The sequence below is a fragment of the Triturus cristatus genome, chromosome 9, assembly GCF_964204655.1.
Source record: "Triturus cristatus chromosome 9, aTriCri1.1, whole genome shotgun sequence".
NCBI lineage: Eukaryota > Metazoa > Chordata > Amphibia > Caudata > Salamandridae > Triturus > Triturus cristatus.
The window spans coordinates 1,054,147,021-1,055,300,453 of NC_140592.1; the positions used below are offsets into that span (position 1 = coordinate 1,054,147,021).

At 46.9% G+C, this 1,153,433-nt stretch overlaps 2 protein-coding genes across 3 annotated transcripts in view; both read right to left on the reverse strand.

Annotated features, from left to right (window-relative positions):
* Positions 1–67,920: 67,920 nt before the first annotated feature.
* On the reverse strand, positions 67,921–738,812 carry INO80 (INO80 complex ATPase subunit). 2 transcript variants are annotated; one of them, XM_085626921.1, is made up of 36 exons: positions 738,617–738,812; positions 616,552–616,752; positions 614,753–614,919; positions 573,013–573,080; positions 569,488–569,655; positions 559,967–560,087; positions 541,188–541,396; positions 537,894–537,947; positions 535,844–536,047; positions 527,221–527,416; positions 525,465–525,532; positions 522,811–523,020; positions 521,653–521,733; positions 506,609–506,704; positions 484,101–484,160; positions 468,171–468,313; positions 455,104–455,188; positions 432,259–432,376; positions 409,638–409,723; positions 401,500–401,667; positions 381,105–381,238; positions 380,118–380,185; positions 373,175–373,268; positions 358,102–358,282; positions 318,568–318,708; positions 287,740–287,965; positions 272,596–272,723; positions 267,421–267,515; positions 258,164–258,236; positions 252,824–252,982; positions 221,043–221,145; positions 194,604–194,692; positions 167,231–167,386; positions 166,516–166,675; positions 128,302–128,508; positions 67,921–70,064 (listed from the first exon to the last, which is right to left on the reverse strand). In XM_085626921.1, the coding sequence occupies exons 2-36, from the start codon at positions 616,692–616,694 to the stop codon at positions 69,847–69,849; spliced, it is 4,677 nt and encodes a 1,558-aa protein (XP_085483047.1). In that variant the 5' UTR covers positions 616,695–616,752; positions 738,617–738,812; the 3' UTR covers positions 67,921–69,846. The 2 variants fall into 2 exon arrangements, with proteins under 2 accessions (XP_085483047.1, XP_085483048.1); XM_085626922.1 differs by lacking the exon at positions 738,617–738,812 and adding an exon at positions 735,061–735,128.
* Positions 738,813–863,460: 124,648 nt separating this feature from the next.
* The window catches only part of SEC23A (SEC23 homolog A, COPII component), a 989,636-nt gene continuing 699,663 nt past the window's right edge, over positions 863,461–1,153,433 (reverse strand). Inside the window, exons 14-20 of the mRNA XM_085626924.1 lie at positions 1,150,819–1,150,972; positions 1,149,583–1,149,660; positions 1,120,612–1,120,773; positions 997,543–997,629; positions 957,876–958,031; positions 904,564–904,629; positions 863,461–863,833 (exon numbers count right to left, since the gene is read on the reverse strand). Coding sequence (XP_085483050.1) covers positions 863,744–863,833; positions 904,564–904,629; positions 957,876–958,031; positions 997,543–997,629; positions 1,120,612–1,120,773; positions 1,149,583–1,149,660; positions 1,150,819–1,150,972 — 793 coding nt within the window. The 3' untranslated portion in view covers positions 863,461–863,743. The remainder of the gene's footprint in view (positions 863,834–904,563; positions 904,630–957,875; positions 958,032–997,542; positions 997,630–1,120,611; positions 1,120,774–1,149,582; positions 1,149,661–1,150,818; positions 1,150,973–1,153,433) is intronic.

Genomic DNA, 1,153,433 nt, shown 5'->3' on the forward strand with positions numbered 1-1,153,433 from the left:
GAGCACTACCAGCTTATATCCAAGACTCGAGGGACTTTTTAAATAAAATTGAAAATGTGAAATGGGAAGAATCTTATCTCCTCATAACGCTAGACGTCGTGAGCCTTTATACAAGTATTGCCCATGAGGATGGGCTAAGGGCTTTGAGGCACTTCCTAAATTTGAGACCTATCAACCTCTACCAACACACTAATATGTTGTTGGAGATGTGTAGGTTGTGTCTCACCAATAATCATTTTTTATTTGGAGGTGACACCTACAGGCAGCTTAAAGACACGGCGATGGGCACCTGCTTCGCCCCCAGCTATGCCAACCTACACATGGGCTGGTGGGAGGAGCAGGTGCTCAAAGTTGAGTATATCAATGAATGGAGAGATCATATCATCAAATGGATTCGTTTCATTGATGATTTATTCATCATTTGGAACGGATCCAAAGAATCGGCCCAAAGGTTCATCGACAGTATCAACGTAAACAAGCTAAATCTAAAATTCACTGAGGAAATAAGTACGGAGAGAGTAACTTATTTAGACTTAGAGGTATATATTGCACAAAATTCAATTCAAACCTGTACTTACAGAAAACCTACTGCTGGAAATTCAATTTTACACGCAGCTAGTTTCCATCCAACCAAACTTAAAATGAGTATCCCATACGCAGAGAACTTAAGGATGAAAAGAAATTGCAGTGAACCGGCTGCTCTGGGCAAAGCCCAGGGAGCCTTAACCCATAGATTCCTCCAGAGAGGATACAGGATGGACACATTAAATCAGGCTAAATTGAAGGTACAAAATATGGAAAGAAGTGCATTACTAAAACCAGATGGTGAAAAAGTGGAACAAAAGAGGAAGCAGACTGAGAGTCAAATCCGTATGATTACAGGTTTCAGTGCATACCAGGCTAGAGTGAGAGATAGCCTGAGAAGGCATTGGCACCTTGTCAGACAGGATCCTATTCTTCAAGGGAAAATTTCGAGATATCCTTTGGTGACTTTCAATCGTGCCAAATCAATGAGAGACGATTTGTTCAAAACGAATATGGAAACCAAAAAGGGAGGTGGTTGGCTGAAAGTCAGCCCTGGTTTCCATAAATGTTTTAAGTGTAAAGCTTGCAGGCATGGCAAGAACACGCAGCAAATAATATCCCCTCTTTTGAACAGTCCCTGGAAACTAAGAAAACCTCTTAATTGTAAAAGTGACTTTGTTGTTTACGTTTTAAAGTGCTCGTGTCCTAAGATGTATGTAGGGAGTACTATCCACATGGTTCATGTACGTATACTGCAGCATCTTAGGGCAATAAATAATAATGATAAAAACTATGTAGTTGCTCGACACATAAATGAAGTCCACAAGGGAAACACGAATGAACTGGTGTACTTTGCCATTGACCAAGTTCCCAAAGATCAGAGAGGGGGCGACAGAGAAAGCAAACTAAGAAAATTGGAGTCAAAATTTATACTCATGTTTAATACGAAGAGCCCTCACGGTATGAATGTCGAAGAAGACTTACATGTACATTTAAAATAGAGGTACCGCTATCAATTGGTTTTGATTTTTAATCTTCATTGTTATTTTAACTTATATTATGTCACAAACGATTGTTCCTCTTATGTGTTTTTTTATTTGTAAATACATCGTCATAAGGAGAGCTTCTAAGTAATGATAGGACTTCGACAAAAAGTATTTAAAGGATCTATTAACAGTACTGTAATGCACTAGCACTTTATTGTGATAAGATTGCGGTTTTTGCACATAATGAGGCACTTGCACTTTATTATAGTCTGAAAACAAGCACTAGCACTTTACTATTTTAAAAATTGATCGAAGTACCATCTTTGGAAGAATAGGCAGTAACATATGTCCTTTGATTTTCTCCTTTATCCCCCTTTTTTCTATCAACAGTGGTTTGAAATGAAATAATCACCGTGGGTTGTCTTACACAAAAACTATGAATTATGGACAAAGATTATTTGACGATGTGTTATATTTAATTTGTTACATGGAATGACAAGGACTATATGTTAATGAAATAATGATTGAAAGTATTCTAAATAGTGTCAAATTTTCTCTATATTCAAATTGTGTCTAGATGGATGAGTCGATTAAATTGTAAATATATGAAATAATATGTATCTTTTTAAATCCAATCCATTTGTGACTATGAGTGAATTGTAATTAATGATGTAAAGAGATTAATGGCACTATGTCAAGACGACTTTTCACAAAGACGAATGAAAAACATATAATAGTCTGTTTACCATGTCTACTGAGTAATCAATCATGTGACTCTGCATTTGGTTTTAAAAGAAACTGATTTGTTCGCATGTAATTGTGTGATCAAGGGAGTTGTCCCGAAACGCGTTACGTGAAGAATAAATATCCAAGCCGGATGGCAGAAAGCATCTCCAGTGTCGGTGTCTGATTTTCATGTGAAGTCGGATTTGGTTGGAATATATATATATATATTCAAAACCACAGTTGCCCAAAAGCGAGGCGCACTCCCCCTCGGCGTTGTCAGGTCAAGGAAGGTTGCAGGCAACACCTCCGTCTGCAGCAACCGACGCGTTTCAGGCTGACGCCCTTCTTCAAAGGTTAATGCTGCTCCCCACAGAATACCAACAAACAGAACATCCAGTGAACGCCCTTTATTATATCCACAATGTGACTCAGGTGAGTAAATGTTGCAATGAATTCTGGGACTGGAAGTTCTTTGTAAAATAACACCCAAGTGGGCTGTTGGCAGCTTAGAGGCAAATATCAAAGTTAATATCCTCGGTATGTCCACACTTCCTTCCTCCATTCCGCCTTTCGCCTGTTTGGCCCACAGCGCTATCACAAGAACAGCAGCGGGACCGCTCATAAGCGGCGGTGCGCCTCCCGGCCGGACCGGCCGTAAATATTCAAAACCACAGTTGCCCAAAAGCGAGGCGCACTCCCCCTCGGCGTTGTCAGGTCAAGGAAGGTTGCAGGCAACACCTGCGTCTGCAGCAACCGACGCGTTTCAGGCTGACGCCCTTCTTAAAAGGTTAATGCTGCTCCCCACAGAATACCAACAAACAGAACATCCCCAGTGAACGCCCTTTATTATATCCACAATGTGACTCAGGTGAGTAAATGTTGCAATGAATTCTGGGACTGGAAGTTCTTTGTAAAATAACACCCAAGTGGGCTGTTGGCAGCTTAGAGGCAAATATCAAAGTTAATATCCTCGGTATGTCCACACTTCCTTCCTCCATTCCGCCTTTCGCCTGTTTGGCCCACAGCGCTATCACAAGAACAGCAGCGGGACCGCTCATAAGCGGCGGTGCGCCTCCCGGCCGGACCGGCCGTAAATATTGAAAACCACAGTTGCCCAAAAGCGAGGCGCACTCCCCCTCGGCGTTGTCAGATCAAGGAAGGTTGCAGGCAACACCTGCGTCTGCAGCAACCGACGCGTTTCAGGCTGACGCCCTTCTTCAAAGGTTAATGCTGCTCCCCACAGAATACCAACAAACAGAACATCCAGTGAACGCCCTTTATTATATCCACAATGTGACTCAGGTGAGTAAATGTTGCAATGAATTCTGGGACTGGAAGTTCTTTGTAAAATAACACCCAAGTGGGCTGTTGGCAGCTTAGAGGCAAATATCAAAGTTAATATCCTCGGTATGTCCACACTTCCTTCCTCCATTCCGCCTGTTTGGCCCACAGCGCTATCACAAGAACAGCAGCGGGACCGCTCATAAGCGGCGGTGCGCCTCCCGGCCGGACCGGCCGTAAATATTCAAAACCACAGTTGCCCAAAAGCGAGGCGCACTCCCCCTCGGCGTTGTCAGGTCAAGGAAGGTTGCAGGCAACACCTGCGTCTGCAGCAACCGACGCGTTTCAGGCTGACGCCCTTCTTCAAAGGTTAATGCTGCTCCCCACAGAATACCAACAAACAGAACATCCAGTGAACGCCCTTTATTATATCCACAATGTGACTCAGGTGAGTAAATGTTGCAATGAATTCTGGGACTGGAAGTTCTTTGTAAAATAACACCCAAGTGGGCTGTTGGCAGCTTAGAGGCAAATATCAAAGTTAATATCCTCGGTATGTCCACACTTCCTTCCTCCATTCCGCCTTTCGCCTGTTTGGCCCACAGCGCTATCACAAGAACAGCAGCGGGACCGCTCATAAGCGGCGGTGCGCCTCCCGGCCGGACCGGCCGTAAATATTCAAAACCACAGTTGCCCAAAAGCGAGGCGCACTCCCCCTCGGCGTTGTCAGGTCAAGGAAGGTTGCAGGCAACACCTGCGTCTGCAGCAACCGACGCGTTTCAGGCTGACGCCCTTCTTCAAAGGTTAATGCTGCTCCGCACAGAATACCAACAAACAGAACATCCAGTGAACGCCCTTTATTATATCCACAATGTGACTCAGGTGAGTAAATGTTGCAATGAATTCTGGGACTGGAAGTTCTTTGTAAAATAACACCCAAGTGGGCTGTTGGCAGCTTAGAGGCAAATATCAAAGTTAATATCCTCGGTATGTCCACACTTCCTTCCTCCATTCCGCCTTTCGCCTGTTTGGTCCACAGCGCTATCACAAGAACAGCAGCGGGACCGCTCATAAGCGGCGGTGCGCCTCCCGGCCGGACCGGCCATAAATATTCAAAACCACAGTTGCCCAAAAGCGAGGCGCACTCCCCCTCGGCGTTGTCAGGTCAAGGAAGGTTGCAGGCAACACCTGCGTCTGCAGCAACCGACGCGTTTCAGGCTGACGCCCTTCTTCAAAGGTTAATGCTGCTCCGCACAGAATACCAACAAACAGAACATCCAGTGAACGCCCTTTATTATATCCACAATGTGACTCAGGTGAGTAAATGTTGCAATGAATTCTGGGACTGGAAGTTCTTTGTAAAATAACACCCAAGTGGGCTGTTGGCAGCTTAGAGGCAAATATCAAAGTTAATATCCTCGGTATGTCCACACTTCCTTCCTCCATTCCGCCTTTCGCCTGTTTGGCCCACAGCGCTATCACAAGAACAGCAGCGGGACCGCTCATAAGCGGCGGTGCGCCTCCCGGCCGGACCGGTCGTAAATATTCAAAACCACAGTTGCCCAAAAGCGAGGCGCACTCCCCCTCGGCGTTGTCAGGTCAAGGAAGGTTGCAGGCAACACCTGCGTCTGCAGCAACCGACGCGTTTCAGGCTGACGCCCTTCTTCAAAGGTTAATGCTGCTCCCCACAGAATACCAACAAACAGAACATCCAGTGAACGCCCTTTATTATATCCACAATGTGACTCAGGTGAGTAAATGTTGCAATGAATTCTGGGACTGGAAGTTCTTTGTAAAATAACACCCAAGTGGGCTGTTGGCAGCTTAGAGGCAAATATTAAACTTAATATCCTCGGTATGTCCACACTTCCGTCCTCCATTCCGCCTTTCGCCTGTTTGGCCCACAGCGCTATCACAAGAACAGCAGCGGGACCACTCATAAGCGGCGGTGCGCCTCCCGGCCGGACCGGCCGTAAATATTCAAAACCACAGTTGCCCAAAAGCGAGGCGCACTCCCCCTCGGCGTTGTCAGGTCAAGGAAGGTTGCAGGCAACACCTGCGTCTGCAGCAACCGACGCGTTTCAGGCTGACGCCCTTCTTCAAAGGTTAATGCTGCTCCCCACAGAATACCAACAAACAGAACATCCAGTGAACGCCCTTTATTATATCCACAATGTGACTCAGGTGAGTAAATGTTGCAATGAATTCTGGGACTGGAAGTTCTTTGTAAAATAACACCCAAGTGGGCTGTTGGCAGCTTAGAGGCAAATATCAAAGTTAATATCCTCGGTATGTCCACACTTCCTTCCTCCATTCCGCCTTTCGCCTGTTTGGCCCACAGCGCTATCACAAGAACAGCAGCGGGACCGCTTATAAGCGGTGGTGCGCCTCCCGGCCGGACCGGCCGTAAATATTCAAAACCACAGTTGCCCAAAAGCGAGGCGCACTCCCCCTCGGCGTTGTCAGGTCAAGGAAGGTTGCAGGCAACACCGAGGGGAACACGCCGAGGGGGAGTGCGCCTCGCTTTTGGGCAACTGTGGTTTTGAATATTTACGGCCGGTCCGGCCGGGAGGCGCACCGCCGCTTATGAGCGGTCTCGCTGCTGTTCTTGTGATAGCGCTGTGGGCCAAACAGGCGAAAGGCGGAATGGAGGAAGGAAGTGTGGACATACCGAGGATATTAACTTTGATATTTGCCTCTAAGCTGCCAACAGCCCACTTGGGTGTTATTTTATAAAGAACTTCCAGTCCCAGAATTCATTGCAACATTTACTCACCTGAGTCACATTGTGGATATAATAAAGGGCGTTCACTGGATGTTCTGTTTGTTGGTATTCAGTGGGGAGCAGCATTAACCTTTGAAGAAGGGCGTCAGCCTGAAACGCGTCGGTTGCTGCAGACGCAGGTGTTGCCTGCAACCTTCCTTGACCTGACAACGCCGAGGGGGAGTGCGCCTCGCTTTTGGGTAACTGTGGTTGTGAATATTTATGGCCGGTCCGGCCGGGAGGCGCACCGCCGCTTATGAGCGGTCCCGCTGCTGTTCATGTGATAGCGCTGTGGGCCAAACAGGCGAAAGGCGGAATGGAGGAAGGAAGTGTGGACATACCGAGGATATTAACTTTGATATTTGCCTCTAAGCTGCCAACAGCCCACTTGGGTGTTATTTTACAAAGAACTTCCAGTCCCAGAATTCATTGCATCATTTACTCACCTGAGTCACATTGTGGATATAATAAAGGGCGTTCACTGGATGTTCTGTTTGTTGGTATTCTGTGGGGAGCAGCATTAACCTTTGAAGAAGGGCGTCAGCCTGAAACGCGTCGGTTGCTGCAGACGCAGGTGTTGCCTGCAACCTTCCTTGACCTGACAACGCCGAGGGGGAGTGCGCCTCGCTTTTGGGCAACTGTGGTTTTGAATATTTACGGCCGGTCCGGCCGGGAGGCGCACCGCCGCTTACGAGCGGTCCCGCTGCTGTTCTTGTGATAGCGCTGTGGGCCAAACAGGCGAAAGGCGGAATGGAGGAAGGAAGTGTGGACATACCGAGGATATTAACTTTGATATTTGCCTCTAAGCGCCAACAGCCCACTTGGGTGTTATTTTACAAAGGACTTCCAGTCCCAGAATTCATTGCAACATTTACTCACCTGAGTCACATTGTGGATATAATAAAGGGCGTTCACTGGATGTTCTGTTTGTTGGTATTCTGTGGGGAGCAGCATTAACCTTTGAAGAAGGGCGTCAGCCTGAAACGCGTCGGTTGCTGCAGACGCAGGTGTTGCCTGCAACCTTCCTTGACCTGACAACGCCGAGGGGGAGTGCGCCTCGCTTTTGGGCAACTGTGGTTTTGAATATTTACGGCCGGTCCGGCCGGGAGGCGCACCGCCGCTTATGAGCGGTCCCGCTGCTGTTCTTGTGATAGCGCTGTGGGCCAAACAGGCGAAAGGCGGAATGGAGGAAGGAAGTGTGGACATACCGAGGATATTAACTTTGATATTTGCCTCTAAGCTGCCAACAGCCCACTTGGGTGTTATTTTACAAAGAACTTCCAGTCCCAGAATTCATTGCAACATTTACTCACCTGAGTCACATTGTGGATATAATAAAGGGCGTTCACTGGATGTTCTGTTTGTTGGTATTCTGTGGGGAGCAGCATTAACCTTTGAAGAAGGGCGTCAGCCTGAAACGCGTCGGTTGCTGCAGACGCAGGTGTTGCCTGCAACCTTCCTTGACCTGACAACGCCGAGGGGGAGTGCGCCTCGCTTTTGGGCAACTGTGGTTTTGAATATATATATATATATATATATGCATAAGGAAGGAAAATGTATAGGTTAAAGTTGCATTCAATAAACTCAGACTTTCAAGTGTTGTAATTTAAATTAATGTATTTGTTTTTATTTTTTGTTAATCAATAGTGAAGCGTTTACAGATAGTTTATGCAGTCATTTATATACATGTTAAACATAGAATAATGGAACTATAAGTAATATGTACATTTTTAAGCAGCACTAACAAATATATATCTATAAAAACATAATCCTTGTACATGTTTATACAAAGCAATACACATATATAGGTACACATCTATAGTCCAAATAAATGCTTATATAAAGAGGGATATGCTGTATATTTATGTTTGAGTATGGTGGTTGTGTGGGGAAGAGACAATTCTTCAGTAGTCTTCTGAAGATAAGGTGGTTATCCGTGGATCTTATGTTCAGGAGTAAAGAGTTCCATAGTTTGGCTGCTTGAACAGAGAAGGATGTTCCACCCATTTATTTTTTCATGTCTGGTGGAATTTTGAGGCAAGGTGCTACTCCAGAGCAGAGGTTCCTTTGTTGAATGTATTTTGTGATTTTATTCCTGATGAAGAGCGGTCCTGTTCTATGTATCGCTTTGTGGGTGATACAAAACAGCTTGAATGTGGATCGTCTGGCAACCGGTAACCAATGTAGGGCTTTCAAGGCAGGGGAGATGTGGGCTTGTAGCTTTATTTGTAAGAGTAGTCTGCAGCAGAGTTCTGAATCTGTTGTAGTTTTTTCATAGTTGTTAAAGGTGATCTGTGGTAGAGGCTATTGGCGTAATTGAGTTTGGACAGAACTAGAGAGATGGTAGCCCGGACCTTGTGTGGAAATCCCAGGTGGGGGAAGATGCGTTACAGAGTTTTTATAGTAAGAAAGCATTATCTTGCTATTTTGTCCACTTGGGCATTCATTGATAGCTTGGAATCCATGGTAATTCTGAGGTTTCTTACTTCCTTTGATACTTTAGGCGGTGTTCCTAGATCAGGCCTTGCGGCGAGTTTTGGAAGCATTCAATTTGAGATGGCTCCATGTCATCCATTGATCCACAGGTCTAAGACAACTGAAAATTGGTGAGTTTCCAATGTCTTTGGGGCATTTCAGTTGAAGGAGTATTTACGTATCATCTGCATAGTTATAGCACGTGAGGTGAAGTTGAGGTGAAGTTGATTGATCACCAGGTAGTAAGATGATAGTGTATGTAATTTGCTGGCTTGTAGGATGTTCTCTAGATTTTCAAGAGAATAAACTCTACTTTTTGTATATGCATAGTAAACCTCAACCTTAATATATCTATATTTGTTTTTTTCATACAGATGATTTTTGCTAGTTTATATTTCATGTTAGAATGTGATCTCTCCATTCTTATGCTGATTTACTCCAGTAGTACTATTGGATTAATCTGTTTTGTCCTGCGGAACATTGTTTAAATAGGACTTTGCCTAGCACTGCATCAATGTTTCACTAGTTGGCCCTTGGTCTAAACAGCCATATAAGATATATATTTCCTGATATTTTTTACTTTAGATCCTTACTGAATAATATCTAGCCTATGGGCCTGTTCAATGCTATTTTTTAATTTGAGGAGTATACGGACACCATACCTTACGAATGAATAAAAAGTGTTCATCTGCATGGCTATATCATGTATTTTGATTAATAATTGTGATAATAATCATAAAAAACAATTGATGGACAGAATGCTGAACAATGTCAAACATTCATCCCAGTTCAGAGCTCTGGGGCTAAATCCATCGTTTTTTTGCTCACCATGCCATTCCAGTTCAGACCCAGCCATATGAAAATCAGTCTTGACCCTGTTCCCCATGGGAACAGTCCAGCCCAAACTGACAGGCCAAGTCTTCCCTGGACTGGAAACAAGCATCCTCGGACTGGTTTCGGGGCATCACCCCTCATCAGCCAGGCTAGCTTGACTCCAGTGGCATGGAGAGCAGAGGACCCACATCTGGGCATACCTATGCCACTTGGGGTGACAAATGCAAATAGAACAATTGATGGACAGAATGCTGAACAATGTCAAACATTCACCCCAGTAGAGAGATATGGGCCAAAATCTATTGTTTTTTTGCTCCCCATGCCATCCCAGTTCAGACACAGCCATATGCAAATCAGTCTTTACCCTGTTCCCCATGGGAACAGTCCAGCCTGAACTGCCATCCCAGGATGCTTGTTTACAGTCCAGGGAAGACCTGGCTTGGCAGTTCAGGCTGGACTGTTCCCATGAGGCACAGGGTCAAGTTTGATTTGCATAGAGCTGGGTCTGAACTGGGGTGGCGCATTGAGCTAAAGAACAGTGATGGATTCAACCCAGATCTGTGCCTGGGGGCGAGTGTCTGAAAAGTTCCGTCCCTCATCTCCTTGTGTTTGCTTTGTTCACCCTAAGTTGGCAGGGTATGACCAGACGTGGGTCCCTTGCTCACTTTGCCACTGTATTCAAGCTAGCCAGACTGATGAGGGGTGTTACCCCAAAACCGGTCCCAGTATGCTTGTTTCCGGTCCAGCGAAGACCTGGCTTGGCAGTTCGGGCCCAATATATACATTTGGCCCTATATTCACCCTAAGTTGGCAGAGAATGCCTCGACGTGCGTCCCTTGCTCATTTTGCCACCGGATTTCAGCTAGCCTGAAACCGGTCCCAGGATGCTTAGTTCCGGTTCAGGAAAGACCTGGCTTGGCGGTTCAGGCTGGACTGTTCCCGTGAGGCACTGGGCCAAGACTGATTTGCATATAGTTGGGTCTGAACTGGGGTGACAAAGTGAGCTAAAGAACGATGATGGATTCAACCCAGATCTGTGACTGGGGGGTGAATGTCTGAAAAGTTTAAGCGCTCTGTCCTTCATCTCCTTATGTTTGTTTTATTCACCCTAAGTTGGCAGGTTATGACCAGATGTGGGTCCCGTGCTCACTTTGCCACTGGATTTAAGTTAGTCAGGCTGATGATGGGTGTTACCCCAAAACCAGTCCCAGGATGCTTGTTTCCGGTCCAGGGAAGACCTGGCTTGGCAGTTCGGGTCCAATATATAAATTTGGCCCTATTTTCAAAGAAATATACTCTATCACTACACACGACAGATTCTGAAGGGTTGAATTTTTCAATTAAAACAAATCATAACACCACTCTCTCTCCAGGGAGCATCAGTATACTGTCTTTCGGGTCCTTAGAGTTGTACCTTCAACAACATTGCCTCACTTATAGTTTCTAACTTTCATCTGGAGGTCTCCTCAGAGTTGACAATCCTCCTGGGCAATCTTTAACCATAGGATTGAAACAGATGAGTGGGCCAACCCATGAAGCCGGGCACACCCTGCACCTGGGATCCACCAATGCTCACTACACCGAAACCCTACAACCTATCAAGTTGTCCTGAACAGAACATGCAGCCCATACAATTCAAGTTTAGTAAAGGTCTGTCTAAGGCCTTTACCAATAAGAAACCAAACTTTCATGCTCCAAAATAAATAGTACCAACCTAATCAGCAACCTTAGGGATGTCCCTGAACTGGTGTCCTCCGACATCAATCAAGAGGCTTTGAATTCTATTTCTAGATTACTATAGCACCAGATAAAATTGTTCCTCTTGAGAAGAAAAAGACCCATAGGATATGACACAAAAATCAATTAGACAATGAGATGAAGACTAATGAGTTACCGATTCGAGTTTCTTTCAAAAGGTGCAAATTTCCTCTTTGAATCAGATACCCAGAATTCCACAGTGAAGGTTTAGCTTCTCAAAAATATTTAGTTGCAGAAGCGATCAATCTGAATTTCTTGATTTCAGGTCGAAAGTTGTTCTTGCTTCTGATGTTTCCAGTTTTACCAGAGATATGAAGGGAGGAATAGAGCTAGCTTAGTTGTTGAAGTGTCAGGTCTTAAAATGTTGGACAAAAAAGTTTGAGCATTTTTTCTTACCTCCAGGGGCAGCCAGTGGAGGATTCTCAGTATAGGTCTCGGTCCTCCAATGACAAGAGCATTTCCAAAGTCAGTTTAGTAGTTAAAAATTGCTTGAATGACAGCATGGAATATGATTGTTTCAGAAGTAGTTTTAAGTGTTTCAACAAACTTAACGTTGCCCTAACTGATTTAAATCTCCATTCAATGTGAGTGTTCATTGAAAATTGATGTCTATCCAGAAAACTAACAATTTAACTTCTCTGGATGATTTAGGTGTAAAACTGTCTATTTTCAATTCATCTATCCAGTTTCTGTTTACATTTGGTGAGTGGTCTCTGCTTAAAACTCAAAATTCAGGGTCCAGGATTTAATTTCGGAAAGTTCCCAGACATCCACTTTTGGATGTTAATTAACAAGTTTCTTATCTTCGGTAACACTGTATCTTGTAGAGACTCTATCTAGCCACAGATTCCTTACCTTAGAATTATCCCCAGGCTTCAGACTCGATCCAGAAACGTTTCATGAGTATTACCCCTGTGCGCCGGTAGCTGGAGTCGTTCGGCTCCGGTTGGCATCGTCAGCATAGCCCGCACCGGTAGTGCTGTGCACGGTACCTAGATGGGCACCACACCAGCGTGTTGACATCAGTTACTTTTCGCGACTTTCCATAACTGGAGCGTGGAGCTACCAAGAACACTGACGCCTGGTAAGGAAGACTAGGGCCCTGAAAGGGGAAAACCCTGTCCCTAAAGATCCGCTCACAGAGCGGGGAGGATGGCTGGATCGGTAAGGAATCTGAGGCCAGATAGAGTCTCTACCACATAAGGCTTTATCGAAGATAAATAAGTTGTTCAGCTGATAGAGACCTCTAGCTGCAGATTCCATACCTTAGAATAGATACCCAAGCAATACCACCCCAGAGGTCGGTCTGCAGAACAAATTCACACTAGAAAGTCCTGCAAGACAAGATGGGCAAAGTGCTAATCCCGACTGACCTGACTGTCCAGGCAGTTGTGCTTGGTGAACGTGTTCAGAGATGCCCATGTTGCTGCCTGCCAGATGTCGAGGACCGGAACTCCGTGTGCTAACACAATGGTTGCATGCGTTACTCTGCTGGAATGAGCACGCAAACCCTAGGGCAGTTACCTCTTAGCCTGTGCACAGCAGATTTTAATGCAGAGCACAATTCATCAGGAGATGGTTAACTTCTGCTCAGCCTACCCCTTCTTGGCTCCGACATATCCCACAAAGAGTTGGACGTCCACCTGGAACTCTTTTACGCAGTCAAGGTAGAACAATGCTCTTTTTTAGTACAATGTGATGAAGCATTAAAGGTAGGCAGGGTGATGGACTGCCCTACATGAAATATAGTGACCACCTTCGACAGGAAGGAAGCTCTAATGCAAAGAACCAGCTTGTCTGGAAAGATAGTTAGGTATGGACGCTTGGATGACAAAGCCTGGCGCTCACTGACCCTTCGGGCAGATGTTATCACCACTAGGAAGGCTGTCTTGATGGTACGGAGCCTGAGAGGACAGTTATGTAGTGTCACACACATCAGAAATGTAAGTATGGGATTGAGGTCCCACTGAGGCATGTTAAAGGATGTAGGTGGGAACATATGTTGGAGACCTTTGAAAAAACGATTTGCAACAGGGGATTTGAAAAGGGAAGGCTGATCTGGCAACTGCAGAAATGCTGAGATGGCAGAAAGATAGCCCTTTAAGGTGCCCAAAGCAGAGGCCTGCTGGACAAGAGAAAGAATAAACAGAAGGAGAAAGGGGAGCAGAAAGAGGGTCAACTTGCTTTTCTGCACATCATGCCACAAACTTGCCCCAGCGGGAGGTGTATACCGTTTTGGTGGAAGGATACCTGGCTGCCAAGATAACATTTCAGACTTCGAGTGGGTGGTCGAAAGCTGTCAGCTGGTGCCGCTCAATCTCACTTCATGAAGGCAGAGCGTTGACAGGTTTGGTTGGAGAACCCTTTCCTGCAGATGCAACAGAAGAGCCTCCCGAAGAGGCAGGATGTTCGGAGAACCGATGGTCATGTTCAACAGCTTGGGGTCACAGAATTTTGCTCAGGTGCCCTAGAAACGGTAGACGAGGGTTCACTTAAGGGTGGCTTTGTAGTTGATTCATATTTTGAAATAGAGGTGTTCCATGAGGTTGGTGTCAGAGTCTGGGGAGGTAGTGCGGTCAATCATGTTTTTGTAGATGATCACGAGTCCTCAGCCTAGTTTTTGGGTTTAATCCTGGAGTATGATTTTTGTAGGTGGGCGGGATGGCTGCAGTGATGTCCGGGTTGGAAGATGGGTTGAGCCATCTTCAGGTAGAAAAGGTCGGGTGTGTTGCTGTTGAGGAGGTTACACATTTCAGTGGAGTGTTTCCAGAGGGATTGGACACTAAAGAACATACAGCCTCATGCATCAAGCCAAAATCCAGTCGGTAAAATACCGATTCGTTATTAGCTCCCGGTAGCGAGTCAAAAATACCCAATCCCAATGCATCAACCCAAAACGTGAGCAAATAACGAATCGGAAAAAAAAATATCCGCTAACATACCGATTCGCTAATACCCAAAATGCTAAATTACCGAATCGCTATATACCGATTAGCAGTTACCGAAATCACTATTAGCTCCCGGAAAGTGCCAATAGCAAATAACGAATCGCACCCCAATGCAACAAAACTCGCTAATAACGAAAATCCCAAAAATAGCTATTTTGCAAGAGCTAAATAAGGGGAATCAAAACCTGGAGGTAAAGTAAAAAAAAAAAAAAAGGTAATGCTAAAAAAAAATCTACATGTGCAAATGATTGAGGCAATCACTAAACCCTTAAATGTGGCCCAGGAGACCCTGTTGGCTCCCACAAAATGGCTGCCCTCTACGTGCTTGCAAGGAGGATGCGGATCAATGCAGCAGGACAGCGCAGGAGAAGGGTCCAGGAGCGAGTTTTCAGACTGCGCATAACCTTGCTCGGGCAGAATGAGGACGAGGTGTACGAGAAGTATCGCCTCAATCGTGCTATGATCATGCGCCTGATTGCAGACCTGGAACCATTACTGCAGCACCAGACACACCGGACAAATGCAATCCCTGTTCAGGTCCTATGCAGCCTGCACCTACTGGCACCAGGGAGTTTCCAGGGGGTAATTGCGGTGGCCGGAGGTGTATCGCAAAGCGCACTGTCACGCTTCTTCAAGAAATTCCTAGATGCCATGCTGACAATGCTACACACACACATCAGCTTCCCCACAACCCCACAGCAGTTGGACCGCCCCAAACAGGCTTTCTACCAGGTGGCACAATTCCCACATGTGATTGGATGCATCGACTGCACGCATATCGCCATATGTCCTCCCGCAGCAAATGAGTACATATTCCGGAACCGCAAGTCATACCACTCGATCAACGTGCAGGTTGTGTGCGATGCCAAGAACATCATAACGGACCTAGTGGCACAATTCCCAGGGAGCACACACGACTCCTACATCTTCCACCACAGTGGAATGCACAGGCGACTAATCAACGGAGAATTTAGAGAGGGACTCCTGCTAGGTACGTAGAAATACGCTTCCCCACACCAACACCACACATGTATGTACATCACCAATGCTAAGTCTATGCTTCTATCTTCTAGGTGACAGTGCTTACGCCCTGCGTGAATACATACTCACCCCATACATCAATCCAGCAACCCCGCAGGAACATCGCTACAACGCTGCACACATCAGCACTAGGAATGTAATAGAGAGGACTTTTGGGATTCTCAAGAGTCGCTTCCGAATCCTCCACAAGACTGGCGGCGCCATGCTATACAAACCTGAAACATGCTGCCGGATAATTGCTGTATGTGCAATGCTGCACAACATTGCCACCAGAAGGGGGATACCCATAGAGGTGGACAGGGATGACGACCACCGGGATGACCAACCACCCGGCCAACAACGACAGGCACACATCCCTAGCACAGCAGAGGGCCATAGGAGGCGGACATACATATGGCAAAATCATTTTTGAAACATTTGAAAATGAGACATTACAAGTTAGTTTGGGGTGCAACTGTTTAATGCACAGTAGCACTGAGGTTTGTGCAACAAAACTAGCTATGTAAATCCGGCTCCAATTGCATAAATGTAAATAAAAGGTGCCTTAAAGTCACGCCTGTGCATACTCAGTAAGTGGATGTCCATGGTTGCCCCACCATGGTCCTGCATGCATGTCCAACTGTCTAGTGGTGCTTCCCACGTACCCCAAGCCTCCGCTCAGGTGTATCCAATGCCTCACCACGGCCTGGCCCCGTGGAGGCACGCGAACTGCGGCGCCTGGTGCTGGCCTCTGCCAGTGACACGCTGCTGACACTGGAGGCAGCCTCACTGGCGTCATCCCCTCCCAAAGCAGCAGCACTGCATGTACTGCTCTGAAGGTGTTCCACAGCAGTGGTGATGTGTCCTAGTGACTTCGCTACATCCCCGCAGAAGTGGCCAAGGTCCACCTGCAGGGACACTGAGCGGCGTGCCAACACTGCGGTGCTGTTGCTGTGCCGTGTTATAGCCTTGGTAGCGGCGGCGGAATGCAACAATTGCTGCCGGTGCCTCCTCTCATGGCACTCATGGCCCTCCCACATGGCACGGGTGAGCTCATGTACCTCCTCCCTGAGCTGAGCATTGCCGTCTGCCACCACAGTGGTCATGTCCCTGACCGCCGTGCTGATGTCCGTAACTGCTGCAGTCATGGCGCGCATCTCCCTAGCAAGGCGCACGATATTGCAGCTAATGTTTGCCACATGTCGTCCCTGCTGGCGCTGTGTACGCAGCATCCTCTCCTCGATTGCAGAAGTTGCTGGGACATCCTGTTCGGCTGAGGAGACGGAACTTCGACGAGCCCTGCGCCGCCGTGCGCGTCTTGCGCCTCCAGGTGGTGCATCAGGTGGTGTGTTGGTGCGCTGCCTGGGTGCCAATTGCGAGGAGGGTGTTTCCATCTCCTGCAAGGGCGCAACTTGGGACCTGCGCCTCTGCGCTATTGTGGCTGTTGTAGCTGCAGCCTGTTTGGCTGGTGCCGTTGCTTGTGGCGCTGGTGCTGGTGGCGTTGCTGGTGGTGCTGGTGGAGGTGGTGCTGTTGGGGTGGCAGGTGTAGGTGATGCATGCGCGTCCTGCGCTGTCTCCTGGTCGGACTCGACGGGTGTTTCGGAGATGATCAGCTGCCCGCTGTCGTCCGAATCCCCAGGTGATGCATCTGTGTGTGAAACAGTGCATGGTTAGTGGGATAATTACACCTACATAGTGTTGTACACATAAATGTCCCTCTGTGGTCCACTGAATAAACATTCTCCATCCATGTTCAACTGATGTGGTGTATGGTCATTGGATTTACGCCTGTACATGCACACTGGGCTGACTAGACTACAACTCCCATGATGCACTAGTGTCATGTGTAAAGCTGTGTGTGCCAGAGCTGCAGACACACTGAGATCGGGCTGGGGGCATGGAAATGGATTTACGCTATGCTGGGTGTGGGCACAGGCATGCATCTTACCTTGGGCACTTGTGGCTGCGCCGGACGTGTCCATCTGGGTCACCCCCACGACGGCTTCCCGCTCTATCGTCCCTTCCACCAGGTCCTCCAGGGCTGTGTTGGATGGTGCTGTAGATGGTCCGCCTCCAGTCCTGCTCGCCTCCCGGAGCCTCTCCGCAATCCTCTCCTTGGCACGCTTCCGCAGGTCGTACCACCTTTTTTTGAGGTCGTCGATGCTGCGGGGCGTGACGCCAACTGCATTCACCCTCTCACGGATGCGCAGCCATATGCGCCGCTTCTCCTGCTCAGGCACCTTGAGGGACAGCTTGCCAAAGAGGCGGTCGTGTTTGCTGGAGACTCCCTCGATAAGGTACTCAAGCTCCCTGTCCGAGAATTTCCGCTTTCGCTTGCGTGCTGACTCAGCGCTGGATGGCACTTCCTGCACCATGATGTGTGTGTCTTGGGATTTGCAGAGTCGGTGTGGCCTCACTCTGCACAGGCAGTCTTCCTTCCCAGCTCCTGTCTGCTCCTCTGTCGAGGCTATGTGGGTGGGGCTGCAGTATTTCCTGGTTGGTGATGTCATCTGCACGTTCCCGGAGCGACGCGGTCATTTGCGATTTCGCTATTACCGATTCGCTAATAGCTAACTCGGTATTACCGAACTCGCTATTAGCTACTTCGGTATTACCGAACTCGCAATTTGCTAATGGGAGTTTGCATGCCCCGCAATTGAGAAATCTGTAAATTTAACGATTTTTAAGGAATCGCTAAATTTTACCGAATCTGTTGATGCATGCCATATACCGATTCCTTAATGGCGATTCCTTATTTTTCGCAATTAAGGAATCGGTATTCGTTTGGTTGATGCATATGCCCCATAGTGGGCAGTTGGTGTAGGCTGGTGATGGTGTGCGTCGGTTGTTTGGAGGTGGTGATGTCGGCGTCTTTGGTGCTGCAGGTGAAATACCAATGGGTGCAAGAGAAAGGCCCTACCATGATGCTGGGGATGCGTTGCTGCAATGGGTTTTTCTGATGTGTGTTGTTGAGGTCGCGGAGGAGTAATTGGCTCTTGTGACATCTGTGGTTGTGGGGTTGCGTTGCGTTGTATGGTTGTGGGGCCAGGATTACTGGTACTGGGCGCGGTCCATGTGCAGACAGATGAAAACAAGCCTGTATCAGGCCTCCTTAGTGTGTTTGAAGTACAAGCTAAGGGCTCTTTTTGGTCCAATCAGTTAAGTCTCTCTTCCTTAGGAGAGTATGGCAGGAATAGTGATGAATTGTACCACGATGAAGGGCAACATCTTAACAAGAAAGGAAATGAAAGTTTGAAGCACTACTTTCTCTGGGAAGAAGGTAATATACGGAGGTTGCACAAAAAGCACCTGAAGTAGACTGGCACAGCACACAGGAGTAATTGCAATGAGGAATACCGTTTTATTGGTCAGCAATCTTAGTGAGCAACGGTGCACTGACTTGAAAGGCCTGTGCTTCGAGAATATAAGCACCAAGTTAAGTTGTCACTGGTGCATAATGAACAGCACTGGAGGGAACATATATGTGAAACCTTTTAAGAATGGCATCACAACTGCTGACTTAAATAAAACAAAGGTTGTCCAGGCAAACATACAAAGGCCAAAAAGCACAACAAATGACCTTTAACGGTGCCCACTGCAAAGGCTTCTTTGGCCAATGACAGAAAAAACATCAGAGCATAAGAAAACTTAGCTTGAAGACTATCAACCTATCTCTGTACCAGTTCACAATCTTTGTCCAACAACCAGAATACATGGATTTGGTAAACTGGTGCTATGCTGCAGGGATAACATACTCTCCTGTAGGCAGATCAAACCCACTCCTTGGTGGTATAGATTGAGAAGATTGGGTTGCAGGAGCCGGGCCAGTTGCTAAGAAAGGTGGTCCTCCTGAGATAGACTGGCCAAAGGGAAAATTCACAGGCTCAGCACGTCATAGTACCACACTCTCCTGGTCCATTTTGGAGCCAGTAGGATGAGTTTAGCTTGGTAACTCCTGACCTTCTTCAGAACTCTGGGGTCCAGTCTCATTGCAGGTGGAATGCATCTCCCAGGGAACCTTGAGGCGGAACTCCAGTGTGCAGCAATTGCAACTGTGCACATTCTCAGAACCTGGGTCAGAGTCAACGTCTTGAACTTGACCTTCAGAAGAAAGGTGTTCAGAAATCCAAGGTCTAGTTGTGGCCTAAGTCCTTAGCCTTTCTTGGGCACCAAAAAGAATGGAAGTAACACAACCTGCCCTTGTCCACCTCAAGAGCTAATGACAGTGTCTTTGGCCATCAGTGACCAAGCTTCAAGAGGAAAAGTGGAGGCATGATCTGCGAAAGTGAGAAAGAAAACATGAGTAAAAGAAGGCAGAATGGATGTAAAAGGGAGGACATAACCAAGATAGACAACATGGGAGCATCCACTGGTCTGAGGTAAATGCATGCCAGCTAGACAGGTAAAAATGAATTCTGCCTTCTGTAGTCTGTCCAGTGCAGTGATAACCCTGGCCTTGGGAACAGTTGCAGTAGGCAGAGGCAAGGACTGCAATTCTTGCTTGCGGTCATCACCTGTGCTACAACCAGGTCCTCTATAGCCACAACAGGGCCATACTCGCTCTTCGACAGGTTGCAGAGGCTGCCTCTGGAGACGGTAAGACCCCAAGAGAGTCCTCTAAACCATTGTTTTTTCAAGTAGAATTGATGGATTGGGGAAAGTAAACCCAAAGAGCAGGCTGTACCACATAGGTCTTTGAAGCATTCCAACATGATTCAGCTTTTTCTCCAAATGGTATATCCATAATTGAAGCTTGCACGTCCCCAGAAAATCCTGTGGCACACACTCCGGCATGAAGCTTGATTACCAGAGTGGTGCACATGGCGCTAACTGCACATATGCTGACCAGCTCCCAACACATACCGAGCCACATCCTGTCCATCTTGTTTGAGCAAAAACATTCCTGAATTTGTCAGGAATGGCCAGCAAGCCCTCGCTATCAACAATCTGAAGAGCATGTGTCTAACGTGCAGACAGACAGTACTCAGGGCCCACAAAGGCAAACTGGGAGAGAAGAGGGCTTTTTTTCCTGAATGAGTCAATGCACCACAATTCCCTTTCCAGTGGAGAAGTGGAGAATATGTTGGGATTAACTTTGCTGCTGAAAGCAAGAATCCCCACGCTCTCAAGAGCCAGGTGCTGGATCAGAAATGCTGGGTTCCAGTGGCAGGCCTGACATCTAGCCATGGGGAGACTTGATTGGGGAGCGAAGCACGTTTTGAACCAAGTAACCATCAATGTCTGTGTGGAAAGTTTGTTAAAGGTCAGCAACGGCTTTGAAGTATCAGGTCCAAGCCATTAGATTTCAGCAAATAGATTCTTTATTTTGGGCATTGAAGATCAGTACTTCTGCTCTTTACAGACTACTTATGCAAAACACTTGGCATTTTATGGGGAGTCCATCTCTATCTCAGGGGAAGTATCCTGGACACTGGCATTCAGTAAATCTAATTATTGGCCACTATTATTATTATTATTATTATTTGGCAATTTATAGAGCGCGAACGAATAACCGTGGGCGTCAGTTTACTAAGTTGGGACTAAACTATCTGCCTACTTGTCATCATCCTTGTTATGCGAGACATTTTAAGGTGCTGAGCAGTAATCTATTTCAATTTGAACAAGGCTTCCAAGCAAACTGTAGTACTCGTGTCAAATAGAGGCGTCTAATCTTTCAAATATCACCGGCTGTACCTTCATTATATCAAAGCGGGACGTAGGACTGGCGCAGGCCGACAATTGCTCCAGATCAGAAACAGGCATTGGAAATGGATCCAGAGTAAGCAGCACTGGAGTTGAGGTTGGCACCTGAGTGGGTGGGACTGATGAGACCTGAAGTTCAGGAGTGGAGGCATGGGCCAGTGCCAGTACTGGGCCAGGCAGAGGTACAATGGGGTCAGTCTGTACCAACAGAGACCCTGATGGTGGATGTTCGACTGGGTTCCCCTACATAGGGTTCGAAGACGCTGTAGAAGGAGCCAGCATCATTTGTGAAAGTTGCAGAATGGCCTACAAGTAGGTCTCTATCTTTTGTAGAATGGATGATGGCCGAGGGAACTCTGGTCACTCCAGAACCATCTATGGAGTAGGGTCTGAGTAGGTTTGAGGTCAGTGAAAGACAAACGTTCGGGAACTGAGTTATGGATCAGTATAAAAGAGCACAGGAAAAAAGGGAACAGATCTAAACATGCAGGGGTGGAGCCTACATACAGTTCCATGCTATTCCTTCTGGAGGCAGTGTTATGATGCCGTGGGGCACAATGGCAACACATATTGGCATGCAGAAGCAACTGCTAGAAAAGGTTCTGGATCCAGTCTGGACATGGGAAAACTCAAAAGGTTGGAAGTATCTATCAGAAAATATATTTTTGGTTTGAGGTACCCATCATGGGTGACTTGCTCTTTCTCAGGGAAAAATGTTAAATGCTAAATCTCCTCATCATGGTTTCCGCAGCCTCAAATCTATAGGGAATGCTTCAAATCTATAGGGAATGTTTCAAATCTATAGGGAAGGCTTCAAAACTGTAGGGAATGCTTTTATCATACACTGGCCGAGGATATGGTCCTAAGCCTTTGTTATGATTCTATTGCTCCTCAAGGTGAATGGCAAAATGAGATGATGCAGGATGATAATGATCCTAGATGCGCCAGAATGTCTGAGAAAATGGCAGCATGTGGTCCACATCATCCGTCCCTTCTACCATACAAAAGGTTTCCAAGCTCGTAGCCTGTCATATTGATCTTTGCCTCCTTATCCTTTCAGATAAAAGCCGTAACATCCCAAGGGTAACCAAACACCCTACCACTAGATCAATATATTCCTTCAAGAAAAACAGGCACTGCATCCGGCATCTCTAGAAACATGTGGGCCAGAGAACAAACCAGAAAGAAACAGTACTTCCTTAAAACCTTTGTTTGACTAAATTTGGCCTTCAGTTTTCTTCTAATTAAATTGATTTTGCTGCCATTTCAGCTTTTAGAAAACGTCTTTTGAAGACATTGTTCATCAGAATTCTGGTGGTCAAGTTTTTCCTGGAAGACCTTAAAGTGTTTTTGATTATAAGACCTTCTACTTTTTGGGAAGTAATCTTTGTCCTGTCAAAACACGATGCAACTTCTTCTAGGATGAATATAACAGGAGTCTCATCTTTCTTCTCTGTTACCTTTCAGCTACCACTGGTGCCTGCACCGCTTCTCTGGTAGCTCTAAAGATGCGGATAACAGGCAACGTGGCATTCAGGCAAAAAGTGCCGCAGTCCAAACATTGGTGAGCATTACGCCAAGGTCACATGGCCTGCTCAGAAAACCCTTAGGCCTGAGATCACAGCAGTAATAATTCACTTGGGAATCACCGCCATGACAAAACCTATTTTTCTGCCACTTCCACACCATGCTGCTCTCCAGAAACTCAGCAGCTTCACTTGTCCTGTGCTCTCCTATGAACATCAGCTGGGCAAACAACGGCACAGCACAAGGCCCCTTGAATTCAGTACCAGGTGGCCGATATGCACAGTTACATTCTTTCTTCTCCGCTTCCACCCACACTTGTTGCCAGTGAGGAGTCATTAATAGTTAAGACTCTAGTGTAAAGTAAGGAAGTACAAGCTATGAACCTTCGGTAACAATGTTGTGTATTTTTCTATCTAACCTCAGATTACTCACCTTGTGAAGAATTCTGAGGTGTCATACTGGATCCTAAATCTTTTAGACCAGTTCTTCTGCACGCCAGTAGATGGCGTTGCGCAGCTGAGCACCAATGTCGTTCTGCTCCGGAAGCGATGAGCCGCATGCAAGACCCACGCATGCTTGCAAACATAAGTTTCTTTCTAGGCTGTCCGTGGCCTCTGACACAGAGCCCAACATCAAATTGGTGTGACCAGTGTGCAGACATTTAGATTGGGACCTTTTTAGATGGAAAAGAGGCCAGTTCACAGAAAGGGGAAGGGAGAGGGTTGGTTAGGAATCTGAGGGTAATGAACAAGTTACTTACCTTCGGTAACGCTTTTTCTGGTGGATACAGTATCTGCCTGTGGATTCCTCACCTTGTTAATATCCCCTGCGCCAGCATTCCACGGAATTTATTCCTATCCTAGCTCTCCACACCGACGTGGACGTCATAATTCCACGGCTCCACTCGCGACTCGTACGACATCAATGGAGCCATAAGAGAGCCACGTCGGCGTGATGACGTCAGTTCCACCCATTTTTGCATGCCTCCGAGGCGAACAGGTGGACTGACACAGACTCAAGTATACATAGTACACAACATTTGAACCAATATATACAGCACACAGTCAAAAAAGAAAGCTAAAAACATCAGCATTTCCTATAAATGTACTAGATAGAAAATACAATGAATAAACAACCAGTCAAAAAAGGGAACTTTTTAGGTATACAAAGGTGGACAACGGGGAGGCGGGTGGGTCAGTGAGGAATCCACAGGCAGATACTGTATCCACCAGAAAAAGCGTTACCGAAGGTAAGTAACATGTTCTTCTGATGGATACATCTGCCTGTGGATTCCTCACCTTGTGAATAGATTCCCACAGCAGTCCCACTCCCGGAGGAGGGTGTCCACCTTTCCTATACCAAAAAGTCCTGCAAGACAGAGCGCGCAAAATGGCCCTCCCTCCTCATCTCAGAGTCTAAGCAATAATGCTTTGTGAAAGTATGGAGGGAGGCCCAAGTAGCGGCCTTACAAATGTCTGCAACTGGAACACCCCTGGCCAAATCAGAGGTGGAAGACTTAGCTCTAGTAGAATGAGCTCTAATACCCTCAGGTGGAACCTTACCAGCCAGGGCGTAGCAGTTCTTGATGATGATCCACCTGGACAGAGTGCGCTTGTGCACAGCTTTGCCTTTTGAGTGTCCAACATAGCCCACGAAGAGCTGATCTTCCAAACGTATATCTTTTGTTCTGTCCAAATAAAAGCTCACTGCTCTTTTAGGGTCCAAGCGGTGAAGTCTCTCCTCCTTGGAAGGTTGAGAGGGAGGATAAAACACAGGGAGAGTTATGGACTGCCCCAGATGAAAAGGTAGGTAGGTAGGAAAGCAGCCCTGGTCCTGAGGACCATACTTTCAGCATGCAAGGATACAAACGGGGGTTTAGAACTAAGAGCTTGAAGCTCACTCACCCTCCTTGCTGAGGTTATGGCTACAAGAAAGACTGTTTTAAAGGACAACAGCCTCAAAGGACAGCAATGAAGGGGTTCAAAAGGGGACCCCATCAAAAAAGTTAAAACAAGATTATGGTCCCACTGTGGCATTACAAATGGAGTAGGTGGAAACCTATTAGTAAGACCTTTGATAAATCTTAAAACAATAGGAGATTTAAATAACGACGGCTGATCCGGAAGACACAGAAAAGCCGATGAGGCTGATAAATAGCCCTAAACCGTGGCCACAGCACAACCCTGCTGAGCCAAGGAAAGAGCAAACTGAAGCACATTTGACAAATGGGCCTTTAAAGGGTCAATGGATCTCTCTCCACACCATTTTACAAACTTAGACCATCTATAGGAATAAATAAACTTAGTGGAGTGTCGCGTGGATGATAATATAACATCCACTACGTCAGGTGGGAGAGAGAAAGAACTCAGGTTGCCCCGTTCAATCTCCAGGCATGAAGGTGCAGGCTCTGGAGGTGGGGGTGTAGAACCTGCCCCTCCGACTGCGAGAGGAGGTCTGCCCTGAGAGGGAGACGGAGCGGAGTGTGCGACGAAAGGTGAAGTAGATCTGTGTACCACACCCTTCTTGGCCAATCCGGGGCGATCAATATAACTTGGGCCCGGTCTTGGCGAATCTTTCTCAGAACCCTAGGAATCAAGGGTATGGAAGGAAACGCGTAAAGGAGTTGTGAGCCCCAACTCAACTGAAACGCGTCCCCCAATGCCCCCTGCATCGGAAACTGGAGACTGCAGAATGACAGGCAATGCGTGTTCTCTTGAGTGGCAAACAGGTCTACCCGAGGAGTCCCCCACGTCCGGAAGATGTGCTGAACTACCTATGGATGAAGCCTCCACTCGTGGTCGGCAGAAAACTGTCAACTGAGACTGTCCGCACGTACGTTCAGCACCCCGGCCAGATGATTCACCATCAAGAAAATCCGATGGTCCTGAGCCCAGGACCAGATTTGCAAAGCCTCTCTGCAGAGACAGTACGACCCTAATCCTCCCCGCTTGTTAACATAACATATCGCGGTAGTGTTGTCCGTCAGGACTTGAACTGACTGACCGCGAAGGGAAGGGAGAAAGGCCTTGAGCACCAAACGTATCGCCTGCAATTCCAGAAGATTGATATGAAGCAATCTTTCCTCTGGAGACCAAAGACCCTTGATCTCCAGATCCCCCAGATGAGCACTCCACCCTAGGGTGGAGGCATCCGATATCACTGTGGCCACAGTTGGAGGAAGATGAAAGGGCTTTCCTTGAGACAGATTGCCCTCCACGCTCCACCAAGACAGATCCGCTGCAGCTTCTCTGGAGATCCTGACTGACTCCCTGAGATCCCCGTTGTGCTGATACCACTGCCTGCGGAGACACCACTGGAGCGCCCTCATGTGCCAGCGTGCATGGTTGACCAACAGAATTCAGGAGGCGAACAGACCGAGCAGGCGAAGGACCTTCAGAACTGGAACAACCGCTCCATTGTGGAATAAAGGGATCATCTCCTGAATGTCGAGAATTCTTTGTGGAGGAGGAAATGCTCGACACACAGTAGTGTCCAGAACCGCCCCTATGAACAGGTTGCACTGAGAAGACACCAGGTGAGATTTGGGCACATTGATTGAAAAACCCAAGTTAAATAACAGATGAGATGTTACCTGCAGATGATGATGCACCATCTCTGGCGACTCTGCTTTCAGTAGCCAGTCGTCCAGGTAGGGGAGAACCGGAATCCCCGACCTCCTGAGATGGGCAGCCACCACCGCCATCACCTTGGTAAAGACTCGAGGTGCAGTAGTAAGACCAAACGGGAGGACCGCAAACTGGTAGTGTTGCGACCCAACCGTGAAACGGAGATACTTCCTGTGCGACTTCAGGATTGGGATGTGGAAATACGCATCCTGCAAGTCTATCGACACCTTCCAGGCTTCTTGCTGCAATGCCTGAAGAACCTGAGCAAGGGTTAGCATCTTGAATTTCTCCTGCTTCAGGTAAAAGTTCAAGACTATGAGGTCCAGGATAGGACGTAATCTGCCGTCCTTTTTGGGACTCAGGAAATACCAGGAGTAGCATCCCTGACCCCTTTCCTACTCTGGAACCACCTCCATCGCACCTTTTTGTAGCAATGCAATAACCTCCTTCTGCAGAAGAAGCAGATGGTCTTCTGAGCAAAAACCTTGGCAAGGAGGGTAAGGGGGAGGAAAATCCCAAAAGGGAAGGGCGTACCCATTCTCCACAAAGTTTAAAACCCAAAGGTCTGTCGTGACCAATTTCCAACCTTGCAGAAAGTGGGACACCCGACCCCCAACAGGCCCCACATGATCCAGGATGGGGGATCTAGGGCTGCTTCCCTGTAGCATCATTGGGGGCAGAGGAGGCTGAGGAGGAGGAGAGATTGCGGCCAGAACCACGTTGCCCCTTTGTCTTCCTCTATAGGACTTATAGAGTGGATTTTGCTGTTGCTGAGGTTGACGGAAGGTGCGAAAGGAAGACCTTCCAAAACCCTATACTTTCTGAAGTCAAAACCCTGCTATCCTTGAACCTCTGTAAGGCAGAATCCGCTTTTTCTCCAAAAAGCTTTGTCCCATCAAAGGGTAAGTCAACAAGTGTGGCCTGAACATCAGGTGAAAATCCAGAAGAGCGGAGCCAAGCCTGTCTTCTTGTGGCTATGGAAGAACCCATAACTCTGGCAACAGAATCGGCCGTATCCAAGCCTGATTGGATTACCTGCCTAGCTGCAGCCTGAGCATCTGAAAGAACTTCCATAAAGCAACCCTTCTCCTCATCAGGCAATTTGGGGGCCAATTGCTTTACAGAGTCCATTAAAGCGTGAATGTAGCGGCCCAACAAACAAGCGGCATTAGTTGACTTCAGTGCCATGCTAGCTGAAGAGAAAACCTTTTTAGCTGACTGTTCCATTTTCTTTGAGTCTCCTCTGTCAGCTGGAGCTTGCGGAAATGCTCCCGAAGATTGTTTGGAGCAGGATGCTTGCACTACCAAACTCAATAGAGATGGATGTGAAGAAAGGAAGCTCGGATCCCCTGGAGCTACTCTATATCTTCTAGCCATAGCCCTTGAAATAGCAGGCGAAGAAAGTGGCATGCACCAAATGTCCATGATAGGATCCAGGATGGCCTCATTAAAAGGCAACAGAGGCTCAACAATTGAGGAAGGCGAATGTAGAATCTCTGTCAATAAGTTAGGCTTATATTCAGCAGAAGGCAACTGCAAATCTAAAAGCTCCGCAGCCTTCTTTATTACCAAATGGTAAGGAGCCAGCTCTTGAGGCGGAGAAGACCTCGAAGAAGAAAGTTCCCACTCAGGAGTGGTGTCCAATCCGCTTGCCTCCTGAATTCCTTCAAACTCATCCATTGATTCATCTAATTCACCTTCCTCCACTTCCTCTGCACGATACTGCTCCTCTTCTATAAGCCTCTGAGCCTCTTTCCGTGAACGAAACCGTGGACACGGCGTCGGCGCCGCCGTTCGTGGAGTCGGCGGCTCCGTTCGTGGAGCCGGCGGCATCACACATGGCGCAGCTGGCATCGGCGTCGAGGGAGGCTCCGACGAAGGCACATGATCTAGACGAGGCCAGGAGGAAGGCTCTCCTGTAGGCACCAGAAACTGCCATGACGGCGCCATCGGCATGAAGGGCATAAATGGTGCCTGAGCATAGTGTTGTGGCACGCCCAAACTGAATGCCAGCGGACCCACGGGACCGGAAGGTGCTCCGGATGGGAAGGCTGCTTTATGAAATACTCCATACATGGCATTTAAAAAATGCGACTGATCCACCTCTGGAGCCGGGAATTGCGGGTATGGATTCGATCCTGTTTCCAGCCGGGGAGTAACTGGCGCCGGAGACGACGGATCCTCTACCGGATCCACTGATTCACCTTCAGGCACAGGAGAGAGGTCAGCATCCTGATCCGGCCCGGCGTCGGAAGCTGGTGAATCCCTCGGTGCCGGAGACTGCAACAGAGTTACCTTAGGCGAATGAGACTTCTCTGGAGTGACACGAGGAGAAGGTGAAGGAGAAGGTAAAACAAAGTCCCTACTGCGACGTCGAGGTGAAGGCGACTTCGAAGCCCTACCCTTCGCCGATCGTCGTCGAAACTCATGCTTCCTCTTTTTCTTGTGTCTCCGGCTTATCTCGCTTGCGACCTCTACCTTCCTTCTTTGCCTTGGCCATAAACAGCATCGCTTCCCATTCTTTAAGTGCCTTTGGGTTCATTTTCCTGTAACAGGAACAGTCTTCCACGTCGTGATCCGACGACAGACACCATAAGCAATCTTCATGGGGGTCAGTGATGGACATGTGACCCCCCACATTCCCTACACGGCTTAAATCCTGACTTCCTCGATGAAGACACGAGTTCTTTAAAAAACAGTAACTCACAAGTTAACAACAAAGTAACTCTTCAACCAAGGAGAGTGCTAGAAAAGCGTTACGCGTCGACGGCGCGGAAAACAGGGAACTGACGTCATCACGCCGACGTGGCTCTCTTATGGCTCCGGTGACGTCATACGGAGTCGCGAGCAGAGCCGTGGAATTATGACGTCCACGTCAGCGTGGAGAGCTAAGAAAAAATTCTGTGGAATGCTGGCGCAGGGGATATTCACAAGGTGAGGAATCCACAGGCAGATGTATCCATAAGAAAGTATTTACCAGAAGAACACATTATTTACCTTCTGTAATGCCTTATCCAGATACTCTATCTAGCCACAGATTCCTTAACTTGTTTCCAGGCCTCAGACTGGATCCTGTAATTTTTCATGAGCAGTGCCCCTGAGTGTTGGTAGATGGTGTTGCTTGGCTCATTATGGCGTTGTCCGGCACCGGAAGTTACATGTGTGATGCCTATATAGGCGTCACCCCAGTGCGCTGAGTTTCTTTTCACAACTTTCCACGCCAGAAGCATGGAGCCACGAAGAGTACTGACCACTGGTGTGTGAAAACTAGGGTCCTGAAAAGGGAAAATAGCCCAAAGTCTATGAATACATCCACAGAGGGGGTAGGATTGAAAAATTGGGAAGGAATCTGTGGCTAGATAGAGTTTATACTACATGCACAAGTTACTACTTGTGTAACGATATATCTGTAAGAGACATTAATTAGTGATAGATTCCTTACCTTAGAATATCCCCAGGCATCAGACTGGATCCGGAAAGTTTTGCTAGCTGTACCCCTGCGCGACACTAGGTGGCGTCCTGCGGCTCCGCGACCGCTGCTGGCGTCGTTAGCGCCGAGATGACGTCACGGAGACTACTTAGGCACCACCCATGTGCGCTGACGTCAGTTCTGTACACGACTTTCCGCGCCAGGAACGCAGAGCCATGCAAGAAACTGACCACTGGTGCCAAGAAACTAGGGTCCTGAAAGGGAGGACCTTAACCCTAGAAATCAGTTCGCAGAACGGGGAGGATGGGTGGGGCGGTAAGGAATCTATCACTAATATCTCTTACAGATATATCGTTACACAAGTAGTAACTTGTGCATCTGAAAGAGACACGTTAGTGATAGATTCCTTACCTTAGAATAGATACCCCAGCCATACCAACCCTGGTGGTGGGTCTGCGAAAAGATTACACCAGAAAGTCACGGAGAACAGAACGGCCAAAGAAGCCGTCTCTCTGAGGAAATTGACACTCCTGAGGCGGAAGCCGGGAGAGAATGCTCGTATTTTAAAAATTGTTTGTTTTCTATTTCACTGTCCTTACCTGAATGCTGTCTTCTGTTTGACACTTTCCCACCAACAACAGCACCTTGAACTCTTCCGCGCAGCGGACGCAAGCGCTGCCCCGGGTTGGGAAATCCTTCGCCGCCATCAACCCTCAGGCCACGCCAACTGACGTAAGGTCACGCCCCCCCTTCTAGCCTATAAATATGTGTATTTTCCAGACACGCAGCGGACGAGCGCAGCGGGCGCGCCGGCAGTGCGCCGAAGGCGCGCCTAAGGCAAGCCCGTCTGCGCCCGTCCGCGACCGGACGGGGCCAGGGGCACAGCACCATGCCCACTGTATTTTCTATCTCCCTGATACACTGTGCGCCCACCAAGGCCCTTGGGACTTGAAACAAGCAGTGAAGGACAATATTACAGAGGCCGGGATTCTAAGTGCCCACCCCCTACCCTCTTTACCATCCAACTTACCTTCAACAACTCGACTCCCGATCTGCACCAGTTCCACCTCTGCTCCAGTAAGTGACTTACTGACTATCTCTGCCCTCCTACTCAACACTCGGTCGGCAGTAAATCACCATCTCGATCTGTTTATCCTCCTAGACACTCAGAAACCCAACCTACTGTTCCTCACGGAAACCTGGTTTTACCAGGACTCCCTGCCCAGCTTGCTTGCGGCTCTGCCCTCCTCCTACTATGCCCTTCGGGCAGATCGACCCCCTGGCAAAACTGGGGGGGGGGAGTGGCTCTGATTATTCATTCAGATTTTCACTTCCAATTACTACCGCACACCCCTATCCCAGAAGTGGACTACTTAGTTGCACGTTCGAACTCCTTCCAGATCCCCATCACATGTGTCCTGATGTATCGGCCCCCAAAAAATATGCTGCACTTCCTTCCAGCTTTCCAGGACCTGCTAGCCACATTAGCCGTGAACAACTCGGCAGTCCTGGTACTGGGGGACTTCAATTTTTGGCCATCGGACCCAGCAGAAGATGACCCTCCAGAGATTTCACTGAATCACTTCAAAACCTGAACTTTATATCCCATATTCACACTCCCACCCATGCTCAGGGCCACATATTAGATCAAGTTTGGTCCCTTAACATCCCTATCCTCGAGCCTACTGTTACCCCTTGCTTGTGGTCAGACCACCACTTGATCTCCTTCTCCCTAGACTCAAGCTTGACCAAAAAAAAACCCTTGCCCAAAAACATCTGGGCTCGTAACTGGAGCAAAGTTGACATCCCACTGCTTTGTTCTTCTTTACTTTCCTCCAGTTCAGCTACAGAGGAACAATCCCCCCCCCCCTTCAGGCAGCAACATTAAATAATTGGCTGTCCAACGCCTGTGATCAGGTGGTACCCTTAAGACGCATTAGGGTAAGACGCGCCCATGATGTCAACAAATGGTTCACCCCAGAACTCAAGGAGAAAAAACTGGCCGCCCGCCGTGCAGAATGTGCGTGGAGACGCACTTACTGCACAGCCTCTAAGTCACTATACTCCTCAACTCAGGCAGAGTACAAGAAAGCCATCCTTGATGCCAAAACCTGCTACTTTTCTAACAAGATCCTCCGGGCAGAGAACCAACCTAGAGAAATCTTTGCTACAGTTTTCGAATTAGCCTCCTCGGATAGGACTTCATCCAAGCCGACACCTTCCCAGCACCTGTATGACTCACTGAAAAACTTTTTTATCAAAAAAATTGCAGACATCAAGGCCAATATATCTTCACCCTCCCAAGCTTTCCTAAACCCCGACCCACAACCCAATGCCCGCCACCTCAATTTCATAGTCCCACTATCTAAAGAAACTTTTCTCTCCTTGCTCCCATGCGTCAAGTCGGGATCCCCTGCTGACATCTGCCCGGCCTACATCTTGCGCGATATCTTCCTTACTTGTCCATCTCCTCCCCTCACCTTTCTTAATGAGACCCTGAAATCAGGTACTGTCCCGCCATGTCATAAATCAGCCACCATCATTCCTATCTTGAAAAAACCAGGCGCAGACCCCACAGCGCTAGTAAACTATCGGCCCATTTCTCTCCTTCCCTATCTGGCTAAAGTCCTCGAACGCCACGTAACCAAAGTCCTTAGCTCTTTTATAGAGGACACCGGCTATCTCTCACCATGCCAAGCAGGGTTCCGCCCTCTCCATTCCACCGAAAAAGTGGTGGTCTCTGTCATTGACACACTCAGAGCGGGGCATAATGTTAATCTCCCTCAGGCATTGGTTCTCCTCGATTTGTCGGCCGCCTTCGACACGGTTGATCACACAATCCTTCTTTCCCGTGTCGAGGCGGCAGGCATTGGAGGTTCTGCCCTGGCCTGGATCAGCTCGTTCTGAGCGACCGCTCACAGGCAGTTCATCTGGCAAATTTTTCCTCTAAGGCCCGCAAAGTACTATGTGGTGTCCCTCAGGGCTCCTCTCTCTCCCCCCTTCTTTTTAATTTGTACATCTGCCTGCTCATTTGTGCTCTGCAGAGGATGGAGGTCACTGTGTTTAACTACGCTGATGACCTCCAACTCATCTTTAACCTCTCCAACTCTTCCGATTCCATCTCTAATTTCCAGTCGGTGATGGTCTATCAGGGATTGGATGTGCTTCAACCATCTCAAGCTCAACCCTGATAAGACCGAGCTTCTTCTCACCGGCGGCAAACTCAACCCTTGGTCCCCCTTATTCTGGCCCCCCTCCTTTGGTCCCCCTCCTTCTCCCTCTCCCGTCGTTAAGACATTGGGAATCACCCTCAACCAACAACTGACCCTACACTCCCAGATCAGCACAGTGGTCTCTTCCTGTTTTTTTATTTTGCGCACCATTCGCAAGATTTCACGGTTTTTCTCCTTTTCAGCCCTCAAATTGATCTTGATGGCTATGGTCCTTTCTCGGCTGGATTACGGGAATGCCCTATACAACGGCACCCCCGCCTATGCCATCCGGAGGCTCCAATTGGTACAAAACCAAGCTGCTCGCTTGGCCTATGGTTTATCCAAGTCTCACCATACCACTCCCCTTCTTAGATCCGTCCATTGGCTCCCAATTAGAGAAAGGGCTCTCTTTAAGATGGGTTGCATCACGTTCCATGCCCTTGCGGGAACAGCCCCATCTTTTATTACGTCAAAAATTGTTCCTTATATCCCCAGTAGACAACTTCGTTCTTCCTCTCTGTCCCTATTGGTGGTGCCCAGATTTAAGAAGAGCAGAATGGGAGGCTCAATGTTCTCCTTTCTAGCTCCACAATTTTGTAATTCTCTACCTTTCCAAATGAGATCATCCCTCTCGTACCTGGAGTTCCGGAGCACCCTGAAAACCAATCTGTTTGCACAGGTTTTTAAAATATAAGCCGCATCACCCTCTCACTCAGGTATCATTTCCTCTATAGCGCCATGAAACCACTTGGTGTCCGAGCGCTCAATAAATACTTTTAAATTCAAATTCAAATTCAAATTCACTCTCCGGACCTGACTGTCAAGGCAGTAATGCTTGGTAAACGTGTGCAGTGAAGCCCACGTGGCTGCCTGACAAATGTCCTGCAAGGGGATGCCAAGTCCCAAGGCAGTAGTGGCTGCAGTTGCCCTGGTCGAATGGGCACGCAGCCCCACAGGGGCTCCTTCTTAGCCAAGGAGTAACATGCTTTGATGCACAGAATGACCCACCGCAAGATGGTCCATTTGTGCACAGCCCGACCTCTTTTGGCGCCCACGTAGCCAACAAAGAGCTGGTCATCCACCCGGAACTGCTGCGTACGCTTCAGATAGAATGCGAGCGCACGTTTTGGGTCCAGACGGTGGAGCCTCTCCTCCTCCCTTGAAGGATGCGGAGGCGGAAAGAAGGTGCGCAAAGTGATGCTCTGTCCGATGTGGGAGGGCGTGACAACCTTTGGCAAGAAAGAAGGACGTGTCCTTAAAACCACCTTGTCCGGATGAACAGAAAGGAAAGGGGGCTTGGAAGAAAGAGCCAGGAGCTCACTCACTCGTCTGGCAGAGGTGATAGCTACCAGGAAAGCCGTCTTGAGAGTGAGAAGACGCAAAGGACAGTTATGAAGGGGCTCGAAGGGAGTGCACATCAGATATGTCAAGACAAGGTTTAAGTCCCATTGAGGCATGATGAACGGCACGGGAGGAAACGTGTGCATAATGCCTTTCAGGAAACGGTTAACAACCGGGGACTTAAAAAGAGAAGGCTGATCTGGAAGCCGTAAAAAGGCGGAGATAGCTGAAAGTTAACCTTTGATAGTGCCCAGAGCAGAGCCCTGCTGGGCCAAAGAAAGAAGGAACAGAAGGACTTCAGAAAGAGGGGCAGAAAGGGGATCCACAGCCTTCGCTGTGCACCATGCCACAAACTTGTTCCACCTGCAGGCGTATACAGTTTTAGTGGAGGGACGCCTGGCTGCCAGAATGACATCACAGACTTCGGGAGGAAGATCAAAAGCTGTCAACTGTCGCCGCTCTATCTCCATGCATGGAGGTGGAGGCTTGACAGGTTCGGGTGGAGGACTGTCCCCTGCTGCTGCGACAGAAGATCCTCCCGAAGAGGAAGACGGATGGGGGGGATCGATCGCCATGTTGAGTAGCTCGGGATACCAGTATCTTCGTGCCCAATCCAGAGCCACAAGGATGACTTGGGCCCGGTCGCGTCGAATCTTCTTCAGCACTCTGGGCAGAAATTGTATAGGCGGAAAGGCGTACAATAGACTGCAACTCCACTCGTGCCGAAAAGCGTCGCCGAACGAGTGCCGCCTTGGGAATTCCAACGCGCAGAACTGATGACATTGCACGTTCTCTTCGGTGGCGAATAGATCTAACCAAGGCTCTCTCCACTGCTGAAAGAGACCTTGCACCACGTCCAAGTTCAGACACCATTCGTGATTCATCAAGCACCGGCGGCCGAGTTTGTCCACTCTGGCGTTCAGAGAACCTGCCAGGTGTTGAACCACCAAGGTAATGCCTTGATGTTCCAGCCATGTCCAGAAGCGCAGAGCCTCCTGACATAGGGTCCAAGACCCCACCCCGCCCTGTTTGTTGCAATACCACATGGCGGTCGTGTTGTCCATGAACACCTGCACCACGCTTCCACAGACAGAGGGAAGGAATGCCTTCAGTGCAAGTCGGATCGCCCGAAGCTCCAACAGATTGATATGAAGCCGGGACTCATCCGGAGACCAGAGGCCTCTGATCTCCGCCTCTCCCAAGTGGCCTCCCCATCCCAGGAGGGACGCATCCGTCACCACTGAGTGCTCCGGTTGGGGAAGGGAGAGGGATCTGCCACTGACCCAATCGCGATTCGTGAGCCACCAACGCAATTGTCGTGCAGTGCCCTCCGAGATCTGGACATGATTGGACAGGTTGCCCTGATGCTGCGCCCACTGGAACTTCAGGTGCCACTGCAGAGCCCGCATATGCCATCTGGCATGTGTCACCAGCAGGATGCAGGAGGCCATCAGGCCCAGAAGCCGAAGATTCATTGTTGGACTTGGCCCTTTTTGCAGGGTCATCCCTGAACTTTTTGCCTTCCCCCTGTATTTCTTCTGACCTGTTGCTGGCTGTTTTATGACTCTGGGCACTTTACCACTGCTGATCAGTGCTAAAGTGCATATGCTCTCCCTATTATAAATTGATGTATAGATTAGTGATTCCATGATTGGCTGGTTTACTTTACCTGTCAGACCCTAGTACAGTGCACTAGGAGTGCCCAGGGCTGGTAATCCAAATACTGCTGGTGGGCCTGCAGCACTGGTTGTGCCACCCACAGAAGCTGCCTGTAAAAGTGTGTCTAAGGTCTGCCATTGCAGAGCCTGCGTGCAGTCTGGTACTGTCATGCTGACTGGGCAAGTGCACTCACTTGTCAGTCCCTAAACCTTTCCTTCATATCAGACACCCCTATGGTAGGCCCAAGGACAGGGTGCATTGTAAGTATAAGGTAGGACATGCCCTGGTGTGTGTGGCATGTTCTAATAGTGAATTACAGCCACTTTCGTTTTTCACTATTGCAAGGCTACCTGTTCTCCATAGGCCAGAATGGGCAGTTTGATTATTACATCTTATAATCCTGAGTCAGGGAACACAGTAGAAATTCGAATTTAGTATGCCTGAACTCAGAATGATAAAATACATCTTTTAGTGAAGTTGGTTTTAACATTCTGTGTTTGAAAATACCACTTTTAGAAAGTAGGTATTTTCTTGTCTAACCATTCAAACCTGCCTCTGCTAGGCTGTGTATTCCTTGTCTGGAGTTTGAGTGACAGGGCTGGGGAATTACAGGAGACAGGGTGAGGCAGCCCAGTGGTAAATAGAGAGATCTGCATCTAGATGGGAGGGATGAGTTGCACCTGGTACCTGAATAGGGCTGTGCCTTCCCTCCACAATGCTGTCTCCACCTCCTGTGGTGCGCCTGATGTGTCTGCCCTGCACTCTGAAAGGAAAGAAGGAGTCATGTAAACAAAGTGCTCCAGGACTGACCAGAACTGGTTTGGACTAGGCAAAGAGGACAAAGGATTTTGGGGTATAAGTATTGGGACCCTGATCCCAAGAATTTAGATCACTTTGGAAAACAAGAAGAAACCTTTGCTGAGGAGAGAAACCAAGAAGAAACTGATGTGAGACTGTCCCTGAAACTGGGGGATTAGCCTGCAGGAGTTGCCTACTGCCAAAGAGAGGAGAAAGGAACTTAGTGTGTACTTTTGCTCAACTTGTGAAGGATCTCCAAGGGCTTGGAAAAGAGTGTGCCTCCTGCTGAAGTCTCAGGGACAACAGACTTCAACCCCGAGCTCCCCAGAATTCTTTGGAAGTGCCTACTGCAGTTTTGGGCCTTCTGAGGGACTGTGTGTCGCAAGGAGCTGGAAGTGCGACTCACGGAGAAGCGTGTCGCCGTCGCAGCCGCTGCCGTCACATCACTAAACCAGGGTGTCGCAGCTGTAGCTGTTGCATTGCACCGCACCATGAGAAGCGCCCTGCAACTCCGAAGAAGCGTGTCGCAGCCATCGTAGCTGACGCATTGCACCGCATCAAGAGAAGAGTCTCGCATCGAGGAAGAAGCGTGTCGCCGTCGCAGCCGCTGTCGTCGCATCTTGGATGTCGCCGCTGTAGCTGTCGCATTGCACTGCATCAAAGAAAAATGCCTCGCATCCACGGAGAAGCGTGCTGCCGTCGGAGCTGCTGCCGTCGCATCACTGAACAAGGGTGTCGCTGCTGTAACTGCCGCATCGATCGGAAGTATCTCGCATCTCTGGAGAAGAGTGTCGTCGCCAAAGCCGCGGTCGTCGCATCACTGGACAAGGGTGTCGCCGCTGCATCGAGCCGAGATCTCTCGGAACATCGGAGAAGCGAGCCGCATCAGGAAGATCTTCACGTCTTTATTTCTATGCACCAAACTTTCATCGCATCAACATCGTTGCAACACTTTTGTTGTCCTGCGTGTCGCATCTAAAGTTACATTGACTTAAAGTGTTGCATTTAAGAACTGAAGAGAACTAAGCTAAAACTACCATTTAAAGTAACAGTATTGTGGATTTTTGTCGTTTATGGTCTTGTGTTAAATCTATATAAAGAATACTTATTTTTGATATAAAACTTGTGTGGTGTCCATCTATAGTGTTGTCAGTTGATTAATGTATGTGTTCACAAATGCTTTACACACTGCCTCTGAGATAAGCCTGTCTGCTCGTGCCAAGCTACCAAGGGGGTGAGCAGGGGTTATTTTAGGAGTGTATCCCTTTACCCTGACTAGAGGCGAGGGTCCCTATTTGTCGCAAGTGCATACCTGTGCAAACTAGAGACCCCCAATTCTAACAGTCATCCTGACCGAAACCCAGGACAGAGGCTGAAAGATCGGAATCATAGCCTGAATATCCCGGACTCACTGCTCGGGAGGATAAACCCGAAACTGCGTCGAATCCAGAACCGCTCCAATGAAGGGGAGCATTTGAGAGGGACTCAGGTGCAACTTCGGCACATTGATGGAGAATCCCAGCAAATGCAGGAGGTCGGCCGTAGTCTGAAGGTGGTTGACGACTGCCTGGGTCGAACCCTCCTTCAACAACCAGCCATCGAGGTAGGGGAAGACTGACACCCCCGACCTGCGCAGATGAGCTGCGACCACTGCCCTCACCTTCGTGAACACCCGAGGGGCGCTGGTAAGGTTGAAGGGGAGCACGGAAAACTGAAAATGCTCCAGGCCTACCGTGAACCTCAGGTAACGCCGGTGGGCCGGCAGGACTGGGACGTGAAAATATGCGTCCTGCAAGTCCAACGCTACCATCCAGTCTCCAGGGTCGAGGGCAGGCAAGACCTGAGCCAGAGTCAGCATTTTGAACTTCTCCTTCTGGAGGAAGCGGTTGACGTCCTGGAGGTCCAAGATGGGACGCCGACCCCCTTGGTACTTCTTGGGGACCAGAAAGTAGTGGCAATAACAACCATTCCCAACTTCTGGCCCAGGGACGCACTCGATGGCCCTCCTGCTGGAGAGACACCAAGTGTTCCCCCGACATGCAGTGGTACCGAGGTGGCATGGCTGGGGGGGTGAACTGAAAGGGGGGGGAGTAACCCTTGTGGATGATCTGCAACACCCACTTGTCTGATGTGATATCGATCCAGTGGGGGAGGTGATGGTGAATCCTGCCACCCACTGGAGTGGGGTGCTCCACAAAGCTCGGATCAGGAAGGTTTGGAGGTAGAAGCAGCGGGCGGAGGTGGACTGCCCCCATGCTGATTCCCAGAGCCACCCCTGCAGAAGCCGCGTCCTCGCTGAGGCTGGTTCTGCACAGGCTTGCTGAAGGAACGTGCCTGGGTACCCCTGCCTTGGCCACGAAAGGAACGAAAACTAGGAGTGGCTGGGCTCTTCGTAGCCCGCGAGTCCTGAAAACGTTCCAGTGCACTGTCGGCCTTATCACCAAACGGGCGAGTGCTATCAAAGGGCATGTCCATGAGCGAGCTCTGGACGTCGGGCGAGAACCCAGTAGATCGCAACCAGGCGTGGCAACGCAGCGCCACAGTCGTAGAAATCGCCCTGCCCAACGAGTCATCGGTGTCCAAACCACACCGAATGGCGAACTTAGCCGCATCCTTATTTTCAGCAACTGCCTGGGAAATCACAGCCTGGACCTCCTCAGGACACTGAGGTAAAACCTGAGCAACCGTATACCACACCGTGTGGGAATAGCGGCCCAATAAGCAGGCGGTGTTCACCGACCGCAGCCCCAAGCTGGCCGAAGAGAACAACCGCTTACCGAACTGTTCCAGCTTCTTAGAGTCCTTATCCGGTGGAGCCATGGGAAAGGCACTCTGTGACGTCGAGGCTTGGATGACCAGATTATCAGGCGTGGGATGAGTAGTCAGAAACGCGGGGTCACCAGGCGCCGGGCGGGGACGCCTGGCGACATTTTTATCCACAGGGGCCCCCATGGCCGGCCGCAACCAAGTGCCCAACAGGACGTCAGTAAGGGCGTTGTTGAAGGGAAGCAGTGGCTCTGACGAAGTAGACACAGTCTGGAGCACCTCAGTGAGGAGGTTGTTTTGAGGGCCACCATAGGAAGATCGAGGTTGAGGACCTCAGCAGCCCAACGGAGCACCATCGTGTAGGAAGCGCCCTCCACCATTGTAGGCGGGGGAGTGGCAAACCCCGGGTCAGAAGAGACATCGAGGTCGCCGGCGTCCTCCAGATCGTCCACCCAGTCCTGCTCGGAGTCACACTGACGGGCAAGAGGGTCCTCAGACCCCTCCCAGTCATCCTCCACATCTGTTGCAGGAGGAACCGGCCACGACGGTAGAGCAGGAGAAGGGACAAACTGCGTTGGAAATGGCGCCGTGAACGGCGCCGGCCGGAGTCGGGCCGGCGCCGTCTCCCAATACAGATCCCAGGCAGGAACAAAATGGTCCTAAACCGGGGCAAGAGCGGAACGAACGGCACCCAGTGCGGCTCCGGAGGCGGAGCCGAGGGCAGCGCTAGGGCCGGAGCCGCCGCCGCCGGACCTCGTGGCGCCGGAGCCAACGGCGTAGGATCCTGTGGCGCCGAAGCTGGATCCGCCGGCGGCACCGACAGGCCAACAGGATCTGGACACAGGACCGCGGGCCCGAAGGCACGCCGGCGGGAGCCCGAGGCCTAAAAAGGCGGTCCATGGTGGCAAGAAATTCTTGCACCTGTTCTGGAGTCACCGATGGACCTGGGTAGGGAGGGTAGGCCGCGGGACTCCCAGGCTCCAAAGAAGCCGCAGGGGCAGAACCCCTGTCCCCCTCGTCTGCATCCGAGGACCGACGGGGGGGACGTCGGAGAGCGAACACGCTTCTTCGACTTCTTTTATGTCGTCGCTTACTGGAATCAGAGGACGAAGACTTGGATCCCGAGGAACGACGACTACGGCCCCGCGAGTGGTCCCGGGAACGGTCCCTGGACCTGGAGCGGCATTGGGATGAGTGCCAGACCTCTAGCAGTTTCCAGCACCGCTCCCTCAAGGCCTTTCGGGGCCATGGCCCGACAGTCCCTGCAGGACCGGGAGTCATGGTCGGTCTCCAGGCAGTAGAGGCAAACATCGTGGGGGTCCGCCACCGACATATTGCGACGGCAGGCCCCACAGGACTTAAATCCAGGCATCCCTACGTGCACCAGGAGAAAAAAGGGGACACAAAAGTCTCAAAAGAGTAGCCAAAAAGTGACTATGGTACGTGCTCTATCCAGATCTGCGCTTGCTGGCACGGAAAAAGAAAGAACTGATGTCAGCGTGCATGGGTGGCGCCTAATTAGTCTCCGTGAGGTCATCTCGGCGCTTACGACACCAGCGACGGTCGCGGAGCCGCAGGACGCCACCTACTGATGCGCAAGGGTACTGCTAGTAAAACTTTCCGGATCCAGTCTGGCGCCTGGGGATTTTCTAAGGTAAGGAATCTATCACGAACGTGTCACTTTCAGATAAGGCAGTACTGAAAGTAAGTAACTTGTTCATCCGATAGACTTATAGCTACAGATTCCTTACCTTAGAATAGATACCCAGGAGGAGGGGCTGTGAAACTATTTTACACTAAAAAGTCCTGCAGGACCGAGTGGACAAAGCGCCCATCTCCAAGGACCTGACTGTCAAGGCAGTAGTGCTTGGTAAATGTGTGCAGAGATGCCCACGTTGTTGGCCTAGCAGATGCCCAGGACCGGGACTCCGTGTGCCAATGCAGTGGTCGCAGCCTTAGCACTGGTGTAATGAGCATGAAAGCCCTCAGGGGGTTGCTTCTTGGTCAATGAGTAGCAGATTTTGGTACAGAGCATTATCCATCTGAAAATGGTCTGTTTCTGTACCACTTTGCCTTTCTGGGCTCCGACATACTCCAAGAAGAGTTGGTCGTCCAACAGGAACTGTTTTGTGCAGTCAAGGTAAAACAACAACACTCTTTGGGTCAAGCCGGTGGAGTAGCTCCTCTTTTTTAGAGTGATGAGGCGGAGCGTAAAAGGGAGGCAGGGTGATGGTCAAGCCTACATGAAAGGAAGTGACCACCTTTAGTGGGAAGAGAACTCTAGTGCGAAGAACCACCTTGTCTCTGTAGATGTTAAGGTACAGAGGCTGAGATGACAAAGCCTGGAGCGCACTGACCATCAGGGCAGATACCGAAAAAGACATCTTAATAGGAAGGAGCCTGATAGGACAGTTGTGTACCGGCTCGAAGGGAGGCACATTAGAAAGGTTAAGGCTAAATTTAAGTCCCACTGATGTGTGATGAAGAGTAAAGGTGGTAACAAGTGTTGGGAGACCTTTCAGAAACCTATGTACAGAAGACAGAAAGACAGCCTTTTAAGTTGCTCAAAGCACAGTCCTGCTGGGCAAGACAAAGAATAAACAAGAGAACCTGAAAAGGGAAGCAGAAAGGGGGTCAACCTGCTTTTCTGCATGCCATGCCACAAACTTGCACCAACAGAAGGCGTATACCATCTTGGCAGAGGGACGCCTGGCTGCCAAGATGACATTACAGACTTCGGGCAGAAGGTTGAAAGCTGTCAACTGTCGCCGCTCAATCTCCATGCATGAAGGCGGAGAGCTGACAGGTTTGGGTGGAGAACCCTCCCCCGTTGCTGCGGCAGATCCTCCCATGGGGCAGCCTGATCGGAGGACCGTTGGCCATGCTCAACACCTCAGGATACCAGACTCTCCAAGCCCAGACGAGAGCCACAAGGATGACTTGTATTGTATTGTATTGTATTGTATTAACATTTATAAAGCGCGAAACTGCGACCCTACGGGTATCCAGGTGCTCTGACAGAACGGGTCACTTATGCTGAGGGGGGAGAGGTCCGGGAACATCAGGCTGCTGGAAAGAGCCAGGTCTTAAGGCTCTTTCTGAATGCCATTAACGAATCTGTCTGTCTAAGCCCCTGTGGGAGCTCGTTCCACATCCGTGCTCCAACCACGCTAAAGGCCCTCCCACCCAACCTTGAGCGTATAAACCTAGGTTGCGCCAGCAAGCTAGCAGTAGAAGATCGCAACTGTCTTGTGTCTTGTGGGGGAATAGCGTGTGAATTTTTCTTGGAGCGGGACCGGGCCCCTCCCATAGGTTGCTTTATGGACTAAGCAAAGGGACTTAAAGAGAACCCTCTCTCTAACTGGCAGCCAGTGGAGATCACGCAGCGCCTGAGTAGAGGAAGAATCGTACTTGCGATTTAACGCCAGCTTCGCCGCAGCTGACTGAACACGCTGTAGCCCCTGCAGAATGTATTGGGGGGCTCCAAGATACAGGGAGTTGCAGTAATCTAATCTGCTTAGCACAGTGCTCCTCACAACCGTGCTTCGAGAGTCTACGGGCAGCAGTGGAAGAATTCGGCGTAAAAGCCGAAGTAGCCCAAAGCATATGCTGGCTGTCTTATTAGCCTGCGAATCCAGCTGGAGATTTCTGTCAAATAGAAAGCCAAGATTTCGTACCACGCTGACTGGGACCAGTGGAGCCTCATCCGGAACAAGCCTGAGGTCCACTGGTAGGCGTTGAATCTGCCTTATCGGCGCAAAGTACACCAGCTCGGTCTTATCTCCATTGAACTGCAGGCTATTTCTTTGTAGCCAGTCGATGGTCCGCCTCATGCAACTATGAAATTGCTCAAGGGGAACTGCCTGTTTCCCTTCCAATGAGAAGACCAATTGTGTATCATCAGCATAATTAATTAGCTCCACCCCGAACGCCTTGATGATTGGAAGGAGTGGCTGTAGATATATGTTGAATAAGATGGGGCTAATGCTAGAGCCCTGCGGTACTCCAAAGGCCACTGGAGTTTTTTCTGAGGAGAAAGGTCCCAGAGTCGCCATTTGATGTAATCCCGCCAAGTAGGAGCGAAGCCACTGTAGTGCCCGGCCCTTCACCCCAAACTCCTCCAGACGCTCCAGCAGGATTGTGTGACTCACTGTGTCGAATGCGGCTGACAAATCCAGGAGCACCAAAACTGTGGTGCTCCCATTGTCAGCCCGCATTCGCATATTATCCAGCATAGTGACCAGGGCTGACTCCGTTCTGTGGCCGGGACGGAAGCCAAACTGGTCCTTATCCAGCAGATGGTTTTCCTCCAAGTAGTCCGAAAGGGACCTACTTACAACCTTTTCTAAGATTTTAATAGGAAAAGGGAGGAGAGAAATGGGCCGGAAATTAGCTGGAATAGTTGGATCCAGAGTTGGTTTTTTGATAAGGGGGGAGACCACTGCCTGTTTCCAATTCTCTGGAACCAGACCCACTTCCAGAGACTGGTTGCAGATCTGGCGCAGCCATGGGAGGGTCAAGTGACCATAGAGCTTCCATGCCCTATGGGGCAGGGGGTCAAGAGATGAGCCAGAGGAGATACTGTGAGCCGTTGTAACAAACGACACGTCAGTAAAAGAGGGGAAAGTAGTTAAGGAACAGTGGCGCACGATCTCTCATTGGCCAACCCCTTGTCTAACTCCTGGTCGGCTGTAACATTATCCTTAAAAAGATCAGTTATCTTAGCCACTTTATCTTTGAAGTGGTTAGCAATCTCATCACACAGCTTTTGTGATGCTACTGCTTTGTTCTCGAGACAGTGCGGGGCCGAAATGGACCTTACAATTTTGAACAGTTCCTTAGCCCCATTTGAGGCTTGCACTATAGAGTCAGCATAAAAATTAGCTTTTCGCTCCATAATGAGCTGCTTATATCTGCTCTGTGCTGATTTTAGTGTCAGCTTGTCCATGTCCAGGTATCCCTTCCTCCATTTCCTTTCAGCCCGTCTGCAGAGCTGTCTTTGCGCTCTCAGATCATCATCGTACCAGGGAGCAGACGGTTTTTCCCTAATTCTTATATGTTTCATCGGGACTAGATGATCTAGGTCAGCAGTGATAAACTCACAGTAGGCGTTATAATTCGCCTCCACCGTATTGGAAGCCTGATCGAGGCTAACTGTAGGAGGAGAAAGAAGGGTGCCCACTTTTGCGAGTTTGGACCAGTTTCTGCCTTCCCGATACAATACTGCGGGTTTAGCTTGGGCTAAAGTAACAGCTATCAGCAAGTTAAAATGAATAAAATAATGGTTAGTCCAAATTTGGGGCTGGATGTTTAAGAGTCTAGCCTCGGACTCATGTGCGAAAAGGAGATCAAGTATGTGGCCTCCCTTATGAGTAGGGGAGGTGACTAATTGCTGAAGGCCAAGACTATTGCAGGTATACATCAAGTCCCTTAACTGGTTCTTCATGTTAGCATTAGCCCACCAGTTAAAATCGCCCAGAATAACCAGTTTGGAGTGTGATAGTGACAGGTTGGTAATAGTATTCAAAAGAGGCTGCAGTGGGGTGTTGCTCCCAGGGGGGCGATAGCAGAGCAAACCTGAAAATAGATTGCCACTGACTCCATGAAACGAGAAGGCCATCACTTCAAAACCTTCCAGCTCATCCATCTGTAACAAGAAGGGTCGAAGACCCTCCCTGTAGATTAAGCCCACCCCAACTCCTTTGCCTCTCTTTCTGGGTTTATGTAGGATTTTGAAGTCCTCAGGACAGGCAAGGCCGACCTCCACTACTGATTCTGCCCTGATCCAAGTTTCCGTAAGGAATAGTACGTCAAGCTTTAGATCTTCAATCAGTAGTGCGATTTCTGTGTGGTGCTTGACTAAAGATCTACTGTTAAGCAATCCACAGTTGAGACTATTCGGCGCCTTCGTGCACCTTTCGTCTACACTCACTCCGAAAAGGGTGGCCTTTTTTACCCACTTGGTCTGGGCAGTTACAGCATTATTCATCCTGCTGCCTATCTCTAATAGCTGTGTCCTGGAATACGAATGGCGAACCTTGGTAGCATTGTGTGAGTCGTCAGTCGTCCTGTACTCGTCCGGAGCGCGGACGGGCACAGACGGGCTTGCCTGTGGCGCGCCTCAGGCACGCCACCGGCGCGCCCGCTGCGCGCTAGCATTTGTCCTCTTTTATATCCTATCCCCTTGTGGTCCTGGTGCCCCTATCAATATGGCGCCTGACTACAGCCTTCAAGCCTGTCCCAAGATGGCGTTTGGCACAGCGTGAGGCGAAGGCGATCCCGCTCGAGCAGCAGGTGAGAGAGGATATTTTTTAAAGTGCGGGTATGCGGAGGGTTAAAAACGCTAAAAACATACACATAAGCACACAGTAAAATATTAGATGCGGTCCCGTGGCAGAAAATACACCGTGAGGATCCGAATCAGAACGAAAAGTATTTAGCAGCAATATGACAGTTTCAAACACAGTTTAGCAGCTGGTCGTTCCTGATCTTCTTGAGAACTATGGGCAGGAGTGGTATGGATGGAAAGGCATACAGGAGGCCTGAGTTCCACTCAAGACGAAAAGCGTCTCCGAGCGAGAGCTTTCTTGGAAACTCCAGCGCACTGAACTGCTGACATTGCTCTTTCTTGGCGGTGGCGTACAGATCTAACCAAGGTTCTCTCTGCGGCTGAAAGAGACCTTGCACTACCTCCGGATGGAGACGCCATTCGTGATCCACTAGGCATCTTCAGCTGAGTTTGTCCACTCTGGCATTCAGAGATCCCGCCAGATGTTGTACCACTAGGGAAATGCCCTGACGTTCCAGCCATGTCCAGAGACGTAGATCCTCTTGACAACTGGTCCACAATGCCAACCTTTCGTGTTTGTCGCAGTGCTACATGGCGGTGATGTTCGTGAACACTTGCACTAGTCTTACCTTGATGGAGGGTAGAAAGGCTTTCAATGCCTCGGAGATCCAATAAGTTGATGCGGGGCCCGGATTCTGCCGAAGACTAGAGGCCTCTGATCTCCATGTCTCCCAGATGGTCAATGTAGGAAGCTGGTTTTTCATGTAGTGGGTCAATGTAAGGGCACACCATGCAAAAAGTACAGGCAACACTTATTGGTTTACTTGGCTTAATTTAATAATACCAAGTACTCTTTTTGTGGTATTATGGTTGCACAGCATAAGCTTATCAGAGGGAGTGTTAAGTATTTGTTGAGTCAATAAATGAGACACACACTCAAGAAGAATTCCGGGACCAATTTATAAAAATAACAGATTTTTATATGAATTTACACCCTAAGGTAAGTACCTTTGGTGTTATCGATTTTACAAGAAACCAGTAAAAATGCTCAAATAATGTTTTTTGAGGCATGAGCCTCGAATGCGGTAATGTTTTCCAAACATATACTTGTAGTCGGTGTTCAGGGGTGCCTTTTAGGATTTAGGGTGCTAAGCGGTCAAGGTCCAGAGAACCACCAGCAGTTTGGGTCTACCTGCCATGGTGTGTCTGGGTGCAGAAATGCTGGTCGGGATGGTAGTCTCAAGCGCTACACCTTGAAGTCAATGGTACCTAAAACATAGAGGCTGCAAGGGGAGACTTGGGGACAAATCCATGTGAACCCAAAGGGGAGTTCAGATCATGAAGGCCTCTAGGCCAAGGGAACGCAGTCAGGAGTCATGGTCCTGGGCTGTGGAGCTCGGCTGGAGAGGGTCTTGGATGGCTGGCCACTAGAGTACGAGGGTCTCATGGTTGTCAGTCGGTTCTGCAGAGGAGGAATAAACAAGACATCAGAGCCACTCTGATCATGGATCTCGTTGGTCCTAAAGTCTCTGGTTAAGTGATTACACGATGACGGCGGGCGCTTCCCACATGTATTGCTGTTAGTGCACTCATGCGGTCACACCCCAGAAGTGAAGGTGCGAGGGTGAAGCTGCGGAGCTGTGTCAGAGTGGCATTCTCTGTCGGAGCAAACGGAGGGTGCTATGACACAGGGAGCCGTGGCGGGTCGGGACTCGCCACCACCATAGGGGGCAGCCTTTTCTCGGTCTCTCAACTGCCCTTGCTGTATTTTGGCTAATGCGGATATTAGTTATTAGATGCCTACTAAGCTCCGCCACCCCAATTGAAGGCACAGGAATTGCAAGCAGCTAGTGCAGCAGTCAAGCGACGCCATCTTCAAAGGTTAAAAGTGCACACTGAGATTTTTACCATCATCGTAGAACGGTGCCTTACAAGTCCGTTCGGTGGCTGTTTATACTTGATATACCGTGATATACCATAAAGGAACTTGGATGCCACCAAATCTGAGCTAACAGGAGAGCAGACAAGCATAAAGAAATGGAACGCTTTCAAGCTCAGCACAAATGATATAGATAAGGACATAGCAAGCATTAGCTAATTTCCTTGGACATTGCTGCCTGTAAAAAATTATATCAACTAGAACCTCCAGGGGAGAAGGAAAGCGGGAAGAAAAGGAAAGGGGGAAAGAAGGAAAAAAGGACAAAGGTGTGTGTATATATATGTATATATATATATACCAGTTACAGCTGCAGTATGCGCACGTTTAATCATAAGCCCCTACGTGTTAGCTCAGCTTCCATCAATCTACCCTCATACAAAAAACTGCGACAGAAGGGCACTCAAGAAAGACCTCTTCGCTAATGTTCGTACAGTGTGGAATGCACAGCAAAGGATGTATTTAAATGTACAACAGCTGGTAGGTAGACTAGAGGGTCCTGAAGTCGAGTTCGAAAGTGAAAAAGGGGCTGAGACTGAAAGTGGCGAAGATATTTAGGAACTACAGATGTCTAGCTCTCCTTCTACTTTGGAAGTGGTGGAAAATAAAAGTATGCTGGGGGACCTTCATACGACATCTGTCGCCAAGCTTTCTGCAAGTCCTACTCTTTGCAAACAATATCCCTTTTCTCAAAATTACATAAATCCCTGGCAGCGACACACACAGGTGGTCAGATGGAAACCTTAACAACATCTCAGCCATTTTCGACCATCGTCCAACAGTCCACTCTTCATGATATGACTGTAGCTAGGGTAGATTATTCTCCAGCATCGATGATAGTTGGAAATAGGGCACGTTTTCAGGATTTGCAACAAGAACTGGAATCCGGTCGGTCTATCAAAAGTATGTTCAAGCTTATTATTCCTGAGATAAAAGAGCCACATACAACGCAGTCTCAGGAAATTGCAACACTTCATGCAAGACTGACAAAGATTGAGGAAGCAATGGTCAAATTGCCAGAGCGTGTGACAGAGGCAGAAGATCAAGTCTCTAGCTTAGAGGATAAAGTTGTGTCTTTTGAACAAGATGTCATGCAAATGAGGCAAAGTAAAGATGCGCTGGAATCAAAATTACAGAACTTAGATGACTATAATAGGCACTCGAATTTACGCACAGGAGGTGTTCTGGAAACAATTGAAGGTCCTCAGGTGCGAGACTGAGTGGAGACAAACAGCCTTGACTGGTGCAGGTACTCCAGTACCCAGGGTATTTTTAAGTGCAAGGGGTCACCTGGTGGGTCTAGCATCTTGAAACCCGCTAGATAGATGCGGCTGTCCTTCTAGAACCACGAAGACTTCTTCCTGATGTGCTGCTCCCTCGGTAGGCCCGATGGCCAACGACACAGTGTACTAGACAAGTGCGGTCGGTGCCTGTGGATGCAGGGGGAGGACTCCTCCACCCCAATGGAAATGCTAGATGGTTGGTGAAGTGCTGGACAGTCCTCCCAGTGTTGAGGAGGATGCACAGCTTTTGGATGTGTCGCCTCTTTGCAATTGTCGAGGTACACGCAGCCAGGCAGGGTTTTGTGTCCAGCTCCGTTTAGGTCCTCAGTTCTTGCTATGACTGCTCTTCTTTGTCCTTCTTTTGTTCCCAGGTAGACAAATCTGTCTCTCTGATGTTGGGGGGGACCCCTAAATGCTCAAGTTAGGGGCATGTAGGGGAGTATATGATAGTAGCCAATGGGCTACCTACCACTAGGGTAGCTGCAGCTCCTATATGACCACTTTCTGTGGGAAGTGGGCATAACCCTGACCCAGAATTCTCTATTTTCGGCAAAGACAAGATGGTGAAACCCTTCTCTGGCTGTCCACTTACACTGGCTGTTATACACTTCAGGAAGCACACCTTAGAGGTGAGACTAGCCTTAAGTGAAACACGCCTCCCGAATCTCTAATGTTCCACCTGCTCTGGTGCCAAATGGGTCTCAGGGCAAGGGGTGGCGTTCCCCAAGTCTGAGGGGTAGGAGGGGGGGGGGAGTCATGGTCATATTTCAAAGGCAGCAAAGGCTTTGAAGCCTTTGTCCTGGTTATGCTAAATTCACTAGTCATCCTGCCAGAAGAGATGTGATCACCTTCTGCTGGGTCAAGACTGATTTGCATATGGCTGGGTCTGAACTGAGTTGGTAAAGTGAGCTAAAGAATGATGATGGATTCAAACCAGATCTGTGACAGGAGGCGAGTGTCTGAAAAGTTTCAGCACTCCGTCCATCATCTCCTTGTGTTTGCTTTCTTTGCCCTAAGTTGGCAGGGTATGCCCAGATGTGGGTCCCTTGCTCACTTTGCCACTGGATTCAAGCTAGCCTGACTGATGAAGGGTGTTACCTAGAAACCAGTCCCAGGATGCTTGTTTCCGGTTCAGGGAAAACCTGGCTTGGCAGTTTGGGCTGGACTGTTCCCAGGAGGCACAGGGTCAAGACTGATTTGCATATGGCTGGGTCTGAACGGAGGTGGTGAAGTGAGCTAAAGAATGATGATGGATTCAACCCAGATCTGTGACAGGGGGTGAGTGTCTGAAAAGTTTCATTGCTCCGTCTAGACAGACTTTGTTCCTGGCCTCTGAGAGCACGGGTTCTCAACTGCGAGGGGGGGGGGGGGGGCAGAAACTCATCTATGGTGGCAGAATGGATGATACCAGTCAGTCAGCACACTAAGTGACTAGTAAGGACACAGTGGGCACCTCTAAGGTGCCCACTGGGTGCATGTATTCATAAATCCGATACTGCAATCAGGATAGATTTATTAAGACACAATGTTTATACCAAATAACAATTTTCAGTGAAGCCATTATGTAGCTGGGTAACTCGTAATGACCAGTGCCCGATACATACCTTTAAAATGGCTTCCTGATCCCTTGCAATGTCTAGCAATGGAGCTAGACATCACAGGGGCATGTCTTCTCAAGCAGGTATGCCCTCACATGTAATATAATGCACCCTGCCTTAGGGCTCTAAGGCCTTTTGTAGGGGTGCCATATACAGTACATGCAGTGTACTTGAGCATTGTACACAGGGAGTGGGTAATGTTGTGTTTTCAGAATGGCTTGTACCCTTTCACACACCCTGCACTTTGGGTGGCTTAAAACATGCTCCAGCCCTTAGGAACCCTCTTTAGTACCCATAACCTGGGAACCAAGGGTACCATTTACCAGGGACTTACAAGGGTGCTAAAGTCCTTGCCAATTGGGTTACAAGTTAGCATTTGTTTTGTTTTTAGGGAAAGAGCACTAGCACTGGGGCCTAGTTAGCAGGAAAACAGTGCACTACCAATCAACAACAGCAGTACCAGTGAGCAACAAGCATCTGCAATGCAATAGGTCTTGCATTTACGCGAGTTTGAGCTAATGGAATTGTAAATGACAAAGCCTTTTATTAATGTTTTGGCTTTTAAAACATAATAAAAGGCATTGTCATTTAAAATGCCAATAGCTTAAACTCTCGCAAATGCGAGACCTATTGCATTCCAAATGTTTAAAGGCATCGCTGAGTTTCCCCCTTCTGTCTCCCATGGCCCCTGAAGGACTCCCCGTTTACTGCAAGTTAAATAAACAACCTGGTGGTCACAACTGTGCACGAGAGACACTCCTGCAGTAAGAGAAACTCATTAAAGAAAAAAGTGCTTACAGACTAAAGAACACGTACTGTGTAACAGCCGAAGTACAAGGGCCAGTCCTCATGGGAGGGAACAAATGAAGACAAGGCGGTACTAAGGATGGACTAACAGGCCTAATAACAAATCATAAGCCAGCATTTAAGAAGGACAATGATAAAAGCCAATGACAAATATGGGGGGAGAGTGGGTGGGGCTTCAAGTACATACTTCAATACAGTATGTTTTTCTCAGAGCAGCGCATGCGCTGCCCAGGTTCGACATGAAAATAAAGGGGCCGTTTCTCAGATCGCTTTTAGAGGGGATGTGGAATAGGAAAGACCTTTCCTTGAAAATCATAATCCTTGAAATGTCAAAATGCACAAAAAGGGTGATAACCCTTTGCGTAGGGGTAGAAAGTTTGAGAAAAGTCATGGAGCTGTTTGTTATTGGTTTGACTTGATTTGAAACAAATATAACTTTCTGAGACCCCAACTGTCTTACCAATGCCAGCACTGCACAGATGACAGCAACAAGAGAAATTGCAGATGAAGAGCCTGGTCATAAGGTTGAAATCGGAACAAAGTGTCAGCAAAGAGCTCCTGATTGATGCATTGGGGTATGCAAAAGAGCGCCCACTCCTCCTATGTCACTTAATCTTAGAAACCTGAAATAGGCCCAAGAAGGAAAACGGGATTTGCCTCCATAACGCAAATGATACTTCGCAAAACTTATGTGGATACACCTTAGGATGAAGAAATGTTGCAGATTGTCTCCTTGCTGTAGGCAATGTCCCTGAGCAATAGAATGTTACTTATTTGTTGAGGAGTTTTGTAAAGTGCTTTAAGTGGCTATTATATTACTTAAGTGTGCTGGAGATGGCAGGTGTACAGAGGAAAATGGTGGGACTTTAAAGTCTGAAAAGACTGTTGATAATGATGCCTGGTGTTAAGCACAGGTTGAAGTGGGTGAAATCTATTGGGAACGTTTCCAAGTTTTTTAAGTTTTATCTAAACTGTTCACATACTTTCCGACAAAAGAACAACCGTTCCTGAATCTAAGGTACATACAGAGTCCATTCTGAGCATAGCGCATCACTTTTCATTGTTTGAACTCCTTACAGTGCTATTGGTAGCTAACAGCCGCTTCATTGAGCTAGTGACAGGACAATGTATACATACATTCATTTTATATATTGCGCATGCGTCCCGATAGACAAAACGTAAATATATACCTGAAAAGCGTCAGTCTTCCCCCACCTGCCTGGTCCACCTGTGTCCTCACAAGCGCAGAACTACCAGAACACACTTGTGAAAGCCTGGTCACTCCTTTTAACTCCTTGGAGATGCGCTGTGATGGGCCAGCCCCTTTTCTTTCTTACATAACTGAAGCAACAGAGGGATCTTTTTTCGAAATAGGTAAGAGTGCTTCCAGTCAGTTAGTGCCAAGAGTCAAAGGAGTTCGCCCAGAACGCCTGAGGTTGCCTCAGCTCTCATCAGCATGGCAGAACACGTCCCTAGACCACTGGGTGGACTTGTTCTTTGCTTGTCGTCGTTTAACAACAGATGGACTGGGTTATCCTCGACCTACTTTAGCCTGACCTTAGAAACTCACAAGTGAACGAACACCCCGTCTGCGCTCTGCTGCACGTTGAATCGAAAGGCTTACGTCACAGAAGTTCGAAGCGCGCTAAGTGTTGCCGTTTTGCTTATGTCGTGCGGTGCCATCCTCAAGCAGTCATAGATTTCAAGGAACATCTAACGCTATGCATGGTGGGACTTGTAGTTTCACTCTTTTCATTAGAAGTAAGGGTTTGAAACTACAGTTGCAGTCCTCCTGGCTAAAATTGCAAAACTGCCTGGATGTCTCAGTCATGACTTGGTACCGGGCCCATCAATGTAGGAAGAATGTATACCATAGCATAGCGACCTAACAGATGCAGACGTAATTTTTCCAAGGAATACCTCAAATAAATCTATTTACATAGTGATTTACATTTCACCTATTGAATGCATATAGAACATTATCTTACAAAGTTTATATAGCGCAAACTCGACCAGAAAGTATCAGAGTGCTTTACATGAGTACGAGTTGCATTACAGAAATGAAATACGTCGGCTCCCTGTAGGGGGGACCGAGTTTCACTGGTAGAACCAAGAAGGCACGGACAACAGGAGGGTGGGGATGGAGGAGAGGAAAAGGCACGGACAACAGGAGGGTGGGGATGGGGAGGGAGGAGAGGAAAAGGCATGGACAAAGCTGCGTGACGCTACATGTGCACGAAGGAAATAGTACATGCCCTGTGTAACGCTCGAAGTAAAGGGGCCAGTATCCATGGGAGGCTACAAATGACCTAACATAAGCCACTGAGGCGTAACCTCTGCGCACTGTTGCTATGGTGAAATACCATCAACAAAATTTTTACCTTATTGTTATACAGTGTTCTTTAACACAATATTCTCAACACTATTTTTTGTTCTTACAGTTCACCATGTAAAATAGACAAACAAACAACACACTACAGTGTCTGTAGCATTGTCTTCAACCAGAATTTTATAAAATAAACAGTTTCTTCAAAACAATTGTGTACATAAACTTTTTGTACAATGAAAAATTTAAGGATTCATTCCATTATTTCGAAGATCGCCCAATGCATTTTGAGCCTTTTTGGCCCTTCTTCGGGGTCCTTGGATCTACAGAAAATGTATATATATAAAGTTTTTTTAATTGTTTTCGAAAACATCATCTTGCATTAACGACTGAAAACAATAATCAGAACAAGGAAATACATGAACACTGTCTCAATTGTACATCTCCATTGAAATTATAAGACTTCGTGACGCATGGTGAAAGTAATAGTGCTGTGAAAATGAACAAAACCCAAGTGCACAAAAACCGATCGCAATCAATGTTACTCCGTGTTCCCTTCACCTGCTCTGTGTATCTTGTAATGTTGCCAAGGGAACCAGTCAATACTCCTGCAATAAACACTCGTGCTGTAAATACCGCAAACACCATGAATGCAAAACCTACTATCTCGACAAGTCTACCCGCTCCTCTCACCTTCTCAACTCCAAGTCTTTTTATCTCGTTTCGTTACTCTCCACAGCAACTGCCAAACTGATCCTCCTTTCTCATCAAACTTCCCGCCGCCACCATTCTTTTAACCACGCTGCACCCAGAAACGGGTCTCTCAGGTCCATGATACTAAAACCAAACAACGGACTTCAAACAGCCCCCATCTTGAAATCACTCTGTAATAATGACAAGTGATGCTTTCATCCCTTAATGCAACAAATCGTGATGTGTCCCAAGTGGAAATGGACACTATTCCTCGAAATAAACACCTACTTCTCTGAAACCAAGCAGACTCACACTACCGCTAGATTCCTGCTTTGTCCTCACTTACACAGACAAAGGGTGATAAGAAAATAGTGAAAATAAAAAGTTGTGAAAATAAAAGAAGGCTCAAAATTAAAAACAAATGTAAAACGATGGTCACCTCTAAACTATTACAATACATGTATACAATACACAGTGTAATACCACAGGACATATTCTGACACAAAAACTTTTTTCTAGAAAAAACACGAAAAATCAATTTTATCATTCATTCCCTTCGGGTCCTGAGTATCAAGTCTCCTAATTCAACATGTTTTTTTGAAGCAGGGATCTAGTTAGATCCATGCCTGGGTACTGTGCAACTCTCTCAATAACGGAAAACTGCATCTGGGCTATGCTCTGCCTTGCCGCTATCCAATGTGCAGCTAAGCTGCTATTTTTGTTCTGAGACCTAATGGTACTTTTATGCTCAGATGTGCGATTTTTTATCTTTCGTTCTGTTTTTCCTACATTTAATTTCCTACATGGCCATTTTAGAATAATAGACTAATTTGTTTGCATTACAGTCTGAATCGTGAAATAGTTTGATTGATTCTCCTGTTTGTGGATGATGTAGTATATTTCCACTAATCACATTATTACAATGTACACAGTTTGAACATTTTTTCATTCCTTTATAGTCTTTTTTATGGCTTTTCGATGGAGTCATCAAGATCTCTTTTAAATTCTTAGACCTAGTGAAAGCAAATAGAGGTCTCTGTGTGAATATCTCCTTAAAATCTGGCTAATTTTGAAGGAGTTCCCATCTATTCATAATGATTCCCTTTATCTTCTGGGAACTTGTAGAGAATTTGGATACAAACACTTGTCTCACTGTAATCTTTTTTTGGTTGTTGTTTTAACAGTTCACTGCATTCATATTATAAGAGGCGGTCTTTTGAGTGATCCAAAATTTCTTCGGGATAACCTCTATCCAGATAACTGTGAAAATGGCACGTTTTGCTTCAGATTTTGAGGATGAAAACTCTGCAAGAGTAATGCATTTCTCACATCAGTCTCCTTTCTGTAGATTTCCGTTTTTATTTTTAATTCCTCTACCGTAATTGCAACATGCAAAAATGATATCTCAGTATCGCTGGTGGTGTGTTTAAACTGAATATGATCATTGCACTTATTTAGTTGCTCTATTTTCTGTTCAAGTAGCTTTTTACTACTTGTCCACACCATGAAGATGTCATCAATATACCTACAGTATAACAAAAGGTTGTCTTTCCATTCAAAATCACTATAGATAAAATCAAACTCAAATTTCGCCATGAAGGTGTTTGCATACGCGGGTGCCCCTGCAAAACCCATAGAAGTTCCTGTTTGTTGTAAAAAGAAGTGATCATTCCATTGAAAATAACTGTGATAAAGGAAAAAATGCTAAATTTCAAGTTGAAAAACTTTATCCGCTCTGATAGAAGTTAGACGCAACAGCGCCCATTCTACAGCTTCCATACCTGCTGCATGGGGAATTGATGTGTACAGAGATTGAACATCAACTGTACACAGTATGGCATTCCTTTCCAATTTTACTGACTTCAGTTTCAACAAAAAATCTTTTGTATCCTTAACATATCAAGTCCATTGCTGGACAAATGGCTGAAGAAAATAATCGATGTACTGACCTAAAGGTTCAAAAATAGTACCACAACCTGTCACAATCGGCCGCATGGGAGGATTGTGTAGATTTGTATGTATTTTTGGGAGCATATAGAGTCAAGGTCTCCTAGGATGTTCAACAGTTATGTACTGTTATGTGTAAGCTGAAATCCATCCCATCTCATGTGCGTGATCAAGAATACTTTTCAGGGTTTCACTCAACTCATTGGTTGGATCATTCTCTAATGACATATGTTTGTACATCCGCAACATGTTCATTGACTTTATCCATGTAAAATGTTTTAGCCATAACCACGATTGCACCCCCTCATATGCTCCCAAAAATACATAAAAATCTACACAATCCTCCCATGCGGCCGATTGTGACAGGTTGTGGTACTATTTTTGAACCTTTAGGTCAGTACATAGATTATTTTCTTCAGCCATTTTTCTAGCAATGGACTTCATATGTTAAGGATACAAAAGATTTTTTATTGAAACTGGAGTCAGTAAAATTGGGAAGGAATGCCATACGGTGCGCAGTTGATGTTAAATCTCAGTACACATCAATTCCCCATGCAGCAGGTATGGAAGCTGTAGAATGAGCGCTGTTACGTCAAACTTCTATCAGAACGGATAAAGTTTTTCTACTTGAAATTTTGCATTTTTGCCTTTATCACAGCTATTTTCAAATGGAATGATCACTTCTTTTTACAACAAACAGGAACTTTTATGGGTTTTGTGGGGGAACCCGCGTATGCAAACACCTTCATGGCGAAATTTGAGTTTGATTTTATCTATAGTGATTTTGAAGGGAAAGAATCTTTTGTTATACTGTAGGTATATTGATAACATCGTCCTGGTGTGGACAAGTAGTAAAAAGCTACTTGAACAGAAAATAGAGCAACTAAATAAGTGTGATGATCATATTCAGTTTACACACACCACCAGCGATACTAAGATATCATTTTTGGATGTTGCAATTATGGTAGAGGAATTAAAAATAAAAACGGAAATCCACAGAAAGGGGACTGATGTGAACAATGCATTACTCTTTCAGAGTTTTCATCCTCAAAATCTGAAGCAAAACTTGCCATTTTCACAGTTTTTCCTTATCAAAAGTATTTGTTCAGATCCACGCGCTTTAGAGAACAATTTAATTTTCCAACAACAAAAATATCTGGATAGAGGTCATCCCGAAGAAATTTTGGATCACGCAAAAGACCGCCTCTTAAAATATGAATGCAGTGAACTGTTAAAACAACAACCACAAAAAGAGTACAGTGAAACAAGTGTTTGTATCCAAATTCTCTACAAGTTCCCAGAAGATAAAGGGAATCATTATGAATAGATGGGAACTCCTTCAAAATGAGCCAGATTTTAAGGAGATATTCACACAGAGACCCGTATTTGCTTTCACTAGGTCTAAGAATTTAAAAGAGATCTTGATGACTCCATCGAAAAGCCATAAAAAAAGACTATAAAGGAATGAAAACATTTTCAAACTGTGTACATTGTAATAATGTGATTAGTGGAAATATAGTACATCATCCACAAACAGGAGAATCAATCAAACAATTTCACGATTCAGACTGTAATGCAAACAAATTAATCTATTGAATAAAATGACCATGTGGGAAATTAAATGTAGGAAAAACAGAACGAAAGATAAAAATTTGCATATCTGAGCATAAAAGTGCTATTAGGTCTCAGAACAAAAATAGCAGCTTAGCTGCACATTGGATAGAGGCAAGGCATAGCATGGCCCAGATGCAGTTTTCCATTATTGAGAGAGTTGCACAGTACCCAGGCATGGATCTAACTAGATCCCTGCTTCAAAGGGAAACATATTGGATTAGGAGACTTGATACTCAGGACCCGAAGGGAATGAATGATAAAATTGATTTTTCGTGTTTTCTCTGGACAAAGTTTTTGTGTCCGAATATGTCCTGTGGTATTACACTGTGTATTGTATACATGTATTGTAATAGTATGGAGGTGACCATGGTTTTACATTTGTTTTTAATTTTGAGCATTCTTATTTTCACAAATTTTTATTTTCACTATTTTCTTATCACCCTTGTTCTGTGTGAGGACAAAGCAGGAATCTAGCGGTAGTGTGAGTCTGTTTGGTTTCAGAGCAGTAGGTGTTTATTTCGAGGAATAGTGTCCATTTCCATTGGGACACATCATGATTTGTTGCATTAAGGTATGAAAGCATCACTTGTCATTATTACGGAGTGATTTCAAGATGGGGGCCGTACAACGGGGCTGTTTGAAGTCCGTTGTTTGTTTTTAGTATCAGAGACCTGAGAGACCCGTTTCAGGGTGCAGCGTGGTTAAAAGAATGGTGGCGGCGGGAAGTTTGATGAGAAAGGAGGATCAGTTTGGCAGTTGCTGTGGAGATAAACGAAATGAGATAAAAAGACTTGGCGTTGAGAAGGTGAGAGGAGCGGGTAGACTTGTCGAGATAGTAGGTTTTGAATTCATGGTGTTTGCAATATTTACAGCACAAGTGTTTATTGCAGGAGTATCGACTGGTTCCCTTGGCAACATTACAGAGCAGGATTTTTAGGAAGGTATGAGTCATTCCTTGGAACACAATAGTTTTTTAGTGGTGAAGGGAGTCCAACGGTATAGATTGGTGTTTTATTTCGTTTCAGATTTCGAGGAACGGAGGAAGGCAGTTCCTTTCTGTAAGTATTTAATGTGAAGATACACACAGCAGGTGAAGGGAACACGGAGTAACATTGGTTGCGATCGGTTTTTGTGCACTTGGGTTTTGTTCATTTTCACAGCACTATTACTTTCACCATGCGTCACGAAGTCTTATGATTTCAATGGAGATGTACAACTGGGACAGTGTTCATGTATTTCCTTGTACTGATTATTGTTTTCAGTCGTTAATGCAAGATTATGTTTTCTAAAACAATTTAAAAACTTTATTTGTATGCATTTTCTGTAGATCCAAGACCCCCGAAGAAGGGCCAACAAGGCCCAAAATGCATTGGGCGATCTTCGAAATAATGGAATGAATCCTTGAATTTTTCATTGTACAAAAAGTTTATGTACACAATTGTTTTGAAGAAACTGTTTATTTTATAAAATTCTGGTTGAAGACAATGCTACAGACACTGTAGTGTGTTGTTTGTTTGTCTATTTTACATGGTGAACTGTAAGAACAAAAAATACTGTTGAGAATATTGTGTTAAAGAACACTGTATAACAATAAGGTAAAAATGTGGTTGATGGTAATTCACCATAGCAACAGTGCACAGAGGTTAAGACTCAGTGGCTTATGTTAGGTTGATCAAGCACAGGGCACAGTTTAGATAACACGTGCTATCCACTGCAGCACGCTGTTTTAAATAGGTTAAAGACTAAGGATCAGTAATTTTTCATAAAGGAGTGCTTCTCTGATCATTTGATTTGCAAAGGATACAAATTACCACATGGCTCTACTAAGGAGGGACTGACAAGCCTCATAATGAATCAGAAGCCAGCATTTACAAAGGACAAACACAAGCCAATAAAAAAAAAAGGCGGCGGAGTGAGGGAAGCTTCTCTCCGTACTCAACTACCCCAGCTCTTTGCAGAGCAGCGCTTAAGCGCTGGCTCATGCTCGACCTAAAAAGGAGGTTTGACCATGTCAAAAAGTGGCACTACTCCTGAAGCCACCCCGGCCCAGGAGTGGCACATCTTTCACTACTGTCAGATCTGGTTGGGGAATGGAGAAGGGTCTGCACTGACCCTATTGCAGTTTTTTTTAACCACCACTGCAGATCTTGTGTAGTGCCCTCCTAAATCTGGACCATGTCGGAGAGATTGCCCTGATACTGAGCCCACTGGAACTTTAGGTCCCACTGCAGAGCCTGCATATACCAGCAGGCATGTGACACAAGTAAGATTCAGGAGGCCATTAGGCCTAGCAGCCTCAGAGTCATTCTCAACGAAATCCAGAATAGAGGTTGAAATGTCATAGCCTGAATATCCTGGACTGGCCGTTTGGGAGGATAAGCCTGAAACTGCACTGTGTCCATAACAGCTCTGATGAAAGGGAACATCTGAAGGGGTAAGGTGTGACTTTGGTGCATTTATAGTGAACCCCCTGTGAGTGCAGGAGATCCGGTGTTGTCTGAAGTTGGGAGACGACTGCCTGGGGCGGACCCGCCTTCAACAGCCACTCAATATAGGGTAAGACTGGCAACCCTGATCTCTACAGATGAGCTGCAACAACGGCTATCACCTTGGTGAAAACCTTAGGGGCACTGGTAAAGGGGAACACAACGAACTGAAAGTGCTTGTGACCTACCTTGAACCGCAGCTAACGTCTGTGGGCAGGCAGGACAGTGATGTAAAAGTATGCATCCTGCAAGTTCAATACTATCATCCAATCTCCCGGGTCCAAGGCAGAGAGGACTTGAGCGATTGGGAGCATTTTGAATTTCACCTTTTTCAGGAAGAAATCAAGAGGGTCAGGTCTAGGATAGGACGAAGGCCTCCATACTTCCTGGGTACCAGGAAGAAGGAATAGCAACTACGACCTCCTTCTGTTTCCGGTAACCTCTTTATAGCTCCATTGGCCGAGAGAGCCACCACTTCCTAGCAGAGTAGAGACATGGTCCTCCATCTCCCTGTCTCAAGTGGGTGGCATGGGTAGAGGGATAGTCATGAAGGGGAGGTAGTAGCCCCTTCGGACAATCTGAAGAACCCAGCGATCAGATGTTATCGACTTCCAGTGGTGCAGGTGATGTCATACCCTGCCTCCCTATGGGAACCCATGACGGTTGGAGGGCAAACTAAAGAGACTTGAGGTTGAGGCTGCCGAGAGGGGGTTGGGGGTAATGACCTCTGGCTAGCTACCTGATCCATGAGGTCTGTGGGTACTGTATCCTCTGCCACACAGGAGCTGGGAAGCTTGCATGCAATGGTCACAAAAGGCAGAGTGGGGTTGGCAAGGGTCCATGGAAGGGTCCACAGAGCTGGCCGTAGCTCTGCTGTCCTTGAAGCACCCTAGCGCTGAGGTCTCCAAACAAAAAGGAGCCATCAAAGGGCATGTCCATGAGTGAAGCCTGGATATTCCACGAAAAGCCGGTGGCTCTCAACCAGGCGAGGCACCTAAGAACCGATCTGCCTAGTGAGTCTGCCGTGTCCAGCCCAAAGCGTATGGTGAACTTAGCTGCGTTCATCCCATCAGCAATAGCTTGGGAGAGCATGGCTCAGCTCTCCTCAGGGACCATAGGCAGCACCTGCACAACTGAGTCCCAAAGCGAATGGAAGTATCGGCCCAAAACGCACATTGTGTTCACAGACCCCAGTGCCATGCTGGCGGAAGAAAACTTTTCCAAGTTATTCAGCCTTTTGCATTCCCTGTTTGGTGGAGTGGTAGAGAATGCTCCAGGATTCACTCTGGAAGTGGAGGCTTGGACCACCAAGCTCTCCGGGGTGTGATGTCGGGTTAGGAAGTTGGGATCCCCTCGGGCTGGGCGACGGCAGCAGACAATTGTCCTATTCACAGGAGCCCCTGTGCAGGGCTTGGACCAGGCCCCGAGTAAAAGGCCCGTGAGGGCTTCATTAATTAGGAGAAGCGGTTCAGAAGTGGCGACATGGAAAGTAGGCTAAGGTCCATGACCTCAGCCACCTTCCTCACCACCATAACAAATGAGGCTTCCTCCTCCGTAGCCACGGTAGGAGGAGAGACCAAGACAGTATCTGGGGAGGTGCTGCATCTGCTAAATCTTCACACCAGGTGTCCTCAGTGAGATCTAGCGGCTGGTATTCTTCGGGTCCAGTGGCTCCCTCGTTTCATCCCAAAGTCCTAGTCATAGTAATAGGGCATAGGCACCAGCCTGGATAGAAGGGCTCTAGTCGGCACCGGACAACATCCATTTGGCTCTGTGTCAGATTCAGGGATGAGAATGGGGGCGGTGCAGGGGACATAAGCAGTGGGGCCGGCACTGGGGCAGGTCGAGGTGGCTTGACCGGCACCGATACGGATCTTTCCCATGGACCCAAGGGGCCTGACTGGTGCCGTGGAGGAACCCGCTGAGGAAGCCTAGTTAGGGCTCCTCCCGAACCCCTGGGGGCCCAAAGGCACTCCAATAGAGACAGGCTCTCAAACATGAGGTACATGGCCTCATAAAACTTTCTGAGTTGGGCGGGGGTCGCTCCGGCTACTGGAAACTCAGGAAAGCGCGGAGGTGAGCCAGGCAGAGGCTCAAACACAGAGCCAGGCCTTGAATGCCAACGCTCTGTCGTCTTGTCAGATGACTTTGATAGACGGGGAAAAGCCGATGACCTCTTTGACTTCTTGTTCTTGTTATGCTTGTGGGACTTAACCCAGACGGCTTCAAGTATGACGACGGGCATTTGGAGTTACTCTGCGACCCATCCCAACGACCTTCGTCTCGACCATAACATAACCTTATTGACCAGGTTCGAGACCTTTGTGGCGTCACATGTCAAGTGGCAAGTAGCTTGAGAGAGGGATCCCTCAAGGCCATGGGGTGCATGTCATGACAATGACGCACGTTTTAGCATTGTGGTTGCGCTCAATGTACTAACATTCCTTGCGGACATCCCGGCCACACCAGGAGACAATGCCTCAAAACATATTCGATAAAAGGTTGAAAAAAGTTCAGTCAGAAAGTAACTGGGGTAGTTCTCCGGATTTGGGCTGACTGGCACGGAAAAAAGAACCGACGTCAGCATGCAGGGGTGGTGCCTATATAGGCACGCACATGTCACTTTCGGTGTGTACGATGGTGACAACACTACTCAGAGCCGAACCCCATCACCTACCGGTACGCAGAAGTATTGCTCATGAAAAATTTCCACATCCAGTCTGATGCCTGGTGATAATTCTAAGGTAAGGACTCTGCGTCTAGAATTCAATATCAGAGATATTGTAACTGAAGGTAAGCAACTTATTCTTCTGATGACTACTTCTAATCACAGCTTCCGCACCATGTGAATAGATACCACAGCAGTACCTCCCAAGGTGGTGGCTCTGTAAATGGGCATAGACCAAAATTTCCAGCAGGACCGAGCAGGCAAAATTGCTCCTGTAAACGGACCTGACTTTCAAGGCACCAGTGCTTTGTGAACGTGTGTTACAAAGCACACGTAGCTGCCTGACAAATGTTCAGGACAGGCACTCCTCATGTTAGTGCAGAGGTAGCAGATTTGGCTCTGGTGAAATGAGCCTGCAAGCCTTCTAGGGGCTTTTCACCAGTGCTTAGCAGGTTTTTATGCAGAGAACAAACCACCTGTAAATGGTACATTTTTTGCATCGCTTCTTTTCTTCATTTGTTCTTGAAACTCCTACAAAGAGCTGATCATCCACTCAATGTTTTTTTTAGAACAATCAATACAGGAACTCAATGTTCTTTTTGGATCTAATTGATGGACTCTCTCTTTCTATTTCGGTGAGTGAGGAGGAGCAAAAAATGCTGAATGGGTTGCAGCCTTAAAGACATTAGAAGGAGTTCCTACTGCAGGTAAAACATAAGCATGGGTCATTAAAACTAACTCATCAGGAAAGCAGGAGGTGTAAGGTGGATTGACACAGTGCTTGAAGTTCACTCAAATGTTTAGCCGATTTTATGACGGTGAGAAAGGCTGTCTTTAAGGTCAAAAGCCTCAAGGGGCAACTGCGCAGTGGCTCAAAAGGGGTGCATATCAAATAAGAGAGGACTAAGTTCAAGTCCCAGTGCGTCATCACAAAGGGTTTTGGGGGATACAGATGTAAACCTTTCAAAACCTCCTCATAACAGGTGATTAGAATAGCAGAGGCTGATCCAGCAACTGCTAAAAAGCTGAAAGAGAAAAAGAATTGTCCATAACAGTGACAAAGGCAAGTCCTTGCTGGGCTAGGAACAGACCGACAATAAAACTTCAACCAACTCTGCCTGAGAAGGGTTACTTTGTTGGATGACGCACTAATCCACAAATATCTACCAACAGCTGGTGTAGACTGATTTTGTGGAGGGACGTCTTGCAGACAAGATGACATCAACAGCCTCAAGGTACAGGTTGAAGGTCAAGTGAAGCTGCTCAATCTCCAAGCATGAAGATGTAAAGTGTACAGGCCCGGGTGAAACACCCTGCCTTGCTGCTGTAACACAAGATACTCCCAGAGCGGCAGCCTGATCGGAGGACAGATAGTCATGCCCAGGAGTACCAGGTACCACATGCTCCTTGCTCAAACCTGTGCCACTACGATGACTTGGGCCAGGTCGCGCCTGATCTTCTACAGAACTCAGGGCAGAAGAGGAAGTATCACAAAGGCATACAGGAGTCTTGAGCTCCAGTTTAGATTTAAAAAAGCATGCGCGAGCAAGAGCCGATTTGGAAATTTCAGCTTGCAGTAGTGCTGACATTGTGCATTGTCGACGGTGGTGAAAAGATCGAACCAGGGTTAATTTTTACCCCTCCAAGACAGCCTGTGCCACCTCCAGGGATACTGCCATTTGCGATACACTAAGCGCATGCAGCTGAGTTTGTCCGCCCTGGCCTTTAAAGATCCCGCCAGGTAGTTTCACCACCAGACAAACCCCTTGGCAGTTCAGCCATTTTCAGAGGAACAGAGCCTCTCAACACAGGACCCACCCTGCCCCGCTTGTTGCAGTACTACATGGCGGTTGTGTTGTCCTTCAAAGCCAAGAGAACGGCACTTAACTCCAACACATTGATGTGGAGTTAAGTCTCTACCGGAGATCAGTGATCTCTGATATCCAACTTCCAGATGGCCTCCCCAACCCAGCAGTGATGCATCAGTTAACACACTCTGTGGGGAAAGAAGAGGAGCCTGGCACTGCCCGAACGCAATCCAGTTGTCACCACTGCAGATCGTTTGCAGTCTCGGCTGAAATCTGGATATAGCCAGCCAGATTCCACTGGGAGTTGAGGTTCAACTGCAGAGCTTCATCTTCCATCTGGCAAACGTCACCAGCAAGATGCAGGAGGGCAGCAAACCCAACAGAGGGGCACAGAGCTGCACATTGTCCATGCTTTGAGAATCGCAGCCTTGGCGGCAAATGGGCTGGAGGAGTAGTCTAATGTTGATGGATGGGAAAGCCTTTACCGCAGCGAGAGAACAGTCCAAACTGCTGGTGATATGTTCTTGTGGGAGTAGAAAGGCCCAAGGAATGAGCTCCGGCTCTGCTCTCTTTAAACGCTCCATATGCTGAATCTGCTTTATTCCCAAAAAGGGGAGAGCTGTCAAAAGGCACATCAATTAAAGCTGCCTGGGTGTCTTAGAAGGGACCTTATCCAGGAGAGGCATTGGAGGGTCACACTGTTACCCATAGCAGATGATTACCCATGTCCAGTCCTGAGCGTATCATGAATTTGGCCACATCACAACTGTCTGGAATAGCCCGAGTAAGAGGAGCTTGGAGGTTGGCTGGAATAGCCAGGAAACTGGAGACACTGTGTCCCAAAGGAAACAGGAGTGACGGGCAAGGAGACAGCTGGCATTTACAGATCGCAAAGCACGGGACGTGGAGCAGAAAATCCTCTTACTAAATGTCTCTGTTCTTTTGGAGTCACAATTGTGAGGAGCAATAGGAAAGGCATTGGAATTAACCCTGCTAGTAGACGCCTGTACCACCAGACCTCTTACTAAATGTCTCTGTTCTTTTGGAGTCACAATTGTGAGGAGCAATAGGAAAGGCATTGGAATTAACCCTGCTAGTAGACGCCTGTACCACCAGACTTTCCAGAGTTGGATGCTGTGTTAGGAAACCAGGAGAGCCAAGTGCAAAGCGATAGTAATGAGCAACCTGTCTATTAATGGGCACTCCTGAATAGCGCTTACCCTAGGTACACAAGATTGTATCAGTAAGTGACTTATTAAGTGATAACAATGGCTCGGTGGGAGCCTGCCCAGGTTGCAAAACGTCGGTCAGTACATTTGCTTTTCACTTCCATGGTTGGCAATTGGAGCCCTAAGACGTCCACTACCCTTCACATCACAACAGCAAAAGACACGCTCTCCTCTGTAGCAGAACCAGGGGGAGACACAAGACCAGTATCAAGCAGTGGCGGCTCCTCAGCTATGGCGGAGGAGCGTTACTCCCCACCCTCAAAAGTTGAAAAATAAAACAAGTTTATTATCGTTTTATTTTTCAACTTCTACGTGCTGAGTCCTGGGGGGCGGGGACATTAAGGGGCAGTCAGGAGAGGGAGTGGTGGGCAGCATTGCTATTAGTGCGCATGTAGGTTTGGCTGGCCACAGACATGTGCACTGAGCTGTCTCCAACCCAGCTGTGTTGCCAGGTTGGAGACAGCATAGCACAGGCTCCCAGTCTCTCTGGGATCGCAAACTCCCAGCACTCAGGCCAATCCGGAGGCTGCTTTCAAACATGAAAGCAGCCTCAGGATTGGCCGCAGGGGAGGATGGTAGCCTGTGCTGAAGTGAGTACACGGAAAAGAGCATCGGGCGGCAGGCAGAAGGTAAGTTCTTTTTATTTATTTTTTAAATGTTTGTTTCCCTCCCTCCCCCACCACCTTGTTGTCTGTCGTCCCCCCAACACCCACACTGTGCCCCCAACCCCCACACTGCGACTCCACCCGCACACCAGCCGCTACTGTTATCAGGTAAAGTGTCATGCCTACTGGCATTGTGACGCTCTTCACATCAGTTGTCCTCATCATATTGGGGAACATAATTGTGCCTGTCAACATAGTTGTCATTTTCAGAATCTGTTCAAAGTTTTAAATTATGTAAAGTCTGGGGTAAGGGCAAGGTATCCGAATCAGATGGGATGCCAAAAGGTAGTATAATGCCGTCTTCTACATGATCATTTATCCCTATACATCCCTTTTTTTCCATCTCTGGATTATGAAAGTGACCAAAGGGTTCTTGTGTTTTTTTTTTCCTAACCCAGGCTACTTTCTTATTACAAAAGGGGCTGCAGAAACTTGTGCAAGGTATTTTGTAATACACATTGTGTGGACGCACATTTTGTGTCTGCACAATGTCTAGGGGATGTGGCCTAATATCCTATGTTGGGAGGGAAATTAGGAGTCCAGTGGGCTCCACAGGCTCCTAGTTCAGGGAACTGCACCGGTCTGCACGGGGGTGAGGTTCTTGTGGAAACCCCAAAGTCAGGTTGGTCCGTCTAGCATGACAAAGAGAGACTATTTCAAAGCCTTGCTGTCTTTCACTGCTCTGTATTTTTTTTTTTGTAATGGAGTGCTCTGTCCCAGTCTGTGCCAATCAATACCTGATGAAGGTGTCCCCTGTATAGACAAAAATTGTATGTCCATTACTGTAATACAAAGTGAGAAGCTGAATAGATCAATGTAAACTCAGAGATACGTCTGTAAAGCTCTGTGTTAGACTGTCCAGATAAATGCAAAGATCTCTAATATACATACATTCCTGCAGCTACTCAAAAATGAAAAGAGCATGACCGGAACACTATAAAACAAGCCTGTACATTTACAAGTAGTGTTGATATCGCAAACAATAGCACTTCAGAAAGTTCAACCAAAATTAACGTTTTAACTGATGCACCAGTGTAGAACCCTTTGAGATCACATATTTTACATTATCAGCATTGTCAGCTGAACACAGGCATCCACTACCTGCCTGAACCCAGGCATCCAGTACCTGGGTGAACCCAGGCATCCACTACCTTGGTAAACACACTCAGACTCGCAATTACATAAAATTACCTCACTCCATTTTATTTTTTATTTCTCCTCCAGTTAGTAAAAGAAAGATGTGTCTCTTTTTATACATATGTACAAGTTCAGTTATAAAAATAGACATCACATTCAAAGAGAAAAAAAGGCTTTGCATTTTTCAGGCTTTCGGCTAAATAATATACATATATATATGTACACGCAAACACACACACACACACACATACATACATACATACATACAGACACTTGAATCTTTATGGGGTAGGAAGGTAAAGAGTGAAACATTCTCATGATTTAACTTATTGAAAGCTCTCTTTACACAAACACAAAATTAATTTAAAAAATCTCTCTTGTCAAAACAGTTCAGCCACTTTTCAGGTGTGCAAATTAGAGGGGGGAGTCATTTGTGAGTTCAGCTCATAGCCAGTAAGGGTACTAGAAAGGACTCCGCTGCTGCTTAAGACCTGGAAATGAGCAAGTGATACATTGATAAGCTACTTGATTGTTACTAGCCAGAAGGGACAACACAGATCCTGGCGCACCGGATCCATGCCAGATTCTCAGGATATCCAAATTAAAGATAAATTTACATATGACAAATCTAAATCAAACTCATTTAAACAGTTGGTGGTTATCCTGAAGATCTAGCATGGATATGGCCCAGAGATATCCACGTTGGACACCAGCAGAAGGAAGGTACTGGCAAACTGTGCCATTCTTTAAAGATTTTGAAATTCCTAAATGTTTGTCCAGGGGCCTGGCTCATTGAATACTTACACTCAAGGTCAATGCAAGCACTTTACGGCACAGTGCCTGAAAAGTAGTCTTGGCCCTCATTTGGAAACTGTGAGATGCTCAAAAGGAATGGAAGATAAAAAGGGCATGTGTATTTCTATTCACCCCACAAAGCTCTTTATGATGAGACCACTTCAGTGAACCACTTTTGTCTCTATAATTTTGTGGGGCACAGGGAATTTGTTTTCTTTTGCATTTCAATAAAATAGTAACTGGATTTGCAATATTTCAAATGTTGAAAATATCAATCCAGGCATTGAATCCTGCGGCTTTGGACAGAAGCTGGTCCGTCCTATTTTTCGTGAACAACATGGTGCAACACATTCAAATTAAGCACGGCATTACGTCTGTGTATTTCATTACAACCATATCCCTGTCATTCTATAAATAGTGGACATCAAAATGCCCGTATAGTCCAGAACTTGAATTTCAAACCACAGCAAGTAGCAGGCACTTGCGTTACGCAACATGGACTTTGGAGAAAAATCAAATTTCTGGCAATTAACCCTCCTCTGCGACAGCAGTAAACAAGCAGCAACAGGGTTAGAGAGGGGCAGCTAGAAAAGAAACAAAAATGCCCAAGGCGGCTTATTGCATTAGACAGTGCTACAGTCCAAACTCTCAATACTGGGGCCACACCCCAAGTACCCTCCTGTGGGTCCCTCTGGCCGCGGTGCTCTCTCTTGATAGGCTCTTCAGGAATTCGAACTCCATTGCAAAAACAGCAACTTCCCTGGAGGCCCGCGCCCTTTCAGAGTCACTGAGGTGGGCTATGGCAAAAGTCCATAGTGCAGAATCGCTCTTGCAACTCATCAAAGGATGCAAATTGTCTGATGTTGTACAGCAAAACCAGTGTCAGGAAAACTAGTAAGGGGGCATCCCCTCTCACAAGAAGGCATCACACCCATGGCAGCATTTTATCACTCAACCTAGGCGTTAATACATGTGATCGTTGATCTGGATCACGCGTCTTCTTTTGCAAGTCAACTGAAAAGAAAGCGCTTCTTAAGACACCCGTCCAAATTGTGCTGTATTTTGTTTTCAGCAGATATGCCTGGGAGGCCCTGTGCCTGCCATTATTCATACAACTTCCAGCTGGATGAAGAAGACCATTTAAAATTCTGGTCTTAAAGCAAAAACTGTGGGTGACTTGAGTTTGCTATCGCCCCCCTGAAGTACTGACTCCTTTATTTGCTTTACGGATTGTGGGTTCCGGGGTCAAGTTGCCACTCAAGTTCAGGCTTTTTGGGGTCCCAGAAACACTGTTTCCTTTGGATAAAGAGGAGCTCAAGGGAGATGAAGTAGTTGCTGTTGCAAAGTCCACAAGCCCTGCTGGGCGAATCAACGAGGTTTGAAGAGGGCTGCTGGCGGAAATCCCTGAAAAAAAGCAAGAAAAGCACACTCATTAGATGTTAAGGATGCAATTGTGAATTTAACAGTTTTTATACTTCTTACTGTATTTTGAAAAAAAAGCATGTAACATAAGGATGCACAATTAAATTGCAGCTGGCACTTATTACTTGTGCCTTAATGGCGCAATCTAGTGAACAGTGTCACAACAGGTTTTACTATCCCATCAAAAGTCCTTATTGTTTTTGACTGCTGATGACGTAAGATTGAGTTAGGAGACAAGCTTTATACTTTTCACTGGATGACCCTTTTAGAGAGGAAAGATAGCAAGACAAAGAAGGTTACCAGAACAGAAGACGGACATCATTTCCTGTCGCTCTACGGGAAAGTGAATCAACTCTTAGAATGCACATGGCAAATTTGCTGGAGGGTTCACTCAATATGAGATATCGGATATATTTAACTGTTAAGGCATTTTAAACCCTTATTACCCAAACGCCAATCTGCCTAAACACGCAGCCTCAACAGTCAGACGTGCAATTAGTGATTCAATACATCAAAAACCCAATACTTACAAAGTAAAAAAAAAAAAACAATCAATGTAATCTCACAGAAGAACAGCACACCTTTGTTCACAAAACTTTTAAAAGATGTATTTGTACTTCTGCTTATCAGCAACATTTCTTGGTAAGAGGTTTTTCATTTTTACTAAACTTTTATTTGTTAAGAAGTCTTTCAAATCTTTTCCAGTGAGCTTTGCACTGAAGCAGGATCTTTGACTATATTCCAGTTTAAGTGTAACCTTACCCTTATGTCCTTAACAGACATTGTGAGGTCAGCTGGACATGAACGGTGGTCCATGCATTCAAGGGTGCTCTCAAAAGGGCTTTTCCTGCAAAGCAGTAGTTTAACTGAAAGCAGGACAGAGCCTATCCTCATGTTTTTTTCTTGAGACATTTTATCTGCGACTCCGTCAACAAGGGCTGCATTAACTCTGCTTTGGCACCATACCATAACCCCAAGAAGAACCTGATAGGGCTACAGTCAGATTCTGATTCGGTGTTTGAAAACCTGTATATAAAAAGCTATTATAATGGCCAACACCCATGACTTACACAAACACAAAGGTTGCAGTTAACGCTTAGATTAATTTTTTTATAGCGCACTAATCACCCAAGAGGGTATCCAAGCGCTAGAAATACATTTAAAATGAACAACATATCATGTACACAGAACCAAAGAGCCTTGCGAATTATTCTCTCCTCTCACAAATAAGGCGCCCTTAATGCAATTTTTTCAGTGTCCGAATGTCTGTAACTACCTTTGGAGAATGGTCTCACTCAACCTCCTTCCTCTTCACTCAATACGTGCCCTGGCCACACAAAATTGGTGATCTTTAAATAGGATGGCCTCTGAAGGTTCTACAGAACAAGAACACCATGGGAGGGCACTGTCAGATTTGACACCAAAGGACATTAGTGAACATGAACATTCACAGACAATCATAGCCTGGAGGTCTGCTGTTTACATATACAATGATGACCATGGAGGCCTGAAAAACAGACATCTGAAGAACAAGTTACTTACCTTCGGTAACACCTTAGCTGGTAAAGACCCTATCTGGTCGCAGATTTCTTACCTTAGAATGTATTCCCAGGCATCAGACTGGATAAGGACATTTTTCATGCAGTACCCCTTCTCGCCGGTAGGTGGCGTAGTTCGTCTTCATGTAGAATCATCCTCGCTAGAAGTGACGTGCAAGGTGTCTATATAGGTATCACCCCTGCGCGCATTCGTCAGTTTCCTTTTGTGAGTGTTCACACCAGGAGCGCGGAGCCACGAAAAACACTGACCACGGTGTGGTAAACTAGAGGCTTGAATGGGGAACAGCCTTGACCCTAGAAATCTGTTCGCAGAGAAGCGAGAATGGGCCAGTAGGTAAGGAATCTGCGGCTATATAGAGTCACTACCAGATAAGGCGTTGCTGAAGGTAAATAACTTGTTCATCACATAGAGACTTCTAGCTGCAGATGCCTTACCTTAGAATAGATACCCAAGAAATACCTCTCCTGCGGTGGTTCTGCGGAACCAATTCACACTAAAAAGTCATGCAGGACGGAACCGGCAAAGTGTCCATCCCAACAGACCTGACTGTCGAGACAGTTGTGCTTAGTGAAAGTGTGCAGAGAAGCCCACGTCCTGGTAGACGTCCAGGATCGGAACTCCGCGTCCTAACGCAGTGGTCGCTGCCTTAACTCTGGTGGAGTGAGAATGCAAACGCTTAGGGGGAGATGGCCCACTTCTGCACAGCCTTCCCCTTCTGGGCTCCAACATACCCCACAAAGAGTTGGTTGTCTACCCGGAAATTTCTTGTGCGGTCAAAGCAGAATGACAATGCTCTTCCTGGGTCCAGTCTCTCCTCTTCCTGAGAAAGATGCAGCAATGCATAAAAGGTAGGCAGGGTGATGAACTGGCCTACGTGAAAGGATGTGACGACTTTCGGCAGGAAGGAAGCTCTAGTGCGAAGAACCAGCTTGTCTGGAAAGATGGTTAGGTATGGAGACTTAGATGACAAGGCCTGGAGTTCACTGACCCTCTGGGCAGATGTTATCGCCACTAGGAAGACCGTCTTGATGGTAAAGAGCCTGAGAGTACAGTTAAGCAGCGGCTCAAAGGGAGTGCCATCAGAAATGTAAGTACAAGATTGAGGTACCACTGAGGCATGATAAAGGGTGAAGGTGGAAAATATGTCGAAGACCATTCAAAAACCTATTTACAACAAGGGATTTGAAAAGGGATGGCTGATCTGGCAACCACTGGAAGGCTGAGATGGCAGAAAGATAGCGCTTTAAGGTCAGCTTGCTTTTCTGCACACCATGCCATAAACTTGCCCTAGCAGCAGGCATATACTGTCTTGGTGGAGGGATGCCTGGCTGGCAAAATAACATGGCAGACTTCGGGCGGAAAGTCGAAAACATTCATCTGTCATTGCACAATCTCCACGCATGAAGGCACAACATTGATAGATTCGGGTGGAGAATCCTCCCCTGCTGCTGCAACAGAAGATCCTCCCAGAGGGGCAGCATAGTTGGAGGACTGACGGCCATGCTCAACAGCTCGGCATACTAAACTCCCTGAGCCCAGTCAGAGCCACAAGAGGGGCTTGGGCCCAGTCGTTCCTGAACTTCTTGAGAACTATGGGCAAGAGTGGTATGGGCAGAAATGTGTACAGGAGTCTACACAAGGCCGTTGCTCCACTCAAGATGAAGTGTCTCCAAGTGTTAGCTGCTTTGGAAACTCCAGCACGCAGAACTGCTGACATTGCGCGTTCTCAGCGGTGGTGAACAAATCTAACCAAGGCTTTCCCCACTGCTGAAAGCGACCTTGCACCACCTCCGGATGGAGACGCCACTCGTAATGCTCTTGACATCTTCAGCTGAGCCGTCGGCTTTGGTATTCAGAGAGCCCGCCAGGTGCTGAACCACGAGGAATACGTTCCAGAAATGTCCAGAGACGAAGGGCCTCTGGACAGAGGGTCCATGACCCCACCACACCCGGTTTGTTGCAGTACCACATGTCGGTGGTATGTCTGTAAATACCTGCACTAGATTCCCTTGATGGAGGGTAGAAAGGCTTTCAATACTAGCTGGATCGCCCGGAGGACCAGTAGGTTGATGTGGCGTCCAGATTCCTCGAGAGACCATTGGCCTCTGATCTCCAACTCTCACAGATGGCCACCCCATCCCAGGAAAGATGCATCTTTCACCACTGTAAGATCTGGTTGGGAAGGAAGAGGGGTCTGCCATATCACGGTTCGTTAACCACCACTGCAGGTCTTGTGCAATTCCCTCCTAGATCTGAACCATGTCGGAGAGATTCCCCTGATGCTGCGCCCACTGGAGCGTCCGGTCCCACTACAGAGTCTGCATATGCCAGCGGGTATGTGTCATAAGCAGGATGCAGAAGGTCATGAGGCCAAGCAGTCTCAGAGTCAGTCTCACTGATACCCAGGATAGAGGCTGAAACATCATAACCTGAGCTCGCCATTCGGGAGGATCAGCCCAAAACTGCACCATGTCCACAACAGCTCTGATGAAAGGGAGCGTCTGAGGGGGAGTCAGATGTGACTTCGGAACGTTGATAGTGAACCCCAGCGAGTGCGGGAGGTCCAGCGTAGTCTGGAGGTGGGAGACGACTGCCTGGGGTGAGCCTGCTTGCAACAGCCAGTCAATCGATATGGGGAAAGACTGGTATCCCTAATCGCCACAGATTTAGCTACAAGACCACCATCACCTTGGTGAACACCCGACGGGTGCTGATAAGGTCAAAGGGGAGCACAGTGTACTGAAAGTGCTCTTAGCCCACCATGAACCACAGGTAGTGTCTGTCAGCAGGCAGGGCAGCAATGTGGAAATATGCGTCCTGCAAGTCCATCGCCACCATCCAGTCTACCGGATCGACAGCAGACGGGACTTGAGCAAGTGTGAGTATTCTGAATTTTTCGTTTTTGGGGACAAAATTGATAGGGCGCAGGTCTAGGTCCTTTTAAAGCACCAGAAAGTAGCGGGAATAACAATCACAACCAACTTCTGGCATCAGCACCCTCTCTATGGCTCCCTGGCGGAGTAAGAATTGGTGGTTCTCAGTCAGCCTGTCGAAGTGGGTGGCATAGGTGGAGAGGTAGTCATGAAGAGGAGGGAGTAGCCCCTTCAGACAACCTGGAGAACCCTGTGGTCTGATGTTATTTACCTCCAGTGGTGCAGGTAATGGTGTATCCCTCCCACTGGTTTGAGGGCGAACTAAAGAGGTTTGGTGGCTGCAGGATGCACCATTCTGCCCACTCCTAAGATGGAGAGACCCCTCTCCTGGTGTACAGACCTCCCCAGTCCACCTCTGGGGTGTGGCTTCCCAAGGCTAAGTGCCCCGTGGGAAACCGGTTTGGCTACTGGTTTGCCCTCCCTGCTCCCCGTGCCAGTCTGTCTGCCTCTACAAGAGAGGCAGCCCTCCCCTACGGCATCCATCGTCTGTTATTCAAAGGCTGCTTCCACTTTGAAGCATGCCTTTTGGGGCTAACACCAGAGGAAATTCCTGCAGGAGGGTGGCGACACCTCCCTGGCTTACAATACCTAATTGTTCTCCTTCCTGAGAGTCATTAGCATGTCTCTCCAGGGGGGGCAGAATGCTTTCTCGTAGAGCAGGCTCCATGTGTGCCCGGAAAGGCACAGGAGTCTTAAGGCATCAAAGTGGCAGCTAAGCTAAACCTGCTCACTACAACAGGATACATTAATTTTGACTTGATATGCAAGTCTGGCTTAAAGTAATTAGCTGTTTGATACCTTGGAGTGCCCACTTTGGTCGTACCATTTCCGGAGTTAGCACAGCTAAGGGGTTCAGTGTGTAACCCTGTACATGGCAATTGGACGACCAAGTCTTTCCACAGTGAGGAGGTGCCTAGCGCGCATCCAAGATGGTCGCGTGAGCACAGGGCTCCCCGGACCCTCGCTGCTCCTCGGAATTTATCTTGAATCTATCCTGACTCGGTTGATGGAATCTGGGAGACGAATGCTGGCTGAACACTAAACTCCTTTCGGAACTCAAATCGGACCTGGCACTCCGGAGTTATGGTGGTTTGAACCTTTGAGGCCCACCCTACGGCTGTGCCCGATGCGAGGGTGATCTGTGGAGCCGGGGCGTAGTTGAACAACAACGGCAGCGGAGCAGTGCCAGTGGCCGTCACATCACTTTCGGTTTCACTTTTGGTCTTTGAGGGGCTGGACTGTGGACTTGCTTGGTGCGACTGGGCTTCCATTTTGCCTTCGCTTGATGCCGGTGGCTTCGTCTGCTGCCAGTGTGCTCATTGACGGTGGTCCCTTCGCTCCGCCATATTGCGGCCTGTGGTGCGACACGCGTCTGCCTGGCCTGTGCCACCTCGACGCTTCCTCGGTGGTCCCCTTCGGCGATCGAGGTTCTCATGGGAGGCAAGGGAGACCCCGAGCGGCGTAAGACCAAGACATCCCTACGTGGGGGACCGGTCCAGACGAACAACATGGACCGCTACACTCAGGGTAAAGGATCCCCCGGGACAGCCAATGTCCCCCCCGGAGGACACCAGTGGTGGCCCGTCCGTTTCTCCGGATCTGTCCCTGCAGGACATCATGGGCGCCATTAAGGGCATCAGAGAGACCATCGCTACACAGTACGAGGCCTTGGCCCGTAAAATCGACACGGTGGCCATTGACATTACGCTAATCCGGGCGGATCTCTCTAAGACCAACGAGAGGGTTCAATCGCTGGATGTGCGGACGTCCTCCCTTGGTACGGACGTGTCGGACCTGCAGGCCACTCTCGGCGATCTCAAGTCGGCCAATGATCTGATGGCCCGGCGGCTGGAAGACTTCGAGGGACGGGCCCGCCGCAATAACATCCGCGTCATAGGCGTTCCGGAAACCTCCGATAACCGCCCGGTTGATCTCCTGGTCGAGGAGCTCATCCTCTAACATCTTGCTCCCGCTGGCCTGAGTAAGTTTTTCGCTGTGGAGCGGGCCCATCGTGTCCCAGGTGGCCGGCCGCGACCGGGTGCCCCCCCGAGGCCTATCGTTGCGAGACTTTTCCATTACAGAGACCGAGACGCGATTCTGCAGGCCTCACGGGTTCATGGCCCGGTCCGACATGAGAACTCGTCCATTAACTTTTTCCCGGACTTCACCCAACTTGTCCAGAAACAGCGGATGGGCTTCCAGGGGGTGAAGCGGCATCTCCGGGACCTCGGTCTCAAGTACTCTATGCTTTATCCTGCAAGGCTTCGAGTGGAACATGAAGATCGGACTACCTTTTTTGACTCTCCTGTGACTGTGAGTGACTGGCTGGATTCGCTGCCAGACCGGGGTGACCGGACTGGGCCCTCTGCCGGTACCGAGGGTGGTGGGTCTCCTTTGGAGTGACTTATGGTCCCGGACTCTGCCAGGGTGTACTGTTCGGCTGGGTTCTACTTCTTTTGTGCATTTTGTTTCACTATGTTGTGTGTGGGGAGCGGGCGGGGACGGGTCCCTTCCCTCCTCCGGGGTCTTTTCGTAGAATGGGGTTTGTAGGGCGACAGGCACACTGCAAGTTGGGGTGGTTTTTTGGACCGCAGGGGTGCAGGGTGGGGGGTGTTGGAGTTGGGGGGGGTTGGTGGGTGGGTGGGGTTGTTTGCATTTGTGTTTTTTGTTTTCAAGGCGAAGTATTGGCTATGGTTCATCCTTGGGCGTTGAGCTCTTTGCTAGGGGGCCCTTGATCTACTGGATGGGATGGGGGGGGACGGGTTGAGATTGATGTCTTGGAACGTCAATGGATTGGGGGACCGTATCAAACGGGGTGTTGTGCTGCAATATCTGCGTCGTCTGACTCCTGATGTGGTGTTCTTACAGGAGACGCATCTGGTTGGCAATGTTTGTCGGGCTATGAACAGGGGGGGATATCGACTTGTGGCCCACTCTGGTTTCACCACTGGTTCGAGAGGGGTGGGCATTCTCTTGCGTGCTTCACTTCCGTTGGAGATCACCAGGGTGGTCCCAGACGATAGAGGGCGCTATGTGGCTCTGACTGGGAGGTGGGAGGGGCAGTCCCTTTTCTTGATCTCGGTCTATGTTCCCCCGGGCATCCAGAACTCCACCTTCTCAGACTTGGGTCGTATGTTGCTTGGGCTTCCTGACAGTCTTTTGCTTATGGGTGGGGACTTTAATTCGGTTGTCTCGGGTGACCTGGACCGTCATCCGCCCAGGGCCCTCCCTGCTGCCCAGGCGTGGCTGGGCGGGCTCCTGGAGACCTTCGGTCTGGTGGACTGTTGGAGGTTAATGCATCCGACACAGTGTCAGTACACCTTTCACTCTGGGGCCCATGGGAGTCTCTCCAGACTGGATTATTTCCTTATGCCCGCGGCCCAGGCTGCTCGGATTCGAGAGGTCAAACACCTGGCCAGGGGTATTTCTGATCATTCCCCACTGTGGTTGCTTTTTGACACCGGGTCGCGGTCCGCTGGGCGGATCGCTCCTATTAACCCTTGGTACCTGCGAGACCCAAAGATCCGTGATAGCCTGATTAAGTCGATTGATCAATATTTTTCTGAGAATGAGGGGTCGGTGTTGTCCTCGGTGTCCCTGTGGGAAGCTTTCAAAGCAGTGCTCCGCGGGCATGCCCTGTCCCAGATAGTGGAGGCCAAGAGGGTCAAGAGAGAGGCGGTTGTGACGCTGGAGACTGAAATAGCGGGGCTGGAGGCAGCCTTGGAGGCGGGTGTCACCCCGGATGGGCTGCATGCCCTCAGCCTGAAGCAGTTTGAATATAAGTCTCTCGTCACTGATGCTGCCAAGACTATATATAGGGAGCAGCAGGGCAGGTTGTATGACGCCGGAGACAAGGCGGGTAAGCTGATTGCCTGGTTGGACAAGAAGGAGAGAGTGAATCGTGTGGTCCCGGAGCTTCGGGTGTCGGATGGAGTGTGTGTGACTGAGCCTGGTGAGATTGTTGAGTGTTTTGCTGACCACCTCCGTGCAGTGTACTCCCCGGTGTCCGATAGAGATGAGGACGACTCTCGTCTTCTGCTTCGGGACATTGCCCTGCCCGGCTTATCCGTCGAGGACCGCGAGCTGATGGATGCCCCTTTGTCTGTCGAAGAGATAGCTACTGCGATTCGCTCCCTCCGCTCGGGCAAGGCTATGGGCCCCAACGGCCTGCCGATTGAACTATATAAGTTGCGCCCGGATAAAATCGCGCCTGTCCTCCGTCATATGTTTCAGGAATCGCTCGAGAGGGGTTCCCTTCCTGACGACCAGCGTCTGGCTACTATAGTAGTGATTCCCAAGGAGGGTAAGCCACGTGACCGCTGTGCCTCCTATAGGCCTATTTCCCTGCTGAATGCCGAACCCAAAATCCTTGCTAAGGTCCTCGCTAATCGCTTGCTGAGCGTTATATGTGACTTGATACATCCGGATCAATGTGGCTTCATCCCACATCGTAATACCGCTCTCAACTTACGGCGTCTGCACGGCGTCCTTGCTAGGGCTGAGTACTTTGCTGAACCGGCCATATTGGTTTCTCTAGACGCCACGATGGCCTTTGATACCATTGAATGGCCATTTCTTTGGGCCGTCTTGGCGAAGTTTGGGTTTGGGGAGGGGTTCCTTGGCTGGGTGAAGCTCCTTTATGCTGGACCAATGGCTCAGGTGGTTGTCAATGGGCGGGTTTCTCGGCCTTTCGCTCTCGGGAGGGGAACTAGGCAGGGGTGCCCGTTGTCCCCGCTGCTCTTTGCTCTCGCCCTGGAGCCGCTTGCTGCCTGGCTCCGTTGGGAGCCCTCGATTAGAGGGCTCCGGTGGGCCCCGGGCTTCGAGGATCGGGTTTCATTGTACGCGGATGATATTCTCTTGTATCTCACCTCACCGCGGAAGTCGCTCAATGTTCTCTTTGATGTCCTTACTTCCTTCGGGAAAAACTCGGGTCTGATAATCAACTGGTCCAAATCTTGTGTGTATCCTATCTCTGGTGGTCTTCCTCTCTTGCCGCCTCGGCTTCCGCTCCAAATATCTCAGTCCGGCTTTAAATACCTGGGGGTGTACGTTTCGTTGGATCCGGCGGTCCGCTATGAGCAGAATCTCCTGTCTCCACTCCGGCGTTTGAGGGCAGATACGGCTCGGTGGTGTAAGCTGCCCTTGTCTCCGCTTGGTCGCGCGGCGCTGTTTAAAATGATGTCCCTTCCCAGATTCCTTTATGCACTCCAGAACTTCTTCGATGTCATTCCTGCGGCCTACTTTAGGGAGGTGGAGAGTTTGCAGAGGAGACTGGTTTGGGACGGGCGATCGCGTATCGCTTTGGCCAAGCTGACTCTTTCCTGGTATGACGGGGGCATCGCGCTTCCTGATATTAGACGGTACTATTGGGCCTCCCAGCTGTCGGCCATTAATCATGCTACGTACGCTCCTGGTTCGAACCCGGCATATGAGATGGATAAATTCCTGCTCCTCGGCGGGAACTATAACAGAGCGCTTTACTCGCGGTCTGCTGGTGGGGCCCTTACGGGCCCTACCAGGATTGCGGTCCGTGTATGGAAGGCGGCTAACGTTGCGATGGGCTGGAGTGAGCGTTTAACGTGCGCCACTCCTCTATTCGACTCAGACCGCTTGGGAAGCCTCTGGACAACGAAAGGCTTCGAGCGCTGGGATACGATCGGCATCAGCAGAGTGGGGGACCTGTGGGTTAAAGGTGCGGTTAAATCCTTCGCGGCGCTTCAGCGCGAGTATGAGCTTAGTGACAGAGAGTTCTTCCGTTATGCACAGGTTCGGCACGCCCTGCTTTCGGTCTTTGGGGAGGGGACCACGGTCCCTTCTTCTTCGCCTCTCGAGGACCGCATACTCGACGGTCACGTCCCCGACAGTACTATCTCCCTGATTTACAAAAAACTGATAAACAATCGGGCTGACCTCTTGGTGCGTCTTCGGGAGGCATGGACGGGAGATCGGGTGGAGCTGGACGATGAGGACTGGCAGACTGCACTGTCATCCCCTAAGGAGGCGGCCATCCCGGCCCGTCTCCGCCTGGTCCAGCTTAAGATTCTCCATCGTGTATATGTGACGGGCCCCCGCCTGGTCTCGATGGGGTTTTCAGACGACGGACTCTGTAAGCGTGGCTGCGGGCTCAGTGCTTCTTTTCTCCATATCCTATGGGAATGCCGCGAGGTGGCGGAATACTGGCGCCGGGTGCATGATATTATGAGACGAGTCACCGGGGTCGCTCTGCTGCCGGAGGTGCGTCGTTGTGTGCTGAATGTATGGGAGCCCAATGACTGCAATGCGGCTCAGGCTCGGTGGGCGGCCTTGGGGAACATGATTGCAAAGAGAGATATTGCGCAGCTTTGGGGTTCCCAGCGGCCTCCCACCGTGTCCGTCTGGAAGGAAAGCATGGACTGGTGCATGTTCAGGGAGAAAACGGTGTATGTGGCCCGTGGTAAACCGGGGGCTTGGGGTAAAATTTGGGGGCAGTGGAACGCGTATCGTGGGTCTATCTGTGCTCCCCCTTTGGTAGATACGTCCGGGGTTGCCTCGTCCCCCTGATCCTTGAGGGTTCCTTGTGCATCTCGTACTTCGGAGTACAGATTTGGTTCTCTCGTGGCCCCCCCCTCCCTCTCAGGTCTTCTTTTATTGACCGCCCTCGGGTGGCTGGGTGTTGACTCCCCCGGCTGGTGTTCGCCGCCCTTCATAAGTCGTTTCGCCTTGTTTATTGTATGTTTGTATTTTTCTTTTTTGTTGTTATTTATACTAAAAGTGTGTATTCTGATTTCCTTTATGTGCAGTCTGATTTACTGTGATAGTGCGGAGCCCCTGTGGGCCAGCCATTGTTTTCTGATATGCTGGAACACTTCGACTACTAGCGGCCGGCCCTGGTGGTTGTAGGCCCGTGTTTGTAACCCTTTTTATGCACAATAAAATCTTTTTAAAAAAAAGTCTTTCCACAGTAAAATGATTGTTTTGCGTGTTTTACTGTCAGGACATGTAAAGTACATGTTTTGCCTGTCAGCACATGTAAGGTACGTTTTGCATGTGTCTTATGTTGCACCCTGCCTTTAGGGCTCGTTAGTCCTGCCAGAGGGGTGAAATACACATATGTCTAGACGAAGTGGTGGCTTTGCCATTGCTTTCAATGGCAAAGTTGGGCTAGCAATGCACAACTGCTCTACCAGTCTGCAGTGGCGGACTTGTTTTACTTGGAGGACCTCCAGAGTAGCACAATCAGTGCTGCAAACCCTAACCTACATGCCCTCGGTACCTGGGTACCATTTACTAGGGACTTACAGGTAAATTAGTCATCTCAATTAATTGTCGGAACAAACAAAACAAAATGGCCATCGAAAGGGGAGCGGCTCACAGGCTAGCTATATTCGGAACTCAAGCGCTATTTCAACTAGGACTACAGTTTTCCCTTAAGGGAACACCATTACAGGATTTATGGACAGTGTACTTTCAAGAGAGTTTTACAAATGGGGATGTTGGGTGCTTTTATCTACAGGAACCGGGGTCCTTTTAACAAATTAAATTACTGTGATATTTTTATTTGCTGTATTTGCAAAGGTTTTATCAAATCATGCAATAAAGTTCATTTTCAATTAGCTATAGCCAATTCGACAAACACTTTAGGGTGAGGGCACTGGCACTAAGGTCTGGTTAGCAGGCCTCAGTGTACTCTCAGAGTTGAAAAACCAGCAGCATCAGTTGAAAAACGTGGGGGTGCCCATCGAAAAAGAGGCATTTCCTTACATCTCCCGTCTATTTAAAAAAAAAAAAAGAAAATGGGACCCACTGCTATAATGTGGTTCCTAGGGAAGGGAAAATCTATTTTCCCACTCAAGTTCTAAAATCTAATATATATATATATATATATATATATCGGGGGCCGAGAAAAAAGGGGAGTCCCAAAACGCGTTTTCCCCATGCAATTTTCCATAGGAAACTCTAGTCACGGCTACAGCCCGAACTGCTGAACGGAATTATACAAAATTTGGCAAAAAAGTAGCCCTTGGTTCAGAAAGATCCCTTTTTAGGTCTCGCCTAAGCAGCGCGCATGCGCTGCATAGGCAAAAAGACCTTTTCCGATTGCTTTGGCTTTTCAGCCAAAAACGTGCACGCGTTCCATTGCCTTCAATGGCAACGCGTGCACGTCTGGAGATTCACTTGTGGGAGCGCGCGGCGCCATATGATAGCAATTATCGCTCCTGGCGCTGCACGTTCCCGCAAGTGAAACGCTTTCATACGCCCCCTCCTCTCGCCCCTCCCCCTGCTGCCTCCTTTTAGCTAGAGGAAGGCGCTTGTTTTTTTTAACGGCCGAAGCAGTGATTTAAATATACTGTTGTCTCTTCTGCTTTGGAAACGGGTTGCTTCTGCGCTACCGGCTGTGCCAGAGGACTGTCTATGCACAGTGGCTGTGCCAGTGTTTACATTCTTTAACGGGTAGCCATTGGAGGATGCGCGGATGTTATTTCTGATGTGGCCGGTATGAATCCAGACTTCCAACATTTTTGAGGACGGGGAGTGGCGTTAACGTTTACATCGTGGTTAAAGCTAAAATAAGTTTAAATAGTCCTCAACTCTGCTGCTGCCTTTATTCCTGTGCCAGGTGTTCACGCTGGACTACCTGTAGATTGAGCTAGACCAATTTTAAGCGTATTGAATTATGAATATTGAATAATTTTTGATTTACTCGCACTTCCATCGTTCGAGTTCAAGCTTGTTGCCAAATGCGTTTATTTCTGCCGCAAAATCATGATTGTTCCCAGATGCTGCCATGTCTTACCATGACATGTTTTATCTACTGTGCTCGCTGTGTTGGGTGCCCAGTGTTCCGCATGTTATGCTTGCATGTTTTTGTACATTTGACTTTTAAGAGTCGCTGTTGTTACTGGTTGCAGCATGCCATATGCTCACGGTAGAGGTACAGTGTACGGATTCGTGCTTGAATACCATATAGTTTTTAAGCAAAGATGCACCCTTGTTGTCATCGTACAGAAACGAGGTTATTGCGTGACCTATACAAACAACTACAAACAAGCATTGGCATAGCCAATAGGTCTCGCCTTTGGGACCTTATAAGTGTTTAGCTGTGCAACAGTTGGTGTTGCACCAAGGATATTGTGCTGCATAACTAAATACTTATAAGGCCCCAAAGCGAGACCTATTGGCTATGCCAATGCTTGTTGTTAAATGGTGTAAATCCGTTCAGTAGTTTCTGAGATATTCAAAAAATAAAAAGTTTCGATATCTGGGAGGAGCTTAACCCTCCGAGCACGAGCTTGGCTCTAATTGGCTGCCAACACTTCAAATCAGGAATTGTTGGCAGCCATCTTGTGCTCACAGGCTGCTTGGAGACTCGGTCTGAAGCAACCAGAAACCAAACTTTTTTTCTGCTCTGCAAAAGTTTACAGTCGCTGCAGCTGTGAGTAGAGGGAGAGTGCTCCGGCCGGCCAAAAGGAACTGCTGCTCTGTGCAGCAGGAGGGAGAGGCAGGCTCCGGGCTGACAGGCGGCAGAGAGAGGAGCTCGGCACACACAATAGGCGGGCGCTGGGGAGCAGGAGACGCCCGGCAGATGCTGGAGCCTCCAGCGAACGCCACTATTTACCTTCTTTGCAGAGGCACTTGCCTGACGTGACTGACTGCCCCAGCATGACATGGGTGCAATGGCGGGTACACTAAGTACCACAGACTTGTAATAGCTAGTAGCCAGGCGCAGTGAGCTGGCAGTTCGTCACAGCGGTGTTCTGGAGGCCATGATTATGAGTTCGGGCAAGGCACACGCAGCCGTCATCACTCCGAGGTGGGTGCAGCGAGTACCATAATTTGGGTACATTTACATCTATTCTGTGCAGCGCTTAGAATCAGCAGGGCTGAAGCAATTATTCAGCATTATTTTTTTTTAAACAAGTCACTGGGAGAGGATGTGGCGTAATGGAGAGAGCTGCCTATTTTGTTGCTGGGGAACCGATGTTGCGTCTCTGCGGCAGCTCAACATCCTGTGATTCTGGTCAAATAAGAATCTCCCTGTGCCTAGAAAAATATATAATGTGTTGTGTAATGAAAAGAAACTGGTGCTCATGTAAAGCGCTCCGATACCTTCGGGTCCAGTTTGCGCTATAAAACTGCAAAAGAAATGCTACGCCCTAGCTCGGCCTCCTTGTCGGCGCACATGCCCCCTAGTCCAGTGCCCTCTTTATGTCCCGACATGCCCTGCGGGTGCCCGGTGTGTACTGGTTCTAGTGTTTTCAGACCTGGAAGGAAGTTATTACCGCCTGGATTGAGTGTGAAAAGAGGTCCTGGCCGTCAGACTGCTAACCCCCCCCTCCCCGGCTCTCAACACCCTCCACACTGGGCCCAGGGGTCAATTAGAGCTGCCCATCATCTGTTTGAAGATAGGGATTGGAACCTGCCCACCTGGCGCTGGGATTACACTGGGGAGGTGGGAGGGGGTGTCTGTGCGGGGAGGAGGGACCCCTCACACCTCCAGAGGTCAATTAACGCCAACCTCCAAAGTAACGACCCCCTCCCCAAGCAAAACACGGCCGAGCCCCCTGCAGGGGCCGTGATGGCAAACGTCTGTTCTCCTGACACTAGGGGTGATAATAGTGAGGGAACCCAGGCGACAGGGGGGATGGGGGGGAGGGAGGGGGGGTGAGAGGGATGCTATCGGGACCGGAAGACGGGGCAAGGGTTAACAATGTCAGAATCATGTGTGGCACAGCAGAGTTATCGCTCTCGTTACGCAGTCCCTCCAGGTTTACTACTACATACTCTAAGGGAGCGTAGCATTTCTTGCCGTCCAGGAGCTGTGTTCACGTTACACAGACCTGAGCTGAGTTATAGCTCAGGTGACATATTACGTCAATGATTAGTGCATAAACCAGCAGAGCTGCCCCTCAGGTTACACAGCCCTTCAAAGCTCTGGGAATAACACAGCAGAGCCACGTATTCCGTCATTGGTTAACGCAAAGGAAAGTGTTATAGTTCATGTAATCACTCAGGTTACATACACCATTAAGGTTTAAAGCATAACACAGCAGAGTTATCACTCAGGTTACATAGACCGTTAATGTTTAGCGCATAACACAGCACAGTTGTCATTCATGTTACATAGACCTTCGAGGCGTAGGGTGTAAAACAGCACAGTTACCTGTCAGGTGACATATACCTTGTTGCATAGGATCAGTGGTCGCATCTCTATATAAGTGAGATCCGCAGCCCTGGAGGGATGAGATCTGCAGCACTGCACCAGTAAGATCAGTAAACCTCGGCCACTCAGATCTGTAAGCCTGAACAAGTGAGATCTGATCGCAGGATCATGGAGGATGTGAGTACTGTGACTGGTGTTTCTATTTCCTGCCTGGCCCTTTGAACACTTTTGAGAGTTGGGTTGATACAGGGACAGATGTTATGGTAGTAAAAAGTCAAAAAGCAGAGAGGGCCTGCACCCCCTTCACCATACCTGGGGCATCCAGTGTACTGACCCTGAGCCCCTCCCCCACTGAGGAAGCCCCGATGTGCTGCCCTGGCCTCTTCCCTCTCAAGGGTAGCTCCGTTCAGTGGTTTTGCGCTCTTCCGCTCCAGGCAGTGCACCACTGCACTGGGCCAGCGCTATCCAGCCTCGCAAGGGCAGCTCTAGTGCGAGCGGCGTACCTTTCAATAATGCACCTGTAGGTGGTTTATAAGGATCCTTTAAACCCCAATGATGCTTGTTTTACCTTACTAACCAGCCAGGTGTTGTGGGGCCCATTACCCATTACACCACAGAGAAGCTGAATGTACCAGGTCGCCGCCTCCACCACAGTGGCATGTCCAGCTCAAGTGTATAGGCCCGAGGATCAGTGTACGGGCTCTACTCCCCGTACTAGCCCTCCCCACTCTCGACCTCAGAAGTATCTCCAGGTTTCTCGCCTCAGCCACCCCCACATCACAGGTACCCCCACGGGGTACTGGCCCTACTCACCCTCCACATCAGAGGAGCCCCTCCTCGCCCTCCACCGCAGGAGCCCTCCCAGTGCACATACCTCCTCACTCTCCATCTCACAAGTACCTCCAGGGTACTGATCCTCCTCACCCTCCACATCAGAGGTACCCCGGGTAATGCCTTACTCACCCTCTACATCAGGTACCCATACTTGCCCTGTTTGCCCATTGCCTCAAGGACACTTCCAGTGCACGGGTCCTGCTCACCCTTGACCTGTGGATACGCCCAGTATACTGGCCACGCCACCCCGTCTCCAGGGACAACTTCAGTGCACTGGCTGATCCGGTCAACTTTCAGCCTCAAAGATACTTCAGTGCATTAGCCCTAGCCCCATGCACTCTAGACCTCGGGGTCACCACCTGTGTGCTGACCCCGTGAACACTAAACCTAATTTGTGTTTCCTGAACATTAAGGCGTCACAATAGACTTCACGGGCGCCTACAGCCGCACTCTACCTCAGGGGCGCTACCTGTTTACTGCACCGGCCACCCCCTACCTCGGGGGCTCCTATGTGCTGGCCTTGTATCCCTTCTCCCCAGAGGCTGCTGTGGTGTAACGAGGCTGCTGTGGTGTAACGAGGCGCTGTGTTGTAGGATGTGATGACACAGAGGGGCCTGACTTCCACTCCCCGCAGTAGAGATATTCGTACCCACTGCTATTCCGAAGGTTTGCTGAACTTGTCTTTTGTGTGTATGTCAGGTTTAAAAAAATACAGTTGCTCCAGATGAGCCTATCAAAATGTTTGATTAAAAATGGTTGTAAAAACCACTGGATGTATTAAAAAAACACTTAATTCCTCTTGGAGTGTATGCATACATCTTTGGCGCTGACCCCACTGAATCCGCAAATGTCCTCAATTCAGACCCCACTGGTCTTCAGAAGCGTCCTCATTGGGACTTCAGCAGCCTCCGCTCAAAACCTTCCCCCTACACACCTTCTCACAGCCTTCCCCCTACACACCTTCTCACAGCCTTCCCCTACACAGCATCTCACAGCCTTCCCCTAAATGCCTGCTCACAACCTTCCCCTACATGCCTTCTCAGAGCCTTCCCGCAACACGCCTTCTCACAGCCTTCCCCCTAAACACCTTCTCACAGCCTTCCCCCACATGCCTTCTCACAGCCTTCCCCTACACGCCTTCTTACAGCCTTCCCCCTATACGCCTTCTTACAGCCTTTCCCCTATACGCCTTCTCAAAGCCTTCCACTACATGCCTTCTCACAGCCTTCCCCCTACACGCCATCTCACAGCCTTCCCCTACACGCCATCTCACAGCCTTCCCCTACACACCATCTCACAGCCTTCCCCTACACACCTTCTCACAGCCTTCCCCTACACACCTTCTCACAGCCTTCCCCTACACGCCTTCTCACATCCTTCCCCCTACACACCATGGCAAGTCTTCAGAAGCAGCCTCATTGGGACTTCAGCAGCCTCCTCTCACCGCCTTCTCCCTACATACCTTTTCACAGCCTTCCCCCTACAGGCATTCTCACAGCCTTCCCCCTACATGACATCTCACAGCCTTCCCCCTACACGACATCTCACAGCCTTCCCCCTACACACCATCTCACAGCCTTCCCCCTACACACCATCTCACAGCCTTCCCCCTACACACCTTCTCACAGCCTTCCCCTACACGCCTTCTCACTGCCTTCGGCCTACACGCCTTCTCACAGCCTTCCACCTATACGCCTTCTCACAGCCTTCCCCGAAACGCAATCTCACAGCCTTCTCCCTACACGCCTTCTCACATCCTTCCCCTACACGCCTTCTCACAGCCTTCCCCTACACGCCTTCTTACAGCCTTCGCCTACATGCCTCAGCAGGTCTTCAGAAGCGTCCTCGTTGGAACATCAGCAGTCTCCTCCTCTCACTGGGACATCAGCAGCCTCCTCCTCTCACTGAGACATCAGCAGCCTCCTCCTCTCACTGGGACATCAGCAGCCTCCTCCTCTCACTGGGACATCAGCAGCCTCTCACTGGGACATCAGCAGTCTCCTCCTCTCACTGGGACATCAGCAGCCTCCTCCTCTCACATGGGACAATAGCAGCCTCCTCCTCTCGCTGGGACAATAGCAGCCTCCTCCTCTCACTGGGACAATAGCAGCCTCCTCCTCTCGCTGGGACATCAGCAATCTCCTCCTCTCACTGGGACATCCGCAGCCTCAACACATGGACTGCTACAAACCCCTGTCCACTACGCATGCAGTCCTCTAACCACCTACACACTTGTCTTTCACACCTTCAATCACCCAGGCGGTACCTATACGCTCCGGCAAACACCCTTTCACTCCCCATGCACTCCTCCAGTCAGCCATCCAGCACCATGTACTAATCCAAACACTGCGCCAAAACCCAAACCCATATAAATTCACCCAGGCACTCTCCTTGCAGTACTCTAATCATTCTTTCAGTACTCAAGTACTCATGCAGTGACCCAGGCCTTAACACATGCACTACTACAAACCCCTGTCCACTACGCATGCAGTCCTCTAACCACCTACACACTTGTCTTTCACACCTTCAATTCCCCAGGCAGTATCCATACATGCAGTCCTCTAACCACCTACACACTTGTCTTTCACACCTTCAATTCCCCAGGAAGTATCCATACACTCCTGCAAACACCCTGTCACTCCCCTTGCACTCCTACATATAGTGACCCATTCAGCACCATGTACTAATCTATTCACTGTGTCAAAACCCAACCACTTATAAATTCACCCAGGCACTCTCCTTGCAGTACTCTAATCATTCGGTCAGTACCCAAGTACTCATGCAGTGACCCAGGCCTTAACACATGCACTGCTACAAACCCTTGTCCACTATGCATGCAGTCCTCTAACCACCTACACACTTGTCTTTCACACCTTCAATTTCCCAGGCAGTACCTATACACTCCAGCAATCACCCTGTCACTCCCCATGCACTCCTCAAGTCAGCCATCCAGCACCATGTACTAATCCAAACACTGCGCCAAACCCCAAACACTTATAAATTCACCCAGGCACTCTCCTTGCAGTACTCTAATCATTCAGTCAGTACCCAAGTACTCATGCAGTGACCCACTTGCTCTTTTCTACTCTTCTCCTGCCTCTTTCTGCACCCCTGTTGCTTCATTCTGCACTTGCCATGCTTCTTTCTGCACCTCTCTTGCTTCTTTCTGCACCCCGTTGTCTCTTTATGTACCTCTTCTGCCTTGTTCTGCACTTTTCTTGCCTTTTTCTGCATCTCTCTTCCCTCTTTCTGCATGTCTGTTGCCTCTTTCTGCACCTCATTTGCTTCTTTGTGCACCACTGTTGTCTCTTTCAGCACTCGACTTCCCTCTTTCTGTATCTTTCATGCCTGTTTTTGCATCTCACTTGCCTCTTTCTGCACTTTTCTTGCTTCTTTCTACACCTCTGTTGCTTCTTTCAGCAATTCTCTTGCCTCCTTCTGCACCTCTTAGTTAGAGGTAGTTTTAATCCCCTTGCCCTATTATGTACTAGGGCCATATAAGGGAGGTCATTCCAATCACAGGGGAACCCCAACCCATAGTGTACCCTAGTGTATGTAGGTGTTTTCACTGTATTCTAAGTGTCTTTCAGCATAGCACTGGCTGCGGACCTGGTTAGTCAGTCAGTTATCGCCAGTACCTGTCAGCAAAACGTTGGGGGCACAGGATGACTTTGCAACAAGGCCTCTTTCTGCTCCTCTGTTGGTTCTTTGTGCACATCTCTTGCTTCTTTCTGTATCTTTCTTCGTCTTTCTGCACTTCTGTTTCCTCTTTCTGCATTTCTCTTGCTTCTTTCTGCGCCTTTCTTCCTCTTTCTGCACATGTCCTACCTTTGTAGTTTGACATTAGCATTTAAAAAACCTTTGAAATTCACTGAAAAAACCACAGGTTTCAGGGACGTTATAGTTAGAAATTAGCATTTAAAAAACCTTTGAAATTCACTGAAAAAACCATAGGCTTCAGGGACGTTGTAGATAGTTGGACATTTTACTCGCACAAAACCAGAGAAATTCGGCTGTTCTAGTTAGTCCAGCTAACTATAACTCGCGCCCCCGCAATTTACTGCTAATGACGTCACATATTACATCATTCATGACATGGTCAGTGACATCACTGATGACATCTCAAATGACATCACTGATGACATCATCCACGTGATAATCTCATGCACCTCCTCATACCCTAATATAACCTTTGATACACCCACTCTAAAATATAGGCTACCATTTTCGAAACAGTACACACACCAATACCAGTTAGAGCATACCCACGCAATAATTCCAAGATCTACATACACATCCACTCATTCACCCATAGTCACTCATACATGCAGTCATCCATCAATACAGCACTATTATATGCACTCACATATCTATACAGATACTCACACACTGCAACTCAGCCATAGAGTTACTCACAGACCTAGTCAGTCATGCAGAGAATCAATCACACTCCCATTTACTCACCTATACAGTTATACACACACACCACCTCACTTATTCAAACATTTACTAACACATACTTACACTCTTATACAATAACTAATACAAGCATGCACTCATCCATACAGCCACTCACTCTCACATATAGTCATTTATATACTCCAACAGCCACATATACTGCCTTCACATATGCAGTTCCTCACACATGTACCACCTCAGGTTTCAGGGATGTCATAGTTAGTTGGACATTTTACTCGTACAAAACCAGATAAATTTGGCCTTTATAGTTAGTTCAGCTAACTATAACTCACACCCCCGCAATGCACTGCTGATGACATCACATATTACATCATTCATGACATGGTCAGTGACATCACTGATGACATCATCCCGTGAATGTGTGTTTCTGTAAAGTTTAAATATGATATATATACACACCAAGGTGTATTGAAGAATGAGTGGGTGTACAAGTGTCTGAATGGATGTTTTAGTAGGTGTGTGACTGACTGTATAAATGAGTGATTAAATGTGTCTTACTGAATGCATGGGTTAGTGACTGATAGACATTGACACAGTTTAGTTTGTCAGTTGGTGTGTAAGCGGTTGCATGGGTTGGTGAGTAGCTAAATGAGGGTCTATATATGGGTTATTGATTGGTTGTCTGAGTGGGAGGTGTGACTCCGTGCATTGATCTGTGAGTGGGTGATTCACTGGGTGTATTGGTTATATATATATATATATATATATATATATATATATATATATATATATATATTACCTACTGGCGGTCGCCAGTAGGTAGTTATAGTTAGGACCACGTTTCCATAGGAAAACCTCAACATTCTATTTTGAATAACTTTGGCGCCGGTCGACGAATCCTCGCGAATTTCTCAAAATAGGTGGGGCGCTACGCTCCGCTCCTACCCTGAAAGTCTCGGGGGGATCCGTCAAGCGGGGGCTGAGATAAAAGGGGGGTCCCAAAACGCGTTTTTCCCATGCATTTTTCCATAGGACCTTTAGAACGAGCTACAGCCCGAACGGCTGAACAGAATTACTCAAAATTTGGCAGAGAGGTAGTCCCTAGGTCAAGGAAGTGCCTTTTGTAGGTTTGGTGTAAATCTGTTCAGTAGATTCTGAGAAAATAGCCTTTAAATCAATATATATATCTGAGCCCGCTTACGGTACGCTTACCGTACGCTTACGGTAAGCGTACGGTGGCGTGCGCGAGCGCGATTCTGATTGGCTCTTAGATCTTAGTAAACATTCGAATCGGCCGAAACCAGGAAGCGGCGGCCGCCATTTTGTGTATTTCACTCTGAAAAAAAAGAGTGAAAACAAGGAAAGGGGGCAATGAGGAGAGTTACAGACCCCCTAACATTTGTGAGGGGGTCAAAGAAGGACTGTAAAGTACAAAGAAAACATTTATTGATTTTAAAAAAAATCACGGGGTACGCGTACGGTAAGCTTACGGTAAGCGTACGGTAGAAAAAATAAAAATAAATAAATGAAAAGCAGATTTAAGAGTTTAGATATTAGGGAGCTCTAAAAAGAGCCGTTGTGTTTATGAAATGATTTTTTAGTGGTACCTACAAGTAAGTACCGATGCAGAGTCTAAGGTTCAAGAGGAAGACTCTGTTCCCTTCATCATTGAAGTGCACACCATCTCCTCTATAAATGTCTTGCATGTCATAACGCAAGTTGTTGTGGTAAATGGCACCCATACCATAGTCACGGAGGAAAGCAGAAACAGATTTGTTGACGTGCTTTCTTGCTTTGTCATCGCACCGCGTGCCCACCGTGCGTGCACGGCACTAACTGCGTAAAGTGGGCGCACGGTGCGCGAAGCGCACCGTGCGCGCACGGAACGCGCACGGAACGAACTGCGTTAAGTGGGCGCGCACGCCACGAATGGCGTAAAGTAACTTAGCATTTAAAAAACCGTACAAATTCACTGAAAAAACCATAGGTTTCACACACGTTATAGTTAGGAATTAGCATTTAAAAAACCTTGCAAATTCACTGAAAAAACCATAGGTTTCACACATGTTATAGTTAGCGGAAATTTTACTGATAAAAAACCAATGAAATTCCCCCGTTATAGTTAGTGCAGGCAACTATAACTCACGCGACCGCAATCTTCTGCTGATGACATGTGTCTTTATGAAAAAAAAATATTTGTAATATATGTATATCTAAAAATGTATGGAAGAAGACATGGGCAAATAAGTGTCTAAATACAGTATTAGCATCAGCAGAGGATTGCGGTCGCGTGAGTTATAGTTGCCTGCACTAACTATAACGGGGGAATTTCATTGGTTTTTTATCAGTAAAATTTCCGCTAACTATAACATGTGTGAAACCTATGGTTATATATATATATATATATTGATGACACTGAGATTTTAAGAACTTTAATTAGCCTAAGTGATGAACAAAATACTCTTGACCCACAATCCTTGACCTTACAGGAAGAGAGTTTGAACACCCAGGAATCTGTAATACAGATTCCAGAAGGTACTAATCTGGATTCCACTTTAGGCTTAGACATTGAAAGGTCTATTGTTACACCCTTTAAGGGAAAATCTAAGTATAGACCACAAACCCCCAAAGACAATATTGATATTTTCCACGAAATGGTGAACCAAGATATTGAACATCTTTTGAAGAAACCTACCCCTAATACTAACCTTAGTAAACCACAGAGGGATGCTTTAAGGGATTTACAGGATGACAACAGTATAGTTATCAAGCCATCCGATAAAGGGGGGAATATTGTCCTATGGGACAAAAAAAGCTATACCAATGAAGCTATGAGACAACTGAATAATACAACGTGTTACGTGAAGGTTGACAGATCATATACCAACAAATTACAAGATACTCTCTTTACTCTCCTTGACAAATGGGCAGATGAGAAACTTTTAAGTTGGGATGAATTGAAATTCCTGAAAAATGAGACACCCACTATCCCCACCCTCTATCTGCTCCCTAAAGTACATAAAAATCCCACGCAACCCCCAGGCAGACCTATAGTCTCGTCAAAGAATAGTCTGTTAGAAAATGTCTCTATGTACGTAGATTTCTTTTTGTCTGATTATGTTAAGGATTTAACTTCGTACATTAGAGACACGAAAGATTTTCTACAGAAGATTGAGGACATGCATTGGGACACTAACTATTGGCTTGTATGTTTAGACGTGGAGAGTCTTTATACCAGTATCAGACATAGAGATGGACTGAAAGCTTGCAAATATTTTTTGAACTCTAGGGGCAAACATCTACTCAGTCATACATCAATGCTATTGCAAATGATAGAACTGTGCCTTGTGGAAAATGTATTTACCTTTAATGGAGTACTATACAAACAAATACAAGGTACTTCTATGGGCACCTGCTTCGCTCCCAGCTATGCCAATCTTTTGGTTGGCTGGTGGGAGAAGCAGGTGCTCGGGAGTGAATTGATGGAACAATGGACAAGCAAGATCAGTATCTGGCTAAGATTTATTGACGACATTTTCTTTGTGTGGGAAGGTGGAGAACAAGAACTGTTGACACTCTTAAATGTATTGAATGAAAATGCTGTTAATTTAAAATTTACCATGCAACATAGCCAAGAAACAGTTGATTTCCTGGATATTAGAGTAACGGCAAAACACAATAAATTAGAGACAGATGTGTTCAGAAAAACCACTGCAGGTAACTCAGTTTTACACTCTAGCAGCTGCCATCCTCCAAATTTTCGGTTGGGTATACCATTTGGTGAATTCCTCTGTGCTAAGAGAAACTGCAGCACGGAGGAAGCATACGAAAGAAACAAAAAAGAAATGTCGGAAAGATTTCTAGCTAGAGGGTATCCACAGGGAATGATCAAAAAAGCAGAGAAAAAAGCAGATGACATCAAGAGAGAGGAGGCGCTTTACAAAGCACCAAAGAACAAACAATTAGAGACTGATTCACCAATCAGACTCATTACCACTTTCAATTCCCAGTCACATCAATTCCACCAAATAATCAAAAAGAGATGGGATATCTTGATTCAAGACAAAGTATTAAAAGAAAAACTTGGCCCACATCCTGCTATAACGTACAGAAAGGGAACCTCAATTAAAGACATGATTGTCAAAAGTCACTTTAGTAACCAGAAACCTACTTGGCTGGAGAAAATAGGAGGCTTCAATCGATGCGGCAAGTGCAAAGCATGTAGCCACAGCGAAAACGTTAAACAAGTGGTCCTAGAGAGAACCCAAAGAAAATGGTACATTCGCAAGAACATTCAGTGCACTACAGATTATGTGATTTATGTAATCACTTGCCCTTGTGGCAAGTGGTACATAGGGTCAACCATTTTCCCGGTGAAAAAGAGAATTCTAGAACACTGGCGTGCTATTACTAATAAGGATTTTAGTTATAGCACGGCAAGACATTTCTGTAATGAGCACAATGGAGACTGGACAAAGGCCAAATTCTTTGCCCTAGATACTGTTACTAAGAACCCCAGAGGAGGGAATAGGAACCAAGCCCTACGCAGATTGGAATCAAAATTTATTCTACAAGCTGGAAGTGTAGCTCCCTTTGGGATGAATAATGATGAAGAGATGCATGTACATCTTTAATCTCCCTATTCAGATCAGTGCAGCCTTTACCTTTCTACCTTTAGGAACTCCAGTTCCTCTTTTGATTTTCGAGTTGAGTCTCAATGTTTTATAAATTTATATTGACTGTAACCATGTGTAATTAGTTACTAGAATAATTTTTCTTCTTTTCAAATTTTTATAGGTATCCATGTTAATTTGTCATAGCATTGACGTTTAGGATCATATTTTTAAAAAAAATTGGATTGTTTCAGTTGTATCCTATATTTACATTTGTCTCCATTTTTGTCTCTCCCTCTTAGACTGGACCTATGAAACCTACAGACATCACTGTCAGTGATTAGTAATACGAGCACGGAGATTCAGAGGGTTGTCCATAATCACCTTCTCCTTCTCTTTTTGGGAACATAGGACCATGGGCTATATTATTATTTTGCACCTTGTGATCTAAGCTAAGTGCACCCCAATTTGATACCAATACAGGATATCGGGACTATCCATGGAGACAAGGGTGGTACTATACCATAATTTTTCCGTTTATATTTTTATGTTTTGGACATATATATTTTCTTTGTCCTAATATTCTATGACAATTTTCCTAAATCAAATAATTATAATAATGTGAGGAAAAAATGCAATATTGTTTATTTATTCAAAACAATTTAAGTTTAAGACACAATTACGTTTGGTATTTCTTTTGTGAAAGCCTTTTGTTTATGCCCTTTGAGGTCTTTAACCCCTTCAGCGCGGCTGAAGTTTCCGTGCGCGGGCGGGGCCATGACGGAACGGTTCCGTCATGCGCACAGCGCAACCGACGTGCATGACGGAACCGTTCCGTCATGCGCGTCGAAGGGGTTAAAAAGACTGAACTCTGAACTTATGGTCATGTGACCAAGAGCTTGTTTGCTCGAAACGCGTCTTTTTGCCCTGTGATTACAAAAAGATTATCGGAAACTGGATTCGTGTGGCTCCTTTCTTGCATCAGAGAAGGATTTGCGAGTTGTTTTGGAATATATATATATATATATATATATATATAGTCTCAATGCACAGCCTGGAGGATTTATTAGAAGCTTTTCACATTTATCCTTTTGTTGTAAATCAATGAAGCAACTACATTCCCAAAACAATATCATTCCCTTCATATAACCAGACAATATGTCCTGAGTATTCGCAATGCAGGTCATCAAAGAAGCATTACCCATTCAATCTAAAACATCATTCACACCATATATCACATTCATTCAAGACCCTTCCACACATTCATACATATGATTAAAAAACATTGTATCAATCTCAACATTGGCTTCGAGTATTTTTCTCACTCCATTGTTTCGATCGGGTGATAACAAACAGGAACTTCAGCTATAGTACAGCTAGACACTTCTACAAGGTATATAATGGGGATTGGACAAATGCAAGGTACTTTGGACTAAATATGCTCCCTAAGAATCCGAGAGGGGAGAATCATACCCAGGCTTTACGCAGATTCGAATCAAAGTTGATTTTACAGGCTGGTAGTGTTTTCCCCATAGGCATGAACAATGACGAAAAGTTACATGTACATTTGTAAATTGATGAATTTCTTCTAGACCCTACTCCTCACTAGGAGTTTTCACAGCTGTTCCATAGGAACATTTTAACCTTTATGTTTTATTATCACTTTTTACACTATATCTTTACAGTACTTGAGTTACGTTTTGCATGTTTACTTTTGTATGACTTATGTTCCATCGGTTGACCATATTAATAAGTTAATAATGTATTGTCCTTCTTTTGGCAGAACATCAAGATTTGAAGCAGACATGGATGGAAGATTAGTCACTCTAGTAGAAATTAAGAGCACGGGAAACAAGCCCTTTCTCCTTATCAATAATGCCATTAGAAGTGAATTTTAAGTTATTGGGAATCAGAGTCTAGATGCTCGTTCCCTATGTTAATTCCCTAGTGAAATGGAATGGAATTTCTCTATAGCATGTCGGGGACGCAGTAAAATAAATTCACTCACTGTCCGTTAATACTCAACTGTGCTGCTTACTAATCATAGGACTCTACGTAGCCCAATGTCTAAAGCATAAACCTTTAACACTAGGGCACCTTACCTCCTTCTCCATTTGAAACTACCGATCGGGACCCCGGACCAACCACACACCCCTGCAATCTGCATACATCTGCTAAACTCAAACGCAGAAAACCAGGTGTTTTTAATATGTTCTGCTGCAATGCTGAACACCACGTTCTAGAACTTCACACAACTTTGCTTTATACTAGAGCACACCTATGTCTTTACAGTGCGTTCTACCCATGGCTATATTGGGGCGGGCTGAGCGCAATATCTTGTCAGTGCTAACCTTGCCCCAAATTGGGGCATGGCTTGTTCGCAAACAAAGATGGCAGCACCTTAACTGAGCTTCGCTCCGTTGAGGATTTAACCCCGTAATCCGTCATTCATCCGGCACCTTAAGCGGTTCACTGTCAGCGGCAATATTTCAAGGAGTACAGAGGGTTGAATTGGCCCTGCATTGGAGGCATGCCCTAGGTGAGCGAGCAGAGCCCAGTCAGCGGACGTTGGAGAGGGGTCGGGCTGTGGTTGGGCCCTGTGGCTACATGGTCGTTGTCAGGACCGACGGTGCCAGACTCCCTGGGGCTTAGCGGCTGCGAAATTGAGGCGTACCCGGTCGGCCCCAGGTTCATCGTACTGTCACGGCTCCGAAAGTGGAGGCAGGAACCGACAGCCATTTGAGCGGGCTACCGAAGACCTAGCAGACAGAGGCGGCCCCCTACGGCTGCAGGGTGGGTTGCGCTTCCTAAAGTTAGTCCCAGTGACTGGTTGGTCGAGAGACAGCATCGTAGCTTGCGGCCCGACATGCGACCTGAGGCGGAACAACGGTGGCAAGTGGGGCTGAGCTGCAGCCAGCAAGGCCGGTAACCAAATTGCTAGCGGGCCAGGGGGTGCCGGAGGGTGTGGAGATAGAGCGGGCCTACATAGACTGGAGCGGCCATGCCTAAAGAAATCATTCGCACACAGCGGCACAGACGGCCCAACGGGGCTGTGAAGTGGAGGTGGCCGCCTTTTAGGGGGAACAGAGTGGTGCTGATCCAACAAATGAGAGCGTCAGGAGCACAGAACGAAAGTGGTCCAATCAGCCCCTCGAGGCGTTCTGCTGTCACGGGGGCCCCCGGGTTCCCCAGCCGGGGAGTGGTGCTGCCAGGCCAGATGCAGCTGTGGGCATCAGGCCAGATAAAACGGACCGCGCCGTGGTCCTGGATCAGGGGAGACATCTGGCCTTGCAGAGCAGAGAGGAAGTGGGCTCAGCTGCGGTGCCTGGCCCCCTCCCCCCTACTCCTCCCAACAGTGACTCGCAAACACAGCAGGCAGCTTGTAATATAACAGAGACAAACATATGCCATCTCCTCTGTGCTGAGATCTGGATACACACACCAACACCAGGAAGTAATATGGTGAAGCCTAAATGCCCAGGAGTTCTACAGGCCAATAAAATGGATAACTTTGTAATCCCAAAGCCCCCCATAGTTGTGGAGTGGCATTGGAACCTTCATTGGGCGCGATCATGGTGGCAATCCAAGACGTAGAGGGCACGTTGGAACCTATGATTGATGCTGTGAACATTGAAGTAAACTTGATCAAGGCAGATCTCCAAAAACTGAATGAGAAGGTCACAATGGTCGAGATCCAGATATCCCAACTTCAGTCCATGACAAAATGCCTTGTATCCCAAATCCAGACCATAACCCAACAGGCCACCACCATGGCAGTCAAGCTTGAAGACCAAGAAGGGAGGGCGGGAAGAAATAACATCAGGGTAGTAGGGGCCCTGGAGGGGGCAGAGGGGCCTAGTGTGGACCTCTTCCTGGAGGACTTCATACTGAAGAAACTGAGGCCTAAGAGACTGTCCAGAATTTTCTCTAATGAGATGGCGCATCGCACCCCGATGCTCCCGCCCAAGCCGGGGGCTCCCGAAAGGACAATAATCGCGAAAGTCTTCAATTACCAGGACCGCGATACGAACCTTCAGGTAGCCAGAGCGAAGGGAGACATACACTTTGAAAACACCTTGATTCGCTTTTTCCGTCACTTCAAGCAGCAGGTACAAAGTCAGAGGAGGAGCTTCAAAGCGGAGAAAAAGGAGCTGAGGGAACATGAACTCAAATATATATTTTTCTCAGCAAAGCTACAAATAATAGCGGAGGGCAAGACATGACACTTCATGTCCCCCTGAGAAAGAGTGGGAGTGGCTGGAGGGGTGGCACACAGCTAATCGTAACTGAGGCAGTGGTCAGGGACGTGGCCACAGACTATCAGACTGAGATAAGCCCGGGGAACAGTCGAAGCAGCAAGTGACAGAGGTGGTACCAGGAACTGAACAAGAGGCAAATGAGGGTGGTACGTAATACTGATCTGGGCTAGCCGGAAGGTAAGAGAGACTGGGGCCTGAGACTATGGTGGGGTTGGGGGAGTGACCCAGGAAAAGTGGACCGGCAACAAGATGGACACTGAACTGTAAACTGAGACTTTTAATACATTGCCAAGGTCCAGTTCAGCCACTCCAAAGGGGGGACTTCCAACCGTGATTGTTCCAATAGGGGTTTGACTCAATTGTTTTCTTCCCTTCTTGATTACCTTGGTGTGGCAGAGACACCCCCTTTTGTAATGGTTGTATGCTAGTGTTGGGGTGACAGGCGCTCTGCAGGTTGGGAAGTTGGGGAATGCGCAACCTATTTGGCAGGGTAGCTGGGAAGTAGTTGGGTACAGTTGTTTTGCTGGATGGTACTATTAGCACAGAGTTGAGTGCTCAGGGAGGGTGCAGGGGAATCGGTCTATATTCAGTAAACAGGGAGTGTAGTAAGGGTGAGCAGGGATATGGAGATCCAAACGTGTTGAAAAAAAGGGGAAATCTTTCACCATGGCCAGACACGAGGCATTGCGGACCCAGTTAAAAGTGTATTCCTGGAATGTGAACGGACTTAATGGTAAGCTAAAGTGAACAGTGGTCATGCAATTCATTAAGAGATATGCTCTTGGATATTGTCCTGCTGCAGGAAGCACAGCTCCATGGTAACCACTGTAAGGCACTAGATAGATTTGGTTACACCCTGGTAGCACACATGGGGTACACAATGGGATCTAGAGGGGTGGGAGTTCTTTGTAGGCGGATGCTCCCTTTCATCCATTGGAAGACATGGTCCGATCCGTTTGGGAGGTTTGTGGCAGTGAGTGGTAAATGAGAGGGACAAATTCTCAATATTTGTTCAGTTTACGCTCCGCCTGGGCTACAGTCGATGCGCTGGGCCCATTGCTCCTTGAATTCCTGGAGAGTCGATTGATACTGGGGGGAGACATGAATGATATCCTTTCCACGGAGATGGATGTGGTGGGAAGGGCCGCAACAGGGTGGAGGGTGGGTCCCCTGAGAGACTTCCTCTAGGGCATGGGTCTGGGTGACATAAGGTGGCACCACCACCCCACCACCAAGCAGTACACCCATATATCGGCGGGCCGCGGAGGCTTCACCAGACTGGATTATCTCATTACGCAGACACAGGGTTTGGGGGAGTTTACAGGAGTCACGCAAATAGAGCGCAAGGTATTGGTTCACTTTTTGATGGAAGTCAGGCTTGAGGGCCAAAAGAGAGATTATACCCTACCCTACTTAGAGACAGCAAGTTTAGGGCCAACATGAGAAAGGGCGCTGAGCAATTTTTCACTGAAAATGTAGGCTCAGTGCAGGAGGTGAGACACCTACTGAGACCGAGCCAGCTGGAATTGCGTGAGTTACTGGAGGACAGTGCCAGGGCGCAGGAATTGGCTAACCAGCACAGACTATATGATGTTGGGGACAAGGCAAATAAACTACAGACCTGGCTGGACAAGAACAAAGCGAGTAGCAGGTGGATCTCCAGGATAGTGGATAGCTAAGGGCAAAGGTATGAAACTGGGAAGGAGGTGGCAGAGGGGTTCGCCATATATTATGAGGCACTGTATAAATCCTCTTCCGCGAAGACACATCAGGATTGCAGAGAATTCTTGTGGGATATAAACCTACCACAACTTCCCATAGAGGAAAGGGTAATGCTGGAAGGGAGTTGACGTTTGAGGAGATTAGCAATGTGACGCGCACCTTACAGTCCAGAAAGGCAGTGGGACCCAATGGCCTGCCCGTAGAGTTATTTAAGTGCGCATTGAATAAAACGGTGGAACATCTACTGGGCATGCTGATTGCGTCTAAAGTGAAGGGTGCCCTGCCCCAAGACTAGAGAATTGCAGTTATAGCTGTAACCCCAAGGAGGGTAAACCTCCATCAGATTGCGGGTCCTACAGACCAATCTTCCTGCTCAATTATGAAGTCATGGTCCTAGCAAAGACTCTGTCTTCGGGTCTATGCAGGTTAATTACCTCCCTCATACATCAGGACCTGTCCGGATATAATAATACAACAAACAGACACTCTCTGCCCAAAACTTATTTAAATTGGTGCTAACGAGTCACCATAGTACAAAACGTAGTCCTAACAGCCAGAGGACCCTCCATATCATGATATATGCAGTTTGGTAGAAAAATATTCTGTATTTATTTTCATTTTTCAATAGACCGGATACAAAAAGGTAAAAAGGTGACCATCACAATAGTCAATAAACCTCATGAGTCTCACACACACGCATTCTATCAAACAACCACACAACCACATACTCAGACAGACCATCAAATCATAGTTCATTAGATCGCAATAAGTGTATACAAATACGAAAAGGGTTCTTCCCCCGATACATAGGCAAATACAGATTTTAACATATCAAAAATGATAAGCATTAAGGAAAACAAACTCCTCAGACGATCATATAATACAAGGTGCAAGTTCTTCTCCAGGGGGGTAATAGAAGTAGGGGAGACACGCTTGAATCTAAAGAATAAGGACTGAATGAAATCCTACCATGGGAAAATGCCATATTATAATCCATTCATTGTTTTTGCCTTGTCTGAACTTATCTCCTCGCCTTATACGTTTGCAGTGCATGTGTTTATATTAAATTATTTATTTTCTTGTCTGTTCTTCAGTGAGTCCCTTTCTCTACGTCCTGTGCGTCTGAATGCTATCCTCTGACATTTTGTCCCTCTCCAATCATGTTTGTACATCCTGCCTTGTTGCCAGTACCTGACTCTGCAGACTTACATTTATGATGGTCTCCATTCCTCTTTTGACCTTTTTTCGTTTTTTTATTCTTTTGTATGTGGCCCATGTGTTTCTATATAATTATGATCCAGCAGGCATATCAGTGTTTCGCCTTACATTGCGGTCTTTATTCCTTTTGCGCCATCTTTATTCCATCATGGCACCCATTTTCACCAGCTTTGAGCGCCAGTCCATTTTCTATTGCCAATCGCGATCTAGCAAGCATTCTGGGGTGGCCTGTCCCATGGGAAGGGACTCCCTTTAACAGTCTCCCCTATTTAATGGAGCCGTGGCTCGTTACAGATTTTAAGCACTGAACGGCTGCCGGCGGAAGCTTCGCACTACCAGCTGGCTTTGTGGTGCCTGGAGCGGGGCTAAAGATGCCTCGCAGGTAAGCGTCTTGTCAATTCTTTTTTGCCACCTGGGCCTTTCCCATTCTCGGGAGTGTCAGCCCTCTGCATTGTTGCCGTCCGGGCCTGTTCCGTTTACGGAGCGGCTTGTCTTTAGTTTTAGCGGTGGCAGGGTGATCCCTTTTGCTCTCTGAGATATCCGTTGATTTTACTCGTACTCTTATCCCCGCATGTGACCTTCTTGCCCTGGGAGGGAGCATTTAACTTTCCGTTTGCCCTCAGATATATAGACTCCAAAATGGAGGACCCGTGTAGTTCATAATTTTTTTTACCATGGGTCGTTTGCAAACACATCTTAGAGAACGTGTGTCCCCCGTTTTATGCTGGCCAATCTTGCCGCCCAGTTATGTCTGAGGCACCACTTCATGGGCAGTTGTCCAGCATCTAGACAATATTATCTCCTGCGACCGGCCTGGGGTATGGGTTTCCGGTTTCTTACTTCGAGTGGCCCCAACTTTTGTTTGATCACCTCCCCCACAGGTTGGCACACCGTTATGCACCTGTCTTTGCTCCTTTACTCATCCCTTTTTCGTATATCTTTTTCGTATTGTCTTTGGTTTGTTTTTGATTCTTGCATATGTTGTGGTTTTAATTGTTGTGGTGCTGTTTTTTGTAGGACCCTTGTACCTTAAATGGCCTCGTCCCCTTGACATGACCACGTGTTTCCTGAGGACTACTTTATCACGTCCTTGCCGGCTGTATTTTCGGAACCTAAGATCTTCTATGCGCCGGATTACTGCCTTCCATTGTGGCCTTTCGATCTCAGAATAATACCAATCCTTATGAGTAAGCTGTTTTTTGCCCATCATATCTTATTTACTATTATGGCTTTTCTCTTTGCACATATTTGTCATTTTTGGTTTTGCCTTTTGTATAGATGCTTCCCATGAAGCCCAATATCTGTTCATTTATTCATCTTTTCATTCAGGCCAGAGTGGGAAATTCGCTATCCCCGCATGCTCCAAGCCTCCTCTGCCATTGGCAATTCTGTCCTGGCCGTGATTTTAAGGTATTGATCAGCATGCCTCATATCTATTTTACCCTAATCTTCAGTACTATCTGTCCGACTAGTTTTGTTGTGTAATTTTCACATTCTTTTATTCACTATTATGATTTCCTCCTTTGCACATTGGTGATCTGTGGGTTACTGTGACTGATTCTATACAGAATTTTCTAGGATTTCTTGATCATCTCCTTCCTTTTCTACTAGTATGCACACTCCCAGGTTTAGAGATTCGTGTAAATCAATTGTTTTGTCCCAACGTAGCCTTGTCCTTCCATGTACCATTTTACAATGTTGGGGATGCTCTGCATATCGACACTCCATTGAAGTCAGACCTTAATATATAGTAAGGTTATGTACATATAAATTATGTTGTTTTCCTAGATATCATTGTTCATGAGTCCCGCACCGCCCGGTTGTCATCCTGATGAAGGTGTGACCCAGGTCCGGGTTTGACATCGAAACGCGCGTCGGCATTGGAACCCCCTTGTATCCCCTACTTCTATCTCCCCCCTGGAGAAAAACTTGCGCCTTGTATTATATGATCATCTGAGGAGTTTGTTTTCATTAATGCTTATCATTTTTGATATGTTAAAATCTGTATTTGCCTATGTATCGGGGGAAGAACCATGCTCGTATTTGTATACACTTATTGCTATCTAATGAACTATGATGTGATGGTCTGTCTGAGTTTGTCGGAGTATGCGGTTGTGTGGTTGTTTGATAGAATGAGTGTGTGTGAGACTCATGATGTTTATTGACTATTGTGATGGTCACCTATTTAGGTCTCGCCTGATCCAGCGCATGCGCTGGTCTGGCCGAGACATTTAGTGTACGGGTTTTCAAAGTGCTGCCACACGGCCTAGCGCTTGCGTTCGCGCGAGCGTGCACGCGCGCAGGCGGCAACTTTCAGCACCCGAGGCGCCATCTGGAGCTTCCACTTTTTCCACTGCTGCGCGCGCACCACTCGCGTGTTTGCCTTCGCACGCTTGGTAAATACCGGCTTTTAATTGGTGCAATAGTTTATTAGTCCGTTCTTTTCAAATTTTGTAACCTCCCATACCTCTGTTACATGAGCTTTTACGCTGCAGGTTATTTATTACACTTGTGAGCAGTATCATTCTGGCTGTCCTTTTGCAGCACTGGAGCTCAGCTGATGGCTGCCTTTCCTTTCTTAAGCACGCTCACCTCCGAGCTTCAAAGTGGGTTGCTTTTATGCTTTATTGCTTTTCCCCCTCCTGGTTCGTTAGAAGCCCCCCCTCCCTCCCCCCACCTCGGAGCAGAAACACAACATTTACCTCCCCTCACCCTTTCCATGTGCATCGAGTGAGTTTTTTTGTCCACGCTCCTTAAGCGATCCCGCTCAGCTAATGGCTGCCTTTCATTTTGTTCAGTGTGTGCCACTTTATTTTTATTAGTCCACCACAAGAGCCGATCTCCGAGTTTAAAGTCGGCCGCTCTCATGCTATGTTTTATTGCTTTCACCCTTCCGGTTTGTGTGAGATGCAGGGTTTCCCTTACCCCATCCTTTTCCTGTACATAGAATGAGGCACCATCTGTGTCGTTATCTGAAAGAGGGGAAATATTTAGGCCCTTTTCTACAGGCAAATTGCCAGGGCATAACTTGAACAAACGTCATTGGATAGTCAACTATTTTTACCAATTTTATAGGCTGGCTGATCTGGTGCGGGCCAATAGCTTGTCACTGACACGAAGCTTGTCTGTGCTCCTTGGTGTGTTTCGGCTTTGCATCCCAGTGCATGTAAACCTGGGCTCCCAACTTCAAAAAGATAGCTTTGCAGAGCTCCATTCAGTGCTTCATCTTCAACTATGGCGGCAGCGTGCCTTTCTTTTGTTGAGCATGGCTTGCCCAACTCAGTCAGACACCAAACCTGCACCTCATTGGTCCTCACCCAGGATATGGCCCGACGTCATTTTAAACGCCTTTCAAAGATATAAGCCCACCATGCCACTCCAGAATTATGTACCCCCGCACCTCTAATTTTGCAAAATCAGTGCTCGCATAAGGTGAAAGTCCCACAGCATCAGGAAAGCAGACACGGTATGAGTGAAGTACCATACACTATGAAGCATGCTGCGCATGTAGGAACGGGCTTCAGCGCCCATCACAGAGATAGATAAAATAAACAATATATAAATGTTGGTGCACAATCAATAAAGCAAAGCACCACCTCCCCCATACGTAAATATGCCCCACTCCTCCAAAAACTTACAATACTCCCGCCACTCCTCCAAATATACATATCCAAATTTCCCTGCCTCTCCCTATATGTATAACTCTCCCCCACATCCATCACATTTCCTCGCATTTACACATTACTCCTTTAACATACACCCCCATACCCTCCAAAAATAAGAACTCGTTGCTGCCTCTCTGCACTATACACTGGTACACTACTCTCCACCAGTAAACCCAAAGCATCTTTGAGGCTTCCCAGACTCCCACCTAGTACCGCACCAAAGGAGTAAAAGCAGGCCCGGGCAAGGAGGTTGAGCTTCAGGAGCTCCCCAGGGCAGACAGAGGACACCAGCCCGTACAAAGGACCCCAGCCCAGGAGAGCAGCTCAAGCAGCACTCCAAGGAACTTCGCCATCGCCAAGCGCAGACATGGGGGGTGTGTAGCGCTTTTCACTTTCTGTTCTTTCAACAAAAAAAGCAAGATTTGACTTTGAAACACCATAGCTCTAATAAACTCAGACGTAAGGACCAACAAGTCCCAGCTTCCATAGCGCAATTGCATAAAAACAGAAGAGGTTGGAGAAGGCAACTAGAGCGCTTTAATAAAGCGTGCAGTTTTGAATGTAAAAAGTGACATCTTCTTGGCTTCTGAGGCGCTGATCGTCCCGGGAGAGGTCTGCAGAAGAGGCCGCAGGCATTGTTTACATTCGGGCGGCTCATCTTTTCGCCAGGTCTCTTCTAACATGACTTGACAAAGGGGGGATAAAGCGAGAAGCGCGCTCGGCACATTTGGTTGGGCGTGTGGCGGTGCACGTGCATTTTAAACAGCCTGGTACCTTTTCAGAACTCGCCCCTCCCTCATCACTAAATCATCGACAAAAGTGCTGCCTCTGTGAGTTAACTTTAATGCCGCACTCTTCTACCTGCATTCTGCCTCCCGCCCTCCTCAATGGTGAAACACAGCAACTTTTTTTTTTTTAAACCCCACTTGACTCCAGTTGTTTTTTAAAATGTTTTTATTGTTGGTTTGAGCGAGCTCTTTGCATGCAGTGATGAACAAACAGAACCATTTCCAAGGCATATGGCAAAGTGTATATTTTTTAGGTCTAGTGTTAGGTAAGACCTTTTCGATTTGACTAAAGTTATATGTGGCGTGTACTTATTTCAGCCAGCCCTTTACCTCCATTGTTTTTGTTATTGTCATGAACATTTTTCTTAAGCCCAATGCAGCATACAACATGGGGCAACAGGTAAGCCCACGTCAGCCATTAGCTAACACACTGTGAGTGACGGAAGGCCCCTCTTTCTGCTGACCATTCCGTGCTTCAGCGAGGGTCTCCCTAAATAATCTATGCTGGCTGGAAATAGAAGCGCAGATGACGATTTTTTTTTTTTTTTTAAATTGCAGCTTGGGGACACACATAGGGTTGCAATAGAAGCTCTTGGCTTTAAAGAAGCTTGGGCAAGTCCCATGGAAAGAGCAGCTTATAATAAGCAGTTCCTCAGCAAAGTCATAGTCATCACTGCAGGACAAGAACTCATTTGCATAGAGACAAAAGAACAAGTTACTTACCTTCGGTAACGATGTATCTGTAAGAAACATTAGTTAGTTAGATTCCTCACCTTAGAATATCCCCAGGCGTCAGACTGGATCCGGAAGATTTTTCGTCAGCAATACCCCTTGCGCGTCGCTAGGCGTCATCTGCGGCTCCGCGTCCGTCGTCGGCGTCGTGCACCGGAATGACGTCGGAGTACTTAGACGCCGCCCTCGCGCGCTGACGTCAGTTCTTGTACATAGCCTTCCGCGCCAGGAACGCAGAGCCATGCAAGATACCGACACTGGTGCCAAAAAATTCTAGGGCCCTGAAAGGGATAGCCTTAACCCTAGATGTCAGTTCGCAGAACGGGGAGGATGGGTGGGTCGGTGAGGAATCTAACTAACTAATGTTTCTTACAGATACATCGTTACCGAAGGTAAGTAACTTGTTCATCTGAAAGAAACACGTTAGTTAGATTCCTCACCTTAGAATAGATACCCAAGCAATACCATCCCCGGTGGTGGGTCTGCGAACCAAGATCACACCAGAAAGTCCTGGAGGACAGAACGGCCAAAGAAGCCATCCCTCCGGACTTGGCTGTCTAGGCAATAATGCCTGGCAAACGTGTGTAGCGAAACCCACGTAGCCGCCTGACAGATGTCCTGCAACGGGACTCCCCGTCCCAAAGCAGTAGTAGCCGCTGTAGCCCGAGTGGAATGAGCGCGCAGCCCAACAGGAGGGTCCTTTTTCGCCAAGGAGTAACAGATTTTGATGCACAAAACGACCCACCGGGAGATGGTCCGTTTGTGCACAGCTTTTCCCTTCTTAGCACCCACGTATCCAACAAAAAGTTGGTCGTCCACCCGGAACTGTTTTGTGCGGTCCAAATAAAAGGAGAGCGCACGTTTTGGGTCCAGACGGTGGAGCCTCTCTTCCTCTTTGGAAGGATGCGGAAAGAAGGTGGGCAAGGTGACAGATTGCCCAAGATGAAAGGGAGTCACCACTTTCGGTAGAAAGGAAGGACGAGGCCGAAGGACAACCTTGAACAGATAGAAAAGGAGGCTTGGACGATAGAGCCTGGAGCTCACTCACCCGTCTAGCCGAGGTGATGACTACCAGGAAAGCAGTCTTAAGCGTCAGAAGACGAAGAGGACAATTGTGAAGAGGCTCAAAGGGAGCGCACATCAGAAATGTGAGAACAAGATTCAAGTCCCACTGAGGCATTACGAAAGGAACAGGAGGGAACGTGTGAGTAATGCCTTTAAGAAAGCGTTGAACCACAGGGGACTTGAAAAGAGAAGACTGATCAGGAAGCCGTAAGAAGGCAGTGAGGGCAGCAAGATAACCTTTCAAGGTGCCCAGGGCGGAGCCCTGCCGGGCCAAAGAAAAAAGAAAGAGGAGAACCTCAGAAAGAGGGGCGGAAAGGGGATCCACAGCCTTTGCTGTGCACCATGCCACAAATTTGTTCCACCGGCAGGCGTATACCGTATTTGTGGAGGGACGCCTGGCTGCCAGAATGATATCACAGACTTCAGGAGGCAAGTCAAATGGCATCAACTGCCGCCGCTCAATCTCCACGCATGGAGGTGGAGGCTGGACAGGTTCGGGTGGAGGACCGTCCCCTGCTGCTGCGACAGAAGATCCTCCCGAAGGGGCAGACGTATCGGAGGATCGGTCAACATACTGAGTAGCTCGGGATACCAGTACCTTCGTGCCCAATCCGGAGCCACCAAGATGACTTGGGCCCGGCCGTGCCTGATCTTCTTCAGCACTCTGGGCAGAAGTGGTATAGGCGGAAAGGCGTACAACAGACCGCAACTCCACTCGTGACGAAAAGCGTCGCCGAGCGAGTGCCGCCTTGGAAATTCCAACGCGCAGAACTGCTGACATTGCGCGTTCTCTTTGGTGGCGAATAGATCTAACCAAGGCTCTCCCCACTGCTGAAAGAGACCTTGCGCCACCTCTGAGTTCAGACGCCATTCGTGATCCATCATGCACCGGCGGCTGAGATCGTCTGCTCTGGCGTTCAGAGAGCCCGCCAGATGTTGAACCACTAGGGTGACGCCCTGGTGTTCCAGCCACGTCCAGAGGCGCAGAGCCTCCTGACAAAGGGTCCACGACCCCACCCCGCCCTGTTTGTTGCAATACCACATGGTGGTGTTGTCCGTGAACACCTGCACAACACTTCCCCTGACAGAGGGAAGGAAGGCTTTCAGTGCAAATCGGATCGCTCTCAACTCCAACAGGTTGATGTGGAGGCGAGACTCCGCCGGAGACCAGAGGCCTCTGATCTCCGCCTCTCCCATATGGCCACCCCATCCCAGGAGGGACGCATCCGTCACTACGACATGCTCCGGTTGGGGAAGGGAGAGGCTCTTGCCCGTGACCCAATCGCGATTCGTGAGCCACCACTGCAACTGCTGTGCAGTGCCCTCCGAGATCAAGACATGGTCGGACAGGTTGCCGTGATGCTGGGCCCACTGAAACTTCAGGTCCCACTGCAGAGCCCGCATGCGCCGCCTGGCGTGATGCACTAGTAGGATGCAGGAGGCCATCAGCCCCAGAAGCCGCAACACTAGCCTGACCGAAACCCAGGATAGAGGCCGAAAGATGGGAATCAGGGCCTGAGTATCCCAGACCCGCTGCTCCGGCGGATAAACCCGGAACTGCGCCGAATCGAGAACCGCTCCGATGAAGAGGAGCTTCTGAGAGGGACTCAGGTGTGACTTCGGCACGTTAATGGAAAACCCCAGCAAATGCAGGAGATCCGCCGTAGTCTGGAGGTGGGAGACGACTGCCTGGGGCGAGCCCGCCTTCAACAACCAGTCGTCGAGATAGGGGAAGACTGGAACCCCTGATCTGCGCAGATGAGCTGCGACCACCGCCATCACTTTCGTGAACACCCGAGGGGCACTGGTGAGGCCGAAGGGGAGCACGGTGAACTGAAATTGCTCCTGACCCACGTGAACCGCAGGTAACGCCGGTGGGCCGGCAGGACGGGGATGTGGAAATATGCGTCCTGCAAGTCCAACGCTACCATCCAGTCGCCAGGGTCAAGGGCAGCTAGAACCTGAACCAAAGTCAACATTTTGAACCGTTCCTTCCGGAGGAAGGCATTGACGTTCCTGAGGTCCAAGATAGGGCGTAGGCCCCCTTTGCCCTTCTTTGGAACCAGAAAGTAGTGAGAATAACAACCACGACCTACTTCTGGGCTCGGAACGCGCTCGACGGCCTCTTTGGCCAAGAGGGCCGAAACTTCCTCTCGCAGAAGATGCAAATGATCCTCCGAGATACGGTGGTGCTGCGGTGGCATGGCTGGAGGGATCGTCTCGAAGGGGAGGGAGTAGCCCCTTCGGACGATTTGCAGCACCCACCTGTCCGAAGTGACGGTACGCCAGTGGAGCAGGTGATGGCGAACTCTGCCGCCCACTGGCGAGGAATGGGCCGGAAAGCTCGGACTAGGAAGGCTTGGAGGCGGATGCTGCCGGGGTGGATGTGGGCAGACCACGTTGTCCTCCAGAACCGCCTCGGCGGAAACCACGTCTGCGACCGCGCGCAGGTTGGTTCTGCGGCTGGTGGCTAGGCGGACGTGAGGAGGCACCCCTTCCTTGGCCACGAAAGGGGCGGAAGGCGGAAGTTTGCGACCGCGGGGCCGAGAGGCCCAAGGACTTGGCCGTAGCCCGGGAGTCCTTAAAGCGATTCAGCGCACTGTCCGCTTTCTCACCAAAAAGTGCCATCAAAGGGCATGTCCATGAGAGTGCTCTGGACATCCCCCGAAAAGGACGTGGACCGCAGCCAGGCGTGACGTCTAAGCGCCACCGTGGTAGAAATCGCCCAACCCAGCGAATCCGTAGTGTCAAGCCCACATCGGATTGCATGACGTGCCGCATCCCTCCCATCGGCCAGAGCCTGGGTAAGTCGTGTCTGGGCCTCCTCCGGGCACAGGGGCAGCACGTCCTCCACCGTATCCCACAGAGAGTGGGAATAACGGTCCAAAAGACAGGCGGTGTTCAAGGACTGCAGACCCAAACTAAGGGAAGAGAACAGCTTTTTGCCAAACTGTTCCAGTCTCTTGGAATCCCGGTCCGGCGGAGCGGTCGGGAAGGAGGATTGGGAGGTAGAAGCCTGGATAACCAGGCTCTCGGGGGTGGGGTGTTGGGACAGAAAACTGGGGTAGCCCGGAGCAGGGCGGTGGCGCCTGGCGACGTTCCTGTCCACAGGAGGAACTGTGGAGGGCTTGGACCAGGTGCCCTGCAGAACGTCAATGAGGGCCTCATTGAATTGCAGCAGAGGCTCAGTGGAGCTTGCTGCAGACTGAAGCACCTCAGTGAGGACGTTAGTCCTCACAGCCACGGCAGGCAGCTCGAGCCCAAGGGCTGCGGCCGCCTTGCGCAGCACCACAGAGAAAGCAGCACCCTCCTCCGAAGCCACAGTCGGAGGAGAGATGAATCCAGTGTCTGGTGAGGTATCCAGACCACTGGCCTCCCCCAGTTCATCTGCCCAGTCCTGTGACAGCTGAGCCTGAACGGCCATAGGATCCTCGGACCCCTCCCAGTCGCCCCCATCATCCGATTCCTGGTAAACAGGAGGAAGGATCGGAGCCGGACGATAGACATAATGTGTCTCTAACGGCGCCGTACGCGGCGTCCATCGACGCCGTAACGGCGCCGGATCCGGAGCGGGGCTGAACTGGGGCTCGACGCCGAGCGGAGCCGGCGTCGGAGGTGGAACCGGTGTCGACACCGGCGGAGGAGGCGTGACGAGGTCGACCGGCGTCGGCGGGGACTCGGGGACGAGTCCCTCGGGAACCTGCGGCGTCGGGGCCGGAGCCGGCAACGGGGCCGGAGCCGCCGGCATGCAAGGTTGCCCAGTCGGGTCCGCGGGGCCCGAAGGCGCGCCAGCGGGCGTCGACGGCGGAGCCAGGCTCCTCATGGCCGAGAGGAAGGCACTGACTTCCGCCGGCGTCGCGTCAGTCCCAGGGACCGGCGGGTATGGGGACTTGCACGGCGCCTGCGGCTCCGCTGGAGCCGCGGGGGTGGAACCATCCTGACCCTCGGCCGAGTCGCGCGACCGGCGAGGGGTGTCGCCTCTTGGACTTCTTGGAGTGCTTCGACTTACCCGAAGACTTGGAGCCAGACGAGCGATGATGACGTCGGCTGCGGCTCCGCGGCCAATCCTTGGACCTCCTCCTGGACCGGGATCGAGAGGGGCGCGGAGCCGAGTGGCGAAGCTCGAGGAGCTTACGGGACCGCTCCCGTCTAGCCTTCGAGGTCAGGGCCTTGCAGTCCGAACACGACTCCGCTTCGTGGTCGAGGCCCAAACAGTAAAGGCACCGGCGGTGATGATCCGTAACCGACATCAAGCGGTTACAGTCAGCACAGGCTTTGAAACCAGGCATCCTACCGGCACCGGAGTCGAGACAAGATCAAAAAGGATCAAAAAACTTAGTAAAAAAAGACTAAAAGGGGTAGCTCTCCCGGATCTGCGCTTACTGGCGCGGAAAATAGAAGAACTGACGTCAGCGCGCGAGGGCGGCGTCTAAGTACTCCGACGACGTCATTCCGGCGCACGACGACGGACGCGGAGCCGCAGACGCCTAGCGACGCGCAAGGGGTATTGCTGACGAAAAATCTTCCGGATCCAGTCTGACGCCTGGGGATATTCTAAGGTGAGGAATCTAACTAACGTGTTTCTTTCAGATCGCTTGGACAGTTGTCAACACATCAGAGTTTGAAACCCCAAACATACTTGATAACCCATTCTTCACCGGCTATAAAACTCTTGTTTATGCCGTTTTGCTTCAGGCAATTTGACATGACATGTACTACTCTGAGGTGCACTTGTGTTTTGAAATACTTAGAATCAGAGTGGTATTTGCCAATAAATTCCTTGCATTTTATTTAAATGATTTAAATGGAATGTTAAAAATAACCTGGCTTCCCAGCGATATACACCGTATAGAAAGGACTGATTACCATGAAAAGGCTGTCCTTTTCTGTTTGATATTTTTATTTTGAGTCTCTTGACAAATTGTTAACTTATGATAAAATACAAGTAACTAATCGCCAACAAGCTTTGGGGAACAAGCATGGCTTAGTTGCTTAGTCAGAAGGTGAGGCAATGATCAGTGCTTTAAGTTTGTATTTTTTAGTAGGTATGTTTACATTATCTAGCATTATTGACTGGCTCTGTGGCCAATAACGGTACTTATTGCCTTTCAATTGACCCAGTGCTCAGCTGCAGGCTAGGGTACTGATGGAGCGTTACGGGCAGTAACTAGGGATGTTCACCGGCTATACTCCATTTGGTAATAAGTAGAGTTGTGCAGTTCGTACAAACTTTCTTCTTTCAGCCCTGTCTTGTTGCTCAAGGATGTTCAACTATTTTCATAGATGGCTTACTCTGTTCTGAAAGACATTCCAAAACCTGCAGCTATGCATTGCTTTTTGGGGAATCAAACTGGCTGTTGTGTTCTTAACATTTCAATGTAAATATTAATGTAAGGATGGCGGAGCCACTCAAAAAACCAAGTAATTGACCGTCACCTGACTTATGACCTGCGTTGGAGTCTGACACTAAGGTCAATAATTCCACTATTGTTTAATTCTGTGACTTGCTCCCAGTTTTTAGGTCGAGCCCAGTGCTCCTCATTTCAACATTCTCTAATAATCGATTTCCTTTCCATTGTTAATGCCCCACTTCTACATGCTACCACGATGCACACAGGTAACTTTTCAACATGCTGCACAGCAGCCTCACTCCTCTACACAATTCCTTAAAGACATTGGGGAAGCCAATAGCTCTGGCTAAACACTTATAAGGTCCCAAAGGCGAGACCTATTGGCTATGACAATAGGTCTCGCTTTTGGGGCCTTATAAGTGTTTAACCATGCAACAGTTAATGTTGTTGCACCAAGGATATCGTGCTGCATAACTAAATACTTATAAGGTCCCAAAAGCGAGACCTATTGGCTATGCCAATGCTTGTTACCTTTTTGTATACGGTCAATTGAAAAATAAATATAGAATATTTTTTTACCAAACTGCATACATCATGATATGGAGGGTCCTCTGGCTGTTGGGACTAAGTTTTATACTATGGTGACTTGTTAGCACCAATTTAAATAGGTTTTGGGCAGAGAGTGCCTGTTTGTCGTATTAATAATTGTTGTGTTTCCCCTGCTCCCTATACCAACTATCAGATTCAGGGGCCCCCTTCTGTGAGAGTCCGGATTTATGCTGCATAGGGGATCTAAGTTGAACTTGCATAGGTTGTTTGTAGTCCTTCATGTTACTGAACCGAACTTGCCAGACACGGTGCCCTCCTGTCCCTGGATATCAGGATGGCCATTGATAGTGTAGAGTGGAACTACCTCTTCGCTGTGTAGTGCCGCTTTGGCTTCGGGTTTAATTTCATCGGATGGGTGAAACTTCTTTATCAGCAGCCATTGGCCAGGGTGAGGGTTAACGCCACAGTGTCCTGGGTGTTCTCTCTCCAGAAGGGATCATGGCAGGGGAACCTTCTATCCCCGATCTTATTTGCATTGGCCCTGGAGCCTCTAGCGGCTTGGGTGACGCAAGACCCATTGATCTGGGGAACGCATGTGGGAGAAGAATGTAATGAACGCATCTCCTTTTATGGGGATGATATCTTACTACACATTAAAAGACCGAGACAGTCCATCAATAGGATACTGCAGATCTTCCGTATCTATGGAGACTATTCAGGGTACTGCATCAACTGTGATAAATCCCTGCTCTTTCTTTTGGCGGGGGTGGGGGGATCCGTGATTTGACGTCCCAATGTAGGGTGCCGATTGAGTATCGGAGCTTAAAATACTTTGGGATCTACGTGACAAAGGACCCCCGGGAGTTCTACCAACGTAACTTGGGATCCCAACTGGACAGGTTCACTATGGATGACAAACGCTGGCGGACCTTACCACTTACTCTTATGGGCAGGGTGTCTATTTTTAAAATGAGGACCCTCCCGTGTCTACTGTATGCTCTGCAGCATACACCCTATGTGATCCCGCCAACCTTCTTTTAGTAGGTGGATGTTGAGCTACAATCTCTGCTATGGAGCGATGGGGTGCCATGCATAGTGCTACGTATACTTCAGCAGAGGATCTAAGACGGGTGCCGGAGCTGCCGGATATCAGAATCTACTACTGGGTCTTCCAACTGGTTACGGTAAATGGGTGGGTATGTGGTGACCGAACAGAGCCGGCATACACGGTGGCTAGAGTGGTCAAGGGGGATAGTGGGTTTACGCCCACTATTGTATAAAAAGAAGGTAGTTACCAGTACACACACAGACAGGGACGCTGGTGTGGCAAGTAGCAACAAAATACTTGGATTGGGAAGGGAAGTTAATGAAGATGATGCCACACAGAGACACCGATGTACTCAGCAAAGTGAGTGAGCTATGTGAGTTAAGTAAATGGGAGCTGCTGGGCCTGGAGAGCCTAGATAACATGCGGAGAGGGCGGAGATTTGTTATTCTACACCTTGAATATGAGATGGGAAAGGGGGAGTGGCTGAAATACCTGCATTTGGGCCATGCCCTCTGGGGTCGTATCCGTGAAGGGGAAGGTCTGGAGGAAGCATCACCCTTAGAGGACAGGCTGTTGACCGACCTACTGCTTGAGAAAGCAATATCATAAGTTTATAAGAAAATAGTGAATAACTCGCCAGACTTATTGGGTCCACTAAAGACAGCATGGGAGGGTGATCTGTGCCCACTCAGTGACGAGGACAAAGCCCAAGGGAGGTGGTGATACGCTCCAGGTTCTCACTGATCAACAAAGATTCTACACCGTGTATATTATGCCAGATCTGTACTACATCGATTGGGGCGTGTTGGAGACACGCTGGTTAAGAGCGGGTGTGGTCTAGAAGGGACCTTCTACCATCTGTTATGGGAGTGTCCAGTGATACAATCATATTGGCTCGAAGTGGGGAGGATAATGGCCACAGTGGTAGGGGAAGAGGTACCTGTTGAGTCTAAATGGTTCTAGATACATGAGACAGTGGTTGACGCTGGCCGCAGTGGTAGCAAAACAGAATATAGTAAAGAGCTGGGGAGTGACGGCCCCACCGAAGGTGGCAGAGTGGAAAACAGACTCGGACTGGTGCTGGCAAGTGGAACACATGATATACCAGAGCCGGGGGTGTCCAAGGGAATGAGAAGACATATGCGGGACCAGAAATCTTATCGGGGTTTGTAGAGATGGTAAGTCAAAAGAAACGGATGTTACTGATGACTCTGCCAATCAATAACTGTTCGAATGTTTACTGTATGTGGATTATACGGATGGGAAATCCGCTGTTAACACTGTTCTGATGTACTGCTTGCTGAGCACACTGCAATAAAAAGAATTTTTAAAAAAACAACATTGTCCCAAATTTCTAGTACGGACCTGATTTCAGGCCATATCGAAACGGTCAAGTTGGGACCTAACTATGAGATGTCACATTATTCACCGAGGGTATTGGCGAACATCTTAATATTTTAGGCTTGGGATGTTCGACACTGCCGCCATCTTTTAACAGGTCACAGTCCGTCTTGAGGGTAATGTCAACATCTTGCATGGGATGTAACTTTATCGATGCCTCACATTTGTATAAACGGACTAGTCATAAATGCTCACAATAGGGACTTACCTCATATTACCCTTTTCATTAAATAATGGTATCTTCTAATTAAATGATGAAAAGGTTTTGACTACAAAAATTGACTATAAAAAGTGAGCTGGGTAATGCTAATCTTCTTCAATTGTTGACAACGTGTCATTGATCCTTTTTCCCTATCTAACTAAAATACTGTTTATAACTCTGAATCAGAAAGTCCGGACCAAGATTATGGACTGCCTTATAGGTTGAACACAACACCTTAATGGCGATTCTTTGTTTAACAGGAATCCAGTGCAGCTTTTTCATATCTTGTGATCCTGAACAGAATTTGGGAGTTTTCAACAAAAGTCTAGCCGCAGCGTTTTGCAAGACCTGAAGTTTATTTATGTTATACTTATGGGTGGTCAAAAGCAAACTGTTGCAATAATCTAATTTGGATAGGATTAGCAAAGTAACTAATGTTTTTTGCAGATTAGCTGGTATGAAAGGCAGAACTTTTTAAATTATTCTAAGGATGTTAACTGTGGAGGAAGTAAGTTTATTTACATGATCAGTAAAATCAAGTTTAGTATCAATGACCACTCCAAGGTTGAGCATTTTCCACTGGAAGGGGGGTTGGCCCCATAATGGTTGGCCAAGCTGACGGACCCCCCAAAGATTGTTTTGATCCAAAAATTAGAACCTCTTTTTTTTTTGGATTCCGCCTAAGGCAGTTGCTGTCCATCCAATCGTGGGCATCTGTCATGCAGTTCTGAAATCTGTTTCCAATGCTAGCATCATTTTTCCCAATGGAGATGATAATTTGAGTGTCGTCAGCGTAGGATGTTAGTGAAAATCTGAAACTTCTTATCAGGTCTGCTAATGGGGAAACATAAATGTTAAAAAGAGTAGGGCTCAATGAAGATCTCTGTGGGACTCCACATGGCAGGGAGAAGGAGAGGGAAATATAATTCTCTAGCTTTACTACTTGTTCCCGATCCGCTAAGTAGGATTTTAATAGGTTCCATGCTTGACCAGTGACTCCGCAGGTAGTTCAACAACTTAGTAATAATTTATGACTGACAGTGTCAAACGCCGCAGAGAGACCTAGCAGAATAAGGGCTGCACCTTTTCCTTGGTCTAAAGCCTTCCGGATCTCTTCGGTTGCCTTGAGCAAAGCTGTCTCCGTACTATGGCCCCTCCCTATGAACATATGACTCCACCATCTCCCGTCAGCCATAGCTTGGGAAAGTATGGCCCAGGCCTTCTTCCGGATCATGGGAAACACCTCTGCAACCGAATCCCACAATGCATGGGAGTAACGGCCCAAAAAGCATGCAGTGTTCATGGACCACAGTACCAGGCTGGTGGAAGAAAACATTCTCTTACCTAAGGTGTCCAGCCACTTGGAGCCCCTCTTCGGTGGAGTGGAAGGGAATGTGCCAGAGTTTTCTCAGGAAGTGGAGGCTTGGACCACTAAGCTCTCCGGTGTAGGGGGTTGCGTGAGAAATTGGCATCCCCTGGGGTGGGGGGATGGTGGCGGGCAATTGTCCTGTGCTGGGCTTGGAGCAGATACCAAGCAGGACGTCCATAAGGGCTTCATTAAAAAGGAGAAGCAGTTCTGAAGGGATCATTCCCAGCTGAAGCACTTCGGTCAAGATGTTAGTCTTGACTGCCATGGAGGGCAAGCTAAGGTCCAGGACCTCGCCCGCTCTTCTCGCCACCGTAGCAAAAGAAGCTCCCTCCTCCATAGCCACGGTAGGAGAACAGTCAATGTCAGTATCTGGGGAGGTGTCCAGTCCACTGACGTCCAATTCCTCAACATCAGTCCATATTGGAGTCAAGGAGCTGGCATTTTGCAGGGTCCAGTGGCCCCTTCCATTCCTCCCCAAGTCCTAGCCCTTAGGAATAGGGCTCAGGTTCCGCTCTCGAGGGTAAGGCTGAAGTTGGCGCAGGAGTACGAGTCATGCGATGCCCCTCTGGCTTTGTGTTGGAGTTGGGGATGAGAATGGGGTTGACGCACCGACATGGGGAACGGCAGCGCAGAAGGTCGAGGTGGTACGCCAGGTGCTGGTCTGGATCCGTCCATGGATCCAAGGTGCAGGTCTGGTGACAGAGACAGACCCACCGGTGAGGACCCAGTAGGGGCTTCCCCGAACCCGTGGGCCCAAAGGCATGCCAGCAGGAATGGACCAACCAAATATGAGGTGCGTAGCCTCATAAAATTAGCTGAGTTGGGCACGGGTCACATTGGCTCCTCGAAACTCTGGGAAACGGTGGCCGGCCCAGGCACATGCTCAACTGCGAAGCCAAACCTTAAATGACATTGCTCTATTGTCGGGTGACTTCGACGGACAGGGTGAAGTCGAAGACCTCTTCGACTTCTAACTTTTTGAGGGATTTACCCAAACGCCTCGACGACTTCGATGAAGATCGATGGCTCCGCGACTGAATCCAGGACCTTTCTCTCGACCAAGATTGAGACTGTTGCAGCATCTCAAAATGAGCTGCAAAGAGCTTCAGAGACCACTACCTCAAGGCCTTGGGATGCATGGCGCGGCAGTCAACGCAGCTCTTCATGTTTTGGTCACATTCCAGGCACCAGAGGCAAACAAGCTGGTCTGTCACCAACATTTGTCAGTGACGGGCACTGCAGGGCTTGAAGCCAGCTTTTCTAGTTGACATCCCTGCCACACCAGAAGAAAGATCTCAAAAAACATCAACAAAAGGTTGAAAAAAGGTCAGTAAAAATGACTGAGTACCTCTCTACGAATCTGCGCTGACTTGTGCAGAAAGAAAAGAACTGACATCAGTGTGGGAATAATTCTAAAGTGAGGAATCTGCAGCAAGAAATCTATCAGATTTCAAGCTGCAGATTCCTCACCTTTTAAATAGATACCAAAGCAGTAGCTATGTGAAAGTAGGTCTGTGAATGGACTCAAACCAGAAAATCTTTCAGGGCCGAGCGGGCAAAATGCTCCTCTCGGCGAACTGTCCAGAGACAATAGTGCTTCATGAAAATAAATGAAAAAGAATTTATAAAGCGCACAAAGGCCCATGGGCTTCTAGGCGCTGTAGTGTTGCAAAGCCACATAGTGACCTAATAGAGTCACGTGGTTAAGATAGGTCTGGTTAGAAATATCACCACTTGCATGCTCACATTTCTTAAGTTGCCTTCTCTTTTCAACACAATTACTTTTGACATACGTTTGCGTGCGTGACCATGCAGGATAACATTCTCTGAATCTGCATTGCTTACATTTCCATTTCGTAGGCACACTATAATGACACCTTGAACATTCAGTACAAGAGGTAAAGTTCACTGCACAGTTCTTATTTATGTTATTGTCCGGTAGGCGATGACGCTATGCAACTGGAATAAACAATTGCGGCCTGACAAGGGTTGAAACATGGCCACATGGGTATCGTTTATTATATATAGAGAACCACTTCCTTGTTAACACTCAACTGACACTGCGAGGCCACTTCACGTTGGAATTCCATCTCAGCTTATTCCTGCTTACCTACACGAGCCGGACAGCCTGATGACACTTACCTGCAGGTAATAGGGAATTAAACCACCCGGCAAGGGATTTGGCAGATAACCCACCTTTGGCAAGACTAGTTTAGGGAGCGCTAGGTAGGAGTACCCTATACACAGTACTTATATGCCAGCATAAATTCACTGCTTTAGCACAATGGTAGAAATGTTCATCGTTTTCACTGTTCTTAAAATGTTAATCACGCTATTCTGTTCCATTCTATTGATTATCGCAGTGCACGTACTTTATGCAAGAGTCACAGTGCTTCAATAAATATTGAAATGCCTTGTTGAGCACTTCTTGATCTGCTATCACGATTTCCTTGTGGGATCAGTGTTGTCATGTTCTAAGGTTGCATATGCATTTGTTACCCCGTAGAGTTAGTGTTATAGATGGTACACTGTGGGCTAGCGGGGATGAGGGCCAAAGAATCCTGAGGGTGTGCGGGAAACAAAGTCTGGCACAATCCTGACATTTATTTTGTCTGACAAACGCACAGTTTTACAGAGGAGTACTTCAGATTATACTGTGCCTATCTTATAAGGTAAACAGCCAGGTTTTTAAGTCTTGTCTAAAAGGGAGATGCATATACAGGTTGGTAAGATGACGTGGAAGAGAATGCCAGAGCCTTGCCACTGCAACTGAGAAAGCTCTGCCTCACCATTTCATCTCCGGGCACTATAGATTATTATCCATTTTTGGTGAGCTGAGCAGAGCAGAGATTTCTAGCAGGTACATACCATTTGAAAATAGCTTTAATATTTGCTGCGTTTTCCACATAGAGTGCTTTATGCATCGTACATAAGGTCTTAAAACTAGACATGTTTCTCTACTGGGAGCCAATGTAGGTCTCGGAGTATTTTTGACACCGAATGCCACTCTGGAATGTCCAGCATGAGCCTTGCCATTGCATTCTGCACCAATTGCAGCTTTGCAAGAGTTGACCTATTGGACTTGAGGTAGATTACATTAAATTAATCTATCCTCGAGGAGACCAGGGCAAGAGCAAAGTGCTTACTGGGAGGGCCGTAACCGATTGTCTTCGTGAACCTTGCGCATCACAGGGCACAGGATCAGGCTCCATGTGAGACCCTATGGAAATGTGCATCCTGATACTGGAAGATGATCCGGCGAATTGGGATTTGGGACTACCATGACTCATCACAACGGTCTTCCTGTAGTGGGACCAGCAGGGACTTGGTCTAATTGACACGTTATCCCGATGCATCACTGAAAAGCGGCAGGATCTGAAGGACCCTGGGCCCTGTTTCATCTGGGCGGGACATGAATAACAGGATGTTGTCCGCGTAGAGGTCGATGCAGTCTTCCGTCGCAAGACCCCAATCGAAACCCCATACCTGCGCGTCGCATCTCACCCATGTTGCCAAAGGTAACATAATCAGGGCAAACAACAGCGGGGACAAGGGGCAGCCAGATTGAGTGCCTCGCTTGATAGGAAAATCATGGGCCAAGATGCCATTAATGTACACCTGGGCTTGAGGACCAGAATAGAGGATCCTTAGAAAAGGACAGAATCGCGGCCCAAAACCCATTGCCAAGTTTTAAGAAAAACAAGGGTACCCCAATACGTGAACCTGGGGTGAAATATGCGGTAAAAAAACAATGGTTCGGGTGTGGCCAAAAGGTCCAATAATAAAGTGATCCTAAGGAGAGCACTTATGATTAGAGAGTTGAAGATTAGTTACTTTAAAGGAGCAAACAAATTAATAATGTACATAGGGACATAAGTCAGTTCATGTGAAACATTTATTTCCACAACAATAGAATTCAGGTGCTCACATATTAAGTGAAAGAGGCGTGACGTGCAGAGTGATGGTGAAGTTTAAAATAACGGCATCGCATTGACAACAATAGTGTAAAACTCCTCAAACAACTTTATAGAATAGGAAGAGTTTTTTGTTGTAAAGGGTCAACGGCGTTTCGATCTCAACTGTTCAAGATCATCATCAGGACATATAATGATTGATGCAATCATTCGTAGCAAAAGGAAGAGCAATTGAGGGCTTCAGAAAACAGCTGAGGGTAGACGAGTTCACCCAAATTAATTCGCTGAAGGTACGTGCGTGAGAATATCACGTGTGAGTAAACTTGAAGGGCAGGGTCAGCTGTATAAGTTGCACTTAACGAGTTGCTGACAATATGTTTAGTTAAAGTCACTCCCAGTTCAAATTTGGAAAGTCATGGGAGAGGAGCTCAGCGCGTGATGCTGCTTGGGCTGTCCGCGTTTATTGCGAGAGCTGAGCTCCTCTCCCAAAACTTTCCAAAGCCGACAGGGTTTCCTCCATGAAGGACCAGTCAACCGTTGCAAGGTGTACTTCTATAGATGAAAACTGTATACCAGATCTCACTAAATACAAGAGATAATGAAAGATTACATTTTCTTGACCCAAAATCGGATGATGACCATTTTGGGCACAGCACAAGCAGAACCGTTTCCATTTAAATGTATAGGATTTTCTGGTTGATAACCTCTTGCACTCTTTCAAAATGTCCATAAAGTCCTGCGAGAAACCTAAATGTCCATACTGGAGGAATTCAGCAGCCATGCTGTCAATCTCAGCAAAGGCAGGTTGGGATAGAAAAATCGGCCCTATGAACTTGTATAGGAGATCACTCTGTATGGCAACCTCAGTTTTGGCAGTTCTGAGAGGTGTAACAGGACTGGGAACCAAAATCGGTGAGGTCATTCCGGTTCTATTGGAATAATTCTGGTCTTGGACCTACATAGTTGGTTGATCACGGCAGGAATCAATGGAAGTGGGGGAAACATGTAGAGAAAATCTCCCGGACCAGTTTATCAAAAAGGCATTCATTGGAGAGGAGGAGAGGATGCACGGAGCACTGAGACGCGCTGATGCATTGACGGAAGAGGTGGAGCAAGGCGGCGGTGAGTTGTGGTCACTTGAGGCGGTCAGTGGACTGGAGGGTGGCGAGCGGCACGGGGGGTGCCCCGGTGGTCTCCTTTGTTCTTCGCCCTCGCAGAGATCCCCCACTGACGCCTCGTGCTCCTGGTGTAGTGCACTCCCTCTCTCCTACTGCATCCCTATAAAGATTTCTCTATAAGGAGTTCCTCAAACCTTGTGTTGGTGGTATGGGGGGGCGCTTTAGGCACTACAGTGCTGGTAGCATGCCGTGCGGAGGTACAGGTGTGACTTCTGCTTGCGGGACACTGCCTGTATTTCCCTCCTCCTACTTTGGACTTTGGATCTACTACCCTAGAGATTGCTGGTCCAGGCATCGTTGCTGGTAATGCTGTTATCTACCAGTGCTGCTTCCCCAAGGGATTTTACTTCTACCAGGGTTGAACTAGCGCACTGACTGGCGGCGCTACCAGCTACCATCTTAGGCAACAGGTAGGTGTTGGAACCATTGGAATTGTCAGGAAAAACAGTTAATGTGGAAAGCTGTTGTCCTTGGCAAATCTTAGTCCGTGATATTTGACCATTATAGTTACTATGGCAGAGCTTATATTGAGATCAAGAGGAAAGGGAAATGGGTCTGATTGCTCTGGTCAGCGTAGGGGGGACCAAAGTGTTGTCAGAGAGCGCCCAGGAACTGTCAAGAGCACTGTAGGGATCCACGGAGCCAGTCCCCCTTACCTCCGAAGTCTTCGTGATCCCCACTATTATTCAAGAGCAAGGAGGGAGCGTCATTTCAAATCCAAGTTCTCGATCCTCCTTCACTGGTAGGGGAGGGGGGGTTATTGATAAGCACCATTATAAGCCAGCAAGAGGGGGAGCTGACCAATGCCGTGAGGGTACAGGCAAGCCCTCAAGGGAGGCCTAGCAATGGCTCCCTGCCTACATCAACTAGAGGCCACTTAAAGAGTTCACCAATTCCAAGGACGGACCCGGAGTTGCAAATGGCCCTGGGTCTCCCAGTAAGTAATCATTCGCCTGATCCTACTATGTCTATTCTTCTCTCTGGTGCTTCCCTCATAGAAGCAAAGAAGCCTCAGTCTTTGAGTTGAAGGCAGAAAGCAATTAGGCTGGTTGCGGATTTACCCTCTTCCCTGCAGGATTTTGCTGCAAAACATTTTAAATTTAGAAGCCAAAGTTCAAGATCTGGCCCAAATGAAAATGCGGAGGAGATCATCTTGGTCAAAAGTGAAATGGATGTTGAAAATGAAACTGGACATATTACTGCAAAAAAATTAGATGAGTCAAACATCATAGGAAGGAATGGACGTGGTGTTAGGGGGTGCAATCCCCCTCTTTTCTGAATCTCCACTCTTATGTGTCCAGAGGAAATTCAATTGGTGGGAGACGATTTTGCATTGGACAAACTTGTTTTTGCCATCCCACTAAGGAATAAGAGGATAAATGAGAATTATCAAAGTTATGTATCTTGTTTTGGCTAAGATCTTGGGGGGATTGACTTGTCAAGTCTCTCAAACTTGAAGGAGACCCAAAAGGGGGTTTCTGAGGCAAGACCCCCTAGATGTTCATCATCCCTAATGCCTATAAAGGGAGTTGGGGGTGGGTACAGTGCTGATTGAAGCAGTAGGTAATCTGCAGTGTGAATGTATCTCTTTCACTGAACACAAGGAGTTACAAGAATCCACAGTTGGTCATATGAGGGGGACTGATAAAAACAAACAAGCAAACAGACAATCCAACTATGAGTATAAGATTAACTCCCTGGGAAATGTTTCTGACTTTGCTCAAGATTGATCAATGTTGAATCTATTTTCCCTAATGCAAGTAACTTTCCAGGGTTCGTGAAAAGCTCTAGTCTTGAGTAACACCCAGAATGTTAAGATTATAAATCTACTTGAAGCTATTGACAAGAGGTCCCTGTAGCAGAAGGGATGGTTTTGCCCTTTTCTGCTCGTTTCTTCCCTCTTCCCACCTTTTCTCTCCTCCCACCACCCAGCGCCCCACCCTCCCCACAGGGCCTACTCAATGGAGGCTGCAGCGCGACCCTATTGAGCAGGTCCTCGTGCCGGCTCCCCCTGCGACAAGAATAAGTGTACATTCATGCCACAACATTTTAGGTCTGGCTTGAAAGCGCAGCTGTCGCAAGACATTATGTGATCAACAAAAAAAAAGCTTTCAGAAGTACAACTGAGAGGGGCTTAGGCTTCACCTACATGTTGTTGTCTTTCAGTACAGCATTTGATTGGGCAGACGTTGGATGCTTCACTGAAAGAGGGTTTGCATTACAATTTTCACCTTACTGAAAAGCACATGCTCAATAAAGCAGGACTGAGTTGATTATGGTGGCTAGCAAGTGATTAAGAATATGGGATCAATCCGTTTAGTATAAAATAGGTACGATAAAGGCAGTTGACTTTAAATATTTGTTGTGAAAAGCCTGAGTTTAAGTCAATAAGCATTTAAGAGTAGATTGCTATCACTCTGTATTAACCCTGTAGAGAGGTATTTCGTACATGTAATGCCACTGATTACCATAGTAAGGGTTTTGCTGTTGGTTACTCCATGACAAACAATGTGGATAGAAGATTTTCCCTTTAATAGTCTTTGTTACATCCTCTTAGGAGAGAGATTATTTTGCTTTGCAAACTGTAATTGAGTACATATGTGTATGTTTTTGACTGTCTGCCTGATTTTAACATTGTGGTAAAGCTTACGCCTAATACAGTAGGCCTAAGTTGGTTACGGGGGAAAACCAATGAAAAGTTGTCAGATGCCATAGGTTCTAATCTGATTATTAAGAAAAGTCTGACAAAGACAATAGAACGGATTCATTTATTATGAAACATATGTTAAAGTCAAAATGTCTTTGATGGTGGAGTTTTATAGCACCGTGTGACAGCCTACAGACGTGTTTTGTTACATGAAATCTCACATTTCATTTGTAGGCATGTGCTTTGGTGCTGATTAACCCCTTTGACAAACCCAAAGGGTAAAAGCTTGCACTTTAACACACACATACATATACACAGAAGGCTTTGGTTCAGCCTTGTTCTGCCATTGGTCTGTTTGAGTCACTTTAAATCGCAGTCTGAAAATGAGTTGCTTTAATGCCAGGGTTGGTGGGCCAGTCATTTTAACTTTAACTTTTCTCTTTTGATTAGTTCAACTTCATTTCTTGCCTCCTACTCTTATTATTTTCATTTTGTTAGCACATCACAGCAATACCACAGCTCCTCAGAGAGAGCCAACAGCTGTTTGCTTGTCGCTCATTTCAACTGCGGGGCGTCTCATCCTGTGTGACCACTGACTCTAAACTAGGCCAGGCCCCTAACCAGGCAACCATGAAGGAATGTAATGTATCATTGGTTTACCACTCCCAGAAGGCCAGCAATTTAGTTCTAAGTGTGGCGGCTATATTGGAACTTTAAAACAACAATACACTGTGTACAATACCATTGCAAGACGGCCACCAGTTGCAACTCTTAATTTCATTTGTTACTACAGGCATATTCCTGCCATGCATGTGTTGATGAGTTTGTGCTTGTGTTTTATGGTAGTTGTGTAAGTAGGTAAATGCAAGAATGAATCAGTGGCTGGATGAAAGGATGCATGAGTGCAATGATGAGTGACAGAGTGCTTGCATAATGATTTATCGAGTGCCTAAACCCATCAAACACTTAAGAGGCACCTTCATTTAGAAGGAAGACCTAGTGAAATTGTCAGTGCTTGGTCCTGCACTGGGGCACACTCGTTATCATGACCTGCCACATCGCGCTCCTTATGCCTTTGCATGCAGGAAGTATGTTCGAAAGCTGGTTGTTTTTTTGAAAGCGTGATCTCATTTTCTTATTAATTATGCACCAGTAATATAAACAATAGTTCATGCAAATTAAATAATTGCACTCCTCAAAGAGACCGATACCTCCAGCTGAGATTCAAGCACACATTTTCTTGGATGCTGCCTTAACAGTTGTTAGAAAGCTTTGGGAAAGCTAGTAGGTCCCTATTGGATCTGACGATGGCTTTATTTCACGTTGCACAGCACTGTCAAAATGCCGATGCTGTAAAGCATGAACGAAAGGTAAAAGAAAAAAGGTGTAATGATGTAGTCATTTAGTTTGGGTGGAGCACACATGCGTCATAATATTTGGAAAATTAATTGGTAAATAAAAAAATAAAATACTCAGAAGCATGAATGCTAAACTCAGAAGCAAAACACTATCTCCTCTCGCTTCCTTGACCAATCACTGAATATTGAGCCAAGGCATGATAGACACTTATTTAGCGAATTTACACAGTCTAAATAATTTATAAAATCCATACCTTTTGAAACATTGTACCCGTATGCTGCATAGGCTGCTGCAGAAGCTGCTGCTGCCCCCGCCATGGCGCCAGCCATTGCTGCTGCGCTACCAACTCCGGACTTGCGATTCCGACTCTTTTTAGAACCAGCACTAGCACTTTTAGGCCGTGGTCGGTTTTTTGCAGAATTTACTCGCCTAGCAGCTGGAGTATCTAAACTTGACATTCCTGCATTGAAGAAGAATATTTAATTCCTGTGAACTCATATCAATAATGCACACAATGGAAAACTAAACAAGAGAACAGAAGAAGCAATGCAGGAATATTTGTGCATAGCAGATAACACACCGTTTTTATTACAAATAGTAAGTGTGGTCTTTAAAAATATATGAACCTCATTGACTACCATTAAATATGAAGTACTGACCAGCAAAATCTGTAATATAATTAATATAATACATACGTGTGTGTGTATATAAATATATATGTATATATACACACATATGTATGTGTTTGTGTACACACACATTATATATATATATATATATATATATATATATATATATTACCTACTGGCGGTCGCCAGTAGGTAGTTATAGTTAGGACCACGTTTCCATAGGAAATCCGCAACATTCTATTTTGAATAACTTTGGCGCCGGTCGACGAATCCTCGCAAATTTTTCAAAATAGGTGGGGCGCTACGCTCCACTCCTTCCCTGAAAGTCTCGGGGGGATTCGTCAAGCGGGGGCTGAGATAAAAGGGGGGTCCCAAAACGCGTTTTTCCCATGCATTTTTCCATAGGACCTTTAGACAGGGCTACAGCCCGAACGGCTGAACAGAATTACTAGAAATTTGGCAGAGAGGTAGTCCTCAGGTCAAGGAAGTGCCTTTTGTAGGTTTGGTGTAAATCTGTTCAATAGAATCGGAGAAAATAGCCTTTAAATCAATATATATATCTGAGCCAGCTTACGGTGCGCTTACGGTACGCTTACCGTACGCGTACTGTGGCGTGCGCGAGCGCGATTCTGATTGGCTCTTAGATCTTAGTAAACATTCGAATCGGCTGAAACCAGGAAGCGGCGGCCGCCATTTTCTCTTTCGCACTGAGAGTGATGTTTAAAATCTAAAGCACAAAAACATGTAAAGGGGCTGTTTAGACAGCTCCCACACACATAGCAATGTTGAGGGAGTCCCCAAAGATCCCCCAAGGCCAAAAACGGAATTTTTATTTTTTCGCTAATTTCGCCGATTCAAAACGAAGTGCATCATATGTCCTCCATGTGCGCACGGTGCGCGAAGCGCATCGTGCGTACATGGCCCATCTAGCGTAACGTGGGCACGCGGTGCGCGTAGCGCACCGCGTGCCCACCGTGCGTGCACGGCACTAACTGCGTAAAGTGGGCGCGCGGTGCGCGAAGCACACCGCGTGCTCACTGTGCGCGCACGGTGCGCGAAGCTCACTGTGCGCGCACGGTGCGCGAAGCGCACGGTGCGCGCACGGAACGAACTGCGTTAAGTGGGCGCGCACGCCACGAATGGCGTAAAGTAACTTAGCATTTAAAAAACCGTACAAATTCACTGAAAAAACCATAGGTTTCACACACGTTATAGTTAGGAATTAGCATTTAAAAAACCTTGCAAATTCACTGAAAAAACCATAGGTTTCACACATGTTATAGTTAGCGGAAATTTTACTGATAAAAAACCAATGAAATTCCTCCGTTATAGTTAGTGCAGGCAACTATAACTCACGCGACCGCAATCTTCTGCTGATGACATATGTGTCTTTATGAAAAAAAAATATTTGTAATATATGTATAGCTAAAAATGTATGGAAGAAGACATGGGCAAATAAGTGTCTAAATACAGTATTAGCATCAGCAGAGGATTGCGGTCGCGTGAGTTATAGTTGCCTGCACTAACTATAACGGGGGAATTTCATTGGTTTTTTATCAGTAAAATTTCCGCTAACTATAACATGTGTGAAACCTATGGTTTTTTCAGTGAATTTGCAAGGTTTTTTAAATGCTAATTCCTAACTATAACGTGTGTGAAACCTATGGTTTTTTCAGTGAATATATATATATACACGTGATCAAGGTCACGTGAGGTGACCGAAACGCATCATGGCATGGAGTGAGTTGTAATAAACTATGCACAACAATTGAAGAGGAGTTTGTGCCCGTGTGCTCTTTTCCGTTGGAGAAAAAGGCTGGGATTCTTGTTATTTTTATATATCTATATATCTAGCTCAGTGGGGATGGTCCATAAAGTAAGCTGCACTCGAACAAAGGACAGCCATTTCCCAACAAACGGCTTTTATTAATGGTACGAACAGCTTCACTTTCCAACAATTGAAGGCATTCGACTGTAGCCCTGACGCGTTTCGAGATGTCCTCTTTATCAAAGGGTGGAAACAGTCTGAAAGCGCCTGTTCATCTTCTCCTCCCTTAACTAGCGATATCGCATGCCCTGATTGGACACCTCTAAATGAGTAATGCGTTGCTTTCTGGTCGGTGAAGTCCGTAATTTTACCCATAGATGGAAGCGCTTTGTCAATGTATGCAGATTCAAGGCTCTCCCATGAGCCCTGGAAAGCGTTGCTGTCCTAATCCACATCCTTAGCCCCACTTCTCGAGCCCATCATTCAAGCGCTCCGTGGCCCCCCTCTTCGGGAGTGGTGCAGGCTCAGTGGCAGGACGGCCGCTTTATCATCAAGCTCAGTGGGGATGGTCCATAAAGTAAGCCGCACTCTAACAAAGGACAGCCATTCCCCAACAAACGGCTTTTATTAATGGTACAAACAGCTTCACTTTCCAACAATTAAAAGCATTCGACGGTAGCCCTGACGTGTTTCGAGATATATATATATATATATATATATATATACACACATATACATTATCTACTGGCGGTTGCTAGTAGGTAGCTATAGGGGAAACGTCCTTTAGGACAAAGCCGGAATCATGATGTACCTTCACAGCGCCGGCAACAGAATGAATGTGTCTTGAGCACGCATTTGTTCTGCATGCAAGTTGTTACAACGACTTGCTTTAGGGGGGCGCAATGGTGGAGTGGTGTTGTATTTAAAGTCCAACACCTTCCCTACTGTTGTGCAAACAAGAGTTGGAATAGTAAATTAAACTATTCCAATATCCAGCGCCCCTCTAAGGCAAGTTGTTAAAACGACTTGTGTGCAGAACAAATGTGTGATAAAGACGCATTCGTTCAAATGACGGAGTTCCTAAGGCATGCAAGAAAACCGCATGCGGAATGCCGTTATACATTCAGCTATAGTTAGGACCTAGTTTCCATAGCAAAATAGTTTTTTTGACTTGCCTATATCTTTGGCGCCGTTTGACAAATCTTCCCGGAATTTTCTCAAAAAGTTTGATGCTCACTTCAGCTGCTGTCTGGAAAGTTATGGGGTGATCCGTCAAGCAGGGACCTGAGAAACGCGTTTTCCCCATGTTATTTCCCATAGGGATTTTGAACACGACTGCAGTGCAAAATGCTGGACGGAATTACACCACATTTGGAAGTAAGCTAGCTCTTGGTCCAGAAATAGGCCTTTTTTGTGATTTGGTGTAAACCCGTTCAGTAGTTTTAGAAATATTAAACAAAAAACACAAATTTGTATATCTAGGGTTGCGGATCCTACAGACTCCATGCTGAAATCAGATTGGCTGTCAACACTTCACCAAAAAAGTTAAAAATAAAGAAAAAGGGGCAGGGTAGGAATACCCTGACCCCTTAGGTGTGGTGGTGGGGTCTAACAGGGACCACATTATTTATTTTTTTGCAAGTTTGCTGCAAAATTGCAGGTGGATCAGCGAATTCGTGGCGCAATAGAAAAAAAAGCACAAGCACTGTCTCCTGCGCTGGTTTTTGTGTCAGCCCCCAGGTGGGACAGGTCCTGAAGGTTGTAGGCATGAAAAAGAAAAAAGGTGGGGCATACCAATCCTCCCTCCAGGGCTCTTTTTACGACTGGAGACCACCACCTATCTGGGGCTTTATTATAAAATGGGAGGAAGGCCGAGCAGATCCTACTCCATAGGCTCTTTTGAGCCCTGGAGACCACCACCTCCCCAGGGCTTTATTTAAAATATTGGAGGGGGCTACGCAGAACACCTCCATGGGCACTGAAGAGCCCCGGGGACCCCCACCTCCTCTGGGCTTAAAACCAATAATTAGTGGGGGGCCACATGCACCCTCACGCCCCAAGGACCAACACCTTACCGGGGCCAGCAAATAAAATAGATGAGAGGGGGGTGGGGGGGGGGGGTGGGAGGCCTTGCAGCCCCCCTCCATGGCCATAATGCTGGAGCCATTAATGGCCCTGGGGACCACCACCCACAGTGCCAGCTCCTGTTATGTCCTTGATTGTCCGCCCAAGGACATAGCTCTTTGCTCTGACTTGGCGTCTGAGCAAACACTAACTCTGCTCCCAGTGAACGGGATCTGTCAAATTGCTTCTGCTTGCTGGGTGCGCAGTTTTTGTCTGTTTCTCTGCCCGCTGTCAAACGGGCAGGAAAACAGACTAAACTATTGCTCTCACACAAAGAGAGCTGCATGTTTAGCAGCTTCCTGTGTGCGAGACCAATGCTGGCTCCCACTGAGGGGAGCCGGCAAGTACCATGGGGGTATTCAGGCTCCCCCACGGTCCAAAAACGGTGTTGACTGGGTGCCCTGGGTGGAGTCCAGGGCACCCAGCATGTCAAGGCCGGGCCCCAGGGGTTGATACAGTGCGGCCATTCATCCGTGAGGGTCTAAGGTGCCAGGGTTACTGGCTGCAGAGCCCCCCTCCCCCAATGAAATGTGACTGGGCCAAAATCAGCCTATTATTTTATGGACTCAATTATGGTAGCTTTTCAAAAAAACGCACTCCATGTGGTATGTGTCTGTGGGGATGGTCACGGAGAGAGTTGGTTGTCTCAAAGGCCTGCCTACCGCTATTTCACCCAAACTCCACCATGCTAGCCCCTTCTATACCTTCTCTATAACAACCACTAGAACCTACCAGTTACTTGTAACCATTGCTTCTGTGGCCACTACTGGTCTAGTGTGGAGTCTGGCATGGGGACGTAGGGGAACGCATGAGGCCATCATTACCATCAATCTCCTAAAAGACTGCCCGTTCTGGTATAAGCAAGTTTGCTCTGTCAATGCCAGGATTCTTCTGGTTGCGGGACATGCTTTGTATACCTTGGAATTGAGTCTTGCTCTCAGGAATGTCTTTTCCTTCTCTGGTACTGGGGAAGAATTCTTCAAGTTCAGTGAAAACCCAAGTTTGCGTAAGGTATGTACGAAGGTTTTTGTGGTACTCTGGCATTGTCTGAATCAATTCACCTTCACCTGCTTATCGTTTAGGTAGGAGTACACATGTCTTCTCAAACGTGCTGCTGCTACTTTGCCTAAATATTTGGTAAACACCCTGGGAGCCGACTTTGTCCCAAAGACAGACCTACCCTAAACTGATAGTTTACCTGGTACTTGACAAATCTCAGGATTTTTTCTGCTTCCTGTTTATCAGTATGTGCAAATAGGTGTCTTTTAGGTCTATGGTCACCATGTAGTCTTCCTTTCTCATCCGCAGAGGTGTTCTTTTTTGGATTTACTGTTGGCAGTTCTCTAAAGAGATCAATACAATAGCCACGTTGTATAATATTCAGTATCCACTTGCTGGAGGTGATTGTCCTCCATTCTTAGAGGAACTATCTTATTCTGCACCACCTGTCAGAGGCTATCCTCCTTTGGGTCACTTTCCTGAGAAGCCCAACCCTTTTGGGGTCTGGCCTGTTACCCTGTTCCTGATGCAAAAGGGCTGATGAGGTGTGACGTACTGGTTTGAAAACCTCCTCTTCCAGAAGGCCTCCTTATTGTAGCCAACCCACTTTTTAAAAGGCAGTGGATCATTGGGGCTCCCACTGCCTTCACAGTGTTGTCGTCCTTATTTATCAATTGGTGAGCATCATCCACCACTGTACCAAACTGATGATCTCCCCCGAAGTGTGTGTTTATGACTGATGACGGACCATCTTACTTGAATCTTGAGACCCATAACCAAGCATGTCTCCTGAGGGTAGTGCCCTACGCAGCTGCCTGCTGGTGTCCACAGCGTCTAAGTCTGACTTTAGACAGGTATTGGTAAACGTCTTACCCTTTTGGATAACGGTTTATGACTACTTTTTTTTTTTTTTTTACTGGTCAGGACAGTGCAGATTCGACTCCTCATTCTTCTCCCACTGTTGATCTCTGTAGCGATTGAGGAATGCATTGGAGTTAGTGTAGGAAGCTGGCACTGTATATATTATACCAAAGTGAGGTATAGTGTGCACAGAGTCCAGTGGAACCCCAAAGGTAGGCAGAGGTAAAGTTAGATAGCACCTCACTCTCTATTTGTGGTAGTGTGGTCGAGCAGTAAGGCAGTATCAGAGGACAGTGTTAAGCATTTGTTGTACACAGTCAGCAAATGAATTCACACACTCAAAGACTGAACTTCAGACCAATTGTTTTTGTATAAAAATACTCTTTTAGTTATTTTATTTTCTAGAACCAAGCAAGCCTGGCACAGGTAAGTGATAAGTAGTGTGCAGTAAATATACAGTAGTAATACAGTTTGGATTGGTAATAGTATGTGCACTTTGTTTTGACTTACAGTATGGTTTCGGAGAAATGCAATACTTTGGAAATACAGTACAGACTTGAATGGGCTTTTCAGTAAAATACCAGGTAACTTACTTTTTGGATAACTTTTCTTACACAGAGTAGTATACCTAGATACTAATCTGGGACATTTCCTGTAAACAGGTAAGTAAAATCGCTTTTGTTAAACAGTGTAATTTTAAAGAATTTCCTTAGGTTTTCAAACTCCACACAAGAAAAACAGTCAATGTTATCCTATGGAGGAAAATAGTGTTATCGGTTTTAAGGTAAGTATTTGGTAGTGGGAGTTGAGGTCCTGGGGTAGACTCAGGGGTCCCCCAGGTTCAAGGATGCACTCTAGTTACACCCTCAGCGGCACTAGGACGGCCTGGTGCAGAGTGCAGAGGCCCAATGTTATCCAATGGGGGACAGGGGGCCTCCGGTTAGAAGCTCCTGGACTTTAGCTCAGGGCAAATGGGGAAACAACGTAGCACCAAAGGCGCACCCTCAGCGGCACTGGGGCGGCCGGGTGCATTGTGCTGTTTCGATGTCGGGCGCCCTGTTTGCTATGGGGAGCCTCCGGTTTGCAAAGGCACTGCAGGCTCGGGGACAAAGGTCTTCTGGGTGCGACCACCACTTCGAGAGGTAAGTTGGGAAGTTAGGGGTTGGTTAGGCACCGTCGGGGGTCAGATCTTCTTACCAGCTCATGGTCGCGGTTGGGGGGACTTTCTGGATTTAGGCTGCAGGCATCAGCTGGAGGCAGGTCAGGGGTTGCCTGATCTCAGGTCAGGATCGCTGGAGGGACCTCCTCTTGGTGTTTGCCCACTTGAGCTCGGGCCGTGGACGGCGGGTGCAGAGTGGTGCAGAATCGCGATTTCCGGTCAGGGCCAGTCGGGGCCAGAGGTTGCAGGTGAACTAATCCAATGTTCACGGGAGACAAAGTCTTTGGGGTTGAAGGAAGGCAGGTCCTCCGAGGTTTTTGAGGTTGCTGGCTGCAGGTCACACCGAGATTTCACAGAAGCAGGTGCGAAGGAGAGACAAGCCAGGAGGGCTGGGGCCAAGTCAGTGGGCGTCTTCCTCTTGTTAGCTGCTGCACGGCTGTTCGGTCCTTTTTAGGTCTCACCTGAGACAGCGCTTTAGCGCTGCTCTCGCGAGAGCTTTTGTAAATGGGGGATCTGGAAGTGAAAACGAGTGCTTTCAGGCCTCCAAATACAGTGCATGTGCGCCGGGCGCGCGCACCATTTGGAGGCCTGAAAGCACCCGTTTGCTTTCACTTTTGCAGGCCGCACGGCCGCTTTGATGTGATCGCGAGCACTTTCACACAGTTCGTGTGCGCCGTGCGCGTGCACCATTTGGCAGCCTGCGTGTACATTTCGCGGGCGCTTTGATGTTCTCAGTGAGCAGCGCGGCCACTGCGAACATCAAAGCGCCCGCGAAATGTACATGCCATTTGCCACACCCTCCCTTATCCCACTTCCTGCTTGTCTTGTTTTCTCTGTCCCTACGTTCTTAACCTGCATCACTCTCATTTCCTTTGTGTTTTCTGTTTCCACACAGTCCCCTATCTATATGCTCCCTGTCTCCTTGTCTCATCCTGGTGCTCGTTTCCTTGCCTTTTTCTCTCCCTGCCCCCACTCTGCCCCCAAACCCTCCCTCACCCCTTTCTCTGCCACCATCCTATTGGTTTCACCTGGTTGCCCTTCCTCTTTCCCATTACTCCATTTGTTAAGCTAGTCAGTCCACATTCTCTCTATGTCCACCCTGCCACATGCCCCTTTCATGCAAACTACCGGACCCGTAAAACTCGCGGAGGAAATTTGGAAGATAAGTCTCCTTTTTTCATGTCCCACATCCCTGCGTTTTCTGTGCCCCACCCTTCGTCTGCCTGCTCAGCTTGTGCCACGATTCATTTTCACCCCCGACAACTGCCTGTGTCTTATACCTTTGTGACCTCCCATTCATGTTACATTCCTCCCTCGTCTGCTTTATGATACTTGATGCATTTTCTCTCCTCCACTGTTAAGGAACTCTTTCCTCTTTCCTGCCATGATAGCCAGTCACCTGTCTCCTGCCCCATCTTTTCCCACCCCACCTTCCGCTTTTAATCCAGGCCCTATTTCTATTCTGCCTTGTGATGATGTTCAGTCTTTTTTCTCCTCCCCCTATGAACATTTTAAGAAGAATGTACATCAGAGGGACTGTCACATACATTCTTCACAGTAACAATCCCTTTTCTTAATTTGCTTACCTGGGCTGCCTAAGAGGGGGGTTAAAACACTCAAAAATGCTGAGTCGCTATACAAACGAGCAAGGGTATACAGCGGAGCAGCAAGTGGGGGGGGACACTCCGCCCCCCCTTACCTGCGGCCATCACGGGGCGACGCAGGAATCGCCAGCAAACCCGCCCCCCCCCCCCCTTTACATTAGGCTCGCGGACAAAAAATGCAGGACCCGTCACGGGCAACAAAAGGCATAGCTACTCCACTGAGGTTATAAAATGGGGGCATATTTTTCTTACTCAACTATTATAATCACGGGAGCTGCAGTTCCGTGGCATATTCGGCATTGAATGTCGATTTGCTGCACTTTCAGCATAAATCTGTTGCACAATTTTTAGATTTCAACAAAAATAAATTGTTTCTATCTCAAACTGCTCAAAAGTAAACAAATAGCCACAGATGGTGCCACACATTGACAGACCCTTTGGAAAGGTTATCTGGTCACCTTTGAGTTGCTGATGGCTGTGTTTGTGTGTTTAACTGGTATTCACTTGATAAAACATTTATGCAGACAGTATTAACGTGTGTGGAAATGACAAAATAGTGAACAAGCATTTGCAATGCAATAGGTCTCGCACTTACGCGAGTTGGAGCTATTGGCATTGTAAATGACAATGTGTTTTATTTAGGTTTCAAAAACCAAAACATAAATAAAAGGCATTGTCATTTACGTCAATAGCTCAAACTCACGTAAATGCGAGACCTATTGCATTGCAAATGCTTGTTCTTCTTGAAGTTTCTTCTTGTCTGAGGAAGCAAGGAAGCACTAGATTTAGGGGCGTTACAGGTAGGTAAAAGGTAGGGACCAATTGTGAGAAAGTGGCTCTGTATATACTGTTCCCTAATAGGTACAGGGTGTACAGAGTCCACAGTCCCCCAGAGGCTGATAGAGGTCAAAGTTAGGTATGACCTTACTCTCAAAAGTGGTAGCTTGGTCGAGCAGTAAGGCAGTACCAGAGGACAGTGTAAAGCATTTATTGTACACACAGTCAGCAAATGGTTTCACACACTCAATAACTGAACTCTAGGCCAATGATTTGTATATATAAAATATATGCTTGTTTTATTTTTAGAACCACAAAGGGGGTAAAAATATACTTTCTCAGAATGAGAGGTTGAATATAAATACTTTTGTTTCAAGCAATAAATTTGTGTAAACAGTCACAGTTGGTTGCAATAAACAATCCTATTTCCTAAACATAACAATGCATTGAGCTCAATGGTAAATTCAGGTTATTTGTAATAAATTACTTTTCAGATTACTTTTGGAATTCCAGGTCTGGATCCTAGAACCAGCCTGGGGTCAGTATTCAGAATCAAGTGATGAAAGTCGACTTAATAACTGTAATGATTTTTAAATAATATTTAGCTATTTCAAAAGTTAGCACTTAGAAAATATTTCACAGAAAACATTCAATGGATCTCTATGGCAAGAAATTCAAATTGCAGGTAGAGTTCTTTATCGTTACTTTAGTAATCCAGGACTGGGTGCCTAGACCCAGGACTGGGGTCCTTATCAAAAACAGGTAAGTAATTTCGTTTGCAGAAATGGTACGATTTTAAAAGAATATTTCAAATTTGCAAAAATAGACACTTAGAAGAAATTTCACAGAAAAGCAGACAATGGTTTCCTATGGGAGAAAAATGAGTTAGAGGTAAGTATAGTTGTGAGTACTTTTCAGGGTCAGGGCTGGGCACCAAGATCCAGCACTGGGAGCTCACCCAGGAACAGGTGAGTAAATTCGTTTTTGTCACTTGGCTGATTTTTGGTGAATTTTTACAGTTTTGAAAAGTTCACACTTAGAAGATTTTTGAAGAAAAAGCCAGTCAATGTTACCCTATGAGGAAAATGAAGTTAGCGGTTTAAGGGTAAGTACTCGACTGGCAGAGTTGAAATTCCGGGCATAGACTCAGGGGTCCCCCAGTGTCAGGTAGGTACAGTTGGTTCACCCTCAGCGGTTTCAGGACGGCCGGGTGCAGAGTGAGTTAGGCCCAATGTTATCCTATGAGGGATAGGGGGGCCTTAGTTGGTGGCTGCTGTCTGGCAAGCCACGCGTCTGTGGGAGCTGGGCTCCTGGTCACTTACTCAGGGCAAGTGGGGAAGTAAGTTAGTGTAGAGAGTGCACTGCCAGGGCCACTCGGGCGGCTGGGTGCAGGGTGCTTTTGAGCCTTCGGGCGCTCAATGGAAATCAATGGGAATGTTCCGGTTTGGAAAAAAGGCTGCAGGCTCGGGGACGAGGATGTTTCCGGTGCCACCACCACTTCGAGGGGTAAGTTGGGTAGTTGTAGGTTAGGTGGGTACCCCGGGATTGGGCACAGGGGGCCGCAGGGCGCCGGGTGCAGGGGTGCCTTTTGACGTCGGGAATCTTACCCTCTGGTTGATCGCGGCTGGGGTGGCACTCGGTTCTGAGGCTGCAGGCTTCGTCCAGGATGTCGAGGGGGGTCCTTGGGTGCCGGACTCGGGGTCACAGTCGCCGTGGGGTCGTCCTCAGGGTCTTTGTCCACTCCGGCACTGGCCAGGCTTGGCTGGTGCAGAGTGTGTTGGGTCCGCGGTTCCGGGCTGCTGCCAGGAGTTAGGAATAGGTTTCTCGAGTAGAGCCTCTACTCATGGGAGTCCCAGGGAATCAGAGGTCAAAGGTAGCCAGGTCCTCCGGGGTTTTTGAGGTTGCTGGCCACAAGAGATGCCGCGCTGGAGCAGGAGCAGGTTCGAGGGTCGACAGGCCGGTAGGGCTGGGGCCAAAGCAGTTGGTGTCTTCCTCTTTTTAGCAGCTGCAGGGCAGGTCTTTTTTCTTCTTGCTCTTCTTGTAGGTTTCTATCTGGAATCTGGGGAAGGAAGGTTCAGGGGGCCCCTAAATACTAGATTTAGGGGCGTTACAGGTAGGTGAAGGCCAGGGACCAATGGGTCCTTGTCCTGGGGTGGGTACACCCCCTATCCTGCCTCTCTCCTGTGGGAGGAGGGCAGTAGCCTAATCCTGATAGGGTAGGGCCTCCCATCTTCAAGATGGCGAGAGCCCGGAGATGTGCTTCACCTCGCCTCCCCCACCTGAGGGGTGGGGTGGGCAGGCTGGCACATCCCCTGTCCTTGTATGGGGTTTCCGGCCAAGCTTCCTGCCAGAGTGGGGGGTTGCAGTGGCCTGGGGAAACTCCAACTGGCGGCATGCCTTTGAAGCTTCCCTTTGCTCATCCTGGGGGAGGAGATTTCTCACCTCACCCAGGATGTGCATTGTTGCAGGCCCGGGAGAGCAGGGGCTCTCCCACCCAGGGGTCCAGCAACGTGTCTGCTGTGTGGCAGCCTGGGCAGCCTCAGAGCAGACGTGGATTGTAGGTTAGCTGTAAGGGGGCATCTCTAAGATGCCCTCTGGGGTGCTTAGTACATTAAATCCCACACTGGCATCAGTGTGGGTTTAATGTGCTGAGAAGTTTGATACCAAACTTCCCAGTCTTCAGTGTTGCCATTATGGTGCTGTGGAGTTCGTGTTTGACGAGCTCTCAGCACCATGTACTTGTAAAAGGCAGCACTGTACTTACAGTGCCCAGGAATGGACCTGGGTACTGTAGGGGCACAGGGCTCCTGCTCCTGTGCCCACACCATAGGTATAAGGCACCCAGCCAGAGGGGTGGCTGACATATGCCTTGGCAGTATAGGTAATGGGCATGGCACACAGAGATGTGTGCCATGTCGACTCTTTGTTTTGTCCTGCACCCAGACACTCAGCCTGCAAAGGCAGTGTGTGTGTGTAAGGGTACAGGGCCTCTAAGGGTGGCAAAAGAAGTGCTGCAGCCCTTAGAGGCCTTCCCTGGTCACAAGGCCCTGGGTACCTAGGGTACCATTTACCAGGGGCTGACATGTGGCCAGGGTTTACCAATTGGGAGTTTGTGTGTTTTAAGGAAGGAACATAGGCCCTGGGCACCTGATTGGCAGGAGCCCAGGGCACAACAAGGAAAAGTGCATCAGCTATTAGGCAAAAAAAGGGGGGGTTACTGCAACAGAAACCCACTTTCTCACACAAGCCCCCCCCAGCCCAAAGGCCAGGAGACTTCTGCCAAAGCTGGGAGAGTCTACCTAGTCTTTCAGGCGAGGAAGAGTTGGGGAAGTGGTTTGAAAGTTGCAGGGCCTACTCTGCCTTACATCCTTCTGCCTAGGTCAATCCCTTTGGGGAGCTGGCCTGTCTTGTTAGTTTCAGGACCTAACTCCCAAGGCTCCTCTCCTTGTCTTTTACTGTCCTGGTCCCATCTTTCTATTTTGGGTTTAGAGGTGTATACCTCGGTAGTTTCTAACTTAGCCAGGGCTAGGCCCAGCTTACCCACAGAGGCTACCCACAGCTTGAGCAACCCCACCATGACCAATAAGGTCAGGGGGCCTGACTTGCTATTTGGCAGGGGGTTAGGCCACCATGCCAAGGATAGGGCTGCCATGAAGGCTAACACCCAGCAGAGGCTGCTGACAGCTGTCAGTGCCCAGTACCATACCTTTAGCTCCTGACTGGCAAGTGAGGGGGCTATTTTATAGTTCTCTCTGGGTCCTGGCTGTTGGTCTGTTTGAGGATAGGGGGTCCCTACTCTTGGTAGGGAACACCCCTCCTCTACCCCTTGTTCTGCCACCTGAGGAGCCACTAATTCAGGCTGGACAGTTGCCTGACTAGTCAGGTCTTGCTGTTGGCTAGGGGGGGCTTTACCAGTGCCATTGTGGGAGTTTTCCCTTACTGGGATAGCATCTCCCTGGCTCTCTGGAACTGTGGCTAACAGTTGCCCACCTTTCCTACCCTGTTTCTTCTCATTCTTTTGGGACTCAGCTGCACTGACTGCAGGTTGAGCCCCCACAGGTTCTTTGGGCGAGGCCTGGCATTGGGCCAGCACCTCTCTTTGGCTCAGTTCCACATCTAAGTGATCATTCCCCAAGAGACAATCAAGGGGGAGGTTTTTACTGACTATCACTTTCCTCCATCTAAGGGACCCAGCTGTGGCTAGGGGCACTATAGCCACAGGCCTAACAGTGACTCCCCCTGGGACAGTTCTTACCCTTCTTGTTTCCCCTGAGACATATTGGTGTGGGAATACCAACCTGTCATGTACCACAGTGTGACTGGCACAGGTATCTCTCAGGGCAGTGGCTGGGATTCCATTCACCAGTAGGTGGTGGAAGTGTCTACTTCCTTCTGGGATCTCCAGCTTGCTTCTTGGGCCCATTCCCCAGTTGAAAGCTAGGAGGACTTCCTCATCTGAGGACCCTCCCTCCCAAGCTACACTGGCAACCCCTGGGGCTACACTAGTCACCCCTGGAGCTGTACTAGGAACCTTATTTTTAGGACAGCTAGAGTCCTGGGTGTGGTGTCCAGCCTTCTGACAGTTGAAACACCATATTCTGTTGGGATCCCAATTCTTACCTTGGTACCCTGGTTTAGTTTGTGAGGTGTCTTTGGGCCCACCCTCCTGGTCAGGTTTTTGGGGGGCTACCTGGGACTCCTTTCTTTTATCCACAAGGGGTTCACTCTCTTTCTTCTGGGGAGGTTTTGGGACCCCTTGGTTCTGGTCCCTCCCAGTGAACGTCCTAGTCACACTAGTCTTGACCCAGTGGTCTGCTCTTTTTCCCAATTCTTGGGGGGATTTTAGACCTAGGTCTACCAAATGCTGATGCAACTTTTCATTTGTGCAGTTACTCAAAATATGTTCCTTCATGAATAAATTGTACAATCCAGTAAAATCCTGCACACCATGTCCAGCTAACCAACCATCCAGTGTCTTCACTGAGAAATCTACAAAATCAATCCAGGACTGGGTCTGGGTTTTGTGAGCCCCCCTGAATCTAATTCTATACTCCTCAGTGGTGAATCCAAATCCCTCAATCAGAGCTTTCTTCATGAGGTCATAGGATCCTGCTTCTGGCCCAGAGAGAGTCAGAAGCCTGTCCCTGCAGTTACCAGAGAACAGTTCCCACAGGAGTGCCCCCCAGAGAGGTTTCTTTACTTTCCTGATATCACAAGCCCTCTCAAAGGCTGTGAACCATTTGGTGATATCATCACCTTCCTCAAATTTAGGGACAATCCCTTTGGGGATTTTAAGGTCAGAAGTTTCCTCCCTATCCTTGTTCTTATTATTGCTGCCACCATTGATGGGTGCTAAACCCATCTCTCTCCTTTCCTTTTCTAGAGCCAGGAGCCTGGACTCTAGATCTATTCTTTTGGCCAGCCTCATAAGGCTGTCCTCTTCACTGGGGGGACCCCCAGTGTTGTCTCTGGGACCAGAGCCACCTGTGTGGTCTCTAGGTGCCCAGATGCTATGTCTTGAGTTGGAGGGTATGGGTGCCATCTCCTCCCTAGGGAATAGTATGGGGAGGTTGCTGTCCTCCTCCCCTGTTTCCCTTTCCTCATCTGACTGGCCATCACCATGTTCAGATGGGTGGTCTTTAGCATACTCAGCCAGGAGCTCCTGGAGCCCTTGTTTGGTTGGATGCTGACCCATTTGTAAATTTTTGAGTTTACATAAGGACCTCAATTCCTTGAAAGACAAGTGTAAGTAAGGTGTGAGGTCGAGCTCCTCCACCAGGTCCATGTTGTTATTATCACTAATAGCTGGGTTTGTTTGAGACATTCTAACCTGACAGTTCTAACCCTCTACCCTGACTATAGTGACTTTTATTTTTCTAAAATTCTAACGGGACTTAAGCAAGGCCCTTGCAAGACTTTTAGTAATTTTGGAAAAACCAATCAGAATTCTAAAGGCAATTTTTAAGAGTTCTGTCGTGTGATCAGATGGTAACCAAGTAGTCCAACAAATGCAAGTTTGTATCCCACCGCTGATCCACCAATGTGAGAAAGTGGCTCTGTATATACTGTTCCCTAATAGGTACAGGGTGTACAGAGTCCACAGTCCCCCAGAGGCTGATAGAGGTCAAAGTTAGGTATGACCTTACTCTCAAAAGTGGTAGCTTGGTCGAGCAGTAAGGCAGTACCAGAGGACAGTGTAAAGCATTTATTGTACACACAGTCAGCAAATGGTTTCACACACTCAATAACTGAACTCTAGGCCAATGATTTGTATATATAAAATATATGCTTGTTTTATTTTTAGAACCACAAAGGGGGTAAAAATATACTTTCTCAGAATGAGAGGTTGAATATAAATACTTTTGTTTCAAGCAATAAATTTGTGTAAACAGTCACAGTTGGTTGCAATAAACAATCCTATTTCCTAAACATAACAATGCATTGAGCTCAATGGTAAATTCAGGTTATTTGTAATAAATTACTTTTCAGATTACTTTTGGAATTCCAGGTCTGGATCCTAGAACCAGCCTGGGGTCAGTATTCAGAATCAAGTGATGAAAGTCGACTTAATAACTGTAATGATTTTTAAATAATATTTAGCTATTTCAAAAGTTAGCACTTAGAAAATATTTCACAGAAAACATTCAATGGATCTCTATGGCAAGAAATTCAAATTGCAGGTAGAGTACTTTATCGTTACTTTAGTAATCCAGGACTGGGTGCCTAGACCCAGGACTGGGGTCCTTATCAAAAACAGGTAAGTAATTTCGTTTGCAGAAATGGTACGATTTTAAAAGAATATTTCAAATTTGCAAAAATAGACACTTAGAAGAAATTTCACAGAAAAGCAGACAATGGTTTCCTATGGGAGAAAAATGAGTTAGAGGTAAGTATAGTTGTGAGTACTTTTCAGGGTCAGGGCTGGGCACCAAGATCCAGCACTGGGAGCTCACCCAGGAACAGGTGAGTAAATTCGTTTTTGTCACTTGGCTGATTTTTGGTGAATTTTTACAGTTTTGAAAAGTTCACACTTAGAAGATTTTTGAAGAAAAAGCCAGTCAATGTTACCCTATGAGGAAAATGAAGTTAGCGGTTTAAGGGTAAGTACTCGACTGGCAGAGTTGAAATTCCGGGCATAGACTCAGGGGTCCCCCAGTGTCAGGTAGGTACAGTTGGTTCACCCTCAGCGGTTTCAGGACGGCCGGGTGCAGAGTGAGTTAGGCCCAATGTTATCCTATGAGGGATAGGGGGGCCTTAGTTGGTGGCTGCTGTCTGGCAAGCCACGCGTCTGTGGGAGCTGGGCTCCTGGTCACTTACTCAGGGCAAGTGGGGAAGTAAGTTAGTGTAGAGAGTGCACTGCCAGGGCCACTCGGGCGGCTGGGTGCAGGGTGCTTTTGAGCCTTCGGGCGCTCAATGGAAATCAATGGGAATGTTCCGGTTTGGAAAAAAGGCTGCAGGCTCGGGGACGAGGATGTTTCCGGTGCCACCACCACTTCGAGGGGTAAGTTGGGTAGTTGTAGGTTAGGTGGGTACCCCGGGATTGGGCACAGGGGGCCGCAGGGCGCCGGGTGCAGGGGTGCCTTTTGACGTCTGGAATCTTACCCTCTGGTTGATCGCGGCTGGGGTGGCACTCGGTTCTGAGGCTGCAGGCTTCGTCCAGGATGTCGAGGGGGGTCCTTGGGTGCCGGACTCGGGGTCACAGTCGCCGTGGGGTCGTCCTCAGGGTCTTTGTCCACTCCGGCACTGGCCAGGCTTGGCTGGTGCAGAGTGTGTTGGGTCCGCGGTTCCGGGCTGCTGCCAGGAGTTAGGAATAGGTTTCTCGAGTAGAGCCTCTACTCATGGGAGTCCCAGGGAATCAGAGGTCAAAGGTAGCCAGGTCCTCCGGGGTTTTTGAGGTTGCTGGCCACAAGAGATGCCGCGCTGGAGCAGGAGCAGGTTCGAGGGTCGACAGGCCGGTAGGGCTGGGGCCAAAGCAGTTGGTGTCTTCCTCTTTTTAGCAGCTGCAGGGCAGGTCTTTTTTCTTCTTGCTCTTCTTGTAGGTTTCTATCTGGAATCTGGGGAAGGAAGGTTCAGGGGGCCCCTAAATACTAGATTTAGGGGCGTTACAGGTAGGTGAAGGCCAGGGACCAATGGGTCCTTGTCCTGGGGTGGGTACACCCCCTATCCTGCCTCTCTCCTGTGGGAGGAGGGCAGTAGCCTAATCCTGATAGGGTAGGGCCTCCCATCTTCAAGATGGCGAGAGCCCGGAGATGTGCTTCACCTCGCCTCCCCCACCTGAGGGGTGGGGTGGGCAGGCTGGCACATCCCCTGTCCTTGTATGGGGTTTCCGGCCAAGCTTCCTGCCAGAGTGGGGGGTTGCAGTGGCCTGGGGAAACTCCAACTGGCGGCATGCCTTTGAAGCTTCCCTTTGCTCATCCTGGGGGAGGAGATTTCTCACCTCACCCAGGATGTGCATTGTTGCAGGCCCGGGAGAGCAGGGGCTCTCCCACCCAGGGGTCCAGCAACGTGTCTGCTGTGTGGCAGCCTGGGCAGCCTCAGAGCAGACGTGGATTGTAGGTTAGCTGTAAGGGGGCATCTCTAAGATGCCCTCTGGGGTGCTTAGTACATTAAATCCCACACTGGCATCAGTGTGGGTTTAATGTGCTGAGAAGTTTGATACCAAACTTCCCAGTCTTCAGTGTTGCCATTATGGTGCTGTGGAGTTCGTGTTTGACGAGCTCTCAGCACCATGTACTTGTAAAAGGCAGCACTGTACTTACAGTGCCCAGGAATGGACCTGGGTACTGTAGGGGCACAGGGCTCCTGCTCCTGTGCCCACACCATAGGCATAAGGCACCCAGCCAGAGGGGTGGCTGACATATGCCTTGGCAGTATAGGTAATGGGCATGGCACACAGAGATGTGTGCCATGTCGACTCTTTGTTTTGTCCTGCACCCAGACACTCAGCCTGCAAAGGCAGTGTGTGTGTGTAAGGGTACAGGGCCTCTAAGGGTGGCAAAAGAAGTGCTGCAGCCCTTAGAGGCCTTCCCTGGTCACAAGGCCCTGGGTACCTAGGGTACCATTTACCAGGGGCTGACATGTGGCCAGGGTTTACCAATTGGGAGTTTGTGTGTTTTAAGGAAGGAACATAGGCCCTGGGCACCTGATTGGCAGGAGCCCAGGGCACAACAAGGAAAAGTGCATCAGCTATTAGGCAAAAAAAGGGGGGGTTACTGCAACAGAAACCCACTTTCTCACACCAATGGGTCCCTTCCCTGGGGTGGGTACACCCCCTATAATGCCACCCTCCAGTGGGAGGGGGGCATGACCCTGTCCCTGGTTGGCTGAGTCCGCCCATCTGCAAGATGGCGGGGACTGAGAGTTGTGCTTCACCTCGCCTCCCCCACCCGAGGGTTGGAGTTGGGCACACCTCTCTTCCTCACTTGTTTTTCCCACCGGTTCTCCCGCCCAAAGTGGGGATCAGAACCAGTGGGGACCAGTTGCTGAGAGCAGCAAGTGGCCTGGAGAAGCTCACAAAGGCGACAAGCCTTTGAAGCTTCCCGTTCGTGAACCCTGCCCATCCTGGGGGAGGAGGCGTGGCACCTCGTCCCAGGATGTGCATCGTTTCAGGCCCCAGAGAGCAGCAGGCTTCCGACCCAGGGGTCCAGAAACATGTCTGGTGGTGTCAGCTGAAAGCAGTCACTCAGCCTGGACGCTAGTGGTAGGTTAGTTTTCAGGGGGCATCTCTAAGATGCCATCTGTGTGCATTTTTCATTAAATCCCACACTGGCATAGTGTGGGTTTAATGTGCTGAGAAGTTTGATACCAAACTTCTCATTTTTCAGTGTAGCCATTATGGTGCTGTGGAGTTCATAATGACAAACTCCCAGCACCACATACTCTCAATGGCAGCACTGCACTTACAATTTCTAAGAATGGACTTAGACACTGTAGGGGTACAGGGCTCATGCACCTGTACCCTCACCACTGGTATAGTGCACCCAGCTAGATGGGTGAGTGGGCAGTGGGTTGTAGGCATGGCACATAGAGATGTGTGCCATGTCGACTCTTCACTTTGTTCTGCACCAAAACATGCAGCCTGCAAAGGCAGTGTGTGAGTGTAATGGTACAGGACCTCTAAGGGTGGCACAATAAGTGCTGCAGCCCTTATAGGCCTTCTCTGGCCACAGTGCCCTGGGTACCTGTGGTACCATTTACCAGGGGCTGACCTGTGGCCAAAGATGCCAATTAGGTTTAGGCTTCAATGCAGTTTTAGGGAAAGAACATAGGCCCTGGGTACCAGATTAGCAGGAGCCCAGGGCACTTTCTCACAATTAGCTATTCTCCAGTGGATGGCAGCCTCTCTTTCCACTTTCTGTCCCACCATATCCACTGTCTTGCTTTCATCCTCTGGTGCAGTGCCTACTGACATCAGAGCATGGTCTTATTTCCTGGCTGGGACAAAATATATATATAGTGTCTTGGGAGGAATGGTTATATTTTTTCTCAACCCTTGGAGTAACTGCATTCCAGGAGGCTGGATCCATAAAGGCTTCCTTACCTTGATCTAGAATAATCGGGAGTAGCAGGAGGTATTTGTTCTTCTTTTAGGAGGGTCAGAGAGCCTCCAGCAGGAAATATGACTGACTATTCCTGCTCGAGATGTACCCATAGGTGCTGGTGGCACTCTTGACAAGTGCATTGTGCATCGCAATTCCATCGGGTGGAAGGCCTCCAGGGATGTGAGTTAACCCCCTTCTCAGGTGAATTGGTGTCAAGATCTTGCTCCTCTTTTTCTACGTCTTCCACAGGTCTTGCAGAGATTCGGAAGCCCCTGCAAGACTTCATCCAAATCCCTCTTTTTTTGGAGGATTGTAGTACTTTCAGCTTTATGCGCTTCCTTCTGAACTCGAGCCCTCTGCTTAGAGTTGAGGGTAGGTGCATCTTTCGTTACACAATCTGTGTGTCTTGCTTTGACCCCTATACCCTCCCCTAATCTCAATAGCTTTTCAGAGTCAGATCAGTCAGTGAAGGTCTACCACGCGCGGTGTCTTTGTGTCAGGACCCATGAAGCTCTTTCTGCTTTAATCTCCATTTGCTCTATGACAGTGTCTGCGTTGAGGGAGTCTTTGGGGTCCTCAAGTCTGAAGGTTTCGGCTATTTATGGTTGTGGGGTGTTCAATGGGCAGGCCTCTTGTGTTTTCCTTCCCTCTAACCCTTCTTCACTGGTTCTTCTTTGTTGGGCTCGACAACACACTCCTCTATGTCAGATCACAGCCCTGGCACCTCCTTGGTTTCTTCATTTTTTTCATCATCATCACTGGACAGCTTTTGCTGTATCTACATCCTGGCATACCGTGCCCACTAAAGTTTTTCTATGTTCCTGAGTGCCTTAGGTTGGAACGTGGCACACACCTCACATACTACTGTACAATGGTCCCTGTGCAGGCATACGTTGCAGATTTTGTGGCTGTCCTTTTGGCGCAAACTTGTGCAGGTACTTGGGGAGGTCCTTCCGGGGTGCTACCTCGACAGTTCCAACCACATCCCCACCCTGACCCATCTCTTGTTCACCACGTGGTTGATCTACTTTTCAGCGATAGACGCAGGTTATCTGTTGTCTTTCAACAGACTTTTTTTCGGTCTCTCTTTTCTCTTGGTGTCCTGCTGTTCTGCACGCTGCTCCCCCATGCATCTCTGGAATATTTTTCAAACATCCCAGGGCTCCAACCTTTTCTTCCTAACCCAACAGCGGAATAGAAAATGGGGAGCACGGGCAGGTGCTGTGTCAGGTTATAATGGGCAGAACATTTTGCATACAAGGCATGAGGGGAAACTAGGTAGGTCAAATGGCAGGATGACTTCCCTTGATTAATGTGTGACTGCAGGGATCACCCTCCCCCAATGCCTTATGGAGCCTAAATAGTCCACGCAATGCACAAGTTACTTACTTGTGTAACGATACATCTGTAAGAGACATTAGTTAGTGATAGATTCCTTACCTTAGAATATCCCCAGGCGTCAGACTGGATCATGCAAAGTTTTCATCAGCAGTACCCCTGCGCATCGGTAGGCGTCATCGTACGGCTCCGCGTACGTCGCTGGCGTCGTAGCCGCCGAGGTGACTTCGTCGGAGATACTTAGACGCGCCCACGCGCGCTGACGTCAGGTCTCTACACAACTTTTCCGTGCCAGGAGCGCAGAGCCATGCCAGAGACCGACTACTGGTGCAATAGAACTAGGGCCCTGAAAGGGATGACCTGAACCCTAGAGAACAGTTCGCAGAACGGGGACGATGGGCGGGCGGCAAGGAATCTATCACTAATGTCTCTTACAGCTATATCGTTACACAAGTAAGTAACTTGTGAATCTGAAAGAGACACGTTAGTGATAGATTCCTTACCTTAGAATACATACCCAAGCAAAACCATCCCCGGTGGTGGGTCTGCAAAGTGAGATTACACCAGAAAGTCACAGAGAACTGAACAGCCAAAGAAGCCGTCTCTCCGGACCGGACTTTCAAGGCAATAGTGCTTAGTGAAAGTATGCAACGAGGCCCAAGTGGCCGCCTGACAGATGTCTTGCAGGGGGACACCGCGTCCCAATGCTGTAGTAGCTGCTGTCGCCCTGGTAGAATGGGCGCGCAGCCCAACCGGAGGTTCCTTTTTAGCCAGAGAGTAACAGGCTTTAATGCACAAGACAACGGCGGGAGATAGTTCGCTTGTGCACAGCCCGGCCTTTCGTGGCGCCCACTTAGCCAACAAAGAGCTGGTCATCCACCTGGACCTGTTGTGTGCGGTTGAGATAGAACAAAAGCGCACGTTTTGGGTCCAGACGGTGGAGCCTATCCCGTTCTCTTGAAGGGTGCGGAGGCGGAAAGAAAGTGGGCAGAGTGACAGTTTGCCCGAGATGAAAGGCAGAGACTACCATTGGTAGAAAGGAGGGACGTGGCCGAAGCACAACCTTGTCCGGATGAATCGCTAGGAAAGGAGGTTTACAGGAAAGAGCCTGGAGCTCACTCACCCGCCGAGCGGAGGTGATGGCCACGAGGAAGACAGTTTTCAAAGTTAATAACCGCAAAGGACAGTTATGAAGAGGCTCAAAGGGAACGCACATCAAGTATGTGAGAACCAGGTTCAAGTCCCATTGAGGCATCACAAAAGGAATAGGAGGGGAAAAGGTGAGTAATGGCTTTGAGAAATCTATTGACAACTGGGGACTTGAAAAGAGAGGGCTGATCAGGCAGCCTAAGGAAGGCTGAAAGAGCAGAAAGGTAGCCCTTGATAGTGCCCAGAGCAGAGCCCTGCTGGGCCAAAGAAAGAAGGAACAATAAGACCTCAGAAAGAGGGGCAGCAAGAGGATTGAATATGCTACTTACCAGTATGCATCTGTTCTTGGCATGTAGGGCTGCTGACATTCATATCTGTGCATAGATCGCCGCCTAGTGTTGGGTCCGGATGATTGCACATTGTTGTCCTGGAAGAGTCTTCGAAGTATCACGAGATAGGTGGCTCCTCCCCTGGACTACAGTGCGCATGGGCATCCTCAGATTGTTTTTCGCCATTGTGGCAGTGATGGAGTAGATACAGTAAGTGATGACCATGCTATACAGTAATTCTGAGAGCTGCAGCTGCTACAGGCGCCGGGGAGGAGGGTGGGCGATATGAATGTCAGCAGTCCTACATGCCAAGAACAGATGCATACTGGTAAGTAGCATATTCAGTTCGAGGCATGTGGGCTGCTGAATTCATATCTGTGCATAGAATACATAGCAGTACCTCCTATTAGCGGCGGCCACCAGTGCCAGCTGCAGCAGTCTGAAAAAGAGTTTTGAGAACAGCCTGTCCTACAGCTGCTTGCTGTCTTGAGTCTACATCTACGCAGTAGTGTTTGGTAAATGTATGTATAGTGGACCATGTGGCTGCTCTGCAAATTTCGTGTAAAGGGATGTTTCCTAGGAAAGCCATGGATGCCCCTAACTTTTGTGTTGAGTGGGCTCGTGGGGGAACCGTTAATGTGCGTTTAGCTTTGTGATAGCAAATCTGAATGCATTTAACGATCCATCTGGCTATTCTTGCTTTGGAAATGGCGTTGCCTTTGTGTTGTGGAGAGAAGGCAACGAAGAGTTGTTTAGTTTTTCTAAAATCCTTTGTCCTGTCAATATAGTACATGAGAGCCCGCTTTACATCTAGTGTATGGAGCATTCTTTCCGCGACATTTTGCGGATTTTGGAAGAAAACGGGCAGTTCGATAGTTTGATTAATGTGGAACTGTGATATGACTTTGGGCATGAACTTGGGGTTGGTGCGTAGGACAACCCTGTTTGCGTGGACCTGAATGAATGGCTCCTGAATGGTTAGTGCCTGGAGTTCACTAACTCTCCTTAAGGAAGTGATGGCAATCAGGAAAGCCACTTTCCAGGTGAGGAATTGAATCTCACATGAATGGAGAGGTTCAAAGGGCGGACCCATCAGTCTGGTGAGGACCAAGTTGAGGTTCCACACCGGTGCTGGTGGGTGTCTTGGGGGGGATTACTCGTTTAAGTCCTTCCAAGAAGGCTTTGATGGCAGGCACTCTGAATAAAGAGAGGTGCTGCCTGTTTTGGAGATAGGCTGCTATTGCTGTTAAATGGATACGTATTGAGGTGTATGCCAGATTGCATCGGTAAAGGTGTAAGAGGGCGCAGATTATGTTCTGAATGGATGCGTCTAGAGGGTTAATGTCATTGTTGTTGCAGTAAATGACAAACCTCTTCCATTTAGCTGCATAGCAAGCTCTGGTAGTGGGTCTCCTGGCCTCCTTGATGATCTCCATACAGTCAGGTGGCAGGTTTAGGTAGCCAAACTCTAAGACTTCAGGAGCCAGATTCCCAGGGTCAGCTGTTGCGGATCTGGGTGCTGAATTTCGCCATGGTTCTGCGTTAAAAGTGCGGGTTTGATCCGCAGCCTTTGATGCGGCACCACGGAAAGTTCCAGAAAGGTGGTGTACCATGGCTGGCGCGCCCACGTTGGAGCAACTAGGATGAGTGTCAGTGAGTGCTGTCGCAGTTTGCGTGCCACCAGCGGTATTAATGGCGCTGGGGGAAAAGCGTACGCAAATCTGCCGAGCCAGTTCATCCATATCGCATTGCCCTGCGACTGTGGATGTGGGAACCTGGCGGCAAAGCTTTGGCATTTTGCGTTTTCGTTTGTGGCGAATAGGTCTATCTCTGGATGACCCCACTGCTGGAAGTACGGTTGGAGTACTGATGGGTGTAGCTCCCACTCGTGCATCTGGTGGCTGTGTCTGCTGAGCAGATCCGCCATCTGGTTGTCCTTGCCTTGAGGTGTTCCGCCATGAGGAATATGTTCCTTTGAATGGCCCACTTCCACATGCTCTGAGCCAGATGAGACAACTGTGGAGAGTGTGTCCCTCCCTACTTCTGTATGTAGTACATGGCAGTCATGTTGTCCGTCCGGATCAACACGACTTTGTTGCACATGTGTACTTTGAATGCCTTCATGGCTAGGAAGATTGCCATCAGTTCCAGAAGGTTGATGTGCATCTTCTTTTGCTGTGTCGTCCATAGTCCCTGCACTGTGTAATGGAGTACATGAGCTCCCCATCCCTGGAGAGAGGCGTCCGCTGTCAGTACTATTTGTGGAACAGGCACTTGGAACGGTCGGCCCTTGCAAAGGTTTTGTGGATTCCACCAATGCAGAGAGTTGTATGCCCGACCGCTCACCAACACTAGGTCTTTTAATTGCCCGTGAGCCTGATTCCATTGACGTGCCAAGCACTCCTGAAGCGGGCGCATATGTAGTCTGGCGTGTGGGACTATGAAAATGCAGGAGGCCATCATGCCTATCAACTGCATGAATACTCGCGCAGGAAGGGAGTGCTGAGGTTGGAATTTGGAGATCAGCTGTTGCATGCTGTTGATTCTTACTAAAGTTGGCTGAGCTGTGGCAGCCAGAGTGTCTATCGTTGCGCCTAACTACTGTTGTACGTGCGCAGGTTGGAGACTTGATTTTGGGTAATTCAGTGAGAATCCCAGACCGTGGAGAAGGTGAATGGTGTGGGACATGTGGGTGGCACATTGTTGTGCTGACTTGGCCTGAACTAGCCAGTCGTCCAGATAAGGGAAGACGTGAATGTTTTGTCTTCGCAGATGCGCGGCCACTGTTGCCAGGCACTTGGTAAAGACCCTGGGTGCTGTTGTTACTCCGAAGGGGAGAACTTTGAACTGATAGTGATTCCCTTGAATAGTGAATCTGAGGTATTTCCTGTGTGAAGGGTGTGTTGGTATGTGGAAGTATGCATCCTTCAGGTCTAACGTAGCTAGGAAATCCCCCTGACTGAGCAGTGGGAGAACCTGCTGGAGGGTAAGCATATGGAAATGCTCCGATAGTATATATAGGTTTAGGGGTCGCAGGTCTAGGATAGGTCTGAGCGAGCCCTCCTTTTTTGGGATTAAGAAGTACAGAGAGTACACCCCTGTGCCCTGCTGGTCGATGGGCACTACTTCTATTGCCCCTTTTGTGAGCATAGCAAGCACTTATTGCTGGAGTAAATGTAAGTGTTCGGCTGACATAGGACGGTGCTTTGGTGTTATGTTGGGTGGAGTGGAAGTTAGTTCTAGACAGTACCCATGTTGGATGATGTCCCTGACCCACCTGTTCGTGGTGATGTTCTTCCATGCGGATAGGAACTGCTGGAGTCGTCCCCAGACAGGTGTTATGTGGTCGGGGGTAAGGAGAGGGCGTCACTGTTTGTTTTTTGGAGAGGACCTGGTGTTGCCATAGCCACGTCCCCTGCCTTTGGTGCTGGATCCACGATATCCACCCCTGTTGTTTTTGTCATAGGTGCTTTGTGCGCCAGTTTTAGTATACTGCTGTTGTGACCCCTGACCCCTTGTTGTGCCTCTATTTCCAGTGCGACGAAAGGAGCCACTACGAAATTGCTGCGTTTGCAGAGCCCCCATTGATTTCGCAGTGTCAGTGTCTTTCTTTATCTTTTCTAGGGTAGTGTCAACGTCCGGGCCGAATAAGAATTCTGTGTTAACTGGTAAGTTCAGAATATTGTTTTGGATCTCGGGTTTGAAGCCGGAGATTCTTAACCAGGCATGACGTCTTAGCATGACACTTGTGTTTATTGCTCTAGCCGCTGTGTCAGCTGCGTCAAGGGCGCATTGTATGGATGCATTAGTGAGGAGTTGTCCTTCTCTAATGAGTAGCTCCGCTGACTCCTTATACTCATCTGGTAGATGTTGGAGCAGTGACTCCAGCGTGTCGTAATGTGACCTGTCATAACGTGCCAGGAGTGCCTGTGTATTGGCAATGCGCAGGATGTTCGCTGCTTGCGCTGCAATGCGTTTGCCCGATGTTTCTAGTACTTTTGACTCCTTGTCTGGGGGAGGAGCATCACCAGTCGTTCGTGAGTGGGCTCTCTTGCGAGCATTGGCAACCACCATGGAGTCTAACGGCAATTGACCCCTAATGTATTTAGGGTCACCGGGTGCAGGCTTGTATTTTTTTTCAATCCTAGGATTTAACACCCGGGCTCTTGTGGTGTCCTTGAAAATGTCTTTAGCAGGTTTGAGAACCCCTTTTAACATGGGCAGGGTTTTGACAGTTCTTTATGAAGATGCGAAAGTGTCAAGCAGGAAGTCTTCCTCAATGGCATCAGAATGGAGTTCCACCCCATGATGAGCAGCAGCCCGCTCGATGAGGGCATTAAATGCAGCTGTGTCCTCGGTAGGAGACGTTTTTACGTTATAGAGTTGCGCCTCTTGAGTATGTGGCGCGACACTTTGGTCTGTGGGGTCATCCCATGCCTGATCCGGGTCATGCAGGTGCTCATCAGGATCTACGTCTTCAGGGTAGATGGAATCTTCCCCGCCATAGTCCTGTATTGCGTCCGATTCGGAGGGGGTAGGAGAAAAGGACTGCGGATCTGGATGGAAGTGTTGAAAGTGTTCTTGGAGCACTGGTTCCTGCTCTGCCGGCAGTTTGCGTTTAAGAGGAATTTTGTAGGGCTCCTCTTCCCTAACTGGCGTTATCTTGCGCTTGTGGAGCATTAACCTGCCAGTGTCGGCGTCGATAAATTGTAGCCCCGAAGACTCTTGTTCTGTAAGGCCAGAGGTGGTGGACTGTGTGTGGAGGACACGTGTCCGAATTTGAAATAGTTTCGGTGCCGATGCCGGTGGCAGCCCAAACGTAATGTTGGAGGGCTTGGGTGTGTCGGGACCCGAGATAGAGTGGAGGGTTGCCCGGTCACGGATGCGTTGTAAAGATGCGGAGACCCGCTGCACAGTGAACGCAGATGGTGGTTTGATGGGCCCCTTAGTAGTAGACGTCGAGGCCAGCCCCGACTTTTTTGTAGGAAGGGGGTCACTGGCCTGAAGGGATGTATCGACAGTCGACGCAGTGGAGGACTTAGTCGGCGCCGGTGCGCTAGGCGTTGTCGTAGCCGGGGCGGCCATCTTGGCTGCGGAGGTTATGGCCTTCGGCGTCGGCGCCGAAGGTCTCGGTGCCTTGCGGTGCCCGAGGGCGTGCTTTTTCTGGGTGGCAACCGTATCCACTGCGGTGAGCTCGGCGCCGAAGTCTCTTTGTACGCGGTCGGAGCCGACGACTGTTTTCGGCGTCGGAGCAGTGGATAGTTTCGACGCCTTCGATCCGACCACCACCAGTTTCACTTTCGTTTTTGAAGGGACTGGAGCGATGGATGGTTTTGGGTTTAACAACCCGGTCGTCTTCGGTAATAGTGGCTCTTGCAGAGTGTTCGAGGCCGGACCGGAAGGTGGGGCCGAGGAACCATGTGTTTGATCTTGGGTAAGGCCCGAAGGCGATCCCTCGACCGGAGCCTGATGACGACGTACAGTTTCGGCCTCCGTTTCGACGGATTGGCGTAGCTCTTCGGGAGAGCTGTCTTCTTCGGCCCCGTAGGCCTCGTCGAAGTCTCCTACCTCATCGACGGTTTCTTCACGTCGAAAAATCACTTCGTCGTCGTCGTCCGATCGGGAATCGTGTTCTGAAGCGGGGCTAGAGACTACTTCTTCCACGCTCTCGGCGTCCTCGTCCTCGGTGCTGAATATGTTGGTGGGAGCAGGCGCTGCTTGCTGCGCCTCCAGCCTCGCTGCCCGTCGGTTCCGCAGAGTCTCCTTAGAACGGAACCGTGCACAGGCCATGCATTTCGATTAGTCGTGATCCGGCGAGAGACATTTATTACAGACGGGGTGGACGTCGATATGAGGGTACTTCGCGTGGCATAACGGACACCTCTTGAATGGAGTCCTCGATTCCATCGTCGATCGAACTTCGAAGTTCGGACCAAACTGGTCTGAAGTCGGAAGAGGGTGCGGAGCACTAAAGCTAGTAGTCGACACCGAACGGTAACTATACCGACGAAAACTAAAGGCCTTTTGGCCTAAAACTAAGTATTCCTAAGTTGAGCTAAGATAGTAACATCCGAACCCAATGGCGGAAAAAAACAATCGAAGGATGGAGAGGATGCCCATGCGCACTGTAGTCCAGGGGAGGAGCCACCTATCTCGTGATACTTCGAAGACTCTTCCAGGACAACAATGTGCAATCATCCGGACCCAACACTAGGTGGCGATCTATGCACAGATATGAATTCAGCAGCCCACATGCCTCGAACCAACAGATTTCACTGTGCACCATGCCACAAATTCTTTCCACCGACAGGCGTATACCGTTTTAATGGAGGGACGCCTGGCTGCCAGAATCACATTACAGACTTCGGGATTCAAGTCAAATGGAATCATCTGTTGCCGCTCAATCTCCACGCAAGGAGGTGGAGGCTAGACAGGTTCGGTGGAGGACCGTCCCCTGTTGCTGCGACAGGAGATCCTCCCGAAGAGGCAGTCGGATCGGGGGATCCACGCTCATACTGAGTAGCTCGGGATACCAAACTCTTCGAGCCCAGTCCGGTGCCACAAGAATGACTTGGGCCCGGTTGCGCCTGATCTTCTTCAGCACTCTGGGCAAAAGTGGTATAGGCGGAAAGGCGCACAACAGACCGCAACTCCACTCGCGATGAAAAGCGTCGCCTAGTGAGTGCCGCCTTGGAAACTCCAACACGCAGAACTGCTGACATTGCACGTTCTGTTCGGTGGCGAATAGATCTAACCAAGGTTCTCCCCACTGCTGAAAGAGACCTTGCACCACCTCAGAGTGAAGATGCCATTCGTGATCCAACATGCACCTGCGTCTGAGTTCGTCCGCCCTGGCGTTTAGGGTACCTGCCAGGTGTTGAACCAACAAGGAAATGCCTTGATGGTCCAGCCACGTCCAGAGACGTAGAGCCATAGTGTCCACGAACCCACCCCGCCCTGCTTGTTGCAGAACCACATGGCGGTGGTGTTGTCTGTGAACACCTGCACTACTCTCCCCTTGACAGAGTGAAGGAATGCTTTCAGTGCAAGTAGGATCGCCCTGAGCTCCAAAAGATTGATATGGAGCTTGGATTCCGCCGGAGACCAGATTCCTCTTATTTCTGCCTTTCCCATGTGGCCGCCCCATCCCAGAAGGGACGTGTTCGTCACTACTGTGTGCTCCGGTTGCGGAAGGGAGAGGGATCTGCCGCTGACCAAACGCTGGTTTGTGAGCCAACACTGCAAGTCCTGTGCAGTGCCCTTCGAGATCTGGACGTAGTCGAACAGGTTTCCCCGATGCTGCGTCCACTGGAACTTCAGGTTCCACTGCAGAGCCTGCATATGCCATCTGGCATGATAGATCAGCAGGATGCAGGAGGCCATGAGGCCCAGCAGCGTCCGGGTCTTCCTGACCGAAACCCAGGACCAGGGCTAAAAGATCGGAATCATAGCCCGAATGTCCCGGACTCGCTGTTCGGGAGGATAAACCCGAAACAGCGCCGTATCCAGAACCTCTCCGATGAAGATGAGCTTCTGAGAGGGAATCAGGTGCGACTTCGGCACGTTGATGGAAAACCCCAGCAAATGCAGGAGGTCGGCCGTAGTCTGGAGGTGGGAGACGACTGCCTGGGGCGAGCCCGCCTTCAACAGCCAGTCGTCGAGATAGGGGAAGACTGGAACCCCTGATCTGCGCAGATGAGCTGCGACCACCGCCATCACTTTCGTGAACACCCGAGGGGCGTTGGTAAGGCCGAAAGGGAGCACGGTGAACTGAAAGTGCTCGTGGCCCACCGTGAACCGTCGGTAACGCCGGTGGGCTGGCAGGAAGGGGATATGAAAATAAGCATCCTGCAAGTCCAACGCTACCAGCCAGTCTTGCGGGTCTAGGGCATCCAAGACCTGAGCAAGCGTGAGCATCTTGAACTTCTCCTTCCGGAGGAAGCGACTGACGTTCCGGAGGTCTAAGCTAGGGCGCAGACCTTTGTCCTTCTTTGGAACCAAGAAGTAGTGGGAGTAACAACCACGACCTACTTCTGTCGTCGGAACGCGCTCGATGGCCCCCTTGGCCAAGAAGGCCGCAACTTCCTGCTGGAGATGTGCCAAGTGATCCCTCGACATGCGGTAGTACTGAGGTGGCATGACTGGATGGGTAGACTCGAAGGGGAGGGAGTAGCCCCGTCGGACTATTTGCAGAACCCACCTGTCCGAAGTGATGGTGCGCCAGTGGGGACGGTGATGGCGAATTCTGCCACCCACTGGCGTCTGGTGGGCCTGAAACACCGGACTAGGAAGGTTTAGAGGAGGCGGCGGCGACGGCAGGGGAGGTGGTGGATTGACCTGCTCGCTGGCCTCGGGACCCACAACGGCGGGTCCACGTCCGCGGCTGCGCTGAGACTGTGGCTGCGCAGGCTTGCGGGTCTGAAAGTAACGCGCCTGGGCGCCCCGACGTCGAAAGGAGCGAAAAGCGGGCCCCGAGGGAGTATGTGTTTTGGCGAGATCCAAGAACTGGGCTTTAGCCCGAGAGTCCTTAAAGCGTTCCAGGGTGCTATCCGCCTTATCACCAAAGAGGCATGTGCCATCAAAGGGCTTGTCAAACAAGGTGTTCAGGACATCCCCAGAGAAGCCAGTAGTTCAGAGCCAAGGATAACGATGGAGCGCCACTGTTGTGGAAAGTGCCCTACCGAGAGAATCGGCTGTGTCAAGCCCACAGCGGATAGTACATTTTGCAGCATCTCTCCCTTCGGTAATGGCTTGGGAGAGAACCGCCCGTGATTCCACAGGGCACTGAGGCAGCACCTGTGCCACGGTGTCCCACACAGAATGGGAATAGCGGCCTAGCAGGCATGCAGTATTCACCGCCTGTAACCCACAGCTGGCAGAAGTCAAAATCTTTTCCCCAAATTGCTCCAGTTTCCTAGATTCCTTGTCCGGAGGAGCAGAAGGGAACGCACTCAGCGAGGCAGAAGCGTGGACAACCAAACTCTCAGGCGTCGGGTGTTGTGTGAGAAAGCTGGGATTGCCCAGCGCCGGGTGATGGCTGCGTGCCACACCCTTGTCTACAGGAACTCCTGTTTTAGGTTTGTTCCAGGTGCTCAACAGGATATCGGTAAGCGTTTCATTGAAGGGCAGCAACGGCTCCGCAGAGGAGGACTGCGGCTGCAGCACCTCAGTCAGGAGATTGGTCCTGATAGGTACAGGAGGGAGCTCAAGGTTAAGAGTCTCAGCCGCCCTACGCAACACCACTGAAAAAGTCCCAACCTCTTCCGTAGCCACGGAAGAAGGGGACATAGTACCAGGGTGTGGAGAGAAATCCAGATCTACTTGACCATCCACATCGCCTTCCCATTCAGGCTCATTCTTGCATTGAGCTGCAAGTGGGTCCTCAGACCCCTCCCAGTACTCCCGTTCGTCCACCGGTGGTTTTAGAGGCCGGTAAGGACGAGGTGCCCTGGGAAATGGGATAAACTCCCCTCCAAGCAAAGAAATGGGGGGTTAAGATACCAGTTCCGGTTCGGCGCCATCCGGCAGCACTGCGCCCGGTGCTGGTGGCGAGGCCGGATCCAGACCTAAGGCCAGAGCTGGCGGCGCTGCAGAGTATGGTGCCGACATAGCCGAGGCCAAAGGTGGCGGCATGGAGGCAGACCCTCCCGACGGATCTGCGGGGCCCCGAAGGCGCTCCGGAGGGACCCGAAGGGGCAAACAAATGGCGCAAGTCCGACACGAAGACCTGAGCTTCATCCGAAGTCACGTGCGGTCCCGGAAAGGGTGGGTAGGCCGCAGGCAACAACGTAGGCTTCAACGCAGCCGCGGGGGAGTGACCGCCCGCCCCCTCCACCGCGTCCCGCGACCGGTGAGGGGTAGAGGAAGAGCGACATCACTTCTTCGACTTTTAATGGCACCTAGACTTACCTGTCCCCGATTCCGACGAGCGATGCTGATGGCTCTGCGACCGGTCCCTCGACCTCTCAACGGGTTTGGGACATCGATCGGTGCGGAACCGATTGCCGGACCTCCAACAACTTGCGGGAACACTCCCGCAAAGCTTTTGGCACCATGGCCCGACAATCGGGGCACGCCTCAGGGTCATGGGCGTGCCCCAAGCAAAAGAGACACACGTCATGCGGGTCCGCTACCGACATGTTTAGGTGGTAGGCCCTACAGGACTTTAACCCGGGCATCCCTACTGCACCAGGTGTCAAGTACTCGACAAAACAAGTTGTCAGAAACCAAGTTAAAACTTTTTTAACTAGGGGTACCGCTCTCTCTCGGATCTGCGCTGCTGCGCGGAAAAAGAAAGAACTGACGTCAGCGCGCGTGGGTGCATCTAAGTAGCTTCGACGACGTCATCTCGGCGGCTACGATGCCAGCGACGTACGCGGAGCCGTATGACGACACCTACTGACGAGCAGGAGGTACTGCTGACGAAAACGTTCCGGATCCAGTCTGACGCCTGGGGATATTCTAAGGTAAGGAATCTATCACTAACGTGTCTCTTTCAGATATAAAATACAGAGGATAAGGTCCGCAATGGCCTGTATTAGCTTGAATGCTTCCTACTTGTATGTGTGGAAGAGTCACACCACTAATAAATTGAGCTATTTTGGTAACACCAAGTTACTGATTGTAGGGATTCAATTCACACAGGTCCTGAAGAAAGCCTGCTGAATCTTAGAGGCATATAGAAGGCTGAAACATGTCGACCCAGGGATGTTTTGGGCCATTATGCCCAGAGACATCACTATGGCCATAGGACCGCCGTACCCGTGGCACTGCGGAACCGCCCGCAGTATTACGATTGCAGCGGTCGGACCGCCACGAGACCGCCGGCACTGCCAGGATCAAGGATCCAGCTGGGCTGGCAATGTTTCCCTGGAGGTGACGCAGCCGGCACTGTCGAGCATATTCCGAGTTGACATTTCACCACCCTTTTCAAGGAGATGAACCCGCCATGAAAAGGGTGGGAGAATGGCAACAAAATAGGCCCTAATGGGCCCCTTGGCGGGTTTGGCCGTGGGGGTTCAAGAGAAGGTACATATAGTGTCGTCCTGGGTTTGCACCCGCCCTTCCTGCACGGTGTGGCATGTAGGCCACACGGTGCAGAAAGGTGAAGTTGGCACTCTGAGAACGGCATCTGCCTGTTAGGCTCTTTTATGAGACTGACAAACTGCCGCTCTCAGACCGCCCGCCAGACCAGGAAAAAACTCCGGATCTAGATGGCAGTCACACCACAGGTTTGACAGTCCCACAGCGGATGGCGACTTGCTCCATCTGCTGTGGGACCGGCAAACTCTTAATCAGGCCCTTTGTTTTTAATCTTGCCTAAGACCCTCAGAATGAGGCAGCCTGACTGGAGGACTGATGCTCACGCTCAATAGGTCAGGATACCAGACACTCCGTGTCCAATCCAGGGCCACAAGAATCACTTGGTCCCAGTCATTCCCAATCGTCTTCTGAACTCTGGGCAGGAGTGGTATCGGCGGGAAGGCATACAGGAGGTGTGAACTCCACTCGAGACAAAAAGCGTCTCTGAGCGAGAGCTGCATTGGAAACTCCAGCACACAAAAGTTCTCAGCAGTGGGTAACCGGTCTAACCAAGGTGCTCCCCACTTGTGAAAGAGACCTCGAACCACTTCCGGATGGAGACACCATTCGAGATCCTCTAGGCATCGACAGTTGAGTTTGTCCGCCCTGGAGCCTGCCAAGTGTTGAACCACCAGTAAAATGGCCCTGTCCAGAGATGAATGGTCTCTTGACAAAGGATCCACCATCCCAACCCGCCCTGTTTGTTGCAGTACCACATGGCGATGGTGTTGTCTGTGAACACTTGCACCAGACCTTCCCTGATCAAGGGAAGAAAGGCCTTCAATGCCAATCGGATCACCCAAAGCTCCAACAGGTTGAAGTAGAGCCTGGATTCAGCTGGAGACCAGAGTCCTCTGACCTCCACCTCTCCCAGATGACCGCCCCAGCCCAGAAGTGACGCATCTGTCACTACAGTCAACTGTGACTAGAGAAGGGAGAGGGGTCTGCCGCTGACCCAATTGGGGTTTGTCGGCCACCACTTTGCAGTTCCCTTGGAGATCTGGACCATGTTGGAGAGATTTCCCTGATGCTGTGCCCACTGGGACTTCAGGTCTCATTGTAGAGCCTGCATATGCCAACAGGAGCTAACTAGCAGGATGCAGCAGGCCATGAGGCCTAAAAGCCTCAGAATTAGTCTCATCGACATTCCGGATAAAGGCTAAAACATTGGTATTAAACCTCAAATATCCTGGGCTAGCTGTTCAAACGGTAGGCCCGAAAATGCACTGTACCCAGAATAGCTCAGATGAAAGGGAGCATCTGAGAGAGTGTCAGGGGTGATTTAGTCATGCTTATAGTGAACCCCAGCAAATGCAGGGGGTCCACCAAACTCTGGAGGTGAGAAGACTATCTGGGGCAAGCCCACCATCAACAGCCAATCATCAAGGTAAGGGAAGACTGGAACACCTGACCTCTGCAGATGTGCTGCAACCACCACCATCACTTTCATGAACAGCCTCATGTGCTGGGGAGGCAGAAAGGGAGCCCAGCAAACTGGAAGTGCTCTTGGCCCACCATGAACCGCATGTAACACTTGCGGCCAGGCAGGACAGGAATGTATGAGTCCTGCACGTCCAACACTACCATCCAGTCTCCAGGGCCCAGGGCAGACAGGACTTAAGCTAATGTGAGCATTTTGAACTTCTCCTTTTCCAGGAAGAAGTTCAGAATGTGCAGGTTGCACATAGGCAAATGCACCCATCCTTCTTGGGCACCCAAAAAAGCAAGAATATCAACCACGACCTAGTAATGATATTGGTGCACTCTCAATGGCTCCCTTGGTGAAGACAGCTAACACTTCCAGTCAGAACAAGGAAAATTGGTCCTCCGTCAGCCAGTCCTAAGTGGGTGCCATAGGTGGAGGGGTATGCAGAAAGGGGAGGGAGTAGCCCCTTTGGACTATCTGTAAAACCCATTTATTAGATGTTATCGATTTCTAGTGGTGCCCATGACATCCTGCCCCCACTCAATGCCCATGTTGGTATGAGCGTTACAACAAACAAATGATGGACGGAATGCTGACAATGCAGACATTCTCCCCCAGTCAAGAGATCTGGGTTAAATCCATCGTTCTTTTGCCCACTACGCCACCCCAGTTTAGACATGGCCATATGCAAATCAGTCTTGACCCTGTGCCTCATGGGAACAGTCCAGCCCGAACTGCCAAGCCATGTCTTCCCTGGACCGGAATCAAGCATCCTAGGACCGGTTTCTGGCTATCAGCCGTCATCAGCCAGGATAGCTTGACTCCAGTGGCGTAGTGAGCACGGGTCCCACGTCTGGGAATACCCATCCCACTTAGGGCGAAAAGCGTTACAACAAACAAATGATGGACGGAATGCTGACAATGCAGACATTCTCCCCCAGTCAAGAGATCTGGGTTAAATCCATCGTTCTTTTGCCCACTACGCCACCCCAGTTTAGACATGGCCATATGCAAATCAGTCTTGACCCTGTGCCTCATGGGAGGCACAGGGTCATTTGTTTGTTGTAACGCATGTTGGTATGAGGGCACACCAAAGGGGTTTGGAGGCTGTGGTTGCTGGGGTATGTGGTGGACTGGGCCGACATCTAGCTAGTGGCCCCACGTGATCTGTGGAACCGCGTCTTCGGCTGCGGAAAGGCTGGGAAGCCTGTTGGCCATGGTGACTAGGTGGTAATAAATGTGAACCCCTTCCATAGCCACGAAGGGGGGGCCCTCTCTCAGCGCCTTCGGGTCCCATGGTGCGGAAGTCCTTGCATATCTTGGAGTAGTGGTCCCACTCCAAGCACCACAAGACAAACTGGGTGTAGGTCTGTCACAGACATCTGTGTCACATGCACCACATGGCTTGAAACCCACAGGCTTCTTAGGGGACATCTTTGTCACACCAGGAGAATAAATTCTTTAAAAAGTGTTGACAAAAAGTTGGAGAAAAAAGCTGCCAAAAAGGGACTGAGGTGTAGCACTTCCCAGTCAGCGCTAATCGGCGCGGAAAGAAAAGAATTGACATCAGCCTGCTGGAGTGGTGCCTACATAAGTTTCACGCATGTCACTTCCGATGCAGGAGATACCAATGCTAAGACAAACGATGACGCCTACCGGCACACAGGGGTGCTGCTCGAAAATTTCAGATACTCCCTGATGTCTAGGAAATATTCTAAGGTAAGAAATCTGCGGTTAGAAGTCTCCAAGAGATCAAACATATTATATTGCCTATCATCATGGTAATACAGTTCATTGATGCGTTAGAACACCAAGGATTTCTAGTCGGACCACAGGGAAGGATTCAAGCATGTGACTCTACGAAGATCTAATACTAGAGAAGCTCTGAATCTCTTATGGAGCAGTTCGATCACTTTCAGGAGTGATGTCCTTAATGATCCACTGTGTTTTTTTTGCTGCTGCCCCATCTAGCACTGGCTGGGCAAAAAGCAAAGAATTTGTCCAGCATCAGTTGATGCCCAGGAGGAACTGACCCTGAAGGAAACATTATGAAGTAAAATGATGTACATACTCATATCTGAAACAGTTTCACACATTTAAGCCATATTGCCTGTGTAACTGATCACCACATAACTCAACCACTGGCACTTACATTGTTACAAGGTTATCCTTAACGAGGAATGGAGAACATGAAAACAACTTATGACAAATTGCATATCTGGACATCAATTGTTTTTAGCACTAATCAGTACAAATGTTTTACCACATGAGGCCAACTTTTTTTTTTACCTCACAGCAAAAGTCTCCGGTAGTTTCTTGCCAAAGTCATGGAACTGATGTAAAAGAATATTGGAAAACTACTGGTATTTGGAAAATGTAACGGGGAAAGTACTTAGAAATAAAATGTAATGAAAATGTTGATCACATTAACTGAACCTAATGTGGTTGCATTAAACCTGTAAACTGAGAGACACACGCAGATGGTTTGTCTCCATAAGTTACAATTTTGGCAATGGGAAATTGGGATATTCATTTGGTAGTCATAAGTGTTTGAATATTCTTAAAAAAAACATTAAGGAACTAAAAAATACTTCACTTTACAAACCCACAAGTTTCAAAACTACAAGCCACACATGTTATTCACAAGCCACAAGGTTTCACTGATAAAACAATTTTCTCACCATTGATAGTGTCTGAGACAGAGCCTGTGATGGAAGCTGGGGAGTTGGTAGCCCTGGACTGTGGTGCTGAAGATGCCGGATCATCTACAATGACCAGCATGTCACTGCTACTTTCATCTGGTGCAATGGATCCCATATGCACCTCGCTGTTGATGGAGATCTTGAAGGGATATTCAAGAAAGAACATCAGCTCGTTCACAGATTAGGTTTACTCCAATAAGTTAAGGTTATTTTGGTAAAATCTCTAGCAGAAATCTGCTCAGCTCTATATGTCTCGCACAGTCCAGTCCAGCAGCGGCAGCTGAAGTCAAACACAGCTGGGCATCAATACTAGATCCAATATAACATTAAAAAGTAAAGCGATTGAGCCCTGTAATTGTGGACTATACAGCACAATTTAAAAAACTATTCTGATTGCTCTTGAACAATTATTGTATTTGTGAAAAATATTTCACAACATTTATGAATCAGAATGGCTTGTAATTCCCAGTTACTGCTCAAATTGCAATTTACAGCTCAAAAGTAGTCACTGCAAGTACCTCCAATACACGAGAAACCACAAAAGATTCAAGTTGCAAAACTATATCTCACTGCAGGTCCCAGAATCTTAGAAACAATTCAATTATTGTAATGAAAATACAACCCAAAACATCAGTAAATGAATCCCACCCAGTCAAACATTAACTTACAGACTGGAAGGGAGAGAACATCTCACCTCGCTAAACGGGCTGGGCATTGCAGAATCCACACTGATGAAAGAGTCATCTCCATCTGCAGATAGGTTGGAGTTATCAGCAGAGGGAAGAAATGGAATCACCAGGTTCGAGCCCTCTTTTCTTCTCTTGCTATCCGACTCATCTTCTCTCCTCTTCTGCACAGCAAAAAGAAAATGCACAAACAGATGTTTGTTAAATGGCAATATAGCAGAATACCTCAATAACTGATGAACAGTACAATGTTGAGACACAAAACACTAACCAGGACACTCCTGGCCATCTGATTCGGTAATATGTGCATTTACATAAATTAATGTTACGTAACATTATTAAACAATAGAAATAAACATGCCTCGAAAATACCAAAATACCGAAAAGTATTTTAGATCCACCTGCTATTCTTTAGGTGCACATTGACTGAGGCAAGGAGTTCCACAGACCCGCTGCTTTTTGGCACCTCAGGGCCCCACTTGTCAGGAATCCTTTGCATTCCAGGCAATCTAACTGGAACATATACCTCTTGAGTGGCCACTGGTGATAAAGGGTGAAAACTGCAAGGTTCTTCAGCAGTCCATCTCCCTGTAATGGTTAGACTACACGATGTCGAACTAGGACATGACATTACATAAGAATGCTCCCCAATCATATGGCTAAGAGTTCTGCACAGAAGAAATCCCAGTAAAACCAAACTGAAAGGGTCTTGATGTAGTGACCAAAGTCCTAGCAAGATTTACAAATACTGTATGACCTGAATGATTTTCTTGCCTTCCTTCTGTTTTTCCAGTTAATTTCTTCTGGTAATTCTCTGCAGAAGTTAATGTCTGCCTATCCTTTCTTCTCGGACTATCTTCCCTGAAACCGTAGCTATATAGCTGCTCTGAAAAAACCTGCAATTGTACGCTTGAAAAAGTACTTTTTCCTCCACTGTATCCAACCAGCACTGGCAAAGACAGCAGATCTAATCTTTTTTCTCTAATTCATTGGTTCCCAAACTGGGGTCCGTGGACCCCCAGGGGTCCGTGACACATTCCCAGGGGGTCCGCAGGCAGCAGTTTTAAAAGCACTTCAAAGTTACTTCTATAATCAGCAGTTTTTGGGCAGCAATAAAAGTGTCAAGATAACTCCGGTGATGAATGTACCTGCTGGAGAGAGATGGGGGTTTTGTCCAGTGGCAGCTTTGACTCATCTAAGGAAGCGCAGATGGTTAATATGCCTGCTGCGAAGAATGTCTATCATGCATTTCTTAAAAAGCAGTTTTTTGTTTTGTGCATAGCTCTGTGGGTTCCTGTCTTTGCCATAGAGATTCTTTTGTTATTATGCAGTTCACAAGTTCCAATCGTAATCTAACAGAGTGAGCTATTAAATGCTATCAAAGAGCTGCATGCAAATTGCATGGTACAAGTTAGTGAGTTATGCTTTTTCCCAGTCTTACATTATTCTGATGCTGCTAAAAAGGTTTGTTTGGGTAGAAATAAATCATTATTATAAAAGGCAACGCTAATCCCTATGTTATGTTCTGAATCCTGAGTTTGTGCCTCTCTAGACAAAGCACTCTTAAAAAATGCCTACCAGTATGGATGACAAGTGAATTGTAGTCCCCTTTGCCTTATGTAACATTTTCTATCCACTGATTTACACATGTATGATTTTTATGTCTCTCTATGTGTGTGATGTAAAGTGCTCTGGTACTCTCCAGTGGTATGGGAGGTGCTATAAAATAAATTAAATAAATGTGACATTGGGGCTATGGAGAGATGAGAGGCACTGTTGGAGGGTAGTAGTGAGGGAATCATTGAAGATTTTCCAGCATTCAAGATTGCCAAAAGATTGTTGTATCCTGGTGCATAGTAAAGTCATCATTTACTATGCTTTAAAAGCTAATACAATTCAATATATAATGACAAATGTGTTGTAAAATGCACTATTTCCCCCCATATTTTCTTGGGGAGAGCCCCCCAAAAACCCCTTTGTAGTGGTCAGGCTCATTCACTGCACTTGGTGCGCACTATATGGGGACTGGTTTGACAACATTTACCAGAGCAGCTTTAGGTTTCCAGTCCAGCCTTGGCAGGAGTAGGAGCCTCAGGCCGCAAAATAAAACTAAGCTATCAAAAGTTGGTTGCGAGATGCAGCACCAACCTTCCCATCAAGATTTTTCGATTTTTGCAAATTTGTTTAATATAAAAATACTAAACTATTTTGTAATTCAAGTCTAGTCTTGATGTGCACATGTGTGTGTTTATTTTTTTCGAATTACAGCTTTGATGTTTGACATTTACATTTCACAAATTTCTTGGGGGTCCCCAGCTTCTAGTAGTGACTCAATGGGGGTCCTCAGGAGTGAAAAGTTTGGGAACCACTGCTCTAATTTATTTCTATTTACCAATCTCAGAAGAACGTTTAAAACAATATAAATTTTTTAAAAAGTAAGATCACATGGGATGGGGGGCAATGGAGGAACGGGTCGGGGGACAGTACGTTAAACAAGCATTTGCAATGCAATAGGTCTCACATTTACGCAAGTTTAAGCTATTGGCATTGTAAATGACAATGCCTATTATTTTTGTTTTTTAAAACATAAATAAAAGGCAGTGTCATTTACAATGCCAATAGCTTAAACTCGCGTAAATGCGAGACCTATTGCATTGCAAATGCTTGTTTTGGTAGGCACGGGGAGATCACTTGATTTTCCCAGAATCACAGGATGAGTCGTCGACCCAGAGTCTCAAACCTTGGTGCCCCAGCTCCAAAGTCGGCAGCTCTAGCCCTAAGACTGCATCCTCTCCACAAGGGTAGAGGGTGAAGAAACGTCATAGCCAGGCTTCTCTCAGATACGGAGGGTAGACATAAGGAGGGACGGCAGGGCAAGTGTTAAGTAAAGTTACAACACATGTCATGCCAGTGACGTAGGAATTAATGCACAAGTTACTACTTCTGTAACGATATATCTGTAAGAGACATTAGTTAGTGATAGATTCCTTACCTTAGAATATTCCCCAGGCGTCAGTGTGAATCCGGAAAGTTTTCTGCTTAGAAGTACCCCTGCGCACCAGTAGGTGGCACCGTGCGGCTCTGCGCCCGTCACTGGCATCGTGCACGCTGGCATGACGTCATGGAGGCTACTTAGGCGCCACCCGTGCACGCTGACGTCAGTTCTGTACACAACTTTCCTCGCCGAAACGCAGAGCCATGCGAGAAACTGACATTGGTGCATAAAACTAGGGCCCTAAAAGGGGATGACCTTAACCCTAGTAATCAGTTCGCAGAACGGGGAGGATGGGTGGGTCGGTAAGGAATCTATCACTAACTAATGTCACTTACAGATATATCGTTACACAAGTAGTAACTTGTGCATCTGAAAGAGACACATTAGAGATAGATTCCTTACATTAGAATAGATACCCCAGCAATACCAACCCCGGTGGTGGGTCTGCGAACAAGATTACACCAGAAAGTCACGGAGCACAGAACGGCCAAAGAAGCCGTCTCTCTGGACCGGACTATCGAGGCAGTAGTGCTTGATAAACGTGTGCAGCGAGGCCCACGTAGCTGCCTGACAAATATCCTGCAAGGGGACACTGCGTCCCAAGGCAGTAGAGCCTGCAGATGCCCTGGTCGTATGGGCACGCAGTCCCACAGGAGGCTCCTTCTTGGCCAAGGAGTAACAGGCTTTGATGCACAGAACGACCCACCGGGAGATGGTCCGTTTGTGCACCGCCCGACCTCTTTTGGCGCCCACGTAGCCAACATAGAGCTGATCATCCACCCAGAACTGCTGTGTACACTGCAGATAGAATGCAAGCACACATTTTGGGTCCAGACGGTGGAGCCGCTCCTCTTCCCTTGGAGGATGTGGAGACGGAAAAAAGGTGGGCAAAGTGATGGTCTGCCCGATGTGTAAGGGCGTGACAACCTTTGGTAAGAAAGAAGGACGTGTCCTCAGAACCACCTTGTCCGGATGAACAGAAAGGAAAGGTTTGGAAGAAAGAGCCTGGAGCTCACTCACTCTCCTGGCAGAGGTGATAGCTACCAGGAAAGCCGTCTTGAGAGTAAGAAGATGCAAGGGACAGTTATGAAGGGGCTCAAAGGGAGTGCACATCAGAAAAGTCAAGACAAGATTCAAGTCCCACTGAGGCATTATGAAGGGCACAGGTGGAAACGTATGCGTAATGCCCAAAAGAAAACGGTTAACAACCGGGGACTTAAAAAGAGAAGGCTGATCTGGAAGCCGTAGAAAGGCAGAGATGGCCGAAATATAACCTTTAACAGTGCCCAGAGCAGAGCCCTGCTGGGCCAAAGAGAGAAGGAACAGAAGAACCTCAGAAAGAGGGGCAGAAAGGGGATTCACAGTCTTAGCTGTGCACCATGTCACAAATCTGTTCCACCTACAGGCGTACACCGTTTTAGTGAAAACGCCTGGCTGCCAGGATGACATCACAGACTACGGGAGGAAGATCGAAAGGTGTCAACTGTCGCCGTTCAATCTCCAAGCATCGAGGTGGAGGCTGGACAGGTTCAGGTGGAGGACCGTCCCCTGCTGCTGCGACAGAAGATCCTCCCGAAGAGGCAGACGGACCGGGGGATCGATGCTCATACTGAGTAGCTCGGATTACCATACTCTTCAAGCCCAGTCCGGAGCCACAAGAATAACTTGGGCCTGGTTGCGCCTGATCTTCTTCAGCACTCTGGGCAGAAGTGGTATAGGCGGAAAGGCGTACAACAGACCGCAGCTCCACTCGAAACGAAAAGCGTCTTCGAGCAAGTGCGAACAAAATTCCAACGCGCCGAACTGGTGACATTGCGCGTTCTCTTCAGTGGCGAATAGATCTAACCAAGGCTCTCCCCATCGCAGAAAGAGACCTTGCGCCACCTCCAAGTTCAGATGCCACTCGTGATCCACCATGCACCGGCGGCGGAGTTCGTCTGCCCTGGCGTTCAGAGAACCTGCCAGGTGTTGGACCACCAAGGTAATGCCTTAATGTCCCAGCCATGTCCAGAGGCGCAGAGCCTCCTGACATAGGGTTCACGACCCCACCTCGCCCTGTTTGTTGCAATAACCACATGGCGGTGGTGTTGTCCGTGAACACCTGCACTACACTTTCCCGGACAGAGGGAAGGAATGCCTTCAGTGCAAGCCGGATCGCCCGCAGCTCCAGAAGGTTGAAATGGAGCCGGGACTCCGCCAGAGACCAGAGGCCAGTGATCTCCGCCTCTCCCATGTGGCCACCCCAACCCAGGAGGGACGCATCCGTCACTACTGTGTGCTCCGGTTGGGGAAGGGAGAGGGATCTGCCACTGACCCAATTGCGATCCGTGAGCCGCCACTGCAACTGTCGTGCAGCGCCCTCCGAGATCTGGACGAGATCGGACAGGTTGCCCTGATGCTGTGCCCACTGTAACTTCAGGCCCCACTGCAGAGCCCGCATATGCCATCTGGCATGCGGCACCAGCAGGATGCAGAAGGCCATCAGGCCCAGAAGCCGGAGGGTCATCCTGACTGAAATCCGGGATAGAGGCTGAAAGAGCGGAACCATAGCCTGAATATCCTGGACTCGCTGTTCGGGAGGATAAAACCGAAACAGCGTCGAATCCAGAACCACTCCGATGAAAGGGAGCTTCTGAGAGGGACTCAGGTGCGACTTCGGCACATTGATGGAGAACCCCAGCAGATGCTGGAGGTCGGCCGTAGTCTGGAGGTGAGAGACAACTGCCTGGGGCGAGCCCGCCTTCAACAGCCAGTCATCGAGATAGGGGAAGACTGACACCCCTGACCTACGCAGATGAGCTGCGACGACCGCCATCACTTTCGTGAACACCCGAGGGGCGCTGGTAAGGCCGAAGGGGAGCACGGCAAACTGAAAATGCTCCTGGCCTACCGTGAACCGCAGGTAACGCCAGTGGGCCGGCAGGATGGGAATGTGAAAATAAGCGTCACGCAAGTCCAACGCTACCATCCAGTCTCCAGGGCAGACAGGACCTGAGCCAGAGTCCGCATCTTGAACTTCTCCTTCCGGAGGAAGCGATTGACATCCCGGAGGTCCAAGATGGGACGCAGGTCCTCCTTGTCCTTCTTGGGGACCAGAAAGTAGTGGGAATAGCAACCACTCCCTACTTCCTGATCGGGAACGTACTCGATGGCCCCCTTGGCCAGGAGGGCCGTGACTTCCTGACGGAGAAGAGCCAAAAGATCCCCCGACATGCAGTGGTACCGAGGTGGCATGGCTGGAGGGGAGGACAGAAAGGGGAGCGAGTAACCTTGGCAGATGGTGGAGGTGGTGATGGACCCTGCCTCCTACCGGCGTGGGGTGCCCCCCGATGCTCGGATTAGGAAGGCTTAGAGGTGGAAGCAGCAGGTGCGGAGGTGGATTGCCCTGCCCGCTGGTTACCAGAACCACCCCTGCGGAAGCCACATCCGCGGCCACGCTGAGGCAGGTTCTGCACAGGCTTTGCAGAGGCGCGCGTCTGGGCGCCTTTACCCTGGCCACGACAGGAACGAAACCCAGGCGTGGCAGGGCTCTTAGTGGAAAGACCCAAAGACTTAGCCGTGGCCCGTGAGTCCTTAAAGCGCTCCAGGGCACTGTCCGCCTTGTCGCCAAAGAGGCGAAAGCCATCAAAGGGCATGTCCATGAGCGAGCTCTGGTCATCAAGCGAGAACCCGGTAGACCGCAACCAGGCATGACGCCGCAACGCCAGTCGTGCAAATCGCCCTGCCCAAGGAATCGGCAGTGTCCAGACCACACCTGATTGCAAACTTCGCCACATCCTTGCCCTCCGCAATCGCTTGGGAAAGGACGGCCTGGACCTCTTCAGAACACTGAGGCAGGACCTCTGCTACCGTATCCCACACGGCGTGGGAGTAACGGCCCAACAGGCAGGTGGTATTAACTGACCGCAACCCAAAGCTGGCCGAGGAGAACAACCTCTTGCCATATTGGTCCAGCTTCTTAGAATCCTTATCCGGCGGAGCCATGGGAAAGGCACTCTGCGACGTCGAGGCCTGAATGACCAGGCTCTCAGTCGTGGGGTGAGTGGTCAAGAAGGCAGGGTCACCAGGTGCCGGGCGATGACGCCTAGCGATGTTCCTATCCACCGGTGCCCCCCAGGCCGGCCGCAACTAAGTGCCCAAGAGGACTTCGGTAAGGGCCTCATTGAAATGGAGCAGCAGTTCTGACGACGTAGACGCCGTCTGGAGCACCTCTGTAAGGAGGTTGGTCTTAAGGGCCACCATAAGGAGGTCGAGATGGAGAGCCTCCACAGCTCGACGCAGCACCATAGTGTAGGAGGCGCCCTCCTCCATAGTAGGCGGAGGGGAGGCAAACCCCGGGTCAGAAGACACACCAAGTTCACCCGCATCTTGAAGATCATCCACCCAATCCTGCTCGGAGTCACACTGCCACGCGAGGGGGTCCTCGGAGCCGTTCCAGTCCTCATCCGGCTCCGGGGTAGAAGGAGCCAGCAGCGGTGGCAGGACCAGAGCCAGAGAGGGGGCCAGCGGTGGCGGGAGCGGCGCCGGCCAGGGCCGAACCGGAACCGCATCCCAATGAGGATCCCAGGACGAAACTAAATGGTCCGAGAACCGGGGCAGGGGCGGGATAAACGGCACCCAGTGTGGCGCCTGTGGCGGAGCCAGCGGTGCTGCACCTTTTGGTGCCGGGGCCAGAGCCGCGGGCTTTGGATCCAGTGGCTCCGGGGCCGGCGCCAGACAGGGTGCCACTGGGTCAACAGGATCTGGACACAGAACCGCGGGGCCTGCAGGCCTAAACAGGCGGTCCATGGCAGCAAGAAACTCTTGCATCTGTTCGGGAGTTGCCTACGGACCCGGAAAGAGCGGGTAGGCCGCGGGACTCTGTCCCCCTCATCCGCCTCCGGGGGGGGACGTCAGAGAGCAAACACGCTTTTTCGACGACTTCTTATGGCGTCGCTTACTAGGAGGAGAAGGCTTAAGAGTCCGAGGAGCGACGGCTCCGTTCCCGCGAACGTCCCCTAGACCCGGAGGGGCGGTGAGAGGAGAGCCAGACCTCCAGCAACTTCCGGCGCCGCTCCCGCAAGGCCTTCGGGGCCATGGCACAGCAGTCCCGACAATCCCGGGAGTCATGGTCGGTCTCTAGGCAATAGAGGCAGACATAATGGGGTCCGTCGCCGACATATTTCGGCGTCACGACCCACATGACTTATAGCCGGGCATCCCTACGTGCACCAGGAGACAATAGAAGGAGATAAAAGTCTCAAAAAAGTTGTCAAAAATTGAACGGGGTACATGCTCAATCCAGATCTGCGCTTTCGGCGCGGAAAAAGAAAGAACTAACGTCTGCGCGCATGGGTGGCGCCTTAGTAGCCTCCGTGACGTCATCCAAGCGCGTACAACGCCAGTGACGGGCGCGGAGCCGCACGGCACCACCTACTGGTGCGCAGGGGTACTGCTAAGCAGAAAAGTTTCCGGATCCAGACTGACGCCTGGTGAATATTCTCTAATGTAAGGAATCTATCACTAACGTGTCTCTTTCAGATATGTTAATTAAAGATAAATATATACTGATATTCTTTCAACATAAAAACAATATTCAAGCAGTTGTGAAAATTAATTGCATTATAAATATTAACAATAACAAAAACATGTCAAAGTAAACAAAAAAAATGAATTAAAAAAAAAAATTTAAATAGAATTTGTTTTATTTTTATAAATGATTTAAACATTAAACAAAGCAATAGCACTTGCACACTAGCAAAAGTGTTGGTCTTTGAAGTAGCTAGATTTAGGATTCTAACTTTAATTTAAGCAAAAGCAGGGAAAGTGTAGAACTTTGGAAAGCGTAGATTTACTACTACCACTCCAATCTAAGCACAGTAGGGAAAGTGTTTAACATTAGAGAGGTCAAGCTTATTATTATTCTCACTTCAGGTTAGATTTGAATCAGTAGAGAAAGTATTGGACTTTGAGATGTTAGATTTAATGTCCCAACTCCTATCTATGCAATAATATGTAAAGTGTTGGACTATGGTGGGGTAAATGATACCATCTCAATTACTGAACTTAAAAAAAAAAACATGTATATACATAGCTAAGTAAAATTTAAACATATTTAAATTACATAATATATGCATTGTAAAACAAACTATTTTAAATCTAATGTAAAAGAACACATTTCATTATACAAAAATGATTTAAATAAATATAAAACAAATGAATGTTTTAAATAAATACATTTCACTACTAACCAAAATAAAAACAAGCTAAAAACAAAAACATTATAAACTCAAAATTAATAATGTCAAATCAGTTATTAAAACCTATCTGAATAAAATTAAAACAAATATACATAAAACTTGTTTTTAAAAATGTAGAATTAAATATACTGACCAGCTAATTAACATTTAATTAAAAAACAAATATTTAGCATAACAAATCAGAATAATTTACAGCTACCAACTAACCTCTTGATTAAACTAAAACGTTGTTTATAAAAACAGCAATTAATATTTTCAATAACTTCTGACCCTAATCTCGTACAATCCTAAAACTCTTTACTAAATTAAACACTACTAAACTGAAGAAAATGTAAATACAAAATTAAGTCACAAACTATACCAAACATTTAAAATAAATAATAATCATAATGAGGAATACTTCAATAATTACCATAATTAATCACCACTTAAATAACATAACATACAAATTTAATATAAAACAGTCATGACTATTTAAAATAACTTCTCCATCTAATCTCGTACAAACCAACAATCCACTAATAAATTAAACTTTAATTAATTTTTTAAAATAATTAAATTACACTTTAAAAATTACAACTCCTACTCAAATAATTCAAATAATCAATGAAATAATTTACATCATTACCAATTAATTAGTAAATGAACACAGAAAAATATTTAAAAATAAAAAAGCAACCCACTTCGAAATTAAAAATTACTGATTACATTTCAAAAACATTAAATGCAAAGCATACACACATTAGATTATAATACTAACACCCACAAATCATATAACTTATACATTAATTTTAAAAAACTATATGCAGTTTATATATTAAAGTAAAGTAAACAATATTATATGCAATGTTATATACAATAAAAAATATATATATATATATTACCCCTCAACAAACAATATTGTAACCTTCAGTATTCTGTCACATGACATTCTTTTTTTTTTTTTTTTTTTTTTTGAAACCGTTTATTACAGGTCTTAAAAGTATGGGCCCACAACCTTCCGGCCGGCCGCTAGCAATGGTAGGAACATACGACATACATTTATGGAACACGTGGTATTACAGGAGGAGCATTTCTCCGTAGGTAACAATGTCAAAGCCACATCATCCAGGCCCCAGTATGCGGTTTCATTTTAAATTAAGAACAACAAAAATTAAAACCACACCCACAAGGCAACCCACAATCAAAAATAGCAGCACGTGCTCCCCTAGAGGGGGGATCCCAACTATACACAGAAGTGTGAGGAGGGGGAAGTGAACAGAGCGAGGACTGGGGGAACCCAATGCCCGGCAGCGGAGGAATGAGTCGGCTAAGGGGATGGGGCTGGCGAGGCATCAGGCAGCAGCGGTGGTGCGCAGATACCCCCTCGGTAGGCGTTCCAGGGGCCCCATACTTTCACCCATGTCCCAGGCTTACCCCTCGCCACATACACCACCTTTTCGCGAAACATGCACCAGTCCATGTGTTCTTTCCAGGCCGAGACCGTCGGGGGCCTCTGGGATCCCCACAGTTGAGCAATATCACGCTTGGCTATCATATATCCCAGAGTCACCCACCACGTCTGCGGCGCCGAGTAATCAGTCGGTTCCCACACATTCAACAGGCATCTCCTCGCTTCAGGCAACAACGCCACATGTGTAACCAGTCGCAGCACCTCATGTACACCACGCCAGAACCCCTCTACCTCCGGGCACTCCCACAAAATATGCATAAAGGTCCCCAAAGCACCACACCCACGCTTACACAACCCATCTCCAGCATAGCCCATACGCAGAAGCTTTGGCCCCGTCATGTAGACCCGGTGGAGTATCTTGAGCTGGACGAAGCGAAGGCGAGCCGGTATGGCCACCTCCTTCGGGGAGGCCACCGCGGAGGTCCAGTCCTCGTCGTCCAACTCCAGCCCGTCGGCAACCCAAGCCGCACGGAGGGCAGTCAACAGGCCCGAGCGGTCGTTTATGAGCTTTTTGTATATAAGTGAGATCGTGCTGTCCGGGACGTGCCCATCCAGCATTCTATCCTCCAGGGGGGAATATTCCGGGATGGAGGCAACGTCCGAGAAGACGGAGCCCAGCGCATGACGGACCTGCAAATACCGAAAGTATTCACTGCCCTGCAACTGAAACTCCGTCTGTAGCATATCGAACGTTTTAAATCCTCCCCTCGTCCAAAGATCCCCAACTTTACTGATACCTATTATGTCCCACTTCTCGAAGCCCTTAGAGGTCCACAGGGAACCTAACCGCTCAGACGCGTATAGTGGTGATGCCCGGGTCAAACGGTCCTTCCACCCCATAGCTGCATTGGCCGCGTGCCAGACTTGCACCATGACACGCGTGGGGCCCGTCAGACGAGCGTCGGGCGCGCTAGAGTAGAGCGCTCGATTGTAGTCGCCACCTGGCAGGAGCATCTTGTCCATTTCAAATGCCGGGTTTAAGGCGGGCCCGAAGAGGCCATGGTTAATGGCGGCGAGCTGGGAGGCCCAATAGTACCGTTTAATATCCGGGAGGGCAATCCCCTCGTCAAACCATGGGAGCGTCAGCTTAGCCAGAGCAATGCGCGGCCTCCCGTCCCAGAACAGGCGGCGTTGCAGACTCTCCACCTCACGGAAGTAGCGCGCCGGGACCAAGTCCATAGTGTTCTGCAAAGCGTACAGAAAACGCGGCAGAGACATCATCTTGAACAATGCCACCCGGCCGAGCGGCGAAAGCGGCAGGCGCCGCCAGCATGCGACATCTACCCGCAGACGCTGGAGGGGGGGAAGCAGATTCCGTTCATACCGGGCCTCCGGGTCCAGAGTAATGAAGACACCCAAGTACCGAAATCCCTGCGGGGCGATCTGGATCGGACAGCCCCGCGGGAGAATAGGAGCCTCCCCAGAGAGAACATACACACACGATTTAGCCCAGTTGATGACGAGACCGGAGTTACGACCAAACGAGTGTAAAACATCAACTAGTACTATAAGTGATTTACGTGGGGAGGCTAGGTACAGAAGGATGTCATCAGCGTATAGGGATACGCGGTCCTAATACTCGGGGGTCCAACGGAGACCACGGATGGAAGGCTCCCACCGCAGCCACTCCGCCAGGGGCTCCAAGGCAAGCGCAAAAAGAAGCGGCGACAAGGGACAGCCCTGTCGCGTGCCCCGGCCCAGCTCAAACGGGGCCGATACTCTTCCGTTCACGACCACCTGCGCCATTGGGCCCGCATACAACAATTTGACCCAACTGATGAATCCTGGGCCAAATCCGAACTTCGCGAGCATCGCCCAGATGTATGGCCACTCAAGCGTGTCAAACGCCATGGTGGCGTCTAAGGACGCCAAAATGGCCGGTTCCCGTATAAATGGGACGCGCGCAAGCACCCCATGCAAACGCCGCAGATTAAGGGCTGTATTGCGATGGGGAATAAAGCCAGACTGGTCCTGATGAACCAGATCTCCCACCACACCCACCAGCCGATTGGCGAGTACCTTAGCGAGAATTTTGGGCTCCGCATTCAGTAGTGAGATAGGCCGATAAGAAGTAACCCGATCCCGAGGTCTCCCCTCCTTATGGATCACCACGATTGTAGCCAGACGCTGGTCAGGCGGGAGGGAGCCCAACGAGTGGGCCGCGAGGAACATTGCGCGGAGGTGAGGCGCCAATGCATCCGGTCGCAGCTTATACAGCTCGATAGGGATACCGTTCGGGCCCATGGCCTTGCCAGAAGCGACCGAGCGTATGGCGAGGGCGATTTCGTCGGAGGTGGGAGCGGCGTCCAGCGACACCCTGTCCTCCCCGGACAGGGAAGGCAGCGCGATATCCCTGAGCAGGGCACGGGAATCCTCTTCCGAGCAAGAAGAGACCGGGGAATACACCTCGCGGAAATACTCCGCGAAACAGGAGACAATTTCTTCTGGCTCAGTTACACACACACCATTCGTTTTCTCAATCAGCGGGACCACACGATTCGCTCTTTCCTTTTTATCCAACCACGCTATCAGTTTACCAGCCTTATCACCCACATCATACAGTCGCCCCTGTTGCTCTCTACTAAGGCCCCTGGCCGCCTCCGTAACGAGGGCCCTATAAGCCGCCTGCTTGAGCTGGAGGACATGTAGTGCAGCGTCCGTCACCCCATCTTCTAGATTACCCTCCAGCTCCGCTATTTCAGCCTCCACCCGGGTCACCTCCTCCCGCTCGCGCCTCCGGGCGTGGGAAATAAGGGATAGGGCCTCCCCTCTAAGTACTGTTTTGAAGGCCTCCCACAGGGAGATAGCTGAAGGCACTGACCCCACATTCTCCTCAAAATAGCGCTGGAGGGATTTAATCAAGTCGGCGCGAATGGTGGGGTCGCGCAGGTACCAGGAATTGATTGGGACCACCCTGCTCTCAGCCCTCGGAAAGACATCAAAATGCAACAATAGCGGGGAGTGGTCCGAGATACCCCGTGCCAAATGGCGCACCTCCCCCACCCTCCCGACATGGGCCGCCGGGACAAGGACATAATCAAGCCGTGAGAGACTACCATGGGCCCCCGAGTGGAAAGTGTATTGCAACTGCGTGGGATGTTTTAAGCGCCAGCAGTCCACCAATCCCAGTGTATCCAAGAGGCCGGACAGCCACGCCTGTGCCCGGGGGAGGTCCCTAGGGGGGTGACGATCCACAGTCCCAGAAACCACCGCGTTGAAATCCCCCCCCCACCACCAGAAGCCCCCCCAGAAGGCCAAGGAGGAGGCGCCCCAGATCTGCAAAGGTGGTCGACTGCAACCCCGGTGGGACGTACACTGACACAAAGACAACCACTTTGCCCTCCATTCTCCCAACCAAGACAGTGTAACGTCCCCTGTCATCGTGGAGCACCTCATCAATTTCTAACGGGAGCGAGTTCTTTACCATGATACCCACACCCCTCGAGCCTGACGTGAAGCCCGAATGGGCCACGAGGCGGTAGCCACGCCGATTCATGGCGCAGAAGGAATTGCCAATAAGGTGTGTCTCCTGCAGGAAGACCACATCAGGCGAAAGTCGCTTCAGATACTGTAGGACCACACCTCGTTTGATCCTGTCCCCCAGTCCATTGACGTTCCAAGACAACAAAGTCAATTCCCTACCCCCCATCATACACAGAAACCATCATTCGTCCCCCCGAGAGCACAGTAGAACCAACACAAAAAAAGGGTTGCCTTGTGATAATAACGAACAACACCCCATCCCTGCCCACCCACCCCAACAAAACTCCCCCCTCCCTGCACCCCTGCATGAGCCCAGACAGCCCCCCCAACGTGCAGTGTGCCTGTCGCCCCATAGATAGTTAAACTAACTAGACCCCCAGAGGAGGAGGGAGAACCCCCAAGAGACCCCACACAACCTCCATAGGAGGGGAACTTAAGCAATCCGACGTATAGTCAAAAGTGGCATCATTTTTGTCCCGAGCGAGGCATAATATTAGTCCCTCAGTCTTGATCCGGCGAGCCCTCTCCCCCGGCCGCTCCACCCCCGCCACCCCGATCCCGTTCTCCAGACAGAGTATCCAGCCAGTCCCCGGCCGCTTCGGGACGATCAAAAAAGTGTGTGCGACCTTCCACCTCCACTCGCAGCTTAGCTGGGAAAAGCATGGCGTATTTGAGATTTAGGTCCCGAAGACGGCGCTTGACACCAAGGAAGCTCAGTCTCTGCTTCTGGACCGCAGGGGTGAAATCAGGATAGAAATTAATGTCCATATTGTCAAGTCTAATCGGTCCCTGTAGTCTGGAGGATTGGAGGATAGCGTCTCTGTCCCGAAAATTAAAAATCCGGGCGATGAGAGGTCTCGGAGCGGCTCCGACCTTAGGCCTTCCCCCGGGAACCCTGTGGGCCCTCTCCACTGCAAAGAATTTACTCAGCCCCCGTGGCTGGAGGTGGGTAACAATCAGGTCTTCCACAAAAAGGTCCGCCGCCGCTTCCTCACGTCCCTCAGGCACCCCGATGATACGGATATTGTTCCTCCGGGCCCGACTCTCGGAGTCCTCCAGGCGACGATCCATCAGCGCACTCGCCCGAGCAAGCCAGCGCACCTCCGTTTGCAGGGCCGCCACATCTGTCGTAAGGCCCGATGCGGTGTGGGCCAAAGAATCGACTCGGTCGTTGGTCTTGGAGAGATCGGCCCTTATCAGGCCAACATCTACGAGGACCGAGTCGATCTTCTGCGCCAGTGTGTCAAAACGCTGGCCCACGGAGGCCTTCATCTCGGCGATGGCGCCCATGACATCCCGCAGAGTCAGATCCGTGGGCAGATCGGGGGCATCAGTAGGGCCCTCAGGGGACCTGCGTGGCACCTCAGGAGATCCCTTCTGGAGGGTATAGCGATCCATGCTGTTGGACTGGTGGGCTGCGCCACGTCGGGTCGATTTTACCTTTGCCCGATCACCGTCTTGTTTCGTGGCCATGGTCCCAGTCTCCCAATCGCACCAGCCACGTCGTGAAAGGCGGGAAAGTCGGTCCACGGGCTCCGGGGGGGTGCTACCCCAGATCTGCGGGGCGGATCACAGCCGGCGGGCAGGCAGGGTCCCCCAGCGAGGCCACACCAACACACAAAGCCCCGCAACCCAACCTCGCATATACAGCAAGGAGGGTGCGAAAGTGAAAGTGCGGGTTACGTGAGCCACCAAGCCCTGCCCGCCGCTGTTATTCACTTCGTCACTGGATCGCCCCACAACGCAAATCCGGGGTTCGGCTAGGAGAAGGCCGCAAACCTCAATCGGTGCTAAAGTCGGTGTCCGAGGTCCGATTTGGAAGCGGAAAACGGGCGCCGCCTCAGCTCGGGCTCACCAACACAGTCCCCTCATCTAGGACAGGATATGTTCAGGATAGTCATAGGAGGTCGCGGAGGTCCTCGGGAGCCTCGCACCTACGCGGCCATCTTGGTTGCGCACTAGGCTCCTCCTCCCACATGACATTCTTGACATGATAGTTTCACAGCAGAATATTTTCTCCATATTGAAGAACAAGTTACTTACCTTCGGTAACGATGTATCTGTAAGAAACATTAGTTAGTTAGATTCCTCACCTTAGAATATCCCCAGGCGTCAGGCTGGATCCGGAAAGATTTTTGTAGCAATACCCCTTGCGTGTCGCTAGGCGTCGTCTGCGGCTCCGCGTCCGTCGTTGGCATCGTGTGCCGGAATGACGTCGTCGGAGTACTTAGACGCCGCCCTCGCGCGCGGACATCAGTTCTTGTACATAGCTTTCCGCGCCAGGAACGCAGAGCCATGCAAGAGACCGACACTGGTGCCAAAAAATCTAGGGCCCTGAAAAGGATAGCCTTAACCCTAGATGTCAGTTCGCAGAACGGGGAGGATGGGTGGGTCGGTGAGGAATCTAACTAACTAATGTTTCTTACAGATACATCGTTACCGAAGGCAAGTAACTTGTTCATCTGAAAGAAACACGTTAGTTAGATTCCTCACCTCAGAGTAGATACCCCAGCAATACCAACCCCGGTGGTGGGTCTGCGAACCAAGATCACACCAGAAAGTCCTGGAGAACAGAACGGCCAAAGTAGCCATCTCTCCGGACTTGGCTGTCCAGGCAATAGTGCTTGGCAAACGTGTGCAGTGAAGCCCACGTCGCCGCCTGACAGATGTCCTGCAAGGGAACTCCCCGGCCCAGGGCAGTAGTCGCCGCTGTGGTCCGGGTGGAATGGGCCCTCAACCCAACAGGAGGGTCCTTTTTTGCCAAGAATTAACAAAGTTTAATACACAACACAACCCACCGTGAGATGGTCCGTTTGTGTACCGCTTTCCCCTTCTTAGCTCCTACGAATCCAACAAAAAGTTGGTCGTCCACCCGGAACTGTTTGGTGCGGTCCAAATGAAAGGACAGCGCCCGTTTTGGGTCCAGACGGTGGAGCCTCTCTTCCTCTTTTGAAGGATGCGGAGGCGGAAAGAAGGTGGGCAACGTGACAGATTGCCCGATGTGAAAGGGGGTCACCACTTTTGGTAGAAAAGAAGGACGAGTCCGGAGGACAACCTTGTCCGGATGAACAGAAAGAAAGGGAGGCTTAGATGACAGAGCCTGGAGCTCACTCACCCGTCTAGCCGAGGTGATAGCTACCAGGAAAGCAGTTTTCAGGGTCAGAAGACGAATGGGACAATTGTGAAGAGGCTCAAAAGGAGCGCACATCAGAAAGGTCAGAACAAGATTCAAGTCCCACTGAGGCATTACGAAGGGGACAGGAGGGAACATGTGAGTAATGCCTTTGAGAAAACGTGAAACAACAGGGGACTTGAAAAGAGAAGGCTGATCAGGAAGCCGTAAGAAGGCAGAGATTGCAGCAAGATACCCTTTCAAGGTGCCCAAAGCAGAGCCCTGCTGGGCCAAAGAAAGAAGAAAGAGGAGAACCTCAGAAAGAGGGGCGGAAAGGGGATCCACAGCCTTTGCTGTGCACCATGCCACAAATTTGTTCCACCGGCAGGCGTATACCGTCTTTGTGGAGGGACGCCTGGCTGCAGAATGACATCACAGACTTCAGGAGGCAAGTCAAATGGCATCAACTGCCACCGCTCAATCTCCACGCATGGAGGTGGAGGCTGGACAGGTTCGGGTGGAGGACCGTCTCCTGCTGCTGCGACAGAAGGTCCTCCTGAAGAGGCAGTCGTATCGGGGGATCGATTGGCATACTGAGTAGCTCGGGATACCAGAACCTTCGTGCCCAATCCGGAGCCACTAAGATAACTTGGGCCCGGTGGCGCCTGATCTTCTTCAGCACTCTGGGCAGAAGTGGTATAGGCGGAAAGGCGTACAACAGACCGCAACTCCACTCGCGACGAAAAGCGTCTCCGAGCGAGTGCTGCCTTGGAAATTCCAACGCGCAGAACTGCTGACATTGCGCGTTCTCTTCGGTGGCAAATAGATCTAACCAAGGCTCTCCCCACTGCCGAAAGGGACCTTGCGCCACGTCCGACGTTCAGATGCCATTCGTGATCCATCATGCACCGGCGGCTGAGTTCATCTGCTCTGGCGTTCAGAGAGCCCGCCAGATGTTGAACCACCAGGGTGATGCCCTGGCGTTCCAGCCATGTCCAGAGGCGCAGAGGTCCTGACAAAGGGTCCACGACCCAACCCCGCCCTGTTTGTTGCAATACCACATGGCGGTGGTGTTGTCCGTGAACACCTGCACGACACTTCCCCGGACAGAGGGAAGGAATGCTTTCAGTGCAAGCCGGATCGCTCTCAGCTCCAAAAGGTTGATATGGAGTTGAGCCTCCGCCGGAGACCAGAGTCCTCTGATCCCCGCCTCTCCCATATGGCCCCCCCCATCCCAGGAGGGACGCGTCCGTCACTACTATGTGATCCGGTTGGGGTAGGGAGAGGCATCTGCTGCTGACCCAATCGCGGTCCGTGAGCCACCACTGTAACTGGTTCGCAGTGCCCTCCGAGATCAAGACATGGTCGGACAGGTTGCTTCGATGCTGGGCCCACTGAAACTTCACGTCCCACTGCAGAGCCCGCATTCGCCACCTGGCGTAATGCACCAACAGGATGCAGGAGGCCATCAGCCCCAGAAGCCGCAGCACCAACCTTACCGAAACCCAGGATAGAGTCCGAAAGATGGGAATCGGAGCCTGAATATCCCGGACCGGCTGTTCCGGAGGATAAGCCCGGAACTGCGCCGAATCGAGAACCGCTCCGATGAAGAGGAGCTTCTTGGAGGGTCTCAGGTGTGACTTCGGCACGTTGATGGAGAACCCCAGCAAATGCAGGTCGGCCGTAGTCTGGGAGATGACTTGCTGGGGCGAGCCCGCCTTCAACAGCCAGTCGTTGAGATAGGGGAAGACTGGAACCCCCGATCTGCGCAGATGAGCTGCGATCACCGCCATCACTTTCGTGAACACCCGAGGGGCACTGGTGAGGCCGAAGGGGAGCATGGTGAACTGAAAGTGCTCCTGGCCCACCGTGAACCGCAGGTAACGCCGGTGGGCCGGCAGGACGGGGATGTGAAAATAGGCGTCCTGCAAGTCCAACGCTACCATCCAGTCTCCAGGGTCGAGGGCAGCCAGAACCTGAGCAAAAGTTAGCATCTTGAACCGTTCCTTCCGAAGGAAGGTGTTGACGCTCCTGAGGTCCAAGATAGGGCGTAGGCCCCCTTTGCCCTTCTTGGGAACCAGAAAGTAGTGGGAATAGCAACCACGGCCTACTTCTGGACCAGGAACGCGCTCGACGGCCTCTTTGGCCAAGAGGGCCGTAACTTCATCCCACAGAAGATTCAAGTGATCCTCCGATATACGGTGGCACTGCGGTGGCATGGCTGGAGGGGTCGTCTCGAAGGGGAGGGAGTAGCCCCTTCGGACGATTTGCAGCACCCACCTGTCCGAAGTGATGGAGCGCCAGTGGAGCAGGTGATGGCGAACTCTGCCGCCCACTGGCGTGGAATGGGCCTGAAAGCTCGGACTAGGAGGGCTTTGAGGCGGATGCTGCCGGGGTGGATGTGGACTGACCGCGTTGTCCTCTAGTACCGCCACGGCAGAACCCACGTCTGCGACCGCGTGCAGGTTGGTTCTGCGGCCGGTGGCTAGGCGGACGTGAGGAGGCGCCCCTTCCTTGGCCACGAAAGGGGTGAAAGGCAGACGTTTGCGGCCGTGGGGCCGAGAGACCCTAGGATGTGGCCGTAGCCCGGGAATCCTTAAAACGAGCCAGCGCACTATCCGCCTTCTCACCAAAAAGGCGAGCGCCATCAAAGGGCATATCCATGAGGGTACTCTGGACATCCCCCGAAAAAGACGTGGACCTCAGCCAGACGTGGCGCCGGAGCGCCACCGTGGTGGAAATCGCCTCACCCAGCGAGTCCGTGGTGTCAAGTCCACACCGTATGGCATGTCGCGCTGCATCTCGCCCGTCAGCAAGTGCCTGGGAGAGACGTATCCGGGCCTCCTCCGGACACAGGGGCAGCACGTCCTCTACCGCATCACACAGAGAGTGGGAGGAACGGTCCAAGAGGCAAGCGGTGTTCAAAGACCGCAGGCCCAAACTCAGGGAAGAGAACAGTTTCTTTCCGAACTGTTCCAGCCTCTTGGATTCCCGATCTGGAGGAGCGGACGGGAAGGAGGATTGGGAAGTGGAGGCGTGGATAACCAGGCTCTCGGGGGTGAAGTGTTGGGACAGGAAACTGGGGTTGCCCGGAGCAGGGCGGTGGCGCCGGGCCACGTTCCGATCCACAGGAGGAACTGTGGAGGGCTTGGACCAAGTGCCCTGCAGAACGTCGATGAGGGCCTCATTGAACTGCAGCAGAGGCTCTGTGGAGCTTGCTGATGGTTGAAGCACCTCTGTGAGGATATTAGTCCTCACGGCCACAGCAGGCAACTCGAGACCCAGGGCTTCGGCCGCCTTGCGCAGCACCACTGAAAAAGCTGCACCTTCCTCCGAAGCCACAGTCGGAGGAGAGATGAAGCCAGCTTCTGGTGAAGTGTCCAGACCACTGGCATCCCCCAGTTTGTCTGCCCAGTCCTGTGAAAGTTGGCCCTGGATGGCCATAGGGTCCTCAGACCCCTCCCAGTCGCCCCCGTCATCCGATTCCTGATAAACAGGAGGAATGATCGGAGCCGGACGGTAGATGAAACGCTCATCCAACGGCATCGAGTGCAGCGCCGGGCGGCGCCGCGCCGGCGTCGGGTCCGGACAGGGGCTAAACCGGGGAACGGCGTCGTCCGGAGACGGCGCCGGAGGTGAAACCGGTGTCGGTGGAGGAGGCGTCGTGAGGTCGACCGGAGCCGACAGAGATCCAGGCCTGGATTCCTCGGGGACCTGCGGCGTCGGGACCGAATTCGTCGACGGGGCCAGAGTCGCCCAGTCGAGCCCGCGGGGCCAGAAGGTGCGCCGGCAGGCGTCGACGGCAGAGCCAGGCCCCTCATGGCCGAGAGGAAGGCACTGACCTCCGCCGGAGTCGCGTCAGTCCCAGGTACCGGCGGGAATGGAGACGGACACGGCTCCTGCGGCTCCGATGGAGCCGCGGGGGTGGGACCACCCTGACCCTCGGCCGAGTCGCGCAACCGGCGAGGGAAGTCCGAAGAGCGGTGTCGCCTCTTGGACTTCTTTGATTGCTTCGACTTACCCGAAGACTTCGAGCCCGACGAGCGATGATGGTGGAGCAGAGTGCTGAAGCTCGAGAAGCTTACGGGACCGCTCCCGCCTAGCCTTCGAGGTCAAGGCCTGACAATCGGGGCACGACTCCGCGTCGTGGTCGGCCCCCAGGCAGTAAAGGCACCGGCGATGGTGGTCCGTCACCGACATCAGTCGATGACAGGAGTCACAGGCTTTAAACCCAGGCATCTTACTGGCACCAGAGTCGAGTCGACAGAAGACCAAAAAGAGTCAAAAAGTTTAGTCAAAAATTGACTAAGGGGTAAGCTCTTCCCGGATCGGCGCTGTCTGGCGCGGAAAAAAGAAGAACTGACGTCAGTGCGCGAGGGCGGCGTCTAAGTACTCCGACGACGTCATTCTGGCGCACGACGCCAATGACGGACGCAGAGCCGCAGACGACGCCCAGCGACGCGCAAGGGGTATTGCTACAAAAATCTTTCCGGATCCAGCCTGACGCCTGGGGATATTCTAAGGTGAGGAATCTAACTAACGTGTTTCTTTCAGATATATGAATTAGAAAGATAACCCACAAGAAAATGTGCTTTTCTTTATAGGACTCTTTTTTTTTTTTTCTACCACAGGAACTACATCCATCAATGAGAGACAGGCTTGAGGCTTACAAGATAGATGACCTGGGACCCAGGCACAGCAAAATTAAGTAAATAAAAAAATACACCCTCAGTAAAAATAGAAGAAAATAGAAGAAAATAGGGGCCTTTGTTAATGCCTTTTCTGGTGAAGTCTCTATCAAATCGTAGATTCCTCAACTTGTGAATTTCCCCAGGGGCCAGACGAGATCGGTAGATTTTTTTATTGCATTTCCCTCATGTGTCGAAAATTAGCACCGTGCAGCTCCACGTTGGATCCTATAATAGTACCACCTCCGCACGCTGAAGTTAGTTTTTTTCTGATCTCTGCCACGACGTCGAATGCGTGGCCCATAGGAATCAGAATGAGCCAGTGTGCATATCTCTAGAGTGGAATCTTATTATTGGACTGTAAGAGTACATTGCACAGAATGGGGAGAAGGGTCGGTCGGTGAGGAATCTGTAGTTAAGAGTCTCTAGCAGAAAATGTGAAACTTATTCTTCTGCACACTCCTCACCTTGTTATGGATCCCAAATCAGTACCTCTCCCAGTAGTGAATCAGTGGAATGGCTCAGACCAGGAAATCCAACAGAAAAGATAGGGTGAAATGCCCATCCTGCCGGACCTTTTTGTCCAGGCAAAAGCACTTTGTGAACAGATGAAGGAACGCCTGCATAGCAGCCTGGCAGATGATCAATACTGGTACAACGTGCACATTCACTTCCCCACAGACTGTCGTACCCCTTGAAGACTAAGGGCCTGATTACGATCTTGCCGGATGGGATACTCTGTCACATACATGACGGATAACCAGTCCGCCGTATTACAATTCCATGATATCCTATGTAACTTGTAATAGGGCGGACGGGATATCCGTCACATCTGTGACAGAAAATCCCATCTGCCAAGATCGTAATCAGGCCTCATTAAGAGGTCGATTGGACTGCCATCGACAGACTGTCGGTGGCAGTCTGGCCGACAGACAGCCTTTCGGTCCGACTGCCGCATTTTGATGCTGGCGGTTGAACCGAAACCATTGGGGGGATGGGGGAAGGGAGACCGCCACCTCCAACAGGATCATCTGATTCCGAAGAGGTGGCAGTTGGAATCGCAATCCTGAATGGAGGCGGAGCCGAGGCAGTCAACGCCGTCAGGATTACGTTGTCCCCTTCCGGCAGTCTTTTCATGGCACGAAGACCGCCATGAAAAGCCTTTCGGAAACCGACTTTGAAGGACCCAAACAGGGCCCTCGTCCCTCTTGGATCACTGTAAAGTTACCCTGGAGTCACATTTAATGTCCCCACACACCTCCATGGACCGTGTGCCATGCACCACACGGTGCATGCACTATGTGCCATGCACCAAGTTCTTCTTTACACCGCGGCTTATGCTGCAGCCCTTTTCCTGGCCCGCAGCACAAGCCAAAGTGTAAATGAGCACTTTCCGACCACCAACCCGACGATCGCATCGAAATACAGTGGTGAGACGGCCTACTGCTTGTCGGTGGTCTCCTGACAGCTGTGATAGCAGTTGGCGGTCTGACTGACCACCATCAAAATAAGCCCCTACGTCTTTAAAGAGGTTAGGGACTGGGTGATGCAGGGGCTATGGATAAAGACAAGATCCCCAGCCTGCGTCTACCTTCTGCTAAAATAAGTCTGTGGCTCTGGTGGCTGTGAAGTCATTTGTGGTGGTACCGTGTTACAAAACCTCCTATAGAGACTTGAGTTAGTGAACATCTTATAGCCTTGTCCAACTAGAACGAAAACGGTCAGGGGCTGCTTGTGTTCCTGTTCAGAAGGGATATGCCCTAGCAGTTTGATATGGACCATCTACTGTAGGGAGGGGTTAAGGTTGATTTGCATGTTTGCCCATGTCTTTAATGCCATCTTCAATACTGCTGACGATGAAAGGCCAAGATACCTGAATAAGCATCCGGTCATGGTAGACCCTGCCGTCCTCAGTCGCTGCTCTCATTAGAGACTGTCAAAATCCTTCCTCCACCACTGTACTGTTTAGAGCTCAAGACCCAAATGCCAGGGTTTCCCTATATTGGAATTTTTATAACTCCAGACCCCCAGCTCTTTTATGACAGGAATTTGGCTGTCCCATTAGAAAGACTCCGTAACGATGTTAAACACTGGAGATCTCTGCTCGCTGCTGGGCCGAGCTGCCCTGTTCAAGATGCTGGCTCTAACACGATTCTTATATATCCTTCAAAATTGCCCCTATCAGATTCCCGACTAGTATTTTAACAACATTGAAGGTGAAGTCTGCTCGCTATTATGGAGTGGGGGTACGCCTCATATAGCACTTCACAAATTGACTAAAGGGTGGTACGACGGGGGGTATGCACTTCCGGATATATGACTATTATTGGGCCTCACAATTAGTAGTAATAAACCACTGGCTATATCGGTCACCGACAGACCCAGCATACATGGTGGACAGATACCAGAGGGGCCGGGAGGGGTGCTAGCAAGCCTTATACACGAAGATCCGGAAAGGGAGATATCTGGGCCCATCAAGCAACTAAACGTCTAGGCTGGGCCGGAGTATTGACCCAGGCCACACCCTTGTGGTCGTCCCAAAAATTGGGGTTACTATGTTATCAATTGGGATTTGATAAATGGGACAACATCGGACAATCCACTGTAGGCCACTTAGTCAAGAAGGGCAAAATCTTTACATTTAGTGTATTACAAAAAGACATATGACTTGGCACAAGGGGAGATTTTTCGCTACTTGCAGATCCGTCATGCACTCCGGGCGGCACTCCCAAACTTAAGATTGCTTGCTGAGCCCATTCCAGACAAAGCTATTTCACTTACATACAGCAAATTGTGCAATAATTTGCCAGATCCCTTCCGACGTCTCCGAGATAAATGGCAAGCTGACATCGGCAGTATTGAAGATGAGGACTGGCACACTGCAGTGATGTCCCCCAAGAGAAGCAGCCATAAATCACTGTTTTCGACTGATCCAATTAAAAATCTTACATTGAGCATACCTCACCGGGCTCACTTTAGCCAAGATAGGAACGAGACAGGACAAATTATGTCTGCGCGACTGTCATCAAGAGGCATTCTTTTATCAAATAATATGGGACTGTCCTCACATATGGCCCTATGGGACAGGGCAACGACAAATGCAGGACGCACTGGGGAAACAAATAACCCTAACACCACATATGGGGCTCCTTAACATTTGGGAGTCCACCGATCTTACAGAAGTGGAGCTGCAACTCGCCACCCTAGGGTACACTTTAGTCAAAAGAGCAATTGCCATGTAATGGGGGGCAGCGGAGGTACCATCACTAAGGAGTTGGGTGGCGGAAATGGACAACTGCACGACAGCAGAAAAAACAGTATATAAATCCAGGGGCTGTCCTAAAAAATGGGACAAAAAATGGAGCGGGTGGAATACACATAGAGGAGACTTATGTGTGTCCCCCACAGTGGAAATGGAAAAGTCGAGAAATGGAAGACACTCACTGATAACATCTGACTGAGGTATTGCGAACTGTTATATCATAAATACTTATTACTATTAAGTTGAAATGTATGAATACCAATACATGTGACTATTTGACTGAAATGCATAAATACTAATACATGTGACTATTTGATGATTAAAATCAATAAAAAGATTTATTTTTAAAAAAAAGACACAAATGCCATAGTCAGACTGTGGCTAATTTTGCCTGACTGTGACTCACAATGCAAATAAACCAAGCACAGCACAACAGCCCTGCTCACTTAAGCCCCAATATTGCGTGCAGCTTGAGCAGCATGGAAAAGTGCTGTAAAGCGCACCTAGTCTAATTGCAATTTAATTTTAGTATGAAGTATTGCAATTCTGTTGCAACTTACTTTACCTAGCCTTTACATTTACAAACAATTACTGTGTCACATCTTATTAATGGACTGTATGAGTCCATTCCACAGAACGGGGAGAGTGGTGAGTCAAAGAGGAATCTATGATTAGTCTCTAACACGTAAGGCGTTACCAAAAGTAAGTAACTTGTTCTTCCGATAGAGATGACTAACCGCAGATTCCTCACCTTGTGAATAGATACCAAAGCAGTGTCATATCTTTTCGAAAATAGATTTTATGAAGCATTATTCATCTGAAACTAAATCGAATGTCCCATTAGAAATCAATTTAAAAAAATAAGCCTTGCCAGTCAAATGTCGCAACTCCTGAAAGTGAAAGCCTAAAAATATGTTACTTTCCAGTGCAGTGACCTCATAATTAGTACCTGGTAATACTTGCTACAAGGATCATCAAGTTAAACTTGCGTCCTATAGGTCCTCGAGAACTGCCCTTATATGGAGGGATGGAGTCTTGAAAGCTTACTCCACCACTAAGGTGAACAATGATTATTCTGATGAAGGCCTGCTGAGACTGGAAGATCATCTTTCGAGGATAGTCAAGAGATTCACTATCATCAACATCATTCCTTTGAAAAAAACAGAGCATCTCAATCGAATACGGAGAGTGCATCTATTCATGCAAAACAGTAAAACGTTGGAACCTTAGAGGGAGAGGATCTGTCATCAGAAAATACTTTTTATCGTAATAGTAGCTTCAGAGGACACATTAGGAGGCGTCAAAGACTTGCATGACAGTCTGTTAAAGGGCCTCCACCTTTCCAGGTTTAGTCATTGAATCAGGAAAATATACCTGGTGAAGATGGAATTTCTTCAGAAATGGTATACTGTGTGGGGAAGAGTCGGGCGGATTTTCTAAGGTTACTTGGTGCAGTTTACGATAGTTGCACTCTTGCTTTTCAATGCTTGAGGAATTGGAAATTGACAGGACTAAAAAAAACAGGGTTACCAGCATCTGGGATGGAGTGAAAGAAAGAACAGACACCAATGGTCAGGTGGTGCTTTTATCGAGTGTGATGTCAGGCAGAACCGTGGGTGACTCTTCAGCAGCACTATCCAAGCTAGCACGAGAGGATGAATTCTTGAAATAAATCTGGATCTAGTCTGTGGACTGGATTTGCTCCCAGATGAGTAATCCTCAAGGAGATCCACTCTACATAGCAGTCTGAGTGGCTTATTAACCAAAGTGTTTGAGATAATGTATAGTCTGAGCCTACTGATGCGCATTGAGCCATCTCCAAACTGATGTCAGAAATGTAACCTTCACCCTAAACAGAAATCCCACTGGTCCACAAAAAATTATGAACCACACAACAAACGAGTGAAAGGAACTGGTATTAACATTCACATGATTTGATTAACTTATTAATCAGATTCAATTTAATTCTGTAAAACCATGCCCCACCTCAAAGACATTTCAAACTTTGTAGAAGAGGTACCTTAAAGTCAGTTCTCCCTATAGACATTCTAAAATAATGGAAGTATGCAATGTACATTTAGAACATTAACTATCATTCTATAGCTTTGATTCTCAATGCCTTCCACTTTCAATGAATCTTCAATTGTACCTTCTCTGCATATCTGTCCCTTTTTCTTTTACGTTCTTTAACGCGATTTGTCTCTTCTTGATGCCGCTTTTCATCTTGCCGCAGACGCACTGCCACAACATAAAATACAAGAGCAACAATGTCAATGCAGGGTATAATTGATTTACAGAAAGGTACACACCTTGGTAATTGGGTATAAATGAACACAGGAAGCATGATATAAACATCAGAAAGGTACATTTCTTTTTTTTTTTTTTTTTTTTTATTATTTATTCTTTTATTGCTTGCCAACAGTACAGATACAGAAAACAGAAAGGGAAGACACGACATATATAGTCAACATTGACAAAATGGCATACACCTATTCAATGGTTCAGCAAAAGACAATACCTTATATAACATTTAAAGAGAGAAAAAATAAAAATAGAAAAAAAAAATTAAAATTAAAAAAACAAAAAAAAAAAAAAAAAAAGGGGAAAACCGGGGTCATACATTAATCTACACCTCCAGCCACTCCCGAACAGGAGCCCAAATTTTATGACCCAACTCAGACCTCCTTCTACCATGTCTCGAATAGATTGCAGATTCAAGACTATAGAGGGCTAATATCAGTGATCTCCAATTAAAAAAAGTTGGGGCTTCTGGACTAAGCCATTGTGATGTGATACAAAGCCGGATTAAAGACATTGTTATAAACAGAAAAGCTGACAGATGTCTTGTCCTTTCAGCTGAATCACAACCAAGCATCACCATCTCTAAAGAAATATTAAGGGGAATGCTTAAGCTAGCATTAATGAAATGCTCAACATCAGATAGAAAGCCCGCTAGCTTTGGACAAAAATAAAACATGTGGGTATCATTGGCCGCCTGAAGCCCACACCTAGCACAAGAATTACCCTTGCAGCCTCCCCATTTTGAGATTTTGGCCGGAGTGTAATACAGATCGAATAGTGCCATGTAGCTCTGAGTACGGAGGCTCCCAGGAATTAGGGCATAGTTTGCTAACTCCAATGACAAGCTGATATCCAGTCCAACTTTACCAAGTTTACCCTCCCACTTAATATTTTGTAATACCAAATCATCAGGGAGGTTAGATATCAAATATTGATACAAACATCCAATTCTAGCCCTTCTTCGGATCATTTCAAATAAAGTACTTTTAGCAAAAAGACTTGGCATATGGTGCTGTTTTTTAACTATAAAGCTCCTGATCTGTAAATATTTAAAAAAATCATGAGTTTTAAGAGAGTACTGCCCCTTCAAAAAAGAGAAGGGGGCCATTTGTCCATCCAAGCTCAAGTCACCAATTACCACCAGCCCTAACGACTGCCACCTGTAGACAACCTGATCTTGAAAAATAGCTGGCAATAATCGGACAGCCGAGAGCGGGGTACAGAAATTTATATTTGGAATTGCACATTTATGGCGAATTTTACGCCAGATTGAAAACATAGCCCAGATAACCTTAAATTTTGTTTTTTTGTAATAGCTCGGCTCCAAGATTCGCAGAAGGACACCCTTGGCAGTCTCGCCAAGACCCAATTCAAAAATAGTAGGTCTACAACAGATCGGTACCTCCGCCCTATCTCCCAGCAATGGCAACCCCATATATTGAAGCATAGCTGACCAATAATACAATAGGAGATTAGGGACTGACCATCCCCCACGCTCCCTAGAGAGACACATCCATTTTGCTGCCCTACGGGGGCGACGATACCCCCAGAGAAATCTTATACAGATTCTTTCAGCCCTCACCATGCTTTGGTGTGATAGCTCCAATGGAATAGTGCGAAATAAGTATAAAAACTTTGGGAGGACCATCATCTTCAGGACATTGCATCGCCCAAAGAGTGAGAGGTGTAGGTTATCCAATCTTTTCAATTTAAGATTAACTGAATCAATAACCGGAAGTAAATTTAAATCAGGAATATTATCAACTTGGGCAGTAATTTTAACCCCTAAATATGTTGCATCAGGAACCACGGGTACTGGAGGTAAATTTCTAATTATGAAAATATTCATTACATTCCAATCTACTGAGTGCAGCAAACATCCTCTTGCAAAGGTTTTGTATGACGGCAACAAAGGAAGGAGTGCATAACAAAAGTAGAAAATTCTGAAGATGACTGCTAAAGCAACAGTCCTATAAAATAACAAGAACAGAATAATTACATGCCCAGTCACTTATACATAAGCAACATTACTGGTAGATGCATAGTGTTGTGCAGCAAAGTGATGTAGACTCTTTCAATCCTTAGGACCCTGTTCAATTTACCAGCCACCATTAAGGTTGTGGCTGCACTTTACCAGATTCAAAATGCTGACTAAGGAATCAACGCAAAGGACTGATCGGTAGGAGAACATTCTACCGCATGGACAATCTACTATCAAAAACTGAATTGTATGAACATATTGCTTTGCATTTGCAGCAGTTTAGTGTAGGCCATAATGTATGACCACTACTTGGATAGAAGTCAAGCATCAATGTAGGTGACTGAAGATTAGATGCAAGTCGACAATAAAACAACATCTACTGATCACAAAGATAAACAGACACAGGTGCTACCAAACTATACATAATCAGAAAAATGTCAGACTACTATAATGAATGTAATGGTACACACTCAACACATTACAGTAAGAAGGAGGAACATTTAAATACCATGCTGATAAATGCTGTGGCGAACACAGCAGCATAACATAATTTCAATCTTTTCTCCTTAGTCCATCATTGACTGTTCAAGAGCTATTAATGGGAATGCTATGCAATGCGATATTAACAATATTAAGGGAATATTAAACAGTGCGCACCTGACATTTCACAACTGATTACCATTTCAAACCCCTGTTAAAGAGTTACACTTACATTTATCAGATACCCAACACTGTCAACTATATTTATTGTCAAAAACTCGAACATTCACCCGATGGCCATGGAGTTGAATTTGGGGAAGAGATAATGAGAAAGAACTTGCCAACTATGATTGGCAGGATTACCATAAAGGTAGCTTTCCTTGCTCCTACATCTTGGCCCTGATAGATAGATATAGAGTCTCTACCAGAAAAAGCGCTACCGAAGGTAAGTAACTTGTTCATCTGATAGAGACTTCTAGACGCAGATTCCTTACCTTAGAATACTTACCGAAGCAATCTCGCACTGGAGGTGGTTCTGTGGATTGGTTTAAACTAAGAAGCCTTGGAGGACCGTACGTGCAAAATGCCCATCTCGCTGGACCCAACTGTTGAGGCAGTAGTGTTTGGCGAACGTATGCATTGATGCCAAGGCAGCTGACTGACAGATGTCCAGGAGCGGGATTTCTCTAGCCAATGCAGTGGTCACAGCTGTAGCTCTGGTGGAATGAACTCTAAAGCCCTCCGGGGGTGTTTCTATGCCATTGCATAGCAGATGTTAATGCAGAGGATTATCCATAGAGAGATGGTTCTCTTCTGAATTGCCTTCCCTTCCTTTGACCCTGAAAACTGAACAACAATCGTTCACCTGGAATTCTTTTGTACGATCAACATAGAACAATCACGTCCTTTTTGGATCCAGGCGGTAGAGTCTCTCCACTGCTTTAGAATAATGAGGAGAGTTAAAAAGGTAGGCAGGGTGAGGTTATGCCGGAAGTGAAAAGGTGTGACAACCTTTGGCAAAAAGTATGCTTGAGTTCTAAGAACCAGCTTGTCTGGGAAGAATGAACTGTAAGGAGGATTAACTGAAAGTACCTGTGTAAGGAAATGCCTTTATTTTGTGTGGTTACTGCCCCCATGTTTTTCAAAACATGCTGCTGGTTTTTCGGAGAGTGCACAGAGGCCTGATTACCAGACCTCAGGGCCAGTGTCCCTTCCCTGAAGAGTATTTCGAATTGGCTGTACCCAATTGGATATGGCTACCTTACCTGTAAATCCTTAGTAAATGCTACTCTGGTACGAACGGCACCAACATTACAGCTCTGAGCATCTCAATTGAGAGCTTTGTTCTCCGTGTTTCCACTTTAGGAAGATTTTAGATTTTCTCCATTACCCAGTGGAACGTACTACAACCAGATGCGGTTCGTTTTAAAGGACAGCCAACACTTTGAGCATCCGGCCTCCGAACTACTGGGCCCAGAATGCAAGGCAACACCTCCAATACAAGCTTGGGCATGACTTCACAAAGGCTTGGCGCCCCCACTGGAAGACAGTCTGCTGCTATGCGATGCAATAGGCTTAGGACAGTTTTTTTTTTTTTTTAAAGATGTTTTTTTATTGATACTCAAACACAGAAAGAAAAACCATGCGACAGTCTCGCTACAACTTCCCTCGCAGGGGGTACGCAAAATAGGAGGGGAGGCCGTAGAGCGTAATGAGCGTCCGATTCTCCAGCCCTGCGAAGCAACCAGCCATATAGAGACAGAAGGTCCAAAACTAGGCCTCAAGTCCCATTGAGGCATCACAAAAGGAATAGGAGGGAAAAGGTGAGTAATGCCTTTGAGAAATCTATTGACAACTGGGGACTTGAAAAGAGAGGGATGATCAGGCAGCCTAAGAAAGGCTGAAAGAGCAGAAAGGTAGCCCTTGATAGTGCCCAGAGCAGAGCCCTACTGGGCCAAAGAGAGAAGGAACAATAGGACCTCAGAAAGAGGGGCAGAAAGAGGATCTACAGCTTTCACTGTGCACCATGCCACAAATGTTTTCCACCGACAGGCGTATACCGTTTTAGTGGAGGGACGCCTGGCTACCAGAAGAACAAGATACTTACCTTCGGAAACGATGTATCTGTAAGAAACATTAGTTAGTTAGATTCCTCACCTTAGAATATCCCCAGGCGTCAGGCTGGATGCGGAAGATTTTTCGTCAGCAATACCCCTTGCGCGTCGCTAGGCGTCGTCTGCGGCTCCGCGTCCGTCGTCGGCGCCGTGCGCCGGAATGACGTCGGAGTACTTAGACGCCGCCCTCGCGCGCTGACGTCAGTTCTTGTACATAGCTTTCCGCGCCAGGAACGCAGAGCCATGCAAAGACCGACACTGGTGCCAAAAATAAAATCTAGGGACCTGAAAAGGATAACCTTAACCCTAGATGTCAGTTCGCAGAACGGGGAGGATGGGTGGGTCGGTGAGGAATCTAACTAACTAATGTTTCTTACAGATACATCGTTACCGAAGGTAAGTAACTTGTTCATCTGAAAGAAACACGTTAGTTAGATTCCTCACCTTAGAATAGATACCCAAGCAATACCATCCCCGGTGGTGGGTCTGCAAACCAAGATCACACCAGAAAGTCCTGGAGGACAGAACGGCCAAAGAAGCCATCCCTCCTGACTTGGCTGTCAAGGCAATAATGCCTGGCAAACGTGTGTAGCGAAGCCCACGTTGCCGCCTGACAGATGTCCTGCAAAGGGACACCCCGTCCCAAAGCAGTAGTAGCCGCTGTGGCCCGAGTAGAATGGGCGCGCAGCCCAACAGGAGGTTCCTTTTTTGCCAAGGAGTAACAGATTTTTTTTTTTTTTTTTTTTTTTTTTAAAACCTTTATTTCTTCAAGAATCTGGACACAGCTATTCAGCCGACAACCCGGAGGTTCGGCAGCTTCGATAGGAGAGTACAAAGAATCGTCCACAGTACATTGAAGGAGCAGTGAGAAGGTTCCATTTTTAATAATTACAAACACACAACAAACCCCAGCAAGGCAACAACACTGAATGCCCACGGTGGTAGCCCCTCAGGGGGAGCCGGACCCCAATCGTCTAACGGTCACAGTACTATGATAAGAGGAAAAAGGGGGAAAAGCAGAGGCCCAAGAAGTCAATTAACCATCACATCTGCATACTGAGCTGGAAAGAAGGTCAAGAAGAAAGCTGTTCCTCGGGGGGATCCAGATCAGGGGCAAGACATATTCCCCCCCTGTATTGATTCCACCGCCCCCAGATGGCATGCCACTTGCGAGGGCGGCCTCTGGCGCAATATACTGTCTTCTCCCTGAGCATACTCCAGTCCATATTTTCTTTCCACGCAGTTAACGTGGGGGGCCCCCCGGAACCCCACAAGCGCGCGATGTCCCTCTTAGCAACCATGTTACCCAGGGTCACCCACTGGGTCTGTGCCTCATCATGGTCAGTGGGCCCCCAGACATTCAGGAGACAACACCGCGCTTCCGGCTGCATAGCAATGCCCGTCACCTCCCCCATCACCGCATGAACTCGCCTCCAAGAGTAACAGATTTTGATGCACAAAACGACCCACCGAGAGATGGTCCGTTTGTGCACAGCTTTCCCCTTCTTAGCACCCACGTATCCAACGAAAAGCTGGTCGTCCACCCGGAACTGCTTTGTGCGGTCCAAATAAAAGGAGAGCGCACGTTTTGGGTCCAGACGGTGGAGCCCAAGATGAAATGGAGTCACCACTTTCGGAAGAAAGGAGGGACGAGGCCGAAGGACAACCTTGTCCGGATGAACAGAGAGAAAAGGAGGCTTTGAAGATAAAGCCTGGAGCTCACTCACCCGTCTAGCCGAGGTGATGGCTACCAGAAAAGCAGTCTTAAGCGTCAGCAGACGAAGAGGACAATTATGAAGAGGCTCAAAGGGAGCGCACATTAGAAATGTGAGAACAAGATTCAAGTCCCACTGAGGCATTACAAAAGGGACAGGAGGGAACGTGTGAGTAATGCCTTTCAGAAAGCGTGCAACTACAGGGGACTTGAAAAGAGAAGGCTGATCAGGAAGCCGCAAGAAGGCAGAGATGGCAGCAAGATAACCTTTCAGGGTGCCCAGGGCAGAGCCCTGCCGGGCCAAAGAAAGAAGAAAGAGGAGAACCTCAGAAAGAGGGGCGGAAAGGGGATCCACAGCCTTTGCTGTGCACCATGCCACAAATTTGTTCCATCGGCAGGCGTATACCGTCTTTGTGGAGGGACGCCTGGCTGCCAGAATGATATCACAGACTTCAGGAGGCAAGTCAAATGGCATCAACTGCCGCCGCTCAATCTCCACGCATGGAGGTGGAGGCTGGACAGGTTCGGGTGGAGGACCGTCCCCTGCTGCTGCGACAGAAGATCCTCCCGAAGGGGCAGACGCATCGGAGGATCGGTCAACATACTGAGTAGCTCGGGATACCAGTACCTTCGTGCCCAATCCGGAGCCACCAAGATGACTTGGGCCCGGTCGTGCCTGATCTTCTTCAGCACTCTGGGCAGAAGTGGTATAGGCGGAAAGGCGTACAACAGACCGCAACTCCACTCGTGACGAAAAGCGTCGCCGAGCGAGTGCCGCCTTGGAAATTCCAACGCGCAGAACTGCTGACATTGCGCGTTCTCTTCGGTGGTGAATAGATCTAACCAAGGCTCTCCCCACTGCTGAAAGAGACCTTGCGCCACTTCGGAGTTCAGACGCCATTCGTGATCCATCATGCACCGGCGGCTGAGTTCGTCTGCTCTGGCGTTCAGAGAGTCCGCCAGATGTTGAACCACTAGGGTGACGCCCTGGTGTTCCAGCCAAGTCCTGAGGTGCAGAGCCTCCTGACAAAGGGTCCACGACCCCACCCCGCCCTGTTTGTTGCAATACCACATGGCGGTGGTGTTGTCCGTGAACACCTGCACGACACTTCCCCTGACAGAGGGAAGGAAGGCTTTCAGTGCAAGCCGGATCGCTCTCAACTCCAACAGGTTGATGTGGAGACGAGACTCCGCAGGAGACCAGAGGCCTCTGATCTCCGCCTCTCCCATATGGCCACCCCATCCCAGGAGGGACGCATCCGTCACTACGACATGCTCCGGTTGGGGAAGGGAGAGGCTTCTGCCCATGACCCAATCGCGGTCCGTGAGCCACCACTGCAACTGCTGTGCAGTGCCCTCCGAGATCAAGACATGGTCGGACAGGTTGCCGTGATGCTCGGCCCACTGAAACTTCAGGTCCCACTGCAGAGCCCGCATGCGCCGCCTGGCGTGATGCACTAGTAGGATGCAGGAGGCCATCAGCCCCAGAAGCCGCAACACTAGCCTGACCGAAACCCAGGATAGAGGCCGAAAGATGGGAATCAGGGCCTGAATATCCCGGACCCGCTGTTCCGGTGGATAGACCCTGAACTGCGCCGAATCGAGAACTGCTCCGATGAAGAGGAGCTTCTTAGAGGGACTCAAGTGTGACTTCGGCACGTTGATTTAAAATCCCAACAAATGCAGGAGATCCGCCGTAGTCTGGAGGTGGGAGACGACTGTCGGGGGCGAGCCCGCCTTCAACAACCAGTCGTCGAGATAGGGGAAGACTGGAACCCCTGATCTGCGCAGATGAGCTGCGACCACCGCCATCACTTTCGTGAACACCCGAGGGGCACTGGTGAGGCAGAAGGGGAGCACGGTAAACTGAAAGTGCTCTTGGCCCACCGTGAACCGCAGGTAACGCCGGTGGGCCGGCAGGACGGGGATGTGGAAATATGCGTCCTGCAAGTCCCACGCTACCATCCAGTCTCCGGGGTCTAGGGCAGCTACAACCTGAGCCAAAGTTAACATCTTGAACCTTTCCTTCCGGAGGAAGGCATTGACGTTCCGGAGGTCCAAGATAGGGCGTAGGCCCCCTTTGCCCTTCTTGGGAACCAGAAAGTAGTGGGAATAACAACCACGACCTACTTCCGGGCTCGGAACGCGCTCGACGGCCCCCTTGGCCAAGAGGGCCGAAACTTCCTCGTGGAGAAGATTCAAATGATCCCCCGAGATACGGTGGTGCTGCGGTGGCATGGCTGGAGGGGTCGTCTCGAAGGGGAGGGAGTAGCCCCTTCGGACGATTTGCAGCACCCACCTGTCCGATGTGATGGACCGCCAGTGGAGCAGGTGATGGCGAACTCTGCCGCCCACTGGCGTGGAATGGGCCTGAAAGCTCGGACTAGGAAGGCTGTGAGGCGGATGCTGCCGGGGTGGATGTGGGCTGACCTCGTCGTCCTCCAGAACCGCCTCGGCGGAAACCACGTCCGCGCGCAGGTTGGTTCTGCGGCTGGTGGCTAGGCGCACGTGAGGAGGCACCCCTTCCTTGGCCACGAAAGGGGCGAAAGGCGGAAGTTTGCGACCGCGGGGCCGAGAGGCCCATGGACTTGGCCGTAGCCCGGGAGTCCTTAAAGCGATTCAGCGCACTGTCCGCTTTCTCGCCAAAAAGGCGAGTGGCATCAAAGGGCATGTCCATGAGAGTGCTCTGGACATCGCCCAAAAATGACGTGGACCGCAGCCAGGCGTGACATCTAAGCGCCACTGTGGTAGAAATGGCCCTACCCAGCGAGTCCGTGGTGTCAAGCCCACATAGGATAGCATGTCGCGCTGCATCCCTCCCATCGGCCAGAGCCTGGGTAAGTCGTGTCCGGACCTCCTCCGGACACAGGGGCAGCACGTCCTCCACCGCATCCCACAGAGAGTGGGAATAACGGTCCAAGAGACAAGCGGTGTTCAAAGACCGCAGGCCCAAACTAAGGGAGGAGAACAGCTTCTTGCCAAACTGTTCCAGTCTCTTGGAATCCCGGTCCGGCGGGGCGGTCGGGAAAGAGGATTGGGAGGTAGAGGCCTGGATAACCAGGCTCTCAGGGGTAGGGTGTTGGGACAGAAAACTGGGGTCGCCCGGAGCAGGGCGGTGGCGCCTGGCGACTTTCCTGTCCACAGGAGGAACTGTGGAGGGCTTGGACCAGGTGCCCTGCAGAACGTCAATGAGGGCCTCATTGAATTGCAGCAGAGGCTCAGTGGAGCTTGCGGCAGACTGAAGCACCTCAGTAAGGACGTTAGTCCTCACAGCCACGGCAGGCAGCTCGAGCACAAGGGCTGCGGCCGCCTTGCGCAGCACCACAGAGAAAGCAGCGCCCTCCTCCGAAGCCACAGTCGGAGGAGAGACGAATCCAGTGTCTGGAGAGGTAACCAGGCCACTGGCCTCCCCCAGTTCATCTGCCCAGTCCTGTGACAATTGAGCCTGAACGGCCATAGGATCCTCGGATCCCTCCCAGTTGTCCCCATCATCCGATTCCTGGTATACAGGAGGAAGTAACGGAGCCGGGCGATAGACATAATGTGTCTCTAGCGGCGCCGAACGCGGCGTCCATCGACGCCGTACCGGCACCGGGCCCGGAGTGGGGCTGAACTGGGGCTCGACGTTGAGCGGAGTCGACGTCGGCGTCGGGGGTGGTACCGGTGTCGACGCCGGCGGAGGAGGCGTGACGAGGTCGACCGGCGTCGGCGGGGACTCGGGAACGGGTCCCTCGGGCGCTTGCGGCGTCGAGGCCGGAGCCACCGGCAGGCAAGGCAGCCCAGTCGGGTCCGCGGGGCCCGAAGGCGCGCCAGCGGGCGTCGACGGCGGAGCCAGGTTCCTCATGGCGGAGAGGAAGGCACTGACTTCCGCCGGCGTCGCGTCAGTCCCAGGGACCGGAGGGTATGGGGACGTGCGCGGCGCCTGCGGCTCCGCCGGAGCCGCGGGGGTGGAACCACCCTGACCCTCGGCCGAGTCGCGCGACCGGCGAGGGGTGTCCGAAGAGCGGTGTCGCCTCTTGGACTTCTTGGAATGCTTCGACTTACCCGAAGACTTGGATCCCGACGACCGATGGTGACGTCAGCTGCGGCTCCGCGACCGATCCTTGGACCTCCTCCTGGACCGGGATCGAGAGGCGCGCGGAGCCGAGTGGCGAATCTCGAGAAGCTTACGGGACCGCTCCCGTCTAGCCTTCGAGGTCAGGGCCTTGCAGTCCGAGCACGACTCCGCGTCGTGGTCGAGGCCCAAGCAGTAAAGGCACCGGCGGTGATGGTCCGTAACCGACATCAAGCGGCTACAGTCAGCACAGGCTTTAAAACCAGGCATCCTACCGGCACCGGAGTCGAGACAAGATCAAAAAGGATCAAAAAAGTTAGTCAAAAATTGACTAAAGGGGTAGCTCTCCCGGATCTGCGCTTACTGGCGCGGAAAAAAGAAGAACTGACGTCAGCGCGCGAGGGCGGCGTCTAAGTACTCCGACGACGTCATTCCGGTGCACGACGCCGACGACGGACGCGGAGCCGCAGACGACGCCTAGCGACGCGCAAGGGGTATTGCTGACCAAAAATCTTCCGGATCCAGCCTGACGCCTGGGGATATTCTAAGGTGAGGAATCTAACTAACGTGTTTCTTTCAGATTCACATTACAGACTTCAGGAGGCAAGTCAAATGGAATCAGTTGTCGCCGCTCAATCTCCACGCAAGGAGGTGGAGGCTGGACAGGTTCGGGTGGAGGACCGTCCCCTGTTGCTGCGACAGTAGATCCTCCCGAAGAGGCAGTCGGATCAGGGATCCACGCTCATACTGAGTAACTCGGGATACCAAACTCTTCAAGACCAGTCCGGTGCCACAAGAGTGGTTTGGGCCCAGTCGCGTCTGACCTTCTTCAGCACTCTGGGCAGAAGTGGTATAGGCGGAAAGGCGTACAACAGACCGCAACTCCACTCGTGACGAAAAGCGTTGCCTAGTGAGTGCTGCCTTGGAAATTCCAACACGCAGAACTGCTGACATTGAACGTTCTCTTCAGTGGCGAATAGATCTAACCAAGGTTCTCCCCAGTGCTGAAAGAGACCTTGTGCCACCTCTGAGTGAAGACGCCATTCGTGATCCAACATGCACCTGCGGCTGAGTTCGTCCGCCCTGGCGTTCAGGGTACCTGCCAGGTGTTGAACCACCGAGGAAATGCCTTAACGTTCCAGCCACGTCCATAGGCGTAGAGCCTCCTGACATAGGGTCCATGGCCCCACCCCGCCCTGCTTGTTGCAGTACCACATGGCGGTGGTTTTGTCCGTGAACACCTGCACTACTCTCCCCTTGACAGAGGGAAGGAATGCTTTCAGTGCAAGTAGGATCGCCCTGAGCTCCAAAAGGTTGATATGGAGCTTGGACTCCGCCGGAGACCAGAGTCCTCTGATCTCCGCCTCTCCCATGTGGCCGCCCCATCCCAGGAGGGACGCGTCCGTCACTACTGTGTGCTCCGGTTGGGGAAGGGAGAGGGATCTGCCACTGACCAAACACTGGTTCGTGAGCCACCACTGCAAGTCCTGTGCAGTGCCCTCCGAGATCTGGACGTAATCGGACAGGTTTCTCCAATGCTGCGTCCACTGGAACTTCAGGTTCCACTGCAGAGCCCGCATATGCCATCTGGCATGATAGATCAGCAGGATGCAGGAGGCCATGAGGCCCAGCAGCCTCAGGGTCTTCCTGACCGAAACCCAGGACCAGGGCTAAAAGATCGTAATCATAACCCGAATGTCCAGGACTCGCTGTTCGGGAGGAAAAACCCGAAACTGTGCCGTATCCAGAACTGCTCCGATGAAGAGGAGCTTCTGAGAGGGAATCTGGTGCGACTTCGGCACGTTGATGGAAAACCCCAGCAAATGCAGGAGATCGGCAGTAGTCTGGAGGTGGGAGACGACTGCCTGGGGCGAGCCCGCCTTCAACAGCCAGTCGTCGAGATAGGGGAAGACTGAAACCCCTGATCTGCGCAGATGAGCTGCGACCACCGCCATCACTTTCGTGAACACCCGAGGGGCGCTGGTAAGGCCGAAAGGGAGCACGGTGAACTGAAAGTGCCCGTGGCCCACCATGAACCGTAGGTAACGCCGGTGGGCTGGCAGGATGGGGATATGAAAATAAGCATCCTGCAAGTCCAACGCTACCAGCCAGTCTTGCGGATCTAGGGCAGACAAGACCTGAGCAAGCGTGAGCATCTTGAACTTCTCCTTCCGGTGGAAGCGATTGACGTTCCGGAGGTCTAAGATAGGGCGCAGACCTTTGTCCTTCTTTAGAAACAAGATGTGGTGGGAGTAACAACCACGACCTACTTCTGGCGTCGGAACGCGCTCGATGGGCCCCTTGGCCAGGAGGGCCGCAACTCTCTGCTGGAGAAGTGCCAAGTGATCCCCCGACATGTGGTGGTACTGAGGTGGCATGACTGGATGGGTAGACTCGAAGGAGAGGGAGTAGCCCCGTCAGACTATTTGCAGAACCCACCTGTCCGAAGTGATGGTGCGCCAGTGGGGAATGTGATGGTGAATCCTGCCGCCCACTGGCGTCCAGTGGGTCTGAAACACTGGACTAGGAAGGTTTGAGGCGGCAGCGGCAGGAGCGGTGGTGGATTGACCTGCTCGCTGGCCTCGGGACCCACCACGTCGGGTCCCACATCCGCGGCTGCGCTGAGACTGCGGCTGCGCAGGCCTGCGAGACTGAAAGGAATGCGAATGGGCGCCTCGAACCTGACCTCGAAAGGAGCGAAAAGCAGGCCCGAGGGAGTGTGCGTGGTGGCGAGACCCAAGGACTGGGCGAAGCCCGAGAGTCCTTAAAGCGTTCCAGGTTGCTATCCGCCTGGTCACCAAAGAGGCGTGTGCCATCAAAGGGCATGTCCAACAAAGTGTTCTGAACATCCCCGGAGAAGCCAGTTGTTCTGAGCCAAGCTTAACGGCGGAGCGCCGCCATTGAGGAAAGTGTCCTGCCGAGTGAATCGGCCGTGTCAAGTCAACAATGGATAGTGAATTTAGCAGCATCTCTCCCCTCGGTAATGGCTTGGGAGAGCACCGCTCGAGCTTTCACAGGGCACTGAGGCAGCACCTGTGCCACCGTGTCCCACACAGAATATGAATAGCGGCCCAACAGGCATGCAGTATTCACCGCCCGCAACCCTGAACTGGCAGAAGTGAAAATCTTTTTCCCAAACTGCTCCAGTTTCTTAGAATCCTTGCCTGGAGGGGCAGAAGGGAATGCGCTCGGCGAAGCAGAGGCCTGGACAACCAGACTCTAAGGCATCGGGTGTTGTGTGAGAAAGCTGGGGTCGCCCGGCGCTGGGCGGTGGCGGCGCGCCACACCCTTATCCACATAAGCCCCTCTGATGGGTTTGTTCCAGGTGCTCAACAGGACGTCGGTAAGGGCGTTGTTAAAGGACAGCAGCGGCTCCGCAGAGGAGGACGCTGGCTGCAGTACTTCAGTCAGGAGATTGGTCTTGATAGGCACAGAAGGGAGCTCGAGGTTAAGAGCCTCAGCGGCCCTACGCAACACCACAGATAAGTCCCAACCTCCTCTGTAGCCACTGAAGAGGGGGACAGTGTACCAGGCTGTGGAAAGAAATCCAGATCCACTGGAACTTCCGTAGCACCTTCCCATTCTGGCTCATCCTCACATTGAGCTGCGAGAGGGTCTTTAGACCACTACCAGTACTCCCCTTCATCCACCGGTTGTTGAAGAGGCCGGTGGGGACAAGGTGCCCAGGGGAATGGGATCAACTCTACACCCAGAAACTGAACCGGGGGGTAATAGACCAACCCCGGTTCTGTGCCGTCCGGGGCCACATCCGGCGCCGTACACCCGGAGCCAGCAGCGGCGCCGCGCCCGGCACCCGGAGCCAGCACCGAGGCCGGAGTCGGCGGCGCAGTAGGGTACCGTGCCTGCGTAGCCGGAGCCAAAGGCGGCGGCAAGGGGGCAGAACCACCCAATGGGTTCACGGGGCCCAAAGGCGCTCCGGAGGGACCCGATTGGCCAAATAAACAGCTCATGGCCGACAGGAAAGCCTGTATTTTGTCCGGAGTCACGTGCGGGCTTGGAAAGGGCGGGTAGGCCGCAGGCAACAACGGAGGCTCCATCAAAGCTGCGGGGGAGTGACCGCTCGCCCCCTCCACCACGCGGAACTGATTGCCGGACCTCGAATAACTTTCGGGAACGCTCCCCCAAAGCGTTCGGCACCATGGCCCGACAATCAGGGCACGCCTCGGGGTCATGGGCGTGCCCCAAGCAGAAGAGACACACGTCGGGTGGGTCCGCTACCGACATGTTCCGACAGCAGGTCCTACAGGACTTAAACCTGGGCATCCCTACTGCACCAGGAGTAAGTATTCGACAAGATAAGAGAAACAAGTTCTCAGAAACCAAGTTAAAATATTAACTAGGGGTACCGCTCTCTCTCGGATCTGCGCATGCTGGAGCAGAAAAAGAAAGAACTGGCCTCAGCGCGCGTGGGAGCGTCTAAGTAGCTCCGATGAGGTCATCTAGGCGGCTACGAGGCCAGCGCCGTACGCGGAGCCGCACGACAACACCTACCGACGCGCAGGGGTACTGCTGATGAAAACTTTCCGGATCCAGTCTGAAGCCTGGGGATATTCTAAGGTAAGAACTCTATCACTACGTGTCTCTTTCAGATAAGTGATTTAAACAAGGACGGTTGGTCTGGTAAATGCAAAAAGGGTGAAAGGACGAACAAATAAACGTTTATTGTACCCACTGCAAGGCCTTGCAGGGCTAGAAACAAAACAAACAGTAACATATCCAACAGTTTGGCTTTTAAGGAGCCTGTGTGGCATACTCCACAGCAAGTTACCAACTTGCCCAGGTGTAGATGTACTTTGTAGAGGGACACCTGGACAGGAGGATGACATCTTCAACCTCTAGTGGAAGATCGAATGCAGTCAAATGCCTCAATATCCATGCATGGAGGTGTAGCCTGCGCAGGTTCAGGTGCAGTACCCTGTACCCTGCTGCTGCAACATAAGATCTTCTTGCAGTGGTAGCCTAATCGGAGGACAAATGCTCATGCCCAGAGGTTCTGGGCACCACGTTCTCCTGGCCCAGTCCAGAGCCACTGGGATACAGGACAGACACATGAAAATATGAATCCTGCAGGTTTAAGGCATCCATCAAGCTGCTTTCATCCAAAGCAATCTGAACGTGGGGTCAAAGAGAGCCTTTTGAATTTGTCCATCCCGGGGAAGGCAATCAAAGGGTGAAGATCTGAAAAAAGGGTGAAGACCTAGAAACAGAACAAAGGCTTCCATCCTTCTTCGGCACGAGGGAGTAGTAAGAGTAGCAACTCATCCCTACTTCGGAGGCGGCATCCATCTCGATGCCCCTTTGGTCAATACAGCCTGCACCTCTTGCAGCAAGTTGGTAATGAGCTCTTCTGAAAGTTGAGGTGTGTGGAAAGGAATGGTAGGGTGGCAGTGTGCCACTAAGGACAAGCTAAAGCAACTTGGAAGCTGATGTCACAGGGGCGGATGACTGAATGGAGCACTGTACTTGGTGACCTTCGAGATGTCCGCTGGATCCCCAGCCACGGCCACGGCAGGACTAAAGTGGCTGCTGCAAAGGTGGCAGTGCTTGGTCTATAAAGGCCCAACAGGCAGACTACATTGGCTGAACCCAATGCCAAGCTAGCAGAGAAGAGCGTCAGGTTTTACAAATCGCCTCAATGTTTTTCAACTCCCTGTCCAGAAGAGTAGATGGAAATGCATTAGAGTTAACTTTGCTGGCAGAAGCTTGAACCACCAAACTCTCAAGAGTCAGGTGCTGATTAAGAAGTCCGGGACCCCTGGTGCCTGCCTTTGGAGTCTAGCCACGTGTCTGTTTACTGGCAGGTAAGAGAAGGGCTTTGACCAGGTATCCTAAGGGTGTCAAGTAAGGGCTTCAATAAAAGGGAGTCCCGGCTCAGATGAAGCCAGTCCAGGTGCCTTCCTACCCTCATGGATATGACTTCCATGAGGGTAGCTGTAGTTCCAAATATTCAGCTGCACATCTAATCAACACAGCAAAAGATTTGCTCCCTCCGCTGGGAGGTCCAATGAGTGACACTAACTCTGTATCTGGGAAGGTATGCAGCCCATTGGCCTCTTGCATGTTCATGTAAATGTCATCATAATCACAGTGTGTGTGTAAATCACCCACATCATCTCCGTCATCATTGTCAAGCTGATCAGAATCTGACCCAAAAAGGTGATGATGCCTCTGAGGAAGGCTTCACGGAAGAGGAACAATTTTGTCTGAATTAGAGTGTACTGGGACCAGGTGTGCTGGAGTCGATTCAAGGCAAAACCTCGGTCCAGGTCAATGTGAATTCGGCTTGAGGTCCGACACCAGAGTCAGTAGGAGCTTGATCTCTGGCGCCACCAACGTCAGGACCGGTGTCTGAAGACAGAGAACCGGCAAGGGTTTTGGAATCGTAATGGAATCCAGCACCGGAGTCAGTTTGGAACCAGAGGTGACTGAGAGGCTCAGACAGTACCAACGGTGGACTCGCCAGCAGTTACCTGACTGGAGGCAATTGTAGATCTTTGTGGCCTGAAGACAGACCAGAGAGAACCAGAAGAGTGTCAAAAATATGCAGCATGGCAACCTTGAATGCCTCAACTTGCTGCAGCATTGCCGATGGCCGGGAAAGTCCGGGTACAACAGGATCCGTTGAAGAATCAGCTGGACCACGAACAAGATCGGTTGGCACCTTGACACCTCCCAACTTCTTGCATTTTTTCTTTGACTTACCAGACGACCGCAACCCTGAAGAAGACCTATCACTGGAGCAGCTTTGGGAGCAAGCACGAGTCCTCGCCCTTGACTTGGAGACGGAACAATACATACACACGGTCTGAGACTTCTTACGGTACTTGTCGACATACAGTTTTGATACACAGTCCCGGATCGCTTTGGGGTGCATGAAGGCACTTTCTCTGCATGTCTTGGAGTGGTGCCCTGATACCAAGCTCAGGAGGCAGGCCTCGATTGGGCGCATCACCAACATCTGCTTCCGACAATCACAACACAGTTTAAACCCTGCAGTTTCCAGTGAGTACATAATTTCCTTGTATAATGAAAAGAACTGCTGAAAGAGTTTGTCAAACGGCCAAGGGAACAGAGCCCTTGATCCACATATTAAGGAGCAGAAAGAAAGGAGATAACGTCGCTGAGCAGAGGTTGCACATATGTGCGGCTCCTCTCTGTCACTTCTGGGCAACACGAAGCCAAAGTGGAGCCGCACGATACCAACTAGCAGCGCGTGATAGCACTGCTATGAAAATTTCCAGATGCAGTCCGATGCCTGGGGAACATTTTAAAGGTGAGAAATGTGCAGTTTCATTAGAAAAAAAATGTTTTGGATAATAGAGAATAGCATGAAGACAAAAGCACTTGGTTCAGCAGAGAGCTAAGAGGTATTGGCAACTCTGGCCATGTTGCCATTGATTCAATTTGCTTGAAGGATTAATCCAAAAGACTAAAAGACTACTGGCTGCACTAACAAAAAAGGTACAACTCCTGGTCCTTCAAGATCGAGAGCAGGAGTTGCAGGGACACATGCTACTTTTAAGGTACACGTCAGATGCTGGGAGCAAATCTAAATAAGATTCTAACGACTCAAAGTGAGAAGTGGACTTGGCAGGGTTTAGTGGTTATGTTTCTAGTGCCTGTAGTGCTTTGTAAGGGTGAAGAAAAAGTTACTTGATCTGTGGTGACAATATTTCTGATGAATAATCTATCTACCTGCAGATCCCTAGTCTGTGGGATAGATTTCTCATCTGTAGAATATTCCCGAGTTTAAACCTGATCCAGACACATCAAATGTCAAGTTGCTGCTAGGGGTGCGCTAGCTTTGTATTGACGCTAGAAATGACATTGGGTGACATTACTAAAACCAAGGAGGGCTCAATATGATGCAACAATGTTCGTTTCCATCAATTTTTTGCAAACCTTAAAAGGGGGGGGGGGGGGGGGGGGGGGTTCTGGTCTGGCATCAACAGTGAGTAGTGCAGTTCCAAACTTGAATTGGAACCTTATTAAACTTTTCCAATAACACATCTAGCAAAGGGGGAGGTGGACTGGATCAGTGAAGACTGTAGGTAGACAGAGTACCCACCAAAAAGATTACAGCAGGTAAGTAACTTTTTGTTCTGACAGATACTTCTACGTGCGGATTCCTGACCTGAAGAATGGATTCACAAGACGTACCACACTTAGGAGGGGGGTTGATAAAGTTCTGCACGACAGATCTGGTGAAGTGCCCATCCCATGGCACTTCAGAAGCCCGGAAGTAATGCTTGACAAAAGAGTGTAGGAATGCCCATCTAGCGGTCTTGCAGATTTCTGCAACTGGAACCCTTCTGGAAAAGGCTAATTCTGACAATTTGGCCCTGTGGATTGATCCGTGATTCATTACAGGGGTTCTTTCTTGGTCAAGGCATAGCAGGTCTTGATGCAGAGAATGATCCATATCGACAGAGTGCACTACTGGACAACTTTACCTTTCTTGGAACTGCAGTACCCAATGAAGAGCTGGTCATTCAGTTGTATTTCTTAACTGCGGGCAAGGTAAAAGCTGACTGCCCACCAAGGATGCAGCCTATGAAACCACTTCTTGTCCTTCGTGTGGTGGAGCAAGTGAAAGAAGGTTGGTTGGGCGATGGACGGGCCTAAGTGCTTTACTGAAGGTAAGACACCACTTAAGGCAAGAAAAAGCAGCCCTGGTTCTTAACATCAGTTTGTCAGGATACAATTAGGTGAATGTCCAGATACAAGGGAGCACCCAGTATAAGTCAAAATGATACCCTTTCAGGCATAGAGTGACGCAAAAGACTTTTCCCCTTTCTACCTCGGCGTGGATGGCACTGTGCTAATCCTATGCTTAAAGACTTTGATAGAAAGGCAGACATTTGAGGTGAGCAGTTTTAGAGTGTTGCTGGTGTTGAGGGCACTCTATACAGGAGCTGCTTGTGAGAAGTTGGCCTGATGTATGATGTCACTAGTTCTAGTGTACACCTTATATCAGTCCAAATACCCTTATGGTGATTGGTTGTAAAGTCAACCTTATAGACCAGCTATCCTAGTGGTAGCATGGACAAGAGCAGTCTTAGGCTAAACTCTGAATGGCATGTGAAGCCAGCTGTGATACCATATATAATCCCTTGAATACCAAATGAAAGGACACCACAACAGATATATATATAAAATAAAGTGTATTTATTCTAGTCAAACCCTCAGCACTCTTTATGAGATTAGAGGTAAGTACAACACAGTCTTATTTAAGCATACATTAAGTCACACAGGTAAGTAATACAGTTAGGCCCTGGGGGCCACGCAAACCATATACTAAGTAAGTGGTATAAGGACCACTGTCACGGAAATAGAATAGGCCTAGGCCTAGGGAATCGCTGGGGCTACACTACACTAGCGTTAGTTAGGAAGTGGGAGGCCCACGGGATTCGTGTGCAGAGTGGAAACACTCATGCGTAATGCGTAAAAGTCAATAGCAATAGTACAGTTTAGAAAACAGTAGATTTAGGACACTTCCGGAGTAGCTAGGAAGTTGAGACTTGAAAACTAGACACTAGGATAGTCACTATCCTGATGAGCACCGGAGTACCCAAATTACCTAGCCCACAGGCTGCGGGTGCATAGGGGTGAAGATGCGTCGGTTTTCGTCGTCGACTCCTATGGATGCCTGAAGAAAGATGCTGACAGGCAGTCAGTGAAGAGTGTCCCGTGGATCCCAAGGCTGGGATCAAGAAGAGAGGAAACCTGCAAGCAGAAGGGACAGAGTCAAGGTCACTAGCCAGTGACCACGTGGAACCAGGAAGGAACCAGGCGATGTCGTGAAGATTGCAGGTGAAGGTGAAGCTTGTCGCTGCAGCCAGGAGGGCCAGGAAGCATCGAGGACGACCAGGACCAGGAGGCGAGCTGTCCCACGAAGGCTCTTGCTGTCGGCGGCGTCGAAGTTGGACTAGGACTCACCAAGCCTTGGCAAGCGGAACCCACGAAGAACGGAGGACTTGCTTCTGGTGCAGACCAGGAAGGTCTGGGGTGCTTCTTCTTTGCAGAGAAGCGGGAGCCAGTCTGGAGGAGCCAAACCAGCGCAGAAGATTTCAGGGTGCGTCATCACAAAGGCCACTAGCCAGCGGGCAAGCAACCGGACAGACGCGGCAAGCAGGAAAATGCAGAAGGGCCCCACGCAGGACTCGTGGAGTGTGGGGGGCTGATCTTCGGTGCAGATGGTGCTTGGGGTTGGGGCTTCTCAATCCCCGGTGCACAACTTCGAGGGTACCTCAGAAGCTGCGCTTTAAGTTACTAGCCACTTTTCCCAGGTAGCCGGTCCCACGTCGCTCGTCGCCTCCACGGATCTCAGCTTTGCTGTCGATGTGGATCAGGGTCGGAGAAGTCTGGAAGTCAAGGCTCTGGTCGGGCTCTGCAGTCGGTTCCTCGTAGAACGTGGGCAAAGCAAAGGGTAGTCTCTTGATGGTGCCCGTTTGCACAGGGTAGCCACTCCTTGGCTACAAGGGAGATTCTTCAGTCTTCTTCTTTCGTCGAATGTCGAAGGTCCAGAGTTTCTGTTCAGTTTTGCAGGTTCAGGATAATCTAAAGTCTTGAGGCCCAACTCCCACTCTTATACTAATCTGGGGGGCTGGGATACCTGCTAGGTCACGCCTTATGGGTGGGACCTGGGAGGGGGTGGTTACACCCACTTCCCTTTGTCCAGTTTCGCGCCAGAGCTGGGGCTGGAGTGCCCCAGCGCCGGTTTGAACTGGACTATGCAAGGAACACCTTGTGTGCCCCAGGCATGTCTCATTCCTTTCAGCCCACCCTGCCCCAATACACTAAAGGCTGTCTGGGGAGGTGCTAGCACCTCCCCAAGCAGGAAACCTATTGTCCAGGCCTCCCTGGCTGGGATCACTCCCAGCTGCAGGAGGTCAGACTTGTGTCGTGGCAGCAGCATCCATTTTGTGATGCTGAGGCTTTGGTCAGAGGCTAACAGTTGAAGTATGATTTTAACATGTCTTTCCCTCTAGAAGGGGGGAATAATATTCTCATGTCCAGAAATGGCACGGGGGTATTATTCCACAGTGTTAGACACCTTACACGACATGTTTCGATAAAGCCAAACCATAGTTACCATAACCGTCTAAGATTATAAGGCACTTTAAGAGTATATGGTAGGCTATATCATAGAACAGCTATAAGGACTTGGTTCCGAAAGCTGCAGACAGGCTCAGCTCATGCTAGAGCACCATCTCACATGTTACCAAGCACTCTGCCTCCAGGATTGTTAAGGCCTGCCATAGGAGTGACTGATAGATACACATGTGTCTATATGTAAGTTAGGTATAGGAATACTACACCTAAGCAAGGGGTGATTACACGACCTTGCCCCAGCTGAGTGATCAGCCAGTTGTGTCAGAGTGGAAGGCCAGGCCAGGGGTGGCATAATACATGCTGCAGCCCCTGGTAGGCCTAGGGTACACCTATGCCCTGGGTACCTAGGGTACACTGTACAGGGGCCAATAAGGTGATCCTTACCAATTGGTTATGTACCTAGGGTACATGGAGTCCATTTTAAAGAGAGAGCAGACAGCCTGAGACCCTGAATGGCAGGATCTCAGGCCAACTAAGTCGAAAAACCAGCTAGACACTAGGCAAAAAGTTGGGGGTAACCATAGTCAGATATCCACCTTCCTACACTGCTTTCCACCTAAACTTGAGGACTACCCAGAGTTCTCGGTTTCTTTTTTGCATATTTTATGCGTTACTCTATGCCTGAAAGGGTATCGCTTTGACTCTCTTTTGTCTGGACAAAGCTATACGTCTCTGAAGAGCTCTAATGAGAGTGAAACATGTCAGGGGTTGCTTTTGTTCATTTCAGGTTGGCGTGGTTGGTATTTTACCAATTCAAAGCTGTAATACTGTGCCTGGAGTGGTAATTGCCATTTAACAGCTCAGCATGGATAGCACTGTTCTAGTCCTATGCTTAAAAACATTGCTGTAGAAATGGCAAAAGACTGTGTCTCTTACTATCTCAGCGTGGAAGGCACTGTGCTAATCCTATGCTCAAAGACTTTGATAGAAAGGCAGACATTTGAGGTGAGCAGATTAGAGTGTCACTGGTGTTGAGGGTGCTCTATACAGGAGCTGCCATCCACATAATTTATGCGTCACTCTATGCCTTAAAGGGTATTATAAATATACATATATATATATATACTTATATATATATATATTCACTGAAAAAACCAGAGGTTTCACACATGTTATAGTTAGCTGGACATTTCACTCGTACAAACCATTGAAATTCCCCCGTTATAGTTAGTTCAGCTAACTATAACTCGCGCGCCCGCAATGCACTGCTGATGACGTCACATATTACATTACTCACAACATGGTCAGTGACATCACTCATGACATCTCAAATGACATCACTAATGACATCACTGATGACATCATCCTTGTGATAGAGTAGCAGACCTCCTCTTCCCCTAATATAACCTTTGATACACACATTCAAAAATAGAAAGTACAATGTTCAAAACAATGGACATACCAATACCAGTTACAACAACCTATTCAGTAATTCTAAGATCCACATACACATCCACTCATTCACCAACAGTCCTATACAGTCACTCATACATGTACTCACTCATCATATGTACTCACACACCTATACATCCTGTTACACAACGCCACTCATCCATAGAGTTACTCACACACATAGTCACTCATGCTAATAAAGAATCAAACATCCATTTACTTGCATATACAGTTATACACACACCACCACACTTACTTCTACAGAAACTTACACATACTTAGTCTTTTAAACAATCACTTCTAGAAACACATACTTATTCATACAGGAACTCTTTCAATCTCTCACTCTCACATATACTCACTTATATACACCAATAGTCACATATACTAGTTTAAAACATATGTAGTTACTCATAAAGACACTATTGAGACAGTCTATCACTCACTAACACACCCATGCACACACTCATCCACCCATACAGTCCTGCACACATGCTGTCTTTAACACATACAAACAGTGAGTCACTCATTCATGCACCTATGCACTACGTAATACCCCCCCACCGAACCATACAGACACTCAGACACTCATACTGATACTCAAAAAACCAACTAATAACCTATATAGACACTCATGTAGCTACTCACCAACCCATGCAGCCACTTATACACAAAGTGAGAGACTGATACAGATATTTACACATTTAAACATTACCCACTAAGCCATGTATTCACTAAGATACACTTAATCAGTCAGTTATACAATAAATTTTTCAAAAACAAATCATCCATTTAGACACTTATATACCCATTTATTCTTCCATCGACCTTGAGATATACATATATAAAACATATGTAATTTTCAGAAAAACACACATTCACTGGATGATGTCATCAGTGATGTCATTTGAGATGTCATCAGTGATGTCATGAGTGATGTCACTGACCATGTCATGAGTGATGTAATATGTGACGTCATCAGCAGTGAATTGCGGGCGCGCGAGTTATAGTTAGCTGAACTAACTATAACGGGGGAATTTCAATGGTTTTGTACGAGTGAAATGTCCAGCTAACTATAACATGTGTGAAACCTATGGTTTTTTCAGTGAATTTGCAAGGTTTTTTAAATGCTAATTCCTAACTATAACGTGTGTGAAACCTATGCTTTTTTCAGCGAATTTGCAAGGTTTTTTAAATGCTAATTCCTAACTATAACATGTGTGAAACCTATGGTTTTTTAAGTGAATTTGCAAGGTTTTTAAATGATAATTTATGAATGTATTATTGTATTTTTTAAATATTTATTTTACAATAAGCTACCTATGTATATAGTTATAGATTGACTTTATCCTGTAAAATGGAATGGCTCAGCTCTTTTTTTTTTTTTATTTGGATAAAGTTGAACAGCATATTTAATATCTTCTATAAACTTATAAACACTTTAAATTGTTTTTGTTTTTTTGTAAGGGTTTTTGAGCGTGCACGCACGGTGCGCGCACTGTGCACGCATACGTACGTCACGCGTGCTCCGTGCGCGCACCATGCGCACACGGCAAGTCATGTGATTTAGAAACAACACTTTTCATTGGTTTATAGTAGTTTCAGTTCCAGAAACTTCCAACACCACACCCACTCCCCTCATTATTTCTTCTGATTCCCTGGGAGAAGGAGCTGAGCAGCTTTTCCAGTACTTGAGAATGGCAGAGCAGCAGTCATCTTCTGGGAGTGAGCAGGAGACCCTTGTGAGACAGAGGAAACAGAAAGACTCTTATCTGGCAATTTTTTAGATTTCCAGAGGGGCAGAAGAAGGTGAATGCTCCAAAAGTCACCTGCACTATTTGTGGTGTTGTCTTATCAAGAGGAGATCCTAAAAAGAAATACTCTTTTAGTATTTTCACTATGATCAGGCACGTTAAAGGAGTACATCCTGCGGCTTTTGCTCAAGCTGCTAGAGACAACCCTCCAGCAGCTCAGCTGAGCACATCCGCAGCAGCTCAGCCGAGCACATCATCGGCAGCTCAGCCGAACACTTCGTCTGCGGCGGCAGCTTCACCTGCTTCTGTTCCTCTGGATATACACCCTCTGTTCAAGAGGGTGCATATACGGTACAATGCGTGCAATGCTCTTCTCTCTTATGGGGACACCGGCATTCCCCTAATAGAGAGCAAGATACAGCAGCACACATGCGGCACCCTATAATTTTTTTAATTTTTTTTTTCCTCAAGTAACACAACGGCTCTTTTTAGAGCCACCTAACATCTAAACACTTACATTTGATTTTTAATTCTATTTTTTTAATGATTTTTTTTCCGCCGCGCGCACCTCGCGACGGTGCGCGCACGGTGCGCGCACCCCGCGATTTAAAAAAAAAATATATATATTTTTTTTTACTCTTCAAGGTCCTTCAGGGACCCCCTGACAAAATCTAGGGGGTCAGGAACTCTGTACCCTGCCCCCTTTTCACGTTCTCCACCTTTCTTTTTCACTGTCACACACAAAATGGCGGACGACACTTCCTGATTTCGACCGATTCGAATGTTGACTGACATGTAACCACCAATCACAATTACGCTCGCGCATGTTAAGGTGCGCGCACCGCGCGCACATATAGATATTTATGTACTTTTAACTGAAATTTTCAAAGGAACTACTGAACAGATTGACACCATATATGCAAAAGGCACATGCCTGACCTGAGGACTACCTCTTTGCCAAATTTCAAGTAATTCTGTTCAGCCGCTCGGGCTGTACCTTCGACTAAAGGTCCTATGGGAAAATGCATGGGGAAAACGCGTTTTGGGACCCCCCTTTTTTCTCAGCCCCCGCTTGACGAATCACCCCGAGACTTTCCGGGTAGGAGCTGAGCGGAGCGCCCCATTAGTTTTTAAAATTTTGCGAGGATTCGTCAACCGGTGCCAAAGTTATTCAAAATAGAATTTTGAGATTTCCTATGGAAACTCGGTCCTAACTATAACTATCTACTGGCGACCGCCAGTAGATAATATATATATATATATATTACATCACAATACTCAAGAGAATGGCTAGAAAGTTCCATGCAGATAAGGAGAAACAACATTCAGTAATATGCTTTCTTAGAATTCCTAGGTTTCCAACATGCAACTAAACATGCTTTTATATAGACAACTAAACCAGAGGTGATCATATAGCGTCCACTCCATAGGTGCTTTCGTAACACTTAAGGAGCACATGAGCATATCCAGTTGTTTGCAAGTCTAACTGTACACAAAATGAGGTGTGCAAATGCAGAAGCTCTTCAAATGTAGACATTTAAGAGTGATCACTGCTGGTAGGGGCAGGGGTGGTGGAATATAGAGTATTTCAAATCAAATAAAACACTACAAATACATACAAAACAGGAAAACGAAGGGGCAAGCAAAACAGACTCAACATACATTTCTTCTCGAGCTCCTCGTCATCCAACAGAAGGCTGACCACCTCTTTTGGTTTCAGGGTATCTGGTTTGAAATTCCCACCTGAAATCACCATCCGTTGGATCTAAAATGAAAAAATAGATACAGATGTTGTGCAGCATGATACTTGAAAAGGCAGTGCCCTGCAGTTCTAGTTGCTTTATACAACGCTTAATAAATAGAACAACAAATACATTGATGAAGGAGAGAATGTATTTCAAGAAAGGCTTTGCCAAATTTGAGCCATTTACATACTGCCCTCTGCGTGAGGCGAAGGCTCTATCGTTCCAATTCTTTTATCTTGGATTTTATGAAAAACTGCAGCTACCATGGGTGCTGGAGTGGGTATTTAAGGCCCACTCATGGAGAGACCCTGGCTAATAAATTATATACTTCTCTCCCCTAAATCGCATATGAAAAGCTTGTCAAAACATAGTAAAGCGATATACATGTCACCCTGAGGTGTATAACATTGACCTTCTGTGAATATGATCTCTAAGCTAGACCAAGATGTTTATAAACAGTCAGACCCCATTAACAGTACTGCAGAATTCAATGCAGAGAATCTGTGTCAGGAATTGATGTTATTGGAGTGGAATTCTTGCAATTCAAGTTAAACCTCTCAGAATGGGAAATAACTGTGCAGACCCAGATTTATGAGGCAGAATTCTGTGTGGTATACCCTCTTCTGAGAGCTTTCATGCACACATTTTCCACCTGCTCAGAGCAGTTGTTAAATGTGGTTTTAGGTACCATCACTGCAGCACTGGCTCACGGCCACTGAAATGTCTTTCCTAAACCCAGAGCTGCAGTGGAAACTGTACAAACGGGCATCTAAGATACTTTGCTGGAATGCAATGACTGGGTTAAGTGGTAAGCCTGATGGCAATCACCATGGATTGACAAAAGATCTAGGAAATGCTCACTGATCATTATTAGCATACATAGAGGTTTATTTAATCACAGAAATTTGGTCCCGGAGGCCATCATTTTCTAAGCAATGGAGCCCCACAAGGCACTAGGACTTTCTGCTATTAAGTGTTGTCTTTTATAACTGCCCTACCTTTCTGACATGTACAGGCCTAGTATAAAACATGTAGTTTCTTACCTGTCAGTGTAGATTTGCAGCTTGAAGAATTTTCTGGATTCCCATGCTGTGCATTTTTCTACTATTTAGTAGCTGGGTCCAGAATTCTCCCAAAAAGACTTTTGTCCAACTCTTTTTGTTTTGTTGTTGTTGGTGGGCTTCTACGTGCTTTCAATTGGTGCCCCTTGTGGCGGCATTGTGCTTCCTCTGGAAGCGCCCACCGTTGGGTGCCATCTTCATATTCTTTTTTTATTTTTTTCCTTTTGCCGCTTCCTCCTCATCTTCTTGGCGTAGGAGGTTGGGTTCACTTGTGAATCCAGAAAACGAATAGTTTCTTACCTGTCGGTGTAGTTTTGCAGCTTGAAGACTTTCTGGATTCACTACGCTGTGCATTATTCCGCGGTCTAGTGGTTGGGTCCGGAATCGTAGTTTCTCTCTTTTTTTCGTGGCCCAGGTGGGTGTCGACGTCCGTGCTATTTTTGTTCATCCTCTTCTTTATCAAAGTCTTTTTCCATTTTTTTTTTTGATCCCCTTACTCCCGTCTCATCTTTCTGGCGGAGGCGGGTGGGTTCGCTAGTGAATCCAGAAAGTCTTCAAGCTGCAAATCTACACCGACCGGTAAGAAACTATTCGTTTTGCAGCGTGAATCTTTCTGGATTCACTATGCTGTGCATAGACTTTGTAGCGGTTTGCTAAGTTTGTGGCGGCTGGGTGGAAGATGAGCGTTGGTTGTTGAATATATGTTGAAGCACTTTTTGTCCTACTTGTGCTGCCTGTGTATCTACGCAGTAGTGCTTAGTGAACGTGTGCACTGAGGCCCATGTTGCCGCCAGGCAAATGTCTTGGATGGGTGTGTTTGCCAGCAAGGCTATTGTTGCTCCCTTTTTCTGGTAGAGTGGGCTTGTGCCGCTCCTTGTAGTTCTTGCCCTGCCTGCTTGTGACAGAATTGTATTGTCTCTGCGATCCATCGTGCGATGGGGACTTTTGTTACCGGTCTTCCCAAGAAACTGCTTGCGAAAGACAAAGAATTCCTGTGTTTTCCTACAATCTTTAATTCTCGCAATGTAATGCATCACTGCCTTTCTAGCATCTAGAGTGTGCAGTGCCCTTACTGCGCTTGTGGATGGTTTCTGGAAGAAAGTTGGTATCTGTATTGTCTGGCTTAAGTGGAACCTTGACACCACCTTTGGCATAAAGTGTGGGTCTGTTCTCATTACCACCCTGTTATTGTGAATTTGAATGTAGGGTTCTTGTAGTGTTAGCGCTTGCAGTTCGCTTACCCTGCGTAGCGAGGTGATTTCTACCAGAAAAGCTGTCTTTAAGGTGAGCATATCTAGAGAGGCCTTGTGAATGGGTTTGAAGCGTCGCCTTCATAAGTTGCGTAAAAACTACCTTGAGGTTCCATGCCGGTGGTGGTACCCTTTTTTGGGGGGGTGATTCGTTTGGCCCCTTCCAGGAATCTTTTTACCACCTGGGATGTAAAGAAGCTTTTCCCCGTTTCTCCTCTTGTGTAGGCTACTATTGCTTCTAGGTGTTCCCTTAGCGAGTTGTAGCTTAGGTTGCTCTTTAGCAAGTGTGTTAAATATCTTAGCACTGTTGATTCTCTGGTGATTCTCTTCCGTAGCTTTTCCTTGAAGCACCATTGGGTGAACATTTTCCATTTTGCTACATAACACTTCCGTGTGGTAGGTCTTCTTGCCTCCCGCAGCACCGCCAGCGTGCTCTCTGGGAGTTTTAGGTGTGCAAACTCTAAGTCTTCAGGAGTCAAGCTGCTAGGCTGAGGCTCACTGGTTCTGGGTGGAGCACTTTTCCGTTTTGCATTGAGAGCAGGTCTCTTCTTTTTGGGAACTTGTGTGGTGGCCCCTGCGCCATCTCCACTATCACTGTGGTGTTACCAGTATCAGTGTCATGTTGCTTGTTCTGCATTTGCTGAGCACCTTATGTATCAGCGGTATCGGGGGAAAAGCATAGGCAAATGTCTTCGACCAGCTTATCCATAGGGCATTTCCTTGGGATTGCTGCCCTGGCTGTCTGGATGCGAAGACTTGGCATTTTGCATTTTGGTGTGTTGCAAACAGGTCTATTTGTGGGGTCCCCCACTTCTTGAATAGCTTTTGCGTTTCCTGTGTATTGAGTTCCCACTCGTGGGATGCTGATGTCTGTCTGCTTCCACATTTTCCTTCCCTGGTACATGTATCGCCAGGAGGTCTATTTGTAGTGGGATGGCCCACATCCAAATCTCCTGCGCTAGGCTTGATAGCACCACAGATTGTGTACCTCCCTGCTTGTTGATGCAGAACATTGTTGTCGGTTTGTAGCAACACTCTCTGCCCGTACAGTTGTCTCTGGAAGGCTTTTAGGGAAAAGAAACACGGTCTTTTTAATTCCAGGTAGTTGATGTGTCTTATCGCATCTGTTTGTGTCCACAAACCCCTCACTTTGAGCTGGTTCATGTGTGCTCCCCATCCCATTTGGGATGCGTCTGATGTGATGGTCACTGTTGGAGTTGGTGGTGTAAATGGTTTCCCCTTTGTTATGTTCTCCTTGTTCCACCATGTGATCTCCTCTTGCACTGCGTGCGTTACAACCACTAGATCCTACCAACTCCCTGTTGCCTGTGACCATTGCTGCTGTAGCCATTCCTGGAATGGTCTCATGTGGAGTCGGATATTGGGGACTAGGTGAATGCCGGACGCCATCATCCCCATGAGTTTGCTCACTGTCCTCCCCGTCAGAGGTTGATCCTTCTGGTATTGACGTGTCTCCTTCAGCAGTGCAAAGGTTCTCTTCTCGCTGGGGAACACCCTGCCCTGAATGGTGTTGATTTGTGCACCCAGGAAGATCTTCACCTGTTCTGGTTCTATCGAGGACTTACCCCAGTGTATCGAAAATCCTAGTTCTGTCAGCGTGTGGGTGACTCGCTGAGCATGTAGTTTGCATTGGTTGTAGGAATTCCCCTTTACCAACCAGTCGTCTAGGTAGGGATATACATTAATTCCCTCTTCGTAAGTGCGCCGCTACCGCAGCTAGGCATTTTGTGAATACCCTTGATGCGGATTTTTGCCCAAAGGCAAGGGCCGTGAACTGGTAGTGCGCTTTGTTGATGGCAAATCTCAGTAGATCTTTGTGTTTTCGGTTCATGGGAATGTGTAGGTAGGCATCCTTGAGGTCTATAGTGGACATAAAATCCCTGTCCCTTATTTGTGGTACAACTTCTTGTACGGACGTCATTTTGAATTTTTGAGTTTTTATGTATTGGTTTAGGAATCGTAGGTCCAGGATGGGTCTTAACGTTTCGTCCACTTTTGGTACGAGGAAGTAGTTGAAGTACACTCCCTTGTTTCTTTCCTTGAACGGCACTGTTTCTATTGCCTCCTTGTGGATGAGTTCTTGTGCTTCCTGCAGGAGGAGCGCAAGCTCTTTTGCTGTGCGCGTTTTGTTGGTTGGCCTCCTGTTTGGTGGCTTTTTTTCCAGTTCTATACAGTATCCGAACTGTATGATGTTCAGTATCCGTTTGTCTGTTATTTTCTTCCACTCCTGGAAGAAGTGTCTTAGTCTGCCTCCTACCGGTGTTACATGTTCGTCGTTTTCTCCTTTGTGTGTGTCTAATAGTTTTTTGAGTCTTTTGTTGTGCCACCCCCGTAGAGATGTTGTGTGGGTGGGCACGTTCGATACAGTGGAGTCACTTTGAGGTGGGCTGCTGCCCCCCTCTTCTCGTTTGTCCCCGTCTGTTCGGTCGTCCCCGAAAGGACTGGCCCCTAGGTTGGTACTGCCAGTTTAGCTGCTGCTGACCTTGCTGCGCTTGGTTGTTACCCTGATAAGTCTGCTGGAAAGTCTGGTGCGACGTTCCCGGCTGGTTTCCTCCTCTGCTCTTCAGTCTCCTTGAGGGGGTGCCCCTTCTCATCCCTCTGAACTGCAGTGCTCCCATGGACCTTGCAGTTTCATTATCCTTTTTGAGCTGTGTCAGGTCTTGTCCACCGGTGTGCCAAACAGTTGTTCCCCATTGAAGACTGTGTTCAGAATATTGTTTTGAACCTCCGGTTTGAAACCTGAAATCCTTAGCCAGGCATGCCTCCTCTCTGTCACTCCAATCATCATGAGCCTGCTGGATGTGTCTGCCGCATCCAGGGCCGATTTTGGGCAGGTGTTGGCCATGTTCTTGCCTTCCTCCACCAGGTGTGTTGCCCTCTGCTGGTATTGCTCTGGGAGATGTTTGAGCAGCTGTCCGACCTCTTCCCAGTGTTGGTACGCATGTCTGTTTATTAGGGCATTGGAGTTCACAATGCGCCAGTGAATTGCTGCATTCCTCTCTATTTTCCTCCCTGTGAGGTCTATCCTCTTACTCTCCTTGTCTGGAGGTGGCGCTGAGTTTGTGGGAATGTTGGCTCTCTTTCTGGCTGTCGCCGTTATAATGGAGTCAGCCGGTACGGATCCATGGATATATGCCGGATCTTTCGAGGAATGTTTATATTTCTTCTCTGTTCTCGGGGTGACAGACCTGCAGGTTGCTGGCTCCTTGAAGGCTTCCCTGCCCTGGTCCAGTACACTTGGAAGCATGGGTAGGAATTGGCTCCTAGTTTGAGTGGGGAGCAGAGTCTCTAAGAGGAAGCAGGCTTTTGTTTTTTCTTTCTCTAATTTAACCCCATATGTTGCTGCTGCATTCTTGATGACCATGTTGTAGATGCCAATGTCGTCTGGCGGCGAAGGCCTCGACGGATATGACTCTACGGCTTCTTCTGGGCTTTCGGCGTCGAGGTTCTGCCAATCCAGGTCCTGCGCCTCTGAGGAAGTCGATTCCAAGTTTGTTAGTTGATCTTCCTCGCCTTCTCCCTCGTAATATTACAGGCCCTCTTCGTCCTGCTGCTCTGCTGGTTCTGGAGTTTTCGGCGGGTCGGCGGTGTCGAACTCCTCTTCGACTTCTACAACCGTCGAGGGCTTCGAAAGGCTGGTGTATCTGCTCATCCGTGCTTCGAAAACCGTTTTCCTCTGGAGGATACCGTCCATTTCGGCCTGGAGCCTTCTGTTCTTCCTCTCCATTTTGGCCGCCTGTTCGGCGTCGAGAGAGTTTCGGCGCTTCTCTTCGATGTCGTCGATGTTGACGTCGAAGTCGCCTTCGGCTCTTTTTCCTTCGGCGTCGAGCGTGCCTTTTCGCGGGCATGCTTCGACTACCTAGGCTTCTCTTGAGATTCCGCCGGCTGGGAGTCCTTTTCGAAGGATCCGCTGGGCAGTTTGTCCGTGGACGCAGCTGTGGCTGTTGATTGGTTCGACGCCAGTGCTCCTTTCCAGGACTTTGGCTCTGTTTTTCGAGAGTCTGTCGGGGTTTTAGGGGTCGACGTGTCTCTTACCTCCTTTGTCGACTTCTGATCGGTCTCTACTACCGTGTGGTCCTCTTGTCCCTCGGCGATGTTGTCCTCTTCCCCGCTGGAGAGGCCTAAGTCCCGGAGCGATGGAGGTTGTCCTTGGCCTTGCATGGCGTAGTTCGCTCTCCTCTGTCTTTCCCTCACTCTGAGGGTCTTGGGGGTGAATGCCGAGCAGGCGTTGCAATCCTTGCTTTCGTGGTCGATTGGTAGGCAGAGGTTGCAGACCGGGTGCTGGTCCTTTTGCGCGTATTTGTGGTCGCAGTTACGGCAAAATTTGAATGGGGTTTTGTCCATTCCTGCACTCAGGGGGCCCCCTGTGTGCGCATTCTATGTTGAACGCTGAAGTTACTCCAACTTTTCGGTGGTTTTCTGCTGGATTTCTTCTCCTCTTTTCCAAAAACTCAGGAATTTCTCGGTGACGATCCAGACCCAACGGCGGAAAAAAGAATCTGAAGATGGCGCCCAAAGGTGGGAGCTTCCGGAGGAAGCACGCCAACGTCACGGGAGGACACCAAATGGTGGGACGTCGACGCCCACCTGGGCCACGAAAAAAAAAAAAGAGAAAAAACACTACGATTCTGGACCCAACCACTAGACCGCGGAATAATGCACAGCATAATGAATCCAGAAAGATTCACGCTGCAAAACTAATCAAGCTGCAAAACTACACCGACAGGCAAGAAACTATACATTTTGCAGCATGGATCTTTTCTGGATTCACATGCTATGCATTGAATTTGTAGCGGTTTGTTACTACAGTAGCGGTTTGGTTGAAAATGAGACTTTATTTGAGAACAGATGTTGTAAGACCTTTTGCCCTACCTGTGCTTCCTTGTTCTTTTGAATATCCACACCATAGATTTTTCTGAACGTTTGTACTGATGACCAAGATGATGCCATACAAATGTCTTGTAGTGGAGTATTTGCTAAGAAAGCAATGGTTGCTCCCTTCTTTCTTGTTGAAGGTGCACCAGGAGTGTTTCGTAATGTCTCTACAGCATTCCTGTGGCACAGCTGAATAGTCTGTGCTATCCATCTTGCAATTGTGTTCTTGGTAACAGGCCTTCTTAGAAACTTATTTGCAAATGATACAAAGAGCTGTTTTGTTTTACTGTCACCCTTTGTCCTTTCGATGTAATACAATACTGCACATCCTGCATCTAGAACTGTGTAATGCCCTCTCTGCATGTGTATTAGGTCTTTGAAAGAAACTTGGTATCTGAATACTTTAGTACATGTGAAACTGTGATATAACTTATGGCATGAATTGTAGGTCGGTTCTCATGATAATTCTGTCTTTGTGAACTTGAAAATAAGGCTCCTGTAAAGTGAGTGCTTGTAAGTCACTAACTCTGCTTATTGATGTTATGGCCACTAAAAAAGCAGTCTTTAGTGTGAGCATTTGTAATGTAGCCATGTGTAACGGTTCAAAGGGTGCCTTCATCAATTGTGTGAGCACAATTCTTAAATTCCCTGTGGGTGCAGGCACCTTCGTTCAATGTGACCCCTTTTTTTCGCCACTACTGCAGCTAAATGAACCTTTAAAGACGGATTGGTCAGCTTACAATCTAGAATGATTGTTAAGTACTTTGGCACTGTTTTATCTCTAGTGAATTTTTTTTAATAATCCTTCTTTAAGATACCAGAGTGAAGATTTTTGTCAATTTAGCTATACAACACTTTCTAGTTGTTGGTCTTCTTGCCTCTCTTAAGACCGCCATTGTCCTTTCCTGTAACTTTCGATGTACGAATGCTAAGTCTTCAGGAGCCATGCTGCCAGGTTTAAAGACTCTGGTTCTGGGTGAAGCACCCTTCCTTCCTGCATTGAAAACAGGGCTTGCCTGATTGGCAATTAGTGAATCTTTCCCTGTGATCGTTTTATTAGTTCGGAGAACCAGGTTTGTCGTGCCCACTGTGGTGCAATTAGTATTAGGGTCATGCTGTTGATCTTGCATCTGCTGATCACCCTGTGAATTAGTGATATTGGGGGAAAAGTGTACGCAAATTTCCCTAACCAATTTATCAACAGTGCATTTCCCATGTACTGGTGGCAATGTTGTCTGGGGGCGGAGCGTTGGCATTTCACGTTCTATTATGTTGCAAACAGATCTATTTCTGGTGTTCCCCACTTTTAAAAAATGTTCATGAGTACTGTTTGGGTCACTTCCCACTCGTGAGACCATTGAGGCTTGTCTGCTCAGTCTGCCTCAATATTGTCCTTCCCTGGTAGGTGGACAGCTAAGATCTCCATCTTCCTTTGAATAGCCCAGTGTCACTTTTTTGTGTTAATCTTGACAGTGGTAGAGACTGTGTCCCTCCCTGTTTATGTAAAACATGGTGGTTGGCAGTTCATGTCGATCAAGATTTATTTTCCCCACAGCTGTTTTTGAAAGGCTTTTAAGGCTAGTAATACTGTTTATAGTTCCAGGATGATGATGTGTTGTATTGCATCCTGGTCTTTCCAGACCTCCCCTTACTTTGAGATTGTTCATGTGTGCTCCCCATCCCATCTGTGAGGCGTCCGTTGTTATGGTCACAGTTGGAGTTGGTTGTGTAAATGTTCTTCCTTGCGTTATATATGTACTGTTCCACCATGCTGTCTCCTCCCCGATCATTTGCATGACAACCACTAGATCTTCCTAGCACCCAGTCACCTGTGACCATTGGTTTTGTAGCCATTCCTGAAATGGTCTCATGTGAAGTCTTGTGATTGGTATCAACGAGATGCAAAAAGCCATCATTTCTAGTAGCTTCCTTACCACCCTCAGTGTCAGAGATTGCCCCTTCCGATACAGCTGTATCTTGTTTAATAGTGCTACTGTTCTTTTCTCACTGTGTGTATTGAGAACCCCAGCCAGTATAGCGTTCTTATTACTTGCTGCATGTGCTCTTTGTACCTTTTGTATGAGTTTGCTCTTACCAGCCAGTCGTTTAAGTAAGCATAAACAAATATGCAGTGCTTTTACATGTGTGCTGCTACTGTTGCCAGACACTTTGTGAATACTCTTGGTGCTGATTTTATTCCAAATGCTAGCACTTTGAAATGGTAGTGTTTGTTGTCTTATGATCAAAAGGAGGGACGTGGAGCCAAGTTTGTGAGGTCCTGCTCGTAGGCCCCAATGGAACAGTAAATAAAGAATGAGCAGTTCCTGGGGGTGCTGTCTAGGACAGGGGAAAAGGGGGGGAGGGGAAGCACAGGTGTTTCTTCGTAATGCCCTCACACACCCCAAGGGATGTCATGCTTCATCATATGGGCATTTGCCCCTCGTCTGGCCGGCGCTGCAATGCCTGACGGGCTCCCGAAACCGGGGCTCTTTGTCGGGGATCTTTTGAAGAAGCCGTATGGGTGCGTGTGGGTGTGAGGGCGAGTAGGTGCACTAGGGGTGAGGTGGATAAAAAAGGTATAAGAGCAATCCTGCCAATTACAATTTTAATTCATGAGGTAGCTCCAACCTTATTAAAATTGTGAAGAAGCCCTGTGTAGGAAATAATGTTCCCTAAGGGCTAAGCTTGAGTGAGTGTGGTCAACATGTTTCGTGCCCCATCTGCCCCAGAAGGGGTCAATGGCACTTCGTCAGGACCGAAAAATTGAGAGGTGAGTGCACCGCCGTATCGCAGTAGTTTGCTGATACCGGCAGAAGGAGGTAAGTGAAGAGTTGGTACATTGGGTGTACCAAAACCTGTGGGAGAAAAGGACAAGATAAAAGAAGGGGGGGTAAAAATAAGAATAAGACCAGCAGTTAGACCTGCCAAATAACCAGCTGTACAGGTACTGAGGTGCAGAACACATTGTGAACTACAAGTGACTAAAAGACTCCAACCTGACTATATAGTGATGGTAGACTAGGTCGTAGAGTCGTGAGGGAACCAGTGTTTGGTAATCCGAGATTGTCGAACGGGGGTAAACAACACATATATATAGAAAAGGCGAGTGACCATTATGGTGTGCGATCTTAAGTGGTTCAATGGAGGGGAGAGCTAGAATAGTTATGGCATTAACCAGTCACGAGCGTCTAAATAAGCAACATCTTAATAGACCATTACATTTAGCAATTGACCCCTACAACAGACCGGGATTCGCCGGATAATAAGATAAAAACAGTGAGTAGAGCTAGTTGAGAAAGCAATGATGGCAAGGACCGGACTAATTTTCAGAAATCATGCATAGTGTGAAAACTGCTTATAAAACTGCTTTTAAAACCGGTGATGGGCATAGGTTGGAAACTCACCCCCAATGGCCTAATTCGGGCTGACGGGGAAGTACAGAGCACTACAGTTGCTCCGGAGTCTAAGGGCAAAGTAATCAAAAGAAACAAGGGAACAAGGACAGGTCCTGTTACAGCAAAATATTTAAAAAGCGGTGTGCAAGGCAGGCTTACCGTATTTTGGAGAAAGACCATTAGTAGTACTCACGGTGGTAGACAAGCAACTTCGCCGGTGTCCTACCCTCGCTCTGGGCCCCGTGAGGAGACGCTTGCGTGACGCGCTTAAGTAGCGCTTTTTGGTGACCGTATCTGAACGTGGCGGCCATCTTGGGTTGGGCTTGCAAGGCGAAACCAACCAGGATCATTTACCGGAAGTGTTCTCCGCCGTCGTATCGCGGCGGCCATATTGGAGTGTGACAGATGTCTAAGGAGTGTAACCTGTCTAATCGGGTGATGACCCTTAATCCTATACCTATTTGAATCTCAATCATACCCAGACTTGATACGATATGGTGCATCATGTAGTCAACGGGGAGGTTAAATAACATTTGGGAATTAGAGTGTCACCAAGTGCTCATGGAGTGTAGAGTGCCTGGAGAGTCCACCTCGGAGTTTGTGTTGGCAGCTAAAAACAATCATCATGGGCATGTCATTGTTGTGAGTACAGCTAAAAAATCTGGTATTACAACCAAGGGGTGCCATTAATTGTTAAGAGATGACGAAAGGCCAGTGTAACCCTGAAATCTCTAATTATTGTTTAGTTCTGCCCAGGGTATATCATCATTTAAACCCCTGATATGAGAGCCCAACTTGAAAACCCAGCATTGTTCTTTCCTAAACAGGGCTTCTTTTGTGATGTTTGGGAATGCCTCTAGAATAGTCCAATTTAGATCATTGGGCGTGTGGTTGTTTTCTGCAAAATGTGAACACATTTTTGTATTGGTCTTTTTGCAACGTACGTTGCTTCTGTGTTCAATTAGTCTAGTTTTGACTTGACGGGTGGTCATCCCAATGTATTGTAGGGGACATGGACACGTGATCAGATAGATGCAGTTACGGGTGTTGCAATTAGTATGTCTTTTCTGGGTCCAACACCAGTTGCTAGTCAGTTGAACCGTTTTGGAGGCTCGAGTTAAAGGACAAATCACACATTGACCGCACGGGTAGTGACCACAGACCGGAGGTAGGTTCCATAGGGTGGTTGGAGCTGCAGGGTTTGTCTTTTTTGGTCTGGTGTTAATAAGGAGGTCCTTAAGGTTTGACGTGCGTTTGAAGGCAAATCTCGGTTTAGGAATGGTCAATTCACCTGAGTCTAGGATACGCCAATGTTTATTAATGACCCTTTTTAACATGTTGGATTCTGTGGTAAAAGTAGTGACACATGTGATCAGATCTGATTCAGATTTCGTTTTTGACTCCAAAAGGGTAGATCTGTGAGTATTGCGTGCTCGTTTCTGTGCATTGTCAATGATGCGTGTAGGGTATTGTCTCTGAGCTAGACTCGTACTGAGTTCAGAAGCTTGTCTTTTATAGTTTTCCATTTGGCTACAGTTCCTGCGAATGCGCAGGAACTGCCCGTATGGAAGGTTGTCCTTTAGTGCTTTTGGATGGAAACTATTGTATAGTAAGGGGCAGTGGCTGTCGGTGGGCTTTTTGTATGTGATTGTATCCAAATGGCCCATCTGGTTGATAATGGTTAGGTCAAGGAACGGAAGTTCCTGAGTGGAACAATTTGCTGTGAATTTTAAAAAGGGGTTGAGATCATTGATCCATGTCATGAAATTAGGGATGTCTTCCATGTGGCCCTTCCAAAAAATTAAAATATCATCGATGTAACGCTTCCATTGGAGAACGTTACTCGAAAAAGGGTTAGTGTCCGTGAGCACATACCTTGCCTCAAAGTCTGACATATAGAGGCATGCCAGACTTGGGGCAAAGGTACTGCCCATCGAAGTTCCTTGGGTTTGATGGAACATGAGGTCCTCGAATTGAAAAAAGTTTTCGGTCAGAGCGATGCTTGCACATTCCATGACGAAACTCACGGGGGTAGGTGAGTCCCAGGTCGTGTTTAGCAAGATCGTCTCAACCACCTCAAGGGTGTTGAGTTGAGGGATGTTGGTGTAGAGGGCCTCAACATCCAGCGTAAGAAGTACATCTGGATGTGGGCCCTCCAAGTTGGTATGTTCAATCAATTTGAGGACGTCTCTGGTGTCTTGTAAGAAAGTGGGGGTGGTGCGCACTAATGGTCGCAAGAAATGATCGCAAAATTTAGAAAGTGGTTCCAAAAGGGACCCTATGCCAGACACAATTGGTCTTCCAGGGGGAGGAGATACCCCTTTGTGGATTTTTGGCAGTGTATAAAAATAGGGTATTTTTGGTTTGGTGTTCACTAAAAATTCGGCTTCATTTTTTGAGATCCATCCTTGGTTCCTTGCCGCTGTAACCATGGAGTTTATTTTGGTAGACAGACGGGGCGTGGGGTCAGTAGTAAGTGGTGTGTAGTAATTGGTGTTTTGTAATTGGCGTAGACATTCCAATCTGTAGTCTGTGCTAGCCATAATCACTATTGCACCACCTTTGTCTGCTTCCTTGATCGTTATGGCAGCGTCGTTGGCTAGTGTTTTTATAGCCAGGGCCTCCTCATTGGTCATATTTACCAATTTCGAAGTGTGGCGTTTGTTGGAAATTTCTTTAAGTACTGCTTTCTCAAAGGTGAGAATTTCTGATGGGACCATGCTGGTAGTAGGAGTGAAAGTAGATGGTTTTCGTAAACCAGTATCCGAAGGTTGTGAAATCGGTTGTTCGCCGAAGTAGGCCTTGAGGCGGATTTTTCTGAAAAGGTTATGGATTTCCAAGTTGGTGCGGAAGTCATCTACCTTAGGTGTTGGTACAAATCCTAGGCCTCTTTTAAGGACATTTGTTTCTATGTTGGTAAGAGGACGATCCGATAGGTTGACGATTAGTTTCTCTTCTCCTGATGGCTCCGTAGTTCCATGTGTGGTGGTGGTTGCGGCGCCTGATCCTGCCATTGTACTTGTTTTTGTTGATTCTGTGCGCCTCTTCTTCTTCTGCCTCGCCCCTTGCCCCAGCCTCTGCCTAAAAAAGGTTGTGGTTGGAAGGGTGGGAAGAGAGGTGGTGGTCCTTGTGGATATTGCCACATGGGTGGTCCTTGGAATGGATAAGGGCCTTGAAAGGGGGGTGGCCCTTGGAAAGGTACTTGATATGGCGAGTTTCCATACCCATACATGGTGTTTGTAGGTCTACGAGACTGCTGGTTGTTGTGATAGGTTCCTTGCGACTCAATACTAGAGTTGCTGCTTGAGGAATTTGTGCGTCGGCGAGGGTTAGTGCTGTCGTCGGATAAGTAGTCATCCCCAGAGGGTACATAATCATCTTTAAGGTAGGGGTACACCTTTTCCTTGCTGAACCGTGTAATGTCCTTCTGGAGCTTAGTTACTTTTTGTTGCATCAAGTAATCCTTGTTGTCATTAATTTCCTTTGTTATTTCTGCCAGTTTTGCCTTGAATGCGGTAATGGTTATGTTGGCCTTCATAGTACCTTCTGCTATGGTTATTTTTTGGATGAGTTCGTCCGCTAACCTTCTGGCGGTTTTTATAATAAGTACCAGAAGATCCCTGGTGCATTTCCATGACACCTGGGACCATTCCACCTTAAAGAGCTTGTCCTGGGGGGCGTGGCCAAGATGGCGGGGTGAGCGGACGCTTCCTCCCGTAGCTCCTCCGGCCCGGCCAAGCTTGAGCCCTTTTCTTACGCTTTTCTCCCCCTGCTGAGGCTCAGCGCGGGAGAGGAGAGTGGCGGAGCATCAGGGGTGCATATTGGTGCTGTTTTGGTTCGGATCGCCTCGGGGGAACCCCCCCAAAAGTTCGATCGAGTTCAAGGGACGACGGCGAGCCCGAGGGGCGGAGCGCACTGGAGTGCTGTCCGGGCACCTCGGCTGGGCCTGGTGCTGAAAGTTGCGATTTGGAGGGGATCTGGCCCGCCGCTCGACGGAGTTTGAAGGAGCCTTGCGGGAGAGGACCCGACGGTGCGGAAGGCTTGGGACGGGCGCCCCGGCACTCAGACTTGTGACGGCGACACCTCGCACTGCGGGGGCCCCTAACCCCTAGCCGAGGTACAGCGGACTCCCTGACGGGGTTGGACCATCTGGGCCCCTGTGCGTGACGGACTGGGGCCGGTGGAGGAACTTATTTGACTGTGGGGTGCTTCAGGGGCCCCGGTGGTGTCGTCGGGCCTGGTCATTTTGGCCTGCTCCGCCCTGCCGCCATTTTGTCCCCGAAGGAGCAGTGGTGGCAGCCTTCGCCGGAGTCCTGGCTGCAAGTGACCCCCGCTGCTGCTGGGCTGACTCTCGGAGGGATGTGCTGCTGAGACCCCCCCACTGCGGCCCCCTTGGTTGTCTCGCACGGGCTCCCGCGGCTGACGGTGACCGGACTGGGCCGCCATTTTGTCACCTGTGACGCAGCGACCTCGCTCGTGGGGGATACCCACGTCGAGTGCTTGCCGGCGGCTGAGCACCCCTGGGGCGCCTGGATCTGTGCTCGACTGCGGAGCTAGCGATGTCTGGAAGAGGCGGCCCGAAGAAAGGGGACCGTACCCTGCCGGACATGCTTGGCAGGGCCCAGCAATTGCGGGACAGGGCGCAGCCCTCGCCGGGGTCCTCCCGGGCTCCGGCGGATGTGACTGGGGGGGAGCCACCCGTCACGAGGGCCTTTATGGAGGAACTGTTTAGCTCCCTCAGGGAGGACTTCCAGACACTGAAGCGGGAGGTGGCCAGCGAGGTCCGAGAAGTGCGCAGGGAGGTGGAGGGCCTTGGCGAACGTGTTGAAGCGGTGGAGACGGAGGGCCAACATCGAGCGGAGGAGATAGTCCACCTACAGCAGGACGTTCTCCGCCTCCGGGAGCAGTGTGTGGAGCTCCAGGCCCACTCTGAGGACCTTGAGAACAGATCTCGGAGGAACAACATCCGAGTGCGTGGTGTGCCGACTGCGGATGAGGGGTCCGATCTGAGGGGCTACCTGCAGGCCCTGTTCCGAGAGATCCTGGGGGAAGCTGCGGACTTTCCCATCAGCATTGATAGGGCGCATAGGGTCGGCCGGCAGCGCCAGTCATCGGCACCTCCACCGGACATTCTGGCCTTCCTGCCCGACTTTCCACTGAAGGAACGCATCATGGCTGAGGCCCGCAGGAAACAGCCCCTGACTTTCCGGGATCGGCCGGTGGCGCTTTACCAGGACCTCTCCTCCATCACGCTGCAGAAACGCAGGTCCTTTAGGATTGCCACTGACTTTTTGCGCGAACACGAGACGCCGTACTCTTGGGGTCACCCCTTCCGCCTGATTTTTCGGTGGAATGGGGTGTTACACCAGCTACGCTCCTTGCAAGACATTTGTGGTGTCCTGGGGCTCACGGCGGCGGAGGAAGAAGGAGCTACGCCGTCGTGGAGGTCCTCGGAGAGACGGAACCGGCGGAGGTCAACGAGGCGGCGCTCAGCGGCCAGCGTGGGGCGTCCGGACTCCCCTACCATCAGGGCGGACATGGCCGACGCTCTGAGGGCGGCGGCCGGGGACTCGACCGGCTCCTCTGGCGTGGCCTTGACGGCCTAACACACACTCCGGGGGGAGAAGTCTTTAGCTTCTTGACATGCTTGGTACGGGCGGGGGGGTTGGGGGGGGGGTGGATGGAGGTGAGTGGCTGGACGTCCACTTCGTTCCTTTCTACGGACTTGCCCGTCTTGGGGCTTGACTGAGACAATGGGGTGTTTGAGTTTGTGGGTGGCTAGTTGCCAGGGTTGTGTTTGGGGTGGGGGAGGGGGTTGTTTTGGGGTTGGGAAGGTCCCGTCCGATGTTGTCTATGCCCGCTTTGTTTCGGTTTGTCCTGCGCGGCGGCCCCGCGCGCCCCACCCGCTGATTCCCTGCCCATTGCATGGCGCTCCCGATCCCCGCGAGGAATGCCGGGCCTAAAGGTAGTGACCCTTAATGTTCAGGGTCTGAATAACCTGGTGAAGCGCAGAGCGATCCTATCGTTGCTGGAGGGGACGCAGGCGGACATTTGCCTTTTGCAGGAGACACACTTATTGCCCCGAGATTGCCATAGGATGCGTTCTGCTAAGTTCCCTACCCAGTTCTTTTCCTCGGCAGCGAACAAGACGGCGGGGGTAGCCATTCTCCTAGCGAGCTCCTTTCGGGGGGAGGTTTTGCATAAGTGTGCTGAACAGAAGGGGAGGCTCCTTGCGTATCGCATGCGCCTGGGGGGCATAGCATTTACGGTCGGCTCCGTTTATAGCCCAAACGATCACCAAGAGCGCTTCCTAGACTCCGCGCTGGTGGATGTCACTGCTTCCCCCGACCGTCACATTATCTTGGGGGGGGACCTTAACATTGTCTTCGATTCTGTGATGGACAGATCGGCGCAGCGCTTCCCGCAGACGGGGGAACTGTCCCAGGCTGGGAGGGCCCGGATTGCGGAAATGGACTTGCACGACCTCTGGCGCTCCATGCACCCCACGGATAGGGACTACTCTTATTTCTCGCACGCACACCGAACCTACTCACGGCTGGACTACCTCCTGGTGAGTGGACCGATGCGTGGCGCTGCCACGGCGGCGGACATCGGGGTCCTGACCCTGTCTGACCACTCCCCAGTCACCGGCGTTTTTCAGTGGCCGGCGGCCTCCCCCTCTCGGGGGGTGTGGCGCCTCCGGGATACCCTTCTACACAAGAAGTCGGTGGTGCAACGCATCGGGGAGGTCATACAGGACTATCTCACCCACAATAGCAACACTGACACCTCGCAGGCGACACAGTGGGCGGCGTTGAAGGCAGTCCTCCGGGGGGAATTTATCTCTATCTCTGCAGCTGAAAATAAGGAGCGGCAACTGAAGAGGGATGAGCTGACAGCTCAGGTCCGGGAGCTTGAGCAGGTCCACCGCCGCACGGGGGCGCCGAGGGTGTGGAGGCAGTTGAAGGCAGCGAGGAAGCTCCTGTCGGCTCTGGATCTTGACAGGGCGGAGTATGCCGCCCTACGCTTGAAACATGCCTACTACACTGGGGGGGACAGATGTGGCAAGCTCCTAGCACACCGGCTTCGGGTCGCGCAACAGCGTAGCGTTGTGAAAGAATTGGTGGGCACGGACGGGGGGGTTGTCTCCGGGGACGCGGAGGTAGCGGAATCTTTCCGCGGCTTCTACGAGGCGCTGTATGCTGAGGAGCCCTCCTCGCCACGGGATGCCGACGGCTATTTGGAGTCGGTGACCCTCCCGGTACTGGATCCGGCTCAGGCGGACCACCTGGAGCGGGACATCCATGTTGAGGAAGTGATTTCAGCTATCGCGCGGCTGAAACATGGCAAGGCCCCGGGCCCGGACGGGTACACGTCGCTATTCTACAAGACTTTTTGCACGGTCGTGGCCCCTGTCCTTACTCGGCTATTTAACTCTTTCTCCGAACCGGGAGCCATCCCTCCGGATCTCCTGAGGGCGACGGTCGCGGTAATCCCGAAACCTGGGAAGGACCGGGCCCTCTGCGGCTCGTACCGACCCATCTCGCTCTTAAATGTCGACCTCAAGTTGTACACGGGGATTCTCGCGTCCAGGCTGAGTCCACACCTCCCCGGTCTGGTGGAGGCGGACCAGGCTGGTTTTGTGCCCGGCAGACAGACGGTTGACAACACCAAGCGGGTGACGCATGTTCTGGAGAAGGCCTCAAGGATCTCGGGGGAGCGGATGTTGCTGTCCGTAGATGCGGAGAAGGCCTTCGACAGAGTCCACTGGCCGTATCTTGAGCTGGTCCTCAAGAAATTGGGAATCGGCGATAAGTTCCGCACCATGGTATTTAAGTGCTATAAGCATCCCTCAGCGTCGGTGCGGGTCAACGGGTGTAGCTCCGGTGGCTTTGCCATCGAGCGCGGCACGCGGCAGGGCTGCCCTCTTTCGCCGCTCTTGTTTGCCCTCTACATGGAGCCGTTTGCTCAGAGGATTCGTAATAATCCGGATGCTGTCGGGGTCCGGATGGGCCAGTACGTCCACACCGTCAGTCTCTACGCGGATGATGTCCTGTTGACCTTGGATGACCCTAGGAGGTCGCTGCCTGCTTGCCTCCGGGAGCTGGATGCCTTTGCGGGGGTGGCCGGCTTCAAAATGAATATGAGCAAGTCGATGGCGTTAGACGTGTCCCTGGCTGCGGATACCAGGAGGGATCTTCAGCGGCTCTTCCCCATGCAGTGGTCCTCGTCCACGGTGCCGTACCTGGGGATCCTACTGGCGCCTACATTGCCGGAGATGGTTACGGCCAATTATGCCTCCCTCAGCAGGAAGATCAAGGATGAGCTTGGCCGCTGGAACAAAGGCCTGCTGTCCTGGCTGGGGCGAATCGCGGCGGTCAAGATGACGGTGTTGCCCCAGATACTATATCTTTTCCGGGCCCTCCCGCTCCAACCCCCGGTGGGCTGGATACGACAAATGCAGGCTGACATCTCCCGCTTTGTCTGGCAGGGCCGCAGGCCACGCATGAAGAGGGTCCTCTCCACGCTTGCTCCGGAGGCGGGGGGTCTCGGCATTCCAGACCTCCGTAAGTACTTTCAGGCGGCACAACTACGCTATCTGGTGGAGTGGAGCAGGTGGGAGTCCGACAAACATTGGCTCTTCCAAGACCAGGCAGTGGCGGGCCGCACCTTACAAGAGGTTCCATTCCTGCGCCGCGCGCATCGCCCCCCTAATCTTTACGCTTCCTTTGTTACGCGGGTCCCCCTGCGTGTGTGGGACGCGGTCTGTGAGGCCCGGGGCCTTACCACCTTCCCTTCGCCGCTCACGCCCATTGTGGGCAACCCGGACTTCTCCCCAGGGATGGAGCCAGGGGTTTTCTCCCACTGGGTGCAGGCGGGCTGCAGGGCACTCTTCCAGATCTATGGCCCGGAAGGCGTGGTTCCTTTTCAGCAACTCCGCCAGGAGTTCGGCCTGACGGAACTGGACAGATTGCGCTACATGCAGGTTCGGCATTGGGCCCTCCAGCCCCAGGTGCGTGCCACCGCCGCCCGTCCATTACACCGTATGAGAGGTGGTTGGCTACTCGGACCTCCGACGCTAAGCTAATTACCGATCTGTACAAATACCTACAACCCCCGCCGTTTCACTATTACAACCCGGGGAGGGAGCGCTGGCACAGGGAATTGGGTAGGACACTCAGCCACAAGGAATGGGACAAAATTGCGTATCGGGCGCGGCACTCTGCATATCACACGGGCCTTACGGAGACCTTTACTAAGGTGTCCACATACTGGTACTACACCCCGGAGAGACTGTATGAAATGCATAAACACACTGACAGGGGGTGCTGGCGGAGCTGCGGGCAGGAAGGTACCCTTTCACACATTCTTTGGGATTGCCCAGTGCTGACCGCCTACTGGAAGGAAGTTTTGGACGAGGTGGATAAGCACTTTGGGATAGAGCTGCCGCGACTCCCGGCGTATGTCCTGTTGGGCCTCCCCAATGACCTAATGTACCCACTGAAGTCCCGTAGGGGTAGGCAGATCGCAATTGCGCTGGGGTCTGCGGTTCAGAACATTCTAATCCACTGGCGCACAGCCACCGTCCCCTCCATCACCGGTTGGTTGCATAGGCTTTGGCATGTGCTGGGGATGGAGAAGCTGTCGCTTACGGTTGCGGGGGAGATAGACCAATTTGAAGAGCTGTGGCAACCCTTTCTAGCGCGGCTGTCCACTGAATTCCGGGAGCTCACCTGCCCGAGGTATCTTAGGCTTCTCAGGCTGACGCCGCCGGCGAACCCGGCGGACTAGTTTACATGCGAGACGGGGACCTCCCGGGGAGGGGGGGGGGGGGGTGCGGGGCTTCCTGGTGAGGATTACTCTGGTGCGGGACCATAGGACGGGGGGGGGGTGCGTGGTTTTTTCGTTACTGGGAGGATGGGGGATGAGGGGGGGGGGGATTGTGTTCTGTTGAGTTGCTGATGGCTTTCATTGCTGAGATTTGGGGTGTCGGATACGCGGGGGGGGATTCCATAGCTTGCATTTCTAGCCTTCATTTACTGTGTTTTTCCCCCTGACTCACTGCGCTACCTATTGCCAACCCTCTGGAGTTGCACTCTTTTTCTTTGACTGTATCCCATGTATCCTGACCTCCTATCCCCCTCCCCCATGGTTTGTTTTTGTCTCAATAAAAACGTTTTAAACATAAAGAGCTTGTCCTCTAGGAAAATCCTTGGGGTATTGGTGACGATCAAACCATTCGGTGCTATATTCGCACGCAGGTATTCCGTCATGATGGCACCATGCATGATAATTTTCATGAGTTGCCTTTTCATGTTCAAGATAGTAGTCCAGTCTCAAGCCGAGTTACTGGTTGATGCCCCTCCATCTGGATCTAGTATGGAGGGTCCACTCAGAATTTCTGAGACGTAATCCTCGCCAAAGGATAGGCCTTGGATGTTGTCCATGGCGGATATGAGGCGACTAGCAATAGCTAGTAGGAGGAAAGAAAGTCCCACGGCTGAACCGCCGCGCGTTTGCTTATGATCAAAAGGAGGGACGTGGAGCCAAGTTTGTGAGGTCCTGCTCGTAGGCCCCAATGGAACAGTAAATAAAGAATGAGCAGTTCCTGGGGGTGCTGTCTAGGACAGGGGAAAAGGGGGGGAGGGGAAGCACAGGTGTTTCTTCGTAATGCCCTCACACACCCCAAGGGATGTCATGCTTCATCATATGGGCATTTGCCCCTCGTCTGGCCGGCGCTGCAATGCCTGACGGGCTCCCGAAACCGGGGCTCTTTGTCGGGGATCTTTTGAAGAAGCCGTATGGGTGCGTGTGGGTGTGAGGGCGAGTAGGTGCACTAGGGGTGAGGTGGATAAAAAAGGTATAAGAGCAATCCTGCCAATTACAATTTTAATTCATGAGGTAGCTCCAACCTTATTAAAATTGTGAAGAAGCCCTGTGTAGGAAATAATGTTCCCTAAGGGCTAAGCTTGAGTGAGTGTGGTCAACATGTTTCGTGCCCCATCTGCCCCAGAAGGGGTCAATGGCACTTCGTCAGGACCGAAAAATTGAGAGGTGAGTGCACCGCCGTATCGCAGTAGTTTGCTGATACCGGCAGAAGGAGGTAAGTGAAGAGTTGGTACATTGGGTGTACCAAAACCTGTGGGAGAAAAGGACAAGATAAAAGAAGGGGGGGGGGGTAAAAATAAGAATAAGACCAGCAGTTAGACCTGCCAAATAACCAGCTGTACAGGTACTGAGGTGCAGAACACATTGTGAACTACAAGTGACTAAAAGACTCCAACCTGACTATATAGTGATGGTAGACTAGGTCGTAGAGTCGTGAGGGAACCAGTGTTTGGTAATCCGAGATTGTCGAACGGGGGTAAACAACACATATATATAGAAAAGGCGAGTGACCATTATGGTGTGGGATCTTAAGTGGTTCAATGGAGGGGAGAGCTAGAATAGTTATGGCATTAACCAGTCACGAGCGTCTAAATAAGCAACATCTTAAGCAATTGACCCCTACAACAGACCGGGATTCGCCGGATAATAAGATAAAAACAGTGAGTAGAGCTAGTTGAGAAAGCAATGATGGCAAGGACCGGACTAATTTTCAGAAATCATGCATAGTGTGAAAACTGCTTATAAAACTGCTTTTAAAACCGGTGATGGGCATAGGTTGGAAACTCACCCCCAATGGCCTAATTCGGGCTGACGGGGAAGTACAGAGCACTACAGTTGCTCCGGAGCCTAAGGGCAAAGTAAACAAAAGAAACAAGGGAACAAGGACAGGTCCTGTTACAGCAAAATATTTAAAAAGCGGTGTGCAAGGCAGGCTTACCGTATTTTGGAGAAAGACCATTAGTAGTACTCACGGTGGTAGACAAGCAACTTCGCCGGTGTCCAACCCTCGCTCTGGGCCCCGTGAGGAGACGCTTGCGTGACGCGCTTAAGTAGCGCTTTTTGGTGACCGTATCTGAACGTGGCGGCCATCTTGGGTTGGGCTTGCAAGGCGAAACCAACCAGGATCATTTACCGGAAGTGTTCTCCGCCGTCGTATCGCGGCGGCCATATTGGAGTGTGACAGATGTCTAAGGAGTGTAACCTGTCTAATCGGGTGATGACCCTTAATCCTATACCTATTTGAATCTCAATCATACCCAGACTTGATACGATATGGTGCATCATGTAGTCAACGGGGAGGTTAAATAACATTTGGGAATTAGAGTGTCACCAAGTGCTCATGGAGTGTAGAGTGCCTGGAGAGTCCACCTCGGAGTTTGTGTTGGCAGCTAAAAACAATCATCATGGGCATGTCATTGTTGTGAGTACAGCTAAAAAATCTGGTATTACAACCAAGGGGTGCCATTAATTGTTAAGAGATGACGAAAGGCCAGTGTAACCCTGAAATCTCTAATTATTGTTTAGTTCTGCCCAGGGTATATCATCATTTAAACCCCTGATATGAGAGCCCAACTTGAAAACCCAGCATTGTTCTTTCCTAAAGAGGGCTTCTTTCGTGATGTTTGGGAATGCCTCTAGAATAGTCCAATTTAGATCATTGGGCGTGTGGTTGTTTTCTGCAAAATGTGAACACATTTTTGTATTGGTCTTTTTGCAACGTACGTTGCTTCTGTGTTCAATTAGTCTAGTTTTGACTTGACGGGTGGTCATCCCAATGTATTGTAGGGGACATGGACACGTGATCAGATAGATGCAGTTACGGGTGTTGCAATTAGTATGTCTTTTCTGGGTCCAACACCAGTTGCTAGTCAGTTGAACCGTTTTGGAGGCTCGAGTTAAAGGACAAATCACACATTGACCGCACGGGTAGTGACCACAGACCGGAGGTAGGTTCCATAGGGTGGTTGGAGCTGCAGGGTTTGTCTTTTTTGGTCTGGTGTTAATAAGGAGGTCCTTAAGGTTTGACGTGCGTTTGAAGCCAAATCTCGGTTTAGGAATGGTCAATTCACCTGAGTCTAGGATACGCCAATGTTTATTAATGACCCTTTTTAACATGTTGGATTCTGTGGGGCGACGAGGGGCAAATGCCCATATGATGAAGCATGACATCCCTTGGGGTGTGTGAGGGCATTACGAAGAAACACCTGTGCTTCCCCTCCCCCCCTTTTCCCCTGTCCTAGACAGCACCCCCAGGAACTGCTCATTCTTTATTTAGTGTTTGTTGTCTACCACAAACTTGAGGAATTTCTTGTGGCTTGTGTTCATGAGAATGTGTAAATAAGAGTCCTTTAAATCTATTGTCATCATGTAATCCTGTACTTGTAGTTGAGGTATTACCTCTTGCAGGGCAGCCATTTTGAGATTTTGCGATTTTATACATTTATTTTTGTAAACCTCAAGTCTAGAATTAGTCTGAGTGACCCATCCACCTTTGGTATTAGGAAGTATGTTGAGTAGATTCCCTTGTTTCTTTCTAGTCTTGGTACTAATTCTATAGCATCCTTGGACAGCATTTCCTCTACTAGATGTGATGTTTCCGCCTTTAAATGCATCTTTTTCATTGATCCTTTACATGGAGGTGTCTTGTCTAATTCTATGCAATATCCGGGTTGTATTAGGTTTAAAACCCACTTGTCTGTGGTGATTTTCCTCCACTCCTGGAGGAAATGTGTTATTATGCCTTCTACTTGTGTTGAAAGTATTCGTTCTTAATGTTCTTTTTTGTCCCTTTGTGTGTCTGTACTCTAACTGCTGCACGAAAGGACGTTCTTTCCTGCTTGTACTGTCAGTTTTGTGGTTGTTGTTGACTTTCCTGACTACTTCCCTGATATGACTGTTGCTACGTCCGATGTGACGTTCCTGGATGGAAGGAGCCCCTTCCTGTGGGTCTTTGTGAAGATGTTGTTCCCCTCCGCATATTGCCTCTCCACTGCAGAGCCCCATTGACTTTGCTGTTTCATTGTCCTTTTTCAACTGATTCAGAGTCTCATCATCCGCACTCCCGAATAGTTGTTCCCCACTGAATGGTGCATTTAGTATGTTAGCTTGTACTTCAGGTTTAAAACCTGAAATTCTTAACCAGGCATGGCATTGTTCTGTAATGCCTATCATTTGTCTGCCTGATGTTTCTGCAGCATGAAATGCAAATTTGAAACCGGTATTGATTATGTTTTTGCCATACTCCACCAAGCGTGCTGCCCTCTTTTGGTACTGCTCTGGGAGAGGTTTAATTAATTTACCAATTTCCTCCCAATGTTGATAGTTGTGACGACTAAGCAGTGCTTTGAAATTTGCAATATGCCATGGTTTTGCTGCACTCCTTTCAACCTTTTGCCCCATGAGGTCCATCTTCTTACTATCCTTATCTGAAGGAGGTCCCGTTGTGCTTGGGACATTAGCTCTCATCCTAGCAGTAGATACTATTCAATCTGCTGGAACTGTTCCCTTTAGGTAGCTTGGATCCTTGGAAGAGTGTTTATACTTCTTCTCTGCCCTAGGAGTGACAGTCTTACATGTTGCTGGTTCTTTAAATGCCTCCTTTCCTTGATCCAAAACACTTGGGAGAATAGGTAAAAATTGGTTCCTTGATTGTGTGGGCAGGAGAGTTTCTAGTAGAAAACATGATTGTTGTCTTTCCTCTTCTAATTGCACCCAAATCTTCTTGCTGCCTTCTTTATAACCTGGTAATAAATCCCATTATCATCAGGTGGTGATGGTCTTGAAGGATAAGTGTCTACACCTTCCTCTGGTGAGTCCGTTTCCATATCTTGCGCCATTGCGTGTCTTGGTATTCTGAAGTCTCAGAACCCTGGTAGATTTGTTCATCCTCCTCCTCATAGAAGATTTATTGTTCTTGGTCGCCTTAAGGTAAAGGAGTTAAGGGTGGATCTATTTCCTAGAGGCATTTGTCACCTTGATTCCTCGATGTCGAAGACTTATTTGGGATACAAAAGCGTTTGAGACATTTGTCGAAGTCTTTCTTCTTTTGTAAAAGACAGGCCATTTCGGCTTCGAGACGTCTCTTCTTTTTCTCCATCTCGGCTGACTGTTGTTGGATGTCGACGTCACCATCCTTTCTCTTTGACGATGAAGAATCCTTCGAAGACAACGTGACCAGCGAACCGTGTCATTCTGTATTCAACCGCTCCTGTTTCGACGTTGATGCGTCCTTTCCTTGATTGTCCTTCGACATCATGGATTTTTCAGGGGTCTTTCTTTACCGCTGCTGTGTCCTTTGTGAAGAATCCGAGGGCACTTTTCTCTTTGGTCTTCCTTGCGGTCATCTACTGTTTCAACACTGATGCTGCCTTTGAGGATTTAGAGTCGGATTTTCATGCCCCGGTTAAGATCTTCAAAGACGATGTGTCTCTTACCTCTGTTTGAGAAGTCTTCTAGCCCCCTTGGTCAGCGTCCATGATTAGGATGTCGGTCTCTGTATCCCCTTCTGGACTTTTGGCGACGTTCTGCTCTTCATCGGTCGAAAGGCCTAAGTCTCGTAGAGATGGAGCGTGTTGTTAGCCCTGCATGGTATGTCGCTGTCTTACCCTCAGAGTCTTTGGGGTGAACGCTGAACACTCGTTGCAATCTTCACTACAGTGATCTACCGGCAGGCAGAGGTTGCAGACCGGGTGCTGGTCCTTCTTTGCAAACTAAAGGTGGCAGTTTTTGCAAAACTAGAATGGAGCCTTCTCCATCACCATGTACAAGGAGCCCCCTGCACGTGCATTCTCCAGACCTGTCACTGAGGATACCTTGTCCTGTTCCCAGAACTTCTCCGGTACCTTCGTCTGATGTCTTCTTCGTTCCGTAGACTTTCGGCTAATTTCTTTTGATTTGCGACAAATTTTTTGTTCCAATTGTTGACGAGCCTTCCGCATCCATTCAGACTCAACAGAGGAAAAAAAAGAATCTGAAGATGGCAACCAAAGGTGGGAGCTTCCGGAGGAAGCACGACAATGTCACAAGGGGCACCAAATAGAGGCAAGTCGACGCCCACCAACAACAACAAGCATTGGCATAGCAAATAGGTCTCGCCTTTGGGACCTTATAAGTGTTTAGCCAAGCAACAGTTAATGTTGTTGCACCAAGGATATTGTGGTGGATAACTAAGCACTTATAAGGTCCCGAAGGCGAGACCTATTGGATATGACAATGCTTTTTGCACATTTTCCAGAATCCATGCAGCTGTGAGCTTTCAAATGGAGCTTGTATTGACGTCTGAGAGCACAGTACAAGTTTCGCCCAGGCTTCTCAGCATTGTGAAATTTCTCCAACACTTTACCACCAGTCTCCATAATGCAAGCAGTAATCTACCACAGTAAGCAGTCAAAATCTCAAGCTTATATGGTTGCTTGGCAATCAAAAACATGACGCTTCCAAAGCGACCTAGTTGTAAAGCAACCGCCCCACAATACCTTGCGCTCGCTGCTGCAATATAAACTGAGCTGAATGAAGCATGCACATTGTGGTTTTACAATAAAATGCCGTCATCGGCTGGCTGCCCATGTATACAGATCACATCGCAATCACTGCCATGAAGACTGGCCCATCCAAGCTCGCTCATACAGAGCGCTCAGTAGGCAACACAACCTCCACGGAGTCCTCAAGGGAGCTGAAGGAGAAGCGCAACCGCGCTCCCCGCAGCCCACTCAAGCAGGACCTCCAGGTAACAGGGAGCGCTGTGGGTACACTGTGAGAAATAACCAACCATAAAAAACAAACAGCTGTATTATCTACAAATGCACAACAATTAGCAATGCCCCGAGAATGCTACTGCAATACCATGTACTCACGGGACCCACGAGTCTGCTATGGCAAGACGTCTATCCTCCATTTACCAGCAAATATGAAAGAAGCAACCCTCGAAGTTTGGTGACGGCAAAAGTGAAAGCAGTGGTGCACGCGCGACAGCAAATACGCGAGGTGCGCGCGCAGCAGCGCCAAAAGTGAAAATAATCATGCTCCAGATGATTGGCAGCTGTGCACGTTCACGCTAACGCAAGCTTTAGGCCAGCAAAAGCCGGTGGGTAGCACCTTGAAAACCCACTTACTAAAAGTCTCGCCAGAGCAGCGCATGTGCTGGCTCAGGGGAGACCTAAAAAACAAAAAAGTGTTGAAGTACAAAAGTTTTTGGGGAGAATTCCACACCCAACCACTAGATGGAAGAATAATGCACAGCATGTGAATCCAGAAAAGATTCACCCTGCAAAACTGGTAGTTTTAACTGGAGCTAGCTTTATTGTGAAGCAGTACTAAGTGTTAGTGTTTCTGAGTTCCAAGCATCCTACCAGCTCCCTGTGTTAGCCATGGCGTGCAAACATTTGGAAAAACACTGGAGGTGCAATAATATCTGAAGCAGGGGGTCATCAGAGGAAAATGAAAGGACCCACGAGGAATACTTTTCAGTAACCACTGGCCAGACAAAAAGGTTTGTACCTACTTGATCTCATTGTGTGACAAGAGCCAAATTACATCATTCATTTGTTCTTATGTTCCAACATATGTCAAAAATTGGAGTGCTCTGAAAAAGGTTAGAGGTCAACATGACACACTTCCTAAAACACTGGATAGGAGGACACAATTCATCGTAAGCCACTTATTAAGGTTCAGTGTAACAACTGAATCATTTTTGTGCATTTACTAATTATCTGGGATTCATTATAATAGTTGTAATGAACAAGTTACTTACCTTCAGCAATGCATAATCTGGTAGAGACCAGATCTAGCCGCAGATTCTTTACCTTTGAATTTCCCTTGTGTCAGACTGGATTCAGAAGATTTTTCTTCGAGCAACACCCCAGCACGCCGGTAGGAGGCGTTGGTTGGTTCTGCGTGGCGTCGCCAGTGCTGGAGGGGACATCCACATCATCTATACAGGCGCCACCGCAGCGCACTAACATCAATTACTTTTCCATTACTTTCCACACAAGAAACACAGAGCCATGAAGGGCACTGATACTGGTGTATCCAAACTAGGGCCCTAAAAGGGATGAGCTCTAACCCTAGAAACTTGTCCACAGGATGGACAGGTCAGTAAGGAATTTGCAGCTACACCTTGTCTCTACCAGATTATGTGTTACTGAAGGAAAGTAACTTGTTCATCTGATAGAAATATCTAGCCACAGATTCCTCACCTTTGAATAGATACCCAAGCAATACCATCCCTGGTGGTGGGCTGCGGATAACTAAAAAGTCCTGTAGGACCGAAAGGGCGAAGTGCCCATCCCTGCAGGCCCAACTGTCCAGGCAGCAGTGTTGGGTGAAATATGCAGGGATGCCCATGTCTCTGCCTAGCAGATATCTAGGACTGGGACTCTACATGCTAACGCAGTGGTAGCAGCTTTAGCTCTTGTGAAATGAGCCCTTAAGCCCTCAGGGGGGCTGGTTCTTAGCCAGTGCACAGCATGTCTTTATACAGAAAACAACCCATCGCAAAATGGTTAGTTTCTGTACTGCCCAACCCTTCTTCGCTCCCACATACCACATGAAGAGTTGATCGTCCACCCGGAACTCTCTTCTACGATTAAGATAGAACAGCAATGCTCTTTATGGGTCCAGACGGTGGAGTCGCTCCTCATCTTTTAAAGGATGTGGAGGAGTGTAAAAAGTGGGCAAGGTAACTGACTGGCCCACATGGAATGGTCTTAACACTGTCGGCAGGGAAGAAGTTCTAGTGTGAATCACCAATTTAACTGGAAAAACGGACAGGAATGGAGGCTTGGGTGATAAAGCTTGTAGCTTACTCACCCTCCGAGCAGATGTTATCGCCACTAGAAAGCCTGTATTGATGGTGAGAACGCATCAGAATTCTGAGAACCAAATTGAGGTCCCACTGAGGCATAGGGCACTTAAATAAAGAGGGTTGGTCAGGCAATCACAAAAAAGCAGACCGAGCAGAAAGGTAACCCTTGAGAGTAGCAAACACAAGGAGAAGATGGACGGAGCGCTGAAACTTTTCAGACACTCACCCTCAGTCACAGATCCGGGTGGAATCCATTATCATTCTTTAGTTCACTTCACCACCTCAGTTCAGACCCAGCCATATGCAAATCAGTCTTGACCATGTGCCTCATGGGAACAGTCCAGCCCAAACTGCCAAGCCAGGTCTTCCCTGAACCGGAAACAAGCATCCTGGGACCGGTTTCTGGGTAACACCCTTCATCAGCCAGGCTAGCTTGAATCCAGTGGCAAAGTGAGCAAGGGACCCACGTCTGGGCATACCCTGCCAACGTAGGGCGAACAAAGCAAACACAAGGAGATGATGGACGGAGTGCTGAAACGTTTCAGACACTCACCCCCAGTCAAGGGTCAAGACTGATTTGCATATGGCTGGGTCCAAACTGGAATGGCATGGTGAGCAAAAAAACGATGGATTTAGGCCCAGATCTCTGTACTGGGGTGAATGTATGACATTGTTCGGCATTCTGTTCATCAATTGTTATTTTTGAATTTAACCCTAGACAGTATCCAGAATAGAGGCCTGCTGGGCAAGAGCAAGGATAAAAAGAAGAATATCAAACAGAGGAGCAGAAAGAGGGTGAATACACTCTTCTGCAAAATATAATACAAATTTGTTCCACCAGCAGGCATACACCGTCTTGGTTTAGGATGCCTGGATGCCAGAATAACATTGCAGACTTTGGGAGGAAGGTCAAAATCTGTCAACTGTTGCAGCTCAATCTCCACGCTAGAAGGCGTGTAGTTGACAGATTTTGGTGGAGGATCATCCCATGATGCTGCGACAGAAGATCCCCCGAAAAGACAGCCAGATTGAAAGATTGATGCTCAATCTGAAAAGGTCGAGAAACCAGACTCTCCGTGCCCAGTCTGGAGCCACAAGGATATCTTGGGCCTAGTCGTTACTGATCTTCTTGAGTACTCTGGGCAGGAGTGGGAAGGGCGGAAAGGGGTACAGGAGGCCTGAGCTCCGCTCAAGATAAAAAGAGTCTCCGAGCGAGAGAAGCCTGGGAAACTCCAGCGTGCAAATCTGCTGGCATTGCGCATTCTCGGCGGAGGCGAACAGATCTCTTCCCACTGCTAAAAGAGACCTTGTGCCTCCTCTGTGTGGAGATGTTGTTCATGATCTGCTAGGCATCGATGGCTGAGTTTGTCCACTCAGGTGTTCAGTGAACCCGCCAGGTGTTGAACCACCAGGGATATGCCCTGCTGTTCCATCCATTTCCAGAGATGCAGGGCCTATTGGCAAAGGGTACATGACCCCGCCCCGCCTTGTTTATTGCAGTACCACATGGCGGTGGTGTTGTCTGTAAACACTTGGATCAGCGTCCCGTTAAAGGAGGGTAGAAAGCCTTTCAATGCCAGTTGGATCGTAGCCTCGTAAAATTTCTTAATCTGAGAAGAGGTCGCTCCTGCTGCAGGAAATGGTGGGAGGCTCGAAGTCGGCTTTGACAACGATTCTGAGAAACAGTGCTCTGACGACAATGCTCCTTCGTTGCGTCAGTTGACAGACAAGGGGAAGTCTAAGCACGCTTCAACTTCTTGTGTTTCTTATGCTTCTTCCCTGAGTGTCCTGATGACCGATGCTACCCATCAGTGCGTAGGGGAACTGCACGAAGAAAAATCTTCCAGATCCAGTATGGCGCTTGGGAAATTCAAAGGTAAGGAATCTGTGGCTAGATGTCTCTATCACATACAGTTTTGGAATGCCTATCTGTGGCTAATGTATTTAAGACAGCTGACAGAGACTACAACTGCACTATGGTATTTTAATAGTTCAGCGTTTCTAACAATGATCAAAATGCGCATCCCTATTTTCAACAAAAATCCAACAAATGTGGGGTGGACTATCAGCAGACAGTTATGAATGTCTCAGGCAGCAGCCTTCAGCACTGTGAGGTCTGAAATAGTGGCAACTGAAAGAAAGTAAACAGATAAACCTCAGCAACATTTTAATTCTTCAGATAATCTACTAAACAGGTGCAAATTTAGAGCACATCCAATTTGACCGATTACCGACAGATACAATTTTTTTCTGTGTTGGCAATAAACAGTATTTTAGAATTGGACCCCCTGAAGATTGACTTATTCTATGCATGGCTTGGGGCTCTTCTTGAGTGACTCAAGAAGCTGAGCCCACATCATCATAACCATGACTACTCCTTTCCATCCATCAATCTTCTCCCTTACCTCACTTTTCTCCTTTGCTCGCTGTAGAATACGCTCCTCAATGGTGCCCTTGCATATCAGACGGTACACTGTGACCTGCTTTGTTTGACCTAGCCGATGAGCTCGGTCCATAGCCTGCTGGTCTACTGTTGGATTCCAGTCACTGTCGTAGAATATCACCTACATGGAGACAATAAAATAATTAATCCACAGCACAAAAGAGAACCGTCTCAGAAACATACCACTTCTCACTGATGCTGCTATCATGAAGAGACAGGAGGACTGCGGAGTATGGAACATTCTTCACTGATAAAGGTATTGGAATTCTCAGAACCTTAGCATATGAATTGTTTCTCCTACATTAAAGATTACTCCTTTTGCAAAAACTACTAGGCCAAAAGTCACGGGCATCAACTGCATTTTTCACCATACTATATAGAACTACTTGAAAGCATCAAGAGAAATGATTTCCCTTTAAGAAATCTTTTGTGTGGATGTTTAATTATTTAAGAATTTTAAACAGCACTAGAACATGTAGCCTTGTGGCTACTACAGAGCATTGAATGGAAGAGAAGTCCAATGTAGGGACTACAAGGAGAAATACAGTACAGAATTGTGCTAGAGCAATAGCCAATAATCTGATGCTCCATGATTACTGGACTTCCTGAGCAGGCCTAAAACATGTAATGTAATGCAATTTCCGCCTGTTTTTCTTTACAGTATGTATGTAAAGCACTCTGATACCTACGGGTCAAGCTAGCGCTATATAAAACTTTTAAAATAAATACAATAAAATACTTGTTGATAATTGTGCAATGTGCCAGGAGAAACTACGGTTAAAGAAGAGGTAGAAGTGGTGTTGAGAAACAGTAAGTGGGAGTGAGGATGAAAAGGAATTAGAAAATCTAAATCAGTGTCCAATGATAGGAAGAACTAGTCTGATTCTACTGTAATCGGAGAAAGGTCACTTAAATCACAACTGGGGTCAAGAACTCCAGGATCTCTGTATGTATATTTGCACTTACATAAGCAGTATATGTATCTAACCATCTCTTAAGACGAGCAGTAATACCACTGATGGTATCATTGCAGAGAGAGTTTAGGAATGAAGATTATACTGGTAACTATATGAATAGGAAGCTTCAAGAGACAAATACCGCATACTACAGCACTCTTCTTTTGGTTAGTTTCTGGAAACGCTTTTCACAGTTTAAGTCCACTGACAACAAAGCAGCAACTCTTCTGATCAGTTGCCTAAATTTAGATTTCAAAATGAACTTGGTGTTAACGGATTTCAGGGACAGTGAGAGAGGTACCAATTATTGACACAAAAGGGGGGTGTCTCCTGGCACGAATCTACAAACAATGACTGAATAATGCAGAAGGCAGGACAGATTAACACTTGTCAGTTCATGCAAACCATCACTGTCAGGTCCAGCAGACTATGCGCAACAAACAGATGAAGTCATTTTCCTCAGAATTATTCACTCACCCCTGCTACATGATTTTTTAAATTTTAATTCTCTTTTTCAGGAATTTTTGGTATGTGTGTATGAAACTGGTATTTTTACAGCACAAACTTTGCTGTAGTGGCTCAAAGGCAAATATACAGTCAATAAATAAATGTTAATTGGGTTTTGAGAGCAGAAGATGACTGTCACTATCTTGGGACGTATTTTTTAAAGTGTGTGACTTTAGCTCTGTCCTAAAGTGGAGCACTGATAGACTTGTCTTCTTGTACACAGCAATGTGGGTCCAAATCCCGGGTGCTCCTTTTTTTTTTTTTTTTTTTACACTTCTTCATCTCTAATCTGATGGTGTCCTGGCTATGGGTGTGCCAAGATCCACCAGAGTTGGTGAGCTTATGGGCCAGCTGGATGGGCTGGAGGTGATGGTTTTGCAGATGATGCAGTGGTTTTGAAGATGGTGGAGGCCAGCAAGAGGAGCCAGTCATATTGATCAGTGTAGGGGTAATGGTCATATTTCTTCAGGCATGTTGCGACATGAAGGATGCCTTGAAGGGGAGGGGGCACTGTGGTGTTCAAGAGTCTGTGGGGAGCTATGCTGGGGTCACCATCTAGAGGAGAGAGTATGTGGTCTAGTACAGCAGTTCTGAAGTCCCTTTCTAGGACGGACAGCTTCAATTTGTCATTTTTTCTTTTAAGTAGGCGATAAGCACTAGGTCACTGTACTTTTTGGGGGGAAATATTCATTAAGGGAAGGTCTTTTTGTCCAGGTTAAATCAGGGTAACTTGACAATGGGTAAAAGGTGGGGGGGTTCGAAACACTTCGGATTAACAGCATTGAGCTCGGTTTGGATTAGCTGGACCATGCTGCTTATAAAACCCTGCTGGGTGTGCACAGATAAACACACTACAAAACTGTGCAGATTAGTTAGCACTAGAAGTGGTAAATTAGTATTTTATTAATTGTATGGATTTTGAAAACAAACTTCTTTACTACTGTTTTAATTTGTGTTTCCTAAATGTTTAGTTGTGGATAGGCTGCATGCGAAGGAGAGGAAATAGGAGATAGGCTCACAGGTTCTTCATCAGTTTAGAAGTTAATAGGACACCAGATGATCCTATCACTAAGCCGCACAAGGAACCTCCAGGGAATATTTGATGATGTAAGGAAACAGATGTTAGGGTGGCAGTGAGGGACATGAGCGTTGAGATGTGAGGAAACAAGTGAGTTTTTTGGCTATCCTATCTCCTGAGTACTTTCTAACGGGGTACAGGTCAGTTGTATAGTATACATACTGTCTCACTTTAGGGTAATATTCCATTGTGTAAGAACCTGGATTTGTGCGGTTTAAAAACTTCTCCAAAAATCCACCATGAACAATTAATTTTTAGTGGCAGCTTGTGAAACATACCGCCTTTCACGTTTCCAATGCTGGGAGCCGTGCAGTTGGTTGTGGTCAAGTGACAGATTTGCACTTTAGAGTACAAGTAGGTTAGAAATGGCACTGCTTCTAAATGAAGATAGTCTCACTGTGGCATATCCCCTGTTATGAACAAATCATACTTACAAATCTCCACTACTTTACCCATAACAGTGCTAAAGTGTCCTGATGGTGTAGTGGCACTTCACTGTGCCACTCAGTGACATGATAGTGTCTGGTGCAATTACACCATTGGACAACAATTACCAAGCGCCTGGTCATATTTGGGTCATGATGGGGTCATGGGTACCCAGCTCCATCAGCCTAAGGAGATCAATCCTGCTAGTGGGTTATTTAAACTGAAGGACCTGTTGTAGTCGCCGAAAGACTGAAATGAGTGGCAATCCACACTTGGTACAAAAGATTATATCTGCTTAGTCTGTAAGATGGGGTGCTCTTTCGCAGGTCATGCGGAAAGTAAACATTCTAGCAGGTTAATTTCCAGTTGCCTCTCAAACAAATGAGAGGGGCTCCCTAGAATCAAAAGAGGTAGAGCACCCAATAGACTGAAGCCAGAAAAACTATCTTCTTTGACACATCAATGACAGACACCCCACATATCCATACTGTATCATCAGAGCACAAACGTTCAAATCCCAAGAATTTAGAGCAAATTGTTTATTTCAGAGTAAAAAACAATATAATAAAAACACAGTTAAAAGAACATTTTTTTTTAATAATTTTTTTCTAAGAAATACCTATAAGTTTCATATACATACAAACACAATATCACAATTCATATCAAAACCAAGAAAATGTTAACAAAGAAATATACAAATACACCATAGTTCTGCAAAACAAACGAGACAGAAAATATAGACATACAAAGATGTTCATATCATTGTAAATGGCCACCCATAACTATTGAATTATCTGCCAAGTTGAAGTACTTTGTATAATTTCATTACCTTGCAGATACCCTAGTGATCAAGTGTCTATAGATTAAAAGCATCGACGTGTTTCGGTAGGTAGCAGTTTGATAAAGACAACTTTCCTCAGGATAATTGATGACTCCCGGTAAACAAATGTAAACTCTTTCCAGGTTTCATTCCTGGCAATGCCAGTCCTTAGAGCATTCTCAATCCATTCTAGGGCTGCCCAAAACATAGGCCGAGAAATCTCTGGTCCAGTGTCCCGACACCAAAATTAAAATCTGAGTGTTTTCAGTAAACCTTAAGGCCTTCAGGGATATATGGCCGAATAGGTCTGGTCCAAAGTCCCCAAAGATAAATTAATATCTGTCTCAATCAGGAAACAACACCCAGTGTCAAATAGCGATAAAGGTTTTATAGGCATCAGTATCAATTCCTCAAATAGACATAATCTGTAGACTGTAATTCATCAACTATTCTACAGGCAATGGCGGTCCTCGCGTTTTGATCACCAAACCCCTTTTCGTATTGGAGTAGATCGATAGAGGTTACTTCCTTTCCTCAGTACGCAGACCGCGACCGCATATCCGTGTTGATTACTAGGGTATCTGCAAGCTAATGAAATTATACAAAGGACTCCAACTTCGCAGATAATTCAATAGTTACGGGTGGCCATTTACAATGATATGAACATCTTTGTATGTCTATTTTTTCTCTCCCGTTTTTTGTGTAGAACTATGGTGTATTTGTATATTTGTTTGTTATAATTTTCTTGGTTTTGATGTTATGAATTGTGATATTGTGTTTATATGTATATGAAACTTCTAGGTATGTCTTAGAAAAAAATCTTTAAAAAAAAAAATCTTTTGACTGTGTTTTTATTACATTGTTGTTTACTCTGAAATAAACAATTTCCTCTAAATTCTTGGGATTTGAACAGTTGTGCTCTGATGATACAGTATGGATATGTGAGGTGTCTGTAAATTATGTGTCTGACTTGGCCAAAGAGGATATTTTTTCTAATTTCCAGTTGCCACCAAATATCTTCCTTATAAGAGTGACTCAATGGTGGCACATGGCAGGCTTCAGCCCATACAAGGAGAGCATTTACCTGTTCTCACAGAGACCAGTACTACTCCCACCTTTCATTTCCCTTTATGAAGTCATCCTAAGTACCAGTGAGCAGTGTCGGGGGCAAACCCTGCTGTGATCTGCAACACATTTTTAAAGGTTACCGTTCAGATTCCCACCTCTCTTCACCTTCCAAAAAGGAATTTTATGCCTTTTAATTTGCATAGGGGCTGAGCTATACCACCTTCTTGTAGGCTTCAAAGCCCCAGAAAAAAGTTTTCAGTAAGCTAAAGGGTTTAATGTTAGTCTGTAAAACTTGAAAGCACTCCGAGGTTTAAATCTTAAACAAAGCAACATAAAGTAATGCAAAACATTTTAGAATTGTTTAAGTAAACTCACATAATGCATGCGCATCAACACCACAGGCCTCATGTTGAGGAGATAAACTATCATTTTATCAGGACCACTAACCGTATCTGCAGCAGTGAGGTTAATACCCAGGCCACCAGCTCTTGTGCTCAGAAGAAACACAAAGATGTCCGTTCTGCAATGAAAAGTGAAACACACATAAGACTTTGTTAGCATGATACCCAAATAAACTATCCAGAAATATTCCATGCACCATTACTTTCGTAGCCCATTACCATTAACAGAATTTATAGTTGCAAAAAAGCCGGCTAGAGCTGTAACGAGTAAAAGGGAAGATACAGTTCATTCTTCAAGGACCAGCTACAAACGGTATTCCTTTCTTTGAAACATACAAACTGGTCCAATGCAGTGGTCTCACTTCATAAGGGCACAGCATCAGTACAAAACCTTGGTATGGAGATTAAAGCAAACAATCGGATGACCCAGACTTCATGATATTGGACTGATAAGAGAACCTGCTTTCCTAAATATCACTGTGGACACTAATAACTGGTGCTCAAATAAGGAGGCTGAAAGGAATGCATCATCTGCTAGTTAACAATTTTCTTCCCTAACACTAGAGGCAAAGTCTTTGATAAACTATCTTTACTGGCAGGAGCCATAAATACTACACAAACCACAACCTTCAGAGTACCCTTCCACAGTAACATTGGGAGAACATAACTTCTGAGTCCCATAAGGAGACTTTCGCAAGACTCAACTGATGCCTTTTAATAATACTACAATGATAACTACATAAAAGGTAACTAGCTTTTTTTCTCCTCTAGATTTGGATCATTTACAGATTTGTAATAAGAGCAGCAAGCAGTGTAAGCTGAGAGGTAAGATAAAAATCTGCAAGCTAAATATAAATAAATGTTTCTAGACCACCTGTCCTGCTAATGTATCAAGCTCTTGATTCGCTTCAAGCAATTATAACAATGAAGTTCTTTTAATACCTATGATCTTACAAATACCAGAGACAGGTGTAAGAACAGAATTTCTGCTTACGGTTGTTTCAGTTAGTAAGTGGGTAGACATAGCTGGTACTCACTGAGGAAATCGTTGGTTTACTCTTAGGCATGTGACTATGGGTTCCCAATATTTGTTTGAACTTTTCTTCACTGTTCCACAGGCCACAAGTGGCGATGAGGGGATATCTTTGTCTTTTTTGCTTTTGTTAGTTAAGGTGGCACAGAAAAATGGAAAACAATGGAACTCCTATAAATCTCGAATGAACATCGAACCTGTAGGGTACCACACATGACTAAGTGAGGAGTTCTATATCATGCTAACCTTATGTCCCAAGGGAACACTGACAAGGTATCAACTCCAGGAAAGATAACATGTATTCTTGCGGAATGCACAAACACAAAAGAAAAAGATCTAACCTTTGAAAATCTCACCTAAACTAAGTTTAATAATACCGTTCTATCAGGGAGAATAAAGAACTTTCCGGCAGATAAAAATCCTCATGATTAGGAGAATAGGGGGTTTGAAACCTTGCAATATATCCACATTATATAATACAGAGCCAGCATTTCGGTCTCTGTATGTTAAAGTTGACACAACATCTTAATACTCCATAGGAAAACAGACGGCTCTCCTTTGGCCAAGGTATGAGTCCTGCAAAATTGCTGATCAAGTAAGATGTTACCTGCCCTGGTCCCCCTTCACACTAAAGAGGGCGGTGGTAGTTGAGGGGGGTTTGGCCTGAGCAGAGTTCTGACAGAACGTGTCTCTACTAAACTGTCACCAGGCTCCCGCCACAGCACAATGCAATTAAAACAAGCATTGAAAATGCAATAGGTCTCGCCCTCGTTTAAGTTAAAGCAATTCTGTTTGTAATTAGGTTGCTTTTTAGCTTAGAGGTAGAGAGAGGTAGAGGGGTAGAGAGCGGTAGAGAGGGATAGAGAGTAGAGGGGTGGTAGAGGGGGGTAGAGGGGTAGTAGGGTAGTAGAGGGGTAGTGGGGTAGTAGAGGGGTAGTAGGGTAGTGGGGAAGTAGAGGGGTAGTAGGGTAGTGGGGTAGTAGAGGGGTGGTAGGGTAGTAGAGGGGTAGTGGGGTAGTAGGGTAGTGGGGTAGTAGAGGGGTAGTAGGGTAGTGGGGAAGTAGAGGGTAGTAGGGTAGTCGGGTAGTAGAGGGGTGGTAGGGTAGAAGGGTAGTAGGGTAAAGGGGTAGTAGAGGGGTGGGGTAGAGGGGTAGTAAGGTAGTAGGGTAGTAGGGGGTAGTGGGTTAGTAGGGGGGTAGTGGGGTATCAGAGGGGTAGAAGAGGGGTAGAGGGGTAGTAGAGGGGTAATGGGGTAGTAGAGGGATTGTAGAGGGGTGGGGTAGAGGGGTAGAAGAGGGGTAGAGAGTAGTAGAGGGGTAGAGAGTGAGTAGTAGAGAGTGAGTAGTATGCCAATGCCAAGTTACACGGCACGCGTTTCAACAAAATAAATACAAAGTCATCAAACTACGACAAGCTCCGTACAGGAAACGGCATTCCCATTGCTATAACACCAAAATGCGGCAAGCTGCATACTTTCAAAGTCATGAAACCCTGGCAAGCTGCGTACTGAAAGCAGCCTTTTTAACAACAAAAACGCACAAAAATGTGCACCAAGTTACACGGCGCGCGTTTCAACCAAATAAATACAAACTCAGTGTAAGCGGCATTTTTAAGAAACGTGCCGGTTAAGAATAAATAAATAACAAGCATTTTCGTTGCTAGGACACCTTCCACACCGTACAGGAAACAGCATTTTTGTTGCTAGGACACCCAAATGCAAAATGGCGTTGGGCTGGCCACAGTCCCTACAGACTACGGACACGTGCATGCTGTTTGCTATGGACAAATGGCAAGAGCAGCCATGTTTGTCCATGCAGACGCGTGCATGCAATCCCTCGGCAGAATCGATTCCAAAAGGTACTCGCAATAGCTTTCAATAATTTCAGAGTATACTTACAGAGCAGTGAACACCTCCCACATAACTGATTAAGTGCCTCTCTAAACGCCCCTGGAGCGCATAAACTGCATTTCTAGACGTAGTCCATGCAAGGCGTTTCACAACAGTACAATGAACTGAACTTCGCCTACACTACAATATTTTTATCTGCTTTAGGATTTTTTGTATTATTACTATAATTTGTTTTTATTGTAGGACTTTAAATTCCATGAGGTCCCTTCTTGGAATATCACCAGTGTCAAACGTTTTGTGAAGTCACTTCCTGTGAAATCACGACCGGCGGGCCAAAGAGTGTCCACTCACTTTGACATTTGGTGAATCAATGTCCATAATTAAGGCTATTGCCACTGAACAGCATTACTGTTTGGAGCCATTAATGTTTATTACTGCACTGATGCTCAATACTACCTTGGGGCCTGATATGGAGTTCGGCAAACAGGTTACTCCGTCACAAACGTAACAGATCTCCCATCTGCCTCTTTACAAATGCATTATATCTTGTGGTAGTTGTAATAAGGTGGGCAGAAAATCCATCAAGTTTGTGACAAAGTACCCGCCCGACAAACTCTACATCGGACCCTTAGCCTAGTAAGTCTTAACAGTGCCTCAAGCCACTCATATTGTTATTGCATTGACCCTTTAAAGGTCCTTATAGACTGGTCATAGTCTATAAGGACCTTTAATGGGTCATTGCAGTAACAGTTGTGTTATGAGGCATATAGTGCCAGGGGCCATTCAGAGTCCTTACTGACTAAGCCCATGATATTGCGAGAGGCACTCAAGGGTCATTAATGCTGGGAAACATTAATATGTATTAATGCACGATGTTCCTTAAGCCATTTTTCCTCCTTAAGACCGGGTTTATCTGACCTTTAGGCAATGGGCATTTAACATCACCAAAATATACAAAATTCAATGGAAAATAAAATCTCCAAAGGTATTCCTTCTTTATAAGCAGACACATTAGTTCACACGTGATAGCACATTACATTATTATATAGGTAAAATGATACAACTAACCTTTAGGCATTGGTAGAATCTCAATTATAAATTAATCAAACCTGGTACTCCACAATGCAATCCCAAAATTACAATCCTACAGTGCTTTGAAAAGGAGTAATTAATAACCTAGGATAACATCTTGAGCATACCAAAACCCAGACCACCATCTTTTCACATATTGTCATTAAATTACAAATTGTACCCCCAAACAAAAATACAATTATGCAATTAACACCCCTCTCATTTCTCATTCCATCAATTTGGTTAATCACTGAAAGTCTTGTGCACTCTGTTTCACACTCACTCTACTCTTAATAGTATCATGGTTCTCAACATTCACACTTGAAGGGGTTGGGAGTTTTTGGCTCAGTTACTTTATGAACCAGTGCATTTCCTAGCTTTTGAGGCATTATTTTGTATGTATAGTTTACTCCTCAACTAAGCTAGTAGTTTCCAGTTATATATTTGCCTACACATACATATAAAATGCACGTTACAAATAAATAAACGTCAACCGTTATATGCACCGATGGCTAGTTAAATGTAAACGAAAATTTATTTATAAAGGGTAGACAGATGAGATCCTTACATACATTTTTTAGAGAGTATTACAGAATCACACAAAACGCTCTACAAAACCTTTTATAGGACCTTGAACTTAAAACAATCAAGGCAGCCAACCGAGAAATATTTTGAAGGCTTATTCTTAATTTTACCTACTGGAAAACTCCATAATCCACAAGGTTTAGACACCTACCAGTATATAATTCTACTGCTTTGAAGTAATTTGTAGTACATGTCCATTCACAAGAGGCCCAAGGAATGTTTTGACCAGTGCAAATATCGAATTATTAGTTCTCGGACAAGGTTACTAGAAGTTGGATCTTCCTTTCTGCGACTGGCTCTGGGACAGCTGGGAAGGTTTCAGGGTGGAAGGTGGATATCCATTCCAGACAAGAGTGCCTACAGCCTCCTGACAGCAGCATCGACTGGTCTGTGGAGCAGAGGGAAGTTGATTGCATCCACGCACTCTCCCAGCAACCATTCCAGCCCCTCTGAGGGCTGCCAGAGCCCTGACGCTCCGCCTGCACGCGACGCACTTGCCTACTGGGCAAGACTGTGCTCAATGCATCCAGAATGCATTGCGCTCTCAGACAGGGAGAGCCACACAAGGCATGAGTGGCCTGCGCCGATGTCATTTAGCAGCGGTAAGCTCCAGAATGCCGGCCCTCTTTGGGTAGCTGTTGTGCTATGTAAATTCTTCAAACATAGGACCTCTGCAGTTTCTTGGAAACAGACTTAGCAATGCTAAATAGAGCAATAATTAAATTATTATATTGTGAGTTGGTTTGAAATGCAAAATTATTATAGTCATTTCACCTTTACATTTTTTAAACACACGGCTATTACTAAAAATGGGAAGATGAAGGTTTATTAGTTGAAATTAACTTCTAAAGAACGTACACACAGAGCATTCAATACTAGTGATGTAAATTAAAACATTTAAATGTTCAGCATCAAGGAATACCCAAACAGTATATTTTTTCAATTTAGAAACTAAACAAAATTTACTAGACATAAGAGAGCCCCTGAAAAAAGGATTTAGTGTAGGCAGTGCCAGGGGGGAAGGAACACAGCAAAGACAATAAAAACTGCCAACTCAACACGCTAGTATTGTTATTTAATTCGATAATATGTATTCATGAATCAGACATCCATAGAAAATTTTCATTGTTAAGAGATTTTTTTCTTTTCAAGTAACACTTTTTTTAAAAATATTTTATGAGGCATAGGTACATTATCATAGTTTATCTCTAGACAGTACACATCACAGATTCCATCTGACAATACATTTTCAGAGGTACTTCAAATAAAAATACATTTCTAACAGGACACCCGACACTCTACTCATAATAAAAGAACACATCCATACTGTGATCTATATCGTACTTCATTTACTGTACCTCATCCACACCATACTCCATTAAAACCACAACCCTTTAACATACAGAATCATATCCTTGAACACAGAAGGAATTGCCTAATGGTTTGCTAGTGCAATATGATAATCCAACTGGACAAAAAAAGGCATTACATTTAGATAATACAGCACAGTTGGTACGTTTTTAATCATTTTAACCTGCCAGTAATCTTACACAGAATTTATAAGGATTTCACCTGGTTTACATCCAAGGTTATTGACATGGTTGTGCGTACAAGTTTAGATAGCGACCATAATCCCCCTCTGCTTGAGTCTGTCGTCCCCATGGGGTGGCTTGCATGGCTGCCCTGAAAACCGACAGTTGACGAGGGAGGTCTACCCACTCAATGAAAAAAAAGTGACCTTAAGTGGCACAAGATGAGTCTACATGAAGATAAGCTCCAAATGATACATCAGGATCTGCTAGCTTGCACAATAGAGTTAGCAGCTTTACATGAGAAGCCAGGAGGGATGGCAGCAGTCCCAGAAACCCACTCTTGTTTTTTTCGAACAGACCCATTAATAGGGAACCAAAAACCGAGAATGCAGACGTCTCAGAATAGAACACTCCTTGCCATAAAATCTAAGGATCCTGGATATGCAAGAACTTCCAGAAGTGCCTACAAGACAGCACAAGTTCTTTAGGGGCAAACTTACCATAGGCGGGGTGCCGCTTGACACGATTAGTACCTTTGATTATCTAGGCATAAAACTATCTGAAAGTATGCCTTGGAAACTGCATGTGACCAAAATTAACTTGAAACACAAGCAGCTAGTTGGGGCCTTGGGGAAGGAACATCGTACTTCAATTAGCAAACCGGCTGCTGCTGCTTTACAGATATATGATCTAAAAGCAGTGAGCTCTGGCCTTTATGAGTCTGAGTTGTGGGGTTGTGATAGAATGGACGATCTCACCAGATCGGAGCATACATTTTTGAGGAATTTGGTATCGCTGCCTCAGAGTACCCCACTTCACCCCCTAAAATTGAACATGGGAAGGCAATCAATTGCCCTTTGTTATTTTGGATGGGAATTAGGTCCACACCGATTGCTCTCGGGGAAGTCAGCCGTCTGAATACATTTAATAAAATATGCTGATTGAGCAATGTGAGGAGACTTCTATTTGACATTGGATTACAGGGAATTTGGGAAAATACCGACCATCGCTTCCTTCAAAAACCCTCGTCAAATCACGAGATTGGGATAGGGTAATGCAAGCTGAGCTTAGTAACATGTCTAGGGGAAGTTAACATCTGAATTCATGGACTACAAACTGGATAGTGCTTTGGAGTGCTACTTAGATATTATACAAGTTCCAAATGACAGGAATCTATACATCCAGTTTAGGTTCGGCACACTCCCCCTGAATGATTTCATAGGCAGATGGCATAGTAACCCGTCAACATTTCGGTCTTAATTTGGCTGCAAAGCATCCATTGAATCTGTTGCCCAAGTAATGTTTGCATGCCCAGCATACGCACTTCCTAGAGCAAATTGGCTAAACCCCATTTGCAAGCAGATGAGACCTTGAAATAATACAGGAGCCCTGCAAATTTTAAGATCTGATGCTAGACCTCTGTTCGCCTGTGCTGTTGCCAAATTCCTTGGACATATGTGGGGTATCAGGAGAAAAGCACGAAAGTCTGGAGTGGGCCAATTTTAGCACATGTCTACTAACTGCGCCTTTTATGCTTCATCCTATTAGTCGGTTTAGTGCTTATTTACCATTAGGACACGCTTTTAATCACACGTAATTTATGTCCTGTAGACATATGCTGTCATCCCTGTCATTGTGTTGCTGCTATAATCAAGGGTTTCTAGGAGGGCACTAAGAGATAAGTGCAAAAGTCTAGAATGTGTACATTTTACCATATGTCTATCAATTGTACACTTTTGCATCCTACTTTTTTAGACGGCTCTGTGCCTTTTTATCTCCAAGAATATGTTCTTAAAGTTGTGTTCCTCTTGAACTTTTAATCATGATACATGTTCTTATATTTTAATTGCTTTGTGTTTTATCATTGTATGGATATTGAAGATGAGAAAACCTTTATGGCATATATGCCGAAACAAAGCATTTATGACTTGATGTGTTCTGTCTAGAGATAAACTATGATAATGTACCTATGCCTCATAAAATATTATTTTTAAAGTGTTACTTGAAAAAAGAAGAAAGATTTCCCTAACAATAAAAGAAATTTCGATAGATGTCCGATTCATGAATACATATTATTCTGAACAAAATAGTGAGAGTTGTACCAATGCTATTGCGTTGAGTTGGCTGTTAGATTGTCTATGCACAGTATAAAATTTGCCATGGTAAGTTCACACCAATTAACAGTGCATTTTATTTCCAGCCACAAGTTTAGTTAGAGTGACAAAAGAGAAATGTTTTGGCATAATTGCATAATCTTGATGGCATATGGCAAAGAATAAAAGGGTTGTAAATCTCCTTAATATTTTAAACTTTAAGTGTTTACCTTGAGCATGTCAACAATTTTAGATTTTTTAATATTAAATAAACATTACATAACGAGCCAATGCTGGCAGTCGGGATTAACAGTGGTCCATTTTTTAGAACCAGCAAAACAGTCAGTGCACAATAGTATTTTAAGTATTGTTAAAATGCAGAGTTTACGATACAAGAAAATGTAAACTCATTTAATCTTCCGCACTGGATATCGGACTAACACAATCTGTAGAAGAACAGAACTTGTGAAGACTAGGTCTATGCAGCTACGTATTCAACTAAATCCTCTCTCGACCCATAGTATTTTTCATACTTTAAAAAAATACATATTAACAATGAAATTGAATGAAAATCTGCTCAGGTCCAATTTTAATGTTTTACGGTCAATGAATCATACTTTATTGACTTATCTTCAAAACGTAAGTGTAAAAGTTACTGATGGTTATAAATAGAGGGTGTGTAAAAAACATTTCAAATCATAGAGGCAGGTGTGCCTTCTTTAGTTTTCACTCCACCGCTCAGAGAAAAATGCACTACAGTGCTTCACTCCATTCCATAACTGGTTACAATGTCAACAATTCATATAACAAGATTTTTCAAACCATTCACAAAATGTTTTGGACAGGTATAGTGTGAGCACTCAAATGTAGAAAAATATTATTTTATTTCACGCTGGGGGATTCCACGCAATCGTGTGATCCTCAGCGGCTGTGAACTGCTATCCTGTTTCACTCTTTCGATCTGCGAAGTTTAATGAGGTATATAACCCACCCCTAGCCATAACTACTTTCAGCAAAGCAGTTGATAAAACTCCATTAGCTTCAATGTGCTCATGGAAAAGTACCTGTCCTTCCCAATAGGAAATGTGGAACATGTCCATCAAATATTGTTCTTAGTCCTGTCTTGCACATGAAGATTACCTGCTCTGAAAGTCAGCCACCATGTCTCTTCTCTCAGAAATCTTTGATGAGCCGTCCAATCGCATATACGTGTGAGTCCTGTAAACCATGTACTCCTGCAAACAGCAATACAACAAATCTGATGAATCATAACTGACCAAATATTTGGCACAAAGTGCAATATTAATGATGTAAGGGTACATTAAGGCATACTGGGATAAGATCTTTACTTGATAGCAAGCGCATCAAAAACATGTATTTGAATCACTAACTTCTTACCTAGAAGTTAACAAGTCACATTTATTTGATTAGGTATGAAATACCTCCAGTCCTCACTTATGGTTTTTAATTCAATTTGCAAACACAAAAGCATTGACAAAATCAATAGCTCGTACTTGTTTTAGGTGGTGTCTTCCCTGTTGTTTTGTACTTTGTCGTTTGATGTTTTTGGAAGCAAGAACACAAAAAACACAGGCACAAGAAAACATAGGTGGATGTTGGTTGGATGCATGGGTGGAATCATGGCTGTATTTTGGTGAGAATGGACCATTGAATGGCTCTAGGTGCATATACTGGTGGGTGGGTAGATGGATGGTATGGTTGCATAAGTGGACGGATGCAAGTGTGGGTTAATGGATTAAAGCCCGGGTGAGGGTGGGTGATGGACATATGGATATGTGGGTGGATGGATGTAAGTAAGGGTAAGAGAAGAAGTATATAGGCTTAAAGTAGGTATAAGCAGGAGCAAGAGTGATGTGAGTAGGAATAAGCAGCTCTACGAGTGAGGTTAAGCTGTGATAAAGGTGGGAATAAACAGAAAAGCAGGAGTATAATCTTAACACAGAGTGTGGGGACAACCTACAGCAACGGACACTTAGGACAGGTGCAGAACTGTGTTTGTAATTTTACTCCCACTGACAAATATTAGCACTCTGTTTTAGTCCAAGCTAACAGCATTGACATAATGTTATAAAAACTTTGAGGCAATCACTTCACTTTGAGACAAGCATGATTACAGCATCCGTGAAAGCAGGTACCATGTCCCACTACACCCGGTTTAGCCCAGAATAACGGCTCCATTGTGACCGGTCAGGTGACTGGTGTCCAGTGAGGCAATTCAAAGTCACTTTTCAAAAATTACTTAATACCACTGTTGTGGTTAACTTCAAAACAGCAATTAGGCTGGCCTCTAGAAACACAAGGATGATCCGGTTATGGTGAGGCCTACGGATCTTGCTATAAACTGCCCCTGCTCTCAGCAGATGCATGCATGGGTTGTGTGAACAGTCCGTCCCAGGTCCAGTTCAGAAGATCAAGCCCCCAACACCTTAGCTCCACTGTGGGCGGCATTATGTTCATGTTTACGATCAGCAGATTCAAAGCAGTACGAAAGGGCAGCCCAGAGCACGCTCTTTAAGCCGCCCTGGGATAGCCTAAAGTCCATGTGTGATATGTAGAGGAAGGAGCACGCTCTAGCCAGTACATTTGCAGCAAAGGCACCCATACACATTCCTCTACCCACATGCCGCTTGCATGAGAGGTAATCAGGCATGGCAAACAAGGGAGGAGGAAACAAGAAATCTTCTTATTAGCAAGCAAAATGCTATCCAAAGCGCTCATTGGTGTACACCAGGGTTCTCCAATGTCGGTCCTGGAGGTTCGGATCCATGCCAGATTGTTAAGATAACTACATTTATCTAAACGTGGATATGCTAAAAATCTGGCATGGATCCGGCCCTCCAGGACCAATCACTGGAGAACCCTGGTGTACGTAGGAGCAGAGCCATCTGCCACACGGCACACAGCGCATGCTGGCTTCTCACCAGGCACGAAGCAAAAATCCAGAAATAGGCATGGATAAGTGTGGTCATGGGCACATAAGGGAGCTCAGCAGTTCAATGCCTTCCATTAAATGGCTAGGCAGGAAAAGCAACCATAGAAAGAACGAGGGCATGCAGGAGAACAACCATGATGAATGGGACTGGCCAAGTAGTCTTTGATAAGGGGGGCCGCGGGCTCAGTAGAGGTTCACACAGAGTCAAGTTATTAAAGCTGAGGAGGGAGGAGGAAGCCCTGGCCTCAGACCGGGAGGATGATGGGGACGCCGAGTGGAGAGTGGCGCAGAAGTGGACGAAGTGCAGCACCAACCACGGCTTCCAGGATTTAAAAAAAGAATAAAGGAATCTCTCTTGGTGTATTGGTCTAGAAGATGGGATTCAAAAATTGTTGTTGCTGAGAAAGTGCTACTTTGTTGAAGTGGGTGCTGGTCACGGCTATATGAGGTTTTGGCACTTGTGATAAAAACAAAATCTACTTCCATGATTACTTCAACGATATATAAGATTGAGGTGTATTGTGATGGAATCTGCTGTTTGTTATGATCGGTATAAGAAGGTAGCAGTTTAATAACATCACTGTATGAAATGGAGAATGGTGTTGATCATCATAAATAAACACTGCTGTTCTGCGCCAGTGCTGCTGCGCCCAGCCTGCAGCAGGAAAACATGCACAACACAGAGGGTACCTCAAACGCCAGCTGCACCTCCGCGTGACACAGAATTGTTCTCCGCTCCTTGGGGACTGGAGTTCATGCACGGTGGTGAAGCTGGAGATGGGTTCCATTGCCTCTCTAGTTGCCAGTGTAGAGGTGGATAGAAACAGGCACAATTATTTTACTCAAGAGTATTGGTGTGCCACTTAGCCAATGGCTGCTCTGAAAGGACCAGAAGATGAGCCCTTCCAATAAAGCCAATGGCTGAAGGTGTGCTGACCCAGTCCCACTTTTAGTGCTGTCCTGTGGACCGAACCAAAACATCAATGCCATTCCCAATAGAGCATGGCTGAAGGAGGCTGACCCACAGCTCCTTTATGTATGTTTTATAGCTGAAGGAGGCTGACCCACAGCTCCTTTATGTATGTTTTATAGCTGAAGGAGGCTGACCCACAGCTCCTTTATGTATGTTTTATAGCTGAAGGAGGCTGACCCACAGCTCCTTTATGTATGTTTTATAGCTGAAGGAGGCTGACCCACAGCTCCTTTATGTATGTTTTTATTTATGCATTATTTTTATTATTATATAATCCTTGCAGACAGCCAAAGCTGTCAGGCCAGACCTAGGCTTATTTCGTTAGTGAGGTCGGACGGACACCTTCTTAGTCACTTTAATCTCCAAGATGGATAGTGTCAAGCGACAAAAATATAGCTTGTCAGGAGTTGAGATTATTGTATTAATTACTCGCAGTAAGATAAACGTTACTGGAGTGGACAACACTACAAAGGATCTATGCAGCAGGTGGCAATCCATGTTTACCAGACACGTGACCGTCTCCTCTGAGAGCCACCTCTCCAACATGGCCTTGAGCCATACTGACATTCCCTCACAAGCAAAGGCCACATTAACAATAGTGCACTCTGGAGAACGACCCTGTTCTTTTTTTGGGTTTGGTTAACAAGGTATGGAGTCGAGCTGGTCTGGTGAAGCGATCACTAAAGCAGGGTATCTGCTTACTTTGCACACTCAATACTGATCTGGTGAACCTCTCCCAAAAATGTTGTCATTCTCTGAATCTAGTGGCCTGGATTCTAATGAGGAGCCCAGGCAAAAGTGTGAGGAGAAAGCAGCAAAAGAATGCAGAGATGCACTAAGTGCAGTATGAGAGGGGCCACATGGGTACAGTGTATGAACACTGTATCCTCTTCAGAGTAGAAAAGGGATGCACTTTAGGGAAGCCAATGGAAGTGCAGGGGGCGGATTGAAGAAGACTTCCTTTTGCTGGTGGACAATAAGTACCACAATCACCTTCCGTTAACCAGGTAGTAGGTCCCCTGAACTTTGCGAAAGATTCCTGGACCACAGTTGTAGCGGAGACAGGGTTTTATGTATACACATTGCTATGTTGGCATAAGCGCTTTAGATGTAAAACGCCATCTTGCAACATTGCTGCTTTTGCGCACAACACTACAGGTAGCTGTTATTACAAGTAAAACTGCTTGCTTGCTTTTTCTTCACATGAGAATGGTCTGTTGTTCACATCCCTAGACGTGCACCGTGACCTTAGTCTGAACACTGTGTGCAGAAGCCGTCAAGGTCAAATAACAATGTATGCTGTTGAATTCAGGTTGATCTGCCCACGCTCTAGACACAACATGCACACAGCTGCAAATATCTGAAACTCGGGTGCCTATAATATTGCACTTGCATGCATGATTCAGACACTTGGAGAAAACCTTTCCAGACACAGAGAGCAGAGCTGATCCTGTGATGTGATTCACCTACGCTGATCTTTGAGGTATGGGGTTCCCCATTCAAACCTAGAGACCTTCTATTAGTTTATACAACTAGTTTACTAGCCAAGGGAGGGTGGTTCACAAAGTATTATAGGACTTGTTTTCCACTATCATTTAATATGATTTCTCTCTTTATTTTCTATGGTATTGTAACAATGCTGATGGTTTTATTTTTAATCATTTGCCTGCTTGTATTAGCCAAAGTACTGCACCTTAGAGCATGTAGTTAAAAATAAACATTTTAAACTTTTCCGTGTCTCTGATTACTCTTGTTCTGGACTGATATGAGAATAATAATGAAAAGGTGTTTCTGATTCCCACCATTCCTGAGAGTACTCCAAGTCGCTTGTTCTGGGTTGTCTAATCATTGGTAGCTTCGAGATGATACGGAGAACGAATGGGACACTGATGCTAGTCGGATAGGGGTTCTGGGTACTGAGGTGAGTTTTTTGGTACACCACAATTCACTGAGGTCCTGGTTTCCTGTGCATAGTTCTGTGCATGAGCAGAATCCCCGCAACACAGTAGTATACCAATTACAACCGGAATATTTCCTAACAACTGTCAAGTGTTGCAACAAATGTAAAAACAACCTACATGTGTGTACATGCTCCGATTAAAAACGATTTGGTCTGTGTTTTTCACAAACCTGAGTCACCCAGTGCTTCACTCTCATCCAGTAAACGATACAGTATAGATAACATGTCACTCTCCGACACCTCCCCACAGCTCTATGTGGAATATAAGCTGCTGCTTGGCGTTGTTTGGTTACATGAGTTTTCTTTATGCTCTTGCACTTCCTACTGCTAAACTCACTACAAGCACTACCTCTTTTACCAAAACAACTGAGCACAATATATTAAATACCTTAAAATAATAGTTCAGTGGTAATATACACTATTTCTTACCTCCAGCAAGTCAATCATTCGTGTCATCTGCGAGTAGATAAGAACGCGATGGCCTTGAGTTTTCAGCCGGGTCAGCAGCAAGTCGAGAGCGTAGAGCTTACCACTGTCGGTGATCAGGCTCTCCTTGTCTGAAAGTGAATGATGGCAACACAAGCTTGTGAAGCAGGTATGCAGGATCGCAACTCTAAACCATCACGAGGTCACACAATGCTTAAACAGAATTATTTTCAAAATCACTGTCACAGACTTTGGGCAAGACGTACAAAGCATTTCAACGGTTACAAATGCTACAATTCGGCCGTTATAACCATTAAACTGCTTTTTTTTATGTATTAACCCCATTTTAGTAGGTTGAAACGTCTTTCCAACTCCTAAAATGGAATTTCAAATTAATATTGATTTGGTAACTGGAAGGGGTGTGTTGTATGCGTACCTCCCAAATACCAAATCTTGTATCAATGTTTTCTGACTGAAATCTGGTTGCAAAACATTGATATTTTATCTACAACTCAAAGGAGGTGGCAATGCATTCACAAAAGGGGACCCCTTCTCAACTGTGCATGTTTAAAAAAAAAGTTGTCGATGATTAGACCGTGATCCAGGGAACCACTGCCAACTCAAACAAAAAAAAGCAAACTATTCTTTTTTATATGCAGTCCTGTTTCCTTTACGGGAAAAAGGCTGCATTTAAATGAAAAAAAATCTTTATTAAAAAGCAGTCACAGACATGGTGGTATGGTGCCCTCAGGTGGTCACCATCCCTGTGATTTCCTCCAAACATAGTGAGTCGCAATTTGCGGCCTATCTCATTAATATTCATGAGGTAGGACAAACTACAACCCACTAGGATTCCGTTTTTCAAGAACAGAAATATCAGTACAACGGTGGGTCCTTCAAAATGGTCACGGACCACAAAAATACTGTTTGAAATTTGCAACCAGTATTTAGCGACCAGATATTCGTACATTGAGCCCTATCTTCTCTTAAATGCTGACAAACTTTACAAACTAAGGGCCTGATTTAAAATGTGGTGGATGGGTTACTCTGCCACAAATGTGATGGATATCATGTTTGCCTAATAGTAAGTGCCGTTGGCTATAATGCACTTGTAATAACGCACACTGGATATCAGTCACATTTGTGACAGAGTAACCTGTCTGCCAAACTCTAAATCAACGACTAAAAGCTCTCATTAGGAGTTTTGCAGAAGGGGCATTTAGTCAAAATGTGGCAGATATCCCGTCCGCTGTATTAAAGTTCCATAAGCTCGAGGGCACTGTTAATATGGCGGACAGGACACCCACCACGTTTGTGACAGGCCCTAATAGTGGACTTATAGATTATGTTAACTGCTGCTCCGCTCCCAATTTAAACAGCTCACCTATAAACACACACACATTACAGAAATGTGTTGAAATTCTACATTCATTTCTTGTAATTTCATCAATTCGTTTTGCACATGTAATACACTGTATAAACTGTATTTGTTGTGCACTCTGCAGCTTTAAACATGCCCATTTCTGCACCGGGGCGCTTAGTGACCTAACACAAGTACAGAAGGAATACAATAGGGAAGAAGACGCAGAGGGCACGAGACAACAAACGGAAGTGCGTCACGCTCCGGGTGCTTGTGGGGTGCAGGCGTTCGCGTCTCCGCTTGTCACAGTCCTGCTGTTCTAGGATGTTTCCGGTGGTTGCCTCGACATCTGGAGGGCATTTCAATGTAGAGGTGTCATCCTTGGGGGCCGCCTGTCTTCTCTTGGCTGTTAAACAGTCCATGGACCCCGAGTTCCATTGCCCCAAGCGTGCCTTATGAAGAGTGCACGTTTAATGTTCGGCTAGGCTCCACAGGGAGGCAAGTGTGATTAATTCAAGATAGGATTCTTAGAGTCGCTTCAGCTTGAAGCTTTCATTTTGTTCACTTTGTTTTGCACCGTTGGGTACTTTTGCATGTGATTTTTAGGTAATAACTTTAACAATTTATTTCTTAAACACTTTTTTTCTTTTTGTTTATTGTTTTTTTTTCTTGCAAATGTCTCCGTAAATCTCAATGAAATGAAACAGTACAACTAGCACACTTAAGCCAGGCCTGAACGGAAGTCCTTGTCATCGTTCGTGCTGCAGCGCCCCCTGCTGTCCACCGGCTGGAACTGGTGTGGCCACACTTCATTCGCAGAAACGTCTGCTGCTTTTTGACCAAGTGTATCCAAGGACACGCACTGCACCGATCTCTGACTCACGCTAAAACGGAATGCGCTTCACGCTCTGCCTCGTTTCCTTCCGTTCCCATCTGCGGGCCTTTTTTTTGTTTTTCGATTTGGGAAAATCATTTCCAGCTGGGGATCTTTCAGAGGTCGTATCTAAGATCTCGTCGCCCACTTTGACAACGCTTGGATCTCTACTGGATAGGTTTGCCAGCTCAGCTGAAGAGTTTATTTCAGGAAAAGGGCCATCCTGTTTTTGAACTATGATCATAAACGTGTTAAAACAATGCTCTCCTTGCACTGTATTGTGCCCAGTGACTTGTGCTGCGGGGGTTAACCATCTCATGACCAATCTTTCTGCTTAGGGAGAAAAGAGGTGGCAAGTGTATGGTAGGGTGACCAACTGGCATGGGTGCAAATTCAGGACAATGAGTGTAAAAAGTCTGGGAAAAGAGTCAAAATTCAGGACAGAAGGTCAAAATTCAGGACAAAACATACGTTTTACAGACATATCAGAGGAGGTCGCATAATTTTCTCCAGCATGGCTCCAAGACAAAAGCAGGATAATTCTGATGCAGGAGAAGGCACACCACATGCTGACACTACAACAGGGCCCATAGTCATTCTAAATGTGATAATCAGCTGCAGTCTCAGAATGACAATGGGCCAGTTTACAGTCTGTGCGAGGTCCAGGAGGGGCTGCTGCAGGCAGCCTCTACAGTTTAAAAGATAAGTGCGAGAGGCCCCGAGTGAAAACTTTTAAACTCATGGGGCCTCTTGCAGGGGTAATATATGACAAGCTTAATAGTACGTGCACAACCTGTTGTTAAATCAACGTTTTGATAGGGTGTCCCGTGCCTCCTGGGATTCACTCACTGAACTCGAGTGAAGTTGAAACAAACAGGATTGCACCCCCACTGATGTGGGGTATGCCCCCAGGGCACTGGTATCGTAGCCTCGTATGGAGGTCAATGTATTGTGCCAGGATTTTTTCAATTTTTGTAAAATAACAACGCTTGTTATTCAAATCGATTATTCATTATTCTTTTATATTGTTTCTTTATACCATGGTTACAGTTATTTCACTGCTTTTCCCAATATGCCTTTATAACATCCTTTTGCAAATCCCAATGCATTTCGGCCAACCAGGCCTTCATGGGGGGGCTATCTGTGAAAGGACAATAGGAGCCATTGTTCACTATACATGAAGAAAGACAACATAAGTATATACATGCTATTTATAAACTTGTAGTCAGCGGAGTGGTTACCAAAGATTAGCATAGCTGCAAAACCAAAAAGTGTAGGGTTATAACGTGGTGATTCTACGTTGTCTACGTGCTAAGATGTTGTGCTTGTGAAAGTGAATCAACTTCGTACCTTCCGGTGATTTAAATGCGTCGTGCCTGAAGTGCTGTCAGGATACTCAATGTGGTGCTTATTAAATTAAATTAAATTAAACGGTGTGCGTTCCTTTCGGCAGATCGACTGTGATTGAGGAGGTGCTCAACCTGTGGTGTTAAAAGCAACGTGCCTTAAGTATGGTCTCTTTGAAACGTTGGGATGATACTCACGTTTCTTTAAAAACGCGGGGTGGGCTTACCGCTATGTTCTACTGGTGCAAATTTATAGTAGTTTGACTTTTATGTTTATAGTAGTTCACGTTCTATGGTAGTCTAACATCCAGGACGTAAACGCGAGTCCGCTTTTTATATTTACTGCACTCGAGGCAAACCCAAATGCAGTATGTGAGTAAGACGGACACGAGGGCCGCATCACTTGAGAGACTAGACATTCAACAGCCAGTAAGTACTGTTGTTAACTAGCAGAGCAACGCTCATTAAACAGACCCCCTGAGCCGTACTCGGCAAGGAAGCACATATCGGCACCAGTAGAACATAGCGGTAAGCGCACCCTGTGTTTTTAAAGAAACGTGAGTATCATCCCAACGTTTCAAAGAGACCATACTTAAGGCACGTCGCTTTTAACACCACAGGTTGAGCACCTCCTCAATCACAGTCGATATGCCGAAAGGAACGCACACCGTTTAATTTAATTTAATAAGCACCACATCGAGTAGCCTGACAGCACTTCAGGCACGACGCATTTAAATCACCGGAAGGTACGAAGTTGATTCACTTTCACAAGCACAACCTCTTAGCACGTAGACAACGTAGAATCACCACGTTATAACCCTACACTTTTTGGTTTTGCAGCTATGCTAATCTTTGGTAACCACTCCGCTGACTACAAGTTTATAAATAGCATCTATATACTTGTGTTGTCTTTCGTCCTGTATAGTGAACAATGGCTCCTATTGTCCTTTCACAGATAGCCCCCCCCCATGAAGGCCTGGATGGCCGAAATGCATTGGTATTAGCAAAAGGATGTTATAAAGGCATATTGGGAAAAGCAGTGAAATAACTGTGACCATGGTATAAAGAAACAATATAAAAGAATAATGAATAATCGATTTGAATAACAAGCGTTGTTATTTTACAAAAATTGAAAAAATCCTGGCACAATACATTAACCTCCATACGAGGCTACGATACCAGTGCCCTGGGGACATGCCCCACATCAGTGGGGGTGCAATCTTGTTCGCCTCTTGCAGGGGAACAGCATAGCCTCCTGAAATTCCTAAAATTACGGACAAAAGGCGTCCGTAAAAGAAATGACAACGGACATCATACTAAAATAACGGACGGTCCATGAAATTTATGGATGGTTGGTCACCCTAATGTATGGTGGCCTCAATGGGATCCGGACAGCCTATATCCCATATGTATGGAGCCTTACAGGGAGACGTTGCAAGCATTGGGTTCTTACCTTAGGTTTACAGAATTTAATTTTATACACTACACAACTTTCGCCGGACAGACTCGCCAAAATGTATCCGGGTGTCAGTGCGACTTGCCCCAGATGTCGTCAGGCTGACGCAGATTTCCTTCATATGGTAAGGCTTTTCCCTGTAATAGTGGACTTCTGGCAAACTGTAACCTTCTGGCTCTCAGATATCACTGCGTCCATTTTACCTCATAACCCTAGGCTCTTCTCTGCCTTCTTCACTTTGGGGTGGTGATGATACGAACAAAACAATTAAGGGGGGTTCAGGATCTGGCAGTTGTCTTGGCACAAAGGCGACGTCTGCCCCTTAGATTACCACATGGCTGAAAGATGTGATCTGTTGGGCAAAGGCAGAACTCCAGGTCTGAGCGGATGCCAAAGACTGTGATGGGAGGTCAAACCTCATGGTACAGTGGGATGATTATTTGACTAGGCTGAAGGCGCTGTTCCAGGCCTCCTCCCCCCGCCCGAACACTCTGAAGAGGCTCCACCGTGACATTCAGCATTGTTGCCCCGGCGGGCTGTGCCATATTTATTTAATGTTATTGGGGTTTTGTTTATTTTGTACTCCTGGAAATTGGGTCTCTGGAGTGGATAGCAGCTTTGGGGGGATAAGCAGAGTTGATTGTATTGTTGATTATTATTTTTTCCTTTTGCTCAGATACATGGTCCTGTTGCTCAGGTTCATATGGGATACTGTTTGCCCTTTCAGTGTTCACAAGTGTTGATTACCACACGGGACATTTGGACCAGTTTTCCCACACAATAGGAATGTTATAGCTTTATGTAAACGGTGTATTATATGAGTAAAATCAATAAATAGATATGAAAAAAGGAGAAAAGAGGCAAAACAGCAGGACAACACATTACACGTAAGGAATACACATTAATTCTGATTACTGGTAATGTTTTAGGTGCTGTACACTGCCTCAGCCTTGTGAAGCACTTTTAAGTATGTACATAACACCTCAAAGCACTCGATGGGTGTAAGAGCGAAAAAGGGGAACAATAGGCACAGTTTAAGCACAATGGAGTGGATTGAAATTCAAAAATGCAGCTGAAGAGAAATTACTTTTTAAATGGAGTTTGCAGAAAGTCCGTTATAAGGCATAAACTGGTGGAAAGGAGATCCTTTGTGGGTCGAAACCTGCCACACAGCACAGCTGTCTGGTTGCAAAGACATATTGGGGACATGCTGAAAGCTTCCCTAGGAATGTATTCCGCCCATTACTTACCACTGGCTTTGTGACTCACATTTGCTTGCTTTCGATTTGCTGGCTTTATTTGTTTTAGGCTATCCAGCATGGCTTTGTCCCTCCCATGGTGGCATAGCTTGTATACCACCCCTCTGAATGGCTCCTTGAATTTTTCCACAAGTGCTTGCTTTCTAGGAACTTTTTTTTCTTTTTCGTGAGCTACTCCATGAGAGTACGTGTTTTCAGTTGTCTCCCTTGTACGCTAGTTCACAGCAGTAAACATACTGTACTTCTTTGAAAAAAAATCCTGTCTTCTATCTTTCTGCTTCACTAATTTTACTTATCTCTGCCACTACCAGTTCATCAGTCTCCCAAGCCTGTGAGGAACAATGTTCTGTCTACTAACTTGTTTATTATGGTTAGTGCTCTTTACAGATAGCATAACTCAAACAATCCTCTTCCTCATTTTCATGCCCATGCCATAGGCACTGGAAGTAGGGGAATGGAGTGACTGCTGAAGCACCCACAAAATAAACATGCTGGAGTTCAGAAGTTGAATGAGCAATATAGAGCCCTTTACTTTTTGTATTTATCTTGTCACATTTGCTGTGCATTAAAAGACAGAGGTCAAATGTCAGAGTGAGATGATTTGGTGCAGGGAGTGTAGGATTTTCAGTTTTTCTAGTACACAACAAAACTAAAAGGCCTGTAAATGGACTGTACAAATATTTCAGAATATATCAGAATTAGGAAAGTACAACTGAAGTACATTTTTTGTAATTATGATGTGTGGTGGAAACAAAGATTTTAATACTATCAAAACAAATCAATACATTAGGTGATGCCCATTTCCAGACATTATCGTTTGTACGCTGTATACATTTATCAATAGAACTGTATGTCTGAGCAAATGTAATGGTAATTTTAATGGAAAATGTGTTGCCTTTAATATCAGTGCTCTCCCATGCCTTAATCATAAATTTGCAGCAGTGTGCTTCAAAATGTTCCATTAGCTGCACTTATTTTTTGAGTGTCACATGGATATTTCACAATCGCTAGGACTTCAGTGATGTAACATTAATGACAGGACACCACTTGGAAAATAATTCTAGCACATGCCAATTGTGAAATGTCAATTTATGCATGAGTCCTTGCTCAAAAGGCACCTTTTCAACTATCAGGTTGATATGCAAGTTTTGAAGGAAGCAGCATACTGCACTTTAAATACCGTTTGCTCAAATATCTGGAGAGCACTTCTCAGTTTTTACTTCAGTACCGAGTGTTAACACACAAGTGCTGAAAAAGACTAATCTCTTCATCAATGAGGCATGAATATTGTGTTACTTGTAATTTGCATCTCAGCATAACACTATGACAGATTTCAATAGGATCAGCTGAAAACAGTTCAGGGACACAGAGGACTTTTCACATGCATATAAAGCTACACAATGATATAATCAAGAGCAATAAAGTAAGTATGTGCACGGACATTACAAACGACTATTAGAGGCTCCACCCTATTTGCTCCTTTTATCAGCAACAATTTGCAAGCTACGACAAATGTCAATTAATTTTTATAGCACTTGCTACCTTAGTAGAGCCTGTTGAGATCAAAGGAATAAGGAGATTGTGAGGCCTAAGATTCTATTTCATTCAAATTCAATAGCCATGTTACTTCTTTTGCACATTTGACTTGCTAAAGGTATTGATCAGGGGCGAGCCGGCTCCTACATTGGAGTGGAGGAGAGTCGCCCCACTTAAAATCCCCCCAAAACCCCATGAAAAATAAAATGTTAACTAATTACCATTTTATTTTTCATCCCTGTTCCGAGCCAAGCATCAGGACGGGGTCACTGCTGAGTGACAGCAGCAGGGAGGAGGGTGAGCGGTCTATGCATTTATGTTTAAAGTGCACGTCTACGTAATTTAGAGGGAAGTATGTAATGAAATCCTCAAAATAACTCCATGAGTCATGGACATCCTTCACTCCATCTACACCAACCTTACATCCACCTGCCGCATGACCCCCACCCTTCTGGCATCAATGCAGCCTTCAGCCGCACCACAGACCATACTTTTTGACCCCATTTATTACAAAATGGTGGCCTCCCTGCTATACACTTCTTGAAGAGTGCTGTTAGATGAGATTCATACAAAGCAAGACAGACCCGGGTAAATCTTGATAGTGGTCACTTCCAGCTCTAGGGCAGAGCAATACCAGGTGGCTACCTAAGATGAGCTTGTAGATTTTCTGCTGAAATACAGCAAATCTGCTGAGTCACATTCACTCAACTTAATTTCTTTGTTTCACAACATTCTTTATTGAAAATACAGTTTAGATGAATTCTCCATATTGTATTAACTTGGCTTTTGTTTCTGTATAATGTGCTGTCTGAAGCAGCCAAGGCAATACAAAGTACACCCCCTGATGAAGGACTTCTATCCGCAATGCACTGGGGTTAGTGCGGAACATGAAGAATTATTGATGCAATATTAAGAAGATTGTTTAGAAACTGGATGCAGTCAATGAGAATTCATCTCAACTGTATTTTCAATAAAGAAAGTTGAGACAAAAAATGGTAGTGATGTGAAAGCGACTCAGGAAGTTTTCTGTACTTTAGCATAGCATCTGGGGAGCTGCCTGTCTGACTACAGGCGGCTTGGTAAAGTGTCAAACTGCCTACAACAGCAAAACTCAATGAGCCAAGCCAGCTTTTAACAGCGTATCCTGCCGAGTGTTTCCAATACGGACTTTAAGCATACATCAAGAGCTGGAATACAAAGGATGGAGGAACATGTTTACTATAAACCTTTCAAGGTACAAGGAATCAAGATGAAGTTCGCCTCAGCTACCCTCCACTTCTGGCAGCAGCACAAGAATCAAACTATACACAGTAAATAAGGAAAAACAAAAGAGCCCTTGCAGCAGGACAGGCTGGCACGAGTTAGGAGATGAACATCACTGTAAAACTCATTCAAAGGTTAGATATATTACATACAGGCGAAAAGATGCGGTTCCCACGGCAGGCCCTACCCAAGGGTTTCACCTCAGAATCAAGGCGCAACACCAGACTGCATGTTAAGTAACATTTTTTTGAAGCATTCCCATTGCTTGGTCTCTTCATTTTGTGGTTTTGGTTCCAACAAATTGTGAATTTGATCACCAGAGTGACTTCAAAAGCAGGTGTGCCAAATGCCAAAACCTGATCGACTACAGAGACCTTCATTGCAGAGATATCAGATAGGGGCTCATAACAGATGGTCCTCTCGCTACAGGGACTTTATTCCCATATGTAATATGGGTTAGACTGTTCTTGGTTATACCAGTGTCAGAAACTAGACCTTCCCTCCCCAGCTCAAGACAGGAAGCACGTCAGTGCGCCTCCATTTTTAAGTGACTTCAACTTTGGAAGCCAGGCTGGAATGGGCAACAATAGATTGTGCTCTAGGAAAGAGTAATAGCTGCATAATTCTTGCCTAGGGAAACGCACTCTGCACTTGAAGGCTCCACGGTGCATTTCTCAGATAACAAATGGGGAACAAAGCTGTGGGATGCATCCATGCTTGTACTGCCTCTGGCACCAATGAGCACAGAGCAGAGCCATCTAGCATTAATACAGGATCTTGCAGGATTTCCATTCTAGAGACAAGGTGTAATATGTGTCCCTTCAGTGCACAGGGTTCTCCCACTATTCGTGGAGACCCAAACTTGGTGCAAGGACTTCGTAAATCTCCGAGGTGGTCTGAGACTTCGGGCTGGCAGTTGGGTAGGTACACCACTGGTGCTGATAACCTTGGCAGGCCCTCGCCACATTTTCGAGAGATCACACACATGTTTACCTCTCTCTGAAAATATATGTCAAACAATGGAGAATGCTCCACCAGATGCTTCTATAACACCATTGCTGTAAGTACTGTGATGAATGGCCATCACGTATATGGAAATTAGCAAAAAAGTTATCTGGGTTGAGAACTTGCACATCTTCAGTAAAGTCCAGGATAAAAAGGAATTTGGTGCAAGTGGTGTTTTCATGTAGCCTCTAGCCTTACATTGGTAAAACAGCGTGACCCTCCACCTCAAAAGTAAGAAAATAGCATCCACAAATATAGAAAACGCTGTGGAGAAGACACCCTGCGGAAGACAAAACCAAGGTTATCCTGCATCGTCTGTACTGGACCAAAGTTATACTGCGCTACCATGCCATTTGAAAGGACAGCATCAATGAACAGATGTGGTTTGAGAGTCTAGCCCATCAGAAAGGTCGATAGTAGCACAGAAACAAGACATCAGTGCGCGTGGCGCAGCCCTGACTGTAGTGTTTTATGAAGGTCCTAACCCTGACACTGTGGAGGAGATAGTCCATAGAGAGCAGCGAGCCTGAGATAATATGTGAGAAACATTAATTTACAGGACCCAGTCTGGGGCTTACAGAAGCTGGAACCTTCAGATGGACATGCTTAAAGATACTGAGGGAGCAGGTTTGGATTTATGAATAAAGTAGTGTCGGAAGAAGGTTTTCATCACTTCAGCCAATAACCACGGAAAGGAAATTGAAAACAAGTGACACGTCACTCCTGAAAACATCTGCGAGACCAGACAGGATGTTCTAATAATAGGTTAAACGGCTGTCTGTCTTATCTGGCGGTAGTGACAGACAATCAGAATCATATACAGGAAATGTATATTTAGGATGTTGAATAGCTCTCTCGAACCACGAGTTGACACTCCTGGACTCTACATGGGCATAGTTAAGAAAGTCAGTTGTACACCCAAGATAAACTTAGATGACAAAATTTACGAATGCAAATTTGGATTTCACAAAACATTAATTTAAACTCGCAAATGGGTTTAGTGACATGGAAAATTGCCCTAACATGGTGTAATGAGGCTGGAAGTGGGTGTTCCAGGGCAGGGAATGCCTTGATAAGTGGATGAAAACTAACAAACTTTCAATGTTGTATATGCCCACACACTTGATTAAACAATCCCCCGTTAGCCAGAGCCAGAGAGTTGCTCGTGGCCAGGGACAGATCATGCACAAAATTGGACGTTTGCGGAGAAAGGGTTTGTTTCTTCAGGGGAAAATGTTTTCCCATAGGGAAAAAAAAAAGTTTTAAAGTGAAGCAGCGTTTTTGTTTTTTTACTAATTATGTTTGCATGCATTAATTAACACCGAGTACTATGTAACCCTTGTGAAATGGCACTTTTTAAAAACCAAACTTTGTCAAATTACTCAATTAACTAAATCTACAGGATTACATTTTTAAATGCGTCATCCAATTATATACTTAGCTGCTTTTTTGTAAGTTTGCAGAGGGCCAGGTAGGTATTAGTCACCGTTACCCTTAACATGGCCTTACACCGGACAGTCTACGCCTCACCTACCGCGGCAGCTGCACACGAATCTTGTGAACACGAAGGAAATGCAGAATGGACTGTCTGTTACCTATGCGAATGAATTGAATGTTGTGTGTACCAAAGTGTAGTCGTGGCTGGTGTGAGTAATCCGTGTGTTAGCCCTGACCCTGTGCCCATACTCTCCTCTTCTTGCTGGATGCCAGCCCATGTGTGAACGCTGTGCTGTGTGCGGTAAACAGTCCGGTTACATAGATAGTTGTCTATGACTGCCTCAACTGTCAACAGAGCACTGTTGACACAACATTACGTTATTGCAGGTGATATTAACAGTACAAGAGCGCCCCCTGCTGTCCGCGTCTTGTATGAGCTTATATTGAGCACTACTTTGCGTCAAGTTTACAGTTGGTTTGGCTTAAGTTACGTGACATTTCCGTGTCTGAAGTGTGCCACTGTGGAACACTTGTGTGTCCTCCTTGTGACTCAGCAGAACATCACTGTGACCTCCGCGCCAGCGCCGGTATGAGCGGTGCACTGCGTCTCTGCACCTTATTGTGCCGCAAGCCCCTAAGTGAACTGCCAGCCGGCGTCTCTGTTATGGGGCACTGCCGAGGGCCTTGGCCACTGGCTGCTCCACCCGACACTGCTGCCCCGTTCTACTGACCTCACCTCAGCCGCCGCTTCTACAATCAGGTCAGGATTCTGCTCCTTTTCTGGTTCCAAGATTACATGGAGAAAGGATGAAGCACTTACACATGAGCTCATCTGCTGGAAGATGCTCACTTGAAGGTCATCTGTTCATACGGGTCCTTAAGAAATGCACTAATCTTGAAAAATCTTCCTATACATAAAGGGGCCACTAATATCAATGTTGGCGAGGGGCACTTTTGGGTAGGAACAGGGAACACAAACAGAATCATCTACCTGTACTGATAATAATAGCATTGAAATGTGAGGGGCTGGATGAACAAAAAAGCAGCGGTCAAAAAAGAGAAGGCGGGGGTAGGATCACACATGCAGAGGGAAAGAAAATGACCCTGTGCTCACACTTGTCTGAAAAGACTCAGACATGCATAGAAGAGAGGAGGTGAGATCACACAAGATGGTGGAGTGGGTACAAATATAAATGCTGGAGGTGAAAAGGGGGGGCGGGGGGGGCTCCGATAGGCTGGGGAGAAAGGAGAGGACCATATGGAGTTGAGGGACGATAGGATATTTGTGGGAAGCAGGGGAGATTATCTGCCAGGACAGGAATAACTGGGCAAAGTGAGAATGGATGGACAGGAGCAGCCGAGGAAAAGAGATGGTGGAGGTGAAGATTAACATCTGCACAAGTGAAGCATTTATGCAGCTTCAATCATGCTCAGTCGAGAGCAGGTCTCCCATCTTTTCTGTAAGGAGAGCTGCTCAATCTCAAAGAAATCCTCCTGCGCTACTATTATTAGCGTTGTATAGGGACCAGATCAGATAGATTACATTAGTGGCCGCCATATGCAAGATTACTGCTAGTGATCGCCCGGGTGCATCAGGCAGGACTGCCAAGAGGGAAAACACTGTCAACTGAGACTGCCTCCACGTGGCAATGTAGAACAGCCATAGCTGCGACTAATGACACGCACCCTGTTCGTATTATTTCATCTGAACTAAACATATCGAGTTCTTGTTCATCTGAAACATACATGTATCCCCTTATTCACACGTGTGTCTTGCACTAAAGAGGGCATTGACACCCATCATTAATCATGGTCTGTGTGGTTTTTCATTAAATGAGATACCAATTAGCAATAATATTGTTCTCTTATAGTAGGAACTACTGTTTTCTGTAACTTATATTATGACACAAGGTCTCTAGTGATTCTTGGAACTAGAGTCTGGTCTCTGTACGAGGTGAACTCTGGAAATAGATGCAGAAATATCCCCTTGCAGAGGTCTTGGGTGTGACAACAGTTTGTCCAGAGCGGCTTCCAGGACAGGTGTAATCCAGAGAACACCAAAAGAGCTAAGCTTTGATCCCAGGGGTGTTAAAAGGAAGTCACCAATCTTACTTGCCACTAACCCAGATGTCTGGAATGAAATCAACATGTATAAAATTACTAAAATCTGGATGCGTGGCTTGAATCTGTGAGAATACATTGCAGAGTTTGAACGAAGATTGCAAGCACTGGCAAAGCCAGGAGGTCTGGCCTTGGCCAAGCAACTGTGATAATTAGATTTTATACACAGCAGCATATGCCAGAAAAATAACAATTTAAAAAAACATGTTGCTGCCTAAAGGTGTCTGCTATAAACTTGCAATTAAAATGCTGAATTGAAAACATGTTTAAAATTACAGTGCATGAACTTCCTAGCAGGCAGGTGTACATAGAACAGATACATAAATGTTTGTTGTTATAATTTACAACAGAAGAAGAAATCATTCTTGTCGATGCAAATAAATGGTAATGTTGGCTTAGAATTATTGTAATCTAAAGACATAGTTGAAATTAATCAACACAACTTAAAAAAATAAGGCTAACTGGATCACCAACCCTGGCACTAAAAGTGTGCTTCTTTTTATGCAGATGTACACGTGATCAAGCAAAATGCCCCAGTGCAAGAGAGCCAATGAGCGGCGTGGGCTGAACCAAGTCATTGCCCCATGCTGTATACTGTGGTGAATGGAAGCAAAACGGGCCGGGCAGATGAAGAGGCAAATGGATGACGAGAGATGAAACAAAGCCCCTCTATGTATGTATGGGTGTACGTATTTTTATGATTTCTTTTGATTACATGAGACAAGCGACAGCTAAAGAGGTCTCTCTGCCAGTCCTAAAAAGAAGGGGGACAGTTCTTTGGCTAGAGACTTGTAGGGAAAATACACATGTTCCCCAAAACCAATTGTTGGCAGTTTTTCTAACTAAAACCATACCTTGGGACGGTGCATATAGAGAGTTTCTGTACAAGTTACACTCTACTATTAGGGTCCTCTAATGAAAATCTTTTGCCACAGTGTCACATCTTCCAGAGGACCCTGAGAACTCTGCTGAGTGAACTTCATATAACCAGCAACGCTAGAAAAAATGATAGTGCAGCCACAGTGTTTTCCTAGTAAACAGGAACCTGTCACTAGAGCCACATAATCCATTATCTGCTGCATCAGTTTTAACAAAAATATTTAGTTTCTAGCTCAAACAGATCAAGAGTTCTAAACACGGTGCAATGGCGAAACAGACACTTTACAAACGTTAACTGGTCATCTTCAGCTCAATCATCCATTTCAAGAGGTGAAAATATCGCCAATATAGTGTAAATCCCCAATCTTAACTACTTAAATGTATTTCAAGCTAGGTGGGCCCAATGGTTAATTCTTTTTAGTCTTTATTTCAACATCATGTTCAAAGACACATTTTTCTCAAAGCTGCGGTCAATGCAAGACGACACTCAGCCTTTCAAAGAGGCACTAGTAGGTTGCATCTTCTTTGGACCGACCCACGTCTTGAACCTTTAAGACTTCCCACCACCACATAACACACCACTTACACACCACTTAATGGCGGTCACCCACCTGGTATCCTGATGAAAGACCAGCCATTCTGGGGTCTGACAGCCAACAATCCACCAGGGCCTTCTGGATAAAAGTGAAAACGCCTGTTCGACCAATCAGCTGCTAGTTCAGGTGAGCCATACATGGCACACTGCTTTGCAACCAGGCTTCCTCCATCTCTCATGGCCTTGCGCTCGTATTCCGCGCTTCGATCATTGCAGTAGAAATCCAGCAGCGCACTGGTGATCTGAGGGCATTAGCAGCATGTTGTTAAAGAGGTAGGTAACGTCAGGAAAAACATCATGATAAAAATGTACCTTTCATATTCAAAACAGAGTGAATGCCACTTTCGTATTCACCCACAATCAGTCTAATCTGGGAGTCAAAAGTGCAACACATTTAACATTCTTAAGGCGGTTTGTTAACAGTGTCACACCAGGTCCTTTCTCCAGCTCCTGAGGAATTCAGTGATTAATGGGAAGTATCCCTGGTGAGTACTTGTGTTTACCATGGCCAGCCAGGGCCGCAGGTATTACAATAGTCCAACTTTATAACCAAGCGACTCTCTTGGTACACTTGTAGCGCGGGTTGTTGTAACTTCAGGTTTAGGCACATAACGGGACAGGTAAACGCACACTAACTTCAATATACATTAGACTACGGTTTTTTATTTACAAATTTGAAATGCAGGACCGTTAAACTGAAAAAAATAAACCAGAAAGTTCTAGAACTTACTGGGGTTAACTATATTTAAAGTGCTTCTTCATAAGGCATTGTACTAAAAAGAAAACTAGGGACTAAAGACATGGTTATGCATCATGATCATCAACTTTATACGGCAACAGTACCACAAAAGTTTAGAACCGTAGGACATTTTGAAAAACGCGACAAGATATACATTAAAACACTAAAAATACAACATTGCAAAACATTGCATCAGATCAGGTCTCAGATAGAATGACATGAAAATTAATTTAGTTAATCCCTGCTGCTCATGAGACTGATATCATGAACGAATAAAAAGAACAAAATGAATCAATAAAACATGATCATATTAGACTTTCATATCTTTTCCTAACTGCTAAGGCCTCACAAATAAATTGAGTCATGGCAAAACGAAGTTCCAGGGACTCGAGACGCTGTAGGTATTGTAAGCCTACCTTGTGATTTCTTCTTGCAGTGGCATGTGAAATTACTTGTGTAGTGCGCTGTATAAAGTGCAAAGCTATATAAAGTGCATAGTACTCTGGGGAGACACATTGCCACAGGGGGCATTTGGCAAATTCATAAACCACCCACCCTGCACTGTAAAATCTAATTTAAAAAAAAAGTGCAGGTGCTTAAGCGTAATCGTGTAAAATAAAATCTGCATTGTGGATTGCAGACAAGAAAGACAACAACCAAATAATATAAGTTATGAGTAGTAATTAAATGGGAATACATTAAGACTACTGTATATTTTGGACATGATATAGCCTTTCCTTGCTGCAAAGATAAAAATTTAAAAAATCTTTGAGTTGTAGCTTTATAGATTCTGGATTAGTAAAACATTCAGGAACTCCCAGATTTTTAAAAAGCCTTTTTTATGTCATAGAACCAGGGGATCTTTGACATGTCGTCTAAGTGTAGACAATCTTTAAGAATTTGTCTTGAGAAAGATCGTGGACACCTCGCGCCATTGTAGTACCAAGGTGACCTATCATGCACATATAGTTTGTCAGTGGGGGTGGAAACTTCTGCAGAGTGTGTCAGAAGAATGGCCCAGGCAACCTCAAGTGTCCGAGTGCTGCACAATGAGGCCTTTTACAAATAAGGACACTTTGCATAAGGATTCTTGTGCACCTCAGAAACGTGGATCTGTGATGCAGGTTAGAAATGACGGTTGAAAGGAAGACAGGAAGAAAAAAGAAAAGAAAAAAAGGCACTAAGGAGCCAAATAAAAATCAAAGCAGTCTCCAAGATGAATGGCTCAAGGCTCCGTCCTTTCCACTGCACATGCAGACTTCCAGCCAAGTGATTGGCTGCTTGCCTCCCTTATCTTCCCGCTTCATGCAGCTCTTTGCCGCCTGCCAGTTTCTGAAACACCTCGCGCCCAATCAGGCTTTCGGAGTCCCGCTCTTTCCCAGCCAATCCCCGTCGCCTCATCTTTACGGCTGTCTGCAAGGCGAGCGCGGGGCAGTTGCCTGTCAACCTGCAATGCGTTCAGACGTCAGCACGCCCTGCTGATAACAAGCCGGCCCTGGCAAACAAGCCTGCCTTTGTGAAATCTGTGAGCCCTCTTATCTCCCCGAGTCAGGCTCACGCCGGGACTGATCGCCAAGGCAGATAAAAGCTAGACGCAACCACTGCAAGCCCAGCCCCGGGAAGGAGTGTACTCCAGGTGTAAGGGACATTCAGTGGAGCCTACAGGTTGCACGGTGAGGGGGAGGACTTGCGCCCCTCCTCCAACAGTGCTGGTATCTCACCATTTCAACAAGAGAGTGCTACATTCAACTGATCCTCTAATAATTAGTGGAGCACTGAAGGGCAGAGCAGCCGTGCCCCTCTGACCGCCCGCAGCCTGGGGCTGGTTGGAAAATGTTTGTCAGGGCTTATTTGGGGTTCCGGTCGGGCTCTGTACAGAAACTATTGGCTGTCATTCCCGTTTTCCTTTAGTGCACAACTGCCACCATAGAGCAGATATTCGGCGTCATTTGTACTGAGTGTGAAAAGGATTCGTTTAGACACCTGGGCTCTTAGAAGGGCTGAAACAACAGCGAGGCCTCATTAACATGCGAATGGTCTTTTAAAGACTTGTGAAGTGCTCGGGTGCGGTAGTGCGTGCCCGGGAAGCTGTCTCATCCCGGGCTGCCACACACGACGGGGAAGGGGGGGCTGAAGCCCTTTGAGTCCAATGGGTGGGCGCGCCTGCCTCAAGCCATCTCAGCAGTGCAGTGCGTGGTGAATATTTCAAATACAGTGAGGTCCCACTGGGAGTGAATAAATGCCCGACCGAGCGGAATGCTAGCTAAAGTCCATTTTTGTACCCACAGACTTCTGCACAGCTCGCTGCACACCTCCCACTGCACAGCAGGCCACGGGGAGGGCGCTTAGGTCATCATGTACCCTCTTGCCTTGTCTGAGACTCAAAGTGTCAGAGCTGTGTGCTCCTCCTATGGGACAAGTAAAAGAGAACTGAACCCATCAAAGCAACACATTACACAGGCTAGCAGCTAGGCACGACTAAGATCATTGGGGAGCGAGTGGAAAAATGGGAACTAGAGAGCAAGAGGCAAAAAACACAACTAAACCTAGGCTCGGTGCTTGCATGAGTACAAATACCCCTATCGAATGATTCAGTTAAATACAAGCCTGACAGTCATTTAGTTTTATTCAACACAATATGGAGGAACTCGTGCCTTTGGCATAGTAGACACGTCTGAAGTCTTCTTCACATAGAACCAGTGCTTTAAATGGGCCTGTACTGTCCGGTACGGAGTACTGACACTTTTTCATTTTGAGGGGGAGAGTAACGGCACTTCAAGAGAAATGCAATACTTTTAATCGGAGAGTACCGGCAATTCTGAGAAACAAGCAGGTACTCTGGTACAAAGTACCTGCTCTTCTATTTTTCCATTTCAAGCACTGAGAACATAAGTATCAGTAGAAGGGGAAAGGAACCCGTTGCGATCCTGGTAACGCACGAACAAGACTGCAGAGAATTGCTCCAAAATCGAGACTCTACGTGGTTATTCAGCTGTGTCTTTTATTCTCTCTTCACTTCTCCTTTGGACCCCGATTCCACTGATTACAAGGAGGGTCGGGTTCTATTCGTGTGGGTGAAACCCAGCTGTACTGCTGGTTTACACCTACAACAACATCCTTTGTCTTCAAATTGAAACAGCTCGGGCTGAGCGGTCAGGCTTTGGACTGGAACTCCAGCAGGGGCCAGTTTAGGCCGTGCTGGCCTTCTTCTGATAGGTGCAGCTTGAGTCAGTCAGTGGGCATAGGACTCACGTCTTAGAAGCATGGCCTCACCACTGATCAACGACTCATTTGGGCAGCACTGATTGACACGTGGTTGGCCCCTTTCTGTAAGGGCACAGAAAAGTTACATACAATGTAAGAGGAAACAATAGCACCGCATTGCCATTCGTTCCTCTATCTAGAGGAGAGAGCCACAAAACATAAGGACAACCAAAATGTAAAAAAAAAAAAAAAAAGCTTCCAACACTTCTTGCTTGGTCTGGTACAGACGTCAACTACAAAGACGACGTATACGTGCCTGTTCCGACCCTTGTAACCAGAGCCTTCGTAAGAAATAAACTAGCAGAACATAAAGTCAAAAATAACCTAACTACACCCAACCCAAATAAAACTAGCGCAGTCTCCTCGTTACAATGGTGCGAGGCGACACTTCAGTGACCTTTAACCTCGTACTTTGTTTCGCTTTAGCACTCATTAACATAAGTGGGATCCTGTCTGCAGGAAGCGTACATACTATTGCTCAGCAGGCAGTCATGCCTATGACCAAATGATGTACGCGTTTGTTGCGAAGGTGGACGGGAAGATCATTTCTGCGTGCAAAACACAATTAAATTCTCCATGCACACAAACCACAAGTACTGTGTGCTACAATGTTCAGAAATACACGATACAGGACTATGGAATACGAAAGACTAGCAATGCTAATCCGGTTTGCTTCCTAGAGTATTATACCGCATTTTGGTTGTGCTACCTGATAAATTGTGTGAACGGGCGTTGTACCAATAAAAAGCCTGGAAGGGACCAATGAGAATTATTTGTGGTTGGTGTACATACACTCAGAGAAGCTACAACTGTTGGTAAGTTGTAAGAAACGCTGAGAAACTATTGCACGGAGTGCATGGAAAGGATTTAACAAACAAAACAAAAAAAGCACAAAAACTAACAATCTTGGTAAAATAAGTCCTGGAACAAAGGAGATATTTACAAAGTAAAAGTTTGCTGTAAGCATCAAATGCTTGATTGTTGTATTAGACTGCCACCTACTGCCGGGATCAGGTGAAAAGACGATTTTACCTTTCACCCTTTTGATGTTATAAGAACTGACCCATCCTCTAAGAGCACTGGAATAAATCGTCAATGTACGAGGTCGCCTTTAGTCTTTGATCCATGGTGCCAACAAACAATGCATCCACTTACTGGCGGCGCGCGGTTCACGCGTCATTGCCAAGGCGCGCTCCACCTCAACCGTGACCAGACACGCCACGTCTTCACGCGCTCATCCTCACGTATCAGCCAAATGAAGCCAAGCATGAAGGCGAGAGAGAATCTCACCCCTCTTCCAAGCCATACACGCCCTGGGACGCTGGCAGAGCAAAGGCCCATGCAAATATACCTTGTTTGAAAAATGCAGACACGGATACCGTTCGAAAGGTATTTCTTCAAAATAAAGGGCTTAAATCCCAAAGATGTTTCTATGAGTAGGCGTCACTTTCCCCTGACCACTTACTTACTCAGTGATTTCCAAAGGTAAGCCAAAGTTACTATTGGAAGAACGTTTTTTGCCACTATCATACATGTTGATAACAAAATGCTTTTCAGAGAGGAGGGCGCATATGGGCAAAAGTACTGGCAAGCCGGTGGGAAAAGAGTAGGCCCCGCCACACTGCCATCTATGTCCAATGACACGGCATCAGTTCAACCCGACTGTATAAACGCTGCATTAGCAATGCCTTCCAGAACACTGCTCTGACACCCTCTCGCTTTGAATACCTTGTAATTACTCTGTAACCCCATGGCTGTGGCTTGTGCGTCCAAGTTCAACATCTCTTCGTTACAGCACCTTTCACGTGCGCTAAAGCAGGAGAGCCTAGAAGTAAATCCGTTCACTGCATACACAACAACAATCTGTAATATGCAAAAATACCAGTTGTCTTTCTTCCGGTTCTTGTATTGCAGCTCGGTGACAGTTGATGGCAGCAATGTATGCATAAATACACACTTTGGATGGACAGTTCTCACATTCAGAGTTGGGCGAATAGGATGTTCTCATGTGCATGATTTATAAAAAAAATGCTGAATCTACGAATCGTACACTATTGTGTACAGTATGAATACATTAACGTGTTGATGATTTTGTCAAGTTTATAGAAATTTTGAAACGTAGTTCCATAGGATTCTTCCTTCACCTGGAGTAATTTCCTCATGCCAGAAGTTTGCATGGGAAGCTGTGGCAGTCATCGGCAGGTTCCCAGGAGCCATCCTGGGATAATTCTTTAAGTTCCATTTACTACTAGGCATGATATCCACATAATGTACAATTGCACACAAGCTAATCAGAGGGCGAAGTTAGCTGGATCTACTGGGAACAGCGTTCCCAAGCTGGAATTCATTGAATCCCGCTTCTGTACTTCTCTGAATACAAAATATAGGCCAGGCCTTTTTCTTGATCCAGCACCCGCACAAAGGATCAAGCCATAAAAAGCCCGACTGGCTTGGTTCATGTCGTCTTACTGACCTAAACCACCAAGTGAAGTCACTAAAAATCACAGGTTCTGTGGTGGGGCACAGCTTGTCTAGAAAAGACCAGCGATTCGCTTCACCATGCTAGTGAAGAACTTAGCCAGCGGCAGCAAGATTTCATCGAAGCAGGTACATTACGCCGTTTTTTTTCCAGTCTTCAAAAGTTCAGCAAGACGAATTGGGTGCTTGTGAAAAGGAACAGAAATCGAAGCAACTTGGAGAATGCAACTTTTTTGTTACTTTCATTCAGGCTGGCAGTTTGGGGGTCAATCCCTTGACTGACAGTTCCTGTAGCACAATTTACTACTTGTGTAACAATATAGCTGTAAGAGACATTAGTTAGTGATAGATTCCTTACCTTAGAATATCCCCAGGCGTCAGACTGGATCCGGAAAGTTTTGCTAGCAGTACCCCTGCACGTCAGTAGGTGGCGTCCTGCTGCTCCGCGTACGTCGCTGGCATCGTAAGCGCCGAGATGACGTCACGGAGACTACTTAGGCACCACCCATGCACGCTGACGTCAGTTCTGTACACGACTTTCCGCGCCAGGAATGCAGAGCCATGCAAGAAACTGACCACTGGTGCCAAGAAACTAGGGCCCTGAAGGGGATGACCTTAACCCTAGAAATCAGTTCGCTGAACGGGGAGCATGGGTGGGGCGGTAATGAATCTATCACTAACTAATGTCTCTTACAGATATATTGTTACACAAGTAGTAACTTGTGCATCTGAAAGAGATACGATAGTGATAGATTCCTTACCTTAGAATAGATACCCCAGCAATACCAACCCCGGTGGTGGGTCTGCGAAAAGATTACACCAGAAAGTCACGGAGAACAGAACGGCCAAAGAAGCCGTCTCTCTGGACCGGACTGTCAAGGCAGTAATGCTTGGTAAACGTGTGCAGCGAAGCCCACGTAGCTGCCTGACAAATGTCCTGCAAGGGGACGCTGCGTCCCAAGGCAGTAGTGGCTACTGTGGACCTGGTGGAATGGGCATGCAGCCCCACAGGAGGCTCCTTCTTAGCAACGAGTAACCGGCCTTGATGCAGAGGACGACCCACCGAGAGATGGTCCGCTTTTGCACAGCCCGCCCTCTTTTGGCGCCCACGTAGCCAACAAAGAGCTGGTCATCCACCTGGAACTGACATGTGCGCTGCAGGTAGAACGAGAGTGCACGTTTTGGGTCCAGATGGTGGAGCCGCTCTTTCGAAGGATGCGGAGGCGGAAAGAAGGTGGGCAAAGTGATGGTCTGCCCGATGTGGAAGGGCGTGACAACCTTCGGCAAAAAAGAAGGACGGGTCCTTAAAACCACCTTGTTTGGATGAACAGAAAGGAAAAGAGGTTTGGAAGAAAGAGCCTGGAGCTCACTCACTCTTCTGGCAGAGGTGATAGCTACCAGGAAAGCCGTCTTGAGAATGAGAAGACGCAAAGGACAGGTATGAAGGGGCTCAAAGGGAGCGCACATCAGATCGGTCGAGACAAGATTTAAGTCCCATTGAGGCATTATGAACAGCACGGGAGGAAATGTGTGCGTAATGCCCTTTAGGAAACGGTTAACAACCGGGGACTTAAAAAGAGAAGGCTGATCTGGAAGCCGTAAAAATGCGGAGATAGCAGAAAGATAACCTTTGACAGTGCCCAGAGCAGAGCCCTGCTGGGCCAAAGAAAGAAGGAACAGAAGGACTTCGGAAAGAGGGGCAAAAAGGGGATCCACAGCCTTAGCCGTGCACCATGCCACAAACATGTTCCACCTGCAGTCGTATACCGTTTTAGTGGAGGGACGCCTGGCGGCCAGAATGAAATCACAGACTTCAGGAGGAAGATCAAAAGCTGTCAACTGTCGCCGCTCAATCTCCATGCATGGAGGTGGAGGCTGGACAGGTTCGGGTGGAGGAATGTCCCCTGCTGCTGCGACAGAAGATCTTCCAGAAGAGGCAGTCGGATCGGGGGATCGATCGCCATGCTTCGGAGCTCGGGATAACAGTATCTCCGTGCCCAATCTGGAGCCACAAGGATGACTTGGGCCCAGTCGCGCCAAATCTTCTTCAGCACTCTGGGCAGAAGTGGTATAGGCGGAAAGGCGTACAATAGACCGCAACTCCACTCGCGCAAAGCGAGTTCCGCCTTGGAAATTTCAACGTGCAGAACTGATGACATTGCGCGTTCTCTTCGGTGGTGAACAGATCTAACCAAGGCTCTCCCCCACTGCTGAAAGAGACCTTGCACCACGTCCGAGTTCAGATGCCATTCGTGACCCATCAAGCACTGGCGGCTGAGTTGGTCCGCCCTGGCGTTCAGAGAACCTGCCAGGTGTTGAACCACCAAGGTGATGCCTTTATGTTCCAGCCATGTCCAGAGGCACAGAGCCTCCTGACATAGGGTCCAGGACCCCACCCCGCCCTGCTTGTTGCAATACCACATGTCGGTGGTGTTGTCCGTGAACACCTGTACCACACTTCCCCAGACAGAGGGAAGGAATGCCTTCAGTGCAAGTCGGATCACCTGAAGCTCCAAAAGGTTGATATGGAGTCAGGACTCCGCCGGACACCAGAGGCCTCTGGTCCGCGAGTCCTTAAAACGCTCCAGTGCACTATCGGCCTTATCGCCAAACAGGCTTGTGCCATCAAAGGGCATGTCCATGAGCGGGTTTTGAACATCTGGCGAGAACCCGGTAGATCTCAGCCAGGCGTGGCGATGAAGCGCCACAGTCGTAGAAATCGCTCTACCCAGGGAGTCCGCGGTGTCCATACCACACCGAATGGCGAACTTAGCCGCATCCTTACCCTCGGCAATAGCTTGGGACAGCACAGCTTGGGTCTCTTCGGGACACTGAGGCAAGACCTGTGCAACTGTATCCCACACCGACACCGCGTGGGAATAGTGGCCCAATAGGCAAGCGGTGTTCAGCGACCGCAGCCCCAAGCTGGCCGAAGAGAACAACCGCTTACCGAACTGCTCCAGCTTCTTAGAGTCCTTATCCGGCAGAGCCGTGGGAAATGCACTCTGTGACGTCGAGGCTTGGATGACCAGGCTCTCAGGCGTAGGATGAGTGGTCAGAAAAGCGGAGTCCCAGGCGCCAGGCGGTGACGCCGGGCAAAATTCTTATCCACAAGGGCCCCTGTGGCTGGCCGTGACCAAGTGCCCAGCAAGACGTCAGTGAGGGCGTCGTTAAATGGCAGCAGGGGCTCCGACGAAGTGGACGCCGTCTGGAGCACCTCAATGAGGAGATTAGTTTTGAGGGCCACTGTAGGGAGATCAAGGTTGAGTACCTCAGCTGCCCGATGGAGCACCATCGTGTAGGAGGCGCCCTCCTCCATAGTAGACTGGGGAGAGGCAAACCCCGGGTCAGAGGAGATGTCGAGGTCACCGGCATCCTCCAAGTCGTCCGCCCAGTCCTGCTCGGAGTCACACTGACAGGCAAGAGGGTCCTCAGATCCCTCCCAGTCGTCCTGCACCTCCGCCGCATGGGGAACAGACCGCGGCGGCAGAGCAGGAGCCGGAGAAGGAACAAACGGCGCCGGGAACGGCGCCGGCCGGGGCTGAGCTGGCCCCGTGTCCCAATGCAGATTCCAGGTAGGAACAAAATGGTCCTGGAACCTGGGCAAGGGCGGGACAAATGGCACCCACTGCGGCGGCGGAGATGAGGGTGGCGCTGCGGCCGGAGCCGGCAGCGCTGGACCTTGTGGCACCATGGCCGGAGCCAACGGCGCAGGATCCTGTGACGCCAAAGCTGGATCCGCCGGCGGCCCAACAGGATCTGGACACGGGACCGCGGGGCCCGAAGGCGCGCCGGCGGGAGCCCGAGGCCTAAAGAGGCAGTCCATGGTAGCAAGAAATTCTTGCACCTGTGCGGGAGTCGCCGACGGACCCGGGTAAGGTGGGTAGGCCGCGGGACCCCCGGGTCAGAACCCCTGTCCCCCTCATCCGCATTCGGGGACCGACGGGGGGATGTCGGAGAGCGAAAACGCTTCTTCGACTTCTTTTTGTGTCGTCTCTTACCCGAATCCGAGGGTGAAGACTTGGAGCCAGAGGAACGACGACTGCGGCCCCGCAAGCGTTCCCTGGAATGGCCCCTGGACCGGAAATGGCGCTGGGACGAGTGCCGGACCTCCAGCAGCTTCCGGTGCCGCTCCCTCAAGGCCTTCGGGGCCATGGCCCGAAAGGTCCGGAAGTCGTGGTCGGTCTCCAGGCAGTAGAGGCAGACATCGTGGGGGTCCGCCACCGACATATTGTGACGGCAGGCCCCACAAGGCCTAAATCCAGTCATCCCTACGTGCACCAAGGAAACCAAAATTGTACAGGAGACAAAAGTCTCAAAAAGGGTAGTCAAAAAGTGACTAAGGTACGTGCTCTAACCGGATCTGCGCTTTCTGGGGCGGAAAAAGAAAGAACCGGCGTCAGCGCGCATAGGTGGCGCCTAAGTAGTCTCCGTGACGTCATCTCAGCGCTTACGACGCCAGCAACGGACGCGGAGCCGCACGACGCCACCTACTGACGCGCAGGGGTACTGCTAGCAAAACTTTCCAGATCCAGTCTGACGCCTGGGGATATTCTAAGGTAAGGAATCTATCACTAACGTGTCTCTTTCAGATTCCCTGCTCTCTCCCAGCAGCATAAATAACCATTGATGGACAGAATGCAGAACAATGTCATACATTCACCCCAGTACAGAGATCTGGGCCTAAATCCATCGTTTTTTTGCTCACCATGCCATTCCAGTTTGGACCCAGCCATATGCAAATCAGTCTTGACCCTGTGCCCCATGGGAACAGTCGAGCCCGAACTGCCAGGCCAGGTCCTCCCTGGACTGGAAACAAGCATCCTAGGACTGGCTTCGGGGTTTCACCCCTCTTCAGCCAGGTTAGCTTGATTCCAGTGGCATGGAGAGCGCAGGACTCACGTCTGAGCACACCCGTCCCACTCGGGGTGACAAATGCAAAAATAACTATTGATGGACAGAATGCAGAACAATGTCATACGTGGTGAGCAAAATAACGATGGATTAAACCCAGATCTGTGACTGGGGGTGAATGTGTTGCCAATGTGCAACATTCCGTCCATCATCTTGTGTGTTTTGCTGTTCGGCCTATGTGGGAAGGGTATGCCCAGACGTGGGTCCCGTGCTCACTACGCCACTGGAGTCAAGCTATCCTGGCTGAAGAGGGGGGAAATCCCGAAACCGGTCCTAGGATGCTTGATTCCGGTCCAGGGAAGACATGGCTTGGCAGTTCGGGCTGGACTGTTCCCATGAGGCACAGGGTCAAGACTGATTTGCATATGGCCATGTCTGAACTGGGGTGGCGTGGTGAGCAAAATAACGATGGATTAAACCCAGATCTGTTACTGAGGGTGAATGTTTTGCTAATGTGCAACATTCCGTCCATCATCTTGTGTGTTTTGCTCTCCCAGCAGCGGCAAACCTCACCCCTGTCTCTACCTACTTCCTCCTCAGATGTTTCACAGGCTCCTTGCTCTGAGTCACTACAGCTCTCCCACACCTCTGCTCTGTGCCTTCTCCCCTCTGCCCCTGCCCGGGCCTCCAGCATCCAGAGTCGCAGTTCTCGCATCACCTGCTATCTTGTGGGGTGAGGTCCAAAAGAACATCCAAGACTACATTAAAATCCCCTACCAGCACCCAGGGGAGATGCGTCCATTCTGCCAGCATCATAAATAAGTGGGATAAAAACACATCCTGCTTGTGATTCGGTGCATAAATTCAGCCCAGCACAATCGGTGCCCAATCCAGGCTGCCACATAGCACCACAAAGCGACCACATTTCAGATCAGGTGCCTCCTTTAGCGTGCCAGTGGTTGCACGTATTTAACATTTCCAACAACAATGCTCCCTGTGGAGACAAGCATTGAGAAAGGCGAACTCTAACTGAAACGTGTCTGCTTGGAACAATAGAATGGCTGTGGAATCCACTGTGTCCTCCTGAATGTTCCTATTGGAGCACTGCTGTTGAAAATGTGATATATATATATATATATATATATATATCCCTCAGGTTTCAGGGACGATATAGTTACAAATTAGCATTTAAAAAACCACAGGTTTCAGGGACGTTATAGTTAGTTGGACATTACACTCGTACAAAACCAGAGAAATTCGGCCATTATAGTTTGTTGAGCTAACTATAACTTGCGCCCCCGCAATGCACTGCTGATGATGTCACATCTGATGATGTCACATATTACATCACTCATGACATGATCAGTGACATCACTGATGACATCTCACATGACATCACTGATGACATCATCCAGTGAATGAGTATTTCTGAAAAGTTTCAGAATGTTATCTATATATACGCCAAGGTGTATTCGAAGAATGAGTGGGTGTATGAGTGTATGGATGATTTTGTGGGTGCATGTCTTACTGTATAAGTGAGTGATTACACGTATTTTAGTGAATGCATGGGTGAATGACTCATCTGTGTGAATGTCTGTAGCAGTCTGTCAGTTGGTGTGTAAGTGGCTGAACGGGTTGGTGACTAGCTACATGAGTGTCTATATGGGTTATTGCTTGGTTGTCTGAGTACCTGTATGGTTGCTTGAGTGTCTGTGTGTGTGTGGGGGGGTGTAACTCCCTGCATGGATGTGTGAGTGGGTGATTTGGTGGGTGTATGGGTTCATGAGTGTCTACGAGGGGCTGTATGGTTGAGTCAGTGCGCATATGGCTGTGTCGGTGAGTGAATAATGTCTCAGTGGTTTATGTGTGAGTAACTACATATGTGAAAGGCAGTATATGTGAGTGTTGGAGTATATAACTAACTATATGTGATTGTGAGAGTGGCTGTAGGCATGAGTGTGTGCTTGTGTCAGTGATTGTATAAGAGAGTATGTGTTAGTATCTGTACGAATAAGTGAGGTGGTGTGTGTATAACTGTATAGGTGAGTATATGGGAGTGTAATTGATTCTTTGCATGACTGACTAGGTGTGTGAGTAACTATGGGTGAGTGGTGGTGTGTGAGTGCCTATATGGGTGAATGACTGCATATGATAGTGGCTGTATTGATGAGTGACTGCATGTATGAGTGACTGTATGGGTGTGTGAATAGATTTATGTGTAGATCTAGGAATTAGTGAGTGGGTACGTACTAACTGGTATTGGTGTGTCTATGGTTGCGAGAATGGCATTCTGTATTTTAGAGTGTGTGTATTAAAGGTTATATTAGGGTGTGAGGAGGTGCATCAGATGATCACATGGATGATAGGCGTCAGGTTTTCTTACTGGGAGCAGTCGCTGTAGAGGGGGCCTAAATGCAGAGGCTACAAGTGACGTAGGGGAGTCCACTAGAAGTGTCACCACACTGGACTCGGTTTCTGGAGGGCCATGCTGACACTGTTGGCCCACTTCAACTCGGGCTTGGAGCAACAGGTGCAATGGTGTCTTGAGGTGCTGGGTTTCTGTGGTCACGGAGTCCTTGCAGGGGTCCTTGGGTTCCTGCAGGATGCAGGACCGCTGCGTCTTGGGAGGTCTTGGTTCCAGGGTGAAGTGCTGGCAGGTCTCCCGGGCTTTGGGGAATCAGCAGCTGCAGGACAGTTGACTTTTGGTGCAATTGGCGAAGGCAGCACGCAGGCCGGCAGAGTTAACGCCAAGCTGGATCTTTTGTTCTTACGGGATGTGACTCTTCTTCGTCTCTTTCAGGCTGACAGGAGCTCTTCTTCTGGTGTCAGGGGCTCCCCTAAATACTGAATTTAAGGTTGTTAGTGAATTGTAGGGTAGTAGCCAATGGGCTACTGAACCTTGGGGCCACTACACCCCCTATATAACCAGTTCCTGTGGGAAGTGAGTATAACCCTGTAATAGAATTACTAAGTATGCCATCACAAAGATGGCTACTTCTGACAAGTCATGTCCACCTCAGTTTAGCCCACCTTAGGGGTAGTACTAGCATGGGGGTGGCACACCTACCTGACTAGCTGATTTTCTCACCTGTCCAGGTGCCTAAGGGGCTCTGGACAAAGGGGGTTGGCATCCTATGCTGTGAGGGGAGCCAGATTCGCATTTCTACGGCGGCCGCTCTTTGAAGCTTGCCGGCCTAGGAAGGCTAATCAGTGGGTCATCCCGCATCCCGGTGGAAGGGGTGTAACACCTTCCTGGACAGGCTTTTGTTCTGGGTCTCCTGAAAGCAAAAGGCTCTCACCCTAGAGGGTCAGAACAGTGTCACCGGTGGCAGGCTGGCAGAAACCACTAAGCGAGCACACCAGAGGCTGATAGGTTTTCAGAGGGCACCTCTAAGGTGCCCCCTGTGTGCATATATTGGTAAATCCAACAATGTAATCAGAGCAGTGTGGGTTTACCAATACAAGATGTTTGATTTCAAACATCCCTGTTTTCAGTGAAGCCCAGTAGCGGTCCGTGGAGGGAGTTCCGTGGGGTGGTGAGGTGGGGCGGGGGAGGGGCAGGGTGGGGGAATGTAGACAAAAGATGTCTTTTTCTATGGTGCAGTATCCCGTGATCAAGCCTTGAGGAAAGGTGAAACGCGTTGGGTACGGCAACAAATCTAAAATAAAGCCGCTTTAACTTCTGAACACGAGAGAGTGCGTTTTCTATTAGAATTTCTTTGCCGCAAGGCAAGAAGTTTATGATATATATATATATATATATATATATATATGTGTGTTCTTTACTACGGATATACCTTTACCATTCATGCTTTAACAACGAAATCCATTGAAAAGGCATCCGCGGTAAAGGCATACTTGTGGTAAAAACCTTCACTGTAAGGTTAGGCGTTGTAAAGATGGCGTTGTAGTGCCTTTGTTGTGAAGGCATCTCGTTGTTCAGCCTTCGGTGTAAAGGTGGTTTCCCTTGGCTTACACATGAACTGGTTCATCATAGTCAGAACTATGAAGTGGCCACTTTACACAAACCAGTGCTTACAAAACGAAAAACAAAAATAAAGCTACCCACAAAGCATTATCAGTCCCTTAATATAGATGAACTCTCCACTTTAAACAATGAGAGATTTTTGGCCATGGGATGGGTATGGATCCATGAAGTAGGCATTTGTTTCAAGCCTGTAATATTGCTGAAGCTTTATCATTAATAATGGTGACTGTAGCAATAAAAGTACAAAGGTGAGGATGGTCTTTTACGTGATATTTAAGTCAGTCACCAGCCAAGAGTAAATCATTTCTTCTGAAACACACTTTAAGAAAGAACATACGGTCTCCTAATAAGAGACACAGGAGTGTTTAGTGCTTCCAACTTCACTTGGAGCCCCCAACACATTAAATATTTAGGCCTCCATATAACTTCTTCAATCCCAAGCACAGTTTCATTATGTATGAATAAATGTGTACAAAAAATTTCAGAATTAGCCTCCAAGTGGCATCCCCTTTATTTATCCTGGTGGGGTCGCCTGGATACCATAAAAATTATGCTCTCACTTATAGTTATGTACTCTATTTCCAACATACCAGTCTCTATATCTAATATGTGGTTTCAGAAGATTAACTCCATTCTCTCTTCCTTCTTATGGCAACAAAAGAAGCCCCGTATGTCCCTATCGAGACTTTCAAACCCTAAAACTGAAGGTGGTGTCAACTTCCCTAATTTTCATTTATACCATAAGGCTTTCCTTTTGCGCCAGGCCTCCCATTGGTTGCTTGATTCTACGGATAATGAACCTTTATGGACCTCTGTGGAACGCTTTTTCTTGTTCCCCTTTTCCTTCTCAGAATATCTTTCCTTCTCCCGCAAACCACAGTCCCTCTCTACTCCTATAATTAAGTTAACTTCCAAACTTCTGGAGGTATCTCCCACTCCAATCTCTATTACCGTAGACTCATTTCTTAACTCAACAATCTGGCATAATAAAAACTTGCTCATCAAGAATAAACCCATTTATTGGAGGACGTGGCGACAAAGGGGTCTTATTTGGATACACCAATTACTTTCACAATCAGACTTCTTATCCTTTGCTTCGCTTTGTCAATCATACCATCTACCTAACTCATCTCAAAATAAATATGTGCTCCTCAAGAAGGCAGTACTGGATACATACTCGCATTTACTCATATCCCAGACTCCCCCTACTGGTTCGGACACCCCCTCACACACTCATACTCTTTTACCAAACTCTCCCAGAGCTTCCACTTTATATCGTCATTTATGTGACATCAATACATCTGCACGAAAGTCTAAAACAGAGATGGTCTGGGAACACGATTTTGGGACCTCATGGCCTTTATCATTATAGAGAAATCTCTGGTCTAAAATTCGTAAATCTTCAAGGGCAGCTAATATAACGCAAACTCTGTTTTTTGTCTATAACCAACTTTTATTCACACCGAAAGTGCTATGTAAAAGATTTAGCTCTGTCCCAGATACTTGTTGGACATGCTCTGCTCCAAATGCAGACTTTTTTCATATGCTATTTTCATGCTCTCATGTCCATGCTTTCTGGGAACAAGTTTGGGCCCAAATTAATTCAATTTTTGCAACCAAATTTTCTTTCTCTTTTGTTCATGTTTTTTTGAGAAGCCTATCACCCATTTGGGATAATATTACACTTAATACGAAAACCATTGATTTGTTATTAGCGGTCGCTTTTCAACAAATCACCATAAACTGGAAAGACTTTACAAAACTTTCATATAAGGCTTGGTGGTACGCAATTTGCCACAATCATAGACTAGATACTACCTTTGTGTTCCCCTTACAATTGGCTACAAAACGATTGGATTTATGGTCACCTGTTACAATGTATATTGATGCTAGTGCCAAACGGGGTTTTCACCTCCAAGCAAGAGGTTCTAAAACCTCCTATTCATTCCTGATTTGTACTTTGCATAATGTTATTTATGTAACGCAAATTTAGTTTTGCCTTCTTCCTTTTACTATTAAGTCCGAATTTTGTATGATTTTTCTTTTTTACTGTATTTAAATTTGTAGCGTAAAGACATGTTTTTGTTTTGTATTTCCTGTTTTGACACCCTCTTTTATTATAATAAAATTATTTTGAACTTAAAAAGAGACACTGGAATGTCCCACAGCAGACAAAGTATTGCCTTCACTAGTATGAGAGGTATTACAAAAGACTGTTAATGGCTTATGACAGACAAAGACCAGACACGGAGTGTGTCATATCTGGCTAGTTGGCAGAATATGCCCACAAGTTTGAGGCCACAACTCAGTTAAGAAAAGAGGAAGGACTGGCATCGCTGCATGAAGAAAGAGCAGGGGTGAGCAGCTGCCCAGGGAGGCAGCAGGGACATGTATATCTTAGCAGCAGATGTGTGGCCCTGCTTCTGCACTGTATGCGATAACACATGAGCGCCTTTAAACACAATTACCGCTTGCTTTTATTGGACCATAAACAAAAGCAAATAGGAGGACCCACATCAGCCACATGCGCCCTTCCCTCAAGAGATGGGCTGCACTGTAACACAGCACGCGGCGAGGCATCTGCAAAGCTGGTTCAACAAGCAGCGGTGCTGGTAACAGTTGTGGCTGCCTGATAGGGAAGAAGGTTGACCAAGCTTCACTAACCTAGGCACAGCATGGGCAACAGCACACAGGACCCAACTAGCACAACTCTCGGCAGCGAAATCAGACATGTACACTTGTAGTAATATGATTACAATTTGGTTAAGTTTCAGGCTTTACAGGAATTATCAAATAATTCCAGGAGTGCCCATTAAAAGCAGCGACTGATGCAACTTCCTAAGAATACTCACGATTAGCCATATGGAAATGCAGCAAATCTCAATGGAAACTAAACAATGCATGTGCAATGTGCACACTTTTACTTTTGCTCGCCATGTGGAAAACGTTTTTTCCTCCGAGAATAAATCCCGTTCCCCTGCCCCCATCAATTCTGGGACTTACACTTCCCCATCCCACCCTGAAAATGGATTTAGTCCTGCCCTTAACATGAGTAACGTTTATAGGGATTCACCACCTTTTGCAGGTGTTGCCATCCTAAATCACCAACAACCATCCCCAGAGAGAGGTTTTGCCACACGGGTGGAATTTTTAAATTTGAGTACATTAAATTCCGAGGGTGAAATTCATTAATTTCTGATTATCAAGAGTGGATGAATTCTGACACCATAAATGTTGCTCCTTCTTTGTGAACTGGCACCCCAAAAATACAGCACACACAACTGCCACGCCACAAGGTTTGCCCAGACACAGAGAACGGGTGTGGCACAGGCAGCCAGAGCAATGAAAACTGCTTCCACATGCAAACACAAAATGCTAGAGCCGTCAGCAGCACTGCCAGCTTCCCACTCATACAGAGGGCATGGACAGTGCATGCACAGCAGTGAGCAGGAGTAGTTGAAGAGGCAAAGCAGTATAGCTCTCCTCCCAAGATGTAGAGGTGCAGCTGGGCTCCCCGCCCAGCCAGTTTAAAGTGGAACTACTGAGCTCAACATGAACGCACACTATTTGGCACCAACTGTATGAGGCTTGCTTGCTGTTCCCACTCGGTCCCTTTCTCTTGAACTTTCCAAGCTGCCATCTCTTTTTAAGAGCTGTGAAGCATGCTTCACATTTCAGCTTCAGCTAGGAGTGACCACCAGGGCTTAGTCCCATCCTCCCAGGGGAAGGACCGAGGTGAGCAGGAGTCGTCGAGTGGGCAGAGAATCACGCTCAAATCTGCCTAAGTATCAGCAGCAGCGGAAGTGCAACAAGCCAATGGAGAGGAATTGTCTGCAAATGTAAAATCACTATGCCATGCATACATATATATGCAACAATGGCTGCACTACTGTGCAGGATACAGGAGCGGACAAGGAAATATAAAGTATTTTTATTGTCAGTTTCATTCCTCCTGCGACTTTGCTGCATGGCACTATTTTGATACATCTCTGATGTCTTGTGGACGCACTACCAGGAAGCAAAACATCAAGTATGGGGTAAGGTGCACTTTTATCATGGAGGTGGATTATAATTAGGTGATAACTACCCAAAACACTGCACACTTGCTAAGGCTATGGAAAATAGCTTTTCTCCAAGAAAGGATCAAAGGTTGTTGTGGGGTGTGGTACAGGGAATAGAAAAACAAAACAATGGAAGGCGGGTGACTATAGTATGAGCCTGATCAGACCTGGGGTGCAGGGGCTCCTGAGGGACCTACTTCCACCGTGGGGAATCCAGTGACCCAGACACCATATCCCGGGAGGAGCGGAGCACAGGCGAAGGGAGAGCCCTACCGTGCCAGATCAGACCTCGCCATCAGGCTGGCCGAGCTAATGAGATATGGGCTTGACCTGTACCGGAGGGGGCTGACCCAACATTACGCCTGCCACGACGGCAGAGATGGAGGACGCCACCAAGTAGATTTGACACGCTGGTGGTAGGGGGATGAAAACGTCCTTTGAAGACGGCGGTTAGGAAATTAAGACACCACCACCTCACACAGCCTCCTGCATACTGGTGTTGCCGGCACCCAGTAAGGTCCTGCATGGGCGGTCCTCTACAGCGAGGAAGAGGAAGGCACTAGGGAATGAGGTATCACTGGTGCTGATAGACCCTGGCATTTCCTTTGGTTCCCATGCGCCGACTTAAACTCCATGTTTGATGGGCCTGCGTTTTCTTCTACCCGCCCTGGAGAGCGCGAGGAACTCAGATGGGCCTCCGTTGATTGGCACACTGACTGCATTGGGCACCCAGGATATCCCAGGACCAGGATATACACACAGAGGACCGGCAGGCTCTGTCCCAATGGCTATGCTGCGATGTAGGTACACGTAAACCCCAGGCGCTGAAGCTTTTAAAGACAGGTGTACAACTGCAAACCTCATCTGTGAAAACAAAACATTGGTAGGGCGTGCAGAGGGATACATATTAACTAGGAACTTAAACCTAGTCTTGGACGCAGTAAAGGACAGATCTGATGCCCACTCATCAAATGCAAAAGCCTTCTCTAAGGCCCTCAAAAATTCACTCAAGACACCAGGCCTGTGAAGTAACAGGAGACAACATATTTAGATCAGAGGGAGTTCACATTCTTTGCACATACTCGTAGGACACATTCCAGAATTAATTAAGCACTGGTCAAAAACGTCCTAATGCCCCTGATACATAACACTAGAATAACATTGCTAGTGCTCTCGGACCATGCGCCAATTAAGATCTCTTTAAAGTGGGTCTCTCGGAACTCTCCACGCAGGCGGTGGATACTGCACCCATAGCGGATGCGAGACCCTGCTCTGAGAGCTGACATTCAGGGTCAGATAGAAGGGTTATTTCCAGTTGAATACTCCTGACACAGAGAGCCCTCTATGCAACCAGGAGGCCTGTTAGGCAGTCTTACTGGGTAAGTGCAGTGGAACTCCGTTTGGTGTTTAAAAAAAAATAAAAAGCTACAATGCAAAAAGAAACATCTGTTAGAAAGTTCTGGGAGCTAAGAGAACATAAGGTGAATCTCACTCTACTCCGCCTTCATACATCACATCTGTGAGGGGCAAACGTGACGCCAGAGCTCACAATTCAGTGAAGCTAACATTGGGCTGCTAGAAAAAGACCACAAATAGGGGGTGCCCACATCTTGTCCATCGCTGGCATCGTAAGCGCCGAGATGACATCACGGAGACTACTTAGGCACCACCCATGCGCGCTGACGTCAGTTCTGTACACGACTTTCCGCGCCAGTAACGCAGAGCCATGCAAGAAACTGTCCACTGGTGCCATGAAACTAGGGCCCTGAAAGGGGGATGACCTTAACCCTAGAATCAGTTCGCAGAACGGGGAGGATGGGTGGGGCGGTAAGGAATCTATCACTAACTAATGTCTCTTACAGACATATCGTTACACAAGTAGTAACTTGTGCATCTGAAAGAGACACGTTAGTGATAGATTCCTTACCTTAGAAAAGATACCCCAGCAATACCAACCCCGGCGGAGGGTCTGCGAACAGATCACACCAGAAAGTCACAGAGAACAGAACAGCCAAAGAAGCCGTCTCTCCGGACCGGACTGTCAAGGCAATAATGCTTGGTAAACGTGTGCAGCGAGGCCCACGTAGCTGCCTGACAAATGTCCTGCAAGGGAACGACGCGTCCTAAGGCAATAGTGGCTGCAGTTGCCCTGGTCGAATGGGCACACAGCCCCACAGGAGGCTCCTTCTGCCAAAGAGTAACATGCTTTGATGCCCAGAATGACCCACCGCGAGATGGTCCGTTTGTGCACAGCCCGACCTTTTTTGGCGCCCACGTAGCCAACAAAGAGCTGGTCATCCACCCGGAATTGTTGCGTACGCTTCAGATAGAACGCGAGCACACGTTTTGGGTCCAGATGGTGGAGCCTCTCCTCTTCCCTTGAAGGATGCGGAGGGAGAAACAAGGAGGGCAAAGTGATGGTCTGCCTGATGTGGAAGGGCGTGACAACCTTAGGCAAGAAAGAAGGACGGGTCCTTAAAACCACCTTGTCCGGATGAACGGAGAGGAGGCTTGGAAGAAAAAGTCTGGAGCTCACTCACCCTTCTGGCAGAGGTGATAACCACCAGGAAGGCCGTCTTGAGAGTGAGAAGACGCAAAGGACAGTTATGAAGGGGCTTGAAGGGAGCACACATCAGATATGTCAAGACAAGGTTTAAGTCCCACTGAGGCATTATGAACGGCACCGGAGGAAACGTGTGCGTAATGCCTTTCAGGAAACGGTTAACAACCGGGGACTTAAAAAGAAAAGGCTGATCTGGAAGCCGTAAAAAGGCGGAGATGGCCGAAAGATAACCTTTGACAGTGCCCAGAGCAGAACCCTGCTGGGCATAAGAAACAAGGAACAGAAGGACTTCAGAAAGAGGGGCAGAAAGAGCATCCACAGCCTTAGCTGTGCACCATGCCACAAATTTGTTCCACCTACAGGCATAAACCATTTTAGTGGAGGGACGCCTGGCTGCCAGAATGACATCACAGACTTCGGGAGGAAGATCGAAAGCTGTCAACTGTCGCTGCTCAATCTCCACGCATGGAGGTGGAGGGGCATGGAGGTGGAGGCTGGACAGGTTCGGGGGGAGGACCGTTCCCTGCTGCTGCGACAGAAGATCCTCCTGATGAGGCAGTCGGATCGGGGGATCGATCGCCATGTTGAGTAGCTCGGGATACCAGTATCTTCGTGCCCAATCCGGAGCCACAAGGATAACTTTGGCCCGGTCGTGCCGAATCTTCTTCAGCACTCTAGGCAGAAGTGGTATAGGCGGACAGGCGTACAACAGACTGCAACTCCACTCATGATGAAAAGCGTAGCCGAGCGAGTGCCGGCTTAGAAATTCCAACGCGCTGAACTGATGACATTGTGCGTTCTCTTCGGTGGCGAATAGATCTAACCAAGGCTCTCCCCACTGCAAAAAGAGACCTTGCGCCACGTCCGAGTTCAGACGCCACTCATGATCCATCAAGCACCGGCAGCTGAGTTCAGACGCCCAGGCGTTCAGAGAACCTGCCAGGTGTTCTACCACCGAGGTAATGCCTTGATGTCCCAGCCATGTCCAGAGGCACAGAGTCTCCTGACATAGGGTCCAGGACCCCACCCCGCCCTGTTTGTTGCAATACCACATGGTGGTGGTGGTGTTGTCCGTGAACACCTGCACCACACTTCCCCGAACAGAGGGGAGAATGCTTTCAGTGCAAGTCGGATTGCCCGAAGCTCCAAAAGGTTAATATGGAGCCGGGACTCCGCCGGAGACCAGAGTCCCCTGATCTCCGCCTCTCCCAAATGGCCTCCCCATCCCAGGAGGGATGCATCCGTCACCATTGTGTGCTCCGGTTGGGGAAGGGAGAGAAATCTGCCACTGACCCAATCGCGATTCGTGAGCCACCACCGCAATTGTCTTGCAGTGCCCTCCGAGATCTGGACATGATCGGACAGGTTGCCCTGATGCTGCGCCCACTGGAACTTCAGGCCCCACTGCAGAGCCCGCATATGCCACCTGGCTTGTGTCACCAGCAGGATGCAGGAGGCCATCAGGCCCAGAAGCCGGAGGGTCATCTTGACTGAAACCCGGGACAGAGGCTGAAAGATCGGAATCATAGCCTGAATATCCCTGACTCGCTGCTCGGGAGGATAAACCCGGAACAGCGTCTAATCCAGAACCGCTCCAATGAAGGGGAACTTCTGAGCGGGACTCAGGTGCGACTTCGGCACGTTGATGGAGAACCCCAGCAAATGCAGGAGGTCGGCCGTAGTGGTTGACGACTGCCTGGGGTGAGCCCGCCTTCAAACAACCAGTCGTCGAGGTAGGGGAAGACTGATATCCCCGACCTGCGCAGATGAGCTGCGACCACCGCCATCACCTTCGTGAACACCCGAGGGGCGCTGGTAAGGCCGAAGGGGAGCACAGCAAACTGAAACTGCTCCTGGCCAACTGTGAACAGCAGGTAACGCCGGTGGGTTGGCAGGACGGGGATGTGAAAATATGCGGCCTGCAAGTCTAACGCCACCATCCAGTCTCCAGGGTCGAGGGCAGCCAAGACCTGAGCCAGAGTCAGCATTTTGAACTTCTCCTTCCGGAGGAAGCAGTTGACGTCCTGGAGGTCCAAGATGGGATGCAGACCCCCTTTGTCCTTCTTGGGGACCAGAAAGTAGTGGTAATAACAACCACTCCCTACTTCTGGCCAGGAACGCACTCTATGGCCCCCTTGGCCAAGAGGGCCGCAACTTCCTGCTGGAGAGTCGCCAAGTGTTCCCCCGACATGTGGTGGTACCGAAGTGGCATGGCGTCGGGGGGTGGACTGAAAGGGAAGGGAGTAACCCTTGTGGATGATCTGTGACACCCACTTGTCCGATGTGATAGCGTGCCAGTGGGGGAGGTGATGGCGAATCCTGCCACCCACTGGCGTGGGGTGCTCCACAAAGCATGGACTAGGAAGGTCTGGAGGTAGAAGCAGCAGGGGCAGAGGTGGATTGCCCCCCAGGCTGATTCCCAGAGCCGCCCCTGCTGAAGCCGCGTCCTCGACCGCGCTGAGGCTGGTTCTGCACAGGCTTGCTGAAGGTACGTGCCTTGGCGACCCGGCCTTGACCACGAAAGGAACGAAAACCAGGAGTGGCGGGGCTCTTCGTGGAAAGACCCAAGGACTTGGCCGTGATCCGCGAGTCTTTAAAACGCTCCAGTGCACTGTCAGCTTTATCGCCAAACAGGCGAGTGCCATCAAAGGGAATGTCCATGAGCGAGCTCTGGACATCGGGCGAGAACCCAGTAGAACACAACCAGGCGTGGCGACTCAGCGCCACAGTCGTAGAAATCGCCCTGCCCAACGAATCAGCGGTGTCCAAACTACACCGAATGGCGAACTTAGCCGCATCTTTACCCTCAGCAACTACTTGGGACAGCACAACGTGGACCTCCTCCTCCTGAGGCAACACCTGAGCAACCGTATCCCACACCGCGTGGGAATAGCGGCCCAACAAGCAGGCGGTGTTCACCGACCGCAGCCCCAAGCTACCGAAGAGAACAACCGCTTACCGAACTGTTCCAGCTTCTTAGAGTCCTTATCCAGCGGAGCCGTGGGAAAGGCACTCTGCGACATCGAGACCTGGATGATCAGACTCTCAGGCGTAGGATGAGTGGTCAGAAACGCGGGGTCACCAGGCGCCGGGCGGTGACGCCTGGCGACATTATTATCCACAGGAGAGCCCCTGTGGCCGGCCTCGACCAACTGCCCAGCAAGACGTTGGTAAGGGCGTCATTGAAGGGAAGCAGGAACTCCGACAAGTGGACGCCGTCTGGAGCACCTCAGTGAGGAGGTTAATCTTGAGAGCCACCGTAGGGAGGTCGAGATTGAGGACCTCAGTAGCCCGACGGAGCAACATCGTGTAGGAAGCGCCCTCCTCCATAGTAGGGGAGGAGAGGCAAACCACGGGTCAGAGGAGACATCGAGGTCGCCGGCGTCCTCCAGGTCGTCCATCCAGTCCTGCTCGGAGTCACACTGATGGGCAAGTGGGTCCTCGGACCCCTCTCAGTCCTCCTCCACCTCCATTGCAAGAGGAATTGGCCGCGGCGGCAGAGCCAGACACGGAACATACGGTGTCGGAAATCTCCCAATGTGGATCCCAGGCAGGCACAAAATGGTCCTGGAATCGGGACAAGGGCGGAACGAACGGCACCCACTGCGGCACCGGAGGCGGCGCCAGAGCCGGCAACACCGGACCTCGCGGCGCTGGGGCCGGAGTCAACGGCGCGGGATTCTGTGGCGCCGAAGCTGGATCCGCCGACGGCCCAACAGGATCTGGACACGGGGGCCGTGGGGCCCGAAGGCGGGTCGGCGGGAGCCTGATGCCTAAAGAGGCGGTCCATGTTGGCAAGGAACTCTTGCACTTGTTCGGGAGTCGCCGACAGACCCGGGTAAGGCGGGTAGGCCGCAGGACTCCCAGGCTCCGAAGGAGCCACAGGGGCTGAGCCCCTGTCCCCCTCGTCCGCATCCGAGGACCGACGGGGGGACGTTGAAGAGCGAGCACGCTTCTTCGACGACCTTTTATGACGTCGCTTATCGGAATCCGAGGGCGAAGATTTGAAGCACAAGGAACGACGACTGGGCCCCGCGAGCGATCCCGGGAATGGTCCCTGGATCTGGAAAGGCGCGGGGACGAGTGCCGGGCCTCCAGCAGCTTCCGGCGCCGCTCCCTCAAGGTCTTCGGGGCCATGGCCCGACAATCCCGGCAGGACCGGGAGTCGTGGCTGGCCTCCAGGCAGTAGAGGCAGATTTTGTGGGGGTCCGCCACCGACATATTGCGACGGCAGGCCCCACAACACTTAAATCCAGGCATCCCTACGTGCACCAGGAGCAAAAAGGGGAGACAAAAAGTCTCAAAGGTGTAATCAAAAAGTGACTAAGGCTCTAACCGGATCTGCGCTTGCTGGCACGGAAAAAGAAAGAACTGACGTCAGCGCGCATGGGTGGCGCCTAAGTAGTCTCTGTGACGTCATCTCGGCGCTTACGACGCCAGCGACGGACGCGCAGGGGTACTGCTAGCAAAACTTTCCGGATCCAGTCTGACGTCTGGGGATATTCCAAGGTAAGGAATCTATCACTAACGTGTCTCTTTCAGATCTGCACTTTAGACAGATGTGTCTCCAAGAGAGGGGTTTCTAAAGAATTCCAGCATACAAAAGTACTGGCAATGAGCTTTCTTGGTGGTGGCAAACAGCTCCAGCCTGGAGTTTCCCCACTGTTGGAAGATGCCCTGTGCCACATCCGGATGTAATTGCCATTTGTGATCAGCCAGGCATCGTTGCCTCAGTTCTTCCACCCTGGTGTTTAATGATCCCACCAGGGAAATCCCCCAATGATCCAGCCAGTTCCTGAGGAACACAGTCTCCTGTCTCAGAACCCTGAACCTTACCTCTCCCTGCTTGTTGCAGTAACACGGTGGCGGTAGTGTTGTCCATGAAAACCTACCATGAGGCCTTCAGTGTCAAGCAAACAGCCCGCAGTTCCAAGAAGTTGCTATGGAGCCGGCTCTCCGCTGGAGACCAGAGACCTCTGACTTCCACCTCTCCGTAATGGCCTCCACAAACCCAGTAGCAACGAGTGAGTACCGTCAGCTCTGAGTGGGGTTGGAAGACGGTTTGCTGCTAGTCCAATTGTGGTCGAGTAGCCACAACTGCAGATTGTTTGCACTCTCCTCCAATTCTTGGATGGAATGAAATAGGTTTCTCAAGGCCCACAGAGAATTCAGGTTCAGTTGCAATGCATGTGCGTGCCATCTGGCATGATCATTGAGCAGGCTGCAGGAAGCTAAGAGGCCCAGAACCCTATTAGCCATCCTCACTGAGAATCAGGACAGAGACTGAAACATCAAAATCATAACCTGAATATCCTGGACGTGCTGGTCTGGAGGAAAAGCTTAAAACCGCAACATATCCAGGATGTCTCTGATGAAAGCCAGCCTTTGCCAAGGAGTCATATATGACCTCAGAAGGTAGGGGAAGACTGGTACTCCTGAACACCTCAGATGGGCAGCAACCACCACCATCACCACCTTTGTGAACACCCCAGGGCCACTGGTGAGCCTGAAAGAGAGCATCGCAAACTGGAATTGCTCATGACCCACCCTGAACTGTATGCAGCACCTATGGGCCTGCAGGATGGAGATATTAAAATAAGCATCCTTCAGGTCCAACTGCACCATCCAGAATCCAGGGCAAAAAGAACCTGGGCCAAAGTGAGTATTTTGAATTTGTTTTCACACAGGACAGTATTGAGATGCCAAAGGTATTGAACAGGACAAATTATTCCGCTCCTTTTTCGGCACCAGGAAGTAACAAGAATTTTTTAAAAAACAACAAACAAACAAAAACAGTCCCTACTCCCAATTCCAGAACGCTCTGTTCTGCTCCTTTGGCCTGCACTTCCTGGCGTAAGATGGGCAGATTGTCCTCTGACAACCATCCACCATAGGTAGCAGGTGGGGTGGGTCCAGAAGAAATTTCCTGGCATAATATGATGTTTTGCCACCCCCGCAAGAAGTGGCTGATGCTGCCGCACAGCAGGTTGCAGTGTGCCGCCAAAGGTGCACTAAAGAGAGTTTGTTGTTGATGCCGGAGGGGTGGATGATTGTAAGAACTCATCCTCTGATGGCCAGGCTGCAGTCTGCCAGACCCACAGCCTCGACCTTGAAATGACTAGAAAACCTGTTCTGTGAATGGTGGGAGCTACACCATCTATATCCCCTAAAAGGGCAAAATTGCTGTGGAACTTGCTGGACTAGAGTTGAAAACGTGTCGTGGCTTGGCTTTCTTTAAAAACGTTCTAGGTCAGTCTGCCTTTTTGCCAAGCATGCAGGATCCATCTAAATGAATGTCCATTAAAGATGCCTGGATGTCCCTTAGACAACCCGTGAACTTCATCCCTGTGTGGTGTGAAAGCACCATGCTAGTTCCCATTGCCTGCCTACACAATCTGTGGTGTCTAGGCCCAAATGGGTGATGCATTTGGCCGCATGACAACCATCTGAATGGTTTGGGATGAGGAAGCTTATAAGTCTTTTGGAACTGCAGGTTATCTCTCATCCACTGTGTCCCAAAGAGCATGGGTATAACATTCAAGGAGGACTCCGATCAGAGCCAGGCATTAACTGACCTCACATTTGCCAAAGTTATACACTCATGTTGACTCCCTGTCAGGGAGACGGGATGTGAAAGCATTAGGGTTCATTTCATTGGTGAACGCCTGCACCATCAAACATTCTGGGGGGTCAGATGTTAGGTCGCCTTGGGCAGGTCCGTGGCAACAGGCGGCTTGTCGGTTATCTGGGGCGTCAGAGCGTGGTTTAGTCCAGGGGCCCAACTGTGTGTCAGTTAGAAATTCAGTCAAGGGCGAAAGAGGTTCAGTTGGGGCCTGGCCAGGCACCAGGACCTCTGTAAGTATGTTTGTTTTAACCTCCATAGTGAGTAGACGGAGATTAAGGGCCTGTTACTCCCCTCCCGGTAACAGTTACAGAAGAAGTGCTTTCTCTTCTGTTGCTGCGTGGGGCCGTGTGGAGGGAACCTGTCCAGTGAGGTGTCCAGCCCACTGGCCACGCGTAACCCCATGTACCAGTTGTCTTTGTCATAAGGTGGGGCAAATTCATCCTTATCCCCACCATTGTCATCTGCACGTGGTTGGCTCTGATCAGAGTACTAGCCAAAAAAGCTTGTGTGATATAGGTCTGCAGCTGCTCGGTAGTGGAATCATGTCGGAGTCCAATAGGTTCAATATAGACTATGCCATTTCAAGATCTGGACGTGGCAGAGGCTGAGCAGAAGCCGGCTCGGAGTCAGACAGCAGAGTCGGTCGCGGCTCCTCCTCCAGCGCCCGTGGCAGCGTCAACATATTGGCTGATGAGGGCTGCGAGGTAGAGCCATTGCCGGTGCGGAAACAGAAAGGGGATCTAGGGGCCCAGACGGCACCAAAGGCAAATCCGCCGGCAGTAACCTGACTGGGAGTCCTGCCAACCCTAGGGGCCTGAAGGCATACCACAGAGGGCTGAATATGTGCCAAAAAGCACAGCATGCCCTTTCTAAAGCGTTTCTTGCGGCACCGTTGCCAATGGGCCTGGAAATGGGACGGAATCTGATCCTTAGTGTAATGGGGGCAAGACAGAGAGGTTTCTTCTTTAACTCACCTGATAACTTCAACCTCGAGAAAGTTCTACCTAGGAAACGACTTTGGGAGCGGAGTGGGCACACTGGAAACATTTCTGAAGAAAAATCTCCACACAACTGAAGAAAACGAGGAGCAAATCCATGTCTTAAAGCGGAGAAAGAAAGGAACTGATGTCAGTGCATTGTTTGCATTGATATGCCGCTATGTTCATCAATTCTAACGAGGACAAGGCATTGACAAGGAGTCGCACGGCACCACCTGCTGGCATGCAGGAGCATTGCTTCTAATTTTACAGAACCAGTCTGGTGCCTGGGGATATTCCCCAAAGTGAAGAATCTGCGATTCAAAATATCCATCAGAAAAACGGGTGTCAAATAAAATATTTATTTATACATTTTGAATTATAAAAATATATAGATTATTAAATATTTAATAAATATGTACTGTTTTATATATTTTTAACACTAAATTATAGTTTTTTATATTTTAAACTATTTTAAATAATTTAGTATTTCCTAAGGAGTTTTATTTCAAGGCCCTACCCTGCGCATACGGGTTTGCGGTCCGTCTGCGCATGAAAAAACCTACAGGGCCATGTACAATTCCTAAATAGCGAGTCACTATTTATTTGCGACTCGTTATTTAGGAATTGCGAATCGCAATTATGAAAGGGGCGTTCCCTTCCTAATTGCATCCGCAAATCAATGTACAAATGTTTTGTGACCGCAATTGCGGTCGCAAAACACTCGAAAATTACCACTCTTTTCAAGAGGGTGGTAATGCAGTCGCATTTTGGAAGGGGTCCCCAGGGGATCCCTTCCACTTTGTGACTGACTCAAAAAATATTTTTTAAGGGCAGGCAGTGGTGCATTTAAAAAAAAAAAACTGCTTTATTTTAAAGCAGTCCCAGACATGTTGGTCTGCTGAGCCCAGCAGGCCACCATACCAGAGAGGGCCTGTCATTCCCAAGGGGCTCGCAAATTGTGAGGGGTTCATTAATATTAATGAGCCTCGCAATATCCGACCCCATTGGGAATCGCAAACAGTGGTCAAAACACTGTTGTACATGCAAAATAGTGCCTCGCAAACTGCGAGTCACAAAAGATTTGCAATTTGCGAGGCTCTATTTTGCGCATTGTACATCTGGCCCCATGTTACTACAAAACTGTAGTTTATGAATGCCGAAAAAAATCATACCATATATGGTTGGTTAGTTCCCAGTGCTTACAATACACACAAGCACACTTTTGTAGCATTTATTCCAAAGCCAACAATTATTACTTGTACTTCAAACTACTTACTCCCAGTAACTCTTACCAGTGTTGTGCCACGACACACAAATGATGGCAGCTCAGTGACTTGGGAGTAGTGCACTCTGGGGTACGCAGACTTTCGTCGATGTATTGCATGGTCCAGGCGGCCAGAAATTGCTTTACAAAAGCTACTAAACACCAGATCCTTAGGAGCAAATGAAAGATAAGAAAACGTTAAAAAGGAGTTTCATTCTAAAACAAATCCAATAACAATGGCTCTTGTCTGACAGTGATTGGTGGAAAGCCTGTTATCATAGGCACCCTTTAGGAAAGGTGCAAGCCTTCTGCACCACCTGCATTGGGATCTTTTATAAAATCACATATATTGAAACATCCCCCATCACAATGCTTGGAACGAACAGTATATTTTTATTCTACTTAAATTCATGTTTCTTTTTAATAAGCGGCATAAACAAGCATACAAATCTTACACCTACTCATACAGCATAACAGCCATCAAAGATTCAAGAGCTGTCAGTTGATTTGACTAAATATACATCAATTCATCACATGTAAATTTTCTAGAATTATTTAGCATTCATCTAAGCGTAGTCATCCTTAATTCAGCTAACGATTTTAGAAACTCAAGAAGTGTTGAAAAGATGCAATGATGTTATTAAAGAGGCAATCGATTTTTGCATGACTGAATATAATCCGGTCATTTTTTTTACTTTTTACAGAACCTTTGAAATGATCATATTGCTTGATACTAGAGTGTTCCTTCTGGTATTCATGATATCTCTCCAATAAACACGTAATGGGCTTATTGACCAATGGTCTCACAGCAATTATAACCTCGTTTTATCTTCTGTTCTCCTTTCCTTGAACCAGCCACATACTCATCTGACAGGTAACCTAGCACACTATCCACTGTGCATTGCTCACATGAGAATCACTTGCAATAAGATCACAAGACCAGTGGCCACCTGTAATCCCATTACAGGCGGGCAGTGACATCAAGGGTACCCTGCTGCATCAAACCCCAGTTCCCCTAACAGTAGGCTCTCCTAGAACAGCACTTAGACACCTAAAGTGCAAACAGGAGAATGTAGCTGAACATTGAGAACTGAGTAGGGGGCAGCCCTACTATGAGAAATGTAATCAGGGTTCCAGCACAGCATGCCTTGGCAGTGTCATTGCCAATGAGGCCACAGGCACTGAAGAGATGAACATGCTGCTGCTGAATTTGTTTGTACCAAAGGTGCAGGGCAGGAATCATGCAGCTGTCAACACATTGTACTATGACAAAAATGTAAGACCTTATTTAAATCCTAAGTTCAAAAGAGGGTGTTACTAGAAGAAAGTGCACAAATCTACATAGGAGCTATCATTTTAACAACCAAAGCTGGGAAGGGTTAACTACTATGACCGTTAAGTCTAGTGCAGTGTAATGTATTAGAATCAAACGTTCAGGCATTTTGATACCAAAGGGCTTTGATTTCAATGGTACCCGAAACATGTGTTGATGCCTTCACTCCACACAAACTAGAAACACCAGCATTACCCGGCCTAAACAGTTGTGATGGCAAAACGTTACAATCTGAGGGTCTGCTTCACAAAGGTAAACGTACACTTTTGTTTAAGTTTACTATTGTTTGCTATTCACAAGGGGATTTACAAGTAGTATCTTTATGAGTGGGGAGCCTCCGTACATAAAAAGACCTATCTTTCCGCACGCTTAAAAATACTACTTGTAAATCCCTTTGTCTAAGTTTACTTTTGTGAATCAGGCCCTTTGTCTTAAAACATGGCACAGGAGGCTAGGTAATGACAGATGTACCAGGACACTGGTGTAAAGTACCCACAGCTCTACGTAACTAGTATTATTAAAAGTCGCCTCATAGTTTCGAACCTCTTTAAGGCACTCAGCATGTGCCACGGAATCTCTCAGTGACTTACAATATCCTCATTACATATGATTGCAGGTACTTTATCCCATATTTCTTAGTACTTTACTCCATATATCTTAGAACTGTCTCTTCCACAGATTGCAAGGCATTTTCTTGCAAAATACAGCTTTCTGAGAATCGATCCTTTAATGGAATGGTTATTTACAGCCCCCTTGGTCCAAGAGCCGCCTTTGTATAAGCTCGAGTTTTCTTACAATCCTGCCTTCATCTCCCTTATTTTACCTTACTAGGAGATTTTAATTTCCATCTCGAGGTTCTAACAGATAGAGATACAGAACTTTTAGTGGACACAATGTCCAATTTGGGCCTGGCCCAAGTCGTGTGTGCTCCTACGCATCTGTCAGGCCATACTTTAGATAGTATTTTCACTGACAATCCACTATTTACTGTTACTGAAACGTTACCTAAGACTTGGTCTTATCCTAAGGCAGTCATCCTTTGGCGAAGGATACCTAGCAAATCATCTCCTACCAACACTTCACACCAAACCCTAGTAATACGTGCTCGGCGTGAAATGTAAGCAGGTCAGTTTAACCAGATTTTAACTAGTGCCTAGCCGGACAGTGTGGAGGATCTAGACATAGCAACATCGAACAACTCCAACTGGTTAGGTTCGGCGGTAGAGCACCTTGATCCTGTAAAATCACGTTAATCACAGTAGCATATCTTCAGCCATGTGGCTTACTGACAACCACAATGTATCAGTAATTTTAAAACCATGATCAAGGTAGAAAAGTCGACGCATTTTATAAAAACAAATTGAATCTTCCAAAAACTCAGCTAAAAAATATTTTCAGACAGTTAATAAACAACTTAACAATTTTAACAACAAGAATACCTCTGGGAGCAATGAATCCTTTTGTAATACACTTGATAATTATTTCCAAGTTAAAGTAGAAGAGGTCCATAATGAATTTTCCTCAAACAAGCAAGTCAATTAAGGTGAAATGGAGGACTTCAGTCCTTCTCTGAGGACGTGAACCTTTAATGAATTCGCTTCTCATACAGCAGAGCAGATAAAACCATTACTGAAATCAGTAAACTTGGGCTCACCGTTTGATCCTTGTCCACAAGCAATTGCAGAGCTACACATCTCACTAATACTTTTAATGAGATGTTCAGATCAGGGTATTTTCCTAAACAGTGGAAAAATATTCTCTGTGCTACTGTTAATAAAATAATCAACTCTCAACCCTCAGGAACCTAGCATCTACCGTTCTATCTCCCGTCTTTCAATGACTGGCAAAATTGTGGAGAAGACTTTAAACCAGGAACTTGCTTCCTTTTTAAATAAAAAACACCTTCTTGATTCCACCCATTTTGGATTCAGAAACGGTCATAGTAACGATTGTTGTCTCAAAGGTCATCTTTGAGCCCTATGCTTTTTAATATATATATTACACACCATTGGCTAGTCTAATTAGAATGTTTGTCTTTTCCATGCGTCGTATGCTGATGACACACAAATGGCCATCTCGATTTCCAGTGATGTTCAAAATACAGCCACGAAGTTCCATAATTATATGCTGGAAGTAGGCAAATGAATGAAGGGGAATTGTCTTAAGTTAAACCCTGGAAAGACTGAGATCTTCCTATATGACATTTCCTTCTGGTCCCCCTTTTGGTGGCCACAGGAGCTGGGAAATATTCCCAACCCCTAAGAAGGTAAGAAATATAGGTGCGATTTGATGACCAGCTCATTTTCGGAGATCAAATAACGTAGTCATCTCTTCCTCATTCCATACCTTAAAGGTAATAAGAAAAATTATTTTGTGCATTCCATTTGAACTTCAGAAGACTGTAGTGACGACCCTCGTGTTTCCCAAAATCAATTTCTGTAATGCCCTTTACATAAATATGCAGCAGCGACTGCTGAACAAACTTCAAACCCTGCAGAATGGAGAAGCCCGCATGCTTTTAGGGATACCCCAGTTCCAATCAGTATCTCAAGCCCTGAATAAATTACACTGGCTACCAATTAGGAAGCGCATTGTCTTCAAGGCCTTATGTATCACCCCATAAGGCCCTTCATGATACTGGCCCTAACTATCTCAAGCGTAGTATCAAATGGTACATTCCCACTAGGACCCTTCATTCCATCTCTGCCAAAAATATGAGGTGTCCTATATTTGAGCGCTCCTCCTGGGGCGGCAGAGCTTTTATTGGCTGCACCGCTAAATTAGGGAACAGTCTACCTCTAAACATGAAATCCATGACCAATCTCTTTCATTTTAAGAAAGCTTAAAAAACTTGCCTGTTTGTTAATTAGTTGGGGCTTTTCCACCTTATGACCCTCTCAAACAGTTCAAGCGCCAAGACGCCCCCGGGCATTCACACGCTTTATGAGATCATATCGTACTACATAAATCAACAGAGACCTGTTTTAACATCACCTACTCCTCAAACATAAATATGGAAATAGTGAGGAGAACACTTTAAAAAGTCATGCCAACTAAAAACCCATAAAGAATGTTTCTTTCAAGGTGGACTTCAAAACTGAGAACCTGTTTTCAACAGTGTTACTATCAACCCTTTCCTTGCATGAAAAGACATAAGCTTCACCTCCCAAACTACTACACTACTACCCATAAACGCTTGAGAATGTGCTACATCCACCAGACAGCTGTCCTTTGTCCCTGTCAAACACACAAACACCACTCACACCACTTTCTTACTCATCGCAGTGACAACACGGACAGGTTACAAAAATGTTTTTACTCATGAGTGGTGGTTGAGTTAAACCAAGCCTGTTTCCAGTTTAAGGAGTCACCTGGCCAGAGAAATACCTACTTGTAAAATGACTCACAGGACGGGGATTCTTCTTTGCTTGTGCAGTTGTCTACTAGTCTCTAAAAAAGCTTGCAAGTACGTTTGTCAAGAAGCTACTGGACATGGCACAATAGGCTCAGTACATACTTACAATTTCGAAGTGTACTCCTTTGTGAGATCTGTACATCTGGCCTGTCGACCACTCCAACTCAAATGTGCCAGAAGTGATTGACAGAATGGACAGTCCCAGTGTTAGACCTGCCAGTCCTTTGGCTGTTCCCTCCTCATTTTTTTCCCCTTTACCCTCCAATTTCTTTCTGTCTACCAGTCACTTTTTGGTGTTGATGTAGAGGCCCTGGGTGCCCATCCTCACTAATTGAGGGTGAGGCACAAGGTGCTTCTCCAAAATAGAGGGTGGATGAGGTCTCCTCTACAAAATGGTGGCCTAAACTGTCACCTCAGAACCTGGGCCATAGGCTGTCATGAGGGGTTCCAGAACCTTCTGGGTCACTCTGGCTAGTCAGGGCCCAGGCTATATATAGAGGTGAGGGTTGGCGGCCATTTTGAGTAGAAAGTGTGAGGTGAGGTAGTCAGGAGCCAGGCACCTGAGTGGGGAGGTGGGTGCGCTAGAGGGGGGAATTGACCGTACTTAGGGCCTGCTTTTCCCCCCCGGTTGACACTGCCCACTTCCTTGTGACCTGACCCTGCCTCTAGCCTCTGTCCTTGGGAAATAAGCCAACTTTATGGGCTATTTGCCTATTCAGGACTTCAAAAGGGAATAGGGATAGGAAGTTCCATCATTGGCCCAAAGTCTCTATAACCCTGTTGCTGTCGGAGCCCTGGAGTATCCCAGACCTGGTAATTGACAGCTGTTCTGGACTAGGTAGAAACGTGACCAGCGCCACAGATCCAGGAAAACTGGCTTTTCGGGTTGATTGCCCCTGAGCTGTAGATCACCCCCTTAACTTGAGCCACCCCTGCTGGAGATTCCATAAGGAGACCCTTACCGCTGTGGCCTGGGGTCCGCTGGACCAACCCTCCTATCATCAGGGGCTTGTAAGAAGGACTGGGGACCCATCGCTGCCTTTGTGGTTTGAAACGCAGTCCTCTGTGAGGATAGCGCGCCGCCAAGGTTTCCTGTGGGCCGCGCTAGGCCTGAGGTTGTGGTACTCAGATCACGTGACGGGGGGGGGGGGGGCAGGCTGTGAGACGCCGCCCCCGCCGCTGCCCGAGTTGCTGACTGGGCTGTGCTCTCGCAGGTCGCGTTGCTTAGGCAACTGCGGGCGCGAACCCAGGACGAGTGAGGAGCGGACCTCGGCACTTCAACCCTCCCTCCTGCCGAACCGTCACGGGAGAAAGGCCCTCGGCCCGGACATCGCCGGGAGGCCAAGGAGCTCACGCAAGGGCCTATGTCTGGCCGAAGAGTAAGGTAACCCCAGGGGAGGGCGGGAGATCTGAGTGAGGCCCATAGCCGCCCCTCCGCTGGGGAAGGGACAGGGGAAACACCCGTCATCGAGTCTGCGGGGCAGGTACTGAAGAGAAAAGGGTCTGGTGGGAGTTAGGGGCAAGCCAACCAACCTTGTTTCGGTCCGAGTGGAGTATGAAGCCCCAGCCAGGCTCTGAAGTAAGACACATTCAGTCCGCAAATGTAGTGTCAACGCCCTGTGCAGCCTAAGATTTATTGACTTTGTTTACAGCCGTGTCAACGCCCTGTGCAGCCTAATATTTATTGACTTTATTTACAGCAGTGTCAATGCCCTGTGCAGCATTATATTTATTGACTTTATTGACAGCAATGTCAATGCCCTGTGCAGCATAATATTTATTGACTTTATTTAAAGCAATGTCAATGCCCTGTGCAGCATAATATTTATTGACCTTATTTACAGCAATGACAACGCTATATGCAGAATAATGTTGGTTGACTTAATTTGAAGCGTCAAAGCCATTGTTATGTGCAGCGCTTAATCTGTGAACTCCATACAAAGTGCTAGGTGATTGCTGTGGGTAACGCTATGATTACTGACTTCACTTACGGCGTTAGTGAATCTGATATACTGTCAGTCTAAAAACAATGGAATGTTATGACCCTAATGAGTTATAAGCAAACATTGATTGATTCAATCTGAAAGACAAAAGAAACAAGAAATAAGGAAAGATAAAGCTTTTCCACCTTTTCTAACTTCTTGGTGTAGCGTCATTCTTGGTGGTGGTGCGCTGAAGCGTGAAATGAATGTGATGCAAGCACAACATGTTATCGGGTATAGGCCTTCCCACTCGAGCCACGCTACCCCCGGATGTTAGTTCCAACACCCAGTTTCTTACAAATTGGCAACTACCCTATAACTAATTTTATCACAGTCTCAACCTAATCTTCTCTGAGATACAAGCCTAACCGTATTGCACTACCTCTGTCTATCCTGGTTTTGTCACACACTCATCGGTTTCTCAATCAGGGATGGGTTTGTCTCTGAGAAGGCGCTCTGTGCCAGAGATTCAGCTCAGAAGATTAACTGTAGACATCCACCACTAAGCGCTTCCTGTCTTCTAGGCTGCCAGTGTGATTGCTCCCTATTGGAAATGAATGCCCTGTCAGATAAGAACATGATCGTCTCCTTCAACCAAGTGGCACCCTGTACTAAACTCAACAGCAAACTGACAGAATCATTTAAAAATAGTTCTGTGATGAGCTGAGGCTCCAGAAATGCTGTTGAAGGATACAGAAATGCATCCAAGGAAATAAAATCTTGATGCATAGTGTGTGGCTACTACATTAGCAAGGGGTTGTACACATTTCTTGGCCTAACAAAGAGGACACTATCACCTTTGCATTTACAAAGCTGTAAACTAGGCCAAATATCCTTTGAGGTTTTACCCAGGTGATTCCATCCCAACATATACGTGACAACATCACACACGTTCCACTGTGCGTGGTTGTCACATATACACACATACATGCATACACACTCTGAATATTATTGCCATTAACTACCAGTGATCACAAAAAACAAGAGCGACCCATATGTCCTTCCAAACTGGGTATTGCTAATTTAGGAAAAAAACAACGTTCACAAGGAACTCATTTGCATCATTGATATATTTTCAGGCAAGAATTTGTTTTATCTAGCGTGATTTAAACACAACTAGAAAAATGAGAAATAAAGCCTCAATAAATTGAGGCCTATTACTTCGTAGCACTAACCCACAGACCAATTATTTGAGCTGAACTGTAGAAATGTATATAGTGTAGATACACAATTGAAATATTATGTGTCTTGTTTTTGAAAAGCTTATGCAAAATAAATTACTCACTTTGGCTGGAGTGGGTACAGCTTAAATAATTGGTCTGTGGGTTACTGCTAAGAAAGTAATAGGCTTAATTGTATTTAGGCTTAGTTCAGATTTTTCTGGTTGTGTTTAAATCACGCAAGATAAAACAATTTCTTGCCTGAAAATATATCAAATGATGCAAATGAGTTCCTTGTGAACGTTGTTTTTTTGCCTAATTAACTGCCAGTGAGGCACCTTTTGCATTACTATATTTACATCTGTCGAAACTTGCAAAGCCAATGTCATTAAAGTAGGTCAACTCACCTTCATCATCAAATTCTTTAATGTTATTCACATAATAGAATGTCCGCGATCACCACCGTACAAACAGGTGGTAGTAATCTAACTGATTAAGAAGCTCAGAGCTGATCTAAGTACAGACACAATGTTATCCTCACCAACCAAGCCAAGATGCTCAGCACATTGGTTGATATATAACTCTTTCTACCTAGAATACAATTATGCACTGAGTGACTTTCAGTCAGGCTTCCACCTACTGAGGGATGGAGACTATGCTGATAAAGCACTAAAACACAATCAGGCTTGCACACTGATCTTTCTCATTTGCTCTGTATCATGTCTAGGCGACCTCTCAACAACATGCATCTTCTAGGCCGCTTGTCACCAGGTAAAACTGGCTTCATACCAATCCACCTCATCCAACATCATAGATATGGCTCCATAACTCTCAGCTTCATCTTCAACATTCTTTAATGAATATATGATAGTCCTGGCAAATGTCTTTGACAGCTTCCATGCTGGCTATCATACGTATGTCAAAGATTCAAATGATCATATTCAACAAACCCGAAGAAATCAGCAAGTGGTGGACTGAGTAAATCATAAGAAAAACTGAATGGAACAGAAATTATGTTTAACCACCACCTCCAATTAGGTCCAAGTCCTAGGGTCAAGTGACCCCACTTGCTTTCATCCTAAATGAAAAGTAGTTTCTAAAACTATAGGTGAGAACATCACAAAAATGTTCCTCTGTCGCTTAGCTTCCGCTTTTTAACTTTGTCTCTGTACTCATTCCTCAAATGGCAGTGCATATTCGAGCAGTTGCCATCTCCTGGATTATCTATTTCAACAGGTGTCTGGAAATTACCTTTCATTTTGGTGGCTAAACTTCAAAAAGCACAAACCCTGCTGCTGCCCCTCTCTCTTGTTTGAAAAAAAGACAGACCACAACTCACCTGTATTGATGATACTGCAATGGCTCCTGGCCAAGCAGATCTAATTCAAGGCATACAATATGCCTCATGCATAAGGCCTTGCATGGTTGAGCATGCTGCTATCATCTGGTCAACTGAAGGACTAAGGTTAGTCTGCCAACACATATATGGTGACATACACATTTTTATGCATGAACGTTTTGCACTGAAAACGCTTCCTTCCGAAGCTTGCTTCCTCAAGCCCTGTTCTTCAAATCAGAGTTTGTAAGTTAAGGCAAAACGTGAAAAGACACCAGTTCCACCCAGGTTATGATTTCAACGCATCTGAATGTCTACTGAAGTAGCCATCCCCTAACCTATTATTCGATCTCTGAGAATAAGATGATGCAAGTTGTCCAGCAAGAAGGAGGCTCTGTCACTTGTTAGCCTATAAAACAAACCAACAATAAAGAAATATAGTAACAAGTGGATCACTTTTCCTTTTTCCGGAGATTCTGAGTTGAAAAATCCCCCAGCAAGCTGGAAAGTGGGACAGCAAGATCTTTTAACAGTACCCTGGAAAACATCAGAACTACCTGTCTCTGCTCTGGTTGTGGGTATAAATACATTACTACTTGAGGAAATTGCCCAGAATTGTCCATGTTACTGCTCTCCAGATAACCATTTATGTTACTGTTCGGCAGATAACCGTGAGTGGTGTACTGAAATGCAGAGCTATGGTGAATCTGTTGCTTTTTGTCCAATCAGGGGTAACTGCCTGTCAAACATCCTTTTGCCATGATGTAACCATTGTTTACATGTCGCTATAACTGGCAATTCATTGACAGGACTAATGGCATCCATTAATCGAAGAACCAAATACACAAAGAATAACTAATTCTCACTAGGTATAATGAATCATTCATCTGTTCTAGATTCATTTTGAAAAAAATAAAGGTAATCGCTTTACCTGATATATGAGAGCATCTGAAGAAACTGGGGCCAACTTGCCGGTTTGGGTTCTGAAGACCATTCTGTCCTAAAAGTATCTAGTAAACTGTTCCCTGGTCGAAAAAGCTTGAATCTTGCTGCTGTTACAAAGAAACCCCACGTTCTTTTTCATTTTTTCAGGAGTCACCTGCCAGTAATCTTGAACTTAAACACAGGGAAATGCAATCCAGTGCCCAGTGTAGGTGCTTTGACCCCTAAAATATGTCGAAATTGGCTTAAACCTTAAATGCAACATATACCTTTCTTGTAAGGCCATAGTTTAAGGTACTGATGTACACCCATTGCATAGAAATTCAAATGTCACTTTTGGATTACATTACCTATTGTGCGATCCTCTACGTTGGCAGTGAAAACATGGTTTCAGGCCTAACCTGTGTAGCTTAAAAAGCAGGAGTGTGAACCTTGCTGCACGGACTTGTCGAAATCACCTTTTTGACATGTAGGACAACTAGATTATAATATTAAATAAGTCACCCCTAAGCGCTCCTTGATGCACACAAGACAGGGTGCATCATATGCAAGAGTGGAACATGTCTGACTTTCGAAATATATCCTCAATGACTAGACCCTAAGTGACACTGTGACTGGTCAGACTGTAGCTGGCACATAGGGAATGTCAAGTATATGGTATATACACATTAATAGATAACATTTGACCTGTACCAGCCACAGACTCCATTCAAAGACTTATGTTTATATTTAATAAAAATCTAATCTAATGGTGAAGTCGGATTTGTATTGAATATATGGAAAATTTAACTTTTAGAAAGTTGCAGGAAAGTGTGATAAAGTGCCATCTTTCTTGCATGGTATGCCCCCACTTTTTGCTGAATTGCTGAATGTACTTTGACTGAGTGTGCCCTGGACTCCTGCCAATCAGGTGCCCAGGGCCTATGTTCCTTCCCTAAAAACCTAAAACCCAAATTGGCAAACCTTGGCCACATTGTCAGCCCCTGGTAAATGGTACCCTAGGTACCCAGGGCCTTGTGACCAGGGAAGGCCTCTAAGGGCTGCAGCACTCATTGTGCCATCCTTAGAGGCCCTGTACCCTAACACACACACACACACTGCCCTTGCAGGCTGTTGTCTGGGAACAAGACAAAACAACGAGTCGACATGGAACCCACCATCTACACTGCCCTGGCATACATCAGCCACCCCTCTAGCTGGGTGCCCTATGCCAGTGGTGTGGGCACAGGAGCATGAGCCCTGTGCCCCTACAGTACCCAGGTCCATTCCTGGGCACTGTAAGTGCAGTGCTGCCATTTAAGAGTACATGGTGCTGAGAGCTCGTCAAACACGAACTCCACAGCACCATAATGGCAACACTGAAGACTGAGAAGTTTGGGATTAAATGTACCAAGCACCATAGAGGGCATCTTAGAGATGCCCCCTGAAACCGAACCTACAATCCACGTCTGGTCTGGGAGGCTGCCTAGGCTGCCACACAGCAAACATGTTGCTGGACCCCTGGGTAGGAGAGCCCCTGCTCTCCTGGGCCTGCAACAATGCACATCCTGGGCGAGGTGCTAAATCTCCTCCCCCAGGATGGGCAGGGGGAAGCTTCAAAAGGCATGCCACCTCTGTGAGCTTCACCAGGCCAGTGGCAGCCCCCACTCTGGCGGGAAGCCTGGCCGGAAACCCCAAATAAGGACAGGGGTTGTTCCAGCCTGCTAACCCCACCCCTCAGGTGGGGGAGTCGAGGTGAAGCACATCTCCGGGCGCTCGCCATCTTGAAGATGGGAGGCCCTACCCAATCAGGACTAGGCTACTGCCCCCCTCCCACAGGAGAGAGGTAGGATAGGGGGTGTACCCACCGCAGGACAGGGACCCATTGGTCCCTGCCCTTCACCTACCTGTAACACCCCTACATCTAGTATTTAGGGGCACCCTGAACCTTTCTTCCCCAGATTCCAGATCCCAAACTACAAAGAGGAGCAAGAAAAAAGAAGACCTGCCGTGCAGCTGCTAAGAAGAGGAAGACACCAACTGCTTTGGCCCCAGCCCTACCGGCCTGTCGACCCTCGAACCTGCTTCTGCTACAACCCGGCACCTCTTGTGACTAGCAACCTCACAAACCCCGGAGGACCTGGCTACCTTTTGGCTCTAAGCACCTGGGACTCCCATGAGCAGAGGCTCTGCTCAAACTCAGCAAATAATCCCTGGCATCAGCCCGGAGCCGCGAACCCTGCACACTCTGCACCCGCCAAGCCTGGCCTGTGCCGGAGTGAACCAAGACCACGAGGACAACCTCCTGGCGACTGTGACCCCCAAGTCCGGCACCCAAGGACTTCCCTCGACGCTCCTGACATGCCTGCCGCCTCAGAACCAGGTACCCCCCCCCCCCAACCGCGATCAACAGATGGTAAGATTTCCCGACACCAAAAGGCACCCCAGCACCCGGCGCCCTGCGGCCCCCTGTTCCCAACTCCTGGGTACCTACCTGTCCTCCAACTACTCAATTTACCTCTCGAAGTGGTGGTGGCACCTGAAGAATCTTTGTCCCCGAGCTTGCAGTCTTTTTCTAAACCAGAGCTTTCCCATTGAAATCAATTGAGCGGCCGAAGGCTCAAAAGCACCCTGCACCGAGCCGCCTGAGTGGCCCTAGCAGTGTAACCTTTGCACCGATCTACTTCCCCATTTGCCCTGAGCAAGTGACCAGGAGCCCAGCTCCCACAGCCGCGTGGCCTGCTAGTCAGCAGCCACCAACCAAGGCCCCCCTACCTCCCATAGGATAACATTGGGCCTAACTCACTCTGCACCCGGCTGTCCTTGTGCCACTGAGGGTGTAACAACTGTACCTACCTGACCCTGGGAGACCCCTGAGTCTGTGCCTAGAACCTTAATTCTGCCAGTCGAGTACTTACCTGAAAGCAGATAACTCAATTTTCTCCATAGGGTAACATTGACTGGTTTCTTCTGAAATTTCTTCCAAGTGTGGCGTTTTCAAAACTTAAAATATTCACCAAATATCAGCCGAGTAACGAAAACTAAAATACTCACCTGCTATTAGGTGAGCTCCTAGTGCTGGATCTTGGTACCCAGCAAATATTCACAACCGTACTTACCAGTAACCCAATTTTCTTCCATAGGAAATCATTGACTGTTTTTCTGTGAAATTTCTTTTAAGTGTCGATTTTTGCAAACTTCAAATATTCTTTAAAAATCGTACTAACTGTGAAAACGTAATTACTTACCTGTTTTAGATAGAGGTCCCAGTACTGAGTCTAGGTACCCAGTACTGGATTACAAAAGTAACGAACAAGTTACTTACCTTCGGTAACGATGTATCTGTAAGAAACATTAGTTAGTTAGATTCCTCACCTTAGAATATCCCCAGGCGTCAGACTGGATCCGGAAGATTTTTCGTCAGCAATACCCCTTGCGCGTCGCTAGGCGTCGTCTGCGGCTCCGCGTCCGTCGTCGGCGTCGTGCGCCGGAATGACGTAGTCGGAGTACTTAGACGCCGCCCTCGCGCGCTGACGTCAGTTCTTGTACATAGCCTTCCGCGCCAGGAACGCAGAGCCATGCAAGAGACCGACACTGGTGCCAAAAAATTCTAGAGCCCTGAAAGGGATAGCCTTAACCCTAGATGTCAGTTCGCAGAACGGGGAGGATGGGTGGGTCGGTGAGGAATCTAACTAACTAATGTTTCTTACAGATACATCATTACCGAAGGTAAGTAACTTGTTCATCTGAAAGAAACACGTTAGTTAGATTCCTCACCTTAGAACAGATACCCAAGCAATACCAACCCCGGTGGTGGGTCTGCGAACCAAGATCACACCAGAAAGTCCTGGAGGACAGAACGGCCAAAGAAGCCATCCCTCCGGACTTGGCTGTCTAGGCAATAGTGCCTGGCAAACGTGTGCAGCGAAGCCCACGTCGCCGCCTGACAGATGTCCTGCAAAGGGACTCCCCGTCCAAAAGCAGTAGTAGCCGCTGTGGCCCGAGTAGAATGGGCTCGCAGCCCAACAGGAGGGTCCTTTTTTGCCAAGGAATAACAGGTTTTTATACACAAAACGACCCACCGGGAGATGGACCATTTGTACAGAGCTTTCCCCTTCTTAGCACCCACGTAGCCAACGAAAAGCTGGTCGTCCACCCGGAACTGTTTCGTGCGGTCCAAATAAAAGGAGAGCGCACGTTTTGGGTCCAGACGGTGGAGCCGCTCTTCCTCTTTGGAAGGATGCGGAGGCGGAAAGAAGGTGGGCAAGGTGACAGATTGCCCAAGATGAAAGGGGGTCACCACTTTCGGTAGAAAGGAAGGACGAGGCCGAAGGACAACCTTGTCCGGATGAACAGATAGGAACGGAGGCTTGGACGATAGAGCCTGGAGCTCACTCACCCGTCTAGCCGAGGTGATGGCTACCAGGAAAGCAGTCTTAAGAGTTAGAAGACGAAGAGGACAATTGTGAAGATGTTCAAAGGGAGCGCACATCAGGAATGTTAAGACAAGATTCAAGTCCCACTGAGGCATTACGAAAGGGACAGGAGGGAACGTGTGAGTAATGCCTTTAAGAAAGCGTGACACTACAGGGGACTTGAAAAGAGAGGGCTGATCAGGAAGCCGTAAGAAGGTAGAGAGGGCAGCAAGATCACCTTTCAAGGTGCCCAGGGCAGAGCCCTGCCGGGCCAAAGAAAGAAGAAAGAGGAGAACCTCAGAAAGAGGGGCGGAAAGGGGATCCACAGCCTTTGCTGTGCACCATGCCACAAATTTGTTCCACCGGCAGGCGTATACCGTCTTTGTGGAGGGACGCCTGGCTGCCAGAATGATATCACAGACTTCAGGAGGCAAGTCAAATGGCATCAACTGCCGCCGCTCAATCTCCACGCATGGAGGTGGAGGCTGGACAGGTTCGGGTGGAGGACCGTCCCCTGCTGCTGCGACAGAAGATCCTCCCGAAGGGGCAGACGTATCGGAGGATCGGTCAACATACTGAGTAGCTCGGGATACCAGTACCTTCGTGCCCAATCCGGAGCCACCAAGATGACTTAGGCCCGGTCGCGCCTGATCTTCTTCAGCACTCTGGGCAGAAGTGGTATAGGCGGAAAGGCGTACAACAGACCGCAACTCCACTCGCGACGAAAAGCGTCGCCGAGCGAGTGCCGCCTTGGAAATTCCAACGCGCAGAACTGCTGACATTGCGCGTTCTCGTCGGTGGCGAATAGATCTAACCAAGGCTCTCCCCACTGCTGAAAGAGACCTTGCGCCACCTCGGAGTTGAGACGCCATTCGTGATCCATCATGCACCGGCGGCTGAGTTCGTCTGCTCTGGCGTTCAGAGAGTCCGCCAGATGTTGAACCACTAGGGTGATGCCCTGGTGTTCCAGCCATGTCCAGAGGCGCAGAGCCTCCTGACAAAGGGTCCACGACCCCACCCCGCCCTGTTTGTTGCAATACCACATGGCGGTGGTGTTGTCCGTGAACACCTGCACGACACTTCCCCGGACAGAGGGAAGGAAGGCTTTCAGTGCAAGTCGGATCGCTCTCAGCTCCAACAAGTTGATGTGGAGGCGAGACTCCGCCGGAGACCAGAGGCCTCTGATCTCCGCCTCTCCCATATGGCCACCCCATCCGAGGAGGGACGCATCAGTCACTACGACATGCTCCGGTAGGGGTAGGGAGAGGCTCTTGCCCGTCACCCAATCGCGGTCCGTGAGCCACCACTGCAACTGCTGTGCAGTGCCCTCCGAGATCAAGACATGGTCGGACAGGTTGCCGTGATGCTGGGCCCACTGAAACTTCAGGTCCCACTGCAGAACCCGCATGCGCCGCCTGGCGTGATGCACTAGTAGGATGCAGGAGGCCATCAGCCCCAGAAGCCGCAACACTAGCCTGACCGAAACCCAGGATAGAGGCCGAAAGATGGGAATCAGGGCCTGTATATCCCGGACCCGCTGCTCCGGTGGATGGACCCGGAACTGCGCCAAATCGAGAACCGCTCCGATGAAGAGGAGCTTCTGAGAGGGGCTCAGGTGTGATTTCGGCACGTTGATGGAAAACCCCAGCAAATGCAGGAGATCCGCCGTAGTCTGGAGGTGGGAGACGACTGCCTGGGGCGAGCCCGCCTTCAACAACCAGTCGTCGAGATAGGGGAAGACTGGAATCCCTGATCTGCGCAGATGAGCTGCGACCACCGCCATCACTTTTGTGAACACCCGAGGGGCACTGGTAAGGCCGAAGGGGAGCACGGTGAACTGAAAGTGCTCCTGACCCACCGTGAACCGCAGGTAACGCCCGTGGGCCGGCAGGACGGGGATGTGGAAATATGCGTCCTGCAAGTCCAACGCTACCATCCAGTCTCCAGGGTCGAGGGCAGCTAGAACCTGATCCAAAGTTAACATTTTGAATCGTTCCTTCCGGAGGAAGGCATTGACTTTCCGGAGGTCCAAGATAGGGCGTAGGCCCCCTTTGCCATTCTTGGGAACCAGAAAGTAGTGGGAATAACAACCACGACCTACTTCTGGGCTCGGAACGCGCTCGATGGCCCCCTTGGCCAAGAGGGCCGTAACTTCCTCGTGGAGAAGAGTCAAATGATCCCCCGAGATACGTTGGTGCTGCGGTGGCATGGCTGGAGGGGTCGTCTCGAAGGGAAGGGAGTAGCCCCTTCGGACGATTTGCAGCACCCACCTGTCCGACGTGATGGAACGCCAGTGGAGCAGTTGATGGCGAACTCTGCCGCCCACTGGCGTGGAATGGGCCTGAAAGCTCGGACTAGGAAGGCTTTGAGGCGGATGCTGCCGGGGTGGATGTGGACTGACCGCGTCGTCCTCCAGTACCGCCTCGGCGGAAACCACGTCCGCGACCGCGTGCAGGCTGGTTCTGCGGCCGGTGGACGTGAGGAGGTGCCCCTTCCTTGGCCACGAAAGGAGCGAAAAGCGGAAGTTTGTGGCCGCGGGCCGAGAGGCCCAAGGACGTGGCCGTAGCCCGGGAGTCCTTGAAGCGAGCCAGCGCACTGTCCGCTTTCTCACCAAAAAGGTGAGCGCCATCAAAAGGCATGTCCATGAGGGTGCTCTGGACATCCCCTGAAAAAGACGTGGACCGCAGCCAGGCGTGACGTCGAAGCGCCACCGTGGTAGAAATCGCCCTACCCAGCGAGTCCGTAGTGTTGAGTCCACATCGGATTGCATGGCGCGCTGCATCTCTCCCATCGGCCAGGGCCGAGGAAAGCCGCGCCCGGGCCTCCTCCGGGCACAGTGGCAGCACGTCCTCCACCGCATCCCACAGAGAGTGGGAATAACGGTCCAAGAGACAGGCGGTGTTCAAAGACCGCAGGCCCAAACTGAGCGAGGAGAACAGCTTCTTACCAAACTGTTCCAGTCTCTTGGAATCCCGGTCCGGAGGAGCGGACGGGAAGGAGGATTGGGAGGTAGAGGCCTGGATAACCAGACTCTCGGGGGCAGTTCATCTGCCCAGCCCTGTGCAAGTTGGCTCTGAAGGGCCATAGGGTCATCAGACCCCTCCCAGTCGCCCCCGTCATCCGATTCCTGGTAAACAGGAGGAATGATCGGAGCCGGTCGATAGACAATATGTGTCTCTAGCGGCGTCGGATGCGGCGTTGGGCGGCGCCGCATCGGCGTCGGGACCGGACAGGGGCTGAACCGGGGATTGACGTCGACCAGAGCCGGCGTCGGGGGTGGTATCGGTGTCGGCGCCGGCGAAGGAGGCGTAACGAGGTCGACCGGCGTCGACGGGGGGCCAGGCTCGGGCCCCTCGGGGACCGGCGGCGTCAGGGCCGGAGCCTCCAATGGCGCCGGGGCCGGAGCCGCCGGCACGCGAGGTCGCCCAGTCGAGTCCGCGGGGCCCGAAGGCGCGCCAGCGGGCGTCGATGGCGGGGCCAGGTTCCTCATGACCGAGAGGAAGGCACTGACCACCGCCGGCGTCGCGTCAGTCCCAGGGACCGTCGGACTTGCGCGGCGCATGCGGCTCCTGCGGAGCCGCGGGGGTGGAACCACTTGGACCCTCGGCCGAGTCGCGCGACCGGCGAGGGGAGTCCGAAGAGCGGTGTCGCCTCTTGGACTTCTTGGAGTGCCTCGACTTACCCGAAGACTTCGAGCCAGACGAGTGACGATGTCGAGTGCGGCTTCGCGACCGATCCTTGGACCTCTTCCTGGACCGGGATCGAGAGCGGCGCGGAGCCGAGTGGCGAAGCTCGAGAAGCTTGCGGGACCGCTCCCGCCTAGCTTTCGAGGTCAGGGCCATACAATCGGAGCACGACGCCGCGTCGTGGTCGAGGCCCAAGCAGTACAGGCACCGGCGGTGATGATCGGTCACCGACATCAGTCGGTGACAGTCGTCGCAGGCCTTGAACCCAGGCATCCTACCGGCACCAGAGTCGAGAAATGACCAAAAAGAGTCAAAAAAGTTAGTCAAAAATTGACTAAGGGGTAGCTCTCCCGGATCGGCGCTTACTGGCGCGGAAAAAAGAAGAACTGACGTCAGCACGCGAGGGCCGCGTCTAAGTACTCCGACGACGTCATTCCGGCGCACGACGCCGACGACGGACGCGGAGCCGCAGACGACGCCTAGCGACGCGCAAGGGGTATTGCTGACGAAAAATCTTCCGGATCCAGTCTGACGCCTGGGGATATTCTAAGGTGAGGAATCTAACTAACGTGTTTCTTTCAGATGAGAACATACTATACCTGCAACTTGAATTTTCTTCCATAGGGAATCATTGACTGTTTTCTATGAAATATTTTCTAAGTGTCAACTTTTAAAATAGCAAAATATTGTCTAAAAATCATAACAGTAACCAAGTCGAATTTTATCACTTGTTCCTAAGAACTGACCCAGGACTGAATCTAGGATCCAGTCCTGGAATTACAAAAGTAATCCTGAAAGTAATCTATTGCAAATAACTTAAAATTTCCATTGAACTCAATGCATTACCGTGTTTAAAATTGTGTTGCCTATTGCAACAACATGTAACCTTCTACAAAAGCCAATTGCATATTGCAAAAGTATTTATCTAAAGCATCTCATTCTGAGAAAGTATATTTTGATACCTATTGTTGGTTCTAAAATAAAACAAGCATACATTTTTTATATATAAACCATTGGCCTAGAGTTCAGTTATTGAGTGTGTGAGACCATTTGCTGGCTGAGTGAGTGCAACAAATGCTTTACACTGTCCTCTGATACTGCCTTACTGCTCGACCAAGCTACCACTTTAGAGAGTAAGGTTATATCGAACTTTAGCCTCTGCCGAACCTCTGGGGACTGTGGACTCTACACACTGTACCTATTTGGGAACAGTATATACAGAGCCACTTTCTCACAGAAAGTCATCATTTTTGCCCTTGATCAACCCCCCATTTTTTGGATTGATGCTGGTGACTACTGACTCTGAAAGCGCCCTGGGCTCTGCTAACCAGGCACAGGGCCAATGCTCTATCTTCTAAATGTATATGCTGATTGGATTAATTCCCTTCGGTAAGTACAGCCTACCTGCAAGTCCCAAATATTTGGTAGGGCATGTAGGTTTAGAGACCCCTATGGCCTTAATGCACTTATGTGTGTACTGCTATGATGTCTGATGTAATTTTAAGGCCAGGCCTGCCTTGCAGGCAGGTTTAAAAATAAAACGATGTCCAAATTCGACATTGGAATTAAAAACCCTTCCGAAGTCCAAAACTACCCTTTTATTACTTATCAGTCTCCCCTAAGGTCCGCCCTAGGTGCCCCAAGGGTAGGGTGCATAGTTCTAAAAAGAAGGGACAATATAAAAAATGTTTTATATGCCCTGGTAGGGAAAGAAGGAAAAATCTTTTTTCCATATAGTAGTGCTGCTAGCCCATAGGGGAGAACATGGGGAGAACATCATATTAAATGTAATATAGTCTAACTTTAGATGGGGGCTAGCTAGAAATATCGTCTAAAGTATCAAACTAATAGTTACATTACACCCAACAACTTGCCATGGTCAGATTTAATTTACCTATTACAGCAAAGTAGTTTGCCGACGATATGAAAGCATAAGCATGTAATAACCCCCTCACATCTCCGCACAACACAATGGCAATATGTGGGTTTTCTACTGCGAAGAAAGAGCCATCTGTGGAACCCCCCTCCCCCCTGTATTCTATAACAAGGGTAGTGAGGCCCGTCGGAAACTCACTAAACAAGAAACGCCGTAAGCCACACATGTAATGCCTTGGATGACTGTGTGCATGTACCGGGACACACAAGTTATAATACGAACATAACAGAATGCTCAGCAGTTTTTATTACACATGTTTGAATCTGTTGTACATTCTCTAACCATTAGCTCTAGCAAATACAAGCGGACAACATCCAGCACTACCTACTGGCAAGTTCATTGCAATAAGGCAGAAAGTGTATAGCGGATAATCACGAATTGTAATGTAAAACCGGAAACAATAATTGATCAGTAGTACTGCTTATCACCCTGTATATGAATGAAAATGGTATGAGTTTTATGTACAAGCTGATGTATATTAAACTTCAATGAAAAAGATGTTTACAAAAAAAATACAGAAATGTAGTTTTAGAACTTACTGAAGCTACCAAAAGCAGCTCTGTAGCAGCCTCTTCTGATTGGTCAGCCATTGATAGCCTGAGCCAAGCGGCTCCCTGAGTAGGTGTGAAGAGGCCTGGGGCTGGAACCATACAGCCATTTGTTTTGTTAGGAGGGAATCATCCTTCCTATAGAAGCCAGGGAGAGGAAGGGGGCTGGGTAGATAAGCTGAGCTTCAAATGTAGGAGCCTCTGCAGAAAGCAGATGTCACAGGACCGATGCTGCCCCTACTTTCTTGATCTCTAGCCAGATGGAAGTCACTCTTAACTAGATTAGGAGAGGGGCTGGAACAGGAGTGTAGTCCGTTGTTAACCACACCACATGGTTGGATTACACAGACACGCACTCCAAGAAGTGGTCATACTAGAGAGAGGTAGCTTAGTTCCTATTGGCGAGGATACCCCCCCTCCCTCAAGCCCAGAAATGAAGGATAAATAAGGCAGGTCTGCAGAGCTTACTAGCTTGGAAAAGAAGAATATAAGGACTGCCCTGCTGGACCCCTGAACTGCACCAAAGAGGGGACTGCACTCTGAAAGATTGCACCTGCTGCACTCTCAAGGCTCCACAAAGAAAGGATTGTGCCTGACACCAAAAGGAACGGAGTGAACTCCTTGATCAGCAATAGGTAAAAAGACGTCACCAACTAAACCAAAGAGTACACCCCAACTGGCCAGCTGTAACTGGACTTGTCTCAGACAGCGCAAATGCATTGTGGGAGATTGAGTCCTAGCCCCTAAGTGGCACCCCAGAATCTCTTCATCCTTGGCCAGTGTTAAAGGACACTCAACTGGCAGCCACATTGGAACCAACGTAAATGAACACAAAGCCACACCACCCAGCTAGCAGCTTCAACAGAACCAATGCAGGTCGACGTGAAGCCACACAAAGCCTCGTCTAGCAGCTTCATCGGAAATGATTCAGCTCAACGCAGGACCTCGCATTACAGCTCCACTGAATCGAAGGCAAACAACGCGAAGCCTCGCAAAGCAATGCTTGAAGATCGCGCACTAAATACACAAGATACAATACTCAACAAGCATTGGCATAGCCAATAGGTCTCGCCTTTGGGACCTTATAAGTGTTTAGCCATACAACACTTGATGTTGTTGCACCAAGGATATTGTGCTGGATAACTAAACACTTATGAGGTCCCAAAAGCGAGACCTATTGGCTATGCTGGTTTTTCTTTTATTTCCCTGATGGTACACACCATCTGGAAAAAGCATTTTGCTTTCTCCTGAATGCTGTACCACATCACCAAAAGGTATTCTCAAAGCCAATATGCTCCAAATGCACAAACTGATGGCTTTGCATAAGCTTGTTATCCCTGCTTTCCACTTTGTCACACTTTTAATATCTTTCTCCTTCTTTCTCCCTTTGCTACCTTTCTCTTTCCTGTTCTAAATCAAAGTTTGATGAAGAAAAGTAAGTTCTGGTCCACAAAAATGAGAGCCAGGTCACCGCTATATAAAAACATTCAATATAAAAAGAAGCATATACGATGGTTCGTGGGTGTGCATATTTGGTTTAGAGCTCTTTAGTCATTGGCATAAGTTGATTAAAGCCACTGATTGTCGTCTGGGAATGTGCAATTACCCCACATATAAACCAAGTGCAGAACAGTGAAAGAAGGCACATGATGGTCGAGCATCGAGCCTCAGGTCACTCATAGCCAGGATTTGAACTCAGAAACTTCTGTTCCTAAGTCTTGTGCTTCACCACTAGACGACAACTCCCCCCCTCATGGTATGGTGTTGGGTGCATATCATCCAGGACATTGTAGCTCTATGCCAGCTCAACCTCAGAAACACAAAAAGAACATGGGTGTCGGTGGTAGTCAAAGAGAACCCACATATCCAGGGTCTCCAGACTGCTTTTCAGTATAAACTCAAAAGGGCTTTTGTTTTTTCTATTTTATTGAATGCGGACTTCAAAGCTCCCCATCTAAAGGTACTTTGTCCATTCATGACGTCAGGCAGACAACAGTGAGCCCCATTGTGCGTGTCGTCTCTTTTATCGTCCCTTTATGTCACAAGGGAGGATGAGCCATTCCAGTCTAGCCCCAGGACAACTCCTGCATGAGGACCCTTTCACCCCTTCTCTTTTATTACCCAAATATTGTGGGACATATGACCTACCGATTGTACTGGGGCAAATATGGAGCAAGTATTGACTTTTTCTTCTGATTGTGTGATATGGAATGGAGCAAAGAGGTCAAGCCGAAGGTTATGTAAATATGTCAATAATATGCAGTGGGCAATAATGAAACAAACTAATTTTACTCTATACTTACTTGATATGTAAAAAGGACCGAAGTGAACTGATTTATCTTCAATATCAGCCCAGCTTTCATCAGTCCATCTAACTTCATTTCCTTATGACAATGGCTCAGAAAATAGAACTTTTTGTTTTTTCTATTTTTCGCCAGAGTTACATTTTATGTACCATAGCTTTGTATGTCCCAACTCGTGAAATGGTGGAAAGCACTGTTTTTGTCTGAATGAATGAAACAGTAAAATAAAAAGATCAAGCTTCTGTGTCAGGAGAAAAGTCCAACTATAAGGTTGATTGTTTCAAAACGCTGGAAAGGATTGGCTCTGAGATCCCATTTCACGGTTTAAGGGGGTCCGGGACAAAGGGGGCACTGATGGGACAAGGAGGTTGGAGGGCCTTGCGCCACAGGAGCCCTCTGCAGGAAGCAGATTCCACAGCACTGATCTTTGTGCCCGGCATGCTGGCCCCTCATAGGGTGCCTGTTCTGTCAATACCAGCAGTGAGGCCTGCTTGACAAGTCTGATAATTGACTGCAGCTCCCACATGCTTCCTACAGGGCGCCTCCAGGCGCTCTGCAGCTCCGCAGCAGAAGGCCAGCCGAGAGAGAGAGCTAGTCTGCAGGCCCCCAGTGTGGATGTTGCAGGGGGTGCCATGTGAGCGTAAATCCAACCGTTTAATGGCCTCTAAAGGATGAACCGAAAATTACTCGCTGGAACCGAGCCAACTCCCAAGAATTATAAGCCAAGGGAAGCACGTGTTGTACATTAAAACTGTAGGAGTTACAATAAAAGCATTCTTCAGAGCAGGTATATTCACGAACTTTGAGAAAAATAAAAGCACTTTTATTCGGAGCTCCCCGGAGGAAAAGCAATTTGTTGATTTAATCTTGTTGGACTTTCAACACTAAATGCTTCACACATGCCTATCTCCAAAGTTAAACCTGACTGCTCGTTTGCCAAGCTACCAAGGGTTAAAGAAGGATTAATTTACAGAGACTTGGCTGGACCTAATAGCGATTATGGTATTATTACTAGGTGAGGGTGAATACCCAACACCTAATAATTACCCACTTTCCTACAAAAGTTAACTTTACCCTGCATGAAGCTGCTGGAGGGTAATTTTCATTAGCCCTTAGGCAACTTTATACATGGTACATGGGTTGATTTAGATGTGAAAGGGGTGTGAAAACTGCTCCTAGATGAGAAAGAATGGTAGGGGAGTGGCAAGGTGTTTTGTTGCCCTGACAGCAAGTCCCAGCAGCCATTCCCATAATCAGGCTGACACCAAACCCAGTGGAAGGAAAGCTACCACCAGAACCGGTTTTGAGTGACCACAGAGGAGGGGATAGCTCATCACCCTGGTAACATCTGAGTGGGCACAAAGGCTCTACACATGGGGTGAAGGATTTTCTCATCTTGGATTTTGAGAACAAAAGTCACTGTTGGTATGTTTGCAGTAAGGCAAACAGTCATGACTTTTGTCAAAAGCAGCCCAGGCCCTCAACACTAATTTGTATGGGAAAAAGAAGTCCACTCCTGTGATGAGCTAAAGTGATCACAGTGAGAAAGACAACTTTTTTGAGTCAGAAGCTGCAACAAGCAGTTGATTATTATTGTCTGGACCAAATTAACTCTCAGTGTGGCACCACAAACAATGTGGGAGGGAACGTGTGTCAAATCTTTAATAAACAACATCACAACAAGCAACTTAACCCATTTACCGCAGCGGTAATTTCGCCGCGGTACGGGGGTTCCATTGAATGGGCGGGGCCGCGTCGGCCAACAGACGTGCGCAGCACTACCGAGGTAGTGCTCGCGACGGCCGTTGGCTGACAGGCGCAACGAACGGGTTAAAGAAGAACAGTAGGTCCAACAAACAAAAAAGGACAAAAAGGCAGACAAATAACCTTTGAAAGTGCCCACTGGAAGGTTCTGCTTGGCCAAAGACAACACAAACAATAAAACATCTGGCAGTTTGGCTTGCAAATGGTCCGTTTCGCAAATTCTACACTAGGCCTCACATTTGTCACAGTGCCAGGCGTGAATTGAGTTTGTAGATGGGCACATGTCAACAAGGATGACAACCACAACCTCAGGTGCTAGATCAAATGCAGTCAACTGCCACCGCTCAATCTCCACACATGGAATTGTAGATTGTGCAGGTTTGGTTGCAGAACCATCCCCTACTGCGCAGACAGAAGATCTTGACGAAGTGCTAGCCTCCTTGGAGGTCCAATGCTCATACCCAGAAGTTCTGGGTGTCACACTCTTCTGTCCTAACCCGAAGTCACTAGGAGGACTTGGACCCAGTCCTTCTTGATCTTTTTTTAGAGATGGTAGAGGCAAAAAGGCATACAGGAGTCCCGTGCTCCACTCTAACCTGAATTAGTCTCCTAATGAGTGTTTTTGGAAACTCCAACAGGCAGAAGCTTTGGTACTGTGCATTCTTAACAGTGGGGATTCAGCCAGGGATCTCCCCCACTGTATGAATATGCACTGCATCCCAAAGTCCAAGGATACTGTAGGAAAGTAGAATCTGCTTTAATTTTTAACCCCACATTGTGCTGGTGTTATTCTGTTTTCTGACTAGTCTGACTGGGATCCTGCTAATCAGGACCCCAGTCACTGTGCTTCCTCCTTTAATTTGTCATGGTAAGTACCTTGGTACCTCCACACATGGCTACTGGTGTACCCATGTAAGTCCCTGGTATATGGTACTAAGGTCCCCAGGATATAGGGACACCATGGATCTCCCATGGGCTGCAGCATGTATTATGCCAAACTAACTATTGCGGCCTGTGTACGTTGGTGCTAGCACCACTTACAACAGATATACGTTTCCTTAAATCTGAGGTCACTGCACTTAAAACCTATAAGTCAGTTGTATGGCAGGCTCTTCAGTCCTAAGGGCAGGGTGCTTGGTTACAAGTGTGAGGGTGCCCTTGCATGAGTAGGGCCCCTCTACAAACCCCGAAGTCGATTCTCCAGGCTTTGTAAGTACGGTCAGCCATTTAATACATATTGTGAACATCAAGTCAATTAAGAGATGTCTAACTATAAATTAGCTCCACCAAATCTGGTCCTGTTTGGTATCAAACATGTTGGAATCCTACCCAAACACTGATTCCAGTGTTGGATGTAGGATTCGATGTAGTGGGGGGGCTCCCCTAAGGTGCACCCCTGTATTCCCGGAACAAGCCTTTCAGGGTCTAACAGCAAGCTAGTGCTGCTGCGACCACAGACACGTTTCTGCCCTCCTGCTACTGAGCTGAGCTCAAGTAGGGGAAGGCAGAACAATAGGTTTCCCGTCACAGTGAGGTGTGACCACCTCCCAGACGGGACTTGCTGTATTAGGCTCGGGTGGGGTTGCTTGCTAGTGCCACAAAACTGCTTTGAAGGGCATATTTGGTGCCCTCCTTGCATACTCCAGTTTGAGCCAGTTCAGGGAGTGGTTGGCTCCCATTCTGGCGCAAAAACTGTACAAAGGAAATGGGAGTATCCTCCCCTCTGTCCCGCCCCTCCTCTGAGAGGGACCCTTGAATTGACACAACCCTTTGCCTAGGATATTTAAGGGCTTATCTGTGGGTGGCTCTTCAGATTCAAACCTGAAACTACTTAAACTTCGATCGTCTGGGAACTTTGGACTTCGCCTAAGAACCAAGACTGCACCAAGGAAGACTCCTGTTGCCCCTGGGCTAGTCGTCCTGCCAGCCTTCTGTGTAGTCTGTGTCTGTGCTTCATCCAGGTTCCTCTCTAGGCCTGTGGGCATCAAGGACACCCAAAGTAATCTCCCTTGGAGTGAAGGAGTCACTCCCCTGCATCTGCAGGCACTGCAACCAAGCTGACCTGTCTGCTGCTCTTGACGTCCTACGGACACTGAAAGGCTCAGAATCACAGGTGGTGGTTCTGCAGCTCCTTCGAGGCCTGCAGTGTCTTCTCAGCAAGTTTGAGGCCAGTAACCCTCGTCAGAACCGCTGCTACAGAACCCCTGTGCACCGCGTTGACTTGCCACTGCCAAGACTTGTTGACTCTGCCCTCCAGAGATCTTCCGGCTACAAGAAGCTGCAGCCTCCAGCATCCCTTCCTGGCAAGATTTTCGCCCTCGCCACATCCTCTGCGCCGTGAGCTTGCATCTTTGGTGAGCTGCTAGAGGTTCTCTTGCAATTCCTGTGCCTTCGGCCTGTGAGTCCTCTTGAGGGTCTTCTTTGGCTTCAGTGGGCTCCACTGCTTGCTCGGGCCCTGCTCTGACTCTCCTGCACTTGGTGAGTCCCTTCGACCTTGCTGGTCCCAACGCTGCACCTTTTTTATTTACCACGTCTGCTGTTGCTACCAAGGCTTGTTGGTGCTGCTGCAAGACACCAACTCCCTGGTTCTTGACTTCCAACATGGGACAGCCCATGAACATCTCCTGGTCTTCCACAGTGCCGCTTGGTCCTTACAGCTGCAACGACAAGGTCACCGTCATCACTCCTGCATCTTCTGTCATCGGTGGTCATTCCTTGGTCTTCCGTGCTTCCTGGTCACTTCAGAGTGGCATAGACTCTGTCACCTCTACTTTCAGGTACTCCTCTTCAAGAATCCATCCTGGGATTCCACCGGACTCTTTCACCTTCTTCGCCAGCGGCATCTTTTCTGAAGTCCTCAAATGTGGTCTACAGCGGTTTCCAACATCACTTCACAACTATGCATCCGGCTTCCCTAGTGTAGGTATCCTGGTTCCTGGGGTATCCACGGGTGGGGTGACTCTCCAACCTTCTACGGGGTTTCTTCAGAGTCCACTGGGACGGGTCCTCCTTCTTGAAAACTGCAACTGTGACTTTCCCATTGTCTTGCATTGAGCACATGGCTGTTTTTCCACCCTGCACACAGCCTCCGTGGGGTTTCTGGGTACTTACCTCGGTGGTTCCTTGGGTCCCCAGCTCTTCTGAGTCTTCTGGTCCAAGTCCCGACTTCAGTCGCAGTCCGCATTCCACTTCTTTAGTATATGGTTTGGTCTCCTTCTGGAGACCACTATTTATTTGTGCTTTCTTACCTGTTTTACATTTGAAATATTATGTGTACTGTGTTGATATCTCCGGGTAGGAGATATAGCAATGTGTTAGTGAGTGTGTACAATAAAAATAACTATTATTATAACTACCATTTGAGGCTCTTTTTTGTTTAACCTACACTATATGATTAGTTCTGGTAAAACAAGCTGCTTAACACTCCTTCTGGACTAAGCCTGAAGGCTGCTCTCCACAGCTACCACTTGGAGAACTTTCTATAGTTGTCTAAGACTATTAAAATCACCATAAAGGGTGTCTGGATTAGTGCATGGTGCTTCACTTAAATACGTGTGCACCATATACTAAGCCAGCCTCCTAAAGTTAGCATCCAGTTGCCCAAAACAGGGCAGACAGAACTTAATTTTTCCTTTCGTGGGAAGACACTCAGAGGGTGGAGAACTAAAATAGGATGATGGCCTCCATCATTCTTTGGTCAAGGAAATAGCAAGACAAACAGCTCATCCCTATTTCTGCACCAGCATCCTTCTCAATGGACCCTTTGGACAATAGAGCTCACACCTCTTACAGCAACAGGGATGGGTGCTCTTTGAGAGCCGCACAGATGTGGGCTGAAGCTGCGGTGGGCTAGAAAGAAATAGAAGGGCACAGCCCTGCTAGACGACCTGGAGGACCAATCTATCGGATGTGATGGACTGCTACCCAGGGAAAAAATGATGGATCTTGCCTCCCACATGGTGTTTGTGCACAGCTAAGAGCAAACTCAAGTGGCTTGGATGCTGATGTGCAGAGGAAGGGGAATGGAAAGATTGATGCCCTGGTGACCTGCATGTTGTCCACATGATCCCCGTCTCTACCCATAAAGGGCTGAGGAAACTGCAGCTGGGGGTGGGGGAGAGCTGATGAGGGGACCACTGGGATTGCAGTCCAACAATTTATGAAATTGCCCGCACCTCATATAGCAAGTAAGATCCACTGCCTAGCTATGCCTAACCAGACAGACTTAATTCCTGAGAGGATATTAGCCTCAAATATCCATGTTATATGGTAGGCGGTAGAGTAGGCTGAAGTTAAAACAAAACCTTTAGCAGTCTTTTCTTAGTTGCGGAGAAGTACTTCAACCAGGTGAACTGGGCTGAAAAATGTTCTGGTAGTCATGAATTTTTGTGCCCAGTACACCAGGGTTCTTCAAACTTTGTCTGAGGTTCCACAGCAGACCTCGAACTGAGAGGCTGCTCTTCGGGAACAGTAACTATAGATCAGTCAAATGTTCCAGAGTAAAAATTAGGATGGTCATCTTAACCAACAGTACCTAACTTAGTTACAACCCTACAAGGTTTTATAGCTAACTTGTACTAGGCGAATCTCCTTTTGGTGAATCCAGGGGATCCTTGGCGTGGTGCAGAGTGCCCTGTTACAGGTGATGGGGGCCCTAATCTAATCTATGGGAATCAAGCATCCAGTACAGACTAGTACTTAAAATGAAAGTCAGGGATGGCAGTTTAGGCCTGTATCCCTCTAACATTCTTTGTATTCAAGATTTTTTGTTGGCAGGTATCTGGAAGAGGATCCTGGCTCAAGATGAATCTCTTGATATTTCTAGAGCAGCGAGTAGGCTTTAGAAATCTGATAACTACAGTTCCAGAATCAAGATTACTTGTTCCAGTTGCTGAGAAGGCCTGAAGTCAAAGTTCAGATTCTCCAGACCTCAGAAAACTGGCAGAGGAAGTAGATACAGGAGCCCTATGGCATTAGGAAGGTAGTCAGACACAACATAGACTCACTAATCTCAATTTTAAATGTGCTTTTCAACCCAGAAGTGATCAGCTAACTGGAGTGACCTTACAGCCCCTGGTAGCCTCTGTCCAAGATGTCTTCTATGGCGGTCTTTCCAGGAGGCAGGGCACTGGCTCTCTTCTACAGGTCCATGCACTCCTTGAAGGCACAGTCCACCTCCTCATCACAGGCAGCTCTTCATCTTTCTACAGGTTCAGTAGCAAGGTGATGCCACAGTTTCCCAAAACTTGGAAGCAGTGTGGAAAGAAATGGCCAAAGAGCAGAAGTTCCACTCCTATATTGCCAATCCCCAGTGTGTAAATGTGGGCTGGCTTGTTCAAAAGCATAGTATCCGGAATGCACAATGAGAACCACCTTCTTGAACAACACATACCCCTGATGTCCAGTTGCTCCCAAACAGTGACCAGTCCACCCACACATTCAGTACAGACACTCTTCTCTTGGACTGAATAGGATTTAGCATTTGTATACTACTTTGTAGTTTAACTGGGCTTTGGTAAATATCACCTGCCCTCCGCTTGCTGTTGACTATTATTTTTTATGTTTCTATCATCATTTGAAAAATATAATAAATAAAATAACGGATTCTTCACAAAGGCTGAAGAAAACAAATTGTGACCTAACGGAAGGACTTATACACTGGACTCTCGACACTTATTCCAACACGGCAAGAACTGAATGCTATTCTTATGTTTAATCTGGTGCGGCGGCTGTGTCTTGGACGGGTATAAGGCTCAGCATGTGTGCGGTGAGAACCTGTACTTATTGAGTTTAGATGCCACCATGTATGGAGTGTACACAACTCATGATGTCTTTTAAGTATCTGTAAATCTTCAATAAATAAAAACAGATTTAAAAAAAGAAAAATTGTGACTGTGATGTAAAATAATAACTTGACATTGTTTTCTAGGAAATATCACTGAACTGCATTGTGTGCGCCTAAAAGTAGTAGCATTTTATAACACAATTTTAATTCATATGTGCCTTTAACAGAACCATGGCAGTCAAGCATTTCTCTGTGGGTGGAAGACAATCAGAGCCCTGAAGGATTCAGCAGCATTTAGTACATAACCTTTTCAATTAGCGTTCTGAACCATTTAGTTAAATAACTGGCTCAAACAGCTAGGGTCATTGAAACGCGATAGAGTCATTAACTTCAGGGTAGATGGAGCGAGATGGGGAAGCATAACCCACCAAAAGCGTCTTGTATTACAGCGTGCTTTCATGCTGCTTACACAGATCAGTTCTGCTACGACGATTTCCATCCGTATGGCAGACAGCATATTGGCTTTTAGTAGAAAGTTAAAGCTGCCAAAAGTATAAAAGAATTTTCAATATGCGCCCTCTACCAAAAAAAAACAAAAAAACAAGCATTTGCAATGCAATGGTCTCGTATTTACAAGAGTTTAAGCTATTGGCATAATAAATGACAATGCCTTTTATTTATCTGTTTTGATAATTAACACATAAATAAAAGGCAGTCATTTACAATGCCAATAACTTAAACTCTTGTAAACGCGAGACCTATTTCATTTCAAAGAAGCAGCTGCCATATCCCGGGCTGCTTGGAAAGTGAAAGCGCGCATGACGTGCTGAGTGTTGCAGGAAAGCATATCGTGCCTGCAGTAGGAGAAACTCATTAAAGAAAATAGTGCTTACAGACTAAATAAGACACACTGTGGAACAACAGAAGTAAAAGGGCCAGTCCTCATGGGAGGTCACAAATGAAGACAAGGCGGTTCTAAGGAGGGACTAACAAGCCTATTATCGAATCAGAAGCCAGCATTTACAAAGGACAATGACAAGCCAATGAAAAATATGGGCGGAGAGTGGGCAGAGCTTCAACTTGAATACAGCATGCCTCGCAGAGCATGCGCTACTCAGGCTCAACCTAAAAAATCTATTGTTGTTAAAACACAAAACGCTGTATGGATATGCAGGATGAACGAACATCAGACAAATAATAACCGCTAAGTAGCCCCTGCAATGATTTGCCAAAAGTGAGGTAAGTGTAACTTTGCTCTAGCACTGAGCTCTCAATGATTTAACATATCCACATCTTCCATTGCGGTCACTGCTGATAACCATTCTGAAATTTGACAATAATCAATATGTTCATTATTAATCGGGAATAATGGTTTAATGATAACTTGCCATTGAACAGTCACTAAAGCAAAGTCGTTCTGCTCAATTAGGGCCTCATTTATCAAACTCATCTACATATTCACAAGGGCAAAATATATAATAAATGCTCCATGGAGGAAAGCTGGCAACACAACATTATAAGTTGCCACCTGTCAAAGGAGTCCTTTTAGAAGACACCATAAATTAACTTTCTAGCCAGGCAGTTAAGAGCAGAAGTGATAGTTACTAAGGCATCATAAACAGACGAGCGCAGTAAATTATAAGAAGGGGAAACAAAAGGGTTATTGCCACTGCTCATAATTTGGCCAGGCCAATTCAGAACAGAACTGCATGCATCTTCAGAGTCCAAGTACCTGTGCAGATAAGTGAGACAATCTATCCAGACATTTTTTACAGTTTCATAAAATCAACATGTGCAGTCGGTCTCCTAACTAATAGTGGGATCACGACAGCCACAAGGTGCCTCGAGCAGCCGGCTCATGAGCCAAGCTCCCTCATGCCAGGAACTTGATAGCAGTGTTTACTTATGTAGCCAGGTGCAAAGTGATATTAAAGAGTGTGTCTCTATTACATCACCGATGCACGTGCACCTGTATCAAGTTTACCACCATGGCCTCAATCAATGAGAATATGGCTTGGTTTTTACATCTACGGTAAGCAACACTATCAAAATACCCGCTTGAAAATCTGGAAAAAGGATAGTGCAGCTGGACAAATTGAAAATGGGACAGTGTTCCAATTAAAAAAAACATCGTTCACACGTGATCAACTAACTGCTTTGCAGTCATCATCATATTATCTGTAGAGAGGACTGGGTTCATATTCATAATGGAAAAGAGGAAACAACTGAGGGTATCAGGATGCATAGTTCTGGCATTTTTTTGTTTTGACTGGTGGGAAATAACTATATGTTTTAATGTTATTACTAAAACATTGAAGTTGACTGTCTTTCATTCATGTTCCCATCTGTAATACTCTTCCAGGTAATGACTTAGTGAGTCTATTAAGTTGGTTATGTTCTGCTCTTGAAACATGTTCTGCTGTGAATGAGATGCACCTATTTACAGCTCAAGGTCATATTGTTTTGGCTTCCTTTGATAGTTGTGGAGGATGTGTTCTTTCCTATATCTTAATATAAAACATTGTTGTGCGGTCCTGATCTGTAAAAGACCCAAGGCCAGCCCTGTGCTTTCCATTCCTGTGGATGAGTTCCCAAATCTGTTGGGGTTGGGCCTGTTTTCATGGTCACTGGGGATCTAGGTGGGTGAACATCCTTCAATCTGATAGATTGTGCAAATTTCACCCAAAAAAGGACATCTCCACCTTCTTATTCCAGGCAAGTTGATCTTCTTCCCCTACTGTCTGTAACAGCTGTGTTTAGATCATTTTTTGGAACAGTCCTATGCACAGCATGGCATTAACTAATAGTTGAAAGCATAAAGTCATCATTCCTAATAGTGTTACAACTTTTCTTAGAGACAGATACTGTGACTTGAGGCAAAGACATCTAGGGATTGCAGTCAGGCCTTAACAGCATTGCTTTGGTAGATGAGATTTTTTGCAAACCAACTGTAAATCCTATGCCTTGTAACAAATGAATTGTCTTTCTACTTTTCATCTAGCAGGTCTTCAGAAGATGCCCCTGTAATTAAATATTATCCCATTAGATAGCGGAATAATGCCCAGTATGTGAACCCAAAAAAAGATAATGGCTGCAAAATCTGTTGTCAGGGACCATCAGTCCAATATGGGCCTGACAGTGCTGTGATTCTTTGATATAAAAAAAATATGTGAAGTACACCCGTTGACCTTTCTGCATGTGGTACCTCTCTTATCTAGGAGTGCCTTCACTTCTGTTGGTCATATTAGCAGCATATGTTCATGTATTACTTTCCTGTTCTTGGGAAGTAAATGTGTTAACCTTTTCTCAAGTTAGGAGATCCAACACCCATCTGCCTGTGTTTACAAGTGCCCTCTGTTCCGATATCAAGAGCCCTATAAACAAATCACTGTATATTGATACTGGGATGGACCATCTTCCATGTCCACTTTGACCACTTCTCCTGGACGTGTTTTTGTGGCCCACAGTAGGAAGACTGGGTAGGTTGCCACTTATTATTTTGTTTCTGTTGGTAACCTTGCACCTTTGAAATTAAGGACTGTCACATGGCGTCTCTTTAATGGAGCACACTTCTTTTGCTGAGAACTGATTATTGAAGCTTCTTTATAGTGTACTATTTCTGTGTTCCTAATTTTCTCTAATCTCTCTGTTCACCAAACACTGATGTACTAAGATTTCTATTTGTGCCTCGCTGTGGACCTGATATCAGAAGCGATAAAAGACTCAAGACTAATCTTGTGGTCCTTAGCCTGGCTGATGTTTTGGTTTAGTCTAAACAAGTTACCTACCTTCAATTAATGTTCTTTCTCGGGGATATTCTATCTACCTGCAGATGACTCACCTCTTGAATCTCCGCCAGGTCCAAGACTGGATGTGGAAATGTACAACTAGCTCTCCCGCACCAGCAGATGGTGCTCAATTCAGTTTCAATGCAAGAAACCACCATGGAAATTGTATCATTGGAGTGATACAAGTATCACCCCAGACCACTGACATCAGTTCCTTTTTTCCATCTCCATACTTCAATGCAGATCTTGAGTGCTTTTGATTAATTTTTCTTTCTCACAACTTTAATTTGCAGTGCTGACAGGATGCCATCACCCCAAAAATGAGGGTTCAAACACTGCCAGTCCTGCTATAAGCAGGTGTCCATATCAGATCCCCTATGAGATGTGCTTGTGGTCTCTGGGGGAGTCGAGATATGACTGACTCCATGTCTCACAATAAATGTCACTCATCCATACTCATGCCACTAGGGTGCAGGTGACCAAGCTGTTTATGGTATGGGACTCTCAAGCACCAAACCTTCATTTGTGCTTCAGAGGTAAGTGTTCAGAGCAAACATGTGAATTTCCACAACATAAACTAGCTTCACCCTCAGAGCCAGAGTTGGTTGAGGTTACCCTGACACCGGTCCTGGGGTTTACCCCAAGTTTCCTGAGTTTACAGACCCTTGATTTAATCCCACATCAATCGCCGCATTCACACAAGCAATGGTGGCTTTAATCCACCACGATCTCTTTGGTGCTCCCTGAGGCCCTTTGGAGTCATCTGGACTATCAACTGGGCTTTTGCCACAGAGTCCTCCTATGGTTGCATTCACTCCCACTCTGCTTTCCAAAAGCCACTATCGAACCAGTAAATGCCTTACCAATCTCACCCACTTAAGCACTAATGTATCCATGTACAAAACCTCTATACCAGGCAGCAACCTTTCCTAAGACAAAGACCGTACTAAATGTTCTCTCACCACCAGCCCCAGATATTGGTGGAGGAGTCTCAAATTAGGCCCTTTCCTAAAGATGAATATTTTGGCTCAGATCGCATAGAAATGCTTGCCACAGTAAAACATAATGAAGACTAAAGCAGTGATCAGGGAAATCTCTCTACTGTGACAACAGCCACTGTTGATTATCTTGCGCTGCAAACTGCAAGTAGTCTAAATACTTCCCGAGATGTACACATAAAATACCCCCCGGGGCTCTTTCAGAGGATATGGTATAATTTGCAGGCACCTTTAATAAGGCAGCTGTGTAGGAAAGTGCCCATTTTTGACATCGTCACCCCCACTTATTGCCTGGTATCAAATGTGATTTTTGACTGGAGGTGCACTGGGTTCCTGCTAACCAGGTCCCCAGTGCAAGATCTCTCTCCCAAAACTGTGCAACTCTACCCCAATTGGCAATACCTTTAGCCCTCTCTGCAAGTTCCTAGTAAGTGGTACCTAGGGCAAGGGGGCAAAAGAGGGTCCTTAAGGGCTGCTGAACTAATTGTGCCAACCTAAATAACCCCTCACCAAACACATACAGACTGCCTCTGCAGGCTGAGATTCTTCATGCAGTCGAAAGTGAAAACACGACATGGCACACATCCCTTTGTGCCATGCCTGAATACACTGCATGCAGTATAGGTAAGTCACCCTTTCAGCAGACCTTAGAGCCCTAAGGCAGGGTGCACTATACTATATGTGAGGGCATAACAGCATGAGCAGATATGCGCCTGAGCTGGTCAGTTCCATTGCTGCAAGTACAAGTGAACAGGGAAACCATTTTAAGTACATGTACTGGGCACTGGTGAAAACAAGTTCCCCAGCTACATGATGGCTTCACTGAAAATAGAGATGTTTGGTATCAAACATCTCGTTTTAATAAACCCACACTGATGCCAGTGTTGGATTTATTAATACATGCACACAGAGGGCACCCCTGAAAACCTACCAATTACTGGTGTGCTAACTGACTGGTTTTCAACAGCCTGCCACCAGAGACAAGTTTTTGACCCCCAAGGGTGAGGGCCTTTGCTCTCAGGAGGTCAAAACCAAAGCCTGCTAGGGCAGAGGGTGTTTACACCTCCTCCCATAGGATGACCTGCAGATTAGCATTCCAAGGCTAGGGAGCTTCAAAGAGCCCACCGCCTTTGGTATGCAAATCTGGCTTCCCTCACTGGAAAGGAAGCCAATCCCCTTTGTCCAAAGCCCTTTGGCACCTGGAAAGGGGTGGAAATTTGCTAATCAGATAGGTGTGTACACTCTCAGGCTAGTACCACCCCTAAGGTGGGCTACCTAAAGTGGAGGGGACTTTTCAAAGTTAGCCCTCTTGGTGATGGCAAACTTAGGAACTCTGGGGCATGGTTATGTCCACTTCCCACAGGAAGCAGTCATACAAGGGGCATAATGACCCCAGAGTCAGGTTGCCTGTTGGCTACTACCCAATACTCCCGTAACATCCCTAAATTCAGTATTTGGGGGAGCTCATGGCACCAGAAAAGCAGATCCTGCTGACCTACGAATAAGGAAGACACTGAAGAGCTGAGAAAGAAAAGACTGAAGAAGAGCAACTGACTTGGCACCAGTCCTGCCGGCTTTCTGCTGTTCCCCATCGAATTGCACAAAGTTGGGCATGCTGTCATGCCTCCAAAGCCTGGGAGGACTGCCTGCCTTCACTAAAGACCCTAGGACTCCAGTGGGGCAGCAGAGCTGCTTTCCTGCATCCTGCAGGCACCCAAAGAAGAAACGCGAGGACTCCAAAACCCCCAACACCAGACGGCCCCAAGAACCACTGCACCCAAGCACGAGTCGAAGTGGGCCAAATGTGTCAGCGAAGACCCCAAGCCCTCAGGAGACGGAGTCCACTTTGGTTCCACCCCTCGTGAACTCTCCGACAACACCTGCAACCTTTGTGTGCAGGCCCACTCTAACGCGAGCACTCCCAGAAGAAGAAACCCTACACCTCAAAGACCCTCAGCACCACATCCGCTAGCATTGCAAGACTTGAACCCTCTGGTTGGTTCAGCCTCACTGGCCTCCCAGTCGAAACCTGTGCCTCTTTTCACACAGACCGATCCCCATTGACTAACATTGGCCACCTAACGCTGTATTGCACCACTGCACCCGGCCGCCCAAGGTGACCTGCTGGTGCAGCCTTGCCCCTTGTGCTATACTCACTTAAGTCCAGGAGATTGGTTTTGCAAGTCGCTGTACTCTACCCGAGTGCCGTATTTGTTTTCCCTCCCATAGGATAACATTGCAGCTTCTGAAAAATGCAATGTCGACTTTTTGAAACGTAAAAGTATTTCTCTTGCAAAACGTACTAACCTGATTGTATTGATTCTGGTGCCTAAATATATATAAAGATACATATTATTTTTGTAAATTGGTGTGGATTTCCTTATTGAGTTGTGTGCATAATTTACTGACTATTGCGTGTATTTGCAGATGTATAATGCTCCTCTTTGATAAGCCTGAGGCTGCTCGATTCCACTACCCCCTAGAAGAACACATTGAGATTGCTAGAGCAAACCACTGTCCACTTATAAGGAAATGCCTGGACTCTTTGCACAGTATATCCCTTTTTGATATACTATATAAAGAGCCAGCTTCCTACAAAGAGGTGCTAGAAGTATCATTGCCCCCCTCTAAGGAAAACAAACCAAGTATCCGGACAGAAATTTTGCAACTGGCATTCGGCTTCTGAGCCTCTGCTGCCGTTCAACAGGGTATCAATAAAGCCTGTTTTAATAGAGTGGGGCAAGCCTACTTCATCTCCAGTGGTGAACCTTCAGATCGCCCGCCATCATTGCCTAGCACCTGGTGGCATTAAGATGACTAATTGCCCATCTTTCATTAGAGAGTCTGGTGGTGCAGGGCTCCCAGGCGGGACAGGACGAGTGCCACAGCCTCAGCTGCATGACAGTACTCCAACCCTCTCCGATGCTCTGGAAGGACCAATGCAGAAGCGTGAACAGGAGCAGTATTTTCTCAGGATCATGCACTAGAAAGGTAACCCTTTCAGTCAATGAGAAACTGTAGCTTCTCCTCTGCATATTTGGGAATTACAAACTGCTCAGACGTCCAACTCTGGAACTTTGTCAAACTAAACAGATGGTGGAAGAGAATAAGAACACTGAATGAATTCTGTATCGAAATGCCTTTTTTTAACCTAAATGTTCTCACATGTATATATATATATATATATATATATATATATATATATATATATATATATATATATATATAATCATTATATAACTTTGTGTGCTTTACTCTTGTATGCTCTTGTAGTAAAATGCTTTTGCTGACAATAAAGATGATGATGAACTACTCAAAGTTAAATGAGGGTCTCCATGTAGACCCTCCGATGCTCGATGCCCACAATGACCACTGAAAAAATAAAACTCAACTTTTCTAATCAGAATACCAAGTAGCAGGTTATGCACAGCATATGAAGCTAGGGAAAAATACCTGTTACACATAAGTAACTTGTTTCACCAAATCCACAGATGCCAGCTGTTCCTATCATTGAGTTTACCTAAAATTAGTCCTGACCTTTCCAGCTAACTGTGCTCTGAACTTAATGAGGAAAAAGAAGTTGAACCTGTTGACCCCAACCACTAGATGGAAGAATAAGCAAAGCATAAATCTGTAGTGGGTTACTGTTCAAATAAAATGTGCAATTTAGTTACCAAAGTAAATATTTGTGTATGGATAGCTGACATGTCAATGACATTACTCTAGAACAAAGCACAGAATATCAGCAGTGACACATGGCTTCCTCGCATTCCAATTATCCAGAACTAAATGATTTTACGAATGACTAGAGTTCAGCTTTAGAGACTTGCAATCAAGCACCTTTGGTAGGTTCTGCACAGACAGTCCTTCTCTCCTTCAACAGCTTTTGTTAAGAAAAACAAAAATAACTCATCTTTCGCAAATCTTACAACTCCACCAACCCCTCAAGTAAGAACTGAACCAAATAACACCTAGAAATTCTACACATCCACACAAGTTAAAGAACACCCTTGTGCTTTACCTGAGAAACCCACCATTCATCATTAAATGCTTCAAACAATGAGCAAGATTACAAATAAGAATAACAGGAAAACATTATGAATGTTACAGGTAATGAGTACTGGCTACCTGGGAACTGTCAAACTAGTAAATATGCTTCATATGGAATGGAAAACTAGAGTGCTTCTCTTACCTGGAGAACAGCACAGCTGTGAAGATTTGGAAAGGATAGTGGCCAGTCGATGGACAGTAGTAAATCCTTGTTCTTCAGATATTGAGATGTGGGTTGGCCTTCCTCCTCCTTTTGCTCTGCCCAGGAGCGCAGATGATGGAGCCTGTAGGAGGCTTTCAGAGACAGGAAAAGAGCTAACCATCTGAAACAGATCATATCAGACTAGCTCATTTATAGGCTCTGAGGCAGCAGAAGATTTTAGATTAGTGCCCAGTTGCTTCAATCATATCACAAAAATTGATTTGTTTTTATATTATTAAAGGTAGTTTTACAGCATAAGAATGGGGCTTAAAATCTAGCCTTGCATTTTTTTGCCACAGTTTACCCACTGAACAGCAACATAAAATAATATTACTAGTCTATTACATGCCATCATTACAATCACCATGTGGTAATACCACCAGGAAAAGACAGATAGCACTAGGTTTGATTTGTCACAGTTGCAACAGTACCTCAACATTACAATATCAAAACTAACAAAGGTGACGGACTCAAAATGGTAGCACCTCACTCCCAATATGCTGCTGCCTTATCTGGCTGTTAGTGCACAAAATCTCCAGCACCATTCACCTAGTGATGCCTCAGAGGGGAAATTCTGACAAACAATTTACATTAAATGGAGGTGCACTGAACATAGAAAAGAAGTCCAAAAGTGTTTTCTACTTTTCTTTGTTTAATTTTTATTTCAAATAGATAGATACATAACCACAGCCAACGCGTTTCGTTCCTTTAAAGATACAATTTCTTAACGGAACTTCTTCAGGGCTGCAAAATAAGAAATAGAAAATATATATATATATAATACAATCATTAAAACTGACGGACGTACACATATATTTACAAACATTAAAAACAAATTTCGTGTCATTTTAGATCATTCCGGTTGTACAGAAATGGAATTGATATTTACAAAAATTGTACACATTTTTCTTCATTCTTATACACGTCCACCTATATTATATAAACACAAAATTTCCAAAAGTTTATAGTGAAATAATGAAAGAAGAAGGAACTCTAATCCACCAATAAAGTATTTCAAGACTCCCTAATTTACGGTTTATATAAATTCTAGACAATCTTTCGCTTTGAGTCTTTTTAACCAAAGCTAAAACTCATAATGTGCAGGTCATCATCAAGTATCTCACCAGATTGATCGTGGAGGGTCGACAGTTTTGGCCCTTATTTCTAGAACAAGAATTTAAAAGGGTTTCTACCTCATGAACTGAATTGAAGGAACAGTACAGGTGAGATCACTGCAAATCTTAAAAAACACACCCAAGCGCTCTTTCTTGATTATTATATCTTCCAAAAGTTGCAGATTGTTCTCTTTGGGGTCATCCAAACTTGAATTATCATTTTGAGGGATATATGACAACACTTTGGAGTCTATCATGTTCTTCGTGAATATAAAACAAAAGCACCTTCTCTTGAAATTTATTCATAATAGCAGTCTGTTATTCTATGAGGTCTTCTTGAAGTAGAAACCCTTTTAAATTCTTGTTCTAGAAATAAGGGCCAAAACTGTCGAGCCTGTTATGCACTATGAAGTAATGTATCCTTATCACTTCAAATCAAAAGTGAGCAAATAAAAAAATTTTTTATATAAAAATTGCTTTATCTTGTTTCAGATTCTCATTATGAATCTTTGTCAATCACCATTCAAATGGATCTTAATACTTTAAACTTCAACCACTGGTATTTAGCTTTAGTCAGACCCTCCACGATCAATCTGGTGAGATACTTGATTATATCTATCCCTTCTTTTCCCTTCCACTTCTCAAAACATCATAATAATGAATTCAGATTGTTCTAATTTGGTCTCCTTGTCACATATTTTCTTTTAGAATATCTTCTGATCTCTGGATAGTTCCATTATCAAGTGGTATACACTACCTATTCGTCATTTTTCAATTTTTGAAATCCAAAGCCTGCATTTAATTTGCTGTCACTTTGAGGTAAGATGATGACCTGCACATTATGAGTTTTAGCTTTGGTTAAAAAGACTCAAAGCGAAAGATTGTCTAGAATTTATATAAACCGTAAATTAGGGAGTCTTGAAATACTTTATTGGTGGATTAGAGTTCCTTCTTCTTTCATTATTTCACTATAAACTTTTGGAAATTTTGTGTTTATATAATATAGGTGGACGTGTATAAGAATGAAGAAAAATGTGTACAATTTTTGTAAATATCAATTCCATTTCTGTACAACCGGAATGATCTAAAATGACACGAAATTTGTTTTTAATGTTTGTAAATATATGTGTACGTCCGTCAGTTTTAATGATTGTATTATATATATATATTTTTTCTATTTCTTATTTTGCAGCCCTGAAGAAGTTCCGTTAAGAAATTGTATCTTTAAAGGAACGAAACGCGTTGGCTGTGGTTATGTATCTATCTATTTGAAATAAAAATTAAACAAAGAAAAGTAGAAAGTACCTCAACATTAAGCCAGAGAGATAATGTGGTATTTTATGTTTTAGATCTCCACTAATTTCACCTAGCAAAATCTGGGTCAGTAAAAAAAGATGGATCTTTGGAAAATTTTCACCCAAGTTGTAATCCTGACTCGGAGGCAAAGACCCGCTTGCACCAAACTTGCAATTCCCCTATAGCAGTGAAATCATTTCACTGAATGAAAATGCCACCCTATGGCTGGATCTAGAAGAGTTAATAGAATTGTGTAAACAGAGAAGAAAGGAGGGGAAAAGAGTGGAGAAGTGAGGGAAGGAAAGAGATCCTTTGTTAAGCCTTCTTGGACAGGCAAAGATAATTTCTTCTACAGAAAATGTGTAAGCTCTGTCCGATCTCCTCGTTAAAAAATCCAACTAATTCATTTTTAGCCTTTCTGTCAACCCTTTTGTTCCTTAGTCTACCCAAAGTAAGAACACTCTCTTCAACACCTAAACGGGAAGTTCCAACAGAAAAAAAAGATGTGCAGTCCATAAATTCATAACAGCAGCAAAACTGCAAAATAAGAAGTTACATTTTAATGTAAATGGAATGCAGGTTAAAATACAACATGTTGATTTGTATTTTTAATGTTCCAATAAATCTGCGGATGGCCCTTCAATCCTCCTTATGAGTTACTTCCTTTTGTTTTTATTTCCACAAGGCAACTTGTCTGGTCACCAGAAGGTATCCTCAGCTCAATCTCCTGATGAAGAAGTGGTACGTAAAAGAAATGCTACTTTTTCAATGCAGAGGAAAAGACAAGGGGTATGTTAAAAACGGAACAAAACAGTGCTTAACGTTTAGGCCTGGGCGGTGAACTTTGCTTTGTTCGCGGAGTTTTGTGGAGTTTTCTGCACTCCGTACTCTGCGCAGCTCGCGGAGTGCAGAAAACTCCGCTTTGCAATGTGCAGCGGAGTTTTTTGCCCCGCTCCCGATCGCAAACAGTAAGTTCCCAAGCGCGAGCTGCCGCTCGGGTAGAATTTCTAAATGAGCAGCAGGAATACCAGAACAAACTGCAGTTCGCACTGCACTCTGCCACCCGTGGAACTTCACAGAGTTTTTTTTGTAAATTTGCGGAGTTCCGCATAGCAAGGCATATGAGCTGCAGATCTACACACTTTTGCATAGATCGCCATCTGGTGTTGGGCCCGGATGTTTGCAGTTTGTTTTTTCTCTTGGAAAGTCTTTGGAAGTCACAAGGTCGGTGACTCCTCCTTTGGATGGTATTGCGCATGGGCTTCGGCTCCATCCTCAGATTGTTTTTCGCCAGCAGGGAAAGATGGAGCGTAGTAATAACAGTGAAGAAACCCATGTGTGCATCTAGATAAGATAAACTGGAACAGATACAGGTAGCCGGGGAGGCGGGTGGGCGTGTGTAGATCTGCAGCTCTACATGCCAAGAACAGATGCATACTGGTAAGTAGCATATTCAGTTCGAGGCATATGAGCTGCAGATTACACACTTTTGCATAGACTATATAGCAGTTCCCAACCTTAGCGGCGACCACCGGTATCTGTTGCAGTGGTTTGAAATAACGTTTTGAGTACAGCCTGGCCCACACTAGCTTGTTGCTTAGTTTGCACATCTACACAATAGTGTTTAGTGAAAGTGTGCGGTGTTGACCATGTAGCTGCTTTGCAGAAATCATCTAATGGGATGTTCCCTAAAAATGCCATGGAAGCCCCTATCTTTCGTGTAGAATGGGGGAACGGATAGCGTTCCTTTATCTTTGTGGTAACAAATCTGAATGCATTTTACAATCCACCTAGCTATCCCTGATTTTGAGATGGGGTTGCCCTTGTGTGGTGGAGAGAAAGAGAAAAAAAGTTGTTTGGTCTTGCGGAAAGGTTGTGTTCTCTCGATGTAGTAGAGTAAGGCTCTTGACATCTAGCGTGTGCAGAGCCCTTTCTGCAACGGTCTGTGGTTGCGAGAAAAATACTGGTAGTTCTACAGATTGGTTTAGGTGAAAAGGGGAAATGACTTTAGGTAGGAATTTTGGGTTGGTACGGAGAACAACCTTGTTATGGTGCATTTGAAGAAAAGGTTCTTGTATGGTAAGTGCTTGTATCTCACTGACCCTTCTAAGGGAAGTGATGGCTACAAGGAGAGCTGTTTTCCATGTTAGGAATTGTAGTTCGCATTTGTGTAAAGGTTCGAAGGGAGGTCCCATTAGCCTTGTGAGAACAATATTTAAGTTCCACACAGGTGAGGGTGGTACTCTGGGGGGAATTATTCTTTCTAGGCCTTCCATGAAGGCTTTAATGGCAGGTACTCTAAAGAGTGAAAGATGTTGCCTGTTTTGTAAGTAATCTGCAATTGCTGCGAGGTGTAGTCGAATGGACGTATAGGCTAGATTACACCTTTGTAGGTGGAGTAAGTAGCCTATGATGTGTTGAATGGACACGTCCAGGGGATTGATGGTGTTGTTATGGCAATAAACAACAAAACGTTTCCACTTGGCAGCGTAGCACGCTCTAGTGGTAGGTCGTCTAGCTTCTCTGATGACGTTCATACAATCAGGGGGAAGATTTAGGTACCCAAATTCTAGGATTTCAGGAGCCAGATCGAAAGGTTGAGCTGAGCTGGGTCCGGGTGTCTGATCTCTCCATGGTTCTGGGTTAGGAGGCATGGTGAGAGGTGTAGTTTTTGGTGTGGTACTACAGAGAGTTCCAGCAGCGTGGTGCACCACGGTTGTCTGGCCCACGTTGGAGCTACTAGGATTAGTGTGAGGGAGTGTTGTTGTAGTTTGGGCACCACTAATGGAATGAGTGGGAGAGGCGGAAAAGCGTACGCAAATTTGCCTGACCAGTTCATCCATATCGCATTTCCTTTGGACAATGGGTGTGGGTATCTGGCGGTTGAGCTTGGGCATTTTGTGTTTTCGTGGGTGGCAAAGAGGTCTATCTGTGGATGCCCCCACATTTGAAAGAACGGATGAAGAACCTGTGGGTGAAGTTCCCACTCGTGGATTTGTTGTGTCGGTCTGCTGAGCAGATATGCCACAGTGTTTTGGACTCCTGGGACATGTTGAGCTAGGAGAAAGATTTTGGGGGGAATTGCCCATCTCCATATGCTCTGTGCTAATTGAGAGAGCTGTGGAGAGTGTGTGCCGCCTTGTTTTTGTATATAATACATGGCCGTCATGTTTTCTGTGTGAATGAGGACTGCCTTGCCTGAAATCTGTGTTTGGAAAGATTTTAGGGCTAAAAAGATTGCTAGTAACTCCAGATGGTTGATATGGAGTAGCTTTTGTTGAGGCGTCCATGTGCCCTGCACGGTGAGATGTAATAGGTGAGCTCCCCAGCCGGAGAGCGATGCGTCCGCTGTTAGTATTATCTGGGGAACCGGGTCCAGGAACGGTCGACCTTTGGAAAGGTTTGTGGTGTTCCACCATCGCAGAGAGCGATGGGTGCGACCGTCTACCAACACCAGATCTGTCAGTTGACCTTGGGTCTGGTGCGCTAAGCACTCTTGGAGGGGACGCATCTGGAGTCTTGCGTGGGGCACTATGAAAATGCAAGAGGCCATCATCCCTATTAGTTGCATGAACACTCGTGTTCGAAGGGAGTGTTGAGGTATGAATTTTTGTCGTTAAGCCTGAATGCTTGCAATCCTGGCCGGATTGGGGTAGGCAATCACTTTTGAGGTGTCTATGGTGGCACCGAGGTATTGTTTTATGTGGGATGGTTGTAGCTGGGACTTTTGGTGGTTCACCGTGAAGCCTAGTTGGTGAAGTAGTTCGATTGTGGTGGAGGTGTGTTGTACACACTGATTGTATGAAGTGGCTTTTATCAGCCAATCGTCTAGGTATGGGAAGATGTGAATGTGCTGTCTTCTCAAGTGTGCCGCCATTACTGCCAGGCACTTGGTGAATACCTGTGATGCTGTTGTGACTCCAAATGGGAGCACTTTGAATTGGTAGTGTTGTCCGTCCACTACAAATCTGAGGAACTTTCTGTGAGCATGGTGCACTGGAATGTGGAAGTATGCGTCTTTCAAGTCCAGAGTGGTGAGGAAGTCGTTTTGGGAGAGGAGCGAAGTACCTGCTGAAGCGTTACCATATGAAAATGGTCTGAGTGTATGTATGTGTTTAGGGGCCGGAGATCTAGAATAGGTCGTAGAGTCTCGTCTCTTTTTGGTATGAGAAAATATAGGGAGTAGACCCCCATATTTTGTTGATTGACAGGAACGTGTTCTATTGCCTGTTTTTGTAGGAGGGAGATTACCTCCTGCTTTAGTAATTTTGAATGTTCTTGTGACATTGGGCGTTGCCTGGGTGGAATGTTTGGGGGGCTAGATGTTAGTTCTAGGCAGTAGCCTGACCGAATTATTTGGGTCCCACATTTGTCTGAGGTGATGGTCGCCCAGACATGAAGGAAATTTTGGAGTCTGCCCCCGACCGGAGTGGAATGGTCTGGGGGGAGCGGTGGGAAGTCATTGGGTAGGAGGTGTGGCAGAACGGGCGTTGTTTGTTTTGCCTCTGCCCTTGTTATTGTTACCCCTGTAGCCGCCTCTTTGGTAACCTTTTGTAAAGGTGGTCTGAGTAGGGGATTTGTATGATGTGGATGCTGTGTCTGAGGAGTAGCCTCTGGATGTACTCCGAAAGGAGCGTCTGGGCGGGTGAGACTGTAAGGCCCCCATGGATTTTGCGGTATCCGTGTCTTTTTTCATTTTTTCTAAGGCCTCATCCACTTTTGGCCCGAATAGATGTTCCTGGTCAAAGGGATGGTTAAGGATGGAGGCTTGTACTTCTGGTTTAAAACCAGATACCCTTAGCCAAGCATGGCGATGGAGAAGGACGCTGGTGTTGATGGCCCTGGAGGCTGTGTCTGCTGCATCTAGGGCACAATGTATAGAGATATTCGTGATTGTTTTACCCTCTTGAATTAACTTGTTGGCCCTAGCTTTATATTTTTCAGGGAGATGGTGCATTATGCTTTCTAACTCGTCATAATGAGCCCTGTCATATCTGGCCAGTAGTGCCTGAGTGTTTGCTATACGCCATATGTTGGCTGCCTGGGATGCTGTGCGTTTGCCTGATGCATCTAGTAGTTTTGATTCTTTGTCAGGTGGTGGTGCATCACCTGACGCTTGTGAATTTGCCCTTTTACGTGCCGTAGATACTACTAAAGAATCTAGTGGCGCTGGTCCTCTGATGTAGGAGGGATCTGAGGGAGCAGGTTTGTATTTTTTTTCAATACGTGGGTTAATGACCCTGGCTCTAACTGGGTCCTTAAAAACTTCTGCGAAATGCTTTACCACTCCTTTGAGCATGGGCAGTATGGAGGTGGACCTATGTGAGGTATCAAATGTGTCTAGGAGGAAATCTTCCTCCACGGGGTCGGTATGCAAGTCCACCCCGTGATAATGTGCTGCCCTTTGCAGAAGATGGTTGAACCCTAATGAATCTTCTGGTGGAGATGGCCTAGAAGGGTAAAGATCGTCTTGTGGGACGTTGGGGATATCTGGAATATTGTAATCGTCCCATGGGTCTGGGGATCCTGTAGGGGTGGGGTCCTGTGGCACATCCCCTATATCATGATATGGGTCCCCCTGATCATCATCGTCTGGAGACGGGGGTCAGAGAACGATGAGGTGGGGGTGGAGAGGGCGGAGGGGGTGGAGGTGGGGAAGGAGGAGGAGGTGGAGGGGGAGGGGAAGGTATTCTGAACGGAGAGGTAGCAGAATCTTTCCTCTTTGGAGGTGGAGGCGGAGCAGGCTTCTCCAAATGTCTCTTTTTGGTAGAGAGTGTCAAATGTCCAGTTTTTGGATCCTTGGTGAGAGTTTTTTGCAAGGGATCCGGTCTAAATAGTTCTGGTGAGGTTATTTGGTCCGTCGGCGCCGAAGGCGTCTGGCCCGATGTCTTTTTAGGTTTTTCTGTGCCGGTTTGTTGCTTAGAACCCGGCTTGGGACCCTCCGGTCTCTTGGTCGGCGCCGAGATGGGCTTCGGCTTGGAAGTGTCGGTGCCGGTGGTCTTGTGTGGTTTGGTCGGTACCGAAGATGGCGTCAGTACCGAAGAGCTGGGTTCGACCCCGAGGGCTTCGGTGCGGAGCTCGGTGTCGAGGTGGAGGCCGGTTTCTTGTTCGGTGCCGAAGTGTGTTTCACGGCACCGCTGGTAGGCTGGCTCAAGCCCGAGCCGCCGAAAGGCTTACTTGGCTTCTTCACCGGGCCCGAAGGTGGGGTGTGGGGTCTTGCTTAGGCCCGGAGGCGAAGGCGTGACCGAAGCCTTTATGGGTGTCGGCGCGGGTGTGGGGGGGTAGATTGGTACTCACGACCCTCTGCGCCGGAGTGATGTCTTCCACATCTGACTCGTCGGCCTCGGAAGCGCTGACGAGGTCCTCTTCGGTGCGATGATGTTCCGGATCGTCAATGTCGTCTCCGAAGATGTCGACTGGAATGGACGTCGAGGAGTGTGCCATGTTCCTTCTGGCTCTTCGGTCCCGAATAGTCTTTTTAGATGGGAAAGACTTACAGGCCGGACAGTCTCGAGCCTCGTGTTCAGGGGAGAGGCAGAGGTTGCATACCTCATGAAGATCGGTGTGGGGAAATTTGGACTCACATCGAGGGCACTTTTTAAATGGAGTTCTTTCCATGAGCCGGGACCGGAGCTTGGGTAGGCCTGAAGGCCACCGTCGACGACTGGAACCGAAGGTTTGCCGATGAGAAGGCGCGTTGATTGAAGAGATCGCGATCGAAACAATACCGCGAATTGCGGTGAGGATTGCCTGTCGATCGTCGAACTGGAAGCTGTTCGGAACCGGAGCGCAAAGTTTACATCCGAGCCCGATGGCAGAAAAAAAAAATCTGAGGATGGAGCCGAAGCCCATGCGCAATACCATCCAAAGGAGGAGTCACCGACCTCGTGACTTCCAAAGACTTTCCAAGAGGAAAAACAAACTGCAAACATCCGGGCCCAACACCAGATGGCGATCTATGCAAAAGTGTGTAATCTGCAGCTCATATGCCTCGAACCTATAATTACCACTTGTTTTGAGTTTTGTATGAGAAGGAAGACCGGAAGTAGATTGGGATTTTGCAGCAAAACTCTCTATAAGGAGAGACTCCCTGCTCAGACATGTCTTACAGCAGGAGCCCCAATGAACAGAGCTGTGATAATATCTGCTGCTCATCTGAGTGAGTGAAATATGGGGACAGAATGTTTTTTTTAAAAAAGGAACGACTGCTGAAGAGTGATCTCTGTCTACCTGCCCTGTTTGATGCCTATTCAATAAGATAAGTCGTTTTAAGAGAGTTGGTCCAAGCACAGAAAATTTTAAAAACAGCTGATGAATGACTGATGATTCAGAAGAAGTCATAGCCGGTTAAGGCCCAAGTAAATGTAAAAAGGACCAAATCAGAAAGGCATCAGGAGGAGAAAGTGGCATACAAATTGAGGGCACTCAAGACTAGCTAAGGGCGGCATCTGAGGCAGTTTAATGTCAAATTTAGAACAGGGCTAGAGATGCAATATACATCAACAAGAGCAACACTTTAGAGCAATGTCCTTCAGTGGTCTTAATAAAGATGTGATGGTAAAAAGGAGTTTTTTTAAAAAAAGTAAGATATGTGGATAAAGAGAGTAAACTCCTTTACTCCCAGACCTTGTCCGAAAGACTTTGTTTCAGGCACTCATATTGCAATGGTCTGTTGCTTTCTGCCAATGAAACTTCGATCAGCAAATTACAAGTAGTACAGAACACGGCGGCACAACTAGTCTTGAACATGCCTCCCAGATCAGCTTCCCACCCTCATCTTTTAAAATTTCATTGGATACCCATACGTCAACGAATAAAATGTAAGATCTGTTGTACTATCCATAAGGCATTGTCCAATCTTGGCCCTAGCTATTTGTCAGAAAATGTTACCCCCTATCATCCCTCGAGATCCTTGCGCTCCAGTACTAAACACCTGTTGACGGTTCCTAGAGAGCGAGATTAGGTGGCAAATCTCTGTCATATCTCGGTCCGCAATACTGGAATGAACTTCCCCTTCATTTAAGGGAATGTTCGAATCACCTTCTTTTCAGGAAATTACTTAAAGCCACCTTGTTTTGCTTTTAAAATTCTCAGTTTCCGCATGTGCAATTGATACTCGTCAAAAAGCACAGAGATACTCCCCCGAGTCGATTCTGGCGCTATACAAGCCCTTAAATAAATAAATAAACAAATGAGGTAGAGGACACGTCAGTAGGCATGGACTTTGAGCCTCCCCTGTATAAGGATCGATGAAATAAGCCACGGTTAGATGGTGTTTGTAGCGCTCCCATAGACTTGGCTACCTCAGTGTCCTTCTTCATTTTTTCTAATGAAGTGTCCACTGCAGGACCGAATAAATGCTCCTTATTAAAAAATGAATTAAAAATAGATGCTTGAACCTCCGGCTTAAAATGTGATATTCTAAGCCATGCTTGGCGCCTGAGAAGGTGTTAATAGCACGTGAAGCTGTATCTGCTGCGGCTAGAGCACACCTGATTGAAGTATAGGTATTGCATTAGTTGCTCTAGCTCATCATAATGAGCTCTGTCGTACCTTGCTACGAGTGCTTGCATATTAGCTATGTGCCAATGATTGTCTGCTTGTGCTGCTACTCTTTTGCCTGAGGCATCTATTAACTTGGACTCTTTATCGGGAGGCGGAACGTCTCCTGTTGATTGAGATTTAGCTCGTTTACGAGCATTTGATACCACCAACGAATCTAGTGGGACCTGACCCTGATGAACATTGGGTCTGTAGGTGCAGCTTTGTATTTCTTATCCACTTTAGGTGTGAGTACCCCAGCTCGCACTGGATCTTTGAATACTTCATCTGCATGCTTTAACATACCTTTGAGTACAGGTAGTGTATGTGTTGACGTTTGTGATGCACTTAGTGCCTAAAATAGGAAATCTTCCTCAAGCGGCTCCTTATGGAGTTGCACTCCATGATAGTGTGCAGCTCTATTAATCTACTCAGTAAACCCCACGTTATCATCTGGAGGAGAAGACCTAGATGGGTATAGGTCTGGATCGTTGTCATTATTAGGATCAGTGTTATAGTCGACCCAGGGGTCTAGAGCATCGTCTTGTGGCACGTGTGTCCTCATCTAGATCCCCATCCCCCGCATCCTGAGAGGAATTTATGGGTGTTATGAGAAGGTGGGGAAGATAAAAGAGGTGGAGGAGAAGTATTAGTTCCCATATTCTTTTTATTTAAAAGGATATAGTAAGATTTCTCAAATTCTGGCTTCTCTGGCAGCTTTGCCCAAAGGTGTCCAGTTTTGTGGTTGATAACCAGTTCCTTTTGTCTGGGGTCAGTAGGCGGAACTTCCAAACAAGGCTCCTTGGATCGAGGAGGAGCAGTTTTGTCCTTTTGGGCCAGAATTTTCGGCGAAGATTTCGGAGCCGGTGTTTCGGAGCCGATGATTTCGGTGCCGAGGATTTGGGTTCCGATGATTTCTGTGCCAAAGCCGTTAAAGGCTGAATTGGCTTGCCTTTCAGTGCCGAAGTCTTGGGTTCGGTCCCCGAAGGTTGACTCAATCCCAAGCCGGAAGGCTTTGTAACTTGTTTCGGTGCCGACCTTGGCCGAAGGCGGAGGAGGGAGCGGAGCCTTTTTAGAGGGTAGTTTTTGGGGCGGAGTTGTATCTTTACTCACGGTACGCTGACCGGGTGTGATGTGTTCCTCGATGTTGGAGTCTTCCTCGGACACATGCATTTGCTCTTCCTCTGCCTCGGCTCCCTGTGCTTCGAAGATATCTTGGTAGACATCTTCTCCGTAGAGGTCTGGAGCGGAGTCTTTCTAGTCCTTGTGTTGATACATCTTGTGACGTCAAGTCTGACGGTCACGGAGCGTTTTCTTCAATCGGAACGATCGGCAGCTTCCGCAGATGTCTTCGTCATGTTCGGGTGATAAACGCGAATTGCACACGTCGTGGAGATTGGTGTGGAGGTACTTAAGAGTGGTACCCGGGGCAGAATTGGAATGGAGTCCGTTCCATCGACTGCAAACCCGGTCAACGTGGCTAGGTCCAAGGCCTTGTACAAGACTTTCCGATCTAAGTTTTTCGAAATGGAAACAATACACAAAGGCAGGAATACGCAATCAAGAAACAATGCCATAGAGGGTACTGAATTCCGCGGGGAACCCGAGAACGGTGTTGAACCGGAGCGCAGCAATTCATGTCCGAACCCGATGAAGAAAAAAAACAATCTAACAATGGAGTCGATGCCGGTGCGCATTCTCCCCGAAAGGAGTCACCTACCTCGTGACTAGGATAGACTTCATCGAAGAAAAAGAAAGTGCAAACATCCGGGCCCAACACTAGATGGCAGACTTATGCACTGCATATGGTCTAAAGCTCACATGTCTCGAACAGACAGTTCGGGCTGGACTGTTCCCATGAGGCAGAGGGTCAAGACTGATTTGCGTATGGCCAGGTCTAAACTGGGGTGGCATGGTGAGCAAAATAATGATGGATTTAACCCAGATCTCTTGACTGGGGGTGAATGTTTTTATTCGTTCTGCATTCCATCCATCAATTGTGTGTCTTTTGCTTCCATGTATTAAAAGCCAGCTCTCATTTAGAGCAGAGTGTAGGAGGCTGGCTTAGTATATGGTGCACACTTGTGTAAGTGTAGCACCCTGCACTAATCCAGACAACGCTTATGGTGATTTTAGTGGTATTAGACGACCTTAGAAAGCTCTCTAAGTGGTAGCTGTGGAGAGCAGCCTTCAGGCTTAGTCCACAAGGAGTGTAAAGCAGCTTGTTTTACCAGTACTTAATCTTATGGTATGGGTTAAGTGAAAAAGAACCACACAGTTTAGTTAATAATAAATAGCTATTTTTTATAACACTCACTAAAACATCGCAATATCTCCTACTCGGAGATATAAACACAATACTTTGTCAATAGAATACGTAAGTAGCACAAATACAAAGTGGTCTCCAGGGGGAGACCAAACCATATACTAAAACAGTGGAATGCGAACCACGACCTAAGTCGAGAATGGACCCAGAAGACGTAGAAGAGCCGGGGAACCAGAAACCACCCAAGGTGAGTATCTAGGAACCCCAGGGAGGTCGTGTGCAGAGTGGGAACACGACGACATGCCCAATGTAAGTCAATAGGTAAGTCGCAGTTGCATTTTTAAAGGAAAATGGCCCTTCCCAGCGGACCCTGAAGAAACCCTTTGGAAGATGGAAGGTTGGAGAGTCACCTACGCCAGGGAAGCTGGGTGCATAAGTGCGAAGTGACGCCGGAAACCGCCTTAGACCACAAAGGAGGATGTCAGTGAAGATGCCGCTGGCGAAGAAGGCGAAAGAGTACGGTGAAACCCGAAGGTGGATTCAAGATGAGAGGTACCTGCAAGCAAAGGGGAGAGAGTCTATGCCACTCAGGAGTGACTAAGAGGCACTGGAGACAAATGCCCACTGATGTCGGACATGCAGGAGAGGTGACAGTGCCCTTGAAGTTGCAGCAGTGCGGGTCAGGCAACGCTGTGGAAGACCAGGAACCGTTCACAAGCTGTCCCACGTCAGATGTCAATAGCCAAAGAGTCAGTGTCCGGCATGGGCACCAACAAACCTTGGCAGCTGCAACCAAAATAGTTGTAGAAAAAGGTGAAGTGTCGGGACAAGCAAGGTCCAAGTGGCTTACCAGGAGGAGGTAAGTCAGAGCATGCCCCGAGCTAGCAGCCCTGCCTTAGGGGTGACTTATACGTTTTAAGAGTAGTGACCTAAGATGTAAGTAAACTTATATCTGTCGTAAGTGGTGCTAACACCAGCTCACACGGGCTGCAATGGCAGGTCTGTAGTCACAATTTGAGTGGTCTCTCATGGGTAGCATAATACATGCTTCAGCCCATAGGAGACCCCTCGTGTATCTATGCCCTGGGTACCTTAGTACCATATACTAGCGACTTACAAGGGTACACCAGTAGCCAATCTGAAGTGTACCCAAGTACTCACGATGTCGAACTTAGTGAAGAAGCACAGAGAATGGAGTCCTGATTAGCAGGATCCCAGTCAGACTAGTCAGTAAAACATGACACCAGCAAAAAGTGAGGGTGACCATGAAAGCAGATCCTACTTTCCTACACAGAGTTCCTACCTATATCATCTGTAATGCTCTTTTGGGGAAGTATACTTTTCCTCACAATAGGTGGTGTACACTGCTGCGATCACTAGCCTCTCTGTATGTGTCCAGTGGGCCTCTGAGATCAGCCTCTGCCCACCCACTCAAGGTTCATAGGATTAGGAGATTGCCAGGGGTAGTCGCTCCACGTCTTTTCTGGCGTCTTAGCTTTGGAACTCCCTCACCCTCAAACTTTGCCTTTTGGAGCAAGAACTCCCAGTCCGCAATGCTTTAAGGACCTGGCTGTTCAGGGAGTAACCTCATCCCTTGGTTGTTCAACGGTAGCTGTGAAAGCACTGGCAGGCCCACAGGTAGCCATGCGCTATACAAATACTACAGAATAGAAATTATTTGTGTTATCGTTTACATGTCAAATAGGTTGCCAGACAAACAACTCTTCAACAAAAATATTTCTGCTCTTTTTTATCTACGTAAAGTTACCATGTTTTTGTAAATCTGGGATCTTACCTTGCCAAATGGCCCTGAAGCATGAGGTGTGCTATTTCTGCAGGGGAGACATCAATAAACCGCAGAAAAGAGAAGCAGCTTTCTTCTTGAGTATCTAAAGAAAGAAAGCAAAAGTACATTTAAAACCTGGTTTGATAGTTTGCGCAGGTTATCACACTATATTTGCAAACTGATAAAGCCATCAAATGTCAGACTGGCAGAAAATAGACACTAACTTTAGAGAAACATATGGCAACTTGAACAGAATTCCATGAGGGGAGTGCAAAATACAGGGACCCAAAAGGCCAACAGACGAGGGAATGCCATGTTCTTACGGACACAGATTATCATGGTCTACGGCGGTCTAATGAATGAAGGGTAATTAATGGTCAATCTTTCTAACTGAAGGAATGCTCTTTGGAGTCTAACGACTGGAATTTCTTTAATAATACGGAGTCACTGAGTACACTGTGTAGGAAGCTGGTTCTCAGTGTAACATACCAAAATTAGATGAACTGTGCAGAGAGTCCAGCTACCCCTTTACAGGGGCTTGCTTCAACAATAACAAGGTGTTGTATTTGTGGTAGTGTGGTCAAGCAGCCTTAGGATTATCAGAGGGAGTCTTAGGCATTTGTCAATAAATGAGGCACACACTCCATAAGGAAATTTAACAACAATTTGTAAATAATAACACAGATTTTTATTTAATTTTAGTCACCAAGATCTTGGGATCAGGTAAGCCCTTTTCGTGTTAGAGATTTTAGGGAACAGAAAATACAGCTGTCGATTTGAGGCATGAGCCTCGAATGCGGTAATGTTATCCTATGGGAGAAACATACACTGAACAGCGTCACATGCAAAAGACTTACAAGACTGTTCTTCTGGACTTAAGGTAAGTAGGGGCCAAGGTCCAAGAAAGCATTAACAATTCAAGTTTACATGCCCTGGTGTGTCTGGGCGCAGAGGTGCTTTTTGCTGTGGAGGACATCAACGATACACATTGAAGTCAATGGGGAATGGTACCTACAAATAAAGGCTGCAAGTGGGGACTGGGGGACCAGTTCGGCAGAGCCCAAAGGGGGGGGCTCGGATCTTGAGGGTCTCAGGACCACAGAGACACCGTCGGTTTCAATCGACTCTGGCTGGTGAGCTCGGGTGCATAGTTGTTTTGTTTGGCATGTTCGAGGCTCTCACAGTTCTCAGTGCACCTGCAGAAGAGTGAAAAGAAACACAGCAAGACAACTTCGTGCCTGAAGGCAAGTGGTTTCTCCACTTCAAGGGAGATGCTGGCTGGTTGTCAGAGTGCTGGCAGCCCTCCGAGACTTTGGGAGGATACACAGCTGCAGGACGAGTCGGGTCTTTGCAATTGTCGGGAAATGGAGCAGGCAGGCACGGTTTAGCACCAAGTCTACAGTTCTCATGTTCTTCAGCTTTTCTTTGTCATCCTTATTCTGTAGTCAGTCAAATTTGAGTTCCTTGTGTCAGAGCGCTACCTAAATAGTAAAATTAGAGCCGTTTAGGGAAGTGAAGGTTAGTAGCCGATGGGATACTTAATCTTGGGGTCACTACACCCTCTATGTGACCACTTCTTGAGGGGAGTGGGAATAACCCTGTCCTAGAGTTCCTAATAGCACCAGAAACAAGACAGTGAAACCCTTCTTTCATGTAGCACATCAGGTAACCCACCTTAGGGGTTTGACTAGCCTAGAGGTGCAACATGCTTACTTGCATAGCTAATTTCAGGTCTGTCTTGTTGCCAAATGCACCTCTGGGCAGGAGGTGGCATGTCCCAGATCTGGGGAAGTTTAATACCAAACACCGTAGATTTCAGTAAAGCCCTCATGTAGCTGGGGAACTCCTAATGACCAGTGCCCAATTCTACTATCTAGTGATAGAGCTAGGCAGCATAGAGGCATATCTGCTTATGCAGATATGCTTTCACATGCAATATAATGCAACCTGCTTAGGGCTACTAGGCCTGCTGCCATGGTAACATATATATATATATATATATATCACATGTAGTGACTTTGGTATGGCACATAGTGATTGTGCCATGTCGTGCTTTCACAAATGGTTTGTACCATGACACGTATTCTGCAATGGCAGGCTGCAAGCAGTTTACACATGGGGGTCCCTTAGGGTGGCATAATACATGCTGCTGCCCTTCGGGACCCTCTTTAGTACCCATGACCTAAGCAGGGACCTAGTGCACATCAGTCAAGAAACATTGGTACAGTGTCAAAAAGTGGGGGTGATCATGACAAAAAGGAGCAATTTCCTACACGTCCCAACCCCCAACGGAAAGAGGATGAGACTAACCTTTCCCAAGAGAGTCTTCATTGTCTTAGTCGATAAACCTGGAAAGGTCATCTGCATTGGCATGGCCAGTCCCAGGTCTGTGTTCAATTGTAAAGGTAAAGTCCATACCCTGTAGGAAGATGGACCACTACCCCCCCTATATGGCCACTTCATGCGGGGAGTGGGTATAACCCTGTCCCAGAGTTCCTAATTCCACCAAAATCAAGATAGTGAAATACTTCCTTCGTGGAGCACATAGAGGCAGCTCACCTTAGGGGTGTGACTAGCCTTGCGGTGCAACAAGCTCACTTGCATAGCTAATTTCCCTTCTGTCCTGTTGCCAAATCGGTCTGAGGGCACGGGGTGGCATCTCCCTTGTCTGGGGGAAGCCGGGGTCCTTTATCAAAAGTGCCTTGATATGCTAAATCACTAGCCACCCTGCTGAAGGAGGTGTATACACCTCCTGCCAGAGCAGAAATTATCTATGAACTCTGAGAGCGCTGGCTCTCACCTGCAGGGGTTCAGAAACTTGTCTGTGGTGGCAGGCTGGCAGAGAACAGTCAGCCAGCACACTAAGAGGCTCGTAGGTTTTCAGGGGGCACCTCTAAAGTGCCCTCTGGGTGCAAATCTTAATAAATCCACTACTGGAATCTGTACGGATTTACTAAGACAAGGTGTTTGATACCAAAGACCAAAGGTTTCAGGAAACCCATAATGTAGCTGGGGAACTTGTAATGGCCAGTGCCCAGTACATATACTTAAGATGGCTTCCCTGTTCACTTGCACCATCTAGTAATTTAACTAGACAGCACCGGGGCCTCTCTGCTCATGGGGATATGTCATATAATGCACCCTGCCAGAGGGCGATAAGGCCAGCTGTAGGGGTGACTTACCTATATTGCAAGCAGTGTATGTGGGCATGGAACACAGGGTGTGTGCCACGTCATGTTTTCACACTTGTCTGAACCATTTCACCCAGCCTGCAACGGCAGTCTGCGTAAGTTTGGTGGTGGGTCTCTTAGGGTGACACAATACATGCTGCAGCCCTTAGGTACCCTCTTTAGTACCCATGCCCTCGGTACCAGGGGTACCATTTACTAGGGACTTACACAGATGTTAAAGGTTCTGCAAATTGAGCTACAATTGAACAGTTACCTCGTTTTAGGGAAAGAGTACTGGCACTGAGGACCTGGTTAGCAGGAACCTAGTGCACCTCAGTCAAAATTGCTTCAAATACCAGACAAAAAGTGGGGTGACCATGCTAAATAGGGGCACTTTCCCACAACTACTGGCTGCTCCCCCTTTAGAATTTTCCTCTTACCATTTCCATTCTTTTACTTTCTTTATCCGGGGATGGCCCGTAGGACGTTGGCATATTCGCTCTCTTTATAGTGGTGGCCACGATGATAGAGTCTGCCACCACAGGGTCCCTCGAGGAGTGTTTATATTTTTTGTCCACCCTGGGTGTCACTGACCTGCAGGTTGCTGGCTCGTCAGAATGCTAGGAAGCATTGGCAATTGCTTTGTGAAGACTGGAGTGTCTCAAGTAGAAAGCATGTCTGTGACCTTTTTTTTCTTCCAACTGGAACATATATCGGTCTGCTGCCCTCGACACCAGATTGTACATGGCTATGTCATCCAGAGGCGAAGGATCTGGCGTATGTGGCTCTACAGGGGAAATGAACAGGAGATCCTGCCACTGTTCTTTGAAGTACTCCAAGCTCCCGGTGTTGGTTAACAGTCCTTGGGATTCTGAGTCCTTCTCTTGCTCTTCTTCTTTGTGTGGCTCTGGGGTCAGCGGAGGGGCCAAGTCCCCTGCGTCTTTCTCCTCCGGGACATTTTCAGTTGAGGGCTTGATGGGATACAGAACTCTCAAAGGGAGTTGTCAAAGTCCTTCTTCTTTAAAGAATCAGAATCGCTGCCATTTCGGTCTTGAGCCGTCTGTTTCTTCCCTCAATCTCGAGCACTTGCTCCTCTGGGGTAAGTGTGGTCGCTGGCCTCTTTTTCGGCGTCAACATCTCGGTTGCTGTGTTTCGGCTTCTATCTTCTTGGGTTTGTCTCAACTTTGGTCACACTTCAAAGCTTGTGTCCTTTAGAAGGGTCAACCTCCCCTGGTGTCCTTGGTGTGGGATCTGAGGGGCTCTTGCAACCTCAATTTGCCTTCGGTCGGTGAGATTTTTGTGGCCAAGGCAATCTTTTGGTTTATGAAGTCTGATGTTCTCATCTCGCTTGCCCCCGATTTTGTCAGCGGCCCCCACTTCTCTTTATGTTTCATGTGCTCCCACTCAACATTGATGACCTCCTTTTCAATATCAAGCCTTTTCCTTTGGCGATGTTGACCTCCTCCTCACTCGAAAATCTGAGGTCCCTCTGCAATGGAGTTTCCTTCTGCCCCTGCATGACATAGTGTGCCTGTCTCTGCTTCCCCCTTGCTCTCAATTTCTTGGGCGTTCACTCTGTGTAAGCCTAGCAGACTTTGGTATTGTGGTCTTTTGGTAGGCAGGGGTTACATCTAGGGACTATTCTTCTGTGCAAACTTGTGGTGGCACTCGGGGCAGAATCGGAAAGGTGCGTTCTCAAGCTCTATCACAGCAGGCGGGCACACTGCCTGGCCGCCCACATGTCCCATCTAATTCTGTGTCTTTCTACTATGGTGATGGTTTTTTCTATTGAACTTCACATTTTCTTTGATGAGCCATTGCTTTCTGTCTTCTGTTTTTTCTGTGCTCTAAGAGTTTTCAGCAATGCGTTTAGACCCAACAGCTTAAAAAAAGATCTTGAAGATGGAGACTGTGCACAGCGGCTTCCCTCACGGGCTTCTTTCAGGAGGAGTTTGGGCTAGGCAGCAAATGGTGGAAACAGTTGACGCCCAACTAACAAAAAAAGAGACTGCAAAAGTAGATTGGAGAATAATGCACAGCATGTGAATCCGGAAAAGAATCACACTGCAAAACCTAATTGGCACATTTTACTTTCCTGTAAGTCCTATTCGAGGAAAATTAAAATCCACTTGTGGACTGCAGCACCTGTTGTGCCAGCGACTACAGTGGCAATAGAAACATGGATTCAGGCCTACCTTGTGAAGCCTGACAACAGCAGCTTGAAACCTGCTCTTCAGGCCTATCAAAATCACCCTATTGACTGGAAGGAAAACCTGATTCTTAATATGAAATAAGCCACCCATAAGCACACCTTGCTGCCCACAAGGCCATATCATTTAGGAGTGGAACACCTGTGACCTTTGAAATTGCATATACCCCCAGTGACTAGGCCCAAAACACTGTCACTGGTCAGGCTTACCAGGTACATAGGAAAAGTCAAGTATAGATTATATACTTTAATCTAAAACTTTTGACCCATATGTAATACAATTCTAATCTAATGGTGAAGTTGGATATTTATTAAGTATATTGGAAATTAACTTTTAGAAAGTTTCTTTTACCTGTCCTAAAGAAGCTGGAGACTAATTTGGATTAGCTCTCCAGCACCTGCCCAGCCTGTATTAATTGTGAAAACTGATGCCAGAGCACAGACAATGGCCTAGGGGTGGGGAAGCATTTTCTTTCCCGGTCAAGAAGACCAGTTGGGGTGGGCCTAGGAACTAAACTTACTTTAAAGGTGACAAGCAAATGTTAGGGGACACCTTGAAAGGTCTCAGCCTTTGTTACCATAATCAGACTGGCACCAAATCCACTGGCAAGACAGCTACCCCAGAACCGGTTTTGAGTGAACACAGAAGGGGCTGCTCATTACCCTGGCCACACCTCTGGGTGGGCATACAGGTTCTGCACAAAGAGAGAAGGGTTTCCCAATCTTGGATTTTGACAGTGATGGGCACTGAGCGATTATTTGCAGTAGGGCAAACAGAAACCTGAAAAAGTGGGTAGGGTTGCCCAGATGCATGTGCTACAGCTTAGTTTATGTTTCCAATATGTTGTGATCACATTTTGATGCCACTAACTTTCGTAACTCTTCATGTTAAAATAAAAGCGTGTTAAAAAAAATTATAGTTTACACAATAACGTGCACATTATAACTGAAGTAAGAATTGTGTTATTGCCTAAAAAATGAGTGCACCATAGACATGATATAACACTCAAGAGGAGGGACAGGGAGCAAATTTATAAAAAGCTAGGTCCAGTACCGTTGCTCCCAAGGACTAACATGTAATCACTGTGTGGTAACTGTTCCTAAAGATAGGGTCCATAACCGATTTGGTTATGATCAAAGAAGGAAAAAAAGGGACAGCAGCGCCACCCCCACGAGGAGCAACGGCCAAAGATGAAGCATGACACTCGCAAGGGTGTGTGAGGGCACTAATTCCTAGAGGAGAAATTCCCCCACCCCCATCCGTGGGGCACCACGTATAGAGACCTCCTTCTTTTTCCCTTTTTTTCCTTCTTTGCTCATAACAAAATCGGTTATAGGCCCTATCTTTAGGAACAGTTACCACACACGGATTACACCATAGACATGAACCAATCCCTCGAGCCAACATTAGTATTGATTACAGGTCAGTAGAAACTATTAGCATATACAGATCATTTTCCAAAGCGCTGCGTTTAGTGACTGACCAGAATGACTCATAATTTCCCACTTGAACTACTCAATCGGACAACTGATCAACACAAAGAATGTCACACAATGAATGCCCAAAACTTACCCTTCCGGTGGAAAAGGGACTTTTGAATATGCTCTGGTGCAAACGGTGAAAGAATAACCCGTAACCACCTGAAAAAATGAAAAGATGTAATTACTGATTAATCAGTTATTTTTGTGCTGCTTCAGACCTCCAAATCATTTTCATGGTGTTTTACAATTGACAATGTGGCATATATTGAATTGAGTGGTATTTTTCGAATTCTCAGTTTACCACATTGCCAAGTTCTCGAGTGATATCCCAAGCCAATAAACTACATATTCCCAATAATATTTTGGTATACAGGATTTCATGATGATTTGTAATGATGAATTAGACTACACTCATTTTAGCAGGCAATAATATAATGAAAAACAAAGTAATAATGCAACACCCTTACAAGAGAGTCGATGATGTTTTTCCAACAGAAACTAGTTAAATGATGATGACTAGGAAAAAATGTCATTACTGGGTAGCAAGCACGCAGAAATTAGTACATGTGAACTATGAATAGATAAATGGGAGGGAAGAAGCCAGTTGGGTAAGACGAAAAGGAGGTAGAAGAGGAAAGGCAAAGAAACTAGAGAAAGCAGAAGATCTTCAAATGAGTTTGAATTTAAAATAATACACAAACAGCAAAACTGAGGATATTGTAAGTCTGAGTATTGAACCCATCGACATATAAGACAACATACGTAGCAGAATACGCTTGGCAAATAAATGGAGTAGTCAGCAAAGAAAACATACTTCAAATAACCAAGATATTTGGTGGTGAAGAGACAAACATCCCAGCAACCGTACTGAGCCTTGGTTTCTTTCATATACTGTAACCGAAATGTGTCTAAAGATTGCTACCTGTTCTTTAACAGTTACAATTGCGAAGGTCTATATAGGAATGCCACCCATTCTTGTTCTCATCCTGATACAACTGCTATTGTCTACAGATGATAAAAACCCAATAAAAATTGTTTAATCATAAAGTCAAAGCTAATGTAAATTCAGTTCACTAACCTGTTTCGAGAATGGTTGAATACTTCGATCTGTCCATGTCGGTAGATAAACTTTGAAATCCGGTATGGACTCAGTGAAATGTGTAGTGGAGACCAGGTCTCTTGCCGCTCAAATAAGTCAGAATGATTGCACACCTAGGTAAAATGGAAGCATATAAATGTTAAGCGAAAGTGACAGTAAGACAACAGTGCCTGAGTCAGGCTTTAATGCATGTCTTCATGAAAGGTCCAAAGTACCCATTCTGCAGTGTCTCTCCACTAAGTAGCCAATTTAAAAGACAAACTCATGTCTTGCTGTCTCGAAGGGGCTTAGGAAAAAGGGACCAAGCTAATTAGTTAACAAACAAAAAAGTCAGGCAATAGAAATTCTTACCCGAGGATTATTTACACGACAACCTGCATTGTATCCTCTATAACAGACAGTGTAAGTGTACCAGTGTCATAAAATTCTTTTTTAGTGGGTTACTTCTTGTTATTCTCAAAAAATGCTGCCGGGCCACTACAACAATGCAATTTCTCTACAAACCAGAATTTACACAGTGCTTGTGTTTGTTTTTACATTTTTACACAGTCCTCTCAACATCAATGTATAGATAATATTTCATTAAAAATTTTTACACTAGAAGCAACTAAGGCTAGGCATTTATCTAGTGCTAAATACAAGGAGTGTTCGATTCACTCATGTAGGAAGCTGGCTCTGTATATGGTATACCACTAGGTGGGTATACCGTGCACAGAGTCCAGAGTTTCCCCAGAAGTGTACAGGGCTCAATGTAAAACCCAAAGTGGTCTATTAGTGGTAGTGGGGGCGAGTAGCCTTAGGCCTAACACAGAGGAGTGTAACACATTTATTGCACAACATTGACAAATAACTGATACACGACTCAAAAAGGAGAACCACACCAATTTTATAAAAATGAGCTTTGTTTAAGTGTTATTTTAAGACCAAGATCTTCGCAATAAGGTAAGTACATTTTGCAGGAAAAATGCATAAGGCTTTCTAAAGTTGACACTTAGTGCAATTTTCAAATAGTATTCTATGGAGGAAAACAATAATGCAGTTATTCAGGCAAGTACACAACTTACAGTTCCAGTGTTCTGGAACAAAGGTTACCAAGGGGCAGGTGGGTACCAAAAATGCACCACCAGCGGCAGAGGGGGCGGCCATGTGCAGAGGACAAAATCGGAGTTCGGCCCAATGCGTTTCAATAGAGACTGCGGGTGCTGGAAGCCACTCTGCTTACAGGTAGGTAAATCGATTGCAGGGGCCAAGCTTTGGGGATCAGAGCAAGCATGGGGGCGGGGAGGGGGCACCAAGAAGAGCCAAACATACACCACTAGCGGCACAGGGGCGTCCGGGTACAGGGTGCAAATACAGCGTTGTGCACCCAATGCTTCTCAAAGCAGAACTTGCTTCAGACAAAAGGCTGCAGGCGTCGCAACAAAGGTTGAAGGAGGGAGACCAGCAGACATGTAGGGGGTCAGAGGGGCACCATTAGTACAGCTCATCAAAGCCCAGGGGCTTCGTGTGCAGGGGTGCCTTTATAAGTCGGAATCTTCTCACCCTAGCTGGTCGCGGTCAGGGGAAGCCTCTGGATTCAGGCTGCAGGTGTCGTTGTGGAGTCCATGAGGGATCAGCCAACGCTGGACTTGAGGTCATGATTTCCGGGGAACCTGTTCTGGGTCCGTAAACCACCTGGACATGGGCCGGAGGCATCGGGTGCAGAGTGGACAGGTCTCGCAAATCCAGTGGGCACCGGAGTCCTTTGTGTAGGTTTCTTTGGGACAGATCCGCTGTCCTCAGGAGTTCTGGTTCCTTATCAAAGTGCAGGCAGTCTAACTTGGGTTCTAGAAGTCGCTTGCTGCAGGACAAGCATCGTCTTTTTTTGCAGGGTCGTGGAAACTGGAGGCAGGCTGGTAGGGCTGGGGCCAAGTCAGTAGTCATCTTCAGGCTTCGTTGCATGGCTTCTTTTTCACCCTTATTCTTAAGTCAGCGGGAACTAGTTTCCAGGTCTGGAGGAGCCACTAAATGCTAAATTTAGGGGAGTTTTAGGGAAGCAGCAGGTAAGGCCAATGGGCACCTTACCTGGGGTGACTACAACCTCAAATATGCCACCCTCTTGTGAGAGGGGGGCATAGTCCTAGCCCTGATTGAAGGGGTCACTCCATCTTCAAGATGGCGGGGTCTGAAAGATGTGCTTCACCTCCCCCCCCCCTCCCTCCCCTTGGGGTGGAGTTGAGAGAGGTGGGCACACCTCCTATTCTTCTAGGTTTTGCCACTGGTTTTCCCGCCCAAAGCGGGAGTGTAAACCAGGGGTCGCCATCAGCGGGTACTGGGTGTCGCATTACAAAAACGGCAGGCATATGAAGCCTCCCTCTCGAGCACTGTCCTCATCCTGGGGGAGGAGGTGCGACACCTCCGCCCAGGATGTGTATGGTTTCTGGTCCCCGAGAGCAGAGGCACTCGACTCAGGGGTCCAGAAACATATCTAGTGGTGGCAGGCTGCCTAGAGCCAGTCCGTGACCACACCAGGGTTGGTAGGTGTTCAGGGCGCACATCTGAGGTGCCTTCTGCGTACATGGTTCAATAAATCCCACAATGGCATCAGTGTGAGTTTATTGAAAAGAGTAGTTTGGTACCAAACAATTCTGGGTTCAGTGAAGTCATCATGGTGCTGTGGAACTCAAATTGACAAGTTCCCAGCCCATGTACTCTCTATGGCCTCCCTGGAAGTTACAATATTAAGGAATAGACACTAATACTGCAGGGCCATATCTGCTCATGCAGATATGCTCACACCTGTGATATAGAGCACCCTGCCTTTGGGCTAGTAAGGCCTGCTAGAGAGGTGGCATACCTTTATCTTGGGCAGTGCTAGTTGGTATGGAACACAGACCGTGTGCTGTGTCCTCTTTGTTGTTTTGTCTGTCCCAGGCCATGCAGGCCACAATGACAGTCTGCATGGCCTAAGTGAGGGGTCCCCAGGGGATACTCTTCAGTCCCAATGCCCTTGGTTATAACGTACCTCTTACTAGGGACTTACAATGAGCCTGTAGGGCCAATTGTGGATCCGTTTTTGGGAAGGAACACTGGTACTGGGAACCTGGAGTGCAGGGACCCAGTACTCTGCACTCAAAGTTGCATCAAAAGGCAGGCAAAAGGTGTGTGTGGGGGTACTGCAACAGACCTCAATTTTCTTTCGACTCCACATAACAGTTGCTCAAAATTCCAAATGTGTACCAAAAACAAAGCAATAAATTCAAGGATAGAAAATGCCTCCCACAAATTGCATTTAACTAAGTAACGAAGCACAGGCCAACACAAATAATAAGTCAATGAACTAAAAATCTCGTCTGTCATGGTGTTCTCTTTCATGCATTCATGTGTTTTGCTAAAGGACAATGAACATGATATTCAATGACTTGAACATCGATAAACACAGAGAAGATACTGCTGATTTGAAACTCAACACAATCCAGTGGATTGTCAATTGTACTATTGCTGATCTGACGAAAACAATAAAAAGATATATATTACGTATAATTTTTGTACTCCATTTAAATAGTGCTACATGCCAGTGGAGGCCTCTTTAGAATGCTACAGCGAGAAAGAACTAAACTCCATATTTTGAACAAGTGGGCACTGATTTAATTTTCAAATGTAGGATTAACAGAAGAGTATGAATCGTTGTGTCCAGGCTATGCCCTGGAAGAAAGGCTACAAAAAGTAGCTGCAGTTGTCTCCTAACCTCATGAACACCTATGCCAGGACCTTGAATACTTGTCTGGTCTTGCATCTGTAGTTATAGCTCAAGCCCTTGGACCTTCACCTGGAGACGAAGGGAAACGCCATTGACCTTTTATTTTATCCCTTGATGGATGAGGATCCCCAGCAGTATAAAAGACATGGTCACAGTCCTGACTGAGAGACATTCAAGACTTACAGATGACACATATATCTGTCTTCCAGTTGGTCAAAAAGCTTCGCTTAGAGGACCCTCTTCCACAGGGCATAGGCTGATGATGAGATGGCACTTCAGAAGGGTAGAGCAAACCATCTACACTAGCCTCACCGAGGCCAAGACGTCCGACTGGCTATTCTTGGGGGAAAGAAGCTGCAGTCCACTTTTCCACTTCAGTTGGAACAATCCACTGCTGTGAGGCTGGAGGAACTTACCTTTATTACCACAACTTAAACCAAACAACAAGCGGTACTTACATCCTCTCTCTGTTGAAGAAAGGCTTTCTTCTAAAGTTGCCAGAGCTCCCCCCATTCAGACCATCTCAGTCCAAGTCAGCATCCCAAGAACATCTACAGTAGACAGAGGCTCCTACTTCTGGGATCAATAAAGCCAGCCTTGTCCAAGACAAGTGGGACAGTAACATTACTTCCATTATTCCCTTATTAGGAAAAGAGAGCTGGGCTCAAACCTGCCTTAGACATCTACATCTACAATCTGAATCAGATCCTCCCTTTACAGAATTTCAAGCTGCTGACTCTGACTCAGGTCCATGCAGCTGTTAAAACCAACAACTGCCTTTATTTAATGAATCTTGCAACTCCAGCTTCTATGTTTCCTTCTTTAAAAACAAGAAGTACTTCAGTATTCCCATAGGAAAGGCTGCTTAATTGCTCAACATTTAAAATCAGAGCCTCCAAGAATATTTCACTGAGCTTGTTTAGCCTGTATTAGACCTCTCAATGTTGCTTCAGGTATGGTATAAGGGAAAATGTAGATTTTCATCAGCCTTGAAGGACAGAAAATCTGGATTTTATTAAAGACACGGAGGCTAATATTATGCAATCCTCTTTATTGCGCCACCCACAGCAGCATCTTCAAAGAACATAGAGCACAACAAAAGTTCTTAGAACATTAACCAAGAGCCAGAACGTCCATGACTCTTCCTTCTTTTGTGCTGCAGTAAAATAATTAAAGTCTTTATGAGTCCAAATTAAAACCAGTAAACAAATAATCCAAAATAGTATAAACTCCTTCTTCCTTTTTCACTGCTGTCCACGAGCTGAAAAAGAACAAAGAACTGTTACCAACAAGGGTAGGGAGAGGAGGGATAATATTAGCCTCCATGTCTTTAATAAAATCCAGATTTTCTGTCTATCAAGGCTGATGAAAATCTACATTTTATGGCAAGACCGGAGGCTAATATTATGCAAGTTCAAAGCCCCTCCATCAACACCGAACTTGCATTAATCACAGGCTTAAAATAGAACTTCCTGAAAACAGAATCATTCGACCAATCTGCACACCTCAAAATATCATGCAAAGCACCTCCAAGCATAAAAGCCTTTGATGCCGAAGCACCTCTCACAGAATGTGCACCAAACCTACTCACATCAACACCAGCATTCTCCATCACTTCTTTCACCCATCTTGCTAAAGTAGGGTTTGAAACAGGTTTGTGAGGTTTGCGTTATGAAATTAACAAGTGATTCTCATTTATAGGACGAATACCTACAGTCCTCATCTCATATTCCTTTAAACAACGCACAACACACAACCGCTCATGTCCATCAAAATAAGGATAAAAAATGCTATCCGAATTAGTCTTTGTTCTTCTACACAGATAAAAACAAACACCTTCTGGATTAAAAATCCTAGCCCCCACATCCAAAGCTCTTACATCAGACACCCTTCTAAAAGTCAATAAGCATAGTCAACTTTCCACTTAAAACTCTCAAATCTAAAACACTGTTACTCTCCAAGTTTTCTAAGTACTCAAGAACTCTTGAAACATCCCACACTGAAGAATACCTGTCCACAGGGGGCTTAGAAACGCTTACACACTTCATCAATCTCCTTACCAAATGACTCTGCCCAACTGATATTCCATTAACCAACTCATGACCAGCAGCAACAGCTGATCTTTGCAAATTAATAGTCCTATACGCTAAACCTAAAGCAAACAAAGATGCCAAATAATTTACCACAGACTACAGCCACTGAAACGGGATCGTAATCCCTCTCCACACACCAGCGTAACCATTTCTGTCATGCCAATCTATACATCTTCCTTGTCCCTGGAGCCCAGGATTCTCTAATAAGTTGAGAAGCCTCATTCGAAAGTCCTGGCATTTCCCAGACTCTCCTGAAATTCTCCATGCCATCAGATTCAACTGACCTGAAGTTACCAACTCGTGAAAATCTCCTAAAGCTCCTCTCCTTGAAAAGTTGGAAGTAGGATTGGACAATCTACTGACATTTCGAAAAGAATGGGATACCAAATTTGAGATTTCCAAAGGGGAGTTATTAATACCACTGTCTCCTTCCACCTGCGTACTTGCAATATCACCCTGGTTATCAATACAAAAGGAGGAAAAGCATACGGTCGAAGACCCCTCCAATCCTGCCTGAAAGCATCTATCCCAGCCGATTCCGGATCTGGGCGCCAACTGAAAAACTTCTCCAACTGAGAGTTCCATCTGTTTGCAAACAGATCCACATGACAAGGACCCCACAACTCCATTATCCTCCAAAACACTGACCTGTCTAGCATCCAATCACTTGAATCGGTTTGATTCCTCGAATACCAATCCGCTTGAACATTCTTCTGACCGGGTATATACTCCGCCTGAACCAAAATGTTCTGGTCCAGACAATAATCCCAAAAAACTCTCGCCAGATCCGCTAGGTCTCTTGATTTCGGACCCCCCAACTTGTTCACATATCTCACCGCTGAAACATTGTCCATCCTCAGCAAAACTGAACATTTGGCCTTGTTTTTCGTAAAACTCTTTATTGCAAAAGAACCTGCCAACAGCTCCAAACAATTTATGTGCATATGACACTCCTCCACCGTCCACATTCCTCCTGTCGAAATTGTACCACATCGTGCCACCCAACCAGTTAAACTTGCATCCTACTCTATTATCAACTCCGGATTTACTCCGAAAATTGCTTTCCCATTCCATGCCTCCATATTCTTTAGCCACCAATTTAGTTCTGATCTTGCCTTTCCAGAAAGAGTAATCCCCTGAGAATATTTCATACCATGCCTTAAATGACTGCCCTTCAATCTCCGTAGAGCACGATAATTCAAAGGTCCTGGAAAAATAGCTTGTATTGTTGAAGATAAAAGTCCTACAATTCTCGCCAACATCCTCAAAGAAATAACATTCATAGACAAAACCCTTCAAATTTCCTTCCTTATTTTCTTTATCTTGTCTAATGGTAACCTCAACTGACCTTGAATAGTGTCTATCATGAAACCTAAAAACTGTGTTTCTTGACTTGGGGTCAAACATGACTTTTCTCTGTTCACAATAAAACGAAAAGTTTCTTACCTGTCGGTGTAGTTTTGCAGCTTGAAGATCTTTCTGGATTCACTATGCTGTGCATTATTCCGCGATCTTGTGGTTGGGTCCGGATTCGTAGTCTTTTCTTTGTTTTTTTTTTTTTTTTTTTTGTAGCCCAGGTGGGCGTCGACGTCCACCATTTGGTGCACCTCCCGTGACGTCGTCGTGCTTCCTGCGGAAGTCCCACCTTTGGGGCGCCATCTTCGGGTTCTTTTTTCCCTGTTTTTTTTTTTTTTTTTTTAACCCTAGGCGATTGATTAATCCTTTTGTCCATATTTCTGTACGTATCCACTTTTTTGATCCTATCCATTTCACCCCCTCTTCCTCCAGCCTCATCTTCCTGGCGGAGGTGGGTGGGTTCGCTAGTGAATCCAGAAAGATCTTCAAGCTGCAAAACTACACCGACAGGTAAGAAACTTTTCGTTTTGCAGCGTGAATCTTTCTGGATTCACTATGCTGTGCATAGATTTTGTAGCGGTTTTCCTATTTTTGTGGTGGCTGGGTGGAAGATGATCGCTGGTCGTTGAAAATGTGTTGTAGCACCTTCTGTCCGACCTGTGCTTCCTTATTCATTTGAATGTCCACGCAGTAGTGCTTTGTGAACGTGTGCACAGATGCCCAAGTTGCTGCGAGACAAATGTCTTGGATGGGCGTGTTTGCCAGGAAGGCAACTGTGGCCCCCTTCTTCCTTGTGGAGTGAGCTTGTGGCCCCTCCGTTAGCTCCTGTCCAGCCTGTTTGTGACAGAATTGGATAGTGAGGGCAATCCACCTAGCGATGGTGCCCTTGGTCACTGGTCTACCCATGAAGCTAGTAGCAAAGGACACAAACAGCTGCTTCGACTTCCTGAGTTCTTTGGTTCTTTCAATGTAGTGCATCACCGCTCTTCTGGCATCGAGGGTGTGCAGGGCCTTTTCTGCATTTGTAGTCGGGTTTTGGAAGAAACTCGGTATCTGTATACTCTGATTCATGTGAAACGCCGACACTACCTTGGGCATGAAGTGTGGGTCCGTCCTCAGGACTACCCTGTCCTTGTGAATTTGAATGTAGGGCTCCTGTAGCGTTAGTGCTTGAAGCTCGCTCACTCTGCGTAGTGAGGTTATGGCCACTAGAAAGGCAGTCTTCATCGTCAACATTTGTAGATTGGCCTTGTGAATGGGTTCAAACGGCGCCTTCATGAGCTCCGTCAGAACCACGTTTAAATTCCATGCCGGCGGCGGCAACCTTTTCGGGGGTGCCATTCTTTTGGCTCCCTCCATGAATCTCTTCACCACCTGCGAGCTGAAGAAACTTCCACCCTTCTCACCTCTGGTGTAGGCAACGATCGCTGCTAGGTGCACCCTTAGGGAGCTCGAGCAGAGGTTACTCTTTAGAAGGTGTGTGAGGTACCTCAGCACCGTTGAGTCTCTTGTCATTCTGTTGTGCAGGCCCTTCTTCCTGCACCACACCGTGAATCTCTTCCACTTTGCGCTGTAGCACTTTCTTGTAGTAGGTTTCCTTGCCTCCCGTAGCACTCGCATAGTGCTCTGAGGTAACCTTAGGTGTGCGAACTCTAGGTCTTCAGGAGCCATGCTGCTAGGTTGAGGGTCTCTGGCTCTGGGTGCAGGACCTCCCCGTTTTGCATTGAGAGCAGGTCTTTTCTTCGCTCGAACCTGTACGGATTGCCTTGCGCCATTTCTTGAATCTGTGAGAACCATGTCTGCCTCGCCCACTGTGGGGCCACCAGGATCAGAGTCATGTTGCTGGTTCTGCACTTGTCGAGCACTCTGTGCAACAGGGGTATCGGTGGAAAGGCGTAGGCAAATGTCCTCGACCAGCTTATCCATAGGGCATTTCCCTTGGATTGCTGATCTGGTTGCCTGGACGCGAAGCTTTGGCATTTTGCATTGTGGCGTGTTGCAAAAAGGTCTATTGTGGGAGTCCCCCATCTCCGGAAGAGTTTCTCCGTTTCCTGGCCATTGAGCTCCCACTCGTGCGATGCTGAGGTCTGCCTGCTCAGCCAGTCTGCCTCCACATTGTCCTTCCCCTGTAGGTGAATTGCCAGTAGATCTATCCTGAGAGGTATGGCCCATCTCCAAATCTCCTGAGCTAGGGATGAGAGGGGAAACGACTGTGTCCCCCCTTGTTTGTTGATGTAGAACATCGCCGTGGTGTTGTCTGTCTGCACCAACACCCTCTGCCCGCACAGGTGTCTCTGGAATGCCTTCAGGGCTAGCAGTATTGTTTTCAACTCGAGGTAGTTGATGTGGCGGACCGCGTCTGCCGGAACCCATAGACCCCTCACTCTGAGGTTGTCCATGTGCGCTCCCCATCCCATCTGCGATGCGTCCGTGGTAATGGTCACTGTTGGGCTTGGTGGTGTCAGGCTTCTCCCTGTTGTTATGTTGTCTCTGTTCCACCAAGTTATCTCCTCCTGCACTGCGTGCGTAACAACCACTTGATCCTCCCAACTTCCGTTTGCTTGTGACCATTGCTGTTGCAGCCATTCCTGGAATGGTCTCATGTGCAGGCGTACATTCGGCACCAGCTGGATACAGGACGCCATCATCCCCATCATCTTGCTCACCGCCCTCACTGTCAGAGCTCGCCCCTTCTGGTAGAGCTGCGTCTCCTTCAGTAGGGCATCTGTCCTCCTGTCGCTGGGCACTACTGTACTGTTGAGGGAGTTGATCTGTGCCCCCAGGAAAATCTTTACCTGCTCCGGTTCCAGCGATGATTTTCCCCAGTGGATGGAAAATCCCAGATTTGTGAGGGTGTCCGTTACGCGTTTTGCGTGCCTCTCGCACTTCTCGCGTGAGTTTGCCTTGACCAGCCAGTCGTCCAAGTAGGGGTATACGTGTATGCCCTGCTTTCGTAGGTGTGCCGCTACCGCCGACAGGCATTTTGTAAAGACCCTTGGCGCTGATTTTAATCCGAAGGCCAGGGTTGTGAACTGGTAGTGTTCCTGTTCGATGTTGAATCTTAGAAGGCCCTTGTGCCTTCTGTTTATTGGGATGTGAAGGTAGGCATCCTTGAGGTCCACGGTGACCATGAAGTCCCCTTCTCTTATCTGTGGCAGTACCTCCTGCAGTGAAGTCATTTTGAACCTTTGTGTTTTGACAAACTTGTTTAGGTACCGGAGGTCCAGTATGGGTCTGAGGTCTCCGTCTACCTTCGGAACCACGAAGTAGTTTGAGTAGACCCCTTTGTTGCGTTCCCTGAACGGCACTGTCTCTATGGCTCCCTTTTGCAGGAGTTTCCTTGTTTCTTCTCTGAGTATTGCCAGTTCTTGGGCCGATCTCTGTCTTTCCTTCGGCTTTCTGTTTGGAGGTCTTTTCTCCAAGTCTACGCAGTATCCGTACTGCACGATGTTCCGTATCCACTTGTCTGTGGTTATGCGCCGCCACTCCTGAAGGTAGAACCTCAGCCTTCCGCCTACCGGTGACGTATGCTCGTAGGCTCTTGGATCTTCTCTTCCCCCTGATGACACCTTTTTGCGCCTCACCCTTGGGGGCCTGACGAGGGTGGGCGTCTTCTTGCGTGCTGAGTCACTTCGAGGAGGGCTGATCGCCCCCTCTCCTCCTTTGGCCACGTCCGTTCCCTCTCCCTCGAAAGGACTGGCCCCGAGGTTGATATTGCCAGCTTTGCTTCTGCTGACTTTGTCCGTGACCTTCGCCCTGCTGACCTTGTTGGAACGCCTGGTGCGACGTCCCCTGTTGGCTTCCACCCCTACCGTAGGGTCTCCTCGAGGGATTTCCTCGTCTCATTCCCCTCAGCTGCAGGGCCCCCATGGACCTCGCTGTCTCGTTCTCCTTCTTGAGCTGGGTGAGCTTCTCGTCCACCGTTGCTCCGAACAGTGTCTCTCCGTTGAAGGGAGTGCCCAGGATGTTGTTCTGCACTTCCGGTTTGAATCCCGAGATTCTTAGCCATGCATGCCTCCTTTCTGTGACCCCTATGGCCATGAGTCTTGCTGAAGTCTCTGCCCCATCCAACGCCGTCTTTATACAGGAGTTGGCGATGTTCTTGCCTTCATCTACCAGGTGAGAGGCTCTCTGGCGGTATTCTTCGGGGAGGTGCTTTACTAGCTCCCCCATTTCATCCCAGTGTTGGTACTGGTGTCTATTTAGGAGTGCATTTGAATTCGCCATGCGCCAGTGCATTGCGGCGTTCCTCTCGACCTTTCTCCCTGTGAGGTCGATTCTCCTGCTCTCTTTATCTGGCGGTGGGCCCGAGGTTGCTGGCACGTTGGCCCTTCTCCTGGCCGTGGAGGCAATGATGGAGTCTGCGGTGACGCTACCCTTGATGTAAGGTGGGTCCAGGGAGGAGTGTTTATACTTTTTCTCTGTCCTGGGCGTGATCGACCGACAGGTGGCAGGCTCCTTGAAGGCTTCTCTCCCCTGGTTCATCACGCTTTGTAGCATGGGGAGGAACTGGCTCCTAGTCTGGATGGGGAGCAGTGTTTCGACGAGAAAATCTGCTTTCGGCCTCTCCTCGTCGAGCTTGACGCCGAAGGCCATTGCTGCGCTCTTCACCACCATATTGTACACCCCGATGTCGTCTGGTGGCGAAGGCCTCGAGGGGTACGTGTCCACGGCCTCCTCCGGGTTTTCGGTGTCGAGATCTTGCCATTCGACGTCGTTGCCGGTAGATGTCGCCGATTCGAAGAACGATTGTTGGTCTTCTTCCTCGGCTTCTTCCTCATAATAGGGCTCCTCTTCCTCTTCGAGGTCCCTTGTCAGCCCTTCGGCGTCGAACTCCTCCTCGACTTCGATGACGTCCGCCGCTGAAACCGTTGGAATCTTGAATTCCTTCATCCTGGCGTCGAACTCCTTCTTCCTTTGAAGGATGTTCTCCATTTCGGCCTCGAGCCGCCTCTTCTTTTTCTCCATTTCGGAGATGCTTTCGGCGTCGACCGCGGGCCTTTTCGATGAAACTTGCGTCGACGTCGAACGCTCTTTCTGCGTCGATCGGCCCGTTTCATGGGATGATTTCGACGACCCTTGCCTTTCGGCGTCTTTCTGCGCCAGGGAGTCCTTTTGTAAGGATCCGCTGGGCCTTTTGTCCGAAGTTCCCCCTTTGGACGTCGAAGTTTTCGGCGCCGGGGCTCCCTTCGTGGACCTTGACTCAGTTTTTCTCGAGTCACCCTCGTGTTTTCGAGGTGTTTTTTGATTTGCGCTCGACGATTCTCTTACCTCGTCTTCTTTCTTCTTGTCGGTCTCTACGACCGTGAAGTTTTCGGCTGCCTCGGCGACGTTGTCCTCGTCGTCCGTGTCGAGGCCCAGCGCGTAGAGTGTCGGGGGTTTTCCTTGGCCCTCCATGTTGGCGTTGGCTCTCCTCTGCCTCTCTCTCACCCTGAGTGTCTTCGGCGCGAAGACTGAGCAGGCGTTGCAGTCGATACTCTGATGATCCACCGGTAGGCAGAGGTTGCAGACCGGATGCAGGTCTTTCTGCGCGAACTTGTGGTGGCAGTTTGGGCAGAACTTGAATGGCGTCTTGTCCATTTCGCTCAGGGTCTCTGAGCGTGCATTCTCCAAGGTTGTCGAAGAAAAAGGCTCGCTGGTCTTCTTTCTTCGCGTTCCTGTCGAAATCTGTTCTTTCCTGAAGTCTTCTCTTGATTCTATCGATGAAACTCGCTTTTCTTCCTTCTTCCTCCGAGTGAACTTCTGGAGCTTCCCGATGACGATCCAGACCCAACGGCGGAAAAAAGAATCTGAAGATGGCGCCCCAAAGGTGGGACTTCCGCAGGAAGCACGACGACGTCACGGGAGGTGCACCAAATGGTGGACGTCGACGCCCACCTGGGCTACAAAAAAAAAAAAAAAAAAAACAAAGAAAAGACTACGAATCCGGACCCAACCACAAGATCGCGGAATAATGCACAGCATAGTGAATCCAGAAAGATTCACGCTGCAAAACCTAGACTTTCCAAAAGGTTCACAGCTAACTTTGTGTATTCTTCCACTCTCCCCTTCTCCTGGTCCACAATCAAAATGTCGTCTAAATAAATTATCACACGAATTCCTTTCTCTCTCAAATATCCAACTACTGGACGAATCTTTGTAAAACACCAAGGATCTGAGGAAAGACCAAATGGGAGACAAACAAACTTCTATAATTTTCCTCCCCATCTGAACCTCAGAAATCTCTGATGTTCTCACCATTTCGGAATTGTCAGATATGCGTCCTTCAGATCCAGACGAGTCATCCAATCCCCTGTCTGAAGTATCTTTCTCAAAATATGCAAACCCTCCATCTTGAAATGATGGTATTCTACCCAGTCGTTGAGACTCTTCACATTTATCACAGGTCTCATACCCTTCCCTTTCTTTTCTACCAAGAAAATGTTGCTTATGAATCCCGCACACGTTTCTAATTCTTCCACTATCGCTCCTTTCATTAACAATTCCTTTACTTCTTTTTCTACCAACCCTGACAGCTCTGTGTTGAACTTGATCATTGGTGGGCACCAAAACTGTACCGGATTTTCTATGAAGTCTATTCGATAACCCAAAACCGTCTGCAACACCCAAGGATCCCTTGTTAACATACACCAATTCTTGTAAAACTGGGCAAGTCTGCCGCCCAACTTTACTTGGGTAACAAAAAGGTCTCGTCTTACCTGACCTTCTTGATCTCCTATTTCCCCTAGAGTTTCCTCTGTCCTTCTGGGGATAGAAACCTCCGGGTTGATATCCAGACTGTTGTTGATAGTTGTAGTTGTAATTTCTAAATCCCCTCGCAAAAGAGGCCCTTGTGATTCCTTGACCACGGTCGGGAAAACGACCTCTACTTCACCCGGCTCTGCCAAAAACCCGACGGTCAAAAACGTTCTTAATATCCCTCTGCGATTTCTCCAAAGAACTGAAAGCACCCACATATTTACTCATCTCTTTTATAAATGCCTCACCAAAAAGCATTCCATTCGCATCAGATCCACTCTCATTGTTGGCTAATTCTACCAATTTTGGATCGATTTTTAAGAGAACACTCTTCCTTCTTTCTACAGAAATTGCGGCGTTTGCGTTCCCCAACAAACACACCGCCCTCTGAATCCATTCTCTTAGTTCATCTATGTCCAGTCCTTTCTTTTCAACATAGGCCTCTTCAGCCATATTGAATATTTTTGTTAGTGGTCCTGTTAGATCAAGCAATCTGTCCTGACACATCTTTAACCCTTTATCCAATCCTTTCTTTGGATATTTCCCACCTTTTGCTACAAAGGCAATAATTTTCACATCCAACTCAGGCGTCAAAGCAATCTTATTTGCTAGACTTGGTCTAGGACACTCTGAACGGAGTCTCAACCTCACCTCCTTTGGAATCTGCTTTCTGAGCCACATCTGGACATACTCTGCAACATGTGGAGCCGGGCTCCATTCAGGTGATAACGGGTGCTTTATCATCATAGGATCAAAAATAGACTCCCCTAAAGGATCCATGCCCCAGCACTCTCCTCAGCTTTTTCTTTTGTCTTAGTCCCATTGCTTTTAACTTTATCCACAAATTCAACATCTGAATCAAATTCAGACAAACAACTTAACTCTATTTCTGCACTACCCGAAGACTCATCACATAACACAGTAGTATGCCTTCTACTACCTTGACCTCTTTCTAGGTCACCATGTGTGTCCTCGACACCCGCTTGTTTTACACGTTTTCGCGAAAATACTGAGTCTGGGTATGCAGATTTTGCTTTTTTACTTTTCAACCCATCCGAATCCACATTCTTTCTCTTCCTGTTTACCTTTCCACCTTTCTTCTCCAACACTGGAGCTTCACCAGCTGACCAAAAATGTTCCTCATGAGAAGAAAGACCACTACTCTTTTTAAATTCCTCTAATCTTTTATCTATTTTTGATTCTAAATCAGAAGCAAACTTTGATAACATAAGCTTAATTCTCTCCTCCATACTTAATTCTCCTTGAGTTATAGCATTAACCTCTGACATACTGTAAACCTAAAATTACAAACACACTAAATGAACTTATTCTACTTAGTAAAAATATCAAGAAACAAATATTGAAATAAACGTCCTAGAATTCTCCCTTTCCTTCACTAATAGACAACCATAGAATATTCCTAAACTCTGACCGACTGTCTGTTCTAGTCTAGAACACCAAAATACATCACAGAATGTACTTCAAAAACAAATCAATCCTAATTGCTACATGCACCTTATCCCAACCAGCAACCTCAGAGCTAAAATCCTGTCAGATTCTCTCAGTCTGAGAAACTGACTCCAGTGCACCTGCGCACGTCAGCCTCTGTGCGTAAGCGTCATAACACTGCTGACTTCCTCAAACATTGTACAGTACCATCATTGTGACGTCCTTGAACTTGAACCTGCTCGTGCCAAGCAACGGTAAATATTATTCAAACGTTTGTTAAAACATGCTTTTACTTGTAAAAAAGAAAGAAAACCGAGCTTCTAACTTAAGCAAGAGCCATTAATGTTAATTTATCTCCTCTCTAACCTTAAAGGTCGAGAGCTCCATGCTCGTAAGACATGTTAGATTTATGGTCTCAAATCCTGCACTGAATCTTTAAAACGCAGACAAATAAACCTCTACACCGAACTCTTTGACCTTCATGACACATTTAGATATTTTAACACATTAAAAGCGGATAAGAGTAAAAATAAAACTAGAGCTCCTGCTAACAAGAATAAAATACGAGCAAAATTATACAAAAAAATAGACAGACTCTCTCTGTGTTTAAATCTTATTCTCTTTAAAAATTATTATCATAGAGAATCATCCAATCTCATACGTTCGTTCTCAACATGTAAACCATTTAAAACTCCTGTTAACACAAAACCATGACACCTTTAAACTTTTAGTTATAGAGAAATTAAAAACATGACTTATCTTATGGGCAGCAGCAAAAAAAAAAGAAGGAAGAGTCATGGAGGTTTCTGGGTCTAAGAACTTTTGTTGTGTTCTATGGTCTTTGAAGATGCTGCTGTGGGTGGTGCCATAAAGAGGATTGCATAATATTAGCCTCCGGTCTTGCCATAAAATCCACTGGCTTAGGATTCAAAAGTTTCATATAGTAGTAAGCTTTTTTCTTTTCAAAGGAGTCCCTGAATGCACAACCTTCTCTTGGCCACTGTCCTTCTATCACTTACACCTCATATCATTTAAGTCGTCATCCATCCGTAAATCTATAGTTCAATTTAAATTGGTTTTGGTTCTTAAAGTGTTGTGCAAAGTTTAATTTTATTGATTCATACACACATTCATGAACATATTAAAAATCTTTTTTTGAATCATCTCAAATTATTTTCACTTTCATGATCTGAATCGTAACTTTGAACATATTCTATATTGCCCAACTGCATTTCTGGCCCTGACAGTTCCTTCATTTGGAGGAATTTAGCAGGAGTAGATCATTCTTACCAATTTTTTTAAACTCTCGATTTCTACACAAAGTGGAAGATCTTTCTGAGGGTGTGTGCAAGTATTGGTGCACAAGATTCATATAATGAAAGCAGGTGGATCGTCCTTTCGGCTTCCAGGGATCTTTGGCTTACCCTGCAAGGCATTATAACCCTCTGCGAAGTAGATTCCTCTCTCCCCAAGACGAGATGTCTTTTAGTCTTTTGGTTGACGTAGCAAGGATGTTTTTTACATGGTGGGGTAGCTAGCCCCACGCATAACCTCCCTCCTTTCGCAGCAGGGCTTGGGACCGGCCATGGTGCAGTTCAGACAGAAAAGACTGGCTCCAAGAGGAATGCTGCTGTATTCTGAACATGAGGAAGAGAATTCCCCACATACTCAGGGAGTAGCACTGATGCTTACGCCAGCAGAGCTCTAATTGGATGGGAAGCCCAAAGCCCCAGAATTATCACAGCGACCTTCAGTACAAAGAAAAAGAGAATCAACATGAATGTTATCCAGTTCTATGCACTTACAAATGACAGCAAAGAAGAGGAAAAATAACAATTTTACATCAGACTCCAGTCCCATCCTAGAGAAACGCCTTGAGAGACAGCGCCATACTGATGGGGGACCTCAATGCCAAGATAAGAAATTACATCACTGAGTTTGAAGAAGTTATGGGCAACCATGGCCTTGGCAACATGAACGAAAATGGTGAAAGGCTCGAAGATCTCTACACCCTGAACAGTCTGGCAATAGGCAGTCGTATATTCCCACACAAAAGAATACACATGGCAACATGGTTGTTACCAGACCATTCAACAGAGAATCAGATCGACCAAATCTGCATTGCCAAGAAGCTTCAGAAATCCCTGCAAGATGCGAGAGGGATGAGAGGAGTGATGAGAGGAGTGGACATGGCATCGGACCTTGTCGTGGCCAGGGTAAAGCTATGCTGAAGAAAGCATGGATGGAACTGTCAAACCAACGTCAGCGATATAACAACACCCTCTACACAGATTAACAGAAACGGAGTGAATACTCAGTCACCCTCAGTTACAGGTTTCAAGTCCTACAAGGACTAGAGGATTGTAGAGACCCAGTAACAAGTCAAAGGGAGAAGATCAAAGACACAGAGACATCAACCTGCAAGGGGGTACTGCTTCCCAAGAAACACCAGAATAAAGAAAGGATCTACACCAAGACCCTCTGCAAGATCCAAGAGGGTAAGGAAAAGAAAGTTGCAGTCAACGCCAGCCGAACAAGAGCAGAAAAAGAAAAAGCTCAAGGCGATTGCACCGAAGTCAACAAGGAAGTAAAGAGAAGTTTAAGAGAAGACAAGCGAAGATTCATCGATGATCTTGCCCCAGAAGACCAGAAAGCAGCAAGCCATGGAAACCTGAAATAACTCTACAACGTAATAATGAAACTCTCTGGCAGATGCAGCAGGCCAGAAAGACCTGTTAAAGACTAAGCTGAGAAGAAACTCATGAGTAGAGAAGGCCAACAATGAAGATGGGTGGAGCACTTTGAAGAACTGCTGAACCAGCCCATGCCGCAGTCTTCACCAGACATACAGCTAGCTGACATGGACTTGCCAACTGACTGCAGCAAACTAACCAGGAAATACAGCAAGACATCAAACATTTGAGAAATGGGAAGGCAGCAGGGCCCTACAACATTCCTTAGAGACACTAAAGGCAGACATTGAAACATCAGTAGACCTGCTCTACACCATGTTTGGAAGGATCTGGGAAGAGAAAAAGGTGCAATATCCCATCAGGATTCCCCAAGAAAGGAGACCTCAGTAACTGCACAAACTACAGAGGGATAACTCTTCTATCACCCCAGGCAAAGTGTTCAACAGGTCATCCTGAACAGAATGAAGGAACAAGTGGACGCTCAGTTGAAAGCTCAGCAAGCTGTTTTCCGCAAAGACTGATCCTGTACAGACCAGATTGCAACACTGCACATCATCATTAAGCAGTCGATGGACTGGAACTCAACCCTCCATGTCAACTTCATCGACTATGAGAAGGCATTGGACAGCATGGACTGAGAGACCCTTCGGAAACTCCTCCGCCACTAAGGTGTGTCAGATAAACTCTTAAGAATCATCAGGAACTCTTACGAGGGAACAACCTGCAAGACAGTCAATGGAGGACAACTCACTGAAGCCTTTCAAGTGAGGACCGCAGTCCGCCAAGGTTGTTTGCTCTCGTCTTTTCTCTTCCTGCTGGCCATAGACTGGATCATGAAGACATCCACAGCAAGGAATAGAAATGGGACCCAGTGGACTCCTTGGACGTAGATTGATGACTTGGATTTTGAGACGACCTGTCCCTACTCACTCACACCCATCTACTGATGCAAGAGTAGGCAGATAAGGAGGCAGCTACATCAGGACAATTTGGTCTCAACATTCACAGGGGAAAAACCAAGATCCTGAAAGCTAACACAGCCAGCACAACTGCAGTCACTCTTGCTGGCAATTCACTGGAAGAGGTGGAGGCCTTTATTTACCTGGGCTATGTTATAGACAAGTAAGGCAGCAGAGATGCGGACGTCAAGGCAAGAATTGCCAAAGAAAGGACTGCCTTCATTTAGCTAAAGCAGATGGGGATCTTCAAGGACCTATCGCCACAAACCAATAGTAGGCTTTTTGACACCAACATGAAACCGGTCCTTCTGTATGGAGCAGAAACTTGAAGGACAACAGTGACCACCACCAATAAAGTCCAAACCTTCATCAACACCTGCCTGAGGAAAGTCCTCCAAATCTGCTGTCCAAATACCATCAGCAACAATGACCTATGGCAGCAGACTATCGAACTCCCTGCTCATAATGAAATCCTGAAAAGACGCTGGGACTGGATAGGTGCGCAAGCCCACACCAAACATCACCAGACAAGCCCTGACCTGGAACCCTCAAAGGAAAAGGAAAAAAGGAAGGCTAAGAAAAACCTGGCACAAAGGGCTCGAGGCTGACTGCAAGAAGATGGGTTACACCTGGAGTAAGATGAAAAGAAAAGCTCAGGACAGAGGTGGCTGGAGAGTCCTGGTTGATGGCCTATACCCCAGGAGGGGTAGTAGGCATAAATAAATAAGCTGCAATTAAATGAGGAAATGGTAGAGCTGTTTTAGACCTTACTCCTGGACTGCATGGGAAGGAGTCAAATTTGTTCCTCAATCCTCTACCTTATCCAAGAAAGCCAGGTGCATCTCCAGTTTGAATTGTTCAGGCAGAAGTCGGGCACAAATCTTAGCTATCACATTAGTAAGGAAAATCGGAATCTGATGGATATGTTTTCAAATTGTGCAAATATTGGGTCAGAGTCACAGAAAAGGCACAACAGGATCATAGATTAATTAAAAAAGTTAATTGGATGGTAATATTAACATAAAGAAGGCATGCAAAACCTTAACATTTGGAGAGTGTTATTAAGTCATTATATATTTTGAGAAAGCACAAGACCAACCTTAAAAAACATGCACCTTAGCCCCCCCCCAAGAAAAGACTATCTAGAACATGCCTCACACCACTTATATAAAAATACAGAACACTTTCCTCACAAGAAACTTCTAACAAACTCCTCTTTAAACCCCCTGCTGTTTCTTCAAGCGCTCCTGTTTTGAAGAAAATAGCCAAGATTGTATCCTCAATTGCATCTTTTGACTAAAGGGAGTCATTGGCAGGCACACACTGCTCAATATTTGATTCTCTCACCTTTCTAAACTGCATAACCAAATTCATGAGGCTGCTGGTGGTGTTCTGTGCTTGTTGGGTGGTACCCATCGAGGACTGCAGCAAATCCTCAATAGAGATCTTGTTCTTCAAAGCTTGGTAAAGCATCTTTTGTCGACTCGTCAAATTACAGTACATCAAAATTTCAATCTGGAAAACAGCAACTGGATTACTTTAAATCCAATTTCCATTTGCATTATCTTTTAACTGACAGGGACCAATATGAGAAGTAAAGTAAAATGTACAATTATCACAATTCTCACTTAGGTTTAGAATTAGAAACTCAAAATCTGTCACTAGCATACAACTGTTTACAGACGTGCATTCCACACAATGTCATTATTAACCATAGATATTTACAAGCTACTCAACCACAACAAATCTTGTTCTACTAACAACCAAACAGGAATATAAACCAAGCAACGTGAACACAAGTAATGATTCATAATTGAAAGCAATTCAGGATAAATATACATGGGCATTGGGTTGGATTTTAGGATTAGAACAAAAAATATTCTCGTCAGGAATACCTGGGAACATGTAGCCAACATAATAAAAAGACATCTGTCTAAATGCTGGCTTGATTAGCGACAAAAATGGATACTCCGGTTAAATGGAAGGAGCAGACATGACTGAAGGAATTGATTAGTGAACGATGCAGAAACATAGCATATGCTCCAAAAGAACTGGCTTATGTCAGTATAGTTGGAGTGTAAGAGAGGAAAACTGATGGAACATATACGTACATGTGTACTGATATACATGTATGTCTCCTAGCTATGCTTTGAGAGTCAACAGGCAAGCCACCTATTACTGACACCTTACTGGACATGAGGCACTGCAATTTACCACAAATGAAGAGGTAATAATTGTATTCTGTCTTTTTCATATGATAACACTCAAAAAGTATAATAAAAAAAGAAATGCACTTTACCATATAACCAAGGCAAAGTGAGTGTATAACCTTTGTAACTAACTGTGCAATGAAGGAATATGCTACTTACCAGTATGCATCTGTTCTTGGCATGTAGAGCTGCAGATCTACACACTATGAATAGATCGCCATCTGGTGTTGGGCCCGGACGTTTGCACTTGTTTTTGTCCTGGAAAGTCTTTGGAAGTCACAAGATAGGTGACTCCTCCTAAGGATGCTAGTGCGCATGGGCATCGGCTCCATCCTCAGATTGTTTTTCGCTAGCAGGGAAATGGTGGAGCTTAGTAAGAAACAGGAAATATGCCCATGTATGGTGTATCTAAATAAGATCGTACTGGAAAGGATAAAGGTCGTCGGGGAGGTGGGTGGGCGTGTGTAGATCTGCAGCTCTACATGCCAAGAACAGATGCGTACTGGTAAGTAGCATATTCCGTTCAAGGCATATGAGCTGCAGATTACACACTATGCATAGATTGTATAGCAGTACCCCTCCTTAGCGGCGAGCATCAGTATCTGTTGCAGTAGTTTGAAATAGTGTTGCGAGTATAGCCTGGCCCATACTAGCTTGTTGTTTTGTTTGCATATCTACACAATAGTGTTTTGTGAATGTGTGCGGTGTAGACCATGTAGCTGCTCTGCAGATGTCATCTAAGGTAGTGTTCCCTAAAAATGCCATGGAAGCCCCTATCTTTCGTGTAGAGTGGGCTTTAGGAGGAACAGATAAAGTACGTTTTGCTTTGTGGTAGCAAATTTGTATACATTTAACAATACATCTAGCTATCCCAGATTTTGATATGGGGTTGCCTTTGTGTGGTGGTGAGAAAGACACGAAAAGTTGTTTTGTCTTACGAAAGGGTTGTGTTCTCTTGATGCTATGCTCTTTTAAAGTATAAAGAGCTCTTTCTGCGACCGTCTGTGATTGCGAGAAAAATATGGGCAACTCTACAGACTGATTGAGGTGGAAGGGAGAAATTACTTTAGGAAGGAATTTAGGATTTGTTTGGAGAACAACCTTATTATGATGGATTTGCAGAAAAGTTCCTGAATAGTTAGTGCTTGTAGCTCACTAACTTGCCGTAGAGAGGTAATGGCCACTAGGAAAGCAACTTTCCATGTTATGAATTGAAGCTCACATTTATGTAGAGGTTCAAAGGGTGGACCCATCAGACGTGCGAGAACGATATTCAAATTCCACACAGGTGAAGGTGGTACTCTGGGAGGAATTATTCTTTTGAGGCTTTCCATAAAGGCTTTTATAGTAGGTACTCTGAAAAGTGATAGATGCTGTCTATTTTGTAGATATGCCGCTATGGCAGCAAGATGTAGCCTAATAGACGTATAGGCTAAGTTGTGTCTTTGGAGGTGTAGTAAGTAACCTATGATGTGTTGGATAGACACATCTAGGGGATTGATGTTATTGTTATGGCAATATATCACAATACGTTTCCACTTGGCTGCATAGCAGGCTCTAGTGGTGGGACGTCTAGCTTCTTTAATGACGCTCATACAGTCAGGGGGAAGGTTAAGGTAACCGAATTCTAAGCCCTCAGGAGCCAGATCGCAAGGTTGAGCTGAGCTGGGTCCGGGTGTCTGATCTCTCCATGGTTCTGGGTTAAGAGGCGTGGTGAGAGGTGTAGTTTCTGGTGTGGAACTACGGACAGTTCCAGCAATGTGGTGTACCACGGTTGTCTGGCCAAAGTTGGACAACTAGAATGAGAGTCAGTGAATGTTGCTGTAGTTTGCGCACCACCAGTGGAATGAGTGGGAGAGGCGGAAAAAAGCGTACGCAAATCTGCCTGACCAGTTAATCCATATCGCATTGCCTTTGGACAATGGGTATGGATATCTGGCGGCAAAGCTTGGGCATTTGGCGTTTTCGTGGGTGGCGAAGAGGCCTATCTGTGGTTGCCCCCACATGTGAAAGAACATTGAAGAACCTGCGGATGAAGTTCCCACTCGTGGATCTGTTGCGTTTGACGACTTAACAGATCTGCAATGGTGTTTTGGACTCCTGGGACATGTTGGGCTAGGAGAAAAATATTTTGAGGTATAGCCCATCTCCATATGCTCTATGCTAGCTGGGAGAGCTGCAGAGAGTGTGTCCCGCCTTGTTTTTGGATGCAGTACATGGCTGTCATATTGTCCGTGCGGACTAAGACAGCTTTGCCTGATATTTGCCTTTGGAATGCTTTTAAGCCTAGGAATATGGCTGGTAACTCCAGGTGGTTGATGTGGAGTAACTTCTGTTGAGGTGCACACCTGCCCTTGCATGGTGTGATGTAGTAGGTGAGCTCCCCAGCCAGAGAGCGATGCGTTCGCTGTCATGACTATCTGAGGAACTGGCTCTAGGAACGGTCGCCCTTTGGAAAGGTTCTTGGTGTTCCACCACTGCAGAGAGCGATGAGTGCGACCGTCTACCAACACCAGATCTGTTAGCTGACCTTGAGCCTGGTTCAATTGGCGTGCTAAGCACTCTTGTAGAGGACGCATCTGGAGTCTTGCGTGAGGCACTATAAATATGCAAAAGGCCATCATCCATATGAGTTGCATGAACACTCGAGCTGGAAGAGAGTGTTGCGGCTGAAATTTGATGAGGAGAGCCTGCATGCTTGCTATCCTGGCTGGACTGGGATAGGCTAGCGCTGTTGAGGTGTCCATTGTGGCACCGAGGTATTGTTGTGTGTGGGACGGTTGCAGATGGGACTTGGTGTGGTTTACTGTGAACCCCAGGCGGTGAAGTAGTTGGATAGTGGCATGAGTGTGTTGTACACACTGGTTGTATGAGCTGGCTTTTATGAGCCAGTTGTCGAGATATGGGAAGACGTGAATGTGTCGTCTCCTTAAGTGGGCTGCCACTACTGCTAGGCACTTGGTGAATACCTGTGGTGCTGTTGTGACTCCGAATGGGAGTACTTTGAATTGATAGTGGTGCCCGTCCACGACAAATCTGAGATACTTCCTGTGAGCCGCGTGAATGGGAATATGAAAGTAGGCGTCCTTGAGATCTAGGGTAGCAAGGAAGTCGCCCTGTGAAAGAAGAGGAGGGACCTGCTGAAGTGTGACCATGTGGAGTGAATGTATAGGTTTTAGGGTTCTGAGGTCTAGAATAGGACTCAGAGAGCTGTCCTTCTTTGGTATGAGAAAATACAGGGAGTAAACTCCTATGTTTTGCTGGTGCAGGGGAACGAGTTCTATTGCACCTTTTTGTAGTATGGAAATTACCTCGTGCTTTAGCAGTGACAAATGTTCGTGTGACATTGGACGCTGTTTGGGTGGTATGTTTGGGGGGGTAGAGGCAAGTTCGAGACAGTAACCGGATTGAATTATTTGTTGCACCCCCCTGTCTGATGTGATGGTTGTCCCGACAGGAAGGAACTGTTGTAGTCTTTCCCCGACTGGAGTGGAATGGTCTGTGAGAAGTGGAGAGAAGTCATTGGGTAGGGGTGGAGGCAGAGCGGGTGTTGTTGGTTTTGCCTCTGCCTTTGTTATTGTTGCCCCTGTAGCCTCCTCTCTGGTAACCGCTGGTGAAGGTGGACTGGGTGGGAGCTTTGTAAGAAGTGGAGGGGCTATATGAGGAGTAGCCTCTTCGGGTGCTTTTGTAGGATGAGCAACGAAAGGAACGTCTGGGAGCTTGCGACTGCAAGGCTCCCATAGATTTTGCTGTGTCCGTATCCTTTTTCATTTTTCAAGGGATAGGTCTACGTTAGGGCCAATAAGGTGTTCCTGATCAAATGGTTGGTTGAGGATGGAACTTTGGACTTCAGGTTTAAAATCTGAAATGCGTAACCAGGCATGCCTATGCAAAAGGACACTTGTGTTTATTGCCCTTGAAGCGGTATCTGCTACGTCTAGGGAACAACGGATGGAGGTGTTGGTGGTAACCTTACCCTCTTGTATGAGTTAATTGGCACTATTTTTGTATCTCTCTGGGAGGTGTTGCATTAGGGACTCAAGTTCATCATAATGTGCCCTATCATACCTAGCTAATAGCGCATGAGTGTTGGCGATGCGTCAGATGTTTGCTGCTTGCGACGCTGTTCTCTTGCAAGAGGCGTCCAAGAGTTTAGACTCCTTATCCGGTGGTGGGGCGTCACCTGATGTTTGAGAATTGGCCTTCTTTCTAGCATTGGAGACTACGAGGGAGTCTAGTGGTGCGGAGCCCTTAATGTAGGCTGGGTCAGTAGGGGCAGCCTTATACTTTTTCCTCGATCCTGGGGTTAATGACTCGAGACCTAACAGGATCTTTGAAGACTTCTGGGGCATGATTGATGACCCCTTTAAGCATGGGTAGAATTGAGGTGGACTTTTGTGTGGTATCAAAAGTGTCCATAAGGAAATCCTCCTCCACGGGGTCTGTGTGTAGTTCAACCCTGTGGTAGTGGGCAGCTCTATGGATGAGCTGGTTAAAGCCCATGGTGTCCTCTGGGGGGGGGCCTGGAAGGGTAGATGTCATCCTGTGGGAAGTTAGGGACATCTGGAGTGTTATAGTCACCCCAGGGGTCTGGGGAAGCAGGTGGACTAGGGTACCCTAGTGGCTGATCGTCCGCACCCCCCCGTGTCATCAGAGGTGTTATCGTCATCATCATTCAGTGGAGTAGGAAATGGTGTAGGAAAGCGGCATGGTGGGGGAGGAAGAGGAGGAGGAGGAGGAGGAGCAGAAGGGATCCTTAGAGGAGAGGTGGCAATGTCCCTCTTTTTAGATGGTGGAACCGGTGCAGGCGTATCCAGTGGTCTTTTCTTGGAGGTAAGAGTCAAGTGACCAGTTTTAGGATCCTTTATAAGAGTTTTTTTAGTTGGATCTGGATTAAACAGTTCTTCTGCAAGAGCCAGATCCCTCGGCGCTGACAGTTTCGGTTCCGGAGGTTTTTTTGGCGCCGGCTTAGTAGCGGTTCTGTGCTCTTTTGTTTTTCGAGCCATGGGGTTTTACAGTCTCTGTGGCTGTTGGAACCGGTTATTTCTTCGGTTCAGAGGCCTTTATCGGCTCCAATGCATGCGAGTCCTTTGGAGGGAGTTTTTTGCTCAGCTCTGAGTGTTTCGGTGTCGAGGAGCTGGTGCTGGTCTTCGGTGCCGAGTGCTTAGATGTGGAAGCAGCAGTCGGCGTGGATGAGGAGGAGGACGGCTTCTTTCTCGGTGCCAGTGAGTGTGTTTCGGCACCGAGGGTAGGCTGACTCGAGCCCGAGTCGCCTGAAGGCTTAGTAGGCTTCTTTGCCAGGCCCGACGGCAGGGCATGGGAAGCAGTCTCTCGGTGTACACCTGGGCCCGAAGGTGATGGTGTGACCGAAGTCTTTTTAGATGGTATAGAAGGGGGGGGGGGGGTTTGGGGGAGGGCTCGGGCCGACATCTCTACTTACGACCCGCTGTGCCGGAGTGATGTCCTCGACAGCGGAGTCATCTACTTCGGAGGCGCTGATGAGGCCTTCTTCGACCAGCTCCTGCTCCGGCACGTTGACGCCCTCCTGAAGGATGTCGTCTGGGATGGATGCAGACGATCAGGCCATGATTCTTCGAGCCCGTCGGACCCCGAATGCTCTTTTTGGAGCGGAAAGAGGCGCAAGCTGGACAGTATCTGGCCTCGTGCTCCGGTGACAGGCAGAGGTTGCACACCTCATGTAGATCGGTGTGGGGAAACTTCGACCCACATTGAGGACATTTCTTGAACGGCATCCTTTCCATGAGCCAGAAGATAAGGCCCAGGTAGGCCCGAAGGCCTTCGTCGACGACCGGAATCGAAGACTTCGAATCTTTTGAGACTCACGTCGATTGGAAAACCCGATCGAGACAATACCGTCGAAAAGAGTGAAGGATTACGTGACGAAAGTAGAATCGGTAACGGCTCCGAACTGGAGCGCGATAAACACATCCAAGCCCCTTGGCGAAAAAAAACAATCTGAGGATGGAGACGATGCCCATGCGCACTAGCATCCTAGGAGGAGGAGTCACCTATCTCAAGACTTCCAAAGACTTTCCAGGACAAAAACAAGTGCAAAAATACGGGCCCAACACCATGCTTAGTGTGTAATCTGCAGCTCATATGCCACAAACACTTTTTTCTGAAGGACAGTGCACCAAACTGGCATAACCATGGCACAAATTAGACATCTTTATAATCAAATAAATAAATAACTAACAATCCTGAAAGGCATAAGGAGTGGGAGACAAAGAGAGATGAATTTATCTGCAAAGACCGGGAATTTGGTTAATTCACAGAAACTTAATTTAGTATGGGCCCCTTAGAGTGCAGTCTACAACTCAGACGAAAGATAACATTTCTTCAGATACAATGTGACAAGCATACATGAATCAACTGATGAATACTACTCTTGTTTGTGACCAAATATGCTACAGAAAACAACAAACTGAAACGTACCAGCCAGCTAAGCAATAAAAAGTAATACTTGGGAGACCTGCTGAGATCAGTAAAGAGCAAGCAGCACAGCTGTCCAGAAATTTCATCTGAAGGCCAGGGTGGCGGGCGCATCACATTTTGTTTCCGCTTGTCAATGTTTACAGCATTCCTGGCATGACAATGCTCTTCTAAATTAACACCTTCTTACATTTTTCCTGAATAAGAACTATTTGTGCCAGATGGAGTTTGTGATGGCTGCTACCAGCAGCTTTGAGCTTGTGGTAACAGAGTGCAAAACTCAGGAAGAATAGGAGAAACACACACTAAAGCCACAAGCACTGATTGCGTGTTATTTAAATTTTTGCGCAACTCCTAATTAGGAACAAAAGCTTTGAACAAAGTCAGTGCAGGTTTAAATTCTGCTGGGGAGGCTTTGTGCCTGGTTTTCACCATAAACCTAAATTATCCTCTGTGTCTGCAGCATGCTCTTCCAAACCGCTCACACTTCCAAGAAACTGTACTCTATGAATGTCAGCTTATATGCATGAAGAACACAAACTTACTTCACCTGGTACTATAAAGGAAGCACCAACTCGATCAGTTACCTGGGAATTGCATGACATCATGGAGGAATAAGCCTACTGCCAGATACAGTACAATGTCCCAGGACTCTGGGAAACAAGACACAACCTCATCATTACTCTTAAGTTGAAAATTTCAATTAAAATATATTTCTGTCATCTCACTGCAGATCTAGAGATGCAACAACACAGGGCACTTCGCAAAGGTGCACATTCACACAATAAACCTTATTGAACGTGTCTTGTCACAGCTCTTTACCTTATCTGACAGTTCATTTTCAACATCCTTCTTGATCCTCCTCAACATGAAAGGCTTCAAGATCATGTGCAAACGAGACAGCTGATCTGGAATACACACACCAAATAACACATGAATCCAGGCAAACACAAGGCTTATTATTTTCTGCTCAGAAGATGAAGGGTCTCTTCAGTGGCGTAACAAATCTTGTGGGGGCTCCCCTGCAAAGTACATGGAGGTGGGGGGGCCGCCCCTCCCCGGACCACCACCTACCACTCTGGCTGAGGAGGCCCCCTGTAGCCGTGGCTCCCCTGCACCACAGGGGCTGCGGAGGCTTATGTTACACCACTGGGTCTCTTTTTTAGCTTCCCAATGGGACAACATTGTTTTCTTCTGCAAAGCACTTCCCATTCCCACTGAGGGAGCTGCTTCGGTGAAATAAAATGGTACAGTATATCTGCCATGTCACGTCTCTATGGCAGAGCCATCTATACATTTGTTTTTACAAAGACAGAGAGCATGGGGGAAAGGAGGGAAGTAGGACTGTTATGGGAAAAAACAATATTGATTTCAGACACATACAAGGAGCCTTCTCTTGGAACATGGGGGACATCCTGCATTTTCCCTGTCCTGGACCAGCATGGTTGAAATGGAGGATTAGGACAGAAAAATAGCTGGCAGCCTTGGAGTCTGAGGGGTCACACTAAAAAGGATGGTCACTTGGATGACATTTCCACTTGTGGAACCTCCCCCAAAAAGGGTTTCCCTCATATTGGAACCTGCGGCTGATCTTGTGTGGGGAAACTACTGTTCCCTGAGCTATAAATCAGGCAAGGATGGATGAGGCAGACAAACATGATACCTGCCAGTCTTCGGTGGATACCACCCTTAAACATGATACCTGCCAGTCTTCGGTGGATACCACCCTTAAACATGATACCTGCCAGTCTTCGGTGGATACCACCCTTAAAAGGGGCCCTAAATAACTTCAGGAGGTGATCAATACAACAGTCAATAGTATTTTTAGTTTCGGATTTGGTTTTTAAATGTGCTTATCACCAGTTTGCTCTCGTGCTGAGGAATCGATTCAGACCCTCCCTAGGGCAAAATGTAGAACTGTATATTCTTCTCAGTAATAGTTCCAACAAGGTTAGTGATGACTAGGAAGTGTCAGGACCACAGGGAGGGCCACTCATATGGAGCTGGTCTGAGTATTTCTGACCTGGGTTAATGATGCGCACATCTACTCTGTATGGGCTGAGGGAGTACCAAAGGAAAACCAAGATCCAAATATTGTAAGCTCTTTGATTCTTCAGTAAAACCTTTCTTGTCCCTTTTGGAAAAAGATTGGCATTTGCATTCGGTTATAAGTAAACCAATTTTCCGATATCATATGGAGTATTTGTACAATTATCCATATCTTTACCATATTCATATGTAATTTATTGATTAGGTGATGTACCTAATCAGGGCAATGATATTGTAATATGCAAAATGAAAGTGATTAGACCCGAACTGCAGCACTACCTGTGGCATGTCCTATTACTTAAACTGTGCGAGCCTATATTGCAGAAATACACTGATGGGTGCTCGCCAATCACAAATCCATTAGCACTTGTACTACATGAAATGAATTTCGATACAGGTCAAATGTAGCACTTCAACGTCTTGTGACGATGCATCGCTCTAAACTGAAGAGATGGAATTTTATCAGGAAAACTAACAACTGAGTGGTATTTACTATTCAGTTGCTTTCGTAGAGTAGTGGGTGCACAGTTTTTTTCTTCTGTAAACTCTATGTGGCGAAATTCGGTTTAGTGAACATAGTCAATTTCAATGCAGGAGTGCCTCAGACCAGGAGTTCCTCAAACTGTATCATTTACCTGAAGTTATGCTTTGTTATCTGGCACTTGAATAGCGCAGAACTGCCAAATACGCCATCATGCTGCTCTAACTGTCTGTAGTGATTACAGGCGGACCCATTTGTTTGGTTTCCGAAGTGTGTGGATGTGGTAAGACTTATGTGGAAAGGACAGGGTGAAAGGCATGCGGTCCCGACACATCTTGTGCTCTGCCCTCAAACATCCCGGAGAATGTCATGCTTCATCATTGGGCTTTGCTCCTCGTCGGGCCGGCGCTGCAATGCTCGACGGGCCCACCGTAAACAGGGCTCTTTGGAGGAGATCTTTTTTTGAAGAAGCAGTAGGGTGCGTGCGGGTAAGAGGGCAAGGGTAGTGCAAGGAAGGTGAAGGTAAAAGTAAGTCTGGAGCAGTCCGAATGAAAACAATTTTTTATGTTAAAGATAGTTGCAGCTTGGTTAAAAGTACGTGAATGCCCTATGTGGATGCAATGTTCCTAGAGAGCTATCACTGTGAAATGGGACGACCTGTTTCGTGCCTCTATTGCTCCTAACGAGTCATGTGGCACTTCATCAGGACCCAAGTAAATAGCGTGGTGCACTACTAGAAGTCTGGCTCCTTAGTGGTGGAGTGGTAACCAGACAAAACAGAGTAACGCCCTAGTAAACCTATACTGGGCGGTAGCGAAAGACCTGTAGGGGGGAAAAAAGGGGACAAGGAACAGACAACACAATGGCAATAAAAACCTGAATAATACAGGAGGTGTGTCTCTGTTATGACTGAGACCTAGCACTTAGCTGAGTGGTGCTGTGTTTGGGCGTGCACTAGCTGTAGATGTATCTAGCGTGCAGGCGATAAAGTGGTGGTAATGGCCATACTTATGGCCCGTACTAACTGACTTGTTCTGAGCGACGTGTGATGCTATCCAGGATTAAGGGTGCCCATCAGAGTCCGTACTTGGTTAGGTCGGGTTCCAGTGGGGTAAGGAGGAACTCTCTTTAGCCAATGTATGGTAGTTAACCCAAAGTTGGTGCGTCAGCCCACAGATGGTACATGCGGGGGAGTTACCTATGAGGTGTGGCATCTACTAGCAGCAATAAAGATCGTTTTCGGGACCTAGCCTCGAAGAAAAACCCCTTTATGCACAGAAGTATTGAACCACAATGCAAAACAGGATAATACACTGTCCAGACAAGAACTCAATAGTTTCAGTTAGAATAAATAAAAAGCTGCATGAAGCCTCAAGCCTGATGGTACACAACCGTATCCTGGCTGATCTTTTATCACCCGGGACCAAGGGATAGCTACCATCAGTGCCACTACCACCATCTGACACTTCCTAAACACATAAATAGAATTGGGCAATCATTGCACCGTCGTCCACTGATCCCCGTGTTTTGCACCAACAACTTTTAATTAAAGTTTTTCGCAGGCAGGCGAGGTTACTGTTGGCGACTGCATACCCACTTTGCACCGATATTCCTTGTTACATTACAAATACCCAATAAAGTTTTTTCACGACTGGCAACATGGCAGGCAAATTAAGCGTTTCACCCCTACAACACACCATAGTATCCTTGAGGACATCGCTACCAGCAATATGGACGCTCAGTTACCGCTCTAGCCTTTCCAACCATAGTTGTGCTCAAATACGCAGACCCGGAAGATACAGGCACGGGGTCCAGAGCTAGGGTAGGATCACAGCTAGTTTCTGTCTGCCGATCCGTGAGTATACTACACACCAACAAACTTGAAATCTCCAGTAAGCCTTGTCACTAACCCAGTTACAAACTGGTATGCAATTTTTACTTTTTTTAGCTACAGAGCAACAACGTGCTCTGTTACCTCCCCCGTCAGGCTATAGACCTCTATACTAAGGGTGAGTAGCCCTACCGAGCAATCTCTTTCTTAGGTACTATAAGCAGCAAGACAGCCACCTCTGCCGTGCCCCTTTTACAACCACTTGAGTATGAAATTGTACATTGTATGAGAAATGCTTGTTTTTTGATCAGTCCGTATACTTAAATGTCGTCACTTCTATTCACGCCCACAATTCACCCGGTGCACCGTCAACATGCGAGTCGGCGTCATCGCAGAATGTAAAAATTAGTTGTTGCCTCTCCAGTTCTTGCTAAAGTGCTTGTAGAACTATTGTGAATCGGTTTCTCCAATTTACGTGCAATTACTTGTGGTCGCTTTTAGCGGTCACGTTGAGTCATTGTGATATTCCCTTCTTTTCTCACACACACGACATAATTTCGTGCACGTATGCACCACGTGGTCTCACTGGTTGCACTAGGGGTACGTCCCCAGCGACATACGATCTTTATTGCTGCTACTAGATGCCACACCTCATAGGTAACTCCCCTGCACGTACCATCTGTGGGCTGACGCACCAACTTTGGGTTAACTACTGTACATTGGCTAAAGAGAGTTCCTCCTTACCCCACTGGAACCAGACCTAACCAAGTACGCACTCTGTTGGGCACCCTTAACCCTGGATAACATCGCACGTCGCTCAGAACAAGTTAGTTAGCATGAGCTACAAGTATGGCCATTACCACCACCTTATCGCCTGCACGCTAGATACATCTACAGCTAGTGCATGCCCAAACACAGCACCACTCAGCTATGTGCTAGGTCTCAGTTATAACAGAGACACAACTCCTGTATTATTCAGGTTTTAATTGCCATTGTGTTGTCTGTTCCTTCTCCCCTTTTTTTCCCCCTACAGGTCTTTCGCTACCGCCCAGTATAGGTCTACAAGGGCGTTACTCTATTTTGTCTGGTTTCTACTCCAGCACTAAGGAGCCAGACTTCTAGTAGTGCACCACGCTATTTACTTATGTCCTGATGAAGTGCCACATGATTCGTTAGGAGCAATAGAGGCACGAAACATGTCAACCCAATTCACAGTGATAGCCCTCTAGGAACATTGCATCCACATAGGGCATCCACGTACTTTTACCAAGCTGGAACTACCTTTAACATTAAGGAATATGCTACTTACCAGTATGCATCTGTTCTTGGCATGTAGAGCTTCAGATCTATACACTGTGCATAGATCGCCATCTGGTGTTGGGCCCGGATGTTTGCAGTTTGTTTTTCTTCTTGGACAGTCTTTGGAAGTCACGAGTTCGGTGACTCCTCCTTCGGTCCGTACTGCGCATGGGCTTGGGCTCCATCCTCAGATTGTTTTTCGCCAGCAGGGAAAAGATGGAGCGCAGTGATAATAGTGAAGAAACCCATGTGTGTTGTATCTAAATAAGATAGCCTGGAACGGATACAGGTAGCCGGGGAGGCGGGTGGGCGTGTATAGATCTGCAGCTCTACATGCCAAGAACAAATGCATACTGGTAAGTAGCATATTCCGTTCGAGGCATATGAGCTGCAGATTATACACTGTGCATAGATTATATAGCAGTACCCAACCCTAGCGGCGACCACCGGTATCCGTTGCAGTAGTTTGAAACAGTGTCTTTAGTACAGCCTGGCCCACACTAGCTTGTTGTTTGGAGTGCACATCTACACAGTAATGTTTTGTGAAGGTGTGCGGTGTTGACCATGTGGCTGCCTTGCAGATGTCATCTAAGGGTATGTTCCCTAGAAAAGCCATAGAAGCCCCTATCTTTCTTGTAGAGTGGGCTTTAGGTGGAACAGATAATGTTCGTTTTGCTTTGTGATAGCAAATTTGTATACACTTTACAATCCACCTAGCTATCCACGATTTTGAAATGGGGTTGCCTTTATGCGGTGGAGAGAAGGAGACGAACAACTGTTTAGTCTTTCTGAAAGGTTGCGTTCTTTGTATGTAGTACAGTAAGGCCCTTTTAACGTCAAGTGTATGTAGAGCCCTTTCCGCAACAGATTGAGGTTGCGAGAAAAAAAACGGTAACTCCACCGATTGATTAAGATGGAAGGGGGAAATGACCTTGGGCAGAAATTTTGGATTTGTGCGAAGTATCACCTTGCTGTGATGTACTTGTAAAAAGGGTTCTTGTATAGTGAACGCTTGTATCTCGCTAACCCTTCTAAGGGAAGTGATAGCTACGAGGAAAGCTGTTTTCCAAGTGAGGAACTGTAGTTCACATTTATGCATTGGTTCGAAAGGCGGACCCATTAGCCTTGTAAGAACTACGTTTAGATTCCATACAGGTGAAGGTGGTGCCCTGGGTGGAATTACTCTTTTAAGGCCTTCCATAAAGGCTTTAATAGCAGGCACTCTGAACAGTGATAAATGCTGTCTGTTTTGTAGGTAAGCAGCAATTGCTGCTAGGTGTAGACGGATGGATGAGTACGCCAGGTTACACCTTTGAAGATGGAGCAGATAGCATATGATGTGCTGTATGGATGCATCTAAAGGGTTGATTGTATTGTTACGGCAGTAAACAACAAATCTCTTCCACTTTGCGGCATAGCATGCTCGAGTGGTAGGACGTCTGGCTTCCTTGATAATGTTCATGCAATCAGGGGGAAGATTAAGGTAGCCAAATTCTAAGATTTCAGGAGCCAGATCGCAAGGTTGAGCTGAGCTGGGTCCGGGTGCCTGATTTCTCCATGGTTCTGGGTTAGGAGGCATGGGGACAGGTGCAGTTTTTGATGTGGTACCACCGATAGCTGTAGTAGTGTGGTGTACCACGGCTGCCTGGCCCATGTTGGGGCTACCAGAATGAGTGTGAGGGAGTGCTGCTGTAGCTTCCTTACCACTAACGGAATTAGTGGGAGAGGTGGAAAGGCGTATGCAAATCTGCCTGACCAGTTCATCCATATCGCATTGCCTTTGGACAATGGGTGTGGGTATCTGGCGGCGAAGCTTGGGCATTTTTTGTTTTCGTGGGTGGCGAAGAGGTCTATTTGAGGATGCCCCCACTTCTGAAAGAATGGGTGAAGAACTTGTGGATGCAGTTCCCATTCGTGCATTTGCTGCGTTTGTCTGCTGAGCAGATCTGCCATGGTGTTTTGTATGCCTGGGACGTGTTGTGCCAGGAGAAAGATTTTTTTGTGGAATTGCCCATCTCCATATGCTCTGTGCTAAGCGGGAGAGCTGGGGAGAGTGTGTCCCCCCCTGTTTTTGAATATAATACATTGCAGTCATATTGTCTGTGCGAATGAGGACTGCCTTGGCTGAAATTTGTTTCTGAAACGATTTCAGGGCTAGAAAGATTGCCAATAACTCCAGATGGTTGATGTGAAGTAACCTCTGTTGTGGCGTCCATAGACCTTGCACTGTGAGGTGTGATAGATGCGCTCCCCAGCCGGAGAGCGATGCGTCTGTTAGAATCACCTGAGGAACCGGGTCCAGGAACGGTCGCCCTTTGGAAAGGTTTGTGGTGTTCCTCCACTGCAGAGATCGATGGGTGCGGCCGTCCACCAACACCAGATCCATCAGCTGTCCCTGGGCCTGGTTCCACTGGCGTGCTAGGCACTCTTGGAGTGGACGCATGTGAAGTCTTGCATGGGGCACTATGAAAATGCAAGACGCCATCATCCCTATTAGTTTCATGAACACTCTTGCTGGGAGAGAGTGCTGAAGAAGGAACTTTTGGCGCAGGGCTTGCATGCTTGCGATTCTGGCTGAGTTGGGATAGGCTATAGCCTTTGAGGTGTCTATTGTGGCACCGAGGTATTGCTTTGTGTGAGACGGTATCAAGTGAGACTTTTGGTGATTCACCGTAAAGCCTAGCTGGTGGAGTAGTTGTATGGTAGTGTTTGTATTCTGCACACACTGGTGGTAGGACGCGGCTTTTACGAGCCAGTCGTCCAGGTAGGGGAAGACGTGAATGTTTTGTCTTCTGAGGTGTGCTGCCACTACTGCCAGGCATTTGGTAAACACCCGTGGTGCGGTTGTGACCCCGAAGGGGAGAACCTTGAACTGGTAATGTTGGCCGTCCACCACAAATCGGAGGTACTTTCTGTGAGCAGGGTGTATTGGAATATGAAAGTATGCGTCTTTCAGGTCCAGTGTAGTGAGAAAGTTGCCCTGACGGAGGAGTGGGAGAACTTGCTGAAGAGTTACCATATGAAAATGGTCTGAATGAATGTATGCATTTAGAGGCCAGAGGTCTAGAATGGGCCCGTAGGGTCTCGTCTTTCTTCGGTATGAGAAAGTACAGAGAGTAGACCCCTAGAGATTTTGCTGATCGACGGGTACCTGCTCTATCGCGTGTTTTTGCAGGAGGGAGAGTACCTCTTGTTTCAGAAGTGTGGTATATTCTTGTGACATCGCACGGTGTCTGGGTGGAATATTTGGGGGGGTAGAAGTTAGTTCGAGACAGTACCCTGACCGAATAATTTGGGTCACCCATTTGTCTGATGTTATGGCCTCCCAGGTTTGAAGGAAGTCTTGTAGTCTGCCCCCGACCGGAGTGGAATGGTCTGGGGGGAGCGGGGGAAAGTCATTGTGTGGGCGGTGTGGCAGAACGGGCGGTGTTGGTTTTGCCCCTGCCTTTATTATTGTTTCCTCGATATCCACCTCTTTGGTAGCCCTTTGAGAAGGTATTCTGAGGAGGGGACTTGTAGGACGTGTAGGCGTTATCGGAAGAGTAACCTCTGCCAGAGCCTCAAAAGGAGGAACGGCGAAAGGAGCGTCTAGGGGTTTGTGATTGCAGGGCTCCCATAGACTTCACCGTATCCTTCTTCATTTTTTCCAGGGCTTCGTCTACTTTTGGGCCAAATAAGTATTGTTGGTCAAAAGGGTGGTTTAATATAGATGCTTGGACCTCTGGTTTAAAGCCTGAGATCCTGAGCCAGGCGTGACGGCGAAGCAGAACACTGGTGTTTATAGCCCTGGACGCCGTGTCTGCTGCGTCAAGTGCACATTTAATAGAGGTGTTGGTAATAATCTTTCCCTCTTGTATCAGTTCATGAGCCTTATTCTTATATTTCTCTGGGAGATGCTGCATGAGAGCCTCCAGCTCATCATAGTGCGCTCTATCGTACCTCGCCAGCAGCGCCTGCGTGTTGGCGATGCGCCACATATTGGCAGCTTGCGAGGCAGTGCGTTTGCCTGACGCATCTAAGAGCTTGGACTCCTTATCAGGTGGTGGAGCCTCACCAGATGACTGAGAGTTGGAGCGCTTCCTAGCTGTGGACACCACTAATGAGTCTAGGGGCGCAGGTCCTTTAATATAGACAGGATCCGTGGGGGCTGCCTTATACTTCTTTTCTATTCTGGGGTTGAAGACCCTAGCTCTGACGGGGTCTTTGAAAACCTCTGTGGCATGCTTGGTCACCCCTTTAAGCATGGGTAATATAGCAGTGGATTTATCTGCTATGTCAAATGTGTCAAGTATGAAGTCTTCCTCAACTGGATCACTGTGTAACTCCACCCCATGATAATGTGCCGCCTGTTGTAAGAGGTGGTGGAACCCCAGGGAGTCCTCTGGTGGAGACGGCCTGGATGGATAGAGATCATCCTGAGGCACATCTGGGACATCAGGATTGTGATAATCCTCCCATGGGTCAGGTGTTCCCGGAGGAGTGGAGTCCTGCGGGGCATCTGTGGGATCATAGAATGGATCTCCGTGGTCATCAGGGTCTGGAGACGGGGTTGGAGACCGATGAGGCAAGGGTGGAGAAGGTGGGGGCGGAGATGGAGGGGGTGGAGGGGGTGGAGGAGGTGGAGGGGGTGGAGGGGGTGGAGGAGGTGGAGGAGGTGGAGGAGGTGGAGGAGGAGGAGGTGGAGGAGGAGGAGGTGGAGGTGGAGGTGGTGGGGAGGGTACTCTGAACGGGGATGTGGCAGAGTCCTTCCGTTTTGGTGGTGGAGGAGGAGTTGGCTTGTCCAAAAGTCTTTTCTTGGAAGACAAAATTAAATGTCCAGTCCTTGGATCCTTTGTTAAAGTCTTTTGAAGAGGATCCGGTGTGAAAAGCTCCTCCGGCACCGATTCCTCCATCGGTGCCGATGTTTTCGGAACCGAAGGCTTCGTCGGTTTATCCGCGCCGTGCTTTCTCGGGGTATCCGATTTTTTGTTCGGCGCTGAGGCAGGCTTCGACACGGAAGCGTCGGTGCCGAGGGATTTGTGTTTGGTCGGCACCGAGAGGCCAGGTTTCGACACCGATGGCTTTGGAACAGAGCTTGTTTTCTTCGGTGCCGAAGAATGTTTTTCGGCGCCGCTAGGAGGCTGGCTCGAGCCCGAGCCGCCAGAAGACTTGTGATGCTTTTTCACCGGGCCCGAAGGTGGGGTGATGGAAGCAGTATACTTGGTTTTCCCTAGGCCCGGAGGCGAAGGGGTAACCGGAGTCTCTTTCAGTATGGGCGCGGGAGTGGGAGGGGGTAGAGTACTCACGACCCTCTGCGCCGGTGTGATCTCCTCCACGTCAGAGTCGTCGGCCTCGGAAGCGCTGACGACGTCTTCCTCCAGCTCGGTGTGCTGCTGTCCCGAAGCTCCGGTGTCTTCTCCGAAGATGTCAGGTGGAGCCGAGGTCGATGAGTGCGCCATGGTGCGTCGAGCTCGTCGATCCCGAATAGTCTTTTTCGAACGAAAAGACTTGCAGGCGGGGCAGTCTCGGGCCTCGTGTTCGGGAGAGAGGCAGAGGTTGCACACCTGATGGAGGTCGGTGTGGGGAAATTTAGACCCACATTTTGGGCGCTTCTTGAAGGGAGTCCTTTCCATCGGCCGAGACCGGAGTCGAGATAGGCCCGAAGGCCACTGCCGATGCCTGGAATCGAAGAAGTGCCAAAGAGAGAGATGAAGAAGTCGATTTCGTCTAAAGAATCTCGATGGACGAGGATTTTTCGTCAAAGGTCGAACTGGAAAGGTTCGAAGCCGGAGCACGAAGTATTACATCCGAGCCCGATGGCGGAAAAAAACAATCTGAGGATGGAGCCCAAGCCCATGCGCAGTACGGACCGAAGGAGGAGTCACCGAACTCGTGACTTCCAAAGACTGTCCAAGAAGAAGAACAGACTGCAAACATACGGGCCCAACACCAGATGGCGATCTATGCACAGTGTATAATCTGCAGCTCATATGCCTCGAACACATTTTTTTGATTAGGAGTGCTCCAGACTTACTTTTACCTTCACCTTCCTTGCACTACCCTTGCCCTCTTACCCGCACGCACCCTACGGCTTCTTCAAAAAAGATCTCCACCAAAGAGCCCCGTTTACGGTGAGCCCGTTGAGCATTGCAGCGCCGGCCCGACGAGGAGCAAAGCCCAATGATGAAGCATGACATCCTTCGGGTGTGTGAGGGCATCACGAAGACAGACCTGTCTTCCCCGTCCCCCCTAGGAACTGCATACCTCTTGTAGCACAGTTTACTAGGAGCCCTGTATGCAGGACCTATTTAAATAACAGCTCCCGGTCCCAAATCCCCTCCTTTTTGATACATCTTGTGTTCTGTCAGGGTCACCGTGGAGTTGCCAGTATGCCGGCAGGTCTGAGAGGGCAGGCGATTGAGGCTTCATGCAGCTTTTTATTTATTCTAACTGAAACTGTTGAGTTCTTGTCTGGACAGTGTATTATCCTGTTTTGCATTGTGGTTCAATACTTCTGTGCATAAAGGGGTTTTTCTTCGAGGCTAGGTCCCGAAAACTCAAAGGGCTAAGCTTTTATAGCCTTCCCACATGTGAGGTCGTTTTCTTATCACCTTCCTTGGGAGAGTAGAAAGTTCCACATCTTGCTGACTTGGACTGAGAAAGTGCACCCTCAGTCGGGTTTTGTTGCAACATGGCCCTCCCAGTTGTAGGAGTGTGCAAGAACAGAGTCTTTGTCTAATCTCTAGATGGCAGGGGGTCTAGACGTTTTGTTGATGGATCTAGTGCGTAAAGTGCTGTGTGTTATGCACAGTATATTGAAAGCAAATTGACGAGCTATTGGTAGCCAGTGCACGTTGCATTTGCGGACATGATGGGGCCTAGAGTTTCAAGTGCAGGAGTAAACTGGGGGCTGAGTTTGCACTCCTTAAATGTATTTCGAAGTGATTTCTGAGCTCCTAAGTATAGCCAGTTTAAATGACCAGTGAACCTTCAATCAGGACCTAAAAATAATAATTATCATATAAACCACTATGATTTATATCAAGATTGCATTTTGCAAATTGGTACTTATCGGCTGAAGGTTCAAATAAAAAGCAAATCTTTACTTTGCAGTTTACGACACTCCTAGAATACTGAGGAAAGTATGTGCATTACTATAATAAAGGTGTATCCAGATTTCAGAAACTTTATTTTCTGTAAGAATCTACAGACCTGTCTTATGAATGTGGAAGAAGAGGATGTAACAAAGACCATCTCTGAGATGGTAAATCATGATTCAGGACATTGTACATGAAATACATATTGTCACCTACATTTAGAAATCTTTATCCATTTTAGAATGCTTTCCACATATACCTACTGCAGGGGAATGAAGGCAAGAAGGAAAATGTTACTCTGTAAGCATCTGTTTGTAGCAGGTAGTGCTGTAGATTCACATGCTGTTCATACTCCTGTCATCTAGGGTTGGGCTTGGATGGTTAAAACTTGTTTTTCTTTGAAGAAGTCTTTTGAGTCAGGAATTATAGTGAGTCCTCCCTTAGTTGGCAATGCGAACTGGCATCAGCTCCATTGTTAGATTGTTTTACGAACAGTGGATGAGCATATTGATGGTACAGTAGGTAGAACAGGTTGGCGACCATGCACCAAGGTTTGTATAACAGGTTAAATATGTAAATAACACAGAATAATAAATGTAGTAACCACATGCACCTGGGGAGGCAGGTGGGCGCATGTGATTCTACATGCTAAGATCATTCCAGGTTAAGTAACATTTTCCATTTGTAGCATGTGAGGCTGTAGATACACATTCTTTGTATAGACTGTGAAGCCCTACCCCTTCAAGTGGAGGAAAGGCAGTGGATGATGCAGATATTTGAAACAAAGCCTTGAGACGGTCTGACCAGCTCTAGATTGTTGGTGAGCTAGAACAGCTACACAGTCATATTTAGTAAATGTTGTAGGAAGCTCGCTCTTCATATAGTGGACCAAAAAGAGGTGCACTGAGTAAAGAGTCCAGGCAAACCCCAAAGGAATTACCGAGGCACAAATTACACCCCAAATGCTCTCTTTTGTGGAAGTGTGGGCGAGCAGTTAGGCTAGTTTCTGAAGAAACTAAAAATGTGGCTCTTTAATTAGGATTAATGGTTTGGTCTTATTGGCCAGTTGACACCAGAAATGCTGAGCAGCAGGACACTCCTTGCAGCAACAGTGCCCTTTACAAGTACTCCATACATACAACAGCAGACAGGCCGGCAGGGTTGGCGCCAAGTCAGCTGTTTCTCCACAGTTCTTGCTTCTCGTGACTCTTCAGTGTCCTTCTTAGGTCATCAGGAATCTGATTTCTTGGTGGCAGGGGCTACCCTAAACACTATATTTAGGGGTGATAGGGGAGTGTAGGCTAGTAGCCAATGGGCTACTTACCGCTGGGGTCACACACCCTCTATATGGCTATTTATTGTGGGAAGTGGGCATAACCCTGTCCAAGAGTTCCGAATTCTGCCATCACCAAGATGGCAGACTTTTAAATTTCATATTCACATCAGGCAGCCCACCTTAGGGGTGGAATTAGCCTGAGGCTGGACAAGCCTCTCTGACTACTAATTTTCCTGCCACCTGGTCTGGTGCCAAATGGGCCCTGGTCAGGGGGGTTGGCATCCCCTCGTCTCAGAGGGAAGCCAGACTTGCATACCAAAGGCGGTGGGCTCTTGTAATCTACCTGCCTTGCAATGCTAATTTACGAGCCTTCCCGTAGGAGGTGTAATACACTTCCCTCCAGAGCAGGCATTGTTCCTGACCTCCTGAGTGTGTGGTCTCTCACCCCTGGGGGTCAGAAACTCGTCTGCATAACCATCGCTGAGAGATCGAGAAGGAACTTCCATATGTGTCTGGATGATTAATGGCTGAGTATCTAAAATGAGTGACCAGGAGATCTTAAGCTACATGAAAACATTTTACATAATATTGCTACAGGAGACCTGGGAAGATAAGCCCTTCGACCTGCAAGGTTATACCTCCTACTCACTTCCTGCAACCAAGGAATCTGCTTTTGGTCATCACTCGGTCTGCTGTTTCTAGCCTCAATAATCAGAATAGGTGAGCTTTTACCTATAACAATACACTTAACACCTTCAAATTGCATTATGGCAGTAGAATTAACGCTCAAGTTAAACCAGCTCAAACAGGATATAGTAATAATAAAATGTTTATGTACATCCTAAAAAAAAAAAAAAAAGCAGCAAAGGAGTGGTCAACGGAGCTACAGAAAGTGATGGGTGAGGTGGCAACAGATCTCTTCATCTTGGCCGGAGATTTTAACATGCACCTCCTAGGGCACACTCAGGACGACGACTCAATGCAGGACTTCTCAGGCACATGGGGAATCCCAATGCAAGGCCAAATAGAGATCATCAAGCCCTCTAGGACTTCAACTGCAACAAATCTGCTTCGGGATTTGGAACATCTAAATATGAGAGCTCTAAACGGCCGGTTTAAAGAGGACAACCCACCAGCAGCCATGTACAACTCGACTATGACATTATCTGATCTAGATTATACCTTTACAACTTTGGCAATGTTTAACAAAATTGTCACCTTTAAGATAGGCAACTATGAATTCAGTGATCATCTGCCACAAGAGTTGAACCTTCAAACTCGACCATGTCATACACCAGAAACTAACAAGTCTATTTTGCTGGATGAAACTAGTGATCTTAGAAGAATAAGGTGCAACTCTAACAACATAGAAGAAATATCATCAATAGCTAAAGCCCTGTACAATCAAAGAGGTGTTAATTTAGACCAGCCCGTGGAAAGTTGGGAACACTTTGTTACATCTTTAGGAGGAACATTTTCTACTAGTTGAGGTCCGAAACGGAGTGAAGTTGAAGCCAACCCAATTAAGATGGCAAGGAGTCCAGTCTCAAAAACACGTAAGCGATCTATAAATCGAAATTTAAAGCAACAACGCAGATTTCCGAATGACCAGAGCCTGCAAGATACCCTTTGTGCGCTAAAGAAATCATTGAAATGGATGAGATGGGCTAATAAAAGAGCAAAGGACAATGACATATGGGCCAAACTCTACCATGATGCAAGCCAGAAAAACAGCGCAAAATTCTGGCAATCAGTTAAACTGCAGCGGCCCAACCATCCAGGCATAGGCTCAAACATCACTGAAGTTTCTTGGGTTGACTATCTTTTTAAACACTTTAACGATCCATCTATAGAAACTACCACTCCCCTTCTCCAACTGGGAAACTCCTACTTCAACAACTTAACACAGGCAGAGATAAACCAATACCAACAAAGTGAAGAACACAGAGGTTCACCCAAGTTAACACACCGGGAGACGGAACTGCCAACAGGCCCACACTGCCAACTAAATGTAGCAGATAAGCAAAACGGCCCCCTGGCTACAGCTATAAGGAAGCAAATTGCAAGAGGAAGAGGGGCGGGAGCACCAGGCCCAAATGGTATACCGCCAATGCTGTACAAGCAAGATCACTGTTGGACAGGCCACATGAAGGGCTTGCTCCCTCCCCGCATGACAGGGCCCAAGCCCCGGACTCCAAGGTGTTACCCACAAGGGCAACCCGCACCCCGTCTCCCAACGGAACTCCTGCCCCCGGACAGCCATGTATCATGGGGCCGAACCACTACCGGCTCCCCCGGCCGGATCAGCCGCCATCTTGGGCGCTGCGCCACGAGGCCGCGTGGCCTCGGCTCGACCCTAACCCTGGGCCTGGCCGGCCCCGACATCCCGGCACCACCATCCACCCAGGAGGTGAACGGACCACTTGGCAGGTCAATGGGAGAAAGAAGTGTTGATGGCTCTCCCCCGCCAGGTGGCGATCACCCTCCAGCTCCCCCAGGCGCTGGCTCCACCCCCTGCTGGGTGTCTGGACTCCCTCATCCCGGACCCCCCGACCTCCAAGTGCGAGGGTCCGGACATCAAAGGGCGCCAGACCTATAACTAGGGCAGCTCCAGAGCAGGAAGGCAGTTGTATCCTGGAGTCGAGAGACACCGAGAGAACTCAGCCTTGACGGACTACTGGCGCTGCCGTAGCCCTGCCTTGTGAACTATCGTCCTGCCTGCTGGCGCTGCCGCGGCCTTCTGCATCATCCATCCTCGTCGGGACCTGCTGGCGCTGCCGCGGACCGTTGTAACGACCACCTTCATCGGGACCTGCTGGCGCTGCCGCGGACCGTGTAACGACCATCTTCACCGGGACCTGCTGGCGCTGCCGCGGACCGTGTAACGACCATCTTCACCGGGACCTGCTGGCGCTGCCGCGGACCGTGTAGCGACCATCTTCACCGGGACCTGCTGGCGCTGCCGCGGACCGTGTAACGACCATCTTCACCGGGACCTGCTGGCGCTGCCGCGGCCCGTCCAAGCTAGAACACCGAGCTCGAGGATTGTGAGCTACCCACCATATCATTTCAGCTACCAGATTGGTAACCAGACTGTCCCGCTACCCCCTTTCCCCAAACCAAGAGACTCGAATCGAGGGGACCCCTGAGTCCAGACCTCCTTGTACCATTTCATCGTACCTTAAGAAATCACCTATAAAGAACGCTAGATCCTATCCTTGTGTGGTGTATATCTGTGGGGGGGAAGTTATTCATCTGTACGATCGCTGGAGACGGCTCTCCCCGGAGACCTCTCCCCTTGTCCTCGGCCGACCCTCCCGGTCCGTCTAACAATCACGAGTTTTTGAGTAATGCTTTGGTTCCAGTGTTAGGACATGCATTAAGAACTACAGTATTTCCTGAGTCGTGGAGCGGCTCAATCATCAGCCCAATATACAAGCAAGGAGCAAAGTCTGATCCAAACAACTATCGACTGATAGCCCTTATAGATATAGAGGCCAAATACTTTGCTGGGATCATTCTAAACGAATTGACCAGCTGGTCCTCCATGAACCACAAAATACCGATCACCCAAACAGGCTTCCGCCAAGGGCATGGCACATCAACCAACATCATGGCCTTAACCGTGCTCATGGATGTTATGTTATGTTATGGTGAATTTGTAAAGCGCACGGCTACTCAAAAGAGTGTCCCAGGGCTAAGGAGGTACCCCTTGAAAAGAGAGATCCTGAAAACTTCCGGTCCTGCCCGACATAAATTATTGATGGAACAGCCAGGTCTTAAGTTGGAGTCTAAAACTAAGGAGTTCTGGTTCAAGTCTGAGGGACCGAGGCAGTGAATTCCATAATCTACCTACAGCCACCTGAAAGGAACGTCCTCCTTTCCTAGTTTGAAGAAATTTTGGCACCACTAACAGATGTTGGGCCGAAGATCTCTGTGTCCTAGCCGGACAGTAAGGTGTAATTCTCTTTCTGAGATACTGGGCCCCGCAATCATGAAAAGCCTTGAAGGCCAGCACCAGTGCCTTAAAGTCAATTCTATTTTTCATTGTTAACCAGTGTAAAGTTTTCAGATGAGTTGCCAAACGAGTCCTGGGCCCAACCATCAAGATAGCTCTAGCAGTCGCATTTTGCACTATCTGTAGGCGACCTAATAAGTATTTCGGAATGCCCAAGTACAAAAAATTGGCATAATCCAGCCTTGAGATGATCAATGAATGTACTACCGTCTGCCTATGAGACAGAGGCAGTAATGAGAGAAAGGTCCTCATCATTTTTAGGAGCCTAAAACACATGCCATTCACGGATTGAACCTGCGACTTCATAGAGAGGTCTGAATCTAGTAGGACTCCAAGATTTTTCACAGTGGTGACAGGGCTAGGGGGGAAGGTTGGTCCCGAGGCCACCAATTCTGCCATTCATCGCCAGATGTATGTCCAAAAAAGATTTCGGTTTTGGCGGAGTTGCAAGAGAGTTGGTTCTGTCGAAACCAATCAAAAACATTGGTCAGGCATTGATAGATTTCACTTTCGTTAAATGGTTCGTCCTTTCCGTATGTAAACAGAAGTTGAGAATCATCAGCATAGGTTATAATCTTAGCCCCAAATTTTTCCGCAAGTGGTGCCAGAGGATCCATATAGATATTAAAAAGAGTAGGACTCAAAACTGAGCCCTGAGCCCTGAGCCCTGAGCCCTGAGGCACTCCGACATTCAGCGAAGGGATGTCAGCTGAGAACGGTGGGGACCAGACAGATTGCTGACGGTCATTCAAGAAGGAGGAGAGCCAGCCAAGAACAGTACCCCCAAGACCACATTCCCTAAGTCTCTGAAGGAGTTGATCGTGGGGCACAGTGTCAAAAGCCGCCGAGAGGTCCAGCAGTATTAAAACTGCTTTTCCTCCTCTGTCAAGGGTGACTTTAATACTTTCAGTGACTTCCAACAAAACTGTTTCAGTGCTGTAGTTAGCTCTAAAACCCGATTGACTAGGATAGAGGGCATTAGTGGCCTCAATAAAATTCGTAATTACTGCAGTCACATATTTCTCTAGCGCCTTGGCAAAGAAAGGAAGCAGTGTTATGGGCCTATAGTTGCTAACTACAGCTGGGTCAGCTGAGGGTTTCTTCAGGAGAGGGAGGATTTTACCCTGTTTCCACCTTGCTGGAACCTTGCCATTGGTCAAAGAAAGATTCATAACTTGGTTAGCAGCGGGATTAAAGACCTCGGCGACAGAAGCTACTATTTTTGCAGGGCAAGGGTCTGTAGGCGACCCGGATTTTAGTGCCTTCATAATGGTGAGTGAGGTGTCCAGGGAGATAGGCGGAAACTCCAGGAGTGATTCTTCCCTAAAAAGGTCTTTAGTGTCAGGCACAACGGCCTGACTTGTACAAGCAGATACATCAAAAGTGTTTTGGAAGGATTTAATCTAGTCAACAAAAAAAAATGCAATCTGATTTGTCCATTCAAGAGTGGGGGTAAAAAGACTCTGAGTAACATTGGGGGAGGCAAAACTTTCACAATTTTAAATAGTTCCTTACTGCAGTTTCTGGCAGAATCGATTTTTTTGGCCAGAAAGCTTTTTTCTCATCACAAGCTTTAATATAATGTGCTTTAAGTGCCTGTTTGTAGTTGAGTTTATTCAGAGGGTCATAACTTTTCCTCCATAAGCGCTCAAGGCATTTACAAGCACTTTTGCTCTTCTTAGGTGCCTCGGAGAACCAAGGAGCCGAAGGATTACCCCATACAGCCAAATGCATCTTCGGAGGAGCAAGGTATAATGCCCAATTATGCAGCCAGCTTTCTAGAGCAAGTGCTGCATCCTCTAGAGGCCCTTCCACAGGGAGAGGGTGATGGCTTCGTATTACTGCTAGAGAGTCTGGTGTAATTAGTTTAAAAGATCTGACTTCTTTCATCTGTTGGATACCCTGAGACCATGTCTTGTTGCGCTCTTTTTTCAGCCAAAAAGTGAGCAAGAAATGGTCAGACCAAACAATAGGTCGGGGGTTATCTAGGTCAATATTATGTGTGGAGAAAATCTGGTCCAAAATATGACCTTTATCATGAGTAGAAGTAGTCACATGCGGAGCCATACTAAAGATATTTAGGGATTCACATAGCTTCTTAACCTCAGGGTCTTCCTTTTGGTCAAAATGAAGATTGAAATCCCCAAGAATCAAGCACTGATTATATCTAGCAGCAATAGACGCTATAGCATGGCCGAATGACTCAAGGAAGCATCCTGCCGGCCCTGGCGGTCTATATATGACCATCCCCGCAACTGACTGGTGGGCGGAGATAGACAGATGGAATCCTAGACCCTCAGCTCCTTCCAGATCAGTCACTGGAATAGCCGAACACAGAAGTGAATTTTTATGTATAATAGCTACCCCCGCCTCTATTTCCTATTCTATCTTTCCTGATTATCTTATAGTCAGGGGGTATAGCATTCGTGAGAGTGGGGTAGATCCTTCGTGTAGCCAAGTTTCGGTGATGAATAAAATATCCGGCTTGGCTTCTACAAGGAGATCGTAAAATTGAAATTCATGCTTCGAAGCAGGGAAAATACCCCCTATATCTCTGCTTCATAGACTACTCAGCAGCTTTTGATCACGTTGACCGCATCAAGCTCTGGCAAAAGCTGGAGAAATGGGGGATACCACCACCCTTATTAGATCAACTTATTCAACTGCACACTAACACATGGATTAGAATCAAAGTAGGCGCCGGGAAGCATCTTTCAACCAGAATTACGACTACAAAGGGCCTAAAGCAAGGATGTGTTTTAGCCCCCATGCTTTTTAGCCTTTTTCTGTCGGACTTACCGTGGGAACTGGATAGCTGTCTTTTACATGCTCAAAAGCTAGGGGGCATGACATTGACAAACCTGCTATATGCCGATGATTTAGTTCTGATTAGTAGGACTCCTATTGGCCTCCAGCACCTTCTTGACGCAAGCTATAAATTCTCGCAACAGAACGCTCTAGAGATTAACTTTAAAAAAATCAAAAATCTTGGCAGTAAACCACCGCAAGAAGGCATACCCAAAGTGGTACTTGGCCAGCAAACGCCTTGATCAAGTAGCAACTTATAAATATATGGGTGTTCTGCTAGACCACAAGAATTCTTTTAAGCCTCAGCTAGATTCTCTGCGAAGAAAGGGAGCTATGACTTACTCAGCATTAAAACCTTTAAAGAAGCTGTTGCCGGACCTTACGCTCGATCCTTTTTTTAAAGTCTTGCGAGCAAAATTGCAGCCCACACTCAATTATGGCAGCGAATCACTGATGGGCAGAGACACAGTAACTCTCGATAGCACAATAGCAACCGCCTATCGAACGATCTTCCAGCTTCCCAAATATGTTTCACCTGCCCAAATCAGGTTGGAATTCGGCCTGCAAAACCAGGTGACAGTAAGAAAGGGAGCTTTTGTAAAAAGCTGGCTTAAAATAAGAGCTGTTGAAGTGGGGTCTTTGAACAATCATCTTTGGGTAGAGCTCTCATGCTCTGGAAAGCTGACCGCCAACGTGTACCTTCAAGAGTCCATAAACACACTAGGCTTGACAGACGCCTGGAACACTCCAATGGGCAACTCAGCTTTTAAGACATTAGTAACCAAGTCAACAAGACTAATATCATCCATAGAGGACAAGAATGCTAAGAATCTAAACGAGCTCATGGTTGGGCTGTGCTAAACAATTATGACGTCCTCAAACCCCAACCCTATCTCAAGGCAGGTATAAGGACTGCGACCATGGAAAGATTCTTGAGGCTCCGCCTGGGAGTCGGAGTAATCAACTCGCTTCTACCTCCTTGGGAAAGAAGGGGGGAGACCAGCCCTGTTGTTTGTGCGCCAGCAGCATGGAGAACCTTATCCACATCAAATCCATCTGTGAGACGTTAAAAGACCTACGGAAAATGTAACTAAAGCCATTCTTCAATCAGTATGGTGTCAGGTCTTGTAGGCAGGCAATTATGCGGTGCTTCAATCCACCTTTAGTACAGCTAAACTGCCGCCTCATAACATTTTTTGCTCTGACAGCAACAAAGCTGAAAAACCAATCTGCAATAGTCACACCTTTGGGAACTGTTTGAGCCACATTGTAATACCGACCTCTCACAACCGAACCTGGATGCTAAAAACAGCTGCTACAGGTAGCCTTACTTGTCGCAAGGGAACATCTCGCCAGTTTTAAAAGAAATTCCCTATTGAGCTGCTATCTAATAGACCCAGTGCTCTCTGTAGGGACACATGCACTTTTGATATTATTCTTAAAAGTTTTACGTACACATAAAAGCGCTTCATTTTAAACTTTAACTTTTATTGTATTAACGCAATGTGATTGATTTTATTGTTAAATGCACTGTATGCAACGGTTTTAATTAATCATGCCTAATAATAAAACTTGGGATGGGTATTCTCAGACGTGGGACCCGTGCTCACTACGCCACTGGAGTCAAGCTATCCTGGCTGATGACGGCTGATAGCCAGAAACCGGTCCTAGGATGCTTGATTCCTGTCCAGGGAAGACATGGCTTGGCAGTTCGGACTGGACTGTTCCCATGAGGCACAGGGTCAAGACTGATTTGCATATGGCCATGTCTGAACTGGGGTGGCGTAGTGGGCAAAAGAACGATGGATTTAACCCAGATCTCTTGACTGGGGGAGAATGTCTGCATTGTCAGCATTCCGTCCATCATTTGTTTGTTGTAACGCGTAATAATAAAACTTAAACATTCGTCTGCGGTGGAAGGCTATACTGGGCCAGTCATCCAGCACACTAGAAGGCTGGTAGGTTTCAGGGGGTACCTCTAAGGTACCCTCTGGGTGCATGTATTACTAAATCCATCACTAGAATGAATCAGTGTGGGTTTAATAATACGAGGTGTTTGTTACCAAACACCATAGGTTTCAGTGAAGCCATTATGTAGCTGAGGATCTCGTTTTGACCAGTGCCCAGTACATACCTTGACATGGCTTCCCTTCTTACTTGTAATGTCTAGTAATATAAATATACATCACAGAGGCATGTCTATTCATGCAGATAAGTCCTCATATAAAGTATAATACTGTGCCAAAACACGTCAAAACCTGATGGAGGAGAAAAACAATCTAACAATTGAGGTGATGCCCATGCACATTCGCAAATAAAGAAGGAGTCACTATACATTGTAACTCTTAACATTTCTTTGAAGAAAGACAAGTTGTAAACATCCGAGCCCAACACAAGATGTCAGGAGTATGCAAAGCATGTGTATATACAGCCACGTATGCTACAAAGATAATATCTTGCTACAGTAGATGGGTAATGATCAGTACATGCTATAGTGATTACTGACGGAAACATAAAACTGATGTGAAGTATGTTATTAAAGCTATCAGGAGGCAGGTTACTTCCATAGCAGAAACTATTAAAATACAATAAAGGCAAGACTTACTTTCATCAATGGCAGATTTGTTCTCAGCATGGCTCTCAATGTCCTTAGAAAACCACTCATTAAATTCATCATGAGAATCAAAGAGGGTTGGCATAATAAAGTGCAGAAGTGCCCACAGCTGGAAGGGAAAACCACATCTTTATTAAAATGGATGAGCAGAGCTGAAAGAGAGGACTCAAGATCAAGTAAGTCAAATGCTTAAGTTAAGGACCCTGGTAATCATTCAACATGAACACTTATACCCCATTCATCACTATCTACATAAGCAATATCTTTGGAAGGTACAAACTCATACACGCTAAGTCAGTGCCACTTAAAGGCAGAATAATCAATAGTATCACTCAACTTGGTGAAAACCAACCTACTGATTAACAGAGAACACTATGATACACCGACATTTGAAATGGCCGATTTTATCAGCTAACCATGTCAAATGTTATTAATACTGTATCCTTACTTACTGGACACTCAGCACATTCTACACACACTCGTCAATGCATTCTTCTGATAAATAGAAAGACACTGAAAGGATCACGGTGGACCAGAGATCACAAGTGCAGGCGACTAATTGAAACACACTCTGTGGCTACCCTGTTTATAATCTTGGCTGAGTTCTCAGTGCCAACTGCTAATGTTGTCAGGAAAAGTGCAGGCAGTAGGAGTCGAGTCTTTATTACAGGGCCAAGTGAATAACCATGACTAACCATGACTAACACGGTTAGCTGGCAATGTTCCTTCAAACTTGGCTCTGTTCACTGCTTCCAGAGGAAAAACTCTTTATAGGTCTTTCCTGTTGGCGACCACATATTTTCGAAGCACATACAGATATGCAGTACAGAAAAGCTGGCTTCTAGTCAGCTGTTACCATTTTTTTTTTTTTAGAACTTGCAACTGGCTGAGTTTACTGGTATTAAATGCATGACATTTTGTGGAATGTACATGTGGCTTTAATTAATCCCCTATGATAACCCCACTACTGCTCTTCACTCCTGTGCTGTCTCTGTACCTCACTCTCATACAGGGCAGCTATCTAATAATCTAGGGCCACATGTATCATGTTTTTTATCGGTCGCAAATGGCCCGATTGCAGAATGTAAAATGCATTTTGGTATGTATGAATTCCAATTTGCGATTCGGTAACATGTTACTGGATCACAATTTGGAACTGCGAATACATACCAATTAGGTATTAGGAAGGGGCATCCCTTCCCAATATGGAATTGCAGCGGTATGTAGGAATGTTTTGCGACCAAAATGCGGTCGCAAAACAGTCGCATCTACCACCTACTTCAAGTAGGTGGTAACCCATTCACAGACGGGAAGGGGTGCCAAAGGGACCCCTTCCATCTTGTGAATACTCCTAAAAATGTTTAAGGGCAGGCAGTGGTCCCACGGACCACTGCCTGCTCTTGAAAAATATAAAGAAAACTTTTGATTATTATTATTTTTAAACGCAACCAATTTTCCTTTAAGGAAAACGGGATGCATTTATTTATTTAAAAGCAATCACTTTATTTTAAAGCAATCATAGACATGGCGGGCTGCTGACCCCAGCAGGCCACCATCCCTGTGATTTTAGCTATTCCTAATGGGTTGCAAATTGCGACCTGCCTCGTTAATATTAACGAGGTAGGTCAATTTGCGACCCATTAGGAAACACCAAATGAAACTCATGGAGTTTCATACAGTCAAATAGCAAAGTGCGATTCACAGAGAATCGAGATTAGGTAATCGCTATTTGAAACATTGATTCATGTGGCCCTTAGTAATGAATATGCTACTTACCAGTATGCATCTGTTCTTGGCATGTAGGGCTGCTGACATTCATATCTGTGCATAGATCGCCGCCTAGTGTTGGGTCCGGATGTTTGCACGTTGTTGTCCTGGAAGAGTCTTCGAAGTATCCTTGGATAGGTGACTCCTCCCATGGACTACAGTGCGCATGGGCATCCTCTCCATCCTCAGATTGTTTTTCGCCATTGTGGCAGTGATGGAGTAGATACAGAAAGTGATGACCATGCTTGCAATAATTCTGAGAGCTGCAGCTGCGACAGGCGCCGGGGAGGAGGGAGGGCGATATGAATGTCAGCAGCCCTACATGCCAAGAACAGATGCATACTGGTAAGTAGCATATTCAGTTCGAGGCATGTGGGCTGCTGAATTCATATCTGTGCATAGAATACATAGCAGTGCCCTCTATTGGCGGCGGCTACCCGTGCCAGCTGCAGCGGTCTGAAAAAGTGTTTTGAGAACAGCCTGTCCTACAGCTGCCTGCTGTTTTGACTGCACATCTACGCAATAGTGTTTTGTAAATGTGTGTGTAGTGGACCATGTGGCTGCTCTGCATATATCATGCAGGGGAATATTTCCTAGGAAGGCCATGGAAGCCCCCAACTTGCGTGTTGAGTGGGCTCGTGGTGGAATAGTTAATGTGCGTTTTGCCTTTTGATAACAGATTTGAATACACTTAACTATCCATCTGGCTATCCCTGCTTTGGAGATGGCGTTACCTTTGTGGTGTGGGGCAAAGGCAACGAATAGTTGTTTTGTCTTCCTGAAGGGTTTAGTCCTGTCGATGTAGTACATGAGGGCCCTCCGTACATCTAGTGTATGTAATGCCCGCTCTGCAACAGTTTGTGGGTTTTGGAAGAAAACGGGCAGTTCAATAGTCTGGTTCATGTGGAACTGCGATATTACTTTGGGCATGAATTTGGGGTTGGTACGTAGTACGACCCTGTTGGCGTGAACCTGAATAAATGGCTCTTGAACGGTTAGTGCCTGGAGTTCACTAACTCTTCTTAGGGAAGTGATCGCTACCAGGAAGGCTACTTTCCAGGTAAGGAATTGAATCTCGCATGAGTGTAGAGGTTCAAAGGGTGGACCCATCAGGCGTGTGAGGACCAAGTTGAGGTTCCACATTGGAGCCGGTGGGTGACTAGGTGGAATGACTCGTTTGAGTCCTTCCAAGAATGCTTTGATGGCAGGCACTCTGAATAGAGAGAGGTGCTGCCTGGTTTGCAGATAGGCTGATATTGCGGTCAAATGGACACGTATAGAGGTGTACGCCAGATTGCATCGGTATAGGTGTAAGAGGTAACATATGATGTCGTGGATGGATGCGTCCAGCGGGTTAATGTCATTATTACCGCAATAAATGACGAACCTTTTCCATTTGGCTGCATAGCAAGCTCTTGTAGTGGGTCTCCTGGCCTCCTTGATGATGTCCATGCAGTCAGGTGGCAGATTGAGATAGCCAAACTCTAGGACTTCAGGAGCCAGATCGCCAGGTTCAGCTGTTGCGGATCTGGGTGCTGAACCTCTTCCATGGTTCTGCGTCAAATGCGCGGGTTTGATCCGCAGCCTTTGATGCGGTACCACGGAAAGTTCGAGGAAGGTGGTGTACCACGGCTGGCGTGCCCACGTGGGAGCAACTAGGACGAGTGTCAGGGAGTGTTGTCGGAGTTTGCGAGCCACCAGCGGTATCAACGGTGCTGGGGGAAAAGCGTACGCAAATCTGCCGGACCAGTTCATCCATATCGCATTGCCCTGCGACTGCGGATGTGGGAATCTGGCGGCGAAGCTTTGGCATTTTGCGTTTTCGCTTGTCGCGAATAGGTCTATCTCTGGGTGACCCCACTGCTGGAAGTACGGTTGGAGTACTGATGGGTGTAACTCCCACTCGTGCATCTGGTGGCTGTGTCTGCTGAGCAGATCCGCCATCTGGTTGTCCTTGCCGGGGAGGTGTTCTGCCATGAGGAACATGTTCCTCTGAATGGCCCACTTCCACATGCTCTGAGCCAGATGAGACAACTGTGGAGAGTGTGTCCCTCCCTGTTTCTGTATGTAGTACATTGCGGTCATGTTGTCCGTCCGGATCAACACGACCTTGTTGCACAGATGTACTTTGAAAGCCTTCATGGCCAGGAAGATTGCCATCAGTTCCAGAAGGTTGATGTGCATCTTCTTCTGTTGTGTCGTCCATAGTCCCTGCACTGTGTAGTGTAGTACATGAGCTCCCCATCCCTGGAGAGACGCGTCCGCTGTCAGTACTATTTGTGGAACAGGCTCTTGGAACGGTCGCCCCTTGCAAAGGTTTTGTGGATTCCACCAATGCAGAGAGTTGTATGCCCGACCGCTCACCAACACTAGGTCTTTCAACTGTCCTTGAGCCTGATTCCACTGACGTGCTAGGCACTCCTGAAGTGGGCGCATATGTAATCTCGCGTGCGGGACTATGAAGATGCAGGAGGCCATCATGCCTATCAACTGCATAAACACTCGCGCTGGAAGCGAGTGATTGTGTTTGAACTTGGAGATCAGCAGTTGTATGCTGTTGATCCTCACTAAACTTGGCTGAGCTGAGGCCGCCAGAGTGTCTATAGTCGCGCCCAGGTACTGTTGTACGTGTGCGGGCTGGAGATGGGACTTTGGGTAATTTAGTGAGAATCCCAGACTGTGAAGAAGGTGAATGGTGCGGGACATATGGCTTGCACATTGCTGGGCCGACTTCGCTTGAACGAGCCAGTCGTCTAGGTAGGGGTAGACGTGTATATGCTGCCTCCGTAAGTGTGCTGCCACCGTAGCTAGGCACTTCGTGAAAACCCTGGGCGCTGTTGTCACGCCGAAGGGAAGGACTTTGAACTGATAGTGCTGCCCCTGAACAGTAAACCTGAGGTATTTTTTGTGTGAGGGGTGGATGGGTATGTGGAAGTACGCATCCTTGAGGTCCAGTGATGCTAGGAAGTCTCCCTGCTTGAGAAGCGGAAGGACTTGCTGTAGAGTGAGCATGTGAAAGTGCTCTGAAAGAATGTACTGGTTCAGGGGTCTCAGGTCTAATATAGGCCTGAGCGACCCGTCCTTTTTTGGAATTAAGAAGTAGAGGGAGTAAACCCCCGTGCCCTGCTCGTGGTTGGGTACGAGCTCGATAGCGCCTTTTAGAAGCATACTTTCTACCTCTTGCTGTAAGAGCGTTAAGTGCTCTGAGGACATAGGACGGTTTCTTGGTGGTATTGTGGGTGGAGTGGAAGTTAACTCCAGACAGTAACCGTGTTTTATAATATCTTTGACCCACCTGTCCGTGGTGATGGAGTTCCACGTGGACAGGAACCGTTGTAGCCTTCCCCCGACAGGTGTTATGTGGTCGGGAGGAAGGGAGAGGGCGTCACTGCTTGTTCTTGGGGGAGGACCTGGTGTTGCCGTAGCCACGTCCTCTGCCCTTGGTACTGGAGCCACGATAGCCACCTCGGGTGTTCTTATCGTAGGTGGTCTGCGTATTACCCTTGTTATATGTTTGTTGTGACCCCTGTCCTCTACCTGCCCCCTTGTTTCCGGGGCGACGAAAGGAGCCGCTCCGAAAGGACTGAGTTTGTAGGGCGCCCATGGACTTTGCAGTGTCCGTGTCCTTTTTTATCTTCTCGAGGGTGGTGTCAACCTCAGGTCCGAACAAAAAGTCGGGGTTGACGGGCTGATTAAGTATATTGTTTTGTACCTCAGGCTTGAATCCTGAGATACGTAGCCAGGCGTGACGTCGTAGGATGACGCTAGTGTTGATGGCCCTGGCAGCCGTGTCTGCAGCGTCTAGTGCACATTTAATGGCAGCATTTGTGAGTAGCTGTCCCTCTCTGATAAGGATTTCTGCACCTTCTTTGTAGGGGTCAGGGAGGTGCTGAAGAAGTTGCTCCAGTGTGTCATAGTGCGCTCTATCGTAGCGAGCGAGGAGCGCTTGAGTGTTAGCTATGCGCCATATGTTTGCAGCTTGTGCGGCAACTCGCTTGCCGGAGGTCTCTAGCACCTTGGACTCTTTGTCCGGGGGAGGAGCGTCACCCGTTGTCTGCGAGTGTGCCCTCTTGCGGGCATTCGCCACAACGATGGAGTCGAGTGGTAATTGGCCTCTGATGTAAGTAGGATCCCCAGGTGCTGATCTGTATTTTTTATCGATCCTGGGGTTTATCACTCGTGCCCTGGTGGGTTCCTTGAAAATGTCAGTGGCTGGCTTGAGGACCCCCTTCAACATTGGCAGAGTCTTTACATGTCTTTCTGAGGATGCAAAGGTGTCCATTAGAAAGTCATCTTCGATGATATCAGAGTGAAGCTGTACATCATGGTTGTTTGCCGCACGTTCAATCAGAGCGTTGAACGCCGCAGTATCCTCTGTGGGTGATGTTTTTGGCCCATATAGTTGTGTGTCCTGTGCATCAAGAGGTGCACTGGGGTCTGCAGGGTCGCCCCAAGTTTGGTCAGGGTCCTGCTGGTCATCAGGGTCCGTGTCCACATGGTAGGGGACTTGTTCATCCAAGTAGTCCCCCAATGCATCCGTGTCGGAGCGTGTGGGGGAGGCCCGGTGTGGATCCTGGTAGGGTGAATAGAAGGGTTCATACAGGAGAGGTTCTGAGTCCACAGGCAGCTTCCTCTTTAGCGGGATCCTGAAAGGCTCCAATGGCGGTTCCGAAGTTATCCTTCGGCCGTGGAGAATCATCCTGCCAGTGTCGGCGTCGATGACGTGTGACGGAGACGGCTCGACAGGTGTAACCGCAGTTTTGGTGACCTGTGTCCTGAGTTGAAACGCCTTCGGGATTGTGGGTGGAGGCAAGCCGAAGGTAATGCTGGTCGGCACCGACGAAACCGCCGGAGCCGAACCGGAACCCGACGGGTCCTGGAGGGCGTCCTTGGATCTGCAGCCTGGCATCGCGCCAGGCCGTACTCGGGGCGCCTTAGAGGTCGTGGCCCCCGCCAGGGTCGTCGAGGCGGCTGCAGATATCTTCTGCGCCCGTGGCGCATCGAGTCGAGGTGCGGAGATCACCGTCGACGTCTTCGACACGTGAGGTTTTGGTGTCGTCGAGGGAGTGCTGCGAGGCGTAGCAGGCGGGACGGCCCTCGGTGTCGGTGGCGTCGACGCCGGTAACCGGGCAGGTTTGTCGGCGCCGATGACCTTCTTCCGTTTGTCGACTCCCATGTCGCCCGTCTCGAGTTCGGCACCGAAGTCTCTCTTGGTGCGGTCGGTGCCGACCCGGTGCGCTGGCGTCGAAGGTGTTGAAGGCCTCGATCCGACTAGCGCCACTTTCAGTTTCGGTTTCGTAGGAACCTGAGCAGCTTTCGGTTTCGGTTTCGTGGAAGGGAAACCAGCTGGCTTAAGCGGTAATGGCTGCCGCTGAACGTCCGAGGCCGGGCCCGAGGGCGGGGCCGAAGGACTGCGTGATAGGTCTCGGGTAAGGCCCGAAGGCGATCCCTCGACCGGAGCCATAGTCTGTGGCGCTGGTGAAATTTCGGTCTGAACAGGTAGGCCTTGTTCATCATCGGAGCTACTCTCTTCGGCTCCTAAGGCCTCCTCGTCGTCTCCTACCTCGGTGTCGTCTTCACCTCTGTGGAAGAGTGACTCGTCGGCCTCGTCCGATCCGGGTTCGTGTTCGTGTTCGGAAACGGGACTGGAGGGTAAGGCTTCTACTTCTTCGACGTCGTCAGCCTCGTCGAAGATGTCAGCTGGGGCCGGTGCCGCGTGCTGCGCTTCGAGCCTCGCCGCTCGACGATTCCGCAGAGTCTTCTTTGAACGGAACCGGGCACAGGCCATACATGTCGATTCGTCGTGGTCCGGCGAAAGGCATTTGTTGCACACCGGATGGACGTCGATGTGTGGGTACTTCGCATTGCATACCGGACACCTTTTGAATGGCGTCCTGGATTCCATCGTCGAAGTAGAGTCGATGGACAGGCAAATGCGAACAAAGTCGGTGCTGAAAGTTAGTAAACTAACAAAAAGTATCGAAACCCGATCGATAAACAGTACCGACGCGAACTAAAGGCCTTGTGGCCTCGACAAAAGTTTTTCCTAACTTGAGCTAAGATAGCACATCCGAACCCAATGGCGGAAAAAAACAATCTGAGGATGGAGAGGATGCCCATGCGCACTGTAGTCCATGGGAGGAGTCACCTATCCAAGGATACTTCGAAGACTCTTCCAGGACAACAACGTGCAAACATCCGGACCCAACACTAGGCGGCGATCTATGCACAGATATGAATTCAGCAGCCCACATGCCTCGAACTGTAAATTTTTTTTTGTTGTTGATTATTTATAAGGTGGCCGCTGTGCATGTGTGCCACTCATAGCAGCATCGGAGGGGCAAAAAAAAAAAAAACACTGGCAAAGCTAAAAGGTCAGCACTGTTAAAAATTTGTGTGGAAACCTATCTTGATCTCCCGGCGGAAGCGATGTATTTCACTATCTATGTAGCTAATATGTACAAATTTCAAGGAATCCTAGTCTATCGTCCGCCAGGCCCCAAATCCCCTTTCCCTATAATGCTTATGCATTTTTTAGAATCCCGGATAGATCACCATCCTTTTATGATCCTTGGTGATTTTAATTATTATCTAGAATGCATGGAGCAGTCAGAGGTGGCGGTGTTAACTGCCAACCTAGCCGCACTCGATTTTAACCAAGTAGTCTTAAGTCCCACTCATAGTTTGGGACATACTCTAGATGGCATTTTTATCAATAACATGGACCTGAAGGTGACCAATATTATGCCAGTTCCCTGGTCTGATCATAAGGCAGTGAATTTTACTATTAGGACCGGAATATCGGTTTCTCACTCAGGCCACAGGGCAGAGAAACACATGATCAGACCATGGTCTCAGGTGACCGTTGATAAACTGCTCCCTATTCTGGGTGGCTCGCGACCCTCCTACACTAATGATATCTCGGAGGCGGCGATAGCCTTTAAGGACTGGCTGGCGGCCGCGATGGAGAGAGTAGCTCCTCTGAAGCCACTGGGATCCAGTAGAACTAAACTATCTGCGCCTTGGTACAACAACAAACTTAAGATACTGAAGAGTACATGCAGAAGGGCTGAGCGGTTGTGGAGAAAGGATTATAGCGTTGAGGGCAAAACACACTATAATTGCACTCTTGCAGCCTATAGGCAAGCAATAGTGGCAGCCAAAAGTGCTTATTTTGAATTTAAAATTAGCAAGGCTGGTAACTCAGCTAAGGAGCTTTTCAAGACCATAACAGCTCTTGCTAAACCTCCGCAGGACAACTCCTACCGACCTGACCTAGAAACTTGCCAAAAGCTGGCTGCATATTTCCAGGAGAAGGTTCAGACCATCTATAATTAATTTAGTAGCATGTCTCCCAGCGCGCCTAGCTCAGAGCGGAGCGATCAGGGGCAGGATTTCAGCCCTAGGGGTAATACGGTACTTAGTGAGTTTGCCCCCATTACGGTGGAGGAAACACGTAGGTTGATCACTTCCATCAACTCAGGATCTCCTTTGGATCCGTGCCCACCATCAGTCTTCCACCTTGCTGCTGAGGTGATTGCGGAGGAGCTATCCCAGCTAATGAATATAGCAATGCAATCTGGCTGCTACCCCTTGAGCTGGAAGAAAGCTATAATCAAGCCTCTGCTCAAAAAACCTACACTAGACCCTCAAGTCTTAAAAAACTATCGTCCAATTGCCGCACTGCCCATGGCGGCCAAGATTCTGGAGAGGGAGCTTAATCGCTCCCTTACGGCATACCTGGTGGCCCACAATCTGCTGGACTCTTCTCAGCACGGTTTCCGCGCCCAGCACTCTACAGAGTCAGCACTTCTGATGGCAGCAGAAAATGTGCGTACTATAGTCGACGGGGGAGGTCGGGCAGTTCTGGTGATGTTGGATCTCTCAGCTGCCTTCGACACCGTAAATCATACGGTGCTGATTCGGAGGCTGCAGGAGTTTGGTGTCCAGGGTACTGCATTGGCCCTATTAGCCTCTTTTTTGGAGGATAGGGAGCAGAGCTTGTCGTGGGATGGTCTGCAGTCCGACCCTTTTCACTTACCGTGCGGAGTGCCACAGGGCTCTGCCTTATCTCCCACGCTCTTTAACATCTATGTTGCCCCCTTGGCCAAGCTCATTAGGGCGCATGGCTTCACGATCATCTCCTATGCTGATGATTCTCAGATTATTGTGTCCGCTGGGAATCAAGCCACCGATACGGCCACTAAGTTTCACAGCTGTATGGCAGAAATTATGAGCTGGATGCGAGAGAATTTTCTCAAAATCAACACGGAGAAAACGGAGATAATTGAGTTCGGCCAGGGAAAACCAGTGTGGAGTGGTTTCTGGTGGCCAGCGGAGGCTGGTGAATGTCCTTGTCCTGTGCCTAAGGTCAGAAACCTGGGAGTGGTGTTTGATAATCAGCTTAATTTTTCTGCGCATGTTAGTAATCTGGCCTCTTCCTGCTCCTATCTAATAAGGACACTGCGGAAGATTTTCCCTTTTATTAAATTGGATCTTCGTAGGAATGTGGTGGTAGCTTTAGTGCTGTCCAGAATGGACTACTGTAATGCATTGCTATTAGGAATCAACAAGACCTTGTTGAGGAGACTGCAGGTCTTGCAGAATGCGGCAGCTAGACTTTTGCTGGATGTTCCCAGAGCCCATTCTATCGCTGAGGGAATCAAGGCACTTCATTGGCTCCCAGTCCAGCAACGCATAGATTTTAAGGCTCTGTGCTTAGTACATAAGGCTGTGTTTGGGGGGGGAGCAAAGGAGGTTCGGAATCTTCTTGTTCCCTACTCTCCAGGTCGGACACTTAGGTCCTCCTCTCAATCCCTCCTTAGACTAAATCGTGTCAGGAAAGCCAGATGGGGCGGCAGAGCCTTCTCCTTTCATGCCGCCAGTCTCTGGAACAAACTTCCTGCCTCTCTGAAACTAACAGATAGTCATCAAGTTTTCAGAAAACTGTTAAAAACACGGCTTTTCGATGTGTCCCAGTGTTAATCATGGAGGTGTCCTCTCTCTACCCACCAGCGCCAAGACGCTTCGGCATTCGTTCGTGCTTTACAAGTGGCTATCCTATCCTATCCTATCCTGTTCTGAGGGTTACAGACGACTTTGAGGCATCCTCTGGAACAACCCTAATGGACTAGTTTGTGCCAACCTGCAGGTTCTCCAGACCTCAATAACAGACAAGGGAAACAGGAAGTGGTCAGAGCTTTGACCGTGTCAAAATATTTAAACAAAGCTATCCCAAAGGTCTTTTGGGATGTGGTTTTGGACTTCCTAAATAACTTCTGTCATTGGATTCCACTTTGCTGGGAAGTAATTTGGGATGATTCACAAGGTTTGAAAGAGCCTCCTGAGAATTATATTTTAAACATTTTCAAGCAACACTTTCACATACCATCCAACCCACTTAGTTTAAAATGGCTCTTGTAAAGGGCATTAACTTGGGTCAGAAACTTGAATGAGGAGACATACAGCAGATGACCATGTCTCTGGTACGCTAGCTGGGTGCTAGGTATCCTGGAGGAATAGCTTTCTGGTAGCATAGGTTTCATATAAAGACAATTCCTAGTGGCAAACCGTTTATAAGGAATATGGTTTGGTGTTATTCCTTGCACTACAGCCTCTTGGCACCAATCTCTGGCAATCAACCTTAGGGCAGAGAGTTGGTTCAGCTAACTAGAGGTGCTGGTCAGGTTTGTAGCTGTGTGCGCTATGCCAGTCGAAAGAAGGGGGCCACCTAGAAACAGGCTGCAGAGGGTGACTTGGGGACAAGTCCAGGAGCTGCCAACGCGACTCTGGATACACAGGTCCTGGGGGCAAGGCGGCACAGCGGGTTCGTCTGTACCCGGCAGGGGCGCTCGGGTGCAGAGTGGAAAGGTTAGTTGGGTTCTATGCGTCCTACGGCCTTTGTCGGTCTCACCGGTTGAGGGTGTAAAAATCAGGACAGCACATTCCACTCTGGAAGGGGTTTCTGCGGGACTGACATCACTCAACAGCTGCTTGATCTCGGTGTAGTGGGTGACCAGATTTGACTCTCACGGGCTCTGCTTACTGCAGGGGGTCCACTACCCCAGGCATTGGTCCTGTGCGGCTCCAGTTGGTCCTTGTGTCCTCTCACTTGGTGGAGGGGGGGGCAGATCTGACCTTCAGGAGCACAGGTTCCTCTTCCTGGGGGGCTGCTGCATTGAGCTAGCCAAGGGGCGGCAACCTGGTGAACTGAACCTTGTGTTTTCAGTAGCTGCGGGGTGGAGGGGAGTAGCTCCCCTACTCCAAGGAAGATTGCTGGCAATTTGTGAAGGGCTGGCAGTCTCCCGGGGTTCTTGGAAGCTGTTCAGCTCAAGGACTAGTCTCTGGTCCAAACTGTCAAGACTGGTGTTGGCATGCAGGCTTTGGCACCAAAAAGGATTTTGGAGCGCTGCTCGCACTACCAGTGCTAAACTGATTTACGAGCGGCATGTACTCTGCTTTTTGGCAGAACTCAGCAGAATCTTGCACAGTTTCTTTGTAACTCTATGGGATTGCCCCACACTCCACATTTACTGGCAATGGAAACATACAATATGGGTAGAGTCATGGGGAGACCCATTCCCTTGGACCCTAAGATGGCACTGATGGGAGTGATGGAGGAGTGCTGTGGCCCTAGATCTGTGGGCACCTTGATGGTGTAGTGTGGGCTATAACAGGGAGGAGCTCTTAGGATTGGCAATTCCTATGTGAGTAAAAGGTGAGTGAGGTGGGGGTAGAGTGCAACAAGGACTGTGAGTTAAAATCAACTCCTGGAGGAACTCAGTTAATTTATTATGTCCCCAAGGGATAGGATTATAAGAACAAGCTACTTGCCTTCGGTAACGATCTATCTGTAAGAAACATTAGTTAGTGATAGATTCCTTACCTTAGAATTACCCCCAGGCGTGAGACTGGATCCGGAAAGTTTGTCAGCAGTACCCCCACGCGTCACAAGGTGGCGTCGTGCGGCTCCGCATCCGTCGTGGTCGGCGAGATGACGTTCCAGCAGCTACTTAGACGCCGCCCTTGCGCGCTGACATCAGTTCTGTACATGACTTTCCGCACCAGGAACACAGAGCCATGCAAGATACGGACTACTGGTGCATTGAAACTAGGGCCCTGAAAGGGATGACCTTAACCCTAGAAATCAGTTCGCAGACCATGCAGGATGGGTGGGGCGGTAAGGAATCTATCACTCCCAGTTCTCCCCTTGCTCCGAAGGTTGATAAACAAGCCGAAAATAAGGTGGTTGGACATAGTGATAGAAATCCCCCATCGGCGTCGGAATCAGTGTCAAACGATGCCGTTCCGGCGCCGTAACTCCATCGGGGCTGAAACCGGGGGCGACGTCGTCCGGTGGGCTGGGCGACTTCGGAGGTGGTGCCGTTGAGGTCGACGTTGGTGGATGTGTCACAAGGTCAACTGGGGTCGACGGGGATCCATGCTTGGAGCAGACAGCGATGCCGGAGTCGCCGACAGTACAGGGCTAGAACCCCCAGTCGGACCCGCGGGGCCGGAAGGCGCAAAGAGGCGAGCCATGGCTGACAGAAATTCCTGCAGCAGGGCCTGAGTCGCCGACGGACCCGGGAAGGATGGGTAGGCCGGCGGCGGCTTCGTAGGCTCCGCCGGAGCTGCGGGGGAGGCACTACCCGCACGCTCAGCCGCGATGGGAAGTCGGAGAGCCATGGCGCTTCTTCGACTTCTTGGAACGCTTCGTCTTACCTGACCCAGAGTGCGAAGACTTCGAGCCCGATGAACGATGGTGGCGACTCCATGACCGGTCCCTCACCCTCCCACAGGACCGGGACCTTGATCAGCGCGGAAACGACTGCCGAACTTCAAGCAACTTTCGGGACCGCTTCCGCAAAGTCTTCGGCGCCATGGCCTGGCAGTCGGAGCACGACTTGGGGTCGTGGTCGCGCTCCAGGCAGTAAAGACACATGCGGTGCGGGTCCGTAACCGACATCATGCGATGACAGTCCCTGCAGGACTTGAAGTCGGGCATCCCTACTGCACCAGGAGTCGATCGACTCAAAAATAGAGACAAAAGGCCTTGAAAACACTCAGTCAAAAAGTGACTGGGGGTACCGCTCTCTCCGTATCTGCGCTTGCTGGCGCAGAAAAAGAAACAACTGACGTCAGCGTGCGAGGGCGGCATCTAAGTAGCTGCCGCGACGTCATCTCGGCGGCCACAACGCCAACGACGGACGTGGAGCCACACGATGCCACCTTCCGACGCGCAGGGTAACTGCCGATGAAAACTTTCCGGATCCAGTCTGACGCCTGGGGGTAATTCTAAGGTAAGGAATCTATCACTAACGTGTTTCTGTCAGATACAAAAAGTAGGGAAGCGATTCAACCCTAGCGTGATAATCACAAATGCCCATACAAACAGCTTCTCCCTCTTGAGGGTGCTACAGCCCCCAAACCACACCATCTTTTGTGGTGTGAGGTGGAACCCCCATGATGAAGCATGCCACCTCAGGGTGGGAGAGTGTTGTTGTCCTAAAGAGGCACCCATTACTATTGCCATGGTGACAGATATCCATCCTGCAGACCCACAGCACCTCACAATACTGGTGGGCAGACCAGAGTATTTGTTGTGTACTGTACATGATATTTTCTTGCCATCAAGATTAAACAAGCATTTACAATGCAATGGTCTCGGCAATATTATAGGTAGAGCTATTGGTATTGCTCATTTTTTTTATCATTTTTGTATCCCTAAATAAATGGCATTGTCATTTCTATTGGCATTAGCTTTTTTTTGCATATGTGATACCTATTGCATTAGCAGAGAGAGAGTGAGGTAGTGAGATAGAGAGTGAGGTAGATAGAGAGTGAGGTAGTGAGATAGAGAGAGTGAGGTAGTGAAAGAGTGAGGTAGTGAGGGAGAGGGATGTTGTGAGGTAGTGATATATAAGCATAGACTGATTAGAAATGCTGTAAATAAGAATAATAAGGAGTTCGTAGGAAAAACATTAAACAAACGTGCACACAGAGCAACAACGAGGCAGCCTGTTTGTTTCCTAAATAAAACAGGTCATCCGTTGGACAACGAGCAAACAAACCCTAACAGATCTCTACCTGATAAACAAGTCTACTCCTTGGCTACACTGCCAAACATACAGGTCCACTAATAACTATTCCCTTCATAAAAACCTCAACCAACATCAATACTCCAAACTCTGGTCTGCACGAACACCCACGGCCATATTGAACAGCATATTCCAAGGGGTCCACAAGATACAAGCACATACCAATGTCAATTAAAGTCTATAAAATTACTTAGAAAATGAAGAACCCTCGCAACTTTTAGCAGTTTGCACACACCCTAAGAGTTCCTCATTACAAAAAAATTTGATTACAAATGTTCAATATGTCTGGCAGCACAAAGAACCTCAGAACACATTCCATTTTGCTCAGTCACCTTTTTTTTTAGTTGAAGATGATTACTGTTAAGCAAGCAAAAAATAAGGACATTTTGCCAACAAGGTGCGATGCACTCAAAACACGTTGTAAAAGACAACAGATGGGTAAATCTTGGAAAGTTTAACCAGAAACATTATGGGATCCCATATGTTTTGTGGCCATATGTCTCCAAGATGCTGTAAACAACGCTGCCTACTGTATGTTTATGCTTGCCGAGTCTTGTAGATACAGTTAGCTGTCACTGTCCTGATGGAACTAAAAGAATCAGCGTATGTCAATTTCTTAAAGTAAAGATCATAACTTGAAACACGTCTCCTCACTGGCCTATAAGCTCATAGTGAATATACCCATAAACAGACAGAATGAGATGGTAAATACATCAATTGTTACAAATTAAAGATGTCGTCATCAACCAATACTAGATTTTCAAAGACCACAAAAACGTTATAGTAAGTAAACAAGGGGCAGTCGGAAGCTCAAAAGCCGAGTTGTACGTAACTGGGCCCAGTAGCCATTAACATAGTTCCAGTGGGCATGGGAAGGTAAGTCGTCATGAGGACTGTAGAAGAGAAAGCGGACGAGGGTGCAGTAGTCAGGGTAGAGGACTGGGGCCCGGAGGTCAGCGGGCAGGGTCTCAGGGAACAGCGGACCGGAGATCAACAACGGAACAGTGATATTTGAGGAGAGGAGGGGAATCAACAAAGGCCTGCAGGTCAGCACTCACCCTTTTTGTCCATAAGCCACATGAAGATGAAGCAAGGCAGGAAGCCGATGGGCCCCCACAGCACCAACAGGGCAATGTCCAGGCTGGAGAATCCGTACGCCAGCTTGGCCGAGCCTTGGATGGGGCCCCAGGTGTTCCATACGAGGCCCTACATGAACGCCATCATCGAAAAGAGTCCCAGGACCAGCCAGCGCCGCCCGGACACCCGGCTGCCCCTGGCCGGAGAGGTGGGCAGCCCTAGCAGCGCCTCCCGCTCCTCCGGGGCGCTGATGCTCCACTGCAGTCCCATGCTGCCGGCACCGGGGAGGGGAACGGTGAAGGGAACCCGCCATCCTACAGCACTACCGGGTGTCCAGCTCCTGCTACAACCGGCCAAAACACCTACTTGCATCAGCGCTGGGTGCCGGGTACTGGGACTGTAAAAGCAAAACAAGCCCGGTCCCAGCGCATGCGCAGCTCGTACAGCTCGCTCCTCTTGTTTTAACTCTGCGTTACACAATACTGTGTGGGCAAACCCAGAGGAAGGGGAATGATGTGCAGCGGCCACCAGGAGGGCTAAAGGAAAGCCGGAGCAAAGGTTGAAGGAGAAGGGATACATGCGACAGAAGAGGGAGAAGAGACACAGCACGAGTCGCAAACAGCTCAACGCAATTTAGATTCAGCACAGGGATGATGCACAAGAGGAGGGGGAGACACAGCATGGAGTTAAAATAAAGCAAAAGGTTAAAGGGAGAAGGCGCAGCAGAGCAAAGTGGGAAATGTGAGGTACATTGGAGAAGGGATTGGGCCAGCACGAGGGAACACATACCAGAAGTAAACAAGCACACCACTGCCTTTCTCCGAGGCGAAGCAATGCCTCGGAGAAACGCAGCGGTGGTTTCAGATTCGGGGGCGTGGCTAAAAAGTGGAAAGAACAGCACGGAACACGCCCCCGAATCTGAAAAAGACGGAGCCTATTTGGAGGGACGGCTCTCTCCTCCAATGGCTGGCCTCCGTTTAGTAAGACAGCCAATGGAGGAGAGGCAAAAAGAGCCACTCTCAGAAACATTAAATCTCCGACTTCCGGTTCTGCCTTCGGCAGACCGGACGGTCCTCGACCTAAAAATTACGTGTAAGAGTTAAGGGTGTCAGATTACTACATCCACATTATCTGGTAGAAGGAACATGCTACTTACCAGTATGCATATGTTATTGGCATGTAGAGCTGTAGATTCATATACTGTGCATAGATCGCCATCTGGTGTTGGGCTCGGGTGTTTGCACTTTGTTTTTGTCTTGGAAGAAGTCTTTGTAGTCACGAGATAGGTGACTCCTCCTTAGGGTGACAGTGCGCATGGGCATCGACTCGATCTTCAGATTGTTCTTCGCCATAAAGGGTGATTATGGAGTTAGTAAGAAATAGAAAAGAGATGTCCAGGTGTGATGTATCTAAGTAAGATAGTACTGCAATAGATAGAGGTATCCGGGGAGGCGGGTGGGCGTATATGAATCTACAGCTCTACATGCCAAGAACAGATGCATAATGGTAAGTAGCATTTTCCGTTTGAGCCTATGAGCTGTAGATCATATACTGTGCATAGACTATACAGCAGTTCCCCCTTAGCGGTGGCTACCTGTATCTTTTGCAGTGGTTTGAAAAAGTGTTCTTAATACAGCCTGGCCCACACTAGCTTGTTGTTTTGCTTGCACATCTACACAATAGTGTTTTGTGAAAGTGTGCGGTGTAGACCAAGTTGCTGCTTTGCAGATGTCATCTAGGGGAATGTTTCCTAAGAATGCCATAGAAGACCCTAGTTTACGTGTGGAATGAGCTCTAGGGGAATGGTTAATGTATGTTTGGCTTTAAGATAGCCTATTTGGATGCATTTAAGTGTTGTCTGTTTCGGAGATAAGCTTCTATTGCAGCGAGATGTAGTCTTATAGATGTATATGCTAGGCTACATTGTTGTAGGTGCAAGAGATAACAGAATAGAAGCATCTAGTGGATTGATTTTGTTATTTGTGCAGTAAATCACAAATCGTTTCCACTTCGCTGCGTAGCATGCTCTGGTGGTAGGACGTCTAGCTTCTTTAATGATGTTCATGCAGTCTGGCGGAAGATGGAGGTAGCCAAACTCTAAGAATTCAGGTGCCAGATCGCAAGGTTGAGTTGACTGGGATCTGGATGCCTTATCACTCCATGGTTCTGAGTAAGAAGCTTGGGTGAGAGGCATAGCTTTCGATGCAGAACTATTGATAGTTCCAAGAGGGTTGTGAACCATGGTTGTCGGGCCCATGTTGGAGCAACCAGGATCATTGTGAGGGAATGCTGTATGAGTTTCAGAATCACTAACGGAATGAGCGGGAGAGGCAGAAAAGCGTAAACAAATTTGCCTGACCAGTTTATCCATAGCGCATTGCCTTTGGTCAATGGGTGTGGATACCTGGATGCTAAGCTTGAGCATTTTGCGTTTTGGTGTGTGGCAAACAGATCTATTTCTGGGTGGCCCCACATGTGAAAGACTGGAAGAAAAACTTGAGGATGAAGTTCCCATTCGTGCATCTGCTATCTTTGATGACTGAGCAGGTCTGCAATTTGATTGTGTACTCCTGGGAGGTGTTCCGCAAGGAGATATACGTTTTGAGAAATGGCCCATCTCCATATGCTTTGAGCTAGGAGTGAAAGCTGCAGAGTCTGTCCCCCCTGTTTCTGTATGTAATACATTGCTGTCATGTTGTCTGTACAGACCAGGACAGCTTTGCGTACCAGATGGAGTTAAAAGGATTTTAATGCTAGAAAAATTGCCAACAATTCCAGGTAATTTATGTGGAGTTGTTTTTGCTGAGGTGTCCACATGCCCTGAATGGTATGGTTTTGAAGATGAGCTCCCCAGCCGGTGAGCGATGAGTCTGTGTTAGCACTATCTGTGGAACCGGGTCGAGGAACGGCCGCCCATTGGAAAGGTTTTGTGTATTCCACCACTGCAGAGAGCGATGTGTGTGGCTGTCCACCAACACCAGATCTGTTAGCTGACCTTGAGCCTGGTTCCATTGACGTGCCACACACTCCTGTAAGAGACACATTTGAAGTCTTGCATAAGGGACGATAAGAATGCAAGAGGCCATCATCCTGATTAGCTGCATGAACACTGAAGCTGGTAATGAGTGTTGAGGCTGAAATTGTGATATTAGAGCTTGCATGTTGCTTACCCTGACTGGGTTGGGGTATGCTAGAGCTTTTGAAGTGTCTATTGTAGCTCCTATATATTGTTGTGTGCTGGACAGTTGGAGGTGGGATTTGGTGAGATTCAACGTGAATCCCAAGTCGTGAAGCAGCTGTATTGTTTTGTGTGTCTGTGTTGCCCACAGCTGGTGTGTGACTTGGCTTTTATGAGCCAGTCGTCCAGATAAGGGAACACGTGAATATGTTGTCTTCGTAAGTGAGCCGCCACTACTGCGAAGCACTTGGTGAAGACTATGAGCGCTGTAGTCACCCCGAACGGGAGGACTTTGAATTGGTAGTGTTGACCGTCCACCACGAACCTGAGATATTTCCTGTGAGTGGGGTGAATGGGAATATGAAATTAGACGTCCTTTAAATCTAGAGTGGAGAGAAAGTCGCCTTGTTGGAGCAGTGGCAGCACCTGTTGGAGAGTGACCATGTGGAAGTGGTCTGACTGAATGTAGAGGTTTAACTGTCTGAGGTTCAGTATTGGCCTGAGAGAGACGTCTTTTTTGGAATCAGAAAATAGAGGGAGTAAACCCCTGTGCCTTGATGAGGCAAGAGGACTGGTTCTATTGCATGTTTTTGTAAAGAGAACCTCTTGTTTGAGAAGAGTCAGATGTTCCAGGACGTTGGACGTTGTCTGGGAGGGATATTTGGTGGAGTAGAGGTGAGTTCTAGGCAATAACCATACTGGATAATTTGTCTTACCCACTTGTCTGTTGTGATGGAATTCCAGACAGGTAGGAACTGTGAGAGACGTTCCCTGACAGGAGTGGAATGATCGGGGGGAAGTGAAGGAAAGTCACTGCTTGGTGGTAGGGAAGTAGCGGGTATTGTTACAGCGACCTCTTCCTTTACCGTTGTTACCTCTGTACCCTCCTTGAAAATATCCTCTGGAGGAGGTAGTTTTGATTGGGACTTTTGTATGATGAAGAGGGATGCTCTGAGCCAGTAGTTTTGGAGCCAGCCCTGTAAATGGAGTGACAAAATGAACCTCTAGAGGAAGGTAATTGCAATGGCCACCATGAACTTGGCAGTCTTGGTATCCTTTTTCATCTTTTCTAAAGATGTATCGACTGTGGGCCCAAAAATATGCTCTTGGTCAAAAGGCGGATTAAGAATAGTGGATTGCACCTCCTGCTTGAATCCGGAGATTTGGAGCCAGGAGTGTCTGCGTAATAAAACGCTGGTATTAATAGCACAAGATGCGGTATCAGCCGCATCGAGGGCACATTTGATAGATGTGTTGGTTATTAAATTACCCTCCTGTATAAGGTCGTTAGCTTTGTTCTTATATTGGTCAGAAAGATGTTGCATAAGCTGTTCAAGCTCATCATAGTGAGCTCTGTCATATCTGGCCAACAAAGCTTGGGCATTGGCAATCTGCCAATGATTTGCCGCTTGTGACGTGATACGTTTCCCGTATGCGTCTATCAGTTTCGATTCCTTATCAGGAGGAGGGGCGTCGCCTGTGCTTTGTGAATTAACCCTCTTGCGTGCATTAGACACCACAAGAGAATCTAAAGGGACCTGACCTCTGATGTAGATTGGGTCATTGGGAGCTGCCTTATATTTTTTGTCCACCCTGGTGTGGAGGATCCTGGTTCTGACTGGGTCCTTAAACACTTCTCGTGCATGTTTTAGCATGCCTTTTAGCATTGGCAGGGTGTGTGTAGACTTTTGTGAGGGTACAAGATCAGAGTGTAATTGCATCCCATGGTATTGTGTAGCCCTATTAATTAGTTGTGCAAACCCAATGTTATCATCTGGCGGTGATGGCCTAGAGGGATAGAGGTCCGGGTCATTGTGTGGATCTGGATCGGTATTATAATCATCCAAAGGATCTGTATCGTGTGGGATTGTATGTGCGTCTTTATCCCTATCTGTATCTGTGGTCCCATCCCTACCCATATCATCATCTTCATCGACTTGTGGTTGAGGTGAAAATGTATGTTGAGGGGAGAGTGCTGGAGAAATTAACAAATTTGCATCAGGTGGAGAAGGAGAGGAAGGGGGACGTATTAGTGCCTATTTCCTTCTGTTTAATGGGTATTCCTTCTGAATGGTCCAGTTTTCTCTTTTTAGGAGGTTTGGCGGTAACATGAGCGGTTTCTGGGTCAATGTTTAGAGTTTTTTGCTTTGGATCCGAAAAATCTGGCACAGACTGTTGTTTGGGTACAATGTCCTTTTTCGAAGATTTAGGGTCAGAATGTTCTTTAGGCCTTGCGTCAGAAGCTTTCTGTGGGGTTTTGGACTCTTTAGCTTTGGGTGTAGGAGTTTCTGGCTCTGAAATTTTTGATTTAATTTGTTTCGGCTCCGAAGGCTTGTCCTTTATTTGTGTTGACGCCGAAGGTTTTGGCGTCAAGGCTGTTCTCGGTGCCGACAAAGAAGGGTGTGGCACATGTTTACTTTTGGGCTTTGGTGCCGAAGTTGACTTCTCGGCACCGTAATGGGGCTGGCTCGAGCCCGAGCCGGAAGGCTTTTCTTTCGGTTTCATAGCTGGGCCCAAGCGCGGGGCATCTGAAGTGTGTTGTAAGTGTCGATATGAGCCCAAGGGTGAAGGTGTTACCGGAGCCTTTTGTTTGGGGTTGGTTGGGAGAGGGGTCTCGGTACTCACGGACCGTTGAGCCGGGGTGACTGTCTCGTCTTCGATGTCGGAGACAGAGATCTCTCCTTCATCAGCTTGTAGTTACGCATGGACATTGGGATCTGCTCCGAAGATGTCAGGAACCAAGCTGCTTCCGCAGGACATTTCATGACGTCGAGCCCGACGGTCACAGATGGTTTTATTCGACCTGAAAGATGAGCAGGGCTCGCAGTTCTTGTCCTCGTGCTCTGGGGAGAGGCAGAGATTACAAACCTCGTGTAAGTCCGTGTGTGGGAACTTAGCACCACACCAAGGGCATTTTTTGAAAGGAGTCCTTTCCATTGACTGCTGGGCGTAGATATGCATCGAAAGGGAAACGCAATCGAGACAATACCGTCGAGTGGTGAGGGATTGCGCGTTGAAGGGGGCGAGAACGACACCGACCCAGAGCGCAGCACATCACATCCGAACCCGATGGTGGAAAAAAACAATCTGAAGATGGAGATGATGCCCATGCGCACTGTCACCCTAAGGAGGAGTCACCTATCTTGTGACTACAAAGACTTCTTCCAAGACAAAAACAAAGTGCAAACATCCAAGCCCAACACCAGATGGCGATCTATGCACAATATATGATCTACAGCTCATATGCCTCGAACACAAAGGTATTAGAAACAAGTAATATCCTTATCCAATTATAAAGGTTATGATTTAAACTCCCTGCACACCAGGGCTTGTTTTTTTTGTTTAGAGAAAAAACATTCTTGCTTAGGGAGTTAGTTTTCTCTAAACAAAAAGGTTTGGTGAACGGGCACTTGAAAAATGGCATACTAATGTATCTGGGTACAACTGCTTTCTGAAAGCCTTCTTTGCCAGGGGGACCAGGATCAGGTCAGCAGTTCAGAGAAGGTCTTCTCCCCCACCACTTCCTTTTTTTCAAGCACTTAACATCTAGACAAGTACCACATACAAGCACACACAGTCGTCTGAATCATCCATCTATTACTTTGGAAAAAACAAAACAAAATATGTTACTTTGTACTCTGAACACATACCAACCAAAATATAACTTTCTCGTATACATAACACAGATAATAAAAATTATTCTCACTGCAGACACACCTCAGCCATGGTGTTCTGTATAGGAGTGCCAGTCAGAAGCAGCCGGTTCCGGCACTGAAATTGCAGCAAAATCTTCCATCGGACACTGCAAACATATCAAGGAAAACATTGAGGATAAAAGGAAGAACAAATTGGAAGAATATCATGCAAGGACTGAAGGAAGAACACTCAATAATCAACTAGGCATAAAGTATTAGCAAAGACTTCTATGTTAAGCCACTAGTACATTATCCCATGTAAACTATCCAGACTTCTGATAATGTTTGCTTCAGTAGAAGCCAGAAAAAAACTATACATTGGAACTAATGTTGCCGATATGTGGTCCTTCATTTCCTTCTATTTGAACTTCTATGTATTCTTAAATATAAAATACATCCTAAAGTAGTGCTTTCTGAGAGCACTATATGAACCCAGGGAGTGATCTATATTTCTGATGACAGATTCTCTAATTGGGGTATATGCCTCATGTGGTAAATAAAATCTTCTTTACCGGACTGAATTTCATACGGAATCTTAAAATAAAATAAAATAGCTCAAAATAACAAGAGGCAGAATCCGTGGTATAAGAGGTTTTCTAAATGGGCTTTATTCCATTCAAAATGGCCGACTCGAGTCGCGGCCTTCAGGTTCCGTCACCACGAGGGTTCAGGAAGTGAAGTACAATACTTTATTGACAGACATGCATTTTTATAATAAGTACATTACAATGAAACGAATGTAGAAGGCGTAACATTTGATAAGAAAAGTGACAAAACAGGTACGTAATCGAAACTAGGCGTAATAAGGAATAAAAGAAACATGATTGGTTAGGATTATCAGACATAGGTGGATCTATAAGATAATACTTGGCATAGATGCGCGCGCAGCAGCATGACGTGTGAGTGACGTGCAACTAGGGGGTGAAGGGACTTGACATTTAGCTCTACATGTGGAGACGAGAAGTCTGGGGGGTCAAGTCAACCTAATCCCAAATCATATCTAACATCCTATGTTTAGAGAACTATGTTATCCACAAGGAAGGACTCTCGGACAGAATCTAGTCTATACTGACTGTGTGCGTGAACAAACGTCTAAGTGTCTATATGAGATGCGAGAGGCAGAAAACTTTCCATGGCAACAGGGCTATGAATCATTTGCAGGAGGACGGAAGGGCTGAGTCCTTTGCTTGTGAGCTAAAGGAAATGTTTACCTAAATCACTAGACAGGAATGCATCGGCTAGAGAGCAAAATAGATAATTCGAAGGTGAAATACAGCTTCTTGGCAGGCAGGCGAAAACTGGCCGAGGCAGGCACCGTTAGCTGCACAGGGAGTAGGACAAAGTTCATGGATACAGATGCGAGCTCAAGCTGAAGCTGTCAGAGACAGAGAGCAGGGAAAGGCTTTGAGGACAGAATCGGGCCTACTTGCCTGAACTGTAAAAATGGAGTAACTTAGCCATATAAAGTCGGTGGCCTTTCATACTTAGGAATCGAATATCCAGCCCATTGATGGCGGATCTGACAGAGAACATGTCGACGGTAGACACACATATATTTGCGTTCTTAGAAACTGGAACTGGAGGGAACATACATGTACTTGTAACATGCATATAGAACCGTTGGGGTCCAAGATAGGGGACATAACTGACCAGGAAAATCCACATTTCCACATTCCCTCCTTGTCCCCTACTTGCCCTTCAAGAGATATCAATCTTCATCATTCCATCGATTTGCTCATGGAGCATCATTTCTTCTTCCTTCTTCTTCCGGTATTTTGAACGAGAACTGTGATATGGAATGCATGATGTGGCACACAGACCACAAATCGCTGGTCCACATTGCAGGCATAAACAACAACTGAAGAGCATAAGAAGGCCAATACCTAGGAAGGATAGAACTCTCCATCCCCAGGCTGATATCACACTCCAAAACCACCCGGACCACGTCCAAGTGCCTGGATTTTCGTGTATCTGGCTTACAATCTTATGAAGGCGTGTTATAGCTTTATATACAGATGGCGAATTTTCTGGTATGAATATGCAGCAGCTGGATCCGATGACCCTGCAAGCTCCGCCCCTATCGGCCAGGATGACGTCAAGGACAAGACGATTCTGGAGAACAACAATTCTCATCACTGATTGTTCTTCTGTCAGATTGCCTAGGGCGGCTATAGTCTCGTTTACTACAGCTTCAAGAGTCTTGGTGAGTCTGCGTATCAGCTTACTATTTGATATGGTACCTATATAGGGAAAGATACCTTTATTGAAATCTACATACTTGTCCCATGCCGTCTCAGTATAATCGACAACTGGGAGATCTCTACGCTCTCTTTTGTGTACTAAATGAACATTTCGATAATAATCAGGGGGAGCTAGAAAAACAGGTGGCAAAAGGAATGCTATGTAACAGGTACCATCCCAATCTAGAGGCAGACGCATATATGCAGTCTGACCACATATAAAGTAAGAATGGCGAGAAGCTCTAAATGAAGATTTACCTTGATCACTATATTCTACTGTAGTAACGCATTGGCTATGGCCCATGTGTATGGAACCAACTTTTCTTACACATAATTCACCCTTAACTGGAAATACTGACATAGTGGGCAGAATTAGTTCAACTTCGGTTTTGACATTCAAAATCATAAGATTAGGCGTAAAATTACCTAATTTATACACTTCATTTTCTAAATCAGTTCCTGTTCTACTGGGGTGACCCTCCTTATTAGGGTGACAGACTTTGAATAAAACTAGATTCAGATTTCCCCATATCCAATGTTGTTGATAAACTGCTGTGTCTGGGTCTATGGAATTTAATAAACTAAACCATGCTCCACAGGAGCCATTGTGTGTGAACGGATGTGGAAAGAAAGGCAGAACTCCTTTGTTATTCTGATAGGGAGGGAGTCGGCCACACACCCAACAATTGGTGGCATTACTAGTCTGATGGGAATGATGTAACATACTAATGAATGTGTTATTGCGCAGCGCAAGTCTATAGGACAACTCATGTGGGGGTAATTCACTAAAAGAATGTTCATCAGTTATATTGAAAGCACGTTTAGAAACAGGATAATACATATGCAACAATATGCTTGCAGTAACTATTAAAAAACTCAAGGAAAACAAAATTAATAAAGTCACAATACAGTGGCTACGCAGTAATTTACAATAAGCATGTCGTTTCATTATGATTCTGGACTCTACATCATTCAGACCTAAGGGATACATGTCGGGACAGATTCAACCGCTTCACCTTGGAGAGGACTTAAACAATCAAATCGTCCGACAGTTTAGATCTGGACCTGAGTTTCTGCTTATAGAGTTCGGTGCTACTGGCCTCAGCCAAGGGTAGCTTTGAGTCAATGGGGGAAGACACACGGGGAGTACTGTTTGTGTCAGGAGGAAGTCCATGAAATTTCTTGATATGGCTGGAATGCACCCAGCCTTTTCTCCCTTCGATCTTCACAGCTGTTCTGGTCGTCAGCAGGACCAACTTAGGAAGCCTCCACCTTGGCTCCAGTTGGGTTTTCCGATCGAAATTCCTGACGAGAACATAATCGCCGGGAATTACATCATGAGGTTTCACCTCGGTGTTGTCGGGAAAAGCTGCGACTACCTGTGAACGACAAGATTGTAGTGCAGACATCAAGGAAGCCAGGTAATCTGTCAGCATATTACAGTCAACATCAGTTATTTTACGGGGTATAGGCGTCCCCCACATATTCGGTGGTCTACCAAAGATCACCTCATAAGGGGATAGCCCTGTTCGAGAGTGTGCTACCATTCTCATGTAAAATAGCGCAACTGGTAAGGCTACTATCCAGTCCACCCCTTTTTCCTGACATATGTTAGACAATCTGATTTTTAAAAGTTGATTATGTCGTTCCACGAGACCTGCTGCCTCGGGGTGTCGGACACAGTGGAATTTCCACTGATATCCCAACAAAAGTGAGACATGTTTCATTAATTCGGATGAGAAAGGCTGGCCGTTATCTGAATATACAACACGTGGTAAACCGTACCGTGGGAAGAATTCTCGAACTAGCTGCTTGGCAGTAGTCGGGGCAGTGTAATCTGATACGGGATACGCCTCTGTCCAACGGGAGAGAGCGCAGACAACTACGAGAACATATTTGAATCCTCGACAACGTTCCATCTGAATATAATCCATCTGGAGGACTTCAAAAGGATGGTCAGGAGGCTGAAATCCACCCTGCTCTACGGGAACACTCTTTCCTGGATTAAACTGACAGCATATCATACAGGTACGAACTTTTTGTTTAGCTGCTGCTCGTAAATGTTTGTTGAACCAAATGTGCTGAATGCTGTCTAGCATAGCCTTCTCTCCTAAATGTGCTGGACTGTGAACTGTAGCTATAATGGCTTGAACCATGGAATCAGGGAGAAACCATACAGATTTCTCCTTCGTCATCCATCCTTGATCTGTCTGGATCCCTCCTAGTTCAGTCCACTTCTTTATTTCTTCTGCTGTGGCATGTGTCTGTATGTCAATTACGTCAAGTGCGGGATCCTTAATTGTCATACACTGTGTTGGTGTCTGAACTATTGGCTTTGTCATGTCTAATGTGCGATTCTGAGCAGTCTGTTTAGCTGTTCTGTCAGCTAAATCATTGCCTTGAGAAATGATATCAGTAACCTTCGTGTGTGCTTTACATTTCATAATTGATATAGCAGTGGGTAGATGTATTGCGTCTAACAAGGCATGAATGAGGGGTCCGTGCTGAATGTGGGCACCATGGGAAGTTAAATAACCTCTCTCTCGCCACAGCACGCCGAAGTCGTGTACAACTCCGAATGCATAACGTGAGTCAGTGTATACATTAACTTTCTTATTTGTGGCTTGAATACAGGCTTGTGTTAGAGCAATAAGTTCTGCTGCTTGGGCTGACAAAGTATCTATACAATTTGTCTCAATAACTTCAGTGTCTGTTGTGACTGCATACGCGGCCACTAAATCTCCTGTACTTGTTCTCATGCACGATCCGTCTACATACAACGTCAGGTCTGGATCTAACAATGGAACGTCTGTCAAGTCTTGTCTAGGTTTCGTCTTTATTTCAATGATTTCAACACAATCATGAGCTAGTGGGTCTGTTCCAATTACAGGTAATAGTGTAGCAGGATTCAATGTATTACACCGTCGGATCTCTATGTGTGGTTGAAACAATGTCAGTTCATAACCGGTAAGTCTTGCTATGGTCAAGTGTTGTGTTTGTGTTCGGTTCACAAGAACCTCTACTGCATGTGGTACTTGTACTGTCAATGGGTGTCCTAATACTATGGCATCGCTTTGTCTGATTGCTAAAGCTGTCGCTGCCACTGATTTCAGGCATGCAGGCAAAGCCTGAGCTACGGGATCTAATGTACTGGAAAAATAAGCACATGGCTTGCGTGATCCTGCTTGATCCTGAGTGAGTACTGACAAGGCAGTACCTTCGCGTTCTGTAACAAAGAGTGTAAAATGTTTGCTATAACATGGTGTTGCTAAAACAGGTGCTTGACATAAAGCTTCCTTTAGGCTTTCAAAAGCTTGTGTATGTTCCTGAGTCCAAGGGAGAACAGTCGATGTGGCTGCCTCCTGTGTGGTTAACTGAATGAGTGGTTTTGCTAGAAATGCGTACTGAGGGATCCACTGCCTACAATATGAAGTGAGGCCTATGAAAGCCCGCACCTCCTTTTGTGTCTGGGGTATTGACATGTTAGCAATTAACTGGATGCGATCTGGTGTAAGCTGCCTTCCCTCCTTGGACAGCGAGTGACCAAGATAAATAACTCGCTGGACACAGAATTGCAGCTTAGAAGGAGACACCTTGTGCCCCTTGTCGGCTAGGAAATGTAAAACTGTCAGAGAAGCTTTTTCACATTCTTACTCGCTTCTCGCTGTGATCAGCAGATCATCGACATATTGAAGCAGTGCAGTATTGACTGGCATGTGGATACTGTCAAGTTCTCATTTCAGTGCTTGGCTGTAGATGCTGGGGCTTTCTGTGAATCCTTGGGGAGCGCGTGAGAATTTAAAGCTGCGCCCATTTAAACTGAATCCGAACAAGTATTGGCTTTCCGGATCTATTGGGACGCTGAAAAAGGCATTCTTGAGATCGATTACAGTAAAGAATGTTGCTTCGGAATCAATTGCTGTCAACAATGATGATATATCAGGGACCACAGGGAATTGTGGTACAATGCACTTGTTTAGTTCACGCAAATCAATAACCAATCGGTACACTGGTGGGGCAGTAGGATCAGTTCGTTTAAGAATCGGAATTATCGGTGAATTACATACATTGGAGTCTGTTTCTACAACTACTCCCTGGGCAATCAGCTCATCAATGATTTTCAGCAAAGCCACTACAGCATCATGCGGTAACTTGTATTGTCGCATTCGTGGTAGTACCACTCCTGCTTTCAGTGTGACTCGATAGGGTGTAATGTTCATGCAGCCAACATCCGTAGGGCCTTGTGCCCATAGATGTACTGGTAAAGTCTGTAGTCGGGGATCCATGTCTCTAGACACATAGTGACCTTTAAAATCACGTAAAAACAACCTTACTCCTTCCGGAGAACAACATATTATGGCTCCTAGTGCTTTCAGAGTTTTAATTCCTAACAGATTTTCTGGGCATGATTTAGTAAGCAATAAATCTGTAGTTCGTGTCAAAGGTCCTATCGTAAGTGGTAGAGGCTGTGATACTTCATTAACAATAGGTTTTCCTGAAAAACCAAGGGAAACATTTTGAGAGCCTGAGAGGGGTGCCCCTGGAACTTCACTACGTTTTATGGTTGTTCGACTTGCCCCTGTATCGAGTAAGAATTTTCTATCCTGACCTAATAATTCACTATGTACATAAGGTCCTTCTTGATCTACAGGAATCTCGATAAGCGGTAAGTCAACTTCCCTCTCTAGGCTGGTTCATGCGTAACGCTGATACTCAGGGTATTCATACTGTGCAGTCTGATACATTTGTCGTGTTGTGGTTTGTGTGGCAGTAGCAGGCAACGGTGGTGCAGCTGGCACAAACTGTATGGGTTGCTGTGAGGCTGGCATGGACTGTTGTTGAACTGGCATGGACTGTCCATGCTGCATAGCTCCTTGTTCATTCTGATCTTGTCTAACTAATCGTGGTCTCTCCTTTGCAATGCCTGTAGCTATATTACGTTTCAGGACTGGACAATCGTGTACATAATGGCCTAGTTGTTTACAGTAATTGCAGGTTCCTTTTACAGGAACTGCAGAATCACCAGAATGTGTCACACCCTTTTTGTGACCATCTGCTGGTACTGTCTGAGAAACTAGCATTTTCATTTTTGTATCCTTCATGCGTCTATGCTCGTGTTCTTGTTCATCCCTAATTCTATTGTGATGATACTGTAACATTTGTAGCATTTGCGACGGAGTGTTACTTTGCCAGGTACTCTCGAATTTCAATATTCTATTCTTTACTGGAGGCAATGCATTTTCCACTAATTTTGTCACAAATAAATGTGGATATGAGTCACTACTTGCTTTTATACCACTATTTATACCAAAACATTTTTCAAATCGAGCATAATAATCGCTTGTGTCTTCATCTTGCTTTTGTTTGCAGGCTGTGATTGCACCCCAATCTTCCTTTTTTGTAGTTAATAAACGTGGCAGTACCTGTACTAGTAAACCTGGTAACAGTTTAACTTTATCCCCGAGCCCTGAACCTGCAGTTCGGCCCCTTTCTTCCTCTGCTAATGCTGTCCAGTCTATCTTTTGGTCTCCCACTTCCCACTCTTTTTCTTTCAGTTTTTCATAAATGCCAGCAGGCAAAAGCACCTTTAATATCGTCATAATATCAGGAAAGGTGTACTCTCCCATTAGTAACATGTCTTTAATTTCTCGGTGGAAACCCGCTGGGTCTTTGTCATGACTAGGTACTACTTTCTTCATTTCCAATAATTCCATTTTTGATATGGGTGTGTAAACAAATACACGGTGAAACTCATTGTCTTCGCCTTTTATTGGGTGCACTTCTCGTAAAGGATTTTGTCTATCCATATAGTACGGCGCTCTTTCTCTGCGGGGCAGCGAGAGAGAATCCGGACTTACAAAAAGGACATACTGCTTACGTGACACTAATATCTCTTTAATTAGCTTGTTACTAGAACCTCTCCATCTGTTCGTGAGTAGTTCCGTTAATATATCAGGTAAAGGACCAGGGTCAGCATGTTGGCTCTTATATAATATGAGGAGTTGCTGAATCATATAGGTTCCAGCTAAACGTTGTTCATCTGTACTGAGATTAAAAAACGTGTGTGCTACGGTCTCATCACCGTATTTTTCAGGACTGTCAATCCAGTGAACGGCTGATCTGGCTAATTCTTGCTCATCCATGGAATCGAGGAGGTGGTAACCCCTTCGTTCTCGTAGTATTTTATCTGCGGCTTGAAACGAATGTTCAGGAGACTTCAGATTTATTATAGGCGTCGGATACGTTCTGCTATTATTTGGGCATACTGAGTGTATGGGATCAGAAAAACATCTAGCATTATCACAGGACCCTCCTCTGCCTACATAGGCTATGGTCTCTGACTGTCTTGCGGAATTCCCTGATTCGGACACTTCATCTTGCTCAAACTCGTCTGTTCCCAATCTTTCTTCATGAATACGCTCTATTTCTTTACGGATTTTTCGGCACATGGCTATTATACAATTTTGCCTTCGGCTAGAAGGGGATACATACCATTCATAAGAGCATTTCTTTGTCTATTTACTTGTTCTGATTTCACTCGGATACCTTCCTTAATTAATAGATTTTCTTGAACTTTATTTGAACTTTCTTTACTCCTCTCTTCTTGTCTACGTGCTTTTTCTGTACGTCTATGAGATTCTTTACGCCATAACTCAACAGCGTCTTTCTGTGACTGTCTGACCTTTCTTTTCCATAACTCTTCCTCTACTTTCATGATGCACTCTGCATCCCAGGTTCCCTCTACGGGCCACCTTTGACTTTCCGGCAATCCCTTGGTATAATCTACCCATAGATCAAGAAACAATATGGCATCTAAGCCATGCTTATGGTACATAAAATGCCCTGGAGTGTCCCTAGGAGGAATAGGAACTGCTTCTTCAAGCACCCCTTTTCTGGTAGTAATCTGTCTTAACTTCGAGAAGAGCGGCATATTGACAACTGATCTGATACTTACTCTTGAACTCACTTAATACGAAAAAAACCCCAATAATGAACAGTGTACAATGAACAATCATTCATACCACAATATGCAAGACATTTCTGAAAACATTAAACATTAAACATTTAACAATGACCGACAATGATGACAGTCTGCCTAACTAATCACCACGCTGAATTCTTGACAGTAACTGAATACTTCGGAATACTTGATATACTGCTAAACAGTACATATACACTGCTAAACAGTGCAGACCGGATTTGTGTACCCAAATCCGTCTTGACCGGCACAACCTATGTGCGCGTCAACACGCCTCCCCGGCGATGGTACTCACCGAGTAGCTCCTTGAAACGGAAGGCCTCAGAGAATGGACAGGACTCGATGACTGCGGACAGCGGACCCTCTGGACATCGGGATTTCGAAAAACCTGGTGGGCCTCTGTATACCTCGGATCTTGCTCTCTCAGCTAGGCTCTGGTCGGGATACTTCGCACTTCTCACCGCCTCGTCTGGGTTGATCGCAGCCTCAGTCGCCCCCGCTTGACCGGAGGGAGCTTACAGGAAATCCTGCTGGTACGCGTTTATGGTCCGTCCAGCTGTGGCAGGAGACCGGGCCTGCAACGCACCGCCGGCGCGTGAGATGAGAAAGTGTCCCTATTCGGGCGCCATTATGTGGTAAATAAAATCTTCTTTACCGGACTGAATTTCATACGGAATCTTAAAATAAAATAAAATAGCTCAAAATAACAAGAGGCAGAATCCGTGGTATAAGAGGTTTTCTAAATGGGCTTTATTCCATTCAAAATGGCCGACTCGAGTCGCGGCCTTCAGGTTCCGTCACCACGAGGGTTCAGGAAGTGAAGTACAATACTTTATTGACAGACATGCATTTTTATAATAAGTACATTACAATGAAACGAATGTAGAAGGCGTAACATTTGATAAGAAAAGTGACAAAACAGGTACGTAATCGAAACTAGGCGTAATAAGGAATAAAAGAAACATGATTGGTTAGGATTATCAGACATATGTGGATCTATAAGATAATACTTGGCATAGATGCGCGCGCAGCAGCATGACGTGTGAGTGACGTGCAACTAGGGGGTGAAGGGACTTGACATTTAGCTCTACATGTGGAGACGAGAAGTCTGGGGGGTCAAGTCAACCTAATCCCAAATCATATCTAACATCCTATGTTTAGAGAACTATGTTATCCACAAGGAAGGACTCTCGGACAGAATCTAGTCTATACTGACTGTGTGCGTGAACAAACGTCTAAGTGTCTATATGAGATGCGAGAGGCAGAAAACTTTCCATGGCAACAGGGCTATGAATCATTTGCAGGAGGACGGAAGGGCTGAGTCCTTTGCTTGTGAGCTAAAGGAAATGTTTACCTAAATCACTAGACAGGAATGCATCGGCTAGAGAGCAAAATAGATAATTCGAAGGTGAAATACAGCTTCTTGGCAGGCAGGCGAAAACTGGCCGAGGCAGGCACCGTTAGCTGCACAGGGAGTAGGACAAAGTTCATGGATACAGATGCGAGCTCAAGCTGAAGCTATCAGAGACAGAGAGCAGGGAAAGGCTTTGAGGACAGAATCGGGCCTACTTGCCTGAACTGTAAAAATGGAGTAACTTAGCCATATAAAGTCGGTGGCCTTTCATACTTAGGAATCGAATATCCAGCCCATTGATGGCGGATCTGACAGAGAACATGTCGACGGTAGACACACATATATTTGCGTTCTTAGAAACTGGAACTGGAGGGAACATACATGTACTTGTAACATGCATATAGAACCGTTGGGGTCCAAGATAGGGGACATAACTGACCAGGAAAATCCACATTTCCACACTCAACAAAATGTTAGTATATTGTCCAATCACCGTATAAGTATCCCTCAGCTGAAAATGCTTTCATTTTCAAAAACTAAGCTTGCATGGAGCACATGAGCAGGTTAGATTGAGGGGATGAAGGGACTTTGTTGAAACCAAAGGTTGCTTGAAAAAGCTACCTCAAGTAACCTCAAAAAACGGTATTCACTAATACTTGGAGAAGAACCAAAAACCTGGTTCTTCTCTCTTATCTCAGGTATATTCAGAGATCCTTGTGCACACTACAAGTGAACAATTAGGAAAACATCTCTGTGACTAACACTCATAGATTTGCATTCTTCCATAGCACCTACAAATGTTTATTTTCCTACTTTGCAGACTCCAAGAAAAATTTAATTTCGCTAGCACTTTTTCTAGTGAATACTCTATCTAATGGAAGATTCCTCCATGTTTGAAACCCCCAGGTGCCAGAATGAATCTAGAAACTTTTTCAGCAATTGCTGATGTGTGCCTATAGGTAGTGCCAAAAGAGACTGCTGCGGCCTTGTCCCACGTCCAGTGCCCTGTATAGGTGCTACCCTTACATGCTGACTTTAGATTATAACAAAGCACTCTGTGAGAAGATGCAGAATCTAACATAGAACCTTATTAACCTCTAAAAATGCACTCCGCAGACAGGGAGGAAAGTAGGTTTGTGAGATTTGACATAGTATCTATCAGAAAGAGCTTTACCAAAGGTAAGTAACTTGTTCTGCTGATGAATATTTTAAACCCCAGATTGCTCACCTTCTGATTAGATACCAAAGCAGTACCTCCTAAAAGGTGAAGGGGTCTGAGGAGTGGATTTCACAATGGGAAATCATGCAGGACAGAGTAGGCATAATGGCTCTCTTTAAGGGCCTGAAAGTCAAGGCAGTAATACCTAGTGAAGAGAAGGACAGATGCCCACCGAAACAATACTGGCCAAGGCTGCAGTGGTGGTCTTAGCTCTGACCAAGGAATAGCTAATGTTTATGGAAAAATTAGCCATCTGGATATGGTCAGTTTCTGGACTGTCTCTCTCTTGTTAACACCGGAGACCCCACAAACAATTGGTCATCTACTGGGTTCTCCTTAGTCCGTAAGGTGTCTCTAACTGTTTAACTGGTACAGACCTTCCTCCTCAGATGATGATGTGGCAAAGCGAGGAAAGCAGGGAACATGATGGTCTGGCCCACATGGAAAGGCGACATACTAAAGTATACAAAAAGTGATGGAATGCTTGAATTATTCTGAGACACTGATAATTACTTGGGCCGCATCCCAGTCCATCTTTCTTTTGCACACCATACCACCTCAGTTTGGACCCAGCTATTTGCAAATCAGTCTTGACCCTACGCCAATGGGAACAGTCAAGCCCAAACTGGCAAGTCAGGTCCTCCCTCAACCGGAATGCAAGCAACTGTGAACTGGTTTTGTCCTTGTTATGGGCTCATCCGCCAGGTATAACTTGGTTCCAGTGATCCAGTATGCACTGGACCCACGTCTGGGCACACCCGTCCCGCTTCGGGTGACATAATGAAGTATGCAAAAAGTAATGTAAGAACTCTACTCCAGATGCAGGATTGGAGTCTGAGGTAGAACCGGTACCTAGAGCCAGGGCCAACAGTAAAGTAACGGAGGTGAAGCTTGGTGCCAAGTGGAGGACCAGGCGAGCCTAATGGGGTCAGTGCTGGTGAAGGCTGTGCTGGTGGAAGTTGTACTGGGGCCCGTGGCAGGTCAATGGCGCCAGAGAGCACTTGATGGGAACCAGGAATCTTCCTAAAACTTGCAGCATGGCCCCCTTGAAATCCTCTATCTGCTGCAGAGTCAAAGTTTGTGGTTAGAAGAATCCATCACAATTAATATTTTGGCACTCTCAGGTGAGTCTGACAGAAACAGTCTCTTAAGCAAAAGATTAAAACATGCTTGCTTATTTGGTGCACACCTAGAAATCCCTTTTACTTCTCTAAGGGAAAAAAAACACTGTTTCTTAGATAACACTCAGAAATGCATACCTTTTTATGTAACAATCAATCTCTTTTTCATTTTTTACCTGGAGCTGCTCTTCAGAGCCTGTGCCTCGTCCAGCACCATATACTGCCATTTCACCCGCTGAAAGTACTTTACATCTTGAACAACCAGCTGATAGCTTGTGATTACCACGTGGAAAGGTGCATCTTGTGTGTAAAGTGTTTTCTAAGCAAGAAAGTAAAGAGAGAAACACAACATAATCGCAAGTGACTATAAAGATCTATGACAAAAAGACATTCATATTATGCAGCACTATATACAAATACAGAGATCCGAATTAGAGGAGTATGGTGATAGAGAGCCTGTTAACAATGGATTCCAACAAAAAAATATAGCCTTCGATCAAGTTTCTATATATAGAGGTACACCAATGCAATCTCAGCGTCATATCACAAACAGTCTCTTGCATTAAGCCTGTACCAACAAGAGCTGGTAGCTTAATGACATCAATATGAACATTACATAATAATATCTAGATGCTATTTTCCATAATGCTCTAATAGCTGTGTAAAACACTTAAGGACAATTAGTCAACAAGTGAAGATCACAAGAGATGGCTGAAGCTACAAAGAGACTAACCTGGCCACTGAGTGAAAGCAACAATCAACTTACTTACATTTCTAAATACAACAACATTTTCCAAAACCTTAAGGCATCCATTGAATGTTTCAAATTTGCAATACCGTTTGCTATTTTGTTATTCCTTTGAACGACTGGATCCTCATCAAGTACTTTAAGACGTTTCAACTCAAAGTGTTCTTCCTGTAGCTTTGCGCTTTTAAAAACAAAAAAACTCCTTGGTCATGAACAGTAGCTTTGTCTGTAAAGATCCCATTGTATTCAAAACCTGGTTCCTTTTGGTTCTGACTGGAGAACAGTGTGAAAAGAGTTTCTAAACCCTTAGACAGATTAGCGTTCAGGTACTGCCTCTGCCAGTTAACAAGCAAACCAAAGGAGGCAGTGAATTGGTGGATGACGGTCTTCCATCTCTTCTACCTTCGTATGCAACCCTTGAGAATCTACAAACATGAAGAAGGCAAGGGAATGCAGTTGACACATTTTTGATGACAAGAGATGCCTCCCTTGCATCCCTCAGTCAATGCAAACCCACAGATGGAAGGGGATTTCTCTCCAACCTGGTAGCGTGGGTGGCGGAGAGACACTGACAGCACAGAACCTATTCTCCATGCTGAGAAAAAAAGAGATAGGGCACAGAGAACATGAACATTAGGATGAGAAAGAAAAGAAACGCCTGAGAAAGATGGAGGACGGTGGCAGGAGGCAATATATTTTTTCTTGCTAATATTTTAATAGTTAGAAGGAGATTGAAAAGAGTGCCATGATGCCAGTTTTTTTTTAAAAAAAAGCATCAGAATGTTAAAGGACTCTGACACAAGGGGTAGAGGGGCTGTGTGAGCTACATGACACTTGAGATCAGCAAAGCGAAATGCTTGTGGGTGCATGCACAACACTGTATATGGAGTAGCTGCAAATAAACAGTTGTTTTAAACTTATAGTTACAATATATTTGATATCATATACAAGTACTATCAATGAAATCTATTATTTTAACACAAGGCTACATTTTAGTATGAAACTTGAACATAGTGCTACTAAAAAGAACCCGTAGCTCATGGGAGAAAAGGTCATGTAGGAAAGAAATAGCCTGATAGGTCAAATGTAAAATGAACTGAAAATAGTCTGTGCCCCTTCACGAAGCCAGCAACTTCCATGTCCCAGCGTGCCTTGTACTGGCATTTGCTTCATAGGCTCAGTTATTTTCTCCAGTTCGTGCTGAAGGGATCTCCAAACACTTCTACGGTTTTGTCACCCTATCTTGGAAGTTTTTACCTCAGGAGTTGGCTTTCATTTCTTCATGCCATATTTGTAATGTGAATGAAGCTTTTCTTCCCTCTTTTAACATCATTTAAATTGGGATTTTCCTGCTAGATGCCTTCACTATTTGTGAGGTGTTTCCCTTGTCTGGAAGGAAGAAGGGTACCACATGATTTATACGTGGTCTGTCTTCTACCATCTCATTCTGTTAAAGAATGTGAACTTTGACTGAAATGTCAAAAAGAAGGAGGAAAAGAAGAAATAACACGGGACAGCCATAAAAGGTGCTGCTTCAACTGTGATATTCAAAAGACTCCTGCAGAGTTCTATGGAGAAAAAGGGCAGCACCATCTCCAGCTCAAGGTCATACATAGCTACCTCAAAACACGGCATTTTCCCAGGATATTCACTTCAAGACATTGTTGTGGATTTGACACTGAAGCCGAAGCAGAGGCACTCATCCGCATTGAAGGACAATCATACAAATAAGCAAGGTCACCCAACATCAAGATACTGTGAGAAAGTGCCATCTTTCTTGCATGGTATGCCACCACTTTTTGCTTAATTGCTGAATGTACTTTGACTGAGTGTGCCCTGGACTCCTGCCAATCAGGTGCCTAGGGCCTATGTTCCTTCCCTAAAACCTAAAAACCCAAATTGGCACACCCTGGCCACATGTCAGCCCTTGGTAAATGGTACCCTAGGTACCCAGGGCCTTGTGACTAGGAGAGGCCTTAAAGGGCTGCAGCACTTATTGTGCCACCCTTAGAGGCCCTGTACCCTAACACAACCACACTGCCCTTGCAGGCTGAGTGTCTGGGTACAAGACAAAACAAAGAGTCGACATGGCACACATCCCTGTGTGCCATGCCCACAACCTACACTGCCCTGGCATACATCAGCCACCCCTTTAGCTGGGTGCCCTATGCCAGTGGTGTGGGCACAGGAGCATGAGCCCTGTGCCACTACAGGTCCATTCCTGGGCACTGTAAGTGCAGTGCTGACATTTAAGAGTATATGGTGCTGAGAGCTTGTCAAACACGAACTCCACAGCACCATGATGGCAACACTGAAGACTGAGAAGTTTGGTATCAAACTTCTCAACACATTAAACCCGCACTGATGCCAGTGTGGGATTTAATGTACAAAGCACTACAGAGGGCATCTTAGAGATGCCCCCTGAAACCTAACCTACAATCCACGTCTTGTCTGGGAGGCTGCCACACAGCAGACATGTTGCTGGACCACTGGGTGGAGAGCCCCCGCTCTCCTGGGCCTGCAACAATGCACATCCTGGGCGAGGTGCTAGGTTTCCTGCCCCAGGATGGGCAGGGGGAAGCTTCAAAGGCATGCCGCCTTTGTGAGCTTCCCCAGGGCACTTGCTGTACCCAACAACTGGCCCCCACCGGTTCTGACCCCCACTCTGGCGGGAAGACTAGCTGGAAACCCCAAGTAAGGACAGGGGATGTGCCAGTCTGCCAACCGCACCGCTCAAGTGGGGGAGGCGAGGTGAAGCACATCCAGGGGCGCTCGCCATCTTGAAGATGGGAAGCCCTGCCCATTTAGGACTAGGCTACTGCCCCCCTCCCACAGGAGATTGGCAGGATAGGGGGTGTACCCACCCCAGGGCCGGGACCCATTGGTCCTTGCCCTTTACCTACCTGTAACGCCCCTAAATCTAGTATTTAGGGGCACCCTGAACCTTCCTTCTTTACATTCAAAAGCAAGGAAGAGCAAGAAGAAAGAAGACCTGCCGTGCAGCTGCTAAGAAGAGGAAGACACCAACTGCTTTGGCCCCAGCCCTACCAGTCTGTCGACACTCGAACCTGCTCCTGCTAAATCCCGGCACCTCATGTGGCCAGCAACCTCACAAACCCCGGAGGACCTGGCTACCTTGTGACTCTGAGCATCTGGGACTCCCATGAGCAGTGGGTCTGCTCCAAGCAAGTTTCTAACCCCTGGCATCAGCCCGGAACCGCGAACCCTGCATACTCTGCACCCGCCAAGCCTGGCCTGTGCCGGAGTGGACAAAGACCCCGAGGACGTCCCCCCGGCGACTGTGACCCCAAATCCGGCACCCAAGGACCCACCTAGACGCTCCTGATGACGCCTGCAGCGTCAGAACCAGGGACCCCCCCAACCGCGATCAACAGAGGGTAAGATTTCCCGACATCAAAAGGCACCCCGGCGCCCTGTGCCCCCCTGTGCCCGACTCCTGGGTACCTATCTATCCTCCAACTACCCAACTTACCTCTCAAAGTGGTGGTGGCACCCGAAGAATCTTCGTCCCAGACCTTGCAGCCTTTATTCGTCCTTGAGCTTTTCTCATTGAAATCCATTGAGCGCCCAATGGCTCAAAAGCACCCTGCAACCAACCGCCCGAGTGGCCCTGGCAATGCAACTTCTACTCCTACCTACTTCCCCATTTGCCCTGAGCAAGTGACCAGGAGCCCAGCTCCCACAGCCGCGTGGCCTGCTAGTCAGCAGCCACCAACCAAGGCCCCCCTGCCTCCCATAGGATAACATTGGGCCTAACTCACTCTGCACCTGGCCGCCCCTGTGCCGCTGAGGGTGTAACAACTGTACCAACCTGACCCTGGGAGACCCCCGAGTCTGTGCCCAGAACCTTAACTCTGCCAGTCGAGTACTTACCCAGAAGCCGATAACTCACTTTTCTTCCATAGGGTAACATTGACTGGTTTCTTCTGAGATTTCTTCTAAGTGTGGAGTTTCCAAAACTTTAAATATTCAACTAAAATCAACCGAGTAACAAAACGGAAATACTCACCTACTATTAGGAGAGCTCCCAGTGCTTAATCTTGGTGCCCAGCACCGACCCTGAAAAGTACTCACAACCGTACTTACCAATAACCCAATTTTCTCCCATAGGAAATCATTGACTGTTTTTCTGTGACATTTCTTCTGTGTCGATTTTTGCAAACTACAAATATTCTTTAAAAATCGTACCAACTGTGAAAACGTAATTACTCACCTGTTTTAGATAGAGGTCCCAGTACTGAGCCTACGAGCCCAGCCCTGGATTACAAAAGTAACGAGAACATACTTTACCCATAACTTGAATTTTCTTCCATAGGGAACCATTGACTGTTTTCCCATTAAATTTCTTCTAAGTGTCGATTTTACAAACTTATAAATATTCCTTAAAAATCGCCTGTACAACTTAAACGCATTTTCTCAACTGCTTACAGGCGGTACCCTAGTGCTGGATCCAGGATCCAACACTGACCTAGAAAAAGTACCCATAACCCCACTTACCTGCTAAGTGAATTTCCTTCCATAGGATAACATTGGTAATTTGAGCAGAAAACGTTTCCAAGTGTCAACTTTTAAAATAGCAAAATATTGCTTAAAACTCACAACAGTAACTTAACCGAATTTACTCACTTGTTTCCAAGAACTGTCCCAGGACTGAATCTAGGATCCAGTCCCGGAGTTAGAAAAGTAATCCTGAAAGTAATAATTGCATATAACTTAAAGTTCCCATTGAGCTCAATGTATTATTGTGTTTGAAATTGTGTTGCCTATTGCAACAACCTGTAAGTATTACCTACAAAAGTCAATTGATTAATGCAAAAGTATTTAACTACAGCATCTCATTCTGAGAAAGTATATTTTGATACCTTTTGTTGGTTCTAAAATAAAGCAACCATATATTTTTATATACAAACCATTGGCCTAGAGTTCAGTTCTTGAGTGTGTGAGACCATTTGCTGATTGAGTGTGTACAACAAATGCTTTACACTGTCCTCCGATACTGCCTTACTGCTCGACCAAGCTACCACTTTAGAGAGTAAAGTTATATCTAACTTTAACCTCTGCCAAACCTCTGGGGACTGTGGACTTTGTACACACTGTACTTAACGATTAAGCAGTCGACATCGATGCACTTCTCATATCTCTTGAGATCATGGTCAAAAACATCACTAGAGACACTTAATGTCAAAACTATCAACGTAAAGTCACTCAGAATCGAGAACATCACTGTCATACTGTCAAGTAGAGCAGCATTGATACATTCAAAATTGACAGTTTTCCATTAGGATGACTGACATCCATACCCACATCAGATGATCTAATAATAAAGATACCAGCTGAGGCCCCAATACTTGCTCCTTTACAACCTGCGCACATTCCTCCAAAGCCCCATATGGTTCAAAGACAGCCATCTATGCCGCCAACGAAGAAGATGCCCCTACCTCCAGTGTACCGGATCAAGAATATCTTTACCTACTCTCCTGTGAAAAACAGACAACATCTCTTTCTCCTTTTGCGCCTGTTACACACCTACATCACTAACAGGCTCTGTGAGAAAGTGCCTCTTTTTACATGGTTAGCCCCCACTTTTTGCCTGGAAAATTATGTGATTTTGATTGAAAGTGCCCAAGATCCCTGCCAACCAGGTCCCCTGTGCCAGCCCTCCTTCCCTAAAACTAGACCACGACTGGCATGTCAGACCCCCCCTGTAAGTCCCTAGTAAATGGAACTCTGTTACCTAGGACATTGGTACTGAAAAGAGTCCTCTAGGGACCCCTCATCAACCCACGCAAACTGCCACTGCAGCCTGCAAGCCTTGGTGCAGAGGTAAACGACAAAGTCGACATGGTACACAGCCTGTGTGCCATCCTCAGCAGCTGTGCCCAAGGTATAGGTGAGTCACCCTCTAGCAGGCCTTACAAGCTCTAAGTCAGGGTGCACTATATCTCAGGTGTGGGCATATCTGCATGAGTAGATATGCCCCTAAAATATTTAAGTCTATTCTTAATATTGTGAGTGCCAGTGAAGCCATAGAGAGTACATGGGCTGGAAACTCGACAACTCTAGTTCCCCAGCACAATGATGGCTTTACAGAACCCAGGAGAGTTTGGTACCAAACAACTCCTCTCAATAAACCCACACTGATGCCAGTGTGGTATTTATTGAAACATGTACCCAGAGGACACCTCAGAGGTGTCCCCTGAAAACCTACCAATCCTGGTGTGGTCTCTGACTGGCTTTAGGCAGCCTGCCACCACCAGACATATTTCTGGATACCTGGGTCGAGAGTCCCTGCTCTCTGAGGCCAGAAACAAAGTACATCCTGGGAGGAGGCGTCTCACCTCCTTCCCCAAGATGAGCACAATGCTCGAGAGGGAAGCTTCAAAGGCCTTGCCGCCTTTGTAATGCAACCCAAGCCTCTACTGGTAGCAGCAGATGGAAGCCCCTGGTTCAACCCCACACTTTGGTAGGAGAACCGGCGGCAAGACTTAGTAAAAATAGGAGGTGTGCCCCCTTCTCCAACTCCCCCCCTTAGATGCAGGAGGTGAATCGAAGCACATTTTTCGGTGCCTACCATCTCGAAGATGGTGGGACTTATCCAATCAGGGCTAGGGCTATGCCCCTCTCCCACAAGAGGGTGGCATAATAGTGGGTGTAGACACCCCAGGTAAGTGACCCATTGGTCCCTGTCACTCCCCTGTAACGCCTCTAAATCTAGTATTTAGGTGGCACCCCAGAAATCAGATTTCTGACGACCTAAGATGAGCCTGACACTCCAGCGTCGCACCAGCAGAGAAGACTGAAGACACCAACAGACTTGGCTCCAGCCCTACCGGCCTGTCTGCAGCCCTCGACAATCCTGTGTAAAAAGACGACCCATCCTGCAGCCCAGCAACCTCCAAAACCTTGAGAGGTGTGCCTGCCATCGACAAAGATCAAGGTCTCCTGTGGACAGCAGACCTGTCCAGAAGAAACCAACTTTAAAGAACAATGAACTCTGCCCTGAGGAACAGCAAAACCACAGCGGGACCCATCTCTGCCCCCGACACCCACGGCCCGAGTCAAAGTGGCCCATCGGTCCTGTGAAGGCTCCCCAGAACTTCTGAGCAGGAGTCCACCGTGGGCTGACCCCTGCAGGACTCCATCTCTACCACTGCAGCCTCAACCTGGAGACTCCCCCCTGGCCGCGACCTGCCAGTAAGACTTTTCCAACACCTAAGGAAAACCATGCACCCAAAGCCCCTGGGTCTTGGGGAGCGCGACCGACGGTGTCCCTACGTCCCTTAGCATCTCTGCTTACCTGGGCATCTGTGGGTTTTTTCCGTCCAGCCTCCTGGCCTGAAGCCTTTCTTCAAAACTGATTTTACCATTGGATAACATCAGGCGCCTGACGCTGTGTTGGCACTCTGCACCCGGCTGCCCCTGTGCCACTTAGGGTGTAAGTTTGGTGCTGCCATGTAGCCCCCCCCCCCCCCCGACCTTACCGTAAACCCCAAACTGCTTCACTCACCAGTGAGCAGCATCTCTTCGATTACCCCCTTTCTCCATTGGATAACATTGGCACCAGATTCCGAATTTGAACACTGCACCCAGCTGCCCCAATGCCGCTGGAGGTGCAAATTTGCAACTTGCCTGAACCTTGCCTGGTGCTGATTCTTCGTCCTGAAAACCAAGACTGTAAGTTGTATACTTACCTGCAAAACAGCATTCTTGTTTTCCTCCCATAGGTTAACATTGCTGAACTTAAAATTCCACTAAGTGTCCACTTTTTAAAGTAAAAAGTATTTCTTATGAAAAACATACTTACCTTTTTACACATTTCTTGGTCTTATAACTCATCTTGAAAGAAGCTCATTTTGCTCAAACTGTTATGGATCTCCCTTTTGAGTCCTGTGTCATTTATTAATCACTGTGTGCATAACACATGTCTTACACTCCTCTGTGTTAGGCCTAAGGCTGCTTGACCACACTACCACAAATAGAGCACTTTGGGTTTACATTGAGCCTGGGAGCGGTCCATCTTGCTCTTAAGGCCTTCCTACTTACTCTGAAAATGAGAAGGATTCTAATCCAGACCAAATACACAACTACAATGTAAAACATCAACAAACAAGGGGGATATTAGAATCAGAACTCTTTCCATGGAAGCCAAACTGATCTGAACCTGGCTACTGGCTATAATACAGACTATAAAGGTATGTTATTTTCTGGCCATTCAAAACTTCCAAAAAGAATTGCTCAGCAGCATCTGTTCAGCAAACCACATATGGGTTCATGACGACAACCAATTAGTTGGCATTTTCTCAGACAGAGGTCTACTTCAAACAGATGCGTTAGTGACAGCTTAAAATGCACAATACCAAAGCTTCACCTCCACAGTGTGGAAACTGGAATGAATGGGCAATGTCCTTTCAAAGGATAGTCGAAGAAATTCTGCTACGTTTTTCCAGTTAGCCCACTGATTTCTTCAGTCCTACAGAGATTCAGGTATATCAATGCAGAGATGATTTTCATGGCACCAGAATGGCCCAAAAAATGGTTGTTTACAAAGCTTCTTTACCCATCATTAAGACCAGGAAGGGGGCTGCCATACAAGCTGAATTGAATTGGCTCCTGTTATTGTGCAATATGGACACCTAAACCTAGTCCAATCATATATGAATATCTTGAAAGATGTAAAGAGATCATGAAAGAGAGCATCCTATTACTTTAATTTTACAAACTAGTTATCCCTGGTGCCTAAGACACAACCATCATCTAGCATATATACTTCATCTAGGGGGTCTATCAGAGCTGATCTTTCTTTGCAATCCTTGTCGAAAGGGATTTTTGGACGGATTACAGAAAACTTACCCTCCCAGAAGGCAGCCAATCGAACAAAGAGACCAAAGATTCCACCAGAAGTGTACATGGCTTAATGTAAACCCAAAGTGCTCCATTTGTGGAAGTGTGGGTGAGCAGTCTTAGACCTAACACAGAGGAGTGCAAGACATTTATTGTGCACACAATGACCAATAAATGACACACAACTTTACAAGGAGACCCACATCAATCTTATAAAAATAAGCTTTGCTCAAGATTTATTTTAAGACCAAGATCTTGGCAAAAAGTTAAGTACATTTTTAAATAGAAATTCTTTTCAGTTTCCCCAGTGAGTGTGAAGACACCAGGACCAACCGGAGCCATGTAGGACCAACCCCAGGGGGACCAGTCGCCCTGCTCCAAACACCAAAAGTGAGAGGTCAGTCTGGATTCTCACTGCACCAGGACCAAGCAGCCATCGAGGGACGTCAGCATCACTGAGACCCACTTCATGAGTGACCCAGCTGCCTTCATATCTCCTCTGCCAGCTGTTTGTCCCTGGCCGCGAGGTACATCTTTATGCGCCCAGCCAACCAAACCACTCTGCACCGGAGCGTCCCAGTCCGGGTCCCGATGAACCGGCTGTGCCCCCTTGCTCCAACACACCTTGAAAACTAAGCCCCATTTGGGAGCTCTAGGACTTGCCCACAAGTTCCCCTGTGCAGCCTATTTCCAGTGGGCCCCCTTCATCGTAGCACACCAGCTACCAGCCTCACCACCACCCTGCTCCCACTAAAAATTGGGCAGTTCCCGAAGAACTGCTGGTAGTATTTTGGACCTTGGCCCACTACAACTCCAAACTCCGAAGGTGGACCCCCCTGAAACAGACTGTTTCTACCTTTATGCATCTTTGACTTTTCCTCCGATAGGACTGCATTGTACGTAAAAGCACAGGTTTGAAAGCTTTACTTAACTGTGAATTTTTCGAATGAAAACAGTACTTACCTTTGAACAAAGTTCTTGGTTTTAAAACGTATACAAAAAGAAGTGTTATTTTTCCAATTTGGTCTCGGATTTATTCTTTAAATTTGTTTCTCATTTATTGCCTCTGTGAGTACAACAAATGCTTAGCGCTACCCAACTGCTCGCCCACACTACCACAAAGGAAAGCATTAGAATTATCTACTTTAGCCTCTGTAAACTATTTGGGGACCCACTGGAGTCTCTGCGCAGTGTACCTCGTTTTAGTACACTATATAGAGAGCCAGCTTCCTACATTGGTGGCAGCAATAGGATCTACCACTTTGCGTTTGCTGATACCACGTGGTCAATAAGTGACTACATTAGTAAATCCAAAAATTGCCTGTTGTTAAAATTGCATTTTTCTCGATTGGTCGATATTTTTTCTAAATATAGTTCTCAATATTTGTAGCACAGCTACATGGAATTATGGTCATACCTTGAACCAAGTATAATTGTCTTGACACAGATTTTATGATAGATTCTGTAGAAGGCCAAGCTGCCTTAAGGAACGTCTTTGGATAGGTTTCCGCCTACCTATATTTTGTCAGTAGTGTTTTGGCTGTTCTAAATTGGGGACTGTGGTTTCTGGCATGTGCTTGTTGTTATATTCCATGATAATGACTAGCATTGTAGATCCTACGATTCTGAAGGAAATGTTATTTACTTGTAATCCTAGATCTGCATCATTGGAATCTTCACTGAAGTCACTGATAAATCATTTCACCTCCCAGATTGTAGAAATTTTGGACAACAACTACAAATAATATTTAACTCTGCATAGTTTCTTTAATAATAACTGAGCCTAAGAGGCAACTGTCTGTAAAAGACATGCTGGGAGATGGAAGATGATGACTCCTTAAAGGGATAGTGCATATTTCCAGTTCTCTGTCCATTTAAACAATCAGAATTTTTTTTACCTTAAATACATATCTATCACCCATGAGTTTTGGTTGCCTTTCAGTAACAGCATATTCAGGTTGTATTAAAAAGGATAGATTTCAGAAACAAAAAACAAGACGCATGCTAGAGCGAGCCTGCTAAAGCTATGGAGTGTTGTGCTGTACTGATCTCCTAAGTCTTGAAAGAGGCAGTGGAATGGGAGAAGATGACCTGCCCTTGAAATCCCCCTGTACCACCAACCTCCAAAACACCCGCTCTCTCGCTCTCTTGGGTCTGCGAAAGGCCTGGACAAGGTGGGAAAATGGCAAGTAATACTGTGCTATCTCCACCCGTCTCCCAAAAGTCTGCACAAATTCCAGAGGAGCAGCAGATTTCTGCTATTCTCATCAGCTGTAACAGAGGTGTTGCTAGAACATCCACTGCAAACTGCTCTCTGAAAGAGAGCAAGAGTATGGCCCTCAAGGAGGTAAGACCAAAATTCTGGTGTCAAAAAGGAATCGGAGGGATCATGACTGTGGCCCCCTCTTTTCCAACAGCAAAGTACCTGTAGCAGCCCCAGTGTTTTACCAGCAGAGCTTTATTGGATATCTACACAGGACTTGGGAATGACAGTGCAAACCAGGACTAATCTACTGTTGAACCAAGACGCAAAGTCCCAAATTACGTGCACCAACACAACAGTTAAGGTATATGTGGTATGTCTGTCACAGCAGGGTCGGGAGCAGAACTAACTTGGAGCCACCTGCGTTCAAAAACTGACCTCTAGGTCGTGAAGAACTTGCCAAAACTATAAGGACAGTGAAACAGGTCAGCCTTCACCTCATACCCATTTATAATAAGGGCTAGGTGATACAGCACAGTAAAGACAAGGCATGCTCCATAGATACGATTTTGACACCAAAATATTTTGAACTGACAAGGACTACCCACCACACAATACTTAAGGCAAAGACACAGGGGCAAATCCAGGAGGCCCACAGTTCCAGTAGCAGCACACAAGGTTAATGATCACAGAAAAGGATGCATAATAACACAGAAAGGGATGCACAATAACACAAAACAGGATACCCCATTCATGAGAGAGCAACAGTGGAGAGAATCCATGACACAGTAACTAATCTACATGTAGACATATTAGTAGACCACAAGAGGCGTTGCCTCCATTTTTGGTAATCAGCTTTGCAATTACCCTTCCTATCCAGACGTTAAACACATATATTCAGTTGCACTACCGGGATACAGCTTTCAAAAAGTAAGCATTCCAACAAAAGTTAGTGCACAGAGACTAACCACATTGTAGTTAACATATACAATTATGGTAACTGAACCTGACTGGGTTTGTTATTGGGAGTGGCAAGAAGTCAGTAATATTTGAAATAAAGAGTTAAAGAGGGACATAGTTGGTTCAACATCAGGCATACAATATATTTAGTGGGAAAAATTAAGAAAACCGTATGTTGTCTGGCTTTTGGATCAGTTTATAAAGGTGGAGTGCTCAACATGGGTGCATTAGGGGGCACGTTATAAATTTGTAGCTGGAGTAGATATCAAATATAGGGAGTGTTTGACCTTGGGGTTCAAAGTAAATCTAGCGGTCTATGTCATTTTGAAACTTTTGGTGGAAAACACAACCTGTAATTGACACCTACCTCTTTTAAAATTATATATATAATACACTATTAAGGTGGTGGAGAGTTCTGAACAATAGTGACAACTATCCTTATACTATATGCCACATGGTATTGATTTCGGAGGGTAACGTCAGAGAAGGGAGTTAAATAAAAATGGATTGCATAAAAGCGGACAGAGAGTTGGTTGACATTGTTCAAGTAACAGTGCAATGCACCTATCTTACTCCAAAATCAACAAAAGCCTAGCATAAACAGTGTAAGGTCAAATGTGGGTTATTAGGATATTATATACATTAAAATTACACTCTCAATATAGGGGTTTATTCTGAGTAGGCAGAGTGATATCAGTGTGGGAGATAATGCCACAACCAAATCAGAGTTCATCTGGTACAGACTTGAAACTGGAAGCAAGAGAAATACAGAAGCAATATCACATTAGTAATTGGAACTCAGCATGCAGATGAGAGCCCAGGTATTCAGTTTCTTGCATATTATTCTCCATTCTTGCCATACAAATTTGGAACGGCACAACAATGTAATGGGAACATTAGAAATTGTAACTCCGGTCAAGGTATTCCCATATCCATTGTACTTTAGTTCCACAAGTGAAAGAATTGCTAGCCAGTCTTGATTTTGTTATGGGCGGATATACCTCCAAACCTGTGCTGAAAGATAAATGTAGACCTAAAAAACGAACGTTTTTATACTAGACCTATATTGCACTGAGCTAGCTTTGTTCCCCTCAATGGAGCGTCTCCCTGGAAGATTTTTTGTTTAAAATGGTGCCAAATTATTTATTTTACCGCACAATGTTCAAATCGTTTTAGATGTACTTTGTCTTCAAAGCCGCAAAGGGCATTCAGAGGGCTTGCACATCTGTCTTTTTAGGTCTCGCCTGACCAGCGCTTTAGCGCTGCTCTGGCAAGACTTATAGTAAGCGCGTTTTGGAAGTGCAAACAGTGGCTTTGCAGGCCTCCAACTACAGTGCATGTGACCCGTCCGGGCGCGCGCACCATTTGGAGTCCTGCAACCACTTGTTTGCTTTCACTTTAGCCGTGATTCATCGCACCATTTGGCAGCCTGCGTGCCCGCCCCCACTCCCCCTCCCACTCCGTCAGCTTCAGTGCGCGCTTGTTCTTGTTTTATGTAGGCAGCGTGCTAGCCTGGGAAAGTATAATGGTGGCCGCGCCTTTGTTTTATTATTTATGTCGTGGAACGCTGTCCCATGCCTTTCTTTTATGTGTATTTTTTTTTCTTTTCTACACAATGGCTGCACCATGGTATAGCTTTAAACATCCGGCGGGTGCCACCATTGTACCAAAACTATTACATTGAAAAACAACGCCTGGCGGCTTGACTAAGCATATCTGCTTTTGGTGCAACATTTCCTGCTTTAAGATTGCTGGCGCTATTTTTGTTACTATCAAAACGTAAAAAACTCCACCCTCCCCGAAGTGCAAATACAAAATTGCCTTCCTCCTAAATGGTAGTCTGCCAGCACCGCCCATCCTCGGAACTCCAGCACACTCAGCACAAGCTTCCCCCCGCCCTCCACTAGCCCCGCCCAGAACTGTAACCAAACACTCAGCACAAGCTTCTCCCACCTCATCTTCAGACCGCCCTCCGCTTCCCGGCCCAGAACTGTGTAAAAAAACACAAGCTCCTCCCATTCCCACCTCAGCTTCGTACCGCCCTGCACTCCCCGGCCAGAACTGTGGCGGACGTTCGGGTCAGTTTGTGGCGTACTCACCTTCCACCTCTCGCCGTCGCAGCACTTCTTACAGAACTCTGAAGTTCACAAATGCATCCCGGCGTTTCTTTTTCTGCTCCTACCTGCACGTTTGTACAAAGTAGGCATGGGACTACAATTCAGTTGTTTCCAGGTGTTTATGTTGACTGGTGTTTATTTATGTTGACTACTACCTGCCGCAGATCTTTCAGTACGTAAATTAAAGCCTCTTAACCCTAGTTATTGTAAAATGCATATTTCGCCCACCCAGACCTCTCCGCGATTGGTAAGGTGTGTGTCAGGGTTGCTCTTTGAGCTCTCAAAAAAAGATAAACAAAGTCTACACGCTTTAACAAACACCAAAGTATCTGCTTTCAAAGGTGCTCGTAGCTGCTTCTGTAGCAGGACTCGGACGTGTAGAGGGTCACACATACTCCAGCTGCCTTTTGTCTCCGGCCAGCATGTGTTTGTGGGGGCGGGGCAATAACCTCCTGTTATCTCACTGACTTTGTCTTATAAAACATATACACGCACATAACCATTTAGAAACACCTGATAAGGGTGTAAAACAAGGGATTTTTTTCATTTGCATGGATCGGCACACAGAGTCAGGAATAGTTCAACAGAGAAATCTACCATCTTTGTCTAAAAGGAATGTCTCTTTCACAAACAGAAAAGACCGTCAAGCCTGCTTACAAACCTGCCTCCAAGCAGTTTAGCCTCGCCTTGTTTGTGTTTTGAGCAAAACAAATGTCAGCCCTACTGCATGACTTTTGCACGTCCTATGTATGAAACCTATAATCCTCAATGTTTAACAATGTTTTTATTGCTTAGCCCCACCAAAACCAAGTTATGTCTATTAGCCACACTAGGTACTGCACCCTTTCCTTGCTTCATGGAATGTCTTGTATTGCTTATGCTACTGATGGGATATTTTTTAACAAAAAAATTCATAATTTAACAAACATTAGCATTTGCTATTGGCATTGTAAATGACAATGCCTTTTATTTATCTGTTTAAAAAACAACACATAAATAAAAGGCATTGTCATTTACAATGCCAATAGCTCAAACTCTCGTAAATGCGAGACCTATTGCATTGCAAATGCTTGTTTGGCGTTTGCATTTCGTGAATTACACATCAGCAGCATGAATGCCAATGGAGCAGTCAGCATGAGGGAGGCTGCTTGAACAGGAGAAACAGCTCAAATCTTTCTATAAAAATTTAAGTTGCAAACAATGAGCTGCATCTTACCTGACTCCAGAATTTCCTTATCACTTTTCTATCATGTGGGTTTCCCCAGTAGGGCAGCACCTAAAAAAGAAACCATGTTAAAAAGAAAGGGACTCTACGGCGCAGCAGAACAGCAAAGCATTTTGTCTAATGAGGCAGATTCTTCTTCCCTCTGCAACAGTGCACAGCAAAGCACATTTAAAGAACGCACATCAAACCCAACACCTTTCCAAATCACCCCTTTTACTATAGCCGTAATGGGTAAAATCACTGCACTATATCCTTCTTCATGTCTTTCCGATCCCCCTCAACCTGGAACACATGTGAACTTTTACACCGGTTCAGTGTTATTTTACGTACTCCACCAGCACTAACCAGCACCAACATATACGGTTTTAACCATCTCTACGGTTTAGCACCCATCAATGGTGGCAGCAATAATAAAAGCAAGGATAGGGAGGAAACGTCTGACCTTAAAATCCCCAAAGGGATTGTCCCTAAATTTGAGGTAGGTGATATCACATCACCAAATGGTTCACAGCCTTTGAGAGGGCTTGTGACATCAGAAAAGTAAAGAAACCTCTCTGGGGGGCACTCCTGTGGGAACTGTTCTCTGGTAACTGCAGAGACAGGCTTCTGACCCTCTCTGGGCCAGAAGCAGGATCCTATGACCTCATGAAGAAAGCTCTGATTAGGGATTTGGATTCACTACTGAAGAGTATAGAATTAGATGCAGGGGGGCTCACAAAACCCAGACCCAGTCCTGGATTGACTTTGTAGACTTCTCAGTAAAGACACTGGATGGTTGGTTAGCTGGACATGGTGTGCAGGATTTTACTGGATTGTACAATTTATTCATGAAGGAACATATATTAAGTAACTGCACAAATGAAGAGTTGCATCAGCATTTGGTAGACCTAGGTCTAATTTCTCCCCAAGAATTGGGAAAGAAGGCAGACCACTTGGTCAAGACTAGGGTGACAAGGACAACCACTGGGGTGACCTGTTTGGGAACAGTATATACAGAGCCACTTTCTCACACACTCCACCCAGGGGTCCAGAAACATGTCTGTGTGTGGCAGGCTGCCTAAAGCCAGTCAGTGACCATTCCAGGGTCTGTAGGTTTTCAGGGAGCACCTCTGAGGTGCCCTCTGAGTAGATGGTTTAATAAATCTCACACTGGTGTCAGTGGTTATTTATTACAAGGAGCTGTTTGGTACCAACCAATCCTGATTTCAGTGAAGCCATCAAGGTGCTGGGGAAGTTGAGTTAAGTTTACCGCCCATGTACTCCTTCTGGCTTCCCTGACAATTACAATATTAAAGAATTGGTTTAAGTATTGTATGGTCCTATCTACTCCTGCAGATATGCCCTCACCTGTGGTATAGTGCACCCTGTCTTAGGGCTGTAAGGCCTGTTAGAGGAGTGACTTACCTATACCTTCAGGCAGTGCTCGCTGGCATGGCACTCAGGCAGGGTGCCATGTCGACTGTCGTTTTTCAGCTCACAGGGGCATGCAAGCTGTAAGAGCAGTGGCATGGTCCTAGTGACCCTCTTCAGCTTCCAGGCTCTAGGTACCCAGGGTACCACTTACTAGGGACCTACAGGTGTTGGAAGTACCAATTGTGGAAATGTTTTTAGGGAAGAAGCACTGGCACAGGTGACCTGGTTGGCAGAGACCCTGTGCACTACAATCAAAACCACATCAAACACCAGGCAAAAACTGGGGGCTAACCATGTCAAAAGAGGCACTTTCTCACACAATGTTAAACAGAGATTTGGCACTTACAATAAGCAAAGAAGATTAGTCGGGTATATTAGGGAAACACAGCCACTCCTATAATGGCAAAGGGGATGACTGATGAAAGGAGGAGAAACTTGGTCTGTGAATTAAACTTGCGATGGTGTGTTGTCAGCCAAGACTGAGTTTCTTACAAAATTGAAGCACAATTGGAAACTTCACCGGAGTGCGAAACTTTCAATGAAAGCTTGGTGTTTTCCGCATATTGGTGGTTTGATATGCCAGAGTCTTTGTAGTGTCCTGTTTGATGATTTGTTTATACAGGTTCTCTATGGTTATGCCTATCTGTCATACAAAATGTTTCTATGGTTTTGATGTAGTCAGAGATAGAATGTATATAGGTCATAAGGGAGTTTGGGACAGTTGACTAGGAGCTGTTGCTGTACTGGTGAACTTGTATGGATGGGATTTTATCTTGAAGATTAAACTCTTTCTTCAAATCAACCTTAAATTGGATCTCGACCTTCTCATTGAAATATAACACTGGCGTAGTCGGCAGTCTTCAAGAAGATCTCAACAACAAGTATTAAGATAAACTGTTTCTGGTGAGATACAACAAGTATTAAGATAAACTGTTTCTGGTGAGATACAATTTTTTTTTCTATACTAGAGGGTTGGGAGCATTTCGCCACATTCCCACGGTGATTTGAGGGGTTTAACTCGATGTGGGCTCACTCTCTTGGTAGTGGAAGGTACAACATACTCTTAAGCAATTTATCGCGAATTGCTTTAATTTACGAATTTTCGTTGATCAGCTGGATCGTACGTTCGTTTTAGTGGCTCGGTCAAAGATGCTCTTCTGCTGAACCACGGTCAGAGAGGCTGGTGAAAATTCTATGTGATTGAAAGTTATTACATTTCAAGCGTGAACCTATGTGATGGTTTTCGATGTATTAACTTTGCGTTAACTTTAACTGTACGTTACTGGTATACGTTGAGAAGGAGTCTCGCGCTCTGTTTAAATACTAACATCATCTTATTGAACTCGTACCTTCAAGCTTCGTTTTGGATTGTTCATCTTCGAATCTTCGAATCTTCAAGTGTTCTTTCGGAGTCGACTTCTTTTTGAGGCTTTCTTCACGCTCTGACTGCGGAATTGCATCCTGGGACAGCGTCATTACGTCGCACGTTCCTGCGGCCATTTTGGATTGGGATGATTTCGGTGAACTACGTGAACTAACATCACATCTTTTACGTTTTGCAGGTTTTATTTCTACTTCGGATTCCTCATCCGTGACTCGTACATCAGTTTGGCAAAGTGAGCTTCGAATCCATTTGTTGTGGTGCGATAAATTCCTCCTCTCAGTCAATTCCTCATCGGTGACTCGCACACCAGTGATCTAAAGCGAGTCTCAATGCCAGTATGGTACAGTAATTCCAGAATTCTACTCATGTCAGTTAAAAGGTATTTTTGACAGAAACAGAAATTACAAACAGTTTTGACAGCGATATGCACGCTAATGTATGTGCATATTAGAGTTTAATCTCCATGATATAGATGTTAATTGTATGTCATAAGATCATCATTTAAGTTACAACGCACAGTTTCATTGTTTTTTTTCTTCTTGTTTATCATATATTTTATTTTTTTTAAAAAGGGTTCACTTTATGTTTGGTGCAATGCAGAATGTTACTGCAGCACCTTTCTTTCTTTCCCAACCTGGTGAACCTCCTATCAAATGGAAAAAATGGAAGAGTGTTTTCGAAAGATATGCTAGGGTGTGTGGCGCTTCGTTGAGTGCTGAAAGGAAAACATCTCTTTTGCTTCATTGCCTGGGCTCAGAAGGACAAGACGTGTTCGATCATCTCCCTGAATTGCCAACTTCTGAGTCAGATGGTTTAAATGATTATGAAATATGCATATCTAAGTTAGACAAGCATTATCTTCCAAAAGTAAGCACAATATTGGAGAGGTATCATTTTGGGAAGAGACTGCAGAATGAGGGTGAATCTATTGAAAATTATTTGACAAGTTTACGGAAACTTGCTTCATCTTGCAAATTTGAAAACCTGACGGATGAACATGTGCGTGATCAATTCATGTTAGGTTGTAGTATGGATAAAGTAAGAGAAGAATTGTGGTTACGAGATGACCCTACTCTAGATGAGGTCATTGTTGTAGCTAAAAAGATAGAACATTCATTAAAGTGTGTTGCCATCATAAAAAAGGATAATGTTAAGGAGGTCAAGGTACAAGTGGTTAAAGAACAAAGTGATGTCAAGTTTAAAACAAAAGACAAAGGTCAAGTGGATAGGAGCAAAATAAGTAATACTTTATCTGATAAGTCAATGTCCTTTAAATGTTACAGATGTGATAAGTTAGGGCATCTTGCTAATGATAAAAGGTGTCCTGCTCTTAGTCATATGTGCTTGAAGTGTAAAAAGAAGGGTCATTTTGAATTTGTGTGTAAGACTAAGCTTAATTCAAAAGTTAAAATGGTAGAGGTTTATGAAGATGAGCATTCAAGAGAAATGTACAAAGATTTTGAGTGTGGTCAAATAATTTTAGAGATAGGAAGTGATAACAACAAGAAAATGTGTCCTACGGATGAAATTTTAGTTGATGGGGAGTTAACTCAGGTCTTGTTTGATTCAGGAGCAAAAATTACTATAATTTCGAATGATTTTTACAACAAGAAATTGAAGCAAAAAGTTGTTCTGTTGAAAGCTGACATAATTCTATTGGCGTATGGGGGAGAACCCATTAAATTACATGGGTACTTTCTGGGATTGATTGAGTACAAGGGAAGATTTGTGTCAGGGAAAATTTATGTTTCAAAAAAGGGTGACAGTATAATTAGCTGGATTCATCAGGGAGATTTGGGGGTTTATCTTGATCCAAATTCTGATCCACCCATTTTGTTAAGAGATGTATGTACGGTAGAATCTGTACAAGATGAGAAATTGGTCAATGAATTGATGTGTGATTTTCCAAAAGTGTTCAAAAAAGATTTGGGTTGCATGAGAGGTTATCAGCATAAGATAATGTTAAAGGAGAATTCTGTACCGGTTGCCTGTAAAGTCAGGAATGTCCCGTTGGCTGTTAGGTCTGACATGGAGAAGGAGATCATCAAGCTTAAAAATGGTGGTATCATTGAATAGGTTGAGGGAACGGAGTGGATGGCTCCGGTGGTCGCTGCGCGCAAACCGAACGGTGATTTGCGTCTTTGCATAGATTTACGCCAATTAAATAAGAGTGTGGTTGTGGATAGATATCCTCTACCTAATATTTCGGAACTCTTAGTTCTTCTGGGTGGTGCTAAGGTTTTTAGCACTCTTGATTTAACTTCAGCTTATCATCAAATTGAATTGGAGCAATCTTGTAGGGACCTTACTGCTTTCATCACGCCGTTTGGCACATTTAGATTTAAAAGAATGCCATTCGGTTTGGTATCAGCTTCTTCTGTTTTCCAGCGTGCAATGGAGAAGGTTTTGAAAGGTTTACCGGGTGTCTGCATCTATCAGGATGACATACTTATTTTTGGTGATAATGATAATGAACATGATGACCGCCTCAGATCTGTTCTGTCTAGGTTATCTGATGCTAATCTCACCATTAAAATTGAGAAGTGTAAGTTCCGATCAAATTCTATTGACTATCTTGGGCACAATATTTCAGGTAGTGGGGTCAAACCCAAAGATGATTTGTTGTCTTCTATACGTGGTATGCATTCCCCTACTTCAAAGGAAGAATTGATGAGTTTTTTTGGTTTAATAGAATACTATGGAAAATTCATCATGAATTTTTCTGAGTTAACTGTCAATATGAGAAGTTTGTTAAAGAAGGGTGTTAGTTTCAGATGGACGGATATATGTGAAAGAGAGTTTTCTGATGTTAAGAAGAAGTTAAGTGATGCACCATTTTTGCAAAGTTTTGATACCAAGCTTAAGTCAATCCTTGCAACTGATGCTAGTGAGAAGGGGTTAGGTGCGGTTTTGCAACAGGAGAGTCCTCAAGAAATTAAAACCATCTTGTTTCTTTCTAGAGCTTTGAAGGACCCTGAGACAAGGTATTCTGTGGTTGAAAGGGAATCCCTTGCAGTTTTTTGGGCAATCAGAAAACTGAAGAAATTTTTGTGGGGAGTGAATTTCGAGGTGAGAACTGATCATAAACCTTTAGTGGAAATTTTTGAGAAGAAAGGTTTGGATGCTATTTCTAGTCGCATAACAAAATGGATTATAAGCTTACAAGAATATTCTTTTTCAATCAAGTACATTCCAGGGGTTAACAATAGGATAGCGGATGTCTTTTCACGTTTGGTGTCAAGTGACACTTGTGATGGGGATAGTAATGATCTAAGTTATGAGTGGGTGTGTGCTTTGGATGCGGATCATATATCTGAAGAGAAGTGGCGAAAAGAAATGGAGATTTCCCTGTAGTAGAGTGAGGAGTCAACCTATAATCCTCTAATTTCTTAAGTACTTCCTCCTTCCATCCTATAGATAAAGATTTAGCCAAAGTAATGGTTTCTTTCAAAACCCTGTTGAGTCTCTCTACCATCCCATTAGCTTCGGGATGATAGAGAGAACATGTTTTATGAATGATTCCACAGGATGACAAATACTGTTCCATCTCTTTAGAAACTAGTTGTACGCCATTATCCGTCAAAATACTTTTAGGAAATCCTTCCTTTGCAAACAACTGTTTAAAGCACTTGATGACATTAATTGAATCCACAGTGTACAAAAAGAAAACTTCAGGCCAGCGAGAATACATGTCAATCACAACCAATAAAAATACCTGAGAACCATTACTATACACAGGACCTAAAATATCTAAAGCGATATCCTCCCATGGTTGCTTCGGTCTCCTTCTCAAAATCATAGGTTGTACTCTAGTAATTTTAGATTTATCACTCAAATTACAAGCAACACACTCACGTATTTCTCGTTCCACCAACTTATCCATTCCTGGCCACCAATAAGACAATCGTAATCTCTCCTTTGTTTTAGAGATACCAGAATGAGTAGCATGTGCCAAATCTATCAAGTCCTTTCTAAGACTTACAGGAGGAACTAACTTAGTACCACGAAACAACATCTCCTTATCCACAGAAAGTTCATTTTTCACATACCAAAAAGGTCTTGTATCTTCTGATCCATTTTTAATACTAGACCAATTTCCCAATAAAAGAGACACAACCTCTTTAAGAGTATATCTGAAGAGAAGTGGCGAAAAGAAATGGAACTAGATGTAACTCTTAAAGAGGTTGTGTCTCTTTTATTGGGAAATTGGTCTAGTATTAAAAATGGATCAGAAGATACAAGACCTTTTTGGTATGTGAAAAATGAACTTTCTGTGGATAAGGAGATGTTGTTTCGTGGTACTAAGTTAGTTCCTCCTGTAAGTCTTAGAAAGGACTTGATAGATTTGGCACATGCTACTCATTCTGGTATCTCTAAAACAAAGGAGAGATTACGATTGTCTTATTGGTGGCCAGGAATGGATAAGTTGGTGGAACGAGAAATACGTGAGTGTGTTGCTTGTAATTTGAGTGATAAATCTAAAATTACTAGAGTACAACCTATGATTTTGAGAAGGAGACCGAAGCAACCATGGGAGGATATCGCTTTAGATATTTTAGGTCCTGTGTATAGTAATGGTTCTCAGGTATTTTTATTGGTTGTGATTGACATGTATTCTCGCTGGCCTGAAGTTTTCTTTTTGTACACTGTGGATTCAATTAATGTCATCAAGTGCTTTAAACAGTTGTTTGCAAAGGAAGGATTTCCTAAAAGTATTTTGACGGATAATGGCGTACAACTAGTTTCTAAAGAGATGGAACAGTATTTGTCATCCTGTGGAATCATTCATAAAACATGTTCTCTCTATCATCCCGAAGCTAATGGGATGGTAGAGAGACTCAACAGGGTTTTGAAAGAAACCATTACTTTGGCTAAATCTTTATCTATAGGATGGAAGGAGGAAGTACTTAAGAAATTAGAGGATTATAGGTTGACTCCTCACTCTACTACAGGGAAATCTCCATTTCTTTTGTTTCGTGGTAGGGTTCCGAATACACACCTGGAACCATTTTGGGTGAATGATTATTGTTTCAATAAGGGGAAAGAACGAGTCTGTGATGAAGAACTGGTTGAAAAAAGAGAAGAAGAGAAAGCGTTATTAAGAAAAGATTATTTTGACAAAAAGAATTCAGTCAAAAAGTTGGAAGTGAATGTTGGTGATGTGGTGGTGGTAAAACGTCCTGGTCATGTGAGGAGTGGTAATTCAAAATATTTTGATCCTATGATGGTCATTAAAGTGTTTAAGAATGCGGTTAGAACAGAAGACCATCGGGTATGGAATCTTAATAGAGTGGTTGTTGTAAGGAGAGGAGGGGTCACCAAGACTGTAAAGGATAATGCTCAAACTAGTGATTGTTCTACACGTCAGTCTTCAAGATTGGTGAAGAGGCCAAGTTATCTTGAAGATTATGTGTAGTGTATAGGTACATATATAAATGTATATGGAAATGCTCAATTTTGAAGATTAGGTGTAGTGTGCAGTTACATATACAAATGTATTTATTTTGTTGGGGAAGGGAGATGGTGTAGTGTCCTGTTTGATGGTTTGTTTATACAGGTTCTCTATGGTTATGCCTATCTGTCATACAAAATGTTTCTATGGTTTTGATGTAGTCAGAGATAGAATGTATATAGGTCATAAGGGAGTTTGGGACAGTTGACTAGGAGCTGTTGCTGTACTGGTGAACTTGTATGGATGGGATTTTATCTTGAAGATTAAACTCTTTCTTCAAATCAACCTTAAATTGGATCTCGACCTTCTCATTGAAATATAACACTCTTTTATCAGGGTGCCCGGTGGTTTAAAGTAGAGATTGAATATGGTGGGAGCCAACACAGTCCTATGAGGGAAGTCATGAGCTATAGGGTGACAGTGCATGGCCCACTTTCACCAATTGAGAGAGGTTTTCTGGGTAATATTTGAATCATTCAAGAACGGTCCCCTACAACCTTCCATCCTCACCCCCATGATTGATTGATATAGAAAGCAGTCAAACTGCAGAGAAAATTAAGGTGGCACAAGTCTCCATTATCCATGATTTACCGTGCATCATCAGCAATTTGTAATACGACTGTCTCCCTAATCCGACCATCCCTGAACTCATCAAATAGATTGCTGTTATTCATGAATTCGTTTATTTGCACGTTAACACAGTTTTTAAGGATTTCGGAAAGAAATGGGAGTCTTGAGAAAGGACCTGACAAAACACATTTGTTGTTGAGGCCCTCTGGATCGTCAAATGGTTTTCATAGAAGTAGAAATACCTGCCCTATTTTCAAAGCAGCTTGCAAAAATCCCTTGGTGGACTTGCAAAAGTGATACTTATTCTCCTTTAAGTAAACAATTTTAGTTTTTTTTGTTTATTATGTGGAATAATTATTTTAGTTAATTGCAGTAGTTTGTTATTTCAGCATGTTATTTATATTAATGTAAGGGTATTTCTGAACAAACTACGGCACCCCCTCCTATGTTTCTTCCTACTATAGGGGAACCAGTTGTTCCTTGAAAAAAATTGAAAATAATTTTAAGCAACATTTTAACTACTAGAAATAGATTGATATGGTCAAGTTAGAAAACAAATGATACTACTACATCAATTGGGTTGTGAAGGTAGAAGTTTTTATGTGGACCTTCCGGAAATGTATCTGGGTGTACAGGATGGGCAGCCTAACCCCATTTATGATATGTCTCTATGTTCGCGGGCGATACATTAATAATCTCGAAGACTCCAAGTGGTCTCCAAAGAGCGCTCCAACGTTTTACTGATTTTTGTGATATGCGTGGTCTAGAAATAAACTGCACAAAAAAAAAATGTATGGTCTTCTCCGAACCCAATTGTCACAAGTCAGTGAAATGGTTTAAGGGAAGATTATATATGAACAGTAATCCTCTTGAACAGGTTGAAGCTTTTATGTATCTTGGGGTTAACCTACAGAACAATATGTGTTGGAATGCCCAGATTGAAATGATGATATTAAGGCACAAGCAACAGGCAGGCATTTTACTTAAAAGATACAAGTCCTCCTTTACAAAAACCGATTAGGCCATTGCTTGAGATTTATGGGATGAAAGTTATGGGTTCTGTCCTATATGGTGCAGAAATATGGGGATTTACAAATATCAAGCATTTGACGATATTAGAAAACGAGTTCCTGAGGAAAGCTACGTATGTACCTCGTAGTACTCCTTTAATCCCCTTGTTTTGGGAACTTGGTAAGAGATCAGTGCAAGATTTAGCCATGTTACGTCCAATATTATATTGGCGTAGACTTTGGACAACTGAGGAATTACATCATTATGCCAAGGGATTTAAGGACCTCATAGAGAAGGACCACTTTCATAAAATTAGCTGGTTGAACTCAATAAGGGTCCTTTTAGGGAAAATGGGATTGATGAACTTATGGAGCGATCCCGTTAATGCTGTCTTTCCCTCTAAAATAGAAATGAAGCGGATATATTGGGAGATGATTATTTCTGAAAAATGCGCTGCTAATGTTTCTGTCCACCTTGCAGGGCGCTTTCTTCAATTCAAGCCCCTCCCTGCATTAGAACCATATTGGGACACAATCGAAAAACCAATGGATCGCAAGTTATACTTTCAATTTAGGGTAGGTGGTTTACCATTAAGGTCTTTTACCTCAAGGTGGGCAGGTCTTGGTGACGACAAATGCCCAAAATGTAAGGACAAGATAGAAAGTATGAGTCATTTTTTGTTCTTTTGCCCTTTATATGTTGCCCCAAGAAGTAAATGGATAATACCCACATGTCGTATAATCAGAAACATGAGGAGGCACTGAGGATATTGTGTACAGACTCTAGCCTCTTAATATCAATATACATAGCAACATTTTTAAAATGGGCTTGGCTTATTCGAACAAAGGAAGTCGATTAATTAGATAAAAGTCTTGTAGGAGCAGTCTGTAATTAAATAAATGAAGTAAGGTGATTTATCCACTATGAACTATCTTTTTTTTTCTTCTTTCTAGAATTTTAGAATTTTCGACAAACAATTTGTATGCAGTTTAATTAATTTTTAATTGTCGTGATAAATTTTTAACTATTTATGTAATTGTTTTTTAATGTATAATGTATTTGTATACGTGATGCTTTTATGACTCTTTGTCGAATAAAGTTTATTGAATTGATATGTCTCTACAAATGCTGGAAAAACGCTTTACTCCTAAAGCTAACATGGTATTCAAATGACATAAGTTTTTTTGACAGCACAAAGAGGGAATAAAGGTATTATGAGGAACATGGCCTACGAGACCAGATAGATGCACCGACAGTACGATAATAAATGAAAAGTTACTAACAAAAGATCCTACATTAGAAGAGGCAATTCAGGTTGCAAGAGGATGGAACACACAGCAATTCAGCAAAAGCAATTGAGATGGTCAAAGAAGTAACCACAGTAAAAGAAATAAAAGATATGAAACAAGAGAAACCTGGCAAAAGTAAAGAAAACTATTAGAGACTAGTAAAGTACTACTGATGTGGTTCTCCCAGACATGTAAGATCCAGTACGATGTTCAGAGCTAGGAATGCCAATTTAGAGGGACTGTGGGGAAAGTGACCTCACTGTGAATGATAGTAGAACAAAAAAGAATAAACAAAGGCCAAATTAATGAATGACATGCAAAAACATTCAAGAGAGTGTAATTGGTAGACACAGAGGAAGCTGAAGATGACAAGACGTGAAATACAAGACAGAGAAATTTGTGAGAAGCTAGAACAAGCATTAAAAAAGCAACAGGTCTCGTCTTTGTCCAAGTTAGAGCATTTTTTCTAGCAAATGGTGTTTCTTTTTAGAAGTGTTTTCATTATTGTGTTAGCATTTTTCAATGTACATAATATGCATATTTAAGCATGTATTTAGAGGTTTCGTTATTTAGATATGCAGATGTATTGTATGTGTATATATGTGCATATATATGTTGGTCTATATATGTATATAGGTATATGATAGCATAGTGTGCATATATACAGATCTATACATGTATAAAAGCATATATTAGTGATATTGGGATGGATATATGTATATAAAGTGATATCTTTAATAAAGCAAATGGCTTTAACTTAATCAAAGGCGAGACCTGTTGCATTTTCAATGCTTGTTTTATTCAAGCTGGCCACCACTGATCAGGTATGTGGAGGGAGGGAAAGCATGGATAGCAGGAAGAGGGTAGGAGTGACAAAGCACACACAGCGGGAGGGCAGTCCGATTGGAAAGGAAGAACGGACAACGGGAAGACTGCAGGGGTGAAGGAGAGGAACTACAGAGACATGCACTCTATATGAGTGCATGTCCAAAAGAAGAAAGAGTGACGTGAGTACATAATGAAAGTGAGTTTAAACACTGATAACACTGGCTATTGTTATAGCGCTCACCGCCCCCCTTGGCGCTAGAATAATGCGTGTGATTCGCGTCCGCTGGTATGGGCCTTGCAGTGATTCTAGAAGGATGAAAGCCGAGTTCGGCTCTGAGGGAGTCGACCCAACAGCACCTCTGCAGCAGGCTCTCCGGACTACCGAGCTATCTTCCAGCTTCTCGGGTTGCCAGTATGACTCCCGTAAGACCATGGGCTGTGCTTCTAAAAACCAGGGCTCAGGGCTGCAAGTCACGGCTTCGAGGCGCGTTGCCTTGTTTGAAACCGATCCGCAGCTTTGCTAATAACAATTTTGTTTTCAGCTGAATTGGTCCCCGTTATTGCCTTCGGTATACACCGAGTGTGTTGCACAGTTAACTGTTTTTCGGACAACCTTAAATGCAGGAATTCAGAATATGATTATTTAAAATATGTGGAGCTACGGGACGGATGGAGCGGGTGTGCTTCTGAAAACGAAAAATATTAAAGGAAGGAATGTATTGAATGCAATAAAACGTACTGAAATGCATGAATTAGATAATCAAATACCACCTTATGCGACTGAACTGCAATGTCTTGTAAAACACAATATGCCCCCCCCCCCCTCCATAGTATCCACGAGTAAAATCCAACCTCAACCCCTGAATGTAGAAACATTCTGTGAGACCACAAGCCAGGACAGGCGAGAGATAGAGAAATTCAGTTCTCCGGCACTATGGGAAATCACGCAATCACGCATCACGCATGCAGTACGAGAAGTGCACACATTGGTGTAAAGGCCAACCGATATTATTCTAAGCACAGTATAAGAAGCAAACATGCAAGAAAACAGGAAGGTCCGCATATACACCAGCAATGCGGCTGCGATAATATTTCCTGTGGCCACGTGCCCTCCTCTCTTCAGCCCCCTGGCACCATGCCAGAGTTCTACCCGTCAGCATATTAATCACTCACTCTGAACCATCCCAAATGCCTTCGACACACAGTGATGCCCACGCCGACATTTGCTAGACCACAAACGTGTTGAAATCCTAGCTTCACATCCCACGCACCCAATGCTCCTTACTCAAAAATAGCGTAGATGTCATTTTTACAACACCGAAATCGATCAGCCACAGCAACAGATGCAGGATGGGGGCAGGCAAAATATGTCCACGCTTCCCCTTATTGTTTTAAAACGATGTTATCTTCGGTTTGAAAAACATTAATTTCTTGTTCAACTGGGTCAGTGAAAAGACAAAGATGACATACAATAAACAGAACAATAATCAGACCGGCACATTACTGTATCCACGTGTCTTGGAAACTGTTTGTTTAATAGAGCTGTTCCAAATATCAGTTTTGCTTCCGAGACTGGAAAAATGCTTATAATAATATTTTTATGGGGCACTTCGTACAGTACTTTAACTGGTTGCTTCTAAATGCTATAAAAAATGGTGCATTTCTAAAATGTAAATGAATGGCACTCAGTTTGCCGAACTCGAAAGGATGAAAGCGCGAGTTGGCTTTACTCGTGACCTGCAGATCACGGTAGTTGTTAGCACTGGTCGTTTAACGCCTGTAGACCTCTTGCATGTGATAGGGCCTGGAGTTAAGATCTGTTCCCAACTCTCCTGTCGACAGTTTCACTGGCTCTTTACATGGTGGCTGGATACTGGGTGTAGGAGGTGGGAATGGCGAAGTTCCGATGCGTGACTTGTGTAAAGCAGACAACTTCATGTAGGATGTATGCGCAAGTGTAAACCAGAGTATGGAATGGTGCAAAGATTTTCAGCGTTCAGAGCAAAACAGGATTTTGTTTTGGCGTGCTCCCTCTGCTGAAAAAATACACTATTTTCAGACCTTTATTGTTTTTGGTGCAACGCAGTGGCTGTACTCAAAGGATGCTGTCTTACCTAGGTTTATCCTTGAAAGGATGAAAGCGTGAGTTGGCTTCCTTGTGGCCTGCAAATCACGATAGTTGCGAGCACTGAGCTTTTTGTCCACATTAAAGCCTCAGCTGGGAGAGAGGTAGGACAAACTGTAGGACCCTTTTGCGTCAAGAGTACATCTGCTCACTGCAGCAGGCTGCCCCCCCCCCCCCCCCAACAGTTTCTAGGAAAGCAGCATGGAGGCTCATAGTCCGCTGTTGTCTACCGGAAGTGTCTATTCTAAATCTCCCAGGCAGTCTCAGCAGAGAGGCCACACATTGAATGTGTATTAAGTCAGAAGTACGTTCTATCACTACCAACTCCTTAACACACATCCCGAGTTTTGACCCATAAGGATAGCACGGCTAGCTCGCGGTTTCACTGCCGCTGTCCATATTTAAATGGCCTTTAGGACACACCCACACCGCGCCATAATACGTCTATAAGGCTGCTGACGCCCACTGAACACGTAATCACGTAACACCTGTGCTAGTCAGGCTCACTGGCTACCTATGCATCAGCGAATCAGGTCAGCACAAATGTGCAGCGCGCTGAATTCCATTCCATATACCGGCGCAAGCACTAAACCCCCACCCATCCATAACGCAGGTGCTTAAAGTGTGCTCTCCGCATATTTTCTAACACAAGGGCACAATGCACAGTTAAAGACAGCACAAAAACCCAGAAGCACCAGCAACTGCGCTGGCCTTCTCGTCGTTTGCGCTATTTCTGTGTGCTTGTAATAAAAGATTTTGCAAATGGCGCATACCTACCTTCGAAAGTTTCACGTAACAAGCTTTTACCAAAATTCCCAACATTATACAGGGTATCCTGGCGCAATTTAAATGTGGAAACCAAAGGAAATGATGGACGGAGTGTTGAACATTGCAAGCACTCACCCCCAGTCAACTGATCTGGGTTTAATCCATCACCGTTCTTTAGCCCACTCTGCCACCCCAGTTCAGACATGGCCATATGCAAATCAGTCTGACCCTGTGCTTCATGGGAACAGTCCAGCCCGAACTGCCAAGCCATGCCTTCCCTGGACCAGAAACAAGCTTCCTAGGACCGGTTTCTGGCATTTCGGCCGTCTTCAGCCAGGCATGCTTGAATCCAGTGGCAAAGTGAGCAAGGGACCCACGTCTGAGCATACCCTGCCAACTTATGGCGAACAAAGCAAAAACCAAAGGAAATGATGGACGGAGTGTTGAACATTGCAAGCACTCACCCCCAGTCAACCGATCTGGGTTTAATCCATCACCGTTCTTTAGCCCACTCTGCCACCCCAGTTCAGACATGGCCATATGCAAATCAGTCTGACCCTGTGCCTCATGGGAACAGTCCAGCCCGAACTGCCAAGCCATGTCCTCCCTGGACCGGAAACAAGCAATTTAAATGTGGCCCACACATACTAAATAAGTGGCAGCAGGTCATCTTGCCGAGATGGAACCTTCTGGAATGGTAAGGGAGGTGAAGAAGCGGAGTTGAGCTACTAGCCATGAGAATCACTGATAGCTGCAACAGCTGGAGGGCCACTGTCACACTTCCTTAGGAGCCGGAAGTGTCTAGTCTAAATCTTTAAGGCAGTGTCGGCAGAGAGGCCACAAGCTGAATGTGCATTAAGTCAGAAAATACAATGTGACTAAACTGTGCACCGGATAGAGGTGAAAACAAAGAGTGCTTCGACCCAAACAATAATTCCAATGGTGTCATTTCACTTTGCCCGCGTTCCTTTGTCTTTTGTAAGTTTATAAAGGTATTAGACTATGAGGCAGCAGGATGGGCATTGGCATTTCACATCCTGGAGACAGAGGAGTGGGTGCATGAGACAGGAGACACGTCTGAGGCTACTTTTAGCACCGAAAGTGAGCAGCGCCGGCTCCTACTCTGCTGATTCAACTCCCATCCACCACTTCAATACTTCCGGCTGCGGAAGACTGAGTTTCAATATTTACTTCTACACTGAAATTCACCATTGAGGCCAAGTCTTTTGTGATCCCTTGTCCCACCTTCTTTCAGCTGTCATAACTTCAGGTAAATGGCCTCCTACTGATATTTAAAATCTGAGTGCGGGAGGAAAAGGGCAACAAAAGGAAAATCTTCCCATTCGGACGCAGGTTTGAAAAGGGCACCAGGTACACTTTTGATACTGATAAACAGCTTGTGAAGTGAGTTGTTGTTTGAAAGGTGTCGGGAACATTTAAGGAGAGCATAAATCTATATAAAAAAAAGGCAGCGGCAGTCTCCTTGTGAGGCCTAATATCATGTGAGGCATTTAGGATGAAAGAGGGCTCTTTCACTGGCGGAGCCCGAGACCCTCACATGATGAACTGCGCCGAGAACATGTCAGGAGGGGGTGGATGAGATCTGAGATGAAGACAGCCACCAGAGGTGAGCCGCGGAGTCAATATCCAGTGGAGTGAGAGAGGTTCTTGTGACGCCTTAATGGTGAATAGTCCCCGTGCGGGGGGAGTGGGGGAGGTGTCTGCTGAACCCCTTACTAAAGCTCCGGGGAGAAACTTTCCCTTGGAGAGGAGAGGGTGGCGAGGGACCCTCACAGGAAGGGCAGCAAACGAAAGTCAGGCAACTGTCTGTTACCGCCCCAACACATATCTGAGGTGTCATCTGCCTGACTCACCCCTGCCCTGTAGGCACTGACTGTCAGCACATCTCAGAGTTTCTCTGGCATACCTATACAGGCCACCGAGAGACCCCGGGCCGCCAACAAAGCTCCAACTTCCGGTCAGGACAGCGGCGAACCATGACGTATTTGCTCGGCTTTCTCGCCTGCTAAAAGGATTCTTATCTTTATGGGGCCATGTGTTTGGCCCCATAAAGATAAGAAACCTTTTGCGACGAACGCAAAGCAGGCAAGGCCGTGCAAATGGGACGGCTCAAAATGCCACGCAAATACGTCATCACCAACTCTATTCCAATGGCTGGCCAACGTTTACCATAAACGGTGACGCCAGCCAATGGAATAGAGGGGCGGGGCTTAAAGCCCTTTACCAAAAATACCCGTAAACATTAAGTCTCGCCAGCGAGACTGCGCATGCGCGCAGCCTACGCCAGCCGAGACCTAAAAACTGCCCTGCATAATGAAAGTAGAAGGTACAATGTTAAGGACGCTGGCTGGCTCAGGATGTACTACATCTTATTGTCAAGAAATACGTATGGACAAACATTGAGAAGGAAAATAACTGACTTGAGAACTGTTGGGTATGAAGGAGAAAGTGAGATAGCCGGAATTAAGTGGATGAAGATAATGTGCAAAATGGAATGGGTGTTTGGTAGTGTAACTAGAAATAGTTAGGATTTGCTAGGTTGGTGTAGAAAAGTCTGACTGGGATCCTGCTAATCAGGACCCCAGCATATCTGCTTTCTCCCTAAATTGTTGTGTTCAGTACTTAGGTACACCCCAGATTCGATACTGGGGTACCCTTATAAGTCCCTAGTATATGGTACCCATAGGTCATAGGTACCCCAGAGGTCTCCCATGGGCTAAAGCATGTATTATGCACCCATGAGAGACCATTCAAAATGGAACTACAGGCCTGCCATTGCAGCCTGTGTAAGCTGGTGCTAGCACCACTTACTAAAGATACAGGTTTCCTATATCTAGGGTCACTGCACTTAAAACCTATAAGCCACTTCTATTACAGGCCTTTGCAATCATGCAGGCAGGGTGCTTGGTTCTAAGTGAGAGGGTGCCCCTGCATGAGCAGGACACCCCTGCAGCCTACGGAGTCCATTCTCCCGGGTTTTCAGTGAAGCAGTCATTTACTATATAAAGGGGCACCGCGTAATTACACGATGACCGTCTCAAAAACGGCTGCAACGAATCCTATCATGTTTGGTATCAAACATGTTGGAATCCTACCACCACACCATTACCGGTGTGGGAGGTATGATTCCAACATGTTTGGTAACAAACATGTTGGAATCATACCCCCACACTGTAAACGGTGTGGGAGGTATGATTCCAAGCACTGGATGTTGGAATCATACCTCCTACACCGCTTACGGTGTGGGGGCATGATTCCAAGCACTGGAAGAGCCCTCCGTTGGGCTCTCAGTTTTCCCGGTGCCAGTCTTCTAGACCCGGACAGCACAAAATGGTTGCTGCCGAATAGAGGCACATTTATGCCCTCCTGCTGTTGAGCCAAGCTCGAGCAGGGGAAGGCAAAATAATAGGCATCCTGTCACAGGGAGGTAAGAACACCTCCCAGGATTTAGTGTATTGGGATCAGGTGGGTGCACTTGCCAGTGCCAGAAAGTCTGCATGAGGGGCACATTTGGTGTCCCTGTGCATAGTCCAGTTCAAACCAGTCCTGGGAGCCGTTGGCTTCAGCTCTGGCACAAAACTGGACAAAGAACATAGGAGTAACCTCCTCCCCTGTCCAGACCCTCCCCTGGGAGGGTCCCCTAAATCTTCCCAACTCTTTCCCTAGGGTACTTAAAGGCTTACCTTAGTGTATTTCCCTATATTTGTCATGGGATAAGATTCAGATCAGACACCACTGCACTTCTATAGTCTGGGCACTCTGGACATTGCTGGACTTCGTTTGGGCCTGACTTCGTCTCCCTTCCAGTCTACTGCATCGTCTGTGCCTGTGCATCATACAGGAACCTTCCAAGGCCTGTGAAGCATTAAGGACACTTGAAGAAATCTCCCTAGGAGTGAAGGAGTCACTTCCCTGCATTCGCAGGCACCGCAACTAAGTCGACCAGTCTGCAGATCCTGAGCTCCTCCAGACTCCATGGGCTCTGCAACACAGGTGCTAGTTTTCCACAGCTCCCGAGGCCTGCCCTGCCTTCTCAAAAAATTTGAGGCCAGAATCCCTTGTGGGGGTTCCAATAACCAAACCCCTGTGCACTACAACCAACTTGCAGTTGCAAAGGCTTGTTGGTTTCTTTCCAAGAAGATCTTCAGGCTCCAAGTAGCCCCAACCTCGAGCACCTCCAGTGACCAGAATCTTCAGCCGCACCGCATCATGTGCATCGTGGCGTGCATCTTTTGGTGAGCTGCTTGAGGTCCTCTCGCGACTCCAGTGCTCCCGGCCTGCGGGTCCACTTGAGGATCACACTTACTTCTTTTGGGGTCCCCTGATTGCTCAGGGCCTGCCCTGACTACCCTGTCTTTGGCGAGTCCCCTGGACCTTGCTGGTCCAGACGTTGCTTCTTCTTTGATTCCTCCATGGCTTGCCTTTGTCAAGGCTTGTTGGTGCTCCCGGACACCGACCCCTCAGCACTCGACATCCTTTGTAGGACAGCTCGTGCACGGCTCCTGGTCCTCCTCAGCGTCACCTTGTACTCACAGCTGCAGAGTCAAGGTCATCATCATCCATCCTGCAACACCCGACATCGGAGGGCATTCGTCTTCCAAGTCTCCTGGTCACCCCTGAGTGACAGACTCTGTCCCCTCTGCTTGCAGATACCTCTCATTTAGAATCCATCCTTAGATTCCACCGGACACTTTCTCCCTTTTCAACAGTGGCACTTTCCTGAAGTCCTCCATTGAGTTCGATGGCGGTTTCCGACCCCACTTCACGCGTATGTACCCGACTTCCCTGGTGTAGGTTCTTTGTTTTACGTTTTATGGACTGCAGATCAAATAATAAAAAAGACTGCAGTAGCTCAATAGTTTCTTCGTGTTGAAGTCTTAGACTGAAGATCAAACATACTTATACAAGTCAAGAAAGGTGAGAATTATGATAATATTCTCACATACCTTTGGTTTTAAATGCGCACAATTAGGAATGGGACAGCTGCACTATACTTGTCTCTTGCAGTGCAGCATGTTGTACCTTTAGTTGGGGATTGACACGCACTGACATTTCTGGTGTGACAGTTATTGAGATCCATATTGAATATATGGTAACAAATTGCATTGGACTGATCAATAAACACAGGGCACATGCTGGCGTTGACTTTGGTGGTTCTGTCTCTTTGCCTTTTTCTCTTGCACGGGTGAAGGTATATAAATGGTTAACTAATCATTTTTAGTCTCTGATTGTGGGACTGATTGATGTTCAACCAAAAGGTCATATTTGTCCATGATGGCATTAGTATAAAATGTTACAATGATGTTTTTACATGTAATTTTGCATCCTTAAGGAAGCCCAAGAGGGCGAAACGCGCGTCGGCTGCCATTGTTTCAAGAAATAAAAAGTGATTTTGGATATTACTCCAGCTGCGGAACATGTAATGTAATGTAAAAATGTACTTCTATAGCGCTACTACCAATCCAGGGAGTATCTTGGCGCTCATTTACTCATTTACTGTGGACTGTGTGTGCTGAATAAGCATATATGGAATTTAAACTTGGATGTCTTTGTAGATAGTGCGTAATGCATTAAGGAGCAGAGTAACTTTACATTGGTGTGCTCTGGTGTCTTTGTTGTAATATTGTATCTGGACTACATTTGTGGGTCCAGTAGTTTGATACTCAAGGTGGGTAAGTATCTGGCACCTAGGGAGCACCCAACACAAAATGAAAGTAATTTGTGGTTGCTTGTACTATTAACACATATATGTAGATGTGCAGATCAAGAAAGCATACCCATCATTTGTTCTCTGATTGTAGGTAACGTGGGTACTAGGGTATCCACGGGCGGGGTGGCCCTCCAACCTTCTGTCTTCCACAGGGTTTTATCAGGGTCCACTGGGAAGAGTCCTTAATCTTTAAAAAACGCAATTTACACGTAGAGTTGTACGGAGCACGCCCTTGCGTTCCCACACTGCAAACGCTCTCCATGGAGTCCCCAGCACGTCTGCCTCCTCTCGACATTGTCTGGACTAGAGTCGTGGTTCTTATACCACTTTCTTAGTATATGGTTTGGTTCTCCCCCTGGGGCCACTGTGTATTTTGTGCTATTTACTGTGTTTCTTTGCTGAAGTATTGTGTGCATTGTGCATATTTCCAGGTAGGAGATATTTCTATGTGTTGGAGAGTATTATATAATAAATACATTTTTATAAATACTTTGGGTGGTTCCTCTTCACTCAATCTATACTAGAAGATTGCATTCTGGTAAAACAAGCTGCTTTACACTCCTTCTGGACTAGGTCTGAAGGCTGCTCTCCACTGCTACCACTTAAAGAGCTTTCAAAGGCTGTCTAAGACCCCTTAAATCACCATAAGGGTTGTCTGGACTGGTGCAAGATAAAATTATAACAAGCACTAAGAGTAAATAGTAGATATTGTTCTAATATAGTGCTAAAACAGTGTATATATGTAGGCATATAAAACAAGGCAGTAATCGAGCGTACTCCTACTATGTGAACCCTACTCTAAGTGTACCTAGAGTGTGTGTAGGTGTAGACCCAAGAATCCCCCCAAGGGACGATCCGACCCCATTACCTGATGGGAGAGAATGAAGGACCCCTTCTTGGTCAAAAACTGGACACCCCTCATGAGATGTCAGACCGCTGCGTGGTGAATTCTCAGCATGCAAAGACCCTATGTATCAGCTGAAGTGCCTCCTCTACTAATCTATCGGGATGCTCATCTCTTATAATAGAAAGCAGCCTTACGATGTGGATATAGATTAGTGATGTTATAGATATGTAGATAGCCCTGTCGCCCTGTGGATGAAGATAGAGATGACATTTGTACACAGTGTGAAAAGAGACCTTGTACATGATGTTCAGGGCATTGTGATAATGCTGTACAAAGCTAGATGTGTAAACAAGTTTAGCTTCAGAAAAACGAATCCAACATTGTCGTGCACGCAAATATGTGCAAAAGTTCACAGCTAAAATTTTATTGTGAAGACAATGTGAGAAATGCTGCTTCATTACATGGGTCTAACCTGGGAATATAATAGGAGAAGAGAAGTAGTATTGCCCAACAGACCTGGAAATCAAACTTAAAAGGATAACAGACTAAACTGACTACAGCACTTTCAAAGTTTATTTGAATTACTGCTTTTGCAATAGTGCAAAACTAGTTCCAAGAACAGTGCAGTGCTTTACAAGAAATATTTTTTATTTTATTTGAACCATCTTGACCACGAGGATTCTAAACGTAAATCAGCAAGAAAGGAATTCACCATGGCGAGTTGGGGCGGGCAGATGTGACTGTAATTTGGAGAGGCACACTGTCAGTGTGAATTTTTACATTCACAAATATTTTTAGACATTACACACATGTACATCACACATCTTTATAATTTAAGCACAGGGTGATAATGTGATATGCCTGGAATCTCATAATTTATATGCTGAAGGTGGGACTACAAATCACTTCTCCAGTCACAAAGGTCTACAATTTGAACTATGCTCCCACGACACATCCGAGGTGTAATAGCTTTCTGAGCTTTCTTTCCAGAATGAAAAAGGACATGATTAAAAATGCAAAACGTTTTGAGTCATCAAGAAATTATTTTTACTTACTACAGTTTCTTTGACATATCTCTTACCTTAAATTGTGGAACAAATCTGGTAAATTCCTGATGCCAGTTGTTGAGTGTGGATGCTGGTGAAATGATTAAGAAAGGCCCCCAAATGTTATCTCTCTGGAAAAGAGAAGGTTTAAAATGTGAAAATGGAGAATGATAAAGCTTTTTTTTATTTTATTGTGGTGAGGAATAATGAGTTTATTGTAACATTGGTCGGTTATGTCTTTGCTTAAAACTTTAATCCAAAGGGAAGGTCTAAACAGACTCTGTGGAACATTGGTCTGAACCTCCGAATGCGCCTTTCATTCCTACTTTGAATCATTATGTGAGAATAGCCCATATCAAGTCCTTCAACTTTACCCCTTATGGATGTTGGGTCAGTCGTGTTAGACTCCATGACCCATATGATACTGCAAACCTAGTGCCAAAGGTATGTTACTTGCTTATTTAAAGCATGAATCTGCTATAGATGAATATACTTTGCAAAGAGAATTAACTAGAACAACGCTAAATACTGGAGTTGGAGAGAGATCTACTATTTACAAGAACTTCTGTAATGCTGCACAGCCTCATTGGACACAGTAAGACCCCAAAATCTACATGAATACACACAAACACAGAAAAGGTACAGAAGAAAAAGTAAATGATATTCTCTCAGGGCCTTTTCTGGAGGATACTCTGTCTGATTTCAGACTCTTCACCTGTAGAATATTCCCTAGACACCAGAATGGATCCGGAAACTTTTCATGGCAGTGCTCGAGCATGCCACTAGGTGATGGCATGCGGCACAATTTAGGCTTTGTTCTGCCCGTATAGTGACGTAGCCATACATAAGTACCACACCTACGTGCCAAAGTCAGTTTCTTGTTTGACTCCTTAACTGACTCAGGCAAGGAGCACAACTTCATTACTAAGAAGAGTTAAATTTCACCCTCAAATCAAACCTCAATCATTATTCAAGCTCCCCAATTTTCCTGATGGCAAACCAACAATGCTGAAGTGTCCTCCACAATTCTACATGTCTCAAACGACTGAAGGCATCTGACCAGATCTCTCCCACACAGACGGATCTATACTAGTTTTTCCACCAATCCTACATCATCTAAAGGATATGCTGTATTTCACACAAAGTGGTAATGTACCTCTCACCTGGCCAAAAACATTAGCATCTCCAGGCGGCCAATACAATAATGTTGCTACCAGTGTATAGATTTCTAATTTGGGACCTATTTAGCTGGTAAAAATAGACCCCTCCACAGTAAGGGGAGGTGGGAGGGCAGTCAGGGATCTGTGGTTAGACTATCCACCAGGAACTTGTTCTTCTGAAGGATACATCTAACTGCAGATTCCTCACCTTTAGAATAAATATCAAAGCGGTACCCCCCAAAGAAGAAGTGTCTGTGAAGTGGGTTTAGACCACAAAATCTTGCAGAACAAAACAGGTTCTTTCAGTCAGACCTGGTTGTCAAGGCAGCAGTGCTCCATGAATGTGTGCACCAATGCCCCAATGGCAGCTAGATAGATGTCCAGGACAGGCACTTCGAGGGCCAATACACTGGTGGTAGCCTTAGCCCTAGTGGAATTGGCTTGTAGTCATTCTAGAGGCTGTTTTTTGGTCAATGCGCAGTGCAGTGCAAGAAATCCCCCCCAAAAAAGCTGATCGCACCTGATGGTCCTTGGTATGATCGATGTAAAAGCTTAAAGCTCTTTTGAGGTCCAACTGATGGAGGCTCTCATCCTCTTTTGACTGATGAGAAGGGGAAATATAAGAAGCTGACTCTCTATATAGTACACTAAACACTGTGGAGAGAGTCCAGGTGACCCTTATTGGTTTACAGGGGTTTGCTTTAACATTCCCAAGTGCTCTTTTAGTGGTAGTGTGGTTGAGCAGCTTTAGGCTTTTCAGAGAGGAGTGTTGAGCATTTCCTGTCTGCACACAGTCAATAAATGGGACACGCACTCAAAGAAATTTGACACCAATTTATAAAAATAACGCATATTTTTATATTATTTTAGGCACTGTAGGAAGCTGGCTCTCTAGTTGGTGCACTAAAGTGAAGTACACTGTATAGAGAGTCCAAGCAACACATATTTGTTTACATGGCTTTCTTCAAAAGTCCCAAGTGCTCTATTTTGGGGTAGTGGGGTCGAGCAACTTAAGCTAATCAAAAGGAAGAGTTGCGCATTAGTTGTACACACACAGTCAATAAATGAGACCAACACTCAAAGAATTCGTACACAAATTTATAACAAAATAACACAGATTTTTAAATTTTTTAGGCACCGAGTTCTTCGTGATCAGGTAAGTACTTTGTAAGTTACGTTTTTAGCATTTAAAAAGACAATTTTATATTCGCGGTAATGTTAACCCATGGAGAAAACATACACTGCATAGGACCACTTGTCAATCGTTTACAGGACTGTTCTTCAGGACTTAAGGTAATTAGGGGCCAAGGTCCAAGGCAGCACTAACAGGTCAACTCTATCTGCTATGGGGCATCCGGGTGCAGAGGTGCTTTTTAGTGTCAGATGGCCCGATTAAGTCAATGAGAAACGGTACCTGTAAAAAGAAGCTACAAGCAGAGACTGAGGGCCAGTCGACCGGAACTCAAAGGGGGGCTCGGGACTCTAGGGTCTCTGGAGCCAGGGTGCATCGTTGGTTGATTTGGCTGTGGGGCTTGTGTGCAGTGGTCATTGGTCCAGCAGGTCGCGGTGCTCAGAGGCACTCGATTTAAATGAGCCCACAGAAAGAGGCTGCAGGCAGGGACTGGGGGGGCAGTCTGACAGAACTCAAAGATGAGCTCAGGCTTTGGGGGTCTCTGGTTGCTTGCGACATCATCGGTTCAGTAGGACTCAGGCTGCGGGGATCAGGTGCAGAGGTGCTTGGAGGTGTCATGTTGTGGTGGTCAGAGGCACTTGCTTCAGGTGGAGACCTGGAGATGGGGACACAACAGGACAGCTGGGCTACTCTGGATGATGGCTTCTCTGGTGCTGATGTCCCTCGTCAGTAGGTCGGTCTCTAGGAGTTCGGTTTTGGATGGCAGCACCACCAAGTCTTGGCTGCTGCAAGGGGTTTGGTACCCCAAGTATTGGTGATGGAGGGCTCCTTGAGGGTCTAGAATCTTGTTACTTGCTTGGGAGACTGGGCTCACCTCTGGGTACACAGAACACCTCCTCCTGGGTGACTGCTGCGTAGGTGTGGCCTGGGGTCAGCAGTTCGGTAAATCGGAGCTTGTGTTTCAGTGCCTGTAGGATGCAGGGAAGTGGCTCTGCTACTCCAAGGGAGATTCTGGCTGTTATGCAAAGTGCTGGTACGCCCTTGTCGCAATTGTCGAGACAGCAGGCAGGCCAGCAGGGTTGGCCTCAAGTCAGTTGCTGCTCCTCAGTTCTTGCTTTTTGTGGCTCTTCGGTGTCCTTCCTCTTCTTGAATCAGTCAACTCTGCTTCTCTGGTGCCAGAGGACCCCCTAAATACTAGATTATGGGGCGTTAAGGGGCGTGAAGGGTAGTAGCTAATGGGATACTTACCCTTGAGGTCACTCCACCCCCTGTATGATCACTTTCTCTGAGGAGTGGGCATAACCATGTCCCAGAGATTATAGTTCCACCAAAATCAATATGGTGGAACCCTTCCTTCGTGGAGCACATCAAGTAGCCCACCTTAGGGGGGTGACTAGCCTATATGGGCAACACGCCTGCTGCATGGCTAATTTTACGCCTGTCCGGATGCCAAATGGGCCTCAGGGCAGGGGGCAGCATTCTCCCGGTCTGGAGGAAGCCAGGGTTGGTATGAAGAACGTGGTAGCCTGGATGAAGGACAGCTGCCTTAAGCTAAACTCGGTCCCTGCACTTCTGCCTGGGACAACACTTGGTGGCCCTCCGCCCTCGGGAGCCCACCCACCCCTACAGACCACGCTCGGAAGTTTGGCATCATCCTTGACTCCTCCCTCTCCATGAACCGCCAGATCAACGCAGTCGCCTCTGCCAGTTTCAACTGCCTTCGCATCCTCCGTAGGACCTTCAAGTGGATCCCCCCCGACTGCAGAAGGACCGTCACCCACACACTCATTACCAGCAGACTGGACTACGGCAACGCCCTCTACGCCGGAATCAACAGAACTCTTTTGCACAGACTCCAGACCATCCAGAATGCCGCAGCAAGACTCGTCCTCGGGACACCGCGCCATGAGCACATGACCCAACACCTACGAGGCCTTCATTGGCTCCCCGTCGATAAGAGGGTCACCTTCAAACTCCTCACCCACGCCTACAAATCCCTCCACAACATCAGACCCATATACCTCAACGAGAGAGTATCCTTCCACGCACCCAAGAGGAACCTCTGCTCCGCCGACCTCGCCCTGGCAGAGGTCCCCCGCATTCGCAGAAACAGAACCGGCGGGAGAGCATTCTCTTACATCACAGCCAAAACCTGGAACGAGCTCCCTGTGAACATCAGACGCTCTTCGACCCTGCACACGATCAGGAAGGACCTCAAGACCCGGCTCTTTGACTGACCCGGAGCTGCGCCTGCGTCCTCACCCCCCCCCCCAGCGCCTTGAGACCCTCACGGGTGAGTAGCGCGCTATATAAACCCCTGATTGATTGATTGAGGGTTGCACATCAAAGGCTGAGAGGCTTTGAAGCCCCCAGCCTTGATATGGAGATCTATTAGCCATCTGCTTGGAGGAGGTGATAACACCTCCTGCCAGAGCAGTGATTGTTCATGACCTCCTGGGAGTCTTGGCTCTCACCCATGGGGGTCAGAAACTAGTCTGTGGGGGCAGGCTGGACAGGACGAATCAGCAAGCACATTAGAGGACTAGTAGGTTTCAGGGGGCACCTCTAAGGTGCCCTCTGGGTGCATGTCATAATAAATCCAATACTGGAATCAGTATGGATTTATTAAGACAAGGTGTTTGATACCAAACACCATGGGTTTCAGTGAAGCCATTATGTAGCTGGGTAACTCTTAATGACTAGGGCCCAGAACATACCTTAACATGGCTTCCCTGTTCACTTGCAATATCTAGAAATCTGAACTAGACATCACAGGGGCATATCTGCTCATGCAGATATGTCCTCAAATAGGATATAATACACAACGTGCTGTAGGGGTGACTTACATATAACATATGCAGTGACTTGGGCATGGCATACAGAGGTGTGTGCCATGTTGTGCTTTCACCATTGTTTACACCATGTCACACAGCCTGCAAGCACTTATATGGGGGTCCCTTAGAGTGGCATAAGACATGCTGCAGCCCTTAGCGGCCCTCAGTGGTATCCCTGCCGTCGGTACCAGGGGGGTGCCATTCCCTAGGGACATACAAGGGTGCTACAGTGTGTGTCAATTGTATCAGTTTACTTTGTTTAGGGAAATAGCATTGACACTGGGGCCTGTTTCATGGCACAGCCACATACATCCAGAAGTATACGCGGCAGCTGTGGTGTCCGAATCGGGAGAGTACAGTTCTTGGATCTGAACAGTTATAGAGATCCTCACGAGATGGGCAAGGTTGACAGGACACAACTGAAACTAACGTTCGACCAAAAGAAGTCTAAGGTGCGGGACGCAGCTGCTGAAGATGGAGATAATACACAGGATCCAACCCAAGAAGAAACTGACGGCGACATTCGTACTATGCTGGCGGCGATGGAAAAGGGTTTACAAAGCAGCCTTTCGGTCCTAGGCACCAAGAGGGACTCTCTCTCTTATCGGATGGACAGAATGTCCAAGAGACTGGACAAACACACAGGACAGTTGGACATGACGGAGCACCGGGTCACGGAGGTTGAAGAAGCACAGATAACGCTTGATGCCAACCACAAACAACTGGGGAGAGTGATGCAGGTTCTGCAGGATAAAGCAGAGGACCTTGAAGCGCGGGTCTGGCGCAGTAATCTGAGGATCACGGGCCTTACGGAATCGACCCAGACTGGCAGCATGGAGCAATTTGTTGAGAAACTGTTATTAACGCTCCTAGGCAGCGAAACCTTTTCACCTATATTTGTTGTCGACAGGGCACATCACTCCCTGGGCCCTCACCCGGCGCTCCCCCGAGGCCGATTTTAGCGAAGTAACTGAACTAGCGAGACAGGGACTCCGCGCTGAAAGTTGTCAAAGAAAAGCAGTCACTTCAATACGAAGGTTCCATTATATCACTGTTTTCGGACTTCACACTAAGGGTACAAGAAGCACGCCGACAGTATGCCCCCTTCAAGAAACAATTTAGGGAACACAACATAGACTACACCATGCTGTACCCTGCTAGACTCCGTGTTAACCGTCACGGTCAGTCACGCATCTTCACTGACCCTAAAGTCTTACAGAAGGCCTTGAAGGAATGGTCTAAAGACAAACGACGTAGCCCGGAGAGAGGCTCCTAGGAGGGAGCGGAAGGTGGCCGTTTGGATGATCAGGACTGAACTTTGGACTGCTCTAAATCCAGATAGGAATGTCACTTACGAGGTTATAAATGGAGGTCTCATTTATAATTCATGGGGGACATGTGCACTGATGTGATGTAGTTGGCCCTAGTATCACGGACGACAATGTCGGGGATGTATATGGATGTCTCCCGGGCGAGGGTGGTGCCCGTCACAGGGACTTGGTTAATTAAATGTACACTTTGGTTTTATGGCATGATGGGGGTTGGAGATTCCATTTCTCATTCAGATGCTTTACATCTTGCTGATGGTGTGCAGAGCAGAGACCAGATTTGGTTTTTCAGTTTGAATTTGGTAAGCGAGCTACCTCTGCCCGCGAGTGAAACACACACTTGGGGTGGGGTGGGACGATTGCACAAGCTGTATGTTCCAATGGCAGGCGCAAATAGTCCGGTAGTGCGCGACCACAGGACAGCTGGCAGTACTCCCCATAGGGCTGCAGCGCAGGGCAAAATATAGGCACTCGCATGGAATGTGAAGGGTCTTAACGACCACAGGAAGCTACGTAGGTACTGGCCTACTTGACGACGCACGACATAGCTATAGCGCTGCTGCAGAAGACACACCTTCCTATTATTAGCCCCATGCTCCGCAGCAGAGGACTGCAGGGTCCTATCCATGCAGCGGGTTTTACCACATATGCCCGAGGGGTACTTACATGGGTTCACCCCAGGGATTCCCTCACGCTTGTCCCTTGGAAACTGATGCAGACGGGCGATATGTAATTTCCAAGTGCCGGGGACAGGGGTTGGACATGCTTATAGTTAATGTATATGGCCCCGATAATGATAACCCCAACTTTTATGCCGCACTGACTGAAAAGGTATGTAATTGTGGGACGGGACATCAACTGCAGGGACGTGACCTAAACTTAGTTCTAAACCCCGACCAGGACCGATCGAGAGGACCGGCAAGACATGTTAAGGAGGCGGCTAGGACGGTCACAGACATTATGATACAATTAGACTTGCACTATGTATGGAGACAGAGATTCCCTGATTAAGGGGGATATATGCATTATTCGGCGTATCACGATCTACATACACGTATAGACTACTGGTTAGCTACCGGACAGCTGTATGAGTGCACTCGAACATGTGAGGTGCTACCCCGTACGCTCTCGGACCATTCCCCGATTTGTTTTGTTACTAGATGTGCCCCAGAGATCTATCCCCCCTTCACCTGGAGGTTCCTACCGTACTCTCTAATAGACGCAGTTTTTAAGGAGGAGCTGGCTGAAGCGATCATAACAGTCTTCGATAAGAATGTGGGTTCGGTGGAGAGCTTTCAGGTGGTGTGGGAAGCATTATAAGTCTACATTCGCTGAGTAACTATGTTTAAACACTCGGGGGTCCTTAGGGCACTACGTAAGAGACTCGCAGATCTGGAAAGAGTATTAGCCAATCTGGAGGGCGCCCTCAAACTAGCGCGGATGACGAGGTACTGAAGAAATTCAAAACTCAGCTAGAAGAATACCACTACACTGCTGATGCGGAAATTAAACACCTTGGTAAATACGTCACGGGACGCATCTACGGGGAGGGCGAGCGCCCGGGTGCGGTACTAGCCCAATTATTAAAGAAAATGAGAAGAAAAACAGTCATTTCTGAACTCAAGTCAGCAGAGGGAGAGACACTTACTGAAGAAGCAGCCATAGCAGAGAGGTTTAGACAATACTACTCACAGCTCTATGCTACCCACAGTACAGGTTCGGATGAGGAAATTTTAGACTACTTAACTCATATTAAGCTGCCATGGTTAACAAACACGCATGTGAATTCCAGATTCGACCCTTGAAGAAAGACAAAATACTTATTGCACTTGCAAGTATGAAACCGGGTAGTGCTCCGGGTGTTGACGGTCTGACTGTTGCTTTCTACAAGGCGTATTCAGACCTGCTGCCGCCGCACTTTGCTTCTCTATTCGATGACATGTGTGTGTCCGGAACTATGCCACCTACGCTGAGAGAGGCAATAATTGTAGCTATCCTGAAACCTGGTAAACCCCCTGAGGAATGTTCATCCTATCGACCGCTTTCATTGCTTATTGTTGACACTAAAATCTTTGCGAAGATCCTGGCGAATAGACTGGTTCCTTTGATACCAACGCTAGTGGCTCCAGAGCAGACAGGGTTTGTTCCGGGTCGAAACCTTACTTATACTTTACGCACGGTGTTTGGTGCGATCCAGCACACTAAACCGGACACCCCACCGGTCGCAGTGTTTCTCGACATGGAGAAAGCCTTTGACTCTGATGAATGGCCCTTCATGAGACAGGTGTTGTCGAGGATGGGACTGGGGGAAGTCTTTCTACAGTTACTAGGGCTGCTATACTGTGCACCCACGGCCAGGATTAAAATTGGTAATCTGGTGACGGATCCGATACATATCACTAAGAGCACACAACAGGGCTGCCCGCTTTCTCCGATACTCTACGCTTTGGTGGCAGAACCTTTAGCCTGTGCGCTCCGAGAATACCACAGGTATAAAGGTATTAGTATTCCGGGCTACAAACTTATTGTCTCAACTTACGCGGACGACACGCTCCTATATATTCGTGATCCCAAACGTAATCTCTCGTCTGTACTACGAGAAGTGGTACGTTTCGGAGGGGTGTCGGGACTGCGTGTTAACTGGCCGAAGTCTATCATATTTCCCCGTACTCCGGCTACAATTCAGTTTGAACCGGACTACCTGTTGCAGTGGACGACAGACTTGGTGCGATACCTTGGTATCCAGATACACTCGGACTCTGAAGTCGTGTTTCGGGAAAACTATGGAGTATTGGTTAGTAAACTGGAGGATGAGGTAGAGAGCTGGATCCGATTACCACTATCCCTGCTGGGCAGAGTCTCTATATTGAAAATGGTGATACTCCCTCGCTTTCTGTTTCTTTTTACCAATGTCCCATTGGTTCTTCCAACCATTTTTTTTTTTAAGAGACTTACAACATTGATGGTCAAATTGGCATGGACGGGCAAACAACCGAGGGTCAAATGGCAAATTCTTACGTTACCGTATCACATGGGAGGACTGGGAGCACCTGATTTAGACTTGTACTACAGAGCAGCACAAAGTGAGCATGCTTATCACTGGATACACGGCCCGCTGGACACCCCACACCTGCACATTGAGAGGGCGGTGGCTCCCCCTCGTCCACTGCCCATGCTGCTCTTTTCACCCCCACATCGTAGGACGGGAATTCTGGACTCAGTCAACGAGACTACACACGCATGGCACCACCTTTTAAAGTTACAGGCAGGAGCTGTCCTGTATTCTCCGCAAGCCCCACTGGAATGGTGCCACTGGTTGCCTCCATGTAGAGATGGGGGAGTAGTACGTGCGCTTAACTCAACAGAGGTCAGTACTATAGGTAACTTGTTTGTGGGCGGCACAGCAAGAAACTGGGAAGACTTGGAGATAGGGAATGCAACGCCCACCCTACTTACCAAATTCCAGTTTCACAGAACCCGGCACGCTTTATTACAGATCTTAGGGGGAGACTTGGCGGAACCACCAGAGCTGACCGCCCTATCTTATGTTATAAAAACTGGCGAACCGACGAGAATAGTATCTAAAATCTACAAGCTAACTATGTCCTATAGAGAGAGCTATTTTACCAAGGCCTGCTTAACATGGCAAAGAGATCTAGACGGGGAAATAGATGACACAATGTGGACGTACTGCTGCACCAGCACGAAACGCGTTTCTCTCAATGGTAGACACCGGCTGATCCACTTCAAATATCTCAACAGGGTTTACTATACTCCGGAAAGGCTATGCAGGTATGGCCTAAGGGAAGAGACGAGGTGCGAGCGTTGCAGCGAGCAGGTGGCTGACTTCAGGCATCTGGCGTGGTTCAACCCGGGATCACAAGATTTTGGGAACAAGTTTTCTCTGAAATGGGGGCGATAATTGGGCAGGCCCTTGTGCCGGAGCCAGCTCTGGCTCTGCTGGGCTACTCTAACTCCATGCCTAAAGAGATGCGTAGATTAGTGGACATGAGCCTGTTGCTGGCCAAGCGCAGAGTGGCGATTTGTTGGTCGAAGGGACCGCTGCTTACAACTGCTCAGTGGGCGAATGATATGCTGTATTGCAGCACCCAAACAGAGAATTATAGCGGCCTCCTCCCTCCCCGCAATAGGCCTAAGAATTTCTGGGTGCTGTACAGTACATACAGAGCAACTAAAGAAGGGAGTGACAAATCCACAGATGGTGAGCATCAAGAAACGAGAGTGCACAGGTCTGACGTTTATTGACATAGGTGCCGGCCCTGTAGGAGACGGAAGATATAGGATGTGGCATGTGGAGGCACTGGGATATGTGACATACAATAAGTCATATGGGAAGCTTGAAGTTGGGTGAGCAGCATGCACTGCATTCACGGCCTGATGGGTGGTGTGTTACGATAATGACAAGTTATGGAGTAATGCTTGCCTGCTGTACTGTTTGAATTTATAATGTATGACTGCTAAATACCACTGTAATTGCAATGTCATAAGAATGGGAAAGAGTCCTTTGTTTACTGTTTGCTAAGGAATGAAGGTTTTAAAATAAAATTTAAAAAATAAAATATAGAAAAAGAATGACTGACTTGGCACCAACCATTCCAGCCTGCCTGCTGCACCTCGCCCTCGTGGAGAATCTGACTCGTCCTACCGCTGTGCAGACCTCAAGAATCCAGGACTGCCATTGCTTCACAAATTGCCAAAGAATCTCTCTTGGAATAGAAGAGCTATGCCCCTGCAGCCACAGGCACCAAAGACACAAGGTGCTGTCCACCGAGTTGCCGCTCCCCAGCCAGCCCGATGCAGCAACTCCCCAGGAAGAAGACCCTGTGCTCCTGAAGGTTGGCTATTGGGATGTGAAATGGGTATCTTGCAGGTCTATCGAGCACTGCCAGTCCTCTTGATGGAGTTGAGAGAAGGTCTGAAAATGGGTCTGTATTAGTTTTACCAGAAACAAGTGTTTCTGCAAGAGGATGGATACTTCTTGTTGCAGGTTTTCCCGCTGGTAAAGGGAATGTTTCTCAGTGGAATAGATGGTGGAGAAACTTGAAACCGAGACATTATCCATGCTTAACAATATACAGAACCCATTTTTCGGTGGTTACTCTTTGCCACTTTTACAGGAATGATGTTCTACTTCCCCATACCGGAGTAGGCAACAGAGGAGAGGGAAGAAATGACTGACTATTTGCCACCCATAGTTTTAGTGGAACATAGACTTCAACAACAGTGTCCTTCTCTGCCTCTTGACTAACGCCGCTGTTGAAGTCTATGTGACTGAGATGATTGTTGTTGCTCCTGTCCTGTAGTCCAATGAGGGATTTGAAACCTCTGGTGGAAACAGCAGTGGCCATAGGGCCTATAGGAATGTCTACTACTTTCTCTCATTTTCTCTAATCTGACAGCTTTCAGGGTATCAAGCTCGGACTTCATCCTAGACACCTCTTTGTCAGCATGAGAACCAAACAAATTGCTACCTGAAAAGGGCAGGTTGGGAATCCAGTGTTTGGCTTCCGGTTTCGAACCTGTGAGTCTCCGCCAAGATGAACGCCAAAGCGCTAGTCCATGACAATAACCATGCGCTGCTAGACTGGAGGAATCCACTGCAGTGGTGATAACTAAAGTTTGACACCATCATTCCTTCATTAATAATCTCCTGAAAATCCTGACACCTGTCTCTTGGAAGATCTTCTAAGAACTGTTGGAGTCTCAAAAAGATCGTCATGGCGTCCTAGGAGACCTTTTGCACTAGCAGCTCTCACGGAAACTGCAAGGTTCTGCAGGTCTTTCTGCCCAATGAATCCAATTTATTGCTCTCCTTAACAGTAGGCAGGGCTAAAATTCCATTCCGCTCGTGGAAATTGCGATAATTTGACATTTTCGCGTTCCGCGGAGAGCGCGAAAATGTCAAAATTTCCGCAATCCGCATTTTACCGGAAATTTTCTGCTTGCTCGCGCTGTAAAATAATACATTCTTGCGTGCGCGTGATCGCCTTACCTGAATCCCCGCGTTCGCCGACAAGTTTTCCCAATCCGGTCGCGTTCGCCACGAGATGTTGGATTGCTGGTAGCCATTTGCACTGTCTCGCGACAGTTCGCGCCCGCAGTAACGTCATTCGTCGTGCGATCACGTCTTTCTTCTCGCGATCATGCACAGCGAGACAAGTGAAAACAAGATGGCCACGCCCGCGAGCAACCGCATGGGTAAGTTGGCGAGCCGCAACCACGCAGAAAATACCGAGAACGGGCGGGAAAAAAAACTTCCGTATCTTCGCGATATTTCCGCGTGCTTGCGGAGATTTTTAACATTTTCACGATAATTTGCAAAAGTGAATTTCGCAAATTCCGCCCACCCCTACTTAACAGGAGGCACTGTAGAAGATGGGGCCATGGCATAACATTTTCAAGCTGCTGAAACAATGACTAATAATGTCTGATATTGGATCTGTGCGAAGAAAACACAGATTTTGATCCAGTGGTCTGTATTTCTTTTGCAGGCGTGATGAAGCAAGCTTCACAGCAGTAGGAGTCACAAAAGTTCCACGCTGGTTCTAAAATGCCTTGAACCAACAGAAGCAGTGGTCTAGCTGCGGACCTTTGATTAAATGTCTCAAAAACTACCGATGTGGATGTAGTAGTTGGTAAATCTACAGGAGATAGGCTTGGTGGAGGAGAATCCATTAAGGTAAGCGAACACAATCCTGAAGATGACATATGACAAGACTGCGAATCTTGACCAGGATGTAGAGTCTCTTCTCAATCTTGAGTGTGAGCATCTGTGAGACCTTGAACGATGACTATGTGGGATCTTGATCATGACCTAGGCCTATAGGTGTGAGGTCTGGTGAGATGGGAGCGAGATCTAGGTTGCCATGGTGTGTGTGCCACTGGTACAGTAGACTGTGGTGGCTGAGATGGAGAGACTGGATGTACTGGCAGTGGAGGTACTACTGAAATCGCTGGTTGAGGTGTTTGAGGAAGAGGAGGAGAGCACTGTGGAGGAGTGGATTCCGTTGGAACTCGAGGCCGTGCTATGAGAATCCGGATTGGTCACTAGAGAGGTGGGCCTGGATGGTGAATAGGCCAGGAAGTACTCTGAATCAGACTCTGAAGGAAGTCTGTGTGCTTTCATCCCCGAAAGCCACTGTTTTAGTCATAAAGGTTGTTTTATGTTGCGACGTCAAAGTTCTTGACGTCGCTTTCCTCCTCAACGTCAAGAGTGTTCTCAATGTCGAACCAGCCCTTGGCAGCAAGCAAGTAGGTGCAGTACCTCTTGTGGCCTTCAATGTCCTCTACGTCGAATTCTGTTTTTCAGCAGATCTTCTCTTTTTAGATCTCCCTCTGCAGGTGTCTTCAGACAGTGACATATGGGCACTGGAAGAGGGAACAGTTTCTCCTCGCCCTTCTCAAGTCTTTCCATCCAAGGAATCTTGTCTTCTGCGGTAGTCCACTTGGCCATGGAGATGAATCTTCTCTCTCCCTCAAAGTGCACCTGGAGAGGGTCTTGCAGTGGCGACACGTCTTGGGATCACGAGACTTGGGCAAACATAAGATGCAGATCCTGTATGGGTCTGTTTAAGTCATTTTTCGGCCACACACTGGACAATTCGCAAAAAAGAGATTACATTTTCTGAAAAATTACATACATTTCCTGTCAGGAAATTATCAAAAAATATTTTACGTCCTAAAGGACGCCAGGCTTTAAAAAGTCTGAGATTAAAATTGTTGAGGAAAAAAAACCTTTAAAATGTCAGATCACTGTTCTAGGAGTCGTCAACAGGCGCCGGAAAAAAGAATTGAGTGAACTGCCACCTACAGGGCATGATGACAGTGAAGGTCAGGAGGTCTTAAAAGAGCAGTGTCCTATTTACATTGTTTTAATGCAGCAGCCTATGCAGGCTACATTGCTATTTATTACTCCTTATCTTACTTTAAAAAGAAGTTTAAGGGGTTAGTGGAGGGCGTTTTCAAAAGGTCACTTTTCATTTTGCTTAAGTGATTTTTAATGCTATTGTCCTTCTAAATTTTAAAGTAATTTAATAAAGATTGGCAACGTAGGTTTTTTTAACACCTTTATTTTGCATTTAAGCAAATTAATATGTCACATGGAAACCTAGCCTGTTTTTAAGGATTCAAAAATTAACTTGTCTGTCACATATGTTTCTTGGCCTTTCCGAAGTAAGGCAAAGTGGATGTGACTTTGGAAGAACTGCTACAGGGTCCCCACAGGTAGGTAGGACTAATCAGTGCTCATGATAATCAATGGAGATCCCTTGAGAGAGAACTGTCTGCTATCAGCAGAAGGCCATCTATTCAAACACTCCTGTTACCAGAGGAAGGATGGGACACCATGAAATGTGGGATTCATTTTGGACTCAACGGTTACGGAAACAAGAAACATGCTCAAAGATCTCATTGAGATCCTGCACCACCTCTTCAATCACGAAGATCATCTGGGCAGCCACAGGCACCCAGTAGAGCCCGAAAAGATGAACCTGCATGCGAGTTCGGAGTGCGAGAATCCAACTACCAGTCCAGCTGGCTGCCCCATACAATGGGTCCCTTCTAGAAACTCCCTATCCAATATAAATATGCGTAACCACCACTTACCTCAGCAAGGTGTGCTAGCAAAGCAATGCTCTGAACCGTTTTACCAAGGCCCATCTCATCTGCAAGAATACCATTGATACCCTGAAAAGAAACCCACATCATTAGCATCTTTCGATAAGTCAGCACAAAGATAATTTCCTTCATCCACTTGTGTCTCACATTTAAGACACCAACCATTCAAAAGATTTCCCAAAAGATAAAACAGAAAATGAAGTTTTTTCACTCTCAAACAGGCGCTCCTGGTTAACGTAAAAACATACAGTTTCAAGTATGGCAACATGTCACAATGTTGGTAAAAGTCTGATTCACCTTTTTACTAAACAGTATCTCCATAACCTTAGCCTTAATTATGGATTCATACAAATTTTTATTATGTGGGGATATACACAGAATTGTAAAGGAATTGGTAAAACCCACAGATTAAAAAAAGAAAAGTCAAAAATAGTATGCACACCCAGGTGAATAGTTGAAAACACTTCTAGTAGTCTATTAAATTTTCTTTAGGCCATTAATGTTAGGAAGTACATGCATAAGTGCAATCTATTCAAGCATAGTACCCTATGCATCCATACCAATTTATATTTAGGAAACTTGATGGATTTTACTATTTCCTAAAAAAAATGTTATTCTGAAACAAAGACTAATTTCCAAAGAAACATTAGATAATACATAAGCCCTGCATCTATGTTACTGGTTGCTCCATCTTATCCTACTTTCTGTACTACTTTCCTCTGATGCATGTGAGTAAAGTTAGAATGTGTGGGAAATATATTTGTGAAGCTTTGAAATCCCAAAACCTTCTAATTAGCTTCCTTTCATGGAACTGTGAATCACATCTCCCCAATAATTGGGATCCAGTCTTTTTCTGAGCTTTCTGGTATGTTTAGCCCTCAATTTAAAATGGGAACTGCAGTGATACACATATAATAAAAAAACAAGGCTGCAGGAGCTATTCATGGATTGAATCCAGAAACGTAAGGGCCCTGAACACACATGGAAAAATTAGACAAAATGAATTTCAATTATGATTATTCTGACATATCTGAAACCCTGATTGGATTGTGGTGATGACCCTCCCCCCCCCCATAAAGTAAACAACTAAACAGGAATATCTCCTTTATTGTAGTGTTATTTATGTATTAGTAAATGTGCTGTTACCTGTTCGTATAGGTTAGCCAGCCAATTCATGCCTTTCAACTGGTAACATTTCAGCTTGCCATTGAAAAGGGTTGGCTGCGGAATGTCTTCTCCAGCCATGATGGATGGATTCGCCAAACTGTAGCTCTCGCCAAACCCCGTGCCAGACTTATTGGCAGCTCTGAGAGCAGCTGCCCGACTTTCCCTTGCGTCATCATCAAAGGACCTCGTCTGAAAAAGAAAGCAAGGAAATTAGGCATCACAGTTGCAAGGGTGCTTTTTTTTTTTTTTTTACTTTTTAAAATTATTTTTGCAACAAATTAAGTTACATTACTTTGTTTGTACACATTTCAATGCAGTTACAGCCGTCGTGCAAGGGTGCTTTTGATTGTAAAGGCCTATTTATTTTCATCATGTTGCACTTACTTTAGTCAGAATGTACATTATGTGCCCACACACTTGCATCTCTCATTAGTAGTGATGACATTATCAATTTAGTTCAGTATGTACATAGGCTGCCTCTGGCCTCTCACAAAAAAAAAATTAAGAACGGAGAAAGACAGTGATTGCCATAATACATAATTCTTATAAACAAAACATTTGCAACTGCATCCCTTTCAAAACAATATGTATGAAAATAAGTCAGAGTTAAGAGAAATAGACAAAAAAGTCAGAGGATAAGAATTTAAAAAAGTGCTAATCCATATTTTAAAGAAAACACACAATAGTTCCATTAAAGGGTATAAAACATGTGGTGGACATTAGCTAATGATTTTGATGGCTGTATACCAAACGTTAAACATTATTTTTGTTTTTCAGAAACAAACTGCTAAAGCCGAAGTTTGCTTCAGAAAAACATAAAGCTGGTGACCCCCACAACATGGGAGCTGGGATTTTTTTACCCTGGGTGTGGGGAAATGTTTCTTTTGCTTCAATTGCTGAACAGCAGGGTTTTCCTGGCAGAGATTGACAGGAAAAAAGGCATCAGGCTGTCCATCTAAATAGGGCAGGTAATGTAATATCTTTCCTCTGACATTCCCTACTAAGTCGGGCATGGGAGAAAGTATTCCATACACTGAGACAATTGGACGTTTGTCGACTGAAGCCTTCAGGGTCGCCAGTCGCCAGTCTCTACATGAAGAGGGTGGACCAGGGGTTTGGGAGACAGGGTACTCTGCTGCCTTTAAGACGAAGTACCAAGAGAGCCAAATCAGGCCCCAGGTTTCATCGTTTCTTTCAGCTATTCTAGTGGGCCAGAAGAGGAAAACATTGGTATGTTTAGGAATGCCACGGTTAAGTTTACTATTCAAAGCCTAGTCTGATTCTCACCTTGAGCGTTTATTGTCTGTAAAATCTTTCACGATCTATTATACTTTTCATTCTGTGTCGTCATTTATTTCTGAACTAGATTCCCCTACGATTATAAACATTAAATGTATCTGCAATTCACTTGCTAATTGTAGCTTAAAAAAATAGCTGTCCTCAAGCCTGTTAGATGTTTCCAGGAAGCACAATTATTGCGTTTTAAGGGTCTGCCCTTTTATTTTACCAGTTCGCAAGCCTCTTCTATAGAACCAATTTTTAACTACTTCACTATACTATTTATGGAATATATTGTCAGCATTTGTTTCGATTTCATACTGAGATATTACGTTAAAGAGACAAACCTAAAAAGTCCTGAAATTCACCTGGTGCCATATGCTCTGCTAATGATTTCACCATGACATCACAAATTATATTGATAACATCATCAATGACCTAATATCTGATGTTAAATGGCATTTGTGTTGGTATCTGTAATACCACGGTCAAGGTAATGAGCAGAACATTGTGGTAAGGGAAATTAAGTTGCAATCCTACCCTTAGAAACTACAGAACATCTTTAATTATGTGCCACAATTATTACAACCCTTTATGGAACTTTTAGGTTTCTTTTCATGAAATGAGGGGTGGTTCTTTTACATGGCATTGAACCTTAATGGATAGTCAGCTAAAGCATTTTTTTTTAAAGAATAGGTATGGGTTTTGTAATGTACTGCATTGACAAATTCCAAGTACAACTATCCAGCCAATATAGAATGGCTGTTACAAAACTGCATCTGTGCATTGTGTGACACACTCACAAGCCAAAGAAAGTCAATGTAGCCTAAGAGTTGCAGTAAAACTGCATCTGTGCATTGTGTGACACACTCATAAGCCAAAGACAGTCAATGTAGCCTAAGAGCTGCAGTAAAACTGCATCTGTGCATTGTGTGACACACTCATAAGCCAAAGACAGTCAATGTAGCCTAAGAGCTGCAGTAAAACTGCATCTGTGCATTGTGTGACACACTCATAAGCCAAAGAAAGTCAATGTAGCCTAAGAGCTGCAGTACACGTTAGGTACATGTTACTGGTACACTAACTCTATCCAAGGTTTTTGCATTGTGTGTAATGCTTACAGATACCCAAAAGAGAGCACACCCTTTGTTTGCAGACTGCATGTAGTCTCTATGCTTGGCGCACAGAATGCACAACCCACATTCTACTGCTGCACACTGTCTTATGTATCAGTCCAGACATAGAGCAACAAATAGTTGATTTCAAACAGATAATATATGCGAGAATGCCAGCGGTTCTGTAGGCCCTCAGTATGCTCCTCCACACTTAACATATTCCATGAGCAAGATACTCACCCGAGCCTGGTGTATCTGGTATGCATCTTCTGCATTCTTCAATGCTTGTGCCTTGTAGTATTCACTGTCTGTAACATGAAACCAAAGACAAGTAAGCTGCACCACAACCGAAATATTTGGTACAGGTTCACAAGCTAAACCATGACATCATGGGTCTGAAAACTCAACAGAAATACTTTTTATTTTGTCAATACAAATCATTTGCAGAATGTGTTTTTGTTTGTTACAGAGGCGCATTGACATAAACTGCAGAACATTAATCACCGTCTAATCAGCATAAGGAAAAATTACGTATTTGCTCGCCATCGTAATCTGCACTGAATTAAAAACAATTAACACTTCTCGGACATACTATCTACAGCAGAGATCTCCAAAGGAAGCTTGGAGGCTACAGTCAGCTCGCCAGCACCCTAGATTGAGCTCCCAGGAATATGGTCGAGGGCTGTATATAATTCTGAGGGTTTAGACCCATTGAATAAAGCAGCTGAACTCATCTCCGGACACTACAGTGGCAGCCACCCTAACCAATGTCAGGACCACACAAACGCACACATCGACAGCCTGATGGAGTTGCAAAACGACCAGCTGTTCCCACTTTCAATTTTGTAAAGTCACATGGAGATTGTCGCTTGGCAAGGCACACTCTATCAGTCACGCCGAGTGCGGGGGGAAAGTTAAGATGTTCTTATAGTGGTTTTACCCGAAATGAAAAGGGCATTTTTGATAGCAAATAGTTATATATGCTGATGTTCGTTGCAAAATGATTGAAAATCCCAACTCTATTTAAGTTGCTCTTTGAATGGTAATTCATGGTGTGTTTGGAAGATTTAAAACTCTTTGTATCAGTGGCCACTTTCTAGTCATGTGGGGGCATTTCATAGTGATAAATCGTTTCCCAACTTTGCTGTTGGTATATCCAGCTTGAGTTAGGGGAAGCCCGTGCTCTATAATAATATTCAGTTTTAAATATCATCCTGACAAAATATAGCATCTAGGAATTGACAACCACACCTTCATGAAGGTGTGAATAGAAGTAAAGTTATATTTACATTCCTAACCCCACATCTATTTATCATGAAGATATGACTGTACCTATCTATTATACACCGCTTCAAGGTACATAGAAATGGAGCAGCTAAGAATAGATCTATACTGGCCTGTGTTTAAGAACCTTTACAATATTATATAAACTGTATTCTCAATTTGACATTTTGGCTGACGGTATTTTGTCACTCAATATCGTGACATATCTGGGAGGTTACTACTATAATCCTGCCAGTTGTGGTCACTAGTATTATGATTGTATCTGATGTGGTCATTATTCCACAAATGATCAAAGTCATCAATAGATTAGAACAGTTTTCATTGATAAGCAGCAGCGCTCATTACAGAACAGGTTGGAGGCCCCTAATCTAATGATGCATTATTTTAGAGGTAACCCAATAGACCTTTAAATGAATGACACTTTGGCAACAGCAGCTTCTTGACACTTTGTTAATGAATTTTGAATTAAACAAAAGGAAATGGAATGATAGGCAACATAACTTTTTTGCACTGTGCCTTTAAGCCAGTCACTAGTACCTTCCAATCACAGAGGGCAATACCCCGGTTGACAAGAGATTCTTTGTGGAGCTTTGATTGGCTACACGATCGCAAAGAAAAGATGACCACTTATTCCAGCCAATACAAACTTGAGTATCATGCTGAACAGCACTGCCATTCTGTGCATTGCTACATGTCAGTTAGGGAACCATACCATAATCCTCCTGTGTGATGTTAACGACAACCCCTCCACCGATGTCTATTTGCCGCTGGGAAGAGTTGTCATCTAGCTTCCGCAGAATCTCTTCCTGTATCACATCAGACTCTGAATCTCGCTTACGGCTCATGAAGTGGGCATAGAGCTCTGTTTGGGTGATCAGAAAATTCAGTTTCCGCTGCTGCCTCTTAGCCTGAAAGCAAATGGGAGAGCCTAAATGAGGCATTTCAAACAGAATAGATCAAACTAAACTGAAAACATCCTGAGTTTGAATAGTTACCGGAATGTTTTCTTCTGCTTCTCAAAGTACAAAAAAGAACAATGCACAAATGTGAGAAGCTGTTATATACATTCTCTATCAGCCACACTTACATTGCAACTGGACCTTCGCTTCAAAACCTTATGCATTATTATTTGCTCTATGATCACAGTTTCCCTGATAACTCGTTTCTTCTTACATTCCCTCCTTATCCCTATATACAGGACCAGATTGCAGACGGTTTACACTCCAACAATTCATGCTAATCGCAGCCAAATTTTCAATGTGATGTTTCTCACTTTCATGTCCCCATCAGTTTACTTCCACCAATCTCTTTTTGTTTGGGCAATATTTTCCATTACTCTCAGCTAATAAGTAAGAAATGTACAATAGCATCTAAAAGACTAACTGCTGGTGGTTCTTTGGACTTTGGCCCCTACCACCTTAAGTCCTGATGGGAAACCCCGGAAATCTCTTGCATGTAACTGTACGCAATAGATGCAGGTTTTCATCATAGGAAGGACCCTGTAAGCATCTGTTGTTGGCATGTAGTGCTTTATATTCACATGCTTTGCATAAGTCCGCCATCTAGTGTTGGGCTCAGATGATTACAAGTTGTTTTTGTTCCAAGAAGTGTTCTTCGAGTCACGAGGCTGTGTGACTCCTCCTCTTGGGAATACTACGCATGGTCATCGACACCATTTTCAGACTGTTTTTGACATGGGTCGGTGAGAGTGTAAGAATGCTGTATATGTAAGCATTGAGATGTCCATGTATTAGTATGAAATAATGTGTGTGAACTGCAACCTACACAGGACTTTTTGGGGGAGGAGGGATGGCACATGTGAATCTACAGCACTACATGCCAAGAACAGATACTTACAGGGTAAGCAACATAATCAGTTCGAGGCATGTGTGCTGTAGATACACATGCTTTGCATACACTGTAAAGCAGCCCCTCTCCTTAGGCAGTGGTTAACTTGTGGGAATTACAGTTAATGTCTGAAAAAGAGTTTTGAGTACTGCCTGACCAACATTGGCTTGTTGGCGTGCAAATACATCCACACAATAATGTTTTGTGAAGGTGTGTGGGGTAGACCATGTTGCTGCTTTGCAAATGTTAGCAATAGGAAAGTTCCCAAAAAAAGCCATAGAAGCTCTAATTTTTCTAGTGGTGTGTGCTTATGGATGAACAGGTAAAAGACATTTAGCATTAGCATAGAATGTCTGGATACATTTAACTATCCATCTTGAAATGCCTGATTTTGATATTGTTTTCCCTAAACAAGGGGCTGCAAAGGCAACAAACAATTGGTTCGTTTTTCTAAAAGATTTAGTTCTGTCGATGAAATACATCAGTGCCCTTTTTACATCTAGAGTGTGTAATGCCCTTTCTGCAACTGTATCTGGTTGTGGGGAAAAAACTGGTGAATAATTGGATTGATTACTATGGAAATCGGAAACTACTTTGGTACGGATTTAGGATTAGTTGGAAGCAATACCCTGTCTTTATGTAGTTGAAAGAAAGGCTCTTCTAGAGTTAATGCCTGAATTTCACTTACTCTTCTTAGCGATGTAATAGCTATTAAGAAGGCAATTTTCCATGAAAGATATTGCAATTGACAAGAATGTAATGAAAGGTACAAAAGGAGGACCCATTAATCTTGTTAGGACGATGTTTAAGTTCCATGCTGGTGCAGGGGAACGTGTAGGAGGAATTATTATTTTAAGTCCCTCCATGAAAGCTTTTATAACTGGATTTTAAACACAGATATGTGTTATCTATTTTGGAGATATGCTGCAAACGATGCAAGATGTAATCTTATGCAAGTATATGCTAATCCTGCAGTTTGTAAATGCAAAAGGTATAAAATAAGCGTTTGTACCTTTGCCTTGAGAGGGTTAACGTTTTGCTTGTGACAGAACATAACAAAGTGTTTCCATTTTGCTGCATAACATACTCTTGTAGTTGGTTTACGAGCCTCTTTAAGAACGTTTATACATTGTTGAGGTAAATTTAAGTATCTAAATTCTAAGCTTTCAGAAGCTAAATTGCAAGATTAATTTCTTTGGGATTGGCATGTGCTCCATGATTCTGTGTGTGAAGGTCCCGGTTCAGGTGAAGATTCTAGTGAGGGTCTAAAGACAGTTCCAGGATTGTTGACAACCATGGTTGTCGAGCCCATGTTGGAGCTATTAGTATCATGGTGAGAGATGTCTGTGAGTTTCATGACCACTAATGGAAGTAGTGGGAGAGGTGGAAAAGCGTATGCAAATATCTCTGACCAGTTCATCCCTAGAGCATTGCATTTGGATTGATGGTGTGGGTACCTGCTTGCGAAGTGTGGGCATTTTACGTTTTCTTTTGTAGCAAACAGGTCTATCTCAGGAAACCCCCACTTGTGAAAGTATGGTTGAAGAACATTGGGGTAAATCTTCCATTCGTGGACTTGTTGCTGCATTCTGCTTAGAAAGTGTGCAATGTGATTGCTTGTCCGTGGGACATGTTCTGCTAGGAGACGAATGTTGTGATGTATTGCTAATCTCCATATTTTCTGTGCTACTTGAGATAATTGGAGAGAGTGTATGTCCCCCTGTTTTTGTTAATAATACACTGTTGTCATATGGTCTGTTTGAATTAGGACAACTTTGTGTTGCAGGTGAGGAAGGAAGGCTTTGATTGCTAGATGAACAGCTTGCAGATCGAGGTGACTGATATGGAGATGCTTGTATTTGGAATCCCATATACCCTGAATAGTGAGGTTGTGAAGATGTGCACCCCAACCTGTTAGGGAAGCATCTGTTGTGAGTATTTTCTGGGGAGCTGGGTCCTAAAAAGACTGCCCTTTTGTTAAATTCTGTGGTTTCCATGATTGCAGAGATTGATCTGTGAAGCTTTCTACCAACACTAGATCGTGAAGGTGACACAGTGAACGAGTCCACTGTTGACGAACATTGTTTTAGAGGCCTTATATTTAGATGGGCATGTGGAACTATATGAATTCAGGATGCCATTATGCCTAGAAGTTGGAGAAATGTTTTGCAGGCAGTTGATTTCTAGTTCGAAACTGTTGAATTAATGTTACTATGTTGTGTACCATGTCTGTTTGGATATGGTAGTGCTGATTGTGTGTTCAGTATAGCGCCTAGGTACGACTGAGTTTTGGCTGGTTGTAGATGATATTTGTTTAGATTGAGAGTTAACCCTACATGATGCAGCAAATATAGGGTTTTTTGAGTGTTTTGGTTGCAAAAAATGTAGTTGTTTGCTTTGATTAACCACTAGACTAGATATGGGAAAACATTAATATTTGGTCTGCGTCAATGTGCTGCTACTACTGCTAGACACTTTGTGAAAACTCGTGGTGCTGTGGTAATTCCAAATGGAAGAACCTTGAACTGATAATGTTTTCCTTGAAATATGAAATCTCCTTTTTGTAATAATGGAATGATCACTTGGAGAGTGACCATATGGAAGTGTTCTGATATGATGTAATGATTTAATGGTCTGAGATTGAGAATGGGTTGTAGAGACCCATCCCTTTTGGATGTAAGGAAGTATAGTGAATATACTCCTGTTCCTTGAAATTGTGGTGGAACTATTTCTATTGCTCCTTTTTGAAATAGAGCTGAGATTTCTTTTTGCAGAAGGGTTTGATTTTATACAGATAGTTTGTGTTTGCGAAGTGGAATATTTGGAGGAGTTGTATGAGCTCCAGACATTAACCATGTTGGATAATGTCCAAGACCCATTGGTCTGTGGTGATTGTTTTGCAATTGTTGAGAAACTGTTGAAGACTACCCCCCGACAGGTGTTAGATGGTCTGCGGGAATGGTAAGGAAGTCATTGTGTGTTATTGGCAATTGACAAACAGGTGTTGTTTCCTCTGCCTCTTCCTTTAAAAGTGTTTCCTATAAAAGAGCCTCTGTAGAAAGTTCTAGGTGTAGAGGTTTGTCTCGGATTCTTGTATTGTGACCCAGAGGTGATCTGTGTTGACAGTTTTGGCACCTTGTTTGTAGTTTGGCCTACAAAAAGAACCACGCTAGGTGTTAGTTTGTAGGGCTCCCAAAGAATTTGCTACCTCTGTGTCCTTTTTTATCTTTTCAAGGGCTGTGTCTACCTGCGTGCCAAAAAGATGTGCCTTATCGAATGGTAGATTTAATATGGCCTGCTGTAGTTCAGGTTTAAATCCCGACACCCTAAGCCATGCGTGCTTACGTAATAGGATATTGGTGTTAATACCCCAAGCAGCGGTGTCAGCTGCATTTAGTGCACATTTTATAGAATTTTTAGTAATCACTATTTCTTGACCCCTCTTTTTGTGCTCCTCTGGGAGATGTTTGAGGAGCCCCTCTATTTCATCCCAGCGGGCCCTGTCATACCTTGCTATCAAGGATTGGATATTGTCTATACGCCAATGATTAGCTGCTTGTGCTGCAACTCTTTTACCAGAGGCATCAATGAGCTCTGACTCTTTCTCTGGAGGTGGAGCATCTCCAGTTGTTTGTTAATTTTCTCTTTTACTGGCATTTGACAATACCAAAGAGTCTGGGTTGAGTTGGCCTTTAATAAAAATGGGGTCTGATGGTGCTGCCTTGTACTTTTTATCAATGCGTGGAGTTATGATCCTTGCTTTGACTGGGTCTTTAAAAAATGTGTCTGAATGACGTGTCATACCCTTAAGTAACAGTAAGTATTGTGCCCCTCTCTGTGCAGTAGACAAAGACTTGAATAGAAAATCCTCCTCTATAGAATATTTATATAAAGGAACTTGATGGAATGTTGTTGCACGTGCTATTAGGTCCTGATAAGCACAGGTGTCATCAGGTAGTGATGGGCAAGTGGAATACAAGTCAGGATCAGTGTCTGCTTGAGGCTCAATATCATAAATATTCCAAGGATCCCCTGGCTATGTATCATCTGGGATATCCCATTCCTCCCTTATTGTAGACTGAGGGGATGTGTTACCTGAGTGAGGTGGGGGAGGAGGTGTTTGTGGTAGTGGTGAAGTGGAAATAGGAATGTGCAATGGACTAGTTGCAGCATCCTTCCTCTTTACAGGTTGAACAGGAATTTCCAATGCCTTTTCAAAACTCAACTGCTTCTTAGAAGTGTGTTTTGGTGGTTGTATTGTAATTTTCTTAGTTCCAGGCTAAATTTGCAGTGTCTTTTGTTTCGGATCGACCTTTTGCTGAAATTGCTCGAGAATCTGCTCTGCAGGAGGTTTTGGACCAAAAATGAATCTTCGATTTCGACAAAGGAGTGTTCGGTTCAGAAATGTGTAGTCTCGGTTTCAGTGCCAAGACTGAAAATCGAGGTATTATGACTTCTTATTTTGAGGAGGTGGAGGTCCCTGCTGTTGGCTGAACTTTCAGAACCAAACCGGAGGGGGCGGGGGGGGAGCGGGGGGCGGGGGGCTTCAGAGTCATATTTTAGGCACGCGCTATGGCTTATGTGCAGGGGCGGGCCGTGAGAAGGTTTTTTGGTAGAAACCGATGGTTTGGATTTAGGATCAGGGGAAGAGGTACTCACTGTCCGTTGTTTTAGTGCTGACTGCAGAACGGTCGAGTCATCTTTGGATTGGGACTCTGACTTGGAAATTATGTATGGAGAGTGATTCCTTTTGTGCTGCTGAAGCTTCTTCCTCCTCTTCTTGTCGACTGAAGATGTACGGGACATCGTCCGCTTGTTTACGCTGCATGCCCTGACAAACTGCACGTCGATCTTGAGGGTCTTTTTGGATCAAAAGGATTTACAGGCCTCACAGGTGTCTTCTCGGGCGAGAGGCATAAGTTATAAACAAGATGTTGGTCGATGTGAGGATATTTCAAGTGACACTTCGGACAGAAACAGAACAGAGTGCGGTACATTAGCACATCATTCTCTGTAAGTGTGGAAATGGAGAAGTCTTTGCCCAGCCGGGCGCGGCCTGAGTGCCGAGGAAGCGATCCGAAGACCTGCTATGGAAAGGTTCTATGAGACGCAAATTAGACCGTTCAAGACAATACCATTGAACGGTAATAAACAACCCAGAGAATATCTGAAGGGAGTTTCTAACCAGGAGAGTGAGATACTACATCTGAACCCGTTAGCGAAAAAAACAATCTGAAGATGGCTCCGATGACCATACGCAGTATTCCAAAGAGGAAGTGTCACACAGACTTGTGACTCGAAGAAAACGTCTTGGAACAAAAACAACTTCTAATCATCCGAGCCCAACTCCAGATGGCAGACTAATGCAAAGCATGTGTATCTACAGCACACATGCCTCGAACAGCATTACCACATAAAGACGCATTTAAGGGAACATTTTACTTACCTGTGAAAATCAATATTTCGAAAAGTACTTACCTGATACTGAAGTTCTGGGTGTTCAAATTGATAGAAAAATACATGTTATTTTTCTAAATTGGTCTCTGATTTATTCTTGAGTGTGTGTCTCCTTTATTGCCTCTGTGAGTATATTAAATGCTTAGCACTACCCTCTGATAAGCCTAAACTGCTCGCCCACACTACAACAAAAGAAAGCATTTGGGTTTGTTACTTCTGCCTCTGTAATCCAATAAGGGCTGCCTGAACTCTCAACACAGTGTACCTCGTTTTGGTGCACTATATAGAGAGCCAGTGTCCCCCTTAAACCGAAATTCTTAAGGGTATTCGTTTGCCAAAAATTATTAGCATTCTGTATTCTACAGAGGACTTTAACACATTTAGTTGTAAAATTGTTTGAAAAAAATATGTAAAACTGATTTTTTGCACTCAATCGTTCTGGTCATAACTTTAACCACAGACATGATGACCTTGTCTTGTCATCCATAAAGCCCAAAAGTCATGTCATGATAGTAGGTGACTAATCACATCAGGCTTTATTCACAACAATGCCCTATATTGGCGACTTCTTGCGGATCAAATCAAAACACTGCAAAAAGCCCAAAATTCATCGGGGATCTAATTTTTGGCTTAAAAACATAACCAGTAGGATACCACGGAATATGGAAAACAGCAGTTCTCAAGGATTGCTAGCCAAGTGAGCAGAACAAAACAAACTGCCTCACATTCCTTTCTGTGCATGAAGAGACAGGTGCAGCATCTAGAATTCAAACAGGACCAGGGTCAGGGTCAGGGTCTGCACCCTGCGCAGACAGCTCAACTTTCTAGTTTATTTTTCTTTGGGAAGGCAGCTCTCTTTTGGTAAACTCAATATAATGTATTTTAATGGACTGTTTTGTCTTAACTGGCTATACAAAAAATTATAAATAGAGCAAATGTTGCTTTCGAAGGCCGATTTTGAGTTTTTAATTCATTACAAATTGAATTTACATATATTTAATAAATGTGCTCTGGCATCACACATGTGCGCAGAGATATCTACAAATATCAGGGAGAACACCATAAAGAGAAATGAACATCCAACATTGGGATTTCATTTACATTTTAAAGTTTATTTTTTAAAACATAGCATGGCAATATCTCAAATTCAGACAGGCAGACTGTGGACCAATGAGAAATCGGGAGTCACAGTAAAATTGAACCAGGTCTTGTCAACAGAAGTCTTTGCTATGCAGCACTTTCTCCAAGAACGTAGGCTAGAGATTTCACAGTACTTTGAAAGGGAGGCGCTTGGACGGACCATGCCTTTTCTCCAGTTATATGCAGCTCTTGCAATACATGCGGTCACTCTCAGGTATTTAAGCACTTCTTGATCTTTCATTATTCAGTGACAAAAGACCGAAGATAAATAATGTCAATGGACCTACATCCAGAGTGTGCAGCGTTTGGTTCCACATGCACAGAAATGCTGTGACGGCATCTCTTTCGCGGTTAATAACTGGACACAATTCTACAAGTGCTTACAGATTTTGCAAGTGGACCAATACTGCGACATAAGGCTGAGAATTGAAGAAGGTTACACTGCCCAAATACTCAGTTTAAAAAGGGAGATTGATTTTACATTTTTCTATAGTTATTTCCTTGTCCTGTGTACAGCAAGACCTCCCACGACTTCTTTTTACAGGTGAATTTGGCACATCGCTTGCAATAAGACAAGATCATAAATGAAGGAGCAAGGTTGGTCACAGGCTTCTTGATGAATGAGGCTTGACAGACATTCTAAGACGAGGAACAACAATGTCAGGAATGTATTTATCTGCAATATTTGTATAGTGGAGATATAGCAACATGTGGGCTACAGCACTTCATGAGGCAGAAAAACATATATGCCCAATGTTATGTAATAGGATTTTGTGTTTGCTACTTTTGTTAGGTTGAATATTTACACTGGCAGTCCCACTAATAAATGTTCCAACTAAAGTAAGTAGTGCAGACTGTTTTCAGGCAGTTCTTTCCAGCTTCATCCCTACCTCTCTCATCTCCTCATCCAGTTTGCGCTGTTCCAAGGCCTCTTTCTCGGCTCGCTTGCGGTGCTCCTTTTCAACTTTGTCATACTTCTTCCAGTATAGGAGCATCTCCTTAGTAAGACGCCGAGCCCGTGGTAAAGTTTCCTTGCAGTTCTTCTGAGCCTGAATTGCTGCCCTACGCACTTCTCTCATGCATTGGTGAGCCAACTGCGTGAAGATAAATTGTTAAGATATAATGAACAACAGTTCTTAGAAAAATGCAATGAATTAATGATTAATACAGGTCAGTCAAATATACTGTTGATGCTGGTCTGCAAATATATTTCAAGATGTTGTATGAGTTAATAATTTATTGATCAGTTATAATAGAGTGAATGTAGTGTACAATAGTTGTTACTTGCGCTAGGCACCGCTGAAATTAGGCTATACACGTTTTCTCTTGAATTGAATGCATCCCACCTCTGCCATCCTCCCCACTACATCCCCTAATTAACAGGGATACGGATTCCCTTCATCGATCTCCCCGGGGCTTGATAAGCCACGCTGTTGTATAACACAGCCATCTTTACTTTCAAATTTGCTAACTACCATCATAGCTCCGGTTACTATGAAATATAACACTCACACACAAACACACACACACACACACACACAACTCCCTTATTTCAGATCCCATTACTGTGTGATACATTAATTAAATATCCGTGTTTCATGGCATCACTATAGTTATGTATTCAATGAGTACTCCATGTTCTGAGGTCGGATGACTTCTCTCTGTCAGAATATGGGTGCACATGTGAGAGGGATGTGTAGACTCGAGCACAGAAAACGTTGGGCAAGAGGCAAAGGTAGGTGATGTGACTCTACAAGTTCAGCATCACAAACAGGTACAGAATGATATATTATTTAAATATAAAAAAAATCCAAAAAAACTGAAAATGAGAAACAGGTTTGTAAATTAGATCAAAACATTTCACCCACCATTGTATAGCTTACATAGCCACTCCTGTTCTTATTTACTTAGCTGACTCCAAGCTCCAGCTGTGACATGAGGTCAACAACACTGTGCGTTGGCTAACCGCTTCAATAACATTAATTGCCATTATGCCCTTCAGCACATTAATGCTTATTTGATTTTTTGAAATAGAGGTTAGAGTTCTCTTTCTTTCTTCACAGAGTGACATCTGGAGTGTGCCATCTTTACCAGAGTGAAACATGCAAGTCTGCATCTCTACGCCCAATTCTTTTATGACATTGTTGTTACATTGAATTAGGGTTCTACTATCCACTAGCAGTCTGTACAGATGCGAGTGAAAGGAGCATTTTGTACAAAGAACAAAAAGTGATATGTGCTAATGGTGATTTTTTTTTTAACTACCAAAACTCAAAGGAAAAATACCGAGACACTTAAAAGAACAAGCACTAGCAAAACCAATAGGCCTACTGTTGGCTTCCAGTCTTGTCAATGATGGTTTTCTTTTTTGCTGAGTTTTGAAAAATGTTACAGTTGGAGGAGCTGGTGAGCTCTCGACAATACTAAAAAAAAGGACTAAAAACAAAGATATTTTGGGGCTCAAAAAGCACACGTTGCCATAGTGGACTCTGGTTTTGAAGAGAACTACTTAGTGTGAAGATGAGGTCCTTATGAAAGAGAGCAGAACACTACCACTCACAGTAAACGTAACCAATAGCTGAAGTGGGCTGATCCACTGCCCCATGCTGTGTTGGTTGTATGACAAATTTGAAAGACTCACGAACAGACCAATAAATGGAGAGGGCTACCTTAAAGCCTCTATCAGTATGTACATTATACATACAATTTTATTTAAAAATCAAACGTCTTAGTTAACGCCAAACCAAAACAACTAGTCTACCCAGTCACATTTAAAAGTAAAAGCTATGCGGTCAAGAACAGAATGACAGAAATTCTAAATAGCCTCGCAAGCCAATGCCAATGTAAGCCTTCTCTGCTGGCAAGTAAAAGAAGTCTAGACCTGGTGAACCTGGAGTCGCTGTTGGCTAAACTGACAGCATAAAAATACTGCAAACTTACCTTTCTGCTGTTTGAGAGAAACAGATTGTGGGCTGATGCTTTTTGCTTGTAGGCCTGAATTTAAAAAGAAAACGGTAAAAGACACTTAAAATACATTAAGAAAAATTGCCACTTGTTAACATTTCATTCCGTTTGCAATAGCACAGCTCACTGCGGTCAGCAATGACCCCTCTCAGCCATGGGCAATGTTACCTGTGCCAATCAGGACTGGAGGCCCTCCAGTTTAATTCAGCACATTTTGTTAACCCGCATTGGCATAGCCAATAGGTCTCACTTTTGGAACCTTTTAAGTGTCTAGCCAGAGTTATTGGATTTGCCAATGTCTTTAAGCCATGCTGTAGAGCAGCGTGGCTGCTGTGTAGCAGGTTGAAAAGTTATAATAAAAAGTGTTATAAGCATTTTTGTACCTTATATACAACCAAGAAGACATTATGTACAACTGAACGACCCTATTAATAAAATAACTCAACATAAAAAATGTCAGCTAGTTTGCTTGTCCTTGAAATGCTGGCAACTTCTTCCTGTCTGTTCGAATGGTTGTGTGAGGGAGGAGCTAGTGGAGTTGCGAGATGAGAGGGGGTAGTGTCAGTAAGAGAGATGAAAGGGACAGTGGGCGAAACCAGCGCTGAGGTTCAACCTACCCTATCTGTAAACATCTCTTCAGAAAAACAAAATCCCTCGCACTGAAAGGGAAAATGGCGTGGTTATGGGAAACAATGTACATACCTTTGAAAACGATTGTTGAATATTTCAAACCCACTAACTTGAAAACAGTCACAGCTGAAACATGCCCTTCCTTTCATGCTTCTGCAAGCAGAATTCTGCCAAAGTTATAATCTGTGTCCCGGGCAGGAGAAAGTGGAGAAGAGAGAAGCCTCAATCCACAGACCTGACTGCAGTGTGTGCGCGAATCAACACTCCCTGCTTACTATCGCCCAAAACAGTAGTGCTCATGGATACAGCAGTGGGGAGGTAAAGGCGGCTGCGAAAGCTGCGGCTTCAGACCTCCCCTGATTTGCAGCACCCTTCATACTACCGACATTTGCTGCTCTCTGGGCCAAGCCTAAATTTCACCTCATGAACAAAATCGTCACCACTTCAGATCTGACCCTGCTGACCACTGCCCAAACCATGACCACCCCCAAATTCCGACCACCTACCGGAGCGCCTAGAAGCGGTGTGTGGAAGCTCTAGTAAGAACAAATACAACTGAAATACTTCAGATTAAATGTTTCATAAAGTGAAGAGACAGGAGGCAATATATAAAACAGAAAGGCTAAATACTCTGAAAACATGGACGCACTAGAGTGATTGCATGAGACACGGCCTTATTAGCTTCACCCACTTAATATTTGTTTACATGTAACATGCAAACATGGCAGTTCTGTCACAACTAAATGAAAACTAAGTGCTGGACAAATCACCAGCCTTCTATGTAAAACGGTTAAGACGGTACAAAAATGTTGGCTACCTAGCAACTAATGACAACCTAAAAGAATAGCAACACAGAAGGTTTACGATGCCAGAGGTGAAAACATTCACCATGCTTGTAGGATACACAAAGAATCTGTGTCTTTCATTTCACAAACGTTGAAACTAAGCGCCCAAAAAATATAAACACTGTAAACAAGAAACTCTAAGAACATTTCTAAGTTTAACAATGCCAATAAAGAACTATAGTGTTGTATTGGGAGCAGAATCTAACTGCGAACTGACTGTCCTAGGACGATGGGTGCAGAGGCAAGCAGTGGGTCATACTCACCACCCTCATTATTTCCTAGTGCAGCGACAAGCGCCTGGAGCTGGAGATCATCTGGCAGCCCAAGTCCAGCGCGCCCAGTCCTCTTCAACAACACAGCAGCTCAGTACTGGGCCTGGGAGTAGAGTCGGGTGCTCGGGAGGGCGGGGCAGAGGGGGCTGTAGGTGGCGCAGTGTTTGTGGCGCAGTTACAGGCCGGGTGGCTCTTGACCAACAGCAGCTGAACTGATGCAGCTGCGAGATAGAGACCAGTGGATCAGGTCTCCACTGACAACGACACAGCTAATACAGACCACCAAGGTCTTACAGCAAAGTCAGAAAGTGAAGAGTCAGGAAAGATACCCATTCTACCTATTTAGGGAAGTATTTCCATGTCTGAATGGAGAGCAATCCACCATGAGAATAATCCTAGCACAAGCCAACTACTACCATAGTAAACTGAAAACAAGTCCAAGAAGAGTGAGGGACCGGGACGGAAGCACCAGGCATAAGGGAGAGTGAGAGGGTCTGGAATGCCTCAGGCGCTCCACGGCAGAACAAGACAAGAGAAGCACGTTGCAGCCAACACAAAAAAGGTTTCTTGTAAACAAGATCTTCGCAAAGCGATTAGGACTGTAAAAATAAGGACGGAAGCCGCCAATGGTTGATCTCTGTTCCAGGGTCTAAAAAAGCCCCGTAAATACAAGAGAAGCACGTTGTTGTTGAGCAGCTGGCAAGCACAAAAAGATAAAATAAAAAGAGTGCTCACAGACCATCATAAATAACAGTAAGAGTAATGACACACGTAACAGGGGCAGTCCTCATGAGAGGCTAAAAAGTCAACAAGGAAAGACTAGCAAGCGTATTCACCAAACAAAAGCTGGAATTTACAAAAGAAAGTAAGAGGACCCAATCAAAAAGATGGACGGTGCTTGAAACCCATATTGTAATTACAGCATGTCTTGAAGAGACAGCACGCATGCGCTGCACTGCCTAGGCGAGACCTAAAAAGGGAGCTAGGGTTGAAGCAAACTTCGTCTCTCACAACGCAGCCTTCAAACCCCAGCTATGAAACAGCAAGCAGCACTTTTGTAGATGTGTATCTATTGACGAGAAAATACATGTACCTTTGCTCATCCAACATTTACACACTTTCTACAAATCCACATTTCAACTGGTGTAAATGTTTTGTGAATAGGAAGATCAGTTCAAATAGCTGCAGATGGTCAATACTCAATTTTCATTGCCAGGGTGGTGCTTTATTACTACTACTACATTATACCTTAATTGTATTCATTCATTTTCTAAGCTTCAATTTTATATAAATACATTAAAAATACCATAGCCTCCCTAACATCTACTGTGACATGCCAACCACAAGGTCAAATTGTAGCAAGGTCAAATCAACCTTCCATCTTTTCGAGGTCAGTAAATTGACAACCATTTCATTTGGACATTGTAACATTATTATTTACGGCATTTAGAGAAGGGAAAACTTTGGAGTGGAGCTCTATACGAAAAACATAATTTTTTTTATCCAGCAGCATTGTATCTTACCTTTGGCAATTCTTTTTTTACAATGGTGAGCCACACCTTACGTCGACGTGCAGTCAACTGCTCAATAGTAAGGTGTTTTTTCTTTAACAATGGTGTGGGTGCATCATGAGAGAACTTGGCGAAGACTCTGAGATGGTGACGTCGGGGATATTCATCATCTGAAAAATCTTCTTCCCGCCGCCGTTTCTTCTTCACTTTTCTTAACTTGGCTACAGAGAAAACAAATGGTTACATTACCAGTCAATTTTACTTTCTCTTTAAGAGACTAAGCAAAGTAGTGCAATAAAGATCTTGTATGATGAGCTCTCAGAAATGTGTCTGATTGCTTGCGCAAAATTAAGAAAATACAATCCCTCCCTTGAGCTTGATGGTGGATTAACCAGATAATGCTGTTCAAGGGGCATGTGCCTCAATGATAAGAACAAACTGCTTCATGGGTCAGTAAATTGGAATGCTTAAAAAACACTGCTGCCTTCCGTTATGGCAGGGGTTGGGGGGATATTATATCCGATCTGCATCTACAGCACTATACACTACAAATAAATGCTAAAAGGTTAAGGAGCATTTTCCATTGGCAACACATGTGGCTATAGATACACATGCTTATAAAAGTAGTACATTCTACAAGTGGTGGCTAGCATGTGGATAAGACAGATGTTTCAAACAAGTTTCTTAACACCATCTGGGCAACCATGACTAAGGCTAGGACCCACTTGTAGGATGTAATTTACTCCTAACAAGCAAGGAATTTGTGTATCCTTTCTCCAACAGGTGACGTGAGTGGTAAGCCGGCTCTCTATATAGCGTACCAAAATTAGGTGCCCTGTTTAAAGAGCCCAGGGATCCTCTACTAGTGTACAGGGGCTTGCTTTAACAAATCCAAAATGCCCTATTTGTGGTCGAACAGCCTTAGGCTTATCAGAGGAGAGTGTTAGGCATTTGTTGCACACACAGAGTCAATAAATGAGACACACACTCAATAAAGAAATCTGACACCAGTTTAGATAAAATAACAAAGATCTTTTTATATATTTTTTTACACCAAAATCTACAAGATTAGGTATGTACTTTTTGAGTTAGCAATTTTCAGAAACACAGAAAATAAAGCGTTCAGATTTGAAGCATGAGCCTCGAACGCAGTAATGTTATCCTATGGGAGAAACAAACTGCATTGCGTTACTTGCAATCGAGTTACAGGGTTGTTCTTCTGGACTTAAAGTAGGAAGGGCCCAGGGTCCATAGAACCACCAGCAGTTATGGTTTACCTGCCCTGGTGTGTCCGGGTGCAGCGGTGCTCGTCACAAGGGTAGCCTTGGATGCTACCACTGAAGTCAATGGGAAAAACTGCAACAGAAAAAGGTTGCAACTGGAGGACCAGTCGGGCAAAGCCCAAAGGGGGGCTCAACTCTTAAGGTTCTCTGTAGCAAGGGTGCACCGTCGGCAGGCTCGAAGTCGGGCTGTGGAGCTTGTGGGCAGATGTGTTTTGTCCAGTGGGTTACCTCCATTGGAGGCTTTCACTTTTTCGACCTGCAGATAGAGACAAAACAGGACAGCAGGCCAACTCTAGACTACGGCCTCTCTGGTGCTCACATCCCACGTCGGGACGTCTGTCGTGGCATTGTTGATGTCCAGGCTGGACAATGAACAAGCCTTGGCTGCTGCAAGGCCTCTGGTACCCCAGGTATTGGTGCATTGCGGCTCCTGGGGTTCTGGCATTTCCAACCTTGGTAGAGAGACGGATCTGATCTCCTGGAGATGTTCCCGGGTGGCTGCAGCGTCAGTGGAACCGGTGGTCAGCAGAACGGTGTACCGGCTTGATGCGGTCGGTGCCTGCAGGTAAATGACTCCTCCACTTCAAGGGAGATGCTAGCTGGTTGGTTGGTGTGCTGGCAGGCCTCCGAGGCTTTTGAAAGATGCACAGCTGCAGGACAAGTCGGGTCTTTTCAATTGTCGGGACAGAATAGGAAGTCAGCCACATTTAACAATAAATCCACAGCAAGTCCACAGTTCTTGCATTCTTCGGCTCTACTTTGTCCTCCTTCTTCTTTACTCAAGCGAAGCTGAGCTCATGGTGTCAGGGGGCCATCTAAATACTACATTTAGGGGTGTTAAGAGCATTCCTTATACGACCACTTCCTGTGGAGAGTGGGCATAATCCTGTCCCAGAGTTCCTAAATCCACCATAAACAAGATGGTGGAATCCTTCCTTCGTGGAGTACATCAAGCAGCTCACCTTAAGAGTGTGACTAGCCTAGTGGTGCAACACACCTACTTGCATAGTTAATTTCCAACCTGTCCTGGTTCCAAATGGGCCTCAGAGCAGGGGGTGGCATCTCCCAGGTCTGGGGGAAACCGGGGTCGCCTATCAAAGGTGGCAGGAGCTTTGAAGTCCCCGGCCTTGATATGCGAAATCACTAGCCATCCTGCTGGAGGAGGTGTGGATAATTTCCTCCAGAAAAGGCATTGTTTCTGGCCTCGGAGAGTGTGGATTCTCACCTACAGGAAGTCAGAAATATGTCTGTAGCGGCAGGTAGGACGATACCAGTCAGCCAGCACACTATATAGTGGCAGCTTTTTCAGTGGGCACCTCTAAGATGCCCTCTGGGTGCATGTCATAATATATCTTGTACTGGCAATAGTACAGATTTATTAAGAAAAGGTTTCAGTAAATCAATCATGTAGCTGGGGAACTCGTAATGACGAGAGCTCAGTATATATACTTAAGATGACTTCTCTGCTCACTTGTACCATCTAGTAATAGAACTAGACAGCACAGGGGTATGTCTGCTCATGCAGATACACCCTCAAATGTTATATAATGCTCCCTGCCTTAGGGTTACAAGGCCAGGTGTAGGGGTGACTTACATAGATTACATGCAGTGACTTTGCATTGGCACACAGAGAATCTGCCATGTTGTGTTTTCACTGGTTGTTAACACCATGACACCTTATCAGCAATGGCAGGCTGCATGCTATTTGTTTGGGGGTCCCTTAAGGTGCCATAATACATGCTGCAGCCCTTAGGGACACTCTTTGGTACCCATTCCCTAGGTACCAGTGGTGCCAAGTGTGTGCCAATTGTGTTACTATTAGGCCATTTTACTTTTGTTTTCGGGAAAGAGCACTAACTCTGGGGCCTGGTTAGCAGGGATCCTGTGAACATCAGTCAAAAAACATCGGTGCAGGAAGCTGGCTTTTTATGTAGTGTACCAAAAAGAGGTATACTATGTAGAAAGCCCAGATGACCCTTACTGGCTTACAGGGATAAAATTAATAATCCCAAATGCTCTCTTTTGTGGTAGTGTAGACGAGCAGTTTAGGCATATAAGAAGGTAGTGTTAAGCATTTGTTGAACACACACAGTCAATAAATGAGACAAATGCGCAAGAAGAAACTCAATACCAGTTTAGAAAGAAATAAGTATTTTTATATATATTTTAACACCAAGAATTTCGTAATTGGTTAAGTACCTTTCAGGATATCCATTTTTACAGGTAAGTAAAATTGTAGCATAAAATGTGTTTATACGTGGTAATGCTTTCTAATGAGAGAGCATGGAGAAAAATGAATATGCTACTTACCAGTATGCATCTGTTCTTGGCATGTAGGGCTGCTGACATTCATATCTGTGCATAGATCGCCGCCTAGTGTTGGGTCCGGATGTTTGCACGTTGTTGTCCTGGAAGAGTCTTCGAAGTATCCTTGGATAGGTGACTCCTCCCCTGGACTACAGTGCGCATGGGCATCCTCTCCATCCTCAGATTGTTTTTCGCCATTGTGGCAGTGATGGAGTAGATACAGAAAGTGATGACCATGCTTGCAGTAATTCTGAGAGCTGCAGCTGCGACAGGCGCCGGGGAGGAGGGAGGGCGATATGAATGTCAGCAGCCCTACATGCCAAGAACAGATGCATACTGGTAAGTAGCATATTCAGTTCGAGGCATGTGGGCTGCTGAATTCATATCTGTGCATAGAATACATAGCAGTGCCCTCTATTAGCGGCGGCTACCCGTGCCAGCTGCAGCGGTCTGAAAAAGCGTCTTGAGAACAGCCTGACCTACAGCTGCCTGCTGTTTTGACTGCACATCTACACAATAGTGTTTTGTAAATGTGTGTGTAGTGGACCATGTGGCTGCTCTGCATATATCATGCAGGGGAATATTTCCTAGGAAGGCCATGGAAGCCCCCAACTTACGTGTTGAGTGGGCTCGTGGTGGAATAGTTAATGTGCGTTTTGCCTTTTGATAACAGATTTGAATACACTTAACTATCCATCTGGCTATCCCTGCTTTGGAGATGGCGTTACCTTTGTGGTGTGGGGCAAAGGCAACGAACAGTTGTTTTGTCTTCCTGAATGGTTTAGTCCTGTCGATGTAGTACATGAGGGCCCTCCGTACATCTAGTGTATGTAGTGCCCTTTCTGCAACAGTTTGTGGGTTTTGGAAGAAAACGGGCAGTTCAATAGTCTGATTCATGTGGAACTGCGATATTACCTTGGGCATGAATTTGGGGTTGGTACGTAGTACGACCCTGTTGGCGTGAACCTGAATAAATGGCTCTTGAACGGTTAGTGCCTGGAGTTCACTAACTCTTCTAAGGGAAGTGATCGCTACTAGGAAGGCCACTTTCCAGGTAAGGAATTGAATCTCGCATGAGTGTAGAGGTTCAAAGGGTGGACCCATCAGGCGTGTGAGGACCAAGTTGAGGTTCCACATTGGGGCCGGTGGGTGACTAGGTGGAATGACTCGTTTGAGCCCTTCCAAGAATGCTTTGATGGCAGGCACTCTGAATAGAGAGAGGTGCTGCCTGGTTTGCAGATAGGCTGATATTGCGGTCAAATGGACACGTATAGAGGTGTACGCCAGATTGCATCGGTATAGGTGTAAGAGGTAACAGATGATGTTGTGGATGGATGCGTCCAGCGGGTTGATGTCATTATTACCGCAATAAATGACGAACCTTTTCCATTTGGCTGCATAGCAAGCCCTGGTAGTGGGTCTCCTGGCCTCCTTGATGATGTCCATACAGTCAGGTGGCAGGTTGAGATAGCCAAACTCTAGGACTTCAGGAGCCAGATCGCCAGGTTCAGCTGTTGCGGATCTGGGTGCTGAACCTCTCCATGGTTCTGCGTCAAATGCGCGGGTTTGATCCGCAGCCTTTGATGCGGCACCACGGAAAGTTCGAGGAAGGTGGTGTACCACGGCTGGCGTGCCCACGTGGGAGCAACTAGGACGAGTGTCAGGGAGTGTTGTCGTAGTTTGCGAGCTACCAGCGGTATCAACGGCGCTGGGGGAAAAGCGTACGCAAATCTGCCGGACCAGTTCATCCATATCGCATTGCCCTGCGACTGCGGATGTGGGAATCTGGCGGCGAAGCTTTGGCATTTTGCGTTTTCGCTTGTCGCAAATAGGTCTATCTCTGGATGACCCCACTGCTGGAAGTACGGCTGGAGTACTGATGGGTGTAACTCCCACTCGTGCATCTGGTGGCTGTGTCTGCTGAGCAGATCCGCCATCTGGTTGTCCTTGCCAGGGAGGTGTTCCGCCATGAGGAACATGTTCCTTTGAATGGCCCACTTCCACATGCTCTGAGCCAGATGAGACAACTGTGGAGAGTGTGTTCCTCCCTGCTTCTGTATGTAGTACATGGCAGTCATGTTGTCCGTCCGGATCAATACGACTTTGTTGCACAGATGTACTTTGAATGCCTTCATGGCCAGGAAGATTGCCATCAGTTCCAGAAGGTTGATGTGCATCTTCTTTTGCTGTGTAGTCCATAGTCCCTGCACTGTGTAGTGGAGTACATGAGCTCCCCATCCCTGGAGAGACGCGTCCGCTGTCAGTACTATTTGTGGAACAGGCTCTTGGAACGGTCGGCCCTTGCAAAGGTTTTGTGGATTCCACCAATGCAGAGAGTTGTATGCCCGACCGCTCACCAACACTAGGTCTTTCAACTGTCCTTGAGCCTGATTCCACTGACGTGCTAGGCACTCCTGAAGTGGGCGCATATGTAACCTCGCGTGCGGGACTATGAAGATGCAGGAGGCCATCATGCCTATCAACTGCATAAACACTCGCGCTGGAAGCGAGTGATTGGGTTTGAACTTGGAGATCAGCAGTTGTATGCTGTTGATCCTCACTAAATTTGGCTGAGCTGTGGCCGCCAGAGTGTCTATAGTCGCACCTAGGTACTGTTGTACGTGTGCGGGCTGGAGATGGGACTTTGGGTAATTTAGTGAGAATCCCAGACTGTGAAGAAGGTGAATGGTGCGGGACATGTGGCTTGCACATTGCTGGGCTGACTTCGCTTGAACGAGCCAGTCGTCTAGGTAGGGGTAGACGTGTATATGCTGCCTCCGTAAGTGCGCTGCCACCGTAGCTAGGCACTTCGTGAAAACCCTGGGCGCTGTTGTCACGCCGAAGGGAAGGACTTTGAACTGATAGTGCTGCCCCTGAACAGTGAACCTGAGGTATTTTTTGTGTGAGGGGTGGATGGGTATGTGAAAGTATGCATCCTTGAGGTCCAGTGAGGCTAGGAAGTCTCCCTGCTTGAGAAGCGGAAGGACTTGCTGTAGGGTGAGCATGTGAAAGTGCTCTGAAAGAATGTACTGGTTCAGGGGTCTCAGGTCTAATATAGGCCTGAGCGACCCGTCCTTCTTTGGAATTAAAAAGTAGAGGGAGTAAACCCCCGTACCCTGCTCGTGGATGGGTACGACCTCTATGGCGCCTTTTAGAAGCATACTTTGCACCTCTTGCTGTAAGAGCGTTAAGTGCTCTGAGGACATAGGACGGTTTCTTGGTGGTATTGTGGGTGGAGTGGAGGTTAACTCCAGACAGTAACCGTATTTTACAATATCTTTGACCCACCTGTCCGTGGTGATGGAGTTCCACGTGGACAGGAACCTTTGTAGTCTTCCCCCGACAGGTGTTGTGTGGTCGGGAGGAAGGGAGAGGGCGTCACTGCTTGTTCTTGGGGGAGGACCTGGTGTTGCCGTAGCCACGTCCTCTGCCCTTTGTACTGGAGCCACGATATCCACCTCGGGTGTTTTTATCGTAGGTGGTCTGTGTATTGCCTTTGTTATACGTTTGTTGTGACCCCTGTCCTCTACCTGCCCCCTTGTTTCCGGGGCGACGAAAGGAGCCGCTCCGAAAGGACTGAGTTTGGAGGGCGCCCATGGACTTTGCAGTGTCCGTGTCCTTTTTTATCTTTTCGAGGGTGGTGTCAACCTCTGGGCCGAATAAATAGTCGGGGTTGACGGGCTGGTTCAGTATGTTGTTTTGTACCTCAGGCTTGAATCCTGAGATTCGTAGCCAGGCATGTCGTCGCAGCATGACGCTTGTGTTTATGGCCCTGGCAGCCGTGTCTGCAGCATCTAGTGCACATTTGATGGAAGCATTTGTGAGTAGCTGTCCCTCTCTGATAAGAATTTCTGCACCTTCTTTGAACTGGTCAGGGAGATGTTGGAGTAGTTGCTCCAAGGTGTCATAGTGCGCTCTATCGTAGCGAGCGAGGAGCGCTTGAGTGTTGGCTATGCGCCATATGTTGGCAGCCTGGGCGGCAACCCGCTTGCCGGAGGTCTCTAGCACCTTGGACTCTTTGTCCGGGGGAGGAGCGTCACCTGTCGTTTGCGAGTGTGCCCTCTTGCGAGCATTCGCTACGACGATGGAGTCGAGTGGTAATTGTCCTTTGATGTAAGTAGGATCCCCAGGTGCTGATCTGTATTTTTTATCAATCCTGGGGTTTATCACTCGTGCCCTGGTGGGTTCCTTGAAAATGTCCTTAGCTGGCTTGAGGACCCCCTTCAGCATTGGCAGAGTTTTTATATGTCTTTCTGAGGATGCAAAAGTGTCCATTAGAAAGTCATCCTCGATGGTATCTGAGTGAAACTGTACCCCATGGTTATTTGCAGCACGTTCAATAAGAGCGTTGAACGCCGCAGTATCCTCCGTGGGAGATGTTTTTGCCCCATAGAGTTGTGGGTCCTGTGTATCGAGAGGTGCACTGGGGTCTGCAGGGTCGCCCCAAGTTTGATCAGGGTCCTGCTGGTCATCAGGGTCTGTGTCTACATGGTAGGGTGCTTGGTCATCCATGTAGTCCTCCAATGCATCCGTGTCGGAGCGTGTGGGGGAGAACCGGTGTGGATCCTGGTAGGAGGAATGGAACGGTTCATAAAGGAGAGGTTCTGATTCCACAGGCAGCTTCCTTTTTAGTGGGATCCTGAAAGGGTCCAATGGCGGTTCCGAAGTTATTCTTCGGTCGTGGAGAATCATCCTGCCAGTGTCGGCGTCGATGACACGTGACGGAGACGTCTCGTCCGGTGGAACCGGAGTCTGGGTAACCCGTGTCCTGAGTTGGAACATCTTCGGGATTGTTGACGGAGGCAAGCCGAAGGTAATGTTGGCTGGCCCCGTAGAGGTTGCTGGAGCTCCGATCGGGCCGGAACCCGGCGGGTCTTTGAGGGCCGCCGTGGTTTTGTTGCTTTGCGTCGCAGCAGGCCGCACTTGGGGCGTCTTTGAGGCTTTGGCACCGGGCAGGTTCGTAGAGCCGGGCGTGGATTTTTTCGGTGCCGGCGGGTCCTCGAGTCGAGGTGTGGAGATCACCGTCGACGTCCTCGATACGTGAGGCTTCGGCGTCGTCGAGGGAGCGACGCGAGGCGAAGCAGGCGGTATTGCCCTCGGTGTAGTTGGCGTCGGTAGCCGAGTAGGTTTCTCGGTGCCGATGGCCTTTTTCCGGTTGTCGACTCCGATGTCGCCCGATTCCAGTTCGGCACCGAAGTCGGTCGGTGCCGACGCGTTGCGCTGGCGTCGAAGGCGTGGAAGGCCTCGATCCGACCAGCGCCACTTTCAGTTTCGGTTTCATATGAACCGGAGCAGCTTTCGGTTTCGGTTTCGTGGTAGGGAAACCAGCTGGCTTATGCAGCAATGGCTGCCGCTGAACGTCCGAGGCCGGGCCCGAGGGCGGGGCCGAAGAACTACGGGACGGGTCTCGGGTAAGGCCCGAAGGCGATCCCTCGACCGGAGCCAAAGGCTGTGGCGCTGGTGTTTCTTCGGTTTGAACAGGTAGGCCTTGTTCATCATTGGAGCTACTCTCTTCGGCCCCTAAGGCCTCCTCGTCGTCTCCTACCTCGGTGTCGTCTTCACCTCTGTGGAAGAGTGACTCGTCGCCCTCGTCCGATCCGGGGTCGTGTTCGGAAACGGGACTGGAGGGTATGACTTCTAATTCTTCGACGTCGGCCTCGTCGAAGATGTCCGTTGGGGCCGGTGCCGCGTGCCGCGCCTCGAGTCTCGCCGCTCTTTGGTTCCTTAGAGTCTTCTTGGAACGGAACCGGGCACAGGCCATGCATGTCGATTCGTCGTGGTCCGGCGAAAGGCATTTGTTGCACACCGGATGGACGTCGATGTGTGGGTACTTCGCATTGCATACCGGACACCTTTTGAATGGCGTCCTGGATTCCATGGTCGAAGTAGTCGATGGACAGGTAAATGCGAAAGAAGTCGGTGCTGAAAGTTAGTAAACTAACAAAATTCTATCGAAACCCGATCGATAAACAGTACCGACGCGAACTAAAGGCCTTTTGGCCTCGACCAAATATTTTCCTAACTTGAGCTAAGATAGCACATCCGAACCCAATGGCGGAAAAAAACAATCTGAGGATGGAGAGGATGCCCATGCGCACTGTAGTCCAGGGGAGGAGTCACCTATCCAAGGATACTTCGAAGACTCTTCCAGGACAACAACGTGCAAACATCCGGACCCAACACTAGGCGGCGATCTATGCACAGATATGAATTCAGCAGCCCACATGCCTCGAACAGGAATATACTGCATACAAAGTACTTGCAATTGTCTTCCTGGGTTCCCCTTTAGGATTTAAGGTGCTAGAGGGCCAAGGTCCAAAGTACCACCAGCGGTTCGGGTTTACCGGCTCTGGAGCTTCCAGGTGCAGAAGTGCTGGACGAGCTGGTAGCCTTGCGCGCTACACCATAGGCAAAAAGGGAGTCCACCTAGAAACAGGCTGTAGGGGGACTTGGGGATAAGTCCAGGAGCTTCCAATGGTGGCCCCAGTTCATGGGGGTCCTTGGAGCAGAGGAGCACATTAGGTTGTCGCGAACCTGGGGCGGGGAGCTCAGATGCAGAGGGTTTTGGTCAGCTGGGCCGGTGCATCAAAGGCACTCATGGTTTTCAGTTACCTGCAGAGATGGAGTAAAACAGGACAGCTGGGCCACTCTCAGTGCTGGCTTCTGCAATGCAGACGTCCCTCGTCGGCTGGTTGCTCGTTTCGGCGTTTGAGTCCGGATTGGACTCAAACAAGCTTTGGCTGCTGCAAGGGGTCTGGTACCCCAGGGAAGGTTGGTCCTGGAGTCTTCACACTTAGTGGGGAGACGGATCTGACTTCCTGGAGCACGCCCACCTTCTCCTGAGCAGCTTCTAAATTAGTGGACCCGATGAGCAGCAGAACGATCAACCAGACCTTGCGGTTGGTGCCTGCAGGCAAGTGGCGCCTCCACTTCAAGGGCGATGCTGACGGCTTGGTGAAGTGCTGGAGCCCTCCTAGGCTTTTGGAGGATGACCAGCTGCAGGACGAGTCGGGTTATCACGACTGTCGGAACAGTGCAATCGTAAATGTATTGTTCTTCTTCAATCCTGAACAGTTGCCCAGCCAACAAGTGTTTCATCTGGGGAAGTACCCCACAACTTCTTCAGGGCTTCAGGAAACGAAAAGATATAATGCGCTCCTTCCCGCCGGTTGCAATTCTGTCCCGGCTGGTAAATGGAGATCATCTGTTGACGATATAATGGAGGTGGATACAACTTCCTTACGTACAAACAATCCTCTGGGTGGTGTCCAAATCAATTATATTAATTCACTCATCTGTACTCCGAGTACTTAGTGGCAAGTACGCCGGCCGTGGTCCCGCCAAACCCTAGGTTCCAATTCAACCCGACTTCCAAGTCGAATTGGAACCTATGGGTTGGTGGGACCACAGCCGGCATACTCGCCACTGAGTACTCGTACTCGGAGAACAGATGAGAAAATTAATATCATTGGTTTGGACACCACGCAGAGGATTGTTTGTACGTAAGGAAGTTGTGTCCACCTCCATTATATCGCCAACAGACGATCTCCATTTACCAGCCCGGACGGAATTACAACCGGCGGGGAGGAGCGCATTATATCTTTTTATTGCCAGAAGCCCTGAAGAAGTAGCGGGGTACTTCCCCAGACGAAACACGTGTTGGCTGGGCAACTGTTCAGGATTAAATTAGAACAATACATTTACAATTGCACTGTTTTGAGTTCTATGCATGATATGTGTACTCTCGATTATGTGAAAGTTACAAACGATGTTGCAATAAGCACTGTAAATCCTAGCGTGCGCACGGGCCTGTGACATTCATTTGTGGACCTTAGGGTCTATGTTTAGGAGGGATTAAGGGTTCTCCCTCACTTGTCTGCACCGCTTCACTTGTCATCAAACTTACTTGTACGCATACTTGATTGGCGCCAATCCTGCTACACCTAAGCACCCCCTCCCCCCCCCCCCTGTGTTTGCCTTATCATGATTGTCGGGTCAGGAGCAGGAAGGCAGGATTAGACGCAGAAATCCACCAGCAGTCCGGAGTTCGCACTTTTTCCTCTAATCTTTCTTCAGTCAGACGAATCTAAGTACCTGGTGTCAGGGGGCCACTACGCCCCCTATATGATCACTTCCTGTCAGGCAGCCCACCTTAGGGGTGTGAATTGCCTGGTAGTGCACCAAGTCTCCTAGCATAGCTAATTTCCCGCCTGTCCTGGTGCTAAATGGGCCTCAGGGCAGGGGGTGGCTTCTCCCAGGTCTGGGGGAAGCCAGGGCCGCATATCAAAGGTGGCAGGGGCTTTGAAGTACCTGGCCTTGGTTTGCAGATTCACCTGCCATCCTGCTGGAGGAGGTGTGAACACCTTCCCCCAGAGCAAGCATTGTTACTGGTCACAGAGAGCACAGGTTTTCACCTGCAGGTGGCCAGAAACATGTCTGTGGTGACAGGCTGGTTGATACCAGTCAGCCAGCACACTAAGAGGCTGGTAGGTGTTATAGGGGCACCTCTAAGGTGCCCTCTGGGTGCCATGTTTTTAATAAATCCACTACTGGAATCAGTATGGAGTTATTAAGACAAGGTGTTTGATACCAAACACCATGTGTGTCAGTGAAGCCATCATGTAGGTGGGGAACTTGTAATGACCAGTGTCCAATACATATACTTAAGATGGCTTCCCTGTTCACTTGTACTACCTAGCAATTGATCTAGACAGCATACAGGCATATCTGCTCATGTAGATATGTCCTCACATGTAATACAATGCACTTTGCTTTATGGCTAAAAGACCTGCTGTAGGGGTGACTTACATATAGTGCATTCAGTGTCTGTGGGCATGGCACACAGGGTGTGTGCCATGTCATGTTTTCACATTTGTCTCCACCATTTCACACAGCCTGCGATGGCAGTCTGCATGAGTTTGGTGGTGGGTCCTTTAGGGTAGCACAACAAATGTTGTAGCCCTTCGGGACCCTCTTTATAAACCCATGCCCCAAGTACGAGGGGTACCATTTACTAGGGACTTACAGAGTTGCTGAAGGTCTTGCCAATTGCGAAACAATTGAACTATTTCCTTTTTTTAGGGAAAGAGCATGGACACTGGGGACCTGCTTAGCAGGAACCTAGTGCATATCAGTCAAAATTGCATCAAATAACAGGCAAAAAGTGGGGGGGACCCAGTCGAAAAGGGGCTCTTTCCGTCACCCCCTCCAACATCGGTACCAGTGGCAAAAAGTGGGGGTGACCATGACAAAAAGGGGCATTTTCCTACTCCAGGATATTACTGTCATGGTCAGGGAGATCTCAAATCTCGAGAACAAAATAGAATGTTGGATTAACCTCCCATTATCACTTGTAGGCCGCATTGCAATAGACAAAATGGTGATCCTAACTGAATTTTTATACTACATCACAAATATACCTGTTCCCCTCACCAGGGAGTTTTTTCGCACATTGTACTCGCTCCTAGTATGGCTAGCATGCGTAAAAAGCAACCCAGCATGCCCTGGGAGATGTTGACATTACTCCATCAGAATTTGTACTCTTTTAACTGTGCGCTATATATGCCTTATCTATCGATGGAGACTGACCATGCATGCTAATCCCGCTCTCAACACTATTTGGCAACCGACTCACTCATGTGCCACTAAAATCAATACAGTATCCTGCAAGACAAGGGCTTAGAACATTACCCAAGTCTGCCTATCACATGTGAAGGCAAGGTCCCAGCTCAACTAAAAAAAAAGTACAAATAAAGAACTGGGGCAGACCAGTATCAGGGTGTGACCTTCCTTGCCCAAGCTTCCTTTCCCAAGATTGTACAACACACACAGTTAGTTACCTTCCTTTACTACTGCCTCAGGTATGCACACCAAGACAATACACCTAGCTTCCCACTAGAACCCCTCCCCTTTAAACCACTGGAAGCTCTGCTGACAGCTAGGTTGGCTAGGAAATTGGTGACAAACCGTTCTACTGCAGCACAGACCAAGGCCGCCTTAATAGTTATGAACTCCTAGGCGGGGTGGGAAAATACACTAAAGACCCAACTCACAGATAAGAAATCGAAATTCTGCATACGCAAGCAGCTGAATTAACTTCTAGCAGCAGACTCCGCATAATTCATTCAAATATTTGCATATTCTATAACACACTCCAATGAGTCTACGCAAAATGGGATTACAAACACACTCTTAGTGCGTGCAATGCGGGGAGCTGGAAGTGGACTTCCTGCATCTAGCATGGAACTGCCCATTTCTACATCAGTACTGGAGGGAGGTGACAGACACACTATCCACTATAGTTGATGAGGAACTGACACTAGACCCTGAAATCACATTGCTGGGGTGGATAGCAACCATAATGAAGGATCATTGGAAATGGGTGGCCCTTAGGATCCTGTTTGCTAAATAGGTCACCAAATGCTGGGGAAAGAGCAAAGGCCCCGCAAAACTAAGCTGACTGTCTGACCGGGCCCATTGCAACAAGCGTCTAGAGATGTATACAGATCTGCTGCCTTGTGCTGCCAGACTGAGACGTATGAGGACCTATTTGCTATTATCTATAAGCCATAGCCACTGTCCCTCAGGAGTTCCCTACCAGGAACAGACTAACTTGCCCCCCTACATGATTAAGCTGTCAGTGAAACTCACATGGTATGCGGTATAGTGCCTAGCATCAGTGACACTCAAATGTTGCTGTAAGTTGACTGCTAACTGGCGTATTGAGCCTTATGTCTTATACCGTGCTGCCCTGTAACAATTTACATTGCTATTGTGTACTGCAAAACACTGCTAACTAATCTATGCTCTCTAACTACTGTTGATATTTGTGATTTTAAAAAAACAACCATGGCCCAAAGAATTCTTAAAAAAACAAAACTACAATACGTGGGTGAACACTTGTTTAACAGGCCCACTTACACTAATCCGTGCCACAGCCATTAACTTCAGGTGACCCGGTAGCCAATGGAGGAGCTGAGGAGGCTTCTCAAGTTAAGAAGGTCTATGCAACTGCATCAGCAGTGGGACAACTCCTTTCCCCTCTCCCTCTTTCTAACCAGAGTGATGGGGGCACTTTCAAGATAGGGCTGAGCTGGTGAGAGAGACAGGCGTACTTCACTTGGCTGCCCCTAACCATTTTAGGATAAAAAGGCATGGGAATGCTAATTACAAGGAAAGCGGGTGTAAGCATAAAAGAGACTTTATTGGACCATAGCAAGTCGGAGATGCTGTGGATGGAAATATCAAAGACAGAACAGGTAGGCACTCCCTGGGAAGAGAAGAGAAGTAGTCATAATGAATTCACTTGAAGATTCAACCACAATGTGATGGAAAATAAAGTAGTAGTTGCTCACAATGTTGGATAAAATGTAACCAATCGGGACAGGCAGGATCTTTCTCAGCCTCCGGGCACAAGGATGAAGTGGTCACTGAGAAACAAGATGGGGACCTTATTTGGTAGAGGGCGGAAAGGGGAGAGTGGTTGCCATTGAATCTGTAGAAAAGAAACTGGACAAAGAGGGGAAGGCTTTGATTGCTAAGGAGACTTACTTTGTTAGGATAGAATTTAAGATAATGGGAATGGAAAACTCAGGAGTTTCAAAGTACAGTTGGAGGAGATCAGAGCGAGTCATGAGAACGACGATTTGAAGACTAAGGAGGATTGTCAAGGCAGAGCAGCTGGGCGCTAACAGCCCTAGATAACAGAGTGGACGGTATGGAGAATCTGGAAGAATGGACCTCTTAATGGAAAGCAGGCGAGAAAGACTGTATCTGAAGAAAGACCACCTTGGCACCCCAGCTTGCGTTACTGTGCTGTAGCGGGACGCTATCTCTTGCCAACACCAAACATCCCATTCTCTAGATCCAAATAATGCACACTAATACACCATGTAGCATGTAGGGCTTATAAGAATGGATTGCCCAATGACCACAGTTTATTAAAATAATGAGTCTTAAGGAAATGTCCCAATATGCACATTTGTGTATTAGTTTTGATTTAATATTTCGTATCAGTAATAATATTAGTGTGTGATGGATGTACATTTACCAAAAAAAGAAAAAATCAATCATGGAATTAAAGAAAAAGGGGAAAGGATGTTTTACTGGTTGTATATGTCCCAGATATGATGTAGGAGGTTCAGGCAGAAAATGTATTAAAATGGTTACTTACAAGTAGGAGTAGATTTGCAGCTTGAAGAATTTTCTGGATTTGTATGCTGTGCATTAGTCTGCCATTTCGAGGTAGGGTCAGGAATTCTCCTCTGGTAGTTCTCTCTTTTTTTCGTTGTTGGACATCGTCTGTTGTTACTATTTGGTGCCTTGCCCACCGCTTTCCTGATGCCAGAGTCCCACATCAGAAGCCCTCTGTGCGTGGATGCCATCTTCAGATTCTTTTTGACCCCAGCGACTTGGTTATTCAACTTACTTTGTACTGGCATACTGGTGTTTCTTTTTTAAAGGTTCATTTTCTATCTTCCCTTTTTCTTGTTTGTTCTATCTGTTTCACCCCATTTCCGAGGGAGGTGGGCAGGTTGCATGTGAATCAAGAAAATTCTTCAAGCTACAAGACTATTCCTACCGGTAAGTAACCATTTTGTTTTCCAGTGTGAATCCTTTCTGGATTCACAACCTGTTCACTGACTTTGTAGTGGTATCTCTGTTTCTTGCGTTGGTTGAATTTGAAATGAGTTTGAACCTGCAAACAAAGGCTTTAGCACCATCTTTACCACTTGTGATTTTCTATTCATTTGGGAATGTACACAATAGTGCTTTGTGAACATGTGGACTAATGACAAAATAGCTTTCATGCATATGTCACTTAATGGGACATTTGCTAGGAAGGCTAGTGTGGCTACCTTCTTCCTTGTCGAATGTGCTCTACCTTTATATCCAGTTGTATGCTAGCTTCCTTATGACACATTTGTATTGTCTGAGCGACCCATGCATAGCGATGGTACTCTTACTTACTTCCACTCCTCTGTTCTTCTCAGCAAAGAACACAAAGAACTGGTGTCCTTTACTTATTGCTTTTGTTCTCTCTAGGTAGTACATCACTACCCTACGTACACCCAGCGTGCGTAAGGCTCTTACAGCTCAAGCCTAGCTCCTGCAAGAAACTTGGTATCTTGATGGTCTGGTTCATGTGAAACTGTGATATGACCTTTGGTAGAAAACGTGAGTTGGTTCTCATGACTACCCTGTCCTTGCGTATTTGCAAGAATGGTTCCTGTGTGGTAAGTACTTGCAACTCGCTGACCCTGCGTAGTGATGGCATTGCAGTTAGAAAGGCTGTTTTTAGCGTGGCAAATCTGAGTTTTGCTCTGTGGAGAGGTTCAAAGGGGTCTCTCATCAGTTGCGTTAGTACCACGTTTAAGTTCCACATAGTTGGTGGAGCGCATCTTGGTGGGACTATTCTCTTGCCCCTTTCAGGAACATCTGACCATCAATGTAGTGACGAAACCTCTGACTCTGCCACCCCTTGTGTGGAGTACTACAGCTACCAAGGGAACCTCTAGTGAAGCATTGACCAATTTGTTTTCCAGTAGATGAGTTAGGTATTTGATGACTATAGTGACCTGTTTTTGAACAGGTCAGACCTTTGGCACAAGCGCACATATCATTCCCTTTTGGCAGTGTAGTACTTTCTTGTCTTTTACCTCATGCTTCCCTTAGGACTTCCAGCGCTCTCTCCAGAAGATATAAATGTCTGGATTCTAAATCCTCCTGGAGCGATGCTGCTAAGCTCAGAGAGTTGGGCTCTGGGTGGAGAACATTCTCCTGCAGCATGGATAACAGGCAGTGGGAGACTAGCAGTCTTTGTATGTTATCCTGTGTCATCTATATTAGATCTGAAAAACCCGTATGAATCACCCATTCGGAGGGGAGGGGGGGACAATCAGGATTACCATCATGTGGAACATGCACTTGTTTATTACTAACTATACTGGTGGGATTGGTGGAAAAGTGTTTGTATATTTACCTGACCAGTCTACTGACAGGGTAATCCCCATTGACATGCAGTATGCACCTGGATGGGAAGTTTTGCCATTTTAAGTTCTGTAGTTTTGCAAACAAGTCCATCTCTGGTGTCCCCCATACCTGAAACACTCTTTCGACCACTGTCTAGTTTAATTTGTGAGAGGTAGATGCTTCTGTGCTTCTACTTTGCCCACTCCTGGAAGGTGAATTGCTGTTGGTGTTATTTTTCTTTGAATGAGGGTTTTTGAGGCGTATGAGGCACTGAAGAAGTTGAAGACTTGTGACTAGAGCTCGTAGAAGGCTCAGAAGAGGCTAGTTTTTCAGGAGTTTTACTTGCACTTGTCTTACAATCAGCTTTAGATGAGAAACAAGCCTCATGTTTCCTTTTATGAGCAGGAGTAGCGCGACCCTCTTCAACGTCAGAGCCAGAATCAGATCTGGACTTTTTCTTTTGCAGTCACAACAACAATCTTACCTTTCTGTCTTTCAAGGTTTTAGCAGAAAAGGCTCTGCAGTATGTACAATCCCTTGGAACAGGATTGGGATGTAGGCAATAAAGGCAGTCCTTATGAGGATCCTCAGAGAATAATCGTGCCTTTCCACAAGACCTGCAAGGTCTGAATAATCTTTTCTTGGATCCTACAGACATTTTTTCAAAAAAGAAGCCAAACACAATACCTTTTCCTTCCCGAGAATTCTGAACTAGGAACATTCAGGGTCAAAAGTTCTCCAGTATGAAGAGCGGAGTAGAGCTCACGGAGACTCCTTCTCACACGACGTGCGGTTAGAAATCGGAGGTATGGTAGCTCAGTAGGGGCTTGAGGTCTACGGTCTGGCACCTCATTGGCTGAAGTTTGGACCTTTATAAAGAGGACATTGTGATCGCAAAATTCAATTGCTTTTGCATTGGTTTCTATGTACTTCTTTGTGTACTGCTATTTAAGGTACCGTGAGTCTCCCACCATGACGACGGGGAAGATTCAATCCTGGAGAAAAGTCCCGATTTAAGCGAGAGACTATTTTACTATTAACAATAATTGTAACTAAAAGTATACATGTTTAACTTTCTATAGCATTGGCCATGGGTCACATGATAAATGAATCACACAAAAATTAAATGCTAGCAAAGACAATCAGGAAAGGTTTGAAACAGAGCAACCAAATAGTTTATAAGGCATAAGATGATGTTCGAACACAGAAGCTGAGAATTAACAAGTTTACCTTTCAGTTTCTTTTCATCCTTGAATTTTTTCTTCTTTGGCCCCAATAAGTGTCGGTGCTGCTCGTAAAAGGGGTCATGCGTGGAGAGTAAGCCAGCGCTGTAGTATTGGTACTGCTGAAGCTGGAAGACAACAGGTGGAGACTAATGGCATTTTCAATTCAGTTATAGAAGAGCGCAAGACACCACTTTAGACTCCTTAGAAATGTATTTTACATTACAATGCACCTGTTTTAAGGCTGCTGCCAAAATTCAACACTGCAACAACAACTGGTAATAAAAAGTGCATAACATATTCTAACAACCATGTTGTCTTTCGTAATAAAAAAACAGAAATACAGCTAACACAAAAGTTCAACTTTCTTTCCTCTATGATAGTCATGGTTCCATTTCTATGCTTTGAAGTATAAAAAAAACACTGAACATTTTGAAGTTTTACAGATAAGTATCCTTACATGTAAATGTTTACTAAATGGAGCATACAAAATGGAAGAAAAACCTTATTTCCAAAATTATTACTGGAATGTAAACATTTACACTTTGGGTGCCTCAAAGTCGATATAGTTGCTTTGACCCTTTTTTACGTCACTTGACTTTTATACCTTGCACGAAGAATTGGGTCCGTATTCGTCTTTTCCTGGATATTTGGATTAACTAGGCAAAGTTCGTCTGTACATATATATACCGTGGTCTCGAAGTAGGAGGACCGCCGGATTCACAGTAGGAGAGACGTCGTTTGAAATACGGACGGCATATCAGGGGAAGAGGGAGAGCGGTATTTGACCGTGAAACGGGGAAGATGTCAAATGTGTTTATAAACGGCAGAAAGTTTTTGTGCTAGTATGGATTCAGACTGGATTAAAACGAGTGATTCAGAAGCTGAAAAGCTGTTTGAAGAAACCAATATTGATGAGGATCCCAGTGGCAATGGGAGCAGATCCTTACAGGACACACTAACAGACAGCTAAAATATTATGCGCGCTTTAAAAAAATTGTACAATCGCGAGATATCTAAATGGCGGGAAAGCAAGTCCCTCCAACGGTATTTGGATGTGGAGCGTATTCCAAGGGGGCTACGGATTCTTTTAGCTCCAACGTATGAAAATCCCAATCCAGAGATGCTGAAGGAATGGGCAGCTAACAGTGCGGAATCTTCTCAAAGGATGCTGGTGATTTTGATCAATTATGCGACCATTGACAGGGAAAATCTCCTGAAGGAAATTGAACAACTCATGGAGAAACGGAGTACTAAGAGTGATAAAGAGGGGATTAAAAAATTCGAAGAAGAAATGCAAGCCCGCTTACAATCAATCAAGGAGCGAAAAGCGACAGAGTTTCGGAGAGATGGATTGGACTACCAAAAGGGGCAGATTTTTACATTCTCTGAAAGGTTCGACAATAGAAGATGTCAAAAACTATCTCAAACTAGCTGACCAGCAGCAATAAGTGCCCAACAGGAAGCCTCAAGCTCAGAATTTAGCTCTGAGGTAGACACCGACAACGAGGATAACAGGAATAAGGTCTCAATACCAACGGTGGAAGATGAATTATGGTTTTTTTATGGTGGGATCGCAAATTGAACCTCTGACCCCTGGCGGATTGTGGCAGGAACCTGCGAGAAGGAGGAAGAGGAAAAGGAGAAGATACGGCAGAAAAAAGCCACAAGCAATCGGCGACAATGAAGAAGAAGTAGAAGTGAATGATGAAAAGATAGACATTATCAATTTAACCAATATGGAATTGACTGAGCAAGAATCAAACATTTTAACTTTGGAATTATCATTCTGAATTCCAAATGGTTTGATTATGTACAAACAAGAGTGGACTGTTACAAGTTTGTTAGAAAACTAAAACTGATGAGGTTTTTTGATAGGAATGTGGTAGTGGGGTTCCTATCATAGAGGAAGGAAGTAATCTAGCAATTGCAGACTTAGATACTTTACGGGATTTGAATTCTCTACTCAATGAGAATCAAGAGGAAGCATAAGATGACTGGCTTATACAAGAAGGAGGTTTTAATGTCTTTGGCAGTCCAAATACTGGGTTTAGGCCGAAATCTGTATTTACACCAGTTATACCCAGAGATTCTATAGACATGTTTTCGGAGTCGGTAATTAGGAACCTTAAGGACCTACATTCCAAGAATTACATCACGAAGACACCACTTAGTAAGAACATGCAGATACAGTACAACCAATTAATGCTTAAAATTAAAAACAGGAAGGACAGTGGTGAGGCAGGCAGATAAGGGCGGTAATATAGTGCTCTGGCCTCTGGGCATGCATTTGGAAGAGGCCAAATCACAACTAAGTGCTGGAGACTACTATGAAAAAATACCGAAAACCGAGGCAGTAAGTATTAAAGATAATTTTCACAAAGAGCTTGCCCATTGGAGATCACAAGGCCACCAGACACAAAATGAAATACTCCCAATACTTTACTCAATCCCAAAAATCCATAGATATACAGTGAAACCTTCGGGTAGGCCCATCATTCTGGCCATAGGGAGTCTTTTAGAGAATACCTCTACATTTGTAGTTTCTTTCCTCCAGGAGCCAGTAAAGTATTTGTCCTCCCAAATAAAGGATACAGGAGACTTTTTGTGTAAAATATATGACATTCACTGGGAGGACGATTATATTTTGATGACCTTGGACGTGACGTCCCTGTATACGAGTATCTCCCATGCAGACGGGATGAGAGCCTCTAGACAGTTTTTGAGTACAAGGCCCCTTGTGATATACAAACATACAGAAATGATTTTAGAGATGATACAGTGGTGCCTGACCAACAACATTTTCTTATTTGGCACGGATCTTTTTAGACAGCTGAGAGGTACGGCAATGGGCACATGCTTCGCCCCCAGTTATGCAAATCTGCATATGGGATGGTGGGAGGAGCAGGTGCTACCCTCCAGATGTCCTGAAGAGATGGCTAACAATATACTTTTATGGTCTAGTTTTATCGATGACCTTTTTGTCATCTGGCGAGGGTCATTGAGCTAAGCTGAAGAGTTCATAGAAAAGATCAAAAACAATTCACTCAACCTCCATTTACTGCCCATTAGAGCCAAGCATCTGTAGCATGTTTAGATTTGAAAGTATATGTAGAAGAGTGCAAATTACAAATGAAGAATGATAGAAAAAGCACAGCAGGCAATACGATTCTGCATGCCCAGAGTTTCCATCCTACTAATCTAACATACAGTGTCCCCTATGCAGAAAATTTGAGGATGTGTAGAAACCGCAGTGAGAGGGGAGAATTGGATTCAGCACAGCAAGAATTGGAACAAAGATCTGCAGTTAGAGGATACAACAAGAAAATATTGAGAGAAGGCTAATTGCAAAGAAAGGGAGCGCAGCAATGTACATCCGAACCGGATGGCGGAAAAAAACAATCTAAGGATGGAGTCAATGCCCATGCGCACTATTGTCCTAGGGAGGAGTCACCTACCTCATGACTACAAAGACTTCTTCCAAGACAAAAACAAACTGCAAACATCCGAGCCCAACACCAGATGGCGATCAATGCAAAAGTATACAATCTGCAGCTCATATGCCTTGAACATTGCTGTTTTCAGAGAAGAAGCAGAAAGGCTTGGGATAGGACCTAAGGTTTATTGCAGGTTTCAACACCAGACACAAGGAGGTGAGACAGATTCTACAGAAGAACTGGCACCTATTAAGTAATGATCCTGTTATAGGTAAAAAAAAAAACTCAGTAAAAAGCTGATGCTGACGTTTCGTAGGGCTAGGTCGATGAGACGATTTACTAGTCAGCAGCCCAGAGATGTTGGTGGGGGGCATATGTCTAGAAGGCAGAGTAGGCTTCACTAAATGTCACCGGTGCAAGACATGTAAATTTGGAATACGTATTAGATCAATTGATATACCACGCACAGCCAAACAATGGTCAATTCTACATTCCCTGCACTGTAAAAGTAGCCATGTAGCGTATGTCCTTAAATGTACATGCCCAAAGATGTATATAGGCAGCACAATTTTGAATGTTCATCTGAGGATCCTACAGCACATTAAGGCGATTGTAAACAAGGACCCATCATACCCAGTGTCTAGGCACTCTGAGTAACAACAATTTGGAAGATCTGCAATACTTTGCTATCGATGAGGTACCAGACAGTATCAGGGGAGGGAATGGGGAACGTTGTCTGAGACACCTAGAATCCAAACATATTTTAAGTTTCAACACAAAAGCCCCCCTGGGACTCAATATTGAGGAAGACCTGCATGTGCACCTGTAATGAACTGTGGAATTTCGATAAAATGTTGTATCTGTTGATCTTAAGAACCAGTCTGCTTTCTGTAAATTGTAAGAATATTTTGCATTAGGGTTTTGAGCACAGAGCACTTTATACTTCATATCTTGATTAAACCAGTGGAAATGGGACAGGCATATCATGTACATCGCACCTTAAGGACACTTGCCCTATATATGATAAAGAATATAATCAAGCATGTGGCACTATAATAGCAACTGGTTGGTATTTTAAGGGCACTAGCCCTGTATGGGAGATGAACTGTAGTTAAAGTTGTGGCACTTTATTAACAGCTATTTGAATTGTTTAAATAGGCTTTGATTAGGCAGCCTTGCACGTAGCACTTTAGTAATATGTAAGTGCGTAACGTAGTACCTAGCAATTTGCACCTCACGCCTATTCTAATTCTTATAGGGATGGACTCAAGTGTCCATAAAGGGTTGCACAGAGCAGCCTTGTACAGAGGCCTTTACCTTATGCCTTGGGCTATTTGAAACCACTGAGAGAAGATGTGCATCCCTATTTTAATGCAAAGTGAGCTGCTAGTACACAGCCCGAGGGGTGCACTGAAATTTATCAAGACGCAATAGGCAGCCCTACGATGATCATTGCAAGTTGGGTGTGAGAATCAAAAGGTTTTAATAATGATCATGAATGTCCTAAAAGTTACACTATGATAGAGATGGATATTTAGTCACTAATAGGCACACTTGAAATATGGGTAGTGAGCTCATAGTCTCCTGTGATTGAACAGGACGTTAAAATGAGTTCACTATACAGGGCAACAGAACATTGGGATTCACTATTATTGGTTTGGAATACAAAGACCAATAAGTAATAAAGACGAGGAGAAAAAAGCAACAAAAAACTAAAGGAGGAGTTGAGGAGATTACAATAATCATTAATAGCAGAAAAAAAACAATGAATACAAAACTTTATTGATCATGTTTGAATATAAAAATGTGTTGTTCGGAGTTGCTCAAACTACAATGCACTGTCACTTTAATGGGTGGTAATGATATTTAAAGCACAAAATGGCGACATGGAATTGTTGTAAACAAGACCACGTTGACGGTCGAAACGCGTTACCAGCTGCTGAAATAAACCACTGATTGTAACCAGAGCGTGTCGAGTCCTGTTTTGTGGAGGAGGAACCGGATGTTGACTGACATATATACATTTATACACACACACATATATATATATATAAACATATATACACAAACACATATATATACAGACACACACACATCTATATGCACATATATACGAATATCTATATACACACAAACATATATATATATATATATATATATATTGTCAGGCGCTGATCCAGTGCGCCTACCGAAACTGCAACCAGACCACAACTCCCAGAAAGCTTGGCGGTAGAGGGCGTGGCCTCCGCTACTTAGTACGGGAGATGAGGACCAATCGGAGCGCGTAATCCTGTTCACTTGAATTCAGTTCGGTGGATTCCGAACGAAGCGAAGAACCGCTGGAACTCGCCAGCGCGGGACGCTGAAGTAAGCGTTGCCGCGTTATTTCAACCCAAGATTTGCCAAAGGAAGAGGAGCACTCTTCACTCGCGGGACGCTGACGTTAGCGTCGCCGCGTTTCCTAAGATACGGATTTCGAGGCGGAAGAGGAGCCCTCCTTGTTCGCGGGACGCTGACGTAAGCGCCGCCGCGTTCCAGGAGTCCGGGATTGATTTCTGAGCCTCGGATCTAAGCGGCACTAGGAGCGGACGCTTCCTTCCCAGCCGTGGAAACCAGAGCGGTGCCACTCCACGCCGGAGCCGCAGCCTGCCATTAGCCAGGTAGATTCGCGCTAAGGCGGGGCTGCATTGTGCGGGACATTCCTTGACTCTGTCGATGCCACAAGCCTTGGGTATTTGGGGGTGTGCGTGACTGTAACTCTACCCCCACAAGGGCTGAACAAGGGTATCAGTGAAAGACTATAGTCGCTGAGACGTTTAGTATAGAAGCGATTCAGAACAATACCGGGTGCTAGCACCTCAAAGGAGCCTTATGTCATGGGGAACAGAACCAAGAGAGCCATAACCTACCTGGGGTGTATTTGAGGAAAAGCCTCTTGTTGTACTTGTGGCATTTTCGGCCAGGTTATTGGTGTATGGTTGTGTATGAGGTGACACATTGGGGAGACAAGTAGTGAGACCTAATGAGAGTAGGTTGCCCAGTGTTGTTGTAATATGTATATGATTTCCTTATGTTACAGGTATCCCATTCCCCGCTGTTCCCTTCCTAATTCCCTATCCCTCGCCTGATTGCCCTGGTACTCTGTGTTCACATCTTCAGAGCCGGGGACGTCGGGAGGTGGAACCCTTGTGCTTCATTCGACCCCACAGAATCCACAGAGGATCGCGACATATATATATATATATATATATATATATATATATATATATATATAGAGAGAGAGAGAGAGAGAGAGAGAGAGAGAGATAGAGAGAAAGAGACACACACACACACCCTCCACAGAATGGGGACTTTCATCCCTGCAAGAACAGCCCTACCAGTGACTAATAATAAGTAAGGGGCCGGGCGCATGCAAAGAGCACCAAAGCTCTTGGCCAAACTATCTGTAGCTTTAGGGCAGTTGCTGATACCCACCACATGGTGAAGCGTCTCCTACACCTCTGTGAGGTGGACGTTGGATACAAGAGGGCCACCAGTCTCAATGTCAAGGAGCCTTTATTGGATTGAGGGATCACGCAACTAGCTTTACAAGTATCAGATATATAGAATTGTCTCATATGTTACAAAAACAAGCACAGTTGCGATTTCCTCTTCTTGAATTAACAAAAGCCAACATGGGAGCGCAAAGGCATATGCGGTGCATCGACAGAAAGAATCTGCACAGTGCTTAATGTTCAAATATGCTGTTTATATCAGCTCGAAAACTATTGAAATATCATTGAGGGTACTTTCAATTAGACAGCGTCAGTAAAATTGTCAAGAAAAAACATGCACGTTTTAACCTGAAAGCATTGTACTTCAGAAAAACAGTATTTATCGTATTGAATAGATCACAAATTCTTCACACAACACAGTGGAATTTTTTTTTTTTTAAAAGGAAAGAAGGGGGTCACAAGAATCTTTATGGAAACAATTAAGTGACAGTACATCAAATCCAGTGGACTGGGAGACAAGTGACCCTTCTGACAAAAAGCGGTAATTTGCAACGGATAATCCGAGAAAAGGGAATGTTCCGGGACCTCGGGATGCCTACACAAGCCACTTCCTGTGCAGGGACGCGAGCTGGGAGGTTAATTTTCCACAGCTCATTACTTTGTTTATAAAAGCCTATTTCCCAAGGTCGTTTAAGTCTCAAGTAACTGCTTTTAAAAATAGTTTTCAGTCCTATAATTCTATAGAGAGGAGCTGCATGTCTCGATGCACATAACACAATGTGACATCCACCCTGCAGCAGAGGCACGTTTGTTAAGTGCTGCGTATTTTTATCACTTGTGCAAAATGCAACGTAATTATGTACATTTTACTTTGTGCAGATAATGTGCCCAAATATCTAAATTAGTAGATAGTACCTCTACGTTCTTCCATTGGACACATCTAGTAAATTTGAAGTTTCTTATCTTCCCGTGTAGATCAGCACACATCCATCAGCTTCCATAAATGTGCACAGCATCCTTGGGTAGTTCTTTCCCAAATGAATTCGAACCCAGCTCCCACCAGCCTTCAAACTTTTTCCTTTCATGGCCCTCCATACTCCTGAGCACCATCAAAACTACAGAACTGTTTTAGCACGGTACAGAAACAATATCTCCAACCATCACGGTTTGTGTAACAGCCTTAGGTTCTCACTCCTGTTGATACTTTGGACAAGCACTTTCTGGTAGACTAGATGATTTTGATAGTCTCAGCGGTACCAGCAGAATAAGAATCAAATCCTTCAGTCAGACTTTCGCCTGATTTACTTATTGTTCAGATCTGAGTTTCAGTCAATTTGGCTGGTTTATGCACATTTATATTGTTAAAACAACTACAGGCACAAAAGGCCTTGCCCTCCATTCGGCTATCTTAGCACTTTGTTTGCTATAACCCTCCATAAGGAAACAACTCAACTTCCTGTAATAGCTTATGAATCTCCTGACCGCAGAGACCGTACCTTTCCCTCATCCCGATTTCGGATGAAGTTCCTCCAATACGGACGCAGCACTTCTTTGACCATCTTAGAATTGCCAGACCTCGTGATACTTTCCTTAGAAGATGCTTTGCCCTGAGAAAGCCCTTGGCCTGCTGGTCAAATGGGCGAAACACGTGTTGGCTGTTCTTTTGGTCACTTGTATTTATAATAACTAATAAATGCAGAATACAATATTTAAAATGCTACATCGGATATTAGGATTTCTTTTCCCCAGGAATCTACACATACACTTTAGGCACAATACCTATCACAGTTCCAAGCTTATGAAGCTTATCAATAGCAAAAACAAGGATTTTTTATGTTGGGCCAGAGGAGGTCACAGAGAATTTACAGCTTACCACTTTACCAAATTATATAGATGCTCAATTACGGGGAAAGGCACTTAAGTTTTTTCCTGAATTATAGAGTACTGAGCTTCCCAGTAGAACTCCCCTCCTCACCCCCCACCTACTTTGCAGGGCACCCAGTCTGATTTCCCCACCATCTGGACCCAGTAGCAATACATAATGTAATAGATTTAAAGAACAGAATGTCCAGAGACAGACAATCTAGGATAACTGGTCTAGACAGGACTCAAACAAAATTCAAATGGACATACAATGGACCAGCCCAATGCAAGTAGCCGTTTAAGGACAAGCAGGGGTAGAGGCTTGGCCGCAGTACTCTACAATTCTTGAACTCAGTTCCTTAAGCAGCAGGCCTTCATTTCCCTTCACTTGCCCTAACTCATCTTACAAAATGTATGCAGGAATTGGGAGCCTTTGACAGTTGGAAGCACAGGGTGGCCCATAGAACTGATGGCCAGTTGCATATGCGGTCATAAGGAGACAATTATTGCCAGTTTGATAACAAGGATTATTTAGTATGTTTTTATTCAGTTTTAGGATTTCAGACTTTAATTAAAAAAAAGATTCAAAATTAAAACCCTTTTAGAAATACAATGTTAACAATCACTCTTTGGGGGTTACCAGCTGGTCAGAGGTCCCTAGTATGCTTCACAACAAAAGACACTCGCTTTGGATTTCATCACTTTGCTGTTCAGCAAGACACAATCATGCTCACCTCTTTGTCCTTGCTGTACTTCCCCTGGTGAAGCTTCTTATACTTGTGTAGCCGAAGCATGTTGTGAAGTTCTTCCCGTGAGAAAGCAAACTCATCATCTTCGTCGTCGTCATCATCATCATCACTCAACGAATCTGTATCACTGGAGTCCTCACTCAGCAGAACACTCTGATAAAAGAGAAAAGATATCATCACATGATCGCAAACCAACAAAATATACCTGCTAAGCTGTTCCAATCACAGTACAGTAGTGTGTTCCCCGATAGAAAGCGGTAATATTTAAGGTGACCGCTGTCAGAAACAACGACAATGCCATTTTCTTAGTTGATTTACAGAGATCCAAAAGATGCTTTCTGCTCTAAACCACAGAAGGTGGAGATATTGGCATCACCTTAACATTACAGTTGAATTACATACTTTTGGTTTCAGACCTGAGCTCTATCATGTTATTTTGCAGTTGAAAACCATGGTAAAGCCTTACCACCCATAATTAACATGTTATAGAGAACCCCATTAATAACATGTTATAAAGAAACAACAATAAACATTCCCTCGCTTAGATTCGCATGATCTCTTAATTTGGTGCGCATCAGCAAAATAAACGGATTGCTTGACTGGATTGAGAATTTAATGAAAATGTAAACAAAGGTCAAGAAGTGGAATTTCAATGTCTTCTGTCGGTCCCACAGGTCCTTCATATCATAGTATAAAGTATATTCTAGCTGTTAAATTACTGGATTGAAAATCCGTACTCATAAAATTAGATGCCTAATCTCGGACAACAGGATATTAAGTGTGCCCTACTAAGGAGAACTAAAAAGTAGGAGGATTTCACACCTGCATGAGAACAACTGTACAAGTGGGTGATAGCATTAGACTCCATGGGCCACGACTTAATTAACAGTTATGTTTTAATTCCAAAGTCAATGTTCAGAGAAACCACTAGTAAAGCCAATAAGTCTTGCACTTTTGACCTATTTGCTTTGACAATGCTTTTAGTTCATGCTGTACAGCATTAGCAGAAAACAAAATGGTTTTGCAGAGGCAGTATAGCATTGGGGAAAAAAAGACACGCTGACGCAGCTCGGTCATTCTATAATCACATGCTTGAGGCTCAATGCATGTGTGAGCTTACAGAATGACACCAGCGAGGCATGCTGTATTAGACTATGTTGTTGAAGCATCTCCCACTCTCCGCCCATATTTGTCATTGGCTTTGTGTCATTGTCCTTCTTGAAAGGTGGCTTCTGACTCATAAATGGGCTTGTTAGTCCTGCCTTGGTACCACCTTGTCTCCATTTGTTACGGCCCATAACGACTGGGCCTTTTACTTGTCTGGCTACACGGCCTGCTTTATCTAGGGGTGAGCACTATTTTTCTTATTGTCACTGATGGGGACAATGGCAGCTGCTTTTGGGGGATTTGCATAATGATCGCGGCGCCCGCTTTCGAGACACCGCGATCATTTTCAATTTTAATTTTATTCATTTTTCATGTTGAGCTCAACGCCCACTTCTGGGACACCGCGCTCTGTGTTTTTATTGTTGTTTTTTTTTTAACTCAAAAACTGAGCGAGGCGCTGCTTCAAGGACACCACGCTCGGTTTCTTTATTTATTTTTTAACTTTAACACTCAGTGCAGACAGAGCTCGCTTCAAGGACACCACGCAGTGTTAAAGTTAAAAAAAAAAAAAAGAAGAAATCAAGCGCGGTGTCCTTGAAGCGGCGCCGCACTCAGTTTTAAAGTTAAACAAACATTTGCAATGCAATAGATCTTACATTTACGCAAGTTTAAACTATTGGCGTGGTCATTTACAATGACAATAGCTTAAACTCATGAAATGTGAGACATTGCATTGCAAATGCTTGTTTTCTTTATTTACCAATCCAAGATAGCAAATGCTATTTCGCTGAATGTCTGCAGTGGCAGAATACAGGTCATCCCATCAAAAGAAGGGTAAAAAGGCTGACCTCCAGGGGCGGGACAAACAAGAAGAGGAAGCTAAGCCACCTCAAAAGAAACAAGCATTTACAATTCAATAGGTCTCGCAATTGCGAGTTTTTGAGCTACGACCATTGTAAATGGCAATGCCTTTTATAATATTAAAAGGCAGTGTAATTTACAGTACCAATAATGCAACAGCAATACCTATTGTATTACAGAGCACAGTGTCTGTGAGGTAGGTGCCGCGCTCATAATGAAAGTTTTTGGGGGAAAAAAAGAGGTGGTGTCCCTGAAGCGGGCGCAGCGCTGATTATTAAAGTAAAAAAAAAAAGAAATGAAACTGAGCGCAGTGTCCCTGAAGCGGGCACCGCGCACAACATCAAAGTTTTTAAAATGAGTTTTAAACGGAGCGCGGTGTCTCCAAAGTGGGCGCCGCGCTCAGCATGCAAATACAAAAAAAAACAGCCGCCATTGTCCCCATCAGTGTCAATAACCAAAATAGTGCTCACCCACTTATAATAATGCAGACCGTGTAACAAGCCAAGTAAAAGGTCCTGTCCTTATGGACGGTAACAAATGCAGACAAGGCGGTACCAAGGAGGGACTAACAAGTATGATTACGAATCAGAAGCCAGCATTTAAGAAGGACAATGACACAAGCCAATGACAAATATGGGTGGAGAGTGGGCAGGGTTCCTCTGCATACTCTATTACAGCATGTTTTGCAGAGCGAGCAGTGCATGTGCACTGCCGCTAAGCTCGACCTAAAAAGCAAATGAGATTGCCCATAAGTCAACCAAAGATAAGCAATGGGCAAGCTCTAAGCCCACTGTAAGGCTTTTGCTATGGTCCAGAACAGGTGTTTCTCAAACAGCTAAAAGCTACTTAGCAGATGAGACTTAGAAATAAATTAACTTAGCACTGATCCCTGGAGTATAATTTCTAAGTTACTTCGTGTACAAGAAAATATAGCTCCACTCTATCGATATGAGCGAACAAATATAGAAAAATGCTTTACACCATTCAATAGATTCTTAACTAGAGCTGCACTACTAGCTAGTAATTTTTCCAAAGAACATATTCAGGAGACCCGTGTAAGGTAGCAAGCAAAATCATACATTAGGGAAGGGACAGGGACACCTCAGTGGGTACCTACTAGATAGTGGGTCAGAAGCATCCAGAGTTATAAGAACCCACTTTTGCACTGTTCAGTAAGTATCTTTGAGATCCAACTCCCACTGGTAAGCACTCTACAGTAAATATGCTTGCAGACCTGTAGGGAAGCAGTTCACAACATCCACTAGAGACTCTTTTGCTATAGCACTCACCAGCTCAGCACCCAGGATGATAGGCCCTGTCCCAAATACAGCTCATGAAACAATCTGGTAGATACTTACCACTAAGTAGCTAATCGCTATATAGAATTCTAATTTCGGATCCTGCAGCTTGTTAGCATTCATTTCACAAGATCTAGCCAAATAATACAAATTACAGCTGGCATCTTCAAGTCTATTCATGTCTAGATATGTTGCTTACTAACTCTTCCCCTCAATTCCTTCTAGAAAACTAGAAATTGCTCACCTTTAACCACTTTCTGCTCTTTTTCAGCTTGGAAAAATTGTACAGGTTTCCTTTTTCTATCTTTGGCTCTGTTTAAAAAACATACAAGATACATATCACATCGAGATCATAAATGAATATACAACAGACTATAGAAACAAAATTAAACATCCAAGAACCCAGGCATTTTAAACATACTCACAAGAGCACAGAACCTGATGTCAATTATATAGTAGGAATCTCTTTTAGTTAATTGGCACCTGCACTGAGTAACTGAAAGCATCAACAGCTGTGGTGGCTGTAGGCTCTTAACTCAACATTTCTTCACACTCTGTTGTTTACTCATCAATTTCCCTAACATTTTTTATTAGCATCACTACCTTGCAATAATTTTTTTCAGAGGAATCTTAATTAACTAAGCTGGTGTCCAAGGACACTGGGACATTAACACTCGCATAGCTAAACCAACTAGACTAAAAGGACAAGTTACTTACCTTAGGTAACGCCTTATCTGGTAGAGACATGATCTAGCCTCAGATTCCTTACAGTTGAATTTCCCAGGCGTCAGACCGGATCCAGAAGATATTTCTTCGAGCAATACCCTTGTACGCCGGTAGGTGGTATCGGTCAGCTCTACGTGACATCGTCAGTGTTGTCTCCACCGTTGTGACATCCGCATCACCTACAGAGTGATCCCCTTGGCACGCTGACATCAGTTACGTCTTATGATTTTTCACACAAGGACCATAAAGCCATGAATTGCACTGACATTGGTGTGTTTCTGAACAACTTGGGCCCTTAAAAGGAACAGCTCTGACCCTAAGAACCTGTCCGTATTGCTGGGAGGATGGGTGGGTCGGTAAAGAATCTGCAGCTAGATCATGTCTCTACCAGATAAGGCATTACCGAAAGTAAGTAACTTGTCCATCTGATAGATACATCTAAAGGCAGATTCCTTACCTTTGAATAGATACCCAAGCAAAACCATCCCCGGAGAAGGGACTGCGGACAAGTTAGACCAGGATGTTCTGCAGGACAGAGCGGCCAAAAAGGCCGTCCCTGCGGACTTGCCCTGCCAGGCAGTAGTGCTTAGTCAACATGCGCAGAGACGCTCACGTTGTTGCCTAACAACTGTTGAGGACTGGGACACCATGTTGCACTGCCGTGGTAGCAGCCTTAGCTCTGGCAGAAAGAGCCCTTAAGCCTTGAAGAGGCTGCTTTTTGGCCAGAACGTAACAGATTTTGATGCAAAAGATGATCCATCAAGAGATTGTCCTTTTCTGCACCGCATGACCCTTCTTGACTCCCATGTACCCCACAAAGAGTTGGTCATCCACCCAGAACTTTTTTGTGCAGTCAAGGTAGAACGACAACGCTCTTTCTGGGTCCAGACGGTGGAGTCGCTCCTCTTCTTTAAAGGGATGGGGAGGAGCGTAGAAAGTGGACAGGGTGACAGATTGCCCAGCATGAAATGGTGTAACCAATTTTGGTAAGAAAGAGGCCCTAATGCAAAGCACCAACTGGTCAGGTAAGGAGGCTTGGATGACATTGCCTGCAATTCGCTCACCCTCCTGGCAGATGTTATTGCCACTAAAAAGGCTGTTTTGATGGTAAGCAGCCGGAGGGGGGAAGTTGTGCAAGGGTACGAACAGCGCACACATCAGGAAGGTGAGAACCAAATTAAGGTTCCACTGAGGCATGATGAAAGGGGCAAGTGGAAACATATGTACAAGCCCCCGGAGATATCTACTTAAAATAGGGGATTTAAATAGAGAGAGTTGGTCTGGCAGATAGGCCAAAAGGTACTCTTTGAGAGTGCCCAAAGCAAAGCCATGCTGGGCAAGGGTCAGGTAAAGAGTAAGATTTGAGAGGGAAGCAGAAAGAGGATAAATATATCTTTCTGTACAAAAGTTTACAAACTTGTTACAGCAGCAGGCATACACGGTCTTGGTGGAGGGCTGTCTATATAACACTGCAAACTCCGGGTTGAATGCTATCAACTACCGCTGCTCAATCTCCACGCAAGAAGGCATAGAGTTGACAGGTTCGGGTGGAGGACTCTCCCCTGTTACTGCGACAGAAGAGCCTCATGAAGAAGCAGCCTGATCGGAGGATCAATGCTCAATGGGAGAATCTTGGAATACCAGACTCTCCGTGCCCAGTCCGGAGCCACAAGAATGACTTAGGCCTGGTCGCTCCTGATCTTCTTGAGCACTCTGGGCAGGAGTGGCATGGGCAGAAAGGAAGCCTGAGCTCCACTCGAGACGAAAAGTGTCCACGAGAGTGAGCCGCCTTGAAAACTCCAGCACAAAAAACTGCTGACGTTGCTCATTCTCGGAGGAAGTGAATAGATCTAACCAAGGCTTTTCCGATTGCTGAAAGAGAACTAGCTAGATTAATTCGGCTGTAAGCTCTGCGTGAAAGAACACGTATCGACCAAGGTGCCACGAATGGGTGAGCACTGCCTCATTGAATATACAACAGAACCTTTATTGATCATATGAGTTGTCATCCTTTCTTCTGACACTGAACATAAGTGTTAAAACAGCACTCAAAATCTCCCTAAATATCCGGTGCAACAATTGACTCTCACTCTTGGAGGATAGAAAAGAACCCAAGTTTGGATGTAACTTTCATCCGCCACATCTCTATACATACTGGATCCTATACGGACGATTGTATGTGTCAAACTGCCCCCAGAATTACAGTCCTGATGAGACCCGGTATTTAAAAGTGGGTCGAAACGCCGTCGACAACAAAATAAGAGACAGCCTTGACTGAATCACTGTATATTGTATATAAACTGTCCTTATAATTTTTTCCAATAACCTTCCACCAATCTTTTTTTTCTTGTCACATTGTATGAGGTTATGGTTTGTTTCACTGGGGCTCACCATTCACTGTAAATGTAAGAAAGAGAGGTTTTGTGTATATATAAAATGTGTTTTTATATGTGATATAAAAAAAGTGATTATTAAATAAAGACCTCGGCTGAGGCTTGGTAGATTTCAGTAGTTTAAAAGGGTCTTGTGTAGACTTACTGTGTTTATTATTGATTTGTCTTTGTTTTTAAAAATTTTGTATTCCTTTTTCTTGACTTCCTGGTATGAGATTAATTCCAAGGCAATCATTGAGATTGTATGTAATTGAAATTTTTTTTTGAATGAGTTCCTTGTGAACATTGTTTTACAGTACAAAGAAGGAGAACTTGCGCCATCTCTGGATTGAAACGCCATTTGTGACCCGCTAGGCATAGACGGCTCAGTTAGTCCTCCTGGGCGATCAGAGAACCTGCTAGTTGAACCACCAGGGATATGCCCTGATGCTCCTGCCATGTTCAGAGACGCAAGGCCTCTTAACAAAGGGTCCACGACCCCAGCCTGCCCTGTTTGTTGCAGTATGACAGGGCAGTAGTGTTGTGCATGAACACTTGAACCAACTTTCCCTTTATTGAAGGAAGAAAGGCTTTCAATGACAAACTAATCACTCGGCGCTCCAGCAAGTTGATGCGGAGTCCTCTGAGCTCCACCTCTCCCAGATGGACGAACCATCCCAGAAGTGACATCTGTCACTAATGTATGATCTGGTTGGAGAAGAGAGAGGAGTCTGCCTCAGACCCAACTGCGGGTGGTCAGACACCACTGCAGGTCCTGTCCAGTTCCCTCCAAGATCTGAACCACGTTGGAGAGATTCCCCTGATGCTGCGCCCATTGGAGCTTTAGGTCCCACTGTATAGCCTGCATATACCATCTGGCATGAGTCACAGTAAGAATGCAGAAGGCCATGAGGCCCATCAGCCTCAGAGTCATTCTCACTGAAATCCAGAATTGAGGCTAATACATCATTATCATAGTCTGAATATCCTGGACTCGCCATTCAGGATGATAAGCCCGAAACTGCACGGTGTCCAGAACAGCTCCAATGAAAGGGAGTGTCTGAGAGGGAGTCAGTTCTGACGTTCGGCACGTTATAAACCCAAGCAAATGCAGGAGGTTAGCCGTAGTCTTGAGGTGGAAGACAATAGCCTGGTGAGAGCCCGCCTTCAACAGCCATTCTTCGAGATAGGAGAGACTGACACCCCTGATCTGCACAGATGGGGTGCAACCACTACCATCAACTTGGTGAACACACAAGGGCACTGGTAAGGCCAAAGGGGAGAACTGTGAACTGAAAGTGCTTGGGCCTACCGTTAACCGCAGCGAGCGTCAATGGCCAAGCAGGATGGGAACATGAAAGTAAGCGCCCTGCAAGTCCAACGCTACCATCCAGTCTCCTGGGTCTAGGGCAGACAAGACCTGAGCCAGAGTGAGAATCTTGAACTTTTCCTTTTTGAGGACGTAGTTGAGGGCTTTGAGATCCAGGATCAGATGAAGGCCCTTGTCCTTTGTTGGGAACAGAAGCAAAGTCAGTTGATCCTTCATCAGCCAGTTGCAAGTTGGAGGCATAGAAGGGTGGGTAGTCTCTAAGGGGAGGGACTAGCCCCTTCGGACTATCTGAAGAACCCATATGTCCAACATGATGTTTTGTCAGTGGTGGAGGTAATGGCTGTTCCTGCCACCACTGGTCGCCCAGGATTTTGAAGGACTAGACTAGGAGGGTTTGGAAGCTGAAGGAGCAGGAGGAGTGGGGGGTGAACTGATCCAACCTCTGGCCGCCCGACCCTGGGGGGGGTGCGAAAAGAGTCACGCCCACAGATGCACAGAGGTGGCTGAACTTACGCAGCGTTGTGGCTGGGGTATGGCCGGCGTAGCTGAAAGCTCCTTCCATAGCCACGAAAGGGGCAAAAAGAAGACGGGGACGTGTGGCCACTGAGAGACTCAAGGACTTGGTTGTTGCCGGTGAGTCCTTAAAGTGCTCTAAGGCCATGTCTGCTTTGTCTCCAAAGAGATGGGTGCCATCAAAGGGCATGTCCACAAAGGAAGCCTGGACATCTCCAGAAAAGCCAGAAATTCTCAGTCAGGCATGGCGTCGAACAGCCACATTATTCAGCCTAGCGAGCCGGTCGTATGAAGCCGACAACGAATGGTGAACTTTGCCGCATCTCTGTCTGTTGCCACATGGGAGAAGATGGCCCATGCTTGCTCCAGGACCTGTGGCAGCACTTGCGCAACCGTTTCCCACAGGGATTGGGAATAACGGCCCAATAAGCATGTGATGTTCACCGGCCGCAATGCAAGGCTGGCGTGAAAAAAAAATTCTTACTTCAACTATCCAGCCTCTTGGATTCCATGTCCAGGGTGGAGAAGAGCATGTTCCCTTGCCCAGGTATAGGAGGGCCATTTGGGCATACCCCTAATTATTTTGACTGCAGGGTGGAGAAGAGAACATACCTTGTGAGGTACAGGCTTGGACCATCAAGCTATCGGGAGTAGGGTGGTTGGTGAGGAAATTTGAGTCGGCCGGTGCAGGGGGATAGCGGTGGGCGATTGTCCTATTCACAGAAGCCCCTGTGCTGAGCTTGGACCAGGTTCCCAGAAGGACATCAGTCCAGGCCTCATTGAATGGCAGGAAGGGTCCCAAGAAGGAGACACCTGGCTGCAAGAACTCCATCAACATGTTCATCTTGACTTCCACCGAAGGGAGCTAAAGGTCCAGGACCTCAGCTGCCATTCTCACCACCATAGCCTATGAATCTCCCTCCTCCATAGCCACGGTAGGGGGAGTAAGCAGGCCAGAATAAGGGGAGGTATCTAGTCCACTGGCCTCACCAAATTCATCAAACCAGTCCATTTTGTGTTGAGGCTGGTCTTGTAAATGGTCCAGAGACCACTCCCAATCTTCCTCCATTCCTAGCCTGTCAAAATAAGGCTGAGGAACCGACCTAGGACCCAAGGGTACTGCTGGCGCCGGAATCGGCATCGGTAGGCGCTAATCCGGCTCGTCGGGGATCAGTATGCGGCTGGTGCCACTGATGGTCACCAGGAGACTAAGGAGTGTCAGTGTCGGCAAAGACTGCAGTGGCACGTAAGGAAAAACATATCTGTTGTGAGAGGTGCAAACACTAACTCACACAGCTTACAATGGCATTAGTCACAGTTGACGTGGCCTCCCATAGGCCGCCATGCTGCAGCCCATGGGAGACCCCTGATGTACCCATGTCCTAGGTACCTTAGTACTATCTACTAGGTACTTCCAAGGGTACACAAGCAGCCAATTGTGGAGACACCAAAATACTTACCATGTCAATGTAGGGGAGAAAGCATAGTTGCTGGGGTCCATATTAAAAAGGATTCCAGTAGATAAGGTCACAAATACACAGAAATCAGGCAAAATGTGAGGGTAACCATGCTAGAAGGATCCTACCTTCCCACACCGTCTATCAGGAACGCATAGATGTAGCTGTCCCCCCAGCACCCAGATATGGATTGGAGACAGGCTGACAGTCACAGAGCCACAAGCACAGAAATTCCCAATTTCCCAAAGTGGCATTTCCACATTAGTAATGTCAAATCCACTTGCACTACCAGAGAGGATTTGCTATTACTAACTCATCAATATCAAACACTATACTGCTACTCATCTACACAAAGGAAATATTGCTCAATAGTCTTTCCACTGATTCCCCCATGTAAATCAATGCGAGAAGCAGGCCCCACCATTTCCAACACATCATCCACTGCCAATCGCTACCAGTGCATGTAGCACACACGCGCACAAGCCCTGCCTCTTCCTGACACAGAACCCTGCCCCCAGGGAGTACTCCGATGTAGCGAAAGACATGCAGAACCTTGGCAAGTGGATTTTTAAATGCCAAGCCAAGTAACAATAACCTGCACACACAGGTCCCGCCAGGGCAAACTTGTGGCACATATGATGAACTACTTCCATGGGTGGCCCAACCAATGCTGTAGGCCCACAGAGGAGCTTTTAGTTACATGCCCTACGTATATGTCTTACCCCTAGACAAGGGACTTACAGCTAACTCAAATCAGCTAATCATGTATACACCAATTGCCAGTATGTATATGACAAGCAAAGCGCTGTGGCACTGAATGGAGGTGTCAAAAGCATTCAAAGCCCAAAAGCTAGCACATAGATTAGCGGAAAACCATGAGGGACAAAAGCAAAAAGTTCAGAGAAAGCACCAAGAAAAGGGCCATTTCCAACAATCAACAATGCAAATCAGGAGGAGGAATCGCAATTATCTTCAAAGAAACAGCTCCACCACAGCCACTGAGAATGCAAACCCCTAACTGGAGTACCTACACTTCAAACTGCGAATCTCCAACCTCCACCGCGAAAGAATCGCCTATAGAGGTAGAACCGGATTGGATGAGTACAATTAATGCTATCAGCCCACTGGGGCATAGTACTAAGACATTTGTATACTCGTCAATTATGAAAATTAGGCACTTGCACTTTTTGACTAAGTCTATATATTTGTATCACTCTTTTTATCACTCTTTTATCACGTTTATCTACGGTGGTAATTTTGAGGATAATATGGATAATAAGGTGCATTTAAATAGAGTACACGATTATACAAGTTTGTATTTATAAAAACGCTTCAATCATGAAACTTTGTAAATATTGAAATGGTGCTAGTCGCAGTGTAAGAAACACCATTACAAAATGGATGCCAAACTGAACGTAGTGACAAGTAGTCCTACTTGTATGTTTATTATTTGTGCACTATATGTATTCTAGGTTTACAAACAGTTCCTCGACCCGTGACCAAGGTGCGGCTGCACCGAAACGCGTTGTACTTGCTGCATGTTTTGAATAAATTTACACGCTACAAGGAACTGGGCTCGAGCTGATTCTTTTGTGAAGGACTAAGAATCGTGGTACGTGTTTTGAGGGTCGCGACCTCACTCGAGTCCGCCGCCGTAAAGAGGCAGAGAGACTCACGACTGTTGTGGTTGATTTATATATATATATATATATATATATATATATATATATATATACATACACATACACACACACTGCTGGCGGTCGCCAGTAGGAAGTTATAGTAAGGACCATGTTTCCATAGGAAGAGCATATTTTGTTTTGCTTATAACTTTGGCGATGTATGATGAATCTTCATGAAATTTTCCAAACTAATTCTTTGTTCATATCAGCTCCTATGTTGAAAGTTTGGGGGTGATTCGTCAAGGGGGGCCGAGAAAAAAGGGGGGTCCCAAAACGTGTTTTCTCCATGCAATTTCCATAGGAAACTTTAGACAAGGCCGAACGGGTGAACGGAATTACCCCAAATTTGGCAGGGAGAAGGGTCTTGGTCTAGAAAGCACGCTTTTGTCTATTTGGTGTAAATCCGTTCAGTAGTTTGGGAGAAATATCGAAATTTACAGATATCGATATTTGGGAATTCTGCCATCTGATTGGCTGAGGCGTTACGGGCATGAGCTAGCTGCTTATTGGCTGCGAGCGGTAGCAACTAGGAAGTTTTGGCAGCCATTTTGTGATTCTGTTGAAGCGAGTAAGGAAAAAAAGGGCGAAAAAAGTAGGAAAGAGGAGGGTAGGAGCACTGTAACCTCTGTGGGGTGTTTAGGGTGTGCTATACAGGGGTGCGAAGCCAACTACTCATACCTACCAGTCTGAAAGTGCTGGGCTACGGAAATTAGGTGAGGTATTGCCTAGAGTCTGATGCTGCTAAGGTGAGCTGCTGCGGGACTCTGGGATTAAAGCGTAAGCCCAAACTGTGTGTCTTATGCTATGAAGTCATGTGCCCACTCCATTGCACCACACCTGTGGAAGTAATGTCAGCATGAGTTTATACCTACTAGGACGAACTACTGACCCCTACTGGTCTGAAAGTGCTGGAGTACGGAAAATATGTGAGGTATTGTCTAGAGTCTCATGCTGCTAAGCTGAGCTGCTGCCGAAATCTGGGATTAAAGCGTGAGTCCAAGCTGTGTGTCATATGCTGTGAAGTCATGTGCTCAGGCCGCTGTGCCACATCTGTGCAAGTAGTGTCAACATGTAGTTATACCTACTCGGAGGAACTTTTGTTTCGAACATTGTAAGTTGTGTATGGTGTTTAGGGGGTGTTATACAGTGAGTGCGAAGGTAAATTTGCGCGTATCAAATCAATTCAGTATTTGTAAAGTGCAAACTACTCACTCGTATGGGTCTGATGACGCTGGGGGCGTAAGCTGAGCTGCTGACGGACTCGGCTATAAAGGCGCTGAACTACTGACCCCTACTGGTCTGAAAGTGCGGCGTACGGAAATTAAGTGAGGTATTGCCCAGAGTGTCATGCTGCTAAATTGAGCTGCTGCTGGACTCTGGGATGAAACCGTGAGCCCAAACTGTGTGTCCTATGCTGTGAAGTCATGTGCTCTGGGCGCTGTGCCACACCTGCCCAAGTAGTGTCAGCAATATTTTATGTTTAAAACGTTTTTATTGAAACAAAACAAATCATGGGGGAGGGGGATAGGAGGTTAGGGTACATATAATACAATAAAAGAAAAAGGTGCAACTCAAGAGGGTTGGCGAAGGATTGCTCGGTGGTCCAGAGGGAAAGCACAGTAAATGAAAGGCAAGAAATGCACTCTGTGGGGTCCCTGCGTGCATATCCAACACCCCAAATCTGAGCAATGAAAGCCAGCATCAACTTAACGAAGCACAATCCACCCCCCCCCATCCCCCATCCCCCCAGTAAAGAAAGGAAGGAAAAGAAAAAAAAAAAAACAATACCCCAACCCCCCCCGTCCTATGGTCCCGCGCCAGATTTATCCTCCCCAAAAAGCCCCGCACCCCCCCTCCCCCCCCCAAGGACCCCGTCTCACATGTGATCTAGTCCGCCGGGATCACCGGCGGCGTCAGCCTGAGAAGCCTAAGATACCTCGGACAGGTGAGCTCCCGGAATTCGGTGGACAGCAGCGCTAGGAAGGGTTGCCACAGCTCTTCAAATTGGTCTATCTCCCCCGCCACCGTAAGCGACAACTTCTCCATTCCCAGCACATGCCAAAGCCTATGCAACCAACCCGTGGTGGAGGGGACTGTGGTGGTGCGCCAGTGGATAAGGATGTTCTGGACCGCAGACCCCAGCGCAATCGCGATCTGCCTACCCCTGCGGGACTTCAGTGGGTACATTAGGTCATTGGGGAGGCCCAGCAAGACATACGCCGGAAAGCGCGGCAGCTCTATCTCAAAGTGCTTATCCACCTCGTCCAAAACTTCCTTCCAGTAGGCGGTCAGCACGGGGCAATCCCAGAGAATGTGTGAGAGGGTACCCCCCTGCCCGCAGCCCCACCAGCACCCCTTGTCAGTGTGTCTATGCATTTCATGCAGTCTCTCCGGGGTGTAGTACCAATAAGTGGACACCTTAGTAAAGGTCTCCGTAAGGCCCGTATGATATGCAGAGTGCCGCGCCCGATACGCAATTTTGTCCCATTCCTTGTGGCTGAGTGTCCTACCCAATTCTCTGTGCCAGCGCTCCCTCCCCGGGTTATAATAGTGAAACGGCGGGGGTTGTAGGTACTTGTACAGATCGGTAATTAGCTTAGCGTCGGAGGTCCGGGTAGCCAACCACCTCTCATACGGTGTAATTTGACGAGCAGCGGTGCCACGCACCTGGGGCTGAAGGGCCCAATGCCGAACCTGCATGTAGCGCAATCTGTCCAGCTCCGTCAGGCCGAATTCCTGGCGAAGTTGCTGAAAAGAAATCACGCCCTCCGGTCCATAGATCTGGAAGAGCACCCTGCAGCCCGCCTGCACCCAATGGGAAAAAACTCCCGGCTCCATCCCTGGGGAGAAGTCCGGGTTGCCCACTATGGGCGTGAACGGCGAAGGGAAGGTGGTGAGGCCCCGAGCCTCACAGACTGCATCCCACACCCTCAGGGGGACCCGCGTAACAAAAGAGGCGTAAAGGTTAGGGGGGCGATGCGCGCGGCGCAAGAACGGAACCTCTTGTAAGGTGCGGCCCGCCACTGCCTGGTCTTGAAAGAGCCAGTGTTTGTCGGACTCCCACCTGCTCCACTCCACCAGATATCGCAGCTGTACCGCCTGAAAGTACTTACGGAGGTCCGGAATACCGAGACCCCCCGCCTCCGGAGCAAGCGTCAGCAATATTTTATACGTAGTAGGAGGAAGTTTTGTTTGGAACACGGTAACTTGTATATGGTGCTGGTAAGTGATTCGCAGCACTTGCAAAGGCAGTGCACACAGAACATGCAGCAGAGGTGCAAGGTATAGGTGGACGTAAAAGGAGTTGACCATGTGTTCGGGATGCCCTGCTATGTATCAGTGGCTCTGCTTGTAGCTGCACTGGCTTGCCGTGTGCCAATCTTGTGGATGAAATGGCACAGCTTGGTGCAATGAGCCGGGTCTGTGTGCAATGGGTGCAGGGCAGGGTTGTGGTGGGAGTACGTGTGAAGGCCATTTAACGCACGCTAACTACGACAAAGGACTTTTGAGTGTGGGATGTCCACTCATTGTTCTCAAACCGGGCAGTGGGTAGTGTGGGAGACGGATGCAAATATTATCGTATCTGTCAGGGGGGGCTGACCACTTGCAAGTTCCTTCTCGGAGCAGCAGATGTGTTAGCACAAGATAGCTCAGACAAAGAACCTTTCATCCATACAGTAACTTCTCCAGTTGCATTCATACAGGAAGTGTACAAAGGCCCGTCGTGGGTGTTGTGGGATGTCTGCGACCCTGGTCATCATGGATGAGATGCCCAGCACGTGGCAAATGGGCGGGTTCACTGTGTGTTACGTTGCCAAACAGCTGCTCCTCCCTCCCACGAGCCCCCACATGTTTGTGCGCTGCGCTGTTGTACCCCGTGCACTCCTACGGCACACCTTTCTAATGCCTATTCGCGCATGTCCTGCGGCATTCCAATGACACCGTGACACTGCCGTTTGGAGGTGGTGCATGCCACTTTACAACATAGACTGCTGCATTCCTTGTGGCGGCCATAGCAGAACACAGAGACACACTTACCGCACTTCTTGCACACGGACATGTGTGAGACACCCCGTTCCCTTTGCCGCGTGTGCATGCAGGAGAATGCGTGCATAGCTACATCTCCAGGCTCACTGCCAACACTGAGGTGACATGGTAACGTCGGCTGAAGACAGCACACTGTGATGTTGCAGGGCCCGTGCCTATCATGCTAACACAATGACCACACGGACATACTTGCTCAGATGCAGGTTCGGGGGGGCGTTGGCGGTCCTGGGGTTGTTGCGATGAGTGTTGTGGCCCTCATTGGTATCCGTGTATCATGCTCATTGATTCTATGGCACCTGTGGGTGTTCAGGTGTGGCTCTTGGCTATGTTCCTTTTCATGCTGCAGGTAGTCGTCCTGCTTAACACCAGCAGAAAGCAGGTGTAAAATCTCTGGTGGTAACACGGCTTATCGCCGGAATTTGTTTTGCATCGCAGTTTTTGCCTTTCGCTGTGAAAGTTGTGATGTGGTTTTTTCGTGCACAGAAAAATAAATGAACTGGGCAGTGTATCCCGTCAAGATCCAGCACCTGACCCACTATTCCCAATCAATATAAATACAATGAGAGTTCTTCATTGATTTTGTGTGTACACTGTAAATGCACCCACTACCACAGTGCAATTGAATACAGGATTTTAGTATTTAGAATAAGTCGCAAAGGTGCACCTTGTGTGTTTTTGCACGGGAACACCTACTCTGCATCTCATTATCAGCACTTTAATGCAACTACAGTTGAGATAAATCTAACACACTATTCAGAAGCTGGTGCAAACTGCAGACATCAGCAGTATTCCCGCGATAACTGCCCCAAAATTTAACACCATGGTGGACACCACCAAATAACATTAATAAGAACGAGAAAGAGTCACACAGCACTTAAGTAACAATCAAAAACTTTATTGAATTTTTTTTTCTTTCAAACTTTATTTTTTCGTAAACGTAGATATAAAGGATAAAGTAAATTTAACAAAATGAACACAAAACAACAAGGCGGAAGACTCCTTTCGGGTCCATGAATGTCGACGACACAGCCTGGAAAAGAAAGCACAAAATAAGGATGTGTGTAATGCGCATATCAAAGGAGCGAGACACAGAGAAGGAAAAAAAAGCCAGAGAGAAAAAGAGAGGGAAGGAAAGAAAGGGGGTGAGAAAGGGAGAAGGGAGATGGAGAACGAGGAGGAAAGGAAGGAAGGAAGAGAGGGAAGTGAGAGAGAGATACTGCCGCCCCTGCGCATCCATGACCAAATAATTACCAGTTGCCATCGGAGTGTCTACCAGTGGGCACTCCACGTGCCCGTCAAAGCTCCGCGGCCCGGCAGATCTCACAGATGTCTGAGCCCTGAATGGCGGAGACCACATCAGCTTCTCCGCGGCCCGGCAGATCTCACAGATGTCTGCGAGTCCTGAGTCATCAATGGCGGAGACCACATTAGTTTTTAGTACCGCTAACCCTGTGCAACGCAAGTCACCGGACGTGGTGGTAGGCTGCTGACGGCCATACAACTTAGGGTGTGACTAACCCTGTGCAACTCAAGTCAGCGCCACGTGGTGGTAGGCCCCCCGACGGCCACATCAGCTTCGGGTGGCACTAACCCTGTGAAAGTCAAGTCCGCGCCATGTGGTGGTAGGCCCCTGACGGCCACATCAGCTTCGGGTGGTACTAACCCTGTGAAAGTCAAGTCCGCGCCACGTGGTAGTAAGCCCCTGACGGCCATGCAGCTCAGGGTGCGACTAACCCTCTGCGCAACTCTTCATGGACTCTTTATGATTCAGACCCATGGAGCGTCCGCCATCCAGTCACCACCGGCAATAAAGGCTGTGACGTTGTCGATGCATTATATTTGCGTGGTCACATGGCCTGTGACGCATGTGCCGGATCGATGTGGTGTGTATGCAAACCTGCCCTCAGGGAGTGGCCGTGACATGTTGACAACTAGAGCACTGACCTGCAAACCAACAGCGAGTACGCCTGCATCAGGTAGCTATGTGGGGGTGTGAAAATGTGTTTTCTCAATGGATTTCCCATAGGAAACTTTAGACAAGGCTACAGGTCAAACTGCTGAACGGAATTACGCCATATTTGGTAGGGAGAAAGGTCATGGTCCAGAAAGCACGCTTTCTTGCATCGAGTGAAAATATAAAAGAAAGGTCCCGGGGGCAATTTAATATACCAGAGCTCTGTCCGTGCGAGATAACCCTTTCACGCTCCCTCTTCCCAACATCACCACTTCGCAGCTATAGCGTTAGAAGTCAGTCCGTCGGCTCGCAGTTCTCTACCTTTGCGAGCTAGTACGATGCTGTGCCTGTACCTCTGCGAGCTACTACGCTGCTGTTCCTGTGGGAGCAGACGGCTCGTAGTACTGCGTCTGAGTCGACCGGACGGGCCGCAGTTGTCCCTCTGCGAGCCTGGGTGCGAACTGTTCATAAGTCACACTACATAAGCATTGAAAAGCCATTTTGTGATTCAGTCCGTCAGCTGGCATCTGTCCGAGGCATTTCTGAAAACATACCGGAGTTCTTTCTGTAAGAGATACCCCTTTCACGCTGCCTCTCCCCACATCAGCAGGTAACACACCCTCTTCCCACATTACCAACATACCGCCAACAACCTTCTTGGGCCCAGAATTGTCCCTGTGCGGTTGCACAAAGAAGAATCTTAGTCATGTATAGATTTACATATAAAACATTTTATTTAAACAAAACAACAACAAATAAAACTGAAGGGAGTCTGGTGCTGTGGTCGCTGCCACGAAGTTGGGGTTACTGTCATTCAGGACTCAGGACACAGTTCCACATGTGGTATCGGCTTTTATTGAACAGGGTTAGTGGCACCACGTGTCGCGCCTTGTGTTGTACAGGGTTAATGGCACCACGTGTCGCCGGCCTTGCATATGGAAATATGCCTGACTGATCAAAGGGAGTCTGGTGCTGTGGTCGCTGCTACGAAGTTGGGGTCACTGCCATTCAGGACTCAGGACACAGTTGCACATGTGGGATCGTTCGGCTTGTGTTGAACAGGGTTAGTGGCACCATGTGTTGCGGCTTGCATTGAATTCTGCCTCAATAAATCCACGTGGTGAGGACTTGTGGTGCAGTTAGTTAGTGGCACCTGAAGCACTCGAGTGCGCACCCTGCGATGATGCGTGGTCCGGGCGGGCCTCACTGGTAGCAATGTCTTTACATGCTTTGAAAGAATCTTCATAGCAATCAAAATCTCCAAGTAATTCCATTTCAGTCCTCCAAGGTTTGAGGAGTTGGAGAAGAGCTAAACAGAAAAACTCTCTCTTATCTGGTGTATCATAACTTAATTTCCTGTGATTATTCAAATTTCCTTTGGCATTCTTTAAGAAACATCCATCAGATCCAATTACAGCATATTTCCCTTCATTTATTTTTTCTGTAACATTTTTTCTAAAACTATAATGTTGCAGTATTTCATATAGACATATGTTTTCCAGGTATGGACTTCCATTTGGATAGTATGCGAGGAACAGTAATTGAGTTATCTGCAACGTATTGTATGTCCATATTTGCATTCCACATCTTCAAAATTACAGGATTGTAATCAGTAATGTACTTCGATTTTTCTGTTCTTTTTATATTAGAAGTATTTTTGGGTGATTTTCGAGTGATAGTATGCCTCACTGCTGACAAAACTGTTCATTCTTCCATGCGATGATTTATGGTGCACTGAGTTAGTAGTACCTTTGGCGCTCAGCGTGTACGTACCCTGAGATGATGCGTTGTCCGGGAGGGCCGCACTGGGAGCAATGTCTTTTGTCTATTGAATTCTGCCTCAGTAAGGCGACGTGTCGATGTCTTGAGGGGCACGGAGTTAGTAGTACCTTTGGTGTACAGCGTGTGCGTACCCTGCGATGATGTGTTGTACGGGAGGGCCGCACTCGGACTAATGTCTTTTGTCTATTGAATTCTGCCTCAGTAAGGCTACGTGGCGATGACGTGTGGTGCACTGAGTTAGTGGCATCTGAAGTACTCCGCGTGCGCGCACCATGCGATGATGCGGGTTCCGAGAGGGCCGCACTGGGAGCAATGTATCTTGCGTACTGCACTGCGTCATCTGCAATCTCTACTCCATCTGAATTGTGAGGCCTGCTGTCCGCAGTGTAGATCGAAGGCAGTAGTCCGGCCTATTTATTCACACTCCTACGCTGAAGTGGCGTACGTCGGACCAGTCCACTCCGGTTACGCTTATGCTTACAGGGGGGGGGACGATACAGCTACATGACTGAGATCATCCCTAGTGTTTGACGTAACATGGTTGGATCCACTCTCCACAACACTACAAGCACCAGTAGTATTTGTGCACATGGAGAGGTGTGTGTTCTGCATACTGAGATGTGTCCAGCACATCACCGCTACACTTTGCATTGTGTGCATTGTTATTCATGGGTGAATTGCTTCCTTCACATATAGTTTGTTCACACCTGTCCCAACATTCAGCTATTGTGTGGCTGAGGGGCCATGCCGTTTTCGGAAAGTTTGCTGTCTTGTTCTGCGCTGCCTCGGTGGTGGGGTGGTCCTGGGGGTGGTGGTGGGTGTTGTGGCGTTCTTGGGTGTCGGAGCTGCTTGATCAGTAGGTCTATTACATGTGTTGGTCTTCAGGTGTGGCTCTGGGCTGGGCTCCCTTTCATACTGTTTGTAGTTTAATATTTAAAAAACAAGACAACATTAAATAATAAATAAAAAAATACAAAAACAATTTTTAGGATATAAAAGTTTCACATTTCACTTTTTTTTCTTCATAATTACTGAGAAAAACATAGGTTTTATGAACATTATAATTAGAAATTAGCTTTTAAAAAACCTTTTAAATTCACTGACAAAACCATAGGTTTCAGGCACGTTATAGTTACTTGGACATCTGACTCATATAAAACCAGAGAAATTAGCCCGGTATAGTTAATTGAGCTAACTATAACTCGCGCACCCGCAATGCACTGGTGATGACCTCACATATTAAATCACTCATGACATGGTCAGTGACATCACTCATGACATCACTGATGACATTACATACTAAGCTTTTTAGGAAGACCACTGTAGGGAATTCCACCCCCTTTGCCAATAGCAGTCATCCCAAAAAGCTCATTAACAGTATCCCCTATGGGGAACTGTTAAGACTAAAGAGAAATAATAGCAGTTATTGGGAATTTCAGAAGGCAGCTAAATCCAGTATGCAACAATTTAGAGTGAGAGGCTATAGCGAAACAGTTCTGTCACAGGCCTTATCTAGAGTGAACAGCATTGAAAGGAAAGATCTATTGACTGACAAAAATATTAGAAAGACCGACAATGGGTCTTTCAGGATGATCACTACCTTCTCAGATAACGCTAACCAATTGAAGAGGATACTGCGTAAGAACTGGCATATTTTACTTACTGACAATATCATAGGGGAGGATCTACCATCTAACCACCTAGTTACATTTAGGAAAGCTAGGTCCCTTAAAGATAACTTGGTACATAGCCATCACAATGTTGAACCTAAAAAAAAACTCTAAGAGCACTCAACGGATTTTATCCGTGTAGAAAGTGCAAAGCATGCAAAAAGAGCAAACAAACCCTATCATATAATGTTCCAGGACTAAGTAAACCCTAAAGTACTATGAAATTCCTTACCTGTACCACTCCCTATGCCATATATTGTCTAGTGTGTCCGTGTGGGCTCCGATACATCGGAAGCACCATTCATCCTGTGAAAATACGGATACTAGAACATATGAGGGCGATTGCCAATGTGGATGAGTCTTACCCGGTTGCAAGGCATTTTATCAAAGTGCATGGTCGTAATAGGGATCTTCTTACATACTACTGCCTTGACCATGTACCAGTCAATCCCAGGGGAGGAGACAGGATACAGAGATTGAGATGCTTAGAATCGCGTTATATCATAGATTTACAAAGCAAGACCCCTTTGGGTCTAAATAGCAGTGAAGAACTCGCAGTACATCTAGGTTGAATAACTGTTTTATTGGTGCGATTCTGTCGTCTGATAATTTCATATATTCTTTACTTGGAATATGTCATCCAAGGCTTTGGATGGCATTGGTTGTTTTCTGTGATACCTGATTTGTGCAATTTATACTATAATATATTTAATATATGAAATTGCCTTGAAATGTATAAGTCCATGTAATTGGTTGACGCTGAATGAATTTAATTGATTACTGCTTAAATTTAGAATCCGGGCATAATGAGGACGCAATGGGGCCCATCCAGGACGAAATAGTTAAAATGCACTAATGAATCTCTCGAATTAGAATATGTATATATAAAAATGCTGGTTTGAAATGTGGGGAGCCCATCCATGGGCATTATTGAGTAATCCTCAACATACACATTTAATGGAGAGCGTATTTAACTGTTGCGATATTTATCGCATAAAGTTGCATTTTTTCCATTCTAAGATGGCGGAACATTTTCACTCACGCTATGGTGCGCTAACTGATTAGTCCGTTTTCTGTGTTGTATGCCCGGAAACTGACAATGTGTTTTGTTGTATAAATATGCAATGGGGGCTGCGGCGTTTCGTGCAAATATTGACGAAGGCTAAGCGCCGAAACGCGAATGTGTGCCCGGACTCCAAGTCTGAATAAAACTTTTGGATCCTGCCCGCGAGTGCTGTCATCCTTTAACGGGTACGATTACCCGAGGAACCTGGTAGCGTTATATATATATATATATATATATATATATATACACACATTCTGTGCAGGAGTGTTGCAGGGATTCTGCTCATGCACAGAACAATGCGCAGGAAACCAGGACCTCAGTGAATTGTGGTGTACCAAAAAACTCACCTCAGTACCCAGAACCCCTATCCGACTAGCATCAGTGTCTCATTCGTTCTCCGTATCATATCGAAGCTACCAATGATTAGACAACCCAGAACAAGCGACTTAGAGTACTCTCAAGAATGGTGGGAATCAGAAACACCTTTTCGTTATTATTCTCATATCAGTCCACAACATGAGTAATCAGAGACGCGGAAATGTATAAAATGTTTACTTTTAACTACATGCTCTAAGATGCAGTACTTTGGCTAACATAAGCAGACAAATGATTAGAAATAAAACCATCAGCATTGTTACAATACCATAGAAAACAAAGGGAGAAATCATATTACAATGATAGTGGAAACAGGTCCTATAATACCTTGTGAACCACCCTCCCCTGGCTAATAAGCTAGTTTTATATAATAACAGAAGGTCTCTAGGTTTGAATGGGGAACCCCATACCTCAAAGATCAGCTTAGGTGAATCACATCACAGGATCAGCTCTGCGTGTCTGGAAAGGTTTTCTCCAAGTGTCTTAATCATGCATGCAAATGCAATATTAAAGGCACCCGAGTTTCAGATATTTGCAGCTGTGTGCTTGTTGTGTCTAGAGAGTGGGCTGATCAACCTGAATTCACCAGCATACATTGTTATTTGACCTTGACGGTTTCTGCACACAGTGTTCAGACTAAGGTCGTGGTGCACGTCTAGGGATGTGAACAACAGACCGTTCTCATGTGAAGAAAAAGCAAGCAAGCAGTTTTACTTGTAATAACTACCTGTAGTGTCGTGTGCAAAAGCAGCAAAGTGGCAAGATGGCGCTAACTTCTAAAACGCTTATGCTAACATAGCAATGTAGGCAGACAAAACCCTGTCTCCACTACAGGAGGAGGGAAGTAACAGAGGCTCACCTTACTTAAAAAGATTACATAGCACCACTTGCCCCACAGCTTTGTCAGCATTGTTGGCAGCTTCCAGACAGTAGTGCTTGGTAAAGGTGTGTCTGCTGGACCAAGTTGCAGCTCTGCAAATCTGGTGAAGAGGCACACGAGCAAAGAGAGCAGGAAAAGAAGAGACTGCTCTAGTAGAATGCGCTTTAACCGTTGTATGAAGTGTCTTGCCCGCTTGCTGATGGCAAAAGGAAATTGTACTAGTTATGGGATGTCCTTTACGCATCCTGCCGCAGGCTATAAAAAAGTTGATCAGTTTTACGGATACAGGCTGTCTTTTGCAGATAAAATCTCAAACACCCTTTAACATCTAAAGAATGTAAAGTCTTTTCCGCTGGCGACTGTGGATTAGGGAAACAAGTCTTCAAGATGACCGGCTCATTCAGGTGGAAATTAGATGGTACTTTAGGGGTAAAGGCCGGATTAGTGCGGAGCACCACAGAGTCTTTGGTGAATTGAAGAAAAGGCGGTTTAATAGTTAAATCCTGTATGTCGCTGACTCGTCGAGCAGAAGAGCTAAAATCAGTGATGTCTTCCAGGAGATGAATTTGAGATCGGGCCTATGAATGGGCTCAAATGAGGGCTTCATGAGTTGTGCCAATACAATGTTCAGATGCCAAGGCAGAGGCGGGCGTCGAATTGGCGGAAACATCCGAATTAAGCCTTTGAAAAATTATTGTATTATTCTTGAAGAATAAAGCGAATTGGAACCATCCTGCCGGAATCTGGAAATTGCAGCCAGAAAAAGCTTAAGGGTAGAGTGAGAGAGTTCGGATTTCGCTAATTGTAAGAAAAGCAGAAGCTGCTCTGGCGTAGAATAAACAGGGTGAACATTTGAAGCGTCACCCCAAAGACAGAATCGTTTCCACTTAAGTTTGTAGGTTGTGATAGTGGCGGGGGCTCTGGCGTTAGCAAGGATCTCTCTGCAGTCCGAAGGAATAACTAAGTTGGCAAACTCATAGTGTTTAGGCGCCAGGCTGCCAATCGCAGGGATGTTGGATCCGGGTGGCAGACCTGTCCTTGGTTCGTAGTAAGAAGGTCCGGAATTGGGGGGAGCAAAATTGGATCGCACTTCGACAGAAGTAGGAGCTCCGTAAACCAGATCTGGCGAGGCCATCTGGGGGCTATGAGAAGAATGCGGCAGGGTTCTCTCCGCATTTCCCGAAGCACCCTTGGGACTAGAGGAATCGGTGGAAAAGCGTAAGCATACATTTTTGGCCAGTTCATCAAAAACGAATTCCCACACGATTCTCGTTTGGGAAGCCAACTTGCATAGAATTGGCATTTGCGGTTCAGGTTGGTCACAAACAAATCCAGATTGGGGAGCCGGCATAGTTGAAAGATGCGGTCCAGCTTTGGTTGATGAAGTTCCCCCTCGTGGTTGGTCGAGATCGACCTGCTCAGGGAGTGCTCTAGAATGTTGAACACTCCCGGAACATGGATTGCAGTTAAAGTGATCTGATGCTGAATCGCCCAATCCCAAATTTGCTGAGCTTGGAGGGATAGCAAAGTGGACCTTGTGCCCCCTTGTTTGTTTACATAATGCATGCTTGTTGTGTTGTCCGTCCGTATCAACACTGAAGCTCCGTGAATGAGGGTGCGAAAGGATTTCAGCGCCAGGAAAATCGCCAGCAACTCCAAGAGGTTTATGTGCCAAGTTTGTTGGTGGGTGTCCCATTTTCCCTTGACAGTGAGGCCCTGAAGATGCGCTCCCCACCCTTCGAGGGAGGCGTCAGTCGTGAGGATGAAATTTTGAGCGTCCACTACAAACGAACAGCCTGCTGAGACGTTTGGTATGCGAGTTCACCATAGCAACGCTCTTTGCATCCGAGATGTGATGTTGACGACATCAAAGGACCCTGAGACTTGTTACCATTGTTTGTCGAGTTCCTCCTGTAAGGGTCTCATTTTGAGGCGACAGTTGGGAATTAGGGGAATATAGGAAGACAGCATCCCCAGAAGCAATTTGAACTGTCGAACAGAAACTGACCTTTATGTGCGCAGGCGAGTTGCCAGTTTGCAAATTCGTTTGATACAAATGCCCTTGTTTGTTGGGTGTTTATGATGGCCCCCAAGAATGTCCTCACTTGAGAGGGGGTGAACTGAGATTTCTCCAGATTGATGGAAAGGTCCAGCGACTGAAACAGAGACCGGCATATTAGAGTGTGTCTGGTTGACACTGCAAATGACTGCGCCTTTATAAGACAGTCGTTGAGCTAGGTAAATATTTGGACACCAGCTTGACAAAGATGTACTGCCACTGGTGCCTAGACATTGGTGAATACTCGAGGTGCAGAGCGAAGGCCAAAGGGAAGGACTTTGAATTTGAAGTCTCTGCCAGACACTCTGAAGAGCAGGAATTTTCTGGGTAGGATAGGGACATGAAAATAGGCATCTTGAAGGTCCAGTGTTGTCATGTAATCCCCCTGAGACAGTAATTAAAGCACATCTTGGAGAGACAACATCCGGAAGGTTTGTTTCTTGAGGAATTTGTTGAGGGAACAAAGGTTCAGAATGGGGCGCTACCCCCCCCCCCCCCGATTTTTTCTTGATGAGGACGAATCTTGAATAGAATTATTTGGGAAAAAGGGGGTGGTGATGGACAGAGTTTCTGAATGATGCAGAATACTCTTACCAAGTCAAGAGATCATGGTTTTAATCCATCACCGTTTTTTAGCTCACTGCACCATCCCAGCTCAGAACCTGGCTACATGCAAATTAGTCTGTACCTGTCCCAGTGCATGATGGGAACAGGGCAAACCAAACTACCAAGCCAATTCTTATACTGGGAAGGAAACAAGCTTCCGGGGACCGGTTTCTGGCATCACAGCCTTCATCGGCCCGGCTTGCCTGAAACCTGATGGTGCAATGAGCAAGGGACTCATGTCTGAGCATACCCTCCCACACTGAGTGTGGATAAAAACGATTTGGGAAAAAGGGGGTGGTGATGGACAGAGTTTCTGAATGATGCAGAATACTCTTACCAAGTCAAGAGATCATGGTTTTAATCCATCACCGTTTTTTAGCTCACTGCACCATCCCAGCTCAGAACCTGGCTACATGCAAATTAGTCTGTACCTGTCCCAGTGCATGATGGGAACAGGGCAAACCAAACTACCAAGCCAATTCTTATACTGGGAAGGAAACAAGCTTCCGGGGACCGGTTTCTGGCATCACAGCCTTCATCGGCCCGGCTTGCCTGAAACCTGATGGTGCAATGAGCAAGGGACTCACGTCTGAGCATAACCTCCCACACTGAGTGTGGATAAAAACGATTTGGGAAAAAGGGGGTGGTGATGGACAGAGTTTCTGAATGATGCAGAATACTCTTACCAAGTCAAGAGATCATGGTTTTAATCCATCACCGTTTTTTAGCTCACTGCACCATCCCAGCTCAGAACCTGGCTACATGCAAATTAGTCTGTACCTGTCCCAGTGCATGATGGGAACAGGGCAAACCAAACTACCAAGCCAATTCTTATACTGGGAAGGAAACAAGCTTCCGGGGACCGGTTTCTGGCATCACAGCCTTCATCGGCCCGGCTTGCCTGAAACCTGATGGTGCAATGAGCAAGGGACTCACGTCTGAGCATACCCTCCCACACTGAGTGTGGATAAAAACGATTTGGGAAAAAGGGGGTGGTGATGGACAGAGTTTCTGAATGATGCAGAATACTCTTACCAAGTCAAGAGATCATGGTTTTAATCCATCACCGTTTTTTAGCTCACTGCACCATCCCAGCTCAGAACCTGGCTACATGCAAATTAGTCTGTACCTGTCCCAGTGCATGATGGGAACAGGGCAAACCAAACTACCAAGCCAATTCTTATACTGGGAAGGAAAAAAAGCTTCCGGGGACCGGTTTCTGGCATCACAGCCTTCATCGGCCCGGCTTGCCTGAAACCTGATGGTGCAATGAGCAAGGGACTCACGTCTGAGCATACCCTCCCACACTGAGTGTGGATAAAAACGATTTGGGAAAAAGGGGGTGGTGATCGGGCCTATGAATGGGCATGGTGCAGATCCACACTCAGTGTGGGAGGGTATGCTCAGACGTGAGTCCCTTGCTCATTGCACCATCAGGATTCAGGCAAGCCGGGCCGACGAAGGCTGTGATGCCAGAAACCGGTCCCCGGAAGCTTGTTTCCTTCCCAGTATAAGAATTGGCTTGGTAGTTTGGTTTGCCCTGTTCCCATCATGCACTGGGACAGGTACAGACTAATTTGCATGTAGCCAGGTTCTGAGCTGGGATGGTGCAGTGAGCGAAAAAACCGTGAAGGATTAAAATCATGATCTCTTGACTTGGTAAGAGTATTCTGCATCATTCAGAAACTCTGTCCATCACCACCCCCTTTTTCTCAAATCGAATCTTGAATAGAAGCCTGCACCCCTCTGTAGATTTGGCACCACTTTGATCGCTCCTTTCTTTAACATGACCTTGATTTGGCATAAAAGTTCCTTCAGATGGGCAGGAGGGGGACCTCTGGGAGGAGAATTTGGGGGGGAATTTTACAAATTCTAGAGTGTGTCCTCTGGACACTATGTCCAAAAGCCATTGATCTGTAGTTATGGCAGACCAGTTGGAGAAGAAATGGGAGATCCGCCCTCCAACCTTGGTCGGGGTGATGGGTAGAGTGGTTGGAAGGTGGCAGCTGTCACTGCTTTTTTGAGGAATCTCTGCCTCTGTAGGAGGATGTCCCTCTGTACTACTTGTAAGAGGCAGCCGGCAGTTGACGAAACGACTGCTGTTGTTGGGAGGAGGAGTAACGCTGTTGACCCTGATAGGGCTGGTACAGCCGGTATTGGTTGTAACCTCCTTGAAAAGTAAAGGAGGAACTGTTATATCCTCGACCCACGACCCTTCGCACCACGAAAGGGATGCTTCTTAAATTGTAGAGTGCCGAGAGCACGTGCGGTGTCGCTATCCTTTTTAATCGCCTGGAGAGCGTCATCAATGTGCTGGCCAAAAAGTGATTCGCCGTCGTAAGGCATGTCAAAAATCTTTGTTTGTACTTTCTGCCAAACAGAAGTAGCCTTCAACCAGCCCTGACGTTGAAGGACTGCCGCCCCCGCCAGTTGGGGAAAACCCGTGGAAGAGACGTCCACTGTACAATCAATGATCTCGGCAGAGATCTATTCTCCCTTTTGAAGTATCTTTAAAACTTCCACTTTAGAGGCCTCAGGCAACATATCAATAAAGAGGGAAATGTCTGACCACATTTGCCTGTCGTAGCGGCCTAGGATAGGCTAGATGATTAGCTGCCCGGACAGTAGTTGCTGCCATGGTGGAAAACTTCTTCCCAATAGAATCAAGGCGTCTGCCCTCTCGATCAGGAGGAGCCTACAACGGAGACGAGGGATTCCTGACACGATGTCGTGCCGCCTGAGAAATAACCAAGTCTGGCTTTGGTTGACTATTAGGACAGGCTGGTGAATTATCCGGGACTTTGTACTTCTTATCCAGGCGTGGCAGGACTGCAGGAATGGAGGCAGGGGTCTTCATGACTTTCAAACCCTCCTGCCAGATGAAGTCGATGATCGGTATAGCCCGTACCTGTTTCTGTGGCTGGTCTTTGAAATCGTACAAGAAACAGTCTTTGTCCTGTGTGACCATAGGGAGGTGGAATCTCTTGGCCGCTCTGTCCATGAGAACATGAAATCCACCTATATCAGCTGGGGGAGAGTCGACAGGAGTTGGAGTGGTAGGCGACAGAGTCTGGATCTGATAATTGTCCCACTCGGTAAGTAGGGACCTATCATCTAACTCCCCTTCTTCTCTGCCCTCATCAGTGGTATGTGTGTCCTCCGGGTTGTGAGATCTCGATGCCACCGGAGAAACTGGAAGGGGTGGCCCAATGATCAACGAAGGTGGAGGAATAGATGAGTCTGGCTCTGAGGGGGAAAAACCGCGGTAGTAGTCATCAAGCATATGTTGCACATTGGAAATGAGCGACATGGGCATCTGTGCAGTTGTATTCTCAAGTGGTGGTTGAATATTAGGCTCTGAGTAATAATCATACTCTTGGTCATCATCAATATCCTGGCACTTGATGAGAAGCTCAGAAGGACTGCGAGCAGCACGGAACCAGTCATCCTCTTCTGAATCCTCCTTATCAGCCCCATAATCAAACAGCTCCGCAGGAAGATTAAGAGATGCTTCAACTGGCAATAGAAGGTCCAAGGAAGACTGTCTACGTTGAAGCAGGGAAGCTTCCGTCAGTCCTGATGGTGGCAAAAGAGTTGCTGAAGGCTTCAAGGGGACTAGAGGCATCAAAGCTGGAGGCGGAACCAAAGATTCCACCGACGAAGCTGCAGTCGTCGACGAGATGCGTAGTTGAAGTTCCGTATGTGAAGGTTTATGTGTCGTCAACGAGGCAACCGTCGACGAGGTAGCCGTCGACGAGGCGACCGTCGACGAGGTAGCCGTCGACGAGGCGACCGTCGACGAAGCAGGCTGATACTTGGAAGCCGCCAACTGTCACTTCGACAAAGAGGCGTCCGTCGACGAATGACCAGAGACGGAGCGGTTCTTCTTTTTCGGCGACGACGAAGAGAGGGAGGCGGTAGACGAGTGAGGCTTCACCGACACAACCGTTGACTGAGAAGATGCCGACAACATCATCATTGTAGGTTGAGGAGAAGAGAAGGTGGAAGTCGTCATCGTAGTAGTGGCGTGGGAAGACTTTGTCGACAGAGGACTCGACGACGAGCTTGTCGACAAGATGGCAAAAGTATCTCAGGAAGAGATTTAGACGCTTGAGACTTAGATCTCGGAGGCGTAGAGAGTATAGACGGACCCTTAGGAAGAGCAGGAGCCTCTTTTGAGGAGTAAGGCTGGTCTTCAAGCTTAGAAGTATGATACTTCTTCAGCACCTTAGCCTTAGGAGATGCCATCTCCGCCTCACTAGCTCTCTTCTTAGAGGCTTGAGAGAGGAATCACTCAACATCTGACAGGGGATTATCCTTTGTCTTGAGCTTCTGCAGCCACAGAAAAAGACATCCCTCTCTGTCTCCTAAAGTCTTTTGAGGAAAAGTCCTGCAGATTTTACAATCTCTCACCTGATGGTCAGGGTGGAGGTAGTAGATACACGTTGTGTGTGGGTCCTCAGAATGAAGCCGAAGTTTCCCACAAGACTCACAGTGTTTGAAGAGTGATCTCTTTGTAGTAGATATTGTAGTGAAGATATTCTGAAGAATTCCTGAAGAAAAAGTTGAAGTACTGAGCAGAGCTCAGGGAGACTCCCTTCACACGACGTGCGGTAGAAAATCGGAGAGCCTAAGCCTCTGGGGAGAAGGTTCCAGAGGGTGCTGTCACCTCATTGGCTGGATTTTGAACTATATCTAATGACTTGGACAAGTTATTAAAGTGACGCGTTTTTTCCTATTAATTTCTATGTTACAATACTTCCTATTGCTCTTTTAGCTATGCTATTGTTATGTAATTGCTATATTGCTATTCTATGTACCGTGGGACTCCCAGTTCGACGACGGGGAATGATTCAAGCATGTGAATCTATGATAGATACCCCAATACTGGAGAATCTTTCTTACGCAAATGACACTTAACTGATACTCTCCATGACGAACAAGACTCTTGCAACAAAAACCAACTCCGCCACCTGCATGACTACAGTAGCCACTTGGATGAGATCCAACTGCCTAAAGCTCAACACAGACAAGACCAAAATGGTGATCTTCACAAGGAAGACCTCTGTGTGGGATTCTACCTGGTGGCCATCGGACCTTGGCCCCACACTACCCCCCACTGCGCATGGCAGAATCCTAGGGATCGTTCTCGATGACAAGCTCGACATGTCAGCCAAGATTAATCCGGTGACCTCCACCTGCTCCCACGTCCTGAGGATGCAGTGAAAAAACGTCAATTGTCAACCAAAGAACACCAGGAAAACAGTCACACAGGCCCGGAGAACCAGCATACTTGACTATGGCAATGCACTCTACATAAGAATCACCAAGCAACTTGTGAACCGCTCCAAACTGTCCAAAACGGTGCAGCAAGATTCGTCCCCAACCTCCCTTGCAGCACCCACATCTCTCCACAACTCAGAGAACTTCACTGACTCCCCATACACAAGCGCACTGAATTCAAACGACTTGGATGCACATGGAAAGCACTATACAATACAGACCCCCGCCTACCTCAATTGCCACATACACTTCTACCACCTAACAAGACACCTCCAATGAGCTACTGGCACACGTTCCCCATATACACAAAAATAGAACTGGAGGTAGCGCCTTCTCTCACATCTTCCTCAAAGTCTGGAACGACCTGCCACAACACATCCAAGCCTCCTCATCATTTGTTGACTTCTGCAAGAAGCTGAAGACTTGCTCCTTCCAGTAATCACTTTGGGAGACACAGCCTAACTATATGTGCCTGGATACCCTCACGGGTGATTAGCGCACTATTTAACTAGGCAAAACATAAAAAAAGAGGAATAAAAATACAATCTGCTGGTAAAATCAGATATGAAATTACTATTTTGAAACTACAACTTTCAGAAAGTTGGAATTTTCTGGCCTAAAGCCTCTAGTAGCCCCTTCTAAGATAATCCCCAACTGTCCCCTGGCTGGCTGCTGGGAGGTGTGAATTGCTCTCAGGAAAGGGAACAAAAGGACCTTAGCTGGGAGGAGATGTGACCTCCTCATGATAGGATGGCCTAGGGGGATGTGGCCACCAACTGTGCATGCTTAAAAGGGGCAGTCCCTGTCACAGGCAGATCTAAACCATACCTAGGCCTGCCCATGCCATTACCTAAGTACCCAGAATGGCACCATGCCCAGTGGAGGGAAAACCTGTCCCAGAACAAGTTTTGCAGAGGGAGCTCCACATTTCTCTAGACACACCTTGGGAGTTTTCCCTAGCTCTGAACCAGGGAAGAAAGGTTCCAACATCTTGGATTTGGGCAGACAGATGCACTGTAGAATTGTTTAGTGGTAAAGCCCCAGGAAACTATGTCAAAGTAGGTAGGGTTTCCTTGGTAAGGGAGTCACTCCCCACCTACGTGCTACCTTCCTTTGAACACTGCTGAACCTGAGGAAAACAGATGGACTGAACCTGCTGAACCAAAGGTCAGGAAATAAAAGAAGGACAGAGCATGCTGTTTTACCTGTGGAGAGAAGTTGCAATGGCTGGATCTGCTCCCACTTGAAATCAATACAGAAGAGTAGACTCCAAGGGCCAGTTGGCCAGAATCCTGTTAAGCTCCAGGAACACAAAAGCTGCAAAAAGGCTTCAGAGGCAGAGCCCAGCTGATCAGATACAACTGGACTGGCCCAGGGCCCTGCTGGTGGCTTCTGGGAGATTGAGTCCTAACTGAGTAACTGTTGACCAAAACGTCCTGGACCATTGGCTGGTGTTCGAGGGTATTTTCACCCCCTCAAGATTGCAAAGGTGGGCAAATAAAAACTTTTTCTGAATTTTTTAAAAGAACTAGAGGCTACCATGGGACTGCTTTCAATCTCCTGCCACAGATGTTGCTTTGCCAGTTGGATTCAACTTGCTGGTTTGCCCCACTGAAATTAGCTCTACTTCCCAAAAAGTTTGTAAGTCCCAGAGTGGAGAATTTCACCAGGATTAACGTCAAGTAGCACGTTGCGGTCGTCGAGCCCTCCTCCATCGGATCTAGCCGGCAGCCAGCTCTGCCGATGAAAAAATTCCAGAAAAAAGACAAAATCAAAAGGTAAACTTTTCACATGGATGAATCTGACTCCGGTAGCCGACCCGCACTTGAACACAGACGGCTTTAACTTTTGACTTTGACCCAGTCTAGCCCAACCAAATACCAGCAGTCTGTGCTTTGCGTTTTTTGGCACAAGAAATTTATAAAACTCAAACAAATCACATCTCTGATTCCCCCAATCCCATTTTCTCATTTTGCAGTATAATTGCTCATTAAAATCTACACTCATTTGTATAAATTGGAGTGTTTTTTCTTCTTGTGTTGTGTTTTTGACTTTTTAACTGTTTTGGTACTGATAAATGCTCTACAATGGTTTCCTTTGAGTTAAGCCCGAATGCTCTGTACCACAACAACCCAGAACTGCACTAAGGTTTAAATTAAAATAACCTAACTGGACCTGATACAGAATAGTAACATCATTACTTGGTGAGGTCTCATAACCACCCCAACTAATAATCCAGTTTCTCACTGTAAGTAACACCAATTTGATTATTATCTACTGGCGGTCGCCAATAGATAGTTATAGTTAGGACCTATTTTCCATAGGAAATCCGCAACATTCTATTGAGAATATCTTTGGTGCCGATTGACGAATCTTCGCGAAATTCTTCAAACTTTTGGCCAGCTCCGCTCCGACCCTGAAAGTTTTGCGGTGATCCGCGAAGCGGGGGCCGAGAAAAAAGGGGGGTCCCAAAATGCGTTTTCCCCATGCAATTTCCCATAGGATCTGTTGTCGCAGCTACAGCCCGAACCGCTGAACGGAATGACACCAAATTTGGCAAAGAGGTAGTCCTCAGTTCGGACTCGTGCCTTTTGCATATTTGGTGTGAATCTGTTCAGTAGTTCCTGAGAAAATTAGGGTAAAAAAGTTAGTGATATCTATGGCCGCGGAGGATCCGCGGACAGTACCCGCACCGTAAGCGTACCCTCCCCGAACGGAGCGCGCACCCTCCCGATCGCGGGCTGAACGCTAATTGGCTGTTGAGCGTCTCTCTACATTCGAAATCAGGAACTGTTGGCGGCCATTTTCTGCCTCGGTAGAAGCGAGGCTGAAGATGGAAGGGGAATAAGTGTGTAAAAGATATAAAGGGGGCAGAGTGGAAATACTCTGACCCTCTAGATCTGCTTAGGGGGTCCCAGAAGGACCCCCTGTGGCCTCCCCATATTAAAAAATAAAAAAAAAAGCGGCGAAATGCGCGCACGGTGCGCGCATCCTATCGCGTTGGATGCACGGATTCTCTCGCGATGGGTGCGCGGATCCACGGCAAAGTTTTTTGAAAAATGACAAGAAATCATTGGTTGTATAACAACTTTCTACACTGAAAGGTAGGGTGTATATTTTTGTTTTTTAAAGGTATGATTGTCCTTGGTTAACAAAAACAGATTGTAAGGAACATTATATATAGGGCTCCCGGTTTTCCGTTTAAACAGATTTTTACATATAAAAACAGACGGAAAAGTTTTGCTTTGTCTGTATTTATATGTAAAAACGGAAAAATACTACTGCCATGCTACCTGCAGAGTTGCCTCGCCAAGCCCTCTTCCTGATTCCAGGGCTGTGCCTGCCTACAGTCACATGAAACGTTTTTGTAGATGGCCCATTTCCGGGGCTCCGTTCAGCCCCTGGAGTGAGCTCTGCACCATCCTTTTACAGCTACAATCAAGCCACGAGACAACATCACCTTCCCTCGCCGTCCTCGTGTTTATTTACCTGGTGAAGTCAGAGGAATGAAACTATTTTCTTCATCTGAGACAGGTACAGTGTCTGTGGACATTACTCCTCCATATAAAGTTATTTTGAGAGGCACTGCCTCTCCTTCCACAATGAATTCTGCTAAATCCTTATTCTACAACTGTATAGTCTATTTTTCTGGAGCGCCTAGAGGTCCTTGCTGCATACAATGATATTAATAAAGCTGTTTTCTCTGTCACAGGTGTTAGGGCCTAACTAGAATTCAGGACAACCAATCAACCCTTAGTGGTCTTCCCGAAGTAACATCCCAGGCAAAGTAGTAAAACAACACAGGTTGCTTCAGTCTCCCCGCCCTCAGCACCCCTAACTCGGAAAGGCCTGAACTCTGCACTTGCTCGCTCAGTGCCATAAAGACAGTGTGTCTCAGATGTGCCTGATAAAAACATGTGGTAACCTTAGCCAGCGGGGCACGTGCAACGCCCTAGGCCAAGACTCAACAAAGCAAACTGTACTTCACCTCTGCGCATCTCCAAACTACTGCGCCAAGGCCCTCGAAAGTCCTTAAAGTGGCGCTGACCCGACCGGAAGCATGCAACTTTCACATGTTCTTTACCCTACTTAGAACTCTTTCCGAAGTGACTGGTGCTAACGAAGAAACAGCTAAGATTGTTTAAAGGCAATGGCGTGCAAGAGCTGCCCTCGTTATAATTATTGTTTTACTGTGCATGCCAGGTTGCTGGTTTTGCCAGGTCTTGTTTTGTTCTGTGGTAATTAGCTGCCGGGATCGTAAAAAAAAGTAAGTGCCCTCGGGGAAGAGGGGTGGGGGGTGGGGCTGGAGTCAGTGGCGTATGCAGTTTTGGGGGCGGCAAAAACAGGAATCGAATGCCAGCAACCCCTGGTGTGCCAAAGCCTAGCTACATCAGTGGAGTGTTGCCGAGTTTGTGGCCGGACTGCAGAGCAGGACACTGTGTATGTGTGGCTGCAAGAACAACCTGGCTACAAACTCAAAGCCTTTCTACGCCACAGACTGGAGTGTATGCAGAGTTTGTGGCTGGACTGCATAGCCCATAACCGTTGCGGTCTCTTCCTTTTTACTGGACAAGACCAGGACAGTGTCCACTTCTGCTGCTTCTCTTTCTTCCTCTTCTTCCCTCTCTTTCTATTGCGCTCCTCCTCACTTATAGAAAACCGTGATTGTTCTTTCCTCACCTTTCCGTCATCCGTTTCTCTGTGAAATGGATCCTAAAAAGGAGAAACACGTTTGCTGCAAATGTCTTTGTCTGACATTTTTCTACACCAAAATGCAGCCTCAGGAGGAGAGAAAAAAGCTTTTAAGATGCGAGCAATAAATACATAACTAAATAAAACAAGAGAGAGTAGTCGCAAAGTGTCCAGTTTGGTCTTATTTACACCCAAACACAATAGCGCCAACTTTCAGAGTGTGCCAGTGAAGCGCTACTTTTATTTTCATGTCGTTAGCTTTTCAAGCAAATACACTCATTGGGTTCTGAATAATGAGTGTAAAAGCATTATGGTGTATTCCCTGTGAGTGTTTGCTTTTTTCCAGTACACTGTTACTTTTATTTCAGGCAGCATATTACTCTAGTCTAGTGCATAATTTGAATTGAGTTGCTTCCAGGTGTTTATAGCAGGGCACAATTGGGTTGTAGCTGAAGGGAGTGTGTTTCTCTCAGTGGGGCAGTATGGTGTTCAGTGAGGGAGAGGATCTGGCACTCTGCGCCGATGACAGAAACTGCAAGGCTCTGACACAAATGGCTTGTATAGCACTTTTAAGCGTATTTGGGACATTCGGCAAATGGAAAAATTTTCAGATGAATGTAATGTGTTGGCCAATACAACACAGGTTGCTTCAGTCTCCCCGCCCTCAGCACCCCTACCTCGGAAAGGCCTGAACTCTGCACTTGCTCGCTCAGTGCCATAAAGACAGTGTGTCCCAGATGTGCCTGATAAAAACATGTGGTAACCTTAGCCAGCGGGGCACGTGCAACGCCCTAGGCCAAGACTCAACAAAGCAAACTGTACTTCACCTCTGCGCATCTCCAAACTACTGCGCCAAGGCCCTCGAAAGTCCTTAAAGTGGCGCTGACCCGACCGGAAGCATGCAACTTTCACATGTTCTTTACCCTACTTAGAACTCTTTCCGAAGTGACTGGTGCTAACGAAGAAACAGCTAAGATTGTTTAAAGGCAATGGCGTGCAAGAGCTGCCCTCGTTATAATTATTGTTTTACTGTGCATGCCAGGTTGCTGGTTTTGCCAGGTCTTGTTTTGTTCTGTGGTAATTAGCTGCCGGGATCGTAAAAAAAAAGTAAGTGCCCTCGGGGAAGAGGGGTGGGGGGTGGGGCTGGAGTCAGTGGCGTATGCAGTTTTGGGGGCGGCAAAAACAGGAATCGAATGCCAGCAACCCCTGGTGTGCCAAAGCCTAGCTACATCAGTGGAGTGTTGCCGAGTTTGTGGCCGGACTGCAGAGCAGGACACTGTGTATGTGTGGCTGCAAGAACAACCTGGCTACAAACTCAAAGCCTTTCTACGCCACAGACTGGAGTGTATGCAGAGTTTGTGGCTGGACTGCATAGCCCATAACCGTTGCGGTCTCTTCCTTTTTACTGGACAAGACCAGGACAGTGTCCACTTCTGCTGCTTCTCTTTCTTCCTCTTCTTCCCTCTCTTTCTATTGCGCTCCTCCTCACTTATAGAAAACCGTGATTGTTCTTTCCTCACCTTTCCGTCATCCGTTTCTCTGTGAAATGGATCCTAAAAAGGAGAAACACGTTTGCTGCAAATGTCTTTGTCTGACATTTTTCTACACCAAAATGCAGCCTCAGGAGGAGAGAAAAAAGCTTTTAAGATGCGAGCAATAAATACATAACTAAATAAAACAAGAGAGAGTAGTCGCAAAGTGTCCAGTTTGGTCTTATTTACACCCAAACACAATAGCGCCAACTTTCAGAGTGTGCCAGTGAAGCGCTACTTTTATTTTCATGTCGTTAGCTTTTCAAGCAAATACACTCATTGGGTTCTGAATAATGAGTGTAAAAGCATTATGGTGTATTCCCTGTGAGTGTTTGCTTTTTTCCAGTACACTGTTACTTTTTTTTCAGGCAGCATATTACTCTAGTCTAGTGCATAATTTGAATTGAGTTGCTTCCAGGTGTTTATAGCAGGGCACAATTGGGTTGTAGCTGAAGGGAGTGTGTTTCTCTCAGTGGGGCAGTATGGTGTTCAGTGAGGGAGAGGATCTGGCACTCTGCGCCGATGACAGAAACTGCAAGGCTCTGACACAAATGGCTTGTATAGCACTTTTAAGCGTATTTGGGACATTCGGCAAATGGAAAAATTTTCAGATGAATGTAATGTGTTGGCCAATAACAACCAAGTGCATGTGTGCATTGTCAATTTAAATAAATGTGGAAAAATACTAGCAGCAGCGTCAGCCTTGCTAGTGGCAAAAATAAATGTGGATAAATACAGATGAAATGCCCAAAAAATAAATATGGATAAATACTGGCGGAAATGACAAAAAAATAAATACCATAAAACCGGGAGCTCTAATTATATATGATAAGCTGATATGTTGAAAAGTCAAGCACACTTCCTGTCTTGTGTAGGAACATTGTGTGCTGAACTTGTGACCTGTGAGCTCAGTGCAGTGTTCCATGACCTGTTTCTATGGTAACAGGCAGAAGGCAGATTGGGGGAAGGGTTAAACTGTATTTCAGTTGGAAAGGGTTGAAATGTTTAACCAATAGAAATGTCTGTTTGCTTTTGAGTTTATGTGCGAAGGTTTGTGATTTGATGTTTACATGTATATGTGTGGAAAATGAAAGGGAAACTTTTTCATTCTTTGCTTTTGCTGAGAAGTGCACAGTGCAGAGATTCTGTAAAAGAAAATATGGTGAGTGATTGATATACTCCTTAATCTACAAAAGAACTTGAAAGATGAGTTATTTAATTTTGAGGGGATGTATGTAGACTATTTTGATTTTAATCAGACTAATGTATTTTTCCTGCTAAAGTGTAGGGAGTACTTTTTTCCTCTACAATGTGTGTGCATGTAGAAACCATTCTGTGATTGGCATTTGTGTTTTCATGTGTTTGTAGACAGATAACTGTGCAGTTTTTATATTTTGGTAGAATTAGAAACCAGTCATTGTTTATGAATTTGTGAAATGAGTTATGTTATGTTTCTATGCTAAAATGTAGTACTACTTCTAGATGAACAAATGTGTTTTGATATAGTGCAAGGGATAGTGTTGTTGGTCTAGAATCACACAGTGAGTCTGTGTGCATTTGGAAACCACTGTGAGAGAAGTGTTTGGTAACATCGTGTATTTGCTGACAGATAAGTGTTGTAAAACATGTCATGTTGTCAAGTTTTAGTAGCATTAGAAGCCAGTCTTTGCTTATGCGTTGATTAAATTAGTCAGGCATTGACATTAAAGTGTAGTCGTGAAATATGTAGATTGCGTGCAGTTCCTTTATCACTTCCACTGTAGTGAATGAGTTTTGGTAAACTCCTAGGGATAGTGTTGTTTGTCTAGAATCACACTGTGAGTCTGTGTGCATTTGGGAACCACTGTGAGAGAAGTGTTTGGTAACATCGTGTATTTGCTGACAGATAAGTGTTGTAAAACATGTCATGTTGTCAAGTTTTAGTAGCATTAGAAGACAGTTATGGCTTATGCTTTCATTATATGAGTCGGGCATTGACAGTAAATTGCAGTTGTGAAATATGTAGATTGTGTGCAGTTCCCTTACCACTTGCACTGTAGTGAATGAGTTTTGGTAAACTCATAGGGATAGTGGTGCTTGTCTAGAATCACACTGTGAGTTAGTGTGCATTTGGGATCACTGTGAGAGAAGCATTTGGTAACATCATGTATTTGCTGACAGATAACTGTTTTAAAACCTGTCATGTTGTGAAGTTTTAGTAGGATTAGAATCCAGACTTTGCTTATGCGTTGATTAAATGAGTCATGCTTTGACACTGATGTGGTGTACTTAAATATGTAGATTGTGTGCAGTAACATTAACTCTTCCAGAGTAGTGAATGAGTTTTGGTAAACTCCTAGGATAGTGTTGCTTGTTTAAAATCACACTGTGAGTCTGTGTGCATTTGGGTAAGGATTGTGAGAGATGCATTTGGTAACATTGTGTATTTGCTGACATATACCTGTTTTAAAACCGGTCATGTTGTGAAGTTTTAGTAGCATTAGAAGCCAGTCTTTGCTTATGCTTTGATTAAATGAGTCAGGCTTTGACACAAAAGTGCAGTCCTGAAATATGAAGATTGTGTGCAGTTCGCTTACCACTTCCACAGTAGTGAATGATTTTTGGTAAACTCCTAGGTATAGTGGTTGTTGTCTAGAATTACACTGAGTCTGTGTGCATTTGAGAACAACTGTGAGAGAAGCATTTGGTAACATCGTGTATTTGCTGACAGATAACTAATTTAAAACCTCTCATATTGTCAAGTTTTAGTAGCATTAGAAGCTAGTCTTTGCTTATGCATTGATAAAATGAGTCAGGGGTTGACACTAAAGTGCAGTACCATGTACTTTTCTGTTCACTGTGGCAGAACTGAAAATGTAAAAGATTTACCTAAGCACTGTCCTAGAAGTAGTCTGATTATTTAGTCAGTTTCTAAGTACCAAATAGACTGCTTCAAATGTCTATGCAGTATGCATGTAGTGTTCTAACATACTATAGATTTGTCTTTTACACCTTCAATTCCCTAGTCAGTATCCATACACTTCCAGGAAACATCCTGTCACTTCCTTTGCAGTCCTCTAGAGACCCATTCAACAGTATGTACTAATCCATTCACTGTGTCAAAACCCAAACACTTATAAATTCACCAAGACACTCTCTTTCCAGTACTCTTATGATTCAGTCACTGCCTAAGTATTCATGCACTGAGCCAGGTCTTAGCACATGGACTTCTTCAAACCCCTATCCACTATGCATGCAGTCCTCTAAGCACCTACACACTTGTCTTTCACACCTTCAATTCCCCAGTCAGTATCCGTTCACTTCCAGCAAACACCCTGTCACTCCATTTGCACTCCTCTAGTGACCCATTCAGCATCATGTACTAATCCATTCGCTGCGCCAAACCCTAATAAATTCACCCAGGCACTCTCCTTGCAGTACTCTAATCATTCAGTCAGTACCCAAGTACTCATCCAGTGACCCAGGCCTTAGTATATGGACTGCTTCAAACCCTTATCCACTATGCATGCAGTCCTCTAACCACCTACACAATTGTCTTTCTCACCTTTAATTCCCTAGTCAGTATCCATACACTTCCAGGAAATACCCTGTCACTCCCTTTGCAGTCCTCTAGTGACCCATTCAGCACCATGTACTAATCCATTCACTGTGCTAAAACCCAAACACTTATAAATTCACCAAGATACTATCTTTGCAGTACTCTAATCATCCAGTCACTGCCTAAGTATTCATACACTGAGCCAGGCCTTAGCACATGGACTGTTTCAAACCCCTATGCACTATGCATGCAGTCTTCTAACCACCTAGACACTTGTCTTTCACACTTTAAATTTCCTAGTCAGTATCCATACAGTCCAGCACTTGTCACTGCCTTTGTACTCCTCTAGTGACCCATTCAGTACCAAGTACTAATCCATTCCCTGTGTGAAAAGCCTAGCACTTATAAATTCACCTAGGCACTCTCCTTGCTGTACTCTAATCATTCAGTCAGTACCCATGTAGTCATGCAGTGAGCCAGGCCTTAGCACATGGACTGCTTTAAATGCCTATGCAGTATGGATGCAGTCCTCTAATCACCTACACAGTTGTGTTTCACACCTTCAAAAACCTAGTTAGTATTCATACTCTTCTAGCAAACACCCTGTCACTCACCCAGTGTGTCTCCTTATAGTACTGTAATCATTTAGTCAGTTAGCATGTAGTCTTTTAGTGAGGTAGGCTTTAGGGCATGAACTGCTTCAAAGTAGTATGCACTATGCATGTAGTGTTTTAACGATCGTCACACTTGTGGTTCAGGGCTATAGTTTCTTAGTCAGTTTTTATATAAAATGTGTTTGTACAGTAATGGAATAGTATAAATTTGAAAGTTATTAATATACATTTATTTGTGATTCTTTTTTACAGATACAGAACAGGAGTGTTTCTCATCTGTTTGCACTCTTCTCGTGCAAGATTGTTTGGATGAAGGGTCCTTAGGTGTTTCATCATACTTGCTGTGCCGCACGAGTATTTTTTGGTAGGATCCCCTCGTAACAGAACTCTTTGGCAAATCTTGCGAGTGAAGAAGGTGGCATTGGTCTTTGTTTTCCCCTTGGAAAAAGTTAAAAATTTCTTCACCACTGAAGAAAAACGTTGTGGGCGTGGTGCCTTCTGCAAAAAAAATTCCTCAGATTCGGTAAATATTTTAAAGCGGCAACATTTACAGTTTTTGTAAGTTAAACTTATAAAATTTTGTTAGCTGTATACATTTTATATATCGGTTATTTTTTTTCTTGTGGTATTTTGTTGAGAATACCATGTTGTTGTTTTTTTAACAATCTTTCTGATTTTCCAGGTCTGTCATCGACATCCGTGGTTCCTACAGGAGTGTTCGCCTTGTTGTTTTGTATTATTGTTGTTACATTTTGTTTATTAGTTTATTGTTTATATTTATGTTAATAAAAAAATAAAGTTTGAAAATAGTTTATCGTTTATATATTTATTATTATAAAAAATAAAGTTTGAAAACAAATTTAATAATGTTTTTGGTTGTTCTCTTAACTGCTGTGTGACTTTCTTGTTCTTATTACTGTTATTTGATGGAGTCCACCATGGTGTTAAATTTTGGGGCACTTATCGCTGGAATACTGGTGATATCTGCAGTTTGCACCAACTTCTGAATAGTGTGTTAGATTTATCTCAACTTTACTTCCGTTAAAGTGCTGATAATGAAATGGAGAGTAGGCGTTCCCGTGCAAAAAGACACGAGGTGCACCTTTGCGATTTATTCTAAATACTAAAATCCTGTATTGTATTGCACTGAGGTATTGGCTGCACTTACAGTGTACACACAAAATCTATTAAGAAATCTCATTGTATTTATATTGATTGGGAATAGTGTGTCAGGTGCTGGATCTTGACGAGATACACTGCTCAGTTCGTATATTGTTGTGCACACAAAAAAAAAATCACATCACAACTTTCACACCAATTGCAATGCGAAACAAATTGCGGCGATAAGACACGTTAGCACCAGGGATTTTACACCTGCTTTCTGCTGGTGTTAAGCAGAACAACTACCTGCACCATGAAAGGGAACACAGCCAAGAGCCACACCAGAACACCCACAGGTGCCATAGAGTCAATGAGCATGATACAGGGATACCCATGAGGGCCAGAAGACTCATCTCAACAACTGCAGGACCGCCAATGCCCCCCAAACCCACATCTTAGTAAGTGTGTCCCTGTGGTCATTGTCTTAGCATGATAGGCACGAGCCCTGCAACATCACAGTGTGCTGTCACCTCAGCATTGGCAGTGAGCCTGGATGTGTAGCTACATACGCATCCTCCTGCATGCACAACTGGCGTGTGCTGGTCTGTCGTTCACAGGTCAGTGCAGGGGTGTGCCTATCCGGCAAGGGGAACGGGGTGTCTCGGACATGTCCGTGTACAGGAAGTGCGGTAAGTGTGTCTCTGTGTTCTGGTGTGGCCTGTTACAAGAGCCGCAGCAGTCGATGTTGTAAAGTGGCATGCACCACCTCCAAACGGCACTGTGATGTTGTAGTTGGAATGTAGCAGGAGATGCGCAAATAGGCATTACAATGGCGTGCTGTAGGAGTGCACGAGATACAACAGCTCACCGTACAAAAGTGTGGGGGCTTGTGGGAGGGAGGAGCAGCCGTTTGGCAACATAACACACAGTGAACTCGACCATGTGCCACATGCTGGGCATCTCATCCATGATGACCACGGTCGCAGACATCCCACAACACCAACGACTGGCCTTTGTACACATCCTCTATGAATGCAGCGTGGTTTTCACTTCTATGCTCGTTCAGTGGTGTGATGTTGGCAGGTTGTGTGACTTGTGCTCCTTGTTGGTGTGTTTCATTTTGGCCATTGTTAGTCTATAAGTGTGTTGTACTTAATTGTGCATGTGTGCCATTCTGCCCATCTCCCCCTACTCTCTGCTTCTTCCTTTTCCTAGTGCTGTTGTGTCTATAATTTTGTTGCTGCACACATAAATACATGTAAAGAATAAATTAGAATAGTTCCTTGATTCTTTTAGGTTTCAAAACTTCTCTATTGGTTTCTTTTTAATTTTCCATATGAACCGTTTTTTAAAATATTCAACAACACATAGAAGTCAGAAGTGCAACGTATTCTATCAACACACTTTCTAGAACATTCTCCAATACGTGCAGGTTAAAAGTTCATCCATTTTTTAAAACTTTACGATATTTTTTTGTAACATTTTCTTGAACATTTAACGACATGTGCAGGTTAAAAGTTGACGATTGTTTTAAGTTCGAACAGTGCCTTCCAAATGCAAGTAGCAGGTGTGGTTGAGCTGAACAAATTTTATCCTATGATATGTACTCCACGTTGAAACTGTTTTTTCTTAACCAATCACAAAGATGCTTTTCCACAAAACTAATGTGCACCCTACTTTTAAAAAAGAATGCTTTTCATGATATAAGTTATAGATAGGTATTAGCATTTAAAAAACCTTTGAAATTCACTGAAAAAACCATAGGTTTCATGCACGTTATAGTTAGGAATTGGCATTTAAAAAAACCTTTGAAATTCACTGAAAAAAACAAAGGTTTCAGGGGCGTTATAGTTAGGAATTGGCATTTAACAAACCTTCGAAATTCACTGAAAAAACCATAGGTTTCAGGGGTATTATAGTTAGCTGGACATTTCCCTCGTACAAAACCCTAGAAATTCCCCTGTTATAGTTAGTTCAGCTAACTATAACTCGCGCCCCCGCAATGCACTGCTGATGACGTCACATATTACATCACTCATGACATGGTCAGTGACTGGAGTTGATTTCACAGGCCATATGATGTGTCTGGTGTCTACATATGAGAATTTCCACAGCATCAGCTACATTTTGTCTTTTAGAAAACAAAATACCATTTTTTGGGCTTACTTTCAATCAGATGTACGCTTCCTGCTGAAAAAAGAATTTGAAGCCAACTTTTGAAAACACCCACTTTCCTCCATTTTTATCATGCCAATACAATTACCAGGCCGTCTCTGTGCTTTCCCCATCATCTACACTTAACAATGTGTGGTATAAGCTGAGACTTCCAGGGCAGTTTAAAACGTACCGTTTGGAAAATCAACAGAAGACTTACACATCATCAAAATTTGTTTTCAAAACTGTGCACAAAATCCCTACCCAGTCTCAAAAGTGTGAACTTGAGACACCCCTGTTAAGAACACAAATATCCAGTTTAACAGTTCAGCCATTTAAAAGGCTTTGCAAAGAAAGCCAGGCATTGCATAAGACACTTTAAGATCCAACATGACAGACTGATTCAGCTGAAATACAGACACATACACACTTCAAACTCGTATGACAAAAATAACTGAAATCTAAATTCAAACTACCAGAATCCAAGGTCCCATGCAACACGAGCACACAATGCTAACACAGCATGGAACAAATACAGCTGAATTTCTCACCTGGCTGTAGCACTCCATTTATAGAATGCGTTGTTATCAACCCAGAGTGTCCTCCTCCAGATGTTTCTCCAAGCAATGGTGACAGAGGCTCCTCTTTGACTGTTATTAAAGGGTCTCCACACTGGGGGAGCAGTGGATTGTCATCCAAACCATCTTCACTCTCATCACTGAAAGAAGCAAAGGTCCTTTTCACCATGGCAACTAGATATTTTATTCATTGCCATTCACCAGAGGTCCATTTCTTTTTTTATTTTTTTTTATTTCTTTATTGGCATTCAATGTAACAAGTACAAACAGTCAGCAGATAATGCAAAGTATATGGTGAGAGAATATTGTGATAAAACAAAGAACCATTAAACCGAAAACAAAGGCATCACATTAAGAGGCACATTCATATGGTACATCATGGTATTAGGAAATCAAGGAAGATATCAAGACATGTAGGTCAGAAATCAAAAACTTGTATGGTGTGTGGAGAGGCTAGGGCATTGCGTGACCAGCGGATATAATCAATGCTCAACCATCAATGGGTTGTACTGGGAGTTTCCGAGTTCTGTGTGGTGTCTGTGTTACGAGTGGACAGCCAGGTCAGAAAGGGTCCCCAGATGTCTTTGGGTCGAGTAGCTAGGGGCAGGAGTTCCCAGTAAGTAGCCAGTTGTTCCTGGCAGAACGTGACATGCAATACCCAGGATTCAGAAGCAGGTGGGAGTCGTTTTCCCCAGTGCATTGCAACCCGGCGCTTGGCCAGGAGCAGAAGTATGGCCAGCAATCTGAGACGACCCGGGGGAACATTCTGCACATATCCCAACAAGCAAAGTTTGGGTGAAGGGGATAATTGGGTCGTGAGTATCGTGTTAATTGACTCAATTATCGTAGCCCAGAAACGTTCGATGTCCAGGCAACTCCAGGCCATGTGATCAACAGTAAGCCCCATGGTCTAACAGTTTCCACATTTTTTGGGCCATTTCCCAAGTCATTAATGCCCAACTAGACTTCGCATACAGTGATATGATACGGAGACCTGGGTAAAATATTTAAATCACATTTAAACGGAATGAGACACATTGTGCTTACAAGCCTTGCCCTGGCTAGCACAAGGGTGTCTGATGGAGCACCAAAATGCATCAGCTCTCAACCCTAAAATTCAGTGTGAATCATCTTTATCTCAGGCATAGGGTAGAAGCAGTGACAGAAAAGCCACATTGCCCACTTCTACTCTGCTCCCTTCTACATATGTTCATACCTGCAAACCCGATCCGAATCTCTGCCTCCCCTGTGGGCCCAGGCCTTTTATAATTCCATTATGTTATCCCTCACTATCAGCAGTACTGGTAAGGTAGTTTATTGCACTTAATATTGGGAGAAAATCTATTAATTCCAACGAGTGATTTGAGACCTTACACATTTTCACTTAATATTTGTATTTTCTGTTCTATTTTCACCAAAGGAGTCATCCATCTAGGAGCAAGGGTTTTCACCTTGCACAATATCATAACTCATGATACTCCAGACTGAGCCAAGTTATACCCCTAAATCACAGTCTAGCTGGTGGGAGCACCTTGTAGATGTTAGACTCTCATTCATCATGCATGGAAAAAAAAAGTATATTGAACTTGTTTCTGGACTATTTTTGTGCGCCCATGTATCTCCACCACAGTCACTCTACAACATTCTAAATCTTTACATTTTCTGAAACCACCACGATATCTTAAGAAAATAAAAAGGCAGTCTCAGTATGGTCAAAAAGACTAATCTACGATAGCAAGCAATGTAACAAAATGGACAAAGGGAAGAAGTACCTAGAGATACTGCGGTTGAAGACAGTAGAGGTTTGCCGGAGAAACTGATCCAAACGCAGGGCTCGCTCAAGATACTGCAGGTAAATCGGCTTTGCCAGATCGGCACAGGACCCATCTTCTCCAACACCCAGCTCTGAGGCCATAGACCCTGCCTCTCCTCATGCAGAGCATGGGCGCCTTCAAACACAAGGAAGCACAGAGCTGCAAACAAACAAAATACACAAAACAAAAGCAGCGATAAAGAAGATGCTCAATGAAACCAAACAAAAATCAGAAAGTGAGCAGCCAATAAACTATAACCCACCACAAAAAAACAATCATGAGAAACATTTTGTCAAATCAGTCATTTAAATGAATTGTCAGTTATAAATTCCAGATTTCTTCCAACTAGACTATTCCATTTCAAATGGGATCTTTAGCTTTCATTTTGCTGAACGGATAACTTAGGATGCAATCCATATTTCATTGCTAATTTCCTATGCATTTCATATCAGAACTTTGCATCTCAAGGATCTTCTGTTTACAGATGATTCTGTGATCAAGATGGACCATTTTAAATCAGCGCTGTAGCCCCAGAACTACTGCTATTTAAATATTCAATCCATTATTTGACCAATAAAAATCTACAACAGCCCAAACTAAACTGTTGGGAAAGGTTGTACAACCTACTTGAAATTAAAGCAGCCTTGTTTTCTGGTTTTCGTGCACAAGCTCCAGTATGCTATTTCGAGTATCAAGGACAGTGTCCACTAAGCATCTGTGTCTATCAATAATTACCTCGAGATTCCATTTAAATTCATTTAACTGTTCAAGAGCATTAGCACCGTCTGCCTTCAGGAGGTCAAATTATAGGAGTATTCGTTTCTGGTGATGATTGCAGTTTACTACATAGCCTAGCTAAATCTTGCAGTCCAAAGTAATCTTCCAGATCACCCACTTGAGATTATGAATTGTTGAATTGCTCCTATACGTGTCTTACGGCTAAATGGAGCCCATTTATATTAACTTATTAATAACAAATTGCATGGTAACGAAGAGTACGTCTAGGTACCTACAGACCATCATCACGGCCCTAACTTATCAAACAGATTTGACAACAACATTCCTCTAAAATGTCACTCTTAATTTTAGGATTTTGGAAGAGGCATTGTGTCATGCATGTATCACGTTCCAGGAGACACTGAAGGCACTTCCGTGCACAACAAAGATTGTGGAAGGACAACAGTTCCTTCACATTGATCGTGTTAATCCTAGTCCAACGTACTCCTCTGTTCCCAGCCAATCAGTATTCTGACGCAGTCGCAAGACAAGAAATTGCACCTCAAAAGTCGTTAATGGCCGATACCAGATATACATTCTAATGTACTATGTTGAACTTGCAGTTATATAGCACTACTTTCCCCTGAACAGGCATTTAAGCACTTTGTGGTGAGTAGCACTCAATTCTGGGACCCAAGTTTACTAGTTAGCCCAGATGGTATTGTTGGTTTCTGCTATTAGCCTTGTGATCTCAAGCAAAAATTACATGCATGTCCCGTCTTTTGAGTTAGATCAAATTAATAGTATTTTGGTGTGATCATTACTGGGAGATGGGTTGAGAGTTCAAGCAGATGGTTGATGAGGTGAATAGGCTAGAGGAGATTAAGGGCCTGATTTAGATCTTGGCAGACGGGAAACTCCTTTACAGCGGTGATGTATATCCTGCCGGACGAAATATAAATCCCATTATATATTATGGGATTTATATTTCGGCAGACGGGATATCTGTCACTATTGTAAGGGAGTAATCCATCCATCAAGATCTAAATCAGGCCCTAAGTATTATTAGGTTTCAGTGATGTGGTTTCAAAGAGGAAGTTGTGTTCTAGAAAATAAGGTATGGGCAATTTGCGGAAATACAACAATAGAGAATAAGGCAGACAGTAATGCAACATATTCTAGGCTTCACACACAGCAGGCATGCAGAGGGTGGAAGGTAAGGAAAGGGTCTTTCAATAGAAAGAAAGGAAAGGGAAAAAAACAACAGTTTTCAATCAAGGACAATTTTTCACCATGGGTTTAAAGAATATAGTGGGGCGAGGGTTTTGAAACAGCATGTAATCTGATGATGTGAAACTGCAGAAAGAAACAACAGTATGTGCGTGTGAAATAAAGTATTGTATTTGTACAGTGCATACTACCCCTTTGTGGGGCGGTGAAGCGCTTAGCTACAATGATAGCATGCCACACCATGTGGATGTGTGGTTGGAAATGTGTTGTTTTTCCTAAATTTTCCGACAAAGTGTTACCATGTTGTGCCTGATGACCACCGAGGTGCATTTGTCATGTTAAGGGACGAGGTGTTTGGTGGTGTGATGGAAGAGGAAGTGTGAGAGATAGAAATGTGTTTTTATAGTTTGTGGTATACTGGGGTCGATGTCGTTCAATAACAGCAATAAATGATTATCCAGTAAAATACTTTCTTTTATGAAAGGAGGAGTATTTATATACCAACACAAATTCAACACAGAATTCACAAACAATCACCACAGTCCCCTAAAGTTCCACAAGTCTTCTCTGCGGGAGAGGCCGATGCAAGCGGTGCATAAGCCCACAACTCAACCACACACTCAGCAATCCCAATAAATGGACATCCAACTAGATACTTGCCTTTATGAAAAAAATAGTATTTATGCATGAATGCAAAGTGAAACATACACTAAACAATTAATACACAAAGTCTTTCTAGGGCCGGTACTCTACTGTTCGCTTAGGTAAGTCCCTGAGTCCTACTTCCCTGTTTAAAGACTATGAGATTCCTCATTCATGCATGACAACATTCGGGTCAGGCGACTCTAGTAACTAAGTATAAGTCTTAGACGTTCCATGATGGCTTCTTCAAAGTTAAGGTATCTAAGTACCATAGCACTTTTAGTCAGTTTCTCCAGAGGCTCAGCGGTTCGGCAAACAGGCTTACCCGCTATCGCTGGAGTTGCAGCTTGGAAGTCTCATGTGCACATCAGCTGTTCGGTGGTGAGCAGAAGTCTGGATGCTGTAGATGAGGTAGAAGGAGTCTACAGCTCTCCTTCGTTCGGTTGTAAATCTTCCTGAGTCCAGCTGCAGGTGTCAAGTGTTTCTGGGTTCAAGTCCATCAAGCATTTGTAGAGCGCGCTACTCACCCGTGAGGGTCTCAAGGCGCTAGAGAGGGTGGAGGATGAAGCAGCTACTGATCGAACAGCCAGGTCTTGAGGAGTCTCCTGAAGGTTGGCAGGTCCTGGGTCTGTGGCAGGTGGATGGGGAGGGTGTTCCATGTCTTGGCGGCGAGATGGGAGAATGATCTGCTGCTGGTGGTCGTTCGGTGGATGCGTGGGACGGTGGCGAGGGCGAGGTCAGCAGAGCGAAGCTGGCGGTTCGGGGTGTAGAAGGTGAGTCGTTCGTTGAGGTATGCTGGTCCGGCGTTGTGGAGTGCTTTGTGAGCGTGGGTGAGGAGCTTGAAGGTGATCCTCTTGTTGACTGGGACCCAGTGCAGGTCTCTCAGGTAGGTGGCGATATGGCTGTGGCGAGGGATACCGAGAATGAGGCGTGTGGAGGAGTTTTGTATGCGTTGGAGTCTTTTCTGAAGTTTGGCCGTGGTTCCTACGTAGAGTGCGTTGCCATAGTCCAACCTACTGCTGACGCGGGCATGGGTGACCGTCCTTCTGGCTTCGGTGGGGATCCATCTGTAGATCTTGCGGAGCATGTGGAGGGTGTTGAAGCAGGAGGAGGAGACAGCGTTGACTTGCTAGGTCATAGAGAACGTTGAGTCCAGGATGAACCCCAGGTTGCGTGCGTGGCTGGTGGGTGTCGGGGCGGCTCCTAGCATGGCCGGCCACCAGGAGTCATCTCATGCGGAGGGGGTGGAGCCGAGGATGAGGACCTCTGACTTGTCAGAGTTCAGTTTCAGACGGCTGGTCTTCATCCACTCTGCGACGGCCTTCATTCCCTCGTGGAGGTTGGATTTGGCGGTGGCCGGGTCCTTGGTGAGGGACAAGATCAGCTGGGTGTCATCGGCCTACGAGATGATGTTTAGGTGGTGCGCTCGGACGATGTTTGCGAGTGGTGCCATGTAGATGTTGAAAAGGGTCGGGCTGAGAGATGATCCTTGGGGTACGCCGCAGGTGATCGTGGTGGCTTCTGATCAGAGAGGGGGGAGGCGGACTCTCTGGGTTCTGCCGGTGAGGAAGGAGATGATCCAGTTCAAGGTTCTGTCACGGACCCCTGCGTTGTGGAGGCGTGTGCGCAGGGTGTGGTGGCATGCGGTGTCGTAGGCGACCGAGAGGTCCAGAAGGATGAGGGCCGCTGCTTCACCGTTATCCAGCAGGGTCCTGATGTCGTCGGTGGCAGCGATGAGGGCGGTTTTGGTGCTGTGGTTACTGTGGACACCGGATTGGGAGGAGTCCAGGATGTTGTTCTTCTCTAGGAAGTGGGTCAGTTGTCTGTTGGCGGTTTTCTCAATGACTTTTGACGGGAACAGGAGCAGGGAGATGGGACGAAAGTTCTTGAGGTCCTTTGGGTCCGCCTTTGGTTTTTTGAATAGGGCGCTGATCTCAGTGTGTTTCTCGCTCTCCAGGAAGGCGGCGGTCTCAAAGGAGCTGTTGATGATCTTTTGGAGTTGAGGTGCAATGATGGAGCTTGCTTTGTTAAAGATGTGGTGGGGGCAGGGGTCGGAAGGTGAGCCGGAGTGGATGGTGTTCATGATTTTGGTGGTGTCTTCGTCGTTGACGTTGTTCCAGGAGAGCAGGAGGTCGGTGTGTTTGGTGGGCGTCAGGTCGGGGGTGTCGTGCGTCTGTGTCTGGGTGTCGTGGATGTCTGCGATCTTGCGGTGGAAGAAGGTGGCCAGGGAGTTGCAGAGTTCTTGCGATGGCGGGATGTCATTGGAGCTGGAGCTGGAGCTGGGGGAGATGAGTTCTTTCACGATGTTGAAGAGCTCTTTCCTGTCGTGTGCGTTGTTGTCAATGCGTTCCTTGAAGGAGGTCCTTTTGGCTGATCAAATGAGTTTGTGGTGCTTGCGTCTCTCGTTCTTGAGGGCTGCGTGGTTGTCTGGTGTCTGGTCTTGGCGCCACTGCTTCTCGAGTCTTCGGCAGGTTTGCTCTGAAGTCTGGAGATCGGCGTTGAACCAGATGGCTCTCGTGTGGGTGCGCCTGTTAGAGGGTTTCCTGATCGGGGCAAGGGTGTTGGCGCAGTCATTGATCCATAGTCTGAAGTTGTAGGCCGCTGCGTTGGTGTCAGAGGGCTCGGATGGGGGTGGGGGGTCTCGGGCGAGGGCGGTGGGGGCTGGTCTTCGGTGACTTTGTTCCAGCTGCGGTGTGGGATTTGTTGCGGTTGGTTGTGCGCGGTGTGTTTCTCGAAGGAGAAGTGAATGCAGTGGTGGTCGGTCCAGTGGAGTTCAGTGGTGTGGCTGAAGGTGACGTGGTTGCTGGCGGAGAAGAAGGGGTCGAGCGCGTGTCCGGCGGAGTGGGTGGGTGTCGTGATGAGCTGTTTGAGTCCAAGGTTGGTGAGTTTGCCGATCAGGGTTGTGGAGTTGCTGTCGTTGGCGTTCGAGGTGGAAGTTCAGGTCTCCGAGGAAGATGTAGTCTGTGGAGGCGAGGGCATGCGTGCTGATGAGGTCGGCGATGGAGTCGCTGAACTGTGGTCGGGGTCCCGGGGGTCTGTAGACAAGGGTTCCTCTGAGGGTGGTGGTGTGATCGACGTGGATCTGGAAGTGTAGGTGTGCTATGCTGAGGGAGTCTTCGGTGTTGATCGAAATTTTGATGGTGTTCCTGAGGACGATGGAGATTCCTCCTCCTGGTTTGTTGTTTCGGTCCCTGCGGGTGATCTTGTAGCCGTCCGGGATGGCTATGGCTATGTCGGGTGCCGAGGAGGCGTTCATCCAGGTCTCCATCAGGAAAACGACGTCTGGGGAATGAATTGAGAAGGTCCCAGAGTTCAACGTTGAGCGGGTGTTGAGTAGTATACATCTGAGATTGTTGTGGCCTGCTTTGGTGGGGTGGACAGGACATGTAGGTCTGCGCTGGCTGGCGTAGCTACAGTTTCGGCAGGTGAAAGGTCCGTGGGTGAGCTTCGGGGTGGCCTGGAAGCAGGTGGCTGGTCGGCCGACGTTGAGTGCGTGGAGGATGTTGGAGTTGTAGTGGTGTCAGGTGTTGTGGTGCTTGCGGGGGCCAAGGGGTCTGGCGCTGGGCGCGGTCCAGACGCGGACCGGCACAGACAGGCTTGTCTTAGGCACGCCTTCGGCGCGACCGCACAGCGGTCGCCATATGAAGAGGACGGGGGCGGGAGCACAGGTAGGGGGGCGGGAGCGGGCCTGATCAGGGGGCGGGGCCGCAAGGGCAGCAGCGGCGGGAAAAACAACGCAAGCACACAGGGAGGCTAGAAGAAACAAGAATCACACTAACACTAAAGTGAATCAGGAAAAATACAAATAAACTAAGTATAGGCACACAAGGGCAACGATGAGGGACGGGGGGGCCTCTAGCAGACAAAATGGGCGAACTGCAGGGGTGGAGCAGCGGCGCAGGGACGGGCTGCTGGCTCGAACCCTGAACGGAGGGCACAGAGCTGGAGGCTGGAGACCGGCAGACAGACGGAGCTGCTGGGGAGAGTGCTGGCCTTGAACCAGTGGTCAAGGAGTCACATGCGCTCACTCACAACGGTCACCATATGAAGGGTAGGGGGCGGGATAAATGCTCTGCAACGGGGAAACACCTCTCTTCATCGCAGCCCCCACTTATTCAGCAGTTCCGAAGAGTCTCACACAGGACGACGCCCCTTTCAGTTCAAAGTGCTGCACAAGACGATGGCCTTTTTCTTTATCAGTAATGCACCAGCGTGAAGGCTCTTACTTTTTACCTTAGCCACCACTTGACATGTGGGGGACACCAACAGCAGCTCCTCGAGTGAAGGCCCCTTACGGTCAAAGCACTGAACAGGATGAAGGTCCTCTTTTGCCACAGCGATGCACCAGGGCAGCAACTCTTCACGACGGCCTGCACTTGGCATATGTGGGCTGCAAACAATGGCACGCGAGGGTGCCGGCCCTTTCGGATCACAGCACTGCAAAGGGTGGTAGTCCTCTTTTTGGCATGCCAAAGAACCAGGCTAACTGATTTTAGTCTTCACTGTGGCCCCGCATAATAAAGCGGTCGTGAACAATGGCGAGCAGGTTGATCTGGGTGGCAAGTCCGAAATGGACCAGAATCTCAGTCAACTTCAGGATTCCACTCGACAGGATCCTCACTGGACCTCACTCCCTCCAGGCAATCTCCTCCTCCTCCTCCTCCTCCTCCTCACAGCATCCCCTAGTCTCGGCAGATGTATGTGCTCTCTGCTCCTGGGCATGTGGTCTTGATTCTCCTGGGTAATGTCCCCAGACACTGAAGGGAGAAAGGCAGACCTTATTCCCCAGCACAGGACACAGGCAGAAGTTGTGCTTAGCTGCTCCACGCTCAAGTGAGACAATTGTGGCTCATGCTCCCCTTTTTATAATCAATTTCCAGGCACAGATGTCAATTCTTGTCTTTGAATTCTGGTTGTGGGGGTTGCCCACTTTGAAGTGCTCACTCCAAAGTCTTGTACTTTGTCTACAAAATAGTTTGTCACAACAGGAATGACCCCAAACAACACTGGATGTCATCCACACTCATAAATGCCTATCAAAATGTTACAAAGGACTCCAGGACTACTTGTTACGATTCCTTTAGCAGCCTCATCTGTGCCCAGGGCTCAATGATCAGTGACCTTTCCAGAATCAAACAACACCTTTGAAGTGCACATGAGAGCCTGGCTCTCCCTTCCTCCAGTGTGTGTCCCATCATGTTCTCAGGAATGCAGGCAATCCACAGAACTGTCTGGGATGGCTCCTCTGCCTCCACATGCCTTTCAAAGGCCGTAGGTTTCTAAATGGAACCCACAGGCCTGCATGTGCCACACAGGCACACATACATGACAGCACACACCCAAAATCACACGGGCGCTGCACATACTAACATGACGTAGGTCAAGGGTGAGTTAGGTACACAACAGTGAACTTTGAGCAGGAAGGCCTTGCAGCAGTGACACAGGCAAAAAGGCCCATTTACTCTACTGATCACTATTACAAAAACGGCATGCTGCCACCACTGCACTTGTGCTACTTAACTCTTAATAAGAGCAGCAGGCCTTTACCATTACCAGGGTAGCTGTGTGTGTGCTCCTCCTGGTCTGGCAACACCATAATCCGTGAGACAGGCCTATATCATGGTGAGACATGCCTATATCATGGTGCATACACATGATACATAATCGCCCATTATGATAAACAACTATACCAAGGACCCCGTGCACATCCATCACCATGAATAGGTCTTTTTATCCCCACAGTCATCAGGTTTTATCATGTTATAAAACAAAGCGACACCTCAAACCTCAACAAATAATGAAATAGGCTCTTAATCATCACTCAACCCATTACTCCTTTCTTCCCTAGACAACTACTCAGCTTGAATATCCCTGAAGTGTTTAACCTCCCACAATACATCCTCAACCTTCTCGGAACATGCAGTGTTGCAGGGATTCTGCACATACACAGAACTATGCACAGGAAACCAGGACTTCGATGTATTGTGGTGTACCATAACACACCTCAGTGCCCAGAACCCCTATCCGACTAGCTATAGTATCCCATTCGTTCTCCGTACTACAGCGGAGCTACCAATGATTGGATATCCTAGAACATGTGACTCAGGGCCTATCAGAATTTGTGGGAACAAGACACTCTTTCGCTCAGATACTAATACTTGTTCACAGAGACATTGTATAGTTTAAAATATTTTTTTCAACTAACATGTTCTGTATTGCAGTACACGTGCTAACATTAGCAAGGAAACGCATAAAAACAATATAATCAGCATGGTTACAATTCCATATAATACGAACGGGGATAGCATATTATAATGACAGTGATGAAGCCTTATAGAGCTTTACCACCCTCCTCGTGCTACAAGCTATGTTTATTATATCAGTGGAAGACTTCTGGGCTTGGACAGCGGAACCCCCTACCTCAAGTCTTAGATGATAGGATTTACATCTACGGACAAGCACAGCTCTTCCTCTGGAAAGGTTTTCTCCAAGTGTTGATAACTTGCATCCCGTGCAATATTAAAAGCACCCGAAAAGTCAGAAGCGCAGCTGTGTTCCATGTTATGTCTATATGTGTGGGACAGACCAAAGCCAATTAACCAGTGGAGTTGTTTTCTGGCCTTGAACACGATGTACAGATGAGAACTCAGAGCACAACAGAAATAGTGAAAGGCAGACAGTTCCCATGTGAAGCAGCACAAGCAAAAGTGTTTACAGGAACCAAGACATGTAGTGTGGTGTGCATAAGCGGCAAGATGCCGGTGATGCAAAGCACGAACTAATGGTAACTTAGCAATGTCCGATGGCACCCCTAAACCCTCACGACACCCTCCCCTTGGGCAGTCCCACGCACAGTGATCGAAGTAGAACACAGTGTTAAAAAAGTCTGAGCAACAAGAGCTTATGCGACCTGGAAGCGAAGAATGTCAATTGGGTTTGAGAAAGAGTAAAGGTCTTTTCGTTTTAAAAATATCCTTTTGGAAGTAAAATTAAAAAAAATAATGAAAATAAAAAAATAAAAAAGAGGTCTGTGTGGCCTGGTCTTATCAATCCATCAGTGTGTACACGCCAAAAGTGGCAACAGCTTCCAACCGCAAATCATTGTCATCGTCTGAAAAAGTAGACGCCATCCAGTTTAATAAGTCAAAGGAGCAAACATGCTCATTAATGATGGGTGCTTCCAGCACCAACGGTGGGCAACATGCGTGGTACTCAATGTAACTCCGTTGCAGGAAATCATGTGCTGCTGCACCGATATCCCACTGAGCTATGACTCTGAGGGTGGCTGCACAAGCAATCAGACCATACCGGAACAGTCCTGCTCATGAGACACTAGGGGGCTCATCAGTAAGGCAAAGTCCGGGTCAGGAGACGCGGTGTTTGTGAGGCAGAGATCCAAAGCCCATTGAAAAGGACACTCCAAGCACGAGAAAACTGGTTGCACGCAAGTGTACTATGGAAATCGGACAGATTATAAGCCACGCTTAAGAGTGGCCAGTGGCAAGGTACCGTAGCACTGAAGCATGTGGTTACGAAGCAGCTGTAGCTGGGCCGGCTTGTGAACGACCACAAGAGGGGCAGCCATTTCTGAGGAGGCAAATCAACAGGAAGGCCTGGGCAGCTAAGGCCAGTATTAGTGGCAACCCACCGAAGACGCTGGAAAAAATAGAATGAATGAAAGCCGGAATCACACCAAAAATAGTTTGAAAAGATGTTACAAGGCCAGAGCCCACTGTTTAAAAAAAATAGAGCCTACCCCGTTGTATGGGAAGCATTGAAAGAAGAATGAATAAGCTCCTAAAAATGTTGTGGGAGGTCAGTGTTTAAAAGTGCTTGAACTTCTGTTCTTGTATTAGCCACCTGCAGGACATAGGTCTCACGGGCAGAAGTGAGAGAAACTTCTTTCTGGGACAATAAAGCTCTTATTCGGCTCAGCTTGTCGAACTCTGCTTTCAAGGTCGGAATGGAAGGCCAAATTGAGGTATCGGGACTCCTACGAGGTGGAGGAAACAGCACATTTTTGCAGCAAACTACACGTTGTGACAAAGTCACAATGTACGGTACGCCTATTAACATGCCGCAGCATTTTTCAGTATTCAGAAGTAAATAACTGCCGTTAGACAGCAGTGTGAATGTTGGTTTAATCGAGGGGACTGGTTTTCCTTTTAAAATGTACGCTAAATTAGACGAATTACAAGCGCTGTGCAATTATATATTTTTGCACACAAGGGAGTGTCCAATGTAAGGATCACAAGATTCACCAGTCAGACACACCTCTGTGTCATCACGCAAACACCTAAACATGAAGGGGAGTGGCCAAACTTCATGAAGGAACGAATTTCCTAATGGTTCATAGCGGCCTGGGGAAAATGTTTCATGCATGATGTAAATTTAAATAAGAACGTCAGTGTTATAACCCAGTGAACAAGCCAAACAGCAGAGTTTGTTTCCGCTACTGAGAATGGTAAAGGGTCTCATTTTTCTATTTGTAAAAGGGTATAAGTGGCATCTTTCATGGAAATAGACTGTTGTCTTTCAGTCAAATTAAAAGGCAAAAACAAAGAGGACGCGTTTACATAGTCCCATGGCACTCGACCCATTTTAAGTGTCTGCAAGGTCCATGCTAACTGCATAATAGAGCGTAATTGGCTCCGATCATGATATAACACAGATACATCATCCTGTACAATATCAACAACAGAAGAAACAATATTGTACAATGTGTATATCCTGTAAGAAAGGGTATTAATACTGTTATCTACCACAGCAAGAACTTTTTCAAGATTAGCTTGGCCTATAGCCCTTAAACGTGAAGCGGATTCAATTTGAGACAATTTCCAAATTTCATTGTAAACTGCATATATCCATTGTTTAGGCCTAGGACCAATCGGGCCTTTTATAAAATCTGATAAATCCACATATTTTGATAACATTGACAAGAGCTGTTTGACAGAAGCTAGGGTAGAGTGTTGTAACCAAGTTTGACATAATTTTCCAACAGAATACGTTGTAACTGAATGTGTTGTTGAAAATCGTGGATCAGACCTATCCTGTGTGTAACCTGAAGCCCTGTTATGGAAACGCATTTGCCATGCATCTGCACTGGTCTGTCAAACCAACCAACCCATAGAGTCAAGATTTGAGATATTAAATGTTGCATTTGTAAATACAGACCGCAACTCCTCAAATGTGTAATTGGTAGTAACATTCCAGTCTGGATATTCTGCAAGGGAAGGAAAAGCAGGAGCCTTCAGTTGTTTAGCCGTAGCTAAACCCAGACAAGTAGTCTGATAGATAGAATCGTTCAAAAACAGTATTTGTGTTGGTATAAGCCATGCCCGATACAAAGCTTCCGTGCCCTGCACATGCCAGGTTTTGGAACCCCAAACTGATTTCAAATCAACTGTATTTTTCCAATGATCATAGCCACCCATCGACGATTTAAGGATAAAAGAATCAGAGTATAACAATTTACTGTGGGTATGCATAACTTTCGTATTTGATTTAGAATTCAATTTAAAATAGTAAGATTCAGGATTTGATTTATCAAAAGTCGAACAATATGTACATTTATTCAATAGGGTCTTAGAACTCCCTATCGGTGGGGCGGGGCAATGTTCCCATTGCGTATAGTTATAAACAGCTCAAAAGTAGTTGTTCTATGCAAATAATGATGGCCATAATGCTGATAGCAAAAAAAGTCAGCATAATTTGCAGAATTCAAATACAAGTCTTCAGCATCAAATGCTGCATAGTATTTTAAATCTGAAAACAGAGATTGTATTGCTCGCACATCCCAGTCATCTGAACGTATGTTATATTTATCCACATCACCCATTGAGACACGAAGTACATTTGGAACATTAATGATCTCTGTCGGACCATGAATTTGAAACTTGACTTTATCCCAAGCTATGCCATCCGTAACTAGCCAGGCTGTAATGTTGACGAAAGTCAGGTCCCTTTTCATGATGTGCGATGAAGAATGCGGGGCCAAAGTTCCTTCTACTAGTTCTACAGCAGAGCGTTCTTTAAGGTAGTGTCCATTGATCAAAAGAAAAGACACTGTCACAAACCGAATGGACATGAATAAAAAAATAAGGGTGAGCACCAGCAAAATATATATGCATGGGGGAACCAAATAAGTGCGTTTAAACCAGGAGATAAAAATTGCAAATTTTGATGGGGTCAAAGTCGATGTTGAATGAGAGTCAAAGGAAAAACGCGACTCGTTACTGGCTGTAGCATTTAACTAGGGCATAGATTCACTTGTAGGGTAAGTATATTCTGGTTCGTCATTAGAAGCGGAGGACTGTAGAACCAGCAAAGGATTACCAACAGAGTCCATCTCTATGGCAGTCTCAGGATTTCCTGGAATAGTGGCATACGATGAAGCTAGAGGCAAACTATTCAGAATCGGCCAGATGTTGTAGCTTGACATTGTCAATTGAGACGTATCTGTTGTCTTTGCGACCAGGAAGTGGTGGTAAAATTACTGTACGAGTTCCTTGCACACCCAGCACTGGAACCGGAGCTCGATAGGATGGACCAAATTCTTTTTTGTTCTCCACCTTCTCTCCAACTTTAGGCAGCCAGCCGATCACTGGAATCTGCAGTGCACCATCAGCGGCGGCAGGTAAATGTTCTTTTGCTAGACTGTCTCTTGTGACTTGTAGGTTCTGTAATACAGCACAATGTTTATCTACGTCAAAAGGGACGGCTTTAGTCGCCAAGTCTACACCATCGAGGTCTGGCACAAACATTTTCATGCCAAAGAGCAATTCGTAAGGGGTCCGACAACCCAGAGGTCTTCTAGGGAGATTATTAAGTGCACGTTGTACGCTATACAAATGGGTGAGCCAGTTCCTGCCAGTGCCTAGGACTCTAGGTGTTCAAGATTGCTTTAAGTCACAGTTCATTCGCTCCATAACAGAAGTGCCCTCAGGCCTGTATGGAGACGAAAATTTTACCTGCACCCCCATCGACCGCATGGATTCTTTGTACACCTTAGAGGCGAACGCCGGACCCTGGTCGAATGTAAGGTGCCCACTTCAAAAATTCCCACAAAGACACGCAGATCCCGGACTACAGTTCAAGCGTCAGCGCTGCGTTGTGGCCAAACCCATAGAAAACGTGTGCACAAATCAACTGCAACTAAAGAACAAGTTACTTACCTTTGGTAACGATATATCTGTAAGTAACATTAGTTAGTTAGATTCCTCACCTTAGAATATCCCCAGGCATCAGGCTGGATCCGGAAAGATTTTTCGTCAGCAATACCCTTTGCGCCTGATGCACTAACAGGATGCAGGAGGCCATCAGCCCCAGAAGCCGCAGAACCAACCTGACCGAAACCCGGGATAGAGGCCGAAAAATGGGAAGCAGAGCCTGAATATCCCGGACTCTCTGTTCCGGAGGATAAGCCCGGAACTGCGCCGAGTCCAGAACCGCCCCGATAAAGAGGAGCGTTTGGAAGGGACGCAGATGCGACTTCGGCACATTGATGGAGAACCCCAGCAAATGCAGGAGGTCGGCCGTAGTCTGGGGGTGGGAGACGACTTGCTGGGGCGAGCCCGCCTTCAACAACCTGTCGTCGAGATAGGGGAAGACTGGAACCCCTGATAAGCGCAGATGAGCTGCGACCACCACCATCACTTTCGTGAACACCCGAGGGGCACTGGCGAGTCCAAAGGGGAGCACGGTAAACTGAAAGTGCTCCTGACCCACCGTGAACCGCAGGTAATGCAGGTGGGCCGGCAGGACGGGGATGTGGAAATAAGCGTCCTGCAAGTCCAACGCTACCATCCAGTCTCCAGGGTCTAGGGCAGCCAGAACCTGAGCTAAGGTGAGCATCTTGAACCTCTCCTTCCGGAGGAAGGTGTTGACGCTCCTGAGGTCCAAGATAGGGCGTAGGCCCCCTTTGCCCTTCTTGGGAACCAGAAAGTAGTGGGAATAACAACCACGGCCTACTTCTGAACCAGGAACGCGCTCAACGGCCCCTTTGGCCAAGAGGGCCGCAACTTCCTCCCGTAGAAAATTCAAGTGATCCCCCGACATGTGGTGGCACTGCGGTGGCATGGCTGGAGGGGTCGCCTCGAAGGGGAGGGAGTAGCCCCTTCGGACGATTTGCAGCACCCACCTGTCCGAAGTGATGGAACGCCAGTGGAGCAGGTGATGGCGAACTCTGCCTCCCACTGGCGTTGAATGGGCCTGAAAACGCGGACTAGGAGGGTTTTGATGCGGATGCTGCTGGGGTGGATGTGGATGGACCGGCACGTTGTCCCCCTGTACCGCCTCGGCGGAATCCACGTCCGCGTGGAGGTTGGTTCTGCGGCCTGTGGCTAGGCGGACGTGAGGGGGCGCCCCTTCCTTGGCCACGAAAGGGGCGAAAAGCGGAAGTTTGTGGAGGCGGGCCAAGAGGCCCAAGGACTTGGTCGTAGCCCTGGAGTCCTTAAAGCGCTCCAGCGCACTGTCCGCTTTGTCGCCAAAGAGGCGACTGCCATCAAAGGGCATGTCCATGAGGGTGCTCTGGACATCCCTGGAAAAAGTCGTGGACCGCAGCCAGGCGTGACGACGAAGCGCCACGGTGGACGACATTGCCATGCCTAGCGAGTCCGTCGTGTCCAAACCACATCGGATGGCATACCGCGCTGCATCCCGCCCCTCGGCAAGAGCCTGGGCGAGCCGCGTCCGGGCCTCCTCCGGACACAGGGGCAGCAAGTCCTCCACCGTATCCCACAGAGAGTGGGAGTAACAGTCCAAGAGACAAGCGGTGTAAATAGACCGCAGCCCTAAACTAAGGGAGGAGAACAGCTTTTTACCAAACTGCTCCAGTCTCTTGGATTCCCGATCCGGGGGAGCGGACGGGAAGGAGGTCTGGGAAGTAGAGGCCTGGATAACCAGGCTCTCAGGTGTGGGTTGTTGGGACAGGAAACTGGGGTCGCCCGGTGCAGGGTGGTGGCGTCGGGCCACGTTCCGGTCCACAGGAGGTACTGTGGAGGGCTTGGACCAGGTGCCCTTCAGAACGTCCATTAGTGCTTCGCTAAACGGCAGCAGAGGCTCCGAGGAGCTTGCTGATGGTTGGAGCAGAGCACTTCAGTAAGGAGGTTAGTCCTCACGACCACAGTAGGGAGCTCTAGCCCAAGGGCTTACGCAACGCCACAGAAAAGGTAGCACCTTCCTCCGAAGCCACAGTCGGAGGAGAGATGAAGCCAGTGTCAGGGTAGGTGTCAAGGCCACTGGCATCCCCCAGCTCATCTGCCCAGTCCTGTGATAACTGACCCTGGCGGGTCAGAGGGTAATCAGACCCCTCCCAGTCGCCACCGTCATCCGTTTCCTGGTAAACAGGTGGAATGATCGGAGCCGGGCGGAAGATGAAATGGTCACCCATCGACGTCGGATGCGGTGCCGGACGGCGCTGCACTGGCGTCGGGCCCGGACCGGGACTGAACTGGGGAACGGAGTCGTCCGGAGACGGCACCAGGGGTGGCACCGGTGTCCGCGGAGGAGGGGTTGTGAGGTCGACCAGCACCGACTGAGATCCAGGCCTGGATCCCGCGGGGACCTGTGGCATCGGGACCGAAGTCGACGACGGTGCCGGGGCCGGAGCCGCTGGCTCGCTATGCCTCCCAGTCAAGCCCGCGGGGCCCGAAGGCCCGAAGGCAGGCGTCGACGGCGGAGCCAGGCCCCTCATGGCCGAGAGGAAGGCACTGAACTCCGCCGGAGTCGCGTCAGTCCCAGGAACCAGCGGGTATGGGGACGGACGCGGCTCCTGCGGCTCCGACGGAGCAGCGGGGTGGTACCACCCAGATCCTCGACCGAGTCGCACGACCGGCGAGTGGAGTCCAAAGAGCAATGTCGTCTCTTGGACTTCTTACTATGCTTCGACTTACCCGAAGACTTGGAACCCGACGAGCGGTGATGATGGCTGCGGCGTCGCGACCGGTCCCTCGACCTCCTCCTCAACCGGGACCATGAACGGCACGGAGCCGAGTGCCGGAGCTCAAGAAGCTTGCGGGACCGCTCCCATCTAGCCTTCGAAGTCAAGGCCCGGCAGTCGAGGCACGACTCCGCATCGTGGTCGGCCCCATGGCAGTAAAGGCACCGGCGGTGGTGGTCCGTTACCGACATCAGTCGGTGACAGGAGTCACAGGCTTTGAAACCAGGCATCCTACCGGCACCAGTATCGAGTCGACAAGAGTAGACAAAAGTTTAGTCAAAAAGTGGCTAAAGGGTAAGCTCTTCCCGGATCGGCGCTGTCTGGCGCGGGAAAAAAAAGAACTGACGTCAGCGCACGAGGACGGCGTCTAAGTACTCCGACGACGTCATTCCAGCGCACGACACCGACGACAGACGCGGAGCCGCAGACAACGCCTAGCGACGCGCAAAGGGTATTGCTGATGAAAAATCTTTCCGGATCCAGCCTGACGCCTGGGGATATTCTAAGGTGAGGAATCTAACTAACGTGTTTCTTTCAGATATGTATTTATATGCAGTATCAGAAGAAAATGGACCGCATTGATACAAATAAACACAAGCAAATGGTCTATTGGATATGCAGAACGGTGTTTGTGGTGGTCAGGTCACAGTAGATGGCTTGATTTGCTGACAAATTTCAAAAGAAAGCACATAAGTACCTGTTTGTTTATATAAGCCACGCCACCAGTAACGTTGTTGCAAGATACTGACTGTAGCAGACACACCAGCATGCGCTAGGGCCATGCCCTTGTGTGCCGCGATTATCAGTGTAAGTCTGCGGTCCGCGTTGGGAATCAACCTCTCTCCAACGTTATTAACTGTCACATAGGGAACGTTATCAGGGTTTAAATGATAAGATTATTTGTAATGGAATCCTTTAGGATAATTACTTCCCTTCTCTGTAGCAGATATAGCTGCCAAAATGTCATCATCAATCTTACTCATGGATCTTGTAACTGCTGCTAATAAGCACGTGTCCACTGCTGACTTAGCTGCTTCATCAGCTAAGCTGTTACTAACCGTGTGTACTCCTACACGTTGGTGGCCAAGAGTATGAATTACCTGTGTGAGTGGCAGGCGATCCTTCAGCTCTGCCACTCGAACCCATAGCATTTTATGCTTAATTGTCTTGCCTTTGGAATCACGGTAGTCATTCTGAGACCAAAAGAATAAATTGTCATTAAAATATTGTACACAGTAATAGGAATCGCTTACAATTATTTGTCTGACTTCATTTGTTCTGCTGGTATTAGGATCCTGGGCACTGTGACCCTGCTACTTAGTGCCAGAGTGCGCTGCTCTGATCCTAAAATTGGTAAAATCTGGTTTCACCCAATTGGTCTATTTAACTTTCTAGGAAGGCCACACTAGTCAGTGTAGGAGAGTAGGATCTGCACTTAAGTTGCCCCCACTTCTTTTCTGATGTATACACTGGTTTCTGGCTATGGTCTGGCTGGGTCCCTGCTAATCAGGGCCCTAGTCTCTAAACGACTTGGTGTGCATATTAGATGCACTTGTGATTGAATACTGTGGTACCTTATGGGCCCCTAGTATATAATACCCTAGGTACCTAGGGCATAGGTACTTCACAGGCCTACCAGGGGCTGCAGCATGTATTATGCCACCCCTGGGAAGCAGACTCAATCTGACACCACAGGTCTGCCACTGCAGCCTGGGTGAGGTAGTTTTAGCACTCCTCACTGAGGTATAGGTTTCTATATCTCACCATACACACACATATAAACCTATCAGCCACCCCTATGGCAGGCCCCATCAATCCTGAGGGCAGGGTGCTTGGTTTACAATGTGAGGGGGTGCCTCTGCATGAGCAGGGCTCCTCTGCAGCTGGCAGGGCAGAGTCTATTCTCTGTGGCTGTTTGTGGATGCGGTTAAACCATATACTCTTAAGTGCATTATAATGCTAACTTTGGAATTACTGCATCAAAACATGTCGTGTTTGGTGTCAAACAACTTGGAATCATACCCCCACATCAGTCCATGATGTGGGAGTATGATCCCACCCTTCTAGAGGGGACGACATGTACCTACTGTGGTAACACAGTAGAAATCTGAAAGAGCCCTGCCATCACAAAATGGATGCCACCAGCACAGACACTGGGCTGCCCTCCTGCTGCTGACTGAAACTCGCAGTGGAGGAAGCCCAACAATAGGCATCCTGTCACAGGGAGGTGTCACCACCTTCCAGACAGGATTTAGTGTATTGGAGCTGGGTGGGTGCACTTCTAGAGTGCTTTGAAGTCCTGCACTGGGGGAGCAGTAGGCTTCTCTGTGCATATGCCAGCTCAAACCGGTTCAGGGGCTACCTGTCCCTGCTCTGGCGTGAAACTGGACAAAGGGAAGTGGGTGTAACCACCCCCTACCCTGACCCTCCCAGAGGAGTGGTCCTAGAGATAGTCCCTCCCCAATCTTCAGTATAAGATAGGAAACCTTGCCATTGCAAAGTAGATAACCCTGGACGACGCTCTACAAAGAAGAATCCTGGCCCTTCGATGTTCCACTATCTTTGGAAGACAGAAGAATCTCCCTTGGAGTCAAGGAGTGACTCTCCTGCTTGGCAGGCACCAGAAACTCTAATCAACGGTCGTAAACTTTCCCGCTCCCGCCGGAGTTCGAAGTCCCTGCAGCCCCGGAAGTGGATTTCCTGACTTCTCGACGGACATTGTGAGTCCCCAGCAAAGCTGAGGCGAGTGGACCCCACGAGTGACGAGGAACTGCAATACCTGGGAACCGTGCACTATTGTCGAGTGCAACCCCTTCACGACGTTACGAACTTGTGCTTTGGACCATTTGTGGCCCAAGCCTCCAGCAGGTTGTGCACCGAAAATCAGAGGCCTACCCCGTCCCAAGTGACCGTGGGCTCCTGTAAAGCATTTCCTCACGAGGCGTCTTCGCGATCCCTTGCCCGTTGGCTTGTGGGTCCCCCGAAGACTTTCTGAACAAACCAAAGGGCTCCCCTGGTTGCTCCAGGCCTGCCCTCACTTACCCTTACTGGGTGAGTCCCTCAGACCTTGCTGGTCTGCAACGCTGACCTTCTTTGATTTCCACGAGACTTGCTGTTGCCAAGGCTTGTTGGCTCCAATCTGGTTGCCGACACCTCAGTAAGCTGCAGACGTCGAGGGACACTCCGAATCCAACTGCTGGTCATAGTCGATCCTTCCTGGACCTCGTGAGCGAAGAGTCAAAACACCCTTGATCACCTGAAATCACCCAACTTCCGTGGGCATCCATCTTCCTGGCCCCAGGTCACTGGCAAGTGATTGAACACTGTCCTTCAATTTTCAGGTCATCTGCATCTCGAATCCACCCTTGGACACTTCTCCAGTCTTCGCAAGCAGCAAATCTTCTTTGGTCTCCATAGAAAACAGCGACGCAACCCGACACCAAAAGACACCTATGCATCCGGCTTCCCTGGGTGAGGTAACTCGTGCACTCCGGTGCCCTAGTGTGTGTTGGCCCTCGAATTACTTACCTTGTAAGTGGCTTGCTTGTAGACTTCCTCGAAGTACCCTAAAAATTTAAAAATCAAACAGCGACTTGCTCCATTGTAATCAATAGGGAACCCGCAGCTGTGTTCTCACACTGCATGCGTCTCCCGTGGGTCTGTTACTTACCTGCTTTTACTGCATTAGTGAAGCCCCAGCGATTCTACAGGCCCTAGGCCTTGTCATTCTGCAAGTCGACTTTCCTAAACCTCTTTTTTAGTATATGGTCTGGTACGCCCCTAGGGACCCAGCCATATTTGTGCTTAACTTATTGTGAAACGTTGATATTTAAATGTGTTCCTGGCTTCTAATCTCATAAAGAGATTAGTAGAGTGTGTGTCTAAAAATAAATACATATATATTTGATATATATACCTATGTGGTGTCCTTTCATTTGGTAATTCAAGAGATTATAAGGTAAAACAAGCTGCTTTACATTCCTTTGAGACTTAGCCTGAAGGCTGCTCTCCACAGCTACCACTAGGATAGCTTTCTTTAAAAGGTTGTCTTAAACCTATCTACCATAAGAGTCGAATTGGACTGGTGCAAGGTGGCCACTATAACTAGTGACCAGCATATGCCAGGCCAACTTCTCACAGTCAGCACAGAAAAAAAGACCAATGCCAGAGTGGTTAAAAGTCGTATATGAGTTGCAAAGTATTTACATCACCCATATATATGGCAAACATATATAGCTGCTGAAAGCACCTCTGTACTCAGACTGGGGTGCAGTTTAAAGGCACTGCAGTGACACATGGCAAGTAAAAGTATATATTAATAAGTCACTCCTACAGTATGCCTTGTAAACCCATAAGGTAGAGTAACAAAGGTATAAAAACGTAAATAAATATATATATATATATATATATATATATATTTGCTAAAAAAAAACTTTAAAAAAAACTGAAATACATTACTTGCGCCTCTACCATGCACTGCTTACGATCTCACATACTACATCACTCATGACATGTTCCAGGACATCATTTATGAAATCACTCCGGACATCATCCAGGCTTCTTTTGTACACATTGCTCCTCAAACGGGTATAGCATTAAAACTCTGAAAGGAAGTACAAAACAGCTCAGAAGAATATGAAACATCATTAATGCCATCACAGAAATAACTCCCTAGAGTGTAGAAACCATGGGTTATGGGCCACATTGACCCTATACCATACAGTTCACAAGTAGCATAGTTCACATTAACAATCAACCACAGACATATGGGAAACCCTCATTGCATATGGAGTTCAATCTGTATACAACCGTTCAGAAAAAGCCAAGTCCCTAAAAATACTTAATGTCTGTTCCAAAATGAATGCCCTACTACGGACAGCTTTTATCCATATCAAACCACTGACAGTCACCAAACCTACATTGAGAAATGAAGTTGATATGAGTAGAGAAGTGGGTACTGTAAGACGTATTCACTCTATGGAGAGGGTTTACCCTGTACCACACAGTTTGCAGGTAGTGAAACTCTCATGAGAAATATACTACAGAGTCTTAAATAAAGTATCTACTAAGAACAGCGTACATTCCATTCAACACTTGCCAAAAAAGACACTATTCTCTCAAAATAAGCAACGTCAGAAGGTGCTTAAGATTATACGACCCGCAACCTTATACTGAAGTGAAAACTTTACAGATAGCCCATCTTCTGAAGCAAAAAAAGCACATTTACATAGCTTAATACCTGGTGCACACAGTTTTCTATGTTACGCACACATTGCCATGCTGAGACGATTCTGTTTAATAACTCAAGACTGCTTACAATAGTAAGGGCCTGATTACAAGTAAAGGTGATATTTATGGCACCGGGCAAATAATGATACCATAGGGTTTATCCTTTATCAGGCTCGATAAATAGCACCTATTACGAGTTATCGGAGAATAACATGCAGATGTTGCTGTTTTTAAAAAAATGTATTAAAGGGGAGAGGACTGCGTGTCCCCGCTCCCTGAGCCTTGTTAGTCACTGGGGAACCCATACCCCTAAAGGCCGCACATTTTCAAAAAGGGGAGTCCCCACCTCGAGCCTCTAAAGGCTCTGGGATGTCCACCATGGGCCGAAATTATAAAAAATGGAGAGGACACCGATGGCCTCCATCCCCAACGATTATTAGGCCTTGGGGAGCTAATCCCCCAGGGCCACTACATAAAATAAAGGGGCTGGCGGCTCAGATCTCCTCCCCGAGCTTTGTTAGGCCCTGTGGACCCCATCCCTTAGGGTCACTGCTACAATTAAAGAGGAGGGGGCTGCATGGTCCTTCCTCCCAAACCTTGTTAAGCCCTAGGAGCCCCATCCCCCAGGGATGTTTTAAAACTAAAAGGGCAGGGGGCCGAGTGGCTCCCCTCCCCGAGCCTTGTTAGGCCCTGGGAAACCCATCCCCTTAGGCCTTTTCTTTTTTTTAAATGTAAGGGGAGTGGGGCTGCATGGCCCCCCCGTTCGCAAGACTTGAGGCCCTGGGGACCCCAACCCCCCGGGCCCCTAATTAAAATAAAGGGGAGGGGGCCATGCATCCCCCTCCCTGAGCCTTGTTAGGCCATGGGGACCCCATCATCAGGGCTGTTTATTCTACCTAAAGAGGAGGAGAAACCCTTGCCCCCCACCCCGAGCATTCTTAGGCCCTGGGAACTCCATCTTTCAGGTCCTTTTATTAACAAAAGGATTAGGGGATCATGCAGCCCCCCTCGCCGAGCCTTGTTGGGCCCAGGGAAGCCCATCCTCCAGGACCCCTTTTTTTCTAATTAATGGGAAGGGAGTAGCCACGTGGCACCACTCCCGAAGCCTCCAAAGGCCGCAGGAAGCCTACACCTGGGGCTGAAATGATTCAAAATAAGGAAGGGCGTTCGACCCCTCCCAGAGCCATTTCCAGCCATGGGGACCCCATCCCCTTGGGCTCGCATTGATAAAGGCGGGTGCCCTGGTGCACACCCAGAGCACTCTCCATACACTTGCTGGGGGAGCCCCAAGGCCCCTGCGGCCCCAGCTGGCTCCCCGCATATAGCCAAAACCAGCATTGCTCCTGCCCGGAAGGAGAAGCTACTAATGCTTCTCCTTCCGGGTGGGAGCAAACTTTTGATCTGTTTCCATGCGCGCATCAGAAAGGGAGGGAGGGGGGAGGGAGTCCCTCTAGGTTCCCCCCCCCCCCCCCCATGGGCCCAGTGAAGTTAGGGTATCTCTACACTAAGTCCCCGAGTCCTGTAATGGCTGCTAGCAACATTTTTCTCATGTTGACGGCAACCAATCAGAGCGCTTACTCCTCTGGCAGCAAGATGGCTCAAGGGTAATAAAGCTCCATGGGCCAACTAGAACGGTCTATTTATAAAATGACGCTCCTGTGAGAGTCTCTTGAGAGTCTTGCACACCCAACCGTCCCGATATACAATTATTATTTTATCTTAATTTCTCTAAAATACTGAACCGATTTAAACCAAATAAAAAAGAAGTACAATCTGTGGACCAAGATCCAGCTTCCTGCTAAATTTAATGCAATTCTGTTCAGAGGTTTTTGTTGCCGCCTGTCTTAAAGAAGTCCATGGAAAATGCATGAGGATTGAGCATTTTGGGGGTCCCCCCTTTATCCTCAGCCCCCACTTGATGGATCACCCCAAAACTTTCTATTCACAAACTAGTCAAAAAGTAGCACTTTTGGGGAATGTTTTGTGGAGATTAGTCAAACTGTGCCAAAGTTACTGGCAACACAAAATACGTTCTTCCTATGGAACAGCTGACCTAACTAGAACTACCCAGTCGTAACCGCCACTAGGTAACACACACACACACATATATATACATACATACTTATGCATATACCCTGATTTTGAATAAAGCCTAAAAACTATTACACTATGTAGGTCCAGCTGCAAGTTATGAAGACTTCACCTGAAGAAGACGCCCTGCTGGAGGAAGACTCCTACTCGAAGAAGAAGACTTATTCAAGGACTTAATGACTGCTTCTGGCATTCAGACTGGAATTGCTTTCAAAAGTCAGGTGGGTGCCCGCCTGTTTGTTTACCTACCGGACACTAAGCAACACCCCTCCACCTCCCCCACCCAAACTCAAAGAGGGCCCAGCTGGCCATCAAGACTGGATCCTGCTGGAGACATGACTGAAGACAGACATTGTGCCTAACAGTCTTCCATGAGGAGCTTGAAGCTGAAAAAATGAACAACAGAAGGAACATTCCTAGCAGCTGGAGAAATGTAGGACTTTGTATTTTTTCCATTTCTGGAGGACCGGGACAAGGTGCTGAGGTTTGCCCTGGTAGGTCACACCTTAGGTGGCCAAGAAAACAGGTTGATTCAGCTCAGAGCTTTTTGCAGAACTGAAAACGGTTTCGCCAGGAGCTTGTGGTAAAGGTATCTGGCCTTGTGGAACCCTGTATCTCAACAGTTTTCAGCCCTGCCATGCTGGAGGATTTTGCCTTTCACAAATTGACTAAGTCCGAAGGAAAAACCTTGGGCTGGGGTGAGGCAGCAAATCTTTCCAACTGGCGAAGAAGCTTTGGTGGCCACAGAATCTAGGTCTGTTCTGCTCTGAGCTTTTAGTGCCAAGTCCAACAGCTTCAGCGGGAGCTCAATGACCATGAATCTAATTTTGAGGGACCTTCACCGGCCACAGCCTAGGACTTTACCTTAATGAAAGAATCTTTCTGACTTCCATTTCAGATACTAAGTCCATAGGTAAAAACGTTGATTGGCCCGCTTGGTGCATCTGAGCTCTTCTCCATCGTGGTCTGTATGAAATCATGGCCATCTCTTAATCATCCACAAACTGTTGTTTTCCAATGCCATTTTACTTTTTCCAGTCTCTTTTGCAATAAAACGTAAAAACATTATAACACCAGTTTCACTTATCCAATTTTGAGTCTTGGTATATTTTTTGTTCTATCTTTCCAAACTGGTTTGGGAAATTTATTCTGTTGTGTTCTACACTTTGAAACTGTTGGTACATCTTGAATTTAGGCTCACACTCCCCTGGGGAGAGAGGGCTGCTTGTGCCACGGGCTAATTAGAGATTGTCTCCGAAATGCGTTTTGATCTAACCAGATTGTGATTTAAGTTAGGAGAGGTCACTCCTTCCCAAATTAATTACCCAATTTCTGAACGTAAAGGTGCCAAATAAATGTACTAAAAACCACCAGTTAGATGTACATTACTTTCAGCAACACTTTCCCTAATGGATACCATATCTACCAACACTCATCCTAAAATTATCATGGGTATCAGACAGGCACAGAAATGTTGAACCAATTCACCAATCTAGGACCCAAGTGGTACCCAATTGGGTCACATATTTCATTGCCTCAATTAATGCAAAACCTCAGCAGTGCTGCCCCAACCAGTGACTTCAGTTCCTCCTAATTTTCATGTACCGTGGAGGCCAGAGCAAAAATACAAAACCAACTAACAAACAGCAGATAAAGAATTACCAAGAGATACAGACATCATCAGAAGTGGAGCTATAGGTGGGTGGGGAACAAGCAATCGGAAACAGCAACAGCTAAGATAATTAGGATACTCTTATAATTAATGCTTCTTTTAGCATTTTATTTTTCTTATAAAGGCTCATTGAACAGTTTCCCAAATAAGGGGGGTCTGAGGAGTTCGCACATCAGAAATCAGAACAGAACAGTAGCTGCAGTAGAACAATTCTTCAATTATCACAACAAAGTACAGGAAATAATTATTTCTGAAAGTATACAGTAAAGTCACTGCCTCAAAAACATTGTGGACATGAAATCCCTGCAAAAGCGAATTGAGGTTGCACTACCCTTTGCAGACTGCTCTCTGATTGTTTCTGGAGAACCTCTGTTAGAGAGTATGCAACACAAACAGATAGAAGAAAAAAAAACTTTCTAGGTAGTGTTTTTTGACAGCTCTGTCTTTCTTGATCACAGAGGAAAAAAATATATATAACACTGGATAGTAAACTCTGTCGTCTCAATGAACTTCCCGTGGCATCTTTGGAAACCCGAGAGCTAAACGCCGGACCATGATCAGAATGTAGCATGGCAATTGTGCATCACCCGATGACCCGATAAAGCCTTGCAGATCCTTTATAACAGTTTGGGCGTCAGCCGATCGCTGTTGCCATATCCACAGGAATCGAGAGCAGGATTCCACTGGCACCAAGATGTACTTGTAAGCCCCATCTTATGATATGGGTCGCAGTGGTCCAAATAAACACAAGACAGAGGCTTGTTTGAAATCAAAAAAGGTGTTTGGGGTGGACGTGCCACGGTGGAACCCTTCATCTGCTGATAGATATCACATCTCAGAACAAAGTCCTTGGTCTGTTGGTACAAACCTGGCTACCTACAGCGTTGCTGCAATAGTGAAATTGTAGCAGCCACCAGTGCAGAAGCCAGACCCTCATGTGCAGCCAGAATGAATCCCAGTCTGTGAGCACTGTTTGGTATTACTCTGTCCCCCATTCCTCCAAACACTCGCACAACAGCAAAGAACTCTTCAACATCATCAAGGAGTTCGCCCAACCCACCAGAGAGTCTACTGACATCCCTCCCTCACAAGACCTCTGCGACAAACTCAGCACCTTTTTCCACCACAAAATCAAGAGCATCTACGACAACTTCGACAAAGGCAACCAACACACTGAACCCTCACCAACCACCGCCGACACCATGAAGCCAGCGAATGACAACTGGACAGCCCTCACCACCGAAGACACACTGAAGAAAATCAAGTCAATCCACTCGGGCCCCCACGGATCCCTGCCCCCCATCACATCTTCAACAGAGCCTCCGACACCATCGCACCCATGCTCCGCCACACCATCAACCACTCCCTGGTGACCGCCTCGTTCCCCGATGACTGGAAACACGCCGAGGTCAACCCCCTCCTGAAGAAACCCTTGGCGGACCCCATCGACCTCAAAAACTACAGACCCATCTCCCTGCTCCGGTTCCAAGCGAAAGTCATCGAGAAAGCTATCAACAGCCAACTCGCCACATTCAGCGAAGAGCACAACATCCTCGAATCCTCCCAATCCGGCTTCAGGAAAAACCACAGTACGGAAACCGCCCTCCTCGCTGCAACAGACTACATCTGCACCCTACTGGACAAAGGAGAAACAGTAACCCTCAACCTCCTCGACCTCTCAGCGGCGTTCGACACAGTCTCTCACCGCACCCTAATACGCAGATTCCACGACGCAGGGATCCAGGACAAGGCCCTCGACTGGATCCGCTCCTTCCTCTCCAGCAGACCGCAGCGGGTCAGACTCCCTCTACCATTTTGGACCCTAGACCAACCACCTGCGGAGTTCCCCAGAGGTCCTCCCTCAGCCGTACGCTCTTCAACGTCTACATGGCTCCGCTAGCCCCCATCGCCAGAGCCTATGGACTCAACATTGTGTTATACGCAGACGACACCTAACTCATCCTCTCCCTATCCAACGAACCCAACACCGCCAGACACAACTTTCGAGAAGGCATGGAAGCCGTCACCAAATGGATGAAAAACAGCTGCCTACAACTAAACACCAACAAAACAGAAGTACTCATCATGGGCCCAATCCCCAACAGCTGGAACGACACCTGGTGGCACCCCGCCCTCGGAAACTCGCCACCCCCACGGACCATGCACGCAACCTGGGTATCATCCTGGACTCTGAGCTCAAAATAGACCGCCAGATGAACTCCGTCTTGTCCTCCTGCTTCCACACCCTCCGCCTCCTACCTAAGACCTTCCAATGGATCCCCCTCGAACACCGAAAGACAGTCACTCACGCCCTGGTCACCAGCAGACTCGACTACGGCAAAGCACTCTACGCCGCAATAAACAAAAACCTCACCCGCAAGCTACAGAACATCCAGAACGCCGCCGCAAGACTGGTCCTCAACCTATCAAGACACTGCCACATATCCCAGCACCTGCGCACACTCCACTGGCTCCCCATCGAGGCTAGAGTCACCTTCAAGATGCTCAACCATGCATACAAGGACCTCCATGACACTAGACCAGCATACCTGAACAGCCGTCTCAAATTCCACGCACCCAAAGGACCCTACAATAAGCCCAGCTCTCCTACGCCGTAGTCCCCCACACCAGAAAGACCAGATTGGGAGGCCGCTCCTTCTCCTTCCTCATGGCCAGAGCCTGGAACGCCCTTCCGCTCCCCATCTTCGCAAGAAACCTCAACACCTGGCTCTTTGACAGACCCCCTCCTTGATGGACTGGAACCTACCCCCCTCCCCCACCCCCAGCGCCTTGAGACCCTTACGGGTGAGTAGTCGCGCTCAACAAACACCTGACTGATTGATTGGAATCTGAGCAGAAGTTGTGTTTTGTGCATTTAGCGTGTAGGAGTACTTGGTGTTTGGTCCAGTGGTGGCTCCTCTGTTTAGGTGGATGAGCGCCGCCCCACTGCCAGGAAGCTGCAAAAGAAAGGAAGAACTAAAGTGATAATAACCTAATGTTATCATTTTATTTTGTCCTCCTGCTGTGGAAGCGTGCGTGAGGGGCCAGGGCTGCAGGGAAGGTGTGGTAGAACACTCCTATGCGCAATTACTGGTTCGGGCCGCCCAAAACAGTCATGCGCACTTCCTGTTATCCATGCAGGCTGCATTACAGCCTGCATGGAGAACATCCCCATCCCTCCAGCCCCTGGCTGAGCACCGTGGCACTCAGACCAATCCCAATGCTGCATTGCAGTGTTGTGATTAGCTGCGGGGAGCGTGGGAGCCCTGGTGCTTCCTGTTTCTAACAAGAAGCCAAGAAGAGGATGGGACACAGGAGAGGCGGCGGCCGCCCAGGAGGAAAGTGATTTTTTTGTTTTGTTTACCAGATCCACCCCACCCCTTCGCCCCACCCACCACACTGCTGCTTCTAGGAAGCAGCTGCAACTAGTTTGGTCCCTACAGCAGGCTGAGCAGAACCATCAGTATAAATGATATAGTCATAGCGTTCTAGAGGCATTATTTCATTAGGCAGAGGATATTCTTGTCGTACTGGAGAAATCCTTGTGTCTGTAATGTTGCATAAATCTGTAGTCTACATCTGCTGCAGTGAGGGAGTTTGCCCATTGTATCCATCTTATATGAAGAGCTTTAAAGTTTGGAACACTTGCTCTGGTAACCGCCTCTAAGGTCAGTACTGGGGTCACGACAATAATGTGTATCCCTTGAGCTAGGGCACGTTCTCTCACTACAGCAGTCTGTAATGCTGTCAGTATTTTTTCAGTCTGAGCACAACGCATTTCCACATTTGTACAGAGATGCGATTTATATGCAGTCGCTACTGTGTCACCTTCATCGAAAGTGTCATATGTATATCCTGATGTACCCACGATTACATAGATCGCCAGGTTTGGAGTGTTTGGAAGCGATCATGTCTGCTTGAAAGGAACGTAAAATTTCCATATGTTCTTGTGTCCAGTGTGTACCTGAAAAGTCTGGACGAATAAGGTCATAGAATGATTTTACCCGTTCTTTGTAATCAGGAATGTATGTTCTGCCACAATTTTGAAATCTTAATATGGTTTATAATCTTTTCAGAGTCGGTGTTTGGAGCAATGCCCATTTTTCCAAAAATGCATTGCCAGGCTCTTGCTCTCCCTGAGGTGGGCAATTTTTGATTATTTTTTTTTCATTGAATCTATAGTCAATATGAGCAAACCCCAAGATTATAAGGTCCAATCTGGTCAAGTGTTCCATCAGGTCACCGTCTGTTAAGTATACATCATCGACATATGACAATGCCAGGTCATCAAAGTTTTCAAGTAGTTCTGTGACTCTGGCTGAAAAGAGCCCAGGGCTATTCTTTTACCCCTGTGGTAAACAGCAAATTGTTTCGGAGACCCTAACGCTGAGAAGGCTGTCAAATATCTGTTTCAGGCGCTATATTTGTGACAGAAAAATCCATTTGAGATGTCTAGTGTTGTTTTACATTTTTCTGTACAATTTTATTCATTAGTGCGGTACTGTGTGCAATTTGTACTGAAAATGTGCAAGTAGCTGTGTTCAAATGTAATTTAATACTAGACGGGTGGGACTCTGTGCGCTTTTACTCGGATCCTGGGCAAGTGGACCCTCATCCCAAGGAATTTTGTGACTGGACCTAATTGCTGTATTTGTCATCACTGTTCGCCGGACCCGCTTTGCGGGTCCCGCTTCACAGAAAAAATCAGCGGAGTACCTGTAGTTTCTACGGCAGCTGGGGAGGTCTGTGGCAGTGCAGCAGGGCTGCGAGCGTTACTGCAGGGACTCCATCTCCCAGGAGTCCCTGCCTGGCCAATAGCTGACACCTGGCCCGCTCTCCCTGCAAGCCACGCCCCCAGCGTATACGTACTTAATCACGCTCACGTCCGCGAACGCGGGTCGCGCGCGGGTCGAAGCTCGGAGCGAAGCCCGGGCAAAGGGCGGGCAGTCTGTGGCAGTCCGGGGCTGTCCAGGGCCGGGTCGGGCCACCCCCCTGACAACAACACTTGTATCTTTAGACATATAGGGGTCTATTATTATTATTAATATCTGGTTACCACTATAGCCTGTGTTAATGTCCACCCGTTCAGGGAAGAGCCTCAGGAGAGGAGGAGAGGGTGGAGCCAGCTGTATTATAGGCACTATGGATCAGCTCATTACACGGGTAGCTGCTGTCATAGAGAAGGAGATTGTAATGACAGAGCGGCGTCTCTCCCAAGAATTTCCTCTGTCGAAACGGTCCTCATTGGGTTCCCTGGCGTTTGTTACTTCGCCTGTATGTAGTTCAGATCCCCTCTCAATTACACCCCCTCCACTGGAGCATTTACGGGTTGCATCTCTGAGGGCCAGTATAGATAGGTTGGAGAGCTTGGCACCCATATCTATTCCCCCTCCTGTTGATAGTAGTAGTTTTGACCCATGCTCCAGTGAATTCCCCGTCCTTACAACCCGCTCTATCATTCCTACTATCCAAGTTAATATCCCTCAGCCACCTGTCTTACCACGGACGGTATTCTAAGAATGTAACTTATACTAAAAGGAAAAGGATTGCTAGCCCACGTAAAGGCAGCTTCCCAAAACTTTATAAGAGAGCAAGGAAGCATGGTGCCAGGGGAATAGGAACTAAAGCGGGTGAGCGGTTGGGGGGTGATCACTTAGGTCACATGATTGAGGAAGCATGTGTAGATCCAACATCAGACTGCCATTTAGCTCCACCTAATGACTCTGTCACAATTACATAATTTGAAGATCTGATGATAACATTATTGTCCCAGATTGTGGAGAGAGTAAAAGGGTTGGGAGAGAGGTTGGACAGATTCTAACAGGCAACCTTGGATAATTTCTTCTCTCTAAAAACCCTTATCAAACTGCACTCTAAAATCAGGGAGGATGGACAGGGAGGGGATAGTGGCACCGAATGTTCCCTGCATCCACACAGCCCACACCTACCGCCTCTAATACAGCAAACACTGTAAATATGTTGGCTGTGGCTAATGCACCTGCTGCACAGGTTGCGGATACCTCAGGCAGTACTAGTCAATTAGGCCTAGCACAACCGAGTGTACCTAAGCCTCCTAAAGTCCCGGTAAAGAAGCCTATTCGGGCTGAGCTGCTGGGTAGGAAGGGACCTCTTAAATATAAGGGAACCTCGAATGGGATTGCCAATGGCAATGGTCCAGATCAAGCCCACTCGACCAGAACTTGTACTAACCTCCCCAGAGAAACCCAGCCAGAAGAATCTTCCCCCAAAGCGGCTCCAACTTTTCCACCGGTGAATTTGCCCCCCCGAGTGCCACCCGTATGTCGCCATACTTACTAACGTACCCACTTTGAAGGATGATCATTATGAATCCCACCAGGCTTTGAAAAATAAAACCATGCACTGGTTAAAGACCAATAGACCTCTTCCCAGGGGTCTAGATGGGTTGATCCTAGGAGTGAGAAGGGTAGGGTGGGTAGGTTATGGTCGTAAGCACCTAGAAGGAGATTGTGTGGTGGTAAACTTCAAAGACAATAGGGTTGCTCAAACTATTTGCAATCAAAAGTATGTAATTGGGGGGGGCAAGCATTGGTGTAGTAGATTTAACCTATTTTTACCCTAGAACTGCAGCAAATTATAATGGTTTACATTTTGGCGGGGGTTGGAGCAATAACCCTATTTATCCCGAGAATCCTGTCATCCCTCAATTATTCCAACCGGCAGCCTGGCCCGGGTCTTATGGGGGGCCGTAGGGATATTGAACCGACACTTGCCATAGGGTGGCCATCAGGGTTTTAAGCCCAGGTGATGTTCCTGTGCTAAACGAGTTGGGTGAAAGCAATGCCATTCTTCCCTCTCAGTTAGACGAAGCCACTAACCCACCACAGGATATTAACCCGCTCGCAGGAAGACTAAGTGGGGGCAGTAGATTAAGTTTTATAGATCTGACGGAGGGGGCACTAAACACCGAGCCCCGCAGGGAGCCGGTTGTGGCGGATCCAGACTAAGATTTTTAGCTGGAACGTTGCGGGTATCTCGAGGAAGCTGGGACTACCAGACTGGAACGCCCTTGTGGAGGGTTACTCTATTTGCATTTTTCAAGAAACATGGTGCAGGGAGCCCTGCCATAAGGTAGGATATTCGACATATTTTGTTCCCGCTGACCCCCTGTTTTAGGGAAGGGACGCCCTTCGGGTGGTCTCCTCATATGGGTTGATGTCGCTCTCGATTGTCAGGTGGTTCAGCACCCCACCAACTCTCCCGATCTCCTCAATATTACTATAAAGGGTGCACGTGGTGGCCTCCTCCTGGACATCTTTAACATCTACGCCAGAGGCATGAAGGGTGGTATACAATCGGCCACAATATCCCTATTAGAAGGTCTGCTCAGCCAGCGCTCCAATAAATCTCGCATCTTGGTGGCAGGAGACCTGAATTGTACGTTCGAGCCTTTGGGCTTGGACGATACATTGGGAATTGGTGAGGAGGACTCCAGGAGGGGGATTCCTGCCCTAGCGCTGCCTCCTATCAAGAGGTGGACCCAAGTGGCGGTACAGATTCATTCCCTCAACATGGAATTTGACCTTAGGGCTGTTAATGGGAGGTCAAAGTCTGACTTAGTGGGAGCTCATACGTATAATAGGCCGAATCATACCTCTAGAATAGATTATATTCTTCTTGACGTAAGTCTATGGAGCATCCTGAAGGATATGGAGATCATACCGACAACTGAGAGTGATCATAATCTCCTCTCACTCGCCCTCTTTCCCCAGTGGTTAACTGATAAGGGGGGATTATCATCTTGTATAGCTCCAAACCCCCACAAAGTTTTCCCATCCAATTGTGGTAGACGGCTGAAGTGGGCTAAGCTTATCATGTCCGAGGAGAAAGTGGCAGATATAGGGGCACTCCTGGCTGCAGCACAGTACAAATTGGAGTCGCTGACCCGATCGCCAGAGGAGGTCACGCTGACCTTCTGCGACTTAACTAGGGCGCTGAGCAACCTGTTTATTCTCCCTAGCATGGCTCCTCGTGCTAACAACAGGAAGTTGCTGCCCAAAACGCAGGGTTGATTTACAAAAAAATGCAGAGTCAAGAAAAAAGCGCTGGTAGGGGCTGTCAAATCTAAATCCCAGGTTGCAATTAGGCTCGCAAGGAAAGATTACTCCCAGACCTTAAAGGTAGCAAAAAGAGAGGGGGAGGAGAAGTTCTGGGCGGACCTCTTGACTGCAAGCTTGGACAGGAATGCTAGGGGATTTTGGAGTTTGGTAAGAACCAGGGATAGGCCTGTTGGCACATTGCTGACATGTAATATCCCAGTTCAGAATTGGTTTAGCCACTTCTTGTCCCTTTATACCCCTGCCGAGGAGGTCCTTAATGACTCCTTTGCTCTGGTGGTCGAGGCAAGGGACACTGAGGCCGATGCCTTTACTGACAGAGAAGTGGAGGTCGTAATCAAGTCCCTGGTCCCCCTAAAAGCTGCTGGGCCTGACGGGATACCCGGTGACTTGTTACGTGCCAATCCCAAGCAATGGGGGAAGTTGGTTTCCACTCTACTGAATGCTATTATGGGGGGAGCATCTGTACCTGAATCATGGAAAGGGGCGGAGGTTGTCCCGATATTCAAGAAGGGATGTCGGGACAACCCCGCTAACTATAGGCCCATAAGCCTTATCGATTCATCGCAAAAGGTGGCAGGGAAGGTGATTCTGGGGAGGATCCTCCAATGGGTGGATGATAACAAGATCCTGTCAGATTTCCATGCTGGTTTTCGCTTTGGAACCGGGACCATCGAGCAAGCCTTCAGACTGGCGCTCCTGCATTGGAAGGTGTTGGTGCTGGGCAAGGGCAGTCTTTATCTGGCCTTTATCAACCTCAAGACTGCCTTTGACCTGGTACCTAGGGAGGAACTGTGGAGGGTCTTGCAGGGTTTGGGGGTGCCTTCTTATATCCTATCACTCCTGATAAAACTACACACAGGCAATTATGCGCAGGTGCGGTGGGGTAAGAATGGGGAGAATACTGACAGAATTCCAGTGAGTAGGGGCGTCCGCCAGGGATGTGTGTTAGCTCCCACCCTATTCTCTCTCTATGTGAATGGTGTGGTTGAGTATCTGCTACAAGAACCTGCCGATGCACCCTCCCTGGCGGGCACTCGGATCCCCACACTGCTCTTTGCAGATGATACTCTCCTCATTGCAAAGACCCCCCAGGGCCTCCAAAAACTTTTTAACTGCTTCCAGGAGTTCTGTTCCCTTAGGGGATTGGTGATCAATGTTGACAAGACCAAATATTTGATCATGAATCCTCCTAGGAAACTGGGGCGCCTCCCGGTCTTGAACTCTGCTCACCTGGAGAGGGTATCAGAGTTTGACTACCTGGGAATCCGCCTTAGCGACTCTATGAGTTGGACTCCGCACAAACACAAGATGCTCCTTAACCACAAAAGGGTGGGTGGTGTGTTGCTTGGGGAACATCGTTCTTCCACAAAACAATTTATTGCCCCAGCTATGGAGATTTATAAAGCTAGAGGGATTAGTGCTGCCTTGTATGGGGCGGAGTTGTGGGGTACAAGCAATCTTGATGTACTTGCAAAATCGGAGAGCAAATTCTTGAAAGATCTAATGGTTCTCCCTTTGAGCACATCCACAGTTCCAGTGTTGCTGGATCTAGGCTGCAGATCAATTTGCGGACCAAGCTCGACTTCGTCCCCTGCTCCTGTGGGCCCGCTTGTGGAGGGTGCCCGAATTAGCCTCCTATGCGGAGGGACTGTCTGAGGTGATGTCAATGGGGGGTTGGCATAGGATTAAATGGTTGAGGGACGTTGAACATCTTTTGGGGGAGCTGGGCTTAGGTGAAGCTTGGGTTACTCGATCTGCCCCTCCTAAAGCCACTTTAAAGAAATTGTATTGGGATTGGGTTTCGTCCAAACTCACTGTCGATCCATGCCTATGTAAGTCAACTGTAGCCTTTTTGAGGATTAAAGACGTGGTAGCTTACGAACGCTATCTCAACATGATTTCCATTCCATTTGATAGGGCTTTATATTTTAAATTTAGAGTAGGGATTCTACCTGTAGGTGACCTGATATCCCGGTGGAAATTGTCCCCCCAGCCCTCCCCCTTTTGTGCCCTCTGTTCCACGAGGGTCGAGACGGTGGCACATATTCTTTTTGAATGCCCTGACTATTGCTCTCCCAGGAGGCGCTGGCTCAAACCACTTTGTAGACAGTTGGGAACTCGCTATCACACTGTGGCCCTACGCATTTTATTGTCCGACACATCCACTTTGGTGGTTTGTGGCGTGTCTAAATTGTTAAAGTGGACTTGGTTGATTCGTGCAAAAAGGCTTTCCGTATCAATTTAATCCTGAGTTTAACTGTATTAATTGTATTTATTAAGTTATTGTTTTTTACTTTCTTTTTTTCTAGGAAAGTGTTTTATTTGTTGTTTTCCTTAACTGTTGAAATGCTTTTAAGATATTTTATGTATCGAAATAAAGCCTATCAATCAATTCAATCAATCAATCAATACTAGACGATATGATTGATTCGGTTTTATTACTTGAAGAGGTGCAACTTTCACTCACACCTTCATATTTGAGTTGTTTTAGGATATCCCTAACCTGTTTTACTTCGTTTTTATTGGGTACTATCTTTGAGGTTGTGGGGTTGCCTGCAATGATATATCATGATATGGTGAAACATCATCCCACCCCACATGATTGCAGTATAACGCAGGAGCTAGTGCTAAAGCCCACTCTCTGGTGTAAGAGTGTTTAAATGGATCTGGCACTAGGTCGGAGAAGGCTGGTAAACTCAGTTTCCACCTTTGGGCAATCCAATATGAAGTCCGGTAGCCAATCTTTTTTTCGGCCAGTAAAATGTCGTAACCTTGAGTGAGTTCCTTCCAAAATAGGACATTTATAAATCTGGGTACGTCCCCTTCCAACCTTTGTTGGACTTTGTATAAACAATGCGGAACACTTACCCTGGTATCCGGTGTTTTCAATGTGATATATTCACTCAGTGCTACCCCCATCAGACAATCCATTAGGTTCTGGCGAACTATTGTGACTGTCCAGTATCATCATTGCCCATTCCCCGTTCAGAAGCAGAGTTATCAAAAACCGTGGCATGCCTGACTTTTAGTCCGGCTAATTTCTTTTTAAATTGAGGTTTTGATGTTTTAGGCTGGTCTTCCTGTTCTTTATGTAGTCAGACGAGCGCTGTGACTACTTCCTAGGTTTCACGTGCTCTTCTGATCTCCACTCTGACCGTCCTCCTCCACTCTACAAACATTTGTCAAATGAATCATGGAAGGAACATGTATCAGTATTCTTATACCCATCAGGTGGTTTAACATTATCAAAATTATGTAAGTGTTCACGTTTTTGGTATATTCCTGAGCAGGAGACCCACCCTGTGATCTTGTTTTATCCGTGTTTTTCTTATTGTCCCACTTCTTCTTTGTTGAAGAATCAGGTGCTTGCTTAGAGTTATCTTTTTCAGAATTACTCTTCAATTGTGGTTTCCCTGGTCTGGCTCCCAAATTCTCTATCCCCAGCGTAGCATAGGTTCCTTCTATACTTTTAGGAAATTTGCGCTCCTGCAGTGCAGGAGGTAAATCCCTTAAGAGTTGGCATATAGCTAACGCTGCTGCTTCTCCTTTAATGTTACTCAATATTATCGTGGATTCTGTGGGAAAATTGCCCATCAGTTTCTTCCCTAAGTGCAGGTCAGGTGTTGCCCCGTGTTTACTCGGGACCTGTTTTTATACCATGAGTTCTGGTATATACTGCAGAGAACACCATGCCCCAAGTGGCACAGTCCTCTAACAGGGAAGCCATCCCCATTGGCAAGCAAATTGTAAGTATCCTGTGGTTGTCTTGTGGGCCGTATGGGGAAATACTGCTTCAAGCTGGTTTGTTTTCTATGCGATCTAAAATGAATTTCATCCCTTTTGGTGGGAACTTTTAACATTACTGCATTCAATGTTTGTGGGCTAATGACCAGTGTTGCTAAATGTGGTGCTACCGCTTGAACAATCCACGCAGGAGCAAGTGTTAATGTTCACATTACGAATTGAATAAGACTTCTGTAAATTGTAACTAAATTATTATATAATGCCCACAGCTGTCCTGTGGTCAAGTTGTTGATACCAGGGTGGGCGGGGTGTGTAACCGACTAGGCTGGCCATGTAGCCCCCTCATTGCTGAACGGGCCCAGTGCCACGTTTTGTATACTATGGGGGAGGGTAGCTTTAAACCAATTAGCATGTTCTTTGTAAGTGAGAGGAACATCTATTTGCTCATTTACAGTGTATGCATTTGGTATTTCGCCTACGTCATATTCGTAAAATTTCTGTGTAGCATCATCTGCAGCACAGAATGTAACCCAGGAGAAAAATACCTGTATTTTAAATGCCCCGTGTGCTTCTACCACGAAGGTAACTTCCATACCTTATGTTGAATGGCCATGGTGTAGTAGTTTTTGAGAGTCTGCAGTTCTCTGAGATATTTTGAGCCATGTTATGTAAAAAAATGAATGACAGAGTTTGGCTAACAGAGTGGGAACAATATCCTTTTAAGCTTGAATTTAACCACAGCCAATACATAGGGTATACCTACTCATCTGAGGAGGATATAACCTACCACCATGGACGTCTCCGGTAAGGATCTTTGAGGAAGTACAATTGAGCTACTCAGTTGAGCCATACAAAATATTAAATCAACCAATGTTGGCGGCACCATGTCGTGTAGTTTCCACTAATCAGCAGGAACTGCGCGTTTGAGGACAACCTAAACTTAAAATGGTGCCAGACTGATTCAATGCACTGGTGCAGGATAAGTTGTCCCTTGGCTCATCTAGCTCACAGTGCCACCGTTAGACCCCCCCCCCCCCCCCCCACCCCACCTAACCTAGACAGGGAGTGAAAAATTCTGGCAACTACTGAACATGACAACTCTGTTCCCTGAGAAACCGTGGTGACAGACATAGATCAGTCGCTCGTGCTATCTTTCGCTCAGAGAAATGCACAAAGAATTCATGCAGGAACGTTTTTCAGTATTTATTGAACCGTAATGATTTGTTTATAGAAAATATGCGCTGCAATGATTAAAAGACAGAAGCAGACAAAAGTTATGAGTGTCAAAACAGTGAATAAAACGTTCCATCATCTTGTTGAGACTGCTTATATATACGTATATATACAGTATTATACCAATCTAGCGTACTGCTATAATGCAAACTTTAACCTTCGTGTCTAGGGTTTGAATGTATGGTCTGCCAAGAAACCCCCTCTTGGATGATCTAACCCCTTTACCTGGTGGTTAAGAATGTAGAACCCCGTCTTGGTCACAAACTAGACACCCCTTACGTAGATGTCAGTCAGGTGTTAGGCGATAGCGTCAGCATGCAGGGACTCCTCAAATTCAGCAGAAGCGTCTCCTCTGAATGTACTTGGAAACAAAAGACTATATATAGAAAAGGGCATCCTTGCTTGGTGCCGTGATTGTGTTGAGGCTGCCTATTATTTGTATTCCACAGATAGCTGTGTTGCCATATAGATGGAATAACAAACACATTTGTAGCACGCAAGTGAAGGCCTTGCACATAATGCCAAGGCAGTGTGCTAGTGTTCTCAGGAAGTTTTTTTGTGTCAGTAAGGTCAGTGTTTCTTAGAAACAATCCCAAGTGTCACAAATGTAAATGTGGGTCAAAAGTCGATGTGACAAAGGGAAGGCATCTTTAGGAAAGAACCATGTACAAGTAAATTGGCGCTATTTCCTACGAGGCCTAACTCAGACACATGACAGAAAAGCACCACTGGGCCTCGTTTTAACACAAAAAAAGGATATGAGGCCCTTCCCATGCTCTGCTGCAGAAGGTTTTTTCAAATTTGCTAAAATCACTGGTATCAATACCAATGTTTTTCAGAAGCCTTGTAATTTTAGTGAACAGATACCGCAGGCCAGCACCCCTCTCCGAAAAGTGTTCCAGCTCCAGTAATCTGCCCCTTCATGGGGAGATCAATATTTTGGCCACAGTCTGACAAAGACAAAATCGACAGGTGTGGTCACGATTGTGACATTTACAAACAATTGCTGTTACAGAGGGACGCAAAAAATTGTAAAGAGAATGCCATTTTGGTAATTGAACAAGTTACTTACCTTCGGTAACGATGTATCTGTAAGAAACATTAGTTAGTTAGATTCCTCACCTTAGAATATCCCCAGGCGTCAGACTGGATCCGGAAGATTTTTCGTCAGCAATACCCCTTGCGCGTCGCTAGGCGTCGTCTGCGGCTCCGCGTCCGTCGTCGTGCGCCGGGATGACGTCGTCGGAGTACTTAGACGCCGCCCTCGCGCGCTGACGTCAGTTCTTGTACATAGCCTTCCGCGCCAGGAACGCAGAGCCATGCAAAGACCGACACTGGTGCCAAAAATAAAATCTAGGGGCCTGAAAAGGATAACCTTAACCCTAGATGTCAGTTCGCAGAACGGGGAGGATGGGTGGGTCGGTGAGGAATCTAACTAACTAATGTTTCTTACAGATACATTGTTACCGAAGGTAAGTACCTTGTTCATCTGAAAGAAACACGTTAGTTAGATTCCTCACCTTAGAATAGATACCCAAGCAATACCATCCCCGGTGGTGGGTCTGCGAACCAAGATCACACCAGAAAGTCCTGGAGGACAGAACGGCCAAAGAAGCCATCCCTCCGGACTTGGCTGTCAAGGCAATAATGCCTGGCAAACGTGTGTAGCGAAGCCCACGTTGCCGCCTGACAGATGTCCTGCAAAGGGACACCCCGTCCCAAAGCAGTAGTAGCCGCAGTGGCCCGAGTAGAATGGGCGCGCAGCCCAGCAGGAGGGTCCTTTTTTGCCAAGGAATAACAAATTTTGATGCACAAAACGACCCACCGAGAGATGGTCCGTTTGTGCACAGCTTTCCCCTTCTTAGCACCCACGTATCCAACGAAAAGTTGGTCGTCCACCCGGAACTGCTTCGTGCGGTCCAAATAAAAGGAGAGCGCACGTTTTGGGTCCAGACGGTGGAGCCTCTCTTCCTCTTTGGAAGGATGCGGAGGCGGAAAGAAGGTGGGCAAGGTGACAGACTGCCCAAGATGAAATGGAGTCACCACTTTCGGAAGAAAGGAGGGACGAGGCCGAAGGACAACCTTGTCCGGATGAACAGACAGAAAAGGAGGCTTTGAAGATAAAGCCTGGAGCTCACTCACCCGTCTAGCCGAGGTGATGGCTACCAGAAAAGCAGTCTTAAGAGTCAGAAGACGAAGGGGACAATTGTGAAGAGGCTCGAAGGGAGCGCACATCAGGAATGTCAAGACAAGATTCAAGTCCCACTGAGGCAATACAAACGGAACAGGAGGGAACGTGTGAGTAATGCCCTTTAGAAAGCGTGTAACTACAGGGGACTTGAAAAGAGAAGGCTGATCAGGAAGCCGCAAGAAGGCAGAGATGGCAGCAAGATAACCTTTCAGGGTGCCCAGGGCAGAGCCCTGCCGGGCCAAAGAAAGAAGAAAGAGGAGAACCTCAGAAAGAGGGGCGGAAAGGGGATCCACAGCCTTTGCTGTGCACCATGCCACAAATTTGTTCCACCGGCAGGCGTATACCGTCTTTGTGGAGGGACGCCTGGCTGCCAGAATGATATCACAGACTTCAGGAGGCAAGTCAAATGGCATCAACTGCCGCCGCTCAATCTCCACGCATGGAGGTGGAGGCTGGACAGGTTCGGGTGGAGGACCGTCCCCTGCTGCTGCGACAGAAGATCCTCCCGAAGGGGCAGACGTATCGGAGGATCGGTCAACATACTGAGTAGCTCGGGATACCAGTACCTTCGTGCCCAGTCCGGAGCCACCAAGATGACTTGGGCCCGGTCGCGCCTGATCTTCTTCAGCACTCTGGGCAGAAGTGGTATAGGCGGAAAGGCGTACAACAGACCGCAACTCCACTCGTGACGAAAAGCGTCGCCGAGCGAGTGCCGCCTTGGAAATTCCAACGCGCAGAACTGCTGACATTGCGCGTTCTCTTCGGTGGCGAATAGATCTAACCAAGGCTCTCCCCACTGCTGAAAGAGACCTTGCGCCACTTCGGAGTTCAGACGCCATTCGTGTTCCATCATGCACCGGCGGCTGAGTTCGTCTGCTCTGGCGTTCAGAGAGCCCGCCAGATGTTGAACCACTAGGGTGACGCCCTGGTGTTCCAGCCATGTCCAGAGGCGCAGAGCCTCCTGACAAAGGGTCCACGACCCCACCCCGCCCTGTTTGTTGCAATACCACATGGCGGTGGTGTTATCCGTGAACACCTGCACGACACTGCCCCTGACAGAGGGAAGGAAGGCTTTCAGTGCAAGCCGGATCGCTCTCAACTCCAACAGGTTGATGTGGAGACGAGACTCCGCCGGAGACCAGAGGCCTCTGATCTCCGCCTCTCCCATATGGCCACCCCATCCCAGGAGGGACGCATCCGTCACTACGACATGCTCCGGTTGGGGAAGGGAGAGGCTTCTGCCCATGACCCAATCACGGTCCGTGAGCCACCACTGCAACTGCTGTGCAGTGCCCTCCGAGATCAAGACATGGTCGGACAGGTTGCCGTGATGCTGGGCCCACTGAAACTTCAGGTCCCACTGCAGAGCCCGCATGCGCCGCCTGGCGTGATGCACTAGTAGGATGCAGGAGGCCATCAGCCCCAGAAGCCGCAACACTAGCCTGACCGAAACCTAGGATAGAGGCCGAAAGATGGGAATCAGGGCCTGAATATCCCGGACCCGCTGTTCCGGTGGATAGACCCGGAACTGCGCCGAATCGAGAACCGCTCCGATGAAAAGGAGCTTCTGAGAGGGACTCAGGTGTGACTTCGGCACGTTGATGGAAAACCCCAGCAAATGCAGGAGATCCGCCGTAGTCTGGAGGTGGGAGACGACTGCCCGGGGCGAGCCCGCCTTCAACAACGAGTCGTCGAGATAGGGGAAGACTGGAACCCCTGATCTGCGCAGATGAGCTGCGACCACCGCCATCACTTTCGTGAACACCCGAGGGGCACTGGTGAGACCGAAGGGGAGCACGGTAAACTGAAAGTGCTCTGGGCCCACCGTGAACCGCAGGTAACGCCGGTGGGCCGGCAGGACGGGGATGTGGAAATATGCGTCCTGCAAGTCCAACGCTACCATCCAGTCTCCGGGGTCTAGGGCAGCTAGAACCTGAGCCAAGGTCAACATCTTGAACCTTTCCTTCCGGAGGAAGGCATTGACGTTCCGGAGGTCCAAGATAGGGCGCAGGCCCCCTTTGCCCTTCTTGGGAACCAGAAAGTAGTGGGAATAACAACCACGACCTACTTCTGGACTCGGAACGCGCTCGACGGCCCCCTTGGCCAAGAGGGCGGAAACTTCCTCGTGGAGAAGATTCAAATGATCCCCCGAGATACGGTGGTGCTGCGGTGGCATGGCTGGAGGGGTCGTCTCGAAGGGGAGGGAGTAGCCCCTTCGGACGATTTGCAGCACCCACCTGTCCGATGTGATGGACCGCCAGTGGAGCAGGTGATGGCGAACTCTGCCGCCCACTGGCGTGGAATGGGCCTGAAAGCTCGGACTAGGAAGGTTTTGAGGCGGATGCTGCCGGGGTGGATGTGGACTGACCTAGTCGTCCTCCAGAACCGCCTCGGCGGAAACCACGTCCGCGACCGCGCGCAGGTTGATTCTGTGGCTGGTGGCTAGGCGTACGTGAGGAGGCACCCCTTCCTTGGCCACGAAAGGGGCGAAAGGCGGAAGTTTGCGACCGCAGGGCCGAGAGGCCCAAGGACTTGGCCGTAGCCCGGGAGTCCTTAAAGCGATTCAGCGCACTGTTCGCTTTCTCGCCAAAAGGGCGAGTGCCATCAAAGGGCATGTCCATGAGAGAGCTCTGGACATCACCCGAAAATGACGTGGACCGCAGCCAGGCGTGACGTCTAAGCGCCACTGAGGTAGAAATCGCCCTACCCAGCGAGTCCGTGGTGTCAAGCCCACATCTTATAGCATGTCGCGCGGCATCCCTCCCATCGGCCAGAGCCTGGGTAAGTCGTGTCCGGACCTCCTCCGGACACAGGGGCAGCGCGTCCTCCACCGCATCCCACAGAGAGTGGGAATAACGGTCCAAGAGACAAGCGGTGTTCAAAGACCGCAGGCCCAAACTAAGGGAGGAGAACAGCTTCTTGCCAAACTGCTCTAGTCTCTTGGAATCCCGGTCCGGCGGGGCGGTCGGGAAAGAGGATTGGGAGGTGGAGGCCTGGATAACCAGGCTCTCAGGGGTAGGGTGTTGGGACAGAAAACTGGGGTCACCCGGAGCAGGGCGGTGGCGCCTGGCGACGTTCCTGTCCACAGGAGGAACTGTGGAGGGCTTGGACCAGGTGCCCTGTAGAACGTCAGTGAGGGCCTCATTGAATGGCAGCAGAGGCTCAGTGGAGCTTGCTGCAGACTGAAGCACCTCAGTGAGGACGTTCGTCCTCACAGCCACGGCAGGTAGCTCGAGCCCAAGGGCTGCGGCTGCCTTGCACAGCACCACGGAGAAAGCAGCACCCTCCTCCGAAGCCACAGTCGGAGGAGAGATGAATCCAGTGTCTGGCGAGGTATCCAGACCACTGGCCTCCCCCAGTTCATCTGCCCAGTCCTGGGACAGTTGGGCCTGAGCGGCCATAGGATCCTCGGATCCCTCCCAGTTGTCCCCATCATCCGACTCCTGGTATAGAGGAGAAAGTAACGGAGCCGGGCGGTAGACAAAATGTGTCTCTAGCGGCGTCGATCTCGGCGTCCATCGACGCCGGACCGGCGCCGGGCCCGGAGCGGGACTGAACTGTGGCACGACGTCGAGCGGAGTCGACGTCGGCGTCGGGGGTGGAACCGGTGTCGACGCCGGCGGAGGAGGCGTGACAAGGTTGACCGGCGTCGACGGGGACTCGAGAACGGGTCCCTCGGGCGCTTGCGGCATCGAGGCCGGAGCCGTCAATGGCGCCGGGGCCGGAGCCACCGGCAGGCAAGGCAGCCCAGTCGGGTCCGCGGGGCCCAAAGGCGCGCCAGCGTGCGCCGACGGCGGAGCCAGGTGCCTCATGGCCGAGAGGAAGGCACTGACTTCCGCCGGCGTCGCGTCAGTCCCAGGGACCGGAGGGTATGGGGACGGGCGCGGCGCCTGCGGCTCCGCCGGAGCCGCGGGGGTGGAACCACCCTGACCCTCGACCGAGTCGCGCGACCGGCGAGGGGAGTCCGAAGAGCGATGTCGCCTCTTGGACTTCTTGGAATGCTTCGACTTACCCGAAGACTTGGATCCCGACGACCGATGGTGACGTCGGCTGCGGCTCCGCGACCGATCCTTGGACCTCCTCCTGGACCGGGATCGAGAGGCGCGCGGAGCCGAGTGGCGAATCTCGAGAAGCTTACGGGACCGCTCCCATCTAGCCTTCGAGGTCAGGGCCTTGCAGTCCGAACACGACTCCGCGTCGTGATCGAGGCCCAAGCAGTAAAGACACCGGCGGTGATGGTCCGTAACCGACATCAATCGGTTACAGTCCGTACAGGCTTTAAACCCAGGCATCCTACCGGCACCGGTGTCGAGACACGATCAAAAAGGATCAAAAAAGTTAGTAAAAAATTGACTAAAGGGGTAGCTCTCCCGGATCTGCGCTTACTGGCGCGGAAAAAAGAAGAACTGACGTCAGCGCGCGAGGGCGGCGTCTAAGTACTCCGACGACGTCATCCCGGCGCACGACGCCGACGACGGACGCGGAGCCGCAGACGACGCCTAGCGACGCGCAAGGGGTATTGCTGACGAAAAATCTTCCGGATCCAGTCTGACGCCTGGGGATATTCTAAGGTGAGGAATCTAACTAACGTGTTTCTTTCAGATATAGCATTTTTAAAGCAGGTCTACTCTTCCATTAAAAAACATCAACCCTAACTCATGTCCATTAAAGCTAGGTGGATTGCGAACGTTTGTTCGTTCTGAAAATTGGGTTGTGGTTCTAAACAGCTTGGGTAGGATGGTTTTAGAAGTAAAATTAACTTCTCAGACTACTTCTTCATTTAAATCATACGATGTTAAAGTTTTCCTGTCAAACCCTAAGCCTAAAGGAGTTCCGGAGTTTTGGTGTAATACCTGCCTCCCCCCTATTGCTAACAGAGTCAAAGAGGCTGGGCACAGTGCAATATCTGTATTGCACTGTGGCATGTCTGTCCCTTTGTGGAGCTGGGGTTGCTCAAAGCCCTGGCACTACCACAAGTTTTTTTTTTAAGTCACAAACCGCCTACCTCATGAATATTAATAAGGCATTTGCTGCGAAACCAGCAAAAGGAGGCATGCATGGGACAGCAGTCACAATGTGCATGCATCACAAGCCTGGTCCTCAATATGGATTATTGATCCTTAAACTATTTTTATTCTCCTGTTTATCTAAACCACAAAAACGTACAATATCTTGGTGAATAGGGATACACAACTGTGTGCTGCCAAGATCAAGAAAGCAAGTAGAATAACTAGTTTATCTGGATGGTTACCGTAGGGGTGAAATAACATGCGTAGAGGTGACATAGTAGACGTAGCGGAGTAGTGTCTTTCTAAGTTATTTATTAAAGTCCATAACATCAATGGTAGCAGCCCCACCAGGAGAAGTCTGCCAGCTGCGCAGCCCATCTTCCAACTGTCAACACTAACACCAGGCACCCAATTATTCCACTCATGTCCATCACACCAACATTCCAAACAGAACATTCACACTGGCTGAGCAGCAAGGAACCAGGTAGCAGGGAACATTATAACAACAACAGGAAGATAGTACATTATCTTCTCCCCTTAAAATTTAAAATTAATTAAACCATACTAAAATTAAAACAACTATACACAACAATGTACGAATTAAGTCAATAGTCCATAACCCAGAGATGAATGGTAAAAACCACATCACGAGAGAGAACACAGATTAAAGAAAGGAGGAAAGAAGAATGAAAAGATACACACGAAATATCACATAGCCTCCTTCTTTAATATTAAAACAAAAGGAAAGCTTAGAGAACATTAAGCTTACTGATTCAAAGTGAGATAACACCACATGAAAAGACATGTGAAACACTGTGAAGAGAAACAAGGGAGTAACACACCCCCAGAACTCTAACACTATAGGTGGACAACACCCATGCATATACTCTTCATGTAAGGAACAAAACCATGTAAAATGTGGAGAAGGGACTGTAACCCAACTTGCCACCCCTCATGTAAGGGACATAACATGAGAAAATGGACTGGGACCCATAACGCAAACTGTGTAGATAGGACTAACACCCATTACAAACTGTGTAGAAGGAACCAACACCCATTAAGACAACAAACACTAGTGCAGCACAAGGTGACTTACACACTTGACCAACGCGCAGCACAAGGTGACTTACACACACTATATGACCAACGTGAAGCACAGGGTGATATACACACATTGGGGGCATGACTATAATGCGTTAAATGGGACTACCACCAATAAACTGTGAAAGAAGGAGAGACACCCCTTAAACCAGCCCTCATGAAAAGGAATAATGGCTTACAGCATGGAAGCGGGACTAAAACCCATCACCTGTTAAAAAGGTAATGATACCCCTTTAAGCCAACCCTCCTGTAACTGACATGACTAACTGCATTAAAATGGGACTAATATCCATCACCTGTGAAAAAGGGAGTGACACCCCTTTAAACCACCCCTCTTGAAAGAGTAATGTGACTTAGGGTGAGGAAATGGGACAATAACCCATTCCCATCTAAGGGCTTAAACACTACATAAATGACACTCAAAGATTAAGTGCAGCACAAAGTGACAAATAAACAATACAGCAATCCCTCATGGAAGGGCGTGAAAGTGCAGAACATAATCATTTTAACAAAACAAAGGCCAGAAACAACGAAGACCTTCGCCGGTGAGCGATCTCTCACCCGAGAAGTGTTACACTGGCTACACTCTCGTAACGGGTACACCAGTTACAGCGTTCATTTTCTTAAGTTTTGTGACCCCAAAGGACTAACTAGAGTGATGTATGAATGTTTCCAACGTGACAGATTCAAGTCAGACTGGACAAGCTGCCAAAATCAACGAATCACACTCTTTACCCTTGAGAAGATTTGATCCGGCATGTAGGCACAAGAAAGTAGCTCAAGAAATGTAAAGGCACTAACCTTGATTAGTGCACGCTTCAGTAGAAGAGATCTTGCCATTGGAGTATTTCTTTATGACAAAAAAACAAAGATGATGATCTCCGGACTGAGGCGGATTAAATTTGGTGGCAAAATAGAAATAAAGACTGCATGCATCTAGATAAACAATGTTGGCGGCACGCAAGTGTGACAATCGCCGGCAGGCTCAGCCTCAGGGTGCTCCCTAGCTTGTTGTGTGCTGCATCCAACCACAAGATGGCAGCACGCACAAGAGACGCCAGCCGGGTGGCACCCAGCGTGTTCATGCTGCAAAGTGTCCCGCAGCAGCTTGCTGAGTTGCATAGCAACAAAGACGAAAAAGAACTATCTTTGCTGGACTGAAAGACGAAGGTAGGAGTGCGCGCACTAAACGCAACTCATGTCTTCGTATTTTAACTGCAACACAGCAGTTTAGCTGCCAATTACTCCAGTTGAAAAAAAAGCACATGAGAGTCAAAAATTGTCTTACCAAATGTCCCGCTCCGGTTGCCGAAACCAAGGTTGAAGTTCAAACATGTGTCACACCAATCCCTATTCATGTAACACACGTACACAAGACTGCATATAGAAACATGCCTTTGACATCGCAAATCCAGATCAACGGAATTGGAAATTGTTACTAGTAGACGAGCTCATTGACACGAAGTGTTGTACCGAAATCAAACGTGACAAAATGTTTGGTAAACTGCCACATCATGTTGACTGTACAAAAATTTCCTATCACACCGTGACTTTATCAAAAAAAATAAAAAATCCAGGTCAAGAGCGCAATGCAAAGCCCAGCAAGACCATCCATAGAAACAACTCTCAGCAATAGTTTGACAAGCAAGCAGAGCCAAACAGCCACCAGCAAGTTCTTGTGAGTGTACCTCAGACTGGCACAGCCTGCCACGAAGATCCAATGCCAATGAAAATGTCAATGAGCGCAGCATATAAACGGGGACTCCCATCTCGCCAAAACTGAGGCAATCAGTATTTGTAGAGCCTTATGTAGCACATAATACTTGTTACTTTAGAGTCCATAAAATGTGAAGTTGGTGAGTGCAGCACACTTGGGCTGTCGGGTGTAGTGGACACTGGTGAGGCTGCGAAGTGAGCTGATCCAATTTCTCTTGTTTCTTGCGAGTCGATTCTTTTTTTGCAACACTTTCTCATGGAAGTGTACTTGCGCTGTCTTTGTGGTTATTTGTGAACCACTACCTCTCAGAAATGTTTTGTGTGCTGTCTGCTCTTCTAGTTTCTGTAGGTTCGTTCCAACATGAAGACTTCTTTGACACGTCGTCTTTAACTTCCTTAAGACCACTTGTAGAGCGTGAGTTTGTCGCCAAAATGTAGTGGTGAAATTTCATGCGTAGAGGTGAGATAGTAGACGTAGCCGAGTAGTGTCTTTGTAAGTTATTTATTAAAGTCCATAACATCAATGGTAGCAGCCCCACCAGGAGCAGAATGCCTGCTGCTCAGCCCATCTTCCAACTGTCAACACTCACACCAGGCACCCAAGAATTCCACTCATGTCCATCACACAATCATTCCAAACAGAACATTCACACTAGCTGAGCAGCTAAGGACCAGGGACATTATAACCACAACAGGAAATTACTACAGTTACATTTATTTCAGAGACATGGTTTTGAAGGTTCTTTTCATGATTGTAAAGCACTTTGCGAACCACGATGAACCTGTGATTTTTTTGTTGTTGCCTACTTCCAACTATGAAGTATCTCGAATAAATCCCAGATTTCTCGCCCTCTTTGCCATCCCAACTATATTGCTTATTCTTCCTTAGTACATGGCCCTCATACTGTAGAAGTGCTTAGTTGCTAAGTTTTTCCTCATAAAACTCTTAACATTTTTAACCAAACATTTCAAGCATTGCAAAGATGTTCCAGGTTTTCTTTCATTATAATTGGGCAAACAGGATTTTTTTTTATATATATCAGGAACACCCCTCTCTTTGTTGGAAAATTCTATAGCAAAGGTCAAACAGGAAATGTCTTTAGCAATTTTACGCAAGAATGTCCACACACTGGTTTAGTTTTCCGAAGTTTTGTTAAAATCATAAAAATGTAACCTGCGTAAGGAGTGAAGTTTTAGAATTTGCAATTTAAACGTGCGCACGCCAACCTACTTTTTACAGAGCAAAATCAACTTTTAGAATATTCAGTACCTGGCAAGAAGGTCTAAACTCTCTGGGACAGTAGCCCTGCGGCATCTAGCTCTTCATGTGCTCATTCTGAATGACCCGATAGGTTTACTTGTGCAAGACTTATTTGTGTCAAATGTGTTAGCCATGTTTTGGTCTGCTGCTTACAACAATGCTGAAACCTGTTGAACAATAGGTGTAAACTTAAGTGGCATTCCATTTTATCACGGGAGAAATACGGTCTCCAAGACCAGGTCACAACAGGACAACTGACAGCAACTGATTAACAGCTATAGGACAGAGGCCCCTTTACCTGCTCCCAGTAAAAGATTAACTGCCAGCGCCTTTTGCGTAAATCTGTGCAACATATCAAGACGGACCCCTCCTGATTATCCACCATTGTATGTGAAGTGTGAGCAGTGCTTTGGGTACCAAAGCGTGGGTTGCTTTTAAGACTAGCATGTGTATGCAGACCCTATAGTGTAAGGGAACTCCAAATGGTTTAGTGGTAGGGAAAGCTGCTGTATACCTTTACTGCCTGCTTCTCTGTTCCTCTCTCCTCTTCTGCAGCAATTAATGAGTAGCCAAATGTGTCCTGTTTAAAGTCGCATCAGCTTAAATGAAGCTGGGAAGATCTCATTTTTATCGGCTTCCCTTTGATCAAGCCAGTTAACAGCAGGTCAAGCCTGCAGCTTCACAAGTTTAACACATGAGTGTGGCTCAGTGTTTGGTCAATGTTGCTCACCTACACAAAGAGATGGCTAGCTGCTCAACCCATTAAGTACTATGCCGACTTTGTCCAAGAAGACCCTACACCACCCTACTACTCGAGAGAGGTACAGTCTGGTTCCAATCTACAAAACCAGAAGGACAGTTGCCCTTGCTAGCTATTTGCCATACTGCAGCATCACCGCTGAAGGAAATGCACTTTTAAGGAATGACTCTTTCCAAATGTTTGGGGCCAACTTTAAATCTGAGTGATCAGTTGGTTGGAGATGAACCGTCACCATTTCTTAATATAAGCTGGCTCCTTGGGCATACTACGATACACATGTGCAGAAAAAGGCTGATATCGGAGGAAGGAACAGTTGGCTGTCTTCCTCTAGAGCAGTAGGAAACATACTCCAGGCCTGGGACTGAGGACAATACTTTGCTGCTGTGACAACTTGAAAAGAAGGCGACAGACTGCCCTGTGCACAGAAGTACCTTATTTATCCTCGGGTGTGGGTCCAGTTTTTGAGACTGCGGCCATGAGGAGTTTAGTGTGACCGCTCCTCAGCTTGACGAAGGTCAGCAGCTGCAAGTAGAACTGACACCCCACTGCTGCCTCATCACGGTCCCATGGGAGTGATGCTGACCTGACCTGACCTTCAGGGAACGTGAGCTCCTCCATGATGCCCCATTCTTTCTCCGGAATGATAGTCCACCCTGAACAAGGGCCCGTGAGCCTCTGTGCTGCTGCCGCTCTCCACTCTGCAGGAGATCTCTTTGATGGCATCTCAACTGCAACCAAACGAGCAGGTAGGGCGAGTGCATGGTGACTCAGTCTGAACCCAATGGTGCAAGCACAGTGCGTTTTCCATGTGCAATCCACTGTCCAATAATGTACAAGCTAGACATATACGAAACAATAAGATTCAGGCAACTTCAGGTTGTGGGGGCAATCTGACTAGAATTACACTTGCATTTTGAACCACTGTCTTTGTCACAAACGTAAACAGGAAATGTGAGAGTACATATGAAGGTACAGATTTTAGGCAGCCCAGAGGCAGGACATTTATTAATTTCATAAAACCTCCAGAAGCTACTTTTACTTAACGTGACTAAAGTTTCATTTATTTTTCGGAAAGAATAACACGGATTGGACATTATATTTATTGTGAGTTATACACGCACTAATTCAAAGAGGTGTTCTAACGCTTACCATCCTCCAAGACTAAGCCATGACTCTTCGGCCCCTCTACCCTCTGTAAGTGAAAGCCTAAAATGAGGTACTTCGAAATCCAGTGTGCTCGCTGTAGCATCCGCCTTCATGGTTCCAGGGAAAATGGCAATACCGTCACAAGGACTGCCCAAAACCACCGCAGGACATGAAGCGCTTGTCTGACACTATTTGTTTGATGGTAATCTGCGGTAGAAAATGGGGAGTTACTCTTCCCCCTGCAGGAGCAGTCTATTCCAGGGAACATGTAATAACAGGGACAGGATATCAGTCATGTTATGACGATGTAACCTGCCCACCAAACCTTATACCAGGCCCCTGATAGTGCTGCATTTACAGTCTTGCAGAGCCCTCCCCGGCCTTCGGAAGGGTTAGCGCCTGTTTGTGGCTCACCGCAGGAGATACCCGAGATAGGTTATCAGCAGCAGTGTTTGGGGAGGAGTTTCCGAGGTCAAAGTTTGCTATTTTTCTTTGGTGTAGTGGCACTGAGTTTTGACTGATTGGTATTATTATTATTTCGGAACCACATGTGAAGTTCCCTGAGCCTGTGAAAGTAGTTTATTGTGTTTATTTTGCACGTCAGCAAGCTTCGCCGGAATCTCACTTAGTGATTGTGACACTGGCATGAGGAATCCCGCCCTGAGTGATGGCATTCACGCATGGCTGCCGAGTCTCACCAAGCTCCGTCACTGCACATTTAAAACCGACAAAAGGCAATGATGCTGTGGGTTCCTTCCTGAACCCCTGGCTGCTTTTCATACTGCGAGACAATCAATAACATTACACCGACTTCAATCCTAAGCCAAGTTCTGGAACAGACTCTTTCCTAAAACATGATTAATAAAGTCAAGCTGCACCAGTGCCCTCAGCGATTAAATAGGACGGGTCTATTGATCTCCTATTTGTCAACATTCCTTTTTAATATTCATAGCACACCGTCGTCATTGCTTGATGTTGGAAGTTAGACGCACGATGCGTTGAAAGTTTACTCAATCTAAAGACGGATATATAGCCCTGCACTCTTTCCAGAAGGCAATCCGAGCCTAGAGGAAGTAAACTTCACTACAAGTGAATGGTTTCACCCTTGGAGAAAGTCTCTGAACTGTCTCTAAAGAGGGCAGACAGGAAGGGCCTTGTTTCCCTCACAAGTAGCAAACAAGCAGGAAGTGGGATAAGGGAGGGGGTGGCAAATGGTGAGCACTTTCGCGGCCGCTTTGATGTTCTCAGTGGCCGTGCGGCTCACTGAGAACATCAAAGGGGCTGCGAAAGTGATCAGGCAGGCTGACAAATGGTGCGCACGCCCGGCGCACATGCACTGTATTTGGAGGCCTGAAAGCACTAGTTTGCACTTCCAAATCCCCGTTTTCTAAAGCTCTCGCCTGATCCAGCGCTAAAGCGCTGGCTCAGGCGAGACCTAAAAAAAGATAAAGGTTTGCCTGCTTCTGGTCAGGACCTATTGTACATATATACAGTGCGACCTATACTTGAAATACGGCTAAACGTCTGATGGGTACGGCCGGATTTCACATACTAAACTAAATGAGAAGAATGGTATTGATAGAAGAAACCACCAGCATTCTTGACTTTTTTAATGAAATATCTCTTTCTTACTCTTTCAAACGTGAACGCAATATTACCAGAATAAAGAATTTTGCAGTTACTGCAATTTTCATTGTTTCACCTCACATTACTTGTTTATATTTAAAAGTATTGATTGCTCACATATAAGAGAACAGAAAGAAGAAGAAAATGAATTTCAACAGGTAATTGGCATTTGTTTCAATCTGGTACGCCAATGGGTACTTATGCCAAGACACCATTCTATCCAGGTTCTCTCTCAGGTGCATGCTCTCTGACAAGAAGAAAGGACAAATGGGTGCTGAAGGCTGACAGAATAAAAACAGTAGGCTTCAAGGGATTTGATCTTACCAGTGGGGAGTCTCCGCACATAAAAAGTATATCTTTTTATGTGCGGAGACCCAGCACACGTAAAGATATTACTCGTAAATCCCTTTGTGAATAGCATACAATTGAAAAGTAACACAAAAGTGTAAATTTACCCTTGTGAATCAGGCTGTGTGTGTTTTTGGTGCATCAAAGCTCTTCCAAATGCAGTCATACAATTTCCATGAATAGTTTATCTTTGGTTTACTCGTATCAAACATGCATTTCTCTTCAATTTTGTCAGTGTGAAGTCACAGTCACTCAAATGCCTCTAGTATTTCAAGGGAGTCGAACACCTGTTTTGGTTGTGAATTGAAGCAGTATCTAGTCCCACTGAAGGATCTCTATTGCCCACCTTTGTCCCACTGGTGTCTTATAAGAGTTTCATTTTCTACCTTTACCCACTTCGTTAATTTCACTCTCCAGTTTCCAAAGTCTGGTGGTCTTGGAAACTGTCCCTACATCTCAATTTCTACTTTTTACGTTTGTACAGTAATCCCAATATAAAGGTCTGAGAGATTTCAATGTCATGTACATCAGCATCCTTCTTCATAACTGATAACGTATCTTCGGACTGCTTACCAAACACAATAGCTCTTTTGAAAGATAGGTCTACGAATTTTGATGCACCTCTGACCTGAAACCTGAGGACTTAAACTAGCCATAACTGCAGAGTAAGCACCCCATCATTATATGACCAGGTCCCTTGCAGTCGCTACTCAGTGGTGGACCTGCATGGAATCGACACTGCATTTGTAGATTACTATTAAGGACCTATATGCCAAGGGCAAGGCACAATGCTGGAACTCTGTTGATCCAGTAATTAGACGGATCGAGCTCTCAATCATGATGATCGTAACACTTACTATTCCCCTCCCCCAACGACCACTGAAGAAATCACAGAGACGTATAAAATATGAGAAAACAACCAGTCCTAATATGACCCCCCCCCCTCCAAACTCCCTCCCCCAGAGCTCTATGAGAGAACAGCCTCTATTCTGACCACATACTTGTTAAAACTGTTTGATAATGCTTTTCAGAAGGGTTCCCTATCTAACTCGATAGCCAATGTTTCGGTTATTCTAAAATGTTGATGACCTGTGGACCAATGAACCTCAGATCACCCAATTTCCATTACTAATACTTGAAACTAAAATTCTCACCAAGGTATTAGCAAGTAGATTAAGATGGGTTATCATTTCTTTGATTCGCGCAGGCAAAATGGCTTCACAGCCAGACTTGATATGAAGCACTTCATTGGGCAGGTAATATTGGCTCTGGCGGTGGCACATGAGTTTCCAAATCCCAGTGCTCTGATCTTACTAGATTTCATGAAGGCATTTGATTATATAAACTGGAGCTTCTTCTTCTAAATACTCCACAAAATGAATTTCAGGCATTGTTTTGTGTCCAACTCCTGTAGACCAACCCATTGATCAGAGTCCTGGTTCATAGTGTTGTGTCCATTTCCTCCCATGTAGTAGGGGCACCAAGCAAGGAAACCCGCTTTAGTCTTTGGTATTTGCTTTTGTCACCAGGCCTCTTTAATTTTGGATCAGGCCGGATGCCTTAATACAAGGTTTTCAGTAAGAAAAAAACATTGAAGATTATATCCTCTCTCTACACAGCTGATATGCTTTTTTGAATGGGCCAGTGGCTGCATTTATATACCATACATTAACAGGTAAGCATCAAGCCCGTTACTCAACTGGGATAAATCTGCCCGATCCCGTTCAGTCACAAAACTTTAAATACCTAGTTGTGCACATCTCAACTGACCCAACTAAGGAGTGGAATGCCCTGCCCATTCATCTCATTGGCAGAGTAGTGTTATTTATTATCGCAACCCCAAGGCACTTCCATGCCTTGAAGAATTATATATAGGATAGTCCCACACAGTTCTTTGACAAGGTCATTGACAGCACCCACAGTTTCTTGTTGGTAATAAGCCATTATGGGTTGCACTCAACAAATGTATTCAAATATACTCGCATCTGTTTATGACAGGGGGACTGGGAATTGCAGACATCCACCTCTATTATTGGGAGGCCTAGCTGAGCGAGGTGAACCACAGGTTATTTGGAAAGAGAGATGACCTTGCATTTCAATTTGAACTGTATTTGTTCATTATTTTTTATTCCCTTCGGCTTTTGTACGGTTTTCCAATATCCTGTTTGCTCTCTAACATTACTAGCGTAGTTCTAGATTGCTGCCACAAAGCTGGATTTGATGGTTGGGCACAGTGACACGAGAAACACCATTATCGTAGACATCAGGCATGTCTAGCTTTAAATCATGTAAGGATTTTGAAAATAGGCCATGTATGGGAGTTAATGCGCAAGTGATCCTTTACTTAACTGAGTAGGAAATTCAGTCTTAATAAATTGCAGATTTATTAGTATAGGCTTGATTTCCAGGCTTATTGGCCTTTCCTGAATTTAATGTGCAGGAGGCCAAGTTTGTTATACATTCACTAGAAAAGGTGAGATCTCCCGAATTTACAGCACCCAGATAGCTAAAGCAACGGACCGATCTGCACTGCTGAGACTGGCTGAAAATACAACCTAGGACAGAAGGTGGAATATGAATGAAAGGAGGCAAAGATGGTTCACCCAGAACTGGCCACATCAATCAATCTGCTTTTAGTACCCTTTAAATACTTCCTTATAGCTTTATATACTCTAACAGGTGGACACGGCCCAAATCTTCTGAATGCTACCAGCACCATATGATGTAAGGGGACTTATTGCATGAAGTATGGAGCTGAGAGGTACTTTAAAAAAAACTGGAAGAGCATTGCTTAGCACCCTTGCAGCAGTATTGGGGCAGCCTATATACGTTTCTCCAAAGCTGGTGATTCTGGGTACCATGGAGGATATATGCAGTACTCAGGGAGACAGAATACTGCTAGGTCTAGGATTTGTTCTAACACAGAGGGATGTTGCTTAGCACAGGAGAACAGCCATAAAAGTGCAAAGGAAGAGTGGCTAAGAGAAATGAACAGATATTCATGTTTTGAAGAACTGATGTACAAGGCAAGGGGTTGCCAAAGAAAACAGAAGAAAATCAGGGGTCCTGGTGGGAGCATTTCCATAGGTCGTTGTGATAATTACATTCAGCCCTATCAACATACTAGAGATCTTTTCTGAGATTTGCTGCTCTTTGAAATATGTATTTTTATTGCTTCTCACTTACCCAAAACTGAATAAAATGTGTTTAATTGGGAAAAAAAGAGTCATTTCCACGAGGGAGTGGTTTACAACCAGCTTTCTTTCCGTTAAAATGCACTCCGTCTGTTGCTGTTGAACTTTGTGAAAGAAATCCAACAAAACAACAGCCTTACTCCAAAGTTTGAGCGGATACATGTACTACTTGATTGTTAGGGATGCCTTTTTAATTGGTCTTTTTAACAATGTAATCCAACTTTCTGCCTTTTTTAGGTCTCGCCTGACCCAACGCATGCGCTGGTCTGGCGAGACTTATTGAGATGGCTCCAAAAAGTGCTACCAGCACAGCCTAGAGCTACAGTGCATGTGCGCGGGCGCTTGACCGTGATTACTTTCACTTTCACGGCCGCACGGCCGCTTTGATGTTTGATCGCGATCACTTTCACTTTCGCGGCCGCACGGCCGCTCGGCATAGCCAATAGGTCTCGCTTTTGGGACCTTATAAGTATTTAGTTATGCAACTGTTGCATGGCTAAACACTTATAAGGTCCCAAAGGCGAGACCTATTGGCTATGCCAATGCTTGTTATTAGATGATATTATGTAGAAGCAGCAGAATTAATAGAACGATACCTTGCCATTTAGGTAAGGCGTAGATGCCAATAGAACAGACGGGCACTATTAATTTTATTTTGTTCTGTTATGCACAGCTAGTTTATTTGATCTAGAGATCAGAGAACATACCTGCTTCAGTACTGAATGAAGGGAAATTCGAAATTTCTTGGCTACTCTCTGAATCAGTATAATACATTTGGAAGTATTGAGGAAAACAAACAATTGTTGGGTGGATTGCTTGTATTAATCCCAACAAATGGTAATTACTCTTGACAATAATCCAGTCCATGTTTTTTGCCCCCCCCCCCCCTCCCCTCCCCCCCAAGTCATGTGCAAATCAACCTAGGCCCGGCTCTAACATAACAGCTCAATTCGAAGTGAACAAACAACTGACTGCATTGTTGCGGAGTAGTTACCATTGGATGAAATTAATTCAAGCATTCCAACCATCACATTTTGCTTTCTTATGAACATGGATGCATCCTCTAGCAGAGACGGTTGGGCAGGCTGTAAAACGGTTATCTTTCAAGATAATTGTCCTATAGTTCTTCCTTATGTTTAGGGTCATTGCCATACCGCTCTTAACTGATCTTTATTGTCATCAAGGCTAGCTATGACCTTTCTAAAGCATTCTTCAGGGATTGAAATCTCCTGAACATTGCTTATTTTATGGCACCTAAAAGTAGGCACATAAGATTTGTTGTATTGCTTTGCAGCAGCTTCACAATGACTTTCACCAGGCCTGGAACTGCATCATCCTTCTACTAGGTGAGAGATTTTCCAGATTATGGATCAGACCCAGTGTATGGGTGATGAGAATGACAAGTGACAATGTCAAGGTGTTGATTGTGTCTCTAAAGGATGTTTCACCAAAGGATCTCAGGGTGATGTTGGAATGCCAGACAAGCAGGAGATGATGCGCTTTAGGATGAGGGATTCTCTGGCCACTGCATAGATTTGTCTTTGCTGAGTGGATGACAGCTGTGTTCAGGACAGCAACTCAGTTGACTAAAAAGTCACTAGCCTGACCCACTAGAGAGACTATAAGCCTGGTGATAACTGCTCTGGATTTGTGAAAGGAGGGATGGAGTCCCTAGCTTCAGATTCTGATGCTAGAACTCAGATTGTTGCAAAGTTATTTCAAAGCAACTACTTGTACTGCCAGATGGTTAGGCCTCATGTCTTCCTCCATGGTTGCACCTGTCATCACATGAGAGCTGCTCAATGCGGGGTTATAAGCAATTGGATTAATAACTGAGAAGTGGGGGGCATGGCCACGCAATATGGCTGCACGGATGCTTTAAGAGAGAGCTCAGCTAGCCGCCTCACCAAATCTTGACTAATTCTCTGCAACCCCCACACCGACGAAGCGGACTGTTGCCCCCCCACCTCCCTTCCCCTCCAGAGCCCAAGTAAACACGGGTGTATGATGCGCCTGCGGGGGAGCTTCGGATCGCGGTCAGAAGCAGAGGACAAGGTGCAGCCTGGTCTGGTGATGTGGCTGCGCAGGCCACAAAAGGTACTGTAATACCAGCAGAGATAGGGCAGCAACCTGGGGTCGGAACGAGCAGGGAGGGGCAGAGACCCCTCTGGCCCTCCATTTGACCGTGACACTATCAAATGCAGCATTTGGGGCCTAGAGCAGGGCCGTTTCTAGGATTTTCGGGGCCCTGGGCAAAAGGGAAGGTGCGAGGGCCCTGAAATTTACGTAAGCGACACCTCCTGGGATAGGGAAGCTGCTTTGTGCAGACTCCTCCTGGGCCGCAGCTCCCCTGTCAGCCACCTACAAGCACATCTTTTACAGCCCATTTCGGACTGAAGGTATGAGAATTGCTTGGGGGCTGAGAGTTAAACCTGTGTGGGCTAAAGTGCGGACAATGGGCGTCCTGCGGAGTCTCTGAATGGGCAGCCCGAGAAGTACCCCCCTCCCCTAGGCCTAGCCACATCATCCCTTAGAGGCCCAGGGAGAGGGCCCCCTCCCATGGGCCCAATTGTAAAGAGACAGCGTTCTTTCAATTTGATCGGAAGGAGTACATGAGGACCGGTGGGGTGTTGCCACTGTGTGGGGCCCCTTGCTGGTAGGCTGAGTGCGAGGCCCCGGGCAGCTGCCCACACTGCCCATGCCTAGCGCCGGCCCTGGTCCGGAGAGTCGGCGCACCCAACACGCAAGAGGCAGCGGCCTCCCGTATGAAGCCCAGCACCCGCAGGTGAGTGGCGGCGGCAACCTGAGGTCACGAGTAGTGGAGAGAGAGCCTGGCGCTGAGAGTCAACAGACGGTGGCGGCGCAGTCCAGGTTATGGGCTCACCGGAGAGCAGGAGAATGGCGAGGAAGAGAAACGGAGGTACGAACTGGGCCCCCTCATCCCCATGAGGACCCTAAGAATGAATAACTGTGTGAAGAGCTGGGCGGCCTCCGCCATTCCTGAAAGCCTCCAGAGGGGCTTGGCAGGGCACTGAAAAGACAGACGTGGGCCTGCTCTGGCCTAGAGCACCCCAGCTGAGCGGTAGAAGGTCTAGGGGAGGGTGACGTGTGCCCGCCGGGTGAGTTTTGGTGGTCTGTAAATGGCTGGGGTCCGGGGTTTTCCTATCCCGGAGAGGGATCCTGGGTGGAGAGAAGCAACTGACTGCAGGCATCGCAAGCATTACACTGAGGCTGAGGAAGTGAGACTGTTGGAGGCCTTGGAGATTGGGTGAAGGCAGAGTTGGAGGCGCTTCAGCCCACTAAGGGAGGCAGGGAGTTAGTTGGTGTAGTCCCCTGACATTGGTATCGATGCAGAAGATGGGCTGTGACAGAGCCTCATGTGCAAATCAGCAAACCAAAACGGACAGCTACATGGAGCAGAATGGGCCCCTGCCGCGAAAGGACTGTGGTGATGTCACAACACAGCTCCAGATGCCGAATGACGCCTCGAATGGCCAGATACTGGCAGCCATTGCGCAACTTCAACAGACTCTGGAACAGAAAATGGATGCAGTATCAATAGGTGTGAATCTACCGAGGGCCGACCTTCATAAGGTGAATGAACGCACGCTTGAAACAGAGAGTACTTTGAAGGGGATCATCACAGAGGTGAAGGAGCTCAAAACGAAGGTGCACACTCTCACAGACAAAACCGCATAACTGGATGCCCATATGGAGGCTGCAGAAGGCAGAGCAAGTAGATATAATCTTCGTTGTGTGAGCTTCCCGGAGAGGGTGGCACTGGAATTGTTCTCAGAAGATTGGCCCAAGGCCCTACTCCAACCGTAAGAGCTATCCTTGCTGTTTGTCATTGAGAGAGCCCACCAAGCAGTGGCGCAGCAGCCCTCACCCGGGGGGGGGGGGGGGGGGGGGGGGCAGACTAGAGCCATGATAGCCCGGATCCTAAATTCTACAGACAGGGACACTATTCTGAAGTGGACTGAAACACAGTGGGAGGTCTATTTCGAAGACAAGATCATATGTATTTTCCCTGACTATACTAAGAGAGTGCAACAGGAACGTAAATCCTTCTTGGGGGGGGGGGGGTCAAATGAAAACTGAGGCAACTAAACATCAAGTATATGCTGCAATATCCTGCAAAGCTGCAAGTTATACAGGATAGCTGTGCACACTTCTTTGAAGGCCCTGAGGAGGTGTGGGACTGGATCGAGGGCATCGGTCGGCATGACGGACGGAGCTGGGGGGCGCCGGGAGAGAGATTCCAGGAGCAGGCAATGTGTATCTGGGCTGGAGAAGAGGCACAGATGGGGCATGTTATAGTGGAGGTGGAGCCTGATGGCACGCCGGTGCTGACTGCCACTGCGGAAACGACTGCTACGGATGACGCGACGCAACGCACAAGGAAAGGACTGAGGCGGACATCCTGGAGCTTTGAACAGTGGACGCTCTGCCAGTGTGACCTTTCATGTTCTGAAAAACGACTAAGGTTTGTAAACGAGTACCTATACGACACATATCTGCAAGGTGGGGGCAGAGGGAGACCTCCGCTATGGTACTCTACATGCAACCATGGAGGGGGGACGAAAAGTCATATATGACAATTGATAGTGGGGGGCGGCAAGCAAATGAGTCGTGCAGACATGGGGCATCTAGTGAGAGCTGTATGCAGCGGGTAAATCGCGCACTCCGAGGTGTGTGCTCTGCCTTGCCTGGTGCCAGATACAGCCTCTGTAATCATGCGGGTGGCTGCTGGCCAGACGTGAAGGTCACATATCGCCCTACTATCTGTGAAGTTGTTAAATAGTCGGACCCTGTTGGGTCACATGACAGTTACCACACAACTGTTCTAGTATCTCCATGTCTGGGGGTAAAACGGGGAAGCACCAGTTGACCTTTATATTGGGTTTTCACCTGGGGAGATGGGAGCGTAGCGTGAAAATGCACACCACAGAGTACCCACCAGAGGGTGTAAAGGGGATCGCTGACATATGAACTAACTGGACCCCCACACGACACCTCAGAGGCGGCGAGAGGCGGGTGGAGCACAGATCACCATCAGACAATGGTTAATGACAAAGTGGAAGCTCTGCACGTAGCAACTTGGAATGTTAGAGGTCTCAACGCACACACAAAACACTACAGGGCACAGACATATCTCCACCGACAGGGTATACGTGTTGCCATGCTGCAGGAGATGCAACTTATTGAGCAGGAGTCACAAGCAAGAAAATGAGTGGGGCAGATTTACTCCTCGACGTATTCATCCAATGCCAGGGGGGTGCTCAAATGGCTGGCTCTTGGTGTATGTTTCCAGCCCGCTAAGTACTCCTCTACGGTCTGCTAGACGTCAAGGATATATGTTTTCTGAAATCCTATGCGCCCAACAAGGATGACAGGCCGTTCTATCGAGATGTGCTGGATCACTTACTCCCTTACATAGACTTCCCACTCATTGGGGGTATGGGGTGTGACTATACTTGCATACTGGACAGTAATTTGGACAGGAGTCCCCCTAGATAGGGCACTAAACCAGGAACGACCTTAGCGCTGGCTTAAGTAATGGCTAGACTGGATTGCGTAGACATATGACACATGCTATAGACCAACCGTGTGCAATACTCTTGTTACTCGCCCACCTACAACATGTATAGCTGGTTGGACCGCATATTAGTAACTCACACCATGGGCACCCCAAGTGCAAATGGCACAGTATTTAAAAAGATTCCTCTCAGATCATGCTATGCTACTGGTGAAATATGTGGGTCGCTGAGGGGGCACTGGGCCCCATCGTGGTGACTGCCCCAAAGGGAGGGGATTGTATGTCGAAAACCTATGGCATAAAGAAACATCTAATGCCTGAAGTGAAGCAAAAAGAGGCAACGCAGGTGGAACTACAGACTCAAATTGGGGCTGAAAGACTCATATCGGATTCTCACATGGTACTACGCCAAGAGATCGAAGAATGGTGGGACGCCCTAAATAAACACGTTATACGTGACTAGAGGCAGAGGCTCCATGCAGAGGGGACAGGTCAGGCCGAATGCTGGTGTGGCTCTTAAAACGGGAAGCTCCACACTCACTAATTTTATCCCTTAAAGAGGCTAACGGGATGAGCCTGGTGAGGCAGGCAGGTATCAATAGAGAGCTATCGGCATATCTGGCAACTCTCTACACAAGACCGCAGGACGTTGAGCCCTGGGGGGTAACAAGGGCTTTTTGTTAGGCCTTCACCTACCAACTGTCACTGCAACTGACAGGGCGGAACTGGAATCTGTGCCCACACGCGAAGTAGTGTTGGTTGCAATTAAAGGCTTAGACACCAGGGAATTCACCAGGAAGTAACAGCTTTTGCTCTGAAATCTACCAGGAATGTGCAGACGTCCTTGTGGACCGCCCCCTGGAAGTGTACGTGGAGGCGCTGCATTGCGGCAGTCTTCCCACCACCATTTGGGAAACTATCATTGTGATGGTATCTAAGCCAGATAAGGACCCAACAGCAATGGCCACATACAGATCTCTCTCCATGTTAAATGGAGACATTAAGATTCTGGCCAGGGTGCTCGCAAACCAGCTTCTACCCTAGATGAGGACATTGGTATATGAGAACCAGTGCAGATTCATCCCCGGGAAAAGGACCATGATGAACTTGTAGCACCTTAGACCCATCCTCAGCTCTAGGAGACATGTCGCAAAGGGCAGGGCGCTGGTGGCCTTAACCATTGAGAAGGCATTTGATTGTCTGAGCTGGGATTACATGTTTGAGGTCCTAGCCAGGCTGGGATATGGCTCGCAAATCCTGAAATGGATACGGCTCCGGTGTACCAACCAGACAGCGAGGCTTAGTACGGGTGAGCTTCTCTCGCCGCTCTGGTCAAAAGAGCGCAGCACCAGACAGGGGTGCCCATTGTCCCCGTTGCTTTTCGCACTGGCAATAGAGCCCTTGGCCATTAGACTGCACCGGATGCTGCAGCCCTGGGTAATGAGGATAGGGAACGTGACGCATGTTGTTTCCATGTATGCAGGCGACACTCTGATATACCTAGCACATCCAAGGGAATCTCTTCTGTTGCTGTATCACAAACCAGCTGCCTTCGAAAAAGCTTCTAGGCTCAGTGTTAATAGACAGAAGACGGTGCTGTATCAGTGTGAGGCACTAACTGGTACCCCTCGCAACAAGCTGCCTGAGGTGAGGATCCCATGGGAAGGCAGTGCATTCCCGTACCTCGGAATATGGGCGAGTGTCACAGTGACGCGATCTCATCTGCACAACATGATGCGGATACTGCAGGGGACTCATCTTTCCACTACATTTCGAACACGCTATCCCCTCTCCATAATGGTACATGTGGCACTGGGCAAGATGGTTCTGCTCCCCAGATGTCTATGCGTACTTCAAAACACAGTATATCCGGTCCCACTCTCTGTCTTTCGGGAACTGAATAAACTCTTGACCTCCTTAGTGTAGGCAGGAGGACAAAACGGGCTCCGCCTGGATGTACTGAAGCTGAGCAAGGAGAAGGGTGGAGTCAGCATGCCAGAACTACAGCTCTACTATATGGTGTCACAGCTGCAGCACACAGTGGTGTGTGGCTGGGCCCAACTGGGAGACATGTCCTCTGAGTGGTCTGATAGAGAAGGATGAACAACCTGTCTGATGCAGGGTCAAAGGTAGGAGGGCGGAGTGCAGGTGGTGGCGACACGGGTTGTGGCAGTATGGGACAGGACGGTCTGCAGTGTGCTTAGGCATCTGCTGTTCAGTAGATCGCTCCCACTGGTCTGGCTGAGACAGTACAGACAAATCAAGGACATTTTAACACTGAAGCAGTGGACAGCTAGGTATTGCCTCCTATTGGTAGACCTATAACCGGCAGAGATGTTCATCACATTTGAAGAGGCCAGGGAAGCATTTGAGGTCACAGCATGGTAATTCTAGCAATTTGCAAAGCTAGCGGATACCACGATGGAGATCTGGACAGACACCCCAAACAAACCAATCTCCCAGACGTTGGAGATGCTACTGGAAGAAAGACAGGGACAGCGACTAATCATCAGAATGTACCAGGCTTTGACGGAGGATCGCCCGATTCCACTGCTCAAAGCGCAACAGGGTAGGACAAGGACCTGCACAGCACCTACAACAGACAAATAGCAGCAGGACATGTAATAGTTGGCACTGGCAGAAGAGGTCTGCCTTAAGCATGTACGGACGGACGACAAGGCTGAGGAAGACCTTAGAGACTGGGCGGAGATGCTACACAATCTAGCTGCTGATCTTGAAACGACAGAGGACGAACGGTCCACTGACTTAGATCAATAGTGTAGGGGGAGGCGGTCACAGGTGAGTGAGGGACACTAACACAGGTCTGAGACAGGATAGGGAGGAAATTCCGGGAGGCTGCTAATGGGCATGACCATGAGTGGAGTCACTCACTCTGGGGATGGGGTCTGTGGTGTGCTGGTAGGGAAGATGAGGGGGGTTGGGAAGTTCATTACTGGTTCTGTTGTCGCCTAGTAGGGCTGGTAACTCTCGATGCGAGTTGAGACGGTAAATGTGGGATTGTTGGGGCAAAACACATTTGGTGGTTTCCTGCGAAGCTGCCTTCTAATTTGTGCTGTCAACATTGACAGCTTTCTGCAACTGATGTCAATGCATGCCTCTGAAACCACAATAAATAAAGAGCTTAAATAATAATTGAGGTGTGTGACGACTCACCTCAAGGAATAATCACAACTCTTATCTGAGTAAATCGTCAAAGTCACTAAATGAACCTAAGCTCAACCCCCCGGTAGCTACTGAACAGAGCAGATAGGCATAAATGAGGGTAATATGTTAAGCATTATGCAGTACCAAAACAATAATAAAGTCCAAATGCAAAACGATGAAAATCACAAACTGAATTAGAAAAATAGAGTAAATGTAAGAAATAAAATGACAAAAGTTCAGTAAGGGGAACCAGAGATATGATTTGTTAAAGATTTAACAGAAAATAGCACCTAAAAGCACAAAGCGCCAATGATAGCATATAGTCTAGGCCGTTCGAATATGTAGGAAAGTGACCCCTTGTGATATGGTCACCCCCACTTCTTTCCACTGGTACGGATGATTTTCGACTGATGTGCACTGGGTCCATGCTAACCAGACCCCAGTGTCAGTGCTCGTTCCAGAAAACACACTAAATGTTTAATTGTTCAAACAATAGGCAAGGACTTTTGCACCCCTGTAAGGCCATAGTAAATGGTGCCGTTGGTACCTACGGCATGGGTACTAAAGAGGGTCCCCATGGGCAGCAGCATGTATTGTGCAACCCTATGGTGACCCACACTCAAATCCATGCAGACTGCGATTGCAGGCTGCGTGAAATGGTGCAAACCATTATGAAATCACAACATGGCACACTTCCTGTGCCATGCCCACAGAGACTGCATGCAATATATGTGTCACCCCTATAGAAGGCTATAAAGCCCTAAAGCAGGGTGCATTATTTTACATGCACGGGCACCTCTGCATGAACAGATAGACCCCTGTTCTAATTTCAGATGTTACAAGTGATCAGGGAGCCATTTTAAGTATATGTACTGGGCACTGGTAATTACGAGTTACCCAGCTTCATAATGGCTTAACTTGCCAAATCCATACTGATGCCAGTATCGGTTTTGTTCTGACATGCACCCAGAGGGCACCTTAGAGGTGAACCCTACTGGCGTCCTAGTGTGCTGGCTGACATAGTCTAGCCTACCACTACTAAACACAAGTTTCTGACCCCCTACAGGTGAGAGCCCACACTCTCAGAGGTCAGAAACAATGCTTGCTCCGGAAGAAGCACCTCCTCCAGCAGGACGGCTTGTGTTTTAGCATATCATGGCTAGAGGATTCAAAACCTCTGCCACCTTTGATATGTGGCCTCGTCGACCCCCCAGACCTGGGTATGCCACCCCCTACCCTGAAATCCATTTGGCACCAGGACAAGGGGAAAAATAAGCTAATCAGAAGGCGAGTTCGGTCTTAGGCTAGTCACTTCACTAAGGTGGGCTACATGAAGTGAACAACAATGGAAGGGTTTCACCATCTTGTTTTTGGTGAACTCTGGGTCAGGTTTGTGCCTACTCTCCACAGGAAGTGGTCATAGAAGGGGTGTTGTCACCCCAGGGGTAAGTAGCCCATTGGTTACAACCCTACACTCAGCTTAGCACCCCTTAATCCAGTATTTAGGGGTCCCACTGACCCCAGGAACTCGGATGCGTCTACTGGAACCGAGGATGGATGAAGAAGGACCGACAAAGCGAGAACAGAGCAGCTGCACCAAAGATTGGTGCAAAACCCAGCCAGGCTACTTGCCCCTCGACAATGCCAGAGACTGACTAGTTCACGAGCTGCACACATATGCAGTGAATGTTTCCCGTATAGGATAACATTACCATATTCAAGGATCAAGCCTCAAATCTGAAAGCTGTGATTTTGTACTGTTTTCCTGTAAAAATCGTGAATGTCTAAAGTACTTACCTGATTCCGATGATATTGGTGTTCAAATTAATATAAACATTTATGTTACTTTTCTAAATTTGTCTTAAATTCCTTCTAGAGTGTGTGTCCCATTTATTGACTGTCTATACCACAAATGCTCAACACTCCCTACTGAAAAACCTAAAGCTGTTCAACCACACTACCATGATATAGAGCACTTTGGGATTGTTAAAGAAAGTCCCTGTAAACCGATAAGGGTCGCCTGGACTTTCTACACAATACAACTCATTTTGGTACACTATATAGAAAGCCAGCTTCCTACAGGATAAACCAACCAGGTTCGTTCTGATCAAAGATTTCATCTTGTAGCTTAGTCTTTTTTTTTTTTAAACATATTTTATTGACTTTATACGGTACCATCTGGGTAGCAGCCCTGCATATACAGTTTGAAATAAAGGATAAAGCAAGAGTACCACATTTGTATACAAAATTAATAACAATTTGTATATATAACAACAACTGTGCACAGACAATCCCGCAATCCGTGTATATGAGTGTGTATGTTTGAGTGCCCACCTTGGCATTCATATGACATTTAGGGTGACGTGTTATGATTGAGAACGAAGGGGGGTTCATACATCAGGGGGTCTGGGAGAGAAGAGGGGGGGGGGGGGAGATCAATGCCCCGATATGTTGCCCATCGAGACCATATTTTCCTGTGTTTCAGGGGGCAACCACGTTTCTGGAAAACCGCAATTTCTGCACCCATGCATCTGTCTAACTCAGTTCGCCATTTCCCTAACGTTGGGGGCCATGTCCCCTTCCACAGTTGAGTGATATCGCGTTTAGCAATAGTGAGGGTCAGGAAAAGCAGGTACTGTTTATACCGATTAGCCCTGATCCCATCAGTGCTGTGTAATAGAAACAATTTGGGGTCATATGGGAGGTCCCTGGACAATACCTCAACCAGGCAAGACGAGACCCTGCGCCAGAAGGGCTGAATCGCCATGCAATCCCAGACCGTATGCATAAATGTCCCCTCTTCCCTCCCGCAGCGTAGGCACTGGGGAGATTGAATGACCCCTATCTTCCAAAGACGAAGTCTAGTATAATACACGTGGTGTATGTATTTGAATTGGATGAGGCGGTATCGACAAGACACAGCCGCCCCTGGGGGCTAGTCAAGACCTCGGCCCAATCGTCGTCGTTTAAGTCTGGTATGTCTGCCTGCCACGCCCCTCTGGTCTTATGTAGTGTCGGTTTAGCATTTTTCGTCAAAGTCTGGTATATTTGGCGGATTTTATGAGACACTAGGTCCCCCATGAGCAGGCGGCCCTCGGGGGATGGATTTCTGGGAGGGTGCCTAGGGTAAGGATCTTGGGTCTAAGAGCATGGCGAAGTTGAAGGTACTTATAACATTGAGTTTTATGCAGTCGAAATTCTGCCTGCAGCTGTTGAAAGGACTTCAACGTGGTGCCCTTCATGTCTCCTAGAGTGGAGATACCTATGAGGTCCCATTTAAGAAATCCCCGTAATGCTGCCACCTGGCGCAAATGGGTATTTTCTAACAGTCACCGCAACCGAGGTCGTGAGGCTACCGCCCGCCAGCAAATCCTTATTACTATAGGATCACTGTAAGAAGCTTCTTGACCCTCTCATCTTCCATCATAAAAGGAAAACAGAATCATAGTAATAATAATCTACCAACTAAAGACTAATCTTGAGGGTATTCTACACAGAATCTTGGTGCCATGAATGTGAGGAGTATAGCTTCTACCATCAACAGGATTTCCACACTATTTAGCCCCAGATTCAATTTTTTCGCTTTGGGGTACATGGAGATCTGAGAAAGATGCATTCTATGGTCGATCTACGGATCTGCTATGTTGTAAACAGGAGGTGTTTACCCCTGAAGCCCAGACACATTAATAATCTGGTGCCCAAGATATACACATATCCCCTCAAACCTCTACTATAAATGAGGCTATTTTAATTGTTCCTGTTTTTATCAGCTTTAGAGAGTTATATAACGTTGGTCTTGATAAAGATGGTATTATAAATTTCCCATCGAAACGCGTCGACGCCTGAATTGTTAGGAAGACAATCCGAAACTATCACTGAGACCTTCGAGTGCCCATAAAGCATCAGTTTAAGACTAAGTCTTTGGTCTATTATTTGTACTCTCGAATGTATATTAAATTCATGTTGTCTGATAATTTTTATTGTGTTTTCTGAATGAATGTATGTAATTTGCACTGTCTTTTATATTTCATGACACATTGTTAATTGTGTAGATCTGCTTCCGTGATTATGTGTCTTATGATGAATAAAATAATTGTAATCTTCTGTTATTAGTCTTGTACATAACAGTAGCCTTGGGTATACATATATATTCTCCAATTCTGAATGTAATGAATGTGATTGAGTGATAAAGTTGGAGACTCTGGTTAGGTATTATATATCGTTGGTTGCATAGTGCTGTCCAAAGGAAACCTTTGTGATTTCATATTCGTATGGTACCCTATTCCTCTGGCTTAAGGGGTCTCTCTCAGTTTCTAGAGCAAATGGGTACCATGCCATAGGTGAGTTGCCTGGGTCAAGTACCCACGCCACCCCATCTGCCCCACTGTATACCTCCAGAGCCTAATCACTGTTCTGCTGGCATGGGGGAGGAAGTCTAGTTTCTGGGTACTATATAATAGCCGAAGCAGGGGAGTACCCTCCATCGCTGCATGTTCTAATGCGAACGCTGGATATGCTGGTGTACTGTACCACCATTCATTAATAATTATTAAATGAGAAGCCACGTAATAAGCGTACACATCTGCCGCCGCAATACGTGGATTGTGCACAGGTTTGGAGCGCTACACGAACTGCCCCTCTGTTCCAGAGGACATTATTTTGGTTAGCGTTGATCTGTGCGAACCATGCCCAGGATATATGATATGGGAAATTCTGCAGTCGGTATAATATTCTGGGTAAGGAAACCATTAAAAAAATTACTGCCCGCCCATATATCGAGAGCGGAAGTGACTACTATATATTTGCCTCACCCCAGAGTCAATGGACACGGAGACACGAAAATTCCCAAATATTTAAAGCCCTCCGATGCATGCTTCAACTGGGCCGCCCATGTACCTCTGCCCTGACTGCCACATACCGGGAACAACACGGATTTCAAGGGGTTGGTGTGTAGACCTGAAGTCTGGCTAAAGACTCAGAGAATCTGAAGGATCCGAGGCCCAGAAATTCATGGGTCTGTCATAAAGAAGAGGACATCATCTGCATACAGCGCGATACGGTCAGATTGCAACCACGGCCATTCAAAGCCCTGGAGCACTGGATCCCTGCACACCCATACCGCCAGGAGTTCGATCGCAAGAGAAAATAAAAGAGGAGACAAGGGGCAGCCTTGTCTCGTGCCGCGACCAATAGAGAAGGGAGTCGAACAGTGGCCGGCATACGTACCGAGGCAGTTGGTTCTGTGTATAGTAAGCAAACGTATGCGAGGAAACGTGGGCCAAAATTGACTGCTTCAAGCAGTTGAAAGAGATACTCCCAACAAAGGGAGTCAAATGCTTTATCAATATTGGCTAGGATAAGTGGATTAGTCTTTTAAGTCCAAATCAACCAGAGGAATACATTTTTAAGGCCCCCAGGGATGGCACTTAAGAGACTCGCAGTGTGTCAGGAAAGACGCCAACAGAACAGTCCAGTCCTAGTCCAGTTGCCACTGGTCAGCTGGGTACTTTGAGGAAAAGATCTCTTGCAGCTTGTTATCTCCATGTAGCCACACAGGAAGACAGCCAACTGACACTTGGAGTCCACATCTACAATCCTGGGTACAAGAAGGAGCAGGTCCAGTCCTTCATGGCTCCTATGAAGAGGCACAGACAGCATGTCCTGTCCTCTTCTGATCGTGTTTTGCAGTGGGTGCCTGGAGATGCTACATTCATGCCAGGCACTCGCTAGTGGGTTGGAATTACTCCTGGGCACATCCTTACCAGGGGCTAAACTTTCCAGACCCTGACCTACCTACTTTACAGTAAGTCAAACAAGAACTACTGCTAAACAGGCCCCAAATACAATATGTTGGGGCAAATCCAGGATGGCAAAAGTCTCACTTAATTTGGGTGTATTCCAAAGTAATCCTAGATTCCTCCCACATCATGATCTAACACTAGAAACTGCAGTTTGAGGCAAGCACTGTACTCACAACAAACCTGGAGACAGGCGTCTGGTAGGACGAAAGCAGTGTCCTTCAGCAACCAGAAAGAATTGTATTGGCAGTCTGTTCTCTCGCTTTCAAGTATGCCCTAAATGTTACATGTGGCTCAACAGACCCGTCAAGCAGGATTTGACACTGAAGTGTCAAAAAGAATGCCCACAGCACCCATCCTACATACTCTGTGGAGGTATTTCACACAATATTCACATCAATTCAAGGCAGAGCACGTGCTGAGAGCTGGCAGAAGCCTATGCTAATTATCTTCCGACAGTTCAGGCTAGTTGAGTAACTTTCTAAAAGCAACTTTTCCTTATGTTATATTATAAGTCTGACTTCACCATTGAATTTTATTTTTAATAACTATAAAAAATTGCGGTTGAATTACTTTTCTAGTGGGTTCAATTCCCAAGATATAGTTTAAGCATTCAATATTGCTTCCCAGTGTTTCTCTACTGGTTGGCCAGTCTTCCGACAATGAAAAGTTAGGTGTTAGAAACTGTAAGGACATGTCAACTTCAAATTTCTACATGCCATCCATTTGAATACCATGCACCCTGCCTTGTGGGCTACATAGGCGGTGATATTAATATTTAAAGGGAAGGTTTTTACTTGTCAAAAGGGGTTTATTTTGAAAGGTCACAGTCTATGCCTCACACTCTTACAGTCAGCTTACAATGGAGGCCTGAAGTCGCGTTTGCACTGCACTATAGTGGATGGCAGAATATGTGCTGCAGTCCACTAGTGGGATTTAACTTTCTGGCCATGGGATATTTTAAACCACATACTTGGAAGCTATAGGAAAGTTAAAAAATATGAATAAAATATGAATAAGGAGTATGACAATCTGACCACGTAAAATGAAAATAGGGAGGGGTGGGCGCAGGCACTTTACTGTACTAGTGGCTAGTGCAAAGAGTTCTGAAGCCAGCAAAACAAATAAAGCAAAAAACGGGGGGAGAGGGGGCTGCTGCTGGCAATGCATATGGAGACTTATTGAAAAAAATCTAATGCTTCTCATGCAATTACATCAACCAACTTACAACAAAGTCGATGGATAGATAAGGTGTACTATCACGAAAAAAAGCTTTAAAGAAAAAAAGATTAGTATCAAGAAAATAAAAGACGAACATCAAAATGAATGAAACTACTAAAGAAATGAACACCACATATATTTGTAAAGGATCTGAAAGCAGTTACATCCCAAAGGCAGGAAGTAACAAAGCTCATTTCCTTAATTAACATGGAGCGGAACTGTGCTTTGGATTGGAAGAACAGTTCCTCTTTGCCTGACCTCATATGTTTTCGAGAGTCTTACTCAGGAAGTGAGCTGATACAACAATGAATGCTGTTTTTTAAAGAGGTACTCTAACGTTAAGGGACTTCCTCTCGATGGGTTTGGATTCTAGACATGATCATCATTTATTCAATGTTGCACGGTGGATTGGATCGTGGGACTTCAAGTATAGGTTTCAGGTTGACAGGCACGGCAGTGGAAGGCTTCACATACCAGTGCTGTTAAACTTAATCTTTCACAAGCACAAAATTCACCCCCTAAAATTAACCCAGCGCCGTTTCAGGTTGAGTTGGGCAATACAAACTAATTTGTTTCTGAGTGGTTGCGGCATCCAAAAGGGGCAGATAATGTAACCTTTCCTGTGTTCTGATTGGACATTGGGGGGGGGGGGGGGGGGGGGGGAATAGGGGGGGCTTATTACATGGCATCTTTATGTAATGAACCTAATGGCCTAGTTAAAGAGCTTGTCGGCTCTGAGACCCTAGCAAAACCTTTGCCTTTAACTAAACGTCAATGTGACGATCTTGCCCAATTTTTCACGCAAAAAATAGAGAACATTTATTTTGAAATTGCTAACTCACATATAAGCAAAACCCCACAGTCTCAATCCATCATCTTACCCCAAACCTTACCCTTACCACACCTCACTGTCCCTCCCCAAACGGTTCCACAGCTAGTCTCTTGGCCCCCTCTTGACCTAGACTCCTTGATAACCATCCTTGGAAAGGTCAAATCCGGTTCCCCGAAGGATCCCCTGCCAATCTCCACACTAAAACAGCTGAACCTCTCTCATCTGTCCGTCATCCTGAATGCTCTAAATTCTTCCCTGCTCGAATCCACAGTCCCTGGGCATTGGAAACACACCATGGTAACCCCTCTCCTGAAAAAGCCCTCTGCCGACCCTAGTGTCCTCTCTAATTATAGGCCCATCTCACTCCTGCCTGCCTTCTCCAAAATTCTTGAGAGACACATTCACTCCCATCTCTCTCAGTTTGTCGAAACTCACAAAATCCTTCACCCCTCTCAATCCGGCTTTCGAACCGGATTCTCCACGGAAACCACACTGTTGGTGGTCACAGAGAAGTTGCGCATCATCTCAACACTGGGGACACAGTCGCACTGATACTGTTAGACCTTAGTGCGGCATTCGACACTATCTCCCATTCAGTCCTAATCAACACACTGAAGTCTTTGGACATCTGTGGCTCAGCATTGGACTGGATTACTTCTTTTTTAACCGACCGCACTTTCCAGATCTTCTCTGTCACAGACACTTCCAACATTTACCCATCACCCTATGGTGTGCCCCAGGGTTCCATCCTTAGTCCTCTTCTTTTCAATGTATATGTCAGGCCTCTAGCAGACATAGCAGAACAAGCAGGCCTAACTCTTTTTGCGTATGCAGACGATTCCCTCTGCATCCAGTACTGACCCCGGCTCGACATCCCTTCTTCAGACAGGCCTAGGGAAAATTGCTACATGGATGAACCGCAATCACCTGAAATTAAATGGTGATAAGACGGAAGTCCTCATCCTAGGCAAAAATAAAGATCTGTGGGGCCCACTACATTGGCCTGCTGAGATGGGCGCCCTCCACAAACCCTCCAGTCACGTCCGTAATTTGGGGATAACTATTGATGACTCTCTAACCATGCACCATCAGGCAGTAAAGGTCACAGCTATCTGCTTTATCATCTTAAAATGGCTCAGGAAGATCATCTGGATGCTCCCAGATGACACCCAGAAAACAGTGGTCCATGCCCTCATCACCTCTCGGCTGGACTATGGAAACATCCTTTACCTTGGCTCAAACAAAGCAGTGACTCGAAGACTGCAGTTAGTACAGAACACTGCAGCAAGATTACTTTGCAAAGTTCCCAAAGCCACCCCGATATCTGGCTACCTCCGTAACCTACACTGGCTCAGGGTGGAGACCCGCATTAAGTTTAAAACCCTGAGCCATATGTTCAAGATCAAAATGGGAACGGCACCACAGTATCTTAACTCTCTTGTCCGTCCCTATGCCCCCACTCTCCATCTACGATCTACCACTCTCGGATATTTCACAGTACCTAGGTTCAAACTATCCAGGATGGGGGGGAATATCTTTCACTGACCTAGGTCCATCACTATGGAACACCCTCCTCTCGCCATACGCAAAGAGATTGTTTACACACGCTTCCGCAGATCACTCAAGACCTGGTTATTTAACCAGTAACTCCTTCTATTACTGCCTTCTATTAGCTACACCTAGTCCGCTTGGCGCCGGGAAACCCTTTTTGGGTAGCTGTTGCGCCCTATAAATTAAAATAATAAATAAATAATAATAAATGAAATAATCATATCACTATTTGCTTTTACTACCTCTTTCTCACTCTTATTATCTCCATTCTGCCCCCGCATGGCATGATCAAACACATTCCATAAAATAATGTGTGAATATAAATTTGGAAAGCGCAACAATTCAATTACCCCAGAATGGGGTCAAAGTGAGTATGGCTACAAAGATAACAAGCAGGATACGTTTAGTTGGAAAAGTCTAGGTATTACACTATTTCCCAGCTACGTAGGAAAAGGAACATAACTATCTGATGTCAATCTGATAGAAAGGAAGCGATCCATCTAACAGCAGTTCTTTCTATTCCAAACTGATAAAACCATTCCAGAAAAATTTGATCGAGACCGTATCGAAGTCCAGGAGACCGGTGCTGCTTAGCCTCCGTAGTCCAGAGTGAGGTAGTTGTGTTCTGAAATCACAAGGACTGATTCGGTACTGTACAGAGGACAAAACCACGACTGGTAGCCAATTTCCAAATAAGCTGACATTTGGTGATTAACTGATTTTTCCAGAACCTTAGAAGTGCTAGGAGAAAACTAGGTCTAAAATTGGCTAATTCTGAAGGGCATGCGCTCATTTTTTTCAGCAGCGGTATTGGAACTGAAGCAGAACTGAGTGACCAACTTTACAGTGAGTTACCAGAGGTAAGGGGAAAGAAAGCTTCTTATCTAATTAAAAAATAGATGGGAGAAAGTGATCCACTGAGAACATCGATTTGCAATTCATTGTGGTAGATTGAACGTATTCCATCATTACTGGACTTCCGTTGTTAAACTTATGAGGATGAGAGACTGGTATGCACAAGTGTAGAATAGAAGAAACATCTAGTGGGGGGTGTGTAGAAAAGTTGACATAGTGAAAATGTTATCATGAAAGAACAGGACAAGTTACATCACAGCTCTTGTGACAGGAGGCATTACAGACCGATGTATGAAAGGCAGAATTTATGATGGTGGTTTCCTTTTATCAATTATCGGAAGCAGGTAACTTCTATGCGTAATAAGATGCACAGACTGCCTTGATGAGTTTGAGGTAGTTTTTAATTGCAGTCTTGTATACAATTTGAAAAACGTAATTAAGAGTTGCCCTCAATTGGTGCTCTAGCCTTCTGCAGTCTTGGATTTGCTTCTTTAAGTGCATATGTGCACCAAGGTCAGTAGGATTAGAGCAGGCGGATTTATTGGATTTAACTGGAGTGATGGAACCTAAAACTGATGAAAACCTATTAAAAAAAACTAAAACATCTTCTACAAAGTTACCTTGAAATGTACAGGGCTACGAGGCTAGAGCTGTATTAAAGTTTGTTTCAGTAATTTTATACAAAGGTTCATACTGGTTTGTACGATTAAATTTATTGGGACTTGGAGCTTTAGAATCCTAAGCAAAGGAACCGCATAATGCTGTCACCAGACCAAAGAGATGGGTTGGTTTGAGTAAACTTCCGGTAGGCTTGAAATAATGATGTCTATACATCATATGATGTTCTTTGTGGGTGGGTGCAAGCACGAATTGCTTCAAGTTGAGCACTGGCATGTTATCGACAAAAGATGTAGCGCGATCATCATCAGGGTTGTCGGTAAATTAAAATCTTGTAGTATAGTCAAATCTGAATATTTTAAAATGCAGAGATTGATAGGTAAGTGCTCTAGAATATGAAAGCAGCGTGCAGAATCTTTTGTAAAAATATCAGCGTTTCTGCTCCAGGTAAGGTTATGTTATGTAACACAGGGCACGTAAAACGAGAATGAAAAAGTATCGTCATGCCATCTTTAATTCGAATTGATCGATTTAAGAAAACAATGGATAAACCAGTTGGAATGGCTATGTCTATATCTGGCATGGAGAAATCGGATAGACGTTTTTCTGAAAGAACAAGGAAGTCTGGTTGTGGGTTGAAATTAAATGATTTCAAATTTATGTTTTGGTAAGAGTACACATTAATAAGCCACCCTTTAAGCACGCTTTTATTTTTTTTAAACTGGCTTCAGACTGGGATGTAGCAACATCAATAACATCGCGGTAGTATCGTATCTGGCATAGCAAGCTATTTCACACGAAGGAAGCTCTCTTTCTGCATACTTCATCGACTACTCTGCTGCTTTTTATAAATTGGACAGAAACATCCTGCGGAAAAAGCTATCAAATTTGGGCCTTCCTCGCCAATTACTGAAAGCAATAATGTCACTATACTCAGATACATTGGTCAAGGTTATAGGGTATCAAAACATTTTAGTAATACAGCAGACATTTCCCCCAAACGAGGTCTTAAACCAGGTTGCTTTTCGGCACCTGTTATCTTTAGTCTATATACGGCAGACATGGGAAAAGAAATAGGAAATGCTAAGGAACCAACGGATCCAAATTCTACAGTATGCGGCCGATACTGTTTTATTGGATCAAACTTATATTGGCTTACAAAGAACTTTACACAAGCTATACGAATGTAACACTGGTAATAAACTGGAGCCAGAAGTCAAAAATAAAAATCTTTGGAAAATACGCAGACAAAAACAAGAATACCTGAAGATGTGGAGCCAAAGGCCTGCGCTACACTGCTTCGATCATCTATCTCCTCATCTGGTTAACAGAAAAGGAATCGCTTAGGCTGTACTTTAGAACTTAAAGCACGAAGGAACGTCCATTTCTTTTGGCTGTGGAGGTTGAATCAAAAATACACAGCCCATCAGCAAGCCATATTCTAAAAGTATCAGGAGTCAAACTCTTCCCCCGCCTTGACTTATGGCCATCAAGGAAATTCGCCAGCACCCTGGATCTGATCCAATGCAATACCTATAGAAAACCGTTCCACTTACCTAAGAGCTCTTCGAGATGTCAATTGCATCTTGAATGTGGTCCCCTCCTACAGGACATTACTTACAAATCTGATTTTATGACGTATTGCCATTTAATATTTAATTCCAAGTCAGGCGGCCAGTAAAATGTCATGAAGCAAATCATTGATGGGGAATCCTAATAACAAGAATCCACGGTCTTGTTACTTGCAGGAAGCAAAGCAATCTCTAGATATGAGCAGTGTCTCGGACAGCCAACTACAAATAATCTTTTTAAAGTTTGCAATTAAATCACAAATAACCACCCGGAGTAGTGCTGAAGATAGATCTGTATTTTGTAAAAGAAAATTCTCCCCTGTAATTATGGGCTCTTATGAGGTGCTGAATACTCAATACTATTCATTTGAACATTTACACAAGCAAATAAGACAGAAAATAATAAGAATGAGATATATGCTCTTTCCAATTAAAGAATTCAGACTATCTTGGAGTTTAGAATCCTTTTCACATCTACAGTGTAGGCTCAGCGACTATAAACAGGAGTCCTTAGTCCACCTTCTATGCTTCTGTCCGAAGGTGGAGTCAGTGCGACGAACATACATGAAACAGATCATGTTTAAAAACAGCCTGATAAGTTGTAGTAAGATTATCGCCTACTGCCTAAACACCAAAAACATTTCTGAACTCTGTCGCTATGCTAAACTTCTACAATCTGCTTTAAGGCATCTTCATTGGTTTTAACCTTAAAAAGTGAATTTTAAGTGTTAAAAATTTAATGTGGCACTATTTGGTTATTTTTATTGAGCATGTATTTATTGGATTTTGTAATGATTTTAATTAATTTAGTACAATAAACTTACGTTTTTAGCCCAAGTGAGCATTTTTTTCAAAGGATAAATAATGGTTGGATTGTTTCACAGGTTGCATGGTAAGTGGCACATTGCTCCACGTTAGAACTGGAAAATAACACAATTATGTACTCCTTGTTTGTTGACAAACAGAACAAACATATTGTAACTGTGGTTTCAAAACACTGGGCATCACAGAAGCATAAGCTAGTAAGCCTGCTGACAGCCGGACGTCAAATCTTTTTGCACCATCCAAAAGATGGTACGCCAAAGCTAAATCTGAAATGGAGCATTCATATGGGGCAAGAACAAATTTTCAAGGTAAGACTCTTTACCCTCCAAAAATTTGATTTCAAAGTACATGGTAGCCTTTATTGTACGGGATTTGTATTAAAGATTAAAATCAGATGCAATTTCCACAAAGGGATGTTATTTTCTCCATATCTTGCATTGTCTCTGTTGCTGAATCTGTCCAAAATCTGTCTTAGTTGTTGTTACTCAGTACCGGTTATATTTGACCAATCTTTGGTAGGCTCTCACAATACTGTGAGGGACATCCAGCACTAGGATTCGTCAATAGGTTACAAAACTAACATTAAAAAACAGACATATAATAGTAATCTCAGATCAGCACCTCATTGCACCAAGTGAATGTCTGGACAGTTGAGGCACAGATGGCAGCCATCTCCGAAACACAATCAAAAACTGAAATTACAGACTTTCACACAAACTTCATATTTCTGTAATATAGGTCGTGTATGCTTGTGTTTTTGAGTTGCAGTCCCCTTGTATCAAAAAAATTGGAAAACTTCCTAATTTTATTTAAACAGAATTAATAAAAGAAATTGTGGTATAAAGGCCTTTGCGAGTTCCCTAATTCTGTAAGGCCATTTAGCGGTTTAGGCAAGGTGAAAATCTAGTAAGTCTAACTCCAATACCAGTTTCATTATAATATTGTTAGTAAAGATCTTATGCTCGTGTTTATGAGTATTGTTAAAACTGTCATCTAACATTTAGAAATACAAACAATCATTTTTTTTGACTCACAGTATTGCTTAAATCCAGGCAAGAGAGTTTTCAAAATGCTTCCAAACGAGATCTCCTTTTTCCTACTACAACACCCATTTCTCTGGATTTTTAATTATTTGAGTTTAAATTAAGAATTACAGTGGCTTTTCAATACCTGCACCCACTCTATAGTTCAGACCTGAGATGATTTATTTTCCTCCTATGCTTGGAATGTGCCCCCATTTCTAAGAGATCAACCCCATCCTGCACATAAATCTTCCTTTTCCTTACTATACATTCACATACCCCCAACTTTGGATTTTAGCAGCTTAGAAACTCACTTTCTCCATCTCCATTTTCCCTCATAAATGAACCCTTCTCGCATGATATACATCAACAAGACAAAATAGCCTGTATTATGTTAGCAGTTCAGGTTGTGGATAATGACAAATTACTTTCATGGCACAAAGTACCTTACGCTTTTAGGTTTATTAAATAAACTACAAGTATGCTGTTCACTATACAATAGTCTTGCTGCAACGAGTCTACAGCCTTTACATTTACCTCTAATGTACAATAATAAGAGCAAGGAACCCTTCCGTCACAAAGATATGGTTGGTGTTGGGAGATATGCGTTCAATTTTATGTGGGCGGGTCATGAGCTGTATTTTGGGAAATATCTGGATCCTGATCAAATCCGTAGGGCAAACATTAATAAGATTCATCTACAACGTTTCCTACAAGAAGAATAAACATTTGGGTAAAAACATCATCTTGATAAAGTAATTCTCCCATCGAGGGATACATGGAGCTTGTTCTGCCTTTTCAGTTCAACAACGGTCTTCGATATGAATCTCTCAGTTACAATTTAACACTGCAAAAACACTGATCATGATTTAAATATACCTTGATTTGTCATCGAATCCTCAAATAATCTCATGAGCAACTGTCTAATCTTCTTCATGAATTGTAAATGTTGTTAGTACGTTCTCTGCACATAGGCTACTTTTAGTGAGAAGGGTCATAGAATTCTAATATTTACACAGAGCAATGCCCCAGGGCTACTATGTCAACCAATAGCACAAACACAGATGGTTCGAGAGGGCAGTGCTGCTGTGTACAGAACTGTATTTTGATTCGCATATCAAGGGTCCGATTTATGCTCACAGAAATCAGATAATGTGTACAATCGGCAAACATTTTTCCCAAATCGATCTTTGCATCAAGACATTTTTAATACATCCTAAAAAGAGAATGTGGAGAAAAATGTCATTAGGATAAAGTTTGCTTGGTCTTTTTCCAACCTCACTTTCAAATACACCATTCAAATATGGATCCACGCATCTCTTATAATACCTACATATGTCTTTCTACTTTTGAATTATCACTACCAAGATTTGTGATAGTTCCTCTACTGTACGATTCATGCGTTCAATTCATGCATTTGTTTTTAGTACAAAAAACGTGTCCCACAAACTTCTCCTTTTTGATCACACCATCAGTTGGGAACAATGGAAGGCTATAAATGAATACTCTTCAAGTTCTTCGACTTTGAAAAAAATAAACCTATTAAACCAACAAAAAGAAATCTAGCAAAGCACAATTTACTAGTAACCCAGAGGACTATTTCTTAGAGAAATTCTCCCATACTATAGTGTTGTGTGCTGAATCAAAGGAACTCAGGTGTCATGGCAAAGATAACTGCCCTTTTTCCCCTTAATAAGAGTGTTTAGTTCAAGAGAGTGGACTATACTGTACAAAACACCTGATGATCCAGGCATCTTTTCCTTTGCAAGAAATCTCTTGTCAATTCTGTAAGGCACGAATTCACCAAAAGTGTTTCATGGCATTAATCAACTTCACACAGATTGAGGTTAAAGACAGGATGTAAACCATACTGCTTTTGAAATTGGAGATGATAAAACAATAACTGCAACTTAAACTAAACTTATTTCATGCATTAGGAGCCAGAGTGAAAACGCAAAACCTCCTTTTCCCTGAGACCTCAAACAAGGCATCCTAATAGACAAAGGGCTAGGACTTGGAAGGTAAATTAAAGCCATATCCCAAGGACCGTATCCTTATGAAACTGAGAAGCCAGGTAATGGATTGCTCTAGGGTTGATATATAGTTCTAAAACTGAACTCTTAGAAGCAACAGGGAATGAATGTACAGTTCTCCAAAGGGAGGTATCCAACTCGAAGCATCTGGCTCACACAACCAGACATACAGTAGAATTTTGAACCATGAAGAAACAAGGCAAAAGACAATTCAGAAATCTTAATATAAGCTTCCCCTTCGTGTAATCAAGTGCCTTCAAGGGCTGAAGCAAATATGTGACTTATTTAGGCAAAACAGAATAAGATCCTATAAAGCAGCTTTAGCTGACAGATTTATTTTTTAGAAACTACTGTGATCTGAGGAGCAAGTTTTAAATTTGTATCAAGTTACATTCATGACACGCTGGCACTCTGCCTCCCACATTCTCATCAACATCACATGCTAGCAACATTTGTTACGCTACCTCGGGGTAAATGTTTATCATAGAGAATACCATTAAGGAGAGCCTGGAAGCAGCAATAAGGTCCCTCAAATGTGGTGTTGATTTCTGGAGATCACTTAAATTACTGATTATGGCCAGTCTCTTCCCATCTAAAATGTTGACACTCCTGAGGCTGTTATACCTTTTCGTGAACTTGCCAGTTTGGGTACCAATATTCTGGTTCAACACTTTGGATTCCCTTCTCAGGGATTTAATTTAGGATGGCCAGTGCAACAGAGTAGACAAAAGCAGATGGTGACATGAGTGCCCCACATCATAGACTACTATCTTGCGATTCAGGTAAAGTTGATAGCATAGTGTCTAGACTATAAAAATCAATAAGAATTACAGCACAGAGCTAAATCAAAGAGAATTGATATCTGTTACTCAGGGGTAAGTCAGAACCCCCGGGGAAGCCCAGACGACTTAGAGTAGCTTTACGCCGCTGGAAGGGAAGCGTGAAGAAAATATCACAATTCCATTGTATGCATTTGCATTACCACAGGCTAGAACCCCTACATCAGGAGGCTTCTTCACAACAGCAACGATGTCAATGTGGACAGAGGGAGGGGGGGGACTAGTAATGGTGGGGGATTATTATGAGACAAGGGCACTCACAGCACTGGACAATCTGAGAGCAGAATATGGCTTGCCCCCTGGTCAGTCCCTAACACAAGGCAATAGTGCATACACTGACGCCCATGTGGGGAACAAAAACGCAGGATCACTTACGCATGATCTATTACAATTAATGCTAATGATATGTCCTTGAGGCAAGATGATAACATGTTTATATAAAACCCTTGCCTCAATGATGAAAACAAGCCTAGCCAAATTGAGGGCTTCTTGGGAATCAAACCTGGGCAGGGGCATAGAAGATCAATAATGGGGCAAAATCATAGGATACATGTATGCAATATTCATGAACTCTAGGTTCAAAACTATTCAGTTTAACTATTTCCATCAAATGTATTTAACTTCACAGACACTAAACAGATTAGTGGGGATGGAGCCCATGACATGTCTCATATGCGACCTCCTACATGCGGATTAATTTCCACAAGGTATGGAGCTTCCCTCAATTCCCCTCAGTACTGGAGTAAGATATGCATACTACTTAAGAACACGCTGGACAAGAAAGATTTATAGAAACCAGAGGTGTGCCCCCTGAGGTTATTTCAACAACCTGATTTCAGAAAAGTAGGTGATCTATTCATTGATCTGGCATATATGTTAGCTAAAAGAGTATCGGCAATGGCATGGAAGACAAGGAAAGGCCATGCGTACACCGGATGCTTAAGTTACAAAATGGGCCAAAGTTAAAAGCATTTTACTTTGAAGGGAACAAAAGAGGGGCAACTGGACGCACCCATTCACAGACTTAAGGGGCGAAGTATTTAATACATTTAAGACCTTCCCCGATTTTTAAGGATAGGAAAGATATGCATATATCTAGAGGAGATGAGACAAGTCGTATGTCGGGAAGAACTTTATGCAGGTGCAGAGGGTTGATATTTGACAGAGTCTGACAAGATGCAAGTCAAAGCATGAGCCACACACAGGATTTATATTAGATGCAAACTAGATTATCACATTTTGGAGCCACATGTTTTGTTTGAGGTTTTTTGTTGCAACTCTAGAAGGATAGAGGTTAACATATACAGAAATACCATCTTTAATTATATGTAAGCGATAGGTCGAACCTGCTTGATCTGTTTCAAAATTTGAAATGACAGACTGTAAAGATGACCCCACCTGATGATACTACAGTTCAATAGCACACAGAGACCGGAAAATAAATATTACTGGAGATGTGACGCAATAGATATTTTCTACGGGATTTTCTAATGATTGATATGTTCATTATTACTCAGGAGACCCTCTTTTTTTCTAGCATGTGATTGATAATTAATCGGTATTTACCACTACTGAATTACTATTTCAACTGGAGAAATAACCTAATTATTGTTTTCACATGTCTGACTGAGATGTTATGGTTATGTTGTTTGATAAAACTCAATAAAATGTGGGGACGCTATGAATGATTCTTCCCGGTCTAAATTTTTATACACATTCTTTAACATCACTTATGTGAAGGACGCGATGGTAATGCAATACGATGTACTCTGTTAAAAACCTTAATAAAAATATGTTTGGAAAAAACTCAAAATGGTTTTTTTAAAATTTACCTTTAATATTTCTTTTTTTTTTTATACTTCTCAGACGCAGGACAACAGGCTATAGCCTACTGATAAAAGGTACGGGCCCATCTGTACCGTTGTTAGCCACCACCATAAACTCAGTCTTACCCAAAGATGAGAGAATGGCTGCTCAACCGGTCCCAGAGCTTGACTAAAGTTATAAAACAAATATCAAGTTGATGTTCTAAGATGCAGCCTACAAAAGTGTGATCTGGAAGTCATCAACACACATGAAAAATGGAATTACTGGGAAAATGATCAGTACAGCTAAAGGCGCAACATTTATTTTACATAATCTAGGACTGCCAGAACGGTAGACTCAGTGCCTATTAAAATACAAAAATATCTTGTAAACAATCCTAATAGGCCTTGATCCCAGACAGTCACTCAGCTGCAAAGCAAATTAAACCACCAAAATCGCAGGTTCTCTAGGGAAATCAACCGAAAATTAGACTGATCCAAAGGTTGAAGATATGAAGAGAAGATTTCCTTCATGACTGTCTGATGAAAACTCATTCCTGGCAACTAATTACGTAACTAAACCTCGACATATCAACAGTAGTATATAATTTATACCAGGAAAATTGAAATATTTTGAGGGCTTCAGTCTGCCTTTCCACCCCTCCCACATCAATAAGAATCCATTCTAATTCAAGAAGACAACTCATACAGCCCTCTACATGCATCTGAAGCAACCCCAATGATAATTATTATGAACCACCATAGGAACCACCTGTTTTTCAGTTGCCAGCATGCAGAAACCATCAAAACCTCTTTCTACAACCATTTATATCAACTTACACTGGCACTAAATTGCTGCAGATCAGTCAATACAATTGCCTCCTTTATGGAATACTCTCTTTATGCGCCAGCCCAATTCACAGCACAGGATCGTTTGTTAGAGTGTAAGAAAACAAGTCACCAAACTTAACAACTAAGTAGGTATAATGGAAATGTATAGAGTTCTATTCAAGGTTGACACCTTGATGTCTGACCTTGCAAACAGAAGCAGACACATGTGCAATATTATCAGATTTTAAGGTACTGTAGGAATCGAGATCAAAAGCCAAGAGAATGCATTAAAATTATCATCAAGAATTTCACTGATATCCTAAAGGCAAAAACCTTATTCATATGCAGAGCCTGTGGAAAAGCATTACATGCCTACAACTGACAGATCCTCCAGTATCTCATTATTTCAAGTCTCCTTCACGTTGACCAATGAAAAACAAAACAAAAGGTAAATAGCACTGGATACTTGTCAGCCCCCTAAGCCATTTTAAATATCGTTATTACTGCTGAGAGTATTATATAGCACTTGATGTGGGAAGTGTTTTTTACGGTTACAGATCTAAAAAGTAATTTAAACAAGGTAAAGACAGTCCTGAAACTGTTACCTTAGCAAATGCATCCATATGTTAGGGTTATGTAATACTTTCAACCTACAGACAGGGTCATTAGAATTATGAAACTGTGCGGCTGCAGCATTTCCCTTATTATGGATTTGTTGCACTTGCAACATAATATTCAACTAAATGTACAGTTTTAATAAAATAATTTGATTCTAGTTCTAACGCGCCATAGTCACTAAAATTTGTACCATATGTGTTGTAGAGTAGGGGCAGGCCACCTTTCAGTAACGGATTGCTATATTTAGGTGTTAAGCTGACATTAAATCTGTGAAACCTTTACCATCACATTGTTAGCATGTGTAGCAAGCATTGGCCAAGCCAATAGGTCTACCCTATGAATTCCTTATTGGTTTTGCCAATATGTTTTAGCCATGTTTTACACAAGCATGGCTACTGTTCAGCATGGCCAAAAGTTAGTGGGGTAAAGGAGAGTGGAGTGTCATAAACCGGAGTAGAGCGGAATGTTATGGAGTTGCGTGGAGTGGTGTAGAGTTCAGTGGCATGGAGAGAAGCGGTGAGTCGTGGAGTGGCAGTGAAGTAGTGTAGAGTGTTGTGGAGTATCATGGAGGGAGTAGTGTCCAAGTGGAAGGGTGTAGAGTTGAGTGAAGTGCCATAGAGCAGAGTGGAGTGGCGTACAGGGTAATGCGCAAAGTGGAGTAGAGTGTTGTAGAGTAGAACGGAGTAGCAGAGGAGTCTGTGGGTGTCGTGCAGCTTCCACACACTCGGGGGTCACTGTGTGTTTGTAGGACAACATAAACATTGGGATGTTGCAGGACTGATTCCATGCACAACCTCAGGATATGTTGGCCTATAGTCCTGCTAGCCCACAGTGCCTCCATAAGTACCCCTAAACCTAAGAGGGTAACAAATTGATTATGCAACCTCAGAACATAACAACCCTGATTCCCCAAGGAATCGAGGTAACAGATCTACAAACTTTTCACTCGTGCACACCCTGTGCTCAATATTTCTTGAACCATTGTGATTCTTCATAAAATATGAGTAATAGACAGAAGCAGAAAAAGGGATTAGCAACGTGAGAACAGTGAAAAGGATAAAAAATTCCACCATTGTGCTAAAACAGTGTATATATGCTGGCATGATATAAGTACTGTGTATAGTGTACTCCTACTATGCGCTTCCTCACCTAGTTGCCTAGTGTAGGTGATCTGCCAAAATCCTTTACTGGATTATCTAACGCCCCATTACCTGTGGGTGAATGTGTTCAGGTCACCCATTTTGGTTATAAGTTGGACTTCCATTTTTGCAGAGGGAAAACAGGAATCTGCTGGGATGACACTCCAATAGCAACCTCGCAGTAACAGCAGAGTGCTCCTCTGATCTGAGCACGTTTATATAATAAAACAGATCCATTCTACTGTGCCGAGACCTCAGCCAAGTTGTCAGTTTATCCTCTTTTGACAGCTATGTCTCCCAACAGACGATAAACAAACAACATTTGCGCTGTGAACTTTATCCCTTGTACTGAATGTTCAAGGTGTCGTGATAATGTTACAATAAAGTGGAAATGTAAGCAAATGTGACGTTTCCAAGTATGGAGTGTATTAAAGATAGAATGCCTCCGAAGACTGTCTGGAAGGTGCTATCCAAGCTGAATCGGAAGAAAAGTAATCAATGGCGATGAAGCAGCCAGAGGCAGTCTAGATATATTGTTGGCAGCTCTGCAGGTTGCGTAGAGCTGGGGGATGACCATCTGTGTCACGTGTCAGGATTACAAATTGAAGTCTGCCTTTCTGCACAAGTTGAATGTATAGTAGTTGCTGTAGTAACAGGTAGAAGTGATACTTCACTGTTAATTACTGCTATATCTTGTTGGGGAGAGGATGCTTTATTAGAAAGTAAAGCTTTAATTGAAACTTCCTGTATGGCAGTGAGAGGAGGCAGGTAATTACCCGGGAGCCCACGTAGCCTACAATGAGAATCTCCACATAGTGTGGTTTGATCAAATTAATGAAGACAAATCTCTTGTTTCTGCAGCTAACAGGAGGTAGAAGAAGCACAGTTCCGGTACCTTCAGCAGCCAAGACCTGTACAGTCGCTCTGTAGGATGGCCTGAATTATTTTTTGTCCACTATTTTCTCCCTGACCAGATCTCCAACCTTCGGGATCCACCCGAGAGTGGCTGGCACTTCCTTCACTTCACCAGTGACGGTACATTTTACTTGGACATTGCTTTGTTTGTCCCAGACATTGTTCAGTTCCTGTAAAACAGCCAGACATTTGCTAATGTAAAAATGGTGTTTCAGCCATCATTATGCTGGGACTGTCGAGGTCTGGGACCCACATTTTAACCCCAAACAGGATCTTATCGGAAGTCCGACCATCAGGGATTTTCTAGGCAGATTGTTCAATGCCCTTTGGACCCCAGAGAGGTGATGGACCCAACTGCAACCTGCGCCTAATAACCTTAAAGGATGCTTTAGGTCCCGTTTTTCTCTCTCCAAGGTTAAATTTCCCCTGGGGATGGTACAGGGAGGAATAATGCAGGGTTACACACAAATTTTCCAAGGCATCTTTGCAGGCTCTAGAGGCAAACACGGGAGCTTGGTCAGATTGTAGTGCGCCTACTACGTATGTCCCGATAAAGACTCGCAGATCACTTGTAACAAGTCGGGCGTCAGCGGACTGCTGTGGCCATACCCATAGGAATCGAGAGCAGGAATCAACTGCAACCAAGATGTATTTGTAAATCGTGTCTGATAACAAAGGGCCGCAATGTTCCAGGCACTCACAAGCAAGAGGGTTGCTTGAAAGGAGTAGAGATGTCTGTGGTGGACGTGCCACGGTGGAACCCTTTATCTACTGGCATATGTTGCATTTGAAGACAAAGTCCTTGGTCAGTTCATACAAACATGGCCACTAGTAGCGTTCCTGAAATTTTAAAATCGTAGCAGCCAACCCTGCGAGTGCAGATCCTAGACCCATGTGTGTATTCTAGAATCACCCCTAACCTGTGGTCTGAATCTGGTATTACTTTATCCCCCACTCCAGGAATGCGAGGAAACAGTACATTCCGCGCATCAAATCTATAGTAGTACTTGAGTGGAAAGCCTTTTGGCAAGTGCATATCAATGTGTGCAGTGTTGGCAGACGTCATGATTTCTCCGTCTATGCTCATGCTTAACCAAGTTATTGCAGTGACTGAAGTAATGTATACTGTTTCTTTTGCAGCTTCATCAGCCATGGAATTGCCTGCAACATGTACATTAACACGTTGGTAACTCAAGATATGTATCACATGAGTCCGTGGCAAGCACTCTTTCAGCTTAGCCACCTGTTCCAAAGCATCTTGTGTTTAACTGTGCACCCTTTCAAATCTCTGAATCCATTCTGGCTCGAATAGTGTAAGTACTCATAAAACTGGACACAATAATATGAATCACACACTATCGGTGTGGGGAACCGGGATCCGTATACTCTCGTGCCAGAATTAGAGCTCTAGTTTCACCCAGCTGTGCAGTGCAGTCATTAAGTGACTGCGTATAGGTCTTCTCAGGATGGAATTCTCCATCCTGCACGTGGCCCTTTACGGCAACACATGCTGCTGAACATTGGTGCTTTGTCCCTACAGCAGGCTGTGTAGAACCATCAGTATATATGATGTAGTTGTACTGATCTAGAGGCATGACTGTTAGTCAGAGGATATTCATGTTCATATTGCAGAAACGTTTGCGTTTGTGGTGTAGAGTCAAATCTGTAGTCTACATCTGTTTCAGTAACTGAGTTAGCCCACTGTATCCATCAAGGAGGTAATGCATTTGCTTTCAGAAAGCTTGCTCATTTGACTGCCTCCTAGGTCAGCACCGTGGTCATGACAATTATTCATTTTCTCTGAGCCAGTGCTCTGTGCCTCACCACAGCAGGGTGTACCACAGTAAGTATTTTTTCTGTTGGAGCAAAATGAATTTCGACATTCGTGTATAAATGCAATTTATATGCAATCGGTACAGTTTCACCTTCATTGAATGCAATGTAGATGTACCCTGATGCCCCCGCAGTTATGCGGATCACCAGGTTTGTTGTGTTTGCACTTGTGTGTTAATGTTTTGTAGCTAGCATGTCAGCTTGTACTGAACACAAACGTTTGTGTGTTTCGGTGTCCAATGTGTGCTTGAAAAGTTTACATGTATGAGGTTGCAGAATAGTTTAAAAAGTTCTGCATAACCTGGAATAAAATGTAGGAATCCCAATATGTATTGTAACCTCTTCAATGTAGCTGGAGGTTGTAGGAGCGCACATTTCTATAAGAAATATGTTGCAAGGCTAACACTGAACTGGTACATATCCCCATGATAAGAAGAGTCAGGTGGGGAGGAAGGGTTTTTTTATTCCAAGTCGCTAAACTCTGGAACTCCCTCCCTGTACAGATACGACTACAGTCTAGCAGGACTCTTTTTAGCAAAATGATAAAAACATGGCTCTTTACCTAGCTTTAGATCTGTTAGCTTCTCTTGGATTGCACACATCTCAGCGCCAAGACGCCTCGGCAATAGTGCGCTTCATAAACATTCAGTCAGTTTGCCCTCACTTGACAGCTCCTATCCCAGAAACAGGACACTGAGGTGGGCAATCTGATTTTTTGTATTTTATTTAATTTGTAGCCCATGTGAACAAATCCCAGAACTATGCGATCTACTCTCGTCGGGTATACTTGATGGTCATCATCCGTCAGATATAGGTCATCGACATACGACAATGCATGCCCGTCAACATGTTTTATGAGTTCTGTTACCCAAGCTGAAACCAGCCCACTAATGCAATCGACAGAATTGCCTCGGAGAACCCAGCGTGGAAACTGCTGTCAAATACAGGCTTTCAGGTGCTATATTTTGGCAGAAAAATCTATTTGAGACATCTAGAGTGGTTTTGTGTTTTTTAAGCAATATGTTGTTCATTAGTGCCGTGATGTGCGCGTTTTGTACTGCAAATGTGAGAGTAGCTGTGTTCATGTGTGTGTGTGTGTGTGTGATCTAATACTAAACGATATGAATGATGAGGCTTCTTTACAGGAAACAAGAGATTATTCACTGAAGAGGTTCAACTTTCTATTACACCCTGGTATTTAAATTGTTGGAGAATTTCCCTAACTTGTTATTTAGCATAATTTTTAATGGGGTATTGTCGTTGAGGTTGTGGGATCGACCTCAGTGGTATTTCATGATGAGGGGAACCATCATCCCATCCCACATGGTTGGGGTATAATGCTGGAGCTTGCGCTAACGCCCACTCCTTGGCACATGAATGTTTTATGTCTTCTGGAACAAGGTCGGAGGAGGCAGGATAAATTACCATTTCTTCGTTTGGGCAGTACATGACAAATTCTGGTGGTCAATCCTTTTCGGCCAGGAGAATATCATAGCCAAATGATGGGTTCTCTCAAAAGAGTATTTTAAATCGCTCTTTGTATGTCCCCCTCCTACTAGAGTTGGATCTCCACAGGAGATGCGGAACACTTACCCATGTATCCGGTGTTTAAACCTGGATGTAGTTAGTCCGAGCTACTGCCGCCAGACAAATCCATCAGGTTCCTGCGAACTATTGTGACCTCAGCCGCGCTGTCCAACATGGTCAGAGCCCACTCCCCATTCAGAAGCAGAGTACTCAATATCCTTGGCATGCTTGATCTTAAGTATGGCTACCTTTTTTTTTAATTGAGGTTTTTATGTTTTAGGTTTGTCTTCCTGTTTAATTGTGTAGTCAGATGAGTGTTGTGAATCCTTCATCGGTTTCACAAACTCCTCCGATCTGCACTCTGACAGTCCACCTCTCTCTGAACGTTTGTCAGATGACTCCTGGAAGGAATGAGACGAATATGTATTAGTATCCTGATACCGTTCAGTTGGTCTAATATTAGCACGGTTACGCAGGTTCTAGCGCATCTCATGGAGCTTCCTTTTGAGGAGTCCCAACCCGTGATTTCGTTTTGTTTTTATTTTTCTTATTAACCCACTTCTTTTTATTTTTTTTATTTTTTTTTTGAAACTTTATTTATGTTTGAAAGAAAAAACAATACAGAGATCTCAGCAGTGTGTACAATAGACTTCAGTGTGAGATATACATTACGACAATTCTGTTCCTTAGACCATGAATAACACATAAGCAAGGCTCCAGGCAGCGAGGACCCCCCAACCATCACAGCAATCCCACCCGTCCGAACCCAAACAGGAATACCTTAGAACAATGACCCTCCACTCGCTCTTCTATGCCACCTATAACTGTGACCTTCATATTTGCAATAGCCAATCCATGCGCAGCCCACGACTCCAGACCCGAAGCGAGGAGACCCACAGCGCTGTACCCACCCCATGGCCTCCCCGAATGCGCCACTCCGCTGTGTATAACCTATCCAACCCCTGTGGGCACTATCCCCGATCTGGAGTGTGATTGAGAGGGGCTCGGCAGATTCGCGATGTATGTTTTATATGGACCCCAGATGTCTTTGGGACGGGCCACGGTGGGGAGGAGACCGGAGTAAATCTCGCTGTTCGTGTTGCAGAAAGCCATGGCCGTAAGCCATGCCTTAGACGTGGGAGCTGTTTTATCACCCCAACGCCTAGCAATTTCCCGCTTGGCTAACAGAAAGCCCAGAGACGCAAGCCTCCGAACTGTCTTGGGGAAATTTACCGTATAGCCCAGCAACGCAACCTCAGGAGTGGGAACCAACGCAAGCCCCAACATCTCGTCTAGGATTTTGTGCACCTGCGTCCAATATGATTGCAATCTCGGACATGTCCAGGTCATGTGTGCAAAGTCAGCATGAGGTGCAGCGCATTTCCAGCATGTGTGAGGCCGCGTGGGATCAATGGAATGGAGTCTATCCGGGGTCATATAGCTGCGGCGGAGAAACTTATAGTGCAGAAGTTTATGACGGCTATTGAGTGAAATCCTGTTAGTGACCTTGCAGCAAGCGGACCACTGTTCGTCCGTAATAGGCCTACCCAAGTCCGCCTCCCAAGCCGCCCGCAACTGGTCATCCGCACAAGGAACCAGTGCAGCACATGTCCTGTACAGTTTAGAAATAATGTGTGCCCCTGTATCCTTGTCAATGAGGAGAGTGAGGGGTTCAAAGGAAGCCGGCTCGAGGGGAATCCCTTAATTTCCGACCTAACCATAAAGTAAAGCCGGTTGAGGATGAATTTGACCATGAAAGTGGCCTCGCTGAATCGTGCCTCTTCCGATACCGAGAATATGTGCCCCCCCGGGTATAAATCCCCAATCTTGGTTAGGTTAAACTTCGTTAAAGTGTGTTGCACAAGTTTCTCGCCAGTGCCCGGCAACCAACCTGCATTGGGAAGCGGGAGAGAAGAGGAATATAGAAAGGGCTGGTCCAAGTAGCGCGAAAGCCTATTCCAGGCCCAGCTGGTGGTGGACACCGTTTGAATATCCACTGGACTCCTGGGGACACCCTTGGGCAATACAGCCGACAAGCGACTCGGGAGAACAAAATCCGCCTCCGGACGAAGAAATGGGATCCGCGCGTCAGCGTGGTACCAGGCATAGGCGTGTGCACACTGAGCGACCAGATAGTATAAATACAAATCCGGTACTCCAAAGCCGCCCCTGTCATGCGTGAGAATCCTCCAACGGATCCGGGGGTGTTTTCCGCCCCAGACCAGTCTAATCAAATGGGACCGTAGGGTGGCGAAAAAGTTTTGGGTGAGGGGAATGGGGATATTATTAAAAAGATACGAAAATTTAGGAAACACTATCATTTCTATAATGGCGATTCTGGCCGCCATGGAGAGCGGAAGCCGCAGCCACCCGTCCACCTGCGCCTCAAGCTTCGCAACCGCGCAGCCATAGTTGAGGCGGATAATTTCGTCCGTGCTCAGGTGTATATGTATGCCCAAATATCGTACCGAGTCGGAGCACCACTCCAGCAGAAACTCACACTGCCACGGGGAGATGCCGCTAGTAAGCGGGCAAATTATAGACTTATGCCAGTTGATGCCCAACCCCGAATGGCGACCAAAGCGAAGAATTTCCAGTATCAGGGGGGGCAAGGTTTACCTGCGGTTCCCTGACATACAGCATGGTGTCGTCTGCATAGAGGGAGACCAGCAAGGGACCCGTCCGAAACTGGAGACCCCTGTGGAGATGTTGCTCCTGAAAGTGCCTGATTAGAGGGTCCATGGCAAGTATGAACAACAGTGGTGATAGCGGACAGCCCTGGCGCGTGCCGCGGGTAAGAGCGAATGGGCGGGACAGGGTGCCGTTAATACGCAGGCGTGCCGTGGGACGGCTATAGAGGAGCCGCGTGGTGGCGATGAAGCCAGCAGGCCCATTCGATGCATTACGGAAAGAAAAAAAGGCCATTCTAAGGAGTCGAAGGCTTTTTCGGTGTCGAGGAGAATAGCCGCCGCGGGTGTGTCAGGATTTATTCTGTGTAATACTGTGAATAGCGTCCACAAATTTAATGATGTCGAACGATGGGGTATGAAGCCAGATTGGGCGGGAGCTATGATAAATTCCATCAATTGTGAAAGTCTGTTGGCCACTATTTTGGCAAGAATCTTATAATCGATGTTTAATAGGGAGAGGGGCCTATATGATCCACACAACGCAGAGTCCTTGTTCGGCTTCGGGAGCAGAACTATGACCGCCTCACTAAGGGTAGGCGGGAGGGTCTCCAGCTGCAAGGCCTCCGCATACACCTCAATGAGCTCGGGCGCCAGGAGATCGGAAAAGGCCTTGTAAATATCCCCGGATAAACCATCGAGGCCCGGGGTCGAGGAGCTCCGAAGTACCTTAATCGCCCCTCGAACCTCAGTTACCGTTATGGGTTCCGCCATGAATTCCTGCATTCCCTTGTCAAGGAATACTAGCGCGATTTCCGATAAGTAGGCCTCCCGAGAAGCCGAGGCACCGCTCTGCTTGGTCGTGTATAATGCCGAGAAGTAGGCCAGGAACTCGTCCCGAATCTCGGCGGGCGTCGTGCGGAGTGTGCCGTCCTCGCCCCGAACCTCAGCTATAAAGGACTTCTTATACGGCGGTCGCAGAGCCTGTGCCAACGTGGGGCCCGGTCTGTCCCCCTCACCGTATCTGCGTGCGGTGTGGTATTTTCCTAGATACAGGATCTCCCTGTCTGCGGTTTCCCGGTAGTCGGACAGGAGGCGCAGACGCCTAGTAAACACGTCGCCAGACAGAGCCCGCCTTGCCTCAGCGTCCACCGAGTCCAGCTGGACCTCCAACTGAGTGATTGTCGTGCGCAGCGCCTTTAGGACCCCAGCATGTTTAGCTATGCAAATCCCCCTAATGTATGCCTTAAACCCCTCCAAAAGCACGGCCCAAGAGTCTACCGAGCCGGTGTTAATCGTAAAATAGTCCTCAATCGCTTCGGAAACCTCGTGGACGAAGAGATCGTCTAGAAGCGCTCTCCCGGGGAATCGCCACTGTCGCTCAAAACCTTCGGGCCGTGGAACGTCCAAACATAGTAAGACTGGAGAATGATCTGAGTATGTTCTAGGGAGAGTCTTCAGCGTGCGAAACCAGGGGGACAGGCCCGGGGAAAGGAGCCAGTAGTCAATCCTGGTCCAAGTGTTGTGTTGACCCGAGAAGTGAGTGTAATCAGTGGTGCCTGGGTTGCGCCTGCGCCATATGTCTGTCAGGGAAAATTGGTGGCAGAGGTCTAAGAGAGCGCGCCGCGCCCTAGGCTTAGAGTCAGTGGCCTCTGAGGTACTGTCCAACCCCACATCGAGCAATAGGTTGAAATCACCTCCAATTAGGAGCCTGGCCGGTTCAAGGGCTGCGAGCTGGGCGGCTAGCGCGTGGAAAAACTCTGGGGAAATCAGTGTTAGGAGCATACACACACACAAGAATAATCCCGTGGCCCATCAACACCCCTCTCACTATGCAGTATCGCCCCTCTCTGTCCCCTAGAAACTGCTGGCAATTAAACGGGACTCTCGTATGAATCAACACTGCAGCACCTCTAGAATAATTACTGAAGTTGGAAAAGTACCTGTGTGTGCCCCAGGATGCCGCAAAGCGGGCGTTGGTTGGGGAGTGCAAATGTGTCTCTTGAATAAAGGCAATGTCCACTCGGTGCCGATTTAAATAATGTGTCACCTGTTTGCATTTACGCTGGTTATTCAGGCCCCTAACGTTCCAAGACATTAACAATAGGTTGCTGGGGTTTTCATTCAAGCCTATTTGAGCCATCGAAACCGCAGAGCAAGCAGTAGGAAACAGAAATCAGTCGTATCATCATATATCAGCAAGTTCAACACACACCAAGCAATGTTAATGAGATCAAAACAACCTACCCCTACCCCCCTCCCCCCACCCAGCCAGATCACGAAAACGTGAGGCGAACCCAAACCTGCAAACAAAAAGAAAAGCTCCAAACAGCATCGCCAGTTGCAATCAAACAGTAACAAGCGGAGCATCATAACCAAAAGTAATCCCCGCGGTTTCCACCAAAGGGGGGTGACAACGACCCGACATCAACCCAGCAGTACATGACAGTTGTACAAAAAGTGTTCCATAGTCCCCATGTAGCAAGAGTTTAGGAGGAACGAAGCCTGGACGTAGGCGCCACCTCATCCAACCCCCGAGCCCGCAAACAGGTCCTGGCTGGCCGCTGATCCACTGCGCGGGGGAGACTGGCCACCCCCATCCACCCCGGGAGGGCTTTTATGTGGCTTGTACGTGCGGCAGAATACCTGCACCTCAGTAGGATTGTCAAAGAGCCTAACCCGGCCGTCAATCTCAACCCGCAGCCGGGCCGGGTAGAGCATGACATACTTTAGGCCGAGATTGCGGAGCGCAGCCTTCGCCCCCACGTACTTCCGTCGGGCCTCCTGGACCATAGCGGTGAAATCAGGGTAGAACGAGAGTCTCGAGCCTTGCCAGGTTATATCACCTTTCTCCCTAGCCAGATGCAGGGCCGTGTCACGGTCCCGGAAGTTCATGATGCGGGCTATCAGCGGGCGAGGCGGGAGCCCCGGGTTAGGCCTCGGTCCCAGGGAGCGGTGCGCCCTCTCAACCACAAAGCCCGGTGTGAAGGAGTCTCTCCCAAAAATGTCTGACAACAGTTTTTCCACGAACACGTCCAGGCGGCCCGTAGCCGTGGACTCCGGGACCCCAGTAATTTGCACGTTGTTGCGCCGACTGCGCGATTCCAAGTCCTCGTTCTTGATGGCCACCTCTTTCAAGATGCGTTCCATTCTATCTATGCGCTTGGTTTCTTGCACAGCGCCATCCTCTATGGCTGAGATCCTGGCCTCTGCCTCAACCAAACGCTTGTCATTAGCCTGGATCTTAGCCCCCATTGTCTCCAGCGTTTTATCTAGAGCATCGAAGCGACCATCAATGGACCTGAACCCAGCTCTCATCTCCTGCAACCAGTCTGGGGATGGGGCACGAGCCGCCGGCCCGCCGGACGCGCCATCAGCAGGAGCCGCTATTTCGGGGCGCCTCTCAGCCGGTTGCTCAGCAAGCTTTCCAAATGGCAGCGTTTTCTGCTTCGGGTCCTTGCGACCCATGCCCCCAAACGACCGACTGGACACCAGCCAGCTCCCCTCAGATCAACGGTGGCCCCAAGTCGGTGCAGCGTCAGTTCAACAGGGCGGCCCAAACCACAATCGCTCGGAACAGCTCTTCGAACGGCTCAGCCCCTTAAGTGGCGCCCATCCTGCCCCAACTCCGCAGTACTCCGGGCAAGAACCGCAGTCGTGACCAGGCCAAGCCGCACGGCGACACCCCCAAGAACTGGACCAGGGAGCACCTGCACGGTGCCTCAGGACCCCGGCAGGGGAGCAATCCACAATGTTGCCTCCAGCCGCTGTGGCACAGCGGCCTCCGCCTGGTGTTGGAGGGTAGGGTAGAGGAGGGCAGCCAGCACAGCACGCAGAGCACAGGACCCCCTTAGCAAAGGACGAAAGCAGGGGCAGAAGCAGCCTGGGTGCTCGGTCCAGACCGGAGGCCCCCCCGCCCCCCTCCACCAACAGGCCGTCCCGCTTCCCCCCCAGCCCCCCCGCCCTAGTTAGCAAGGGGTCCGAGGGAGGAAGACGAGCGAGGCCGTACCCGCAGCGCAGGATCAACGCCCAGCACCCGGCCGGCCCCAAGCCAGCAGCAGCGCGGGGAGCAAGGCAGACCCCCGCCCGACCGCACCCAGGAGCTCAAAACCCCCTTGCAGCCCCACCCCCAAGGTACCTGTCTCCGCACCGGCCGCCGCCGCTCCCGATTGCCGATCCAGGCCGCCATCTTGGAGCCTCAGGCCGCCAGGTCCAATCCCTCCGCTGGCCGCAGTCGAGACACATGTGGCCCCATCGTCTTCGCGTCGTGCTCAGGGGGGTCAGGGGGAGTAATAGCAGTGCTCCTCGTCCAGCGCCCGAGTCAGCAGGCTGGGGACATCCGTGAATGTGCTGGGCCGACGGCGGAGCTTCAACGCCGCGCGGCCATCTCAGCCCGCGGCTTCTATTATCCCACCTCTTCATGGTAGAAGACTCTGTGCTTGCTACAAGTTATCCTTCTCAGAATTACTCTTTATTTTAGGGTTTTCCAGGTTTGGCTCCCAAATTATCTCTACCTAGTGTTGCATAGGTCTCTTCGATAATTTGTAGGTAATTCGCTCTCCTGTTGTCCCAGAGCCAAATCCCAACGCTGCTGCATTCCCTTTAACGTTACTTAAGATAATGGGGAATACTTCGGCAAAATTGCCCATCAGTTTCATCTCCAAATCTAGGGCAAGGTCTGCCCTGTACTCATTCTGAATCGGTTTAAGCACGTCTGGCAAAACAGCTGATGAAGGGGTACCATGAGCTCTGGTATATACTGCTGAAAAAACTGTACACCAGGTGGTGCAGTCATCCACAGGGGGAGCCATCCCTATTGGCAAGCATATTGTTAAAATATTGTGTTTTTCCTGGGGCCCCATATGGGGAAACACTGCTTCAAGCGGACTTGTTTTTTGTGCACGGAATTTCCTCCTATCTAATGGGAATTTTATCCATGGCTGCATTTAATGTTTGAGAGCTAATGCCCGGGGAAGCCAATTGTGGTTGTGCAGTGTTAGAGACGGGGTCTCTAGCTGGCAGAGGTACGCACCCTGTTCAAGTAGGGACCCACAATCCTAGTCAGGGTAAGTGTAGCACACACTCGGTTTATCTGTACTCACCCTCGGGTTGCTTGGTTCAGAGCAGTCTGGCACACACACACACACCATAACACAGTGAAAACACTTCAAGAGTACCACATACCAATTTAGAAAAATAGCCAATATTTATCGGAATAAAACAAGACCAAAATGACAAGAATCCAATATACACAATTGAAATATGAATTCTCAAAGATTAGCTGCAGTTCTAGCACTTAGAAACACAAAAGCTCAGTCTGGGAATATAATGACGTGCTTGACTAAGTCGAATCTCAAACTTCAGGGCCCGCCGCAATGGAGCACGGGCCGGCTACAGAGTTGCAATGACCCCGGTTACAGTACCTTGGAAATGATGACTAAACAGACGCTGTGAGGCGTCGGAGTGGGAGAGTGGTGGTTTGAGGAGTCTGTTCCTTACTGTCGGTGCAGGTCACTGGCATGTCAGTGCTTTAAACGGTACGTTGCACAATGAAGGTGAGGCATCACTGAAGCAAGTGAGGTGTCGGTTCCTGGATGCGATGCAAAGTTGTTGAGCCGTTGACACCTGTGACACTGCAAGGCACAGGGGAGATGACGCAGCGTTGGGGGGGGGGGGGGGAAGAGGTGTTGGTTCCTGTCAGCGGTGAGGGGTCGATGAAGCATAGAGGGTCAAGTCACAAGACACACACTGTGGCAGATCTTTGGAGGCAACGCAGTGGCATCGGTGCCTGCGTTGCAAGTTGTGGTTGTTGCATTGAGCGGGAACCAAGGCTCCAGTGTAGACAGCAGCGCGGTGCTGAAGAGTGGCCCTGGCTCGAAGTTACACTGGAAGTCGATGTACTGGCTTCCTATTTAGCACAGAAAACTAACAAGGGCCCAGGAACTGGATTTGGCACCACATGGCAGACTAGGGCTATCAGCAGAAAACCACAGATGCTTCAGTGAAGTCTTTGATGGCCCTGAGATTTCCAACAGGATGTAAGCTCAACTCAAGCCCTTGAAAACCATAGAAAGTAGGCTGCAGAGAACAAAGTCCAGTACTCTCACTCCTAAGACAGAAACAGCAGGCAGCATGTCAACACAGCAAAGCAAGCAGCAAAGAGGCAGTCCCTCCTGCCAGCACAACAGCACTTCTTCTCAGTCCAGAAGCGTTTCGAGTATATGGTGTCAGAGGCCCAGTACTTATACCCATTTTAGCCTTTGAAGTAGGGAGACTTCAAAGAAAGGTATTTATAGTGCACAAGACCCTGCCCTTCCCAGCCCTGGCTCCAGAAACACTACACGGGAGGTAGGCAGCTCTTTCTGAGGAGACAGGCAAATCCCTATTCAGGTGCAGCCATGTAATGGGCCATCAGGATATGTAGGGCACACCTCAACTCCCTTTGTGTGCGACTGTCTAAATTCACAAAGCTCAACTGTCACCCAAACCAGACATGTACTCTATGGACAGGCAGAGGCACAAAATGGTTAAGTAAGAAAAATCTAACTTTCTAACGGTGACATTTTCACATCTGCAATTTGAAAACCAACATCACTGAAAGATGTGTTTATAAATTGTGAGTCTAGAGACGTCCAACTCCAATTTTCTATCAGCCCCCAATTGGAATATACACTCGTAAGATGTTAAAATGCAGCTCCAGTGCACACCAATGGAAGAGACAGGCCTTGCTGTAGTAAGAAACAAATTTAGCAATATCAATTTATTCTTTATTTCGGTTTTAAAAGATATAAAATACAATTTATACAAGATAACAAACATTCCAAAGGTGTCGCTAGGCCATTGCACAAGTATTGAAATTCATATTTTCAGTACTGACCTTTCTCGCCTATTAAAAAGTAAGGACGATTAAAATTTAAACGGTACAAATAATTAAAACATATTGAGGGATTATAGCAAGATATATTGTATTAACCAAGGACATAAAAATCTATCTAACATCATTTAATTAAAACGGTCCTAATTAGGAATCACTTGTTAAAAAGTGCAAGTGCTTCAAGTGCAACGTGTATGCTTGGTATGGCCTTCCACATATTTTCTTATCAATTAGTAAAGTGCAAATGCTAAGCAAAATAAAATATGATAACAATGCTCCAAATGTAATGCATAAAGTGCAAAACTAATATAATACCAACATTCCGAGCCTGGTACACTAACCTTTAAAGCCTTCCTTTGCTCTTACTAAGTCTACATCAAATAAATATCTACTAACACTAAAAACTACCTTTTGTGAAGTATCGGTTCTCAGTATTCTTTCTGCTTCATGGAAAGACCTAGTACCCAATAACCGGCAAATGGGTTTAATCAATTTTTTCCTAGATTTTGCATAAGCTGGACAAAAGGATAACAAATGTAAATCATTTTCTTTTGCACCGCATTGGCATAATGCACAACGTTCAATATTTTCTTTGCCTTGTTTGCAGAACACCATATCGAAATTTCATATATATGACGATTTTGCTAGCTGTGGCTGCACCTCATCCATAAATGGCTCAAAGCTCCAAGTTGACTTCATTAAAAGAAACCGTGTAGTTAATGTGCCAGTAGCTGAGCTATGGGACACACTATCTTGGATATAGGCCCACAAAACAGACAACTTAATTTTTTCTTACAGGCAAAGGACAGTTGAGCAGGTTCCTCCCAAAAATGATTCAACCCTAATTTATGGAACCAACATTTAACATGCTTGAGCCACAGCAAACCCATTCCGTGATTAAACCTTAAAATTTCCTCAAGCCCTTCTTTATAATATATGATCCGCACCCAAAATAATAGTGGTCTTAGAATTGCCTGACGATCCATACGGCGCACATTTAAGTCCATCACAATAGGTATTATAGTGGTGTACGCATTGGAAGGCCTTTAGTTTCACAATATGCATCAAAAGTGTCTATTAAACATTGTAAGCCTTTTGGGGTTTGGGATATTAAGATAGTATTATCTGTAAATAAAAGTGCAGGTACTGGTACCCCCCTAACTTGGGAGAATCATGTTCGCAACCCAACAGATATTCCGGTATCATTCACATACAATGATAAATGGGAGGGCGCCAGCACACATCCCTGCCTTAAGCCCCCGTTTGCTGGAATTAGCTCCGTAAGCTACCCCCTCGGACCCACCTGACTTTTGCAAAACTTTCCTCATGCAATCTTATAATCTGCATGAGTTTTTCCCCCGATACCCCTTGATTTTGTAGGGATTTCCAGGGAGGATTTCTAGGGATGAAGTCAAAGGCGACCTGCAAGTCAACAAAGGCGATATACAGATGTCCCTGCTTAAAGACTGTATATTTCCAACTCATGCAGAGTAATCTAAAGACCTGGTCAATTGTGCTAGTTTTGGCTCTAAAGCCAGCCTGATATCTTGATAAAATACTATTCTCCTCAATCCAATCATTTAATTTCATTAACATTTTGTAAAACATCTATTAAACGAATTGGGTCGATAATGCAAAGAGTGTTGGCGATTTCCTTTCTTAACAATTATTGTAATTTCAGCCCCTTTCCATGATCCTGGTATTGGTGCACCGGCGGCAACTGAATTACATAAAGAAATTAATATAAGGGCCCCAAACCTCTTTATCATGCCTCAGTAGATCTCTTGCTATCTTATCTGGACCTGGTGCTTTTTCCGGCTTTACTGCATCCATTGCTACTAAAGTATCTTCCAAGCTCAAATGTAAAGGGGCTGTAGTTGGGATCAATACATAGTCTTGTATATTAAATTCTGTATCACTCGTAGATGTTGAGTAAAGGCGGGAAAGGTGGCTGACCCAAGTTTTAGCATCCAGGAAAAGGTCCTTGCTACATCTTCCCGCCTTATTACCCTTTGAGATCAGTCGCCAAAAACCAGAATGGTCCTTGGCTTAGGCTGCACTAATCAGTTCAGTCCATATGTTATCAACCCAATTTTTCTTAGTTTGTAACAGTAATCGCTTATACTGGTTTCTTTTCTCCTTTAAGGTCACTACATTTCTAGTTTTTGTAGCCAAAATGAGTTCCTTTTTTGTCTCACTGCACTCTTTATTATACCAGGGTTTCTCTGGGTCACTTATTTCGGTTTTCGCCATTTTACATTCTTTAGGAATCTTACTCAGAATAAGAGTCAGGGCATCTACCAATGCATGATGTAGATTTATAATTGGAAACTGATGCTGGCAAATATACATACGGAAGAATAGTATCTACAAAAGTATCGTAAATCTGCTTTATGGCCTCATCGTTTCCCCCTATTGAAGGCCATTTTAAGGCCCTACTGTTGTTGCTTAATAATGGTTCAGTGACACTAGAGTTTGTATCTTCATTTATCAAGGATATTGGTTCGAAGAAATGAGCTGCTAGTGTCGAACATCGGGGATAATGAGCACTGTCAGTTCTATTCTCTACTACCATATCAAGCAAACTTGGCCACAGGCCAATAGATACCAATATATAATCAATACTACTCTTACAGTTACTCCTACTAAATGTTTACTATGAAAATGCAGGTTTGTCCTGTAATCGGATCTTCACACCGACTATATCCTGGGATAGAAAGTCCAACTGAATTATATCAGTGCAAAGGGTAATTTTTACCCAAATAACAAGACCTTCCGAAGGCCTCCCTCTACCCGAAGGAGTAGCATTAACACTGTATGTTTTAAATCCTACCTTATAGGGTATTTCCAGAGCCCAAGTTTCCTACAAGAGAACAATATCACTTTCCCCATTGTACTCCTGCCACTCCCCGTCCCCATGGTTTCTTTTCAACCCTGCTATATTCCATGAAGACAGTTGTATTGCTGGTTGATTTTTCTCCCTGTATTGCTGATTAGAAGCAACTTCCATCACATTCCTTTTTCCTAAAGGTTCCTGACATTTAGCTATATCCATCTTATTTCTTTGCTCCATAATTTCCTGACAATTATTATCGGAATTGGAATTATAATTTAAGTGATCTATTCCATTATTTTGCAGTATCTGGCTCACCTCAAGTATAACCACATTATCACCAGGTAAAGGCACTGGTGATATATTTATTGTATCATAAGACGTAACTAGATCTATTTCATTTACCAAACCTATCCAGTCCTTGTTGCCAATACTGGATTGTACTCCTTTATTTTTGTTAAAGATGCTTAATAATAATAATAATAAATCTTCTTTATTCGGCTTTACACATTGGAAAACCATAAAAGGAACATTTTGATCGTACAAATTCATATAAAAACAAAAATCATCTTACAAAAATAAAATTCGTACAAACACAAAATAATATATATTAAAAACAAGGACTCATATAATTTCATTGCATCGTTTGAGACTAGATCCAGCGTAAATTTTACTGATTTTTCCTATGCTTCAGAATGCTTTTTAAAAAGTTAAGTACATGATAACAAACCAGTTCAGATTCTAAGAGTTGGAGACGTAGCATTACAGGGCGACATTGTCTAAGTCCCCATCGCCTTAGTAAGGGTAGTAGCCAAATTTTCCGATGTGGATGATGGAATTTACAAAACAAAATTGTATGCAAATTAGACTGTGCTGATTCCTCATCACAGGGACAAGTAGTGAGAATTAAATCCCACCTATTTCTCTCAGGAAAAGCTACTAGTCTATAAAAAAAAAAGTCTAGTCTGAATCTTGTCAGTAACATTCTATCGTACATACTAATCTGTAATGTTAAATAAGGATGGATAGAATTAGTGGACTGAATCATGTTGGCATGAAGGACCGAGGGTTTTGTCGACTCAGAGGTCAACCTCAGGGACTCTAAATGACTCAGAGCCAGTTGTTTCAACGCTCTCTTTGGTATGTCAATAATTTCTCTGGGTTCAAGGTAATATTTCTCCAGACCAAGATCCTTAAAGAAATTTCTAACATACCGAAGCCTTTTTATTTTTAAAGATTGATCAAGAGTCATTGATTCCACCACGATTGCCTGGGTTAGGGCATTTTTATCAGAGGTCCAGATGCGCCTCCAAAGCAATAATGGTTGGATCCTTATCAAATCCACCAGGTAGGGGATTCCAAGTTCCAAGTGGGAAGCGTAAATTGATGTACTAGTCGGTGTTGTTAAAAGGAATCTGAGGAAGGTGTTTTCTGCCACCTGAAGGGCACTAATGTCTACATGTCCCCAGACTCCCGCCCCATACAGCGCAATCGCCTGACACTTGGCGGTATAGGTTTTTAATAGCTCCAATGGGGCCCTTCTCCCCAGTCTCTGGGAAAAGCTCATCAGGGACATTATGGCTCTTTTAAAAAGATGGCACCTGGCCTCTACTGCTGACCTCCAATGTAGCCTTTCGTCCATCATAATACCCAGGTAGGAATACTGGGAAGTTACCTCAAGTTTTTGGTCTTTAAGGTAGGTATTCTTTACTCGATTTTTCCCAGGGCCTGCTACCATGACAAATGTTTTTTTAACATTCACATGTAAGTCCAGTCCACCCATAAAATCAACGTACCTATTCAGGGACTTCTGTAATTCACGCGGCGTGCGTGCCAAGATGACCGCTTCATCTGCATAGAGCAGAGCGGGAATCAGGCGCTGTTTTACCCGTGGGAGATCCTGGGCGCCCCTCAACACCTCTTCCTCCAAGCCGTTCGTATACAAAGAAAAGAGGAAGGGGGCCAGGACGCATCCCTACCTGACTCCACGCTCTACTCCAAAAGACGCTGTCAACTCCCCCTTCATGCCAAAACGCACCCTCGCTGATGCTTTAGAATAGAGCTCTCTCAAAAAATCTAAAAGTGGGGGGTCCACACCCATTTGTGTCAGAACCATCCAAAGTTTTGCGTGTGAGACGCAGTCAAAAGCAGCAGACAGGTCTACATAGACCATATAGACCGTGTCCTTCTTTGCTTGGATATATTTACCCAGTATCAAACTAAGATTGAGGGCCTGCTCCACCGTTCCAAACCCCTCCCGAAATCCAAATTGAAGATCGGAAATGATGTCTCCCTCCTCAGCCCACTGTCGGAGTCTTTCAAGCACGACCCTGCCAACGACCTTGCCCAGGAAGTCCAGCAGTGAGATAGGGCGGTAGCATTTGACGTCCTGACGATCCCCCTTTTTAAAGATTGGAACCATGATAGATTTGGTCCAAGATTTTAGCAGACCCGTTTTTGCGGCTGCAGTGCACACTCTAGTAAGAATGGGGGCCCAGAGATCCAGATTGTATTTAAAAAGATCCACTGGGACCCCATCTGGGCCTGGGGCTTTCCCGTTTTTACTTAATTCCAGGGCCACTAAAACCTCGGAGATATCAAAGTGCAGAGATATTGGGTATTCAACTGTTGGATGTGAAATTTCTGTCCCTACTGATGTTGCTGTGTTTTTGAAGATTTTAGAAAAGTGGGACACCCAGATATCTTCTTCTATGGCCACTTCTATCTTGGGACTATTATCATCTATAAGGTAGGGGGATTTAACAGTTCGCCAAAAAGCCACACTATTTTTAGAGACCGCACTAGTGTGTAAATCGTCCCATAATTTCTGTTTTAGTTCTTTTATTCTTTCTTTACGTGCCCTACCGTATTGCTGTCTAAGAAGTTGAATCTGCTCCGAGTCTCTAACTGTTTTACTCAGAGCCACCTTTAACTTAGTTAGGGCCGTGGTGCAGCTATGATTAAACCACCCTTTAGTAGTTGAATTCGCTCTCTTTGTATTTACTGTAAGAAGTCCCTTAATTTTCTCCAATATCTGGGTAAAATTATTTAGGACTTCTTCATCCGATTCTAATAGATCCAGGCATTTAGTCATGTTTGAATATGCCTCTATTACCAGTTTTTCGGTAATGTCTGCTGGATTTATCTTCCCCCACTTTAGTGTGTATCCATTTTGCCTACCTAACTCGAAATTGTTCTGGGCAAGAGTTTTCGCTATAACTACGGGTAGGGGATGCTTAAATCAATGTCCACTTTAGCCTTATCCAAAACTAACCAACCATCTTGAACGTCAGTTGAAATGGTACACGGAAATGCCTGAGGACCATCCAAGGAAAACAGTTTATATTGTGGTACAGATAGTTGTCAGTCTTGAGTGTCTAAGTCTGTTAGGGCCTGAAATCTATTAAACAAGGGAATTGTAACAGATTTATTTACAAAGGACCCAAGTGGAGGTTTATAAAAATATCCCAAGGGGAGGGCACGAATACTAGTACTTGGAGTATAGGTTGACTCACAAGAATTTAATAGCCAACCAACCATATGTGGCCTACGAAAATTGATCATGATGCAATCACCATTGATACCTTTAGGAGATGGGCCAACCCACCCGACTCTGCGAACCATCAACATTTCCTTTATAGCAGGTGGATGGAGTCTTTTTTGTTTTGTTAGCTAATCCAAGGTTTTATTGCGTAAATCAACCCACGTCTCCCTCTGGTCCTCCTTAAGAACAGGGACACCAGCCAAAACTAAAACATATGGACACGTGGCTGGAGGTAGGCTCAAGACATCTGTATTGGCCTTAAAGTGGTTACTAGTCAAGGTACTTGATACACCCCCTGTAACAACATTTCCAGAAAAAACATAATGCAAACCTACCAGATTCGAGCTAGAACTTTTGGAGATTTCCTGTGTTTTGTCTATCCTAACATTACTATTCGTCCTCATGGAATAGTCCTTGGCTTTACCATCCAAGTTAGATTTGTCTTTTAAATTACCGTTTGGTACGTTTCTCGAGCCCAATCTCTCTGTAACGTTAGGTTGCTGAATGACATTAAAACTAGTTAAATTATTTATGGCAATGTCCATTCGATCCAATTTTTCCTATAGAAGTGTCAATTTCTTGTCAATTAATTCATGTACACGAGGTAACACATTTCCTAATACAGAGTCCTCAGAAATAACATGAGTAATAGTGTTAACATCCACAATATTACCATGTGTTTATATGGGAAATGAGGGAATCACATCAGTCTGCGTGCCAACAGAGTCTGTTTTCGATGTACCATGAGCGTTTGCATTATTAATACGATTAGCAGGATGGGGACCCTTTGTATTCTTAACTTTTTGAGCACCAGCACCCCTCTTTCGTTTTGCAGGCAGTTCTATCGCCTTTCTTGCTTCATGAGGTTTTGAGACCCGTGCTCTATTAACTATACACGGTACTACTGGATTCTCGCATGGTGGTGGGTCCGAGACAGACACAGGAGAAGCAGGTGGCACATTTGGGGGCGTTATAAGCGTAACTGGCAAACATGTTTGTACCACATCCCACAAATTAAGGTCAAGGATACCCAATGAAGAACATCTCTGCAAACTAACTGGATCCAAAGAAAGGCGCCGTTCAGTTATTTCAATTTTGCAGGTTAGTAATGACTCTGTCCTAACTAAAAAGGCGTCCAGAGTTCCCACAACTCCTTTGCGTTTGCTCATGATAGAACGTTAAAACTCTAGTTCTTGCCCGGGACCACACAAATACTAATTGTTTAAATTACGAATACACTACAATACCTGCATACTACAGCTTATGACCGTGCGAATAACCAAACGTCATGGGGATGGCCCAGCCTCCTCCGGGCTTTGACGGGCGCAGACGGGCCTGCCTTTGGCCCGGGCTTCGCCTGGGTACGGCCGGGCTCGCCCGCGCGCATCCAGCGCTTCGGGAGCCCGCGGCCTCTTTTGAAGCACCTCCTGGCGCTTTCCAATGACGTTGGTGGCCGTGCGCCATGTAAGGCAGGCTGGGTGTTGCAGTCCCTTCGGACCGTTACGGCAATGCAGAGTAGGCAGGCAGGAGCAGAAAAACCAAGCGTTGCGGTCCCTCTGGACCGGAGTCAGCAGCAGGTAAGCAGAGCACTATGCGGAGAAGAAGAAAGCGGGACCCCTTGTAGTATCGACTTCGGGAGACAAAGTTAGCAGTTTTTCACTACCAGGACATGTAAAACCTAAAACCACATGTGCTACCTTTAAAATACAAGGCACCCTGCCCATGAGCTACCCTAGGGCCTACCGTAGGGGTGCCTTACATGTAATAAAAGGGAATGCTTGTGCCAGGAAAGTAGGGGTACTTAGAAGTTAGAAATGGCAGTTTAAAACTGCGCACAAATGCTCTGCAGCAACAGGCCCGAGACAGGTTTGAAGGGCTACTAAATTGGGTGGGACAGTCAGTGCTGCAGGCCCATAAGAAGCATTTGATGTACAGGCCCTAGGCATACACAGTGCACTGTACTAGCTTATTAGTAAATCAATTATGGCAATCATAGAGAAACCAAATGCTATCATATTTTAGACACAGAGCACATGCACTTTGGCACTGGTCAGCAGTGATAAACTGCCCAGAGACCTAAAACCAGCAAAAACGAATTTCAGCACAGAGGCAAAAGGCCAAAATCAAAAAGACGTGGGAAACCACACCAAAAGATGCCAGGGACTTTAATCTTCATTTGGAAGTAGATAACTCCCCAACCACAAAAAAACGTTTTGGAAGCTATATCAATACTAGGACTAAACCAGCTGATAGCTGACCCTACACATGAGGCTGGACATACCCTAGATGGAATTTGTACGAATTCCAACAAACTTACAGTGGATACTCCAGCCACACTAACTTGGTCTGACCATAAGTTTATCCCTTTCGGGATTGCAGACACTACTACATATGCAGCCAAACAAAATCCTGATCAACTCTGCAAAATTATCAAGAGGAAATGGAACAGAATGTTAACAAATCCTAATTTTCACATGTTGGCAGAATTAAGTAAACCCACACTAACAGGGGACCCTGTACTTGACACGAATATTTTCAATGATTGGCTGACCATGTTAGCCAAAAAAATGGCACCGGTGGCCACACTTAGAGCTTCCCTGGGGAAAATCTCAGCCCCTTGGTTTACCCCTCAGCTCAAAGAGCTACAAGGCAAATGCAGGAAGGTCGAGCGAAAATAGAAGGTGCAATATAACAACAATGATCTCATTATCTTCAGAGCAGCGCTGAAAGAATATCATAGGACGATCAAACATGAAAAGAAAGTTCACTACACTAACCTCATTCAGCAGGCAGCGTCTGATCAAAAAATGATTTTTAAAATTGTAGACTCTTTTACCCACCCTAAGATGTTCAAAGAGGAAATTCCCCCGTCACAACAACTAGTTGACCAGATAGCAGACTACTTTGATGAAAAAGTCAGTGACCTCAGAAAGGATTTTAAATTAACAGATACACCATCTACCGAAGTTTTAAATCAGAATCTATATTATAGACCGATGTTAAATCATTTTAATGAAATCACTCTCGAACAGTTCAGACAGGCTATCTTGACATGCAAACCAGGCTCTCCAGGCGATCCCTGCCCCCCAAATATTCTACATGCACTGATTGATACTATTAATCCCATTATTAATCAGATTATCAACTCTTCACTTAGACAGGCTGTAGAACCAGACAGTTGGAAAACTGCCTCCGTTAAACCACTTCAAAAGAAACATCTCCCAGATTCAACTACCCTGACCAATCTTAGACCCATCTCCTTACTGCCCTGCTTAAGCAAGATAACAGAGAAACTTGTAAATAAGCAATTAAATGACTTTCCTTTTAAACAACGTGTTACACCCCAGGCAATCAGGTTTCAGGGCTGGGTATTCAACTGAGTCAGCCCTGCTACACACTGCGGAGACGCTAAAATTCGCACTAGATCAAGGAAAGATGGCGGTGCTGATTCTGTTGCATCTTTCAGCCGCATTCGGCACTGTTTCCCATGTTTCATTCAAAAGGGTTCAGCACCGTTCTAAAATAGTCAGTGAGTGTTCAAAGAAATGTTCAAGACGTCAGTCATTTTCTTGAGAAGATTCTCTTTTTTTATTATTTTGCAGTCACATGGAAATGAAGAGTCATATTCACATTTGACATGAAGGATCTTAGCCGACGCGTTTCGTCTCTTACAAGGAGACTTCTTCAGGGCTAATAGAAAAACATATATGACATACAGTTATCACCATGAAAAATAAAGCAACACGTGCACAAATACAATTTTCGAACTACACATACCTAGAGTATCAGAGCTAATAAAACAATTCCAATATGAAAAGACAGAGCTAAGAGTGTATCTACGTCATAAATCATGTCTATAGTATAACGAATCCAAGTTAGAGATATATATCATGTGAATACAAATGTTCAAATTAAAAAATCTCTATAACCAACACAATAAGATATGTTGATCATTTAGCGCGTCAAATCATTTGTCTTTCACCATGTGAGTTTTTAATTTCATACCTTTCTTATAACATTTAGACTGGTGCAGACTGCAAATTATTTGAAAATGGAGCCAGTAATCCAGAATTTTCACGCTGGCAAAAGAATTTCAATGATGATTATTAGTTTATGAGAGTCAATGTTTAAGTAGAATCAAACGTAAAAGATGTACATAAAAACAGCATCAAAGAACGTACATATCATGGATTTCTTGTTGTTATGGGTTCGTTAAAAATCAAACAAGTTATGGTAAAGACCAGAGTTAACTTCATCAGAGGAACTAACATCATACCTAAGTAATTATTCCAAAGAAATTAATTTCTTTGGAATAATTACTTAGGTATGATGTATTAAGCCTTGCTCTCATTTATTGACAGTTTCTTTTATTATAAGTTCTTCGGTTCATCATCAATGATCTCCTACCTGTGTAAATGTCAATTTAGACTGTGGATAGATACTATACATTTCAAAGTTAACTCTGGTCTTTACCATAACTTGTTTGATTTTTAACGAACCCATAACAAGAAATCCATGATATGTACGTTCTTTGATGCTGTTTTTATGTACATCTTTTACGTTTGATTCTACTTAAACATTGACTCTCATAAACTAATAATCATCATTGAAATTCTTTTGCCAGCGTAAAAATTCTGGATTACTGGCTCCATTTTCAAATAATTTGCAGTCTGCACCAGTCTAAATGTTATAAGAAAGGTATGAAATTAAAAACTCACATGGTGAAAGACAAATGATTTGACGCGCTAAATGATCAACATATCTTATTGTGTTGGTTATAGAGATTTTTTAATTTGAACATTTGTATTCACATGATATATATCTCTAACTTGGATTTGTTATACTATAGACATGATTTATGACGTAGATACACTCTTAGCTCTGTCTTTTCATATTGGAATTGTTTTATTAGCTCTGATACTCTAGGTATGTGTAGTTCGAAAATTGTATTTGTGCACGTGTTGCTTTATTTTTCGTGGTGATAACTGTATGTCATATATGTTTTTCTATTAGCCCTGAAGAAGTCTCCTTGAGAAAGACGAAACGCGTCGGCTAAGATCCTTCATGTCAAATGTGAATATGACTCTTCATTTCCATGTGACTGCAAAATAATAAAAAAAGAGAATCTTCTCAAGAAAATGACTGACGTCTTGAACATTTCTTTGAACACTCACTGACTATTTTAGAACGGTGCTGAACCCTTTTGAATGAAATGTTGTAACAGGGCTTTTGTCCTGATAAGGAGCATAGAGGGCAGTGTTCCTTGGTTCTCTGCACTGTAAGAGCTTTATTGAAAGAAAACGCTGTTCATTTGTCAAGTGCGGTATCTATAGCCTCTACCCTCATTCTGTGTGCATCAACTGTTTCCCATGTTGTTCTGGGTTAACAGCTAAGAAGAGCAGGGATCTCACAGAAAGCATTGGCTTGGCTAACATAATTCCTGGGAAACAGAAGACAATCAGTAACACTTGGCAATTATACTTCAACAGAGAAGCAGCTGCTTTCGGGTGTGCCTCAGGGCTCAATTTTGAGCCCCACACCTTTTAACATATATATGGTGCCCCGGCTAGACCTAGTATCATCTTTTGACATTGAGACTGTGTCCTACGCTGATGATACACAGCTCATCCTTACCCTGGATGAAGATTCCACAGCAACAGAAGAAAATTTCCAACAATGTCTCTCTACTGTCTTCGAATGAATGAAGACCAATCACCTTAAGTGTAACAGCCAAAAGACGGAGATTCTGTTGCTGGGAAATTGCAATACCTCCTCACCCAAAATGTGGTGGCCAACAGACGCAGCCCCACCCCCTAATACAGTGGACACTGCCAAAAATCTAGGAGTCGGATTTGACACCTCCCTCTCCTTTCATCGGCAGGCTCTGTCGGTAGTAGGAACTTGCTTTCATTGGATAAAAACTCTGAAGAAATTCTTTGACCTCCTTCCAGCCATAGCTCGCAAGTCCATGGCAGAGGCTTTGATTCTATTACGACTAGATTATTGTAATAGTCTTTAGGCAGGAGTGAAGAAAAGTACTCTGAAAAGTTGCAGACTGTACAAAATGCAGCAGCCCGAATGGTACTGAATTTACCAAAGGGGTCATCTGCCTCGGAGGCTCTCCAAATCGTTCACTGGCTACAAATACACAAGAGAATTCTCTTCAAAATCCTTGTGATAAGCTTCAGAGCTCTAAAACAAAGTGGCCCCAAATACCTCAGGACTAGATTGAAGGCCTATGTACCTGCACGTAATTTGAGATCCTCCAAGGAAAATCTACTAGTATCCCCTCATTTCCGTTTGAAGTCTAGAGGAGGAAAATCTATTGCTGTACTGGGAACAAAAGCCTGGAACTATTTACCCATGCAACTGAGACTCATACAGATGGAGTCCATGTTTAAGAAAAAACTGAAAACTTGGAGCTTCACAGTTCCAGATAGTTTGGCCCTATCCCTTATCTGACCACGACGACATCAGAGACCACGCTCCCTGACACTCAGTCTACCCGTTCCCAGCGCCAAGATGCTCCATTGGAGTGAAAGCCAGCACTTTATAAATGCCATCATCATCATCACTGGTCAGCAGTGATAAACTGCTCAGAGACCTAAAACCAGCAAAAACTAATTTCAGCACACAGTCAAAAGCAGGAGGCCAAAAGCAAAAAAACATGGGAAACCACACCAAAGGATGCCAGGTCTAACACGCAGCTTGTGCAGTCCTCACAGGATTTAATGTTAATGTTCATATAACAAACTGTTTTAAACACCTACACATGGTTACTAAACTGCTGTACAATCTGCATACCTGTAGAGCAGTCATGTTTCTTATATTAGGATATGGTGTGTAACCGGCTAAGACTGGCCATGCTGCTCCTGCATGTCTAAGGGGACCTAGTCTAACGTCATTTATTGTATGTGGTAGGGCGTCTTCAAACCAATTTCCATGTTCTTGGTATGCTATAGGTATTTTTATTTTTTCTATCTATGGTGTGTAGTCATTTGGAACTTCAGCTGCAGTGTAACAGTGATACAGCCTAATTGTGTGGTCTGCAGCGGGGAATGTAACCCATGAATAGAATACCTCTGTCCTATATGCTTTGTGAGCCTCAACCACAAAGGTACCATCTCCACCTGAAAGTGCGAGATCATGTTGTAGCAGCTTCTGAGTAACCGCATGTCTGAAGTTCTCAGCTATGTTTAGTGCTGCGTCTTCGGCCAGAAGAATATGTGGAATTTGGAGAGGGTATCACAACGGGATTATCCTTTGAAAGATTCAAGCTTGAACAGTTAATATATAGAGGTTACCTACTCAGCTGAGATGGTCCCTACCACCACGGAGTTGAGGGGTGAGATGGGGTCTTTGGGTATGCGAAAGAGAACTACTCAGGCGATCCATTCAATAAGAACCCAATTAACCATTGTTGACATGCCATGTCATACGGCTTCCACTTCTTCAGTGGTAACTGTGCTTTGTAGGACAACATAAAAGTTGGGATAGTGCAGGAGAGATTGCAAGTACATCCTAAGGATATGTTGGCCTATGGTCCTGCTAGCTCACAGTACCACCATAAGTACCCCTAAACACAAGAGGGTAAAGAATGGATGTGGCAACCTCAGAACATGACATCCCTTACTCCCCAAAGAATCGCGGTAACAGATCTAGAACTTTTTCACTCACTCACTTGTGCACAACCAGAAAGGCACTCTAGAAATACACAAAGCAGCGTTTAAATATTTATTAAACCATTGGGATTCTTGTACAAAATATTTGTGCTGCAATGATTAATAGACAGAAGCAGATGAAAGTGATTAGCAATATGAGAACAGTGAAAAAGATGAACAATTCCACCATTCTGCTAAAACAGTGTATATATGCTGGCATATAGGTACTGTGTATAGTGTACACCTACTACGCGCTCCCTAACCTACTCGCATAGGTGGGTGATCTGTCAAAATCTCCTACTGGATGATCTAACTCCCCATTACCTGTGGGTGAATGAGTTCAGGTCCCCGTCTCAGTCACAAGTTGGACAGCCCTCCTCGCAGAGGGAAAACGGGAATCAGCTGGGCTGAGACTCCGACAACAGCAACCTCGCAGTGACAGCAGAATGATCCTCTGATGTGAACACGGAAGTGCTCTTGTTTACATAATGAAACAGATCCAGTCTACCATGTCGAAACCTCAGCCAAGCTGTAATATTATCCTTTATGAAAGCTATGTCGCCTAACGGACAATAAACCAACAACATTTGTGCTCTGTACTTTATCTCTTGTATTGAATGTTCATGGTGTTGTGATAATGTTTCAATGAAGTGGAAATGTAAGTAAATGTGGTTTATAAGAACCATATCCTGCACAGTCACGCATGCAAATGTGTGTCAAAAGTCAACGTGTACAAAATATGGCAACTTAAGAAACGTGTGTATAGAAAATGGCAGCGTGTCTACCCGTGCCTACCCAGCCACGTGACAGAAGAGTGGCATGGCATAGAGTGGAGTACAGTGTTGCAGAGTCAAGTGGCATATAGTGGACTGGCATAGAATAAAGTGGAGCAGTGTGTTATAGAGTGGAGTATAGCGGCATAGAGGGAGGCGCACAGAGCGTCGTAGAGTGAAGTAGTGTCCGAGTGGCTTAGATTGGAGTAGAGTGTTGTAGAGTTGAGTGGCATAGAGTGAAGTATAATGTCAGAGCGGAGTAGAGTTTAATGGAGTAGTGTCAGAGTGTAGTATAATGGAGATTAGTGTCAGAGTGGAGTATAGTGAAGTGGCATGAAGTATAGTGCTGCAGAATATATTGGCGTAGAGTGCACTTTCTTTGAGTACAGTGGTGCAGAGTCCATTTCTTTAGAGTGCAGTGACGTAGAGTAGATTGCAATGGTGTAGAGTGCAGTGGCACAGAGTAGATTGTTTCAGAGTAGAGTGGAGTGGTGCAGGGTGGAGTGGTATAGGATAGACTGCAGAGGAGTACAGTGGCGTAGAGTGTAATGGTGCAGACTAGAGTGGCGTAGAGCAGAGTAATGTAGAGTAGATGGCATAGAGTGGATTGGTGTACAGTTGAGTGGTGCAGAGTAGAGTGTAGTGTAGTACATAGTGTGCAGTAGCACAGAGTTCAGTGGTGGAGAGCTCAGTCTTGTACAGTAGACTGTTAGAGTGCAGTGACAGAGTGCATTGATGTAGAGTGGTGCACAGTACAGTGGCGTAGAATGCTGTGGTCCATGGTAGAGCGCACTAGCATAGAGTAGAGTGGTGCAGAGTAGAGAGGCGTAGAGTGCAGTGGTGCACAGTGGATTAGAGTGGTGTAGAGTGGAGTGCAGTGGCATAAAGTAGAAAGGGCGCAGAGTAGAGAGGCGTAGAGTTCAGCGGCAGAGGGTGCAGTGTTGTAGAGTAGCGTAATGTGAAACTGTGTAGAGTGCAGTGGTGCAGAGTAAAGTGACAGAGTGCAATGGTGTAGAGTGGCGTAGAGAGCAGTGGTATAAAGGGTTGCAAGGTATAGCATAGTGGAGTACAGAGCAGCGGTGCAGTGAATTGGTGTAGAGTGCATTGGTGTAGAGTGCAGTGGCACATGGTAGACTTCAGTGGTGTGAAATGGCACAGAGTGGAATAAAATGGCATAGAGTAGATTGTTTCAGAGTAGAGTAAAGTGGCATCGAGTAGAGTGCAATGGAGTGCAGTGGCGCAGAGTAGTTTAGAGTAACAGAGTGGATTGGCATAGAGTGTAGTGGATAAGAGTGCAGCAGTGCATACAGGAGTAGTGTGGGGTAGAGTGCACTGCCACAGAGTAGAGTGGTGTAGAGCAGAGAGTCATCGAGTGAAGTGGCATGGAGCGGTGCATGGAGAGTGCAATGAAGTGGAGTAGCATAGTGTGGAGTGGTGAAGAGTGGAGTGGGGTAAAGTGGAGTATTCATGGTGCGGCAGCTGACTGCTGTTACAGACAACACATCTTCGATTAAAATGACCATTACATTAGCACAAGCATACAATTTTACAGTAAAAAAAGTATACAGAGCACAAATGATGTGTATTAAAATAGTTGTTTCCACTACACTTCAGAATTCCCAAAAATGTACTTAATTTGTGCTTTCCTTATTCTGAAATACCTGCACAGTTCATTTACAGACATTTAAATTTTGTTTTGTACTAGAAAACAAAATAACGTTGTATAGCACAGCCAAAGTAGCCAGCTAGAAAAAATAACATCCCCCATCCTTTCTGTCTCACATGGGTACCCAGCAGGACTGTTATATGAATCCTCCCACTCTGAAGTCAAAGTAAGAAAAGTAAACACCAGCTCCCTGGAAGACAGACCCTTACATTCGACCTCTGTCTTGGATGAGCAAATATGACAAGATAAGAACAAGATGTCAAGGCCTGTTTACAGAAAATCAGTATTGGTGGAAGAAAACAGAGTTTGGGCAAGGGAAGTAACGAGCTCAAGGTGGGCAGTCTAAAACAAATAAAGCCAGGAAATAGAAAGTAATCAAATTTGAGTTACAAGTCACGTAGCCAATGGTAAGCAATGGGCGGAATGCACTCCAAAGGAAGCTTTCTGAATGTCACCAAGATGCCCTTAGAAACCCAGCTTTGACCTAAAAATGACAATATAGTGAAGTAATACTCCTTCAAAATGTGTTGCATTACACCCCAAAATTTCCCTTTTCTTGCAGCATAATTTAGTCAGCCCTGCTGCATAATTTGGTCCTTCACTGCCAGATGGTTCCAATGGCCCTGCCAATGGACAAAAATTGGCTCATTGCCTATTAATGTCTTTGCACGTCTGTAGTATTTCACAAAACCTCCCCTCTGCACATGGGAAGCATATCAAACTTTAATGTTGTAAATACTGCAGTAGCGGATGCTGCACGAGGAAGTGCTAAAGACCTCAGGTACAACGGCTCTGGCAACCTTCAAGCCAGCTGCAGAAACTTCTAAAGAATATGCTGTTACAACCACTGTGTAATGATTAACAAATCAACCCTGCATACTCTAGGGAGAACAAAATGCACAACAGTTTTTATATTTAAAATGCGTGCATACTCAGTGTGCAGAGATGCATCAAATTTACTTTACAAATTACACAACAAAAAACGGATACAACAAAATGCTTACAAATAAAAATGGCAGATGTAGCATAGCAAGTCCTCAGAAAAGAGAACAGGTTTCTCTGCAAATAGATGGTGGGCCAACAGAGATTACATCTGTTCCTGTAAAAATAAGGACAATACAAAATCAGATTTTTCTGAGGAAAATATATTAGTCCCATGCAGATTTTCCTAATTGTCTCAATGCTGTCGAAATTATCTACAAATTATCTATTGCTGTCTTATTTGCAGGTAGAGATAAAGTTGTTGAAGAAAGAAGGACAATAGCCAGGAAAGGGGAGACACGGTGACATCGATTACTACAGACCAACGACACTGCAGGTACTCATTTTGTTTGTTGTAAACGACACTGCATGTACTGACTGATGTACTCGAGAAATCTAATACCAGCTTAGCTGAACTGCAAACTGGATCAAGAAGGGGGCACCTGTAGTGGCATAGATAGCATACCATGGAACCCAATCCAAGTGACGGCAAAAGCCTCCCTCTATACTCATTTTTGGGTAGCCTAACTGGGGTGCTGAGGATTTCTCATATCCCTCAGCCCTGCTGCTGTGACATTCTCTTCAATAATGATAGCTCAGTCTATGAGCACCTGCATAATAAATCTTTCCAAGGAATCCGTTAATATCATCTCAGCCAACCAGGCATGCTAGTGGCACCACCTCACTCCATGGCATCATAGAAATTAAACTACAAGTCATTGCTTACATCTGTTAGTCTAACTAGTTGAATTAAACCAAGCCAACACTACTTTACCTACAATGCATCATATTGTGAAACAGCTGGGGACTGGAAAACATCTGTGATGACATTGAGGTGAGGTGACCATCCCAATTGTGGCTCTGGTACTCTATAACTGAAACATGCTACAGATGATGGGAGGTTACTTGCAATAAGACTATCCACAAGCAATAACTCAGAGTAGCACTCCAACCCATCGTTCCTTTGCTCATCATGCTACCTCCGTTTGGACCCAGCCATGCACAAATTAGTCTTAACCCTGCTCCTCATGGAACAGTCCAATCTGAACTGCCAAGCCAGGTCCACCCGGAACACAAGAAGCCCAGTAAGGATTTCGCCCTAGTTATAGGCTCATCAGCACAGTACAGCTTGGTTCCAGTGACACAGTGAGCATTGTACCCAAGTCTGGGCGTACCCAGGCCAATTGGGGCAGTACATGAAACATACAAAAGGATGAGAGGCTGCTTGCAATAGTCTAACCACTGGCAATAGCTCAGGGTGGCATTCCAACCCATTGTTCTTTTGCTCACCATGCCACCTCAGTTTGGACGCAGCCATATGCAAACCAGTGTTGACCCTTCTACTCATGGAACAGTCCACCCTGAACTGCCAGGCTAGGTGCTACCTGAACTGTAACACTAGGAACTCCAGTTCAGGGAGGGCCTGGCAGTTCAGACTGGACTGTTTCAGTATATGTATATATTTTTTTTCCACCCAATAAAAACATAGGTTACATACAGGCAAGTTAAAGTTAGGTTCACATTTGACCCACACAAGACCATAGAAATTCAGCAGCTATAGTTATACTTACAGTTCTACTTATGTTAAGAAACTAAAACATGTGGCCTAAAGTAACTTAACAGTACGAGTTATAGTTTCTTCAGAGAAGAACACCTATAACTGCTGAATTTCTATGGTTTTGTGTGGGTAAAGAATGAACGTAACTATAACATCCCTGTAACCTATGTTGTTTTTTTCAGTGAATTTTTCACGTTTTTTTTATGTAAAGTAACATATAATTTGATCCTCGAGTACCCGAAGAGGATCCCCGTCTCTTGATATACAAAGTTTCATTTATTTATTAACTCCAAAACTTCTGAAAAGATTTCCACCAAATTACAAAAAGGGTTCTTTCTGGACCAAGAGCTAGCCTTCTGCCAAATTTGGTGTAAATACGTGCAGCCTGTAGCCGTAGCTAAAAATTGCAAAATCCCAGTTGACATTGCATGGGGGAAAATCGTTTTTATCTCAGCCCCCACTTGACGAATCACCCCGAAATTTTCCATGCAAAACTAGGCAAAGTGGGGACCCTTTTTGATAAAAGGGTGACAATTCATCGAACGACACCAAAGTTATTAGCAAAACACAAAAAGCTTTGTCTATGGGAAAAGTTGAAACGAACTATAACCATCAACCGACTGTAGTAAGTAGATAGATAGATATATGTATATATATACACACACACAGTTGTTTCACACAATGTATGTATAACATTGTTTGACAATTACGGTCTGGAACTAACCAGAACCCTCTTTTACTAAGTATTGGCGGATGCATTTTATGCCACATCAGAAAGTGACATGATCATAAAAAATGTGAACACTGTCAATAAAGGACACATGCATTGCTGGCACCGATTTGCCGGTAAGTGGTGTGCCAGCTCATCAAATAATTTTACCTGCAAAACCAGACGTTGAAGCCTTCGGGAGGGAGTTATTGCAACTCTCCAATCCCTAATGCACACAGTGCATAGGCGTCGACATATATCAACTCAAATAAACGGCATTTGAAACTATAATTAAGGACTGGACCTCTCAAAGAAAAAAAGGATGACCAGCTGGGGACCATGAACCTCAAGCTCCGTACATCATCTGATTGATCCAACGATTAAGTGTGCAAAGCTTTCTATAGATGCAGAAGTACAGATCTTCCTAGTCAGGCAGTTAAGCCCAATATGCCTTTCGAGGTCACTTGATCATACGACCACTGTAGAGACACAGTTACAGGTCATTCTTTTGAGAGACCTGCACGCTGCACTTCGATTACACATCATATGAATGCACCATATCACCTGTATCTAGAAAGAACGCCATGCAAGACTTAAATGAAGGATTTGCGCTAAATCTACCACAAGTCACTCACTTACAAGACCTGGTTTGCGGAAGCATGAAAGGCAGCATTGACCCAGGCAGAGCATCATACCAAAACCCATTGTTTAATAACACTGCGACCAAGTATACATTTTTACAGCCCCGTGCTCAGAAATACGTAGTGATGCACTATTGTCAGGGCTAGGTTTTGAGGGCAGTATGTCAGGAACACCTAAAGAGTATTTAATATTACCTATTTTAAGTTCAGCAATTTACCGACACCTGATTCAAACACACTTTGACAAGTTGAGAAGAGTAGAGGGGGAGATGCGCGGGCACGGTGATCTGACAGATCAGTGCAGGGGGACGAGCACACACGTGATCAGACAAATAATGAACAGCACACACGTGCTACGTGGCCAAAGGGGACGGCTCGCTCCTATCACACGTGGGCAGAGCGGTCTGTCACGGGAACCTTGAGGGTGACCGGACACCCCGGAATGGGTGCACATCTAGGTGGAACGTCTACACAGGGAACTCTGGAGCTCCTCCCTCACTGTCGTGGGGTGGGGGGGGAGGAAGTGTGAGGAGCGTAGCCCTTTAAGAAGAGGCCCAGCGGCAGTGCGATAACCCTGGATCGAGGAGAACCCAAGGCCTTCCCCTGCCCCTTCGGTTTCCTTGACTCTGCCATCTCCCTGCAGCCCGCCCGCTGCGCAGGTCTAGGCTCACCTCAGTCCCCGTTAGGGTTAGGGGCGCGGCGTCTCCCGACTCCGCTTGGCTCCTGCCCTGTCCCTCTCTGTGAGCTGGGCTCGCGCGTCTCTCTGCTGCTGCCGCCTCTCGGCTCCTGAGACGCCAAGATGGCGGCGCTGCTGAGGCTGCAGGCACGGGGCCGGCGGCGGCAGCCACTTTCACTCACTGAGAGAGCAGGGACATGGGGAGCCATGGCGGGGGGGAGAGGCGCCATTGGCCAGGCCAGAGCAATCGAGTGAGCACAAGAGCCAAACACGGGAAACCTGACAGGCACCCAGAGCTCAGGCAGGGGTTCTGACCCTGTGTAGTAGGTCACGGGAAGGTAGTTTGGAGAGTGCCGATCAAGATTTAACTCGGTTAGCGAACCCGGGTTCGGAGACTTGACTATCGATGCACTCGGCAGCATGACAAGTTGAGCCTAGTTGGAGATTGCCGAACGGTTATGGTGACGTTGAGATGGTGAGGCAGCAGATATCGCGCTTAGTGCCTAGCCATCGCGAGATCTTACGTCTTTTGGTGGTTATATGAGGAAGTGAGGTCACCAAAGTGATGTGAATATATAAAAGCAGTAGACAATTTGTGGGTGTGGACAAGTTATATTCATGCTCCGTGTTATGCAAGGCTACCTGAGATATAGTTTGTCATTCAAACAACCATCAAGGCAACTTCAGTTCACGTGCCTTAGCACGCTGTCAATTTAGGACGAGGAGCGGCGTCCTTTCTTGGACAGATGCTTATGCGCGTATACATAATAAAATGCAAGGTTAAAATAAACCCTAATTTTCTTGGTGGGCAGACTGAAAGTATAACCAGGAGTGGCGGTCAGACACGGTCCTAAATGGAGAAGTAAGAGCCAATTTACAAAAATATGTAAATTGAATAATTACTTCTAAAAGTAAAAAAGGCATTGTTTCGATTTTTTTTCATTTAACATTCATGACCTAACGAACTTCTTCATATGGTCTGTATGGTTATTGCGTGTAATGCAACATTATTCTATATTGGCCCTAAACAAGTTAAGGTTTTGTAGAGCATAGATCCTCTACTAATTACTTCAATGTGCTCTCAAACTGGATGGTTAAGTAACATAGTCCATAGTGAATTAAAGTGATGAGCCGCCAGTGACACAGGTTGGTCTAGTGCAGAAGCAGAGATTTAAATTCAGGATTGCATATTGTGCAGTCCAGTGACTATGGTTACATTCTTCACATTGAACACCTAAGGTTATTACCAAGTATTCAATTTAATTATTGTTATTCAATGATTGTTAGTATATGGTGTTTTGTAAATACACACACCACACCTTAAGTGAAACTGACATTATACATACACAAACATTTACAATGTCAAGATTTATAGGTATTATTTTGTTTGTTTTGTTTTGAATATTTCCACGGATATTGAATATGAAACAGTGACAGAACATGCTTGTCCGAAATTTGCATTTCTCAAGCATCGCCTTAATGATCTGTAACCCCAAGAGCTGTGGAAGCTTCTAGAAGCTTTAGTTTTGTTAATCATTTAATTGTGGTAATTGAGGCGTTGAACCTCTCCTGAAATCCTTGTTTTTCTCAAGTCAGGCAAGGCAACAGTAGTAACATTAACCACTTTACTGCTAGGGCTTCCCCCATTGGTGCTTACCTTGCCTTTTTCTAGAGGTTTGGGCAATTCGCACTTAAGCCTTTTAAAAACAATTCCACAGAAGGTATCCAGGCTAAATTTGTGTCCTTTTTTGTAACATTTTGGGGATTCTAGAGGTGCCCTGGGATTGTGGATTCCCCAAAGGGAGCCCAGAAAACAACTAGAATATAACAGAATGTTGTTTTGTATTGGAAAGATAGATGTACTAAAAAGCATATGGGTTTCCTTTTGGAAAAATGGCATCAGCAAAAGGTTTGGTGTGCTAAGATCGCCATTGTCCGAAATTTCAGGAACAAGCAGAGTTGTAGAAGAAAACAGTTTCTAACACAGTTTTTGCATTTTTAAAAAAAAAAAAATTTTTTTTATTCCTCATATGCCACCAGATGGGAAGGGCAATCTAGATGGGGAGCCCCCTCACCTCTACCCCCAATAAGTAAGAAACGGTTCCGATGTTGACACCCGGGGGAGAAAGAGAAGAGTCTAACCCCACTAGCATTTTACTGTTTGCTCTGTCCACGCCAACTTTCTCTCACTGAGAGGCCCCTTGACGATGTTAGAGATTGAGCCCCAACAGTGCCCAGGTGAAATCATCGGAATACTTTCATCTGTTCCGCCAAGCCATTAAAGCTGCCCATACCTTTACGTCACTTGAGGGATCGCAAGCGATATCGGACTCACATGTAAAGATAATATGTTTCAAACAGTCTGAAAAAGTAGGTGCCTTCTCGTTTTTCCACGCCCTGCATATTTCTCGCCTAGCTAGCAACATTACATAAAAAATAAATTTAGAGTCCATGGCACTAAGTCGATAATCCTTAGCTAACCCAAACAAAACTATCCTTGGAGTAGTTTTTGCATTTTTTTTTTGACATACTGCCCTCAAAACCTAGCCCTGACAATAGTGCATCACTGCGTATTTCTGAGCATGGGGCTGTAAAAAAATAAAAAAAAAAGTTTTTGCATGTTTTTTAAGTGGTAGACCATTATTCCTATTTTTTACAATTTCAACCTACTTGCTGTTTGGGGTGGAAACAGGTGTGAAACCCATGGGGGAACCCAGAAGGTGACCGATTTCTGAAAACTAGGCAAAATTCTGACTTTGCCGAGCGGCTGTTTGTTTAGACTTCTCTTGATTTTCCAAAAGAAAATTGTTAAACTAAAAAAATAATGAAAAAAAGTTGGAAAAATTTGCAGTTGGTGACATTGTTTTCATCTATAATTTATTGCCCCATTGTTGAATTACAAAAGTAACATACTGTTATGTCCATGAGACTCTTCTGGTTGCTGGGATATGTAGGCCCAGATTATAGTATAGATGCTATTTATCGTGCCTAATAAATAATGATACCACGGGGCACATTATTTATCGAGTGTGATAATTCTGGCCTAGTACCAATTTCTGGGGAATAACATGGATTTTGGTCTTTAATGCACCAAAATCCTTATGATACTGTAAATAAATCATGCTGTTCCGATGTTAAATTTAGTCAGGTTTGACTTGCTGTAATTTAATGAAGGTTGAGGTATTTAATCTTACATACAGGAGTCTGCTGAACCAGAAGCTGCTTGGTGCCCTGGAAGCGAAACCTGCGCGAGCGAGCGAGGAGAGAGGCTGCAGCGGTAACAAATCTGCGGAGGAAAGTGTGGTACTCAGCTTTGCATAGGCAGCGAGTCGGCAGCAACAGAGACAGGCGTGAGACAGGCACGCTATGGCACGCACTCCTCCGATCTGCCTGCCTGCTGCACTGAACCGCACCGCTTGTGGGGCTGATAGTAGAGAGCAGCACCAGTGGAGAGCAGCACCATTTTGCTCTGGCAGCTGTCGCTTTGCTGGTTGCCTGCCTCTTCCTTGCCCTAGTATGGGTGCTCTGCCTTGTCCGCCATGGTCCCTTGTCTGCTCTCTCCCTTGCCACTACGCTTAGGCTGACTGCCTCATTAGACCCCTGTTGATACCTCACATCTCGTACCAGCTCTCTCTGAGCCTCTTACCTGGCGCTTGGCACCTGGCACCCCCAGACTCTGGTTGAGGTCGCAATAACAGCAGGCAAGGCTATGAAGAAGAGGGGCAGTGGGGGGTGCCCAAGCCGAGGCTGTAGCAGCTACCAGTTGCTGAGCGTGAACCCGGGTCCTAGCAGGAAAAAGCCCAGCTAGGCCTGGGTGTGGTTGCAGGGGCCTGGTGTGTTTCTGCTTGGGCCCCCTTGTTCCACCCCAGCGCAAGACAACCCCGAACTCTGCGCAGAGCCTCTACTCACTTACGTTCTACATAGGGAGTGACTCCATTACCACCGCTACCTCCAAGGGGGGCATAGCAGGCCAGAGCTCTGGAGATCTCTGAGGGGGAAATATATGTCCGTGAATGGACCCTCTCACCCTTCGGCCTCACTCCCAGATCTCACCGTCTGGTCCCTACTTTATGAAACTCATATCTGCAGATAGCCGCTAAAAGGGCAAGTCGTCTAAGAAGAATTGTTTGACACAACAAACGGGCCCTTGACATAACTCAAAAAACACAGAAACCATAAAACGGAGCAGCACCAGAAGCAGAATGCAACTAAACAATTGGTTCATAAATAGGAAATAAAACTAAGAGGAAATCAATGATTAATAAGGGACTGCAACAGAACACAACCAATGCCAACAAAGCGAATAGCATAAGTCAACTTACCATTACTACGCACCGAGGATCAAAGAGTCCACTTTAAACTACAGACTCCAAATAAACTGAAACCGAAGCCTTTTTTGGACACTGCCACCTTCTGTGCTAGCTGGAAACTCTCACACAGGCTATTCGAGAGCTGTAAGTGTAAGGCCAAGCGCCCTTTTGACTCAAGGAAAGCACAGGAACCGACAAGGAGTCGAGCACTGAGGAACACAAAAACAGCCAAACACCACACTCAGCCCAAAAAAATACGCAAGCAAAAACGGGACGCAAGACAACGGAAGCAAGGGGAGGCCGCTTAATGTCTGACCATTGTAAGAAATTGATTCACAGCACACTGGACGGGAAGGTGAAAGGCATGTTGGAAAAACCTGAGAAAATCGTCCAGAGCCCCGGACCTGTGACATCTCAGAATTTAATATATAGATACTTCACTAGGAAATGGGTAGACAACCAACCTTTGCTGACAGACGCGCCAGATGCAATGTCATGGACTCCTCTAGCCCTGAACAATCAAAAGCGCAAAGCTGGCAAAACTGACAAAGGCAGTCTCCCAAAGACGCAACCCACAGCGGAAATGGCTGAGGTGGCGGAGCTGGCTGAGAGGGTCGAGCTAGCAGATATCGATGTAAGGGAAATCTGCACCCTAAAAACCGCGATGGTTAAAGCAAAGGATCATAACAACTTAGGTAGAGCGGGAATCTCCCAAAAAACAACAGCGAAGAGGTCAGGTGAGGAGCCAGAAAGAAGAAATGTGTCACTAACACAAAGTCCCAACACATATCGGGCATAGATGCGGAAGAAGTGACAGAAGACATTGAGATTTCCCCATCAATATACAATGTCAGGACTTACTTCCGAATGGCAGAAGAACCAATATCCACTGGAGCTGAGAGGGGCCCCCACTCTCCCCTAAGGTATAGTCACCTCAAGCAAAGGATATGACAATGACAATGACTAATACCCCTAGGGAGAGAAGAGACGGTGACTGACTGCCTCAAGGACCAAGAAACTGCTATTCACAACTGGCTTTGCGCTGCCAGCAATATCGTCGCACCTTGCAAGTTCTCCATAGTTAAGCGTCCTCACGACGCCCAGCGGTGGTTTACCGAAGATCTTAAAACTAAGAAACTTTCTCTTAGACAGGCAGAACGCAGGTGGAGATGTAACTATTCTTCTACCACCAAAGATACTTTCATCAAGCTGCTAGCTGACTATAAAAAAGCCATCTTTGCAGCTAAATCTGCCTCCTTCTCATATAAAATCACTAATTCATCAACCAAAACCAAAGACATTTTCTCCATTGTCAACGAACTATCCTTACCTGACAGGGTGACCCTCAAACCAGCTCCTACCCAGGCCCTTTGCGATGCCCTTAATAATTTCTTTACTCAGAAAATTATCACTATTAAGCAAAGCATTCCTCTGACCCCCGTTCGTTCGGCTTTGGGGATCTCACCCAAAAACACTCAGTTTCTCGATCTAATCCCCCCGATCTCCAAGGATAATTTCTTCTCACTGTTAAAAAAGGTCAGCTCAGGCTCCCCCCTGGACCCCTGCCCCCCTCCATTTCTCCGAGAAGCTTTTCTCTCATGCCCTGACCTTCCGCTTGCATTTCTCAATAATTCTTTAGAAACAGGGGTTGTCCCTCCCTCGTTTAAAGTAGCAGAGGTCTTACCCATTCTGAAGAAACCTCAGGCAGATCCTACTAACCTAAGTAATTATCGCCCCATTTCTCTCCTCCCTTACCTAAGTAAGATTTTGGAGGCTCATGTCACACAATGCCTCAGTTCTTTCATTGAACGCTCTTTCTTTTTCGATCCCCATCAGGCCGGATTCAGGCCTGCACACTCCACCGAGCAGGTCATACTTGCCGTGATGAACGAGCTCCGTAGGGGTGCGGACCATAATCTCTCCCAAGCCCTTGTTCTTTTAGATCTATCGGCTGCCTTTGACACGGTCGATCATAACCTTCTGATCGACCGTGTCCGTGATGCTGGCATTCAGGGCACGGCCTTAAAATGGATTTCCTCCTTTTTGGGAGACCGTTCGCAGGCTGTTCGTTTGGCCACCTTTTCTGCCACAAAGACCCCTCTAACCTGTGGTGTTCCACAAGGCTCGTCTCTCTCACCCTTACTTTTTAACCTATACATGGTCCCTCTTATCCACTCGCTCCGCAATTTCGAAGTGGTTTGCTTCAACTACGCAGACGACCTTCAACTGGTCTTCAATATTAACTCCTCTACTGCGTCCATTTCCAGCTTTCAAGCTACTCTATGCTTTATCAGGGATTGGATGAATATCAGCCAACTCAAGCTCAACCCTGATAAGACCGAGCTTGTATTGACCGGCCCCTCAAATCCCTGGAACAACACTTTTTGGCACCCCACGCTAGGAAATCCTCCTGTACCTTCTAAATCGGTCAAAAGCCTTGGAGTAATCATCAGCAGCGATCTGTCCATGAAGCCCCAGATTGGAGCAGTTACATCTTCATGCTTCTTTCACTTACGTAGAATTCGTAAGATTGCCAGATTTCTTACCACTGAAGCCCTTACCGTAGTTCTCTTGGCCCTGGTCATTTCACGGATAGACTATGCCAATTCCCTTTATGTTGGCATCCCCCTCTATCAACTTCACCGACTCCAGCTGGTCCAGAATCAGGCGGCCCGCCTCATCACTCACCAATCACGTACCCAACACGTCCGTCCTCTGTTGAAACTTCTTCATTGGCTCCCGGTTGACAAACGTTGTCTGTTTAAACTGGGCTGCACTATCTACAAAACCCTTACCTGCAAGGCGCCTGCTTTCATTTCTTCCCTAATCTCTCGCTATTCTCCCACCCGTGCACTCCGATCGTCACACTCCAACCTTCTCACTCCCTCTCGTTTCAATCGAAAAAAACACGGCGGACTATCTTTTTCTTTTCTGGCACCACATATGTGGAACTCCCTTCCTTTGGATCTCAGACTTGAAACCTCCCTGCCGCACTTCAGATCTCTTCTCAAAACCTTTCTTTTTATCCAAGCTTACCAGTAACCTCCTGATTTAGTACACCTTTGCCTTAGCGCCATGAAACCTTTGGGTGTACGTGCGCTTTAGAAATAATTTTAACATAACATAACATAACAGAAGGACCACCAGGGAAGGCCTACAACTGGGCAAACTGATAGGAGAAGTGACATCCTGGAGCTTTGTCCCAAGACTGCATAAACATAAAAATAAAAAAGAGAACAGAAGAAATGACAAACGTTAAGAATGCCTTCCCTAACTTTTTTTAGAACAGTGAGAAAGATTACTACAGTGCTAAGGGTCTGGGAATGCAGGTTGTGTACTATCTCATACTCACAGTTAGATGGAGGTGTGTCCAGTTCAACAAGAAGTCTCTTCCAACAAATGAAGAAATAGAAAACTGCTCTTTCAAGTAGCAGAGCGTGTGAAGCACCTAATTAGATGAATCAGAGGCATACGTCTGCCTTTGGGGCGTTCAAATTGGTGCTTTAGAAAAGATAGTTAGCACTGGTTCATTCAGGAGTGCCCTGCTAGAAATGCGCTCAATAAAGTAGTGAATTCAAAAAATAAAAAAAGGACAAGGTCCTTGAATCCAGCGTCGTTTAACGCTATACGTGATTGTCTTTTAATGCCCCAATTGTTATCCAAGTGCACACAAAAGAAAACAAGGCAGCGCGGGCAAAATCTACAATGAAAGCAGACTGCTGCTAAAGAGACGAACAAGGACTCCATTACTAAGCCTCGCATCTCGAAAGGAAAACAGAAGCCGTATCCACCACTTGGAGGTTGCGGTAACTAACAGGGTAAACAGCGTGTCCTCAGGCTGCTAACGAAATCCTGGTGCGACTTCTGTGGGATGATTTCCAAGGAAGAGGCAGAGAACTGCGCCGGGTGATTCCAAATAGGCGCTGGGTAGAGTGTGGCGTGTCAACTGATTGTATTGCTGAGCCTGTAACCGCCGCGACAGAAGTGCGGTGAGTCAGCTGCTCGATGAAAGGAGGCAGGAATCAATACCATGACACATTACCCTTCTGCCAGCTTACAGCGGTAGTCACGAAGTGCCAGCTTGCAGACACAGGGGAGAGGTTTTCACAGCTCACAATGCAGATCCAACAAGGTTCCGGGCAAACAACAGGAAGTTCAACAGTAGAGTATCCAGGTCAAGGGGCGTGGTCCACACGAGGAGAGTAAGCCAAGCACCTAGGTTAGTGGGCAGGCCTCTTTTATAGTCATGTAGTCACCTGACCACATGTTACCAGTGTAATATGCGATAGTACACAGACCGATCCCCTGAACAGGTTGCATTAAGGCGGTGGTTGTGCTGTTGTATGTAATACAGACAATGTGCAGGACGCTTGACGTGTAACATACAACAAGGAAGATAACATGAAGAAAGTTATGGAGGACATGGAGGGTATAGAGGAGAAATGCATGAAACTCACTAGTGAGCTCACGCAAATGGAGGGTCAAAATCTGGCAAGGAAGCATAACCGGCACCAACTCATAGTAGAAGCGTCAATCTCCCACCCAGAGAGCTCTCAGCCTGATAGACAACAAAACGGGGCAGAGAAAAGGCCAAAACAGACCTGTTCAACTCCCAACTCCTAAATAAATTTGCCCAATTCCCACTGCTTATCCTGAGTAGTACGTGAAATGTCAGACCTGATGCGAAAGGACCAATCATTTTTTTTGTATGATCCTGCCTTTAGGGCCCCAGAGAGGATTTTTTCCTTCAAGGAGAATGATTTAAAATTCACAAGAATCCTTTTTGCGGTTTTTCTCCCTGGGCGACTCACAAAAGGTTCCCGATGAACTCCCTGAATATCTTCTAAGTTTCGTTGGTCAGTGTCCGTATTAAATTCCTTCAGAAGAAGAATCAAAAAAGCTTTTATGTCCCCCCCTTCAAGGCCCGTAGGAACATTTAGAATTCGGATATTATTCCTTCTCATGCTGTTTTGAAGTTATATCTAATTTGTCTCAGAGGTCCTTTTCACTGTTTTTCAATTTCTGTATTTCTTCTTGATTGATGTCTAGCTTTCTAGAGAGATCCTCCAATAAAGCTTCAATAGACCCATCTCTTTCTACCAAGCTGTTTATTTTCTCCTCCATGGCCTTGCAAGTACCCAGAATTTTTTGTTGGTTAAGTTCTAAGGTTGCGAATTTCTCCATGACTTCTGTTAACAGGGTGGATATTAGCTTTTCAAGTTCAGGGGTATTGATTTGATCCGCACCTGCCTTGGCCTGGGGCTGTTTTTTTTATGGTGTCAAAATAGGTACAGAGGGTATAGAGCAAGAGCTGGGGCTGAGACTAGGGCTGGTACTAGATTGACTCAATTCTGGGTTTTCCTCTGCTAGGAGATCAAACCTATTTTCTAATTGTATAGGATTAGTCTTGGTTTTCCTAAGTCCTGCAGCTTCCATACCTTCCGTACTTTGTTTATGTGGCATACTCTCAATGTTTTGAGAAGTAGTTTGTGCCTGGACTTTAAAGTAACATCTAAGCGAGGGCGTTATTCTTATACTTTCTATTTTTTTTCTTGAGTGCTTGATACTTGATTTCTGACCCGCTTTTTCCACAGGCGGTTTTTTATCTTTAATGTCACAATGAGTATGTGCAGTCTGGGGGGCAGTGCTACCTTGTTCTGTTCATGGGGATGGTAATGATGACACCACTGAGGTCTTTGGGGAAATAAATGTGCTCAAAACCGTGTCTCCCTTTCCCCATACCCCTCTGCTTCTTAAAGTATATCTGTTCACGTTTCCCTCACTGTAGCCCGTCCTCCCTCTCTTCTCAAGTCTGGCTGGGGCAATTAGATTCTGTTTGGAAACACTGGTGCTGGTAGTAATGCTGTCTTCTGGTAGAGCCCGTTCCCTCCGCCTTACTGGGGTCATCAGGGTTCTTTTTTATATAATCTCTTGACTGCTGACTTCTGTGAAGTTTGTTGTTCTGGAATTTTCCCAGTTTTCCCTGGCCGACCTCCCCCGGGAATGGGCACAGGCTGAACCCGCTCCCCGGGAAGCCGATTCTCGCAGCAGCGCTCCGGCTCCAACTGAGCTGCAGCCTCTACCCACACTCCTCCCAGCGTCTCCGTTCCCGGCCTCGTCGTTTGGAGACCTGCCACGCTAGACCTGTTTGGTACCGCCGGGACGACTTCCAGCTCGCTAGCCCCCACACCCGACTCCCGCAAGGACCTCACCCTGCGTTCGACATGCTTAAAGGGCACAGGTATGTGAAAAACCTTGCCGCTGCTGCCCGCCTAGGAGAGCTCACGACCAGAGCTACCTAACGTTTCCCCCAAGAAAAACCTATCACTACCGCAAATATAAGATTTGCGGCTTCCCTGAGGGTCATGAGAAACAATAAAATGCACAATGCCAGAGACCCAAGTGATGTGAAGGACTTCGTAGACCAGATTAAGGCACAATCAGTATGAGTTTTTTCCAAAGCCGGTTGCCACGCTGTAGGAGAGCTCACATGAGGTAATCAACAGTATACCTCTAGTTAGTGGGGAGGGTTCCCCAGGGTGGGTGGGGGGTGGAGTCACATGTAAAAATGCAAATTCACAAAAAATCTAAAAAATAGGCACATACAGGGTGGGGGAGCATGTGGGAAAAAATCATAAAAAATGTCCTCTTTTGTCAATTTTAGGAGAAAATTCCCTTTGTAAAATCTTTCTTTTTAGAAATTGGCTAAACTATTTAGGCCTCTCTTGATACCCCTTTTCTTTTTCAAGTCCACTTATATTCTATGGTTGGCCCGGATAAGCCTAGGCTTCTAAGGATATTATCCTGGAATGTAAATGGACTCAGGGTACCTTCAAGTAGGAGAAAGATTTTGGAGTACCTTAAGCTCAGTGAAACCGATGTTATTTTTATTCAGGAATCGCATCTCCTTCAAGAAGAATGGTGGGAAATCCTAAAAGGTCAACAGTGGATCGAACATTGTGTATGCACTTCCCAGACTTGCACAGTAAAAGGCGTTGCCCTTCTTTTAACAAAGTCTTCGCAAGCTGTATTAGGGGAGTGTGTAGTTGATCCCTCAGGTAGATGGGCTATTGCCAAAGCAAAAAATTTATGGTGTCTGGCTGGCATTTGTCGGATATTACGGCCCCAATTTAGACGACCCTATGCCTTTACATACTTTATTTCTAGCCCTAGTGGACATAAACAAACCGATTATTTTGGGCGGTGACTTTAATGTCTTTTTGGATCCAGCGCAAGGAACAACCTCTAAGGGGGCAGCCGTCGCTACACCTAAAATGAGGAGGGTTTTGAAACAACTAATATGCGATGCAGGTCTCATTGATATCTGGAAAAGCATGAGTTTTAAGGAGGGGGTTGAGGGGGGTAATTTTACCTTCCATAATAAAAAGCACAGACATAGCTCCAGGATCGACTTTTTTCTGGTAGACTTAGCCATAAGTAACAATATCTGGAAAGTTAGCCATATCCCGAGCACTTATCGGACCATTCAGCGGTTTCACTCGAGATCCTTTTTAAGGATAATGTTCAATCACAGCGTTGGACACTAAATCGTACCTTGCTCTCAGATCCCTCAATAGTGGAAGATCTAAAAAAAAAAAGCAACAACTGAGTATTTTACCTTTAATCTTGACTCAGCCCCTTTGAATAAGGTATGGGATGCGTACAAAGCCTACCTTAGAGGTTTTTATCTAGTTTAAGCTCAGCACAAAATAAAAAGGTTAGGGAGGAGGTCAAACCCTTTGAAGCTTCCATTACGGCTCTGCAGGGTGATTTGGCGCATGCCCCCAATCCTATAACTAAAATGCGAATAGAAAGTGATCTGACAAAGGCAAAATCTAATTTAGCTGACTATTTGGATGCTAGGATAAGGCAAAAATGGGAAGCCAGCAGACTTTTCAATTATGAATACGGGAAAGGGTGTGGGAAACTTTTGGCTTAGAAGACGAAAGCAAACCAAGCTAGAAACCACATTAAAGACCTAAAATGTCAAGTCACAGGCAATATAATCTCTGAGGATGGCGAGATTGAAGATGCATTTGTCCAGTTCTTCCAAGACTTGTATACAGAGGATACTGTCATTAATAAGGAACAGCTTGGGACGTTCTTCCAGGATTTAGGTCTTCCATCTCTTAACAAAGCTCTAAAAAGTAAACTGAATGGCCCCATAACTATTAAGGAAGCCCACAATGTAATAAGTAGTTTAAAACAAGCATTGGCATAGCCAATAGGTCTCACCTTTGGGACCTTATAAGTGTTTAGCCATGCAACAGTTGATGTTGTTGCACGAAGGATATTGTGCAGCATAACTAAATACTTATAAGGCCCTAAAGGCGAGGCCTAGTGGCTATGCCAATGCTTGTTGTATTAGTTACAGTGGCTGCACATGGCTACAAGTCAGAGGTCTCGGGCACCGGAAGCCTGGCTCTAGCCTGGAGAGCTGCCTGCTATCGAGTCCCTTAAGGATCAACTAGGGGTCCTCGTCAATGACCCCGGGCATCGTAAGTGTGCACCGAGCCAAGGGCTCCGTGTTACAGAGCTCCTATAGGACCTGAGCAGCATAGCGGATTAACATTGCATTTCCCATCCGTCACTTGGAATTTAGGGCTCGGGTGAGCGGCGTGACTCATGTCTGCAGAGGAACGTCTGCGTGGAGAATGAACTTCTCCGAGGAATAAATGGACTCACTTTCAAATAATGAACCAAGCCTACAACGAACCGTTAGTTTCTCTTCAAAGTTTACAGATGTCGGTATAATGCATACATTCATATAGATTTCTGCGCACTTCCCTGTTCTGATTTTAAATAAACCTGGAAGATATAAAAAAAAAACGGTACATAGCTTGACAGTGTTATGAGTCTGTTCCTAGTGTAACACGAAGCAAATTAAATGTTGAAAATTAAGAGTTTACACTCTGCACAGGATGAGGGAAAACTGCGTTCTTGTGTGTGCATTTCGTTTCCTGATAGAGATGTGACGTTTTGTCGTCAGTGCTGTTCATGACGAGGACGTCAGGTGGTGGCAACATATGGGCCCCACAGTGCTCTGCAAATGTTTGCAATTACGCTAATTTAATTCACTGGAGTTTTCGAGTGGCCCCTGCCAAGGGTCTAGTATGACTCTTAAGGGGCAGAGATTTTTTTTCTTCTGGAAAGTGTTCCCTCCTCCTCACCCCTGTCCTCCTCCCTTATTAAAACAACCACCAGCAAAAGTCCTGCTTGTTTAAGAGAACACCTTCAGTCAAAGAAGTCAGAAAAGGCAGGAGAGCAGGAGGGGAAAGAGAAAAAAGGCCAAGGGAAAGACGTCTGGAAAAAATTACCAACCGGCTGATTTTAAGAAGACTTCCCCTACTCCAGTTTGCAACTGCTGGCTAAAGCATCACCGGGCGACCTTCCTTCTGTACCACTAATGGAGCTGCGCTCCTGCACCGGCACTGGACACTCAGCATAAATATGCAGAATTAAAGCGCGAGGAGTAACACATTTATTTATTTAAATTGCCTAGCGCATGCTGGACCCTTTAGAACAGAAAGTTAAAAGTCCAGCATTTTTGAACGCATGAGGGAGAAAGTGTGTTCAGTATTTTGTTGCGTTTGTTTAAAATTTGATATTTTTGTCGTGCTTATTGGCTCCCTCGCGCAAGCTGCTCTGATTTATTATACCTCAGTCTTTGGAATCTTTTCACGACCAGGCGGCAAGACGTTTCGCACAACTGGCTGAAACATTCTGCGACCAGCTGGCATCAAAGGCTCAACAAGGTATGTACATTTACCACATGAGCCTTCATTTTCGAAGAAGTTAAACCTTGAGGGTTTTACATACAGATTTGCTTGAATTGGTTTTTTTTCATGAACCTCGTAATTTTACGGAAATTGTCAAATCGCGAACTAATTCCATTCACGTCACTATATTAAAAATGATGTGTGTTTGTGTGTGTGTCTGCTAATGAAACAATTACACATATATATTGATTTAATAACCAGTGGCTCAATTATGCAATTATAGACAGTATTTAGGATAGATATATACATATATTTTCTTGGTGTAGTTCTTTTTGTAGTAAGTGTAATGTCATCCATTATGTGCTGACATATATGGTTTGGTACTATTCTTTCAACAGTATGACACTTTGTCACGTATGGAGGTTTGAAAGTCAAACTGTTCTTTGCACATATGTGATGTTCATTTTTGCGGCAGTATCTAGCTCCTCCAATGACCACGACTATCCAACAAGCGCCTCGTTGGCAGCAGCTGCATTCGAGCGCCTCTGTGGCTCTTTCACTGACACCTGGGATAAAGTTAAAAGCAGGATGCCTGGTCTGCTGCAGGGACACTGCGGAAGCATGGCAGGGGGAGAAAGAGATGGGTAGGAGATGTTAGCGCTCCAGCCTTTGATCTGCGTAGACATCATATGTGCCAGCGGCGGCACTTTTATTACTGCTGTCTGTAGGAAATATTTTCCGTTGTGCTTGAGTTCAAATAGAATATACAGCAAAGAGATCCTCTTCGGCCCAATGGCGGGGCTTTTTTTTTTGGAAACACAAGCAGTTTAAGAATGAACAAGCATTGGCCGCACGGCCGTGAAAGTGGCGCGGCCGTCAAAGTGAAAGTGATCGCGATCGCGGGCTGTAAGGGTGCCCGCGAGCGATGCACGTAATGAGCCATGACGAGAGAGGAAAGCCAGATGGCGCCTCTGCTCGTAACTGTGCGCGTAACCGCACGCTCTAGGCCACACAAAAAGCTGTGGTTTGCTTTTTAAAGCCCACTCACTAAATGTCTCGCCAGAGCAGCGTATGCGCTGGCTCAGGCGAGACCTAAAAAGAGAAGGCTGCAGTCCCAGACGCCCTCCCAAATGAAATTTATATCCTATTAAAAGAAGAACTAGCCCCAATTTTGCTTAAACTTTTTAATTCAGGTTTCACTTTAAACCAAGAACTTCCATCTTCCTGGGATCTTGCCTCCATATCAATTCTCCTTAAACCCAACAAAAACCAGAGGGTGTACGAGTCGTATAGACCTATCTCACTTCTTAATAGCGACTATAAGGTATATACTCAGATTCTCACTAGGCGTTTGGATCAGAACGTAGGGTCTTTGATACATACCGATCAAAAAAAGCTTCATAAAGGGGAGGCAGTTACAGGACCTGACACATGAGTTACTTGGCGCTATCGACCTGGCCACAGAGTTTGGTAAACCCTTGACGGTGATGACATGCGATGCCGCAAAAGCCTTTGATAGGGTTAGCTGGCACTTTCTCTACGAGGTGATCCAAAGGTTTAATTTAGGAAAAATCTTTCTATTGGCTATTAAAGCTTTCTACAAAAACCCCTTAGCTAAAGTGTTGGTCAATGGGAATCTGTCGGAACCATTAAATATCGGTAGGGGAACAAGACAGGGATGCCCTTTATCTCCCCTTCTTTTTAACCTTTACATCGAACCGTTGGCCCTACAATTAACAGCATGTAGGGAAATTTCCCCTTTTATGTGTAACGGCTGGGAGAAAAAGATTGGGCTTTATGCTGACGATCTGATGATTTTTACAGGCCATCTACAGTCATCTTTGTCAGCAATATGGGAAAAGTTAGAGAGCTTTGGTAAAATATCTGGTTATGCTGTAAACCAACAGAAGACTGAAATTATGCAACGGAATACTAACTACCCCTGTAACTTAACCAGACAAAGTATAAGATATTTAGAAATCCAAGTTGTCCAAGATTTGGACAAACTAGCAAAATAAAACTTTGATATGGTAACATCTAATGTAAGGAAACAACTCCAGGTTTGGGAATCCCTCCCCTTATCATTCTTGGGAAGATCAAACCTTTTAAAAATGTCCATCCTCACTAATTATACCTTTGTATTTAATACAATTCCCTTAGAGTTTAAGGAGGAGTAGATTAAGAAGGTACCAGGGGAGTTCTACATCTTTATATGGGAAAATAAAAAGCCTCAAATTGCCTGGAAAAAACTCAGGGAGAAAAAGGAAAATGGAGGTATAGCTAGCCCAGACCTCCTCTATTATCAAAGGGCTTTTCAACTAAACAATTTTAGGCAATTTGCTGAGGGATACTCCTGATTTATCACCACTCGTCCGGGCTCTCACATTCGGTCCACCAGATATACCCAGTTTTTTTATTTTTATATTTGGGGACCCCAAGTACTTCAAGAAAGTGACACTCAGGATTCTTCAGGGTGCATGTAAGATCTAGTAACAAATAAGAACTCAGCTACAGATACCATATTTTAGTCATCACGCATCCATTTGGAATTTCCCAGGTACCCCAGCCTGCTCGCTATTCCACTAAAGGAAAGTGGAATTCTTAGCTGTGGTCAACTCTTAGAAGGTACAGAATTAATTTCTTGGCAAAGCATGCAGGAGATATCTGAGAGATCGGTCTCAAAATTCAAATACTATCAACTTTTGAGGATAACAAGCACTAACGGCGGACCTCAAACGCCGCACCTTTTTACTATGTTCCCGTTGGATTTAATTGGTAATATGATTACAGTTGGTGTGCACAGAATACTCCTGTGTCAGCCGTTAAAGGACACAAACTGCCAAACAGGCGAACAAGAATTAAGAAAAAATGGAGCAGTGCACTACCATATTTTCCATTTAAGTCACACCAAGTGGTCAATTTTCTTCAATGGAAATGTTCTTTATTGTAATAATCCAACAGTGATATGAAGACAGTCTCAGCCAACGCGTTTCGTTCATAAAGTGAACTTCGTCAGGGCATGCGCGACGATGAATAATAATTCCACAATAGGATAACTCTCTGTGTTGGTAAGAAGACGTCTTCTCAAAAACAGCCAATGTTAGCTAAAATAGTAATCCCATATCGTGTGGCGACTTTATTTTCTTCCGATGGCGCTGTGAGGAAGGAGTATGGACTCCTGTCGTTATTAGAACCAATCACTGTGCCCTTATCAAGGAGGCATTTGCTTTGTCCTCGGACCCGCCACATGATATGGGATTACCCGCGAGCGATGCACTTAATGAGCCATGACGAGAGAGGAAAGCCAGATGGCGCCTCTGCTCGTACCTGTGCGCGTAACTGCACGCTCTAGGCCACACAAAAAGCTGTGGTTTGCTTTTTAAAGCCCACTCACTAAATGTCTCGCCAGAGCAGCGCATGCGCTGGCTCAGGCGAGACCTAAAAAGAGAAGGCTGCAGTCCCAGACGCCCTCCCAAATGAAATTTATATCCTATTAAAAGAAGAACTAGCCCCAATTTTGCTTAAACTTTTTAATTCAGGTTTCACTTTAAACCAAGAACTTCCATCTTCCTGGGATCTTGCCACCATATCAATTCTCCTTAAACCCAACAAAAACCCGAGGGTGTACGAGTCGTATAGACCTACCTCACTTCTTAATAGCGACTATAAGGTATATACTCAGATTCTCACTAGGCGTTTGGATTAGAACGTAGGGTCTTTGATACATACCGATCAAAAACAGCTTCATAAAGGGGAGGCAGTTACAGGACCTGACACATGAGTTACTTGGCACTATCGACCTGGCCACAGAGTTTGGTAAACCCTTGACGGTGATGACATGCGATGCCGCAAACGCCTTTGATAGGGTTAGCTGGCACTTTCTCTACGAGGTGATCCAAAGGTTTAATTTAGGAAAAATCTTTCTATTGGCTATTAAAGCTTTCTACAAAAACCCCTTAGCTAGAGTGTTGGTCAATGGGAATCTGTCGGAACCATTAAATATCGGTAGGGGAACAAGACAGGGATGCCCTTTATCTCCCCTTCTTTTTAACCTTTACATCGAACCGTTGGCCCTAAAATTAACAGCATGTAGGGAAATTTCCCCTTTTATGTGTAACGGCTGGGAGAAAAAGATTGGGCTTTATGCTGACGATCTGATGATTTTTACAGGCCATCTACGGTCATCTTTGTCAGCAATATGGGAAAAGTTAGAGAGCTTTGGTAAAATATCTGGTTATGCTGTAAACCAACAGAAGACTGAAATTATGCAACGGAATACTAACTACCCCTGTAACTTAACCAGACAAAGTATAAGATATTTAGAAATCCAAGTTGTCCAAGATTTGGACAAACTAGCAAAATAAAACTATGATATGGTAACATCTAATGTAAGGAAACAACTCCAGGTTTGGGAATCCCTCCCCTTATCATTCTTGGGAAGATCAAACCTTTTAAAAATGTCCATCCTCCCTAAATATACCTTTGTATTTAATACAATTCCCTTAGAGTTTAAGGAGGAGTAGATTAAGAAGGTACCAGGGGATTTCTACATCTTTATATGGGAAAATAAAAAGCCTAGAATTGCCTGGAAAAAACTCAGGGAGAAAAAGGAAAATGGAGGTATAGCTAGCCCAGACCTCCTCTATTATCAAAGGGCTTTTCAACTAAACAATTTTAGGCAATTGCTGAGGGATACTCCTGATTTATCACCACTCTTCCGGGCTCTCACATTCGGTCCACCAGATATACCCAGTTTTTTTATTTTTATATTTGGGGACCCCAAGTACTTCAAGAAAGTGAGACTCAAGATTCTTCAGGGTGCATGTAAGATCTAGTACCAAATAAGAACTCAGCTACAGATACCATATTTTAGTCATCACGCATCCATTTGGAATTTCCCAGGTACCCCAGCCTGCTCGCTATTCCACTAAAGGAAAGTGGAATTCTTAGCTGGGGTCAACTCTTAGAAGGTACAGAATTAATTTCGTGGCAAAGCATGCAGGAGATATCTGAGAGATCGGTCTCAAAATTCAAATACTATCAACTTTTGAGGATAACAAGCACTAACGGCGGACCTCAAACACCGCACCTCTTTACTATGTTCCCGTTGGATTTAATTGGTAATATGATTACAGTTGGTGTGCACAGAATACTCCTGTGTCAGCCGTTAAAGGACACAAACTGCCAAACAGGCAAACAAGAATTAAGAAAAAATGGAGCAGTGCACTACCATATTTTCCATTTAAGTCACACCAAGTGGTCAATTTTCTTCAATGGAAATGTTCTTTATTGTAATAATCCAACAGTGATATGAAGACAGTCTCAGCCAATGAGTTTCGTTCATAAAGTGAACTTCGTCAGGGCATGCGCGACGATGAATAATAATTCCACAATAGGAACTACTCTCTGTGTTGGTAAGAAGACGTCTTCTCAAGAACAGCCAATGTTAGCTAAAATAGTCATCATTGCGCATGCCCTGACGAAGTTCACTTTTTGAACGAAACGCATTGGCTGAGACTGTCTTCATATCACTGTTGGATTATTACAATAAAGAACATTTCCATTGAAGAAAATTGACCACTTGGTGTGACTTAAACGGAACAATATGGTAGTGCACTGCTCCATTTTTTCTTAACTATCAACTTTTGAGTTGGGCTAAAATGCCACGAAAAGGTGGAATGGGTAACTTGTTTTGGAAGACACACAAGCTTTATTGACAGCGACCTGGAGGAGGGAACTGCCGGCGTACAATCTTGATTCATTATGGCAAGTATCTCTATCTTTTCTATGGTCCTTTGTGAAATCTTCACCATTAAGAAAAAATCACCTTTTTACCATTCATAAGGCTTATTGGACGCCCAGGAGACTGGCTAAAATGGGGACCCTGGCTGTGAAGAATTGTCCAAAGTGCAGTGAGCCTAACGCAGACGAAGCACACGTGTTTCGGCAGTGTCCCTCCATCCAGATTTTCTGTAAGAAAGTGGGTATGACGCTCTCAGGAATTTTGGGTCAAGAAATTAAGGTGAGCCTGGCACTGGTTATTTTTGGGTTAGTACATAAAGCACTCACTTTTATTTTAGTTCTTTTGGCACGTAGAGAACTGTGTATCAAATGGATTATACCAAATGCCCCTTTAGAAGGAGAATGGGTAAGCTCAGTACAAAGATTAGCAAACTTAGACCGAGCTACAACGAATACTAAGAGAGCAAAATTCTGGAGTCTTTGGGATAATGGGTATAAAACAACATACCCTTGATTTGGGATATATCCTAATTTCTTTGCTTCCTTTTCTCCTTTTCTCATTTTTCACGCTAAAATATTTACCCCTTTTTCCTTCTACTATGTTTTTTGTTATGTTATGTCTGACAACTGGTCCAATGATTATCAATTGGAAATACATGTTTTTGCGTTAAAGAGGATTGCTATACTAAGAACAGCATCTGGACCTGTGGTTCAACCCACCAGTACCTGTATATTCGGAGTAAGAATTTGGTGATACTGTGACGGGAACCCGGGATGCCATCCATCCCCTCCTTTGTGGAGTGACTGAAATCCTTCCACATCTAAGTCAAGGCCACCATAATTCTTGTTTATCTCCACTTATATTGACAAATGAGGACTTAAAAAAAAGATCTGTTTTACTCGACTAAGCATCAACGGGCCGGAGATTTGGGACCAATCACCAGATTTAAGCCCAGCCGATATGGCAAGCAAACATAAACGGAGAAACTCCGAGGTGAAGCTGGGTCATATGCATTTGAATTAATATCAGACCTTGATGAGTGAGGAAGCCCCGGAACAGATCATAAACACAATAAATACTTCTCTATTAGCGGCTATCAAAGCACTCGGCTGGCAATCGCATAAATTAGAAATACAAGTTTATCTGACACATGCTCTCTCAGAGCGTACTTTCAATTGACAAGAATGAAGCACTAAACTAAAAAATGGACTGTCTGCTAAACTAGAGTATTGCGGGACCCATAAACAACACAAATGATGCCATAATTGAGAAACTAACTTAATTCCTGGATCTACTAACAGCATTGATAAATCAATGCAAATGTAATCACAAAGGAAAATTGCAGAACGAAAGGACTACCATGCAATCAGCAATAAAAAGTAGGAAGGAGAACAAACCATCAGACAATGGGTGCGCACCATCAGACCAAAAAACGAAAGAATCAAGCAGTGATAAGGCATGTCATGCAAGCTTGGGGCCTCCATACCCTATAATTGCAATACCTTCCAAGTCAACCAATGAAGGTCTGGAGTGCAACCAGACACCAATGCATTCAATAGGCGCTCAAACCAAGAAGGTAATCAGAAGAGAAGACGACACAATTATCACTGAGACAAAAAAAGAAATTGCGCAAAGCATATAAGGCGAACAAATGAACAATCAAAGCACAAAGAATTGCTCAAAACTATCCACAAATGGAAGTACCCAGCAAATCAGCAAAGCAAGAGGATAACACAGAAGCAACCATGCTAGAAGCTCCAAAGACATACCCCATTTTTCTTTCAAGGGCACACAACGCACGATCATCAGATGAGGAAGCAAAACACGGACTTGCCGGGGTAAGAACAGAAATATCCCAACCATTGACAAGCGCTGGTCCACAAATGCAGCAAGGAGCATCGGAAAAAAGGGAAAACTTTACCCAGACAGTGCCACAAAGCATCCAGTAGACTATCCCCCCCACCCAAACAGGTATTGATAGGCTCAACAGAGTTAAAGAGAGGCCCACACACAAGAAGGAAAATAACAGGAAGAAATGAACAGAACATCTTGGATGGGCCAGACCTGTGAACCAATGGATGGTTCAAACCATCATGCGGGGAACTGCCAGAAACAAGGCAACGCCAAACATTCACACAACATACAAAAGAAGATCATAAGCAAGCCTTGGCCAACAAAACATACGTACAAGGAAAATGAGCATATCAATCTGTATCAAAAGCTGATTGCCCTGAACCTGTTCACACTGAAATAAAGGAAGGCTAATCATTCAGTCAGACACAACATCAGGGAAGGGCGCAAACCTGGAACATTGCATGATATCGTTAGCTTCTATCCTAATATTAACTCCGGAATTTAATACAAAAAGGGCATGGGATATATTAAACAGATCTAACATTCTACAACTAACGTATAATATACCATCTCTCTCCTATCTCACTACGACACATCTAATTTCAGTCAAATTCCAATGTAATCTAAACAATAGCAGGAGAGAATCTACACTAACCAAATGGCAAAGTGACTCCGATGTCCGGAACATTTTACGGGAGAGCGAACAATTTAAAGATTGGGGCATATTAATCAACAAACCAGTAATAGAAAAATATGCGTACTTGCTGTCAGGGAGTCAGCTTACAACATCACCCCCCGAAGGATCAAACACAATCTTAAGAGGAACCCAAAAAAACACCTGCCCTTCTCTTGAGGGAGTGGGGGGGGGGGGCACAATCAAAATCCATGTGTGTAATAGTAGGATTGAAAACCTTAGGACAGAGGAAGAATTAGCACGGATAAACTTGAATGGGTTTGGCTCCCCACAGCCCTTACGAATAAAGGGCGGTCAACTCTTTAGGAAAGGGAATGGAAAACAATTAAAATTATGAATCCCTAAAAGAAGCGCACTACGGATTATCACCTGGTCTTTACTCCCTAACGACAGATGAAAAAAACATTGCACTTCTTAAACACGGGAGACATCATATGCATGCAAGAAACGTGGTCGACTGCTCCCATACCTATTCCAGGGTTCCAAATAAACCATATACCTGCACACAAGAAAACTTTGTTCGGAAGACGAATGGGCAGCCTCGCAATCTATGTGAAACTAGAATTACAAGTGGAAATCAAATAATGCCAAATAACAACTGGAACCTACAGACAGTTAACATAAGTGGCTTAGCACTAGATGAAATGCCCAAGTCAATAACTTTGATAAACTTATACATAAATCCACAAAGAGACACAAAATTGGCCATAGTGAAGAATACAATCAAGCTTACAAAAGTATACATATATGAACATCCAGGAGATCCGTAGATAATGGCTGGTGATTTTAATATTCGCAATTTAGACCAACTCGATATACCCCAAGGAGGCCGTGAAAGAACGATCTTCCAAGCATGCGTCTGCAAATTTGATCTTGGGTCAGCAGCATTAGTAGCTCTGACAGGGGGCACTATGATCCACACTTACAGAGATACATTGACCTTGGACTATATCTTCTTAAGCAGCGAGCTATCAAAGAGGTGCACAACTTTCGAGGTCACAATCCGATCACCATAGACATCAGTCTGAGCACAATGGTCCATAAAATCTGAAATCCAGCCGGCCATAAGTATGAAACAAATTCAGGCCCACTCATAAAAAGGATCAAATGGGGGCCAGTCGCAATGACCAATTATGAAGACTGCAAACATACCATTGCAACTGGCCGATGGTCCCATGAGGCAATAAAGATAGGGCAAGTGTCCCAAAAACATCAAGAAACCCAGGAATAGTGGAAACACTTATTCTCCTTGCTTAGCCCAGCAAAGCCGAAGAGTTTTGGAAATACGTAAAAAGTTTAGCGACCACGTCATATAGCAAGGAGAACGTCGTACCGGCAACCAAATGGGAGGAGCACGTGGAGAACCTATATGTAAACTCGGATAAACCAAATACCTTTTGTTAGAATCCGGGTTCTCTGGTTGGCACAGGTAGGTACTTGTGACAAGCAGGGAACCTTTCCTCTAGTCAGGGTAAGGGGTTACACTACTAAAACAACCCCTGCTCACCCTCTAGGTAGCTTGGCGCGAACAGACAAGGCTTATCTCGGAGCATTATAGGTTAAGCATTTGTGAACACATACAGTAACCAAGTGACAACACTACAAATGGACACCACACAGGTATTTATATTAACAATAAGGATTCTTTATATAGGATTATCACAAGACCATTAAACGATTAAAAATACACAATACGGTTGCTTAGTTGGTAGAAGATTGCTTAGTTTCTCTTAAGTTCTTAAATGCGACACTTTAAGTCAATGTACCTTAGATGCGACACGCAGGGCAACGAAAGTGTTGCAGCGATGCAGATGCGTTGAAGTTCTCGGTGCAAAAGAAATAAAGACGGGATCTTCCAGATGCGTTACGCTTCTCCGATGTTGCGAGAAGACTCGACTCGATGCGTCAGCTACAGCGGCGTCACCTTTGACGAGATGCGACGACAGCGGCCTTGGCAGCGGCACTCTTCTCCGGCGTTGCGAGACGCTTCCGCTCGATGCGATGCTGCAGCGGCGACACCCCTTCTGCGGGATGCGACGACAGCGGCTCCGACGGCGGCACGCTTCTCCGTGGATGCGAGGCGCTTTTCTGGATGCGGTGCAATGCGACAACTACGATGGCTGCGATGGCGACACGCTTCCTCCTCGATGCGAGACTCTTCTCTCGATGCGGTGCAATGCGACAGCTACGATGGCGACACGCTTCTTCGGCGTTGCAAGACACTTCCGGAATGATGCGAGACGCTTCCGCTCGATGCGAGGCTGCAGCGGCGACACTCTCTGCGAGATGCGACGACAGCGGCTCCGACGGCAGCACGCTTCTCTTCCTTGCGTCGCGCTTCCAGCTCCTTGCGACACGCAGTCCCTCAGAAGGCCCAACAACAGCAGCAGGCACTTCCAAAAGACTCTGGGGAGCTGGGGGTGAAGTCCACTGGTCCTGGGACTTCGTTCAGGAGGCAAGCTCAGTTCAAGCCCTTGGAGATTTTTTCAAAGCACAAGTTGAAGCAAAGCCTTTAGTAGTCTTTCTCCTCTCCTTCAGCAGCAAGGCAACCACTGCAGGCCAATCCCCCAGGTCCGGGACAGTACTCCTCCTACAGCTTTCCCAGTTCCTTCTCCTCTGGCAGAGGTTCTTCTTGTTTCAGCAGGATCCCATTTCTTGGGAGCAGGGTCCCAATACTTATACCCCTAATTCTTTTGTTCCTCTGGGGTTGAGGGGCTTTGCCCAGTCCAAACCAGTTCTTGAGCACTCTGTTGACATGACTCTGCCTTTCTATTCAGGGTGCAGGGCAGAGACATCAGCCGCTCCACAGGAGGTGGAGCCAGCATTGTGGTAGCAGAGCACAACCCTATTCAGAGCCCAGGTGTACTCCTCCGACCCATCTGACTGACAATCTTCCTATTCACCACCAGGCTACCTAACCCTGCCCCTCTGGGTTTCCCCAGGCCTGTCACTCACACAACCAGACAGGCATATACACATCATAGCAGAGGCGGGCTGAAATGGTCAAGCAAGCAAATACCAACTTTCTAAAAGTGGTATTTGCAAACACAAAATATTAAAATAAACTTTACTAAAAGATGTATTTTATTATTCTGAGTTCAGGCATACTAAACTCGAATTTCTACCATGTTCCCTGGGTCTGTTAGGATCATAGGATGTAACAATTCTAACAGCCCATTCTGGCCTATGGAGAACAGGTAGCTTTACAATAGTGAAAAACGAAAAATGGCTGTAATTCACTATTAGGACATGCCACACACATCAGGGCTTATCCTACCTTATGCTTACAATGCACCCTGCCACTGGGCCTACCATAGGGGTGACTGATATGAAGTTAAGGGAAGGTTTAGGGACTGGCAAGTGTGTGCACTTACCCAGTCAGCATGACAGTACCAGACTGCACGCAGGTTCTGCAATGGCAGACCTTAGATACATTTTACCAGGCCGCTTCTGTGGGTGGCACAACCAGTGCTGCAAGCCCACCAGCAGCATTTGTATTTCGAAGCCCTTGGCACCCCTGGTGCACTTTACTGGGGCCTGACAGTAAACCAAATAAGCCAATCATGGAATCCAACCAACATATACATTTTAAATAGGGAGCACTTGCACTGTGGCACTGGTTGGCAGTGGCACAGTGCTCTGAGCAGCTAACACCAGCAAAACACATGAGGCACAGCGACAAAAAAGTAGAAGGGAGACTCACGCTAAGGTGCCAGGTCTAACACGTATCTCCTCCAGCTGAAAAGTGGGGAGAACTACCCTACCCCAGGGAGTTCCTCATCACTAAGGCGGAAAAATCTGGACAGACCGTCAGCATTGGCGTGATCTGTACCAGGGCGATGTTCCACCGTGAAATCCATACCCTGTAGGGAAATGGACCACCTCAACAGCTTTGGATTCTCACCCCTCATATGCATCAACCATCTGAGGGGCCTGTGGTCTGTCTGAACCCGGAAGTGAGACCCAAACAGGTATGGTCTTAGCTTCTTCAGCGCCCAGACCACAGCAAATGCCTCACGCTCAATAGCACTCCATCTCTGTTCCCGTGGAACTAACCTCCTGCTAACAAAGGCTACAGGTTGATCTAGGCCCTCTTCATTAATCTGTGAAAGAACAGCCCACACCCCATGCTCTGAAGCGTCTGTGAATGATAAACTCTTTGGAGAAGTTGGGAGCCAAAAGCACGGGCGCCGTGCACATAGCAGCTTTCAGGGCCTCAAAAGATTTCTGACAGGTGTCAGTCCAGATCACCTTCCTGGGCTGCTTCCTCGAAGTCAGCGCCCCCAAGGGGGCAACAATGTTGCCATACCCCTTGACAAACCTCCTGTAGTACCCGGTGAGACCTAGGAAGGCTCTCACCTCTGTCTGGGTTTTGGGCGACTCCCAATTCAGGATGGTTGCTATCTTGGGTTGAAGGGGTGCCACCTGGCCACTCCCAACTTGGTGCCCCAAGTACACCACTGAACCCTGCCCGATCTGGCACTTACTTGCCTTGATCGTGAGGCCAGCCCTCCGCAGCGCCATCAACACTTCCCAGAGGTAGCGCAGGTGTTCCTCCCACGTGGAGCTGAACACTGCGATGTCATCCAGGTAGGCAGCACTGAACGAATCCAGCCCAACCAACACCTGGTTGACCAACCTCTGGCAGGTGGCAGGGGCATTTTTCATCCCAAAGGGCATAACCCGGAACTGGTAATGCCCATCAGGGGTGGAAAATGCTGACCTCTCTTTGGCCCCATCGGTCAACGCGATCTGCCAATACCCAGACGTTAGATCAAACGTGCTGAGGTAGTTGGCAGCCCCTAGCCGATCTATGAGCTCATCAGCTCTGGGGATGGGGTGTGCGTCAGTCCTGGGGACCGAATTGAGTCCTCTGTAGTCCACACAGAACCGGAGTTCGGGTGTGGCTCCCGGCGCTGCAGCCTTTGGGACCAAGACCACTGGGCTGGCCCAAGGACTGCTTGAGGACTCAATTACCCCAAGGGCAAACATCTTGGAGACTTTCTCCTTGATGCAGGCCCTTACCCTGTCGGTCACCCTGTAGGCCTTGTGCCTCACGGGGGTACTATCCCCAGTGTCCACACCATGGACACACCAATCAGTGACACCGGGAACCAGGGAAAACAGGTCAGAAAATTGTCCCAGCAGCTGGCGACAACCATTCTGTTGCTCAGGGGTCAGGGCGGAAGAGAGGATGACACCATCCACTGACCCATCTTGCTCCTTGACTGACAGGAGGTCAGGAAGAGGCTCGGTCTCCTCCTCCATCCCAGCATCTGTCGCTAAGAGCATGCCCACTTGGGACCTCTCCAAGTGGGGCTTGAGGCGGTTGACATGTAGGACCCTTAAGGGGTTCCTAGGAGACTTCAGGTCCACCAAATAGGTAACCGGACTCTTGCGCTCCACCACCTCAAAGGGACCGGTCCACTTATCCTGGAGCGCACAGAGCTCCACGGGGGCCAAGACCCATACCTTCAGTCCAGGCTGAAGCACTACCAGAGTGGCATTCTGGTCGTACCAACGCTTCATCTCCTCCTGGCTGGCTTCCAGGTTTGCCTCAGCAAGTTCCCTGAAACGCCTAGTCTGGTTCCTGAAAGCCAGCATGTAGCTATATACATTCTGGGGAGGTTTCCTGGGAGATTGCTCCCAGCCTTCCTTGACCAGACTTAGAGGTCCTCTCACTGAGTGTCCGTACAGAAGCTCAAAGGGACTGAACCCTAGAGACTTCTGTGGCACCTCTCTGTAAGCAAAGAGAAGGCATGGTAAGAGGACGTCCCACTTCCGCCTCATGGGTCCTTCCAGGCCCATTATCATGCCTTTGAGGGTTCGGTTGAATCTCTCAACCAACCCGTTTCCTTGGGGGTGGTAAGGTGTGGTGAACTTGTAGGTTACACCACACTCTTGCCAAAGGGATTTCATATATTTATATATGAAATTGGTACCTCGGTCAGACACCACCTCTAGAGGGAATCCCACTCGGGAGAAAATTCCCATCAGCGCACGTCCCACCATGGGGGCCGTCACTGTCCTCAGAGGGATGGCTTCCGGGTACCGGGTGGCATGGTCCACCAGGACCAGGATGAACCTATTGCCCATCTCTGTCCTGGGGTCCAGTGGCCCTACAATGTCAATCCCCACTCGCTGGAATGGGGTACCGACCACAGGGAATGGTTGGAGTGGAGCCTTCTGCTTCCTTCCACTCTTCCCACTTGCCTGGCAAGTTTGGCATGTTCTGCAGTGAGTATCTGAACTACTGCGCATTTGGGGCCAAAAGAAGTGGGTGACAAGCCTTTCAAAGGTCTTGTCCTGCCCCAAATGTCCTGCTAAGGGTACATCGTGAGCCAGCCCCAGTAGGAAGGCTCTGAAGCGCTGGGGTACCACCAGCACACGGGCTGACCCAGGCTCAGCAACCTTAGGCTCAGAATACAGGAGGTCGTGCTCCCAGTAAATGAAATGTGTTCCGGACTGATCACCGTTGGCCTGGTCTGCAGCCTGCTGCCGCATACCCACAAGAGAAGGGCACTCTTTCTGCTCCCTGCAGAACTCTTCCCTGGAGGGTCCTCCTTCTTGCTGCCAATGGGTCAGCTCAGGCAGGTCCCCAAGTTCAGCTATCTGTTCCCCTGTAGGTTCCAGGGCATCCCCCTCAAGGTCTGCTCCCTCCTGGACCGTGGGAACTTCAGGGGCTGGCTTCCAGCGCCCCCTGCTCCTTCTCTTTAAGGCCGGTCCCTGGGCCTCCCTCTCAGGCTCCAGGACCTCTTGAGTACCTCTACTGGCTGCCATGGACCGTGTGGTGACACACGCCCAATCCGGCATACCCAACATCTCCAGGTGAGCACTCCGCTCCACCTTAGCCCAAGGTGAGCTCTCCAAGTCGTTCCCTAACAGACAGTCTACAGGCATGGCGGGCCTCACAGCTACCTGAAGAGTACCAGAGACCCCCCCCCCACTGAAAGGGAACCTGAGCCACTGGGCAGTGACTCTCGGTGTTGTCGGTGGCAACAACCGGATAGAATGCTCCTGGGACAACCTGCTCCTGAGACACCAGGTGGCGCTTGACAGCCGTCACACTGGCTCCTGTGTCTCTGAGAGCTTCAACCCTATGGCCATTTATGGTCACCCACTGCCTGTATTTTTTAGTGTTCTCAGGCAGCTGGGTTTGGGGGACCACTTCACGGTCTCCTACTGAGACAAGGGACATCTCTGTGGGACCCCACCCACCTTGGACACCCATCTCCTCCCCCAGGGCTACACTAGTCACCTGCCAGGATGGAGCACCACTGGGTGCTGGTTTACCAAACAATGGACATTTCACATCAGAGGCAAAATGCCCCATGTTACCACACTTGTAAGATCTGATGGGCCCCTTCTGAACAGGTGTACCTGTCGGGGCCCCTGTCGGTTTCTGTGGTGGGGGAGGCTGAGAACCTTTCCCTTGGTTCCCTTGGGGATTACTTTGAGGCCTCTTCTGGAACTCCCTCTGTTTACCCTTGTCCCCCCCACACTTCTGCTGGGGACCCTGCCCACCTTTGGCGGAATCTCCCACTTGACCCTTGTGGACCCTTGTACTGACCCAGCGGTCCGCCTCCTCAGCAAGCTTCCTAGGGTTAGTCAGCCTACTATCAATCAGGTGCTGGCGTAGCTGAGGAAAACAATTACTAGACAAGTGCTCCAATGCCATTAAATCAAGAAGCCCTTGAAAATCATTAACTTTGCTACCCTTCACCCAACCATCCAGAGCTCTGCAAAAAAAAGTCACATATTCAACATACGTACTGTTTGGAATCTTGGTGCAACCCCTTAACCTTTGCCTATACAACTCAGGGGTCAACCCATACCTAGACATCAAAGCAGCCTTCATATGGGGATAGGAGTTATAATCATCTGAAGGCAAATCCAGCAGTATTTCCCGCCCCTCACTAAGGAACCGTCCCCACAACCCCGCTCCCCAATCTTTCTCAGGGACCCGGTGGGAAGACATGGCTACCTCATAGGCCTTAAACCACTGCCCTATGTCATCATTCTTGAAGAATTCCTTAACTACATCCTTGGGTATGTACACCCTTGACTCTGTCTGCACTGACGGTGTGCTGCCACCAGAGGGAGCCTTTTCTAGACTCTGGGCTTTCAGCTCCATCTCCCTCAAAACCTTTTCATGTTCATATTGTAGCTTCTTTTCTTCCAGGGCTAACTTTCTACTCTGCATTTCCAATTCTAACTGCCCACTTAACTTGGGCTTGGCCAGCTCCAATTCATGCACCCTACACTCTTTTCTATCTGCCAGCTCCTCTGGAGATAGACTGTGGTTAGAAACACTGCTACCAGCAGGGGAAGGGGTTCTCCTTCCTCTTGAGCCCACTGGCCCATCCAGCTGCTCATCTGCATTATCATCATCAATGGCATTGCTTGCTTCTACCCAGGCCCTCAGCGCCTTGTAGAACTCTGCCTTGTTTTTACATCCAGTTGTAGAAACTTTAAATTTCCTGCAGAAGAACTTTAGCTGTTTCAACGGGTAGCTGTCCAGTTTCTCTTCTTCCCATTCCCATTCAGTATTCACAGAGACTACGGATGCTGCTTTCTCCACCATGGTTAAGTTTGGCAGTACTCACAAATAGAAAGTCCCAAAAAGAAATCTACTAACAAGTATTGGTTGCGTTTAAGGTCTGCACTCACTAAGTAGTGTTCACCAATCACTGTACATGAGTCACAAATGCAAGTCCAGAATCCTCACCGCTGACCACCAATGTTAGAATCCGGGTTCTCTGGTTGGCACAGGTAGGTACTTGTGACAAGCAGGGAACCTTTCCTCTAGTCAGGGTAAGGGGTTACACTACTAAAACAACCCCTGCTCACCCTCTAGGTAGCTTGGCGCGAGCAGACAAGGCTTATCTCAGAGCGTTATAGGTTAAGCATTTGTGAACACATACAGTAACCACGTGACAACACTACAAATGGACACCACACAGGTATTTATATTAAAAATAAGGATTATTTATATAGGATTATCACAAGACCATTAAACGATTAAAAATACACAATACGGGTGCTTAGTTGGTAGAAGATTGCTTAGTTTCTCTTAAGTTCTTAAATGCGACACTTTAAGTCAATGTACCTTAGATGCGACACGCAGGGCAACGAAAGTGTTGCAGCGATGCAGATGCGTTGAAGTTCTTGGTGCAAAAGAAATAAAGACGGGATCTTCCAGATGCGTTACGCTTCTCCGATGTTGCGAGAAGACTCGACTCGATGCGTCAGCTACAGCGGCGTCACCTTTGACGAGATGCGACGACAGCGGCCTTGGCAGCGGCACTCTTCTCCGACGTTGCGAGACGCTTCCGCTCGATGCGATGCTGCAGCGGCGACACCCCTTCTGCGGGATGCGACGACAGCGGCTCCGACGGCGGCACGCTTCTCCTTGGATGCGAGGCGCTTTTCTGGATGTGGTGCAATGCGACAACTACGATGGCTGCGATGGCGACACGCTTCCTCCTCGATGCGATACTCTTCTCTCGATGCAATGCGACAGCTACGATGGCGACACGCTTCTACGGCGTTGCGAGACACTTCCGGAATGATGCGAGACGCTTCCGCTCGATGCGAGGCTGCAGCGGCGACACTCTCTGCGAGATGCGACGACAGTGGCTCCGACGGCGGCACGCTTCTCTTCCTTGCGTCGCGCTTCCAGCTCCTTGCGACACGCAGTCCCTCAGAAGGCCCAACAACAGCAGCAGGCACTTCCAAAAGACTCTGGGGGTGAAGTACACTGGTCCTGGGACTTTGTTCAGGGGGCAAGCTCAGTTCAAGCCCTTGGAGATCTTTTCAAAGCACAAGTTGAAGCAAAGTCTTTAGTAGTCTTTCTCCTCTCCTTCAGCAGCAAGGCAACCACTGCAGGCCAATCCCCCAGGTCAGGGACCGTACTCCTCCTACAGCTTTCCCAGTTCCTTCTCCTCTGGCAGAGGTTCTTCTTGTTTCAGCAGGATCCCATTTCTTGGGAGCAGGGTCCCAATACTTATACCCCTAATTCCTTTGTTCCTCTGGGGTTGAGGGGCCTTTGCCCAGTCCAAACCAGTTCTTGAGCACTCTGTTGACATGACTCTGCCTTTCTATTCAGGGTGCAGGGCAGAGACATCAGCCGCTCCGCAGGAGGTGGAGCCATCATTGTGGTAGCAGAGCACAACCCTATTCAGAGCCCAGATGTACTCCTCCCACCCATCTGACTGCCAATCTTCCTATTCACCACCAGGCTACCTAGCCCTGCCCCTCTGGGTTTCCCCAGCCCTGTCTCTCACACAACCAGACAGGCAGATACACATCATAGCAGAGGCGGGCTGAAATGGTCAAGCAAGCAAATACCAACTTTCTAAAAGTGGTATTTACAAACACAGAATATTAAAATATTTTATTATTCTGAGTTCAGGCATACTAAACTCGATTTTCTACCATGTTCCCTGGGTCTGTTAGGATCATAGGATGTAACAATTCTAACAGCCCATTCTGGCCTATGGAGAACAGGTAGCCTTACAATAGTGAAAAACGAAAATGGCTGTAATTCACTATTAGGACATGCCCCACACATCAGGGCTTGTCCTACCTTATGCTTACAATGCACCCTGCCCTTGGGCCTACCATAGGGGTGACTGATATGAAGTTAAGGGAAGGTTTAGGGACTGGCAAGTGTGTGCACTTACCCAGTCAGCATGACAGTACCAGACTGCACGCAGGTTCTGCAATGGCAGACCTTAGATACATTTTACCAGGCCGCTTCTGTGGGTGGCACAACCAGTGCTGCAAGCCCACCAGTAGCATTTGTATTTACAAGCCCTGGGCACTCCTGGTGCACTTTACTGGGGTCTGACAGTAAACCAAATAAGCCAATCATGGAATCCAACCAACATATACATTTTAAATAGGGAGCACTTGCGCTGTGGCACTGGTTGGCAGTGGCACAGTGCTCTGAGCAGCTAACACCAGCAAAACACATGAGGCACAGCGACAAAAAGTGGAAGGGAGACTCACGCCAAGGTGCCAGGTCTAACACCTTTCATGTAGAGCAGCTGAAGAATCTTTTAGATGACACGAAGGACAGCACCATAACAGCAACTAGAGCAGAAGTACTAAAGATACTAAGTATTAGCCGGAGTGATGGGGCTCCAGCACTGAATGGCATACCGCGGATCATATGTAAAGACGACCGAACATTTTGGGCCCCATTGATGTTCGACCAATTCCTTGCCACATCTGCCATTCCGGAAGCATGGAAGGGCTCGATCCTCTACCCAATACATAAAAAGGATGATCCAGCTCTGCCGGAAAAGCGCAGGTTAATTGCCCTCCTCAACGTAGATGGCAAATTCTTTGCAAAAATTCTCTTAAAAGAACTAGAGCAATGGAAAACAGACAATAAAATCATACCCCCCTATCAGACAGGATTCAGGCCCAACGCATCAACTCTCCACAACATCATGGCTCTCGCCTACCTGGGCTCAAAGGCGAGTGAAAGAAACACTCCATTATATGACTGCTTTGTCGACTACAGTGCACCCTTTGATGGCATTGACAGTAACATCCTGTGGAAAAAAACTGGCAGGATGGGGCATTCCAAAACAACTGCTTGCAGCAATTGCAGCCTTATACATGGATACATGGGTGAGGATCAAGTTAACGCAATCACATGTCACCAGATGTATTTCCACAAACAGAGGCTTAAAGCAGGGGTGGGTACTTGGCCCAACTTTATTTAATCTATATACAGCGGATCTAGAGGAAGAGCTATTAAAAGGCAGAACCTGTCCACCATCGCTAGGACGGACAAAATTCCCAATAATACAGTACGCGGACGACTTGGTTTTGATGGACCAGACTCGAATAGGAATGAGGAGGTCCCCGGACATATTACACAAGTACAATAAACGCAACGCCCTCCACGCAAATGCCGGAAAAACAAAAGTCCTGATTTTTGGCCGATGCCCTCTAAAACGCAAACTCAAGTGGAAACTCAGCCCATTAAAGGTTGACACTGACTCCAAGTACAACTACCTTGGAGTTTGGCTCATGGACTCAATGAAACGTACAACGCAGATAAAGGCAATAGGAGCCAAAGCAGCAAAGACAACGTATGCTCTATCTTGTCTCAACCACAAGCTAAACAGCCACCTGCCTGAGGCAATACGAAGAGTAATCGGGGCCAATCTCGTACCAACGTGAATTTATGGCCACCTGGAAGGCTAACTGAGGCACTAGAGCGAAACCACAGATTATCATATAAAAAGGTATTTGGTATGCCAATGTACCCTCAGCGCACTTTAATAAGCCTGGAATTTAATCTCGCAAGCATGGACGTAGCATGCACAAAAGACATAATCAATTACTACTTCCAGGTGAGCCTGACTGACCCCGAGTCCCTGCGGGGTGCCCTTATGGCAATTTTCTCGGACAAGACAAGCGCCTGGGCAAAGTACTTGGAACAAGCCGCTTCAACATTAAAACTGGATCTAACATCTCTGACGGCTCTCCAAATCAGCAAAGCACAGCTAAAAAGCAAAGTAATGACACAAGCTAAGAAGACCCCGAGGGATTTGGATCTAATCAAGGCAAAAAGCATTAGAGGTGCAGAGGCGCTTGTAATATCCCATGAAAACTTTCTTTGCCAACCACACTTAAGAGCAGCAATCGGAAAGCATGCGTTTAAGAATATTTCATAATTTAGGCTACAGACTACACCCATCAGGGAGTACAGGGTACACTGGAATAACTGGGACCTGGCACAGGAACAATATAGACTGTGTAATTACCACTCCGAATCAGTTGCCCACATCGTATGCTGCTGCGCAAGCTTATCACAACAGAGACGCAGGCATCTGAGGGCTATCCGTATGCAATATGAGATAAGATCATGCAAGGGAGCACTACTATTCATATATACATCTGTCACTCCAAAAGTCCTAGCACAGGTCAGCAAGTTCTTTGCGGAAGCGGGCAGAATACTACAAGAGTCTGGATCATAATTAGGGGGAGCTGATAATCACATAAAATCCTCGATGGAGCTGCCCTGTCCCGCACAACAGAACCTAGTAAAACTGCAGCACTTGGAGCTGACATTTTTAAGAACCTGCCTGTTCAAATGAGCTTGCACATGCCAATTGCCAACAATTAAAAGACTCAGGTTCCATCGCTCTTCAAACCCAGGCGAACTTGCACAGATTTTGCACAGGTTTTAAACGCATCACACTTCGTAACAGTTGAGCCTATTATTTTTGTTTGCACTAGCCATTTGGAGGGACAGAACAACTAGACTGGCTAATCTAATAAACACACCATTCTACTCGTCACAAAGATGTGATAAATATACAAAAAAATTTAATCATTGTTGAAAATGAAGCTGGCGGCTTTAACCACTATAAGCTTCAAGTCACCTACATACTGACTGGACTACTCCCGCACATGGTTTTAATATTGTTAACCTTCTCTTGACAATTAATTCCTTTTTATCATGTTTCATGTTTTATTGTGATAAATGATTTTAATTAACTAAACAATACATTTTGATGATGATGACGAGGTATTTAACACATCTGATAATTATCGGATATGTTAAATACCATCCAACTCCTAATTATGACCCGGGTTTAAACAGGAGTTTGCACAGAGGTGAAAATACATCAGCCAAATTGTAATCAGGTCCTTAGTGTTTGTTGGTTATCCAAAAAACAGGGTCTTCCCAGAGCCACCAATTGAACTGCAGCTTGTAATGATTTTTCATTGTGTACCAAACTTTCAACAATTCTTATGGTAAAATCTAATGAATGAAAAATGTATATGAAGAAAAATGCGCACAAGATACTGAGCTTAGGAATTGTGGGTATTTGTAAACCTCTGAATTTGGGGCTACCTGTTCTATCATGTGATTCAGAGGGAAATTTACAAAATGTGATCTTTCTGGCACACAGGCTAACATTTGGAAGCCAATAATGGAAATAAATTATAATTAATATTAACAAACATTATACTATTCTATATTCCCACATTTCTATCAATAAAAACACTGCCACACTTCTGTTGCTCGGCCTAGCATATGCGACACAAATAGCCCAATAAGCAACATGGAGGCATCAGCATTTTGTGTTTTGGCAATGGGGGTAGCTGTGATGTTTGGGCCTGCGCCCTGCTGCCACCCAGGAAATCTTACCCAACTCAGACATTTCTGGAAACTAGATACTCGCGGAAGTCTAAGGTGGTGTGCCTTGTATGGATCCCACAACATTTTCTTAAAATACCATTCAAACCACAAAATTTAGCAAAAAGCAAGAATATTACTCACATTTGTGTGAGAGGAAGTTCCAGAGTCTACAGAGATCCACAAGTTTCCTACCACCCACCATTTCCACACCTTCCTGATTAAAAACAGCATTTTTTGGCATTTTTTTGTCCCTGGTATCTATTGGGCCTTCTGCTCTTGTTGTGGGCAGATTAGGGGTAAACGCCCTTTTCTAAGCCTAGGGTGGGAGAAAAGAATGTTGCGCCTATTTTTGGGTGGGGGCATGGCCAAATTCCTGGCAGTGCATGACCCTCACCCTTCTTTTTTTGGGTCTATTTTTTCTATTGTTTAGTGGGATTTCTGCCCCCAGGGGGACCGAAAGACTGTTGTGCCTGTTCTGGGTTAGGACCCGGCCCAATGGCTGGGTGGGCTGCCCCAACCTTTATTTCACAAGGCGTACATCTAAGATTGGCCAATGCCCTTTATCTTTCTTCAGCACAAAGAAATAGTGAGAGTAACAACCTATCCCTATTTCCATGTCCAAAAACTTCTCAATGGCTACTTTGTACAGAAAAGCTTGCACCTCCTGCATTGGAATGGACAGATGTTCCTCTGGGAACCAGTCTCGTGTAGGAGGGTATTGTGGCGGGCAGAGGGAAATGGTAGGGCATAACCATGCTGAAAAATCTGGAGGACACATCAGTTGGATATGATGGACTCCACCCTGGAAGAAAGTAAAGAGTTCTGCTCCCACAGAGTGATTGTACGCCGCTATAGGCAGGCTAAAACAGCTTTAAGGCTATGCTGCATGGAAGGAGGGACTAGGAGGACTTCTTCTCTGAACTATGCTTTGCCTGCCAGATCCTCATCACACTGGGGAGACTGGTGTTACCTGTACTCTAACCCAGTAGAGTAGCCTCAGAATTTCATGATGAACATGTTTGATAGGGTGTACCGTGGCTGGAGTCTTCTTAAAACACTCTGTAGGAAAGTAGGATCTTTCTGACATGGTTACCCCACGTTTTGCCTTGTGTCAGTGTGTTTAGACTGTAGTACACTGGGATCCTGCTAACAAGGACCCCAATGTCTGTGCTCTCTCCCCTAAATAGAGTTAATCAGTACTTTGTACACCACACATTTGGCAAACTGGTGTACCCCTGTCAGTCCCTAGTAGATGGTACTAAGGTACTCAGGGCATTGGTACACCAGGGGTCTCCCATGGGCTGCAGCATGTAATAATCACTCATGAGAGCTCATGCAAACTGTGTCTACTGACCTTCTACTGCAGCCTGTTTTAAATAGTGCATGCATCTTTCACTGCAAATATAAGATTTATCTTCTATCCTGGTCACTGCACTTGGACCCTATAAGTCACCCCTACGGTAGGCTCTTCTGCCCAAGAGCAGGGTGCACTGTGCTAAGTGTGGGGGTGACCCTGCACGAGCAGAGGCACCCCTACAAATCCCAGACTCCATTCTCTGGGCTTTGTAAGTGCGGGTAAGCCGTTTTAAGGTATGTAGTGGACACTGGTCAACACTAGATGTCCAACTATATAATGGCTTTACCAAACCTAGTCATGTTTGGTATCAAACATTTTGGAATACTGCAACTATACTGAGTCCAGTGTTAGTTGCCTGGTACCACATAATGGAGGGCTCGTTAGAGGAGCCCACCATATCTACCTGTGTAGCCTTGCGGGGTCTGCAAGCAAGCCAGTGCTGCCGCCCACATCAGACACTGTTCTGTCCTCCTGCTGCTGAGCCTAACTCAGATAGTGGAAGGCAGAACAAAGGATTTCCTGTAGAGGAGAGGTGTTGCCACCTCTTCTTTAGAATTAGGTGTCTCTGGGCTAGGGCGGGGGTGCATCCTAGCACCACCAGACTACTATAAAGGGCACATTTGGTGACCTCCTTAAATAAACCAGTTTACTCCAGTACAGGAGCTTTCGGCTCCCTCTCTGGCACAAGCCCTCACAAAGGACAGGGAAGTGCCCCCCGTGTCCAGCTCCTGCCCCAGGGAGGTGCCCAGAGCTCTACCAGTTGGCCATTTGATTCTGCCATCTGGAATATAAGATAAGCAAAGGCCCTGCGAGTATCTGACTGGTCAGTGCACCAGAGTAGCATCCATGACCCTCCCTGATGGGTGGGTCACTGCAGAAGCTGTCCAAATCTCTTCCTGGGTTATTTAAGGGCTTCCCTGAGGGTGAGACCCTAGATTCATCTGGATAAAGATTCCTCTGCAAGATTCTTCCACGGCTGCTGGACACTGGAATCTGCTGCTGGACTTTGCCAGGACCCAAAACAAGACTGCATCTAGTAGGAGAGCTTCTACTGCAACTTTGTCCCCGTACTTTGCAAAGCCCCTGCGAACTCCACAGCTGTGCATCCTCCCGAGTCACAAAGACTCTGTGTGCATCAAGGACAGCTAGAAGGAATCTACCTTGGAGTGAAGGAGTCACTCCCCTGCAGCCGCAGGCACCTCAACGGCGAGGACCAGCCTGTGGGTCCTGCTGTCCCACAGACTCTCCAAGGCTCTACAAAACAGGTGATGGTTTTGTGGCTTCCCAGAGGTCTGACTGTCTTCTGTGCAACTTGGAATACTGTAATCCCTCATTGGAGCTGTTGGAACTGAACCCTTCTGCACCCCGTCTGTTTGTCGTTGCCAAGGCTTGCTAGCTCTCCAGTCTGGAGGTCTTCGAGCTCCAAGTAGACCCAGCCTCAAGGATCACCCAGCTGCAAAAGTGACATCCTCACTGAATCTCTTGCAATGTGGGCTTCTATCTTCGGCATGCCAATGAGGTCTCCCTGCGACTCCCTGTGCCTGCTGCCACAGGGGCCCTCCGGGGTCTTCATCAATTCCTGCTGGCTCTCCTGCTTGCTGAGGGACAGCCCTAACTTACCTGTAGAGGGTGAGTTCCTTAAACCTTGCTCTTTCCCATTTCTGCATTTCATCCTGCAACACATCTGTTGCGTTTGCCAAGGTTTGTTGGTGATCCTGCTTGCTACGGACCCTCCTTCCATTCGTCGACTGGCGTGGGACGGCTCGTAGACTGCTCCTGAGATCCTACAGCATCTTCTGGATTCCACAGCTGCAACTTCAAGGCCTCCATCCTACAGTGAAGTACCCCCCAGTAGGGCTTGCATTGTGCCCCTGCACCTCCTGGACAACTCCGAGTGGGTTGGACTCTGTCTCCCCTCTCCCTAGGTACTATTCATCCAGAATCCATGCCTGTATTCCACCAACCTGGTCCACGGGTCACTATGGCAGCTGGACAGCCAAGGTCCCCAATTGACTCCAGCGGGCGGTTTCAACATCACTTCACACTAATACACCCGGGCTCCCTGGTGTAGGTATCCTGCTTCTCTGGGTATCCATGGTTGGAGGTGCTCTCCAACCTCCCATGTTTCAATGGGTTTCCTCAGGGTCCTCTGCGAAGGGTCATGAATCCTCAAAAACCTAAACTCGAATTCCCCATGTTATCCTATGGACACTGACCCAGGGTATCACCTCTGCACCTAAGGAATCCTACCAACTTACCTTCGGTGGTTTTGTGCTTTTCCTGTCCTGTAGATCCTTGGGTGGTGGTCTCGATTAGGCACCCTGTTCGCATTCCATTTTTTAAGTATATGGTTCTCCGCCCCCATAGGCGTCCATGTGTGTTATGTGCTTATTCACCTGTTTTACTGTATATTTATTGTGTATTCATATCTCCAGGTAGGAGATATACTAGGTAGTTTAGTGATTGGTATTATAATAAATATCAGTATTTTTCTAACTCTGGGGTGAATCTTTCCTGTGGGGACCTCACTGACTGCTGAACCAAAGGGGATGATGGACGGAGTGTTGAACATTGCAAGCACTCACCCCGTCAACTGATCTGGGTTTAATCCATCATCATTCTTTAGCTCACTCCGCCACCCCAGTTCAGACAAGGCCATATGCAAACCAGTCTGACCCTGTGCCTCATGGGAACAGTCCAGCCCGAACTGCCAAGCCATGTCTTCCCTGGACTGGAAACAAGCATCCTGGGACCGGTTTCGGACTCACAGACCTCGTCAGCCAGGCTATCTTGAATCCAGTGGCAAAGTGAGCAAGGGACCCACGTCTGGGAATACCCTGCCAACATAGGGCGAACAAAGCAAAACCAAAGGGGATGATGGACAGAGTTTTGAATATTGCAAGCACTCACCCCCAGTCAACTGATCTGGGTTTAATCCATCATCATTCTTTAGCTCACTCCGCCACCCCAGTTTAGACAAGGCCATATGCAAACCAGTCTGACCCTGTGCCTCATGGGAACAGTCCAGCCCGAACTGCGAAGCCATGTCTTCCCTGGACCGGAAACAAGCATCCTGGGGCCGGTTTCGGGCTCACGGCCCTCGTCAGCCAGGCTAGCTTGAATCCAGTGGCAAAGTGAGCAAGGGACCCGCGTCTGGGCATACCCTGCCAACTTAGGGCGAACAAAGCAAAACCAAAGGAGATGATGGACGGAGTGTTGAGCATTGCAAGCACTCACCTCCAGTCAACTGATCTGGGTTTAATCCATCATCATTCTTTAGCTCACTCCGCCACCACATTTCAGACAAGGCCATATGCAAATCAGTCTGACCCTGTGCCTCATGGGAACAGTCCAGCCCGAACTACCAAGCCATGTCTTCCCTGGACCGGAAACAAGCATCACTGACTGACCTGTGTGGTAATTGCATCCACTTGACACCCTCCTGGATAAGCTTTAGCTGCTCTCCACAGCTACCCCTTGAGAGCTTTGGTTATCAGGGACCACTACAACTATCACCAAGGGTTGCCTGGAAGCAGTGCAGGGTACATCACCAGTAGGTGTGCACCATAAACTGAGCAGCCTATGAACACTCTATGTCTAAATGAACTTTGTCATTGAAGTGGGATATTATTGAGGATTAGATAGCCCACACACTAGTGTGGGCAGACGGGACTGTTCTGGACTGGCGCTACACATTTGCTTTCATACTCCCCTATACCTAGGCGAGACATCGACTACCCCCAGAGACTGGGAGAGGTAGATTTAAGAAAAAAGTCAGATCTATCTCTCTGATCAGGGATTTTATTGGGATTAGCACCTAACTGCCTGTTGCTGCCATGTTCTTTTGTTGTTTTGTTTTGCTTCTAGTTGTATATTCATCTGCATGCTCCTTCTTATGGAACTGCATCACGTATTCAACATGAAGACGTGATTTACGATGCCGTAGTGCCAGAGGCACTCCCATGTATTGGGACCACATGATGACCTTTGACTACGATTATTTTAATTGACTTTTGGTGTTTTACTTTACCCTTGCCTGAATGTACAACATAATTTTTCCTACGTGTGCACTTTTCCTTGAAGATTTATTTTGTGTCTCCTTGTAGTTTTAGAGTGGGAGTCCTTTCACAGAGTAGAACAGCCTTGAATTTTGACTCTGCCTAGCTTGAGCTTTTGCACACACAGGCAGGGCCCCAGATTACTCAAGTTGTTTAGGCTATTCACGTTCAAGGTTGTTTTCTGTACTTTTGGAGATTGTTTTCAAGCTTCCTTAAGATAAGGGGCCTGGAACATGTGAGAGCACAGACGGATACGTGAGAACTCTTTTACCTTTGGAGTGCGTGTATGGAAGGTAGCCAACTCGGGTAAGTTTCCTTGGCGCAGAGGAGGGCCTCTCAGACACTTCTAGTGCTTTGAGATTATAAAACTGGGGTTTGTTGAATGGGAAAATGGGATTTTGGACCTGAAGGACAGACGTGTCTACTTCAGTGTAGAAGAACTTGGCTTGCTGAGGCTCTTAACCCTGGCTGTGAAGCCCCCAGACTGGAGTGAGCTAAGAAGCAGTGTTTGCAGCCTGGGAGGTGTTTTATTTTTATTTATTGACTTTGTGATATGTGCGTGTGTCTGTGTGCTCATTCAAGTCTCTAGTGGTTATAATCATTGGATGTATTTAGTGTATATATCTTTCTGATTTCCTGCAGTGGACGTCCATGTGATTATCTGCTTGTATTTTGTTTAATGTATTTTGTTCCATGCATTTAATAGTTGCATTTGCTTACTTACAAGTGTGTTAATATTGCTTGCACATATATACATACAATAATATATCCCTATATACATTTGAATGTTGTTCATTTGACATCTGGGAAAGCCTTTTTGTTAGACAGTGTTGCACCAATAAAACCCATGCCTTATTCCGAAAACAGTCTCTTGATGATTTTCATTTTATAAGAGTGAAATCCCTTTCCTGGTGTTTTTAATGCTTCACCTTGTGAGTGCATCCGCTGTGGGAGGGCGGTATTTTCTATTATTTGGGAGGGCAAACAATACAGATGCTAATCCAGGACTGGAAGCATAGATCAGCACAGGACCCACTGCTGGCTGAAATTGTAATCTGATATGCTTGATAACTCTCAAATCAGTTATACTCAAAGCTTTATGACTATGCAAGACCACATATACTGCGATATTTGTGCAACTCTTAAAAAAAAAACCAGAGTTTAAAAATAAAACAAATGTTGCCATTGAATAGACACAAGCCATCAAAATGCATACTCATGCCTGTACGTCTCCTGAAAACCTGTGAATCATATTCAGGCATAGTGATGGGGCATGACACTGGTGCCAGCTGCCCATCCCACACAATGAGTTGTATCTAGGCCCTCACAAATCACATATTTGGCTGCATTCTGACCATCCTGAATGGTTTTTGTCAAGTAGGCCCTAAGTTATTTTGGGACCGGTGGCAAGATCTCGCTGGCCATGTCCCGGAGGAAATTTATATATTGACCAATAAACACCTTTGACTAAACTCAATGCTAGGCTTGCCAGGGAGAACATTAGTTTCCTGAATGCCTCAATCCTATTTATCTCACTGTTTGGGGGACAGGGCGGGTGGTGGTGTCAGGGAAAGAATTGAGATTCACCTTGCTGCTGGAAGCCTGGACACCAGACTGTCTGGAGTAGGATGCTGAGTAAGGAAAGCAGGATCACCAGTAGCCAACTTATGGCATCTACACACCTGGCACCAACAAGGTTTGCACCAAGTGCCCATTACGTTATCAGTAAGGGCCTCATTGAACTGAAATAAGGGCTCAGATGAGGCTGGCCCAGGTTGCAAAGCCTAAGTAAAGACATTCGTCTTGACTTCATCTGAAGACAGTTGTACGTCCAGGACCTCAGTTGCTCGTCAAATTACTACAACGAAAGAAGCACTCTTCCACTGGAGAACCGAGAGTCAAATTCAACCTTGTATTTGGGGAAGTATCAAGCTTGCTGGCCTCTTGTAAGTTCTTGTACAGGGTGTCATCTTCATAGTCGGGATAAATCATCCCCACCATCCTCTCTGAATGGTTCCAAGCAAGGTAAATGGAGCCAAAATGAGAATGGAGACTCTAAAGGTGCCTCTGCGATAGTAGTAGCATAAGATCAAGCTATATGGGGACCGGATGTGCTATAGCAAATTCTAAATAATACCTCAGTCAGGGTTAAGCCAAGGTTAGTACGAGATCGGACATTGGGGTCAGTACCAAATTCTCTTCTGATGTCAGTGCCATCGATGAAGGAGGGACCAAAGTGGGTCTCGGACCTGTAATGGAAGTCTGCTCCACAGAAAGTTCTGAACCTGTGACTGGCCCAAGGAGTCCAGACAACCCTAGTTCTAGGGGCCCGAAGGCACGCCAGTGGGAGCCAGAATAGTGCTAAAGATGCCCAGAATGGCCTCCTTAAAGGCCTCAACCTGCTATGACATCACCGATGGCCTGGGGAACTCTGGCACATCAGGATCAAGTGTGGAATCAGCACCTTAATCGAAGATCGAATGCAAGATCAATTTGCACCTTTAAACCCTCGAAACGTCTCTTAGATAGAGAGTGGGATGGGGTTGAGTTCCGCCTCATCTTATGCTTTGTAACAGATGGGCTCCTCCCATTTATTCCACCAGAAATTTTAGCTTTTGACTACCCTTTTTATTTTATTTTACTTTTATAGTTAGTGATCTCACTACCTGAGTCTCATGGTAAATTGATGGAAATTGGACTCAGCTTGTTAACCGCTAGTGTCTGCCTTGTAAGATAAAGCTGCTGCTGCTGCACTGCTAGGGCAAGATCACTGGGCTAGTTACACATAAACATACGTGATTAAACAAAGAGGACTTGCTTAAGTTGACCAAAGTGTTACAGTACTCAAATTAGTTCTGTCACGGGCACCTTGTTGGTGTATTCATAAAGCCCTCACCCACCAACCTAGTTGGTGGCATGCTTCATCATCGGGCCCACCCAGTGACACCTAGTATGTCCCGGGTGTGCTACGACGCCTGATTACAGCAGAGCTGGTATATTGCTGAGAGTGCAGTGAGGTTGGGTGAGTTGTGATTTAAAACGGCTTGGTGGTGGTCCCAGTACCCGAGGGTAAATTAAATTTTAATAACTGGGCCGTCACCAGACACCAGACCGCCGTCGTCCTCCGGCAGGACAACAGGTACAAGGCAGGCACTGACCAGAAAGTCTGGTCATCCCCTTACCGCTTCCCTCCAGGAAGCCTTGGCTAATAACCCAAAGCATATGCATGAGAAGGGAATCCCCCTCTCACATATAGAAAAACGCCTTAGTGAGTGTATCACATAGTCTGTACCACAACACTAAGTCTGTTTTATTTCACCACACCTTTAAAAAAAAACGGTCCTGAGGAAAGCTAGAACACTCTAAGGCACTGGCTGAAACATGTCGACCATCTGAAGGACGCAGGGGGCAGTAACTCGCCACCCTCACGTGTCCTGTAGCCTTACTTTTAACCGCTGGTGACGGCCCAGTTATTAAAATTTAATTTACCCTCGGGTACTGGGACCACCACCAAGCCGTTTTAAATCACAACTCACCCAACCTCACTGCACTCTCAGCAATATACCAGCTACGCTGTAATCAGGCGTCGTAGCACACCCGGGACATACTAGGTGTCACTGGGTGGGCCCGATGATGAAGCATGCCACCAACTAGGTTGGTGGGTGAGGGCTTCATGAATACACCAACAAGGTGCCCGTGACAGAACTAATTTGAGTACTGTAACACTTTGGTCAACTTAAGCTAGTCCTCTTTGTTTAATCACATATAAACCCTCGGGGACTCGGAATAGCTAACTAGTCCTCTCTCTCCCTCTTGTTACACGCACACATAAACATACCACATGTGTGCGGGATGCACGTGCAAGACTACCATTGGGCGTAGCCTGGTGTCCGCACACAGGTAGCCTGTTTCATAAGGGACTCTGCAAAGAGTGATACTGACCTAGGGTAGGTCTTATAATGTGAGTATGTGAGTGGAATTCATAGTGTCAGTCTTTAGCGCTTACTGGAAAATCTGTGTACTTCACTGTATTAGACATTACACGCAAAATCTGCCTAAAGTACAATTTCACTGCACTTAAGCCTACAGGGTCGAGTAAAGTATCAATATAGGGAGAAACATACACCCCAAGTTTAGTTTGAATTTGCAGTCCCCAACACACTAAATACACATCTTATGGGACTTCAAGATTTGTCATATTTCTCTAGCTCAGCTTATAATCAGATCCTAGGCCTTGGTGACCCCTACCACTTCATGTTAGTTGCCCTGCTCCCCAGCAGAGAGATCAATGGCTTCCCTACACAAAAAGGCAATCAACAGTGATTGACAAAGTTCCTGCATCTCATAATTAGCTTGTGACACTGCACCCATGGGAACAAAGGCGGGAACCTAGACATCTGCAGCCAACATAGAAGGGGGCGCGACTTTGAATTTGTGGAGTGAAGGGATCAGGTGGCAGCTGTGTCAGCTAAAAGCAGAGTAGAAGCCCTCATAGGAGCTCCTTCCAGAGACAGCTTTTAGTGGCAATCTTTGATTGTCCCAGAATACTGTGCAAGGGGGTTGGGACAGGGGTTGGGGGATAATGTGGCATCCTAGGATTGTCCATGGGTGCCTAGCATCCTCAACTTTCACCACCACTTAAAAACTCCTCCATGAGGGGAGAGACAGATGAAAAGACTCTGAACCTAGGAGCAAGGATGGCAGAAGGAGGGTGCCCTGTTGAAAGGTGAAGTCCCATGATGCCTTGCAAAGATGGACTAAGGGCTTTGACTCTGACTGACCCCCAGGACTAGGATGGCTCTCTATAAGGCCAGTGGCAATGGCTTACTTGTACCCCCAGGGGATCGATTGGTGGAAGTCACTTGCTGAGGGGCTGTTAGAAATTGGGTTTCTGGTTGGCAGAGTATGCACCCTGTACAAGTAGGAACCACAATCCTAGTTAGGGTAAGCTAGATACATACTAAAAGATAACCCGTGCTCAGCCTCCGGTAGCTTGGCACATAGCAGTCAGGCTTATCTGAAGAGGAAATGTGCAACACATACACACAGTAACACTATCAAAACACCACAAACAAATTCCACACATGTATAGAAGAATAGATTATTATATTAGGAACAAAACAAGACCAAAACGACAAAAGTCCAATAAGTACAAGTCGAGATATGAATTTTAAAAGAATAAGTGTAAAAATAGCACTTAAGAGCAATAGTGCTTTAGGAGTTACATGAGGTCGCACTGAACCAGGGCAAAGTCAACAGTTCAGGCCAACAGCGATGGAGCGCAGGCCGGAGACAAGAGTCATTCTGGCTCGGTGAACAAAGTACCTTGATCGTGGTCGCAACAGCAAGATGCAGGGCGCAGATGAGTGATGCGTCAATGTCTGACCCTGCAGTAGAGGTGATGCATCGATTTTCTTCACATAGTGGTGGCGATGCGTTGGGGTCTATTGAGCAAAGCACCAGCTCCTAGTGGGATGATTCCGAAGATGATGCGCTGGATTAATACACACTGGAGGGCAGGCGCAGCCGGTACAGGTAAGAGCGGTGGGGTGGGGGGAAATTTGTCAGACGACGGGAAAGGTAAAATGAAATAAAAAAATAAATAAAACCACTCACCTTACACTCGCCACCTTACACTCGATGTGGCGAGTGCAAGGTAAGTGGGTTTATTTATTTATTTATTTATTTATTTATTTATTTTACCAATCCTGTCGTCTGTCAACTTCCTCAGCCTCACTGCTCTTACCTGTGCCGGCCACACCTGCTGGAGGGACGGTGCATCGATCTTCTCCACGCAGAGATAGCGATGCATTGGTTTCATAGCGGTGGTTCCGGATGCTATGCGGCGGTTCTTATGGCAATGTGCCAAGTTCTGCTCCCTCAAAAGGGTTGGTGCCCAAATTTTGCTACAAGCAGCGTGGAGATACGTCAATTTCTGTGATGCAAGTATTTGCGTCCACTTCCAGTGAACCAGGCATAAGAACAGGGGTAGAGACTATGATATCCATGAGTCTAATATTACAGGAAACAATGGTCCCTGAAAACAAAAGGAATAAGTGAAGCAATAAATATAGCCAAAATTGGTTCTATATTTCAGCCAGTGTCCAGCCGGACAGAGGCACCTTTAATAAGTTGAGATGATTAACAATGAATCAAAAAAAAATGTAAGTGTGATCTCAGTGGGATACAAGCCTGTATCCTGGGACTTACATATCATAAGAACAAATTGTGAAAAGACGTTCAGGCAATTTGTAGGATGTTTCAATCAGAAAATTATATAGAATAGCGAAACATCTGATACATTTACTGCCACCTTCACATTACGTTATGTACAAAGAATACAATGTGTAAGGTAGACAACTGTGTCGACGGTGTTTCGATCCATATCAGGAGGATATCGGATCATCATCAGGACTAATCAATTAAATTGCCCATGTTGTAAAGCCTCATTGTATGAGGGCTCTAGGACTGGTGATGTGTCCAGATAATTCCTATACGACGCAAGTCTGGTATCAAGAGAAGTAGGGCGATGCCTACGGCTTACGGATTCCGGGAATACAGGTCACGGTGTAATGTCTGTGGTAGTCTCAGGATGGTGAGAGGATCGGATACCGTGACCACACCAGAGACGACTCGCTCGGGCAGCGCGAATGCGAAGTGCAAATTAGTGAATGATCGAAGTAAATCTATGTGTGGGCTCAAAAATACCAACAGCACTACCCTTCGCATATTGACTTACATAAGTTTCAGTTGCACAATTACATCCTGTTTCAAAATTCATTTTATCCGTTTTTAGTCAAGCCTAGAGTCACCGCCCATGCGCTGCTCTTCGAGACTTTTTGAAGTAGAGCATGAAATTGAAGCCCAGCCCACTCTCTTTGTCATTGTCCTTCATAAATGCTGGCTTCTGATTCGTAAATAGGCTTGTTAGTCCCTTCTTAGTACCGCCTTGTCTTCTTTTGTAACCTCCTATGGCGACTGGCTCTTTTACTTAGTTTGTTACACGGTAAGTCAAATGTCAAATGTCAAATGTCAAGGTACTTATAGAGCGCACTGTCACCAGACGGCCACCTTGCGATGTCGCCTTTGCGGTTTCCTGGCGCTGATACTCATACCGCTGTGGAACCCCTCCTGGCTTTCCCTGTGAAGTGTCCACTCCTGGGCGCCCCCAGGGTGAAGCCAGGCATCCTTAGCGCTGTTGGGGCCGGTGTGGAGGCTAAGCAAGCTATTGCCCAGAGTTGCAGCGTGGGGCCCGTGATTAGAATAGGCACCGAGGCGAGAATAGACAGGTCCGAGGAAATTGAGCCCGAGCCCCGCCGAGGCGGAATCGAACCCTGGTCCCTGGCCAGAACTCTGCTTCAGGGTCTGCCGCTCTAACCATTGAGCCACACTCCTCCACAAGTCTGTAAGCACTATTTTCTTTATTGAGTTTCTCTTACTGCAGGCACGACGTACTTTGCTTACATTCAGCGCGCCATGCGTGCTTTCTCTTTTCAAGTAGCCGGTACAATGGCGACCACTACTTTCCAATGCCATAGGTCTCGCATTTAAATGCGAGACCTATTACATTGCAAATATTTTAAAACACACTTGCAGTGCTCACTTTAGTTTAAAGCGGCAGCCTGCAGGACAAAGACCTTTCTAAGCAGACAGTCACATAACGGACTGAAAAGCCATCTCCGTGACGCGAAAAGAAAAACATTCCCACCAACAATCACACGTCACACAGGTCTGCCGAACCCCTTTACGTGGCAATTCCTAGTCAAAAGCGAAACCCAAACATAAAATACGCATTTGCAGATTTTCTCTGCTAAAATGTCTGAGTTTAGACCTCAACGATGTCCCGCATACAGAAGACATTAAGTTATATAAATCAAAAAGCAGTGCACAGCTGCTAACTGTCGTCACGCCGAGAGGGTGACTTTGAGCGAGTCTTGTATTTCAGCCCTCACCAAGCATGCTGTGAATTTTAGACTACTGCTCAGTAAGGAACAAGTAGAACCAGAAGTCCCAGAATGCTTAGTGTATTTGGTTGAAAATCTTGGCATGTCAGCAGTCACCCTGACAGCTTAACGTAAATTGTCAGCTATGTTGCTTCGGATGGCTTCGTCTGCCTAACAGAGGCCTTTATTAAATATTTTACATATCCAGAGACACCGGGGTATTGTAGCCTCCCCACACTTCAGGGACAACCCACATTCATTAAACCGAGGGCCTTCTTATGGCTGTAAGGTCAGGCAAGACACCCTCACAATATTTTGCAATATGTCTTTGAGGGACTGTGAATATGGGTCATAAATGGTCTGAGGTAAAATGCGCTCAATCAGTGAGTGCGGTCCTCACATTTAGTAACTGCGAAAATCCTGTGCACCAAGAAGGCCAGAAAGACACAATGGGGCTTGTTCTGCCTTGTGGCATAAGTTTATCAGCAGGCGGCACCGCAAAGCGAATGGCTCCTCCCAGTGCTCTTCCAGCTTTATGTTGTGTCTCCTTAATGTTAAATCTTGGCTCATTTCCTTTTTTTCTGGTGAAGATGAACATCTGAGCAAAAGAAATTTAACTCATTTAAACAGGCCAATTCATTTATTGGGCTATTAAGATATTTCTTGGTTACTTGTGACATCATACTCTTCAAATGCCCACTTCTGTGAACTCAAGAGAATCAGTCCGGAACTTTAACAGGTCACACTTTCTCTCTACCTTGCCTGGTACCAGCGCCACATGGTCACTGGCTCTGAGCTGGGGTCATTTCTCGGCATTCTTTGAAATCACATGCTATGCAAGGGCCTGCTCTTGCTTAGTTCACTGACCTGTTTCTTTTTCTACATTGGCATGCAGCCCACCCTTTGATGACTAGATTTCTAAATTGTAATGCAATAGGTCTCGCAATTGGGCGATTTTGAGCTATTGGCATTGTAAATAACAATGCCTTTTATTTATTTGTTTAAAAACCTGCAATAAGAAACGGAATCGCCAGTTACAATTCCAATAGGTCAAAGTTTCTTGTTCTATTAAACTAAAGATTATTGATTGACACAGAAAGAGGCATACTTCATCCTCGCATCAACACAGTGACGGATGAGTTTTAAAAGAAATTACGGAAATACATAAATTAAAATTTGACAAGGAGTCAATTAGTACTTTTCTTGAAGAGATTTTTTTGAACACATGAAAAATCCTGGAACAAAGTAAGGATTTAGGGTCACTCGTTTAGGAAAAAATCTTGGTGTGGAAAAATCAGAGCGAGCACACAAACATAACAACAAGTTAAAACAACTCACTTATTTGTTGCATTTTGGATGCGGACCATTCGTTTCTGACTCACTTCTTTTGTCCCGTGAAAATATGATTACACAAACTTTTCAAGAACAGGGGAGACATGCTTTCCATTATTTTTTGTTTAGAAGAAGACATGCATTTTATTCAAACTTGTTGTGCAGGTTTGGAAAACACTATGCGGTTGGGAAGTGACAAATAGATTGCACCCACTTGAAATTGTTTTATTTTTTATAGCAGTACCTGCTCGTCTGCTTTCTGCCGGCAATCGCGGCCTTCCGACTTGCTTCTGCAAAGTAAGAAATGCCATCACTAGCGAGCAGTGACGACTGCAGGTGAAGTGTGATCGACAGGAACAACAATTCGCTCTCCTAATCAAAACAAGGCACGTTTCCTTATGGCGGATTCCCAGCATTCGCTTTCCTTATGTGCTACACGACACTCAGTAATACAATTGAAAAGGCATCATGAAACTTGTAATTAAATGCAGGGAGGATGATTTATTTCCAATGCGCTCTTCACAAAACTCGTTCTTATATTAATACGAGACACAGCTCTATGAATTAGGCTTCCGGTTCCAGGATTTTTTATGTGTTCAAAAAAATCTCTGTGTCCTAAAAAGCAGGGCAACTATGGTTCTTCAGGAAATGTACTGATTGACTACATGTCCAATTGTAAATGATGTATTTCCGTAATTTCTTTTAACTCGTCCGTCACTGTGTTGAAGCGGGGATGAGGTATGCCTCTTTCTGTGTGAATAATGTTTCAGTGGTCCCTCCTTTAGGGTCCATTTCTATGACAGTTAGTACTGTCCATCGGAAATCATTCTCACATGCTTCTTCTCAATAAAAGGGTTCACTAATGGACCCACAGTCACTTTTCAATTTATTCGAGATTTATGCTTCAAGAGATTTCATTGGCGAATCTATTGGTTGGTTTTCCCTATATATACTTTTTACATGGGCAAATAAAACTATAAACTACAATTTATGAAGGGGGCCTGTTTCCACATGGCCATATTATGTTGAAATACAGTCCCTTCAATAGTTTGGTTGCAGCGGACGCATGGGGCACATTTGTGGAGCCCTTCAAGTTGTGTTAAGTTCCAAAGCAGTCTATAATTGCTTTTTGGCATTGTGGTGGAGTGTATGCCCAGACTATTTGTCATCCTATCCTATGGTCCTTTTTTAGTTTAAAAAGGGGGCATTAGAAAGATTCATCCAGCTGAGAAAGTAGATGCCAATTCTGTAAGATGATTTTTTTTTTTTAAATGATTTGTTTGCAGACAAAATGTTGAGAGCAAGCATTCACTAGTTGTTTTGTCTATTTAGGTCAACAAGGTTTCACGAGGAGTGAACCAGGCTCTTGCCATAGATTTTTTTTAGCAATTTTCTTGGGTAGCCACATGCTTTTAATTTTTTTTTTTTTTTTGTAACTTATTTTTATTGCCATTTTTATATTAGACACATTGTACATCATATAGATCTTTCAGATAGTTATAACAGATAGTACATTCAATAGTGGTACACATCAGCTGCATATATCAGTGATACGTCATCGGAAAACATGACCCACGTACAGACTTGATATGAGGTGTATACCCCGGTGTCTCAGGTTCCAGATATGGCACATAAACTAGGGTAAAACGAAGGCCTAAACTAGGGGGGGGGGAGGCATGAACAGGCACAACCAATGATATCGGCGAGGGTTTGTTGTGTCGTTGGGGTAAGGCACCTCTGTGTCTCATGAGTGTCTATCCTATTGGGGGTCGACCTAGAATTACGTTAGCATAACCGATGTTGGGGTATGTAAGCAGATCATGTGGGTGGAATGTCGAGAGATTGGTTGGGCGGGGTCTGTGACTGCGCGTGCTGAGCCGACGGTGTGAGTGGGTTGTCCGTTGGATCTGCACCCGAGGATAGCTGCTTGAACTGATACAATAACATGGCCCATTCCATTGATATGTGGTGTTTGCGGACCCCTCTCACCTCCTCCTCCCGCAACGTCTCCTCCTCTGCCGCCGCCCACTTGTGTGTAGCTCCCACCCAAGCCTCCAGCGGTGGACCTGTGGGGGAGCGCCAGTGCATAGCGATGCTGCGTTTGGCCAAAAGCACCGCCAGGGAGAGGAAGCGAGTCCGCACCTTGTGTTGTTTACCCGCGCGGAAGATGCCTAGGGCGGTGGCCTCCCATGTGGTCATGCAGGTTAGCCCCGTGAGGGTACCTAGTGCGGTGTGAATGTGGTGCCAGAAAGTTTTGATGGTGGAGCAATTCCAAAACATATGTTGGAAATCTGCATTCCGCTCTTGGCATCTGGGACAGAGGAACTGAGTGTCAGGGTAGAACCGTTGGAGGCGTGCGGGTGTTAAATAGGCCCTATGCAGGATGTAGTATTGAATGTTCTTAAAGCGTGCGTTCCTAGAGACCTTCTTAGGGTACTCCAAGGCTCTCCCCACTCCCCCTCGTGGAACGCAGGCCCAATTTCGGCCTCCCAAGTGGCTCGCAGGGTCTCCAGTGGTTGGCAAGACAGTTCCCGGATGGCTTTATAAAGCCAGGTAGTGAGATGGCGCCCCACGCCCATGCGCAAGATCGCGTGAAGAACCGGATGTGTGCATGGCTCCCCTTTGATTAGGTCCTGATGCGGTCGGTAGCTCGCTAGGAGTTGGCGATGGAGCAAGAATTGTACCGGGGGAAGATCATACTCTTCTACTAGGCTATGGAATGGTCTTAGTTGCCCCTCCTCGAATAGGGACTCCACCTCTGTTAATCCGCACGATGTCCACGTGCGGAGCTCGCTATTGGTGTAGTAGTGTTCCTGTTTGGGCCACCCCACCAGGGTGAGCAGAGGGGAGTACAGCGGAACCCCCGGGGACATACGGTGTATCCTCATCATGCACTTACGCGCCACCGATACTTGTAAAGGGTATGTGCGCTTTGGTTTAGTGCCAGGGAGGAGTAGGCGACGGATCTCCGGGGCCGATATCCGTCCTGCGACAGTGTGAGTTTCCACAGTGTATCTGTCTGCCGTCCAGTGAGACAGCCATTGCAGTTGTGCCGCCAAGAAGTAGGCCTCAAATGAGGGGGCTCCCAAGCCATCCTGTGTGGTGGGTAGCTGCAGTTTTTTCAGGGCTATCCTGTGCCTAGTGGATCCCCAAATGAGTGCGCTAAGGAGGGAGTCTAGGTCCCGGAAAAAGGCTCTGGGCGGGATCACTGGCAGATTGGTAAAAAAATACAGCAATCTTGGGACTATGATCATCTTGGCTAGCGCCACTCTCCCAATTGGAGCCAGTGGAAGCCTCTTCCAAAATCCGATCGCAGCCCTAATACTAGCCAGTGCCCTATTATGGTTACCCTCAAACATATCTGTGGGGGAGTGGTAGAGATGGATCCCAAGGTATCGAGGGGCCTCCGCACTCCAGGGCACCCACTGAGCACCCAGTCGAACCTCCCGCGGGGGCAGATCACATGCTTTTAATTTGTTTAGCAATTTCTGAGCATAATGAAAATAGTCAACCTTCTTAGAATAGTTCCGCCTTATTCATAAAATTTGCTCATACGGCAAGTTGTCTCGAAGGCTCCAGGGGTGATGGCTGGAATAATGAAGGGCTTTATTACGATCAGTGGGTTTGGTGTATAATCCAGTTTTCAATCTGGCATCTTTGGCAACAACACCCATGTCCCGAAAAGTGATAGTTTTGTTGTTACTGTTCAAAGAAAAGTTAATGTCTGGAGATCTCTCATTTAGTCAGGTGAAGAAGTGGTTTAAACAGTCTTCTTGGCCTGACCAGATACAGAAGAGATCATCTATGTACCGTAGCCAATTTCCCAGTTGATGAAAAAAAAGGATTATTATGATAGATACGTTGTTCCATGTAGAACACTGCCAGCTCTGGAGCAATGACCAACCTATGGCTGTCCCTTTGGTTTGCAAGTAACATTTTTCTCTGAGTTTAAAATAATTCTTTTTGGGAAGAAATCTGGCGAGGTCTTAAATGGATTTATTGGGAACCTGGTGGGGTCAAGGCTGCAATTTAAGGTAGATCTCAATTGATTCTAAACCGTCTTCTTGGGGAAATTGAGTGTAAGAGGATTTAAAAAAACAGAGGCTTTTATCGGCATTTCACGTAGTGCCTCTTTGAGTGCTTTAAAATTCAGAACTGGTACATTTCATGTTTTTAATTGTTTGTCTTGATATCTTACGTAATAGTTCATTGTTATGACAATGTAATGATGCTCATTCGATGTGAGACACATAATGAATATTAATGGATTCATTTTATGATGAAGTTGCTCCTCTGTTGATGACAGTTTTATGCAAATTGAAAAGTCTTTATCGAATAATGTTGAAAATAAATGGTAATAACAGTAATTGAGTTGTGTGACCACAAACTGAAATCATAGTATTGGTTAAGGAGAGTCAGTACTGGTGCTTGTTTGTTCTACAAAATTTACAGTGGCCTTCCTTACTGACATTAAATTGGCCCAACCCCTTGTTGCTATTTGACTTTCTAAATGTGGCATTTTCAGAATTGCTACTTAAAATCCAACTTTACCATTTAAGAGGGTTTTAAATTAAATTTCTTTAGACACCAAAAATGAAATTTCTGCCTGTTCCGAAACAAAAGTTATAACGTATTAAATGTGTTCAGGTGACCCAGTATCATATGGGCGTACCCTAGAGGTGACATATGTATCAAACAGGAAGTTTTAGGTTTGGCAAAAGGTTTATTTTGCCAAGTCAATAAGGCAGTGTAAGACTGCACAGTGGCTGCAATGGCAGGCCAGAGACATATACTAAAGGGGTACTTAAGTGGTTTGCACAATAAGTGCTGCAGGCCCACTAGTAGCATTTCATTTACTGGCCCTGGGTGCATGGTATATAACTTTACTAAGGCTTATAAGTAAATGAAATATGCCAATCATGTGTAAAAATTGATTGCTATGTTTTAGTGATTGCGCACAAGCACTGTAGCACCGGCTAGCAGTGGTAAAGTGCACAGAGTCTAAAGCCAATAAAAGTTAATTCCAGCAAAACAGGCAGAGTAAAGGCATAGCGTTTGTGGGAAGACCACCCGAAGGCTGACAGGTTTAACAGCTGATAACTAACCTTTTACAGTGCCCACTGCAAGGCTTTGCTGGGATAAAGAGAAAAACAAAAGGACTTCCGACAGGTTAATTTGTAAGGGTGCGCAAATTAATACCAGTCTTCAAACTTGTGTCAGTGCCCAGCATAGATGGATTCCGTGCAAGGGCATCTGGTGAGGAGAATGACATTCACCACTTAAGATGGAAAATGAGATATATACAATAGCAGTCGTTCGATCTCCACGCATGAAGATGCAAATTATGAAGGTTCGGATGAAGGAGCCTGCCTTGTTGCTGAGACAGAAATTCCTCCCCAAATGATAGCCTAATTAGAGGACAGATACTCACATTCAGGAGTTCTGAATATCACACCTACCTGGCCCAGTCTCGGGCAATGAGGATGACTTTGGCCTGGTCATTCTTGGTCTTCTTCAGAACCCAGGATCAGAGAGTTAGTAGTGCGAATGAATAGAGGAATCTCTTGTTCCCAGCAAGCTGTAATGCATCTCCTAACAAGTGTTCTTGTGGAAATTCCAATGTGCAAAACTGTTGGCACTGCATGTTCTCGACTGTGCTAAAAAGATCTGGCCCTTTTTTCCCCCACTGGTTGAAAACACCTTGTACTATTACCGAATGTGACACCACTTGTGATCTCCACACAACGTCTGCTAAGTTTGTCCGTTCTGGCATTCAGTGTCCCTGTCAGGTGGTAGGTGACCAAGAAGTTGTTCTGCTGTTCTAGCCACTTCCAGAGACACAAAGATTCCTGGTACAGAGCCTAGGAACTCACTCTGCCCTGCCTGTTGCTGTATAACATGGCAGTACTGTTGTCTATGAGAATCTGCAGCCGCCTCCTATTGACTGAGAGCCGGAAAGTCTTTAATTCCAAACAAATGGCTCGTAGCTCCAATAGATTGATTTGGAGCCATCCTTCCTCTGAAGAACAGGGGACTCTGATCTCAAAGTCTCCCAGATGACCCTCCCCAACCCAGTAGCGATACATCCATCACCACTGTCAGCTCTGGGTGGGGAAGGGTGAGTGGCCTGCTTTAGTACAAATTGTGATTGTTTTTTTTTGTGCAAAACTTTTTATTTGATTTTCATCATATACATATAAGTTGCAATAAGGCAGGATAAATGCTTTGGTATCATCATATATAGCAGTCTCAGGCATTAGTACATACTGTAAATAACATAGCGGTGACATTTCCAGCGTTGGAAAATATTTGACTATCTACAGATGTTACGGTCCTAGGTGCCTTATACGAGGCCTATCATTCATATGTTGTGTGCCTGTGTCTGAATCCTGGTAGTGAACTAATAGATGGAGGTGCACGGTCAGTGCAAAACTGTGTGGGGGGGTTAACTTTCATTAAACCTGGGTGTGGGTGGATATGAACTGGGGGTACGCTGTACGGGAGGTATCCACAGATATGACGTAGATGGTGGAGCAGGGTGCAGATTAGGGGTATTAAAGTGTAGGAAGTTGTGGGATGACCAGTGTCTGGTGGGGAGTGGCAGGGGACGTGGCCATAGTGGGTGGGGGTATCCGTTGGTTCTGGAGGTGTGGGCGGCAGTGTGGTACTAGTGGCGGTGTGCCTGAATTCATGCAGGAGCATTGCCCACTGCATGGAGATGGGTCGTTTATGGATTCCCCTAGCCTCTTTGTATCGGAGGGTGTCTCCCTCGGAGGCTCCCCATTTGATGACTGCTCCTATTGAGGCAGCTAACGGGGGCCCCGCTGGTGCCCGCCAGTGCATGGCTATCCCACGTTTGGCAAGGAGTAGAATTAAGGATGCAAATCTCATCTGAACTTTATGATGTTTACGGCATCGGGTTATACTGAGGGCACAGACATACCGTGTGTTCATGTCTCTGAGGCCTGTTACGTCGCGCAGCGTGGTATGGATGGTGTCCCAGTATGATCATAGTGTTGGACAGTTCCAGAACATGTGATAAAAAGTCGCATTAGAGGTATGACATCTGGGGCATGCAAATTGTGTGTTTGGGTAATAGCGTTGGAGACGGTCAGGTGTGAAGTAGTCGCGATGCAGTATATAGAATTTAATATTAAGCATTACGGGAGACCTTTTTCGGGAATTCCAATGCTTGTTCCCATTCTTTATCATGTAATGGTGTTTGGAATTCTTCCTCCCATTGGTGGTGTAGGTGGGTGAGGGGGGCAGCTGTTAGCTTGCATATGGCTTTATACAGCCAGGTAATGATATGACATCTGGGCCCCATTTGCAAGATAGCATGTATGACCGGGTGTGTCACTGGTTCGTTTTCCGCTATATGCCAGATGCGGCGGCAGTCAGAGACCATCTGCCTATGCAGGAGAAATTGTCCCCGAGGGAAATCATATTCTTCTGCTAGGTCCTCAAAGAGGATAAGCTGGCCGTCTGTGAACAGGGAACCCACCTCTATGAGTGAGTGATCAGTCCAGGACTTAAGGGCACGTGAAGTGTAGTATTCTTGGCCTATGGGGTATACGATGGGGTTCCTTGGGAGAGTCGATGGATACTGGACATACAGGGCTGTGCTACTTTTACTTGTATGGGGTGGATTGTCGCGGGGAGGAGACCTGTCGGCAACATGCGTCGGATTACTGCTATGGACAGTGGTCCAGCATCTGTGGTGGTTTCCTCCAATGCGCGCCCCGCAGTCCAGCGCAACAGCCAGTGAAGCTGGGCTGCCAGGAAATATGCTTCAAAAGAGGGGGCCCCTAATCCGCCTTGGTCTATTGGCCGCTGCATTTTCGCTAGGGCTACCCGTCGACGCCCATTCCCCCATATGAGTGTGCATAGTTAGATGTTTAGTTCCTGAAAAAAACAAGCGGGGGGAATGACTGGGAGGTTTGCAAAATAATATAGGAGTCGGGGGACTAGAACCATTTTAGCTAGTGCAATCTTTAATAAGGATAGTGAGATGGTATGCCAGAACCCTATAGATGTTCAGATGCCTGCTAGTACTTTACGGTGATTGCCATCGTATATGTCCTACCGAGTGTGATACAGTCGGTCACAGAGAAATCGGGGTGTGTGCATATTCCAAGCAAGGTTAATATTTCCTATTTGATTGATTGTGGGGGGAGGTTGGCATTCAGTGGGTATATAGAGGATTTCGCCCAGTTGACTTTAAGGCCTGTTATTGTTGCAAAATTTTGGAGGGTGGTGAAAATGGGTGTGAGGTCCATTGTAATGTCTCATACATATAGTAGCTGGTCGTTGGCATAAAGAGATACACTGTGGGTGGTACCCCAGTCTAGGCCTTCCCTGCAAAGGAGATTCACTAGCTGCTCTATGGCCAGGGCAAAAAGGAGAGGGGAAAGTGGGCAACCCTGGCGAGGTCCCCTGGATATCCAAAAAGAGGGGGAGATGTGGCGTCCGATTCGGACTCTGGAGGTGGGGTTCGTGTATATGAGTCGCGTATATGCCTGTAGTGTTGGGCCTACTCTCAGGTGTCTGAGCACAGCAAAGAGATACGACCAAGATAAAGTGTCAAAGGCTTTTTCCAGGTTCAAGTTCAGGCACGCAGCGTGGGTTAAATATCACCGTACCCGATCCTGGACATGGAACAGCCGATGAATATTCTGGGACGTGCTCCTGCCTGGGACAAATCCAGACTGATCTGGTTGTATCAATGCTGGAAGAACCGTGGCACAGCGATCAGCCAATATCTTACCAAAGATTTTGTGATATGCTGTGAGTAGTGCAATTGGTCGGTAGGATCCCAGGAGTTGCGGGTCTCGGTCTGGTTTTAGGAAAGAAACTATGACGGATTTGCACAGTGATTTTGGGAGTTAGTTGCCTTCTAGCGGGGCGTTATACATGTCTGCGAGCCTAGGAGCTAGGTGTGTGGAAAAAATGGGGTAATACTCCATCGGTAGGCCATCAAGGCCTGGGGCTTTGTTTTTTGCTAAGTCTCGTATTTTCTGTTTCACATACGTAGCTGTGATGGTGGTATCAAGAGAGATTCTGTCAGGGAAGGGGATATGCGGTAGAGGGAAGGCGGTGAGAAATTGTTGCATTAGTGTAACATCTACTTGTGTGGGGGCCTTGTAGACTTCTTTGTAAAAATTGAAGAAAGATTGAATAATGTCTGCTTGGGAGCTAACCAGTGTGCCTGTGGAGGTTATTGGGCATGTGCTAACGTTTTGACGAACGAGCCATGACAGCAGTGTTTCTCCTCTGTCACCCTCTCTATGCATTCGGGTTGCGTGCCCCCTGAAGTTGTAGCATCGTAAGTCGGCGACAGCTGTAGCATATGCAGTTTTGGCATTCGTGATGTGTGCCAGCGGTATCTTGCCTGTGTCGGCGCTTGAGTGAGTGCGGCTAACTTGTGCTCTGCCTCTTGCATTGCACGTGTCCCTGACACTTGCTGTATGCAAGCTCCCCTTATGACTATTTTAAATGCGTCCCACTCGAGCATTCTCGTAGTGGCAGTATTAGTATTGTCTGCAAAGTAATCAGTAATTACTCTGTCATGCTCATGCTGAAATACCGAGTCCTCTAAACACTTGTGGGGCAGTCGTTAGGTAGGGACTGGAGGAGGGGGAGGTTGCAACATCAGGGTGAGTGTGTGTGCGTGGTGATCGGAAACGGTGCGCCCCCAGGTAGTCTACATTGTGAATTTTAGGGACAATGGCAGATGAGCAGAGAAATTGATCAAGGCGTATCCTAAGATCATGGGGATGGAGTGAAAAGAGTAGATTTTTGTTGTCGGGTGTCTGCTACGCCAAACGTCTATTAGGGACCAATGGTGCGTCCATATGTTAAATCGTTTTGCCTGTGCTGCTGCCATGGAGCTTGGGTGTGGAGCATGCGATCTGTCTAAGGAAAGGTCCATGACACAATTATAGTCCCCCCCCTAGTATCCATGACATTGTGGTGAATTGGGCTAATACAGTGGAGAGGGCATCCCAGAACCGTCCTTGTTCTGAGTTTGGGGCGTAAATGCTGCCTATGAGGAGTGGCTGTCCATACAGAAGCCCCTCTAGCAGGGCAAATCGCCCTTCCGGGTCGGTTACTCTATGTGTTTCCTGAAAAGTAACTCCTGGTCGGACCCAGATCAGCACCCCCCTTGCATATTTAGAGTACGGGGTAGCACTGAAGGTACCTCGCCATTGTTTGCTTGGTTTATCTAGTTCCCCTGCTGTCATGTGCGTTTCTTGCAATACTGCTATCTGTGCTTGTTGGCGTTTTATGTATGAGTATACTGTGTATCTTTTGCGAGCAGTGTGCATAACCCGCACGTTTAGAGTAAGGATGGTAAGGTCCTTGGAGTGGTGTATATTGCGATGTGGGTGTAACATTAGGAGGGGTTTGGTGTGAGTTATGCTGGTCCTGTCCTGCTTGCTCCCTGGATGCGTCATTCTATAGCTCGTGACCATCTTCGGGCGTGTGCTCAGCGTATGTGTAGAGGGGGGTTGTAGGAATGCAAACTGGAGTGGGAAAAAGGAACTCCCCAATACAAAGGACGTGCCGCAACAGGCGGCATGTCCAAACTGTGTATACTACTAATTCTCTAGTGTTATGTGGGGGCGGGCTGGTGTTGTGACGGCCTGTGCAGGATTTGTGTGGTGGGTGGGATCCTGACTATACTTGTGCTATCATTGGGACTGTTGCCTATTATACTGTAAAACAGTCCACTCTGGGCATGAGATACAGTGTATCTAGACACTTTTTCTTAGTTAGAAAAGTTCAGATGAGTGTGTCCGCAGTTTGTGGGGTCATGATGGGAGGGGTCGCTGACCCTGCTGGCGATGTGTTCGTGTCACTGCCTTCTTCCTCTGAGGTAAATATGTGTGGGCCTTTTTCGTCATCTGTGTCCACCGAGGGTGGACCAATGTCCGCTGCTGCTTTTAGGGCTTTTCTGCGTTCTGCGATTATTTATTCCAGGTCGGGGTATCCCATTGGAGAGCTGCCGTGTAGAGGGTCTGAACGCTGATGGTTGTTTTTGCCAGAACGGCATTTGCCTCCGTATTCATGTAGTGAGTCCATGCGCTTTGGCTCTAAGGCCATAGCAAATAGCATCGGAGAAAGTGGGCATCCCTGGCGCCTGCGCGGGTGCAGCACGAATGGCCTAGATATTGTCCCATTTACTCGAACTCTACCCCTTGTGTCTGAATATAACAGCCGGACCCATGCACAAAATGTCAGTACGAACCCCATCTTAACAGGACCATAAACAGGTATCTCCACTCAATACTATCGAATGCCATATGGGCATCCAACGATACCACCGCTGCTTCTTCAGTCGGACGCACAAGCATCTCCTGCATGACTCCAGAGAAACTTCAGAGATTCAACTGTGTACTTCGCAGAGGCATAAATCCAGACTGGTCTGGATGGATTATCGTGGATATTATAGGCCGAAGCCGGTTTGCCAGCACTTTTGACAACACTTTAGCTTCAAAATTTAGCAGCGAAATAGGTCTAGAAGGCTCACATTTTTCCACTGCTCTACCCGGTTTAGGGCTCACGACTATGTAGTCAGTCTAAGATCCTCCGGTAGGCATCCCCCCTCTCGTGCGTCACAAACTATGTCTGCGACGCACTTAAACATTTCAGATGGCAAGCCATTCGGGCCTGCTGCCTTCCCAGATTGTAATTCCCTTATAGCACTGACCACCTCTTCCACTGACAGGTCCTTATCCATTGCCTCGCTGTCCTCCACAGTTAGTGTCAGCATGTCTATATCTTGGAGGAAGGCTGCACATTCCTCCTCAGATTCAGCCGACACAGATGGGTACAACCCTTCTTAGTATTGTGCAAACACCTCCGCTATGTAGCTGCTTTCTTTATGACATGTGCCATCTACCTCCCTGATTTCAGTTACCCAATTCCGTCCTTGGTCCCTTTTTTCCAACCAGGCAATTAACTTATTCGCCTTATCACCAACATCATACAATTTCCTTTGTATTGCCAATGCATGGGACCTGGCGGCCTCCTCCTCTAAGTCTCTCAGTTCCTTTTGCTTGATCCCCAGCTTATGCAGAAGCACCGCTTCCGACCCCCCGAGCTGTGTCACCCGTTCCTCGAGTGCTAGTATATCCCGCTCCAATGTGACACATTGTACTCTTCGTTCTTTATTTCTTCCCCCCATTTCAGCCTGCACATAGCCTCTCACGACCACTTTGTATGCTTCCCACAACACACACTGTAAGGTCACCGACCCCGTATTTTCCCCAAAATACTACTCTGATCGCTCTTGAAACTTGTTCTGAAAGTCCCGATCTCTAAAAAACCATGGGTCCACTCGCAGCAGCAGGACCTGCTTCTTCTGTGGGCCCCCCAGGGTGACCTCCACCGGGGCATGATTGGATATACCCCTAGGCCAGCACAGCGCATCCCAATACTGCCCCACATGCTGATATATGCATGTACTGCCTAGCCCCCCGATTTCGCACTCTCCATACATCCACCAAACCCATAGCCTCTACAAATACCCACAGCAGTTCAAGGCTCCCGGTCTGTGCAGGCAATCTGCTCCTGTCCAACTCTTGACACATCACTTCATTCATATCACCCCCCCAAGCATTAGGATCCCAGGTGGAAGGTCCAATATCAATTTGCTCAACAGCTGTAAAGTTTCGGCATGCAACCTGGATGGCACATACACAGAACAAACGTTCAACACACGCCCCTCCCAGCTTCCCGTCAGTGCAACATATCTACCCTGAGTATCACGCCATATACGGCCCAGTATGTAGGGTGCTGCCTTCTCTACTAGTATTGCCACTTCCCTCGAGCCTGAGGCAACTCTGCATGCGCTAGGAGCTTACACCAAAATCTATTGAGAGCCAGGTAAGAATTGCCCTTTAAATGCATCTCTTGAAATAGAACAAGGTCTGGCGATTGTCTGTGTAGATATTTTAGCACCATTGTCCTCTTAATTTTGTCAATCAGCCCGTTCACATTCCATGTCATGGCCCTCAGGTTCGACTTATTCTGACTAGCCATATCCTGTGCGAAGGCATTGCATCCTATCCACTGTCACCACCCCTCTTCGGCTCACCCCAAGATGGTATCTTCCAGTATATTGTAACTCTAGTGCCAATGTGTCGCATAGACATAGTATCATCACTTTAAACAAAACCCCCCACCTATCCCAAACTCCCCCCTCCCGCTCCTCTCCCCCCTCCCTGCTTCCCAGCTGACAGACATTGAGCTACCTGCCTCCCCAACTTAGCAGAGTGCCTGCCCCCCTCCGAGATAACAACAACATCGTGGGGTCCGTAGCCAACACTTCTGTAGCCCAAAAGCCCCCCTCGAGCCATTCTTTGTACCATATTAGTAAACAGGCCCTGCATTAGTTCAGGTTCTTATCACTTGACCCGTTTCTGCCAACATACCAATCCCTTCCCTAGTCAAATGTTAACATTTTAAACATTTTAAAGGGGGACTCCTGCCATTCCTACCTACCCCAAACAGGATTCACCCGATTCAACTTCAGTCCGGTACTTATCTGATACGCATTTCAACCTTGCATTATTATCCTACCTTTGCTCAGCATGCATACCAACCCTTCTGATCCCATACTCAGTTATTCTGTGTCCTTCCGTGACTCTTTAGAGTGTTCGACACGGGGTCCTCTCTGGCCAAGCTGTTTGTCCTTGCCCGAGTTCCCATCAAGCCAGTCCCATGCCTCCTCTGGCAAAGAGACAAAATACGCCTTCCCCTTCATTTCAACTCTCAGCATCGCCGGAAACAACATAGAGTATTTGATGCCTTTGTCTCTAAGAGCTTTCTTGACCTCCAAGAAGCTCAGACGCTGCTGTTGCACTTTCAGTGTAAAATCTGGAAAGAAGGTGATTGTGCTATTTTCAAACTTCGTGGGAGCAGCATTGCCTGCCTTCTGCAGAATAGCATCCAGATCCCGAAAATTAAATACTCTCGCTATGATAGGCCTTTGGGCTGCAGCTGCTTCGTGATGAGGTCTTCGACAAAGAGGTCCGGAGCCGGTCCCTCCGCCCTCTTGTCACCCCCAATATGCAAATATTATTCTGCCTCATCCTCCCTTCATAGTCATCCAGTTGGGCCTCCATCTTCTCTTGCTTAGATTGCAGTAGCTGCACTTGTTTCTTGAGACTAGTAGTATCTGTCCCCAACACTTTAGCGGCCTCTTCAACCTCTTTTACCCTAGTATCCATATTTCGAAGGTCCGCATGTATCAACGAGACCTCAATATTGACTGTATCAAGTTGCGATTCCAGGGAAGTACGGACCACAGTAATGGCAGCCATAATATCTTGCAGCGTGGGCTCGGACACTCCTGCTGGACCAGGAGACGCATTCATGGGAGCAGCTTCCGATTCTTCTCTCCCCTTGTTCCATGCAAACTTGTCTAACTTTGTTTGGAGGGACGCTGGTCTCCCTTTTCCCCGGCCATTATGACCCCTTTGTACTGTGCTCACAGAGTACAGTTCCGAGCGACCTTCCCAACGCCAGCTGCGTGCAGGCCGTGCCCCGCTTCTGCGACTTATCCTCCCCCTATGTCGCTGAGGCGTCCCCTTCTGTCCAGCAGTGCCCACAAGTGTGCCCTCCACACAGCTTCCACAGTATCTGATCCGGCCCACCTCGCATCCAAGGTCTCTTACCTCCCAGTGCACCTCCTGGAAATCGTAAGTGGTATTTTGCTGGGATCCGATTTGCCATGGCGCAGTAGCAGTCTGCAGAGTCACACACAACCTACTTCTGCCGGTGCAGTCCCGTAATTAAGCAAGGTTTCTTTATGTTGGTAGTTGTAGGTAAAGCCGGTATTACTGTCACCCGCTCAGCAGCGCCAGACCTAATGTGACATTTCTCCATGGACATTCTCCTTCCAATTGCATAAAGCGCGCTGCGCTCTCCCGTTGCCTCTTTATCACCAGCGGTCTCTATTCGGTTGCCCCAGGTTCTGCTAGTTCTAGGCACCTCCTCTTCTTAATAGCTCGGTCTCCTTTCACCTACCCACAGTGATGCCTTCTGAGTTCAGTTGGGCCCACACACGCTCCGGGCCTCTCTCCCACCAGGGCCTCACGGAGCACTACTTCCTGCCGCTCTGTTCGGCTCCCAACCTCTGCACCCCCGTGATGGCCGGGTTGGGGATACACAATAAGGACGAGGAGAGAGTCCCAACCTTACCCGGCTGTCCCTATTCCGCCGATGTGCTGCTCGTACTCGCCTCCATTATGTTCCCCAGCGTCTCTGTCCCTCTCAGTCCCCGATCAGGGCCGCTCATCCACTCAGTTTGATCTGCAGAAATCACTCCTCGAGTGTCAGTGTCTCCCAGGGCCGGGCGCACTCCCCGCAGGAAAGCCAGAGGAGTCCTTCCCCAGCCGCGCGGCCCCGTCACTCCACTCAGGCCGCCTCGCCCATCACCACCGCCATTTTGGCTTCCGTCACCGGTCTTTCCCCTTCGGATTATTTTCCGATTCCGGGCAAGTTATCGCTCGTGACACACCGACCAATGTGCCCACACTGCCAGGGGTACAGTTAGCTGCTATGCTCCTATTTTTGTGCCCAGATTAATGCCAGATTATTCAGGAGAACGGGCTTGGGCTCTTGAGCCGCGCTCCTACGCAACTGCTTCCATCGGCAGTTGGCCACGTCCCCCATGCACAGCCATTATTAAGAATAAAACAAAATGTTTAGCAAGCATTGTAATATAGCTAGAATGGAGCTGATGGGGACATAAAAAATGGCTGTAGAAATATTGTGGATTTAAAAAGGAAACATTACATTGGGGTCCAAAAAGAGCCCAAGAGAACCTGGAAGGAAACGTTATGGCGAGACATAAGTACTGCAGCAAAAATTAAGGACACTAAACAGTTCTAACATATTTTAGCAAAGGGTACTCATAATCAAGTTATAGAAGATTTTTACGTTCAACCTCAGTCCTGGGTATCCCACTTCGGCTTACTTTATGCTGGTCAGGTTGATTCGGGGGATGGGGCCTGATTATTGAACTTGTATAGACCAGTCCATTAAGTCCTGGGACATAAAGCAGACTTTAGCTTTGAGAAAATGAAGCAATCCCCTATGTCTTTACATAGGGATAAAGCACCAGGCTTCAATAAAATACCGGGTAACCTCTTCTTCTCGTAACTGAACGTTTTTTGCATAACTCTCAACCAAACCTTCAATGCCATTCTAAAAGGCCTTCAATGCCATTCTAAATTGTGCTGAGATACCCCACTTCTGGCTGGGGGTGGAAGTAAGTAAACACAGATGATGGACGGAGCGCTGAAACTTTTCAGACACTCACCCCCAGTCAAAGATCTAGGTTGAATACATCATTGTTCTTCACTTGACTTTGTCACCCTATATGCAAATCAGTCTTGACCCTGTGTCTCATGGGAACAGTGCAGCCCGAACTGCCAAGCCATGTCTTCCCTGGATCGGAAACAATCAACCTAAGACCGGTTTTTGGCCATCATCAGCCAGGCTAGCTTGAATCCAGTAGCAAAGTGAGCAAGGGACCCACGTCTGGGCATACCCAGCCAACTTAAAGCCCAGTCACAGATCTTTGTTTAATCCGTCATCGTTCTTTAGCTCACTTCACCACCCCAGTTCGACACAACTATATGCAAATCAGTTTAGCCCCCGTTCTTCATGAGAACAGTCCAGCCCAAACTGCCAAGCCATGTCTTCCCTGGACCAGAAACAAGCATCATGGGACCTGTTTCGGGCTAACAGCCCTCATCAGCCCGGCTAACTTGAATCCAGTGTCAAAGTGAGCAAGGGACCCACGTCTGGCAATACCCTGCCAACTTAGAGCGAACAAAGTAAACACAAGGAGATGTTGGATGGAGCACTGAAACTTTTCAGACACTCACCCCCAGTCACAGATCTGGGTTAAATCCATCATCTTTCTTTAGCTCACTCCGCCACCCCAGTTCAGACACAGCTATATGCAAATCAGTCTTAACCGTGTGCCTCATGGGAACAGTCCAGCCCGAACTGCCAAGCCATGTCTTCTTTTTGCATTTGTCACCATGAGTGGGACTGGTATGCCCAGACGTGGGTCCAGTGCTCTCCATGCCACTGGAGTCAAGCTATCCCGGCTGATGAGGGGTGAAACCCCGAAACCGGTCCTAGGATGCTTGTTTCCAGTCCAGGGAGGACCTGGCCTGGCAGTTCGGGCTGGACTGTACCCACTGGGTGCAGGGACAAGACTGATTTGCATATGGCTGGGTCCAAACTGGAGTGGCATGGTGAGCAAAAACATGATGGATTTAGGCCCAGATCTCTGTACTGGGGTGAATGTATGACATTGTTCTGCATTCTGTCCATCAATTGTTATTTTTGCATTTGTCACCCTGAGTGGGACGAGTATGCCCAGACGTGGGTCCCTGGCTCTCCATGCCACTGGAGTCAAGCTATCCTGGCTGATGAGGGGTGAAATCCTGAAACCGGTCCTAGGATGCTTGTTTCCAGTCCAGGGAGGACCTGGCCTGGCAGTTCGGGCTGGACTGTTCCCATTGTGCGTAGGGTCAAGACTGATTTGCATATGGCTAGGTTCAAACTGGATCGGCATGGGGAGCAAAACCAACGATGGATTTAGGCCTAGATCTCTGTACTGGGGTGAATGTATGACATAGTTCTACATTCTGTCCATCAGTTATTCTTTTTGGGGGTGGAAGTAGTCCCAGTATATAAGAAGGGTGATAAAAATTAACCTGCAAACTACCAGCCCATCAGTCTTTTACAGATATTTCACAAAAAGTGTTCCGCAGGCCCTTTCTAGTGTGGCGCCAGGACTAGGCAAGGGAAAACCAGATTTTGTCTGCCCTACAGGCTGGATTTAGAGAGAACACGAGCATCACGACCAACTGGTTAGGTTTCTAATGATCCTATGGAAATATGTGATTACTAGGCAAGAACACATTTATGAAATGTTCGTGGACCTACATGCTGCATTTGGCTTTATCCCTAGAAAAAAAATATGTGGGCAGCACTGGAGAAGCTAGGGGTCCCAAGTTACTTACCACACATAATAACTAAACTCCATAAAAACAATTATACCCAAATATGATGGGTACGCAACGGTGAACTCACAGAGCATATAATGGTGAGCAGAGGGGTGCAGCAAGGGTGTGTATTGGCACTAACTCTGTTCACCCTATACATAAATGGGCTGAGTCCTTGGCTTACTATAATGGGGATCCTCTTAAGCTGGCTAATAACTTAGTTCTGTCTTTGCCATTTGCTGGTGACGCTTTACTTTTATCCAAAACTCTGATGGGGCTTCAAAATTTACTGGAATCGGTTCCTAGCAATCAGTGCGGAATTCGGTCTGGAGGTAAACGTCAATAAGACTAAATTTATGGCGTTTAACCCTCTTAAGTCCTTTACAGGTAACGTTAAACTGGGAGATACTCTTCTGGGGCAAGTTGATTACCTGCGGGTAAGGTTCACAAACACACTATTGTGGCTTCTGTAAATCTCCAAAAGCCAACTTACACTCCAGTATGTAACTTCTGCTCTGGCCCAAAAGAACAAGTTACTCACCTTCGGTAACGATGTATCTGTAAGAAACATTAGTTAGTTAGATTCCTCACCTTAGAATATCCCCAGGCGTCAGGCTGGATCCGGAAAGATTTTTGTAGAAATACCCCTTGCGCGTCGCTAGGCGTCGTCTACGGCTCCGCGTCCGTCGTTGGCGTCATGCACCGGAATGACGTCATCGGAGTACTTAGACGCCGCCGTCATGCGCTGACGTCAGTTCTTGTACATAGCTTTCCGCGCCAGGAACGCAGAGCCATGCAAGAGACCGACACTGGTGCCAAAAAATCTAGGGCCCTGAAAAGGATAGCCTTAACCCTAGATGTCAGTTCGCAGAACGGGGAGGATGGGTGAGTCGGTGAGGAATCTAACTAACTAATGTTTCTTACAGATACATCGTTACCGAAGGTAAGTAACTTGTTCATCTGAAAGAAACACGTTAGTTAGATTCCTCACCTTAGAATAGATACCCCAGCAATACCAACCCCGGTGGTGGGTCTGCGAACCAAGATCACACCAGAAAGTCCTGGAGAACTGAACGGCCAAAGTAGCCATCTCTCCGGACTTGGCTGTCCAAGCAATAGTGCTTGGCAAACGTGTGCAGTGAAACCCACGTCGCCGCCTGACAGATGTCCTGCAAGGGAACTCCCCAGCCCAGGGCAGTAGTAGCCGCTGTGGCCCGGGTGGAATGGGCCCTCAACCCAACAGGAGGGTCCTTTTTTGCCAAGGAGTAACAAAGTTTAATACACAACACGACCCACCGTGAGATGGTCCGTTTGTGTACCGCTTTCCCCTTCTTAGCTCCTACGTATCCAACAAAAAGTTGGTCGTCCACCCGGAACTGTTTGGTGCGGTCCAAATTAAAGGACAGCGCCCGTTTTGGGTCCAGACGGTGGAGCCTCTCTTCCTCTTTTGAAGGATGCGGAGGCGGAAAGAAGGTGGGCAACGTGACAGATTGCCCGATGTGAAAGGGGGTCACCACATTTGGTAGAAAAGAAGGACGAGTCCGGAGGACAACCTTGTCCGGATGAACAGAAAGAAAGAGAGGCTTAGATGACAGAGCCTGGAGCTCACTCACCCGTCTAGCCGAGGTGATAGCTACCAGGAAAGCAGTTTTCAGGGTCAGAAGACGAATGGGACAATTGTGAAGAGGCTCAAAAGGAGCGCACATCAGAAAGGTCAGAACAAGATTCAAGTCCCACTGAGGCATTACAAAGGGGACAGGAGGGAACATGTGAGTAATGCCTTTGAGAAAACGTGAAACAACAGGGGACTTGAAAAGAGAAGGCTGATCAGGAAGCCGTAAGAAGGCAGAGATTGCAGCAAGATAACATTTCAAGGTGCCCAAAGCAGAGCCCTGCTGGGCCAAAGAAAGAAGAAAGAGGAGGACCTCAGAAAGAGGGGCGGAAAGGGGATCCACAGCCTTTGCTGTGCACCATGCCACAAATTTGTTCCACCGGCAGGCGTATACCGTCTTTGTGGGGGACGCCTGGCTGCCAGAATGACATCACAGACTTCAGGAGGCAAGTCAAATGGCATCAACTGCCGCCGCTCAATCTCCACGCATGGAGGTGGAGGCTGGACAGGTTCGGGTGGAGGACTGTCCCCTGCCGCTGCGACAGAAGGTCCTCCTGAAGAGGCAGTCGTATCGGGGGATCGATGGACATACTGAGTAGCTCGGGATACCAGAACCTTCGTGCCCAATCCGGAGCCACTAAGATAACTTGGGCCCGGTCGCGCCTGATCTTCTTCAGCACTCTGGGCAGAAGGGGTATAGGCGGAAAGGCGTACAACAGACCGCTACGCCACTCGCGACGAAAAGCGTCTCCGAGCGAGTGCTGCCTTGGAAATTCCAACGCGCAGAACTGCTGACATTGCGCGTTCTCTTCGGTGGCGAATAGATCTATTCAAGGCTCTCCCCACTGCAGAAAGAGACCTTGCGCCACGTCCGAGTTCAGACGCCATTCGTGATCCATCATGCACCGGCGGCTGAGTTCGTCTGCTCTGGTGTTCAGAGAGCCCGCCAGATGTTGAACCACCAGGGTGATGCCCTGGTGTTCCAGCCATGTCCAGAGGCGCAGAGCCTCCTGACAAAGGATCCACGACCCCACCCCGTCCTGTTTGTTGCAATACCACATGGCGGTGGTGTTGTCCGTGAACACCTGCACAACACTTCCCCGGACAGAGGGAAGGAAGGCTTTCAGTGCAAGCCGGATCGCTCTCAGCTCCAAAAGGTTGATACGGAGTTGAGCCTCCGCCGGAGACCAGAGTCCTCTGATCTTCGCCTCTCCCATATGGCCCCCGCATCCCAGGAGGGACGCGTCCGTCACTACTACGTGCTCCGGTTGGGGTAGGGAGAGGCATCTGCCGCTGACCCAATCACGGTCCGTGAGCCACCACTGCAACTGGTTCGCAGTGCCCTCCGAGATCAAGACATGGTCGGACAGGTTGCCTCGATGCTGGGCCCACTGAAACTTCAGGTCCCACTGCAGAGCCCGCATTCGCCACCTGGCGTAATGCACCAACAGGATGCAGGAGGTCATCAGCCCCAGAAGCCGCAGCACCAACCTGACCGAAACCCACGATAGAGGCCGAAAGATGGGAATCAGAGCCTGAATATCCCGGACCCGCTGTTCTGGAGGATAATCCCGGAACTGCGCCGAATCGAGAACCGCTCCGATGAAGAGGAGCTTCTGGGAGGGTCTCAGGTGCGACTTCAGCACGTTGATGGCGAACCCCAGCAATTGCAGGAGGTCGGCCGTAGTCTGGAGGTGGGAGACGACTTGCTGGGGCGAGCCTGCCTTCAACAGCCAGTCGTTGAGATAGGGGAAGACTGGAACCCCCGATCTGCGCAGATGAGCTGCGACCACCGCCATCACTTTCGTGATCACCCGAGGGGCACTGGTGAGGCCGAAGGGGAGCACGGTGAACTGAAAGTGCTCCTGACCCACCGTGAACCGCAGGTAACGCCGGTGGGCCGGCAGGACGGGGATGTGAAAATAGGCGTCCTGCAAGTCCAACGCTACCATCCAGTCTCCAGGGTCGAGGGCAGCCAGAACCTGAGCGAAAGTTAGCATCTTGAACCGTTCCTTCCGGAGGAAGGTGTTGACGCTCCTGAGGTCCAAGATAGGGCATAGGCCCCCTTTGCCCTTCTTGGGAACCAGAAAGTAGTGGGAATAGCAACCACGGCCTACTTCTGGACCAGGAACGCGCTCGACGGCCTCTGTGGCCAAGAGGGCCGTAACTTTCTCCCGCAGAAGATTCAAGTGATCCTCCGATATACGGTGGCACTGCGGTGGCATGGCTGGAGGGGTCATCTCGAAGGGGAGGGAGTAGCCCCTTCGGACGATTTGCAGCACCCACCTGTCCGAAGTGATGGAGCGCCAGTGGAGCAGGTGATGGCGAACTCTGCCGCCCACTGGCGTGGAATGGGCCTGAAAGCTCGGACTAGGAGGGCTTTGAGGCGGATGCTGCCGGGGTGGATGTGGACTGACCGGCACGTTGTCCTATAGTACCGCCACGGCGGAACCCACGTCCGCGACCATGTGCAGGTTGGTTCTGCAGCCGGTGGCTAGGTGGACGTGAGGAGGCGCCTCTTCCTTGGCCACGAAAGGGGCGGAAGTTTGCGGCCGTGGGGCTGAGAGACCCAAGGACGTGGCCGTAGCCCGGGAGTCCATAAAAAACGAGCCAGCGCACTATCCGCCTTCTCACCAAAGAGGCGAGCGCCATCAAAGGGCATATCCATGAGGGTACTCTGGACATCCCCCGAAAAAGACGTGGACCGCAGCCAGGCGTGGCGCCGGCGCGCCACCGTGGTGGAAATCGCCCTTCCCAGCAAGTCCGTGGTGTCAAGTCCACACCGTATGGCATGTCGCGCTGCACCTCGCCCGTCAGCAAGTGCCTGGGACAGACGTGTCCGGGCCTCCTCCGGATACAGGGGCAGCACGTCCTCCACCGCGTCCCACAGAGAGTGGGAGAAACGGTCCAAAGACCGCAGGCCCAAACTCAAGAAGAGACCAGTTTCTTTCCGAACTGTTCCAGCCTCTTGGATTCCCGATCCGGAGGAGCGGACGGGAAGGAGGATTGGGAAGTGGAGGCCTGGATAACCAGGCTCTCGGGGGTGGGGTGTTGGGACAGGAAACTGGGGTCGCCCGGAGCAGGGCGGTGGCGCCGGGCCACGTTCCGATCCACAGGAGGAACTGTGGAGGGCTTGGACCAAGTGCCCTGCAGAACGTCGACGAGGTCCTCATTGAACTGCAGCAGAGGCTCTGTGGAGCCTGCTGACGGTTGAAGCACCTCTGTGAGGATATTAGTCCTCACGGCCACAGCAGGCAACTCGAGCCCCAGGGCTTCATCTGCCTTGCGCAGCACCACTGAAAAAGCTGCACCTTCCTCCGAGGCCACAGTCGGAGGAGAGATGAAACCAGCGTCCGGTGAAGTGTCCAGACCACTGGCATCCCCCAGTTCTTCTGCCCAGTCCTGTGAAAGTTGGCCCTGGATGGCCATAGGGTCCTCAGACCCCTCCCAGTCGCCCCCGTCATCCGATTCCTGATAAACAGGAGGAATGATCGGAGCCGGACGGTAGATGAAACGCTCATCCATCGGCGTCGGGAGCGCCGCTGGGTGGCGCCGCGCGGCGCCGCCGGGTCCGGACAGGGGCTAAACCGGGGAACGGCGTCGTCCGGCGCCGGAGGTGGAACCGGTGTCGCGCCGGCGGAGGAGGGCTCGTGAGGTCGACCGGCGCCGACAGAGATCCAGGCCTGGATCCCTCGGGGACCTGCGGCGTCGGGACCAAAGTCTTCGACGGCGCCGGGGCCGGAGCCGCCGGCACGCGAGGTCGCCTAGTCGAGCCCGTGGGGCCCGAAGGCGCGCCGGCAGGCGTCGACGGCGGAGCCAGGCCCCTCATGGCCGAGAGGAAGGCACTGACCTCTGCCGGAGTCGCGTCAGTCCCAGGGACCGGCGGGTATGGAGACGGACGCGGCTCCTGCGGCTCCGATGGAGCCACGGGGGTGGGACCACCCTGGCGACCGGCGAGGGGAGTCCGAAGAGCGGTGTCGCCTCTTGGACTTCTTTGATCGCTTCGACTTACCTGAAGACTTCGAGCCCGACGAGTGATGATGGTGACTGCGGCTCTGCGACTGGTCCTTGGACCTCCTCCTGGACCGGGACCGTGAGCGGCGCGGAGCCGAGTGCCGAAGCTCGAGAAGCTTACGGGACTGCTCCCGCCTAGCCTTCGAGGTCAAGGCCTGACAATCGGGGCATGACTCCGTGTCGTGGTCGGCCCCCAGGCCGTAAAGGCACCGGCGATGGTGGTCCGTCACCGACATCAGTCGATGACAGGAGTCACAGGCTTTACACCCAGGCATCCTACCGGCACCAGAGTCGAGTCGACAGTAGACCAAAAAGAGTCAAAAAGTTTAGTCAAACATTGACTAAGGGGTAAGCTCTTCCCGGATCGGCGCTGTCTGGTGCGGAAAAAAGAAGAACTGACGTCAGCGCGCGAGGGCGGCGTCTAAGTACTCCAACGACGTCATTCCGGCGCACGACGCCAACGACGGACGCGGAGGGGTATTGCTACAAAAATCTTTCCGGATCCAGCCTGACGCCTGGGGATATTCTAAGGTGAGGAATCTAACTAACGTGTTTCTTTCAGATATTGAAAGCATCTACTTATAGGCCAGTATTGATGTCTACCGAGCTAAAGGAGTTGGAGCTATGCTTTATGGAGCCGAGATCTTGGGATCAAGCAACCTAAGAGTCACTGAAAAAAACAAAATATTTTTATTTTTATTCTTGATTTTACCCCGTAATTTGCCTTGAACCCCATCGTGGTTGGATCTTGAGCTTAGTCCCTGGTCGCAGAGCACCTGAAAGCCAGTGCCGCTGAACATCATCCTTGCGGCAGGTACGTGTGATCGGATTAGCCCCTACATCCTGATGCAAGCACTGGATTTGTAAGCCCGTGCAGCAGCGGTGAGGACCAGCACACATCTGCCGCGATATCAAGGTACTGGAGAGGTGCAGTGTTTGAAGACCGCGGCGGACCCCACTTACTCGGCTTCAAGACGTGGTGTGAGCGGCGAGGGGGGCACCGAGGCCACGCAGGTGGGGGACCCCGGCGGGAACGATTACACCGCACTTTTTCAGGCGGCCCCTCCCCCCCCTCTAGCGTACTTCTCCCGGCTTTGTCAGCCTGAACCACGAGGCATCCCACAGCCTATGGATTGTTGAATTCACCTGCTGCAACTTGCAATGAACGCACTGGGGAACAGTCATGCTGTGTAATTGAACTCCCTTGTCGGACAGATGAATGTGTGAGCATCTTGCTCCATGCTGCATAGTCTGCTTTCCCGTAGGGCAGAGTAACCCCCCACTGATCTGGAGAAGCCTTCCTAGCTAAATCACTGCCAGGCCCTGTAGGAGAGTAGGGTCTGCTTTCTATGTTCACCCCCACTTTTTGCTTTTGCTTTACTGGTTTTCGACTTAGATGTGGCTGTGGGCCTGCTAATCAGACCCACAGCCCTGCTGTTCTCTCTCTAAATTGATACTATGTACTTTAGGTGCATAACCCATTTGGATAGGGTCACCTTATTAGCCCCTGTACAGTGTACCCTAGGTACCCAGGGCATAGGTGTACCCTAGGCCTACCAGGGGCTGCAGCATGTATTATGCCACCCCTGGCCTGGCCTTCCATTTTGACACAACTGGCTGATCACTCAGCTGGGGCAAGGTCGTGTAATCACCCCTTGCTTAGGTGTAGTATTCCTATACCTAACTTACATATAGACACATGTGTACCTATCAGTCACTCCTATGGCAGGCCTTAACAATCCTGGAGGCAGAGTGCTTGGTAACATGTGAGATGGTGCTCTAGCATGAGCTGAGCCTGTCTGCAGCTTTCGGAACCATGTCCTTATAGCTGTTCTATGATATAGCCTACCATATACTCTTAAAGTGCCTTATAATCTTAAACGGTTATGGTAACTATGGTTTGGCTTTATCGAAACATGTCGTGTAAGGTGTCTAACACTGTGGAATAATACCCCCATACCATTTCTGGACATGAGGATATTATTCCCCCCTTCTAGAGGGAAAGACATGCTAAAATCATACTTCACTGTTAGACTCTGACCAAAGCCTCAGCATCACAAAATGGATGCTGCTGCCACGACACAAGTCTGACCTCCTGCTGCTGGGAGTGATCCCAGTCAGGGAGGCCTGGACAATAGGTTTCCTGCTTGGGGAGGTGCTAGCACCTCCCCAGACAGCCTTTAGTGTATTGGGGCAGGGTGGGCTGAAAGGAATGAGACATGCCTGGGGCACACAAGGTGTTCCTTGCATAGTCCAGTTCAAACCGGCGCTGGGGCACTCCAGCCCCAGCTCTGGCGCGAAACTGGACAAAGGGAAGTGGGTGTAACCACCCCCTCCCAGGTCCCACCCATAAGGCGTGACCTAGCAGGTATCCCAGCCCCCCAGATTAGTATAAGAGTGGGAGTTGGGCCTCAAGACTTTAGATTATCCTGAACCTGCAAACTTGAACAGAAACTCTGAACCTTCGACATTCGACGAAAGAAGAAGACTGAAGAATCTCCCTTGTGGCCAAGGAGTGGCTACCCTGTGCAAACAGGCACCATCAAGAGACTACCCTTTGCTTTGCTAAAGTTCTACGAGGGACCGACTGCAGAGCCCGACCAGAGCCTTGACTTCCAGACTTCTCCGACCCTGATCCACATCCACAGCAGAGCTGAGATCCGTGGAGGCGACGAGAGACGTGGGACCGGCTACCTGGGAAAAGTGGCTAGTATCTTCAAGCGCAGCTTCTGAGGCACCCTCGAAGTTGTGCCCCAGGGATTGAGAAGCCCCACCCCCAAGCACCATCTGCACCGAAGACCAGCCCCCCCACACTCCACGAGTCCTGCGTGGGGCCCTTCTGCATTTTCCTGCTTGCCGCGTCTGTCCGGTTGCTTGCCCGCTGGCTAGTGGCCTTTGTGACGACGCATCCTGAAATCTTCTGCGCTGGTTTGGCTCCTCCAGACTGGCTCCCGCTTCTCTGCAAAGAAGAAGCACCCCAGACCTTCCTGGTCTGCACCAGAAGCAAGTCCTCCGTTCTGCGTGGGTTCCGCTTGCCAAGGCTTGGTGAGTCCTAGTCCAACTTCGACGCCGCCGACAGCAAGAGCCTTTGTGGGACAGCTCGCCTCCTGGTCCTGGTCGTCCTCGGCGTTCCCTGGTCCTCGTGGCTGCAGCGACAAGCTTCACCTTCACCTTCACCTGCAATCTTCACGACATCGCCTGGTTCCTTCCTGGTTCCACGTGGTCACTGGCTAGTGACCTTGACTCTGTCCCTTCTGCTTGCAGGTCTCCTCTCTTCTTGATCCCAGCCTTGGGATCCACCGGACACTCTTCACTGACTGCCTGTCAGCATCTTTCTTCAGGCATCCATAGGAGTCGACGACGAAACCCGACGCAACTTCACCCCTATGCACCCGCAGCCTGTGGGCTAGGTAACTTGGGTACTCCGGTGCTCATCAGGATAGTGACTATCCTAGTGTCTAGTTTTCCAGTCTCGACTTCCTAGCTACTCCGGAAGTGTCCTAAATCTATCTATTTCTAAACTGTACTATTGCTAGTGACTTTTACGCATTACGCGTGAGTGTTTCCACTCTGCAACTGAATCCCGTGGGCCTCCCACTTCCTAACCTTTGGTAGTATAGTGTAGCCCCAGCGATTCCCTAGACCTAGGCCTATCCTATTTCCGTGACAGTGGTCCTTATACCACTTACTTAGTATATGGTTTGCGTGGCCCCTAGGGCCTAACTGTATTACTTACCTGTGTGACTTAATGTATGCATAAATAAGACTGTGTTGTACTTACCTCTAATCTCATAAAGAGTGCTGAGGGTTTGACTAGAATAAATACACTTTATTTTATATATATATCTGTTGTGGTGTCCTTTCATTTGGTATTCAAGGGATTATATATGGTATCACAGCTGGCTTCACATGCCATTCAGAGTTTAGCCTAAGACTGCTCTTGTCCATGCTACCACTAGGATAGCTGGTCTATAAGGTTGACTTTACAACCAATCACCATAAGGGTATTTGGACTGATATAAGGTGTACACTAGAACTAGTGACATCATACATCAGGCCAACTTCTCACAGGCCCCATCTGCTAGGCTGCGGTAGCTGTTGCTCCCTGTGCGGAGTGAGGCGAGGGCGACAGACAGAGGTAATTCCTATCAGGGGAGATGGTGCACTGGACTGTGAGTTGCTGACTCAGGAGTAATTGGACTGAATCGCAGCCCTCATTTCCAGAATATAGAAGTACGCCCTACTATCAAGAACTACGCTACCGGGCCTAGGGACGGCGAATCTCATCTAGCTCTCCCTACCTTAGCAATTAGCAGCACAGTTGAGGGCGGTATCAGTGTAGTGTGCCAGCCCCTTCTGGATAGCGCCTGGACTTTGCGTGCTGCCGGAGGTGGGCGGGGATTCGGGCACTGATCCACATACAGCAGCGGTGTGGTACATCCAGTCTGGTGCCTGCCACTAACAGCTCCATGTCGCGTGGGGGTCGTGCGAAGACGGGCACTGGGGGTGCGTCGGGCACTCACCCGCAGACTCGGGTACAATCTGACAGGATGATGGAGGCGGAGACAGCAGATCCTATGTCACATAAGCTGGATGCAGTGTTGGCAGCGGTTGAGAAGCTCGGAGAGACGATGAATCAGATACGCACCTCTCTGGAAGGCAAAATATATAAGGTGGCGCTTGATTTAACATTACTGCATGCCGACCAACGGAAGCTCGCGGATCGTACTACTGCCGTTGAAGGGGAAATTGCGGAGGTTTCACCACGGACGGCTGCTGCTGAAAAGAACATTCGTGATCTGCTCAACCGAGTCGAATTCCTAGAGGACAGGGTGGAAGATGCCGAAGGTAGGGCCCGCCGCAACAACGTACGCGTTGTGGGCCTTCCGGAGGGAGTGGAGGGGAGGGGAGAAACGCAGTAAGTTATGAGGAGGACTGGATACGGTCACTATTACCAGGGGAGTCCCTGTTTCCGCACTTTGTGGTTGAAAGAGCACACAGGGTCCCTGCCAAGCCCCCATCCCTGGGCTCGAACCCAAGACCATTTTTAATCCGTCTGTTGAACTACAGAGACCGGGCTGCAATTCTCCAAGAAACCAGAAAATTATAAGACATACAAGTCGACAATCACAAAGTCATGATCTTCCCTGATTACACGTTCCAAGTTCAGAAACAACGTCACTCCTATTTAGCGGTGAAAAGTCGCTTGCGACAATGTGATCTTAAATATTCGCTGTTGTTCCCCGCGAAGCTGAGGGTCGTGGCAAATGGAAAGACTCATTTCTTCTCCACACCGGAGAGTGCGGAGAAGTGGCTGGACTCTTTCAACCCATCACAATCCAGGCACAGAGAGCTACAATGCGGCGCCGCAGGCGGCGGAGGAGCAGACCACGGCCTTCCGCCCCCAGACACCCGGCCTGATGCCGGAACTGATACTGAGTGGACAGCTCGAGGCGGTGCAAGCAGTGGCGAGTATCAGCGGATCCCCGGAGGGAGACTCCGGTTCTGACTCGGATCATTAAGGGCCGAACAGCGACGAGGAGCTATCGGACGCTTTCCCTGTTTCCCATGGTTCCTGGACCTGCCGCATGTCACTCCACAGACCTCTGACACTATTTCTTGAATGTATATCTGTTTTTTGCGCACTTCCTCCCCACTCCATTCTGGCCGACTTATGAACTTTATGGACACGCAAGTATACAAGAGCCTATTATACTATGTCCGCATTGAAATGATTGTATTTGTTGTCTGTGTTTGCGTCCCTGAATGGTGGGCACGAGATCTTTTACCACTCCCTCTTCGCTAACTCTGATATATATGGGAATTTTATATATAAAGCACAGGCAGCGGTCTCGCCTAGACATGTGTTTGGCCGGAGACGGGGTTTAGCTACACATGACGGGGCCCCCTTTGTAGATCTTTTAAACTTTTCAGTTGCTGTGCGCAATAGCCCTCCCCAGGCGTTAGTTGTGTGCTATTGCATTTTCAGTTTGGACGATTGCCTGTTGCAAGATTGCTCTCATGGTATTCTTGATTGTTAATTGTTATTATGTTCTTTCTGCCATCACTCTTAGACGCAGGTATGATTACAACACAGTCAGACTCTGCAAGGAAGTACTTACCACGCTGGCCCATATATGCATGCCGTCACCCCCTCCCACCCCACAGTTGTGTAAGCCCGACTATGCCTCTGACGTTTACTGGTTATGGCACCCGTTAAAATAGGCACATGGAACGTGCGTGGCATTCACAGTCCGGAGCGACGCTATCTTATATATTCCTATTTGAAGCTCCATTGTATACAAATTGCTCTACTCCAGGAGACACATTTAGCTCGAGCGGAGGTTGCACGACTTCACCGACGATGGAGGGGGCAGCTGTATGCGACGGGGTATTCTGCCTACGCACGGGGAGTCCTAGTGTGGGTGAGGCCGGGCACCCCATTTAAAGTCATAGATGCATTAATGGACGGGGAGGGCAGATACATTGTAGTGAAGGGGATGCTTGATGGGAAGCCGGTAATCTTGGCATCGCTTTATGTGCCTAATACGGGGCAGGCTGCTTTCTTAGATCTCTTATCGCAAAAATTGTCTATGTGGCCTGATCTTCCTATGATTCTGGGTGGTGACTATAATTGTGTGCTGGACGTCTCCTTGGACCGGTCCTTTCCGCCATTGCCTGGTAGCGTCACATGTACAGCTGCTAAAGCATTTGTACACTGGGCATTACAGTGGCGCCTCTCCGACGTGTGGTGACACAGACATCCATTAGACAGGGTGTACTCCTACTACTCCAGGGCCCATAGACTACACGTGCGCTTGGATCGCTTCATGGTGTCAGATGATCTCTTACAGTGTGTCACAGATTCTACCTATATGGGACGTACACAATCTGATCATAACCCGCACATCATGGAGCTACAGTGGGAGGATGAGTTGCCGCCGATACAAATTTGGCGCCTTCAACCAGATACTCTCCTGGACGCGCCTTTCCGAGATTTATTGGCAACTACAGTGGTACAGTATTTTGAGGATAATGCAGGGACAGCCACGTCGTCATTGGTGGAGTGGGACGTCCTTAAGGTGGTTGTTAGGGGACACTGTTTGGGGACACAGGCAGGCATGCGTGCACAGCTGGAAAGGGAACTCACCGTTATGGCGCGCAGGCTAACTGCCGCAGAACAGACAGACATAGATGGCACTCAGGAAAGGTATGGCTCCCTCAAAGAGGAACATGCGCGGTTGCTTGAGCGACTGCGATGTCTCAATTATGCTGCACACTCGGCGAGAACACACCATATGGGCGACAAGGCAGGTAAATTGCTCTCATGGCTCATCCATCAGAATGAATCGGCTGCACCCATAGCGTCAGTAAAAACAACGACAGAGGCAATAGCATATACGCAGCGCGATATTCATAATGCGTTCGTGACACATTACCGTGATTTATATAAATCGTGTGTGCGAGCCACGACCCTAGAGATACAGTCGTAACTGGATAGATTTGCCTTACTACACCCAACACGCACACAAAGCGATGATCTGAATGCTCCTATTCAGTCAGAGGAGATTCGAGACAGCATCTTTTCTTTGTCTAATGGAAGGTCGCCTGGACCAGATGGTCTGCCGACTGAATTCTATAAAGCCTATACACATATTTTGGTACGACAACTGCTTAAGGTATATGAAACAGCGCTCGACGAATCCTCCCTCACTGCTACGCAGAATGAGGCTTTGCTGGTCTCTCTCCTCAAGTCAGATAAAAATCCCGACCTATTAGGCTTCTATCGTCCATTGGCACTCCTTAACACGGACTATAACATTTTTGCTTCATTGTTAGCCAGGCGTATCTCACTGCTAGTGAAAACTCTGGTTCACCCTGATCAGAATGGTTTTGTCCCGTTGCATTGTACCTCCCTCAATATACGCAGATTTTTCAGGATACAGCAGCACGCCACACAAGCTTGGCCCCGTTCGGGCTGCTTGGTGCTCGATCTGGAGAAAGCCTTTGATTCATTGGAGTGGCCGTATCTGGCGTCTGTGTTGGGTAAATACGAACTAGGAGACTAATATTTAACCATGGTACGCTTATTGTATCAACACCCCACTGTCCGGGTTCGTACAGGCAGGTTAACTTCAGATAATATCAGAGTGAGACGGAGGACACGCCAGGGATGCCCACTATCTCCGTTGTTGTTTTCCCTGGCTATGGAACCCTTAGCAATGTTACTTCGGAGGGATGGGGAAGAATGGGGGATACGACTGGGAGACGGGCTACATGCCGTTTCTCTATATGCCGATGATCTGTTGCTGTATCTTTGGGATATTACTGCAATCCCGGCGTCCATAGCTGATATACTAGCATCCTTTGAGGGGAAGTCAGGACTCCGGGTAAACTGGGCCAAATCGGGGGTTTGCTCATTCAGTGCTCACACTACAGAGGTGGATGTTTCTTTAAACGGTACGCCCCTAACATGGTACCCTACCAAGTTCAGATATCTCGGTGTATTCATCTATCATTCGCCTGACGATCTAATGGAAGGCAACTTGACGAGAGCAATTTCGGCCATACGCGCTAAGACGTATTTTTGGAAGACACTTCCGCTGAATGTGATGAGCCGCATCACCCTGTTGAAAATGATCATACTCCCCAAACTACTCTATTATTTTTCTAACCTTCCGCTGTATGTTCCTCCTAAGACATTCTGAGAACTGGAGAGTTTATCCCGGGATTTAATATGGAATACGGGAAGACCATGTATTGCGTTATGGAAAATGTATGCCCCCACTGGCCAGGGGGGGCTAACGGTCCCCAACATGGAACTGTACTATTTGGCTGCCCAGCTTCAATGGGCGACGAAGTGGTTGAATGGCGTGTGCCTGGAAGATACGGCGACCACACATTAGCCCTGGTCCCATTCCAAAATTTGTCACCTGTTACACCCCATCGCTAAACTCCCACGGCCACCACAGATACATTTGGAATTAGCCCTTAAATGCTATAAAAGAAGCTTTTACCTCACTCGTATGACGCCTCCATATGCCCCGATCCTACCACTGCTGGGGACACCACGAGGGATGCTGGGTACCACAGGGGCGGCTCTCACGGCTTGGCATGCGGCAGGGCTCGAGACACTGGGCGACTTATATAGAGATTGAGCAATACTAACATTCGAGATGCTAGTCGCAGACAATGAACTCCCAGCGGGTCAATTCCTGATGTACACCTCCCTTCTGAAAGCTCTGTCAACTGCCTGGGGGGACATAGCTAGTGAGCCATCGACGCACCTGCTGGTGCAATATTTACATGTAATGGGTGCAGGGTCACATGTGGTACACTGGCTGGTAGAAGCGCTTCTCACACACACACTGAAGCCGATGACACGGCTCAAAGTCAGATGGGAGGCTGACAGAGGCCGGCCTTGGACGGACAAGGAATGGGATGCTATATTTGAGAGTGCTAGGAATATACCCAGAAATTTGAGGTTCAAGCTCATTCAAACAACGTTATACAAAGGGCGAATCTCTCGCCTGACATGATTAATAGATACTTCCACATCACCACCTCCGCATGTCCCCGTTGTCAGCATGTGGATGCAGATCTGCTTCACATGCTGTGGACTTGTGCATCTCTTCAGCATTATTGGTGTGTGGTAGTAACACCCTAGCTTCATGCACATACACAGATATGCCACTATCATGTGAGGTATGCCTTTTGGGGCTATATGTCAGATCTAGAGTTACTTCGAAATTTTGAGACCTTGGTCTCATCACTGTAAAGCATCTCATAACCAAGGAAAGATGCAGTCCCCCCTGGAGGTAATTAGCTGGAGGCGTTCATTCATAGTGTGGGCTCAGGCTGAAAGCACAGCACTGCATAGAGAGGAGATAGCTGGGCTATGTAAATTTCCCATTGCACAAGACTGGGACGAATTGCTAGTCGCCTTCCAGACTGATAATTCGACAGCACCAGGTGCCACCCTGTTAGCCACTCCTTGACTGCCTTACTTAGGCCCCCACTACTCAGCAATGGGGAGTTGCACGCCTCTGAGACTATAAAGTAGATTCATACCGCTTCTCCTAGTCTGTCACGGATGACTCCCCCTATGCCCCCCCTCAGTCCCCAGACATACAGACCCTCCTCATCAATGACGGCTCTGTCCTGCTATGAGTATTGTGTCTACTATTGATTGGGTGTACGGATGCGTGGAAGTGCACTGATAATGTGTATTAATGTACGGCCCTGTGTGGTTAAAGCTAATTGAGATTAGTTGGTGGCAGATGTTTCTTCAGATGTTTTAAGTTTTAGTTATGTTTAGAATATTTTGGGAAAAATATGCTTTGTTGGAATTCACTAGTGACCGATATGTGCGCTTTATAATCATTTATGGTCTTCTTCCTATTAAAAAGTGACTTGCCGGTACGATCCAACCGGTTATGCACTGGATGTACCTGGTGCAAGCACGTAAGCTCCTGTTAAGACTGTATCACTATGATGTGTTTTTGGAGTATGCAGTAGATAGCAATGACATTGTTTGGTATACTATTATGTAGCTCGATTGGATGGCAATAGCACACAGAGGTACTCCTGCGTATGCTCAAATATGATCTACATGTCAGGATTCAGGAATAGCATAAATGTGTTGTTTCTAAACTGTTACGACGGTCAATGCTATTCGGCATCTGAGATTCCCATTTATATTATTCGCAGCAGAAAATAACCAAAAGATTTTCCCTGTATAGATTCGAACTGGCAGTCATGATAAATACGTAAAATACCAATAACGATATTTAAACAAAACAAAAAAAATGGTTGGATCTCGGGCTTAAAAATATAGCGTATGTGGCAACATTCAGACCCCGAGCCTACTGGATCAGAGTCTGGTTTAACAACTCACTGCTCCCTATGAGACAATAATTTCTTGAGGTGATTGCACTCAATACTAGAGGGGGTGTATCATGGTTTACATATGCCAAGTCATGGGTTCATAGACTCAGTACGAGTGACCTATGGTCCAATCCACTTTGTATCTGTAAAAACAGGTTATGCCTTAAGAAGAGTTGCATTGCAGTATTGTTGGGGAGCTAACAGGAAGGTTTTTGGATTTTAGAGACAAATTATATAGTGAAGAATTTCTGAACCAAATTGAACCCCCTCAGGCGTAATCCCTACACTTGCGATTCAGATATGGTATTTTGCCAGTTAATAATTTCTGCTGTAGATGGAATGGCCATAATACTCCCTCTAATTGTCCTTCCTGTGATGTCTGCTCTGAAACGGAAGAGCATTTTCCTATTTTTTATCCCGGATATACAAATATGAGGGAAACTTGGCTGATTCTTATATGTTGTATTCTATCTGCAAGACATTTAAGGGCTACAATCAAGATTCTTAGAAGCGACAATACTACATGGTTAATCTTTGCCCCGTCTAAATACCTGCTATATGTATGGTGGCTAAGATGCAAGAATGTACTGCTCCTCACCATAGATTGAAATTGTTACTCCTTGATATTGATTTGCATTTTATGTTTTCAAGTTACTCTTGTTTTAGCAATATTGCTGCAGACAATGTAGAACTTTAGAGATTTTGTATCCGTTAATGATTGGGACTGTTGTTTCCTTTGAAACTAATTGAGACAAGTGGGAATTACAAGTACCCAATTGCACTTTAGTTTTTAAGATGAATTGTATTTTGTGATAATTTTTAAATTGGTCTTATTGTGGAGAATTTTTAATAGAAATGTAGATGAGACATTTTCTAGTGAGGGATTTCTCTTCCTAACCACTGAACCGTGGTAAATGTGTGCTATGTTCTCCACGTCTTAGTGTTGTTACTTTATGCACGTACATTGGTGATGTGAATTATTTTAAGACAGTGTATATTGTATATGCTTTTATGGTTTTCAATTTAAACTAAATAAAGTTACTACTACTACGAGTTATAACCATAGCAGGTAATGCAATCAAACCACGTTTCATTCTCTCCGAACACTGTGGACTAATACATAAAAGAAAAAGGATGGGCATTTACATTTTCATGCAGTGTGCTGTTTCACAGCTTCTAATGAAAAATCATTGGCCCATCCCTGAGAGTTTGCCTATGCTATAAGTGTTAATGTGCATTCAGTTATAATCACGGTCACTTTTTTGCCAGAGCTTCTGCTTCACATTTAGCAAATCTATTGGAACATTAATTTTTTTTGGTTTACTCCAAACACACGTTCTCCTAAATTCGGAAAGCACATGTGAGAAAGTACCATTAGCAATACTGCTTAAATTTCATGTTCGTTCAATGCTCTCCTATTTCCAAATTGAGAAGTGAAAATTATTTTCTTTTGGTATTAAAGGTACCAGCAATTCATCTATATAAGCAAAAACTTCACACATTAACCATTGAATAGTATCATTCAGAAACATAAAATATTCTGGAAAAGAACATAATGGAACCACAGTATGTTACCCTTGAATCTGCTAACTTTCTGTTCCCCACACTGATTTTACTATTATGGTTGTGTTCCAAGCGCAGTATTCGTTCAGCAAATTCACCTAAAAAAAAAAATCTAACTAATACATCACTTTGTGACTAGAAATAATCCATCTAATAGATCAATTTATTACTAGAAATAATCAAATAGATCATTTTGTGAAATAAACACACGACTCAGGTTTATTACATTTTGATTATAAAAATATGCTTCAGAGTCATTTCTATATTTCAATGGAGACTTACAAGAAGGGACATTTGCTTCAAACTTAGGCTTACCTCCTATTATCGGAGCCGGGCACTGTTCCTGTTGTTGATATTGATGTAACATTCTTGTTTCATTTGATTTTTATGTATATAGATACTAATGAGTATACTTGGTGTAACAGGACCGTTGCCTATAACTTCCTGTGCTGCGATCACCGTTGTACATTGAAGAGTATGCTTATAGTTGCATGAGTACATTTTTCACAGTGTTTTTCCCGTTCACAAGCAAAAGGCCTTAGAGGCAAAAGGTCATATAAATCAAGACGAAAATTGTGCGCCACTTAGACAGGCTCTTCTTGCCCTATATTTTGATGATCTAATTCCTCTCAGTAGACATCTTGCAGCTAAGTTACTACTATTCCTATTTGAGACGCTTCTCATTGTGTGCATTTCATTTTCAGTTGTTTAGCATTTTCAGTATTTTAACTGGATTCTTTACACCTGGAACAGATTCTCTGTGCACCATCCTCACAAAAAAACACTATCATCTACCAAATAATTAGTGAAATTGAGGTTAATGTAAGCCAGACTTAAGTCCAAAGTGGGCCCATATATTCTTTCATACTATCTTTATATTTCTTCCATTTATTTTTCAAGGAAGGCTTTTCATTCGCTTCTTTGTTTCGACTAGATATACTCTCCAACATTAAGCAATTTAAAGGACTAGTTTCACAGTCTGATAATTCTGCATTTGAATCTTGCGAAATACAGATACTGAAACACTGAAGAACATCTGACTCCCTTTCAAACAGTAAAGATGTAGCAGTTGGTTATATCAAATTATCAAAACTTCCTTCAGTGCTCATCACTTATTGATCTCTGCTTTAGACTGATTGCTTTTCAATTCTGGTTCAAATTTTTTTATTGAGTTTTCATATTAAACAAGAAACAGAGACAATACACAAAAAACATCACTGAATAAAAATACCAAATCTCAATTCAGAAATATACCAACAGCAAATGAATTACAAAAGGTATCAAAATTACAAATATTCATTGAGAAAATAAAAGGGGGAGGAAATAGTTACATACCTAAAGCAATGACTATAAATAGAGCTACTATAGCTTATAAAATTGGACTAGTATAATAGCAATACAAAAGAGAACAAGGCATAAATATATAATTAAGTAGATAAATAAATATCAACAGGTTTCCAAAAATTGTCATACGAGTTAGAATTATGAATAATACCATTCAAGGACAACTGAGCACCTCTTCTTGTAAATATAATCCATGACCACCAAGCATGAACTGATAATAGCGAAACATCTTTCCAACAGAATGTAATAGATTTTAAAGCTGCTGATATTAAAAAATTAAAGAGTTTAACTTCTAAGCCATTCAAATTTTGCGAAAGAACAGCAGATTTGCATATTAACAATTTGAATGAAACATCATCATAAATATTTAATATCTTTTTTATAATATCCCAAACTTCAGTCCAAAATTTAAAAATTAAGGGACAATCAAAAAGCATATGTTGTAGCGTACCTGGATGTAATTTACAGTGCCAACAAATTGAAGATTGGAGGAGTTTAGCTTTAAATAAACGTTATGGAGTCCATAAACAATTGAATAAAATATAAGAGTTAGTTTGATAAAGCGAGACAGGTAACCAACCAGAAATACTGTTAAGCCATATATCTTTCCATGTATCGTCAGATAAGGAAATTGACAGTTCATTATTCCAAAATATTGTAATCACATTAAAGTTATTTCCTAGAGAATTAGAAAGTGTTTTATATAAAATAGAAACACTATGGGATGATGAGGAAACAGTTTGAATATAAATTGATAAATCAGATTTAACATTAGAAGGAATAACACGTGGAAATGAATCTAAAACTGAATTACATAAATGCATATTTGGAAATATCAGACTGAGGTAAACTAAATTTTGTTTGTAGAACTTCAAATGATATGAAAACATCTTTAAGATAGAAAATACCAGCATTAATACAGGAAAACCAGAAACTAATGTTCCTGTTTAATTTAATGACCGAACTATGCCATATCTTCCGTATTCAGCATAGGTGATTGGAAAATGGAATCTAAATCATTGAAAATCATTTTAGTAGATTTAAGTATAACAGATTTATGCAAAAATGAAGATTTATTAGACATGGTAACCAAGGTGGGTAGTGGGAAAGGTTTCACTATTGATTTCTCGATAAGAAGCCATATAGGTGGATTAATTAAAAAGGATTGTTTAAACAATAATGAACTTTGTTTTAAAATAAACGCTTTATGGTAATGAAAAAAGTCAGGTAATCCAAAACCAGCATTACATTTGGGTATTTTTTACTTTTTATAACTAATACGAGGTGAATTATTATTCCAAAGGAATTTGGAAAGAAGTTTGTCAACATCTTTGTAAACTTTTAATGAAAATTGTGTAGGAATCATTGCAAGGGTATAAAAAATCATAGGAGCAATAGTCATTTTAATAGAATCCATTCTTCCCCACCAAGAAAGGTGAAGTGAAGACCATTTGGATGTTTTATCTTTAATGTAATTCAATATAAAGTCACAGTTTAATGATATTGTTAATTTTATGGATGAAGCGAACAGAATACAGAATACTAAGATACTTCAATTTATCCTTTTGCCAAATAATTTCATTCATAGGTATCATATCAGGAGTACAATAAATATTTAAAAGAAAAAATTATGTTTTATTAGTATTTAACTTATATCCAGAAACTGTGGAGTATTGCGAAATAATATCTAAAAGGGGAGGGAATGAGGATAAAGGATCACTAATAAATAAAAGCACATCATCAGCATAAGCTAAGGTTTTAATAATTATATCATTAATATTGATTCCTATAATAGTGTCACATTTTCTTATGGAAGTAAGTAAAGGCTCTATTCCTAGAAGAAACAAAAGCGGGAAAAGAGGGCAACCTTGTCTTGTACCTCTAAAAAGGGAGAATTGGTGTGAAACTTGGCCGTTGATAAATAAGCGAGCAGTTGGAGCAGAATACAAAGCAGAAATCATGCGGATAATTGTGTCACCAAAATTAAATGATAATAAAGTATGGAATAAAAATTGCCAGTGAATTTTATCAAATGCTTTCTCAGCATCTAAAGTGAGAATTTCTGATGGTAGAGATAAAGTGGATCCTCGTTCAATAACATGTAGCAAAGTTCTTGTATTGTTGGCAGAATATCTGTTCTTCATAAAACCAGATTGATCTGGATGAATAATAGAATCTAAGACAGGGGATAATCTGGAAGCAAGTATTTTAGCATATAATTTACAATCTTGATTAATTAAAGAAATAGGACGAAAATTTGAAACACGTGTGGGATCTTTATCGGGTTTGGGGAGTACAACAATTAAAGCCTCAGTAAAGGAACCTGAGGTAGATCCTGTAGAACCAAAAAAGGTAAAAAGTTGAAATAAATAAGGACTAAGTTGTAATTGAAATTCTTTATAAAACTCAGCAGGAATACCATCAGGACTAGGAGATTTATGTTTTTAAAGAGAATTTATGGCCGATATAATCTCATCATGAGTAATGGCTGAGTCAAGCCCTATTTTATCAGTTTGTGAAATCTTAGGCAATCCACATTTAGTTAAAAAAGAATCAATTAAAGAAACATCATCAAAATTGGGTTTGTTATAAAGATTAGAATAAAAATCCAAGAATTCATTAACTATATCATTGTGGTATAAAGCAATTTTACCATGAGAACCATGAATTGAATTTATTTGAGTTTTATCTTTTTTAATACGCAAATAATTAGCTAAAAGTCTTCCATATCTATTGGCATTAAAACGAAATTTGGCTTTAGAATTAGAAATCTGAATGCCAGCTCTTTTGCTAAGGATGGAATTAAATTCATATCAAAGTTTTTGTAATTTAACTCTATATTGAGGGTCATTAGACGGAATAAAAAGTTTCTCAAATTTTGCAATTTGCTTTTCTAAATTTTTAATATTTGCATTAAAGATTTTATTTTCGTGGGCCATAAGGGAAATAGTTACATCTCTAATATAGGCTTTAAAAGCGTCCCATCTATTAACCATAGAAGTAGAACCTTCAGGATTAAGAAGGAATTATTCCTGAATGGCATTTAATAGTTTAGGCTTATTACGTTCATTAAGAACAATGTCAGTATTCATACGCCATCTAGACTGCTGTGTATAAGTTGAATTTAACTTTAAAACCAAAGAAATCAAGGCGTGATCCGAAATATCAATGTTGCCAATCATAGGTGTACTCGCGGAATTAATTAATTGCTTTGAGACTAATAAATAGTCAAGCCTAGAATGAGAGTTATGTGGATTAGAAAAGAATGTAAAACCTTTTTCTGTGGGGAAGTGTATTCGCCAAATGTCAACTAACTTTGTGTTTTGAATAAATGATTCGAAAGCATAAAAAACCTTAGAGGGACGAAATTTAGTAAGAGATAATCTATCTAATAATGGATCAAATATAACATTAAAATCACCTCAGTTGTGAGATTAGACAAAAAAACAGGATCATCTGCCGTAGGACCATAAACTTTTAGTAAAAATATGACAGAATCATGCACTTTAATTTTAACTCTGACAACTCCCTCCAGTATCTGAAATTATAATCAAAATTTGGCAATGTAATCGTTTTGCAAAAAGAATAGCCACACCATTTCTTTTTCCATTTGCGGGAGAAGAGACAATATTGTCAACCCACTTTTTTCCATATAATCTAAGATTTTGTCATCAATATGGGTTTCCTGTAGAAAACAAATATCTGCTTTGCAACTACTTAAATAATCTAAAATTTTAATACGTTTAACTGGATAACGTAAACCTTTAACATTTAATGAGACTATTTTAATTATAGGAACATTAGCCATAATAGAAGAAGAAGAGAAAAAAGATCAAGAGGAGTGAAGTAAGAAATAAAGACAGTATGAAAAATAGTGTGAAATATAGTAGCTCCAGAACAAGCAAAAATGAAAGGAGAGGTAAAAGAAAAGACAAACTAACATATAGAAGACAACAACAAATAAACATCAATAACCAAAGTGAAACGCACACACGCTCAACAAGCATGACCAACCCGGCGGAGCCCAGCGACAAATCTATAATAAGATAAAGTAACTTATCCAGTCAGAAATATATAATTAAGTCAATGGAGAAATAACAGATAATATGCATAACCATAAGTTGCTACGAACGTTGATCCAGATACACTTTTAACCCTTCGGGACAATCAAGGAACTGAGATAAATACAGATATATGTATTAAAGCATTGTTCAAGTGACGAGTTCTTGTGTATCCATGGAGGTCTGGGAACGTTGGTCCAGAAACACTTTCAAATCTTCTGGGCTTTTGAAGGACTTCAAAAAATTATCTTTCCAGATACGCATTGTTGACGGATCAAATAGGCCATATTTAAAACCAAGACTTCTCAATTGAGGGCAACAGTCAGTAAACTCTTTATGAAACTTGACCGTTTCCTTGGCAAAGTCTTGGTGAATAAAAATTCTGTTTCCATTAACTGTCAAGGAAGGTATTTCCCTTGCCGCTTTTCTTATCATGACTAAATGATGGTGTCGCAGGACCTTAAAAATCATTTGTCTTGGCTTAGTACGCTGAGAATTGCGATGGAATGGAATCCTATGCGCTTTATAAATTTCAAATTTCTTCGGAAATTTGATGTTTAGTAGGCCAGGTAGCAAGTTTTCCAAGTAGAGTCTACAATTAGAACCTTCCACTTCCTCTAGTAATTTAAAAATACGTAAATTGTATTGCCTGTTACGATTTTCCAAATCCAGAAGAAGAGTAGACATAGGGGAAATCTTTGCCACAAGTGGTGTAATAGCGTCAATTTTTACTTTATTATCCTGTATTTTAATTGAATTATCTGAGATTTTCATCGACATGCTGCCCATATCCTGGCGCAAGATTTTAATCTCTGACGCAATAGTGTCAGTATTTGCATGTAAAGCATGAAGCTCATCAAGAATTAAAGCAAGTGAAGGCTCACTAGATTCCACTACTTTCGATTTAACTGGAGGAGGAGAAATCTGATTTTTCCTTTTATTATTTGGATTTTGTACATTTTTATTCTCCATTTTCATATTATAAAAATAAAATGGAGTAATTAAATAAACTGTACAAGCAAGAATGAGAAGTGCAGAAATTTCTTCACTAAGAATGCTGGTGCAGCCTCTAAATCAGGCTGTGGGGGTGGCTAGGCAAAAACCAGGCCCTTTCCTGAGTGATAGCTCCGCCCCCCGACAGGAAATCTGGACAGTACCTTGATGTGGAGCTCTAGGCTGAAGCAGGGTGGAGCAGTAAGAAGAAAAGCACCTTTCCCTCGTCGAAAATCCCCCCAAAAAACAGCACCACAGCAACAGGTACACCTTTACAAAGAGATTACATTAATTTCCAGTAGTTCCTGACTGGAAACGTGGCGATCGGCAATGAAAACGGGCCCCTCTGTCACCGGGAGGCGGCCATCTTGCTTTACGCGCTCGCGAGACAGATTGCTTTTCAATTCAGGGAATCCGACTGGGACATGTTCTGCAACAGAGTTGTTGGCTGCACAGTCAGCAGTGGTGTAAGGAAACAAGCCATTAGTTGTGTGGCCTGCACAAGTAGTAGGTCCACAAGCACCCCTTTACTTGGAACCAAACACCCCATTGTAGAGCTTGGCTTTCTTGGTAGCGAAGCAGAACAGTCCAAGGCCTACCATGGGAGGTGGTGTGAGCAGTGCTTAATTTGAGCCGGTGGTTTCCGGTGCTCAGTGCTGACACTTATGACAGTCTGCTACATGGTGGCGCTGTTTGACTAATTTAGAGATGAGCAGAACAACAATTGTTTATTAATTCAATATACATTAAAATGACTGATACATACCTCCCAAGCCATTCTTATAGCTTTGGAGGCCTGGAATAGTCTAAATTGTCAGACTTGTAGGAGCGTGATGGATTAGTAGTTGGGTTGGTAAAGTCATTGGCAGTGCTGGCAGGGGCAATGGATGGTACAAGCTGCAGTGGCGTCCTGACGAGGGATCTGGCACATACTTTTTTTTTTTTAATACACAGCGCTGGGCTAGTAATCACCATTGGCTGGCACGCAATAACAACACTCAACAAATGATTGTCCAGTCTGTGATTTTTCTTTGAAAAAGGAAAAGTACTTTTATTACAGACCCACTATTAAATACTAACAGTCATTTACAAACACTTATAAGGATGGCAGAAATACCTTTGATAACATTGCTTTAGACTCCAGAGAGGGTCACGACTCCAGAAATAACAGTACCCCCCTCCCATACAATGTAGCATCTAACCATTTAGGAGGGTATTCCTTCAAATCATGTTAATGTTACCATACTAAAAGACCAGAATCGCGTCATAATACATCATTCCTTCACTGACTTCAGTAACCATAATCCATCTGCTATTCATATAAGTAATAAAGTTTGCAACCACGTGCACACATTATAATTAAAAAGCATTGCAGCCTTTCAGGCATAATCATTGTCAGCAATAACAACACCTTTAAATAAAGCATTGTAAACAACACCTTTAAATAAAGCATCATACAAACAAAAAACACATCTGTGTTTTTCTTAACCAAACTTGGGCCACAAAATCCACAGCCATGAATCCAACAAACAGGGGTTGCGCACTCCCAGGCTATGCAGCAAAAGTTGTAACTTTGTGAGTGCTTAACATTGTCTGAAAAAAGACAGAGGCATCACAATTCCTTTGAACCTGTCAACTTAGGCTCAGTGCCTTTTTGAAAGTTTCCTTGGAGGGGAGCTGCTGCACTCCTGCAGCCCCACACTCTTTTCAAGGTTGGTGGTGTCCCTGCTGTCCTGGGTCCACCACATCGCTGACAAACGTGGGCCTGAAGAAGCTCTGCAGGGCTTTATGGAGCACTCCCTCACAGGAGCGTGAATTTTAATGAGACGCCCTGGCTGAATTCTTTGTTCTGCTGCTGTGTGGCCTCGCACTGCTCAGCTTACTTTTTGCCTTTATTCTTTATTCAGGTGCCCAGTCTCATCCAGGCACCCCACACAGCTCCTTCATTTGGGGGCAGCTCAGGGAGCACACTCCCTGGCTGTTCCTGCCAGTTCCTGCCCATCTGGCATTTTCTGTTGGCACAGGAGCTGGAAGCACTCTTCTCTGGGAGACTTCTTGATGGTGGCCATCCCGCTCCCCCAGACAGGACCTGGAGATAGGTTTCTGGGGCCCACATCCTCTTCTTGCGGGAGCACTGTGCCTCTTTATCTGTGTGATGAGGGCCTGGAGATGGGGCCCTGGCTCCTTTACTTTTCCTTGGGGGAGGGGGTGGTGTGATGGCTTTCCTTCGATCCTTTTCATGATGGGGGTCTGAAGATGAGTCCCCCAACGTATAAAACTGGCCTGGGAGTTTGGATCTCTGGGTCTCCAGCACTCTGCGGAGTTCCCCTCCCAGGCTCATTAATTATAAATTATCCTGGTGTCGAGTCGACCCCTGGCCTATCCTGGTGTGTTTTGAGGACTCCTCGTGCTCCAATCCTAGGCTACAGGATCAAAGGCCCGATTCATCTTTCTTGCATATCTTGAGCCCCACTGAGCCGATTCTCGAAATCATAGGCTTATTTTGCACCTGGTGGCAAGCCCTTGCCACCTGGAGTTGTAGGTTAGATATTATTTGGGATACCCACATATGGGGCGATTGTGTATTTAAATCGTCCTCTCCAGGAGACCTTGCTTCTGTAGAGCAGATGTCTAGTACGCCCTTGTTCGTGTTAACCCTCTTGCGCCTAGACTTTTTTCCGTTAGTATTTCTAATCTTACCCTTTGGTGGTGATCCCCCCCTTGATGTTATGTCCTGTGCCAGTGAGGTCCCCCCTTGAGCACATGGGATATCAAATGTCCCGCAGTCAGGGGTTGCCAATGCTAATATTTGGGCATCTAAGTCCTGCTCCTGGTTTGATGAAACAGGTTGCGGGGTTAGTGAGAGACGTCTCGCCGTGCGCTCAATCGCAGATGCTACTTCCCCTAATACTTTTCCTAGCATTCTGTCGATGGCGGTTGGTTTTTCACGGTTCAAAGTGGGCATTCCTTTTAATTTACTGCTTTTTAATATATCTGGGGCTATACACTTAGTGAGTTTTGACGACCTAGTTTGGACTGCATTTGCCATGTCTGTATGCTTAATCCAATTCGCCAAGTGATACCACTAAGTGGTTACCCCGAGTTGAAAACACTAGACTCAAATTAGATGTCCAAACAATTTCAGCTGCTCACTATCACTCCAAAGCGTCTCTAGTCCCAGTGGTGGCTTACAGGATCGCCCTTTACTTAAATAGAGAACATTATGCCATGTACTGATCCAATGCTTGTCCAATGGCGTTTACAGGTGTTTCCCAATCCACAGTAGTTAGTGACCGGGCCCGATCCGTCCTCCTCCGTCCCCGGACGGCCACAGACAGCCTGCCCTTTGCCCGGGCTTAGCCAGGTGCACTCCTGCGCACGTCCCACCTATCGATAAGGCACTTGGTGTCAAGGGCCCCTCAGGTTCCTGGGGCGTGTAGTGCACTGTCCTCAGCGCTCCACTGCCCCCACAGATATCTCGGTGCGTCTCCCGTGGAGGTAGAGTCTAAGGCCCCGGTGTCAGGGGGCGTGTCCGCTGGCGCTAGCGCTGCCCCTCAGGCTCCCGGGGCATGTAGTGCACTGTCCTCAGCGCTCCGCTGCCCCCACAGATGACTCGGTGCATCTCCCCTTTTTAGTTCAAACACCGTACAACAGATCTTACTCCTATAGAACATTGAGGTTGCTCCAAGAACCCTTTCGTCTTCTTCTGTCCGTTCGGTGACAAGTGGGTTATTCACCCGAGGGATCCAGTCGTTCTATTTCAACATAGAATGATCAGGAATATAAATCAAGGTCCTTTGAACCAGCCACCAACACACGTATCATCTGCTGAACAGATCAGTGGTGTCCGGAGACAAAGAAGGCAGACGGGCCGAGTGACAGCCACAAGATAAGAAACCAGAAATTGAACAGCGTCATCTGGTGCTTATTCAGGAAATAGCCTGACTTCAAAAAGGTAGTCTTTTAGCAAATGGAGAAATGTCACAAGCACACCCTCTCACACGAAAGTCTAGATAAATAACCACACACAAAAGGGGGGGGGGGAGTTCAATCCAGCGCAACCTTGCGCATTAACGGCAGGGAAGGAATAAAAACGCCTCGTGAAAATGTGAGGGGGGGGCTTGCAGCGCGACCTCGCGCTAGTGTGCCTGTGGAAACAGACAGGGAGAAAAGATTCCTTCTAGATGTCCTTAAATCTCCCAGTCCTCTTCCAGATCAGTGAAGCAGCGAAAGGGAACCTGAAGGGGACGAGAAATCCAGGGAAAGAAACAACAGGAAGGATCCAACGAAGGACGGTCAAACTGTGGGAGTGTCACCAAGTTTACCTGCTCCCTCAGCCCTCCGGATCCAGCACACCGACACATGCCCACAGGAGAGCCGCAGCGATCAAGCCAGAGCGGGAACAGACTCCAAGGTACCAGCCTTCGAGCAGCACAACCCCAGGAGAATCCGAAAGAGTCCGAAAGAATGCAAAACAGACAGCAAAGCAGGCAGCGGGCCTCAGTACAACTCCGGCTCCACCAATCCCAGAAATCTCGAGGCTCCAAGCATCAGAGGAGGTTTAGCGGAGGGGCAAGAATGAGAACGCCAAGACGCCGAGCCTCACGCCGCCATCAATCCTCTCGGGATTCCATGTACGGGGCGGGGCTCCCAAGCATCACATGAGTCCCTGCGCCATGAGTCAAGCGAAAAGTATTAAAGACTGACGGTTCCGACTTTGTCCTTCCTATGTCAGTAAATTACATAACAATCTGCTCGAACAAGAGCAGATGGGCTTTAGGCCAGTCCATTGTACGGAAACAGCACTGATATGACAATGGATGAACTTAGGATGAGGGTTGATGGTGGTCAGGCAGCAGTTTTGATTCTGTTAGATCTATTGGCTGCTTTTGACACCATCAACCATAGGAGGTACCTTTCTGAGCTGGATCAGGGGATGCCAAGTAACATCTCTCCCCCCGTTTGTCAGAGTTTAAAGAAATTGCACATGGGGTACCACAAGGATTGGCTCTAAGCCCTATTCTATTTAATGTTTACCTTCAGCCATTGCTACCTTGATTAAATCTTTTGGGTTGTCATTTATAAATTATGCAGATGACACCCAACTAATACTTTCCTTATATACCAATATCGCACAGCTAGAAAAACGTCATGCTTGCCTACCGGAGGTGACAAATTGGCTGAGCAGAAATACACTTAAATTCAATGGAAGTAAGACTGAGTTTCTAAGCTGCTCCCCGACAAAATACCCCATCTATGTCTGAGCAAGTTTTGGCCATGGACAAATGATTCAGACTTAATGATAGCCCGATCAGTTCGAAATCTAGGAGTACAGATTGGCAAGAAGCTCTCTATAGAAGCTCATGCCAAACCTGTAGCTACCTGCCATGGACTTATGAGGAATTTTCGAAAAATCGTCTGTCACAGCCAGCTAGGAAGCTGGTGGTGCAGTTTACAGTGTTAAGCAGAGTAGACTACTGTAACTCCCTTCTGCTAGGAGCTCCAAAATACTTGGTTAAAATACTTTAAAGATTCAAGTGATGGCTGCAAAATTTGCACTGAATAAAACAAGATCTGACTCTGTGTCAAGAACCTTAAAGGAACTCTATGAGCTACCTGTTAAAGATTTATATTTTTTTAGACCATGTTCATACAGCCTGAAATGTAACTGAACCTAGGTCACTACAAAATAAATTCTGCTAATATAGACCTTATTTTCTTTAAGATCTTCCTCAGCATATCCGGTCTGTGTACCAAGATTTAAAAAGGCCAGAATGGGTGGGAGATCCTTTCAGGTTAAGGCAGCACAACTTTGGAATACGCTGCTGCATGCCTTGAGAGCAACTGTGAACTTGCCAAGTTTTAGGAAGAATCTGAAGACGTGGCTCTCCCCCTAACCCCCCCCCTCCAAGTACACAAGGTAGAATACAGTTTTTGGGTTAAAAATTGCTTAACAGAAGTTACCTTCACAAACTGATCGATTGGATGGCGCCACGATGCCCTCTGGGTGAATGTTTAATAATAATAAGACCCACTCATCCTGGTGTCAACTGTAGAGAGAATCCTTAGCTCAAGAGGACATCAGAGGTTTCCTCCTTCCAGTTGTCCATGGCTGCCGCTGTATACTTCCAGTATCCATCTCCAAGAAAAAGCACTCTCTCTTGGAATATATGACGTTACAACGCAAACAATTACAACGCATGCCTTTATAACACAGGTTTTACATTGCAGCTACCTTTACAACGCTTGATTTTACGACACATGCCATTACAACGCATTTTTAGAAACTACCTTTACAACGCATTCTATTACAACGCATAATACTTTTAGGGTAACAGTGGGTAAGTGTTGGATAGTGTAGGGGTGAAAAATACTATTCCCACTCCAGTGAGTGCAACAGTAGGGTAAGTGTTGGATAGTGTAGGGGTAAAATTACTATTCCCACTCCAGTGAGTGCAACAGTAGGGTAAGTGTTGGATAGTGTAGGAGTACAAATTACTATTCCCATGTTCCCCCAAACCCATATCCACCCTAAAACTAAAAAAACTCAATTACTTACCTTATAATGCATTGTAATAGCATGCGTTGTAATGGTATGAGTTGTAATGGCATTCGTTGTTGTGACATGCGTTGTAATGTCTGTGTTGTAATGGCATGCAATGTAAATGCAGTTGCGTTGTAACAGCCGCGTTGTAAAGGTAGTGCGTTGTAATGACTGCTTTGTAATGGTTGTTTCTCCTCCCTTGTGCAAGAGTTTTTAAGTGGGCTAGAAGCCAGGCACCCCTGGCCAACCGTAGGGTGCTACATCACCTCTCTACCACTGTCCCAACCCTCCTGCACAGCATGCGGGGACAATTCAAGATGGCGCCATCCAAGAGTCACTGGTTACATCTCCTCTGGGGTGCTTCAGCTCCACCCCTTGCTGACATTAATGCCAGGGCTTTTACCACCGAAACTTAAAAAATGAGCCCCCGCCTGTGTTTCCTTCAAAGGTCTGGGTTGCATCCTTTGTTCAGTGGTCCTGTCCCAACCCTGGCACAGTGCAACAGTTAAATTACAGATGTAGATTTTCATTGCCACCCTTTCTCCTCAGAAGCTGAGTGAAGCACTGCTAATTGCCGTTTTGTGTGGGAAGGCCTATGTTCCTTCTGCTGGAGTAACTTGGCCATGCAGGGTGATAAAAGACATGGGCTCTGATCCTTAGCTTGACCAGAGAAATATGACAATTCTGGATGACCCATAAGATGTACATATAGCTTTTTGGGACTTGCATTATCCTTCTTGGCACATGTTTCACCCATTTTGAATCTTGACTTTGTAGGCCTAAGGGAAGCGAAACTACACTCTGAGGCAGATTTACCCCATGTATATAATAAAGTGTCACTGCAGACCAAACAGAAAGCTACACCGATTTTCCTCATGAGTGTCACTATTATAAGGCCTAGCCCAGGTCAATAACTAACCCTGCATAGTCCCCTCTGCGCCAGGCTACATGTGCACAGTTACTGGACTGCGCATATCACTAATCTCACATGTGCAGCTCTCATGTGTGCACACGTTAATGTGTAACCAGCCAAGTGCCCTTTACCCTTGCTGCATCACAGCGGCACTATCTTAAAAGGTGGGCACTGGTGGTAAACACGCGCAGGACATGCAATGTCCGTTTACAAGGTGATTAATGTGGTTGAGACACCAGTTGTGGGGCTCACCCACAGTGAGAAGTCCAAATCCAGGTGATCAAAGGAAAAAACATACAGGCAGAATAGGCGGAACCCATTTCTGGCTTTGGAAGTTGCACTGGTTTGCTGTATAGGAGGAGGCACAGTATTCAGTTTCACTGCCCCCACTGACACCAGTCTTTTCCTCTTCCTCTCAGGTAATGGTGATAGTACCACCATTCTTCTTCCTTTTGTCTGGAGCACCAGCACACAATTTCAGTATGTTGGAGCAAACTCTTCCCTCTGTCCCAGTTCCTCTACCATGAGCTCACCAACCTTCAGTAACCAGCCAGCTACTGATACGGTGTTGGAGTTGGAGTCTGGCATAGACTTTTCATTGCTGCTACTTTACAAGTGTATACAGCAGAGATAGCTGCCTGATATATGGTAGAATTGCCTGGAAGTGTATTCTCTCACTCTTGTGCACTAGAGAGTGCTGAACTTACACCAATGAAAGCTGTTGTCGGAGTGTAGCTATCCGAGCCCAAGGCCATTTAGATTTTAGCATTTCTCTCCAGGAGTCTTTGTAATCATTGGTCTCACGATGTTCATTATTTCCCTGCAAACAAAATGATGAATAAGCTAAGATAAGATACATTTTATAAAGCGCTCTAATGCCGCGGCATCTTCGCGCTGATAGTGTGAAGAGGTACTGTAACGTTGACAACGGTGACTGAGTTAGTAGGAAATAACCAGGATTTTAATAGTTTCCTAAAACGTTGCCCATTGGATTGCATTCCCATCGCAATAGGCATCTGATTCCATAGTTTTGCTGCACAATGTGATAAACTCCTACCTCCCCATCTCGCTCTGCGAACTTTGGAGACATGAATAAGACCCACGTTTGTGAATCTAAGAAATCTAGTGGGAGTGTACCAAGAGAACAGTTTCTGGATATCCAGCGAACCACCTCCATGTAGTGCCTTATGCACCAAACAGAGGGCCTTAAATCTACTCGTTGCTCGGTAGGGTGCCAGTGTAGAGATCTTATACCAGCTGAAGTGGGATGGCCTTTAGGAATGTTTAATAACAATCGTGCAGCGGCATTACGTATCAATTGTAGTTTTGTCCTCTGAACCTTGTCAATGCCGATAAAGAGTGCATTGCAATAGTCTATTTTCGAAAGAACAAGAGCTACTACCACCGACTTCCTGAGTTCCTGAGGGATAAAAGGGAAAATCTTCCGTAAGGTCTTCAATAAGAAGAAACAGGAGGAAGTTAGATGGTTGATCTGGGCTGCAAAATTAAGCTGATCATCAAAGATCACTCCTAGGTTCTTGGCCTTAGCTGTAGGACAAGGATATTCACCAGTCTTACTTGGCAACCAAATTTCATTCCACAGGGATTGGCCCTTGCCGAACTCCACTACCTCTGTTTTATCAGTATTGATCTTAAGAAAATGTGGACTCATCCAGCTCATAATTTCCAATAAACAAGCATGAAAACTAATGGTGGTGGTCTCTGGCTGTTTAGATAAGGAAATGACAAGCTGTGAATCGTCCGCATAGGAGAAAAGAGTAAAGCCATGCTCTCTGATGAGTCTGGCCAGTGGGGTGACAGATATTAAATAAATTTGGTGACAAGGCTGATCCCTGCGGCACTCCGCAGGGAAGGTGAAATGTGTCGGATTGTAGATTTTCCCAATGTATATCTTGTTCCCCGGAGGATAGAAAGGAGGAGAGAAGGGCCAGAGCCGCATTCTCAATCTCCAACGCCTTCAGCCGCCTCACTAACACCGTATGATTCACGGTGTCGAATGTTGCTGATAGGTCTAAGAGGATCATACATTGCATACATGAATTGCAAACAGTTAAGGTAGGACCAAACTTTTCAATTTTTTTAAAGTTAACAGGAGTGCATTTAAGTCTCCAATTTGTGTGATTGAGTCTACCAAGGACTCAACATGTATGATTTTGATTTTAAATCTGAAACCTCATATTTTCCTTGCACTCCAGCACAAGCCACAGAGTACAATTGTTTTGTGAGTGTACATGTCAATACTATAGGAATTCTTTAATTTACATTACAGGATCACACTCAAATTATACATCAGTACTGGTCTGACATACAGCCCGTTACATTCAACAGGCATGCAATGCATGTGGGATCAGGCTTACCGTAATTTATTTATTTTCTTCAGCCATGGGTCATTCTTTGATAATTGTGGTTTGTACTGTAGTGAGCATTTTCAGATCGAATTGCTTCTCTGCTGAAGTATACAAGTGTGATTTGTATGCAATAGGTCTGGTTTATTCTTCATTGTATAGGATAGATAAGTAACCAGACTAACTGGGCACTAATCTGACCACCAAATTAAGTGTTTTTCGCGCCTCTATTCTTCATCCACAAATGATATTGAGTATAGTCTACAAGACTACGAAACATCCTTAAGCAGTGCCTCGTTACACTTTAGCTTGGAGGAAACAATGGTAGCAATAAATGCAGTAAAACCAGGGAAGGCACCCGGACCTGATAAGATACCAGGTGACCTATGGAGACACGATAAAGAGGTTTGGGGTCCTTACATCAATCTTTTATCCAACTTGGTTGCCTCAGGCGCGCCCATACCGGAAACGTGAAACGGGACTGAGATTGCAACCATTTTTAAAAAGGGTAACCGCCATGACCCCTCGCACTATCGACCGATTAGTTTAATTGATGTTTTACAGAAGGTATATGCATGACAAATTTCAAATAAATTGAGTGATTGGATTGAGGAGCATAATATTTTATCTAAATATCAGGCAGGTTTTAGAGCTAAAACTAGTACAATTGCCCAGGTTTTTAGATTCCTTTGTATAATTTGGAAGTATACTATATTCCAGGGGAAATCCTCTTGCAGATGATGAGACTACATGAGGAAAATTTTGCAAGGGATAGATGGGGTCCAAAGGGTGAACTTACTGATCATATGTACGTAAAAAGGGGTGTAAGGCAGGGATGCGTGCTGGCCCGCACTCTATTTTCGTTGCATGGTAATGACATTCCTGAATACCGTTTGGGCTGCGAACACGATTCTCCCAAATTAGGGGGGGTGCCAGTACCGCCACTTTTATTTGCTGATGATACAATTTTAATATCGCAAACCCCCAAAGGACTCCAAAGTTTATTAAATATCTTTGAGACATATTGTGAAACTAAGGACCTGGAAATAAATTCTACCAAAACAAAATATATGGCAGTTAACCCACACAAGTCTTTAAAAAAAAACTTAACTGTCAACAAAGAGAAGATAGAATATGTGCTAAATTTTTTATGATTTGGGTATTACTCTGGATACAAAAATGAATTGGAGACCTCAGCTGGAAAAAAGTAAAACTATTCTACTCTAACACTCGGTGCCAATAATAAGAAAACACGAGAATAGTTTGTCTAAAGCAGTATATCCTGCCCTTGAGATATACAAATATAGGGTGCAATCGGCATCCCTCTATGGGGCAGAATTGTGGGGCCCTGCTACTAACAATACTTTTACGGTGGAGGAGAACAAGTTTTTTAGAAAGTTATTAAGCCTTACAGTGCGTACACCGCTAATACCAATAGTAATGGACCTAAACATATGAAGCACTGACCAACAGGCAGTTCTACGGCCATTATTGTTTTGGGTCCGCCTATGGTCTACAGACAAACTCATTCATTACAGAGAAGGACTAGAGGAAATCCTTAGACTCAAAAATGGCACTCGTTGCCATGGTTAAAACATGTCCATGATTGGTTCTATAAATTAGGACTTAAACACTTTTGGGATGATCCTCTATGATTGTCCATGGGTTCAAAAAAACCTTTGAAGCAAACATTCTGGGCTTTTAACCAAGACACTTTGTCCCATTGGTCTAAATTAGGCACACTATCTTCACTGTTCCTTTTAATGAAGTCAAACTGGAACTTTGAGTCTTTTTTGGACGAAATACAACCAAAGTTGGCTAAATCTTTATATGTGAAACTTCACTATGGTGTTTTACAGATAAATGCAAATACAGTAAAATGGCTCCATAGCGATGGAGATACAAATGTGGGATGTTGTGTTTTATGCCATACAGGTGCAAAAGAGGAAATGGATCATACCCAATTGTCGTCTTTTGGGCACCAGATCCTGTCATGAAGCAGAAAGAATACTGCAAACAGACACCACGCAAGCAGTGGTTTTTAGTGTCAGCAGATACCTGTTTGGCGTAAACCTAATAAGAAAGAGAGTAAGGTTGAAACTTTAGAATTTGTGTGCGCGCTTAAGTACATATGGAACCCTTATTTAGGCCTACACTAGCTTGGTACTGTACTAAGAGGAATCATGCTCTATTACGCATCATATAAGGCATATGCTACGACTTTTGTATATTTTTTATAGATTATAATATATAAATTATAAAAGATGAATTTATGTCAAGAATGTCAAAAACTAGATGCTGCTCAATGCCATTTTATCAACAAATGTATTAAATGATGGGATTTTATCTATATTTATTTCTTTTTAAATCTTTAAGAAAGGTCTTGCATTGGGACAGTGATTCCCAATATCTGCGTATTTGTCTGGCGGAGTCCCTTTTGTAATATCATAACATGATGTTTTTTTTTATTGTGAAGTATATTAATTGAATGTTATCTTTTATGGTTTTTCAAATCGAAATAAAGATCATTGAGTTCATAAATATGCTTTTGTAAGCATGTCTCTTTGTAAGTCTGAGTATTTGCATATGTTCTTGCTCCCAATTTTTTATGGAAAATGTTGGTGTGATCAACTGAGATAAAGGTCTAACTCTTGGGGAGAGGATGTGGCCTAATGGCTAGAGCGATCGACCTCGGAACTGGGGAAATGGGTTCGAGTCTTAGCAGGGACGCTCAACATCCTGTTATTCTGGGCAAATCACTTAATCTCCCCGTGCCACCCCCCCCCACCCCCCAAAAAAAACCTCTCAGCATACTGTGGCAAATTTTCTGCAGAATTTCAGGAATTCCACTGATGCTCGGTATTCCCTGAGGATTGGGAGGCTCAAGTGCCCCACATTTTCCAAGAACCCAGATAAGTGTCCTTTTGCCTTCCCTGTGAATATTAAAAAGCATATTTTAAATTTCCTAAAATTCAATGTATACCCACTGTCCACGAGGTAAATGTTCTTCCAAATCATCTGATGTATATACGTCATTGACATAAGATATCACCCTCAGGTCACTAGTAATAAGTCAATAACTCTTGTAGGAGATACTCTAGGACTATTTTCATACCTCTGGGGGAGTTCTGTAAATCCAAAGGGATTTCTCCTAGTGTAAAGGAAGCCAAATAATGTGATTTTGATGCTAACCCTTGAGTAAAAAAACATGTTTGCTATGTGTAAAGTGATTTTGTATTTTTTGCATGTTAGTTGCATTATTAATCCAGCACAATAAACATTGTATATTGCATATGCTTTGCAATTAAAATGTACATTGTGATAGTCCAAAATGATGCTCCAAGACTTATCAGCTTCTGAAATTCGGTAAACTAGATTATTCATGGTTGGTGGGCATTGGACTTTCCCCCATAATTCATCTATAATTTGTTCAAGATCTTTTTAGGCTTCAGGTTTTATTGGTTATTATGTTTGAACTTGTAGTTCATCTCTCAAAAGAACCACTTGTGTTTTGGGGCTCTAAATGATGATTGTGACATGCTCTTGAACTTACACACTATCGTTCTGTGGGTATTATCTTTTGTCAAATTTATGAAGGATATAATCAGATTTGAAATTAGATACTTTTTTTGGGAGGACGTTCAAGGTATATGAATTTGGCTTATGCAGAATATCAATTACTTACGTCATATAATAATAAGAATCCCCACTTGGTGAGGTTGAGGGACAACAAGGCCTCCATTTTAATAATAACATTAAATTAAGAAAGGACTTTTTTTTATGATATCAACACAATCTAAATCGGATAACAAAATTTTGGACTAGTCCAGCTATATGTAATACACATCCTCATCATTGCAGAGGAACCATAACCAATATAGAGTTACTTACGATGATGAGGTGTGTACCAAAGCTGTACTTCTCCTTAAATGATTTTTTGTCGTTGTAGAAATAGAAACATACATTTTGTAAAGTTTACAGAGTTACTTATGATGATTAGTATGTGCCAAAAGGATTAGTTACTTACCTGTAATCCTAGTTCTCTTCCAGGGGTATCCTCATCAAAGTCATAAGCATTAGAATATTGCATGCGCGGGACCCCGGAAACACTATATTATATGTGCCCCACATATATATCTATATATATATATTCAAGTTCAAAGATGCTTTATTCGGCATGTTTAAACAGCCACATAGCAGACATAAAATAACACACAACATCATACAATAAAGCTTTAAAAAAAATAACAGGATACAGGCCAATTACCCCAAGAGTTATTCAAGTTACCATCCCCGTATAAAGTGCAAGTGCATGATGGGATGAGCAATATAAAACAAATAAAATGTTCCAAAAGACTTTCAATTTATATGGTCAAAGAACAAACATAGCAGCAAGGATACAGCAAAAAAATGCCAAATAAAGTGCAAATCACAATTCTGGACATGTGCAAAGAGTCGCTTATATTGCTCACTCGCTAAAGTGACAATGCAACTAATAAAAGGCCAAGAAAATTACATGATAATAGATTTCCTGGCACACATACAATTCAGAATATAAGTAGCTGTATAAAAACATATATCTGCACTCTCCAGATTAAACAGTAACTGCATTGCATTCTTTGTAGTCCGAACATTGTATTTTAAAAAGATAGGTTTTAAAAAGTGACATCTTAAAAATACATAAAATTTACAAAAAAGCATAAAATGGCAACAACTCTGTTTGGATAAATCATCACATGGGCATAAAATATTACTAGGCTGCCTGGTGATAGGAAAGGACACAAGATGGTGTACTATTCCAAGCCTTAGCCGAGTGAGAACAAAACGATGGGATCTTCTTGTGACTTCGGTCAAATATGGCTGGAAACCTTCATTTAAATTATATTCACCATAAAAGGCGTAAGTACGCTGGTTAAGATGGACAGAATCTCTAGATTGTCTCGTATAACGTAAGAAAGACACCTTGAGATCTAATTTAGATATACTGGCAGCTTCCTCGGGAATTAAAAAGGGATCTTGATTAAAAAGGAGCTTGAACCAGTAATAGATAAGTCTGAGCCAAGGTATATACAGACAATGGTCCAGCCTTAGACAATCTCTTATTACTCTTTGTGTGAATAAGGTTTCGGTTTTAGACCAGATGGAACGCCATAAAATCAGAGGGCGAAGGGCTGCAAGATCTTCAATATAGTCTAGCCCCACCTCTCTGTGAATTAATTCTGTGGAAGCTGATGTGGGGGTACACAGTAGACGTCTCAAAAATGAGTTCTCATCAAGTTGGATATGTTTACCACTAAGGGTATGGTGCCCCCAAACTCCAGCACCATATAAAGCAGAGGAGATACATCTAGCTTTATAAATTGAAATCATATCGTTAATTCTACTGTTCCCAAGCTTGGAGGCAAATCTAAACACTCCATTAGTGTTCTTTACCATTTTAAGGCGCACATTATCACATTCCTTGTCCCATTTTCCATCACCAGAAAATGTGATACCGAGGTAACAAAAACTGGTCACGGGTTGAATTTTATTCTCGTCCAGGAAGAACGTCTTTTTAGCACCTTTCTTGCTCCCGCAGGTCATTACATAAGTTTTTTCTTTGTTAATTAACAGTTTCCTATCCTCAATAAACCTACAGAAGCAATTAATTAAACGTTGAAGGCCTATTTGAGTACGTGACAAGAGGACGGCGTCATCCGCATATAACAATATTGGGATGAAGTCGCCATCTACTCTGGGAGCATCTGCAGGAACTTGCCTAAGAATTGAGTCAATTTGATTGATAAATAAAGAAAAAAGCAGTGGGGCCAGAACACAGCCCTGCCTGATGCCTCGGGTCACTCTAAAAAAGGGAGTGGATTCCCCGTCCGGTCCAAAACGAACCTTACACGAGAGCCTTTCATATAATCTGGCCAAAAAGTGCACGATATCTACTGGGGCGCCCATTTCCAGTAGTATTGGCCACAAAATAGAGTGTTCGACCAGATCGAAGGCACTACTAAGATCGGCGAAACATAAAAACAAATTCCCTTTTTTAACCGTGACATATTTACTTATTATAAGGTCGAGGTTAAGGCACTGCTCCATTGTACCCATTCCCCTCCTAAATCCATACTGCACTGGTGATAAAATGGTATTTTCTTCTGCCCATATCTCCAGTCTATTTAGGAGTATCCTACTCAAAATTTTAATCGATGAGTCCAGGAGGGAGATAGGGCGATAATTTCGTGCCTCCGACCTAGGATTCTCTACCATACATGAAAAACATGCATTAGAAACAGGAGAAAACAATAGCAAAACTTGTTTTAGAAACTGTTTTAATGCTCAGCACACAGTAGAAATCCTCATAAATCACTGAAAGCATAGGAAGCTCCCAGGCTGCATTGCAAACACCCAGTCTAAAAAGACTGAAAAGCTAACTTGTAGCTGCATAGCAATAAACTGACACCGTGCCTTTAAGGCACACCTGACCCCCAACTTCCCATCATGCCTCAGGGGTGACAGTTAGGTCAGTTGTTCTTTGCGGGGACTGAAAAAGCCATGGCATAAAGAGTTAACAACATCTTCAAAAGATAACCATCCTTTGCCCGGGGAGGCGGGAGGGTTGCTTATGACTTTGATGAGGATACCCCTGGAAGAGAACTAGGATTACAGGTAAGTAACTAATCCTTCTCTTCCAGGGGATCCTCATCAATAGTCATAAGCATTAGAATAGAATAGCGAGCCTCACCTCATCTCCCTGCGGGCAAAGGGCAAAAAACAGAAACATGACCAGTAGGCTTAGAAAGAAATACTAAGCTACCCAAATAAGATTCCTCAAGGAGGCTTGGCCTACTTGAGCATCAGCCCTGGAATCAGATTCTAGGTAGTAGTGCCTCGTAAAGGTATGAACCGATTTCCAGGTTGCCGCCTTGCAGATCTCTGACATTGGGACGTCATGCAAGAAGGCAACAGTGGCCGCTTCCCTCTAGTGGAATGCGCCTTAGGAGGCAACGGTAAGGGCCTTTTCGCCAGTTGGTAAGCTAAGGTAATGCAGGACACAATCCATCTGGAGATGGATCTCTTAGCGGCTGGGAAGCCTGTTCTCATGGCGCCATAATTGACAAATAACTGATCTGTCTTCCTGATACCCTTGGTACTTTCTAAGTAGAACTTAAGTACCCTCTTGAGGTCCAAGGAATGAAGCGACCGCTCAGCCGGGGTTGCTGGATTCGGAAAAAAAGAAGGAAGGGAAATGGACTGATTAATATGAAAATCAGACACTACCTTAGGGAGAAAAGATGGATGTGCCCTTAAGACCACTTTGTTATGGTGAAAAACAGTATAAGGCTCCTTGGTACAGAGAGCCTGGATCTCGCTTACTCTGCGTGCCGATGTAATGGCTACCAGAAAAGCGGCCTTCCAAGACAAATGCTGCAAGGAAGCTCTATGGATTGGCTCAAAGGGTGGGCCCATCAATTTGGATAACACCAGGTTCAACTCCCACGGAGGAGAAGGGTTTCGAACAGGGTGATACACCTTCCTCAACCCCTGTAAGAAGTCCTTGACCACCTGCATTTGGAAAAAGGAGGGCTGACTAGGAGATCTCCTGTACGCTGTAATGGCAGATAAATGGACCCTGATAGAAGCATACTTTAAACCTGATCTTGCTAAGTACAGAAGATAAGGGAGAATGACATCCTCCTGCCCCTTCGTAGGATCAAGGTGATGTTCTCTACACCAAAGAAAAAACCTCTTCCACTTGAACGCATACGACGCTCTTGTGGAGGGTCTTTTCGCTTCTTTCAAAATATGCATACAATCAGGAGGCAGATTCAAATGTCCGTATTGCAGGACCTCAGGAGTCATGCTGCAAAGTTCAGTGAGGGAAGGTTGGGATGCAGAATCCTCCCGCCCATCTTGGTCAGCAGGTCCGGCCTGCAAGGCAGTCTCCTGTGTGGAAGTACCGACAGATGAAGAAGGTCCGGGTACCACCACTGCCGTGGCCAGTGTGGAGCAATCAGAATCATCGTCATGCTGGATCTGAGAAGCTTGGACACCACCTTGGGGATCAGGGGGGGAGGAGGAAAGGTGTAGGCATATGTCCCTGACCAGGCCATCAAAAGCGCATTGCCCCTTGTCCCTGGACAGTGGAATCTGGACGCGAAGGCGTGGCATTTTGTGTTTTCGTCGTCTGCGAAGAGATCGATCTCCGGACGACCCCAATGATGGAAAAGGTCCGCCACCACCTCGTCGTGCAGCACCCAGTCTGGCTGATCTTCGAAGTGCCTGCTAAGTGCGTCTGCCTTGATATTGTGCTCTCCTGGAAGGTGCACTGCCACTACCGAGAGCTTCCGGGCGAGAAGCCAGTGCCAGATCGCCTGAGACTCCAGGGAAAGAGGACGTGACTGAGTTCCACCCTGTTTGTTTAGGTAGAACATGGTCGTCGTGTTGTCAGTCTGGACCAGGACCGAATCGGACTCGATTGCCGGTAGGAAAGCTTTCAGAGCAAGGTGGACTGCTCGGAGCTCCAGCATATTGATGTGGTAGGTCTGTTCCTTCGCCGACCACCGCCCTTGAATGTGAAGGCACCCCATGTGTGCCCCCCAGCCTTGCAGAGACGCGTCTGTCAACACCGATTGCAATGGAAGTGGCTGGTGAAAAGGGACTCCCACCATCAGATTCCGCTGCTGAGTCCACCACGTGAGGGAGGATCTCGCCGTCTGGGAGAGACATATCTGATCTTCCCAGCGACCTGTTGACTGATCCCACTGGTCCTCCAGAGTTTGTTGCAAAGGCCGCATCCTCAGCCGTGCGTTGGGGATAAGAAAGATGCAGGACGCCATGGATCCCAGCAGGGATGCCACCTGTCGGACTGACGGGTTCTACACCTGGAGCAGGAGTCCGCACTTCTGTTTCATTGAGGACAGTCTCTCATCCGAAGGATACGCTCTTCCCACGCTTGTGTCCAGAATGGAGCCAAGGTAGTGGATGGTTTGGGTGGGCTGCTGCACTGACTTCTCCATGTTGACATGAAGGCCGAGATCGTGCAACTGTTGCAGACAGATCTGGAAGTCTTGCCTCACCTGCTGCTGGGATGGACCTTTCAGCAGCCAGTCGTCTAAGTATGGGTAGACGAAGAGACCTTTTCTGTGAAGACGGCTGCCACCACTGCCATGCATTTGGTGAAGACTCGCTGAGCCGACTTGAGTCCAAAGGGCAGGACCTTGTATTGGTAATGCTTGTGGCCGACCACAAACCGCAGGTACTTGCGATGACGCTTTGCAATGGAAATGTGGAAGTACGCATCTTGGAGGTCCACCGAACACATCCAATCCCCTACTTGTAGATGTGGACATATTTGATGAAGTGCCAACATGCGAAACTTCTCCTTGACTATGACCTTGTTCAGAAGACGAAGGTCCAGGATCGGCCGAAATTTGGGCTCCTGATCTTTTTTGGGGACCAGAAAGTACCGGGAGTACACTCCCTTTCCAATTTGAGAAGGTGGAACCTTTTCGATTGCCTGCTTTTGAAGAAGGGCCCTCACCTCCTTTCGAAGCAGCTGTAACTGGTGAGGATGGGACTTTTTTGGTGGTATGTCTTGTGGAAGCGCACGGAAACGAAGCGCATATCCATTGCGCAGTATATTCAGCACCCAGCGATCTTTTGTGATGCTGTCCCACTCTGCCAGATGTTGTGAAGCACTTCCTCCCACTGGAGTGGGCAACGGCGGCGGAGGAAGCCACTGCTCATGACTTCCCTCCTCTCGCCTTGGTAGAGGACTGCTGTTGGTGTCCCCCTCTACGTCTGTTGGACTTTCCTCCCCGATATTGTGACTTTCCCTGGGCCTTATTCTGGGACCACTGAGGGGTTTGAACCCTCTGTTGAGGCCCCTTGCGCTGGTTGGGTCTGTAGCGGCGTCTGAACTCTTTCTTTTTCTCCAACCCAACCGCCTTGAGGGTGTCCAACTCGGTCTTCATGCGACCCATCTCTTCGTCCGCATGCGTGCCGAAGAGCGAAGAGCCAGAGAATGGAAGGTTCAAGATTCTCTGCTGCGCATCAGGTTTCAGCCCTGTTAGTCTCAACCAGGACGATCTCCATGCGCGTAAGAATGCGCTGATAGCACCGCTCCATCCACCGCCATGCTAATCGTCTGATTAGCCACCAAGGATCCCTCAGTGACTATCTCCTCGAAATCCTTTTGGTCCTCCTTTGGGAGCTTGGATCTGAACCGCTCCAAAGAGTCCCAGAGAGCTCTGTCATAACGGCCGAGCAGCGCAGCCGCGCTGGAGACCTTAAGGGAGGCAGCCGCCGACGTGCAGGCTATGCGACCCCACGAGTCCTGAACTCTGCTCTCTTTATCTGGTGGGACAGAAGAAGATGACGATACAGCGTGAGTCTTCCTTGCCGCCGCTACTATTACAGAGTCTGCAGGAGGGTCCATCTTAACAAAGACCGGATCAGAGGTAGCCGGCTTATATTTCTTAAGGATGCGAGCCGGCACCGCCTCCGTCGTCGTGACTTGCGGGACTGACATCTCAATGTTGAGCTTCTGAGCCCCCCTCTGCAGAACCTCATGGTAAGTGTTGATATCGTCTATGGGAGAGACCCTAGACACTGGGCTGTCCGATAGCGTGGGGGAGTAATCTCTCTTTGAGGATCGGGTGGAGGAAGTCGAGGAAGTAGATGGTGTTCTTCTACCTCGTCGATGATCGCGGGCCCGTGATCTGACTGCACGATCTTCTCGCCTGGGGGAGCGCGATCTATGGCTCTGTCTCTCAGGTGACTTCTCGCGTGCTTGCCTGGGAGGGCTCACTCTGTCCACTTCGTCCACCAATCTTTGAAGCGGGGATCTATGCGCCAGACTGGGATACTCTTGCATCCTCCTTGTAGCCCCTGAGTCCTGCCAGTGACGTACGGGCAGCAGCCATCTGGGCGACAGTGGTACCGCAGAAGTGGTCTCGCGTTGTCTTGAAGGAGACCTGCGGACATGGCTAGCCACTTCCCTCCGTGAGAGACCTCGCGGAGTAGCTGACCTTGGAGAAGCCCTGGATGAATGAGAGGACGAATGGCGCGAAGCTGACTCCGTCACTAGGACCACCGATCCATCCTCAGACCTCACCGATGCCGGTTTCGACGTCGAGCGTGCTCTCGACGTCGATCTGGGCTCCTGCCTTCCTGCTTGTTGGGCCTCTCGTGTGCTCGACGTTGAACGCCGTATCGACGGCGACCTGTGCCGAGAAGAATGATGCCTCGACGTCGAACGGCGATGTGAAGCCGACGACGGAGGGACTCTCTCACTCGACGCCGAATGTCGTCTAGACGACGGCGGAGCTGCGTCCAATCTCGACGTCGACGGTCTGCGCGACGACGGCTGAGCGGTATTTCTCGCCCTCGAAGCCGAACGCCGTCGAGACGACGACGGAGACCTCATCCTCTACGCTGATCGTCGCCTGGTTGACGATGGCGGAGGAGTCTCGATCTCGACGTCGATCGCTGGTGGAACTGCGACGACGGAAGTGAGCCTGCCCTCGATGACGGAGGGGTGACACTCCTCGACGCCGATCGACGCCGAGTCGACGTCGGCGGAGGGTCTCTGCTCTTCGACGCCGATCGTCGCCGGGTTGACGACGGCGGAGGGTCTTTGCTCCTCGACGCCAATTGTCGCCGGGTTGACGACGACGGAGGAGTCTTGTCTCTCGACGCCGATCGTCGCCGGGTTGACGACGGTGGAGGGGTCTTGTCTCTCGACGCCGATCGTTACCGGGTTGACGACGGCGGACGAGTCTTCGATGTCGACGACGTACCTTTTCTCGACGGCGAGCCCGCTGTCGAAGGTCTTTTCTTGGAAATATGACCCACCTGAAGATCTTTTGTCAGCGCCGAGCACGACGCTGAAGCAGAAGGACGCGAGGACTTGCTTCTAGAAGGCGTTCTAGACCTCTTGGAGCCCTTCTTCGCCGGAGATCTTCCTCTAGATGGTTTACCTGCCAGGCCATACAGGCGAATTCTTTCCCTGTCCTTCAAAGTTCTTCTGGACAGGTTCTGGCAGTGAGGGCAGGTTGTAGGATCATAGTCCTTCGGTAGACAAAGGATACAGACCCTATGAGAATCAGTCTTGGCCTTCTTTTTGCCACAAGAAGGGCAAGGGTCAAAAAGAGATGGCATTTTAAGATATTAAAAAAATGCCCAAACCTGTCAAAAAAGGACAGCCTCTTACTTTAACTGATGAAAAACGTCGCAGTAAGGAATGAAAGTTGTGAAAAGTGAAAATATTTTCTGACAAAAATCAGAAAAGAGTGGAGCTGTGTTGCCAGGATCCTTCCTGAAGGAGCCGGAAAGAACAACTGACCTAACTGTCACCCCTGAGGCATGATGGGAAGTTGGGGGTCAGGTGTGCCTTAAAGGCACGGTGTCAGTTTATTGCTATGCAGCTACAAGTTAGATTTTCAGTCTTTTTAGACTGGGTGTTAGCAGTGCAGCCTGGGAGCTTCCTAGGCTTTCAGTGATTTATGAGGATTTCTACTTTGTGCTGAGCATTAAAACAGTTTCTAAAACAAGTTTTGCTATGGTTTTCTCCTGTTTCTAATGCATGTTTTTCATGTATGGTAGAGAATCCTTATGGCATGATTCAGCTCTGGTGTTTAGTAGGCTGCAATTGCTTGTTTTTATATATATATATATATATAGATATATTTTAAGTGAAGTAACTATTTAAGGTCAACCTGTTTTATTTGCATCTTTGCACAGTCCAACCGAATGTTATTTGCACTATGTATCCATTCTGTTTGCACTGATTTGCCATTTTTGCACAAATGGGAGAGACTGTCCCTGAAAAGGTAATCAACAACTATTGTACGACCATTTGGGTTATCCAACACTGGTATTTGGGTTATTGTCAGAAAGTTAGTGCATTGTTGTTAATGTAACAATTTGGTATAAAGCACTGTCACTTTGAAATACACTCGCACTTTAAAAACAAAAAAAAGCAAGAAAAAAATGGTTTAAAAGTCATGTGACTGATGACGAGCGCGTCAGGTGATCAAGGCCCTCCGGGGCTGAAACGCGTAATGGCTGCTACATCGCTGTACTGAGGGAGAAATAAGAAAACAAGTTACTTACCTGTAACTGTAGTTCTCCAGTATTGGACCTTTCATAGATTCACATGCCTGAATCATTCCCCGTCGTCGAGACGGGAGTCTCCGGTACATAAAAAAGCTTTGCTTAGTATCATAGCAAACAGAAAAAAGGCCTAGGCCCATTTTCCTTTGCAACCCATAACCTTCGTTATGTAAAAAAGGACTAAACCAGTCCCTGAGCCAATCAGAGCCTCTCACCCTCTAGAACACTCCTGAGAGAACCTTCTGCCCTCAGATTTTCGTGCACTTGTGCAATAACACTCTTTGTGCTAAATCCGAGGTGAGCCTCTCAGGGGAGGAGGGTGGGTTGCATGTGAATCTATGAAAGGTCCAATACTGGAGAACTACAGTTACAGGTAAGTAACTTGTTTTCTTACTCCAGTATTGGAGCCTTTCATAGATTCACATGCCTGAATCAGAATAGCGAGCAGTAAATAAATGCACATTTTTTGTTACCTAGAAAGTGAATCCAGGAAACATATACAGTGTGATAAAAATGGTATCTGTAAACCAAATTCCACCTCTCAAAATTTCTTTGCAAATGGTAATACAATAAACAACCATAAAATGTGCCAACGTACATAACAAAGGAAGGAGGGATGGTAAAGAAGGCTCACCGTTACTGGATAAGGTTCCTCAGCACCGCTTCTCCCACTGCCACATCTCTCTCTGTGGCTGCATCCAAGCAGTAATGCCTGGTGAAGGTGTGTGTACTCGTCCAGGTCGCCGCCCTGCAGATATCCTGGATCGGTACTCCTGCAAATAGAGCAGTAGAGGTGGAGACTGCTCTTGTAGAATGAGCCCGGACTCGTGCATTCAAAGGTCGGCCAGCTGCCTGATGACAATACCCTATGGCACTTGATATCCATCTGGCAATTCCTCTCTTTGACAAAGGGAAACCCTTTCTGGGTGCGCTGTAGGCCACAAAAAGCTGTGAAGACTTGCGGAAAGGCTTAGTTTTCAGCAAATAGAATTTCAAACAACGCTGGACATCCAGCGAGTGGAGAGCTCTTTCCGCCGCTGTTGATGGTTGTGGAAAAAATCTTTTGAGAATTAAAGGTTCGTTCAAATGAAAGTCAGTTGGAACCTTAGGGATGAATCTTGGATTAGTCCTGAGTATTATCCTGTCCTCCTTGAACTGCAAGAACGGCTCTTGGATCGTGAGAGCCTGAATTTCTCCCACTCTCCTGGCTGAAGTGAGTGCAATGAGAAGCGCAACTTTCCAGGAAAGAAATTTCAGTTCCGCCCTGTGAATTGGTTCAAAGGGCTGTTTCATCAACTGGGAAAGAACGACATTCAATTGCCAGAGAGGTGGCGGTGGTTTTATTGGAGGAAAAACTCGGAACAGACCTTTCATAAACTGCTTGATGACTCTAGCAGACCACAGAGATGGACCAGAGGCCGTTCTTCTAAAGCGTGAAATTGCAGCTAGATGTACTTTTATAGACGCATGCGCCAAACCAGACTTAGCCAAAAGCAAGAGGTATGGAATAATCTCGTGAGCTTCTGAAAGCAGCGGATGAATGTTAGACCTTTTGCACCATAAACAGAACCTTTTCCATTTCATCCGATATGTCTTGTTTGTACTATCCGCTCTAGCTCTAGATAGAATCTCTCTGCACTCCGTAGGGATATTCAGATGTTGAAATTCACGGTATTCAGGAGCCAGGCTGCTAACTGCAGAGATTTCGGATCCGGATGCAGCACTTCCCCCTGGAACATTGTCAGCAGAGACGGTATCGGCTGCAGGCAAATCGGGCGCTCCTCTGACAGTAGAAGAAGCTCTGCAAACCAATGCTGTCTGGGCCACCACGGAGCTATCAGGATTAACCTGCATGGTTCTTTCTTGATCTTCATAAGAACCCGCGGCAGGAGGGGAATTGGAGGAAAGGCGTAGGCAAAGATGCCTGACCATGCCATCAAAAACGCATTCCCCCAAGATCCCCGTTGGGGAAGCCAGCTTGCGAAGAACCGGCATTTTCTGTTCTCCCTTGTCGCAAAAAGATCTACTATTGGAGTTCCCCATTTCTGGAAGATGTTGTCCAAAATCCCGTTGTCGATTTCCCAATCGTGACAGACAGACTTTAGTCTGCTTAGAGTATCCGCTTTGGTGTTCTGGTCCCCTGGAAGATGTTCCGCTGTAATGGATACTTCGTGTCGTAGAGCCCATTCCCATATCCACTGGGCTTCCCGAGACAGGGAGAGAGATCTTGTGCCTCCCTGTTTGTTCAAATAGTGCATTGCTGTTGTGTTGTCTGTTCTTACCAACACGGCTGCACCTTGAATCCTTGGCAGGAACGCTAACAATGCTAAGCGGACGGCTCTGAGCTCCAAAAGGTTGATATGCAATTGTTGTTCGTCCGCTTTCCAACGACCGCTGACCTGCAGATCCTGAAGGAATGCTCCCCATCCTTCCAAGGATGCATCTGTTGTAATGACCAATGGAGCTGGCTGAGTCAGGAAAGAAAGACCCTGTGAGATGTTTCGTTTTCGGGTCCACCATGTCGCCGCGTGGACCATGATCGGCGTCACTTTGATTATATCCTCGAAGGATCCTGTCGCTTGATGCCACTGAAGATCCAATTGCTCTTGTAACGGACGCATCCGTAGTCTGCAGCAAGGTACGAGGGGAATGCAAGATGACATCGTTCCCAGCAAAGACTTGTACCTGCGTACTGAAAGAGACTTTCTTTTTATAAACGCCTGGGATAGAGATATTATTCCGCGCTGTCTCTCCTCGGAGGGGAACGCTCTGTTTACCTCCGTATCCAGAATCGCTCCCAAGAAAGTTATATTTCTTGAAGGTTGTAGAGTCGACTTCTCCTCGTTTAGAGTGAGGCCTAAACTGGCAAATAGTTCTATGCAAGCCTCTGTTGACAACTGGGCTGACGCTTTCGATGGAGCCTTGACTAGCCAGTCGTCGAGGTAAGGAAACACTTGGTGTTTCTGTCTCCTTAGTACCGCTGCCACTGGAGCCAGACATTTTGTAAAAATCCTCGGGGCCGATTTCAGACCAAAAGGAAGCACCCTGAATTGGTAATGATCTTCGGCCACCACGAACCGAAGGTACTGCCTGTGTGAAGGATGGATTGGAATATGGAAATATGCATCCCGTAAATCCAGTTTGGTCATATAATCCTCTGGGTTTAACAGCAGCAGAATATCCTGGAGGGAAATCATTCTGAAGGTCTGATCCTTGAGGTAAGTATTTAGGGATCTGAGATCCAAAATGGGGCGCCATTGAAGAATGTTTTTCTTGATCAGAAAAAACCGGGAATAAAATCCCCTTCCTTTCTGGGAATTCGGTACCGGTTCTATTGCTCCCTTTCGGAGCATTGTCCGAATTTCTTGACGCATCTGATGCAAATACTTGACCTCTTGAAATCTTGGAGGTGAACAAGGGGGGCTTTCCAGAAATTCTAGAGTATGACCGAATTGAATTATCTGGAGGACCCATTGGTCCGTCGTTATCTGCTGCCAATTTTGATGATGATAGGAAATTCTTCCACCCAGGGGAATATGTGACATATGAGGAGTAAGTGTCACCAGAATGTCATTGTCTTCGGGTGGTGTCTTTCCCTTGACGACCTCCTCGACCTCTAGGAGTAGATTTTGTGAAACCTCCTCTTTGTGAATATTGTTGTTGACGATATGGTTGAGATGATGTGGAGTAGGAAGAATAACGGCCTTGTTGATAACCCCCTCTATAAGAGGGCTGGCCCCTACCACGTGAGCCACGAAAAGGAACTTTCCTATACTGCAATGTTCCCAGAGATTTCGCTGTTTCCGTATCCTTTTTTATACTCTGTAAGGCCTCATCCACATGTTTTCCGAACAGATCTTCCCCATTGAACGGAAGATCCAAGATCTTATTCTGGACTTCAGGCCTAAAAGATGTTGCTCTCAACCATCCTTGTCTGCGCAAAACCGCCGCTCCTCCCAGAGATCTGAAGGCCGTGGTCGCAATGTCCATTGCACAATCTATGACTTCAGCCGAAGTCCTTTCACCCTCCTGGAGGATTTTTCTAGCCTCTTGTCTGTCCGCTTCAGGTATGCTATCAATGTATGGTGATAGGTCGCACCACATCTGCCTATCATACCTGCCCAGGATGGCTAGTGCATTTGCTGCCTTAACCAGAAGAGCAGACATGGACGAAAACCTTTTTCCTGCATTATCCAAGCGCCTACCCTCTCTATCCGGTGGCGTGGAAATTGGAGCAGAGGGATTCCTCGACTTTTGCTGCGCCGCTTGAGTTATAACCGAGTCCGGTTTGGGGTGACCTAATAAACAAGCCGGAGCATCGGAAGGCGCTTTGTATTTTTTGTCCAGCCTAGCCAGCACTGGAGTAACCGTTGCCGGCGTCTCCATTACTTTGAGACCTTCCTCCCATAGATGACTCACAATTGGAAGAGATCTAACAGTCTTGCGAAACGGTTCTTTAAAATCATATAAAAAGCATTCTGCTTTATCTGATGACATACTGAGCGCAAATCTCTGCGCGGCTCTTTCCATCAGATTATGGAACCCTCCAATGTCCTCCGGAGGGGAATCCACAGGTCTTGGTGACGGAGATGAAGGGGACGGAATCAAATACTCATCCCATTCCTTACTAGGATCTGTTATCTCCCCTTCCTCCTGCTCTTCATCCTCAGAAGTGTCCAGAGCCGGCTGTGGCAAAGGTGTTAGTGGCCGCGGAACCGGTATCTCCTGTCTTCGCAGTGGTGTACATGGCACAGAGTGCGCCGGAGCCACTGGCATCCTTTGGGTAGACTGAGGCCAAGTATGCCTCTTCTTGTAATCATCCAACATGAACTGCAAATCCGTCAGAAGAGAAGCTGGAACACTCACCATCTCTTCCTGTTCATGTTGTCGGGGGGGGTCCTGATAACCCCCATACTCATCCTCCCAGTCATCCTCCTGACATTTAACGTGCAACTGAGAGGGGCTACTTGCATAGCCAAACGGGCCCTCATTATCCTCTTCCTACGAATCTTCTTCTTCCAATAAATGGGATGGAACCAGAGGCGTTACCTTACTAGGAGACGTAATATCCGGGGTAATCCTTCTTTTCCTGTCAAAACCCCGCTTTTCCGGGGTTTTTTCCCTCGTCGACGAGCCCGTCGACGAGATTGCCATTTTAACCGCCGTCGACATCGTCGTCGTCGATGCCGTCGTCGACGCTGTAGACATAGTCGTCGTTGCCGCCGTCGACGATGTAGTTGTCACCGTCGTCGACGGTGCCGTCGACGATGTAGTTGTCGTCGTCGTCGTCATTGCCGTCGCCGTCGGCGCTCTCGTCGTCGACACTGCCGTCGACGATGCCATCGTCGACGAGAGTACAGGCTTAATAATGACTTTTACTTCACTCCTCGTCGTCGACGACGCTACCTTCTTCGTCGACGATCCCGTCGACGATGTAGATTTTCCTAATTTCTCCTCAGGTGAAGTAGACGCTGGCTTTTTAAGCGCATGTTTAATTTTAAGGGGTGATTTTGAAGGCTCAGAACTTGTTTTCTTTGGCTGTTCCACCCCTGAAGCATGACCCTTGCTCTCCTTTTCTTTAGTTTTAGGAGATTTTGAGGGACTGCGCTCTGAAGACCCAGCAGTGGTCTTTTTAAGAGCCTTCTCAGGTTTCTCCCCTGAGGTATGAGCCTGAGGAGATCTGCCTCTCTTCTGAGATCTCCTTGAAACATTTGACGCCTCCTCACTGTCACTAGACACGACGTCCTTCCTGGTTTTAAGTTTTTGGAGCCAAATTAGCAGTCTGCCTTCACGATCCCTTAAAGTCTTATTAGAAAAGGTGCGACATACCTTACACTCCTTCGCCTGGTGGTGTGGGTAAAGGCAGTATATACAGTCCTTATGAGGATCATCAGTATATAATCTCTTCTTTGAGCAGGTGGCACAGGCCCTAAACAAGCCTTTCTTTTCTTTATCAGCCATTCTCCTAGATGATGTAGAAATTTCAGTAGAAAAAATCACCTCAATCTAAAACCAACTGTAGAATTTGAGCAGAGCTCAAAGGAGACTCCCTAGCACAACGTGCGGTAGAAAATCTGAGGGCAGAAGGTTCTCTCAGGAGTGTTCTAGAGGGTGAGAGGCTCTGATTGGCTCAGGGACTGGTTTAGTCCTTTTTTACATAACGAAGGTTATGGGTTGCAAAGGAAAATGGGCCTAGGCCTTTTTTCTGTTTGCTATGATACTAAGCAAAGCTTTTTTATGTACCGGAGACTCCCGTCTCGACGACGGGGAATGATTCAGGCATGTGAATCTATGAAAGGCTCCAATACTGGAGTAAACGAATTTTTACCGCTTACTTTATGTGGTCTACGCTCCTTTTGTTAAAAGGATTGAAGGAACTAAGAGGAGTTTGTGTGATATAGATATATATATATGGATATATATGTGGGGCACATATAATATAGTGTTTCCGGGGTCCCGCGCATGGGCGGGAATGTTCTAATGCTTATGACTATTGATGAGGATCCCCTGGAAGAGAACTATGCATCTCCATAAATGATCTAAGGGTTCTTTAGTAGAAATGTAAACATTAATTTTGCAAAGTACAGTTGAGAAACCACAAGTTTGAATTTTTATTAGCTGGTTTAATTTCTGTTAAGGATTCAATGAGAACAATATATGTATGTATGATTTAAATATAAAAGAAATGTTTGGTGAAATGTTGAGGAGGTAATGTTGATTCTATGACTTATTTATTGATATTCAATGTATTTCGTTACAGCCTTGAAGAAGCTGTCAGATCGCCGCAAAACACATGTTGGCTGAGGCTTAGCTGCTTATGTTATGAACTACTGTGAAATTAATCCAATCCTTGGATGTATATAGACTGAGGCTTAGCTGTCCATGTTGTGAACTGGTATGAACTGCTGTGAAATTAATTTTAGTTATTGATGCATAAAATAAATAATTGCAAATAACTGTTGAAACTGGCCCACATAATAGTATTGTAAAAACAGTACTGATTGTTATTAATTGAAATGAAATTGTTGATTTGAATAAAGAACAGAAAAATGCAGTTAAAATTTTTATTATCATGATTATTGGGCTCCCTACAAAAGGTATGTGGATCTCGATTAAGGTATTTGTCAAATAGGGTTATTTATTGGCAGTAGTGGGTAGAAGCCAGCACAAGGCCTTATGCATTCTTGACCCAACAATCTAAATTCAAGATACCTTTAGTACATGTTAGAACTTTCCCTGAAATAGTGTTGTGATCAATGCAAGTCCAAGACACTTCAATATGCACAAATGGATCCTAGGCTTCTCCTTCAATTGAGAGTAACTAGCAAGAGATTCAGAAACTCTGGAATATTCCCTATGTCTCACGTGAATGCCTCATTTAATTTGTAATGCCCTCTAGACAGCCAGTGCTAATAAACTGGCAATTTCAGCAAAATGTGAATGTCGAGCAGGCAAGGGACGTAGAGCACCCATGGGTCCTTGTCTGATTTTACTTTCCAACATGAAGGATACATCACAAACAGCGCAGGGGAAAATGAAAATTCTACCACAAAAATGCCAGTGGGAGAGAAGTGGCACCAGTAAATCCAACATGGTATTACTTTTTGTCAGAACAAAAATGTAATCAAATAGGATGAACATGAGTAAAATGCACTGTTCAGTTATCTGGACTCTAAAAAGCAGAAACGTGAATTGCTTATCAACTGACAAAAAGTAGTGCCCTCTGGGGCAGGAGTATCAGAAGGGAGCTTAATGAGAGTGCAGTGTTCACTTCTTGTAAAATCCTACGAAATGTATTAGTTTATGATGCTATAATTATGTCTAACACAAGGATTGTACAAGACTGGTATACAAAGGTTTTATACTTTGTTTTTCCTTTTCTCAAATTATAAATACATCTATCTCTATCTTATTTATTGTATGATAATATTGTATTGTATGCTGAACGCTCCAATACTTTTTTCAGAAGATAAACTGTATGTCATGGCAGCCCCAGCAATTATTTCCAAACATACCTCTGAAAATATCTAATATTTCAGACTTTCTAGATTTATCATGTTTGTCTTGTCTATATTAAATGTTGCAAGTGTTTCTTTACCAAAATATGTGAAGTTAACAAAAAGTATCGTTTCATTGCAACCATTGTGCATTTTTGTGCATTTCCCAGCCATGAAAGTAGGTATACCACACTGGCAAAAATAATGAAATTACAATGCATTTTAAAAAGGTTTATTTTATTGTTTCACATACGGTATACTTTCATTCAAAAATGGCATGTAAACTGTAGTGTGTATAAAGACAACTATTTGTATTTTTACATTTTCTGAATGCGATCTTGTAGAAATTAAGTAGTGCATAAAAGTACTTAGGCAGCATGTGCATTTCACATCACTCTGCTTTCTCTAGTTGAACCAAAGAAAGATAAATGTACAAATATTGCATTTGCTTTTCTCAATGGTGGTCATTGTTCACACCATTTCAGGCAGCATTATAGACAATTTTAGGCAGCACTAGAGACAGCGAGCTTCTTCAAATGATCCATGAATACTTGCAGACTGACATCATCAGTGAGAATTGGAGCACCAGAATCCTGGAATAGGTAAAAGAGAAAACATCATAGCATAATTATACTCAAACTAGAAAATTTAAATATACTCAGTTGTAAATCACAAAACTGCACAATACCAAAATGCAAGCTAGTTGTTATCTACATGGGAGAGTCCTAGTCATAAACGGAGTCAATTCTCGTACCAGTCACTATCCACACATCAGTAGACCTCGTTTTGATAACACCTGTCTGTGAGGACAAGAGTTGTAATAAGGGGATAGAGTGCAAACATAGATCGCCAAAACAGGGAGACATGCTGAAGAACACCAAAAGGAAAATGCTACTTACCAGTATGCATCTGTTCTTGGCATGTAGAGCTGCAGATCCACACACTTTGCATTAGATCGCCATCTGGTGTTGGGCTCGGATGATTGCACCTTAATGTTGTCTTAGAAGTCTTTGTAGTCACGAGATAGGTGACTCCTCCTTTAGATGATAGTGCGCATGGGCATCGACTCCATCCTCAGATTGGTTTTCGCCATAATGGGAAATGATGGTGTTAGTAGAAAAGAAAGAGATGTCCATGTGTGTATATCTAAGTAAGATAGAACTGGAGCAGATACAGGTCCCGGGGAGGTGGGTGGGCGTTTGTGGATCTGCAGCTCTACATGCCAAGAACGGATGCATACTGGTAAGTAGCATTTTCCGTTTGAGGCATATGAGCTGCAGATCACACACTTTGCATAGACTGTACAGCAGTATCTCCCCTAGCGGTGGTCACCTGTATCTGTTGCAGTAGTTTGAGAGAGTTTTAAGAACAGCTTGGCCTACAGAAGCTTGTTGCTTGGCTTGCACGTCAACACAATAGTGTTTAGTGAAGGTGTGTGTTGTAGACCATGTTGCTGCCTTACAAATGTCTTCAAGGGGAAAGTTCCCTAAGAATGCCATGGAAGCCCCTAGTTTGCGTGTTGAGTGCGCTCTAGGGGGAATTGTTAGTGTGCGTTTAGCCTTTTGGTAACATATTTGGATACATTTAAAAATCCACCTTGCAATCCCAGCTTTGGAGATGGGATTACCCTTATGTGGTGGGGAGAAAGCTACAAACAAATGTTTAGTTTTGCGAAAGGATTTAGTCCAGTCAATATAATAAAGTAGAGCTCTTTTGACTTCTAGCGTGTGAAAAGCTCTCTCTGCTACAGAGTCTGGGTTTTGGAAAAACACCGGTAACTCCACTTATTGGTTAAGATGAAATGCAGAGATGACTTTAGGCAGGAATTTTGGATTTGTTGTGAGAACCACCTTGTTACGATGTATTTGTAAGAAGGGTTCTTGTATGGTTAAAGCCTGGCTCTCACTCACCCTTCTGAGAGAGGTGATTGCAATAAGGAAAGCTACTTTCCACGTGAGGAACTGAAGCTCACATTTATGTAGAGGTTCAAATGGGGGTCCCATGAGCCTAGTAAGTACAATGTTGAGATTCCATACCGGAGAGGGTTGTAATGTGGGAGGAATGATTCTTTTAAGGCCCTCCATAAAGGCTTTAATTGCTGGGACCCTAAAAAGGGACAAGTGTTGGCTGTTTTGTAGGTAAGCTGCAAGTGCTGCTAGATGTAGGCGTATTGATGAGTATGCTAAATTACATCTTTGCACATGTAGTAAATAGCAAATGATGTTCTGGATGGACGCATCCAGAGGATCGATATTATTGTTAGTGTAGTAAATGGCAAATCTCTTCCATTTTGCCGCATAGCAGGCTCTGGTGGTAGGGCGTCTGGCTTCTTTAATGATATTCATACAGTCCGGTGGAAGGTTAAGGTAACCGAACTCTAGGACTTCAGGAGCCAGATTTATTTGAGTTGGATCGGGGTGCCTTATCTCTCCATGGTTCTGCGTTAGTAGTGATGGGGAGAGGCATAGTTTTTGGTGTGAGACAAGTGAGAGTTCCAATAGTGTTGTGAACCACGGTTGGCGTGCCCATGTGGGAGCTACTGAGATCATTTTTAGAGACGGTTGTCGGAGCTTGCGTACCACTGGTGGAATCAGTGGGAGTGGCGGAAAAGCGTACGTAAATCTGCCTGACCAGTTCATCCATATCGCATTGCCCTTGGACAGCGGGTGTGGAAACCTGTCGGCGAAGGTTGGGCATTTTGCGTTTTCGTGTGTGGCAAACAGATCTATGTCTGGTTGGCCTCACATTTGGAAGAATGGTAGAAGAACTTGTGGATGTAGTTCCCATTCGTGAATCTGTTGTGTTTGTCGACTTAACAGATCCGCAATCTGATTGTGAACTCCTGGAAGGTGCTCTGCAAGCAGGTATATGATTTGTTTTTGTACGTAATACATGGCTGTCATGTTGTCCGTTCGGATCAGGACAGCCTTGTTTTGTATATGGAGTTGGAATGATTTGAGAGCTAGGAATATTGCTAGCAGTTCCAGATGATTGATATGGAGCACTTTCTGTTGAGTGGTCCATTTGCCTTGAGTTGTGTTATTGAGGAGATGGGCTCCCCATCCTGTGAGGGATGCGTCTGTTGTTAGTACTATCTGTGGAACAGGCTCGAGGAACGGCTGCCCTTTGGATACGTTTGTTGTGTTCCACCACTTCAGAGAGCGACGTGTGCGGCTGTCCACCAACACCAGATCTGTAAGTTGTCCCTGAGCCTGATTCCACTGATGTGCCAGACATTCCTGTAAGGGACGCATCTGAAGTCTTGCATAAGGTATAATAAATATGCAAGATGCCATCATGCCTATGAGTTGCATGAACACTCTGACTGGGAAAGAGTGTTGGGTGTGAAATTTGTTGATAAGAGGTTGTATACTGGCTTTCCTGACTGTACTGGGATACGCTAGAGCTGTGGAAGTGTTTATTGTGGCCCCTAGATCTTGATGTACCTGAGAGGGCTGGAAATGCGACTTGGTATAGTTGATGGTGAACCTCAAGTTGTGCAGCGTTTGGACGGTTTGATGAGTGTGTTGAACACACTGGTTGAATGATTTGGCTTTTATCAGCCAGTCGTCCAGATATGGGAAGACATGGATTTGTTGTCTTCTTAGGTGTGCTGCTACCACTGCAAGGCACTTGGTAAATACTCTAGGAGCAGTGGTGACTCCGAGTGGAAGGACTTTGAACTGATAGTGTTGTCCGTCTACCACAAACCTTAGATACTTCCTGTGAGCAGGATGTATGGGAATGTGGAAGTAGGCGTCCTTGAGATCTAGTGTGGCAAGGAAGTCCCCTTGCTGGAGCAGTGGGAGCACTTGTTGGAGAGTGATCATGTGAAAATGATCCGAGTGTATATACAGATTGAGAGGTCTTAGGTCGAGTATTTGCCTTAGGGTCCCGTCCTTTTAGGGGATTAGGAAATACAGGGAGTAAACCCCTGTTCCCTGATTTAGTAAGGGGACTGGCTCTATGGCGTGCTTCTGAAGCAGCGAGAGAAGTTCTTGTTTTAAAAGTGTAAGATGTCCTGTGGACATTGGACGCTGCTTGGGTGGTATGTTTGGGGGGGGTAGCTGTAAGTTCCAGGCAGGAACCATATTGGATAATTTGTCTTACCCACTTGTCTGTTGTGATGGAGTGCCAGACAGGTAGGCTGTGATAATCTTCCCCCGACCGGAGTGGAATGGTCTGGGGGGAGTGGAGGGAAGTCACTGTTTTGCAGCAGGGGAGGTGCGAGTGTTGTTGTTACCTCAGCCTCTCCCTTTGTTGTTGTTCCCTCTGTATCCTCCTGTAAAATATCCTCTATTGGGGGATGTTTGGGTGGTGTTTTTAAAGGAAGATGAGGTATCTGTGCCCACGTTTTTGGAGGCTCCTCTATAGAAGGAGCGACGAAAGGAGCCACGTGTGTGCGGAGACTGCAATGCTCCCATGGACTTAGCAGTCTCTGTGTCTTTTTTCATTTTTTCAAGAGCAGTTTCTACAGCCGGTCCAAAAAGTTGTTCTTGATTGAACGGCTGATTTAGAATGGTGGTCTGGACCTCTTGCTTAAAACCTGAAATGCGTAGCCAGGCATGTCGCCTGAGCAGTACACTAGTATTAATGGAGGCAGTGTCTGCTGCATCAAGGGCACATTTAATTGAGGCGTTTGTTATTAGTTTGCCCTCCTGGATTAGATCATTTGCTTGAGTTTTATATTGGTCAGGCAAATACTGTAATAGGGTTTCCAACTGGTCATAGTGGGCCCTATCATATCTAGCGAGCAGTGCTTGAGTGTTGGCTATGCGCCAGTGATTGGCCGCCTGCGCAGCTACTCTTTTGCCAGAAGCATCTAGTAGTTTAGATTCTTTATCAGGGGTGGTGTATCCCCGGAGGTTTGGGAGTTAGCACGCTTCCTGGCGTTGGAAACGACTAATGAATCTAAGGGCAGCTGACCTTTGATGTACACAGGGTCGTCAGGGGCAGGTCTATATTTTTTATCTATTCTAGGGTTAAGAATCCTGGCCCATACAGGATCTTTGAATATGTCAGGGGCATGTTTAATGACCCCTTTAATCATTGGTAATATTTGCACGGTTTTTTGGGACTGTTCAAATGTATCTAGAAGGAAATCCTCCTCTGTTGTCTCAGAGTGCATATGCACACCGTGAAAAACAGTAGCCCTATTGATTAGTTGTCCAAAACCAATATTGTCATCTGGGGTAGATGGTGTTTTTGGGTATGGTTGGGGGATTGGGAGGTCTGGTGGATCTTTTGGGTCGTTGTAATCCCAATCATCTTGTGGTGGGTCGTCTGGATCCGTGAACGGGTCATTAGGGTCTCCCCCCACCCCTAGGTCATCATCATCATCATCTTGTGGTGGAGAAGTTACAGGTGGAGGCGGTGTAACAGGTTTGGGGAGAGGAAGGGGGTTAGAAGGAAGGACAGGAGAAGAAGGAGGCATAGGTGATGTGGCACAGTCCTTCTTCACAGGCACTGGATGGGTGTGTGCTGTGTCTAACTTCCTTTTCTTGCATGGCACAGCTGTGACATGTCCTGTTTTGGGGTTAACGTAGATCTTTTTCTGTCTGGGATCAACAGGATCTGGATGAAAAAGTTCCTCTTCCTCGGTAACCGCTTTCGGCACCGATTTCTTTGGTTCCGAGCGGGGCTGGTGTTGAGTTTTATGCTCTTTGACCTTAGGAGGCATGGTAAAATCCTTAGGCTTGTTCGTCGGTTCCGAAGATTTTGGTTTCGGAGCCGAGGCGTGATCCTTAGGCTTAGAAGTGTTCGAAGCCGGTTTATCTGTGGGCCTCGAGGTGTTCGGGCCGGTTTGTCTTTCGACGTGGAAGGAATCGGAGCCGATTTCGGAGCAGAGTGTTCTTTTGGCTTTGGTGCCGAAGGTGCCAGCGGGACTATTATATGCGGTTTGCTCGGTCCCAAGCTACCGGAAGGCTTGTCTTTTTTCTTCGGAGCCGGGCCCGGAGGCGGGGCTTCTGAAGTGTGCTTTCGGTCGCGACTGGGGCCAGCAGGCGAAGTCTTGACCAGTGCCTTCTGTTTTGGTGGTGGGGTTGGGGTAGGGGCAGTAGTACTCACTCGTTGACCAGGAGTGATAGGGTCGTCCGAGTCTTCTGCCTCTGACACGATTTCCAGATCTTTGGAATCTTCTTCTGGGACATCTGGGCCTTCATCGAAGATGTCCACTGGTTCCGGAGCTGATCTCTGCGCCATGATGTGTCGTCGAGCCCGACGATCTCGAATAGTCGATCGAAAGGAGGCACAGGCTGGGCAGATGGACTTGTGTTCTGGCGAGAGGCACAGGTTACAGACCTTATGATGGTCACTGTGGGGGAATTTCGCTCCACACTGGGGGCATTTTTTGAACGGCATCCTTTCCATGAGCCGTAGGCCGTACGGCGTCGATAGGCCCAGCGGCCCGTGTCGACGACTGGAATCGAGCCGATGAAGGGTGCGTCGAGGATTTCGATGTTTGAAGTGAATCCGAAGAGTTTGAGAAAGTTTTGCGCATCGAAAAAGTTTGAAACTAAAGTTTCGAACCGGTGAGCAAATGTTGCATCCAGACCCATAGGCGGGAAAAAACAATCTGAGGATGCAGTCAATGCCCATGCGCACTGTCGTCCAAAGGAGGAGTTACCTATCTCGTGACTACAAAGGCTTCTTCTAAGACAACAATAAGGTGCAAGCATCCGAGTCCAACACCAGATGGCGATCTAATGCAAAGTGTGTGATCTGCAGCTCATATGCCTCGAACAGAGCGTTACCAAGGTAAGCAGCTTTTTGTTGAGATGGATACTTCTACCTGCAGATTCCTCAACTCAACTTTTGAATAGATTCCCCAAGCAGTAGGAGGGTATATTATTGGTTATACCAGGAAATCCTGAAGCACTAAGCGAGCAAAGTGACCTTTCCTCCTAATTTCAGAGTCCAAAAGATTATGCTCTGGTGGAATGAGCACAAACACCTTCTGGTGGCTCCTTGTGTGCCATGGTGTAGTTGATCTTGATGCACAGTGTGGTCATCTAGCCTGAATTCAAGAGCCACTTAGAAGCTGACGGCTCTTAAGCAGGTGAAGTCTTTCTTCCTCCTTCGTTGGATGCAGAGGAGGATAGAAAGCTGGACAGGTAATGGACCAAGCTAGGTGGAAGGGGGTAATCACTTTTGGCAGCAACACAACTATGGTTCTCAACACCAGCTTGCCTGGGAAGAAAGAGGGAAATGGAGACTTCACAGATAAGGCTTGTAACTCACTTACAAGTCTGACATAATGCAATGAAAAAGACTGTCTTAAAAGTAGTAGCCTTAAAGGACAACTATGCAGTGGTTCAAATGGGGAACACATAATGAATACAAGAACAAGGTTGCGGTCCCATAGGGGCATAATAAATGGAGTAGGTGGAAACTTGTTAGTGAGCCCTTTCAAAAACATGACAACAATGGGTAACTATAAGATGGACGTCTGATCCGGCAAACCGAGAAAAGCCGATGAATCAGACAATTAATCTTCAACAATGCCCACGGCACAGTACTGTCGGTCCAGCGAGAAGGCAAATTGTAAAATGTCAAATAAACTGGCTTGAAGAGGATCTATGGAGTTATCAGATCACCATGTGACAAATTTGTCTCACCAGCTTAAATAGACGGATTTGGCAGATTGTAACTGTAAATATAATTTAACATCCACCATTTCAGGGGGCAGGTAAAATAATTCAGGTTGCTTCGTTCAATCTCCAGGCATGCAGATGCAGGCTTTGGAGGCTGGGGTGTAAAACGTGCTTCTGCGACTGGAGGGCTACCCTGTTAGGGAGATGGAGCAGAAGGCACAGGGAAATGTGAATAAGGTCTGCATACCACAACCTTCGTGGCCAGTCCGCCAGGCATCTATGATTATTTGGGCATAGTTAAGATGAATTTTCCTTAAAATGAGAGGAAATCAAAGGTATGGGAGGTAGCATGTAGTAAAGCGAAACGTTCTACCTCAAGCAAAACACTCTACCCAATGCACTCTGTATCAGATAGTGGAGGGCACAAAAGTTTGGGCAGTGAGCTTTCTCTGGAGTGGAAAGTGGTCTATCTGAGGGTTTCTTCACAGCTGGAAAATGTTGTGATAGACCTCCCAATGAAGTCACCATGCGTCGATGGCAAGCTCACGCCAGCTGAGACTGTCCACCCGCATGTTGAACTTGAAGAGCAGGTGATTTGCGACTAAGTAGATTTTACAGTCCTGAGCCCAGAGCCAGAGTTGCGTAGCTTCTTGGCAGAGAAGATGCAACCCTACTCCCCTTCCTGTTTTTTGATGTACCACATTGTGGTTTGGTTGTTCATAGAGATATGGTCCGACTGACTGAAAATGGAAGGGAATAAGGCTTTGAGTGCCAGACGTATTGCCTGTAATTCCAACAGACTGATATGCAAACTATATTCTTTTGGAGACTAGATGCCTCTGATTGCAGATTCCTCAGATGGGCTCCCCAACCTAGGGTGGAGCATCCGTGATCACAGTTATCACCTGAGGGAGAAGGTAAAATGGCTTTGTGTGTGTAAGGTTGCAGTTTACACTCCATCAACGTAGATCTGCTGCAGTATCGCTGGATATTTTGTTACAGCTGTGGAGATCTCCGTTGTGTTGGAACTACTGCCTGTGGAGAAACCACTGGAGGGCCATGCAGGAGGCTAGGAGACCGAGCAGATGTAAGACAGTCCAGGTTGGAACGATTGCTCCTCTCTGAAACATTGCAATCATAGCCTGATTATCTTGAACTCGGGCCTCTCCCATATATCCTTAAGGGTACACTTAGCATCCATTTTCAGATACAGACTGTTTTGTCCAATTGTCCTTGTGGTCCAACAGCCTTGTCAAGGAGTTTATGAAGGGTCTCTTCTGGGCTTACTCACCTGTTAAGCCTCCTCCAGTGCTTTGGCAGCTGAACTCATGAGCTTTCCATTTGAGCCTATTCACAAGTGTTATCTCAAATTCCTTTCTTGGAAGGTGGCTTTCCTCTTAGCCATCACGTCTGCACAATGTATTAAGTGAAATACAGGCTTTCACCATAAAATAAACTTACCTTCAGTTCCAACCAGACAGAGTAGTACTACGTACCAATCCTTCATTTATTCCCATGGTGCCTTCAACATATCACCTCAATGAAGCAGTTGTTCTGCCTACAATCTTTCCTAACCCTTCAACGGCGGAGAGAGCAATACACTCACTAGACATTAAGCGCTGTTTGAAATTCGACTTACAAGGAACAAAGTCTGCAAATAAACTCGGTTGCTCATCTCTTTCTCTGCTCCTAGAAAGGGTCTAGCCTTAAAGGGGCTCGTATTGCTCGCTGGGTCTCCTCCGTCATACTCTTCAGTCATGAAAAAGGCTGGGCATCCACTGCCGGTGAAGGCTCACTCAACTCGAAAGATTGCAGCCTTTTCAGCCCTGTTTGCAGGTGTATCTCTGCCTGACATCTGCAGGGCAGCGACATGGATGAACACTCACACCTTCACAAAGCATTACTGCCTTGATGGCTGGAGGAAAACAGATGTAACAGTCGATCAAGCTACCCTACTACGTCTGTTCGCATAAGGTATACATCTAATAAGATCATTCTTGTTCATGCTTTGATGTTTTGTAACTGCTTTTCTTGAGTTTAGTAAAAGATATTTCTATGCATCTTCTAATCATTGTACAATTTAAAAAAAAGTCAGGCTTGGCTTGTTGTGTTTGGTTGAGTGTCATGGTGGGATGGTTCGCCTTCCCACCAATATTACTCTTTGGATACTGCTAACCAGTCTGATTCAAGCATGTGAATCTATAAAATATACAATACTGGAGAACCACAGTGTACAGGTAAGTAACTTGTTATTCTCTTGCTCTGGCCATGGACATCTTAGTTTCCTGTTCTTTGAGCGAATTCGGGTTCATCTTTTGACAATGCCCAGGCGCTGATGTAAAGGTCAGATCCTAGGCACCACAAGCGGATGTCGTGAGGGTCCGAAATGGACATCTATCTATCACAGTCTCAACAAGCTTTGAACTCTGACTGATTAGGAGGTGACTGTAGGAAAGTAGGATCTTTCTGGCATATTTACCCCCACTTTTTGCCTGGTGTCAGTGTGTTTTAACTGTATAACACTGGGACCTTGCTGTACCCCAGTACGTCCCTAGTATACGGTACTAAGGTACCAAGGGCATTGGTACACCAGGAGTCTCCCATGGGCGGCAGCATGTATTGTGCTACCCATTTTTTTTAAAACCTTTATTAACCGCAGTTGCGTCATTTTACAATGTACGTTCACTAACCAAAGTGTCGGATCAGCGAAACAAAACACACATGTCCAGATAGTGAGACACAGACATTCAGCCGGCAACCCGGAGGTCCGGCGGCGATATACAGGTGAACATTTGTATAGGAATCAGGTGCGTCCATTGGGTAAAAGTGGGTCTATGGTGCTTTTCTGTGTTTTGTCGTGGTGCTGTCAGAAAGGCCGAGAGCCCGCAGCGCCTGCGTCCGCGGTCTTTTTCCCGTATGGATAAGGCGTTCCTCTGTGTCTAGGAGGGAGCTTCTGAGTAGGGTGGAGTGATCATATCATATCTTCCCGTTTGAGCCCGTATCCGGGTACTGTGCGCGCTGCTTCAGGCTGCGGCAGCAGCAATCCCCGCGCGCGCGCCATGGTCGCACCGCAAGTGATGCCCGGCAGCAGTCTCCTGTAGGGCAAAAATGAGAGGCGCTAGGGGGCAAGCAGAGGGGGCCGGGAGCCAACTCTGTCTTGATCTCAGGGACGTCGCCACCCAGCTAGCAAGGCAGCGACGTCCTCCAAAGACTCAGGTTATCCCTTGGTCCCGGCAGGCCACCTGAAAGGCTGTGAGGAGGTCGTCCCAAAGCCGGGCGATGGGGAACTTCCGGAGCCCTGCAGTTTCCTCACGGAGTAGTACCGCACTCTCCGCCTGCGCCCAGTTAACGAAGGAGGCCTTCCAATGTTTGATGTGCGGGGGGATCGCTGCCTTCCAATGTTTGGTGAGCAAGCGTTTGGCCGTTATGAGACCCATATCCCAAAAGCGCGCCTGTGCTTTGTTTGCTTTTGTGCGCTTATGTATTGTGCTACCCATGGGAGCCAATGCAAACTATGCCTGCCATTGCAGCCTGCTTAAAATGGTTCCTGCACCTTACATTTCAGATACATGGTTTTCCTTATAGCCTGGTCACTGCACTAAAAACCTAAAAGACAGCCCACAGGCAGGGTGGATGGTTCTAAGCATGAGGGTGCCCCTGCACGAGCAGAGACAGCCCTACAAACGCCGGAGTCCATTTTCTGGCTTTGTAATTGTGGGGAAGACATGTTAAGTTATGTAGTGGACACTGGCAAAACTGAGATGTCCAACTACATGACAGCTTCACTGAACCCGGTCAGGTTTTTGTCACCTGCCAAGCCAGTGGTAAGTTAGTTGGCACTACAAAGGCCCCCTTAATCCCACTCCCAGTGGTGGGGTTTCCATGGAGAAGGTAGGGATTGACATAGTAGGTCCCCTAGACCCTCCAACAGCCTCTGGGAACAGTTATATCCTAGTGGTGATGGACCATGCCACCAGATACTCAGAAGATATTCCCCTTAGGACTGTTACCGCTCCTGTAGTGGCCAAAGCACTCTTACTTTTCAGAGTGGGTTTTCCTAAGGAAGTGGTGTCAGACAGAGATGCCAACTTCATGTCTGGCTACCTGAAAGCTATGTGCAAAGAGTGAGGAGAAAATTATAAATTTAACACACCTTACCATCCACAGTGCAATGGTCATTCAGGGCATATAGGACTACCAGACAATGAGTTTACGTGCTATTTATGGTATTAAAGCAACAGAAGTTAGATTAGGACTGAATGCAACAAAGCTTTAAACATGAGGGAGGGGGAGAGTGACAACGTTTTAAGCGGGTCAGTTTCTTCACTGCATCCCGGATTAGCTCCTTTCTCTCTCTGGTGTTGGGTCCTTCGGTTCTTGTCCCTGGCCGTCCCAGAAGAAGTGGAGAGGTGGTCTACTTCCCTCGAAATAAACACATAGGACAACAAGTCAGGCGTCTGTACAGTCGGTCTTAACGAAGAGGTTATCCCTTCACCGTCACCCAGGGTGCTCTCAACTTTCGTCGGTGTTGCCAGCTCTATACCTTAAGCCGCAACCACTGTTTTTAGTGCCGGGGTCGTGGCTGGTGGTGTCCCACCGCTCTGCTCTCCTTCTGGCCGGTTTGACTCTGGCGCAGTGCCTCCTGGCACTATCCTGCTGCTTCCCGTCGACCTTTCCGTCTGGGGGCTCTCGCTCTGGTCCTCATCGTCCCTCTTTTTCCACGGCGTCGACTGTGTTCCTTCTTTCTTCCTTTTCTCTTTGTGTCTTTGTGAGTGGCAAGCCAAGTCAAGGGAGCATGGTCCGTTACAAGAAAGAAGGTCCATCCTAACAAATAGTATTGCAAGGCTTCCATGGCCCATTTGATGGCCAGACATTCTTTCTCCATGGTTGCATAGTGTACCTCCCGAGGAAATAGTTTCCAACTGAGGTACAACACTGGTTGAAGATCACCCAATTTATCTGGTTGTGACAACACAGCCCCTAACCCGCGATCAGACGCGTCCGTTTGCAACACAAAAGGTTTCTCAAAATCGGGACATGTCAGGACAGGGGCCTTACACAACAATGACTTCAACTGCTGAAAACTCTTCTCTTGAACACTAGTCCATTTTATTTTCTGACTGGGTTGTTTATTGGTTAGTAAATCGGTGAGAGGACAGGCTACCTCTGAAAATTGGGGAATGAAACGTCGATAGTAGCCCACTAAACCTAGGAAGGCTCGGACATCTTTTTTTGTTGTGGGACGGGGAATTCCCTGAATAGCTTTAAGCTGGTTGTGCTGGGGTTGTAGTGTTCCGGCCTGTATGGAATATCCCAAATACTCTATATAATCTGTGCCTAGGGTCGTTTTCTAAGAGTTCAGGGTTAAACCAGCCTGATGAATGGAGGAGAAGATGTTCTGTAGATGTTGTTTGTGTATCTCCCAATCCGAGCTACACACAACAATGTCATCAAGGTACGCTACCGCATATTGCTGATGAGGTCGCAATATCACATCCATTAACCTTTGGAAGGTTGCCGGGGCACCATGTAGCCCGAAGGGCATCACTCTAAATTGATATAGCCCAGAGGGGGTGGAGAAGGCTGCTTTCTCTCTGTCTGTCGGGTTCAGGGGTACTTGCCAATACCCTTTTGTGAGATCGATGGTGGACATCACCTGTGCTCCTCCTAGTCTCTCTATTAACTCGTCAACCCTGGGCATGAGATAATTGTCAAATTTTGAATGGGCATTTAGCTGGTGAATGTCAATGCGGAATCTAAGACTCCCATCTGGATTGGGTACCAACACCACTGGTGAGCACCAACTGCTCTGGGACGGTTCAATAATCCCCGCTTGTAACATGGCCTCTACGTCCTGCTCTACAGCTTGCCTTCTAGCTGCTGGGATGCGAGAAGGTCTCAGCTTGACCACCGTTCCCGGTTCGGTCTCGATCTCATGCATAACCAGTGAGGTACGCCCTGGTGTACTAGAACTCAGCTCTGGGAAACGGTCTAAGAGGCCATACAACTGGGATTTCTGGTCTGAGGTGAGAAGATTTCCAGTGTGGAGTCTCTCTCCAGTGGTCTCTCGAAAGGGTTAAATGGGAATCTCCATACGCTTATTGAGAGTAACATGGTTAACCCTCACTTGCACATCACCACTCAGTGTAAAGGAACTCTCCCATTTTTTTTAGAAGGTTTATATGGAAGATTTGGCCCCAGTCCCTGTTTGTGGAACTGCTATCCTGTACGTGACAGGTGTAACTTTTTGCAACACCTGATAAAGACCCTGCCAAGTCGCTAGTAACTTTTTATCTGATGACGGCAGAAGTATCAATACTTCATCCCCGTTTGTCAGTTCCCTCATTCTTGTTCCTTTGTCATAAAAGGTTTTCTGTTTTTGCTATGCTTTCTCTAGGTTCTGATGCACTTCCTCCACAGGTTATGTAGGGTAGTTTTTAAAGAGGTTGTGTACCCTAACAATGGTTTTCCCTCATCCTCCTCTTCGGTCCATTGCTCGGCCGCCATGTCCAAAAGTGTACGTGGTCGTCGTCCAAAAAGCAGCTCAAAAGGACTGAACCCTGTAGACTTTTGTTCATGGGTTCTGATTGCAAACAGCACTTAGGGTAGTTTACAGTCCCAGTCTTTCCCAGAATCATTTATACCCTTTCTCAAGATCGTTTTTATGGCCCGGTTGTATCTCTCCATCAACCCATCAGTTTGTGGATGGTAAACCGCTGTGCAAATCTGTCTAACTCCTAGTAAAGTGCAGATTTCCTTCATTAATGTGGACATAAAGGGGGTTCTCTGGTCGGTGAGCATCTCAGTTGGGAAACAAACTCTCGAAAAAAATGAAATCATTGCCTGAGCTACTGAGTTTGTGGTCATGCTTGTCAGGGGCACTACCTCAGTGGCATAATTCACTAGCACCAGAATAAATTGATGTCCTCGAGTGTAGGGAAGTAGAGGTCCTACCAAATCCATGCCTACTCTCTTAAAGGGGACATCAATTATGGGTAACTGTTGCAACGGTACTCTTCTGTCAGTGGAGGTATTTACCAATTGACATCTGGGACAGGCTGCACAGAACTTGGCAACCTCCTTATATATGCCTGGCCAATAGAATTTTTCTAGCAAATACTTAAGAGTGTGTTCCTGTGCATAGTGACCACCCCCAGACTAATTATGTGCTATGTGTAGTGTCTGTTCTCGAAAGGCTAGGGGTATCAGCAGCTGTTCGACCCGGTGGTTAGATGACCCACTGAGTCTATATAGGAGTCCTTTCCTTATACAAAAGTATGGTCCTGCCTTGTCGGGGTCTTCCTCTTGAGCTTGTGTCCACGCCTGGGCCAAGGTACTGTCTTCTCTCTGAGCTGCTCAAAAATTCCTCATCGTGTCGGAGTCATCTGGGGAGGAAAGGAGACAGGTGACGGGTAACAAACCTGTTGCTCTAAAGTCTGCCCTGTCTTTTCTTGGCTCGGGTTTTATGGGTTTTTGTCTCTGCACCAACTATGTCTGTGGTGGCAAAAGGGGCTTTTTAAAAAAAAAGATTTTTGCATATTAATATAGCGCAAGCTCGACCCGAAGGTATTGGAGCGCTTTACATACCACCGTATTTACATTACACATTCAGTCGCGGGGAGATGAAGTGATTTGCCCAGAATCACAGGTTGTGGACGCGACCTCGAGGCTCGAACCCTGGTTTCCTGCACCAGAGGCGGCAGCGCAGCCGACAGACCACATCCTCTCCCCTTCTTGTAACCACTCGGCATCAGTTCGTCTTTTGGTTATGTTGAGTAAGTACTCGTCAAAACGAGGTAAGTCTGTGCCTAAGAGAACCTTTTCCGCTAAAGCTGGTACTATCCCTACCTGTCGGACCTGTGAGTCTCCTTCTATGTCCAGTAATACTTCAGCCAGAGGATACACTCTGATGTCTCCATGCACGCATGAGACCTGTATCTGAGCCTCATCAGAAATTTGACTGAGAGGTAGTAGCTCTCGAGCAACAATCGTGTGATGACAACCTGTGTCTAACAGTGCTTCTATGGGCATACCGTTCAGACGGATGGTAGTTTTATATCTCCCTGGGGTTCCACCTGTGGCTAACACCCTACCTCTGGACCATCCTCCCTCCATGGGTTCTACTCCATCCCCTTTGATTGGGCAATTCCTGGCAATGTGTCCCCACTCTGAACACCGGAAGTACTAGGGCCCTGCTTGAGTCAGTGGGGAATTCAAAGGAGGTCTATTTGTACCCCTATTCCCTCCTACGTTTCTCTGTTCTCCTGCTTTGGGACAATTCTGGGTGTAGTTATGGGTGTTCTGGAAGATTGGAATCTGAATTCTGGGGACCTGTGGTAAGCACAAGCTAACTCTACCGCGGTCTTAACCATTAAGTTGGGATGCTGTTTTATCCAGGACCGGGTGTTGCTGGGTAAAGCATCTAGGTATTGTTCTAAGTACACCTTAGCAATGACGTCCTCCATGGGCGATGGGGTGGGTTGTAACCACCTCTCACCTAGATCCCTGATGCGATAGAAAAGAGCCCTAGGGTTGTCCCCTGTTGCCCATTTCTCCTTACGGAACTTAGCTCTACAATACTCTGTGTCATAGCCCATCTTTCCAGGATCGTTTTCTTAATTTCTGGATAAGGGGTGAGTCCTGCTGGGTTGGCTGCTTGATACGCGGCTTGTAATTCGCCTGATAGGAGGGGTGCTATGCACTGGCCCCATCTTTTTGGGGGCCAAGTAGTGGTGGTCGCTACTCTTACGAAATTTACGAAAAAATAGTCAGGGTCGTCGCCTTCCTGACATTTCTGTAACACAGAGCTAGGGACATTTGGGTGTACTCTGGCCGTTGAGATAGCATCCATTAAACGTAAAATGGCAGTGTCCTGCACTTGTTGATTGGTGGTTAACCGTGTCGCTTGTTCTTTAAGTGCAGTCTGCAGAGCCTCTCTTTCTTTCTGGGCGTTCTGACTCTGTTGCTCCAGAACTAGCTGTAAATGTCTTTGGCCTTCTGCCAGTTGAGTGACCATAGCCTCCATGGTAATCCCACTACTGACACCACTTGTGGTCATTCAGGGCATATAGGACTACCAGACGATGAGTTTACATGCTATTTATTGTATTAAAGCAACACAAGTTAGATTAGGACTAAATGCAACAAAGCTTTAAACATGAGGGAGGGGGAGAGTGACAACGTTTTAAGCGGGTCAGTTTCTTCACTGCATCCCGGATTAGCTCCTTTAGCTCTCTGATGTTGGGTCCTTCTGTTCTTGTCCCTGGCCGTCCCAGAAGAAGAGGAGAGGTGGTCTAATTCCCTCGAAATAAACACATAGGACAACAAGTCAGGCGTCTGTACAGTCGGTCTTAATGAAGAGGTTATCCCTTCACCGTCACCCAGGGTGCTCTCAACTTTCTTCAGTGTTGCCAGCTCTATACCTTAAGCCGCAACCACTGTTTTTAGTGCCTCACACCCACCAATACCTTCTTAGTGCTTTTATATAAACATGCACATGCAGTGGGGTGCTCAAAACCCTATGGGTGCCCTTTTCTCCACTTTGCTAAGGAAAAGAGGCTCAAAAACGGTACTTGCCTTAAGCCACGACCCTCCGGGGTCGTGGCTGGGGGAGTCCCACCGCCCTGCTCTCCTTCTGGCCAGTTTGACTCTGGCGCAGTGCCTCCTGGCACTATCCTGCTGCTTCCCGTTGACCTCTCCGTCTGGGGGCTTTCACTCTCGTCCTCGTCGTCTCTTCTCCTCCCACGGCGTCGACTGTGTTCCTTCTTTCTTCCTTTTCTCTGCTCCCGCGTTCTCGTGGACCTTCCCCTCCGCGTTCTTCCTCACCTCGCTATCCGCCTCCATCCCGGTCGTTTCCGCCATTTTCGTCACTTCCGCCTGCAACGCTGGAATGCCGACTTCCTCCTCCGAGTGTCCGGACCCTGCTGCCACACTGGAAATCCCGTCAGAGGACGTCACAGGATTACAGTTAGTTAAAAGATTCAACAACGCCCTCAAAGGTATGGTTATGGGAATATCTGACAAGCTCAGGAGGAGATAAGATGTCATATTACCTTACCTTCTTTTTGCCTACAGAGAGGTTCCACAGTAGGGAGTGGGTTACAGTCAGTTTCACCTTCTGTTTGGACATCCAGTTAGGGGTCCACTTTGTCTAGCCTCCCAAGTAAGACATTGTAACTATGTGCTAGGCCTGCATTCACGTATGGCTGAGTAAATGGCTTCCGGAAACTGCTCAAAACACACTTCTTTATCACAGCACACTAGCAGGATTCTCTCTTTAGTCTCTCCGCTCCGCAAAGCACTAGGAGGCCGAAGGGTAGCGAAGCGCTATACAAATCCAATTTCATTCATTCATTCAAATGCAGAAGGCCAGCAAAAATCTGGAAGCCAGCCAAGAACTTCTGAAATCATGGCTTGACCAAAAGGCTGTTTGGTTTATCAGCCAGGGCAGAAGGTGTGAGTGTTGGAGCCTCTGGCCCCAAGAGCACTCCAAGACAAGTGGAGTGCCCCCATACCATCCTGGAGAAGAAAGGTGAGGTCACCTACCTGGAGGACCTAGGTACTCCTAGAAGTCCCCATAGGGTGCTTCATATGAACCGCCTGAAGCCTTACTTTGACAGAGCCGACATGAGCTTCCTCATGGCTACTGATGAGGGACAGGAGGAAGAGAGTGACCCTCTCCCTGATCTCCGCTCACACAACCATGTTGATGGTTCAGTAGATGGAGTAGTTTTGGCACACAGCCTCACTAACAAACAACAAATTGATTGTAGACAGGTTCTTAGTCAGTTCCCAGAACTCTTTTCTCTGACACCCACTTAGACTACTTGGTGTACCCATGAGGTGGACACAGGTGACAGTCCGTCTGTCGAGTAAAATATACAGCCAACCTGACCATGTTAGAGATTGGATTGGGACAAACGTCCAGAAATGCTATATTTAGGGGGACATTGAGCCTTCAGAGAGCCCTTGGGTTAGTCTAGTAGTCCTTGTGCCCAAACCTCATTCCCAGGGTGGAAATAGAGGGATTAGGTTATGTGTAGACTACAGGGGCCTCAATGAAGTCAGTAAGACTGATGCCCATCCTATCCTCAGGGCAATGGAACTTATAGTTGGAACTTGGCGTACGCCAAGTATCTCAGCACCTTTGGCCTGAATGCAGGCTATTGGCAAATCAGGTTCTCAGATGCTGCCAAACCAAAAACTGCATTTTCAACCATTGGTGGGCACTACCAGTTCACAGTAATGCCCTTTGGTTTGAAAAATGCACCTGCTATATTCCAGGAGGTTGGCAAATCAAGTTCTGACAGGTCTGGAAGACTTTAGTGCAGCATAACTAGATGATATTGCTATCTTTAACTCCACATGGCAAGATCACCTGGTCCGCCTCAGAAGTGTACTTTAGGCCCTGCAGAAAGCAGGCCTCACTATAAAAGCCTAGAAGTGCCAGGCAGGGCAGAGCAAAGTTGTATACTTGGTTGGCGGAGGCCAAGTTCAACATTTGGAGAGCAAAATCCAAACCATTATGGATTGGGTTGCTCCTACTACCCAGAGCTTTTCTGGGCCTGACTGGGTATTACAGAAGATTTGTAAAGGAGTATGGGTCCACTGTGACAACCCTCAATGATCTTGCCTCTAAGAAGATGCATAAGAAGGTGAATTGGACAGTTAGAAGGCAAGAGGCCTTTGATGCCCAGAAGAAGGCCATGTTCTCAGTTCCCATTCTGCGGAGTTCAGATTACTCCTAACAATTTAATGTTCAGACAGATGTCTCTGAGACAGTAATAGGAGCAGTGTTATCATAACTCAATGAAGAGGACCAGGATCAACCAGTTAACAGCAGAAGGTCAACCCCCAGAGAGAAACGTTGGTCAGATATATTGAGGAAGGCCTTTGCGGTGGTCTGGGCCTTGAAAAGGTTGGGCCATACCTGTTTGGTACTCACTTCATTGTCCAGACAGACCACAAGCCACTCCTATGGCTCAAACAGATGAAGGGTGAAAATTCTAAACTATTAAGTTTGTCCATTTCTCTACAGTGGATGGACTATTCAGTGCAACATATACCTGGAAGTAACCTTGCCAATGCAGATGGACTTTCCCTATATTTCCACTTAGAAAATGAAGACGCAACTGGGCAAGGTTAGTCTCATCTTCTTTAGTTTGGGAGGGGGTTATGTAGGAAAGTAGGATCTTTCTGGTGTAATTACCCCCACTTTTTGCCTGGTGTCAGTGTGTTTTGACACTGGGATCCTGCTAATCAGGACCCCAGTGGCTGTGCTCTCTCTCCTCAATCCATTAGTAATTACGTTGTACACCCCACAATTGGTATACTGGTGTACCCATGTAAGTCTCAAGTAAATGGTATTAAGGTACCAACGGCATTGGTAACACAGGGGTCTCCCATGGGCTGCAGCATGTGCTGTGCCACCCATGGGAGCCCATGCAAACTATGTCTGCAGGTCTGCCACTGCATCCTGCGTAAACTCACTTCTGATATAAGGTTTTCCTTATATCCCAGTCACTAGACTTAAAAATATAAGTCACCCCTAAGGTAGGCCTTACATCCCACAGGCAGGGTGCATGGTTTTAAGTGTGAGGGTGCCCCTGCACGAGCAGAGACATCCCTACAAACCCCAGAGTGAATTCTCTGGCTTTGTAAGTGTGGGGAAGCCATTTTAAGTTAGGTAGTGGACACTGGCCAAGTCTACATAAAGGCTTCACCGAACCTGGTCATGTTTCTTTTCAAACATGTTGGAATCATGCAACTACACTGATTCCAGTGTTATCTGCATGATACGATGTACTGGGGGCTCCTTAGAAGACCCCCCCATGTCTACTTGTGTAGCCTGGAGGTCTGCGTGCAAGCCAGTGCTGCTGCCGACTCTAGACACTGTTCTACCCTCCTGCTGCCGAGCTTAACTCAGGCAGGGGAAGGCTGAACAAAGAATTTTTGTAGAGGAGAGGTGTAGCCACCTCTCCTTTAGAAATAGGCATCGTAGGCTAGGGCGGGGGTGCTTCCAAGTTCCTCCAGACTGCTTTGAAAAGCACATTTAGTGCTCTCCTTGCATAAACCGGTTTGTCCCAGTCCAGGAGCCTTTGGCTCCCGCGCTGGCATGAAACAAAACAAAGGACAGGGGAACTACACCCCCCCTGTCTAGCTCCTCCCCGGGGAAATGCCCAGAGCTCTGCCAGGTGGCCAAAGGATTCTACTATCTTTAATCTTAGATGGGCAGAGGCCCCTGGGAGCATCTGACTAGTTAGCCACCAGAGTAGAGTCCCTGACCACCCCCCCACTCCCGATAGGTTGATCACCGCTGATGTAGTCCTACCCCCTTTCTGGGTTACTTATGGAATCCTCTGAGGGTGGATCCTTATATTTGTCCAGACATCATCTTAAAGAACAGCCTGGCTTCGCCTGAGGATTTGTCTAAAGAATCTTCTGCTGTAGGACACTGAACTCTGCTCCTGGAACTCAGCCAGGAACCAAGACAAGACTGCTTCTGGTAGGAAGATTCCCACTGCAACTTAGCCTCCGTGCTCTTCCATGTTCTGCAACCTCCATGGCTGCGCATCCTCTTGAGTCCCCCACGACTCTGCATGCATCAAGATAGCAAGAAGGAATCTCCCTTGGAGTGAGGGAGTCACTCCCCTGCATCTGCAGGCACCTCAACGACTGACTTGTGGATCCTGCTGTCCCATGGTCACCTCAAGGCTCTGCAACACAGGTGGTGGTTTGTTGGCTCTTCAGAGGCTTGACCAGTCTTACCTGCAACTTGGAAGACTGTAATCCCTCTCCAGCCAACTGTAACTGCATCCCTATGCACTGCGTCTGTTTGCCGTTGCCAAGGCTTGTTGTTTCTCTTGACTGAAGATCTTTGAGCTCTAAGCCCCAGCCTCCAGCATCACACAGCACCAAGAGTGACATCCTCTGTGCTTCTCCATCTTCTGTGCTGCCGAGGCCTCCCTGTGACTCCCTGTGTCTGCTGCCAGAGGATCCTCCTGGGGTCTCCACCGATTCCTGCTGGCTCTCCTGCTTGCTGAGGGCCAGCTCTGACTTACCCTTGCTGGATAAGTCCCTCAGACCTCCCTGGTCCCAAAGGGTTTCTTCGGGTTCCTCTACGAAGGGTCCTGTAACAGTAAAACTCCAACCGCGACTTCCCCATGATAATGTATGGACACTGACCCGGGGATTCACCTCTGCATATGGGCGCCTAGCAACTCTTACCTGTGGTGGTTGCGTGCTTCCCCTGATCCCTAGTTGCTTGGGTGTTAGACTTGGTTTGGTACTCACCTCACATTCCATATTCTTAGTATATGGTTTGCCCCTCCCCCCATAGGGGTCCATGTGTTTTCTATGCTTTACTTACCTGTTTTGAAGTATATTTTATTGTGTGTTGATAAATCCGGGTACAAGATATACCAAAGTAGTTTTAGTGTTGGTGTATAATAAATACAAGGTATTTTTCTAACACTGGTATGGTGTTTTCTTGTATGTAAGCTTCAATGACTGTGTGGTAATGTACTCGCTTTACATCCTCCTGATAAGCCTTACCTGCTCCCCACAGCTACACCTTGAGAGCTTTGGTAATCAGGGACCACTCTAACTATCACTAACAGTTGACTGGACTCAGTGCTGGGTACTTCACCAATCGGTGTACACCATGTACTGAGCCAGCCTCCTACAGCAACATTTCAAAAGAAAACTGCACTTAAATAAGATTTGTAAGAAAGATCGGCCACAACGTTGACACTCCTGAGTAGACAAGGAGACCTCTAGAATGTGCTGATGGTGTAGAAAAAAAGGGAACTGACAGCATCACGCTGATGGGGGTGCTTTATGGTTCCAGTGCAGAGTTGGAGCAGTCACCCTCTTACAGCATGGGAGAGCTTGTGAAGAGTTTACGGATCCAGACTGGCACATTAGATATTTAAAAGTTGAGAAATTTGCAGGTAGACCTCTCAAATATAGAGGCATCTTTGAGTAGACCGAGTATGCATCAAAAAGGAGCTTACTGAAGATAAGTAACTTTAGGTATCTCCCCTGATCTTAATGTCTGATATTTACCCAGACAAAAGTAGACAACTGTCTGCAATGCAGATGTTTTAATTAAGTACGCGAAAAGTAACTTTTCCTTTTAATGACTATACCTTCCTGTAAAAGACTTAATTTAAAAAACCTTTCATAGCAGCAACCATGCAGGAATACCATGGTCCATTAGTGGTTGGATAACTACCTAACTGTAGCAACTACCTTGCATATTAATTGATACACTAATGATTGGTAAAAGTGTGCTAGCACACCCAAAGTTTAGATGTAAATGCTCCTTTTCAATTAGAGTATTCACGTTATGGAACAGTGCTCCTTTGAACATTTGTGAACTGAACAGCATGCCTGCTTTGCTTTCTAATGTTAAAAATAATAATGCAGCTTCTGCCCCATTGAAAACTTGGTAATAGAGATTTGGAATAACAGAGACATATTTCATCAACTAACAACCATTTCATTCTTTCACAATAATGAATAATTGTTGGCATCTAAGTCTGCAATTTTGATGCCAAGGCTTCAGTTAAAATTATGTTATCTGTATTAAGAAACAGCATTGGTCAAACTAATGAACACATGAATGCATTTTGTGGCATTTGCGAAATAGTTAGATCTTTGAATTCATGCCCTGGGGACGGTTCCCACTTTATTTTAGCTACAGAATTCTGAACAAAATGGTGCTGGTACATGCCCCTTATGTACAAAAAACATAAATATACTTCTAGTCTACACATATCAATTCTTTACTGGACAACCCCAGCAATGTTCCAAAAATCCTCTCTGAAATTGTACTCAAGAGTTAAATGTGCAGATATTGCCTACATTTTTTTGAAATGGAAAAGTTAAGTCTACTGAGCACTCCCTAACTCCAATAGCAGATGCCACTGATGTCCTCAGGCACATCTACAAAGCTCAATGGAGATTCTACAACTTTACGGAAGTCACCAAGAACCCTGTTCTCGACACCATTGTTAATGTGAAAAACGCAAACCATTTCACTAATGCAGTGACTGGCAACATTTCTAAGGAGCGGTCCTGCTGGATCGTACATGACTCAACCATTTTAATCAGCATGTATCTCTCATAAGGCACTTTCACTCGCTGCCTCAAAATCAGCCAATTCACACTTGTTCTAAAGAAACATTTGACGAATGCTAATGATTTCAATAACTTCAATCCTCTATTGGGCCTATCCTTTCTAGGGAAGGTGTTAGAAAGCAGCGTCGCTTCTCAGCTTTCTCTCCATATTGCAGTCAGGGAATTCCTTGATCATTTTCAATCTGGATTTCATTGAGGCGCAGCACAGAAACTACCCTCCAATTCCTTGAGACAATAAGCTCTTGTTTTCTGATCATTCTGCTGCATTCACTAATTGTTGATCAACATAAGAATAAACAGAATGGGCATTGATACAGTAGTACTTAATTGATTCACGTGTTACCAGCCCAACTGGCCCCAAGTAGATATTATGGTGACCTCTCTAGTTGGTTAGTTTACAGAAAGGTGTCTCCAAAGCTCTATTCTGTCCCCTACTTAATCCCTATATGCACTCTCTGGGGTTCATCTTCAAGAACTTTGGTATGTTATCAATACGCTGATTAAGATCTTATGTCCTCATGACATCTCTCTGCTCTCTAAAACTGTGAAAATCGTTCAGTGATGGATATCCACCTACCACCTAATACTTATGTCCCCAAAAACAGAATTTATGCTCATCTTAATCAAGTCTAAACTACTTGTGAAATCTTGAATTGTCTCCTCTTTCCCAGACTTTCATCACACCAGTGTGGACAACGCTAAATTGATGGATGTTATCCTGGACAACAGAGTTAAGCATCAGTCACAAATCAGTGACACGACCAGGAGCACTTGATAACAACCAGACTACTTAGGGTGTCAGAGTTCATCCCACAGCAGGATTTAAACCACTAGTTCGAGCACTCCTCTCCAGGCTCAAATATTGTAATTCCTGCACTGCAAGATTACCTAGAACACACCTTGTGACACTCAAGAGCTGTGATGAATGCTGAAGCCCAATTTGCCTCTGGATGCAAAATGTTTGACCACATAACTCCAGTGCTTTAACTCACAAACTACTTCCCGCTGAAGCTTGGTCTCAGTTTAAGATAGCTTGGATCATCCACAAACCCCTACACACAGTGACCCCCAGTTAACCAGAAAAGCCGGGGGTCCGGCGGTCAAAGTCTTCTGTGCAGTATTAACTCGCTGCCACTAAAGCCACAGACCTTCAAGAAAGAGAGCACCATGTCTCAATCTTTCTCTGGCAGTGCGACAAGACTTTAGAACTCACTTCCTTGAACCTTGTACACCATGCCCTGTCTATCGACACTCAAAATAGGGCCTGAAAGCTCGCCAGTGTCGACGACAGTTCCAAACCGCTGCTTAAATCCACGTATTAGGCCATCTTCTTGATGCTCGATCAGTTCCCTTGTTAGGGCATCCCTTTACCTCACACATTAGGTCACATTATCCACTGACTTTCACCTCTGGCTGATGCTCCTCTTGATATTTACATATACTTATATTTCTGCTATCTTAATATCGTATGACTGCATTGTATTTTCTCTGTATTACCTTTATTTCTGTATTGCTTTCATTATGAAGTTCTCTAACACCTTTGCACTAAGTTCACACTACGTAAAATTGCATAAACGGTATACCTATAGGCTGATCTAAACGTGAGAATCAAAATTAGTAAGCACAGCATCTTTTGTTTTTTCAAACCTTTGAAACAAAAAATACACTAGGTACCCTGCATATCGCCATTGGATGATGATGTTACATAGTCACAATGGACACTTTCCAAATCACTAACACCCATTTTCCCATAATCCCACAAATGTAATTCCTCCAGATCTGGTGTAGGAAGGACACAGATTACCTCTACTACCGTTCACAATAGGAAAATGTACTGATCGGGAAAAGGAACTGATCAGTTTTAACCCTTCAGCATTTTTACAGCAGGATGGTCACAGAAACAGCCCGTAGCTCTCCACCTAGAAGCAGTTTCCACATCTATCAAACTGTAAATGATTCCCACTAATATTGCTGGTAAGTCTGGTGCTAAGATTTTAACTGACTCCTTGGTTGCTATGGCAACTTGTGCTATCGTATACACATAAGGGCCACATTTTGAATGATTTCTGCTCATTTAGTGTAGCAGTTCCGGAATAATTGCCTGTTAAATTACTGTAGATGACCACTGAGGGGGCCGTTTTTTATTATAAAACTCTCCAAACTCAATGATTCCTCTAAAATCACTGTTAATTCTCCTAAAAGGGCTCTGCCCTACCTTACCACACCTGCGTTAATCAAGTCAGATATTAATTTAAATGTGATTCATTTTAATAATTGATTACCGTGGCTTTAGACAATGTTGCTCCCTACAAATCTAAAGTATCTAATCAAATCGCTCCATCTGCATCCTGATACTCTGAGGAATAGACTACAGCTAAAAGGCAATATAAAGCCCTGCAACAGCATGCGGAGATGAGAGGACAATCCTTCGCAAAAGCAGATTTATCAATCTGATTTTAAAAGTTTGCAAAAAGCTTTGCGGAAAGGCTAATGTATTATTTTTGTGATGTGATCTCCACAGCGGAAAACTCACCTGGAGAAATCTTTGGAATTGTAAATACTTTCTTTCGTCCTTTATTCACCAAAACTGCTGTGCCCAGTTAGAAAGAATTGTGCAAATCCATCTTCATTTATTTTGAGGAGAAAAATGCCAACATTAACCAGTCCTTTAATGCAAAAGAGGACACTCTGGAAATGGCGAAGGATTGTCTCTCCATTACGTTTTCCGACCTATGACATTACTGAAAACCCATTTTTCCTGGTCAGTTTAGCCAAGAGAAACAGACCTATATTAATTATTATTGCAGGGGGCTTGGCTTGAGGAGTCGAGATGGCGGTCGCACTCTAAGAGTGCTCCGGACCCCTCCGTCATCCGCCTCGAATCTGGCACCCCTCGGCAATCATCCGATTCACCTACCTGTGGAAGGTGGTGTCCCTGTCCGGTGGTGCTCCTTCTCCGGTGCTCTGGTGCCGGTTTGCGGTCCCTGGAGCCTCCTGCAGCGTGTGGCCTGTCGCGGCCCGTGTGATCGTCTGGACCCTCTTGCTCTAGCTGACCTTGACCGCCCAATTTTGTAGGACGAGATTCATGGGGCGATCGCCCACATTTCGTCGGGTCAGACACCCGGTCCGGATGGCCTACCCCAGGAATACTATGCAATGTACCACGAGGTCCTCGTGCCTCGCTTGGCGGATCTGTACGCGAAGGCCTTTGATAAAGGCTCATTCCCGCCCGAGACAGACATGGCTACCATTATGGTCCTCCCGAAGTCCCAGCCGCCATCTCCCCATTGTGCTGACTATCGCCCCATCTCTCTTATTAACACGGACGTTAAAATATTTGACGCGATTCTTGCTCAACGGCTGAAGCCCCATCTTACCACGTTGGTCCACCCGGACCAGTGCGGTTTCATGCCCCAGCGAGGTACCAGACACTGTCTCCGGCAGCTGCAAATGGCCCTGGCGCATCGCCAGGTGCTCTCCCCCTACTTGGCGCTTCTTCTTAATGATTTTGAGAAGGCGTTTGATACCGTGGATTGGACGTATTTAGAAGATGTGCTAGTGGAGATGGGCTTTGCCCCCCATTTCTGGCGGCTGATTGGAGTTCTCTATACCCGGCCTCAAGCCCGCGTCCTGGTTAATGGGGCTCTTTCAGATGCCTTCCCCATTCGGAGGGGAACGAGACAGGGCTGCCCGCTCTCCCCTCTTCTCTTCGCCTTGGCGATGGAGCCCCTAGCGACCTTGATCCGGGCCGCGAGTCTGGTTCGGGGCTGGGAGTGGCCCAATTCTGTGGTGGACAAAATCGCACTTTACGCGGATGATGTCCTGCTTTTCCTCACTGATCCCGCCCAGTCAGGCCCCCGTTGCCTCAAGATCCTGAGTTCCTTTGGACAGGCATCTGGCCTCCGAATGAACCCTAGCAAATTGGTCCTGGTCCCGCTCCATCTATCCAGAGAGTGTTATGACTGGCAGTCCACAATACCGCTCCGGCGTCAGTCCTTTAAGTATGTTGGGATTTGGGTGGCTCTCCTCCCGGAACTGGGGTGGTCCCTTAATGTTGCCCCGCTCGTGAAGAAAGCTAGGGCGGATCTCCACAGGTGGCAGACGCTGCCCTTGAATCCCTTGGGGAGGGTTGCCCTCTTTAATATGATGATTCTCTCCAGATTCCTCTATGTTCTCCAGAATACCCCTTATTGTTTTCCACGGGCGTGGTTTCGGGAGTTAGACACGATGGCCGCTAAGTTCCTTTGGGGAGGAGGGAGGACCCGGTTGGCACTAAAGACCTGCCAGATCCCATCCTTCGACGGGGGCATGGGGATGACACACTTATATTTCTATTACCTGGCGACCCGTCTAGTGAGTATACACGACTGGTTTAACGGGGGCTGGTCCGACCCGGCCTACCGGCTGGAGCTTAACGTGCTTGGATTGCCCAAGATCCAATCCCTAATGTATGGGGAATCCATTCCGTCTTCCCTGCCCGATGTCTCGCGCTCTGTGCTCCTAGCTTGGAAGACGGCCTTACGACACACCAAATGGACACACAGACTCACTCAGCACACGCCCCTATGGCACGGTACGTGGCTCGGGGAGGTTAATGGGTTACAGGGGTTCCACAAATGAGATCTTATTGGGATCTCTCAACTCGTCGATGTGTGGGGGAGCGGCTGCATGTGCTCCTTTCAAGACCTCCAGTCCCGATACTCCCTGCACCCGTCACAATTTTATAAATATTTACAATTGCGTCACGCCCTCCGCGTACATATTCAAGACGATACCAGGGTCCCCGAGTACAGCCCTCCAGAGGCACAGATCATGCTGGGTGACCTGGGGAAGGGGGGGCATCTCCCGCATTTATAAGACGCTGGTCAACAACACCCGACCTCTCTTGACCGTCTCAGGGGCCAATGGGAAGAGTGGGTGGGTCCGCTGGATGAGGAAGACTGGCGTGATGCACTCATGTCACCCAAAATGGTCAACACATCCGCTAAATCCGCCTGGTCCAATTATATTACATTCACGTGGCTTACCTGACCCCGCAGCGCCTATATCGGGCCGTCTTTTCCCCGTCCGCCGCATGTGAGAGATGCGGCCAAGACCCGGCCGACTTCTACCATATGGTATGGGCATGCCCTCGATTGGTTCGGTTTTGGGGAGAGATCGAATGTGAGCTGTCCGAGGTCCTGGGGTGGGCGGTTCCCCATGATCCGCGTCACTCCCTTCTCGGAATTACAGACAGACTAGACGGGTCCCGGAACGATAAGTTACTGTATAATACAGCCATGGTTGTAGCCAAGAGGGGCATTGCTGCCTCCTGGAAACTTCCCACGCCGCTTAGTGTGGAGAAATGGCGGAAAGGGATGGACTGGTGCGCGGCTCAAGAAAAACCTATGTACGAGGCACGAGGGTGTCCTAAGAAATATCAGAGGGTATGGGGCAAGTGTTGCCCAGTATGTCTATACTATGTATTTCCTGCTGGGGGGTGGGGTAGAGTGGCGACGTCTGTATTTCTTGTACTGTATTGTATCAATGCTGGTGCTATCCACAGCCGTGTTGTTGGTGCTTGTTTTCTAAGAAAATCGATAAATTTGTTTATCAAAAAAATATTATTGCACTGAGTGAAAGCCCTTGTGGATCACTGCAAGGCAATGACATGCGTTGGGAACAGAAGAGTGGTAAGATCACGGTTTGTACTCTGCCCCTGATTAAGGAAGTAAAACTAAGGTGGCTTATCTTGGACGCCAATAGATTAGAGTCTCTGACTGAGACAGAGAACTGTGTGGGGGACCGTGTCAAAAGCCACAGTAAGATCAAGCTGAACAAGTTTGGCACTCCCGCCCTCCTCCAGCAGCATTCAATTGTCCAGAACCACCAGGAGGGCAGTTTCTGTAATGTGAAGTGGACAAAGGCCTACGTGGGAGTTATCCGAGAAGTTGTTAGCCTTAATAAGAGTGGAAATATAAATGTTAACTTCCTTTTCTTTAAAGGGAGTAAAGAAGTAGGGTAGTAGTTGCTCATCTTCTGAGGGTTTGCTGTAGTTTTCCTCAGCGATGTGATAATTTGTGTTTTTTCCCATAAGATATTAGGCCTGATCTAGCAATGTATTGAACAAGTTATTTACCTTTGGTAAGGCCTTATATGGTAGAGAGCCTATCTAACCGCAGATTCCTTACCTTAGACTATTCCCCAGGTGTCAGACTGCATACGGAAAATCTTGAGCAATATGTGCCGGTAGGTGGAGTTGATCGTGTCCGCGTTGGCCGCAACGGAAGTGATGTGGGTGGTGCCTACATAGGTACCACCCCAGCGTGCTGACATCAGTTTCTTTTTGTGATATTTCCGTGCCAGAAGCACAGAGCCACAGTAAAAAGCAGAGAAACCAGTGTGCACACACTAAAGCCATGCAAATAGAAATAATCTGTTTGCAGAAGTGGGGAGGCCCGATAAGGAATGTTCGGCTTGATAAAGTCTCTACCAGATGAACAAGTTCTTTATCTTCAGTAACACATTACCTGGTAGAGACAATATCTAGCTGCAGATTCCTTAGCTTTGAATTTACCTGGTGTCAGACTGGATCCGGAAACTTTTTGCGTGAGCAGTGCCCCTGCGCACCGTCGGGTGGCTCCGTCTGGCTCTGTGTGCTGCCGCACGCATCAGTTGTGACGTCGGTTCCTTTTCACCTTTACCACGCCAGAAGCTCAGAGCCATGAAGTGAACTGACTATTGTGTGTCAAAACTAGGGTCCTGTAAAGGGGAACAACCCTAACCCTATAAATGAGTCCGCAGAGCGGGGAGGCATGGGTGGGGCTGTAAGGAATCTGCAGCTAGATATTGTCTCTACCAGATAATGCGTTGCTGAAGGTAATTAACTTGTTTATCTGATAGAGACTTCCAACTGCAGATTCCTTACCTTTGAATAGATACACAAGCCACATTTCCTAGTGGTGGGCTGCAGACAGATTTTCTAGACTAAAAGGTCCTGTAGGACCGAACAGACCAAATGCCCATCCCTATGGACCGGACTGTCCAGGCAGTAGTGTTTTGCAAACATGTGCAATAAAGCCCACGTTGCAACCTGGCAGATGTCCAGGACTGGCACTCCCCGAGCCAACGCCGTAGTTGCAGCCTTCCCCCTGGTAGAATGAGCTCGTAAGCCTTCTGGAAGCTGCTTCCTAACCAGGGCGTAGCAAATCTTAATGCAGATAACGACCCAGCGAGAAATGGTTTGCTTCTACACTGCCTGACCTTTTTTAGCATCCACGTAACCCACAAAGAGTTGGCCGTCCACCCGGAACTCTTTTGTGCGGTCAAGGTAGAACGACAAAACTCTTTTTCGTCTAGATGATGGAGACGCTCCTCTTCCTCAGAGGGATGCAGAGGAGCAAAAAAAGGTGGGCAGTGTGACCGACTGACCTAGATGGAATGGGGTCAACACTTTTGGAAGGAATGAGACATGTGTGCAAAGCACCACCTTATCCAAGAATGTCAAGGATTTGTGTAGTTCCTACCAATCTGTGGGACCTTTGCATTGTTTGGACAACATAAACTAAGGGACTGGTGTCAAGACTGATTCCGGACACCCCAGCTAGATAGAATATGTCTCCTTGCACCGCGAGCAAATACGACGCGGAAGGTTACAACGCGGACGTTACATCGTCCACGTTGTTACCACGCATGGCTTTACATCGCAAGTCGTTTCTACGACTTGCACTAGATGGCGCACTGGACTTAGGAATAGTATAAATGACTATTCCTACTCCAGTTAGCGCAACAGCAGGGAATGTGTTAGATTTAAAATCCAACACATTCTCTGGTGTTGTGCGCCATCTAGCACAAGTCGTTGAAATTACTTGTGATGTAATGCCATGCGTGGTAACAACGCGGACACTGTAACGTCCACGTTGTAACCTATCCACGTGGTATTACCCTTGTTGAAAGCGCGGTTTCCCAGCTGGATATGTTGGCCTATAGACCAACTAGCTCACAGTGCCACCGTAAGCCCCTCTACCTTCCAGGGAGCAAATGGTTTCTGGCAACTACTGAACATTACAACCCTGACCTCTCAGGGATCGTGGAAACAGTAAAGAACCTTTTGCTCAGTCACTTGTGCTTATTCTCAGAGAAATATTCAGAGGATACACAGTGGGACATTTTCAATAATGTTTATTGAACCAATGTTATATATGCATAAAATACATGTGTTGCAATGATTAGTAGACAGAAGCAGATATACGTGATTACAAGAACCAAAAGCATAAATAGTAGATATAGTTCTACCTTGGTGGTAAGCAATGTATATATGCAGGCATAAAATACAAGGCAGAAATCTAGCGTACTCCTACTATGCAAACCCTACTCTAAGTGTACCTAGACTGTGTGCAGGTGTAGAGACAAGAATCCCCTCCCCAAGGGACGATCCAACCCCATTACCTGATGGGAAAGAGTGCAGGATCCCGTCTTGGTCAAGAACTGGACACCCCTCACGAGATGTCAGACCGCTGTGTGGTGATTTCTAAGCATGCAAGGACCATCTGTGTCAGCGGAAGTACCTCCTCTGTTAATCTACTGGGATGCTCATCTTTTATAATATAAAGCTGCCTTGCCATGTGCGCATAGATTAGTGATGTTATGGATATATAGATAGCCCTGTCGCCCCGTGGATAAAGATAGTGATGACCTTTGTACGTAGTGTGAAACGAGACCCTGTACATGATGTTCAGGGCGTTGTGATAATGTTGTGCGAAGCTAGATGTTAAAATCAAGTTTAGTTTCAGAGAAACGAATCCAACATTGTCGTGCCTGGAAATGTGTGAAAAAGGTCACAGCTAGAAATGTTCTTTGTGAGGACAATGTAAGAAATAAGCTGCTTTGCTACATGGGCCTAACTTAGGAGTATAACAAAGGTAGGGAGGCTTGGATGACAAAGCCTGCAACTCACTCACCCTCTGGGTAGATGTTATCGCCACCAGAAAGGCTGTCTTGATGGTAAGCAGACGAAGGGGACAATTATGTAAAGGCTCAAAAGGAGCACACATGAGATATGTGAGAACCAGATTGAGATCCCACAGAGGCATGGCAAAGGGCGTAGGTGGAAACATATGTACAAGACCTTTTAGAAACTCATTTACAATAGGGGATTTTTTAACCCTTGAGAGTACCCAAAGCAAAGCCCTACTGGGCAAGGGTAAGAATAAAAAGAATAATATTAGATAGAGAAGAAAGAGGGTCAATAGACTGTTCTGTACAATAATTTACAAACATTCGCCAACGGCAGGCGTGTACCATCTTAGTGGAGCCAAGATAACATTACATACTCTGGGAGGAAGTTCAAAAGCTATCAACTGTTGCCGCTCAATCGCCACACAAGGAGGTGGAGAGTTGACAAGTTCGGGAGGAGGACCCTCCCCTGCTCCTGCTACAGAAGATCATCCTGAAGGGCAGTATGGGCAGAAAGGTGTACAGGAGGCCTGAGCTCCACTTGTGCCAAAAAGCGTCATTGAGAGATAGCTGCCATGAAAACTCCAGCGCGCAAAACTGCAGACATTGGGCACTGTCTTCGGAGGCAAACAGATCTAACCAAGGCACTCCCCACTGCCGAAAGAGACCTTGCGCCACTCCGACGGTGGAAATCATTTGTGATCTGCTAGACATCGAAGCTTGAGTTTGTCTGCCCTGGCGTTCAGAGAACCTGCCAGATGTCAAACCACCAGGGTCATGCCCTGCTGTTTCAGCCCTGTCCAGAGGCGTAGAACCTCTTGACAAAGGGTCCAGGACCCCGCCATGCCCTGCTTGCAATGTTAGGATCTCTACCATCATCAGAAAGTGGTCCACCACTGACTGCAGCAAGAACACTTTTAGCAGCCAATCACCAAGTTACAAGAATACAGAACTCCATCATACGAAGATGGGCAGCGACCATCGACATCACTTTCGTGCCCATCATGCATTGTCTGATACAGAGTGGTCCTAAGATCCTCCAGGACTGGCAGCAAGACCTTCTCTAACCATGTCCCAAAGAGCATGTGTGTATTGACCTAACAGACAGACTGAATTTACAGGTCACAGTGTCAAGTTGGCAGAGGAAAACATGTGTGCAAAAGGCATTAATCCTTTAAGATTCACTGTAAAGGGGATTGGTTGAAAAATAGTAAGACCTGTACAATAAGACTCTTGGAGTTGGGTGCTCAGTGAGAAAATCTGCCAGTCTTTGACGTCTGGCCATCTGCCTGCTAACAGGAGGACGACAAGAACATGGTTTCGACCAGGTAGCCATGAAAGTTCCTATGCGTGCATCATTAAATGTGAGTAAGGGCTCAGATGTTAGCTGTAGAATTTCCACCAAAATGTTTGTTTTAGTTTTATGGATGACAGCTGTAATTCTAGTACCTCGGCTGTCCGCCGAACCACCACTGCAAAAGAAGCGGTTATTATGTTGATGCCCCATGTGGCGAATCAAGCTCTGTCTCAAAGGAGGTATCAAGTCCACTAGTGTTTTGTAAGCAAAGGTATAAGCCATCATCAGTGAACTGTCTGGGAAAGCAGGGGAGCAAGCCATCCTCTGCACCATCACCATATCCTGAGGTGCACCCTGCTCTGGCAAAGAGTCAGAATCAGAGACAAAATGAGAATGGAGACTTGCCTGATGAACAAGTTACTTACCTTCGTTAACAATATATCTGTAAGAAACATTAGTTATAGATTCTTTACCTTAGAATTACCCCCAGGCGTCACACTGGATCCAGAAAGTTTAACCGTCAGCAGTACCCCTGCGCGTTGGAAGGTGGTGTCGGTCGGCTCTGCGTCCGTCGTCGATGTCGTGGCAGCAGCGACTTAGACGCCGCCCTCGCGCGCTGACATGAGTTCTGTACACGACTTTCCTCGCCAGAAACGCAGAGCCATGCAAGACACTGACCACTGGTGCACAAAACTAGGGCCCTGAAAGGATATCCTTAACCCTAGAAATTAGTTCACAGAACGGGGAGGATGGGTGGGGCGGTAAGGAATCTATAACTAACAAATGTTTTTTACAGATATATTGTTACCGAAGGTAAGTAACTTGTTCATCTGAAAGAAACACGTTAGTTATAGATTCCTTACCTTAGAATAGATACCCCAGCAATATCAACCCCGGTGGTGGGTCTGCGATCCAAGATCATACCAGAAAGTCCTGGAGAACAGAACGGCCAAAGAAGCAGTCTTTACGGACTTGGCTGTCCAGGCAGTAGTGTTTCGTAAACATGAGCAGCGATGCCCACGTGGCCGCCTGACAATGTAATTTAGAGGAACTCCTCTTCCCAAAGCAGTAGTGGCTGCTGTCGTCCTGGTGGAATGGGGGCGTAGCCCGAACGGAGGATCCTTTTTAGCCAGAGATTAGCATACCTTAATACACAAAATGACCCATTGAGAAATGGTGCGTTTGTGTACGGCCCGACCTTTCTTGGCGCCTATGTAGCCAACAAAGAGTTGGCCATCCACCCGGAACTGTTTTGTGCGATCCAGATAAAAAGAGAGCACACGTTTTGGGTCCAGACGGTGGAGTCTCCCCTTCTCCTTTCGAAGAACACAGAGGCAGAAAGAAGGTGGGCAAAGTAATGGTCTGCCCCATGTGGAAGGCAGTGACCACCTTAGGAAGGAAGGGTGGACGGGTCCTGAGAACCACCTTGTCCGGATGGACAGACAGGAAAGGAGGTTTGGAAGAAAGGGCCTGGAGCTCACTCACCCTTCGAGCAGAAGTGATGGCTACCAGGAAAGCAGTCTTAAGAGTCTTAAAGGACAGTTATGAAGCAGCTCAAAAGGAGCGCACATGAAATAGGTAAGAACAAGATTCAAGTCCCACTGGGAGAGTGGGGGAAAGATGTGTTAAGCCTTTTAAGAAACAGTTAACTACCATGGACTTGAAAAGAGAAGGTTGATCTGGCAGCCAAAGGAAGGCAGAGATGGCTGTAAGATAGCACTTGATAGTGCCCAGAGCAGAGCCCTGCTGGGCTAAAGAAAGAAGGAACAAGAGAACTTCAGATAGAAGGGCAGAAAGGGGATCCACAGCCTTTGCTGTGCACCATGCCACAAACTTGTTCCACCGGCAGGCGTATACCGTCTCAGAGGAGGGACACCTGGCTGCCAAGATTACGTCACTTTGGGAGGCAGGTCGAAAGATGTCAACTGCCGCCGCTCAATCTCCACGCATGGAGGTGGAGACTGGACAGATTCGGGTCCTGCTGCGACAGAAGATACTTGGGAGGAGGCTGTCTGATCGGAGGATCGATGGCCATGTTGAGCAGGTCAGGTTACCAGACTCTTCGTGCCGGATCCGGAGCCACAAGAATGACTTAGGCCCGGTCGCGCCTGATCTTCTTCAGCACTCTGGGCAGAAATGGTATAGGCGGAAAGGCGTACAATAGACTGCAACTCCACTTGTGGCGAAAAGCGTCGCCTGGCAAATGCCGCCTTGGAAATTCCAACGCGCAGAATTGCTGACAATGCGTGTTCTCTTCGGTGGCGAATAGTTCTAACCAAGGCTCTCCCCACTGTCGAAAGAGACCTTGCACCACCTCCGAGTGAAGACCCCATTCGTGATCCATCATGCACCTGAGGCTGAGTTCGTCCGCCCTGGCGTTCAGAGAATCTGCCATGTGTTGAACCACCAGGGATATGCCCTGATGTTCCAGCCATGTCCAGAGGCGAAGGGCCTCCTGACAGAGGGTCCACGACCCCACCCCGCACTGTTTGTTGCAGTACCACATGGAGGTGGTGTTGTCCGTGAACACATGCACTACTCTTCCCCGGAGGGATCTGCCCTTGACCCAATCCTGGTTCGTGAGCCACCACTGCAGTTGTCGTGCAGTACCCTCCAAGATCTGGACGCAATCGGACAGATTCCCCTGATGCTGCGCCCACTGGAACTTCAGGTCCCACTCTAAAGCCCGCATATGCCACCTGGCATGATCGACCAGCAGGGTGCAGGAGGCCATAAGGCCCAGCAGCCTGACCGAAACCCGGGATAGAGGCTGAAAGATCGGAATCATAGCCCGAATATCCCGGACTCACTGTTATGGAGGATAGACCCGAAACTGCGTCGTGTCCAGAACCACTCCGATGAAGAGGAGCTTCTAAGAGGGAATCAGGTGCTACTTCGGCACATTGATGGAGAACCCCAGCGAATGCAGGATGTCGGCCATAGTCTGGAGGTGGGAGACGACTGCCTGGGGAGAGCCCGCCTTCAACATCCAGTCATCGAGATAGGGGAAGACTGAAACTCCTGATGAGCTACGACCACCGCGTTCACTTTTGTAAACACCCGAGGGACGTCGGTAAGGCCAAAGGGGAGCACGGTAAATTGAAAATGCTAGTGGCCTACCGTAGGTAACGCCTGTGGGCCGGCAGGACGGGGATGTGAAAGTAAGCATCCTGCAAGTCCAACTCTACCATCCTGTCTTCCGGGTCGAGGGCAGACAAAACCTGAGCAAGTGTCAACATCTTGAACTTCAGCGATTGACGTCCCTGAGGTCCAAGATAGGAGGCCGGCCCTTGTCCTTCTCGGGAACCAGAAAGTAGGAGTAACAACTACGACCTACTTCTGGAACAGGGACGCGCTTGATGGCTCCCTTGGCCAAGAGAGCCGTATCTTTCTGCTGGAGAAGGGTCAGATGAACCTCCGACATGCGGTGGTATCTGGGTGGCATGGCTGGAGGGGTAGTCTCGAAGGGGAGGGAGTGCCCCTTCGGACTATTTGCTAAACCCACCTGTCCGACGTGATGGTGCGCCAGTGGGGGAGGTGATGGCGGGTCCTGCCACCCACAAGCATTTGATGGGCCTGAAAGGTTGGACTAGGAGGGTTTGGAGGCTGCTACAGAGGGGGGGTTGGTGGACTGGCATGCCCGCTAGCCCCCGGAACCACGGTAACATGCTGCAGCCTGTGGCTCTGGGCGGGATGTAGCTGGGCACCCCTTCCGTATCCACGAACGACTGTGCAGGGCGGGGGAAGAGGCACAAGGACTTGGCTGTAGCCCGTGAGTCCTTGTAACGCTCTAAAGCGTTGTCTGCTTTGCCGCCAAAAAGGCGACAGCCAACAAAGGGCATGTCCATCAAGGTATTCTGGACATCCCCTGAAAAGCCAGTGGACCTCATCCAGGCGTAGGGCCGAAGCGCTACTGACGTGGAAATAGTTCTGCCCAGAGATTCGGCGGTGTCCGGCCCACAACATATTGTAAACTTTGCTGCGTCCCTCTCGGCAGCAACAGCCTGGGAGGGCACTGCCCGGGCCTCCTTCGGACATTGAGGCAGCACCTGCGCCACCGTATCCCACACCGAGTGGGAATAACGGCCCAAGAGACATGCGGTGTTTACAGACCGCATTCCTAAGCTGGCGGAAGAGAACATTTTCTTACCAAGGTGGTCCAGCGGTAGGGGAGGCGCTTTTGGAAGTGGAGGCTTAGACTACCAAGCTCTCCGAGATGGGGTGTTGGGAGAGGAAAGTGGGATGGCCCGGAGCCGGGCGGTGGCGTCGGGCAATCATCCTGTCCACGGGAGCCCCCGTGTTGGGCCTGGACCACGTGCCCAAAAGGACGTCGGTGAGGGCCTCATTAAACGGCAGTAGGGGCTCCGAAGAGCTCGCAGCAGGTTGAAGCACCTCTGTCAGGAGGTTAGTCCCGACCGTCACCATAGGAAACTCTAGGTTGAGAGCCTCGGCCGCCCTACGCAACCCCACTGCCTACGACGCTCCCTCCTCCGTAGCCACGGTAGGAGGAGACAACATGCCAAGGTCAGGGGAAGTGTTGAGACCACTGGCATCCCCCAGTTCCTCTCTACAGTCCTGGTCAGAACCTAGCTGGTCAGTTAAAGGGTCACCTGACCCCTCCCAGTCCTCCTCCTCATTGCCTGGATGCCACTCCGGGTGAAAAGAGGCTCCAGGAGTGAACAGGGGCACAAACACCCCACTTGGTGCCGGGGCCGGCGGCGGACGACGCTGGTCCGGCTCCACGTCCACATCGAGATGGAGGTCGGGGTCGACGCTGGCCGGGGGGGCCGACCGGCGTTGAACGTGGTAGTGGTGCCCTTCGGAAGCGGCGCTGGTTGACCTTGTTACACCACCACCGGCGCCGCTTCCAACGGCACCACTACCACCAGGCCTGGATCCAAGGTGGGCCTGCGGCGTCGGATCCGCCGGCAGCATAGACCTAGGCCCTCCAACCGAGTCCGCGTGGCCCGAAGGCGCGCCGGCTGGATCGGTCCACCCAAAGATGGCATGCATCATCTAGTAGAATGTACGAAGCTGGGTGGGAGTCGCTCTGGGTCCCGGAAAGGGAGGTAAACTCGGAGTCGACTCGGAGGCGGCAGCACCCGCGTCTCGCCGGATCGGCCGACCGACAAGGAGAAGTTGAAGAGTGACCATGCTTCTTCTACTTCTTCTTATGCTTCGACTTGCCCGACCACGAGTGCGAAGATTTGGAACCGGAATGGTGATGGCTCCGCGACCGGTCCCTCGACCTCCCTCTCGACCGGGACCTCGAATGGCGTGGAGCCGACTGCCGGTGCTCAAGCAGCTTTCGGGACCGCTCCCACAAAACCTTCGGGTGTCATTGACTGGCAGTTGGAGCACGGGTGCATTAGAACACATTTATCACATGACTTTGTGAAGTGTCCTGAGCCAAAGCACTGAAGGCACACTGTTTCCTGCAGCTGTGGAACTTGAATCCTGTTGTCTTTGGTAGGTACATCATTACCTAGCACACTGTGGAAAAGGTTTTGGAAGTCGTTCAACAAACAGCATGTCTGGAAAGGAGCTCCAGATCGGTGTTGAAAGGCGTGGAAAGAAAGGAAAGGACATCAGAATGCATAGGTATTACTTGCGTGTGGCTCTGCTCCATTGCTTCTGAGGACGCATGAAGCCAGTGTTGAACCGCATGATACCACCTAGAAGCATGCAGAAGGACTGCTACCACATTCTCTGGGCCCAGTCTTACGTCCAGGGGATATTTTAAGGTAAGGAATCTTTGGTTAAAAGTATCCATCAGAACTGGCGTTCCAGAATCCTACACATGGGATACACTTATCAAATATTAACGACCATCTATGAAAATTCAAAGTTGTAGAGCTCAGTATTAAACTGGGTACCAAAAGAAGAAAAGCTAAAAAGGACTTTGGCTTTGGTACTGTTGCAACAAAGGAGATAACCCTCTTGTCCTGTCCCTCAAAGGTGTGCAACACCTTGGATGCTACTTTCTTGTTTGGGGCCAAAAAGATACAGACAACTTCAGTAGGTATGTGATTCCAGTAAAAGCTCTCAATTTTGTGCGTCTATGGAAGCATGGAACCTGAAACTTTAAGTTTAGTTTTCTGTATATAAGTCTTAGAGGATTCAAGAGTATTATCTGTACAGTGAGGATGGGAACTAACAAGATGGTGGTTGCACAAGCAGATAACATGCACTGCAAAGGGTACATTTTTACAAACTATTGTTCATCACAAAGCTTCACTGCATATCTGAAAATCCTCAAGTAATGCTAAGGTATAACTAATATAGTGTAATATTATCAACTGCACACATGTAAACCCAATCTATTTTGCAAAAAATAGACTTAAACTTACCTGATAAATGCCCGGAATGTAAGTCAAGAAGAGGGAGTGTCAGAACGATATGATAGGGCTACACCATAGCAGTATGTGGCGAGTCCAACAACAAGAGTGCTGGGCATATCTACATTTAAAGCTGAAGTCAAAAAGCAAAAATAACATGCGCAGTTTATGACTTTATATGCTGGACGGAGAATGGCCATACCCTATATGTGTGCTGAACTCCCTAAGGTAGAGGGATGCCTCTGAGATATAGAAAAGTATCGGCTAGTACAAGGAGATTTGTATCAAATTGGTCTGTTGAGATGATAATTTAGAGGAAGACCCAGCAGACTGGAGGACATACATGCAGAGCTGATATATTCCCCTGAAAATCTATTGCAATAGCTAGATTTGGGACTGGTGGCTCACTTGTATCTAAACCCAGAAGAGATCCCTCTGTTCCCCAAGCTAAGGACATGAGTAGGACTGGCAGTACTGAAAGAAGAGAGTCGGGGCGAGTTTACCCACAGGCACGTGTGGCAAGATCCTCCACTGTCCACAAGTAGTGGTACTGAATGCATCGCCAGAAATCTATATTATATAAACAAATGTGAAAAGCACTTCTGCGTATTGGACTGATGATCTTATTTTGTAATGTTCATAGTATGTTACAATTATTTTTATACTTATTTAATTCCTTGTGATGGGGTTATGAAGAGTGGGGAAAAACGAATAAAGAAATGTTTAAAAAAAATTGCACAACAATCACGAAAAGACAAACAAGGATGAAAAATAAAAAGATGAGGCTCAGGTAAATGGAAGTAGCCCATAAGTGTGATAGAGAAAAATGGGAATGGGTGAATCAAAGTCTGAACTTGATGCTGCATTTCCGAAGCAGATTAAAGTATTATTATGTGTATGCCTTAATTGGTCGCACTGTAAAGATTTTGTCTGAGACTTTTCATAATCAATCAAAATAGGTAAAATGAATTTCTTATAATTTAAAAACAGGTGTGTAATACAAGGTTTTAGACACTTACCTGTCCCCATGCATACATGTTATTATGGGTTTGTGAAGGATTCACTTTAGAAAGCAAGAAGCGGGCCTGAAAAGAGAAAAGCAAATGCATTGCTTGCTTATCGGTATTCATTTAGAACAAACTCGTTTTGGCACAGATTCTGCACATCTTGACAGCACAGCCTCTTTGCTATAGTTTATGTGATAAGATTTTCTTGATATCCACAATTAAAGGAAGGATTTGGTTACAATAGCTATGTTGGCTTGTGAATGCCACTTTGTTGACAGACATTCAACAATAGGTTAGAGTCAAAGGTTGCACTTGAGGCTACGGAGTCCCACCTGTGGTTAATCAGCTTCTTAAGGAATATTGCAAACTAATCCTTAAGAACACGTTTATCACATATGATTTTACTTATCTATAGCATTTCAACTCCTTATCCAAGAGATCATTCAGTTTTATTTGTGTGTTTCGCGCCATAGCACATTTGAAATTGGAGGACAGAACAAGAAAATATTTGTCTTCCAGACATTTACTCACCTGTAACATTGGTTTTCCAGAATGAATATTTTTTATCAAATAGCATACACAGCTACAGTCGCTGTAGACAAGAAAGATGCTGTGCATCCAACAATAACAGTGGGCGTATAGTCTCATGCTAAAGATAAGAAGTGGTGCTACTACAATGCCAAAACACCCCAGCTACTTCAGGGTGTCAAAAAAGCTGACAGCCGAATGGCTCCAGATCCCATAAGATAAACAAAGATGGCATCGGAGCACTCTATAATGTGATTAGAAGAAAAGTCCAAGGTTCACAGAGTCTTGTTGTTCAAGCTGTGTTTGCATTTGGTCCTGAAAGTCAACAGAGAGAATAGGTTAACTATACAGCCAACAAGTGTTTTGTCCATCAGACTTCCTCAAGGCTGTAAACAAATATATTTAAGGTAGGATTATAATAAAGTACGAATGATATACGAAGTAGAAAAATACAATATTCAACATACAACTATTTTAAAAGCCGCTTGAACAAGACTCTGTGAACCTTGGACTTTTCTTATAATCATTGTTTAAGGTGCTTTGATGCCATCTTTGTTTATTTTCACCAAATATTTTACCTATCAATTTTCTTGTAGAGTGATGCATGAGGAGCCCAGTGTATACCTCTTTCATATAGATTCTGCTGCAGATGGAAAACTACAATGCAGATGACATTTTAATGACTTCAAACTCAGAAACAATCCAGTACCGAATAGCAAATTTCGGTCGTATGAAAAAGTTGTTATCCTTCAGAAACTGTATTTCTTGTGGATACTATAGCTATCTGCAGGCTCCTTCCCCTCCTTTTTTTTTTAACAGAACTGTATTGCAGTTTTTATAGATACCATTCATAATCATATACGTGAGGGTGAGATAATAGGTGAAATATCACTTTGAGCATTACAGTACATGTAACCTGAATTGAGCATGATCAGTGTCATATTCAGGCATACATGTCATGCAAAAGTAACCCCAATCCCACTTTCCTCCCCCCAACAACTTTCTGCCATCCTCCTAAGAATAATGTGATATTGTGGGGTCATCATCATCGCAAGAACACGTAAAGTGGATAAGGTAAGTAGGGAGGCTCTGCTATTGCTCAAAGCCGCAAGCTAAAGTATGGCATCAGATCAGGTAGTTACACGTGAATAGAAACAAGTATGATTGGACAAGAAGGTTAGGGTATGGTAGGGTACACTGTGGGGGGTAGGGAAGCGCGGCAACATCCCTTGTGCGGACCCCTCATGTAGGTGTAAGGATGTAATGTGGCTCTAGTGTACACTGTCCTGTACTTTAAATGCTTACATTATGGTATCCCACTCCAGAGATATCGGCCTCTTCGTAGTCCTCTATATTCCTCTCAAGGATTGCAGCACTTTACGCCAGTCCCCAATGTGCAATCTCCTCCCTCCATCACGCAACAGAGGGGACCTACTGGGATATCCAGTGTCTTGTCAGCAATCCTTTTGCCAGCAGCAAAGTTAAATCTGCAAAACAAGAAGTCACCTTGTTTGATTTGGGATGTCCAGTGCGTGGCATCTGGGGCAACCCACGGAGGCTGCGGGGAAAATCACATTAATTATGTGGGGCATGAGGTAGGCCCTGTGGAATATAGATAACTGTATGACTGGACCTTTCTCTCTGTGCGACTGCTGTGATAAACCTTCCCTAGTTGCTGGTATTTATCGAGTGCTTGGAGTGCTTTTCTCGTTGAGTGTTGGACTCTCATTGAGAACATTGGTGCCACCTGTGACTACGCCGGGTAGTGCGTAACCCTACGAGATTGCCTGCTTTTTATGTTGGGAAATTACTTGTCCTCGAGTACCAGCCATTCTACTGCTTTGAGCGAAGACTCCACTTACAGATTAACGCCCTGGTGAGTCTGCGAGAGCACACATCCTGGGAAGGGTAGTGGTTATAGGAGTAGATGGATACTGGCGGGAGGGAAGGTACACAAGGGTTTCTCACCAGTTCACTTCACTTATCTACTGTCTCTTCTCTCTCTCTGTAGGGAAATTGCACTCCTGACAACCTTCCTTCTCAGCCGTCCCTCCTTGAAGCCTGGTGGTCCTACGCTGTCTCCTACCTCCCTGTGGGGCAGTTGATCAGTGGTCGAGATTCTTCTCAAGTCTGGTCGTGCCCTGAGGAGAGACAGGAGAAATATCTTCGCTCCTGAGGTTTGGTATCCTTTTTTCTGGAAATCGTGCCCTGACAGCCGGGTGGGAGGGCCTTCACTGTCGTGGTGGCTATGTCAGCAGTTTAAGTTCAGTTACATGTGGTGAGGAAGGAGCACCACTATGCATCCCTCCCTACAAACATGCCTCAGGTCACAAGCCACACTTAGGGTTGCCACCTGCTGACTGCCTGTCTCGAGGAGAGCCCCCATTGGCCACTCAATCCTGAATGACCGCACCGCACTGCTCCCTCTCCCACCAGCCCCACAGGACTCACCAATAACCTTTACCACTGGCTGGGTACCGAGGCTGGGCAGAAAAAAGCAGCATGGATGATGGCCGAGGTCGGGACGGCAGAGATAGATAGCAGGGGGCAACCTCTGTGGCAGGACCTGTGGGCGTGGCATGACCTTCCTAGCGGCTTCCATGTCCTGGGGCCAAGTCCGCAGTCTCTCAACTCTCTGGGGGTCGCCCTGCATACTCCTACCTGAGCGCAGCCGCAAACGCCAGCTGGCATAGCAACAGAGTGCATTCTGGCATAGGGCGTAACGTCTGTCTCCTGACTGACTATAACACCTTAGAGTAGTGGTCTTCAAATCATTTGAAGCTGCCACCCCCCGTGGAAAAGAAAATCATCAGGCTCCCCTCAGAATTTTTCACAATTATTCTATTAAATTGTTATCTATTAAAAGAATCCACAGTGTGTGGCTGGGTGATTTGAAGAATAGTTGGAGTAGCTTCCCTTTCGACACATACTCCCAGCTCCGATATAAATGACTCAAGATGTTAGTGATGGCCAATTACAGATCATAATGCTTCTTTTGGCCAGAGCCTGGAGCCTGCCTTACAGTGTGAACGACAAAGGAGAGGCAGATGCAGTCAATAGAATTCTTTCTTTCTTTTTTTTATTTTTTTTTAAGAGTTTCATATAGCGCAAACTAGACCCGAGACGTCGGGTATCAGTGCGCTTTACATGAGCACCAGGACACATTCATTTTTGTTAGTCACGGGGAGATTCAGTGATTTGCCCAGAATCACAGGATGTTGAGCGTCGTTGCCGAGACTCGAACCCGGTTCCCCAGCTTCAAGGTCGACTGCTCTAGCCGTAAGGCTACAACCTCTCTCAAAATATTTGAGCAAAACTAAAGTTTACTTGCTTGTGTGCTCGTGTGCGTGCGTGCCTGTTGTGAGTGCCATCATTAAGCGAAGCATTTCCTGTCAATCTCAAACATGGCGAGTACTCTTGGGTCAGTTCTTGCCTAACACTGGAATGGTGGTGCCCTGGGGTAAGACTTGGTGGGTGGAAGTTTGGATTCTTCACATCTGGATTCTGAGAACAAGACTTCTGGCACAAGGAACACTTAAAAGGTAGTCTGAAATAAGACCTGCCTTTCTTTCGGAATAAGACTTGTGGTGCAAAACTTTGGAGAGAACAGACTACACAGGCAATCTACAAAGACATTGATGTGGCTCTGCTCATTCTCCCTCACAAATCCTCATCATACTCCTCTCCTATCACAAAGATGAAATCCAGGTGGTCAGGAGAGTAAATTTGTTTTCTACATGCTCACCTTTACCATCCATTTCAGCAAGATAGCAGTTAGGAGATTTAAACTTATTGACTGATCTTACATCCTTTCGTACCAGCTAGGCAACTGAGTAACTGGTCTTCAGTTCAGCGGGATCTACTCCCAGGCGTCACCTTCCTAAAAATTTTTCCCTGTACCTTGTTGTGGTTGCCATTTGATTTATTCTCATGTTTACTGCAGCAAGGTTAGGATGGCAGTATAAGGGTCCTGACACAGCAATGAAGTCTTTCTTCATTCTTGGATGGATACGGTGGAGGAAAGAAATCACCACAACACTTCACTTTGTTGATATGGAAATCCAGTTACATCTATAGAAGAAATTAGGGTTTAAAAGTAAAACAAACTATATTATTAGAAAACAAGGTGAGGAGTGACAAAGGCAACCAAGTTTGCGTCTCACTACAACACGTAATGTACAAGGGTTTGTCCTTGACGCATCAAGCCCTCTATAAAAAAGGGCCTATTTACCTCAATAAGAGAATCAAAGAATACAGACCAGGGAGGCCCCTGCATTTGGATAACACCAGATTAACTGTGGTGCCCTCTTTTAAGAAGCAATGTAGGGAAGGCTCCTCCTTTGCTATTAAGGCGGCTGGATTATGGAATTAACTTCCTGAATATTTGAGGGCGATTAAAGAGGAAGTCAGTTTTGGAAGGGGCTAACAACTCGCTTATTCAAATGGTAGCGATGTCAGGATTTCAGTGATTCTTTGCTTTGCTCTATCTTCAGCTGCCTAAAAGCTCTGGAACACTCTGCTTGAGTAGCTGTGAGCAATATAAGCACTTTTCATTCATCATTCATTCACTGATCACCCCCTGACAGATGTTATTGCTAAAAGGAATGACATTGTCCATGCAAGAAATTTTAAGTGACAGGAATACAAATGTTCAAAGGAAGATCCCATCAGGAACCTGACAAACAAATTTAAATCCCATCAAGGAGGATGAAAAGGTTCTGGGAAAACCATGAAACACTTAACCATCCAACCTAGAAAATCTGAAAAAATATAAGCATAAACCTACAAAACCTTTTTATGTTATGTTAGGTTAATAAATTTGTTCAGCGCACGAATACCCGGAGGTGTCTTGGCGCTGAGCAGTGGATTATGCCAGTCTCTGAAAAAGATGAAGATGACTATTTATCGAATAGTCATGTTTTCAAGGCCTTCCTAAAGGCAAATAAAGTGGGGAGGGATCTTATGACAAGAGGGAGTACAATCCAGAGTTTGGGGGCAGTCGCTCTAAAGCTACTGCCTCCCCATCTGGCCTTAAAGACTCTTGAAGCTGCTAGCAGTTTAGCTCCTTCGGAGCGCAAATGCCTTTTCGGAGCATACCAGTGGAGCAGGCGCCTAAGGAATATGGGGCCTGTGTTCTGGAATGCTCTGTAGGTAATGCACAGGGCCTTGAAGATAATGCGGTTTCTAACTGGAAGCCAATGTAGTTTATACAAATGATTTCTGACTGACGAGGGATGCCCAGCAAAAGACGTGCTGCTGCATTCTGGATCATGTGCAATTTGGTGAGTTGTTTTTCAGATAGCCCAATATAAAGACCATTGCAGTAATCGAGTTTGGCTAAGATCAAAGAGGAGTTCACTGTGTTTTTTGCTGTCCATGTCCATGTCCATGTCAATAAACGGTAATATTTTTTTGATAGTTTTCAACAAGAAAAAGCTTGATGAGGAGACAGCATTTACCTGTGGTTTAAAATTTAGTTTGTCATCGATGATCACACCGAGGTTCTTAGCCTTGGTGACTGGAATAGGTGCCGAACCCAGTTCATCCGGCTACCAACTCTGTGACCAGTTAGGTAAAAAGTTGCCAAAAGTTATGACTTCTGTTTTGTCAGAATTTAGATTGAGACGGTGAGAGTTCATCCAAGAGGTGACTGCCAACATGCAGTCCTTGAAATTTTGCATTTGTGATGAGGTTTTTGATAATGATAATAAAATATGTGTATCATCGGCGTAGGATGTTAATGCTAGACAGAAGGATCTTGTAAGTTTAGGCAGTTCCGATACATAAATGTTAAATAATGTGGGGCTTAGGGATGATCCCTGAGGAACTCCACAAGGGAGGACAAAAGGCGGGGATTCATAGCTTCCCAAGGCTACTGATTGTATTCTGTCTGATAAGAAAGCTGAAAGCAGTGCAAGTGATTTATCAGAGACGCCGATGGAAGTTAGACGATTTAACAAAAGATCATGGTCGACGGTGTCAAACGCCGCCGACAAGTCAAGCAGAATCAAGGCAGACACTCCCCCTATGTCCAGGGTGGCTCTAATTTCGTCTGTGGCTTTGATTAAAGCCGATTCGGTGCTATGTTCTGTTCTGAAACCGAACTGTGTTTCATCCAAATAGTTATGTTTTAATAGATAGTCAGTCAGCTGTTCATTCATGATTTTGTCCTCTAATTTGGCAGGAAGAGGTAAATGAGAAATTGGTCTGTAATTATTAGGTTGTGTGGGGTCAAGGTTGAGTTTTTTCAGTAAAGGCACTATGGAAGCCTTTTTCCATGTAGTGGGGAAGACACCATGCGAGAACATAGTATCAAAAATATTAGTAAGACATGGAGCAAGCACCTCGGGGGCTTGCTTGAAGATGTTAGGGGGAAGCGAGTCATGGGGGAAGCCTGATTTAGCCTGCTGGATTAGAGTGGTGACTTTATCATTAGTTACTAATTCAAATTTAGAGAAGCTGGAGGTGTCAGCGAAGCCAGTACTAATGAGGGTGTGGTTGTCTAGGCAAATGTTAGTGCCAAAAATGTCATAGATTTGCTTCACTTTATATAAGAAGTGTTGTGCTAGAGAGTTACAGAATTTATGTGTTGGTTCAGTGGTATTAGTTTCTAGGGGACCTGATAGTTTTGAGACCACTTGAAAGAGTTCTCTAGTGGAGTTCTTTGCCAGATTAATTTGGTTAGTGAAATAGGTGCATTTTTGTGAATTGATTGGGTTTTTGTATTCAGTCAGGAGGGTTTTATAAGTGGAGAGGTCCTGAGCGTTGTAGTCCATTCTCCAGCGCCTTTCTATTGCCTACATTCTTGTTTTTTTGCCCTGAGAGTTTCTGTGAAACCTACAGTGGTAGGTGATTTTCTGTTAGCTGTCACTTTTTTCAAAGAGGCTAACTTGTCGGCCGCTTGTGCAAGCCAACTGCTAAATTGCAAAGAGGCAATTTCTGCGTCTTCTGAGGGCTCAAATTGATTTTCCAGTAATTGATCATTCAGCAGATTACCATCAATTTTTTTCCAGCTACGATGGGTCATGGTTAGATGCTTCAAACTATTCCCTAACAAAGTGGAAGGGCTGTGTAGCACAAAAATAATAGCTGAGTGGTCTGTCCAGATCAGAGGTAGGATCTCTAACTGAATTGATGTGATTGTTAGTAAAAATACCATCAAGGTTATGCTCTAGGTGTGTGGGGCCTGTGACTATTTGTCTAAGACCTGTCATTGCCATAAGTTTGATCAGAGTATCAGTATTAGTGTCAGAGCTATCTTCCAAATGATAATTAAAATCACCTAGAATATGTGTTGCCTTCTCAATTGCGCATACCTCAAGGAGTGATTTAAGCGTGTTTAGGAAGCTTGCTTTGCTACCTGGTGGTCAGTAAAGTAATATCCCTTTAAAAGTGGACCGGTTGGCAATTTTTACATTAAATGAAAAAGCTTCGCAATCAGGCTCACAGCTAATATTTAGATTATCCCGATAGATCACTGCTATTCCTCCCCCTTTTTTCTCTGTTCTATCAAACCTAAATACCATAAAGCCCTGCGGGACAGCATGGTAGAAGTCAGGACCTGTCGTTTTGTCACCCCAGGTTTCAGTAACAAAAAGTACATCAAGCTCTTTATCAGCTCGGCGATCTCTAGTCGATGCTTGGGCAATGACTGTGCATTAACTAAAGCACACCGAGTAATGCCTGAGGCAGTTGATGTTGAAGGAGAGATAGAGGGTCGAGATACCTGAGATACTAAGTCAGGCTGGAGCATAAAGCCACAAGTAGTGCAATTACCAGGGTGTTTTATGGGTAACTTGCACAGATCTAAGCCGAGGCAGTTTGTCGGCTTATTATTCAGCATGTGTAGTTCCTCACTGGAATAATGGTAGTCTGCCCTGTGGTTCTTTGCGGGCAGAGCAGCATCCCTTGCATGGATCAAACCCGGATCTGTTGACTGGGTGTGAGTGTTTGATTGGTTCTGATGCTCCGTCCATCACCACCTCCTTTTGTACCCCTTTGTTCGCCATAAGTTGGTAGGGTATGCTCAGACGTGAGTCCCTTGCTCACTTTGCCACTGGATTCAAGCAAGCCTGGCTGAAGACGGCTGAAATGCCAGAAACCCGTCCTAGGAAGCTTGTTTCCGGTCCAGGGAAGGCATGGCTTGGCAGTTCGGGCTGCACTGTTCCCATGAGGCACAGGGTCAGACTGATTTGCATATGGCCATGACTGAACTGGAGTGGCAGAGTGGGCTAAAGAACGGTGATGGATTAAACCCGGATCTGTTGACTGGGTGTGAGTGTTTGATTGGTTCTGATGCTCCGTCCATCACCACCCCCTTTTGTACCCCTTTGTTCGCCATAAGTTGGCAGGGTATGCTCAGACGTGAGTCCCTTGCTCACTTTGCCACTGGATTCAAGCAAGCCTGGCTGAAGACGGCTGAAATGCCAGAAACCCGTCCTAGGAAGCTTGTTTCCGGTCCAGGGAAGGCATGGCTTGGCAGTTCGGGCTGGACTGTTCCCATGAGGCACAGGGTCAGACTGATTTGCATATGGCCATGACTGAACTGGGGTGGCAGAGTGGGCTAAAGAACGGTGATGGATCAAACCCGGATCTGTTGACTGGGTGTGAGTGTTTGATTGGTTCTGATGCTCCGTCCATCACCACCCCCTTTTGTACCTCTTTGTTCGCCATAAGTTGGCAGGGTATGCTCAGACGTGAGTCCCTTGCTCACTTTGCCACTGGATTCAAGCAAGCCTGGCTGAAGACGGCTGAAATGCCAGAAACCGGTCCTAGGAAGCTTGTTTCAGGTCCAGGGAAGGCATGGCTTGGCAGTTCGGGCTGGACTGTTCCCATGAGGCACAGGGTCAGACTGATTTGCATATGGCCATGACTGAACTGGGGTGGCAGAGTGGGCTAAAGAACGGTGATGGATCAAACCCGGATCTGTTGACTGGGTGTGAGTGTTTGATTGGTTCTGATGCTCCGTCCATCACCACCCCCTTTTGTATCCCTTGCACCTGGCGCGGTCTTAGCGCGGACGGGCGCAGACGGGCTTGCCTTTGGCACGCCCGCTGCACGCTCGATAGCCCATGTGTCTTTTATGCTCCCCCACCCGAAAGTGAAATCAGGGATGGACCACCAACGACCACCACAAGATGGCGACCATCAACAGCCTGATTCCTAAGGCTAAAACAAAGACTCTCTCCGCTCAAACCGAACACCGCGGCAGACCGGAGAGTGCAGCCTAAGCAGGTAAGCGCAAAGTGCAAATAGTAAGATAAAAAACTGAAATTTTTTAAAATAGATAGGAAAATGTGTTAATAAAAGCAAATAGTGCTAGCTGGCAGGCTAAAACAGATTTTAGGCACACAAGGTAAAATACAGGTACTTAAAATAAAATTTGATATGAGCAGCGTCTTAACAGGACCCGCGTCCCTACATTAAGTTCTTTGCTGGATCTGAACTGTACTGCTCTGAAGCTGATCTATAATGACACCAGGCCTCAAAAACTGCACATATACAAGAATAAACTGCTCCAGTGGACAGTCATTTGGGTGCTGGTAAAATTTTCTTCACTTCAGATGGAATTTCATAACAGGGTAAAGCTAGTCTTTGAAGTCTGACGAAGGCAAACAGACTTGCGAGGGTGATGGAACAAAAGATCTCAATACAAAGACAAGAGATGCTCCTTAAAGGGCAAAAGACAAGGGGGAACATGGCTGAGGTGCAACAGATAAGGATACCATAACCCCTGTTAATTCAGAGGTAAGAGGATCACGTATGATTTGTGAAAGCAACTCTCTCTATCAGTTTTTGTTTATGTGAAATAGGCCAGAACGAACAGTGGAGAGGAAATAGTCCCCGGGATAGACAGCACTTGTCCAAAAAGACACTTTTGTGGAAATCTCAAGAGAACGTAAGACATTGCACTTCTGGTTCTCCTTGGTGACAACAAAGTTTTGTGGTTTCACAGAGGCAAAAAATAAATGATTTACAACGTCCTGCAGCATTTCCTATTCATTATTAAGAGATTATGCTGAGAAAGTAATATTTGGAATTCTCCCTTCCAGTAAGTTGAGCTACTGACTGAACATTGTCATAATCGAGTCCTGACGCTCTGTTTCAGACCCACTTTGCCTTGCTTGTTCATTTAGAACATCATAGTTCTGTTGTTCTGAGAATCAGAATTTGAGTGTTTGTCAACTGTATGTGGAAAACTCTGAGAACCTATTTGATCACTTGTAGTTCCAGTGCATTTATATGGAGAGTTGACTCCTCTAGAGTTCAGGGGTCATTGAACTCAAAATCATCCTAATGCACTCTCCAGGTCTTGAGTTATGCATCCCTGAACATCTTCATCTGATCTCAAGAACTTCACAAAGCATAATCCACCAACAGACATGTCAGCCACTTAAATTGTTGAAGTAAGTGTAGTGTCTTGCGAGATTTATGACGGAACCCTTTTGGCTCCTAACGGACTTCACAGAGCTGTGACGTAGGTTTCAGAGCAGAACGCAGTGAAAATATGTTTTAGAATGTTGAGCTTGCAGTTACATGCAGACGAATAAAGATGCGTAATATTAAGCTGTGTGTGTGGCATAGTCATTGGCAGATACCCAGGCTGGGGGGATGCAACAGTAAAGAAGACTGGAGACAATACAAATCTCTGAGATGACTGTAGTATTGTTTAATCACTATTGAAGGTACAAGTGCAGTGCTCTTATCTTAAGAATGCATGCATAAGTCAGGCACAAAAGACAGAACTGGTTAATCTGTGAAAATTAGAATCTTGTTGTTTTTGCTCAGCAATTTCTCCTCAGATGGAAATGCTCCCAGTTGATGAGTATAAAGGATCGCCGACATAAAAGGAAAGCGTTGAGTTGAAGTTGACATAAAACCCAGTTCATGCAAATACTTTGTTTGTAGAGGCACAACTCTTCTGCGGCTGTCTACCCAGAGAACCACCCTGCCCCTGAAGAGCCAAAATGCCTGCTGCTGCTGTAGCTGCTATTCCATAGCAAATTATTAGATGCAAACCTAGAATTTACAGCATTACTGATTACATCCTTTTCAAAGTAGGCACCAATCCCAAAGCATTTCTTTGAATTTTTCAAGAGACAAATCTGCCTTTTCACAAATAAGTGTTGACCATCAAAATAGTATGGCAAACAATGGGGCGTGTGATTCCCCTGAGAATCCTGCAGCCCTCCTTTAGGCAAGCCTGTGGATGTGAACACTTGGCTATTGACCTAGCCAATGCATTCAAAGTATATAAACAGATCTCACTTGCTTTAAAGCCACTCACCCTTCTTTGAGAAGGTATTTAACAGATTGTTTCTAAGGATCTGGCACAATTGCATAGGCTAGACCTGCTTTTTCCACATAAACCCTGGGCTAATAATAAGAAATACGTGTCTTACCTGTAAACTGCAGTTTTGGCATATTTCATATATCTTAAAATGGCCATAGGCCTCAAGAACAATGTTTGTTTAATAACACAACCACCTCATTTGAAGCAATTTGAACTTCAGCCAATGAGGTGGAAGAGCTAGCTCTTCAACTCCCTCTAGAGGCCATCATAGCTTAGATTTCATAGCATCAGTGTGAGAAGAGTGAATAATATATGAGCCGTTGACTGGCGAGGAGGGAGAGTTGCATGAAAATATACAAAAGATTTCAAAGCTGGAGAAGGATAAGGTACTTACCTGTAATCCTTATTCTCTTCCAGGGGTATCTCATCAAAGTCATAAGCACTGAATAGTCTGACCCACGCGTGGGGACACCGGAGCACATGATCTATATATGTATTCACTGAAAAAACCACAGGTTTCAGGGAGGTTATAGTTATTTGGACATTTCACTCGTACAAAACCAGAGAAATTTACATGTGCAGAAAGAGGAAGAAAGGCACAGAAAGAACCAAGAGAAATGCAGAAAGAGGCAACAGAACTCCAGAAAGAGGAAGAAAGGTAGAGAAAGAAATATGTAGAAAGAACCAAAAGAGGTGCAGAAAGAGGCCTTGTTCCAAAGTCATCCTGTGCCTCCAACTTTTTGCTGACGGGTACTGGTGATAACTGACTATGACACTTAGAATACAGTGAAAACACTTACTTACACTAGGGAACACTGTGGGTTGGGGTACCCCTGTGATAGGCAAGACCTCCCCTGTAAGGCCCTAGTATATAATAGCAAAAACCAAAGGAAATGATGGACGGAGTGTTGAACATTGCAAGCACTCACCCCCAGTCAACTGATCTGGGTTTAATCCATCACCGTTCTTTAGCCCACTCTGCCACCCCAGTTCAGACATGGCCATATGCAAATCAGTCTGACCCTGTGCCTCTTGGGAACAGTCCAGCCCGAACTGCCAAGCCATGTCTTCCCTGGACCGGAAACAAGCTTTCTAGGACCGGTTTCTGGCATTTCAGCCGTCTTCAGCCAGGCTTGCTTGAATCCAGTGGCAAAGTGAGCAAGGGACTCACGTCTGAGCATACCCTGCCAACTTATGGCGAACAAAGCAAAAACCAAAGGAAATGATGGACGGAGTGTTGAACATTGCAAGCACTCACCCCCAGTCAACTGATCTGGGTTTAATCCATCACCGTTCTTTAGCCCACTCTGCCACCCCAGTTCAGACATGGCCATATGCAAATCAGTCTGACCCTGTGCCTCTTGGGAACATTCCAGCCCGAACTGCCAACTGCTCCATCCATCACCACCCCCTTTTGTACCGCTTAGTATATAATAGGGCAGGGGGATTAAAACTTCCTCTAAGTCAGAGGGGCAGAAACATGCTACTTTAACTAGTAGTCGCGTTTGCAGAGTGGTAGAGATAAGGGTGCTGGGCCTCCGACCAGCGCTCAAGAATTCCGCTGCTTAGGACTGCGAGGTACCAGGAGGGCTTCTTGGCCCCAAAGTCCCTCAGGAGTAAAGTGGACTTCAACCCCCATCCCGTAGTCTGCTAGGAGGTGTGTTTGCAGAGTGGTGAAGAAAGGGTGGCATGGCCTCCGAAGACATCCTTGGGGGCCAACTACCCCTCCTATTACCTCCAGTAAGTCCCACACAGCAGGATTGCTAAGTTCTAATAGCAGGCCAAGCCCCCTTAGACCACCACTCTACAAACGCGCTCCCTAGTGCGCTATTGGGTGGGGAGTGAAGTCCCCTTCCCTGCTGGGGGTCCTTTAGGGGCCAACTAGCCTACCTCTTACCTCCAGTAAGCCCCACACAGTGAGATTGCTGAGAGGTGGACACAGGCCAAGCCCTCTTTCCCCACCACTCTGCAAACGCGCCTCCTGGCGCGTTGTAAGTTGAGGTATTCAGTCCCCTTCATTCCTGACGGTCCCTGGGGGCCAACTAGCCCACCAGATACCTCCAGTAAGCACCACACACCTGGATTGCGGAGAGTGGTCCGAGTCCACACCCCCTTTTTACACCACTCTGCAAACGCGGCTCCTGGCGCACTGCTGCTTGGGGGATTAAGTCCACTTCTGTCCTGAGATCCTAAGGACACAAGAGGAACTCATTGCCCCACCAGCAGTGCGCTAAGAGGCACGTTTGCAGAGTGGTGCAAACAGGGGCATGGCCTCGGACCACCTCTCTGCAATCCAGCTGTGTGGCGCTTACTGGAAGTACCTGGCGGGCTAGTTGGCCCCCAGGGACCCTCAGTATTCAAGGGGACTTAATTCCCCAACTTAGAACGCGCCAGGGGCCGCGTTTTCAGAGTGGTGCAGGGAGGGGGCGGGGCTTCCGGCGGGATGCCGGCTTTTCGAAAAAACGTTATTTTATTTATTTATTTTTTTAGAAGGGGGCTGTGTGGCCCCCCTTCTTTTACTATTTTTGGGCTCCCATCCCCCAGGGCCTGACCCCCTTGAAAAAAAAAATAACAAAGAAAACGGGAAGGGGGCCACATGGCCCCCCTCCCGGGCCTCTTCTGGCCCCAGGTACCCCATCCCCTGCGGCCTGGTCTCACTGTTGGGGAAGTCCCAATGCCCCCACGGTACCGCCGGCTCCCCACCTCCTGCGGGAGCCGGCATTGCTTTTGCACAAGGGGAGCTCCCGCCCTGTCATAGCAAATGGCAATGTCCAGGGGGTGGGCACCCCGGGACAGACATTGCAGGAGCCGGCCCTGGGGGGGGGGTAGCGGTCCCCAGGGCCATCAAGGCCTCCCGGAGGGGGGCGCGCGTCCCCCCTCCCCAAGTTGCATAGCCCCCGGGTGGTGGTGGTCCCCGGGGCTTGGGGGGGGCTGCGAGGCCCCCACTTGTAATTATTATAAGCCTCGGGAGGTGGCGGTCCCTGGGGCATGGGGGGGCCAGCAAGGCCCCTCCACCTCATAATTAAAAATGCCCCGGGAGGTGGCCGTCCCTGGGGCTGCGGGGGCTCCCGCAGGCCCCAGCAAATTAATTACTGATTGCCCCCAGGACCTGGCCCACCCGGGGCCTTATAGAAAAGCCTGTGCTTTTTTTTTCTTTTTTCATCCGGATTTGCGAATCCAGCGCGAATTCGGACCCCCTGAGCAGGCCTAGGGGACAGGGTGTTTCTACCCTGCCCCCTTTTCTTGTTTTTCACCTTTTTTGTACTGTTTTCTTGTGACTCGGTTACCGAGTCACAAGATGGCTGCCAACACATTTTATTTTAGAATGTTGGCAGCCAATCAGAATCGAGGTCGTGCTCGGAAGGGTTCACGAACCCTCCTCGGTGCTCAGATATCGATATTTTTTGAATTTCTCAGCAACTACTGAAATGATTTTCACCATTTTAAAAAAAGGTGGCTTTCTGAACCAAGAGCTACCCTTTTGCCAAATTTGGTGTAATTCTGTTCAGCAGTTCGGGCTGTAACCGGTTTCAAGATTCCTATGGAAATTAACATGGAGAAAACGTGTTTTGGGACCCCCCTTTTTTCTCAGCTCCCGCTTGACGAATCCCCCCCCGAAACTTTCAAGACAGGAGCTGACCGGAGCGCCCCATTAGTTTTGAAAATTTTGTGAAGGTTCGTCAAACGGCACCACAGATACTGGCAAATTAAAAAACGCTTTTCCTATGGAAAATACATTCCAACTATAACTACCTAGTATATATATATATATATATATATATTCACAGAAAAAACCATAGGTTTCACACACGTTATAGTTACGAATTAGCATTTAAAAAACCTTGCAAATTCACTTAAAAAACCATAGGTTTCACACATGTTATAGCTGGACATTTCACTCGTAAAAAACCAATGAAATTCCCCCGTTATAGTTAGTGCAGGCAACTATAACTCACGTGACCGCAATCCTCTGCTGATGATGTCAGATATTACATCACTGTATTTAGACACTTATTTACCCATGTCTTCTTCCATTAATCTTTAGCTATACATATATTACAAATATTTATTTTTCAGAAAGACACATATATCATCAGTGATGTAATATCTGACGTCATCAGCAGAGGATTGCGGTCGCGTGAGTTATAGTTGCCTGCACTAACTATAACGGGGGAATTTCATTGGTTTTTTACGAGTGAAATGTCCAGCTAACTAGAACATGTGTGAAACCTATGGTTTTTTAAGTGAATTTGCAAGATTTTTTAAATGCTAATTCGTAACTATAACGTGTGTGAAACCTATGGTTTTTTCAGTGAATTTCAAAGGTTTTTTAAATGCTAATTTATGTATGTATTTTTTATGGGAGTTTTAGCGTGCGCGCACGGTGCGAGAACCTCGCTTAATGTTCGATAAAAAAAAAATTTTTTTTTTGCCCTTGGGGGTCCTTCTGGGACCCCCTGACAAAGTCTAGGGGGTCAGGAACTGTCCACCCTGCCCCCTTTTCACGTTCTCCACCTTTGTTTTTCACCCCCTCAGACTGCGAGAGACAAAATGGCGGCCGACACTTCCTGGTTTCGACCGATTCGAATGTTTACCGACATCTAACAACCAATCTATCTATCTATATATAAACAAGTTACTTACCTTCGGTAACGCTTTTTCTGGTGGATACAGTATCTGCCTGTGGCTTCCTCACCTTTTGAATACCCCATGCACCAGCATTCCGCAGAAATTATTTTCCTAGCTCTCCCACGTCGACGAGGACATCATAATAGCACAGCTCCGCTCGCGACTCCGTATGCCTTCATCGGAGTCATAAGAAGACCTCGTCAGCGTGCTGACGTCAATTCCACCCATTTTTTACGTGCCCTCGAGGCAAACGGCGGACCTACAACATTTTCACACGTATACACAGTATACAAAATATATATACACAAATGCAAGTACACATAGCATAACCAATAAAAGCATGAAAAAGGGCAACAAACCCAACATTTTCCAGTATCAAACCGTAAGCATGAAAAAGACATATTAAAAACATTCATGTCAAACAGTTACAGCAATTTTGGTAGAAACAGGTGGACAACGGGGAGGTGGGTGGGACAGTGAGGAATCCACAGGCAGATACTGTATCCACCAGAAAAAGCATTACCGAAGGTAAGTAACTTGTTCTTCTGATGGATACATCTGCCTGTGGATTCCTCACCTTTTGAATAGAATCCTAAAGCCGTACCTCTCCCGGAGGAGGGTGTCCACCTGACTTGACCAAAACATATTGCAGAAAAGAACGTGCAAAATGGCCGTCCCTTCTAACCTCCGAATCCAAGCAGTAATGCTTCGCAAAGGTATTGAGGGAGGCCCAAGTTGCTGCCTTACAAATATCAGGAACACCTCTAGCCAAAGCAGAAGAAGATGACTTTGCTCTGGTAGAATGAGCTCAGATACCTTTAGGCGGGTCCTTCTTGGCTAGAGCGTAGCAGATCTTAATACACAAGATGATCCATCTGGAAAGAGTTCGCTTGTGTACAGCTCTTCCTTTCATCCGACCAATGTAGCCCAAGAAGAGCTGATCATCCAGCCTTAATTCTCTGGTCCTGTCCTGGTAAAAACTGACCGCCCTTGTTGGGTCCAAGCGATTAAGTCTCTTCTTCTCCTTGGAAGGGTGAGGGGGAGGATAGAAGCTAGGTAAGGTAATGGACCGTCCCAAATGGAAAGGAGTAACCACCTTAAGAAGGAAAGCAGCCCTGGTCCTAAGAACCAACTTATCTGCATAAATGGTCAAGAACGGAGGCTTAGAACTAAGAGCCTGAAGCTCACTTACCCTCTTGGCCGAGGTAATAGCGATCAAGAAAACCTTTTTAAAAGAGAGAAGCCTCAAAGGACAACTATGAAGAGGCTCAAATGGAGAACCCATTATAAAAGTAAGAACAGGATTTAAATCCCACTGAGGCATAATGAAAGGAGAGGAAGGAAACTTATTTGTAAGGCCCTTAACGAACCTCACAACTACAGGAGATTTGAACAAAGACGGCTGGTCCGGCAAACAAATAAAAGCCAACAAATAACCTTTAACTGTAGCCACAGCACAACCCTGCTGGGCCAAGTAAAGAGAGAAACTCAGCACGTCAGACAAACGAGCCTTTTAAGGATCGATGGTCCTCTCTCCACACCACTTTACAAATTTGGACCACCTGGAGGAATACACAGATTTGGTGGAGTGCCTCCTGGATGATGAAATGACATCCATCCCATCCGGTGGGAGAGAGAAGGAACTCAGGTTGCCCCGTTAAATCTCCAGGCATGAAGGTGCAGGCTCTGGAGGTGGGGGTGTAAAACTTGCCCCAGCGATTGCGAGAGGAGGTCTTCCCTGAAAGGGAGACAGAGCGGAGGGCGCGATGAGAGGTGAAGTAGATCTGTGTACCACACTCTTCTTGGCCAATCTGGAGCGATCAATATTGTTATTGTTAGGTATACTTATATAGCGCACAGCTGCCTCAGTGGAGAGGCGTCCCAGCGCTTGCAGCAGTGTCAGTAGAGAGCAAAAGCTAGACCGTGGGAAATAGAAAAGTTTTAATAGCTTTACGGAAGGACAACAGGCAATCTAGCCGACGAATCTGAACAGGGCGGGAATTCCATAGTTTGGCGGCAAGGTACCGAAACAACCAACCCCTGGCTCTGAGGCGCTTCACCCGGGGGACAGTTGCCAAGAATTGCTCGGCTGAGCGCAGCTGGCGTGTGGGTACATAGGGGATTAACAAGTTAGACAAAATCTCGGGGGAGGACAGCTTTAAGGTTTTGAAGGTCAGGCATAGTGCCTTGAATTGAATCCTTTGAGGCATGGGCAGCCAGTTCAGGCGCCGCAAGGCACCCGTCGCAGAGCAAGTTCTAGGGAGCCGCAATAAAACTCAGGCAGCTGCGTTCTGGACCCGCAAAAGGAGCGTAACTTCTGCCTTATTGGCACCCAACATGAGCAAGTTAGCATAGTCTAACCGAGACAGAATAGTCGCTTGGACTATCAGCGGACGGGTAGGTGGATCAAAGAAGCCCAGCATAGGTCTCAAACCCTGGAGGAGACCAAAGAAAGTGCCAGTGATCTTCTTGGTATGCTCCTGAAACCTGAAACCCAAGATTAGAGTCAAACCAGACCCCTAAGTTTATTACAACCAGCTTAGGGGGGGGGGGCACTGCTCAGAGACGACAGCCACCAATGCTTGCTCCAGAGCCCCTTGTCTCTCCTCACCAGCAGCAGTTCTGACTTGTTGGCATTAAGTTGAAGGCAGTTGGTGGTCATCCACTGCGCGACCGCTGCTGGGCCGCCCCGAAAATGCATGGCGCCCCGAGTATGGTCATTGGGGAGGGTCACCAACAGCTGCGTATCATCGGCGTACGAAACCATGGTCAAGCCAGAATCCCTCGCCACCGCCGCCAGGGGTTGAACATAGAGATTGAACAGGACAGGGCCTAATGCCGAGCCCTGAGGAACCCCCTGCTTGATGACATGAGCGTGTGAGAGGAAGGGGGGGGCCGAGACCTGGAATGATCTGTCAGATAAAAAAGAGCGTAACCACTCCAGGGCCGGACCTACCACCCCCACCTCCTCTAGGCGGCTCAGGAGGATCTTATGGGAGACCGTGTCTAACGCGGTGCTGAGGTCAAGCTGGATGAGAGCCACAGTGTGTCCCTCATCCAGGATGGTCCGTACATGTTCACTCACTGCTAAAAGTGCGGTCTCGGTACTATGACTCGGGCGGAAACTATTCTGGGAGCGGTCAAAGGCACCAATGTTGTTCAGATAGAGAGAATGTTATTAGTATGGGCCTCAGCAACTTTTGCTACCCAAGGCAGGAAGGATATGGGTTGAACGTTTTCCGGTTTAGTCGGGTCCAGTGTTGTTTTTTTCAGCAAGGGAATCACCCTTGCTTGTTTCCATGACAGGGCCACCACCGCCGTGGAGAAGGAGGCATTCATGATCTGACGTAACGGTGTCAATAAAATAGGTAAAGCATCTCTGAATTGGGAAGGCCTCATGGAATCAATAGGAGAACCCGATTTTACCTTCTTACTTAGAGTAAGGAATTCGTCTTGGGAGATAGGAGGGATGGCTGCCAGGGTAATGGTGGGCCGAGGATCTGATGCGACTGCAGGATCCATAGGGCCTATAGGGCATATAACTTGGACCCGGTCTTGCGAATCTTCCTCAGAACTCGAGGAAAAAGGGTATGGGAGGAAACGCGTAAAGGAGTTGCGAGCTCCAATCCAATTGAAACACGTCCCCTAGCACTCCCTGCATCGAATACTGGAGACTGCAGAACAATGGACAGGGCACGTTCTCGTGAGTGGCAAACAGGTTCAACCGAGGAGACCCCCACATCTCGAAGATGTGATGGACCACCTCCGGATGAAGCCACCACTCGTGATCGGCCGAGTAATGCCGACTGAGACTGTCCGCATGAACATTCAACACACCGGCTAGATGATTTACAAACACACAAATCTGATGTCTCTGAGCCCAGGACCAGAGTCGCAGAGACACTTGACAGACAATACAAACCTACCCCTCCTTGTTTGTTGATGTACCATATCGCGGTAGTGTTGTCCGTCAGGACCTGAACTGACTGACCACGAAGGGAAGGAAGGAAAGCCTTTAGTGCCAAACGTATCACCCACAATTCCAGAAGGTTGATGTGAAGCAACCTTTCCTCTGGAGACCAAAGACCTTTGACCTCCAGATCCCCCAGAGGAGCACCTCACCCTAGAGTGGAGGCATCCGTGATCACTATGGCCACCGGCGGAGAAAGCTGAAAGGGCTTTCCTTGAGACAGGTTGCCCTGCAGACTTCACCAAGTCAGCTCCGCTGCAGCGTCTCTGGAGGTTCTGACCTTCTCCCCGAGATCTCCGTTGTGTTGATACCACTGGCTGCGGAGGCACCACTGGAGTACCCTCAAGTGCCAGCGTGCATGACTGACCAACAGTATGCAGGAAGCGAACAGACTGAGCAGGCGTAGGACCTTCAGAACAACCGCTCCATCGTGAAACAAAGGAATCATCTCCTGAATGTCAAGAATCCTTTGCGGAGGCGGGAATGACCGACATACAGTAATGTCCAGTATTGCCCCTGTGAACAGGCTGCGCTGAGAAGGCACCAGGTGAGATTTGGGTACATTTATCAAGAGACCTAAGTTGAACAATAGTTGCGTAGTTGCTTCCAAATGGCGGAACACCAACTCCGGAGACTTGACTTTCAACAGCCAGTTGTCCAGATAGGGGAAAACAGGAACCCCTGACCTTCTGAGATGTGCCACTACCACCGCCATCACCTTCGTGAAGACTCGAGGTGCGGAAGTCAGACTGAACGGGAGGACCGCAAACTGGTAGTGTTGCGACCCTACCGTAAACCGAAGATACTTCTGATGCGACTTCAGGACGGGAAGATGAAAATACGCATCCTGCAAATCGATGGACACCATCCAGTCTTCCCGTTGCAGAGCGAGAAGAACCTGAGCCAAGGTTAACATTTTGAACTTTTCCTGCCTGAGGTAAAGATTCAAAATCCTGAGGTCCAGGATCGGCCTCAACCAACCGTTCTTTTTGGGTATCAGGAAATACCGGGAGTAGCACCCCTGACCCCTTTCCAGCTTTGGAATCACCTCTATCGCACCTTTCTGCAGCAAGGCAAGAACCTCCTGCTGCAAAAGCAGCAAATGGTCCTCTGAACACCAATCCTGGCGAGGAGGGTAAGAAGGAGGAAAGTCTAGAAAAGGGAGGGTGTACCCATTCTCTACAAGATTCAAAACCCAACGGTCTGAAGTAATCGATTTCCAATCTTGTAGAAAATGGAACACCCGGCCCCCTACAGGACCAACATTCTCTAAGATGGGGGATCTAGAGCTGCTTTCCTGTGGCACCAACGGTGGGGGGAGGAGAAGAGGAGGAGGAGGAGGACTGCTGCTGAGCGGCTCCTCGAAGACGGCCTCTATTTTTACCCCTGTACGACTTGTACAAAGGGTTCTGCTGCTGATTCTGCTGAAGGTGCTGGCAGCCAGGAAAGGAAGCCTCCCTTCCAAATCCTCGATACCGCTTGTAGCCGTACCCTCTAGACTGAGTCTGAAGGCCCAGAGATCTTGCAGTCGCTCTGCTATCTTTAAAGTGCTGTAAAAGCACAGTCAGCCTTTGTACCAAACAGCCTTGTACCATCAAAGAGCAAATCCAACAGAGTTGCTTGAACATCGGGTGATAATCCAGAAGATCTTAGCCAAGCTTGTCTCCTTCTCGCAACAGAAGAACCCATTACTCGGACCACCAAGTCAGTAGTGTCCAAACCTGACTGGATTAACCCGATCATCCTCAGGTAGTTTGGGGGCCAACTGTTTAACAGAGTCCATAAGGGCATGGATATACCTTCCAAGTAAGCAGGTAGCTTTAGTAGATTTCAATGCCATACTTGCAGAGGAAAATACTTTCTTAGCTGCCTGCTCCATCTTTTTAGCATCCCTATCTCCCGGGATGGTAGGGAAGGAACCAGATGACTGTTTGGAGCGAGAAGCTTGAACCACCAAGCTTTCAGGAGATGGGTGAGTAGACAGAAAAGCTGGATCCCCAGAACCTCCTCGCAATAGACCTGGAAACAGCCGGAGCAGACAAGGGCTTTTGCCCAACTTCTAAAATAGGTTCTGTCAAAGCCTCATTGAAGGGCAGAAGAGGCTCACTAACTGAAGAAGATGTATATAGTACCTCAGTCAAAATATTTGATTTAATTTCAGTTGAAGGCAACTGCAGGTCTAGCAACTCTGCGGCTTTCCTAACAACTACATGATAAGAAGCAATATCCTGTGAAATCCCAGCCTTTGGTGAGGAGAGTTCCCAGTCTGGGGAAGTATCCAACCTGTTGGCCTCTTGCAGGCCCTCAAATTCGTCAACAGAGTCGATAATCACTCCCTCTTCCTGCTCCTGCCTATATTCTTTCTCTTCAGGCAGTCTCTGCGCCTCCCTCCTGGAGCACTGCTTCATGATCGGCGTCGGTGGCGCCAGCCGCGGTGCCGGTGACGACGGCACCAGCGAAGAAGGCACCGGCAACGAAGGAAGACCTTCAGGATCAAGCATCGGTGCCGATCGAATCCGAGGCTGCGCCGAATCGACAACAGATGGAGTCCAAGGATTTGGAGTGGAAACCCTTGAGGCCGGAAATTGCCAAGCCAGAGCCGTCGGAATGAAAGGCACAAAAGGCGCCTGGGCGTATTGTTGGGGAACACCCAAATTAAAGGTGAACAGACCCACGGGGCCCGAAGGCGCACCATTAGGGTTGGAGGCCCTGGCGAACATGCCAAACATCGCATTTAAAAAATGTGTAGAATACGTTCCAGGGCCTGGAAAAGTAGGATAAGAATCCATACCTACCTGAACAGGATCTACCTGAGGCCGAAATTGGAGACTGTGGAACAGGAGGCGACGGCGCCCGCACGGGCGAAGCCACATGAACAGGAGAAGACTCCCTGGGTGATGGAGACCTCCTGGGCGTCGCAGTAAGTTTAGGTGTCGAAGAGCCCCTCGACGCCCGGGACCTTGAAGCCGGGGACCTTGAAGCCGGTGAGTGGATTGGAGTCACCAGCGGGGAAGGAGAAGGCGACGGGGACACAAAGTCCTTTCTCCGACACCGCTGAACTGGTGAAGCCGACCTCGAAGCCTTGCCCTTTGAAGAGTGACATCGAGAACTATGTCTCTTCTTTGACTTCTTGTGCTTCCTGGATCTTGAAGTGTACGAGGTCTTCTCCTTCTTTGCTTTAGCCATGAAGAGTTTTGCCTCACGTTCTTTAAAGCCTTGGGATTCATTGTTCTGCAGCACAAACACCCTTCGACGTCGTGGTCGGAAGACAAACACCAAAGGCAATCATCGTGGGGAACAGTCATCAACATATGACCGCCACACTCCCTACAAGGCTTGAATTCAGACTTCTTAGAAGTAGCCATTTCTCAAGGTACTCGAAGAAACAAAGTAATCACTAAGAAAATGGAGAGTCCCAGAGAAAAAACATTACAACGTAGACGGCGCGGAACAAAAGGGAACTGACGTCAGCCCACCGACGAGGTCTTCTTATGGCTCCGATGACTTCATACGGAGTCGTGAGCGGAGCCGTGCTATTAGGACGTCCTCGTCGACATGGGAGAGCTAGGAAAAGAATTTCCGCGGAATGCTGGCAGAGGGGGTATTCCAAAGGTGAGGAATCCACAGGCAGATGTATCCATCAGAAGAAAAAAAAAAAATATATATATATATGTATATACACATATACACACCCAGCCTAACCCATCAAATAGGCTAAAATGCCAAAATTGCATTGGATTTTTCATTTCAAATGAAAACATATCTAATAATCATTTCTACAACATAGAACATGCACTCCTTTGCTGTTTTAACATGGCCTTTATTTTCAAAGAAAAAGGCATAGTAATAGCAGGCAGTTAGCCCATAGGCTGCATAGAGAAACCCACAACAGAATAAAACTGGTGTTGCGCATTTAAGACTTCCAAGACCTCCCGGTTCCCATCATGGCCCACAGGTGAGAGTTAGGTCAGGTTTTTTTTTACGGCGTATCATCATGTGTAGTAATAATAAGGCGGCAGAATGCTACTATAATAAAGGTATTTGTCCGGGGAGGAGTGTGTGTTGCTTAGGACTTTGCTGAATATACCTCTGGAAAAGAACTAGGATTACAGCGTACGTAACGTATCCTTCACTTCCAGGGGATACTCATCAATAGTCATAAGCACTGAATAGAATGGCAAGCACATCCCCAGAATCCTGCGGACAAACACCATTATAGTTAAAAAAAAAAAAAAAAAACACCCTATGGACAATTTACCCAAAAAGGTTCCTTAAAGAGGCTTGTCCAAACTCAGCATCTACCAGAGTGTCAGATTCTAAACAATAGTGGCGAGAAATGTGTGTACTGATCGCCATGTGGCAGCTTTACATATCACTGCAATGGGTACATTTCTGAGGAGAGCCCTGGTGGGGGCCTTTCCCCAAGTGGAATGAGCCTTTGGTCTTCCAAGGAGTTGTTTGTTAGCTAGCTGGTAAGACAAGGTAAATCACAAGACTATCCATCTAGAGATGGTCTGTTTGGAAGATGGAAAACCAGTGCGCATGGGACCATAATTAACAAACAAACCGTCTGATTTCCTTAAGTCCTTGGTTTTGTCTAGGTAGAATTTCAGAAGTATTTTGAGGTCTAGAGAATGCAACGTACTCTCAGGAGGGGTGGAAAGGTTCGGGAAAAAGGTAGGAAGTGTAATAGCCTGATTAATATGAAAATCAGAAACAACCTTAGGCAAGAAACTAGGGTGTGTTCTATGGACCACCCTGTTGGAGTGGAAAATGAGATAAGGTTCTTTACAACACAGAGCTTGTATCTCGCAAACTCTGCGAGCAGAGATTATAGCCACTAAGAAAGTGATCTTCCACGTGAAATGCTGCAGGGATGCTTCACGTTCGAAGGGGGTATCCATCAATTTAGAAAGGACCACATTAAGCTCCCAGGGAGGAGAGAGAGACCTAATCAGAGGATAGACCTTTAACATTTCAAGGAAGTCTTTCACAACCGGCATCTGAAAAAAAGGGAACCTGCGTGGGCGATTTTCTGTATGTTGTAATGGCCACCAAATAAAACTTTACAGACTGAAGAACTGATTTAGCCAAATACAAAAGGTAGGGAAGAACAACCTGTTCCTGCCCTAGTATGGGATCATGGGCATTGGTGGTGCACCATAGGCAGAACGGCTTCCATTTGAAAGTGTTTGACTTCCTCGTAGATGGCCTCCTTGACTCTTTCAGAATTGCCATACAGTCCGAAGGTAAACCTAGATGTCCATATTGGAGGACCTCAGGAGCCATGCTGTCAATCTCAGAGATGGAAGGTTGGGATGGAACACCCTCCCTCCGAGTTTGGATAGCAGGTCCAGACTGCACGGGAACCTCCTGTGTGGGGTCTCGGATAGGTGAAGAAGGTCTGGATACCACCACTGGCGAGGCCACTTTGGTGCCATCAGGATCATCCTGGTCTTGGCTCTGTAAAACTTGTTGATTATCAGAGGAATGAGCAGAACTGGAGAAAAAGCATAGAATAATGTCTCTGCCCAGTCGATCAAAACGGCAATCCCTCTGGAGCATGGTTGGTGAAACCTGGATGCGAAGATGCAGCATTTTGCATTTGTGGCGTCCGCAAACAGATCGATGTCTGGAACTCCCCATCGTTGGAAGATGTCCTATGTGACCTTGTCGTTTAGCACCCAGTCGTGAGCTTCAACAAAGTTGCGATATAGGGAGTCTGCGTGAAAATTGAGAGGGGTCTTGACCTGGTTCCTCGCTGTTTGTTCAGATAATACATGATTGTGGTGTTGTCTGTCTGAACTAACAGGGAATGTGCCTGGCTGGAAGGGAAGAACGACTTGAGCGCTAGACGTACGGCTCTTAGTTCCAGCATTTTGATGTTATACACCTTCTCTACTTCTGACCACAATCTCTGAACTTGGGGAGGGCCCATGTGGGCTCCACAGCCCCGAAGGGACGTATTCCTGATGAGTGTCTGGCAGGGAAAGTTCTGATGAAAAGGAACTCCTTTCAACAAGTGATAACGTTTCATCCACCATCGGAGTGAATCTTTGGCAATTCTGAGGCAGAGTCACTGTGCCTTCCCAGCGGTTCAAGATCTGTGACCACTGATCCTCTAATGCCTGCTGGAAAGGTCGCATTTGCAGTCTGGCATAGGGGACAATGAAGATGCAAGATGTCATGGAGCCCAGTAGGGAGGAACAGTGTGCGGAGGAAATTGTGACACTTGCTGATTATTAAGGATAATCTCTCCTCCGAAGGACACAGACTTGCATTTGCGGTATCCAGTATAGCACTCAGGTAGTGAATCTTTTGAGTAGGGTTAAGATTAGACTTTTGTAGTTGACCTGTAGGCCGAAACAGCTTAGTACTCGAATGCAGCATTGAAGGTTTTTCTGGAGTAGAGAAGGTAACAAGCTTTTCAGTAACCAGTCGTCCAGGTACAGATAGACAAAGATCTTCTGTTTGCATAGAAAAGCTGCTACCACCGCCATGCATTTCTAGAAAGTGCGAGGTGCTGATTTGAGCCCAAACAGGAGGACCTTGTACTGGAAGTGCTCTGACACTATATGAAATTCTGGTGGTTTTGAGAAATCGTTACATGAAAATATGCGTCCTGAAGGTCAATGGCTCACATCCAGTCCCCTTGATGGAGCTTGGGGAAAATTTGGTGCAGTGCCAGCAACCGGAACCTCTCCTTACGGATTAACTTGTTTAAGAGTCTTAAATCGAGTGTGGTTCTGTACTCCCGAGTTGGACCCTTCTTTAATACCAGGAAGTAGCAGGAGTAAATTCCCTGCCATGGTTGGGGCAAAGAAACTTTCCCTTGTTCTCTTCCAGGGGTATTCTCCTCAAAGTAATAAGCAGCCCACCCACCTCCCCGGATGAATACCTTTGTTATAGTAGCACTCTGTCGCCTTATTATTACTACAAATGATGATACACCGTAAAAAAGACCTGACCTAACTGTCACCTGTAGGGCATGAAAAATCCAATGCCATTTCAGCCTATTTGATGTGTTAGGATATATATATATATATATATATATATATATATATATATATATATATATATATATATATATATATATATATGTATATATATCTCTCATGTGATCAAGGCCGAAACGTTATGGCGACAACGCAATAAAGAAACTCTGCGAGAAAGAATTGTGGTCCGTGTTTGGAGTGATCCAGGAATACGCAGAAAAACGTTATATATATACCTACATATACTTATTGAATTTTAATGTTTTCACCAATCATGCTATAAACGGGCTTTTAGTTATAAGGTGATTCCAAACATAAATCAGTACGATGCTAGACTGTGCTCGTAAAAGATCATGCACAGTGCGTATGGTTATCTTCACCGTGCCTGTACTCATTTTATATTTTTAAAATGAAAGTCTTTAGATATCATTTTCATTTTGGCAGTGATTGTTAATATAATACAAGCACAATTCTATTTGCTACATTGCAATGATCTTGAAACCGTTCACAATGTGGGATTCAGTGAATTGAGTTAACAGTGTTTTCAGGCAGCAGCAGCACCAAGGTTTACCAATATTAATTGTCGATGCCCATATTAATAGAGTTGTTATTTTGCTGCTTTTAATGTGCACAAAATGTTCACGTGATGTTTTTCACTAATCACAATGCTGTTACATGTTACAAAATGAACATAATGCATTTGTGATTTCGGTTCCTGCCTACGAGTAAAAGTGTTTTTTCTATGTTTACTAGTGTGTGAGATTTTACAAGGCACCTTTCAATTGGTGTTATTCAGATTGAGAAAGGCTGTGTGACAGCCGAAACACATCTATGGATGTTCATTTAACTGCTGGGTCGTGGGAGGCCCAATGTGTTAAAGAGAAGGGAATACTACATTCTTCGTGTGCGTGCTCTTTTGTAAAGATACAGGAGGTGTTTTGGGAGATATATATATATCTATATCCCCCCACAATCCAAGGGCTTTAAAGAAAGCTGCACAGCCAGTTATCAACGGGTTGTAAGTAGTCCTTTTTATTCAATTTTCATATCCACCACCAGTGCAATAAGTAGACCAACGCGTTTCGGCTGGAGCCTTCAACAGGGTCATAGAGTTTTAGTGTGTTGACAAGACATTTATAAGGAAAGTTCCCGCCAAAATAGCCTCCACAATTAAAAGAAACACACACATATTGTAACATATATCTATTTACATATTTTACACTACACAGGCAAGTTTAGTTGTGAATATTCAATGAGTCGCCAAAATTCTCCACTTGGTGTCTCACAGGTAAATTTGGAACCTTGCCAATTTGGATTCCAGCGCGTATTTTTAAACAACTCACGTCCATGATCACAGGGTTTTTATGGGGCACTGGGAGACGGCGGGTTGCCCCGAAGGTACTGATGCGTCCCAGATCAGAGGGCTGATGGGCGGCACCTGACTGAAACGTATTACTTTGCTGCGCAGCTGCAGTGGCTGACGCAAAGAGTGGCGCTGAGACTGCGTGGCCCAGATGAGGAAAGAGGGGGAGCCCCAGAGCTGAAGCTGCTCTCTCAGATCCTGTTGGACCTCTCTGTTCGAATTGGTGCTCTCCCGGAAGACCTTAAGACGGCACGGCAATGTTGGAGGAGAAGTCTCAAGCGAGCTGGTATGAAAGTGCTATATGCCCCTGATATACCGCTCTCTATGTGTGACGAACTCCCTCACAGGGGCTCCTAGCGGGAGTTGAGTGATTGGGAGGAGAGGGGGCTGACCACTATTGTGGACTTATACGAGGACGGGACATGCTGCCCTTCCATGTTCTACGGGAGCAATTTGACTTACGAGGGGGTGACTTCTTGCTCCATGCGGAGCTTACTGCGGCTATCCGTGCGCATTGGAAAGAGGGCCAGGTTGAACCTAGAGCTTCTTTGGGTTGTCAATATATTGTAACTGCGGTGGGGAAGTATAAGGTGGTCACATGCCTGTTCATGCGTATGACGCAAGAGAAGCTGGCCCCTTTCGGCGCACTTAAGTGCAAGTGGAAGGTAGATGTAGGAGGCGAGATACCGGATAGGACCTGGGCCAAGGTGGTGGAGCGAGCTTGGAAGAGCACCAGGAATGCTCGCTTTCAATTGGTTCACTTTTATATCTTGCATCGCGCCTACCTCACAACGGCAAAAATTGAAGACCAAGTTACTTACCTTCGGTAACAATATATCTATAAGAAACATTAGTTAGTGTTAGATTCCTTACCTTAGAATATCCCCAGGCGTCAGACTGGATCTGGAATGTTTTTGCTAGCAGTACTTCTGGGCGTCAGTAGGTGGCGTTGTGCAGCTCCGTGTGCGTCCGTCGCTGACGTCGAATCCGCCGAGGTGACGTCACGGAGACTACTTAGGCGCCACCCATGGAGGATGACGTCAGCTCTGTACATGACTTTCCGCGCCAGGATCGCAGAGCCCTGGAAGACCCTGAGCACTGGTGCATAAAACTAGGGCCCTAAAAGGGATGACCTTAACCCTAGAAATTAGTTCGCAGAACGGGGAAGATGGGCGGGGCGGTAAGGAATCTAACACTAACTAATGTCTCTTACAGATATATTGTTACCGAAGGTAAGTAACTTGGTCATCTGAAAGAAACACGTGAGTGTTAGATTCCTTACCTTAGAATAGATACCCCAGCAATACCAACCCCGGTGGTGGGTCTGCGAACAAGATTATACCAGAAAGTCATGGAGAACAGAACGGCCAAAGAAGCCGTCTCTCCGGACTTGGCTGTCAAGGCAATAATGCTTGGTAAAGGTATGCAGCAACGACCACGTAGCTGCCTGACAGACATCCTGAAAAGGGACTCCCCGTCCCAGAGCAGTAGTGGCTGCTGTCGCCTGAGTAGAATGGGCACGCAGCCCCACAGGAGGCTCCTTTTTAGCCAAGGAGTAGAAAGCTTTAATACACAGAACGATCCACCGAGAGATGGTTCGCTTGTGCACAGCCCGACCTTTCTTGGCGCCCACGTAGCCAACAAAGAGTTGATCATCCACCCGGAACTGTTGTGTGCGCTTCAGATAGAACGAGAGCGCATGTTTTGGGTCCAAACGGTGGAGCCTCTCTTCCTCTTTCGAAGGATGCGGAGGCGGAAAGAAGGTGGGCAAAGTGATGGTCTGCCCGATGTGGAAGGGCGTGACAACCTTTGGCAAGAAAGAAGGACGGGTCCTTAAAACCACCTTGTCTGGATGAACAGAAAGGAAAGGAGGTTTGAAAGAAAGAGCCTGAAGCTCAATCACTCTTCTGGCAGAGGTGATAGCTACCAGGAAAGCCGTCTTAAGAGTAAGAAGACGCAAAGAACAGTTATGAAGGGGATCGAAGGGAGTGCACATCAGATATGTCAAGACAAGGTTTAAGTCCCATTGAGGCATTATGAATGGCACGGGAGGAAACATGTGCATAATGCCTTTCAGGAAACAGTTAACAACCGGGAACTTAAAAAGAGAAGGCTGATCTGGAAGCCGTAGAAAGGCGGAGATGGCCGAAAGATAACCTTTGACAGTGCCCAGAGCAGAGCCCTGCTGGGCCAAAGAAAGAAGGAACAGTGGACTTCGAAAGGAGGGGCAGAAAGGGGATCCATAGCCTTAGCTGTGCACCATGCCACAAACTTGTTCCACCTGCAGGCATATACCGTTTTAGTGGAGGGACGCCTGGCTGCCAGAATGACATCACAGACTTCGGGAGGAAGATCGAAAGCTGTCAATTGTCGCCGCTCAATCTCCACGCATGGAGGTGGAGGCTGGACAGGATCGGGTGGAGGACCATCCCCTGCTACTGCGACAGAAGATCCTCCCGAAGAGGCATTCAGATCAGGGGATCGATCGCCATGTTGAGTAGCTCGGGATACCAGTATCTTCGTGCCCAATCCGGAGCCACAAGAATGACTTGGGCCCGGTCACGCCAAATCTTTTTCAGAAGAAGTGGTATAGGTGGAAAGGCAGACAACAGACCGCAACTCCAGTCGTGACGAAAAGCGTCGCCGAGCGAGTGCCGCTTTGGAAATTGCAACGCACAGAACTGATGACATTGCACGTTCTCTTCGGTGGCGAATACATCTAACCAAAGCTCTCTCCACTGCAGAAAGAGACCTTGCGCCACGTCTGAGTTCAGATGCCATTCGTGATCCATCAAGCACCGGCGGCTGAGTTTGTCCGCCCTGGCGTTCAGTGAACCTACCAGGTGTTGAACCACCAAGGTAATGCCTTGATGTTCCAGCCATGTCCAGAGGCGCAAAGCCTCCTGACAAAGGGTCCACAACCCCACCCCACCCTGCTTGTTGCAATACCACATAGTGGTGGTGTTGTCCGTGAACACCTGCACTACACTTCCCCAGACAGAGGGAAGGAATGCCTTCAGTGCAAGTCGGATCTCCCGAAGCTCCAACAGATTGATATGGAACCGGGACTCTGCCGGAGACCAGAGGCCGCTGATCTCCGCCTCTCCCAAGTGGCCACCCCATCCCAGGAGGGGCGCATCCGTCACCACTGTGTGCTCCGGTTGGGGAAGGGAGAGGGATCTGCCATTCGTGAGCCACCACTGCAATTGCCGTGCAGTGCCCTCCGAGATCTGGACATGATCGGACAGGTTGCCCTGATGCTGTGGCCTCTGGAACTTCAGGTCCCTTTGCAGAGCCCACATATGCCACCTGGCATGTCGCACTAGCAGGATGCAGGAAGCCATGAGGCCCAGGAGCCGGAGGGTCATCCTGATTGAAACCCGGGATAGAGGCTGAATGATCAGAATCATAGTCTGAATATTTCGGACTCGCTGCTCGGGAGGATAAACCCGAAACAGCGTCGAATCCAGAACCGCTCCGATGAAGGAGAGCTTCTGAGAGTGACTCAGGTGCGACTTCGGCAGGTTGATGGAGAACCCCACCAAATGCAGGAGGTCGGCCGTAGTCTGAAGATGGGTGATGACTGTCTGGGGCGAGCCCGCCTTCAGCAACAAGTCGTCGAGGCAAGGGAAGACTGACCTGCGCCGGTGAGCTGCGACCACCGCCATCACCTTTGTGAACACCCGAGGGGCACTGGTAAGGCCGAAGGGGGAGCCTGGCAAACTGAAAATGTTCCCGGCCTACCGTGAACCACAGGTAACGCAGGTGTGCCGGCAGGACGGGGATGTGAAAATACGCGTCCTGCAAGTCCAACGCTACCATCCAGTCCCCAGGGTCGAGGCCAGCCAAGACCTGAGCCAGAGTCAACATCTTGAACTTCTCCTTCCGGAGGAGGCGATTGACGTTCCAGAGGTCCAAGATGGGGCGCAAATCCCCCTTGTCCTTCTTGGGGACCAGAAAGTAGTGGGAATAACAACCAAGTCCTACTTCTGGCCTAGGAACGCACTTGATGGCCCCCTTGGCCAAGAGGGACGTGACTTCCTGCTGGAGAAGTGCCAAGTGTTCCCCCGACATGCAGTGGTACTGAGGTGGCATGGCTGGAGGGGTGGATTGAAAGGGAAGGGAGTAACCCTTGCGGATGATCTGCAACACCAACTTGTCCGATGTGATAGCGTGCCAGTGGGGAAGGTGATGCCGGATCCTGCCACCCACTGGAGTGGGGTGCCCCCCAAGGCTCGGATTAGGAAGGTTTGGAGGTAGAAGCGGGGGCGGAGGTGGACTGACCCCCATGCTGATTCCCAGACCCACCCCTGCAAAAACCACGTCCGCGGCTGCGCTGAGGCTGGGTCTGCACAGGCTTGCTAAAGGAACGTGCCTGGGCGCCCCTTCCGTTGCCACGAAAGGAAAGAAAACCAGGAGTGGCTGGGCTTTTCGTGGCAAGACCTAAGGACTTGGCCGTGGCCAGAGAGTCCTTAAAACGCTCCAACCCACTGTCGGCTTTATCGCCAAATAGGCGAGTGCCATCAAAGGGCATGTCCATGAGGGAGCCTTGGACGTCTGGCGAGAACCCGGTGGATCTCAAACAGGCGTGGCGACGAAGCGCTACAGTCATAGCAATTGCTCTACCTAGTGAGTCCGCGGTGTCCAAACCATAGCGAATGGCGAACTTAGCCGCATCTTTACCCTCGGCAACAGCTTGGGACAGCACAGCTTGGGTCTCTTCAGGACACTGAGGCAACACCTGTGCAACTGTCTCCCACACCGCGTGGGAATAGCGACCCAATAGGCAGGCGGTGTTCACCGACCGCAGCACTAAGCTGCCCGAAGAGAACAACCGCTTGCCAAACTGCTCCAAGTTCTTAGAGTCCTTATCCGGCGGAGCTGTGGGAAAGGCACTCTGGGACGTCGAAGCTTGGATGACCAGGCTCTCGGGCGTAGGATGAGTGGTCAGAAAGGGAGGATCACCCGGCGCCGAGCGATGACGCCTGGCGACGTTCTTATCCACAGGGGCCCCTGTGGCTGGCCGCGACCAAGTGCCCAGTAAGACGTCAATGAGGGCGTCATTAAATGGCAGCAGGGGCTCTGACGACGTGGACGCCGTCTGGGAGCACTTCAGTGAGGAGATTAGTTTTTAGGGCCCCCGTAGGGAGATCACGGTTGAGGACCTCAGCTGCCGGACGGAGCACCACCGTGTAAGAAGCGTCCTACCCCATGGTAGGCGGAGGAGAGGCAAACCCCGGGTCAAAGGAGACATCAAGGCCGCCGGCCTCCTCTAACTCGTCCGCCCAGTCCTGCTCAGAGTCACACTGACGAGTAGTAGGGTGGCCTGAGTGACGCTGTGGATCCTTGGTGGGGCCAGCTATAGTGTGGTCCACTGGGTTTTTACCTCAGCTCTGGGACGGCACCGTGCGGGCCGCGTGTGCTCGCAGGTGGACTCTCACTGATTTTGCTTCCTCCCCGGACATCAGCGAGCTCATGTGGGGAGCGCAGAGAGCGGCCATGATGCGGGACAAGGGCGGTGGCGGCCCAGCCAAGCAAGGCCCTATTGACAAATATACGGGTGCGGGAGTGGCTGCTGGGGCACCCGGAGGACAGAGAAAGTGGGTGCCAGGGAGAACCTTCAGAAGGGGCTCACAGTGCGGGTGAAAGATGCGTCGGGCTCGTCCCTCCGCAACAACCTCTGCTTTGTTGGGTTCCCGGAGGGCTGTGAGGGGGGCAATATGGAACGTTTCCTCACGCAGTGGCTGGAGAGCTGGCTCCCCCCGGAGGCCCTGTCTCGTTGCTTTGTCATAGAACGGGCCCATAGAGCGCTCAAGCAGAAGCCCCCACCGGGAGCACGCCCACGGCCCGTCATAGCAAAACTCTTGAACTACCTGGACCGCAAAGCGATTTTGAAGCAGGCCCGAGCCAAGGAGCCGCTGCTCCATGAAAATGCACGTATCCTTATCTTTCCTGACTATATGCGCCTGGTCAGCAACAGCGGCAGTCGTTCATGGCGGCGAAGGCCCGCCTGAGGGACCTTAAGCTCCCCTATGCTCTCCTGTTCCCTGCCCGCCTGAGGGTTGTATACCGCTCCCGCACACACTTTTTTGACACTCCCGAAGAGGTCTTCAAATGGACTGATGAGACGGTGCGAGTGAGAGTACACACACCACCTGGGAGAGAATCTGATTCCTCATCAAGCAAGATAGTCCGGAAGGGTACCAGGGGTCAGCTGAGGGGTAACAGACGGTCACGATCTCGGCACCGCTCCCAGTCCTGTGGCGCCTCCTCGCGGGGTGGCTCCACTTCGGGGCGGCAGATTGATTCATGGCTCTGCGAGGACCTACAGGGCCTTAGACTGCGCATAACTAATCAGAGAGACTCTGATATGGGCCGGTTTCCTTGCCAGGCTCCTCCTGGTGGGGGATAGGCCCGGGAGACATGGGCTGGATGCTGGGGATCCATTGGTCGGGGCGGCTCCCATTCCCCCGTTGGGGATTCGGGCCCAGCCCCACCCCCACCGCAACAGATGCTTCAGTGTTTTTCAGTTATAGGGTGGGGGGTTTGTTGGGTAGGGGATGTTTACGTTCACAGATCGCACTTTCGCTGCCAGATCGCTGTCCTTCACATGTGCACCACACAGTCCCCGGGTGTGCTATAGAAGTGGTCACCCACTCAGATGGCCAGCACACCTAGTAAAGGGAGGGTGACCACGGGTACCCTTCGCATTGTTAGCTGGAACGTTCGTGGAGCCCTGGATAAAATAAAACGTGGGGCCATATTTCAACTGGCCAAGCGGGCGGGGGTTGATATCCTTATGTTGCAGGAAACACATCTCATGGATACGAAGGCCGTCTGCCTCCAGCGAGGTGGGTTCCAGCAGGTCTTCCACTCCGGCTTTACGAGGGGTTCATGGGGAGTGGCGATACTGATACACCGCAGGGTCCCCTACACCCACGATAAACAATGGACGGACACACATGGGCGGTACCTATTCCTTCGGGGTAAGATAGGGGAAGATCCCCTTGTGCTTGGCAGTGTATACGCCCCCTCTCCCCTGCAATGGAATCTAGTAGAACGACTTATTACCTTATGGTCGGATATGCCAGAGGCGCTCTCTGTAGTTGGTGGGGATTGGAACGATGTCATGGAACTGGCCAGGGACAGATGGCGGGAGGGGGATGCTATGGAGAGTGGTCGCCCCACAAGCCTGCCCTCCTTAGTGATGGGGCTCGATTGGGTTGATGTATGGCGACGGCTCCACGGTGATAGGCGGGAATTTACCTACTTGTCTGCGGCTCATGATTCGTACTCCAGAATTGACTATCTCTTTGTTCCCAGAGTGGCGGTGGGCAGGGTAGTGTCGGCGGAGATCCTCCCCCGGGGCCTGTCGGACCATTCCCCGGTGGCCCTCACAATCCAGATAGGCCGGGGGCTGCAGGTGGCGCCTCTCGGTATGACACTTACAGAATGATGACTATAGAGAGCACTTGAGTGAAGCTATCGATCACTACCTGACGGCTAACGTGGGGTCTGATCTAGTGCTGCGACATTATGGGAGGCACTGAAGCCCACACTGAGGGGGGTGGATATATCTTGGTGCGCGGCGGCATGCAAGGAACGCCGGGCAGAGCTGCTGCGAGCGGAAGTAGGCATGGAGGTACTCGAACGCAAGAGCTGGGAGACGAGGGGAGGCCAGTTCAGGAGGCAACTACTGATGGCTCAACAGAATTATGCAACTCTTCTGCTGGACGAGGCCCGTCAAGTTTGGCTGGCGACGCGTAGCAGAATATATCAATGGGGTGACAAGTCCAGCAAGATGTTGCACCGCCTTTCTCAAGGTACCCTCCATTCCCAGACCCTGCCGGGAGTCTTGGGCCCAGAGAGGGAGTTGCTTACGGACCCCCTGGCCATAGCCGAAAGCTTTGCCGTATACTATGCAGAGCTGTATGCTCCCCGAGAATGCCTATCGGCCGCCGTGATTGATCAATTTATAACTGACCTCCCACCTAAAACTGTGTCCGATGAGGTGCGGGAGCAACTAGAGCTACCTCTGACGGATGAAGAATTGGGCACTGCCCTGGTGAAGCTCAACCCTGGGAAGGCGCCAGGACCCAATTGATTCCCCAGTGAATTTTTTCGGCATTATTTCCTACAGATGGCCCCCCATTTTCGACCCGTGGTGGAGGAGGCTCGGGAGCGGGCTCCCTACCCCCAGACTGGAGACATGCAGAGGTGGTGGTTTTTCTAAAAACCAGGCAGGCCCCCGGAGCATCATGCTTCGTATCGTCCGATATCCCTCTTAAATGTGGAGGCAAAGGTTCTGGCCAAAGCCTTGGCCAGCCGCCTCTTGCCTCACATCTCCACTCTGGTACACCCCGATCAGGCTGGGTTCATGCCTCAGAGGGCGACCAGGCACAATATTAGGCGAGCGCACGTGGCGATGGCGGCCATTCGGCGGTTGGGGGAACCAGCGGCACTTCTACTGGCAGACATGGACAGAGCGTTTGACTCCCTCAGTTGAGTGTCTCTATTTGCCCTGTTGAGGAGACTTAATCTGGGACCACGCTTTCCTTCATATTTAACGCTCTTATATACAGATCTGACAGCGTCGGTGCGAGTGGCTGGGGCGATCTCAGATATTTTCTCCATTAGACGGGGCACGCGTCAGGGCTGTCCCCTGTCCCCATATCGATTTGCGTTAGCTATGGAGCTCATGTGTGCGTATCGATGCGCAGGACCGGGGATTCAAGTGGGCGCCGGGCCTGTCTGATAGAATCGCGCTATACGCGGATGATGTCCTAGTTTTACTGACGGATATAGACAGGACGGGGCCGCGGCTACTGCGCATTATGCAAATTTTCGGGGAGACCTCGGGACTATATATGAACCCTCGTTAAGTCGACACTATGGGTCCTAGGGGAGCAGTCGGGAATGGGCGCATGGGTCTCCTCGGTTCCGTTGGCAGCGGGGGGAATGAAATATCAGGCGTGTTGTTATCGGATGTACCCGCAGACTCCTGGGAGCGCAATTTGGTCCCAGTATGGGAGCGGATCCGCGAGGATCTCAGGTCCTGGTCTCTTATGCCCCTATCGTTATATGGCAGATCGGTGATATTCAAGATGGTGGCGCTCCCTCGGCTCCTCTATCAACTACAAAACCATCCATATCGGATCCCGCCCGATGGTTCTGCCAGGTGAACGCAGCGCTAGGACAGTTTCTGTGGGAGGGGGTAAAGGTGCGTGTAGCCCTACACACATGCTTTCTGTCCACCTACTGCGGGGGATTGGTGTCCTCTGATGTTCTTTCCTATTATCAGGCATCGCATCTGCTGGTCCTTAACGAGTGGTGATACGGCAATAGGGGGACCCGGCATATGCAGTTGAGCGGCAACTTATGGAACGCCACTCACTACATGCGATTTTGTACTCGCCGCCCTTGCGGGGCTCTCTCCCGTCAGTTACGCAAGTGGTGTTCCAGATCTGGAGAAAGGCACTGCGACGCATGGGGTGGTGGAACACACTGACCCGGGAAACTCCCCTCTGGGACAATGGGCGTTTACCCCAGCTGGCAGCTCTGCAGGGGTTCATAGGGTAGGACAATATAGGCATCTCAGTCCTGGGTGATGTTCTGCAGGACCTGACACTCAAATCTTTTCAAGATCTTCAGAAAGAATTCCTCATGCCCCGGTCTCAGTTTTATCGCTATCAATTTCGACATGCCCTGTCCCCCAGTCTGGAGGGTCTGGATTTCAGTCCCCTGGAAGCAAAAGTCTTCATGGGGGATCTAACTGACCAGAAGATTTCCCGGATATACCAGTCCCTGGTTACACATTGCTCCCCCACACTACGGAAGCTCCGGGGGGATTGGGAGGAAGATGTAGGCACATTAGAGGAGGAAGACTTGACTGAGGCCCTGGCGGCCCCGCGGGGGGCGGCCATAGCGATGCGACTTCGCCTGGTCCAGTTCAAGTATTTACACAGGGTTTACTTTACCCGAGTGCGCCTGTGGAGGGGAGGGTTGATTGCCTCTCCTCTGTGTCTTCGTTGCAGCCGGGAGGAGGGTACCTTTATCCATACAGTCTGGCGTTGCCTCTCCCTTGACCGCTTTTGGAGGGGAGTGTTTGTCTGCCTTTCGGAGGTCCTGGGGTGGGAACTCCCGCACACACAGCAGTTGGCCCTACTTCATGTCATGGAGGGAATTGGAGGCAACATTTATAAGCGACACCTCATGCAACTGGGTTTCACTCTGGCGAAAAGGGACATTGCCAGGGCATGGAAGGCGCCACGGGCCCCATCAGTTGCCGTATGGAAGAATGGGCTAGACCTTTGAATGGGGCTGGAACAACCTATTTTTGTAGCTAGGGGTGCCCGCACAAACACTTCAAGCTCTGGAAGCGGTTGGTGGATTACCGAGGGTTGTTATTGGATCCGCCATCGACAACGGAGGTTCTTTCCCTGGGATAACTCATTTGGGCATCTGTGGACAGTGGGGATGCGGTGCGGGGTGTGGGCCAGGAGGGGTAGACCCCGTCTGTTATGATTCTACTTTGCGGTCAGAGCTGTGCGGAACATGTGCGATCAGGGGGGAGGGGTGGGAGGGAGGGAGTTGGGGTATTTATTTAATTGTTTCATATACATGTTTGGATTTCATCTGAAAAAGTCCAAGTCAACATATTTCCGAGATTTGATTGTGCAGCTGTCTCTGGGGTACAGAGCTCTGCAACACAAGTGCAACTTGACAAATACAATTTGTTGTAAAAAAACAGAAAAAAACCAATCTAATTCTATTCTAGAACTGGAGGCAATGATTAACTTGTGGGACAAAACAAAAATCAATGGACGAAATTGGTCTAAATGCTACCCCTGACTATAGATGCTATGTGTTAACAGTTCTCAATCGTCTATTAAAGTGCACACAATTGATACGTATAGCACATATAATTGATCCACATATATAGTACTAGGGTCATAAAGTGGTATGTGCTATAAACAATTAAAAGTTGATCAGTTAATTTGATTTTGATTTGTTTAGCATATAAAGCAGGTCTCCAATACAATACTTATATCATAAAATATTTTACGATATAAATAGCTACAAAGTTGATCAATCGATCTAATTAATTGAAAGATAGCGTTCTAAAAGGACATATGATAATGTAAGTAAAAAGTACCGCCAAAAGATGTGGACCAGATTAAATCTTAAAATATTACTCAATTGTATAAAAAAGTGTGCTAAACTGCATCTGATGACTATTTCAAAAGTGCAAATGCTGGCGATCTAAGAACATGAATATAAAAAAGTCAGGATTAAATAGGTTAGAAACAGTATCCCATTCATGTGCTACTATCTCTATGAATATATCCTATGATATAATTCAATTATAGATCATCAGGATATAATAAGATACCTGTATCATTACCCACAATTTTAAAAGATTGTAAAGAGTATATAATGCCCAGTTGTAAAAAAGGTTTATAACGAGGTATGAAAGATCACCTAGAGCGTACATTATAAAACAATTTGAAATCCATGGATAGGAACATGTACGTGGTTGTAATAACCCATCATAGTCTGGTAACTTCATCATGTTAACAGTTTAGAGTACTTAATGGCCCAGGGGTATGGGATTCAGATTATAAAAAGATCATATGGCTCTTATGACCCGATTCATAAAATTGTTAAATGTGAATATACAGTTTGGCATCCATATTTAGATCATTGGGGGGCTCTATCCCCAATAAAAGAATCTTCTTTGATTCTTCACGGCGTAGCTCCAGTTCCATGTTCCCTCCTCAAGGTTTTTTCTGTACATGTTTGATGCCATAATATTTCATGTTGTCACATTTCCCATATGTGTCTTGCCATGGCATATTGATAATCCTTATTTATTATGGCTCTTAGATGTTGCAATATTCGGAGCTTAAGTTTATTGATTGTGCTGCCCACATATTTTGTGCCACATTGGCATTTCAGAACATAAACCTCTGATTCAGTTTCACACGTGAGCATCTCCTGTATCTGTTCATTTAACCATAGACCGTTTTATATTCTGTTTTGCTTGTGCCATGTTTGCAGGCCTTACAATTAACACATTTAAAGTATTCATTTGTGGGAACTGGAAGCCATGTAAACACATTAGTTTGAAGATTGATTGGTTTCATATAGGTGCTAGTCAGAAGGTCCCGCAATAATGGTGCTTTGCTGTAAGTCATATTCGGTGTTGTTGGAACTATCTTTTTTAGGTCTCCATCCATGATAACAATTCTCCAGTTGTCCCGGAGTATGTTTCTTACTTTTCCACTTGATGCATTATATTCTGTTATGAACCTCACATCCTGATTGTTTATTTCTATATCCGGATTAGGCGCTTCCTTCGGTATGAGTAGTGCTTCTCGTTTTTTTGCACTTGCTCATTTTAAAGCATCTTTTAGAACCATTTCTGGATAGCCTCTTATCAAGAATCTTTTAAACATTTCCCTTGCCTGGTGTTTGAAGTCTGTTTCTTCTGAGCCGCAACGCCTTACCCTCAGAAACTCCACATATGCGACACTCCGTTTCAGAGATAGGGGATGTCCACTGTTATCATGGAGTATGCTATTTGTACTTGTTGGTTTTCTGTACATTTTACTGCAGATCCTGCAATTCTCTATATAGATTTAATATCCAGGAAGTTGATTTCTTTGTCCTGGATGTCGAATGTGAATTGTAAATTCAGTTTGTTTTGATTCATGGAGCTCAGAAAACATTCGAAGTCCGATTTCAACCCTTCCCATATTAGGAAAAGATCGTTGATGAAGCGTACCCATTAAACCATTTGCTCCATCTTTGCTCTGTTCTGTTTGCTCAAGGCTACTTCTGCTTGCCAGCGCACCATGAATACATTGGCGTATGTTGGGGCAAAAGATGTCCCCATTGCGGTTCCCTGGACTTGTAGCTAATACTTATGGATAAATAAATAAAACATTGTGATTCAGACAAAAGTCTATCATCTCAATTATTATGAAATCTGTTTATTGGCATTTCGTTAATATAGACCTAGCATAAATCATAAATGGAACATCTCACAGGCAATGAGTCAGTGACTCGGAGGAGTCCCTGCCAATTGTGAATGCGGTGAACTACAAGATCAATCGCCACCCCATGTGTGGAGCAAGTTAAACTGATAGGTGTCAGGACCACCGCCCACATTTAAACAGACTCATAGAACAACTAAAGGAAACAGGCTAAACAACAGAAGCCCAGCATAACAGCAGCAGCAGGATCAGTCTTCGACCACGTGTCCCCCAAGATACCTCCCCCAGTCCACCCTTCCCCACCCGGCCCCCACCTCTCGTTACATACAGTTCCATTAAAGGCAATTGTCATTGTCCGCACATCTGCCCGGCTCAGCGAGGACCTCCCCACCAGTCCCCAAAGTAGGTCCCCCAGTCTCGCCTCCGTTCCCCTCCTCCTCAGGGGGTGTCTCCACAGTGCGTGCCCCACAGAGTCCCAGGGCATCCCCATCCAGCTGCATCAGGGCCTGTAAGTGTACGTCCCACTGATTTGCTATGGGTGTGCGTCTGAGGCCCAACGTTTCTTCCCGCAAGAGAGCTGTACCCTCCGCCCCCGCCCACACCAGCAGGGAAATCCGCCACGCCTGCGCACGGGGGGGCTCAGCCGCCTTCCAGCGCTTAGTGATTAACCGCTTCGCCACGATCAGACCCAGGTCGAGGAAGCGACAGGCAACCTTCGTGAGGGGAGTTCTACGAAACAAGTGTAACAAACAGGCCGGCCATTCCCGCCGCGCCAGCGGGCCGGCACAAGTACTTAACGCTCCATGCACCGTCCGCCAATATGAGTCTATCGCTGGACAGCTCCATAACATGTGCACCAGTCCAGCATCCAGAGCCTTGCAGCGTGGGCATTCAGCGTCCGCACGGTGGAAATAGCGGTTGATGGAGTCGGGAGTGAGATATGCTCTGTGCAGTATAAAATACTGAATTTGGCGAAACCGCAAGTTCCTGGGAACCCGTGTGGGTCCCCGTAGCGTATCCCTCCACTCCTTGTCGGTCATGGGGCGATCCAGATCAGCTTCCCATTTACCCCGCAAAGGAGACAGGTCCGTCGCCACCTGCGTGCGCAGGGAGGCCGCGAACCAACGAATCATGTAACCGCCCCGTCCCATGACATGGAGGTACTGCATCATGAGGTGTTGTGCCGGCTCCTCTTGAAGAGCACCCCACCGGTTCGTCAGCGTCGCGATTAGTGAGCGGTGACAGAGGAACTGACCGGCTGGTAACCCCGTCTCCTCCGCTAGTTGAGCGAACGGTATAAGCGCACCATCGCGGTAGAGGTCCCCTAGCGTGCAGCTGTCCGCCACGTGCCATTCCGCAAGCTCCGTCGAGCGTAGTATCCCTCGACCACTAGGCGAACCCTCAATTGGCATGGCGGGAGCGTATGGGGTATGCGACCAGGTCAGGTAGAGGGCACGCCGATAGCACTTGTAGGCCACTGCCACAAGAAGGGGGCCCGGCTTGACCATTCTGGCCGTCGGGTGGAACGACGCTATAACATCCGCCAGGGGAAGTGGCGGCTCCGTGGACGCCGTGTCATCTCTCTCCCTGTCGGCCAACCACCTGGCCACCCATTGCAGCTGCGCTGCTAGGTAATAGTGCGCAAAGCATGGCATCGCGAGTCCCCCTTGACCCGTGGGGAGGTATAACTTAGAGAGCGCCACTCTGTGGCGTGCGTTGCCCCATACAAAATCCCGGAGGGAGCGCTCCAAGGTGGCGAAGAAGGACGCCGGGATGTAGGTCGGCAGATTAGCAAAGTAGTAGAGGAGTCTGGGCAGGGCCACCATTTTGACCAGTGCAATGCGGCCTGTGACCCCGAGGGGGAGGGTGCCCCAGAAACGCATCTGGGCCCTGATCGCCGTTACCGACCTGCCCAAGTTACCCTCCACCAAGTCAGCTGACCGCCGATACACCTGGATGCCCAGGTAACGGAAGGTGTCCGGCTGCCACCTGACAGGTACACCCCCTAGATGAAACCGGGGATCCAGAGCATCAGCACAGAACGGGTAAAGGCACGATTTGGCCGCGTTCACCCTTAACCCGGAAAGCGTTGCAAATTCCGTGAGAACCCGCTCAAGGTCCCCTGAAATATTCGCCACGTCCCGTACGAAGATCAAAAGGTCATCCGCGTATAAGGAGACCTGGTGGGTGGTATCGCCCATTGGAATGCCGTCCGTCAACACCCTCCGCAGGGTGGCTGCTAAGGGCTCTATGGCAAGCGCAAAAAGGAGGGGCGAGAGGGGGCACCCCTGCCTGGTACCTCGGCCAACCGAGATGGCCTCGGAAATGTATGGGCCAGTCCTCACCCGGACCACGGGATTCTTGTAGAGGAGCGCCGCCATTTGTAGGAACCCGAGGCCTAGTCCATAGTGCGATAATGCCGCCACCAGATACCCCCACTCTAGGCAATCGAAGGCTTTTTCAAGGTCTAACACTAGACAGCCCGCCCGCGGCCAATGCTGTGCGCCGTGTGTGGCAACACGGAAGAACCGACGGAGATTAAGCGAAGTGCTGCTCTTCGGCACGAACCCATTCTGGTCCATGTGCACTAGTACAGGCACAGTGGGGGCCAGCCGCTCCGCTAGGTCCTTGGCCAGGATTTTGTAATCGGTGTTGAGGAGGGCAAGGGGGCGATAGGACCCTAGATTAGTAGGATCACGCCCCGGCTTGGGTAAAGAGATCAGGTAGGCCTCCCTCATGGAGGCGGGCAGGGTAGCCTCCTCAAGGGCCGTGAGATATAACGCGTGCAGTCTGGGCACCAGAGATTCCCGATATGCCTTGTAGTATTCTGCCGGGAGACCATCCGGCCCAGGCGCCTTGCCAGAAGCCAGTGAGGCCACCGCTTCCCCTATCTCCTCCAGAGTGAGGGGACCCTCTAACGTTTCCTGGTGGGCATCCGGAATTGTGGGGAGGCCGGCGGCCCCCCAGAAACAGATTGAGATCCTGTGCCTGCCGACGCCCCACTGAAGTGTACAGGTCTTTGTAGTGTGCCGTGAGTATCTGATTGATCTCCCGCTGCATGTGCACCAGCGTTCCGTCCGATCCACGGATGGAGGCTATTGGCGCATAGCCCGATTCCTGCCTGATCAACCAGGCCAGCAACCGCCCCGCCCTATCAGACGTGGCGTGGACCCGTGCCGAATGGGCAGCGTAGTTATGGCAACGCAACCTCTCCAACAGCTCAGCATGGCGTGCCCGGAGCCGGGCCAGCCTGGTCGAGTCACGCCCTCCACCCTCGCCATGGCGCTCGCATGCCATTAGCCGGGTTTCCAGAGCGGTGAGTAGTAACGTAAGCTGCTTACGGATATTCCCCGTCACCCCCAGGCAGTGTCCCCGCATGGTCGATTTGTGCGCGTCCCACTCTGTAAACGTGCTCCCCGCCGTACCCTCATTGAGGTCAAAGAACTGTTCGACCGCTGTGCCGAGCGAAGCCCGAAACTCCGCGTCCTCAAGAGCGGCCGGTTGCAAACGCCATGTGGGAATGGGGGGTCTCCCCGGGTCCCAGCAGAGACGCAGCCTAAGAGGATTGTGGTCAGAGTGGGTCCGGCCCAGGTAGTCCGCCTGGATTATCAAAGGGTCCAGCGACGGAGAGCTCACCACCCTGTCGAGGCAGACGTGAAGGTCATGCACCGCCGAATAATATGAATCGAGCCGGTCAGTGGGATGTAAGGTGCGCCAGACGTCATGAAGGGCCCACCGCGACAGCCAATCAGTAAGGTTCCTCGCATTCGAGACTGCCTGTGTGCTACGGAGTGGCGGGTAGGATCTGTCAAGGCTCGTGTCCAGCACTGCGTTAAAGTCCCCACCCAGCAACCAGGGAAGACCCACATACGGGGTCAAGGCCACCGAGAGGTGGTCAAGGAACGACGACTGTTCAACGTTCGGGGTATAGATGGATCCTAGGAGCACAGAGTGTCCGTTGAGCCTCCCCCGCACCAAGGTGTATCGGCCAGTAGGGTCAAGCACTACTTTGGAGTATGTGAAGGGTGTGCCCGCCCGTACCCAAACCAACGTACTCCGAGCATGCGCAGAATATGTGGTCCCAAAAAGCTACCCCCTCCACCGAGCGCGCAGCCTGTCCAACTCTGGCCGTGTCATGTGCGTCTCTTGGAGAAGGGCCAGCCCTATCCTGTGCCTCTGCAGGTAGGCAAAAACAGAGTATCGGCGGGCCGGTGTGTGCATGCCTCTAATGTTCCATGTGTCTATTGCAGTGTCAGCCATCGGTGCAGAGTGCGGACAACACTAGGCCCACAGGCCGAAGCTGGCCAGTCGGGGGAAGGAGGGGAGACCAGGAGTACTGTTACCCAGACCGCCTGCTGCAAGAACATGATGTGTGAGAGAACTGCAGACCACTGCCGAATGCAAAGAGGCAAAAGCAAAGATAAAATTAACAAAAGGAACACCATAACCGCAAGGGCGAACCCCAGAACGGGCATTCGTTTAAACATGTAAGGCTCAATCGCCTGTGAACTACCAGGTCAAAGATGTGTTAGTGAGGGGCTAAAGAGCAATACCGTTGGTCCTGGCCTGCAAGAGCCCCATGTCACCCCCGTCAGAGCCTCGTGTGCCTATAGGGCTGCCAATCGCTCAACCGCTCCCCAGAGGAGTGTGTGTGGAAATCGCCACCACCCCGCTCCCCTGTGATCAGAACATGCCCGGACCCTCAACCCCGGCTCGTGTGTGTAAGGGGACCCGCACTGCCCCATTAGCCCCCGTGACCCCCGCAGCACCCCAATCTGCTCAGTCACGGAACCATACAGAGCCACAAAACCACAATCCGGGAGGCAACAGAGGCAGAGAGCCCCCCTCCCCCAAGAGTAGTCCGCAGCAACCCACCCACCACCTCGGGGTACCTGCATTGGACACAGTGCAATCAAACAAGAGTTCACCCCAGAAGGTCGGCTGTCTGGGGGGTCACCTCTGGCAACACCTGGTCTTCCGGAATCAGGATGGACGGGGAGGAGGACAGGTCAGTCTCAGTGTCAATGTGTATGCGAGCCGCCACGTCCCCCTGGCTGCTCACAGACCCCAGAGTGGCCACCGCTTCAAGAGCCTCCAGCCGCTCCACACGCATCCTCTCCGGACTCGGGGCCGCCGGGGGACTCGGCCCCACCCCGTCGGTCCCTCTGCCTCCGTCGCCTCAGCCTTTTCTCCCTACGCACCACGGGCCCCAGATCCGCGGGCCGGGGTCCACCATGCTGGCCCGTTTCCTCCAGCCAGTCCCAGATATCAGACAGGGCGTCGAAAAAGCGTGTCTCATCTTTCGTGACCACCCTGAGGCGCGAGGGGAACAGCAGCGAGTATTGGATGTGCAGTTCACGGAGCCGGCGTTTCACCTCCAGGTAGTTGCTCCTCCGCTTCTGAACGGTCGCAGTGTAGTCCGGGAACAGCATCACTGTGCCACCCCCTATCGTCAGGGCACCCATTTTCCTTGTTTCCCGGAGGATCACGTCCCGGTCCCGGTAGTTGAGGAGGCGAAACAGGAAAGGACGCGGCCGGGCTCCAGGGACAGGTCTCCGCATCGGTACTCTGTGCGCCCGCTCCACCATGAACTGTGGGGAGAGCACTCCTGGGGGCAGGATGTCCCGCAACCAACCTTCAACAAACTGCTCTGGTCGTCGCCCTTCCTCGCCCTCCACCAGACCCACAACTCGTATGTTCTGGCGCCGAGAGCGGCCCTCCGCATCCTCCGCACGGTCCTCGAGAGTGTTAACGCGGTCTATCAGGTCCTGCAAGGTGGCAGAGTGATTGCGCACTATCGGCTGCACGTCCTGCAGCGCCTGACTGTGACCGGCAACGGTGTCCGCCAGCTTGCGATGGTCGGGGTGGAGCAAGGTGAAGTCAACCGTGACTTTGTCAATCCGGGACTCCAGGGAGGTGCGAGTTTGTTCCAGCGTATTGCCCAGTCGACTGCTGCCAGCATGGCGTCCATTTTGGCTTCCAGGGTCGATGCAGGTGGCGCCACAGCCCCAGCAGAGCGCCCCGGCGCCGCGTCAGGGCCTTCCGCCCTTAGCCTGGTCTCGGCCTGCTTGTTCCGAAGCCGCCCCATGGCCAGCTGCTACGCCGATGGCATTCAGAGGGCTCAGTGGTGCACGAGGCCGACCGGGGCTCCAGGCGCCTCCAGACGCCGATATCAAAGGGGCCCAGTCCCACTGCCACGAGTCGGGCCAACGCCAGGGGTGTCAGGGCGCAGGGCAGCGCCACCGGCGGGGGAGGTGCGCCGCGAGCCGTGGGCAACCGATGACCAAGGTGGTCCTCCAGGCCGCACTCCGTCAAGTCCGCAACGGCCACCCCAACGCGTCCAGCAGCAGGCAAGCGGTCAGCTCCCCAGGCTCCTCACTCTGATCCCGGCCGATCAGTGCCGTTTGTAGGGCCACAGCACGCCCGCCAGGGTCGCCTCCGCCGCCACAACAGTCCGCTTCGCCCCCAAGGGGCAGCAGCCAGGCGCTCACCAGGTGCCCGTCCACATCCTCACAGCCAGAGGGGGGTCCGCCACACCAGGTCACTCACCGGGCTCCCGGGCGCCGCAGGCTCCATGTCCGCCTCCATCGCCTCCAGCCGTCATGGCCGCCACCGTCGTCCACCGCAGCAGGCTCCTGCAGGCTCGATGTGCTGGGACAGGCAGGGTCACGACGTAGCCGACCGTCAGCACGACACAGCCGATCACCAGACACCCTGTGTACCGTCGCTGCAGGGGAGTCCCTCGCGAGTCCCCAGTCCTCCCGCTGACGGTCTGCACCTCGCCGCGCGGCCCAGCCGCCTCGTGGCAAGCCGCGGCGTAGGGTGATTCCTGCGGCTGGATGCCGCCTCCAGTGCTCCCCGCACCGCTCGCCAGGCAGGTCCCCAAGGGGGCGGCACGCAGAAGTCTATCATCTCAATAAGCATATCTGAGTGATCGAATAGGGAAACAGAACGGGTTTGCAGGAAATATTTGCAGGCTTCTATTCCATCATGATGTTATAGGGAGGTATACAGCGAGACCACACGTACATATATATATATATATGTATATACACATATATATATATATATATACATACATATACATATATATATATATATATATATATATATGTATCTATATATATGTAGCTTTGAAATTACTTCATATTTAAAGTTTTTTGTTAGCATCAGCGGGACTATTCAGTGCTTATGACTATTGATGAGTATCCCCTAAAAGACAACTGGAGTTACATGTACGTAACTAATTTCTTCTCCAGAATTGGATCTTTCATAAATTCAGATGCTTGAGCCAGAATAGTAAACAGTACATAACAATCATAATAAATATAAGAAAGCAAGAAACAGGCTCACCTTTACTGAAACAGGTGACAGAAGACACCTGCCCCACTGCTGAGTCGGCTTCTGCATTCACGTTAAGACAGTAGTGCTTTGTGAATGTGCGCCTTCTCCTTCAGATAGTGGCGTGACAGATGTCCAGTGAAGGCACATCAGGTTAGATTGCTGCAGTCATAGCCCCTTGTTGTGGCAAAAGGTGATGCAGGCTGATAGCCCACTTGCTATTTCGTGTTTGAAAAGGGGTTCGCCTATGCTTGGGTTGCCAAAAAATATAAATAGTTGGTCAGAAGAACAGGCCTTCTGCCTTGTCAATGCAAAACTTTATGCACCTGCGCACATCAAGAAAGTGCAATTACGTGAAAGTCAGAAGGGACTTCGGATTGGTCAGTAATATGATTTTGTCCTTAGTGAAATAGAGATAGGATTCTTTCAGCATAAATGCATGTATTTCCCCTACTCTTTGTGCTGCTGTAAGCACCAAGAGAAGCACTGTGTAACAGAAAAGAAACTTTAAATGCAATCTTTGGATGGGCTTGAACAGAGGCAACATGAGCTGGCTCAGGACACTATTAAGCTCCGATGGAACTGATGGATGCTGTAGTAGGGGTAATCCCTTTCATAAATTGCTTTATGATCCTCTGTGGGAAAAGAGTGAATAAGTGGTCTTCCGTCCTCTGAAATCGAGACTACTGCCAGATGTACTCGTATTGAGGAGTATTTTAGACCATTTGTGGCCTGGATCTGCAAATATTGAAGTATTTGGTGGGGTGTTATAGTCACTGGATGGATTCCTTTGGACTTGCACCAAACACAAGAGCGCTTCTATTTGGCATAAATTTGTGTTCTAAAAGGCGCCCAAGCTTGTGCCAGGATGTCTCTACACTCTGTTGTGAGATCTAGATGTTCATACTCTAGGTCACTGGGTACCATGCAGTGAGGCTTAACAATTGGAAGCTGTGACGTAGAATGCCTCCATTGTGACTGGAGAGGAGGTTGGGTGCAACTTCAATGGTATTGATGGGCGTATAGAGAGATTAATTGAGTCCATGAGCCAGCACTGGTGAGGTCAGGTTGGGGATATGAGAATCAGGGTACAATGATCGCCTTCGCTTTACTTGGGACCCTGGGGATCAGGGGAAATGGAGAAAAGGAGTATGCCAAAGTGATGGACTATTTTTTCAAAAGGTATTACCCTTGGACTCTATTTGCCAAAACCTACTACTATAATGCTACCATTTCTTGTTCTTCTGGGTGACAAACAATTTCAGTGTGGGGCTACTCCATTTATGGAAGATGTAACTGATAGTAACAGCATCTCTTCCAACAGAGGCTTGGGCCTCATTCCTCCTTGCTTGGCGCTTAAAAACATCCAAGTTATGTTGTCCGTTCTTATGAGGCCTGCTTAACCTGCCGGCCTTGGAAGGAATGCTTGGAGACCTTGTCTTATGGCACAGAGCTCCAAGATGCTGATGTGTAATTACTGTTCTGCATCTGATAATAGCCCTTGGTTGACAGTTCCTGCATGTGAGCTCCCCAGCCCTACACGGAGGCATCTGTTGTGAGTACCACTCGCTCAAATTAAGGATGGAATGGAAGTTCAGTGTTAAAATTTGTAGGGGTAAGCTACCATACCAGCATCTTTTAACTTGGACTGTGTCGTCCAATGTGCAGTGAACTTGTTTCCAGTGGCTGCCCTGTTCTTGTTGAACAGGTCTTATTCAGAGCCTGCAATAGGGTATAAGACCTATGCATGATGACATCAGGCACAGCAGAGATTTGTGCTGTCTGAATTCGACAGACAATTTGACAAAGAAGGTCTTTGCCATGGATTTAAGTTTACTATTGAGGGGAAGCTTTTCCCAGTTGTGTGCCCAGTACATCTCCAGGAACTATAGCCTTGGGAAATGTTCTGTGGATGACTTGCGAATGTTCAATGTTAGTCCTAGTCTGTAGATAAGAGTGACTGTTGAAGCTTTTGACTCTTCCTTTGACAGAGCATGGACGAGGCAATCTGCCAAGTATGGGTAGACTTGGTGACCCTGTTGCCTGAGGTAAGCAGCACTTGGTAAATATCAGAGGTGCTGACTTCAGACTGAATAATAGGGCTTTGAATTGATGGCGCTACCCCGCTCCTGCAAATTGGAGGTACTTTTTGTGCTTCCAGATATCAGGATATAGAAACAGTTTAAGGGATATAAGATAATTGTTTCCCTGGAGCATTAGGACAACTTCCTGGAGTGTTACTATGCAATAGTTTTGTTTCTTTAGGAAGTTGTTTAGCTCTCTGAGGTCTCTATTTCCTTCCAAAAATCTGGAATAAAATCATTGATTTATTTAAGGTCATAGGACCATCACCATCGTTCCTTTGAGAAGGAAGAGGAGAATTTCCTGTTGCAGTTCCCTCAAATTAAGATAATGCCCCTTCCTAGGTTGGCAGACAGGCGTTTTTTGCAGAAACTCCAAGGTGTGACCTGAGTGAACAATCTGCCTCACCCATCGGTCTGCTGTTATGGATTCCCATGTGGGGGCAAAAAGGGTAATTCTCGTCCTTTTACTAAGTTGGGGATTTTGGGGGCAGCTGCGAAAAGTCAAGCTCGCTTCTGATTGTCTTGGAAGGGTTTTTGTGATGCACACCTTGTTGGACCCAAAGGCCTACCAAACCCTTGTCTGGGAGTTCTACTGGGTGTATAACCCCAGTCGTTTCTTGGCAGGTAATATTGGTGGCCTTTACTGATTGAAGCCCCCTCTGGAGGTCTGAAATCTACATGTCACAGGAAAATTTGAGAACTCATGGTGCCAATATTAGAAGGGTCCAAGGGGTTTCGCAGTATCAGTATCTGTCCTGATATTCTGTAAGGCATCATGTACATGTTTGCCAAACAAAGTGAGTCCAGTAGATGGCCTGTCCACCTTCTTGGCTTAGGCTTCTGGATGGAAAGATGTGGATTGGAATCACTCAGTCTTCTCAATACAGTCGCTCCTGCAAGTATCCGAAACCCTATGTTTGAGAAATTCATTGCTGCGTCAATGATGGCCACTGAAATTGTAGCACCTTTTTAGCATGTTGCAATAGTAATGTTCCCCTTCTCCTCTGGTATAAGATCAATTAATGGTGAGATGTTAGGACACATCTGGTAGTCATAACGGCCTAAAATCAGTGTTTGTGGCCTAGATTCAATTTTTTGCCATGTGTACAATTCCACAACCAATTTATCCCAAAACCGGTCACAGGATGCTTGTTTCTGGGCCAGGGAGGACCTGGCTTGGCTGTTCGGGCTGGACTATTCCCATGAGGAGTAGGGTGAAGACTGATTTGCATATGTCTGGGTCTAAACTGGGGTGAGCAAAAGAACAATGGATTTAACTCAGATCTCTTGACTGGGGGTGAATGTTTGATTTTTTTATTTGCATTCCGACAACATTTGTGTCTCTTATGAGTAACAACATTGATAGCATTGACTTCAGCGGAAACAAAACTCTGGTAACTTCAAAAGTGGAGTCCCAATCGACATCAGAGTGGTGTGAGGTTGCAATATACACACAAACATATATGTATATATACATATATATATTTTATTTTTACATGGGCCTGCATCTGCGAAGTGCTACCGAGCAGATTCCGGGCTGCTCGTTCTGTTTTTGCACTACATGCCCACCTTTTTAATTTTCTTAATTTTAATTTACTATTACATCATGATCATACATTGATGGATTATACATTAAATATCGATGTCTACATCAAGACACATGCCACAGCACACATGTCTGTGTTCACAGGCCCTAGTAGAATGGGTTGTCATTGACAGAAAAACAATTACAAGATTGCCAGGCATACATGTGCATGTGCCTTGATGCATGCATGCGATTGCAAAATTACTGGCAAAGCCAACAGGTCTGCCCTTTACAGAAGAGACCTATTTGCTTTGTCAATGCTCGTTTCGTTACGTAACTGCCTTTCAAACAATATTTATATATTTGTTATATGAGCAGCAATGTTGATCTGGAACTTATGAACCCAACGTACACTGGGTACACATGCAACAATAGCATGATGGTCGCCACTAAACCTATAATGTGTAGACATTTTGATGATGTACTCATACACTAGCACACATTAGAAGAAAAAAAACAAGGAAAAATGGAATACTGTGGTATAAGGACGAGTATTTGGCAGAGCATCAAGTAGGTAACAAGGATTTTATGTACTTACCTGGCTACCTCCATGCTCTGTATCAATGTACCGTGGCATTGGGAACCTAGAATGAAGTATTTCTTGAGCATCATCGAATGGAGCTTGCAGCAGATTGCGGAAATTCTCATACTCCGGCAAATCTTGGTAACCTGCTTTGCGCCACTGCGCTATGGTCTGAAAGCAAAAGTTTGTTAATTAATTTTTACAATATATATTTACAGATTAGTGATTGATTCATTCATACATACAGAACACCACACTGCAAGAAGGCTGTTAAAAAAAATCAGAAAACAATTACTGAAAAATGCAAGTTACTTACCGTTTAGTAACATTCTTTTTGATGGATATGTAATCTTCCAGATGAACATTTAATGATGACAACTTCCAGGCTTCAGACTGAACCTGGAGGATTCTGAAGCAATTCCAGCTCACTGGCATCCAGATGGATCTGCTGCAGCACTAGCCACATATCTCATTCCCAGTAGTGACTTAGTGAATCTATAAAGGTGTAAACTGGTGGCACAGACATTAGCTCCCCCTTCTTCTGCAAGCTGTGTAGATGGCATGGCCGAAAAACAGACTGAGCTAATGAAAACTTAAAAGTGTCCTAAAGAATGTTACCAAATGTAACAGTCCCTCAGTAGGGGGAAGGCAGGAAGGGGAAGATGGATCTGCAAGAAGATTACCTATCGATCAGAAAGAAACATGCCAGATGTGAGTAACTATTTATTCCAAAGGATGCTCCTTTCTGGAGCTGGAGATTCTTCTTTACTAACCATTCCCAAAGGTATAATTTTACTCGGGACACTAAGGAGAACGTTGTGGGGTAGAACATTTGTGCTGGCACGGTGATTTCACACAAAAATATGTAGAACATGTTTTTTTTCCAGCTAAATTTGAGGTTTGCAGGGGATTCTGGGTAGGGAAACGTTGGGGGATCCACGCAAGCCATACCTCATTGGACTCCCCAGGGTGTCTAGTTTTCAGAATTGTGTGGGTTTGGTAGGTTTCCCTAGATGGAAGAGAGCCAGGGGCCAAAAAACAGCCCCCCCCCAAAAAAAAACAGGGGAATCCAGGATGGGGTGACAGGTCTGGCTCTCACCAGGTTCTGTTACCCAGAATCCCTTGCAAACCTCAACCTTTGTAAAAAAAAAACAAAAACATTTTCCTCACATTTCTGTGGTGGAAAGTTCTGGAATCTGCGTGAATCCACAAAATTCCACCCATTCCGCATTCCCCTAAGTCTTCCGAGAAAAATGGTACCTCACTTGTGAGACGGACGGCCCCCGGCCGTCCGACGCACCCAAAGGGTTAAAAGGTTAAATGGTATTTGTTTCCTCCAGTATGCATCTCAAGGTCACCTTGAAGAGATTGTTTTTGTATCCGGTGTAAAGCCTGGTGGCAGCTCCTGCCCCTCTGCAAATGAGGCATGTTCCTATGGAAGGTCATCCTTTGGGAGTTTCACCATCAGGTCAGTTAATAATAATACTGCTGCCATTTTGCAGTTCCCGTACAAACCCCAGCTTTATGCATTCTGTTGGCAAAAACCTCGCTGCCTAAGTGTTTTAATTATGGCAAAGATACAAGTGAAGCGTAGGGCTTCAGAGTAAAAGCTAAAAACACACACTCAACTCCCAATGACTGTCCCAAGCCTAGCAATCGTTTTAATTTAATAACACCTCCTCTTCAATTAGGTAAATGAGCATCAGAGAGTTACATCTGCATAGGCACTGTGAGGTGCATATCCCTTGTCCTCAGAAACAACAGCGAGTCTAGCACAGTCAGCACCGAACCCAATAAAATGAATAATAAACCTGATGCAGTCAGCTTTCTGAGTTTCACCCTATCAAAGCCCCTGGGATTGTGACAGAGCAAGTCAGTACTACTGGCACTAGAGGAACAATATGAAAAACAAAACAGTCTTTGGGAAATGTTTAAATTAGTCTTAGTAAATGGTAATTATTCTGAACTATGCTGTAGTACATCATTTTTAGGTTGAGCATTTGAGGCCTCTTGTATATACTTTAGTCTATACTTATATGTGTATGTACTTCGTGGGCTCTGGAGATCAGCCCTAGGACTTGTCTCCTTCCGCTTAGGGACTTTTTTTTCTGTTCAACTGCCTCTATTTAACTGTCTTGATAGAAAACGACCAGTAGAGGTCAGTAAAATACCAGAATTGCTTTCTGCTGAGGGACTTTTCTTTTTCAATTTTTCTGGCAACTGCCTCTATTTAACTTTCCTGATAGAAAAATACCAAAATCTATTTAGCATTCTCTAGATTCCAGTCCATAGAAATGGTCTTCCACGAGTACCCGTAGACGACAATATTTGTTTCAAATTTTGGATTTTCAGCGACTATGGACACATTACTTGTATCCTTCCACTATACATTTTTTTATGAGCTACGTTTTATTTGTGTTTAAGCACTCTCCCTTGTGTACATCCCCACCCTATGTGCTCCTTCTGCCCGCCAACTACCTCCTTGCCCCAGCCTCTCCCATCCGCTGTTCTTGTCAGCTTACTTCGGGCCCATCCATTCCACGTTCACTTGTTGTCAGCTTGCTCCCAGCCCCTCCCTCTCACACTCTGTTGTCATCATCTTGCCATATCCCCTCCCTTCCACCCTCTGTTGTCATCAGCTTGCTCCAGCCTCTCCCTACTACCCTCCGTTGTTGTCAGCTTGCCCCCAGGCCCTCCCACTAATGTTCGGTTCTCGTCAGCATGCCCCATACTTTCCCTCCCACCATCTGTTGTCGTCAGCTTCCCCCAGCCTTATCTCCCAACCTGTTGTCATGAGATAGCTGCTAGCACCTCCCTCCCTCCATCAAATGTCAGTGTTCCATTCTCCCACTCACTCCCACACCTCCGTGTTGCCTCCTGCCTCACTTCCCGCAATAAACAAAAAAACAGCTAAGGTGACAGCCAGCGCTGGCCGCTTAATAGCATTGTTTTTCTCCCTGCACACCCACCTTCCCTCTGTGTTGCTTCACACTCTGCCAACAGCAAATTAAAAAATATAATTAAAAAAGGACTATGATACAGCCAGCGCTGACCGCGTCATAGCACTTTTTTAATTTTATATTTCAGCCATGGTGCACAGCAGCCACACTGCAATACAATAAGACAAAAAAAAACATTGATAACGTTGATAGAGCAAATTAAGCTTATTTTCCTTAATGGGGCACTCCACACATCGAGTAGCCTTGGTCCTACTTCAATGGTTACAGCACAGCTCTTAATGTTTGCTCACTTCCCCGTTGCCAGGAACACAACAAGCCCAGACCGATTTCCCGTGATTTTGGTCAAGCTATCAGGTACCAACAGACTGCATCCACACCATGAGCTGCAAACCACATACACCTGCCGTAAAAAAGTATTTAGAACATCCTGGAACATCTACGATACTTCTCATTTGCGCAATCAACCCATGTAATTTGCACCTCCGCTTACATGCCTGCGTACGCACCCACCTAGAGTCACTACAATTAGCCACCCGAGCTTGCCTATATTTACAGAGAAACATTGTGTATGGAATATATTTGAATATCTATTAGATTCAAAAACTTTATTCGGCACGATTTTAGTGGCCTAAAAGGTACATAGAATAGCAACTTATAATAAATAATAAGCATATAAGATCAATATACAAATTTTAAAGCAATACAGTTTAAAATCCCGACTGCTCCTCCATTCTGTTAAAAATAATACTTCTCCTGAACCAATATGCATCTCTTAAATAAAGTGCAATGCTAAGGCATATAAAGGGAGTCCCCAGTGCACATAAGTACCATAAAGGAGTATTATGGTCCCTGTTAGACCTGGCACCTTGGCGTGGGTCTCCCTTCTATTTTTTTGCTGTTGCCTCATGTGTTTTTGCTGGTGTTAGATGCTTTGGGCACTGTGCCACTGCTATCCAGTGCCACAGTGCAAGTGCTCCCTGTTGTAAATTGATGTATGGATTAGTGATTCCATGATTGGCTGGTTTGGTTTACCTGTCAGCCCTAGTACAGTGCACCAGGAGTGCCCAGGGCTGGTAATCCAAATGCTACTAGTGGGCTTGCAGCACTGGTTGTGCCACCCACAGAAGCAGCCTGTTAAAGTGTGTCTAAGGCTTGCCATTGCAGAGCCTGTGTGCAGTCTGGTACTGCCATGCTGACTGGCCAAGTGCACCCACTTGCCAGTCCCTAAACCTTCCCTTTTCTGCATATTAGTCACCCCGATGGTAGGCCCAAGGGCAGGGTGCATTGTAAGTCTACGGTAGGACATGCCCTGGTGTGTGTGGCATGTCCTAATAGTGAATTACAGCCATTTTCGTTTTTCACTATTGCAAGGCTACCTGTTCCCCATAGGCCAGATCGGGCAGTTTGATTATTACATCTTATAATCCTAACTGACTCAGGGAACATGGTAGACATTCGAGTTTAGTATGCCTGAACTCAAGATGATAAAATACATCTTTTAGTGGAGTTAGTTTTAACATTCTGTGTTTGAAAATACCACTTTTAGAAAGTAGGTATTTTCTTGTCTAACCATCCAAACCTGCCTCTACTAGGTTGTGTTTTACTTGTCTGGAGTTTGAGTGACAGGGGCTGGGGGATTCCAGGAGACAGGGTATGTCAACACAGGGCTGAATAGAGATCTGCATCTAGATGGGTGGGAGGTTGCACCTGGGACCTGAATATGTCTGTGCCTTCCCTCCAAAATGCTGGCTCCACCTCCTGTGGTGCGTCTGATGTCTCTACCCTGCACAGTGAAAGGAAAGAAGGAGTCATGTAAACAGAGTGCTCCAGGACTGACTAGAACTGGTTTGGACTAGGCAAAGGCCTCTCTGCCTTCAGAGAACAAAGAGAAACTGGGTATAAAAATTGGAACCCAAACCCAAGAACTTTAGATCACTTTGGGAAACAAGAAGAAACCTTTGCAGAGGAGAGGAACTAGAGAGACTGAGGAGAGACTATCCCTAAGCTTGAGGGATTGGCCTGTAGTGGTTGCCTGGCTGCCAAAGAGAGGAGAAAGGAACTTTGTGTACTTTATTCAACTTGTGAAGGATCTCTATGGGCTTGAGAAAAGAGCTTGTCTCCTGCTGAAGTCTCAGGGAAAACAGACTTCACCCACCAGCTCCCCAAGAGTTCTTTGGAAGTGCCTGCTGTTTTGCAAAGTTTTCTGAGGGACTGCGAATTGCAAGGAGCTGGAAGCGCAACTCACGATCAAGAAGCATGTCGCCGAACTGCCGCTGTCGCTTCCCAACGAGAAAGTGCCTTGCATCGCCGGAGAAGAGGATCGACGTCGCAGCAGACGCCGCCGCATCACCGGGAAGCATGTCGCAGGGACTGTTGCAGCCCAGAAGAACCATTGAGTCATCTCAGGGTCCCCGAAGCGCCTCGCATTGCTGGAGAAGAGGATCGACGTTGCATCAGACACCGTCGCATCACCGGGAGCGTGTTGCAGGGGCCTGTCGCGGCTCACATCGTTGCCGAAGCGCCTCGCATCATCAGAGAAGAGGATAGGCCTTTGCAGCAGACGCCGCCGCATCACCGAGAAGCGTGTCACAGGGCCTGTCATGGTTCGCATCGTGTCGCATCAAGAAGAAGACGCCATCTTTGTTTCTTTGCACCAGATCGTCATCACATCATGGCGTTGCGTGCTGCATCGCCACGGAAGCGCAGTAAGAAACCGACGCATCACCTCCCCTCGCAGAGAAGAACCGACGCATCCCCTACGCAACAGTAGGGACCCGAAGCATCACCGTTCTTGCGTGTAAGGAACCGACGCATCACCTTCCCTGCAACACTTATGTTGTAGTGTGTTACGCATTTAAGGTACATTGAACTCAAAGGGTCGCATTTTAATATCTAAAGAGAACTAAGCTAATTCTAACATTTTAAGTACAGTATTGTGGATTTTGGTCGTTTGTGGTCTTGTAATAAGTCTATATAAAGAATACTTATTTTTTAAATAAAACTTGTGTGGTGTCCATCTGTAGTGTTGTCACTTGGTTACTGTATGTGTTCACAAATGCTTTACACACCGCCTCTGAGATAAGCCGGTCTGCTCGTGCCAAGCTACCAAGGGGGTGAGCAGGGGTTATTTTAGGAGTGTACTCTCTTACCCTGACTAGACGCAAGGGCCCCTACTTGGACAAAGGTACCTACCTCTGCCAACTAGAGACCCCCAAATCTAACAGTCCCTAATATTCTGTGCCAGGAAAATCGGTTTTAAGTAATATTTCCTTAGAGCATGATAAAACGTACGAAAGAAAATAAAGTGCTCCATGCTTTGCTTCGAAATGCCATCGCATGGACAAGGAGTCAAATCCGTAGGCCTTGGCTTCATAGAAGGGAAGGAGACTATAAAATGTGCAATGCCTAACCGCAGCCTGATCAAAGTAAATCGGTGCTGGATATTAGTCACCCAAGACAGGCATGGTTGATATCCCTCCTAAGAAATATTTGAAATATAAGAAACCAAAGATTTCTTTGATTCTGCAAGGGTTCTTTTCGTATACCTAGTACTTAAGAAAAGAGGCCTTAATTTCACTCTGGTCAAAAACTAACATACTATGTGGATCATGCGATACGGACAAGGTAAACAGTTGTTTAAAAATGTCATTAATTCACGGGAGTCGAACAACAATGTGCAACATTGGGGTATACGTTAATTAAACGGGAATTGGCGAGACGATGGGGGGGAGCGACTACGCCGTCCATGACAATGTGGGCAAAAGAGTTAGATAGATGTATGGTGGCAGAGACTGAAGTTTCTGTAGCCCGGGGGTGCCCCAAAAAATGGGATTGGAAGGGTCGCAGTGGAATAAATACCGGGGAGATCACTGTGTGTCACCTACGGTGGAAATGGAGATGCGTAGAGGTGCAGGTCAAGAGAGTAATGATTGATATGCAATTTGAATTATTGTTTGCTTAAATACTGTATTGATTGAATTGAAAATGTCGTCCAAATATTTATGTATGGCTGTCATTTAAACCAATAAACACATTATTAAAAAACAAAAAAACATTAATATAGGAGAGCCAGGAAATTTTGAAAGCATTGTCTAACGCTAGTCAATCTACAATAATTGTAGATGCTTTGCCCAGATGGAATACCACAGTAGTATAGGCTTCAGCAAGAGTGAGTCTTCCATGTAAGTTAGCCCAGCCTCCGTATGGACAATGAAAGTTGGTACAGAGGCCGGGATACACAGCAGACGCCTAAGAAAGGCGTTTTCCTCAACCTGAAGGGCGCTGCTGGATGTGTAACCCCAAAGGCCTCCACCAAACGTGGCAATCGACAGCGCTCTCATCTTGTATATAGTAATCATTTATTTAACTGATGTGATTAGAACTTAACCCTTCGATGCAAGTAAGGAATGTGAATGGGACAACGCAATACAACAAGCGCTTCCCTTGAGAGAAATTGAGCGCCTTGGTTCCATCACAGACGCTGCCACAGAAGGAATCCTTCTAATGAAGCCCCACCTGACTGTCGGGATCAAGATCAAGTGCTTTCCTCTGTTCACACCCGAGCGCACTGCCTCCTCACAAGGCGCCGCACTTCTACACTTAGTACCTATGGGAGCCGGCAACGCATTGCCTTGGCAACCCCAGGTCTTGCCGGCAACGTCACATTAAAACCCTACTCCCAAGCCCTACGGGGTTTCCTGACTACACTGAGCATTGCTTCTCCGGGTCCAGGACGCCGCATCACAACCACCCCTCTGGTGCTCAACGACACGGGGAACTGTTGACGGAGTACTCCCCTCAAATTTGCTGCCTTTCCCCCAGGCACTGTGTGTGAGTCACTGGACCAGCAAGGTCCTTGAAAGCTACGCCACGCCAGTGGAGATCCTAAACCATGCTGGTCCTGAGGGAGCCATGGAACGCCTTCGTCTAGGCACCTGCTTTAAATACTGTTTTGGCCTTGACAGAAGGGACTCGGGGCATCCGTTTTTTGAACTATTGATCATGAGTGCAGCCAAAGCACTGTATTTACATGCATGCTTTAAAAGGTTATAACTTGAAAAATATTAATCAGATTTTTATCGTTTGGTATTGTTTTGTTGATAATACACTAAGCTATTTTTACAAACCTGTGTGGAGTCTTTTTGTGGTGCATTCATTGTGTTACTATGTGCGTGTGTCTGTTGCACAATTACTTTACACAGGGCCCCTTTTGATAAGCCTTTCTGTTCTGTGTCAAGCTACCATAGAGTGAGCACAGTTTTTTCAGGTGTGTATCTTGCTTGCCCTGACTAGAATGGTGGTTTCTGCCTGGCCTGGGTGTGTACCTTAGCCAACCAGAAACCCCATTTCTAACAATCACGCACCTACATAGGGCTCTGCAGGAGGATAAGGAAAATACAACGGGGAGGGCTAGAGTGCTGGGAAGCAGTTTGCCTGGGCCTACTGTCTGAGTGGTACTGGAAAAAAGCCCTGTATGGCCGTGAAGACTGTGACCCAATAAAAGGTTTGACACATGTTAATTACATATACCAAACCTATCTGACGCCCACTAAGTTGAGCTGAATCAATCCTTGCAAGGTGATAGTGTGCGAGGTGCGGACTGCGCGCAGAGAATTTCTGGCCTATAACCTGGGCATGCCTACCTGTTGACCAATTGTGAGAGATGGTTACGGGGGGACTCTAGCGCATAACGGCGATAAGAGTGGAGAGGATGGTACAAATGTGCTTACTAGGCATTCTGAAAGACTGGAAAAAACAAAAAATGGGGAAGCAGCTGTTTGCGCTTGGACAGGTGCTGGCGAGGCGCAGAATAGCGATGCAGTATGCTGCCCCACAGGCCCCTCAGGTGCAGGTGTAAGAGAAAGAGTTGGTGGAGTGTGCAATAGCTGATACCCAACACGAGACGCAATGAAAAATTGGGGTTACCTCGAGCAGTGGTGTGGGATTATAAGTAGAATTGAGGATCAACCAGACGCTCACACACAGACCAAGAACGCAGGGGAGAATGAGGACATGGATTGTTGAACAGCACGGTTTATGATATGGAGGGGTGCGTGGGATCCTGGTCTCTGTCCATTTGCTGAATTCTATGATCTGACCAATCTAAATGCTTCTGTATCCTGCAGCGGTGGCTGCAATTGCCAATGTTTATGTGCCTATTTTTTAATATTTCAATAATGAAATAAAAAATATATATTAAACTTTGCTTGACTTACTTTGGCACGGCTCATACCGCTCATTAAGTGGAAACCCATCTTCGATAATTGTACATTATGATGGGATTTAAGCATCAGAGGAAACTCCTGGATTTGGGTGTGGGCCCGTTCCACAACTTTATGGCAGATGCGGCCCTGAAAGTAGTTTGAACAACATGAGTGCCACCGCGTTTTTCAGTCGCAGTTTCAGGTTTAACTCCTTCATTGAGCTCATGCTCCTTTTTAAGTCTGTTAAGCTTTTGCTGTTCAGTGAGACAAATGTTAAGTGAGAACATAGCAGGGGCTTTCAGTCAGCCCTCTACTGGTCTGTTCAAGTGTCACTTACATTTTGATTCTGCTAGCCACATCACACAGCATGGAGCAATGTGTGAGACCACTTCAGAAATTGGTTGCCTTGCTCTATGACACCATTTCACTTGATCACATGTGCACAGCTGCTTCGAAAGGAGCGCACTTCAGTGCCAGGACTGGCGCTTCGTCAATGTTTTCTTAAAACAGACCAGATCTGAAAGCATTGCTTCTAACGTGGTTAGCCTGCGAGTTCTATGTTTGGTTTACAGTGTTTCGCCTTTAAAGTTGTATGAACAGGGAAACTGCACACAATCCTATGTTAATATTTTAGAAGAGGCCAGACGGTCTCTCGCTGTTGACCACAGCCACGAACATCCTTCCCAGAAGCGAACCTTGAGTTGTGAATCAGCTTTGCCCTGGTTTCTCAGCTTTGCTCTGGTTTCTGCTCGTTTCTGTGCTGGTTTTTCTAAACTGATTGTACTGGTTTGAAACCTCCTCATGACATCAATGGGGTAAGAAGGATCTTACTGATGCGCGAGACAATAACTCTGCGCTGGGCCCACAGTACTGAGATTTCTTTCCCTCTGAAACAGATCTTCGCACAAGTGTTCGGCAGAGCACCACATCCGGGGTGATTCACTAGATACTAAAACAGCTGTGGTAAGAGAAACGCAATGTATTTCCAAGCATTGAAAACACTCCAGATCACTGAACTAAAAGTAAAAATGAACCACAAGAAAGAGCGATTATCAGTTCTTACAGACGTGGCTCAACGTTTGCACACAGCAGTGCTTTTGTTTAAGGGATGACATGTTTATACGTTTAAAGTAATTTACGCATTAAAGTTCAACTTGGGAGTGTGGCTTTATGACTCGTGTTGGCAACGGGTATGATCACATTGTAAAACTCTCTCACCGGAAGCACAGCCCACAAAGATGAAAACATAGATTTAATTCAACAACTGCACCGTGGTTACGGACAACTGTTATTGAACATATGTGACAATCGAACCCTTTTGGGTGTTACCATATATTGTAAGCTACTTCTGCACCAAACTAATGTTTTAGCGACAGCAACTAATTAGAAGTAGGTTATTTACCTTCAAAGCAAATTTTACAGGGATACAGGGAAAGAAAGAACTGCGATTGCAATCTTGTTTCCCACACACAGCATCCTGAACGATGTCAAATATAGTTGACCCTCCAAATGAGCGGCACCGGGTATACAGTGCACTACAACATCTGAGAAAAATAGATAGTATAAGATATAACTGAGGCGTTTAATGGCTTGCTTAAGCAGGCAATTTTCCGGGAGCACCTCGAGGCACATGATTCATATATTTTACATTTGAAAGGAAGAGTTGATTTTCAGTGCCACTGCTATGCTGCGCTAATTAAATGCGGTTTACTTCTTAGGATGCTGCTTGGATAAATGTAACACATCAAGCAGCGCATCATCTTTTCAATTGGCTCCTGTTACTGTCCTAGCGAAATCGTTGCTTTTCATTTGTGAATAAGCATAATAGTCCCTCCTTGGTACCGCCTTGTCTGCATTTGTAACCTTCCATAACAAGTGTACTTTTTACTTGTATTGTTACATGCTCTGCGTTATGTTTTCGGTGAGCACTATTTTCTTTAATGATCTTCCGCTATTACATCAACGACATCGAAGCACGCTTTTATATTATTAGTATTGTATTAATTTAAATGACAGCGCGGTCTGCTTTAAATATAGCGGCCACGCTTATTTAATTTACAGTGCGATCCGCTTACACTTTACGGCCATGCTTATTTATTTAACAGCTCGGGCCACTGTCACTTTAGCGGCTGCGCTACAGAAGCTTTTTTATTTACTTTTTTTCGCTGTGGGTGAAAGCGCCCCATACATGCTTTCACTTTAATTTTGGTCGCGCCCCTTTCTTTAGACGCTGCTTACTGTAACCATAATACGGCGAGCAGTGTCTAAACAAAGGGGTGCAGTTACCGTTAAAGTGGTCTCGCATTTGCGAGAGATAGAGCTATTGGCATTAGAAATAACAATGCCTTTTATATATGAATTGCTTTTAAAAACACATTAATAAAAGGCATTGTCATTTACAATGCTAATAGCTTAAACGCTCGCAAATGTGAGACCTATTGCATTGAAAATGCTTGTCAGGTGGAGCCTGCAGGCAGTGCGCATGTGCTGTTGCTATGGCGACTACTGTGTCTGTGCTGTAATGGCAACAATCTATTGTGTCTTTAAAAACGATTAGTAAATGCATTAGGTTTCGTCTATATGAATAATAATAACCTTTTTTGTTGTAAGTTGCAGCATGCTGAGTAGTACAATATAAGTTACAAAAAGTCTGTTAAAGTGTTATGGCGTATTTGCGTACAAAAAGGCAATATAGTGTGCTGTTACTAGTGGTATTATAGAGTGGGAAGATTAGGTAAATGGCTGAGGAACAAAGATAAAAAAAAAATGTACCTGTTAAGTAGGCTTGAAAGTGGTGCAGCTATGGGGAGAATACGTAAAGGGTGGATGAAAAACCATACAAGTACAGCGTAAGTGCTGTTTTTGCAAATCCAAAACAAACAAGATTACGAAAACTAGATGAAAAGATGTTGTTTGGCTATTTTCCATTGTTAAGATAAACAAATGAAAATTAACTTTACATTTCTTTTTTTTTTTTTTTTTTAGGGCCCCAAGAATAGCCTTGCTGGTCCGAGGGAGGGGGGGACCTACCATTTAGAGATGTAAATGTGCCTACTTGTTTTATATGCAGTTTGTATTTTGCAATCTTAGATGTCTCATACCCTGTTCTGATTTCTTGCGATGGGGGTGATGTTGCATCCTTCATACTAGCTGCACCTACCATTTGATTGGGACTATCTTTCTGAGCGATTATATATAGCTATGTGATCAAAGTACACATGTCTTTGTTCTGGAACTGTAACCCGGTAATGCATAAGCAAATGACTGGCTGTTTTTTTGTAGTTGAATGCAATGTTGGTTTTTGAAATGCCAATAAATAAAATAAAAAATAAAAATAAAAAACTTTACATTTTTCAAATGAGCATTTGGGCAGTTGTGCAATATAAGTGAAAGAAACTCACAAGTGAGATTTTATTTTACTGAGATGGGCAAGTTTTTTTTTTAGTACAGATTTGTCTCACATAGTTTTTATTTTATTTTGCACTCAACATGTTTTTATAATTGCGAAACAACTTAAACATGAACATAAACTCTGAAACAATAATAAGCATATAGTAAATATTTGCACTTGCACTGACATTGTGTTACTTATGACTTACAACTTTTCTATATTTAAACAGTATACTGTGACATTTTCAATTATTGTGCTATATACTTTTAAGTTTGTATGTTTTAACAAATACTATTTTTTTCCCCAAGGCAAGTCCCAGTGCACCTGCTGCATCATTGAAATCATGACTCTAGTGCTTGCTAGATAACTGCACTTTGCCTTTTTTTTTTATTTTTTAACAATGTGTAGTTGGTGTTCTTTATATCATATAACAATGAAAATACAAGAGGCTGTTTAAATTACCATGGAGAACTCAAACCCATCTTTTATTAAGCTAAAATACCACGCACTAAAAGTATGCAAATAAATATGAATGCATTTTACTTACATGGGCAGATGGACAGCATAATTTTCAATATTGGGAAATAACTCCTGCTCCAGTTTACAAAGTATTGCTCAAGTACCACGTTGCTTATTCATATGGCCAATGGAAAATACATGAAAGGATATGAGATGTTTTTGATGTTTGAGCAACACAATCTGCACAGTAAAGGCCAGTCCGAAAGAAAGCCAGTCTTACCACCTACCTGCCTACTAAGTTAAACACTTGGTGTTAAAAAAGTGGAGAACTCACACAAAAGAAGAAAAAAACAGGTGTTTTAAATTTAAATGTATTCCAAAATAATAGATGCCGTCCAAAAAAAGAACAGCAGTACAGATCCCATACAGTCACCAAAGACACTTGCCCAAAAAGACAAGCTCCGACGCAATGCAATAACAATGCTCAGCAGCTGGAATTTTCGAATTCACTACTCTTGAGACTATACAGCCTCCCTTACTGGTCAGTACAAGAACAGGCTACAATCATAAAACTCGAGGAATACTTTTAGAACAGGCATACGACTGAGTTCACAATCCAAGACTCTGCTGCAGTTGTCTGGCGCTGTAATGTTATACTGAAACTATCCCAACGGATACAAGTGGTTAAAACATCCCTTCAGAGCACCACCGAGCGTGCTCATGTAAAGCACTGCAATCACTTCGTTCGGGTTTACACTACATAATGCGCCAGCAACAAACACATAACAGAAAAAAAGCAATTTTATTAGCGACAAACACAACAGAAAAAAAATGCCTATATTATGAACTAAACAATATCATAAAGAAAATGAAAATTAGTTAAAAGTTCCACCCACTAAAGCAGACTTAAACAAGAATGTTTTAAATGCATGCAGTCAGGGGAAGATAAGTATCGGTAAACAGTAAACGCAATACAGCCTTAGCGCAAGAGAAAAAGTTGCACAACTTTTGGGCCCAGTTCCGCTGCACCTACTGCACCATTCAAATCATGACCTTAGTGCCTGCAAGAAAATTGCACTTGTAACTGGCTGTTTACGTGCAAAATATAGCAATGACCAGTGTTCAGTGGGGTGTGTAGAGCTTTTGGTCCCAGTGCCACTGCAATTGCTGCACTATTGAAATCATGGCCCTAGTGCCTGCTAGATAACTGCACTTATGACTGCCTGTTTAGTACTAAAGAACAAGTTACTTACCTTCGGTAACGATATATCTGTAAGAAACATTAGTTCGTTAGATTCCTCACCTTAGAATATCCCCAGGCGTCAGGCTGGATCCGGAAAGATTTTTCGTCAGCAATAACCTTGCGCATCGCTAGGCGTCGTCTGCGGCTCAGCGTCTGTCGTCGTGATCGCCGGGATTACGTCGGAGTGCTTAGACGCCACCCTCGCGCGCTGACGTCAGTTCTTGTACATAGCTTTCCGTGCCAGGAATGAAGAGCCATGCAAGAGACCAACACTGGTGCCAAGAATCTAGGGCCCTGAAAGGGATGACCTCAACCCTAGATATCGGTTCGCAGAACGGGAAGGATGGGTGGGGCGGTGAGGAATCTAACTAACTAATGTTTCTTACAGATATATCGTTACCGAAGGTAAGTAACTTGTTCATCTGAAAGAAACACGTTAGTTAGATTCCTCACCTTGGAATAGGTACCCCAGCAATACCAACCCCGGTGGTGGGTCTGCGAACCAAGATCACAGGGGATTTAAAAAGAGAAGGCTGATCAGGAAGCCGTAAGAAAGCAGAAATAGCCAAAAGGTATCCCTTGAAGGTGCCCAGAGCAGAGCCCTGCTGGGCCAGGGAGAGAAGGAAGAGGAGGACCTCAGAAAGAGGGGCAGAAAGGGGATCCACAGCCTTTGCTGTGCACCATACCACAAATTTGTTCCACCTGCAGGCGTACACCGATTTTGTGGAGGGACGCCTGGCTGCCAGAATAACATTACAGACTTGAGGAGGCAAGTCAATGGCATCAACTGCCGCCGCTCAATCTCCACGCATGGAGGTGGAGACTGGACAGGGTCGGGTGGAGGACCGTCCCCTGCTGCTGCGACAGAAGGTCCTCCTGAAGAGGCAGTCGAATCGGGGGGATGACAGACTGAGTAGCTCGGGATACCAGTATCTTCGTGCCCAATCCGGAGTCACAAGGATGACTTGGGCCCGGTCGCGCCTGATCTTCTTCAGCACTCTGGGCAGAAGTGGTATAGGCGGAAAGTCGTACAACAGATCGCAACTCCACTCGCGACAAAAAGCGTCTCCGAGCGAGTGTCGCCTTGATGCCATTCGTGATCCATCATGCACCGGCGGCTGAGTTCGTCTGCCCTGGCGTTCAGAGAGCCCGCCAGGTGTTGAACCACCAGGGTGATGCCCTGATGTTCCAGCCATGTCCAGAAGCGCAGAGCCGCCTGACAAAGGGTCCACGACCCTTTCCCGCCCTGTTTGTTGCAATACCACATGGCGGTGGTGTTGTCCGTGAACACCTGCACTACACTTCCCCGAACAGAGGGAAGGAATGCCTTCAGTTCAAGCCGGATCGCCCGCAGGTCCAAAAGGTTGATATGGAGCCGGGACTCCGCCGGAGGTCAGAGGCCTCTGATCTCCCCCTCTCCCATGTGGGCCCCTATCCCAAGAGGGACGCATCCGTCACTACCGTGTGCTCCGGTTGGGGAAGGGAGAAGGATCTGCCACTGACCCAATCGCGGTCTGTGAGCCACCACTGCAACTGTCTTGCAGTGCCCTCCGAGATCAAGACATGGTCGGACAGGTTGCCCCGATGCTGGGCCCACTGAAACTTCAGGTCCCACTGCAGAGCCCGCATCCGCCACCTGGCGTGATGTACCAGCAGGATGCAGGAGGCCATCAGACCCAGAAGCCGCAGCACCAACCTGACCGAAACCCGGGACAGAGGCTGAAAGATTGGAATCAGAGCCTGAATATCCCGGAGCCGCTGCTCCGGAGGATAGACCCGGAACTGCGCAGAGTCCAGAACCGCTCCGATGAAGAGGAGCTTCTGGGAAGGACTCAGATGAGACTTCGGCACATTGATGGAGAACCCCAGGCAAATGCAGGAGGTCGGCCGTAGTCTGGAGATGGGAGACGACTGCCAACAACCAGTCGTCGAGATAGGGAAAGACTGGAACACCTAATCTGCGCAGGTGAGCTGCGACCACCGCTATCACTTTCGTGAACACCCGAGGGGCACTGGTGAGGCCGAAGGGGAGCACGGTAAACTGAAAGTGCTCGTGGCCTACCGTGAACCGCAGGTAACGCCGGTGGGCCGGCAGGACGGGGATGTGGAAATAAGCATCCTGCAAGTCCAACACTACCATCCAGTCTCCAGGGTCTAGGGCAGCCAGAACCTGAGCTAAGGTGAGCATCTTGAACTTCTCCTTCCGGAGGAAGGCGTTGACGCTCCTGAGGTCCAAGATAGGGCGTAGGCCCCCTTTGCCCTTCTTGGGAACCAGAAAGTAGTGGGAGTAACAAACCCGACCTACTTTTGGGCCAGGAACGCGCTCGATGGCCCCCTTGCCCAAGAGGGCCGTAACTTCCTCCTGCAGAAGTTGCAAGTGATCCCCCGACATGCGGTGGTACTGCGGTGGCATGGCTGGAGGGGTCACCTCAAAGGGGAGGGAGTAGCCCCTTCGATCGATTTGCAGCACCCACCTGTCCGATGTGATGGTACGCCAGTGGAGCAGGTGATGGCGAACTTTGCCTCCCACTGGCATGGAATGGGCCTGAAAGCACGGACTAGGAGGGCTTTGAGGCGGATGCTGCCGGGGTAGATGTGGACGGACCGGCTCGTTGTCCCCCTGCTCCGCCTCGGTGGAATCCACGTCCGCGACTGCGTTGAGGCTGGTTCTGCAGCCTGTGGCTAGACTGACGTGAGGGGGCGCCCCTTCCTTGGCCACAAAAGGGGTGAAAAGCGGAGGTTTGCGGGCGCGGGGCCGAGAGGCCCTAGTACTTGGCCGTAGCCCTGGAGTCCTTAAAGCGCTCCAGCGCACTATCCGCTTTGTCGCCAAAAAGGCGACTGCCATCGAAGGGCATGTCCATGAGGGTGGTCTGGACATCTCTGGAGAAACTCGTGGACCTCAGCCAGGCGTGGCCACGAATCGCCACCGTGGTCGCCATTGCCCTGCCTATCGAGTCCGTTGTGTCCAGTCCACATCGGATTGCATGCCGTGCCGCATCCCGCCCCTCGGCAAGAGCCTGGGTGAGCCGTGTCCGGGCCTCCTCCGGACACTGGGGCAGCACGTCCTCCACCGTATCCCAAAGGGAGTGGGAGTAACGGTCCAAAAGGCACGCGGTGTTGATAGACCGCAACCCCAAACTAAGGGAGGAGAACAGTTTCTTCCTAAACTGTTCCAACCTTTTGGATTCCCGATCCGGGGGAGCGGACGGGAAGGAGGTCTGGGAGGTAGAGGCCTGGATAACCAGACTCTCGGGCGTGGGGTGCATCGACAGAAAACTGGGGTCGCCCGGGGCAGGGCGGTGGTGCCGGGCCATGTTCCGGTCCACAGGAGGAACTGTGGAGGGCTTGGACCAGGTGCCCTTCAGAACGTCAGACAGTGCTTCATTGAACTGCAGCAGAGGCTCTGAGGAGCTTGCTGGCGGTTGAAGCACTTCAGTGAGGAGATTAGTTCTCACGGCCACAGCAGGCAGTTCCAGCCCAAGGGCTTTGGCTGTCTTGCGCAGCACCACAGAAAACGTAGCACCTTCCTCCGTAGCCACGGATGGAGGAGAGATGAAGCCAGTGTCAGGGGAGGTATCAAGACCACTGGCATCCCCCAGTTCGTCTGCCCAGTCCTGAGATAACTGGCACTGCCATGCCAGAGGGTCCTCAGACCCCTCCCAGTCGTCACCGTCATCAGACTCCTGGTATACAGGTGGAAGGGCCGGAGCCGGTCGGAAGATGAACCTGTCATCCATCGGCGTCGGATACAGTGCCGGGCAGCGCTGCTCCGACGCCGGGCCCGGACCTGGACTAAACCGGGGAACGGCTTCCTCCGAAGGCAGCACCGGGGGCAGCACCAGAGGGGTAGGCGCCGGCCGAGGGGTCGTAAGGTCGACCGGGATCCAGGCCTGGATCCCGCGGGGGCCTGCGGCGTCGGAACCGGAGTCGACGAAGGCACCGGGGCCGGAGCCACCGGCTTGCTAGGCCTCCCAGTCGAGCCTGCGGGGCCCGAAGGCAGGGCCAGGCTCCTCATGGCCACGAGGAAATCCCTGATCTCCGCCGGAGTCGCGTCAGATCCAGGGACCGGAGGGTATGGGGTCGGACGGGACTCCTGCGGCTCCAACGGAGTCGCGCGACCAGCGAGGGGAGTCGGAAGAGCGATGTCACTTCTTACTGTGCCTGGACTTACCTGAATGCGAGGACTTAGACCCCGACGAGCGGTGATGGGTGCGGCTCTGCGACTGGTCCCTCGACCTCCTCCTCGACCGGGACCGTGAGCGGTGCGGAGCCGACTGCTGGATGTCAAGCAGCTTGCGGGACCGCTCCCGCCTAGCCTTCGAAGTCAAGGCCCGGCAGTCGAGGCACAACTCGGCATCGTGGTCGGCCCCAAGGCAATAGAGGCACCGGCGGTGGTGATCCGTGACCGACATCAGTCGGTGACAGGCGTCACAAGGTTTGAAGCCAGGCATCCCAACCGGCACCAGAGTCGAGGTCGACTGGAAATGGAACCAAAAGAGTTCAAAAAAGTTTAGTCAAAAAATGACTAAAAGGGTATGCTCTTCCCGGATCGGAGCTTACTGGCGTGGAAAAAAGAAGAACTGACGTCAGCGCGCGAGGATGGCGTCTAAGTACTCCGACGACGTCATCCCGGCGATCACAATGCCGACGACGGACGCGGAGCCGCAGACAACACCTAGTGACGCGCAAGGGTATTGCTGATGAAAAATATTTCCGGATCCAGCCTGACGCCTGGGGACATTCTAAGGTGAGGAATCTAACTAACGTGTTTCTTTCAGATATATAGCAATAGTAAGTGTTTAGAGGGAAAGATAACAAAATAAAAACAGTAAACAGTATGCAGAGTTAACCAAAAGAAAAAAAGTTCAAACCACCAATGTGGATGGCAATGAGTAGTTAGGCCACGGGAAATTGATAAGAGAGACACAGAAGGGAGAACAGGCTACAACCAATAGAAACATAGGGAAGTAAACTGGTGAGCATACGGACCAATAAAAAATGATATATCAAAAACAATAGATTTCACAAGAACAGTGCAAGCTCTGTGCAGGCGAAACCAAAAAACCTCTAAAAAAGGGACTTTTAGCTTGCCCATTACTTACCATTCGTTGGCAGCAAAGAAGAGTGATGAAGATGCTATCTATTTCGGAATTACGTGTGAAGCGTCACCTCCAGCACCACTTACTTTTCTGTGTGTGGTAAATGGACAAGTACAGATTGATTTCACTTAATTAAGGTCCATCTGCTGCTCGTGCTGTGATTGAGGTACTGTTTCTTCTTTTTTTGGCATCTTTATATACGTGATCATGACCCGACACGAAAGTATTGGGGCGCTTTACGTGAGCACCAGTGACATTACATATTGGGGCACTTTACGTGAGCACCAGTGACATTACACAAGCAAACATTTATTTATTTGGCACGGGGAGATTAAGTGTTTTGCGCAGAATCATAGGATGTTGAGCCGACACCGAGAGTCAAACCACATTTATTTTCTGGTAGAATTTTTATACGAATTCCATTCAAATGTAGCGAAATATTCTGAGCACATGACACGTCCACAGCTGCACACGTGTGATTTGCATGGACTGTAATTGTGAACTTGTGCAAAAGTGCAAATTAAAAACTGAAAAGTTGTGGGTCCAAATTTAAATGTTCACTCAGTAGTACTCAGGTTTCAACGGCTGCACACAGGGGCACTAGGCATGAGCAGTTGCCCAGGTCCCCGCGCCTGCTCACACTCATGGGGGCCTTGCACCACTGTGTCATGTTTTCAAGGACTTTAGTGTTCCTGAGGCCCAAGGAGCAGGCGTAGCCCCTGTCCAGTAGGCTTCCCGACCATGGTTAAGTGCTGCGAAGCCCAAAAAAGAGTAACTTCTCCCCTGGACCCTGCAGCGTTGGGAAAAAGGGCTTCAGCCCATTGCCAGGCGTATGGGCTGGGCTGCTGGCTGGTATTCCAGTTCTACTGAGCAACTTTCAGCAGCCTCCCTTGAGACATTTCAGCTTAACAAGTTTAGATGTTTTTGTTTTTTTAACACTTTCCTTTCTTGTCCCGTCTCTCTGGGCCTATTCACAGTATCTGCATAATAACAGTGATTCTGGAAAGTGCTGTTAAGTGTTCCCTGCCCCTGCATGAATGTAATGCAGGGGTATCCTACAGGGTTCACACTCAAAACAAAAAATTACGCCACATCACAATGGGCACTGTTCACCAAGGATGAAGGGAAAAGGAGTAAAGCAGAGCATACCCAGGCAAGTTGATAATAAAATGGGTGAGACAAATGGTAGAAGGTGCAAGGGGGGAGAGCTGATAGGTGATAGTAAAGTAGGAAAGAGAGTTAGGCAGAATCAGCACAGAAGAGTAAGTGACTGGAGGAAAGGGAGGCGGAGAAGAGAAAGTGGTGGATGAAACAGGCAGATTCAGTTAGAGACGGGAAGAGGCTGGGAGAGAGCAGTAGCGTAGCAAGGATGTCATGAGTCTTGATGCAAGGAAGGAAAATGTCTCCTTTGGCTGGTTTTGGGGTTGTAAAACACTGCAATTATCAGGGCTCCCCTAAGGGCTCTGGACCCTGGTGCCACTGCACCTACTTCACCACATGGTAGGTATGTCCCTGAGAGAGAGACTAGATGAAGGGCATAGCATGCAAAAGAGAGCGATGAAAGAGGGTATGACTTTGCTCAAAAAGGTATGAAGACTGAGGAGTGCAGAAGGGGTGAGGTGGATATAAAGGAGGCGAACAGGTGAAGTGAGGTAAGAGGCCGGGGAGAAAAGTGATGAAGATCAGTACACAGAGGGGAAAAGTGAATGTTATAGGGCCTGAACCAGCAAGAGGATGGTACAGTGTGGAGAGATGAAATATGAAGAGAAGTGCATGGAGGGAAGAGTTGTAGGCTGGAGGGACGGAACAAGCAAGAGGAGGGGAGAGGCAGGGGGAAATCATGTAGACTAGAACATGGTGGGAAGAGGTGATGTAAAGGGGACAGAACTAGCGAAAAAGGTTGATGCTGGAGGAAAAGATAAACGCTGAATGGTAGAGAGCATGGATTGGAGAGGCAGGATCATAAGAACTTAAGTGGGGAGAAATGAAATGGTGAGAGGTAGATCATGATGTAAGAGGACAGGACCACCAAGAACAGGTAAGAGGTTGTGGGAGAGACACAGGAGGGATAGATGAAAGAGGGGCAGAACAAACAAGAGAAGGTTAGAGGCTGGAGAGAGATGAAAACTGAAGTATACTGCAGACAGGAGAGAAAAGTGGATGAAAGAGGACCAGAATCTGAGAAAAAGATAATAGCAGTGCTTAATGTGAGCCAGTGGTTGCCGATGGACGCCACCAGGACCTATTTTTCTGCATCAGGCATTTACCGAGACCAAGAGACGGAAAAACACACAACCAGGAAAGAGGGAGAAAGACATAAAAACAGTTACCAGGGAGAAAGCAAGACCCTCTAATAGTGAAATAAAATGGTTGGCCGTGTCTAGCAGAGGATTAAAGAATCTTGAGGTAGATGCAAGGCTATGCAGCCTTGATGTTTGGCGTGCTGATATTTAATGGCACTGACATTGATTTTCTGAGCAGCGCATTGGGCACCGACACTCATTATTTTAAAAACTTAAGGTAAGAGGCAGGAAGAGGGATGAGGTGAAGTGTAAATCATGGAAGTTAGAGGTGGATGAAAGAGGCAGAAACAGTGAGAAAAGGTAAGAGGCTGGGAGGTGAAAGGGGAGAGATGAGTGTGAAGGGGACACACCAAGACAGAAAGTTAAGAGGCTGGAGGGAAAGTAGAGAGGTGAAGGGCAGTACATGAATGGGAGATGTAAGAGAGGCAGGGAAACTTATATGGACAGAGAGGAATGAAATTGTGAGAGGTGATGTAAGAGGGGCAGAATCAGTGAGAATGGTAAAAGGCATAGAGATGAGGTGACCTGTACAGAATGGAGGAGCAATAAGGATATCAGAAAGATAAAACCAGTAAGAGAAGGGACGAAGACCGGAGAGAGGGAATAGATGGATATAAGAGGGCTAGACTGCACAAGATAAGGTAAGAGTCTGTGGGTGAGACGAGAAGAAGAGCAGAGTATGGAAGGGGAGGTGGAAGTAAGAGGGGTAGATTCAAAGAGAAAATATAAGACGCTTCAGGAGGATGGTAGGGGCAAGGTGGATGTGAATGGGGTAGAACCAGTGAAAGAAGTTATGAGACTTGGAGGGATGAGAGGTGGAAGTTAGTGTATGGATAAGAGGAGTGAATATAAGAGAGGCAGAACCAGCTAGAGAACATAAGCAGAGTGGAGAGGACAGAGAAGCAAATGTGAGAGTTGGTTGGAAGAGAGCAGAATCACTAAAAGACGGTAAGAGGTTGAGGTGAAGGGAGACAGAAGGGGGAAGGCTGATATTAGATGGACATAACCAGCAAGAGAAACTGAAAGGGTTGGCGAGAGAGGAGAGGTGAAGAGTTGAACAGAGAGGTAGAGGTCAAAGAGGGAAAGAACCATTAAGGAAGGTAAGCGGAGCGAGGGAAGGAGGAAGAGGAGAGGTTATGCAACAGGGGAAAAACCAGCAAGAGCAGATAACGTAAAGGGAAAAAGGGAAATGGATAAGTGAATTTAGGAGGGTTGTACCAGCAGAAAAGATAAAAGGCTGGGTGGAGAGTTGAGATGTGAAGAGTTGAGAAGGGAAGGGAGATGTGGCTGTAAGAGGGGCAGGAATAGCAAGAGAAGTTGAGAGGCTGGATGGAAAATTGAGAGGTAAAGAGTAGAACATGGAGAGGAAAAATTGATGTAAAAGTAGCAGAACTAGAGAGAAAAAGTCGGAAGCTGGGTGAGAAGCACCTTATCTTATCTAGCCATTCTATTTCCGTCTTTTACAATGATCGGATTTAGAGAATGTGTTAATGGAATGAAATACCCAAAATTTCTCTATATGACTAATAGTCCCCCAATCCTCAACAAACATCTTACTATGTATCTGTATGCCCAAAGTGTCATGTGAAGTGATAAGGAATGTAAGCCACCCCTGCAAGACTAAAGAGTTGTGAGGCCCAGGGAAATGGGGCCAAGCACGGATAGGCAAGGTGCCGGAAAATCCAAATTTGACTGATGGGCCTATGGCTGGGAAAACTGTCCCCTTGTTTGGACTGGCTTGGTCATTGGTGCTCAACTCAAAAGGCTGCTGTAGACTTAGGGTTGGTGTGCACAGAGTAAGTCTGATGGTGTTTGCAAAGTCATCCAGCTCATTGTCATGTGCAGAATGAAAATGGGCCGGGTTGGTTAGGCACAGAATGGGAGCACCTTCTCCCAGAACAAAGAATCTTAAAGCTCAGGGAGTGACAACAAGGCCTGGGGAAATTGCTGCTTTTCGGCGGCACGGTTAGAATTGGCCTCCAATGGAAGGTGAGGTAAAGAAGGGTGAGCGGACATGGAGATGGGGGCCAGCTCAGGAGTTGGGGGCATTCCTGAGAGTACATCAAAGCACGTGGAGTGACCTGCCAATCATTGAGCATATATGAGTAGGTGTCTGGAAGATTCAAGGAAGCAGATCTTGCATTGGAAGTTGGAAGGACCAAAAGTGTTTGGTAGGAAGCTTGACACAGGGCTAGGGTGACTTGTGAATGATCGAAGGGGTCTTGCAAGAGTCTTGTATTCAGTTATCATTTTAAGCAAAATCCAGTTTCAATTTAGTTTTTACATCTTAGGCTAAATATGAGTTAAGCAGCTTGGTTCTTTACCCAATGCATTCTGGCAAGTGTCCTCCCTTTTAAAAAAATGTAAATCTCTGGGATTTTGGCAGCTTTATTTTGCAAGGCACACACCATCTCCCCCAACTTATAGATATTCCACCTTGCTGGATTTCCTGTACTTATAGATGTAAACTGCACAGAGTATAGTATATGAAGTCCTTTTTGTTTTGTTACTTTAATACCTGCCTGCTTAGTGACTGGCTCAGTATACATTTTGGGAGGTTTTTTTCCGCTGATGACAATTTTTTTCAGCAATTTCTTCTTTATACCTTAAGTTAGCTCATCTCTTTGCATCTCAAACATGGAGTTTGAGAGTAATTGATGTGTTTAGGTGCTCAGTGTGTTGCTGAGGTCCAGAATTTGGTGCTTTTGTTTGCCAAGATTTCAACCGCCCCACCTGTGTAAGACATCTGTGCTGTATCCTACTGTTATCTTTGGTAATCTGTGCTTTCTGTTCTTTACTACAGCTTCTGCAGTTCACTTAACTCATCTAGAATGTAAATCTTTGTGTTGATCCCCCATGCCTGATGAAATCCAAATGCCTTATCCATCGATCTCATTGACATAAAGGGAAGTTTGGGGTGCCACCTGAAGATCTGCTGTATAGCTCTAGGACAATCTGTCTTGGAATTTTAATCATGCACTAATCTGGAAACAATCAGTGGACACTGCTATAATGATATTAGTTTTAGAGAAACATATGCCTAGCTTTTCTACCTACATCGATCAATGTAATGTATTTCACTTAATAGAGCTTTACATTATTTGTACTTATTTTATTAGGGGTAATATTTATATTTTTATCCTTTTACTGTTATCCACAATAGATAAGTAGCTTCTTGCAAAGTTGTTTCAGTGATGCCAGAGAATTGTCAATTGATGTCACTTCTTGTGATGTCACTGCCTCTAATGTCACTTCCTGTGAGGTTACATCTTGTGCGAATTATAGGGGCCCCTCATGTTTCCATTCTACGCAGGCCCTAAAAATCCTAGGACCGGCACTGGTTGCACATTTGCAGGAAGCAGTTTGTGTTTGATGGTGTTTGGTCATGATAAAAACACATGCGCAAAACGATGCACTGAATTTGTGTATCCTTACATTAAACTTTCACTTGTGCTAGGAAAGACTTAGTGCAATTCTAATGGCAAAACACCCAAGTCAAACCTGATCAGTGTGCCAGCTGCTGTCTACAGTGCGGTATGGTCCACTCATTTCGAAACCTCTGTTGTGCTACATTTATTTCTTCCTCATTGTCACTGGCATGTGTGAAAATACAAGGGGGGACCCTATGCCACCAGCCTTCTTATTGTGCAGCCTTCAGATTAAAGGTCTGCCCTCTTTCTCTGAGCTCTCAACTTACTAAACTGTGTCTGTTTAGTCCGCTGAACATGTAGGACCAAGGCGGATCCCCAACTCATTTATATAGCCAGTTTCTCTACAATGTACGTCTTTTGTGACTAGTGTGGCTCATTATCTTTCACAATGTGTGTGGACCTATACAGCATACGTTTCTGTTATGAGATCTAGACAAATGTTTTAGGACTGACCCCATGATAGGCTTCAGATATTGTAGTTTGTATGGTTTTGGTGCCCACACCTAGAACTGCATGTTCTATCCACATGTTTTCTCTTTTAATCATATTGTCAAATTGTAAAATCTCTCAGGTAACCCATCTACCTTTACCTAGGTCACACTCGTGCCATCCACTACCACTTCAAACCACACATTTATTCCTATCAGGTGCGACCCACAATATGCTTTTATTACTTTCCATTTATTGAGGGAGCACAGTCAATCTCCAGGAGAGGTTGTGAGAGATGAAATGTGAGGTCGATTGGTAGGGGCCTTAAAATTGCAGAGATTCAATTAGTCTTTCATTTTTATATAGAATTACTGGAATGCAATTTTATGATTTACCATTTTCGTTTGATATGAGTTTGCAGAAATTACGACTTCGGCATCCTCCTCATTTAGGTTTATTAGTTGGTCAACAGAAGTAAATTTGATTACAAACTGAGCATAACATTATACTCCACAATGGAGATATTGATAATTAACACTATAGAAAGAACTATGGTTTCCTGTAGTGGTCGAAGTGCATTAACAAAAAGTATGGGAACTGTGATGTTGCGTGCGATGAAGGCAGGGAGAATGAAAGTGGGGACGTGGTCAAAGGTGCGGCTAAAAAAACCAAAATACTCTAACTTTTTTCAGTTTTTCACCTTCAGATAACTACATATACATTTTTTTTTTAATAACACACATCTTAAATGAATATTAAATGCAAGTTTTGTTAATCAATGGAAAATGGACTAGTGTACATTATGAAACCTCTATTAGTTGATGCACTGCACCAGAGAGCCACATAATTGAATACTGGTTTGTGCAGTGGAGAATAGTTATGTGTGTATGTTTAGGGCTACAAGAACCCAGTCTGTGAAAGAAAGCGCTGTGAACAAGCAAGTCATTATTTTAAACGTGCATTACACACAGTATAAGAAAGGCTGCTACAAAATGCGCAAAAAAATTAAGATTAAAAAGTGCTTCTAAAATATAGATTTTAGTAATAGCAAGACTGTATGTAATGCAACTTCTTTTTTTATAACGGTTATAAAAGCACACACTTCACAGCTTAGCTGGTAGCTCCCTTACAATACCTCTCAAAAATAATAAATGTGCGTTATCAGGAAGCTTCAAGTGATTCCAACAATTAAATTAAAGCCAATACTTGCTTCCAAGCACACTTTACATTTGGAGATTGACCAGCTGTTCACATTGACATTTCTTTTCAGGGAAGCAGGCGCCCTGGCAAGAAACCTTGTTTAGCTGTCTGCCCCTCCCTTGGTTTTGCAGCACAGGAGGCTCCCTGCCTTCCAGTTCAGCTGAAGCATTTCAGCTCTGGAATGAACCAGAGCAGGGGGACTGTTTTTCTAAAATTAAAAAAGCATGGGCACGTCTTTCCTCTGTATGTCACATGAATTTCTTCACTGAACTGAGATAAAACCATTAACACCAGACAGTAGGCCAATACACAAATGTATTTGCGAATATGTGATGTATTACTACAGGAGTATTCTTTTACAAACTCTTACATAACTTTATTAACCTGCGCTGAAACGTCCAAGTCACTATTAGTAAAAGAGCAAAGAGGGTACAGTCCTCACTACTTATACTAACTACCGTAAGCAGTCAACAGCACCAGGAGCCTTATTGGTAATCATGAGCTGAAAGAAATGGTTGATACAACTAACTGTATATGAACATTACCCAAATATTCACATTTTAGATATTATGGTGCCAAGTCATAAACCCATGTGAGAGTCTGCAAAAGAGTACTAAAGGAGAACAACCTGTTGTACTCCATAATATCTTTCTGAAGAGACCACAATCAATTTCAACAAAATGCTCCAGTGTGGCTTCAGGGCTGTAACAAAGTTGACGCTTTAGAGACCACGAAAAAAATAATAAAATATTTAATTTTTGTGGGAACATTGAAGGCAATAAACACTTCTCTGACAGCTTCAACAGCAATTAAAACCAATTAATTTAGTTCACAATTCCCACATCAATAAATCAAAATAAGAAAAGAGTCTCTTGTGACATTTTCCTTTTTTGCATGATTTATTTGCCTTGAGTGTTAGATGAATTTAGCACAGGAGTTTCATTGTTTAAAACTGTACATCAGTGGCTAATTCCCTGCTTTATTGCCTCTTTAAAAACATTTTTAGGTCTCGCCTTGCTATCGCGTAAGCGATCGCAAGGCGAGACTATTGTAAGGGGGTAAAAAAGTGCTCCCAAAAAGCGGATTGCATGGCTAGCACGCGCACAATCACGCGCATCGTGCCACCATGCAATCTGCTTTTTAGGAGCACTTCAAAGGATCCACTCCCCCGCCTGGAATGCGCTCCCCCGCCAAGCGCGCGCGCCACGCTCCGCCAGGCTTGTCTTGTTATCTGCGGATCGTGCATGATTGTCTCACAGCTTAAAGGTTTCTCTTTGTGGAAGAAGGTCTCTGTTACAGAGCTCAGAAGTGGGCAAGCACAGCCATACGTATCCCAGGCATGCATTGTGAAGGCTCGAGGAGTCATGTACTCGTTCAAGACCCATAGCTCGTCCTTCACAAACCTATCTAATGACGGTATTCTCGAGGCTCTGGTTCGTCTCATAGAATGTGCCCAGTCACAGTAGTTCTGTTGAGATCTTTCGGAACCCTAAGCAGAAATATATTTTACCCTTAAGATGTGCCTTTCTTTCATCAACAGGATTTTTTTTAGGCTAAGTGTTACATTCTGTTGCCCTCATGTGGCCACTTGTGGTAGTGCCAATATACTTAATGCGGTACCCGCAGCTGCAGATTGCATTGGGCAGCCCCATTAATACAACTGTAAGAGTGTGTTTCGGTCGGAATAAAAACACCCGGAAACAAGTATATATGTAAAAGTTGTGCCTGCCAATAAGCTCAGCGAGAAAGGGTCATGAACTGATAGGAAAAGCGAACTTTAGATTATTCTGACGTATGGGAGGTAACAATGCTGCAACAGCTAGTGGAAATGTGAGTGGCTGCAGTGGCAAAGCTCATCCCGCCAATGTTCTCACCTCAAGGCGTTCAGTATGATGTCACACCATGACGTCTGTATTCGGGCAGTGCTCACCAACTCTATTAGGCAACAACACAGAGTTCATATTCACTGTTCCGATACTACAGCCTCAAAAAGTTTTCGAAAGTCTTATGATACCTCTGAGGGTGTTCTCATACAGATAATAAATGTTTTCTGAGGTACATGCCCTTCACTCAGGAGGCATAATTTAGTTGGCAGGCAGTTATCTCATAAGAATGCCCTATAGAACATTCATCAATTATATAGTGAAAACCTACGGTGACATTCATCACGACTACGCAGTGGCGTAGCGTGGGCAGGGGACACACGGGTGGTTGCCCGGGGCGCAAAATTCTTAGGGGCATTTTTAGGAGCGCAAATTTTTTTTAAAGAAAAATGGAAGGATACTTGCCTTGCCCCGCAGACGGGGGTTGGAGAGGGCCATTTAGCAAGGTCGAGTGCACAGCACTCACTCACGGCCTTTGAGGGTGAACGCGGTCTCACGTGCAGGATTTCCACAGTGAATATTCATGAGGTACAGCCCTAAACAACTGATACCGAGTGAAGGCTATTTACATAGTTATTGTTCGCGCTGAAAGTCTGACGTGGTGCTTCCCTCGAGGACAACCAGGTTCTACCGATTGATCGAATGTTGGCATACTTCTTGTATGAAATAAACCTGTAGCAAACTGTTTTCCAACAAACATTGTGTGGACTGATTATTTTGTGCAGCGCCACCAATTACTGCTAAGCGAAGGGGGGACTGGCCATATCAGCACTATACTAACCACAACATCCCATTTGTCGCATAACTGCACGCAACACAACATGACTTCATCTCATATTTATTTTGTGCAGCAGAATCACACAGTAGTTATAAATATGCTCAGGGCACAAGTCTTAAACAAGCATTTGCAATGCAATAGGTCTCGCATTTACACGAGTTTAAGCTATCGGCATTGTAAATGACAATGCCTTTTATTTATGTTTTAAAAACGAAAACAAAAATAAAAGGCATTGTTATTTGCAATGTCAATAGCTCAGACTCGCGTATATGCGAGACCTATTGCATTGCAAATGCTTGTTCTTGTTAGTGCTGTATCCCCCAGGTACACAGGAATGCATGGTAGACCAGAATGTTCTCCTACTTTTTAGATCTCGCCTGCAACAGCACATGCGCTGCATATGATCTCGCTTGCAAGAGATATTGTATACAAGGGATTTGCAGCCCGCCCTTTGCTTAGCATTCGTTGGCCTCACTGTCCCTCTTATGTGCTCTCGTGTGAGAGAAATATTGAATAAGACAATGGGCTTCCAGCCTACCCTGCGCTTAACATTCGTTGGCTTTACTCTCACTCTTATTTGCAGCATTCTGATTGGCCAGTGCATGCTGACTTCACGTCCTCTTCTTTTGGCTGGAGCATGGACAAATTGTTGATTTCTTCTGCTTGACTGTTGTCCTTCCGCTGATTGCGTTGTGGCTGAGGTGCTACTTTTTTTCTTCTTCCCTGTTGGTGAACCTCTTGCCATCTGTAGCTATGTTTTACTATGTCACACACACACAAAGTCATTGAATTGGATGTCAATTGTGACAACTAATGCTATCTGTTCTTTTTGTGAAAACAGACGTTATCTGCTTCCATGCTTCCAAATGTATTTTCACTAACACATGAACATAGGCACAATTGCTTTCTGTATGTGATAGTTTTTTTTACCAAATGTCATATTTTTTATTCTTTTTCACGCATGGGAGATTAAATGATTTTCAAAGAATCACAGGAGTGTTGTGCTGAGACCTAACAAGCATTGACAAAGCCAATAGGGGTCGTCTTCGAGACTATTGGCTCCATCATTGCCTTTTGTTCATGCTATACTTCATGGGCATTGCCGACTTTGGCTATAATTTGTAGCCATGCTGCAGCATGACTAAAAATTATAATAATAATAACAAAAGGACTTTTAAAAAATGCACATTAGCCCTGGCTGCGTTATGTCGTTTTTTAAAACTTTGCTGCACAGTGTGGCTGCAAAACATTGTCAAAGTCAATAGCTCTCAAAGGTAAGGCCTATTGGCTGTGCCAAATGCTCAGTGAATGTTTTTGTTTTTATTTTTGCTCCTTATATATGCATAAGAAGTAAATACAACCTGAAAACACTTTAACAGAAATATGATTGCTTGCCACGGCCAAACTAATTTGTTTACCAATGCTTGCTGCCAATCATGACCCACAAACTGTCTGCACTGAGAGCCTGGATGTTCCTGGGCAGTTAGAAGTGGTGCCCACCAGTAGCCTGTATTTTGATATTTGTGTAAAGAGTCAATTGTGTGCAGACAGTTTGTGCCAAGGGAAGTGTGTCCTAGGATTGCGTGCAGGAGCCCTATGCTTTCATGTAGGATCTCTATGTAGGTCAAAAGATAGTGGTCAGAGCCTCACTGAAGGCTGGAACCTTCTATCAACACCCAAACACACGTCTGAAACAGGAAGGTATTCTTGAAGGAGGACACTGTATGAGGGTGCACACCTATCTTTTATTAAAAAACTGCAGCAGCCTAATCTGGTATTTCCATCTGCCCTTCAGTATAATTTTAGGACTCTATCTCACACCAACCATGTCCCAAGAGGCAGTTCCAGCCAGTGACTTTCACACACACGTCAGGTGTCAACAGATGAGCAAAAACTAGTAGGATTCCATCCTGTGGTCACTCAATAAGGAGGTGGGTGCGAGAATTCTCAAGTTTATAATGCAAGTATTCAAATCTCTCCGAAGATACTCCTAAGTGGTATAAACTACACTGTCAGAAGGTGAGAGCACCCACTCCTACACGAGCTCTGAACTCATCATCCTCTTGGTAAGAGGAAATAGAAGACCAGACCAAAGGAAACCGATATAGGTCACTGCCCCCAACATCATGTAATAGATAGAGGTGGGCAGAACTCAGAGTTACATAAAAACTCCGCAGAGTTCTGCCAATGGGTGGAAATATTCATGTTGCACTGCAATGTAGCACCAGTATCGCAAACAGTGCTGAAAAATCACGTGGTGTGCAAGACTGCATTACCATTCGAGTGATTTTTCTCCTGCTCAAGTAGAAAATCTACTCATGCAGCAGCAAATCTACACGAGAAGCAGGCCTCTGACCGTGAACGCTTGTGACCTTCCGCGTTAGAGAACGGTGCTAGGAGACGCTAAATCTCGCTCTAATTTCTGGAGCCTCATGGGAAAAATTCAGCGAGGCGGGATTTGGAAGGAACTCTGCTTTACAAGAGTAAAGCGGAGTTGCTAAATTCCGCTAATTCCACGGGCGGAAAGAAATATTCCGCCCAACCCTAGCAATACGACTTCGGCAGCACCTCAAAACACTCTCAAACCAATTGTAAGAGATTGTTTAAAGGTGCTGGGCACTGCAAGTCAGTCTTTTGGGTTGGGGGAATAGATGCAGGGAGTGTTTAGGCGCTAAAGGTTACTCAACACTAACTCAGCTTCCCACGGATAAATAAATAACTCGGTGGACACCATATATTCTTTGACCAATTAATTCTGATCCAAAGGCAGGGATCCTCCATTTATCCATTCTGCAAGTCAAAGTTGGAGAAGGTTCTTAACAATATATCTCTTCCTATGTGAAATGGTCTAATTCCAACAGATTATGATTTGCAGCAATGCCCATTCTATTATTATGCTTTGCTTATAAGGATCGCCACTTTTGCCACATATTTACACATAAAATATGTAGTCATGTAAAGCAGACTCAAGTTCTTGTGTCGTTTCTTTGAATACAAAACATGAAAATCTCAGTGACAGTTAATCCCGAAAATATGTCACAATCAATGCTTCCATAACAACTGGAGGTTCTATGACTTTAATTCATAAATGCTTATAGATTATGCTTATTTTTTCTGAAATACACACCCCTTGTATTTCTAGGCCTCAAATATGGCAAACTGCTTGGAGGAATCGAATGACTTTAGAAGTTTAGGAAAATTCTGAAAGTCCATATTGTCGTATTGTTTTTTTAAAAAATATAAATCTTTTTATTAACAAAGACTCGAGAGACCACAGCATACAGAAACGATAGCATGAGGACAATGTTGCCATATACAATGAACCACAGTTGATACATTCTCAGGTGGGGTGGACCCCTCCGGCATTTCACCCCTCGTCACTGATCTGATAACTCCAGCCCTCAGTACCTCCGCCACGGCAGCCACACCAGTTCCCACTTTTTGACACAACCACTACTTTTGTACACTGTTTCCTCCGCTCTCTGGCACCAATCAAGGTTGCGTTTCCATTCTGAAATCGGGGGGGGGGGGGGGGGCCTACGCCCCCCAGTTTCTGGCAATGTAACGCTTCGCCGCCAATGCCAACCATATACCCACATATCTGGACCAGTCTGCCTGTCCTCTAATCATGAGAAGAAGCCACTTTGGGTCTAACGGAATCGGCTCGCCAACCACCTCCGACATGACTTCCATAACCTTCCGCCAAAATGCGGCTACCTCCGGACACCTCCATAGTGTGTGTATAAAGGTACCTTCTAACCCGCACCCCCGAACGCACTGCACAGACGTTGCACGTCCCCAGGAGTAGAGGTGGGTACGAGGATAGTAGACGGGATGCAAGATCTTGAGCTGCACTAGCCTGAATCTGACGCGCATAGCCACTTCCCTAGGGCTCTGGAGTGCCTCCTGCCAGTCTCCATCATCGAGGTCTCCTACCCAGGCCGCCCTAAGGGAGACCAAAGGATCTGGGAGGTTGCTGATTAGTTTACGATATATCGTGGAAGTGGGATTCCCTTGTATGGGGTCCAGCAATAGCCGGTGTTCAAGCGGGGAGTATTCTGGAATTGAAGCCCCCTGTTGTATGTGGGTACGCAGCGCATGTAAGAGCCGCAAATGTATGTATCACTGCGAGTCGTGCATGTCGTATTCTTTCTGCATGTATTCAAACGAACGGGGTGATTCACCCTTCCATACGTCTCCCATGTACTCGATGCCAATCAGGCACCAGCCCCTAAATCCCGTCGGCGCTGCCACCTTCCTGAGAGGATCACCCGCCCGCAGCAGGGTTCTGCCTGTCAGCCGCCCAGCCCAGCCGAGGCACTTGTTTGCGTCTTTCCAACATTGAACCACCACCCTAGTATGTTCCGGCCAATTCGTGCCCATTCGACAGGAATACAGGAGGGATTCGCAATTACCCTGCAACACTGATGCTCTAGCTACTCTGTAGGCCGGCTCATCCATCCCCACAGAGACCCAGTCGTTGATCACCTGCAGTTGGGAAGCCCAATAGTATAGCTTGACATCCGGGACTGCAATCCCTCCATCAAATACACCTCAATGTAGCTTCTGTAGTGCAATCCTCGGCAACCCCCCCCCCCGCCCACAACAGAGACCGCACCTCCTGTGTCATTCGCTTGAAAAACGTCTGCGGGATCCAGAAGGGAGTGTTCTGCAGTACATATAAGAGCCGAGCTAGCATAAACATCTTGTACAGGGCCGCCCGCCCCATTAGCGAGAGTGGAAGCGATCGCCAGTGGCTCACATCAGCAGCCAGACGGCTCATCTGGGGCCCCAGGTTTCTCGCCAGAAATTCTTTCTGATCTCTGGTGATGTAGATCACCAGATACTTAAAACCATCCACCAACACTGGGGCTGCACAACACTGCCGGACCCTTGGGGGAGGTCCGGAAAGGGGAAAGATCACAGACTTCGACCAGTTAATATTATACCCCGAGTAGCTACCGAACAACTCAAAGATATGGAGGACCCGCGCTATGGAGTAGTATGGCCGTGACAGGTACAGCACGATGTCATCAGCATATAAGGAAATACGCTCTTCCCAATAGTCCGGCGCTCGCAGCCCCCAAATCTCAGGAGCTCTCCTGACCCAGTGGGCCGGGCACTCCAATGCCAGGGCAAACAGGAGCGGGGAGAGAGGGCACCCCAAACGCATGCCGCTCCGAAGCCCAAAGGACCAAGACAAGGTGCCGTTTACCATCACGCGCGCCGTCGGCCCCTAGTATAGGAGTCTGACCCAGCTGCAAAAGGAATGGCCAAAGCCCAGCCGCTGAAGGACCATAAACAAGTATGGCCATTTGATACTATCGAAGGCCATTGAAGCGTCCAATGACATTAGGGCCGTCTGCTGGGACACAACACCCTCGGTCATGTGCAACACCCCAAACAGCCGTTGCAGGTTGTGTCTCGTGCTTCTACCCGGCATGAACCCTGACTGGTCCACGTGCACCAGGTCTTTAATTACCGATAGCACTCTGTCTGCCAACACTTTCGCCAGGACCTTGGCCTCAACGTTGATGAGGGAGATAGGCCTATAGGAGCTGCACTGATCTGCCGGTTTCCCCTCTTTGTATATCACCACTACCGTAGCTGCCATTTGGTCCACCGGGAGATGACCCACCTCTCGCGCCTCCCGCAACATCTCTAGGAGCGCTGGAAGTATGATCGTTGCCTGTTTTTTTTGAAGATTTCAACCGGTAGCCCATTAGGGCCGGGCGCCTACCCGGCTTGAGCGAAGTCAATGCTCTGCCCAGCTCTTCTACCGTGAGGTCTGCCTCAAGGGCATAATGAGTTTCGGGGGGCACTGTTGGCATGTTGAAATCCCTAAGGAATTCCTTGCAGTCCACTGCCGACCTTCTACTCACTGGGGCATATACACGCGCAAAGTGCACCGCGAAGGCCTCTACAATGTCTGAGCTGGTGGTCTGTAGTACTCCTCCCACATCTTGGATCCCTACTATCCAGGACCTATCCCTGTCCCGCCTCTCCACCCACGCCAAAAGTTTGAGGGCCTTATCCCCAATATCATAGAGGCGATGCTGGGTGGCATATGCTCGCACCTCTCCTTCCGCTAGGGCCCGCAGGTCCCATTGTTTCATCATTAACCTATGTCACGCCTCCGCGTATAACGTCATCTCGGCCTCGCCCTCCATTTGACTAATCTCTCGTTCGAGTTGTCTACAGTGCAGGGTCTCTTCCTTTTTCTGTGCCCTAATCAGCGCCTACGCCTACCTCCTCAGCATCGTCTTGTAGGCCTCCCAAAGTGTGATATGTGATTGCACCGTCCCCTTATTCTCTTTGAAATAATACTCGGAGCGCTCTCTGATCTTGTCAGTCAATAACAGATCTCTCAGTCGCCACGGATCTATATGCGGGAAGGCCGCCCTATCAATGACCGGGCCGTTGAGCGTGGCACACTCCGGCACATGGTCAGAGATTCCCCTCGCCCTATTATAGACGTTTGAGAAGTCGCCCACTCTATCTGCGTGTGTGAATAAATAATCAAGTCTGGAGAAGGACCCATGCCTGGCCGAATAGAAAGTGTAGTGCCTTAATGAGGGGCTGTGCGCCCTCCATAGATCAACCAGGCCCAGTGCCCTCGTAAAGTCCGCAAGGCCCCGTTCCCCATATGCCCCTTCGGGGGCCAGACCTGTCCATTTCCGGGCACATTGCCGCGTTTGTGTCCCCCCCAATGAGCAGAATACCTGCGGGCAGGCCCGCTATAAGTGTAGTAAGTTGCGGGAGAATCACCAAGTGGAGCCCTGGCGGTATGGAACATGAGCCGAACACCAACAGGCGCCCCTGCCCACCGCTGCAGCGCAACACCCTGCGGGGTCCGTCCATGTATCTATGATCATCAAGGGCAGCGCTTTACGTATAAGGATGCCCACCCCCCTGGCCCCAACCCGGAGTGCACTACCAAGGTATAGCCAACCCGATCCAAGTCTTTACATCTGCTTCTCCTCAGGTGCGATTCCTGAATGAGAACAATGTCGGGGGAATGCCTCTTCAGATATTGCATCACTAGCGTGGGCTTAATTTTATTGCCCAGCCCGTTCACATTCCAAGACCAAACCTTCACAGTTGCCGGGTTACCCATTGACATTGTATCTGACTGTTGACACTGGGGTCATCCCATTCTCCCACCATAATCTCCACAGCAGCCTTCTGGATGTATAGGTCTCGAGTGTAGCGTCTCCCCCCCGCGAACAAAATCAAACAACAAACCCAACTCCCCCCTCCCTGCATCCCTGCTAGGTGAGTCCCCAACATCTCACCTCCCCAACTTGCAGAGGGCCGGTCATCCATGAGAAACCCAGAAACCCATTCGTAAGGAGTCGTGGTCTAGCCTCCAGCGTGAAGAGACATCTGACTGCTGGATGGAATTTTCCAGCCCCATGACTACATCCCATTAACTCATCGAATCTATACCTCTCTCCGTGAAGCCTCCACCCCACCAAGTTCAACCAATGACTGATGTCCGCAATATTTATGTCCAGCAGCAAGAGTCCAAGGCGCAGTCTCCAATGTTTAAGGTGCGAGATCAAAGACAACCCCTCCCAGAAATAGCCTCCCCCTCCCCCACATAGGACCACACACCAGTCTATACCCGCTGACGAGTGTCGCAACAGTTATTCATCTGTCCATTGTTGTCGCAGCTATCCGCTGGGGGAGGTCCCGATCTCCGGGCCCGACTCCTCTCCGTTTCAGTCTGTCGCCTGTCGCCTGTGTCCTCCCTTGCGGCTCACGGTGCGCCAGCCCTCCAACCAATCGCTTGCATCCTCCGGCCTTTCGAAGAAGTATGCCTTTCCATTGTCTAGGATTTTGAGTCGGGCCAGAAAGAGCATCATATACTTCACGCCCTGCTCCCGAAGGGCTCGTTTCACCCCATCGAAGGAGCGCCGCTGGCGTTGTACTTGCAGCGTGAAGTCCGGGAAAAACCGGATCGTAGCATTCTTGTGTCTGAGGTCTCCGTGCATCCGTGCCACCTGCAGAATGCCATCTCGATCCCTAAAGTTCAGGATACGGGCAATAATGGTGCGCGGAGGGGCCCGCAGCTTGGGCTTACCCCCCAGCGCTCTATGGGCGCGCTCAAGGGAGAAAAATTGTGATAAAGACGTTTCGGTTTGAGGTGATTCAAGATTAAGTCTTCCAGAAAGAGGTCTACTGCTGGCCACTTCATCCCTTCCGGCAACCCCATCACTCGGAGGTTGTTGAGTCGGGCCCTACCTTCCTGATCTTCCAGCCGGGCATATATCTCCGCCTAATTTTTCGTGAGTGTCAACACCTGCTCCTCCAAGCATTTCGTTTTAGCTTGCACTCTCCCAATGTCCGCTTCTGTTGTGGCTACCTTATCGGACATCTTGCGGAAGTCCGCTCGCAGGAGGTTTACCTCCTCGGTAACTGAGTGCAGTTTCGGCTCAAGCGTGCCTTTCAACTCGCCAATCGCCCTCATAATGTCTTTCAGGGTCGGGTCAGGGACTTGTTCACCCCCTTCATCATGCGGTTCTTTTCCGACCGCTCCATTGTCCCGCCACATGGCAACAGTGTATTTATCAATCTGGTTGGCCTGTCCGGGCCCTGATCCGCTGGTACATTCCATGACTGAGTCTGTGGAAGAATGGGGCCACTATCCGCCAGCGACTGCCAGTTCTGCTTTATCCGGCACCGGTGGGGGGAGGGGGGGGGTGTCTTGCCCGTGGACAGGGAGCAGTCCAAGTGTGCCCCGGACTCCTGGAGTACACCGTTGGTGCTACTGCCTCAATCCGAATACAATCCCTGCTTTCGCTTTCTGGTGGTGATTACCCCACTCACCGCTCTCTACGCAGTCTGGACCTTGCAGCCATCACACCCCTTCTGGGGACCAGGATTTGCCGCCCCCAGGGTCGCACTCCACTCACCAGTCCGCGTAGGGGGGAAGTGGAACCACCGGCCTCTCCAGCTGCACGAGCCGCAAACTGGCCAGCCACTGCCCAGATGTCTGGGGGTCCCCCCACTGGTACCTTCGTATTGGGCCAGGGGCTCTCCACAATCTGACCAGCACCACACCGGCCTCAACGCTCCCACGAGGACCGGGTTCTCTCAGCCCCGGGGGCCGCGCTCCCAGCACCAGTCTGTGGGGGGGGTGGGGCTCTCCACCTTATTGCCTCCGGGGCATTTCGCTGCTGATGGCTTGCTGTGTGGACCCTCTCCCCACCTGTCGGCCGTCATTAATTGCTGGGCAAGGCCCACGGAACGCTGCTTCTCTCGCTCGCTGTCTCGCTGCCCCCAGGGGAGCAGCCTAAGTTCCTCTCAGCTCGCTGCACCTCCTGCTTGGTCCGCCACGCTCTCACCGCCTCTCTCGGTGTCGTCGGTGCTGGGCGCCGCCACCTCGGCACCGTGTCCTGTTGCAGAGCGCAAGCAGTTGCCTGTCCCACTCCTCCATGCCGAATTCGCAGCAGCGATTACTCCTCCGGGCTCCAGCGGGCTGCCATCTTGTCCGCTCTCGCTTCCCTCAGTCGCTTGGTGTACGGCTCCACCTCTGCCGATCCGTGCCCGGAGCACGGTGGAATTCGGGCTCCAACGCTTCCCCAACCGTTTACGGCTCAGAACGGGCCCACCATGACAGGATTTTGACGGATGTAAGGGACTGTTTCACGCTCGGCTAGCGCAGCTCACTCAGCCTGCGGCCATCTTCCGCGGCTGCTAGCCACGCCCATATTGTCGTATTGTTAAACTCTTATGCACAGTCTTTAAGGCTCGGCAGTGCCATGTACCCAAATACTTATTTTCATGAACTATACACCAAGTGTAACCATTAAAACATAACAGTGCTTAACTTGATCTCATAGGTTATGTTCAACCGCACGAACGGTGCTTCACTTGATCTCATAGGTTAGGTTCAACCGCAAGTCACATGGTGGTCAGACGATCAAGGTGACAGGATCAAACCTGTGGAATGGACTGCACAAATATATAAAGTCCCAACCAAATCTGTCTGCCCTAATGAAAAAAATTAAAAGCAAACCTCTTCAAAAAGACTTTTCCTTGTCACCAAGATATCACAAGGACTACACCCCTGGACATGGCTCACGAGTTTAAATGGACCTCTGTTTATTTCTGGATCTGAACACCCACATAATATTATGTTGCCCTGGCAGTCAAGATTCATACAATCCAAGAAGGTGTAGAGTAAAAATTACAATTTTCAATATGCTACTTCACAAGAGCCACAAAGGGACTAAAGTCACACGATGGCATGCTAAAAAACAGATTAGCACATAAATACATGTTATGAATTGCTTACCTCTCCATGGTATATCAGAATTTGGAAGAACGTGTCCATTAAAAGAATTCGATCTGGAAGAATACTGCTGCTATCGAGTAAAACGGGCTGGAACCAAATCACAAAGCAATACATTAAAACAAACGATGATACAAAAAAGAGTGAACAATTTAATGCAACTTTTTAAATTGAAAGGCAAGACCTTTGGTAAAATAATCGGCGCTATTTTGAAATGTGGAGCACTGCAAATGTCTTTTTCGAAGATAAATTAGTGGACTGTGTGTCCGGTGTCAAAGGGCAGTGGAAGTAGGAAAGGGAGGTGTCCAGCATTATCAGCCACAGAAGCAGTTCATCTCTACGGCAGAACAAACCAAACATTCACACAAATGCTCCTCTCTCCACACAGCAGCTGACCAGATATATTCAAATGCAATAGACAAATACATTATTATCACTGTGTATAAATCAGTGGAATTGTCATTTCTTTTGCATAAATGTAGTACACATTACTAACAGAGGGAAAACCGGTTATACCATTCATTGTATATATAGATCACTGAGTGAATATAAATAGATGTACATGCTGCCTGGCTGGATAACCCCTTTGGTATCTCTTTCACGGAAAATGCTGCACATCAATTCAACCTTGGCCTTGGTGCTATCGAGAGTGGACTTGTGTAGTCTTGGAATTTCGTGAATGTAAACTTTCTCCTAATTTTAGGTATGTGTTACAAGAAACGGGAAATCTCACCCGCAGAATAATTATTTAAAGGATCTCTATCATATGAAAACACTATATGTCAATGTCTAGAAGACTGCACTTCACCCTTAAGCGACTAAGCATCATCTTGCTAGAATTCTTCATTCAGTAAAAAACCTTCATTAGTACAGAGCAGCCCTACAGTATTTTTAAGGGCTCATCTTTTGACCACTACTTTGTGCATGAAAAGAGATGAGTTAATAAAGAAGTAATCCTCCGGCTAGGCTCTCTGTGCAGTCTCAACCTTTGAGTACTGGCACCGGAAACGTATTCTATAGCTGTTCAACAGAGCACTGAGCATCTAGTACCATATACACAAGTGTATCTCACATACATCACGTTGTCTGTTCCTGTGTGTGCTCTCATCAGTTCCATTTGTTAAACACCTACTTCTCACGCTCAAATCCTTGGTGACGCACAGACTCCATCATTTCTCCATTTTCTTCTTCTCACCTTCTACCCCCTCTTCTTTCAAGTACGGTAGTTTATGCCTCAACATTCTAATTTTTGAACCATGTGCGTCATGTCACCAGTTGATTGCAACAGATGACATGCAGTGAACGTTAAAGAACATGCCTCCCGAGACTTCGTATGGCAATATAGTACTTATCAGTGTGTATCCTCACAATTCCATTGTTTCAGAGATTCCGTCCTTCTCTGATGGACTCCATGATTACACGCCTGACACATCTGATTCACTGGGTGAGACAGATTTGGATCATGAGCAGACAGCCTGCTCCGCCACCCCTCAAATTCAAGCTCAGGACTCATCAGCATGATGATGTGTCTTTCTATGAGTTCAACTCTTACCCTTTATTTCACTAAGACTTTGCACTTAACCTGGGCAAAGGAACAGCTGAACAAAAACTGCTGGTGTACCAGGACTGTACTGACATTGTTGTCAGGTGCACGAACACTGTACTCCCCATGTAAAAGCAGGGACACCCGAGGTGTTTGGATCTACAGCCTGAGGATCAGGGAAAGGTTATCAGACTCCTCTGATAGTCCATTCATTCAATGTTATTAACCTGTTGAAACTCCCACTGACTAGATCCTTCAGCAGTACATGACAGGCATGGCGAGCGCCACACTGCGAGGGGAAACGAGCTGCCTTCATCCATATCATCTTTCGACCAGTCAGCATTGCAGGAACACTTGCATGAGGTCGAGCTCATTTAAGGTGCAGTAGACAATGTCCTCCTTGACTGAGCAAGAGAGGGTAAAGGAGTGGCTATAACTCTCATTTCATCTGCTGACTTTGGCTCACATCCATGCAGTTGAGGTGAACAACGACTGGGTGACTGACTGATTAAGAACATTAGTGTAGTGTTCCCTACCCAGGGTCTTAGTATTAGTATTATAAATGTTACCTTAAAACGTGTACGCTTTTAAGGCCTTCTAATGCTAAGACTGGGGAAACCAAAAGCGGCCCTGGTAAAAAAATTCAAATCAGCCATGGTTCCTTTGCCTCCTCGTAACTCTTTCCATTAATCCATTCTCTCTCCTCTCCTCTCCTCTCCCTCTCTGATTGCTTTCTCTCTATATTTCCACTCCCTCTCAAAGCTTGGGAAAAGGGGCAGAGACACTAGGAGCGGTCCTAGACTTTTAAAACCGGCATTCAAGGGCTCCAGCGCACCAGGGAAATACCCAGTGGAATAAAAGGACTTTCTGAGCATTTCTAAGATGGACAAACTCGGCACATATTGTAAGTTCTTGGGTAAAAAGTTCCAAAGTAAGAGATCTAACACCAAAATGGTTTTACCGCCTTTTGATTTGAGGCAGACCATAGGAATGCAGAGCAGCTTTTTGTCTTTGCTCCTTTGTTCTCAAACAGGGCATTATAAGTTCGAGTTAGACAAATGTTTAGGGGCAAGGCAGTTGATAAATTTATATAAAAAAGCAGCTTAATTTGAACTGGATTTATGCCTTGACAGGGAGCCAGTTGGGAGATCTACAAGCCTTAGAGATGTGGCTCTGCTGCCCAGATCGGCGGTCAAGCTAATTAACAAGTTACTTACCTTTGGTAACGCCTTATCTGGTAGACTAGATCTAGCCACATATTTCTTACCTTTGAATTTCCCAGACGTCAGACTGGATCTAGAAGTTTTTTGAGCAGTACCCCTGCACGCCAGTAGGTGACATCGATCAGCTCCGTGTCCATCGCCGGTGTCGCAGTACCTATATAGGCGCTACCCAGGTGAGATGACGTCAGTTATCTTTTTCACACCAGAAGCGCGGAGCCATGAAGTGCACTGACACTGGTGTGTCCAAACTAGGACTCTGAAAGGGGTCAGTCCTGACCTTAGAAATCTGTCCGCAGAGTGGGGAGGATGGGTGAGTCGGTAAGGAATCTGCAGCTAGATATAGTCTCTACCAGATAAGGAGTTACCGAAGGTAAGTAACTTGTTCATCTGATAGAGACTTCTAACCACAGATACCTTACCTTTCAATAGATACCCAAGCACTACCATCCCTGGAGGAGGATCAGAAATTACTTTGTGGATGCAGGAAGATGTAAGAGAAATGATAATCTCTATATCATAATTCCATATTAAAGATATCTTCACCGAGTCAAGTGTACACGGAATATCTGTACTATCATTAGGTTCAACAAACCAATATCTAAGTTACTAGAGCAAATATGGCTGGGCCGTGATATGCTAGTCACGGACGACGAGAGAGTACAGCAACAAAACTTCCTCCTGCACGGTACCGTGTGTATGAGCTCAAAGTAAATAAGAAGCTCTATTTATTATAACACCACGACATTTGATGACCTCTAATTCTACGTTCTAGTGAAAATTCGAACGTCATTCAGTGGTCACGTTTTGAATTGTTGCTTTGGTCCTGAAGAGAACCCCAGAGAGAAGATGGTTCAAAACGTGAAGACCTTCTGTTGTGTACCAAACAATTGTACTTCTAAAAAAATGCTAGTCGAGTTGTGCATTTCCAAATAGTATTTGACCGAATAAACATACTGTGATTTCTTGTTATGCACAACCAAGTTGGATTTAAAGTTTCTCTTGGTTTGGTTTTTGGTCCTTGGTTTATCAATTTGAAGAATAGATATATTTTGACAACCAAGGAGGTGGAATGTGATTGTGTGTATGATGAAAGTTGCTGGTGGATGGGGAATGTTGTATGGATGATTAGGTATGAATGTGAGTCGTCAGACAAGCCAAATTGTGGGCTGGTCATTGTGTGATTTGTTTAAAATTCTTTTTTAAATTCTTTTTCTCTGTAAAGATTTTTGTGGTGTTTTGTACAAAAAGTATTGTATTGCAAAAAGAAAAAAAGTGAACTAAAATGTGGTTCTAAGAATAAATACTACTTAATAGTGACGGAGTACTTCGACTTGTAGCTTTTGCGCCGTTTTTTAATTTTATTAGGAATAGACCATCAGTATTGGCATCTGTTGTTGTTTTTTCTCCTGCGGGACCTGCGGCACCGTATTCCACAGCGTGTAGGAATAGTGGGCCAATGGACATGTGGTGTTCACAGATCCAAAGGCAGGCTGGCGGAAAAATTTTTTTTCTTTCACAAGCAGTCCAGCGACTTGGATTCCCTGTCCAGGGGTGCAGTAGGGAATGCGCCGTGGGATGTGGAAGGTTGGATCACCAAGCTCTCCGGAGTAGGGTGAGGATGTTTGGGTCCCCAGGAGCCGGGCAGTGGCAACAGGCAGCCGTCCTATTCACGGGAGCCCCTGTGCTGGGTTTGGACCAAATTCCTAGAAGGACATCGGTGAGGGCCTCATTGAATGGAAGTAGGTGTTCTTAGGAGGAAACTTTTGGTTGAAGCACCTCAGTCAAGTGATTAGTCTTGACAGCCACCGAGGGCAGCTGGAGGTCAAGGACCTCAGCCGCTCTCTGCACCACCATAGCATAAGAAGCTCCCTCCTCCGTTAGTAAGCATGCCCAGATCTGGAGAGGTATCCAGTCTACTGGCATCACCCAGTTCCTCACACCAGCCCATTTGGGGCTAATTTAGCTGGTATTGTAGAGGGTCAAGCAACCACGACCACTCCTCTCTGAGGCCTAGCCAGTAGGAATAGGGCTCAGGATACGATCTAGGACTTAAAGGTCCTACTGGCGTAGGAGACGGGCTACACCCCTCCGGCTCCAGGTCAGATTCAGGGCTGATAATGGGGCTGGTGCCACCTTTGGGTGCAGGGAGCATCAGAACCAGGGACAGGAAAGTTCGAAGTGGGATGACTGGCGCCGATCTGGATCCAATATTGGATCCATGGGGAGCTGCTGGTGCTGAACCAGATGCCCCCCAACCTCCCCCCCACCCCCCAACACCACAGAGCCCTAAGGGTCCTCGACAGGGTCGATCCCCCAAATATGAGATGTAGAGCCTCATAAAACTCTTTAAGTTGGGTGGGGATCGCTCTGGCTCCCGGATATTTGGGGAGGCGCGGAGACGGCCCAGGCACAGGCTCCAAAGAACCAGGCCTCGGATGCTGATGCTCCTTCATCACGTCGGCCAACGGACTAGGAGCAGTCGAAGAGCGATTCGACTTCTTACTCTTCTTCTCTTGCCTCTTACCTGAATGTCAAGATGATTGTGAATAAGATGAAGAGGACTTCAGACTACATGAACGATCCCAGGACCTTCCTCTCGACCGAGACATTGACTTTCGCAGAGTCGCATGATGGGGCGGTAGCAGCTTCAGGGACTGCTACCTCAAAGCCTTCGGTCTGTGGCCCGGCAATCAGAGCACGACTTAGTGTCATGGTTGCATTCCAGGCACCACAGACAGAGAAGGTGCGGCTCTGTCACCGACACTGCGCGGTGACCTGCTCTGTGTGGCCTAAAACCTGTCCCAAGTGATAACATTCTCGACACACCAGGAGAAAACCTCAAAAAACACAGTCAACAAAATGTCACAAAATTCCTGTCAAAATACGAGAGGGATAGCACTTTTCCAGATCAGAGCTGGCTGGCAAGGAAAGAAAAGAAATGTCAGCACGCCTGGTTGGTGCCTATATAGGTACCACAATGTCACTCCGGTCCAGACGACGGACGCAGAGCTGATCAATGCCACCTACCGGTGTGCAGGCGTAATGCTTGAAAAATCTTCCGGATCCAGTCTGACACCTGGGAAATTTAAAGGTAAGGAATCTGTGGCTAGAAGTCAATATCAGATCACATGATTCAAATCATACATGTGATCGTTCATGTGACCAGTAAGGCAGTTGCAGTACTGTCTTGAGTTGACAAAAACGCCCACAACCACGGTTTAGTGCTTGGCAGATAGCAAACGCAGGGCCTGTCTTAGTTATACTACTTGGTGACAAGAGCTGCCAACATTTTACTAACATGAGTTCAAAGAAACATGTCAGCTTTACGAGATGTCAAGATTTATGGATGAAGAGGAGGTAGGTATCTATTTTATTTGTTACCAAGCAACAATGCCATAAAGTGTGGAGCTTCAAGGCTCCAGAATACAAATAGTAAAAAATGATCCATAAATAATACATACATAAAAACAATATAATATATTTACCAAAAAGATAAAGAATTACTTGATATGACATTCTAAAGCTTTCAAAATATACTTTACCAAATACATTTTGAAACTCTGAAGAATCGTCAAATGTCATATGGCAGATGGAGGTTGGTTCCATATGTGTGAATTGGCCACACATTGTCATTTAGAGATCATTAACTTAGCTTTTGTGGGGGAGCGAAGGGTCCTGGTGTGTTGCGCGGGCACAAAACTCATGAATTGCTTTACTCAATTCACAAAGGTTCACATATACCACAGCATAAGAGAACAATCTTGAATAAACAATGACTTGAATCGACTGCATTACTGACATTGAGGCCAGACAAGAGGCCATTTTCAAGAGGTTATCAAGATAAAAATTAGCAGTTTTCATTGCTGCAAGGAGCTGATGTCAAAATGAAGATTAGAATCAATTATGGCCCCTCAAATTCCTATCTCACAGTCCTACACAAGGAGTGACATCCAAGGATGCAAGCCATATAAAAGCATGTAGGGATGAGTAAACCTAGCCAGTTAAGATAATATATGCCTGCAGAATTTAGGGATAATTAATTGTCACCCAGACCTTTAATTCATATACAGTCAGTTATAGGCCACTGATACTGAGTAGGATCACTCAAATTAGCCAGAATTTGAAGTTCATCTGCATACCCTTGAAGCACAAGTTACTACTTGTGTAACAATATATCTGTAAGAGACATTAGTTAGTGATAGATTCCTTACCTTAGAGTATCCCCCTGCCTCAGACTGGATCTGGAATGTTTTGCTAGCAGTACCCTGTGCATCAGAAGATGGAGTTGTGCTGCTCCGCGTCCGTCGCTGGTGTCGTAAGCGCCGAGACGATGTCGCAGAGACTATTTAGGCGCCACCAATGTGCGCCGACGTCAGTTCTGTACACGACTTTCCGCGCCAGGAACGCAGAACCATGCAAGAAACTGACCACTGGTGCCAAGAAACTAGGGCCCTGAAAGGTATGACCTGAACCGTAGAAATCAGTTCCCAGAACGGGGAGGATGGGTGGGGCGGTAAGGAATCTATCACCAACTAATGCCTCTTACAGATATGTCGTTACACAAGTAGTAACTTGTGCATCTGAAAGAGACACGTTAGTGAGAGATTCCTTACCTTAGAATAGATACCCCATCAATACCAACCCCGGTGGTGGGTCCGTGAATTGATTACACCAGAAAGTCACAAAGAACAAAACGGCCAAAGAAGCCGTCTCTCCGGGCCTGACTGTCAAGGCAGTAATGCTTGGTAAACGTGTGCAGCGAGGCCCAGGTAGCTGCCTGACAAATGTCCTGCAAGGGGACGCCGCGTCCCAAGGCAGTAGTGGCTGCCGTCACCCTGGTAGAATGGGCACGCAGCCCCACAGGAGGCTCCTTCCTAGCCAACGAGTAACAGGCCTTGATGCAGAGAACGACCCGAGAGATGGTCCGCTTGTGCACAGCCTGACCTCTTTTGGCGCCCACATAGTTATCCACCCGGAACTGTCGTGTGCGCTGCAGGTAGAGCGAGAGCGCACGTTTTGGGTCCAGGCGGTGGAGCCTCTCTTCCTGTTTCGAAGGAGGCGGAGGCGGAAAGAAGGTGGGCAAAGTGATGGTCTCCCGATGTGGAAGGGCGTGACAACCTTTGGCAAAAAAGAAGGACGGGTCCTTAAAACCACCTTGTCCGGATGACCAAAAAGGAAAGGAGGTTTGGAAGAAAGAGCCTGGAGCTCATTCACCTTTCTAGCAGAGGTGATAGCTACCAGGAAAGCCGTCTTGAGAGTGAGAAGACGCAAAGGACAGGTATGAAGGTGCTCGAAGGGAGCGCACACCAGATATGTTAAGACAAGGTTTAAGTCCCATTGAGGCATTATGAATGGCACGGGAGGAAACGTGTGCGTAATGCCCTTTAGGAAACGGTTAACAACCGGGGACTTAAAAAGAGGAGGCTGATCTGGAAGCCGTAAAAAGACGTAGATGGGCGAAAGATAACCTTTGATAGTGCCCAGAGTAGAGCCCTGCTGGGCCAAAGAAAGAAGGAACAGAAGGAGTTCGGAAAGAGGGGCAGAAAGGGGATCCACAGCCTTAGCTGTGCACCATGCCACAAACTTATTCCACCTGCAGGCGTATACCGTTTTAGTGGAGGTACGCCTGGCTGCCAGAATGACATCACAGACTTCGGGAGGAAGATCGAAAGCTGTCAACTGTCGCCGCTCAATCTCCACGCATGGAGGTGGAGGCTGGACAGGTTTGGGTGGAGGACCGTCCCCTGCTGCTGCGACAGAAGATCCTCCCGAAGAGGCAGTTGGATCGGGGGATCGATCGCCATGCTGAGTAGCTCGGGATACCAGTATCTTCGTGCCCAATCCGGATCACAAGGATGACTTGGGCCCGGTTGCACCGAATCTTCTTCAACGCTCTGGGCAGAAGTGGTATAGGCGGAAAGGCGTACAATAGACCGCAACTCCACTCGCGACGAGCGAGTGCCGCCTTGGAAATTCCAACGTGCAGAACTGATGACATTGCGCTTTCTCTTCGGTGGCGAATAGATCTAACCAAGGCTCTCCCCACTGCTGAAAGAGACCTTGCACCACGTCCGAGTTCAGATGCCATTCGTGACCTGTTAGACCTGTCAGCCCTTTGGGTGGTCCCTCCTCATCATTATTTATTTTGTCCCACTTTTGCCTCAAACCCTGTTAGTATTTTTCCTTTTTGGGAACCACCAGACTTTTTAGTGTTGATGCAGGGTCAGGGAGCCATTTTCCCTACCCCTGGAACTTCTGTCTGAGGGCCTGAAACACAAAATGGTGGCCACCCATTGTCATCTGTGACATCACTGGAACCTACTAGTACCTTCCAGAACATTCTAGAACCCTGTGACAGTGTGAGGCAGGTTTAGAATGTTGGGAAGCCAGCTCAGAGTTGGCAGTTGGAGTTGGCAGTTGGCACCTGACTGGTGAAGGGAGAGCAGCACAACACTGAAGGAGGAAGGAGTGAGGCAGCAGGGGTGGAAACTTGTGCCTGGAGTGGGGTCCAGAAACCCACCCTTGATACTAGTCCCTACTGACTGAGCCCAGCCTGGAGCCCTGTGTGGGATAAAGTCAAGAAGAACCAACTCAAGGACCTGAACAGCCGGAACAGGCCTTGGAAGTAAAGAACAGCAAGTTCCTGACCTGTCTATTGGTATCTTTCTGGAGTCCGACGCCGAGAAGCCTAGAGACCTGGGGCCGGAGGTGAAGAAGCGGCGCTGACTGGAAAGCAGACGTCGTACCCGGAGCCGCCAGAGGTCGAGAGAGGGTGCCGACGGAGGTCGTGGAGACACCAGAGGTCGAGGAGGAAGTCACCTGAGGTCGAGTGTGCGGCGTCGACGGGGGGGTGAAGTCCGCCCTCCGGAGTCGCCGGAGACCGAGGTGAATCGTGCCGGAGGTCGGGAGTGGAGATCGCACTCCGGAGTCGCCGGAACCTGAGGAAAGGAGCACCGGAGGTCGGGAGTGGAGATCGCACTCCGGAGTCGCCGGAACCTGAAGGGAAGAGCACCGGAGGTCGGGAGTGGAGGTCGCACTCCGGAGACACCCGGAAGTAGGGAGATCGAGTCCCTGTGACGCCGGAGACCGACATCGAATCGAGGCTGCCCAGCGACATCGAGCCGAGGCCGCCCGCCGACATCGATCCGGAACCACCTCACGGCGTCGACAGGAACTGACATCGAGCCGAGGCCGTCCGCCGACATCGATCCGGAACCGCCTCACGGCGTCGACAAGAACTGACATCGAGCCGAGGCCGGCTAGCGACATCGAACCGGAACCGCCTCACGGCGTCGACACGACTCCGGTGGAGTCGGAAGTTCATAAAGAGGGCAGTAAGTGGAATAGAGGGCGCCTAAGGCCCTGTGGAGCCCTAAGAGACCATCCTAGGGGCTAGAGAGGTGTTAGGACCAGCCTGGGAGTGCCAGGGGTGGACTGAGACTGATACAGTGACCTGTGTGAGGGGTTGTGTAGTTTGGGAGAGCCAGATTCCTAGATTACCCTTGATCTACCTCAGTTTTAGCCTCAGCCTTATCCAAGCTAGGTGAGACACCCTCAGGCCATCCACATAACCACAAGCTGTGATTGGGCCAACTCAACCCATAGTACCTCACAAATGTGACCTGATTTGAAAGTGTACTGATGGCTTATATTTATTGAGAGTATTGTATTCTTTGTATTTATCCTATTTATTGTCTCACAGTATTTATTGTCTCACAGTATTTATTGTCTCACCGTATTTATTCCCTCACAGTATTTATTTGCCTATGTATTTTATGCACATCTATTTATTCATTGATTATTTATGATCTGAGCTTATTTATTTGACCTACCCTTTTTACAGAAGAAGCTTTGTGTACTGTAAGTGGGTTATTATTTATTTAACCTGCAACTAAGAGAAAACAAGATAAACACAGATATATTTTCATAAATTTTTACGGTGTAGTGTCGTTTTTGGAACGGATGCACGCATGGTTATTGTGAGGGTGTGACGTACGCTTAACACGGTGCCTGACCCCCGACCGCTCGAGCCAAGCTACCCCTTGTGTGCTGGGAAACACCGGGTGACTGCTAACCCCGGTTGCCCGGGGTTTTCTAACATAATTGGTGTTCAGCGGTGGGATAGAGCTGTGCTTGCGTCCACTCGACAATAACTGTGGGTAGTCCATAGGCCCACACCGGGAGTTTTCTCAAAGCGGACTTCCTAATTTTGAGTTTTGTTTTTTTCAAATTTACTCTGGTGGTGGGAGGAGGTATTACAAAAGGTACCCCCCTGCATAGCTTCTGTAAACACCTGTCTTCTATTCTGAGTGGGCAAAATGGAGTTTGTGTTGGAAGATGTGGAAACTTACACTGTGGCCCAACTCAGAGAGTTTTGTCAGAGAGAGGGGGTGTATTGTCCCCAAGGTGCCAAGAAGGGTGAACTCCAGACCAGCTTGAGAGCTTGGGGGGAGGCACGACGGGAAAGTAAGGCTGAGCAGGAGGACAGGGATGGAGAGCCTGATAGCGAGGGGGCTGGGTTGTACCAACCTGAGGTGGGGAACCTGTTAGCGGGGCCCAGAACACTTTCCAGGAAGGGCAGCACTGTCTCTAGCGGTGGCTTATCTGAAGCAGAGTTAACGGACCGGAGGGAGAAAAGACAGCTCACATGGGAGTTGGCAAAGCTGGAGAAAGAGAAGGAGGGACAGAGGATGGCTCACGAGTTGAGGCTGAGGGAAATAGATCTCCAGATCCTACAAGTCGGGGCACACACTGTTCCTAATGGTGGCAGCAAAGACAAAGAAATCACCAGGGAACCCAAACCCTATCTGCCAAAAGACATAGTAGCTAGCTATAGTGCAGGGGATGATATTGCCAAGTGGCTAGCGGCCCATGAGGTCTCTTTAAGGGCCCATGGGGTGCCAGAGAAGTACTGGGGAGGGGGATTGTACAAATACATGCCTCCAGCTGGTAGGGATGCATTATTGGCCCTAGAGCAGGATGAGCAGACCCACTACCCCACCATGAAAGTGGCGCTCGTAAGAAAGTTTGGACTAACACCCGAGAAGTACAGACAGAAGTTCCGGGGTAGCCACAAACTGGGCACACAGAATTGGGTGGATTTCCTGGACTATGCAAAGAAGGCATTAGAGGGTTGGATTCAGGGCAGTGAGGGACTACGAGGGGTTGTTTGATTTAATGTTGAAGGAACACCTGCTCGAAAAATGTTTCCCTGAACTGCGTCAACACCTGGTGGATAGCAAGCTGACCAATCCCCGGAAGCTTGCTGAGGAGGCGGACATTTGGGCTAGTACCCGGGTGTCCACAAGGGGGACTGGAGGGGATACTCAAAAGGCCGGACAGGGCGCCCCCAGAAGAAAGAGGGAGGGGAAAAGAAAAAGGAGTTCTCTAAAGGCCCCCAAAATAACTTCCAAGGAAAGGGAACAGGATTCACCCCTAGGGCTAACCCACCCAGAAACCCTAATCCTGGCCAGAGTCAGCAGCCAAGGGTTGTCCATTGCTTCGAGTGCGGTGGCGTCGGACACTATAAGGGAGATGCGAAGTGCCCGAAAAGACCACCCCCTCCCATTGAAGGAAAGGCCCCCGGAGTAGCTAGTGTAGTGCTCGGGGAGGAGATGCCCTTAACTAAGGGAAGGGAGTGGGCGGGTGTCACTTTAGTGTCCCTGGGAGAACGGGAGATGGTTCCTAAGATCCAGGTGCCCGCAAATACCATAAAGTATGGGCAGTGGGTCACCATCAACGGCCAAAGAGGGGAGGCTCTGAGAGACACAGGAGCCAGTATGACTATGGTACGTAGCCAACTGGTGTCTCCAGAGCAGGTAATTCCCGATGTACTCCACCCAGCCGCGATGGCTGACGGCAGAACCGGCCACTATCCGGTGGCCGAGGTTCCCTTTGAATGGGAGGGGGTTGCAGGTTCACTTCGAGTTGCCGTAAGCCCTGCCGTGCCGGTCGATTGTCTACTGGGGAATGACATGGAGCACAATGCTTGGAAGGAGGTGGAATACCGGACTCATGCTGAGATGCTGGGTACACCTGACTGGGCCTGTGTTAGCACAGGGTCCGCGACTACCCGGAGAGGGAGTTTGTTTCGACTGGAGCCTGGAACAAAGCACAGCCGGCTGCCGACCAAGGGAAGAACCGAGGACAGGAGGAGCCTGCCTCGGCATCCGCGCCCCGTGTGACGGATAGGCCACCGGAGGTGGTGGACCAGGAGTCCGCGGTGGGGGATGTTACCAAACTGGAGGACCTACCCATCCCGGCCGAGTGGCACGTGGAGGGAGGGCCGACCAGGGAGGAATTCTGCAGGGGCCAGAGGGAGTGCCCTACCCTTGAGGGACTGAGGCGACAGGCCGAAGCCCAGGAAGCAGGGAACGTTGAGGGGAACTACAACCTTTACTGGGAGGATGGCCTCCTCTACAGTGAACCCAAGGCACCCCTACATGGAGCGTCACGAGCCTTAGTAGTCCCTCAACGTTACCGAGCCTTCCTACTGGAATTGGCTCACGAGATCCCCTTGGCAGGACACCTGGGGCAAGACAAGACTTTCGCCCGTCTTGTCCCACACTTTTATTGGCCTCAAATGAAAGTGTCGTCCGACACCTACTGCCGGACATGTGTGTCTTGCCAAGCCAGTGGGAAAACAGGGGTGAAGCTGAAAGCTCCCCTGGAACCACTTCCTGTCGTTAGCACCCCCTTTGAAAGGGTGGGCATCGACATTGTGGGTCCATTAGATCCGCCTACTACGGCTGGTCACAGGTTTATCCTGGTTCTGGTGGATCATGCCACACGGTACCCAGAGGCTATACCTCTAAGGACCATTACAGCACCTGTTGTGGCTAGGGCCCTGATGGGAATCTTTACCCGAGTGGGTTTTCCCAAGGAAGTTGTGTCCGACAGGGGGACCAACTTCATGTCAGCATACATGCGGGCCATGTGGAAGGAGTGTGGAGTGACCTACCGGTTCACAACTCCTTACCACCCCCAGACCAATGGTCTGGTGGAGAGGTTTAACAAAACCTTGAAAGGCATGATTAGAAGTCTGCCTGAAAGCCTGCGGAGGAAATGGGACGTCCTCCTACCCTGTCTATTGTTTTCCTACAGGGAAGTGCCACAGAAGGGAGTGGGCTTCAGCCCCTCCGAGCTTCTGTATGGGCACCCTGTGCGTGGACCTCTCAGCCTGGTGAGAGACGGATGGGAAAGAACTCCCAGAAAGCTTCCCCAGGACGTGGTGAGCTACATGCTGGCCTTCCGGAGCCAAATGGCTAAGTTGTGGAAGCAAGCTTCTGACAACTTGGAAGCCAGCCAAGCAGTGATGAAGGCGTGGTATGACCACAATGCTCACCCAATGGAGTTGGAGCCTGGCCAGAAGGTGTGGGTGATCGAACCAGGAGAGCTTAGCGCCCTCCAGGATCGCTGGTCAGGACCCTTTGAGGTATTGGAGAAGAAGGGTAAGGCTACCTACTTGGTGGACCTTAAGACCCCTCGTCAGCCCCTACGGGTGCTGCATGCCAACCGCCTCAAACCCCACCACGAGAGGCCCGAAGTCATTTTGATGATGGTGACTGACGGAGCAGAGGACGTGGAAAGTGAGCCTCTCCGCGATTTGTTTGTGTCTCAAGAGAAGGATGGGTCGGTGGAGGGAGTGATTCTCTCCCCATCTCTAACTCCTGAACAGCAGGAGGACTGCCGCCAGGTCCTGGGACAGTACTCTTCGTTGTTCTCCCTTGTTCCGGGTAGGACTCACCTGTGCGTCCATGATGTGGACACAGGAGACAGCCCACCTGTGAAGTCCAAGATCTACCGGATGTCAGACAAGGTGAAGGCCAGCATTCACAGTGAAGTCACTAAGATGCTGGAGCTAGGAGTGATCGAACCTTCCAGCAGCCCCTGGTCCAGTCCGGTGGTGCTAGTACCAAAAGCCGCACCACCGGGTGCCCAACCGGAACTGAGGTTCTGTGTGGACTACCGGGGACTGAACTCAGTAACCAAGACTGATGCTCATCCGATCCCAAGGGCGGATGAATTGATTGACCGGCTGGGAGCTGCCCAATATCTAAGTACCTTTGACCTTACTTCTGGGTACTGGCAGATCTCTCTGACTGACGGAGCTAGGGAAAGGTCAGCCTTCTCCACGCCCAAAGGCCACTACCAGTTCTGTGTGATGCCCTTTGGGCTCAAGAACGCACCTGCCACGTTTCAGCGTCTGGTGAACCAGATCCTCACTGGAATGGAGAGTTTCTCTGCTGCTTATCTGGATGACATAGCCGTCTTCAGTAACAGCTGGGAGGATCACTTGCGTCACCTGCAAGCTGTTCTCCAGGCCCTGAGACAAGCTGGTTTAACGATCAAGGCCAGCAAGTGCCAGATCGGGCAGGGGTCGGTAGTGTACCTTGCACACTTGGTGGGTAGGGGAGCGGTGCAACCCCTCCAGGCGAAGATCGGGGCCATCATGGCCTGGGAACCCCCCAAGACTCAGACTGAGGTCCGAGCTTTTCTGGGCCTCACCGGATATTACCGCCGCTTCGTGAAGGGATACGGTACCATTGTGGCCCCCCTCACGGAGCTTACGTCCAAGAAACAACCTCGACGGGTAGTCTGGAAGGAGGCTTGTCAGCAGGCCTTTGTAAAACTGAAGCAAGCCATGTGCGAGGCCCCGGTCCTACGGGCCCCAGACTTTTCCAAGGAGTTCATTGTCCAGACGGATGCATCAGAACATGGCATTGGGGCAGTGTTATCGCAACTCAATGAAGAGGGTCTGGATCAACCCGTGGTCTTCCTATCCCGGAGACTACTTCCCAGGGAACAGAAGTGGAGTGCAATAGAGCGTGAAGCCTTTGCAGTGGTATGGGCTCTGAAGAAGCTGCGGCCATACCTGTTTGGCTCGCACTTCCTAGTTCAGACCGACCACAGACCCCTTCGTTGGCTGATGCAGATGAAGGGGGAGAATCCCAAGTTGCTAAGGTGGTCTATCTCCCTACAGGGAATGGACTTTCAGGTGGAACATCGGCCTGGAGTGGACCACGCCAATGCAGACGGTCTCTCAAGGTATTTCCGCCTTAGTGATGAGAACTCCCAAGGGGTTGGGTAGCTCTCCCCACTTTCAGCTGGGGGGGACGCGTGTTAGACCTGTCAGCCCTTTGGGTGGTCCCTCCTCATCATTATTTATTTTGTCCCACTTTTGCCTCAAACCCTGTTAGTATTTTTCCTTTTTGGGAACCACCAGACTTTTTAGTGTTGATGCAGGGTCAGGGAGCCATTTTCCCTACCCCTGGAACTTCTGTCTGAGGGCCTGAAACACAAAATGGTGGCCACCCATTGTCACCTGTGACATCACTGGAACCTACTAGTACCTTCCAGAACATTCTAGAACCCTGTGACAGTGTGAGGCAGGTTTAGAATGTTGGGAAGCCAGCTCAGAGTTGGCAGTTGGAGTTGGCAGTTGGCACCTGACTGGTGAAGGGAGAGCAGCACAACACTGAAGGAGGAAGGAGTGAGGCAGCAGGGGTGGACACTTGTGCCTGGAGTGGGGTCCAGAAACCCACCCTTGATACTAGTCCCTACTGACTGAGCCCAGCCTGGAGCCCTATGTGGGATAAAGTCAAGAAGAACCAACTCAAGGACCTGAACAGCCGGAACAAGCCTTGGAAGTAAAGAACAGCAAGTTCCTGACCTGTCTATTGGTATCTTCCTGGAGTCCGACGCCGAGAAGCCTAGAGACCTGGGGCCGGAGGTGAAGAAGCGGCGCTGACTGGAAAGCAGACGTCGTACCCGGAGCCGCCAGAGGTCGAGAGAGGGCGCCGACGGAGGTCGTGGAGACACCAGAGGTCGAGGAGGAAGTCACCTGAGGTCGAGTGTGCGGCGTCGACGGGGGAGTGAAGTCCGCCCTCCGGAGTCGCCGGAGACCGAGGTGAATCGTGCCGGAGGTCGGGAGTGGAGATCGCACTCCGGAGTCGCCGGAACCTGAAAGGAAGAGCACCGGAGGTCGGGAGTGGAGGTCGCCCTCCGGAGACACCCGGAAGTAGGGAGATCGAGTCCCTGTGACGCCGGAGACCGACATCGAATCGAGGCTGCCCAGCGACATCGAGCCGAGGCCGCCCGCCGACATCGATCCGGAACCACCTCACGGCGTCGACAGGAACTGACATCGAGCCGAGGCCGTCCGCCGACATCGATCCGGAACCGCCTCACGGCGTCGACAAGAACTGACATTGAGCCGAGGCCGGCTAGCGACATCGAACCGGAACCGCCTCACGGCGTCGACACGACTCCGGTGGAGTCGGAAGTTCATAAAGAGGGCAGTAAGTGGAATAGAGGGCGCCTAAGGCCCTGTGGAGCCCTAAGAGACCATCCTAGGGGCTAGAGAGGTGTTAGGACCAGCCTGGGAGTGCCAGGGGTGGACTGAGACTGATACAGTGACCTGTGTGAGGGGTTGTGTAGTTTGGGAGAGCCAGATTCCTAGATTACCCTTGATCTACCTCAGTTTTAGCCTCAGCCTTATCCAAGCTAGGTGAGACACCCTCAGGCCATCCACATAACCACAAGCTGTGATTGGGCCAACTCAACCCATAGTACCTCACAAATGTGACCTGATTTGAAAGTGTACTGATGGCTTATATTTATTGAGAGTATTGTATTCTTTGTATTTATCCTATTTATTGTCTCACAGTATTTATTGTCTCACAGTATTTATTGTCTCACCGTATTTATTCCCTCACAGTATTTATTTGCCTATGTATTTTATGCACATCTATTTATTCATTGATTATTTATGATCTGAGCTTATTTATTTGACCTACCCTTTTTACAGAAGAAGCTTTGTGTACTGTAAGTGGGTTATTATTTATTTAACCTGCAACTAAGAGAAAACAAGATAAACACAGATATATTTTCATAAATTTTTACGGTGTAGTGTCGTTTTTGGAAAGGATGCACGCATGGTTATTGTGAGGGTGTGACGTACGCTTAACACGGTGCCTGACCCCCGACCGCTCGAGCCAAGCTACCCCTTGTGTGCTGGGAAACACCGGGTGACTGCTAACCCCGGTTGCCCGGGGTTTTCTAACATGACCCATCAAGCACCGGCAGCTGAGTTGGTCCGCCCTGGCGTTCAGAGAACCTGCCAGGTGTTGAACCACCAAGGTGATGCCTTGATGTTCCAGCCATGTCCAGAGGCGCAGAGCCTCCTGACATACGGTCCAGGACCCCACCCCGCCCTGCTTGTTGCAATACCACATGGCGGTGGTGTTGTCCGTGAACACCTACACCACACTTCCCCAGACAGAGGGAAGGAATGCCTTCAGTGCAAGTCGGATCACCCGAAGCTCCAAAAGGTTGATATGGAGTCAGGACTCCGCCGGACACCAGAGGCCTCTGATCTCCACCTCTCCCATGTGGCCACCCCATCCCAGGAGGGACGCATTCGTCACCAAAGAGTGCTCGGGTTGGGGAAGAGAGAGGGATCTGCCGTTGACCCAATCACGATTTGTGAGCCGCCACTGCAATTGTCGTGCAGTGTCCTCCGAGATCTGGACAAGATCGGACAGGTTGCCCTGATGCTGCGCCCACTGGAACGTCAGGTCCCACTGCAGAGCCCGTCTGGCATGTGGCACCAGCAGGATGCAGGAGGCCATCAGGCCCAGGAGCCGGAGGGTCATTCTGACTGAAACCCGGGATAGAGGCCGAAAAATCGGAATCATAGCCTGAATATCCCGGACTCGCTGCTCGGGAGGATAAACCTGAAACAGCGTCGAATCCAGAACCGCTCCGATTAAGGGGAGCTTCTGAGAGGGACTCCGGTGCGACTTCATGAACACCTGAGGGGCGCTGGTAAGGACGAAGGGGAGCACGGCAAACTGAAAATGCTCCCGGCCTACCGTGAACCGCAGGTAACGCCGGTGGGCCGGCAGGACGGGGATGTGAAAATATGTGTCCTGCAAGTCCAACGCTACCATCCAGTCTCCAGGGTCAAGGGCAGCCAAGACCTGAGCCAGAGTCAGCATTTTGAACTTCTCCTTCCGGAGGAAGCAGTTGATGTTCCTGAGGTCCAAGATGGGACGCAGACCCCCTTTGTCCTTCTTGGGGACCAGAAAGTAGTGGGAATAACAACCACTCCCTACTTCTGGCCCAGGAACGCACTTGATGGCCCCCTTGGCCAATTTAATTACCGGGACTTAATTTGATGCGGAAAATCTATAACAATAGCTCAGTAAAATAAGAGGCAGAATCCGTGGTATTAGAGGTTCGGAACGGGCTTTATTCCAGAATCAATTTAAATTGATGAGCTCCATATTCCATCACCACGAAGGTTCAGGAAGTGAAGACCGTACTTTATTGATAAGTAATCATTTTTATACAATAGGCATTACAGTGAAATAAATGGAGGAGGCGTAACAATTGATAGTAAAGATAAAACATACATGCGTAGCAAAGGTGGGTGTAACTGGGTGTAACTAGAGAACGTCATCAAGTATGATGTCATAATAGGGTGGTTCCATGAAAGAATTTCGCAATGTCAGCAGAAATACTTGGCAGAAATGCGCGCGCAGCAGCATGACGTGTGATTGACGTGCAACTAGGGGGTGAAGGGGACTTGACATTTAGCTCTACATGTGGCGACAGAAGTCTGGAGGGTCAAGTCAACCTAATCCCAAATCATATCTAACATCCTATGTTTAAAGAACTATGTTATCCAAAAGAGAGGTCTCTCAGAGTAGAATCTTATTCTATACTGACTATACTGACTGTGAGTGCGTGTACAAGCGTCTAAGTGTCTACACAATATGCGAGGGCAGGAATCTTCCATAGTAACAGGGCTATGAATTACTTGCATAGAGACAGAGAAGCCGGGCCTTTTGCTCGGTAGCTGGAAGAAATGTTTACTTAAACTACTAGACAGGAATGCATTGGGTAGGGAGCGGAGCAGATAATTTCGAAGGTGAAATACAGTTTTTTTGGCAGGCAACAGGCTGATGTCAGGCACCGTTAGCTGCGCAGAGAATGAGGACAAAGTTCATGGATACAGATGCGAGCTCGGACTGGAGCTTTCAGCGGCAGAAGGCAGGAAAAGCTTGATGGCAGAATCAGGGCCTACTTGCCTGGACTGTAAAATGGCATAAGTGAACCATATAAAGCCGGTGGCCTTTCATACTTAGGAATGGAATATCCGGCCCATTCATGGCGGATCTGAAAGAGGACATGTTGGCGGTGGACGCACATGTGTTTGCGTCTTCATAACTGGAACTGGAGGGAACATACATGTACTTGTGATTTATACATGAAACCGTTGGGGTCCAAGATAGGGGACATAACTGATCATAAAAAATCCATATTTCCACATTCCCTCCTTGTCCCCTACTTGCCCGTCAAGAGATATCAATCTTCATCAATCCATCGATCTGTTCATATAGCATCATTTGTTCTTCTTTTTTCTTCCGTGATGAATGAAATCTTGGTGGTGGAATACACGATGTGGCACACAGACCACAAATCGCTGGTCCACATTGTAGGCATAGACAGCAACTGAATAGTATGAGAAAGCCAATACCTAGGAAGGATAGGACCTTCCATCCAAAGGTAGATAATACACTCCAAAACCAACCGGACCAAGTCCAGGTGCCTGGATTCTGGTGTATCTGGCTTACAATCTTATGAAGGCGAGTTATAGCTTTATATACAGATGGCGAATTTTCTGGTATGAAAATGCAACAACTTGATCCGATGACCCTACAAGCTCCGCCCCTATCGGCCAGGATGACGTCAAGGACAAGACGATTTTGAAGCACAACAATCCGCATAGCAGACTGCTCTTCTGTTAAATTGCCTAAGGCGGAAATAGTTTCGTTCACTACTGCTTCAAGGGTTCTGGTTAATCTACGTATCAACTTACTATTGGTAACTGTACCTATATAGGGAAAGAGACCTTTATTGAAATCTGTGTATTTTTCCCATGCGGTCTCAGTGTAATCGACTATTGGGAGATCTCTCCTTTCTCTATTGTGTACTAAATGAGTGTTTCTGTGATAATCAGGAGGAGCTAGGAAAACAGGTGGCAAAAGGAATCCGATGTAGCAGGTACCATCCCAATCTAGAGGCAGACGTATATATGCCGTCTGACCACATATGAAGTAGGAATGGCGGGAAGCTCTAAATGTAGACTTGCCTTGATCACTAAATTCTATTACAGTGGTGCATCTACTATGGCCCATATGTATGGAACCATTCTTTCTTACACATAATTCACCTTTAACTGGAAATACTGACATGGCGGGCAAAATTGGAGTAGCTTCGGATTCGACATTCAGGATCATGAGATTAAGCGTAAAATTACCTAATCCATATACTTCATTTTCTAGATCAGTTCCTGTTCTTTTGGGAAGTCCCTCCTTGTTAGGGTAGCAGACTTTAAGTAAACCTAAGTTCAGATTTCCCCATACCCAGTTGTCTTGATAAACTGCAGAATTTGAATCTAGGGAATTAATTAAACTAAACCATGCTCCACAGGATCCATTGTGTGTGAACGGGTATGGAAAGAGAGGTAGTATTCCTTTATAGTTCTGATAGGGAGGGAGTCGACCACATATCCAACAATTTGTAGCATTGCTAACCTGATGGGAATGATGTAACATACTAATAAACGTGTTATTGCGCAGCGCAAATCTATAAGACAACTCATGCGGAGGTAATTCACTAAAAGAATGTTCAGCAGTAACATTATAAACATGTCTAGAAATAGGATAATATATGTGCAACAATATACTTGCAGTAATTATTAAAAGACTTAAGAAAAACAAAATTAATAACGTCACTGTGCAATGACTACGCAGTGATTTACAGTACGCATGTCGTTTCAGCTTTATCCTTCTGTTTCTTTCTCTACACAGGTCTAAGGAGTACATGTCAGAGACAAATTCGACCGATTCACCTTGGAGAGGACTTAAACAATCAAATTGCCTGACTTGTTAGACCTAAGTTTTAGTTTGTATTGTTCATGGCTATTCAGTTCAACCAAAGGAAGTTTTGAGTCAATCGGGGAAGACACGCAAGGTGTGTCGTTTACGTCTGACGGTAGTCCATGAAATTTCTTGATATGACTTGAATGTATCCAGCCTTTGCGACCTTCGATCTTCACGGCTGTCCTCGTCGTTAACAATACGAGTTGAGGCGACTTCCACCTAGGATCCAGCTGGGACTTCCGATCAAAGTTCCTCACTAGAACTAAATCCCCTGGAATTGCGTCATGGGGTTTCACCTCGGTGTTGTCGGGAAAGGCTGCAGCTACCTGTGAACGACAAGATTGTAGTGCAGACATCAAGGAAGCCAAGTAATCTGTCAGCATATTACAGTCAATATCAGTTATTTTGCGTGGTATAGGCGTCCCCCACATATTTGGTGGTCTACCGAAGATCACCTCATAAGGGGATAGCCCTGTTCGAGAGTGTGCTACCATTCTCATGTAAAAGAGTGCAACGGGTAAGGCTACTACCCAGTCGACACCTTTCTCTCTACAAATTTTGGACAATCTAATTTTCAGGGTCTGATTATGTCTTTCCACGAGACCTGCTGCCTCGGGGTGTCGGACACAGTGAAATTTCCACTGATAGCCTAACAAAAGTGAAACGTGTTTCATTAGTTCGGATGAGAACGGCTGGCCGTTATCTGAGTAGACAGCACGTGGTAAACCGTACCGTGGGAAGAATTCTCGAACTAACTGTTTGGCAGTAGTCGGGGCAGTGTAATCTGAAACCGGGTATGCCTCTGTCCAACGGGAAAGAGCACAGACGACTACGAGAACATATTTGAATCCTCGACATCGTTCCATCTGGATATAATCCATCTGGAGGACTTCAAAAGGGTGATCAGGAGGCTGAAATCCACCCTGTTCTACGGGAATGCTTTTACCCGGGTTAAACTGACAACAGATCATACAGGTACGAACTTTTTGTTTAGCTGCTGCTCGTAAATGTTTGTTGAACCAAATGTGTTGGATGCTGTCTAGCATAGCTTTTTCTCCTAGATGCGCTGGACTATGTACAGTGTTAATAACGACTTGGACCATTGAATCAGGAAGGAACCATACAGATTTTTCCTTCGTTATCCATCCTTGATCCGTTTGGATCCCTCCTAATTCAGTCCATTTCTTTATTTCGTCTGGTGTAGCATGTGTCTGTATGTCGATTACGTCAAGAGCGGGATCCTTAACCGTCATGCAATATGTTGGTGTCGGGACTATTGTCTTTGTCATGTCGGATGTTCGAGTTTGAGCAGTCTGTTTAGCTGTTTTGTCAGCTAGATCATTGCCTTGAGAAATGATATCAGTAACTTTCGTATGAGCTTTACATTTCATAATTGATATTGCAGTGGGTAGATGTATTGCATCTAATAAGGCATGAATGAGGGGTCCGTGCTGAATGTGGGCACCGTGAGAAGTTAAATAACCTCTCTCTCGCCACAGCACGCCGAAGTTATGTACAACTCCGAATGCATAACGTGAATCAGTGTATATGTTGACTTTTTTATTTGCGGCTTGAATACAGGCTTGTGTCAGAGCGATGAGCTCTGCTGCTTGAGCTGACAAGGTATTTATGCAATTTGTTTCAACGATTTCAGTGTCTGTTGTGACTGCGTAAGCGGCCACTAGCTCTCCTGTACCTGTTCTCATACATGAACCATCTACATACAACGTCAGGTCTGGGTCTGACAATGGGACGTCTGTCAAATCTTGTCTGGGTTTCGTCGTGATAGTGATAACTTCAATACAATCATGTGCTAGTGGGTCTGTTCCATCTATAGGTAACAGTGTGGCAGGATTCAATGTACTACAACGTCTGATTTCTATATGTGGCTGAAACAATGTTAATTCGTAACCAGTAAGTCGTGCTATAGTCAAGTGTTGTGTTTGTGTGCGGTTCAAGAGAACCTCTACTGCATGTGGTACTTGTACTGTTAATGGATGTCCTAATACTATGGCATCGCTTTGTCTGATTGCTAAAGCTGTTGCTGCCACTGATTTCAGGCACGCAGGCAAAGCCTGAGCTACGGGATCTAATGTACTAGAAAAATAAGCACATGGTTTATGTGTTCCTGCTTGTTCCTGTGTGAGTACTGACAAGGCAGTACCTTCGCGTTCTGTAACGAAGAGTGTAAACTGTTTATTGTAACATAGTGTTGCTAAAACAGGTGCTTGGCATAAGGCTTTCTTTAGGCTTTCAAAAGCCTGTGTATGTTCCTGAGTCCAAGGGAGAACAGTCGATGTGGCTGCCTCCTGTGTTGTCAATTGAATGAGTGGTTTTGCTAGAAATGCATACTGAGGGATCCACTGCCTACAATATGAAGTGAGGCCTATGAAAGCCCGCACCTCCTTTTGTGTCTTGGGTACTGGCATATTAGCAATTAGCTGGATGCGATCTGGTGTAAGCTGCCTTCCCTCCTTGGACAGCGAGTGACCAAGGTAAACAACTCGCTGGACACAGAATTGCAGCTTAGAAGGGGACACCTTGTGCCCCTTTTCGGCCAAAAATTGTAAAACCGTCAGTGAGGCTTTTTCACATTCAGGTTCGCTTCTAGCGGTGATCAGCAGATCATCGACATATTGAAGCAGGGTAGTGTTGACTGGCATGCGGATACTGTCGAGTTCTCGTTTCAGTGCTTGACTATAAATGCTGGGGCTTTCTGTAAATCCTTGAGGTGCGCGTGTGAATTTAAAGCTACGTCCATTTAAACTAAATCCGAACAAGTATTGGCTTTCCGGATCTGTTGGGACGCTGAAGAAGGCATTTTTGAGATCAATTACAGTAAAGAATGTTGCTTCGGAATCAATGGCTGTCAGTAATGAAGAAATGTCTGGGACTACGGGGTATTGTGGTACTATGCATTTATTTAATTCGCGCAGATCAATAACCAATCGATATACTGGCGGGGCTGTTGGATCGGTTCGTTTAAGAATCGGAATTATCGGTGAATTACATACATTGGAGTCAGTTTCCACAACCACTCCTTGGGTAATAAGCTCGTCAATGATTTGTAGTAAAGCCACTACAGCATCTGGGGGTAACTTGTATTGTCGCATTCGTGGAAGTACCACTCCTGCCTTTAGTGTGACTCGATATGGTGTAATGTTCATGCAACCAACATCTGTAGGGCCTTGTGCCCATAAATGTGTCGGTAAAGTCTGTAATCGGTGATCCATGTCTCGGGACACGTAGTGCCCTTTGAAATCACGTAAAAACAATCTTACTCCTTCCGGAGAACAACATATTATAGCTCCTAGAGCTTTCAAAGTTTTTATACCTAACAAGTTTTCTGGACATGATTTAGTAAGCAATAAATCTGTAGTTCGTGTCAAGGGACCGATCGTAAGTGGAAGAGGCTGTGTTACTTCGTTAATGATGGGTTTTCCTGAAAAGCCAAGGGAAATATTCTGTGTGCCTGAGAGGGGTGCCCCTGGAACTTCACTACATTTTATTGTTGTTCGACTTGCCCCTGTATCAAGTAAGAATTTTCTATCTTGACCTAACAGTTCACTGTGTACATAAGGTCCCTCTTGATCTACAGGGACCTCAATAAGGGGTAAGCCAACTTCCCTCTCTAGGCTGTTTCATGAGTATCGTTGATAATCAGGATAGTCATACTGTGCGGTCTGATACATCTGTCGGGTCGTTGTTTGTGTGGCAGCAATAGGCTGCGGTGGTGGAGCTGGCATAGACTGTTGCATGCTGCGGTGTTCCTTGTTGATTCTGATCCTGTCTAAGTGGTCTTGGTCTTTCTTTTGTGTTACCTATGGCGATATTATGTTTTAAAACGGGACAATCGTGTACATAATGACCTGGCTGTTTGCAATAGTTGCATGTCCCTTTAACAGGACCTGCTGAAACACTGGACTGTGTTATACCCTTCTTATGACCGTCAGCTGGAACTGTCTGGGAAACTAGCATTTTCATTTTTGTGTCTTTCATGCGTCTATGTTCATGTTCTTGTTCTTCTCTGATTCTATTGTGATGGTACTGTAGCATTTGTAACATTTGTGACGGAGTGTTACCTTGCCAGGTACTCTCGAACTTCAATATTCTATTCTTAACTTGGGGCAAGGCATTTTCAACTAACTTTGTCACAAACAGATGTGGATACGACTCGCTACTTGCTTTTATTCCACTATTTATACCAAAACATTTCTCAAATCGGGAATAGAAATCACTAGTGTCTTCATCTGATTTTTGTTTACAGGCTGAGATTGCACCCCAGTCTTCCTTTTTCGTAGTTAATAATCGTGGCAGTACCTGTACTAGTAAACCTGGTAGTGCTTTGGTCTTGTCCCCGAGCCCTGAACCTGGACCTCGAGCTTTTTCTTCGTTTTCTAATGCTGTCCAATCTATCTTCTGATCTCCCACCTCCCAATCCTTTTCCTTGAGTTTTTCGTAAATGCCCGCAGGCATTAATACCTTCAATATTGTCATAATGTCGGGGTAGGTATATTCTCCCATGAGTAACATATCTTTAATTTCACGGTGGAAACCCGCTGGGTCTTTGTCATGACTGGGTACCACTTTCTTCATTTCGAATAGTTCTATTTTGGATATGGGTATGTATACAAACACACGTTTAAACTCATTGTCATCACCCTTTATCGGGTGCACTTCTCGTAAGGGATTTTGTCTATCCATGTAATACGTCGTTCTTTCCTTGATGGGCAGTGAGACATGTTCAGGACATACAAAAAGGCTGTACTGCCTTCTAAATTCTAGTATTTCTCTAATTAACTTAGTACCGGAACCTCTCCATTTATTCGTGAGTAATTCAGTCAATATATCAGGTAAGGGGCCGGGATCGGAGTGTTGGCTTTTATATAATATAAGGAGTTGTTGAATCATATAGATACCAGCTAAACGCTGTTCATCCGGGGCGAGGTTCAAAAACGTATGTGCTAGTGTATCATCACCATATTTTCCAGGACTATCAACCCAGTGTACGGCTGACCTGGCTAATTCTTGTTCGTCCATAGAATCGAGTATATGATAACCCCTTCGTTCTCGGAGTAATTTGTCAGCGGCTTGGAATGAATGTTCGGGGGACCTTGTATTTATTATAGGAGTTTGGAATTTTCTGTTATTATCTGGACGTATCGGACATATCGGATCAGTAAAGCATCTAGTATTATTGCAAGATCTTCCTCTACCTACATAGGCCATGGTTTCTAACTGTCCTGTGGGCAGTTCTAATTCTTCCTCGTCCTCGGTTTGTTCAGGTTCGTCTACTGCTAATCTTTCTTCGTGTATTCGTTCTATTTCTTTGCGGATCTTTCGGCTCATAGCTACTATACATGATCGTTTATCGTGTCTCCCCTCTGAAATATTCTTACCCCAAGTGGTAAGAATTTGCATTTCTTCCGGACTTACCCCTGGTTGATCTTGATTTCTGATCACACAGTTTATGAGGAAACGTAACAGTTCCCCCTGTATTTCCACCTTTTGGTACTCCATGGCTCTGTTAATACTCTCAGGGTCTCGCCCTGACTGAACAAAATGATATATATTTTCTAAATGTGCAGTCATTCCTGGTAGCTTCCCTAAGTATATTGCAGCTCGTCGGATACGTAATGATGCCAGCATCATTTCGTCCCCTTTTCCGGGCACTGGGTCATATCTACAATCTATTAGAAGTTCCTTGAGCGTGTTGGGAGTTACTAGTTTGGGTGTACGTTGGTGGGCTAATTCTTGAAAGGAAAGTTTATTTGTTCTGGGTGGCGTAGAAAAAATGCTTGATGCACCTCCGGTAGCACCACCTGGGGTGCTGGATGTGAAAGGATTCGTTGAACGGGATATAGCAACCATAGGTGTGAATGCAGATGTAGAAACAGATGTGCTTGCCGGAACTTGTGTCGGGGTTTGCTGTTACAGAGGTACAGACGGAGGAGGGTCTTGGCGTTGAACCCCCTCGGCAGACGGTCTATGTGGCGCCGTATTAGCATACTCGGGAGCTGCGCCGTCTAAATAAGAGGAAAGAAAAACATCTTCTGCGGATCTGGGATGCCCTTTGGGATGTACTTTTATCGGAAACAATGGGGGTGGCAAGTCTTTTGGTATTTCCGGAGTAGCCTTAGGTAATCCTTCGGCCAGAAGAGGATACATACCATTCACAATGGCATTTCTTTGTCTATCTGTTTGTTCTGACTTTACTCGAGTACCTTCTTCAATTAATACACTTCCTCGAACTTTATTTGAATTCTCCTTACTTTTCTCTTCCTGTCTGAGCGCTTTCTCTGTGCGTCTATATGATTCTTTACGCCATAATTCAATGGCATCTTTCTGTGACTGTCTAGCTTTCTTTTTCAATAATTCTTCTTCTACTTTCACGATGCAGTCTGCATCCCAGGTCCCCGCTACGGGCCACCTCTGACTTTCTGGTAATCCCTTGGTGTAGTCTACCCATAGATCAAGAAATAATATGGCGTCTAGGCCATGTTTATGATACATGAAGTACCCTGGAGTGTCCCTAGGAGGAATGGGAACAGCTTCTTCGAGTACCCCTTTTCTAGTTGCAATCTGTCTTAATTTCGAAAAGAGCGGCATATTGAGAACTGATCTGATACCTAATTTTGAACACGTTTAATACCATAAAACACAATAATGAACAGTCATTCACACCACAATATACAGAACATATTTAAAACATTTTAACATTTAATGAATAAACAATGATGGTCATTTAGGGAAACTAGTCACTAAGCATAATACTCGATACTAACTAGGTAAATCTGAATTATATACTAGACATACTTGATATACTGCTAAACAGTACAGATACACTGCTGAAACAGTGCAGACCGGATTTGTGTACCCAAACCCGTCTTGACCGGCACAACCTATGTGCACGTCAGAACGCCTCCCCGATAATGGTACTCACCGGGTAGCTCGGAACGGAAGGCCTCGGAACTGAACTGAACTTGAACCGGACTGGACTCGACTCGGAACTTCGGAAACTGGTGGGCCTCTGTATACCTCGGATCTTGCTCTCTCAGCTAGGCTCTGGTCGGGATACTTCGCACTTCTCACCGCCTCGTCTGGGTGTTGATCGCAGCCTCAGTTACCCCCGCTCGGCAGGAGGGAGATACAGGAAATCCTGTGGGTACGCGTTGTTGTCCGTCCAGCTGTGACAGGAGACCGGGCCTGCAACGCACCGCCGGCGCGTGAGATGAGAAAGTGTCCCTATTCGGGCGCCATATATGTGGTAAATAATTTAATTACCGGGACTTAATTTGATGCGGAAAATCTATAACAATAGCTCAGTAAAATAAGAGGCAGAATCCGTGGTATTAGAGGTTCGGAACGGGCTTTATTCCAGAATCAATTTAAATTGATGAGCTCCATATTCCATCACCACGAAGGTTCAGGAAGTGAAGACCGTACTTTATTGATAAGTAATCATTTTTATACAATAGGCATTACAGTGAAATAAATGGAGGAGGCGTAACAATTGATAGTAAAGATAAAACATACATGCGTAGCAAAGGTGGGTGTAACTGGGTGTAACTAGAGAACGTCATCAAGTATGATGTCATAATAGGGTGGTTCCATGAAAGAATTTCGCAATGTCAGCAGAAATACTTGGCAGAAATGCGCGCGCAGCAGCATGACGTGTGATTGACGTGCAACTAGGGGGTGAAGGGGACTTGACATTTAGCTCTACATGTGGCGACAGAAGTCTGGAGGGTCAAGTCAACCTAATCCCAAATCATATCTAACATCCTATGTTTAAAGAACTATGTTATCCAAAAGAGAGGTCTCTCAGAGTAGAATCTTATTCTATACTGACTATACTGACTGTGAGTGCGTGTACAAGCGTCTAAGTGTCTACACAATATGCGAGGGCAGGAATCTTCCATAGTAACAGGGCTATGAATTACTTGCATAGAGACAGAGAAGCCGGGCCTTTTGCTCGGTAGCTGGAAGAAATGTTTACTTAAACTATTAGACAGGAATGCATTGGGTAGGGAGCGGAGCAGATAATTTCGAAGGTGAAATACAGTTTTTTTGGCAGGCAACAGGCTGATGTCAGGCACCGTTAGCTGCGCAGAGAATGAGGACAAAGTTCATGGATACAGATGCGAGCTCGGACTGGAGCTTTCAGCGGCAGAAGGCAGGAAAAGCTTGATGGCAGAATCAGGGCCTACTTGCCTGGACTGTAAAATGGCATAAGTGAACCATATAAAGCCGGTGGCCTTTCATACTTAGGAATGGAATATCCGGCCCATTCATGGCGGATCTGAAAGAGGACATGTTGGCGGTGGACGCACATGTGTTTGCGTCTTCATAACTGGAACTGGAGGGAACATACATGTACTTGTGATTTATACATGAAACCGTTGGGGTCCAAGATAGGGGACATAACTGATCATAAAAAATCCATATTTCCACAGTGACTTCCTGCTGGAGAGCTGCCAAGTGTTCCCCCGACTTGCTGTGGTACTGAGGTAGCATGGCTGGAGGGGTGGATTGAAAGGGGAGGGAGTAACCCCTGCGGATGATCTGCAACACGCACTTGTCCGATGTGATAGCGTGCCAGTGGGGGAGGTGATGGCCGATCCTGCCACCCACTGGCATAGGGTGCCCCCAAAGCTCGGATTAGGAAGGTTTGGAGGTAGAAACAGCGGGGGCGGAGGTGGACTGACCCCCACGCTGATTCCCAGACCCAACCCTGGGGAAGCCGCGTCCGCGGCTGCGCTGAGGCTGGATCTGTACAGGCTTGCTGAAGGAACGTGCCTGGGCGGCCCTGCCTTGGCCACAAAAGGAACGAAAACCAGGAGTGGCTGGGCTTTTCGTTAAAAGACCTAAGGACTTGGCCGTAGCCCGCGAGTCCTTAAAACGCTACAGCACACTGTCGGCCTTATCGCCAAACAGACGGGTGCCATCAAAGGGCATGACCATGAGTGAGCCTTGTACATCTGGCGAGAACCTGGTAGATCTCAACCAGGCGTGGCAACGAAGCGCCACAGTCGTAGAAATGGCTCTACCCAGTGAGTCCACGGTGTCCAAACCACAACGAATGGCGAACTTAGCCGCATCTTTACCCTCAGCAACAGCTTGGGACAGCACAGCTTGGGTCTCTTCAGGACACTGAGGCAACACCTGGGCAACTGTGTCCCACACCGCGTGGGAATAGCGGCCCAATAGACATGCGGTGTTCACCAACCACAGCCCCAAGCTGGCCGAAGAGAACAACTGCTTAACGAACTGCTCCAGCTTCTTAAGAGTCCTTATCCGCGGAGCCGTGGGAAAGGCACTCTGTGACGTCAAGGCTTGAATGACCAGGCTCTTAGGCATAGGATGAGTTGTCAGAAAAGCGGGGTCACCAGGCGCCGGGCGATGACGCCTGGCGACATTCTTATCCAGAGGGGCCCCTGTGGCTGGCTGCGATCAAATGCCCAGCAAGAAGTCAGTGAGGGCATCGTTAAATGGTAGCAAGGGCTCCGACGAAGTGGACGCCGTCTGGAGCACTTCAGTGAGGAGATTAGTTTTGAGGGCCATCGTAGGGAGATCAAGGTTGAGGACCTCAGCTGCCCGACGGAGCGTCATCGTGTAGGAGGCGCCCTCCTCCATGGCAGGTGGGGGAGAGGCAAACCCCGGGTCAGAGGAGACGTCGAGGTCGCCAGCATCCTCCAAGTCGTCCGCCCAGTCCTGCGCGGAGTCACACTGACGGGCAAGAGGGTCCTCTGACCCCTCCCAGTCGTCCTCCACCTCCGCCGCATGTGGTACAGAGCGCAGAGGCAGGGCAGGAGCCGGAGAAGGAACAAACGGCATTGGGAACTGCGCCGTCCGGGACCGAGACGGCGCCGTGTCCCAATGCGGATCCCAGGTAGGAACAAAATGGTCCTGAAACCTGGGCAAGGGGGGGACAAATGGCACCCACTGCGGCGCCGGAGCCGAGGATGGCGCTGGGGCCGGTGTCAGGCGCTGATCAAATGCGCCTACCGAAGGTACAGCCGGACTACATCCCCCAGAATACCCGGCTGTAAGAAGGCGTGGCCACAGCTGATAAATACGGGCGACGAGAACCAATCGGAGCGCGTAATACTGGCAATTGGTGTCAGGTTGGTGAAGACCACACGGAAGAAGCGAGGAGTCGCTGGAGCTCGAATCTGCGAGATTGAAGTGAATGCGTTCCCCGTCGTATTCGGGATCCGCCGTGGGATACGCGGCTGATGGGATTTTGGTTCCGTATCCAATGAACTCTCTCGTGGGACGCTGACGCAAGCGTCACCGCGTTTCCATTGCCCAGGAATATCGGGAGGTTCGAAGGGAACACCTCCATCGCGGGACGCTGACCTAAGCGTTGCCGCGTTTCCAGAGCCCAGGACTGTCGGGAGATTAGGAGCGGACGCTTCCTAATCGGACTTCGGGACAGTAGCGTTAGGACTCTCTGCAGGGGCCGCAGCCCGTACAACGTTCAGGTAGCATCGGAATAAAGGGAGGGGCTGCCCTGTGCGGGACTATAGACATTGGTAAAACGATGCAACGAGTGTAGAGTGCTGGGGTGTGCATGACTTTTAACTTTACTCCCCGCTCTCACTTTGAGGGTATCGCCAATAACCAATCTCTACAGGCCATAAATGTTAGAGTAGATTTGCTGAGGCCCAAGACACTGAGCGGTAGACAGTGAGAAACGCTCATCAATGCCATGAAAGCTGGGGGAACAGAACGGGGAAAACAGAGTGTGAAAGGTCTTAATTGTACTGTTGTTATTGGAAGGGGAGTGTCCCCTTGTTGGAGCAACGTCATCTATTGAGGCAAAGTTGCTGGTACATTAGCATGACTGAGGTGACACATTGGTGAGACATAAGTAGTGAGACCTAAATGAGAGTAGGTTGTTTTGTGTTCCTCTTTCTATGTTATATGATTTCCTTATGTTACAGGTATCCCAATCCCCGCTGTTCCCATCCTAAATCCCTTTCCCTCGCCTGATTGCCTGGTACTCTGTGTTTCTATACATCAGAGCCGGGGACGTCTGGAGGTGGAACCCTTGTGCTTCACTCGACTCTACAGGAACCACAGTGGAACGCGACAGCCGGAGCCGGCAGCGATGGACCTTGTGGCGCCATGGCCGGAGCCAACGGCGCAGGATCCTGTGGCGCCGAAGCTGGATCCGCCGACAGTGCCGGCGGCCCAACATGATCCTGACACGGGACTGCAGGGCCCGAGGGAGCGCTGGTTGGAGCCCGAGGCCTAAAAAGGCGGTCGATGGTAGCAAGAAATTCTTGCACCTGTGCGGGAGTTGCAGACGGACCCGGGTAAGGGGGGTAGGCCGCGGGACTCTCGAGCTCCAAAGGAGCCACAGGGGCAAAGCTCCTGTCCCCCTCGTCCGCATCCGAGGACCGCCGGGGGGACGTCAGAGAGCGAACACGCTTCTTTGACTTCTTTTTGTATCGTCTCTTACCCGAATCTGAGGCTGAAGACTTGGAGCCCGAGAAGCGACGACTGTGGCCCCGCAAGCATTCCCTGGAACGGCCCCTGGACTGAGAACGGCGCTGGGACGAGTGCCGAACCTCCAGCAGCTTCCGGTGCCGCTCCCTCAAGGCCTTCGGGGCCATGGCCCGACAGGACCGGGAGTCGTGGTCGGTTTCCAGGCAGTAGAGGCAGACATCGTGGGGGTTCGCCACTGACAAATTGCGACGGCAGGCCCCACAAGACTTAAATCCAGGCATTCCTACATGCACCAAGGAAACCAAAATTGTACAGGAGACAAAAGTCTCAAAAATGGTGGTCAAAAAGTAACTACGGTACGTGCTCTAACCGGATCTGCGCTTTCTGGCGCGGAAAAAGAAAGAACAGACGTCAGTGTGCATGGGTGGCGCCTAAGTAGTCTCCGTGATGTCATTTCGGCGCTTACGACGCCAGCGACGGACGCGGAGCCGCACAACGCTACCTACAGACGCGCAGGGGCACTGCTAGCAAAACTTTCCGGATCCAGTCTGATGCCTGGGGATATTCTAAGGTAAGGAATCTATCACTAACGTGTCTCTTTCAGATACCGCAGACAACAGGATGTGATGATCCGTTTAAGGGAAAGCACACAGACACTGAACAATAGGGGAGTGCACCACACCTCAGCTCCATAGGAACTGATGAACAATGCCACAAGAGAATCTGCTGAAAGCATCTCCTCAAGAATGAGTGAATTTAAACCTTTGCCCAGCAACTGCACAAGCCACTTGCACAACAGCATTTGATACAGATCTACGGCATCAAATGCTGCAGAGAGATCTAATAAAATAAAAGCTGCAAGCATTTTTGCAACATGAAGATGTAAAAAATGTTTATGGACATCAAGTGGTGCTGGTTTCAGAGCTGGTCTTAAATCAAGACAAAGTGGGAGAACAAACATTTACTTCAAGATAGTCTTGTAGCTGAGAGAGATTCAGTAGCTTTAACAAAAAAAATTAATACAATAAAGCAGCCTTTTTTTAATTCAGAAGAATAGAACTTTCTTTGAAGGGATAAATTCCTTTTAACTAATAAAGCTGGAAAAAGATACATTTTGTTATTTAAAGTTCATAGCTTGACACTAGCTGATTCTATGAGAGGAAAGCTTTTAAATTCTGCCTGTGATATAGTATAAATGGCACAAGCACCATTTCTGGGAGGAACAAACAAAGGATCAGTAGTAATTTCATCTCTCAGGTCAGAGATCTTCTGGTGGCAAAATGATCCAAGGATATAGAAGTTCTGCGAGGGAGAATTAACTACAGTGTCTTGAAGTGGTGAACTCATTAACTCGCAATAGATTTTAAATGGTTGTTGAGCAGAATTGCAACTTTTGTTAATTTACTCATCTTAACACTGGCATTTTGCTGATACAATTGTGCATTTATAAAGCTTAGATTGGACTCTTTGGGCTAAAATATCTGAATCAAGTTTTGATTTACACCATTTTCTTTCCGGGCAGCACAATTTCTTTCTGATTTAAAGTGAACCTTAAGAAATCGTTAGTGAGGTTGGGATTCACAAGTCCAGCTGTTACAGAGGCACATGGGCTTACATTTGTTAATTAATGTATTTCAAGACAAAGGTTTATTAGGGCAGGATCATACCAAGGCGGGGAGGGGCTATATGACGGATCTTTGTACAGTAAGTTGAAATCTAGAACCAATTCTAGCAAGTTAACACCAGACTGGGTAGGGCCATCTGTATGCTAAATAAAGCCAACGAATTCTGATAACATTACAAGGTACTCTGCTAGCGAACAATCCATATCTAATCAAATGTTAAAGTCCCCATGGATTAAAATCAGTTTCACTAAGTGTTGCAACTTAATACAAACATTTCTAAATTATAAATTGAACTAATAATATACTGTGGGGAATAACATATCTTCACTATGATACAGGTAAAATCCACACATATTTTCTACATTTTGGTAAGCATAACGCTCAAATGCAGAACAGTATTGGGATGTTAGCCCTCCATAAGTAAAATAGTTAGAATACAATAGCACAACTTTTTATTTTATTTGTCCTACATCTGCACAACAGTTGGTCTGTAAGTGGGGGTATCACACCTAAAATGACTTGAGGAGTTTCAGTAAGAAAAACTTACCTTCTGCTAAAATCGTTTTGCTGTTTACTCTTATCCAGTGCTTAATTTCAGCCGGTGGTTGCAGATGGGGCCAACCAGCACTCATTTTTGAGAACTGTTGCTATATTTTTTCAACACACTTTGAGCACAAGAGAGAAAAAACACAAAAGAGGAAAAGGAGGAGGAGAAAGATGGAAAAACAATGACATAGGGAAAAAGCAGGGATGGAAAAAAAAAACCTGCATAAAGAGCCTGGGATTGTCTGGTGGTGGATTAAAGAGGCATGAGGTGGAATCAAGACTATGCAACACACCGACCTTGATGGCACCGACCACGGACTTCTGAACAACATTTTAGGCCTCAACACTACTTTTGCAAATCAAGCAGAAACTAGAAGCTACATGCAGATTCTTCTTCACATCTTGAATATGTGTCCAGGTGTCAGACTGGTCTGGAAGATTTTTCCAATAGCTCTTCCTGGAAGGTAGGGAGCAAAGGCTTTGTCAGGAGCTAAAATTGATGTCACATGGTGTTGCAGGGCCCACAAAGTGCCCACCACCATCAAGACGACATCAGCATCCCATTAATGTTTGATGAATTACATCAGGTTGTGAACGTAGTGCAACACCGTAAGAAGTGGAATCTTTTTATTGTGGCCCATAAGCATCCATCAAATACTGGAAGGTAAATAGGACTGGTAAGCAAATTAAAAGCAGTATGCACGGAAAAGATTTACAGTTATTTAGCTGCAGATTTCTCACCTCTTCAATAAATTCCCAAGTATTTCTACCCTGGGAATGGAGGGTGTAGGAAAGTAGGATCTGCTTTCATGGTTACCCCCACTTTTTGCCTGGTGTAATCCTGTTTGACTAGTCTGACTGGGATCCTGCTAATCAGGACCCCGGTCTCTGTGCTTTCTCCCCTAAATTGGATATGGTGAGTACCTAGGTACATCCCAGATTGACTACTGGTGCACCCTTGTAAGCCCCTAGTACTTAGTACTGAGGTACCCAGGGCATAGGTGCGCCAGGGGTTCCCCAAGGCTGAAACATGTATTACGCCACCCCTGGGATACCACACAAAATGAGACTACAGGCCTGCCATTGCAGCCTGTGTAAGCTGGTGCTAGCACCACTTACGACAGATATAGGTTTTCCTATATCTGAGGTCACTGCACTTAAAGCCTACAAGTCACCCCTAAAGCAGGCTTTTTCATCCTGAAGGCAGGGTGCTCGGTTCTAAGTGTGAGGGTGCCCATGCATGAGCGGGAAGGGACACCCCTACAACCTTCGGAGTCCACTGTCACGGGTTGTAAGAGCATCAGCCATAACAATATATAAAGTGGCCATGCATTACTACGCAATGACCATCTCTAAACTGGCTGTAACAAACTCTGTCATGTTTGGTATCAAACATATTGTGGGAGGTATGATTCCATGCACTGTAAATCTCCTCCAAGAGTCCCTCAGTGCTCCCGGTACCAGTCTTCCAGAACAGGACAGCAAGCTAGGGCTGCTGCGGACCACGGACATGATTCTGCCCTCCTGTTGCTGAGCCAAGCTCGAGCAGGGTAAGGTAGTCCAATAGATATCCTGTCACAGGGAGGTGTGACCACCTCCCAGACAGGGTTTAGTGTATTAGGGTAGGGTGGGGGCGCTTGCCAGCACCACTGAGACTGCTTGAAGGTCACACTTGGTGCACTCCTTGCATAATCCAGTTCAAACCAGTCAAGGGAGCCGTTGGCTCCATCTCTGGCACAAAACTGGACAAATGACATGAGAGTATCCTCCCCACTGTCCAGCCCCTCCTCTGGGAGGGACCCCTGAATCATCCCAACCCTTTACTTAGGGTACTTAAGGGCTGACCTGTGGGTAGGTCCCTAGATTCATTGTGGGATTTGATTCAGATTCAACTCCGTGTCATCTTCAACCGTCTGGACACTCTGACCGCATCGTGCTGACCGAGTCGGACTGACCGTATCGAACTTCGCTTTGGGAAACTGAGACTGCAACCGGGAACACTCTGTCTGCTCTGAGTCTCATTGTCCTGCAAGTCTGCAGCATCAACCATGTCTGTGCTCCATACAGGTCCCTCACAGGGCCTGTGGACATCCAAGACATCCAAAGGAATCTCCCTTGGAGTGAAGGAGCCACTCCCCTGCAGCATCTGCAGTCACCGCAACATAGCTGATCGGTTTTCTGATCTTGGGCTCCTACGGACTCCAACAGGCTCACTAACACAGGTGGCGGTTCTACAACTCCCTCGAGGCCTGTCCTGTCTTCAGACCGAGTCTGAGGCCAGTATCTTTCGTCGACACCGCTGGAACTGAGCCCCTGTGCACTGTGTCAGCTGGCTGTTGCTAAGTCTTGGCGACTCTTGTCTCCAGAGATCTTTGGGTCCTTTCAAGAGGCTTCTTTTATTCCAATGGGCTCCCCTGTTTGCTTGGGGCCTGCTCCGACTCACCTGCACTTGGTGAGCCCCTTGGACCTTGCTGGTCCCAACTTTTCAACTGTATCGCTTGCCACGTGGTTGGCAGTTGCCAAGGCTTGTTGGTGCTCCCGATAGACACCGACCCCTCAACTCTCGACATCCGACGTGAGACAGCTCGTGATTGGTTCCTGCTCTTCCACAGCATCGCATGGTCCGCACAACTGTAGCGCCAAGGTCATCGTCAAGTCTCCTGCATCTCCCAACATCGGTGGGCCTTTGCCTCCCGTGCCTCCTGGCCACTCCTGGGTGGCATAGACTGTCCCCTCTACTTGCAGGTACTCTCCCACTGAATCCACCTTTGGGTTCCACCGGACCTTTTCACCTTTTTTCAACTGCGGCATCTTCCTGAAGTCCTCCATTAAGTTTGACGGTGGTTTCCGATGCCACTTCACACCTATGCACCCGGCTTCCCTGGTGTGGGTATTCTGGTTCCTGCGGTATCCACAGATCGGGTGGCTCTCCAACCTTCTGTCTTCCATGGGGTCTCTTCAGGGTCCACTGGGAAGGGTCCTTCTTCTTTAAAACTGTAACCGCGACTTACTCATTAACTTGAACGGAGCCCGCGGTCATGTTCCCACTCTGCACACGGCCTCCGTGGGGTTCCTGGTTGCTTACCTTGGGTCGTTTCTTAGGTTCCCTGCGCTTCTACATCTTCTTGGTATAGTCTTGACTTGGGTCGTGGTTCGCAACCCACTATTTCAGTATATGGTTTGGTCCCCCCCGGTTGACCACTGTGTATATCATGCTACTTACCTGTTCGCAAAGTATTGTGTGCATTGTGTATATCTCCAGGTAGGAAAAATGTGTATGTGTTAGTGAGTGTTTTATGATAAATACATATTTTTATAAATATACTGTGTGGTTTTTTTTCATCCCATCTATACTATTAAGATTATGTTCTGATAAAACAAGCTGCTTTACACTCCTTCTGGACTAAGCATAAAGGCTGCTCTCCACAGTTACCACTTTGAGAGCTTTCTATGGTTGTCTAAGACCACTAAAATCACTATAAGGGTTGTCTGGATTAGTGCAGGGTGCTACACCATATACTAAGCCAGCTTCTCACATAGGGCCTGATAGATAGTACACTAGCAAGTCCTGCAATACAAATTGAAAGAAATGCCCATTCCTCCTCACCTCCGAATCCAGGCTGTAATGCTCGGTGAAGGTGTGAAGAGATGACCAAATGGCAGCTCTGCATAGGTCACCATACACGGCTCCCCTAGCCAAGGATGACGTAGAGGACTTGGCTCTCATGGATCCAGCCTATGCAGTCTCTCTTCCTCCGTAGTTGGGTGGGTGGGTTAGGTGGGGGGAGGTGAGGGGGAAGAAAGTGTTTCTAACTGACCCAGACGGAGGGGAGTCACCACCTGAGGAAGGACAGCAGTTCTGGTTTTGAAGACAAACTTGATAGGGAGGAAGGAAGTGGAAGGAAGGCCTGATGGAAAGTGCTTGCATCTCACTGATTCATCAACCAGAAGTAATAGCAACAAAAATAATTACCTTAAAAGGTCCGAAAGCATGAGGAACAATTAAGCATGAGCCGAAACCGAGACCTCATTAAAAAAGGACGCACCAAATCTAAGTCCCACTGAAACATTACAAAGGGAGTAGAAAGGAGCATGTTGGTTAGACCTTTTAAAAGCCTCATTGCAATAGGGGATTGATTTGAAAAGGGATGGCTGATCTGGGATGCAGAGGAAAGTTGACAAGGCAGCAAGATATCCCTTCACCGTACTCACTCTGCAGCCTTTTTGAACCAATGGAATAAGAAGCTACAATACGTCCAAAAATCGGGCTTTCAAGGGCTCAGTCTGGTGGTCCGTGCACCAAACATCAAATTAACACCCCTCCCACAGTAGACCTTATTAGTGGACAAGCAACAGGCAGACAAGATGACATCCATAAAGTCTTCAGGCAGCAGGAAAACAGTGAAATGTCTCCACTGAATCTCCACGCATGAAGTTGTAGGCTTTGAAGATTCAGATGGAGGACCTGCCCTTTTGATTGGGGAAGAAGGTCCAACCTGAGAGGAAGGCAAATCAGGGGAGAAAGGGAGAGGTCTGCATACCACACCCTTCTCGGCTGATCCCGGACCACTTAAAATAGCTTGGGCCTGATCTTAGCTGATCACCCACAGTACCTGAGGAATCAAGCGTATGGGTGGAACAAGTAGCGAAAAGAAAACTTCAGTTTCTTTCAAAATGCATCCTCCCAAGTTCCTTGTTTGAGATACTGGAGGTATCAGACTGCTGGGTAATGACAATTGAAACTAGTAATAAAGTGAACAATATGGGGCAGGCCTCACTGCTCGAAGATGTTCTTCACACCCTCAGGGTAGAGCCACTACTTGCGATCAGCAAGGTGACGCCTATTCAGGTCGTCAGCCGTGGTGTTCATAGAGACAGAAGGATGATTTGTCACCACCCACATTCCAGTTGGTGTGCACAAGACTAGTGTCTCAGCACCTCCCGACAGAGAGGTTGCGATCCTATTTTCCCTTGTTTTTTGATATATGACATCATGGTTGTATTGTCTGTCAAGGTCTTGACTGACTGACAATGAAGGCAAAGAAGGAATACCTTGAGCACCTTAAGTTCAGGCAGATTTCTGTGTTATTCCTGTTCTGCTGATGACCAGAGCCCTCTAATCTCTGGTTCCTCCAGATGAGCTCCCCACCCTAGAGTAGTGGCTTAACTTTTCTTGAAGTGCTTCAGGGTGGAATCAGCCTTTTCTCCAGAGTTTGGAACCATCAAATGGAAGATCCATAAGGGTGGACTACTCATTAATTTGAGAACCCTCACGTTTTCAGACAGGCATGTCTGCAGAACACCACTTACGTCCCCACAGCTCTGGCAACAAATTCTGCACTGTCAAGACTAGACTGTATAATTTGCCTGAAGCGGAATGGCCATTGTGCACGAGGTCCATGAAGTTCATTTGAAGTTCATCAGGTAATTTGTGCACAATAATACTTATCGTATTTTTAAGAGAATTAACGTACCTGCCAGAAAGGCACATTAACATAGTGTGACTTGAGGGCTAGACCCCTAGCAGCAAAAAGATTCTTCGACCATGCCCAAGCTTTTTTGGATTCCCTGTCAGCTGGAGCAGAGGAGGTAGTGTCTGCTGAAAATTCTGATATGGAAGAGGCTGAATGACCAGGCTTTCAGGGGAAAGGTGTTCAGACAGAAATTGAGGCTCACCAGGTGCTGGTTGGTATCTCCTGGCTATCATTCTATTGATGGCTAGAGCAGACGAGGGTTTATACCAGGTGGCAAGAACTGTATCCAGAATGGGAAATGGGGTTCTACTGAATGGGTCATAGGCTGCAGATCCTCGGTTAAAATAGTGGCCCTAGTTTGGGTAAGAATAAGTCTAATGTTTCAGCTGCCTTCCTACTGATAGTATGGTAGGAGACCAACCCTGATCAGAGGGGGCACGAAAGGACCAGAAACTCCAGCTTGGGTGAGGTGTTGAGCGCATTGGCTTCTGCCAGCTCTAGAAATCCCTCAGGAATCTCAAGAGGGTCTACGGGATTATCCTGGTCCAAATCAGTGCCAAAGAGGTCATATAGGTAGTTTTTTCTTACTATACTGTTGTTCTTCTCAGTAGGTGCTGTAGCTCCCTCGATCTCTGAACAGGGTCAGCAGGCTGTTAATTTGAATGAGTTGATTCTGGTGGCAAAGACTTAGCTGGAGCCGGAGCCTTACAGGGAACCAATGGGTCCGACAGCACCGTCGATATCAGATTGAAAGGTGCGACTGGTGCAGTGGAAAACCCGCTGGTGGAATGCCGCACGGTAACCCGAAGGGATCCATGGGGCTCGAAGGTGTTGCAGAGGGCACTATCGCCCACCTCAACACCACAATTATGGCGTTCAGGTACAGCAATGTTAAGTGTTAAGACGTGCTGTTTGTTCGGACGGTTTTCAGCACTTATCACGGTGCCTTGAGGGATCCATACATGAACCTTATGATTATACCACTGTATCATTGTATAGAGTTCTAATTGACCCTTTGAGGTTCTTGATGCGATTTGGAGAGATACACACCCTAGTGGAAAAAGGGAAAGAAAGAGGATAGAGAAAAAAAAGGAATTCTCTTGTCCGCTCTTTCTGATCTACGATATTTCTGGCCCTGATGAAGTTCACGTTTGTGAACGAAACACGTTGGCTGTCCTGTGTTTTCATCAAGAAAAATAAAGACTAGTTTGGAATACATATGACTGATTGCATTGATATACACATTGTACTATTAATCTGGTGGTGCACCCCACGTGCTTATGTTTGACAGCACTGGATCTGAACCAGAAGATGGGAAGTCAGGTTAGGGCTACTTGTCAGTCGCTGGAGACAGCGGTGGTGGTGACATATGGGCATGGGAACCACTGCTGGTGGTGCCGGTTTAAAAGAAGGCTGGATTTCAACTAGTTATGGCTCCAAAAAAAGAGCCTGAGGGCAGAGGAGAACCCCTCTGACTTACGTGGCAGGAAGATCTCAACATTAATGACCCCGGTGACCTCAACTGTGACCAAGGCCTCGAACTGCGTATGCCCCTGCTGTCTATCGTGCCTCGGGCCATAAAGAGTTTAGTCTCCCTCTCTTTAATGGCGTTTAGATGCATACTCTGGTATGACTCGGTGGCCTGAGAGACATGACTCGAGGCTAGACACTAGAGGCAAACATCATGGCGTTCAGTAACCGATATCTGTCCCCCAAAGTCCTTACAGAGTTTGAAACCTGAGCATTTAGGGGGCAGCATTTTCGCTGTTGCACTTTATGTTTAAATAGAGACATTTTCTTTGAGAGAGAAAATCTCTCTGAAAAGCTCTGGATGGTTTTGAGCAGAAAAAAGGAAGACCTTTCAACGGTGGGAGCACTATGCAATTCCTGTGATGCCACATGACGTCACTTCCAGTGCCACAACAGAGCCGGCGCACCCTACAGCTGAGGCAGAGGTAAGGGAAAAGGTTTCCAGACCAGTCTGATGCTTGGAGGAATAACTTAGCAACCAACAATCCATTAAAGAAGTCGTGTTGTTGTCTTAATATTAAAATTATGATTGTTGGTCGAAATTCCGAATAATGCCACTTGTAGGTCAGGCTCTATTTGGACTTTTAGTTTTGCGCTGATTGAGGTGAAGATCTTGGCGCAGAAAGTAGGAAATATGTGGCAGAAGAGCGTGAAAGGCAGTCCCCTTGTGGATGCCCACATCAAAAGCATAGAGCTAATGTTGCTGTTAACATTTGATGCAAGCCGTGTGGGGTATAATAAGGCCCATTTGGAACAAAAGGCAATTTTTTTTAAGTTCGCTCCTCGGATAGCTTTATGGGCCATAAGATTAGAACAACCCCCTATAGCGTAAGGTGAAATTGGAGCCAGTGCTGCAGGGGCTGCGAATAAAGATAAAATACCTGATCCCAGGTGCCCAAACATAAGCTAAAGTCGAATAATGTTATCATTTTGCCTGCTTGATGCATAAGCATTCCTTTCCCTCTTTTTCAATGTGATCCCAGGAGAGGCGCGCAGGCTCCCGTTTCACCTGCTCACAGCCTCTAATCGAACAAGAAGAGGCATACAACACGGTGTTGAAAATCAAGGAATGTTGCTTCATTTCACAGGTACCTTGCGTTTCCTACCCGCCCCAGGAAACAGCACATTCTTTGAAGCCAAATAGCGGTTTTCAAGAAAATTTAACTCAATCACATACAGAAACGGTTCCGTCATAACAAGGAACAGTTGTTCAGGGGAGAGAACAGTTCTCGATCCACCTTTACTCCATTTAAGTTTTGTTGTTTACCTTCCTGCCTCCACCTCCACGTGTAAATAAATGGTTTACTCCGCCTTACACTGGGAGCACCGACAATGTAAAATAGCATGAGTGGCACTCACCGTGAGCAGCCTGAAGATTCCTGGGAGCAGCGCCCGCCCTGCAGGGATAGCTTAGAGAAGAGTCGGAGTACAGAGCCATCCGCTGCAGCCTTTGCGACCTCTGAGTGTTTGCGCAACCACGGTTGCTGCTTCGGTTGCTACCTCACGCTCCTACTGCTGCTCCGTTAAAGTGTCAGCAAAGGTGCCCGTCGGGCGAGCCGCACATTTTTAGGTCTCGGCCTGGTGAAAGCAGCGCATGTGCTGCTCTGCCATGCAGAGGCCTTTTGGAATCGATACGATTCCAGCGTGCACGCGGGGAGACAAACGAGATAGAAGATGTGCACGCGGAGAATGGATGCTTTACTGGCAGCGTGATACACTGGGGACTTTTTTTTTCGCCGCCAGTAAAGGCAGTCCCCGCGTGCACATCTCAGTCCCCGCGTGCACATCTGTCTGTCCCATGACGGGCCGCGCTTGTTCTTCTAGTCCGATGACGGCGCCTCGCACCAACCGGCTGCGTATCCGAGCCAGATGGAATCTCCCTTCTTGCGCAGGGCTCGTGTGCGTGGTTTGCAGCTGCTGGTCAGCCAGCAGAGGCCACTCAAGCCTTGTTACTTTGAATCCGCAGCAATAAAACACAGCTTTGTTATTTCCGCGCTGTTTTGTTTGCAAACTAGCGGTGACGCGGCCCTTTCCGGGTCTTCTAGCGCTGTATGTTTATCTAATGCATGCATAATTCTCCCGTCTATCTAAGAAGGAATGTACTTTCACCAAAGGTGTTCCCCTGTTCCATTAACGAGACTGCAAAAGCTGGGGCATTACACAGCATAGGAGCAGGTCGCAGAGAATGACTTGTTTCACTGGTGATCTTTGGAACAGCGAAGTGCACGCGCTTTGTGCACGTCGTTAGTTTAACGCGCGCAGACCAGGATGCATCAAGTGAAAACATCTCTGTCCACTAGGATTTACTAATTTGTCAGTTAAGACTTTGTTTGCCGTAGAAAAGAACCATTATGCTGCGTACAAGAAAATAATTTTTTTTTCACCTTCTGCTTAGTGGTGTTTGCTTTCGTTCGTGAGATTCCGGAAAGCGTGACATGCATGAGTGACCTGCTTTGGTTTCCGGTGCTTGCTGCACTGTGTGCATGAAGGTTGTGGCACAAACTGCTGCGCATGCGTGGGTTTCCTATCAATGCCTGCTGCAGTGGGACTAAAGCACACGTCAGCGACGTATCAAGGGTGCAGTGGGCCCCAAGGCAGACACGGATACAGGCCGCTTGTGCCTCCTTCGGATAGAAAAAGAGCCATAACTGGCGTTCTATGTGCCCCTTCTACCACATAAGCCCCGGTGCCATTGCACATGTTGAACCAATAGCAGGGGCGCCTCCGGCAGACCCATACAAAGCTTAGATTCAAAATTATTGCAGGGGCAGACTCAGGTTCTTAATAGTCATTGTTCAGAGCTGTCCCAGCACAAAGACTCAAAGTCAGAAGAGGGTCGAGTGGGGCGTTTTTATTGGCTGAATTGTAACAGTGTTTTATTTATTTTTGTATAGCATGGTCGTGACCCTAGGCAGGGGTGTCGGCGTGCTTCACATCTTTACAGAGCGTTCTTAGATCCAGCAAAGATTTACGTCACAGCAGATTACCTACGAGAAAGTAATGGGAGACTCATTTATGTGATTATATTCATGTTTAAATCAAAATCGTATTAAGTACATCTAGTTCAGCAAGAGTGAAGGGTAATCAGTAGGTGGTCCATAAGGGTGGACTTGACCAAGGTGAATGAGGTGGCTTTGGTGAGGTCTATGGCCATGAAGGGTCCTACGGAATGACTGCACAACTCTAGGCGTTTGTTACACTGGACACTGGTGCAGACACGTACTTGGAAGCCTGTTTCTCATTCTGGTAGGGAAGCATGCCTGGCAGTACACGCCCACATTGAGAATATATAAAAAATATATTATATAAATATGACAACAACACTGATTCATTCGAGAGATGTGGGTTGACTGGAGCTAAGGCCACATATATTTGTTCATCCTGAACGCTTCTCATTAATCCAGCATCCGCACCTAAGTAATGCAGCCAGCAGAATTCCTGACTCTTTAGTGCTTGTTAATAGTAGTGGCCATGGGGACACAGGCAGGACAAAAGGAAGTGTCTCGTTCTAATGTGGCATTCTCACCAGTTGAACATTTCATAGATGCACACAGAGATCAGGAAGGACATGCTGTTACTTTACTGCCCTAGTTGTGCAGAAATGAAAATCTCCGCAACTTGCAGTGGAGAGTTGCAATTATGTACATAGCTTCCCCTTGAATTAATAACAGCAAATAACGCAGACAAAGGGTACCCAAGAAACGGGAGTCCTTGCTAGATTTGTGGTATAACCACTGACTAAGTAAATATTTATATTCATTGCATGGAAGTACATCTTTCCCAGATATCCTGAAAATGTGGCACAAGTCTGGCGCTCCATGACCTTCAAGGAGACCCGAGTCTGCAGAAAACCATAGTTCACTCAAAGCAAGTCCTAGAAATTGGTTCCTTTTTAGGTCTAGCGTTCTAGACCTCTTGTATATACTTTAGTATATACTTATATGTGTATGTACTTTGTGGGCTCTTGGGACCAGCCCTAGGACTTGTCTGCTTCCACTTAGGGACTTTTATTTCTGTTCAACTGCCTCTATTTAACTTTCGTGAAAGAAAACGACTAACAGAGGTCAGTAAAATACCAGAATCACTTTAGCATTCTCTAGATTCCAGTCCATAGAAATGGTCTTCCACGAGCACCTGTCGACAATAATATTTTTTTCAAATCTTGTATTTTCAGTGATATGACCACCGAAGGCCCTCATTTTATATTAAAAACAGAGCTTTAGACTATACCATTTCCTGCTGAAAGGGAATATTTCTCTCCATGTGTTCCCATACCTGGCCTGTCACACAGTGCTTACTTCCCCTCCATGTTAAAGAACAGTAGATGTTTCAGCACTCAGGCTAATGTGCTGCAGAGCTAAATACATATAAGGTCCCAAAGGCGAGACCGATTGCATTGCAAATGCTTGTTAAAGAGGTCGCCACTACACCACATGTTTTGTCTCCTCTTGAGGTCCACCGATCGCCTCTGTGCTTGACCTCCCCCCATGCAGGCTCACGCCACTCCTCCTACCAACAAACTGAGCTGACTCAGTCTTGCCTCACTCTCCTGTGACGTCAGGGTTACGAAGCAGGTGTGGCGTGAGGCAATGGTGTAGCTAGCAAGTTACTACCATTTGTTATCAACCCTGTTTCACACCAGGAGCTTTCACCAAAGCGGACAGGCCCGCTGTATTGTTTGGAGTTCTTCAAGGTTTTGTATCATTGCGTGTTTTATTTTTTATTTGCACACCCAATTAGTGAACATGTATGGCATTGCAGTGAGATGGGCTGAGCGCGAGATAACCAGAAGCTTCTCAACCACTGCCCCGTGTCAGCTGCTGCAACCGCCATGTTGACAGATACAGTATGGCATAGAAGATGTGTAGTGCCAGGAAGTAGATCGGCAGCGCCGCTGCTGCTTTCCTTAACCCCTTCGCCGCGGCACGAATTCCGCCGCGGCGCTGGGGGGTTTGGGGGCAGAGCGGCGCCGCCGTGCTCGTGACGGAACCACTCCGTCATGAGTCACGGGCGAGCTGTGCTCACGACAGAGTGGTTCCGTCACGACTCCGCCCACTGCGCTAATCGCCCGCACAGGCGGGGAATTAGCGCCGCGTGGGCGGAGCGGCCGCCGACGGCCGCAGCATGACGGAACCACTCCGTCATGAGCACACGGCGCCCGTGGCTCATGACGGAGTGGTTCCGTCATGAGCACGGAACGGGTTAAGGTGGACCGCCAAGCAGCAGCTGTGAAAAGCACTCAAATCACTCCCTGCCTTAGTGCGGAAACTTCAGGCTTAGCGGCAATAAAAAAAAAAAACACAAGAAGAGAAAGGCACGCAAGGAGCTGCGCGTTTTTGCTCACTTTCACGGCAATACTCAAGGGGAGTGAACTTTTCAAAAAAGGTGGGACATACACTGCCATTAGCCATTTGGAGGCTATGATGTGTAAAGGACTCACTCAAAAGCTAATCCAAAGCGTGGGAGGAGTCGGACCCCCACAAAGTAACTACAACAGATCGCCTAACAGCGCAGGCGCTGTATAAGCTCAACCTAAAAAGGAAGGCTGACATGCAGCCAGTGGAGCACTAGTGTTTTACAATGGGTGGCGCTTCACTCCCGAATGTAGACTGCAGTCTTGGGAAGGAAAAGGTCTCTCAGTCTGCAGTGGCACTCTCCCTCAACTGTCTGCAACTCAGACAGTATTGAGAGAGCAGTGATGGTAAGCCCAGCAGTTTCTCTGAAACGGGTAGCAAAAGCAAACCTATCCTGCTGTTATTTCAAAAGCAATATCAGTTATATAACAACAAGAAAAAGTCTGCCTTTGTCCACCCTTCTTTAATACCAACCCTGGCACTCTCAACTATGATTCCAATCACCTAGGTGTGAGCCTCTTCCCAGGCAAATAATCACAGTCATGACCAACTTACTAAAGTTCAAACTGGTGTTCACTTTTATTAGTAGCTTGTCAGCAGGTCATATTAGGCTCTCAGGTAAGGTGCTGGAGTTGAAAGTCACCTATCTGCCCATAAAAGCATTCCTATTATTGGTTAGTGTAAGAAATTGAGTTATAGGTTTTGAGGGGGGGGGGGGGGAACTAAGCCATTACTCAGGCAACAACCACAATCCTTGTCAGGGTGAACCACAAAAGTCACAAAATTAACCTGTGCTTAACCCTGTGGCAGCTTTGCACAAAGCAGCCAGGCTTAACTTATATGCAATGTGTAAAGTATTTATGCAGCACACAAACAGCAATAAAAAACACAAGTGTCAGCATACCCTTGCAGGTGCTAGTGTGCTTTACATTTATAAACAACATAACACAAGAAATCTCAAATCAATATAGAAACATAAGGTACATTTCATTAAATAAAATATCAAAATTAATTAAATCCATACAGTGGAACCATAGTTATGAATTTATAAAAATGTTAAGGAAATCTAGTGCTAAAGGATAAAAGTGTTCTCCGCCATCAACAACGGTGGGAAAAGGTGGATTTTCATGTGCAGGAGGTTGATGTTGACGGGGTGCTTATTGTCATTAAGTTTGGTGAAGATTTCTACCTTCAGACTTAGAATATTTTCTGGAGTTTGAATTCACCCAGAGGGACAAGACTGCACACTGTAGCAGAAGAGGGTTCCACTAGGCTTGATACCAGCGCCGGGAAGTCCCACTAAAGAGGAATTTGTGCTGCTGAGAAGAATGTAGCAGCAGCTGCAGCATAGTCAATCCCACCAGTGATGCACCTTCGGCAGACTGGGTTGCAGATAGGCCCCGGTCTCCTGTCGGTTCTCAGAGCAGTTTTAGGTGAAAAATCTTCCAAGCTCCAGATATGAGTTTTGACAGGAGGAGGCCACTAAAACACCACACCAAGGGTCCAGTACCTGAGTGCACCCCTTGGGGTGTTAGGACTTAACTCCAATAGAGGCCAGCAGGACTGTCAAAGGAATGAGGAACTTGTCGTATCACTGAAGCTCACACAGGAGGTCAGCCAACTAGCCCTTGGAGTCGATATGGTGGTCCTGGGATCACACAGCAGGTCAAGTCCTGCGTCTTCAGACAGCAGAGAAGCAAGGCAGTCCTTTCGACAGCAAGGTAGTACTTTCAGCAGCAGGGCAGTACTTCTGAATCTTTCACAGGTCCATGAGTGTACTGAAGAGTGGTTCTGTGAGTCCAATATTTATACCTGATGCCAGCCTGTGTGTGTGGGGGGGGGAGGGTACACCCTCTCCTGCCACCCATATCTGGTTCTGTAAAGTTCTTCCCTTCCCTTGACAAGACTCCAAACAGTTTGGGGTGACTAAAGGCTGGTGCCAGGTTATTTTGTGTATGCTGGAGGCAAGTCTATTGAAGTGTAAGCCGGACAGGGCACAGCTCCATCTCTAACCATCCTGGCAGGATGACCGGTCACTGTCTGAGAGGAATACACAAACCCCACCAGCAGATCCATTCAGTCATGTGGCCCAGGACGCAGGCAGAAGGCACAAATGGTTAGGACAAGAAAATCCCAACTTTCTAAAAGTATTGTTTCCAGAATTATGACTCAAAATCCAAGTTTACTATTAATTAATTAATTTGTGACTAAACAGCATATGTATCTGCTCCCAATCCAGAGTTATCACTTATTAAATGTATTAAGGTAAAACAGTGTTAGCCAATGGGAGAGAAAGGCCTTACAGGAGTCAAAACAACTTTAGGAGTTTTTCACTACTAGGGCATGTAAAACCTAAACCCGCATATCCTACTTAAATACCATGCTACCTTATGAGTCTGTAGGGCCTACCTTAGGGGTGAAATATAATTATTAAAAACTAGAACTGGGCTGATTTTCAAATACCTCAGAGTAATTTTGGTAATTCCACGTTACTCTTTGATGCCGAAAAATCGATAACAATGCAATTACTCCTGCTCATGTAATTAAGAGTAATTTGGGGGGGGGGACATCATATTTCTTAATGCAAAAAGCATCATCACATCCATATTGGATGAAATGGTGCATTTTGAGCTAAGTAAATAGCGCTAAATACAGGCAGTAAGTTAAGGGAAATCCTACCCCAAGAGCACATATAGCGACTGAGTTTCTACTTGCCCTTGCTATTAATGTTCTGTGGCATTTACTGCTATTTCACAGCGCAAAAGGCATTCTTGCACCTATTTTGGATGCAAGGAGGCATGTCTGTGCTAAGAAATAGCACTAAATGCAGAATCACTGTTCTCGCGTATTTTTGTGTAATCTCGTGGAATTCTTAGGTAATTACGCATGATTCCGCTACACTGAATTGCACAAGTTACGCCGACCCCTATTAAAAAGTAAGACTTAGGCTTCGCAAAAGACTTATTTTGCCAGGTCGAAATGGCAGTTTAAAACTTCACTACAGCCTGCAATGGCAGGCCTTGGACATGTTTTAACGGGCTACTTTAGTGAATGGCACAACGATTGCTGCAGGCCCACTAGTAACATTTAATTTACTGGCCCTGGAAATATGTATTCCCATATACTGGGGACTTACAAGAAAGTTAAGTGAACCAATTAGGTGTAGGCCAATTTTACCATGCTTTAGGGAGACACCGCAAACACATTAGCACTGGTTAGCAGTGGTAACATGCACAGCGTCCTAAAGCCAACAAAAATGAATTCAACAAAACAGGAGGGGTAAAGAAAAAGAGTATGAGGGAATACTATGCCAAGGAAGTCAGGTCTAGAATGTCACTATAACACACTGATAACACAGTGGCTCTATTTTACATGTCAAAGCAAAGGGGACTCACTACATGCACTGCTGCCAAGTTGCAATATAAAGAGTGAACCATCACCCAGTATATATTCCTACTGCTCCTACACATTGTAGGGATCAACAACCATGAGTGACAAAGTTGGCTAAAATGATTTAACTCCATCTTTAGAGTCTGGGGGTGCTCTGCCTTTGTGAAACATCTGTACAACAAGCTTAAAGGGGATGCCTCCTGGTTTGGTAGGTGACTTGGGTCTCCAGAGAACTGTCCACAATTCAGTTGGAGAAAGAGGTTTATGCATACCTGTTCTCCAAGCCCTTTGACCATGAGAGTGTCCTTCAGAAAACCAGTTGCAGCCTTCATGGCCCATCAGACTTTAGGTGCCAGGTAGCATCAACAATCATGATTCTCAAACCACTAACACGTCCTTTACCACTACAACCCTGTTTCACATTGGTTGGGAGATAGCGAATTCACTGTGACATCGATTGTAAATAATGAAGATAATGGTTGCTCCACGGTGTTGCACCCACACATTGAGGCTCTTCGAGACTAGTATGTTGAGGTTCCTCACCTCCGCGGAAGTGGATTACCTGAGGGACTGCTGGCTGAGAGGGGTGTGGCACGGTTCCGGGAGACCACATACCAGGATTGTGGATGCTGCAGCAAATGGTCCACTTCCGGGTGCCGCGTGCTAGACTGGTCCAGTGGTAATCTGTAGGGACTTGTCTTACGGCTTTCGAGGTAGCAGCCTCGTTGGAGCATCTGTCGATATTACTTTATTATGCAGTGTATTGTTGCTGACAGATGTAATCTTGTGGATACCAATAAAAAAATAAAATTAAAAAAAAAAAACGTTTCACATTTGACAGCTGGATTCCCGGCGGCCTTCACTTGCCATATGTCCTCTTCGCTTCAAAGAACTTACTTTCAATTCCTTATGGTTGCCAGGAACGTCTCGACTAAAGTAAGTACAGTGTAGAAGCAAGTGGCAAAGGCTGTGATTTTGGGCCCTTCCAGAGAAAATCAATGTACTTACTAGTTCAGTTGGCTATCCATGTAATTTCCTAGATTATCCTTCCGAATCAGACATTTAGCCAGACTCCTGCATGACTTACTATGCCTCCCTTTGGGCCTGAACGAACAGGGAGCTGAATGAAATGACACCTGATGGAGATACTGTTCGTGTTCCCTCTAGTCAGATGCCCCAATATCTCGTGAGATCCAACTATGGTTTTGGCCAGATGTATAAACAAATCCTTCAAATACATGGCGTATTACCCCCCAACACTCCTGTTTAAGTGTCCCTTCTTAGTCTCCATAATTTCAGCCAGGTGTATTGAAAGCTTCAGGCTTTCTGCGATGCCGAAACATACACTATGTTCTAGCAAAACAAACAAATCCTGAGGATTCTTCCCATTTCTATGTACAACATGTTGACTGAGTTTCACTTAAACAAGCAAGTATTTCTCTTACATTTTTCACATCTGCATGCATTTGTGGAAGAGAAAATATCTCCGAATCTCCCTGCTAGGAGTGGCATGCACTTTATATGCATATACCCAAAGAGACGTGTTCTACTGACCAACAGCGGCTTATAGAGGCTAAGCTATCATTGCCAGATTGTTTGCTTTTTGCATCTCCCATTTCTAGTATGCATAGGAATAACCCTACACATGGCGTTCAAGCACAAATCACCAAAGCTATGGCTATTTATCTGGCTATAGCTGCAAACTTCACTGAGCCAGACAAAGGGAGAAAGAGTTTTTTAACACAATTTTTTTATTATTTCTTCAGCAGCAGAGCGGTGAGACGCAGACCAAGGTAGGTGAATATGTTACTCTTGATGAATGTGTGACTACAGGTGCATTTCCCGCACTCCTCCCATGTAGCCTAGTGATCGAAATTAAGGGCACTATTGTTCTTTGTGCATGCCAGATATGTGTTGCATGTTGTGTGTTGTCCTGACCAAATGAGTTAGGATTGACTGACAAAGACTTTATTCCGGGGCATAGCTCCTAAGCCCTGATGAAAGCCCTGGACCCCTTAGCCACCTTAACGAAGGCCTTAACCTCTTCAGTGCCCCGCCCTTTCCCCGCCCTGTGCCGGGCGTTGAATTAGCGGGCGGGGTTCATGACGAGATAGTCTCGTCATGGGCACAGCGCAACCGCGCTCCATGACGAGACTATCTCGTCATGGGCACTGAAGGGGTTAAACATGTTTATGCTTACAAACAGGGTGTAAGAACATAACCTCCATAGATATCACATTATTTCGAACTTTAATCAGTCCAGGAGCACCGTGAATAAAAGAAATACCTTGGTGTTCTGAGGCCTTTTTTAATCTAAGACCTCGGCAGAAAAAAGTATCTAAAGTGCTCCCTGGAACATGGTCAAGCACATCCTGGCTTTTAGAGACCAGGATGGCACCCAACGATGAAGCATGACACCAAAGCGTGAGTGAGGGACTACCTAACAACACAATGTGATGTCCTGATTACAGGTAAAGCTTCACTCTGTATACATCAGTAATCCTCCATTATCCACAGGGTGATAGGTTAAATATGTAGGATACCTTATGTCGAGATATATTTTTTCTTTACAACATAAACATGGTCAGGCAGAGAGATACTTCCAGGAAAGCCATATTTCTTAAAGGTCATACATCTCCCATTTCAAAATATCAGTGTCTTTGATCACAATATGCTTCCTCTGGATATGATTTGGCAGACTCCATTGGCCCTATCCACAGAGTTCGGAGCGAAATATTGTTACTTCCTATCAGTAATCATTTGCCACCTCTGTAAGAGTCGCCTCTTCAACTCTGGTCCCCCTTACATCAACCCTCAATAGCGTAACCAAGGTCCCCATATGCTTTGAAAGTTTCTGGGGAAAACCTCTTGCTTGGTAAGGATAAATTACTTAACTATAATCCTAGATATATTCCAGGGGAATCCTCAAAGTCATAAGCACTGAATATTCCCGCCTACTTGTGGGGACCTTGATGTATGTATATGTATGTATATATATATATATATATATATACCATATGCAGCTGTTCCCTTAATGAAAACACCTCACACAACGCTGTACTTCACCTTGATTTATTGGCAGCCAGCAGCAAACCTGAACGAGCCCTCACAACAAAGTTTTGTGCCTTTGACGCCATAAGCATTTCAGAAACAATTTTCCTTAATCATTGGCTTGGCATTTGGGGGAAGGCAACAGCATGCATAGTTTCTCAGGTGTTTTTAAGTAATTAGTCCCTGCCCCACCGAGTGTGAGTTCGCTGTGCATTCTGGTTATGGAAGTCCAATGATTGTTTCAAATCCTTTGTGGAAGCCGTTTTGCCTTCTCCTCTGCAGATTACATCCCATTCGGTCGCTGATGCAAGCAAGGCCAGCTTGTTGCTTGACTTACGCCTCACCAACAGGTACGTTGTTCCGTTTCGTGCCTCAGGGTCAGAGCACAAAGACTGGCTGTTCTTGCAGTGGGGTTGTTTTCGTGGCCAGAGCGGGCCATCAAATAATTTTTATGAAGCTGCTCGCTTAATAAAAACACGTCACACAAATCTGTACTTCACCTTGATTTATTGGCAGGCAGCAGCAAACCTGAATGAGCCCTCACAACAAAGTTTTGTGCCTTTCTCACCATATGCGTTTCGGAAACAATTTTCCTTAATCATTGGCTTGGCATTTGGGGGAAGGCAACAGCGTGCATAGTTTCTCAGGTGTTTTTAAGCAATTAGTCCCTGCCCCACTGGGCATAAGTTCGCTTTGCATTCTGGTTATGGAAGTCCAATGACTGTTTCAAATCCTTCGTGGATGCCGCCTTGCCTTCTCCTATGCAGATTACATTCCATCGGGTTGCTGATGCAAGAAAGGCCAGCGTGCTGCTTGACTTACGCCTCACCAAATACATATAGCAGCCAAATCATATCGATATACTTGCAATTCAAAATTTGTAGTTTGTTTTAGCCTAACCGTATGTCATGATCCTCTATATAAACAATGATAAAAGTGCCGTGCTCTGTGCAAAAAACAATTGACCAGTGCAAATGTGCTGTGCAACTTACATATTCTATAGCGGCGTAGACATTGATTATTATCCAAACCTGAATAATGATAATGTACACGTGCCGATAACGTACATATATACCAAAAACGGAGAGAACCTTCTTAATTACAAACACAGGACATGTTTTCAATAATCATTCGTAGATACCTTCGGAGACTAAAAACCATTTAATTACTTTACATCACACATGATTACCTGTGTTGTATACTGACTAAGATGCAATTGTGTGCTACACACCTAGAGGAAGTTATGCATATCCTCGCTAGTATTGAGGCCGTTATGCATTTTGGTGTCGAGGGACAGAATAAATTGGGTTTCAAGTTGGCGCACCTTCTTTTCTCGGTTCCCACCCCGGTCGGGTGTGGGTACTGCCCCAACACAGAATATTCCAAATCCTTGAGCTTATTCTGGTGTACCAACTTAAAATGTCTGGCAACAGGATAATTTGGGTCGGAATTCACAATTGCCCTGATGTGCTGTAAAATCCGTTTGTGTACAGGGAGCTTAGTGCTCCCTATGTATTCAAGACCACAAGTGAAACGTAGTTTATAGATTGCAAACTCGATGCGACATGTCAAATGATCCTTTATTGGGATCAATTTGTCACTGAATGCTGTCACATAGTGTGTTAAATCTGTGGCAAATGTACCTGTCTGACATGAGTTGCATTTGAAAAAACCTGATTTGGCCAGCCAAGTGCTTTTAGGTGTTATCTCAGGACTTGTTTTTACTAGGGCATCCCTCATAGAGGGTGCCCTCCTGAATGTGATGGCAGGCAAAGTTGGCAATATTGGTTTCAACGTCACATCTGTTAAGACTATAGGCCATTGAGAATTGATTTTTTTTCTGATTTTACACTCTTGCTGGATAAATGTAGTGATAAGTCTAATACTACGTTTATCACTATCATTTCCTTTAGCTGGCAGGACCTGAGCCGCAAGATGTTCTCTTTTAGGTATTAGTAATTCCTCCCTAGGATGTACATCCGCTTTGTTTAGGGCACGAACCAACACAGATCTGTTATAACCCCGGCTTAAAAAACAGCCAAAAGCATCTTGCTGGCACTCCTGTAAGTCAGTTTGCGAACTACAAATACGTCGAATTCGCACGAACTCACCGTACGGTATGTTCTGAATTAGGTGGCGGGGATGCAAACTTTCTGCATGCAGAATTGAGTTCCCCTTAGTTTGTTTGCGGTGCAACTTCGTGTGAATCTGACCCTCACTAATATATAGGAGAGCGTCTAGAAATTCTACACTTAAATCACTGATAGTTGCCATGAATCTCCACTGATAGTTGCCATGAATCTAAGATTTTGCATATTGATGTTAATAGCTGTTACAAAATTGGTTGCTGCCTCTACTTGCATCCCATATCAAGCATATGTCATCAATGTATCACCAGTAGTAATTTACATGGGTTTCCCACTCCACCCTGTGCTGTATCATGAGGACCACCAGCTAACATGAAGACATGAATAGCTGGGAGAGAAGCATGCCCCCATGGCAACACCTCTCAGCTGTTGATAAGCTTCCTTATTAAACAGAAAGTAGTTGTTAAACAGGCAAAGAGCTATCATTGTGATCAGCATGCAATTATGTTCTTTTAAATGAACAGCTCTATTGTCCAAATAGTGCCTAACTGCAGCTGATCCATCAGAATGATGGATGCTTGGGTACAGAGATTCTATATCCATAACTACAAGCACAAAATTTGGTTGCCATACAACATTCTTGATTTATCTCAGGAAGTCAGAGGTGTCTTTCACAAAGGTTGGTAAAGTGATGACATGGGGCTGTAGAAAGTATTCCACATATTTTGATACCATTTCCATCATGCTTTTCCGGGCCGAAATGATAGGTCTTCCTGGAATTGGAACTACTTTTTAAAGTGCTTTTGGAATGAAATAAAGGACAAGGGTAACAGGATGATCCACTTTCAAGAAATTCAATTCTTCCTTAGTCAACAGACCCTGCCTCTTCCATTGTGATAACTGTTGTGCCACTTTGTCCTGAACCAAGCGTAATTCTTGTTTTGAAGCTGTCCTGTAATACAAAGTGTCTAACAAGTGCCGGTTGGCTTCTACCAAATAATGGTTCTTTGGCCATAATACAACATTTCCGCCCTTGTTGGATTTATTCACAATAATGACATGATTATTCTTTAATTTCTTGATTAAGGCATGGTACTGAGCATGTTTGAATTTCTTGTGTTGTTGTTGTTGCATCATAGTGCTGTTAAGGCGTTTTAATTCCTCCACTACTCTGTCGCTAAAAATATCAAAAGCATCCTTTGGCATGAGTGGTAAGAATGTAGATGGAGGGCGAAAAGGGCTTAATGCTGCTTTACTGATATTAATGCCCATTTCTGTCATTGCTTGCTGTGTCGATTCACACACAGTACTGTTTTCATTGAACAAAGATTGTAATGTCTGTAGAGTTGGAATGTCCTTGACCTGTAGATTGATAACAGAATCGCATATACTTGATGTTGTATTAGAGAGAGTTGGAGATTTATTGAGTTGGAAATACTTGATCAACTTCACTCTGCGAATAAATTTAAAAACATCAATTCTCGTTTGATTGTATGAAAATTACTAGCAGGACAGTACGTTAACCCCAACGATAAAAGCTGAGTTTCTGCTGCAGAAAGCACTGTCTATGTGAGATTGATAACTGTATGATTGGTAGTATACTCTACCATCTCCATTTCCTGGTTGTATTCCCTCTGTCGGTATTGCTGGCGGTGGTTACATATATATAGCATAAAACATGTATGTAGTACTTTAATGACATATATATATATATTTACATTTATCTATGCAGCCTATGTTAAGGGCTAAAAGGCCCTATGTACTTTGCATTTTCCTTTAATAAACCACTTACCAGACTCGAGCATTTCTGCAAATCAGAAAGAAGGTTAAAAAATCAACCTTTATGGAAAAGAAAACTGTCGGGGAATGCAAAGTGTTAGAAAACCCCGGGCACCCGGGGTTAGCAGTCACCCGGTGTTTCCCAACACAAGGGCTAGCTTGGCTCGAGCGGTCGGGGGTGGAGATCGCACTCCGGAGTCACCGGAACCTGAAGGGAAGAGCACCGGAGGTCGGGAGTGGAGGTCGCACTCCGGAGACACCTGGAAGTAGGGAGATCGTGTCCCTGTGACGCCGGAGACCGACATCGAATCGAGGCTGCCCAGCGACATCGAGCCGAGGCCGCCCGCCGACATCGATCCGGAACCACCTCACGGCGTCAACAGGAACTGACATCGAGCCGAGGCCGTCCGCCGACATCGATCCGGAACCGCCTCACGGCGTCGACAAGAACTGACATCGAGCCGAGGCCGGCTAGCGACATCGAACCGGAACCGCCTCACGGCGTCGACACGGCTCCGGCGGAATCGGAAGTTCATAAAGAGGGCAGTAAGTGGACTGGAGGGCGCCTAAGGCCCTGTGGAGCCCTAAGAGACCATCCTAGGGGCTAGAGAGGTGTTAGGACCAGCCTGGGAGTGCCAGGGGTGGACTGAGACTGATACAGTGACCTGTGTGAGGGGTTGTGTAGTTTGGGAGAGCCAGATTCCTAGATTACCCTTGATCTACCTCAGTTTTAGCCTCAGCCTTATCCAAGCTAGGTGAGACACCCTCAGGCCATCCACATAACCACAAGCTGTGATTGGGCCAAATCAACCCATAGTACCTCACAAATGTGACCTGATTTGAAAGTGTACTGATGGCTTATATTTATTGAGAGTATTGTATTCTTTGTATTTATCCTATTTATTGTCTCACAGTATTTATTGTCTCACAGTATTTATTCCCTCACAGTATTTATTTGCCTATGTATTTTATGCACATCTATTTATTCATTGATTATTTATGATCTGAGCTTATTTATTTGACCTACCCTTTTTACAGAAGAAGCTTTGTGTACTGTAAGTGTGTTATTATTTATTTAACCTGCAACTAAGAGAAAACAAGATAAACAGATATATTTTCATAAATTTTTACGGTGTAGTGTCGTTTTTGGAACGGATGCACGCATGGTTATTGTGAGGGTGTGACGTACGCTTAACACGGTGCCTGACCCCCGACCGCTCGAGCCAAGCTACCCCTTGTGTGTTGGGAAACACCGGGTGACTGCTAACCCCGGTTGCCCGGGGTTTTCTAACATAATTGGTGTTCAGCGGTGGGATAGAGCTGTGCTTGCGTCCACTCGACAATAACTGTGGGTAGTCCATAGGCCTACACCGGGAGTTTTCTCAAAGCGGACTTCCTAATTTTGAGTTTTGTTTTTTCCAAATTTACTCTGGTGGTGGGAGGAGGTATTACAAAAGGTACCCCCCTGCATAGCTTCTGTAAACACCTGTCTTCTATTCTGAGTGGGCAAAATGGAGTTTGTGTTGGAAGACCTGGAAACTTATACTGTGGCCCAACTCAGAGAGTTTTGTCAGAGAGAGGGGGTGTATTGTCCCCAAGGTGCCAAGAAGGGTGAACTCCAGACCAGCTTGAGGGCTTGGGGGGGAGGCACGACGGGAAAGTAAGGCTGAGCAGGAGGACAGGGATGGAGAGCCTGATAGCGAGGGGGTTGGGTTGTACCAACCTGAGGTGGGGAACCTGTTAGCGGGGCCCAGAACACTTTCCAGGAAGGGCAGCACTGTCTCTAGCGGTGGCTTATCTGAAGCAGAGTTAACGGACCGGAGGGAGAAAAGACAGCTCACATGGGAGTTGGCAAAGCTGGAGAAAGAGAAGGAGGGACAGAGGATGGCTCACGAGTTGAGGCTGAGGGAAATAGATCTCCAGATCCTACAAGTCGGGGCACACACTGTTCCTAATGGTGGCAGCAAAGACAAAGAAATCACCAGGGAACCCAAACCCTATCTGCCAAAAGACATAGTAGCTAGCTATAGTGCAGGGGATGATATTGCCAAGTGGCTAGCGGCCTATGAGGTCTCTTTAAGGGCCCATGGGGTGCCAGAGAAGTACTGGGGAGGGGGATTGTACAAATACATGCCTCCAGCTGGTAGGGATGCATTATTGGCCCTAGAGCAGGATGAGCAGACCCACTACCCCACCATGAAAGTGGCGCTCGTAAGAAAGTTTGGACTAACACCCGAGAAGTACAGACAGAAGTTCCGGGGTAGCCACAAACTGGGCACACAGAATTGGGTGGATTTCCTGGACTATGCAAAGAAGGCATTAGAGGGTTGGATTCAGGGCAGTGAGGTGAGGGACTACGAGGGGTTGTTTGATTTAATGTTGAAGGAACACCTGCTCGAAAAATGTTTCCCTGAACTGCGTCAACACCTGGTGGATAGCAAGCTGACCAATCCCCGGAAGCTTGCTGAGGAGGCGGACATTTGGGCTAGTACCCGGGTGTCCACAAGGGGGACTGGAGGGGATACTCAAAAGGCCGGACAGGGCGCCCCCCAGAAGAAAGAGGGAGGGGAAAAGAAAAAGGAGTTCTCTAAAGGCCCCCAAAATAACTTCCAAGGAAAGGGAACAGGATTCACCCCTAGGGCTAACCCACCCAGAAACCCTAATCCTGGCCAGAGTCAGCAGCCAAGGGTTGTCCATTGCTTCGAGTGCGGTGGCGTCGGACACTATAAGGGAGATGCGAAGTGCCCGAAAAGACCACCCCCTCCCATTGGAGGAAAGGCCCCCGTAGTAGCTAGTGTAGTGCTCGGGGAGGAGATGCCCTTAACTAAGGGAAGGGAGTGGGCGGGTGTCACTTTAGTGTCCCTGGGAGAACGGGAGATGGTTCCTAAGATCCAGGTGCCCGCAAATACCATAAAGTATGGGAAGTGGGTCACCATCAACGGCCAAAGAGGGGAGGCTCTGAGAGACACAGGAGCCAGTATGACTATGGTACGTAGCCAACTGGTGTCTCCAGAGCAGGTAATTCCCGATGTACTCCACCCAGCCGCGATGGCTGACGGCAGAACCGGCCACTATCCGGTGGCCGAGGTTCCCTTTGAATGGGAGGGGGTTGCAGGTTCACTTCGAGTTGCCGTAAGCCCTGCCGTGCCGGTCGATTGTCTACTGGGGAATGACATGGAGCACAATGCTTGGAAGGAGGTGGAATACCGGACTCATGCTGAGATGCTGGGTACACCTGACTGGGCCTGTGTTAGCACAGGGTCCGCGACTACCCGGAGAGGGAGTTTGTTTCGACTGGAGCCTGGAACAAAGGCACAGTCGGCTGCCGACCAAGGGAAGAACCGAGGACAGGAGGAGCCTGCCTCGGCATCCGCGCCCCGTGTGACGGATAGGCCACCGGAGGTGGTGGACCAGGAGTCCGCGGTGGGGGATGTTACCAAACTGGAGGACCTACCCATCCCGGCCGAGTGGCACGTGGAGGGAGGGCCGACCAGGGAGGAATTCTGCAGGGGCCAGAGGGAGTGCCCTACCCTTGAGGGACTGAGGCGACAGGCCGAAGCCCAGGCAGCAGGGAACGTTGAGGGGAACTACAACCTTTACTGGGAGGATGGCCTCCTCTACAGTGAACCCAAGGCACCCCTACATGGATCGTCACGAGCCTTAGTAGTCCCTCAACGTTACCGAGCCTTCCTACTGGAATTGGCTCACGAGATCCCCTTGGCAGGACACCTGGGGCAAGACAAGACTTTCGCCCGTCTTGTCCCACACTTTTATTGGCCTCAAATGAAAGTGTCGTCCGACACCTACTGCCGGACATGTGTGTCTTGCCAAGCCAGTGGGAAAACAGGGGTGAAGCTGAAAGCTCCCCTGGAACCACTTCCTGTCGTTAGCACCCCCTTTGAAAGGGTGGGCATCGACATTGTGGGTCCATTAGATCCGCCTACTACAGCTGGTCACAGGTTTATCCTGGTTCTGGTGGATCATGCCACACGGTACCCAGAGGCTATACCTCTAAGGACCATTACAGCACCTGTTGTGGCTAGGGCCCTGATGGGAATCTTTACCCGAGTGGGTTTTCCCAAGGAAGTTGTGTCCGACAGGGGGACCAACTTCATGTCAGCATACATGCGGGCCATGTGGAAGGAGTGTGGAGTGACCTACCGGTTCACAACTCCTTACCACCCCCAGACCAATGGTCTGGTGGAGAGGTTTAATAAAACCTTGAAAGGCATGATTAGAAGTCTGCCTGAACGCCTGCGGAGGAAATGGGACGTCCTCCTACCCTGTCTATTGTTTTCCTACAGGGAAGTGCCACAGAAGGGAGTGGGCTTCAGCCCCTTCGAGCTTCTGTATGGGCACCCTGTGCGTGGACCTCTCAGCCTGGTGAGAGACGGATGGGAAAGAACTCCCAGAAAGCTTCCCCAGGACGTGATGAGCTACATGCTGGCCTTCCGGAGCCAAATGGCTAAGTTGTGGAAGCAAGCTTCTGACAACTTGGAAGCCAGCCAAGCAGTGATGAAGGCGTGGTATGACCACAATGCTCACCCGGTGGAGTTGGAGCCTGGCCAGAAGGTGTGGGTGATCGAACCAGGAGAGCTTAGCGCCCTCCAGGATCGCTGGTCAGGACCCTTTGAGGTATTGGAGAAGAAGGGTAAGGCTACCTACTTGGTGGACCTTAAGACCCCTCGTCAGCCCCTACGGGTGCTGCATGCCAACCGCCTCAAACCCCACCACGAGAGGCCCGAAGTCATTTTGATGATGGTGACTGACGGAGCAGAGGACGTGGAAAGCGAGCCTCTCCCCGATTTGTTTGCGTCTCAAGAGAAGGATGGGTCGGTGGAGGGAGTGATTCTCTCCCAATCTCTAACTCCTGAACAGCAGGAGGACTGCCGCCAGGTCCTGGGACAGTACTCTTCGTTGTTCTCCCTTGTTCCGGGTAGGACTCACCTGTGCGTCCATGATGTGGACACAGGAGACAGCCCACCTGTGAAGTCCAAGATCTACCGGATGTCAGACAAGGTGAAGGCCAGCATTCACAGTGAAGTCACTAAGATGCTGGAGCTAGGAGTGATCGAACCTTCCAGCAGCCCCTGGTCCAGTCCGGTGGTGCTAGTACCAAAAGCCGCACCACCGGGTGCCCAACCGGAACTGAGGTTCTGTGTGGACTACCGGGGACTGAACTCAGTAACCAAGACTGATGCTCATCGGATCCCAAGGGCGGATGAATTGATTGACCGGCTGGGAGCTGCCCAATATCTAAGTACCTTTGACCTTACTTCTGGGTACTGGCAGATCTCTCTGACTGACGGAGCTAGGGAAAGGTCAGCCTTCTCCACGCCCAAAGGCCACTACCAGTTCTGTGTGATGCCCTTTGGGCTCAAGAACGCACCTGCCACGTTTCAGCGTCTGGTGAACCAGATCCTCACTGGAATGGAGAGTTTCTCTGCTGCTTATCTGGATGACATAGCCGTCTTCAGTAACAGCTGGGAGGATCACTTGCGTAACATGCAAGCTGTTCTCCAGGCCCTGAGACAAGCTGGTTTAACGATCAAGGCCAGCAAGTGCCAGATCGGGCAGGGGTCGGTAGTGTACCTTGGACACTTGGTGGGTAGGGGAGCGGTGCAACCCCTCCAGGCGAAGATCGAGGCCATCATGGCCTGGGAACCCCCCAAGACTCAGACTGAGGTCCGAGCTTTTCTGGGCCTCACCGGATATTACCGCCGCTTCGTGAAGGGATACGGTACCATTGTGGCCCCCCTCACGGAGCTTACGTCCAAGAAACAACCTCGACGGGTAGTCTGGACGGAGGCTTGTCAGCAGGCCTTTGTAAAACTGAAGCAAGCCATGTGCGAGGCCCCGGTCCTACGGGCCCCAGACTTTTCCAAGGAGTTCATTGTCCAGACGGATGCATCAGAACATGGCATTGGGGCAGTGTTATCGCAACTCAATGAAGAGGGTCTGGATCAACCCGTGGTCTTCCTATCCCGGAGACTACTTCCCAGGGAACAGAAGTGGAGTGCAATAGAGCGTGAAGCCTTTGCAGTGGTATGGGCTCTGAAGAAGCTGCGGCCATACCTGTTTGGCTCGCACTTCCTAGTTCAGACCGACCACAGACCCCTTCGTTGGCTGATGCAGATGAAGGGGGAGAATCCCAAGTTGCTAAGGTGGTCTATCTCCCTACAGGGAATGGACTTTCAGGTGGAACATCGGCCTGGAGTGGACCACGCCAATGCAGACGGTCTCTCAAGGTATTTCCGCCTTAGTGATGAGAACTCCCAAGGGGTTGGGTAGCTCTCCCCACTTTCAGCTGGGGGGGACGCGTGTTAGACCTGTCAGCCCTTTGGGTGGTCCCTCCTCATCATTATTTATTTTGTCCCACTTTTGCCTCAAACCCTGTTAGTATTTTTCCTTTTTGGGAACCACCAGACTTTTTAGTGTTGATGCAGGGTCAGGGAGCCATTTTCCCTACCCCTGGAACTTCTGTCTGAGGGCCTGAAACACAAAATGGTGGCCACCCATTGTCACCTGTGACATCACTGGAACCTACTAGTACCTTCCAGAACATTCTAGAACCCTGTGACAGTGTGAGGCAGGTTTAGAATGTTGGGAAGCCAGCTCAGAGTTGGCAGTTGGAGTTGGCAGTTGGCACCTGACTGGTGAAGGGAGAGCAGCGCAACACTGAAGGAGGAAGGAGTGAGGCAGCAGGGGTGGAAACTTGTGCCTGGAGTGGGGTCCAGAAACCCACCCTTGATACTAGTCCCTACTGACTGAGCCCAGCCTGGAGCCCTGTGTGGGATAAAGTCAAGAAGAACCAACTCAAGGACCTGAACAGCCGGAACAGGCCTTGGAAGTAAAGAACAGCAAGTTCCTGACCTGTCTATTGGTATCTTCCTGGAGTCCGACGCCGAGAAGCCTAGAGACCTGGGGCCGGAGGTGAAGAAGCGGCGCTGACTGGAAAGCAGACGTCGTACCCGGAGCCGCCAGAGGTCGAGAGAGGGCGCCGACGGAGGTCGTGGAGACACCAGAGGTCAAGGAGGAAGTCACCTGAGGTCGAGTGTGCGGCGTCGACGGGGGAGTGAAGTCCGCCCTCCGGAGTCGCCGGAGACCGAGGTGAATCGTGCCGGAGGTCGGGAGTGGAGATCGCACTCCGGAGTCGCCGGAACCTGAAGGGAAGAGCACCGGAGGTCGGGAGTGGAGGTCGCACTCCGGAGACACCCGGAAGTAGGGAGATCGTGTCCCTGTGACGCCGGAGACCGACATCGAATCGAGGCTGCCCAGCGACATCGAGCCGAGGCCGCCCGCCGACATCGATCCGGAACCACCTCACGGCGTCAACAGGAACTGACATCGAGCCGAGGCCGTCCGCCGACATCGATCCGGAACCGCCTCACGGCGTCGACAAGAACTGACATCGAGCCGAGGCCGGCTAGCGACATCGAACCGGAACCGCCTCACGGCGTCGACACGGCTCCGGCGGAGTCGGAAGTTCATAAAGAGGGCAGTAAGTGGAATAGAGGGCGCCTAAGGCCCTGTGGAGCCCTAAGAGACCATCCTAGGGGCTAGAGAGGTGTTAGGACCAGCCTGGGAGTGCCAGGGGTGGACTGAGACTGATACAGTGACCTGTGTGAGGGGTTGTGTAGTTTGGGAGAGCCAGATTCCTAGATTACCCTTGATCTACCTCAGTTTTAGCCTCAGCCTTATCCAAGCTAGGTGAGACACCCTCAGGCCATCCACATAACCACAAGCTGTGATTGGGCCAAATCAACCCATAGTACCTCACAAATGTGACCTGATTTGAAAGTGTACTGATGGCTTATATTTATTGAGAGTATTGTATTCTTTGTATTTATCCTATTTATTGTCTCACAGTATTTATTGTCTCACAGTATTTATTCCCTCACAGTATTTATTTGCCTATGTATTTTATGCACATCTATTTATTCATTGATTATTTATGATCTGAGCTTATTTATTTGACCTACCCTTTTTACAGAAGAAGCTTTGTGTACTGTAAGTGTGTTATTATTTATTTAACCTGCAACTAAGAGAAAACAAGATAAACACAGATATATTTTCATAAATTTTTACGGTGTAGTGTCGTTTTTGGAACGGATGCACGCATGGTTATTGTGAGGGTGTGACGTACGCTTAACACGGTGCCTGACCCCCGACCGCTCGAGCCAAGCTACCCCTTGTGTGTTGGGAAACACCGGGTGACTGCTAACCCCGGTTGCCCGGGGTTTTCTAACACAAAGGCATTGTTAGCCAATTGGCTGCATTAAAAGCAAATCAAAGGAATACTGGCACCATGCCTTTAAGACCATCCCCTTTCAAAAATGCTCTCTCTTTTTGTCAAAAGCCCTGCCTGTGGCGCAAAAAGAAGGCAGACTGACCCCACTTAGTCTGCATCTTATGCCTACCTGATACACATCTGCCTGAGCCTTGCCACTATTGTAAGAAACTCTCTAAAAGAACTTTACAAGATAGAGAGAAAATACATCTCCATGGTCTTCAAGAGAGGGGAAAAATCAACAGGAAGACCTCCTTCTTCCTCCAAGATACCTCTCTTCACAAGGCACCATCCAGAGGCAGATCTCCTAACAGGCGTGAAAAAAGGAGAACAAGAGCAGCATCCAGAGGTAGGAAAATACCTATATGTTCTCCATCGGGATTGATGTCGAAAGTGTCCTCGACAACGAGGCACTCTTCGCCTGCAATAGAGTTGTCCGCAGCGAAACGATGACAACCAACGGCACGAGACAGCAAAACACAAGACGTCGAAGCCCATGTCGTCATGGGAAATCCTCATCGTCGTCCCACCGTCGCTTGAAGTCAACGCAGGAGAAGTCTCTGTCTATGGCAGGTCTTCATTGGTCGATCTCGAGGAAAGTATACCTGACGGACACTATGTTGACAGCCGCCCATCGCTGCCAAAGCATACTACGACAAAGACTCCGTCGAAGGTGTCCCATCACCGCTTGAAATAGCTCCATCTTTGGCAACCAGGTGCCGTTCAACGTCATGGCAGAGATCTCCGTCAACAGCAACCAGGTGCCGTTCGATGTCGAGGCAGAAGTCTCTGTCAGTGGCAACCAGGTGATGTTCATCGTTGCAGAAAACTTCTTAGTCAGCTGCAACCTCGCTCTCCTCGAAGTCAAGCCAGACATCTCCATCAACAGCAAAGAGGCGTCAATCGGTGTTGAGACAGATACCTCCCAGGCATTCTTTGTCGACGACGGTCAGGCGCCATTTGACATCTAGTCCTCACTCATCGTCTTAGCACCACAGTCGATGACAGCACCTCGTCGCTCGACATCGAGGCAGCATTTGACCACTGACAGGCCTATGCAGCATCTCCCGTCTCCTAGACGCACAAGTTACTTACTTGTATACCAATATATCTGTAAGTCATTAGTTAGTGATAGATTCCTTACCTTAGAATATCCCCAGGCGTCAGACTGGATCTGGAAAGTTTTCGTCAATAGTACCCCTGCGTGTCGGTAGGCGTCCTTGTGCGGCTCTGCATACGTCGCTGGCGTTGTAGTCGCCGAGATGACGTCGTCGGAGCTACTTAGATGTGCCCACGCGTGCTGACGTCAGTTCTGTACAACACTTTCCGCGCCAGGAACGCAGAGCCATGCCAGAGACCGACTACTGGTGCTGAAAGGGACGACCTCAACCCTAGAGATCAGTTCGCAGAATGGGAAGGATGGGCGGGCGGTAAGGAATCTATCACTAACTAATGTCTATTACAGATATATTGTTACACAAGTAAGTAACTTGTGCATCTGAAAGAGACACGTTAGTGGTAGATTCCTTACGTTAGAATACATACCCAAGCAATACCAACCCTTGTGGTGGGTCTGCGAAGTGAGAATACACCAGAAGTGTGCAGCGAGGCCCACGTGGTCGCCTGACAGATGTGTTGCAGTGGGACACCGCATCCCAATGCTTTAGTAGCTGCTGTCGCCCTGGTCGAATGGGCGCGCAACTCTACCGGAGGTTCCTTTGTAGCCGAAGAGTAAAAGGCTTGAATACACAAGAGAACCTAGCGTGAATTATTTATGTACAGCCCGGCCTTTCTTGGTGCCCACGTAGCCACCAAAGAGCCAGTCATCCACCCGGAACTGGTGTGTGCGGTTGAGGTGGAATGAAAGCGCACGTTTAGGTCCAGACGGTGGAGCGCCTCTCCCTCTCTGGAAGGGTGCGGAGGCGGAAAGAAAGTGGGCAGAGTGACAGTTTGCCCTAGATGAAAGGCAGTGACTACTTTTGGTAGAAAGGAGGAACGTGGTCAAAGCACAACCTTGTCTGGATAAACCGCCAGGAAAGGAGGTTTACAGGAAAGATTATGGAGCTAACTCACACGCCTAGCGGAGGTGATAGCCACCAGGAAGACAGTTTGTAAAATTATGAAGAGGCTCAAAGGGAGCGCACATGAAGTATGTTAGAACCAAGTTCAAGTCCCACTGAAGCATCACAAACGGAATAGGTCGGAAAAGGTGAGTAATGCCTTTGAGAAATCTATTGACCACAGGGGATTTGAAAAGAGAGTGCTGATCAGGCTGCCTGGGAAAGGCTGAAAGAGCAGAAAGGTAGCCTTTAAATAGTGCCCAGAGCAGAGCCCTGCTGGGCTAAAGAGAGAAGGAACAAAAGGACCTCAGAAAGAGCTTTCACTGTGCACCATGCCATAAATTTGTTCCACTGGCAGGCGTATACCGTATTAGTGGAGGGACACCTGGCTGCCAGAATGACATCAGAGACTTGAGGAGGCAGGTCAGAAGGAATCAACTGTTGCCGCTCAATCTCCACGCAAAGAGGTGGAGGCTGGACAGTTCCGGGTGGAGGACCATCCCCTGCTGCTGCGACAGAAGATCCTCCCGAAGAGGCAGCCGGATCGGGGGATCCACGCTCATACGGAGTAGCTTGGGATACCAAACTCTTCGAGCCCAGTTCGGTGCCACAAGAATGACTTGGGCCTGGTCACGTCTGATCTTCTTCAGCACCTTGGGTAGAAGTGATATATGCGGAAAGGCGTACAACAGACCGTAACTCCACTTGCGATGAAAAGCGGCTCTGAGCAAGGGCTGCCTTGGAAACCCCAACGCGCAGAACTGCAACAGTGTGCATTCTCGTTGGTGGCAAAGAGATGTAACCAAGGGTTTTCCCACTGTAGAAAGAGAGTTTGCACCACCTGCGAGCGAAGACGCCATTCTTGATCTATTATGCACCGACGGCTGAGTTCGTCCGCCCTGGCATTCAAAGAACGTTGAACACCAGGAAAATGTCCTGGCGTTCCAGCCACTTTCAGAGGCGCAGAGCCTCCAGACATAGGGTCCACAATCCCACCCCACCTTGCTTGTCGCAGTACCACATGGTGGTGGTGTTATCTGTGAACACTCGCACTACTCTCCACTGGACAGTGTGAAGGAATGCTTTCAGTGCAAGGAGGATCTCCCTGTGCTCCCAAAGATTGACATCCGCCGGAGACCAGATGCCTCTGATCTTCGCCTCTCCCATGTGGCCCTCTATCCCAGGAGGGATGCATCCGTCACCACTGAATGCTCCGGTTGGAGAAGGGAGAGGGATCTGCCGCTGACCCAATGCTGGTCCGTGAGCCACCACTGCAAGTCTTATGCTGTACCGTACAAGATCTGGACGTAGTCAGACAGGTTTCCGTGATGCTGGTTCCACTGGAACTGCAGGTCCCACTGCAGAGCCCGCATATGCGATCTGGCATGATTGATCAGCAGGATGCAGGAGGCTATGAGGCCCAGTAGCCTCAGTGTCTTCCTGACCGAAACCCAGGACACGGGCTGAAAGATCGGAATAATAGTCCGAAGGTCCCGGGCTCGCTCTTCGGGAGAATAAACCCGAAATTGCGCTGTGTCCAGAACCTCTCTGATGAAGAGGAGATTTTGAGACGGGATCAGATGCGACTTGGGCACGTTGATGGAGAGCCCCAGCAATTGCTGGAGGTCGGCCGTTGACTGGAGGTGGGAGACGACTGACTGGGGGGAGCCCGCCTTTAACAGTCAGTTGTGGAGATAGGGGGGAGACTGAAATCCCCGATTTGCGCAGATGAGCTGCGACCACCACCATTATTTTACACCCGAGGCGCGCCAGTGGGGAAGGTGATGGCGAATCCTGCCGCCCGCTGGCGTGTGGTGGGTCTTAAATACTGGACTGAAACAGCAGAGTATGAAGGTTTTTAGGACTGGTCTGCCCGCTAGCCCCGGGACCCATTGGTGCGGGTCCCCTGTTCGCGGTTGCGCTGCTGCATGCAAATTGGCCTGCCTATGGAGGAGGCGGAGTCAAGACCACAATGGATGGTGAACCTTGTTGCATCATTGCCCTCGACAATTGCTTGGGAGAGCACCTTGCAAGCTTCTGCAAGACACTGAGGCAGCACCTGCGCCACCGTGTTCCACACACAGTGTGAATAGAGGTCAAATGGCACTTGGAGAGGCAGAGTCTTGGACAACTAGACACTTTGACGTTCGGTGTTGTGTGATGAAAGTGGGGTTGCCTGGTATCCACAAGAGCCCCTGTGTTAGGCTCAAGTGCGTTATTGAAGGGAAGTAGTGGCTCCGTGGAGGAGGCCGCTGCTGAAACACTGTAGTCAGGTGAGCCCTGACAGGCACTGTAGGGAATCTGAGGCTAGGAGCCTCCCCTACGCAACACCACAGAATGAACCAACCACATCCAGAGCTATGGAAGAAGGGGACAGTGTATCAGGGTGTGGAGAAAAGTCCACCTTGCTGTGTCCACCTCTCCGTGTTGCCAACCTAGTTTAGTACAGCCCCACCGAGCTGCAAGAAGGTCCTCAGACCCCTTCTAGTAACCCCCTTCGGTCCCTGGCCATTTGAGAGGCCGAGAAGGACGAGGGGCTTGGGAACCGATGCCGGAACCAATGGCTGTGTAGAGGCCGGAGCCAACGGCAGCGCAGAGGCCGGAGCCAATGGTGGCACCGAGGCCGGAGCCAGAGGTGGCGCCGAGGCCAGAGCCAGCGGTGGCGCCGAGGTCGGAGCCAGCAGTGGTGCCGAGGCCGGAGCCAGCAGCGGTGCCGATGCCGGAACCAGCGGCGCCACAGGGCATCTTGCCGGCGTAACCGGGCCCAAAGGCAGCGGCACGGGGGCAGAGCCACCCAAGGGGTCCACGGGGCCCAAAGGCGCGCTGGAGGGGCAAAAAATGTCCCATGGCCGACAGGAAGACCTGTATTTCTTCTGGAGTCGCGTACAGCCCCGGAAAAGGCAGGTAGGCTGCAGACAACAACGGAGGTTCCACCGGAGCCGCTGGGGAGTGACCACCCACCCCCCTCCACCGTGTCCCGAGACCGGTGAGGGGTAGACGAAGAGTGACATCACTTCTTCGACTTTTTATGGTGCCTGACTTACCTGTCCCCGATTCCGACGAACGGTGGTGACGGCCTCGCGACCTGTCTCCCGACCTTCCTTAGGAGCGGGATCTCGAGCGTCGCGGAGTCGAATACCAGACATCCACCAACTTTCGGGAACGCTCCCGCCAAGCCTTTGGCACCATGGCCCCACAATCGGGGCATGCCTCGGGGTTATGGGAGTGCCCCAAGCAGAAGAGACACACGTAATGTGGGTCCACTACCAACATGTTTCGACGGCAGTCCCGACAGGACCTAAACCCGGGCATCTTTACTGCACCAGAAAACGAGAACTTGACAAAACAAGAGAAAAATGTCTCAGAAGAAAGTTAAAATATTAACTAGGCGTACCGCTCTCTCTTAGATCTGCGCTTGCGTGCGTGGAAAAAGAAAGAACTGACGTCAGCGCGCGTGGGCACGTCTAAGTAGCTCCGACGACGTCATCTCGGCGACTAGAACGCCAGCGGCGTACACGGAGCCGCACGACGACGCCTACCGACGCGCAGGGGTACTGCTGACGAAACCTTTCCGGATCCAGTCTGATGCCTGGGGATATTCTAAGCTAAGGAATCTATCCCTAACGTGTCTCTTTCAGATAAATGTCACAGGTAAGATCTTCAGGTGCGTCTTTAGGTGCTTCCTCTCACTCCTCTGTCTATCTCTTCACTAACCGGAGGGTACACAGACATCTTTCCGCCTATCTTCATTTTGGCGGGAAAGTATCCACAACTGATCTGTTCCAGAGTCTGGATTCACAAAACTCAAGGACATATTCACCTTCATGGTCTCTCCCGAGGACACTGTCTCCAACAGCCAACTCTGCAAGCCAAGACTCCACTAGCCCGCCTGGCAGAGGACAGTTTGCCTAGGTCCCCAACGAGATTCAGTGGCGAAGCCTCCCGTTTCAGCAGTGGCAGCACACAACCAAGTTTTTCAGTATACAACAAGTGCAGTCGGCGGGCATCCCCATTTAAAACATATATCCTAAAGAATTGTGACAAAGGGGACGCCCAGCAAGACAGGTCGGGGCTGCTGAGTGCATTAGCAATGGATATAACTAGAGTACTAGCTGGAAAAAGTGCTCCCTGGTCCCAAAATGTGAGAAATTATGTAAAAAACAAAGTGATTAACATTGTTTGAAATTGGTGTCCACATATTTGATCTCAGTACTTTTAAAGCTCAGAGCAACTGACACTTGGATTTGCATATGATTAAGACCCTGTGTGGGTCGAAAAGAGATATGCTGTGTAATCAGGATTGCCTGCTGTGAATATAAACCTGTTTTACCTTCTCTTCAACTGGATGGGCTTTCGTATCATGCTGCGAAGATGGAGGGATTCTTCTAATGGAATATATATAGTGAATTTCTATGGTTTTTTAACTAGTATATGGGTTTGCAGAGTGGTGGTGAAAGGGTTCAGAGCCTCCAACCATCTCTCAGGAATCCTGCTGCGTCTGACTTACTAGAGGTAACAGGAGGACTTCTTGGCAACCAAGAACCCTCAGCATCCAAGAGCACTTCATCCCCCAACCAGCAGTGCACTAGGGTAGTGGAGAAAGGGGGCGTGGGTTCTGAAGGCCTCTCAGCATGTCTGCTGTGTGGGACTTACTGGAGGTAGCAGGAAGGGTAGTTGGAGCCCAAGTTCCCTTGGGAGCCAAGGGGAAGTCATACTCCAACCAGCAGTATGCCAGGAGGCGTGTTTCCAGAGTGGTGGAAAAAGTGCGTGACCTCTGATGACCTCTCAGCAATCCAACTGTGTGCGTTTTACTGTAGGTAACAGGAGGGCTACTTGGCCCCCAAGGACCCTCAAGAGCCATGGGGACTTCACCCCCCAACTAGTAGTGCATCAGGAGGCACGTTTGCAGAGTAGTGGAGAAAGGGGGCATGGCCACCGTAAACCTCTCAGCAAACCCACTGTGTGGGACTTGCTGGAGGTAACAGGAGGGGTAGTTGGCCCCCAAGGACCCTCAATGGCCAAGGGGACTTCATCCCCCTATTAGTGGCGTGCCAGGAGGCGCGTTTGCAGAGTGGTGGAGAAAGGGGGCGTGTCCTCCTACCAAGTCTCAGTAATCCCGCTGTGTGTGACTTACTAGAGGTAACAGGAGGGGCAGTTGGCCTGTTATTTGCTTAAAGCCGCCCGTGTGTTGACTCTGTGTTGTTTTATCTTTTTTTTGTTTTTTTGTTTTAAAAAACGAAAATCACTGTTTAGCCTTTCTAATTATTTGTGCTCTCAGAATAATCTTCTCAACCTTTTAAACCATTCTGCTTACTTGCACATTAAAAAGGAAATACATCGGAACGCTTTGTTCCTGACTTTGGCTGCTACCTTCTAATTATTGCTATTTGCACATCACCTCTCCAATATGGCGCTCCCATAACTTCACTTTACTCCTCCAGAGTCACGTGCTCCGCCCTCTTGCACCTCCCAGCTTGCTCCGGCCTCTATTTTAACAGCCGGATGCAAGCACGCAGCGCGCGCGCGCAGCGGGCGCACCGCCGGCGCCCCAGAGGCAAGCCCGTCTGCGCCCGTCCGCGCCCTGACGCGCCCAGCACCCAGCAAGGACTGCTCATTAGCTGCTCCTACTCCTAATTTCTTAAAATATTCAGCTGACGATCTGTGGTCCCTGCGAGGCTTGATCTGTGTTGTAGCCAAATTTCAATCAGGTAGGTTTGTTTGCCCTAATTGTCATCTTTCTTGGGGTCGGGGCTCTAGAGCACACAGAAAGCCCTTTGACCTCCCCTGCCCAAAGGAGAAGTCACTACCAGGAGCAGGCAATTCCCTCCATTTCTGGAGCCTTAATTGTCGTTCGCTCCTGAAAAATAAGGCTCACATTCATGACTTTTTACAGTCAAAAAAACCAGATGCCTTATTTATTACTGAAACTTGGCTTCATGCCAGCTCTGGTCCAGATATTGCTTGCGCTCTTCCCCCCGGTTATGTCATTGTTAGGCATGACAGAAGCACGGGAAGGGGCGGCGTGATAGGGATCATTTTTAAATCAAAGTATTCCTGTAAGTTTGAACCCCAATCCTTCTTAGGGTGTGAGGCCGCCTTGTTCAAACTTACCATTTCATCCCAAATGACTATATCTGGAATGCTCATTTATCGCCCCCCTGGCTACGCGAAACATTGGTCCTCCTCTTTACCAGATCTAATTGCTCCTTTTTTTCTACAAGCAGCTAATTTTATGATTCTGGGCGATCTAAACCTTCATCTGGAGGACCCTGTGAGCTTGGATAGCTCTATCTTTTTAGCTGACTTAGAAGCCCTGGGCTTGACTCTTCATAACAAGGGATCTACACATCTGGCAGGGCATCGACTGGACCCTATTTTTTCGAACCTCTCTTTAACTTGCAATCAGCCTGCCCTTCCCTTAGCTTGGTCAGATCATTTTACGGTCCACTTCCAACTCACTGTTCCCAGTTTCCCTTTATCTCTGCCCACTTATAGTACCGGTACTAAGAGATCTTGGCACAAGTTAAATCTAAATCAATTAAATAGCCTTTCTTGAAGTAAACCCTCCGAATCTGGAACTTTCACTTAATTCTTTAAACTCAGCAGTGTTTGAGTGGTTGTTTTCATCAATCAATTTTTGCTTGCCTTTTACACCGAAAACCTCCTCCTCCCACCGCATTCCAGTTCCGTGGTTTAACGACGATTTAAAGAGTCTGAAAACTAAATGTAAATCCTTGGAAAGAAAATGGCGAAAATCTTACGCTTCCAGCTGCAAAATTGACTATAAGGCAGCTCTTCACATTTATCACTCTGCTTGTAAAGCAGCAAGGGTGACATATGTCTCTACCATTATTAATAACTCATTGAATCATTCTCAAGTTTTGTTTTCAATGGTGAAAAAATTGGCTGGTGCTAATACTCTTCCCCCACCTCCTGCTCTTGATTCCACCAAATGTAACAACCTGGCCAATTTCTTCACCAATAAGGTGAAGACGATCCACAATAATCTAACTTCCACTTCCCCCAATGTTTCAAACAAGTCCTGCTCAGATACTATATCTGTGGATCCTCTCTCCGATGTAGAAAAAATTACACAATGGCCCCTCCTCGATGAGATATCTTTTGTGAACTGCTTAACTAGGGTAAAATCAGGTTCCCCTTTGGATCCCCTACCGTCTAACATTCTACAACAACTCTCCCCTATTGCGCTAGAAATTTGTAGAGGGCTCCTGAATTCTTCTTTACGCGAGTCCTCGTTCCATCCAACTGGAAACATGCGATGGTGGTTCTTTTATTGAAAACGCCTAATGCCGACCCTTCGATCTTAGCTAACTACCGCCCAATTTCGCATCTGCCAGTGTTTTCCAAAATTTTGGAAAAACACGTTAATTTCCATCTAACCACTCACATTGAAAATTCTGGATTTTTACACCCTTCTCAATCAGGTTTCAGAACATATTTTTCAACTGAAACTACACTTTTAGGAGTTACTGAACAACTACGCTCCCACCTTGATCAAGGTGAGACTATGGCACTCATCTTATTGGATTTGAGTGCAGCATTTGACACTGTATCTCACCCTATCTTGTTGAAATCTCTTCAATTAGCAGGTGTAGAAGGTCCAGCCTTGCTGTGGCTGTCCTCTTTCCTTAGTGATCGTACATTTCAGGTTTTTTCCTCTGGCTCTTCATCCACTTCCCGTTCATCGGCATTTGGAGTCCCCCAGGGCTCTATCTTGAGCCCTATGCTTTTTAACATCTACGTACGACCCCTTGCTACCATCGTCGAGGACGCAGGCCTTACGTTATACTCCTATGCCGATGATACCCAAATCATCTTTTCTCTATCTTCTTCCAAAGACACTCCTGTATCTTCTTTACAGAGCGGCCTACGCCGAGTCTCGGAATGGATGAATGCCAATTGCCTGAAATTAAATGGGGATAAAACAGAGATCATTGTCTTGGGCAAAGATAAACATCTCTGGAATCCCTCGCACTGGCCTCAAGAAATGGGTCCGTTCCCTCAGCCAGTTGCTCAAGCTCGAAATTTGGGGTTCATCATTGACAGCCAACTCTCCATGCGGCAACAAGCAGTTAATACCGCTGGTACCTGTTTTTCAATACTGAGATGGCTGCGGAAGATACTTTGGATGCTCCCTCTTTCTACACAGAGAACCGTAGTCCAGTCCCTCGTCATCTCTCGTCTGGACTACGGGAATGTACTTTTTTGGGGAGCAACAAGGAACTTCTGAACAAGCTCCAGGTTGTCCAAAATTCTGCGGCGCGCCTTATTTGTCATGTCCCTAGAAGAACTTCCATCACTCCTTTTCTCTACAACCTCCATTGGCTCCGTATTGGCAATCGAATTAAATTTAAGACCCTCTGCTTCATTTTTAAAATAAAGCAAGGTGAAGCACCAACGTATTTACAGAAACTTATTTGCCCCTACACGCCGTTTCGCGCCCTACGCTCTTCCACACTAGGAAATATGGCACTTCCTAGATTTAAATTGACCAGAATGGGAGGACGCTCCTTCTCATTCCTTGGACCCAGACTCCGGAATTCTCTTCCTAATTGCTTGAAACAGGAATCCTATTACCTTAAATTTCGACGTGACCTCAAGACCTGGCTCTTTACTCAGTAATAGGCTCAGTTACCTAGTCTGGTTTTGTCTTTTAGACTCATTGCACCGGGAAACCCTGAATAGGGTAGCTGTGCGCCCAATACATTTAATAATAATAATAATAATAACTACCCCTCCTGTAATCTCCGGTAAGCCCCACACAGTGGGACTGGTAAGAGGTCTTCGGAGGCCACTCCCCTTTCTCCACCACTCTGCAAACGCGGCTTGTGGTGCACTACTGGTTGGGAGATGAAGTCCACCTTGCTTCTGAGGGACCTAGGGGGCCAAGAAGCCCTCCTGGTACCTCCTGTAAGTCCTACACAGTGGGATTCCTGAGAGTTGGTCGGAGGCCCAGCCCACTTTCTCCACCACTCTGCAAACGCGACTACTAGTTAAGACATCGTAGAATTTAACAAAAAAGCACAAACTTTATAGGGGCGTTCTAGTTAGAAAATAGATTTTATATATAGATGTATATTTATATATATATGTATATTTTTAAATGGAAGGTGAGCCACGCGGCCCTCCCTCATGGGCCGATGTTGGCCACAGGGACCCAACCCCCGGGGCCGGCCTGTAGTCTGGGTGCCCTGGTCCCACCCAGGACACCCTTATTTTACACGTTGGGGACCGCGGGGGAGCCTGAAGGCCCCCGCAGTCCCGGACGGCTCCCGACCTCCTGCGAAAGCCGGTATTGCTTTTTACACACAGGGAGCAGCTGACATGCAGCACCCTGTATGTAAAAAGCAAAGTGTGCTCTTCTTTGAGCAAGCGAGAGCATAATGGCGATCCGTGGGGAGGTGGCGGCCCGTGGGGCTGCAGGGTGGGTCTGAACCCCCCCCCCACACATTAATATAATATTTTAGTCCCAGGAAGGTGGCGGTGTATGGGCTGTGGAGGGGCCATGTGGCCCCCCGCATTGGTGTTATATTTAGGCCCGGGAGGTGGCAGTACACGGGGTGGCGCAGGAGCCACCCACTTTAATATTAAAACTTGCCCCCGCATTTCTATATGCATGCATCACTGTATCACTAAGTCTCTTATTTACTGTATAAGTATTTGAGATGATCTGTGAGACGGTGCATCAATCTATCAATACTTCTGTAACAAAATGTGTGACTGCCTCAGTACATCTATGAGTGGGTGCATCAGTGTCACAATGGGTCTGTCATTGGTTGTGTAAGTCTCTCTCTCACTCAATCTGTGAGTAGGTGAATAGGTGCCTTTTTCCATTTGTAAGTAAGTATATGACTCTCTGACTGGATCTGTGAGTGGATACAGGAGTGTCTAAGTGGGTCTATGACAGGCAGCGTGAGTGAGTGGTGCTGTCAGTGGGTGCGTGGGTCTCTGAGTGTATAACTGATTGGGTGCACAAGTCTCTGAGTGAGTCTATGAGTGGCTGTATGAGTGACTATATGGGTGTGTGAGTTTGAGTGTCTGAGTGACTCGGTGAGTGGGTGTACGAGTGTCTAAATGGGTCTGCGAGTAACAGCATAAGTCTCTGAGTGGGTGAGTGAATGGGTGCATGCAAGACTGTCTGAGTGGGACTGTGACTGGGAGGGCGAGTGTCTGGGCGGGTTAGGGAGTGGATGCATGAGCCTTGAGTGAGTGGGTGTGCGAGTTTGAGAATATGAGTGAGTGACTGAGTCCATAAGTCTCTGAGAGGGTCTGTGATGGACTGTGGGAGTGACTGTATGCATGTGTGAGTGGGTGTATGATTGGATCTGTAAGTGGGTGTATGAGTGTTTCAGTGGGTCTGAGTACATAAGTGAGTGTGTGTGTGGGTCTGTAAGTGGGTGCCTCAGTATCTGGGTCTGTGAGTGGGTGCATGAGTGCCCAGGTGGTTCTGTGAGTGGGTGTAAGAGTCTCTAAGTAGGTATGCGACTGATCGCAGGAGTCAATGACTGAGTCTCTAAGTAGGTGCGTGAGTCTGAGTGGGTCTGTACATGGGTGCGTCACTCTCCGAGTGAGTCTGTGAGGGAGTGCATGAGTATCTGAGTGGGTATGTGACTGGAAGTGTGTGGTGTGTATAAGTGTCTGAGTGAATTTGTGAGTGCGTACATAGGTGTGTGACAGTGACCGGCGAGTGTGCACAAATATATATATATTTTTTAATATACATTTTCACTAATGTGCTTTTCTCCGCCTGAGGGGCAGCGTCTTGCTGACGCCACCTGGTCTCCAGTACCATATGCCAGCCTGCATCGCTCCGGCCGGTTCGAATTGACCCCGGGATCCCTGTTCCTGCAGCCGCCAAAGGGGCTACGTTTTCGGCGACACTATCCGATCTCCGGCACCTCTTGGCAGCCAGCTTCCCTGCCCAAGCCAAAACCGGCTCTTGGAGCTTGAACCTGGATACCAGTCCGCTGCTCTGCCTTCTCTGCCCCAACCTGGCTCAGAACCCGGCTGTCTGGCAGGGGCTGCTTACGTGATTACTATTCTGCAGCCTCATCCCCGCTGCTTCAAACCTGGATTGGCCTGAAAATCTGAACTCTGATCAGAACAGGATTCTGATAACCTGATTCTGATTAACATACCCTGGAATCGACATCACAGAGAATTTTAGGAATTTGACCAGTGGCACCATTTGAATCGCAGCGCTACTTGGACTACAACATCTTCTTCAACGGCGGCGCCACTTTGTCCCGCTGCCCAACCCGAAGCTCGGCCGCTGGCACTAACCGACTTGCCTCGTATTGCTGCCTGATGGGGCTGACCCTCTATCGCCCCCTATCTGGCCCCGCACGCGACTGCCCGTCGAGGGCTGATCCCTCGGCTACGTTACCCTGGTGGGCTGCTCAGACCAGAGCCTGCCCTAAAATAGGACTGCGGCTTCGCTCTGCCCCTGGAACCGATACTATGGCACTTTATGGAATTCGGATCAGTGGCACAGCTTGAACTACAGCACCATTGGAACCGCGGCACCATTTTGTGTGGCGGCGCTATTTTGCCCCGCTGTCCATCCCGGAACTTGGCCTCTGACCTGCTCCCTATTGTTGCCTTGCTTCGCCACTTTCCCGGCGGGGCTGCCGCTCTATCCAACCTGGATCTCGGATGCCCGGCGAGGGCTGCTTCTCTAGCCCAGAGACCATAGCCTCAACAATGCGGCCTCGGTGCTTTTACCCAGGTGAGCCAGCCCTTTAAAATTTATATGCGGATTTCGCTCTGCAGTCCGTCCGTTAGCCCGACCGACGACTCTGGCTGTTTGACCTCCATTTGGCAGCCTGCTGTGCCGTTTCAATCCGGCCCGGAGCCTCCTATGCCCGGCAGGACCTGTTTTGAAAAATTGAACTGCGGCCTCGCTCAGCAGTCCGACCCAGAACCTACTGACGACTTGGGCTGTCCCTAGGGCTGTCCACTCGCTTTGATTTTAATTTGGAGCCCTGCCTAGCTACCACACTCCTCCATGCCCGATGGTTGCAGCTTTGCCCAAGACCAGCAGGATGGTTGGGCCCTCCTATTCTCCCTGATTCCACACTCGCTGACACAGTTGTCTTACCCCAGCTGATGACTGCTACTCTACACATCGAACGGGCCCAGGTTCTGGGCAACATGTTTCTGGTGAGTCTGCCCCCCCCCCCCGCGCTGATGACTGCTACTCTACGCATCGAACAGACCCAGGCTCTTGACAACATGTTTCTGGTGACTCTGTTCCCCCTCCCCCCCTCGCTCTCTGTCTAATCAGACCCTGGAGACCCATGAACTCAAATTCCACTGAGCCATCGTGACTCAAGTCCCTGGGACACCCTGCTAGTTAACTATCTTCCCACTCGGCCATAGCCCGGCATTTCTGCGGACCTCCTGACGGAAACTTCCTCACTCCCACAACATGGCAGGGCTTTGCTTGACCTCCACAGGCGACAACACCTACACCGTTGTATACCCTCCTAATCTCTCCAAAACCTCCACTAAATCCTTCAAACACTCCAACCCGAAAAGTCATCCAGAGACCCTGCTCTCCGACCTGCGTTTCAGCACTGACAAGGGCACCGTCATTAATGACCTCATCTTCTATTCCAGGAAAACTTGTGGCGCAAAGCCTTCTCGTCCCATCTTAAGGTACACGAAACTAGGAACATTCCTCACGGCCATAAGCTCAGGATCGCACCCTCCGCTAAACTGCGTGCTGACCTCACCATCACCATTTACAAAAACGGCATCATCCTGATACAAGGGCCACCCAATGACCTTAAGTTCGCGGACTGCTTCACCCTCCTCAAAAGCCTTGTGCACGACCCTCCTCTGTCCATGCTCCCTCCGCACCATCACTCGCCAACTCCTATATGGGTGCGTAACCTTTCACAAACCACCCTTCCCAGGGCGTGCAACACAGGTCGACTTAGCCCCACATCCGAGCCTCCAGCACAGGCCAACCATAATGTGCCTAAACCACTGATCTCCTCGACCTCCTGCCGGCTTGCTCCTCCCTCTCTCAAGGTTAGTGAAACTCCCCCCGGGGGTCTCGACTCTTCCCGACCTAGCCCCTCCATCATGTTACCAGCTCATGCCAACAGAAGCGTTCCCAAACCTCCAATCCTCTGCCCGCCAAATCCCGCCTTCCATAGGGATAGTGAAACTCCTGCAAAGGTCACAAGACACTGCTTGCCTTAGCTTCACCACCAGGCCACCATCATCTCCCGTCAGTATCGCTCCCTCTACTTTGGGCCCCTGCACACAAGAGCATCACTCTTAAAGCGATATGGACATGCTCCACCGCAGAGCTACCGAATTAACCATTAGCATTCACAACTCCATTTTGGATCTAAAGAACTTCCTGCACCTCCCCAAACTTTCCTTCTCAAATCTCAAACACTTGCAGAACTTCACTCCCCCCCCCCTCCTGTGAGCCCCTCCTTCACCCTCTTCCACTTTCCCTGAGACACCTGCGCCCTCACAAGCTGCCTTGCCACCTCTCAGAGGCGGAAACTCGAGCCCTACTCCTTTCCTACACACCTGCCCCTGCTACACCTAGCCCTCTAGACCTCACGGAGGAAGAAATTGCAGACCTCCTCATTAGATACGAGTCAGCACTGATAACCCCATGCCCCTCAGATCTGAGTGACAAACACCCTATCCGCACAGTTGCAACCAACCCCTACAGATCAGCCACCCTCTGTGACAGAGGAGTGATCCAGAGCAACCTAGCGCTAGTTCCTATCTCTGCCCCTACACATGACACACACTCAGACCCCCCTCTATCAGGCCTCCTAATCAACTGCCACTCTGCAGTTAAGCATGCCTCTGATGTTGCAGAGCTCATTCTGAGCCTAAATTCGGACCTGGCGATCCTGACGGAATCTTGGCTCAATGAGTCTACTTCGACCTCTTAGTACCGCCTAATTACAATATCGTAAGACTCGACAGGCAATCCAGAAAAAAAGGGGGAGGCATTTCCTGCATCTACCGATCTAACCTCCTTGTTACGGAACTTTCGGCTGATTCTACAGACTCCTGCGAATACCTGGCACTTTCCATATGCAACAACTCCACCCAACTGTGCAGACTGCACATCTTTTACCACCCCCCAGGCATGAATGACACCTTCATTGACCTCCTCATGGAAATCATCATAGCCAAAACCTCCCTCAACTCCAATGAAATTTTCCTTGGCGACTTCAACTTGCACTGGAACGATACCAAGGACCCTCAGTTCACAGCCATCAGAGACTTCTTGGCCGACCAAACCCTTACCCAAGCCTGCTCACTCCCAACTTACACGAAAGGCGCCACTCTCGACTGGATCATAGCGAAGGAATCCGCGGTCAAACTCATCTCTATAGACCCCTATAATTGGTCTGACCACCATACCATCACCTTCCTTTTACCTGGCTCCAACAAAATTTGGACACCACAACCCGTGATTCCCAAGCGCTGGGTTAGAGACACCAAGAACCTTGATCATGAGAAACTGGCTGCCCTCTGTGAGACTGAGCTCCCCCCCCACCTCATATCTCTACGGTCAACAACCTCACTGCTCATTAGTTCACAACTATGTCCAACATTCTCGACGACCTTGCCCCGCTAAAACTAAAAAGAACCCAGATCAAAGACAGAAACCCCTGGTTCAATGGATCCCTCAACATTGAGAGGAGATCCCTCCGGCAGGCAGAACGTAATTGGAAAATGCACCCGTCAGCAGCCCATCTAAAACTCCTCCGCCAGTCCAGAAACTCCTACAATAGGAAAATCCTCAACTCAAAAAAAGATTTCTTCAGAACTGAGCTGGAGAACACCAAAAACAGACCTCGCAAGCTATTCGATTTGGTTAAACAACAATCTAACAAACTGGCTAATACATCCAAAGAAACCCCTATATCGCCAATTTCATGCAAGGAATTTTCCTCCTTCATGGACAAAATCACGGCCTTAGGAAACGAACTCAACTCCGCAACGCACTCCCAAACTACTACGCAGGCTATACCTCCTCTTGCCTCGCTGCCCTCCCAGCACACTGGTCCAACTTTAAAGTCTATGATGAACACTCTGTCCCGAAAATCCTATCCTCCTTAAACCCAAACAATCACTACAATGATCCCCCCCCCTCTAACTGCTGTCTCTCAAGCGATCATCCCCTCTTGGACTGCTATAATGAATGCATCTCTCCTACAGGGATCGATTCTTGACTCCCTTAAAGCGGGTCAAGTTGTCCCCATCTTAAAAAAACCTATGCTAGTTCCCGCCCTCCCTGACATCTTTAGACCGATATCTAACGCCCCACTTCTAGTGAAAGTTCTGGAGAAATGTGTGCAACAACAGCTGAGCCAAAACATTTCCAACTTCCACCTACTAGATGACTTCCAATCCGGGTTCAGACCTGGACAAAGCACGGAAACCACCCTCCTCCACATCGTGGATGATGCCCTCAAAGCCCTTGACCAAGGCAAAACCTGTCTCCTAATCCTCCTAGACCTATCCTCAGCCTTCAACACGGTCAACCGAGAAACTCTCCTTGATCGCCTCAAACTTAGGATGGGACTGGATGGCACCGTCCTAGAGTGGTTCAGGTCCTTCCTCCAGAATCGTTCACAGAGAATCCTAATCAATGGTAACCTATCCGCACCCTCGCCGATCACGGTTGGAGTCGCTAAGGTTCTACCCTGTCCCCTACCTTCTTCAACCTTTACCTTGAACCGCTCACAGAGGTGCTACGCGCCTCCAACTTTGCCTACCACATGTATGCAGACGACACACAAATCTACATTAAGATCTCTTCTCCTGAGGACATCCGCTCCCTAAATGAGGCCTTGAAACTGACCGTGCACTGGCTCACCTCTAACCAGCTCAAACTGAATGCAAAAAAAACGGAATTCCTTCTTATCTCCCCTCCCAAAACCAACCCGGACATTCATGAATGGATCAATGCAATCACAGCCTTAAACTGCCCTCCTACCATTGTAGACTCTGCTATATCCCTTGGAATAACCCTAGATGGCAACCTGAACATGCATGCCCATATTAACTCTAAGGCCAAAACCGCCAGATTTCACCTGAACTATCTAAGACACCTGAAACCTTTCCTCAACACTCCCGACCTAAAAATGGCAACCCAGGCACTAGTCATCTCCAGACTGGATTATGGATGCTCTACCCTCGCAGATCTACCCAAAAGCTCTCTAGCTCCACTGAAAGCCTGTCTTAATGCCGCCGCTAGACTCCTAATAGACTCTAAGAAATTCGACCACATCTCTCCCCACCTCAAAGCTCTATATTGGCTCCATCTCGAGGCCAGAATCCAACTTAAGCTGGCCTGCATCACACACAAGTCCCTATACTCCAATTCCCCAGCATATCTCGCCCAAAAACTTGTGATTTCCTGAGGAGCTAGAAACTCACAGTCCGCCAGAGACATGTTGCTCCAACCAGCACGCCTGCGAAAATAAAAAAACATACAATCGGGCCTTCTCTGGGGCTGCCCCAAGAATTTGAAATTCATTTCCGCCCGCCATCAGAAGACTTTCGTCCTTGGCACACTTTAAAATGGAGGCCAAGACTTTCCTAATGGGCAAATTCCTCTCCTAACGCTCGCATTCAATAACCCTAGTGACTTTGGTGTCTCATACCATTACGGCCTTACCTATGGTCTCCCGGATTATACCCGCCCGGCACCTCTGGGCAGCATTTCTTGGAACTGAGATTGCTATACTTGTATAATTTGTGTAATGTGCTATTTGTTTTTATCCCAACTGTTACCAAAATCTGTAATTGCTGTCTTTTTCTTGTTTCATACAAATTCATCTTCTAACGTTCGCATGTTAATCACCTCAGCGATTGTTCTCTCATACTATTACGCTTTACCCACGGCTATCTGGATGATACCCACCAGGCTCTTAGGGGCATCCTTCCCTGGTCTTGACACTACCTCACTTGTACAATGTTACTATAGGTTCTTATCCCAACTGTTTCCAGGATTTGTTTCTGCCATTCTTCCCTTTCCTATTACTTATTGCAACTACCTGTTTTTACTCCAACTGTATCCATCCTTCCCAAGCTCATGTATTTTACCTGTCAATTCTGTAAAGCGCTCTGATACCTTCACGGGTCTGGTTCGCACTCTAAAAAACTAAAATAAATAAATTTAAAAAAATAATAATGTTCACAATGACTTTGCCATGTTCACGATGTTCCCATGATGGAACACAGGGGAAGGTGGGTGGGGGCGTGCTGGCGGTTGCATCGGCGTTGCGAATATCGCACGCAATTATTAAAATCAATTTTGAAAAAATAACTTGTGTCACCAACACAAACATTTCTCAAATATGGGGTCAGAGTATCTCCACCCTGAACCCTTATATTAGCTTTCACACAAATTTGAAGCCCAGGGAACCGTTCCGAAACGATAAAATGGTGGCCGCAACTTTCTATTCAGGTTACATCCAGCCAATCGCAGCATTGCCGCACGCATCCGTGATTAATCACGAAACTACTGCAAAATATCCAGAGCCTAAGATATATCTACAATTTTCGGCCTAAATTTCTCAAAAACTACAGAACGGATTTGCAGCAAATAAAAAGCACACTCTGCGTAACATGTACCTTTCTGCCAAATTTGGTGTAATTCCATCTAGCGGTTCGGGCTGTAGGTGCGATAACATGTTCCTATGGCAATTAACATTACAAACGTGCCCTTTTTTCATGCCCCTATTTCTCGGACCCCACAGCACGGATCACCCACAAACTTTCCATGACACACGGAACCTACTTTGACACATTTTGGGGAAAATGTCATGAAGATTGGTGAAACAACCCCAAAGTTATAGGCTAGTCAAAAAATGCTATCCCTATGGAATCTAGGTCCTAACTATAACGACATACTGGCGACTGCCAGTAGGATATATATATATATATATATATATATATATATAAATATATATATATATATTCCAATCGAGAAGCACCCAACATTGAGGAAACCACACGCGGCGTGCATTTTCATTTTTATTTGCAAGGCGGCGTTCAAACATCCCTCTGGACATAGAATTCAGTGTTCAAATCTTGCCATAATGTTCCGACGCGTTTCGGGCATCCTTTCACCCTTTCTCATGGAATGGCAACTGGAGTGTGGCGGCAGAAAAGGTCTTGCACCAGCGATATTTGTAAGTCCCGCCCCATGGGCGTAGCTGCTATGTGCATGATGGTATCTGTAGTTTATTCATTGTCAGCCATAGTGGATACTGCCACTTGTTCTCCTTGGTAAGTTAAAAGCCATAGTGGCACCAACTCTTGTGTACCTGGGGGTGGTTGGTTTTGCCTTTTTCCTTGTAAATATTGCACGTCGTTCCATCTTGGCTGCCTTCGTGGCAGCTCCGGACCCGCTCGTCCGCAGGGGGGTTGTCCTCGCGACCAGGGCGGGCCGCAACATATTCCAATCGAGAAGCACCAAACATTGAGGAAACCACACGCGGCGTGCATTTTCATCTTTATTTGCAAGGCGGCGTTCAAACATCCCTCTGGACATAGAATTCAGTGTTCAAATCTTGCCATAATGTTCCGACGCGTTTCGGGCATCCTTTCACCCTTTCTCATGGAATGGCAACTGGAGTGTGGCGGCAGAAAAGGTCTTGCACGAGCGATATTTGTAAGTCCCGCCCCCTGGGCGTAGCTGCTATGTGCATGATGGTATCTGTAGTTTATTCATTGTCAGCCATAGTGGATACTGCCACTTGTTCTCCTTGGTAAGTTAAAAGCCATAGTGGCACCAACTCTTGTGTACCTGGGGGTTGTTGGTTTTGCCTTTTCCCTTGTAAATATTGCACGTCGTTCCATCTTGGCTGCCTTCGTGGCAGCTCCGGACCCGCTCGTCCGCAGGGGGGTTGTCCCCGCGACCAGGGCGGGCCGCAACATATTCCAATCGAGAAGCACCCAACATTGAGGAAACCACACGCGGCGTGCATTTTCATCTTTATTTGCAAGGCGGCGTTCAAACATCCCTCTGGACATAGAATTCAGTGTTCAAATCTTGCCATAATGTTCCGACGCGTTTCGGGCATCCTTTCACCCTTTCTCATGGAATGGCAACTGGAGTGTGGCGGTAGAAAAGGTCTTGCACCAGCGATATTTGTAAGTCCCGCCCCATGGGCGTAGCTGCTATGTGCATGATGGTATCTGTAGTTTATTCATTGTCAGCCATAGTGGATACTGCCACTTGTTCTCCTTGGTAAGTTAAAAGCCTTAGTGGCACCAACTCTTGTGTACCTGGGGGTTGTTGGTTTTGCCTTTATCCTTGTAAATAGTGCACGTCGTTCCATCTTGGCTGCCTTCGTGGCAGCTCTGGACCCGCTCGTCCGCAGGGGGGTTGTCCTCGCGACCAGGGCGGGCCGCAACATATTCCAATCAAGAAGCACGCAACGTTGAGGAAACCACACGCAGCGTGCATTTTCATCTTTATTTGCAAGGCGGCGTTCAAACATCCCTCTGGACATAGAATTCAGTGTTCAAATCTTGCCATAATGTTCCGACGTTTCGGGCATCCTTTCACCCTTTCTCATGGAATGGCAACTGGAGTGTGGCGGCAGAAAAGGTCTTGCACCAGCGATATTTGTAAGTCCCGCCCCATGGGCGTAGCTGCTATGTGCATGATGGTATCTGTAGTTTATTCATTGTCAGCCATAGTGGATACTGCCACTTGTTCTCCTTGGTAAGTTAAAAGCCATAGTGGCACCAACTCTTGTGTACCTGGGGGTTGTTGGTTTTGCCTTTTTATTTGTAAATATTGCACGTCGTTCCATCTTGGCTGCCTTCGTGGCAGCTCCGGACCCGCTCGTCCGCAGGGGGGTTGTCCTCGCGACCAGGGCGGGCCGCAACATATTCCAATCAAGAAGCACCCAACATTGAGGAAGCCACACGCGGCGTGCATTTTCATCTTTATTTGCAAGGCGGCGTTCAAACATCCCTCTGGACATAGAATTCAGTGTTCAAATCTTGTCATAATGTTCCGACGCGTTTCGGGCATCCTTTCACCCTTTCTCATGGAATGGCAACTGGAGTGTGGCGGCAGAAAAGGTCTTGCACCAGCGATATTTGTAAGTCCCGCCCCATGGGCGTAGCTGCTATGTGCATGATGGTATCTGTAGTTTATTCATTGTCAGCCATAGTGGATACTGCCACTTGTTCTCCTTGGTAAGTTAAAAGCCATAGTGGCACCAACTCTTGTGTACCTGGGGGTTGTTGGTTTTGCCTTTTTCCTTGTAAATATTGCACGTCATTCCATCTTGGCTGCCTTCGTGGCAGCTCCGGACCCGCTCGTCCGCAGGGGGGTTGTCCTCGCGACCAGGGCGGGCCGCCACATATTCCAATCGAGAAGCACCCAACGCCGCCTTGCAAATAAAGATGAAAATGCACGCCGCGTGTGGTTTCCTCAATATTGGGTGCTTCTCGATTGGAATATATATATATATAAAATTCACTGAAAAAACCATAGGTTTCACACATGTTATAGTTAGCGGAAATTTTACTGATAAAAAACCAATGAAATTCCCCCGTTATAGTTCGTGCAGGCAACTATAACTCACGCGACCGCAATCCTCTGCTGATGCTAATACTGTATTTAGACACTTATTTGCCCATGTCTTCTTCCATACATTTTTAGCTATACATATATTACAAATATTTTTTTTTCATAAAGACACATATGTCATCAGCAGAAGATTGCGGTCGCGTGAGTTATAGTTGCCTGCACTAACTATAACGGGGGAATTTCATTGGTTTTTTATCAGTAAAATTTCCGCTAACTATAACATGTGTGAAACCTATGGTTTTTTCAGTGAATTTGCAAGGTTTTTTAAATGCTAATTCCTAACTATAACGTGTGTGAAACCTATGGTTTTTTCAGTGAATTTGTACGGTTTTTTAAATGCTAAGTTACTTTACGCCATTCGTGGCGTGCGCGCCCACTTAACGCAGTTCGTTCCGTGCGCGCACGGTGCGCTTCGCGCACCGCGCGCCCACTTTACGCAGTTAGTGCCGTGCACGCACGGTGGGCACGCGGTGCGCTACGCGCACCGCGTGCCCACGTTACGCTAGATGGGCCATGTACGCACGATGCGCTTCGCGCACCGTGCGCACATGGAGGACATATGATGCACTTCGTTTTGAAAGGTAATATTTTAATTTTTCGTATATGTTATAAGCCATGCACAAATGGTGCCCTTCGGGCACCATTTGCACACGGGGTGGAGAGAGTGTGGATAATTTTTTTTTAAATTATTTTTACGGTAAGCGTAATCGGCGAAATTACCGAAAAAATAAAAATTCCGTTTTTGGCCTTGGGGGATCTTTGGGGACTCCCTCAACATGGCTATGTGTGTGGGAGCTGTCTAAACAGCCCCTTTACATGTTTTTGTGCTTTATATTTCAAACATCACTCTCAGTGCGAGAGAGAAAATGGCGGCCGCCGCTTGCTGGTTTCGGCCGATTCGAATGTTTACTAAGATCTAAGAGCCAATCAGAATCGCGCTCGCGCACGCCACCGTACGCGTACGGTAAGCGCACCGTAAGCGCACCGTAAGCTGGCTCAGATATATATATTGATTTAAAGGCTATTTTCTCAGAATCTACTGAACAGATTTACACCAAACCTACAAAAGGCACTTCCTTGACCTGAGGACTACCTCTCTGCCAAATTTCTAGTAATTCTGTTCAGCCGTTCGGGCTGTAGCCCTGTCTAAAGGTCCTATGGAAAAATGCATGGGAAAAACGCGTTTTGGGACCCCCCTTTTATCTCAGCCCCCGCTTGACGAATCCCCCCGAGACTTTCAGGGTAGGAGCGGAGCGTAGCGCCCCACCTATTTTGAAAAATTCGCGAGGATTCGTCGACCGGCGCCAAAGTTATTCAAAATAGAATGTTGCGGATTTCCTATGGAAACGTGGTCCTAACTATAACTACCTACTGGCGACCGCCAGTAGGTAATATACACATATATATATATATATATACACATGTCACTATGTGGACTTTTTTTTGCAGGACTTCATTGTCATTGCCCTCATATATCAAAGATACAGGAGATTTTATTAGGAAACTTCAAGATACAGTATGGAAAGAGGTCTGCATACTCATAACAATGGATATTACATCGCTCTATACGAGCATTGAACATACAGCGGGTATGAATGCGGTAGAATACTTTCTGAATTTGCGACCTATGAATTTGTTCAAGCATAATCAGATGCTATTAAGTCTCATTACTTGGAGTCCGTACAATGACCTTTTTCTTTTTGGCAAGGAACTGTTTAGACAGATCAGGGGTGTGGCTATGGGGGCCTGCTTCTCTCCCAGCTATGCATGTCTTCATGTAGGCTGGTGGGAGGAGCAGGTCCTCAAGAAGACACTCTGATCTTATGGACAAGCATGTAATACAATGGATGCGCTTTATAGACAACGTCTTTGTGATTAGGCAGGGTGACATTGAGAGTGCTGAGCAGTTTGTAAAAACTATCAATAGAAATGATTTCAATCTTGAATTTACGGCCAATGTCAATGCTAAAAGGGCGGATTTCCTAGATGTAACAGTGTTTGCAATGGATCAGAAATTAGAAACTACATTACATCGCAAAACAACAGCAGGAAACTCCACATTACATGCTAAACGTTTCCATCCAAGACACCTCATACAAAGTATACCTTATGGGGAATTATTGAGACTAAGACAAATTTGTAGTACAGAAGAAGAGTTGACTAAATGCCAAGAAGAAACTATAGCAAGATTTAAACAGCGTGGTTATAGTAAAAAAAATCTATAACCCAAGCTATAGAGAAAATGACTTTGTACAGACCAGAGAGAACAGAAACTCGGACACAAAATGCAAAAGAAGATACTGCTATTATGTGTGTATGGATGTATGTATGTATGTAAGGAGTTTGTAAGGAGTTTGTAAAGCGCAGGAATCACCCCTACAAGGGTATCTCCGCGCTAGCATAGAAAACAGAGCAAACTGGCATATTAGATTTATCAACACATATAGCAGACAAGAGAACAAAATCAGAAAGGTGATAAATAAAAACAGGCCAATTGTTTTAACTGACTCAATAATGGCAGAGAAACTTACCAGCAAACCAAATCTTACATTTAGGAGGGCACCGTCCATGAGAACGACTCTAGTTAAGAATAGTCCTGAAATTACCACCAGTACATCTTGGCTCAAACCTAAACACTGCTTTTTTAAATGTATGTTGTATCTAAATAAGATAATACTGAAACAGATAAAGGTAGCCGGGAAGTGTGTGGGCGTGTGTGGATCTACAGCTCTACATGCCAACAGATGCATACTGGTAAGGAGCATTTTCCGTTCGAGGCATATGAGCTGTAGATCACACACTGTGCATAGATTGCATAGCAGTACTCCTCTTTAGCGGCAACCACCAGTATCTGTTGCAGTATTTTGAAATAGTGTTTTGAGTACAGCCTGGCCCACACTAGCTTGTTGTTTTGCCTGCACATCTACACAATAGTGTTTTGTAAATGTGTGCCGTGTAGACCATGTAGCTGCTTTGCAGATGTCATCCAGAGGAATGTTCCCTAAGAATGCCATTGCAGCCCCTATCTTACGGGTAGATTGGGCTTTAGGGGGAATAGATAGTGTACGTTTTGCTTTGTCATAGCAAATTTGTATACATTTGACAATCCACCTTGCAATGCCAGATTTTGATATGGGATTGCCTTTATGAGGTGGTGAGAAGGATACAAAAAGTTGTTTTGTTTTACGAAAGGGTTTTGTTCTGTCTATGTAGTAAAGGAGTGCTCTTTTTATGTCCAATGTATGAAGAGGTCTTTCTGCTACTGTTTGTGGTTGCGAGAAGAACACTGGCTACTCAACAATTGGTTCAGATGGAAGGGAGAAATTACTTTAGGAAGGAATTTGGGATTTGTTCTGAGGACCACTTTATTATGATGGAGTTGTAAAAATGGCTCTTGAATGGTTAGTACTTGTAGCTCACTGACTCTTCTAAGAGATGTAATAGCCATAAGGAAAGCAACTTTCCATGTGACGAATTGTAGTTCGCATTTATGCAGAGGTTCGAATGGAGGACCCATTAATCTTGTGAGTACGATGTTTAGATTCCACACTGGGGAAGGAGGTACCCTGGGAGGAATTATTCCTTTGAGTCCTTCAATGAATGCCTTAATGGCGGGCACCCTGAACAGTGACAGGTGCTGTCTATTTTGTAGGTAAGCTGCAATGGCAGCAAGATGTAACCAAATTGATGTATATACTAGATTACACCTTTGAAGATGCAGTAGATAGCATCTGATGTGCTGAGTGGAAGCATCTAGAGGGTTGATGTTGTTATTGTTACAGTATATGACAAATCTTTTCCACTTGGCTGCGTAGCAGGCTCTAGTGGTGGGGCGCCTAGCCTCCTTGATAACATTCATGCAATCAGGGGGAAGATTGAGATAACCAAACTCTAGGACTTCAGGAGCCAGATCGCTAGGTTGAGCTGTGCTGGATCTGGGTGTCTGATCTTTCCATGGTTCTGTGTTAAGAGCTGTGGGGAGAGGCGTAATATTTGGTACGGGACTACTCATAGTTTCAGCAATGTTGTGTACCAGGGTTGTCTGGCCCACGTTGGAGCAACTAAAATCAGTGTGAGCGAGTGTTGTTGCAGCTTGCGCACCACTAATGGAATGAGTGGGAGAGGTGGAAAAGTGTACGCAAATCTGCCTGACCAATTCATCCATATCGCATTGCCTTTGGACAATGGGTGTGGATATCTGGCGGCGAAGCTTGGCCATTTTGTGTTTGAATGTGTGGTGAAGAAAACTATTTCTGGCTGTCCCCACATTTGGAAGAATGGTTGGAGAACCTGTGGCTGAAGTTCCCACTCGTGAATCTGTTGTGTCTGTCGACTTAACAGATCTGCCATGTGATTTTAAATTCCAGGGAGATGTTGAGCTAACAGGAAAATGTTTTGAGGAATGGCCCATCTCCATATGCTCTGTGCTAATTGAGAGAGCTGGAGAGAGTGTGTCCCCCCCTGTTTTTGTAAATAGTACATTGCTGTCATATTGGCCGTGCGGATTAAGACAGCTTTGCCTACTATGTGTTTCTGAAATGATTTTAGTGCTAGAAAGATTGCTAGCAACTCCAAGTGGTTGATGTGGAGTAGCTTTTGCTGATGTGTCCATGAGCCCTGTATGGTGTGATGAAGTAGATGAGCTCCTCAGCCGGTGAGCGATGCATCTGCTGTTAGCACAATCTGTGGAACTGGCTCTATGAATGGTCGCCCTTTGGAAAGGTTTTGGGTGTTCCACCACTGCAGAGAGTGATGTGTGCGGCCGTCCACCAACACCAGATCTGTCAGCTGACCTTGAGCTTGGTTCCACTGACGTGCAAAGCATTTCTGTAAAGGGCGCATCTGGAGTCTTGCATGAGGTACTATGAATATGCAAGAGGCCATCATCCCTATGAGTTGAATGAACGCTCGAGCTAGAAGTGAGTGCTGTGGTTGGAATTTTGCTATAAGAGCTTGCTATCCTGGCTGGACTGGGATATGCAAGGCTTTTTGAGGTGTCTATTGTGGCACCCAGATATTGTTGGATGTGGGATGGTTAGAGGTGAGACTTTTGGAGGCTGATGGTAAACCCCAAGTCGTGAAGTAGTTGTATTGTGGCGTGTGTGTGATTTACACATTGTATATGTGACTTGGCTTTTATGAGCCAGTCGTCCAAATATGGGAGGACGTAAATCTGTTGTCTTCGTAAGTGGGCTGCCCCCACTGCCAGGCATTTTGTGAAGGCCCTGGGTGCTGTGGTGACTCCGAACGGGAGGACCTTGAACTGGTAATGCTGGCCGTCTACCACAAACCAAAGGTATTTCCTGTGAGCAGGGTGAATGGGAATGTGGAAGTAGGCGTCCTTGAGATCTAATGTGGGGAGGAAGTCGCCTTTTTGAGTGGAAATGGCCTGTATGTAGAGGGTTAATGGTCTGAGGTCCAAGATGGGTCTCAGGGTTCCGTCCTTCTTTGGAATGAGGAAATACAGGGAGTAAACCCCTGTGTTTTGGTGATGAAGGGGAACTGGTTCTATGGCATGTTTTTGTAGGAGGGAAAGTACCTCCTGTTTTAGAAGCGTTAAGTGTTCTGCCGACATTGGACGCTGTCTGGGTGAAATGTGTGGGGGAGTTGAAGTGAGCTCCAGGCAATAACCAGATTGGATGATTTGTCTCACCCACTTGTCTGTAGTAATGTTGTTCCAGACAGGTAGGAACTGTGGCAATCTGGCAATCTTCCCCCGACCGGAGTACAGTGGTTTAGGGGGAGTGGAGGGAAGTCATTGTTTAGGGGTGGAGGCGGTACGAGTGTTGGTAGTTTTGCCTCTACCTTATTGTTATTGCCTATGTCAGTGGTTCCCAAACTTTTTTGACCCGTGGCTCCCTTGACCTAATTGGCGGTTGGCCGTGGCTCCCCACCATTTTTTTACCGGTGGGCGGGGTCTTGTAAGCCCGACCTCTGGAGTACTTCCTGTTGTCTCCCTTAAGTTAATTGGGATGCAATGAAGGTATTATAATCATATTTGTAACAAAATAAAAAGATAACAGTTGTTTAATAAAAACGTGTTAAGTGAGAAACAATACAAGATTAATAGCAAAATATGTTTCCATGCAACTTTTTTTAACCACAAGGCAGCAGATGCAACAGAGAGCACACACATGCTGCAGTGATGCAAACTGTGTGCCTGGTCCCAAACCCTTATTTATGCCAGCTGCTGCTTTCAGTAGCTTTTGGTACTGAGACCCACTCTGAGAAAATGGAACAATGGGTTTGGTCTGTCGTAATCAGTATCACCATCATTATTTTTACACTAAAATGCGGGGTCCATGGAACTCGTTAAATAAAGAAATCGTGATAATAAGGCTTATGATTTCTTTTACGAGCTCCGTGGAGCCCGCCTTTTCAGTGGAAAAATAATGCTGGTGATACTATTATTTAAAATGCCATGCCGATCTTCGGCCCAACCTCAGTTTTTTACTTGAACTAGTCTTGATGGGCGCCATGTTGTTTCTAAACACAAAGTCAGAGCATTGCATGCCAAAAAAACATCAAAATGGCTTCCTCCTTCGGAAAATTCCAGCCTTCGTGGAAGCATCAGGGGCCCACTGACTGCTGGAGGACACGACGGGTGAGGACAGTCTGAATACCCCCACCGTATTTACGGTTCCATTCCAACCCTCCCTCTCACTCCTGGAGGGGGCTTGAGCCATCTGCAACATCCTGGTGGGCCTTACTACTGGTCGAGAGGGCCCATGCCTACCCCACCGAAATTGAGTGAAGAGATGTGTGGGATAGATAGACTGCAAAGGAACGTCATTTGGTAAAACCACGTGCTTACCACACAGCAGTCAGCACCGAAACAGGGCATCAGGGGCCAAGTACAGAACGCTTGCATCAGTGCAAAAGCAGGGCCAATCTATTGCGCTATTTTTGCTGTTTGTGCAATACTAGAGCGAGAAGTCTATGATTCTTCTCCATGACCCAGAAAGATAGTCACACAAGAGAAAATTGAGACAGCAGATAACACAACCATCTCCAACACTTGCTACGCTTATAAGCCTTTTTTCTTTGTAAATCATACAGATTTTAACACAGAAATCCAGACTAATAAACAAAATAACAACCTTAATAAGGAGCTTTCGGGCACTGTGCGTGGCACCTGTCATAAAGCAACAATGGGAGCGCAGCAGAACATCTTTGAGTCGCAGATGGACTGGAGTCATGAACGGAGAGCATGTTCATCGAAGTATTTATTTTATTTTTTTGCATATTTATATAGCGCTAACTCGACCAGAACGTATTGGAGCGCTTTACATAGCGCCGTATTTACATTACACATTCAGGCAAGGGGAGATTAAGTGATTTGCCCAGAATCACAGGATGTGGACGCGACCCGAGGCTCGAACCCTGGTTTTAAGCACCAAAGTCGGCAGTCTAGCCTACGGACCACATCCTCTCCCCAAGTATTCCTGCACGGAGGCACCCCGGGACATGGTGGCCCCTGGATCGGCCGCAATCAGTTTACCAGTCACTAGTTTCACCAGGGAATGTCAAACTCGCCCTTCTTGGGGCCACTGCTCTCAAAGAGGGATGCACGCCTGAGACAAAAGTCTAAAACACTTCCAAAGCTTCCGTTTCTAGGATTACACCCAGCACCCTGCAGAGATGGGCAAGCAGAAGCCTCGATAGGGGAAAAGTATGAGGGACGTGTCTTTCCTACGGTGCTTAGTTCTCCAGGTCAGAGAGGGAGAAGTGAAAGATCAGAGAGCGAGGGAAGAGAGAAGTAAACAACAGCTTAGGTCACGGGGGGTTGCTAAATTAGATAGCTACGGGTCAAATAAGTTCAACGAGAAGAAGAGGAACAAGGGAGAGACCAGAGAGCGCATGGAGAATAGAAGGAAAAAAGGAACGGATCATTTGAGAATAAGGGAGCTGAGATGTGGTGGAAAGCAAAAGAAGAACAAATGAGAGAACACGTGGTGAGGAAAGAAAAAGGCGTTCAGAGAAACAAGAGAGCACAAATCTCACATTTACAAGAAAGTGCGCATCGGGGGCGCGGCACTACAAGCCCTTGCTTACTTACCGATTTCCTGGTGAAGAGGGTCCCATGAGGCACGGCACAACACGGGGATCAGCAACAACGATCCTCGAACGCTCCAAGCTTGCTATGGCAGTAATGCTTACACTGCGCATCTTAAAGCACGTATGATGCGTGCATACGTACGCACGTACGCGTTTGGCGGCAGCTTGCTCTTGGCCAAAACCATTCTGAAGGTGGCATTTCTAAACCCCCCCGCATGTTGCGCTGCGGTTGCAATTTCCATGACCCACATCCTGCGCGGCAGCGCGGCGCCCCTGGCTTCTCATCACGGCGCACCAGGGTGCCGCGGCGCACACTTTGGGAACCACTGGCCTATGTAATAGTCTCTGTTAGATGAGGTTTGTGTTGGACTTTTGTAAGAAGTGAAGGGGTTTTCGGTGGACAAACCTTTAGAGGCGCCTCTGTAAGAGGAGCGACGAAAAGAACTTCTGGGAGCTTGCGATTGCAAGGCTCCCATTGATTTGGCAGTGTCTGTGTCCTTTTTCATCTTTTCTAAAGATGAATCTATATTGGGTCCAAACAGGTGTTCTTGATCAAATGGTTGGTTTAAAATGGTGGTTTGGACCGCTGGCTTGAAGCCAGAAATGCGTAGCCATGCATGTCTGCATAAAAGGACGCTGGTGTTAATAGCCCGGGATGCTGTGTCTGCAGCATCGAGAGCACAACAAATGGAGGTATTTGTTATGACCTTGCCTTCCTGGATGAGATCATTAGCTTGTGTCTTGTACTGATCTGGAAGGTGTTGTAGGGTCTCTAGCTCATTGTAGTGTGCCCTATCATATCTTGCGAGCAAAGCCTGTGTGTTGGCAATCCTCCACATATTAGCTGCTTGGGACGCTGTTCTTTTACCGGATGCGTTCAGCAGTTTGGACTCTATATTAGGAGGTGGTTTGCGAATTGGCCCTTTTCCTGGCGTTAGAGACCACTAAGAAATCTAAGGGTATTTGCCCTTTAATATAAACAGGGTCAGATGGGCAGCTTTGTATTTTTTTTCCACCCAGGGGTTAATGACTCTGGCCCTCACAGGATCCTTAAACACTTCAGGAGCGTGTTTCATTACCCCTTTTAACATGGGGAGAATGGCACTGGACCTTTGGGATGGTTCGAAAGAGTCCATGAGGAAATCCTCCTCTATAGGGTCTGTATGTAGGTTTACCCTGTGATATTCTGCTGCCCTGTGTATCAGTTAAGTGAACCCTATAGTGTCCTCAGGAGGGAATGGCCTAGATGGATAGATGTCGTCCTGAGGTGTGTCTGGGACATCTGGTGTGTCATAATCCTCCCATGGATTTTTTGGAGCACCAGGAGGACTGGGTTCCCCTAAAGGGTGATCATCTGCCATGTCGTCCGAGATGTCATCATCATCTGGAGGTGGAGAAGGTGGTGAGGGAGGTGAATATGGGATAAGAGAGTGGTGTGGAGGGGGAGGAGGAGAAGGAATCCTTAAGGGAGAAGTAGCAATGTCTCTTTTTCAAAGGAAGTGGAGCTGGTACAGGTTTGTCCATTTTCCATATCTACGAAGGGCTAAGTATGAGTTGACCTGTTTTAGGGTCTTTTTGAAGTGTTTTTTGGGCCGGATCCGGTTGAAAAAGGTCCTCCACTGGCGCATGTTCTTTCAGTGCCGACTTTTTGGAGTACGATTTGTGTGTCAGGAGTTTTGGAGCCGTTTTGTGTTCTTTAGGTCTGGAATCTGGAATGTTTTTCGATTCCGATGTTGGTTTTGGTACCGACTATTTTTTCGGTTACGGTGGTCTTTTCGGATCCGTAGGCCTGTGCTCCGAAGGCTGAGAACCCGAGGTCTTTGGAGCCGGGTGTTTGCCCCGTCCGGAAGATTTTTTCGAAGCCGGGGTGTCAGTGCCAGTGGGTTTCAGCGACAAAGTAGTCGATGCGGAGGTAGGCATTGGCGTGGAGGAAGGTATTGGGGATGGAGTTTTGGCACCGACTGCAGGCTGGCTCGATTCCGAGTGGCCTGAAGGTTGGCTCGATCCCGAGTGGCCTGAAGGCTTTTGTACTGGCTTCTTTGCCGAGCACGAAGGCGGGGCGTAAGAAGTTTTGTCCCGGTGTGCACCTAGGCCCGAAGGTGAAGGTGTGACCGAAGCCTTTTTGGGAAGGGGGGGTGGGGAGGGGTCGACGTCAGTACTTACGACCCGCTGCCCCGGAGTGATGTCTTCGTCGTCGGCTTCGGAGCTGATGGTGCTGTGTTGGATCTGCTCCCGCTCTGGTACATTGATGCCTTCCTGCAAGATGTCGTTGGGAAAGGATGTTGATGATCGAGCCATTGTTCGACAAGCTCGACGGTCCCGGATCGTCTTCTTGGAGCGGAAAGAGGCACAAGCTGGACAGTCTTTGGCCTCATGCTCGGGTGAAAGGCAGAGGTTACACACCTCATGAAGATCTGCGTGTGGAAACTTGGATCCACATTTAGGACACTTTTTAAAAGGAGTCCTTTCCATGAGCCAATGGTTCAATGGCGCAGGTAGGCCCGAAGGCCTGCGTCGACGACCGGAATCGAAGATTTGAAAGTCTGGAGAGATGCATGTCGAAGGGGAACGCGATCGAAACAATACCGAAGTATGGGGGAGGATTTCACGTCGAAAAGATGATCGGTAATGACACCGAACTAGAGCGCGATGAACACATCCGAGCCCGATGGCGGGAAAAAATAATCGGACGTTGGAGTCAATGCCCATGCGCACTATTGTCCAAAGGAGGAGCCACCTATCCCGTGACTTCCAAAGACTTTCCAGGACAACAACAAAGTGCAAACATCCGGGCCCAACACCAGATGGCGATCTATGCACAGTGTGTAACCTGCCTAAACGGAGTAACTCTCATGCGAGTGGCATTTTCTCCAGGGCAACCTTTTTGTTATGGAATATGAGCGGTGAAGCCTAACAGAGAGAACGCCGCACTGCTCATTAGTGGCCCTGCAGCACCAATAACCAGTGTGCTGAGAGGGCATGAGAGTCCATTATTGCGGAATATTATGTACAGCGCAAGTAGTGTTCTCCACGTTCAGGAACCCATATGGGTAAGAGACTCTGATTACAATTAGCACGGCACCAACAACTGTGTTTTTATTATAGGGACTGCGAGTACCAGAAGGCCTTGTTGCATGAACACCCACTGGGGCGGGGACTCAGTGAATTTAAAAAGCATGTTCCCTGTAGACAGCCGAGACTTAATGTTTGCCAGTGAACAAGGAAAGACTGTTTTCCGAAACGCGTTTGGCCAGATTGATGCACCATGAAGTGGGAAGCAGTTTGTCTGCTGTAACCTGCCAATAAACGGAGTAACTCTCATGCGAGTGGTGTTTTCATCAGGGCAACCTTTTTGTTATGGAATATATATATATATATATATTACGTACATGTTGTTTATATATATATTATATATTTAATATGTGCTCCGGGGTCCCCGCGCATAGGCAGGAATACTAAGTGCTTATGACTATTTGATGAGAATCCCCAGGAAGAGAAGGAATATGCTACTTACCAGTATGCATCTGTTCTTGGCATGTAGAGCTGCAGAGTTGTACACTTAGCATAGGTCGCCATCTGGTGTTGGGCCCGGATGTTTGCAGTTTGTTTTTCTTCTTGGACAGTCTTTGGAAGTCACGAGTTTGGTGACTCCTCCTTCGGTCCGTACTGCGCATGGGCTTCGGCTCCATCCTCAGATTGTTTTTCGCCAACAGGGAAATGATGGAGCGTAGTAATAACAGTGAGAAACCCATGTGTTGTATCTAAATAAGATGTACTGGAACGGATACAGGTAGCCGGGGAGGCGGGTGGGCGTGTACAACTCTGCAGCTCTACATGCCAAGAACAGATGCATACTGGTAAGTAGCATATTCCGTTCGAGGCATATGAGCTGCAGATTGTACACTTAGCATAGATTACATAGCAGTACCCAACCTTAGCGGCGACCACCGGTATCCGTTGCAGCTGTTTGAAAAAGTGTCTTTAGTACAGCCTGGCCCACCCTAGCTTGCTGCTTGGAATGCACATCTACACAGTAGTGTTTTGTGAAGGTGTGCAGTGTAGACCATGTGGCTGCCTTGCAGATGTCATCTAAGGGTATATTCCCTAGAAAAGCCATAGAAGCCCCTAACTTTCTTGTAGAGTGGGCTTTAGGGGGAACAGATAATGTTCTCTTTGCCTTTTGATAGCAAATTTGTATGCATTTTACAATCCACCTAGCTATCCCTGATTTTGAAATGGGGTTGCCTTTATGTGGTGGAGAGAAGGAAACGAACAATTGTTTAGTCTTCCTGAAGGGTTGCGTTCTTTGTATGTAGTATAGTAACGCCCTTTTTACATCAAGCGTGTGTAAGGCCCTTTCTGCAACAGATTGGGGTTGCGAAAAGAAGACAGGTAATTCCACTGATTGATTGAGGTGGAAGGGGGAAATGACTTTGGGCAGAAACTTCGGATTTGTGCGAAGTATGACCTTGCTGTGATGCATTTGTATGTAGGGTTCCTGTATGGTGAACGCTTGTATTTCACCGACCCTTCTAAGGGAAGTGATAGCTACAAGGAAAGCTGTTTTCCAGGTGAGAAACTGTAGCTCACATTTGTGCATTGGTTCGAAGGGCGGACCCATTAGACGTGTAAGAACTAAATTTAGATTCCATACAGGGGAAGGTGGTGCCCTGGGAGGAATTACTCGTTTAAGGCCTTCCATGAAGGCTTTAATAGCGGGCACTCTGAAGAGTGATAAATGCTGCCTGTTTTGTAGCTAGGCAGCGATCGCTGCTAGGTGTAGGCGTATGGATGAATATGCCAGGTTACACCTGTGAAGATGGAGCAGATAGCATATGATGTGCTGTATGGATGCATCTAGAGGGTTGATTGTATTGTTACGGCAGTAAATTACAAATCTTTTCCACTTTGCGGCATAGCATGCTCTAGTGGTAGGACGTCTGGCTTCCATGATGATGTTCATGCAATCAGAGGGAAGGTTAAGGTATCCAAATTCTAAGATTTCAGGAGCCAGATCGCCAGGTTGAGCTGAGCTGGGTCCGGGTGCCTGATTTCTCCATGGTTCTGGGTTAGGAGGCATGGGGATAGATGCAGTTTTTGATGTGGTACCACTGACAGTTGTAGTAGCGTGGTGTACCACGGCTGCCTGGCCCACGTCGGAGCTACCAGAATGAGTGTGAGGGAGTGCTGTTGTAGCTTCCTGATCACTAATGGAATTAGTGGGAGAGGTGGAAAGGCGTATGCAAATCTGCCTGACCAGTTCATCCATATCGCATTGCCCTTGGACAATGGGTGTGGGTATCTGGCGGCGAAGCTTGGGCATTTTTTGTTTTCGTGGGTGGCGAAGAGGTCTATCTGAGGATGCCCCCACTGTTGGAAGAATGGGTGAAGAACTTGTGGATGCAGTTCCCATTCGTGTAGTTGTTGTGTTTGTCTGCTGAGCAGATCTGCCATGGTGTTTTGTACGCCTGGAACGTGCTGTGCCAGGAGAAAGATGTTTTGTGGAATTGCCCATCTCCATATGCTCTGGGCTAAGCGGGAGAGCTGGGGAGAGTGTGTCCCCCCCTGTTTTTGTATATAATACATCGCAGTCATATTGTCTGTGCGAATGAGGACTGCTTTGCCCGAAATCTGTTTTTGGAAAGATTTTAGGGCTAGAAAAATCGCCAAGAGCTCCAGGTGGTTGATGTGGAGCGATTTTTGCTGTGGCGTCCATAGACCTTGCATGGTGAGGTGTAGGAGGTGCGCTCCCCAGCCGGAGAGCGATGCGTCCGCTGTTAGAATCACCTGAGGAACCGGGTCCAGGAACGGCCGCCCTTTGGAAAGGTTTGTGGTGTTCCACCACTGCAGAGAGTGATGTGTGCGGCCGTCCACCAACACCAGATCCGTCAGCTGACCCTGGGCCTGGTTCCACTGTTGTGCTAGGCACTCTTGAAGTGGACGCATGTGGAGTCTTGCATGGGGCACTATGAAGATGCAAGACGCCATCATTCCTATGAGCTTCATAAACACTCTTGCTGGAAGAGAGTGTTGAGGAAGGAATGTTTTGCGTAAGGCTTGAATGCTTGTGATTCTGGCTGAGTTTGGATAGGCAATACCCTTGGAGGTGTCTATAGTGGCCCCGAGATATTGCTTTGTGTGAGATGGTATGAGGTGGGACTTTTGGTAGTTCACCGTGAAGCCTAGCTGGTGGAGCAGTTGGATGGTGCTGTTTGTATGTTGCACACATTGGTCGTAGGACGCGGCTTTTATCAGCCAGTCGTCCAGGTAAGGGAAGACGTGAATGTGTTGACGTCTGAGGTGTGCTGCTACTACTGCTAGGCATTTGGTAAACACCCGTGGTGCGGTGGTGACCCCGAAGGGGAGAACCGTGAATTGGTAATGTTGCCCGTCCACCACGAACCTGAGGTATTTCCTGTGAGAGGGGTGTATTGGAATGTGAAAGTATGCGTCTTTCAGATCCAAGGTTGTGAGAAAGTCTCCCTGGCAGAGGAGTGGGAGGACTTGCTGTAGGGTGACCATGTGAAAATGGTCTGAATGTATGTAGGCATTTAGAGGCCGGAGGTCGAGAATGGGTCTGAGGGTCCCGTCTTTCTTTGGTATTAAGAAATATAGGGAGTAGACCCCTAGATTTTGTTGATTGACGGGGACCTGCTCTATAGCGTGTTTTTGGAGGAGTGAGAGTACCTCTTGTTTGAGCAGTGTGGAATGTTCTTGAGACATTGGACGGTGCCTTGGTGGGATATTGGGTGGGGTAGATGTTAGTTCGAGACAGTACCCTGACCGAATGATTTGGGTCACCCATTTGTCCGATGTTATGGACTCCCATACGTGGATAAAGTTTTGTAGTCTGCCCCCGACCGGAGTGGAATGGTCTGGGGGGAGCGGAGGGGAGTCATTGTGCGGGGGGGGTGGCAGAACGGGTGTTGTTGGTTTTGCCCCTGCCCTTATTGTTGTTACCCCTGTAACCACCTCTCTGATTGCCCTTTGAAACAGTATTTTGAGGAGGGGACTTGTAGGAGGTAGAGGCGTTATCGGTGGAGGAGCCTCTGCCTGTGCCACGAAAGGACGAGCGTCGAAAGGAACGTTTGGAGGCTTGTGTTTGGAGTGCCCCCATAGACTTTGCTGTGTCTGTGTCTTTCTTCATCTTTTCGAGCGCTTCATCTACCTTTGGCCCAAAGAGTGTTTCCTGGTCAAAGGGGTGATTGAGTATGGATGCCTGGACTTCAGGCTTGAACCCTGAGATCCTGAGCCAGGCGTGGCGACGAAGCAGGACACTGGTATTTATGGCCCTAGAAGCAGTGTCGGCTGCATCGAGGGCACACTTAATGGAGGTGTTTGTAATTATTTTACCCTCCTGTATCAGGTCATGAGCCTTGTGCTTGTATTTTTCTGGAAGGTGCTGCAAAAGAGCCTCTAGTTCGTCATAGTGTGCTCTATCATATCGCGCAAGCAGTGCTTGTGTGTTTGCAATGCGCCACATGTTTGCAGCTTGGGAGGCGGTGCGTTTACCAGACGCGTCCAGAAGTTTAGATTCTTTGTCTGGCGGTGGGGCATCTCCTGAGGATTGGGAGTTAGCCCGCTTTCTAGCTGTGGAGACAACTAGGGAATCTAGGGGAGCAGGGCCCTTGATGTATGCAGGGTCTGTGGGTGCCGCCTTATACTTCTTCTCTATTCTAGGGTTCAGTACTCTGGCTCTGACAGGGTCTTTGAACACCTCTGTAGCGTGCTTGGTGACACCCTTAAGCATGGGTAAAATGGAAGTGGATTTGTCTTGTATATCAAATGTATCCAGTAGGAAGTCTTCTTCTACTGGTTCACTGTGCATGTCCACCCCATGGTAGTGTGCTGCTCTCTGCACTAAATGGTGAAACCCTAAGGAGTCCTCTGGAGGAGACGGTCTTGATGGGTATAAGTCGTCCTGAGGTACATTGGGTATATCAGGGTTATTGTAATCCTCCCATGGATCTGGGGTCCCTGGTGGAGTGGGATCCATTGGGGCGTCCGCCGGGTAATTGTCTGGATCCCCATCATCCGGATCTGGGGATGGGGTCGGATCGTAGTGAGGTACAGGTGGCGGAGACCTGTGAGGTGGAGGCGGTGGAGGAGGTGGAGGGGGTAGGGGAGGCGGTGGTGGGGAGGGCACTCTGAGGGGAGAAGTAGCAGAGTCCTTCCTTTTGGGTGGAGGAGGAGGAGCCGGAGCATCAATGCGTCTTTTCTTGGTAGTTAAAGTCAAAAGCCCAGTCTTTGGATCTTTGGACAAAGTCTTTTGTAAAGGGTCTGGTGTAAACAGAGCCAATGGTGTCGAGTCGTCTGTCGGCACCGGTGATTTCGGAACCGGGGGTTTCGATGGTCTGTGTGCGCCATGCTTTTTTGAGGTCTCCGGGTGTTTCGGCGTCGAATGATGTTTCGGCGCCGGAGCATCGGTGCCGGCAGATTTGTGTTTGTGTTTGGTCGGCACCGAGTGTCCAGGCTTCGGCACCGGTGGTTTCGGAGTCGAGCTGGATTTTGCAGTCTTCGGTGCCGGATGCTGTTTTTCGGCACCGGGTGTTGGCTGGCTCGATCCCGAGCTGCCATGAGACTTTGGGAGCTTCGACACCGGGCCCGAAGGTGGGGTGATCGAAGTTTTGGTTTTGGTTTTGCCCAGGCCGGCAGGCGAGGGAGTAACCTGAGTCTCTTTGGTTTTCGGCGTGGGGGTGGGAGGGGGCATAGTACTCACGGCCCGCTGCGCTGGTGTAATGTCCTCCACGTCGGAGTCGTCGGCCTCGGAAGCGCTGACGACGTCTTCCTCCTGCTCGGTGTGTGTTTGCCCCGAAGCTTCGGCGTCGTCTCCGAAGATGTCCGGTGGAGCTGCAGAGGATGAGTGCGCCATGGTGCGTCGAGCTCTTCGATCTCGGATGGTCTTCTTCGATCGAAAAGACTTGCAGGCGGGGCAGTCTCTGGCCTCGTGTTCCGGAGAGAGGCAAAGGTTACACACCTGATGGAGGTCGGTGTGGGGAAATTTAGACCCACATTTTGGGCACTTTTTGAACGGAGTCCTTTCCATCGGCCGGGACCGGAGTCGCGGAGGGCCCGAAGGCCGGTGTCGATGTACGGGATGGAGAAAGTGCCGCTTCGAGAGATGAAGATGATGAAGGAACTCGAAGAATCGAGGATTTTCCGTCGAGGCTGGAACCGTAGAAGTTCGAAGCCGGAGCACGAAGTATCACATCCGAGCCCGATGGCGGAAAAAAACAATCTGAGGATGGAGCCGAAGCCCATGCGCAGTACGGACCGAAGGAGGAGTCACCAAACTCGTGACTTCCAAAGACTGTCCAAGAAGAAAAACAAACTGCAAACATACCGGGCCCAACACCAGATGGCGACCTATGCTAAGTGTACAATCTGCAGCTCATATGCCTCGAACACATATTTACCTATCAACATACACCAATCCAAGCTAACCTTCTACTCCTCCACTGTTGGTGGATCACATCCACCCCATTTCCTAGCCACATATCGTCTAGCCACTATTAGTGCCAGGTCACAAATGTATTTTAATAATTTGGATGGGAATAGCTCCCCGCACATACCCAGAAGCATCACTTACCACTTTACTATCTATATCGACCTCAGTTATTGTGTTCAGTGTGTTGTTCACCCTATTCAAGAAGTCATGCACCTAAGGACATATCAAAAGTGGCTACAGCCCCTGCCACACAATTCAATGGGTATTCTTTCTAACTAAGCTTTGTATGGAAATGGTACACACTGTGCAATATTTTATCTGCACCAATCTTAATACTGCCATTATGGCCACCTCCTGAGGGCACTGCCCTGTCCAATCTGTGTCATCAATGTACCTCAGACCAGTCACCAACCTTGCCCCAAGTTTAAACACTGAGGCTACTGTGTTGATTACCAACGCCTTACATATCAACGGGATGGCTTTCTTGATATCGGCTCAGATACGACCCTGAGCTTCAGAGGGGACTGATCCCTTATGAAGATCAGGGTCGTATCTGATCCAGGATCATGCCATCGGGCACATGAGTCCCAAAAGCATGTCTGAATTACATACTTCTTAGGAATTCTGAGCTCGCTAGCTCAAACTCCTGCTGGAGATGAGCAAAGGAGTTCAATGCATCCTGCTGCCAAACGTCAGCCAGTATGGATATACCTATGATGTCCAATTTAGTGAAGTCCTCAGGTGTTTCAGAACCATAGACTGTCAAACATCTATAAACCATGTACATTTCCACATCCCATGTTGCTCGTAGTCACCAGACATGACTTCACTACTGCACCTATGTGCATCGGCAACCACACCCCACTCTTGCCACAATATAAAGCCTCTAGATACCTGGGTCTGTCAAATAATTGTCTATCATCTTGCAAAGAGGACTCCTGCAGTGCAGTAAACACCTAATAAAAGTATCAGTGCCAACTTCTTTTTTATTTCGGGGTACCTTTTGAACCATGTCAGAGTCTTTTAGAGTTCTGTGGCCAGATGGGTTGCAGCAGCTGGGCACGTACCTGCACACAAGCACCTGGGCCACTACTCATCGCTGAATTGAGCATGAGCGGACACATGCATCAATACGCATGATGAGCCCAACCTTCTCACCAGCTGCTAAGACTGTCTTCAATCGTTGCAGTTCTCCACCTGAGGGAGAATGGAGGTGCAGGTTCTGAGGATAAACAAATTCTAAATCTGACTGGTTTAGGAAGTATTTTCTCCGGCTGGTTACCTCAATTTACATGGATCCAGGACAGATGTATGGAATTACCTTCAGGTCAGCCACGAAGATACTTTACGCCTGATCATCCTGCATTCCCATACAGGACCAATCTCTACTCCCAAATTAAGGAACTTCTCCGTTGGCCAGCCCCAATCCAGCTGATCTTTTGACAGCCTGTCATCGGTATGAACCAAGAGCATTCTCTTACCTCTGCCAATGACCGTTTGCGTAGGCCTTTTTGCCACCTCCTCACCTCAGGGAGTCCAATTACAGAATTGGGGTATAGCCCCAGGAGACAGTATTACAGTGTTTTCCACCACTTCCTACCATTGTCCCAACATGTAGTTCCAGTACTTCCCCACAGTTGCACAAATCTAAAAATCTCATACCATGTGCATCAGGTCAGCTCCAGGACTATCGTATCTGGGACATAAGTCGGCGGGTGTCTAAATATCTTTTTTATGTGTTTAAAGAAAAATAAAAAGTCTTTAATGATGAAATGAGGATTGAAAGCAAGGAGATTCCTTGCTCTGCACTTAAATAGTCAACGAAGGCCAGGGCCAGTGTACACAGTGTACTTCCAAAGGCCATGTGCACCAGGTTCAGGGGCACAGGGCTTCCAAGGTCTGTACCCTGCGCCCAGAGCCTGCTGCACAAGGTCAAAGGCAATGTACAGCAGAATCCGGGACCTTAGAGGCTGCACACAGGAAATGGGCAGATAGAGATAAACGTTTGTAGTACCAATGACAGCCAAAAAACACCCTCACAGGCATTCCATAGAAAATAGTGGCTGCAATTCCACCGATACATTATACGTGTCCTAACAAATATTTACTACATAATAAAGATTTTAATTAAAGTGACAATAAACAACTGTCATCATAGAGATTACAAGTGGTTGCAGTCACACTGACAGCAGAGCAGTCAAATCATAAGTGCATGGAGACTAAAGCCATAAGTACCACTGTCAGCAAATATTAGTCTTCACAGAGAATTTGAAAAACAGGATCAATTGCAGTGAACATATCTCCCTAAACTATCTGTATGGAAAGTAAAGGCTGGAGTACCATTGTTAGCAGCTTGACGACTATACAGAGATGAAAGACAGCACTGATATATAGCAGGTTCCCTCAAGCATACTGCAAGCAGAGTTAAGGCTGTTTTCCACTGCTAAAGTACAGGTGTGAAAAAGCTTCCCTTCAGTGAGGTTATTGAGATCATATAGGATGTCTGTCATTATGCCATGCACATTGTCACATTTTTGGTTATGAGCAGTAGACTAGGGTGGCACTGCAGATGATTAGCTAACCAGAACTAGGGAATTTTAGTGGTTTTGATACATAACCATACATAGTTTGTGATTTAAGTAGTCCACCATAAAGCCACTTCAGAAAAAAACATTCAGTGAATGTATACGGTTTTTGTAATATTAAACGTCAGCCGCTGCCTAAAGTACAGTCAACAAGTGGATGATAATCTGGGCAGACAAAAATAAACATTTGGATGACACAGCAGGAAGAGCTAACACACAAGTTACTACTTGTGTAACGATATATCTGTAAGAGACATTAGTTAGTGATAGATTTCTTACCTTAGAATATCCCCAGACGTCAGACTGGATCCGGAAAGTTTTCTGTAGCAGTACCCCTGCGTGTCAGTAGGTGGCGTCATGCGGCTCCGCGCCCGTCACTGGCGTTGCAAGCGCCGAGATGACGTCACAGAGACTACTTAGGCGCTACCCATGCGCGCTGATGTCAGTTTTGTACACGACTTTACGCGCCAGGAACGCAGAGCCATGCAAGAAACTGACTACTGGTGCCATGAAACTAGGGCCCTGAAAGGGGGATGACCCTAACCCTAGAATCAGTTCGCAGAACGGGGAGGATGGGCGGGGCAGTAAGGAATCTATCACTAACTAATGTCTCTTCCAGATATATCGTTACACAAGTAGTAACTTGTGCATCTGAAAGAGACACGTTAGTGATAGGTTCCTTACCTTAGAATCGATACCCCAGCAATACCAACCCCGGTGGTGGGTCTGCGAAAAGATTACACCAGAAAGTCACGGAGAACAGAACGGCCAAAGAAGCTGTCCCTCCGGACCTGACTGTCAAGGCAGTAATGCTTGGTCAACGTGTGCAGCGAGGCCCACGTAGCTGCCTGACAAATGTCCTGCAAGGGGACGCCACGTCCCAAGGCAGTAGTGGCTGCAGTTGCCCTGGTAGAATCGGCACGCAGCCCCACAGGAGGCTCCTTCTTAGCCAAAGAGTAACATGCTTTGATGCACAGAATGACCCACCGACAGATGGTCCGTTTGTGCACAGCCCGACCTTTCTTGGCGCCCACGTAACCAACAAAGAGCTGGTCATCCACCCGGAACTGCTGTGTACACTTGAGATAGAATGCGAGCGCACGTTTTGGGTCCAGACGGTGGAGCCTCTCCTCTTCCCTCGAAGGATGCGGAGGCGGAAATAAGGTAGGAAAAGTGATGGTCTGCCCGATGTGGAAGGGCGTGACCACCTTTGGCAAAAAAGAAGGACAGGTCCTTACCACCACCTTGTCCGGATGAACAGACAGGAAAGGAGGTTTGGAAGAAAGAGCCTGGAGCTCACTCACTCTTCTGGCAGAGGTGATAGCGACCAGGAATGCCGTCTTAAGAGTAAGAAGACGCAAAGGACAGCTATGAAGGGGCTCAAACGGAGCGCACATCAGATAGGTCAAAACGAGATTCAAGTCCCATTGAGGCATGATGAACGGCACGGGAGGAAACGTATGCGTAATGCTTTTAAGGAAACGGTTAACAACCGGGGACTGGAAGAGAGAAGGCTGATCTGGAAGCCTCTAAAAATCGGAGATGGCCAAAAGATAACCTTTGATAGTGCCCAGAGCAGAGCCCTGCTGGGCCAAAGAAAGAAGGAACAGAAGAACTTCAGAAAGAGGGGCAGAAAGGGGATCCACAGCCTTTGCTGTGCACCATGCCACAAACTTGTTCCAACTGCAGGCGTATACCGTTTTAGTGGAGGGACGCCTGGCTGCCAGAATGACATCACAGACTTCGGGAGGAAGATCGAAAGGCCGTCAACTGCCGCCGCTCAATCTCCACGCATGGAGATGGAGGCTGAACAGGTTCGGGTGGAGGATCGTCCCCTGCTGATGCGACAGAAGATCCTACCGAAGAGGCAGACGGACCGGGGGATCGATCGCCATGCTGAGTAGCTCGGGATACCAGTATCTTCGTGCCCAATCCGGAGCCACAAGGATGACTTGGGCCCGGTCGTGCCGAATCTTCTTCAGCACTCTGGGCAGAAGTGGTATAGGTGGAAAGGCGTACAACAAACCGCAACTCCATTCGCGATGAAAAAAGCGTCGCCGAGCGAGTGCCGCCTTGGAAATTCCAACGCACAGAACTGATGACATTGTGCGTTCTCTTCGGTGGCGAATAGATCTAACCAAGGCTCTCCCCACTGCAGAAAGAGACCTTGCGCCACGTTCGAGTGCAGACGCCATTCGTGATCCATCAAGCACCGGCGGCTGAGTTCGTCCGACCTGGCGGTCAGAGAACCTGCCAGTTGTTGAACCACCAAGGTAATGCTGTGATGGTCCAGCCATGTCCAGAGGCGCAGATCCTGACATAGGGTCCAGGACCCCACCCGCCCTGTTTGTTGCAATACCACAGGGCGGTGGTGTTGTCCGTGAACACCTGCTCCACACATCCCCGGACAGAGGGAAGGAATGCTTTCAGTGCAAGCCGGATCAACCGAACCTCCAAGAGGTTGATATGGAGCCGGGACTCCGCCGGAGACCAGAGTCCTCTGATCTCCACCTCTCCCAAGTGGCCTCCCCATCCCAGGAGAGACGCATCCGTCACCACTGTGTGCTCCGGTTGGGGAAGGGAGAGGGATCTGCCACTGACCCAATCGTGATTCGTGAGCCACCACTGCAATTGTCATGCAGTGCCCTCCGAGATCTGGACGTGATCGGACCGGTTGCCCTGATGCTGTGCCCACTGGAACTTCAGGTCCGACTGCAGAGCCCGCATATGCCATCTGGCATGTTGCACCAGCAGGATGCAGGAGGCCATCAGGCCCAGGAGCCGGAGGGTCATCCTGACTGAAACCCGGGACAGAGGCTGAAAGATCGGAATCATAGCCTGAATATCCCGGACTCGCTGCTCGGGAGGATAAACCCGAAACAGCGTCGAATGCAGAACCGCTCTGATGAAGGGGAGATTCTGAGAGGGACTCAGGTGCGACTTCGGCACAATGACGGAGAACCCCAGCAAATGCAGGAGGTCGGCCGTAGTCTGGAGGTGGTTGACGACTGCCTGGGGCGAGCCCGCCTTCAACAGTCGTCGAGGTAGGGGAAGACTGACACCCCCAACCGGCCCAGGTGAGCTGCGACCACCACCATCACATTCGTGAACACCCAAGGGGCACTGATAAGGCCGAAGGGGAGCACGGCAAACTGAAAATGCTCCTGGCCTACCGTGAACCGCAGGTAACACCGGTGGGCCGGCAGGACAGAGATGTGAAAATATGCGTCCTGCAAGTCCAACGCTACCATCCAGTCTCCAGGGTCGAGGGCAGCCAGAGTCAGCATTTGGAACTTCTCCTTCCACGCACCAAGTGATCCCCCGACATGCGGTGGCACCGAGGTGGCATGGGTGGAGGAGAAGACTGAAAGGGAAGAGAATAACCCTTGCGTATGATATGCAACACCCACTCGTTCGATGCAATATTGTGCCACTGGTGGAGGTGGAGGCGGACCCTGCCACCCACCGGCGTGGGGTGCTCCAGAAGGCTCAGATTAGGAAGGTTTGGAGGTATTAGTAGCGGGGGCTGAGGTGGACTCCCCCCCCACGCTGATTCCCAGAGCCACCCCTGCGGAAGCCGCATCCGCGCTGAGGCTGGTTCTGCACAGGCTTGTTGAAGGAACGTGCCTGGGCGCCCCTGCCTTGGCCACGAAAGGAACGAAAGTGGCTGGGTTTTTTGTGGAAAGACCCAAGGACTTGGCTGTGGCCCGCGAGTCCTTAAAGCGCTCCAGTGCACTGTCAGCCTTATCGCCAAACAGGCGAGTGCCATCAAAGGGCATGTCCATGAGCGAGCTCTGTACGTCAGGCGAGAACCCAGTGGATCGCAACCAAGCGTGGCGACGCAGCGCCACAGTCATAGAAATCGCCCTGCCCAACGAATCAGCAGTGTCCAAACCACACCGAATGGCGAACTTACCCGCATCCTTACCCTCAGCAATTGCTTGGGAAAGCACAGCCTGGACCTCCTCAGGACACTGAGGCAACACTTGAGCAACCGTGTCCCACACCGCGTGGTAATAGCGGCCCAACAAACAGGCGGTGTTCACCGACCGCAGCCCCAAGCTGGCTGATGAGAACAACCACTTAGCAAAGTGCTACAGCTTCTTAGAGTCCTTATCCGGGGGAGCCGTGGGAAAAGCACTCTGCGACGTCGAGGCCTGGATGACCTGACTCTCCGGCATGGGATGAGTGGTTAAGAACGCGGGGTCACCAGGCGCCGGGCGGTGACGCCTGGCGACGTTTTTATCCACAGGGGCCTCTGTGACCGGCCGCGACCAAGTGCCCAACAGGACACCGGTGAGGGCGTCGTTGAAGGGAAGCAGAGGCTCCGGAGCACCTCAGTAAGGAGGTTAGTTTTGAGGGCTACCGTAGGAAGATCAAGATTGAGGACCTCAGCAGCCCGACGGAGCACCATCGTGTAGGAAGCGCCCTCCTCCATCGTAGGCGGGGGAGAGGTAAACCCCAGGTTAGAAGAGACATCGAGGTCGCCGGCATTCTCCAGATCGTCCACCCAGTCCTGCTCGGAGTCATATTGACGGGCAAGAGGGTCCTCAGCTCCCAGTCTTCCTCCACCTCTGTCGCAGGAGTAACCGGTCGATACGGCAGAGCCGGAGCCAGAGAGGGGACAACCGGCATTGGAAATGGCGCCGGCCGGGGCCGGGCCGGTGTCATCTCCCAATGCGGATCCCAGGTAGGAACGAAATGGTCCTGGAACCGAGGCAGGGGTGGAACGAACGGCACCCACTGCGGCGCCGGAGGCAGAGCCAAGGACGGCGCTGGGCCGGAGCCGGCCGCGCCGGACCTCATGGCGCCGGGGCCGGAGCCAACAGCGTAGGATCCTGTGGCGCCGAAGCTGGATCTGCCGGCGGCACCGACAGGCCAACAGGATCTGGATACGGGACCGCGGGGCCCGAAGGCACGCTGGTGGGAGCCCGAGGCCTAAAAAGGCAGTCCATGGTGGCAAGAAACTCTTGCACCTGTTCGGGAGTCGCCGACGGACCCGGGTTAGGCGGGTAGGCCGCAGAACTCCCAGGCACCAAAGGAGCCGCAGGGGCAGAGCCCCTGTACCCCTCGTCTGTATCCGAGGACCGACGGGGGACATCGGAGAGCGAACACGCTTCTTCGACTTCTTTTTATGTCGTCGCTTACCGGAATCAGATGGCGAAGACTTGGAGCCCGAGGAGTGACGACTGCGGCCCCACGAGCGGTCCCGGGAACGGTCCCTGGACCTGGAGCGGCGTTGGGACGAGTGCCAGACCTCCAGCAGTTTCCGGCACTGCTCCCTCAAGGCCTTCGGGGCCATGGCTCGACAATCCCGGCTTGACCGAGAGTCATGGTCAGTCTACAGACAGTAGAGGCAAACATCATGGGGGTCCGCCACCGACATGTAGTGATGGCAGGCCCCACAAGACTTAAAGCCAGGCATCCCTACGTGCACCAGGAGAAAAAAAGGGGGAGACAAAAGTCTCTAAAAGGCAGTCAAAAAGTGACTAAGGTACGTGCTCTATCCGGATCTGCGCTTGCTGGCACGGAAAAAGAAAGAACTGACGTCAGCGCGCATGGGTGGCGCCTAAGTAGTCTCCGTGACGTCATCTCGGCGCTTGCTACGCCAGTGATAGGCGCGGAGCCGCACGACGCCACCTACTGACGCGCAGGGGTACTGCTACAGAAAACTTTCCGGATCCAGTCTGACGCCTGGGGATATTCTAAGGTAAGGAATCTATCACTAACGTGTCTCTTTCAAATGTTGAAGACAATGGAGGAGTGGTGAAGGTGAGAGAGACACTGTTCTTGGTAGGTACCCATTCTGAGACAAGACAGCTGAGGGAATGCATGGCGAGCCAAGTGTCTGAAGCTTAGAGACATGTGGAGAAGGTTTTGTAGTCAACCAGGGCAGGAATTCTGTGTGAAAAGGCTCGGCCTTTGAGCGAGACTAATCATGAGGTTGAGTTTCTTGACAGGTGAGCGGACACTCCCCACTGGATTCTCATTCATAAGGACTACCTTAAGGCAAAACAAGATGTTTTTCTTTGTGCTTTAGAGCACATGCCAAATAGGTGAGGCAAATGTCACATTTTTCAGAGCTGTAACTGGAATGGAGGCAGCAATTATCCCACAAACAGAGAAAAAGATAAAAGATCTTCCCTCTGCAAGTGGGGATGAGGCGGCTACAAATCCAAGATACCAGGGATCAGATCTGAAAATTGTAGTAAATAAGTGTTCTGGGAGTCAGGTCAAGATAATTATCTTAAACTTGACATGGAGAAGAAAATCTAAAGTCTCTGAGGGAGTCTTTAGCTCTAGTTATCTCCTCCTTTTTAATTGGAGTTGAGTCATACGATGAAGTGAATAGAAGGCACAAGGTGCAATGTTAACGGTTTTGTGTACTCTGCTCTTTTAATATTTACTGGTGAGAATTCTCAGCCTGATGACAGGGAACAATTCATGAACGTGGATCATTAGACTGGCAGAACCTTTTGTACAGAAAACAGGTTGCTTTCAATTAGCACATTTAAATCATTAGACAATTCTATGAGTAAAACTGTTGAAAAACTTATGAATAATATGTATTTTCTCCACTGGGCATTCCCCTACTTAAATTTTATGATTCAATCAATCAAAAGTGAATACTTGTGATTAATAGAAAACATATTCAGCTTATGTTATTATGTTCTTCAACATGATAATCAAGTGTTGCTTTAATATATTCACAGTATTTAAGTGCTGACTGTTATGGCTTACCTTATTTGTTATTGATTTCGGAATAATTTCTAGAAGGTTGCTAACTATGGGTCTCCTTTACTGTTGTTGTTCAAAAGAACACCGTCTCGCAAAAGGGCATCATGCCACTTTCTGCTCATGGATTGTTCTGACAGTTTCTATAACAGTTAAGTAATTATATAAAAGCAGAGCACTAGGTGGGAAGAGTTAGAGAGGAGACTTTCCTACCAGGCAACAGACAGACAGGCCGTACAGAATCATATCACTGATTCTAATTGAAGGCTAAAGGGAAGGGACTTAGCGTTTGCCTCTCCGTTGGCTGAATTTACCAGTGCAGCTGGCCTCAAGGCACAACAAGAGCAGGTCTTGCTATCATATTGAGCACAAGTCCTACTGTTCAAACAGGAAAGCAAGTCTCAACCATCTCGGAAACTCGAAATATGTTTAATTTTCTGCTGTGCTAGCATTAGCTTAGTGTCTAGAAGTAGCAGAATGGGGACAAATATGTTGGAATATTTCCTCTTGTTCATGCTTTTGGTAAGCATTGCTGCTGCCATATAATTTGTGTTTATTGTGGTTACAATTGATATCGTGTCCACGAGACAAGGTTTCTGATTTTAAAATACATCTTTAAATTGTATTCCTCGTTTTCTAGTGTTCGTGAGGGACAAGTTACTTACCTTTGGTAACGCCTTATCTGGTAGGGACATGATCTAGCCACAGATTCCTTACTTTTGAACTGCCAGGTGACAGGCTGGATCCAGAAATTCTTTCGCAGCAGTACCCTGCGCACCAGTAGGTGGTGTTGGTCACCTCTGCGGGACGTTCGCGTCGTCAAAATAACCTCCACTATGGCGCGCTGACGTCAGTACTTTCCACGCCAGAAGCACGGAGCCATGAAGTGACTGACCATGGTGCTAAAAAAGAACAGCTAGGGCCCTGAAGGGGAACAACCTTGACACTAAAAGCTATTTCGCAGTGCAGGGAGGATGGGTGGGTCGGTAAAGAATCTGTGGCTGGATTATGTCTCTACCAGATAAGGCGTTACCAAAGGTAAATAACTTGTCCATCTGACAGAGACATCTAGCTGCAGATTCCCATCCTTTGAACAGTTACCCAAGCAATACTTTCCCCAGAGGAGGGACTGCGGAATGTTTTAGGCCAGGAAATCCTGCAGAACAGGGCGGTCAAACAGGCCCTCCCTGCAAACCTGAGAATCCAAGCAATAGTGTCTGGCAAACGTGTGGAGACGCCCACATGGCCACTTGGCAGATATCAGCAATTGGAACCCCACCCTGAAGAGCTATGATGGCTGCCTTCTTCCTGGTGGAAATGGCCCTAAGGCCTTCAGGAGGCTGCTTCTTTGCCAAGGCACAACAGGTTTTTATACAGAGGATATCCAACAAGAGAGGGTCCTCTTTTGAACAGCACGCCCTCCTTTGCTCCCACGAATCCTATAAAGAGTTGGTCATCCACACGAAACTCTTTAGTGCAATCAAGGTAGAACGATAACGCCCTTTTTGGGTCCAGACGGTGGAGACGCTCCTCTTCTATGGAAGGGTGTGGAGGTGCATAGAAAGTGGGTAGAGTAACGAACTGTCCCAGATGAAAGGGAGTTACAACCATGGGCAAAAAGAATGCCCTAGTTCTCAGTACCACTTTGTCCGGAAAGACTGGCAGAGGTAATTGCCACCAAAAAAGCTGTTTTGATAGTGAGCAACTGTATAGGCAGTGTAGAGGGCAGTTGTGCAGCGGCTGAAACGGTGCACACATGAAGAAAGTAAGGACCAGATTAAGGTCCCACTGTGGTATAAGAAAAGGAGAAGGGGATAACAAGTGGGTTAACCCCTTCAAAAACCTCTGAGCCAGTGGGGACTTAAAAAGCAAAGCTGAATTGGCAGCCAAAGAAAAGCAGAGAGGGCTGAAAGGTCGCCCTTCAAAGTGCCCAAAGCAAAGCCCTGCTGGGCCAAGGAAAGGATAAACAAGAGAATAGCTGCCAGTGAAGCAGATAAGGGGTCAATAAACCGTTCTGTGTAATATTTACAAAATTTGTTCCATCGGCAGGTGTATACCGGTTATGTGGAAGGACGCCTGGCTGACAAAATAACTTCACAGACTTCGGGAGGAAAGTCTAAAGCTGTCATCTGTCGCAGCTCAATCTCCACGCAAGTAGGCGGAGAGTGGACAGGATCGGGTGGAGGACCCTCCCTTGCTGATGCGATAGAAGATCCTACCGAAGGGGCAGCCTGAACGGAGGCTCAATGCTCATATCCAGACGTTCGGGATACCAAACACTGTGCCCAATCCGGAGCTACAAGAATAAATTCTTGAGCACTCTGGGCAGGATTGGTATGGGCGGTAAGGTGTATAGGAGACCTGAGCTCCACTTGCAACGAAAAGCACAGCCGAGCAAGAGCCGCCTTTGAAACTCCAGCGCGCAGTATCACTGACAATGTGCGTTCTCTATGAAAGTGAACAGATCTAACCAAGGCTCTCCCCACCGCTGAAAAGACCTTGTAACACCTCCGGATGGAGATGCCACTTGTGATCAGCAAGGCACAATCGACTGAGTTCATCTGCTCTGGCATTGAGAGAACCAGCCAAGTGTTGAACTACCAGGGAAATGCCCTGTTGTTCCAGCCAAGACAGAGTGCACGATCCCACTCCGCCCTGTTTGTTGCAGTACCACATGGCGGTAGTGTTGTCCATGAACACCTGAACTAGCCTTCCTTTGATAGATAGTAAAAAGGCTTTCAGTGCCAATCGGATCGCACAAAGCTCCAATAGGTTGTTATAGAGATTGGCTTCCGCCGGAGACCAGAGTCCTCTGACCTCCACCTCCCCCAGATGGCTGCCCCATCCCAGTAGAGACGCATCCGTCACTACTGTGAGATCTGGGTGGGTAAGGGAGAGGGTTCTGCCTCTGACCCAATTGCGATTTGCACCACCACTGCAGGTCTTTTGCAGTGCCCTCTGATATCTGAACCAGATTGCTGAGATTTTCCCCAATGCTGTGCCCATTGGAACTTCAGGACCCACTGCAGAGCCCGCATGCGCCACCGTGCATGATCCACCAGCAGAATGCAGAAGGCCATGGGGCCCAATAGCTTAAGAGTCATTCTCACCGAAATCTAGGACAGAGGCTGAAACATCGTTATCATAGCCTGAATATTCTGGACTCGTCGTTCGGGAGGATAGGCCCGAAACTGCACCGTGTCCAGAACCGCTCCAATGAAAAGGAGCGTCTGAGAAGGAGTCAGGTGTACCTTTGGCATGATGATAGTGAACCCCAGCGAATGCAGGAGGTTCACTGTAGCCTGGAGTTGGGAGACGACTGCTTGGGGGAGACAGCATTCAACAACCAGTAGTTGAGGTAGCGGAGGACTGGAACCCCTGAACTCCGCAGATGGGCTGCTACAACCGCCATTACCTTCATGAACACCCGAGGGGCACTGGTGAGGCCAAAGGGGAGCACGGCAAACTGAAAGTGCTTGTGGACCACTGTAAACCGCACGTTGCAACGATGGGCAGGCATGACGGGGATATGAAAATAGGCATCCTGTAAACTCAGCGCTACCATCCAGTCTCCCGGGTCCCGGGCAGACAGGACCTGAGCTAGGGTGGGCATCTCGACCTTCTCTTTTTTGAGTAAATAGTTGAGGGCTCTTAGGTCGAGGATAGGACGAAGGCCTCCGCCCTTCTTTGGAACCAGAAAATAGTGAGAATATCAAACACAGCCTATTTCTGGCCTGGGAACCCTCTTTATAGCTCCCTTAGCCAAGAGAGGTTTGACTTCCTCGCGGAGTAAGGCACGGCAATCCTCCGTTAGCCGATCATACACTTGAGGCATCGATGTAGGGGTAGTCTCGAAGGGGAGGGAGTAGCCCCTTTGGACTATTTGCAACACCCACCTTTCCGAGGTGATGTTTAGCCAGTGGTGGTGATTTTCTATTTTTAAGAGTTTTTAAAGCACGGATGTGACCCGTCAGGGTATCAGAACACTAAACAAATGGTAGACAGGTTATACAGACAAAGTGAATGGCAAAGATAGTTATGAGGGACAGCAGCAATAATTGCAGAGTATACATTCAGTAAATTGAAGCACGATCAAATATAGTCAACAAAAGATTCATCCTGTGTTCTGTAAAGTTGTTAATAGAGATATTTGTTCATCAGAAATCTTTTCATATCCTATTTTAAAGGCAGTAGTCGGGGATTGGTTCTGATAGTGAGTGGCAGTGAGTTCCAAATTCTAGGTGCTAGGCCAGAGAATGAGTGGTTGTATGTTGTCTTCTTGTTAAGCTTCTGTGGTTTCAGCAATAGTGAATTGGTACTTCTCAAAGAGCAACTGCCCCCTGACCGCTCCAGTTTATTGGCCAGGTAGATGGGAGTGCTATGCTGCATGGCCTTATGAATCATGCAGGCTATTTTTGGCTGGATCCTTGCTTCAAGTGGGAGCTAGTTTAAAATTTGTAGGTCTGGTCTGATGTGATCAAACTTCCTGGATCCCGAGACTAATCTAGCTGCTGAGTTCAGCACAGCTCTTAATGGTGCTAGCCTTGTTTTGGGTAGGCCGATGAGAGTAGCAATCCCGTAGTCTAATCTGAAAATGACAAAGTATTGCACTGCCATGTGAAGGTCGTCAGGGGGCAAGAAAGTTTTAATTTTCTTTAGGATGCTTAGCTGATAGTTGTCTCCCTTTGTTGTTGCACTGATATGGTCTTGCATATTCAGATGTTTGTCCAGAGTTATACCAAGCGATCTCATGGAGTCTATGATGGTGGGGACACAGCTGAAAGCTGTAAGTTGTTTCACCCTTACCTGTGTTGGGATAGAGCAGTTGTGGGGGGTGATCAGGAAGGCGTTGAGCATGAGGTGGTTGTGAGTTAGTCAATGCTGGGTTTGTAGCAGGGTGTGGTTGAGAGTCTTGATGTTTTCGGAGGTTGAGCTTTTTAAGTATAATTGAGTGTTGTGAGCATACATATGATAAAGAATATTTGACTGCTTTAGAATATCCATGAGGGGTTCCATAAACAGATTGAATAGCGTAGGAGAGAGCGTGGATCCTTGAGGTACTCCGATATATAGACAGGAGTGGAGTCGGAGATGGTATGCTTGATTTTTATTCTTTGAGATCCGTTATGTAGGAATGACGCAAACCAGCTTGCAACGGGTCAGGATAGCTCCATCCTAGTCTCCAGAAGGCTGATAGTGCTGTCAAGTTTGACCGTGTCAAATGCAGAGGATAGATCCAGTAGTATAAGGAGGCATGATTCATTTTGATCAAACAGTCTCAGGGCATCATCAACAATATGTGTTAGCGCTATTTCAGTGCTAAGACCCTTTCTGAAGCCAGATTGGCAATCGTCCAGAAGATAGAACTTATCTATATAGTCACAGAGTAGTAGGTGCACACATTTTTCTAGGACCTTTGTTAGTGTAGTGAGGTTGGTAATGGGATGGAAGTTGTTGAAGTCAGACTGATCTGCATTAGGCTTTTTGAGTATAGGAGTGACTTGTCTTGATGATGATGGTGTATTCTGCCGCCAACTGGTAGTGAATGATCCTGGGGGATCAGACTAGGAGCGTTTTGCGGGGGAGGAGGGAATCATGGCTTGGCTTGACTTCTGGCCTCCCGAACCACGGAGTCGGGGTAAACCGCGTCCTTGGCCCCACAGAAGTTGCTGAACTTGCAGGGCCCTATGGCCGGATTAGGGTTGGCGCGGTTGGTAGCCCCTTCGGTAGCCACAAAAGTAGCAAAAAAAGCAGACACAGGCTGGGATGTGGTGGTGCGGCCCAAGGACTTGGCCGTAGCCCACGAGTCCTTGAAACGCTCAAAGGCGGCAATTGCTTTGTTTCGGAAAAGACGGGAGAAATCAAAGGGCATGTCCTTTAGATTAGCCTAGACATCCCTTGAAAAACCAGACGTCCTCAGCCAGGCGTGGCGACATACGGCCACTGTCATGAAAAACGCTCTGCCCAGCGAGTCTGTAGTGTCCAAGTTGCATTGGATGGTGAACTTTGCTGCATCTCTCCCGTCTGAAATGGCCTGGGAGAGTAGAATCTGGTCCTCCTCCGAAACTCTGGGCAGCACCTGCGCAACTGTGTCCCATATCGAATGACAATAACGTCCCAAAAGGCATGCAGTGCTCACCGACTGCAATGCTATACTAGCGGAAGAGAACATTTTCTTCCCAAGCTTTCCAGTCTCTTGGATTCCCTGTACAGGGGTGTGGAAGGCAATGTGCCACGGGAAGTGGAAGCTTGAACCACCAAGCTTTGTGGGGTGGGCAGTGAGGAAAGTTGGGTCACCCAGTGCAAGGCGCTGGCGGTGGGCAATCGTTCTATTAACAGGAGCCTCTGTGCTGGGCTTGGACCAGGTGCCCAGAAGAATGTTCATCAAGGCCTCACTCAAAGGCAGCAAAGGTTCCATGCTGGAGACACCAGGCTGCAGGACCTCTGTCTAGACGTTAGTCTTGACTGCCACCATAGGGAGCTGCAGGTCCAAGACCTCTGCAGCCCTACGCACCACCACAGCGAATGATGCCCACTCCTCCGTAGCCAGGTTAGGGGGAGACCGCAGTGCAGAATCTGGGGAGGTGTCCAGGCCACTGGCATCACACAGTTCCTCATACCAGTCCATATACTGAGGTTACAGGACTTTTAAGCGGTCCTGCTCCCCTCCCAATCATCCTGAGCCTTCCATAACCTTCAGAATAGGGCAGGTTAAGCGCATGGAGCCGTATGGCTCGGTCAGCGTTGGTCTCGGCGATGGTGGACGACCGTGTCGTCAGGAATGAGGATTGTGGAGGCGCCGGCGACGCAGAGGACCTCTGCTGTGGATGCGGCTCCGAGGATGGTCGCTGTGGAGGTGCGACCGGTGTCGATCCAGACCTGGGAATGGGTCCAGTAGGAGGTCGTGGTGCCGGTGCGGATAGATGTCTCTATCAGATTGTGTTACTCTTTAAGGAAAGAGGGTTTGGGAGTCCACTAGCTATCCCTGTAATGCCCCATGAGACTGATCATTACCTGAATCCCATCTCACTCACATACTGCTCAGTGGGTTGTGGGGTGGTGCCAGGAGTCTGGAAAAACAAACTCTGCAAATTCTACATCAACCATAAAACTTATCAAAACCATAATTGAGTAACATGGCTTTTGTTTTTTTTTTCATTAAAATATTTGGAAACAATTTACAACAAGACTAAAAAGAACATCACCATTATTAACAAAGAAATATCTTTGTGTCACCTATCCCTCTTACCTCAGGGGGCCCACTGAAAGAATATGCATAGAGAATTGGCTGAACCATAATTAACGACTGTGTTAGGTCTTGACGCATGAAATGGTGCCGGTAATACGAGCTCTCATCAGGACTGTTGTTAAAAACTTGTAGGAAAGGGGATCTTCGTAAATGAAACATAAACTGAAAAACAAAGTACATGAATAATTAAGTTAGTAGGTTTGAAATCTGCTCGAAGACAACATTTACCAACCAACAGGTTCTAATACGGAGTTGTCTATACAGAGTCTTTAAACATTCTGTCCTCTGTGGGCACGATCAATTAACTTTTTTTTTATTTTTATTTTTTTAAGGCACCAGTCTAAGCTTTCCCCAGCGCAAGTGTGCATCATGCTGCAATCAGTATGCCTGAGTTCCTGTCCATACAACCAGACCACCATAGCCTAGAGCTCCGTAGAATAGATATGGTTACATATGTTGATCCACAATGAGACGACAACTGTTGTAACACAATTACTAAGTATCACTCTGCCATGATGTTCTATCAGTGTTTTAGGCTCTCTAAACTACGTGAGAGGGACACTCAACTATAGAAAGTTCTGTTCTTGCACAATTACTGTGCAATCAAATTCTGTAGAGTGATCCTATGAAACTGAGCTTTTGTCTTAGAATTACAGCCCTGCCAAAAAATGTAGCGACTCTTCATGACCACCACCCCTAACTCATACACCTTCTGCCCTAAACAGACGCAAACAAAATAAGGAACGTGCCACACCTCACAACTTCGCTTCTCCGGGTCTACTGCACAACAAGGTTACACCACAAAAACTACACAACGCACCAACCAACTCTCAAACACCTTCTCCACCACCTACACACGCAGACCCATCAAAATGCCTTCTTAGGCTGCTGGACGAGGAACACGATACAAAACAGCTACACAATTGCTAAGTACACACCTGCTACAAGCCCACAAAATACTGCTCACTCTTCTACAAAACAAAGTCACACTATTGCCAAAGCACATTCTCTAAACTGTCTACTAATAAATGCTCAATCGCTCTAAAAAAACAAACATCACATCTACGACCTTCTCACTGACGTAAAACCAGACATAGTATTCATAATTGAATCATGGTTTGGACATGATATGGCACCAGTCTTGCATGAAGCAGTTTCTCTAGGCTATCAAACGATCACCCAAAATCGTACAGACAAAAAAGGAGGCACACATTACATATCACTAAAATTTGGCGACGTCTCCATAAACGATTGTGATGTCCTCACCAAATGCAATCCTACACCATCTTCCTCCTGTAACTTCCTGCTCCTTTACAGACCTCCACATAGCAATGCAACATTCCCAGACACACTTCTAGACACGGTTTCAAACCTGATAACACTACACTCCAACCTATGTGTTCAGGGTGACCTCAACATTTGGTTTGACAAACCCAATATGCCCCATCCAAAAACAATCATCACTCGCCTAGACGCACTGAACTTGTATCAGATCGTCCACAAACTCACACACATCGCTGGACCCATCCATGATGAATTTTTATTTGGCTACTGAGGCATCAAGACTCACTGGGTGCTTTTAAGAAACTTGAGTCGTGTCAGGCATATGAACTGCAATTACCGCAATGCTCAACCTGATGACACCCAATGGGGCGGGACTCTGGAATTCAATAATTTTGGTTGCGATACACATTGATGCCGTGGGCTTTTCTTTGCAAGCCAGTGATCAAGAGCAACGGCTCGAAATGCCGATTTGCATAATGGAAGAGAGAGGTTACGCTGTGGCTGCCACTGCCGGAGGTGTTTGAGCGGTAACCCCCCAGGTGTAACGTCTTTCTGAGGACACCCTTGGTTTTGTGATATATATATATATATATATATTCACTGAAAAAACCATAGGTTTTACAGACGTTATAGTTAGGACATAGCATTTAAAAAACCTTTGAAATTCACTGAAAAAACCATAGGTTTCAGGGACGTTATAGTTAGTTGGACATTTGACTCATATAAAACCAGAGAAATTTGCCCGTTATAGTTAGTTGAGCTAACTACAACTCGCACCCGCAAAGCACTGGTGATGACGTCACATATTACATCACTCATGACATGGTCAGAGACATCACTGATGACATCTCAAATGACATCACTGATGAAATCACTGATGACCATCCAGTGAATGTGTGTTTCTGTAAAGTTCAAATATTTTTCCTATATATCTATGCCAAAGGTGTATTGAATAATGAGTGGATTTACAAGTGCCTGAATGGATTATTTAGTAGGTGCGTGACTGACTGTATAAGTGAGTGATTGAACATGTGTTACTGAATGCATGGGTTAGTGACTAATCTGTGTGAAAGTCTGTATTAGTGTCTCAGTTGGTGTATAAGCGGCTGCATGGGTTGGTGAGTAGCTACATGAGTGTCTATATGGGTTATTGATTTGTTGTCTGAGTATCTGTATGGGTGCCTGAGTGTTTGTGTGGGTGGGTGGGGGGGGGTGTGTGACTGTGCATAGATGTCTGAGTGGGTGATTCACTGGTTGCATGGATTCAAAAGTGCATCTGGGAAGGGCTGTATGGGTGAGTTAGAGTGTGTACGGGTGTTTTGGTGAATGAATGAATGTTTCAGTGGTATATGTGTGAGTAACTACATATGTTTTAAGGCAGTATATGTGAGTGTTGGAGTATATAAATGACTATACATGAGAGTAAGTTATTTGAAGAGTGGGTGTATAAATGAGTGTCTGCTTGTATCAGTGATTGTATAAGACAGTAAGTATGTGTTAGTGTAGTGGAGACAGGGTTTTATGTGCACACATTGCTCTGTTAGCATAAGCGCTTTAGAAGTTAAACGCCATCTTGCCACTTTACTGCTTTTGCACACGACACTAGAGGTAGCTGTTATTACAAGTAAAACTGCTTGCTTGCTTTTTCTTCACATGAGAACGATCTGTTGTTCACATCCCTAGACGTGCCCAGCGACCTTAGTCTGAACACTGCGTGCAGAAGCCGTCAAGGTCAAATAACAATGTATGCTGTTGAATTCAGGTTGATCGGCCCACGCTCTAGACACAACAAGCACACAGCTGCAAATAACTGAAACTCGGGTGCCTTTAATATTGCATTTGCACGCATGATTCAGGCACTTGAAGAAAACCTTTCCAGACACAGAGAGCAGAGCTGATCCTGTGATGTGATGTCATTCAAACCTAGAGACCTTCTATTAGTTTATAAAACTAGCTTACTAGTGAAGGGAGGGTGGTTCACAAAGTATTATAGGACCTGTTTTCCACTATAATTTTTAATATGATTGCTCCCTTCATTTTCTATGGAATTGTAACAATGCTGATGGTCTATTTCTAATCATTTGTCTGCTTATGTTAGCCAAAGTACTGCACCTTAGAGCACGTAGTAAAAAATAAACATTTTAACCTTTCCGTGTCTCTGATTACTCTTGTTGTGGACTGATATGAGAATAACGAAAAGGTGTTTCTGATTCCCACCATTCCTGAGAGTACTCCAAGTCGCTTGTTCTGGGTTGTCTAATCATTGGTAGGTTCGAGATGATACGGAGAACGAACGAGACACTGATGCTAGTCGGATAGGGGTTCTGGGTACTGAGGTGAATTTTTGGTACACCACAGTTCACTGAGTTCCTGGTTTCCTGTGCATAGTTCTGTGCATGAGCAGAATCCACGCAACATGGCGCACCTAACGTTTTGGTTTTATGATTGAGACGCCTTAGTAGTGCTTATATCTGTCCACAACGCCCTCACTCTTGTTTCCGGTTCTCCAGCGTCACTTGACGCAGTTCGAGGTGCCAGACGATGGGATGTCCATTATCTTTGTAGTGAGTGCCGATGCATAGTTTCCCTATGAGCTGTTTTACTCTTGGGTTACTTTGCCGGAGGTGAATGCGGATGATGAGACGTTTCATACATACACTCCTACGGCAGTCCCAGCTAATTACACTCCGTATAGGACGCAGGAAATTCCCATTTCTGCTTGGCAGCATCGTATTTGGTTCAATGGTGCCCTCCCCCACACCGTTACACCGGGTTGTTTAGGTCCCTTATCTATTCCAGGGGCTGCTTGGCCAGTCTTGGCCGGGTTTACACCACATCCACGTTATTTCCAAGCACCGGTGGATGACTTACGTCAGCTCCATACAGCCTCGATTACGGTACATAGGGCTTTAGTTCAATACGTCTCTTGCAATGTCCAGGTGGGGGCACCTGGGGTTGCGGCACAATCATCTGGCCCGGTTGGGATTACTATTAGTCCCGTCATGGTTAATTCGGTAATGGGCAAGCGCCCCCAGAATAAGGACGATATGCCTTATTGGCTTGCTGAGAAATTTGACCAGCTGGAAGCAGTGTTTCCTAACTCTACTTCTGTGGAAAAACACAGGATCCTTACCATTAGTTTGCAGAAAGACTTAGTCCCAGAGGTAACGGATTGTGAGAACTGGGGTAAAGTGTTTGCAGCAGTCTACTCGAAGTGCTTCGGCACACCGTCTATGACTGTACTGCCCTCTGTGATCAAGCGTGTTCAGGATGAGCACGGTCCGGACGCGGCGGTCGAGCTAGGAGTGAGGCTTGTCGGCGTGTTCGACGTAGTTGCTGATCTCATCCTTGCTAACGTCAAGGGAGATGCGGTTAACTTTCAAGTGTCGAATGAGCTGTGCCTCGTCACCGATGTCAATAAACCCCGGCAGTCACCGAGAATTATTGCGGAGGCTTATAAGACCATTGGCCGCAATAGTTTGGGGGTTAAGCCTTTTGCTAAAACAACAGCGCAACCACAAACTCCGACCGTTAAGTCTACTAAAGACGACCGTCCAGCTTTTCCTAAATAAAATTGGAAACAGGGAAATCAGCAACAGAAACAGGGGTCTCGTCCCGCGTCACCGGTTCAAGTGACTACTGAACGCATCTATGAATTGTGCGATCGCACTAGAATTAGGTCTCCTATAGATTTCAGGTTCCTGAACAACGTTTTCCTCGTTCTTCACAGAAAACATCGTTTTCACAGTCCGGTGGAGGAGAACGTGGCAAAGGTCGGGGTGCCCTACAAGGACGTGAACAGCCCCGCCCGGCTGATGGTAAATGCAAGCAAGAAGAGTTTGCACGTCAACGACCCGTTTCAGAAAAAGAAGGTTGCTGCACTAACAGCGAGGTATGCCACAGATAGTGAGAACGCAGCTTCGGAACCTGACATGGGCACTAACGCTGCTAGACAGCGCAGCAGAGGTTACAATGGTGCGGCAAGCACTGTGTCCATATCTGAGGGCGACAGCAACTGACACATTTATTACTGTAGAAACTGCTGACACTAGAGTGGCTCCCCCTGACAGACTATATGACATAGTCCTTTTAATTGAAGGTGACATACAACGTACCATAAAAGGGATTTTTGGGGAAAATCTGACCTCTACATATGACATTCTTTTAGCAGAGGCGGACTGGCCCCCAGCTTTCATTTTGGCTGCTCCCAGAGGGGAGGAGGTAATCCTCCCATCTTTCGCGCACACTGTGCCGAAAGAGCAAGCTCAGAACTTTGCAGTAGAGTGGGTACAGGTGCTTGCTCCGGCGTTGTACCGTACTCAGGTTGGGTAGGATAAATTGTCGCCAAGCCATGAGATTCCATTACGGTCTATGCCACAGCCACAACCCCAATATCCCATGCGCCGCAAAGCTAGATCTCACGTCACAGAAATCCTTGATCAATTGGAATATCAAGGTGTAATTGAAACACGTGTGTCACCCATGAATAATCCTCTTTTCACTGTAACCAAACCTGATGGGTCGTACCGCCTAGTTTTGGATTATCGGTATTTGAACTCTCATTGTCGAACCTGCGCGGTACAAAATACTCACAGTTCTGCCCTGGTTGATAGTCTTGTGAGAAAAAGGTTTAAAACCACACTTGACATCTCCAATGGCTTTTATAGCCATAACCTGTCCTATATTAGCAGTCAATGGACAGCCTTTATTTCAGGCGGCAAACAAAAACAGTTTAAAAGATTAGCCATGGGCTACAAAAACAGTCCGGGAGTCTTTGCCGCACGTGTAGTCTCTCTGTTGGAGAGCATTGACCCGGATGCGTACTTGTATGTTGATGACATCTATCTCACAGACGACGAATTATGGCCGCATCTGTGTCACGTTGACCGCATCATTGTAGTGTTTAGGGACTTCGGCTACAAATTTAACTTTGCAAAATCACACATTGCAGAGTACACAGTGTTGTGTTTGGGCTATGAACTCAACAACGAAGGTCGAGGTTTAGCACCTCACTTCCTGGAGAAATGCGCATGTTTGTGCGCTCCAACAACTCTGAAAAAACTACAATCTTTGCTGGGTTTTTTGAATTTCGGGCGTACTTACATTCCCGATTATGCCCAGCGTATCAAGCCGCTATATGCCCTGGTACAACCTACTTTTTCCAAATCGAGCTGGCTGCCAGAACATTCAGCTATCCTGCAATCTTTGCAGGCTGATCTTCTTGCTTCTAAATACTTACTGACGCGTGATAACCACACTAACCTCGTAATAAGAATTGTGCCAGGTGCAGTGGGTTTCACATACTTAACGTTTAATGAGGGAGACACAGTTTCTATTGCTTACAAGTCACACCGTTTCCACTGTTGAAAAAGTTTTGACTGCAGTGCAGATGGCGATTCTAAAGGAGAGAGCGCTGTCGCAAGGGAAACGCATGTTGGTTGGTACTCCGTATCCTGCCCTAGAGGCAGTGACAAAAGCCAGTGTACCAAATTCTAAAGCTTTGCATCCGCGTTGGATACAACGGGGCACTTCTTTTACGTCTCCGGATGTCACTTTCATCTTTGATGCCTCATTGCAGACTCAGGAGTATTTACAGTATGAATTTGTTCATCCAGTTCCTCTGTCTTTGCGCCCGCTTGAGGGTTACCATTGTATCATTTACACTGATGGTTCGGTGCAACCGGCGACGAGATCTAAGCATGCATATTCAGCGGCCTGCGCAATAGTGGCTGGAACTTTCATGAATGGAGAATTCAAGTCTGATATCGTGCACACGCAGACATTGGGTGATTGTACCGCTCAGTTGGCAGAGCTATGTGCTCTGGTGCTTGCACTGGAGTTTGCTGATCCTCGGGTGACTACTCTTATTGTGAGTGACTCTTGTTTCTGTGTTCAGTCTTTTAACGACAATTTATTCTTTTGGTCTCAAAATGAGTATCGTAATTCCAAAGGTTGCACAATCAAGCATAAAATGCTTTGGGTTCGAGTCCCAGAACTTAAACAACATCTGCTGCTCGTGAATGTAATTCACACTCTTGGTCACCAACGCGTAGGTGTCCACGCTGTTGGCAACAGTTTAGCTGACAAAGCAGCGAAAACAGCAGTGGCAACATATCTAATAGCAGCAGTTACAGGATACAAAAGTAAGATTGATGATGACATCTTGGCAGCAACTGCTGCAACAGAGAAGGGTGAAAATTACCCTCGGGGTTTCCCTTCTAAATACTCTTATCATTTAAGTCCTGATAAAGTTCCCTATGTGAGAATTAACGACGTTGGTGACAGATTGATTCCCAACGCGGACTGCAGACTTTCCGCTCACAAAGGTATGGCTTCTGCCCATGCCGGCGTTTCAGCGACTGTTACTATCTTACAACAACGTTACTGGTGGCGCGGATTGTATAAACAGACTCGTGCTTGTCCTTAATTGTGACATTTGCCAGCAGATTAAACCTTCGACTGCTGCGCGTCCACCTCAAACACAGTTGTACATATCTAATAAACCACTTGGGTGTGTTTATTTAGATCACTGCGGTCCTTTCTCCTCTGATACTGCGTATAAGTACATCTTAGTTGCAGTGAATTCGTGCCCGCTTTTTCAATGGGTCTGGTCACAACGGAGTGCTGATGCTCAAACTGTCATCAGGGATTTGCGTGTCTTTTTGGGAATTTTTGCAGGTGGCACCCTCCATTCAGACCAGGGTCCAGCGTTCGCCTCTAAGGCGTACAAGGATGCCATGAGATGTTTGGGGGTCCAAGTCAAATTTTCGTCTCCATACCGGCCTGAGGGCAATAGTGTTGTGGAGCGAATCAACCGGGACTTAAAGCAATCCCTGACAGCTAGGTTTTTAGGTACTGGCAGGAACTGTTTGGCCCATTTGTATAGCGTTCAACGTACACTTAATAATCTCCCTAGAAAGTCTCTGGGTGGGCGGACCCCATACGAAATGCTCTTTGGCATAAAGATGTTTGTCCCGGACCTTGATGGTCTAGACATAGCGGCATCGGCCGCACCCTTTGACGGAGATGATCATTCTGCTGTATTACAGAATCTACAAGAGACCAGAGACAGTCTTGCAAAGGAACACTTGCCCTCCACAACTGATGCTGCACTTCAGATTCCGGTAGTTGGCTGGCTACCTCGAGTTGGTGACCTGGTCCGTGAGAAGGTGGAGAACAAGAAGGAGTTTGGCCCCTCTTATCGTGCTCCAGTTCCAGTGCTTGGCGTGCAGCACAAGAACAGTAATTTTACCTCCACTTCCTGGTCGAAAGGATAACAGGTACATCTCCATTGACAATGTCAAACTACGAGTGGCCGATTCTTCTTAGTATGACTCCAGCGGTCTCTTTTCCAGCAATGCTGAGAAATTTTGTTTTGGCTCCGGCAAATACCAACAGGCCAGGCGTTGCCATCGAGATGCATACGGTTACAAATCCTTTATTGCCTCCACCGGCTGGGGGTCCAATTGAAGATACTGAGTATACTTATCCCACAGATGTGTCGTTGCCTGGTTTAAAATCAAGTGCAGTTGACCAGTCACGTTTTTCATTTGACACTAACTCTACAACATCGAATGCCCCATCGAAAATTTCTATTTTTGCTGTTTGGTTTAAAAGACATTTTTTAATTCCCCCTTGGACTTACATTTGGCTGGGGCTCAAATCTATTTTTTTGTTTATTTCGATTGGATTTGTGGTTGTATTTTTTCGTCTAGTAAATGGACTCTATCTGACCAAAAGATCTGCAATTAGATTAATTGATGGAACTTTGGCACCCCACTCCTCATCACACATCATGAAGAGAGACCAGACTTTTGATAACATTACTGCCTGGCCTGTGTTAGATGGGATTGTATGGGATGCTGTAAAATTTAAAATTGATGGTCCCACAGAGGTGATTAATGTCCCCAATGTACTTCGTGTTTCTATGGGGGATGTTGTGAAACAAAACATACGCTCTGATGATTGGGATGTCTTCTTCTGATTCGAAATATTATGCTTCTTTTGATGCTGAAGATTTGTATTTAGACACAACAAATTATGGAGAATTGTTCTGTTACCAACACTACGGCAGTCATTTCCTGCACAAAGCTGTAAAATGCTGTAAAATTTCAAATTGATGGTCCCACAGAGGTGATTAATGTCCCCAATGTACTTCGTGTCTCTATGGGGGATGTTGTGAAACAAAACATACGCTCTGATGATTGGGATGTCTTCTTCTGATTCTAAATATTATGCTTCTTTTGATGCTGAAGATTTGTATTTAGACACAACAAATTATGGAGAATTGTTCTGTTACCAACACTACGGCAGTCATTTCCTGCACAAAGTAAATACATTTAGAAATGTTGTTAAGCAATGGGAACATTGTCCAGCTCCCATTGAAGGCAGCTCCAAAACTCTAGTGAAAATATTTACTATTTTACTGATTTCAGTGTATGTAAACCTGAAGCCTTTTATTTCAAAATGGCTGCTGAGACAGATTCCAAAGTTAGACTGACTCATACTAAATTGTTGTATTCCAAGTCCTTTATGGATGAATTAACTACAGAGGGTATGAGCTGTGGAAAGATACCATTGATCTTAAATCTGTTTGGGGTGCTAAAGCTTGGCAGGTGCAAGTCACAGAAGCTCTGCATCGTGCATGCCTTATCCCGAACCACATGTTGTTTTTGAATTCTACCATTTTTCAGACCACCTGCTTTGGATTGGCTACTTATAAAAAAATGAATTCCCCTACTATTCCTGATCTGGGCGCTTATGCGACCTGGGATTATCACACAGATCTGTCCCTTGATGAATTGCAGTCATTCATTACTAATACATCCTTCAATATTTCCAACTTAGATCCTGAAGGATGGTTAATATGGCAGAAAAGTTCAGATTCCTGTCAGCATCGTTTTCTGGTTCTGCACCCCGGATATACACAGGTTAGAATTGACCCCCGATTTGAATCTTCCCATTCTGTTACTACCTATTCTGTAGGAAAATTATGTCAAACTGGCTTACACATCCCACCTTAGCGTCAGTTAAACATAATTTATCCAAATTAAATGACAAAGTAGATTTGAATGATTTTGTTAAGGGCCCTGTGGGTGACAGGTCCAAAAGATGGGTGTATGCTGTTTACAACGAAGTTTAGAAATTATCTCAAATTGAAGCTGCTTCTAGATTAAGAGCTATTGATCAAGCAAATTTGGAAAAAGTGCTTTCTGTCATTGATAATAACATTAACACCCTTTCTTCCAGAATTTACACATTAGATAACATTGTTTCATCTGTTGTGGATATTGTACAGGATGATGTCTGTTTTATACCATGGTCAAAATCAACTGCGTTCTATAATGCAGTTTGCATGGACTTTACAAACATTGAAGGCTGGGAAGGTTCCCTGGGAGTACATGAACACATCTTTATTCCTGTCGTTTAATCTGACTGATAAACAACAGTTCATGTCCATGAAGGATGCGACATACTCATTATTGCATACTGAAAAGTTGGAACCTTTACCATTCTCTGTGGCCGAATCGAACTCAGCTGTGTGGCTTACCCATGGATTAATCACTTTACCATTTCCATTGTTTAAGTTCAGTTTATGTATGAAACACTATGCCTTAGGCAGATATGAACCATTGGGTAATTCTTTCCTGCACGAGGTATGGTCACTCCCATTTACATACAGCTGCCTGAGAGAGGGTAAAGAGGTTTATTTAAAAGGAGAGTAATGCACTTCTACACCTGATCACTCAGTAGTCTGTAGGAACATCCAATTGCATTGCGCATGCAACGTTCACGCTCCAAATTTGGCTTGCATTTTAAACGGAAATCCTGTGCCAGCGATTACACCCACTTTCACGTTATTAGCAAACTGCAGTTATTTGCTTTTAAATAATGAAGCATGCTGCGGGATGCTAGTAGGGATTCCGTACATTGTAACTGTCTCAACGAGTAGTCTGTTGTAAGAATGACTTTTTCCCACCCCTGCATAGGAGACTGGATGTATCCATCTGGCCTTCCATACCAACCTTGAAAGCAGAGTTCAACAAGATGAGCAGAATAAGGGCTCTGTTGTCTCAAAAAGAAGTCACCCTGACTTCCTCCCGTGAAACATTTGTCCTTCACGTAGCAAACACCAGCACCGAGGTGCACGCGCTTTTAAATACTGATCTCCCACTTCATTTTGGTGCTCTGATTCACACTATATTCAATGCCTCGTCAACAACTGGCTTGGTGCATTTTTTCAAAGTTGTGGGCTCTGGCCTTGTGACCGCCTGCCAAACAATATTTGGTGTGATACCGGCATTTTTTCATTCTATTTTTTCCAGCGTCTTCGGTGGGCTTCCGTTAATTCTCGCCTTGACTGCTGGTGTGCTGCTGTTGATTTGTTTGCTCCGCAATGGCTGCACGATCTTTTCCACAAGACAGCCGGCCAAGGCTGCTTCAACTGCGCAACAGGATGCTTGAACACTATGGAACATTACCATTGGCCACTTTCAGCGTAGCCTATGGATTATCCTTCCGGTTCTCATACTTTACCTGCGTGCAACCTGTTTTCCATTGCCTAGATTGTCCATTCGAATGGGCTCTGGATTTGTGCCTGTCGAACACGGCGTCTCCTGCCCCGGATCGACTGATGAGTCCCTTAGTGGCTCATGAGTTGGACTGTTTTGGTATCGGGATTATGGCCTGTGGAGCGGCGCACGGAATCCTAGGGAATTGGGATATATGCTGCAGCCCATGACTTCCTGACACAAAGTTATCTTGAAGAACACGCAAGTTGTCCTCTGATGGTGCTCGAGGCTCCAGTTGTCGAAGAACATGTATGTTCATTTACTTTACTTAAGTGGATGGCTGACTCATTTAATGAACATTACAATGACTTCCTCTTGGAGGCAGTTGCAACATATTGTGCCTACACGTTGATGGATTAAATTGGCAGTTGTCCATCTTCCGCACGTCCTAATCCAGATTTTTAAATTTTTCTTTTTTTACTCCACATTGAGCTGTATACCACCCCTGAGAGATGTTTTAATATTTTATTTTCCCAACAAATTTTTCGAACTTTCACTACCAATTATATGGATTGGCAATACATGGACTTGGTTCTGTCTCACTCGAACTTGAACTCTGCGTTCTTACATTGCTTCCCTATTCTGCCCGAGGTCCGATCAAGGGAGGGTGTAGTGGAGACAGGATTTTATGTGCACACATTGCTCTGTTAGCATAAGCGCTTTAGAAGTTAAACGCCATCATGCCACTTTACTGCTTTTGCACATGACACTACAGGTAGCTGTTATTACAATTAAAACTGCTTGCTTGCTTTGTCTTCACATGAGAACGGTCTGTTGTTCACATCCCTAGACGTGCCCCGCGACCGTAGTCTGAACACTGTGTGCAGAAGCCGTCAAGGTCAAATAACAATGTATGCTGTAGAATTCAGGTTGCTCGGCAAACGCTCTAGACACAACAAGCACACAGCTGAAAATAACTGAAACTCGGGTGCCTATAATATTGCATTTGCACGCATGTTCAGGCACTTGGAGAAAACCTTTCCAGACACAGAGAGCAGAGCTGATCCTGTGATTTGATTCACCTAAGCTGATCTTTGAGGTATGGGGTTCCCCATTCAAACCTAGAGACCTTCTATTAGTTTGTAAAACTAGCTTACTTGTGAAGGGAGGGTGGTTCACAAAGTATTATAGGACCTGTTTTCCACTATCATTTTTAATATGATTTCTCCATTCATTTTCTATGGAATTGTAACAATGCTGATGGTCTATTTCTAATCATTTGTCTGCTTATGTTAGCCAAAGTACTGTACCTTAGAGCACGTAGTTAAAAATAAACATTTTATCCTTTCTGTGTCTCTGATTACTCTTGTTGGGGACTGATATGAGAATAATAACAAAAAGGTGTTTCTGATTCCCACCATTCCTGAGAGTACTCTAAGTCGCTTGTTCAGGGTTGTCTAATCATTGGTAGCTTTGAGATGATACGGAGAATGAATGAGACACTGATGCTAGTCGGATAGGGGTTCTGGGTACTGAGGCGAGTTTTTTGGTACACCACAATTCACTGAGGTCCTGGTTTCCTGTGCATAGTTCTGTGTATGAGCAGAATCCCCGCAACATTAGTATCTGCATAAATAAGTGATGTGGCGTGTGTATAAATAACGGAGTTGGTGTGCATAACTGTATACATGAGTAAATGGGCATGTGATGGATTCTTTGCATGACTGACTAGGTGTGTGAGTAACTCTATGGATGAGTTGCGGAGTGTGACTGTATGTATAGGTGTATGAGTGCATATTATAGTACTGTATTCATGAGTAACTACATGTATAAGTGACTGGATGTGTGTGTAGACCTAGGAAATAGTGGGTGGTATATAGTATCTGGCATTGTTGTGTATATGGTTTCAAAAATAGTAGGCTGTATTTTAGAGTGCGTGTATCAAAGTTTATATTAGGGCATCAGTATGTGCATCAGATTATCACGTGGATGATGTCATCAGTGATGTCATCAGTGATGTCACTGACCATGTCATGAGTGATGTAATATGTGACGTCATCACCAGTGCATTGCGGGCGCGCGAGTTATAGTTAGCTCAACTAACTATAACGAGCGAATTTCACTGGTTTTATACGAGTCAAATGTCCAACTAAGTATAACGTCCCTGAAACCTATGGTTTTTTCAGTGAATTTCGAAGGTTTTTTAAATGCTAAGTCCTAACCATAACGTCTGTAAAACCTATGATTTATTCAGTGAATTTGGAAGGTTTTTTAAATGTTAATTTCATATTTTAACATTTATAAAACCTATATTTTTTCTATTTTTTTTGTGTAATATTTTGGAACTCTATTATTCCTTTTTTTTAATTTTAAAAATTATGTAATTTTTTAGATCTTCAAAAAAAAGTATGCATATCTTTTTTTTATTTTTTTTTAGAAAACTGGACTCCCGTACCGGTAGTGTACCAAGCTCCATCAGCACGTGAATCCTATCTGCCATATTGCTAAACTCGAAAAGGATGCACATTTCATATCCGACGGCCTCGTGGCACCGCGTCCCGCCTAACATCATATACGTATAAGGTTGCGCCAGCTGCTAGTTTGGTATGCGACGGGTGCGCGGTACCAAGCCACGCGTTACGTCATATATGTATGGGCTCGCGCCGGCTGCGCGTTCCGTATGCGACAAGTGCACGCTGCCAGGCCCTGTGTTACGTCATAGATGTATGGTGTCACACCGGGTACGCCATTCCCTCATTTATTTTTATGTCTCAAAACTATATCTAAATAAGTTTAATGTGTATTTGAGAGCAAGCGATAAACTAAAATATTTTAAACATTTATATATTTCTAACTGTAATAAACTTATATTATGGTAAATATATTTTCTCAAAATCGCATTCGGTGCGGCCTCCTTGCGTGCTCGGTGCGCAATTGCCATGTGACCTTAAAAAAAAGCATTTGATTGGTTCATAACATTTCCCATTGTAACAGTTGGAGGACTCCATCCATTTTAGTCATTCTCTCTACAGCGTTTGATGAGACACCTCTTCTGCTTAGAGAGCTTTTTTGATTTTTTTTTGCTGTGTACACATATCTTATAGTACACACAACATGCAACGATCATCTTGATCAATATTCATGCTCTGTACAGTAGCCTTCCACGTGTGATGGCCATGCATCTGAAATGTTACATCAAAAAAGAAATGTGTGTTACACGATGCCCCTGGTGTGTGTGCGCATTATTGTGCTGCCTTTCGGCCTGGGTATTGGTGGCTCGAAGGGGTATCATCAGCCACGGGCAGAGTGCATATCCTAGATCACGTGACAAACAGTAAAGAGTAATGTGTAGATTTGTGTTGCTGTATGCTCTGTTGTCATGCTTTACCAGTATAGTAGTGTGTCATATGTGAGACTTTCAGATTAACGTTTGACATGCATTGCTTGACTGTAATGAGCATTATCACTGTGTATGACGTAGCCTCACTGCTGATCCTCCCTCCATCCAAGCACATTCACATGTGTGCGCTTCGCGATAGCAACACTTTCAATAATACCGCACACCATTGACATGCGTGTCTGCGCATATCCACAAGCTTGACAACGACATGTGATGTTGTCCATTCAATCTTTTCGGAAAGCATCTCATTAGCGATAGTTGCCGCCTTTCCGGTACATGCTACATTAATGTAAATTGCAGATTGTGCGACGTCAAAACTGCAACAGGGACACACACACATACGTACACTTCCTGCCCAGGCAGGAACTGAACAACACCCAGGTCCCCGGAATAATTATTCACACCCCTACGCTGGCCTGGCGTATGCAAGCCCAGCCCACTCTGCGTACATATAAATAGGATAATGACGACGCCACATGTCCCAGTTCTTCCACACTGCCTCAGGTGATATGGCCGCATCCACCTCGCATATCACAATGCGCAATAAAAAAAAAGGGATCCATGAGGTGTACACTTTGGACACACACCAATGACAGCAGGTGAGCAGTGGGGCCTGGGTGCACAGGGGCTGCAATTGAGCGTGGTGCGGCGGGAGGGGTGCATCAGCCTGAGTGCGCAGGTGCGAACAGGCGATGTTGTCGTGCGTAATGATGTGATCTCTGACCTCATTCAGTCACATCTCTGTCTCATTTTAAGGACCTGCTGGACCGTACTGTAGGCCTGAGCCAGCGGGCAGCGTTGCCCTCCAGACACGTGGCTTTTGGGGCACTGTAGTGAGCTGATTACTAAGTGTACATGCACACAGGCTTGCGCCACTGCATTGCCCGCGCACATTAAGCTTCTAGCATGCGTTCTGTTCCTTTGTATGTGAACGTTGGCATAACATATTATTTAACCTTGTGTATTCTCGTGCACTCCAACTCCTCTTTGAACCACGATTACCACTAATAGTTGGTAGATCGTACTTCAAGAAGGAAGGATACACTCAACTGGTGTTCTCTATTAAGCTTGAAATAAACCTTCATTTACCTCAAGACGTTTCCAGCATTATATTATTTCTCCCTTTTCAGACACTGGGTTAGTGGCACCAAAATCAGCGGAGCGGATGCTCAGCCCGTGATTAGGCCCTGGGCATTCTGACACCTTCCATCGTGGTATCAAGACACCATCCCCGTCCAGAGACCTGCTGTGCCACCCTGAGAGAGGCACCCCGGAGTTGGAGCTCGCACCGGCACGTCGTTGGACAGGTGAGCAGTGAAGCCTCTGTGCACAGGAGCTGCAATTGAGCACAGTGCGGGGGAAGGGGCTGGGGTGTAGCAGCCTGGGTGCACAGGTGCAGGCAAGCGATATTGCCATAGATAATAATGTAATGTCTGGCCTCATTCATATCTCTGTTTTATTTTAAAGACTTGCTGGACCGCACTCCTTCTCGCGGACCCCAGCGTCCCAGACACACGGGTGACGGGAGGTGAACAGTGAGGGCTGGGTGCAGTAGGCCGACGTTCTGTCTCCTCCTCCCTTTGTTCTTTTGACTCTCCCTCCCCTTCTTCCTTCCACCCACTTGCTCTCTGTCCCATTCTCACATTCTTCTTTTCATTCTGACTACCTTTCTTTTTCTCTTGGACATGGCACACATACTTATGTTTCTTTTTCTCTTGCAGGTTTTGTACGCTGTTTCCGGAGGAGTCCCACCCACTTATATCATGTTTTACTGTTGTTTGTTCGAATAAAGTTGCGTTTCCATTTATTTGTGTTGTTTTAATAAAAGTTTTTTTTTTTTTACCAATAAATAAGTGAGTGTATGGGTCTTCTTTTTCTGACAACACTTTTCTGTAGTTTATTGTGAAAATCGGCGGTTGATAGGTTATGAGGGAAAACATTTGTAATTTTGCGGTGCACCTACCAAATATAAACCAACAGACTATTACATAAATTAAGCCTAGGTAATTCTACAACTGCGAGGGTTCTATGAGTGTATCACTTTATAACACTATGAGTACTGCCCGTGTGCACCTACCAAATATAAACCAACAGACTATTACATAAATTAAGCCTAGGTAATTCTACAACTGCGAGGGTTCTATGAGTGTATCACTTTATAACACTATGAGTACTGCCCGTGTGATTACAGAACCAATAAGGCACTGCCTAGGGCCAACAAGGCTTCAGGGACTGGCGAGGCCCACCCTGCATATTTAAGTAAAGTCCCAGAGGGTGGCGATCCCCGGACTTGAGTTGGCCTCGAAGCCCCCCGAACAATTACTAAACAATACCCGGGGAGGTGGCGAACCCCTAAGCTGCGAAACATCTCTGTGCCCTCCGGCGCCTAATTTACATGTGAAATTAAGGTCCCCAGTGCTGCAGAGACCCCACAATATAAGAATAGGATTGGCCCCGGAACATTACCCACCAGGGGGCTCATTTAAATGAACAGATGAGACCCCGCTTCATTTTTATTCCTCCATTTTTACCATCCGGATCTGCTTTATTGAAGCGAAACGAGGTTTTCCTCCTCTCGCTTCAACAAGGCAAACAAGAATTTGCTATCACAGGATGGAAGCCATGCACCCGCCCTGTAATAGCAAACATAAATGTCCCGGGACATAGTATGAGCTGCGCCTGGGAGGTGGCGCTCCATAGGGCCATGATGCATTGGTTACTGCATAACTACAGAATTAGTATAAACGCATACTAACACTACTTGCACACATGTTGTACAGCGACCAGAGTATAGTGAAGTGCCAGCACCGTGTACAAACTCCCCAAGATTCCACTCATGACAGCCCTACATTCAAACATTACATACTTACATTCTAGTAGCATTACATACTAACATTCTACTATGACTTACATTGGAATACTACACAGAGCACATGACTTTACAACAATGAGCTCTTGGTTTCATCCACGAGTCTTGAGACCGGTAGGGGTGAGTAGTTCGCTTCCCCCTCCCTGTATTGTATAAACGCAAACTAACACTACTTCCACAGGTATGCTACAGCGCCCAGAGCACATCACTTTACAGCAATAAGCTCACGGTTTAATCCCCGAGTCTTCAGACTAGTAGGGGTGAGTAGTTTGCTTCCCACTCCCTGTATAGTATAAACGCATACTAACACTACTTACACAGTTATACTACAGCGGCCAGTATGCTACAGCACCCAGAGCCCATCACTTTACAGCAAACAGCTCGGTTTGATCCCCGAGTCTTCACACCGGTAGGCGTGAGTACTTCGCTTCCCACTTCCGGTATAGTATAAACGCATGGTAGAGGTCAGTAGTTCGCTTCCCACTCCCTATATGGTATAAACGCCTACTAACACTACTTGCACAGGTATGCTACAAAGACCAGGGCACATCACTTTACAGCAATGAGCTCACGGTTTAGGCTCTCGGTTTCATACCCGAGTGTAGCAGCATCTCATCTCAGCACCATGTCACTCTGAGTAACACTGCACTTTCAGACCGGTAGGAGTGACTACTTCGCTTCGCACTCCCCCAGAGGTTACAGTACTCCTATTCTCCTGTTTCCTACTCTTTTCGCCTTTTTTTCCCCTTACTCGTTTCAACGGAATCACAAAATGGCTGCCAACCCTTCCTAGTTGCAACAGCTCGCAGCCAATAAGCAGCAAGCTTGTGCTCTTAATGCCTCAGCCAATCAGATGGCAGAAATCCCAAATAGCGATATCTGCAAATTTCGATACTTCTCCAAAACTACTGAACGGATTTACACCAAATAAACAAAAGCGTGCTTACTAGACCAAGACCCTTCTCCCTGCCAAATTTGGGGTAATATTGTTCACCCATTCGACATGTAGCCTTGTCTAAAGTTTCCTATGGAAATTGCATGGAGAAAACACGTTTTGGGACCCCCCTTTATTCATAGGAGCTGATATGAACAAAGAATTAGTTTGGAAAATTTCATGAAGATTCATCAAACGACGCCAAAGTTATAAGCAAAACAAAAAATGCTCTTCCTATGGAAACTTGGTCCTAACTATAACTACCTACTGGCGACCGCCAGTAGCTAATATATCCGAAGGCAATAATCAGTCCCAGGCAACAGAGAACACTCCAAGCACCAGTGTACGCCATACGTGTTTCGGAAAAGTTCCTTAATCATAGGCTCAACCCAAATTTGCTTTGCCACAGACACATTTATTTGAAATACTTGCCTTCCAATTGGCTGCTCACACGAGGCTCACATGACCCCACCCCCCTTGCCCCCTTGAATGTCATAAGGGGTGTGCCCCCACTACCGAGCAGTTTGTTTTGTGATATATATATATATATATATATTTAATTTAAAGTACACCAACAATTGAAAGCAGAAGGTTATTTAATGCATCTTTAATCTACATATACTACCTTCCTTTATGCATCTATATACCTCCCATGTACTTATGGATCTATATATTTTATTACTTTTCTTCTAATTCAGTATATTCAATATATAACACTATTTCTCACCCTATACCGCTCTCAATATATCCTCTACATCCACTCTCATTCATTCTAAACCCCATACCACTTCTATGATCCCCAAAATAACCCTTTCTAGACTCTTCCCTCATCTACCCCGCACTGCTTCATCTCCTACCTCTTTCACTTTTCTAAACCCTTCCCTCTGACGCTTCCCCCTTCACATCCCTTTAACTCACACCAAACCTCCGCCTACTGCTATGACCTCCAAAACAAACACATAAAAAAAATCTAAATCCTTACCTCTTCTATCCCTCCACTATCCTTTTTAGTACAAATAACAGATTAACTTGTCCACCACTTAATTTCATATTTCACTACACTAATTCACCACTAATCCTTTATGGGTTCCGGAGTAGCGTGCGACTCACCGAAAAAGCGCTTCAACACCCCACCAGGGGTAGCAAGCACTATAAAAATGCAAACATTTTCCCTCTTCTTTCCCTGCACTATCCTTCTCGATCCAAATAACTGACTAATATATCCACCACTCAAATTACTTTCATATTTCACTTTACTAATTCACCACTTATCCTTTATTGGTTCTGGAGTAGCGTGCTACACGCCGAAAAAGCACTTCAACGCCTCGTCAGGGGTAGTAAACGCTATATAAATGCAATTACAATACAATACAATTACACCTTTGAACCATGCCCTCATCCCGCCCCCTCTACATACTGGGTGGGGAAGTGGGTGAGATTGTACAGCACTTTAACCCTTTCACTGTCCAGCGGAGCCCACTACCCTGCAGGCACCATCGCCTTGTTTCAAAGTTCTACACCAAGTGCTGACCAATCCTTACCACCACCTGTCTGGGGCCCCACATCTGCTACTGTTGCACCTTTGCTGTCCGCCTGGTCCCCCCCTTACACCTTCATTTGGTCCGAGTTGTCTTCAGTCCCTTTCCATGCGCCTCTAGCCCGGTAAACCATCTCCTCTGCCCTTATGCACCAGCCAGCCACTGTGGTAATTGTTGCCCCTCCCCAGTACCTGACTATATCCCTCCTGGCCACTAATAATACTATGTTACAAAACACAAGGCTGTATCTATCTGACCTCTGCTCCCCCAAATGCCCACAATCATCAATTGTGGAGTGAGGTTAGGGAGCAATCCAGAACCGAGGAGATCCTGCCCCACACCTTCTTCCAATAACCGCACAGCTTCGGACATTCACCCATCCTCCCATCTCCCCAATCTTCATAGAGCATCTAGGGAAGCCAAACTGTGCGTAAGCAGAGAGTAATATATTTGTGAAACTGCATATTTGTGTGGGGGACCCCCCAGTACTCTACACTCTAGGGGTGTTTCTTTCTCAACATCCCGGAGGAGGTCGCCATCTCCATGCAGGTTGTGCTTTACCTGTTGATACTGGAGATACTGTCCCACTCAACAGTTCAAATAGTACCTGGAGTTTGGGGAACATTATCATCTTCCCCTTCCTCCAGACGTCTCTCACTTTTGAAATTCCCAGCAAGTCCCACTTCCTGTGTCCCTCCACACACTTCAGGCATGCTAGCAACGATGATTCCCAGAGTGGGATCTCCAGCGTCACTCGAACATTCTACCCCAGTGCTCTTGTCGCTTTATGCCATATGATAACTGCCTGTACGGTCAGTCTTGGCAGAAAGTTCCCCTTATCCACCTCATACAGCCAAAGGGGGTAACTCTCCAGGTCCCCTGCCCTCCTGTCTGCATACATATGTTGTTCCTGCTGTGCGATAAATGCCCAGTCATTAATTACCTGCAGATGAGTCGCCCAGGAGGGCCACCCCTCCGCCCACTGGCTTCTGCATCAATGTGGAGAGACCAATTCGCAGCGGATGTCTGTCCCATATCAGCCTTCTGGTCACTGCTTCTACATCCCTGAAAAACTTGCCTGGTACTCGAATTGGGGTGTTCTGTAGTATACACAGAAACTTCGGGAGAGAGATCATTTTAAAAAGGGCCGCACAACCCAGTTCAGAAATTAGGCGTTTTCTCCAGTGAGACACCACACCTTTATACTCATTCAGGATGTGCTCCAGATAATCCCGGAATAAAGTTTCAGGTTGCACAGTAACATAGATTCCCAGGTACTTGAACCACGTCAGGCAGAGTCCACTCTGTCAGGGGGCAAGCAATGGATTTGATCCAACTGATTTGAATCCTGGCATATGACCCGGACACCTCGAGGATGCATAGAACAGGGGGAAATCGAACCCTTCGGGTCGGCTCAATACAGTTGAATACCACCCATAGAAAACAAAATCACTTCTTCCCAGTCTGGATCCCAGTTTAAGCCCCTGAGCAGTACATCTCCTCGGATCCAGGGACTCAGGGGCTCAATCAATCGTGAACAGTAGCAGTGATAGTGGGCACTCCTTTCTGGTGCTCCTACCAAGCCTAAATTCTCTCAATTGTGCCCCATTCATGTGGACCTGAGGTAAAGGCTCTCAATATAGCAGCCCGACCCATTTCAGAAACACCGGTCAGAAGCCCATTTTCTGCAGAACTGCCATCAAATATGGCCAGTCCACAGAGTCAAATGCCTTTTCAGCATCTAGTGATAACAGTATTACCGGTTCACCAAAACAGTCTCTCCGGACCAGGCAACTAAACATTGTATCTGGTTGCTCTATATGGCATAAAGCTTGACTGATCAGGAGCTATTATAGTAGCTATAACCTTCATATTTCTGATCGGCAGAACCTCGGCCAAGATTTTGGTTTCTATATTTCGCAGGGAGATCGGCCTATAAGAGGCAAATGTCTTCCCATCAGCTTCCCCTCCTTGTGAATGAGGACCATGTCGGCCTGCGTGTGATCAATGAGCAGGATCCCTTCCCTCAACGCTTCCCTAAGCATTGCTTTCATGCTTTCGTGGCCTTCCAGCTCTTAAGATGAGCTACGGCCCTCAGAGATTTCTTCCTCAGTCATCTCTACCTCTAAGGCCCTGCGCACCTTCTCCCCCAATGGCAGGACAGAGAGGTCCCCAACAAAATCTGCAACACCAGTTGAGCTGTCTCCCTGTTTCGAGTTGTACATCCTGCTCAGATAGTAAGCAAAGGCTTGTGCAATTTCACCCAGAGGGTCTGCCCCCCACAGTTCCCCTGAGGGTGGACACCCTGTGTATGCATCTATGGCCCTGCTCCTTTCTGGTCAACCAGGCCATCAGCTTACTGGTCATGTTTCCCAATTCGTACCAGCTTTCCTACTTGTTTCTAAAGAGTTGTCTCGCCTTCTGTCTCACCAGACTCCTGTACAACTCCCTCAATGCCTCTAGCCCCAGCACCCATTCCATCGTATGGTGAGATACATATTCCGGCTCGCTTCGTACCAGTTTATCCTCCAATTCCCCTGTGAAGTGGGCTATCAGGTCCCCCTTCAATACCATCTTGTATGCCTCCCAGACTATTGTGCTGGAGCTCATCGTCCCTAGGTTCTGGTCAACATAATTTTCCGTGACTTGCATTATCAAGCCCTGCGTAGTCTTATTTGTCGATTCCCAGAGGTCCAGTCTCCACCGCCTCTCGGGTTTGGGCAGTCCCATCCAGGGTGTTGTTGCCAGTGGGGCATCCCCTCGACAGTATTCAGTGTTCCCCAAGGCTCCCACCAGGTGGTGCAATACCAGCAGACAGTCCAACATGGATATCGATCGCATGGAGTTTGATGCGAAGAGTACTGTCTTCCTCTGAGGATTATGGGCCCTCCACAGATCGACCACCCTGGTTGCATCCAAGAAGTCTCCGTAATGTTTATCTACACTTTGCGGGATCCTGGATCTAGTCAGCCGGTCCATGTCTCACCTTAGAGTCAGGTTAAGGTCCCCTCTTACCAGCAACATGTCCTCAGGTGCATTTGTTATCCATTTGCTGAGCTTCACCAGCCTCTTCCCTTGCAGAATCACGTTGGGGTCATGCCTTCCATATATTTAGTCACTAGTCCCCTTTTCAGATTTCTACCAGGGCCTTTAACAGTCCCCCTCCAGGTCTGTGTTTCAGGTGATCATCCATGTCCAGTACTCAGGAAGTGCCCTTCTCTTTTGGTTCCATGGACACGGTGGCTACCATGGTTGATGTTGTGCTGCTTCCTCCTCCTCCCCTATAAACTTCCCAAAGAACTTCCCCCTTACTACACTCTTGTGTTGCGGGCTTAAAACTGCCTGCTTTCCCGACTACCGAGGTGTCTGTCACCCCATCACTGTAAACATTTAACAAGTGAAACACTCAACAATATTGAGGCAGTTCATGACTCAGCTTGATCTGAGGAACTGTGCATGAGCCCAAGACCCCCACCACACTAAAGGCCCTTCCCCCTGTTTTCATTCACACTAGCCCTCGCTCAAGCTTCGTCCCAAGTCATCTGTTAGATAATCTCATCAGTGTTACAATGGGAGGTGGCGGTGCTCCATTCGAGCCGCTTTGGGACATCGATCCATCCTTTGATTCCACCCCAAGGACTCCGACATGTTGGCCACTGCCAGGGTCTGTCTCTGCTGTATAGTCGCCACATCCATGGCCCCTTCTGATTCTGCCTGGTTCTATGTGGGAGCCGATGAGAGGCGCCTGTAGGATTTGCTGTGCCAACGTGTCTCCCGCAGCCCCCGACCCGGACCCAAACATCATTGCCTGGCATTGGGTACCCACAAGCTTCCAGCCAGGCCCAAGCCGCCCAAGCCGCCGTTGTGAACTATCCTGAGCTTTCCCAGGAACAAGAGTGCGTAATTAATATTCAGGTGCCGCAGCTACTTTTGGCCCAGAGGAAGGATTCTGTTGTTTCTGTACTGCTGTGGTTTAGTCAGTGTATATATTCACACTGCCTCCCTCTAGCGGCCTGGACCCTTGGGTTTGTGCCACTTGCAGGATATTGTCCCTGGCTGAGGAAGTTCGATACCTGGGCCACAATCACCCTCAGTGGTGCCCTGGATGCTGGCCAGGGACTATGCCTACATTCCACCCTGAACCACTTGGACACACCCCCTCACCCGCTCTCCATCGCCATGACATGCTGCGGTCAGATGTCTATGGCATGAGCAACCCACACCTTCCAGGCTCCAAGTCCCTATCCCGGCTCTGTCTCCTGGTGTCTCCCTGTCCTCTCTCTCATGGGAGAAGGGGGTCCGTCTTCCAGGGCTACTCGCCCTCAGCGCTCACCCAGCTCCAGCAGCAGACTATGCCTCAGGACCTTTCAGATGCGTCTAGTGAGCCTGAGAGGATCGGGGGTGGGCATTACTCACTCACCAGGCCTCAACCGGTATCCCAGGCCATTCTGGCCCACCAATCGATGTCCCTGGGATGAAGCAACTGGGCAGGTGGTGCCCACGCAACCACAGCAGAGAAACCTGCCCATCCCACTGCAGCACTAAGCTCCTCACTGCAGCATCTGCGTCGGTGGGCATGCTGTCTCAGCTCGGCACTCTGAGGTCTACCAATGAGGGCGATCCCTGTCAGCCTCTCACCATGCTGCTCTGCTCCTGCGCCGGACAAATCACCGCTGGCTCAGCACGGCATCAACCATCTTGTTTTTTCTCCCAGAGGCGGCTCCACTTCTTCCACAATCAGCTCCCCTGAGGGGGACTGTCCTCCGTCAATCGTGGCCGGGTGGCACCCCTGAATGCCCATTGGCCACTGGGTCTCCTGTGACTGCTGGGGAGTAAGTGGGGAGGTGGGCGAAGGCAGAGTAGGATGGCGCTGGAGCTCTTCTCCTATGCGATTGCCACCATTTGCGCTGAGCCACACTCCTATTTTTCATTATCTGTGTTTATCTGTAACTTGCTCTACCCACTTTCATTATTCGAAAACACAAGGCTAAAATCAGACTTGCTTAGCCAGCTCCACAATATATATTTATATTTTTTATATTTTAGGTATCTGCTGAAAGGCGGTCACGAATGACTACTATCATAGTTGCTCATAATAAGGATCAAAGTGTTTTTCATTATGGGAATGCCCATACTGCCAGGGCCATCACTCCACTGGATGAAGCACTTGTAAGTTCTCTTGGATGGAACTGGTCTTCCTTCTGCTCATCATCTTCTTTGTACTGGACTTTTAGGTCATCAGGGCAATAAGCAGGTCCAGACGGGCAATCATCATCTGAATATTCCGCAGTTCCAGTTTGCTTCGGTGTCAAATAGCTCTGCAGGTGGAGTGGCAGAACCTTGATGGAGTGGTGGCAGTTGCAAACAGTGTAAAGTGTCCAACCTGCTGCAAAATCAAAATAATTTACAGCCTTTGTCTTTTGTGGTGTCAAGGGAGTGTTGTCAATGACAGGATTGTAGATTGCTAAATCATTGACGAGGGATACATCAATGATGCAGTCGTTGACAACTTTTGCTTCCTGGATGAGACCTTTGCCAATGAAGGGTTACTTTTAGACTCTGTAGATAACTTTGCCACAAGTGAGGATGGAAAAAGCACCTCAGTTGAAAACAATGGCAGGAGCTTAGGTGGGGCATTCTTTTGCACAGCAGCTTAGGAAGGGTTTACTTCAGTCTTTCCAGGTACTTACTTGCCAGATTTTTAGGCACCTTAGCAGGGGGTTGATGACCGTAAAACCCTCTTCCCCCATTAAGAGTTTGTTCTCATTAGCCTTGGGACGCTTGTGATTCTTCTTAGTAAAGGGGGAAGGAACACTCTAGACTGATTAGTCCACAGAGGATGGAACTTCCTCCCTTGTGAGACTGTACAGCATCCTGCTCTCATGATCCTGGGGGGTTTTCATGGATCATTTTCTTGTAGAAATTGTAGTACTGAGGTTGATGCTCATGGGAGAGGCAGTAAATGAGATGTGAAGATGTTTTTTCCCCACAAGCTCCACAGAGCCTGAAGAGAGATTGCTTAAACAATCAGACAGCCTGGAGATCTAGTCCAAAACCCACAGACAGAGAATTTCAAACAGAATAACTACCAAAGGGGTTGGATAAACCCAGAAAGTGCCCAAAATAAGCAAAGCTCAGTGAAGGCTCCCTGCACTCACGTTGTGTGGTGAAAACCTGAGAGGTAACAACCCCTTGGAGGAGCGGAATCCATGGCCCTTCAAACTCATTGGCTTAAGTTCATGTAACTTGAAATAGAATTTGATGGCCACAAAATATGCACTATTTGTTTCAGCTGTAAGGAAGTGCTGGAGGCTCCTACTTATACAATAGGGAAGATTTAAGCAAGTGCATATGAATGATCCAATAATGAAGAAATCAAAATTATGTCTTGAAAGAGAGAATGTAGACACAAAACATTGCCCATATCAGAGTAACTGAGTTATGGCATGCACAACGCACTATAGTAATTTAATCCAGGATTTGCGTGATTCAGCCTTTAACTCCATGGTCAGTGAAACATCTCATTGCACTGATGAACATTACAAATTTCAGCATCTCCATTTAGGTGCAGTTTATGATGTTAATTGCTTCAATGGACCATGGTATAATTTTAGCAGGTTTGTAAGTAGTCACCTAAGACTTATCCTAATAAGCTTTGCTATCAAATGCCATATACAATATACATTATACTACAGCCCTGAGGGATTTAGTGCACAATACACCATACCTCAGCTCGGTTGAATAGATGCCTAAAGTTAGTGTTGTCACATTTATCATAGCGTTATTAGTAAATACTGATTTAGTGAACGCTTGACTTTTCTCGAACACTTTTTATAAGAAAGGCGCAAGAGTGTGCCATAATTGTCTGTAGAGGTTGGCCATGTTGTCATCCACTTTAACAGAGGAGGCAGTGAATGCACTCACCCTTCTGCCGATGGTGTACACTGTTTCACTTTCTCACTCTAGCAAGCCTTACACAGGAAAATGGCATTTATTTACCTTCTTTGTACAGGTGCTAAAATCACTGAGTCCATTTTCATCTGATTAATCGGCCATGCTGGTGAAGTATCTGGCGCCTGGAACTTCTTGTCTAGGTAGGCAATATTGGTCATGCCCTTAGCCTCATGTCTCATACAGAAGAGGCCCTCTTCACATAGATGGCCCTATAAGGGAATGTATCTAGTTGACGTTTTAGATTTATCCTTGAAATTAAAGAAGCATGATTTTACTGCGTTAGATTTTGATACCCTTTTTCTTATCTTACGGAAGCTTGCAATGTCCTCTGGCAGGTAGTCACTCGGTGGATAATGAGTCTGATTATTAGCAGGGGTCACATATGCGTCCTGGGCCCCTGATCTTGCAGTAGAGTACCTTCCACTTTACCATCACTGTTGTCATCCATCTCGTTCAGCTCCTCATTCTAGATGTGGCCATGGGAGCGAACTGTTTTTAGCAGGAGGTGGTGGTAGTGACGCTGATTGCACCAAAGCAGGAACATGCTAAAGTAGAGGTTGCTGCAGTGAAGCTAAAAAGGACATACAGGCTTAGATGTAGAAACCAGTTACATACCCTCTGCATGATTTACTTCAGAGCATTTAGAAAAATCCAGCGGACACTTGCACCGCTGTAGGTAGTTAGAAGGGTCTGTCTTTATAAGGCTGATAAAGCCATCTTCAAGATCAATCATGTTCTTCATCTGCATCTTACTCCGGGGGGGGAAATGGATATCCTGTTAATGAAGACTAGGGGTCCTACCGTCCCATCGCGCCCCCCCCCCCGTCTTTTCACTGAAGAAAGTCTGAATCTGTTCTTGGTCCCCATACCGCTCTTAATCTACTTTGCTATTCCTTAACTCACCCTCATGACTGGAGGCAGGTTCTTTCACAATCTGTTCCGGGGAAACTGTGTTATGGTAAAAACTGGGAGAAGTATCAATTGTCATAGCTGCCAGTCTCAACACATCTGTACAATAGGCGCAGAGCTTCCAAGACAGCACAATATTTGTCTCTGGAAATGACCAGTGGTATTTATGGCTACTTCACTAGCAGGCATGGAGTTATCCATACGGATAAGGAGTTTAACTTTCTCACAACATATGGTAAAAGTAAATACCAGTCGGTAATTTCTCTCCAGACTGAAGCACAAAACATGGAGTTTGCACTACCAATGCAGTTTAAACACGGACTACAGAAGATTCATAGCTTCAGATGGAATAATCAAGCATGTGAATCCATGAATGATCCAATGCTTGTGATGATATTGTTACCCCAATCAAACATATGAACACAGATACTCAGGGAAAAGAACAGCCCCATGAATAACAAAAAACATTTCTCTATCAAACTCCTGGCGAAAAAGGTTTCTTAAAAATAAAAAAAAGCATGGTGTACTCATATGCAACAGATTTAACAAATTAACATTTCTAACAAACTTACTTGAGGATATAGGGAGAAGGTCTCAGAAAATCTGAATGAACTTGGGTCATCTTTGTGGTATTCACCAAACTTCTGACACTGCAGAAAGAAACACAGTGTGCTGTATGATTAATCTTGCTGGTTCTGTAAAACCTTCCCATTACAGCTAAAGACCAATGTAGCATGTGTCTATATTCAGCAATAGATTATTTATCATTTGATGTGGGTCATTATATGTGGACATGTGGACTCTAACCTGCATATCAGACCCTTAGGTATCACATGGCAACACCCACTCAATACAATCAAGAACAGATGCAAATAAATCTGACCAGTGAAAGGGAAGAACTGAAGTATGCTGCTATGTAGAAGTGAGTCTAGGGGACCAGGGGAGGAAATTACAGCATGGCTAACACGAAGAAGGGAGGAGGAGGATGACGGATCCGAATCCTAAGAGCTGGAGGCTCCTTGAACAAATAGCTCAATTCTAATGAAACATTTACAGCTTCTTCCAGTATCCTAAGTCGGATGCCTTTTTATTTGCCATACACAAAAGTGAGAGTACGAAGCCTCAACCTTTGGTATTTATGAGGCATTCAAAACACTCAAGTACACCTGCAACTCACAAGACAAAAGGCAGGCAGGTCTGAAAAACATTTGCAAAATGCACAAACAAGCTCTGACAGACAGATAGGTGGCTTTACTTTTCACATGTTTATTAAAGGTGTTCTCATACCTGAGAAATGTCTGTCACTGAGTGAGCCATAGAACCATCGCACGACTTAATCCTTAGATATCTTACCCAAACAAAATGAGTTACATTTGGAAATCGCCTTTCCAAAGACCCAGATCCTTTAATAAAACACTTGCTAATGAAAAAGCTCTAATCAGTTGGGACCTACAATGGAATTTATGATTGATGTTGTAAACACAATCAGACAAATGATGCCCTGAGGAAAGGAGAACTGAATTTTTAAAGTAGAGAGATATGTTGGTAAATTTCTGTGTCAAAAATTATGTGCAAGGACAACTTTAAATTTCACTACCAGACATTTAAAAAAATTTAAAAAAGCATTATGGATTAATATCCTTGCATGTTTTGGAACAAAAACGAGTTTGACATTTTCAGTGTTTAAGTTGGGACACTGCTCAGCAAGTGCTGGTTAATAACTTGAGTTTATCCCCTTACACCCTTGAGTTTACCAACCACCACTATAAACCTTTTCCAGAAAAATGGCAGAATACATTTCCACTCACCAGTCGTATAAGTTGCCGATCCAGCCATCGGAGAACATCGGGTCCTTCTTCAGTCTCCGCCCTATACACTGCCAGCCTAGCCATAAGGACGGCAGCAGCCTCTTGGTCAAAAGAAGCAGCAATGTTCTGGATCTGTGACTGTGCATCTGCCCAACTAAAAAAATAAATAGTTATGGTCAGAACGGCATTTATTAAAGCCTGTGTGAATAAATGTAACATGTGATTTTAAACAAATGCCATGAAACTAAACAAATAAGCTTACTGGAAGAGGGTTTGTGCATGAATGCTTTTTGTTACATGTGTGTACAATAATGAAACCATGCTCAAATTCTTAAAGGGAGATGCAAAGGCTACTCACCCACAAGCTTAGATATCCAATCTTTAGACATTCATAAATACTGAATATGTATACTTGGGAAAGTAACATTTAAAAAAAGATTTTAAAGCAAATACTTATCTAAAGTTAACATTTTCAGTTTTATAAATTGAATTAAAATTAAAAATAAAGTATAGAGGAGGAGCCAAGATGGCGACCAGGACGGCAGCGTAGACTCCCGGCTCCGTGAACCTCCGTATCCCGCACGGATATCCTGCATTAGATCCTCAGCCTGCGCTATGCGCCCGTGTTTGTGAATGAGAGCGGCAACCGATCGAGTGACTCCGAAGTTTCTGGCGGCTGTACCGCCGGAGAAACGGGTATTTGCAATTTGTGGCCTGTGTGGCCCTGGAGCCGGGACCTCGAGTGGACACCTTGGCCGGGTGGCAGTTTAACAACAGCGGCCTTTGGTGACTGGGTGGAGTCGGACTGCCGGATCGGTGCGACTATCGGCCTCCATTTCGCCGTGGTCGCATCCTACCACTAAGCGGAGCGGAACAAGTGCATGCCCGGGGTGGCAGTTCCTCGACTCTCCGGTGATTGCCTCTGCCTTCGACGGTGAGCTGCCCGAACGCCGCCCGTAACTCGCCCTGATCCCTGCGGGCTGCTCCCGGATTTTCGCGGGCGCTGGTCCGTGGTGGGGACGACGGTTGCCTGTGACTACATAACGGATACATTTTTGGTCTGCCTCCGGAACCCTGTTTGACAGCGACATGGACCTTGATGCGCTTGCCCCTGGGTCCCGGTCCCAATACGGGTTGGACCTACCCGGCGGCCATCTTGTCACGATGAAGTCTACCATCCTGTCCACCAGGTTACAGCAGGAGCGGGAGTGTGCGACTCTGGGGAACGTAGCGGAGCGATCGCAGAGAGCTGTGCTGGGGTACTGTGACCTTCTCGAGGCTCTCGGTGCCCTTCATTCCACCTTGCTTCATGGCGTTTGGGTATTGGGGAGTAGGCTTGATGGTGTGGCATCAGCGTTGGGACAGTTGCGGCCTGCCTGTCCTCAGATACACAGGGACTTCCTGCACTGCACTCAGGACGACAATGTCGGGGCCACCCCTGTGACTAGTGACCAGCTGGAAACTCCGGACAGTCTACTATTGTGTGATCGGCTGGCTGTGGGTCTGATCTGTCCCGGAGGTATTGGACCTGAGTGGGGGGGGGTGGCCTTGTCCGGTGCGCGGCCTCCGGCGACCCGGGGAAAACTCAAGCAACGGTCGTCTACTCTGGCTGATTCCGCCTTCCTGGACCTTGTGTGCAGTGCAGATCCTGGGGCAGCACTGGGAAAGACGTTCCTCCATAATGCTGACTGGGTTGGTACTCAGAGACTTCCACCCCACCGGGGTGCATCGCTTCCTGGTCGTTTTTGGACGCTCCTTTACCGTGTAGCATTGGACATGGCGCCGGGTCGAGGGGTATGCATGGGCGGATTTGTTAAGAGTGGCCAAGGATAGGAATGATCTATCAGAGGTGGTCGGCTAATAGGCGGGCGGGCTCGGGGTTGCGTGCTCTCATGGTATAACTGTCGGTATAGTAGGTGCAAAATGCTCCCCATCCTTTTTTGACATGGTCGATTTTGTGTTGCTTACTGTTTGCTTTGGGGGAAACATAATGTGCGGGAGGGAGACGCCGGGGGTATGTTTTGAAGGCCCTCCTCCAGTTTATTAATACTCTCTCTACCCCCCCTTCTGGTGGGGGTCTTTTCTTACTCTTTTTTCCCTGCTTCTTCTATATTTCGGGTCTGGTTCCAGGGCGACAGGCACACTGCTGGGGGGGGGGGGGGCCGTACTCATCTGCAGAGGTGCAGGGTGGGGGGTTGGGGGAGGGGATTCTTTAGTCTTTAATCTCTTTTTTCCATGGCCTCCTTTTTCTTCTCTGATTCTTCTTGTTTTCTCTTTTCTGGGATCAGCGTGGTACACCTCCTTTGTTGTGAATCGTTGCCTTTTCATGTGTGCCACAATTTCCGGGGTGTTCTCTGGGCTTTAGGGCAGGGGACTGTAGGCGCAGCTGGGCATGATATTCTTCTTCATCCTGAATTTTCTGTGTCTGCGCCATTGATCCAATAGATTGCTGTTTATTGCTTACGTTTATCATTCTGCCTGCCTCTTGTCGCTGTTGGGAAATTGTTCGGCACCTGATCCTTCTGGTTTTTTTTCCATTATAAAATGAAAACCCTTCTTATCCTGGTGTCCTACCTGCGCTGTTCACTGGCCAGACTATATTAGCATGAAGATTC

Excerpts from the sequence above, each read along its gene's own strand:
- INO80 (XM_085626921.1), bottom strand. The coding sequence starts at position 616,694 with ATGGCCTCAGAGCTGGGTGTTGGAGAAGATGGGTCCTGTGCCGATCTG. Across the intron at positions 537,948-541,187 it reads TAAAAAAAGAATTGCCAAAG|GCCTACAAGCAAAAAGCATC; the intron begins GTAAGATACAAT and ends TTTTAAATTCAG. Across the intron at positions 521,734-522,810 it reads TGGCTAACCTATACGAACAG|GGTATCAATGGTATTCTTGC; the intron begins GTAACAGCACAT and ends GTTTCTTTTCAG.